Source organism: Pogona vitticeps, chromosome 2 (genome assembly GCF_051106095.1).
Source record: "Pogona vitticeps strain Pit_001003342236 chromosome 2, PviZW2.1, whole genome shotgun sequence".
NCBI classification, from domain to species: Eukaryota; Metazoa; Chordata; class Lepidosauria; order Squamata; family Agamidae; genus Pogona; species Pogona vitticeps.
This window is the reverse complement of record NC_135784.1, coordinates 149,002,254-150,057,126: the sequence shown is the minus strand read 5'-3', so window position 1 is coordinate 150,057,126 and position 1,054,873 is coordinate 149,002,254. Positions and strand designations below refer to the sequence as shown.

Genomic DNA, 1,054,873 nt, shown 5'->3' with positions numbered 1-1,054,873 from the left:
ATAAATCTACACAAGTAGAAACTGACTTGCCTTCTGCCCACCCTTGCTATAAATGAGTCTCTTGAAGAAACTAGCTAATTCTGGATACAAAAACCCTTGTGAACACAGTGGCGAGAACCAGAGCTGGAGTGGAAGTTGCTTGCTGCATTCAGACATGACTACCAGCTGTTTCCAAGAATGTCTTCAAACATTATGTGTTGCTAGGCCTGATGGCAATGTGTGCACTTGTGAAACATCGCCCATTTTAAAACTGATGCAGCTTGTTCTGAGAGTCTTTGGAGGCAATTTGTGATCTTCTGCTATGACAGGATGGTTGCAGTACATTCCACACTGCATCTGTTCAAAAATGCCCTACAGGAAAGACACTCGCCAGATGACAGAAGCCCCATTCAGAAATGAAGATTTGCACACAGCTGTTATTGCAACCTGTGCTAGAAGTGTGAAATGCAGCCCTAAGCACAGGTGCTCCCAGTGCAAGAAATTGGTGGGGGTTACAATTTACTCCTGTGCTCTAGTAGTCGGCCCAAGCTGCTAACTATACAGCAAGGTGTACTTTTAAAATGCTGTGTTCTTCAGTCTATATGTGTTATACATAGTACAACAGAGACAAACATTTAAATGGAAAACAATCAAGGCTTGGTCTATGACTAGCCATTTTGGGGGAGAGGGATTGTCCTTTACACTAGCAAAAAAACACTTTTGGGTTCAGTTTCTACCTAGCATTTAGCTGTTAAGAAGCATGTAAGAGACTTATCAGGAAAAAAAATAATGGGATAACCTACTTTCTGTTAGCAGGCTAAGTTTTACCAGTGTTGGTTGTTGTGGGTTTTTCGGGCTCTTTGGCCATGTTCTGAAGGTTGTTCTTCCTAACGTTTCGCCAGTCTCTGTGGCCGGCATCTCCAGAGGACAGCAACCTGTGCTCTGGTGTAGTTGGCTTGGGTCAAACCTTTGCGTATACATTTTACCAGTGTTATTTTTTAAATTTAAATCATCCATAGTGACCTTTCACTAAATTGGGCAGTACAGAAACCACATAACGATCTGGTGCAGTGGTTAAGCTGCATTACTGCAGCCAAAATCCTGCTCATGAACTGGGTTCAATCCCAGACAGCAAGCTTGAGGTGGACTCATCCTTCCATGCTGGGGGTGGGATGTGCACCCTGCATAAATTGTGAACTGCCCCAGAGAGTGTCTTAAGTGCTATATAATCAAAATATTTTGCTGTTTTGCTTCGCTTCACATAAAATTAATTAATCAATTAAACTTCAAATATATGCATTTGCAAATGAAAAGCCCAGATAGCTCTTATTTAGGGTTTTCATTTCAAAATGATTGAACACAGTTAAAAGCAATGTGAAGGAAGACAGATTTCAACTATTCTTCTTCCTCTTTCCTTAAGTAGTAGCAAATCTGATCAGACCCATTTTTAGTTTCTTAAATGGTAAGTACACAAACATTCAAATTTCTTTCTTCTTTGAAGGTCTAGAAGTGACCTGAGATGCTCTGGGCATGGTGCATGGTGGAGTTCATACTTGCCTGAGAAAGGGAAATGGTTGTGGGGGAGATAGCATAAATACATACAAGAAAAGCAAACACTGTAATTCACTATATTAAAGTATGACATCCATTAATAAAAACAAGAGGCTGTAAAAATAAGCAAACTGGCCAGCCTCTGCAGTTGCTTATTCTTATTAATGAATTTCTACTGTAAATTCACACATCACAGAAGCCAAGGTTTGAGGGAAAGCCGGACGCTATTCTATCAATCCTGCTTGCCATTGGCATACAGTTTGTTTAGCAGCCCCTGGACCACTGCCTCCCCTTTTCCCCTCTTCACTGAAAAGGAGACGTAATTCCAGGAAGTGTGATGGCCATTTTAAAAAGGTGCACTTGAATACAAATCAAGGTTTTAAAAGAAGTTTTTAGAATCAATGCATTTCTCAGAAGAGGTGGTATAGGCTGCTGTGTATCCTGGAGGATGTCACTGGCCCTCACTCCTGTTGGGTTGTTCATTCATGGTGAGCATAATGTATGAAGCCTGCAGCAGCCAGTATTCCAGCTTGTATCCTTTACAGCACTGGTTCTTAACCTTGGGTTACTCAGGAGTTTTGGACTGCAACTCCCAGAAGCCTTCATCACCAACTGTGCTGGCTGGGGTTTCTGGGAGCTGCAGTTCAAAAACATCCGAGTAACAAAGGTTAAGAACCACTGCTTTACAGCACGACAGAGAGAACAACAGCAGCAGCAAACCTCAGACTCTTTGCCTGGTTTCTTGGAGTGGAGAAAGCCAGAGCACTGACTGCTGCCAGTTTTCATAAAGTCCAATGTCTGCTTAGCACCACCTGCAAATGGACCATCCTCAATATCCTGGACATCAATCTTACCATCTAAGTATCTATTATATATACACGCTGTATATTGCTTATTTTCTTGTGTGTACCTATGGTATTTCACACACACACTTTTCTTTGGTGAATTAGAGCATTCCCTCTTCTGGTTGTGTGTGAATGTATGAGCTAGGATACAAAACACATACCTCACTCTCCCAGCTATGGGCAAACTTGCCTTTTTAGACTACAACTGCTGAACTGCCAGCAAGGCTAGTGGCCATGGTGACTGTGGGATTTTGGGAGCGGTAGTCCAAAAAAGTAACTTTTCCCATTTCTGTACTCTCTTCTGATGTTGCCGCCTTCCCTGCAAGGGAAGGAAATACGAAGGAAGCTTTAGATTGAATCACTGCCTTGTATGTTCTGAGCACCCATGAGAAACTACCAAATGCCCAAGGAAGAGAGACATTATACTAATTTGAGACTGACTTAAAATTTAAGCCAGTCCCCTGCAGGACGCCACAGAATTATATTTCCAGTCCAGGTTTATTATAAATATTATTTTAAAAATCTCATTGAATCCTCAACACAACAAAGGAATTTGCAACCTGGAAGGAAGATACAGTCACGGTGAGAATCTTTTGAGAAGAGAATCACTGCCCAAGCCCTGCCCTGTCTCCAAACCATGTTGACTGGGCAAGATTCATGCTGAAAACTAGCTGGTCCCTGCCATCTTGAGTCCTAGGTCAAGGAGGCTCTGAGCTGATGTCGCCTCATTGAGTGCTGAGAAGAGATGCCATTTCCTCCTGTCCGAGGTCGCTGTTTCCCCAAACCCACTTCTGGATGGATCCCCAGGCTGGAGCTGAGTTCTGAAGATGCTGCGTGGTTCCGGAGCCGATGTACAATTTCTTTTCGCCACCCAGGTGCTCCGTGCAGAGAGGAGACGTCAGTGAGAATCTTCTCCCTGAAGGGGCCAGTCCTGCTCCCGACTCAACAAGCGGGGGAGCCTCTGAAGGGGTGGCGGCCGCCTGGCTGTGAAGGTTTCCACCAGAGCGCTGTACGCCCTTGGCTTGGACACTGTTGAGCCAAAGGAAGGCAGGGCCTGTGCAGGAACAAGGAGAGGCTGTGTCTCACCTACAATGGAGGCACCTCACAACAAGAGGCAGTGGTCACTACTGGTCACCCAGTTGCTGCAGCAGAGTCCGGCGCCGACGTTCCAGCTCCCCCTCACTGAGCTCCTCGCTTTCTGAGGTGTCCCAGCCACTCTGTCAGGCAAGGAGAGCATGAGAAGCTTCTGATGCCCTGGGCTCGCCCCACTATGATCTCCCCATGAGGCCCAGGCTTGTCTTCCCTGAAATGGGTCTGTCTTCCTCTCTCACACTCCCACATGGCCCCTCTTCGGCTGCCAGCCCCCGACGGTCTGCTTCGTGCCCAGCCTTACCCGCTCCCTCCTGGTGCCCCGGGGAGGGGAGTGGCCTCTTCCCTCAGGCCGCGGGGGGGCCTTCTCTCGCTCCCACTCCTCAGGTCGGCTCGGCTCCTTCTTGTGCTCACCTTCGCTTTCAGGGCTGTTCTGTAAAAGAAACCGCCTGCCACTGTGGAGGGCAAAGAGGCTGGGAGGCTGCAGGGCAGCTGGCAGCTGAACTGGCCCAGCTGTTACCCACCTGTCATAACAAGGAAAACAACCCAAATGGGACAGACCGGGCAATAAAGAAGGACATGTCCCAACTTGGAGCCCCTCCCTGGGGGGGGGGGGCTGGACTATGACTCTCATCATCCATGAGGAACAGAGCGCACGATGGCTGAGGATGACAGAAGCCATAATCCAACAGATTTGGCCAGCATGAGGTTGAGGAAAGCGGCAGAAAAAGTTCAGGGGTCAAGACCACTCTGAGACAAAACAATCAAAATCCTATGCTGAGGAAATCAATAGAAGATGCCACTTTTAGACAGAACGGCAAACAACAGCTGGCTTTTGCCTCTTCAGCACATGTTATTCTGCTCCTGTTGGGTTTCCCCAAGCAGCGGGGGTTGTGGCTGCTCCCATTCATGAGCTGCAAACAGGCTGCTGGTTTATCTAAAGTAACTGTACCTTGCCTTCTAAGCACAAACAGGCTCTAAGTGACTGATAATCAGTGATTTAAACATGAACAACAGAATTAGCAGCGACTAAATTGGGGGGGGGGGAACCCTGTAAAACCAGCAACTGTAAAACATTAACATTACTGTCATTTAAAGACTTTGTATGTAAGAAATTCAGTCTAGTATCAAAGTGGATGTCAGGTGGGCAACCCTGGGGGAGTATGAGCAGGGGAGCCACTGCACACAAGGCCCTGTTCTCTGGTGCCCACTTGCCTAACCTCCACTGTGGGGAGCGGCATCCAGAGAAAGGACAAAGTGATAGAGAGGACACTGAAGCCTCACCCAGTGGCCCCCAAAACTCTTGCTCAGCACAGAACTCTTGTAGTGTCTGAGATGTCATCTAGCATTGACTGCCTTCATTTTTCTGTGGATGGGCTCCTGTGTGTATGGTTTATTTCTTCTGAATGACTGGTAGCCGGAGGGATGAAATAAGGCCATACGCAATACACAAGCACCCTCCAAAATTCAGGGCAGGCAAAATGTGACCTTCTAGAAGCTCCTGGACTGCAATATGCCATTCCTAACAAGCACAGCCAATGATAATGAAGTTGTAGTCTGAGAACATCTGGAGAACCTGTACCTTCTGTATTTCTAGAAGACTGCATGTACAACAACTCCTAAGGGAAAGAACACTGGGCATTTTTCCATCCAATCACGGAGCTGCTTCAAGTGCTGAAGACCCTGCCTGTCCACCAGGACAGAGCTAAAGAGATCAGGAAGCTCCCCTTTCCTTGGCTCAGGGTCTGGGTCAAGAGTGTGGAAAAGCAGCTTTTTGGACTGCAATTCCACAAATCCCCCAGCAGATGGATTCTGGATAATCCAAGAATGCAATTTCCTTTCATTTACTGTAATTATACACAGAGATCTAAATTGTCCATATCCACAGCCTGATACACCCAATGGATCCCCTAATCTGGTTCGATTCCTCCATCTTTAAAAAAAAAAAAACACCAGAGGCCATCTTTGGACCTTCTGCCCACACCGTCCTCCCTTGCCCCACCTGCTATGCCAGACTCACCGATTTGTGCCTTTTTTTCTTGTTTTTCTTCTTCTGCCTCTTGGTGCGTCTGGTGCTGTGTTCTGTGGGAAGAGGTGGGGAGGAGGCAAGAAAGGGACAAAACGTGGATGCTTGCCTTTAGCCAACATGTACAACGGGTCAGTCTAGTCCAACTTGATAGCCCATGAGTGAGTGGCAACAAGGACGTACAGGAGATCAGGATCTTATGAGATCCACATACACTCCTTAGTTAGAAAATTATGGACTTCTGCAAGAGCCAATGTATTTCTGGAAAGCGAGTGGGATTCCATAAAAGGAAGGAAATAAAGTATATCCAGTGTTCTCCATGGTGGGTGGGAGCACATTGAGCTATATATGTTATTCTTCTTTAGATTTTTATTTTAAATGTATGATAGTTGTTAAATAAAACTTAAAAAGAAAGAAAAGAAAGGACTCTCCCCGTTAGAAAAAGTTAAGGAAATAATGAGTGGTCAGTTGGGGATGCTGTAGTGGTCTCTTTCCTGCAATGACAGAAGGTTGGACTGGGTTACCTCTGAGAATCCTTCCAACTCTCTACATCATACGGATTATGAACCTTCTTCCCATATGTATCATCAACATATTTGGACTCTGCTTAAGGACACCACGCCAATGGGGCAGGGCCTAATGGTGGACCCACTGTTTACCTCCCAAATGCACACCTGAATCAGGTGATGAAGATGCCCCTGAACCAGCTGATTCCGAATGGTTCCGTTTCTTGCGCTTGGCTGGGCGGTGGGCATGATCCGAGCCAGACTCTGAGCCCTATGGAGGAGAAACTTGAACTCACTGGAAAGCCACTGCCAGAGGGGGAAGAGATTCCAGCTAAACCACAGATGGCAGGGCTGTGCATCAATAAAAAGACCAAAATCATCATCGGGAGGAGGGATAGGCTTTCGAAGAATCTCACTCCCCTTCTGGACTAGTTTGCCACACAACCCTAGCTTTTGGAACAATGCATTAGGACTAGAGATGGGAATGACTCACCATTTTGGTGAGTCGTCAAAAGTTGACAACTCTGGAACCCACAAATATGAAGGGACGAATATTTAACGAATTGGCTATTTTTGTTGAAAAAGCTGATCCATTTTTATATTCGTCCCCATCTCTAATTAGGACTGATCATCTGTCACAATCTTCCGCAAGTCAACACTCACTAGAGGTGCTGGACTACAATCCCATGATCACCAGCTAACAGGTCCATGGGCATGATGGCTAAGGATGGTGGAGAGATTTAGTTTCTTCACTTGGCAGAGCCCTGGCTTGGAGTAAGTTGGTTTTACAACCATCAGCTTGCATGCAGGAGCAATGCACTGCCATTTGGCACTGCCTGTTTTGGAGGTAACAGATCATCTGCAGGAGTTATCCATTTGTCAGATGTATTCCTGAACTCTTCAAGAGCACGCGTGTGACTGTGCATGAGTGCGCCTACGCCCCGTGGGTAATTTGATCTCATCCATCCATACGACAGAATGAGACAGTAGAAACCTGGGGTTGTAGGAGACAGACCATACCACTTTGGATTATGCACGTGTGTGCAAAATAGGCCAGTTTCAAATTTAATGTGTTGTTTTTAAATAAACAATTCTCTGAGAGTAATACCATCTATGATGCAAGAGGAGAAAGACCCTAGTCTAACATAGATGTTCTGTGCTATTCTTCTAACATACATGAAGTTGTATTTGTGGGTTTGCTTTAAATAATGTGACTCCCCCCCATCTGAAATGTCACAGTCCGGTCTACCATCTCATTTTTTTTCACAGGGGATGCCACTTCCCCTCCCCCCACCAAAAGTGACACCATCCATTTTGCCATGTCTGGACTTCTAGTCATGTGTATGCCACAGCATTTCTCCTGGATTCCTGCTACAAAACTGCCAATGAGCACTAAAACAGACCTGGGGGAGAATGCTTTCCACTTGCCTTCATCCAATAACCCTCACCCCCTCCTCTTCGGACTTTAGCCAACTTCCCTCCCCACCTGCCACCCCACCCATCTCACCGAGGCAGAGCGCTTGCGATGGTGCTTCTTGGGCTTCTTGGTGTGTTTCTTGGCCTTGGCGTGGAAGTGCTGGCACTCCGTCTGTGGGAAGCCAAGAGGGAGAGCAAAAAGGGCACGCTGGTTCAGAACCAGACTGCCTGCGACCTTCTCCTCCACCCCTGCTGCCAATCCCATTATTTCTGGCACACAAATCCTTAAGCAGGAATTTCCCACTGCATTTCGATCAGCCTAGTCCTCCTCGTCACCCGCTCCTCACCTCCAGCAGTTGCACGAACTCACGGAAGAGGCGGATCCGCTCCGACTCCAGCGTGATCTGCTCAAAAGCAATGTTGTTGACAAACCGCTCTCGGACCTGGCAGGGAAAGTAAAGAGGTATGGATTGCACCCTGTCCAGGAAAATGAAAGGCCCTGGGAGGGTCACACATGATTTCGTATTGCTTAAGGAGAATGGGATGGGATGTTATGTGCCATCAAGTCAGAATCGACTTATAGTGACCCTAATAGGGTTTTTGAGGTAAGTGAGGAATTTAAGGAGTGGTTTTAAGTTCCACATCCCCCACCAGTGAGTTTCAATGTCTGAGGGGGGACCTGAACCCAGGACTCTTAAGTCCTTGTCCATCACATTGGGTATTACGGAGGATAGTGGGAAGAATTGTGCTAAACACCTCCATGTTTCCTGAAGTGTCTGTATCAACAAAGTAACATTATAACTGCTTTTTTTACAACAACAACAACAACAACAAAAACCAACACCACCAAGAGCAGACTAATTAAAGACTCCCTGGGTACCTTAACTCACGGAGTTATCCAGCTAGCAATGGCAGGCTACAAGCTTACCTTCTTCCAATAAGCAAGGCATGTAAAAGCACAGGTAGCATTCTGCTAAGAGTGGAAAATCCCCATGTTTCCAAATGCAAGAAAATAAATGGCAAAGCCAAGCTGATTTGTTGTCGTTTCTCAAATGCTGTAGTGCTTCTCTATCTTCTTTACCCAGGTGTGCTGATATCCAAGCCACAATCCCTCCCAAACCCCTACTGGACTCCTTCTTCCAGTTCTACAGAGGAGGAACACCAAGGCTGACACACAATCAGTTAGCACAAGGCCAAGTCTTCAGAGGAGGTTTTTTTGACTCTCATTATTTCTAAAATACTCTGAGTCCGAAACCCTTGGCAATTCTGCACATTGCCCAGAGACCAGCAGATGATGCCAATCGATGTCCCGCTTGCCCCTCTTCTGCAGAATCTGGCCAGGTTTGTGCCAGCCCTCAGTGACAGAGGTCAATTCACCTCATCCCAGGTGGTGGCAGGTTCCAGTGGGGGAGCTGCCTGCCTCAACATGCCCTTGAACGCAGCCTCCTTGCGCCGCATCTTGCGGGTTTCTTCCTTCTCCCGCTCGCGCTCCCGTGCCTCGGCCTTCTCCAGCAGCTATGGGGCAGGGTGGAGGAGAGAGAGGCATTCGATTATTGAATGAACTTTAATGTTTATAGCCTGCCCTAGATCATAGGATCTCAGGGTGTGTTACAAAGCTATATAAAGCCATATTGAAACATAAGATACTTAAAAACAATTTAAAATCAAAGAACACAAAATTCAAACATTAAAAATATGGCACTAAAACCTGCAGGGATGATCACACACCACTTCTGTGATGGGGCCCAAGAGTCTCTCTGAGTATCCTCCTAATCCAGAGACCCTGAAGACATGGGAGGGAAACACTTTCATATCAAGGGCCAAAGTCTCATTTCATTTTCCCGCTTTCATGTTCATTCATTTTCCCTAGCTATGGCTAAGAGACAATCCATGGACTTGTCCCATCATTTTTTTTTTAAAAAAAAAAGCCATCTAAGGCAGAAGATGGAAAATCCTCTGGTCCCATTAGGTATGTTCAGTGAAGGAATATTCTCCCCTGTCTGTCTTCGACTTATAGCCTAGCATTTGCATTGGCTGATACTACCGTGTCCTAGTAGAATTGAAAGCTGTGGGTGGAGGCAATACAATGAGCTCTTTATAATGTCTTTCCTATGTTTGCATTACTCCTAATTAATCATGTGCCCCCCCCAGATGTGGTTGGACTGCAACTTCCATCTGCCACAGCCAGCACAGCTGGGGCTGATGGCAGATGACGGGAGCTGCAGTCCATCCATGTCTGAAGAGTCTCACATTCCTCATTCCCTGACTCCCAGCTGAGGAGCACAAGTAATTGTTCTGATTGAGACAAGTGGGTCCCTGCCTCCCAGCTCACCTACTTATCAGAACACATTCCCCATATCCTTTACAGATGCCCCACTGAACCCTGTCCCACTCACACTGTTGAAGGTCAGCTTAATGTTGCCAGCATCCAGGGTGGCCGCACGCTTATCGAAACTGATAACATGAGCAAAATCCTCAAAAGTGGTCTTGACTTCCACGCTGAAACTCCGATCCTAGCAAAGGAAGGAGGAGAAGAAAGAAGAATGTGATTAGAAATTCTTCCTGTGGGCTGCATCACATCTCCTTCTGAGCTATGCAAAAAAGGGGAAAGGAAGACAGAACAGAAAAAGAACCTGCCATTAACACCTAAGATGCCTCCGTAAGAAACATCAAGCTTGATCATTCCGATTGCTTTTCTTGATTGAGCCTAAAGCATTTGCTTCGCCCTTTGTGACCTTTTAAGAATATGTTGCTGCTTCTGAATTTCTCTTTAATGCAGGCTTTGCCAACAAAGTGCCTTCCGGCTGTCTTAATCTATAATCTCATCATCCTTGATCTTTAGTTCTGTTGCTTGGGGCTGAGGGGAATTATCATTTACAACAACTGGTGTGTCCCAGATTGGGCAAAGCTAGTTCAACTATATTCTACTGGAGTAATTGTATTCATGTTCCAAGTTGTTCCTAACAGTGCCAAACCACAAAGATGGGCTGACTGTTATGTGCCATCCAGTTGGAAACCAACATACAGCAACCTCAATAGGGCTTTCCAGGCAAATGAAATACAGTGGTGCCTCGCTTAACGAGCGCCCCGTACAGCGATGAATTAGCATAGCGATCCCTTTTCCGGGATCGCTAATGCGAAAGCATCGCGTCGGCCCCAATGGGCGAAATTCGCATAGCGAAGATCGGTAAGCATTTTGCTTACTGACCTTCGCTTTGCGACCCGCAGATCAGCTGTTCAGCGGGTCCAAAATGGCCGCCGGAACACCCGAAATGGCCGGGGGCAGCGTTTTCGCGCCCTTGGTAAGCAAGGGGAGGGTGCGAAAATGCTGTGCGCGGCCATTTCGGGTGTTCCGGCGGCCATTTTGGACCCGCCGAACAGCTGATCTGCGGTCTCGCTGCGGCCAAAATGGCGGCGCAGCGTTTTTGCGCCCTCCCCTCGCTTACTGAGGGCGCGAAAATGGCTGCCGGACCCGGAAAACATCACTGTACGGTGAGTTTTCTGCCAATTTGGCTTTTTTTGATCCGTACAGTGATGTTTTCGCATAGCGAAGGTTAATCCGGAAAGGATTAACCTCGCTATGCGAGGCACCACTGTATTTAAAGAGAGGTTTAAGCAGTTCCACCCCCTCAGTCAATTTATGTGGACAAGTGGGGATTTGAATCCTGTTCTCCAGAGTCTTTGACCATCACTCCATCCACTACACCACACTGAGTATCTTGACTACACATGTTTCCTTTTAACATAAAACCAACACAATTACTCCAACATGGAAGACTTTCAAAGGATGCTGTGGATTCGCTTCTAAGACAAAGATGCTTCTGGGAAAAGGATCTATTCCTGTAAGGAGGAAACTCTAGAACAGAGAGGCCTGTGGAGTTTCCTTCAACTTGTGCCCCTCTGGTGTGCACTCTGCACCTTCAGGATATCCTTGATGATCTTCTTTTCATCATGGAAGCGGGCCTTGAGGTCTTCCACATAGAACTTGAAGAGGTCCAATGGGGTGGAGCCTGTGAGCAGAGGAACACATGACCACAACTCATTAGCAGGGCCTTCCACTTCAAAGGTTTTGACCATGGTGATTGTCAAACCGCCTTGGGGTTCCTTTGGATGTTTTTTCAGAGATCTACCACTGGGAATTTCTGGAGATAAACCCAAGAGTCAGAACGACCTCCCTGGAAGACAAATCGCCCCCTTCTTCTCTTCAGCAGCAGCAGCTAGAGACTGTGTCATACAGCCATTGTTCTCCACCTTTAGCCCATTGGGTTTTTGGACTTCAGCTCCCAGAACCCTTGGCGATTGGCCACCCTGGCTGGGGTTTCTGGGAGCCACAATCCATAACACAGAGCAGGTCTAAGGTTGAGCATCACACTTTTACTGCATAAGCACATTCTCAATTCAGGCAGGGTGACTCTGAGGCTTAATGGGCCATGACAGCACCCTGCCTTAGAATAAAACACTCTCCTTATTCTTTACAGTCCACACATTTAGTGGCAGTTTGTGAAGGGCTGTTCAAGAGAAAAATAGAAAATTAGAAAAGCAGTGAAGTAAGGCTGTAAGGGTGGCCTAGAACCACCTTGCTCCCTACCCAACACGGGCAGGGAATGAGAGGAATCAGAGTTCAAAAACATCTAGGGAGCTAAATTAGGGAAGGCTGCTTAAGCTGAGCTTTGGCTCAACGGCTTCCAGGAGATCCCAGCTTCAATTTCCAGCACTTCCAGCTAAAGGACCTCAAGAGTTGGATCGGTTCTTCTGTTGCAAATGCTGAGGACTGAGCATTGGGATGGCCAACCTACAGAGTCTGATGACTCCCACTGAACAAGTGGCAGATGTAAAAGCAGCAATCCAAATTCCCTGACTCTCCTGGCTGAGGAGGGGGAGGTAAGCAAACCATTTTTCTGGGCTGGAGAATAAAAACCCTCCTCTGGTCACTGCTCTAGGCTGCATGCAGATGATGGGCGGAGCTGAGGCAGTGGTAGATCGGGCCAGAGCCATCCCTGTCCTTCCTCTTACCCCTTCTCTATCCCCTTCCCTCATGCCACCTCTGACTATTTTCCCGTTCTTTCCCGTGACTGACAAACATCAGCCCTGACAGAAGCTACACTGGACAAGTTCTGTGGTCAACAGCTTTGTTCCAGGAGCCAGGAGAACATCCCTGCCAAGCAACCCAAAACTCAACCAGGGATTTTGCTGTCAAAGCAATGGTGGCAGAGCACAGCATTTTACCTCAGGAAGCCGGGTCCCTACTTGCGTATCTAACTTCGTATTCACATCTCCTGCTCTAGAACGGGTGGTTTTCTCTTTCAGTTGATCCCAAAGGCCACCCACTGGGTTCCTTCCCATTAATCTTCTTGCAAAGGACCATGGTCAATAGCAAAGCAGGGTGGAGGTGGGAGTTAGGGTGGGGGTTCCTGGCGACTTAAGCTGCTTACCAGGCTGGCCCAACATGTTGGCAAACCGTCTGTCAGTGCTGAGGGAGGGGTACAGCTCCATCCAAGTGGACATGGAGTGCAGGCGCCCGCTTTCATGAAGCTCGTCCAAGAAGGCCTGAGCAAGAAGCAGCCTGGTTATGCTACGATAGAGCGAGAGAGATCGGGGAGTCAGCCCCTCCCCCGTTCACAGGCCCTGCTTGAGGGGTGTGTGTGTATCCCTCAAAACAGGCCTTGAATCCTCACACTCCCCTCTAGGACCCTACACAGTTTGACCAAAATTTGTTTGTTTTTTCCCCCCAGGTCAGAACGGGAGCACCCCTAGAGTGCAGATTACACAGTGGGATTATGAGTGTGCTGCAAAATTCAGCTTCAAAATGGAAAAAAAAGGGGGTGGGCTGGGATTTCCAGATCTTACAACCAAGGAAAGGTTCCTAGCTGCATGTAGGTAATACTCACTGAAAATAACATTTCGCCTATCTGCTGGAAATCTTACTTAGCAGGATCCTAGCCTGTCTAATTTCCCCAGGCACTTCTAGCACTTCCTAGCATATACCAGTCCATACAACGACTAAAAACTGGGTGGGGAGGCAGGGGGGGAGGAGAGGAAAGCAAATGAAAGTTCCAATTGCCAGGAAGCTGTATATTCTGTTACGGCAACCATATTCAACCTGTCCACATTCTGAACCACTGGCTTCTAACCTGCACCCACAAGAAAACCAGCGAGTGCTGCTCTAATATTACATAAAACTGATTCAGTCTTGACTGGAAATGTGTGATCCTCTGGCCTGTTCACGCTACGAAGGCAGGCAGCATGAATATTAAGTAAATGTACTTAAAATGAGGAAAAAGGCTCACAGGCAAAGCTGGCTTATACAGATCAACCTATTTCAGGAAGAGGGAACACACTGAGGGCTGCATTTTGCCCACTCCTTATCCAGCCCCTTGTGATTTACTCCGGCAGTGGCCCATCAGGAGCTCAAGGGATAAAGGCATCCTCATCCGGGAGGTCCCTAGCATTGAAAATAAGATCTTCTGTACGTAAAGGCACGTGCAGCTCTACTGCTGAGCTGTGGTGGCTCTGCAAAGCACACACATACACACATACACAATAGCTTAGTGTCCTCCCACTGCCTGTATGGCTCCACTCAAGGCATTCCCTGCAGCTACCTGGAAGGCCTCCCGGTTCTTGCGCTGCTGGCGCCTCTCCCGTAGTCGGCCACGCTCGCGCTCCTCCTCCTCCTCTCTTTCCAGCGTCCGAATGTGCTCCTCAAAGCAGATCAAAGCATCCTCCTTGTCCATGTCTGAAAGAGACAGAGGTGGTGTGTGGGGGGGGGTTGAGCTCAGTGGGGGAGTAAATGCAAAACAACACTGAGGGATTTGAGGGGACACATCATGTCAGAGAGCAAAGGACCAGGTCACAGCAGAGGCAGGCAGGGCAAGGTAGGGGAACCTAACCCAACCTCTGGTACGGGGTGGAGGTTTGGCTAGTCCCAGCTCTGACAGCTGAACAAGCCCATGATCCACTTCTTGTAACTTCTGGAAGGCAGCAACAAGTTTAAAATATACTCTGGAGGAAATCAAGAAGCTGATGCCAAATGACCAAGCTAAGAGATTTCACCTGTTTCCAAGTGGGTGAAAGAGTACTCAAGGCCTCCACCTCTCTATTTGATTTAAGACTGAACAGATGACAATTTATATATGAATGTATATAAGGGGGGGGGGTTATCTTGCAAACCAAAGGGATTTGCCTCAGCTTGAGAGTTTTTTGTGCCAATATGGCTGCCACATAATTTCTGTTTACAGGAGTGAATAATTTTTTCCTACCTTTCTGTATACTTTAAGGTATTTTTAATAGAAGGACAAAGTGAGAAGAAACAGAATTAAGTACATTTCAAGAGGGGCATCTGAAGGGCTGGGGGGGCACCTCACCCCAACATTTAGGGGGTTGCCCTGATCAGGAGTTGCCTAAGGCTTGGCAGGATTAATTTTTCAAACATTTCCTGCTTTGGCTACAACAGGAAAAAAAAGCCATGCTAGGACCCACAGCTCTAGAAGCAGGGCCTTCCTCTCATTCTGTGAGATTTCAGGAGGCACTGCCAGCATGCCATTCCTTCCAAAGACTCAAGGCAGGGCAGCCAACACATTGCCAAAGGCCCAAGTGAGGCTTCTGAGAAGTCCTGGCCCTTTGGTACCTTTCCTGCACTTTTTCAGTTGTTGTTTTTTAAGTGGGTTGATTAAAAAAAAGACTCTTTGTGCCCTCCAGAGAATGAGGGGAATGTTGCCATCTTTTGAGGGGCCTCAGCATCCTAACCCTATCCTAGCCCCCAACTACTTTTAAAAAATGATGTATTTAATGGCTGGGACAAAGTTTTCAAATTTGGTTGTGAAATTCTGATCTAGGAGGACAGGGCAGCTGCCGATTATGGAGGAAGGAAGGAAGGGCAGCAGAGAAGACACAGAACAGGGACAACAGGGAAGGGGGGAAAGGCGCCGCCTCACTTTGCAGATCCTCATCCTCGGCAAAGCTGGGGTTGTCCATCAGGTACTGCTGGGCCTCGGACCAGGTGGTCTGGAAGCTGACCCGGCTCATGCTGTCCAGGATGCTCTTCAGAGCCTGGATGTTCCTCTTCCTCAGCTGCTTGGCATGCTCCTGGATGGGTGGCAGGGGACAGTGTTGGGCTGGCACCCATGCCAGCCGCCCAGGACTCCAGCCCAGGCTACTACCCCCTACCCCACCGCCGCCCAAAACCTTGGTAGCAGCAGGGAGTGGCCTATCGTTCACAAGTCCTGGGGAGGTGACAGCACTGAGCAGGGAGAGCTGGGAAGACTGCCCTGCCATTCTCTTCTTGGCTACAAACAAGCCCAGCTCTTCCTCTTCCTCATGCTTGTGGGTGATGCTACAATTTGCATGCTTGTCTGCTTTTACCTTCTCCTTTTTGGCTAGGAAAAAAAGGACATCATCATAGATCTCTTTGCGGTCATGCTCAGGCACCACAGCCCAGACTTCCAGCTCCCCAAACATCTGCTCAGCTTTCCTGGGAAGTAGAGAATAACAAAAGGGAGAAAGAAAGAAAGGGAGGGAGGGAGGGAGGGAGGAAGGAAAGAAGGAAGGAAGGAAGGAAGGAAGGAAGGAAGGAAGGAAGGAAGGAAGGAAAGAAAGAAAGAAAGAAAGAAAGAAAGAAAGAAAGAAAGAAAGAAAGAAAGAAAGAAAGAAAGAAAGAAAGAAAGAAAGAAAGAAAGAAAGAAAGAAAGAAAGAAAGAAAGAAAGAAAGAAAGAAAGAAAGAAAAAGAAAGAAAGAAAGAAAGAAAGAAAGAAAGAAAGAGTTTGGGGTGAGGTCCCTGCAGTGAAGCCAATGAGATACAACAAAGACCCTGAGGAAGAACGCAATGGGAGGAGGAGTAGAGTTTGTGTCTAGAACAGCCCCTGATGGAGGTACACATAGGTTCACTAAAGTCTCCCCGGTTATGTGAACAAAGTGAGATTTGCCTAACCAGTGATGTCAGGAGCAAGAAAGGAATCCCAGCACAATGGAAAGATCTCTGGTGCTTGCAGGGGCCACCTCCCAGTTGAGAGCAGGGTGCCAGTATGATTTGCCACACAGATATTTCTTCTTCAAGCTCTAAAGGAACAGGACAGACAAAACTGCCCCCCCCTCGACTCTTTGGCCGTATGGGAACTTTGAACCGGCCAGGCACAGCTACAAACATGGAGGGGCCGCTGGTCTGCCTGCCTTTGCCTGAACAAGAGAAACTGGGTGCTGCCGGACATCACGTTCCAGCTTATCCTGTGCTCCCTATTCCAGCTAAACACAGCCCAGCTCTGGGGGGGGGGGCAGGGACTCCATTGGAAAGCACCCCCTCCCTCAATTTCTATTGGGTCTTCTGTTCCTGTCAGCCCCAGCGTGGAGCCCGGAGCCTTCCACAGCCTTCTCTGTGCTTTGCTCCCAGGCTCTAGAAACAGGCCAGCAGGGCAGCAGCTCCATCTTTGCAGCCCTCCCCTCAGCAGGCAAGGCCTTTTACATCCACACACGCTTTTGGCACCTCTGTTGCATCTCTTTTGCCTCTGTTCTGACCTGACGTATTTTTGTTTGATGTGTTTTGATTTGATGAATTCTAATGTCTTTGTTGTTTTGTTACGTGCAGTGAAGTCACGTCTCACTTGCGGCAACTCTAAACACGTTTTCAAAGTAGGCGAGATGATGTAAGGAGCGATTTAACCAGCTCCGTTCCCCCAGTGAGTTTCCACGGTCAAGCAGAGAGATTCCCGAGTCCTAGTCTGTCACTTTACCCACTACACTACAATGACTCTCAATCTCTTAATTATTGTCACTGGCCAAAATCTCCTGGCACAGCTACACAAATGGAAGAACTTCTAAAGGAAAATGACCCAAAGTTAAGAAACCACACAGCAGGCATTATCAGTTGCATGCTGAATCACGCAGGTCACTTTGCAAGAAACGTCTACAGAGATTTCTTAAGGTAAGGCAATTTGCTTCCAAAAATTACACTTAAACCAGTATGACTAGGCAAGAAAGGCTACGCCATCATTTTAGGCAAGCATGGACCAGCACCTTCCCTTCCTAGTACAATCCAGACAAATCTGAAACAGGGTCAGGAAGAAGCATACATGTCCCTCAGCTACCTCCTTAAGAAGCTTCACCTCACAGGGGACTGGACTCCTGACAGAGCAAGAGTGATACCAGAGAGCCAGAAAAGGGTAAAAGCCAGGGACCCGGATGCCCAGGGCCTCAAGGCAGGGAGCAGTCCAGCTCATGACTCCTGTGGTCTCCTCTACCTGTAGCGTGTGGTGGAGTTCATCTTGTTGTGCTGCTCCAGGAAACGCTGCAGCTCCTCCTTGGCTTCCTTGGCCCGGAGGCGGGCCTCTTCCTTTTCCTCTTTGTCCCGCTGGGCCTTGTAGGCATTAAAAGCCTGCTTCTTCTCACTCAGCTTAGGCAAAGCACTGGGACAAACAGGGCAAGAGGGTCAAGAGTCTGCAGAGTGCTGGTGTTTCTACTCACGGGCAAGGGAGAAGAAAAAGCAGTGGGGGGGGAAGAGTACTAGCTGGCAGAGGGAGGGGTGTTAGGCGACTGAAGGATTCCCAGCTACACACAGGAGGCTGGGTGGGTGGGTGGGATCAAGTCTAAGTATTTCTGACACCGTGGGGAAAGAATCCAGAACTGTAATTTCAAAGGACTATAAGCTGGGCTCACATTTATGAGCAGTGAAGTAGGATGGGAGCTAAACGTTGCAGCCCAGGACCATACCTGAACCGTGGGTCGTTGCTAACGAGCCTCATGGCCTGCTCCCAGGACGCACTTGCTGGGACACCCTGCGGCCGGAGAACAACAGTATTTCAACCAAGGCAGTACCACCGATTCCTGCACCCCACCCCTCAGGACCAACTGAGGCAGTCAGAAGAATCGCGTATAATTTTATGTTTGGCCCAAATGGTACCCGTCCAGGCAACAGGCCTCCTGCTCTTCCGATTAATCTGCATGAACAACATTCAGGAATGTTCTCTCACCATCGCAGGAGGGAAGCGAAGCAAAGCCCAACCACACACACACACACAGCAGTGTGACAGGCCACCCTTTTAGAGGAGGAGGTGGCAACAAGGAAGAGCTTTGTCCCCACCCCCTCTGGAACTGCTGTATTACAACCTCATCATTCCCAAACAGCATAACCTAATGCTATGCCGTGGATGATGGGAACACATCAGAAAGGCATCTGATGGAAGAATTGCGGCCAAATGGGATACAGTCCCAAGGAGATCCTTTTCATTTTAGAGATTGTACAAACTGGAATTCATGTCCCAGAGGAGATCTCTGACCCTCTTGCCCTGGAAGTCTTTCCTGTCAGTAGTACCTTGTCCTTCAGCAGCTCCTTAAATGCCTGTTTAGCTTCTTCCTTGTTGCTCCAGGCATTAGCAGTGACACGCTCTTCCTCTTCTTTCCGGACAGGATCACCACTGGGCCAGAGAAAGAAAGCAAAACATGTCAGGAGGCAAGCGGTGGTTCTGTGCTAGAGAAGCACACACAGCCTTCCTCTCTAGTGAGTCGGCAGGCTTGCTCAGGAAGGACAGATCTCTCCACTCCTTGCTCGCCAGTTGACTTGGTTTAAATGATGGCAAAGGAGGAAGGGAAGCCTATCTTTCATTACCCTCCCATTCACTCCACCAGACTCGATAGGTAGTTTTGGAATGCTATTAGCCTACCAACTGCTAGCATCTTATATTTCTGTGTTGGCCAGAGAGAAGATTTCCACAGGCTACTAGCCTCTTACTGAGCTGGAAAGACTTGTTGCTTCTGTTAAGTGTATTTACAAGGCTGTGCGATAAAGGGTGTATTCAAAGTTCTCAGTGTGAACTGCTAGATCTGTGCCCAAAAATAGGAAATCTTCTTGCCAATTATTAATAACAAATCAGCATGTGTTGTCAAGTCAATTCTGACTTATGGTGACCTTTTCCAGGGTTTTCCAGGTAGAGAATATGAAATGGTTTACCATTCCCTTATTCTGGGGGTGTCCTGGGACTGTGCAGCTTGCCCAAGGCTACACAGACTGACTCTACTCGCAGAAGGCACAGTGGGGAATAGAACTCCCAAATTCTGGCTCTGCAGCCAGAAACCTAACTATCTCGCCAGCTATCCTAACCCATTATTATCCAATTTAATTTTGTACCTGATCGGTCTTTGATCTTTGTTGATGCTTATCAACGTATTTTTAAATTACATACCTGCTTCTTGGAGATTACTCACTGGCCACTGTAAATGGATTCTCTGTGCCCTTAACAACTGAAAAACACACTTATTTTGCAACATTGGATGGATGCCCAACGGCATTAATACAGGGGATAGAAGACCTTCCAATGTTACTGACACATGAACATATGTAGATGTTAGGTATCCTATGTATAGATACTTTTATATTTCTATTTTCCTGTTTCTCTACCTTCCCCCTGCTTTTTTGAAATATTATAATTTTAAGTTTAGAAGAGCCTTAATTCTATCCCATTTCAGTGATTATGTTCTTTTTCTAATTTTAAGTGATCAATAATTGTTTAAAACAAAAAGAGAGAAAGAAATGGGAAGTGCATTTTGTAAAGATCTCCACTGGAGTATGGGAGCATCCACATCACAAACTGGTGTATTGTGTCTCAGATCGTGGCCCTGAACATGCCAGTGTTTAACTCAGTGTTTATCAAACATGGTGAATTTTGATCTTCCCTTCAAAATGTACTCTTACTTCTACATCACCCTGATCCAGCATGCAAATCATAAATTTGGTGGGGAGAAAAATCAGAAATGTCCATGAACTCTAACAGGAATAATACTCCTAATAATATTAGTGAAGTAGAACTGAGAGCTTTTTTTCAGAGCTACATGTAAGGCACCATAGAGTGGGAAAGTAAATCCTGTCTGCCTCCCCTTCTAAGCCAAACTGGAGCATTGGTGCCTCTGAAGACGAACTAAAAGCTCCTCCACCATCACCACCTCTCCCTCTAAAAGTTCCTTTCTTCAACTGCTGCTAGCAGAATTTTTAATCAGACTCCTATTATGCACAGCACAGAATTATGGTAGCAGAAATCTGTTATGTGCTCTATCCTGCACAAAACTGGATAGCTACTGCTTGTTTTCAAAGAACACCATCATGTGTTATCACCTCATTCATCCTGCAGTCACTCTTCCAATCCGCAGAGAAAACCCAGTCCACAGATCAGAAAAGTGTTAGTTCTACCTCTTTCTAGTCCCTTCCTCACACATATATATAGATATATAGTAGACCTATGAACTGTACAATTCAGTTGAACAACAAACTCTCGACCAGCACAGATAGGGGGATTCTGGGACTTGTAATTGGAGGGGAGAAAAGTCTTTAACAAGCTCTGCACCTGCTTGTGATCTCCTCTTCAGCTGCACCAGGAACCCCCTCTGTGGTGGCAGGTGTCTCCTGTCCTTCACCTGCAGGGGTGCCTTCTGTATCGGAGGTGGCTGCAGATGATGGATTGGGACTAGCGGGGTCTGATAACGGAGTCTCTGGTTGCTGAGGCTGCTGCTGCTTCCTGGGCAAGGGGGGGAAATGGCAGATGGACCAAGTGCAAGCAAAAACAGAAAGCAAAACCAAGCGCATTCTAATTTGCACAATTTATTCTGCCTCAAACACCAGAAACCCCCACCCACCCATCCCTAACTCTGTAATAGCTGGAAGCAGGAAAGGAGAATAAAATCTCCTGAAGGAGGCTGAGAAAGTAAAGTGGATGGACTGGGAGCATTTTTCAGAGTCTGGAAATCTCTCAACTTCAAATACTCTGGAAAGGTCATTAGGTTATGTTCTGAACTTCTCTGAGGCACCAAACAATGCCAAGCTTTTCACCACAGCTTATCATAATCATCTTAGAACTGCAGAGCTGGAAAGGACCCTATGGATTGCGGAGTCCAGGAGACACAGTAGGGAATCAAACTCCCAAACTCTGGCTCCGCAGCCAGAGACCTCAACCAAAAAAGGCAAGAATGTGCTTTTAACACACAATCACACGTGTATCTTTTCAAAGTTGCTGGAAAACTTCATTCTGCACCCAGATTCTAGATTCCGCAATGCCATGGACAGATGGGATACAAGGACCCCCTCCAAGAAGTCAAGCCAACATCTAGGTGGGTCCCTGAACGAAAGCCAAATCGCCCTTCGCTGGCACCTCTTGCCCTCCTTCCATTTCCCAGTCCTCTCAGTAAAAGGTGCAGCTTAGGGCTCTGCCTAGTTTCCCGCGGCTCCAATAGTCCCTCAGGGCCCTTCCTCGCAAGGCCTTCTCCCACCGGGACTTACTCTGCATCCTCTTCTTCTTCCTTGATCAGTGCTGAGGACACAAAAAAGGAAGGGTTGGTTGTCTTGGTAGGTTTTTTTGGGGGGGAGGCGCACAAGCCCCTCCCACCCTCCCCCTCCCCCTCACCAGCAGCCAGAGACCCTCACCCTCAATGTCATCAAGTTCCCGCGGGCGGGTCCAGCGCGACTCTTTGCTCTGGGTGTTGTAGTAATAGGGCTTCCCAGTCTCTGAGCGATACTCCCGCCAGGGGCATCTCGACAACAAAAGCTGAAGAGATGAGGAAAAGAAGCAGGGGGAGCTGCAAACAGCGAAGGAGGGAGGGAGGGAGGGAGCAGGATCCTTCCGATATACATCCCCCTTGCTCAAAAGAAAAAAAACTGAGGGCAAAGCTAGAAAATTTACTTCTTTGGATGGCAACGTGACACCAAGATCCTTGAAGTTCTATTATTCCTTATTTATTCAGAATTTTTATATCCCACCTTTCCCCTAAAAAGGACCCAAGGTGGCTTACCAGATTAAAAAAGAAACAATATTAAATGCTAAAAGCAATACATTATTAGAAAAATACTAAAAAAAGATTTTAAAAAATATAACATTATAACCAATTTTAAAAGTACTAACAACACATTAAAAGCGACGAAAACACAGTGGCCCTGTTTTAAAAGACACCCTCTCAGATAGCCAGTCATGAAGAGAAAGCCTGGTTGAAGAGACAGGTCTTTGCCTGCTTGCAGAACGTCAGCAAAGACCAGGCCATAAGGTAACTTTTCCAGGTGTCCCTAACAGACGGCCATCCAGCTTCTGCTTAAATATCTATAGCAAAGAGGACTCCACTCAGGTTTTCAGGCCTTTCCCATTCTTCACCACCATCCTCAATTAATTCTTGGAGCAGGAGAGTAAAGTTAATGTACATTATTGGGGCCTATTCTGAAAAATCTCACACAGGGTTGCTAAGGTTACCTCTAAGCTGCTGCTCTCTCTTGGCACCCATCCCTCACTTATCATTATTCTCAAACACAACCCAAAAAAGGCCAAGACCACTGGCCCCCCCCAAGCCCTTTGTATGGCATCTTACTTGCCTCACCACTCGAGTTTAGTCAGGGTGCTTACCTCTGCCTTGGACTTCAGCTCATCTGGTTTTTCCCAACTGGACTGTTTGGTTTCAGAATTGTAGTAATAAACACGCCCATCAGGAGCTCTGTGCTCACTCCACGCAGGTTTCTTAGGAGAAAGATAAATAAAATAAAAAGGTTTTGGCTCTCATTTTGCACAGAAATCATCATGTTCATTTTCTACAATCAAACTGAAGTAAAAACTGGTGCGGAGTACAGAACCCTGTATTTTGAGACTACCCGCTTCTCTTTTTTTAAATAAAAAACAAGTTTCTATCCTTTACACATAGGGAGACAGGCTTCAAAGCATGTCGGAAACATCTGGAAGAAATCCTGTGGAAGTCAAGACAGGAAAGGTTGCTAAAATTTCCCCCAGTGAGAGGATCTGAGTGGGGAAGAGGGTCTTTTATCATTATTTACTTCTTCTTATCAACCCAGAAATACAGTGGGGTCTTGACTTGAGAACTTAATCCGTATTGGAAGGTGGTTCTCAAGTCAAAAAGTCTGTAAGTCAAGTCTCCATTGACCTACAGTGCATTGAAAACCGATTAATCCCGTAACAGGCCGTTTTTGTTCCATTTTGGTTTTTTTCTGGTCTGTAAGTCAAATCTCAGTCTGCAAGTCAAACCTAAATTTTGTGGCCAGAGAAGTCTGTAACTCAAAAAGTCTGTAAGTCAAGCCGTCTGTAAGTCAAGGGTCCACTGTAAGAGTGAAGGAAAAAGAAAGACAAGCAGAAACACAGTGCAATTTCTCACTCTACAGAATTTACACAAACTTCAAAGTTTTGTTGATGATGCTTTTTTAAAAAGGTCTTTGGTTCAGAAAATAAGCAGCACATTTATCTCCATCCCACCCACTTCTTCACCCAACATGGTGTAGTGAATAGTGTAACTAATTAGGACTCAGGAGATCTGAATTCAAATCACCACTCATCATGGAAACTCACAAGGGGGGGCAGTGGCAACCGCTCCTCAAATATCTCACTTACCTTGAAAGCTCTATTAGGGTTGCTATTAGTTGGTTCTGATTTGGTGACACACTGCGCACTCACACACACAGCTTTTTCATCCACAAAATGCCCTTCAAACTACACTAATCATTTTCTTTTCACTCTGCCAAAAAAAAGTTCCTTGTTTTTATCAGGTTATTTGCTCCAGATGTTGGAAAAGATGCTGCCTGGAATATAATTCCCAGAGTCCTCCAGACAGCACGATTGTTGGATTCTAGCAGCCATAGATCTGAACACGGATCTTGATCTCTCACAGCACCCCTAAATCCATGGTGCTTGAGCCCACCCTGGAGCCTCCTTTATTCCTTGTTTCTGTTTTAGGACATTTTTACTGGTCCTTCTTGAAAGTCCAATGCTGCAGGGGAAAGGATTGGATTAAACCAGGATTGGATTTTGCCTGATATTTCCTCTCTCATCGGAAATATCAGGCAAAATCCAAAGGAAAAAAAGGACAAATACTTTAAAAAGACAAAAAAAAACTTGCGGACCTTAAAAATTATTATATAATATGAGCTTTCATGGATCAAGTCCACTTCTTCAGACATATGGAATATGTTAATTATTACAACAAAATATAACAGTTAGAACTGACTCAACGAATTCCCTTGATTCAATGGGCCCACTCTAACCACAGCATACTGCTGGATTTCAACCAATATCTTCATAGCGCAACTGAAACAGGGATGGACAAACTTCAAGCTTAAGAAGTTTACTTGGTTTCTTCTTACATCTCCAGTTGAGATGTTCCCAATTGGAGCTGAATGCAAAAGATGCACAGAGTTCTCCTGAGCCCAGGATTTTGTTCCGAGCACCCGATAAGCATTCCAAGTTTTGGGACTGGTGCAAGTGTACGCATGTCACTGTTTTCCCTCCCTGAAGTTCATTTTACAGGCTCAACCTTCTTTTAATTTGCTGATGCCGCAAACTTCAGAAAGTTACCTTCCGGCCTGCATCCGATACTGAGGAGCCACCAACAATCACATTCTGATGCATGGCACCCGTCAATGGGTTCGGGATCTAAAAGGGAATCAAAGGGTGGGGAATCAAAGCAAGAAAAGGAGAGAGAAGGGAAAAGTCAGTTCTGCATCTTGGCAGAAGTGGGGAAAGAAGGAGGTTTGTTTCTGAACTATGCATCAGCCCATTATTTTGAGGGACAGACCTACAAGTCCGTCAAGGAGCTACATCCAGTCACCAAGAACATGCCTTGCACTAGACCACTGAGAAAAAGTTACTTTTCAGATGACAACTCACAGAAACTATGTCCTGCTCCAGAACCACTGCAGTGCTGCAAATTGGTTGTAAAGGTGAAACTTCCTTTTTATCTACCACCAACTGGGGCAAAGGCACCACACCACACGACTCCATCATGTGGCATCATGCAAGAAATGTTATTCTATTTTTGATCCATCTACTTGAATATTTTCTACATACAGAGGTGGGCAATAGTGTTTCTCCTCTGTAGCTTTTGGCCTGCAACTCTCATCGGCCTGAACTAGAACTGCTAAAGGGGAGTGATTAAGGGGGTTGTTGTTGTTACACGTTGTCAAGTTGCCACAATTTATGGTGACCCTATGAATGAGGGATCTCCTCAACAGTCCTGCCTAGCTCTTGTAAACTCAAATCTGTGGCTTCCTTTAGGGACTTAATTCATCTCACATCTGGTTGTCTTCTTCTCCTGCTGTCTTTCCCAGCACTGCTGTCTTTTCTAGAGCATCCCACCTTCTCATGATGTGTCCACAACAGGACAGCCTCAGTTTCATTATTTTTGCCTCCAGAGATACTTCAGGTTTGATTTGCTCTAGGACCTACTTGTTTGTCTTTCTGGCAGTCCAGGTTATCCACAAAGCTCTCCTCCAGCACCAGAACTCAAACAAATTATTGCTTTTCCTGTCAGTCTTCTTAACTGTCCAGCTTTCACACCCATACATGGCGATTGGAAATACAAGAGTGTGGATGGTCTTGGTCTCCAGTGACACGTTCTTACACTTGATTATATTTTCTAATTCCTTCCGAGTCTCTGTCTTTTTCTGATTTCTTGGCTGCAATCTCCATTTACTGCAGATTGAAAATTGAACCGATATATACAAAATATCTCACTATTTCAATGTCTTCATTGTCAACGTTAAAGATTTGTAATTTTTTCTGTAGTCATGGTTTTGGTTTTCTTAACATTCAACTGCAGTCTTGCTTTAGCACTTTATTCTTTCACTTTCACTAAAAGTCACTTGAAGTCATTGCTGCGATCTGCCATTAAGATGGAGTCATCCGCATATCTTAATTTACTGATGTTTCTTCCACCAGTTTCCAGTTTCCACTCCTCCTTAATCTGAATCTAATCTGGTTTTCCAGATGATATGTTCTGCATACAGATTGAATACATAAGGGGATAAAAGGCACCCTGTCTGAGACCTCTGCCTATGAGAAATCTTCCTCTTTGTCCATGTTCTGTTCTAACATTAGCTTCTAGTTCACAATACAGGTTATGTATCAAGTGCTGAGGCATGTTACTTTCTTTCAGAACAGCCCATAGTTTCTTATGACCCACATAATCAAAGGTTTTGCTATACAGTGGTGCCCCGCATGACGACGATAATCCACCCCATGAAAATTGCTGTTTAGCGAAATCATCGTCATGTGAAAACCCTTTCCCCTTTGGAATGCATTGAAACCCGGTTTAATGCATTCCAATGGGGAAAATACAGTGAAGATCGCCCATAGGGTAGCCATTTTGCGAGCGCCGATCAGCTGTAAAAATGGCTGCCCTGCGAAGCATGGGTCTGGAAAACACAGGGCAGCCATTTGCGAAGCCGAAAAAATCGTTGTCTTGCTATAGCGATTGCAAAAAGTCATCGTCATGCAGATTCATCATTTAGCGGGGTCGTCATTTAGCAAGGTACCACTGTAGTCTATAAAGCATAGACTGATCCTCTTCTGAAATTGTTTGGTGTGCTCCAGTAACCAGATGATATTTGCAATATCATCTTGAGTGCCTCTTCCTTTTCAAAATCCAGCTTGAACATCAGGCCTTTCTCACTCCATATAAAGTAAAAAAGCCTTCGCTGCTACACTTTTGAGCATCACTTTGCTTGCACAGGAAATTAAAACTACAGTCCTAACCTAAGGCCTTCTGCAGGCACAACATGAGCTCCACCACTAAACTGTGACCCTTCCCACAAGCCATGTCCCTCACCAACTACAGAGGCTGTCCCAGTCACTATCCTTCTGGCCCACATGTCCCACAAAACTATCACTTTCATTCAAACTGTGCTAGTTGGCAGATGAACCAAATCTGCCTTGGTACCAAAGTGTTGCAGCCTGAGCACAGGTGGCAACCTCAACACAGAAGTGACACCCTGAAGGAGAGCATTTGGATTCCTCACAGCAAAAGAGCAATGACTGGACATTTCATCACCACCACCACCACCACCCAAAAAAACCAAGTACATCTAGTCGGGCTACTCACCACCGGTGCTGCCTGGGTAACAGTGGCTGCAAGTCAAAAAGAGAGATCAGGACGAGATGTGATGGCCACTCCAGGAACCTCAGAGGAGAAGACACTGCTAATTGTGCAGGCCAATGGGGTTGGGAGTCAGGAGAGCAGAAAACCAGTGAGCAGAGCCTGGGAACACTGTGCTTTTGGCCTGAAGCTTCCAAAATTCCCTCAACCAGCTTGGCCACTTAAGTGTGGGAGCTTTCATTTGAAGCGTAATGTTTCTGAGCTCTGCTCAAAAGGCTGGTGTTCCCAGGAATGAAAATCAGTTTTCCAGTAACAATGCAAGTGTGTTAACAAGAATCTCACCTGGACTAGCCTCTGAAGGGTAGTCCATGAGCAATCACTCACACTGTCACACACAGATAATTAAAAGTGCTGTGTGCTTTTTGTAGTTGATCAAAAAGAAATTTGACTTTTACTGCCAATTCAGACTTCCATGCTGGGAAAGCCTATGGCTGCCGGGTGCTTGCAAAGCATGACACCTGTAAGAAGGCAGGCAGCCTTTGCCACTGAGGGGAAGCAAGCAGCATGATTCTCTAGATCAGTAGTTCCCAACCTTGGATAATCCTGGTATTCTTGGAGAAACTCCCAGAAATCTTCACCACCAGCCGTGGACTGGGAGTTGCAGTCTAAGAACAGCAGGGTTACCGAAGGTTGGGAACCACTGCTCTAGATTACAGTGAGGGGATGGGTTCTCCCTTTGCTGATGGGCTGCAGCTATACTGGCTGTGGTTCCTAGGACCCGGACGTTCAAGGCCACAAATTGCCCATTCCTTCTGTGCATCTGATTTTTCACACAAATGCAGATGCTAACCTGGATGCACTTAAAATATATGCAGAGACGCATCCTCTGGGATACTTACCACTGGATGGGTCTGTCACAGGAGCTGCCTGTGAAAGAGAAATCAGAACAAAACCTTGAGTTGGGTCTCGGCTCCACCCAACACCGGATGGAATTTGTAAGCCTCCTTTGCTTTCAGTGCAATGGATCGGGTGCCAGGACGGGCCAGGAGGAAGCAGAGAGGAAAAGGTGGGCAACAAATACCCACTGCTTTTCTACCACTTCCTCTCTCTCAAAGCAGCTTTACTTGTGGGAAAAGTAGTCTTGGAAAAAAAAAAGACTTGTGTTGCCTGGGTTTGTCACATTTAATAAGGCCTTAATACATCTATCTCTTTCCACACAGTTAATCTCTTTTACACACACACACACGTGCTACATCAGAGGCAGGCAGATGCTGCTTGACTTCCCTGTGCCCAGTTGATAACACAACCCACGGCTTCGGGACCCAAGCAGCCACCAATGGGAAAGCCCCCACTCCAGGAGCAGGGCAACCATCTTGGAAAATTAATAGAGTAATGACATAGATTTCTGTGGCCCCATTTCTGTGACTGCAACAATGTATGTACAACTGCTTCCACACCAAATTACAGCCAGGCAGCACCCCAGTCCCAGAGAAGGAAGCAGCAACTGACGCCAGAGCCAAGATCAAGGGGCCCTCTTGCTCTTATCAACACATAACACCAAATCCCTCGTTGCAAATGCTATTTCTGGCATCCGCATCCTACACGGGGAATGTCAAACATCCAGCTTCAGAGCAGATTCTTCTCCTACTACCTCCAATCAGCAGTCAGAAGCAAGAGGCAATTAGTGCCCCAAAACTTAACTCTGATTTGCAGACCAGGATACTGTTAAATGAAACTCGATTCCAGTTCAGAGGCCAAGAAGCCTGAGCTCTGATTTTTTGCCCTGCACTAACCTCCTGTTTGCAAACCAAGAAGGTGTCGCTCGGAACCGAGTTGTGGTCTGCAGACCAGAAAGCTGCCCTAAGAAAGAGCTCTGGTTTGCAGCCTGGGAACCTGCTGCAGTGGGTACGGCCTCTGAGCAGGCATGCACAGGACTGAGATCTCCTCTGTACAGCTAGTAGGAAAACATCTCCACTAGTAAGAATTACAATGCCTCCTGTGTTTTATTAAGACATTATGGAGGCATTCAAGAGAAACTTGGACAACCACCTGGCAGATATCCTTTGGTTTGTATTCCTGCATCGAGAAGGGGGTTGGGCTTGATGGCCTCCAACTTCACTATTCTATGATTCTATGGCCTGACAGTGTGTCCTTGGTCTTTAGGCTGCTGCAATGAGAACTCCCCCAGCCCTTCTCAAATCTACAAATCAGAAAGCCTCTTGGGCCAAATTTTTCTCCGGCCCTGCCCTAGACTCGTCATCGTCATTTAGTCGTGTTTGACTCTTGGTGACCCCATGGACCAGAGCAAGCCAGGCCCTCCTGTCTTCCAGTGCCTCCCGGAGTTGGGTCAAATTCATCTTGGTTGCTTCGATGACACTGTCCAACCATCTCATCCTCTGTTGTCCCTTCTCCTCTTGCCTTCACACTTTCCTAGCATCAAGGTCTTTTCCAAGGAGTCTTCTCTTCTTGGAGAGTACAACCACTTAAATCACACCCCTTCCCAGACACTCACCCCTGCAGAGACAGGAACCGGGCCAGCTGGTACTCCAGGCATCATCATCCCAGGCAGCATTGGTGGCACAATTGTAGGCATCTGGGGGCAAATAGAAGCCAATGCATTAGGAAAGCAAATTTCCAATGCAATAGCAAATTTCCAATGCAATAGGAAAATTTAAAAATCTGCAAGCAAGCACTACCTGTCCCAAGGGTGGTGGTCCAGGCATGGGCGGGATCAAGGGGGGAGGCGGCATCATGCCGGGAGGCATGGGTGGCATAGGGGGTGGGCGTGGTCCCATCGGGGGAAGTCCCATTGGGGGGAATGGTGGCGGGATCCCAGGAGGAGGCATCTAGAAACAAGGGGAAAAAAGCACAGACATAACCATTTCCTCAACCATATTATCTACTCAAGACAGCTGCCATTTATCAGAGCATATTTTGGGCCTCTTTCAAAGAGGAATTAATTGGGCACTTTTACAGGGCACTTTTAATCTCTCAACACAGCAACAAGACACCTTAACAGAAAGTTGCACCACAGCATAGACAATTAACAGACTGAGGTCTGCAAGATGGTAATCAGCCCATGTTCTACCAACAGCAGTTCGGGACTACAGCCTCATAAGAGAAATGCAAGAACAGAACTGGGTTCTAGCTGTCTTCCCAAAAGGACTATTCCAGTCAGAAGTTGGGGAAACAACCTTCAAGGGTCTTGCAAGATGTAGTTATCTCTCAGAGAGGAATGTATGTGAGGAAAAATATAGATAAAATCAAAAATCTTTCCCAGGAGAAAATACCAGAATGCTCCTTTTGGTTTTTGTGAACTGGCTCTTTAGGAGGTTTCATATTAAGACCTATATATGCTATAGATTCACTGTAGTAATTTATGTAATTGACAATACATTAATTGCCCTATCTCCCCACCCACACCCAGAGAAAAACTCCTGGGGGAAAGCATTTGTTCCACGGCCACCCTCTACTTCCCATGTGCAAAATCTTACACTGTACGTTCCTCAGGCCCAAAATCATCTATTCTCTTATATTTGGGGGGGGGACAAAAATACCACCAGTTTTTTTTTTTAATTAATGGGCCAATCCCCAGCATCTGTTGCTGTTTACTGTGTAGAAGGGAGCCAACCATCTTACTATCTTCACACACGCTCAAAATCTGCAAAAGGCAACCTGAACTCTTCATTAATCACCTACATCTTCCGCATAAGGCCAAATGGCCGGGATGTTGATAAACAAACACACTGACATCAATTAACTTACAAAGGGAGGAGGCAGAATTGGCGGCGGCGGTGGGGCAGGAGGAAAGGGAGCCGGCTGCCCAGGAGGAGGGCCACTGCCTGAATCTGGAGCTGACTGCAAGAAAGAGAGAGAAACAGCAAATTGGGTTGCCCACCCTGAGTCTTAACATCTGAAACAGGGTTGGGTAACTGTCAACTTCCATTTAGATTTGGAGAATTCTCATTTCTCACCTTTACCTAAAAGGCAAAGGCAAAAAAAAAACAGACACAGAGGGGGAGAGAGAGTGTGTGTCTAGTGTCCTACATCATTCATCATTTTATCAACCCCTTGATATCTCCCCTTAGCCTCCCTTAATCTCTTTTATAGATTAGGAAAGCCCTTATGTTTTAACAGTGCTTCCTTTTAGAAAAGGTGCTCCAAGCCCACTAAGCTTTTCAGCTGCCTTCTACCATATGATGAACGGATTAGGGAACATGTAGAAGGATAAAGATGAAAAGCTGGTTGAGGGTGAATCGGATAGCTTATAGTAGTACATGCAGGTGCCATAAACATTGAGAGGGGGAATTGTAAGGAACAAAGAGTATCTGAGGCTGAGGCAATGTTTAATGGTAAATAACAGCTAATCAGGATAATATTTTTACCTTATTTCAGAGTATGGGCATACAGCATGCAGCTCCCATCTTCCTCTGAGCTTCAACTTACTGCTTTAAAAAGAGCTCAGGAAGCTGCTTCATCTCAAACAACTGACTGGTTCATCTAGCTCACTCTTGCTTACATGGACTGGCAGGGATGTTCCCTACTTTTCCAACCAGGAGCCTATGCCAGCCTGATCTGGAGATATAGGTAAAGGTTCCCCTTGACATTTAGTCCAGTCGTGTCTGACTCTAGGGCGTGGTGCTCATCCCTGTCTCCAAGCCATAGAGCCAGCGTTTGTCTGTAGACAAGTTTCCATGGTCACGTGGCCAGCGCAACTAGACACAGAACATCGTGACCTTCCCACTGTGGTGGTACCTATTTACTGTATCTACTCGCATTTGCATGCTTTTGAACTGCTAGGTTGGCAGGAGCTGGGACAAACGATGGGAGCTCACTTCGTTGCGTGGATTTGGTCTTACGATGGCTGGTCTTCTGACCTTGCAGCACAGACACTTCTGCAGTTTAACCTGCAGCGCCACCACATCCCATATCTGGAGATAGACCTGCGATTAAACCTAGGCTCAATTACATGGGGAGCAGGTGCTCTACCAACCTTTCTTTTGCAGCCTGAGAGATCCATTCAAACTGCAGATTGAAACTCATACCCCTGGGATTTCCTTGCCAAAAATTACATGGCGGTGGAGTGGAATTTTTGGCCTCCAGATATTTTGGGCTATAACTCTGGTGGCCCCCCACTCAATACTCCACATTAAGGGACTTTGGGAAATTCAGTCCAAACATCTAGAGGAGCAAAGATTCCCTCCTAATTCTGTTGCATTTTATTGGGATATATTTCAAGAGATCTAGATTCAAATCCCTATTTGGCCACAGAAAACCCACTGGGGCTGTGGCAATGAGAAAGCACTCCTTTTAACATCTCACATACCATGGAAGTTCTATTAGGGTTGCCAGAATTTGGAAGTGACTTTGACGGCACATAACAACCACGAAGTTCCATGCAATCTCAACCTGCTCTCGCTTGAAAGTGACATCAGGCAAGCAAGGTAATCCTTTGCTATTACTCCATCCCTTGGTGAAGCTTTTCTAAATCTTTCTGGTAATGGTTGTTGTGGGTTTTTCGGCTCTTTGGTTGTGTTCTGTAGGTTGTTCTTCCTAACGTTTCGCCAGTCTCTGTGGCTGGCATCTTCAGAGGACAGCACTGGTAATCTTTGCCCAATGCCAAGGCAATGCTCAAGCCCTGGTGTCTAAGGAACAAGCTTATTTAGTATATGTATCTGTACCTCACCAATGCATGCGTCCATGCAAATTCAGCCATATATGCCTTACCTCTTTGTCTGATTATTTTTGCCTACACGCTTGTATTTATGTAGATAATATCTCTATAGACAGACCCGCATCTGTATATGAATCTGGGTGCTTATGTAGAGAGTATCCCTGTAGATAGATCTGCAGAGATGTACCTTTACATGTTTATTGTGGGGGCTGCATCCTTATAATTATATACTGTAATGTGTACCTATGACAACTGTGCAACATATACTGAGAGAACAGAATATTTACACTACACAAATGCACATACAATATATGTTATTTGGGCACTTACGCTTTGGAGCAGGTGCACAGTTCACGGTATGTATGTATGTAATTATGCACACATTTATCCCTCCATCTCCAATTTGCTGTGGTCTCTGCTTGCTCCCATGGGTGCAAAACTGTTTATGCGTGCCCAACTCAACTAAGGTGTCACAGCACAGCAAACAACATGTGTGGTTTGCCTTTGAGAAGCTCAGATTTCTGGCTCAACCACTGAACTCACCAGGTGGTTTTGGGGAAAATGAGGTCCTGTTTTAACCTTAGCTTAACCTCGCGATCGCGAAAACAAGACACAGGGTGCGGGGGTGCATAAGACTAACCCAGGGACGGTCCTTGGGATGAAGTTGCAAGGAAGAGCTTCCTAGATTTTTGTGCGTGCATCAGCGGCCACCTACGCGCCCGGCTGTGTGCAGATGTGCAGCTCATGTGCTTAGCCCTGCATCTGTATATCGAACTGGGTGCTCTCTTTTTTGCGTTTGTTTTTGTACCGTGCCTGCATCGGACTGAGCGTGCAGAAACCACCATGCCTCACCCGCCACCCTCCCCCCCACCCTCCGCTGTCCACCTTCTCATCGGGCCTCGCGGCTCCCGCCCAGCGCTCAAGGGCATCCGCCCGTCCGTCCGTCCGTCCACCCATGCACACCCACACCCATCTGCCCCCTCTTTCCCCACATCGAAATGCGGGAAAACCTCCGGGACGACGCGCGAGGGAAGAGGGGGCAGGAAAGCATCTCCCTCGGCGCAGAGAGGATGGGGAGACGCAGGACCTGGGGGATCATCCCCGCCCCCCCCCCGCCGCCCCAGCCGACGGCCCGCCCGCAAGCTTTTTCGGCCGTGCACACCCGCTGGCCCCCCGTCCCTCCCTCCGCCCCCTGAGCCCATCTCCGCCCCGGATCTTCGGGGGAGGGGGAACAACAAAGCAGCAGACATTACCATGGCCGAGCCTCGGATCAGCTGGGCGTGCAGGCCGGCAGCTCGGCCCACCCGGCAGTAAGGGCAGCTGCGATTGGACGAGGCGGGCTGGCAGGCGGAGGGCGGGAGAAAGAGAAATAAGGGCAAGGTGGGCCGGGGCCGGAGCGGGGGGGGGTGGAATCCTCCCCACAGCAACGCCCAGCAACGCCGGGGGGCGGAGGGGGGGCCAGATGGGAACGGCAAGATCCTGCAATATAAGAGTACGGGATCCCGCGACAGGAACTTGGTTTCCAGCTCTGCATATACTGTATATATATACAGTATATGCAGAGCTGGAAACCAAGTTCCTGTTGCAAAAGCCTCCCCCCCCTTCCACGCCCTCGGCACTACCTGTTCGGCGCCAATTTGCAATTAGGGATAGTGCATAATACTAAGTTCAGGTAGCCGGTCTTTGCAGTGGATCAAGTGACGTGTTAAGTTGTACACAGGACTCTGTGGGGGGGGGGGGTAGAGTGGAAAGCAGATGAGCAACCGATGCTTCAGAATCATGGTGTGACTATCAAGCAGTTTGGCAGGCACGCCTGCTTTTCTCTGTTTTAAGAAGGAACTTGACTCGCCCACGGACAGACAGGCGATTTGGTCGGGGACGTTAAGAGAAGGAGCTTCTATGGTTAATGCTGCTGAGATGTCTAAAAGGTGTGCAGCACTCTTGAATGCACCCTTTGTTCACAAGGTGAGAGGGTTTGAGTGTGTCATGGAAGCTGAGAGCAGTGCCATCACAAGACTCAACAGCACGTTTAGACTCCTCTGATAGTGTCTTCCAAAACTGATGGCTATCGCTGGCAGGACAGATCCTGAAGCTGAGGCTCCAATACGTTGGCCATCTCATGAGAAGAAAAGACTCCCTGGAAAAGACCCTGATGTTGGGAAAGTGTGAAGGCAAGAGGAGAAAGGGACGACAGAGGATGAGATGGTTGGACAGTGTCATCGAAGCTAGCAACATGAATTTGACCCAACTCCCGGAGGCAGTGGAAGACAGGAGGGCCTGGTGTGCTCTCATTCATGGGGCCACGAAGAGTCGGACACAACTAAATGATAGCTGAGACACCAAACTAAGGATGTGACTATACTGGGAAAAATATTGCAAATGCTATGGGTTTGGGGCGGTTTGATTCACTTTTTTTCCTCTTGATCACCAGACACAAAGGGAAATCTGAATCAACCACAAGTTTTGCCCCCAAATCCATAGTTTCCCCTCTTCCACTGAGGCTTCTCTTTTACCTCCTCCCCTCACCCTGAAGGATTAATTTGCATGAGTTCGGGCTTGAGATCACTTGAACCAATGCAGAAAAGCCACAGGGCCACATTGAGCAAAGCCTGTGAACAATATTTTTTTTCTTTTTTACAGATAAGGGTGAAACAAGGCTGCTCTTGGAGTCTCAACAAGATCCCCACCTTTTTTTAACAGCTAAGAGCGAGCACACCAAGACTTTTTTTATAGCTTAGAAAAAGGTTGCAAATCTGTATTTTCTAAAAGAATATAGCAATGGCATGACTACTATTGAAGATTGAATAAGGACGTTCAAGAGAAGGATTACAGTTCAATCTTAAGAAGGGAAAAATAATGGCCATAAAAGAATCACATAACTTTAATGTTAACAATATAGAAACTGAAATTTTCTGCTTCAGTTGTCATTAGCCTAAATAAAAACGTTAGCCTGACACTTGGAATGGCAGAAGAGAAGGATGTTGAAGAGATCCTGGGGTGTAAGGTCATGTTGCTGGAGACCAAGACCAAGATTATCCATATTATATGTATTGCTAGCTTCTGTGCATAGATGTGAAAGCTGACTGAGGAAGAAAGCTGATAGGAAAAATAATTATTTAATTCAAAATGGAATGTTGGAGGAGAAATTTGTGGCTGTCTTGGACTGCCAGAAAGTCAAAAAAGCAGGTTCTAGATCAAATCAAAACTATATTCCCTCAAGAAGCTAAAATGTTTACGTTGAGAGTGTCATACTTTGGAGAGGACCATGAGAAGACAAGACACATTAGAGAAAGATGATGCTGCTAAAAAAAGGAGAAGGATGATGTAACATGAGATGAATTAGCTAGATAAAGGAAGCTATGGCTTTTAGTTTGTGGGACTTTAGCAGGGCTGGTAATGGCAAGCCTTTGGGGTGGTTATTAATTCATAGAGTCACCGTAACACATGGAGTAGATAGAACACATTCTATCTATTTAGAATCTCTTAAGACCAGCAGGAGAATGGAAAAATAATGAGATACCACTGAAAAATGTGGCTCATTTAAAGTTAGAAGGTTGCATGTCTGGGGTTTTTATTACAGCAGTTACATTGTCTGGATGTGTTCATCTATGGTTAGTTTTTTAAAAAAACAGATTTTGCGAAAATTTAGGGTCTTTCGCTGAGTTTTTGAAAGTCTGACATACGTTGGAAATGAGTCACTATAACCTCTTTAGATGACTACTTGAACATGGCTTAAAGGCACTTTATGCATATTTGACATATCCTTCATTCCAGTTAAGGCACTTTGAAGTTATTGTCAGTAATAAATTATTGAAACTAGAACTGAGTTTTTTTAAACTACAAATCATTTATTATGTATTACAGCTTCCAAAGAAGTGGGTGTGCTAATCTGTCTCAGCATGTTGGCAAAACTGGAGGTGGGGAAGAGAGGAAAAAAATCCAATTGTAGCACCTTAAAATGTAATGGATGTGTGTAAGAAGCAGGGGGAGAGAGAGAGACTCCTCTCTCTGGAGTTCCATCTCTCCCATGAACTGCTGAGAAAGAGAGCCAGAACCCCACCAGTTCCCCCACCCCAGAAGACAAGACCTCATGGACATGACCCGGGGAATTTGGAGGGAGATTTGAAAGGACTCATGATTGCAGAACCTGAGACTATGTTGGCGGGCAAGGGAGAAAAAAGGTGGAAGGTAGTAGAGGCGGGATTGGGGGATATAAAGAAGGGGGAAGGACAGTTGACAGTAGGCTGGGAGTGGATCTGGATAGAAGATCCATGGACCAGAAAGACAGAGAAACTGCAGGTCCTCAAGGAAGAAAACGCGTGGAGGCGGCATGAGTTAAACCCCAAACCATCATATTGGGGTGAATGAGAAACTAAGGAGTGAAGGAGGAAGCTGAGAGTGTAAAGAGAGTTGAAAGAGAACAAAGGGAGAAGTTAGAATGGAGAATTTGAGAGAACCAACAGAGGGAATTCCTGGACTCCTGTGGGAGACAGGGGACTGGGTGGACATTTGAGAGGAAGACACAGTCACCCCACTGGAAGGAGAGGAGGGACTACTACTGAATGCTGACACCCCACAGAGTGGCCCGGACCCTGGAATAGCCAGGGTAAAAACCCTTTCAAAGTACAGTGGTGCCTCGCAAGACAAGCGCTCCATTTTACGATGAAATCGCAGAATGATGAAGTTTTTGCGATCGCAAAAGTGATTGCAAAATGATGTTTCCTATGGGGGAATTTCGCTTTGCGATGATCGGTTCCCTGCTTCAGGAACCGATTGTCGCAAAACGACGATTGTCCTACAGCTGATCGGCAGTTTCAAAATGGCCGCTGGGTAAAAAAATGGCCGCCCACTGTTTTCTGGGACGGATTCCTCGCTGCATGGGCAGCGAAAATGGCCGTGCTATAGAGGATCTTCACTGGACGGTGAGTTTCAAGCCCATAGAAACGCATTAATCGGGTTTTAATGCGTTTCTATGGGCTTTTTAATTTCGCTTTACAATGTTTTTGTTCTACAGCGATTTCGCTGGAACGAATTAACATCGTAATGCGAGGCACCACTGTAGATGACTGGAACACCCCTTCAAACCCGTTGTCGAAAGGGGAGAACGTTTGGAATGCTTTTGTTGACACTGGACTGTTTTTGAATACCCCAATAAATGTTACCCCCATTTCTAAATGAGGAGAGTAGGTACATTCTTTGACAAAATATTGAAGCAAAATACTGAACCTTCACAATGTGTTTCAGTGTGAGCTTTCATGGATCATAATCCACTTCTATTTTCTGTTTCTTATGTATCATAGATCAGTGCATCAAACAGAGCAGGACTGAGCAGATTTTTCTGTTTACTTTCGTTTGACAGGGATATGTCATCAATGCAATGCACTTCTCATGATATGCTTAGAGTCCTTTGCAACATGTCCGTGTCCTCAGTGGTTTAGGAATTTTTGGCCTACCCAAAATGACCTAGTAGGAGTAGCATATAGCTGATACATACTGAAACTGAAGTTTCAATGCACCTAATGAGTACTTCCAGCTTACTGAATCATTACAACAATTCGGTTACTTTTCTGTCTTTCTTGGAGCAAGTTTGTTTTGATCTGATATGTTAGCATTCTGAGAATGTTAATATTTGGAGAGTGAGGTGTTATGAATCAACTTTAAAATTATGGTGTTTTTGTGATATCCAAAGATGCCTGTTTTTTTAAGGAACTTCTGCTGTTTTGTGAACATCAGCTGAGCTCATAAGCAGTCTATCATATCCAACAAAAGACAGTTGCCTCTTCCTGTACATTGAAAAAATCCCCATGCAGCAGTATTTACTGGTCTTCTATGGCAAATTATGTTGCTCTGAAATTCTGAAAAGACCTATAACATGCCCCAAAGATACCAATTTGTGTTATTTTTTTGGAGGTGAGGGCTGTACATAAACCTTTCCCATTCTGGTACTTTCTAAATAGACTGTGTTTCTTGTTATTCCCAGCTGGCATAGCCATTGACTGGGGCCATACTAGTGGGGATGATGATGTTTCCTAGATGGGGTGAAAACTTGATCTAATTCTTGGCGTCTCTCTGGTTTGAAAATGGGAAGAAGCCTCAACTCTTCTATTTTCTGTGTGGTTGCCAGTAGGTGGCACCCAATGTTGCTTTAATGAATCCTGCAATGAGCAAACAAGAGTTTGCTCTAAGATGAAAGGAATTATATTTTCAAACATGACCATAAAAGCATCCTTGAGATTCCTATATGCTCTCTGTAAATTATTGCGCAGTGGAGCAAGTCAACATTCTACAAGGCAGTTCTAAAAATGGGGAAAGCCCAAACAAAAAACTAGAACATTGAAACTGTACATCAGCACCAAATTTGAAACAGAATTAGCAGACAGTCCGCTCTTGCTCTGTGCCAAATTTTAGGAAGGGGATTTTTTAAAAGTCAGATTGCACCCTGTGCAGAAACAAGTGACCCTAATTGTGTCCAGATTTGAAATAGCTCATATAAATTGAAAATATCAGTTTTGCTTATTTAGAAAGAGAATGGTTGGTCCCACCTGCTTTTAAAATTTATTTTACTTGGAAAGAATCCAGACTACAGGGACTGAAGTATTTAGCCTAAAAAAACCAAACGCCTCCACTTCATTATAAGACTGAGCATGTGTAAAACAGGCTTAACTGCAAATGCATTGGAGGTGAAGGGAGATGTTTGGAGGATAATGAAAGGTCACAGATCCATCAAAAGACAGGTTTTCTTTGAAGAGTTAAAAAATAGGCTTGCTTTAAAGAAAGTGATGAAGTGACAGTCCTCTAGAAAAGGATACTTTGCCATATATGTCCAAGGAATTACAATTCCATTACAATTTTGTAATGCATATTCAAAATATTTCACAAAGTGACACCAAGTAAGCAAAAATCCCACAAGCCCTGCCTTTTAAAAATTTCACTCACCTGCTCATTTGCCATATGATAATTCATTCACCAAATGATTTCCCCCCACCAAGTTTTATGTACACTTGCCAGTCAAAACCCTTGCCAGTCTATTATCTGATGTTGACTACATATAAATCTATAGACAATTTAGAGGGTTGTCCTTGGGAAAGAGGGCTACTTATATAATCAGTAAATCAAATGGTGGGTCACCAAGGTGAAACACCAAGCACAGACTGAAAACATTAGAGCGCCACCTCCAGAACAGAAATGTAATTTTACAGTTAAAAACTGTTATTATGAATAAATGTTCACGATAGCTTAGAAAAATCTAGAGAATCTTTGGATGATACTAGTAGTGTTCTCAGAAAGGCATGCTATCTTTCTACTCAAAGCTTGGAAAATAAACTTTTGAGGACTACAACACCCAGAATCCTGGGCCTAGCACAACCATTACTCCTGGTGGTTGGAGAACTCAAGTATAACATGTCCAAACTCAACTCCCACACTGCAGCTAACGACAACATAATTATGTGTTAGTAATATTACAGCCTACATATGATGCCTTTAAGCAGTTTTGGCTGTCAGGGATCTTTCTGGACTGTGGTGAATGTATATCAATCTAGTAGAAGCATGTTGTTCTCTCTCTACCTCAAATTCTGAAGAGAGATATGCCCCTCTATTTAAGTTTTTCTTTTTCTGCTCTTTTCAGTCAGAGTTAGGTAGTTAGTTTGGTCAGCTAGTTGGTCACGAAGCTAGTTAATCAGTTAAGCTCTGTTCGTGTAACCAGTCACTATTTTTCTACAGAAAAATACAGAGCTGAGTAAACAGAAACCTTTTTATTATTTCTCTAGCCAGTGTTTTTGGGTGAATTATCGAGACAGGAAGTGCCCATTGAGGTGAACTAAAAAATAAGGGTGGTATACTAAGGGGAGACTTGAAAGTAATTCTGCTCTGTAGGTAGGTCCTTGAACCTTTTCCACTGCGTAGCTGGAGGTTTTTTAAGCCATAAATTTCCACACTTTGCCAATATACTATAATGGGTGTGCAAAAGAAACAAAGGAAGGCTGTGAGGAGAGCATGAGCTGAAAGAGACACAGTGCTAAGCTCTGAGCTCTGGAAGGATGTTCAGCAGCTGCCTGCTTGGAGGTCTGATGGAGTTGTGGGGAGTTAGGGTCTCTGCTTGAATGTTTAAGCTGTGTGCGCACGCACACACACACTGGTCTCCTTGCAGTCTGAGGCCCCTTTCGCTGAGTGAGTTCTTGGGCATCTGGCCCCAAGTCCTATCCTGATTGGCCAAAGGATGGAAAATAACCTCTTTTTAACACATGGCCATCCTTGGCATCTTTGAGTTAAATCCAGAAGATTTCAGGTCCCCCTCCCTTTCCTGGCTGGCCCCTTTCTTCCTCATAGGCGATGGCTCTGATCTCCTTCTCTGAGCTTGTGATGAAAGTTTTTGCAGCCAGCACTCAGCAGGGATTAACGGTAAAACATGAAACACAAGTTTGCTTTATAATCTTCTCAGAGCCTGGATTAGTGCGGCTGCAGAGCTTTTGCAAGGCAAGGGCCATGGGCCTCTCCCCTGCAGAGAGAAACAGGGTCAGGTTTAATTCAGCATTTGCGACAAGGAGACTTTTATCTGCCTGAGCAACCCAGCCACAGTAAAGGAGGTGACTGGTCCACAGGGTTTGTAAGCCTCAAGGGTGGACCCAGGGAGTTCAATGGGACGTATGCCTATAGACATGCAGATGGGACTGGGGTGCATACATTGCTGGAAGATTCCTGCCTCCCCCAACCCCAATATTTAAGGAACAGTATTGAATGTCAGAAAGTTTGGGGAAGGGGTGCCATCATTTGGGTGGTCTCTGCTCCTGTGTGTTTGGCAGGGGTTTGGGCCTGCTGGTATGACCAGGAGGTGACACTTGCCTCTAAGCTCATAAAAGCTTTACCTGTGGTTGCTAGGGTTTCTGTTGCTTAGCATAGGTCAGGCTGCTTTGGGTTAATGAAAGGAAAGGTGGCTCTTTTCATTTCTTTAAATGCCGTGAAGGAGCCTTCTAGCCTGCTGTGTCATGGCCACCTGACCATTTAAAAAACACAAAACTGATCAGACGGTTCTTGTGCCTTCTAGCATCACTTTTAGCAACAGAGATAGTGTTTCATAGCCTGTAGTTAAACACTTAGCAGGTGTCAAGAGTTGTACAACCAAGCTCAATTGTAATGGCAATTTAAAAAGCCAGCAGTCCCTCTGACTGTGTTGTTCTTTTGTGAGGGGAAGGCAGTTGGAACTTCCTGATTTGTTTCCATGGAACTCATGGCCACCTAGGCCGGGTCTTTATACAGCTTCACATCTACGCACTCTCTGGACCTACATCGTCTGACTTGAGTAAGTGGGCTGCATCTGGAAACTGTCCTGCACCAGAAGCAAGCTAGCCAAACAAAAAAATTGCCTTTTATTTTATTTTTAGGCCACCTTGCTCCCAATAAGGGGACCCAAGACAGTATTAAAAAGAACAGAATTAAAAACATACATTATAAATTAAAAACCAATCAAACTCTAAAACTTATTATAATACAATTTAATAATTAAAACAGGTAAACATTAAAAGCTATCTTAATCTTAACTTTAAAAAGGCATTAAGGGACTCAATCAAGATTGTTAAAAGCCTGCCTGAAAAGATGGCTCTTTCTTTAGCTGTCGGTGGAAGGATAAAAGGGTGGGGAGGCCAAGTAGCCTGGACCTGTTATTTCTGTCAAAGCCAAAGCAGATTCTCCTTTAAAAAATTTTTTTTCTTCCCCATCTGGCAGATGGCAGAAGCAACAGCAAGAACCAACCACCTCTTTTGAGATTTCCGGGCCAGGGGAATCTTCTCTCTGCCCTTCTCCTGACCACACCCATCCCATTTAAGCCCTGATGAACATCTTTGCAATATATGGTCTTGCATGTACCATCACACTGATTACAAGCACTAAGCACCATTATTGGCCAGAGATATTATCTCTCAGAAAATCCCTCCTGGAAGCTAAGCGGCAGGAGGAGGGGCATGTTGGTAGGGAGAAAAACTGTAATTAAAATAAAAGTAAAAGCCCATCAATTTCACACTTCTGTTTGGCATAGAGGAAAATTCTCCCTTGCCTTCAGAGAGAAGGGTGATTTAATGGCAAAATAACATCTATTCCTTCAGCCTTCACAATGGCCCCCAATCTGACTTTTGTTACAGAGCAAAAAAATAGCATGAAGTTGTAGCCTGTATCCTATTGAGCTTCCAGTGAACAAAGAGCAAAAGTCTCCTCGTAATAATGCCAGATCATGATGCTTGCACAAGTGTTGCCAGCACACAATAGGATTCCATGAAGAAAGCACTTGTGCAAGAACAATAGTTACATAGATGGTGTGATCCTGCATTATTGTACTTGTAGACTAGTTCCAGAAAGAAATGGCAGCATGCCCAGGAACTGATGCCTGGCATATGCAAGAGCCACTCCATTAAGATCCCAAGAAGGAACAAAGTAGAGAAGTGAAACAGTCCTTTATAACACCATGCAGGTGACATATGTTGCGATGCAAAACAGCACCTGGGAAATCTTGTTTCTGCTTCAGCTTAATCAGTCAGCCAGTCATCCCATTTAGAAAACATCAAGATTATACAACCAGATTTTTTTTTAAAATGCCTTTAGCAATTGTCTTATAAGTACTGATAAGAAGTACAGGTGGCAAGTGGCATTTTTTAAAAAAATGTCATTCTCCCTTCCTTCTCTCATGTCTGAGAACTGTGCCTGTAAAGACACATTTATACCTCATCTGAAAAAAAGAAGGACAGGGTATGCTTTTTGTTTAGGAACATGCAAACACACCAAGGTGCCTGCGAGCAAAATGCTAGCATCTCAGAGGGGAAAATATCTCGTTCCACTCCTGAGATGCTACTGCTCTGACTGCAGCACACTTTGTTTAACAATCTGAAACGGTATTGATTGTTCTGGTTTCTTTCACCTCTTCTTATCAGCATGCTTGTTTTTCCCCATGTCATTTTTCCCTGGATGGGTTGGGCTACATCTCTCATCATCTCCAGCCAGAATAACCACCATTCTACTTAGGGGCGATGGGAGGCTGTAGCCCTCTCCATGTGGAGGGTGCCAAACGAGGGAGGGCTGCCCTCAGCAACTGAAAAGGGGGTGGAAGGGTTGTGGGACTTAAGGATGAACCAAAAAGGGGATGCGTGGCTGTCACCATCCCCTACCTGCTGCCACATCTCTCTAGGAACATTGAATAAGAAGGAGTGGAAGATCCTGCTGGAAGTGAGACCCATCTTAATGTGAAGTCGGCTGTCTCACTCAACCAGACATTGCCAGGGAGGCCTGGTGTAGCAGCAAGACCTGTCCACCCATGAGAAATAATCAAGCCCTTCTGCTGGAAGCAGACTGCAGCTTTTAAGACAGTAATCCCCTAGGTCAGGGTGGGGAGCATTTGGCCTGCCAGATGTTAATTCACAGAGGTGTTACTGCATAGCTAACAGCAAAGGCTTGTGGGATTCGTAGTCTAAAGCACCCAGAGGACCAAAAGCCCCCCTTCAGGCAACTGTCTACATTGTAAACTGGGAGTGAACGGCAATAAATTCAGTAGAGATTGAAAAATGATAATATTGCTTTAATAGTGCTATTGGAAGCCAGTTGGAAGGATTCATTGTCCTTTGGTGTGTACACCCACATTTCTCTTGCCCTATTATTATATACTGTACACGAGTGTTGTGGCACTTTAAAATTAACATTTATTATGGCACTGCTTTTTGATCATGACACATTTTTAGCCACTTGTATGGAATGTTATCCCATGAAATGGTTTGTAGTCTGTGAAAGTTTGTGCCATAATAAATGGATTAGTCTTTAAAGTGCCTTGAGGCTCTTCCTCACTGTTGTTGCTGCAACTTACTTGCCCAGCTACTATTCCCTGGTGAACAGATGAGAAACTTGCTACTTCTGACTGAGAAGTTCCAGAGGCAGGAACAAAACATTCCTTTTCTCAAGGTGTAAGAGCACTAGAAACTGATCATACCGCTGTAGCATCTGCTTTATTTACAGCTGCAGAAGGAGAATGTATGGAAGTAAACAAACATTCACAAAGCATGGAGCAGATCCTGACAGCTTCCCTCTCTAAGATTTTCCCCCCAGTTCCAACTAGTACCAACTGGAATAACTTTTTTCCTATCTCTGCCCCTTTCTCTCTTACCTTCTGCAAGATCCATTCCAAATAAGCATCTTATTTCAAAATCTAGGAACAGGACTCAGCAATCAGGAGACTATCTCCTATCATGACCTCCCACTGTTGAAAAATCAGAGAACCACCTTGGACTAGGAGCAAGCATTCAAACGGATAAAGAATGGTTTGCCTGTAGTTCTAAAAAACCTGCCTTACCATAGATGAAAGAATGAGAATACACAGCAAAAGTAGTGATTCCTTTCACCCTTTTAAGGTAACCTCAACATTCAAAGAAGCTTATAACCAAACACTTCCCAGGGATAAGATGCTCATGGATAATACAAATCAAATTTCAATCTCCCCCAGGAAGAAGGAATGCACTGATCTGTCACAACTTTTGAGACTGTTTTGGGTGGGTGGGTAGAGTGGAATGCTCCCCTGAATCTTCTTATTTCTTTTCAAGATAAGCTATTAATCATTTGAATTGCAAACCATCTAATTTTTACCAGAGCCACTGATCCTTCTTTAAGTCTTTGCAACTTAAGTTGAGCATTATTTGAAAGACATTAATATATGTTTTGCCCTGTGATGAGTCTGATCAAGGGAGAGCTTCATGTTCGATGGTTTGCAGGCCAACATTTCTCTCCTCTCTCCATCTCACTTCACTGGAGATGCAAGGGATCAAACTTCATGCCTCAGACTGACCCATCCCTGTTCCACCACCAAGCTTTCTGCATTTTGAATCCACACACACACGTCCTTCGCAGATGGGCAACTGACAGGCAACTGGAACCATTTCCACATCTTTTTAATAGGTTTAGAAAGGGAACAGTAAACAACCTGTCACTGTCTGATATACAAGACATCTTCACTGGGTTTACACACAATTTAACAACAGTGACATGGTGTATAGAGCAATCATGGGTCTCTTGGCGGGGGAAGAAAGGGCCACGCTTACTTTCCATTTAAGGTTAAGAGAGGGGGTGATTCTGACATGCAGCCAACTGGGCAGGGTTCCAAATAATTTGGACGTGTTTCAAGTATATCCCTGTGTGTGTGTGTGTTCTTTTCTTCTTCTTTTCTTTTTCCCGGAGCATGGCTGCTGCACTTCTGTCTCAAGGCAGATCGAGAATTGCAGTACCAGTGCAAAGGTGCAGGCCGCTTGGGAAGGTGTTGGGTCCTTTTTAAGAAGAAAGGTGGGATAAAAGTATTTTAAATAATAATAATAAAAATACATAAGAACAATTTTACCCACAAGAGACGAAACATACCTCAGAAGTGTGTCTGTGAACCCCCACCTGACAGCGCCTGCCCAAGGCTGGGGTCTCTTTGTTCTGGTTACCTGTCTGAAGATCTTTCCTGAAGCATTTGCAGCAAAGAAGTTATAGATCCTCTAGATGTAAGAAAATCCAGACAAGGCAAGGAAGAGAAGAAGAATCACAAGGAGCACAATTCCCAAAGACGTATCGCCTACTCAGTGTGGGCCCACTTCCACCCTTACATCCGCTTCTCTCCTGTGATTGCCTTTTTCTCACCTCCACAAAGTGCTGCAGCTAAGAATGGAGCAGGCGACTCCCCTGAGCATCTTTGCACACCCCTTTCCATCCCATGGCGGTTAAGCCTCGATCATCATCACTTCAACCTCTCGTGAGGGTCTCCGGTCCTTCACCAGCATGTTGATCATGCTCTCGGACTTGATCAGCAAGTTGCAGCCTAAGAAGAACACCCCAAAGACCACTGTCAGGCAGAGGACACACAGGACTGCAATCTGTACCACCCTCCCCACATTCTGGTTCTTCAGTTCCTCTTCAGGCCCCCAGGCCCCTGTCACTAGCGAGCAGCAGGAGGTCACGAGGGAGTCCACTGTGAGCGGAACCGGCCCTGGAGAGGTAGCATCTTTGACCGAGGCAGTGTTGTTTGTCATCTCTGAGCTGGCAAGGTGATCACCAGAGCGAGGCTCTCAGTTCAGGCTCAGCCAGACTCCTTCCAGCAGCCCTTCGCTCACCCGCCCGCCTGCAGCATAAGTGCTCCCTGAGCAGGATTGTGGCTGAGGGTCAGTGACAGACGGGGAGGGCTTAGAGGAAAGTGATGTCAAGATAAGGATTCTCTTCCAGCTGTGGTGGCGGGGCAGATTGCCATCACGGTCTCTGTCTCTCTCCCTCCCTCCCTGTTTTAGAGTTACTGGGGAAACACGTTCAGGCTTGAGGCAGAGCCCAGAGGACTTCAGATCTCCCCTCTCCTGTGACCAGGGCCGGCCCTGCCATGAGACAGTGAAGTAATGTTCGGCATAAGGTAGTAAGGGGGCAGCAGGCCCTGATCATCTCCCTATGTTGCAGGAGAGATCTCTGTTGAGAGCCCACCCTGCACCCCATAAGCAAGATTACTGACCCCAGCTGGGTGGAGGATGTCATGCCATTACTAGTTTTGGGTTAGGGTTCAATATTGCGCTTTTATTGTGGCCTCAGACTCCCTAGTCCACAAAAAGTTAGTGGAAAGTGCCTAGATATTGTTGTCTTCAGTCTGCAGCTCTCCAATATTTTCTAATTGTTTCTTCTGACATTTTTATTGTCAGAAAAAGGGTAGAATAGCTGCAACCCACCCACCGCCCCACCACGCCAATCCAGTGCTGTTTCACACTTCACTATTAATGAAAATTACAACAAAGAGGATGATGGCAAGGATGATAATAACTGATAATAGCAAACAGATGTATACTTTTATTACCTGATGTTAGCCGCCTAGAGTGGTCCTGAGTTGGCTAGATAGGTGGGATATAAATAAAATAAAATAAAATAAAATAAAATAAAATAAAAAAATAAATAAATAAATAAATAAATAAATAAATAAATAAATAAATAAATAAATAATAGCTACATCACAGCTACAAAAACACAGCAATATTAGGAACAGCATACAGTATATACAATGTCAATATTTAACAGATTCTTCGGTTTTTGGTTAAAACTTGTAGCTGTTAAATAATACCAGTCAATGTTTTTGTTATTTTGATGGACTGGGCCTGGTATTTTTTAATAATAATAATAATTCCAGCTTTCCCCCACTCCCCATGGAGGGGGAGTCAGGAGAAGATATGGGGGGCATTAAGACTCAGAGGGAGGAACAGGACAAATAGGGTTGGCTTCCGGATGCTGTGTATTTAATATCAAAAACACCAGACCTTTGCATATGGATGCAAGGATCGTTCTAAAACTCAGACTGTACTTTAAATCAATCTTGTTTAGTGAGTCCATTCTACTCTAGGAAAACTATATTGTGTGATTGTATCCTTTGTTCCAGGGGCAGAATTTAGTGCTGTTGTGCTTCCCATGGAAATTGATTTCTCCAGTTAACCTTCTTGTTCAATTAGTTTCCAGTAAGTTAGAAACATACACAAAAAACAGGTCTGGAAGGGAAATTATAGCAGAGAAAAATGATTTTTTTAAAAAGATTTCCTGTGAAAAAGCTGTGTTTTGGAGACATGTCTTTTAGATGGAGGTTTGGACAAGAATTCTGATAAGCCTCTTGATCATTTGTGTCCCAACAAGAGAGAGGTGGAATTTTTTTCACCTGCCTTCCACAGTCAGTCTCCTGTTCCCGAAAGCAACAGCACAGAATATTTCAGAGGAAAACATGATTCACTCCAAAGATCAGAACTGAGAGTTTCTGAAAGTCTCTTCCCTTCACTGTTTCCCCTAAACCACAGCAAATAGCTTACTGCTCACTACTACTGTCCTCTCCCCCACACACACACACACAAACCTTCATTTAATATTTTCCTGTTTAGTAGGGCTACCTCCTAGATATTGAATCAGGCTGCATAGGAACAAAGTACTATGGCTTAGACGCACTACTGCTTTTTACCACATGCAGGAGCAGAACTATAGAAGCCAGTATGGCTAATTGACAAAGTTCACTCTAGCCGCCTAGAGTGGTCTAGTACGACCAGATAGGCGGGATAGAAATAAAATAAAATAAAATAAATAAATAAATAAATAAATAAATAAATAAATAAATAAATAAATAAATAAATAAATAAATAAATAAATTTTTTATCGTGTTTTTACTTTTTTCCCCTTATATTGTTGTTAGCTGCCCAGAGTGCCCTGGTTGGCAAGTATTGTGGATTATAAATTTAAATAACAAACAAACAAACAAACAAACAAACAAACTAACTAACTAACTAACTAACTAACTAACTAACTAACTAACTGTTGGCCATGCGAACCCACATGCAGTTGGCACCTTCACCATTAATGGGCTGCTGCGGCTTCTCCAGTTTCCCTTCCTCACACAATAAAACGCAGCAAGGAATCGTGGCTGAGAGCTGCGAGTCGTAGGCAACCAAGCCCTTTCCTCTCTGGGTCTTGGACTCCTCTGCTTTAAGAGTCTGGGAAGCCATATTTCTTGGGTCTGCTTAGAACTCCAGGTGAGAATTTAAGCAGAAGCTCTACCTTCAAGTAGTAATCTCCTTTTCTCCCTCTAGATGACAGCCTTGTTTGCCATATGTCAGATTGATGCACTGTGCTACCTGTAATGGAGTGGAGATCGTTACGTGACGAAAACACGATCTGCTAAAATAGATGAGGCAGAGAGATTTGTGTCTCTCTTTCTGTATGTATATGTTTACATGTATAGCCTGTTTTCTATCCCCTCACCCCAGCCATCCTAGAACTCAAGGGTTGGGGAGGTGCGGAGTCTCTCATCTAGACAGTGAAGAGACAGAGATCCATGTGCCTTCAATAACAACGGCTCCGTTAAAGTGAACATAAAGAGTCCAAGAAGCTGGAGAAGCTTTTTGCTCAGGTCTTTAAAAATGTAGATTCTTTACTCTGATTTCATTGTTTATTTCAGTAAACCACAGCCACTTGTATAAAAGAATATACACCTGCAACATCCAATGGCTTTAACTGGCTCATGACGCTATCAGAGGGATCAGCCCCTTCTCTCTCACTCTCTACCCATTTTGCTGTTGAAAATCTCCTCTGCAGCAGAGAGGGCTTCTCGCCATTTGGAGCAGGTTTTTCAGTGTCTGAAGATGGGACTCACACTCCACGGTAGAAGCCTCTGCTCTTCTGATAAACACTTGCTTAGCTCTTTTTCTTCAGGATGATAAAAACAGACCACCTCTAGAGTCCTGGCAGCTAGTTCCCTCCTTTCCTCTGTAGGGATTTTGGAATTCTTTAATTAGGACAGGGTGCCTGGATGTCAAGAATTGGAATCCTGGATTCCAGTGTTTGAATATCAGATAACTATGTAATTGCTGAAGGCTGGTGGCTCACATCACCTCTCTAGAAGGTCAGAGTCTCCAGAGAATGAGGGAGACCAGGATGGCAAGGTGTCCTTGATGAGGCATCACACAACGCTAGTAATAGAAGTCCTGGCTCAGTCAACGACATGCTAAAAAACCTGCATACAAGTAGGGCTGGACTTCTCACAAGTCCCTATCAGACACTGCCCACCTCAGATTGGGTAGGTAACTAAGGGAGGGACTTGTGTCAAGTACCACTTTCATGAGCCCTGTCCTAAATTAGTGGCAATCTGTATAAAAAATTCAGCATTTGAACAAATGTGGAAAAACTTTTAAGGAAGGTTTGGGAATGCAGGCATGCAGAGCCAGGGAGAATGACCATCAAGTGCTGTGGTTTAGGTAATGCTGTTGACTCTTTGCCACTGGAGCTTTCTGTTCTCTTGTAAGCTTTTGTTGCTAAAGCCACGTGGTTCCTATTTTCAACATTTTTTTTAAAAAGCACACACATTCCTGTTTATCAGTTGGGGAACAAATCGTTGAAAACATGAGTTCATATGAAACTCCAGTTCTAGGGGGCATAAGGGGGAAAAGTCCCAGTTTCACCCTTTCCTCCAATTATATCCAACTATATATATATTTTAATAAACAGAGACAAATATGGGTAATAGCTGGGATTTTATCTTTTACAAAATGGTAGATCCATCACTATGTTTCTTTGCTTTTTTTCTTTTTGTTCTTTTTCCAGGTGTAACCAAACCTGGAACATCTTTAAAATTAAGAGTGGGGATGAGCAACACACAACTCTTGGAATGTTGTTGGATTGAACCACCTTGACCCCTGACCTTTTGCTATGCTGCCTAAGGCTGATTAGAATAGCCCCACAACATGATCTGGAGAGACACAAGCCATCCTTCTCTTGCACTAGAACCTATTATTCCCGTTGGTGTTTCTCTCTTCCTACACTCCACCTTAACAGTAAATGCCTTCACAGATTCAAGAACAAGCTAGTCTTTAGATGTTGTCACTAGGATGGGATTTTCAGATGTTGTGGACTGCAAATCCCATAATGCTCCATTCTGGGAGTTCCTTCTGACAGACAGGCACTTAAAGGCCTAGCTTTCTGTTTAGAAAAAATCATGAGAAGGCCACATGGTCCTGAAAACAATACAAATGCAGGAACAGGTGACACCTTTACTGGACCATTAAGAAAATAAAAAATAATAATAAAGTGAGCTTTTGATGACAACTCATCTTTCTCAGGCTGTGCACCAAATTCTCATGGGTAGCTCCAAAATTATATTTTTATATTAAATTGTATTTCTGTTGAGAATGAAGCTCCCAACTAGTACTACAGCAGGGATAGGAAGCTTCGAAAGAGAGCTAAACCTCAAAGCCTTCCAGGTGAGGCCTTTCATCCAGGCGATGCCTGTAAGGTATCTGTCTGTCTGTCAGACTCCCAGAATAGAGCATTATAGGATCTGTAGTCCAAGAATTCAAAAAAACAAAAACCCCACACCCATTCCTATTCACCATTTTTAAGATACTCCAATATTACTTGCTTTTGAAAACAGCTGGGGTTGCCTGGGTTACTGCCTTTCAATCAACCCTGTTCTTGCGGTTTAAATGAACTAATTAAAAAGAGACAACAATGTTAAAAGCGCAACTGTGTATCAAGGAAAATTCCAATGGATCCACTATGAATGTCTACCCAGGAAGTCAGGTTTTTCTGAGTTATTTTGTTTCAGCCAACCAACCAGGAGTCAGCAGCAAGAGGGAGGAAATCTGCCTTGTTTGCAGCTTGTTAACTGTTTGAATCCTCTCTTCTCCACACTTGTGGTGCTTGTGTCTGCTTCCCCCCCCGTTTGCTTCTTCTTCAGTTTCTTTACTTCTTTTTTTCCATTCTCTCTCTCTCTCTCTTTTTTTTTTAAAGTTTGCTGCCCTAGTCCTAGGACAGCTAGGTGACCAAATGGGAGGGAGGAGCAAGGAATCAGCAGAGAGATAAGAGAAATTTTCACTTCAGCCTTGTTTCCAACTGGTTAAGAAAAAAAAGAACAAGGACTTGGCAGAGAGAGGAGGAAGTTTTAAAATACATAGCTTTGCTCTGACTGAACTGGTATGAATCCATTTGATTTGAAAAAAGTAGAAGCCCCAGATCTCCAGGCTGACTTTAAATTGTGTAGTAAATTGAAAAATAATGTGAATCAGATCATCCAAACCCCAGAACATTTCCTCTTAGTTTAATTCATCAAATGAAAGAAAATGGACCTTAAATTCAGGAGGGAAAACCTCCTCCCCCATGGTGTTTTGTCCTAAAATTCACTCACCAAAACCAAAGATAATGGTTGGTGGTCAACGATTCCCTGTCCCATATCTGTTATGGACATCAGCTCTGTGGCATGAGAGAATGTTGCATTCTCCCACTTTTGCCTGGCCACCTTCCCATTAGCTATTGCTGGAAATTGGATGTTCTTGGATAAGGATTGGGCAATTTAAAAAAAAAACACGGAACGTTCAGTGATGATGGCTGCCCATTGTGGTTGGTGGAGTGGAAGACACAGCAGCCACTGATGGAACACAAGTAACTCGGATCTCCAGCCAAGAGGAGAACTGCCCCTCTGTGTCTCATACACGCAAGCAGGTTTCACAATTACAAGGCAGGAGGGAGGGGGTGGATGGGGGTAGTATGGAATTAAGCAGTGCCCCCTCTGTCCTGGTGAACCAGCCATGACTGGGAATCTTACTCGGATGCCTACTGTAGATGGGCATTGATTTGTAAGCATCCAATCCAGTCTATTTCAAAATATTACTATTTACCGTATTTTTCTGTTTATAAAACAACCCAATGTATAAGATGACACACACCCCTTTTTCTAACACCAAACTAGAAAATTTGATCCCTGCTGTTCCCTTCCTTTTTGCTAAGCCCCGTGGCTTCGCAAAAGGCAGGGGAAAGCGGCGGTCACTTTGACAGCCACTTTTCCCTTCCTTTTGCAAAGCCATGGGCTTAGTAAAAAGAAGGGGAAAGGGGCAGTCAAAGGGCTCCAGCGGCAGAGGCAGCAGCAGGAGGAGATGGAGACTGAGGCAAAGAAACAGCCCGGCTCGGCCACCCCTGGCTGTTGCCCAATCTCAAGGAGACCATCGCTGGAGGGGGTGAGGCGGCCGAACTGGGCTGCTTCTTTGCCTCAGTTTCTGCCTCCTCCTGCTGCCGTCCGTGTATAAAACGACCCTCAATTTTTCCTCTAATTATTTTAGGGAAAAGTGTTTTATACATGGAAAAGTACGATAATATGGCCTTTTCTGTGGTGCTTGAGGTAGCCCGCAGAGGGCACCCTCTTGGGCCCTTAAATCTTCCTACTTAAAACATCCCACAGCATATGACTGGGATTTGATCCTGCTGGGACTGTGGTGTCCTCCCTCCCAGCATCAGCCTGTATAAGGAGTCTCCCGATCAAATAGCACAAGAGCTACTGTCTGTGGGCTCAGTTGTATTAGGAGCCTCTTGCCTGCCATAATATAGACCTCTCTGTTTTGGGGCTGCCAGCTGTTGAACATGTCCTTTGTGCCTGAGGGTCTTTCACAGCAGCTGAATGCATTGACCATAGCAGGTGACTGTGTTTATTTCCAGAGTGTGGAGAGTTGCACCTGCTGATCCCTTCAGAATTTAGGCCCCATCCAAGCACAGGCCATTCTTTTCCCTCTTGCTTTCCCTTCCCTTCCAGAAATTCTACCTGACAAATGCAATTAAGATGCTTAGCCGCAGCACGGAAAAGAGGACAGGTCTCTGGCACCTTCATTGTTTGTGCCCAAAGGATCCCTCTCCCCCTTCCAGGAGGTGCGGCTGTTTAAATCCCCCTTTCCATACACTTATTAAAGGTCTGGCTTCTAATGACTTAAAAAAAGAAAAAAAGAAAAACCAAAAGCTGTACACCATTTAACATGCTCTCCTCTCCCTCTCTTTTTTAAAATTGATTGTGGGAAAACAGTAACAAATAATAGTACATGTCTTTCACCAGGAGTGTAGAATCCAATATTACGGTATATCTTCATGGTATTGTGATCTGTATCTGATTAGAATATCGCCCCAAAGAGTGACATGGGAGGCTAGTGCGAAATAAGTCTCGTCATTATTATTAACATTATAAATAAACCATGTGTTGAAAAAAAAATCATCTTGGGGTGGGGCTGTTCAAGTAATCTGATCTGGTGAGTTAATTCTTTCCTATTGGGGCAATAGGCAGACAATGACCTTTCTCTTCAGACAGCCTTGCCCTTCATGACTGGCTGCCTGAGAGGAGTTTTTATGTGGAGAGTTGTGCCTTGTTGCTTTAGGTCTGTTTTCGGCTTGGTTTACCATATTTAGTGCGATATTTGTTTGATTTTCTTAAAATATTTATATACTTTCTGTTTTTAGCTTTAAAATATTATTGTTTAATGATGTAAGCCTCCTTGGACACTTTTTCAGGAGAAAGACGAGGTAAAAATTCGATGAAATTTTCTATTTCTGGATGCGTATAAAGTTAAATTACACGTTTGTAGCAATTTCCAAACGTGCCACAGAAGAAGACTATCAATTGACCTGGTGGCACCTGATTATTATTAATACAGAAATAATAATCATGTGCATTCTGACCTATAGCAACCCTCTTTCAGAGTTTTCCAGATGGAGAGGGAGGGAATTCCATAGTCAGGGGGCTACACAATGCTGAAGCTAGCCCACTGATTATTTTCTGCATCCAGAAACAATGTTTCAAATGCCATTAATGTCTAGTGGAAGAGTCAGGGAACTTTTTAACCTTTTACCCCCCCCCCCAAAAAATGTATATACGTCGACATTAACACACACACCCTTGGCTCTTGCCGTCTGCAGTCAACCCCCCCCCCAGGTCAGCCAGTCTGGAGGCGCCACACCAGTGGGAAAGCGCGTCCTTGGCGAGGGGAGGCGGGCACCGCAGGACCAGCAGGTCCACCGGCCATGAGCTCAGGTGAGGTGAGGCGGGAAGGGGGCCTCCTCGCCAGCACACCGGGCAAAGAGTCCAGCTGGCCTGGTACACCGCCCTCCCCTCCACTTTGGAGGCAAGGAGGGCAGGCGGGTGCCCTGTGCAGTTCCTTGCCGGGGCTCGCTCTTGCCGTGATGGAATGCCCGCCTACCCACAGCATTATTGGAAATAAAATGCCTGGGGGTAAAATGCCTGCCGCAGCCGTCCTCATTACCCCCAGGATTTTCACTTTTACCCCATTTGGAGTAATTTATCCCCCTGTTCCCTGACCACTGGTCTAGTGTCCTGCAGTTTCACTGCTGAAAGGGAATTAAAATGAACAACTTGAAACATTTAAAACTGGATAGTAGTTGTGTGATTTAATAGTTGCTTCCTGGATCTGGTACCAGAACTATTATACAAATCTCTTAATCAATGTACAGTAAATTACAGTCTTTCCGCAATTTAAATTAACTCAATTTGTCAACATCATAAAATAAGGGATGGCTGAGGAAGGAGGTCAGTGAGGCTGCAGCTGAAAATAATTTTAGTTTGCCAGTCCTTCCGTATCATTACTGCATTCCTAAGGAATGGATTCGTTATCAATGGCATGACATTAAATTTTATAGGAATAAATAAAAGCCCTTCCAACTTTTTTCAGTCCTGAGATTTTTTTTCCCTAGACTCCTAACCTTCATTTGGAAGGTTAGGAGCCAACAAGCATACAAAACATTTGCTTAATCTGGAATGCTACATAATGGAGTTTAAAATTTGGGGGGGGAAACTTCCTCCCCTTTGTTGATTATGGAAATCCACTGTATGAGATACTTTTGCTTCCTTAGATTTATAGATAAAACGAATACACATATCCTACCAGTATTTAAAGGCCACATCTGATATCTCTCTAAGCAGTACAAGAAAGAGATAGCTTAACATAGGCAGAATTAACATTTTTAAAAAAAGAATAACATTTCAGTAAAATGTTGTCAAATAACACTGCTTCAGACAAGTGTGTAGATTGCCTCCTAGTGGTTTGCAGTGTGGTTTTATTTTGGGGATCTTTTTGCATTTTATATTCCATTAGCATTTCCTTGTGTTGTTCTTCTCATCCTTCCCTTCCAATCAAGGATTGTATCCAACCTGCCTCTGGAGGCTCCAGCTCTAAACGGTGACATGTTCTTTCCAAACTGGTCTCCAAGGTTCTACCCATATTGAGTACAACAAAGAGGCTAGGCACCTTCCATAATTAATGTTTCCTTTGCCGTAAGTTTTTATGGAAAGCAGCCAACTTAGTCAGAGGTGTGGATCATCCCTTGAAGTGGCAGAGAGTCATTTATATAAGTAATTGGTTAGGGATAAAGGGGAACAGAAATGCAAATAGTGAAAACAGCACTAAGGCCTCACTGCCTCTGCCTATAGAGTCAAAGCTCTCTCAGCCCAAGAGTCAAAATCCATCCCTGAAAATTCTTTATGGTAGAAGGAGGGGAATTCCATTCCAGTGGCAGGCAGAAGTTACAGATGTGACAGAGAAGACCATTGTATTTTAGTTAAAGGCTCTTACTGCCAACAACAAAATGTTAGAAGAGGCATTCCATTTTAGGAGGGGACAAAACTGCACCAAAGCTGGGAGGGGGGGCATAAAATGATGGTGTTAAGAGGAAGGGAATATGGCCACCAGAAGGTCGGGTTGTTTCCCAGGATATGTAGTTCTCTATCCTTGCTGTGGATGGAAGGCAAGTTGGGGGAACGGAGGGAAGTCTGCAATAGCACCATGAGCCGTCTACTTAGGGGAGCTCAGATCCAAGGAAGTCCCACTATTTAAATCTGAAGAAAGAGGTAAGCTAGGATGATTTTCTTTAGGAAAAAGATAGCAGATGAGCCAGCTAACAGAACTGTCTCCTGTATTACAGGTTTAAGGAAGAGGTTTCAGGCAGGTATTGTGATCTGCGGTGGTTAGTGGTTTTTTTCTCTCCTTCTAATTTTTCAGCAAAACTGGCACCATGTAACAAACTCCCTGCCCCCATTCCTAAACTATTAGTTAATTTTCTTTCTTTTTCTTTTTTTCTTTCTAGAATACTTTATGAATTTGCACGTCATCCTTTTGCAGGGGCCATGCTAATCTTCTCTGTATTGTTCAAATTTCAGTATATTTAATATACTTAAACCAAACAGTAATGATAAACAAGAAAGTGTGCTCTCTCTCCCAGCCACAGGAAGTTTTCATAAACAAAATATTTCTGATTTCTTCCCTGAAGTTCCTGAGGGTCCCAAAGAGTCAAAATGTCTTAATCAGGAAGCTGTTGGAAGCTGTGGGACAGGCTGGGGAAGTCTTTAAATAAAAAAAAACCCACAGAAAACTACCGACAGGATGGCTTTAGAGGTGATGGTGATTTCCAGTAATTAAAGACACACACTCCATTATGTGGCCCTCAATGGCTTCCCTGCAATGAAGTGGATTCTATGGAACTCTTGGGACTTTTGGAGGAGAGATTGGTGGGTTTTTTTACTCCTGAAAAATCCCTGCAGCTGATGACATCAGCAGCCTTACCTAGTGTAATTTAACAGCAACAGGATTTCAAATTCTCTTTCTCTATTTGGTTTTCTAATACTCAAAAACAAATGTATAGGGTTATGTGCCTGTTCTTTATACCTGATTTCACCTGACCAATCTCAAGTTTCAGGAAGGTTCAGGAAGGAAGGAGAGAGCAAGCATGGGAGAGATGACAGCACACACATACCAGTGCAGCCTGGTATCTATGTCTCCTTGCCTTAAGGTTCCCTTTCCATGACTATGTATCTGTAACAAGGCAATACTGTAATACAGCGGTGAAGAAATCTAAGCTCAACTACTTACACAATTAGAGGAAACCTTAGAGTGGTCTGTTTCCTGAGCTCTAAAACTACAGTGTGTCATCTATAACTCCTGTTTTTGATCCAGTGATAAAAAAGTCACACATGAGGAGAACCTGTTATACCGATTCTTTTCATACCTTTGTTCTACTAATATTTTTTTTCAGTAGTCATGTGGTATGTCTATATCAGTGGGCGTGTACACATTTTTAACTGTATCAGTTAATTTATTTCTCTTTGAATAATGCAGGCTACACTGCTCTTTAATTTTGTATTGATTCATTTTCTCTACTGTTTCTTGGGGCAATCAGCTCCTCCTGGTCCTTTTAAAAAAATTACCAAATGTAATATATTGATGAAGCGGTGCCTTCTCTCCTCCTCCCCTTTTCCTTTTCCTCCTTTACTCATGTTCCGTGCATATCTCTCCCTCTCAATTCTTGGCTTTCATTTATCTTTTCCATTTTGAACACTGTTAGGAGGAGGAAGTGGTTTTGGAAGACTTGCAGAGTATTGTGAAGAACTGGGTTTTAAAAATGCAATTCTTCTTTCTTTACAATTCAAAACAGGAAATCTCAATCCTTTCACTCACAAGGGGGTGGGAGGCTGTCTCTTTCTGAGCAATGTACTGTATTCATGTTGTCTTTTTGTGGTGTCAGCAGTAGTGGTGACATTGCCAGCAGCTATTACTACGATTTGTCGATATGCTTTTTAAAAAATTAAACAAGCACAGTGGCCATGAAGTGGCCACAGCAAAGGAAATACAGTGGACCCTCTACTTACGGAATTAATCCGTATTGGAACGGTGGCTGCAAGTTGAAAAGTCTGTAGGTCGAATCTCCATTGACCTACAATGCATTGAAAACCGATTAATCCCATAACTGGCAGTTTTTATTCTATTTTTGTTCCATTTTGGGGGTTTTTCTGGTCTGTAGGTCGATTCTCCGGCTGCAAGTCGAATCTAAATTTTGCAGCCAGAGAAGTCTGTAACTTGAAAAGTCTGTAAGTCGAGCCGTCTGTAAGTCGAGGGTCTACTGTAAATTGACAGCAATGTTCACACACACTGAAACAATAAGAAACAAAACAATTAGTCACCAGTACAATTTTTTAAAAACCCAATGAAGGGGAAATAATCTGATTGCTGGGGCAAGTGAATTGATGCTGGGTTTGCATCATGGGAACAGAAAATTATGAAAGAGTTTAAATAATGGCCATATCAGTATAACTGGAGTTCTTTTGGCAGGTCTAACTGAGTCCTGAGTGGAATAATTTCAACGAATTAGAAATTATATGTAGCTGAAAGTGCTATATTTAGATTTTAGGTGGCAGTCATGCCTGATCAGCTCCTGAGACAAAGCTCAGGTCAGTAAGTCAAGACGTCTGCACCTCTTGCCTCACAAGAACATCTAGGCAGCTTTGTATGATGCTTTCCTTTGTATGACCCCTCAGCAATCCTAAAAAGATACAGAATGTATTGCTGCCTGTTTAGAGATGGCAAGCGGTATGTGAACAAAGAGTAAGAAAGATTGAATGCACCCTAAGGTATAAAAAACACCAGAGAGAAAGAAAGAACAAAGAGGATGGGGAAGAGGAAGCAGCAAGCTGGGTGAATACAGGTATATTTGTGAAGCTGGATGCACCTGCCACTTACAAATACATTTGAAGCAGAGGAAATGCTGAAGATCTTGTGCGCCAAGAGTTGTATGCATCCATCTAGGGATTCTCCAGAGATCTAAATGGTGCAAGATGTTCCATTCTGCAAACACAGCCCTGCATACAGCCCCATACATTGATCTGGGAGCCAAAATATCAGCCCACTATACTGTCCACGAGTGGGGTGTGTTTTAATTAAAAGAAGAGCTGGAGACAGAGAATGTGGATGCAGCTTCTATGGCACCAAAAGTACAATTGTTTGGTGTTACCCTAACTGAACCACACGGGGTCCACAGAGCAATGTTTTTGAAAGTTTTGAAAAACACTGGATGACTCCTGTTCCATCGTATATGGATTAAGAAACCACTGCAAAAAGTCAGTACAGGTTTTGAATGGTCAGTTTATCCACACATCCCATTTGCTTCTATTTTGTAGCTGGTTCCACCACCCATTTATTCAGGATGGTATTGGAGACTTAAATAAATCCCTCCCCCCTCCTTTCCACTTCAGAGTTATTTACCCTCACCTGGGAACTCCCCCCCTCTTTTTTTGGCAATCTGGGATATGTCAGTCTTTAGAGAGCAGAAGAGCTACCTGTAATCTGGTTTATGTTGAGAGAAAAGTGACTAAAGCATAGAAGCAAGTGAATCTGGATCTGTGGGGAAAAGAGACTACAATTTCAAGCCATATCAATCCAAGTCAGGAACCTTGTGTGGATGAGCCCTGTGTTGTTTTCCTAAATTCTTGGGTGAGAAACAGCTTTCCTTCATTAAAAGTGGTTATTGGGATGGGTGGGAGTAGAGAACAAGCTTTATTTAGATGGGAAACATGGATCGCTGGTCAGGAGGGAGACAAACACTGTAATAAGTTAAATATCGGCTAAACTCTGTTTAGGAAAAAGCCAAGTCTACCTACCCAGTTTGCAGTAGCTCCTCAAAGCAGCTTAGTTTCATCAAACTGGGATTTCTATATCACATCTACATGGCCCTATCACTGAACAGTCTTCATTTGATCTAGGATACCATCCACACACAACTCAACATCAGCCTTTAGAAGATGGCGTTTTGTGTCCTATTTTGGGGCTTCCCATAAGCATTTGATTGGCTATTACAGCTAGACTAGGCAGACCTTTGGTATCTTAGTGATCACTCTTCAGGCTTGTGTGTGAAGATTCCTTTCCAACCCAAGCTCTAAACTCCCTAATTGCTTTGTCCACTGCTCTACATGTAATCAGTGTCTTAAGTTGGACAGTTATGTACCGTTGCTTTCTGAAAACTGGAGCATCCTCTGTCAGCATAGCAACATTTCTTTTTTATGCTAGTTATACTCCAATGTAATATATTCTGTTCGTATACAAGACACCCGACATTTCCAAATGACAGAAACAGCAGATAATGGCTCGACTGTGAGATTTGCTAGGGCATCTAGCTGAATTTTCAGGGGAAAATGTTCTGTCACAGGAACCCTTTGTTCTTCATCTACACACAATTAAACAGCTAAAATGGGAATGACCATTCTTATTGACAAACAGACCACAAACAAAGACTGAAATAAGAGACAGTGACTTCAGACCACAGGCCATATGAAAATTATGTGCAGTAGCAGTTTCAGTGCCCTGATGTTTTTTTTTCTGGCCAAACAGGCAACTTCATAGTCATAAAAACAGGAGCACGCACAAGTCTGCAGACTGTAGTATGTCATATTTGTGGTGTCTGTGCTGCAGGTGAGACCATGCATTACTCCCAGGCTAAACAATTTATTTATTGTTTGTTTGTTTTACCCCACCCCTCTAGATCATGTCTACAAAAACAACTTTTAATTGTTTTAAAAACACTAAATGGCCATGTTTGCATATTAGGTGTGGAAAATGAGGTTAAATTTGTTTTCTCAACCACTCAAGTATTTCTTTGTATCTTTGTTAGCCTACTCACCCATGCGCACCTCTCTGCACCCCATCACTGTCCCTCTTATCCCTTTTCTGCCTTGGTCTTCCAATGCTGCTTTGTCTAGCCCTGCCACCTCATTCTCAGCTAGAGCCCACTAGGCTGTCATTTTAGCAATGGACAGCAGAGCAGCAGACAGCAGAACTAGTTGTAACAGTGAAAAAGCCAGTAGTATCTACAAGGCCACAGGCACCTGAATCTGAGCAGCAGCACTTCAGATATACTGGTGCATTTTTTTCTGCTCTACTCTCACTCTGATGGAGCTAACTTAGTTCTAGTATAAGACTCTTCAGACAATCTTTAGATATTCAGGTGTTTACCTTTAAGCAAGAAGCTCAATCAAAAACAAGACATAAGGAGCCACTTATTTGCAATCTCTTCTGCAGCAGTGAAGGTAATACAGTACTCTTGATATCCTCATGGCAGAAATCCTACTTGACAGAAAAAATCATCCAAAGTCTACGTATCAACTCAAACCAATAGTCTCTTAACATCTTTTTGTTCAAGACCTAGCACAGAAAGTTTAGTTTCAGTACAACTAGGTAAGAAAGAAATAACGTCATATTTATGCAAAACTTTTTAGCTGTAACTTTACAGTCATCTGGATTTAATAGGCCAAAATATGAATATGGTTTTTGCTAATGTCCAAATCCTTCACAGTGCAATGAAACTCACATTTTTAAGTAACCATTCTTTCCAAGTTTGATGAAAAAGGAAATGAATGATTAATAATTTTTGAATAAACCAAAACTAACTCCAAACCAGTATTAAATATTCTGGATTATTCTAAAGTAATTGACTATAGGGTTCAACACAGCTATTAGAATTTAAGAGCAGACCTGTTACTGAGATCTATGAATAAGCTGACCACCGAAGAATTGATGCTTTTGAATTGTGGTGCTGGAGGAGACTCTTGAGAGTCCCCTGGATTGCAAAGAGAACAAACCTATCAATTCTAAAGGAAATCAAGCCTGAGTGCTCACTGGAAGTTGAGGCTCCAATACTTTGGCCATCTCATGAGAAGAGAAGACCCTGGAAAAAATGCTGGTGTTAGGGAAGTGTGAAGGCAGGAGAAGGGGACGACAGAGGACGAGATGGTTGAAAAGTGTCATCGAAGCGACCAACATGAATTTGACCCAACTCCGGGAGGCAGTGGAAGACAGGAGGGCCTGGCATGCTCTGGTCCATGGGGTCACAAAGAGTCGGACATGACTAAACGACTAGACAACAACAAGCTGCATTTCCGTTGAGTCAAGGAATGTTTCTGCATAACAGCTAGGCTTCTCAGCATTCTGTATTCCAGTCTTCTAGCTCGTTAGCATGCTTAGTTTGTATCAGTGTATGGCAGTGGTTTCCAACAATGGGTCCCAGGTGTTCTTGGACTAAAACTTCCAGAAACCTTAACCACTGTGCTGTGCCAGGTAGGATTTTTAGGACCCAAAGTCGGGACATGCTCGACTGTAAGATAATATACATATCTGTAGGTTATCTCATGTGTCTACAGAACCATAGATTATGCTTGATTTATTAGTCACCATCTTCAGTTGTAAATGAGCATTACGTACCCAAATACTGCTGAAATATTACCCACTTCTCTACATGTCCCTCTTATCCATTTGTTGCCTTGATTTACCAATATCACTTTGTCTGTCACTGTTACTCCATTTTCAGTTATATTAGCCAGATGCTGGAGTAGTTGGGCCTATGTGGTATCAAATTAGCCAAGTGAAACCAACTGCTCAGTAAGAAAATTAGCTATTAAAAAGTTAATTTTGTTTTGCTTCCTTTTGCCTGGATTTGTTATTTTACATGTGTGGTTTCAATCTGCACTTGCCTTTTGCCTGTGAAAAGCTGTTCTTTGTCCCTGTATTAATTTCTGGTCTCAAGGACGCATCTGGATACATTAGGACAATTAGCTACTTTCTCACTGTTGTATGTACTTCAAAAGGAATTCTCTGAAACTTACCTGCAGAATTTTTATTCATATTTTATATTAGCTTTCTCCCTGTCAATAAAAATATTTATCATTTGGTGCAGATGCACAACTCTCAGTAATCCTGAGTCTAATTACAGTACCTTCACTGCTTTGTTTATTAGTTTGTTTTCTCTAATACTCTGGAAGAAGATCCAGTTTCCTAGAGCCCTAAAATCTCTGGGCTACACCCAGCTCAGACTGGAAATAAGACCAGAGGTAACAGCACCCTGGCACCTTCTAGCACTGGTTGGACAAGTTTGTTCTTCTACTCCCATGGTTATTGGGGATTCAGGTCCTGAAAACCTTGACAAGATCAATTAATGGAATATCTTCAGTTGGGCTATTGTAAATACGACAAACTTTAGATTTAATCAATTTTTCTAGTTTAGACAAAAGGAGAATCTATGGTAAGATTTTTCATTCCTCTGGCTGCAATGGGATGAAAGGAATCACAAGAGTCACCGACAGTGCCTCTCAACTTATTAAGCAGAGCTCTGACTGTTTGAATTGGGTTTATGTGTAGCCCCAACTTTGAAACCGCAGCAGCTTGGGTATGACAGCATTTCCTCCTTCACTTCCAAGTAGTTTCACTGTGAAATACCTTAGTATAACTTTTAGCAAATGCAAATTTATGGGCTACAATTTAAGTTCAGTATCTTGATTGCTTAGGTAAAAAGAACAATTTTGTTACATATAACTAGTAAACTGGTTAGGACATATTTCCCCTTCTTGGTACACCAGACATCTGTGCTTCTTAGAGATGCATTTGAAGACATCTAGAGCGTATTGAAGCATGAAGTGAAAAAAATATTCTGGGAATTCATTTGTCCCATTTCACTCACACATATTCAACTTAACTTATAAAAAGTAGTGCAAAAAATCAAGTGTCAAATGCAGAAGCTCAAAGTTTTAAAGGAGGACAGTTTTTTTATTTTCGTCAAATCACAACACTTCTTTCTTTAAATTGTTGTCAGTGTACCCACAACTTACAGATTTTTTTTTTCAAAGGCTTGCTTGGAAATTTTACAACTTTCCTCCTTCAAGCAGATGAAATAATCCCACACTAATTATTCCAACTAGAAATAAAGTGATCCATTCCAACAAATAATAAGAATACATGAAGTTACAGCCAGACAGACAGTTGACAGCCATGGAGTCTTCAACAGTTTATTAGAAATAATGTAGACATTAAAAAAAATCCCCACTGCTCTGAACACAAATTGAGGTTTTCAGGCTTATCATAAACTGGTTAAAAAAACCCAAACGAAAAAAGATCGAATAATGTATTAACATTTTGTCACTCGCTTTCATACCAACAGTGCAAATACAATTTGGTCTAAATGTACAGATTGACAAGCAACAACGTACAGGCCCCTCTTACCCCTCCACATTAAGAGATGTAAGAGCTTTGAGAATCAAACAACCAAATGTACAGGCTTCACCCATTTTAAGTTTTAGAGGGGTTGCTAGTTTTAGCTAGGATATCTTGAACACTAACTAGTGATTAAATACAACAAAGTGAAGAGCATTAAACATTAGTGGAACATACCCTGAAGACACCCCTACAGGTACAGCATGTTACCAAGTTTAAATTTTGAAAGCCAATTAAAACATTGCTTCAGCCAGTTCTGTTCCAGGTGTAAATCTGAAACTTTTAAGTTGCAGTCCACAATGGTGAGGGGAAAAGTACAATTATCTGACTTCATGTAAATTGAGTTTTCCCATTGCAGTATCTTACGATTAGGCAAAGAGGCATTGTAAACCCTTTTATTGCAACTGTTTTGTATCGATTGCCTATATCTCAAATATTTGTGTTGTTTCTTTGTTTGTTTTTGGAAGTCTGGAAAAACTTTCATGCATAACATTATTGCCTCACGTATCTTTAAAACTGCCCTGAACAATGGTACGCACCAATCAATGAAGCTGCTTAAAACAGGTTGAAGATGAATTAAAGGATGTATTTTCTGCCTTTAGTGCTATCAACTCAGGAATTCTTATCTCAATTATGAAATGTTGTGATGAAGTTCTTTCCCCAAATCCCAAAAAGTCAGTTCCTTTTATTCCAGGTCTGGCATTTCTGGAAAGAAAATAAGCAACATGGAAGTAGCATTAGAACTAACATGTTATAGAGAAGGGGGGGGGAGGAAAACTATATCTAAAAACAATCCACCTCCAGTGATCCAGATATTAATTTCCAAAATGAAGCAAGGGAGAACCACACCTCTCTTCAAAATTAGGAAAGAATCAAAAATTTCTTTATCCCTGTTGCATTTATGGTGAGGGTTCTACACAATTCCCCTTCCTATTTAATAACTATGTGGAACTGGCGACTGAGGTTTTAGAGAGTAGTATTATTAGTATACAGCTGGCAATCAGTTCTTCTTCCTTTTCTCTCTGCTTGAATTATTATTATGGTGAGGTGTTAGGAATCATGTACAGTGGTGCCTCGCTTAACGGGCGCCCTGTTTAATGATGAATCGCTGTACTGCAGCTAAAACTGTGCTCACGACCTGGGGTTCAAATCCCAGGTAGCCGGCTCAAGGTTGACTCAGCCTTCCATCCTTCCGAAGTCGGTAAAATGAGTACCCAGCTTGCTGGGGGGGCAATGTGTAGCCTGTATAATGAAATTGTAAACCGCCCAGAAGTGCTTGTAGCACTATGGGGCGGTATATAAGTCCAAAAAATAAATAAATAAATAAAATAAATCTGCATACCGATGAAGATTTTGCGATCGCATTGTGATGTTCTCTATGGAGAAAAACCGCTTTGCAATTTTTCCCCATACCTTCCCTCAGCTGACCGGCGGGGGCAGCGACGGGGGTGAGGGGGTGGCTGGGGGAGAGCCAGGAGGCAGGGCAAAGCCCGGGTGTTCCCGGCGGCCCTCCTCCAGGCAGCAGCGGCGGAGATGTGGGTGAGGGGTGTGTCTCCACAGGGGTGGGTGGGAGGTCTGTCTTTGCGCCCGGTGGCGGCGGCAACGGGGGTGGGGGAGAGCTCGGAGGAAGAGCAAGCCCCGGCTGCTCTCCTCCTGGCATCTGCAGCGGCAACGAGGTGGCGGTGGGAGCCAGGAGGAAGAGCAAGCCCGGGCTGCTCTCCTCCCGGCATCTGCAGCAGCGACGGGGTGGGGGTGGGAGCCAGGAGGAAGAGCAAGCCCCGGGTCCTCTCCTCCCGGCATCTGCAGAGGTGACAGGGTGGAGGTGGGAGCCAGGAGGAAGAGCAAGCCCCAGCTCCTCTCCTCCCGGCATCTGCAGCAGCGACAGGGGTGGGGGTGCTCTCCTCCCGAGCCCTCGCTCGCCCGCCGCCTAAGGACGGCCGGTGTCTCCCGGGCTGGCTGGCTGGCGACTGAGCGAGGGCGCGCCGGGTGGATGGCCAGCCCCTTCCCGCCCCGGGCGGCTGCCTCCAAGCCCTCGCTCGCCTGCTGTCTAAGGACGCCTGGTGTCTCCCAGGCTGGCTGGCTGGCTAGCGAGCACGCGCCGGGTAGATGGCCAGCCCCTTCCCGCCCCGGGCGGCTGCTTCCGAGCCCTCGCTCACCGGCTGCCTAAGGACGCCCGGTATCTCCTGGGCTGGCTGGCTGGCGAGCGAGCGATCGCATGCCGGGCGGATGGCCAGCCCCTTCCCGCCCCAGGCGGCTGCTTACGAGCCCGCGCTTGCCCGCTGCCTAAGGATGCCTGTTGTCTCCCGGGCTGGCTGGCGAGCGAGCGAGCGCTGGGCGGATGGCTAGCCCCTTCCCGCCCCGGGTGGCTGCTTCCGAGTCCTCGCTCGCCCGCTGCCTAAGGACACCTGGTGTCTCCCGGGCTGGCTGGCTGGCTGGCGAGCGATCGCTTTGCGATTTTTCCCCATAGGCCCCATGAGGGCTCCCCCACGCTCCTTCTGAAGCAACCGCCGGTCAGCTGGGTGAAAATGCCGGCGTGGGGTTTTGGGAGGACCGCGGGGGAGCCCTCCCCTGCAGTCCTCCCAAAGGCCCCATTTTCGCACAGCTGATCGGCGGTTCCAAAATGGCCGCCGGCGCCGATTCCTCGCTTACCGAGGCGGCGAAAATGGCGGCCCTATGGAGGATTCCCGCTTAGCAGTGAGTTTACCCCCCATAGGAACACATGAAAACATGTTTTAATGCGTTCCTATGGGTTTTTTTTGCTCCACATAGCGAGGAATCCAGATATCGACGTTTTTCCTGGAACGGATTAACGGTGCTATACGGGGCACCACTGTATAGCCTTTTCCTCGTTGCTCCCTTTCCATAAAGTATAGACTAAGGCACCAAGAAACAGGGTCTATTCAGAGGCGGTACCTGGTTGTGGAACACTTTCCATGAAGGTCATTTGATGTATATGATATCTTTTCAGCACCAGGAAAATACCCGGTTCACCTAGGTTTTTTAACATTAGCCTAGAACTATGTCAACTGGTTTGCAAACATCTAGAGGTGGCAAGTGCTCTATCTTACTTTATGTATAATAAGACAGACATATACAGAACATCTAATACTCACTTTCATCATCACTGTCTGGTGAATCCTATACAAGAAAAAAGAAAATTAGCCATAAAGCGCACAGTTCTTGCTTTTATGCAATATTCTTTTCAGTATCTCCTTGAGCAACTATTTATGTATCTGGAATAATTTATGTTCAAAGTAAGAATTAACTTTAATCTGAAATGGGATGAAATGTACTATTAGTACTAGGAAGAATCTGAAAATGTTGGTTCAAAAATTCACTGGCAATTTTATCTATGAGAGCATGCTTCAGCATCACATTGTGTACAGCCATCTTCCCACACACCCTAGATGAATTCTGTTGGTTCTAGCAACCTGAGTTATAACTGATGAACTTTCCATATTCTTTACCAATAAAAAGGAATGATACTTTTTTGGGGGGCACTCTTTTTCATATGGCTGTTTTTCACTGGTGCTCCAAGCTTTATGTCTCAGTTCTGTCACCCTCTGAAAGCCTGAAGTCTCCTGTTTGGCGTTTCATGCAAGTTCACAGGAAAATTCTAAAGTGAAAATCATGCTTTTCTAACTCCATCCCATCTCTGTAAGACATGTTTCATGGCACACATTTGATTCTGGAATCTGTTTCCCAGGGAGTACTATGAGCAGCAGGCAACATGCTGAACACTGCAGATTTGTGACTAGCATCTCATTGGACAAAGGACGTATCTCTTAAGAGTCTTAAATGACAACTCCATCCTCATTGTGAAGGGGCATGGTTTCCCCAGGGATCCAATTATTTGGGAGAGCTGGTGAGTGCTTTCTTTGCTTTTCTATAGTGTCTTCTAAAATTTTATCTTTTACCATAAGTTCTGCAATAAAGACAAACTAGCTTTTCCCTAAGCAAGAAAAAGCCAAACAAAAAGCTAAACCAAACCAAGCCAAAAAAAAAAAAAAAAAAAAAAAAAAAAAAAAAAAAAAAAGTTTAATGCAAATCTGGTTGAAATCATATCTACAAATATTAAGACATTCAAACCATAGATCAACCTTGCCTTCTTATATAGAACATGGGAACTTTGATGCACCTTTCCTGTACCTTAACTTCAACCCAAGCAAAATCTCACAAGCACCTTGCTCTTTATACAGTGCATCCATACTAGTAGTATGAGATAGCTGGAACAAAATGCAGCCCTTGGTAGTGTCAACCTGTACAAACTTATTTGCAGTGGAGTCCTGTCCACACATCCATAAACTACACTAATCTAGTCTACGTGATCCATATTAGAAAAAGGAAGTTTCATTTTATTTAATGGTCTTTGTTCTAGGTAAGAAGATGATTTTTAAAAAACTCTTTTCAGGAAACCAAAAAATGGAACTCACCTCTTATATTTACCTGGGATAGAAATGGAGGTACAAGAAAAAAGCATTAATGTGTCCATGTTCTGAGTGAGGAATGGGGTCAACCTGTAGTCACAATGTCTTTATTTTTAGGCTAAAGCTTCAACCGCAATTTCAACCTTTAAACCACAAATTTTTAATTTTTGCAGAATGTATAAAGCAAGTGGAGTTTAGATATAGGAACGTACCCAGAAATTTTGAACAGAATTCTGATAGAAACATAATTTTACACTGACTTACAATGACACAACTAGAGTAGGCCCACCTGAATCAACAGAAGCTACAAAGAAGTTGATTCACTATATTCCCACTGATTCAATGCACCTACTCTAGCATGAGTTACTATGCTAAGCAAGAGGATTTCGGACATTAGCCTCAGCAAGGGTCCTTCAGCAGCTACTTACATCATCTGCTCCATCTACTTCTGGCAAATCTACATCTTCATCACCACCCATGTTGTTCATCATCTAAATTACAATATGGAATAATTTTCAATGAAACCTTGAAATTATTATACTTTTGAACTCTTAACAACTAAAATTCCTGTAGCACTTTTTTACTATGTTTCCCCGAAAATAAGACCTAACCTGAAAATAAGCCCTAGTAGGATTTTCAGGATGCTCATAATATAAGCCATACCCCCAAAATAAGCCCCAGTTAAGTGAAACCCTGCCCCCCACCATTGTGCGGCAACCAGAAAAAGATGACATCACTGTATTTGAATAAATGTAGATTGTCGTGCATGAAAATAAAATGAAGCATCCCTGAAAATAAGCCCCAATGCATTTTTGGAGCAAAAATGAATTTAAGACCCTGTCTTATTTTCGTGGAAACACGGTATGTCAAGTAACCAAAATCAGCAACAGCACTGCCTAGTTTGTCTCACATTATGATCCACTGCTGAATATTCCACTTACTTCAGAAAAGCGATCAAAATTGGACATATCTTCATCTGAATCATCTTCCCAGTCTTTCCAGTTGTTAAAGTCCACGCTGAGCCAATTCAGCTGCCGATAGAAACACAAAGCAAATGCAAGTTACACAGGAAATAATGAGGGAGATTACAAAGAAAAAATTTCCACCAATAGCTGAAAAAGGTTATGAAAACCCTGTTTCTCACTGGTGGCAATGTTCTCTTCTACCCACAAAGACTCCCTCCCTCCTCAGGGACAAATACTGCACAGAATCTATCACTCTGCCAACGGTCTCAGAAACTTAGGTTACCTAAAAATTCTGAAACATAATATCCACCAACATTTAAACTGACATTTAGTGAGGTTCTAAGTGTAATACCAATTTGACTATGTAACCAAGATCAGTGCTTCTAGTTAATACCCCAGAATTCAACACTCCCCTTTTCAAGCATTGGATGGTTTTGTAGGATGATCTCTTGATTTTTGTTCTACTACCCACAAGTCTCTGACAGACATATTTGGCTTGGATTCTGAATTTGAACATTATTTTTCTCACTCAAAACCCATGGCCAATGTTGTATAGTACTACTGTAGCACCATGCACAAATGTAATATTCTTTTAAAGCACCTACGTCACAGTTACATGATGTTACTGGGTGGTGAGTGAAAAGGACAATGTTGGCCTTCAGGATATTAACCAGGAAATGCAAATTGATCGGTCTTATACACTTTGGGTGCACTATGAATCGCAAACAGTTTTGTGCTACAAAACTATTACCAGAACTCTGCAGTTGTGATATCAAATTTCAGGGTTCATGGTTAACACAGTTGTCATAATAGACCTCTCTTCTCCAACTGCCAGTCCTCTGTGGTCCCCAAAAACAGTGGTGGGCGGTTTTCCTGCCTTTCCAGTTCTTACACACAAGAGGCTACAGCAGAGATTGGGACAATTCTTTCCCTTGTTCTGCTTCATCCTGTTGTTCTGCCAGACAAAATCCAGACAAAGTCTTCCCCTTCATCATCAGCCAGTAAATAAATGAGCTACTGGTCTTTCAAACACTATATTCTCATCAATCCACACATTTATGAGAGTGACAGCACATAATTCTAACCTGAACTGGAAAAATAAGCCTAGAAGACTACTTCTGTTCTAATTTGGTGGTTGCGGATATGGTTTTAATTAAACGGGGCAGGGAAGAGGCAGATGGACAAAAAGAGAGTCAGAAATATCTCAGCATATTCCTGACACTTGTTCGATAAGTGACATGAATTGCAAGTATTAGGCAAGTATTACGTCCTCCCTTGCTGGATTTTTTTAAAGCTTCCAATTCTTGTCTGGACCGTTGCCATTCCAGTTTTTGTCAGGGAAAAAAAAGATTAACTGATCCACCAATGGCTACTCCCTAGCATTACAAAAAAAATTGTACTAAACTGGTCACTAATTTGTTCATCTCCCTTTTCCCTATCTCTCTCAGTTTTGGCTTAGAGAAGACTACAGTACTACATCCCAAGGGAGGAACTGGCCCAAATACTTTGTCTGCTCATGTATTAGAAGAAACCTGGAATTTTCACAAAACAGGCAGTAGTGTGCATGTGACTGCTTGTAAAAATCTGTGTGCTCACATGCATGTGGGCGGGCTTGAGTAATTCAAAAAGCACAGATTGTGCTGAAAACGTGCAAATTTGTGTTTCTGAACCAAAACTCACAGGAGTCCCTAGGCATTGTGGCCTGCAGCTGGGGAATTCTGGAAGCTGTAGTACAAAAACCCAAATATTAATGTCCTCTAGTATGTACAGAGTGTGTGAATAGAATATTCTATCCAGAAAGTTTCACTAACAGAGATATAAAACCTTACAATGAAACCAAGTTTACCTTTGCCCGCTCTTTTGTTAACCGTGGCCATGACTGGCCAGATTCACCTTTCCGTAAACAACATAGGACAGATCTGTCTGTTCTTTTATGCTTAGATTCCTAAAAAGAAAGAAAAGTTCCTTTAACATGCCTAGTTCTACAAAGTCAATGAATTATATGTGTTTCTAAATTGTAGCATTTTTGTAGGGACTCATCTGACTGCATACTCTTCTATTTAAAAACAAACAAACACTTATCCTTCCCCCTGGTATGTCAGTTTTTCTAGAGTATGGATTTTTTATTTTTCAGATGAAAAGGTATTCAACCATATAGGTCCAGAACTGGTACTACTAAAAACACATGTTAATCTTTTAATTTGCTTATATGGACTACATTTACATACAGGAGTGTTGACTTATTAAAGCAGCATCTAATGAGCCATGCTACTAACTACCTCAAGTTGCATTAGTGTCTCACCAGATATGTCAGTTGAACAGAACTGAATTAATCATCTGGGTTAAGCATCTAATTGCTAAGAATCTATTCCTCAATGAGGTATATTTAGAATGGTTAGCTGGTCATAAAATCTCCTGACTGTGATGAACTTGCAATCCCATTTCCCCCAAAATGAATTAAGATGAATCACAGTAGCAGTGGGACAGCAAAAAGAACATTGAAATAAGTGTAAAGGTAACGACTACTTCTTCCTCATGTGCTCTGAACTATGGCAGGAACAGATATTGGGCAGAGGTTTTAAAAGACACATCTACATGCTGTACTTCTAAATGGTAAGCAACATTTTATGGCACATACATCTAAATCCAATGTTATTCCCTGCCAGTGAAGACCAATTGAAGTGAACGTGAACAGTTAGTTACAAGTTAAATTTCTTCCAATGATTTAAGCAAATTATTCTAGACAAGATTAAAACTGGCTCTAGTCCTTTACAAATCAATGTACAGTGGTGCCTCGCATAGCGACGTTAATCCATGCAGCAAAAATTGCTGCTAAGCGATTTCGTCGCTATGCAATTTTAAAAAGCCCATAGAAACGCATTAAACCTATTTAATGCGTTCCCATGGGCAAAAAACTGACCTTAATTTTTTATTTTTATTTATTTATTGTATTTATACCCCGCCTATCTAGTCATTTCGATCACTAATCGGCCGAGAACACAGTGGGCGGCCATTTTTTTTACCCGTCGGCCATTTTGGAACCACCGATCAGCTGTTTAAAAATCATCGCTTTGCGATGATTGGTAAGGGAAACAGGGAACCGATCATCGCAAAGCGATAAAACCCCATAGGAAACATCGCAATGCGATCGCTTTTGCGATCACAAAAAGTTAATCGCTATGCGGTTTCGTTGCTAAACGGAGCGCCCGTTAAGCGAGGCACCACTGTACATACATAGTCAACTGACATACTGCCTGAAATCCTGTTGCTCAGTGCAGTAAGTTTCAACTAGAATACAGTAGTGCCTCGCATTACGATGTTAATTCGTTCCAGTGAAATCGCTGTAGAACGAAAACATCGTAAAGCAAAATTAAAAAGCCCATAGAAACGCATTAGAACCCGATTAATGCGTTCCTATGGGCTTGAAACTCACCGTCCAGCGAAGATCCTCCATAGCGCAGCCATTTTCGCTGTCTGTGCAGCGAGGAATCTGTCCCAGAAAAGAGCGGGGAGCCATTTTTTTTACCTGGCGGCCATTTTGAAACCGCCGATTAGCTGTAGGAAAGTCGTCGTTTTGCGAGAATCGGTTCCTGAAGCAGGAACCGATCATCGCAAAGCAAAATTCTCCCATAGGAAATATCGTTTTGTGATTGCTTTTGCGATCGCAAAAACTTCGTCGTAATGCGATTTCGTCGTAAAACGGAGCGCTTGTCTTGTGAGGCACCACTGTAGGTTCATTTAATCAACAGGGATTCTAATGGTACTTTAGACTGATTCAATGCACATTCTCTAGTTCCAACTTGTTATGCAAAGCAACAAGATTTCAGTAATTAGACTGAAAATCTAATTAGTAAGTATAAGTATCATTCAGGACTTTTATCCATAACATATTTAGTTATGTCCTCAGAATAATGAGTTTCTAAAACATTACCGTATTTTTCCATTTATAAGACGACCCAATGTATAAAATGAACACCGCCCCCATTCTAACCCCAAATTAGAAAATTTGATCCCTGCTTTCCCCTTCCTTTTGCTAAGCCACGGAGCTTTGTAAAAGGAAGGGAAAAACAGGGATCAAAGGGCGAAAGCAGCGGAGGCGGCAGCAGGAGGAGGCGGAAACTAAGGCAAAGAAGTAGCCTGGCTCGCCCGCCTCTGGCTGCTGCCCACTGACAACTGTCGCCACCGGCATATCACAAGGAGACGAGCGCTTGAGGGGGAGATCGGGTGGTGGTGGCAGTCAATGGGCAGCAGCCAGATGCAGCCAAGCTGGGCTGCTTCTTTGCCTCTGTCTCTACCTCCTGCTGTTGTCTTCCCGTGTATAAAACAACCCTCATTTTTCCTCTAATTATTTTAGGAAAAAGTGTCATTTTATACACTGAAAAAATACAGTAAGTACAGTGGTGCCTCGCTTAATGAGCACACTGTACAACGACGAAATCGCATAGTGATCCCTTTTTTGGGATCGCTAATGCGATCGCTCAACGACGATTAGATAGGGCGAAACTCGCTTTGCGAAGATCGGTAAGCATTTCGCTTACCGATCTTCGCAAAACGAAGCCCCGACGATCAGCTGTTCGGCGGCCAAAATGGCCGCAGGAACCCCGAAATGGCCACGCGCAGCATTTTCACGCCCTCCCCTCGCTTAACGAGGGCGCGAAAATGGCTGCTGGCCATAGGAAGCATTGCTGAACGGCGAGTTTTCGGCCCATTTGGAACGCACCGTTCAGCAATGTTTCGCTATAGCGAAGGTTAATCCGGAACGGATTAACCTCGCTATGCGAGGCACCACTGTACCTACTGCATGATGCTGGTACTGCAGGGGAAAGAAACAAAACCTGTGAACAGGCTACGCTTGCTGCCCTGCGAATAATCTACAGTCTAGCACCTTGTGACATGTTAAAAGCAGGCATGAGGAAGACAAAAGGAAGAGAACTTACATTTGGATCAATAGAATTATAAAGATCAATTTCATTTAAATGCTTGAAGTTATCATTTCCTCCAAGACAACTGTAGAAAATAAAAAGAATGTTATTTTCTCTCTACTGCAAGAAAACAAGAGTTAATTTATTCATGTAAACATGGTATTTGTTTTTGCTTTGCTTTCAGAGGTTTTTGCTTACCTGAACGTAAGTTTGCTTTTTTCAAAATTTACATTAACATCTTTACTATCTTCAACACAAAATTCAATAAAGACGTAGTCCCTTCGGTCATACCACTTTGCAGAAGCAGGCTGCCTAGAAAGATCATTTGAGAAGGAGATTAAAATGTGAACAACCATTTCACAGAACCGTAAATAACCCAAACTGAATGTTCACACTGTCGATAGTCAGCACTTATACTAAAGCAGTTAAAAGCAAGAGAGAACAATTCCAAGCCACAGACACTTACACTGCTTTTTATGAGTGTAATTCTCCAAATATCACTTGTGCATACCTGAAACAAGATATTTCCCTCCTCTCCATCCCCTGCTGCCCATGTGACCTGAAAATCTGTTTCTGAAAGTAACATTACATTTTTTTGTTTTTATTATCCTTATGGTTCTAAATATACTGAGAAGTCTTGAATGAACAAGACTCAAAAGGCATAGAAGGACACAATAAATCATGTTTATGTAAGTTCTGTGGCATAAGGCTGATATCATCAGCCAGAGCAATTTTTTTGGAAATTAAACTTTCATCCTCCTGCCACAAAGGCTTCATTGGTCCTGAGTAATTCTCTTCATTGTTGGGATGAGGGATGTCACATCCCAGCAGTGATGATTTTTGGTAATTAATGCTTTCTCCTCCTCCCCCTCAGTCCACATGGGCTCCCAACAATAAAGGGGGTTATTTGGGACCTGTAAAAGCTTCCTATCGTGAGGGTGAAATGTTTTAATTTCTCCAAAAATTGTCCTAATTGTTATCATTAGACTTATACTGCAGAGCTTATATAAATAGAATTTCAGCCATACAACACCAAATGGAAACTAGCAGAAAGTCTTATTTCAAATAACCACAAGCTGCCAAGGCAGAATCTCTTTCTAATACAGTGGTGCCTCGCTTAACAAGCGCCTCGTTTAACGATGAATCCGCATAGCGACGGATTTTTTGCGATCATTTTTGCGATCGCATAACGATGTTTCTAATGGTAAAAAATCGCTTTGCGATAGTCGGTAAGCTGTTTCGCTTACCGATTTTCGCATAGCGATGTTTTAAAAACAGGTGATTGGCGGTTCCAAAATGGCCGCCCTCTGTGTTTTTGCCCAGATTCCTCGCTTACTGGGCAGCAAAAATGGCCGCCATACGGAAGATTTTCGCATTAAGGTGAGTTTTTTGCCCATAGGAACGCATTAAACAGGTTTTAATGCATTCCTATTGGCTTTTTTATTTCGCATAGCGACGAATCCGTATAGCAACGATTTTGGCTGCACGGATTATCATCGCTATGCAGGGCACCACTGTACTATAAACCTTATTTTAGTTTCAATCTTGGAATTTCCTAGTTAAGATACATGCAAGCACATGCCTGATTCATCCAAATTCAAGGCCTTTTGGAGAAGAATACTACTAGGCTTGAAACCTCACAGAATGCCCGTGGAGGCACTGCTTATGAGAGCTGGCACCTCCATTCATATTGCAATCCACACAAACTGGCCCAACTTTTGGGTGTGCCAGAATTAAACAAACCACGCTAGTAACATGCACAGTTAGTCTGTGAATGTACTAGCTTTCATAAGACATTTTTGGACAAGTGCTTCTAGACTAGGAGTGGATTAGTGTCATGTTCATGTTCATGTTCATGAAGTGTTCAGAAAGGATACTAAGCTGAACCATAACTCTATAGTTATGGCTCTACAGCACTAAAAATTATTTTAAGCATCATCAAGCAAGCAGGAAAAATACAGGAACTTCAGAGGTTCAAAACAAACTAGCAAATTCTACCAAACAGAACAATATGCATTGAGGAAACAGCATAGTCAAGTTTCGTTGCTAAGGTCTTGGCATAAACAAAGGCAGAGCAATCGTGTACTCTGGGTTTGTTGTTCCCTCAAGTAAACCGGACTCAAAAGCTGTGATTTAAATTCAGTTTTCCCACTGTTGTTTTGTTAAGGAACAGGAAGTCATGGCTGAGTTTTGGAGTCAGGCAAAGTTTAAAGAAGGATGCAGTACTAGTGTCTAATATTAATAAATTACAAAATTCTTATAAAGCTTGCCTACTAATGAATTAATTGTTTGGCTTTAAAGAAATCCTCTACACTCATTTCAACTACCAAAGAGGTTTTAAAGTTTGCCCATAAATAGAGAAAGGCTACCATTTATACAGCAGTGATTAGTATTTTAATCTAATTTGTTTGTGACCTGCACAACTGACAACTAAAAACAGAGCTATACGGAATGCACTTAAACCTTGGAGTAGTCTCTTCTTATCATGCCAACATAATTATAAGCAGGAAAAATACTTAGGCTTATGAGGCAGTAGGCTTTAATGTGTATACCAACAGCCCCTATCACAAAGCAAGCTATATACACTCCCTGTTCTCACCATGGAACAAAGCCATAAAACAAGCTTAAACACACATTTTAAGGAGTAGAATCACCATGTTCATGAATTAAAGCCACTGAAGTACAAAAATGTATTTCTAAACTATTTGCTTAAAATTCTTTCAAAATTGGCTGAATTGGTGATATGGAATACTTTCTTTTTGTGCAAAACACAACTTACAACAGCACACAGCTCTTGTAACTTCCAAGTACATTATAGGCTCTGTTAGTAAAACATCTTACATGCTATTTATAGATGAACTGATAAGAACCTATACCATTCACAATCCATCTGTATTAGTTCTAAATTCATAGAAACTGTATGTTATCCTCTTGCTTACAGATTTTAATCAAATGATCACCTCTTCCACGATCTGCAACATTATCTCTTTTGCCAAAAAGCTTTCAAGTTTAAAGCCTCTTTCAAATCAAAGCTTATTTATCCATGCAGCAGTGAAGAACTGAGACCTGTTTAAGAGTTCACATCTGATGTCACATAAGCAGTGGTTCTCAAACTTGCGTCCCCAGATGTTCTTGGACTGCAACTCCCAGAAATCCTGGCCAGCACAGCAAGTGGTGAAGGCTTCTGGAAATTGCACTCCAAGAATATCTGGGGACCCCCATTTGAGAACCAAATGTCTTGGGCTTCATCTTTATTCTGTAAAAAGAATGTGTTCTACAATCTAACCTGAATTTCCTTACAGTTGCATACTGCAAAGGAACACTGAATAATAACAGGCAATGTGTCTTTCAGAGAAGTTACCCTAGCATCACTGTTGTTCCTCAGTGAGAACTTCAGGATTCTTCCAAGTAGTATGACACTATTTTGTCTGAACATTCTTATAAGCACTCTACTGAAATAAAATACAATTTTAAGTTCTCAGCTTAACAGAAATGTTGAAATTTTCACAGCAGCAATATATCTGATATGTAGATTAACTGGGAGAAATATATAAACTGCTCTTTGATGCAGTTTGACAACCACTGCTCAGCGCTTCTGACTTATGCACCTCAAAGTCCTCATTTGTGATCCTCAATTTCATTTCATAGATCCAACCAAAAAGAGAAGAATGTACTTCATATCTTTTCTGTAAGTAATAAGCTCATTTTGTGGAGGTTCAACTGAATAAGGTTCATTTTCTAGAAGTCCACCGGAATAAGGATTCAGACATTTTAGATCTTTTGGGCTCTTCATCTTATAGGGGTAACATTAATCATGTTCCAGCAAGTAAATTCTGACTCATGGTGACCCTTTTCAGGGTCTTTCAGGTAGAGAATACTCAGAAACGGTTTACCATTCTTTTCTTCTGAGGGTACCCTGGAACTGTGCAACTTGCCCAAGGCCACACAAGCTGGCTCTACAATACCAGGGAATTATTTTAGTCTAGTTTGGTTTTCAATTCTATTAGTATTGTTCAAGATGGGCAATGTGAGGAAAAAACTAAAGTAAGAAGTAAAAATTAAGTACAGTGGTGCCCCGCACAGCGATGATAATCCGTTCCGAAAAAATCGTCGCTATCTGGATTCGCCACTATGCGGGGCAAAAAAGCCCATAGGAACGCATTAAACGTTTTTTAATGCGTTCCTATGGGCAAAAAACTCACCGTTATCCGGAAATCCTCCATGCCGCCGCCATTTTCGCTGCCCGGTAAGCGAGGAAAGGGCGCGAAAACACTGCGGGTGGCCATTTTCTTTACCCGGCGGCCATTTTGGAACCACGACCAGCTGTTAGAAAAAACATCACTATGCGAAAATCGGTAAGCGAAACCATCTAAAACATCGTTATGCAATCGCTTTTGCAATTGCAAAAAAACACCTTGCTATGCAGATTTGTCCTTAAATGAACCGCTCGTTATGCGGGGCACCAATGTATTGACAAGGAGGGAAGGCCTGCCTAAAGAGCCAAGTCTTTAATTGACTCTTAAAAACACCCAGCAAGGATGCCAGGCAAATCTCTGATGGCAAGCTGTTCCAAAGTCGAGGGGCCACTGCTGAGAAGGCCCAGTTCCTTGTTCTTTCTTTCTGGGCCTCCCTCAGCGTTAGGCCCCTCAGCCATCTTTCCTGGCTACAGCAAGTGACTCGAGTAGATCTAGGTGGGAGAAAGTGTTCAGCTAGGTATTGATGTCCTAAACCGTTTAGAGCTTTATATGTCATCATTAACACTTTGAAATCAATGTGGAAACGAATGGGCAACCAATCCAAGGCAGCCAGAGTGGGAGAGATATGCTGGTATTTTCTCATCTCACTAAGAAGTCTGGCCGCCACATTTTGCACCATTTGAAGCTTCTGCATCAATCTCAAAGGTAGCCCCACGTACAGCGCATTACAGTGGTCTAATCTCAAGATTACAAGCACATGGACCAGTTGCATATTACTTAACTGTTCATGCCCAATTTGATGTGGTCTCAATTTTCATCATATACACTGCCACATCATGCACACACATCTTCCAACACAGCCAGGAAGGCTATAGTTCAATGAAAGTGCATGTTTCACATGAACAGTCTGAGGTTCAATCTCTTGCATAAAGAGAGGAGGCTGAGGAATAGCCTTGTCTGAAACACAGAACAGCAACTGCCAGTCAGCAAAGACAATGCTGAGTTAGAGAAACCAATGGTGTGACTCAGCATAGAAACTTCTGATCAGTTATGCAACCATGTAATATGCTGTTTCACACATGCACTCAAGCATGTTTCACTACATTTGCAACTACACCTGCAAAAATTCTATGATTCATATTCCTCACATGTACATATATGCATGTTTCAATAGGTCTCTGGAACACTATGGCCCTCTATGGAACACTTGTTTAGCAATCTCCAAAGTATGAGAGCATCTCACCCACAAATCTGAGGGGGAAGGAGATAGAAAATGCTTATGCTCTATAGTCTGGTGTGTGCTTTATTAAAGATTAGCAGTACCTTACTGGACAGTGCCCCTGGAGATATGAGTTGATAACCTCATTCTTTGCTCTTAATCTGTCCTGTTGGACTATATTTGTGGGCTAGCTATATTCTAGTGGCTGAAACTGCTAAGCATGTTCACTATTTTAATAGAGCAAAGGGTGGTACTACTGTTTCAGATAAATTCTTCCTAAAATAACCTTCAGAGGTAGAGGTCCTAAATGTCAGATCAGCTTTTTCCACAAACACTCCATCAGCTCACCAACAAAGATAGTGGCAAATCAAAGTTAGTACGAAGATCAGTGAGACATCAGTCATGAGAAGCGAGTGACAAAGAAGTAGTATACATTAAAGCAATGATTAGACATGGAGTTTTTGGATTATTTTAATTACAGTTATCAGAATTCAGCAGGAATTCCCCAACTAGAATTCAGATACTTTTAATAAAAAAAATTAAAAAGCCACATTCTTAGAGGAGTTTCAGGATACACACCTGTTCCTTGCCAAGATTCTCTCTGCAGCAATGGCTATTAAGCACGGAGAAGGACATAGGTGGAACTTTCTAAGCTCCATGGCAACTGCAAAGTATTAGTGAACTGGCAGTTTTTTCTAGAACCTTATGAACAGAGACTACTGTTCCCTGATGCTCTTAGAAATCTTCATCCATGTTCCTCTCTATGCTTAATGGCTGTTCCTGAAGAGAGAACCTCAGCAAGAACAGGCGTGTGTCCTGAAACTCCTCTGAGAACTTTGGTTTTTGTGTTGAATGAATGAATTTATTATGGTCAAGTGACCAGCTCATAAAACATTACATGACTAAAATATACAAAATGCAATTTAAAAAGTGCACAACAGATAATTGTATACTAGTTATAATATATGGCAAGAATTAGTTACAGTGTTTTTATAGCTATCCTTTGAACCATTGGATCATCTAGCATTTTTGTGTTTGTTGGGGGGCTAAAACTAACATAATTCTAGCTAGGGAAATTGTGAAAAGATCTAAAAGCCCTATGCCTAGTAAAGATCTGAGGAATATAGCATATCTTTGTGCCCTGCACCAACAGCCCTAATGTATCATTCCCAATTCAATCCATCTTAGTAGAGGCTAGCTAGCAGCAATCCAAAGTTGAAACAACTTCATGCTCTCATAATGCAATGATGCACCCAAGTGCATTACTTTATTGCCTCCTGTAATTGAACTGCACCAAGAGAAACTCTCACCAGGAAAAAAAAATGACTATAATGTATTCAAGCGCAGGTATCACATGGTTATAACCATGTGATACCTGCGCTTGAATACATTATAGTCCCTGCCAGGGCCTTCATCATCATAGACCCCTGCCAGGGCCTTCATCACACTACAATATGAAGATGATGGAACTGCCTGTTACAAGCACCATGTTTTCATTATGTATGGGATTTTTGGAATTTGTACACTATAGCTCCCAGAAGTCTGCAGGAATTCCTCAGTCAGACTTCTGGGAGCCTTACTCAAGAAATTAAAGTCCTGGTGGTTTTGTTAAGTTCGTAAGCCAATGAATTCAGACTCCCACAGCCATTTTCATCCTGTAGAGAAGACACAGAAATGGATGGGTGGGGCCAAGCTCTGTGAGAGCTACAAGGGATTATGGGCCTGATAGGTTGGGGTTTTTTGAGAGACTTCCTGGCAGAGCCAACTACATTCATAATCAGGGCTTGAAAAGTCCAGTCGTCCACTAGTCTGTGACGAGTGAAAAAACGCTGCTTGACAACCCACAGCTCCCGCCCTCCTTGCCTTCTTACCCTTAGTCCTTGTGTGTGTGTCTCTCTCTGACCCTGCAGCCCAGTCCTCCCCTTTCCCATTGCAAAAGGAAAAAACAGCCCTCTTATCGCGACAAGAGAGTTCAAGCGGCACATAGATATATAGCTCTGCAGGATAATGTAGAATAGTCCCATGCTGGAGATTATGGAGATTCCCTGCTCCCAATTTCAACCAAACAACCTGGCTCCTTAAGAGGCCAGGCGCTTTTGCTTTCAGTTTTATTTTTGCTGGAGACATTAAAAAGAAAGGCATTCAAAATACAAGCTTCATAAACCCACAGGCATGCAGGTAATAAAGCAACCCAAGTCAGAGGGTATATTTATTTTGGGTTTGTACACATTGTTATGTAGAAAGTGCCTAGTTTAAATTTAAATTTAAGTTTAAACATAAATTGCAAAGCTATAGTCTGGTCATGCTGACTGGTGAAATTTTTGACTGACTGGTGAGACATTCTAAAATTTTTCAAGCCCTGTTCATAATCCAATCTTGCATGTTTTTTTCAGGACTTTCATCTCTTGATTAAATATCCAAGAACTCTGGCTGGTGGGATTCCTGTGGATCTCTGCAGGCCATGAACTTCCAAAATCCTATGCCTGGTTTTCATCCCATCACAATTTTAAATTGACTGTTTAGCAAGAACAAAAGACCAAAGCAGGAGACGCAAGATCTGGTTCTTATTAATGGGGTTACTAGAGTCAGCTTTGGTGCAACTGTATTGCACAACGGAATTACCTATTATAAATTCTGCTTATTACTAGAAATTACAAGAACATCTCTTCTGCATGTAGTCAAATAGTGTGTGGTAAGAGCTTACAGGTACAAACAGAGCAGAAAGGGAAACCACTGGGCGCATGGCTAAATATGGTCCAAGTTATGTTTTGCTATTAGCCGGGCCATTTTATCTAGCATTAGATCCTGACTTGCTTCCAAATAAATTAGTTTGTTCCAGATAGTGAACAACATGGTCAATAAACAAGAATAGAGTTGACACACTTCAGATCTTTTTTCTTCAATAGAAGTTTTTGTTGCTTGTAACTGTTGCCCAACTGTTCACCTAATGAACAGCATTTCATTTCTATGATTCGCATCATGCATAGCCTACTTCCTCATCGTCCATTTCTCCTTCATTTTGCCTAGAGCAGGGGTCTCCAAAGTACAGCCCGCCTGGCCTTTTTATCTGGCCCATCCATCCGTGCTATGGCCCTCAAAAATATCCCAAATATTGTGGCTCTCCGTGTGAAAGGTTTGGAGACCCTGGCCTAGAACATAGAGTTCCTTAGGCTTTTTGAGCTTCAGCCTTTTTTTGATCCTCACTCTATTCCTACAGTTGTGTAAAAGCATGCTGTGTTCTGCAGGGAAGAGCATGCTAACTTCACACACATAGCTGTCACTTTTATCTCCTACACTTGGAGACCAATGAGTCTGAAACAGAATCTCTGCAACCCATGGAGGCTCTCCACATATCAGAACCTTGGAAAACTCACACAGAGGATTTCCACTTTAGACTGTCACCATCCATATGCAGGAGGGCTACAGAACGGGGAACATGGGGTGGCAATAGTAAAATAGTAAATTGTCCCTCCTCATGCAATACACTTTTAGTGATTGAACAGAGCTTCTTTTAGCTTCCCAATAGATGTATTTGGAGCCTTACACAATGCTGCATGGATGCAGCTGTTGTTGGTAGGATTACAACAACACTAACACAAGAGGAGGATATTCCTGGGCCTTCCTAAAAGTACACAGAGAAAAATGTAATTAAAACTGACAGGATGAAATTTTGAAACCTGGCTGGGACAACAAAAGAAGTGGGTGACAAAACATTCCACCCAGTCCAATATTGGGACATTCAAAACGGTGTCTTGGCTATTTGTGAGAAGAAAACTCCACTCGTCTTTTTGAAAAATTCACATACTGCTTCAAATTTTTCTCCACAGCTCTTCTATATCCAAAGGAGGCCACTCTCAAATTGGAACAAAGTTTACTTCTCTAAAAAAGCTGCTCTCCAAGATGGAGAGCTCTTAACAACTGAGGTTAGCAGTAATCACCATTCCTAGGAAGGAGGGAAATATACATTTTAAGTCCCCCAAAAATGGTACGCAGCATACACAAAAAAGATAAAGAAATAACCCCTAAGTGTCAATGACAAATGCTTGTACCACAACCGCAACTGACAAAATGGACATTTTTACAGATTTAAGATGTCATTTATCTGCAAGCTTTCTGCTCATCCCTAGACACTGCTGAAAGGCTTACAAGACTAGCTTATTAATATCTTAGCTAGAGCAACAAATTAATTTGAAGGTAAGGGAAAATACACATGCCCCAGAACTCAACTCTTACAACTCACCCTACACATATTCTGTTTTATTTTATGCGAGTAGGTTATTGCCAATGAGAAGGCTTCTACTCATTATCCATGTAGTATGCAGTCTTATGAACTTTTTCTTGTCTTTAAAGCTGAAAATGGAACTCTTGCCAGGTATAGTTTCACCTTTACAGTATTATGTCTGTATTAGTGGTACCTCTCCCCACTATGGGAATTCAGCTGCTCCCCATTACTCTTGCTATTGAAACTCATGTTCTGTCTTCTTCTCATACTTCTTGTTGTTCAGGGCAGTCAAGCTGTGACTGACTTGTAGCAATCCTAATAGGTTTTTCAAGGTAAGTGAAATGTTTAAGGAGTGGTTTTCCCAGTTCCACCCCCCCAGTGAATTTCCATGGCCAAGTGAGGATTCAAATCCTGTTCTCCAGAGTCCTACTCTATCACTTTATGCACGCCACACTGGAAATCACACTCACACTTACTCAACTTTTAAACCAGGCCTGACAACTAACTAATCTGCTACAACTAGAAATGCTTTTACAAAAATCGATTACAGCCTTCTAATCCAGGTCACAAAAATGTAATTTCCAAGAAACTATGTGCACTTCATAGCTTCCAAACCTGCATAGCTATTTTCCCCTGGTCTCACTTCCCTTTATGTCCTAGGTTTTTTTAGCTTTGTCCTCCACCGTGTACCCCAAAAGACAGTCACCTTGAGGCTATACCTATCCTAAATATCACTTCAATCAGGCACAACCTGGACAAGCAATTATTTTTTCTCTCAGCACACTAGCTTTGTAATTCCAGATACAAAATTTCTCCATCTTGAAATGTCCATCTCTCTAGTACTTTTAACAGCCCCGAACACTGGCCTCTCAGGTACCCTTTAGGTAGCTCTTGGTTCTGGGGTCAGGAAGAGAGCAATGATGCTGCAGCCCAAATTTATCTGGAAATATCGCTTTCTTGATCTCTTTCATGATACCCACAAGGTAGTGGCCTAAATCCTTCCTAGTTACTCGGTAGTGAAGAAAGCAACGCTCTGCACGTGCTCAGGGACACTCTTCTTAGATCCTCCTCTTTGATTCTAAAGGGCCAAAAACGTTCAGGGGCCGTTTATCTTAGAAGCTTTCCTTAAATTCCAACGCAAGACCCAAGGTGTGTATGCGTGTCCGAGAAAGAGCACTAAAAAAAAACACAAGCCCACTTGCTTTAAGGAGGCCGGGGTGGGGTGAGGTGGGGCGGCGGCGGGAAAAATCAATTACGACACATATACTACCTCCGGACTCCCACTCCCCATCTATTACCCAAATTAATTTCGACGGTTTCGGGCCCAAAAACAGCTCAACCTGCCCTGCCTCACGAACTCACATGGCGAACGGTATTAGCTGGGGCTATTCCGGCTCGTCCTCTCTTCCTTCTTCCCGTCTCTCCGGGGGGGGGGGCGCTCCGAGAAATCTGAGGCGACACAGAAGGTCTCTTGCCAAGGGCGAGGAACAGGCGGCAGCGGCGGCGACAGTCCCTTCTCAGGGGCTCGGAGGCTGAGGCCTGCTACCCACAAAGCACCACGCGCGCGCGCTCTCTCGCTCGCTCGCTCCTTCTCCAGTAACGGCGGCTTCCAGGCGGCTGGTGACGCAGCAAAATGCCCACCCCTCCCTTCTTTCACTGGGTTCTCTCTAGCCAGAAGCTGGAAAGAACGCATGCGCACTACTCACCACCACCCTTACCGCCTCGCCGTCCTCAACGGCACACATACCAAAAGCAGCCAGATGTCTTCCTGGCGCGCAAGCGCATCTTTCTTTCTTTCTCTCTCCCTCCCTCTATTCGCACTGCGCACGCGTAATACCATCCTTCGCGCAAGTTCTATCCTTCTCGAAAGCTTTTCTATTCTTTCCGCTCCTCCTCCACCCGATACCTTCGCCCACACAGCAGCGCATGCGTACCACCATCTTTCGCGCATGTTCTCGCTCTGTCTGGGGTTTTTTAACCGTCCGAGCCCCCTCAGACGCATGCGCAGTAATGGCAGCCGAGCTTTCAGGTAGTATGGTTGTTGTGGGTTTTGCGGGCTCTTTGGCCGTGATACGGCCAAAAAAGCCCGAAAAACTCACAACAACTATTAGATCACGGCCGTGAAAGCCTTCGCGAACACATTTCAGGTAGTAGCTCGCTGCTCTTGTCCCTTCCCAGGGTTTCGTTTTTGAGGTGTTTCTGGACATTCAGCCTCGCAAAGCAGTTGACTGTATATTATCGTGATGTAAGCCTCTTTGGACAGAAGGAAGATTATTTCCGAGTAGGCATTTACAGGATCGGGAGGCCCATCACATAATTTCTGGCGCCTTCAAGACTAACGAGTATTATTTATTGTACATTAACCTTTATATCAAAAAGAGCGCAAAACCATCAAGACTTCAGCAAAAGAATAATTACAGCCTGATAATTACGTATTCTACTCCACCTCTGAAGCCTTCGTCTAAACACGCACCAAACAAACTCGTATATCACAGCTGGAAATAGAGATGTCCCTGTTGTAATTTAAACCAGAAATCCCATCAGATTTGAAGAGAGAAACATGCATCCCGGAATATTTATTAATTTGTTTTTATCCCGCTTTTCTTAAAGGACCCAAGGTGATTTCCAACATTAAAAGACTAAAGCCAACGACAGTGAGATTATAATATTGAAAGAATCAAACAAATGCCACATGAAAAAAAGTAACCAAAGTAAACATCAAAACATTCCAAGCAGTGAAGAAAAACAATCTTATTAGAAAACTCCACTGAGGTAGCTAGCAATTAAAGGAAAGGAGGTTTGAAGAGAAAGGTCTCCCCCTGCTTAGGGAAGGACAGCAAAGCCTGTGGGAGGGAGTTCCAAAGTCTGGGAGCAGCAACAGAGAAGACACTCTCCTGTGTCCCCATCCGACTGACTGTGAAGGTGGCGGGATTAGGAGAAAGGCCTCTGCTGATTATTTTAACAGCTGGGCAGGCTCATAAAGGGAGAGGTGGTCTTTGAGACAGCTTGGGCCCAAGCTGTTCAGGGCTCTAGATTAAAACTAGAACTGTAAATTATGCTCACAGATAGGCAGCCAGTGGAACTGCTGTAACGAGGGGGTTTTCTGACCAGCCCATTAGCAATCTGGTTGCCACGGTTTGGACCTGCTAAAGTTTCCTTACATTTTATAGAAATAGCCTAATGTAGAGCCTGTTACAGTTATCTAGCTGGCATATGACTAAGGCATGTATCACCCTGGCCAGATCAGACCTCTCCAGGAACAGGGACAGCTGGTGTACTAATTTTATCTGTGCAAAGGCACTCCTGGCCACACTGAAACCTGGGCTTCCAGGCTCAGAAACAAATCCAGGAGCACCCCCATGTTGCACATCTATTTTTCCAGAGGGAGTGTAACCCCATCCAGCACAGGCTGGATCCCTATTTCCTGATTTGCCTTGACTGACCAGGAACAGCTCTATTTTGTCTGGATTAAATTTCAGTTTATTCAATCTGATTCAGTCCACTACTAACACCAGTCACTGATCTGAAGCTGAAACGACTTCCTTGGATTTAGATGGAAAGGTAAGATAGCATTTGGTTTCATCCACACACTGGTGACACTGAACCCCAAAACTCGAGGCAATCCCAGTGGTTTCATGTAGATGTTATATAGCAGGGGTCTCCAAAGTATGGTCCACAGGACACATCTGGCCTACCTGGCCTTTTTATCTGGGTCGTCCGTGTGTGCGGGTGCGAGTGCAGGTGTGCTGGCTGGAGTGTGCACGTACATGCATGCTCCTTTGGCCTTCAAAAATATTGCAAATATATTATGTGGTCCTCCATGTGAAAAGTTTGGAGACCCTTGTTATATAGCATAGGCTGCGAAAACGGAAATGTATCCATTAGCACAGGACAAGCAGGCCCTGTAGTTGCATCCACAGGACTTGTATCAACTGCAGCATCCAAGTCCGAGTGGATCCAAGCGATTTTTGCTTGCAAAGTATAGTGCAAATACTTCACAGTGAGCTACAGTGCAGCTGCATTCTCTTTCTGCAGGCCTGCATATAAAAGGCCCTTGACCATTCTAAAGAACTCTGCTGGATGAATCTGTGCAGACGCAATGGTGGCAGAGAATAATTACAGTACTTCTTTGTGGCTGCCAGTGCCACAGAATAGGAGCAAACACATACACTAAAAATGGTAAATGAAAGGACATCGAAACACTTGCGTTGCTGAGCATACAATAAAAATGCTCAAAGGCTGTGGCTCTGAATTAGCAGTTTCTCATGCCTAACTTGTTCCTGCGTTGGAGACTTCAATACGGAATTCCTTGCTTCTTGTTGCTACTTGCTTATATATTATTTTCATTGATGATGGGTGGATTCAAGCCAGTGACTGCCTGAGTGGATTTCTTGCTGCCTTAACAGGCAGCCACGGCCACTTCTGAGGGTATAACTGTATTCAGCATGTCTTAAGGAGAAACGGCAATAGTACCCCCAGCACAACCTTTGTCTGAAAGGCACCGAAAATAAAATATGGTGAGTGTAAAGAATATGATTGGATTGTGTGCCCATTTTACCAGTAATTGTCCCGTTAGCAGCACCCCACACTCAAGGAAAGTTGTTGTTTTATGAAAAATTAGTATAACAAGAAGCTGTGCCATTCGTAATGGAGCAGTGATAGGATTATGCTCTGGGCTTTAGCATGTCAATATGCATTCTTCTTCCAAGCAATTTCTCACACTCTTCTTTTAACCAGTCTTGGAACACAACAGTGGCTTCTACCACTGGCACTGCCAAGTATTGGGTGTATGTGGGGGCTTACCAACAAATTCTGGTAACCTAGACTGCTCCCCACACTTGGAGGCAATGTTCCTCAACACTTCCCACTGACTATAAGTACATCAACAGTGTGATCTAAAAATATCTCCTCACTGCAATGAGTTGGTCTCAGGCCTGTGGGCATAGCATTCAGGCACGATCCAAAGACATTTTGCTGCGTCAAGATGGATGAGGCAGTTCTCCATCACTTGGACCCCCCCCCCCGAAGACACTGGAATTGCACTGGCAGTTGAACCTTGCTTCATCATGGATGATCGCTATACCTGAGGAAAACAAGCTAGCAGGCTGCCTTGAAGGCACAGCCATGTCCTCCAGCAAAGCAGACAGCAGAGATGGCTCTTCATATTTTCTCTGTAGCACCTAAGCTCTGCTGCCTGAGGTGACTGGCTCTTTCAGCCTCGTGGTAGAGCCCATTCTGCAAGTCTGTAGCCTAAGTGGTATAAAATAAAAGAAGCAGTGAGAAATATTGGTTGGAAGGAGGAAGCGTGGTGGTGGTGGTGGTGGTTTAATATGATTTCTTTCCCACCTATTTAGCTTGCTGAACAAACATATGGAGGAATTGCTGAGCTCTAGTGAAACTTCCAAACTAAGATCATGGCCACTGGCCCCATCACCTCCTGGCAAATAGAAGGGGAAGATATGGAGGCAGTGACAGATTTTACTTTCTTGGGCTCCATGATCACTGCAGATGGTGACAGCAGCCACAAACTTAAAAGACGCCTGCTTCTTGGGAGGAAAGCGATGACAAACTTAGACAGCATCTTAAAAAGCAGAGACATCACCTTGCTGAGAAAGGTCTGCATAGTCAAAGCTATGGTTTTTCCAGTCCCGATGTATGTAAGTGAGAGCTGGACCATAAAGAAGGCTGACCACCAAAGAATTTATGCTTTTGAATTGTGGTGCTGGAGGAGACTCTTGAGAGTTCCCTGGACTGCAAGGAGAACAAACCTATCCGTTCTGAAGGAAATCAAGCCACAGTGCTCCCTGGAAGGACAGATCCTGAAGCTGAGGCTCCAATACTTTGGCCATCTCACGAGATGAGAAGACTCCCTGGAAAAGATGCTGATGTTGGGAATGTGTGAGGGTAAGACCGCCTTCTCCCACCTAGATCTACCCGAATCACTTGCCATAGCCAGAAGGGACGGTGACAGGTTTGGGCTAAACCTGGATAGAATTGCTAAATCAAGTTTTGTAATATGACAATAAGTATTGTCAGGATCAGTATTGTAAAAGTAAAGCAAAGCTTGAATATATACAGCTGAGGTGATTGTTACAGCTGTGAATGCAATCATATGATTGGACAATACTGGGATAAAACTAGCAGCACAAGCACACACAATCTGTGGGTTGTTGTTGGTGATGCTGTTGGTGTGTTCATGGAAAAAAGTCGTTGTGTTCCTGTGCCTGAGAATCCTGGAGTAAGCCGTGTCTACGTGCTTGGTATTGAAGAGGAACTCTGGCTATTTGGATGGAATGTACGGTATACGACTACTGAACTTATTTACTGGACATTGACTCTGATATATGCACTAAACTCTGTGGAAACTGTTGTGCATTACTGTGGAACTGAGAACAAAGACTTAGCTGTAAATATACCTGTATATTCTGTAAATAATACAATATCTGCTATCGACACTACTCTGGTGCTTGGCGTCTTCATCATCTCAGGGAAGATTCTTTTGGTTATCGCCCCCTGGTGTTATACCTGTACTACCGCTACTCTGTCAGACGGTTGAGGGGCCTAACGCCAAGAGAGGCCCGGAGAGAAAGAACAAGAAACCGCGCCTTCTCGGCAGTGGCTCCTTGGCTCCGGAATAACCTCCCATCAGTGATTCGCCCGGCTCCCTCGCTGGGTGTTTTAAAGTGCCAATTAAAAACTCGGCTCTTTCGGCAGGCCTTCCCTCCTGTCAATACTTGACTTTATTTTTACTATAATTTTCTGCTTTCCCATCTTGAACACTACTAAGCATTACTAACTACTATTGTTTAAAATTATTTTTAATTGTTTTTAACAATTTTAGCTTATAATGTTTGATGGAACCCTCCTGGAGTAGACTTTGGTTGGGATAGAAATCGAACGAATAAATAAATAAATAAGAGAAGGGGACAACAGAGGATGAGATGGTTGGACAGTGTCATCTAAGCCGGTGGTTCTTAACCTTTGTTACTCGGATGTTTTTGAACTGCAACTCCCAGAAACCCCAGCCAGCACAGTTGGTGGTGAAGGCTTCTGGGAGTTGCAGTCCAAAACTCCTGAGTAACCCAAGGTTAAGAACCAGTGAACTAAGCTACCAACATGAATTTGACCCAACTCCGGGAGGCAGAGGAAGACGGGAGGGCCTGGCGTGCTCTGGTCCATGGGGTCACAAAGAGTCAGACATGACTTAACGACTAAACAACAACAAAAATTAAATTTCCTCTGAACCTGACTTCTGCTCCTGTTGGCTGTAGCTTCACAGGCAAAGAGACATGACTATCAGCACTATCTGTGAGGATGTTAAACATCAGGGGACTAATGAAAGCTTTTGTCAAAGAAGGAACTTATTTGGAAAAAGTGAAAAGTATCTGCTCTAGGACTGACTATCAGAAGGCCAAGCGAAAACAGAAAGACGAACTCTGGTTTTAGTGCATGTTTTATTTTGTTGTCTTAACCACTGTTTTTTGTTGTTATTTTTTAACCAAAGTGGTTGATATCAAGCTAAGATAAACACAGATGCTTGGGAGAACTCTAGCCATAAACCTGGTGCTGGAGGGCCATGGTCTTTGGTCTGTGTCCCCTATGCTATTTAACACCTACATACAACTGCTGGGCCCAAGCTATCTCAAGGACCACATCTCCCTCTACATGCCTGCTCAAGTGTTATAATCATGGAAAGCCTTTCTCTTGGTCTCACCACCTTCACAGGTGCATTTGGTGGGGCCACAGGAGAGGGTCCTCTCTTTTGCTGCTCCCAAACTTTGAAACTCCCTCCCACAGGAGGCCAGACTGGCCCCATCTTTGCTGTCCTTCTGCAAGCAAAGACCTTTCTCTTCAGGTAGGCTTTCTTCTAAATTATTGGTTGACGAAGGGAAATTCTTAAAGGGGTTATTTTATTCGGTTGTTTTACTTGTGTTTTCAATATTGTTCTTATTTATGCCTTTTTACATGATCTTTTTATTGCAATATTTTAAAAGTATTTATTGTTTAGCTTGTAACTTTGTTTTAATACTGTAAGCTGCCTTAGATAATTTAGGAGAAAGGCAGCATATGTATTTTAAATAATTATCTAATTTAAACCAATCTCTTAAGATTTCTTTATTAACTAAGCTAGACAATCTTTTTCAATTGAATCTAATTTAAATTAATTAATAGTAAGAGAATGAGACCCAGCAGCTCATTATACCTGTTTTTTGCCCGCCCCCGGGTGAAAAGCATAATTGATTACATGCACATCTTGTTAATGTTTCTCTATTGAGTAATTTTGCTGTGTCTGACAGTCAGCTAAGTGGCCAAAAAGGAACAGATCCTCAGAGCAAAACAAAATACTGTAATGACATTGTTTGAGCAATTAAGTATTATTCACCTTAAAGTACTTACAAATTCCCATTCCAATTAGATTAAAGCAGGGGTCTCAAATCCCCGACCCAGTGCCAGTCTGTGCCATGGCAGGACTGGGCCGTGGAGACAGATCTCGCCCCCCGCACACACTCCCCCCCCACACATATGGGTACCCCACCCACCCATGAGCACTCCCCTCCCTGAGCGTGCCCCACCCCTTCGTGCACGTGTGCGAACTTGCCCCTCCCCTCCAGGAACATGCCCCTCCCCTCAGTGAGTGCACCCCACCCCTTTGCACATGCATGCGAGCTCGCCCTGCCCCTCCAAAAGCACGGGCCACTTCTATGCGTGTGAGCACATTCCGCCCCCTTAACACGAGCACACCCCTCTGCAAGCGTGCCCCACACCTCCATGAGCGCACTCCCTCCCCTCCACGAGTGCAGGTGGTTTCCCCCCCCAAATGGACCCCACCCCCTCGAACCCATCCACAACTCAAAAAAAGGTTTGGGACCACTGGATTAAAGGATGTTTTTGGAAGTCAGTGATCTTAAGGGCAATTAACAAGTGAAGCCAATTTTCACAATTCAAGCTGTCATTACCTTGTCATTTAATAATGTCCAGTTTTGATTTCTGCGGTAGGATTGTCAAAAACTCATAAAATAGAATCAAGCTTCTCAGAATGAGGGAGTCCCTACTAATTCTGTACAAAGTGCTTGCAAACATTAAGGCTAAGACTCTCCTAAAATATAAGAGGACTCTTACACTGAAGAATCACAACATTAAGACCACCTGCCTAACATTGTGTAGGTAGGTCTCCCTCCTATTGCAAAAACAACTGATATGTCAAGATATAGACACCACAAGCCCCCTGAATTTGTCCTACGGTATCTGGCACCAAGACATTAGCAATAGATCCTTTAAAACTGCAAGTTGTGAGGTGTGGCCTCCATGGATTGGATTTGGTGTTCAGCATACGCCATAAATCTGCAATTAAGAGATGTGAGGAATTTGAAGGCCAAGGCAACACTTTGAACTCTTTGTCATGTTATTCTAACCATTCCTGAAACATTTTTGCAGTGTGGCAGGGTGCATTATCCTGCTGAAAGAGGCCATTGCCCTCAGGGAACACCATTGCCATTATGAGGTGTATGTGGTCTGCAACAATCTCTAGGTAGGTGATACATGTCAAAATAACATCCACATGAATGCCAGGACCCAAGGTTTCCCAGCAGGACATAACCCAGAGTAAAACATTGCCTCTGCCGGCCTGCTGTCTTCCCATAGTGCATCCTGCTGCCTTATCTTTCCCACATAAACGATATACATGTATCTGGCCATCCACCTGACCTAAAAGAAAACATGATTAATCAGATCAGGCAACCTTTTTCATTGCTCCATGGTCCAGTTCTGACACTCATATCCCCATTGTAGGTGCTTCTGGCAGTGACCCCTTATAATGCGCATTCTGACCTGTCTGCAGCTCCACAGCCCCGTACACAGGCAATTCTTATGCAATGTGTGTTCTGACACCTTTCTATCATGGCCACCATTAAGTTTTTTAGCCATTTGAGCTAAAGTAGCTCTTCTGTGTGATTGGACCATATGGCCTTTGCTTTCCACATGCATCAGTGAACCTTATCGGGAAGTTGAGTCATGACAATTTGACTTCTTTATTAGGTTGAAACGTTTCACTACTAATCCAAGTTGCTTCTTCAGTTTGAGAACTGGTATGAGACCCCTGATATATCCTCCATGTTGGTTTCACTTCCCCCTGGTCTGAATAGGCTTGTTAGATAGACACCTTGTCTCGGATTGAAGAAGCTACTTGGATGAGTAGCAAAATATTTCAACCTAATATGAAAGAAGTCCAATTGCAATGACTCAACTTCCAGATGACCTCACCTGGATGACTGAGAATCTTCATAGGTAGATCAGTGAGCCTTGGGCACCCACAAACCTGGCACCGGTCATCTTTCCTTGCACCATTTTTGGTAGGTACTAACCACTACGTACCGGAAACAGCCCACAGGACTTGCCCTTTTGGAAATGCTCTGACCCAGTTGTCTAGCCAGCATTATTTCACCCTTGCCAAAGTCATTCAGATCTTTTTGCTTGCCTGTATTTCCTGCTTCCAACCCATGAAAGTCAGGAACTGACTGTTCACTTGTTGCCTAATACTGTATATCTTACCCCTTGGAAGGTGCCATTGTAACAATGTAATCAAAGCTATTCATTTCACCCATCAGTGGTTTTAACATTGTGGCTGATCAGTGTATTTTCAGCTTGTGAGATACAGTATAGCTTGCATCACTTTTAAGATTTTTTCCTAGTTGCTGGGCCAAAGTATGCCCTCAGAAAGAGCAGGGAAGTCTTCCATTCAGGACCCTTCCTCAGTTGAACAGGAAAAGTATGCTGACATAATCTTTAACAATACAGTGTCAAAACAGAAGCAAAGGCCTAGATGGTTATGTTCCCATATCTAAGAAGTACCCTGGGAGCCAATCTTTGTGGAGGAAAACAGAAAGAACCCAGGAAAAGATATGAAACATGCTGAAGCATTTAAAAAAATGGTGAGGCCAACTCAGTGTTTCCTAAACTGGTTCTAGCTAACATCATCCCTTCCTCCAGGGAATTCTTATTTTCTCATCATCATCCAAGGTTTTGGTCCCATTGATTATCTTCTACAGCTATTGAACATGGCTGATGCTAATTGGGCTGCTTGAGGTTTCAAATTCTCGCACTGCTTTTCCCTCCCCATACACATTATGGACATTTCAAAATGGGTACATTTGCAAGATTCCCAACTATATTAATACCTTCTTGCTTCACAGTGACACCCACCATTAAAGAAAAGATCCCCACCTGGCTGGGAATGTATTATTCTTTATTACACCTTTAAGAAGGGTTAAAAAAAATGACCATGCCTTTCCCACATATATGTCAGTGCACATATTGGGTGGAAAGAGGGCAAACATTTGTTTAATAAATTTTACCCCCCTTTTTATATTACTGTACTGATTTCTTTTTGAATGGATATCCCACCAGCAGCAGGTTTCAAGAGATTGGTTTAATAAACCTGAAGCATAAGCCATCTATAAGGGTGCTTTATAAGGGCCAAAAGGTATAAATGTCTTTAACTACACACAAAGGGATATTAAGAGATCTGGAACAATATGAGCATAGTGTAACAACTGGACCACAAACAGGGTTCTTATTTTCTTAAATCAACTAATGTCTAAAATATGTCTTCAGCTAGTGTCATATATTAGCTAGGCTTTTGCTGGGCAAAAGGACTGGGATATAAATTTGAACCCCGAATGACATTGTGTCTTCCTTTGTAAATCCAGCTTCCCTGAATATCTTAAACACAGTCTTTTCCCTGACATATATTTCTATCTAATTTGTTTAAATGACAATCAGTCTTGGAAGGCAGCATTCTTAAGCAGAGAAGAGTTAAGTGAGGTACCTACTGCAGTTATTTTTCTTTCAGAGGCACACCTCCCACTTGCTTTTCCTGGAGAAAAGGTTTCAGTTCTCTTAAGACTCCACATTCCATGAATTAATTTGCACAAACAGATGAATAAGGAAAAAGGCAATGCTTACACATAATAATGCTATGCACAAAATGAAAGCACATTTTAAAAAGAGGCAGTGAGTGTACTGTTTGTAACATTTGTGCCTATGAATGTGGGATGTACACTAACAGTGACAAGGAATGACAAGAATTTTCCCTTTGCTCACTGAAACTGGAGGACAAACTGTTCCTTGCAGAATGTTATGCAACCTTTCTGAGCATCATGTCTGTACTGACTGAGATCATTAAGAGCAAATGTCTAAAGTAGAAGTACCATATCTATGACTGAGTTTCAGATTTCCACCGCCAGAATACAGAATAAGACACATTGTGCCTCTGAAGCCCCACATGAAGAACTAAGTTCTTTGACGTTCCAGCATATTTTTAAGGAACCGGAAGCATCTCAGGAAACTGTCAAAAGCAACAGCAGATGATCTGAACTGGACCAATGACCACAACTTTTACTGTATTGAGGAATTTAATGTGCTGTTAAAAAGAAAAATAAAGATCTGTGAACCCTTTAAACCACAACTTTTATTAACTGATAGAAATAGTACAAATTTTAACGCCAGCTGCAATTTGCTCTCCTCTGTAACACCAAAAAGTTCCCCTTTCTGGGTGGCTACATCGTCAATTCCTGGAAAGAAGTAGAAAGAAGCAAATTAGAAACTCTCTTTGTCCACCCCTAGTTGATGGGATGTAGACGTTCATGGGACTTTTTCAGAGCAAAACAGTCTTTGTTTACCTACATTGTACAGCCACATAACCTTGGGGGCCATTATTATGGCTGCCTGTGATTTAGACAAGAGGACAAGGAACACAAACACTGTAAATCTAGTTATGATAAAGTGATCAGATGAGGACAGACAAAGATACAGTGTCTGGTTTCCCCAGCAGTTGCCTAGGATATAACATTGAGCACTGATGCATATATCTGTCCCCAAGGAAACATTCTGGCTATATCTGCACTTAAAGTGCTGGGATGGTTTAATGGAAAGTATTCTCACCATCTCTGAGAACCTTGGGATGTATAGCTCTGAGACGAGATATAGCCAATTCCAACTGTTAAATACCTATGCAAAGCTAACCTGTAGCACAGGGAAGCCAATTCCCAATGTATGTGTGTCCTTGAACATATGTTGCGTTGTACATGAGAGCAGGTAGCAGAAGTACTGGGAGCAAGAAAGAACACTCTTTTCAGCAATTTAGTTAAGTGAAATGGTAATTTAAAATGGGCATGCAGACTTTTCCATCTATTCAGCAGACTCAGGATTCTTAACTGTGCAAGCGACAAAAGACGTTCACTGAAGCACTTACCATAATAGCGTTTACAATATCATTACTGTTATTCTTCAGAGCACGGACGGCTTTTGCCCGGGAAACGTTCGCTTGCGACATCACTAACTCAATGTCTTTCACCTCAACACCAGTCTCGTCAACCTACATGGGAAGAAATTGTTTTTCTCTTAGAGAAACCACTGAAGCTTTGCTGTTAAGCAAAAGGACCAAGTGAGGAGTCCTTATTACCTTAAGTATCCCTTCAACCATAAATTTACAATAGCCATAAAGGTTCTCAAGCATGCCAGGAAGGTGATGAAATGAGGATCCAGTTACTACTACTAACTTCTCACTGAGTTTGAAAAATGTGCTAATTTTATTTCAGAATGTCATCTATAAAAATGGAATACAAGTAGGGCTGCATGATATTACTGGGTGGTAGGACAGGGAACCATAAGCTATAGTATTCATAGTAAAGGTGATAAGAACAAAATCAGAACAGGCAATATTTCCTTCAGTGAAATTAAGAACTGCATATAGAGTTAATAATAACAGATCCAAATCCCCCAAACTACATTTTGCACTGCTATGTAATATATAACTTATGACATGAATGCAAGAGAAAGGGGAATGATAAAAGGGCAGGCAAGAGAATGCACTCTTTGTGAGTTCTGTTCAGTTTCTTTTGTCATTAGAGAGGTATTGGTACCTCCATGCCAGGTAATGGCAAAAAAAGGGTTCCCTCTGTAATGAAAAAAGCAAGGTCGCCTACCTTGCCAGCAAAATGCAAACCTGGATTAGTCAGGAAAGACTTTCAACAGCTGCCCACTTATTAGGCAGCTAAATGTGTGACAGTTCATTTCACAAGGGGTGACATTTTCCAAGCCTCGGTACATTTATAGTCACTTGTATTCTGTAAAGGCATACACACACACACACACACACACACACACACACACAAAAAGCACCCACTAAACTAGTGTTATTCTCCCATCTGTCAATCTCAGAAACAAAAGAAATCCGCTGGCTCTATTATTTCTTTGTGCAGCATCTGGCATCACTATTCTGGAGGGACCCAAAGAGATTATCTGGGAATGGGTTCAACCTCACCCCAAATTATTGACGCAATAGCAAAATAATACTTCAGGGCTCAATCAGGAAGCTGAGACACTGTTAAGTCTCTGTCTGCAGTTCAATCACAAATGAACCAAGAGTGTTATGCTAAACTTACAGGAACTAGTGATTCAAACATAGAAGGAAACTAAAATGAAATAAATTACTGCAGGTTGTCCATCACAACTATTGAGAAGAACTAGCACTAGGCTGTACCTCTTGATTCCTGACTGAAGAATAACCAGAGTTATATAGTAACATTTTATTAAACACAAAATCCAGGAAGCCTCAACAGAAGGACTGGCTCTTCCTGGCTTCTAACATGTCCCAGGGACCATGGCAAAATTAATAACTTCAATAGCTATACTCCAACCACAACTCCTAGTTCCAAGTCCTTAACTGAATGAATGCCCAGGCTCACAGATAAGTGACATACCTCCTCCTCTTCACTTTCTTCTTGTACAGTAGGCGTCTGTGTGTTTTCTTGAATGTTTGAAACAGCTTCTCCTTGTACTTTAAATTTCTCTGCAGCAGCCAGCTGTGCTTGCTGTGACAAATCTTCAATCTGTTGAGAAAGGTGAGACAAAAATTAGAAAGAAATCGGTGAGGCCATTGTAACTGTAAAGAAAAGAAAAAAGATGAACAAGGGAAACAGAACTGAGATTTTTCACAAGCACTACTTAAGGAACAACAGGTTTTTTTAGCAGAAAAAAACTGTTTGCTACAATAAAACAGGTTCCAGAGGCTACCCAGTACCACTGGGTTACTACAACACCAAAACCCAAATCTAACTATGCCCAGCCAAACCAAAAACATCCCACTGTGCCCAGTCTGCTCAACCTAGCATTTTTGGGCCCTGCTCACCTTTGCTTCACCGAAGACTATATAAGTATCTGATGCAGGACTTTTATATACATCTGGCTTAGTGATGACAAAGAGGATATTCTTGGACTTCCGGATAGTAACTCTGGTTACACCTGTGACCTGACGAAGGCCAAGCTTGGACATTGCCTTAGAAAACAAAGAGAGAACACAGAGAAAGGGGTTTTACATTACTGAGCATCTGAGGCAGCCTAAGGTGTTTGTAAGTTCCTGTAATACAATTCCTGGTTGTAGAACTTCCAAGGAAGTGCGTATCTTTTTATTCTTCTTGATTAATTCAACAAACAATCAAAAGCTTTTTCCTGAAAGGGAACCAGCATAGAGCCATGGACCTGTTCTTGGTTGTAACACTAACTCTGCATTATGCATTGCAGCACCTTCCCTACATGAAGTCACAACTTCAGAATCAAATCAGAGCTTGCCTCTTCTTCTAATTCCAGCAAAATAAAATTTCTCCCAATAAAGAGCCAATAGGCTCTTTGTAAATTGTTCTATGTTAACATAAGCTGCTCTGCCCTGTTTTTTTCTTTTTCTTTGTTTTCTTTCCTTTTCTTGGCAAACTGATTTTGTTGATTATCTTGTACCCTGCTACATTTCATGACGTAATGGGCAGGGTAGGGACAAGATCCCAGAGAAATAGGTCAGTTCCTAGCCCACCCTAGGCAACCTTCCTCTTTTGCCTCCTTGTGGGAAATGAGGATGCTGTTTCAGTCATCGCAAGTGGGCAACGATGAACTTCCTTGATGGTTGCAATAAAAATCCCTTTCAAACATGAAAGGAGTGGCATGTCCAAATTATTATGTACATGTGATCTTCTAAAGGGAAAATATCTGACTAGCTATTAGTGCCTCTGAATCAAGCCAAACGCTAGGAATCATATTATGTTATTTTGCTTTGTTTTACCTTCCGTGCTTTCTTTTCACTCCGGCTCTGTTTTGCTTTGCTAACTGGTTCTTCATCTATTTCAGCTGCAGCTGCAAGCTGCCAAAAGAGAAAGAGAAAGTTACAACATGGGATTAAAAGGAAACCTGAGCAGATTTACCTCATGGATGCAACTTATCACTGAATATTTTATCTGGGAGATGTGAACTGCTTCTTCAATGTTTTCAGTGCAGGCCAAAGCAAACGTCACTCCCACTTTATAGCATGGCTTCAGTGACAAACTCAGAACACTCAGGTACAGTCATGGCCAAAAATATTGGCACCCTTGCAATTCTGTCAGAAAATGCGACCCTTCTCTCAGAAAATTGTTGCAGTTGCAAATGTTTTGGTACTCATGTATTCATTTCTTTGGTTTGCATTGGAACAACACAAAACACAGAGAAGTCAAATCTTATACAATCCTACACAGAAACCCAAAAAAGCACTGGCCAAAATTATTGGCAACCTGCCTAAATTGTAAGAAATAATTGCTTTTCAAGCATGTGATGCTCCTTTATTTTGTACTTAGACACACCTGTCACAAATAAGAGGTGTGGCAATATAGTAATCATATTTGCAATCAGTTAAGATGGAGAAAGGTTGACTTAACCTTTTATGTTGTGTGTAACACTGCGCATGGAGAAAAGAATGAAGTGTAAAGAGTTGTCTGTGGATTTGAGAGAAAAATTGTGGAAAAACATCAACAATCTCAAGGTTACAAGTCCATCTCCAGAGATCTTAATATTTCTGTGCCCACTGTGTGCAATATCATCAAGAGGTTTACAGCCCATGGCACTGTAGCTAACCTCCCTGGACATGGATGGAAGAGCAAAATTACAATGAAAGGTTGTTTGAATAGTGGATACAGAATCCAGATGAACTTCCAAACAAATTCAAGCTGATGCGCACACAGAGGGTACACGAGTGTCAGCTCGCACTATTCGTCAACATCTGAATGAAAAGGGTAGGAGACCCAGGAGGACACCACTGCTGACACAAAGGCATGAAAAAGCAAGACTGGAGTATGCCAAAACTTAAATGACAAAACCACAATCCTTCTGGCAGAACGTACTGTGGACAGATGAGACAAAAGTAGAGCTTTTTGGTCAAGGACATCATGACACTGTTTAAAGAAAAAGAAATGAAGCATTCAAAGAAAAGAACACAGTCCCTACAGTCAAACATGGTGGAGGTTCAAAGATGTTTTGGGGTTGCTTTGCTGCTTCTGGCACTGGATGCCTTGACTGTGTGAATGGTATCATGAAATCTGATGATTACCAAAGAATTTTGGGATGCAATATAGTGGTCAGTGTCAGAAAGCTGCATCTCCATCAGTGGTCATGGGTCTTTCAGCAGGACAATGACCCGAAACACACTTCAAAAAGCACTCAGAAATGGTTACAAACAAAGCGCTGGAGAGTTCTGAAATGGCCAGCAATGAGTCCATATCTGAATCCCATAGAACACCTGTGGCAAGATCTCAGAACAGCAGTTGGGAGAAGGCATCCTCCAAATCTGAAGGCCCTGGAGCAGTTTCCAAAAGAAGAGTGGTTCAAAATTCCAGTAGATAGGTGTAAGAAACTTTCATGGTTACAGGAAGCGATTGATTTCAGTTATCTTTTTTCCAAAGGACGTGCTACCAAATATAAAGTAAAGGGTGCCAATAATTTTGGCCAGTGCATTTTTGGGTTTCTATGTGGGATTGTATCACATTTGACTTTTCTTCTCTGTTTTTTTGTGTTGTTGCAACACAAACCAAAGAAATGAACATGTGAGTATCAAAACATTTGCAACTGCAACAATTTTCTGAGAGAAGGGTTGCATTTTCTGACAAGATTGCAAGGGTGCTAATATTTTTGGCCATGACTATATATTGACTTTACCCTTTCAGGACTACAAAGGAATATAGAGAAGTATTCTAAATGGATGCTTTGTGACTAATATTCCTTCCCATGAAAACTTATCAAACTTGATTGGGTTCCAGAAGCAAAACATATGTCTACTGAGATTTCTGTAGAAGGGGTCAGGGACAGGATAACTAACATGCAACCACTGCAGGACATTATCCTTATTAGGATATAAAATATCACAAAGTACTGACCAAGCATTCATAACTCTTCTTCAGGCTGAACAGTAAGCAAAACAAAGGGGCAGAAATAGCTAAGACAAAACAGTGATGTGAGGAACAATTTCACAGCAACTGTTGTTCTTCCAGAGAACTTGCCACTATAGTTTCTTTGCCTATGATCCTTGAAATGGTCCAAGAATGTGCTATTCAATCCAGGCCTTGCAATCTATCATCGACTGTCATGAATGATCAACCATTGAAATCTGTCCATCATGTTAAGTTTGACCCTGTTTTATTACCTTATATAAAATCCAGACTGAATAGATTATCCGTCAGCTGCAAAAGTGTAAATTGCAACTATTTTTATAGATTAAATTTACATAATTTGCTTCTCTGTGAGTTTAAACATGCCTTTTTTTAGCTCAAACACATCAAATAGGAAATTATGTTAACTGCTATGTTAACATCAATTCTATACAGCAGCATGGATATAAAACCATTCCAAACCACAAATCTGATTAGAGAATTTCTGGCCATGGATACATTTGCTCCAAAATCACAACGTTCCATGGCACTACAAAGAATGTGCATTAAATACATTGCCCTGATCATTTGAGGCTTTCCTTAACTTCTCACCTGTGCCTGCTGTGTTGTGGCCTGTGTGGAGTCTTGTTCTTCAAGTTCTGGCACCGATTCATCGCTGTCTGATTCTGTTCCAGACCCTACAGAAACAAACATGCATAATTTTTTTCCAGATTGGTCTTGGCTGGGAGTGGCAGGCAGGCCCAGGCAACACAGGAAGGTTTTTTGCTGTTTGGTCACGCAGAACCTTTCACTCTTTTAATGCGCCAATGCATACTAAAAGCTCACCACTGAGCCAACAAACTTCAGAATTAGCTGGGGTACAGGATACTATTCCTAGACAGGTAACAAAACAGTGGAAACGTACATGGAAAGACTGCAATTTGCAGACAACAAGCATACACAGAATACTGAAAAGGCAGTGCTTTGTTTCATAATGGCTTCAAACTGAGCAGTCATGCAGAGGTGGTAATGGTAAAATATGTTCTTTAGTTTTGTTCAGTCTGGGCTAAAAGACTGTGTAGAATACCAATCCACCCAAACCAAACTGGTATTTCTTATGGATCTTAAAACTGAAAAGCACTGACTTAAAATTATCACTGGACCTGTATAGGGCGATGAGGAGAATTTCAAAGAGCTGCCTTTGTGCCAGATAAAATTTTGGGAAGGTGCAGATACTCTAGACCAGTAGTCCCCAACCTTTGGCCTCCAGATGTTCTTAGACTACAACTCCCAGAAGCCTTCACCACTACCTATGATGGCCAGGATTTCTGGGAGTCCAAGAATATCTGGAGGCCTGAGGTTGGGGACCACTGCTCTAGACAGATAATATAGCAATGTCATTGAGCTCTTAAAGGCAGAGCACAACAATATTATGGGAAAAAGACTCTACGAGCATAAATGTCCTTGTGTTGTCAGGATTAAGGAGTCACCTCTTCTTTAAACAGAAGTGTAAGTAGTAAGAAAGTGGAAAGTTGAGCTTTAGTTCAATTCAGACCACAATCTGAAGAGCAGAAACATGCCGCAGACTTGCCCACTCCTTCTCCATCACCTGCAGTTTCCTACTATTCTTTCACAGTTTGTGATAACCACACTTTGCCAAGCTGTAAAAAATTTACAACTGAATGTTGCTGATTCACCACCTTTTTTTCAACGTAACAAAAATCATAATAGGCTTTGCAACCTCCAGTTCCACATGCTTCCACCCATCACTGTCTCATGTAATATGCTTCCCATGACTATTACATGTATGCATTCACTGTCTGCAGCATATGTCCTTCCACATTTCTGTGGGCTTCTGGCTCAAGGACCTATTTAGTGCGGCAGGCAATGGGGAGGGCTCTGATGCAAGCCAGAGAGAACCAAATGACTAAAGGAGACTACACACCAGAATATACTTTATCCACACTCTTCCTGCAACAAGAATGATAAACCCCTCTCGTCTGTCAACATTCACAAACAAATCTCAACATATTCTCCCATGGCAGTATAATTATCAAAGAAAACTGTAGGGACTGGTAGTTACACAGAACTACAAAACCACAGCTACACAGAGAACCATGTCTGATCTTTGGCAGATGCCTGAATTTAACACATAAATACAGAAACAGTTTAACAGGTATTTAACAGAAAATCTACTTATGACATTTTAAAGAAAGAAAAATATTCCATGTTCCAAGTGCAGACTGAAATATAGACAATGCAAAGTGAGAGGGGGATAGGATATTAAGATTAAAGTGCAGTGTCTCCTTCCAGTGCCATTGTTTCAGATAAAACTTTACATCATAACATGGAGTTGGCAACACATGCTAAACCTATGAACATGTCACTCAAGGCAGCTGTTATTATGAAGCTCAATTACAAGCAAATAACTAGGATTGGCGAGAGAGCAAGTGCTACGCAAACCAAGCTGTGATTAGAGTTTCTAGGTTAGTGCTGTTCTAGAAATACCAGTCTAGGTAAGGCTTACATCACACCATCTGTAAGACATCCACAGCATGCTTAGTGTGAGACAGACGCTAATTTGTGGCATACATTCTTATGTGTAGGTCTTGAGTCTACACAAAAGAGCCTTCAACTAGCTTTGACTGCAACTGATTACAGCTCAGTCTAGGCGTAGTATTGGCTTTCTTCAAATCATTCCTAGATGCTACTTTTCTGGGCTAGCAAAGGGCCAACAATGCCCTACAGAGAGGTTAGTATTCAGTGAGCTGGTGATATCCATGCACACAGCAAACGGAGGAGGCAAATACCCTTGTCATTCTTCAGGACAGGCTGTTTGGCAGGAGGAGGAGGAGGAAGAAGAAGAGGAGAAGTTGCTGGGACCTCAGCCAGAGCCACCGCTGGTTTAGGAGAGAAATCCACCAGGACTGGCTGCAGAGGTGGCTCCCCAGCAGGCACCTCTGGAGGGATCAAAGGTGGTAGCTCGTCGTCTTCAAAGACAGTGGAGAAGGGGATGGGGGGTTGGGAGGGTACTTCTGATGGTACATCAGATGAAGATGAAACAGGCAATGACTTAGGAGGCACAGAGGAGGGAGTTAGTTTTTTCACAGGGGATGCAGGAGGCAGCGCAGCAGAAGCAGGTTGAGTGAGTGTGCCTGTAACTGGGCCAGAAAGAGAGAGATCAGCAGAGGCCAGATGTTTTTGTGGAGTTACTATCTCTCCAGCAGGGGTGGCAGAAACCTGGGACACTCCCAGGGCTAAGGGAGCAGAGTCACCAAGGGCAAGTGATGATTTGGGAGCAGAGACTGGGCTGGGAGCCACTGAAGTAGCAGGAGATGGTGCTACGGAGGACACAGGAGAAGCTGACGGAGAGGTGACAGAGGGAGTGCCAGAAGAAGGGGTGACAGATGATACCAGAGAAGCTACTGGGCCAGAAGCAGAAGCCACTAGAGGCTTAGAAAGAGAAGCAGCAGGGGTCACCGAAGCAGAGACAGCAAGGGGTACAGTGGCAGGCATAGAAGAGAGCACAGGCTGAACAGGTGTCAAAGGATTTGAAGCAGGGGGTGCTGGGACCATAGGAGAAGTTACAAGGCCAGGGGAATGAGCCATAGGACTAGAAGCAAGGCTTGTTGGGCCCACCGGTGGTGCTAGAGGCCCTGAAGGAGGTGCCGAAGGAGGTGTCACAGTCTGAGATGCTACAGGGCCAGAAATTGGTACTGAAGGAGAAGCAGGCTTCTCAGGTGGTGCTGTGGGTGCCACTGACCCAAAAGTAATTCCTTCTGGAGCCACAGGAAGATTTGCAGATGGCTGCACTAGGGTAGTTACAAGACTAGAACCAGGCTCCACTAGGGACACCTGGTCAGAAGGAGATGCCACAGGAGAAGCAGGTTTCGTGGGTGGTGTGGCAAGTGCCTGTCCTGCTGGGTCCTGAGGAATAGCTGCTGCTGGGAGAGGCCCTGGAGGACTAACTAAAGGAAGAGAAGCTGTGGAGGAGGCAGGAGATGTCACAGGGGGCACTCCTGGTGCCACTGGCTTAGCTGCAGGCACTGCTGGGGCTACAGAAGGGGCTACAGTGCTAGTGGCAGGAATGAAAGGTTGGGCACCATGTGTCACAGAACTAGAAGCATGTTCTGCTGGGGCTGCAGAAGCATGTATAGGCCCTGAAGGAGAAACAGGTGTCACTGCTGGTGCCAGTGGTGTTGGAGGAGACCCTACCAGAGTTACTGGCACAGGGCCAGAAATAGGTGGCAAAAGAGGCCCTGGTGAGGGCTCAGGGCCAGATGCAGCTGCTGAAGGGGTGGGTTTTATAGGAAGCCCTCCAGCTGCCAATGGTTTAGGAGCTGGTAGTTCTTGGGCCACATCCCCAGAAATGGGGGCCAAAGCAGGAGTCACAGACTTTGAAACAGGTGCCACAAGATTAAGAACTGGGGCTACTGGAGGAGTTACAGGACCAGAAACAGATTTTGAAGGTGGCCCTGCAGGGGCAGCCCTTGCTTGGGCTAGAGAGCCAGAGGTAGCCTCTGAAGGGCAAGCTACATTACCAGCAGGCCCTGCAGCTACCTCTGGCTTAGAATCAGGCCTTGCTGGGGTCACAGAGCCAGTGGCAGGCTTTGCTTCTCTAGATGCCACCAAACCAGAAATCATGCCTTTTTCGCCCACAGGAAGAGCTCCAGGGCCAGAAACAGAGTCTGAAGGGGAAGGGGGCTTTGTAGGGAGTCCTGCCCCTGCCAAAGGTGTAGGGGCAGGCCCTGCAGCAGCTGCAGGATTAGAAACAAGCCCTGCTGGGACAAGAGGAGGAATAACAGGGCAAGAAGCCGGTTTTACAGGTGGCACAGGAGGTGCCACAGGAGCCGAAGAGGGGCTTGGCTGAGCCAGAGGAGGAGGTGCAGGGCCAGAAACAGGTAAGACTGGTGTTAGACTAGGTACTGCAGGGGTCACAGATGGTGGCACAGGCCCAGAAGTAGGTTTTATAGGTGGCCCAGCAGGAGCCATAGGACCAGAAGTGGGCCTTGCTTGAGCCAGAGGAGGAGCTACAAGACTAGAAGCAGGCACTGGAAGGGCTATGGGAACAGGCCCCGCGCAGGCCACTGGAGGAGTTGTAAGTCCAGAAGTAGATTTTACAGGCAGCTCAGGAGGCACCACAGGAGCAGAAGAGAGGCTTGCTTGAACCAGAGGAGGAGCTGCAGGGCTAGAAACAGGTGGCACCGGTGCTGAAGCAAGTACGGAAGGGCATATAGGACCAGCAGCAAGTCCTGCAGGGGTCAGAGAAGGTGATGTGGGCCCAGAAATGGCCACAGGCTTTGCCTGAGTCAGACCTATAGGAGTAGACTCATACTCTGCAGGCCCCGAAGCAGATTTTACAGGTGGCTCAGCAGGTGCCACGGAAGGAGAACCAATGGTTGTTGGGGCCAGAGGAGGCATTACAAGACCAGAAGGCGATCCAGTAGGGGCCATGAGACTAGACGCAGACCCTGTGGGGGCCAGAGGAGGGCCAGGAACAAGTTTTGGAGATAGCCCAGCAGGTACCAGTGGGGTTCCAGATGGCCCTACTGAGGCCCTAGGGCCAAAAGCAGACTTCACAGAAGGTCCTGAAGGTATGAATGCTCTAGGAGCAGGGAGTGATGGAGACCGAGAAGCCCCAGGAAGGCCGGCAGATGCTACAGAGGAATATGTGGGTACTGTAGGTCTAGAAATAGATGCCAAAGGAGGAGTCATGGGCTGGCAAGTAGAGCTCAGAGGGGCAATGGGATTAGATGCAAGCACTGGAAAGGCCATAGGGCTGAGAGGAGATACCGGCTGCACCACATCATGAGGTTTAGCAATGTGGGGAGAGGACACAGAGGGTGAAATGGGAGCCCCTAGGCCAGGAGGAGCAGGGAGTGAAGAAGGGGCTGTAGGGGTAGGAAAAGGAGGCGGTGGGGATGGGCAGGGAGCAAATGCACACACTGAAGGAACAGGGGAGGAAACAGATGATGGGGCCACAGGAGCAGAAACTGGAAGATGGGAGCTGGGAGGGACTGTGGGGCTGATGGGAAGGTCAACAGAAGTAGAAATGGGGCTTGAAGCAACAGGAGGAACAGTGGGAGTTGGAGTCAAAGAAGGAGAAACAGGAGCTACAGGGAGAATGAAAGGAGCTGGGGCTGGGGGTGGGATCTGAGAAACTGAGACTGAAGGAACAGCGGGCATTGTTGTGACAGGGGAAGACAGAGAAGGGGCACAGAGAGACTCAGGGGAAAATACTGGGGCTGGAGGAGGTATGCTTGGAGATGAGGGACTAGCTATTTGTGCAGAAGCAGCCAAATTTGAGGGTTTCAAGGGAGGAGGAGGAGTCTGAACTGCCCCAGCTGGAAAAGCAGAAGGCAAGACAGCACTCGTAATATTCCCAACAGGCATTGAGGGAACAGACGGGGCAGCCAGGAGGGAGAAAGGCTGGCCAGAAGGTGCTGTGAAGCCAGCAGGTGCCGGTGGAGTACTGAAAGGGCCAAGTCCAGCAGGAGGGCAGTTAGCATCATGGGATGAAGAGGAAGGATGAGCAGCTCTAGAAACAGAAGAGCTTGAAACAGCAGCTAAAGGAGAAAAAAAAAGTGAATCAATGATGAATGGAAAACCATGAGAAGGAAAAAAACGGTTATCTAAAACCTCTCACACAGAAATTGTGCTCAATTACCTGTGGGACGGAAATTACTGCAGTTGCTTCCAGAAAATAGATTATTTATATTCCCCCATCCCCTCATCAGTCATGTCTCTGCAGCAGCAGTTCTTCAGACTGAGCTGATATTGCACTACAAGAATGGATGTGGTCCTCAGGGGGCCAAATGCAGCCCCTCAGCACACATCCCCAACATTTTGAAAGAAAATTTAAAGAAAAATGGTTTCAAATAATTCCCTTGTGCCTTCGGAGAAGCTTAGAGGCAAATGTTTTAAGGGAACTTGTCCATGCCCAGGGTCACCCACCACTAACTTTTTAAAAATTGCCATTAGAAGACACACAATATATTTTCAGTTTGAGAATCCATATTTCTAAGAAAATATTTTGAGGGGTAACTGGTGTGGGAGTAGATCTCCAAGGCCCAGTATTGGGCATTTATGGTCCCCAGATCTCTAGACAGTGAAATATCTGCAACCAGGTGCCTAAGTCACAGAGTTATCCAACAGGTGCAATTACTTTTGTTGTATAAGTTTCATTTATAAAGACAAAGGTTGTTATACCAGCTGGATATATTTGGCTACAGAAACAAATTTTGCGAACAAGAATTGTGACCCATCTTATATTTCAATGTGTCCATCCCACATTCCAAGTATGAGCAGGTGTAACTAGAAACAGATTTGCAAGTAATTCAAACTATAAATTTCCAAGATAAAGCCACTGGATTTCATGCAAACTCTTCACGGGAACAACAGAATGACATTCTCTGCAGGTCACAGACACTTGGGAGGACCATCCCAGGAGACACAAGTTGTCACTGGCCTTTTAAATACAATGCAAGGTATTCCAGAACTAATTCTACACCACATTGTACACTATTGGTGTGCCTGCCAACAGATTACTATCTGCACCGTAAAACCAAGCTGTCAATTCTGATAATCTAGATCAAGGGGAGGGTTGTGGTGGCGCTGCGGGTTAAACCGCAGAAGCCTCCGTGCTGCAAGGTCAGAAGACCAGCCATCGTAAGATTGAATCCACGTGATTGAGTGAGCTCCCATGGCTTGTCCCAGCTCCTGCCAACCTAGCAGTTCAAAAGCATGTAAACGCGAGTAGATAAATAGCTACCACCTCAGTGGGAAGGTAACAGCATTCAGTGTCTGGTCGCGCTGGCCACGTGACCATGGAAACTGTCTACGGACAAACACTAGCTCTATGGCTTGGAGAAAGGGATAAGCACTGCGCCCTAGAGTCAGACACAACTGGACTAAATGTCAAGGGGAACCTTTACCTAGATCAAAGGGAGACAACCTACTCTCTGTTGTCATTCCACTGAGAAACAGAGCAGACAAAATGTGACATTTGGACTGCTGACTCCTGTCCCCCCCCCCATCATCATTTTGCAAAGAAGGCAAATCATGTCCCCAGAAGGCTTGGAGAACATGATTTGCCATTTAAAGGTTATACCATTCCCATAAAAAAGGAAAGAAAGAAAAAGACATGAAAAGGACTTTAAGATCTCATTCTGTTTCTTTAAAAAGACAAAAGATTCTTTCATACCTGAAAGGGAAAGGGGAGATTGCCTTAAAATGACAAATTACACCCCAAGGTTTCTATATGCCTCCTCCTTCATTTTTAAGTCATTTCTTTAACTGTTGGGGCGAATGAAGGGCTGAAATGACCTGAAGACCCTTAGGTATTGCTCACTCCAATACAGAGAGGATCAGGTTATCTACCTAATGTCTAGACCCATCCATAATTTACTTCCCCAGATAAGTCACAAACTCAGTCTAGTCCACAGGGAAGTTTTTATTCTATAAATTTATCTCATTGAGACAAGAAAAAAAATTTAACAGCTGAACCAGATTGCAAAATGGTATGGCTAATTTAACTACACTAATACAGCACAGCAAACGTCTATTAAGGAGTCACACACTGGGATTTAGAACAAATACCTGGTGCTTGAATGGGAGGCTCAGGAAAGCAAGCTGCAGGCGCTTCGGGAACGCCAGCAAAGGGGGGAGGAATGACAGGAGCTAAATAAGTAAGAACAACAGGATATTACAGAGTTAACCGATACATGAGGGGCAAGAACAGTTTAAAAGGATCTGTATTTTTGGCTTTGTTTGAAAGTTCTTTGCATTCCCCTGATGCAAAGAGCCTTCTATGCAGAACTACACTGCTTGCTTCCACTTCAGATTTGCCAGGATTCAAACTCAGAAAAGAGCTAAAATAAGTTTGCTTTAAATAAGTCACTATGGACAGCAAACACTGCTCATTACATCAAACACTGGTGTGCAGCTCGGGAAGCAGACATTCATAATATTTGTAGAATCACTCACTTCAAGAATCATTTTATCTGAATCTTGAAAAGCAGCTTTTAAACTTTACAAACTACACATGTAAAGTGAGAGTAAATAACTGCACTAGGCAACATTGCAAGTCTGCTGTGAAGAGTGTGAATGGCTTTTATATGAAACTAATGACCCAGTGAGACCTCAAATGAAGAGACTGTTATATAGATGTCTGATTGTGAGACAAAAATGAACCTATCATATGTTATTCACACAACATGGAATCTTTAAATCTTATTTAAATATGAAAATAAGTGGTATGTTTCACTAGGATCAGGTAGGATTAAAAAAGGAAAACTCTTTTCTAATACAAATTTTACAATGTACAATAACTTGATAAACAATTTTGAGGGGATTCAGGATCTGTCACAGCTATTTTCATTTAACTTATATGAGAAGTGAGGGCAAAACTTTTGCTAGTGTGGGAAATGCCCCTAATCATGAGAGCTGTTGCTTCATAGCACGACTGAAATGACATCAGAATTCAATACACAGGAGCAGAGTGAGGTAAATGCCAGATTTAGCAACTGCTCTGGCTGAACAAATCTTATTTGTCCTATGGCAAAAGAAGAGCTGCAATCCATGAAAATCACACTAATTCCATTTTACAAATGTGTGTCTCTTTACAGCATGTGCCTGAAGCTCTGCCTCAGTTCTAAGCTTTCCAAGAACAACCTTGAAAACCTGGACAGAGATTTAATTTCCATGTTGTCATAGTGGGCTTTTATGAATGAAATGACTAGCCCCTGCAGATTCTGGTTCCTATTTCCATCAAAATGTTGAAAGCTAGGCAGTCAAAGAACCACCACACACATTTGTTTGTACTGGCCACCAAACAGCCCACTGAATGACTGATGCAAATCATGTAAGGAGGCAGTCATAATTATTCTGTACCTATTCTTGGGCAGGAACTGGAAATGCAGGCAGAAGTTGGAAAGCAAAGAAACAAACAAACTGCATAGCTTAAAATATTTAATACAAGAAAAAGGTATAAGCAGAAAGTGACAGGCTCCATACTAAGGAAGAAGCAGAATATCTCAAAATTACATTATGAAGCTTTGCCTTTTGTGGGAGCAAATCTTAAAAAGGACTCCTTGTACCATGGGATCACAGCCACTCTATTAAATGATTATTTGGAAGGATTATTTTTAACTTTTTTGGCTGCTTTCCCCCCTTAATTAATTTGAAACATCTGGAGGTAGGTAAGGTGGAAAAAGAAAGGGCATAACAAATATGTGACAAGCTCTTCTACACATTACATATCACAAGAAGCACATCCAAGAACTTTTCACACAAACAGCTTTTTACTTTGGGATACAACTTATAAAGCTGGAATTTTGGGAGTTGTGCACAGGTATACTGATTCTTATTTCATTTTTTAAAATATTCTTTTAGTTCCATCCTCCTACCTGAAGACTCTAGAGTAGTCTCAGCCTGAGTACCCTTGCCTGCCACCTCAGGATTCTTGGTGGCAACTGGGCTGGACGCTTCAGTTGTCAGCATCGCTTCCAGGGGGCCCCCAGGAACGTGAGTTACTGCAATAGTGTCAATTGTTCAGATACAACTTAAGAAACCCGACAACGGTCACACATGCCTCATGGCGTAGTTAGCCATCCAAGAGTGAAAGTATCCAAAAGGAACAGTGGGGGAACGTGCCAGTTATCTTTGGTAGCCCAGAGACAAACTACGTTAGAGCTCCTAAAACAAACCTTTATGTGTGAAGCATTTTAAAGACAATCTTCTACTTTAGAGAGAAATTTGACAAAATGTCTAGGAAATTATGACATTGCTCCAATAGACTGAACCGCCTTAGGGCTGGCTCTATTGGCTCCTACAGATTGCAGCACCCATGGCAATGTGGCCACATACATGTTGTTGTCAGTTTGAATTTAGCTGACCTCTGCTTTTGAAGGCTGGCACTGATCACTCAAAGGGCAGTTTGGGCTGAGTTAATTTTGTAGCAGTAGACATACACATAAAGGGGTAACTAAACAGTGTAGCTGTCATGAGCAATAGTGAATCATCTTCAGAGCTCATATCTGTAGTTCCTACTGCCCAGGAATTGGCAGAACACAATTCCTATGTACTGGATTCTAATAAAAAAAGACTGGACAGATGCCATGATTTTGAAATTGGTTGTATAAATTCTATTCTATCTCCTGATATTTTACCTGTTTCTGGTACTTTCATGCTCCCTTATTGCTAATGTCCTCTATCTTGCTTCCAGATTCGCAATGAGTACAGTACCTCCAGCATGAGGTGATTTTTGGGTGTCCTTTAATCAAAGCAGCAAGGCTAGATCAAAGCAATGTAAAACCTGTTTTCCATGCCAGGTTTCCTAATAACCTTCCCATATTAACTCCAATCATTCTTGTGTGTCACACACATTACCAAGCACTACACTAGCATCTGCAGCCATCTCTTCTCCTTAAAGGAGCGTTGAGACATTGCCTCAGTATAAACCATCTGAGCAGAATATAATCAATGTGGACTTTGCTTAGATTTACATTCTCAGTAGGTCTAATTACTGCTCGCTACAGAGGAATGTCACTCAATAGAGCACCATCTGATCACCCAACATAACTTTCCCCTCTGTCTCCAAATCAAACTCATACACACCCTGGACAGAAATCATTGCATTTACCAGTCATGCAGTGCACAACATCCCCATGCGTAGTTATATGTAGGAGTGGACCCAGTCAAAGAGTCATGCAGTGTCCCCTAAGCTTCCAAGCAGAAATGTGGAAGGCAATGAAACCTGGCCTTCAGCTAACCAGCATCCATGATACCTTCAAGACAGACAAGTGGAAACATAACGTATGTGAGGGTTGAGAGTTAGTAAATCTCAAGTTAAAAATGAAGACAAATATCCACAAGTACCTGCCACCCCCACTTCAAAATATAACCAGATTTTTCAAAGCAGTATCAACTCCTTGCTCTTTCTACTAGAATGAGGCACTCTTGCTACCAGCACAATTATCAATTGTGTTTTATAACCCAGGTGCAAGATGCTTGATCAATTCTGAACTGGATTGTAACTTTTTGGCTTACAGATGCAACTTGCTTCATTGGTCTGCACTTAATTTAAACAGCATTACAAAGTGAATGAGCAATCCATGAAACCTAACCAGTTTAGCAGATTTAAAGAAAGTTCTGGGTCTGAGATCTGACTGTTTGCATATCATTTTTCTTCAAGTTTTACAATCACGCTATTGTATGTTAAACAAGTCACCACCAATTTACAAGAAGAAACTCAAAAGCCGCAAAATTATTATGGACTGAACATGTATCAACATCCTATTCCTGACTGTTAAATAGGTTCAGGAATATTATGTAGCTGTGCCCTTTAATTCTCAAACCATCTTTCTCCTCCTTCCTAAAGAAAGTTGATACACGTGGAATAGTTGGGAAGACTATCTAGAGATGGTATTTTAAAACAAGCAAGGCTTACCTTTAGGTGCATTTTTGCACTTTTTAAAATTTGCAAACATACAAACAAAATTAAGTTTGCCTGAATGAATATGGTGGCTATAAAGAAACAAGAGTGTGACAACACACATTATACGGTAATATATAACAATTTACTATTTTTATTTGGGGTTCAGATATAAGAAATAAAGAACAGCCATAAAAATGTCACTATCTCTTGTATACTGCAAAAAGGCCACACAAGAAAGAACAAATGCCAAAACCAGCGAGCAGGCACCTAATATTTGGCTCAGATTACAGCAATAAAGAACTTTTAAAAAAAATTCATCTAGTGATTACACCATGTTAGTACACATACACAAATCAGAAACTCAGTCATTAATATTAGTACAGCATCATACTCTAGAACCTGCAGAACCAAGGTGGACAGCAGTGTTCATCTATTCAAGATTCTTTTTACACATGCTACTACCATGCCAGACAGAACCTGCAACTCATCAAACTGGAAAGAGATTAACTTTAATAAAAACATAGAACAATTTAAGTCAAAATGCTTTTTTTCCACTTTTCAAAGTCAAAATAAACATATGTAGAATTTCTTACTCAAAGTGTTTCCCACCCATTGCTTCAGCAACCCTCACAAGAATACTGTGAAATAGATCTGTATTATTCTGAGTTTTGTGCCTCAAATGAGATGAGAGATAGCATCTTCTTTAAGTCACTGTTGTAGTTAATTTATGGCAAATGCAAGATACAAACCAGGGGCCTCTGACATTTGCAACCCTATACACATCCGCTGAGAAGAAAGCTCCACTGAGTTTAATAGGACTTTCAAGTCAGTTTGCAAAGGATTGCAGCCTTAGTCCTCCAGCCACTATGCTGTACTACTCTTTAATTATCTGCTTGTTCCACCTCTCCCAGTAGACTTGTTTGCTCAGCTAAATTACCGCCTAGATGAGTTCCAGGATCCTTTTAAAAAGTGTATTAGTCATGCATGACACTAACCTGTCTCAGCCTGAGGCTGTGGCAGTTCCTGTTCTGTTGCTGGGACAGTTTCTGTGGCTTCACCAGGCATTTCTGGAACAGAAATAAAGAAAAACTCACTTATGTTTTTGGCACTCTTCATAAATCTTGCTCCTCCACAATCAAAATAACCAGACAAACTACATATACCTGAAACTCAGAACACGAACATCACCTCTAGATACAACCTGTCACAGCAGTACTCCTAAAAATGTTTACATCTATTTAAGCTTGAAGTTTCAAAGTGTTCAAACCATTTTGTCTGTCCATTGTAAACTTTGGCTCTGCCCCTCTGAGAAACGGATGGGGTCCCCTCTGCTAAACAATCAACCCAAAGTAGCGGCTCTCGCCCAGGGTGCCAAGGCAGGAGACCCTCTTCGCCGGCGATCCTGCTGCCGCTGCCCCTTAAAACCCGAAGGGTACAGCCTGACCCTAACGGGGACGTCCTTCCATTCGCAAAGAGGGCGCCCCGCGGAACGAAGGCGCTCCAGTTAGGCAACAGCAGCGGAGGAACCAGGGCTTCGCGCCGCCCCCCTCCGCCCCCACTTGCCTCTTCCCATTCTTAAGCATGTGCGAAGACCCGCTTGGCCCCCCAGTCCTCGGAGGTCCTCACAATCCCGATTCCTGCCTGCCCCCGTTCCCAAGGCCCTGAGAAAAGGCCCTACGACTCGGGCCAAAGGGGACCCGAGCGAGGCCGCCGCTGGGTTTCCGGAGGCCCAGCCCGGACGGCAGCCAACGACACCTCCCTCTTCGCCGTCCAGGCCTCCCTCATCTTCGGACGATCCCCGCCCTCCCGGGCGAAGCGCTCCCAGAGACAGATGGCGGCGGATAGAAACCAAGACACTTACTGTCCACGGCGAGCAGGTCGCAAGATGGCTGCAGAAAGAGAGCGAGAGGCGGGGGAGAAAGGCAACTTCCGGGCTGAGGGAGAACAGCTTCCGGGTCCCTCCGGGGGGGGCCTTGGCGCGTCAGCCCGCTGCGCCTCCTTCCTCTTGGGCGTCGCGTTCGGCGAGGCGGCCCTCGGTGTTTCAGGGCGAGGGCGGGAGAGGGGGAAGAACCTCCGCGACGCCCAGAGGGCCGCCTCCTGTGGGCCCGGTGCCGCGGGGGAGCCGGGGAGAGGGAGCCGGTTGGGTAGTAACTGCAGAGAATGAATGCCAGGGCTTGCCAGGAGTGTCGCGAACCGGAGCACAAGGGCTTGCCGAAGCCTCGAGGCGCCTGTCGCCCGAGCACAACCGGCGGAACTCAGGGGGGGGGGGCTTCCGTCGGAGTGGAGGGCGTGGATACGATTGCGTTGGGACAGCTCCGTGGTGTCTCAGAGGGCTTACGTTGCGAGCCGATGTTGTCTTATGAGATTGCGTTGTTGTGACGGCTTCATTGTGTTCAAGTGGTGGTGCCCTAGTGACTAGAGGAGAGCTAGGGGACTCCCCAGATGCTGTGAGAGGGCGCGAGAAGAGCCGTGCTGGATCAGACCTAAAAGTGATCAAGTCCAGTGATTCCCCATCCTTAGGTTCCCAGATGTTCTTGGATTGCAACTCTCAGAAATCCTAGCCAGCAGAGCAAATGGAGAAGGCTTCTGGGAATTGCATCCCAAGAATATCTGGAGACTCCAGTTTGAGAACCACTGAGTCCAACATACTGTCCATGCAGAGGTAAACTACACGCTTTTGAAAGCCTACAAATAGAACCAGAGGTCAATGGCACCGTTTTGTTGACGTTGGCCTGCAACCATATGTTGCTTTGTCTTCTTTTAATTCTTAATGAGGCTGGACGTCATGCCTCTTTTGAATTTGAATGTTGCTGTTTGATGCAATTGGCTGGCTAAAGAATCTATCTAAGGTTCTTTAGCCAACATATTCTTCTTGCACTCCTTTTCCCGTATACTGTACAATGCATGTTCTCCAAACAAAGTGTTAGCTTGGTTGCATATTATATTCTTAAGCAAGCTGCTCCAAGCCATCTCTATTATGACATTTATTGTGTGGCTATAATCCTGCTGTGTGTTGAGCTAAATTCAAGGTACTGTACATACGGTAAATTTGTCAACTTTTTTGTTTTGGATCATAGACTGCTGTTGCAGTACTGTACTTGCTTTTTACTGATTACCATTAAATTGGTTAACAGTCATTTTTAGACAATGTTATTTATTTCATTGGTTTTATTACATAACCTTTGTAGACTGTCTAAATTGTCAGCTAGTAATACTGATTCATGCCATGTCAGATGATACTGATAACCTCTCCCTTCACAATCATGCTTTCTTTTGAATCAACCAGTCTTTAAAGATGTTGTCAAGAATACAGAGAAGTACGTAGTGATGACAGTAGTTCTTATGTCATCTGATCTTCAACATTCAGTACAAATTTATCCTTAATAAAGACCAATAATGTTTACCAGTAATTTTTACCAATAAGTCCATCTCTATCAAATATTTTCTTATCCACAAGAAAGCTTACATATCAATGTTCCTGTACCTTATTCTCCATATAAGCATATGCAGAATAGTGCTTCTCTGTCTCCAAGTCCTCCTTTGAATGCAAATTGTGTTCTCATAGTGCATCTCCTGCCATTGTTTCACACATCTTGTAAATTCTGCCATGTTTCATTTTTTAAAAATACCTTGAAACAAATGGCTCATTAAGCTTATTATTCACTACTAATTCTCGCATATTCCTTTTGTGGTAATTGAATTAAAGTCATTTGCAGCGTGCAGTCCCTATAATTGACCTGCTGTTTGGTCTGCTATGGGGGTGGTTTGTTCCTTTTGCCAGCAATCAGATGATGTACTTTTTAGAGCAAACCAGCCCATCCTAGGAGCATTCCCACCCACACCTTTATGGGTCCCTGTCAGAGGTTTTCTGTGTGGATAGGACCACTCTGTTTTGATTATTTTCCAGAGGTCACTAGGGTTGAACCAAAGCAGAGCTTGAGGTTTTGAATTTCCGTCCCAGTTTCAATTTTCCAGTATCATTCAGTGACTTAAGACAATAGCTATTTCAGGATACAGTACTGGGAAATGGAACACATCCTCTGCTTCTTTGTGAAGAGGCAGAAGAAGGAAGCAAAAGTTGTTAAAGAGTCTATTAGAACACCACTGGTGTACTATACTGTACTATTTACACCTTTAAAAAAATGAAAATTCTTCCCAGAAGGAGGAGAGATACCCACCAGTTTTGAAACTGGTGGTTTCAAAAAGTTTCTTGACAAGTTTTGGGGAGTTTCCTACTGTCTTGGCAAATGATCCTTTTGAGGTCTTGGCTGATCTCTGGAATGAGGAAATGGTCAAGGCTATTAACAGGATCACTCCTAAGTGCCTTCTCCCATGGACTGCAGCCAGACCTGCTCCTTAGTTTAGCAGGGAGCTGTGGATGATAAAATGTGTGGGGTGGAGACTAGAGTGGCAATGTTGGGAAACATGGAATCGATCTGATCGACCATGGGCTATGGCCCATTGAAAAGCCTACCCTGTGGCAGTTGTGGCAGCAAAGAAGCAATTCTCTTCCACCATTGCATTTGCACAACGCCATCCAGCAGAACTCTCTTCGGTGGTCAAGGGCTTGTTGCACAGATGGCCACAAGGGAAAGATGCCTGACTGGCATTGGCACCAGGGAACATGTAACCTCCTTATTGCAACAGCTTCACTGGCTGCCAGCCTGTTTCCAGGCTCAATTCAGAGTGCTGGTTATAGTCGATAAAGCCCTATACAGCTTGGGTCCAGACTATTCGAAAAATTGTATCACACCATATGAATCTTTTAAGATCTTCTGGGGAGGCCCTTCTCTTGATTCCACCATTTCCCCAAGCTTTTAAGATCTTCTGGAGAGGGCCTTCTCAGTAGATCCTCCCAGGCTTGGAATGCATTGCCCTGAAAAACCAGGTTGGCCCTTCCCTCTTGTCCCTCTGTCATCAAGCAAAAACCTCCCCTTTCAGGCAATCTTTTAAGCAATAAAGGTCTCAGGAATGCTATATTTATTAAACTTAAAAGATTTTTACATAGGTTTTATTAATGGTTTTTGATCTTGGTTTTAATGCTGACATATGTTTTCTAATATCGATGTACGTTTTTTAAAAAAAAAATCTCAAGCTCTGGTTTATTTAAAAATTGTTCATGATCGTGTAGTTTTACAGTAATTGTTGTGGGCCACCCTGGGTCCCCTATGGGAAGCAAGGTGACATATCAATCAGTCTCTCCCATTTCCTGCTTTATATATGAACAGCACAAATAGATGGCTAAAACACCCTTGTCCCGTGTATCTTGTTTAATTCTCAGAGACCATAATTGAAGATAGGCTTGTATAGCTTTAACTCTGCCAAGCAAAATAAGAGTTACAAGCCATGTGGCATGGCGTGCCAAGTAATTAGGAAGCCTCTTTTCTTTCTTTTTTCTTTTTAATTCCAAGCAGATTATAGAAACAGGTTTGTCAAGTCCATGGCACACTGTGTATTGTTAGGTGGAGCACCAGAGCTACACAGATAATCTCTTCATGCTATAAACCAGGGCTGAGAAAATCTTTGGGCTGACTCCCATCACCTCCACTTATCATGGCCAATCGTAAAGCATTGTGGGAACTGTAGTTCAGAATATGAAGAAAACCCAATGTTTCCCATTCCTGCTTTACGTATTAAACATTTACTTGGGAGTAACTAGAGACCAAATTGCTAACATGCACTGGATTATAGAGAAAGCCAGAGAGTTCCAGAAAAACATCTACTTCTACTTCATTGACTACACAAAAGCCTTTGACTGTGTGGACCACAGCAAACTATAAGTTCTTAAAGAAATGGGAGTGCCTGACCACCTTATCTACTGATAAATCTCTATGTGGGACAGGAAGCAACAGTTAGAACTGGATACGGAATGACTGATTGGTTCAAAATTGGGAAGGGAGTATGACAGTATCTCCGTGCTTATTTAACTTATATGCAGAATACATCATGTGAAAGGTTGGACTGGATGAATCCCAAACCAGAAACAAGATTGCTGGAAGAAATATCAACAACGTCCAATATGCAGATAATAACACTCTGATGGCAGAAAGTGAGGAAGAATTAAAGAACTTCTTAATGAGGGTGAAAGAGGAGAGCGCCAAAAACGGTCTGAAGCTCAACATAAAAAAAAACTAAGATCATGGCCACTGGTCCCCTCACCTCCTGGGAAATAGAAGGGGACGATATGGAGGCAGTGACAGATTTTACTTTCCTGGGCTCCATGATCACTGCAGATGGAGACAGCAGCCCGGAAATTAAAAGACGCCTGCTTCTTGGGAGGAAAGAAATGACAAACCTAGGCAGCATCTTAAAAAGCAGAGACATCACCTTGCCGAGAAAGGTCCGCATGGTCAAAGCTATGGTTTTTCCAGTAGCGATGTATGGAAGTGAGAGCTGGACCGTAAAGAAGGCTGACCACCGAAGAATTGATGCTTTTCAATTGTGGTGCTGGAGGAGACTCTTGAAAGTCCCCTGGACTGCAAAGAGAACAAACCTATCCATTTTGAAGGAAATCAACCCTGAGTGCTCACTGGAAGGGGACAGATCCTGAAGCTGAGGCTCCAATACTTTGGCCATCTCATGAGAAGAGAAGACTCCCTGGAAAAACCCCTGATGTTGGGAAAATGTGAAGGCAAGAGGAGAAGGGGACGACAGAGGATGAGATGGTTGGACAGTGTCATCGAAGCTACCAAAATGAATTTGACCTTACTCCGGGAGGCAGTGGAAGACAGGAGTGTGTGCTCTGGTTCATGGGGTCACAAAGAGTCGGACATGACTTAACGACTAAACAACAAGAAGTCCTGTTTGGCCCAGTGGGATTTACTTCCAATGGCATACATACATGATCAGTCTGCCAGTCTTCAAGTAGGCTGTGATATGAGGTGAACACTTGAGTCAGACTGGAAAAGTTACTTTTTGGACTACAACTCCCAGAATTCCCTATCTAAGTGGCCATGCCAGCTGGAGGAATCCCAAGGGCAGCCACCCAAAAAAGGCAAATTTTCCAAAGTCTAAGTATTTTTTCCCTTTTTGTTAATATAGTAGTGTGTCTACCTCTGTCCTTTGGACAACGTTCAGGATACTAGTTAATAAATGGCTTAATTCATTTTCTAAAGATTGTGGAATGTTTATGCAAAATATAGTCTAAATCAGCCATTTTCAACCTTTTTTTTCACCATGGCCATAAACACAATATGAAAGAAATATAGGCTAGATCAGGATTGTAAAAGTTGCATAATGAGCCTTATAAGGTGGTTTATGAAGAATTGTTTCCAGTCTGTGGCCCCCTTCAAATGTGCCAGGGGTCATTCGAGTGTATTGTGGTAGCATGGCCCTCGCCCAATACACACTGGACTTTCACCGTATGAATGTTTACTTTAATTCAAATATAAATACAGCACACCTTGCCAGGTTGGAGAGGACTTTAACCAGGTAACTGGTACAGAGTTTGAATTCTTTTACCAATATAACTTCTTATGCGGCTGGGTGCAATCCTTCCACCATCCTCAAATTAACAGGGCAGATCAAACGTTAGTAACTTGTGTTGTTTCTTACTTTGCATGTATGCCAGGCAGGGATGGCAGTAACTCCTTAGGACTGTTATGAAAAAAAGGAATAAAACCTGGATTTCCATTCAAAATGTCTGGGAATAATGCCCTAGAAAGCAATGGCAAGCTGTTGTTATATCCAACTTTTATAGCTTTACTCCCAGTTGTTATATTATCTCTCCGAAGTTGTTATAATTAACTATATTTCTCCTTATAGAACTTGTTGCTTCCAACTTCTATCTCTGTGCACCTACTTTCTGGGGGCTAACTGGGCATGGGCAAATTCAAGGCCCCTAGCTTTGAAGTGATAGAGCGTAGCCTTTGAACCAAAAATGGATCAGAGTGGCCTTCAAGCAGGATGCTCTCACGGGGGACATGTCCTCTGAAATGAGACATGTGGTCACCCTAAGTATCCTTTGATTTAAAAGCTTGGTGAAGAAGACCTGAAGGCACTTCCTTATCGCCACCCACCCACACCCCATTTATAACCTCAGTCCTAGTGACGGCTTCCTTTGCTTAACTCCTGAATTTTCTGGCTGCTGCTATGATGAGGAGCAGGGCTAGTTTTCTTTTATTTTCTTTTTAAGTGGCAGCATTTCAAGAAGAAACAACTCTGCGGGCAGCCAGCTGCTCCTGAGTGCCTCTTGTTCCCTCAGCATGTATGGAATCCAGCGTTAGTGAATGTCCTAGTTAGTGGACATTTAGTGACGTGACTATTTAATATTTAGTAATATTTGGTAACTTCAACTGCTATAGTTTTAGAAGAGGTAGACGTCTTAGTTTGTGCAAGCATATCAGGTAACATCCAAAGAAACAAAAAAGGACAAAAACGAGGTGGCACTTTAAAGATTAACTATTATATTTTAATGTGAGCTTTTGTGGATCAAATCTACTTCTTCAAACATATGGGGGAAAATGAAATACAGCCTTTGTCTGGTTATTTGCTTTCTCTTCTATTTACAATACAACTTAACACCAAACATAGACCATAAATTACTGCACATGAGATGTAATCACACAACCAAGATTCTTAAAGCCAATGAATGATTTGAATGTTTTACTTGTGATTTCTGTATTTCATTATTTCCTCATACAATGTCTGAAGAAGTGTGATTTCAATCTCAGGTGGTTTTTGTTTTGTTTTGTTTTTTTGGTTTCTCATCTTTTTGCCCCTTCCAAACCTTTCTTTCGTACTTCTGTGTTCCAGGGAGAACGCTATGGTGCTTCCATGATGCAGGGACACTACAATGGGTCCTAGCTCTATGGATGTGTCTCTCCTCTTTGGTGCTGTCCGTTGCTCTTTAGTAAAGCTGCTTTATGCTCAAAAGAGATGTACTGGAGAGGACCAGAATGTTTGTGATCATTCACACCGGCCAGTTCAAGAACTGGAATACGTCACTGAAGCCAACAGTCTCCCAGGGCAGCAAGAAGCCTTTTCCATATCCTCCCCAAAGGTCTTGGTATAACTACGTAATGGGAAGAGAAGTTGATCTTGTCTCTTCCTTTGCTGGCCCCACTTCTCAGCTGGAATTTATTTATTTATTTATTTGATTCGTATACCACCCCATTGCCAATTGTTTTGCCCTCCTCTCCACTCTGGGAAGGAAGGTGGAGAAATGTCTTTGGATGAGCAAATGACTGCTGCTGACTGCAAGCATGCTTCTGGTTGGGAGGAAAAAAGTGGCAGCAAATGTGATGGCATCTATGAAAAAAAAAACATTAGTTTATAAAGCATTCATTTTGTCCTGGCTTTTTTTAAAAACTTGGCATGATGTCCAAAATGGAAGACTAAAAGCTTTCAAGAACTGCTTGTGGTAACGTAATTTTCAATCCCCGGAAATAATATGAAATAATAAACGTATAACTGCAGTCATTATTGATGTGTCTATTATTTCGCCTTTTTTGGAACTGAATTGGCTTTGTTTTAAATTTTCAGGGTATCTGTGAAGATATATCACATGGACATAGAATGTATTACATGTGAAATGTGAAAGAAAAAGTGAACAATAGAAAGTTGAACAAGGGATTCTCTAGTTATATGAGAAAATAAATCAAGAATGACTCAGCAAGTTGTCCCATTTATCAGTTGGTTAAAAAACAACTACTACCAAACATGTTGAAACAGAGGTCAATGAAGTTTCTTGTAATTCGCAAACATTAATCATGTGAAGGGCAGCAAGAGTCAGGCTGTTGCAGAAGAGACAGTATCACCAGTGAATGATAAAAGTAAAGGAGGAACCAGAGAAACTTATCAGACCTTTTTGTTTTAAGAGCAAATTGCGGCAGTGATCTAGCTGAGTGGACAGTACAGCAAATGCCTTTAATTTACTATGGAGAAAATACTCTTGCAGGATTTAGGTTCTGACTGCTCAGTCAGTTTGGGGAAGCAAGGGTATGCATACAAAGAACATTTCAGTTCCTGGCAAATGGGGCATTACTGTGACAGGCATTTTGGGACTTTGTGTAGATCTAGGTTTGGTTCCTTCCTTTTTAAAATTCATTTTTCATTGGGTAAGGGAAGATCATAGGGAAGGGGATTTGGATCAGGATATTGGGGTAAATAAAAAATACAGAATGTGATAGAGAACAGTATACTGTATTTTTTGCACCATAAGACTCACTTTTTTCCCACAAAACAGGGGTGTGGAAAGTCTGTGCGTCTTATGGAGCTAAGAAAACAGATTGTATTTTCCTGTTTTCTTCTCCTAAAAAATTGGTGCGTCTTATGGAAAGGTGCGTCTTATGGAGCGAAAAATACGGTATATCATTATTACATTTGTTGATGTGTTTCTTACTAAGCTTTTACACATCATTTTTTCCTAAGTCTTTAAATTCTAAAATTGTATCTAATATTTTCTTTCTCATAATTTTAACTCATTCATGTTCTCATATCTCATTCAATTATACAAAAGTCCCCACTTTTTTCTAGCCTCAGCAATTTAATTGTCTTTTAATACTTCAGTTAATATCCATCTCTGCTGCTTCAATATTTTTTTTCTATTAACTCCTGGGTTGTTGGAGCCTCCTCTTTTTTCCCCATTATTTGGCATATAAAATTCTTGCTGCTATAGTTATATGTATGTATGATCAAATATCTTTTTTCTTTTTCTATCGAGTCTGGTATTATTGCCAACAAAAACAATTCAGGTTCATATGGAATTGGGGATAACTCATAGACTAGTTTCCAAAAACTCTTAGCTTCCCTACAAGTCCACCACATATGATAAAAGCTACCTTCTTTTGATTTGCATTTCCAACATTTGTTAGAGGCACTTTGATATATTTTTGATAATTTTTCAGGTGTCATATACCATCTATAGGACATCTTACACATATTTTCTTTGAAATTAATTGCTTTTGTTAGCTTAATATTACCTTCCCATATTTGTGACCATGACTTTAAGTTAATATTGTGGTCCACATTTTGGGCCCATTTTATCACATATTCTTTATTTCATCTTGTGTTTTTAATTCTAGTAGATAATTGGGTAAGGGTTTGGTTTCTTAATGTAGCACCACTCGTCAAACACGCACCCTACTCAAAAAGAATCTGCTCTAACTTTCAGTACTAAAAAGGGGGCGGGTTCCCTGGAAGATGAGACCAACAGAACATCAAGGTTAGACACTGAAGCTGTTGGGCTGTATTGGACTAAACAGGGTCACTTAAATCTGAGATTTAAAATGATCTTTGCATCATCATGCAAAGGGATCAGAAGGTTTTCGGACAGGAAGCCATGTGGCACCTCAAAGCAACTCTCCTTCAGCCTCTATGCCCCTGCATCCTGTTAGCTCCCTCACTGTGGGGAGTAAGGCAGGGTTCTCAAACTCAATTTTCCTGGGGGCCACTGGAGACAGAGTCTGGGTGAGGCTGGGCTGCATCAGATTTTCTGCCAAGCAGAGCAAGAGCCCAAGGAAGCCGCCCAGGAGTTTCCTTAGCCCAGCTGGGGCTCCGAGGAGGAGGAGGAAAGGCACGTGAGTCCTCGTCGCCAGCCACGACCACCTCCCGCTCCTTCTTCACTACCAGCAGCAGCAGCAGGACGAAGAAGCGGAGAAGGGAGGGAGCACCGGCGACTGCCTAGGCGGGGGCGGGCACGATATAAAATTTTTAAAAACTCACAGAATCGCCTTGCCAAAGGAGAAAAGCCCCCATCGGTACCCATCAGATTTTCTGCCAAGTGGAGCAAGAGCCCGAGGAAGCCGCCCAGGAGTTTCCTCAGTCCAGCTGGGGCTCTGAGGAGGAGGAGAAGGGGGCAGGAAAAGCAGGGGCCACAAACTATCATCTGGCAGGCTGCAAATGGCCCCCGGGCTGCATGTTTGAGACCCCTGGAGTAAGGGATTCCCCCCCCCCATTTCTTGGTAGGTAACCAACCACCTCATTGGCTCGTCACACAAGTGACATAGCACCAAATCACTGTGGGAGACATCTAGCTGTGGTGCTTTAGTTGAATACCAATGACCACATATTCTGGAAACCAAACTAAAATGGAGTGATCATATCCACACTTTAAAAAAAAAAAAAAAAAAAAAAAAAAAAAAAAAAAAGCACTAGCTCTTGCCAGGGGTGCAAAAAGGTGCAGGTAGGCGTGGATAAGGACTGAACTGATTCACGATTGTCTGTGTGTCATGTGGTTGCCCCAAAATGGAACGAACCAACCCATTCCCAAAGGAGTCCAAAATGTGAGATAAAGTACCATCTGCTTGATTTGTAATCAAGTTCTGCATGTTGAATTCTTAACCATCATATGAGCCCTGAAGCTTGTGAAGCAGACTCCTTTCTTCCAAGAACTATCAAGAGCTACTTGTTCTTTTTTCTTTTTAATTATGTGAATCTCAAGTAAAAAACAAACACATACATACCACCATCATTTTTCTGTACATTATGGCAGTATGTGATATAAACCCTTCCCCTCTCTGCTCCCAAAGGAAGTGCTTGTCTGTTAAAAAGACTTCTACGGGTCTCGTACATCCTGTAGGTATTTCACACCAGCTCCTTTCTTTACATGGGCTTTAATTCTGTTGCTGGTATCTAAAGCTTTCGAGTTGTTCTAATTTTACAGTATCTCATTTGGTAAGAAAGACAAGTTCCGTTTGCTTTTGTGAATGAAGTCAGTAGATCAAAACGTCAGCAAAACAACTAAAAGAGATCCTGCTGCAGTTGAGCACAACTATCTGCCCACATGAAATTGCATCATTCTTACGATCAAGAGACTTCAGAAATCCAGTTGCATGTCTAGAAAGAAGAAACATAAACACGGTTAGGGTGAAGGCATCTAACATATTGCATCTTGCATTACTATGGGAGCTGGTAATCCAGGAGGGAGAACCCTGTAGAATTTTAATATTCTTTCCTGACATGATAATCCTTTTTTTTTTTTGGGGGGGGGGGGGGAGGTAAATGAATTCAATTTCTTTCAACAGGTGATATGTGGAGCTAAAGTGTCAAATCCTTGTGGATTTAGAAAATTCCTGTCATAGTGGATCTGGGTTCTCACTGGTGCTGCTTCTCAAGTTATTCTAAGTTGCATGAAACATATATGATGCAAAATCTCCAGGAATATTCATAGAAATTTGAAGCTGCATGGTATTTAAAATGCATACAAAAGTTTTACCCCAAACATCCCTATGTCTCCCTGCTTTGCCACTATTTTACTTTGTTTCATTTTCTCAACTTCTGAGCTGCCCAATAACCAGAATTCTCTGTGCAACAGATAGCTCAGTGGTTTAGGTATTTGGCTGCATGGCCAGAGGTTGGGAGTTCGATTCCCCACTATGCCTCCTTGACAGGGGCTTGATGATCCATAGGGTCTCTTCCAGCTTTGCAGTTCTATCATGATGAATGTGCAATGCACCATTTAGCCTAACATCTCTATGCTCTGTTTTCCCATCCACCACAAACAGCAGCCAATTCTATGGAACAGAAAAAGAATGCAATGACCTCAAGGTACAGCTGTTCCACATGTCACAGGGATGACACTTTTTAGTGCTTTGTTCCACCCTAAAGTCTAGCTCACAGAGTATAATACCTCAAGTTCCAAATCAAGGTGTATTAGAATAATCAAACTGCAATCTAAGGAATACAATGGTGGTTACAGTGTTCCTGTTCTGCAAAAATGTGGTGTTCTATAAAAGTAACTTTTAAAGCAAAGTACTTGTGGGATTGCCACTAAAACCAATTCCACACAGTAAGGAGGGGCAACATTCAGAGACTTGAACAATCCAGCATCCTCCTCCTGCCCCACAAGCTTACCACTAGTCCTCAGGCGTTCCCCTCGGTGAGAGTTTTCCATTTCCTCCACAAACTGTTCAAAGACTTTCACATATGGAGCAAGGCTGGTCTTCCTGTAATCTGTAGAAAGGAATTGAGGGGAGGGGAGTAGGTTTCATTGTTATTTTAAACTGTAAACATTTTTAGCCCTCAAGCAAGCTTGCACAATAAAATCTGATACAATAATAGACATTAAGCACTCAAACAAGCCAGTTATAAAATAACTAGTCTAGAAAATATGGGGGAGAAAGCAATACGTAATAATAGCAAAGTACTTCCAGCAGTTCAAAAAATACATACACAAAAGCTGAAGAAAATAAATGCATATTTAGGGCTTTCCTGAAGTGTTTGGTGTTTGCTGCATCCTTTATACAGGATGGGTCATAAGTCATGGGGAGAAAGGAAGCATAGAAATATTTTAAATAAATAAACAAATAACAGGCATTTCTTTTATCCACAGAAGTCTGAAGAAAGAACCGGAATTATTGAGTTGTGAGCTTATGAACCATTGTGTTTAAGGCATATCTACATTTGCTGCTATTCCTGGGAAAGTATTCTGAGAAATAGCTGGAGCATCCTGAGGTTGCTCTGGGATGCTCCCCCTCCTCCCCACCCCCAAAAAGAACCTCTCATTAAAAAAGGAAAGAAAAGAAACAGGAAAGGCAGGAAAATTTAAAAGGATGTCTTTCTCTACAGTGAAGGAAAGTGGGCATAGTGCCCTTTCAGAGGTGACAGAACTGCAACCTCCAGCCTTCCCTGGTAGGGAACAACAAAGAAGAGCACTGTAAATTGGGAGGTTTCCAGAGCTGCCTCCTCCACGTCGCTCACCTTTGCTTCTACGAGTGCATTCTACCTCCGCTTCGTTTTCCTTTTCATCCCCTTCACCATTCCTAATTGTGTCCAGCTCGTGACAGAGGCGGCTACAAAACATAAACATGACAACAATACTAAGAACTCCTAAAGCACACCCAGACACCAGTCTTTGCCCGTGTGCTACAGCGCTCATGTACTCTTTTTATTCCGGCGTTGTATGTGTTCAGAATTTGCGCAGTCTTTGAAAGTGGCAGTAGCAGCAGAGAGAGAAGCAGAGGGAGTGCCGGGGACCTCTTCTGAGCAAATGAATTGCGGGGGGGGGGGGGGGAGAGAGAAGAGTCTGTCCCCCTCATAGGCATCTGCTTCATCTCTGATGGCAGGAGCACTGGAGCAGAGCTTGTGAGGATCACAGAATTCAGCAGTCCTAGGCATTACAGCCAAAGATCATGGAAACGGCACTCCAGTGGCACCTGAAGAACCACTGTTGCCTCTGCGTAATGGAACTGAATGACCAGCTCCCAATGCCAGCTTCAAAAGTAGCAAAGTGTGGTCCAATTTCCTTACCAAGGAACTCCGGTGATACTGCCCAAAACCAGCTAATTCATACCTGATTGTGGGAACAGCAAATGGATCAAATTCATCCAGTTTATTCAAGTCAATTGGAACTGAAATACGCCCTGAAAGAGGCAAGAATCAGCATCACTAGAGGTCCCCTTCACATATTATTCATCCAAAGGGGCAAACCCACAGCCTTTGCCACCCACTTGTGGGTGTGGATGATTAGAACAAGTACGTGGCATGGATTCCGGCACCCTGGTCACATCCATCTCTAGAACTTTGGACAGTCTTTGCAAATAAAATCATCAGGTGACCAACCTGTTTTGGGGTGAACACTGAAAGGGCTCTTCAGTAAATGGTTGATTCCTTTGCTAACGTTGATATCCAGCCGGGGAAAACAGTACTGTAGCATGATCTCTGGCTCTGTTTTCTGTTGTGACTTGGAAGAAGATGAAAATATTGGAAAAGATGAACATCAGGAGTGTTACAAACATCTCTTCTGCACATGTGCAGCACAGCTTTATGCAGGGAGGTTACTGTTCTATAAAAAAACTGCTAGGCTATCAAGAGTGTTCACAAGCACGCTCTGCAACTCACCCCTTCACGCATGCGCACGAGTGCCTGTGTGAAGGGGGGGATGGGCACGTGTGCAGGCGCCTCTGCGCATGCACGAAGGGGTGAGGGAGCGCTCACGTCGGTGCTAGCGAGTGGGTGCTCCCCCACTGTTTCGCACATGCGCCCGAAAGCGCACGCACACACCTGCTGGGACACCCCTGCCTTCTTTGGAGGCTCAGCCAGTCCACGGTCCCAAAAAGGTTGGGGACCGCTGTTCTAGAAGCTCTGGATCACAAATTCTGTAACCCTGCCTCCACTCCCCAAGTCGGTTGGGAGATTATTTATTGCGTTTATATACTGCCCACCTAGTGGCAAGTCATTACTCTGAGTGGTTTACAAAGTCAGACACATATCCACATCTAATTCAGCAATAACAAAATCAAAACCAAACGTACACATAATATAACATAATCCCTTGGATGGTGACAGCTAAATCAAATAAAATTCCATAGGATGGGTTGAGAAATCTCTCACATGAGAAGGATATTCCTGAATGCCTATTTCAATAACTCAATTTTAACCTGCTTCCTGAAGGACAGAAGGGAGGGAGCTTGGAGCACTTCAACAGGCAGCACTTTCCACACTGTGGCAGCCATCACCAAAAAGGCCCTGTTCCTGGTGGTTGTTTTCTGGGCCTTCTTTGGGGTGGCCACCCACAGCAATGAAGGCTGAGAGGAAAGAGTGGTCTGGGAGAAGATGTAAGGGAGAGGTGCTCTGACCGAGGTCGCAAACCACTTACAGCCTTGTAAGTTAGAATTAGCACTTTGAATTTGACATGGAAGCAGACAGGGAGCCAAGGTAAACTTTCCAGAATTTTGGAGAAATGGCAATATCTGGAAGTAACCGAGATCAACCCGGCAGCCGCATTTTGAGTGACGGATTTTTTTAGTCCAAACACAACTGCAGAGCATCCAGTTAGAGAACACTCAGTTAGTTTCAAGAATCTGTTCAATAAGCGATGCTTTTGTTAAGGGATCCATTAAGATGGTCCTCCAGTGGCGCACGGACTATTTCATTTTTTAAAAGAAAAACCTACATAACTCTTCAACAAAAAAATAAGATAAACAAGAATAAGCTTCCTTTAAAAACCAGTTGGAATAGGGGAAGCAACCTTAAAACAGATTAATGGAAATAGTGCTACAACCCGGTCAGATGTTAGAAACTTTAAGAAGATAAAAATATCTTCCTCATCATAACTTTGTACGCACCAACATCTCCAGACTGCCACTCTCTCTACAGAGTACTCAGGGTGGTCAGATCCAGAAAGAGAGGTTCACATGTGGTCCCCTTCCAGCTGAAGGACCACAGAGTTGGCTTTCCAACTAAGAGATCACAGAACCCTGGGCCTTACTGCAGCCTGGCCTTAATTAACACACAAGCGAGCAAGCCCTCAAGGATGTGTCATATTGTTCTTCCCAGTTACCTCTGTAGCAATGATTAATTGTGATCAGTTTCAAACCCAGCCATCAATTCCTACCCTTGGCCAGGAAGTTGGTATCTTGTGCTTTGCTGTTTATGATCCTGCAGCAGAGGCAACCACAAGATTTGGGCGACTCACCTTTTTTGCCTCGTATTTTTCCAACTTTTGTTTCAAAATTTTCCAGCGCTGGACTGAATCAAGGTTTTTCTTAGAAAATTCTGACAGAAGATCAGCTCTAACGGGTGGATGAATCATTAAGGAATTTCATAATTGGCCCAAAACACTGTCGTCCCCCAGGCAGAAAATGGCACACACCCCACTGCCAAAGACGAGCAACACAGGGGCATTGCTCTCAATGGTTTCACAGAAGTTTCTCTGTGTTATGGCTTCTGCCCCATAGATCGGATATGCCTCTCCCTCTCAGAAGATATGTACTGTCTCCTGATTGTTGTAAGCCACCCTGGGTCCTTTTTAAAGAAAAAAGCAGGTTAAAAATAGTTTAAATAAAATAAATAAATAAAATACTCATGATCTACCTCTTGCTTTCTCACATACGGCAGCATTATTTCTCTGGAATTTATAAAGGTGAAATTGATCACTGACCGATCTGCCAAGACAAAGGCACTGATATTTTAGATGTCAGAGACACAACTCCATCCTCCTTTTTTTGTAGCAGGTTAAGTCTGTTTAGAACTAGCACTACAATCTCTCAGAAAACATAGCAATGCCAGAGGTCATACTGACCTCTTTGTAAGGATTAAAGCTTAACCCACAAAAGTGGGAGGGCAGAATAAAATGGGAAGGAAGTATTCTGAAGGGTTAGAATTCCCCGTGTCATACTCTCTAGTGCACTGCTCTGGAAAGAGGAGGAGAGAAAAATCTCTGTGGGAAAGTTAATCCTACTGATCAGGCTTAAGCCTAGGAGGGCAGACCTTGAAGTTGTCTTCTAGACTTGCTAGGATTCATTTCCCCCCAATTTTTCCACATAGCTTCAATGCAGGAATACTAAGCCTTCTACCAGGAGTTGCAAGCCTTCTTATAACATATGGCCAGCTGCGATTTCTGGGCACCTTAACTAGTAATCTGTAATGTCTTACTAGACATGGAAAACTATTTTCCCAAAACAGCCCTCAGGGTTTTTTTAGACCTCCCAAAAGGATATGCTCTGGAACCAGCGCCAACACTTTTTCGTATCTCTCCTTAGTTCCAAGTATGTCTTGACCAATCAGGGCATACTCCTCAAAGTAATTTTTCACCACGTCTATTGATTTTCTAGCACACAAGAGGAGGATATCAGAGATGGGCTTCTGAACGTTTAATATTTCTCGGGGGGGGGGAAAGGGGGAATTTTAGTAGATGCCACTTGTTGTGCAAAGTGGAGAAACTGAAACACACTCATTCATTTTTTGTTTGCTCCAGCCCGGAACCAGTGAAATATCTATAGTTGCAGACAATACAAAATACAGCGGCATAGTTTTGCTGAAATGCCACATCAAACTATCCCAAAACACCACAAACACTACCAGCAGGAAACTGGGAGAAGAGTGGGCCTTTCTACTATGCACAAGCATGCCGTGAACCAACACACAAAGATTTTCAGTTTCCTGCAGACAAGTCTCTCAAAGCACAATTGCAGACTGAAGTACACATCAAAGTATCTTATCCTATTACCACTCTAAGGGAAGAACACTAATCAGGTCACACCCCGTTTTTATTTAAAAACTGGAGGTTGAAACCCTGAGTGTTTTTCCAACTTAGTTATTCAGCAGGAGAAGGAATATATTTAAACTAAGTCTGAACTGCCCTCAGGGTTTCAGCCTCCAGTTTTGGGGTGTTGGGAGCAGCCAGGGAGATCTCCTGTGCTTTAAAGCCTCCCCATCCAGCCTGGGCCCTGCCAGCAATTTCACCTGGAAACAGAAGCTCAGTGTGGAAAAGCCTTCTGAGGAGGGAAACTTGCCTTCTAGCCTCACTGACAGCTGTCTCTATAGCGCCTACTCCTGCTTGTATTCTCTATCAGATACTCCCAAGGTTAATATGTTGAAGCCATACTCTTTTATGCCATAGAAATTCTCAGTGCAACTTAAAAGAACATTTAATATGTTAAACGTGGTTAAGCCAGTACCACGGCTGACATTCAGGATGGGCCACCTCACCACGCACATCAGCAATTCCCAAACTTTTCCCTCTCACACCCTCTTTCTGAATTATGAGAAACCCTCACATCTCTCCACCTCTCCTTTCCCATATTCAAACATAAATATTTAGTAAAACTTTTATTAAAAATAAGCACAAGCAATTTGTCTTGTAATTAAAAGTTAATCCCCTATTTGGAACTTCTCCATGTCCATTCTTCCAGGGGGTGCCCCCCCACACCCAGTTTGAGAACCAAATCTGTACAAGCATAAGCCACACAGTCTCTAGTTATCCCAATGACTGACCTGATGAAAGGGTGAATGTTGTCTGGGAGGGTCACCTTCTTGACCATCTCTTCGCCACCCTACCAAATGTTAAGAATAAGAAATGTGAGTCTAGGTTTATTGCCCCCCCCCATGTCTGGAAATAGAAATATAACAAATAAAGGCCCAGGATGGATTGGAACAAATAACCATAATGACCCAGTCATTTACCAAGGGGCTCCTGCTTCTTTAATAGTAGTAAACAGAGAGTTTTCAAAAGTGCAACTTTCTCCATTTCTACGTAACAAGCCTCCCCTTATCCCAGAGCCTCTCTTCTTGGTCACTCTCATAAAGCACAGAGCTGCATTTCATTTAAAGGTAGTTCCAGACATGAAACAAAAAGCACCATTTGACTGGAAAGGTAAAAACAAAAAGATCTCTAATAACTCTGAGTCAAGCCTGATTATAACTCAGCTTAGCAAAAAGAAAAGCAACCTAGGCAGAGTTGTGTCTTTTCACTAGGTGCTGGAGAACTCTCCGATAGGCAAACAACACTATTTTCTATCTCAAAGTAATACAGCACACACTCAGTTGTTTGCACACATCGGCCCTGTGGACACAACCTGCCACAAAGCAGCTGCGGCAAATCCTTGTTGCTTCTCTCGGAAAGCTGCAACGTTTTCAACCAACGTGATCCTCACCAGGGTGTAATAAACACAAAGAGAAAACCCCCTGCTCCAGCGTCCTGTTTCTATGTCCAATGCATTAGCTTCCTCTAGCTTTGCCTCTCCTGCAACATTTTCAAAAATCAACTAAAACATTGATGTTTTGGCAGGCCTTCCCCCCTTAGTTAATCCCTGATTCCCCTTTTATTTTCTTTCCCTAGTGTTAAAACTTAGTGTTGAAAGTTCTTTTTATGTAAAACTGTTTTTTATTCATTGTTGTACCCCTTGTTGTAAGCCGCCTAGAGTGGTCTAATCGGCTAGATAGGTGGGATATAAATAGAATAAATAAATAAATAAACAGGTTGCAGAGGAGGAAAAGAAGGGAAGCAGAAATGGCTCTGCTAAGAGACTAGACATTTTGCTCTTTGAACTCGTTTTCCACTGCCAGCTAGTCAGGATAGGAAAACCAGCCATATCCAGCTTTCTCATGTCTGCCCATCATAAAAACCTTTAATATTAAAGAGTAGCACTCAGGCTTTCCTGCTTTCCTTTTTCTTCCCTTCCCTTTGTCTTCTCGTGTCATGATAAAATTCGCTTCTTTCCTAAATGCACTTGTACCTTCACCACAGTGAGATATTCAATGGCTGCAGAGCGGAGCGCTGAAGACCACTTCCGGACAGAATCATCACACACCCAGCAATGCACACCTCTGCGTCCCGAATATACCCAAAGACGATGCTTGAGACCAAAGTCCTCTGGAGGTGCAGAAAGGAGGTTAGAAAGCAGAGAGTGATCACACAGCTTTGGCTACAATAAAACAAACCAAATACAAGGTCACCCCATTCCACAGAGTTTTACTGCACAATCCTAATGACAACCCTGCAAGGTACGACAACCGTCTCATTCACAATTGTAGATTCCAGACGGGAATGGGGAGCACAAGTTGGCTTGCCTAAGCCTACGTAGTTTGCTAATATGATATGTCAACGAGCAGTTTCCTGGTGCAGTGGTCAGAACATTTAGCCGGAACACCACCAGAGTTCCTTCATGGTGAATTTCTAATATCAATAACATCCATCAGTACTCAAACAATACCAAGAAATGCAGCAATATAAAGCAGGTAAATGTTCTCCCCTATACCGACAAGGGACACAACAACCGATGAGAGTAAGTAGTGCTATCCCACTACAGAAAAGGGCTGAGAATGCATAATCCCAATAGTATAGCAACAGAGTTCAAAGAACTGCTATGGAAAACATGGGGTAAAAGCCCCAGATAACTATGGTAGGAAGGTTGCAAAAATAAGTTGCATGGCCATATCTCAGTCCTTTACCCAAAATTTTACCAGGATACCTGAGCTCCATGCACCTCCCTGCCACCGATGCAGCCTGCAAACTCTCCTCCACCACTGGAAAAACAAAACTAAATAAAAAATGCTTTGGTTTTTTTGGTTGATTGGTTGGTTTCAAAAATGGGAGGCTCCTGGAAAACTCCTACTCAGATTACTATTCTCTTCAATAAAAAAAAAACAAAACCCAAAGATGAAGCCGAAGCAGCCAGCAGTGAATCTCTCCCTGGGGCACAACCGGTCAGTTGAGTTGCCAGAGTTGGTCCCCTCCACTGTTGGCTAAAAGCACCCTGGGTCAAGGCCCGATCTTTTCCTCTCCTCCTTCTTACGATTCCCTGCTTCAAGTGCCACAAAAAGAAATGCTACTGGAGAAATGAATAAAAATACTGTACTTTTCTTTGGGAGACAGACAAGTTCTGACTTTGGTAAATCTCCACAGGAAGGACATTGCAAACAGGCGGTTCCAGCAAAAGTGACTGCTTGGCGACGAGTCCCTTACCCACAAGCGCCCGGTCAATGATGCGAATGGCCATGCTCATCAGAGTCCAGCACCTGGAGCAGATCTCAGCAGAGCTGTGGAAAGAGAAAGCATTAACCCCCCTCCATCCCTGCAAGATTTATGTCTTTAAAGAGGATTTCTATTCCATCTACCCACCATAATACTATATTAAAAATCACAGTAAAAAAAAAAAGCAGTGCCTTAAAAATAACAAAACAACCATCTTGCAGCAGCACACCTGGCAAAGTGGAAGCCAGCAGAAGGGAAACAATGCTCCTGTCTGTCTATTTAATTTTTTGCCCCTCCCGTCAAGTAGCCAGGCCACTAATCTGGGTGTTTTACAATATCATGACATGGACATAAAATAAAATTCATTTATAATCAAATTAAAACATCACATAACCTCCCCCCAATCTATACTAACTATATTTATTTATTTATTTATTTGTTTATTTATTTATTCAACTTATATGCCACCCACTCTACCCAAAGGTCTCTGGGCGGCTCACAATTAAAATACAATAAAAGATAAAATGATTAAAACTCAATTAAAATGCAATCTAAAAATTGCCATCAGGACCCACAGCTGATGTTATTTCATTTAAAAACCTTCTGGAATAGGAAGGTTTTGACCTGGCACCAAAATGTCATCAGCGTCAGTGCCAGACGAATCTCAGTCGGGAGGGCATTCCATAGTCTGGGGGCAGCTGCCGAAAAGGCCCTTTCTCTACAAGCCTTCCCTCTTACCTCCTTGAGAGATGGCTCTTTCAAAAAGGCCCCCTGGCTAGATCTTAATTATATGAAAGTAAGTAATACAAAAGACAGCAGCGGAACAGAAAAACTACATGTAGCAAAACAAACATTTTTCAGCGTGTATTTCTTTATAAAGAAATATATTTTTGGACCTCAACTCTGAGAAGCCAGCATAAGAGTGGCCATCTCTGGCTGAACAAGAGAAACTGGACGCCAAACAGGTACAAGGCCATCAAACTAAACTGTCTGACTAAAAAGTTCAGAATGGATTTACTTTTCATAGAATACCTAACTAAGCTGCAGTCCTAAATACACTTGCTGAGGAGCAGGTCATCTTAAACTTAGTGGGGCTTGCTTCTGAAAATAGATGCACAGAGATATGTTAGAGTTTATCTGATTCATGCTGCAATCTTATAACACTGACTTCAGAGTAAATGTCAGTAGACAGAGCAAAATGCATTTCCAAATAAGCATCCGTAAATTCATGCCACAAATGACCAACAGATTTCTTGCACAAGGATTAGATAAATTAATAAAAGATAGGTTCACCAGTGCTACTTGCTGCAATATTATGGTTTTCTGGAATTAAAAAACAATACTTGAATTATCTGGATGCTAAACAGCAGAACTGTGGCCTTGAGACTTGAAAAGAATAGAGAAATAGTAGCTAGGAACAGAACTCTTCTCTTCAGATCCAGGGAATAAAACAGAGTAACTCTTATTATTTTTATGCACACTGTCAGACAGTAGGTTGAATGATCTCTGCTTTCGCAAAGATCAGCAACACCAATATTCTAAGCTGTAAAATGACTAGCTATTTGGATCGCAAACAATTCTTCAGGAAGCAATATGCCACACACATTTACCTATGAAGAAACTCTACCATGAACTTTCAGCAAGTCCTACTAAAACTCAGTGAGATTTACTTTCAAGTAAACACAGAGAGCATTGCACTGTCTCATTCCCATTTGGTTTACTATTGAGGTTCAAACACTGCTCATGCAAAGCAGGATAATTAAAGTAAAAAATAAGATTTTAGTCCTTAATTGTTGCAAGTACCCAAAGAGGGGAAAAAAAGCAAGAGCACAAGAGAAGATGGTGCATTGTGAAGGTTACAAAGAAGTGCTGAGCAGGATTCAGGGATGACTGGAGCAATCATCAATATATTCGAAGTTCCAAATATAATATCCCCATTGCTCAATGCCTGCTGAACTGGCTAATTAAGCCAAATCACCTTCCCCAAAGGGAAATATAATACAGTACCTGCAGCAGTATCGAACATCATCATAATCCGTCATGTCAATGTCAAATACCAGCTCCTTCTCTTGGGCCTGGAAAGCACCCATGTGGACCGTATTATGCTGGATGGGCTGCACAGGAGAAAAACAGAAGAGATATAGCTAAAACGTTGCATCTGCTTAAATTTTTTAGAGCATCACTTCATTACCTAATAGTGAGCCAATCTGGTCTGTTGCAACTGTTCTGCTAAAATAACGAGATATTATATTTGGAGCATCAATGAACCAAGTAATTTACAGCAAGTCAGACGGTGAACCCAGGAGGGTTCATGAATTTCCCATGTTAGTTGAAAAGAGGTAAGTTACGGATCAGTGGAAACAAACATCCAAATTGTTCTAATGTTAATCACTGGTTGGCACTACACTTTTGTATTTCTTCAGATGCTGTATTGGAGTTTTCCAAGCTTCACTGCCTTTCCCTCTTCTAATAAGTTCAAAAATAAGAGCAATTATTTACATGAAAAAGTATATGATAGCAGGACAGAAATCAAATTATATCTCTGCCTGAAGACGGTGAGGCATGAAGGAACAGGCTTTGGAACAACAGAGAGAAGTGGGGTATTTATTCATCTAATAATCTGCGTTTCTCTCAATAACGGGATCCAAGATGGCTCAAAAGATCCTCAAAACTGTGAGACAATGGAACAAGTTAAAGTGACATTTCCATTCCTGTGAGTTTTAAAAATATTATTATGTTCCTGAATAGCAAATTTTCTCACTTTTAAGAAGAGGAAAGAGAAGAAATGTTTCAGTAATAACTTCCAGGCAAAAATATGCATATTATTTCACAGTGCAGCCTTCTGTTTCATACCTTGTGTGAATATACGGCTCCAATATCAATTTTGTAAGGGCAAATTTTCAAGATCTCCTTCTCCAGTTCTTGGGGCGTGTTGAAAGACTGGTATCGCACATATATATCATCACGGAGTGTAAATGAGAACTCTCGCCGCTGAAAGTAGTTCTTGGGCACTATGGAAGCAAACAGAAGATCCCGTCTTAGTTATAGGGCCCAGCAAAACACCCAAGATGTTGTTGCTTCAAAACCTCAAGTTTCCCAAAACCTCACAAAACACCAGTAGGAAAGACACTGAGGAATAACATCGGCCTACCTTGCAAGGCTGTTATAAGGGTATAGGTGAAGCCGAACATTCTAAAAGCACTACGTTCGGGGATGTACTAAACGGATGATCACTGAAAGGGATGATCGGGATGATTGCCTGCAGTTCACCTCCAAGCCCCTAGATGTCACTATCTTTTTTCACTTAAGCTCAATTTAAACAAATAATAACCAACATAAAGCTTGTAAATATGTATGACTAATCTAAAAACGGGTTATTAGTGCATATATGTATACCTGGCACTGGTCTCTGTGCGTTTCCTTTGGGATGATGGCTGTATCTTTCTGATTTACGTGGGATGATGGGGTTATTAGTGCATATATGTATACCTGGGACTGGTCTCTATGCGTTTCCAGTGGGATGATGGCTGTATCTTTCTGATTTACGTGGGATGATGGGGTTATTAGTGCATATATGTATACCTGGCACTGGCCTCTATGCGTTTCCAGTGCGATGATGGCTGTATCTTTCTGATTTACGTGGGATGATGGGGTTATTAGTGCATATATGTATACCTGGCACTGGCCTCTATGCGTTTCCAGTGCGATGATGGCTGTATCTTTCTGATTTACGTGGGATGATGGGGTTATTAGTGCATATATGTATACCTGGCACTGGCCTCTATGCGTTTCCAGTGGGATGATGGCTGTATCTTTCTGATTTACGTGGGATGATGGGGTTATTAGTGCATATATGTATACCTGGCACTGGCCTCTATGCGTTTCCAGTGGGATGATGGCTGTATCTTTCTGATTTACGTGGGATGATGGGGTTATTAGTGCATATATGTATACCTGGCACTGGCCTCTATGCGTTTCCAGTGGGATGATGGCTGTATCTTTCTGATTTACGTGGGATGATGGGGTTATTAGTGCATATATGTATACCTGGGACTGGCCTCTATGCGTTTCCAGTGGGATGATGGCTGTATCTTTCTGATTTACGTGGGATGATGGGGTTATTAGTGCATGTATGTATACCTGGCACTGGCCTCTATGCGTTTCCAGTGGGATGATGGCTGTATCTTTCTGATTTACGTGGGATGATGGGGTTATTAGTGCATATATGTATACCTGGCACTGGCCTCTATGCGTTTCCAGTGGGATGATGGCTGTATCTTTCTGATTTACGTGGGATGATGGGGTTATTAGTGCATATATGTATACCTGGGACTGGCCTCTATGCGTTTCCAGTGGGATGATGGCTGTATCTTTCTGATTTACGTGGGATGATGGGGTTATTAGTGCATATATGTATACCTGGCACTGGTCTCTATGCGTTTCCTGTGGGATGATGGCTGTATCTTTCTGATTTACGTGGGATGATGGGGTTATTAGTGCATATATGTATACCTGGCACTGGCCTCTATGCGTTTCCAGTGGGATGATGGCTGTATCTTTCTGATTTACGTGGGATGATGGGGTTATTAGTGCATATATGTATACCTGGGACTGGCCTCTATGCGTTTCCAGTGGGATGATGGCTGTATCTTTCTGATTTACGTGGGATGATGGGGTTATTAGTGCATATATGTATACCTGGCACTGGTCTCTATGCGTTTCCTGTGGGATGATGGCTGTATCTTTCTGATTTACGTGGGATGATGGGGTTATTAGTGCATATATGTATACCTGGCACTGGTCTCTATGCGTTTCCAGTGGGATGATGGCTGTATCTTTCTGATTTACGTGGGATGATGGGGTTATTAGTGCATATATGTATACCTGGGACTGGCCTCTATGCGTTTCCAGTGGGATGATGGCTGTATCTTTCTGATTTACGTGGGATGATGGGGTTATTAGTGCATATATGTATACCTGGGACTGGCCTCTATGCGTTTCCAGTGGGATGATGGCTGTATCTTTCTGATTTACGTGGGATGATGGGGTTATTAGTGCATATATGTATACCTGGCACTGGCCTCTATGCGTTTCCGGTGGGATGATGGCTGTATCTTTCTGATTTACGTGGGATGATGGGGTTATTAGTGCATATATGTATACCTGGCACTGGCCTCTATGCGTTTCCAGTGGGATGATGGCTGTATCTTTCTGATTTACGTGGGATGATGGGGTTATTAGTGCATGTATGTATACCTGGGACTGGCCTCTATGCGTTTCCGGTGGGATGATGGCTGTATCTTTCTGATTTACGTGGGATGATGGGGTTATTAGTGCATGTATGTATACCTGGGACTGGCCTCTATGCGTTTCCGGTGGGATGATGGCTGTATCTTTCTGATTTACGTGGGATGATGGGGTTATTAGTGCATGTATGTATACCTGGCACTGGCCTCTATGCGTTTCCTGTGGGATGATGGCTGTATCTTTCTGATTTACGTGGGATGATGGGGTTATTAGTGCATGTATGTATACCTGGCACTGGCCTCTATGCGTTTCCTGTGGGATGATGGCTGTATCTTTCTGATTTACGTGGGATGATGGGGTTATTAGTGCATGTATGTATACCTGGCACTGGCCTCTATGCGTTTCCTGTGGGATGATGGCTGTATCTTTCTGATTTACGTGGGATGATGGGGTTATTAGTGCATGTATGTATACCTGGGACTGGCCTCTATGCGTTTCCAGTGGGATGATGGCTGTATCTTTCTGATTTACGTGGGATGATGGGGTTATTAGTGCATGTATGTATACCTGGGACTGGTCTCTATGCGTTTCCTGTGGGATGATGGCTGTATCTTTCTGATTTACGTGGGATGATGGGGTTATTAGTGCATGTATGTATACCTGGGACTGGCCTCTATGCGTTTCCTGTGGGATGATGGCTGTATCTTTCTGATTTACGTGGGATGATGGGGTTATTAGTGCATGTATGTATACCTGGGACTGGCCTCTATGCGTTTCCTGTGGGATGATGGCTGTATCTTTCTGATTTACGTGGGATGATGGGGTTATTAGTGCATGTATGTATACCTGGGACTGGCCTCTATGCGTTTCCAGTGGGATGATGGCTGTATCTTTCTGATTTACGTGGGATGATGGGGTTATTAGTGCATATATGTATACCTGGGACTGGCCTCTATGCGTTTCCAGTGGGATGATGGCTGTATCTTTATGATTTACGTGGGATGATGGGGTTATTAGTGCATGTATGTATACCTGGCACTGGCCTCTATGCGTTTCCAGTGGGATGATGGCTGTATCTTTCTGATTTACGTGGGATGATGGGGTTATTAGTGCATGTATGTATACCTGGGACTGGCCTCTATGCGTTTCCTGTGGGATGATGGCTGTATCTTTCTGATTTACGTGGGATGATGGGGTTATTAGTGCATGTATGTATACCTGGCACTGGTCTCTATGCGTTTCCTGTGGGATGATGGCTGTATCTTTCTGATTTACGTGGGATGATGGGGTTATTAGTGCATGTATGTATACCTGGCACTGGTCTCTATGCGTTTCCTGTGGAATGATGGCTGTATCTTTCTGATTTACGTGGGATGATGGGGTTATTAGTGCATGTATGTATACCTGGCACTGGCCTCTATGCGTTTCCAGTGGGATGATGGCTGTATCTTTCTGATTTACGTGGGATGATGGGGTTATTAGTGCATGTATGTATACCTGGGACTGGCCTCTATGCGTTTCCTGTGGGATGATGGCTGTATCTTTCTGATTTACGTGGGATGATGGGGTTATTAGTGCATGTATGTATACCTGGGACTGGCCTCTATGCGTTTCCTGTGGGATGATGGCTGTATCTTTCTGATTTACGTGGGATGATGGGGTTATTAGTGCATATATGTATACCTGGGACTGGCCTCTATGCGTTTCCTGTGGGATGATGGCTGTATCTTTCTGATTTACTTGGGATGATGGGGTTATTAGTGCATATATGTATACCTGGGACTGGCCTCTATGCGTTTCCAGTGGGATGATGGCTGTATCTTTCTGATTTACGTGGGATGATGGGGTTATTAGTGCATATATGTATACCTGGCACTGGCCTCTATGCGTTTCCAGTGGGATGATGGCTGTATCTTTCTGATTTACGTGGGATGATGGGGTTATTAGTGCATGTATGTATACCTGGGACTGGCCTCTATGCGTTTCCAGTGGGATGATGGCTGTATCTTTCTGATTTACGTGGGATGATGGGGTTATTAGTGCATGTATGTATACCTGGGACTGGCCTCTATGCGTTTCCTGTGGGATGATGGCTGTATCTTTCTGATTTACGTGGGATGATGGGGTTATTAGTGCATGTATGTATACCTGGGACTGGCCTCTATGCGTTTCCTGTGGGATGATGGCTGTATCTTTCTGATTTACGTGGGATGATGGGGTTATTAGTGCATGTATGTATACCTGGGACTGGCCTCTATGCGTTTCCTGTGGGATGATGGCTGTATCTTTCTGATTTACGTGGGATGATGGGGTTATTAGTGCATGTATGTATACCTGGCACTGGCCTCTATGCGTTTCCAGTGGGATGATGGCTGTATCTTTCTGATTTACGTGGGATGATGGGGTTATTAGTGCATATATGTATACCTGGGACTGGCCTCTATGCGTTTCCAGTGGGATGATGGCTGTATCTTTCTGATTTACGTGGGATGATGGGGTTATTAGTGCATGTATGTATACCTGGGACTGGCCTCTATGCGTTTCCAGTGGGATGATGGCTGTATCTTTCTGATTTACGTGGGATGATGGGGTTATTAGTGCATGTATGTATACCTGGCACTGGCCTCTATGCGTTTCCAGTGGGATGATGGCTGTATCTTTCTGATTTACGTGGGATGATGGGGTTATTAGTGCATATATGTATACCTGGCACTGGCCTCTATGCGTTTCCAGTGGGATGATGGCTGTATCTTTCTGATTTACGTGGGATGATGGGGTTATTAGTGCATGTATGTATACCTGGGACTGGCCTCTATGCGTTTCCAGTGGGATGATGGCTGTATCTTTCTGATTTACGTGGGATGATGGGGTTATTAGTGCATGTATGTATACCTGGGACTGGCCTCTATGCGTTTCCTGTGGGATGATGGCTGTATCTTTCTGATTTACGTGGGATGATGGGGTTATTAGTGCATGTATGTATACCTGGGACTGGCCTCTATGCGTTTCCTGTGGGATGATGGCTGTATCTTTCTGATTTACGTGGGATGATGGGGTTATTAGTGCATATATGTATACCTGGGACTGGCCTCTATGCGTTTCCTGTGGGATGATGGCTGTATCTTTCTGATTTACGTGGGATGATGGGGTTATTAGTGCATGTATGTATACCTGGCACTGGCCTCTATGCGTTTCCAGTGGGATGATGGCTGTATCTTTCTGATTTACGTGGGATGATGGGGTTATTAGTGCATATATGTATACCTGGGACTGGCCTCTATGCGTTTCCAGTGGGATGATGGCTGTATCTTTCTGATTTACGTGGGATGATGGGGTTATTAGTGCATATATGTATACCTGGGACTGGCCTCTATGCGTTTCCAGTGGGATGATGGCTGTATCTTTCTGATTTACGTGGGATGATGGGGTTATTAGTGCATATATGTATACCTGGGACTGGCCTCTATGCGTTTCCAGTGGGATGATGGCTGTATCTTTCTGATTTACGTGGGATGATGGGGTTATTAGTGCATATATGTATACCTGGGACTGGCCTCTATGCGTTTCCAGTGGGATGATGGCTGTATCTTTCTGATTTACGTGGGATGATGGGGTTATTAGTGCATATATGTATACCTGGGACTGGCCTCTATGCGTTTCCAGTGGGATGATGGCTGTATCTTTCTGATTTACGTGGGATGATGGGGTTATTAGTGCATGTATGTATACCTGGCACTGGCCTCTATGCGTTTCCAGTGGGATGATGGCTGTATCTTTCTGATTTACGTGGGATGATGGGGTTCTTAGTGCATGTATGTATACCTGGCACTGGCCTCTATGCGTTTCCAGTGGGATGATGGCTGTATCTTTCTGATTTACGTGGGATGATGGGGTTATTAGTGCATGTATGTATACCTGGGACTGGCCTCTATGCGTTTCCTGTGGGATGATGGCTGTATCTTTCTGATTTACGTGGTATGATGGGGTTATTAGTGCATATATGTATACCTGGGACTGGCCTCTATGCGTTTCCTGTGGGATGATGGCTGTATCTTTCTGATTTACGTGGTATGATGGGGTTATTAGTGCATATATGTATACCTGGGACTGGCCTCTATGCGTTTCCAGTGGGATGATGGCTGTATCTTTCTGATTTACGTGGGATGATGGGGTTATTAGTGCATATATGTATACCTGGGACTGGCCTCTATGCGTTTCCAGTGGGATGATGGCTGTATCTTTCTGATTTACGTGGGATGATGGGGTTATTAGTGCATGTATATATACCTGGCACTGGCCTCTATGCGTTTCCTGTGGGATGATGGCTGTATCTTTCTGATTTACGTGGGATGATGGGGTTATTAGTGCATATATGTATACCTGGCACTGGCCTCTATGCGTTTCCAGTGGGATGATGGCTGTATCTTTCTGATTTACGTGGGATGATGGGGTTATTAGTGCATGTATGTATACCTGGCACTGGCCTCTATGCGTTTCCAGTGGGATGATGGCTGTATCTTTCTGATTTACGTGGGATGATGGGGTTATTAGTGCATGTATGTATACCTGGCACTGGCCTCTATGCGTTTCCAGTGGGATGATGGCTGTATCTTTCTGATTTACGTGGGATGATGGGGTTATTAGTGCATGTATGTATACCTGGCACTGGCCTCTATGCGTTTCCAGTGGGATGATGGCTGTATCTTTCTGATTTACGTGGGATGATGGGGTTATTAGTGCATGTATGTATACCTGGCACTGGCCTCTATGCGTTTCCTGTGGGATGATGGCTGTATCTTTCTGATTTACGTGGGATGATGGGGTTATTAGTGCATGTATGTATACCTGGCACTGGCCTCTATGCGTTTCCAGTGGGATGATGGCTGTATCTTTCTGATTTACGTGGGATGATGGGGTTATTAGTGCATGTATGTATACCTGGCACTGGTCTCTATGCGTTTCCTGTGGGATGATGGCTGTATCTTTCTGATTTACGTGGGATGATGGGGTTATTAGTGCATGTATGTATACCTGGCACTGGCCTCTATGCGTTTCCTGTGGGATGATGGCTGTATCTTTCTGATTTACGTGGGATGATGGGGTTATTAGTGCATGTATGTATACCTGGGACTGGCCTCTATGCGTTTCCTGTGGGATGATGGCTGTATCTTTCTGATTTACGTGGTATGATGGGGTTATTAGTGCATATATGTATACCTGGGACTGGCCTCTATGCGTTTCCTGTGGGATGATGGCTGTATCTTTCTGATTTACGTGGGATGATGGGGTTATTAGTGCATATATGTATACCTGGGACTGGCCTCTATGCGTTTCCAGTGGGATGATGGCTGTATCTTTCTGATTTACGTGGGATGATGGGGTTATTAGTGCATGTATGTATACCTGGCACTGGCCTCTATGCGTTTCCAGTGGGATGATGGCTGTATCTTTCTGATTTACGTGGGATGATGGGGTTATTAGTGCATGTATGTATACCTGGCACTGGCCTCTATGCGTTTCCAGTGGGATGATGGCTGTATCTTTCTGATTTACGTGGGATGATGGGGTTATTAGTGCATGTATGTATACCTGGCACTGGCCTCTATGCGTTTCCAGTGGGATGATGGCTGTATCTTTCTGATTTACGTGGGATGATGGGGTTATTAGTGCATGTATGTATACCTGGCACTGGCCTCTATGCGTTTCCAGTGGGATGATGGCTGTATCTTTCTGATTTACGTGGGATGATGGGGTTATTAGTGCATGTATGTATACCTGGCACTGGCCTCTATGCGTTTCCAGTGGGATGATGGCTGTATCTTTCTGATTTACGTGGGATGATGGGGTTATTAGTGCATGTATGTATACCTGGCACTGGCCTCTATGCGTTTCCAGTGGGATGATGGCTGTATCTTTCTGATTTACGTGGGATGATGGGGTTATTAGTGCATGTATGTATACCTGGCACTGGCCTCTATGCGTTTCCTGTGGGATGATGGCTGTATCTTTCTGATTTACGTGGGATGATGGGGTTATTAGTGCATGTATGTATACCTGGCACTGGTCTCTATGCGTTTCCTGTGGGATGATGGCTGTATCTTTCTGATTTACGTGGGATGATGGGGTTATTAGTGCATGTATGTATACCTGGCACTGGTCTCTATGCGTTTCCTGTGGGATGATGGCTGTATCTTTCTGATTTACGTGGGATGATGGGGTTATTAGTGCATGTATGTATACCTGGGACTGGCCTCTATGCGTTTCCTGTGGGATGATGGCTGTATCTTTCTGATTTACGTGGGATGATGGGGTTATTAGTGCATGTATGTATACCTGGCACTGGCCTCTATGCGTTTCCAGTGGGATGATGGCTGTATCTTTCTGATTTACGTGGGATGATGGGGTTATTAGTGCATATATGTATACCTGGCACTGGCCTCTATGCGTTTCCTGTGGGATGATGGCTGTATCTTTCTGATTTACGTGGGATGATGGGGTTATTAGTGCATATATGTATACCTGGGACTGGCCTCTATGCGTTTCCAGTGGGATGATGGCTGTATCTTTCTGATTTACGTGGGATGATGGGGTTATTAGTGCATATATGTATACCTGGGACTGGCCTCTATGCGTTTCCTGTGGGATGATGGCTGTATCTTTCTGATTTACGTGGGATGATGGGGTTCTTAGTGCATATATGTATACCTGGGACTGGCCTCTATGCGTTTCCAGTGGGATGATGGCTGTATCTTTCTGATTTACGTGGGATGATGGGGTTATTAGTGCATATATGTATACCTGGGACTGGCCTCTATGCATTTCCTGTGGGATGATGGCTGTATCTTTCTGATTTACGTGGGATGATGGGGTAAATAATTTCAACACTATATGGAACTTCAATTTCTTCTGCTAACACATTGGACTATTTAGAATAGTATATATTTCTTGAGAAAATGAAATAATCATTTGTGTGACTGAAATGCATTTATAGTGGGTAAAGTAGTCCAGGCCAGTGGTTCTTAACCTTTTTGAAAGAAACGCCCCCTTGAGCCATTGAGGAAGTTATCATCTCCCCCCCTCCCCGTGGTGATTTTATTTATTTATTTATTTATTTATTTATTTATTTATTTATTTATTTATTTATTTATTTATTTATTTATTTATTTATTTATTTATTTAAGACACTTAAATCCAATGACCCATGAAAACAAAATTCAATTCCAAGAAAATGAAATGCCCCCAAAAAGTAACACTTAATGATTTAGTTGCAAGCGAATTTTAAGAAGCAAAAAGAAATATAAAAAGGGCATAAAAACAAACCGCAATGCAGGAACTAAAAATTTCAAGATGAAAACCCTGAAACTAAATTAAGATTGGAGGAAAATATATATTCATGCACATTGTAAAAAGGCTGCAGCCATCTTCACAGGTTTGGCTTGCTCCAGCGCCCCCCTACCGCCCCCTTCTGCTCCAGCGCCCCCACGCCACCCCTTTTTGTTCTACCGCCCCCCCGAAAAATGAAATCGCCCCCTGGGGGGCATTATCGCCCACATTAAGAACCACTGGTCCAGGCCATAAACATTGTTGGCTAGTGTGTGTAATGTGGTCTACTATAGGCTTCATATTTGTGAAAAGTGGGGGGGGGTAGTCTCATTGGTGGTCCAAGATATCGCCGTAGTGTATGGAGGTCTTTAATATAGTATAACATGTTTAAGGCTGGGTCCACACTGGAGTTTCCAAGTTCTGCTTAGCTGTTCCGTCTGAAACAGCTGAGTGGCACTTTATGGACCTATTTTTTTTGTTTTCATCCTTATGCACACACAACAGAAGGGACACCCATAGACTTCTATGAGGATTCCATAAATGTCTGTAAAATTCTGTTAATTTTGAGCATAAAAAAATAAAAATAAGGTTTTTTTTTAGGTATTAAAACCATAGTGTACCAAAAACTACACATATTTGGTTTCACTTGAATAGTATCAACCTGCACAATAAAAGACAACTTGTCATTTATACGAACTATGAACTCCAAAAAAAGTAACCACTCTCAAAAATTGCATAATTGCATTTTTTTTTCCACATTTTACCCCACATAGTAATTTTTTACTGATTTCTTAGTACATTACAGGCTAAAATAAACAATGTGAACACAAAGTACAAGCACAAAAAACAAACCCTTAAGCCCCTTTTGGTCGTAGACCAAAAAAATAAATAAATATTATGTTCTTGAAAGGCGAGGATGAAAAAACGAACGCTCAGAAAAAAACAAATGTATCAGGAAGGGGTTAAAGTGTCCCCACTGCTCATGATCATCTGTCATCTACATAGATGTATACATACACACATGTAACCACACAAATATGCTCCAATATACTGTATACACCCCCAAATGCAACTGAGTAATCCACAAGCAAAAAATTGGTACAAACTTTTTTTTTAATACTGTTTAAGAATAAAATAACAAAGCAAGTAATTAGTGAGATGTAGTACAATCTCTATCAAGTGGTGGGAGGTAAGCTTTTCCTGTATAAACATTTTATGTAAACCAATTTTTAAGAAGGTATTTTATCTCTTTTGCATTGTAAGCATATATAATATGTTGGTATTCTTCCTTTTGATGCTTCACATTTTTGGTGATACCACTTTCGACATATGACACAAAAAATTTGTTTCTCTTCGTGTTCTAAGTCTAGAAAACAATGGCCTGATGAGCACATTGTCCAACCTTCTGCACTGCCATAGTGGGATGCATAATTTCTTATGTCCTCTTCTGTATTTCTTTCCATTAGTTGTATCATGGGTGGATTATAAATTAACATTTTTTGTGATATTCTTTGGTGTATTTTTTCTCCTTTTTTTCCCATGTGCTGGTAATCCAGTAGTTTCACCACTTCATCTAGCCACTTTCGCACTTTTAAACTGTCAAAATTTTTTATATATTGAAGTCCATTACATATGCTATATGTGTGGATTAAAACGTGTAATCCACAGTCATAGGCATTGTTTTGTTTTGGGCAGTCTGCACTTACTATCCAGGTCCATTCAGTCTCTAGATACTGTACATTTGAACATAAAGCATAAATGCCATAAAGTATTTTTTGTATTATTTGGCAATACTTGTCATATGCATTGTTTGACAATGAATCCAGTATTATTACTTTCTTCTGGCGAAGATCAGCAACAGCTAAAAGCCAATGTACCCCTCCACCATACAAAGATAGGTCTGTATTTATAGGAAAAAGTAAGGCATCAAAGTTTAAAAGGGACATATGATCTGCCAGTTTTAAAAAAGGCAAGTACCCTCCATTGGCCACAGCATGGAAATAATGGGTTGGCACAGCAAAACAACAGCTGGAAAGAGCAGATGACTTTATAATGTTTATTAATGCAGAGTCTAAAATGTCTCCTTCCAGCCAAGCCTGGGGTTTTAGACATGGTGTGCGGATGTCAAAGTCGCCTTCAATATTGTGCCAGGGATAATTCTCTTTCTGAATGTTTATCTTCTTTGGGGTACTTGTGTTTTTTGGACATGGGAAATCCTCAACAATTAAATCAACAGAATTACTTTCTGATGACAACTCTATAATGGATGTTTCTTCTTTTGTGGCAAATTGTGTACTACGTGCAAGCATTGAATCAGGCGCTGGTTCTGTTATATATGCATAATCTTCTTTGCGTGGTTTTTTGCGACCTGATTTTCCCTCACAGCGCTTTTTTCTTGCTTGTTTTCTTAATGTTGATAGGCAGTATGAAAAAGTGTCTTGTATAAAAATTCCAGTAGCTTTTTGCACAGCGATTATATGAAAGCAGAGACCAGAGCTTTTACATGAGCAACTTGGCTTTGGGGATAAAAAGACAGAATGCACTTCTTTTTTAAAAGGATTTTTAACTATAAACACCTGTAACTGTGTATTCAGAGAAACTAAATTTCTTTCTATACATAAATTGGCTATGGAAGTCTGTGTCATTCTTTGACATGATTGTTTATTTATAGTTGGTGTTGTATCCGGATTCTGTGATTTTACCTTAAAAACAATTTTTTCTATGGGTAAGTAGTCTGGAAACTGTGTATGTTCTGTTGGCCTTTTCAAAAGATCTTGAAATGTAGCTTTTAGTCTAAATTTTCCAAGGCCATATTGAGCCCTTTCGAACTCATACAAATAAAATGTCTGTAGATGTTCAAAACAAAGTAGAATGCTGTCCAACGGTAGTTCCTTCCAATCAGTTGCATCCTTTAAAATGCGATTCATACTTTCACTGACATTATTGGTTGATGTTTTGTTCTTAAATGCATGAAACTGTTTGGTATAAAACCTGCTTGAAAATTGAAACATTGGCTCATGTAGGTATTTTTCAAAATAATTGCTAAAAGACTCAGACCACAGTATTCTAAATTGCTCATATTTAATTACCCACTCTTCTTTGCTCTCTGCATTTCGTAACTGTTCAATGTGATCTTTTAAAACTTTGATGTCGTCTTTTTTTCCACCAGCACGTTTTACCCAAAATTCAACATCTTTTAGGATGTGATTTCCACACAAAACTAGTGGAATGTTGGGTAAAACTTTATTGAATGCACTAATTATTCCTTTTTCACGATCAGTTACCACAGGAATATGTTTAATGCTGCTCAGGTCTAGACTAGGTGAAAGTTCACTTATAAATTTTTCATGGTGTTTTTGAAATTTCCGTTCATGAATCATAAACGCAACAGGAAAAATTGGATCATTTTGTAAAATAGTATTTCTTAGTACAAAACTAGAAACATAGAAGTCACCAAGGTTGAATGTTGTATCATAGGAAATCATCTGATTAGTTGTTGGATCATTTTGTGCCATGGTTAAAAGGTCTTTTGCTAGATCTGTTATTTCCTTTTTCCATGCTAATACAACAAGATCTGGAAAAAAATTAATAATTCGAATAAATTCTATTTGGTAAGCAAGCTGTAGTGTTGCAAACAAATCATCTTTATTCCTCTTCTTAAGGTCTTCAGAGTATTTTAGATTTTGAATCTGTTTCAAATCTCTGGGACGGTTTACTGCAATTCTCGCATTATCTCCTTCTGCAGACGCTTTACTGTGCATCTCAGAATATATTTTTTTAGGAGCATTATGTTTAATACACTCTAACCTTCCTTCCACAAATAATGATGGTGTTGATGGTATAAATGGTTGGAAAGATTTCGCATTACCATGTTGAGTAGGGTGATAAAGTGAATGATCGCCAAGATAATGAATTATTACAATGTTTTTCTTTGGTCCCGTGATATATTTCCATACATTTTTCTTGAACGACAAAATACATTTTTTTCCTCTGCCATTAGGATCCTTTATTGCAAAATACCTAGAAAACAAATGCGTAAAATACAGTTTAAAACTGAGCAAAACGTCTTTAATGATTATCAACATAAAAAAAATGTAATAAACAAAATAATAATAATAATAATAATAATAATAATAATAATAATAATAATAATAATAATAATAATAATAATAATAATAATAATAATAATAATAATAATAATAATAATAATAATAATGTACACTGAGGCAGTGTTCACACGGAATTTTGCTTGTTGTTGCACAATATGTGCTGGTACACCGCAAAAAAAGGCCCATGATGGAGCCGATGGGATTTGGGCTACATGTGCTTTTGTTTTGTAGAACACACGGTTTCTGGGCGTCACAGCATACATTGGAGAACAGGCAGAGTCTAATGGATTAAACTAACCAAGCTGCTATTGCAGTTCTTGCATTAGTTTGCAAAAGGGACAGGTGTTTGTAGGACCCTTCCTAACAGGGACAACATAGAGCTCAGTGGAAGGGTTTGCCTTAAAAAGAGGAGCTCATGACGCCTATATTGAACTTTTGCCAGTCAGTAAGCTGGTTTTACATATTGCTGCAATATATGCTTATAGCGACACACTGCTAAATGTACCAAGATATAAGCATGTATTGCAGCAATATGTAACACCAGCTCACCAACTGGCAAAAGTGAATGAATGGGGCTCATGGCACCTACATTTAAGTCGAACCCTTTCACCGAGCGCCAAGGTGTCCCCATTTGGAAGGGTCCTACAAAAACCTGTACCTTTCCAGCACTAATGCAAAAGCAGCCACAATGGAAGGAGCGTTCAAAACCACCATGGAGACCGTATATATGTGTGTGTGTGTGTGTGTGTGTGTGTGTATACACAAGTTAACCCGTGCAGGATACTCGTGCATTCTAGTCAAATCAAGCTACTTAAGATGTTAAAAAGGTTCTTGTCATGCGCTTCGGCCTAGCCCAGGCCTCCTCAGGTGTGGGGAAATTGTATGCCTTTAAAATGTATATATCTATGGCAGTAGCAAATGTATATTATAAATGTATATAAATGTATATATCTGTATGCTAGTAGCAGGCATCATGCCCTAGCTGCAAGACACGTACATAACTGCTAACTTCCAGTAACAGATAAATCATTGACCTGCTGTCCATTGTCTCTGGATAATGTAGTTAAAGTCTCTACACTGTTGTGTATTCAAGAACCTGTCTAACTTGTCTATGTACTCAGGAAATTATCTGTTGACCATTATCTGTGTCTGTTTACTATTAGCTGTCTGTTTACCAGCCTGTCTGTTGATTCTGTTGTGTATTCAAGAAATTAGTTACCTCTGTATTGATTAACTTGTTCAAAGGTAGGGGATACAATAAACTGAGGGGAGGCCGGATCGGAAGAAGGAAAGAACTTCCACTGAACAGGTGCCTCACGGCAGGCTGTTCTGTATTCATCCGGATCCCATCCTGAAAACCACACTCTGAGTGTCCCGTGTCTCTTTTCCTTTCTCCTTGCTGGTTGAGGAGAAAGATCCCTGCCCTGAGGCTTCATCTGCAAGAGCCCTACTTCCTCTCATCTTGCAGATCCCGACACTCAGGGGAAGTGAGTTACTTCCCGAGGCAAGAGCCCTTTTTTAACATACCCTTTCTGATGCTGCCACCTGCTGGCTGTCAGAGGTAGTTTTGGCCACAGCCACACACACACACCACTGGGATTATATATATATAATTATAATTATATATATATATATAATTAACAAAAGGATACTATTGTAACTAACATAAAAAGATTACACTAAGTGTACTTACGCTTTGTATAGTTGCATTTCAATAAACCATTTTCGCTGCTTGTTGTTTCCACGTGAGATCCATCTGTACTGGTCCCTTGAATAGTCATTCTTGTGTAGGCTTTCCAGAGCCACAAAAATGTAGACTTCTCCTCCTTTTGGAGCCACTGGTGGTTGGTGCATGACACATTCACCAGATATATCATTTTTGAATACTTTTTCAATAAGATCAGAAATGTATTCATATGTGAGTTCTTCTTGAAGATGTTGTAAAAATGGTCTATTGGCCATGATGAAAAATTCCAAAGACCAGTTTTCAGCAGTAACAAATACTCAAGTAGCTGGAGTTATGAGCACCTTCAAAGATCTCAGAGGTCCAACAGATCTGACTTACCTCTGCATCACACAGGGTTTTATGCTTTCAATTAAATGTATCTTCTTTGCATCTCACAGAAAGGACATGTGACCAGATTGTTGTATATTGGTAAAGATACATGGAGGTCATAAACAGGTCAGAATAATTAACAGAAATTATCAAGAGGTAGACAAAGATAAGAAGAGAGAATCCCCCACAAAGAACTTGATATACTTTAATAATGCTTAGGCTGGGTCCACACTGGTGTTTACAAAGTCTGCAGAGCTTTTCCATCCAGAACAGCTCAGTGGACTGAATGGGCATATTTCTTCCGTCTGCATGTGTATACAGACTGAACAAACGTGACCTCTGTAGACTTCTTTGGGGGTTCTGTAAGTCCATAAAATTTTGTTATTTTTAAATGGAATAAAAAATGTGTCATGCAATATTTTTTTTTCCTTCAGAATGAGGGGGGTGGGGGGGAGTGGGTGTCTGCAAGGGGACAGAGCCTAACAAGGGATTCAAAAATGGTTGCATACAATGTCTAATGTTGGCCATACATCAGACTAAGGCCAAGTCCACACTAGGTCCGTGCAGCCTCCGTTCGGGCTGCACGGACCTAGCCGGAACATAGACGGAGAACGCAGCAATTCTTCCGTCGATGTTCCGTACAAGCCTAACCATAGGCTTGAACGGAACATCGGCGGAAGAATGCTCCGTCGGTGTTCTGTCTACATTCCGTGCTAGGTCCGTGCAGCACGAACGGAGGCTGCACGGACCTAGTGTGGACTTAGCCTCACTTAACCACAACCCTCCAAACTTTCATCCATCAAACCTGTTTGTCCAACTAAAACAGTGCGGCATAAATCTAACCAACTCTTCATCAGACAAGCCAACCTGCTGACCTTCTGTCCAACTTGAGATATCACCGGAGTAGGCTGGATTCACACTGCTCTATTGTCCCCCATGGGATTGCTGTGGCTTTCTTACAGCATCTGTTAGGGTACTGTCTGACACCTTTTAGTGTGGTATCCTAATGGATACAGTGAAATAGTTGCAAAAACACTGTATGAACTTCTTCTGCATGGTTTCAATAAATAATTTTTCTCAAAGACTGGCTATACTGAATAATTCCAGCAGAACCACAACTTCCAGCATCACAAACTGTCCATAATAGATAAAACAATAAACTAGATCTGTTAGTTTGAACTCTTACATAACTTACATAACAGCACTGATGTTACCTGTCTGTCATGGGTTTGGAGGGAAAGTTCCATCCTATGGGGAGTGGAAGGCGGGACATCAGGAGGAGGGGCTGTACTGTATAAATATGTGATGCCTGTGTGGTGAGAGAGAAGATGCTGAGACAGACTGTGAGACACTGGGTTGGGACGAAGCAGCAGCTGGGGAAGAAGAAGCTGTTGTGGGAGTCTGGGTGTCTGACAGGGTACTACTGTGTGTCAGAGTACCAACCTGATAAGTTCAGGTGTCTGTGGGTTAGCCAGAACTGATGGGTTCAGGGTCTGTGCTTTAAGTTAAAGGTTCTAGGTGAACCAAACTGTATGCTTGTGTGTGTGAGAATAAGCCACGTTACTTTATTTTATTCACCTGATTGTTTTATTTACCCTGTTTGTATTTAAAATAAACCTTATTCTTTTGTTGTTTAAAAATCCATCCCTGGTCTGTGTGACTTATTATAGGGAATGGTTGGTGGCAGCTTAGTAACTGTGTGATAGATCCCAGTAGGTCTGGGTTTGTCACATTGATTGGTGTCCAGCGTGTGGGATACGACTGGTCCAGTTGTCCAGCGGTCCAGCGAAGCCTTGGCAGGTGTGCCCAGAGCAAGGGGGGTCTAGTCAGGGACAGTCTGAGGCGCGTAGGTAATCTTCTAGGTGTACCTCACGGGGAGGTGCGCTAGTAGAAGAACGTGCCAACTGGGGAGACTTAGATTAAGGTGCTCTGAGGCAGCCTAGTTTTGGCGGGAAAACGCTGAGGCAAAACTGCGTAGCAACAGCGAGCTAGCTTGCCAGCTGAGAGGCCCAGCAGAGGGGGGTAGGCTCTGACTCGATACTGTTGCAATTTAAGTGCTGAAGAACAGCAGCAATCTCTAGGAGAGCTGGTTCTGAGGCAAGAAGGAAAAAAAGTGGTCGTTTTATTTTGAGGCTTGACTTTTTAAAGCAGCCTGTTCTGAGGGGGGGGTTATGCCCTTGACTCGAAGCCAAGTAGCAGACATGAGTGAAGTGAAAGACCCCCAGATTGACCAAGGTTCTGAGGATGAATTTGGCTCAGTGCAAGGTGACAGCACAGGAGAGCAGAACCCAGAACTTAGAAAATTGATCCTAGCCCAACAGCATGAACTGAGGGTGAGGGAAATGGAGGAAAGATTAGAGAGAGAGAAAATGGCATTTGAATTAGAGCGAGAGAGAGAGAGAATGGAGAGAGAAGAAAGAATGGAGAGAGAGAAGATGGCGTTTGAATTAAGAAAACTGGAACTGATGAACCAGAACAATAATAATAATAGGGATTCTGAGGGAGGCCAACTGTCTAAGGCTGACCTGAAGAAATTCCCTGTGTACCACAAGGGAGATTGTCCTGAGGTGTTCTTTTCCTTAGTGGAAAGAGCGTTTGTGGACTTCTCAGTGAGGGAAACTGAGAAGATGACCATCATGCGTTCTTTAATCAGTGGTAGCCTGGCTGAGGTTTATGCCGAGATGCCTGAGGAACGGATGAAAGATTTTGCAGAGTTTAAAAAACTGGTGTTCGCAAGACATGGGATAAATGCAGAGCAGCTGAGACAAAGGTTCAGGTCCCTCACCAAGAAGCCAGAACAGACTTTTACCCAAGTGGGGGCCCAATTGGTGAGGCTGCTTGAGAAATGGCTGTCGCAGGAGGGAACAGAGACCTATGAACAGCTTAAAGACTTGATAGCCCTGGAACAGTTCTATTCAGTTCTGCATGGGGAATTGAAATTCCAGGTGAGGGAAAGGAAACCGAAATCTGTGGCAGCAGCCGCAGAAATCGCGGATTTTATCTCCCAAATAAGAAAGCCCTTGGGTGAGGGGAAATCTGTAGGTAAACCCAAAGAAACCTACAGCAAGTACTCTCAGGGACCAGGGAAAAGCCAGCAAGGGGGAGGGGCCCATGGTGAAGGGAAGCCCTCAGGCATGAAACCAAGCCCTCAGAATTTGGAGGGAAAACCCAAACAAGAGGAGAGAGAATCAAAATACACCAGAAAATGCTATTTCTGTCAGGGAAAGGGTCATCTGATCTCAGAGTGTGAGAAATTGAAGCAGCTAAAAGGAATGGTGCCTCAGAATTCTAGTGGGACCAAGCCAAAAGCTGTGTTCTGTGTCCAGCAAGAGCAAGGCTCAGTGTCACAGAGGGAGCCTGTTGCCATGACTACTCAGTCTGGAACAGCTACCTCTGCTGATCAGGCTGAGGAAAATGGTCCTCTTGTGGAGGTAAAGCGCTGCTTGCTGGTAAAAACAGATTCTCAGTTGTTTGAGACAGCAGGGGTGGACGTAGGAATACTTGACCGTCAGTATAGGGGGCTGCGGGACACTTGTTCCCAGGTAACCCTGTGCCATCCAGATATCATCCCTAGGGAGTTTATAATCCCAAATGAGAGCATGAAGGTGGCAGGGATTGAGGGGCAGGTAATCTCTCTGCCAGTAGCTGAGGTACCTGTCAACTTTCAAGGCTGGAGGGGAGCTTGGCGCCTAGCAATTTCATCGACTCTGCCAGCAGCCGTGCTCGTGGGAAATGACCTGGCTGAACATGTGAAACGGGTGCTAGTGATTACACGCTCACAAGCCACCACAGGGACAGTTCAGGGGGGTAATGATGAGCCAGAGACGGAAGCAGAGGGGAGTTCAGAAGCTGTGGTGGAAACCTTAACCACAGACAGCAGATTTGGACAGGAGCAGAAGGCAGACGCCACTCTCCAAAAGTGTTTTGAACAGGTGACTGACGCCCAGCTAACACCTGAAACCCCAGTGAGATTTCTGGAGAAAAAGGGGATTTTATATAGAGAGACCCTGAGGAATATCTCAAAAGGGGGAGATGGGATCAGAAGTCAGCTGGTGGTACCTGAAAAGTATCGCCCCATGATCTTACAAAGGGGTCACTCTGACATGTCTGCTGCACACTTAGGGGTGAAAGGGCCCCTTGATTTGATCAAACAAATTTGGGAGCAGATCACCCAGGATGACCCACAAGACGTTGTGACATACATAGACACCTTGATGAATGACCTAAGGAGAAATCTCGAGCTGGCAGCAGAAAACCTGCAAGCTCAGAAGGTCAGACAGAAAACATGGTATGACCACAAAGCTAGAGAGAGACACTTTGACCCAGGGGAGGAAGTGCTTTGGCTTAGGCCCTGCAGAGAGAATAAACTGCAGCTCAAATGGGCAGGACCATATAGGGTCATTTCCAAGATGTCAGACCTGAACTACCTAATAGAGCAGGAGGAGAACCAAGCAAGGAGGGTGGTTCATGTGAATGCCCTAAAACCCTACTATCGAGGGGAGCAGAGGGTTTTATTCGCGATAAAAGCAGCTGAGAGTGAGGAAGCTGAATTACCCTTCTGGGAGGGTAGAGGGGAAGTAAAATACAACCCAGAGGAGGTAAAGATCAGTCCTGCACTCACCCAAGACCAGCAGCAAGAACTAAAAATGCTGCTTAGTAAATATCAACAGGTGTTTTCCAACAAGCCGGGGATAGTGAAGGGAGTGATGCATCGGATCCACACAGGGGATGCACCCCCGCAGGCAGTATCCCCATACCGAGTAACGGGACCCTATAGGGACAAGGTGCGGAAGGAGCTGGACGAGATGCTGAGGGAGAACATAATCGTCCCCTCTTCTAGTCCTTGGTCCTCTCCGATAGTCCTTGTGGACAAGCCTGATGGGAGCATTAGGTTTTGTGTTGATTACAGGAAATTAAACCGTGTAACCACTCCTGATGCCTACCCAATGCCCAGGCTAGACAACCTGATTGAAACCATAGGGGGTTGTCGGTTCATCTCATCATTGGACCTGGTAAAGGGATATTGGCAATTAAGAATTGATCCCAGGGATCAAGAAAAGACTGCCTTTTGCAGCCCTTTTGGTCTCTATGAGTTTCGAGTCCTGAGCTTTGGTCTCAGGAATGCACCAGCCACATTCCAAAGGCTGATGGACCAGACCTTGGCAGGGCTCAATGACTTTACAGTGGCCTACATTGACGACATAGGGATCTTCAGTAATACCTGGGAAGATCACCTGATACACCTGGAGTTAGTGCTGCAGAGGTTAAGTGCAGCAGGGCTAACAGTAAAGGCCAGCAAGTGTCAGCTGGGTAGCCCAGAAATAAAATACTTGGGTCACATGGTAGGGGGAGGAATGATAAAACCCCTGGAGGCCAAAATAGAAGCTGTTCGTGATTGGCCTAGACCCAACACCAAGAAAAAGGTCAAATCATTTCTTGGGTTGGTGGGCTACTACAGAAAGTTCATCCCGAGGTTTAGCGAGATTGCGGCTCCGCTGACCGATCTGACGAGGAAGACGGCTGATGACCGCATCCCGTGGACCAGCGACTGTGAGGCGGCGTTCCAGAGGTTGAAGGAGGCGTTAATCAACTATCCTGTCCTGCGTGCTCCAGACTTCGACCGGGAGTTTATCATCTACACCGATGCGTCTAACAGCGGGGTAGGAGCAGTTCTGTGCCAAGAGGATGAGAATGGTGACCAGCATCCAGTGTCCTACCTGAGTAGGAAACTTCAAAAAGGTGAGAGACATTTGGCAACCGTGGAGAAGGAGTGTTTGGCCATAGTCTACGCGATCCAGAAGGCCAAGCCTTACATCTGGGGAAGACATTTTGTTCTGTGTACTGACCATTCACCATTGCAATGGTTAAAGACAATGAAAACCCACAATAGCAAACTTATGAGGTGGGCTTTGAACTTACAGGACTATGACTTTGAAGTGAAGGTGGTCAGAGGGTCAGTGAACTGTGTTGCTGACGCCTTATCAAGAAGACCTGAAGACTGAAGACGGCGAAAGAACATGGACTATATGTATATAATGAAAACAAAAAGTTAAAATGTACCTGGTTTTGAATTTGGTTGGTATTAATAAAGGTAAATTGATGTACTGTATATGGTAAAATGTTTAAATGCATATTTGCTATGGTTAACTTGGAGTGTAAGTATATGTAAGTATTATATGGTATGTATAAATGTTGTTGTGTATTTTACCCAGGTTGTTTTTTGGTGAAAAGCACGTTAGCTTTCCCCCTACAAAACAACTTTTAAAGAGGGGAGGTGTTACATAACAGCACTGATGTTACCTGTCTGTCATGGGTTTGGAGGGAAAGTTCCATCCTATGGGGAGTGGAAGGCGGGACATCAGGAGGAGGGGCTGTACTGTATAAATATGTGATGCCTGTGTGGTGAGAGAGAAGATGCTGAGACAGACTGTGAGACACTGGGTTGGGACGAAGCAGCAGCTGGGGAAGAAGAAGCTGTTGTGGGAGTCTGGGTGTCTGACAGGGTACTACTGTGTGTCAGAGTACCAACCTGATAAGTTCAGGTGTCTGTGGGTTAGCCAGAACTGATGGGTTCAGGGTCTGTGCTTTAAGTTAAAGGTTCTAGGTGAACCAAACTGTATGCTTGTGTGTGTGAGAATAAGCCACGTTACTTTATTTTATTCACCTGATTGTTTTATTTACCCTGTTTGTATTTAAAATAAACCTTATTCTTTTGTTGTTTAAAAATCCATCCCTGGTCTGTGTGACTTATTATAGGGAATGGTTGGTGGCAGCTTAGTAACTGTGTGATAGATCCCAGTAGGTCTGGGTTTGTCACACACACTAGGTCCGTGCAGCCTCCGTTCGGGCTGCACGGACCTAGCCGGAACATAGACGGAGAACGCAGCAATTCTTCCGTCGATGTTCCGTACAAGCCTAACCATAGGCTTGAACGGAACATCGGCGGAAGAATGCTCCGTCGGTGTTCTGTCTACATTCCGTGCTAGGTCCGTGCAGCACGAACGGAGGCTGCACGGACCTAGTGTGGACTTAGCCTCACTTAACCACAACCCTCCAAACTTTCATCCATCAAACCTGTTTGTCCAACTAAAACAGTGCGGCATAAATCTAACCAACTCTTCATCAGACAAGCCAACCTGCTGACCTTCTGTCCAACTTGAGATATCACCGGAGTAGGCTGGATTCACACTGCTCTATTGTCCCCCATGGGATTGCTGTGGCTTTCTTACAGCATCTGTTAGGGTACTGTCTGACACCTTTTAGTGTGGTATCCTAATGGATACAGTGAAATAGTTGCAAAAACACTGTATGAACTTCTTCTGCATGGTTTCAATAAATAATTTTTCTCAAAGACTGGCTATACTGAATAATTCCAGCAGAACCACAACTTCCAGCATCACAAACTGTCCATAATAGATAAAACAATAAACTAGATCTGTTAGTTTGAACTCTAATGCTGGCCATACACTAGGATGACATCATGCATCGTGTGGTCACAGTATATTTTTATGTAAGATGTTGTTTAAACGCGCACTCCCGCTCGACGTTCGTTGAATCTTATGTTCCTTCTATTTGACCATAAGATCCATCAATTTTCTTTGCACATCACGTGCGCATTGAGTGTGCCAGAATGTGCATTGGTAAATATAGGAGGAGTCAAATGGGAGTTGGTCCTGCAGCGAGTCATCCCAGTATATGGTTAGGGTAACCCTAACCACAAACCTTTAAAGGTTAATTTCATAATATCGATGATAGGACACTCGACAGTCAGAATATTACCCTTGTGGAGGTTGACCTTGCAGAACAGACGATCTTCTGCAAGTCGATCATTTTATATAGTTAATCTTGCACAAGAGCCGATGTTCTGCTTGTCGACTTTCCACAGTTGACCTAAGGAGAATTGACCTACTGGCCATAGACGGCCAGATCCCCAATAAACTAACCTGTCACCCTTGAGAGTAAATCAGCTATTACAGACAAAACTGGTTGTGGTACAATAGGTCTCAGCTTGCCTTCACAGACAGGTGATGCAGGGTTACAGGTTCTATCACAGTATGTGCCTAAAGTAAGGGTGCGCTGTACTGATACCTGGATTATCAACACAGCAGTTCCAGCTGTTTAATCGATGGCCGTTAGGTTAACTGTGAAAGTTTGACGGGCATGAGGTCAACTCATGTGGAAGGTTGAATTATGGTTATGGGTTGTAGTTGGAGTTAAGATTAGGGGTTAAACATAGGGTTTATTGTTAGGGTTAGGTTTTGGGCCTACGGTTTGGGTTTAGGGTTATTTCATTTTTTAAATATTGTGTTTTAATTCTGTTTTGTTTTTAGCCCCATTATGGGACTAGATTAGACTATGCGACCGCTTGATAGCAATACTGCATTACAATATACTAATTACAATATACTACCTATAAACAACTGACCAATACGGTCAAATATATGGGCCAATATGTCAAACTAGATCATATGCACTAAAAAAAAGACATAAACTACAGCCTTTATTAAAAATGATACATTTTATTAAATATTAAATAAACAGACAATAAACAGACAAAAATAAAAAACCCGATAATGGATGCAGACAAATGCTGGGTTGATATGCAAATTACACAATCCTTATTACATAGTGATCAATAAGCAATCACAAAAAATACAACAAAGTAACAATATAAATAATCAATATAATAAATTATATCTTATAACCTCTAGTTTAATCCACTGGGGTTATTGGGGAAGCCTGTCCTAGGTGTCTGGTACCCTTTAAAGCTAAACTGTGCTGCTGCTGTACACTGCTGGCTACGCTGTAACCTGAGTACACTATGGGGAGATATCAGATACAGACTTCAGCTGTAGTCTTATCCTTTCCTGCTATGTCTAGCACCTGGCCATTGGAGCCGGCCACAGAACAGCCAGCACCAAGGCAGGTGAAAGCACCTGATAAGCTGCAAACAAATAATACTCCTTATATAAAATAAACATAGCAGCTGTGCTGTGAATGGTAACAGGCAAGTCATGAGCTCCATACTAAAAAAAAAAAAAAAGAATTGCTTTGAACACAATTGCTACTTTTTTGGCAAGTAGCTGTTTCTATGACCTATTTGTGTGCTTACATTCCTTCATTTATTTATTTTCTTTTATACTGGGATTACATGTTTGATGGGTCCATAACAGATTACCAGTTTTCCATATATTTATGGGTTCAACATATATTTGCTGTTCTGGAACGAATTAATATTCCATGTTGAGGGACCACTAAAAAAATAAAGCCATCATCCCGCTGGAAACGCATAGAGACCAGTGCCAGGTATACATATATGCACTAATAACCCCATCATCCAACGTAAATCAGAAAGATACAGCCATCATCCCACAGGAAACGCGTAGAGGCCAGTGCCAGGTATACATATATGCACTAATAACCCCATCATCCCACGTAAATCAGAAAGATACAGCCATCATCCCACAGGAAACGCGTAGAGGCCAGTGCCAGGTATACATATATGCACTAATAACCCCATCATCCCACGTAAATCAGAAAGATACAGCCATCATCCCACAGGAAACGCGTAGAGGCCAGTCCCAGGTATACATATATGCACTAATAACCCCATCATCCCACGTAAATCAGAAAGATACAGCCATCATCCCACTGGAAACGCATAGAGGCCAGTGCCAGGTATACATATATGCACTAATAACCCCATCATCCCACGTAAATCAGAAAGATACAGCCATCATCCCACAGGAAACGCATAGAGGCCAGGGCCAGGTATACATACATGCACTAATAACCCCATCATCCCACGTAAATCAGAAAGATACAGCCATCATCCCACTGGAAACGCATAGAGGCCAGGGCCAGGTATACATACATGCACTAATAACCCCATCATCCCACGTAAATCAGAAAGATACAGCCATCATCCCACTGGTAACGCATAGAGGCCAGGGCCAGGTATACATACATGCACTAATAACCCCATCATCCCACGTAAATCAGAAAGATACAGCCATCATCCCACTGGAAACGCATAGAGGCCAGTGCCAGGTATACATACATGCACTAATAACCCCATCATCCCACGTAAATCAGAAAGATACAGCCATCATCCCACTGGAAACGCATAGAGGCCAGTGCCAGGTATACATACATGCACTAATAACCCCATCATCCCACGTAAATCAGAAAGATACAGCCATCATCCCACTGGTAACGCATAGAGGCCAGTGCCAGGTATACATACATGCACTAATAACCCCATCATCCCACGTAAATCAGAAAGATACAGCCATCATCCCACTGGAAACGCATAGAGGCCAGTGCCAGGTATACATACATGCACTAATAACCCCATCATCCCACGTAAATCAGAAAGATACAGCCATCATCCCACTGGAAACGCATAGAGGCCAGTGCCAGGTATACATACATGCACTAATAACCCCATCATCCCACGTAAATCAGAAAGATACAGCCATCATCCCACTGGAAACGCATAGAGGCCAGTCCCAGGTATACATACATGCACTAATAACCCCATCATCCCACGTAAATCAGAAAGATACAGCCATCATCCCACAGGAAACGCATAGAGGCCAGTGCCAGGTATACATACATGCACTAATAACCCCATCATCCCACGTAAATCAGAAAGATACAGCCATCATCCCACAGGAAACGCATAGAGGCCAGTGCCAGGTATACATACATGCACTAATAACCCCATCATCCCACGTAAATCAGAAAGATACAGCCATCATCCCACAGGAAACGCATAGAGGCCAGTGCCAGGTATACATACATGCACTAATAACCCCATCATCCCACGTAAATCAGAAAGATACAGCCATCATCCCACAGGAAACGCATAGAGGCCAGTGCCAGGTATACATACATGCACTAATAACCCCATCATCCCACGTAAATCAGAAAGATACAGCCATCATCCCACAGGAAACGCATAGAGGCCAGTGCCAGGTATACATACATGCACTAATAACCCCATCATCCCACGTAAATCAGAAAGATACAGCCATCATCCCACAGGAAACGCATAGAGGCCAGTGCCAGGTATACATACATGCACTAATAACCCCATCATCCCACGTAAATCAGAAAGATACAGCCATCATCCCACTGGAAACGCATAGAGGCCAGTGCCAGGTATACATACATGCACTAATAACCCCATCATCCCACGTAAATCAGAAAGATACAGCCATCATCCCACTGGAAACGCATAGAGGCCAGTGCCAGGTATACATACATGCACTAATAACCCCATCATCCCACGTAAATCAGAAAGATACAGCCATCATCCCACTGGAAACGCATAGAGGCCAGTGCCAGGTATACATACATGCACTAATAACCCCATCATCCCACGTAAATCAGAAAGATACAGCCATCATCCCACTGGTAACGCATAGAGGCCAGTGCCAGGTATACATACATGCACTAATAACCCCATCATCCCACGTAAATCAGAAAGATACAGCCATCATCCCACAGGAAACGCATAGAGGCCAGTCCCAGGTATACATACATGCACTAATAACCCCATCATCCCACGTAAATCAGAAAGATACAGCCATCATCCCACTGGAAACGCATAGAGGCCAGTGCCAGGTATACATACATGCACTAATAACCCCATCATCCCACGTAAATCAGAAAGATACAGCCATCATCCCACAGGAAACGCATAGAGGCCAGTGCCAGGTATACATACATGCACTAATAACCCCATCATCCCACGTAAATCAGAAAGATACAGCCATCATCCCACAGGAAACGCATAGAGGCCAGTGCCAGGTATACATACATGCACTAATAACCCCATCATCCCACGTAAATCAGAAAGATACAGCCATCATCCCACAGGAAACGCATAGAGGCCAGTGCCAGGTATACATACATGCACTAATAACCCCATCATCCCACGTAAATCAGAAAGATACAGCCATCATCCCACAGGAAACGCATAGAGGCCAGTCCCAGGTATACATACATGCACTAATAACCCCATCATCCCACGTAAATCAGAAAGATACAGCCATCATCCCACAGGAAACGCATAGAGGCCAGTCCCAGGTATACATATATGCACTAATAACCCCATCATCCCACGTAAATCAGAAAGATACAGCCATCATCCCACTGGAAACGCATAGAGGCCAGTCCCAGGTATACATATATGCACTAATAACCCCATCATCCCACGTAAATCAGAAAGATACAGTCATCATCCCACAGGAAACGCATAGAGGCCAGTCCCAGGTATACATACATGCACTAATAACCCCATCATCCCACGTAAATCAGAAAGATACAGACATCATCCCACAGGAAACGCATAGAGGCCAGTCCCAGGTATACATACATGCACTAATAACCCCATCATCCCACGTAAATCAGAAAGATACAGCCATCATCCCACTGGAAACGCATAGAGGCCAGTGCCAGGTATACATACATGCACTAATAACCCCATCATCCCACGTAAATCAGAAAGATACAGCAATCATCCCACTGGAAACGCATAGAGGCCAGTGCCAGGTATACATACATGCACTAATAACCCCATCATCCCACGTAAATCAGAAAGATACAGCCATCATCCCACTGGAAACGCATAGAGGCCAGTGCCAGGTATACATACATGCACTAATAACCCCATCATCCCACGTAAATCAGAAAGATACAGCCATCATCCCACTGGAAACGCATAGAGGCCAGTGCCAGGTATACATACATGCACTAATAACCCCATCATCCCACGTAAATCAGAAAGATACAGCCATCATCCCACAGGAAACGCATAGAGGCCAGTGCCAGGTATACATACATGCACTAATAACCCCATCATCCCACGTAAATCAGAAAGATACAGCCATCATCCCACAGGAAACGCATAGAGGCCAGTGCCAGGTATACATACATGCACTAATAACCCCATCATCCCACGTAAATCAGAAAGATACAGCCATCATCCCACTGGAAACGCATAGAGGCCAGTGCCAGGTATACATATATGCACTAATAACCCCATCATCCCACGTAAATCAGAAAGATACAGCCATCATCCCACTGGAAACGCATAGAGGCCAGTGCCAGGTATACATATATGCACTAATAACCCCATCATCCCACGTAAATCAGAAAGATACAGCCATCATCCCACTGGAAACGCATAGAGGCCAGTGCCAGGTATACATATATGCACTAATAACCCCATCATCCCACGTAAATCAGAAAGATACAGCCATCATCCCACTGGAAACGCATAGAGGCCAGTGCCAGGTATACATATATGCACTAATAACCCCATCATCCCACGTAAATCAGAAAGATACAGCCATCATCCCACTGGAAACGCATAGAGGCCAGTGCCAGGTATACATATATGCACTAATAACCCCATCATCCCACGTAAATCAGAAAGATACAGCCATCATCCCACTGGAAACGCATAGAGGCCAGTGCCAGGTATACATATATGCACTAATAACCCCATCATCCCACGTAAATCAGAAAGATACAGCCATCATCCCACTGGAAACGCATAGAGGCCAGTGCCAGGTATACATATATGCACTAATAACCCCATCATCCCACGTAAATCAGAAAGATACAGCCATCATCCCACAGGAAACGCATAGAGGCCAGTGCCAGGTATACATATATGCACTAATAACCCCATCATCCCACGTAAATCAGAAAGATACAGCCATCATCCCACAGGAAACGCATAGAGGCCAGTGCCAGGTATACATATATGCACTAATAACCCCATCATCCCACGTAAATCAGAAAGATACAGCCATCATCCCACTGGAAACGCATAGAGGCCAGTCCCAGGTATACATATATGCACTAATAACCCCATCATCCCACGTAAATCAGAAAGATACAGCCATCATCCCACTGGAAACGCATAGAGGCCAGTGCCAGGTATACATATATGCACTAATAACCCCATCATCCCACGTAAATCAGAAAGATACAGCCATCATCCCACTGGAAACGCATAGAGGCCAGTGCCAGGTATACATATATGCACTAATAACCCCATCATCCCACGTAAATCAGAAAGATACAGCCATCATCCCACAGGTAACGCATAGAGGCCAGTGCCAGGTATACATACATGCACTAATAACCCCATCATCCCACGTAAATCAGAAAGATACAGCCATCATCCCACTGGTAACGCATAGAGGCCAGTGCCAGGTATACATACATGCACTAATAACCCCATCATCCCACGTAAATCAGAAAGATACAGCCATCATCCCACAGGAAACGCATAGAGGCCAGTGCCAGGTATACATACATGCACTAATAACCCCATCATCCCACGTAAATCAGAAAGATACAGCCATCATCCCACAGGAAACGCATAGAGGCCAGTGCCAGGTATACATACATGCACTAATAACCCCATCATCCCACGTAAATCAGAAAGATACAGCCATCATCCCACAGGAAACGCATAGAGGCCAGTCCCAGGTATACATACATGCACTAATAACCCCATCATCCCACGTAAATCAGAAAGATACAGCCATCATCCCACTGGAAACGCATAGAGGCCAGTCCCAGGTATACATATATGCACTAATAACCCCATCATCCCACGTAAATCAGAAAGATACAGCCATCATCCCACTGGAAACGCATAGAGGCCAGTGCCAGGTATACATATATGCACTAATAACCCCATCATCCCACGTAAATCAGAAAGATACAGCCATCATCCCACAGGAAACGCATAGAGGCCAGTGCCAGGTATACATATATGCACTAATAACCCCATCATCCCACGTAAATCAGAAAGATACAGCCATCATCCCACAGGAAACGCATAGAGGCCAGTCCCAGGTATACATACATGCACTAATAACCCCATCATCCCACGTAAATCAGAAAGATACAGCCATCATCCCACAGGAAACGCATAGAGGCCAGTGCCAGGTATACATACATGCACTAATAACCCCATCATCCCACGTAAATCAGAAAGATACAGCAATCATCCCACTGGAAACGCATAGAGGCCAGTGCCAGGTATACATATATGCACTAATAACCCCATCATCCCACGTAAATCAGAAAGATACAGCCATCATCCCACTGGAAACGCATAGAGGCCAGTCCCAGGTATACATATATGCACTAATAACCCCATCATCCCACGTAAATCAGAAAGATACAGCCATCATCCCACTGGAAACGCATAGAGGCCAGTGCCAGGTATACATATATGCACTAATAACCCCATCATCCCACGTAAATCAGAAAGATACAGCCATCATCCCACAGGAAACGCATAGAGGCCAGTGCCAGGTATACATATATGCACTAATAACCCCATCATCCCACGTAAATCAGAAAGATACAGCCATCATCCCACTGGAAACGCATAGAGGCCAGTGCCAGGTATACATACATGCACTAATAACCCCATCATCCCACGTAAATCAGAAAGATACAGCCATCATCCCACTGGAAACGCATAGAGGCCAGTGCCAGGTATACATATATGCACTAATAACCCCATCATCCCACGTAAATCAGAAAGATACAGCCATCATCCCACTGGAAACGCATAGAGGCCAGTGCCAGGTATACATATATGCACTAATAACCCCATCATCCCACGTAAATCAGAAAGATACAGCCATCATCCCACTGGAAACGCATAGAGGCCAGTGCCAGGTATACATATATGCACTAATAACCCCATCATCCCACGTAAATCAGAAAGATACAGCCATCATCCCACTGGAAACGCATAGAGACCAGTCCCAGGTATACATATATGCACTAATAACCCCATCATCCCACGTAAATCAGAAAGATACAGCCATCATCCCACTGGAAACGCATAGAGACCAGTCCCAGGTATACATATATGCACTAATAACCCCATCATCCCACGTAAATCAGAAAGATAAGATAGTGACATCTAGGGGCTTGGAGGTGAACTGCAGGCAATCATCCCGATCATCCCTTTCAGTGATCATCCGTTTAGTACATTCCCTACGTTCGTTCCCTAGTTAAAAATAATTAGATAATGGAAACAGCAGAGGTTGCACCCCAAAAAGAGAAAGGGAGCTGAGGAACAATGTTCTCCTGGCTCCCCCTTTCTCTCAATGACTTCCACCCCAGCTAGTTTTTAGAAGAATCTGAAATCTCAGGGAGGTACGGGAACCTTCTTCCCCTACAGTTGTCTTGGCTTACAAGTCCCATCAGCCCCAGCTAGTAAGGGATTATTGGGTATTGTACTCCAAAAACGTGAAGAGGGCCACAGCATCCCCGCCCCTGAGATTGATTATTTATTTGCTACTCCTTGCTTTCTTCAATGAGCCCAAGGTGCCAGGTATGGTTTTCGTTACCTCTCTGCTCCTCGTTACAAAGCTCAGTCCGCCGCCCACCCGAAATTACAAACAACGTCGCGCGTTCCTTTTCGGCTCCAGGCATGGAATGCCAAAAAACAAAACAAAACACCCACCCACCGCTCCTCCTCACCATCGCCATAGCGCAGCCACCGCCCATACAGGCCGAAAGGGAAAAGGCGGCGGTAATAAAGGGGCAGCAGGTCCGGCAAAGCACCAGGGTCGAAATCTGCCATTTCCCAAAGCGGGCAGAGAGCGCGGGAGAATTCAGGGCTCCCCTCTTGGCGCTTGAAGAACCAATCCGAAGGACTCTGATGACGCAAAGGGTTGTGGGAAATGTAGTCTCGGGGAGAAGCCTAGCGGGAGCTTCAGCGGCTGGAAAGTAACGTCTGGGATCTTGCTGGGGGGCGGGCTTGTTGTTATTTCTTTTCCTGCCGATACACAGATAATTCACCTTGGTTGCCTAGTTAACTACAGGGGGAAAAACTAGCATAGCAGTGGTTTCTTCATGGAACTCAGAAACCAGAAAAGTGCAGCGTTCTATTTTTGGACAATGATGGTCACGGTGTAAATTTGTGTGTGCCCTAAATGTTGCTCTCCATGTGTCTGAGGAAGTTGCTTGTAAGCCAAGGAAGCTCACCTTGCGATAACTCTGTTCTTCTTAAAAGTGCCACAGGACCGTGTATTCAGTTGTTTTGTTTTTGTGGGAGATGTTGAAACAAGCTTAACACTGTTAGGTAAAGGTTCCCCTTGACATTTACTGTATTCCAGTTGTGTCCGACTCTAGGGCGCGGTGCTCTGGGCAAAGTGACTGCAAGCAGAACGCGTCCTGGAAGCTTTCTTCTAGAGAGGAGTCTGCTGTGCTAACCTCACCACTTGTACATAGGTAAGAAGGGGAGATGGTGATAATGAATATTGTCCTTAAATTTGTTTTGCCTTACTCTAAGGCGGAACAGACTTAAATTAGAGGTTTTTGCAGCTCATTAGTAGGTCAGCGTGTTACTGTTAATTTGTATTGTAGGAAATTTATTTATTATTTCATATACTTGTGTAAAGGTAAAGGTTCCCCTTGGCATTTAGTCCAGTCGTGACCAACTCTAGGGCGCGGTGCTCATCCCCATTTCCAAGTCATAGAGACAGCGTTTGTCCAAAGACAGTTTCCGTGGTTACGTGGCATGGAATGCCATTATCTTCCCACCGAGGTGGTACCTATTTATCTACTCACATTTTTACATGCTTTCGAACTGCTAGGTTGGCAGGAGCTGGGACAAGTGACGGGAGTTCACTCCGCTGCGTGGATTCGATCTTACGACTGCTGGTCTTCTGACCTTGCAGCACAGAGGCTTCTGTGGTTTAATCCGCAACGCCACCACGTCCTCAAATTATTGTTGTTGTTGTTGTTTAGTCATTTAGTCGTGTCCGACTCTTCATGACCCCATGGACCAGAGCACGCCAGGCCGTCCTGTCTTCCACTGCCTCCCGGAGCTGGGTCAAATTCATGTTGGTCACTTCAATGACACTGTCCAACCATCTCATCCTCTGTCGTCCCCTTCTCCTCTTGCCCTCACACTTTCCTAACATCAGGGTCTTTTCCAGGGAGTCTTCTCTTCTCATCAGATGGCCAAAGTATTGGAGCCTCAGCCTCAGGATCTGTCCTTCCAGTGAGCACTCAAATTATTAAAAGTGTATAAAACAATCACAATATAAAATTAATATTTACACAGGTATTAAAGATTTAAAAGATCCATGCGGGAATGTGAACCCCAGTTTTCCTGGTTCTTGGGCCACAATCTTAATTTAACCAACTGCTTCTTCCCATCAGCGAGTAATTTGTTGTAACCAAACATAGCAGCTGATGAAGATATACTGCTGAAAACCATTGTAGAGCTGGCCTGTTGCCAGATAGCATCACTATTTTTGCACCCCTTTTTAGACAAAAGAAGAAATCTAAGCTTTGTTAAGCCTGTGGTGAACAATTTGGAAGGGATGATAAACTGTGTTTGAATTGGGGGCTGAAACTTTGCACAGGCTGATTTAAAGCACACCAAAAGCCTATATGTAAATAGAATATAGGCGTTACCAGTACCACACTTGCAATAAGCTTCTATGGATAAGCAGGGATTTGAAGGCAGGTATCCTGAGTCATATCCACTTACCACTCTAGGCATCAGAATGTGCAAGAAACATCTGCAAACTGAAGGTGGAGCCTGCAAATAGTATGCACGATATGGAATGTTTAATGCCATTTCCCTTTATTTGGGGAGATTTTATCTGATTTTCTTTAAATCCCTGAACATACGAAGGAAGAACTCGTTATTTCAGATAATGGGCCATGATGTTCTGTACACTTGATGTACTGCATTACAAGAATAAGTGGAATAATGCTGATACATGATCAGACCCATGTTATTGTAATGACTTAATGTTGATAAATAAAAATGAAGAAGTGTTGTTGATTTAATTGGATTGATTGGTAGGTACTCTGAGATTTGTGATGCCCTGTATCCTTTGGTCCCAATGAAGGTTACAGAAAAAAATCTCTACCTCCCACATTATTAACAACAAAATCAACAGCCAGGGAGGTACTGTAATGGTATGTTTAGGTTCAGATGCGGTTTGGCCCTTAATGTTTGTAACTGTGACTACAGACTGCAAATATTGGAACACTTTAATCATCCCCCTCCATCACAGCAGCCGTGGACAGGAATTGCAGCAGGAGACAGCTGTATGGTGTACAAATGGACTCAACTGAGCAGATCATGGTTAGGGTTGCCAGATACACGGGTACTAAAAGGAGGACATAGAAAGACAAAAAGGAGGACAAAGGAGGACATATTGAATGTTTCATTTGAATCATTCCAGATTAAACCCCAAATCAATACAATTTTATTACAATAGCTGCCAATAAATGTCTCTTAGTGAACCGACCAAGAAACAGTCATGTTAAAAATTAAAAATAAATTCAATGAAGACTTTTTTTCAAAATACTGGGGGTAGGCGGGCAGGTGGGGGCGGGGAAAGCCAGACCCCCTTCCCCCTCTCCCCCTCCCATCCAAAATTATAACATAAAATATACAAAAGCCTGACATTTTAAAGGTTTTTATCTTTGCCTGCCTGACGGAGGACATTAGGCTAAAAAGGAGGACATGTCCTCCTTTGGCCTGACATCTGGCAACCCTAGTCATGGTGCCATTGGGCCTTGAGAAGCCATTGGTGAAGGAGGAGTGTGTGAGAGTGAGCCGTCAGTGGTGATAGAGGCTGTAGGAGGAGGAGTGGATGATGAGAATGAGGAAAAGACGGTGACCAAAGGAGTGACAGTTATAAAGGAAACCCAGGAAACTGAATTAGAGTAAAAGGCGAGAAAGTTAGAAGTCTGTCTGGTGGAGGAGGGCGTGAAGGGAAAGGAGGCAGAGCAAGAGGTTTCAGTATGGGAGGAGGAGATAAATGATGAAGGGGTGTGTTGGATCAGTTCAGTATTGGAAGAGAAGAGAGGAGGCGAGAAGGAAGGAGGTTGAATTTGTTAAGATTCAAGGACTGTTGGGAGATTTTCCCAACCTAAAGATGGGAGGATTATTGCCAGACCCGAACCTGAAGGAAGGAAAGCTGGCACACTTCTTGACCCAAGAACTGACCGGGATGGTGGCACCGAATGAGTTGGAGCTCTGGAGAGAAACTGAAATAGAGAGCAACCGATTCTACGATAAGGCGGTTGAGAGGGGCTGGGTGAGAGACTCATGCTGTGGGACGAGTTGTGCCCTAAGGAGTACTCCTCCCCAAAGACCGATGTATCAGGAATGGTGTGGGCGAACTCCCCAGTGAGTCCCTGGGGATATGGAAAGAGTTTTGGTTCTCCTAGTTATGGCCTGTTGCCAGAATGGATAAGTTTTGGTCCGTTGAATAATGTGCTGGAGGAGAGTGGAAGTAATAAAAGTGACAGTTTGGTTATAAAAATGTCTTCAATTTTATTTCCCGCCGAAAACTAGGGGTTGGCCAAAGAAAGTACAGAACCCAATCACACCATTGCCTTGAAGAAAATGCAATGTTGGAGAGGTGGAAGGGAGAATTGTTGAGACAAGTCCCTGCTGGCTGCCTTCCAAAGATACAGGCCAGGACTTTAGACTTTGGACTTTGCTTATCTCTGGCAGGTGCTCTGCAACTTAACCTTTCAAATCCTGGGATGCAGTGGAGGGGAGAGGCAGTCATCGGCTCTGTTCTTCTCGGCGCCTGAAACCTCCTGCTTTAGACAGATTGAAGTCTCTGTGGTGAGCAGAATCTTTTGACTTCCTGTTTGTATTTGCCAGATTGTATTTACAAGGCAGGAGAGTGAACGCCACCTAGGCTGCCTCTCCACAAATCTGTTCCAGAGGATCTCTCTACTATGAAGAACAGATAGGGAAGGTGCATGGTGTGGGGGAGGGAGGGGGGAAGGGAAGAGGACTACGGTTGTTTCATTAGGTATTTTCATTCTGCAGCCTGAGAAATCCCATGTGATTGTTTTAACGTTGCATGTTAGGATGAGACTTCATGGACATTTACTTTCAAAATAACCAGAGCTTGAGAAAATTGTCCATGCTGGCTGGAGGACTAAAGGAAATGTAGCCTCCAAAACTAATGTTGGTAGGCTTTGAAAATAGTCCACAGTATCACATAGTAATAACTTATCTCAGTTTTTTAAAAAAGCACAGGTAGTTAATGCTAGCAGAGATTGGATATACAAAACAGTAACCTCTTGATAGGAAACTTCATTTAACTTGCAAAAAGGCGCAATGAACTACAGTGTCAATATGATAAACTTGGCTTTATAAACCATTACTGTACCTTCTGCTGCTCCTTAACCTTTTGGAGGTGGTAAAGTATTCTCCTGTGGGTAGATTGCTGCTTGACAATACCCGAAAGAGAGAAATTAAACCTGGAGGAGCAGGATTGGGGTGTGGGATTTAATTCCCTTCCTTGTTCTTCATCTTGTTTTAGTTCATAGTAAGCATGTGGCTCTGTCTGGCACTGGCCGTCATCCTGTTCTTTGTGATCCGATGGTATCGGGAGAGTCAAACTGTGGAAAACCTGAGAGAAAAATATGTCTTCATCACTGGTTGTGACTCTGGCTTTGGGAACCAGCTGGCCAGGCAGCTGGATCTCGAGGGCCTGAGGGTGTTGGCCGCCTGCCTTACCGAGAAGGGGGCAAAGGAGCTAGAGAGGCTCTCGACTGATCGGCTGAAAACCACTATTTTGGACGTCACCAGCACAGAGAGCATTGTGGCAGCAACCGAATGGGTGAAATCATGTGTTGGGGACAAAGGTACCGTAGACTCCTGTCATTCTTTCTGTATCTTCAGATTGTAGGCCGCAAGATACAATTCATTTAGGAGAAACAACAGCAACAACAAAGAAAGAAAGACGTGTGGTCCTTACACAATAGAAGTGTAAGATAGGTGATACTTTTATTAGACCAGTGGGGGAAAAATCAAACTACTGTACCTGTGACCTTGCATGGGTCAAGTCTGATTCTTCGGACCATGCACCAGTATAGCAGAAGAATTATAAATAAGAGCCCCAAAAATTCATGGCAGAAGTGTGCAAACAGCCTTTGGGGTGACCTTTTGACATTTCACCACTGGTAATATATGGGTGGAATTTTCCACCCAACTCTTCAAACAAAGCGCCACTACTGGGCACAAAATTCTAGCTGGTTGAAATTTGAAACCACAATCCTTTCCAATGCCATTTGCAGCCAACATTTGAATTCACCATAAAAGTCATAACTGGCAGACCTCTACCTGAATTTTGGGGACCCTCACTTATAATTTTTCTACACGAAAGCTTGCAGGTTTGATTTCTTTAGTGGTATTTCCTCTCCTGCATTTGTATTACTGTATTTAGGACACTCCACAATGCGGAGGAGCTACTTCTGTCTCAGTAGTCTAGTTCCTAATGTGGCCAGCAGAGCTTATACTGTATTACAATTTCCCAAGTAAGCATACTGGCCATATTGTTATAAATTTTCAGGATTCTGGGAACTGTATCTCGAAAAAGTAACATTTCCCGACATTGGAATAGCTAAGAGGTAGTTATGGGAGTCATAGCAAGGCAGGAAATTGCTTGTTATCTGACTTGATGTGTTTTATTTATTTAGTTAGTAAGTTAGTTAGTTCAGAGATGGAAAGAGGCAGATTTGGGATTACTGTTCTTCAGAGTTCAAAATAATTTAGTCTTCAGTAATTTGATCAGTACTGGTTAATCTACTGCAATCCTACATGCTGTCAGGAGCAAACCTAATTGAACATAGTTTGATTAAACATGTATAGGATTTTAGTGCAGCAATACTGAGATGCCTTCCAGGGTTTCCTAGACAGAGACTACTCAGAAATTGTTGGTTACACTCTTCTTCTTGGGACATCTTGGGACTGTGCTGTTTGCCCAAGGCTATGCAGGCTGGCTTTCTCCTCAGTGAGCACAGGGGGGAATCGAACTCCTGACCCAGGTCCTCCAAATCACTGAGTCATCCAGTCAACTGAGATTGTGCTGAAGGCCTCCCCCATTCAGTACTGAATGAAGATATTTCTCACAAATAGTGGGGCTTCCTCCCCAAATGCTGGTAGAGTAACACGTCTGCCTGGTTACGTATGCAGAGCTTGAGCCTTACTTCAGCCATGTCAATGTGGCAAGTATCCTGTTGTCTAAATGTGAAGTAAAATTAGTCACATGAGTATGTCCCTTGCTTGATCTTCCCCTTGGCTCAAAGATTACGTTTCCAGACCTTGGAGCATCTACAGCACAACAAAGTATGTCATTATAAATACTCTCTCTCCCCCCCCCCATACTTAGCTTCTAGGGTCTGCTTATGTGTCCGGTGCTGTCTGGTGTTATTTAACTGACTTGGTTGCCTTTTCTCTACAGGACTCTGGGGCTTGGTAAACAATGCTGGAGTTGTGAACCCCCTTGCCCCCAATGAATGGCTGACTAAAGATGACTTTGTCAAAGTGTTGAACGTCAATCTTATTGGGCTGATTGATGTGACGCTACACATGCTGCCCCTGGTGAAGAAGGCCAGGGGAAGGGTCGTCAACGTGGCCAGTATCTTGGGCCGACTGTCTTACCTTGGAGGAGGCTATTGTCCCTCTAAGTATGGGGTAGAGGCCTTTTCTGACTCTCTGAGGTAATCTCTTACTACTTTTAATTTCAGACTCAACAAATTGCTATGAAGTACCCATATACCTTTGCAGTCAAAGGTAGGATAGATCAGGTAGTGATATTTTGGTGAGTGATTTTATTAACATATTTGAAACAGAGTTGGGTGATTGAAAAAATTAATTAGCCTTTCAGAACATATTTACACTAATTATTTAATTTCAATGGCAGTATATTCAAAGCCACACCCTCATCTGACCTATATATACTCCAATTATAAAGAAAAAAGGCCACCCTTCCAATTACACAGAATCTCAGTTACCATCCTACATTGCCTTATAGCTAGATATTTAAGCATTCAGGGCTATGTTTTGCTTCTATCTCTGCATTTATGGTATCTGTAGAGTTTTGCAAAATTTTACCAGTAAAATAAGAATTGTTGTTAATTTATCTTTGATTTAGCAGCCTTTGAAATCTGACTTTTAGTGCACTCCATCAGTGTAACTGGCATTTATCTGTCCTTCAAAGTTTGTAAAAGTTTTTATATTACTAGTCACATCAATCCAATATTTTCCAGCCACAGTTTCTCATGGTTTATAAAACTGATTTGGGAAGGAGGGGGGAACCCTACCCATAATTAGTTGAATCTCTACTCAGCAATTTGGTTTCAAGACAGGATACTGCTTTTGCACTATGTATGGACTGAAATGAGTGTTACCTCAACTTCTCAACTGGGTTTCAAAAGCCCTATGCAGAGGGAGATAGAAGAAGACAAAATGCCGTGTACGTGTATTTGTATAGGCTTGGTCTCATCTGCTAAAAAGGGGGTATTCTAGAGTAAGAAATAGCTCAGAAAAGGGGAACCCAACTGTGGAATTTTCCTCTGAAGCCCCTATCCCCCCAGGCCTTCATGAGGTTCTCGCTCTTCTTCTTTCTTTGCTGCCACCAGGTATTACTGCTTTAATACCATTTACTCATGGAGACATGTGTGCTTTTAAACCTAAGTCATTTATTAGTCCAGGGAATTTAATATATAATTAATATTCAAGAGAAAAACCACAGGGTGCTAATCACTTATATTTGAATCGAAACTGCTACAACTTTAAAACTCTTTTAACTCTCTGTTCCATTCATCGTTCTTACAGATCTCTAAGTCACTCTTAATTCACATTTAAGTTTCACACAGTCTCTCTCTACCAGAATTTCTCTCCTACTCCATACACCGGTCTATATATCTAGCCCCCTCCCCCCTTAGCTCCGCCTTCTGTCCACTCTTTGGCTCCTTCTCCCCTGCTTAGCTGTGACGGATAGGTGAGGGTAGGGCTGTTTGCTTTACCAACTGACCAGGAAGTGGAACACCTCTATGATGAAAGGTTATAAGTACCTTTGGGATGGATAGCTTAGAAAAACAGATGAGTAAGCAGCACTTTTAAGAAGTGGAGAAAATCATACACAATGTGGAGGAAATGGACAAGAAATTTTACCACTCTTCCACAGTAAGACTAGAACACAAAGTCATCCGCAGATACTGAATGGTGGAATACAGTGGTGCCTCGCTTGACGAGGATAATCCGTTCCAGCGAAATCGCTGTAGAACGAAATCCTCATCAAGCGAAATAAAAAACCCACTGAAACACAATAAAAGCTGGTTAATGCGTTCCAATGGGCTATATACCTCAGTGTCCAGCGAAGATCCTCCATATGGTGGCCATTTTCGGTGCCTGTCTAGTGAGGAATCCATCCTGAAGCACAGCGGGGAGCCATTTTACACAGCGGTCGGCCATTTCGGTTACCCGACTGTGACACCCGTTCCCCGGGTCGTGAGGTGATGTTAGGAGTGCCGTCTCGCCCTAGAGCCTCCGTGGGCACCCAGACCGCACCCAAGCCGTTTCCACCCCGGATGCTACACCAGGCAGTGGATACCGTTGATTTAGAACGGGGCATGAAGGGGTTAAGCATAGCTACCCAGACTCCTTTGGTTTGGGCGGGCAAAGGGGTGAGAGATCCTGAGGAGGGGGCTGTGGGGGAAGTCAGTCACCGACGAGCAGGGGAAGAAGGTGGATGGGAATGGGTCTCGATCCAAGACCCCTGGTCGGGCAAGTGGGAACAGGTGTGCATGACTAAGCAAGAGGCAGAGGAGAGAAGGAGGAATGAGGCCCGGGTCCGTCCCTCTTACTGGGGAGAAAGAGAGACCCGAGAGGGGCGACGAAAGTTAGTGGAGGAGAAGAAACAGGTCGAGAGGGAAAGAGAGGAGAAGACCCGATGGCATCTGGAGGAGCTGAGGAGGCTGGGGTATCGCCCGGACCCTGGGAGCACCTCGGGTCAGCAACAACCTTACCCTGGGGATATACAAGGCTCGAGGAGACGACCCCATTACTAACGATGGAGAGAGAAGACTTCGAACCCGAAGAACCCTCCCAGGTTCAGGCCGGTCCATGGGCATCGAAGTCCAGTAACCCTTTTGACGAAGATTGGGTGCCCCTGTATGAACCGTTACTTCAACAGGAGAAGTTTATCCCAAACCTGATTGACGTTTCTATTCCGTTACCCCAGTTAAATAAAGAAGACAAATTGTTTTGTTCAAATGCGTCTACGGCTTTATTTGGGATGGGGGAGGCGAAGAATAGCGGACCCTCACACCAACGATCAGCTGTTTCGATCGCCGTAAAGCGAAACTCGGTTCCCAAAGCAGGGAACCATCATCGTCAAGCGGTTTTTGCTGTTTAAAACATTGTTTAGTGATCGCAAAAGTGATTACAAAAAACTAGTCGTATAGCAATGTCCTTGTCTAGCGAGGTAATCGTCAAGTGGGGCACCACTGTATAAAACACAAGGAAAAGTGAATACACTGGTCTCACTTAACAAGGATAATCTGTTCCAGCAAAATCGCTGTACAACGAAATCCTCATTAAGCGAAATAAAAAAAGCCCATTGGAACGCATTGAAAACCCGTCCAATGTGTTCCAATGGGCTGAAAAACTCACCGTCCAGTGAAGATCCTTCATAGGGCGGCCATTTTCAGTGCCTGTCTAGCGAAAAATGGCTCCTAAAAACAGCAGGGAGCCATTTTGCACAGCGGGCGGCCATTTTGGCAGCCGCCGATCAGCTGTGCGAAAAATGTCATTTAACGAAAAATCGGTTCCCGAGGCAAATGCTGTAGCAAACACGAGTCCAAAAACACGTGTAAGCCTGGACAGAGAGCAATCAGGAGTTTGCACATGCTAAAATGGGCTGAATGAGTCCAACTCAGCTAGCCATGATACAACACTCCATCTCACAGGTCTGCCCACATAAGAACACCCTTGTACTCTTAGATATTATTATGAAAAGGTCAAGTGGGCTTTGTAGTCCTTAGACTTAACTTGCACCACTGACAGGACTCTAAGTAAGCTAGGCCGAGGCAGCACTCTCAGATGACCCTATGACAAGTGTACTGTTCAGAAAACCAATTGAGTTTTATAATCTTTATTTTATTAAAGAATGAGCATGTTACTAAGTATCAAAGCCAAATTAAACCAAAACAAATAAACTAGCATTGTGCTGTTTAGTTACAAAGATGTAGTGAGGCAAAGAAAACATGAAAAATAGAAAAGTGTTCAAAAACCTTACAAAAACACAAAAAGCCATTAAAAAGAATAAAAACAGTTCCAGTCCAGGAAATCATTAGTAAACACAAAATAATCCAAGTAGGTTATAAAAAGGCTATAGTCCTCAGTGATCCTGTAGAACAAGAATCCTGTACTAAAAAGAAAAATTCATTAAAAGTCCCATTATCCTTAGAAAAGTCAAATCCAGTAAATGTACCATAGTCCTTACAAAATTACAAGAGCATAGTCCATATGGAGTATTCCAAGAAAAGAAGTCCATAAAGAATATTCCATAGAACAGTCCATAGAAAATAGTCCATGCATAGTCCTTAGGAAAAAACCCCATAAGTTCAAGGATAATCCAGTATAGTAAAGGTTAGTCCCATGTGTCACGAATGACTGAAGGATCGGTCTTGAAAGACAATGTCCATAGGCAAAAAGTTCCTTTTTCAAGAGTAACTGGCAAGGGCTCATCGCACCTTCCCACGATGTCATCCAATCAGAGTTCGTTACTAGGCAAACAGTCCTGTTGCACCACATGACTTCTTTCTCATACGCACCAGATGTTATTTGGGTTAACTGTGGTTTATCAAAGAGTCACAACAATTCCCATCTAATCACCCAGAGTCCTTTCTCAGGCTTTCAGAATAACATTCTCTCTGCTCGCCTAGAAAACAACTTGTCAGCATAGCAAAGATACTTTATACAAAGAAACAAGATGGAACCTCTCTGGCTTATTTCTTAATTACAAAACCCATATGCCTTTAAAAGATTTTAACTCAAAAACCCATCTCATCACAAATGCGATCGCAAAACAGTCATCATATAGCAGTTTCGTCGTAGAGCGGGGTAATCGTCTAGCGGGGCATGACTGTACTTCTTCACGGCTCATGGCTGGACTGAAAAATGCCGTGGTGTGAGACAGAGTGATGGTTGCCAACTAGAATGACTTTGAAAGGGATGAGAGGAAATGAACAGTTGAAAAAAACAAAGGAACAAAATTATAAATGGATTATCATATCAGATATATTGAAAAATACAATTGTTTTCTTGAAATATAAGCATAGTCTACTAGCGAGAATACTTGTGTAAGAGCGATAAGGCAAGTATATAGCAGATTTTCCTATAGCTGTATGTTGTTCTCTTCCCCCTTTTCTAGGCGTGAGCTCCGTCCTTTTGGGGTGAAAATAGCCATAATAGAGCCAGGCTATTTCCGAACAGGCATGACGATTGTCCAAAACCATGCTGACAGTCTGAAGCAGGTGTGGGCCAGCACCCCTCAGGAAGTCAAAGATAGCTATGGCGAGACCTATTTCAACCGCTGTGAGTCTTATTCTTTGTCTGTGGGGAGAACAGGACTTTTTTGTTGTTTGTGGGCAGTTGATGGTGGGGAATAATGGGCTATTCCTTTGCCCAACCATTAGTATATATATATTATTTATCTAAAAGATTTTTCCTGGTTTCTTCCTGGTACTGAGAGAGGGATGAGGGATACACATCTGTCATCAGGCCATCTCTATCTGTCTGGAAGATTAAGATGCAGAGTTTTGGAACAGTGATTTATTTGGCCAACTGTTTCAGTGGCCCCTGGTGGTTTGGGGATTCCTGGGTTGTAATCCAAAGTAATGAATGTCCTTAAGCTCTGATGTTTGATGTTGGTCTTGGTTATGAGAAAGGACCCAGCAATCAGATATTTCTCCTTGGACTCTATTTTGAGCAGCCAAGGTATGGTGTGGAGGTGATAGTATCGGAAAAACAGCATGCCATGCTTTCCAAAAAAACATTGGATCTATAGTCAGCCCTCCAGATGTTCCAAGAATACAAGCCCTCTCATTCCTGACATTTAACCATGCTGCTGGGATTTTTGGTGCAGTCAAACAACCTCTGAAGGCCCATTGGTTCTCTACTGTCACATTATATTCCCCCGTAGTGGTAAATGAGCAAAATAATACCTGACAAGTTGAAACAATTGTGGAAAGGCAGACCAGCACGAAAAGTTACATACATTTTTAACTTGCCCTGTATCACAAAATCTCAGGATGGGGTACAGAGTTCTGTAAAACAATTTTAAAACACAACAAACTTTCCCAAGTGCTGCTCATGCATCCCTTATGTATGTAGTCCCCTTGTGCCTTGATGCGGTTTTGCCGCTGGAGTGTGCTGGTTTTAGAGATGGATGGGGTGAAATTGGTAGGCAAGGGCGCAGAGGAACAACATGGAGAACGAGGTAGAGAGATTTCTTCACTCTGTCGCCCCAGTTTCTCCTGGTCCATGGGAAATGCTTGATGTCTGGTCCAACTAAAATAGAGATTAGTCACTGCAGGACTGCATCTTTGTCAAGGATTAGATCTTTGTCTAAGGGCTTCACCGAATGAGAATGGGTTCTTCCAGATAGGGAGAAGGTCCCAGTTTCTCTTTTCCCCCATTCATCATGATTCACCCATGATTCATGAGTGGGGTGTGCTCAGAATCACGTCCAAGGTATAGATTCAAGACCTCTTCTCTTCTAAGAGAATCTAGAAATCTTTTTTTTTTAAATGGAAACAAACCAACCCCAAACCCTTGCTGTACCTTCTCCCCAGGAGGAGCCCACTGATTCCAGAAGCAGTGCACTCTGAGAAAAAGATTATTTATTCTATGTTTAATATGCATTTGACAAACTAGCCTGATTTGTTTTGTAATTGATCATTTGGTAAATAACAAGGCTTTGTTTTCAGGTATGATAGATCAGCATACTTGGAGCGGTTACACTGTAAGAGGAGGGGCTAGCTATTTATTTTCAGGTGTGATCTGACCCTCTATCTAAAATTAAGGCTGCCTTTATTTTTATTCTAACAACTGCCCTGTCTCTTCCTCTGTACATGGCAGGTCCCACTTGCTTATACGTAAGAGACAGTCACACTCTATCAGTGTGGACTACTTCACAGGGCTGAGGTGAAAATGAAAGTGGGTCTTAAGAGCCGTGTGTGCCGCCTCCAATCTATTGGGGCAACGATGGGATAGAAATGTAACAAACAGTAATTTGGATATGTGCCAGACTTCTCCAAATTTATAACACCTTTTGGAAATGAAAAATGTGTATGATAAGCTATAGCTTTGGTGCATTGCAGTATTTTAAAATTGTTAATGTGTCACCTATGAAATTTCGTCATTTTGTGGTGTTATAATATTTTGGACTACGTATGTCCTTACTGCAATTCTTTCTTTCTCCCTGTTTTCCTCGCAGTTTCCCAGAGTTTCAAAAATGACCTTATGACCCGCTGTGACACCAACCTTTACCTGGTCACTGACTGCATGGCGCATGCCTTGATCTCCAAGCATCCCCGCACACGCTATTCTGCAGGGTGGGACTCCCAGTTCTTCTTTGTTCCTCTCTCTTACTTGCCCACAGCCGTGGCAGATTTGGTGCTGACCTGGTCACAGCCCAAGCCTGCTCAGGCCGTGTGAGGGTGGTGTGGAAAGGGTTTAGAATGGGTGTGAGCATATGTGTGTGACAGATGCTTGCCAAGTGTCAGACGGAAGCTTGTTATATCTGGTCTATCCTCATTATCAACGAGAAACCCAAGCCCCATCAACCAGAGCTGGACACAAAACACTGAAGAATGAAAGGACAGGTTGTCTCTTTAGCTGAATTTAGAGAAGTTTCTTCTGGGACTCTCATTTCCAGATTCCCCCAGCCAGTGGCTATGCTGGCTGGATAATCTAACAGTTGTATTTTAAACATGTAGCTTTCCCTTGTTCTGTTCTGGATCTAATCTGAATCTAAGGCTTAATTTTTGGTACAACTGAATGAGGCTCAGAGTCTCTGTACAGAAAATCCACTGCTGGTTATAGGGAAGGTTTTTTCATTTCAGAGCCTACATTAGGTACTGCAAAAGTCAGTGTGAGGTACCTTTGGTTGGGTATTCATACACAACAGTATATTTTATAATACTTTCATGCACTTGATTTACAAGCCTTATAACAGTCAAAAATATAGATGCTGACGAATATAAATGACAATAACAGAAAGTGAAAAATTTTTGATAAACATTTTGTTTAAATTAGAAGAGTTTCTGAATGTAACAATATTTTGGAAATAAACGTTGTTCCACTCCCCCCTAAAAATAAAGTCTTCAAATAAACTTGAACTGCAAATGTTATGAATAAATGCCTTGGGAAAAAACTAATATTTTTTTCTAGAAAGAGAAGATAATCAGGTGACTAGTCCAGATGTATCGTTGAGAAATTTGACACCTTTCCAAAATGTAATACACTAACTACTTTAATAAAAGGATGTGAGGAATTCATAGTAAAAAGTGACAAATAATTGTTAGAAATTTGGACAACCCCAAAAGAAAAAAAGGGAAGATGAATTGTTTCTGTTAATAATGCAAAGGAACTAGCAAAATAGCTTGTAACACATTAAATGGAGTTCAAAAAGTCATAAAGCCAATTATATTTGATTAATAAAAACAAAGTTTGTATTAACCCATCAGTTTAAGCAGATGAAAAAGCCTTCCAATTGCTAAAGTTGAGAACTGACAACAGGTGGCTTATGCATCAACATACAATGGGTGGTAGTAGATTCTGATTTTTTAAAAAATTAGGTGTAATCACTCGGCTATGGCAAAAAATAAAATTGTTTTTATAACTAACTCATGGCATAAAGGCTGTGTGTGTATGTGGGGGGTGCATGCTGTATCCCACAGCGGCTGGCTCGGACTGGACTGCTGATGCAATGGAGACCTACTGGATGGCAGTAAACTATCAAGAGTAAAGCTGCTTGGAGATGTGTCTTGTTCCTCTAAATCATCACAGGAATAAATGGATTTTCTCTTCTTCTTTCCTGTTCACACCAACCTTCAGTCGGCTGTTTGTTATGTATTTGTTCCTTCATGCTTATGACAGGGTCTGGATATGACGATCCGTAGGGTCCCTTCCAGTTCTGCAGTTCTAAGATGATGATGATAATTACACTCTCCACATGGCTAACCCTCAGGACCTTAATTCAGCACCACTCGGTTTGAACACAACAAATACGTTTTTATTGAAATAGTCGTGTTAAGAGAACATTGTTCAATTCCAGGGTTTAAATTCATCCAGTGCAATCATTTACTTTCTATTACCTCTTCCCTCCTATCTCTCTGTTTTCGGCCTCTTCGACTTGCCTCTCAACCCCCAGGCTCCACATCCACTCTCTCTCCCAGTATCTCGACACAAGAGTGTTCTATGTGGGAATCAAGAATGCCTCACAAGCACACTCACCCTCCTTTTCCCTAGTTTCCCTCCCAGCCAAAGAGAACAGTTCTTCCCAGGACTCCATGCTCTGCACTCACCTCCCCATCCCCTACGCACCTGACCACATTAGATTAGGCATCCTTCAGTCTCGAGAGACTATGGTAACGTGTTCTGAATAGAAGACTTGGAACAGCGTCTAGTGTGGCTGAGAAGGGCAATTCGAGAGTGACAATCACACACTAAAGACAAATCCAATCTCTTTCCTGTCCAGCTTCCTGATATTGCTGGTTTTCGGACTGCCTCTTTGCCTTGGCCTGCTGGACAAGGGTCTCTTCAAATTGGGAGGCCATGCTGCACCGCCCGCCTCCAGGCTGAACACTCAAATGTCAGGGTTTCCCATCTGTTGAGGTCCATTCCTAAGGCCTTCAGATCCTGCTTGCAGTTGTCCTTGTATTGCATCTGTGGTCTCCTCTGGGGCAATTTCCCTGCACTAATTCTCCATACAGGAGATCTTTTGGAATCCAACCATCAGCCATTCTCACGACGTGCCCAGGCCAACGTAGATGTTGCTGTTTCAGTAATGTATACATGCTAAATATTCCAGCTCATTCTAGGGCTACTCCATTTGAAACTTTGTCCTGCCAGGTAATACCAAAAATGCCTCAGAGACAACGCATATAGAATGTGTTCAACTTCTCCTGCCGTGCACAAAGGGTCCAGAACTCGCTACAGTACAGGAGTGCGCTCGGGACACAGCCTCTGTAGTCCTGGATCTTGGTATATGCCGCTAGCTTCTTATTAAGCCGTACTGTAGATACTCTCTTTGTGAGTCTAGAGAACGTGGTTGCTGCTTTGCCAATGCTTTTATCCAGCTCGATGTCTAGGGAGAGAATTGTCAGAGATTGTTGAGCCAAGGTACACAAAGTCATGAACAACCTCCAGTTCTTGTGTGGAGATGGTAACAGAGGGAGGTGAGTCCACACCCTGGCCCATGACTTAACCACAGAAACAATATATATTTATATAGAACAGGGTATCACAACGCCCCACTCCCTTGCGCTGCATGTTCATTCACTGCTCCCCTCAGGGGAGCTTCCCTTCTGCTCAGGGGTCTCCTCACAGGCACAAGGCGTAAAAGAACCGCCCCTCGTCCCAACCTCACCACCCCCCAATGCGCAGCCACCGCCCATACAGGCCGAAGCGGAACAGGCGGCGGTAATAAAGGGGCAGCAGGTTCAACGTCGAAAGCCGCCATATCCCAGAGCGGGCAGAGAGCGCGGGGGAATTCAGGGCTCCCCACTGGACGCTTGAAGGACCAATCCGAAGAGCTCTCGTGACGGAAAGGGCTGCGGGGTTGTGGGAAATGTAGTCTTGGGGAAGGAGCCAACGGGGAGATTCAGCGGCTGGAAAGTGGAGACTGGGATCTTCCAGGGGTGACTTGTTTATTTTGCTGCCGATACACAGATAATTCATCTTGGTTGCTTAGTTAACTATAGAAAAAAAAGCACCGCAGTGGTTCGTTCATGGAACTCAGAAACCAGAAAAGTGCAGTGTTGTGGTTTTGGACGACAGCTCTCCTTATGTGAACCTGTATGTGTCCTAAATGTTACCGAGGAAATGGCTTGTAAACCAGGAACGGTCACCTTCAAATACATCCATTACTGTGTTTAAGGGTTTACGCAGGTTGCGCAGAAGGGTTCCTCTCACCAATGTGTTACACACCACCTTTTCTGCCTGGATGGATTAAATCCAGGAGGTCAGTGCACTAATGGTTGGGAAATGTCTCCTGAAGCCGGTGCCTTCCCTAGCACACTCTGAGTCCCTTACACCCGGAGCTCAGAGATAATGCACACAAGTAGGTTGTTGCTCCTAGTGTCAGAACAATCCTGCACAGAACTTAAAGTAACCCAAAAATGTTCCAACACTTCTGAGCATCCTCAGACACTGAGATTCAGTACCATCAACTCATTTACGCTGTTTAAATCAAGCACAGCTTGGTTAAAATATAAGGTTATTAAAAAGGAAAAAGTAGTAAGGCATAGCAAAAATTACAATAATTAAACAGTAATTACAAAAAAAACATCAGATAACATATGCAAAGTGCAGGGATCAAGGTATGAAAGAAATTTGTGGTAAATTGGCTCTAGCTGTACCAGTTAATTAGCTCTGCTCCAGATGAAAAGACTGGACTCCTCAATCTCTTCAAGGCCATCCTGACCCCATCAATGCTGTCATCTGGAGACAGAGGTACTAAGCATTACACAGTTCTCAGAACATTCAGGCCAAGCAAGCTCGGCTTGAATATTTCACAGTTTCTCAAGATTTGATGTTAACCGTCTAATTGCTTTATACTGTAGATGTTACAGAGTTGATGTTAACTCCATAAAACATAATTCCTTCACAGACTGTTATTACATTGCAAAATATATTACTTCACTTACTCCGGCTTTAGCATAATACAAATTGATTCAAAATGTTCTGACTGCATGAGATTATTGTAAGGGTGGAGGAAACTTGTTATGAGTTGGTCTGTGCCAGTGATCACCAGGTTTGTTATTTCAAATACTGTAAAAAAGATGTGATAACAAATGGGTCATTATTTCAGATAATAGGGTGTGCTATTCTGCACACTTGATGTACTACATTGTTCAGAACAGGTGAAGTGGTTTCTTTTGCTGATGTATTAGCAAACTCATTTGCTTCTCATGACTTCATTTTGATTTATAAAAATCAAGTGCTGTTGATTTGATTGATTGGTAGGTACTGTGGGGATCATGACTCTCTGTGCAGTTTGGTCCTAATAAAGAAGACAGAAAAATCTCCGACTCCTGCATGATCAGCAAAAAACATCAATAGCCAGAGCATTATTGATACATAGCTTCATGTTCACTCTGGCCCGCAATGTTTGTGACTGTAACATTCTACAAGATAATACTATTTAAAAAAACTAGAGGAAATGTAAAGGAATTAAGCACACTGCTCTGACCCACCCAACCCCTAAAATTGGAACACTTTAATAATCTCCCTTGCTCCATCTTTGCCGTGCACTGGAATTGCAGCAGGAGACAGCTGTACAAATGGACTCAACTGAGCAGTCATGGTGCTATTGCCCTGGAGAAGATGCAATGTTGGAGAGTTGGAAGGGAGAATTGTTGAGACAAGTCCCTGCTGGCTGCCTTCCAAAGATACAAGCCAGGACTTTAGACTTTGGACTTTGGTCATCTCTGGCAGGATCTTTGCAGCTTAACCTTTCAAATCCTGGGATGCAGTTGTGGGGAGAGGCAGTCATCGGCTCTGTTCTTCTCGGCGCCTGAGACCTCCTGCTTTAGACAGATTGAAGTCTCTGTGGTGAGCAGAATCTTTTGACTTCCTGTTTGTATTTGCCAGATTGTATTTACAAGGCAGGAGAGTGAACGCCACCTAGGCTGCCTCTTCACAAATCTGCTCCAGAGGATCTCTCTACTATGAAGAACAGATAGGGAAGGTGCATGGTGTGGGGGAGGGAGGGGGGAAGGGAAGAGGACTACGGTTGTTCCATTAGGTGTTTTCATTCTGCAGCCTGAGAAATACCATGTGATTGTTTAATGTTGCATGTTAGGCTGAGCCTTCATGGACATTTACTTTCAAAATGACCAGAGCTTGAGAAAATTGTCCATGCTGGCTGGAGGACTGAAGGAAATGTAGCCTCCAAAACTAATGTTGGCAGGCTTTGAAAATACCGTATTACACAGTATCTCATAGTAATAACTTATCTCAGTTTTTTTTTTAAAGCACAGGTAGTTAATGCTAGCTGAAACTGGACATACAAAACAATGACCTCTTGATAGGAAACTTCATTTAACTTGCAAAAACGCGCAACGAACTACAGTATCAATATGCTAAACATGGCTTTATAAACCATTACCTTCTCCTTCTCCTTAACATTTTGGAAGTGGTAAAGTATTCTCCTGTGGGTAGATTGCTGCTTGACAATACCCGAAAGAGAGAAATTAAACCTGGAGGAGCAGGATTGGGGTGTGGGATTTAATTCCCTGCCTTGTTCTTCATCTTGTTTTAGTTCATAGTAAGCATGTGGCTCTGTCTGGCACTGGCCGTCATCCTGTTCTTTGTGATCCGATGGTATCGGGAGAGTCAAACTGTGGAAAACCTGAGAGAAAAATATGTCTTCATCACTGGTTGTGACTCTGGCTTTGGGAACCAGCTGGCCAGGCAGCTGGATCTCGAGGGCCTGAGGGTGTTGGCCGCCTGCCTTACCGAGAAGGGGGCAAAGGAGCTAGAGAGGCTCTCGACTGATCGGCTGAAAACCACTATTTTGGACGTCACCAGCACAGAGAGCATTGTGGCAGCAACCGAATGGGTGAAATCATGTGTTGGGGACAAAGGTACCGTAGACTCCTGTCATTCTTTCTGTATCTTCAGATTGTAGGCCGCAAGATACAATTCATTTAGGAGAAACAACAGCAACAACAAAGAAAGAAAGACGTGTGGTCCTTACACAATAGAAGTGTAAGATAGGTGATACTTTTATTAGACCAGTGGGGGAAAAATCAAACTACTGTACCTGTGACCTTGCATGGGTCAAGTCTGATTCTTCGGACCATGCACCAGTATAGCAGAAGAATTATAAATAAGAGCCCCAAAAATTCATGGCAGAAGTGTGCAAACAGCCTTTGGGGTGACCTTTTGACATTTCACCACTGGTAATATATGGGTGTAATTTTCCACCCAACTCTTCAAACAAAGCGCCACTACTGGGCACAAAATTCTAGCTGGGTGAAATTTGAAACCACAATCCTTTCCAATGCCATTTGCAGCCAACATTTGAATTCACCATAAAAGTCATACCTGGCAGACCTCTACCTGAATTTTGGGGACCCTCACTTATAATTTTTCTACACAAAAGGTTGCAGGTTTGATTTCTTTAGTGGTATTTCCTCTCCTGCATTTGTATTACTGTATTTAGGACACTCCACAATGCGGAGGAGCTACTTCTGTCTCAGTAGTCTAGTTCCTAATGTGGCCAGCAGAGCTTATACTGTATTACAATTTCCCAAGTAAGCATACTGGCCATATTGTTATAAATTCTCAGGATTCTGGGAACTGTATCTCGAAAAAGTAACATTTCCCGACATTGGAATAGCTAAGAGGTAGTTATGGGAGTCATAGCAAGGCAGGAAATTGCTTGTTATGTGACTTGATGTGTTTTATTTATTTAGTTAGTAAGTTAGTTAGTTCAGAGATGGAAAGAGGCAGATTTGGGATTACTGTTCTTCAGAGTTCAAAATAATTTAGTCTTCAGTAATTTGATCAGTACTGGTTAATCTACTGCAATCCTACATGCTGTCAGGAGCAAACCTAATTGAACATACAGTAGTTTGATTAAATATGTATAGGATTTTAGTGCAGCAATACTGAGATGCCTTCCAGGGTTTCCTAGACAGAGACTACTCAGAAATTGTTGGTTACACTCTTCTTCTTGGGACATCTTGGGACTGTGCTGTTTGCCCAAGCCTATGCAGGCTGGCTTTTTCCTCAGTGAGCACAGGAGGCAATCGAACTCCTGACACAGATACTCCAGATCACTGAGTTGTCCAGTCAACTGAGATTGTGCTGAAGGCTTCTCCCATTCAGTACTGAATGAAGATATTTCTCACAAATAGTGGGGCTCCCTCCCCAAATGTTGGTAGAGTAACACGTCTGCCTGGTTACGTATGCAGAGCTTGAGCCTTAGTTCAGCCATGTCAATGTGGCAAGTATCCTGTTGTCTAAATGTGAAGTAAAATTAGTCACATGAGTATGTCCCTTGCTTGATCTTCCCCTTGGCTCAAAGATTACGTTTCCAGACCTTGGAGCATCTACAGCACAACAAAATATGTCATTATAAATACTTCCCCCCCCCATACTTAGCTTCTAGGGTCTGCTTATGTGTCCGGTGCTGTCTGGTGTTATTTAACAGACTTGGTTGCCTTTTCTTTACAGGACTCTGGGGCTTGGTAAACAATGCTGGAGTTGGGAACCCCTCTGCCCCCAATGAATGGCTGACTAAAGATGACTTTGTCAAAGTGCTGAACGTCAATCTTATTGGGCTGATTGATGTGACGCTACACATGCTGCCCCTGGTGAAGAAGGCCAGGGGAAGGGTCGTCAACGTGGCCAGTATCTTGGGCCGACTGTCTTTCTTTGGAGGAGGCTATTGTCCCTCTAAGTATGGGGTAGAGGCCTTTTCTGACTCTCTGAGGTAATCTCTTACTAATTTTAACTTCAGACTCATCAAATTGCTATGAAGTACACAAATACCTTTGAAGTCAAAGGTAGGATAAACCAGGTAGTGATATTTTGGTGAGTGATTTTATTAACATATTTGAAACAGAGTTGGGTAATTGAAAAAAAATAATTATCATTTCAGAACATATTTACATAAATTATTTCATTTCAAGGGAAGTATATTCAACGCCACACCCTCATCTGACCTGTATACTCTATACTCCAATTATAAAGAAAAAAGGCCACCCTTCCAATTACACAGAATCTCAGTTACCATCATACATTGCCATATAGCTAGATATTTAAGCATTCACGACTTTTTTTTTTTTTGCTTTTATCCCTCCATTTATGGTATCTGTAGAGTTTTGCAAAATTTTGCTAGTAAAGTAAGAGCTGTTCTTAATTTATCTTTAATTTAGCAGTGTTGAAATTTGACTTTTAGTGTACTCCTTCGGTGTTATTGGCATTTATCTGTCCTTCATAGTTTGTAAAAGTTTTTATATTACTAATCACATCAATCCAATATTTTCCAGCCACAGTTTCTGATGCTTTATAAAACTTGTGGGAAGGAGGGGGGAACCCTACCCATAATTAGTTGAATCTCTGTTCAGCAATTTGGTTTCAAGACAGGATACCGCTTTTGCACTATGTATGGACTGAAATGAGTGTTACCTCAACTTCTCAACTGGGTTTCAAAAGCCCTATGCAGAGGGAGATAGAAGGAGACAAAATGGTGTGTGTGTGTATTTGTGTAGGCTTGGTCTCCTCATCTGCTAAAAAGGGGGTATGCTAGATTTAGAAAGAGCTCAGAAAAGGGGGGCCTAACTGACAAGGAAGTGGAACACCTCTATGATGAAATGTTATAAGTACCTTTGGGATAGATAGCTTAGAAGAACAGATGAGTAAGCACCACTTTTAAGAAGTAGAGGAAATCATACACAACGTGGAGGAAATGGACAAGAAATTTTACCACTCTTCCACAGTAATACTAGAACACAAAGTCATCCACAGATACTGAATCGTGGAATATAAAAGACAAGGAAAAGTGAATACTTCTTCACAGCTCATGGCTGGACTGAAAAATGCTGTGGTGTGAGACAGAGTGCTGGTTGTCAACTAGAATGACTTTGAAAGGGGGTTATGTAGCCTTATAGAGGCTACAACAATCAGTGGTCATAGTCCAGATGTGTATAGATTGCCTTCAGATTCTCAAAAGCAGTATATCTCTGTATTTCTCTTGTTGTGGGAACAGGAGACGCAGGGGGAAGTTGCTCTCATGTTCAGTTGTTAGGCTTCCCAGTGATATCTGGTTGATTTCTTGCTTTGAAAAGGCATGCCTTCCTAGGAGTAAGGAGTGTATGGAAGAACAGATAATTCAGAACTAAGGAGAGTGAGATGAGAGGAAACGAACAGTTGAAAAAAATCTCAGGAACCAAATTATAAATGGATTCTCATATCAGATATATTGAAAAATAGCATTGTTTTCTTGAAATATAAGCAGTCTACTAGCGAGAATACTTGTGTAAGAGCGATAAGGCAAGTATATAGCAAGATTTCCTATAGCTGTGTGTTGTTCTTTTCCCCTTTTTCTAGGCGTGAGCTCCATCCTTTTGGGGTGAAAATAGCCATAATAGAGCCAGGCTATTTCCGAACAGGCTTGACCATTGTCCAGAACCATCTTGACAATCTGAAGCAGGTGTGGGCCAGCACCCCCCAGGAAGTCAAAGATAGCTATGGCGAGACCTATTTCAACCGCTGTGAGTCTTATTCTTCGTCTGTGGGGAGAACAGGACTTTTTTGTTGTTTGTGGGCAGTTGATGGTGGGGAATAGTAGGCTATTCCCAACCATTGGTATAAATATATACAGTATATATATTATTTATCTGAATGATTTTTCCAGGTTTCTGCCTGGCATGAGGGAGACACATCTGTCATCACGTCATCTCTATCTGTCTGGAAGATTAAGATGCAGAGTTTTGGAACAGTGACTTTTTTGGCCAACTGTTTCAGTGGCCCCTGGTGGTTTGGGGATTCCTGGGTTGTAATCCAAAGTAATGAATGTCCTTAAGCTCTGATGTTTGATGTTGGTCTTGGTTATGAGAAAGGACCCAGCAATCAGATATTTCTCCTTGGACTCTATTTTGAGCAGCCAAGGTATGGTGTGGAGGTGATAGTATCGGAAAAACAGCATGCCATGCTTTCCAAAAAAACATTGGATCTATAGTCAGCCCTCCAGATGTTCCAAGAATACAAGCCCTCTCATTCCTGACATTTAGCCATGCTGCTGGGATTTTTGGTGCAGTCAAACAACCTCTGAAGGCCCATTGGTTCTCTACTGTCACATTATATTCCCCCATAGTGGTAAATGAGCAAAATAATACCTGACAAGTTGAAACAATTGTGGAAAGGCAGACCAGCACGAAAAGTTACATACATTTTTAACTTGCCCTGTATCACAAAATCTCAGGATGGGGTACAGAGTTCTGTAAAACAAATTTAAAACACTACAAACTTTCCCGAGTGCTGCTCATGCATCCCTTATGTATGTAGTCCCCTTGTGCCTTGATGCGGTTTTGCCGCTGGAGTGTGCTGGTTTTAGAGATGGATGGGGTGAAATTGGTAGGCAAGGGCGCAGAGGAACAACATGGAGAACGAGGTAGAGAGATTTCTTCACTCTGTCGCCCCAGTTTCTCCTGGTCCATGGGAAATGCTTGATGTCTGGTCCAACTAAAATAGAGATTAGTCACTGCAGGACTGCATCTTTGTCAAGGATTAGATCTTTGTCTAAGGGCTTCACCGAATGAGAATGGGTTCTTCCAGATAGGGAGAAGGTCCCAGTTTCTCTTTTCCCCCATTCATCATGATTCACCCATGATTCATGAGTGGGGTGTGCTCAGAATCACGTCCAAGGTATAGATTCAAGACCTCTTCTCTTCTAAGAGAATCTAGAAATCTTTTTTTTTTAAATGGAAACAAACCAACCCCAAACCCTTGCTGTACCTTCTCCCCAGGAGGAGCCCACTGATTCCAGAAGCAGTGCACTCTGAGAAAAAGATTATTTATTCTATGTTTAATATGCATTTGACAAACTAGCCTGATTTGTTTTGTAATTGATCATTTGGTAAATAACAAGGCTTTGTTTTCAGGTATGATAGATCAGCATACTTGGAGCGGTTACACTGTAAGAGGAGGGGCTAGCTATTTATTTTCAGGTGTGATCTGACCCTCTATCTAAAATTAAGGCTGCCTTTATTTTTATTCTAACAACTGCCCTGTCTCTTCCTCTGTACATGGCAGGTCCCACTTGCTTATACGTAAGAGACAGTCACACTCTATCAGTGTGGACTACTTCACAGGGCTGAGGTGAAAATGAAAGTGGGTCTTAAGAGCCGTGTGTGCCGCCTCCAATCTATTGGGGCAACGATGGGATAGAAATGTAACAAACAGTAATTTGGATATGTGCCAGACTTCTCCAAATTTATAACACCTTTTGGAAATGAAAAATGTGTATGATAAGCTATAGCTTTGGTGCATTGCAGTATTTTAAAATTGTTAATGTGTCACCTATGAAATTTCGTCATTTTGTGGTGTTATAATATTTTGGACTACGTATGTCCTTACTGCAATTCTTTCTTTCTCCCTGTTTTCCTCGCAGTTTCCCAGAGTTTCAAAAATGACCTTATGACCCGCTGTGACACCAACCTTTACCTGGTCACTGACTGCATGGAGCATGCCTTGATCTCCAAGCATCCCCGCACACGCTATTCTGCAGGGTGGGACTCCCAGTTCTTCTTTGTTCCTCTCTCTTACTTGCCCACAGCCGTGGCAGATTTGGTGCTGACCTGGTCACAGCCCAAGCCTGCTCAGGCCGTGTGAGGGTGGTGTGGAAAGGGTTTAGAATGGGTGTGAGCATATGTGTGTGACAGATGCTTGCCAAGTGTCAGACGGAAGCTTGTTATATCTGGTCTATCCTCATTATCAACGAGAAACCCAAGCCCCATCAACCAGAGCTGGACACAAAACACTGAAGAATGAAAGGACAGGTTGTCTCTTTAGCTGAATTTAGAGAAGTTTCTTCTGGGACTCTCATTTCCAGATTCCCCCAGCCAGTGGCTATGCTGGCTGGATAATCTAACAGTTGTATTTTAAACATGTAGCTTTCCCTTGTTCTGTTCTGGATCTAATCTGAATCTAAGGCTTAATTTTTGGTACAACTGAATGAGGCTCAGAGTCTCTGTACAGAAAATCCACTGCTGGTTATAGGGAAGGTTTTTTCATTTCAGAGCCTACATTAGGTACTGCAAAAGTCAGTGTGAGGTACCTTTGGTTGGGTATTCATACACAACAGTATATTTTATAATACTTTCATGCACTTGATTTACAAGCCTTATAACAGTCAAAAATATAGATGCTGACGAATATAAATGACAATAACAGAAAGTGAAAAATTTTTGATAAACATTTTGTTTAAATTAGAAGAGTTTCTGAATGTAACAATATTTTGGAAATAAACGTTGTTCCACTCCCCCCTAAAAATAAAGTCTTCAAATAATCTTGAACTGCATTATGAATAAATTCCTTGAAAATAATTTTTTCTAGAAAGAGAAGATAATCAGGTGACTAGTACTAGATATATCCAGATGTATCTTTGAGAAAGTTGACACCTTTCCAAAATGTGATAACTGCTTTAATGAAAGGATATGAGGAATTCACAGTAAAAAGTTACAAATAATTGTCAGAAATTTGGACAACCTTCACAGTAATAAGTTACAAATAATTGTCAGAAACTTGGACAACCCCAAAAGAAAAAAGGGAAGATGAAATGTTTCTGTTAAAAATACAAAGGAACTAGCAAAATAGCTTGTAACACATTAAATGGAGTTCAAAAAGTCATAAAGCCAATTATATTTGATTAATAAAAACAAAGTTTGTATTAACCCATCAGTTTAAGCAGATGAAAAAGCCTTCCAGTTGCTAAAGTTGAGAACTGACAACAGGTGGCTTATGCATCAACATACAATGGGTGGTAGTAGATTCTGATTTTTTAAAAAATTAGGTGTAATCACTCGGCTATGGCAAAAAATAAAATTGTTTTTATAACTAACTCATGGCATAAAGGCTGTGTGTGTATGTGGGGGGTGCATGCTGTATCCCACAGCAGCTGGCTCAGACTGGACTGCTGGTGCAATGGAGACCTACTGGATGGCAGTAAACTATCAAGAGTAAAGCTGCTTGGAGATGTGTCTTGTTCCTCTAAATCACCACAGGAATAAATGGATTTTCTCTTCTTCTTTCCTGTTCACACCAACCTTCAGTTGGCTGTGTTTGTTATGTATTTATTCCTTCACCATTATGACAGGGTCTGGATATGACAATCCATAGGGTCCCTTCCAGTTCTGCAGTTCTAAGATGATGATGATAATTACACTCTCCACATGGTTAACCCTCAGGACCTTAATTCAGCACCACTCGGTTTGAACACAACAAATACGTTTTTATTGAAATAGTCGTGTTAAGAGAACATTGTTCAATTCCAGGGTTTAAATTCATCCAGTGCAATCCTTTACTTTCTATTACCTCTTCCCTCCTATCTCTCTGTTTTCGGCCTCTTCGACTTGCCTCTCAACCCCCAGGCTCCACATCCACTCTCTCTCCCAGTATCTCGACACAAGAGTGTTCTATGTGGGAATCAAGAATGCCTCACAAGCACACTCACCCTCCTTTTCCCTAGTTTCCCTCCCAGCCAAAGAGAACAGTTCTTCCCAGGACTCCATGCTCTGCACTCACCTCCCCATCCCCTACGCACCTGACCACATTAGATTAGGCATCCTTCAGTCTCGAGAGACTATGGTAACGTGTTCTGAATAGAAGACTTGGAACAGCGTCTAGTATGGCTGAGAAGGGCAATTTGCGAGTGACAATCACACACTAAAGACAAATCCAATCTCTTTCCTGTCCAGCTTCCTGATATTGCTGGTTTTCGGACTGCCTCTTTGCCTTGGCCTGCTGGACAAGGGTCTCTTCAAATTGGGAGGCCATGCTGCACCGCCCGCCTCCAGGCTGAACACTCAAATGTCAGGGTTTCCCATCTGTTGAGGTCCATTCCTAAGGCCTTCAGATCCTGCTTGCAGTTGTCCTTGTATTGCATCTGTGGTCTCCTCTGGGGCAATTTCCCTGCACTAATTCTCCATACAGGAGATCTTTTGGAATCCAACCATCAGCCATTCTCACGACGTGCCCAGGCCAACGTAGATGTTGCTGTTTCAGTAATGTATACATGCTAAATATTCCAGCTCATTCTAGGGCTACTCCATTTGAAACTTTGTCCTGCCAGGTAATACCAAAAATGCCTCAGAGACAACGCATATAGAATGTGTTCAACTTCTCCTGCCGTGCACAAAGGGTCCAGAACTCGCTACAGTACAGGAGTGCGCTCGGGACACAGCCTCTGTAGTCCTGGATCTTGGTATATGCCGCTAGCTTCTTATTAAGCCGTACTGTAGATACTCTCTTTGTGAGTCTAGAGAACGTGGTTGCTGCTTTGCCAATGCTTTTATCCAGCTCGATGTCTAGGGAGAGAATTGTCAGAGATTGTTGAGCCAAGGTACACAAAGTCATGAACAACCTCCAGTTCTTGTGTGGAGATGGTAACAGAGGGAGGTGAGTCCACACCCTGGCCCATGACTTAACCACAGAAACAATATATATTTATATAGAACAGGGTATCACAACGCCCCACTCCCTTGCGCTGCATGTTCATTCACTGCTCCCCTCAGAGGAGCTTCCCTTCTGCTCAGGGGTCTCCTCACAGGCACAAGGCGTAAAAGAACCGCCCCTCGTCCCAACCTCACCACCCCCAATGCGCAGCCACCGCCCATACAGGCCGAAGCGGAACAGGCGGCGGTAATAAAGGGGCACCAGGTCCAACGTCGAAAGCCGCCATATCCCAGAGCGGGCAGAGAGCGCGGGGGAATTCAGGACTCCCCACTGGACGCTTGAAGGACCAATCCGAAGAGCTCTCGTGACGGAAAGGGCTGCGGGGTTGTGGGAAATGTAGTCTTGGGGAAGGAGCCAACGGGGAGATTCAGCGGCTGGAAAGTGGAGACTGGGATCTTCCAGGGGTGACTTGTTTATTTTGCTGCCGATACACAGATAATTCATCTTGATTGCTTAGTTAACTATAGAAAAAAAAGCACCGCAGTGGTTCGTTCATGGAACTCAGAAACCAGAAAAGTGCAGTGTTGTGGTTTTGGACGACAGCTCTCCTTATGTGAACCTGTATGTGTCCTAAATGTTACCGAGGAAATGGCTTGTAAACCAGGAACGGTCACCTTCAAATACATCCATTACTGTGTTTAAGGGTTTACGCAGGTTGCGCAGAAGGGTTCCTCTCACCAATGTGTTACACACCACCTTTTCTGCCTGGATGGATTAAATCCAGGAGGTCAGTGCACTAATGGTTGGGAAATGTCTCCTGAAGCCGGTGCCTTCCCTAGCACACTCTGAGTCCCTTACACCCGGAGCTCAGAGATAATGCACACAAGTAGGTTGTTGCTCCTAGTGTCAGAAACAATCCTGCACAGAACTTAAAGTAACCCAAAAATGTTCCAACATTTCTGAGCATCCTCAGACACTGAGATTCAGTACCATCAACTCATTTATGTTGTTCAAATGAACCACAGATTGGTTAAAATTTTATAAGGTTATTAAAAAGCAAAAAGTATCAAGGCATAGCAAAAATTACAATACAGTAATTCAACAGTAATTACAAAAACATTGTCAGATAACATATGCAAAGTGCACAGATCAAGGTATGAAAGAAAGTTGTGGTTAATTGGCTCTAGCTGTACCAGTTAATTATGAACATGATAAAGGACAAAGGACAAAAATGGGAGGGACCTAACAGAAGCAGAAGACATCAAGAAGAGGTGGCAAGAATACACAGAGGAATTATATCAGAAAGATTTGGATATCCCGGACAACCCAGACAATATAGTTGCTGACCTTGAGCCAGACATCCTGGAGAGTGAAGTCAAGTGGGCTTTAGAAAGCCTGGCTAACAACAAGGCCAGTGGAGGTGATGACATTCCAGTTGAATTATTTAAAATCTTAAAAGATGATGCTGTTAAGGTGCTACATTCAATATGCCAGCAAGTTTGGAAAACTCAACAGTGGCCAGAGGATTGGAAAAGATCAGTCTACATCCCAATCCCAAAGAAAGGCAGTGCCAAAGAATGCTCCAACTACCGTACAATTGCACTCATTTCACACGCTAGCAAGATTTTGCTCAAAATCCTACAAGGCAGGCTTCAGCAGTATGTGGACCAAGAACTCCCAGAAGTACCAGCTGGATTCCGAAGAGGCAGAGGAACTCGAGACCAAATTGCTAACTTGCGCTGGATTATGGAGAAAGCCAGAGAGTTCCAGAAAAATATCTACTTCTGCTTCATTGACTATGCGAAAGCCTTTGACTGTGTGGACCACAGCAAACTATGGCAAGTCCTTAAAGAAATGGGAGTGCCTCACCACCTTATCCGTCTCCTGAGAAACCTATATGTGGGACAGGAAGCAACAGTTAGAACTGGACATGGAACAACTGATTGGTTCAAAATTGGGAAAGGAGTACGACAAGGCTGTATATTGTCCCCCGGCTTATTTAACCTATATGCAGAATACATCATGCGGAAGGCTGGACTCGAGGAATCCCAAGCTGCAATTAAGATTGCCGGAAGAAATATTAACAACCTCCGATATACAGATGATACCACTCTGATGGCAGAAAGTGAGGAGGAATTAAAGAACCTTGTAATGAGGGTGAAAGAGGAGAGTGCAAAAAATGGTCTGAAGCTCAAAATCAAAAAGACTAAGATCATGGCCACTGGTCCCATCACCTCCTGGGAAATTGAAGGGGAAGATATGGAGGCAGTGACAGACTTTACTTTCTTGGGCTCCATGATCACTGCAGATGGAGACAGCAGCCACGAAATTAAAAGACACCTGCTTCTTGGGAGGAAAGCAATGACAAACCTTGACAGCATCTTAAAAAGCAGAGACATCACCTTGCCAACAAAAGTCCGAATAGTCAAAGCTATGGTTTTTCCTGTAGTGATGTATGGGAGTGAGAGCTGGACCATAAAGAAAGCAGACCGCCGAAAAATTGATGCCTTTGAATTGTGGTGCTGGAGGAGGCTCTTGAGAGTCCCCTGGACTGCAAGGAGAAGAAACCTATCAATTATAAAGGAAATCAACCCTGAGTGTTCACTGGAAGAACAGATCCTGAAGCTGAGGCTCCAACACTTTGGCCATCTCATGAGAAAAGAAGACTGCCTGGAAAAGACCTTGATGTTAGGAAAGTGTGAAGGCAAGAGGAGAAGGGGACAACAGAGGATGAGATGGCTGGGCAGTGTCTGCGAAGCAATCAACATGAAATTGACACAACTCCGGGAGGCAGTGGAAGATAGGAGGGCCAGGGGTGCTCTGGTCCATGGGGTCACGAAGAGTCGGGCACGACTAAACGACTAGACGACGACGTACCAGTTAATTAGTTCTGCTCCAGATGCAAAGACTGGACTCCTCACTCTCTTCAAGGCCATCCTGACCCCATCAATGCTGTCATGTGGAGACAGAGGTACTAAGCATTACACAGTTCTCAGAACATTCAGGCCAAGCAAGCTCGGCTTGAATATTTCACAGTTTTTCAAGACTTGATGTTAACCGTCTAATTGCTTTATAGATGTTACAGAATTGATATTAACTCTATAAACCATAATTCCTTCACAGACTGTTATTACATTGCAAAATATATTACTTCACTTACTCCGGCTTTAGCATAATACAAATTGATTCAAGATTTTCTGACTGCTTGAGATTATTGTAAGGGCGGAGGAAACTTGTTATGAGTTGCCTGTGCCAGTGACCACCAGGTCTGTTATTTCAAATACTGTAAAAAGATGTGATAACAAATGGGTCATTATTTCAGATAATAGGGTGTGCTATTCTGCACACTTGATGTACTACATTGTTCAGAACAGGTGAAGTGGTTTCTTTTGCTGATGTATTAGCAAACTCATTTGCTTCTCATGACTTCATTTTGATTTATAAAAATCAAGTGCTGTTGATTTGATTGATTGGTAGGCGCTGTGGGGACCATGACTCTCTGTGCACTTTGGTCCTAATGAAGAAGACAGAAAAATCTCTGCCTCCTGCGTGATCAACAACAAGAATCAATAGCCAGAATGATCCATAGCTTCATGTTCACTCTGGCCCTCAATGTTTGCGACTGTAACATTCTGCAAGATAATACTATTAGAAAAACTAGAGGAAATAAAGGAATAAAGCACACTGCTCTGACCCACCCAACCCCTAAAACTGGAACACTTTAATAATCTCCCTTGCTCCATCTTTGCCGTTCACTGGAATTGCAGCAGGAGACAGCTGTACAAATGGACTCAGCTGAGCAGGTCATAGTGCCATTGGCCTTCAGAAGCCATTGCCCTGGAGAATATGCATTGATGGAGAGGTGGAAGGGAGAATTGTTGAGACAAATCCCTGCTGGCTGCCTTCCAAAGATTCAAGCCAGGACTTTAGACTTTGGACTTTGCTTATCTCTGGCAGCTTAACCTTTCAAATCCTATGATGCAGTGGTGGGGAGAGGTAGTCATCGGCTCTGTTCTTCTCGGTGCCTGAAACCTCCTGCTTTAGACAGATTGAAGTCTCTGCGGTGAGCAGAATCTTTTGACTTCCTGTTTGTATTTGCCAGATTGTATTTACAAGGCAGGAGAGTGAACGCCACCTAGGCTGCCTCTTCAGAAATCTGCTCCAGAGGATCTCTCTAATATGAAGAACAGAAAGGGAAGGTGCATGGTGTGGGGGAGGGAGGGGGGAAGGGAAGAGGACTACGGTTGTTCCATTAGGTGTTTTCATTCTGCAGCCTGAGAAATTCCATGTGGTTGTTTAACATTGCATGATAGGATGACCCTTCATGGACATTTACTTTCAAAATGACCAGAGCTTGAGAAAATTGTCCATGCTGGCTGGAGGACTGAAGGAAATGTAGCCTCCAAAACTAATGTTGGCAGGCTTTGAAAATACAGTATTACACAGTATCTCATAGTAATAACTTATCTCAGTTTTTTTTTTAAAAAAGCACAGGTAGTTAATGCTAGCTGAGACTGGATATACAAAACAGTGGCCTCTTGATAGGAAACTTCATTTAACTTGCAAAAAGGCGCAATGAACTACAGTGTCAATATGATAAACTTGGCTTTATAAACCATTACCTTCTGCTGCTCCTTAACCTTTTGGAGGTGGTAAAGTATTCTCCTGTGGCTAGACTGCTGCTTGACAATACCCGAAAGAGAGAAATTAAACCTGGAGGAGCAGGATTGGGGTGTGGGATTTAATTCCCTGCCTTGTTCTTCATCTTGTTTTAGTTCATAGTAAGCATGTGGCTCTGTCTGGCACTGGCCGTCATCCTGTTCTTTGTGATCCGATGGTATCGGGAGAGTCAAACTGTGGAAAACCTGAGAGAAAAATATGTCTTCATCACTGGTTGTGACTCTGGCTTTGGGAACCAGCTGGCCAGGCAGCTGGATCTCGAGGGCCTGAGGGTGTTGGCCGCCTGCCTTACCGAGAAGGGGGCAAAGGAGCTGCAGAGGGTCTCGACTGATCGGCTGCAAACCACTATTTTGGACGTCACCAGCACAGAGAGCATTGTGGCAGCAACCGAATGGGTGAAATCATGTGTTGGGGACAAAGGTACCGTAGACTCCTGTCATTCTTTCCGTATCTTCAGACTGTAGGGCATAAGATAGAATTCATTTAGGAGAAGCAAGCAAGCAGGCAGGCAGGAAAGCAGGGTCCGAAACATTTGTGGCACAAGTGTGCCATATATGCTTCTTAGTAATTGTGTGACATCAAATCAATTCTGACTTACGATGACCCTTTTCAGGGTTTTCTAGGTAGAGAGTCCTCAGAAGCAGCTTATCATTCTCTCCTTCTGGAGGTATCCGGGGACTGCACAATTTAATTATGTAGGCTACACTTTGCTTCCCTCCATCCCTCCCAGAGAGCTGGGTACTCGGAAAGATGGAAGGCCAAGTCCACCTTGAACCAGCCGCCTGACTTTGCTGGGATCAAATGCAACTCAGGAGCAGAGTTTTGTTTGCAATACAGTACTGTATTTTAATCACTGCACCACAAGAGTATCATTTGTATTATTCAGGACAGTATTTTTTAGATATTACAAGGTGCAATCTGTACAAGGTGGTAGATCCTCACTTCCCAAATCTCAGTAGATACTCCTTCCTGGTCTTTATGTCTCTACAACACAGGGGCACTACTTCTGTCTCAGTAGCCTAGTTCTTAATGTGGCCAGCTGCCCAGAGCTTGGACTACAATTCCCAGAATCCTCTGATAAGAATACTGTCCATATTGTCCCAGAGGATTCTGGGAACTGTATGTGGAAAACATGACATCTCCCAGATTTGGAATGGCAAGGAGGTAGTTATGAGAGTCAAAACAGGGCAGAAAATTACCTGTTACATGACTGACTTACTTAATTTCTGTCTGTCTCTCTGTTTCAGAGAGGGAAAGAGGCAGGTGTGGGATTACTGTTCTTTAGAGTTCAAAATAATTTGGTTATCCGTGATCTGTAGTAGTCACTACTGCAATCCTGAAAAAACACTTTGAGTACATATTTATAGGATCTTGGTGCAATAATAATAATTGTATTCTATCCAGTCAATTCCAACTTTTCCTAGACAGAGACTACTCACACATTGTTTGTTACACTCTTCTTCTTGGGACATCTTGGGACTGTGCTGTTTGCCCAAGGCTATGCAGGTTGGCTTTTTCCTCAGTGAGCACAGGGAGGAATTGAACTCCTGACCCAGGTCCTTCAGATCACTGAGTCATCCAGTCAACTGAGATTGTGCTGACGGCCTCCCCCATTCAGGACTGAATGAAGATATTTCTCACAAGTAGTGAGTAGCTCCCTCCCCAAATGTTGGTAGAGTAACATGTCTGCTTACGTATGTAGAGTTTGAACCTTACTTCAGCCATGTCAATGTGGCAAGTATCCTGTTGTCTAAATGTGGAGTAAAAGAAGTCACAAAAGTGTCTCCCATGTTCGATCTTCCCCTTGCCTCACAGATTAAGTTTCCAGACCTTGGAGAACTGCCAGCCTAATAAATTTGTTATTATAATTATTCCTTTCCTTGTTTAGATTCCAGGCTCTGCATATGTGCTAGTGCTGCCCTATTTTATTTGCCTGACTTGGTTGTCTTTTCTCTGCAGGACTCTGGGGCTTGGTAAACAATGCTGGTGTTGCGCACCCCACTGCTCCCAATGAATGGCTGACTAAAGATGACTTTGTTAAAATACTGAATGTCAATCTTATTGGGTTGATTGATGTGACGCTACACATGCTGCCCCTGGTGAAGAAGGCCAGGGGAAGGGTCGTCAACGTGGCCAGTATCTTTGGCCGACTGTCTTTCCTTGGAGGAGGCTATTGTCCCTCTAAGTATGGGGTAGAGGCCTTTTCTGACTCTCTGAGGTAATCTCTTACTACTTTTAATTTCAGACTCAACAAATTGCTATGAATTACACAAATACCTTTGAAGTCAAAGGTAGGATAGATCAGGTAGTGATATTTTGGCGAGTGATTTTATTAACATATTTGAGAAAGAGTGGGACTTTTAAAAACCTGACATGGGGGAAAATCCCAGTAATTAGTTATCTGCTCAGCACCTTGGTTCCAAGACAAGATTCAACTTTTGCAACATATTTCGACTGAATTGAGGCCTATGTCCACTTCGCAACCTAGAAAAAGGTCTCTGCAGATGGAGAGGAAGGGAGACAAAATGGGATTTCTGTGTCTAAGCTTGGTCTCCTCATCTGAAAAGAAAGAAATTCTAGAGCTGTAAATAATTCAGAAAAGGGTAACCCAATGGACCAGTAGGTGGAAAATTTCTTCTGCAACGAAAGGTTACAAGTAATTTTGGGACAGAGAGCTTAGAAATATTGTACAGGTGAATAAGCAGCGCTTTTAAAAAGTAGATGAAATAATGCACGGTGTGAAGGAAGTGGGCAATAAATTTTACTACTTTTCTATAGTAATACTAGAACACAAAGTCATCTACAGATGGTGGAAAATAAGAGAGAAGTAAAAGAAGTACTCTTTCACAGCACATGGCTAGACTAAAAAATGCTCTGACATCAGACAGAGTGATGATTGTCAATTGGAATGGCTTTGCAAGGGATTATGTAGCCTTATGGAGACTAGGAACACCAGTGACCACTAATCCTGATGGCTATAGGTTTGCCTCCAGTTTCTCAAAAGCGGTATGTTTTTGTGTTTCTCTTGCTGTGGGAACACAAGACGCAGGGGGAAGATGCTCCCACATTCCATCGTTGGGCTTCCTAGAGGTATCTGGTTGGTTATTTTCCTTCCTTTGAAAAACAAAACAGAAAGATAAAGGAATGTGCACTGGGGAGTTAGTTCACTTGGAACTAAGGGGAGATGAGAGAAAATAAACAGTTGAAAAAAAGCACAAGAACCAAATTATAATAGGGTTTGGGGTTGAAATGGGGGGAGTTCTCATATCAGATTTGCTGTAAAATAGCATCGTTTTCTTGAAATATGTGTGGTGTACTAGAGAGGAAATGCTCTCTAATAAGAGCTATAAGGCAAGCGTACAATAGGATTTCCTACATATGTCTGTTAACCTGTCCTCCTTACTTTCCCCCCTTTTTAGGCGTGAGCTCCATCCCTTTGGGGTGAAAATAGCCATAATAGAGCCAGGCTTTTTCCTAACTGGCATGACCAACATCCAGACCCACCTTGATTGTATGAGGCAGCAGTGGGCCAGCACTCCACAGGAAGTCAAAGATAGCTATGGAGAGACCTATTTCAACTGCTGTGAGTCCTATTTTCTTTTGTGTGTGTGTTTGTGTGTGTGTGTGGAGAATAGGGCTTTTTTGTTTGTTCATGGGCAGTTGATGGTGGGAAATAATGGGTTATTCCTTTATATATACATAAATCAGGATATCATCCTGCTTTCTGCCTGGTACTGGGAGACATGTTTGCTATCAGGCCTTTCTATCTGTTTTAAAGATTGGGATGTAGGGCTTGGAAAAGAAAGAAACAAACTTTGATCTAGCATCTTTTCTGGAGAAGAGTGCTTTTGTCTTCATGTTTCCTGTGCCCCATTGATTATTTCCAATTACGGTAACCACTGTAACTGCAAATCAAAAGTTTACTCCTGGGAAGGTGTAATTGCAAAAGGGAATGGGGAGCACCAAAACACTAAATTCCACTTTGCCTGAACAATCTGAAATAAAAATAAACTATACCTTCAGAAGGGCACCCCAAAAACAACACACAGACATGGATTTCGTCCCAGAAAATGTGAAGACAAACCTTGGATGGTTATAAAAATACTGGATTTTTATACTGATATAATGAATCAGTGATGAACCAGGAACTTGATGGTGAAAAATGGTCCCTCAGGAGGATCCCACTGCTTCCATATCCAGAAGCAATACACTCTTAGGAAAAGACTGTTAATTCTATGTTTTATATGTATTTGACAGACTAGCTTGATTTGTTTGGTGACTAGCCATTTGGAAGATAGAAAGGCTTTCTTTGCATCCCTGGTGTCGCAGGCAGGTAGCACTGAAATATCTGTGTGCTCAGAGGGATAATTTTGAAAGAGGAGGAAACAAGGACATCAGCATGAAAGTCTGCTTTGACTCTCGGTCAAGGCAGTAGTCACCTAAAAACAATTGTCCTTTTTCTCCCTGGGAAGTCCTATTTGCTTACATGTGACAGCCATCATACAATTGTCACGGAGCACCTCATGGAGGTGTTGTGAGGAAAAAAAGCAGGTCTAAGAGCCATGTATGCTTCCTGCAGCCTATTTGGGTGAGGATAGGATAGAAATGTGACAGGCTGCCAAGCAGGCAGGTAATAACTTGGGGATGTGCTGGACTTCTCCAAGTTCGTAATCTCCCTTTGAAAAAAAGGATATGAGTGATAATCTCTAGTTTTTGTGGTTTATTTTAAAACTATTGGTGTCCCACCCATGAAATTACACCAAAGGCTATTTCAAACTACAGATCTCCTTATGGCAATTCTTCCTTCCTTTCTCTCCCTTTCACTTGTAGGTTATCAGCTGGTGAAAGAGGACATGGTACGTCGCTGTGACACCAACCTTTACCTGGTCACTGACTGCATGGAGCATGCCTTGATCTCCAAGCATCCCCGCACGCGCTATTCTGCAGGGTGGGATTCCCAGTTCTTCTTTGTTCCTCTCTCTTACATGCCCACAGCTGTGGCGGATTTGGTGCTGACCTGGTCACAGCCCAAGCCTGCTCAGGCCATGTGAGGGTGGCGCGGAAAGGGTCGGGTTTAGAATGGGTGTGTGCATATGTGCATGACAGGTGCCTGCCTAGCGTCAGACAGGAGCTTGTTATATCTGCTCTATCCTCATTATTCACGAGAAACCCAAGACCCATCAACCAGAGCTGGACACAAAAAGACACAAAACACTGAAGAATGAAAAGACAGGTTGTCTCTTTAGCAGAGTTTAGAGAAGTTTCTTCTGAGACTCTCATTTCCAGTTTCCCCCAGCCAGTGGCTATGCTGGCTGGAGAATCTAACAATTGTACATATTTGAAACATGTAGCTTTCCCTTGCTCTGTTTTGGACCTAATCTGAATCGAAGGCTTGATTTTTGGTACAACTGAATGAGGCTCAGAGTCTCTGTACAGAAAAATCCATTGCTGATTATAGGGAAGGTTTTAATTATGATTCAGATATTTATTTGGGATATATTAACATTGAATACTGCAGTCCTGTCCCCATTGGTCTTGGAATAAGCTGCACTGAATTTAGTGGGAGAGACCTTTACGTGGCCATGCACAGGATTGCCCATTGAATTGCAAAACAGTATGTTTTACAGTAATTTTTTTCACTTGATTTATAAGCCTCATAATAGTTAAGAGTTAATAGGTTCTTCATGTGGACTTGGAACGAAGGAGAAGATATGACCTTTGCTTTCTTTTAGTGATAGGAAAGATTTCAGCAGGTCCAAAATGCAGCAACTATATTGCTGACTGGAGCTGGTTAGAAGGGTTGTGTAACGTCATGTTACAGCAGCTCCCCTGGCCACAGATCTGTGTATAAGGCCCAATTCAAAGAGCTGGTTTTAACCTGTAAAGCCCTAAATGGCTTCAGGTCCAAGCTATCTCAAAGCTCTTGTCTCCCATTATGAGCCTCCCCAAGTGTTAAGATCGTCAGGAGAGGCCTTTCAGTTCCAGCACCTTCACAGGTGCATTTGGTGGGGCCATAGAAGAGGGCCTTCTCTGTTGCTGCTCCCAGACTCCAGAACTCCCTCCCACAGGAGGCCAGCCTGGCCTCATCTTTGCTGTCCTTCTGCAAGCAAGTGAAGACCTTTCTCTTCAGGCAGACTTTCCCTCAATGAATGGCTGCCTGAATTGTGCTTTCAAATGTATTGTTATGCGTTACTGCTTTGAATGTGTTTTTAGTTTTGCTTTTGTTTATCATTTCTGAGGGAGATATTTGCTGGTTCCTTTTTAATATTTGTATACTTAACTGTTTTTAGCTTCAAATATTTTCTTTCAATGAGGTATGCCGCCTTTGTATACTCATTGTTCTTGGCTTTATCTTTTGTCTCTTAATGCCTTTTAATGATGTAAGCTGCCTTGGGTCCTTTTTAAGGAAAAAGGTGAGGTAAAAAAACTTTAAATAAACAAATATTTCCTTTTTTGGACCACAGCTCCCAAATTCTTCCACCTCCTACAATCACTGTTGGCAGGGAATACTGAGAGTTGTAGTCCAAAAGTAACTTCACCTGTCTCTGCCACCTGCTTCATGTCCTTTCCTGAAATAGTGCTTCTGAAAATCCAGAGGAAACAAAAGTGTCCCTGATTCTTACTCCTGCTCTTAATACTACAAAGGACCTGGGGCTCTTCAGCAGTCTGGCTACAGCCGCTCCCCCCAATCATTCCTGATTCTTGGCCATGCTGGGACTGAGTCTGGAGCAACAACGTCAGAGGATCCCAAGCGCCTACCACAGGCTCTTGGGGGCCACTTCCCTTGTCCTTCATCATTGGCCAGGGTGGTCGGTGGATGGCAAGGGAAGTTCAGCAACACTTTTTCCTTCATCTTGCTTGAAGTTATTCTCTCCAGTCTCAAAGGATGCAATGAAAACGGCACCCATTAAGTGTCTGCCTCAGATAGTAAAGACATCTGGTCTCTCTGTGATGCAGTACAAGGAACCCTTCAGTGTAAGCTTTTGGTCATGGCTATTTTCCAGAGGTGTAGACCTAGAACACAAGGACTGTGTATGTGCTGTATTGAAATCAAGGTGTCCTTTTTCCTTAGCTCTTTATGCTGGTGAGAGATTCTGGGATCTTTCCACACTTATCCGATTCTAGAATCAGGGTCTTTAGCTTTTCAGATGTGATCCCAAGAGAAATTCAGCTTGAATCCACAGTTGGGAAGCGTATTCATTTGGACCAGTCAAAATCCCATGAAAGACTGGTCAAGCGTCCGGGTTCTCCATGATGCTTGATTTGTAAAGTTCCATGCATTTTTGTGGTACTCTGTATGAATATATTGTCCAACTGCAGATTTTGGACTTTTATTTCTCCACAGCTATTTCCCCCATGAACCCCATGTACTAGCTGTGGCTGACTGACACCCATCCACAACACCCAAGGTGTGTGAAATGGTATCGGTTGCTGTAACTAGGGGTGGGGCTTTTGAGTTAACCTGAATAGGAACTAGTTATTTAATTTTAATTTGTTTTTATTTCTGCTCCAACCGCTTAAACAGCGTGTCTACATTAATATAATAATGTATTCTCTAACACAATTTCAAAGTCAAGTTGTTGTCAAGTGATTTTGTACCGCCGCTTGTCTTTGGGATACTGTACTGCTATTTCGTCCTTGCTTTTTAACTTGCTTGCTGGTTTTGGTGAAATTGCAATTTTCATGCCTGGCCACAAGGTGGGGCTAATGAATCCCCGGCGACTCAGTGAGAAATAAAAATGGAGAAAAGAAGTCGTGAGGAAGGTCATACGGCTGTGGTTGAGGAAATCGTTCTCTCTTCCTCAGAAGTTGGAAGCTCCAGATCGGTTTTGCAGTTCCGCCCCCCCTTCCCAAACAGGAGGAGCGGGAGTGGTTGTGGAAGGCAGACACATCGCAAGGTGCTTTACTTTGAAATAGGCATTCAAAAATACCAAATTGCTTATAAATAACTAGAATTTACATCCCTGCCAAATTCAACTACCCTTCTGCCAGCACAGTAAAATACTGTACCACACTTTCTAAACAAAATACTGTACACATGATTCCTAAAAAGCAAACTCCTGCTTCGCTGTAAAACGTTTTGTGTAAGGCCCTGGTCACATGAGGGGAAAGTTCTCTAGTTATCCCCCAGCGTTTGTTGCTTTTTTTTCCTGGTCACACAACCCAGACATTTTTTTTCATCCAGCGGTAGAACTGTTATTTTGTACCTTTGTTGTACTGGCTTATTCCTTTATGGGATTGCTTGTGTGCAGTACTTGCCCTGCTTATTTTCAGAATGGAAGCCAAGAAGGTGGCTGCCATTACTGCAACAGGTATATTTTAAAATAAAAAAAAACATGCCTGATACATCAATACGTTAGTAAAAGTATCATCGGGGGTCTTCTGCCATTACATCACTGCTGAGTTTATCTATCTATATCTATATCTAATATATATCTCTATATACTGTATACAGTATATACAGTGTGTGTGTGTGTATATATAAAATATAAAAATTGTAAAGGCAAGCTTTCTGTTTTTAGTGAGGTGAAGAGCCTACCAATTGGTACTTTTGTCACCTCATGTGGCATCTAAGACACATGAGTCATAGACATTGCTTCAGACCCACATTTTGGAATTTCTGCTTGAATCCGAAGATTTATACCAACTTTGCCTGATGAAGAGTTCTGTAGAACTTGAAAGCTCACCTAATGTGTTGACTTTTACTGAGCCAATAAAGGTATTGCCTAATATAAAACTTTGATTTATGAACAGGGGGGCCCTGGCATTACCTGTCTTCCTATACTCCACTGAGGGGGGTCTTGTCATCCAAGATGAAAGGACTGCCCCTCCATCCCACTTGAACCACCAGTTGCTTTTGAATTCACATGTAAAAAGGGGATTTGTTCAATGTATGTTTTGTCTCACTGTTTGACTGTGTTCCCTTGTCTTTTGAATGTGTTATGAGAGAACCAGCACAATGTAATGGTCAGAGTGCTGGAGACCTGAGTTCAAATCAACACAGGACCATGAAGTGAGTGCACTTGGTGACCTTGATCCAGTGGCAACCCCATCTACTTCACAGTGTGGTTGTGAGGATAAAGTGGGGGTGGAGGAGAGCCACATAGGCCATCTTTGGGAGGAAGAGCAGGATAAAAACAAACGGATCGGTAATAATAGGAGACAAAATTTGCCAGCAGACTTGAATGTAGGTCTTTTCTACCCATTAACTTCAACTGGGCTCTGTGACTTGGGAAAAATTGGTAGATGTATCTGCTCCAACTGTGCATGGTCAGTAGCAACTTGTTGATTATGTTTTGACTTGTTTCCTTGAAACGTGCCAACATAGTAGACTTGTGCCATAGTAATGCCCTTGGTAGGCCTTTGCTAAGTAAGCGAAGTGTTTATGAAGGAATCTGGAGACACAAATTTACTATTCCCAAACCACAGTGTTGTAGGAGTCTAATGATGTAGGATATATCTCCATGTGATCACACCCCAAGAACCAGAGTGGAAAACACTTGTTGTTTAATTGTTAATTTGCGTCCGGCTCTTCGTGACCCCATGGACCAGAGCATGCCAGGCCCTCCTGTATTCCACTGCCTCCTGGAGTTGGGTCAAATTCATGTTGGTAGCTTCAATGACACTGTTTAACCATCTCGTCGCCTGTCGTCCCCTTTCTCCTCTTGCCTTCACACTTCCCCAACAACAGGGTCTTTTCTAGGGAGTCTTCTCTTCTCATGAGATGGCCAAAGTACCCGAGCCTCAGCTTCAGGATCTGTCCCTCCAGTGAGCACTCAGGGTTGATTTCCTTCAGAACAGACAGGTTTGTTCTCTTTGCAGTCCAGGGGACTCTCAAGGGTCTCCTCCAGCACCACAATTCAAAAGCATCAATTCTTCGGCGGTCAGCCTTCTTTATGGTCCAGCTCTATACATCGCTATTGGAAAAACCATAGCTTCGACTATGCGGACCTTTGTCAGCAAGGCGATATCTCTTGCTTTTTAAGATGCTGTCTAGGTTTGTTATCACTTTCTTCCTAAGAAGCAGGAGTCTTTTAATTTCGTGGCTGCTGTCTCCAGCTGCAGTGATCATGGAGTCCAAGAAAGTAAAATCTGACACTGCCTCCATATCTTCCCCTTCTATTTGCCAGGAGGTGACGGGACCAGTGGTCATGATCTTAGTTTTTTTGATGTTGAGCTTCAGACCATTTTTTGCGCTCTCCTCTTTCACCCTCATTAAGAGGTTCTTTAATTCCTCCTCACTTTCTGCCACCAGAGTGGTATCATCTGCATATCAGAGATTGTTGATATTTCTTCCGGCAATCTTAATTCCATTTTGGGATTCATCCAGTCCTGGCTTCCGCACAATGCATTCTGCATATAAATTAAATAAGCAGGGAGACAACATACAGCCTTGTCGTACTTCTTTCCCAATTTTGAACCAATCAGTTGTTCCATATCCAGGTTGAATGTTGCTTCCTGTCCCACATGTAGTAGATGTTTTTGTGGAACTCTCTGGCTTTGTCCATCATCCAGCGCATGTTAGCAATTCGGTCTCTAGTTCTTCTGCCCCTCGAAATCCAGCTTGTACTTCTGGGAGTTCTCGGTCCTCATACTGCTGAAGCGTACCTGGTTTAGATTATATCTGTCTAGCCCAGTGATTTTTCCTAATTTCTTCAGTTTAAGCTTGAGTTTTGCTATAAGAAGCTCATGATCAGAGCCACAATCAGCTCCAGGTCTTGTTTTTGCTAGTTGTATAGAGCTTCTCCATCTTTGCCTGCAGAGAATATAATCAATCTGATTTCAGTATTGCCCATCTGGTGATGTCCATGTGCATAGTCGCCTCTTGTGTTGTTGGAAAAGAGTGTTTGTGATGACCAGGTTGTTCTCTTGACAAAACTCTACTAGCCTTTGACCTGCTTCGTTTTGAACTCCAAGGCCAAACTTTCCTGTTGTTCCTTTTATCTCTTGACTCCCTACTTTAGCATTCCAATCCCCTAGAATGAAAAGAACATCTTTCTTTGGTGTCAAATCTAGAAGGTGTTGTAAGTCTTCATAGAATTGGTCAATTTCAGCCTCTTCAGCATCGGTGGTTGGTGCATAAACTTGGATTACTGTGATGTTGAAAGGTCTGCCTTGGATTCGTATTGAAATCATTCTGTCATTTTTGAGATTGTATCCCAGTACAGCTTTTCCCACTCTTTAGTTGATGATGAGGGCTACTCCATTTCTTCTACGGGATTCTTGCCCACAATAGTAGGTATGGTAATCGTCTGAAGTAAATTCACCCATTCCTGTCCATTTTAGTTCACTGATGCCCTGGATGTCAATGTTTATTCTTGCAATCTCCTGTTTGACCACATCCAGCTTCCCGAGGTTCATAGATCTTACATTCCAGGTTCCTATGCAGTATTTTTCTTTGCAGCATCGGACTTTCCTTTCACTTCCAGGCACGTCCATGGCTGAACGTCCTTTCGGCTTTGGCACAACCACTTCATTAGCTCTGGAGCTACTTGCCCTTGTCCTCCGCTCTTCCTCAATAGCATGTTGGACGCCTTCCGACCTGAGGGGCTCATCTTCCAATGTTATATCTTTTAGCCTTTTGTTTCTGTCCATGGAATTTTCTTGGCAAAGATTCTGGAGTGGCATTGCCAGTTCCTCCTCTGGGTGGATTGCATTTAGTCGGAACTCTTCACTATGTCCTGTCCGTCTTGGGTGTCCCTGCACGGCATAGCCCATAGCTCCTCCGAATTACTCAAGCCCCTTCACCACAACAAGGCAGCAATCCGTGAAGGGGTGGGGAACACTAGAGGGAGACAAATGGAAGATGATGTTGCTTGGACCCTTGCTCTTGTCTCTCCCCATATTCTATTGATGAAGTAGTGGCATTACATGCTAAAAGCAATACTCAGAAGCCCCGTATCACCCATAAAAGTATAGTCCAGGTTTGTCTGGCTGCCTAGCCGCATAGCTATAATACAGCTTCCTTCCATAAGTCTCCGTGCTGACATTTCTTGCTTCCCTGTCTCGCTAAATAGTCAGGGAAATGAAGACTGCTAAGAGCTGGGTGGAGAGGGGGACTCCCTGGTCACCATCTGTGGTGTGTTTATGTGCTGTCAAGTTGCTTCCATGCTAACAGCTGTGTGACATGATTATAAGCTGTCATGTTGACAACCGTGGTTCTAAAGTGATCCAGAAACTTGAGAAAATTCCCCAATTAAAAATAAATCAGGCACATTGATTTCATTTATTTAACCGAGGTTAATTGCCATCCACGCTGCTTATCAACCCACTGCGGACTGTCCCAGTGCTGCTTCTGTAAAATGATCTACACCGCCTGTGCTGGCCTTGGGAGAAAGTGGATGATCACATAGTCTGCCACTGAAGTTGGCAAGTAAGAGAAAGGAAGGAAGAAGAGTTTTGCATCCCAGCCTGCAGAGTAACGAGTGCGGGGATATCGGGATGTCAAGGCATGCTCTAAGCAGTCAGTGACCAGGCGGAGGTTCTTGCTGGCTTTCTTTGAGAATTGTCGGCATAACTTGAAGTCTGTGTAAAAAAATAATAATAAAGAAAAAAATTTAAAACTCCCATAAGATAAAGAGGGCAATCTGAAGTTTCTGATAGCCAAAGAAGCAGAACAGCTCTGTAAAAATCTCCAGTGAAATTTAGAGAGGGGTGGGATCTTTGAAGCGTCTATGATACGTGAAAAAGTTGAGGGTAAAACTAGATAAGACAGCACATATTTAGAAGAAGTGCTCCCTCAAGGGATAAAAAGACATCTGTTTGTCATAGCACATGGCTTTCTTCCACTACCTGTCAAAGATTTTACATTCTTTGTTCTGTGATTGCTGCATGGAAGGTAAACATGAGCTCAAGCCTATATCTTTAAAGAGGACCCCATTGTACATAAGAGAGAAGAGCTCAGAAAATACTTATTCTCCTTTACATTGAATTAGTCCTTAAGATTTCTATGGGAGGCTTGAGGGAGTGGTTAATCTTCAGCAGGTCCAGAACTCAGCAGCCAGATTGCTAACTGGAGCTGGTTGCAGGGATCACTTAACCTCCCATGTTACAGCAGCTCCACTGGCTGCTGATCCATCTAAAGGCAGAATTCAAAGTTTTGGTTCTAACCTATAAAGCTCCAAACAGCTTGGGTCAAAGCTATCTCAAGGACTACATCTCTCTTTATGAGACTGTTCGAATGTTATTTATTTATTTATTCAGCGATCATCTGGAGAGGCCTTTCTCTTGACCGCACCACCTTCACAAGTGTGTTTGGTTTGGATCCGAGAGAGGTCCTTCTCTGTTGCTGCCCCCAAGACTCTGGAACTCCCTCCCACAAGAGGCTAGGCTGACCCCATCTTTGCTGTCCTTCCGCAAGCAGGCAAGGTCTCCCTCAGTGACTGGCTGCCTGAGTGGGGTTTTAAATGAACTGTTGTGTCTTATTGCTTTGAATTTGTTTATTATATATTTATTTTAAATATTTTAACTCACTTTTCTCCTTGAAAATGACACAAGGTGGCTTAAAAACAAATAAAAGACAGTATTAAAGCTAACAAATAGTGAGTATACAATACTAAAACGATCAATGAATACAATAAAAAACACCCCTTAATTATCACCAAAACACCTTCAATGCAGTAACGTACAACGATCCATTAAAAAACACACACACCAATCAGCAGGTGCTGATTACGTTTTTTAGTTTAGGATCTATATATTTGGTCCTTTTTAGTAGCGGTGGGCACTAACAGGCAGGGAAGCTGAGGTGTTGCTTCCGAGTCGGTGCCCACTAGAGGGATGGGGGCACCAAACCACAGAACACCTGTTTTATCATCCACTGAACTGGCACAAACCATCAGTTCAGCAGGTTGTGTCCATCTCTGTTTTTTTAGTATTTGTATACTCACTGCTGTTTTTAGTTTTAAACACTGTATTTAATGATGTAAGCTGCCTTGGGTCCTTTTTAAGGAGAAAGGCAGGATAAAAATACAATGGATGGATGGATGGATGGATGGATGGATGGATGGATGGATGGATGGATGGATGGATGGATGGATGGATGGATGGATGGATGGATGGATGGATGGATGGATGGATGGATGCATGAATGAATGAATGAATGATCTCTAGGTCTGACAATTACTTTTCTGGACTGATATATATACAGAAGAGGACTCACTAATTCAGTATCAAATACAGATTGAAATAAGAGCCAATTTACTCACAAGTATCTAAATATTCCTGCCCATAGCATTCTCTGATGTCAGGAGGTGTCTGGTCCCACATTTTCTGATAGTTCTCTTCTAGGACATTGACAACTGCTGTATTGAAAGCACCAGGCTCCACAATGCTGATATGGACTCCAAAAGGATGGAGCTCTCGCCTGAATTTGAATGAAGAGGCTACTTATTAATCTATAATAATTAATAACCTTGCCTTTTAAGACATAAGACATAAGACATAAGAAATTTATTTGTCATTGCACTCACAAGTGGGTGCAACAAAATGAGGTGCTCAATGTTTTGTACATTTATTGCGATTCCTCCTCCGGAACTTCCTTTAATGGGTCAGAAGTCCCAGGAATGCACGTGTAATGTTGCAACCTTCACACTGATTGGACCCAGTCACAGTGTATTGTCAGTGTCTCCCTTTGTCAAGCACCCAGGGATTTTGCAGGAATCAGATCTTGTATAATAGAGCTGGTGAAAACCAAGTGGATATTTTAGAAGCTATTAGAGTTAAGAGTTTAGAAGCCAGGGTTTGGGAAGCAAACAGCTCTGGTGAGCCACGCAAAGCATCAGCTCACTGGAGGTAGGGGTCCTCCCAGGGAATAAATAGGTGTTGTTGATGGTCAACAAAGGCAGCTGCCTCACTTTTCCTAACAGGGGAAACATGTTCTGGAAACATTAGAAATGGCCCAAGTACACCTTAGAACCTCAGAACTACAGAGTTGGAAGGGACCCTATAGATCAGTGGTCCCTAACCTTTTTAACACCACGGACTGGTTGGGGAAGGTGGGGCACCCCCCTCCTGCATTCAAGCGCATGCATGAAGGGGTCAGTGTGTGCTTGCACAAGTGCATGAAGGAGTGGGGGGCACTCACACGATTGTGTGTGCACTCGTGCATATGTGTGAAGGGGCTGTGTGGGTGTATGTATGTGTGGGTTGGTGGGAGATCTGTCTCAGCGTCCTGGTCTGGCCCAGGCCACGGACTGGCACTGGGCCGCAGACCAGGGGTTGAGGAACCCTGCTATAGATCATTAAGTCTAGCCCCTTGTCAAGGAGGCAAGGGAATCGAACTGCTAACCTGTGCCTCCTCAGCCAGAGACTAAGCCACTGAACTGTTCATGCTGCAATGCAGGTCAAATAACAGTTTATTATTTAGTTTCTTTATTTTCTGTATGTGCAGAGACACAGGAGGAGACCCAATGGACTCTCCAGACCCCAGCAGAGTGGCATATCTGATCACCAGCAAATCTCCTGCTGCTGCTCTTGGGTCTGTTGTGTCTGTGCCAGTAATTTAAAAATTAATGTATAAATAAATAAACCCACATAAGGTTTTTTTAAATGGTAGTAGGATCTGGATTGGCAGGCACCTTATGTAGGCTTCACAAAAACGGCTGAGGAACGCACACATGGCCCTTAGGTCAAAGGTTTGTCATACTTCTTCTTCTCTCTCTCTCTCTCTCTCTCTCTCTCTCTCTCTCTGTGTGTGTGTGTGTGTGTGTGTGTGTGTATGTAGGGGAGGAGTGAGGAGTGCAATCTGTGTGCATTTGTGTGCAAATGGTTCTGTTGACAAGAGATGGAAGAGTACAGTATATGGGTTTGTGGATGTGATTGAGAGAGGAAAGGAAAGGAAGAGGTCACATCTGGCTGCATTCGCCATTTATAAAAACCATTCATGGCTTTCCTAACATGTTCAGTTTTTCCACTATATTATCAAGTGTCATGCCTCTACTTACAAACAGCGCCTCGACTTACGAATGAAAAACAGCCTGGACAGATTAAATGGTTTTCAATGCATTCCTATGGGAAATCTTGCCTCGACTTACAGACTTTCAATGTATCTGATCCAATACGGATTAAGTTCGTAAGTTGAGGTACCACTGTATAACTCTCTGTCTGTCTCACTCACTAACGCACGCGCACACACACACACACGTACCTACTGATTTGTGCACTCAAGAATCCCAGTGGTGATTGAATATCCACGATTTGTAACTTCAAGAACTTAATATGATGCTTTAAGAATATAACCATGAAAACTTAACGAAAGAAATGGTCGATCAGACCAGATGGGCGGGATATAAATAAATAAATAAATAAATAAATAAAAAGTGCTTTAACAAACTTAAAGTGGTCTTTCCATTCTTCCAAATGTGTACATACTGTATTTGTATGCACTGGAGAACTTTGAAAAACTCTCCCTTTTCCCTAATGCTGTGCAACACTTCAAACAGCCTGCCAACTTTGCAATGGACCATAAAAGGAGAGTTGGGGATTGGCAGAGGTAGGGATCAATGGAAGGTTGTGTGTGGTCTGTGACAGGGATCAAACCACATCAGACTAAGGATGCAGCGGGGTCACTGTCACCAAAACAACCAGTGTTCTCTGTGTGATCACCTAATCTAAATAGACGTGTAAAATTAGTTGCGGATCACGCCACAACAAAGCTGAATCGTTGAAATCCTGTTGTGTAACATAGGCAAATCTATAAGTTTTGCTGTGTTCCTTGCCCAACCAAGAGCTGACTTGGTGCTCTTTATTTACTGTCAAGAAACTGGCCAAAACTTCTGAATGTGCTTATGTTACACACAGCAGGATTTTCAGCCACTGTCATCTTGTTCTCTTTGTTATTGTTTCAACATGCATAACAAAGCATGTGCTGAACCATTACAGTGGGGTCTTGACTTGAGAACTTAATCCGTATTGGAAGGCGGTTCTCAAGTCAAAAAGTTCGCAGGTCAAATCTGCATTTCCCATAGGAATGCATTGAAAACCATTTGATCCGTATCTGCTCTTTTCCGTCCATAGAAACTAATGGGAAGCTGCTATTCTGCCTTCGACCACTAGAGGGGGATATTTTGTTTCTTTTTTTCTTAGGTCAAGAAAGGTTCAGGGAAGGCAGGGAAAATACAGTCCAGGCAGGACAGTACCAGGCAGTCCGAAGACTGTCTCCCAATCCACTCTCTAAACGCTGGGAGGAGTGAGGAAGCAGACAGGCACCCTTTTCACTGGCCAACAGTTAACTGAAAGTTCAAATTTTGCACTTTCCCTGCCTCCCACGTGTTTTTTTTCATTCTTAACTCAAATCTAAGTATGTAAGTCAAGTCAATATTTTCCTATGAAAGTGGTTCTTAAGTCAAAATGTTCTTAACTCAAGCCGTTCTTAAGTCAAGACCCCACTGTATTGATATTCCTCCCCAATCCCACTAAACTATAAGAGGAGCTAAGAAGTTATGATTTCACTGCAAAGTAACTGACTTGTTACTTGACATTCAGCTTCACTAAACCTTAGCTGCCGCTTAAGACAAACAGCTAATCAGCTGGCATTTTTACCTCAGGCTGTCCGAGAAGGCTTCTACGCCGAACTTGGAAACACAGTAGTTTCCTCCAGAGCTTGCCAATCTTCCAGATGTACTGGCCACGTTGACCACCCTCCCTCTGGCTTTTCTCACCAGGGGCATCATGTGCAGTGTTACGTCGACCACCCCAAGGAGGTTAACATTTATCATCTTTGCAAAGTCCTCCTTGGTCAGCCATTCATTGGGGCCTGTAGGAACAACTATACCAGCATTGTTTACTAGGCCCCAGAGTCCTGTGACAAAAGATAATTTATAAATTATTATAGTTTATTTACATGTTATGTAGATGTAAGAAAATTCTGGGCAGTGTTTCCTTTTACATCGGTCCGGGTTTTTAAAAATACAGATTATAAATGAGAGACAAAGTCTCAGGATGTAGAAAATAGAATCAAGCTCTTTATTCTGTATTTCTTTAAATGAGTTGTTTAAAAGCCCTGGGTCAATGTGTTTCAACAAATCCTTCTTTAGGAGCTAAGCATAACAGAAAACCAATTTCCCTTTTTAGTAAAAGCCTTTCACAGTTACCAGGAACTCTGTCCACAGCCCAGAACACCAGATCTTTTATTGTATGGTTCTTTTCTGTAAAATGGCCAACTTAGAGGACTGCCTAATAGTTTATTTCTTAAATTACTAAGGTGTTCACCCATTCATACTTTAAGAGGTCTAGAGGTGTGTTGTTGTTTTTTTATAGAATCTGGCCAAATTAGATAAAGACCTAAAGAATTTTCATGAAGAGCTCAAAGAATTTAAATATTAAAAAAAACTCCTAAGAGTTAAAAGGATTATGCCACTAATAAGATTTGCCCTTGGCAATACAAGAAGCCCAAAAAAGTTTATTTCAATCTGGACATGAACTCCACAGCTTAGTACTGTACACAGACTGGGAATCTGCAGGCGAGGGCAGCAGTGATGACAGCAGACCTTTTTTAGAATCAGAGGGAAGAGAAAGAAAACAGAGGAGATATGGCCACACCACAAAGGGCAGAGCAGCGCCCAAGGAAACTTCTTGTCCACTCTGGTTCACAGGAAGTTGACAATTGTAAACCTGCTCAAGGGGCAATTAAGTGACAGTGAGATGAATGTTTTAGAAAAAGGATTATCTTTTGTCCCCACACCCGGACATGATTCTACTCAAGTGAGACTGGATCTGTTCCGTTTCTTTAGGAATGTTAAATTAAGGCACTTCTTTGGTAAGTCAGAATCACATTCTGGGGTAGATAGAGCTAATTTTAGATGTAAATCTTGCCTTATACCCCCAGGCAACTCTGTCCCCACTATGACAACATTTTGAAAAATTGGTTTTAAAAGATTTGGATAGATTAGAGAAGTCCAGTAAATCCCCATGGAACAACATGAGTAAGGCAGAGAAGCATGCCCTTAGATCCCTCTCTTCTGATCCATTTATTGTGATAAAAAGAGCTGATAAAGATGGGGCCACTGTTATTCAGAACACCAATGAGTACAAGCAGGAAATTCTTAGACAATTGTCTGACACAAATGCCTGTGAACTGTACCCTTATGATCCTATTAAGGAAATCACTAAGCAGATCAAAATTACACTGGAGGAAGACCTTGTTTTGGGTTGTATCAGTAATGCAGAGTATAAATTTCTACTCAATGACCATAATCCCAGAATTCAATTTTTTTACACCCTTCCCAAAATTCATAAGGCAGACAATCCCGTGACAGGTAGACCCATAGTCTCCGGTTCCAATTCAATCCTTGAACCATTATCCAAATGTATTGATCACTTTTTGAAACCATTCATACTCAAGATTCGCTCATAAGTTCAAGACACAAGAGATGTAGTTAATAAATTAGGAGGAGGCATAATAAAAGATAGTGACATCTTAGTTACCTTGGATGTAAAATCTCTATACACTAATATACCTCACAAAGAAGCGTTAGAGATCCTTTTCGTCATTGTTTAGTTGTTAACTCGTGTCCGACTTTTCATGACCCCATGGACCAGAGCATGCCAGGCCCTCCTGTCTTCCACTGCCTCCTGGAGTTGGGTCAAATTCATGTTGGTCGCTTCAATGACACTGTCCAACCATTTCATCCTCTGTCGTCCCCTTCTCCTCTTGCCTTTACACTTTCCCAACATCAGAGACTTTTCCAGGGAGTCTTCTCATAAGATGGCCAAAGTATTGGAGCCTCAGCTTCGGGATCTGTCCTTCCAGTGAGTGCTCAGGGTTGATTTCCTTCAGAACAGATAGGTTTGTTCTCCTTGCAGATAGGTTTGTTCTCTCAAGAGTCCCCTCCAGCACCACAATTCAAAAGCATCAATTCTTTGGCGGTCCGCCTTCTTTATGGTCCAGCTCTCACTTCCATACATCACTACTGGAAAAACCATTGCTTTGACTATGCAGACCTTTGTCAGCAAGGTGATGTTTCTGCTTTTTAAGATTCTTTTTAAGATTTTGTCATTGCTTTCCTCTAGAAACCTAGACAGCATCTTAAAAAGCAGAGACATCACCTTGCTGACAAAGGTCCGCATAGTCAAAGCTATGGTTTTTCCAGTAGTGATGTATGGAAGTAAGAGCTGGACCATAAAGAAGGTTGACCACTGAAGAATTTATGCTTTTGAATGCCCACATTACAGCCCTTCAGGGATGAGAGGGTAGCTGTCACATTGCTTCTTAATCTCCTCTTTTCCAAGCTAAATAAAATAAAAAATAAAAAATTTTAAAAAGCCGCTCAGAGTGGTCTATTTGATCAGATGGGCGGGATGCAGATCAAATAAATAAAAATAAATAAATAAATTATACTCAGATTTCCTCCACTGTTACTCACCGGACTTAGTTTTCAGACCTCTTATCTTTGCCATCCTCTTTTGGACATACCTCTTATTTTATTGCTGTCAAGTCATGTCTTGAAAAATGTAACAGTGATTTCAAAATATGTGAGATAGTTAAAAAGTGTTTTTACCTTTGCCATGGTGAGTCATTTCCTGTTGTCTGACTCTCGGAACAAAGCAGAAAAAAGCCATGGCATGTTTTTTGTTAGGGTATATATACCAGGGGAACATTCCCATTTGTTTTAATGTTACTGATTCATTTCTTCCTGTTTTAAATGATATTGCCAGCTACACCCATGCTATATGCCAGGGGAAGGTGGCCACCAATATTGCCTCTCATATTCTCTCTCTCTCTTGGCCCCCTTCGCCTTGTCAAAGTCCACTCACAGTGTGGTTCCCAAAGGCAATTCTGAAAGAAGGGTAACAACTGAAAAACAATGGGAATATTTCTTAACACTGAGTGTCAGTGAAAGGGTGTGTGTTACCTATTGTTTTCTAGGTGTCACTAATTTCATAGAATTTTTCCTGCTTTCATCATTGCATCAACCTTTTCTATCAGTTTGAGTTTTTGAGTTCTTTTGTTGTTTGTCATCTTCTTTTCTGACCAGCTTTTGAGAAGCAAGCACAGAAGTATATTCCATGCCGTAAACTCAATTCCTGTACTTATTGCTTCTGATTACTGTATAACTACAGCTGATAACTGTGAGTAAATGTCCCTTCTGTCTTCTTAAGATGCATCTACAATGATCACTTCTTACTTTAAAAAAAGAGCTAGACTGTGCATCCCCAGGGAGGCTTGATGAGACTGGGCTAAATCTCTTCACTCTGTTGTGTTTTCTGCCTTGTACTCTGCTGACAAAAGGAATAAGCAGTTTCGTAATATAAAATGCTTTTCTTTGTTATCAAAATAATAATATATATGGATACTAAATTCTCAGGCTGCATAGCCTATTACCTTTGTCTCCAACACATCCTTTCACCCACTCTGTTGCTGCAGTAACACTCTCCGTGGAGGTGACATCCAAAATGGTGGTTTTCAGTCTCCCTGAGGTGGCCTTCTCGAGCTCCTCTGCCCCTTTCTGGGTAAGACAGGCAGCCAACACCTGCATCCCCCGGGTGTCCAGCTGCCTGGCGAGCAGGTTCCCGAAGCCAGAGTCACAGCCAGTAATGAAGACATACTTCTCTGTCAGTTTCTCCACAGTCTGTCTCTCCCGGTACCATCGACAAAGGAAGTAAAACCCCAACAGGGCAGCCAAGTAGAGCCACATGGCTAAACCCTGCAGAGAAGAATCAACCAGTGTGTAAGAATGGAACCATATGAATTCATCAAACCTAAGTTTCTAGCTAGTTGAGTAGAACATAAGTCAAAGACCAGAAGCAATCTTGTTCTGCTGCAGGAAAAAAGAGAGTAATACATTCATTATTCCAACCTCGCAGGCTATTGACAGTTTTGCTAAATTGTCACAGTAACCTTATTCACTGATCTGATAAATGAAGTAGAAAGAGGACAGCTTACATGAAGTATATTGCCCTAGGTCTATGCATGGCCAACAACAACAACAACAATAATAATAATACAGTAATCTTAGAACCGCAGAGTTGGAAGACACTCTACAGAGATCGTCATGTCTAGTCCCTGCCCAGGAGGCACTGTGGGGGAATTGAACCCCCAACCTGTGGCTCTGCAACCAGGGACCTGGCCAACTGAACTACCCAGCAGTTCTGTGCTGAAATTGTGTGTCAAGGAGGGAGATCTGTTGCAGCTGAGGTGCAGTTTCAAAGATGGAAAGGTTTGGAGGGACCCATTTTACGCATGGGTGGGGCTCAAGGCCCCAAGTGAAGTTAAGCACAGAATGGGCATATAGTGGAGTCTCGACTTACAAACTTAATCCGTATTGGAAGGAAGTTTGTAAGTCGAAAAGTTTGTAAGTCGAATCAGCATTTCCCATAGGAATACACTGAAAACCACTTAATCTGTTCCGGCTGTTTTTGGTTCTTAGGTTGAGGGGCATTTCCCATAGGAACTAATGCAAAGCCGGTTAATCCGTTCCTACCACTAGGGGCAGAATTTTTTCTTTTTTTTCCTTTTAACCTAAATGACTTAGGTTTTTAAAAAAGGAAAGAAAAGAGGGAGAGAAGGAGGGAACAGACACCTTTTCAACAGAACATCCTGAAAAGCACATTTTCAGCCAAGACAAGCACCTTCTGGGAAAAACCAAGCACCTTTCAGAGAACAGATCACCTTGAAAAGCACCTTTTCAATCAAGACAAGCCAATACAAGCACCTTTTGGGGAAAAGGGGGGCAGCAAAGGAGGGAGGGAACACCTTTTAAAAATTCAAAAATTAAAAATTAAAAAAGTGCCAAAAAATAAAAATACAGTCTGTACCGCACTGTACCAGGCAACACCAGCAATACCAGGCAGTACCAGGCAGTCTGAAGACTGTCTCCAAATCCACTCTCAAAACGCTGGGAAGAGCGAGGAAGCAGACAGGCACCCTCTTCACTGGCCAACGGTTAACTGAAAGTTCAAACTTCATGCTTTCCCCACCTCAAACATATTTTTTTTGTTTGTAACTCGAATCTAAGTGTGCAAGTCGAGTCAATATTTTTCTATCAGAGTGGTTTGTAAGTCGAAATGTTTGTAACTCGAGCCGTTTGTAAGTCGAGGGTTGACTGTATCTGATGCAAAGTAGTAATTGCAGATTTTTGGGCTTCATGAATGTCTTGCTCCCGCACACTGGTAATTCCTTGAGAGCAAAATGTCCCAGCAGGGTCCATGTCCATCAAGATTCCTTGATGTTCCTTGAGCCATCTGAATAGCCCTCCTTAGTTATGTTTTTTTATGGCTCTCTCTCTTTTTGAGATTTCACGGACCACTCTGCTAAAGCTTGCAGATTTCTTCTCTTATGTCTCGTCTTCTGTCAGTTTGTATAATGGTAACTCAGTGTCTATAAACTGAAAGATAAATGCTGTTGGAATTGTATTTGCAACCTCACATGCTGTCTGTGGTTTGAGTGACTGGGAGGGACTTTTCTGGACTGGGCTGGTTGTTTATCTCTGCAGCCAATAGTTCCTTCCAGCCTCTGAATTCCAAGAGAACTCTGCCTCCCTGCTGAGCCTTTCCTTCGCTGTCTTTAATCTGTTGGTGCAGTTGTTGATTTGCTGTTGATCTGTTGCTAAATATGTGTGCGGTAAAGAAAGCAGCATACATAAAGCTGAAGTTTTTAGCAACTGTAAGTTGCTGTAAGACAAATGTCTCAGATTGAGTTTTTGAGACTTTGAGTGCCAGTTATTGGGAGAGGAATGGACTCTGGGGAACTTGTAGCTATTCTCTTCTGTGGGACTCTGTACTTCTGCTGCATAGCAAAAAGGAATTTTATCTGAACTTCAAAACTCTACAGTAAATGCAGCACGTAGTTTCACTCTTGACATACATTTCATGTAGCATGACATTTTTTTTTCAGCCGGCAGGCACTGGATGGCCAAATTTATACTCATAGTCTATTGAAATTTCCATACACAGCTCCTCAAGGATAGTATGAACTGGAGGAAGAAATGCTTTCAAATTCCCATATTTTGAGCCATGATGTCCCTCCCTCCAGCCTAAATCCACAAGGAAGTGTGTATGTGTATTTAAAAGAGTTGTATGAAGACAGACAAACCATATCCAGTGAGCTCCTTTCTTGCCAAGAGCAATGGTCAGAAGATGTCCTATGCAGAATATGCACCGGCTGTTTAGAACAGTCTGAATCCCAACCAGTAACCTGAAGATACAGCCAGACCGGTAAAACTTGCAAGGTGGAAACTATAATGCAGTAATGGAATTGTGGGACCTCACCTGGCTCAGCTGTCTAGCAAAAAGACATTGGAAAAGAAGTCAATGACACAGAATCAACTGTTCTAATTAATGGTGTCCTGCACCCAGAGCTCCCAAGGTTGACACACCTCCATTTCTGCATTATCAGGCATGGTGGTGTAGCAAGCATGGTGACATAATCTGCTACTCTTTTTATTGTCCCTGTCTCCTCTATGCCTGTGCCTGCCCAGAGAACCCTCCTTTGGGCCAGCTAGATAAGTCTGAGAAGGGTCGCTTGGAAGTGTGCTCTGGCATATAAATCAGTTCTTCCATTCAAATACAAACTTTTCCAAAGAGAAGAAACCACACAGTAACTCAAATCGCTCTAGCTTTCAAAAGTCATGTTCCAGCAACCTAAAAAGAGTGTGGAGACAAAAACAATGTTGGCAGTATTACCCGCAAAAAGGATTGGAGTAGTGGTGGTCTTAAAATGGCCATGAGTCAACTGTGTGTGAATGGCAGCAGCAAAAAAGCTAACACAATTCTAAGCTGCATCAAGAGAAATATAGGTCAAATCCTCTTGAGCTGTCTGCTTTGGTGTCAGGATCTGGCCCATACTGCCCTGGAAGCTGCAGGATTGAGGCCAGCCTGACCCAGGAATGGCCTGGTGTTTGCAGACTCAGGCCCTGGCTTGTGGAGCAGTTGCTGGGCCACTCAGGAGGCTCACCTGGAAACCTAGAGGGAAGGCCTACTTAAGGAGTGGTTCTCCCTCCCAGAACTTGCCTCAGCAACACTAGTCTTTGGTAGTACTCTGTCTTTCTGCTCCATGCCTGCTGCCATCTCTGTGTCTGGACTCCAGTGTTCCTGCCTCTGCTTGTGGACTTCTGCTGGTCTCCTGCATCTCGGTTTCTTGTTCTGGCTCTATGCTCCTGGTCCTGTGACCTGGCTCCTAGCCTGGTGCTCCTACCTCCACTTGGTCATGGCCAGCTGTGTAGTGAGTATCTTTGGACTTGATACCTTGTGTGGCAGATTGGGTCCTGGTGCCCTTGTCCATGATGAGAAGCTGCCTATGATATCTTAGACGTTGACATTTGGTTTGATTCCAGATATCATATGTGCTGGCACTGAACCAAAGCAGAGCAATCCCACCTGCACCTAAAAACCAGTAGCCCTTGAACAGGGAGTTGCTTGTGGGATGGACTGGTTTGCTTTGGCACTTATGTCATGTGGTTGCTGGGAAGAAGGGATGAACCAGCCCATTCCCACAACAAAATTAACAGTGGGCAAATGCCTATCTGGTCTCTCCCTGTGTCAGGCCTAGGGAAGACTGAGGTCCTGGACCCACTGGATTTGACTTGTGCTAAGCTTGTTTTAAAACAATGTTTGATTTGGCATTCACGCAATGAATTTCAAAGGACAAAGAGGTTCTCTGAGAACTGTCTACAAATATTTGAAGGGCTATGATGTGAAAGGTGGAACAAACCTGTTTTCCGTGATTCCTGTAGGTAAAAACAGAGTAGCTCCAAATTACAAGAATGGAAATTTTGACTAAGATGAGAAAGCACTTCTTGATGGTAAAAGAGGTTTGTCAATAGAATGGAGACTTTGAAGGTTTGTTTTTTTTTTTTAAACTGAGGTAGGATTTGTCATGTTCTTGACAGATTTAATCTCTAGCCGGGAGAAGCCTAAATCCCAGGGACACGGGGAATGTGGAAGAGCTGGCATCTCTTGTGCAAGCTGTGCTTTCCAGATTCAGATAAGGAAACTGGACCCCCTACCCCCACTTCCTTTTTTCAGCCGCGCTGGGAAAAAGCAAGAGCCCAACTACAGACATGGAAAGGGAGTCCCTAACTCCAAAGAAAGCCCCTTTTGGTGTACGAGTTTCCTCAGCAACAAGCAGTACCCCTGGGAGGTAAACCCTTCTCTTGGGATGATTTAAAGGTTGATGGCTGACATCTCTTCTTTGGGTTGAGATCCTGACAACAGCAGCACCACCAGCATAAAAGCGCCTGGGCCCCCAAAGCCCAGGGTCCTTGGAAAAAACAAAAATAATAAAAGGGATTATAATACAGAGATCTATAATCCAATTGCCTATACAATCAAATGCCCAACTCTAAATTGGCCTCTGTGAATAACAGTCCCCATAATCTTTTGACCTGCAGTTTCTCTTCTACTTGCAAGGTATAACCCCAGAGACCCGGCTGACATTTCAAAGTCTCATCCTCCCTATTTAAATCCAAACCAACAAAGTGTACCACATCTTAATTAAATTATCTTCTTTAATTTCTGATTTAACCAGTCTAAAGCAAGTCATCAGTTTTTCCATCAGCACTACTGCCCATTTCTTATCCAACTGTCTCTGGGAGCCTTTGCGTGTTTTTCTAAACTCTAGGAGTGTTATTTCTTGCAGCCCTTCCAAGGGCCACCACCAGTTCTATATCAGATAAATTCTGTTTCCCCAGTAAATAATGAGAACAATAGCAAGGTCTCATTAGGGGGCTATATTTTGCCCTGCTAATTTGCTTATCCAGTCTGTTTGTCCTGTTAACTTGCTCATTATGTAATGCCAGAATGATTTGACCTTTGGAGAGGAGATCCACGTGCTGTATGTTCCAATGGTCCGTTTGAGTCACAGTTTCTCCTACACAGGCCCGTTACTTCCTTATTAATTTTATAGGGCACAGTTGCCTTCTATGAACTGTTTCAAATGCCATTTCTTTAGACCTGGCTGATACTAATTTATAAGGCCGCATAGTCCCTATTTTTTACTCAAGACTCTTGCGGTATGTTAATATTTATTGCTGGGAACAAAGTGTCCACTTAACAACTTTTGTAGCTGGATTTCTTACTACTTTGCCATGTATGGTATCAGTTTCACATGGACTCTTGCAAAGCATTTTGCCTTCTCCTGGATGGGCTGTTTTGTATCTCTGCCACCTGCTAATCAGATGATAACTCCGGTAAGGCTTGCCTAGTTTCCAGCCAAAACTGTGTTTTGTCTTGTTCCTAGAAGCCTGACCACAAAGCCACCTGTCTTTGCCATGCTGGTCCTTGTATCTGGGAAGGTTGCAGCCGACAAACTCTAGAACAAGTGGAAGGAAGAATTTTCTCAGACTCCAAAGAGAAATGCTTGATTTTCATCTGTCCCCTTAATTTAGCAAGGAGATTTTTATCTCTTAACAATGGACTGAAGTGGTAATTTTAACTGCAGTTGCCCCCCTGAACTCCTATGTTGCAAAGATCTGTGCTCATGGCTTGCATGTAGTCAATATAATATGCACTTGCAATTTACAAATATTGTCTTCAGTGACTAACCTGTACTTGAGTAAAAGGAAGGTGTCCTCCTTAGAGTTGGTGTCTGTCACAGCAGAGGCTTCTTCCTCTTCTACTTAATCCACTGAAACTTAAGTGTGGGAGGGGCTGCTGCTGAATACATTTCAGTCCTATAGGGAACTCCTCCAGGGCAGGATCAAGGGTGATTGGCTCAGGTACCCCTGATACAAGATACAGTATAAGGAAAAGCAAATAGTAATTGTTAGGAGGGTTAGCCTTTAAAACATTTTTGTGCCCTAAGTGAAGCACAAGATAGCTCCGTGGTAGGTAACAATGAGTTGGTGATAACGAGATGGACACGAATTAGAAAATAGCGGTTCTTGGTGGTTTGTGGCTACCCATGAACCATGAATGTTCTGAATTTTTTTAAAAAATGAACAAACCATGAACTGGTTCAATTTTTAAAAACTTTTGTGCCTGGGGGAAGGGGAAACTAAGCCTCTAGGACTGGGTAGCCAGCAGGAATTTACACAGGAAGTAGGACTAAAAGTGCTACATGGTGCCTCGTGTCCTAGGAATATAAAGAGGCTTAATGTCAGAAAGGGGCTATCCCATGTGAGGCAATGTCACCTTCGTAGGATATGCAGGTTCTGTGGGGAATGATAGAACCTGCATTTGCAAGCACAATTAGAAGCATTCCCAGAATTTGTACATACAAAAGAAGACAACAAATTAGTGAACACCATTTGAACTTCACTCACACTGGGCGCTTCACTTTGCACACAGCCTTTGAAGTCCATAAATCAGAAAAATGTCATTGCAGGAGATTACTGGAGAAGTATCCCACAGAGTCTCCATACTTCTGTAGTTCAAAATTCAGGCTCTTGCTGTCTCCTAAATCTTATCGTCTTAATTTTGATGTACAGGGAACCCAACTGGAGGAAGAAGGAAAAAAATTGAAACCTTGAATACAAAAAGGAATATGTAAGCATCTTTTTCTCCATTCTCTGAATGTGGTTGTTTCATATAATTCCTAGATGAGAAGCCTGTAAAAATAAGTTGTTTTTTTAAAGGTCCCCCCCCCAAAAAAAAACCTATTAAGTGGTAGGCCTAAGGCAGGTATTGGATTAATTTCTTGCTTTCTAGTTTTGTTGCTTCATCAAAACAAATTTGCCATAAATCATTTACTTTTTAAGCAAAACCACCAAATGTATAAAAAAATACAGTGGGGTCTTGACTTGAGAACTTAATCCATATTGGAAGGCGGTTCTCAAGTCAAAAAGTCTGCAAGTCAAGTCTCCATTGACCTATAGTGCATTGAAAACCGATTAATCCCGTAACAGGCCGTTTTTGTTCCATTTTGTTTTTTTTCTGGTCTGTAAGGCAAATCTCAGTCTGCAAGTCAAACCTAAATTTTGCAGCCAGAGAAGTCTGTAACTCAAAAAGTCTGTAAGTCAAGCCGTCTGTAAGTCAAGGGTCCACTGTAAGTAATGCTTCACCATAATATGGGAAGCAACAGTCACAATTTTGTTTCTTAGTACAGTATATTGTGCTAGAGTAGGCCCACTTAATCAGTGGGGATTTGGTGAGTCTACTTTTCCATTGATTCAAATGAGCCTACACATAATGTGGCTTATTCTGATGAGGCTGGCAAGTGTTTTTTTAAAAATGGTTGCTTGGTACTTTACTGCATTGAATGTGTTTTGGTGTTAATTTTCTTGGGTGGAGGGTATTGTATACTCATTGTTTCTAACTTAGATCCTTTCTTTTAATTGTTGTAAGCTGCCCAGAGTCCTTTAAGGAGAAAGGTTGGCTAAAAATTGAATGAATGAATAGTGCCATTTACTACACTAAGCAACAGTATTTTGGCCATTGATTTGGAATTATAAGTCAGTATTAGATATGTATGCCAATATATTGTCTATTATCTTTAAACTATTCTCTTCGTTTAGACTAAATAGATGTAAGTGGTTCCCATTGTGTATCTAATATTCTTTCAAGGTCGTTACCCTAGGTTTGTTCGATTCATGTAATGATAGATAGAAATTGATGATCTAAATAAAGGTACTACAGTAGTTCTTTTGTTTTGTTATTAATTGTTATGGTTTGAAATCAGTGAGGCGAAATGCTTCTCCACCAATTCCCCAATATATTATCTGACAAAAACTGCTGGATAGCTCAGTGGTTTAGGGATCTGGAGCCAGAGTTTGGGAGTTCAATTCCCTACTGTGCCTCCTTAACAGGGGCTGGACTTGATGATCTGTAGGGTCCCTTCCAGCTCTGTAGTTCTAAGGTTATTAAACCAACAATCATTGTCAGAAGATGGCTTTTTGGGTTGGCCTCTATGGTGCTGTGTTCTGTTGCCATCTGTGTAAGAACCAGTATCGCGCATGTAACCGTCTGCCTCTTCATATGGAAAGACTATAGGCCATACTAGATGGCGATATGCTTGTCACATTATTTTGAAGAGATGCTTCCCCAAATGATGAAACATGCCTTTTTTCACTCTAGGTGACTTTCTTCATCTGTGCATTTTGCATTTAGTATGCTTTGTTTTGCATTTGACTTCATTTTCAAGCCTGTTTGCAGTATACACATCTGAAGCCATCCCATAGTGGGAGGAAAAATATAGGTTTATTGCAGGGAATGGGTATTTGATTTAGTTTGATTTTTGGTAAATCCAGTTTGTAAGCAATGCTCTTCTAGCTATGCTTAATGTTTCTACATCTCAGTTGGCTCCTGCCTGCGAGTTTTCCTGAGGTCATTGCTTCTTAGAAAAAACTAGCTGTCCTGGTAGTACTCTTTGCCATTCAAGGAGAGCATATTAGATATTTAAGGGTATGATCACAATGAAGTTTGTTCTGGGTAGCCACTATCTTTTCTGTGCTGCACCTGGATGTTTAAAGTGCTATTTAGAGATGGGCATGAACCATTGGTTTGACAGTTCCTGCTGGTTTGGATGATGGGCAGACAAGTGTTCTGCAGTTCAGTGCCTTGACCCCTCCAGCAGCTGCCCATTCAAAGGTAGTGCCTGGAAGCAGGTGGGGCAGGGAAGGCATGGTGCTGCTTCCGAGTGGGTGCTCATTGGACGGTGTAGGGTGCCAAACTGCAGAATACCTCTTTAGCCATTGTACAAAGCAGCATGAATTGCTGAAGAGGCAGTTTGTGCCCATCTCTAGTGAGGTTGTTTACACATATATGTTTAATTTTCCCAAAAAAGTGAATTTCAGTTGTGTATGCCTCCCATACTGTCTTTCCTCTTACCTCCCTCTGCCACTCTCACCACCCTTTTATCCACCTCTTCTGCTGACATTCACATCCCTTCTCTCCCCCCGCCACCTTGTTTAGCAAGTGAAATGCTAAAGATAGATGAAGCCTTACTCGCAATAAGAGGAATGGACCAGATTATTCAAATGGGAGTCAATAATATTAACATTAATAGTAATATTCATAAAAATGTACAAAGACAAACAGGCCACAAATTTTACATTATCTGGTGTCTATATACAGTACGAATGTCAGGAGTATGGGAAACAAACAAGAAGAACTGGAAATTTTAGTTCAAGAGGGCAAATATGACTTGATAGGAATAACTGAAACTTGGTGTCTTCTGAAGATGCCGGCCACAGAGGCCGGTGAAATGTCAGGAAGACCAACCTTCAGAACACGGCCAAAGAGCCCGAAAAGCCTACAACAACCATTAGATCCCGGCCATGAAAGCCTTCGCCAATATATCTGAGAAACTTCTGTTATTCAATCTGCTTCATTTCAAAAAGTAAGTCCTGTTTCTGTTCACAAGACAAGTGTTCTGACAAACGTCTTTTATATTGTGGATTGGAGTAATCCACTGGTGGCAGCAAGAGAGAAAAATGTGACCTGAGCCTTTGTGAGGGAAAAACAAGCAAGGGCCACTAGGGCAAACATCACAATCACTATGAGAGAAAGCAGGTAAATGAGTAGAGTTTACTTCCCACTCTGTGCGTCATCAGGACATGCCCTGCAGCTGCCTCAAAGGACCCCATAGGCAATCAATCACGCAAGCGAAAAGTGAGACAAAATAATGTTACTGGAAGTGCTACCAACAACAACAAAAAAGTTCTGCCAGCTGAACATATTCATCCTAAAAGATTGTATCTACCCATAGTTAGCACTAACATTGTGTTATTGACAGGATAAATGCTAAAAGGAACAATGAGGAACATGGTAAAAGCAGCAGGAGAAATATCTGCCTAGCCCCTCCCTCACCTTAAAACTTAATGAATACCTGTTAACATTGTTTTTCTTTGAAGTGCATGACAAAGAGAGGACCTCTCTCCAGGAGCCACAAGTCCTAAAATTAAGTGTAGAAGCATACATTTGAGTCAGGTGGTTGTCTTAATATAACATTTTACGAATTCTTAAAATTGAGAATAAAAACTGAGCCACCGACTGTGTTATTAATTGGTTCTCTCCTGACAGCAGAAACTTCAGGTAGTCTGTGGGTGATATACCTGTACTGTACATTTGCACATTATTGGGTAGAGATAATGGATACCTATATAAGCTACATTCCAGAATGGTGTGTGCCAAGGACTCAACTGTTTCTTCCTTACAGGGGCATATCCTTTCTCCACAGAGAATGTTACTAAAGCACCCTTTTAACAAGGCTGAGGGAAAGCAATTAAACCTAGCCCTTGAGAAGCCAAAATAATGCCTTGGTACTGTGGTTTGATATAAGTAATTTGCTGGCTTGGGAAAGTTAAAATTTTAACCAAAGTACATTGATGAACAGTTCCTGTCTGCACATGCTAGTGAATACTGGAGGTCTATATCTTTAATATGTTGTACAAGCATTGACTTGGTACTTGTCATAGGACTGACTCAGAAAGAAGTCCATAGAGAAGCCTAAAAGATGTAATTTGTTTGTAAATCCCTTATGCCATGAGCTGGTAAATACATCTTTTTGTAGATAGTGTAAATACCCACTGGTTGTGGGAGCATATACCACTTTCAACAAGACTCGAAATGCATATAGCCAAGCTTGACATTCCACCGATCGGAGGCCAGCCTCTAAACACAAGGCAGCTGAAGAGATGCATCTTGGCAGAGCGAATAGGAGTCACAGTGAATTTGATAGAACACTTTCAACTGAGGGACTGAAACCATTTATCCAAATCGTAATGCCATACAGGAGCTGCGCAAGAATTTTGTACTTAACTATCTGTAGAACAGCAGGGATAAACTGGCCACCTTGGACATAGTGGTATTGTCAAAGTATAATACTATACTTTGTTTTTATTATAAGCCACCTGCAGTGCTGCTTGTCTGTGGTGAGACCAGAAGAGGGTACGTGAGAAGACAATTCCCAAGTATTTAAATGTTTTAAATTGTTCTATATGCTGGCCCTCAATAACCCATTCTTTAACTTTACTATGCCTAGAGAAAACCATTATTTTGGTTTTCTTGAAATTAATTGTTAATAGGTTGTTCCTGCAGTAACTCATAAATGCACATGGAATTAGTTTAAGACCAACTTCCAATAGTGACATAACTGCGTCATCTTTGTATAGTAGTAGGGCCACATTGATTTTAGTCAATTTCGGGGAATGAAATTCAGGTGTTGAGCAGCTTTTAGGAAGAGCCTTTAGGTACAGATTAAATAATGTAGACACCAGAATACAACCTTGGCGAACCCCTCTCTCTGCCTGAATGGAGTTTGATAGATTACCATCGACTCCACATCTGACCCTAATTGTGGTCTGTTGGTAGAGGCTTCTGATAAGATATAATAGCCTCTTATCAATCGAGGAAGAGTAGAGTTTTTCCCATAGATTTCCTCTGGGTATTGAGCCAAAGGCAGACTTTAAATCTATAAAAGCTGCAAACAGGCAATTCCCATGACAGCCCGTATACTTCTATGCAAGGTAATTTCAGTATTATACAGTGGTCAAAGGTGGAGTGGTTCTTCCTAAAACCAGCTTGTACATTCCCTAAGAGATCCTCCTCGTCAATCCATGTGATTAATCTATTAAGATACCTACTGTAAAGCTTGCCCACTATTTGAGGCTTTGTCTTTCTTTTTAACTTTGAACTTTTCCTGTTCCTCTCTAGTACTTCTTTTGGGTATGTTTGGTATAGTCTCTTTGGTGGCAATTTGAAGTATGAAGGCCTCTTTCGCTTTATCTAGGTCCGACCTAGAGGGCAAAGGCCAAACATGATTTGTCTGTGTAACTCAAGAAAGTAGCTCTTCATAGGAAAGTCTAGTGATTTTCTGGATGGTGTTAGATGATACAGTGGACCTTCGACTTACAGACGGCTCGACTTACAGACTTTTAGAGTTAGACTTCTCTGGCCACAGAATTTAGATTCGACTTGCAGCCGGAGAATCAACTTACAGACCAGGAAAAAACCAAAATGGAACAAAAATAGAATAAAAACTGCCAGTTATGGGATTAATCGGTTTTCAGTGCATTGTAGGTCAATGGAGATTTGACCTACAGACTTTTCGACTTGCAGCCACCATTCCAATACGGATTAATTCCTTAAGTAGAGGGTCCACTAAATGTTTTCATCAGCTTCTGCCCACAAGGGGGCATTTGGTTTTCCACTGTGTCCAAAAGGATCATCTGTAGGTGGAATAACCCTTGCCTTCATTAAGTCAACCAAACATCCCAACAGGTCTTTAATATCCTTTACTGAGTCCCTTATTTCCAAGATATTTTGAGGGAAGTGAGTACCTCCTTCTGGTAGGGTTGGAGATTGATTACACTGAGACTTACTGTGTATAGCCAGCTTTAGTCCCTGTCGTTCCCTGGCTGTACTCTCATCGAAGATAGGGAGCATTGTTAGATGTTCCGCTTGGGTGTTATTGTATTCAATGGACATTTCTACAGGGGTAGTCATGTTGATTGGAGGGGATATAACGTATTCCACTCTCAGCCTGCCAAAGTCATCACTTGAAAAGCTGTTCAAGGGACTTCGTTCAAGGAGATGTCCCTGATCAGCAACCATATTTGGCAAATCAATGATTGGGCTACATGGCCCTTCTTTGCAATTTGATTTTTGTCTCAGGTGTAGTCTATCATCTTGGTTTGCTTCTCTTTCTTTGTATTCTGTTATCACTCTTGCTACTCTGAGGTTTGTCCTTTAGTAAATGATCTGAAATTTCAGTATACTTGCAGTTCATTCTAAGTTCAGTAACAGGGGTAATAGACATAGGAGCACATCTCAGCACCTGTTGCAGCACTGAGGGAGATGAAGTTAAGTACTTGATCAGGTGACTCATCAGTAATTAAAATAGGCTCTTCCATTCTCTGTATATTCTCTATAGGTTCTGGTTGAAGATGCAAATCTCTGCGTTATATTGGTGAGAAGCAGAGAGTGGAAGTGTGGAATCAGTTAATGAAGCTGAACGTCAGCAACTCAGAGTCCTATTATTAGTGTTTCAGTATTTAAGTGGTTTGTGGTTGGGCTCTGGTTAATTCTTTAGAATGGTATGTTCTTCAACAAACAGAGTTTAAAAACTGGTAATGTGCAGATAAGAGCCTCGCATCAGAGTTTCTTGCAGGAATACTTAAGAACAAGAAAAGACAATAATCATCAACATTCCAGCAGCCAGCACCTTGTCTCCTTGTCTGATGTTATCTTATGTATGTGAGAGGGAGTATATTGGCTGTAAAATACTGCTCACTTCTCAGGTGCTGGGTGTACCCTTCAGCACAAACTCCTCTTCTCTAAGTTGGTTGTTAGCAGAGAAGCTCTCTCATAAGTAGAAAATTCTCAAAGGATTTATCTTTCATCACCAGCTATAACTGTAGACATCTCGGAGCTCCGTCTTAAGACCGCCAAACGCTAATGCCAACCAACCGGAAGCCCATTCTATTTGAAAAATGGAAAATTGCATGTTGCTTAATTAGCTGAACTACACTGTGTTATTACAATATTCATATACTAGGAAATCAAATATTTAACCTTGTGAAAGTGTGAGAATTTTGACATTTCTTAAATAACATATATAGATGGCACCATCTTACTGGCAGAAAGCAGCTATGACTTGAAGCAAATGTTAAGGAAAGTGAATGAAGAAAGCAGGACTGCAGTTGAATGTTAAGAAGACAAAAATCGTGACTACAGAAGATTCACACAACTTTAGTGTTGACAACAAAGAAATTGAAATATTTAAGGATCTTGTATACGTTGTTTCAGTCATTAATGCGAACAGAGACTCCAGTCATGAAATCGTAAGAGTGAGACTAGGAAGGGCAGCAATGGAGGAAGCAGAAAAAATCCTCAAGTGTAAGGAGACCAAGACCATCCATACTCTTTTATTTCTGATCACCATGTATGGATGTGAAAGCTGGATAATAAGGAAAGCTGGCAGGAAAAAAAAGGATTAGTTTGACATATTGTGCTGGAGGAGAGCCTTGTGGATGCCCTGGATTTCCAGAAAGATGAACAGGTGGGTCCTAGAACAAATCAAGCCTGAAATATCTCTGCAGGCAAAAATGATGAAATTGGTCTTATCCCATTTTGAGCACATCATGGGAAAGCAAGATTCACTCAAAAAGGCAATAATGCTGGGAAAGATGGAAGGCAGCAGGAGATCACATGTGAGATGGACTGACTCCCTAAAGGAAGCCACAGGCTTGAGTCTACAAGAACTGAGCAGGGCTGTTGAGGACAGGACATTGTGAAGAACATTCATTCATAGGATTGCCACAATTCAGAAGATATATGTTGATATATCTTTCTTCCCCAAGATGAATTTGCTTTAGTACATTGCAAGGAGTCAGAGAGAGCAGAGGAAATTGCCAATGTGTGGTTGTTAGCACCTTGTTAAGGTTGCAGTACTATAGCAATCCAGGTTTGCAGGAAGCACAGCTACCATAATGAGCTGCAAACAAAACTGGCTACTGATTTCCTGCTTGGCTGCTTTTTCTCCTCTTTGGTCTCCAGCTGCTCCACTGGCACAGGGAAAAAGCAGAGGTTGGGAGAGAAACTCAGGGCTGATTCTCAATTACTTTTATATCATATATAGTAGTCAGTGGAAAATCATGTGATTTAGACTGTCCCAATTCAGGAGCCTTTCCTCTATTTGTTAATGTAGTCATGTCCTACCCAGTTGAGCAGAGCTTCAAGTCAAAGACCAGAAGCAATCTTGTTCTGCTGTAGAAAAAAGGAGCTCATAGTGGGTGCATGCGGGAGTAATACATTCATTATTCCAATCCTGCAGATCATTGACAGTTTTGATAAATTAACCTCATTCACTGATCTGATGAATGAAGCAAAAGAATCACAGCTCACATGGAGCATATTGCCCCAGGTATATGCATTGGCAATAATAATAAAATAAAAATAAATAAACCTTTGTACTGCAGAGCTAGAAGGGAACCTACAGATCATGAAGTCCATCCCCTGCCAATGGGGCACAATGGGGAATGAACCCCCAACCTTTGGCTTTGCAACCAGAGACCTGAACCACCAAACAATCCAGCATTTCTATGCTGAAACTCTGTATCAAGGAGTGAACTCTGTTGCAGCCAAGGTGAAATTTCAAACATGGAAAAGTTTGGAGGAATGCATTTTACGCATGAGTGGGGCTCGGCATAAAATCAAGCCAAACACAGAATGGACATACAATACATAGTGAGTGGATTAGATATCATTCTGACAAATATGAGTGCTGTCTCGGCAAAAAATGCAAAATACAGCAAAATTCTACAAAAAAGTTGTCAAGCAGGAATTAAGAACTTCATTCTGTTTCTTTTGATCACTTATTAGAAATAACAGCAGAGGATGTATGTGGCCTATAGGAATGTAGGCCTCATGGAATGTAATCCAGGGTTCCTGTACTTTTCATATGCATGCAGAAAGGGTTATTTAAACAGGTTTAGCTTGTAGGACAAGCTGTACTTCCTGAAATTCCATTTTCTACACTCCCAATGCTTCTTTCTACACAAGCTGCAGGAGTCCCTCTGACTATTTTATGTGGCCAGCTTGGCGCCATACTTTCAATCCTGTGCCAGAATTTCTACCTTGTGCAATCATTTTCAGCACATTTCATTTGACCTTTTAAAAGGTTGGAAGTCAACCCATCTTGTATAATTACCTCTCTCTGAGGAAGGGAAAAATGGAAGTGGGAGACACAAGGGATCATGTTTTTGGAGGGAGAAAATAGTAGGAAATGTCAAATGGGCAGAAAAATGGCAGGGGGGGATCTGAGATCAGAATAGAAAGATGGGATTCTTTTTAAGCATACACATGCTCTGATCCCACAGACACCCAAACAAGAATACTGTTCCCAAATGAGGAGGGTAAAGGTCCTTTTATTTAGAGCAGTAGAGACAAACTATAGTGGAAAAAAAACTAAGCAGATTCAAACCACAGATTACTCTCTTATTTTCATTTTGAACATGGATGCACTGGTGCACTCTCTTCCAGTACCTTGACTTATGCCCCAAGTAAATACTGCAGCATAACAGTTGCTACCCCACTCTCTGTGTAATGTATCAGTAGTAATGTGGAAGAGCTGATACAAAGCACAGGCTTTCAAGAGTATCAGTTCTTATGAACAATATAGACCTGTCTGCTGTTACATAATTTTTACAAGTAAAGTCTAATTGATCCATGGGCATTTTATTGTGTTTAATAGACTTAGTCATAAGTAAATGGTATTTTTCCCTTAAGAATTTCAAAGAGGGGAGCTCACACCTTGGAATAGAAGTTAGAGATGGTACATATATTTTGAAAGGGGGGGGCATAGGGGAGATGGGGATGCTGGGGGACCATATTTGGGCCCCTGCTATACACCTTTAACTTAGCAGGACATAGATCTGAATTAATAAGTCATAGTACCATGTCACACTTCCAAAGAAAGTAAATGTGGACTTAGTTGATTCAGATGGCTTTCAGCCCTGTTCAGACATTGATATCAGGGGACACTTGCTAAGCATACAGGAAGCTCTCTAATCCTGCCCTCCTCAGCCCAGTAATGATGAATAATATTGCCAGCAAAATGAACTGTGTTAATGGTGTGTGTAATATTAATAATTTTACTATGGTTCTAGCACCTTTAGTCCACATAGTCAAAGCTATGGTGTGGCGATCCCCTCTGAAGCCCCTATTCCCCAGGCCTTCACGAGGTTCTCGCTCTTCTTCCTTCTTCGCTGCCACCAGGTATTACTGCTTTAATACCACTTAATCAAGGAGACATGTGTGCTTTCAAAGATTAAGTCATTTATTTGATCAGAGAAGTTAACATCTGATTAATATTCAATTGGTAAATTACAGGTTGCTAATCACTTGAATCTAAGTAAATTCTACTTTGACTTTAAATCTCTAATAACTCTCTGTACCATTCAGTGTTCTTACAGAACTCTATCTCACTCTAAGTTCACTATTAAGTTTCACACTCTCTCTCACTCACAGAATCTCCCTCACAGGCTCCATACACCAGCCTTTATATCCAGCCCCTCCCCCCTTGGCTCCACCTTCCGTCCTCTCATTGGCTCCTACTCCACTGTTCAGCTGTGACAGACAGGTGAGGGCAGGGCTGTTCGCTACATATGGTTTTTCCAGTAGCGATGTATGGAAGTGAGAGCTGGACTATAAAGAAGGCTGACCGCCGAAGAATTGATGCTTTTGAATTGTGGTGCTGGAGTAGGCTCTTGAGACTCCCCTGGACTGCAAGGAGAACAAATCTATCCATTTTGAAGGAAATCAACCCTGAGTGCTCACTGGAAGGTCAGATCCTGAAGCTGAGGCTCCAATACTTTGGCCATCTCATGAGAAGAGAAGACTCCCTGGAAAAGACTCTAATGCTGGGAAAGTGTGAAGGCAAGAGGAGAAGGGGATGACAGAGGATGAGGTGGTTGGACAGTGTCATCGAAGCGATCAACATGAATCTGACCCAACTCTGGGAGGCAGTGGAAGACAGGAGGGCCTGGCGTGCTCTGGTCCATGGGGTCATGAAGAGTTGGACACAACTTAACGACTAAACAACAACAACAGCACCTTTATCCCTGTTTTGCATGAATACTCAATTTTGCCACATTTCCTGCCTTATTGCTCTGGCTCTGTTGCTTTCTGGGCATTCTTTGCAGGCAGCAAATTGGCTAGGCTTTCTCTCCAAAAGGCTGCTTTCAACAAACTAATTTGGAGGCTATCTTACCCTAAAATTATAAATAGATGGGAGAGTCCACTTATTATTTATTGAAAAACAGCTGGGCAAAACCATGACTGCAGAGTTTGCCATGTTCTGAGTCCTACAGAGATGAAAAAGTTGCTTTTGATCCAAATGAGCACCAAAATCTGGGCAAAATCCTGCTAAATGAGTAACACTGAAACCCTAGATATTGGATGATTTAGATTTCACATGAATGAATTCATAGTCATTTTTTTTATCTCAAAGCATACCAGAAGTACCTTTAACATTTTTCAAAAACTGGCCAATGATAAAGGGGTTATGCAGCACTGTAGGAAAAGCAGATATCATTAAAACAAAATTCTCTACTGACAGTCAAGACACAGAAGCTTTGGGTTCTTGAATGTAAAGCTTTATCATCTATCTTTCCAGATTTAAAAAATCCTCCCTCCTGGTACAAGTAGATTGTACAACCCCATGGGCAACCAATTAATTCCCCAACAAGAACCATACCCTCTGGCCTCTTCTTTAATCTTCTCTGCTAAAGATTACTCTGGCCAAAATTAAAAAGCCCTTTTTGAGAAACTCTTAATGAAGATATTGACTAACTCTAGATGTTGGTTTATTTTTTCTCATGGACTAACACATCTACTTCTCCTTTTTTTTTTTTTTAAAGGCATTAAAGATGTGGGGATGAAATTCTGGGCTAATCTCTTTCTGCTTCTAACATGACTAGATCATCCAAAAGAAAAATAAGAATAAAAATAAAAATAAAGCATTCAAGGTGAGACTTTAGTAGAAAAGGGAATATTCAGAATATATTTGAGATTATAAAGTGAGTTGTCTTCTAAGATTCCCAGCAACAAATCTTTGAATCAAAATTAGTACACAGGAATGAGTGAATCGGATCATTAAAAATAAGGGGTGTTTTAAAAATGGACTTCTTGATTAAAAAAACAAATATAAGTGGATAATTGGGAAAACCCCCAGCATCCCTTGGTGCAATCATATTGGTGCCTTACAGCAATACACAGGGATCCTGTCCAGATATCTGTCCTGTTATTACTCAGACTCCTAATGCACTCCTCTACTCTGGCCCAAAACCTATTAGAGTAAATTTATATCAGTGGAAGCCAGTGACATCATCATTTAGTGCCAGTACAATCAAATGTAAATTAATTGAAAAGTATTTAATTCCTAATCTTATGTGAATGAACCAAATACTTACTCATTGCTCATCTGTCAGTCAACTCATTCATTCTATCTTGCAACCTGTCTGTAAATATATATACCTTAACCATAAGATAACAAACAGAAAGTGATTGAAATACAGTGATGCCTCACTTAACGAGGATAATCCATTCCAGCGAAATTGCTGTAGAACGAAATCCTCGTTAAGCAAAATAAAAAAGCCCATTGAAACGCATTGAAAACCCTTCAATGCCTTCCAATGGGCTGAAAACTCACTGTCCAGTGAAGATCCTCCATAGGGGTGGCCATTTTCGCTACCTGTAAAGCAAGGAATCCATCCTAGAAAACAGTGGGGGGCCATTTTGTACACCCAGTGGCCATTTTGAAACCCAACAATCAGGTGTTTTTAGATTGTCATAATGCGAAAATCAGTTCCCGAGGCAGGGAACCGATCATCGTAAAGCAGATTTTTCCCATTTAAACCATCGTTTTGGGATTGCTTTTGTGATCACAAAAACATAATCATCAAGCAATTTCCTCATTAAGTGAGGCAATCGTTAAGCGAGGCACCACTGTACAGTAATCACCATAATGCCTTGCGTATCTCACAGAGGGACAGTAGAGGAAGGTGTGTGGTGTAGTGATGCACTAGGACTCTGGAGACTTGCCTAAAATCTCTAGTTGGCAGTGAAACTCACTGGTTGTGTGTGCCAGGAATTGTTAAAACCATTCGTTAAATATCTCACTTTCCCCAAAAATAATATTAGAGTAGTTGCAAGTTGGATGCAACTTGACAGTACAAAACATACAGAGAAACGAAGAGGAACCACACAATGGTTAAAACTAGGAAGTGGACGTTTGAGCTCAGATGACAGTAATCTATGGGGACACAAGAAGTTTTTAAAATCTGTTTCAGGTTAAGTTATAGGCAGCCACTTAAAATGTATACGCCATGGGTTCCCAACCTGTGGCTCACAACTCCCATGCTATTGTGGGAGAGGAGGGTCGCCAAGGTTATTTTTGGTTACAATATTTTGATCCTTAGGATCTCTTCCAACTACAAGTCCATTACATCTGAGATGACTCCTTGCTTTCCTGTTTTAAACTGATTCCCATATAGGTCCACTTAAAATTATGGCCTATTGAGTTAAATGTCATTCGTTTCCAGCCAAAAGACAAAGGCAATGGCATGTGAGCTGCCACACCCTATCTTTCCTCTCTCTTGCTGTTTCTTTCTGTGGACAGTGGAAACTTTTGCCCTGCTCCCTCTGCTAGGGGGCTGGTGTTGGCGCAGGCAAAGAAAATACTGCCATGCTGGTCAGTCCACCAGGGGAATTTTGCCCTGATTCAACATTATGAGCCGAAGGCATTTATTGGTGTCACTAGGGCTGCAATGCTTATGAAATGGAATCTCTCCCCCACATTTTTAATGCAAATGTGGCAGGGGTCGAAGGTTAGTTAAAAGGGGGGTCATGACTTGAAAAAGGTTGCGAAACACTCTTATATACAGATGATGTTAACACCAGTGAAATAAATTACATTGTCAAAACCTAGCATATTTTTCAAACTATAAGATGCGTTGTGTACCGCTGATGTACCTACACGTTAAATCATATACTGTACGTTAAAACTGTTACATACTTTTGGTAGAGAGGTGCATGGTGAAAACGTTTGTTCCATTTGTTATTTGTTTTTCACTTTACTCAAAATGGGCTGCCTCTTTCTGGTCAATTCCTGTTTGTGTTTTGTGGCACTAGTCCAAAAAAAGCCCTTAAAACCCCATAAGGGAAGAAAGGCAAGGCAGATGCTGTGCCAGACGGTGACTGGAGGAACATGTCACAGTAAATGTTGCTACTGCAAAATAGAGCTGTGACTGACAGTATATACCTTTATTCAGAACTAGGTCCCCTTGCATTTGATGGACCTTGCCCAGGGACTAGTTACAGAGCAGCAGCTTACGCCGTATGATCCACAGTTCAGAGTCCACAAAAAAATAATTCCATTTTCTTTGCAGATGCTTGATAACCTAGCCCTCTTGCTTACCCAATTTGTTCATTCATTCATTCATTCATTCATTGCCTCAAACTGAAACGCCCCCCCCCCCCGCAAATTGGCTCCAGATGACATGTGATGATTCAAAAAAGCTTCATGAAGTATGAAGATTGGGAGAAGCTGGAGAGCAGAACATGTTTTTCCTTCAATATGTTAAATGATAACTATGTCTTAAAATTGTTATTGTGTCTAATCAGAAGAGAAGGAAAGGCCTTCTGGAAGAAACTGTCAGGGAGAGAAGTACACTATAAAAAGATGAAAACAATGACAAAATAATCCAGTGTTGACAACAAGGAGGACCCAGGAAGAGCCAAAGGCTCTGTGAAGGTAGATAGCTTAGACATTCCTCCCCTGCCTGAACATGCCCAAGGGAGTGTAAATATCTGGACTTCATTTTACAGGGAGACATGCATTCTTATCTCCTGTCCAGATGGTAAACAAAGGCCTCAATCTATGCAAAAACAAATGTACTGCCCGATCACAGAGCAAAATCCCAATGTTTTGTTAATAGAAGTACAGTAACGATCGTCATGCTAAAAACCTCTGTCCCAAGTCCTGAGGAGCGCAACTCTCCATGGCTGACTATGATCTCCACTTTCAGAACCAATATGCCTCTGAATACCAATTGCTGGGAAACAGGAGCAGAAGAGGGCCTCTGTTTGTGTCAGAGGCCCCTTGGGTGAAGTCCTTTCGCTTAGCAGAAAGCAGGCAAGAATGGTGATGTTTCTTGAATTGAGATTCCAGGTTTATTAAACCAAGCTGTAGCAAATACAGATTCAGATTCAATGCACACAATTGTGGGTGCCCAGAATACTGGGGACACTGACATTAGGAATACCATCTCTTTATATAGTCATGGCAGAATAAGCTTGTTTACTCCATTCTGCAGACCCGTTCCCTATTTGCAAAACAAGTTTGAGCCACTACCCTGCTGTGTCATGGTCCAGAAACCAAGGTTTTTAGCAAAACAGGGTATGTATGCTCTGAACCAATAAGGACAGTTCAGGAGTAGACCGTTTTGAGCCTTGCTGGCCATTGTGAAAACAGAACAAGAGATTAGATTGTTATTTTTCTGGTTTGGTCCAGGACAGCTCATCTATTCTTACATATACAGTTGGAATTATGTGCTGTCTTTGACTTGGATAGAAGTTCCCAGTGTAGTTTTTTTTTAAATTTTATTTTATACAAAAAATACAGAAAAAAACCACATACATAACATCCAAAATACAAAAAATAAAAAAAATAAAAATACAAGTAATACTGCTTATTATAAACTAAATTCTAACGTACACCCCATACCCACGGGACTCTATTTACTATAATAATTTTTTTTACATATTACCTCTCCAAAATTGTATTGAGTATTCTTTAGAGGCTTTCCCCCTTCCTTTCACTAACACAAATTCCACAAATTTACCCCAAATATCATAGAAATTGTTACAACTTATTTCCCCTCTTTTTATTTTAAGTTCCATAGTCAATTTATCATTTAATGCAATGTCCCATACTTCACAATACCAGTCTTCAATTTTAATATCATTCTTGTCTTTCCAAAATCTAGCTATTAATATTCTAGCACCTGTCATAAAATTAGTGATTAATTCTTTCGACTGATGGTCCAAATCTGTGCTATCAAAAATTGACAATAAAGCAATTTTGGCATTAAAATCAATATCTTTACCAAATATATCACACATTTCTTTAAAAATCAGTTCCCAAAATTTCTTAACCACTTTACATTCCCACCACATATGAAAATACGTACCAATTTCCTCATCACATTTCCAACATGCTTTGGGGTATGTTGGATTTATTATATCCAATTTTACAGGAGTCAAAAAGTATAATTGATCTATAACCCCTCTAAACTTTTTACCAAATCCCCAACCTTTTATAAGAAGTTTTAGTGTTGACCATTCAACACAATCAAAGGCTTTAAATATATCCAGTGATAAAATCATTGCTTTTATTTTTTTCTTTTTCTATTTCATGTATAATATTTAAAACTCGTCTAGTTAAATTGTCCATTTGTCTACCCTTAATGAAACCACAACCCAGTGTAGTTTTATAAGATAAGCTATACTGCCTGTGCTGGCTTCGGCCAATGGCGGAGCAGCACATAGTCGCTCACTGCAGCTGGCAAGTAAGAGGCAGGAATGTAGAAAAGCTTTGCATCCCAGCCTACAGAGTAGCGAGTGCGAGGATGGCAGGATGGCAGGGCACACTCTATACAGTTAGTGACCAGATGGAGGTTGGAGTTGCTTCTATCCAGGAAATCTTGGCATAATTTGCAATCTGCATAGGGGAAACAGGAAGAAAAAGTAAGAGGTTTTGTCCTGCAGGAGGCAGCCTGAGCTATGTGGTAGTAGAAGGGACAGAGAAACTCTCTGACATACATCCTCATAGCCAAATGAGAGGCATCTCAAACGATTCTTGACATTTGAAAACAGTTATGGGGACAATGTGGATTATGTGTCATTATGTAGTTTAATCACTAGGTGTCACTAGACTTAGTTGTACAGTATTAGTATGTATTCGGGTTGTCCTTGTTTAAAAGAGGCAATTCTGCTGTCTAGCTTCTTGATGGCTGTGTCCCCTAAGCTTTCTTTGAGAGCAGAGCTCGGATCTTTAGATGTTTACAGCTCTTGCCTTTTCAATTGCTAAAGTATAGTCATAGCATGTCAAGACAGTTTCCAGGAATTTAACTCACACTGCTCAAAGTAGGGCTGCCCATAGCTTTCTCTGATGTCAGAAGGTACTCGGCTCCATACGGTTTTGTAGTTCTCCACTATATTTCTGGTAGCAGCTGTAGCAAAACCACCAGGTTCAATAATGCTGACTTGAACTCCAAAGGGAAGAAGTTCACGCCTGAATTGTGGGGAAAAGAAAAGGAAGAAATATGTAATCTTATTAATCCAGAGTAATCATACAAATATTTCATAACTGTTATAGAAAACTTTGGAGTTCAAGTTCAGGAGTGCCCAATGAGTGAAAGGGTTCTTCTCATCAAAATGTTTGAGGAAAGGCCTTCTTGAGTAGGTGCATGGCAAAATAAGAGGACAAGTGTTTATTGTAACATGTAGCATTTTTTAATCCACCCATTGCCTTTTAAAGTTATGATTCCTAACATTTATATTTCATTCCCTATGAGGCTCTCTGAGAAGCTCTAAAAATGTGAAGATAAGCTACACCATCACACTTGCACGAGTAAATATGCACCACTAGGGGGCAATAGAAGTAGAGGCAGATAAAGTTCCGGGTGAATTCTCTCTCTGACTCTCCCAGGCTTGACTTCCCTTTCTTCTATCTGTTCAAGTAGCCACTGGCAACAGGATTTTCCTTTCCCTTAATTATCTAGTTCACTCCAATAAAACATTCTCTCAGCTGAAGGCAGCCTGCTCTTGCTGATTTCAGTTGGACACCTGCTTCTGTATAGTCCAGGGGTGGGCAATTTGCAGAGGTGTGAAGGCACACACATACACCCCTGCAAAGGATAGACTTTCACATCCACCCCCCATAGTCTAATTTTTGTTAAAAAATACTTCCAATTTAAAGACTTGGGGGTGGGGAGAGATCCTGCAGTTGTCAGTTGTTAGTGACCATGGGATCTATAGAGGAAAGAAAGTGACTGCTGTGTCACTTAGGTGATCAGATTAATTAGTCAACGGATCAGTCACTAGAGGGATAGCCATGTAAGTTTCTATACTATTGTAGCAAAAATAACAAGAGTCTTGTTGAACCTTATAGACCAGGGATCCCCAACCTGGAGATCATGACCCCCAAGGGAATTGCAAAGAAAGAGAGAGAGAGAGAGAGGTGTTTCCTTATATGTGTTGTAGCACTTGTTAAATAATTTCTTCTTTGACCTTTCGGAATGGGATGTTAAAGTTAGTGCGTCTGGGTATATATGAGAAACATGCCCTTTGGAGGGAGAAGCCTCTGCTTTTTGTGAAGGGATGAGTTCACCCCATTAAAAATGCCTTTTTATGCAAACGTAGTTGTGGGCAACATACCCCCTAATTTTCAGCCCAGCTGGGCAGGTATTTTACCTCAGACTGTCTGAGAAGGCTTCCACGCCATATTTAGATATGGAGTAAGCTCCTCCGCTGGTTGATATTCTTCCCATCACACTTCCCATGTTGATCACCCTCCCCTTGGCCTTTCTCAGGAGTGGCAGCATGTGCAATGTCACATCAATCATCCCAAGCAGGTTGATGTTTATCACTTTGGCAAAATCTTCCTTGGTTAGCCATTCGTTGGGGGCTGTAGGAATAGCTACACCAGCATTGTTGACCAAGCCCCAGAGACCTGGGTGAACAGAAAGTTTACATGCTCAGAGTTGTTATGAATCCATATTCTTACCTAGCTGAGAATCTGAGGTTTATTTTTTTTAAAGTTTGTCTGAAGTTGCATACATACTTGGATTCTCTCTCTCACACACACACACATACACACACACACATACACACACACATGCACGCACAGACACACACCCTTCAGAGAGCTCAAAGATGGTCTAAAGCGGGGGTCCCCAACTCCCGGTCTGTGGCCTGGTGCCGGTCCGTGGGCTAGACTGAGCCACAGAGACAGATCTCCCTTACCCCCACACAGCCCTTTCACGCATATGTGTGTGCGTGCCCCTGCCCCTTTGTACAAGTGCACGCACCAGTGCGAGTGCCCCCCAAGCGCCCCCGCCAGCCCTTCACGCATGCATGTGAGTGTGTGCGCCCCTCCACCCCTTTGCGTGTGCGAGTGAGTGCGCGCATCCCCCTGCCCCTTCACACATGTGCCCGAGCGCAGGGGGAACCCCAACTTTTCCATACACAGACCCCATCCTCCCCCAACCAGTCCGCGGAGACAAAAAGGTTGGGGACCACTGGTCTAAAGGACTCCACAGAGGATCATGACAGTCTCTTGTGGTATGCCTTAGGTTAAAGGGCGTCTGAACTGAAGCTGTAGCTCCATGAGGACTTTAAACTGGAACTTTTCAGACACAGTTCACCATTCTAACTGCTGCATCATACAGACTCACACATTTTAGGATCATACCCAATCCTTATAACAAAATTTCAGGAAATGGTTTTAAAAATATAACATCACACTGATACTGGCTTTTTAGAAGATGGTTTATTTTGTTTCTGGATGAGTCAAAGAGGATTACTGGATAAATTGTTCCTTGCTATTGATGTGATACAAGATACTGTGTCGTAAAATGTCAACTACATAGAGATTTTTAAATATATGTTTTTTATTTACTTAACAGAAAATACTCAGAAAAAGCAACTAAAAGAATATGTAACATGACATTTCTGTGCCGTCTTTCTCCCCAAAAGGACCCAAGGTGGTTCACGTTACTAGAACAGTATTTAAAGCTAAAACAGTAAGTACACACACATTTAAAAAGGATTGAACAAGTACTATATTAAGATGGCACCTGAGATAAATATTAAAACACATTTAAAAGAGCAGAGCACAACTAGAGCCTGAGAAGGATCCATTTAAAACCCCTTTCTGGTCACCAATCATTAAGGAAAAGCCTGCCTGAAGAGGAAGGTCTTCATTCTGCTTGCAGAAGGACAGCAGAGATGAGGGTAGCCTAGATTCCCGTGGGAGGGAATTTCAGAGTCTGGGAGAAGTGACAGAGAAGGCCCTGACTAAAGCAATAGATAACATATCCATCTTAATCATACTTAATAATCATAGTTAATCCAATATATTTAACTAAAACACAGTGCTTCCGTTCACCAGGATTAATAAGGATACATTTAGTTTTCCATTTAATATAATGGATCCCCCTTTCCCCTCCGGAATTGCAATATTTCTTTAAAGCTAGGTGTCCTTTCCCCTTTATTAATACGAATTCTGTGAAGTCTCCCCATATACAGTGGTGCCTCACTTAGCAATGTTAATCCGTTCCGAAAAAACATTGCTAAGTGATTTAATCGCTAAGCAATTTTAAAAAGCCCATAGGAACATATTAAAATGCATTTAATACGTTCCTATGGGCTAAAAACTTACCTTAAAGCGAAATTCCTCCATAGCGGTGGCCATTTTGGGTGCCTCTACAGCAAGGCAAAACAGCAGCGGCCATTTTGTTTTTGTGGCGGCCATTTTGGAACCGCCGAACAGCTGTTTAAAAAAGTTTGCTTTGCCATGATCGCTTCCCCGTGATCATCGCAAAGCGAATTTTAGCCATAGAGGACATCGCTAAGCGATTGCTCCAGAAATGCCCAAAAGTCCATCGCAAAGCGATTTCATCACTCAACGGAGCAATCGCTAAGCGAGGCACCACTGTATCATTAAAATATTTCTATTTAACAATCATTTTAATTTTAATACTGTATTACCTACCAACTTAATTCCAAATATTTCAAATCTTATTATAGCATTCAGATAACTGAAAATCATATTTTGCTTTCCTTTTTTGCTATAATTAATCTTGCTGCTGTTAGTAAAAAAGAAATTAGCTCTTTCTTCAAACCTCCATGTAGAACATTCTATAAAATAGATAAAAGGATTGCTAAAGAACAAATGTCCATGTTTAACTTTAGTATTACTGTACATTCATTTCCTTAAAAATCAATTTCCAGAACATCCCCATAACATATGAAAATCTACAACTACAACATATGCATATCTACAACTTGATCACATCTCCAACACAATTTAGAATATTTAGTATCTTTATGATTTAAGTTTACCAGTACAGTGGTGCCTTGACTTACGCACTTAATCCGTCCCAGATTTTCTTAAATCGAAACGTTTGTAAGTCGAAGCACCATTTCCCATAGGAATGCATTGAAGACCAATTAATCCGTTCTGGCCGAAGAAAAACATCACAAAAGAAATAAAAAGAACACAGCAAGTCTGGTTAGAAGGCGCTGGGGCTTTAAGGGAAAAAAAAGAAATCCAGAACTGAACAGCAAAGCCAGCTCCATTGCTCAGGCTTTAAGAAAAAAAAATCTAAAACTAAATAGCAAAGCCAGCTCTGTCACTGCAGCTTTAAGAAAAAAAAGAACTCCAAAAATAAACAGCAAAGCCAACAACACAGCACAGAAACATACCCCCCCCCGCAGCCAAAACCCACCCTGAACAGTTTTTTAAAAGGAGAAAACAGCATTTTACCTCACTGCAAACACACACACATGCTCACTCAGAAGCAGAAGGAGGCACTCTCTAACTGCTGAAAGCGAAAGAGCTACAGTACAAAGAAGCAGCCTTGTCGCCACCTACAGTTAGAAATTGAATTTCCGGCCTTTTTCCCCACCCTTTTTCTGTTTGTAAGTGGAAACTCCATTTGCAAGTAGAAGCAAAATAATGCGAACAGACCCATTTATAACTCGAAATGTTCCTAAGTAGGGGCGGGCGTTCGTAAGTGGAAGCACCACTGTATTAAATACCATCTCCATATTAACTTAAAAAAATCCCTTATTATTATAGACATACTGCTTAAAATTATTTTGTCACATACAGTACATTGTTCCATACCTCAACATTTTTTTTCAGCTTAGTCTCCTTCCCATACAGCTTTGGAAACTTTCTGATGGTCCTCTACTTCTATCAATATTGTATTACTCATGTCGCTAAGTCATGTCTGACTCTTCATGACCTCACAGACTACTAGAGCATGCCAGGCCCTCCTGTCTTCAACTGCCTCCCGGAGTTGGGTCAAATTGATGTTGGTAGCTTCGATGACACTGTCCAACCATCTCGTCCTCTGTGGCCCCTTTCTCCTCTTGCCCTCACTTTCCCAGCATTAGAGTCTTTTCCAGGGAGTCTTCTCTTCTCATGAGATGGCCAAAGTATTGGAGCCTCAGCTTCAGGATCTGTCCTTCTAGTGAGCACTCAGGGTTGATTTCCTTCAAAATGGATAGGTTTGTTATCCTTGCAGTCCAGGGGACTCTCAAGAGTCTCCTCCAGCAGCACAATTCAAAAGCATCAATTCTTCAGCAGTCAGCCTTCTTTATGGTCCATCTCTCACTTCCATACATCACTACTGGAAAAACCATAGCTTTGACTATACGGACCTTTGTCGGCAAGGTGATGTCTCTGTTTTTTAAGATGCTGTCTAGGTTTGTCATCGCTTTCCTCCCAAGAAGCAGGTGTCTTTTAAGTTTGTGGCTGCTGTCACCATCTGCAGTGATCGTAGAGCCCAAGAAAGTAAATTCTGTCACTGCCTCCATATCTTCCCATTCCTGTATCTTTTCATTCCTAATTAAACTTGATAACTATTATTGTTTTGGGATGTTCTGAAAACCTTTCCTGTTGCAAATTCCCCTGCTCTCTTTTCAGAGATATGTGTTTGTTTGTGTGGGGGTGGGGGTGTCATGTGCTGATGACGAGGTTGTGGATGTCTCCTTTCCTTGTTCCTTTCTTTAAGGAGAAAAGGCAGGATAAAAATATGTAAAAGAAGTAAAAGAAGCAATAAATGTGTTGATGCTTACATTATAAACACACATTTCTTCCATGGTGTAGGGAGCACAGCTAGGGGGTGCCATTGCCTCCACCCACCCATTGTCACTGCCCTCAGTTGAAAATACCTTCTGTGTGTAATTGTTTTAGTTGTCTAATAAGGATATTAGCCATTCTCACCTTTGGATTACGTCATCAAGAAGTGTGATAACAGAGGAAGCAAAGATTGACAGAGGTAACATAATGGGAGAGGAGCAGCAAATATGATAGCATAGTAGTACATGGGGAAGGGGAACAGAAGACATAAGCAGGTCAGCAGAAAAGAGGTGGAGAGAAGAGAGGACAGTCGAGGAGGTCAGAAAAGGCAAGCAAAATAGTAGAGGATGGATGAGGAAAGGGAGAGAGATGGCTGGGTTACAGAAAGTGAAAACAAGATGACAGAGGAGGGAGGGTGGAATGGAAAGTAGGGTGTAACTTCTGATGGTTTGTTTTACTCCTTTTGTTGAGGAAGCACTCAAGATGTAAGAGCAGAGGTCTGCTGAATGCCGCTCTAGGACATGTTTTGCACAGTTCAGGATTAGATTTGCAAAGGGTTCTTTCCAAAAAATCTTAAGAAGTTTTCAGTTGCCAGTTTTGTTTGCCATGCCCCCGCCCAAATAAAAATAAAAATAAAACGAAGGGCAGGGCAGGGAAGGATTGAAAATCTCTCGTCCAACACAGTGGCATCAGAAACTGAGTGAGAAAGGAAGAGTTTCAAAGAGGCTATTTGCTGGGCAATTCATCACTAATCTTCCTATCATAATTAACAGAAATCAGTATTATGGGCTTATGTTTAATTCTAGGCATTGCCCCCTCCCAAAGCCTCAATGCTTCAGCTCTTTGTAATGGACAATTTATTGTGCTTCATGCCCTCCCTAAGTAAGGGTAATGAATTAGAAAAGAACCCCAGAGTAGACCCTGGGTTGCAACCATTTGATATTGATGGCATCTGTAAAAAGAAAATTGAGTAAGAGGGAAATCACTTCCTTGCTTGGAATGTCCAAAAGCTCTGAATGAACAATAGTAAAGAAATCGCAGTCGTGTGTGCCTCATAAATGTGGAGCTGCTTGCATTTGATCTCATTAGAAATTAAAACCAACAAATCAGGGCAGCTGTGGCACTCTTTGTAGTCTTTGCCTTGTGGGTTCCCCCACGACCCAGTCATGCCTTCAAGCCCCTGTTTCTCCTTCAGATAAGCACTCCATTTCTTCACACCAGCAGCTGGCATTGAAAGAACTTAACAACATCACCAACACACGATATTGTGGAACTTGGCAAATTAAACATTTGCTGCTGAGATTGGCAAGGTCATTAGATTACACCTGTGAGTATTTGAAGAGAATGCAGTGGCCACAGCTGATGAATAAAATGGCAAGGGACAGGAGCAACCTTGCTGTTTCAAAGACCAGCAGCATGGTGCCAAATGTTCTCTGTTTATGGAAGGACTGAGTTAAGCAACTGCAAGGGACATAAGGGACACCTACTCAACCCCTTGCCACAGTGAAAACCCCTCACCCTCCCTAAAGGCCAAAGAACTTCTGTTTAAAAGTCTCCAGTTACAGCCAGGAGTTACCTTAGTGATAGTCCACATGGGCCCTTTTCATGCAGGTTGGTGTGGTGTGAACCATGTCATTTGGGTTGAAGGAGAGGGACGATATGCCCTTTGACACGGTCCTTGCATCCAAATGATGTATTGACTTCACCCACTCTTTACATACATACTGTACACACATATGTCAATCCTTGCCATATGCCTTCCTCCAGTCTTCTCTGCTATGCATGACAGTTCTCTTGCTTGTACACCCTTGACCATTCCTCATACAAGTCATCACACTCAGTTTGCCTCTGAAACATCTGCTCAGAGTCGGACCTTCTACTCCAGTCACAGTCTACTTGTGTCTCTCTTCTTTTGTGCAAAAAAAAAAAAAACAGCCTCCAACTCTTACCCCCCCCTTTACACCTGCTCCGTCCCGGCCTCTACCTGGATTACTTGTTACCTTGAGATGATCTGTGAAGAGGGAAGGCCAGCCAGCATTGCTGGGGCCATTGCCTTCCTTTCTGGTGCTCAGCGTGCTTGCCTGTCACCTTCAAACTGTTCTTTCACCACTTGCTGGCCACCTCTCAACTGATCATGCCCCCCAATTACATGAGCTAATTGAACTGTGCCAAAAAGAATGCATGCCCTATCACTGTACCAGAAAGGTATGTGACAGCTCTTAAAGGGGAAAGATGGAACAATCTAAGTAGAATTATATCTGCATATATTTCAGTTCCAGACTGTGCCATCAGTGGTCCATATACTATATATCTGAGGCAATCTCTTGCAGTTGTGAGAACCTGATCGGGATAACTGACCACCCCAGGAGTCCTACAAAGATTTATAGACCTCCCAGGCAAAAGAATCGTTCGTTCATTTAGTCGTGTCCGACTCTTCGTGACCCCATGGACCAGAGCACGCCAGGCCCTCCTATCTTCCACTGCCTCCCGGAGTTGTGTCAAACTCATACTGGTTGCTTCGGTGACACTGTCCAACCATCTCATCCTCTGTCGTCCCCTTCTCCTCTTGCCTTCACACTTTCTTAACATCAAGGTCTTTTCCGAGGAGTCTTCTCTTCTCATGAGATGGTCAAAGTACTGGAGCCTCAGCTTCAGGATCTGTCCTTCCAGTGAGCACTCAGGGTTGATTTCCTTTAGAATTGATAGGTTTGTTCTCCTTGCAGTCCAGGGGACTCTCAAGAGCGTCCTCCAGCACCACAATTCAAAAGCATCAATTCTTCGGCGGTCAGCTTTCTTTATGATCCAGCTCTCACTTCCATACATCACTACAGGAAAAACCATAGCTTTGACTATGCGGACTTTCATTGGCAAGGTGATGTCTCTGCTTTTTAGGATGCTGTCAAGGTTTGTCATCGCTTTCCTCCCAAGAAGCAAGCGTCTTTTAATTTCGTGCTGCTGTCTCCATCTGCAGTGATCATGGAGCCCAAGAAAGTAAAATTTGTCACTGTCTCCATGTCTTCTCCTTCTATTTCCCAGGAGGTGATGGGACCAGTGGCCATGATCTTAGTTTTTCTGATGTTGAGCTTCAGACCGTTTTTGGCACTCTCCTCTTTCACTCTCATTACAAGGTTCTTTAATTCCTCCTCACTTTCTGCCATCAGAGTGGTATCATCTGCATATTGGAGGTTGTTGATATTTCTTCCAGCAATCTTGATTCCGGCTTGAGATTCCTCCAGTCCAGCCTTTCGCATGATGTATTCTGCATATAAGTTGAATAAGCAGGGGGACAATATACAGCCTTGTCGTACTCCTTTCCCAATTTTGAACCAATCAGTTGTTCCATATCCAGTTTTAACTGTTGCTTCCTGTCCCACGTATAGGTTTCTCAGGAGACAGATAAGGTGGTGAGGCACTCCCATTTCTTTAAGGACTTGCCATAGTTTGCTGTGGTCCACACAGTCAAAGGCTTTTGCATAGTCAATGAAGCAGAAGTAGATGTTTTTCTGGAACTCTCTGGCTTTCCCTATAATCCAGCGCATGTTAGTAATTTGGTCTCTAGTTCCTCTGCCCCTTCGAAATCCAGCTTGTACCTCTGGGAGTTCTCGGTCCACATACTGTTGAAGCCTACCTTGGAGGATTTTTAGCATAACCTTGCTAATGTGTGAAATGAGTGCAATTGTGCGGTAGTTGGAGCATTCTTTGGCACTGCCCTTCTTTGGGATTGGGATGTAGATTGATCTTTTCCAGTCTTCTGGCCACTGTTGAGTTTTCCAAACTTGCTGGCATATTGAATGTAGCACCTTAACAGCATCATCTTTTAAGATTTTAAATAGTTCGACTGGGATGCCATCACCTCCACTGGCCTTGTTGTTAGCCAGGCTTTCTAAGGCCCACTCGACTTCACTCTCCAGGATGTCTGGCTCAAGGTCTGCAACCACATTATCTGGGTTGTCCGGGATATCCAAACCTTTCTGGTATAATTCCTCTGTGTATTCTTGCCACCTCTTCTCGATGTCTTCTGCTTCTGTTAGGTCCCTCCCATTTTTGTCCTTTATCATGCTCATCTTTGCACGAAATGTTCCTCTAATATCTCCAATTTTCCTGAACAGATCTCTGGTTTTTCCTTTTCTGATATTTTCCTCTATTTCTTTGCATTGTTCATTTAAGAAGGCCCTCTTGTCTCTCCTTGCTATTCTTTGGAAGTCTGCATTCAATTTTCTGTAACTTTCCCTATCTCCCTTGCATTTTGTTTCCCTTCTCTTCTCTGCTATTTCTAAGGCCTCGCTGGACAGCCACTTTGCTTTCTTGCATTTCCTTTTCTTTGGGATGGTTTTTGTTGCTGCCTCCTGTACAATGTTACGAGCCTCTATCCAAAGTTCTTCAGGCACTCTGTCCACCAAATCGAGTTCCTTAAATCTGTTATTAAGGGATGTGGTTTAGATTATACCTGACTAGCCCAGTGGTTTTTCCTACTCTCTTCAGTTTAAGCTTGAATTTTGCTATGAGAAGCTGATGATCAGAGCCACAATCAGCTCCAGGCCTTGTTTTTGCTGACTGTATTGAGCTTCTCCATCTTTGGCTGCAGAGAATATAATCAAAAGAATAGATTCTATGATTCATCATATCTGAAATTATCCCAGTAAAGCGTTAATCCCAGAATGAAATCAGGTAATCAGTAAAAAGCTCTTACAAAAATATCTAATTACTAGTGTCTTCATTGTTGCAATAATTCCAGGCAACTCAAGAACTTGTTTATTCTGTACAAATTCTATTTATTTGAATCATTTATAGGTTCCATATGAAAAACATAAACTCCAAAAGTATTAAAAACATGTAGCTTTTAAAAAGTCACAGGTATGCTGCTTTATCTTGCAATAATCGCCTTTCTAGCTATAAACAAATCTGTAAGCAAAAATACTTGAATGCTTAACATAATGCTTAAAAGGTGAACTTAAGTTGTAGAATACATCTCTAGAACACTTCAGGATTCTTAAAAAATAAACTTATAAATAGTAAAAGCCTTATAACTTTCAATGAAAGGCATTAAAATACTTAAAACATTTAAAGGAAAAAAGCATTATGCAGCTCTAAGCATGTTATTAACACAGAGAAAAATATTTTCTCACCAAGCCTTAGCCAGTTGGAATAAATAGCTATGTCCATGTTATTTCCTGGCCACTCTGAGACCGTTCATGAGATGAATCTTGTCTCTTTTCCACTTCCTTCGGACAGAATGTTCCTCCATTATATATCAGTACGAGATGGTTTTCTTTATATAGTCGAGGGCTGCATCATTAGTTTATATACTTTTCAACCAATTAGAAAACTACATGTTTAAGATCAGGAGGCTTCTCATCCCAAGGCATTCTCCTCCCAGACTGAGCAAAGCTCAGCTACTTGCATCGTCAAGGCTTGGCCTGTCAAGCTCCTTGAGAGCTTAGTGCTAGGCCTTCAAGGTAAAATTTGGAGTAAAATTCCCCCTCTCTTCAGCAGTGGTCTCCAACCTTGGGCTTCCAGATGTTCTTGGACTTCAATTCCCAGAAATCCTGGCCAGCAGAGGTGGTGGTGAAGGCTTCTGGGAGTTGTAGTCCAAGAACATCTGGAGGCTGGGGACCACTGCTCTTCAGGATTACTGGTAGTGTTAATTCACTGATAGTACAATACATTCGGGACAGTACAACACATATGCATATTTAATTCATTAATGCCACGGAGTATTATATGATTTCATACTCCTTATTGTTACTACATTAAATTAGGGCATTATCAATTCTTTAGTATGAGGCTAAACTCTTATAAAACAAATTTGTTTCTTCTTCTCCCCTTGCTTATAATTAAACAAACTGCTTAAAATAACATTCATCCTTTTCTCTTTTTACACTAATCTGTAAAAAGCTTCTACTGTACAAATATACTGCTGTTCTCATTTGTTTAACATAAGTTTCTACATCTATTTTGTGATATCTCTTTGTTAATTAACATTATAAGTAAAATATAAATCAAGTGGCAATTTAAAATGTACTCCATTTTTTTCTCTGTTATCTTTGTTTCACATAATGTAAGCATTGTACTGCTGACTTTTTTCACTGCAAAAACTGACATGGAAATGAATTATCTACTACTGCCTTGTTATCTTATCAGTAACTTGTTTTACCAAAAATGTTTTGATGTTTTGTAAACAATTTTCCTCAGCTGTAGTTTTTCAATAATACTTTCATTTTTAATGTACCTCTCTGAGGCATCTTTTAAAAGAACTTTCATTTTTAGGGCAACACTTTTGCACCCAAAAGGAGGGACATGGTGGCGCTGCGGGCTAAACCGCAGAAGCCTGTGCTGCAGGGTCAGAAGACCAAGCAGTCGTAAGATCGAATCCACGCGACGGGGTGAGCTTCCGTCGCTTGTCCCAGCTCCGCGCCAACCTAGCGGTTCGAAAGCATGCAAATGCGAGTAGATCAATAGGGACCACCTTGGTGGGAAGGTAACGGCATTCCGTGTCTAAGTCGCACTGGCCATGTGACCACAGAAGATTGTCTTCGGACAAACGCTGGCTCTATGCCTTGGAAACAGGGATGAGCACCGCCCCCTAGAGTCGAACACGACTGGACAAAAATTGTCAAGGGGAACCTTTACCTTTGCACCCAAAAAAATCAAGTTCTTGAACTCTGATATAATGATGAATAGTTCTTTCTGAAAGCAAGTTTTTCCTAGTGTTTAGCTGAAAACTAAATCCATTCACTTGGATCCCACCCTCTGTGGTCAGAGACAACAAATGTGGTTAATCACTATGTGACAGCCCTTCAGAGATGCAAGGATGGCTGTCACATTGCTTCTTAATCTCCTCTTTTCCATGTGAAATATACCCAAAGTTCCTCCACTGTTGCTCACATACAGTTGTGTTCAAAATTATTCAACCCCCACTGAAATTGAATGTTTTGGCCATTTTGACATTGATTTTGATCATTCAGTCATCTTGCTTACATTTACATGAAAGAGGCACTTGTAGGTCAGAGAAATACAACCTTAAGTTTATAATGAAATAACCACAAATGTCTTTTCTGTGCTCACATCATTATTAGTTTTTATTCAACCCCCAAGTGACATTAAATCTTAGTACTTAGTACAACATCCTTTTACAGTTATAACAGCTTTTAAACGTGAAGCATAGCTTGACACAAGTGTCTTGCAGCGATCTACGGGTATCTTCGCCCATTCTTCATGGGCAAAAGCCTCCAGTTCAGTCAAATTCTTAGGCTTGCGCACTGCAACTGCTTTCTTTAAGTCCCACCAGAGGTTCTCAATCGGATTTAAGTCTGGTGACTGTGATGGCCACTCCAAAATGTTCCAGCCTTTCCTCTGCAACCATGCTCTAGTGGACTTGGAGGCATGCTTGGGATCATTGTCCTGTTGAAAGGTCCAACGTCTCCCAAGCCTCAGGTGTGTGACGGACTGCATCACATTTTCATCCAATATCTCCTGGTACTGAAGAGAATTCATGGTACCTTGTACACGCTGAAGCTTCCCTGTACCTGCAGAAGCAAAACAGCCCCAAAGCATTATTGACCTTCCGCCATGCTTCACAGTAGGCAAGGTGTTCTTTTCGTCATATGCCTTGTTCTTTCTCCTCCAAACATAGCGTTGATCCATGGGCCCAAACAGTTCTAATTTTGTTTCATCAGTCCACAGAACACTATCCCACAACTTTTGTGGTTTGCCCACATGACTTTTGGCATACTGCAGTCGACTCTTCTTATTCTTGGGAGACAGCAAGGGGGTGCGTCTGGGGGTTCTGGCATGGAGACCTTCATTACGCAGTGTGCGCCTTATTGTCTGAGCTGAAACTTCTATACCCACATCTGACAAATCTTTTTTCAGTTCCTCAGCAGTCACACGGGGACTTTTCACCACTCTACGCTTTAGGTAGCGCACAGCAGTCGAAGTCAGCATCTTCTTTCTTCCACGACCAGGTAGCATTTCAACAGTGCCCTTTGCCTTGAATTTGCGAATGATGCTTCCTATGGTGTCTCTTGGTATGTTTAACTTCTTTGCAATCTTCTTATAGCCATTGCCCTTCCTGTGAAGACAAATCACCTCTTCTCTTGTCTTCCTGGACCATTCTCTTGACTTCACCATGTTTGTAACCACACCAGTAAATGTCTAGAAGGAGCTGAGTATCACAGTCATTTTAAAGCTGCCTAATTGGTGCTTATTATGCTTGATTGGTGCTTGGTGACATCCACAGGTGTTTTCAATACCTGATCGAAAACACCTGAATGAACCTCTCTTCTTCAGAGTGGTAGTCTTTATTTATTTATTTATTTATTTATTGGACTTATATACCGCCCCATAGCGCTACAAGCACTCTCCGGGCGGTTTACAATTTAATTATACAGGCTACACATTGCCCCCCCAGCAAGCTGGGTACTCATTTTACCGACCTCGGAAGGATGGAAGGCTGAGTCAACCTTGAGCCGGCTACCTGGGATTTGAACCCCAGGTCGTGAGCACAGTTTTAGCTGCAGTACAGCGTTTTAACCACTGCGCCACGAGGCTCAGTGGTGCAACCCCTTTAAGGGGTTGAATAATTGTGGCAATGAAGAAACCACAAAAGAAACATTACTACTGTATTATATAAACAATTGGTGTTATTTTAGTTGCATTTGGTTCTTTAAAACGTCCTTGTAGGATTTCATTCTGAATACAATTCCAAATGTACACTATAGTCCCTAAACCCCTTTACAGCATTGGGGGTTGAATAATTTTGAACACAACTGTAGCTTGGATTCCAGAACTTTTCTTATCTTTCCCATTCTACTCTGGACATGCTTCCTATTTTATTCCTGCAAAGTCACCTCTTGAAAAACCTAACAGGGATTTCAAAATATGCGAGATAGTTAAGGAGTGTTTTTACCCTTGCCATCATGGTACATTTTCTCTTCTGTTGTTTGGCTCTCTCCAAACAAACAAAAAAAAACAAAAGCCACAGCTTGACTGATTGATCTATAGGCTCCCTTTCTCCCAATAAGGTTTTTTTTTTGGGGGGGGGGACCCAAACCAGAGAGGAAACTGCCTGTGTTCAGACAATACACTAAGGAAACCAGATAGTAAAACTCTGTAGTTTTCTTCACTTCAAGAAGGATTGGTCATAACTGACATGGCAGGATTCCCTAGACTGGCAGGTCATTTGAAACTCAGTGAGACTGGCGCTGAGGTAAAGAGTGACATCTCCAACTGTGTGGGAAGCCAAAGACAATTCTAGTGAAAGAAGAAGGGTAACAACAGAAAAGCACAAGTAGACCTGGACCTATGTTTGAAGTAAGCCAGTCCTCCTCTCCCCACACAGCAGTGACAGACCACAACAAAACATAGAACAAGCCTATTACCTTTGTCTCCAACACATCCTTTCACCCACTTTGTTGCTGCAGCAACACTCTCTGTGGAGGTGACATCTAAAATGGTGGTTTTCAGTCTCCCTGAGGTGGCCTTCTCAAGATCCTCTGTCCCTTTTTGGGTGAGACAGGCGGCCAACACCTGCATCCCCCGGGTGTCCAGCTGCCTGGCAAGCTGGTTTCCGAAGCCGGAGTCACAGCCAGTAATGAAGACATACTTCTCTGTCAGTTTCTCCACAGCCTGTCTCTCACGATACCATTGACGAAGGAAGTAAAGCCCCAACAGGGCAGCCAAGTAGAGCCACATGGCTAAATCCTGCAGGCAAGAAGGAAGTGTGTAAAAACTGTAGCATATGCAAGCTTGGAAGAGTTTCCTTTTTGTGCTGTCATTCTGAGAATATGATGAGCATTGCCACTGATGATTCTGAGAATTGCAGTCCAGGAAATTACGCTCTCAAGATCTTTCCAGGTCTACGGAGAACTGAGGTCTGATTCTCATTCAGCTATTTAAGCTTAGTAGATGGGCTTTGATTGGCCACAATTTAGCTTCACAGGGCAGAGGTGAGCATACAGTCAGAAGCAAGGAGCTTTGAATGCTTCTGTAAGAATCTGGAATGAATGCAAGATAGTGTGTGTGTTTTCTGTCCCATTGTCAGAACTGACTTATCTTGAAAGCCTGGTTAGAACTGCTATAAGTGAGATATTCAAGGAGTAGTTTTACCAGTTCCACTTCCCCAGTGAGTTTCCGTGGCTGAGTGGAGGATTCAAACCTAGTTCTCCTAGTACATCATTCTGTCAACAACACCACACTGGGAATCCCCAAATTCAAGATTACAATTGTATGCATAATATTTCTGGTAAGCTGAACAGAGCACAAGTCTGATCTTGAAAAGGCTCTCCTAAGTCTTTTGGAGAGGCAGCTCCTTGCATCCAAATGGCACATTGACTTCAAGCAACCCTCCAGCTCCTCCTTCCTTTGTCATTTGTATCAATACACTCTGCACCTCACACAGAGATAGCCTCTCTCCCTTCCTCTCACTCCTTATACACACAAACACAAACATGCAAATACCAGTTCTTGCCACAGTCATTCCTTGAGCTCCCAAATGACAAAAAGTCATTGGAACAAAGCAAGAGAATGGGATCAGAAATAAGAGTTTTGCCTTTAATGGTCAGGAGAAGGACAGAGCTTCACCCACACCAACCTCGCTATAAGGCAGCCAGCCATGTAGCTCTGCTTGCAGTGAGGGCTGATTGGTATTGCTCCTGATCAGTCTCCATCAGCAGCCTGGCCACCACCAATCTCAGCTATCAGAGTAAGGGGGGGGGGGGAAGTAGAATGGGTTTCCAACTTTGCCTCTTTTCCCACTCACTCATTCCCTGAGTTAGAGTATTTCACATGGCTGAAGGAGCTGCAGCTTCAGGAAGCAAATGGGGGAGTTTTCTAATGGCACCTGGGGAGGAAGAGGAGAAATAGGCTAGCAGGCAGGAGGGGGACAATGGGCAGGCTTGGCTGAGGAGCAGATCAAGCCTATTTGAGAAGTTGCCTGTCATTTTCCAAGGGAAGTGCTGCAGATATTTTGAATGACTGTTTCAAGCTGTTCCTTCACACACATGCCAATCTGGAGGTCACTCAACTAAAAAGAGAAGCAGTTGGGGAAGAAGCCAAAACCAAACATGCTGAATCGTGCCAAAAAGAATGCATGCCCTAGTGTTGGGCCACAAAGGTGTGCAACAGCTCTTAAAGAGGAAGGACAGATTGCTCTAGGTAAAAACACATGCAGACACAGGTTTCCTCCTGCTCCCTAATCCAAACAGTGTGAACAGTGATCCATATAACAATCTAAGCTAGTGTGAATAGTCCCTGAGAGTGCTGCCACCAGCCAGAGGGGCTCTAGAGTTATAAACAGAAAACACTGGGTTGCCTTTCCAGTGGAATCCCAAACTTAAAGTGGAAAAAAAGGAAAACAAAGCTGAACAAGTTTTGGGAAACAATAGAAGAATTGCAAGAAGAAGACTGACAACATATAAAAACTTTGTCACTGCCAAATTCAGTATAAGAGGAATGGCCATTGCATGTCTAAAAACCATGTCTAAAAAATCTTTATCAGTTGGTCATATAAATGAAGCCATACTAAATAAATCAGAGCAAAAACCAAACGAAACCTGTTCCCAATTTCCAAAATGTTGTGGCAACTTAAAGATTGTTTTCTGTCAATTAAAAAAATGTAAAATGTATTGTACTATATGTACTACAACACAAAAATAAATAATACAAGGTGCATCTGACTAGCCAAAATAACAGTGACAATAATAATGCTAGTATTCTTTATTCACTCAAAAAGGAGCTATACCCAGAATCTATTCAAGGATAAAACGATGATCTGGATGAAAGTTATTTTCATAATAATTCACAAGAAGCTGGTCTTGGAGTGGTCCCACAGAAAGACTTTTCCTACTCTCATTTTAGTTGCCAATCCTTCACCTTTGTCAGATTTTTCACTGAGTGCAGTTGACCTCCTCTGACCCATCTTATTCATCAATAAACTGCCCAAATTTTTCTATTTTCTAGAAATTTCCATCCCAGTGGCTACTAATAATATTACATCTTTGTACAGTGATGAACTATTATTTAGGGTAAAGGCTGACAAAAATAAGAGCGCAGTAATCCATTGTCTCACAAGTTATCTCATTCAAAGTTGAGAATGATAATTTGGAACTGTACTACAGGAGGACACTCCAGCTGTAGATGTATAAATGAGTTGCATTGACACATATCTCCTCCTGCATGTGTGTTGTGAGATTTGTATAATTTAGCAGGGTTAAACACTTAGGTTAAATACTACTGATGTACTGGTTTTAATATAGTTTCACAGAACTGGGCAGAAACTGATTTGATAAGGAACAACTGTCTCAATCTTTTTCCAAACACGTTTTAATATAGGTGCATTAAGGTCTGTTTTCCATACCATTTAAATCTCTTTGGCTTTCCATATGTATGTTCTAAAAACCATGTACTATAATAGAAGTTGTATCAGGAAATGATACACCAGTAAATATACCCTAGTATCATTAATGATACACAAGGTTCTTCATATGGTGTTAGTCTTTTTGGTGGTATCTGAGGGAGATGTGTGTGAGCAAATGTTGCATCTGGAATTGTGTTATCTGAAGGGTATTGTGACAAACCCAGACCTACTGGGATCTGCCACACGTTAACTAAGCTGCCACCAACCATTCCCTACAAGACGTCACACAGACCAGGGATGGATTTTCAACAAATAAAAGAATAAGGTTTATTTAAATACAACACACAGGGAAAATAAAATGATCAGGTGAATAAGATATAGTAACGTGGCTTAGTCTCATTCATACATGCATACAGTTTGGTTCACACAGAACACTCAACTTGAAGCACAGACCCTGAACCTATCAGTTCTGGCTAACCATACAGACACCTGAACCTATCAGGTTGGTACTGACTGACACACAGTAGTACCCTGTCTGACACACAGACTCCCACACCAGCTTCTTCTTCCCAGCTGCTGCTTCTTCTCTTCTTCTCCACACACGCTCCACATATATATACAGTACAGCCCCTCCTCCTGATGTCCCGCCTACCATTCCCCATAGGATGGAACTTTCCCTCCAAACCCATGACAGACAGGTAACATCAGTGCTGTATGTAACACCTCCCCTCTTTATAAGTTGTTTTGTAGGGGGAAAGCTAAAAGTGCTTTTCACCAAAAAACAACCTGGATAAAACACACAAAACCAGTTATATATACAATATCATACTTACTTATATTTACACTCTATGTCAAACATTTCAATTAGGCATTTAAACATTTACCATATACATTACATCAAGTTACCTTTATTCATACAAACCAAGTTCAAAAAACAGGTACATTTAACCTTTGGTCACCAACATATATACATAGTCCATGTTTCTTTCGCCGTCTTCATTCTTCAGGTCTTCTTGACAAGGCGTCAGCAACACAGTTCACTGACCCTCTGACCACCTTCACTTCAAAGTCATAGTCCTGCAGGTTTAAAGCCCACCTCATAAGTTTACTATTGTGGGTTTTCATTGTCTTTAACCATTGCAGTGGTGAATGGTCAGTGCACAGAACAAAATGTCTTCCCCAGATGTAAGGCTTGGCCTTCTGGATCGCGTAGACTATGGCCAGACACTCCTTCTCCACGGTTGCCAAATGTCTCTCACCTTTCTGGAGTTTCCTACTCAGGTAGGACACTGGATGCTGGTCACCATTCTCATCCTCCTGGCAAAGAACTGCTCCTACCCCGCTGTTAGACGCATCGGTGTAGATGATGAACTCCCGGTCGAAGTCTGGAGCACGCAGCACTGGATAGTTGATGAGCGCCTGCTTCAACCTCTGGAACGCCTCCTCACAGTCGCTGGTCCACGGGATGCGGTCATCAGCCTTCTTCCTCGTCAGATCGGTCAGCGGAGCCGCAATCTCGCTAAACCTCGGGATGAACTTTCTGTAGTAGCCCACCAACCCAAGAAATGATTTGACTTTTTTCTTGGTGTTGGGTCTGGGCCAATCACGAACAGCTTCTATTTTGGCCTCCAGGGGTTTTATCACTCCTCCCCCTACTATGTGACCCAAGTATTTTATTTCTGGGCTACCCAGCTGCAGTTTGTTCTCTTTACAGGGCCTAGGCCAAAGCACTCCCTCCCCTGGGTTAAAGTGCCTCTCCCTGCCTTCCTGGTCATCCCAAGCTTTCTTTCTGACCTTTTGAGCTTGCAGGGTTTTCTGCTGCCAGTTCTAGGTTTCTCTGTAGGTCATTCATCAAGGTGTCTATGTATGTCACAACGTCTTGTGGGTCATCCTGGGTGATCTGCTCCCAATTTTGTTTGATCAAATCAAGGGGCCCTTTCACCCTTCTCCCAAATAAAAGTTCAAATGGACTGAACCCGGTACTGGCTTGTGGCACTGATCGATAAGCAAACAAAAGGGATTGCAGCTTCTGGTCCCAATTGTTTGGATTCTCTGCCAAGTAAGCCCTAATCATGCGCATTAGAGTCCCATTGAACTTCTCAGTTAACCCATTACTTTCAGGGTGATAGGCAGTGGTTTCCTTGTGCTTAATTCCACAGATTTGCCATAAGCGTTTCATGAGCTTCGATGTGAACGATGCGCCCAAATCTGTGATTATTTCTGAGGCAAATCCCATCCTGGACATATACCCCACCAAGGCATCTGCCACTGTGTTAGTTTCAATGTTAGGCAAGGGTATGGCTTCAGGGTACCTCGTGGCATGGTCCACAATGGTGAGAATGAACCTGTTCCCCCTCTTTGTGGCCTTGGGCAAAGGTCCCACAATATCCACCCCTATGCATTTGAACGGAGTGTCAATCACAGGCAAAGGGCACAACTTTGCTTTGGTCCTGTCGCGGCTAATCCCCTGCCTTTGACACACATCACATTGTTTACAGAACTCCCTGATCTGCTTCCCTATGTCAGGCCAGTAAAAATTCTGTGTGATTCTCTGCTGTGTTTTGTTCACCCCTAAGTGCGCAGCAAACATGTCAGAGTGCCCCCTTTGTAAGATCATGGGGCGATACTTTTCAGGCACCACTAGCTGACTTCTGATCCCATCTCCCCCTTTTGAGATATTCCTCAGGGTCTCTCTATACAAAATCCCCTTTTTCTCTAGAAATCTCACTGGGGTTTCAGGTGTTAGCTGGGCGTCAGTCACCTGTTCAAAACACTTTTGGAGAGTGGCGCCTGCCTTTTGCTCTTGTCCAAATCTGCTGTCTGTGGTTAAGGTTTCCACCACAGCTTCTGAGCTCCCCCCACCTGCTTCCGTCTCGGGCTCATCATTACCCCCCTGAACTGTCCCCGTGGTGGCTTGTGAACGTGTAATCACTAGCACCCGTTTCACATGTTCAGCCAGGTCATTTCCCACGAGCACGGCTGCTGGCAGAGTCGATGAAATCGCTAGCCGCCAAACTCCCCTCCAGCCTTGAAAGTTCACAGGTACCTCCGCTACTGGCAGTGAGATCACCTGCCCCTCAATCCCTGCCACCTTCATGCTCTCATTTGGGATTACATACTCCCTAGGAATAATATCTGGATGGCACAGGGTCACCTGGGAACAAGTGTCCCGCAGCCCCCGATACTGATGGTCAAGTATTCCTACGTCCACCCCTGCTGTCTCAAACAACTGAGAATCTGTTCTCACGAGCAAGCATCGCTTGACCTCCACCAGAGGACCATTTTCCTCAGCCTGCTCAGCAGATGTCACTGTTCCAGATTGAGTCGCCATGGCAACAGGCTCCCTCAGTGACAAGGAGCTTTGCTCTTTCTGGACACAGAACACAGCTTTTGGCTTGGTTCCACTCAAATCCTGAGGCACAACTCCTTTTAGCTGCTTTAATTTCTCACACTCTGAGATTAGATGGCCCTTTCCCTGACAGAAATAACATTTTCTGCTATATTTTGAGTCTTTCTCATCTTGTTTTGGTTTTCCCTCCAAAATCTGAGGTCTTGGTTTCATGTCTGAGGGCTTCCCTTCACCATGGGCCCCTCCCCCTTGCTGGTCTTTCCCTGGTCCCTGAGAGTACTTGCTGTAGGTTTCTTTAGGTTTATCTACAGATTTCCACTCAGCACCTAAGGGTTTTCTTATTTGATAAATAAAATCTGCGATCTCTGCTGCTTCTGCCACAGATTTCGGTTTCCTTTCCCTCACCTGGAATTTCAGTTCCCCATGCAGGACTGAATAGAACTGTTCCAGCGCTATCAAGTCTTTGAGCTGCTGAAAGGTCTCTGTCCCCTCCTGAGATAGCCATTTCTCTAGCAGCCTCACCAATTGGGCCCCCACTTGGGTAAAAGTCTGCTCTGGTTTCTTGGTGATTGACCTGAATCTTTGCCTCAGCTGTTCCGCATTTATCCCATGTCTGGCAAACACCAGTTTTTTGAACTCTGCAAAATCTTTCATCAGTTCCTGTGGCATCTCTGAATAAACTTCAGCAAGGCTGCCACTGATTAAAGATCGCATGATGGTCATCTTCTCAGTTTCCCTCACTGAGAAGTCCACAAACGCTCTTTCCACTAAGGAAAAGAACACCTCAGGACAATCTCCCTTGTGGTACACAGGGAATTTCTTCAGGTCAGCTTTAGACAATTGGCCTCCCTCAGAATCCCTATTGTTATTATTGTTCTGGTTCATCATTTCCAATTTTCTTAATTCAAACGCCATTTTCTCTCTCTCCAATCTTTCTGCTCTTTCCATTCTCTCTATTTCAAATTGCCTTTGTTTCTCTCTTTCCTCCATTCTTTCTCTCTCTAATCTTTCCTCCATTTCCCTCACCCTCAGTTCATGCTGTTGGGCTAGGAGCAATTTTCTGAGTTCTGGGTTCTGCTCTCCTGTGCTGTCACCCTGCACTGAGCCAAATTCATCCTCAGAACCTTGGTCAACCTGGGGGTCTTTCACTTCACCCATTTCTGCCATTTGGCTTCGAGTCAAGGGCATAATCCCCCCCCCCAGAACAGGCTGCTTTCAAAAGTCAAGCCTCAAAATAAAGCGACCACTTTTTTTTTTTTTTGCCTCAGAACCAGCTTTCTCTATAGATTGCTGCTGTCCTTCAGCACTAACTTGCAACAGTTGCGAGCTAGAGTCTACCCCCCTGTGCTGGGCCTCTCAGCAGGCAGGCTAACTCACTTCTACTTTACAGTTTTGCCTCAGCTTTTCCCGCCAAAACAGGCTGCCTCAGAGCTCCCTAATCTAGCCCCCAATCTGAGGTTACACGTTCTTCTACTAGTGCACCTCCCCGTGAGGCACACCTAGAAGATTACCTACGCGCTCTCAGATTGTCCCTGACTAGACCCCCCTTGCTCTGGGCACACTTGCCAAGGCTTTGCTGGACCGCTGGACAACTGGACCAGTCGTATCCCACACGCTGGACACCAATCAATGTGACAAACCCAGACCTACTGGGATCTGCCACACGTTAACTAAGCTGCCACCAACCATTCCCTACAAGAAGTCACACAGACCAGGGATGGATTTTCAACAAATAAAAGAATAAGGTTTATTTAAATACAACACACAGGGAAAATAAAATGATCAGGTGAATAAGATATAGTAACGTGGCTTAGTCTCATTCATACATGCATACAGTTTGGTTCACACAGAACACTCAACTTGAAGCACAGACCCTGAACCTATCAGTTCTGGCTAACCATACAGACACCTGAACCTATCAGGTTGGTACTGACTGACACACAGTAGTACCCTGTCTGACACACAGACTCCCACACCAGCTTCTTCTTCCCAGCTGCTGCTTCTTCTCTTCTTCTCCACACACGCTCCACATATATATACAGTACAGCCCCTCCTCCTGATGTCCCGCCTACCACTCCCCATAGGATGGAACTTTCCCTCCAAACCCATGACAGACAGGTAACATCAGTGCTGTATGTAACAGGTATCACTACTGATAGATGATCCCTTGTATAAAAGACTTCACACTCTAAAGGCACCACATGATTTCCATCTTTTATAGAATTGCAGATAGTTCATTAATGGACAAAAAGGAGACAGAGGTGGAACCTCAGTAAGCTCAGAGGTAGGACTCAGTAAGCTCATGCTGCTGCTCATGCTACCTGCAACGAAGAACTCTGTACATGCCTGTGAGTATAGCTTAGAGAGTCAGCTTTTCTTCATTTTCTGTGGGGGACCTCTTCATCAGGCCTTGAACCTGATCTGCTTATGCTACCAAATGATACTTTTTATACTCACTGAACTTGCTGTCTCATGCGTTGTCATTTCTTTTTCCTTTTTAATACAGTATAATATAAAAGTTTATTCCAGCTATGGTTTACTCAGACACCTGTGAGAAGGGGTTGAAAGTACTTTTTCCAGTGTCTGAGGGCGCTCAGAGATCTTGAAACATTTTGAGTTACTTTAAGTTCTGTGCTGTGTAGGCTTGCGCTTAAGAGAACCAACCACTTTGTGTGTGTTTATTCCGTGAGCACGTGAGCACCTGGATGTTGGAGACTTGGAGTGTGCTAAGGAAAGCATAGGCCTCAGGAGGCCTTTCCCCAGTCATAGATCTCCTGGACATAACTCAGCCAGGCCAAAAGAAAAAAGAAAAAAAAAAGCAATGGAACTGAATGAGTTACTCAGAGGATCCCGTCTGAATAACCCATGGGTAAACAAATTTTACCTCAAATGCTTTAACGTTTAGTATTTCATAATTTCTGCTACACAATTGATTTGTATCCTTGGTCAAAGTAACTCTGAACAGGCATAGTTGGAAAATATTTAATTCATTAATAACAGCAAGTCTTTCTTTAATTGACAGTTTTTCAGAAGAGATGACTGCTACATCCACAATTCTAGAGAAAACACAGTTGGGTTTCTCTCCATTCTGAGAATCTTTGCCAACCGATGAATCCCAAGCTGATTCTTGTATAAGGCATCCTGTCTGTGCAAGTAGAGAAAATTCCTCAATCAGTGATTTTACCTATTAATGAGTTTCACCATTGTTTGTTGTCTGACAGGGAGAAAACAGTGACATGAATTCAAGGATCTTCCACTCGTGATATGGTATCATTCTCTGGTCAATTAATATGCTTGTTAGGCAGTTCATGCTCTCTTTCATGTGCTCATTGTTACATTATTAACATACAGCGACCCTATGAATGAGTGACTTCCAAAATGTCCTGTCCTCAACAACCCTGCTCTGCTCTTGTAAACTCAAGCTGGTGGCTTCCTTTAGGGAGTCAATCCATCTCCTATTTGGTCTTCCTCTTTTCCTGCTGCCTTCTGCTTTTCCAACCATTATTGTCTTTCTCAGAGAATGTTGCCTTCTCGTGATTTGCCCAAGTATGACTGCCTTGGTTTCATCATTTTTGCCTCCAGACATTGATCAGGCTTGATTTGCTTTCACATCCATACATGGTGATCAGGAATATATCAATGTGGATGGTCTTGGTTTCCGGTGTCACATCCTTTCAAATGATGATCTTTTCTAATTCCTCCATTGCGCCCTTCCAAGTCTGTCTCCTTCTGATTTCTTGGCTGCACTCTCCATTTGGGTTGATGATTGAACAAGGTATATAAAATCTTTCACTGTTTCAACTTCTTAATTGTCATCATCAAAGTTAAGCAGTTCTTCCGTAATTATGATTTGTCACTTTCTTCTTTCATTTTTGCTAAAAGTCATTTGAAGTCATTGTCACTTTCTGCCAGTAAGATGTGTCATCTGAGTATCTTAAATTAATGATGTTCCTTCCACCATTTGTCACTCCTCCATCTAGTCTGGCTTTCTCTATTACATGTCCTGTATGCAGACTGAACATATAAAATGCTCAGCTATAGACAATCTTTTATTGCTTCCTGTGCATCAAATTCTCATATAGATTAGGACCACTGTATCAACAGGATCAGTATCTGTGGTTTTACTTGTCTAAAAATATTGAAATACACCCCCCTGAAATATGTATTTCCATGGTGTATTTACCACAAATGGCCACTAGAGGAAGCCAGAGACCATGCTATGTATAGGGTTCACTACTATCCATGATATTCATCATTTGTAGGGGGGCTTGGAACCAATTCCCTACGGATATTGGAGGTATTGGAGTCAGAGAAGAGAGTCCATACTCTTTCTTTGTACAGTATTGCTTGCCTTAATTTTTTCCCCAGGGTTGGACTTGTTCTGTCCTTAGCCTTGTTTCTATATTAGGTGTTTGTACTTTAGCTCTTTTAGCTAAACATTTAAAGAGTTTCAAAAATTACTGTTTTTGCCTTTTTGAGCTAATATCTCTCTTGTATTCACTACTCTTTGCACCTTTAATCCTTTTACTTTCAGACCTCAGATAGTCCAGACCATAGGTATTAACTCTATTGTTTTTATGTTTATTTTTAGCAGGCCTAATAAGCCTTACTGATTTTCCTGGGGATGTTCAAGTTGGTAAGACAGATGATGGCATTTTATCAAGAATTCTTGAAGTTTTAATGTCTTAACTCTGCTGTCTTAGAGGCTGCAGACCCTATGACTATAGATCACTGGTTCTTAACCTTGGGTTACTCAGGAGTTTTGGACTGCAACTCCCAGAAGCCTTCACCACCAGCTGTCCTGACTGGGGTTTCTGGGAGTTGCAGTTCAAAAGCATCTGAGTAACAAAGGTTAAGAACCACTGCTATAGATGATTGGCTATTATTGATATAACACTGGTAGCCCCTGGGCACAGCATATGTTGGGTAGAAGCTTGAGCTTCACAGACAAGACTGTATAACTGCTGATGTCAAATTCTGAAATGCTAGTTTTAAATCTGATAGTTTTCAAGTACTGTAACCTCATCACTAGCTGTCCTCCCAATGCACACTGTATGCCAAATAAACTTCAGTTCTAAGCAACCAGCTGGCTCCTTACCATCTGTGAGGGTTCAGATTCCGGCTCCTGTTTTTCTCCAAACAGATCACCAGTCTTACGAGGCTTTGAAATGGGTGTAATGTTTATTGCAGTCTTTAACAAGAAAACAGTGTCTGTAAAAGCATTCCAACATTTGTCTTCTTCTAACAAGTGGTCAGCAAGGGGTTTCCATTTGCCATCTTTGAAAGGGTTTCCCCCCCCCAGTGTTCCAGAGCCCAGGCCAGTCCATTGACAGGTTGGGATTCAATACTGGTTCTGTCTTCCCTTCCAATAAGGGGACTGTGTCCTTGTCCCGGTGGTCCAACCAGGTTGGTTCCCGGGTGGGGGTGTATGTCAGCCAGGGTCCTCTGGGTATCCCCTCACCCTCCATTCTATTCCTTCTCTTCTCTCTCAACCTTCTCCTTTTCTTCTCTTAACTTCCCCCTCCACTCCCTTGTCTCTTTTTCACCCCAATAAGATGGCTTGGGAGTGAGCTCTCTCCTCCTTCGGCAATCTGCTGCTTCTTTGGGTATCCGGAGTCTCTCCCACTTCCCTGTCCATGGATCTTGCATCCAGATCCATTCCCAACCTGCCGGTAACTCCCCTTCTCCCCTTTTTATATCTGCTAGACCTGCCTCTACTTCCACCCTCGGCTTCCGTTCCTTTCCCGTGAAGTCTTTCCCGATCTCTCTGACCGTTAAGTCTTTTCAAATCTTCCTCTATTTTCTCTGGGTTTGGCTCCGATGGTCCTGTGTTCTTGGGAGGGGAAATGGGCAGGGTCTGGATTTCTTTCTCTGCCGTGGGCTGGAGAGACGGCACTCCAGTGAGAGGGATCTTACTCTCACCTCCGATCTTACACCATCTAAGTGGGATTATGAGACATGGACTATGGAAGGTGGTGAACTGCTGGATAGCTAACTGGTTTAGGTATCTGGATGGGCATTCAGTTCCCTACTGTGCCTCCCTGACGGGCTGGACTCAATGTTCCGAAGGGTCCTTTCCAGCTCTGCAGCTCTAAGGTGATGATGATGGTGGTGTAATATCTAAATTGTGAGGTAGTGTTTCAGTCAGAGTTAGTTTCTTGACCCTGTGGCACATTGATACTCTCTTGGTCAAGATCAACTCTTAGGTGATTAATCTCCTGAGTCTACTGATAATCCTCTTGCATTTTGCTTTTTTCTTCTTTGTTGCAGAGAAAGGATTAAGAACCCAGCTCTAGGCAATCTGAATCGTGTTAGAGTTCTTTTCTGTTTTCATGTTTTTATCAGGTCTTCAAATTAGACCCCAGTATAATACAATATACGAGAAATCTACGATATGCATAAAAAATCTAGATTATAAAATGAGACTAAACTATAAACATACTGTATGTATAGACTATCACAGAAATATTCAAACTAATATTTGAGATCTACCCAAGAAAATATCTTACAGCTGCTAATTACGCGTAGTGGTGGCCAATAATAGCTAAATAATAACGCCTAGGTACCATCTCACTGTACACCTAACTAAGCATTAAATGTTGAATATATAACTAAAATAATCAAACTAATTAAAAATATGAACCTAAAAACAATTGGTCTTTAGTCAGAAAACTTTTTAAGAACGTTAATTAAAATTCAAGTAGATAATGAGAACTTGAATAGAACAATAAGAAAAAATAAAAATATATAGATTCATAAAATTTAGAATATACAACCAGAAAATTATTAAGTGAACTACAACTGTTAATAAGCATTAAAGTATCACAGGTCTAGACATAAAGAGAAAGGGAGCCAGAGGCTAGGAGTTTGATTCCCTGCTGTGCCTCATGGACTCAAGGATCCAGAGGGTCCCTTCCAGCTCTGTAGTTCTAAAATTATAAGATGTTAATTTCTTGTTTATCTATTTGGTTTTTCAAGCTATACCCTGGCTCTCAGCAATAAAGATACAGACTAACAAACTTAGTAGTAATAATAAAACTTCCCTGTGGATGGCTGCTGAAGGAGAGTAAGTAGAGCGTTGCAAATCATGTTGTAGTCAAGCTTAGAGATTCATAAACAAGGTGCAGCTGCTAGGTATTTTAGTACCTTAACAGTCTCCAGAGGCTGTTTCGTAAAACTATTATTCCAAGTCAGCTTGTCAGTTTCTAGAAAGGATAATTTTCAATCTGTTTTCAACCTCGGCAAGGCTGCCAAGCGAGCCAAGGCATGGAGGGGGCCAGAGAAAGGGCAGAAGAGGAAGGCGTGACTAGAAACAGCTGAGGCTGCTCAGTGGGCTGAATGTCTGGCTGGGTTCCCGAATTCCCCCCACACACACACACCGCCAGTTCTTCTGGCCAGTTGTCTCCTTACTTTCCTTACTTCCCAGATGGAGCAACTCTTAGGAGGGACAGAGGAGTCCCTCAGGTTCTTAAACCATTGTTTTGGTTCTGTTCTCAGTATAGCTTGCAGGGACCTTTCCCTCTTCTTTTGTGGAAAACAAATCTATATCTGTTGTTCCTTAGCTCAGAACCTGTTCCCACTGCCGGAATAAGCCGGCAATGGGATCTTTTGAAAAGAAAATTGGCCCGAAGTCGCATGGACCTTGGCCCACGTCCAAAACTGTGGTGGTGGTGTGTGCATCCTCACCTCTGCTGCTGCCACCCTTTCTGTCTCCTATCAGGTACTGTACATCCACTCAGCTGGCACGGGGGGGGGACGCGCACGAGAGCAATGGAAGAATAGAAAGGGAGGGAGAGGAGAAGGGGAAGGAAAAGAGCAAGGAGTGAGGGTGGGAGGGTGTGGGGACAGGTACCTAAGGAGTGTGTGAGGGGGGTGAGAAGGTGAGTGAGCAAGTAATGGGGGCAGGTGGGCGAAGAGGGAGTAAGGTGGGCAGTCATAGGTGTGAGCGAGTATGGGGGTGACTGGGTGGGTGAAGGGCAAATGGGCAGTCAGTCGGGGGGGCATTAGCAAGGAGGGGTGACTGGCCAGGCGCTGGCTTTTTCAGCAACCCTGGTGCTTTTATTTATTTTTTAAATCCCTGCTATCTGGTAGTAGGAACTTTTTTTAAAAAAAAAGAGCAGATGGGGTGTTCATATATGCAGAATCCGTACTTGATCATGTAAGCACAGTCTAACGTGGCTACTTATTTGAAAACCATACTAAGCAACTATCAGAATTGCTGCAATCCATTATCCCAAGTATTGTCTGAAAGATTTTACAATTTGTACTGGATAAAGCCTTCATCTTACATTACTGTGAATACTCATGTGATGTAGTGGATAGATGGACTAGGGCCTAGAAGGACTAGGTTCAAAACCCTGCTCCCCCATGGGAACACACTAGGAGAGAGGAACTGGTAAAACCACTCTTTAAACATCTCATTTACCTTGAAAGCCCTCTTAGGGTCACTATAAGTCAGTTCTGACTGGACAGCACGCAACAACATGGTTAGGATATGGTAGTTCTAAACTGATTTTTCTTTCCATTTTAAAGGCCAAACAAGTCAAAGCAGCTGCCTTATCTTTAGAATGACAGTTTCCTTTAAGTGGAAATTATCCCTACTTGTTCAGATGTGAAGTTTGCCTCACGTCTGCTTTGGGCAAATGTACCTTGTTTCTGCTTTCATCTTGAACATGGCTTTGCCCAGTGGATGGATTCGTCTGGATGCCTGCTGCCTCAGGTACCTAATGTTGAAAGATTTGCATCCTAAGAAGGTTAATGTAGAAGGAGGAAGTATGCATTGACCTCGAGGTCTGGTCTGACCCTTCCTTTCCTTTTTTTTTCTTCTGTTTCTCACAAGGCTTGAGTTATAAGTGAGCACCAGAAAAAGTGGAGTTTCCTCCCAGCATGGAGGGAACAGAGGCGAAAAGTGACAAGGGACTTGCGTGGTTACCAATGATGCGGAGGAGGAAAATTTGAGCAGGAGTAACTTAAGCTACAAGCTAAGATTTTCTCCCCTGTGCAACTATAAAAGGTACAGAAACCTCATGCTGTTTTTCTCCTAGTCTGCCTTCCCCTAGTGTAAATTTCCAGGGATGGAAAGAAAGCTACCTGATGGATTCATGCTTGACTCCCAAACTGAAAGGGAAGGCAGGCAGGCAAGAAAGGAAGAACAAAGGAAACTCCCCCCCCCCCCCCGGAACACATCAAGAGCACTGCACTCGCAAGGCAGTATGCCCAGAAACTGGCTAACATGCCTTTTTCAAAATATACATCTGTCATCTAGAGCTAGCCGGAACTGACCTGTCGTTGATTAAATGGCGACTTCCTGGCTCCTGTTGGTCACAGGGAGAGCAGACACTTCCTCTCCTTTCTTGGGCTGCTGCTTTTCTGGCTGCTGCGGTTTGGGTGTGGAAAGACAAGCTGCTGAAGCCTGCCTGGCTCATGCAACTGGCTTTTCCTCCCAGCCCAAGTTATAGATTTGTTTGAGAAGGTGACGGCCTGAGTCTCAGAACATTGTCTAATTGCTGCATCATATGGGTGACATCAGCATTCCTGTCTAAATTACAGCCTGAGCAAACAGTAGATGAGACATTTTACATTTCAACTTGAAATGGAGTTCCCTGAACAGGAAAATACATATCCTTATCTGAGCATGAGGTTGCTACATTCCATATGTTGAGCATTACTTTGCTTTCCACCCCCGTCCCCTCTCCCCTGTGGTTATCAGGAGATGTAGGGATGGGATTTTTTGGAGTTTCTGGACTGCAACTATATTAATTCTTCATTCTGGGAGTTCCACCTACCTTACAGACTCCTAAATGTGATGCCTCTGGGAGAAAGGCCTAAGCTGGAAGGCTTTTGAGGCCACCCAAGCTTCCTTTTCTGGCCCCAGTGCTGGCTGGGAGCTTTGTTTCTTGAGAAGGAAGCCTAGGCAGAGTGAGGCATGTCTAAACCTCAAAACTCTTCCATTTTAGGCCTTTATCTCAGCTGAGCCACATACAGGAGTCTGTAAAATAAGCAGCACTCCCAGAATGGAGAAGGATGGCATTTGTAGTCTTGAAAATCCCAAAATCCAATCCTTAAACATGGGCTTCATTTCTAAATCTCAGAGCTCAAGCGTGAAGGTTGGAAGGAATTGTGCACCTGGAGGAAAAAAACACGGCAGCAGGAAGTACACATTTTCTTTAATATGTAATTCAACCTTGATTCAGTAGAATTCAAAAGGCTTTTCTAGACTAATTGGGAAAAATGAGAAATGAGGCACAACCCTCAGCAGAATTCTGAAGCTGGTCTGTGTCTCCCTTAGTCCAACCTCCTTTCCATCTTATAACTGGGTCTTAAAAGACCAGCTTTTCCCCCACTTGTTTGAATGTTGCAGAGAAAAGGCAGTTGTGGTCAGGGAAATCCTTGCTACAGAGAAATATCCACAACATATGCAAAGATTAGGGGTTATGGTGGAGGCTACAACATTGATTTTCAATCACAGCAAGAAAATGGCACGAGTCAACCATAACTTTCATTTCACCCATATAACTTTCCTGTGGCTATAGTCCTATAGCTACTTGCATGAAAATCAATAGAATTTACTACTAGGGCATCAGAGTGGGTGATGTATTGAGCATATGACAGGAAGAGTAGTGCCTGCTAAAATTCCCTCCATTTGTGCAAGTGATCCTATTCAGGGCAGAGAGTTAGTCTTAGTAGGACTTGCCTCTGAGCAAACATGAATGAGATTGGGCCAAATATTTTGTCATAGGGTAGCCAAAGCAAGGGAGCAGGATGGGGTGATCAGTGCAAGCCTATCTCATAAATTATAGGGCTTACTTGTGAGAAATGATGTTAAGACTCAGGCCACCCAACCCTACTTGGAGATTTCCTGGGTAATACCTGAATGGGAAGCCATTAGGTAAAGCCAAAGATTTATTTATTTATTTTATTTTATTTTATTTTATTTTATTTTATTTATATCCCGCCTATCTAGTCGCGGTGGACTACTCTAGGCGGCCAACAACAGAGATAAAATACAATAAGAATAAAACAGCAAATTACAAAACAATTAAAGGTAAAGAGACAATAAAAGAGAAAAGATCCCCACCTGAACTAGAAAAGAATTGTTCCAGAAACTCTGCAGATCCCCTCCCTACCAGTCAGAGCTGACAATGCTACACTAAATGGAATTATAGTTTGATTTGGTATAAGGCAAGCTGTCTGTGTTCCTCTCAAGAGAGTGAATTAAAAAAAAAAAGATACACAGAGTGCTGTCCTCTGAAGATGCCGGCCACAGAGACTGGCGAAACGTTAGGAAGAACAACCTTCAGAACACGCCCAAAAAGCCTGAAAAACCCACAACAACCATTAGATCCCGGCCTTGAAAGCCTTCGTGAATATACTTAAGATGCTTAAGTGTTTGATGCAACAAAGAGATGTTGTAAAGCACACAAATCCTTACTTAAGGGGATCCAAACAGGCATATAGATTGATATATAGATTGCTGATGGCATGGTTTGGTTTGGGGGGAAAAACATGTCTGCACATGTTACTACAGTGGGGTCTTGACTTGAGAACTTAATCCGTATTGGAAGGCGGTTCTCAAGTCAAAAAGTTCTCAGGTCAAATCTGCATTTCCCATAGGAATGCATTGAAAACCATTTGATCCGTATCTGCTCTTTTCGTCCATAGAAACTAATGGGAAGCTGCTACTCCGCCTTCGACCACTAGAGGGGGATATTTTGTTTCTTTTTTTTCTTAGGTCAAGAAAGGTTCAGGGAAGGCAGGGAAAATACAGTCCAGGCAGTACCGTACCAGGCAGTCCGAAGACTGTGTCCCAGTCCACTCTCTAAACGCTGGGAGGAGTGAGGAAGCAGACAGGCACCCTTTCCACTGGCCAACAGTTAACTGAAAGTTCAAATTTTGCACTTTCCCTGCCTCCCACGTGGTTTTTTTCAGTTCTTAACTCAAATCTAAGTATGTAAGTCAAGTCAATATTTTCCTATGAGAGTGGTTCTTAAGTCAAAATGTTCTTAACTCAAACCGTTCTTAAGTCAAGACCCCACTGTACTTAGATCGATTCATCCTTCCCCTTTAAGAGTTTTCTAGCGCAGTGGAGAGTGAAGTCAAGTGGGCCTTAGAAAGCCTGGCTAACAACAAGGCCAGTGGAGGTGATGGCATCCCAGTTGAACTATTTAAAATCTTGAAAGATGATGCTGTTAAGGTGCTACATTCAATATGCCAGCAAGTTTGGAAAACCCAACAGTGGCCAGAGGATTGGAAAAGATCAGTCTACATCCCAATCCCAAAGAAAGGCAGTGCCAAAGAATGCTCCAACTACCGAACAATTGCACTCATTTCGCACGCTAGCAAGGTTATGCTCAAAATCCTGCAAGGTAGGCTTCAGCAGTATGTGGACCGAGAACTCCCAGAAGTACAAGCTGGATTCCGAAGAGGCAGAGGAACTCGAGACCAAATTGCTAACTTGCGCTGGATTATGGAGAAAGCCAGAGAGTTCCAGAAAAATATCTACTTCTGCTTCATTGACTATGCGAAAGCCTTTGACTGTGTGGACCACAACAAACTATGGCAAGTTCTTAAAGAAATAGGAGTGCCTGACCACTTTATCTGTCTCCTGAGAAACCTATATGTGGGACAGGAAGCAACAGTTAGAACTGGTCATGGAACAACTGAGTGGGTCAAAATTGGGAAAGGAGTACGGCAAGGCTGTATATTGTCCCCCAGCTTATTTAACTTATATGCAGAATACATCATGCGGAAGGCTGGACTGGAAGAAACCCAAGCCGGAATTAAGATTGCCGGAAGAAATATCAACAACCTCCGATATGCAGATGATACCACTCTGATGGCAGAAAGTGAGGAGGAATTAAAGAACCTTGTAATGAGAGTGAAAGAGGAGAGTGCAAAAAATGGTCTGAAACTCAACATCAAAAAAAACTAAGATCATGGCCACTGGTCCCATCACCTCCTGGGAAATAGAAGGGGAAGATATGGAGGCAGTGTCAAATTTTATCTTCCTGGGCTCCATGATCACTGCAGATGGAGACATCAGCCCTGAAATTAAAAGACGCCTTCTTCTTGGGAGGAAAGCGATGACAAATCTTGACAGCATCTTGAAAAGCAGAGACATCACCTTGCCAACAAAAGTCCGAATAGTCAAAGCTATGGTTTTTCCTGTCATGATGTATGGAAGTGAGAGCTGGACCATAAAGAAAGCAGACCGCCGAAGAATTGATGCCTTTGAATTGTGGTGCTGGAGGAGGCTCTTGAGAATCCCCTGGACTGCAAAGAGAACAAACCTATCAATTCTAAAGGAAATCAACCCTGAGTGCTCACTGGAAGGACAGATCCTGAAGCTGAGGCTCCAGTACTTTGGCCATCTCATGAGAAGAAAAGAGTCCTTGGAAAAAACCTTGATGTTAGGAAGGTGTGATGGCAAGAGGAGAAGGGGACGACCGAGGATGAGATGGCTGGACAGTGTCTGCGAAGCAACCAACATGAACCTGACACAACTCCGGGAGGCAGTAGAAGACAGGAGGGCCTGGCGTGCTCTGGTCCATGGGGTCACGAAGAGTCGGACACGACTAAACGACTAAACACACAGCGCAGTGTTATGGCACGCATTCTTTTGGCATAATTACGTGTCAGGGCTGATGAACTGAGAAGCAACAGGCCAATGAAGGAACAGCTTGAAGGCAGTGCACTGACAGGCTGAGCAACAGAAAGGAGGGAGATAGGGAGGTGGCGGAGGCTGGTTTTTTGTACAAGAGAAGACAGAGTCAGGAAAATGGCGACTGGAGAGTGTAAGGTGTGACTTTTGAGTGGATGTTGCAGAGGGAAATGGTGTGCCATGGCCTGTATGACGAATAGTCAAGGGTATGCAAGCAAGATAACTGCCAGACAAAGCAGAGGAGGCTGGGAAAACAAGTGTGCCAAGAATTGATGTGTGTGTATGTGTGCGTTTGTGCGTGAGAGAATGAAGAGTGTGTGGGGTGCAGTGCATACAGATACAGATTACAAAGGAAGAAGGCACTGGAGATTGCTTGAAGTCAATATGCCATTTGGATGCAAGAATCATGCCAAATGTCATATTGCTCAACCCAACCCAACCCAACCCAACCAACATTATTTACAGTGCAGCAGCCCAAATCAGAAAGGTTAGTGTGGACAGATCCTTCGTAGACTTTGTACCTTCTTCTCTGTAATAATGTGGTACTGCTTCTGAGCTGGTCCTTGTGATTTACAATAAAATACCTTTTAAAGAGAGAGAAGTGAACTTTTGGAGTAGAAAGCTGACAGGAAAATTGTCAGTTCATTTGGAATGCAGAGTTAGGGGACAGCTTTATGGATACCATGATGTGCTAGAAAGACAGATATTTGGGTTGTAAATCAAATCAAGACCGAACTTCCATAAGAAGCTAACAGAACTGAACTGAGCTTACTGTTCTTTTGTCCTCTTATGTCCTCAAGACTCAGGGAAAAACGCAATAAAGTTGGGAAAAGCACAAAGCAGTGGGAAAAGAGGAAAACCTAACATGAGATTAATTGACTGCATAGAGGAAGCCAAGGCCTTGAGTTTTCGAGACCTCAGCATGGCTGTTCATGATAGGACTTTTAGAGTTAGTGAATTCATAGTCACCATAGGTCAGAAACAACTTGGTGCTACATAATAAAATCAACACAATTTTCTACTTCTTATTTAATAAAATGGATATATTATGGTGCCTCCATTCATATCTTCTTCATCGCAAGTTCATGTGCCTGATTAAGCTAAATAATAGAAATAAGCTGGGTGAGACTGTTTTTCTTTTATCCAGTGGTGCCTCGCTTAAAGACATTAATTCGTTCCAGTGAAATCGCTGTAGAGCGAAAATATCGTAAAGCTAATATAAAAAACCCATTGAAATGCATAAAACCCAGTTAATGCGTTCCAATGGGCTAAAAACTCACCGTCCAGCGAAGATCCTCCATACGGCGGCCATTTTTGGTGCCTGTATAGTGAGAAATCGGTCCCTAAGCACAGCGGGGAGCCATTTTGAGCACCCGGTGGCCATTTTGAAAACCCGACGATCAGCTGTTTTGATCGTCGTAATGCAAAGAATCGGTTTCTAAAGCAGGGAACCAATCTTTGCAAAGTGAAAAAACACACATTTAAAACATGGTTTTGCGATCGCAAAAACATTGTTGTGAAGCGGATTCGTCGTAATGCGGGGTAATCGTTAAACGGGGCACGACTGTATCTTGTTTATTCATGAAAAAACACTACTGTGGGCAGTGTCCATAATAAACAAAAGTCTGTCCACTCCACCCTAGTTACCTGCATAATCAACAGTAACATAGAAACAATAGCAATAAGGATGATAATTAAAAAATCTCACGGGAGTGCCATCCTTCCCTGCTTCGGTTGATAAAGAGAGTCAGACCCCACCCATTCCCCCGCCTAGGAAGATGAAACAACCTGAACCAGACCTTGGGAGGATAGACGACAGTTTAAAGGAGTTAATGGTTGAACAGCCCGGGACTGGTGTGGCAGGAAGGGAAAGGGAAGCGTGGGACGTGGTGGAGGCGGGGTTGGTGGATAATAAAAGGGGGAAGAGAAGACTCCCGGCAGACTGGGAGTGGATATGTGTTGGAGATCCTTGGACTGGCAAGATGGAGAAGCTGAGAGTCCCCAAGGAAGAGGCGGATGCGCGAAGGAGAAGAGAACTGACCCCCAGACCTTCTTATTGGGGGGGGAGAGAGAGAGACTAGAGTGGTGTAAGAAGCTGAGGGAGGAAAAGGAGAAGGTTGAGAGAGAGGATAGAAAGGATAGGATGGAGGATGCGGGAGATGCAGAGCATGGAACCCAGGGAAGAACATGGCAGGAGGAGGACCCCACCAGGGATGGTGACTGGGTGGACTTTTGAGACGAGGACATCATCCCCTTATTGATTTACAACATTAAGAGGACAATTTTTAAAAGCTAAAAACAGTAAATATACAAATATTTAAAAATAATTAAGCAAGTATCATATTAAAATGGTAAATAAAATCAATACTAAAAACACATTTAAAAGCAACAAGATGCAACAATTCCATTTTAAAAACTCCTCTCAGACTGCCAGTCACTAGGGCTTTATAGGTTAAAACAAGCACGTTGAATTGTGCCCTGAAACGGAGTGGCAGCCAGTGGAGCTGCTGTGACAGGGGAGTTATATGTTCCATAACCAGCCCCACTTAACAATCTGGCTGTGGCATTTTGGACCCTCTGAAGTTTCCAAACACTTTCCAGAGGCAGCTCCATGTAGAGCGTGTTACAGTAGTCCAGGCAGGATGTAACTAGGACATGTGTAACTCTACAGACAGAGTCACTTTCCGCCCCCCCAGATAATTGATCAAGTTTCCAAATAGTCAGGATGAGCAGCAGAGTGGGAATACATTGAAAAGGAAACATCTTGAGCCCGTTAAAGCGTTTAATAAAACCGGCAAACAGAGTTTCGGTGTCAGGAAAGGAAAGGTGTGTGCTCTGAGAGGTGGTGGTGGGGAAGCTGTGGCAAGAAGGGAGGGCATGGCACAGGCTTGGAGACTACAGTACCTAGCTTTAGAAGAGATTAGAATTACTTAATGCAAACATGTTTTAAAATGCTAACATTCAGAAAACTGGCAAATCTAATGAAGTAAATCCAGCAGCAAGCATATATCCGAAGAAGAGAGGGAGGGGTGTCTGAAACCTGTTTGTTAAAGATTAAACCACTGAGCTAAGAAAGATGCAAATAGATATTTATCATATTTTAAAAAAACATAAACTATCTGTTCAAAATTCAAGAAAATCCCAGCTTTCCATTTTATGTTTTATTTAACTCCCCTGTTTAAATATTAACGAAGGAGTAAAGGACTTGGAAGTGTATCCTTCACCCCCAGTGAAACCAAGTTTCACATCCTCAGATGTAATTCAAAAGAAAGAGTGTTCTGCACCACAGACTGAGTGTAACACTCCTCAAATGCCCTCCCCCTAGACAACTTAACAGTGCTCCTCTATAGGTTAATTTGAACAAACTGCTTAGTCTGCAAGGAATGCTCCAGGAGTCCAGGACATTACAGCACACATTCCTGTTTTGCCATACGCTGTCACAGATAAGAGTATCACAGACAGAGAAAACCAGGGATGGGAACTCGAGTTGCAGGATTTGCTATCAAGTTGGATTTAAGTCACACAGGTGACTCGACTCAGACTCAACTTATGTGTGTGTGTTTTTTTATGATGCGGACTCAAATCATGACTCGAAATCCAATCACACCTCTCTTTTTTCTGGGGAAAAAGCTTCTTTTTAATAGGGACTTGGACTTGGGACTTGGTACCAAAGACTTGGACCCAAAGACTTGCTAATGTCCCTGGAGAAAAAGTAAGGTCTGACAGCCTGACTTTCCTTCTTCCTCTCTGGATTAGAGAAGCAGAGTGCTCCAAAGTCTCTAAATCCCAATATTCAGTTTCCAGGTGGTCTTTCTAAATTATTCTTAACAATGTTTTACTGATACCTTTCTCCAAATTAAACAGTATTGGTTTCTTCATTTTCCTGTTCCTTTCCCCCAAGATTTCAGGTTTTGCTACCTTTATGGGTAAGACTGCAGTTTGTGTCTATAGTCAACCTTCAGTCACATTTTGCAAAGTTTCATCTTCCTTTTTGTGGGAACAGGAAATTACCATCAGGCTTTGCACTGAACAGACTCCCCACCCCCAACATGACAGCTGTCCTCAGTTTGCCCAAACCTGGTATTCAGCTCCACCATTTTTTCTTAGAACCCATCTAGATTGATGTAGAAGTTGATATATTGATCGCTGTTGGCACAGTTTGGATTGAGTCAGATGATGGCATCCACATGTGTTTCTGCCTAGATTGATCCATCCTGTCCCTTTGAGAGCTGTTGTTCACCTTTCTGGCACAGTGCAAGGGGATGTACTGTATTTTTTCATGTATAAAACAACACTTTTTCCTAAAATAATTAGAGGAAGAATTGAGGGCCATTTTATACATGGAAGTAAGGAGGGGAGTGGTGGCGCTGCAGGCTAAACCGCAGAAGCCTGTGCTGCAGGGTAAGAAGACCAGCAGTCGTAAGATCGATTCCACGTGATGGAGTGAGCTCCCGTCACTTTGTCCCAGCTCCTGCCAACCTAGCGGTTCAAAAGCATGCAAATGCAAGTAGATAAATAGGGACCACCTCGGTGGGAAGGTAACAGCGTTCCGTGTCTAAGTTGCACTGGCCATGTGACCATGGAAGATTGTCTTCGGACAAAACGCTGGCTCTATGGCTTGGAAATGGGGATGAGCACCGCCCCCTAGAGTCGAGCACGACTGGACAAAAATTGTCAAGGGGAACCTTTACCTTAAGGAGGGGGGAGGGATCCACTTTTTTGCAAGGAAAGAAATTTTGAGTTAGAAAAGTGGGGAGTGCCTTATACATGGGGGCGTCTTATACATGGAAAAATGGTACTCTTTTTGGTACAATTCAGCACAATCCTAATTAATGTCTTGTACAACCTGTATGGATGGTTAGCTGGCACCAGATGGAGCTGTGGGTAAAGTTAACAACCCTTTGACATATTAGATGGGGTGTGATGTTCAAATAGAGGACAGAGAAAACCCCTCCTTTATTTTATCTCCTTAAAAAAGAAATTCCCTAACTGATGCACTGAATTTTTAACACCATGTTTGGTTGATGTGTTGCGATTTCAATAGGCCACTTACTTTATTTAACAAAAAGGAAAAGGAAAGGAAAGTCCTTTGCAAGCCCACTGAACAATGGCTGTGAGAAAAGGCAAAGAAGGGAGATACGTTGACTCCATGGACCCTGCCCCACAAGGAAGTGCAGTACAGTCCTAGCTAAGGAGAAAGGAGAGGGAAAGGAGGTCTACTTCCCTTCTGTCTCCTCAAACTTCATCCCAACATTTCCCCCTTATATTGCAGCCGTCAGCTGTGGTTGTTTCCTTACTTGTGAGTAAACCAGGTAAACCTTGCTTTGTAGCACTAGAGAAGAGGACCCATGGCACAATCTCCAATATGAATTGAAGGATTGCTCAAGTGATAGTTAAAAGGCTCTTAAGTGTGATCTGTTTTTAAGTGTGGACTGAACTGCACCAAATCCCAGTGTGGGCTGGCCCTGAGATTGTTTCCTCCTCCACTCCACTGTTTCCATTTGGCTCACAGGGCTCTTCTGCATTGACTTTTCCTCACAACTGCCATGCAAGGAATCTTCCTTTAAGTGGCTTCCTCGCACTTTCCCACCTATAAAGTCCACATGTTTCACTCTGTTAATGCTTCTGCTTGGCCAGAGAGTTCGTAGCAATTGGAGTAGGAGACCCAGAGCCCATGGACCCTTGATGCAGCACAGAGGGAATGAATGATCCAACTTTTTCAGGAAGACCCATCCATGGCACATATGCTTCAAAAATGGTGCCAGAGAAATATCTCTAAAATACACTCCTATTGGTAAGGTGTGTACATGAATGTTTCAGTATGCAAAAAGGTCTTTTCTTCCTCCCTTCCAAATATCCCCCCACCTTTCTCCTTGAAAAGGACCCAAGGTGGTGGCCATCATTAAAAAGACTATTTAAAAGCTAAAAAGAATAAATATAAAAATATTTCAAAATAATTAAATGCTATATTAAAACAGGTAAATAAAATCAATACTGTACTAAAAACACATTTTAAAACAATCCGCTTTAAAAAAATCCCTCTTAGTTAGCCAGTCAGTGAGGGAAAGCTTGCCTGAAGAGAAAGGTCTTTGTCTGCTTGTGGAAGGACAGTAAAGATAGAGCCAGTCTGGCCTCTTGTGGGAGGAAGTTCCAAAGTCTGGGAGCAGCAACAGAGGAGGGTATCTCCCGTGTCCCCATCAAACATAGATGTGAGGGTGGTGGAATGGAGAAAAAGTCCTCCCCTCATGATCTTCAAACTTGGCACTCATGAAGCAAGATGTGGTCCTTGGTCACAAGCCATTTAGGGCTTTATAGGTTAAAACGAGCACTTTGAATTACACCCAGAAATGGATCAGCATCCAGTGAAGGTGTGATCCCTGTAGCTAACCCTGGTTAACAACCTGGTTGCCACATTTTGGACCTGCTGAAGTTTCTGAATACTGTCCAAAGGCAGCCCCACATAGAATTTCTTACAGTAAACCAGCATGTGTCACCATGGTCAGATTGGACCTCTCCAAGAATGGGCACAGCTGGTATGCTAGCTTTAACTGTGCAAAGGTACTCCTGGCCACCACTGAAAACTGGGCATCCAGGCTCAGAGACAAATCTAGGAGTACCGCTATGCTCTGCATCTGTGTTTTCAGAGGGAGTATAACTCCATCTAGCACAGGTTGAATCCCTATTCCTATAGAGGTATCAACACAGCTAGTGTGATGTAGTGCATAGACACAAAATTGTGAGACTTGGGTTCAAATCCCTGCTCAGCCAGGAAAACTCCTGATGAGAGGGTTTAGGATGGCCACTTATATGACACCAAAACAGAGGACATGCATCACAAAAATGGACAGCACTTCAAAGGGAGGACTGTCCTCCCAGGAGTGGACATATAGCCATCCTACTAAGAACATAAAGCTGGGTGAAGATCAGTGGGATTGCTGCTTATGTTTGGACTACAGACTGTTTACCCCAGTGACCCCAGAATTGTATATCCTTGCATATATTTTACCAATGATGTTGGTAGTATTACCAATTACATCTGTGTGTTAAGAGACAAAAAGCATTTTTTTCCTGGATTAGCAAATATCAAATTCTTGAATATGAATTATGAATAGCTGCTCAGGTAGATAAGCAGATGTTACAGGGTTCTGATATACTATATTTTTCCGTGTATACGATGCTACTTTTTCCTAAAATCATTACACTAAAATTGAGGGGTGTCTTATACATGGAAACAAGCTGAGAACAAAATGGCCAGTACCTTGCCTCTATAAACAGGCTTCCTTCAATCATGAAGCTTAGCTGCCTCCAATCAGGAAACTAAGCTTCTTCCAGTCATGAGCCTTATGGAACTGACGTCAGCTATGCTGAACAAACCGATTGGAACACACCACATGGAAAGTGGAGCCTGTAGGCTCAGATTCAACTGTCTGAGTGTTCTGAGCCCAGAGGCTGAATACTCAAAGCTAAGTTTTCTTAATTTTTGGATTAGAAAAGTGGTGGTGGGGCGTCTAATAAACTACAAAATACAGTAGTGTAAGAAAAAGATTAATATGTCAGCATGCGGATGTGATGAGTCTCAAATGCCAGTATCCAGTTCAAGCCAACATAAATGTGCCAGGTGTTGCACCTGGCAACACGGAATTGTGCTCTGCAATTGTGTGGTCAGTCATCCATTCCCAGCATGACTGATTGTGCCATATGCTGGGAGAAGTGCTTTAGGAGTAATTGCACAAGTAATTGTGCAATTACTGCAGGCGGAAACATGAGTTGCACACAAGCAGTTACACCATAGGATTTTGGTCAAATTCTTTTTGACCTTGCATAGAGCACATGGCTTGGGGAATGGTATATGTTCTCCCAAGGCAAACACTGATCTCATCTTGTGTCCACATCAGATGATTTGTCCCAAAGTTTAACCTTTACTGTCGCCTTAGGTTGCGTTGAATGGTTCTAGGAATAAACAATCCCTGTGGTTTGATGCAGAGTGTAGCATAGCAATTAAGCAAGCAACTGACGATACAAATCATAGCAGTCCAGTTCTTTGGACTGCAGCTGTTATACATCTCTGCTCATTATAAGAAGAATACAGTGAAGAAAGCCAGTTACGGTATGTTGCTAAATGTTGGGCAGATTTGGAACTCGAGGCTGGAAACAAGCACCCAGCACAGTTTTGGCAGTTAGTTGTCAGGAGATTAAATGAACTATAGCACAATTCCGAGATGCCAATTTTTACCTCGCTTTGGGAAGTTTTTGCTTGTTTGTTCTGATTTATTCAGGGAGCAGAGGAAAGTTGATAGAATATCTTACATGGCAAAAACACTTGGGAATATTACCAATATCCTTGAATGGCCTCCTGTTTACCAGGCAGGTAGTTAAGGTACTTATGCTGAACTTAAGAATAACAAAGTGTCAGGAGAGGATTTCATGCCACTGGAATGTTTTAAGGAGAGCATAGACTGGTCAGCTGCCTTATGGACCAGTTTGTTTACTTGCATAAGTAACACAAGATGCATTCAAAGTGGTTGGAAGCTCAGCACAATCATTCCGTTGTTTAGAAAAAGAGACATAAAGGACACTAAGTGTTCAACTGATATTGTAGCCAAAATCAATGAAACCTTTGTTTTACATAAAGCAGAGGATTGGGCAGAGCAAAATTCCATTTGAGCCAAAAAAGGGAAGGAATTAGGCAGGGAAGGGCAATGTCACTGATGACTGCTTCTGTTGCATTTAATAACAAAATGCATGCAAGATGTGGGCTAGTATATACTCCATTCATTAATTTACATGCTGGTGTGGATTCAGTAGATAGATATCTCTTATGGGAGATACGTACTCCTGAAGATCAGTGCTATTTATAAGAATACAATTCTGAGAGTTAGAATGGGTGTAAATCATGCTTTAACAAATAAGATTTACAGCTAAAGAAGTCTGATAGAGCTGCATTCTGGCACCATTTCTCTTTCATTTTTATATTAATGATGCAGGTCCAGCTGTGTATAACTGAAATTTTCATATGCCAATGGTTTTGGACATGCTGCTATACATTTTATAGGGAGATGACATGATCCTACTTTCTACTACACATTTAGGTTTGCACAGGCAGTTGAGAAAGTTTAGCCTTTGTCATGGATTGGTTTATGTGGTTTAAATCTTGTACTGAGGATGGGATATGTAGTAGTGAACAATGTAAAAAGGATTCCATATTGGTTCTCTGTATAAATGATTTTGCATGCTGACAGTGTATTTTCCAGAGAGTTGTGGGAATGTTTTCCTGTAGGCCTGAGGAGGACATTCCTAGATAAGAAGACCAGACACTTGTTATGGCGGAGATGCAGATGGACTAAACACCTGTTTCCCATGAGAAGACAACAGAGAAGAGAAGAAAGAAGATAAGGAGGGACTGTTTACATGACCTCGTGCCTTGATTTGGATGACAGCTTGAGAGACGGAGAAGAAGGGTGGTTCCAGCGAAGCTTGAAAAAGGAACTTTTACTATGGCAGATATTCCTATTCCTATTCCTTCTTTCCCTTACCTTGTTCTACAGTTTTGGACTATTAGTTTTTCTAGGTCTGTTTGCCTGCTGCTCAGTGCAGGTAAAGGACTGAGAAAGATGTAGGGAGATCAGGAAAGAAGAAAGGGGGAGGGGTTTATGCCTCTTGCCTACCCTAAGAGAGCTTTTTAGAGATTTTTAGGATTTTTAGTGCTTTTGTAATTAACAAGCCTTGGAAATGGTATTATGCTTGCTTTTGCATCAAACTGACTTTATTTTGTAAATCTTTATTTTTCCAATAAAACCCCTGACGATCTTTTTCTTTTTATACTTTCTTTGATCTCTATCTTTGCTAACCTGTAATGTTTTTAAAAAATTTTATTATTGGGTTGATTGTAAGCCACCTAGAGTGGTCTAGTATGACCAGATAGGTGGGATAGAAATAAAATAAATAAATAAAAATAAAAAAAATAATAATTATAAAAATCAGTTGGTCTCTTGAACAGTATAGCTGTCTTAGCATTACCCTGAAGGGGGAAGCAAGGCCACATTTAAACTACTGAGTCCTACCTTATTGAGCTAAGTGGATCAAAGGACTACAACGCTCATATGTTTTGGGTTTTCTTAAGGTTGCATAAGTATCTTTTTAGGGCAGACGTAAGCAGAGGTTTGGTACAGGCCTTGGCTGAGGTTACCAGGACTCAACCCAGCTGTGTGAGGGTGCACAGGCTTCTAATTATTCTCTGTCCGACTGGTCAAGCATTCCTTTAGAGGAGCTGATCGTTGACATGGTGGCAGCGGTGGGATAATTCCGCGTACTGTTTTTGCTTTGTTCTGACTTGGTTGGTTGCGTAGGACGCTCCACAAGCTGTTTTTAGCTCCATTTTGTAAGAGCTCTGACCACTGGTAATTTGGCAGAGTGGAAGATTTTTCTTTTATGACCAACAGTGTAAAAGGGACTGTATGTCTTGCTGTTGAATCATGGTGCTGACAGTAATGGCAGAGGAACACAAAGGGAAATGATTTGTGTGCCTCGTGCTTGTCAGTGTGTGTCTGTAGTCAAAGGAGGCAGATAAAACTCTTAGGAGAGTCCATAACTTTGTCAACAGTCTGCTGTAAGCAGGAGCTTTTTAAGAAAGCACTATCTATGTTTTATGGTTTTGCTTGTTAAGTAGAATCTGGAGTGCTCTTTAGGTAAGAGACATCCAGGGGACAGTTTCAAACTGTTAAGGGGCCAAGACTAAACTGTCAGTTTGGCATTTTCAAGGTTTGCAGAACAGAGTGATAACTTCTGCATGAGGAATTGCTAAGCAACCTTATCAACGTAAAGGAAAGCTCTCACAAAACTATTGCTGTAATTCTTTTTCTTTTCCTTTTTATGTTCTGGTGCCTGCTAAATGCAGCCTGACCAAGTATCATTCCTTCACTGTTAGCAAAATTGATCTGGTAATTAACAGTGAAAAATAAAAAGTGGTAATCTTTAGCAAAACCAAACAGAGAAGCAGCCCTCTCCAAAAACCACTACACTATATTCACAGGGGATCCGTTCCATGATTGTAGTGGATGCCTGAAACTGTGGATATGAGGAAACCATAAATACTACACACAAGAGGGTGGGACAAAGGCCATAAGAGAGCACACTTGAATGTTGTATACAGGACTGCTACAAACCACAGACAAGTGAAACTGCAGACACCAATCCTGCAGATATGGGGGTCCTGTTTTGTAAGTTATTCTTAGATTCCAAAGAAATAGAACAGATGAGATCTTATAATTTGAGCATCTTCTTCCAGATGATACTTGTGAAAGAATCCAGAGAAAACTCCTAAATACACCAAAAGGGTAATTTATAGCGCCCGGAAGTAGGTACTTATGTTCGTATGTGGTGGGAATGTGAGAATATACAGTATTGAAATTTTTTATTGGTTTTTAAGGAAAATAAAATGAAATAAGGAAGCTCAGCTTAGGTGTATATCTTAAAATTGCACTTTTATCAGTATTTGAAAAGCAGGAAGGTAACTGAATGACTAAAGAATTCATTTCCCGTTTGTAGTTGGGTCGGCAATCAGAAAATAAAGATTGAGTGATTGATTATTTCACATTTGTATTGCTAAGAATTGCAAACAGTATACAATGATAAGCTTACTGTACATGTAATATAAAAGTTAAGAGAGGAAGACAGGCAAAAATTAATTTATAGATATATGGGGAGAATTTTTAGATTTTGTATGAATATAGAAGAGATGAAGCCCATTGCAAGAGTCAATACAATTTTGGGAGGGAGACTGGACTCTAGGAGAGTAAATGGGGTGTTTTCTCCCAAGTGGGGTAGGAGAAGCACTCTTTTTTAGATGTTTGTTTATTAAATGTTTTCTTCTATTTCTGTTTGGTTTTTTTGTAAGTACCGGTAAATATTAAAAATTAAATTGAAAAATTGAAAACAAAAAGACACACACACCCCTTGCAGAAGCTTCAAAAGTCATGGTCCCATGTGCAGGCCGGGCTTTGCTTAAAGTGTGTTTTAAAATAAGGGTTGCAGTCTCAAGGTACAGGTGTAGCTTTGAGATCCCACCTCTGGTGGTGTTAAATTTGTATTCCCTTTCCTAGCGAAATAGTGTGTTTCAATAAAGGGCCTTGGGGGAAAATGCTAAATGACTACTCTTTTTGTCTACCAAGACTGGAAGAGGTGTTTGGGTTGCTTGATCTTTAGGCTGGATGCCTCCCCAAGATCTACCACACCCAGGAAGCATTGTGGCATGTAATGAGGCCTAGAATGCTATACAGCCTCAAAGGCCTTATCCTGGTTCAGGTGAGAGAAATGTTGGGGTTTGTAGGTGTGGATCTCTAAGCTGGAAATCCCAGAAATCTGTCCGGGGAATTATTGGAAAATTCTGAAAGTTGAACTTCAAAAACACACAAAACCAAACAATGGTGCACCTAGGATGGCCACCCCAGGAACTTGAATGGCTGCAACTCCTCCTCTGCCCCTAGCCTCCAAGCAAAAAAATTCTCCCTGCAAAGAGATGTTTGGGGTGGGTGGGGAAGAGATGTAAGTGTAATTTGAAAAAATTATGAGATACAGGGGGAAGCCCAAGGGTTCTGGAAGTACCTTTGAGCACCTGAGGAAATCACACTTTGCCCATCCCATCTTACACTATGTAACTGTGGAAGGGGACAAAGTATTTACTGATGGTTCTTAAAGAGATATACTTCAATATAACCATGAACAAGAGTGATTCAGCTGTTAATTACAGATCAATACATAAATCATGTGACTCAGTGTCTATTTAATGGCACCTTCTTCAATTACTGATCCGTTTAAACTCCTCCTGCAGCACATAAGTACCAAACAGGGCAGAGGTGTGGTTGCCGGTGTAAGCCTCTACTGTATTTTATTACCTCAGTCAGTCCCTTTGAGTCCAATAGGCCTTGTGCAGAGAGGTCAATACAATACAGCACTTTAAATTGTGTGAGCCAATAGTTCTGATTCAAGGAACAATAATCCAGCTTTCCTTAAAGGTGCTTAATGACTTACTCCACATCTCATTAAGATATGACAAAGCATAAATAGAGTCAGGGGTCTCAAACTATGGCCCTCCAGATGTTCTTGGACTTCAACTCCCAGAAATCCTGGCCAGCAGAGGTGGTGCTGAAGGCTTCTGGGAGCTGTAGGCTAAGAACATCTGGAGGGCCACAGTTTGAGACCCCTATGGTTGGCTTGCTTCAGCTATTGTGATGCTGTTTCAGAGAAATGGTCTACACAGCCTGTGCCGGCCTTGGCAAAGAGCGGGTCAGCACATAGTCTGCCAGGGAGGTTGGCAGGTAAGAGACAGGGAGGTAGAAAAGCTTTGCATCCCAGCCTGCAGAGTAGCGAGTGCGAGGATGGCAGGAAGTCAAGGCGTGCTCTATTTTGTCAGTCACCAGGTGGAGATTGGGGCAGCCTCTGTTCCCGAGTTCCTGGAGTAATCTGCAGACTGTATATTTAAAAAAAATGGAGCGAAGAACAGTTAGAACCACTCCTTGAAAATATTTACCGTATTTTTTCTGTGTATAAGACGCCCTATTTATAAGATGCCCCCCAATTTTCTAACCCAAAATTCAGAAATCAATATTTTAAACATTAGAAAGGAACACATTTTTAGTAATTATGCAACATTTACATACCAGTATTATATTATGCATCATACTTAGCTGAGCAAATCAATTCATTCAGCCTCGTTTGCATAACTGATTACATTCAGTTTGAATTTTGCAGAGTAAGTCATTCACTTACCGGTCACTATTACATTGCCTATACACTTGCCTCCACATCAGCTTATGTCATTGACATAAGGCTCGTGATTGGAGGAGGCCTGTTTGCAGAGACAAGCTATTGGCAGTTTTGCTCGTGACTGGAGGCAGAGCAGTTTGCAGAGACTTGGGCAGTTTTGCAACCATGTGGTTTTCTCCTCGGCTTACTTCCGTGTATAAGACAACCCTCAATTTTTAGTCTAACGGTTTTAGGAAAAAGTAGCATCTTATACATGGAAAAATACAGTATTTTAAACTAGGGCTAGGTAAATCCCTGGATGCTTTTGATTGCTAGCTCCCCACAGTGGTAGCTGAAAACCGGCATAATTGAATTGACAGCACATGATTATTATTAAGTAACTCCAGATGTAGGGCTGAATGAAATGGTAGCCAAAAAGCAGCTGGCAAGTTCCAAATTGGGGAAGGTTGCCCTGGGGTGATACTTGAAGAGTCTGGGTGGATAGCCAACTCAGTAACATCTACCACTCATACTTTGGAAATGGGGCATGTCTGAAGAGGTCCTTGCACAGCTACCATTTTAGAACAAGCATGTGGGTCTGTACACAACTTTCAAAGGAGAGACTGAACCCCTGAAACAATGTATTCAGGGAAGAGGCTGTTATAGTTCAGAACATGGAGCAGCCCCCTAGTAGCCTGTTCTGGTTATAAGGAGAGACACTGTCATTTCCATACTCAGCTGTCCATAACATCATTATATATGTAGTTTGATTACTAGATGGGGGGAAGAGTATAATTCTTCAGTATGACAACCTTTAAAGTATTTGAAAAATGTTACTATTATCACCCCTCTGTCTTTGTTTCTCAAGGCTAGACATGCCAAATTATTTCAGTCTTTCCTCATAAGGCATGGTTTCCAGCCCTCTGATCATCCTTGTTGCCCTCTTCTGAATTTGTTCCAATTTGTCAGCATCCTTCTTGAAGTGTGGTGTCCAGAACAGGACACAATACTCGCAGTGGAAATTATACTTTTGTTAATGCATCCTAAAAAAAGCATTTGCCTTTTTTGTAGCCACATCACACTCTTGGCTCATATTCAGCTTGTAATCTATGACACTTCCAGGATCCTTCTCGCTTGCAGTATTGCTAAGCCAGGTATCCCCCATCTTCTAACTGTGCATGTGGTTTCTTTTTCCGAGGTACAGTACTTTGCATTTATCCTTGTTGAATTTAATTCTGTTGTTTTCAGCTCAGTGCTCCAGCCTATCAAGATCATTTTGAAATTTGTTTCTATCTTCCAGGGTATTATCTAGTTCACCCAATTTTGTGTCATCCACTAATTTGACAAGCATTCCCTGCACTCCCTCATCTAAGTCATTAATAAAAATGTTGAAGAGCAGTGGATCCAGGACTGAGCCTTGGGGTACCCCACTTGTTGCCTCCTCACAGAAGGAGCCATTAACCATCATCCTCTGAGTACAATTCTGTAGCCAATTATGTACCCACCTGACACTTGATCTATCCACCCCACACCTAGTCAGCTTTCTAATACGGATATCATGGGGCACTTTGTCAAAAGCTTTGCTAAAGTCAAGATATACTGTGTCTACAGCATTCCCTCTGTCTATTAGTGAGGTTACCCAATCAAAAAGGAGGTCAGATTAGTCTGGCAGGATTTGTTCTTGACAAATCCATGATGGCTTCTAGTTATTACTGCATTGTTTTCTAGGTCCTTGAATAGTGACAATTTTATAATTTATAAATCTAACAATGCACTCTGTAAAAGCAGCCGTATAAGTAAAAACATTAAAATCAATCAAGTGTACAATTCAAAACAACACTGCAAGGCAGGTGAAACTTCATATATTAATCAAAACCATTGTGTTTTTCCACCCTTCTCAAAAGCAGAGTGGAAACTAAAAGCAGCTCTGAAGGGAGTGCATTCCACAGTATAGGGAACACTCAGGAGAAGCTGGTGGTAATCTCAAGAGGGCGTCATTGGAAGATCTTAATACCTTGACAGGCTAATAATGAAACAGATGGTTCTCAGATAACCAGGCCTCAAGCCATTTCAGCTATTACGGGTAAAAACCATCACCAGTAAACAATTGGCTTAGGTCATTTAGTGCACAACATTTGCTCCTTTATCTGTAATAGTATGTTTCATGTTATGTGTCTGCCTTATTTCGGAGGGACACATATAATTTCTTTTGCAGCTTCTTGATCCTGATTGCAGAGTGCAGAACTTGGATACTGAGATTTGGTCAATTCTTGTCCTTTCCATTTGCCACACAATGGATACATCGCTCGCAAGAGTGTTTTCAGAAACTTAACTCACATTCCTCAAAGTACAGCTGCCCGTAGGCTGCTCCTGCATCAGAAGGTGCCCGGCTCCTTGCGGCTTTGAAACTCTCTCTTATTTTTTGGGCGATAGGTGTAGAAAAATTACCAGGCTCAATTATGCTGACTTGGACTCCAAAGGGAAAGAGCTCACGCCTGAGTTGGAAGAAAAAGGAGAACCAAAGTTAAAATGACAACATGACCCTGATAACAAATATTCAGTTTGGGAATGCTTTGCTCAGTTGAATGGAAGGGTCTGCACAATTTCTTTCATAGCAAAAATGCTTCTCAAGAGCATGTACTTGAAAAACAAGAATAGATGTTCGTCATATGGCGATTATATATTTTGATAAGGAGGCAAGTGAGAGCTACCCTCAGAACTATGCCAGGCTGCGCTGGTGTTACAGAGAACAGTAAAACCAGCACCGACGGCTGGTGCACTTGGAAAACTGAGGGTAGAGGAGATTTTCTATCATTGCCGCAGCCCAGACATTCCCTTTGTTGCTGCTGTTCCCCTTGGGGAAAAACAGAGGGAGCCAGTTATAAGACATTTTAGTCCAAGTGTTGAACTATGTATTTCTATGAAATGCCCAGTGAAAAGCAATTGGAAATCCTGAATCCTCCAAATATCCATTTGGAGAGGTATGAGGTGAAGTTACATGTTATCAGTGGATAACAAGTACAGTATTGAGTTATAACTCTAGTACCTGAGATCAAATTATGAGCTATGAAATTCTCATGTTCTTCGTTACAGTATTCTCTGACACTTGCTGGGTTATCAGTGATTCAGTGATTCATTCGGTGTGAAAAGTGTGCTACAAGTGTTGCTTATCAGCTAATGGACAATTTAGAGGAAATTATGTAAAGAATGTAAACTCATCTATGTTATACTTAGAGTAGTTGATATACTGCTGTTATGGTTGTTTTCATGTGTCACCATCTTGCTTTTTGACTTAACTTTTTAATAATCTCCAAAAGATTGTGTTAATAATGGGCAAGATCAGGTCTGACAAACTAAAGGCTTTGGTTTCCTTTATGGCGTTTATTTATTATTTTATTTATTTATTTGATTTTTACCCCGCCCCTCTAGACCATGTCTACTCGGGGCGGCTTACAAAATAAAACAAAACAGTATAAAAATATATAAAATCATAAAAATTACAGCTACAATTTCAATTTAAAACAATTAATTTAAAGAGAGGATTACCAAGATGGAATAGCAAAGAGAAAGACTTAATTGACTGGAGGGAAGGCCTGCTTGAATAACCAAGTTTTTAACTGGCTTTTAAAAACACCTAGCGAGGGTGCCAGCCGAATTTCTGTTGGAAGGGCGTTCCACAGCCGAGGAGCCACCGCTGAGAAGGCCCGGTTTCTTGTTTTTTCCTTCCGGGCCTCTCTCGGCGTCAGACCCCTCAGCCGCCCCTGCTGGCTATGTCGGGTGATTCGGGTAGATCTGGGTGGGTTTATTCATCACAAGTTTGGTCTTCCTCTTTTCCTGCAACTTTCCACTTGTCATGATATATCCAAGATATGACAGCTTTGGTTAGGTTATTTTAGAGAGAGAGCAGGAGTGCCCAAAGGGAGCAAACAAGGAGAATGATGTAAGTCTTGGGTAGGTTCTTTTCATCCCCGACACACCTTCAGCCTATGGGGCAGAGTTTGCTCCAGGGGTTGAATACAGAACCTATGATACGCTGTTGTCAACTCCCATAAAAATCAACATTAGTCATTTCAATAGCTTGACTGAGGCTAAGGACTGGAAGCTAGTTCCAGATCTCCCCTCTAAGCTATCTTCCAGACATGGGGTTGAAAGGATTTGCATGGTTTATTTTAAAAAGAAAGAAAAGGAAGGAAAAGAAAGTTCAGTTCAAAAAAGAAAAGATAAGAAAAACAGTTCCAGGTACAAGAGTAAATACAGGATTATAGTATGTAAAAAGGAAAGACATCAGAAAAGAATAAAGACTCATTTCTCCCATCTATCTCGCCTATGCAGAGCAATGGAGTAAATCTGGGGAGACTATCCCTGTGTTCCCCAGCACAACTTCTTAGATGGTCAGAGGTATCCTCATAAGTAATACTGATGCTGGGAAAACAAAGCACAGCTTTCCTAAAGCTATGCTAAGCTTCCAAAGACTCAGATTCTCAATTCTCTTTTATACAAATGAATGGTCCATTAAAACTTTGGCTGACCTCACATAATTGCTCTTAATCTGCTTTGATCATTCTTAGATGCATCCCTCACAGCTTTGAAATCTGCATTACCTCAAAGAAACATGCCAGTTTCCTAACCCACAGATAGAAGCAATTGGTCACTGCTTTGGTATACAAAGATAAAGTTTGAGATGTTAGACTCTGCTTTGAAGTCCTCTTGATCTTATTCCTTCTTTGAAGTGATGCTGGGCAGAACATACAGGAACAGAATATCTCTTGGGGGTGAAAGTTCATGTTCTCATGCCCTCACAAGCACACAGAAAAGTCCTGAAGAGGAATTTCATTTTTGAGATTCCCCAAATTTTTTATCTCTTCACAACAATCATTGGGAATAAAACAGTGGGGATAATCTTAACCTTGTTTGCCAGCATCATCTCTTTACTCTCAAGAATCTTTTCTAGTTTCTTCATAGCTGCTGCTCCAAGCCTCAGTTTTCTTCTGATTTCTTGGCTGCAGTCACCCTGTTGATTGATGATTAAACCAAGATATAGAAAATCTTCAGCAACTTCAATTTCTTCATTGTCAACATCAAAGTCATGGAATTCTTCTGCAGTCATTATTTTGGTCATCTTAAGGTTCTGATGTAATCCTACATTTTCTCATTTACACTTCATCAGCGGTTGCTTCAAACCATTGCTATTTTCTGCTAGTAATATGATTCACATCTGAAATGACATGTTTTTACACCAGTTTTCATGGCTCCTTCACATGTGTCTAATCCAGCATTTCATAGGATATGTTCTGCATAAAGAATTGACCAGTGAAGGAGATAAAACGTGCCCTTGACTAACATGTTTGCCAATTAGAAACCATTCTATTTTTCCATATTCTGTCTAAAAAGAAACTCTTGTCCAAAGGGTAGGTGATGCATCAGGACAGTGAAACGTTGTGGCACACACTTGTGCATTCTAGGCCTTCATTTTCTGCAGCAGTGCTTGCTCGGTATGACAGTTTCTTGGTAAGCACATCTCTAGAGAACAAAACAAAACAAAAGGCACATCCTAATTCCCCCATATTTCCCTTCATGCGTTATTAACTCGAGACACCTTGGCCTTTATCCGTAACTGGGAGGAAGGGAAAAACCATGGCACTGGTATTTTACCTCAGACTATCTGAGAAGACCTCCATGCCGTAATTGGCAGTAACCAGCTCCATAGGGAGCCAGTCTTCCTACCACACTGGCCATGTTGACCACCCTCCCTCTGACTCTTCTCAACAGAGGTGGCATGTGCAGCAGTACATCGATCACCCCCAAGAGGTTGACATGTATCACGTTTTCAAATTCCTCCTTGGCCAGCCATTTGTTGAGAGTTAGAGCAGTACCCATAGCAGCGTTGTTGACCAATCCCAAGAGATCTGTATCAAGAAAATTTCTTGAGAAGGACTTCTGTGAGGTCCTAAACAGAACAAATGGCACATCCCTAGCAGCCATGTTTCTCAACATCTGTTGTTAATAATGTAACTCAAGACAGTTGGGTCTATATCTGTAACCAGGGATTGGTTTGGGGACTATGCCAGTTAACCAAGCAAATGAGAACACCAAAGAGCTGATATTTTACCTCAGACTGTCAGAGAAGGCCTCCACACCATACTTGGATGGGCAGTAACCACCTCCAAAGGATGCCAGTCTCCCCATCACACTGGCCACGTTGACCACCCTCCCTCTGGCTCTTCTCACCAGGGGCAGCATGTGCAGTGTTACGTCAATCACCCCCAAGAGGTTGACATGTATCACATTTTCAAAGTCACCCTTCTTCAGCCATTCATTGGGGGCTGTAGCAAAAGCTACTCCAGCATTATTGACCAAGCCCCAGAGACCTGTATCGATAAATAATGTATATGGTTAGGGTTCCGCTTATCTCTGGTGGTTCTCATATATCTTAAGACTTGGATATTTACTAGGGTTATGAAGCAATCCTTGAATTTGGTTTGGCTGTCAGTTGATCTGGTCTAGATCTGGTCCAAATCTCACATCAGAACTGTCATTTGGAAATCTGAAGATCCGCGGCTTCCGTTTGTTGGAACAGAGAGATTGAAATGGTTTGTGTTTCAAACTGTCAGTTATGGAATCCAGCTGCCCGCTATTATATCTATCCATGCCACTGTTTTCCTTACATGGTATTAGGAAGACTTTCTGTTTGTTTCTTAAGATTCTCTTCCCATGTTTTTCTGTTCTTCTCTTCCACTCTAGGCCATATTATGCATCATGAGATCAGATTGCCAGCCATTTAAACTTTAACTAGGAATCAGATGCAGGGGTGCAAGCTACGCTGTCTTAAGGACACTGCTTCCCCATCCTATGTAGAAAGTTTGTTGTAACTTTGTATGGTTTTGTAGCACAACCCTTGAATTTGGATTGGAAGCATCACATGCAACTGGTACCTGATATATCTATTGTGGTGCATTAGTGTAACCTACCACATCTAAGGCATGTGCTAATGTCAGGGTTCATGGTACAAAATGCAACAAAATCACAGCCAGGCTTTGGCATAGGCTTTACGTGAATTGGACAAGCTAGGATTTTGAGGTTGTGAAGCATGAATGCTGTAGTGGTCTGTCGGTAACAAAATTGTGGTGCTGTTGCACAACTTGGCATTTATGATACAACATGCAACAAGGCTAATCATGTTGCTCACATGCAGACACTGCATAGATGTTGAGATTTTGATATGAAAATGTATTAAATATTAATGTTATATAGTTAAATGTAAAATGGCTTATTTTACCTTTACCACTGTAGTGATTGTATTCAGGTGTGGGTATCAAGGATTAAGACAATGCTGTACAGCTGTGTACATGATGAAACTTTGTGTAACAGAAAATGAAGCAATGTACAGTGGTGCCTCGCTTAGCGATCGCTGCGTTTAGCGATGAAATAGCTTAGCGATGCTGTTTTTGCAATCACAAAAGCGATTGCTGTGCGATGTTCCCTATGGGGTATTTTCGCTTTGTGATGATCGCAGGGAAGCAATCATTGCAAACCCCCCATTTTCGCACAGCTGATCGGCGGTTTCAAAATGGCCGCCGGGTAAACAAAATGGCCGCCTGCTGTTTTCTGGGATGGATTCCTCACTCTAGAGGCAGCGAAAATGGCGGCGCTATGGAGGATCTTCGCTCAACGGTGAGTTTTAAGCCCATAGGAACACATTGAAAGGGTTTCAATGCGTTTCTATGGGCTTTTTAATATCACATTGCGACGTTTTCATTCAGCAGCGATTTCGCTGGAACGAATTAACGTCGTAATGCGAGGCACCACTGTATTTTCTGATTGGTCACAGAGCTGTACATAAGTCATGTGTAAAATGAACGTCTATCTGCTGTCAGATCACTTTTTCCTATGCTGTGTGTTGCTTCATGTCATGTTATGCTGACAAAGGAATGTCTATGTATATATGTAAATAGACTAAGTTGTTGTTTTTACTCTCTGTGTCAGAGTGTCATAAATATCACTGCTAACCCATATCTCCTTACTCTACTGATGTTATGAGAATACATGTTATAATCAAAATTCTCAACAATAGACAGAACACAACAAACATTGAGAGCCTGTCACCTTTGTCCCCAACACATCCTTTCACCCACTCCATGGCTGTGGCAACGCTCTCCGTGGAGGTGACATCCAAAATGGTGGTTTTCAGTCTCCCTGAGGTGGCCTTCTCAAGCTCCTCTGCCCCTTTCTGAGTGAGACAGGCAGCCAACACCTGCATCCCCCGGGTGTCCAGCTGCCTGGCGAGCAGGTTTCCGAAGCCAGAGTCACAGCCGGTGATGAAGACATATTTCTCTGTCAGTTTCTCCACAGTCTGTCTCTCCCGGTACCATCGGCGAAGGAAGTAAAGCCCCAACAGGGCAGCCAAGTAGAGCCACATGGCTAAAGCCTGTGAAGATCAGAATGCGAACGCTTTAGATCTGGGATGGAGCCACACATGGCTTTCATCATCATGTATCCATTGTTATTGGTGTGCCTCTCAGTTGTGAGTTCCAAAATGGGCCATTTCAGGTGGAGGTTGATTGAGATTAATAGATCCAAAGTCCCTGCTTTTCTACAGAGAGGTGGGGCTTTGGAAGTGAGGATACATCACTTGGCTGGCCTGCCTCAGATTATCTGACCCATCATAAATATTAGCAATCAATCTACTTCTTCAGCATTGAAGGTCATTTGCTTTAAAAAAAGGAAAATATTTTACTTACACAGAGGAGCCTGACATCAAAAAATTCATTGTACTAAATTGTGGTGAAAACTCTGTCCCTTCCTCCCATTGCTAATGGTTTACATCAAGAAGGTCCTAAGAGTGTAACACTTCTTCCATGAAAAGTTTAACTCTCTGATGATCACCACAAACCAGCTGCCATTGAGGTGCATGAGAACAAACCTGGCTGGCTGGTTTTACTAGTCCGCTAACAATGTGCCAAATTTCAGTTATCCCCACTGAGTTTTGTACCTATTTAATACCAATTTCAATTATACCCAGTGGGTTTTATGCCCTTCTCTTCCAAGCGAATTATTTAAGATACTTTCAATCCTCCTCATTATTTAATTACATTTTTGGATTGAGACATATCTTATGAAACCCCTAAGTTGCTCCTTAGCACGCAGGGCAGCTTCCTTGATTTTCTTTCTGTTTTTTTTAATTTCCCTCCTGCTTTTAAGATTGCCAAGGTTCTCCTGGCAGGACAACTGCACCGTTTAATAACTGGATGAGGAGCAGAGAAGGAAGACAGGAGTTTTGGATGAAAGTTACAGAAAGGGGTGGGCGGGATTGTCTAATGAATTTCAGCTTGATGCCCAAATTGTAAAACAAACAAAGGTTTCCCCCTTGGCTCCATCAGGTAAATTCTTACAAAATATTATGCCTATAGCCTAATTCACAAATTAAGGAAAACATGCTTTTGCAATGACAGCTGGCTGCCAGAAACTGACCTGTTTGAGATAAAGCGAAGAACTGCCCAGTTGAAGCGTTTGTAGAAAAAGCACAGACTTCCTCTTCTTCTCTGGCCCCTCAATTTTTTCCTGCTGCAATTTATACCCGGAAGGGAAGGGAGGTTGCTCTACTTCGAATCAGAAAACCATCTAGCTGCAGGGAACTCCTCCCACCCAGATAAACCTCAACTAATACTTCAAACTTGGTAACATCGCTTTTAAGAAGAATGAGGATGACACTTCACGCCCCAGAGCATCATCATCCTGCTGCTGCTTCACTTCAATGTGTTTTAATATTTCTTTGGTTATCTAGCCTGTCAGAAAGTTAAGGGAAATGGAGCTATTCTCCCTCTCTCATTTTCTTAGAATTGTCCTTTCAGAAAAACACGTCACCAGGGCTGCCAGTACTGACTTAAGTCAGGCAGGTTAGGAGGAGGAAGACAGGCTGTCAAGTAAGCTGGTCTAAAACAAACAAGAGCTTTAATGACAAACTCGAAAACTTCAAAACTGGGCCCCAAAACAGAACAGCAATTGGTGTAGTGGGTGTATGGTAGGTGCCATACTATCCACTCTCCTGGGATCTATCCCTGGTGGAAGCACCATGTTTTTTACCAAATGAAGTTACCCACATAGAGTGCGTCTGCTTAGAACATTGATTGTTAAAACACAGTCCATTCTGACTTTGTGGATTCCAGATGGCTTTCCAGCCCAAGTTCGCAAAAAACTATCTTTGTCGTCATCAGCATCATCATAGAATTGCAGAGCTGGAAGTGACCCTATTGAGTCCAAGCCCTGTCGTGGAACTGAATTCTCAACCATACCTAAACTCAACCATCTGAATTGGGCCCTACAGGCAAATGGCTACTCCAAAAATGAAATCACAAGAGCCATCAAACCAAGAAAACAACACCAAACTGAAGAAGAAAAACAGCCACCCACAAATAAAGTATTTGTGCCATACATCAAAGGGGTCACGGACCGCATGGGGAAACTTTTGAAAAAACACAACCTACAAACAGTATTCAAGCCCATCACAAAAATACAATAAATTTTATGGTCAGCAAAGGACAGAAGGGACCCCCTCACCGCTGCAGGAGTATATTGGATACCTTGTAGTTGTGGCCAGATATATATTGGAACCACAAAGCGCAGCATTCACACCAGAATCAAAGAACATGAGAGACACTGCAGACTAAAACAACTGGAAAAACTGGCAGTAGCTGGACATGCCCTAAAACAAGTTGGACATGACATTCTATTTCAAAATACTGAAATACTGGACAACACCAGCAATCAATATGTTAGACTGCACAGGGAAGCCATTGAAATCCATAAACACCAGGAGAGCTTCAACAAAAAAGAAGGAAGTTTAAAGCTCAACAAAGCTTGGCGCCCAGCACTGAAAAATACAGCTTGCAAAAGGTCAACGAACTCTACCCAGCCACAAGGACCGGTGATTACTACACACAAAAGACTAGCTAACGATACCCATCAATCACAGTGACAGATAATCTCTCCTCCTTATCACAACAATACACCCACAACAAAAACACACTGATCACCATAATCACCATCTCCTGAAAAGGACAAAAGCTGATCCCACAGCTATAAATACTCAACTTCCAAACAAACTGCACCAGAGCACAGAGTGCTACTCCAGTCCTCTGAAGGTGCCGGCCACAGAGACTGGCAAAATATTAGGAAGAGCAACCTTCAGAACACGGCCAAAGAGCCCAAAAAACCCACAACAACCATACCTAAACTACTGAGCTATCCAGCAGCTTATCGTTATCCTTAGATTGCCCTATGAGAACTGAGTCCAGGAGAAATCCCAAATGGCATATGTGGTCATGTGCAACTCCGTAAGACATTGATTGTCCTCCATTTGGAGTAGTTAGTTTCCTACCCATATAATCTCCCTGTTGTCAACATTAAATGTCACCCCATAGCCACCTTTCTTCCAAAGTTCGTCTTTCTGGAATGGCTAGATGAATATGAGCCACAAAGCCACATTAATAGTGGTGACACCTCAGGCCAAGTTTTTACTTAAATGAACAGCAGTAGGCAAAAATTAATAAGGGAGAGAGAGAGAGAGAGAGAATTATTTTTCTCTTGCACCATTTTCTCCATCAGCTTCCTCTTTCTGTGGAGTGGGCTGCTACTCTAGCACAGTGGTTCTCAAACTTGGCTCCCCAGATGTTCTTGGACTGCAATTCCCAGAAGCCTTTATCACTTGCTAAGCTGGCCAGGATTTCTGGGAGTTGCAATCCAAGAACATCAAACCCAGGTTTGAGAACCACTGCTCTAGCAGAAAAATGTGGGCTTAAAAGACCCTTTGTTTATTTATTTATTTTATTTATTTATTCATTTGATTTATATCCTGCCCATCTGGTCTGGTCGACCACGCTGGGCGGCTTCCAATAAAGGAGTATGCAATAAAACATAAGGATTTTACAAACAGTCTGTAACACATGCAATAATAAAACAAATAATAAATGAAAGGGGAAAAAAAGAAATTAAGTATTGACAGGAGGGAAGGCCTGAACGTACAACCATGTTTTTAGTTGGCTCTTAAAAGTGCCCAGCGTAGGGGCCGCACGAATCGCCGGAAAAAAAATATTGAAAGAATGTGGAAAAACAAAAACAAAATAATAGGAAGGTATAATCTGACCTAGTACCTCTCATAATATTTAAGTAAAAATTAATTGTTTACACAGTTACAACATGCTTGAGATACTCTTGCTTCTTGGAACTATTGATAAAATTCATATATATATACCGTATAGTCTGCCAGTATTCAAAGGCCGCATCTGATATCCCTGTAAGCAGAACTTGAAAGAGATAGCTTAACATAGGCAAAATTAACGTTTTAAATGTTGCTATGCAACCCTGCAACGACAGATTAACTTTTTGCCATTATATGCATTTTTGTTTAACTAGATGTAACTGTATTTTATAGTGTAAAGCAGCAGTTCCCAAACTTTTCCCACTCACTGTTCCTCTGAGTGATGGCTACGGCCACACAGGAAGAGCAGTGAGGAGTGCTGTGTAGATTAGGAAACAAAGACGTGCAAAGGAGCTGGAGCCTGCCGGAAGAGCAGCAGCACCACTGTGGTGGCAAAAAACAAGCAAACAACAACAACGACGACAACAACAACAACAACAACAACAACCACCACCACCCCTAAAGAAAAGCTTTTGCATTGCTCCTGGCTGGTGTGATGGCACATGAGGGAGCTGCAGGATGTTGCAAGGGGCAAGGGCTGCTTTGGAGCACACTTTGGGAAGGCTGAGGTTTAAAATGTTAACTTTAGTTAAATGGGAAGAAATCCTTACTCCTAGCAAGAGTTCCCCAGCACCAGTACCATTCCCAAAGTGGCACCAAACAAGGGGAAATCCCAGAAGCTGACTCCTTTTTTCATCAGTTTACCACTTCTCAACCTACCACAAAGCAATTGTCAGGGCTGTTTTTCAACAAGTATGAATTGAGCAGAAGAGGATATCCCGTAGATCAGTGGTCCCCAGCCTTTTTAGCCCCACAGACCAGCTGGAAAAGGCAGGGCATTTCCCATGCTCATGCACGAAGGAGCACGTGTGCTCTCGTGCGGGTTTGCACATGCTTGTGCATATGCGCAAAGGGTGGGGCGGCACTCATGTGGGCACACACACATACACAAAGGTCACCGTAGCACTTGTGCGGGCACGGGTGTGCTCATGCACATGTGCAAAGGGCAGCACGGCACTCAGGAAGCACTTGTGCGCATGCACGAAGGGGTGGGGGAGCATTCACGTGGGTGCAGGTGTGCATGTGCAGGTACAAAAGGTGCAGGGAGAGTGTGTGCGGGGGAGGTCTGTCTCTACGGCCCGATCCAGCTCAGGCCAGGGACCGACACAGGGCCGCGGACCAGAGGTTGGGGACGTCTGTGCTAGAGGATTCCAGAAGATGAACACATGATCTGAAATATGGTTAATGGGAGAAGTCAGAAGCAAGAACAGCTTGCATGTGGCTATATCCCCTCTGGGCCAAAATACCTGGAAGGGCTGTTTTGGACCTAATGAAATGGTGAAGCAAAGATGTGAGTAGTTACACCACATACAATGGAAAAACATACACACCCTTCAACCTCTAATGTTGCCATGCCTGCTCTGCAGATAGCAAACTAGAAATATATGTTTTAGTTTCCAAACCCCTTTTTTTGAGTTAGGCAAGCTATTTAAGAATATTTGTAACAGCTCTATGGACATGTTATGTGCATGTTTTCTAAAAGATTTCTCTTTGCATTTTGAAATTTTAAAAAAGGGGGGGGAGAGGTTCGAGTTAGTAAGGGACATCACTTGAAACCTAGGTCAAAATCCTCCATAGTATGTGAAAGAGTGACAGGGACAATATAGATTCATTTGAAATGTGGTGTTGGAGGAGAGCTGTATAGATACAAAAGACAGCCAGAAAAGAGGGTGTTAAATCAAATCAACCCTGAAATCTCACTAGAGCAAAAATGGGTAATCTGAACCTATCTTACCATGCATATATAATGGAAATTCAGAAGTGGCCAGAATAGACTATATTGTTGGAGAAAGTGGAGTTGGAGCAGTAGGAAAAGAGGAAGACCTAATATGAGATGGATTGACTCAGTAAAGAAAGCCACAAATGTTAGATTCTAAGATCTGAGCAGAACTTAATGGAAAAGACAATATGGCTAGAAAAGAGTGGCGGCAGCAGGAAGAGATGAGAACCTAACATAAAATTATGTTGGTTTGCAAGATCTGAGCAGAGCTTTTAATGATAGGCTATTTTGGAAGTCAGTCACTCATACAGAGTGAGAAAGGTGTATGTGTGGAGGGGAAAGGTGGGTTTATCTCCCTTCTGTCTCTGCAACCATCATCACAATTTTTCCCCTCATGCTTCAGCTGTTGCTGCTGACTCCTTACTCATGAGTTAACTGGGTAAAATTTGCTTTGAGATCATCACCAGCCACAAAGCAAAACCACAGTAATTTCACAGCAGAGTGAGCTGCTGAATATTATTCTCTTTTTAAAATGTATTTTAAAATACCTATCATGCACATAGAAAGAGAATACAGAACTGACCAGAAGAGACCATATAGTTGGGAAAAGTGGGGTGGAGTGACAGAAAAAGAGGAAGATTTAAGATGGGTTGACTCAGTAAAGGAATTCAAAGGTGTTCGTTTCCAAGATATTAGTAGAACTTAATGGAAAAAACAATATTGGATGTGGCTGCTGCTGTCTCCTTACTTGTGAGTAAACCAGATAAAACTTGCTTTGAGATCATCCCCATCTACAGAACAAAAACCCAGTAATTTTCACAGTTTAAATTAATGAACTGCTGAATATTATTCTTTTTTAAAAATATCTTTTAAAATATTTTCACAGGAAGCAGTTTAAAATGTTTGGCCAGGAAGGAGTTAACTGAGTTTTTTCATAGACCTTTCAGGGGTCAAAAGTAGAGATGGGATATTCGTATTCATCTCCCAGGAGAAACAAATATGAATATCGACACAAGTGGCTGGGCTGATTAGGCCCTCCCTGTAAAACTGGGCCTTCCAGTTACTGCTTTTGGTACGGTGCATGAGGCCATCATCATTTGCGCCACACCAGTTGCAGAAGTAGCACAGCCTGGGTTTCCCCACCTCCCTGCACTGCCAATCGCTCAGCAGCTGAGTGGGGAGACTCGGCATCCCGCCTCCTCACTGGATTAATCAGCAGCACAGAGAAGCAGGGAAGCCCTCTCTGGGTTACTTCTGCGGTTGGTGTGGCGTGAATGATGACGGCCATGTGCCCTGTACCTCAAGCAGTAAGTGGACAGCTTGGTTCTAGTAGAGGAGGATCTAATCAGCCTGGCCTCCTATGATGGCAATATTCATATTTGTCTCCCCCGGAAGACAAATATGAATATCGTATCTCCAGTCAAAAGTTTAATCTGTTTAGAACATTGGGGAACTTATAAGAGAAAGCTGGTAAATTCAGCATTTTTCTGAGTTCAAAAGTACTAATTGCTAAAGATTTATTAAAGCCAAGAATGAGTTGATTTGTGTGAAATTAAAAAACCAAAACATGCCAGAGATACTTTTCTTTTCAGGTATGCTAATTTTCTCTTATCAGTGTATGTTTCTGGTCACTTGGTTCTGCATGGGGTAAAAAACTGTTACTTTTAAAAAAAACCATGACTCTAAAACCCTTTGCCCAAATGTCCCAAAATTTGGCATAGAGCAGGAGCAAACTGTCTTCTCCTACTGTACGAAATTTGTTGCTGATCTGACTCCCAGTTTTTATGCCATCCTTTTTAGAGTTACCTGGTAGAATGTGTTTTTTTTTTTAAGCTACACAACTTTCATGGCTGAGTAGAGATTCAGACCGAAGCCTCCTGACTTCTAGTTACTCTATCCACTACACTATGTTTAAAGTCACATTTTTAAAACAGTAAGACCAGTATCCTTTTCAATTTCCACTGAATGGAAAGGCTACCTCTTGAGGAAGTGTTACTGCTACACAAGTGGCTCTTGATCTTTAAATCAGATTCGGATTGGACAGACCTTAAAATGGAAGATTCCATTCAAATCAACATTGTTGTTTGTGGAAACTTCCAATGGAGGGCTGTTCTCCCTGGAAAAGGTCATGGGACCATTTTTTAAATAACTCCTTATTGATGCTGGTTTTGCAAATGTGAGCTAACTTAGACTCCTTCATCAGGATCATCCTGAGGCTAAATTCATACTGTGACTCCAGAAACATCCCTAGACATGCTTTTGTGGTATGTCCAGATTCCTTCCATGTCCTGGAAGCAGGACAAACCAGGTCCAGGCAGGTCGACCTGTCACTGAGGTGAAAGTGATCTTTCTAACGATTGTGGTGTCAGTCCACAACAAGAACTTTACCATGTAGGGAGATAAGTGCCTCACAGTTTTTTTCTTCTGGAGAGTGTGTCTCTGTTCCCGATTAATTTAAGAAACAAAACAGAATTCCTGTGCCCTGATCACATGGCTCTTTATCAAAGCATGAAAAGATCTATCTGTGTTCTAATTTTTGAGATATAACCACATATGCTAGAATTTAGCAATTTCACCTGAACAGAACCATCCATGTAAAGACAATCACCACTCCTGTAAGAAAAAGAAAGGTATCCTAAAACAGTGCTGTAAACTTGGGCATCCTCCTGAGGGAAACTAATTTTTCTGGTTAAAAAGACAAGCATATGCCCAAAGAAATTTAATTTTGAGTCATATCCCTGTGAAAGAAAATTGAAAGGAACACAAGTTTAATTACTTAACGATGGCCCTTTGAATGCTTCTGTAGCAACCTTGTGAAGTCCTTTTGACCCTGTGGTCTTCCTCTTCTACATGTAGAGGGGGAGGTCTATGGAGTGGTCCTCTCTGGAGTGACAGTGGAAAGCATTACTGCTGCGTCTAGGAAGGATGCAAAGGGGCCTTCAGGAGTCTCTCTCTCTCTCTCTCTCTTTTTAAAATTTTATTTTATACAAAAAATACACAAAAAACCACATACATAACAAAAAAAAATACAAAAAAAAAATACAAGTAATAGTGCTTATTATAAACTAAATTCTAACATGCACCGCATACCCACGGGACTCTATTTACTATAATAATGTTTTTTTTACAGATTACCTCTCCAAAATTGTATTGAGTATTCTTTAGAGGCTTTCCCCCTTCCTTTCACTAACACAAATTCCACAAATTTACCCCAAATATCATAGAAATTGTTACAACTTATTTCCCCTCTTTTTATTTTAAGTTCCATAGTCAATTTATCATTTAATGCAATGTCCCATACTTCACAATACCAGTCTTCAATTTTAATATCATTCTTGTCTTTCCAAAATCTAGCTATTAATATTCTAGCACCTGTCATAAAATTAGTGATTAATTCTTTCGAGTGATGGTCCAAATCTGTATTATCAAAAATTGACAATAAAGCAATTTTGGCATTAAAATCAATATCTTTACCAAATATATCACAAATTTCCTTAAAAATCAATTCCCAAAAATTTTAACCACTTTACATTCCCACCACATGTGAAAATACGTACCAATTTCCTCATCACATTTCCAACATGCTTTGGGGTATGTTGGATTTATTATATTCAATTTTACAGAAGTCAAATACCACCTTAGACAGATTTTAAAATTTTTTTCCTTTATTCTTGTTGACATTAATCTTAACGCTCTCATCCTCCACATTTTTGTCCAATCCTCTATTTTAATTTCTGTTTTTAAATCATTTTCCCAAATTAATTTTAAACCTTCTATTCCCCATTCTTTTTCCTCTTGTTCCAAAATTATATTATATATTTTACTTACTATTCCTTTCAAAATTGTATCTTGCATATCTTCATGTGATGACAGAAATTGTTCGTACTTAGTAAGTTCTCTACATTTACCATTAGTTTTCAACCAATCCTTTGTCCAGGTGTCTAACTGAATAAGATTATACCATGATAGTTTATTAGATTGCAGTTTAGACATAATCAACTCCTTCAGTCTCATGTTACCCATCCAGTCCTTCAATCTTGCAACCCTTTTATTCTTAAATAGTTCTACTAAATCCTTTAAATTTGTAGGAAAGTTTTCTGTCTCAGTCACTAATTTTAATGGTGAAGTTGAGGGACAAAACTTCTCTTTATATTTATTCCAAATATTTAACAGGTTTCTTTAAAAAGGGTTTTTTATCTTTATTTTTAGCCTTCTCCCACCAAGATCTACCCGTGTCACTCGTGCGAGCCAGGAGATAAGGCTGAGGAGCCTAACGCCGAGAGAGGCCCGAAAGGAAAAGACCAGAAACCGGGCCTTCTCGGCGGTGGCTCCTCGCCTTTGGAACAACTTGCCCCCTGAGATTCGCGCGGCTCCCTCGCTGGGCATTTTTAAGAAACAACTAAAAACATTGATGTATAGGCAGGCCTTCCCAACAGAAAACCCTTGACGATCTTTCTCTTATTCTGTTCTTTATTTTCATTTACGCTTCTGCTGTAAAGTTTTAAAATTATATTGTTGTTTTTTACTGTAAGCCGCCTAGAGTGGTCTAATATGATCAGATAGGCGGGATAGAAATAAAATAAATAAATAAATAAATAAATGATTTATTGAACTTCTCTCTCTCTCTCTCTCTTTCCTTCTTTCTTGGGAGACAGACCTGGTTTCCTCAATAACATCAACAATAACAAAAAAAGAGAGGCAAAATTGCTTTCTATGCAATCTAAAGGGCACACGGGGACTTTTTAAAATGCAAAATCAGAGAGAGGTGTTCAACTTTAAATTGATATTATGTGGGAGTGTTGGGGAGGCTGTGTGTACGGGAGGGCATTGGGCATCTGAGAGCCACCCTTTGCCCATCCTGTCTTACATTATACAGTATAACTGTGGAAGAGGGCAAAGCTGTAACTGATGGTGTTCAGTGAGATTGAGGATTGTGCTGGGGATCTCTAGAGTAGAGATAAGCATGAACCAGGAAAATGGAGGTTCATTTTGGTTCGTCGCTTTTGACAAACCTGACCTGACCTGAACCAACAAAACAGTGATTTTGAACATTGTGACATTGTGACAATTGTGACAGTGAACACTGTGATTCGTTTTTTAGTCTGCCTCTAATTTAGACATAGTTGTGTGACTCAGTGTCTATTTGATGGCACCTTCTTCAATGATTGATCTATTGAGACCCCTCCTGCAGCACATAAGTGGCAAATAAGCCTCTCAGGTGATTCAGTCCCATTGAATCCAATGGGCCTTGTGCAGACAAGTCGATACAACACAGCACTTTAATTTGTGTGAGCCAATAGTTCTGATTCAAGGAACAATAATCCAGCTTTCCTTAGAGGTGCTTAATGACTTACTCCACATCTCATTAAGATACGACAAAGCATAAATAGAGGTTTGTCCCTCTCCGTGTAGATGGTTGGCTTGCTTCAGCTATTGTGATGCTGTTTCAGAGAAATGATCTACACAGCCTGTGCCGGCCTTGGCAAAGAGCGGGTCAGCACATAGTCTGCCAGGGAGGTTGGCAGGTAAGAGACAGGGAGGTAGAAAAGCTTTGCATCCCAGCCTGCAGAGTAGCGAGTGCGAGGATGGCAGGAAGTCAAGGCGTGCTCTATTTTGTCAGTCACCAGGTGGAGGTTGGAGGAGCCTCCCCTCAGGAGTTCCTGGAGTAATCTGTAGTCTGCATATGAAAAATACAAAGCAAAGTTAGAACTTCAAACTTTTAATATCTTTTAAACTATGACTAAGTAACCCCAGTAGGATGTGGTGTAGGTAACCCAGTGGAGGGAGTTGTCTGGGTAGCTCAGTGGTTCAGTCATCTGGCTGTGGAGCCAGAGGTTGGGTGTTCGATTCCGCACTGTGCCTCCTTTGAGATCAGCCATCCTGTGTGGCCTTGGGTAATCTGCACAATCCCAGGGCACCCCCCAGAAGGAGGGAATGGAATCCTGTGAAAACACAGGCATCAAAATTCAAACATTTTACAAGCTAAGCGTTCCAGCATCTACCTCTATGGGTAAATCTGTCACTTTTGCTCTCTCTTCCGTTTGCGTTTTTTGTCAATGTCAACTTTATGAAAAAAGGAGTGCCTTTTGGAAAATTCTGTTAAAAAATGGACAGAATGATATCACTCATCCCTGCTTGATGGCAGTAGAAATAAATGTATGAGGCAGAATTAGAAGTAAAATGAATTGTTCTGTACATTTGCGGTTTTCTCCCCTTCTAATTTTTCTGTTGCTAAGGGAGTTTCTCATGAAGATCTTAATACCGGGACAGGCGAATAACAAGACAGGCGGTTCCTCAGATAACTAGGCCTCAAGCCATTTTGGCCATTACGGGTTGATGCCAACTCCAGTAAATAACTGGCAACTGGTGCAGCTGAATGAGTGAAACCATTTTCTTCTCCATCCATAATTGTATATTTCATGTTATTTTTATTCCTTCTTTTTAAAAGGGCACAAACATTTTTTGCAGGCTCTTGATAGTGTTTGCGGAGTCCAGAGCTTAGATACTTTGACCAATTATTGTCATTTCCATTTGCCATATATTAGATACATGGCTTGCAGGAGAGGTTCAGAAACCTAACTCACATTGGTTGTTGTAGGTTTTTTGGGATGTTTGGCTATGTTCTGGAGGTTTTTCTTCCTAACATTTCACCAGTCTCTGTGGCCGGCATCTTCAGAGGACAGGAGTTAGAACTCTGTCTGTGTTCTGGTGTAGTGTGTGGGATAGTTGAGTATTTGTAGCTGTGCGATCAGCTTTTTGTCCATTTCAGGAGATTGGGTGATTATGGTGATCAGGGTGTTTTTTGTTATGGCTATATTGTTGTGATGAGGGGGGAGATGATCTGTCAGAACATGGCCAAACAGCCCGAAAAACCTACAACAACCATCGGATCCCAGCCGTGAAAGCCTTCAAGAATACTAACTCACATTCTTCAAAGTATGGCTGCCCATAGGCTTCTCTGGCATCGGAAGGTGCCCGGCTCCATCTGGCTTTGAAACTCTCAATTCCTGTTTGAATAATGGGTGTAGCAAAAGCACCAGGCTCAATAATGCTGACTTGCACTCCAAAGGGAAAGAGCTCACGTCTTGAGTTGGAAGAAAAAGGAGAACCAAAATTACAAGGACAATAACCTAATATTGATAAGAAACATTTGATTTGGGAATTCTTGGCCCTATTGACCGGAAGGGCTCCCACAATTTCCATCATAGGAAAATAGCTTCTCAAGAGCACATACTTGGAAAAATAAGAGCAGATGTTCATATTGGGCTGAGTGGTAAGAAATTTTTTGACATAAAAACTTCCTTATTTGTTTAACTCAACTGTCACTTGTCTCAATTGTTCACTCAGAAATACTGGTAATGAGAAAAGAATAAAAGGTTTCTGTCTACTCACATTCTTCATAGATAAAACAAACATCATATTGAGTAGAAAATATTAACTGGTTGCATCAACTGAGCTTAACTTATTAACTAGCTTCATGACTGACTAACTGGTTACATAGCTGACTGAACTTTGTAAAGGTAAAGGTTCCCCTTGACATTCAGTCCAGTCGTGTCCAACTCAAGGGCACGGTGCTTATCCCTGTTTCCAAGCCATAGAGCCAGCGGTTGTCCGTAGACAGTTTCCGTGGTCACGTGGCCAGCACAACCAGACACGGAATGCCGTTACCTTCCCACTGTGGTGGTACCTATTTATCTACTTGCATTTACATGCTTTCGAACTGCTAGGTTGGTAGGAGCTGGGACAAGCAACGGGAGCTCACTCCATCACGTGGATTCGATCTTACGATGGCTGGTCTTCCAACCTTGCAGAACAGAGGCTTCTGCGGTTTAATCCGCAGCACCACCGCGTCCCACAAGCTGATAGAACACTTCACTCTAATTGTCCACAGACTTCATTGCTAACTGACTGAATTACAGCATTCTGACTGGAAATGGCTCTGAAGTAGATGGGGAACACTTGGCTGCCACAAGATTGACTGACAGCAACCCCAGTCCAGAAAAGTCCAGCTGAGCCAAAACCACTTAAAGGCATCATATGAGGGTGCAATACTGTAATTCCAACAGTTCATAGCATGGAGATGTGTGATAATGAGGAAGGGAAGAGCTACCCTCTGAACTGTGCCAGGCTGCTATGGTGCTAGAGAGTACCGTAAGACCAGTGCCAATGGCTGGAGAACCTAGAAAACTGAAGAAAACTATCATCACCAAAACCAAGAAATTCCCTCTGCTGCTGTTCCCCTTGGGAAAAGAAAGGGGGAGCCAGGTGGGAAACAACATTTGAGATGCCTGCTATACTGTATCTCACTTTTGTTAGAGCACTGGACTGTGTCTTTCTTCGAAGTGCCCAGTGAAAAGTGACTGAAAATCTAGAATAAGAAATGAGTCATTCAGAGTGGTGTGAAAGTATTTTTGAAAAGGTAAATTGGTAGACCTTGGTAATTTTTATAAAACTATTTCATGAGGTGAATTAGATATGTTTTTACCAATGAAAAGCAACTGTAGAGTTTTAACTATCACCGAGGTTCATATTTTCTGCAGAAATTATGAAATTCTATTAGTGCATTATCTAAAGTTTACTGGACTATCAGTGGTTCGTTTAGTTGCAAAACTGTTCCAAAAGTATAGTTTGTCAATTAATGGTGATTTTAGAGGAAATTAATTTATGTAAAGAAATGTAAAAATGTGTATATCCTTCTTTGTTATAATTAAGAGAAGTTGATATCATTCTACAATTGTGTTTATGGGTTTGTTTTTGACCAATGGCAAGCCTATGAATTAACGATCTCCAACAGGGCTTGCAAACTAAATGCCATGGTTTCTTTTATTGGGTTTGTCCATCACATATTGTGGCTTCCTGTTTTCCCAATGCTTCCTTTCCTTACTCTAGGACTTTTTCAAGTTTCTTCATGGCTATTATTCCAAGCCTCGGTTTTCTTCTGATTTCCTGGCTGCAATCATCTGGTTAACTGATGATTAAACAAAGGTATGGAAAATGTTCAACACCTTCTTTTTCTCCATGGTCAATGTTATTATTTTTATTATTATTATTATTATTATTATGGAATTCTTCTCTACTCATTCTTTTTGTCATCTTACAGTTCAGGTATAATCATCTGCTTTTTCTTATTAAACTTCATCAGCTCTTACTTGAAATCATTGCTGCTTTCTGCCAGTCATATGGCTCACATTTGAAATGACTGATGTTTTTCACACCAATGTTCACTGCTCCTTTATATGACTTTAATCCAGCATTTTATGGGATATGTTCTGTTTAAAAACTGATCAGATAAGGAGATAAAATGCACCCTTATCCAACCTCTTTGATAACTAAAAAAAATATGTTTTTCCATATTCTGTCCTAACTGGAAACCCTTGTCCAGAGAGGAAGTGATGCATCCGGACAGTCAAATTTGGTGGGGCACACATGTTGTGGATTTCTAGGCCTTTATTTCCTGCTGCAATGCTTCCTGGGTATGGCAGCTTTTCAGGAAGCACTTTAGAATCCAAAATAGAACAAACGGTACATCCCTAGTGGCCATTGTTCCAGGCATCTGTTGCTAAATCACTGTAACATAACACATGTGTGTCTCTTTTTGTAACCGGGGATTGGTTTGGGGACTATGCCAATTAACCAAGCAAAAGAGAACACCAAAGAGCTGATATTTTACCTCAGACTGTCAGAGAAGGCCTCCACACCATACTTGGATGGGCAGTAACCGCCTCCAAAGGGTGCCAGTCTCCCCACCACACTGTCCACGTTGACCACCCTCCCTCTGGCTCTTCTCACCAGGGGCAGCATGTGCAGCGTTACGTCGATCATCCCCAAGAGGTTGACATGTATCACATTTTCAAAGTCGTCCTTGGTCAGCCATTCATTGGGATTTAGAGCAGTACCCACACCAGCGTTGTTGACCAAGCCCCAGAGACCTGTATCAAGAGATAATTTTCAGTTTTAGGGTTCGGCTTATCACACATCTTAAGATTTAGATATTTACTAGGGTTATGAAGCAATCATACAATTTGGTTTGGATGCCAATATGGCAATTTGCACCAGGGCCTGGTCCAAACCTCACATCATAACCATGATTTGGAAATCTAAAGAGCGATGGCTTTTTTTCACCTAAACAGAAAGACTAAAATGGTTATAACTTGGGATCAGGGTAGTTCATAAATCATAAACCATGAAACTCATCTATGGAGAGATTTACTGTGCCAAACTGCAGACACTTGGCTGTTCAGATTTCTGCCCTAACCACTTTCAATTTTTGCTAACACTTTTCACAGGAGTGCCAAAACAAGTTTGTTGAAGAAAAAAATCTAGAGGGAGTACGTTGAGCCCTGTTTCTATGGACAATGCCTGAGGCAGCCCAGTGGCTGTTGCAGCATGTTAGCTTAGATAATTGTCGAGTCACGTTGTATCTGAAGTAAGCCAATTACATTGCTAGCACAACAGCTATAATGGGAGCCTGTCACCTTTGTCCCCAACACATGCTTTCACCCACTCCATGGCTGTGGCAACACTCTCCGTGGAGGTGACATCCAAAATGGTGGTTTTCAGTCTCCCTGAGGTGGCCTTCTCAAGCTCCTCTGCCCCTTTCTGGGTAAGACAGGCAGCCAACACCTGCATCCCCCGGGTGTCCAGCTGCCTGGCGAGCAGGTTCCCAAAGCCAGAGTCACAGCCGGTGATGAAGACATATTTCTCTGTCAGTTTCTCCACAGTCTGTCTCTCCCGGTACCAGCGACGAAGGAAGTAAAGCCCCAACAGGGCAGCCAAGTAGAGCCACATCGCTACGACCTGTGAGAAGAGAGATCAGAATGGGAAGGTTTTAGATCTGGATTGTAGCCATGCTTGGCTTCATGGTCATGTATCCCTTGTCATAAGTGTGTCTCTCAGTAGTAAGTCTCAAAATGGTGGAAACTGTTTGAGATCAATAGATCCAAAGACCCTGCTTTTTTTTTACAGAGAGGCAGAGATTTCAAAGTGATAATAACATCACTTTGCTTGCCTTCTTTAGATTGTCTGGCTCATTGTTACTTCTGCTTCAGCCTTGAGGGTCATTTTCCACCACTGATAACATTTCTGTACTGACTTCCTTGCTGTCTTTGAATGGCTCCAGATGGAGCTTTCCTAGCACCACCCACACAAATACATTGCATGATGAATGCTCCTTATTAACATATTTTCTGTATCAAGAAAACAGATTCTCTGAACTCTAGTTGTGAGAGAGAAAAAAAGAGTTCAGCAGAAGAAATACACTTTCTATAACATGTGTTTTGAGTGTTGGTTTGTGCAGCTTCATAACCATCCATTGAAAGACAAGCTGAACTATCACAGGGAGCATATGAAATATAAAGCAAGACCTGATTTTATCATGAAATACGATACCCATTAGGGGGTGCTGATCATACTTCTCAGACCTTCCAGATCTTAAAAGTAAATAAGAAAAAAAGATTTTGCTCATCTTGAAGATTTTGCAACTATGTGGCACACAAATCTTAATCCAGATTATTTCCATGATCATTTTCGTTGTTGTTAAAAGGCTTTCTTCAATCCATGATCCTGGCTGGATAGCTCAGTGAATTTGGTATTTTACTTTGAAGCCAGAGGTTAGAAGTTCAATTCCACAATGTACCTCCTGAGAGAGGAACCAGCCTCTGTAGCCTGGTGCAACTGCACAGTCTCATAAAAGGAAAAGGAAAAACATGTCTAAATATTCTCTTGCCAGAAAAGCCTAGAAAGGGTTGCTGTCAATTGAGATTGGTTTGACAGCATGTAATTATTATTTATTATTCTCTGTACTGCTTTCAAAATACAGGTTATTTTTAAAAAAGAAAAATGCAGTGTTTACACAGAAAAGATTGATATTCGAAATTTCTTGTTCCAAATAAAACTGTGCGGAAAACTCTGTTACTTCCACCTGATGCTAATGATTACATCAAATAATGCCTATGAGTGCAATGTAAGGTACAGTCGTGCCCCACTTAACAATTACCCCGTATAACGACGAATCTTCTTCACAGCGATGTTTTTGCGATCACAAAATGTTTTAATGGTTTTTTTCGCTTTGTGACAATCGGTTCCCTGCTTTGGGAACTGATTCTTCGCATTACGATGATCAAAACAGCTGATTGTCGGATTTTCAAAATGGCCGCCGGCTGCTCAAAATGGCTCCCCGCTGTTTTTAGGAGGCATTTTTCGCAAGACAGGCACCCGAAAATGGCCGCTGTATGGAGGATCTTTGTTGGAGGAGCAGGTATTCAGCCCTTTGGAATGCATTGAACGGTTTTCAATGCATTTCAATGGGCTTTTTTATTTTGCTTAACGACGTTTTCGCTCTACAGCGATTTTGCTGGAACGAATTAACGTCGTCAAGCAAAGCACCACTGTATGTGCATGTTTGGCCTGAATCAGGTGAAGAACCAGAGGAAGAGCTAGGACACGAAGATGGAGACCAACAAAACCCAGAGGAACTATGAGACGTTGCATTTCTAGCTATAAGCCCTCATTGTGAGAAATTCAACTATTGAACTGTGCACTTTTTGAACTATGCTTTCAGCAAAGTTGACAGAACACATCTGCTGCTGAGGGAGTGGAGCAAACTCTTGGGTTAAGAAGACCCTGGTAGGAGGATCCTCCTGAACAAAGCAGATTCCACACCTGTCCACTAAGTGATAGAAGACACATTACGCATTCCATACTTCACAATAAGTGATAAGGACCATATACTGCATCTAGGGGGAGACAAAGAAACATTTAATGTGCATGCCCAGCTAGCAACCTGCCTAAAAGGAATATAAAAAGAGTGGTCTGGGCAATGATAAGTTGTCTGTTGAGACCAAAAGGCTTTTGGAACTAACTACTTTCCTTGGAACTTGGACAATGCAAACAAAGAATTCTTCTCTCTTTGGTGAGTATGTATGTGGTGTGAATGTGCTGAATGCATGAAACCCCTTTTCTATTTAGAAGTGTAATCAATAGGTAATAAAGTATATTCATTTTGCATTTATTAGTGTGTCTTGTGAGGTCCTTTGGTGTTTAATATTGTTCTTCTTGGGATACAAAAGATCCAATAGTCACCCTTTTGTGACATGCAACACTTTTTTCTCTAGCCAAAGAAAAGTTTCACTCACTGATGATCACCACAAACCAGATGCTATTGACGTACAGTGGTGCCTTGCTTAACGAGTGCACCGTACAATGACAAATCTGCATAGCGATCCCCTTTTCGGGATTGCTAACACGGAGGCATACCGATCGTCCCAATGGGCAAAACTCGCATACCGACGGTTGGTAAGCGTTTTGCTTACCGATCCTCGCTTTGCGATGCCCGCGGATCAGCTGTTTGGCGGTTCTAAAATGGCCGCCGGACGGCTGAAATGGCCGCGCGCAGCGTTTTTGTGCCCCCCCTCGCTTACCGAGGGTGCGAAAATGGCTGCCGCTATGGAGGAAACTTCGCTGAACTGTAAGTTTAGGGCCCATTGGAACGCATTAAACGATGTTTAAAGCGTTCCAATGGGTTTTTATGTTCCGTTCAGCGAAGTTTTCACATAGCGAGGGTTAATCCGGAACGGATTAACCTCGCTATGCGAGGCACCACTGTATTTGAGAGCAAACTTGGTTGACCAGTTTTACCAGTCAGCTAACATGTAAAGTTTCAATGATTTGATCCCTATTTCAGTTATCTTCACTGGGTTTTGAACCTGTTTTATATTCCTTTTCAGTTATACCCACTGGATTTTATGCCCTCCTCTTCCAAGTGAAGGTGTTTAGGACAGTTTTAAACCTCCTAATTATTCAACAATGTTTTTGGATTGAGACATTTCTCATGAAACATGTGAATTCCACCTTAGTACACAGTGCAGCTTACTTGATTTTCCTTCCACTGTTAAGGCTACCAGCATTCTCCTGGCAGGACAGCTGCACCTTTTAAGAACTGGATGAGGAGCAGAGATGGAGATTAGGAAGAAAAGAAGGGGGGATTGTCCAATGAATTTCAGCTTGATGCCCGAATTGTTAAAAAAACAACAACCCAAAGATCTCCCCCTTGGCTCCATCAGGCAAATTCTTACAAAGTGTTATGCCTGTAACCTAATTCAGAAGTGAAACGTAATTTTGCGGACTGTCAGGAACTGACCTGTTGGTGATAAAGTGAAGACCTGCCTGCTTGAACTGCTTGTAGAGTAAGCACAGACTTCTTCGCCTCTTCTACCTTGTTGATTCTCCCTCCCCTGCGGTAATTTATACCTGGAAGGGAAGGGAGGTTGCTGAATACTGAATCATGAAACCAGCTGGCTGCAGGGAACTCCTCCCTCTCAACATTCCAAATTTGGTTGCATTACTTTTAAGAAGAATGAGCATTCCCAAAGTGACACCACAGAAGGGAAAGTCCCAGAAGCTGACACCTTTTTTCATAGTTTAACCCCTTCTCACCCAAACAATTGTCAAGGCCTTTTTTCAACAAGTATGAAAGCTAATGAGCAGAAGAGGGTATCCTGTAGACCAGTGGTTCTTAACCTTTGTTACTCGGATGCTTTTGAACTGCAACTCCCAGAAACCCCAGTCAGGACAGCTGGTGGTGAAGGCTTCTGGGAGTTGCAGTCCGAAACTCCTGAGTAACCCAAGGTTAAGAACCAGTGCTGTAGACCATCTGGTGTTGTCAACAAACAGAGTGCTCTTTGCTAAGTAAAGCTTGGCATCCCTTTTGAATTTAGCAATTATATAAATATTAGGAATAACCAACATATTTTCTTATGCCTTGCAAAGCTCAATGTATTATGGAAAACAAAGCCATCCCATGAAAAGACAAGCACCGTTCTGTAAGAAAAAGCATGGTATCATAAAACAATCTTGGGCATCTTCCTGAGGGAAGCTAATGAGGAAGATGAGCAACATCCAGAGATAAGGGGGCTGAAGGCCTGCCCCTGCCTTCAAATATATTTTTAATCACCCTTAGTGTCCTCCACTGACTGACTGACTGATGCTTTCTTCTTTTATGGGAAACAGACCTTCTCTTCCCCTACCATCAACAATAACAAAAAGAGGCAAAATTGCTTTCTATGCCCCCTAAAGGGCACAAAGGAACTTTTTCAAAATACCTGTAGAAAAACAAGGGATTTTAAACTTTAAGGAATGTGGGCATGCTAGGGAGGCTGGGGATACTGTGGGGGCCTTCGGGCTTCTGGGCCCCCAACTTTATCCATCCCATATTATACTACATAACTATGGAAGAGGGCAAAGTTGTAACTGATGGTGTTCAGTGAGATTTACTTCTAGATAAGCCTGAACAATTAAGATAGTGTTGTTAATTAAAGACCAATGCAGAGAAACTTGAGACCTAATTGCTAACATGCACTGGATTATGGAGAAAGCCAGAGAGTTCCAGAAAAACATCTGCTTCATTGACTACACAAAAGCCTTTGACTGTGTGGACCACAGGAAACTATGGCAAGTCCTTAAAGAAATGGGAGTGCCTGACCACCTTATCTATCCCCTGAGAAACCTATACGTGGGACAGGAAGTAACATTACACCTGGATATGGAACAACTTATTGGTTCAAAATTGGGAAAGGAGTACAACAAGTCTGTATATTGTCCCCTGGCCTATTTAACTTATATGCAGAATACATCATGCGAAAGGCAGGACTGGAGGAATCCCAAACTGGAATTAAGATTGCCGAAAGAAATATCAGCAACCTCCAATATGCAGATGATACTACTCTGATGGCAGAAAGTGAGGAGAAATTAAAAGAAATCAACCCTGAGTGCTCACCGGAAGGACAGATCCTGATGCTGAGGTTCCAATACTTTGGCCATCTTATGAGAAGATAAGACTCCCTGGAAAAGACCCTGATGTTGGGAAAGTGTGAGGGCAAGAGGAGAAGGGGACGACAGTGGATGAGGTCGTTGGGCAGTGTCATAGAAGCTGCGAACATGAATTTGACCCAACTCCAGGAGGCCGTGGAAAACAGGAGGGCCTGCCATGCTCTGGTCCATGGGGTCATGAAGAGTCGGATGCAACTAAATGACTAAACAACAACAACAACAATATGTACTGCTGCACACTTGTGAAACAATATTGTAGCTTTAAGAAGAAAATGGGGAAATGGGCCCTAAGCAACTAAGGTCCACTAGTGGGCTGCATACTCAGACAAGTTTTCCTCCACTTAGGTTTGCAAAACTACATGACAGTGTATGCTCTGCCCTCTGGTGACCATGACTGGAATTGCTGGCAGGGTGACTAAGGGAAAACAAGAACCTTAGAATGCCAGAATCGGTATAAAAATTAAAATGCTAGTGCAGAAGGATCCACTTTCATTCAAGTCCAGACATAAAATGTAAGACACAGAGGGTTAGATTCTGGTATGTTCATTAAGCTCAGTGGTGTCAGTTACTCATAACTTGAGTTCATTTGGATTAATTGGAAAGCATGTCATTTGGTATGAATGAACGAACATTGGGCTCATATCTATACAATGGAAGTTTGAATAGTGATAGCTCCGAGCAGCTTCCTTAGAATGAAGAATATAATGTGAGAACAATTTCAGTGTATGTCCATTTCTGTTTTGTTTTGTCTCAAAGGAAATGCTGACAGATTTGATGTTTCCAGAGCCAGAGAATTTCTCCTTTGCTCGAGAGATGGTGAGTGCTCCACCCTGGAGAAATTTGAGAGAAACTAATATAATTACCTGCCAGATATCCTTTGGTTTGTATTCCTGCATTGAGCAGGGGGTTGAAATCGATGGCCTTATAGGCCCCTTCCAACTTCATTATTCTATGATTCTAGAAATATGATGAATTAAGAGAGCTAAGGTGCCTTGCAGCCCTTGGCTGGAACAGAGGCCAAGCCTGGAAAGGTTAACATTCAAGTCCCAGAAATCTACCAGGTGCATGTAAATGTTGCATCCAGAAGGTCCCCCTTCAATCCTTCACACCCCTAGTGTATAAAACAATTAGTGGTGACTTGGAAAGGCATGAGGTTCTGAAGAACCTCAGAACAACAGCAACAAAACTCCTAATGGAGCAAAAGGCAGCTTTAAGCTATTATTCTGGTACAGTGGTGCCTCCCTTTACGATTGCTACGTTTAACAATGAAATTGGATTACGACAAAGTTTTTGCAATCGCTTTTGCGATCACAAAACGATGTTTCCTATGGGGGAATATCACTTTGCGATGATCGGTTCCCTGCTTCGGGAACTGATTCTTCGCAAAACGATGATTCTCCAACAGCTGATTAGCGGTTTCAAAATGGCCACCGGGTAAACAAAATGTAATTGATGTAGTAAGTATGTAATTTATGGTAATCAGTGAAAGCCCAAAGAGCGCAGTTAAAGATTTAGAAAGAAAAGGCTGAGCATGTTGATATAAGTATCATGGCATTCGGTATGAATGAACATGGGGATCATATCTATACAATGGAAGCCTGAATAGTGATGGCTCCGAGCATCTTCCTTAAAATGAAGAATAAAATGTACAACAAAACATTAAAATGGCTTCAAGAATATGCATTGTGCAATATTCTTGGTTCTGTTCTATGACATGGAATCATGGGCTTCAGCACAGGCTATGGTGAAAAAGACATAAGCATTAGAAATCTGGATTTATCACAGGATGCTGTGGCTTTCTTCAGTTCGGAGGGTGACCAGCAAAGAGGCAAAAAACCACACAAATGAATAAATCATAAAACCCATAAAATGCAGCAAGCTAGAATCCTATGGTTGCATAATGAGAAACAAAAAGTACAGATTGTTACAGCTTATCATTCTACTGTGAGCATTGCAGCTAGGCTGAAAGGGAACTGGGGAAAATGGAGGGGTGTCACATTTTGTCATCCTCCTTGCTGGTCAAAATATCCTGGGGCTTTGACCCTTTAAGCCCTGACTCCACTCAAGTGGAGTGTAACTTGATGTATTAAAATATGTCCTCGAACCCTAAACTAGTTATAATGAGCACTTGTTCAAAAGCACTATTATCAAAAGCAGATTAATGAATTACCAGCCTTTCAATATTATGTTGCAAACTTGTACTTTCAATGCAAACACAGAAAATCTTGGTGGTGACATGGGAGGGGGGATCCAGCAAAGGCAAGCCAAAACATGGTGGGAGAGGGGAGTCATCAGGAAGGTTTAGCATACAGAAGTAGTTGGGACTGCCGTATTTCTCTTTCTTTTTACTTTTCCTGTCTCCAGGGCCATGCATGTATTAAAAGCAATGACATGTGGAAAGGGGGGGCTCTCCTGTAGTCTTCTGTGGGAGGGTCCTAACACACCACACACCTCCAAATCTATACGTGCAGAGGAAAGTCCACTACAGAATTCCTCTCTTGACGGGTTGCCACTTGATAGCTCTGGCACTAGGGATGTTCCAGTAGTGAAAAGATGGGCAGGTCTGACAGTTTTTGCTTCTCCTGCGTTTGAAATGCTTAAATCTCGTGCTCTGGATGAATTTATGTACAAATCTGTGGATCGGGGCAAATTCATGTCAACCAAGAACTGAACATGTTTCCTAACTACCTGCAGTGATTAGATTCAACAGGAGGGCCAGGGCCAGGTTCTAGCTGCCACGTATTTCCTCAATTCACTTAAAGAAACAAGAATACAAACAAATCATGTCCATAGGATTGCTCTGCTAAACTTTTTACAGCATGGAGCCTCCTGTGTTACATTCCTGTGAGTCCAGTGCTGACAAAGAAGCAGGACCACTGCCAGGGGAAAAGTACCATGGCCTAAATCTAATAGCTAAGGTAAAGGTTCCCCTTGACAATTTTGTCCAGCCGTGTCCAACTCTAGAGGGCGGTGCTCATCCCCATTTCCAAGCCGTAGAGCCAGCATTTGTCCATAGACAGTTTCCATGGTCACGTGGCAACCGTGACTAGACACAGAATGCCGTTACCTTCCCACTGTAGTGGTACCTATTTATCTACTCGCATTTTTACATGCTTTCAAACTGTTAAATCTAATAGATAGTTCCACCTAAATCCATTGAATTAACTACTGAATCATAAATCAGCACTCATCAATGTTGTATTGATTCTCTGTGATTCAGTGGGTCTGATGTAGTGAAGGCTAGCAATCAGATTTAGGCCCATCTCCTACAGAAATAAGCTTCCTTTACCAAAAAAAGAGAGAGAGGGAGTGATCTGCAAATCTGCTCTCTTCCCCCCACAATTATCTGTACATGTCACTCAGATATGTGCTCTAAATATATTCAGTAGAGTTGGCGCCTGAGAGAAAAAGCTCCAGAAAAACTCATGCAACCTCAAACTGATGGTGGCTGAAATCTGAGAGTAAGCAGCAACTTTAATGATTTCATGAGGCAATTTCTCTATAAATGCCATAGGATTAATGGGCCTACTCGTGATTTACTGTTGGATTTCAACCACAGTCCCTCATCCAATAAATTACCTTATGTTAGTGCTTCTGGAGTGGAAGGATCAGCCAACAGGTGCTGTCATAGCTCATATGACTGAGGACTGCCTGAAGTCAACCTTATTGAGAAAATCAACTACCTAGAGGCTTTGCAACTATCTGGCAGTGACATATGGAGAGAGGTAGCTGCTAACAGCAAAAAGCATCTACATCAGATGTACACCCATTGTGACTGTGAGAAGAACAGGCAACTTCCCACCCATGTCAGTGTACTCTATTCTACTCAAAACATACCAAGGAAGACTTGGCTAACCAGCTGACTCAAATCCTCTTGATGCTGGGCAAAAGCTATCAAATACATTTATTAATTATAGTACATGCTTCTGACATGAAGAAAGAAGAAGAATCTCAAGTACCCTAAAAGGGAAAAGGCTAATATTTAGAGTTTTTTCCTTAGATAACTCTTTTTTATTTTTTATCCCGTATTATTGCAATAAAGAACATAAAGAAGAATGTCAGAGTAAGAGAAAACAGCATACAGTACTTGATTGTGAGCGCCTACTGCCTGAGATAATCACCTACTGTCACTTTCCAGATCTGATAACGACTGAGTAAAGAAACTTTCAGTCCAGAAAAGTATGTTGTAAAAAAGAGAATTCCCAGCAGAAACAAGACCTTCGGATCGAGGTGCTTTTGGGATTCCTGCATCTGTTGTGCAATGTTAGGAGAGATTGTTAAATCTATTTACCAGGAATATGGGGAAGCACTTACCTGGCTTTGCTTTTTTAAAATGAAAATAAATATTTGGAGTTAATATTTACCCTTTCTCTTCAGTCTGATTTAGGAGGCAAAGTCTCAAGTCTGGACACATTTTGGCATCTTGCAGTTCAGCAGCCATGACTCCTGTCCTGCTCATCTTATGGGCAGGAGCTCTAACTTATCCTATTCTTGCAGCTCCTGGTAAGCCTTTCTATTCATTTCTTTTTTTAATGCTCTCTTAGAAAATGTGCAAAAGCTGAAGTATGGCTAAGACCTCACTTGCTGATCATTTAAACCAGGGGTCCCCAAACCCCGATCTGCGGCCTGCTGCTGGTCTGTGGTCTTGACCGGTCTGGGCTGTGGAGACAGCATGCACTCCCCTCGCACGCCCACCTGCACAGCTCCTTTGAACATGTGTGCTGTGTGAGCACCCCCACCCCTTCGTGCATGCATGTGAGTGCGTGCGAGCAACCGCAGCCTCTTCTTGCATGCATGGGAGCATGGGGGGTGCCCCACCCCCATGCATGGACCCCGTCTCCCCCAACCGGTCTGCGGTATCAAAAAAGTTGGGGACCACTGACTAAACTATAACCAAGCTGAATGTAACATGAATGTACCTCTGTCTTGAAAGGGGAGGGGATGAGGATAAAAATGATTTTTGGATAGCATCTGTGGAGGTGGGAGGGCAGTCGGAATTAGGCTTTGATACTGAGTTGCACATATTACCTTATCTCCTCCACTGTTTTCCTGATTAACCTTCCCTTGATGTTGCTGATGGAAAGGATTAATGTTGTGCAAATGAGAAGTGGGAGGCTCCACTTCTCTGGTGTCTCCCTCACACTGCTGGTTTGACTCTAAACCCCACATTAGGAAGGGGAGACTGAAATATAGCACTTTATGAATGCCAACTAGAGATGAGCATGAACTGCAGTTTGGCAATTGGGCCCAGGTCAGTATCACACAGACACCACACATTCCCCTCTCCTGCCTCCTCTGTGTACTCGCTCCTTCTACGGCACTGTATGCTTCCCTCCCTGCTGCCGCAGTGTGACTACCCACTCATCGACTGCAGTGTGCACTTCCCTCCTCTGCCTTCCCCAGTGACCACCCACTCAGATGAAGTCAAGGAAGCCTGCAATGCTGCCTTAGAGTGGCCAGCCACTAGAGGAGGCAGAGGAGGGAAGCACATCCTGTGATTGGTAAGTGGGCAGTTGCACTGAGGAGGCAGGGAGGGAAGAGCACATTGCCTGCAGGAGAGGCAGGAGAGGGGAGTGTACGGTGCCTGTGCAACACAAGTACAGGCACGGTGCCAAACTGAACCACCGAACTGTGGTTCATGCCCATCTCTAATGCCACGATTTCACATTGTTTGTAAAGTATTTACCAAGTACTCTCAGCCGTTTTTATTATAGTTCTATAAAACAGACCAACATTATTATCCCCTCTATACGTATAGGGAACTGAGTCTGAGAGACAGGACCAGCAACATAACCTGAAATCATGGTTTCCTGTTACTGATGATCCAGCTCGTAATGGCTTGCATAAAGTTGTCCAGTGAGCTCAAAGCTCAGATTATAATTTGAATCAGAGACTTCCAAGCTTATAGTTAAGCCACAACTACTGTTCTACTCTGGGCTGCCAACCAATTTGGATGGCAGAAATAGTGAATGCATTGCGTATTGTATGTCAACCTCTCCGACAGGATGCAAACCTGGAGGTTCTTATGTAGGAGTCAAGAATGCCTGAGTATGCAGCATCCGCTTGGAAAGATGGAAAGATAAAGACTGGTTCAGAGTGGAACATTTCTTTAATGTTGGTTATTTTATTAATATTATTAATACTATAATATTTATTTGTGTTATCAATACTATAATAGTATATAACTTGCTTTTTTGGTGAATTAAGGTGATTTGGGAGAATATTTAGTCCTGAAAATAAAATCAAAATCTTCAGCATTTAAAGAACTACCATGCTGCCAAGGAAAGGTCTTGCCACAATGCCCTATTAGATTGTAAAGGACTCTGTGGCTGCTGAAAGTCTGCATGGCTTTGCTACAGAAACTAATTCCAAACACAGTTGGCTCTTGATTTCTTAAGCTTCCATTCTCTTCCCTAGAAACTGCTTTCCATCGCCCTTGGCCTAGTGGCCACCTATCAGTTTTTCCTATCCTGTCTTCTGTGATATCACAGCATCTTGGCTAATTATTGCCACAAGCTTCAACAGTTCCACACACACACTACACCAGAACACAGACAAAGTTCTAGCTCCTGTCCTCTGAAGATGTTGGTCATAGAGACTGGCAAAATGTTAGGAAGAAAAACCTCCAGAACATGGCCAAACAGCCCGAAAAACCTACAACAACCATCGGATCCCGGCCATGAAAGCCACAAAATCTCATACTACATTAGACTAGATTAAGCATCCTTCAGTCTCGAGAGACTATGGTAATGTGCTCTGTATGGAGGACTTGGAACAGTGTCTAGTGTGGCTGAGAAGGCCAATTTGAGAGTGACAGTCCCTTCCACACTAAAGACAATCTGTCCCCTGTCCAACTCCCTGATTTTGCTGCTTTCGGGACTGCCTCTTTGCCTCGGCCTGTTGGACAAAGGTCTGTTCAAATTGGAAGAGGGTGTGATGCACTGTCTGCCTCCAGGCTGAATGATCAGATATCAGGGTTTCCCATCTGTTGAGGTCCATTCCTAAAGCCTTCAGATCCCACTTGCAGATATCCTTATATCGCAGCTGTGGTCTCCCTCTGGGGCGATTTCCCTGCACTAATTCTCCATACAAGAGATCTTTTGGAATCCAACCATCAACCATTCTCACAACATGCCCAAGCCAATGTAGACATCGTTACTACATTATAATGAAGCTATGTTGTCCAACATACTGTATGACATATATAATAAAGGTTACTCCAGTTTCTGCAAGAATCTCCCAGAACTGGACTAGGGCTTAAATCCCCACTTGGCTATGAAGCTCACTGGGTGACCTTGGGCCAGCCTCCAATTGGCCTGCCTCATATAATAGTGGGGTAGGTGTTTTTTCCTAGTACTGTAGATCAAGTGAAGGTTACAAGGGATATTAAACTGTGCCTTGTGTATTTCAACTTGAAATTCAACAAACCCTGATGTACCTCTTAGGGTTGTTCTGAGGATAAAATGAAGAAGAAGATAATGAAATGAACTACCTTGAGCTCACTGGAGGGAAAGTGATATAGAAATGTAATAAATAAACAAACAGAAGACCTACATTTACTTTACTTTACTTTTATTGAACTTATACCCCGCCCCTCCAGACAAAGTCTACTTGGGGCGGCTTACACGAGTAATAAAACACAATAAAAATAACATACATAATAAAAGCTACTAACTAAATAGCTAAAGTCTATATACATTGTCAAGATGGGATAGTTAAGAAACAGAAAATCAGTTAATTGACTGGAGGGAAGGCCTGCCTAAAGAGCCAGGTTTTTAAATGGCTTCTGAAAACACCCAGCGAGGGAGCCAGACGGATTTCCATTGGGAGGGTATTCCACAGCCGAGGGACCACTGCCAAGAAGGCTCGGTTTCTTGTTCTTTCTTTCCGGGCCCCTCTTGGCGTAAGGCCCCTCAGCCGTCCCTGCTGGCTTTGTCGAGTGATTCAGGTAGACCTGGGTGGGAGAAGATGATCTGCTATTCTTGCCTGTTGACTCAACCAAGGCAATGCTGCCTAGTGATTATTTATTTATTTGAAGTATTTTTACCCGGCCTTTCTCCTTAAAAGGACCCAAGGCAGCTTTAGTTCCCAATTCTGAAGGTCAACTGGTGCTGCTGTATTTAAGAAGATTAAATGAATTTACACAATCCTTCTTCAGAATCTGCCTTTGGTTCTCAAACTTTAGGCAAAGAGTTTATTCTCCCATCATCTGCCCAAAAAGAGATGGTTGGGCTGATTTATTTCTGTAATGTGGGAGAATAGCAGTTAGTTAGTGATCACACAACCTTTCATTTTTGTCTTTCAGCCTGCTCCAGACCACCTCAAGTACCATTTGCTACCGTCGACGTATTCAAGGCAGAATACAATGTTGGAGAAGAAATTACATACCAATGCAATCCTGGGTATATTGCTCGGTCAGGCTCAAGGAAATACATTTGCCCTTTGTCTGGTAGATGGCCTTCAATACTGTTGACATGTATACGTAAGTACATTCTTCTACTGTATTTTTGTTGCCTTTTTACTCATATAAATAGAGCAAGAACTTAGTTTTTGAAAATAAAAATTGTTTTCAGGGTCCCTTTTTCTGTCTTTAGTAACCCTCCTGTTTTAACTTTTGAACCTTTCACATTCCCAGATGTGACCACTTATGCTTCCCCACTTCCTCAATAGGAAAAAAAATTAGCAATACACAGTGCTCACATCTGCTTTGCTATGGGCTAATTTACAGTAAATGTTTGTGATGAGCCAGTCTCTATGTAAATCTCACAAAAAAAGAATCTGATTTCTATTGCCTGTACAAAAGAGATACCAGTGGAGCTACAATGTTCACATGGGGCAGAATATATTGGTTTAAGGGAAGTCATACAGTATTTTCATGCTTTAGCTTAATCCACTCTAAGTGTATCTGTAGATAAGAAAATCTCAGCAGTGAGACATAATGATTGTAAGGACTATTAACACATTTATTGAGTGTCAGTGGACTTTTAATTGTTGGTATTTAATTTTAATCACAATTAAAATATAGTTTTAATTACAATACCATTTATAATTAATTATGTAATTTAGTAACTGCATTAGAATGTAATTAATGTATTACTTCAGGGCTTTAAAATTAATATTATACAGTATATAAGAATGAATATGGAAGGCAGTCCAGGAAAAGGAGAAACCTCAGAGGAGCAGGGGAAGTGTTAAATTTTCTGATATTGCGAAGAAGATAATTTATGAAGCCACTTCACAATACTGGAAATTGAAACTGGAAGGAGCTTTGGCATCCGTAAGGCTACATTTTAGTCCATTTTCAGCAACTGCATGCACTAGCAACAGACTATGCTAGAGCACACTAACCTGCACCCCCCCAAAAAAAAGAAAAAGAAAAAGAAAAAAGAAAGAAAGAAAAAATGAGAAATCTCTAAAAGAGGCTCAAAAAGGTGCAAGTTTAATGTACCTTGGTGGCAAATTGGGGCCAGTGCTTCCACTCGTCATGTGGTTGCTGGAAGAAGAAAAGAAGAGAGCCAATCTACTCTCGCAGCACACAAGCAGAGGGACAAATGCCCATCTGATCAAACCCTGACTGTCAGCTGCTTAGATAGATGCAGGAACAACAGATTTCCTTGCGATGGAAACAGGTGGAACTGCTGTTTTCCTCTGACACATGGCTGTGAGGAGTTGTTCTCAGGCAATACTTAAATGGGAGAACATTGAACTAAGAAGACAAACGGGTCTGAATGCCAGTTTTAGTTACTGAAATACGGGGTCAAGGTTAGCTATTCAAGTGCCTTCTTTCTTCTGGCTGATACCTACAAGCAATATCGGTATCAGGGATTTAAACTGCTGTGGATTGATCTGCCTCATGAAGTAGCCTCCCATCACTGTGCCTTGTCTTTCCTGGATCTCCAGGATATAGGACAGAGAATCTTCTAAACATCAGCTGCTACCTGAGCTTTTAGGTAGGAGATCCTATGGCTCGACCCTCCCCCCCCCCAGTCCCTTCTATTTGCAGAGCATGTGGTCTTCTACTGTGAGGGAAATCCCTGTCATCAATGGGCTATCTAAACCAGAGGTTGGAAATGTTTCCTTTTTGAACTAGAGCTTCCAAAATCCTCCAGGCAATAAGTCTCGTGGTTGTACTGTCTCAGGGATTCTGGGAAATACTGTCCAAGAAAAGCAGCTTTTGTAATTTCTGGTCTTAATCTGGGCGACTGAACTTTATACTGTCCCTAGAAGACTGTTGGAAGGAATGAATGGCTCAATAGTATTTTGCATTATGTGCCTGTGATGTTAGAGGCAGAATTCCTCTAGTAACCTGAACTTTCCTTCACTCTTGTTTGTGACCTAGATTGGTAATCTCAAGAATTTATTCCCCACCTAGCTTGCTACCTATCCTTGCCGTACAGCCATCTCTGTACTATGTAGCAAGCTAGCTTGTCTAGGTGACCTTTCTCTCCACAATGGAGTTTAACAAAGCTTAGTCACCATACTTTAAACTAAAATTGGTTAATTTACTTCTTAATCTTATCCACTTGCAAAATCCCTATAAACTTTTAATGATACACTGTGCTTACTAAAATGGCTGTTTCACCGTGAAACCGACCAACCTAATAGTGGATATTTTAAAATGACTTGACCTTCTTAGCTCTGGAACTGTTTCATGTCTGTTTCTCTCTCTCTCTCTCTCTCTCTCTTCATCTAACCTATCTGTCTAAATATAATGAAAAACTATTGTATATTCAAACAGCAAGGAAATGTCTTTACCCTGGGCCTTTAGTGAATGGAAATATACAGCATACAGACCTGAGCTATCCCAATTCTGTGAACTTTTCATGTGACCCTGGGTAAGTTATGTGTTGTCTTGCTATTTAAATGGACCTTATAATCTCCACCACTTAGCTTTCTGCAATGCTCTTCGTGCCATTTATGAGCAATAATTCTCATACTGACAAGAAGCTGTTGTCTTGTCTATGATGCCCTTTTGTTTGCCTTGCAGTTTCTCAAATCCAGATTCACGCCTCATTTCCTCAGACATGGTATTGAGAAATGTTGTTATATCTGGGAACAAATAAGAACTAGTACTATGTAGTTACAATGGATATCCTAGCCCAGATGTCAGAAAGCTTGGTAAAGCTGGTATATCAATTCCAGAGGATGAGTGAGTGATTTATTAAACCATCAGTTAGTGTGGAAGTATACAAGCCTCGGATGTGACACAGAACAGTTCACAAGTCACGTGTAATTCAAAGTCTTTATCAAGTCAAGATATTGGGCAAAATCCTATTGCATAAATTTATGCTGATGGGAGCTCATGATATCATCAGCTGCACCAGTAAAATTTAATTGGGCTTCCTGTCCACTCCCTTCTTTGGTTCTGAGGCTCCCTAGGGCTCCCCTTTCTAGAATGGGGAGGGGAGAAGCCTTTAATTGCCCAAAATAGCCACCAGATCACTCGTGATGGTTCCACTCCTGGCAGCAGTGATCCAGCAGCAATTCTTTTTGTAATTAAAGGCTCCCCCTCCCTTGTCCTGAAGCTCTCAAAGGCTTCCCCAGGGCAAAAGAGAGAGCCAAAGAGTGTCAAAATCTAAACCAGGGAGCTAGAAAGCTTTTAATTAATTTAAATTCAATTTTGCCAATGCCAATTAATAATGTCACCAATTCCCACCAGCATAAATAAATATACACCAGTGGAATTTGGGTCATTGAGCGAAATACTGTACGAGCTAAATACAATGTTAGTCCTACCTAAAGTAGACATGTTGAGGAGAAGGAACTTGTTAAGTCTCACTTGACCTAAGTCCCGTAGATGTAAGTGGGCCGCATTTAGGTAGGACCAGCACTGGATGTGGCCTTATGTTTCCAGTATCAACTGGCAAAAGTGGATATTATTTTAAATGCCAATCTTGGCATGCTTCTTACAGGAAAAAATTATATAGTTTATTAAGTATGAAATGATTGTTGTAGGGTTGTGAGGTTTGGCATACTTCTCAGCGCTGATAACGCATCATTCAACCAACCAACCCAGATATGACCTCCATGTGTTCAGAAGGCTTCAGTGTTGAGAAATGTTTAAAAAAAATACTGCTGTTATATAAAAGTTTTATTTCACAGGTATAATCTTCAAGGACCGAAAACCAGTCATTGCCAGGCAGATGGGCAATGGAGTGCAAAGCTGCCTCAATGCCAGCGTATGTGTGAGAAATTACTAGTATGTCTATAAAGAGTCTGGTTGTGCTTGACCTATTAAGGGAGGGATGGTGTAAATTGATCCTGAGTATTCATAGACCTCTGGGAAAACTGAACTTTGCCCATGTAAGAGGTTATTCATCCTTTCTGTGGATAAACTACTACTGTACCAGCAAGAGATCTACACTTTGGCACATATGACTACCATAACTTTTTAAAAAGCCTGAAAGAGCACATCTATATATCTATCCCTCAAAAGGGGACACATGAAGCATGTCTCAGAATAGTTGAGTTACACCTACATTCCCTAGAAACCTGAAGAGTGGTCACAAAAGTAGCATTTAACAATATAAATATTGGGTTGGGGGGAGAAGTTAGAAGAATTGAACAAATCCAGTCGCAAGATACATAGGACCCATCTTCAAAATATTGTAGACAGAAATACTCTCATGATACATGAAAGTGATACAATAGAATCATGCAATGCACTTTTAAAGATCTTAAAGGATGAAAATGGGACTGTTGAAATCCTTTGCATACTTATTTGAGAGTAAGCTTCATTATCCTTTGTGGGATTTTGAATATGCACTTAATCAGCCAGATTATAAGCCTGCTTTTGTGATCCTTTAAGGCACTGGTTCTTAACCTTGGGTTACTCAGGAGTTTTGGACTGCAACTCCCAGAAGCCTTCACCACCAGCTGTGCTGGCTGGGGTTTCTGGGAGTTGCAGTTCAAAAACATCCGAGTAACAAAGGTTAAGAACCACTGCTTTAAGGGACGGTGAGATGATGGTGGTGGTTGAATGACTAGATTTAAAGAAAAGAATTAAGGCACAAAATGCACGAATGCAAGGGGAGGAAATGTTGAATCTGTGTAGAGTCTGATTTATTGCCCAGCAGATTTCAGGTGATAAAGTTCACAGGTAGGACCCTGAGAGAGTTCTTACAGAGAGAACCCCGATAAACCTTCTGTGTGGAAGTTGTTGAGATGAGTGTAATTTCTGTTTCTGAGAACTGAGGTAAAGTCTTGGGGGCAAAGTGTAACCCTTTGTAGGGCAATGAACTATATTATGCATACCTATTATACCTCATTCCTGAATGACTGCCCTAAGAAGAAGGGCAAACTATATGATGCCTCATATTTATAACCATCTCTTTGGCATTTCATGGTTCAGCAGATACTCCTATATATTGCGGATTGTGAATTTTGTACCGAGCATTTACCTTTTCTGTGAGTGTTACATTGTGTAGAGTAATTTTACTTTCCCTCTTTCTTTTCCAGCTGTAATTTGTCCTCCACCTCCAGTGTCTGAATTCTCAGCCCTTCTCTACCACAGATTTAAGCCTGGCAACATATCAGTTTTCCAAGATAAAATCAAATTTGATTGTTTATCACCTTTAGCTCTGATTGGAAATGAAATTGCTTTCTGTCAGGCCGATGGGAGCTGGAGTGCAATACCAGAATGCAGGCGTAAGTACCAATATAAGGATCAGGGTTGAATCAGCTGAGGAATCAGAGCACAACACTTTTGTTCTAGGCTGGATCTGATGTCTAACATCCTGTCCTCTCATGAAATTTATGTTTTTCCTACTCAACACAGGTGTAGAGTGTCCACGACCACAAGAAATAGAAAATGGATTTATAAACTTTGCCCTTCGCAGATCATTTATCTATAAAGATACTGTGTCTTATGGTTGTAATGATCCCTATGTGCTGGAGGGACCTGTAGATTCAAGGTGTGAAAAGACCGGCCAGTGGTCAGCAAAACCAACTTGCAGAGGTACCCCTCAGCATTTCCTTCATCTGTCTTCTTTTTAAAGGGTTAGGGCTTTATCATCTGCCTTGTGCAGTCATAAAAAGGACCTTGAAAGCAAAATGGCAGTCATATTCAGCTGTGGGGCTAGGTGGAATTATGGTATGTGAGCAGAGGGAACAGGCTATCATCATCATCATCCTCTTCACATATGAAGAGACCAAGGAGTTGGTACGTGAGTGATCTCTCCATATGATCAAATCAAACCTTGATTTTTCAGGTTTCTGTTTGAGGATGACATACACTCACATACGTATTTGCTTGTCCTGAAGGAAAATGTGTAAGGGATGTAACTACTGTACATTGAGAAAAAAATGTGGAAAATACTATGGATTTTGGGGTGGGTTAATTCACATTTTTCGCATTGATCACATGGGAAATGGAAATGCAAATCAGCCTGGAGTTCTCACCCTCCCATCTGTAGGTTTTTTCCCCTCTGCCACTGGGAATTCTACTTTAAAAAAAGAAATAATGTTACATTGGTTCAGATTTGTGATTGCTTAAACTGATACAGCACCTTCTGCCTCACTCTTCTGCAGCAAGCAAAGCCTCTCTCCGTAGGTGAGACTCTTCTTCTGTTTTTGAAATAGTTTCTCCTCTGTGGGAAAGAGGCTTGGCTAAAAAACAGCTTAAGAATGAAGAGCAAGGCTTAAGAGTTTAAATTTAAGATTGAAGAGTCCATCCGCAAAAATTGGGTTTTTTTAAAAAAGGTAACAAGAAGAAATGGAAGAGATTGCGGACAGAAAAGCCATTTTACACTTTGTTAATGTAGTTATTTGTAATGCTGCCACCTGCTGGGCTATAGATAGAACTGTAAGCTAGGAGCGAACAAGTCTTTTATTTCTTTCTCTTTGTGGGGTCGCTTAAGTTGAACAGATCTGAATTCTCTTGTGTGATTTCGCAGCATATGAATCCACTTTTCCCTCCCTGTCTAGTCACACCCTCAGTCAATACACTGAGACATTCCTGCCTAAAAAACTGGGTAACTGCTGCAAGGTTTTTGGTTTTGCATTAGCAGTGAAAAGACTAGCATCTCATTCATCACCATGTAAACTTGTAGTTTTTCAGCAAAAAGTATATTGTATGTTTAAAAACTCTCTTAAGGGTTTTGGCACAAGGTACATTTTGTACAAAATAGATAATGGGTTTTTACGCATCAAAAGCATTTTAGTAGGGGAAAATATTTTGGAATTTTGTTTCTTTCCAAAGTAATATACTGAGATGTGAAAAATGTGAACTCTTGGAATCTCAAGGATAAACTTTTCCTTTTCACCTAAAAATAGAAATAAATCAAGATGTGCATCCTTAGTTATGGTTTGTGTGAAATCATCTACGCTTAGTATGGCTTGTCTTTTTCAGACTAGGGGGTACATTCAGAATGACTGAACGTTGAGTACAAATACAAGTCATTGTTGCTATTTTTATTATAGTGTCTAGGAATGCATCACATAATAGCTTATAACACTTAGAAAATCTCACTAGTGATGGAGAGCAAGACAGGTCTGCTTTTAGGTATTTATTTCAAAATATTTCAGCATAGCTATCTAATCTCCCTACATTAGTTACAACTATTTTAAGAAATATTTGAAAAACATGTACACATTTTGGCTCAGATTTGGACCAAAGTTAGTCATGACTAATATAGGTTTAATTATTTGCAGTGGGGGTGTTGAGCAACACAGTTTCTAGACTGCGGCTTTGTCACATGATTATAGGCGTAATAGGTAACAGTGATATTATAGTAGTATAATTATTACCTTGTAAAGATTTTTGACTAACTGGATGCTTTATATAACCACAATCTCTCCCCCCCTTTCACTTGCAGCATCGTGTCAAATATCAGTTAAAAGAGCAACAGTATTGTACAATGATCAGAAAGTAAAGGTGCAAGACCATCTCCAGAATGGAATACGACATGCTGAAACTATCTGGTTTTTCTGTAAAAACAAAGAGCATCACTGTAGTTATACAGCACCCGCTCAGTGTATAGATGGAGTTCTTACACCCCCTGAGTGTTTCAAAGGTATGGTCAAGATTTTCTCATAGCACAAATGGAACACATTAAATGACCGTCACCATATTAACCTGAAGCTAAACTCGATGTCTAACAATTTAAGAGGTGGAAGGGAAGTGAAAGAGATCCTTCAACATTATGTTCAGTAACTTGCTGAAATGAAGAGAGTAGTGATGGCCCATGGGAGAGGATGGGAAATTTTGCAGGGGAGGGGAGGGGGGTAGAGACAGCTATCTAAGGTGTTATGAAGATCAAGTGAAGACGCGCACAGCCAGTCTTTCTTTCCCTAACCCACCTGGAAGGAACAGAAGCCCCAGTGTCTCACAAGGCAAGAGGATTAAAGCCTTCGGAGACATGTAATAATTTGATTGATTGATTGATTGCATTTATATCCTGCCCATCTGATCAATCGACCACTCTGGGCGGCTACCAACAGACAAAGATAAAACAAATTAAAATATAACAATTTTATATTTATAAAAATATAAATTTTATAAAAATAAAAATATAAAAAATTATATTTTATATTTTAGTGTGCTCCACTTTACAACACAGTCAAAGCCCTCCATCCTCACCCATTCAGAGCAGCTTGGAGATGAGCAAATTTTTATTACTGCTGAAATCGGCATGAGAAGAATTCATATGTTAGACTAATACAGTATATTGTTCTTAGATTGGCTTCCTAAGTACAGGCTGACTTTCTAAACTTCAGGGCTGCCATTATAGAAACAACATGTCAGGTCCAGGCTGATCGGGAGAGCTGGCAGGAGGAGGGAAGCACAAGGTGCAGGATCAAGGGTAACTCCTCATGAGCACCTGCTTTTACAGTGACTAGAGCTGAACAGAAGCCTGGCTATTACAAGAGGCTCAGAACTGTGTCAGTTTCGTTTACTAGATAAGTTATTAGCCTAGGCGTCAAGGGGATCTGGGTTCAAATCCCTAGTTGCCTATGCATGCTCACTGGGGTCCAGTAGCAATGGTAAGCTACTTCACGAACATCTCAGACATACCTTGAAAACCCTATTAGGGTTGTTATAAGTTGAAAGCAGTTTGACAGCATATAACATGACTCCATTGTGAAAGCCTTAAGGCAGAAATTAGCTAAGTGCAGTTACGGCCCTACTTATGGCCCTCCAATACTGGTGTTTTGTTTTGTTTTTGCAGTCCCGAGCCTTCCCCACAACTACCTTTTTCTGTCCAATAAAAAAATGTGGATTGCTACTCTTGGAATCTCCCAGGAGGGGATATTCACTTTTAAAGGAAAAGTGTAGGATTCCTTATCACCAAGATTACTAATTATTAAAATACAGAAATGGAATTCCAGTTATGGGGTTTCTTTTCTTTCTTTCTTTCTTTCTTTCTTTCTTTCTTTCTTTCTTTCTTTCTTTCTTTCTTTCTTTCTTTCTCTTCTTCTTCCTTCTCGGCATTTGGCAACTTGTCCTGAGCGCTGTGTGTCTCAGGATCAAACAAGACCCCCCTAGATCCTGCCTTTCTCCTTAAAAAGTATCCACGGTGGCTTACATCAAGCTAACAATGGCAAGTATACAAATATAAAAAAGAATAAAATAAATACCATATTAAAAACATAAGCAACACAAATGGCCACTGGAGACACACAGTGGGCATTGGCATATGTGCTCCTGGGGCACAAAGCTCCTAATATCCATCCAATTGTTGAGGCCTGGTCCCAAAGATGACACCTTTGTTGTAGGAAGCCTCTGAGTCCAGAGCTCTTGGGGTGCCTGCTTAGGGAGAGTCTAGTACTGTACACTGGTATTTCAGCTGCTCAGTGCATGTCTGGACAGCTTCTGGATATTAGGGACATGGCATAAAGTTCTTCAGAATGCACACACACACACACAGAGGAAGATTGCTTGGATTCCAAATAACAGTCAAATGGCAAAAACATAATTCCATGAAAATTACATTTTTTCAACATAAAAGCTGATCTTAAGGTGCCACAGTAATGTACTGTACATGGCTTGCTGGTAGGAAAATATTAAGTCACTTCATGTTTCCCATGGCCTAGATTGATGATCAGTGTTCTGCAGAATTGCTGTGCTTTAATGATAGATTGTGCTAGTATCCCATGGAAACTATGGTTTATAAGGTGTCATTGAGACTGATAATTTTTTTCCAGAAGTAAATATCTTACTTAAATATATCATTTATTTTGAACAGAACGTTCTTGGTTTGCATCCGTCTTCAAAACAGACATAGCTGACCTGACACCATGTGAGAACATTAACTGAAGAAGCAATCTCCAGTTGTTACAGAAGACGCACATAAATGAAGCATCAATGTTCCTTCCAACTACATGCACCCGCAAGACAATCATATCTCTGACTACGCTTTACGCACATTTTAAATGAGAGTTTGTGTAAATCAGTTTCAGCTTTGATGTAAATACGGAACGTTGCACTATTATGCACACCATTATTTCCTTGTTGGACAATTTATATTAATTTGTAGAATTTAAATTCTTTTTTGAGTTAAACACACACACACACACACACACAGAGAGAGAGAGAGAGAGAGAGAGGATCATTTCCTCAGTTGCCTAGTTCATCAGGTAGATAGGTTAGTATTTGTAGTGGAAAGCAGAGCCCTAACTAACAATTCTGGCAGTTGGGTAGAGGCTCCCAGCTGCTTTGACCAGAAGTGTGAGCATGAAACTCTCCAGAGAAAAAAAGAGAAGGAAAATGTTGTGTCTCCCACAAAATAAAAATTTTACACTTTCAAAAAAAAAGCGAATAATGTCATAAAGTTTAGACTCGCCTCTAGATTTCTGCAAAGCCCTTTTAATCCTACCCTACTAACTTCCCTGCTGGAAAGCACTTCTACTTGGGCAAGGCAGGCAGAGGATGTTCTCTATCTACTAGAGCCTTATTTATATACATCCTTTTCCCACATTGTTTCTGTTGGGTGGGGATTGGGAACTCCGTGGATGAGTGCGGGATGGGGCCAGGAGGACTGTTGCATTTAGAAGGGGGGGGGATTAGATGTCTTGCCTTGTGTGGGTAGAAATACCGTGTACTAGCCCAGATCACTACTGGATATAATCTGTAATCTTTAGTTATTAACATTCAAATGGTTACGATAACTTTTACAATTGAGAATAAACAAAGCAATTGACTGTGTGGAATGGCCAACACTAAAGACTTTGTTAAAGGGTTGGGGTTTTGGAAAGAAGTTTAGGGGGATAATAGATCAATTATATTTAGAGAATACCTCTGTAGTAATACTTAACGATGGGATGACGGAACAAATACCTCTAGGCCGAGGCACCAGACAAGGTTGCCCTCTCTCTCCAGTTCTGTTTTGCTTGGTTATTGAAATGTTGGCAAATGTAATTAGGAACGATGATTTATTTGAAGGTATGGGAGAAAACAAGACAAAGATTAATTTATTTGTGGATGATTCCTTATTGACAGTGAAAAATCCGTTAGAATGTATAGATAAAATTAAAACCCACTTAGAAAAATTTGGAAAAATAACCGGATTAAGCATAAATTGGCAAAAATCTGAATTAATGTTGTTTAATTATAGTAGAATGGAACAAGAAAGGTTTGCTGAAAAACATGATTTAAAAATATGTAAAACAATTAAATACTTAGGAATAGATTTAGCAAAAAATGTTAAAAAAATAAAGGAGTATAATTATAATAAACTAAAGGAAGTACTTAATAAGAAGCTACAGGAATATGGTAAATTTAAGTTATCTTGGTTCGGAAAGATTGCATTGGTAAAAATGAAAATTCTACCAAAAATTAATTTTTTATTTAGAATGTTACCAATGCAGTTAACAGAGGATGATTTGAAATATTGGCAAGGAATAATTAACAAATATTGTAATGAAGGGAAGAAATCTAGAATAAATAAAAAGTATTGGTATCAAACAACAAAAAAGGTGGTATAGGTTTACCAAATATAAGAAACTATTATTTAGCTAACCAACTGAGGTTCATTGGTGAAATTATATATAATCCGGAAAGGCTAATTTGGTGGGAAATGGAATCATCAGAATTACAAGGAAATATAGAAAAATATTTATTTGGTAAAGGCAAGAAAGATAAAATAAGTGAAATTAATAACCTTTTTTTAAAGACATTGTTAAATATATGGTATAAGTATAAAAAGAATTTATGTTCATCATACTCTCCATTTGGATTAGTGACAGAAATAGAAAATTTTCCTACCAATATGAAAGTGTATGCGGATTTATTTAAAGAAAAAAAAGTGATTAGATTGAAAGATTGGTTGTATAAAATGAGATCGATAGATCAAATGAAACAAATATTTCAAAACAAGACTATTTCGTGGTTGAATTATGTACAACTAGAAAGATGGACTAAAGAATGGATAAATAAATATAATAAAGGTAGAGAACATACAAAATATGAGCAATTTCTATTCTCATATGAGGACATTCAGATGACTGACTCAGTAAAAGGTACAGTGAGTAAAATTTATTCACTTCTTAATTTAGAGGAAGAAGAAAGTGAGAAAGAGGGATTGAAAATGGTGTGGGAACAAGACATTGGGAAAAGAATAAATGAAGAAGAATGGAGATATGGAAAATGAGGGTTTTAAGATTTATGTCGGTAAGAATAAAGGAAAATTTCTTTAAACTCAGTTTAAGATGGTATTTAACACCGGTAAAATTAAACAAAATTAATACCAGTCATCCGAATATCTGTTGGAAATGTGAGAAAGAGGTTGGTACATACTTTCATATGTGGTGGGAATGTGAAAAGGTTCAAAGATTTTGGAAACAAATCTTCAAAGAATTAAGCTATATGTGTGGAAAAGATATAGAATGTAACGCTGAGATTGCTTTGTTATCAATATATGAGAACGTGGAATATGACAAAATGACTAAAGAATTGATAACTAATAACAGCAGCTAGATTGATTATTGCTAGGCAATGGAAATTAAAGACTGAATTACAAATTGAAGAATGGTATAAAGAAATATGGAATATAGCAATAAATGATAAATTAACTTGTAATTTAAAGATGAAGAAAGGAGAGTTGAAAAAGAACGATTTTTATGTAATATGGGGCAAATTTTTGGAATATGTGCTAATAAGGGGGAAAGGGAAAGCTCCAAATCAAGAATCTATGCAGTTCTAGAGAAGAGGACAATAGAGGAGGAGGAGGAGGAGGAGGAGGAGGAGGAGGAGGAGGAGGAGGAGGAGGAGGAAGAAGAAGAAGAAGAAGAAGAAGAAGAAGAAGAAGAAGAAGAAGAAGAAGAAGAAGAAGAAGAAGAAGAAGAAGAAGAAGAAGAAGAAGAAGAAGAAGAAGAAGAAGAAGAAGAAGAAGAAGAAGAAGAAGAAGAAGAAGGCAAGAGGTCCTGTACATGGTGGTGGGGAACACAGTTATTGTATTAGAGTTTATATGTTTTATGTATATGATTTTGTTTTTGTTATAGTTAAAAATTAAAAAATAATAATAATAAAAAAGAGAATAAACAAAACATTAAGAAAATAGGAACAAATTGGCTGGCGTAATCTCCAAAATCATTCTGTAACTCTCAATCTTCCTGGTGGCGCTCATATCAAGAACCAGCATTCAGCTAGCCTTATTGCTGGTTTATTGTTGGCTAGCTAACACTGAAGCATTAAAATACTTATGCTTCAGCATAAATGAAAAAAAAAAAGAAATACTTCAAACTCTGAGTTCTGATGGAAGAGGAATTGGATGGGCAGGTCTTATCTTTGTGGCACTGAACAGCATTAGGGGTATTGTAGTTTCCTGTGAGGGACCCTGTACAGAGCATAATCAGCAGAGATCACAATATCCCTAGTGCTTTGCAGTGCCACACAACTTAGCCCTGCCTAGCCAGTTCCTCCTGTGTTTGACCACAGCAATGGAAGGCTTTTTTTCTCATTTATGCTGCAGTCATAAGTTATAATAAATACCTGAGGGTTTTTTTGGGGTGGGGGTCGCTGGCTGGGGCAATTCCAGCAGCCTTCAGGAAGTATAGTTCCAAATATATATAAAACCCCACCCCTAAATATTGGGCTTTAAATAGCAAAATATTTTCTATACTTTAGGAAGAGTTAGTTCAAATATATATCACATATACCAATTATATCAAATTCTAGTAGACATAATTTTGTCTTTCATACAGCAGGTAATAGTTGTACAATATAAATGCAGCATGGAGTCACGTTTTGTGGCAAACAATAAAGATAACAGAAAGGAAATTTAAAAGTGATTTAGTAATTCTTGTGACATCAACTCTGACTTATGGTGACCCTTTTCAGGATTTCCTAGATTGAAATTAGAAGTAACTTACTATTCTCTTCTTTTGGGGTATCCTACATATTCATCCACTGCAGTTGAACACACTTGATTTTCTAAAGAAACAAGGTCAGTGGCTGCTGACCTCAACTGATTGCTGACCTTTATTACACTGGATACCTACCAAGACTGATTTATTAATACCAGATATGCTTGACTAAGCTGGAGTAATACCGGCAAGTTATAAAATATCTTTAAATGATATATAAGACACTATCAACATTGTCAAAACTGGATTCTACTCTATTGGATTTTACTCTGGAGTAAAGGAGGTTTGTTAAGTGGTGATGGCAAACTATAGCTAATACATTCCTGTCACAACTAGATACATACTAACTTGTCACATGACCACCACCTTGATAATTACTTGTAGTTTGCTTCTGTATTTTCATTTTATCCAAATAAAATTCCAACAAGATTCTGGCCAATGAATAAATAATAGCATAATATTTGGTAAAACTTGTATGAAGAGTCACACTTATGTACTGGCATGCAGTGTCTGGAAATACTGTTTGGCTCTTACATCACAGCGGGATTCATTTCTTAACATATTAATACTGATTTTCTGAACAAAATCCTGAAGTTTTCTGAATTCTACTTACCCCGCTAACTGTGGGTCATTAATTGCACTTACCAATTTCTAAGATAAATGCATTAAAGCACTTAAGTCACTATTTCCCAGGAGGAAAATGTTGATATTTCCATAATTATTATCCTTTGGCAAGAAGAATAAAAATTATTACCCTAAAGTCTTTGATGGTGTGAAATGAATTTTGTGACTCACATTTCAAACATGAAAGGTTTGTACAGAAAGCCTGAAATATTGTACTGTGTCTAGAAGTGTTTCCAAGAGCTTATGATGATGAATGAAGCTTGCCTTTTTCTTCATACACAACTGAAAGAGTGCCTCAAGCTGTGCTCGTGTTTCTTCTGGCAACCTGCTGAGGCACTCACAAAGATAAGAGAGCCTGGGAAAATTAGATTTTAAAAAGAAGCAAACTACATTCTATCTAAAAGAATACTTTTTTACAATTCAAATTGTGAGTTGCATCACACTGGGAATTTGTACATATTCAACAATTGTATTTTCACAATATATTTCTCTGGAGGGTCAGTGTGTTGCAGCTAAGCTGTTTAGTACAGCTGCTTACTTTTGAGGCTATATCCTGGTGAGCTTAAGGGATTCTGGGCTTTTTACTCCCTGCAACAGAGGTTAGGCAGCTGAAAAATTGTATAACTTCTGTACAAGAATTCCTCTTCTTTCAGGATACTGACTAGCAAAATAATCTCTTCCCTTAGAAATTTAAGCGCGGGTATGACTATTATTTCCTGTGATTCAATTTGTAGTGGGACAAAAGGAGGAAGGTTAGTCATGCTTGTATTTTATCCCTCGCTGCATCATTCCAGTCTGTCGGAGGTCACTGGTGTGGCAAATCTGCTCTGGCGTTTAGTCCAAACACTGAAAGGCCTATCAGAGGTGCTAAGCTTCTTTTAGTGGTTGAATTCACTACTTCGGATGGCTCTTGTAAGTTTTATAATTGATCAACTGGTATCTAGTCTAAGGTTTTGTCTTCCTCATGGAGATCAGCAAGCTTGGTATGTCTTTGCTTTTTTATGTCACAACTCATCATATAGCTGGAAGGGATACTAGGAAGTGTCATTTCTGGATGAGGGATTGATAATTCTCCCAAGGGGATCTGTTTAAGGCTACGATATCCTGCAGTTCCTAAAGCCATATTTGTGTTCACCCAAGGCACACTCCAAACTATGCCCACCTAAATTATGTGGCTGCCAAATGTGGCAACAATTGAGGAGAAAGTAATTTAAAGAGGCATATAGTGGTTTATTTCACGAGCCAGTGTCCAGCCTATAGTGGGTCCTAGTTCTCCCGAAACTAGTCTCTGGGCCCATCAAAGTTGCTCTTTACTGTTGTAAGAATCTTAAAAGTGCAGCCTTTGGGATGGTCTGACTCAAGAGAGGCCTTGAATGAGTCACATTGCCATAAGGAATTTGTGTATTCCTATCCCTCTACAAGTGCTAACTCCATGGCCACTTCCAAGAGGCACTATCAGCTGAAATGAAAAACTGAGACAAGTATGAAAGCCGCACTTCCAAACCTGGGGCCAGCTTGGGCAAAGATATGGCCTCAATATTTGCTTGGACAGCTGACTCCCACTATAGTGACCCTAATGCAGCTAGCAGCAGTACGTTCATATATACTTTGCTAAGGTCCCTTCTAGGATCAAAATCCATGTATCAGTGAAAGACAATAGCAGAGTCAGGGAAGAGGACAAATCTACCTGTGAAGGGATGCTAGGAGGCCTTAGGGTAACCCTACATGAGTCTGAGCACTTACCCCTAGTGGATCTCTGCTTCATTGAGAAACTATCTGCTCAAAAGGCAGTTCACACATTCTAATGGATTGAGATGGATCAATCCGTAAGTCGCCCTAGATGAAAAAGCTGGGAAGGAACTGGAAATCAGAATCTGGCTTCACATGGTCCCAATAACCGATAATAATTGCAGATTGCAAACTAAAGACAAAGACCAACTACGAGATTCCCTAAAAAGGAAGGCAGTATACTGTACGTATCAGCAGGACAGGTTTCTCTAGTCTTCCACCCACCCGAAATGCTCGTGTCCTCTTGCTTGAGTGAGTGTCTCTTTTTTGTTTCAAGGCACAGCGATCTGACCGGCTACTCTCTAGAGACGCTTCCCCTCCCCCGACCTGCCCGCCCACAAGGCGCCTCCGCCCTCCACTGCCGCCACCCCTCCTGAAAGGCCCGGGAGTCTCTTTTCGAAACATCCGAGAAGCCCCTCCCCTTCCACCCGCCCACTGAATCCGAGGCCCAATCCGCTTCCCTTTCGTGCCGGAGGATTCCGGCTACGCCCCGCCCCTCAGATTTCGCCGCCCGAGCCCGTTGCTCAGCAACCTCGCAGCACAACTGGGCCCGGCCAACTCCGGCGGAAGCGGAAGCAGCTAGAGAGAGGATCCTGAAGTACTTCTGGGCGTCTGGCGCGAAGGGTTTGAACCGTTGGTTGGTCTCCTGGCAGCCGCGGTGGCCTCCAGCACTCGGTTAGATCCTCCCTCACGGGGTTGGCAGGAGCTGCAGCCTGGCTCGGGGCCCCGTTGGGGAGCTGGCTCGTTTCCCAGAGCAAGAGGGGAAGGAAAAAGGCAGGAACGGGGGCGGCGGAGGAAGGCAACCCAGTTTGCTGTCCTCACGCCCCACTTTCTCAACTAGCGTCTTGCGTGCGCCCTCGCCCTGCTTGTGGGGCTGGGTTGTGCTCCGTTATGTAGGGCGGCCCTCCCTTTTTTTCGGGCAAGGTTGAAAGCTGCCCCCAAAGCCTCTCCGTCGTGCAGAGCGTGAGGTAAATGGAGAGCATCCTTAGCGTGAATGGGCAGGAAGAGGCGGCGGCGAGGTTGCAGCCAGGGAGGGACTCGCACCCCTTGAGAGTCCATCGGTGGGACTTGCTCCCGAGGAAAATGCCACTGATTCTGTTCTGCACCCCTGAAATTATGTCCATGAGTATTGGTCCCATTACACTTAAGGGAGCAAACTCTGAACTAGATATGCAGAGGGTGGGAATGAAAAAGCCAGTATCTTAAGTGTTTCTGTTTGGAGTGAAGTACTCGTGGACGAAGAGGGGCTTATGTGGGTGTTAGGGTCGTGTCTTGAAGCAATGGTCCTCCCTTCACTATACCCCAAATCCTGAAATAATCCTGTAGATTTACACAGAAGTAAGCCTCACAGGGTTTAACGAGGCTTACTTTGAGACGAGTGTGCATGGGATTGCAGGGTAGTCAATGTGGAGCATCCATCGTTTATCCTCACAATTAGAAGTTGGGGTTAAAATGTCAGTGGACTTTCTGGCTTGCTGGTTTGGTAGCTGTGTAACTGAAACTAGAAAATAATGTAATAGCAGTGGTTTTATGGACAGCACTCAGAACTAATAGAGGTAGTATGTTAAGAAGAACTGATTTGTGAATTTTTTTTTAAATTGGGACAGTTGGGCTATAAAAGTCAGATACCAGTTTGTGCACATTTAATATTTTACAGCACTGTGATATGGTTTTGCAGTGGATTAGTTATTGGCCACTAGGTCTGTCCAGGAGGGAAAAACTACACTGGCTGAAATTCTGTTTTTTCAACAAGGAGTTTCATAGCATTATGCCTCCTTAGCCACCTTCCCAGTCAGCATATGTTTTTCTCAAATTTAATAATGTTGGATTAGATTTGGCCATGTTGTAGAATTCCTTTTTTTAACCTTAGTGTTGGGGAAGTGAGCTGTTGGCCATATATTAGTAGTGAAGGATGGGTGGGAGAAAATGTGAGCCCACTGATTTTCATGTTGCCTTCCACATCTTTCTATGTCTCCTCTAAGGTTCCAGCTTCCTGGGGAGTTACACTTGTTGTCTAAATTGATCATTTCCACAGGGCTTCTGAAATTAGTCCAAGGACTAAGGTTGTCCAAAACTCTTGTAAAAGAGAAAAACAGTATTTAATTTTTAAAAAAACCAAAAACCCACATCTTGGGTATGATCACATGGGTTATGAGTGCTTTCCTTTTGCGTTTTGTAACTTGTGAAGATTTTTCTGACTCAGTGAATACAGTATATCCATATGAAGCAATACATAATAATATATGTTGTTAAAGTGCACTTTTTTTCCCTTTTCATGTCTTGTCATCTTCTGCAATCTTATTTCGGTTTTTGTGTGTTGTGTTTTCAGACCTTTAAAGTACATCTTTGCACTGGTTGTTGAATAATCACAATGAGTAGCGAGGAAGAAACATGGGAGAAATTGGATGCAGAATTTGATCATTATGTTGTGGATATGAAACCTTTTGTTTTGAAACTGTCTCATAAGTCAGGTAAATATTAGAAGGAAGTTCTAAAAATTTTGTTCTTCATTTTAAAGAAGCCTGTTTAAGCCCCATATCGTAAATTGATGTGTTTTTTTATCTGAGCCTTGCTGATTACTCAGCTGCCTATAATTAATGAATTCAGGTGGGCTTACAATTCTCCTTTTTATTATTGGTTGATTGTGAATAGAATTTGGAGAAAAAAATGGGATTACAATGCAGAGCAGCAATCCTGGAAGCCAACCCAAACCCCCCCCCCCCCCCAATTCCTGGATTGCCACAGTGTTGTAATCTGGGTGCCAAGTACACTAATTCTTTACACTAATTATTGTGCAGAGTAAGTCTAGCATAGATTTTGTTTATTTATTTGCCACCCACACTACCCAGAGATCCATTGTAGTGGATAGAGAGATCAGGTAAAATAAATAATATTATTATGGACAACAGTAGTTACACCCACTGCTGTTTAATGGATTTGTAAGGAATTTTTCAGGATAAATGCTCCTTCCAAGATCACAAAAACAGAATAATTGAATTGGAAGAGGCCTATAGGCCATTGAGTCCAGCACTCTGATTTTAAACACACTTATGGGATAGTTAGCAACAAATCAGCTTCATATATTGTAAAGTTTATTTAGATTTGTCAGACACCCAAAATAAATGTATTTTTATTCAAATTTTACACTATTCTCATAGCTTTTTTATTCAGCATGCATAAGAAAATGTATACCCTACATATTTCATTTTAATTTTTAACTGACTTTTTGTGCATGGAAATTTCAGGGTTTTAGTGTCTTAAATGTGCTTTCCTGCTTAAAGTTTATGGTGAAATACTATAACAATGTAGATTTATTTCCTTTAATATTTATTTGAATACTGTATGTGGTTCATTTATTTCTGTGCAGAAGTACTTATTTATGGAAAAAGCCAGTGTTCTAGCCATTGTAATTTCATCTTCCTTTCCCCCTTCAGAACGTCAAAGGTGTGCACTTTGGATTAAAAAACTTTGTGAGCCATCAGGTGCAGGCACAGGAGCTGTTGGTCGGAAGAACCGGAATTTATATGCAAAACTGCTTCTACATATGCTGAAGAGGGGAGTACTGGAGGGACCCTTTACCCAGAAGCCAGACGCAGGGATACTGAAAACTCTTCCTTCATACATGGTGACTATTTGCATTGCTATAGCCATCAAGTTACTGTATTCTGTGTTTATGGAGATACAGAATTGCTAGTAGTTCTGCTGGAGAAAGTGGAAGTGGGCCTTCCAATGTACTCCTAAATCTAAATCTGAATATCTGGAAAAGATTTTGGAGGCGATACCTAGAGAGAACCCTTGTTGGTGGTGGGTGTCTACTGATGTGACATTGTATGTGTACTAATAAGCTTCCATTTGACATTAAACAACCTGAAATTTACTTGTTGATATAAATATGGAAACAGGGTGGTTTGAAGAGCCAAATAGTAGTCACTATATGCAGTGCAAGGGACGTGGTGGTGCTGTGGGCTAAACCGCAGAAGCCTGTGCTGCAGGGTCAGAAGACCAGCAGTCGTAAGATCGAATCCACGCGACGGAGTGAACGCCCGTCGCTTGTCCCAGCTCCCGCCAACCTAGCAGTTCGAAAGCATGCAAATGCAAGTAGATCACTAGGTACCACCTTGGTGGGAAGGTAACAGCGTTCTGTGTCTAAGTCGCACTGGCCATGTGACCATGGAAGATTGTCTTCGGACAAAACGCTGGCTCTATGGCTTGGAAACGGGGATGAGCACCGCCCCCTAGAGTCGAACAGGACTGGACAAAAATTGTCAAGGGGAACCTTTACCTTTACCTTTATATGCAGTGCTGCTATGCAATATTGAGTCAATAATGTGTGAAATGGAACTTTCAACACATTCATTTTTTTCTTGATATTTTGTTGCGTAGAAAGAGTTGATTGGATGTCTCAACTCACTTGTTCAACTGAGTTCAAACTGGAGAAATGAAAAAAGGAAAATTAATCGAAAACTAATATAATAGCAAACAAACAGGAACTATACTTCTGCTCTGATCTGTTGTAGGCGAGATAATTTAATCAGTTTCTAAGTAACCACAAGGTTCAAAAGATGAAATTACAAATACATGCTTAAGATTTTCCAAGTTTTCATAATGACAGTAGGATTCAGAGGTGCTAATGTGTTATATCTGTTCATAAATGTTGTATTCCTGTCACCACCTTTTGTGTATTCTGTGTGTAAGTTATAAGCGTATGCACACAGGCATATTTTTCTTTTAATATTGTAGCATAATTTATCTACTCTTATGATGAAACCTCTAACTAAAATTTAAGTAAGTAACCTTGGAGGAATTTGCACCTGATTCTTTAGGAATATACAAGTGTTATCCCCAAAGGTATGTTTATCATAGAATGGAGTATTTGTTCTCTCCCTAGTCTCTTGTTGCTTTTGATATGTGAAAAGTGCAACATGTACATGTGATTAAGAACCCTAATTTTCTAGCATTCTTCATGGAAAGTGGAATAAATGTGTGAGCAAGAATGTCTTTTCAGAGATGTATTAATTCTCACATGTTGAAAATTAAAACAGTGAGTGTAGGTACTACATGCTTACTTTTATGTATGGTGAGAGCATCCATGGAGATAATGACCCAATAATTCTTTCTTTTATTGATGTTAGCTATTACTGGAAGAGCTTGGGCAGACTGCTTTATGCCCACCCCTGGTGTGGAACTGGGAAAAATAGCGTCAACTCAACATTGCATTTGAACAGAGTATAAATATGTACACTAGTTTAGACTGGTGCATGCAGCCAATTCTTAATGGTGTTTTTTCTGCTTGAGTTTTAAAAGCAGTTTGGGAGTTTGGCACAACAGTTGGAAAAACAGCAAAAATAATTTTTATGAATATATTTTTTTCTTGTGATCTTTCTGGAAATTAGGAACAGCAGTTTTAGATATGTGTTAGAATATAATGGGGAAAATAGAGGTATCAGATTAGTCAGTATAGCCTTGGTAGCATAAATTGTTAGATGCACTAGTGTCTGATGATAATAAAATGTGTATTACCCTTTCTGAAAGTCTTAAAGCTCTACATTTTCTGTCCATACACAGGAAATAATGTAGGATGGTGACCCCAATGAGTGTGAAATGGGAGGGGTTTATGTGTGCTAACGTCAGAGATAACACTAATATGGAATATGAATTGTTTAGCTGTCAGCTTCAGCTTTTTGATGTTTTGTTTCTGGTGTTAAGTTGTAAAGGTGCTTGAGTTTAATTACATGGAGCACAATCTGAGACAGTTGAAATCAAGATTAGAGTCTTCAAAGGATAACAATTCACGTTTTTAGATCTATATGTTTTATGATAATCCTTATGTACTATTTTACAGAGTCTAGAAATGTACAGAGTTTATAAGACAAACCTAGGGATTATTTGTGGAAACTTGAATCACCAAAACATATTTTTAAATTTTAAATTTTAAAATGTAGTCTATCTACTTCGATGAACCAAATTCAACAAGAGTGCTGAGTGATAGCCCAGAAGATTTACCGGACTGGGTCAGGGGAGAACTGGGGCAAAGTGACTGCAAACAGAACGAGTCCTGGAAGCTTTCTTCTAGAGAGGAGTCTGCTGTGCTAACCTCACCACTTGTACATAGGTAAGAAGGGGAGATTGTGATAACGTTTAATGCGTTCCAAATAGGCCAAATACTCACCGTTCAGCGAAGCTTCAGGATGGCCGGCAGCCATTTTCGCGCCCTCGCCTCGCTTAACGAGGGCGCGAAAACGCTGCGCGCGGCCATTTTGGGCCATTTCCCGGCTTCCGGCAGCCATTTTGGCCGCCGAACAGCTGATCGTTGGGGTTCGTTTTGCGAAGATCGGTAAGCAAAACGCTTACCGGTCTTCGCAAAGCGAATTTTTCCCCATTAAAAAAACGTTCAGCAATCGCATTAGCGATCCGAAAAAACGGATCGCTATGCGATTTCATCGTTATACGGTGCGCTCGTTAAGCGAGGCACCACTGTACTTTTGTAAAGGTCCCCCTTGACATTTAGTCCAGTCGTGTCTGACCCGTTTCCAAGCCATAGAGAGCCAGTGTTTGTCTGAAGACAGTTTCCGTGGTCACATGGCCAGCCTGACTAGACACGGAATGCCATTACCTTCCCATCGAGGTGGTACCTATTTATCTATTAGCATTTTACTTGCTTTCGAACTGCTAGGTTAGCAGGAGCTGGGGCAAGCGACGGGAGCTCACTCCATTGCGTGGATTCGATCTTATGAATGCTGGTCTTCTGACCTTGCAGCACAGGGGCTTCTGCGGTTTAACCTGCAGCACCACCCACGTCCCTTTTGTACTTGTCCACCTCCCGATTATTGCTAGGCACTACCTAGCACAGTTTACAGTTAAAGGAAATACAAGCTATAGAATATAACCTAAAAATAACAAATCATTAACATTAGGACAACAAATAATTAAGAATAGTCAAGATATAATCAATTGGTCTAACATAAAGCCAAAGTTAAACTGAATGATGGCAAGACAGGTGGCATAAGTATGTCAAGGCTCAAGAGTGTGCCCTTAAAGGCTTCTGCTAATAGCCTTGTCTTGAACTTCCCCTTGAAAGCTGAAAAGGAGGAGGCCTGGTGTAGCTCTACCAGGGTTGGGGGAGGCATTCTGTAAGGATGATGCCACAACTGAGAAGATTTGATTTCTTGTTGATGTCTTCCTGACCTCAGCATGGTAGCATGACCTGTGAGGATTGCATGGCATGGGCTGGTGTTCTTAAGGAAAAGTGCTCCGATACGTAACAAGGTCCCAAGCCTTTAAGGAAAGGAACAGGAGTGTAAGTTTCCATGGGGCTCGGTACTAATTTGATGAAGATACAGAGCAGTGTGTTGTTCTTAAACTGCTCATTTTGTATCTTTTAAAACACAGGCTTATCTTTATATTACTGTATATGCTGCTCACCTTTATAGAGATGTTTTAATACAGTACATATTTCATGTGTCGTTTTGTTCATTCTTTTAATCACATTGAGAATTTTATAGTTCCCTATGTGTATACATGGAATACAAATAATTAAAAAGTGAATATGTCTTAAGTGCTAAAGCAGCAAAATCTCTATCTCTACTTCATGTTAAAAATACTTCCTGCGTTTTTACCACTTGGGGAGTAATTTATTTTATTTATCATTGCTTTGGAAGGCTTATTTGTTTGGTAGATTAATCTGAAAACTGGGATGAGGCCTAATTGTCCCTCTAGAATCCTCCAAACGCTTCACCCTTCTGTTAATGTGCTGTGAAATGTGTTTTTTTTTTTGCAACTGCAAAATGAAAGCAAATTGTACAAGGAGCATGCATCTTATTTTGAAAGAACAATCCTTTTGTCCGCTCAGCCTTTGGCTGCTATGGAGAAACCAAGAAACATTGTGAAATGGGATGTGCCTTCTACTCTCTGTCTGGGTAATGCTTCTTTAAAGTTTTATTAGTTTTCTCATTATTGGATAGCATGTCCAGATAGAAAGTTAGGTATCTGGCTGCAGAGCAAGAGCTTGGGAGTTCAGTTCCCCACTATGCTTCCTGTGAGTAGAGCCAGCCTGGGTGGCCTTAGGCAAGTCACACAGTCTCCCAGGACACCGGCAGAAGAAGGAATTGTATACTCCTGAGTACTCTTAATTTGGAGACCACTGAAAGGGATTGCCATAAATCAAAATTGACTTGATAGCACGTAAATATTATGACAGATAGCTGAGTGATTTAGCTATGTGGCTGCAGTGCCAGAAGTTGGGAGTTTGATTCCCTCTGTGCCTCTTTGACAATGACTGGTCTCAATGAGCCACTGGGTCTTTTCTAGCTCTGAAGTTCTAAAATGATGATGATATCTACCCAAGGTTAAATTCTAGTTGGTGGTACATAATCTTTTTAAATAATAAATTACTCTTTTGTTTCTTTTTTTGTGTTCTTTGTAAAAGTTAAAAATGAGATTCATTTTACTTGCATATTTGGAGAGATGTAAAAATAAGAACAAGACAAATCGGTAAATGCTCATGTAGAGTAACTGAAGGATAATTCATGCCTGTCTATTCAAAAACATTCTATTAAATTCATTAGAATTAGTCTTAGATTTTTTTTTGAGCTAAAAGATGACTACTTTTATCTGGAATCATTAGAAACAAATATATTCATAGTTGGAAGGCAAGTGGAGTTTGTATATGCAGTGCCTGGTTAGGACTCAGTTTCATTTAGTGTTTGAAGTATGGAGGAGAAAAGAACAAGCCCAATGTAGTAATGCTGCTTTATTTTATGTGAATAGTTTAAGACCTAAAATGCTTTTTTACTAAGCTTTAGTAACTGAATCCGAAAAAAATACTGCTCATTGTTATAGCCATTCCGGTTTCTGCATGTAAGTCACTAAAATAGTCAGCAGGTGGTGCTATTGTTGTGTAGAATATTGTTGTGACAAATTAATTTTCTTTTTGGTTTTTTTAATTAACGGGTGGTGTCTGTATGTGTAATGGGATACCCAGTGTTGTGCAGTGCATAGAGTAATGGAGTAGGACTCAGGAGCCCTGGGACTGAATCTCGGCTCAGCCATGGAAACTCACTGGGAGAGAGGTGGGACTTGTAAAACCACTCCTTAAAAATCTCACTTACATTGAAAACCCTATTAGGGTTGCTATAAGTCACTTCTGACTTGATGATACTTTACAACATAACAGTAAGTGTAATATGTGGTACCTACTCTGTCTTCACTTGGGTTACTGTAATTTGCTAAAAATATTTCTGTTACATTAATAAATTGTAAATAGTAACATTTAATTGATTATGATAGTGTACAACACTTTTTTGTTCAAATAAAAAAATTGCTGAATGTAATTTAATAGAAATACTGCTCTTTAGTTTGCTGCTTTTTAGCATTAATCATACATTTGGTCAACCTTCTCTATATTGTTGTCCTCCAAAGGGATCTATAGGTTCCATCTTCCCAGGACATCCTGGTCACAAGCAGTGCTCACTAGGGAATTGTAGGCCAACTTGTTTAAAGGCCACAAGATTAATCTGGCCTAAACCACTCTTGATAAGGACAAACTGACCTGAAAAATAGGGAGAAAACCTTGTGTACTCCAGTTGTTTGAAGAGCCTCGTGGCGCAGTGATTAAACTGCTGTATTGCAGCCCAAACTGTGCTCACGACCTGGGGTTCAATCCCAGGTAGCGGCTCAAGGTTGACTCAGTCTTCTGTCCTTCTGAGGTCGGTAAAATGAGTACCCAGCTTGCTGGGGGGCAATGTGTAGCCGGCATAATTAATTGTAAACCGCCCAGAGAGTGCTTGAAGCACTATGGAGAGGTATATAAGCAGCACACTTTGCTTTGCTTTTTGTTTGGTGCTATAAGCCTTACAAACTCTGGTCACTGTAGGTAAGTGGCCAGGGATAGTGGAAGTTGTAGTTCAGCAAATGCCATTTTTGCATTCCCTGATTATATTGGGTCCCAGTTGCACCCTGGACAGATTCAGACTTGCCTACTCCTGCTCTAAACTAGTTGTTCCCAAGGTTCTCAAATTTGTGAGCCCAAATCATAGACTGCAAGTCCCCAAAGCTATGAGTGTTGACTGTGTTTATTTCTAAGATCTGTACTCCAAGAATGTCTGGGTCCACATGATTGGCAGCTGTTATCCTAAAGGAAGAATGTACAGTTAGGGTGTGGTCTTGGAGTCGTTTTTTATCCCATTTCATGCTTGGGCTAGTTGTTGCCCTTTCTGGAATGGAGTGACCTTGCTACAGTTCAGCCTTTGTAATTACCCAACCAGAGAAATGTTCTTAATATAAGAATGTCTTGAGGATTCTTCAGAACCATTGGTAGGTGTGCCATTCTGGCAGCTGGTCATTGCTCATTGTGCGGATATGTAATATAATGTTTCAAAAAACAATTTGATGGTTACTCAATTACATGTGAATGAGTGCCATGTGGAGACCAACAACATTGTCAATGGATAGTCTCTGTTTATTTGGAATCAATTACAGTACTGTACTAGTCTCCAACTACTTGGTACAATAGGATGATCAACCAAAATGTTATGGTTTCAATATTTGGTCAATATATCTCCCCTTCAAGGTTGCAAACTGAGTTTAATATCCCAAATGGTGCGATTTTTGTTGACAAAATGGAAAAGCTTTATCAGATTCAATCTTTTGACAACTAACTTCTAGAAATAGCCGACATTTGGATTGTAGATTTGCCATTTTTAAAGGGTGCCAATTTTGGGACTCTGTTTTTTTAACACCACAGGATATATCCTCCCCATCAGAACAAGTATGTGATGATAATTTTGAAAAAAACTGCAATAGTTAAGTGGTGCTTGAAGATGACAAATTTATCTCTCCAAAATACCACTACATCAAGCCTAACAAACTATACTGTATATCTAAATTAAAAATTATCTCACTTGGTGTGAATGGGCTAGAATAAGGGTGGATTCGATTTAAATCAAATTGATTTAAGCCAGGATTTAAATTCATTTTTTTAAAATCCGCTCTGGCTAGAATGTTGAATAAAAAGAAAGATTCAGAACACTACACATCAAGAAAATCCTATCGTTTTATTTTGCAGGAGACTCACCACAGAGTTGACAGCTCATTTGTTCTCCAGCACAAATGTAAAGACTGTTTTGCTGTTTCAGTTACCTGCAATTATTCCTGGAACTGTTTTCTGTGTATTTGAAAAGTTAAAAGACTCTAAATGATGGTACATTTTTGTAAAAGATTTGTTTGGTAGAACAGAAAAAAAAATAACATTGGGCTCAATATGTTGCCCATATTTTTACCAAGCCATGTTTCTTCAGAAGGTGCTTAATTTGCTAGAGCCATTCAAAGAAGAGTCCAAAGTTCTGGGAGGCGCCTTGAATGCAAAATTGAGTAGTCTCAACACAATTAATTACCATGAAAATATTATTTCCACCACCTACTTGATACTGTTAAGGATATTTGTTGGATAGACTCATGGAGATTATTATATCCTATAAGAAGGAACTACTCATTTTTCTCACACAGGCATAATACTTACACAAGAGTGTGTTGTGTTCTAATTTCTAGTTGTAGGTCAGAGAATTTTAAGCATGCATTGGTCCTGTCACTGCATTGGATTGTGCAGTGATTTGAGTGATTGTGCGTCAATATGATTTGCCTGCCAGGTTCTTCTGGTCCTTTAATCCCAGCTTAGTTAGATGTCCAGACATATGAGAGATAAAAATGGAAAAGGACTCTCTTTGACTTAATTAAAGGAAAATTATCTCCAGACCTGAAGATTATAATCTTATGGCTCTCAATGAAAGCTGTAGAATGAGAGAGATGAATCAAATAATTTTGCACTTAAAATATCCTCTCAAGTAATAAAGGGTCAATTTATCTCAGATTAAAAATTTAGATTCCAAACATAAGGTAAAAAAGCAGAAGTGTAGGCCATGAATAAAATCTTTTGTGACCTACAGTATATTTATCAGAAACATTTATAGTATGGAGATAGTAACTCTAAATTATTGACAAACAGCATGAATAAAATAAAATATAGGTATCACACAAGATGGAAAAAGACAAAACATCAAACAGCTAATTTTTTAATGACCAGTTATTAAAATTCTTCTGATTTTAAAAAATTGACCTTGGACCAGAATTTTTTTAAAAAAAGGAATCAGTTACTCAGGATGAGCTTCTATCAGCCATTAATAAGCTGAAAGCAAATAAAGCCCCTGGTTTGGACAATCCCAATGGCAAAATTTATAAAACCCTGAAAAAGCAAGTAATTTTGATATTTTTCCTGCTGTTTAACTCATTTCTTAATGGGACGTTAATGCCATTATTGTGGCAAAATGCAAGAAACATTTTTATACATAAAGGAAAAAATCCAGGGCAAGTGAACACATATTACCTAATTACTGTAATTATCTAGGGTGCAAACATTTTCAGAAGTGTTCTGGCAAATAAATTAGGATCATATGTTACATGGGATCAATTTGGATTTATCAGAAAATATCTGATTTTTTATATCACTTGATTCTTGTTATTATTCTGGATATTAAAATTAGCTCCAAATCAATTGGTCTTTTATCTTTTGAGGCCCTAGAGGTATTTAGTAAATTGGAGTGGCAGTACCTCCTAAGATTGCGTAGAAAAATTAATCTGGGAAAGACATCTACAGCTGCTCTGCAAACTCTTTGTAGCAGCCAGTATTCTTAAAACTAGTGGTTTAGATTGTAATAAGAGAGGCATCAAACAGGGTTTCCCCTCTCACAGTTCTTTTGGCATGGAGCCAATTTCTTTAGAGGACCCTTAGAACTGTTGCAATAAAATGGGAATCATTGCCTTCTAAACAAGTTTGTAATTAAAGTGTCAAATCTTAAACAAGACAGCCTTGGATTTTTGTACCTGTTTTCTGAATTTGTTTATTTGGCATTCTATCTTATCTGTTAATATAAATAAATCTAATATAAATAAATCTAAGATATAATGTTGCCATGTACCCCAAACTGAAAGAGGTGGTGTTTAGGCTGTTAAAGATTTTCTGCAGCTTCATTAAAATAACTAGGTGTTCTCCTTCCAGATAATCTAAACAAAATTGTCTCTGTAAACTCTAAACCGCTATTTAATCCAATTCAGCAAAAGATTAATACCGGAAAAAGCTGAAGCCACTCTGTTTAGAAGAATAGCCATAGTTAAGATGTCAGTAGTATGGAAACTTTGTTATTTGTTTTTAACAATTCCTTATGAATTACCAGATGCCTTTTAAAGTGCTGATGGAAACTGATATCAGAATTGGTTCCTAACAGTAAAAGAGCTAAAGCTCCAAATTCTGTCTCAGTACCACAAAGAGAGGCAGTATGGAGGTCCTCAGCGTCTAAAGTCACTTTTTGGTGTTTCTGTTCCAATCATTATTGACAGTTCTGAAAGATCTAATCCTTATTGATTATTGGCAGTGGACGAAATACCTTGAAAGAATAAAAGGCCTTCCATTTCTGCCTTTTTCACATGATACACTTGATAAATTCAGCAGTCTATTTCTTAGGCTCATCTTTATGAACTGGAAAAGTTGGTAAAAGAAATGTGTTCCCATTATTTCCCTAATAATGCTTCCTTAAATCCATCCTCTGCTTTTTAACAGTGACAGGCACTCCCAATTCCAAGACTGGAAGTCCTTTGATTTAAGGTCTCAGTAGCAAAATGTAATATATAGCTGCATAATCAGCTGGGTTAAGTGCCATTCAATTAGCTACACATCTTTCAAGTGGCTCATTTAGCATCTCACCTCAGATGAGAATTCTAGTGGTCCAGATCTAATTCCCAAATTCTGACTTGAGGATTTTGTTATAAAGTTTTCAGATCAGACTAGGGGAATAGCATCTAAAATTTATCAAATCCTTATTGGAATTCAATATAATAATTAATCTGGCCCTAACAGAATTTGGTAAAGAGATATTGCGCTTACAATTGATGACTCTGTATGGAAGTAGATACAGACTATGATTTCAGTATGCTCAGTTTAGCTAAGATAAATGAGCACTGTAAAGACAACATACTGTTGGCGCTACATCCCAGTTAAGCTGTGTTTTATATCAAGTAATATTCATGTCGGAGATACCAACAGAACAAGGAACATACTGTATGTACAAATGTGGTGGGGCTGTATTTGCATATAAAGTTTTTGACTATTTTTTTTCGCAGAGATATAAGCAATAGAAGAATATAAGCAAGATACAGAATTTTCCCCATTGTTAGGTTTATTGTCTCTATTTTCGAGAGATAATTACCAGAATCATGCTGGTGTTCATGTAATATTTGTCATACTTGCTCTGGCTAATTCAGGTTAATAGGCAACTTGCCGGGCAGTCCAGCTACAAAATTGAGATGTGACCTAGTATTTTGTCAAGTCATACAGCACATAACTTACACAAACACCTGTAGGATTCCAGCCATTAAATCACTTCTTCCTAAGCACTTAATTTTTAACCATTGTTTGGCTGCCAGATTGGTTACAAGAACCTTTCCAATGCAAGGCTATTTCCATAAAAAGGTGGAATTCATTAGCTCTGACAGAAAAACTTAGTTTTCATATACTATACAAGGATTAAGGTACAGTACATGGATTTCTTCTTTGTGGTCTCCGTGAACGCACACATATGTAGGAGTATATACAATACCACAATGGCATTGTTGTCCAGTGGTGTCCCCTTAGTTCCTTTTAGCCGCTACTTAATGATCCCACCAACCTAGCGGTTTGAAAGCATGCAAAATGCGAGTAGATAAATAGGTACTACCACGGTGGGAAGGTAACGGGCGTTCTATGTCTAGTCATGCTGGCCACGTGACCATGGAAGATTGTCTTCGGACAAACGCTAGCTCTGTGGGTTGGAAATGGAGATGAGCACAGCCGTGTAGAGTCGGACAAGACTGGACAAGTTGTCAAAGGGAACCTTTACCTTTACCTTTTAGTGACCTTGGCAACCTCAACAGTTTCTCTGTTTCTCTCGTGCTTACTTTAGCATCTCCAACTTTCTTCTTTTGTGAGATTAAAAACAAACAAACAAACCCCACACAAAACCTTTCCTTATTAGTACACCCACTCCCTGAAGCCTTGGACTGTTTGCAGCAGTCTTGCCCTGTTTTCATCACCCCCTCTTGGTCTTTCAAATGCTGCGTCATCTGTGTGAATAAAGTACTGCTTTCAGGTGACCTATTGCTTAGGTCAGGCACACCCTACTCATTGCTGCCTTCACTGCTGCTGATTCACTCAAGCAGCCCTTAAAAATTGCCAATCTCAGCTGCTTTTAGATTTCTTGGAAAAATCACTGCAAGCAATCCGCCCAACTCACTTGCTGCCACGTTCACCTCCTTGCCCGGGCTGCAAATTCCTTTCCAAAACTACCATCATGGAAGAAGTTAAAGCAGAGTTGGCAAAGCAACCAGAGCCTCCTTCAAGTCTGACAGATGCTACCTCTGTGTGGTAACCAGCTCTGGAGTTCACTTCAGCACTGAAGCCATTGGCATCAAGGAAACAAAAGGCTTCCTCAGATTGAACCCGTCAGTTTGCAAAGAAATCCAAGACAATAGAAAACCTCCTATCAACCAGCCAGCCCCTGTGGAGCAACCAATGCCTCTACAGTCCTCGAGGCCCCTTAATAAGGACCCTGGAGAACTTGTCTGCTTGGAATCTATATTGGAAGAGAAACATTTGGGCCAACACTCTTTCTCACCAACTCCCTTGCAGTCTCCCAGTTAGGACCGGAGCCTCCTTCTCAGCGTTCCATTTAGCATGCCACTCCCCAACTCTTTAAAGCCATAGCCGAGACTCACTATCTAACTGGCTCCAAAGATTCGTACTGCAGCCTGTAGTACTGCTACAGCCTGATGCCACCTGCCTGTCCATGGCTCCCTGCCTTTGCAGGGCCGTCAGGGCAAGAGGTTCCTGACTCCCTTTCCAAGACTGCCATTTGGTTACTCCCTTCTGGTACGGAGGCCTGATGCTGGCCATCCTGGTTCCGCCTGTGCAGTCGCTCCAAGATGACATCGGTGTGGGCTGAGCCTGTGAGAGATCTGTTGAGGAAACGCTTGAGGTCAAGGATTGCATCTCCAGGTCCACAGGACTCCTCTGGTGTGCCTTCCTGCTCCAGCTTTGAAACACAGACAGGAGCACTGGCACACACCAAGTGGAGAAGGATTTATTTATTATCATTTATTTAAAATATTTATATGCTGCGTTCACCTAAAGGATCCAAGGCAGCTTACAGTATTAAAACAAAGTTAAAAGCTAAAAAAAATTATTACAGTATTAAAAAAGCATCAAACATATATGTTAAAACTCCTAAATAAGAGCAACATTAAAAGCTTAAGTAAAACAAGTGAATAAAATAATCCCTTTAAAAAATCCCCTTGGTTAACTAGTCATTTAAAGATTTGCTGATTGCTATGAAACAAAAAAAGCCTCAAAGGCTTAAACAAGTCATAAGTTGCTTCTGATTCTTAAGTCATTGCAACAAGGCAGCAGGATTTGTGTGAGATTCGCAGTTTGCACAAGATGTAAACATTGTCAGTGTCTTGAGAAAAGATCTTGGCTGCTTGCAACGTGAAGAAAACTTTAAAAATATAATTCCTTCTCATCTGCGGAGATGAGAAAATTGATGATTTACACCTCTAAAGTTATAGTGCCATTATTTCTATACTGCATGTTGACATTTGTTCGGTGCTTCTCTGACACTGTTTTGCTGTTCCCTCTCCAGTGATGGAAAGGATACCTTGGATAAATAGGAGATGATGGTTTGCTCTTTTATTTTAGAGGTGGGGAATTTGTGGTCATCCAGATTTTAATCAGTGACAACTCACAATGCTTCCTTCTCTCTTTTTTGCTCCCTAAAAATAAGTACTAGAAAACATCCAGAGAATTACACATTTGTCACTCCTGGTTTATTTCCAGAATTCTTCTGTTGTCTTTCCATTTTAAGTCACTACAGTGGTATATAGTAAACCAGTAAAGCTAAATTGTCCAGGAGTGCATTTGGCTGAATTCAGCTGGTGTGATAGTTATTCCCCCCTCCTGGGGTTAGTAGATTTGGTTGTAGTGATCTATCCTTTAATTATCTCCTAATAAAACTAGTAATGTAATGTTCTCTATGTAGGTCAATTGGCTTTCAATTTTCTTCTGAGCTCAATTTATGGCAGTGGTTTTAATTTGCAAAGACCGAAACGACTTTAGCTCAGGATATCTGAAACACTCTCTCCTTTTACATAAACCTGCCAGAATGTAGGGTACCTTTGCCTTTCTCAGCAACTCTGAGAGGCTCCTGAGAGACATAGGTAGAGTGTACACAACACAGACTTTGCTTCGTATCAGGATCTTGGTTGTGGATCTCTTTCCCAAGGAAAGTCCAACAGGTTCCGCACTTACTGAATTTCCGGCTTATGGCCAAAGCCGCATCATTTTATGTGGACGTGGCATTTAAAACTAATCTTGAAGTTGGCTTTTAGGGTGGTGTTGACCTTTTTAAAAAGATCATTGGCTTTTACGATTGATTTTTTAAAATGAGTATCTGTTTTTAAAGCATGTTTGTGTGTTGGTTTTTGTTGGTTTATTTCTTTCACTTTGGGGCACCTTGTGGGCTAAGAAGCAATACATACTTTGGATAACAATTACATTGAAAATAGTTGAACTCCAGGGAATGTTGGTGTTCACTGGAGAAAAAACTAGCAAGGACTATTTTATTTTGCAGTACTGTATGTCTCAAATGTTTCCCAAAGTGTATTAAAGAGGTCTGTGTGGAGAACATATGTTTAGGGGAGCACACATAAATTGGTTCATATGTGCTATAAGTAACCCCAAATGAGACTTCTTAGCATTTAAGATTGTCAGAGGAGGCCTTCCTATCGGTCATATTGCCAGCACAGGCACGGCTGATAGGGACACGAGAGAGGACCTTCTCTGTGGTTGCTCCCAGGTTATGGAATGCTCTCCTTCAGGAGATCAGGCTGGTCCCTTTTCGTCTATCTTTCTTCCTCTTTTCAAGCAGGCTTTTTACAATCATGATTGAGACCCTAATTGCCTTTTTAAAGTTAAGATAATTTTTAATGTTGACTGCTTTTAATTTGTTCAATTGTATTTTAATCAGCGTATGATTTAATTGTTTTTTAATGTTTAACTCTCTGTGTGATCTCACTCTAAATCTTAATGTTTCTGAGTTGTCTTTGCTAGCCAGCGGTAGCACTGCCATGAAGTCTCTCACTACATGGTGGTGTGTTTCAGTCCGTCATTTGTGAATTCTTAACATATGCATATGGTTTCAGTGTTAAAAAGGAAAATGTATAACTTTATATACACTAAAGTTCTAACTAGTGCATATTGCTTGGTCAAAAAGGAATCCCATCTGAACAAGTTTTTAAAAGTGCCTTTTAGAACTGGTATTGTTCTGTACCAGTGTGGTATAAGAATAAACTATAACAAGATATTATGCACTTTTAAAACACATTTTAATAATTTGTGTAAGAATTAGGAAAAAATTGAATGTTTAAAAATTAAACATTAATGAAATATTAAACAGTTTCTTTTTGGCTTTCATCTATTATTTAACTAGATAGGAAGTTTACTTACAATCTTCTGCACATTTCTTCTTCGATTCTTCTCCAATATTATAGTTGTTTTTAAGAGGAAGGTGATTGTGTAGGATAGTATACTAAATATGCAGTACTGAAATCTGTCTACCTAAATGCTCTTTTGTAGTACATCTAATGTCTTTGAAACTAAACAAGTTTCATGTTTGAAAAGTAGAAGTATTAATGACAGTTTTGAAGAAAAGCAAACTATTGATAAAATTTTTATTTCACCCAGAAAAACTAGGGAAAAAATGTGCAGTTTTTTTCAGTTGAAAATATTTATAATTGGAAGATTGGCGTTCAATAGCTCTTAAAACTTCATGGAGTTTTTGTATTCTGATTTTCTGCATTGTGGCAGCAAGGAGCAATATGCATACAGTGGAAAGCGTTCATTGAAGTCACATTCATTGAGTCCTCCTCATTTGTCAGAAGACTGTTCCTCATCAAAAACCCTGGTGAGATTTTTTCCATTTTGCAGTAAAATTATTATATAAATATGTAGTTCAGCTTAAAGGATTTTGTAGTTCTGTTTTTTGCCATTTAGGAAAAAAATAGCCCTGCTAAAAACTCTGATTAGTAAATATGTATTGGCAAATACTGTTTCTCAAGTTGCGTGTTAATAATTAAAGATCGTGTTCTGGATAATGTCTCTTATTCTGTATAAAAATATTTTAGTTAGACAAACAATTGTGGGTTGGTGATGGAGGAGAGACATAAGTACTTTGTCGTATGCAGAGTACTTATACAATAGAAGTAAATGTTTAAAACTGGAGAGTAGAGAGAAATTCCTGAGAACAAATGAGTGCAAGTTCAAATGTAGATGCATAGGGCTGCAACATAATTAGGCATTATTTTCTTCAAGAAGAATTAAACATCCCACGTATTAATGAAATGCTTATTTTTGTGATGTAAACCTATTGTAATGAAAGCTAGAAATGTTTTGCAACAAAGTTTTTGAAAAAAATACATTGTGGCAGGTCAAAATTCTTCTTCTCCCCCTCTCCCCCACTACATGCTTAGTTTTCTCTGTTTGCTCTTACAATGTTTTATCTGAAAACTGACTTTTCTAGGATGATCACCGTACAAAGACTTTTTCTGTGGATGACAGTGACTTTGAAGCTCGTCTCAACAGTTGGAATCTTGGGGTAAAAAAAATCTTTCATTTTATTACTGTACTTCGGAAGAGAAAGTATCAGTAAAATTAATTATTAGGCACTCTGAGAATAGTAACCAATCTTCTCTCTCCTTCTGACCCTTCCATCTTATTTTATTGATAGTATGAATTTTGATTAAAGAAAGGCCTTCACTACGGCATGTGTGCTTGTGCTGCTGCTTGTTTTTGTAGAAGGTTTAAAGGTGATGTTGAATTTAACATAATTTTTTAAAGTTCAAATGACAATCAGTTAAATTCCCTAATTCAAGTCATTTCACTTCCTTCCCAAAGGTTCTAATAAATCCCCAGTAAGCATCATTTTGGAAAGAAAGATCTACACTGTATAGCTCTGAGAATGTATTTGCCACAAGTATCCATACCTTTCTCTTAGCCTTCTCTCAAAATCTGGATGGGTTCTGATCCTCTCTTGAGCATAAAAGAATGTCAGCCCTGAAGGAACATAGGTGGGCATTCTTTCTCAATGTAGCTGGGAGGGCTATACACTGAGTTGTTTGGGGCAGATGCACTCCAATGTCATGGAAATTCGTTAGTGATTAACAGTTCAATACCTTCTAGCTGCATAGACATGTACTTGAGAGCACACATGTAATCTGAAAGACACATTTCTTCTATAATTTTGATTATTTTGTGCTCCCAAGCAATAGATGTCTGGAGATATTTTTGAAAAACCGCCCTGAGAGTTGCTTTGTGTTTGAGTGAGAAATGGTTAACTGATGAAAAAAGATGTCAGATTCTGGACTTTTCCTTTGCTTAGCCTGTTTGTGAATGGTAGTGGGTATAAGAAGGTATCCTGTAGACCAGTGGTCCCCAACCTTGGGCCTCCAGATGTTCTTGGACTACAACCCCCAGAAGCCTTCACCACCACCTCTGCTGGCCAGGATTTCTGGGAGTTGAAGTCCAAGAACATCTGGAGGCCCAAGGTTGGGGACCACTGCTGTAGACCATCTTGAGGCTGACATTGGTGTTATCAAGATTTAGGCTGCCCTTTACTAAATAAAACATGGCATTCTTTTTCTGCTGGCAATGCAGGCATGATATTTTGTAAGTTTGGGCAGTGGGTTATGTTTCTGCTCTGAAGATGCCCAGCAGCTGATCCAGGAGGCTGCCTATCTCCAAAAAAGGATTGATATTCTCATATATGTAGTTGTGAAATTGTGAGTATTACTCATATTCTGAAAGAGGAAATTTATTAACAGCAGTTAAGTAAAGGGTGAAAATAATTGCTAAGAGCTCTTCCCTTCCATGAGAGTTTTTCAGTGTTGGTATGACTGCTGAAAAGGCAGAAGAAGAAGAGGCAGGAAGAAGGAAACATTTGAGTGGGTGATAAATCTCATCCTCCTTGCCAAATGTCAAAGTGCTTGGAGTTTAGTTTATCAGGGCTGCAGAGAGTTGAAGCTACTGAAGTATCTGCAGTCTCTGAAAGAAGCTTGGAGATTTACTGCTCATATAAGTCCAGGGAGGAAGCAAAACCCTCTCAAATTTTTGAACTCATTGATCATTTGTAGGCTAGGGCAATGTTATTGGAAGGAAGAAGTGTTTGCTCTGATAATAGTTAGTTCAGAGTGAAATGTTTGGAGCTATTCCTAAGAGGAAAATGGCAAAAGAGGAAGTTGGATTATTTGGATATTTTTTTAAAAAAATAGAGAAAATATATTGGAAATTAAATGGAGGAAACAAAGCAGAAAAATACTATAATAAATTTAAGAAAAGATTTGAATGTGATAATGGAGAAAAGCTGTGACAGAAATTAAAGCAGAGATTTATAAAGCAGTATCAGAAATTAAAGATAAAGTGAAAATGGTGGGCACAGAAGTTAAGGAGATTGGTAAGATAGCCAAGGCTAAGGCCAGACAATTATGTGTATATGAAAATAAGGTTACTAAAATTGATGAAAAATTCATTGATTTGGGGGGAAATCAGTGGAGGAAAAACCTGAAACTACATGGATTTCTGGAAGGTGGCGCCCAAGATAGATTAAAACTCAGGGATGCAGTATTACAGTGGATTTATATAGCTGCCCCAAGATTCGGTTGTGTGGAAGAAGATTTGGAGAGATGGCTGGTTGAACAGCAATGGGTATAAGAGAGAGCTCAACTGGATTAATAGCTGTTGGATCACTACTACTTTGGAGGGAGAAACTCAAGTGAAGCAAGGAGGTCCTTCTCTTGGTTCCACCATCTTCCCATCCTTTTTTGGTGAGGACATGAGAGAGGGCCTTCTCAGTGGTTGCTCTCAGCCTTTGGAATGTACTACCTGAGAAGCGAGGTCGGTCCCCTCCTCCTTGGCTGTACTGCAGCCAAAACTGTGCTCACGACCTGGGGTTCAATCCCAGGTAGCCGGATCAAGGTTGACTCAGCCATCTATCCTTCTGAGGTCGGTAAAATGAGTACCCAGCTTGCTGGGGGGGCAATGTGTAGCTTGCATAATTATCTTGTAAACCGCCCAGAGAGTGCTTGAAGCACTATGGGGCGGTATAGAAGCAGCACGCTTTGCTTTGCTTTGCTTATTCTTCCTTCGGCAGGCAAAATCTTTCCTCTTCAGGCAGGTTTTGAAGCAGTAAGTTATTTCAGCAATTCTGGTTTTCAACTTACAGGTTTTCAAAATGTTTTTGAGTTGTTTTTATACTGGATTTAAAAAATCTTAATATATGTTTAATTGTTTTTTAAATATGATATTTATATGGTTTTAAATCTTTTGTTTTACAGTGGTCCCTCACTAGACAATGATAATCCGTTCCACTGAAATCGCTGTTTAGCGAAATCATTGTCTAGCGAAAAGCATTTCCCCATTGGAATGCATTGAAACCTGTTTAATGTGTTCCAATGGGGAAGAATTGTCGTTGTCTAGCAAAGATCAGCAATAGGAAAGCCGCTTTGCGAGCCGCCGGTCAGCTGTTTAAATCACTGTCTTGTGAAGCTTAGGTCCCGAAAACACCTGTTTTGCGAGCGCGGAGGAAGCTGTCAAAATCGTCTAGCGAAAACCGGTTTCCGAAGCAGGGACCAAACATTGTCCAGCGAAATTCCCCCATAGGAATCACTGTTTTGCGAATCACTATAGCGATCACAAAAAGTCAATGTCTAGCGGAAAAACTGTCATGCGGGGTAGCTGTGTAGCGAGCCACCACTGTATTTATTGAGAGCTGTGTAGGGTCCCCAATGGGGAAAGAAATGGCATGTAAATAAATAAATAAATACTGGACCAAAAGCTCTATGAACATGTTTTCTAATAGTTATTTCTTGGTCTTTTGAAATAAAAAAAAGGAAAAGGAGGCTTACAGTTAGGAAAGATTGTTAACTGGAAACCTATCTGAAAGAAAGGCAGGAACAAAAGTCAACTCATTTGAAACATGGTGTTCAAGGTGTGCCTTACCAATACCAAAATTAGCCAGAAAAGGAGTGCTCAGGCAAGTCAAACCTGAGCTCTCACTAGAACAAAAATTTTATAAATGGAACTATCCTACCACGCACATAAAATGAGAATAGTGAACTGAGCAGAAAAAAGCTATTGGTGGGACATATGGGGCAGGGTTTGTAGGAAGAATCTAAGAACTAACAAGAGACAGGCTGTGTCAATAAAAGTAGACTTAACCAACAATTTGCAATAGCTGAGCAGAACTTGCTAAATATGCAGTATTGCTAGGAAGTGTGAGCAGTAGGAAGAGTGAAGAGCCTAACATGAGAATACTGCTGGTTTGAAAGATCTGAGCAGAGCTGTTACTGATAGGATGTATTGGAAGTTTTTTTTAACTCATATGGTTACCACGCATCAGAAGTAACTTGATGGCACATAATATCTGCAGAATTTTTTTCTTAAATACCAGACAGTTGTATAGTGACAAAACAAGTGGAATGGTTGAGACATGTCAGAACATAGAAATGAAAACACTGCTAGCATTGAATAAGACCATTCCCAGCCACAAGGAAAAAACCCTATTAATTTAATAGCTAAAGCAAGCGAGCTTTTCAACTTTGGTGTTGTAACATTACTCTGGGCAGTTGACATAAAATGCACAATCAAATAATTAATATGATAACACCATAGACAGTGTAGCCATATAAAAACAGGGTGCCAGAGCGTTAGTAAAACTACACAAGGCAGAAAATAATAAAGATACAGATAACAAATAACTGGGCAGAGGTGTAAGGTAAAGGTAAAAGGTAAAGTTTCCCCTTGACAATTTGTCCAGTCGTGTCTGACTCTAGGCGGTGGTGCTCATCTCCGTTTCCAACCCATAGACCTAGCGTTTGTCCACAGACAATTCTCCGTGGTCACGTAGCCAGTGTGATAGACACGAAACGCCCTTTACCTTCCCACCGAGGTGGTACCTATTTATCTACTCGCATTTTTGCATTTTGCATGCTTTTGAACTGCTAGGTTGGTGGGAGCTGGGACAAGCGACGGGGGCTCAGTCCGTTGTGTGGATTCAATCTTACGACTGCAAGTCTTCTGACCTTGCAGCATAGAGGCTTCAGCGGTTTAACCCGCAGCGCCACCATGTCCCTTCAGAGATGTAAGAGTATCTCAACTCAACTATGGTCAAACTGGAAGGCCTCTCTGAAGAGCCATGTCTTCAATTGCCTCTTAAATACTGTATTGCCATGGAGGAGGCCAGGCAAAGCTTCTATAGGAGCTGATTCCACAAAGATGGAGTCACCGCAAATAATGTCCTACCTCTTGTAGAAGATTTATGTGTATCCCTTGAGGTGGCTACCCAGAGGAGCCTCATTTGCAGTGACCTGTTGGGTTGGTCAGTTGACATTCAACAAGTAATATAGGCCCAAACTGTGGAGGCGGTGTACATGAGAGTCAAAACCTTGAACTTGATCTGGGACTCCATGGATAGCCAGTGGAGCCGAGCCAGAACGGGGGTGATGCAATCATATCTGATTGTTCCAGCCACCAGTCTGTCCACTGCATTCTGGACCTGCTGTAGTATCTGGACCAGCCTCAAGGGAAGCCCCATGTAGAGAGCATTGTAGTAGTCAGTCAGGGAAATGTGAGTTTATTTGGGAAAGAATAGTACTATAGTCCATCTTTTGTAAGATCTATACATTAGCGTGCCATTGTAAAATTGTGTGACGCTCACAAATAAAAAAATGGAATTGTGCTTAAGTTGTTATCAGTAATTCTAGATAGAGATGAGGGTATTCGAATACGAATATCCCCCCACAGGTGGAAATAATGAGGGTCTGGAAAGCCAACTCACCATTCCACCATGGATGCGCACTCCACGGAGCCTTCCTATCGTGTCGTTGTCTGCAATGCATTAGTCACTCTGCGACCTGGCAGAGAGGCTTGTCATCCCGCCTCCTGCCAGTAGTGGGTAATCCATTGCGGATAACAGTGAGATAGGAAGGCTCCATCGAGCGTGCATCCACGGCCAAATGGTGAGTGGACAATCTGGCCTCATTGGGCCAGACCCTCGTTATTTCTACCTGTGGGGGGATATTCATATACGGATACCCCCCTCTCTAATTCTAGAGTATTATCTGTTATGGTTCAGTGAAGGGATAAATAGGGTAAGCCCCTCTCTGGTCAATCCTTCATCACAAAGCATGGTGGAATATGCTCATTATGTAGAGGTCATGGAAGATTGGGTATTTGGTCTGCACCTTCAGTTTCCAGAGGCACCTGGAAAGCACCAGGTATTGTAAGAAAGTTTGTTTTCTCATGACTATATATGCTCATTACCAAAGAGAAGCGCATATATACTGCCTTCTGCAGCTATAAAAAGGCCTTTGGACTCCAATTCCAGAAGGAGTTTTCAACTGCTGTGCTCTTAATTTGTCTGGACAGTCAAGACTCTGGAGTGGATTCACATGGTACTTCCCTGTACTTGTGCTTCAGAAACAAATTAAGGGCACAGCAGTTGAAAACTTCTTCTGAACTGGAGTCCAAAGACCTTTTTATAGCTGCAGAGGGCAAATAACACCCAAACGCTGTCAGAAAAATGGAAGCCAGAAAGAATCATGAGAGAAGCCTGTTTCTCTCCTCCAAAACATGGCAGGAAGGTGCTTCTGTTTGAAAATACAGTGGTGCCTCGCATAGCGAGGTTAATCCGTTCCGGATTAACCTTCGCTATGCGAAAACATAGCTAAACAGAAATAAAAAAGCCATAGAAACGCATTGAACTTTGTTCAATGCGTTCCTATGGCTTTAAAACTCAGCGTTAAGCGATGTTCCTCCATAGCGCCGCCATTTTTGCGCCCTCAGTAAGCGAGGGCAGGGCGCGAAAATGCGGCGCGGACCTTCCGGCGGCCATTTTGGAACCGCCGATCAGCTGTTCTCCCCCGCTTCGTTGTGCGAAAATCGCTAAGCGAATTGCTTAGCGATCATCGCACAGCGAAAAAACGCTATGGGGGCCATCGCTGAGCCGAACGCTCCAGCGATGGCCCAGACCCCCTCGCTATGCGAATTCATCGCATAGCGAAGCGATCGCTAAGCGAGGCACCACTGTAGTAAAAAAACAAAACCAGAAAACAAAAATAGCTGCTCAGTCAAAATGCAGAAAGATTTATTTATTGAAGAAAAAAAATGAATATAGGAAGTTTGGAATTAAAGTGATACCTTAGAAAATATTTATGGTCAGGTTCTGGACAGCCCTGAAACTGATTCCGCTTTCCTACTGAGGCTCCAGGTTAGAATGTCTTGAAGCACAGATTGCTATGCTATGTAAAAGGACTTTGAAATGGAGGGAATTTGAAAAGTGTCTGACATGCCCTTGGGGAATCTTTTTTTAAAGGAATGAAAAATCCCACTAGGTAAGCACAAGCCCTAGAGTGTGAGCAATAGCAGTTTCTTTTATCCTGAGCATTTAAAATATAAACAGAGAGCCAAAGAGCTATTTCAGGCTAGACTAAGAACTTGATTTGACAGTATACTGTTGGGTTTTCTCCCTTTGAAAAGCAGTAACATAAATTATCTTGCAAAGTCCTGTTGCTGTTGAAAGTGATTGGCCACATGAGAGAGTTAAAAAAACAACAATCCAGAACCATCTTAGAAGTGTGGAGTTAGTTGCAGCTTTTTGTATTATGGCTGCTTGAAAATATCTCATTAATGGTAACTGAGGGTACAATTAGATATTAAAATACTGTATTGTTTTGCTTCTGCCAAGTTTCTTGTCCCATAGGATGGAAGTAATTGTAATGTGGCTAAGTCGGTCTCCATTATTTTTAAATGGTGTTTAAAGACTTCCAGAAAATCTTTGTTTAAATGCCTATATGTTCCCTTCCATTTGTTGTTGTTTAGTCATTTAGTCATGTCCGACTCTTTGTGACCCCATGGACCAGAGCACGCCAGGCCCTCCTGTCTTCCACTGCCTCCCGGAACTGGATCAAATTCATGTTGGCAGCTTTGGTGACAATGTCCAACCATCTCATTGTCTGTCACCCCTTCTCCTCTTTCCTTCACACTTTCCTAACAGGGAGTCTTGTCTTCTCATGAGATGCCAGGAGGTGATGAGATCAGTGGCCATGATCTTGGTTTTTTAGATGTTGAGCTTCAGACCGTTTTTTGCACTCTCCTCTTTCACCCTCATTGTGGGGTTCTTTAATTCCTACTCACTTTCTGCAGTCAGTGGTATCATCTGCATATCGGAGGTTGTTGATATTTCTTCCGGCAATCTTAATTCCGGCTTGGGATTCCTCCAGTCAGGCCTTTCACATAATGTATTCTGCATATAAGTTAAATAAGCTGGGGGACAATATACAGCCTTGTTGTACTCCTTTCTGAATTTTGAACCAATCAGTTTTTCCATATCCAGTTCTAACTGTTGCTTCCTGTCCCATGTATAGGTTTCTCAGGAGATAAATAAGGTGGTCAGGCACTCCCATGTCTTTAAGGACTTGCCATAGTTTCTTTGGGATTGGGATGTAGACTGATCTTTTCCATATATCTAAAATAATGAGTATTCCATTGTAGTAGGCTGATTATTTACTTCTGTAGAATTGTTTACCTTTCTGAAAGAATATGTCTGCCTGTGTGAGCCTTCCTTTCTTTTAAGATTTTCAGAGGAGGCCTTCTTCCTGGTCCTGTCATACTGTTAGGTGTTCCTGATAAGAACATAAAAGAGTGTTCTCATAGAGACTGTGGAACTCCCTTCCACAGGAAGCCAGTTTGGCCTCTCCCTGCTGTCATCTGCCAGTAGGAAAGACCTTTCTCATTTGCTGGCTGCCCTGGAAAGGTTCTTTACTGAGGATATCCTATCTTTCTTTTAAAATATGCTTTTATTTTTTTAAAAAATGTGTTGAGTAGTTGTTTTGATATGTAATATATTCAGTGGTTTTAATGTTCTATTTTTTTTTAAGTTTTAGACATTTTGTAAGTCACCTTGAGTCCCATTATTGAGAGAAGGTATAAATAAAACAAATAAATGATGTATTTAACCCAACAGAAAGATTAAAAACACTGAAACTATGAGCAAAATCTTCTCAAGCAGTAATCTGCACTCAGATTCATAGAATCGTAAATTTGGAAGGGCCCTATAAGGCCATCGAGTCTGACCCCTTCTCAGTGCAGGAATACAAACAAAGGATATTTGCTAGGTGGTTGTCTAAATTTCTCTTGAATACCTCCAGTGTTGGAGCACTCGCCACCTCTTGAGGTAATTAGTTCCATTGCCATACTGCTCAACCAGTTAGGGCGTTTTTCCTGAAATTCAGCCAAAATCTGACTTCCTGTAACTTTAACCCATCATTGTGTGTCCTGTGCTCTGGGATGATCAAGAACAGATCCTGCCCTTCTCCTGTGTGACAACCTTTCAAGTATTTGAAAAGTGATATCATATCTTTTTTCAAGGCTAAACATGCCCAGTTCTTTCAGTCTTTCCTCATAAGGTATGGTTTACAGCCCTTTGATCATCCTTGTTGCCCTCCTCTGAATTTGTTCCAATTTGTTGGCATTCTTCTTGAAAACACAGTACTCAAGATGAGGCTTAGCCAATGCCCCATAGAGGGGAACTAGTACCTCATGGGATTTGGAGATTATACTTCTGTTAATGCAGTCTAAAATAGCACTTGCCTTTTTTGTAGCCAAAATGTTAATCTGCTCAACTTGGCAAATGCACATTGGAAAAGTTATATTTTGTTTGCTTGTCTCACTTTCTAAAAATTGGGTACCATTTATTGTGACTGTCTTTACTGTGGCATTACTTGAGAAATGAGAAAATGCAAGGACAAACAGCTGGAAAGGAATGAATGTTTAGTCAGAATGTTTGCAGATCAGTTTGAGTGAATGTGATCCACAAGGTTACAGACTGGGAGCGTTTAACTTCAAAGTATGTCTCTCTCTAAATTAGAAAATGCAAAACTTTATGTAGAGCAACCACTCAGCCGCATTTTGTTCATTTGTAAACAAGTGATGTTTACCTTTCCCACTTATAGCCTTACTTTATTTTAGAATCCATTTATTGCATTTCATGCCAAATAAAATATGCAAAGTAGCTGTCAATTTTCATTTCCATTAATAGCTGCATGTCTGTTTGCATACCTTGTTTTAAAAATGAAAACTTTTCTTTAGAAATTAAGAGGGTTTTTTATATGAAGGGGGATGTTATGTGAGAGAGACAAATCTTGAAAGCTTCATTCCACATTGGTAATTTTCACAAAATTCTCCACTGAAGTTGATTGTTCTTCAGAAGGAGTTGTTAGGAAGATGTCTTAAGACTATAGTCAATTTTTATAAACTTATTGGAAATTAAAGTGCTTAAGACAAAGACAATCCTGCCTCTAAATTTAAAAAATGGTATGATAAAGTTCTGTTTTCCTGCCATTTTCTTCAGGGTTGTAAATGACCTTTATTGAACATATAGGAGTTCTTGGCATATTCACTTGTAGAGCTGAATGGTGGTATTTATCAGTACAAAAGCATTTTAATGCTTTGAATAAAAGTTTTAGGAATGTCAGAGAAAATGTGAACTGAAATAGCAAATATCAATATGTTTTGACTTATCAATTCACTTGAAATATTTCTAGATGCTCAAATGCTACGAACTATGTACACAAAGCAATCACTTAGTCAAGTGTGTTGCACTAGAGTAGGCCCATTTGAGTCAATGGAATTTATGGAGGAAGTGACTCATTGAATCACCACTGATTTGGTGGGCTGACTCTCATGTGCCTTACTGTGGAAAGCAACAAGGATTTCAGTCATTGGGTCTGGGGTTCTTTTCCCTAGTAATTTCAGTTTGTTCTGTGCCTTGAATGTGTCCTTGTTTCCATACTTAATTTTACACGGTGGCAGCTCCATTTGGTGAACATTGTACATATAGCACTGTTGTTAGTTTATGAGGTAGGTATCATGAAGGGATGTGAGGATCCAATCTTTTTATAGGGGAGTCTTTAAAGTGACAGTCTCATGTATTTTGTAACAGGTTGTTCCCTAATTGAAGTGCATGAGATTCAACTTCTGAACTTTGCTTTAGCCCAAGAAATACACCAATGCATATTGGTGATCTTTTGGCTTATGACCAAAATCTTGAAAGTACAAATGTATTTAAATGGACAGACACAAATATGAAGAAATTTTAGTAGGTAAATTAAAAATATTAGCAGGCTAGAAATTTAACGGTCACTGTAGGGATGCCCAAGAACATTTTTCTCTTTGAATGGCAGATCACTTACTCGTATCTTAGGTTCCTTTTTGAAAGGTGCCCCGGTTTTGAAATTGGCTTGTCATAAAAATGACTTGCTGCTGTTCAGTTAACAAGTGCAAAGCTACTTCAGTTGTTGAAATATAGTCTCTATGAGGTGACCTTCAATAGCTGCTCTCAAGTTTTGGAATACACTGTCCTGAGGAGCCAAATTGGCTCCTTGGCACTTGTCCTTCTGTTGTTAGGCAAAGACTTTCCTTTTCAGATAGGTTTTTAAGTGATGCGTCTAGGGAACACTCAATTTTTTAAAAAAAAGTATTTAAAAATGTTTTTTAAATGTTTTTAAAATGTTTTTGCATATACATTCTGTTGCTTTCTACTGGGAGAAAAATATAACATTGTTTATTGTGTCTTTATGACAGAGGAAGTGGTTCTTGTGTTTGTTGTTGTTTAGTCATTAAGTCGTGTCCGTCTCTTCGTGACCCCATGGACCAGAGCATGCCAGGCCCCCCTGTCTTCCATTGCCTCCCAGAGTTGGGTCAAATTCATGTTGGTAGCTTTGGTGACACTGTCCAACCACCTCGTCCTCTGTCGTCCCCTTCTCCTCTTGCCCTCACACTTTCCCAAAATCAGGGTCTTTTCCAGGGAGTCTTCTCTTCTCATGAGATGGCCAAAGTATTGGAACCTCAGCTTCAGGATCTGTCCTTCCAGTGAACACTCAGGGTTGATTTCCTTTAGAATGGATAGGTTTGTTTTCCTTGCAGTCTATGGGACTCTCAAGAGTCTCCTCCAGCACCACAATTCAAAAGCATTAATTATTCGGCGTTCAACCTCACTTCCATACCTCACTACAGGAAAAACCATATTGTTGACTATGCGGACCTTTGTTGACAAGGTGATGTCTCTGCTTCTTCAACGTGGTCTCTATGAATCCACACAAGTGGGTTAAACAGCGCCTGTGCTGGTCCTCTCGGAATGTTCCAGAGCTACAGGAAAAAGTAACAGTTTAAGTTGCCCTATACCGTGCATGCTCTGCCCGCTAAGCCTTAGTTCCATTTTTCCGCCCGCAGAGTTGGAACCTCTCGGATAGAGCTCCTTCAAAACTTTATATTCTTCGTTGTTTATTGGACTTAGCTTTGGATTTTCAACCGTCTGATCTCTGTTGCCCTGATTGTGGACTGTTTGACTTCTCTTCTGCCTCTGGCGACCTTGCAAGTACCTAATTGCTTTCAATTGAGGGCTATTTACCGCCCGCTGAGGCACCACATGCCGCCCGGACTCCTTCAGTTATTGCCTCATCAGCTAGCTTTCCCACGCTGTTCAGCCTATGTCACCTAAAAGAGGGCCATTTAGCCGCAGTTCTTCCTGTTCAAGGAAACTTCCCTTTTCTGACGGACATTCTCTCTGCGTTTTCTGTCTGGGAGAGACTCATTTAACAAGCCATTGTAAGCACTGTAAGGAATTTACAAAGGCTACCTTAAAAGCTTGCCAGCAACGTCTCAAATATTTTTTTGTGTAGTCAAACTCTGTCCGCCTCACAGCCCTCCGATATGGAGTCTACCCAGTCTACATCCTCAGTTCATTCTGAAGTTCGACTTGTATCTTCATCTCCTCCTCAGGCTTTAAAAGAGAAGCCTAAGAAGAAGACATCAGCCAAAAAACCGCCAACTGTTTCATCTGTTCCCTCAACATCTTCGGTGCCAAAACAGAAAAAGGTGCCTACTAAACCCAAGACAAAGTCAAAGGAACTAACTTTAGTTGTTCCTCCAATCTCCACTTCTTTGCTTTCTCCTATACTGGAAGACTCCTTGAAGGATCGAGACTCGACGTCGGAAATGGGCACCTCTTTACCACCTCAACAGGAGCCCCCTGTCAACGCCGAGAGGTCACCAACTGCTAGCCAGCTTGCACAAGTCATTGCTGGCTGAGCAAATGCCCCTGCAAGCCCCGTTTTGACAGGGCGGGCATCTCGATCCCCTTCTTCAGCATCGGGATCGCTTCCTTCCAAACCTCCACCTTGAGGTAGACCAGAGAAGCCTACAAAGGTTCCTTCCCCTTGGCGTCCTCCATTAGATCGAGACGAGGAACCTCCATCTAAAGTGCTTTGAGCAGTTAGTTCGGAAATATATTATCTCCTGCCTTCCTGATCCCTTTGATGGGCTTCAGTTTGCTTATAAAGAAAATAGATCAACCGAGGATGCAATCAATACTGTGCTTTATATGGCTTTATCCCACTTGGAAACACAAGGGAATTATGTAAGAATGCTGTTCGCGGACTTTAGCTCTGCTTTTAACACCATTATACCCCACAGATTAATAGACAAACTTAAAGATCTTGATTTTCCAGATTCTATCTGTCTGTGGATTTTGGATTTTTTAACAAATCGTCCACAAAGGGTTAAACTGAATGACTACATCTCTACTGACAAGATACTCAGCACTGGCACTCCACAAGGCTGTGTCCTTAGTCCACTACTGTTCTCCATTTATTCATCAGATTGCACCAATAACTATCCCAGTAATAGGATTATCAAATTTGCAGATGATACTACACTAGTAGGACTTATCTCTGGGGATGATGAGTCTGCGTATCGGGATGAGGTATTACAGCTATCCCGCTGGTGCAAAAAAAAAACCCAATCTTTTATTTAACATCCAAAAAACCAAGGAATTCATAGTGGACTATAGGAAAAAAAGAGCAGACATTCAGCCACTGTATATAGATGGAGTTTGTGTGGAACAGGTGGTTGAATGTAAGTTTCTTGGGACTGTCATAACAAATGACCTGACTTGGAGTGCAAACACCGCTGCGTTAATCAGGAAGGCACAACAACGGTTGTATTTTCTAAGGATTCTTAGAAAGAAACAATTGACTGAGAGTTTGTTAATCACCTTCTATCGGAGTTCGATTGAGAGCATATTATCCTACTGTCTCTGTGTATGGTTCACGAGCTGCACAGTGGCAGAGAAAAAGGCAATTCAAGGGGTGATCAAGACGGCCCAAAACATCATTGGCTGTTCACTCCCCTCTTTGGAAGAATTGTATAAGAACAGATGTAAGAGGAAGATATCTAACATACTGAAAGACTCCTCTCATCCGGGATATCAGCTCTTTAAACTATTACCATCAGGAAGGAGATTCAGGGTATTGAAAGCAAGGACAAGCAGATTCAAGAACAGTTTTTACCCAAGTGCAGTATTGAGTTTAAATGCGGGGCCATAGGTTTTTGGTGGAATTTTAATTGCTGAGAGAAAACGGGGTATCTATATTTGGATGGTGAAAGTTGTGTATATTTTAACTTTTTTTTTTGTAGTGTTGTCCAGTTTTACCTTGGGGAAGAGCACCTCATTTCGTTGCACCCACTTGTGAGCGCAATGACAAATAAATTTCTTATGTCTTATGTCTTATGTCTTATCTAAAAAATGTCAACACCGACACAAACACAGACACGGATACTACTCCGATGTCGAAAAACGCAAGCGGCATCGATGTCGAGGAGACACTTCGGTCTCTGATTCTGATTACAGCGTGGAACGAATGAGATCACACCATTGACGCCGAAGAGATTATTCCACTGAATCTTCTTTGACGTTGAGAGATCGTAGAAGAAGACGGAAAAGGGCACATTATGCCTATTCTTCATCCTCCCCTTCTCTCTTTCCGAAGGCCTCTCGGTGTCGAAATTCATAAATCCTCGACATCGAAGGGGCTAGAGATCCCTGCATCAGCACGTCGACAGGTTACTACTACTGGACAAGTTCAAAGCTCTCAACCGGTCCTGCATCCTCATAAGAAGACAGGAGTTGTTCCAGATAGAGGGCAGCATTCAAACATCTTTCCTCCCTCTGATGATGAACACCAAGCCCTGGAGGATTCCTCTGAACATGAGGATGAGGGGACATCTGAAGCCGCCTTGGAAACTCCCTTGCCAGGGGAACCTCTGGGATCTGATGTTGCAGACATCCATCCCTCGTCTCCATCTGAGGATTTCTCTTCTTACACCCAGATGGTGTCCCGGATGGCTAAAACCTTGAAGTTGGAGACTGAGCAATCACCTCCACGTGAAGATGACTTGATTTTTGGAGATATCAATCAAAAGAGATCTCACCCAGTGAGTCTCTCCTTTGTACCTGAATTACTGGACTTGATTAAAGAATATTGGGAGCATCCTGGTAATTCTACTTCCATGTCCAGGAGGACTGAGAATCTGTACCGCATACACAGAGCTGACACTTCCTTTCTCTTGAAACATCCTGCACCAAACCTATTGGTCGTAGAGTCTAGTGCTTCCAGAACCCCAGCAAAAGGTCATGCTACCCCTTCTAATAAGGAAGGGAGAAAGTTAGAAGTCTTGGGACGTCGGATGTACTCCATGACCACCTTTGTCCTGAGAGCAGTTAACTACCTGGTAGCAATGGGTGCCTACCAGAAACAGCTAGAATTTTACCAGCTTTGCAAGTTGCTCCAGATGACATCAGGCAACTGTGTCTCAACACTCATGCTGAGGCTTTGACGGTATCCAAACACCAACTCCTGGCATCTCGTCATATAGCTGATGCCACTGCCAAGAATCTAGCTTCTTTCATATCTCTCAGACGGCATGCATGGCTACGCTCAGCTAACATCATGGAAGATATTAAGACAAAGGTTGAAAACTTACCTTTCAATGCCTCTGGGCTTTTCAACCAAAAAACAGACGAAAATCTTGAAAAATCTGCATAAGAGTAAGAAAACAGCCAAATCTTACTCCATTCAGCAACAGCCTAAGACTGGAAAATTTCAATGGCGCTCTAGGTACCCCCATCAATCTTACCAGCAATCTGCCTCTAATACTTACCGTTCCTTTGGAAATCGAGGTCAGCAACGATCCTCCCAAGCTTCCTCATCTACTTCCAGCTTCAAACCGCAACCAGCCAGAAACGACAATCCTACAAAACACCTGGCAAGAAGTCAAAACAATATCTTTGACTTAACCAGGGCCATCTCCCATGCCAACCACACCAATCTTCTGTCTCCACACCTTGACAACTGGATCAAAATAATGCAAGACGCATTATAAGCTCAGGTTACCGTCTGGAGTTTATAGAATTGCCTCCTCTAGGACAGGTCAAGCCTACATCATTCGATCCTGTCCTAGAAGAAGAGATTCTTACTCTTCTCTCAAAACAGGCCATCCAAAGGGTCCCAAATCGTGACATTCCAAACGACTTTTACTCCCGATACTTCATGGTACCCAAAAAGGACAGAGGCTTAAGACCAATTCTAGATCTGAGGGATTTGAACACCTACCTCAAACCACGCCGGTTCAGGATGGTCACCTTAGAATCCATCATCCACCTGTTGAAGGAAGGAGACTGGTTTGTCGTTGTGTATCTGAAAGATGCATATTTCCATGTCACCATTCATCAGAGCCACAGGAAATACTTGTGTCTAATCTTCATGGACACTATCTACCAATTTGTGGCTCTCCCGTTCGGCCTCTCAACAGCTCCACGGACATTCACGAAATGCATGGCTCCTGTGGCAGCTTACCTCCGTCTTCAAGGCATACCAGTCTATCCGTACATAGACAATTGGCTGATTGTGTCCAGTTCAAGAGCAAGAGCATTGGAAAAATACACAATACGTCCTTCACACCTTAACGGCGTTGGGCCTCTCCATAAATTACGAGAAGTCCCATCTGGAACCGTCTCAAGTGATGGATTACATAGGGGCAAGACTGGACTCAATCCATGCTTGTATGTTCCTGCCCCCAAAGTGCATATACAAGATAAGAAAGGCAATACTAAAATTCAAGCCTCACGCGAGGGTCTCGGCAAAACTCACGCAGCATTTTCTAGGTCTGATGGCATCAACAATATCTGCACTATCTCATGCTCATCTCAAGATGCGCTCTCTTCAGTCTTGGATGCTCACTCTTTTCGACCCGCTTCAAGACAGCACAAGCGCCTAACAGTCACTCCGGAACTTGCTCAACAACTTCAGTGGTGGACGTTCCTGCATATCTTCTGGTGGGACGTCCATTCTGTCCTCTGCAGCTCACACGCCAAGTCACAACAGACGCCGGTCCTCTAGGTTGGGGGGCTCAGTGCGAGGGTCACCAGATTCATGCATTGTGGTCCCCTCAAGAAGCATCGCTCCACGTCAACCATCTAGAGCAGTGGTGTCCAACCTTGGCCCTCCAGATGTTCTTAGACTACTACTCCCAGAGGTCGTCACCACCACCTCTGCTGGCCAGGATTTCTTGGAGTTGAAGTCCAAGAACATCTGGAGGGCCAAGGCTGGGGGCCACTGATCTAGAGCTTCTGGCTGTCATAAAAGCACTCAGGGCCTTCCTCCCTCTGGTGCAAGGCAGAGCAATTCAGTTGGTGACAGACAACACCATGACCATGTTCTATATAAACAAACAGGGAGGAACAAGGTCGAAATCTCTTCTACTTCTGGCTGTCCACCTATGGGAGTGGTGTTATCAGCAGCACATCTTTCCAGTGGCCCTTCATGTTTCAACGACAGAAAATCAGGTGGCAGACGAGTTGAGTCGTCGCTCGTTTCAAACTCATGAGTGGGAACTGGATCCAGATGTGTTCCACACACTATGCTGCAGATGGGGGACGCCCTTGATAAACATGTTTGCGACTTTGAACAACAAAAAGTGTGACATGTATGCTTCATGTGCGGGGAGAGGCAAGGGATCATTAGGGGATGCTTTCATGGTCCCTTGGAACATGAATCTTCTTTACCTCTTTCCATCGATACCCATCATTCAAAGAGCCCTGATCAGGACGCTCCAGATGGAAGCAGACACAATTTCCATTGCTCCATGGTGGCCATGACAACCATGGTTCTCCGTGCTCCTGCAATCGGCGGTGGACAAGATGAGGCTGCCCCTTACTCCACATCAGATCACCCAAGACTCAGGGAATGTCTTTCATCTGGACCTGGACTCCCTCCACTTGATAGCTTAGAGGATATCCCATCAATAAAAGAGGTTATTGACAAGGCTAGAAAGCCAGCTACCAAGCTTCTTTACAAATATAAGTGGCAGAGCTTGCTCAAGTTCACTAAGGAGCGTGACTTACAGTCCTCACCTGTGGCGTTATCTACGCTTCTACTCTATCTTAGGCATTTGTTTGACTTAGGCCTTTCCAAGTCTACCTTGAAAGTGTACACTTCAGCCGTTGTTGCCTTTCAGCCCCATGGCTGTCAATCATCCAGGTGGTTTTCGCGTCCAACACTGAAGGCCTTTTTCAAGGGTCTTTCCAACACGAGACCCCCTGTAAGGAGACCTTTACCACAATGGTCATTACAACTGGTGCTTCATTCTCTTACTCGTTTTCCTTTCGAGCCTGTGGCGACTTGTGACCTTTGGCTGCTTTTCAAAGACTTTGTTTCTAGGGGCCATCACTTCGGCTCGTAGAACCAGTGAGTTGGCAGCACTTCGTGCAGACTCTCCCTTCCTTCAATTTTTCAAGGACAAGGTGGTTTTACACCCTGATGTTTCCTTCCTCCCTAAAGTAGTTTCAGAGTTTCATGTTAATCAACCTCTGTTGTTACCTACATTGTTTCCCAATCCAGTTTCTGATGTTGAGTGCATGCTCCACTCTTTGGATGTTTGACGTGCACTCTCTTCTTATGTTACAAGAACCAAGGAATTTAGACAAGTTCAAAGGCTTTTCATCTTTATGGTCAGCGCAAAGGTTCTGGTGCCTCCTCCTCTACTCTGTCCAGATGGTTGGTTTCCACCATTTCTCTGGCCTATGAACTACAGAACAAGCCTCTCCCTGAAGGTCTCAGAGCTCATTCCACCAGAGCTGTTGCCTCGTCCACAGCCCTGCTGTGGGGAGTTGACATTCCTGACATCTGCAGAGCAGCTACCTGGTCCAATGTGTCTACTTTCATCTCACACTATAGACTGGACCTACAGGCCAAGAATGAGGCCAAGTTTGGGAGAGCAGTGCTCACATCAATTCTGCAGTGATGGCCCACCTTCTGGTAAGTCACCCACTTGTGTGGATTCATAGAGACCATGTTGAAGAAGGACAGGTTACTTACCTGTAAACATGGTTCTTCAAGTGGATCTCTATGAATACACACATCCCGCCCAGCCTCCCCACTGTCCGTCACTGTGTAGTCGGATCCAACTCTGACTATGTGGCGGGCATGTGGAACTAAGGCTTGGCGGGCGGAGCATGCGCAGTATAGGGCAACCTATAATCTCTTACTTTTTCCTATAGCTCTGGAACATTCCGAGAGGACCAGCGTAGGCGCTGTTTAATCCACTTGTGTGTATTCATAGAGATGCACTTGAAGAACCATGTTTACAGGTAAGTAAGCTGTCCTTTTTAAGATGCTATCTAGGTTTGTCATTGCTTTCCTCCTGAGAAGCAGGTGTCTTTTAATTTCGTGGATGCTGTCACCATCTGCAGTGATCATGGGGCCCAAGAAAATAAAGTCTCTCATGGGACCAGTGTCCATGATCTTAGGGTTTTTTTGATATTGCGCTTCAGACCATTTTTGCTCTCCCCTCTTTCACCCTCATTAAGAGGTTCTTTAATTCCTCCTCACTTTCTGCTATCAGAGTGGTATCATCTGCAAATCAGAGGTTGTTGATATTTCAGAAATCTTAATTCCAGTTTGGGAGTCATCCAGTCCAGCCATGAAATATGGCGGCAAAAAACAAACAAACAAAAACAAAAACAAAAAACCACAGTTAAAATGTCAAGAATGTCAGATTCTCTTTGACCAGAAGTGGTGAGAGCTTGAGACGTTTGTAGAAACCTTTCCTCCCCTTTAGCCATTATCCAGAGGGTTGACGTCCATGGAGTGAGTATGTTCGGTGCTGTACCAGTGAATGCTGTGGTAGTGAAGCATTTGCCAGCTGTGTGCTGTTGCCCAAGTGACAATGCTTTTCTTGTCTTCAGGGAGGCTCCTTCTATGTCTCCCAATATAATGGTGAATTGCGTAGAGATACTAGGGTTTTTAAAATACAGTGGTGCCTCGCTTAGCGATGTTAATCGGTGCAGCAAAAATCGCAGCTAACAGAAAACATCGCTAAGCGATTTAAAAAAGCCCATAGGAATGCATTGAAACCCTTTCAATGTGTTCCTATGGGCAAAAAACCTTTAAGCGAAAATCCTCCATACGGCGGCCATTTTTGCTGCCCGGTATGCGAGGAATCCGTCCCAAAACACAGCGGGCGTCCATGTTTTTTTCCCGGTGGCCATTTTGGAACGCCGATCAGCTGTAGGAAAAAGATCGCTATGCGATAATCGGTAAGCGAAACAGCTTACTGATCATCACAAAGCGATTTTTCCTATTTAAAACATCGCAATGCGATCACTTTTTCGATTGCAAATTCTTCATCGCTAAGCGGTTTTGTCGTTAAACGGGGCGCTCGTTAAGCGAGGCACCACTGTACCATCATAAACTAAATAGCAACAGTTTTTATCTCATCTCTTATTTATAGAGTTCCAAAATATAGCAGGGCAAGTAGGTGTCAGTATAATGGTGAATTATTTAGATACCTACTTTCTCTGCCATATTTTTGTACTTTCTGTGAATAAGGAACAAAACAGGAAAAACTTACTATTCAGTTTGTGAAAGTGTTTTAAAAAACCCTAGTATTTTGAATCTGTAGTGTATGGCGCATAAGCTCACAATGTAAAAGTGGACCTAGAGTCCTTGCTTATAGAAATCACAGAATCATAGAAAAGTGAAGTTGGAAGGGGCCTACAAGGCCATCAAGTCCAACCCCTGCTCATTATTCTGATGAGTTAAGGTAAGAATTAAAAAGGTGAGGGAGTTTTGCTGCCCGGTGTTTATTGCTGGAACGGCTGGCCATCAATGTAACAAATACATGACATACTGTAATGAGAATATAGTGACTGAAATCTTGTATTAAATTATGCTGTGTGAGGGCATATCACTTCAATATATTTGTTGAAAATTAAAAACACCTTATTTCCCTGTGAAGGTCCAGAAGATCCCTTGGGATCCCTTTTTTAATAGGGAACCTCTTGTGGGCTGCAGAATACAGGGAAGTCCAATTTCTGAAACTTGCCACTGGTGGGATGATTTTACTGGTAATGGTGGTACTTAGAAATCAAAATCTTCCCCTCAGTTCCTGAACCCCCAGCAGCATCCTAACAATGAAAAGGATCCTAAGGGAGCCCTGGAACCTTTGTGGAGGTGGGGAATCAGGAATTCTGAGTTTCTGGAAAAATGCTGCATTTGTGATATTATTGGCCCTATGCAGTATGAAGTTACACAACAGGATCTCAGTCATTGTTTTTCTCATATAGATCTTTTAATATATATTTTACGCTTTCTCCACAGACTTCAGGTGCTTGGTCATTATTCTCAGAATAATCCTGTGTGATAGTTTAGTTAAGGAATTCCGATTTATCAGAAATATTTCATTCAACTTATTGAATTGAGGGAAAACTTTAATATAGCATGGAATCTTCAGTATGTAACTTTTGGAAAATGATGAGTGCTTTTCCTCTAAATACTTCATACAATGAAGAATTCTAAAACCAGTCACTCCTCTGAATTTTATCCTATGATATTAATAATGTAGGACCAGAAATTCTATGTGTTCAACTTTTCTTGATATCTCTTTTCCAGCTTGAAAATCCCAGATATTTACGTGAAAAGCCTATACCCTTGTCACTGGTAGGTAGCATTATTTGTTTTTTTCTTCTTCTTTATCAGTTTCCCTCAGAAATGATTGTTAAGTACAAACATTTATTTTTTCCATAGATGTCGCCCAAGATAGTTATTGGGAAAAACAGCAGTTCTCAGGATGAACAGACATTATTCCATATGCATGAAAAGGAGGTATATTATTATTGCTACTGTTTTTAAATCTATTTTTTGAATGCCTATTTGAAGCAATAAAGAATCTCTAGGCATCTTACAAATAATTTTTATTTATTTATTTAAAATATTTCAACCCCACCTTTCTACTCAAGAAGACAGCCCCCTCATAACATTTTTGTGAGTCTTTATTTACTTTTTTGAATTTGTTTATTATGGTTGGTTGACCAGCTCATAAAACATATTTATGGCTAAAATATACAAAATGTCATTTAAAAATATACAACCAATTCATAAAACATATGTGGCTAAAATATATCTACTTGAATTAATATGATAGGTGAAAACAAAACAAAAATAAAAAGTTAAAAAAGACAAACACATGATGGTGCCTTAAAACTAATTTTTATATTTTTTAATGTTTCTTTTTAAAAAAATAAGCTTTTGTCTTTAAGGTGCCACCATGTTTTTGTCTTTTAAAAACATTTTACTTTTGTTTTGTTTTCGCTTATAATGCTTGCACAGACTAACATGGCTATCCCTTCTACAACTTGAATTAGTATGTAGAGTATCTGTATGTCTTCAGAGAAATAATAAATATATGGGTCAAACTATCTTCTAAATAGCATTCAAGAGATTTTTGGATAACAAGCATAATAGAAGGAGAACAAACCTATCAGTATGAAAAATAGTTCAGAGAAAAATGCAATGTAGATATGCAAATACAGTAGGACCCCTTCATCTATAGGATCAGTATCCACTTATCCACTCTGAAAATAATAAAAATATTAAAAGAAAAAACCCAGGGGAAAAAATATTTTGTAATGTATTACCTGAACCGGCCACTAGAGGGATGCAGAGACCATGCTATAGTTAGTGAAGAATGCATAGCATGGTCTCTGGTACCGTCTAGTGGCCAGTTTTGTTCATGAATGTGAAAATATTTTTTTCTTTTTTCTTTTATCATGCTCTCTCTCTCTCTCTCTCTCTCTCTGTGTGTGTGTGTGTGTGATAATAATGTGATCCATATTTACAGCTTCAGAGTGTGTCTTAATAGAAAATAAATTTTTTTTCCTCTCTCTGGACTTATGCAGTGCAGGCTGTGAGCTATTTTGGGTGCAGATTATCTTGAAGGACTATTTTGTCCCATGAGAGTTTGCCTGGCTCTGGTGTTTTCAGGTGCAGCGTCTTTGTGTCTTGCTTCCTTCATAAGTGTGTTTGGTGGTGAAGTGAGCGGGAGCTTTCTTTGTGGCTATTCCCAGACTATGAAAAGCCTTTTGATGGTTGGGAGCCTGGCCCTCTTTCTCCTTTCCTTCTGTCAGCAGGCAATTACTGTTTTATTTAGACAACCTTTTCAGCAATCGACTGCAGCTGAAAAAGGGACTTTTAAAGATTGGTGCTGTACTTTTTACTTCTATTTTTTATTCATGTGAACATTTTAATTGTTTTAATATTTTAATTTGTTTTATTATGGTTTTGTTTTCCTGATTTTATCTGCTTTTAATTTTATTTGCTCTTGATATTTTGAGTTCTCTTCACTCCCTGTCTTTGGAGGAAAAAAGATATAAACCAGAGAAAGAAAATCCATCCATACATCCATACTCACTCTACCTTTCTTTTTAAGAAGGAACCAAGGCGGCTTACATCATTGAAAGGCAATATTTAAAGCTTTGTCAAAGGTCTAGCAATTTAGTGGTAGTTGCTGATCGTTGAAAGACAGGTAGCTAGTTTTGCTAATTCCCGATAGACTCTTGCATTATCTCTCGTGCTGTATTTATCAAAGGGCTTCCAACAGCCTAGAAGATATTTTTGTCGGCAAAGAACTACTTTTTCCCATAACATTGGAATCATACACAGTGACCCTCTTTCAGTCCTGCTGATGAAAACCAGCAGGTTCTGTAACTCATCTGCTAGAACATAGTAAGCATTCTGGTCTACATCTCCTGTAAGCCCTAGCTAGCAGAGGAAATGGTCAGGGATTCTTGAAATTGTAGCCAAGAACATCTGGGCAGCACAGGGTTGCCTACCATTGCATTAAGATAATTGAGGTAATGTCAGGTTCAAATACTGTCTGGAAATGGGCTTTAAAAAGATCCACATATCTGGTTTGCTGCAGGAGAAGTAATTTGTGATATAGTTTAAAGGTAAAGGTAAAGGTTCCCCTTGACAATTTTTGTCCAGTCGTGTCCGACTCTAGGGGGCGGCGCTCATCCCGCTCTTCAAGCCATAGAGCCAGCGTTTTGTCCGAAGACAATCTTTCTGTGGTCACATGGCCAGTGTGATTTAGACACGGAACGCTGTTTACCTTCCCACCGAGGTGGTCCCTATTTATCTACTCACATTTGCATGCTTTCGAACCGCTAGGTTGGCGGGAGCTGGGACAAGCAACGGGCGCTCACTCCGTCGCGTGGATTCGATCTTACGACTGCCGGATCTTCTGACCCTGCAGCACAGGCTTCTGCGGTTTAGCCCACAGTGCCACCACGTCCCTTATGTGATATAGTTTAGCAATCTGCTAAACTATATCGCAGATTATGATATAGTTTAGCAATCTGCTTTTCAAAGAAATGCAGGTCAATGTGCCAGATGCTGGATGTGTTTAGAATAGAGCCAGGATCCATTGAAGAAACTGAGTGGACAAGTCTCTGAAGAGCCAATTACTTGGATGTTGTGTTTTTAAAAGACTGTGCAAGTAGTTTTATACTGCCTATGGTAGCATAATTTGCTTTTAGACTGTTTTAAATATCTTAATAATAAAAATTTTCAAGGTTTACAGTTTGATCTTGTAGTTAGTTTTCATAACTTCAACTGAAGTCTATGAGACTAATTTATATGTAACTCTGTTCAAGATTGTAACCAGTATTTTCACAGATTCAATCAAGGCTTGGAGTCTCTTTTTTAAAAAAGGTAGCAACTTGTGCCTCTCTCCTCCTCCATTTTTTTTAGTCCAGGTTATTCTTAGTGACTGCTATTCTGGTACTTTTTCCCCTTTTAGGATATATGGAGTAATTAAAAGTGGCAGCTTTATTTTTTGATGTTCTTGCCATATATGTAATAAACCTACTTCCTGAGATGACATATTGGTATTGAAATAAATATCCCAATTGTACCACACATAGACATTTAAAGGAAAAACCATCATGAACCTGTTCATATACAGTATATAAAATTATTCTTACGTTGTGGTTTTGTGTCTTAATCCACACCCTGAGTTATTTTTTGTTGTTTGCCGATAGCTTACATATATTTTAGTATGTGGTTTCTATAAGAAGCTTGCAAATACTAAATGGTTTGGTATGGAGTTTAAAATGTGGCTGAATGGCAACCTAGCTAAAAAATGAGAAGACATATGCAGTAAGCTGTCCAATGGTGAATGTATTGTGGTTTACCTTCTCCCCATCCCACCGCAAAGTGTCAGTACTTACTATGCAGGATTGAAAACAATTGTGCCACTGAAAAGGTGACAGCAGAGACTTCTTCTGGTATTTAGAAAATGTGCATTTTAAACATTGGATGTTTTTATAAAGAACATAGGCTAATAATTTCAGGAGAAAGGTCATTGGCTAAAGTTCTGTGTTGAAGCTGCTTCCTTCATTTTCCTGGCTGTGACAAAAGTTCTGTGGCCCCTTAAGCTGGGAAGGTAGCAGGCTGAACAACTTACAATACCACAGTTGTCTCTTGCTTGTAGCAATACTGCAGGATCTCTTGGAAAAAAACAGATGACCCCTTAGAGCGCAACCTAAAGTTGATGCGTTTCTCACATGCCATGATTGAGAACAAATATTTTGACCAAAATCCTTCAAATACTGTGGAAATACAAGCTATTGTTCATCTAAGCCCCTCTGACAAGGGACACTGAGAAATGTCTAAAAACTAGTCTCAAGTCAGTGGTATTATAATTCTGGCTGGGAATCAAATGAAGAGCGAGGTCTGTTTGTCAAAGGTGAACATTCTACAATCAGAGAGGTGTGTATCTGTGCCCCCGTAGATGAAATAAATGAGAGAGCATTCTATGTGGCACAGCCGAATATGTGTGTGTTAGAAAGAGGTCACTGAATTGAGATGCTATATTGTATATCAAGTTCAGAATAAAGCTGTGCTCTCTGAGCTTGTTATTTATTGCTTTGCTCTTGTTTGTGCTAGTTCTGCTGCCTTTGATTCCAGTAGCTGGCTGTAGTCTAACTCTGCCTCTTTCTTGGTCAAAACCTGTGGGTTAAAGTAAGCAGAGCTGACTGTCAGGAATTGGAGACTTTTATTTTAACATTAGGTTACTTCAGGAAATTCATCATTACCATTCATCCAGGTTAATGGGTGCAATTGGTATATCAATGGACCTGTAAGTAATGATTAGACATAATTTGTTACACAAAACAAAACATCTAGCAATGCTAGTTGTTGTTGAATTATTTTGAGAGTAACTTTGTTCCCCCTCATTAAAAAAAAAAAAAAAAGCCTCGTGGTGCAGTGGTTAAAATGCTGTACTGCAGCTAAAACTGTGCTCACGACCTGGGGTTCAAATCCCAGGTAGCCGGCTCAAGGTTGACTCAGCCTTCCATCCTTCCGAGGTCGGTAAAATGAGTACCCAGCTTGCTGGGGGGGCAATGTGTAGCCTGTATAATTAAATTGTAAACCGCCCGGAGAGTGCTTGTAGCGCTATGGGGCGGTATATAAGTCCAATAAATAAATAAATAAATAAATAAAATATAATCCCCAGACTAAAGGTGTTACTTCTAAGATCTACTGTAAAAAAACTTATTTCAGAATATAAGATCTATTTGTTCAATCTTGTAATGCATTTTCCTGCTTTTCTTTATGCTCTTAATAGCCACTTCCTGTTCAAGGAACAGTTGAAAACTTTAGAGAATAGTAGGAACACTACAATTAACTTTACATTTGGCAATCTTGCTGATTATTTCATTTTCTTTTTTTTTCTATTTCTTTTTCTCTTCCTTCTTTGCTTTTCATTTTTTTCCTTTGACCTTCAATGGAGTGAAGATTTTATTAATGTGAAGGACATAAGTAGAGGTTGGAAGTTAGTATGTTTAAGCCTAAAATATGGAATGTGGGATGTCTGACATTATTTATGAACTGCTTCATAACATAGATCCATTATGTATGAAGAGGCCTCCTTTTTTTGGTTTGTGTCAACATAGGTAGGGTTTCATCTGAAGAACTGTGCATGATAGAAAATGTATTAGTACAGTTAAATTAATACTTGCAGACGTGGTCTTCAAAAAGATGTGTAAAAAGTCTTATAGTGTGAGCAGCCAGCATGCAGAACATTCTACAACTATTCAGCTTTCTCCCTCCCCCCCCCATCAACTGACCATACTTGAACCAATCCTTAATGGTTTCTGCTCATTTCTTTTTTGTCCACCATGTGAAAAGCAGCTAGGTAGAAGAGGGTTACAGTAACTGTGATAAAACAATTTTTCCTTCATAGTCTTACCTTATTATCCTTTTGTATTATCTTCCCTTGTTGTCATTGTTGTGTGTTAAAAAAATTGTCATCTGCATCAGGCCTTATTTGTATGAACTCAGAACCTCATATAAAAAGTGTGTGGTCTGTGGAGGGAAAATCCCTCATTTGGACCTGTAATTTAAGTGCCTTTCTTGTTGGGAGGAGAGCATTTTGTCCAATAGTGTAGTGTGGGTGATCATGGAACAAAGGAAGGCTAATTGCCTTAGAGAAAGAACAAAGGAGTTGACAACGGATGTCCAAGCCAGCGGAGTCTCAAGGCAACGCCCTGAGAGCTCTTTTATTGACTTAGCATGATTACATAGTATGTTGTTAGAATTCAGATAGGATACTAGTTACCTAGTCGTAACCAGGATTGGCTGAAATAACCCTTTGATCTTATGCTCTACCTCTGAGTGAAAGGGCAGAATAAGGGGTTACTCCGCCTGCTGGCCGCTGCCGCTTCCTGCCAGGAGTGTATGCACGTCACTGGAACAGAATGCAGCTACAACCTTCAAGCAGAAGTTTCCCACAGTGTAGCATTTCTTGAAACTTTACTTGGGTAGCCTTTCAAAATAAGCAATGCTGTCTAAAACTGATTTTGGATAAGTCTTTACAAGCTTCTTAAGAAGCATCTGAACAGACATCAGCGTTGAAATTGATCTTTAAATCTCTTCTGGAGAGATTATTTGCAACTGAATGAAAACATACCAACTTTGGAAACAGGAATCCCTCTTAGTACCATAGAGTATCCAGTAGTTCCTTCAGTTCTGATGGTTACATTGGCATTGGGCTCGGAATTGACACAAGGTAAAAGGAAGAAAAATTCTTCAAATAATAAACAGTCTAAGACAGACAAAAAAATAGACAAAATTTTATTTAAAATGATGGTACCATCACTTGTGATACAACCAGCTTCGACAAAGAACAACAGTTTCGAAATAATCAATGACCCAGCAAGAAAAGTCAGATGATGTTTGTACAGCTTGCTTTTCAAAGGGAAAATTATAGGGATCATCACTGTGAACTGTCTCTTGTTCTCCAACACCTTAAATTTGTCCTTGATATAGAGATTCATCAAAATCATGAAGGGCTGCATATGCTTGGCACCATGGCTCATCTTAATTACACTTTAGATTGAGTATCTCATTAGAATCTCTGACCCTGTTGATCATTTATGGCAGTGGCCTCCAAACTTTTCTGAATTGTGGACCAGTTGGTGAGTGGGGCAGGTCATCCCCCTGCACTCAGAGGTGGGTGGAGTGCACTTGCGAATGGGTGGGGTGCGGATGTGCAGAGTGGCAGGGCATGCATGCGCGGAGGGGTGAGGCACTCATGCATGTGGGTGGCTGGCTGTGCGTGCGGGAGATGGGTGGGAGATCTGTCTCTGGCCCGGTCCTGCCATGGCCGTGGACCGGCACCAGGCCGCAGACTGGGGACCCCTGATCTATGGGATCTAAGCATTAAAGATGCTACTGTTTTTCTTGTCAAGATACTATGTCTCTCTTTACTAGTTTGTAGGCTCTTCCAGACCATTGGGGGATAATGCCTGGGCCCAAGGAGACTCTGGGTTCAGATACAACAAAAGACATGGTTGCTTTATTGAGACCAATTGTGATCTCCTAGATAGTTCAGATCTGGAACACTGAGATACAGACTTCAAGATGTTTGGTACTGGCATCTTGATATAGAGACTGTTCATGATGATGTCACGATGATTTGAATGATGAATATTGAGAACCATTGTATGCAAATATCACACTGATGCTGGGAGGCTATGATATCAAGGCTGTAGGTATCACTATTGAAATCATTCTTATAAAACCTACTGGAATTCAGTACCACAAATACTACCAACTTTCAGTTCTTGTGTCTTCACCAAATTGCCAGGTTGGTGATTTTAGCCCACTATAACTGTCAGAGGACATAAAATCATACTCTCATTTATAACAAATAGCAGTCATTGCCACTCAAAGTTAAAAAAATCTATCCAGCTGATATCAGATCCAGTTTTTGGTAGAGTGAAACAAACCTCTTCAATATCTTTACAAATTCTATTTTTGCCAGTTATGAAGATTAGGTCAAACAGTTTTTCACTTAAGCCACGTACAATTTCATTGACATCTTATTGCATGCAGAATCTTTATAAAGTTCAGGATCAAGGCATGAATTTTCTTTTCAAACATCTATCACCCAATTCAATAATAGTTGAAGCACTACATGTTAAAACAAAAGACAAATTGCATTCTACTTAGTAAACTCAGAAGATAGAAAACCCAGATCTGCTGGGTAGGTGGATGTACTCAGCTAAAGCATTAGGACTGCAGATTGCCAGTTACTGAGCCATATCAGTAATTCATTTGGGAGTGTATACAACCTTTCTTGGCAACTTTGCTGAATGATTTAAAAAGTGACTGCTCTGAAATTCCAGCAAGAAGCTCACTTGCTTGCTGTGCAGCAAATCCATTCTGTTAGTGTTGAAGCAAACTGTGCAGCCAAATCTGTGGCTGCTGCAAGTAACGTTAAGAAGACATGCTTAGCTCTAATCTGCATAATTCTCAGAAGGAACATGCTCCAGAATTGAAGACCTGCCCTTTATTCAGAGGGTTTATATAGCAACTTCTGTAAACTTCTGGTACAATGCCAACACTTATTCATGGGTTTTATCCTTCATATCACATGAGTATGCCATAGAATCCGACATTTTGCCACATGGGGGAGGTTTTTCATCAGCATCTCCAACCAATGTTCTAAGCTGTGTGCATTTGTGCTTGCCTAGAGCTCAATCAGGGCTGTGCATGGGCACCAGTTTCCTTCCCATTTCGAATGAAGCCCCACACACCCCTGAGTGCATGGAGCAAGGCTCCAGCATAGTGGGACAGAAAACTGGAGGGAACATTGACTCAAATTCTTACAGAAGAAATTACAAAACTGCTGAACCAAGAATTTGTCCACTCAGTATCCCCACAGGACAAGCATAGATTTTATTTCTGTTTCTTTACTGACCCAGTGAAAGGTGGATGTAGACCTTAGAGGTATCTAATTCTACATTACATACAGGAAATTTTGGATGGTCAGCTTACAGACTATCTTGCCACTACTTGAAAAGGGAAACTTCTTGAAGAGATCATGGTTACTTCTTGAGAGCAGTTGTAGGCCATAATTCCTTAGGAGATACTTTTGAGATGACTTGGAAAGGAGATACTGTATGTTCTATCTCTTTCTGGCATTTCCCTTCACAGAGTAATTGCAAAACTCAAGCAAGACAAGACTTATGTCATTTTGATAACACCTGTCATAAATGTCTACAGTCCACGAGAAGTTACCAGTATACTTGGATCTGCTGACTTGTCAGAAGGGTTGGGCTTGGCATCCATAGTCGCAAACATTGGAACCAGTAGCATGGAAGCTTCTGTGATGATTCCTTCTTCTTTGACCATAGGATTCTTCAAGCTTCCAGAAAGCCATTAATAAGGAGAACCTATTCATATAAATAGGAAAATAATGTTGGTATCAGCCAACTAATACAGGAGCCCAAACTATTTTTGAATTCTATAATCAAGCAATTTCAAAAGGAAATTTATATCCAGAGTTAAAACAGCTGCACCATCTTGATCTCTGTTTTTGATTTCATCTAGTTAATGGTATCTCCCTACAGAACCATGGCAATGGTAGGCTTAGTTTTAGTGGCGATCACTTCTGCTAGATGCACAAGTGAATTATGTGCCCTTTTCTATGACCCCTGTTCCTGAATTTCCACAGAGAGAAAGTACGTAATGTTACAGCCGGTCATAACCCTTCTGCCAAAAATGGTTTATTATTTTCAGTTGCCTTATCAACATTTTATCTCACATCATCTAATAATCTGTATAGATTATTGCTTAAACTGGATGTTGGGTGTGCACTTGCATTCTACATTTCATGTATGGAAGAATTTGTCAAAGTGATCAAACTTTTTGTATGTTCCTGAGGTCCTAAAAAAGCAAATTAAGTGTTTTTTTTCAGCCTTATTCTAAATGGGTGTTTTTTACAATTAAACCGCCTTATGAATTAGCAAGAAAACCAGCTCTGTCAGCTAAGGTGTCACTCAACAATGGCCATGGCTGCATCAGTAGCCTTCCTAAAGGGAGTGGACTTACACTTGTAAAGCAGCAACATGGTCCCAACCCTTTGGCATTAGTGATTCCCTACAGACTAGATGTGCAAGCACATTTAAATTGGCCGAGGTCTGTCCTTTTTTGATTCTGACATGACCTCATGTTTGGGGGGGGGGGGGAGGCAGGATGGATAACTTCTCTGTCAGTGTGCCGTCCCTGCTCCTAATGGTCAATGGGTACAAGATGGCAACAATGATGGTAGAGAAGGTGAAGGGACTATCACTTGAAAATCTCATTGAGAAGACAGAAACCATTTCCATCAGCTGTACGGGAAAGGAGGATTAAGGAAAGTAGGGGTCAGACAAGTTGGAGGAGATAAAAGAGGAGGAAAAGGTGGGAGAGGATAGAAATGAGGGAGAAGAGAGAAAAGAGTAGCCGGAGGTGGAGGAGGAAAAGGGAGAAGAGTGAGAAAGCTCTAGTTGGGGAGAGGAGGTTGAGGCAGTAGAACAGAGGGAACCCCAAGAACCTAAATCTTTTGCAGCCAGTGACCCCGATGAACTGCCTGAGGGATAAGAGTGGGTGATACAGATAGATCTGATGGCTAGTAAAGAGGCGTGCTGGAAGTTCCGTGCCTGTGGCGCAGCTCTTAGATGTTCTTATTGACCTCCTAAGAAACTCCTTCTGGGGGGAGAGAGAAAAAAGGGAAAGGAGGAGAAAGGGAGAAAGCTAGGAGGGAGGCTGAAAAAGATACTAAGCCATCATCCCAGTGGCCACTTCTTCAAATAGAAGCCCAGAGACAGGTGGAGGCTTCCCATGATGCTTCAAAATGCCACTGGAATAGAGATGGGAAATGAGCCTCCTAGCCCTGTTCTGGGAGTCAGTGCCACAGACCTCATGACCACTCTAAAACTTAAAGGAAGAAAGTGAGAAAGATGTGATGGAGGTATTTGTATTAATATATGAATACCTGTGCACAGGTGGACATAATGAGGGGCCCAAACCCCTGGAGCTGGATTGCCCACTCCCCTTCTGCTGTTGCAATGGTCTCGGCGCTCCCTTCCTATTGCCCCGGAGCTCGCGGCCTGTGAGCCTCTCTTCGACCGTGCAGCAAGGCTCATTCTCTCACCTCCTACCAGGAGTAGCTCGCAGACCACGAGCTCTGAAGCAATAGGAAGGGAGCGCGGAGCCTGTGGCAATAGTAGAAGGTGAGTGGACAGTCTGGACTCTTGTTATGTCTACCTGTGTGGGGGTATTCATATACAAATACCCTAATCTCTAGTCATGAATCATGTGAGATGGAACTGTTTGAAGATGTTGTTGAAAAAGCACCTAATGTGTCCTGGAAAGATTTTTTATTTAAGCACGAAATTTCTCTGGTCTTCAGTTTAAAATTGGGTCCCAGGACCCCTATCAAAGACAATGCTCTTTAAATAACCTGCCAGTTAATACCAGATCTGCTAAGTCAAACTTTGCTTATAGCAAAGTCCAACAGACTGCCAGGAGATGTTGTAATGATTATTGGTTTCAGCTCTGCTCTCAGATACAGATAGCAGTGGACACGGGTAACATCAAGGGAATGTATGATGGTATCAAGCAGGCTTTAGGTCCAAAGCAGAAGAAATCTGCTCCTTTGAAGTCTGCTACAGGCGTGATCATCCAGGAGTAAGCACAGCAGATGGAACGCTGGGTGCAACACTACTCTGAGCTGTATTCTAGAGAGAATGTAGCAATGGAAGAGGCATTAAATAACACTGAGTGCCTGCTTGTCTTGGAAGAGTTGGACAGCAAACTATCTTTAGCAGAAATAAAAGCGGCCTTGGATTCCCTCGCCTCGGGAAAGGCACCTGGGAAGGATAACATCCCTGCTGAAGTGCAGCTGAAATGCATGCGGGAATTCTTCTTCGCTGATGATGCAGCTGTTGCTGCCCATTCTGCTGAAGAGCTCCAACAACTTATGAATCATTTTAGTAAGGCCTGCCAAGATTTTTGCACAAGTCATGGGCCAGGGCATGGACTCACCTCCCTCTGTTACCATCTCCACACAAGAATTGGAGGTTGTTCATGACTTTGTGTACCTTGGCTCAACCATCTCTGACACCCTCTATATGTCGAGCTGGATAAATGCATTGGAAAAGCAGCTGCTATGTTCTCTAGACTCACAAAGAGAGTATAGCTTAATAAGAATCTGATGGCATATACCAAGATCCAGGTCTATAGAGCATGTGTCCTGAGTGCACTCCTGTACTACAGTGAGTCATGGACCCTTTGTGCATGGCAGGAGAGGAAGTTGAACACGTTTGATATGCATTGTCCCCGACACAGTTTTGGTGTCACCTGGTAGGACAAAGTTCCAAATACAGTGGGGTCTCGACTTACGAACGGCTCGACATACGAACGTTTCGACTTACGAACCGCTCTCATAGGAATATATGGACTCAATTTACGAACTTAGATTCGAGTTACGAACTCTTCCCCCCCCTTTTTTAAAGCTAAGTCATCTTAGGTTAAAAGGAAAAAAGAAAAAATATCCCCCTCTAGTGGCAGAAGGCGGAATAGCAGCTTCCCATTAGTTTCTATGGACGAAAAGAGCAGATACGGATTAAATGGTTTTCAATGCATTCCTATGGGAAATGCAGATTCGACTTAAGAACTTTTCGACCTGAGAACTGCCTTCCAATACGGATTAAGTTCGTAAGTCGAGACCCCACTGTACAGTGGTGCCTCGCTTAACAGGCGCCCCGTTTAATGACCAATCCGCATAGCGACTTTTTTGCGATCATTTTTGCGATCGCATAACGATGTTTTAAATGGTAAAAAATCGCTTTGCGATGATCGGTAAGCTGTTTCACTTACCCATTTTCACATAGCGATGTTTTTAGAACAGCTGATCGGCTCTTCCAAAATGGCCGCCAGGTTAAAAAAATGGCCACCTGCTGTGTTTTTGCCTGGATTCCTCGCTTACCGGGCAGCGAACATGGTGGCCAAATGGAGGATTGTTGCATAAAGGTAAGTTTTTTGCCCATAGGAACACATTAAACGTGTTTTAATGAATTCCTATGGGCTTTTTTTCGCATAGCGACGAATCCGTATAGCGACGATTTTTGCTGCACGGATTATCGTTGCTATGCGGGGCACCACTGTAGAGCAGGCCTAGAAAAAGCTGGATTTTTCAGCATGTATACATTACTGAAACAGTAATGTCTGCGTTGGCTCGGGCATGTAGTGAGAATGGCTGACGGTTAGATTCCAAAAGACCTCCTGTATGGAGAATTAGTGGAGGGAAATTGCCCCAGAGGGAGACCACAGATGTGATACAAGAATATCTGCAAGTGGCATCTGAAGGCCTTAGGAATGGACCTCAACAGATGGGAAACCTTGACATCTGAGCGTTGAGCCTGGAGGCAGGCAGTGCATCATGGCCTCTCCCAATTTGAAGAGACCCTTGTCCAGCACGCCGAGGCAAAGAGGCAGTCCCGAAAGGAGCAAAATCAGGGAGCTGGACAGGGGACAGATTGTATTTGTCTTCAGTGTGGAAGGGATTGTCACTCTTGAATTGGCCTTCTCAGCCACACTACACGCTGTTCCAAGACCTCTATTCCGAGCAGTTTACCATAGTCTCTCAATACTGAAGGATGTCTACTAGATAAGTCACCCATATTTGTGAGTCACAGAGACCATGTGAAGAAGGACAGGTTACTAATCTGTAAATGTGGTTCTGTGAATGGTAATGTTGTGAACTTTCACGATCCTCCCACCTCCCTGCTGTTATCTCACTTTTTATTAGATTTTTCTAAGAGACAGGCATGGTGAGGAACCAAGGTAAAATTATTAGCACTGATTAGAACATGTTCAATTAGGGGTGAGGGAGGAGAAACTGTTAAAGCTGTGGAGTTCTAGAATTTTCTGAATGATAGCTATTCTGTGGAAGTGGAGCACCTGTATGTGTGAATTCACAGATGAGCACTCAGAACTACAGTTACAAGTAGAAATCGTGTTCTATTGAGCATTTCCAGAGGAACTAAGAACGCCTGGTTAAACTTTGAGAAAGTAAAGTTCCCTTTGCACTCCACTCTAATTTACAGTATATTCTTAGTAACATGAAATCAAACATGTTAGGTATTGAGTTTGATCTTTGATTGGAATAGAAACAAATCAAGCTGTATAATATAGCTTGATTTGTATTATAGTGGTTATTAGCAACTTTCAAACAACTGACTTGCATAATATAAGCTATATGGATTTATAACCTTTGCATTTTTGCCTAATTTGAGGGCTTATACTGTATTACTTGTTATATTTGTATTGCATTTTTAAAATTCTCTTAATGTTTTCTCGCAGAAATGAAAGCTATGTTTACATTTTAAATAAAGACTTGCAGAAAAAAGGATTTTGAATTCAAATTTATTCTATATTACTTAGAGAAAAATTGAAACATAACACTTTAGTTTTGAAAGATAAGTTCCTAACTTCTAGATCTGTGGTTGTAAACATATGAATCAACGTATTTCATTTTTGATCAGTTATGTTGTGATTTTTGTTCAGTGTTATGCCATCTTGTGGTTGAATAATTGTGTGGTAAGCTAGATGCTATTGCTATACTTTTATCATGCCTACTTTATGAGCCGAGTGAGTATACTTCTATATTTTGAGTATTTAATCTGAAATTTCTTTTGTTACCAATTTTATCAATCATAGGGTTTCACTACTAGCTTTTAAAAAAAACACCTTCATGGATTACTGCCTTGGTGAAGGGGCTTGAGTAATTCAGAGAAGCTATGAGCTATGCCGTGCAGGGACACCCAAGACAGAGAGGTAATAGTGGAGAGTTCTGACTAAAGGCGATCCACCTGGAGCAGGAACTGGCAAGCCACTCCAGTATCTTTGCCAAGAAAACGCCATGGACAGAAACAAAAGGCAAAAAAGATATGACGCCGGAAGATGAACCCCTCAGGTCGAAAGGCTTCCAACATGCTACTGAGGAAGAGCGAAGGACAAGTACAAGTAGCTCCAGAGCAAATGAAGTGGCTGGGCCAAAGCCAAAAGGACGCTCAGCTGCGGATGTGTGTGGAAGTGAAAGGAAAGTCCGATGCTGCAAAGGAAAATGCTGCATAGGAACCTGTAATGTAAGATCTATGAACCTTGGTAAGCTGGATGTGGTCAAACAGGAGATGGCAAGAATGAACATTGACATCCTGGGCATCAGTGAACTAAAATGGACGGGAATGGGCAAATTCAATTCAGATGATTACCATATCTACTATTGTGGGCAAGAAACCCATAGAAGAAATGGAGTAGCCATCATAGTCAACAAAACAGTGGGAAAAGCTGTACTGGGATACAAATTCAAAAATGATAGAATGATTTCAATATGAATCCAAGGCAGACTTTCAACATCACAGTAATCCAAGTTTATGCACCAACCACCAATGCTGAAGAGGCTGAAATTGACCAATTCTATGAAGATTTACAACACCTTCTAGAACTGACACCAAAGAAAGATGTTCTTCTCATTATAGGGGACTGGAATGCTAAAGTAGAGACTCAGGAGATAAAAGTAACAACAAGTAAGTTTGGCCTTGGAGTTCAGAACGAAACAGGGCAAAGGCTAATAGAGTTTTGTTAAGAGAACAAGCTGGTCATCACAAACACTCTTTTCCAGCAACACAAGAAGCAACTCTACACATGGACATCACCAGATGGGCAATACCGTAATCAGACTGATTATATTCTCTGCAGCCCAAGATGGAGTCTGCAAAAACAAGACCTGGAACTGACTGTGGCTCTGATCATCAGCTTCTTTTATAGCAAAACTCAAGCTTAAACTGAAGAAAATAGGAAAAACCACAGGGCTAGTCATGTACAATCTAAACCAAATCCCTTTTGAACACACTTTGGAAGTGAAAAACAGATTTAAGGAACTAGATGTAGTGGACCAAGTGAGTGCCCGAAGAACTGTGGATGGAGGTTGGTAACATTGTACAGGAGGCAGCAACAAAAACCATCCCAAAGAAAAGGAAATGCAAGAAAGCAAAGTGGCTGTCCAGTGAGGCCTTACAAATAGCAGAGAAAAGAAGGGAAACAAAATGCAAGGGAGATAGGGAAATGGTTGTTGTGGGTTTTTCGGGCTCTTTGGCTGTGTTCTGAAGGTGGTTCTTCCTAACGTTTCGCCAGTCTCTGTGGCCGGCATCTTCAGAGTGCTGTCCAGCAGCCACAAAATTAAAAGACGCCTGCTTCTTGGGAAGAAAGCGATGACAAATCCAAACAGCATCTTAAAAAGCAGAAACATCTTGCTGACAAAGGTCCCCATAGTGAAAGGTATGGTTTTTCCAGTAGTGATATATGGAAGTGAGAGTTGGACCATAAAGAAGGCTGACCGCTGAAGAATTGATGCTTTGAAATTTGGTGCTGGAAGAGACTCTTGAGAGTCCCCTGGACTGCAAGGAGAACAAGCCTATCAATTCTGAAGGAATTCAGCCCTGATTGCTCAATGGAAGGACATATCCTGAAGCTGAGGCTCCACTACTTTGGCCATTTCATATAAGACTCCCTGGAAAAGACCCTGATGTTAGGAAAGTGTGAAGGCAGGAGGAGAAGGGGACGATAGAGGATGAGATGGCTAGACAATGTCATCGAAGCTACTAACATGAATTTGACCCAACTCCGGGAGGCAGTGGAAGACAGGAGGGCCTGGTGTGCTGTGGTCCATGGGGTCACGAAGAGTTGGACATGACTAAACGACTAAACAACAAACTAGCTTTTTTATGACACAAAACTCACATGTTCCTTTAATTATTGTACATATGCACTAGAGCCTCTTGATACAGATTAAAGCATTGGTATAACTGTTCAGGACAGTTTATATAACTAGTACAATGTTAAGATAATTACCATGTAGCTGGGGATCAATCTTTTGTCAGACTTGCTTTCCACATAACAATTAGAATGTAGACCATCTGTTTTATTATACTGAATATGGTACAATTTCCTCAGAAAATGCCCACATGGAAATTTTTTTGCATCAACTGAAAACAGGCTCAAAAGGAATGTGTGCAAGATATTTGGATTTTATAGATGCTCTTATAGTATGCGTCTTCCTTCAGGTTGTTGTAGACAAACTTATTCGAAAGACTGCTGTGAAAATACAGTCTGGATTAAAAAGAGTAATTGGTCAGGAACTATGTCGTTGGCTTGCAGGCTATTGAATACATAAGCTGTGTCCCCACCTACCCTGCCCTAGCATGTATGGTTGGATATATGATTAAGGTGTTTTTGGTTTTCTGGAATGCAAGGGATTTGTTCTCAGTGTGAAATCACACACAAAAAGGTGCTTTTTAGAGGAATGGATTGTGTTACAATCCTATTTTTGGTAGGATTGTTCCTACTTGCGAGCTATTAGAAGAACTCTTTGTAATACCCTGTCTCTGAAGCCAAAGTATGTGCAGAGATCATTACAGTGACACTTAATTTTTTAGTGTTGATAGGAATGCAGCTTCAGAAATGTGATTACAAATAATGTGCTGTTGTGTTTTTATCTTTGTTTACTTTTAATGTGTTTGAAAAATGAAAAACAAATTTGGGTATCTGAAGGTAAGGATAGCAGACTTGGTTGTTCTAGGTTTTTCGTGCAGACTTCTTGGAAATTAATAAGGAAGGAAAGACCTTTGCAGCTAGTAGGACCCATGTGTCGTTTGGGCAGGTGATGACAGAGGTTTCTTCTTATAGAATAAGTGTTAATTTTCAAGGCATGCAGTGGGGAGAAGAAGAGACCTTCTCTTAAAATGAAGGACGTTTTTCACCCTTAAAATGAAGGGTGAATTTACTTATCCATTAAGAAAAGTAAATAAACTGAAGAACAAGTATGCTGCTTGAATATTCATGGACAAAGTAAGTTGGCTTGGATGTTACAGTGTTCAACGAGAGTAACTGATTTTAGAAGTGATGCTGCTAAACTGACTTAATGGGAAGTGAATTTAGAGTTAAATCTTATGGGTAGGGAAGAGTGCTCAAGTTAGAATATAATACTGTACTTTAAAATATTTTTTCCCTGGGGCTGATATACATAAAACATTAGAGGCATAAAATCATAGGTGGCATTTTCTTTTTGAAAGCTCTCCAAACAGACATTTATATTAATAATGAATAGATAATAGTTCTAAATTTTTAATTTTGAAGTACAAAAAGATGTAAATTTTTAAGTTTTCAAAACCAATACTCATAGGAATTAAAAGTATTGCTACTCTGTAGAAATAAAATGGCAAGAAATGTAGAGGAAGGATAGTTTTTTAAGATGAAGAAGCTCTCCTTGCATCCTATGGCATTGGTCAATTACTGGCCAGTCTCAAATGTTCCATCCTGGGTAAGTTATTGGACATGTGGTGACTTCTCAGCTCTAAGAACTACAGTACTAAGTGGGGTAGATTGTCTAGATCCATTTCAGTTTGGCACCAGGCCTTATTATGGGATGGAGACTGCTTTTCTCACCTTGGTGTACGATCTATGCCAGGAACTGTACATGGGAAGTGGTTTTCATACAGTGGCTTTGATACCATCAATCATGTTATCATTCTGGGCATTGTTCCATAATGATTTTGGTCCTTCCTGAAAGAGAGAACTCCCTCAGGGTTCTGTTTATTCCCATGCTATTTGACATCTATATGAAACTGCTGGCAGAAGTTGTCCAGGGTTTGGTATCAATATGTGACTAACATTCACGCTATCTTTTCCATCTAATTCCAGAGAAACTGTCTTGGTTCTAAACTAGTGCATGGTGTCAGTAATAGACTGGATGAGGGTGAATAAACTGAAGCTTAATCCAGACAAGATGCTGGTGCTTCTTGCCATTTGAAGGACACATCAGGGGTGACACAAGAGAAGGCTTTCTCTGTTGCTGCTTCCAAGCTGTGAAGTGGTTCCTCTCCTGTGAAGAACAGTAGAGATTCAAACTCCTAGCCCTTGGCAGCACAGCTGAGTACTCCAGGCACTGAGCTGTGTTAGAGCAGTGGTTCCCAACCTTGGGCCTCCAGATGTTCTTGGACTACAACTGCCAGAAGTCTTCACCACCACTTCTGCTGGCCAGGATATCTGGGAGTTGAAGTTCAAGAACATCTGGAGGCCCACGGTTAGGGACCACTGTGTTAGAGTATATCACATAGTCTAAAAATTACACCTTAAATTTTATAATTCCACGGGTACAAAAATCTTTTTTGTAGTAGAGATTAATAAAACTTCTTACACAGTTGTTTAGTGGCATAAAATGAAAGACATCTTTGTTCTCACACGGCTAAAAAATATCAGCTGTTCTAACTAGAGGCTATGGGAGACCACTAGAAGTAACTTTCTGTGATAGATGCTAGGGATGTGCCTATTCTCATCATCATTGTTGTTGTTGTTATTCCAATTTCCAGAGTCTTCCAAGAATTCCCTGGGCAGAATTCTAGGAGTTCTAGCCCATAGACACAGACACTTAGATTTCGCTCACCTGCTCCACAGCTTAGCTCCAAGGCTGCATGGCCTGGCATTGATCTTTTTTTCTGTTGCTAATGTACAAAAAGAGGAAACTGCAACAGTGCTTCCTGGGAATGATAGAGCTTTGTGAAGGTACTCTCTATAGCCTAACAGGCAGCAGAACTGCTTCAGTAGCTTTATTTGTTTCTGTGTTACCAACAGGAAGCAAGGCTGGGGTTAGACAGTACAGCCTCAGAAATAGGCCCTGTTCCAGGTGAGCAAAAGGTAGGTGTCAGGAGCTGTGACTCTGTGGTTGGATCTCTCAGAATTCTGCCTAGGGAATTATTGCAGAATTCTGAGAGTCCAACCTCACCCTATGCAAAAAATTGCACATTCCTAGTAGGTGCTTATACACAGTTTCCGTTCGGTATGGTATCATGTCCTATCCTATAGAGGCTTACTGAAAAGTAAATCATTTTACGTTCATGAATTGTTTCCAGTTTGCTCATAAATAAAACTTTACTTAAAGGATACCTCCAGAGTAAGGTGGAATGTGGGTTTTACTAATTTTACTAGCTTTTTAAGGTGAGTTTTAAATAGTATGGGGATGGCACATTGAGAGAGACAGAGAATTGGTATAAATTACCATACTTTCAATGGGTAATCACTTCACTGGGCAACCACTCTTTTGCCTATATATTTTATCTTGATGAGGCCTCTATGAGTAAGAGCCAAGTTGAAATCTTTTCTCATTTCTCAATGTGCTGAAGACTGAAGAGACTGTTTTTGGTTATTACATCTTGAAAATATCTACTGTATTTCTAGTTTTTTCCATGTAACGTTTTTAATACCTGTATTTTTGGACTGTGGATACTGATCCTGCAGATAAGGGTGCCCTACTGTATTTCCAACTCTGAATGCACGTATCTCATGTATACAAGCCATTTGTAACCATCTGTATAATACTTCAGTGACTGGGATCCAAACATGCACATTGAAGTTCTTCACTGATGCAGAGATTTGCTAATTCTCCCTTGCAATTAACAGTTAACTTTAGCTCTAGAACAAATTTGTCCCACTAACATGAAAACTGAATATTCCTCTAGAGCAGTATTTTGCGATGCATTATGGTCTGTTGCCCATTCCCTATGCCCAATCAGAAAGTTCAGTCTTAAGATTTTGCCTGGTGAAAGTATTTTTTTTTAATATGTGAGAGTCATTTCAGGCAAATTATTATGAAACAGCTTTTGTTGAATTTAAGAAGAAAAAAGTCTGTGCATCTTTGTGATAGAGGGAGAGACAGCGCATAACTTTAGTTTCATTGGTATCACTCTCAACTCACTGCTCTCTCTCACAAAATTAGTTTCATTGGTATCCTTCTCAATCTCTTGAATTATAGGGACAGAACAGATGTTCAGATGTTTGACATCAGTAGTGTTTATGTGCCTGCCAGGCTTAAATGTTTCATATTTCTCTGTAAAGAGCATAAACAATGACAGAAACTCAAAGGAATGAGCTGGGTTGGTAGTTAAATTTTTGTACTTAATTTTTTAGTACAAATAATCTCCAATACTATCTTTATTTTATGGATAATCTTTAGCTTTATTTAAAAAAAGAAACAGTTGTTTTGTTTTTAATGATAATCTTTAAAACTGCATAGCTGGAAGGGTTCGTCGAGTTCAACTCCTATCAGAGAGCCACAGTGGGGGATTGAACTTTCAGCCTCTGGCTCTGCAGCCAGATACAGAAACTACTTGATAAACTGGCCAAAATTGTTGTGAGCAGCACCCACACCCACCCACCATGATATGACAAGTACTTGCAGGAGGAAGTTCTTTTATTGGAGCAACACAACTTCTTAATGAGACAACGTGGGTCAACAATAAACTTACAAACTTGCCAGGAAGTGCCAGGAAGTTAACTTCAGTCCCAAATAGTTCAAAAAAGGGATTGCAACCTCAGAACAATCCTTTACTGGGAGGAGTGGAGCTCTGCCTCCTTTCCAGAACCCCATGCTAAAACGGACTGCCGCAACAAGGATGCTGGATGCAGGCACTCAGCTATCCTTTGAGTAATGCAGCATGGAATTGTACCCCAGGTACCCCTCCATAGTTACTGCTGGTGGCAGCTGTTCCATACATGCAATACTCCTCATTGGAGGTACAACCAAAGTTTTGGCATGGCTGAGTTCACCAAAGTAGTGAGGTTCTGAGGAAGGTGAATTTCTCATTCCATATACAGGGAAAACAAGATAAGGCTGCATTTAAAGCTCCCACTATAAGTTATTATTGGTAATAAACATGTGCCATCAAGTCAGTTCTGACTTATGACACCCCTTTTCAGGGTTTTCCAGGTTTAGAATACTCAGATGTGATTAACCATTCCCCTCCTGGGGGCATCCTTGGACTGCAGCTTGCCTAAGGCCACACACACACTGACTCTACTCCCAGGAGGCACAGTGCGGAATTGAACTCCCAAACTCTGGCACTGCAGCCAGATACTTAAACCACTGAGCTATCCAGCCAGCTGTGAGTGTCGGTCATTAAAAGACATAAAACTGCATATTCCTCATAGTTTAGATTGAATTAAAAGACCTTGCTTACCAAACTCATACAGTGGGGGAAATGATTAGAATTTGTGGGGAGGTTTAGGTATACTGGACCCAGACAAGGTTCAAACTCTGCAAAACAAAAAATGTGTGTGTGATCTAACAATTCCTGTTATTGGTTATGAATGAAATGTGGAGCACTGGAAGCTAGGTTGCTGTAGTAGGTAACAAATCTCAGTGGAGTATTTTGATAAATACTAAGTATTTTGATTTCCCCCCTTATATTATGTGAACACAGTTACAGTTCCTATTGATTGTTCTGGGAAATACTTTCCTGTGATTTTGTGGATTTTCTTCTATAAAATCTTTAAATTCATTTCATCTCTCCAACTAAATATTTTATATTTACATTCTAAATAGCACGTCTTGGTGTTTAATAGCGTTTTTGTTTCTTTAAATCTTGAATTCTATTATTCTTAGTATTTTTTGCTATAGTTAATGGATATTAAAATATGCTGTATGCGAAGAATAAAGAAAACATCTGCGTCTTCTCCCACAGTTTTCTACTTCAAGGGAGATAAAATCATTTTGCAAAGTTCGATAGTTCTATCTTGTAAACCACCCAGAGAGTGCTTGATGTGTTATGGGGCGTTATATAAGCAGCACGCTTTGCTTTTAGTTCTACAGAAACTAATTTTTGTTTGGTTCTGTGGTATGTATTTATGAAGACTTTATTATAGGAATTATGGCTGAAATGACTTAAAGAATCTAGAATTCCTTAAGTCTGTCTCAAAAGTCTGTCTCAAATGTCTAGTGCAGATCCAGTACTTAAATGTTTTACACCCATCTTTTGGCTTTATTAAAAAAGATGTTTCACAATGACACATCGTTTTATGTGTGCTAAAACACATTAAAATTAAACTATGTTGGAAAGGCTTCTATAATTATTTTTGTTGTTTTTCAAAAATATTCCACTATGACATGGCTTTAGTTTTGTCTTTTTGTTTTAACCAGACAATTTACTAGTTTGAGACAAATGCCTGGATGGTGATGAAAGAAAATGTGATGATGTGTGAAAATATTGACTCAGTAAAAAGAAAAGTAAACCTCTCAAATTAATGAAATATCTGGCACCATTTCATTCAGAGCTTTAGGGGTCATGCTGATCCTCTGTGTATCCTTTGAATTTTAGTTTATGAGTTGTTGCAGAAAGATCTACAGAACAATCCTGTATGTGTCCAATTTAGTTCATTGAGTTCATTGAAATGGCCTAGATATTAGAAGCAAAATGTCTTACTTATTGTGATGTGCCAAGCTTATTACAATAACTGAACAAATATGAAAGACAGTTGTGGATGTGGAAACTTATTTTGTGAGAGATTATGCTTTGAGGTCAGAGATGCAACCATGCTTAGCATATAAATAATTTTTTATTTAGATTAGACAAATGTGTATTTTCTTTTAAATGGCTGTATATTATGATGAAGTACCAAGTGTGTTGTAGTAGTGGACAGGATGACACATTAGAACTTGGGAGACCTGGGTAAGAATCCCCACTCAAGTCACAAAAACTCATGAGGGAGTATAGGTAAAACTACTCCTTAAGTATCTTACTTAGCTTGAAAGCCCTATTAAGGTGGCTCTGAGTCCTATGTTTTATGCACTTTGATTTTGGCAGTTATTTTGCAGTTTTAGAATTGGTGCTCAACATATTTTCATAATTATTTACTGATATTTGCCTTATTTAGTAAAGGAAGCCATGACTTCTAGTTTGCAAGACTTAAGCACAGCTATTAACGATTGGACCTTTTGGAGGTCATTAGTTCTTAGGCTCACCATGCGTTGGAAGCAACTTAATGACACATAACATTTTTCTTATGTATTCTTATATTCATTTATGGTATGTTTCCAACCAATGTGAGTAAAAAATTTTAAAAAGGCAAGACAGAATGACGGCAATGTATGGGATAATACAGTATTTCATATCAGGAAAAATATCACAGGTTTCAAGAGACTTTTTGTAGGTTTCAGTATATATTTCCATTAGATTGTTTTGCATCTTTCTGCCGTCTTTCCTTCTCTGACATGGGCTGTTAGGAAAAGATGAATAGGTGGGACACAATTCCATGTGTTATGGGAAGATGTTGAGAACTGTATAATTCAAGTTGGTAGTTGTACAAGTAGATAGATACCAGTGTACAAGTACCAGAATGCAAAATGGTTAACTGATTTTAAAAAGCCCCTGTGCACCTTACTGTACAAGAGGAAACCATTTTGAATGTGTTATGTTTTATTTACCTGAGTTGACAAAAAGGTGGATTTCAGTATTTTTAACAAGAATGTAGCCGGCTTGTTTCCAAAACATGGAGAACATCAATTTGTCATGCTCTAAACACAACAGGAACCCTTAATTCCTTAAATGACAGTACATAATAAGCATTGCTTCATAATTTTGTAATATCATCTTGTTCTTGCTTTCCTTTTTTAGTATGGTATATTTTTTACCCTTTAAAAATATTTGTATACTTACTATTTTTAGTTTTTAAGTGTTATCTTTCAATAATGGAAACTGCCCTGGGTGTTCTTTAAGAAGAAAGATGGGACAAAAATATTTTAAATAAAAAATTTAAATAACTTGCTAGTCTTTTGGTCATCATGCTAAAGGGATCCAGTTTTGCTGCATATAGCTTCTTAGACATTTAGTCATCTGATCAAGGAGAATTAGTTCTACCACACTTAGCCACATGGGGTTGACATTTTGGGTTTTGGGCCCAGCCTGAAGATGCTGGGCCCATTTTGGAGGATGAAGGGAACTAGAGTTAAGTCTAAATTTATTTCCAAAAGTGATTTGTAAATATAAACTCAATTTACAGATGGAGATGAAAACGAAACTAATGGAAGCTAGAATTCATGAAGAAAAGCTTAAATTGCAGCAGAAGCATGATGCTGATGTTCAAAAGGTACAGTATGTCAAGGTACAAAAAATATTGAGGGATTATTGTATGGGATATTGTATTGTACAAAGAAATAATACAAGAATCTTTTTTCTGAATTTGGTATTTGGCACATTTTGCATGAATAGTATATTGAAGCATTTAAAAGTTGATATTGATTGGATGACCTTTATATTAGAATAATAAAAATTACTGAAAGATAGTTTCAGTTATAAAATAGGTAGTATTTTCTGTAGCTTCTGTTGATCTGTTAGGATTGTAAATTTCTTGGCCTTATGAAACGGATCAGATAATTAAAAATGGATACAAACATGTGTGCATACTCAAAAATGTGATTGTTGGATTAATAAAGGGTGGGTAATTTTCATTTTACCTGATCTCTGGGAAGTCTTCTCCTTTTAGCCAAATATGTGCATGGATGGTAGTAATGGTACTATTGTTAGGTATAAAAGGTATGAGGAGATATGGATGAAGATCAGAATAGAGTGATATTCTTCTGAAATTCTTTGATGCAATGAAGTAACCAGCATATATTTGCCTTAGGATCCCAAGTACTTCTTTTTTCCAGGACCCAGCCTGAACATCTAGCATTTCTTACATAATACAGGGTTAAAGTCCTTGGTACTTTTGTAATACCTTGAGCATCACTTTGTTTACATGGGAAATTACAGCAGTGGTCCTATAGTTACTGCACTTCTTAGCATCTCTTTTCTTGGGGACTAGAATATGAATATTGAATGTTTCCAGTTTGTGGACCAATGTTTTGTTTTCCATATTTGTTGGCATACTCTTTTTTAGAATATTGACATATTTTGCTTCTGCAATCTGGAATAATTCTATTGATATTCTATCTGCCCTTGGTGATTTATTTCTTCCATGTGCTTTGAGAGTAGGTTTTACTTCATGTTCTAAACTTGCTGGTTCTTATCAAAATGTTTGCATCTCTTCTGTATAATTATTCAGTATATTTTTTCCATCTTCTCTTTATTTTATCCTGGTCAAATAGTATGTTCCCCTGTTGATTTTCCTAATCTGGGATTAAATTTACTTTGATGTTTTGGATTTTCAGGAAGAGACATCTTGTTTTTCATCTTTTGTTATTCTCTTCTATTTCTTTGAATAATTTTAATAGTTCTCTGTCTCTATGGTAATATTTATTGAAAAGTTGCATTGAGGAAATCAGTCTTTTGTCACATTTTACTTTAGCTTCTTGCCTATCTTTAATAATTTTAAGTATTTCTTCTATCATCCATCTAGGCTTCATTTTCTTTTTTACTATAGGAATATTCTTTTTGCATTCTTCTTTAGTAATATCTGTTTCCAATCCACATTGTTCCAATTGACAGTGAATCGTGTTTAGTAATGCAAATCTGTTCTTTATGTGGGCTTTTAGTTCATCTTGGATATTATTGGATTTATATTTTGGCACTATGATTCTTTCAGTGTTCTTTTCCAGCCTCATTCCAGTTGTTTATATTAATGATTGATAGTCGATGTCATGATCCACTCCTAGTCTTGTTTTGCCATAAAGAATAGAGCTCGTCCCTTTTCTGATTCCAATTATGTAGTCTGTTCAGCAACCTGAAGTAGGTATCTGCAATAAAATAATTGTTGCTTTCATAGAATTCTATAAATCATGCTCCTGATTTGTTTTTGACCTCTAGGCCAAAATCTTCAACAACATTTGCTTCTACTGTACTTTGTTTCCTATTTTTGCATTCCAGTCACCTATGATTGTTTTCAGGTGTGATAATTTTCTCTTTGATGTTCATATGAAAGCCTTCTATTTATGTTCTTCTTTAGCATCTGTAGTTGGAGCATGGATTTTAATGATACTTAAATTGATAGGTTTTCCAAGAAATCTGATTAACACTATTTGGTCGTTATAGCCCCTAATTGTCTGTGCTAACTTGCATTAGTATTAGAACCACTCTGTTTCTTCTGAGTTTGTATTTCTAGATTAAAATACTTTGTAGTTGCTTGACTAAAAATATCCCATTCCATTTAGTTTGTTCATATGAAGTACTTCAATGATTAATGTTCAATTTCTTGCTTTACCGTTTCCTATCTACCTTGAATCATACTTAACATGTAAAACTGGAAAATGAAATGATATGTGGAGCACTCACTGCAATACAGGAGTGTACTCAGGACACAGGCTCTATAGACCTGGATCTTGGTACAGTGGACCCTCTACTTACAGACGGCTCGACTTACAGACTTTTCGAGTTACAGACTTCTCTGACCACAAAATTTAGATTCGATTTGCAGCCGGAGAATCGACTTACAGACCAGACAAAAACCAAAATGGAACAAAAATAGAATAAAAACTGCCAGTTATGGGATTAATTGGTTTTCAATGCATTGTAGGTCAATGGAGATTCGACCTACAGACTTTTCGATTTGCAGCCACCGTTCCAATACGGATTAATTCCTTAAGTAGAGGGTCCACTGTATAAACCGACAGCTCCTTTGTGAGTCTAGAGAATGTGGTAGCTGCTTTGCCAATGCGTTTATCCAGCTCAACATCTAGGGAGAGAATGTCAGAGATCGTTGAGCCAAGGTACACAAAGTCATGAACAACCTCCAATTCTTGTGTAGAGATGGTAATAGAGGGAGGTGAGTCCACACCTGGCCCATGACTTCTGTTTTCTTCAGGCTGATTGTTAATCCAAAGTCTTGGCAGGCTTTGCTAAAGTGATTCATAAGTTTTTAGAAGTCTTCAGCAGAGTGGGCAACAATGGCTGCATCATCGGCAAAAAGGAAATCCAGCATGCATTTCAGCTGGACTTTGGTTTTCGCTCTCAATCTAGAGAGATTAAAGAATTTTCCATCTGATCTAGTCCGGAGATAGACACCTTCTTTTGCAGTTCCAAAGGCCTGCTTCAGCATGATAGCAAAAAAGATCCCAAACAAGGTTGGCGCAAGGACGCAGCCCTGTTTCACTCCGCTTCGGATGTCAAAGGGATCTGATGTTGAGCCGTCAAAAACTACAGTGCCTTTCATTTCCTCATGAAAGAAATTGATGATGTTAAGGAGTCGAGGTGGACATCCAATCTTGGAAAGTCTTTTTAAAAAGCTGTCCCTGCCAACCAAATCAAAGGCCTTTGTGAGATCTATGAAGGCCACAAAGAGTGGCTGTCATTGTTCCCTGCATTTATCCTGCAACTCTCTGAGGGAGAATACGATGTCAGTGGTGGATCTATTAGCTCGAAATCCACACTGTCTGCAAGCACCTGGAGCCTCTTCAGAATAACATGGGCAAGCAGCTTCCCTACAATGCTGAGAAAAGAGATACCACAGTAGTTATTGCAGTCGCCCCTGTCTCCTTTGTTCTTGTACAATGTGATGATGTTTGCATCCTTCATATCCTGTGGTACTCCACCTTCCCTCCAGGAAAGACAAAAGATTTCATACAGCTTGGTGGTGATGATTTTTTTACAGCACTTCAACAGGGATGTTATCCTTCTCAGGTCCCTTTCTGGAGGTGAGGGAATCCAAGGCCGCTTTTATTTCTCCTAAAGTTGGTTCACTGTCCAACTCTTCCAAGACAGGCAGGCACTCAATGTTATTTAATGCCTCTTTGGTTACTACATTCTCTCTGGAATATAGCTCAGAGTAGTGCTGCACCCAGCATTCCATCTGCTGTGCTCGGTCCTAGATGATCACACCTGTAGCAAATGTCAAGGGAGCAGATTTCTTCTGTATTGGACCTAAAGCCTGCTTGGTACCATCATACATGATGTTACCTGTGTCCGCTGCTATCTGTATCTGAGAGGAAAGCTGAAACCAATAATCATTGGAACATCTCCTGGCAGTCTGTTGGACTTGGCTATAAGCAAGTTGAAGAGCCTGCAAGTTGTATTCACTAGGACAGGCTTTGTATGCTGCTAGAGCTCTCTTCTTATCCTCAGTGGGTGGCATCAAGTCCTTCGAATGGGCTTCAAACCTGTATGCCGTCTTTTTGGTCGTCTTGCCAAATATGGACAAGGCGGTGTTATAAACAGTGTTCTTGAAATGTTCCCATCGTTCAGGTGCATTTGCATCAGCTGGGCCAGTAAGGGTTTCCTCAAGTGCTTGGGCAAATTCCTCCACTTTTCTTTGATCACGAGTCTTGCTGATGTTAATATGTGGTCTTCCTTCCCTTTTTGTACGATACAATCTTTTTGCTCTCAGTTTTACTTTACTGCACACCAGGGAGCGATCAGTATCACCATCAGCAGTCTGGTAACTGCATGTGATCGTAATACTAGGAAGGCTAGAACGTCTAGTGAGGATCAAATTGAGCTGATGCCAATGCTTGGATCTTGGATGTCTAGCAAACTTTGTTTTGAAGCTTCGTATTAAAGAATGAATTGCTGACACAAAGACCATAATAACAGCAAAACTCCAGCAAGCGTTGGCCATTTTCATTCATCTTCCCAATGCCAAAATGGCCTAGACAAGTGGGCCAAGAATTGTGATCAGCACCAATTCTAGCATTAAAATCTCAGAAAATGAACAGTGGTTCTTTCTCAGGGATTTTTTTGATAGTAGCTGCCAGATCGTCATAGAATTAGTCTTTGAATTTGTCATAGAATTTGTTGTGGACGACAGTGTTGGTACATATGCACTAATGAGGGTGACCGGTCCCGCTGATGAGTGGAGCTGCAGAGACAGGATTCTTTCACTCCCCACAGTAGGTGGAACAATGGATCTCAGCAAAGTATTTCAGACCGCAAAGCCAACACCATGTTACATGGTCTCATTCAATGGTTTTCCCTGCCAGAAGAATGAGGGCAGGGAAAACAATGTCCTTCTGCAGTCTACTCATTTCCATGTCAATGATCGCTGTCTTGCGTACGTCGTCTGTTCCCTGCAGGTCATCAGAAAAGCCAGGGGTAATTGTCCAAACATTCCAGGTGCCCCACTTTAGGCAGAAGTTTTCTTATGATTGTTCCATGGTGCAGGGTTATCGACCTGCTTGTCGGCTTTCACCCCAAATCCCATGCACCCCGTGAGGTTAACAGACTGTGGCGAGGTAGCACCTTACTGGCTGCGGACTGCCCAGCTTAAGGCGGGCGGTAGCTACCTAGTGAGGTGCCATGACCTCTCCCACCGTCAGAGGTAGCCCCTAGCGTCATAAGTCTGCGCCAGTCGAGCAAAGATTTATAACGTAACTGCTAGTTCCCGTGTTGTTTTGATGCTGTATGCGAAGCTGGAGTGCCCTCTCCAGAACGTGAAGCCTGGGTAAAGTAATATGGAGGATAGGCTGTTACCCAAGAAGCAAATCCCCCCTTTTCACATCAGTGAAATAGTCCAACAGAAAAGCAAGAGCCAATATAACTGATTCCAACGAAGTTGTAGGAATTGCCAGAACGACACGAACTGCCTCCAGGACTCTGGCTCCGGATTTTGCCTCAAGGTTAACTCCTGAAGCTTTTTCCATCCATGGATATAGCCACAAGGCAGTGGAGGTTTGAAATCGAAGTTTTCCTTCTCCCAGATGGGTTGCCTTCCAAGGCTGACGAGCCCCCACCTACCCGGCCTGCTCCCTGAAGTGCAGAGATTAGAACACAGGCCTCCAGCTGTCAGAAACAAAACCATGTAAAATAAGCATTCTGGTTGATTTAAATACTTGGTAGAGCTTTGTTACCACCACAAGAAGAAACAGCATGTAAAAGGTAAGGAAAAATCTTGCTTTAAATTAGTTTTTCCCATGGGATGCTGAATTTTAGCAATGGAATTTCCCACTGAACTTTGTGGCGTTCATTGGAAGTGGGGGAGTTCTGGCCTATAGTGAGTATTCGTAGGACAAGACAAGGCCCAAAACTGAAATAGTCCACTGGAAAGGCAAGAGCCAATACAATTGGTTCCAGCGACATTGCAGGAGTTGCCAGAATGATATGAACTGCCTCTGAGACTCTGACTCCAGATTTTGCCTCAAGATTAACTCCTGATGCCTTTTCCATCAATGGATATAGCCACAAGGCAGTGGAGGTTTGAAATCGGAGTTTTCCTTCTCCCAAATGGGCTGCCTTCCAAGGCTGACAAGCTCCACCTACCCGGCCTGCTCCCTAATGGTGCGGAGATTAGAACAGAGGCCTCCAGCTGACCTTGTCTTCCAAGAGGACCACCAACTAACAGAGCATTTCTACCCAGGCACCTCATTGGCAAGAAAACAAACATGCCACAGGTGTCACAAGTGAAACAGATCCTGCATTCTCCATCTCGACTGATTGGTCAGTGAATTTAAAAAAAACCCACATGACTCTGTTGTTTTATAGCAGGTTAGAATTTAACAGTACTGTAATGATTTTCAGTAGGAGCAAGCACTATGTTGCCATATCCCCCTCCCCAATCTTTGGCTTTGGATTAGATACAAAAGTTCCCTTCTGCAAACTAAAATTGTGGAAGGAGGTCCCAAAAATTAACATTCCAATCAATTGAAGTTCTGAAAGAGACCTTTGGTAGTGTGGGCGGCATATAAGTTAAATGAATGAATGAATGAATGAATGAATGAATGAATGAATGAATGAATGAATGAATGAATGAAATGCATAAAAATGAGTACGGATTTCAAAAATCGACGTACAAGTGCTTCTCTTTCTGCAAATTACCAGTCAAACTTTGAAGAGGAGCTAGAGAACTGAAAGATACACTGACAGCCATTTTCAGTTGGGGAGCTATCACTGGGCTAAGGAAAAGGGTTCAGATTTGAACATAATTGGATGGTTGTCTTCTAAAAAACAAGTCCTACCTCCTTAGACTCAGCAGAGCAAACTAATAGTCAATACTATATCTTACTTGGTTATCCCACTTTAGCCTGTATCAGTGCAGCTTTTAGAACATAGAATCGTGAAAGGGTTTGTAATGCCATCTAGTTCAACCCCCAGCTCATTGCAGGAATCCAAATCAAAGCAGATCTGACAGATGGTTGTTTAACTTTTATAAACTTTTTATGTACATGCATGACTTTCAGATCTATGGCAGTACTGAAAATAATATCCTGCTTCATTTATTTTACATTCTTGAGAGTTTAGACCGCACTGGAGTATCTTCAATTGAATGCTGCTGAGGGAAACAGAACATTGTTGCATATTTTTGTGTGGTACCTTCTTGAGAAGGCACGGAGCTTAGCAAAAAGGAAGGGAGCACCGCCTCCCCTTCCTTTTGCTAAGCCCTGTGCCTTCGCAAAAGGCAGTGGTAAAGATCTGCTTTCTGTATATAAAAAATGACCCTCATTTTTTCTCAAATTATTTAAGGAAAAGTGTCATTTTATACACAGAAAAATACGGTAGTTCATGAACATATGTGGCACACTGGAACATATAAGCTACCATATTTGCCGGTGTACAATATTACTTTTTCGGCCCCAAAAACATGCCTCCAAGTGGGTGGGTCGTCTTGTACGCCGGGTGCACTTCAGTTGGGCCAGGAAGGAGCCGCCGCCGCCGCCGTTGAGCGAGTGACGTGGGGCTGCGCTGGCAGGGGAGGAAGGCAGGCGGGCAGGCAGGCGGTCGGTCCAGACGGAGGGAAGCAGAGCCAGCCATGCCTGAGCGGCCAGAGCTCCGCCGCCGCCCACGTGGCCGCTTTCCCTCCTTCTCGCCCTCCTTGCAGCTGAGCCAGCTACCCGCTTGCCTGCGCACCTCCAGAGAGCTGTTTCCCTCAGCAGAGCCATCCACTCTATATTTTGAGTGGAAATGTTGGAGGGTCGTCTTATACTCCCAGTTGTCTTGTACGCCAGCAAATACAGTAGTTTTATTGTTGTGATCACTTGCTGCCTCTAAGGTCTGTCAAAGACTTTATATATGTGCAGCAATAAAAAAGCCAGCCTGCCAGAATGCCTTATTCACAGTTCTGAGTTATATAGAAATGTATCGGCAAATACTATGTGAGTAGAAAGCGGGGCACAGGGTTGTTAACAAAGGTAAGGCTTGGGCCAGAGACTGTCTGGGAGAATAATGCGTTATTTCAGGATTTAGAGAAACCACTGAAAAGTTTCAGTTGGTTAACATTCATAAATATGTACAACACTATATTCTGGGGGAGTTCTCTCAAAAGAGAGTTTTAGAATGAAAAATAATTGCCCTTGCATTTCCTTTGAAATGAATAGTCTTGTTTTGACTGCCACAGCAGGGCTTCCAGATGAGATTCCTATGGTATTCTAAAGTAAAGAAGAATCCTTTTATTTTTTGTGTGTGTACAGACTGAATACCCAGTTTTCAGTTCTTTCCTAAGAAAAATATTTCATCTTGAATGTTTTCTTCTCTGTGTTCATGAGTGTTCTTTTCTTTTCTTTCTTGGATCCCAAAGGATTTAAACAGAGCATTTAGCAATAATACTTACCGTACATTTGCATTTTAGAGTTATCTTTCAAAACTTGTTATACTTCAGAATCCTTTATGTGATTGCAGAGAGGTGTAGAAAACTTGGGGAAAAATAAATCTTCTACAATCAGTCTTTTGTGTAACATATTTTCCTACTTTTCAGTTTTATTTCACAAGGGACATTTACACTAAAACTGCAACACTCTTCAAAAAAAAGTTTTGCTAGTTTGACCAACACAATCCATCTGCTGCTTAGTGGCATTTAGGTACTCAAAATAACATTCTAAATTCACAAAGGTTTCACAATATGTCTGGAACATACACATTTCAAAAAAACCTTTTTAAATATAGAAAACATAACACGGTTCATGTTTATGCTGTTTTGTATGCTACTCTGATGTTTCTCTTTCATTTAGTTTCATTGGGTTACTAAACAATCATTTTCTACTGCAGATTTTGGACAGAAAGAATAATGAAATTGAAGTACTGAAGACCTTGTACAAAACCAAACAGAGTGAAGCTGAGGAGACTATTCAAAAGCTTGAAAAGAAAGGTGATGCAAGATAAACAAAGCATTCTGGCCTGATAGTGTTGTGTTCATTTCCATTTGTACCAGAGGTATACATACATCCCCCCCCCCCCCGAAAAAATGAATCTGGCTTGGTTTGGTTCTTCTTTTACAATTGTTTTTTCCCCTTTATATTAGATGCCTCTGTCTGTTGTTTTCCTAGTACCTGTAGAAGTTTTATGGAATTTGTGCAACATTTTGATTGTTTAATTCTTTTAAAAAATTAAACAAAAAAAAATTAAGCAATAGCAAAGAACTGTAATACCTAACATGCTGTGTAGCCAACATGCTTTGGGGCTGTGTTTTTCTTTAGCATCACTGTGAGTATCTGATGCAAACTGCTTTTAAAACTTAAGAAGAAGCTTTAAAAAAATTCCGCTGAACATCGGTCTTGGATATAATTAATTTTCTAGATCATAATTAGAAGTTGTTTTTAGAATGCAGATACATTATATGATTTCAATTAACGTGGGAAATGTTAACAAATAACATGGAAGGAAAACTTTAAGGAAAGATTATTGAATGCTTATTATTAATTGTAATTAAAATACAGTTGCAGATAGATTTAAGACACCATAAAATGAGTAGTGATTTTAAACTGATGCTATGTTGAGGATGTTGTGCATGGCAAATTTGATTATTCGCATCCAATTTGATAGAAAGGAAATTTTCTTTGAAAATAATTTCAGAGAAGGAAGAATTTCAAATATAATTTTATGTATGAGATTCAGGATCCTGATTCCTGGTGATGAGATTATCACTGCATGTGAATATCCTGACTATCATGGTATGGTAATCATTTTTGTTGCATCCAAAGTCTACTCAGTTTCCCACACTTCAAATGAAGCCAGTGAGAAGCTAGCCCCTTCCACTGGCCTTTTTCTGATGAAGAATTTTGGAAGCCAGGAAAATTTCACTTTTCTTTCTATTTTCCTTGTTTTATGTTTTGCCATTACTGTTCTGAGGAAGAGATCTGTACCAAATAAAAAGGGGGAAAAGCAGTCTCAATCACCTTGCATTATGGAAAGATTAAAAAATATGACAAAAAAAAATCTAAATGGCTTTGGGAATGAGGCATAGAAATGAAAATGTTTTTCATGGTTGAAAAGAACTTAAGGGAAACTGAACGACAAATTATGGCACACTACTAATTTAACTTTTTTCCTGAAAGTAGACATAACATTTTCTTCCCTACTGATGCTACTGGGATCATGGGGAAAGAGCTGTGGTATAAGCATTTATAGTGGAGATGGAGTATATCTACAGTAACCTTTCCAAAATAGAACATTTGGAAACCTTGGGAAAGTGTGTGCTCTGAAGAATGACGAATAGCAGTGAACAAAAACTGCATTTGAAACATTATTCTGAGAGACAACTGGAGCTAAATCCTGTTTTTTTATCCCAGTTAGGGTAGAGTTGCTGATACAATGGAACTTAATAAGTCAACAGGTGTAAATCCCATTGATCAGTTGACTTATTCTTGTAGCTACTAACAATTGCATTTAGTCATTTTGTAGATTATTTCCCACCATTTCTATGTCATCATCACAGTGCACTAGACTGAATGACATTAGATAGAGGGTATTGTGGAGGAATGGCCATGCTGCCAATGCAGCGGTTGTTGTTGCCCCTGCCAATGGTTGTGCAGAAACAAAAAATCCTTATAGAAAGAACTTAGATTACTATAATTGCTGCTAATGGTGAGTCACACCTCAGAGAAGTTGCTGGAGAATTTAATTGTCTTGCCAGTTTCTTGGCATCCAGGTTAGGGTGGGGAATTTTGAGAGTCCAATTCCACGCAGCTCTATTTTAAACAAAATGAAAGAGTCTCTTTTGCTAGGTGGAATAGCCTGATATTCATCTCACATAATGTTTCTTCTTGGTTTTGTTTCTTTTCTGACAGTTCAGATGCTTGTCCGTGAGTCACAAGTCGTTAGAGAAGCTAAGGAAAAACAAATTGTGGAGCTCAAAAAAATGTGTGAGCAGAGTACAGATTCTCTGAACAATGAGTGGGAGAAAAGGGTAATGATAATTGCTTATTCTAGTGAAAGTGAAGGAGAAAATTAATCTGCTATCTGATTAATCAGAAATGCTGTTTTAATTAATTAAATATTTTTAGATTAACAATTTTATTAAAGTATTACAGCCTATGTTTCACAGTGTTTCTATACAAATCTTCCACAAACGTTTACCATATACTAGGATTTTGCATTCAGATTAATTGGAAAACTTTTTGTTACCTTATGTTTATAGCATTTGAGGTTGGTCATGATCTGCTCTTCTGAAATATTTTGTGAATCATTATGAAACGTGAAGTGCATATTCTTAATCCGTACGAGGAAGAAGATGTGGTATAGAATGCCTCGCGTTCTTTCCTGTATTTCTGTTTCTGTTGTTCCATAATACTGCCCAAAGTTCAGTTGACAGTACATGCATAACTGAAATTGCCTGCATTGTGGATACAATTTGCTGTTAATTAACAAGTTTCAAACAACCAAGAATGTGGTTGGCATCTCATTAATTAGTGGTAGTTTTCCACTGATTTCACTTACAAACATGTTAATTAACAATAGGATTTGGCATCATATCAAAATGAAAAGGCTCTAGCAAAACTATTTCAGTAATAGTATTTCATTTATTTGTTAAAATAATCTGTTATTGTAGTCATTTTAAGTGCATTGTCAAGAAATGTTCATGTGGTTAAAAAAGGTGACAATTCTATTGTGATCTAGAAACAGGAATTCTGTATTTTACCAGGCTTTTTCTCACATACGACAGATGTCTTCCCCACTGCCTAGAAAGGCTATATGTAAGAGCAGGAGCTCATCCTGCTGGCAGTAATATTCAGTAATTAAGGACTTTTCCCTCATGTGACCTTATGACTCCCCCCCCCAATGAAAATATTGCATGGAATAATTTTTGAAAATATTTATTGGTGGTGTCATCAGTCTCATGCAGTGTCGTTCAGTTTTAAATTGCCCAGAGTGAGCTTTAGGGGCACTTTGGGGCAGAATTTAAGCAGCACACTTTGGTTTGGTTTTACTTTAAGTGATGGCAAATCAATTTCAGTCTACAATCAAGGACTGAGATAGAACTGAGCTTACAGCATTGTATTTCTTTGTGAATTCTCTGATGACAGTTTAAGCTTTATTTGTAGTACCCCATTTAAAATAAGCTTCAAATCAAATTGTACAATTTGGGGAAGAAACTGCATTTTTCTTTTGTTAATCACAATACCTGTCCAGATATACTGACCAGTGGCTAGAGGGAGACTAGAGGCATTTTGCCATAAAATGGGAAAGAGAGATAACAGCGGTGTTCTCCAGAGTGGGATACCATCCCTATGGGATGATGCTGAATGATGTCAAATTTTGAGGTTTTCTAAAAAGAGCCCTAAATTAACCTGATGTTCTTATCTGTTCATATATGTTCCATGTTAATTCTGAGTCAATACTATGGCCATGGGTAAGTGGGGATGATAAGGACTGTAGTCAAAGACATCAGGAAGAAGTGCACCAGCTTAGAGAAAGGCAGTTATACCACTTCAGTAATAACTAGCCTGAGTGTTCCCAGTTTACTCTGTCACTTTGGTGCCATACTCTGTTCTATTTAAAAATATATTACATTACTAATGCAGAGAACATTCACATGTACAGTGGTGCCTCAACTTATGACCATAATCCGTTCCAGAAGATGGATGTAACTGGAAATGGTTGTAAGTCGAAGCACCATTTCCCATATGAATAAATTGGAACGTGATTAATCCGTTCCAGAAGGGGAAAAAAAAACCCAAAATAAAAAAAGAATAAAACACCGCAAGCCCCATAGGCACACACTGGGGCTTTAAAAACAACAACAACCAAAAATAAACAGAGCCAGCCCCAAAGGTGCTAGGGCTTAAAAACCAAACAAATAGAAAAGAAAGCACACAGAAAGCCCCATCGGAAGGCAGTGGGGCTGCAAAAAAAAATCACCCCCCCCCCAAAAAAAACCGCACAAAACAACAGAGTACAGAAACATAACCTCCCAGATGAAACTCACCCTGCAAAAGCCACACAGAACAGTTTTTAAAAAGCAAAAAGCAGCATTACCATTACCTTACCATTCTGAAGCCACCTCCGATGGCACTCACTCCCTGGCTGCAGCCGAGGCGGCGGTGGGACCATCCATGGCGGAGGGCGAGGCCAAGGCCAGCGGCTGGAGTGCCCCAGCCAGGAGGAGCCTCTCCTTCCAGTGCCTGGAGAGGTGGATCGTGGCGGAGAGGCAGGCAGGCGCGGCAACTACGGTGGCCTGGGCCAGGCTCAGCTGCGCTCAGTCCTTGTCCCCACGGGGGCAGCTCCCCTTCTCTGCCAGCGGTTAACTCCTAAGGAGCAGGTGGCTTGCCTGCCGGGGGTGCCCGATGGCGCCTCCCACTCCGGCACCGGCTCCTCGCCGCCTTCTGTGGGGCCGATGCTGCTGCTGGGTCCCAATCTTGGGCCTTGGCACAGGGGCGGAGGGCCCTCCGATCCCAGTTCCCTGAGGAAGGGTCCTCCCGCGCTGCCACCTCCTCCTTCCTGGCAGGGAAGTGCCACAAGAGGCTTTGCTAGGCCCGGATGGGAGCACCCATCCTCCAGGAGCCGCGATCGGGGGCCCCTCCCCCACACGCCAAGGCCGAGGACTGGGACCCAGCAGCAGCAGCGGCATCGGACCTGTGGAGGGCAACGAGGAGCGCCAAGGCCCGACGCAGCCGCTGGTGCCTGTGTGGGAGGCAGCATTGTGCGCCCCCAGCAGGCGCACTACCTGCTGCTCAGGAGCTGCCTGCCAGCAGAGAAGGGGAGCCGTTCCTCTGGGGCCAAAGACAGCACAGCGGTGCCAGGAAGGTGGAGGCGGCATCGCTGTAGGAGGAACCTTCCTCTGAGACCTGGGATTGGGCCCCCTCCACCCCATGCCGAGGCCAAGGACTGGGATCCCACCATCAGGTGCGGTACCGCCCCTGCCGCCACCTCCCACCGCCGCTGCATCCCTTTCCCTAACCGTTGGGGCGAAAGAGCTACAAAGAAGCAGCTGCTTCGCCACCAACGGTTTGAATTTCCCATCTTTCCCCCCTGCCTTTTCCTGGATGTAAGTCGAAACACCAGCCGCAAGTTGAAGCAAAATTTTGCAGCTGGAGCTGGTCATACCTTGAAATGGTCGTAAGTAAGGACGAACATAAGTCGAGGCACCACTGTGTTTTATTTAACAAAAATGAAACAAAAAGAAAAAAACTAAATATTGTGGTACTTTGAAGATTAACATATTTATTTTAGTGTCATCTTTCAAGGATTACAATCCATTTCCTTACTGTGCTAAAGTAATACACAGTTAAAGTAGGCTCATTTGAATTAATGAATCGTATGGAGTAGTTGACTCACTACAACCCCATTGATTTAATAGGGTCACTGATGTGATTTACTACATTAAAACAATAGGAGTTTGGCCAGTATCTGACAGCAAACTGAAACTGTTCCACCAATTCCAGTTCATTGTATGCATTTTAGTTTAGTTATTCTAGTGCAGTGGTTCCTAACTTTGGATCCTTAGGTGTTCATCACTAGTTCTGCTAGCTAGGATTTATGGGAATTATAGTTCAAGAATGTCAGGGGACCCAAGGTTGGGAACCATTGTTCTAGTGTGTGGGTGGAAAATAGAGTACTGTGTGGTGAATCAGCAGCTGGCTTCTCATGGTTATTTAGATCTTCTGCCCAACATAGGAGGGTGCTATGATTTGATTAGATCCACCATTCTCCAAACAATAGTAGGTCAATAGGGCTCATCTACTGAATGAATAAATATTCACTGAATATTCTCAGGTAGAGTATTAAACTCATTTGCCTGATCCAGGAAAATATGTGCCTAACATTTATTTCACAATCTTCCCATCTTAATCTCTTTTCATTTTGGTCCTGATGGATTTGTTTATTGCTTTGGCACAATGTACAATGCAATGAAAACAGAAAAACAGGAAAATTTTCCCAACACTTTTCATCTGTAACCATTTTTCCTTCCCTATTCCTCTATCTATAATGATTAATCTTTCTTGAATGGTACTCATATTAATAGAATAGTATTTTGGGAAATAGCATTGATGTCTTCTACACATATGGAAATACTAGGTTTTATTTTTGGTCTTAACAAGAATATCAACTGGATTTTTAATTAGCTGCTAAATACTAAAATCATTTATATTTCTGTGTTTGTGCGTATAGCTCCACAATGCTGTGGCTGAAATGGAAAAGGAAAAATTTGATCTTCAGAAGAAGCACACAGAAAATATCCAAGAATTGTTGGAGGATACAAATGCACGTCTGAGTAAAATGGAAGCAGAATATTTGGCTCAGATAAAAGCAACTGTAAGTTGTACATGGTAGCCAAAGTTCAATTTTACATTTTGTGTCATAAAACAGCAGTTTGCACTGGTAACTTTTCTGAACGCTCGCCGTTGTAGAAAACAATTACTTAAATATCTTCTGTCTAATATGCCTAAATAAGTATTATGTTATGCATTTTCACAGTCCAAGGCTGAAAAAAGTGTTAAAACTGGTTTATTAAAAGGGATTTATTCATTTATTTGGACTTCTACCTCGCCCATCTAGACCAAAGGTCTACTCCGGGTGGCAAAGGATGCACTATTTTTCATATCCCTTTTACTACTCTTGCTCCTGAATTCCACAGGGTTGCCTTTCTCTTTGTTTTATGCCTTTTATAAGTTAATGGTGCTGTGGCCTTCACACAACTTTTTTTTATTTGTTTGGGCAATTACGCAGATGGCAGTCACCTCCAACCCCCCCTCTCCAACCCCCCCTTACTAAGTCTGGGGTTCCTATTTGAACCTGTACAAAGGAATTCCTTCTCTTGGATTATTCCTATCAATAATCTAGGTAAACTGCCAGTTTTCCCTTTTAGTCTGTTGTTTAAACATGGCCATAGCAGTTTTAAAAGTGTAAGAATGCTTCTGATGAAACACACAGCCTTAGTGGCACTGTGTAAACCATCATGCACTAATGGTGTTTTTAAAAATAGCAATTTGTGACCTTTATTGTCAGAAATGATAAGCAGAGTTTGTAAATAAAAAAGAAATGTACTATTAAAACCCAAAGGAATATAAAATTGTTAGGAAAAAGTAAGCTATAACAGTGTTCGAGCCGTCAGCTTTGTCATTAAGCCATATGCTTTTTAACTTTATGTCTTTATCATTTCATTCATTTTTTTACAGATAGATAAATAAAGGTGGATGCTTGTCTTGACACTATTTCCCATGAGAACACTAGTTTTCACATGTTATTCACACACAAAAATCACTCAGCTTTGACTAACAGCATGATTCTTTTTATCTCAGATTTATCAACAGCTTTTTCTCTTCCTCACAAATTTGCATTTCTCTGCCTCATCCCCTAGCTATATATAAGATTGCATCTCTACTGCCAGGAATCATTCCATTCTCAGACCTCTCAACTGTTTTACCTGTCTCTGCTTGCAAAAATCCAACCTACAACTGTCAAAGAAACCACAGTAACTTATTATGCATGCATCGCAAAACTATATACAAAATACATTTACAATGTATAGTTTTTATAGCCACATCTTAATTATAAATTAGTAGTAGTCCAGTGCACCAAGGTACATACTAGCTAGCTTTCCCTCTCAGCATGCTTTCTTTTCTGTGAAGGATTAATCCTGGAGAAGTACAAAACTTCTATCCCACCGTAGACCTGGATTTTTATTTTGATATGTCTAATCAGCAATTGCTCTTTAGCAATGAATGTAGCTGTGTATCATTGAAGCAGAATACATCATGTGAAAGGCAGGACTGGAGGAATCCCAAACCGGAATTAAGATTGCCGGAAGAAATATCAACAACTTCAGATATGCAGATGATACCACTCTGATGGCAGAAAGTGGGGAGGAATTAAGGAACCTTGCAATGAGGGCGAAAGAGAAGAGCGCAAAAAATGGTCTGAAGCTCAACATCAAAAAAACTAAGATCATGGCCATTGGTCCCATCACGTCCTGGCAAATAGAAGGGGAAGATATGGAGGTAGTGACAGATTTTACTATCTTGAGCTCCATGATCACTGCAGATGGAGACAAGCAGCCACGAAATTAAAAGACGCCTGCTTCTTGGGAGGAAAGCAATGACAAACCTTGACAGCATCTTAAAAAGCAGAGACATCACCTTGCTGACAAAAGTCCGAATAATCAAAGCTATGGTTTTTCCTGTAATGATGTACGGACGTGACAGCTGGACCATAAGGAAGGCTGACTGCTGAAGAACTGATGCTTTTGAATTGGGGTGCTGGAGGAGACTTGAGAGTCCCCTGGACTGCGAGAACAAACCTATCCATTCTAAAGGAAATCAAGTCTGAGTGTTCACTGGAAGGACAGATCCTGAAGCTGAGGCTCCAGTACTTTGGCCATCTCATGAGAAGACTCCCTGGAAAAGACCCTGATGTTAGGAAAGTGTGAGGGCAAGAGGAGAAGGGGACAACAGAGGATGAGATGGTTGGACAGTGTCATCGAAGCGACCAACATGAATTTGGCCCAGCTCCGGGAGGCAGTGAAAGACAGGAGGGCCTGGCGTGCTCTGGTCCATGGGGTCACGAAGAGTCAGACACGACTAAACAACTAAACAACAACCACAACAATCATTGAAGTCATCAAGTGAGTGTCCTTTATCTCTTGTTTATAATGAGTACATCTTCTGACAAACTATAGCTCATAAGAAGTTGACCTGATATTTGACCTTATTTTCCACTTATAGATTTCTCAACATGGAAAGCTGTTGTCCTTCTAATTTATTTTAGATTGCCTTTCATCTCAAAACACTTCTCTTTACAGATAAAACATAATTTCCATAATATTACAGAAGTTAAAATTAAATTTATATTACCAAAAGTACCGCAAACCAAAATCACCACAACAGCACCTCAGCCGCAATTGTGTAATTGCTAGAAAATTCAAGTCATTAGAAAGATGAACAGAATAATATGACTACAGTGCAGTTTACTACATGGTTTCTGCCAGAATTGTGTAGTGAAATTCAGCATACCTACTATTGACTACAAAACGTATAGATAATCACAAGAAAGCCCGATCTTTTTCCTTAGACATTAATTCCTTTTTCTTTTCTTTTCTTTCTTTCTTTAGCTAGCAGGAGCTAGAGTTTTTTTTGGGGGGGGAGTTAGTGATTTTGTGAGTGTCACCTTTTGTTGGTTTCTGGAACATGTGATCATCTGTGTTAAGTCATGGGGCAGTGATGTCCTAAGGTGACATTGAGAGTGGGATATCAATTTAAAAAAACAATTGCCAAGTGACATAGCACTGAACTGACACAGTAACTTGTGAAACTGCACTACTTGTCTGATATATTGCTAATTTTAAAAAGCCATAATAAAAATAGTTCTGAGGAGAAACCTTATGTTTTGTAAATACATATTCCATATGAGGGTTCCAAATCCCATTAAAACTAATATATACTCCCCCCCCCCCCACACACACTCTTATATTCCCAATGGTGATGAGTTATACTGCATGTTTCAGTTGTGATTTTATATCCCATTTATGTTTTTGTTATATTAATAAAAAAGGGAGGGAATGGAGAGCTCCTTGTTTCTCCTCCAACAATTTTTATTATGCCTTTCCAATTTATTGCTATATCAGATAATGGTTTTAAATGTTTATTTTTAATGGTTTTGTGATTTATCAATGTCTAGCTAAATACGGTTTTAGCTGTTTTGTTTTTAAAAATTTTTAAGTCATCTTGAGTTATCTTAAAAGTGAACATTGATGGGACTGACCATACATCCCTGGGAGAAGTTTATTCAGATTGGGATTGTAAACAAACAAACAAACAAACAAACAAACAAACAAACAGTTCTTTACTCCTAATTGTGGGCTGGCAGCAGGTTTCTGATACTGATTAAAAGAGCATGGCAGCTTTATTAGGAGGGCAGGCAGTCTTTTAAATAACCTGCACCAAAACATTTAGGTTTAGGATTTTAAAAGCCAGGGATCATTGCAAAAATTAAAATTAAAATTAAAATTAAAATTAAAAAAAGGCAGTTAAAGACACCCATCAATCACAGTGGCAGATAATCTCTCCCCCCTGATCACAACAATACATCCACAACAAAACACGTTGATCACCATCATCACCCTATCTCCTGAAAAGGACAAAAGCTGTTCCCACAGTTATAAATAACTATCCAACAAATAGCAACAGAGCATGGACAGCGTTCCTACTCCAGTCCTCTGAAGATGCTGGCCACAGAGATTGGTGAAACGTCAGGAAGAACCACCTCCAGAACATGGTCAAAGAGCCCGAAAAACCTGCAACAACCATACTGGAGTGGCTTGCCAGTTCCTGCTCCAGATGGATTGCATTTAGTCAGAATTCTCCACTATGACCTGCCTGTTTTGGGTGTTCCTGCTCGGCATAGCCCATAGCTTCTCTGAATTACTTGAGCCTCTTCACCACGACAAGGCAGCAATCCGTGAAGGGGTTTTAAAAAAAGCTAGTAGTGAAACCCTATGAATGATAAAATTCGCAATCCAGCTCATTCTAGAACTACTCCACTTGGAACTTTGTCCTGCTGTGTGATACCAAAACTGTGTCAGAGACAACGCATATGGAGTGTGTTCAACTTCTTCTCCTGCCGTGCACAAAGGGTCCACGACTCATTGCAGTACAGGAGTGTACTCAGGACACACCTCTATAGACCTGGATCTTGGTACAGTGGTGCCTCGTATGATGACGTTAATTCATTCCGAAAAAAATCGCTGTCGAACGAAAACGTCATGCGATTTTAAAAAGCCCATAGAAACGCATTAAAACCCAATTAATGTGTTCCTAGGGGCTTAAAACTCACCGGCCAGCGAAGATTCCCCATAGCGCGGCCATTTTTGCTGCCCGTGCAGCGAGGAATCCGTGCAGGAAAACAGCGGGCGGCCATGTTTTTCACTTGGTGGCCATTTTGAAACCGCCAATCAGCTGGCCGAAAATCATCGCTTTGCTATAATCGGTTAGCAAAACAGGGGACCGATCATCGCAAAGCAAAATTCCCCCATAGGGAAAATCGTTTTGCGATCGCTTTTGCGATCGCAAAATCTTCGTCGTGATGCGATTTCAGCATCAAACGGAGCGCTCGTAATGTGAGGCACCACTGTATATGCTGTCAGTTTCTTATTAAGCCATACTCTCTTTGTGAGTCTAGAGAACATGGTAGCTGCTTTGGCAATGCGTTTATCAAGAGCAACATCTAGAGAGAGGGTGCCAGAGATAGTTGAGCCAAGGTACGCAAAGTCATGAACAACCTCCAATTCTTGTGTGGAGATGGTAATAAAGGGAAGTGAATCCACACACTGGGTTATGACTTGTGTTTTCTTCAGGCCAATTGTTAGTCCAAAATCTTGGCAGGCCTTGCTAAAACAATTCATAAGTTGTTGGAGGTCATCAGCAGAATGTGCAACAACAGCTGCATCATCAGCAAAGAGGAAGTCCCGCACACACTTCAGCTGGACTTTAGTCTTCGCTCAGTCTAGAGAGATTTAAGAGCTTTCCATCTGATCTAGTCTGGAGATAGACATCTGTTGCAGTTCCAAACGTGTGCTTCAGCATGACAACAAAAAAGATCCCAAACAGAGTTGGCGCGAGGACACAGCCTTGTTTCACTCTGCTTCGGATGTCAAAGGGATGTAATGTTAAGCCATCAAAAACTACAGTGCCTTTCATTTCCTCATGAAAGGACTTGATGATGTTAAGGAGTTGAGGTGGACATCCAATCATGAGAAGTCGTTTAAAAAGGCCGTCCATGCTAACCAGATCAAAGGCCCTTGTATGATCTATGAAGACCACAAAAAGTGGCTGTCTTTGTTCCCTACATTTTTCCTGCAGCTGTCTGAGGGAAAATACCATGTCAGTGGTGGATCTATTAGCTCAAAATCCACACTGTCTGCAGGCACCTGGAGCCTCTTCAGCACAACAGGTGATACTCCACCTTCCCTCCAGCAAAGACAAAAGATTTCATACAGCTCAGTGGTGATGGTCTCTTTACAACACTTCAGCCCTTCAACGGGGATGTTATCCTTACCAAGTGCCTTGCTGGAGGTGAGGGAATCCAAGGCCGCTGTTATTTCTACTAAAATTGGTTCGCTGTCCAACTCTTCCAAGACAGGCAGGCACTCAGTGTTATTTAATGACTCTTCGGTTACTACATTCTCTCCCATTTTTGTCCTTTATTATGTCCATCTTTGCACAAAATGTTCCTTTAATAGATCCAGTTTTCCTGAACAGATCTCTGGTTTTTCCGTTTCTATTATTTTCCTCTACTTCTTTACATTGTTCATTTAAGAAGGCCCTCTTGTCTCTCCTTGCTATTCTTTGGAAGTCTGCATTCAACTTTCTGTAACTTTCCCTATCTCCCTTGCATTTTGCTTCTCTTCTCCTCTCTGCTATTTCTAAGGCGTCGTTGGACAGCCACTTTGCTTTCTTGCATTTCCTTTTCTTTGGGGTGGTTTCTGTTGCTGCCTCCTGTACAATATTACGAGCCTCTATCCAAAGTTCTTCAGGCACTCTGTTGTAGAATATACTACAGTGGACCCTTGACTTACAGACGGCTTGACTTACAGACTTTTTGAGTTACAGACTTCTCTGGCCGCAAGATTTAGGTTTGACTTGCAGCCTGAGAATTGACTTACAGACCAGAAAAAAACCCAAAATGGAACAAAAACGGCCTGTTACGGGATTAATCGGTTTTCAATGCACTGTAGGTCAATGGAGACTTGACTTACAGACTTTTTGACTTGAGAACCGCCTTCCAATACGGATTAAGTTCTCAAGTCAAGACCCCACTGTACAGAACCCAGATAATTGGAGGGAAAATGAAGATAATTGTAGAAGCAGTCACCAATTTGTTCTATGTTAGAGAGGGCACTAGTGATGTATGTTATATCCTTGTTAGAAGTGTAGGGTCAGATAAAGGAAATCCAAGAATAATATTTTGATCCTTGTTTCTTATCTGTGTGGTAGCACTATTACAAAAAAGATAACAGAACCATAAGTATCTTGATATTTTCACAGTCCTCTGGTGGAGATGGTAGAGAACACAGGTGTGCTAAGACTTAAATGTGTCTGAAAAACAAAGAACTACCTTTCTATGGGAATCAACAAATAATCACCTTGAAAACAGCTCCTTTTCTTTGTCTTGGGAGGCTGAACCAAATTAAGTAAACAACCAAAGAGAAGGAAATCCCAGCATAGTTCTGTTCATCTGTGTTTGGTAAGACTTTGTTAGCCTCCTTTATACCTCTGTAAAGGTCCTAATGTCTTCTAAAGGTTTGCTTTATCTTCTGTTTCCTTTCTTATGTTAGGACCATGCTAATCCTTTTTTCCTGAACTATAGTTCCCATCAACTCCAGCAACAATGTTTAGTAGTTGTGGGGGACATCACACCTACCCTTGCTCTAACCTTCTCTGTATTCACACTGTTTCAAAACCTAGACCAGTATTATACTATTGCTAGTTCCAACTAAGAGTAAATCGAATGGCTGGAATCTAGTAGAAGACATTTAGTAAATGCATTGGAGTACTTTTTTGCCACTAGGTTAGATGGCAGTATAGGCATTCATTGCCATGTGCAAAGTGACACAACTGGTGTGTGACACCAAATGCCTAGTCTCATTTATTAATTTGTGGGCAACTTGCTGCTGAAATTTATGCCGATGGACTTAATGCCAGCAAAGTACAATAATTAGGTTTGTTGTAATTGCACCAGTGACTGAAAGGTAGGTTAACGTGGTGTAAATCTCCTTGTGTCAATGAGTCTACTCTAGTGTTTTGGTATCGTAAGTACTGTTATAGCAGGAGATGCAGGTACAAACCTTGCACTTTTAGAGACTTGCAGGATGGTGTGGTGATATGCTTGAGCATGTTGAAAAGATCTAGTAATGTTTTGAGTAGGAGATCCATCATATAACAAATTGGCATGGATTAGGAGTGTTGATGGAACCTCCTTGGAGGAAGGCATCCAGAATTATTCCTTTATTGGAAGGGAAGCTATTCATGTCGTTCTCCATAGTAGTCATTATCCTTTATTAATTGTAGTTGGACTCTAAAGACAGAAAATAAATCAACTGCAATGATTGCTCTATGTTCTTCACCCAAGTGGATGTGTTTGAGGCTTTGTGTCTGTGTCCTCCTCCTGGGTTGGGTGAGATAAATTTTGCACTTGGTTTGTAAGGCAAATATTTCTGTGTTAAATCAGGAAGTGCCTTTTGACATTGTTCATCACTGTGGCACATTTAGAAAAGTGATTGTTTGTTTGATGTTGCCTGTAAAGCTCACTCAAAGTTTAGATTTTGTTGTTAATGAAAGTTGAATTGAAAAAAATTAGCATTCAGACTTTGTCATTGGTAATGATAAATACGGCAAGAAATGGACACAGTCTGTCAGCAGGATTGAATTTAAGAACCTTCAAAAACAGACAGATCTTGCACAGCAGCTCCTGATTTTAATAATTAAACAAGGTAGAGTTCAAGGCATGGCTTAAGATGAAAGACTAGACTGTCACTGAAAATTAGTTTCTCTTTTCTTATTATTTCAGAACCCCCCCACTCCTTTCTTGATGGAGTTTTATTCTGTTAAGAGTGCCATTTATTGAGCACAAGTGAATTTTGCTGAGTGATGGGACTTGCAAATTATATTCTTCTGCTATGCACATGTCTGTTTTGGGAATGGGTGAGCAGGGTGGGATTTCTTAAACATATTTTAAGTCCAGCAATGGTTAAAGTTGTATATCACTGTTTCTTTTTTTTTCCTTTTTTTTTCTTTTTTGCTGCTGTATTTGTAAGAGGTGTTTGTTTTGTCAAATAAGTTGCCACTTTTTAAATAGCTGGTGCTTTGGGAACAAGGCATTTATCAACTGGCAAATACTGTAAATGAATGGTGGTTTTTCTGACAGGCAGCAAATCTAGTCTTGACTCCTGATTGTTTCCAGGCTCATAATAAAGGAACATAAGAATCTATGGGGATTCTTCCCTGAGGGAAATACAAGTAGAAAAGAAAATACAGTGGAAGGGTGGTGAAGGAGGTTCTGATTAAAGAACCTGATCTGCAGCCTTTTCAACCAATTCCCCAAAGAAGAATGAGTTTCTCGACTGGTCAGATGCTTGGTGTCAGTAATGAACTGAATGAGGGCAATGCTTAATATACAGTGGTGCCTCGCTTAATGGGTGCCCCGTTTAGCGAAGAATCCACATAGTGATGAAGATTTTTCCATCGCTTTTTGCATCGTATTGCGATTTTTCCTATAGGGAAAAATCGCATTACGATGATGGCTCCCCCCCCATCATCGCAAATGCTCCGTTTTTGCAGAGCTTGCGATGAGGGGGGGAATCCCTCATCCCAGAAAAGAACTGGAGCCCTCTTCCCGGCTCCAGCCCCTCCCCCTCCCCGCCTTACAGCTGACGGGCGGGAAGCTGCGGCTGCTCTTAGAAGCTTGCCTAGCAGCTAAATAGGCAGTGTAAAAGCACTGCCGAAGCCTCTGAAAGCGTGGCTTTGCCGGGGTGGGGGTGGGTGGGTGTCAGGGACAGGCCCACCCACCCCCGCCACCCCCCCGCACCCCCCCCTCGCGCCACCCCCATGGCAAAGCACCGCTTTCAGAGGTGCATTTTTACTGCTTAAATAGCCCCAGGGGGCTTCCGAAAGCGGCGCGAGGGGGGCGGGGGGGGCGGGGTGGTGGGCCTGTCCCTGACACCCACCCACCCACCCACCCCCACCCTGGCAAAGCCCCACTTTCGGAAGCCCCCTGGGGCTATTTAAGCAGTAAAAATGCACCTCTGAAAGCGGTGCTTTGCCATGGGGGCGGCGCGAGGGGAGGTGCGGGGGGGGCGGCGGGGGTGGGTGGGCCTGTCTCTGACACCCACCCACCCCCACCCCGGCAAAGCCACGCTTTCAGAGGCTTCGGCAGTGCTTTTACACTGCCTATTTAGCTGCTAGGCAAGCTTCTAAGAGCAGCCGCAGCTTCCCGCCCATCAGCTGTAAGGCGGGGAGGGAGAGGGGCTGGAGCCGGGAAGAGGGCTCCAGTTCTTTTCTGGAGGGATTCCTCCCTTACCCAGGCAGCGAAAATGGCCGCCCCTATGGAGGATCCTCGCTGAAAGGTAAGTTTTTGCCCAATAAGAACGCATTAAACAGGGTTTAATGCATTCTTATGGGCTTTTTTGTTCCGTACAGCGATGTTTCCGGATAGCGATGTTAATACTGGAACGGATTAACGTCGCTATGCGGGGCACCACTGTAATTGAAGTTTAATATAAACAAGACATAGGTTCTTCTGGCCAGTCAAATGGTATAGCTGGGCATAGGGTTTTGGCCTGTATTGGATGGTGTACCCCCCCTCCCAGGTACCTGAATTGAGCTAGCTCTCGGCCCGAACAGCAGGGTTTCTGTGGAGTCTGGGAGTAGCTTTTGCACAGTTGAAGCTAGTGCTCAAATGCCCATTCTTGGAGATGTCTGCTCAGTCCATGGTGGCACATTCCATCATTGCATTGTATTTGCATGAATGTAACATCCTCTGTGTGGAACTTTGAAAGCTTTAGCTAGTCCTAAATATTGAGGCCATTTGCAAAGAGTGTACAATGCGCTAGTTGTAACAGTTTATCTGCTGGTCTGCATTAGGGCACAATTTGAAGCTCTGCTTATTACTTACAAAACCCTGCATGATTTGAAATTGGAATATTTAAAGGACTGTATTCTCCTGTCTGAGCCTGCTTCCAGGAGAGTTTAGTCTGACCTCCACCCTGTTGCCATCACCCCAAAAAGTAGACAGATTTTGAGCCGTTGTGAAGGATAAGATTTTTTTTTAAATTCAGGCACAATATCTTTTCATTATACTTTTAATTGATGTAGTATTAAAACTTTTTAATTCAACAATGCTCTAATATTATAACTTGCTTTATTGATTTTAATGTTATGGTTTGCTGTAGAAACATGTTGTGTAAACAAGTTGCACTTCACTTTGGGTAATAGTTCAAGTTTAAAAAATGGCTTTAAATCAATATACGTAAGTACATAAATAGGAATATTAATCTCTCTTGATCTTTGGAACAATTCTCAGAAAAAGAATCAGGATTTATCATTCAAAATAGTGTATTAAGTTGGCTGGATAGTTTGGCTTAGGTATCTGACTATGAAGTCAGAGATTGGAGACTTTGATTCCTCACTGTGCCTCCTGAGAGAAGAGCCAGTCTGGGTAGCCCTGGGCAAGATGCACAGTCCAGGATGCTCCCAGAAGAAGGGAATGGTAAACTTCTGAATATTCTGTACCTGAAAAACCTTGAAAAGGGTCTCCATCAATCTGAATTGACTTTATAGCAGATGATAATTATTAGTACAGTATTAAGATTTCAATATAAGAGATTTGTTCTGTTTCTCATTGTTTTAATAATTTTGTGTGCCATCAAGTCACATCTGATTTCTATCGATCCTCTTATGGTTTTCAAAGTATGTAAGATATTTAAGGAGTATTATTACCATTACCATCACTCAGTGAATTTCTGAGGCAGAGCAAAGATTCAATCTCAGATCTTCTGGGTCCTAGTCTATGGCTCTGCCTGCTATATACCACACTGACTATCATATGAATAATAGAGACATATAACTGTGAAGTATAAATACATATAAATACACCACTAAGAGCACAAGTGAACTAGCAGCACTTGTCTGTATTCCAGTGACAAGGCTGCCACAGTGTATATGGTCTGTTGGTGAGCCTGTCCACAGAAAAGATACGGTTTCTGTAGATGAACCTCAGCCTTCACTGTTGAGGCCCTTTAGCCCAGTGGTCCCCAACCTTGGGCCTCCAGATGTTCCTGGACTTCAACTCCCAGAAATCCTGGCCAGCAGAGGTGGTGGTGAAGGCTTCTGGGAGTTGTAGTCCAAGAACATCTGGAGGCCCAAGGTTGGGGACCACTGCTTTAGCCTATAAAGAACTGGAATTTCTTCTAGAGAGTGAATGGAATTTTCCAGATGTTTTTATTGGCTTTTAATGATGTAAAAAATGATATGTCGCCTTGGGTCCTTTTTAAAGAGAAAGATGCTCCCAATAAATTTATTGGGAACAGGAGGCACTCTTTCTAACAGCCAGTGATTTTTCTACCAGCAGAAGATATAATTTTACGGACATGCTGTTTTTCTTGGTTGCATTTTTATAAAACCTTCACCCTAAATAGGATTTCATATTACAAAAAAAAAGAAAAGATATTTAAAAGTCAAATATTCAGCATAATAAAAACATCATAAAACCTGAACATAAATACAGTAAAGCTGAGAGCATGGCAACTATTTTAACCAGCCAAAAATGCAAGTTAAAATGTTAAAATTTTAAAATGATTCCAGACAAAAAAAGTCTTTGATGCCACAACAAACTGTACAGTGTTTACATCGGGCTTACCTCCTAAAGGAGAGTATTTCAACCTGGGTCAGCAGTATAAAAATAGCCCTCTCTTCTTGGAGATGAAAACCATATTTCTCTTATTGATGAAATATGAAGAAGAGCCTGTGGGGTGCACTGCTTTTTTACATACTTGTTGTTGTTCTTGATTCTCAGAGAAAAGTGGAGCTGCTGTACTTACTATTGAATTTCTGTTCTTTCCAAGTGAAGGTGGATATTTAGGGCTAGAGTTATCTTGTATCTGTCTAACTCTCTTTTAGAAGTACTGCAGTTTAAGAAGAAGCAGTCATGATAGTTTATGCAAGAATATAAGCCAAAACCCAAAGAAAATAATAATAATAGAAATAATAAAATATAAAAATAGAATATGTTAGCTACTCCAGCATCATAGTTCAAACGTTTTGCACATTGTGCGCATACGCATACAGAGTCACACACAGAGAGAACTAATTAGCACTTCTGAAAGAGTTTTTCTGGATTTGTTTGAGGAATGGAATCACTGAAATATATATACACATTTATAAGACTATCAAGCAGAAGTATTTGAACAAAGTGTTTTCAGCTTCCACCTTCTTCATGTCTTATACAGTATGAATTGAGTTTGAACTCATTCTTTTTACAGCCTTTCCCCCTTTTTACAGTTCTTAATTTTAAAAAAATATAATTTTAACGTTAAAGTTTAATGTACTGCACTTTTCCTGGAATATTATTTGTGCCTGATATATATATACTGTTTATATACTGTGTTTCTCTATCTATCTATTTACAAAGGGATTCTTGTAGAAGTCTGTAGTTCAATATCTAGTAAGTGAGTATATGGTTATCAGTGCATTTAAAATAATATTTTCATCTATTCTGTTTTTCTTAGGAACTTACCAACAGTTTCTTTAAAAGAAACTTTTCTTGATTCTGTTTATAGTTTGACTAAGTTGGTTTCCCCCCCCTTTGCCAAACTGCCACCAACTGGCAAAGCAGGATATCCTCTTAATCTTATCATATGGTCAAATCTGCTGAATACAGGATGTCTGAAAGCTACTCTTTATCAAAAAGCTGGATAGTAATCTCTGCTGGCTACACAGCAGATCCTATAATTGAAAAGAGAAATGTCCTCATCTTTTTGTCTGAACAAATACAGTCCTTAAAGCTGCACTGAGGCCAGTTGTCTGTGATTAAAATAATGCAATACAAGTGCCTTTTCTAGGCTAATAAAAATCTTCAGATTGTGTAATTGGGTGAGAAGTTAGGTGAGGTACGTATTTTAAAGTAGCTAGCTAATTTTCTCCTACATTAGTAGCAGTGTCTCGCAGTGTTTATATTTTGTACAAATATGTCCAAATTTTGAATTGTGCATATGGTCTCAAGTTTCTGAACTATAATGTCACAATATTTTGAATTACTTGCCTGATCACTCTAGATGATTGAGAATTTCACCCGGTTAGATGAAGAGGCTGAAAGAACAATTGACTGTTCTGCTAATCAGGGTTGAGAGGAGGGTTTTTTGTTTGTTTGTCCTGCCCAGTATAGAAACGAAATCAAAAGAGGATGGAGCACTTAGGCCTTCCTTCTCTTGTTGTGCACATCCACTGCAGGATCAAGGGAGTTGTTGGCAAAGGTCTGTCCACGGAAAATGATCTCCAGAAGACATAATAAAGTATTTCACCAGCATATTCATTCATGAGCACATGGAACACTGATGTGAAATGGAAGTTTTGTGTTCCTTGGTCCATATTACTTGGCTAATCAGAACTGGCTGGATAGCTCAGTGGTTTAGGTATCTGGCTGCTGAGCCAGAGGTTGGAAGTTCAGTTCCCCACTGTTCCTCCTGTGAAATAGAGCCAGCCTCTGTGGCTCTTGGGCAAGCTACATAGTCCCAGCGAACCACTTCTGTGTATTCTCTACTGAGAAAACCCTAGAAAGAGTTGCCATAAGTCAGAATTGACTTGATGGCGCATGATTAATAATAATAACCAGAGGTTGGTGTTTCTTTTCTTAAACTGAGCAGAAAAGAGAGTTTTGTGCCCACCCGTACACTGGATGCATATACAGAGAGAAGACAAATAAGTCTCAGTGATTCATACTGTATATGGATCCAGTCATTGTATGGGAAGGGATTTTATCGTGATTGTCCAAAAGTTGTTGTAAGGATGCCAAGGGAAATCACGTGATTAAGAAATTCTCTAATGCTGCATTTTTGTAGTTATATAGCTTTAAAATTGGGTGTAAAAGTGTTTTTCCATTTTTTGTTGGAGATTGTTATTATTTTAGTTGTAATGTATGGATATATTTTTGCTCTGTACAACTGTGAGCTGCCCCTGTGTCCCCTTCCATGACGATACAGAATGTTGCTTCAGAAATAGGCTCTTTATTAGGAGCAACAAAACTTTAAAGGGCCAACAAGGCCAGTAACAAAAAGAACATTCAACTAAGGGTGCCACTTTCTCAATCCTTGGGAATCTGTCAATTTGTAGCCTTTATTGGGAGGTTAGGAGCCCTGCCTTCTCTACCAGATCTGGGACCCCCCCCTTGCAGGTGGGCCTGTCAAGAGGTCCCACAGCAGGGGTGCTGGATGCAGGCCATTAAGTGTCCCTGCAGATGAGCAACAAAGGCTCCCTCTCCTGCCACTCCCCTTTGCTTTCCACCAGCTGCTGTCAGTCCATAGGTCTGGTAGTCCTCTTTGGAGGCTCTTGCAAAATCCATGCAGAACTGGCTAGTTTCCCCAGGAGAATGGGTTGGAGAGTGTGGAGAGGCAAAGCAAGGCGCTCCCTGGGGCTCACAAGGAAGATACCTGTGGGGGATCTCCGATGGAGCCACTTGCCCCTGGCACTTCTGGTGGTGATGGTCCTGGCAATGATTCTTGAGCCTTCAAGCCTCTCAGCGCCAAGCCTGGTCCTGATGGCCTTGGGTGGCTTCCTCTGGAAGTACCAGCAGCTGCACCCAATCCCCGGTCTCAGGGTCTTACCTGCAGACCACCTCCCATCCAGCCTTTAATTTCTGCAGTATTGACAGCATCTGCTGAGCCTTGTATGCATCACAGTCCATGGCATCAGCCCAACGATCCTCCTCCTCATGGTCACACTTTTGGCCTCAAGGATTTCATTTGCCTCTGCTCTGCCAACAGCCCAGTCCACAGGTGAGCTGTAAGTGGGGAATCTGGCCAGCATTGTCCAAGGGGTGGACCACCCACCCTGACATTTGGGGGAGGAGCAGCTCTGCTGATCCCACAATGATGTAAAGCCTCAAAGCTTTAAAATTTTAGATAGATTGTCGTATGTTAAGCAGCTTGTGGATGTATTTCTAATAGTCTTGACTTTGTTTAGAACCAGATGATCAAAGAATTTGAGGCTCGTGTCCATCAGTTGACTGTGGAAGCAGAAGCCAGTAATTTGCAGCGTCAGAAGTTATCTCAAGAAAAGAGCAATCTGGAACAATCCTACCAGGCTGTATGCATAGAAATTGAAGAAGTCAAAGCAAGGTACTAATGAAGTGGTTTTTCTTTGTAAAACATTAATTTTCAGCCACTATTAATTGAAGAATAATCACCAATTTATGCATTGACTTTAATGAACATTTGACATGTTTTACTTATCAATTTCTTCTATCAGTTATTGTGAAATAAGTTTCATATGCTTTGATATGTTCACATATTCCCAGGATGAATTAAATGTGAGTTAAATTTTATCAGCCCCAAGCAAAATCAGGCTTTTTGCCGATTCCCTCCCTGCATCTTGAGATAACTCAATATGATCCAGAGGTACATCATTTAGAGGTGTTGCTGTATTGACCTGTTGAAGCAAAAACAACAAGGAATCTTGTGGCAACCAGAACATTTTAGGGAGTTCACTGTTCCAAATACAGTAAACCTGCAGATAATCTGAGGTGATCACTAAGAGAATAATAAGAGGGTATAGCTGATATATCTTTGAACTTCATCTGGAAAAGAATGGTACTGCTGTAGTAGCAATTCTAAAATAGTATTTAGATCTTGGATTTTAGATCCTTTATATACCTCAGACCTTCCTGTGCTTGTAGGTCTTATTACTGACTGCATCCTCTAGTATTTGCTAATGATATGTTTGATTTAGATTATTTAAATAAAGATAAATATAGAGACCAAATTGGTACCAAATTGCTAACATGCGCTGGATTATGGAGAAAGCTAGAGAGTTCCACAAAAACATCTACTTCTGCTTCATTGACTATGCAAAAGCCTTTGACTGTGTGGACCACAGCAAACTATGGCCAGTTCTTAAAGAAATGGGAGTGCCTGACCACCTTATATATCTCCTGAGAAACCTATACGAGGGACAGGAAGCAACAGTTAGAACTGGATATGGAACAAGTGATTGGTTCAAAATTGGGAAAGGAGTACGACAAGGCTATATATTGTCTTCCTGCTTATTTAACTTGTATGCAGAATACATCCTGCGAAAGGCAGGACTGGATGAATTCCAAGCTGGAATTAAGATTGCCGGAAGAAATATCAACTACCTCAGATATGCAGATGATACCACTCTGATGGCAGAAAGTGAGGAGGAATTAAAGAACCTTGTAATGAGAGTGAAAGAGGAGGGTGCAAAAAACGGTCTGAAGCTCCACATAAAAAAAACTAAGATCATGGCCACGTGTCCCATCACCTCCTGGAAACAGAAGGGGAAGATATGGAGGCAGTGACAGATTTTACTTTCTTGGGCTCCCTGATCACTGCAGATGGAGACAGCAGCCATGAAATTAAAAGATGGCTGTTTCTTAGGAGGAAAGCGATGACAAACGTAAAAAAGCAGAGATATCACCTTGCCGACAAAAGTCCACATAGTCAAAGCTATGGTTTCTCCAGTACCGAAGTATGGAAGTGAGAGCTGGACTATAAAGAAGGCTGACCGCCAAAGAATTGATGCTTTTGAACTGTAGTGCTGGAGGAGACTCTTGAGAATCTCCTGGACTGCAAAGGGAACACACCAATCCATTTTGAAGGAAATCAATCTATATGTGGGACAGGAAAGTGAGGAGAAATTAAAGAACCTCTTAATGAGGGTGAAAGAGGAGAGTGCAATAAACGGTCTGAAGGTCCACATCAAAAAAAACAAACCAAAGATCATGGCCATTGGTCCCATCACCTCCTGGCAAATAGAGGGGGAAGATATGGAGGCAGTGACAGATTTTACTTTCTTGGGCTCCATGATCATTGCAGACGGTGACAACATCCATGAAATTAAAAGAGGCCTGCTTCTTGGGAGGAAAACGATGACAAACCTTGACAGCATCTTAAAAAGCAGAGACATCACCTTGCCGACAAAGGTCAAAGCTATGTTTTTTTCCGGTAGGGATGTATGGAAATAAGAGCTGGACCATGAAGAAGGCTGTTCACCGAAGAATCAATACTTTTGAATTGTGGTGCTGGAGGAGACTCTTGAGAGTCCCCTGGACTGCAAGGAGAACAAACCTATCAATTCTAAACGAAATCAACCCTGAGTGCTCACTGGAAGGACAGATCCTGAAGCTGAGGCTCCATTACTTTGGCCATCTCGTGAGAAGACTCCCTGGAAAAGAATGTGATGTTTGGAAAGTGTGAAGGCAAGAGTATACAAATGTAAAGAAGTATACAAATGTAATAAAAATATTAAACATTGTATTAAAAATGGTAAATAAAATCGTTTGTCACCATGGCCAGATCAGAGCTCTCCAGGCACAAAAATAGCTGGCACACTAGTTTTAACTGTGCAAAGATGGGGTCAACCTGACTTCCCATGGGAGGGAGTTCCAGAATCTGGGAGCAGCGATAGAGAAGGCTCTCTCCTGTGTCCCTACCAAATGCATCTTATGAACTGAGAGAAAGGCCTCCCCTGATGAGCTTAACACCTAGACTGGCTTGTGAAGGGACGTTTATTAGAGATAGCTTGGACCCAGGCTGTTTAGGGCTTTATAAGTTGAAACCAGCACTTTGAATTGTGCCTGGAAATGGATTGGCAGCCAGTGAGGCTGCTGTAACGGGGGTTGTATAATTCCTATAACCATTCCCAGTTAACAATCTGGCTGCGGCATTTTAGACTCACTGAAACTTTCATCCTCTGTTACATAGGCAGCTCCATATAGAATGTTTTATTCCAACCAGGATGTAACTAAGGGATGTGTCATCATGGCCAGATCAGACCACTCCTGGAATGGATGTGGCTTGCACACTAATTTTATGAATCAAAATTAGTGCCTTTTAAAATTGTGCACTAATTTTATGAATTAAAATTAGTGCACAATTAAAAAAGGCACTCCTGGCCACTGCTAAAACCTGGGCATCCAGGCTCAGAGATGAATCCAGGAGGACCCCCAAGCTGTGTAGCTGTGTTTTCAGAGGGAGGCAACCCCATTCAGCACAGGCTGCATCCGTATTTCCTGTTTCTTTCCCAACAGACTACCTTTGGTTTTGTAAAATTAACGCATGGTTTGATTAGAATATGTTATTTTCAACTTGGAAAAGCAGAATACAGTTTTATTCACATTGTAAGGGTAGTAGAATCATGCTATACTTACTTGTACTATCTGTAGGCACAACTCGCTTCAAAAAGAAAAGGGGCATATTTTACAAGAGTTTGAAGGAAGTATTCAACAGCTGCAAAGTAAATATGATGCTGACCTCAAGCTGATGAAACAGGAACATGCTCTTTCTGCAGCAAAGGTATGTTTAGATGTATGTAATCATAAAAACAGATAGAAAGGCTTGCTTATTAACAATATATAAGAAATAAACGTTTTCAGTATGAACTTCTGGGGTATTAATCTTTCATACCCTTGCATATATATATGAATTAACATTGACTTGTTTAACTGGGGTTTCTCATTTGCCTTAATGTATTTACATGCACACATATTGACAAGCCTGAAGTCTAAACTTGCTATGTTACATTTTTAAGTGAGTAGTTTCTCTGAGATACACGCACTATTTAATCATGTTCCATTAGTATTTTAGAAAAAAAAACACACACATTCAATCAGTGATAATAATAGTATTTGCATTTTAAGGACAAATAAAATATTCAGTGCTTAAGTTTAAAGTGTTCATATCTTTTACAAGTAGATCATCTGTCCCCAACATCTTTTTAATTAGCTCTACTTTATTTTACTAAATGTCTTTTAAAGTATAACTTTGAAAAAAGGAAAAGTTTTTTTCTGCCAGAGTTAAGGCAAGACGAATGTTGGCTTTCTGTTAAATCCCTACAGGCATCTGATGTGATTGAAGAATTAGAACAGTGTGTGTCTCAATTAAAACAACAGTTACTAGAATCGGAACATCAAAGGCAGCAACAGCTGAGGGTGAGCCCTGATTTTTTCACTCAGGAAAAATGATGAGCCCTTTTAACTTCTTCTTGGGATTTGTATGGCTAGAGTGCTCAAGTAAGAGTTTCTGGAGTTCTTGGTAATATTATCAGCCAGTCATTCAACACCAGAAATAATGGAATATGTTCTAATTTCTGGTTAAACCCTTTAAAGCAACTTGGGGGCTATTTGTCTTATTTCTTTTCTTATTGAACTGATATGAAAAGCGTATATATCAGTGGATTAAAGAAAAGGATACAGTGGAGTTGAAAGTAATCCTTATGTCTGTCTTACGTAGTGATAGTTACATTTGTATAAATTGGTATATTAGCATAAACTTGTCACGTTGCTGCTATATTTCAAAGAACTCAGTAGTATTTTGCTGCCTTTTCCTTTCTGTCCAATTTATTTTTTGCTCCTATTCTTTTTCTCATCCCTTAAAGTATGTTCACTGCATCTTCTTCAGAGCTCCCCGTACCCATTTTTGGCTCTTTATCTGTGATTCACCCTTTATTGTGAATTGTGTAATGCTTAGAAGGCTGGTGTTTATCATGTTCTTTGGAACACTTGGAAAGTAAAAAAAAGGAGGGAATGAAGTCAATTTCTTCTATATTTTCTCAGGAATTATTTTAATATTTACTGGTCTGGATACAATATTGTAGGTTACAATGTTACTTGGAATACTTGCTGGTGGTGGTTAGGGTACGTGGCATGACGGTCACCATTTTCCTGTGGCCGGGAGTTGCCTTCCCAGATATCTCGGTGGCTTTCATGGCCTTTTCCAGCTCAGGAGCTCCAGACCAGTCACTTCCCTGGTGATTCCCCTTCATGAGGGGCCTGGAATGCCACTGGCATGGTCCCAGCTTGGGGAGCTGTTCGCTCTGCTCCATGGAGAGGCAACACACTGGTGAACATCCACATGGTTAAACTTGGTCCTGGTCACCTGGGTTCACCATCAGCCAGCATTTGGGTTGGCTGATGTGGATCCGTCCTCCATGCTAGCATGAGAACTACTGGCAAATGTTATTGATAAAGTTGTGGCCTGTTTTCCCCCAGTGTTGGTGTGTTTGTATGTGTGGGTCTTTCATGCCTCTGCCATATCCAGCTCAGATAGCAGGTAGACTGCTGAATTTTCTTGATTTTCCTGTTCTGCTAGAGCCTTACACTGCTCAACTGTTAGGCGCTCCTGGGGAGGGATGCAAGGGATGATTGGAGTAAACTGAGAAAGGTCCATTGTACGCCATGGGGCTCTGTGATCCGACCTAGTGTATATTGTTCAGATGTATCAGCTTGCAATATTGAGGTTGTGGTGTCTGGTAAAAAGACCGTTTCTGTGTGTTTGTAACAGAAATTAATGTGCACTATCCTCATGGGAAGATGACGTTTTGAGCTAAACTTCCTACACATTTTCTGGATTAATTTTTCTTCTGTTGTAAAATTAATTTTTCTACTTTCCTAAAACCGCCTTCTGTTCTTCTCATGATAGTTTATGGATCTTGATAAGAGCTTGTGGATCATGGAATATGATTACTAGTTTCACTTTCTCAATTTTCCAGGACCAGGAGCAGAAATTTCTACAGGAAAAAGGTCATTTGGAAAGATCTCATGAAAAAAAGGTAATAAGCAGGAGGGTCTTCCTTCTTTCCTTCCTCCTTCTCCCCTTTCCTTCTCCTTCTTTCCTTTCCCTTCTCTGGGAAAAACAGAACATAGAGGGGGCAAAATATTAAAAACTTGTGTAAAAGAAAACTTTTAGCAACCTGTTTTTGACAGAATTGTGTTGTTACCTTGGTTTGAATTGAACTTGAAAGTATTTCTCTGTCTAGAAATTCATTTCATCAAACAATGTCAAAGTTTACTTAGTGGAAGTGAATTTTTAGACATAGTGCAAGGGAGGGATCCACTATGATTTTTATACAACTGGCTGCATAGTGCAAGTTATATGAATATTCTTTCTTTCTTTCTTTCTTTCTTTCTTTCTTTCTTTCTTTCTTTCTTTCTTTCTTTCTTTCTTTCTTTCTTTCTTTCTTTCTTTCTTTCTTTCTTTCTTTCTTTCCTTCTTTCTGTCTTTCTGTCTTTCTTTCTGTCTTTCTGTCTGTCTTTCTTTCTGTCTTTCTGTCTTTCTGTCTTTCTGTCTGTCTGACTGACTGACTGACTGACTCAGAATGTTAAAACAAGTAATACTAAAATCACAGTAAATTACAGATAAAAAAAATCAGTTAATAAAAAACATTTAAAACTTTAAAAACAAACTTTAAAAAGCAAAACACCAGCACCCAGGGACTCAGTACATAGTTGTTAAAAGCCTGCCTGAAGAGTTTGGTCCCCAACTCTTTGCAGAAGGATAAGAGAGGGGTCCAACCTTATCTCCTGAGGGAGACTGTTCCACAACCTGGGAGCAGCCACAGAAATGGTCTTCTCTTACGTTTTCATTGCCATCACAGGTGCATTTGTTGGAGACAAGAGAAGGGCTTCCTCTGCAGTTTTTAAGGGCTTAGAAGTCTCATATGGGTCGATACAGTCCTTCAGATAGCCTGAACCCCAACCTGTGTAGGGCTTTTTAAGTAATAAACAATATTTTGAATTGGGTCTGGAAACAAACTGGTAGCCAGCATAATTGTAATAGCAAGGGTGTTATATGTTCCCTAAAACTGACACCAGGCAGCACCCTGGCAACTGCAGTTTGAACCAGCTGAAGTTTCGGGACCATCTTCAAAGGCAGCCCCACATAGAGCGTGTTACAGTAATCGTGTGTATCTTGTGTTACCCACTCATATTCTGGTTAAATCTACCACAGTCTGACTGTCATACTTTTTCTGTCTACGAACATCACATAGGATCTAAATCTTGGCTAAAAAGGTTGATAATACTTTTTCATTTACTTAGATAGATTTGTTTATTTGTTTAAAATATTTTTACTCTGCTTTTCTCCTTGAAAGGGACCCAAGGTGGCTTACAACATTGAAAGACAGTATCTGAAGTTGAAAACAATGAGTACACAACAGTGGTTAAAATAATTAAAAGATAATATTTAAAGCTAGGAACAATGAGTAAAGAGGAATCTTACATTGTTAAAAGGCAGCATTAAAGCTAAAAACCATAAGTATGCTTAAAAAAATGCCACTCTGAGAAATCCAAAATACAAAAATGGAGAATACAAGTAGTACCAAAAATCCAGTCAAAGCAGTAATGCAAAACAATCCATCTAAAAAAAAATCACACACAGGTATCTAGTTACTGAGGGGAGGCTTGCCTGAAGAGAAAGGTCTTTGCCTGCTTGTGAAAGGACTACAAAGATGGGGCCAGTCTGGCCTCATGTGGGGGGGGGGGAGAGTTCCAAAGTTTGGGATCAGTAACAGAGAAGGCCCACTCCTGTGTCCCTATCAGATGCACCTGTGAAGGTGGAGGGACCAAGAGATAACCATCTGAGGTATATCTGAGGTAGATCAGATCAGAATGCCTGTCGTGGCTGCATTTAAGAACTTTCAATATTTTTTTCAAGTTATTACAGCTGTGAGATTTTAAATGCTTATGTAACGGGCAGCCAAAACATCACCTGTCCGTCACAGCTGGGCAGTGAGTCATCAGCCAATGGTGTGACGGAGGGTGGAACTTAAGGGGAGGAGCTAGTATAAAAAGAGGGGTGAAGAGTGTGTGAGAGCAAATGAGAGTCTGAGCTGAGTTTTAAAGTAAAGTAGCAACCACTCTCTGAGGTTTGAGGGTGGCTGTTACAGCTTAATTGACAGATTTATAAGCTAAAACCATAACTACAGATTAAATTTTGTATTGCCCATTATCAATAATTATTGGGAGAGAGAGTGAAGGAGTCAGTGTTGCTTATGCCACTCAAGTTTATCTTAACTACTGTGTTTGATTAAAAAAGAATAAATGGGTTTCTCACAGGCTTTATACTTATACTTTTAATTTTAATTGTACTCCTTCATACCCTGTCATCTAGATTCACTGGTTACTCCAAAATAGAATACATAGCATGTCTTTTTCACAGATGACTTTTTCATACAATGTATTGAGGAAACAATAGAGGATACAATCATGTATGGAGATGTGTCCTTCTGATGGTTGAACTCTTGTTAGGATTATTGTTCAGATCCCCAAAAATGTATCTACCAAAATTAATGAAAATATTATGGCATGTTAATGACTAATATGTTTTATTGGTGTTAGCTTTCATGTAGTGCTGATGCATTGTTAAGGTGCTACAAGAGTTTTAGTTGGTTTTACTGTAACAGATTAATACATCTCCCGCTCTGGAAATTTCTATGAAAACAGTATATAGTATTCACACATCATGCTGTTGTATGTATCTTTCCCTGCAGCCATGTAAGCAAAAGTTGTAGAATGTAAATGCATTCTGAAGGAGGGGCATTTAGTAAGGAAGTGGTTACAGGCATTCAGAGCCAGAAAAAATATTTAGGGCCCTAAGGATTTTCTCTAAATCCATTAAGAACTCTGTACTTTCTTTTGGACTGTATAAGATGTTTCATACAGTAGTGCCTTAACTTACGAACTTAATCCGTAATGGAATGGTGTTTGCAAGTCAAAATGTTCGTAAGTCAAAGCAGCATTTCCCATAGGAATGCACTGAAACCCGATTAATCCGTTCCGGCTGTTTTTTGTTCTTATGTTAAGGCACAGTTTGTAAGTCAAAGCATTAGTTCCCATAGGAATTAATGCAAAACCAGTTAATCCGTCCTCTACCACTAGGGGGAGAATATTTTTTTAACCTAAGATGACTTACAGTGGACCCTCGACTTACAGACGGCTCGACTTACAGACTTTTCGAGTTACAGACTTCTCTGGCTGCAAAATTTAGATTCGAATTGCAGCCAGAGAATCGACTTACAGACCAGAAAAAAACCAAAATGGAATAAAAATAGAATAAAAACCACTGGTTATGGGATTAATCGGTTTTCAGTGCATTGTAGGTCAATGGAGATTCGACCTACAGACTTTTCGACTTGCAGCCACCATTCCAATACGGATTAATTCCTTAAGTAGAGGGTCCACCGTAGTTTAAAAAAGGCAGGAAAGGGGAGTGTGTGTGTGTGTGTGTGTGTTTGGAGTCTAAAACACATGCTAAACCAACACATTTTAAACCAACACATTTTAGTCCACTACTGTTCTCCATTTATTCATCGGATTGCATCAATAACCATCCCAGTAATAGGATTATCAAATTTGCAGACGATACTACACTAGTAGGACTTATCTCTGGGGATGATGAGTCTGCGTATCGGGACGAGGTATTACAGCTATCCCGCTGGTGCAAAAAAAACAATCTTTTATTTAACATCCAAAAAACCAAGGAATTCATAGTGGACTATAGGAAAAAAAGAGCAGACATTCAGCCACTGTATATAGATGGAGTTTGTGTGGAACAGGTGGTTGAATGTAAGTTTCTTGGGACTATCATAACAAATGACCTGACTTGGAGTGCAAACACCGCTGCGTTAATCAGGAAGGCACAACAACGGTTGTATTTTCTAAGGATTCTTAGAAAGCAACAATTGACTGAGAGTTTGTTAATCACCTTCTATCGGAGTTCGATTGAGAGCATATTATCCTACTGTCTCTGTGTATGGTTCACGAGCTGCACAGTGGCAGAGAAAAAGGCAATTCAAAGGGTGATTAAGATGGCCCAAAACATCATTGGCTGTTCACTCCCCTCTTTGGAAGAATTGTATAAGAACAGATGTAAGAGGAAGATATCTAACATACTGAAAGACTCCTCTCATCCGGGATATCAGCTCTTTAAACTATTACCATCAGGAAGGAGATTCAGGGTATTGAAAGCAAGGACAAGCAGATTCAAGAACAGTTTTTACCCAAGTGCAGTATTGAGTTTAAATGTGGGGCCATAGGTTTTTGGTGGATTTCAATTGCTGAGAGAAAACGGGGTATCTATATTTGGATGGTGAAAGTTGTGTATATTTTAACTTTTTTTTGTAGTGTTGTCCAGTTTTACCTTGGGGAAGAGCACCTCATTTCGTTGCACCCACTTGTGAGCGCAATGACAAATAAATTTCTTATGTCTTATGTCTTATGTCTTAAACCAAGCCAGCACAGACCCTTGCAAAAACTTTTCTGATTGACAAGGGAAGCATGCAGGAACCATTGCAAAAGCATAGAAAACAAACAGAGCAGATTAGAAATGCAAAGAGAACAAAGCAAAAAAGCAAGAGAAGCCTGCATGAACCATTGCAAAAACAAACGGAGCAGATCAGAAATGCAAAGAGAACAAAGCAAAAAGCATGCAAGACACATTGAAAATGGGGAAAAGAACTCAAAAAGCAACCAAACCCCCCAAGACCCATCAGAAATAGGGGGGAAACACAAATTCCCCAAGACCCATCAGAAATGGGGAAAAAAACACTCCAAAAAGGAACCAAACCCCCCATCAGAAATGGGGGGGGGACAAAAAACAAACACCCTCCCAAGACCCATCACAGCATGGAAACATAACCCCCCAGTTGAAAATCACGCTGCAAAAATACCCAGACCAGTTTTAAAAAGTACAAAGCAGCATCTTACCTTAGCAGGCAGCCTTCTCAGATCGCACACTCTCTAATTGTGGCGAAAGAGCTACAAAGAAGCAGCCTTGTCGCCACCCACAGTTAGCTATTTGAATTTCCTGTCCTTTCCCCCTACCTTTTTCTGTTCATAAGTCAAAGCTCCGTTTGCAGGTCAAAGCAAGATTTTGTGAACGGAGCTGTTCATAACTCAAAACGTTCATAGGTCAAGGTGTTCGTAAATCAAGGCACCACTGTATCTGTGCAAAATTCTTCATGCTTCATGTCTGTATATTCTGTGCTGTCAAGTCAGAACTGATTTATAGTGACCTTGATAAGGCTTTCAAGGTGAATGAGATACTTAAGGAGTGGTCTTACCAGTTCCATTACCCCAGTTAGTTTCCATGGCTGAAGGAGGGATTTGAATCCTGCTCTCCAGAGTCATAATCCATTACTCCATCCATTGCACCACACTGGGAATTTAGTGTGCTTTATAGACCAGACTATTTTGCCTATTTATTAACAGGCTGAGGTCAGTCTGTGTTTCAAAAGATTTTGTCTTGTCACGAGTGGTAGACACCACATTTGTTTTAACAGAAGGTAGCAAAAGTACTATTTTGATATTGCACCCTATCTGAAGAAAGGAGAAGGCTATCCATAACATCTTGTAATTAAAACTGGCAGATTTATTAAACCAAGAAATTTCAAAGATCTCTCTGCTGGGGGAATTTTACCTGACTTCATAGTGTCAGGGGTTCCACATTCTATACCTTTTGTTTTTCAGAAGGCACATTGATACTGTCTCTAAATGAATTTGATATTTGTTTGTTGAATTGGGCTCAAGAGGATGTTGGTTAGCCATCACTCCTTCAAATTAAAAGGCATTGAAATTGTTCAGCACCACTGCTGTGATATTATCAAGAAACAAACATTTAAAATTCTGTTGAGTGGGCAGTGTACAACTCCATGCAGACTCTTGAATGTCCTTAAATTAAGTGTATATGTGTTGTCCTTTGTGTTACATACAGCACTGATGTTACCTGTCTGTCATGGGTTTGGAGGGAAAGTTCCATCCTATGGGGAGTGGAAGGCGGGACATCAGGAGGAGGGGCTGTACTGTATATATATGTGGAGCTGAAGGAGAAGCTGGAGAAGAGCTGAGAGAAGAAGCTTGAGTGGGGGTCTGTGTGTCAGACAGGGTACTACTGTGTGTCAGTCAGTACCAACCTGATAGGTTCAGGTGTCTGTATGGTTAGCCAGAACTGATAGGTTCAGGGTCTGTGCTTCAAGTTAAGTGTTCTGTGTGAACCAAACTGTGTGTATGTATGATTGAGACTAAGCCACGTTACTGTATCTTATTCATTTGATCATTTTATTTTTCCCTGTGTGTTATTTAATAAACCTTGTTCTTTTATTTGTTAAAAATCCATCCCTGGTCTGTGTGACTTCTTATAGGGAATGGTTGGTGGCAGCTTAGTGAAACTGTGGCATATCCCAGTAGGTCTGGGTTTGTCACATTGATTGGTGTCCAGCGTGTGGGATACGACTGGTCCAGTTGTCCAGTGGTCCAGCAAAGCCTTGGCAAGAGTGCCCAGAGCAAGGGGGGGTCTAGTCAGGGACAATCTGAGAGCACGTAGGTAATCTTCTAGGTGTACCTCACGGGGAGGTGCGCTAGTAGAAGAACGTGTAACCTCAGATTGGGGACTAGATTAGGGAGCTCTGAGGCAGCCTGTTTTGGCGGGAAAAAAGCTGAGGCAAAACTGTGTAGTAGCAGTGATCTAGCCTGCCTGCTGCGAGGCCTAGCAGAGGGGGGTAGACTCTGGCTCGCAACTGTTGCAAGTTAGTGCTGAAGAACAGCAGTAATCTATAGAAAGCTGGTTCTGAGGCAAAAGAAAAAAAAAAGTGGTCGCTTTATTTTGAGGCTTGACTTTTGAGAGCAGCCTGTTCTGGGGGGGGGGGGATTATGCCCTTGACTCGAAGCCAAATGGCAGAAATGGGTGAAGTGAAAGACCCCCAGGTTGACCAAGGTTCTGAGGATGAATTTGGCTCAGTGCAAGGTGACAGCACGGGAGAACAGAACCCAGAACTCAGAAAATTGCTCATAGCCCAACAGCATGAACTGAGGATGAGGCAATTTGAAGTGGAGGAAAGATTAGAGAGAGAAAGAAGGGAGGAAAGGGAAAGGCAATTGGAAATGGAGCAAAGGGAAAGAGAGAAACAAAGACAATTTGAATTGGAATTACAGAGAGAGAAAATGGCGTTTGAGTTAAGAAAATTGGAACTGATGAATCAGAACAATAATAACAATAGAGATTCTGAGGGGGGCCAATTGTCTAAGACTGACCTGAAGAAATTCCCTGTGTACCACAAGGGAGATTGTCCTGAAGTGTTCTTTTCCCTAGTGGAAAGAGCGTTTGTGGACTTCTCAGTAAGGGAAACTGAGAAGATGACCATCATGCAATCTTTAATCAGTGGCAGCCTTGCAGAAGTCTATGCAGAGATGCCAGAGGAACTGATGAAAGATTTTGCAGAGTTTAAAAAACTGGTGTTTGCCAGACATGGGATAAATGCGGAACAGCTGAGGCAAAGATTCAGGTCAATCACCAAGAAACCAGAGCAGACTTTTACCCAAGTGGGGGCCCAATTGGTGAGGCTGCTAGAGAAATGGCTATCTCAAGAGGGGACAGAGACCTTTCAGCAGCTCAAAGACTTGATAGCGCTGGAACAGTTCTATTCAGTCCTGCATGGGGAACTGAAATTCCAGGTGAGGGAAAGGAAACCGAAATCTGTGGCAGAAGCCGCCGAGATCGCAGATTTTATTTATCAAATCAGAAAACCCTTAGGTGCTGAGTGGAAATCTGTAGATAAACCCAAAGAAACCTACAGCAAGTACTCTCAGGGACCAGGGAAAAGCCAGCAAGGGGGAGGGGCCCATGGTGAAGGGAAGCCCTCAGACATGAAACCAAGACCTCAGATTTTGGAGGGAAAACCAAAACAAGATGAGAAAGACTCAAAATATAGCAGAAAATGTTATTTCTGTCAGGGAAAGGGCCATCTAATCTCAGAGTGTGAGAAATTAAAGCAGCTAAAAGGAATTGTGCCTCAGGATTCGAGTGGAACCAAGCCAAAAGCTGTGTTCTGTGTCCAGAAAGAGCAAAGCTCCTTGTCACTGAGGGAGCCGGTTGCCATGGCTACTCAATCTGGAACAGTTACATCTGCTGATCAGGCTGAGGAAAATGGTCCTCTTGTGGAGGTCAAGCGCTGCTTGCTCGTGAGAACAGATTCTCAGTTGTTTGAAACCGCAGGGGTGGACGTAGGAATACTTGACCATCAGTATCGGGGGCTGAGGGACACTTGTTCCCAGGTGACCCTGTGCCATCCAGATATTATTCCTAGGGAATATATAATCCCAAATGAGAGCATGAAGGTGGCAGGGATTGAGGGGCAGGTGATCTCACTGCCAGTAGCGGAGGTACCTGTGCACTTTCAAGGCTGGAGGGGAGTTTGGCGGCTAGCGATTTCATCGACTCTGCCAGCAGCCGTGCTCGTGGGAAATGACCTGGCTGAACATGTGAAACGGGTGCTAGTGATTACACGTTCACAAGCCACCACGGGGACAGTTCAGGGGGGTAATGATGAGCCAGAGACGGAAGCAGAGGGGAGTTCAGAAGCTGTGGTGGAAACCTTAACCACAGACAGCCGATTTGGCCAAGAGCAAAAGGCAGACGCCACTCTCCAAAAGTGTTTTGAACAGGTGACTGACGCCCAGCTAACACCTGAAACCCCAGTGAGATTTCTAGAGAAAAAGGGGATTTTGTATAGAGAGACCCTGAGGAATATCTCAAAAGGGGGAGATGGGATCCGAAGTCAGCTAGTGGTACCTGAAAAGTATCGCCCCATGATCTTACAAAGGGGGCACTCTGACATGTTTGCTGCGCACTTAGGGGTGAACAAAACACAGCAGAGAATCACACAGAATTTTTACTGGCCTGACATAGGGAAGCAGATCAGGGAGTTCTGTAAACAATGTGATGTGTGTCAAAGGCAGGGGAATAGCCACGACAGGACCAAAGCAAAGTTGTGCCCTTTGCCTGTGATTGACACTCCGTTCAAATGCATAGGGGTGGATATTGTGGGACCTTTGCCCAAGGCCACAAAGAGGGGGAACAGGTTCATTCTCACCATTGTGGACCATGCCACGAGTTACCTTGAAGCCATTCCCTTGACTAACATTGAAACTAACACAGTGGCAGATGCCTTGGTGGGGTATATGTCCAGGATGGGATTTGCCTCAGAAATAATCACAGATTTGGGCGCATCGTTCACATCGAAGCTCATGAAACGCTTATGGCAAATCTGTGGAATTAAGCACAAGGAAACCACTGCCTATCACCCTGAAAGTAATGGGTTAACTGAGAAGTTCAATGGGACTCTAATGCGCATGATTAGGGCTTACTTGGCAGAGAATCCAAACAATTGGGACCAGAAGCTGCAATCCCTTTTGTTTGCTTATCGATCAGTGCCACAAGCCAGTACCGGGTTCAGTCCGTTTGAACTTTTATTTGGGAGAAGGGTGAAAGGGCCCCTTGATCTGATCAAACAAAATTGGGAGCAGATCACCCAGGATGACCCACAAGACGTTGTGACATACATAGACACCTTGATGAATGACTTAAAGAGAAACCTAGAGCTAGCAGCAGAGACCCTGCAAGCTCAGAAGGTCAGAAAGAAAGCTTGGGATGACCAGAACGCCAGGGAGAGGCACTTTGACCCAGGGGAGGGAGTGCTTTGGCCTAGGCCCTGCAAAGAGAACAAACTGCAGCTGGGTAGCCCAGAAATAAAATACTTGGGTCACATAGTAGGGGGAGGAGTGATAAAACCCCTCGAGGCCAAGATAGAAGCAGTTCGTGATTGGCCCAGACCCAACACCAAGAAAAAAGTCAAATCATTTCTTGGGTTGGTGGGCTACTACAGAAAGTTCATCCCGAGGTTTAGCGAGATTGCAGCTCCGCTGACCGATCTGACGAGGAAGAAGACTGATGACCGCATCCCGTGGACCAGCGACTGTGAGGAGGCGTTCCAGAGGTTGAAGGGGGCCCTCATCAACTATCCAGTGCTGCGTGCTCCAGACTTCGACCGGGAGTTCATCATCTACACCGATGCGTCTAACAGCGGGGTAGGAGCAGTTCTTTGCCAGGAGGATGGGAATGGTGACCAGCATCCAGTGTCCTACCTGAGTAGGAAACTCCAGAAAGGTGAGAGACATTTGGCAACCGTGGAAAAGGAGTGCCTGGCCATAGTCTACGCGATCCAGAAGGCCAAGCCTTACATCTGGGGAAGACATTTTACTCTGTGCACTGACCATTCACCACTGCAATGGTTAAAGACAATGAAAACCCACAATAGTAAACTTATGAGGTGGGCTTTAAACCTGCAAGACTATGACTTTGAAGTGAAGGTGGTCAGAGGGTCAGTGAACTGTGTTGCTGACGCCTTGTGATGAAGACCTGAAGAATGAAGACGGCGAAAGAAACATGGACTATGTATATATTTTGATGACAAAAAGTTAAATGTACTTGTGTATTAAACATGTTGGTTTGTATGAATAAAGGTAACTTGATGTATTGTTAATGGTAAATGTTTAAATGCCTAATAGAGTGTAAGTATAAGTAAGTATGGTATTGTATGTTATTATATGACTGTTTTTGTTTGTTTTGGGTCCAGGTTGTTTTTTTGGTGAAAAGCACCTTAGCTTTCCCCCTACAAAACAACTTATAAAGAGGGGAGGTGTTACATACAGCACTGATGTTACCTGTCTGTCATGGGTTTGGAGGGAAAGTTCCATCCTATGGGGAGTGGAAGGCGGGACATCAGGAGGAGGGGCTGTACTGTATATATATGTGGAGCTGAAGGAGAAGCTGGAGAAGAGCTGAGAGAAGAAGCTTGAGTGGGGGTCTGTGTGTCAGACAGGGTACTACTGTGTGTCAGTCAGTACCAACCTGATAGGTTCAGGTGTCTGTATGGTTAGCCAGAACTGATAGGTTCAGGGTCTGTGCTTCAAGTTAAGTGTTCTGTGTGAACCAAACTGTGTGTATGTATGATTGAGACTAAGCCACGTTACTGTATCTTATTCATTTGATCATTTTATTTTTCCCTGTGTGTTATTTAATAAACCTTGTTCTTTTATTTGTTAAAAATCCATCCCTGGTCTGTGTGACTTCTTATAGGGAATGGTTGGTGGCAGCTTAGTGAAACTGTGGCATATCCCAGTAGGCCTGGGTTTGTCACAGTAGACACCACATTTGTTTTAACAGAAGGTAGCAAAAGTACTATTTTGATATTGCACCCTATCTGAAGAAAGGAGAAGGCTATCCATAACATCTTGTAATTAAAACTGGCAGATTTATTAAACCAAGAAATTTCAAAGATCTCTCTGCTGGGGGAATTTTACCTGACTTCATAGTGTCAGGGGTTCCACATTCTATACCTTTTGTTTTTCAGAAGGCACATTGATACTGTCTCTAAATGAATTTGATATTTGTTTGTTGAATTGGGCTCAAGAGGATGTTGGTTAGCCATCACTCCTTCAAATTAAAAGGCATTGAAATTGTTCAGCACCACTGCTGTGATGTTATCAAGAAACAAACATTTAAAATTCTGTTGAGTGGGCAGTGTACAACTCCATGCAGACTCTTGAATGTCCTTAAATTAAGTGTATATGTGTTGTCCTTTGTGTGCCAGCAAATTGCTGACTCTCTGTATGCTGCAGGCAGATTGAAATCAGTGCAGGCAGTAGTTACCATCTGGTCTAGGAGAAGGTGTTTGCTTCAATAAATGATTTATACACAAATAATTAAAAGTAGTCATTTAGTCCTTACTCAAGGTACAGTATTTGCTTTAGTGGAAACCTATGCTGTGACACAAATATGGTATTGTCGTTATTTTTATTATATATTTTAAAACTAGGAATATCCACTTGATACTTCAGTGTTTCTAAATTTTCAGCCAGTGCAATGACATGAGCCTGCCGTAGATTCATGGGCATCTGAACTCAATTGAGAAGATAAAACAGCATTAAGGTGTGATCTGCAATACGTGGAATCATTAAAAACATGTGTGCTTTGCACGTTTTGACTCTGCTGGACCAATAAAGAAAAGTTAGTTTCAGAGTAAAAGGCCCTCCACAAAGCAGAACAGTTAGCAACCAAGTACTGCAGTCATACCACCTAATATTTATGTCTATCAATGATTTTAATCTTTTAAGGGAAGAATAGATAGTACTGAATAGCAAAAATCTATTCTTGATCAAAATTGCCAGGAATGATGATCACAGTTGCTACTGCTCTAACACTGCCTTTACATGTGAGGTGGCAAAAGGAATGCAATCTTTATAGCAGGTTTCAGTACACATTAATCAATAGAAAAAACATATAAAATGCATAGCTCTCAATGTTTTATTTTATTATGGCTTTATGTTTACATTTCCTTCAACTTCATAGGATTGACTGGTGTTAGCCCAGTCAGCTTTGCAGTTCTCTCCATTCCTATTATGAGCAAAGTGTTTCCATATACTCATGTTCAGTGCAGATTATCTTTTGTATGTAAAATATAAAAGTTTTTCAATGCAAAATTTAGCATGATTGGGTTTTTTCTATTTGTTTGTTTAAATTGCCTTAATACAGACCACACTAATTATGTGTTCTCAGGGGTGTTTGATTAATCCCTCTTTCCTATTAAAGAAAATAAATTGAATGAGATGCTCACTGTGCTTTAAGAAACCATAGTTGTGCTTTCGTAATTTTTCCTGTTATACAGTGATAGTTTAGGAGCCCTCAGGACCTTTTCATTACTTGTTTACTTTTAATATACTGACAGTGTGATGTCTTTAATCTGAAAAAACAGATTTGGAATGAGAAAACATATAAAATATTTGTCAAGAAATCGTACTAATTAAACAATACTTAACACATGACTGTTTGATTAATTGATGAAATATGAAACTGTTACTTCAGTGGAAAAATATTTATTTCTTTTATCCAAAGGCACATGAATAATACTTGACTCTAGAATTCTCTATGGGACATAGGGAGGAATGCGTCCTGAGTTCTACCTTTAGTGATCACAGCAATTTGTGTTCTGTATACCTGCACTGAAATCATTCCTAAATCTGCCTCCCTCCCTCTAAAATATTTTTACCTTGTCTTTCTCCTAAAAAAAGACCCAAGATAACTTACATAATTAAAAAAGACAATATTAAAACCTAAAAAGTGTAAGTTATTTGAATATTTAAAAAGAATTAAATACACATTATATTAAAATATTAGATAAAAGTTTTACTAAAACACTTTAAAGAAACAAAAATACAAACCTTTCCCCACTTACCAAGCTAATAAAGATGATTAAGGCTTTAGATCATAATGCATCATTGATTAGATGATGAAATGAGTTTGGAGTCAGGGATAGATTTAGTTTTTCAATCACTGTTTTATCTAATTGTAGTTTATTTAACAGTAGTTTGTATTTAGGACACACAGTATCTAGCTGTACTAATATTAGTGGAGTAATATAACACTCATTAAAGTTTTTCAATTGAAATCTTTAATCTGCAATCTGTGTAGGCACTTAATCCATTCTGCCTAATTATTTAGTTCTTTTTATCACATCGAGAACATGTTGTATACCATTTTTAACATCCAGATTGTTGAAATGTTTGAGAGTTTATACACATAGCAGTTCAAGTATAGTATGAAAAACCACACAAATTGTTTGAATGGTATTCTTTCTTGTGTGTGCCAGTAGTTGAAATTGTGTTCATTTGGTATTGGTGAAACTTTAAAGAACGTTTACTGTATAAATTATGAAGAAGAATAAACCAACAATGCTTATAATAGTTTCATAATATATTCATATTAGTAACAGACAAGTAGCCCAACAGAACAAGTAGCACAAACAGACTAAACAGAGCAAGCAGACAGACTAATCAGAATAAACTTAATCCTAACTGTCATTTCTTTTTCTGCCTATCTGACAGTTAACCTACTTAACACCCATTGGCTAACATCAGACAAAACTGATTGGTTACATAGATGCCATAATGCAAATAATATATCCCAATCATTCCCATACACACACATACAAATACTGTACATGCTGGGTTGCAGAACTATATATTTCAACATACATTTCACCTATGCTAGCAGAAAAAATAGCAGTAGTTTACATTCAGATTATCCATAGCGTTTTGTAATTTGTGAAAAACTGTGGTGCAGTTGTTCAGTTTATGGCTTTGTATGCAAAAGGACTAAGTTTGAATTCCTGACACTTTCAGTCAGGTAATGTGAGAGAGGCTTGTTCTTGACCTCTTCAGGAACCACTGCCACTTAAAGTAGAAAACACTGGACTACAGTGACAAGTAGTGTAATTCAGTGCAGGGGAGCTTTCTTCATGAGGTGCAATTTGTCTTCCCCCCCGCCCCCCCAATTATTATAATGTAACTGTTATGCAATTTGGCATGTATTGTTTGAAGTGGTGCCGATACTGTCATAGAGACTGTCCATAGTTCAGTGTATCCTCAGCCATTAATTGTGTATGTATGCATGCAAATAGCGCTTCAGTTACTGTTTTTGATGTGGCCGTTTCTGCTTCTGAAAAGACAAGTAAGTAAGTCTTCAGGTTGAGAAATGGCTTTTCAGTTCAGTATAACAAATAGCTGTGGTTAAAAAAAATCAAATTCATGAGTTTGAATGGTTCTTTACTGTGCTTACAGTAATCGCTTGACGATTACCCCACATTATGACAAATCCGCTTCACAACAATGTTTTTGCGATCGCAAAATGATGTTTTAGATGGGTTTTTTTCGCTTTGTGAAGATCGGTTCCCTGCTTCGGGAACCGATTCTTTGCATTACGACGATCAAAACAGCTGATCGTCGGGGTTTCAAAATGGCCACCGGGTGCTCAAAATGGCTCCCCGCTGTGCTTAGGGATGGATTCCTCGCTATACAGGCACCGAAAATAGCCGCCGTATGGACGATCTTCGCTGGATGGTGAGTTTTTAGCCCATTGGAACGTATTAACCGGGTTTTAATGGGTTTCAGTGGGTTTTTTATTTTTGCTTTATGACGATTTCGCTCTACAGCGATTTCGCTGGAACGAATTAACGTCATTAAGTGAGGCACCATTGTATATAAATCATTTATTGCTCAATCAAAAGATCATTGCACTGCAATATTAAACTAAAATAAAATAATACACAAAATTTGTTACATCAAAATTGTCACCTGGATTTTATAACACTTCATACCAAAGATATCCATAGGTCTCTATACTACATAATAAAAAATAAAATAACAAAATTATAAAATACATTTTTGATCTTTACTAACACTCAGGAGACAATAATATAACAATTTGGAACATTTAGCATAATAGGCTTACATTCACGTCTCTGAATCTTTATAACAGTTTATACAGATAGTGTCCAGATATTTTACTCTACCGGTAGTGTACTGTACTTACACATTGTAATTGTGTTTGCATGTTACTACTACTCTCAAAAAGAGGTAACTGATTATGTATGATTTAGCTGATGAGTTTAAGGCAATAGTCTTGTTACACAGATCCTTAAATTCCAAGCTAGCTTTAGTCTGTCATTTTTATTTTGTTTATTTTTGAAACTTAATTATGAGTGTTGATCTGATAATTAACAGAAATTAACAACTTTCTCAGCAATATTTCCTGTATTTACAATACAATACAAAACTAACTGAAGTCAATATTATCATGTATTAGAAAGTGTTAACAAAATATTATGACTTGGAAGCTAATAGGATAAGCAAAATGATTTTAGAATTTTTATCTGCTACCTAAAAGGCTAGTTTAGCTTTCCCAGGGACTACAGAAGAGGTTCTAATCAGAATAGCTCATGTACTTGGGAAAGAAATATGGAAGAAGATGTTCCTGAGAAAATTGATAGCAATGATATTTAGGACTGTAAAAGAAAGAACTACCAGTACTGAAAATAAATCGACAGCCGGTGAGATATCCGAAGATATGTGGCACTATTGGTCTATATATGTTAACAGACATATTGCCCCTTTCTGCCTCATCCAACTTTTCTAAGCTGTATCCGGAAACAGATCCACATTGGAAGTTATCAAACAATTTATGACATTGACCATGTCAGAGTTCTTCGAGTGTGTGGTTCCTAGATTGTAACTTCCCCCATTTTTCAATGTTAGATTCATGCGTTGCAGAATGACTTTGAAAAAGAGAAGATGGATTTTCATAAGAGAATACAAAAACTGGAAGACATTCAGAGGTAAGTCAAATGCCTGATAACTGCTTTCTGTCCTTTCTGGTTTTCAAAGAGGTAGCCATTTTAGGTTGTTTCAGCTAGTACTGTACAACAAAAGTAGGAACAAATACTGTGGCACTGAAAAACTGGCAGATTTATTCAGTGTGAGCTTTTGTGGATTACATTCCACCTCTCGAGATACTGTACATTTAAAATAATAGGCCATAGACTGTACTGTTTTTCTGTAAAGCTGCAGTTTAAATCTTATGCTCCATGTCTCTGAGGAAGTATATTGTAAATGTTCATATCGGAACAAATTTATTAGAAATGCTTCAGTACTCTTATTTTTATTTTTGTCATATTTTCACATGGTCTCCGTGATTCACACAAAGGCACCATGTGTGATTCCAGAGCCACATACAGAATATTCTACAGCTGAATAGCTTTGGAAGGATACCCTGCCTCTACCTTCTTACTGTGCATATCTAGATACATTGTACTGTAGTACCTTGTCCTTGGTTCGTTATTGTGCTAATAGCATCAAAAAGGTGGTTCTTAGAGTGTTGTTCATTGATTGAATGGTATTTTCTTTTTATTTTGAATTGTTTTCCATATTTTTGTTAACATCTAAAAAAGTAATAAAACATATTTTCATTCTTAATTTCATGTCCTCTGTCTCCCTTTTCTAAAAGTATGTAGTCCATGGAGCCAACAGCATGCAACTGGCCCCTCAGATGGACACACTAGTATTTTATTTTGTTGGGATGAGAAACACCTTCTCGAATGCTGCAGCATTTTTCAAGTTTTTCCAAAGTCATCACACCATTGAATCCTGACAAGGCAGAGATCCTATTATTGGTTGGGAACCTGAATTTACTAGGAGACCTTTTACCTGATCTATGTGGAGTCACACTCCTCTTGAAGGATCAGGTTCATAATCTGTTAGTGTTCCTGGACTCTGCCCTCTCAATGGAAATTCAGATCTCTACTGTGGCCAAGTCTGCCTTCTTCCATCTGAGACTGATTTCATACCTCTGCCCTTATCTTTATGGGAAGTCCCTAATGACTCTGGTAATCTTGAAGATAGACTATTGCAAATACTCACTGTGGGGGGCTGCCCTTGAAGGTGGTGTGGAAGTTGCATCAAACCTCTGCCCTTATCTTTATGGGAAGTCCCTAATGACTCTGGTAATCTTGAAGATAGACTATTGCAAATACTCTCTATGGGGGGCTGCCCTTGAAGGTGGTGTGGAAGTTGCATCAAGTGGAAAATACAACAGACAGGCTGGTATCAGGAACATCAAAATATGATCATATTTCATCAGTACTGGCATATTTGTGCTTCCTGGCCAAGTTTAAGGTGCTATCGTTGACATTCAAATCTCTAAATGGTTTGGGATCTCACTACTTAGAGCACCTCTTCCTCAGATTGATCCTCCATCCACCCTGTTTCCCAAGCTATGATGCTAAGAGTGGCCACTCCAAGGGAGCCCTAGAAATCCACTATTAGGACTGGGACCTTTCAGTGGTTGCTGCCATGCTCTCTTCCTGGTGAAGTATGACAGGACCCAATCCTACTTGGCTTCAGGAAAGAATTAAAGACTTGGCTGTTTACTCGAGCTTTTCATATTCCTGCCCCTGTTTAATTTAATTAATTTTTTTGTTTTTATCTTTGTAAATTTTGATGGCAATGTCAAAAAAATTACAAAATGTAATTTTGTAATTACATTTTACAAAAAATTACAAAATGTAATTTTTACATTGTAATTTTTGATTTTGTGATTTTATTGGCTGATTGCCTGGTTTGTTGCCATCTTGTACCTTAGTATAGATTTTATTTTCTATTTAAGCTGGGCTTTTGTCTGGTTTTTTGTGTTTTTTTTTAGTCTAATGTCCTAATTGTTATTACTGTAAAACCCCTGTATCCACACAATACCCATGGTTCCTATCTTGATGTCGGGGCTCTCACCACTCTGGTCCATGCGCTTGTAATCTTGAGATTAGACTACTGTAATGTACTCTACATGGGGCTACCATTTGATGCGGAAGCTTCAAATGGTGCAGGACGCGGCAGCCAGAGTTCTTACTGAGAAAACATCAACATATCTCCCCTACTCTGGCTGCCTTGCACTGGCTGCCTGTTCATTTTCACATTGATTTCAAAGTATTAATGATGACATATAAATCTCTAAACGGTTTAGGACCTCAATATCTAGCGGAACGCCGCCTCCCACCCAGATCTAGCTGAATCACTCATTTTAGCCAGGATGGGCGACTGAGGGGCCTAACACTGAGGGAGGCCTGAAGAGAAAGAACAAGAAAGCAGGCCTTCTTGGCAGTGGCTCCTCGCCTCTGGAACAATCTCCCCTGAGAAATTTGCCCGGCTTCCTTGCTGGGTGTTTTAAAGAGCCAACTTAAGACCTGGCTCTTTAGGCAGGCTTTCCCTCCAATACCTAATTTATTTTGCCATCTTCAATTGTATTAATGTTTTATTTTATTTTATCATTATTTGGAGTGTTGTGAGCCGCCCAGAGTAGACTTCGGTTTAGATGGGCGGGGGATGGATGGATGAATGGATGGATGAATGAATGAATGGTTTCACTTAACTGCAGGTGACTGATTAGCTCTCCTCTTACTACATCTCAATTCCTTAGGTCCAGGTCAGATTTCAGAATTCCTGGACCAGGTGGATGGCAGGGAAGAACTCTCTGCTAGGCTTGGCAGGAGATGGGATCCTTCTGGTTCCTTCCCTCTCATTCTGGCTTTCCTGGGCTTGGGCTCGGTTGGGCCTTCAGCTAGAACAAGGCATGGACGCTCCAACCTCAGCTTCTCCTGATAAGTCAAAATGGCTGAGATTCCACTGGGAAACAAAGAAAATTGGTTGAAACAGGTGGCAGCACCAGTCCTGGGGTGGAGTCTGCGCTCTCTGGGCAGAGGCATGAGGCTCCCAACATGCATGGGGAAGGGGGAGGAAGAGAAGGACACAACCAGCTCCTGTCCTTTCCCTACCTCCATTTCCTGCTCTCCAACCCTCCCCCCCATCGATCCTTCACCTTCCCCAAGTAATACAGGGAATTCCCCACCAGATTTTGGACAGGAGTGCTTGTGCACATGCAAAAACATGAGTTGTCTTCATTGTTTAGCCTTAGTGGGGGGGTGGAGGGAGAGAGAGTTGCCAACACCACTTTGGTTTGTGATGGTTTAGCTGTCTATGTAGCTAAGTGGGGCAGCTGAACTCAAAGAGGATGGGAGGTACGTTTTTTTTCTTAAACAATTGTTTCTCTGTGAAAATACGGGGTCCTATTATAATTGCTACGTGTTTGCTACTATCTGTGGTTTTCAGTATCCATGGGGAGACTTGGAACCAATTGCCCACAGAGTCAGGGGTCCTACAGTGGGGTCTCTACTTAAGAACTTAATCCGTATTGGAAGGTGGTTCTCAAGTTGAAAAGTTCTTATGTTGAATCTGCATTTCCCATAGGAATGCATTGAAAACCATTTAATCCGTATCTGCTCTTTTCCGTCCATAGAAACTACAGTGGAACCTCTACTTAAGAACTTAATCCGTTTTGGAACGGTGTTCTTAAGTTGAAACGTTCTTAAGTTGAAGCAAAATTTCCCATAGGAATGGACTGAAAACCAATTAATCCGTTCTGGCTGTTTTTTTGTTATGTAGAGGTGCGTTCGTACATTGAAGCATTAGTTCCCATAGGAACTAATGCAAAGCTGGTTAACGTATTCTACCACTAGGGGGAGAATTTTTTTTTTAACCTAAGATGACCTAAGGTTAAAAAAAGAGCAGGAAAGGTTTTTTTTCCTGTTCTTATCTTGGATTTCTGTTCTCAAGTAGAAGCAAAATTTAGCAAATGGAGCTGTTTTTAAGTTGGATTGTTCTTAAGTAGGGACGTTCTTAAGTAGAGTCCCCACTGTACATTATTGATTTTTAGTCTGGTTGTTGATGCTCTCATTGTAAGCCACCAACAGTAAGCTGCCTGAGTAGTGACCTGGCCACTAGATGGATGGGGTAAAATTGATTTAATTAATTGAATAAATGCATGAATAAACTGAGGTGTCTAGGTGCCAGGGCATCTTTAGATATGAGCAGTAAGGAGAGTGGGGTAAGGTTCCCTCTAAAAGCTACTCAGCTGTGGAAGATCGTGGCTGTGGCTCTGTATAGGGGCAAGATCCATTTGTATGAGTTCAAATATGACCACTCATAGAACTAAAAATGCAAATAAGCAACCTGTTGTTTCTGGAAATGTCTCTAAGGAAGATTTTGTTACAGTTTTATTGCTGATGGAGTGACTGCTACATTCAGATTGCATAGGTTTTTCTGTAACACATTGCATAGGTCTTTCTGTATGTTACTTATTCTGTGCATGAGGATTTTATTATGAGGATTATGATGTTAAAAGAAAGAGAGAGAGAGCAATATGTGATTTGTTCTAAGCATCAAGCATGAAAATTGGTATTCCGAGAATCAAACACAGAAGTCTTTGGATGTGGGCTAAACTAGTGAACTACACTTGAACTTTTAATCAGACTAAAAGATACAGTGTCCCAAATAATAGGGCTGAATTAAATGTTCAACCATAGCCAAATATTGATGTTGTTGGTTTTGGGAGCCAAAATTCCTCCTCACGATTGGAAAGGCAGTGGACTTTCCAGATACTTCCAGTATAGTATCATCACTCAAAGTGCAGTAAAGTCAGTTCTGACTTATGGCGACCCTTCTGAGGGTTTTCAAGTATAAAATATTTAGATGTGATATATCATTCACTTTTTATGAGAACACTCTAGAACTGTGTTTGCCCAAAGCCACACAGGCATGCCCTTCTCATGGGAGACACATCAGAGAATTGAAATCAAAACCCTTGGTTCCAAGACTAGGATGCTGTTACTCAGTATGCTATCAGTGAGCTGGGACAAGCTTACTATGATACAGTCATCAAAACAGCAGATGCTAAAAGTTTAAAATCACTATGTATATTGTGGATTTTTAATGGTATATAAGAAGTGCATGAGTAATTGTGTCAGTATCAAGAATCCTAATGAGGATTTCTGCTGGCATAAGTATAATTATGTTAATTAGAGTGACAGATTACTACTGATTGACAGATTGCCACTTTTATTCCTTGTCATTCATTAAATCATCCAACTGGTGTGTAACTGAGAATACATGCAATACTTTGCTAATCAGTGGAAATTTGCCACTGCAGTTTGTGAGTTACACTTAAAACTAACGAAGGTGAACATAAAAAATGGGGCTTTTGTGTTGGCACAGTTCTTTGCATGCACGGAGAACAAGCAAGTTCACACCTGTGTCAGTGTACTGTATGTTCCTGACCTTGTCCTAGCACTCCCTGGGTGGTGCAGTGCTTTGGGAGATTAGGAATACCATTCCTCCTAGGCAGCAGTGGGACAACTTGTTTTATAAAAAAAATAGGAGCCTAGACTGTAGGGGCTTTGAGTAACGCCATTCTTCAGGTGAACAAAATGTCATTCATTCGCTCGTCTAGTCGTGTCCGACTCTTCGTGACCCCATGGACCAGAGCACGCCAGGCGCTCCTGTCTTCCACTGCCTCCCGGAGTTGTGTCAAATTCATGTTGGTTGCTTCGCAGACACTGTCCAGCCATCTCATCCTCGGTCGTCCCCTTCTCCTCTTGCCGTCACCCTTTCCTAACATCAAGATTTTTTCCAGGGAGCCTTTTCTTCTCATGAGATGGCCAAAGTACTGGAGCCTCAGCTTCAGGATCTGCCCTTCCAGTGAACAAAATGTAGATATGGCTATAGATGTGGGTAAATCCCAGAATTCTGCCTGGAGTAGTCTAACAGCTGAAGTCTAAAAAATCTAAATGGGGCAGAGATCCGTATCCGTGGCCCAGCAAGCCCATGGACTGGCACCGGAGTGCGGACCGGGGGTTGACAACCCCTGGGGTAAGGGATTCTGTTGGTAGGTGGATTTTAAGTTGCTTGATACTCAAAATGTCCTCACTGATAGCTCTTCGTCATTCTAGGGAGGCATGAAAAGTGGGGTGTCACAGGTGTGTATCCTGGTGTTAAATATCTGTATAAACAATTTGGGTGAGGGCATTGATGTTATGCTCCTCAAATTTGCAGACGCATCAGACTGGAAGGTGTAGCTTCCATGTCAGATGAAAGGATAAATATTCAAGGTGGTCTTAACCGATCGGGGGGGGGGGGGAAGCCAAAAGAAAATGAATTTCAACAGAGAAAATGTAGTGTTACAGCAGGAAAAGCAAGATGCAGAAATGTAAGATGAGTGACTCCTGGTATGGCAGTGATGTGCATGGAAAGGATCTATTGTCTTAGAAGATCACAAGTTGAATATGAGTCAACAGGGTGATGTAGACGTTTTTAAAAAAAGCTATTGCAGTATTAGCCTGCACCAAAAGTAGAAACATGTCCTGATCAAAGGAAATAATACAAGTCACCAGGAATACCACATTCTAGATGCCATGGTTGTGTACACTGTTCAAAGAGGATATCTGTAAGATGGAAAGTTTTCAGAGGAAGATGACCAGGATGATGAAAGGTTCTGGCCACAGCTACTATGAAGAGTGGTTGAGGTAACTGGGATTTGTTTATCTGGAGAAGAAAATACTCAGAGGTGATAGATAACTAACTGTCATAAACTCTTTGAAGGTCTGTCACATGGGAGATGACGCAATCTTTTTTCTTTAGTTAGAACCTAAAATGACAGTCATATTACAAAAAGGATTTTAACTAAATGTTAGGAAGAGTTTAGTAAGAGTTATTCAGTAGTGCAGTATCTCAGAAGGTGGTTGACTCGTTCATTGAGAATTTTAAACAGTGTTTATCAGGGATTGTTTAGCTGTGGATTTCTTGCTTCAAGTAATGGCTGGATTTGTGTGGGGGGGGGCTCTTTAAACCCTACAGTTCTATGATTGTAATGTATCATTAGTAGTTTGCATTTCCCAAGGCACAACTTGTCGTGTCTGATCCTTTTTTTTTCTCAGTTGAAAGTATAAGAGGAGAAAAGGTAGTGGTGTTAAGCAATTGTAACTGCTCCTGTAGCACAATAGATTTCATTACATGTTTTGGAGAAGAATGTTTTTAATCTACCAGCAATGCAAAGCTGGAAAGTTTTGGACTTTCATTCTTTTTCTCACTCAAACACAAAGCAATTATGAGTGCTTTTTTTTTCGAAAGGACGGGAAAAGAACAGGGCTTGTGACAGTTTGGCAATGATGTAGGGGAAGAGCATGGTTTGTGGTGGGGAGCCAGTGACAAGAGTAGAGTGAGACCATGGTTTGATGGAAAGGAATTTTATTTTCTGTCAGGAAGGGAATAACAGAGAGGGGGCAGAAGGATGGGGCTTGTGGTGGGAAGGGAATGACAGGAAGGAAGAAATGACAGGAGGGGAAAAATGGCTTGTGGCAGCAAGTCACTGATGGGGCATCAGTGACAGGAGCGGGGGAAGAGCGCAAGTTGTTGGTGGGAACAAATGAGGTTACATTCAGGGAGTGATTACAGAAGATTGGGGAAGAATGGGACTCGTGATGGGAAGGGAATAGCATGAAAGGGATGTGGCAGCGAATCAGCAGTGAGGGGGAAGAGCATGGTTTGTGGCAGGGATCCAGTAACAGGAGGGGAGAAGAATGAGAGTCATTGGGTGGTGCAAATGAATGGAACTTACAATCAAGGTGGGAATAACAAGAGATGGGGGGAGAGAATGGGACTCATGATGGGAATGGAATGACTGGAGGAAGGAAATGACAGGAGAGGGGAAGAAGAGGGCTCAAGGCAGTGAGTCAGCAATGGGGAGGACGAGCATTGTTTCTGGTGGGGAGCCAGTGGCAGGAGGGGGAAGAGCTGAAGTTGGCTGGGTTTGGAAATAACAGGATAGCAAATGGGAAGAAGGGAACTTGTGTCATGGAGGGAAAGACAAGGAAATAAAGGGTTTTATAGTGGGGAGAGGTGATGGGGGGGGAAGAATGGTCTTTTTACTTGTGAGGGAACAACAGATGGGATTGGTGAGAAGAATGTGGCTTGTAGTAGGAAGGGAATGACAGTGGGGAGAACAGGGTTTGCAGCAGGGTTTGCCAGGAAGAAGCCAATGACAGGAGTGGGGAGGAACAGTGCTTGTGGCATGGAGGGAATGATGGGAGACTGGAGTCAGGAAATGGTCCCAAGTTACGAGAAACTAGATTTCCCCTGAATATCCAAAAAAGTACCTTTTAGAGCAATACGATTGTGAATGAACCAATTACCTCGGAAGGTGGTGAGTACTCCAACAGTGGAGGCATTTAAGAGAAAATTGGACAGCCATCTGTCTGATCTTTAATTTGGATTCTTGCACTGAGAAGGGTGATGGGACTTGATGGCCTTATAGGCCCCTTCCAACTCTGTTATTCTGTGATTCTATGAAATGGAGTTTGAGGAGGAAATAGTGGGTGAGGATGAGGGTTGCAGTGGTGAGGAAATGACAGCACACAGAGATTATTGTAGGGAGGAAACCACAGGAGAGGAAGAACAGGACTTGTGGTGTGGAGAGATTTATAGGAATGTGGGAGGGAAGAACTGCTTGTGACACAGAAGGAATGCTATGAGAGTTGGGGGAAGACAGGACGTGGGAGGATGATGGGAGGGGGGAATTAGTTTTGTGGCAGAAAGGCAATGGAGGAAGGACATCTGGCTGCAGGGGGTAATGACCAGCAGCTGGAAGGAAGGGTCTGTGGTGGCAAAGCAGTGGGGAAGAATGGGGCTGGTAGCAGAGAGGAAATGACGGGGGAAGAATGGGGCTTGTGGTTGGGAAGGAATGATGGGAGAATGGGGTGGGGGAGGAGGGGCCTTGCAGTAGGGATTGACTGCCAAGAGAGCATGGAGTAGGTTGGCCTTTCAATGGGAAGGGAGACCAGGCAGGGACAGTGGGGGTTATGGTAGGGAAGCAGTGGGGATAAGAACACAGCTGGCAGTGAGGATGGGATGGGGGGGGATGGGGTTTGTGACAGTGAGTCAGTGTGGAAGTATGGGACTTGCAGCAGAGATAATGACAAAATAGATGGAAAACAGCAGGGCTTGTGACAGTGAACAAATGATAGGATGGGGGAAGAATGGGGCTTGGGGTGGGAGGGAATGACAGGAGTGGGTAGAATGGGTTGTTGGCAGAGAGAATGATGACGAGGGGAAACTACATGTATAGGTTAAGTGGAAGTAGTCTGATAGAGGAAATCCATAATTTTTGGCACCTACTCTTTTGGAATTCTGGGTGTTAGGGATTTCAGATGCCCTCAATCAGAAACCCACAAGAGACTCAAAAACTGAAGAAAGCTCTTCTGTGCCATTTACCATTCGGATTAACCTCAAACTCCTATCATTAATATTCCCTCTTTCCTTCTGTTATACAGTATATCTTTAAAATCACACTTAAAAATAACAAGTGAGGAGAGTGTTTTTGAGGAAGAAGGAAAAGGGGTTTGTTTGGAAGATGCAGGTGAATGGAAGGTAGAAAAAGCCAGTTTCTTCAGTGTTTAAGATGAAGACTAAAATAATTATATGTTTAGAACAATTATATGTTCTAAAATGTTAATGCATACTTCCTTCTAAAATACTCTGCTATATCCAGAACTCAAAAACAGCTGTTCTCACACTATAAACACTCTCAAAGACTCCTTTCTCCTCTCTGCCTCAAGACACACACTGACTGAATGACTGACTCCCTAGCTGTCACTTTACGTTACAGTCCTTGCATGAGTTCTGCCAGAGCAAGCATCATGATATACAGTGGTGCCTCGCATAACGTTTTTAATTGGTTCCAAAAAAAAGACCTTATGCGAAAAAAACTTTATGCGAAACACCATTTCCCATAGGAATGCATTGGAAACCGGTTAATCCGTTCCAATAGGCACGGATTGGCGTCCTTAAGCGAAAAAACCCATAGGAAACATTGTTAAACGATACAATGTTTCCTCCATTGGAATGTACTGAAGCCGACTCAATACATTTCAAAGGCTTTGCGAAGTCAATTTTTGCAAATTTAAGTGTGTCATAAAAGGGTCAAAAATGGTTTTAAATGCTTGGATTAGCTTCTGCACCCTCTAAAACGGATGCAAAAGTTAATTTGGCTTTGATCTGACTTTTCTTTAATTTATGGTGAATTTTTCCCCCCAACTTTTGACAGCTGTCAAAATCTGACAGCTCCATTGTTTCCTATGGGGGAGAAAAAAATTCACAAAAAATTAACGAAAAGTCAGATCAACGCCAAATTAAGTATGCACACATTTTAGAAGGTGCACTAATGATTCCAAGCATTTAAAACCGTTTTTCAACATGTTAAGACACTTTTGTAATTGAAAAAATGAACATCGTTAAGTGAAGCAGGGGACCTAAAACCAAAAACGTTAAGCGAAGCATGGTCCCAAAATCGCTATGTGAAAATTGCCCATAGGGAAAAACATTATACGAAGCACAATCTGACTCTGAAAAAATAAACGTTAAGCGAAAAAAACGTTAAACGAAGCAAACGTTATGCGAGGCACCACTGTACTTTGTCTTCAGGAAATGCATAGAGGCACCCATCAGTGATATCTCAAATTATCCGATGTGAAGCTTGTACCTGAGAGATCTTATAGACAATATGGAAGTGCTATATTAGTCAAACCTGATCTGGAAATACTATCTAGTAACCCTAGCCAAACATTATAGGAGAAAAATAATAATAAATTCTGTAATTGGAGACTTCAGTTGTCACAAAAGCCTCTGGATATATACTCTTAATGAAAGCATCAGAGAAGCAGTGGACATCTTCCTTTTCTTCATACTATTCTGCAGGACATAAATCAGTTATAAAAAGCTGATTGCCAGAGGTTTAGTACAACATTGAATGAACATTTTCAAACATCTGTCTGGTCCCAGAGCCCTAAGAAACGTTCATCAAGGCAGTGAAAAGATCATCCTCTCATGGCCTGGGGATGCAGAACCAACTAATAATTAAGGTCTTATATTGGAAACAGTTGCCTGAATGAAGATTTTTTTTTCTCTCTTTTTGAACAAAATCTCTTGAGTGCAGAAACCATTTGGATGGGCAGCAATTAATTTCTGTGTTTGTTTATTATTTATTTATTTATTGGACTTATATACCACCCCATAGCGCTACAAGCACTCTCCAGGCGGTTTACAATTTTAATTATACAGGCTACACATTGCTCCCCCAGCAAGCTGGGTACTCCTTTTACCGACCTCGGGAGGATGGAAGGCTGAGTCAACCTTGAGCCGGCTACCTGGGATTCGAACCCCAGGTCGTGAGCACAGTTTTAGTTGCAGTACAGCGTTTTAACCACTGCGACACGAGGCTCATGTTCTCAGAAACTAAAGGAGGTAATTGCATAAAATTCATGGAAGTTGTAAATGTGTCAAGAAACAGTTAAAAGGCCTGGAGATTCTTAAAGGAGCTTAACAACAACCAAGCTAACGGTGTTACTAATGCAAACATTTCAGCAAATCACATAACCCATCAACTCCCCATTAATGACAGATCTGAACATTGCCACAGGAAATCAAAACTGGAAGTTGAAAGAAACAAGCAGCTGGAGACCGATGACCTTACAAGACCATTCAGTTTGAGCAAATTGGAAAAAGACATTTGTAGCAGCAAAAATGGCAAGGCAGGAGGCCAGGATGACATCCGCATAGAACAGATAAAACAATTTGACACAGTAACCAAAAAAGGCTCTTTCATTTCTTCAGTATTTGTCTTAATGTTCTCAAATTTGGACTCTGAGAATTTGGAGAAAGTAAACAATGATTGCTCTTTTAAAACCTGGTAAAGTACATAGAGCCAAATATCTTCAGACTGATCTGACTATTTTATCTTCTTAGTAAAGAGCTAGAAAGAATGATCCTTAACAATCAAACAGAAGTAGTGGAACCACTCATCATCATCCAACAGGCTGACTATAATCCTGGGAAGAACTGTACTGCATGAATTCTGCATTTAACACAACATATTGAGGACATTGTTGAAACTAGGAGGTTAGCCTATGACTGGATATAACTTATCAAAGTACTAGTGCAAAAATTCTGTAATCAAATCAAGGACTATATGCTAACTAAAGTAATAACTACTGTTCAAAATCACAGATTTTTTTTTTGTCAGTGCTCAAGGACAACACAGTTTTTGGAGGACTCCATAGAATGGTCTGTCCCAGGGAAGCATACTGGCTCCTAGTTTGTTTAACATCTTCATTCATTCATTCATTCATTCATTCATTCATTCATTCATTCATTCATTCATTCATTCGATTTATACCCTGCCCCCCTAGACAACGTCTACTTGGGGTGGCTTACAAAATCATAAAATATCATTAGATACAATAAAAACATCACAATCATAATCATAACAATCAACAATCAACTGATTCCTGAAAGCATCAGAAGATTTATTTATGCTCATACTTGCTACCAAATTGAATTGTTTTCATGAATTACAGCATCTCTTAACAAATGCATTAGAAGAGCTTGGTGTGGATTATGATAAAAATCAACTTAATCCCAACACTACAGAGACCCAAATATGTGCTTTTCCTCTCAGAAACAAACAGGTGTCGTGCAAACTTCGGGTTACCTGGGAGGGTATCCAACTAGATTTTCTTTGGCCCCAAATACCTATGTGATGCTCTGGATCATATACTGGCTTAGAAGAACCACTGCCAAAGTACAAAGCAAAAGGTCTCTGGAAAGAACAAGATTCTTTGAAATCTATTGTGAATCAGTTGGGGCACACAACCACAAACATGAAGCACCACAGCCTCTGCTGCTCCTCCGGAAAATATTTAATCCAAGTGAGGGTGTAGTTCAGTGCATGCTAAACAGGAAGACACAGTAGAATGAAAACTATAGAATCATTACTGTGTACTTGGAGCCATGCTGTAATGGTAAAATATGATACCTCAGAAGTATTGCACTCAGTTAAATACAGAGAGAGACGACAGCTAATAGAGAAAGACTGAAGGCATGTACATCAAATGTGCGTCCTTTCTTTGGCTACTATCTTGCTCCTTCCAGATTAAAATCAAAGGAACATTTTTTCAGAACATCTGTGAATCCTGAAGGACCAGTAGAAAAAGGCATGAGTATAGTGTGGAAGGAAAGAATTACCCACCTCTCAAAATGGATGGAACCCCAGGAAAGCCCATCCTTCAGTCACACGGAGAACTGGGACACTTTAAAGTCACATAAACTGGCATTGGGAGAATTTAAAAACTTAAGAAGATGGGTCTTTCTCATAAACACATTGCTTGGCAAGTGTGGATGAAAACAGGGAACTTCACATCTGTGTCATCTGTCTGCCCCTTAGCACATACCATGGAAGCCTTGATATTAACTGATCCAGATGTTTTGATGCTGCCCATTATCAGTATATCTGATGCTTTCTATTTGCAGTGGTGATTCTGACATAAGCAAAGAAAGGAAAGATCATATTCCTTCACATTTGAAACAATGAGCAATCAGCATTCATCCTTCCACCCAACCTTTTATCACCCAGGCACCAAACATTTTAGCACATAGCTTATGCATGCTTACCAATTTTTAGAAATACATTTAATATAGAGTAGGAACATGCTGGCATCCCACAGGTAGAATTGTGTATATGAGTTAAAATGATTGAGTCCTTATATATATAAAGTACACTCTGTTCATAGGTTTCTGTAGCAGAATACTCATAATTTAATGCTGCTGTCATTAGTGGCAAAATGAGATGCAGATTTACTCTCAACTTATATTTGGGGAATTTAGCTCATAGTGTGATACTTTTAGCGTGTTCAAGGAAAGAGAAGTGAGGTTGAGTTAATAAGTTAACATAATTTGTCATGTAGTAAGTAGAAGGAGTGTTAAGGAACAAGATATGAGAAATGAGCCTGTACAATAAATGGATATAATTCATAATATTTATAAAGTGATGCCAAGCAAAGGAAGATCCCAGAAGCTGACTCCTTCTTCCTTCAGTTAACCACTTCTCACCCAAACACTTCTCAGGGATATTTTTCGATAGTTGTGAATGGTAGTGAGCATATCCTTAGACCATCTTGACTGTTGCCATTGGTTTTGTCAACATTCAGGCTGCCTTTTGCTATATAAAGCTTGGCATCCTTTTTCCTGCTGGCAATTTGGGCATCATATTGTGTAGCAATATTGGCCTGTTTTCTGGCATTTCGAAGTGTGGGTACGGAAGCACAATATCACACATTCAAATACAGGAGTTTTTTGGGGTTTTTGAACATTCACATTTCCTGGCTTTTTAAAACAGAATTTTACATATACATAAACTACATGAAATTCCAACAGAAACACACTACTGCAGCATCTGAGAAGATGAGTGCGTGAGCGGATAGAAGCAAAAACAGCTGAGATGTGGCTGCACTCCCTCTGTTGCAGAGGGAGTGCATTTAATGCAAAATAGTGAAGCAAAGGTGCAAGAGAAAAGTGCACACTCTTTAATGTCTTAGATAAATAATGCTGCCATGCTTGATCTGCAGAGTGCAGATTAGAAAGCTGTGTTGCAATTTCCAGATCCTTTCCTTGGGTTAGGTACTCTGAGGAAGTAAAGCTATATCAGACGGAAAGCTCTATGAACATGTTCTATCCATGTTTTCCAAAAGATGTTCCCTTTGAATAAATTAAGGCTCTCCTACTGTACACATATAATGAGAACAGGGAACTGACAAGAACAGACAATATTGCTGGGCAAAGTGAAGGGAGTATTAGAAATGGAGAAAGACACAATATGAGGCAGATTTTTTTCAGCAAAGGAAACTAGCTGTTAATTTGCAAGACCTGAGTGGAACTTACTGGAAAAGACAATACAGTGGTGCCCTGCATGACAATGATAATCCGTTCCATAGAAATCGCTGTTTAGCAAAATCATTGTCATGCGAAAACCATTTCCCCGTTGGAATGCATTGAAACCCATTTAATGTGTTCCAGTGAGGAAAATACCTTATCGTTTTGCGAAGATCGCCCACATGGCAGCCATTTTGCGACGCGTCGATCAGCTGTAAAAATGGCTGTCCTGTGAAGCATGGATCTGGAAAACACAGGGCAGCTGCTTTGCGAAGCTGCCGATCAGCTGTAGAAATCATCATCTTGCGAACAAATGGTTCACAAAGCATGGACCAAATCGTCGTCAAGCGAAAATTGCCCATTGGAATGACTGTTTTGTGAATCGCTATAGCGATCGCAAAAAGTCATCGTTATGTGGATTCGTCGTTTAGCGGGGTCATCGTCTAGCGAGGTACCACTGTATTGCTAGAAAGGGGACAGTAGGAAGAAAGAATAACTGAACATGAGATGCTGTTGGTTTGCAAGATCTGAGCAGAGATGTTAATTATAGGACGTGTTGAAGGTCATTAATTCATATAAACACAATACATCAGAAGAGACTGATAGCACTTAACATATTTGGAGATTTTTTTCTTAATTATCAGACCATTGTATAAATGGTCTGATAATTAAGAAAATGGGAGGAATGGTTGAAATATGACAGGATATTGACACCAAAGCTCTGCTATCATCAAGTAAGACCATGCTTAGCAACAGAGGAAAAAAAAGTAACTTCACAACTGAAATGAGTGAGATTCTGAACACTTGTTCTCTGTTTTTTAAAAATCTCTTTTTAAATACTTTTACAACTGGACGCAGAATTACTTTGAATATGCCTTACAAAATTGTATGCTGATTCCCTGGAGATACATGGCAAAATGTCCCTTTCTGGAGGATTGCTTCTGCGTCACTTTCTTTAAAGCTAGCCTCGGTTTATTTGTTTTACTCTGGAAAAAAAACCTGTCTTGCCTTTTTCTATGACTTTTCATTGCCATATAATTGTTTTTCTTTTGAAAGACATTTTGGGAGGATCAATATTTCAGCCTCTGTAATCTGTATTCCTTTCAAATGTAATACAGAAATACTTTGAATATTTCCCATGGCACAGTGGTTAAACTACTGCAGTCAAGACTCTGCTCATGACCTGGGTTTGATCCCAACAGGTTCAGGTAACCACTTTGAGGTTGACTCAGCTTTCCATCCTGAAGTGCATAGCTTACTGTGGTCCAATGTGAGCCTGCATTATTAAATTGTAAAGTTCCTAAAGAGTTCTTGAAGTGCTATTTAAGCAGCACACTTTGCTTTTAAAAAAATTGGGTGATAATTCTCTGTAGAGTTGCAGCAGTGTATCTACTCTTTGGAATGGTCTTGGGGCTAAGCCTATTCCACACTTGCTCAGTTTATAAGAAAGTCACAGTTTTATCCTTTTTGAGTATAAAGCTACTAATTCTGAGGTGGAAGAAGACCTGGGAGGAGCATTTGATTGGGTTTAGCCCAGAAGGAGTACAATTTTTTTTATTGAAAACGGAAAGCTGTTAAGGAGAAATGTTGGGATATGCTAAAGGTTCACTCCTGATAATTGGTGGGAAGAGTTATGGTAAATAATTATAAATTGTTGATTCATCTGAAGAACCAGATGGGATTGATTAAAGATATGTTAGTAAGCCCAAGGGAGTAAATGCAAGAGTTTATTAAGGGAAATGTTAACTGATAAACCAGGGCTCTTCTAGAATATACAATTTACCCTGGATAAGAAAGTAAAAGTTAATTTTTTAAATTATTATTAATAACTTGGGATAAAGTAAGGGACACAGAAGGTAAAGGGGGATATGGGGGGGGAAAGGGGAGGAGAAACGCAAAATGTACTGACATCCAATCTATTCATGTTGTGGAAAGTAAAAGGTAAATTTTAAGGACTAGGTTATACTTAAATAGAGTTAATTTTTTAAATTTATTTTTTTCTTAAAAATTTAAAGGAAAAGAAATTTTGGGTGGTTAAAAGATATTGGGAGTTCTTTAGTAGTAGATTATCCTAAGGGAAATATGAATTAAAGGATCAGATAGTAGTTATGCATTTGGATATATTTGGGGAAATGATAGAATTTATAAAAATGATGACATCAATTATATGAAGGGATGGATCATAATAATTTGGAAGGGCTAATAGGTGATGTAAGAGTAGGGTTATATAGAAAATAAGAGAAGATTGGGGAGATGGTGGTTCTCTCTCTCTCTCTCTCTCTCTCTCTCTCTCTCTCTCTCTCTCTCTCTCTGTGTGTGTGTGTGTGTGTGTGTGTGTGTGTGTGTGTGTGTGTGTTTGTTTAAAATATTTATATGCTACCTTTCTCCTAAAGAAACCAAGGTGGCTTATAGTATTAAAAGAAACAAAGTTAAAAACTAAAATAATAATTTATTAAAATACTAAAAAAAAGAATTAAGCGCGCACGCTTTTAGATGGTTTGGATCCAAGCCACTTAGGGCTTTATAGATGAAAAACAGCACTTTGATTTGTATGCGGGAACAGACCGGCAGCCAGTGGCAGTCCTGTAACAGGAGAGCTATATGTTTCCTGTAACCAGCCTCAGTTAACAATCTAGCTATGGCATTTTGAACCTGCTGGGGTTTCTGAACACTTTCCAAAGGGATGCCCTTGTAGAAGTCATTTACAGTAATCCAGATGAGATGTAATTAAGGCATGTGTCACTGTGGCCAGATGGATCTTTCAAGGAACAAGCACTAATGCTGGCACGCTACTTTTAACTTCAAATGCACTCCTGGTCACCAGCAGAATCTGGGCATCCAGACTCAGAGATGAATGCAGGAGCACACGTAAGGAACACTCCTGTGTTTTCAGAGGGAGTGCAAACCCATCCAGTAGAAGTTGAATCCCTTTTCCTTGATCTGTCTTTTGGCAGATCACGGGCACCTCAGAATCTTGTCTGGATTAAGTTTCAGTTTATTCATCACATCCAGTCTATTACTGACATCAGGTACTGATCTAGAACTGAAATAGCTTTCTTGGATTTTTGTGGAAAGGGGAGAGATATGTGTGCATTATCTGCATACTGGTGACCATGAACCTCAAAAGGCTGGGGTTATTTTACATTTGTCCTCTAGATCAGTGGTCCCCAACCTTGGGCCTCCAGATGTTCTTGGACTTCAACTCCCAGAAATCCTGGCCAGCAGAGGTGGTGGTGAGGGCTTCTGGGAGTTGTATTCCAAGAACATCTGGAGGCCCAAGGTTGGGGACCACTGCTCTAGATGGCAATCTGTATGGGACAACAGTATCAGCATTGCTTAGTACTTTAGTATATAATCTTCTGCTTCTCCAAGAAACGTATACAGTGGTGCCCCGCATAGCGAGGTTAATCCGTTCCGGATTAACCTTCGCTATGGGGAAACATCGCTATACGGAACGGAAAAGCCCATTGTTCCAAATGGGCACAAAACTCACCGTTCTGTGATGTTTTCCCCATCCGGCTGCCATTTTCGCGCCCTCGGTAAGCGAGGGCAGGGCACGAAAACGCTGCGCGTGGCCATTTCAGGCGTCCAGTGGCCATTTTGGAACCGCTGAACAGCTGATTGAAAAAATCGCTAAGCGAAAATCGGTAAGCAAAACTCTTACCGATCATCGCTAAGCGATTTTCGCCCATTGGAACTGTCAGTATGCCTTCACATTAGCGATCAAAAACGGATCGCTATGCGAATTCGGCGTTATACGGTGCGCTCGTTAAGCGAGGCACCACTGTACATCCTCATAGATAGTAATGTACTTCAGACAAAATCAGGCAACAATGTAGGCTCATATTTTATTCACTGAGGGAAATGCCTGTTTTTTTCTTCTTTAATGTATACTTTTTTCACCTTTTACTGCGGCATGTTTATTTCTTGTAATTACATTCTGCCTTTTACATACACATATTTAAACCATATTTCCAGGAATCTAATGTATATCCTTAGCTGATAGCTTGCTGCATAAATAGCAGTCTAAGTTCTGCTCACTGCCATTTTATATATTCATTGCAAATGAGATTATATATAGGGAGAATGAGCCTGACAAGTTACCTGTCCCACATAGCATGCCTTTACAATTCAATTAATATATAGTGATCGTAAAGAAACCACTCTTTGTCATAAGCAATTATATGGGCATTACATTATAATCCATAGTGTGTAAACAATTTAAATTACCTTCTAAAACATTATCATTGCATGACAGTGCAGTGATGTTATTATGCTGGCAGAGGAAATTCTATATAGCAATTTTAAAAATAGGAGACACCCGAACAAAAAATTATTACTTTGCAACTGGATGTCAGATTAGCACCAGATTTAATCAAGAGGTAGCAGACAGTCTGTTCTTGCTGTGTGCCAGATTTGGGGCGAAGGGCATCCAAGTTATGATTTTTAAAGTAAAACTAAAAAAAAAACCTGCAGAAGCAAGCAAACTGAAATGCCCCCAGATTTATTTTTCCCTTTGTTAAGTTACATTTTTAAAAATCGCAATTATATATATGACAAATATAAAAGTTACATCAATAACAACATAGCATATATAGCATACAACATAATGTGCTTCCCCCTCTACCAGGACCATATGGAGATATACGTAGTCAGTTTTCTTCCCTATACGGATTATCCTACCCCTTCTAGAACTGCATTGATTCTTACGATGGTGTACAGTCTTTCCCATTTATTAGTACACAACCTATAAATTCTCTCCAAATACCTATAAAAACATTATTTAACAAACCTTTCTTAATTTTAAGATTACATGTCAATTTATAATTAATTGCTATATTTTAAATTTGTTTATACTGTTCAGTTAACTGGAAATCATATTTTCTTATTATTAATCTTGCTGCTGTTAATATATTTGATATTAATTCTTTTGTATTCCATTTCCATTGCTTCTTATCAAATACTGATAGAAGTACTATTTTATGACATGGTTCTCTATATAAGGAAAATAAATGAAGTAATATTTGGATATATTTTTTCTTCACATATGAAAATAAATACCAAATTTCTGACAAACTCTCTTACATATTTTAGAAAAATTAGTATCTATTTGATTTAACTTAATCATAATTAAATGCCATCACCAAATTAAAACACATTTTGCTTTATATTTATAGTTTCATATTCTTATATTCCATATATCTTTCATACCTCATTACTGATTTCATATTCCAAATAATATTCCCATGTTGATTTAAGAAAATGTTGCTGATCCCCACCATCTAATAATATTTTATAAATTTTATCTGTTGCCTCTTTCAGTATGTTTGTCTTTATCTTCCTTCTGTAACACCACTGCTTCAAATTTGGTAAATTCCCAACATTTGCTGTGTCTTTTCACCCAATGTTGAGACCAGTACTCTAACTAAATAAGTTTAAACCAAGATATTCTCTCCATTCCTAACATTTCTTTCATTTGTTCTTTATTGCTCATCTTTTCTAGCCAATCTTTTATCCTAATAACTTGTTTCATCCTCAGTACTTCCTCTAATTCTGCTTCAGGATTTCTGAAAATTCTTCCAATTCCACCACTGAGTGTAATGGAGAACTCAAAATAATAAATATATTCCTATACTTCTTCCAAATTAATAATATTCTGTGCCATCTCTCTGAGATGGGGCTCGGAGGCACTGTGATCCTTCCTAGAAGGGAGAATTCAGAGAGTGGTGCTGAGGGACTTTGTTTTGACAGTCTGGTGTGTCAGGGTTCTCTTTTGTCCCTGTGCTATTTAACTTCTATATGAAACTGGGAAGAAATTGTCTGGAGTTTTGGGGTTCACTGTTAAGAGTATGCAAAGAGCACCCAAATCTCCATCCAAATCTGATGAAACCATTTCAATTCTAGATCAGTCTCTGGTGCCAGTAATGAGTTAGATGAGGCTGAATAAACTGAAGCTTAATCCAGATGAGACAGAGGTACTCCTGATCAGCCAAAAGGCAGATCAAGGAATAGGGATCCATCCTCTAATTTCAAAAGTCAAGGGGACATATTTTGGAAGTAATGCATACAGCATGTTCATTGAACTTTTGGTTCTATCAGGGTAGATAAATACTTTATTTGGACTTATACCCCCATCCTCCCAGACAAAGTCTACTCGGGGCAGCTTACCTAAAAACCAATAATTTTTAAAAATCACATTGATTTAAGTTATTTTAAAAAAAGATATGTATGTTTCTCAGTGGCATGTATTGCACTTACTTACATCTTTCTATCACAATTTCTTTAAGATCTATACACAATACCATTTCTCTAAGACCTAAACACTATCTTGACTACTGACATTTGTATTGTCAGCATTCAGGCTGTCTTTTCCTATGTAAAGCTTGACATCCTTTTTTATGCTGCAAGGTACCCTCTGATTTTCAGCCTCGCTGGGTGGGGCTCCACCTCTCATGTGCAACTTCACCCTGGCATGCATGCACTACTCCACCCCCCAGTGCGTAGGGTTCTATCGTGACTAGAACTAAAGGAGAGGAGGAAGAGAGCTGCAAAGAGGGAGGTAGAGTTGCGCATGCCTGACTTAGAGAGAACAGGAATCATAGATTCCAGCAACAGAGGACCTGGAAAGATAGCACGATTTTTCTTCATGTTCCTTGCCTCTTTTCCTACATGATGCACCATAACCTGATGCTAGATTGTTAAAAGCTATTGTATAGTGAGTGGTTCAGCCTGCCTATTTATGGTTTTTTACCTGCTTCCATAGTATTACTCCTATAGAAATGAATGGTGTGCTTACCCCAACTCCCTTTTTGGAATAGTTTAGTTAATATTGCTGTCTGCTGATGCTGCACTTCCACTCTTCTGGGATTTGATAGATGTAGGGGTTTACTTGAGTCTTTTACCCAGGTGGGCAATGTACAGTGACCATGACAGACTTTTAGAGCTAGAAGGGATCTGACAGAGTTGCAGTATTACCAGGATACACCAGGTGGTGCTAACTAGTAGAACTTCCCTGAGAGATGAAGACACCATGCAATAAAGCAATGTTGATAGCAGAATAGTTGTATTATTTACAGGATATATACATACATATACTGTATAGCTTAGTCCTTGTTTCCAGTCCTGAAGTCATACACAGCAGTTTCCACAAGAGTTCAATGCATAAATCAGAGTCAAAGTCCTTGTAAATTAGTTCAGCAGTCATATACCATAAGTTCAGTCCAGTAGCCAGAGTTCCTCTTCCAATATACAGCACAAAGACACAGCTTCTTCCAGCATACTCCAGCACAGCACCACGACGACAGCACTCCACAACACTAACCAACAACCCACAGTGTTTGTGTGCTAGGTCTGCTAGCTTTATCCCAGGGTTAACCAATCCTGGGATTGCTCTCTCAGCTGTTACAATTAACTCAGCTGGATAAATTCTAGCTTTACTTCTCTCTTTAGCAGTGATTCTGACAAATACTTATTGCTATGCACAAAACTGTATTTAACAATTCCTTCAGGTTTCTCCCAAACCTGTCAGGATCTCAGCTCCAAGCCCTTGATGGTAAAGAATCTAATTTCCTAACACCTAGATCCATTGCTCCAGGGGTAACTTTAGCTTTTAAACATATTTAATCCTGGATTGTGCTTCCTTGTTTGGGTGGAACCTATGAAGAACACATCAGTATTTTAAAGGGACAGATTTATGAATAATCTCTTGTAGTATGCAGGACCTGTTTCTGTAAGAGACAACCTCCAGTGTGAGAGCTAATGTGAAACTGGTTAGGAGAAGATGGTCTGCTTTGTCCAGGGGTTGTTTTGGCTTTTTGCTGTTCATTTTGTTTATTTATACAGTACAGTGTCTAATAAGACTTTGTTTGCCCAACATCAATGTATGTGTTCTTATCTTTTTTTTTGGGGGGGGGGAAGGAAGATTGCCCAAAAGATAAAATCTTTAATTTAACACAACATGTAATGATGAAAGCTATATCCCCCCCAAAACAAGTTCAGATCACAGATCAGCCCTCTCCTCCTTAAAACAAGACAACAATGATGCAGTCTTTTGTACCCCAAGGAAATCCAAAATATGAACTCCACTCTTTGATTTCATAAAGAGGAAAAACTTACTGCTCACCTAACATTAAATGCATTAAACATGACAAGACATCTTTCTCTTAAATATAGATCTTTTGGACTGGATTACCTATGGATAGGACAGCTGTGTATCTTCTCTTTGTAAACACTGACATGGTGAAAGCTTATGATTAATTTTAGTTCTTCCACTTCTAGTGATGCACTATGCAGGGAGTGGGGTGGTTAGTGAGATTATGGGATTGTGTTTGGGGAACAACTGAGGTACAAGAATTATATATCAGTGTGCCCACATTTTGAATGGAGTAGATCTGTAGCCAGGATTTGTTTTGTTTTGCTGGTATATTTTCAGTGATAACTTTTTGCTTTAAAGTGTGATGTCCCCTCCCTCCCCTCTGCAACATTTTTGGAACGTTCTGATTTTTTCTTATCCAGCCAGAAGTCCGACCTTTTTTTTAACTAACTTGTTGGTATTAAAGAATATTCGGGGCATTTTTCAGTGTGGATGCTGTTATTAGTTTGATGTCATTTCCTTCAGAATCTAGGAATGTGACACTTCTGATATGTAGAATCCAAGTTTGTGAATACAGTGGTGCCCCGCAAGACGATGTTAATCTGTACCATTGAAATCGCAGTCTTGTGAAAACATTGTCTTGTGAAATATGATTCCCCATTGGAATGCATTGAAATCTGTTTAATGTGAAAATCGCCCATAGGGAAGCCATTTTGCAAAGCGCTGATCAGCTGTTAAAATCGCTGTCTTGCGAAGCATTGGTCCTAAAAACTCCCGTTTTGCAAAGCGCTGAAAATCGTCTTGTGAAAATAGGTCCCCCCTCCAAAAAAAAAAAAACTGTCTTGCGAAGCATGGTTCGAAACATTGTATAGCGAAAATCACCCATAGGAAACACTTTTGCAAAGCGCTATAGCGATCGCAAAAACTCATCGTCATGCGGATTTGTCATTTTGCGAGGTAATCGTCTAGCGGGGCACCACTGTAATATAAAATTGGAAGCCTGGCATAATAATATAGAATCTAAATTATAGATACTCACTACTGTGTTTATAAAAAATTCTAAGAGCACTAATCTCTTAAGATTTGAAAGCCATCATAAATATAAAGATCAAAGTCTGATCATATGTATTTTCTGCTTAAGATTCTCATACCCTTGAGTTAGTGGGGGGGGAGCAGCTCTTCTCTGCTCAGTACTCTAAGCATCTGAAAACATTTAGAGCAGTAGCCGTCAAATTTTCCATCTTACTATAAATATTCTTTTTGTTGTTGTTTAGTCGTTAACTCGTGTCCGACTCTTCATGACCCCATGGACCAGAGAACACCAGGCCCTCCTGTCTTCCACTGCCTCCTGCATTTTGGTCAAATTCATGTTGGTAGCTCATCCTCTGTCGTCCCCTTCTCCTCTTGCCTTTACACTTTCCCAACATCAGGGTCCTTTCCCGGGAGTCTTCTCTTGTCATGAGATGGCCAAAGTATTGGAGCCTCAGCTTCAGGATATGTCCTTCCAGTGAGCACTCATGGTTGATTTCCTTCAAAATGGATTGGTTTGTTCCCTTTGTAGTCCAGGGGACTCTCAAGAGTCTCTTCCAGCACTACAGCTCAAAAGCATCAATTCTTTGGCGATCAGCCTTCTTTATGGTCCAGCTCTCACTTCCATACATCACTACAGGAAAAACCATAGCTTTGACTATGCGTACTTTTGTTGGCAAGGTGATGTCTCTGCTTTTTAAGATACTGTCTAGGTTTGTCATAATTTTCCTCCCAAGAAGGAGGCATCTTTTAATTTCGGGGCTGCTGTCACCATCTGCAGTGATCATGGAGCTCAAGAAAGTAAAATCTGTCACTGCCTCCTTATCTTCCCCTTCTATTTGCCAGGAGGTGATGGGACTAGTGGCCATGAAATTCGGTTTTTTTGATGTTGAGCTTCAGACCATTTTTTGCATTCTCCTCTTTCACCCTCATACAAGGTTTTTTAAATCCTCCTCATTTTCCGCCATCAGAGTGGTATCATCTGCATATTGGAGATTATTGATATTTCTTCAGGCAATCTTAATTCTGATTTGGGATTCTTCCAGTCCGGCCTTTCGCATGATGTATTCTGCATATAAGTTAAATAAGCAGGGGGACAATATACAGCCTTGTCGTACTCCTTTCCCAATTTTGAACCAATCACTTGTTCCATATCCAGTTCTAACTGTTGCTTCCTGTCCCACATATAGATTTCTCAGGAGATAGACAAGGTGGTCAGGCACTCCCATTTCTTTAAGAACTTGCCATAGTTTGTTGTGGTCCACACAGTCAAAGATTTTACATAGTCAATGAAGCAGAAGTAGATGTTTTTCTGGAACTCTCTGGCTTTCTCCATAATCCAGCACATGTTAGCAATTTGGTCTCTGGGTCCTCTGCCCCTTCAAAATCCAGCTTGTACTTCTGGGAGTTCTTGATCCACATACTGCTGAAGCCTACCCTGTAGGATTTCGAGCATAACCTTGCTAGTGTGTAAAATGAGTGCAATTGTACGGTAGTTGGAGCATTCTTTGGCACAGCCCTTCTTTGGGATTGTGATGTAGACTGATCTTTTCCAATCCTCTGGCCACTGCTGAATTATCCAATCTTTCTGGGATATTGAGTGTAGCACCTCAACACCATCTTTTAAGATTTTAAATAGTTCAACTGAATGCCATCACCTCCACTGGCCTTGTTTTCAGCCATGTTTTCTAAGGCCCACTTGACTTCACTCTCCAGGATGCCTGGATCAAGGTCAGCAACCACACTATCTGGGTTGTCCGGGACATCCAGATCTTTCTAATTCCTCTGTGTATTCTTGCCACCTCTTCTTGATGTTTTCTGCTTCTGTGAGGTCCCTACCATTTTTGTCCTTTATCATGTCCATCTTTGCACAAAATGTTCCTTTTTCCCTCCAGTTCTGTTGAACAGCTCTCTGTTTTTCCTCTTTCTATTATTTTCCTCCATATCTTTGCACTGTTCATTTAAGAAGGCCCTCTTCTCTCTCCTTGCTATTCTTTGGAAGTCTGCATTCAATTTTCTGTAACTTTCCCTATCTCCCTTGCATTTTGTTTCCCTTCTTTTCTCTGCTATTTGTAAGGCCTCGTTGTACAGCCACTTTGCTTTCTTGCATTTCATTTTCTTTGGGATGGTTTTTGGTGCTGCCTCCTTTATAATGTTACCAACCTCCATCCATAGTTCTTCAGGTACTCTGTCCACCAAATCTAGTTCTTTAAATCTGTTCTTCACTTCCACTGTGTATTCATAAAGAATTTGGTTTAGATTATACCTGACTAGCCCAGTGATTTTTCCTACTTTCTTCAGTTTAAGCTTGCGTTTTGCTATAAGAAACTGATGATTTGAGCCACAATCAGCTCCAGGTCTTGTTTTTGCTGACTGAATAGAGCTTCTCCATCTTTGGCTGCAGAGAACATAATCAATCTGATTTCGGTATTGCCCATCTGGTGATGTCCATATGTAGAGTCGCCTCTTGTGTTGTTGGAAAAGAGTGTGTGTGATGACAAGCTTGTTCTCTTGAAAACCTCTATTAGCCTTTGCCCTGCTTTGTTTTGAACTCGAAGGCCAAACTTTCCTGTTGTTCCTTTTATCTCTTGATTCCCTACTTTAGCATCCGAATCCCCTAGAATGAGAAGAACATCCTTCTTTGGTGTCAGTTCTAGAAGGTGTTGTAAGCCTTCATAGAATTGGTCAATTTCAGCCTCTTCAGCATCTTGGTGCATATACTTAGATATTCCTTTAGTTTTTTTGAATATGCTGACAAAACACTCTTTCTAGGGGGGGTACTATGTAAATGCATGAGCAGAGAACAGAAGGTACATAGAAACTTGATTTTATAGTCTCAATTCAAAGTATCCAGAAACTGTTTCCAACCGGTGCCCCCTCCATATCTGCAGAAGTTAGTTAACACTAGCAAGAGGAGTGTAGCTCAGAAACGTCTTTTAGTATTTGTCTGATGTATTCTGCTTTATTCCTAACACACTCATTGCTCTTCAGTATTAGAGTAAATTCACCGTTATAAATAATATAATGAATACAAGGTAGAGTGTCATGCACCAGATGTCTTTTGAATTTGATGTACTGTATTATGTAGTGAATAAGCATGGGGGGTATTTTATTTTCACATTTGTTGTGTTTCATGCTTCTGTTCTTGAAGCCTCACATTATAAAACAATCATATCAGGCACTATCTACTGAAGCCTGATTGATTGATATCTCTCTACCAAATTCAGGAAATGTTTTCAGGGCTCAGTCTGAGATGACAAGGAGATGCTGAATTGCATGCTGTCTTCATCTGGTGAACATATAACTCCAGATCAGGGGATCTGGATCAGACTGCCACCACTACGGAGACATGGTGCATATGTGGTTAAATTAACGGAAAACGTCATAGAAATAATTGCTAAATATCTTCAAAGAGAGAACTTTTTCCTTGACTTAGACTTGGTTCCATCAAATGTATTGACGAGTTAGCTGCCCTGACGTGCTGATTAGAAATAGTTACTTATTTTCCCTCCTAATCTGTATTTCTTCTCTTAATTTTTTAATTTGATGTGTTAACTTTTTCACCATTGCCTGCACATTTGTTTGTACTGTAGACTTAATGAACATGTGAGATGTGCAGTGAAATGGTAAAGTATGGATGATTCTGTTGAGGATTCTAGCCAGGCATGTCTGCTGCCAGAATACTCCCTGCCATCCCCCATTCTCCCTGTTTTCTGGTTGTTGTTTTCCCACCAATATTCACTCAATTCAGTCCTGAGTTATTTTGGACTAATGTTTTGCCCACTAAGTGCTCTTTGTACTTCTGCAAACTTTGGAGATTCCACAGGCCTCTTAATACTGTATCTCCTTCTCATATGTGAATGCTACTACAGTATTTTGAATGACCCATGCTTGGATAATTATTTTGCTGTTAGTCAATAAAATGTAGAAAGATCAAGATGTATTAATTAGCATTTTTAATACACATGTTAAAAAACATAAAGCTTGATGTTTCTTCATAGTGAGTAGTTTAGTATTTAAAATAATGCATATAATCACTTTGATGTTAGCATCTTAAACTATATGAACTGTAAACAGTTCTTCAGTTAAATGTTTGGTTTCCTGAACCCTAAACAAGAAATGCCATATTATATTCAAAAGTATTGAATAATGAACAAGGCTGTTGTCTCCTTAAATTTTTGGTTCATTTGCCTGTGGTGATGAATGCAACTTAGAAAGCTTTCTAGCTACTTCACAATATTAAAGTGCCCAGGGACAGGACAGGGATGATGTTTTGAAGGCAATAAATATTTCAGCTTCACATTTCAGCCTTTCTTCTTTATTCCTTTGATCTGGGCTTGGTTTAGTTATCATTCTACTTGAATAACTTCACAGTGTCACTTCTCCCCAACTCCACACATACTGGAATAAAAAGCAGTAACTGCTTTTCTATAGATTGAGGTTTTTAGTTATAGAAGATGATCAACATTATTTTTGTGGTTTGCCTTCCATATAAAATATTCAATTTAATCTTAACTGCAGGGTATAGTTAACAAAAATATTGCTTTTAATTATGTAGTATATTGACTTTATTTTACATAGAAAAGGGTACAAATGAAAGAAGCCATCCTTCCTCATGTGACCACGGGGCCTGTGCATGGAGGGATCTCTACATGACTCAGTGGAAACCTGTTACTGTGTTCCCTCAATATATGTGCCTTGACTGCTCAGAGGCACAGTGAGAGACCAAGGAGAGGCCTTAGAAGGCTGAGAGGTGCCTTCCACTATTCAGCCAGCTCACATTCTCTGCTTGCTAAATTATGAGAGCTTTAGAGTTGGCTGCATGGGGGGAAAGTGCAGAAAAATATGTGCAGCCTTTTTATTTTTTATTTTTTGGTGTCTGGTGCATTGCCCATGGCCGTGTATGTATATTGGCCAGAGGAAAAAGAAACAGAGTTGTTCTTTAAATTCTCTCAGAATTCCAAGGCATGCAAGCATAAATCATATGGAACAAAATGGGACAAGTTTCAGTCATTGAATTGGATGCCCTATATTTAACTAATTTATCTAAATGGTGATGGCTGCTGTATTTCTTTATATTGTCACATGCAGATAGTCATTACAGAATTTTTAGACTAGGTAGAGTCCCCTGCACATATTTAGAAATGGAAGTAAGTGTCTGCTTCCAAAATATGTAATCTTGCCCTCCTGGAATAGGAACATCTGTTCTTGTATTGCAAAATGTGTGCATTTTGCTATCTCTATGAGTATTTTCACAAGCCAGCAGGTCAAATGTGTAAAAATCAGTAGCTACTTCCTTGCATAAATAGGCTCTAATGATGATGGGAGATTTATGTTGACATGTTGTAAGGGAAAAATGCATCCAGCTGACTTAGAATTTATAAAAGTGGTATATAAAATCTGTGAATTGATCGTGACATTTCTTTGAAGATGCAAATAAGCTTGCAAGATGAGAGACTAGGATGCATAATATTTTCAGATGTAATATTCTGTCACACTGCCTGACAGGTCTTTCAAATTTATTTACATATCCTCCTATGCAGAATAGTATTTCTAGTCTCATTTCTATGAGTTTTATCACTGCCTTTTAATGATTTGCTCACTTCAGTCCACTTTCTTCACATCAAGTAATGATTCTTAGTACAAATTATCTAATAGACTGCAAAAATTGGCTGCTTTCCACAAGCTCCACAGCTATTTGTTAATATCCAGATGGAGCCTACTGTGTCTTGCCAAATTTATTTACAGCCTATTCATAGGTCAGTTAGATCACCTTGTATAGACTACTCTTCTTTTTCCTCACAGGTGAGACGAAATGTTTGGTTTTTTAAAAAGATTCAGAGCAGTTTTGATAACTTGCTTCTTTCAAACTAGATTTGTACATGAAGAGTCAACTTCATTCATTTATACATACTTCCCTCCATAGTTTCCATGAATTATGGAATGAGTCTGTAAGCCATAGTTTGTTTTAACAATTCTTAAACCATAATTAAATCTGGTAACTAACGCAGCCAGCACATCTGAGTTTCTGCTAGCATGTGCTTATGAATTTCTCTTGTTTTCCAAACTCTGGCTTATTAGAGGCTCTTCTGTTATGTCTCAATGGTCAGCAATGCTTACTGAATAAACAGTACATTTATTTGCTTAACCAAGAAAATATATGGACAATTATTGCTTAAATGCATAATTATAATTAAAGTTTTTATATAGTGGCTATCCGAAATTCCATACTTCCTCTTTGTGAAACAGAAGCTGAGCAGCAAAATATTTACCAAGGAAATATTTAGTAGGGTGGCAATAAAGGGTGTGTAAACTTGTGCACTTGAGTGTGTGTGTGTGTGTGTATGTGTGTGTGTGTATGTGTGTATGTGTGTGTTTGTTTACATGTATATATACATACATATGGAGATATGCACACACACATATATGTTTTCTTTTCTTCTTCATCCTCACAATCTTTTACCATACTATGAATTGAAAAAAACCAAACTTCCAGGAGAAAGCTTCTAATCCATTGGAACATTTCCACTGGCAGGATGGAGAAATGCGGCAGTTTGGTGTGATTCCTTCATCCCTTTGCAGCATTATGAAAATTTATTCTGGAGAGGAGGGAATTTCTCTGGAAGAATGGGGGGGAGAGTGCAGAAGCTGCAGAAAGATGGGAAACTGGTAAAAATTGCCCTCTTTTCCATTTGATGAGAGCCATCATAGCATGTTTTAATGAGAAGAGAGATACCCAGTTATATGACTTCTTTCTAAGTCAGTTGTATGGATGATAAAAGAAGTGAAGCATTGCTTTAAAGAGAATTAGTGGCAAATTTACCTGTGACGTCCATATTATTTATCCATATTGCTAACTTATTAGACCAATCTACTTCTTGGCTAAAATCCAGTAATAATTTGCAACTAGTGCAAACCCATTGAATCAGAGGAGATTTTCTGAATCAACACCTCTATATGGTTCCCTGATTTGGTGGATGTGTTCTAGTTGTGACTTACTACTGGATTTCAGTTATGGTGTCGTATTTACTGCATTAAAATGTTATCATTAAATGTCAGTTCCCAACCTTGGGATCACCCTTTAAATATTTTGTCTTGCTACAGTAAGTCCCTGCCATTCCTCTGCTCATATCTTTATAAAGTTGTATTTGTCGAAAATCTGTGGAATGTTGTGTCCTATCTAACTCAGAGTTTACGGCTTAGTGAGACATACTGTACAGTGGTCAAATCAATGCTTGTGCTAATAATAATAATACATCTGCTTTCAAAAGACATGTGTGTGTTTTTTAGACTAGGCAAGCTAGTTATAATTGATAGAAATATAGTGGAGAGTATCCTATTGAATTTACTATGTGTAAAATTGCAAATTCAGAAGTGGCTGTGGTGATGTAGAGAGGTGTAGTGTTTCTAGAGAAGAAAAACACAAAGAACTGGATCTCTACATCACTGCAGCCACATCTACATTTTGAAGTTCTGTGCATGGTAAACTCAATAGGCAACTGACCAATATAATTTAAGGAGGTGAGAGAAGAAAATATTTAAAGAATCAGATAACTCTTCTGTTTATGCAAGACTCTAGCTGGGGCTTGCAAGCGCACCACTCCCCTCCACAAGCGCACTCCACCCCTTTGTGCTTGTGCAGGAGCATGCTCTGCCCACCCATGAGTGCAGGGGGTGCCCCGCCCCCTATGCATGGACCCCCCCAAACCTGTCCGCAACTCAGAAAAGGTTGGGGACCACTAAAATATAGATCAATTATATTCTGGAAAATATCCAGAAGAAGTGAAAAGCCGCCAAGCATTGAGGGTGTATCCGGCCCAACAGCAGCACCCACAGCACCCTCTGTGGTGACACCATTTGGCCACCTACCAGAGGACATCTCAAGATATATACAGACAACCATCTGCATCCACCTATTAGAGACAGCAACTGACCCATACCAGGTTTTGGATGCAAGCTACCACCAGACTGCAAGAAAAGAAAACCAAATACGTAGCAGATTGGATGGTATGGAGGCTGAGATAATCACACTGCCATTCTTCTCCCTACCCGCATTAATGTCTCACCTTTTGCTCCCACTTATCTGCATGGAAAAACATCACCACAGACAGGTGGGGTCTTTACATCATGGAGCAGGAGTATCACATAGAGTTCCATCATACCCCTCCAGCCTGTCACAGGACCACAGACTCTTTGATAACCCTGAGGGAAGAAATTCAATCCTTACTTTTCAAAGTTGCTATCAACTTTGCTATCAAAGTTGCTATTTTGCTACCATACCTCATGGCTCAGGGGTTCTTCTCTAATTACTTCATGATTCCCAAGAAGGATGGCAGCCTTTGTCCCATCACTACAACCAGATTCTGCATGGTTACCCTAGAGAACATTCTTCCTCTAATAAACAAGGCAGACTAGTTTGCTGTCATTAATTTATGGGACACCTGTTTTCACATATCCATCCGTCCTGCTCACAGGCCATATCTTTGCTTTCAGTTCAATGGTGAGGCCTACCAATTCAAGAGACTGCCATTTGGTTTCTCCATGGTGCCTCAGGTATTCACCAAGTGCATGGCCCCAATGGCAGCCTATCTTAGGTTTCAAGGTCTTCGTGAATATCGACAACTGGCTTACCGTCACTCACTTCCAGTCCAAAGCCCAGCAATATGTCTCCATTACAGAACGACTACTTCTGACTCTGTCCACTCTGCAGGAATGTCTCCTTCACACATGTTTGGTGTGTTCTTGCTTTCTATATAGCGTGAACTCAGCCTTTCTGGTAGTCTCTGCATCTCTTTTTCAGCTACCCTTTCTAAGAGCTTCCAAATTCCCTCCCAGTGCATCTCTAAATGGGTGGTGTCCATTATTTATCTCGCCTCCAAATTCATTCTCACCCCAATGCCAACAGCTCTCTGGACCCATTCTACTAGGCCTTGGTGGCATACCCAGCTTTCGTCCATGATGTCCCTCTGTTGGGCATCTGCACAGCAGCCACATTGTCACAGCCACTGATATTTGTTACTCACTATCGCCTGAATGAATGGCAGAAGGCAGATGCCTTATCTGGAAGAGTATACTGTCCTCCATCCTGGCGTGACACCTTCCTTTCAGTTAAAGAAGCTTGCTAGTCACTCTAAATGTGATTCACAGAGGCCATAAAGAAGAAGAGGTTACCTATCTGTAACGGTGGTTCTTTGAGTGGTCCTCTGTGAAATCACGCATCCTGCCCAGCCTGCCCTTTCTGTCATGCCCTCACCTGTAGTTGACTAGAGGAGAGAGACTTGGAGCCAAGGTACTTACACGGGGAGGGTGGGGCATAAATTTGGTGTTATCTGCAGATTAAATAAGCATCCCTTCCATGCCCTCATCCAAGTTAATTTATAGAAATATTAACCAATGGTGGGCCTAGGACAGAACCCTATGGCACCCCCATTCATACCATTGGTAAGTAGTCTTTGGGTGCAGACCTAAACTGCTACAATTTCACTTAAACAGATATACTGAATATTATGGTATAATAGGTATAATAAATACTTCATTCTCTTATACTAAAATTTAGGAGCTTTTTTCCATTGGTTATGATTACTTGGGGGTAATCTGTTTGTCACATGCTGGTGGTGGGTTGGGTGGGCAGCCAAAAGTAGGTGGGATCATAACCAAAAATGGACAAGATCACCACTTTTGTTCTCTGTCTCTCCTTTCCCACTTGCCCAGCAGAATGTTGGTGAAAATATAGATAGTACTTTCCAGAAATACAACGGACCAACCATCTGTAGAGGGTTCCCACCCTTTTGCGTCATGCACACTGGCTCTGCCCTCCCTTTCCTCAAGTGAACTGCTTGCTTCTTCTGTCCTCTATTCCTTTTGGCCTTCCCACTGCTTTCTTCTTATCCAACTCTCTTTTATGACTTCGGGCTATTGGCTTAATTCCATGCAACTTGTCTCCCATGTAGGTTGAGCATTACATGACATTAATCCAGCTGCTTCAGTTGTCCACCTGCTCCTCATCTTTGGAGAGAAAAAGGTAGAAAGTAATTAACTGAACTCTTAAAAGAACTATCAAATAAATATATCACTTTATTTGCTTCCTGAAACTATTATTGGACGTCATAACTGTCTTTAAATGGAAATGATTTCTCTAATACTGTTAATTCTGTAACCGTATCCCTTATACACTGACATGAGAGAAATTGGCTTTTTTGTAAATAAATTGGGGCCAAAGAGTAAATTCATGCTTTTAATATTCATGTTGGCTCAGCTTTAGGGATTTGAGCAACATAAGCGTATTGTATTGGGCCCCACAGTGAGTACTACAGGGGAAAACAAATCTTCAAAGTGAATATTTTAATTCTTCATGGAAGTGATACTTCTCAGTATCCTGGAGGAAACAAATTAAGCTGTTCTTATGTTTGTGAGTCAGAATTTATTGCTTCAAATGTATGAAAACCAAACTGTGCTGGCTTCTGCAACCAGAGAAATAAATGGAAATAGATTCTGGTTAGGACATCTATTGAAGGGATTAATCTTTGAAAATTATCTGAATTTATAATATTAAGGTTTCTGAAGAGCAGGTGGATTTCAGTACATTTTATCTTCATTTTCTTCATTTACATATTTGGAAAAATGCATGGAAGGTAATTTCTGAAGTGCTGTTCTTATGTCTTTTGAGTTCCAGTTTTTAGCAATTTCTCTTTGTTAATGCTTAGAGTACAATGGAGTGACTATTTGTTGACATTAAGGACTATTAGAAGATGAGATGTTCCAAAATATATATGAGGTGATACCTTTATCAAAAAAAACCAAAAACACACAAAATGTATGGAAAAGAACAAACAATGAGCAAGCTTTCAACTCTTTATGAGTCAGATGAAAAGAAAAGTGAGATGAGGAAAAAGGAAAAGCAAGGGCAGCTGGATCTTGAGTCTTTGTTACAGAACATGCTATGGGAAGTATAGAGGGTTACTGTGAACAAAGATCTGAGTTTCTCATAAGGTAATATTAGTATTGGATGTCATTTACTGTAGAGTTGGAAAGTTAGAAACCTGTGGCCCTCCATTTAAGGCAGTGTCCCCACTATAAATTCAAACCTGCATTCATCTTGTTGGGGCACACAGACTCATTGGGCAGTGGAAATCAGAGAATAACAGTGTAGCCTTTACATTCTTCATGCTGGAGTTAATTTTAAAATATGTATTAGGTAGAGGAAGTCAGTTTAGCCGAATAATGCAATATATTTTGCCTGAATCAGGAAAAATATAATGAAGTTTGTTGTGCTTCATTTTCCAAGAGTAATTTAAAGGTAGGTTTTTGGTAAATCAGTTTTTGTATGTCATCTGCAAGCCACAGGGTTTTGTGAGAGGCATCTTTCAATCTTTCATTTTTATCCTTTTTGGGGTAGAAGGAATTTGCTGAGCAAATGTTTTTCAAAACAGGGCATAGGTAAACTGAAGAAGAAAACTGCATAAATCTTATATAGAAAAGGTTGTATTTTTCATGTTTAGTAGTTAAAACTTCAGTCATATGTTTCCAAAGGAATAGCCATATTAGTTTGATTGGTGGGGGGAAGAGAAGAGAGGCTTGTGGTACCATAATGTATAGCAAATTGTATTTGTGGGTTGTAGCCCACTTCTTTATCTGTATACTTCTATCAGAACAAATTTAGTCCTTAAGGTAAGACAAGACTCTTTGTTGTTTCTCATATATGTATCTACAAGGGGTTGCTGATATTGAGCCTTTCCCAGAAAAATAATTGAGCTAGGAAGCTATAAATTGCAGGGTGTATTGGCCAATTTGTCTGTATTCAATGGTGCCAAAATCAGCTACCTATGATTTTAACATCTTTCATGTTCAGGTCCAAAGTGAACATGGCAGCACCTCCAGAAAAGTTCAATGTGGAAGAACATAGGACCATTATCAAGTTCCTGTTTCTCCAAAGGAAAGGTGCAAAGCAGATCCATGATGAAATGTCACAAACTATGGGTGACAGTGGCCCTTCATATGCAACAGTTAAACGCTGAGTCGTCAATTTTAAAAGTGGCCATTTCAGTGTTGAAAGTGAGAAATCCAGTAGAAGGCCTGTTTCTGTCTCTGGTCCTGCAAATGTGAAAGCCATCCATGACATGATCATGGAGGACCACCGAATATCAGCCAAAAGTATTGCTATATATCTGAGAATATCATGTGAGAGAGTTGGTGCCATTATCCACAACGACTTGGAAATGAGAAAGCTGGGAACAAAGTGGATCCCCAAACTTTTGACAACCAAACAAAAGAGGAAATGTGTGAAGTCATGGGTGGCTGTTTTGGAACATTTTGCAAGAAATGAGTCAGATTTCCCAGTCAAGCTGGTAACTGGTGATGAGACATGGATCTACTGTTATGATCCTGAGACAAAGGAACAGTCTAAGGAATGGAGGCAGAGTGGTTCCCCTAGGCCAAAGAAGTTCCGAGTTCAAAGGTTGGTGCAGAAGCAAATGGCAACAGTTTTTTGGGATAAGAAGGGAGTTCTGCTAGTGGACTACCTCCAGCAGGGTTCAACCATCAATGCAAAATATTACTGTGCTTATTGATGAAGCTGAGGCAAAACATCAAAGAAAAACATCGCGGAAATCTCTCCAAAGGTGTCATCCTGTTGCATGACAACACCTCGTCACACACTGCAGATGAAGCAATGGCAAAACTGACCTCCTTAGGCTTTCAAGCGATGCCCCATCCACTCTATTCTCCTGACCTGGCTCCTAATGACTATTATCTGTTCCCCAAACTCAAAAAACACCTAAAGGGGCAACGATTTGGGAGTGTTCTGGAGGCAACTAATGCTGCAAATGAGTGGTTACACCAGCAGTCAGAAGAATTTTATTTGCAGGGACTTAAGAAGCTGCAGGACAGATGTCGCAAGTGCATTGACTTCCGGAGGGGGGAATATGTAGAACAGTGTGGCAGTTACACCTTCCTAGCTCAATTTTTTCTGGGAAAGGCTCAATACTTATCAGCATCCTCTCGTATGTAGATGTAAATTCTACTGGCCTAAACCCTTTTGTGTGTATTACATCTGCAGAAGGGTAATAACATCAGCAGCAGAAGTTGAGTTTTTTTTTTTTGGTCATTAAGGACTTCATTGTGGCAAAATATGGCAGGGTGATAAGTTTCTGTGTCTTGTTCAGTGTTCCAGTTACCCAGCTGTTTCATCCTCAAGGGTACTCTATCCCATTTTCTCTTCCACTCAGTTTTCCTTTTCTCCAACAGTCAGTCTTTCATGACGTGTTTAGTTCTCATTAGCCAATTTTTGTGGAGATTTTTCTAAGGAATGCTTATACTTCTGTGAACCATGTGGTTTCCTCCAAACCTGTTGAGTACCTCCTTGCATGGGTGGTACTCTTTTGGCCACTTAAAAGGAACCAATGGATTGATTGGTAAGTACTTGTCAACTGCTGGAATATCCATCGTTCAAAATCTGTTAAGAAAACAGGGCCCAGGACAAAAGTTTGAAACAACAATATTATTGTCATTTGTGATATGTTAGTTTTAAATATTCCTGATACCTGCATTTCAGCCTTTTAACATTAGCTCCTTGACATTGATTTGGCATAATTATACATTTTTGAAGCATAAGTTGTGTCACCCATGGAAATGTTGAATTAATATCATAACTGTGCATTAAGGGTTTCCACTAACTACACTGCCTTGAGAAAATCCAATGCTTGTCATGTTTTCCATACTTAATAATCTGACGTATACCAGGCAGAATATAATCCTCTTTCTATCTTAGAAGAGATTATGTGGGGGAGGTGCCTACTGCAAAACATTTTTTGATTAAATATCTTTGGATGATGTATTAACGTTAGTTAAAGGAAGATTATGTGGCACAATAAAGCAGTACTATTTAAGCTTCCTTGTCTTGTCCTAACCGAAGACTTTGAAATTGGGGTAACTTTAATAAGAACCCAGTCTTGTGTTTAGGTTCTTCCAGTTCAATAAGAGAGTTCAAAAAGTGCCTGATTTATCATCTGACTTGTTATTCTCTTCTTCAAAGTATTACTAAGAGAAGTTTGGCATAACTATGGACAGGAAATTGAAAATGGAATACTGTTTTCAATGGTGAGGGTTAAAGGCCTTTTCTTTTACACCAGCACACATGTTCTTTTATTTCATACTTGTACTGTGAGGAATTTCTCTGACATTCTAGGGAGAAGGAGGAGCAGCTGACTCAGGTGACGGAGGTACAGAGGCTGCAAGCCCAGCAGGCTGACGCTGCCCTGGAGAAGTTTAAGCGGCAGGTGGAGCTGAACTCAGAAAAAGTCTATGCTGAAATGAAAGAGCAGGTGAGGAGGTCACAATGCCAGCCTTTCTGAAACTCTCTCTCTCAGTGGGATAGCACATTCTCATCTTAGATTGCCAGGAACACACTTCACTTGATAGTGGTACATCAAACTCTGTCACAATGTAGTGGCTTTGCCAGCGAGTCAGTAAAAAAAGGATGCTAGCAGTTGATTCATCTTTATAACAAAGCCAGAATTGTCATTGTTATGAAACTATCTATAGCTGTATTACTGAATAGGGCTTTTTCAGGAGCATACGACTAAAATAAAAGTTTGGACAGTATGTTGAATTGCATCTCATCTCCCATTTTTCACATTTCTCTCTCTTTCATTAAAAAAAAGGAGGGAGCAATTTCCTTTGGGTCTACAACGGTAATGTCGTTGTTTTTTGTAGTATGTGACATAATAGCAACAGTAAATGCAAAAGCAAAACAAAAATATGGCAGCACTTTTAAGACTGACAAATTTGTTTTAGTGTAACATTTTCTGAACACAGTCCATTTCCAAACAGAAGGCTTAAAGTGAAACAGACTAACATGGCTACTGTTACATACAGCACTGATGTTACCTGTCTGTCATGGGTTTGGAGGGAAAGTTCCATCCTATGGGGAGTGGAAGGCGGGACATCAGGAGGAGGGGCTGTACTGTATAAATATGTGAAGCGTGTGTGGAGAGTTAAGGAGATGCTGAGAGACACTGGGTTGTGACGAAGCAGCAGCTGGGAAGAAGAAGCTGTTGTGGGAGTCTGTGTGTCAGACAGGGTACTTCTGTGTGTCAGAGTACCAACCTGATAGGTTCAGGTGTCTGTTGGTTAGCCAGAACTGATAGGTTCAGGGTCTGTGCTTTAAGTTAAGGGTTCTGTGTGAACCAAACTGTATGCTTGTATGAGTGAGAATAAGCCACGTTACTTTATCCTATTCACCTGATTGTTTATTTTTCCCTGTGTGTATTTAAAATAAACCTTATTCTTTTTATTGTTTAAAAATCCATCCCTGGTCTGTGTGACTTCTTATAGGGAATGGTTGGTGGCAGCTTAAGTAAAGTGTGGCAGATCCCAGTAGGTCTGGGTTTGTCACATTGATTGGTGTCCAGCGTGTGGGATACGACTGGTCCAGTTGTCCAGCGGTCCAGCAAAGCCTTGGCAAGTGTGCCCAGAGCAAGGGGGGTCTAGTCAGGGACAGTCTGAGGCGCGTAGGTAATCTTCTAGGTGTACCTCACGGGGAGGTGCGCTAGTAGAAGAACGTGCCAACTGGGGAGACTTAGATTAAGGTGCTCTGAGGCAGCCTAGTTTTGGCGGGAAAAAAGCTGAGGCAAAACTGCGTAGTAACAGTGAGCTAGCTTGCCAGCTGAGAGGCCCAGCAGAGGGGGGTAGGCTCTGACTCGATACTGTTGCAATTTAAGTGCTGAAGAACAGCAGCAATCTCTAGGGAAAGCTGGTTCTGAGGCAAGAAGGAAAAAAGTGGTCGTTTTATTTTGAGGCTTGACTTTTTAAAGCAGCCTGTTTTGAGGGGGGATTATGCCCTTGACTCGAAGCCAGATAGCAGACATGAGTGAAGTGAAAGACCCCCAGATTGACCAAGGTTCTGAGGATGAATTTGGCTCAGTGCAGGGTGACAGCACAGGAGAGCAGAACCCAGAACTCAGAAAATTGCTCATAGTCCAACAGCATGAACTGAGGATGAGGCAATTTGAAATGGAGGAAAGGGAAAGAGAAGAAAGATTAGAGAGAGAGAGAATGGAGAGAGAAGAAAGAATGGAGAGAGAGAAAATGGCGTTTGAATTAAGAAAACTGGAACTGATGAACCAGAACAATAATAACAATAGGGATTCTGAGGGAGGCCAATTGTCTAAGGCTGACCTGAAGAAATTCCCTGTGTACCACAAGGGAGATTGTCCTGAGGTGTTCTTTTCCTTAGTGGAAAGAGCGTTTGTGGACTTCTCAGTGAGGGAAACTGAGAAGATGACCATCATGCGGTCTTTAATCAGTGGTAGCCTGGCTGAGGTTTATGCCGAGATGCCTGAGGAACTGATGAAAGATTTTGCAGAGTTTAAAAAACTGGTGTTTGCCAGACATGGGATAAATGCAGAGCAGCTGAGACAAAGATTCAGGTCCCTCACCAAGAAACCAGAACAGACTTTTACCCAAGTGGGGGCCCAATTGGTGAGGCTGCTTGAGAAATGGCTATCGCAGGAAGGGACAGAGACCTATGAGCAGCTTAAAGACTTGATAGCACTGGAACAGTTCTATTCAGTTCTGCATGGGGAATTGAAATTCCAGGTGAGGGAAAGGAAACCGAAATCTGTGGCAGCAGCCGCAGAGATCGCAGATTTTATTTCCCAAATAAGAAAGCCCTTGGGTGAGGGGAAATCTGTAGGTAAACCCAAAGAAACCTACAGCAAGTACTCTCAGGGACCAGGGAAAAGCCAGCAAGGGGGAGGGGCCCATGGTGAAGGGAAGCCCTCAGACATGAAACCAAGACCTCAGATTTTGGAGGGAAAAGCAAAACAAGATGAGAGAGAATCAAAATACACCAGAAAATGTTATTTCTGTCAGGGAAAGGGTCATCTAATCTCAGAGTGTGAGAAATTAAAGCAGCTAAAAGGAATGGTGCCTCAGAATTCTAGTGGGACCAAGCCAAAAGCTGTGTTCTGTGTCCAGAAAGAGCAAGGCTCAGGGTCACTGAGGGAGCCTGTTGCCATGGCTACTCAGTCTGGAACAGCTACCTCTGCTGATCAGGCTGAGGAAAATGGTCCTCTTGTGGAGGTAAAGCGCTGCTTGCTGGTGAAAACAGATTCTCAATTGTTTGAGACAGCCGGGGTGGACGTAGGAATACTTGACCGTCAGTATAGGGGGCTGCGGGACACTTGTTCCCAGGTAACCCTATGCCATCCAGATATGATTCCTAGGGAGTTTATAATCCCAAATGAGAGCATGAAGGTGGCAGGGATTGAGGGGCAGGTAATCTCTCTGCCAGTAGCAGAGGTACCTGTCAACTTTCAAGGCTGGAGGGGAGTTTGGAGGCTAGCGATTTCATCGACTCTGCCAGCAGCCGTGCTCGTGGGAAATGACCTGGCTGAACATGTGAAACGGGTGCTAGTGATTACACGCTCACAAGCCACCACAGGGACAGTTCAGGGGGGTAATGATGAGCCAGAGACGGAAGCAGAGGGGAGTTCAGAAGCTGTGGTGGAAACCTTAACCACAGACAGCAGATTTGGACAGGAGCAAAAGGCAGACGCCACTCTCCAAAAGTGTTTTGAACAGGTGACTGACGCCCAGCTAACACCTGAAACCCCAGTGAGATTTCTGGAGAAAAAGGGGATCTTATATAGAGAAACCCTGAGGAATATCTCAAAAGGGGGAGAAGGGATCAGAAGTCAGCTGGTGGTACCTGAAAAGTATCGCCCCATGATCTTACAAAGGGGTCACTCTGACATGTTTGCTGCACACTTAGGGGTGAAAGGGCCCCTTGATGTGATCAAGCAAGATTGGGAGCAGATCACCCAGGATGACCCACAAGACGTTGTGACTTACATAGACACCTTGATGAATGACCTAAGGAGAAATCTAGAGCTGGCAGCAGAAAACCTGCAAGCTCAGAAGGTCAGACAGAAAACATGGTATGACCACAAAGCTAGAGAGAGGCACTTTGACCCAGGGGAGGAAGTGCTTTGGCTTAGGCCCTGCGGAGAGAATAAACTGCAGCTCAAATGGGCAGGACCATATAGGGTCATTTCCAAGATGTCAGACCTGAACTACCTAATAGAGCAGGAGGAGAACCAAGCAAGGAGGGTGGTTCATGTGAATGCCCTAAAACCCTACTACAGAGGGGAACAGAGGGTGTTATTCGCGATAAAAGCAGCTGAGAGGGAGGAAGCGGAATTACCCTTCTGGGAGGGTAGAGGGGAAGTAAAATACAACCCAGAGGAGGTAAAGATCAGTCCTGCACTCACCCAAGACCAGCAGCACGAACTAAAAATGCTGCTTAGTAAATATCAGCAGGTGTTTTCCAACAAGCCAGGGATAGTGAAGGGAGTGATGCATCGGATCCACACCGGGGATGCACCCCCGCAGGCAGTATCCCCATACCGAGTAACGGGACCCTATAGGGACAAGGTGCGGAAGGAGCTGGACGAGATGCTGAGGGAGAACATAATCGTCCCCTCTTCTAGTCCTTGGTCCTCTCCGATAGTCCTTGTGGACAAGCCTGATGGGAGCATTAGGTTTTGTGTCGATTACAGGAAATTAAACCGTGTAACCACTCCTGATGCCTACCCAATGCCCAGGCTAGACAACCTGATTGAAACCATAGGGGGTTGTCGGTTCATCTCATCATTGGACCTGGTAAAGGGATATTGGCAATTAAGAATTGATCCCAGGGATCAAGAAAAGACTGCCTTTTGCAGCCCTTTTGGTCTCTATGAGTTTCGAGTCCTGAGCTTTGGTCTCAGAAATGCACCAGCCACATTCCAAAGGCTGATGGACCAGACCTTGGCAGGGCTCAGTGACTTTACAGTGGCCTACATTGACGACATAGGGATCTTCAGTAATACCTGGGAAGATCACCTGATACACCTGGAGTTAGTGCTGCAGAGGTTAAGTGCAGCAGGGCTAACAGTAAAGGCCAGCAAGTGTCAGCTGGGTAGCCCAGAAATCAAATACTTGGGTCACATGGTAGGGGGAGGAGTGATAAAACCCCTGGAGGCCAAAATAGAAGCTGTTCGTGATTGGCCCAGACCCAACACCAAGAAAAAGGTCAAATCATTTCTTGGGTTGGTGGGCTACTACAGAAAGTTCATCCCGAGGTTTAGCGAGATTGCGGCTCCGCTGACCGATCTGACGAGGAAGAAGGCTGATGACCGCATCCCATGGACCGGCGACTGTGAGGCGGCGTTCCAGAGGTTGAAGGAGGCGTTAATCAACTATCCTGTGCTGCGTGCTCCAGACTTCGACCGGGAGTTCATCATCTACACCGATGCGTCTAACAGCGGGGTAGGAGCAGTTCTGTGCCAGGAGGATGAGAATGGTGACCAGCATCCAGTGTCCTACCTGAGTAGGAAACTTCAAAAGGGTGAGAGACATTTGGCAACCGTGGAGAAGGAGTGTTTGGCCATAGTCTACGCGATCCAGAAGGCCAAGCCTTACATCTGGGGAAGACATTTTATTCTGTGTACTGACCATTCACCATTGCAATGGTTAAAGACAATGAAAACCCACAATAGCAAACTTATGAGGTGGGCTTTAAATCTACAGGACTATGACTTTGAAGTGAAGGTGGTCAGAGGGTCAGTGAACTGTGTTGCTGACGCCTTATCAAGAAGACCTGAAGAATGAAGACGGCGAAAGAACATGGACTATGTGTATATAATGATGACAAAAGGTTAAATGTACCTGTTTTTTGAATTTGGTTTGTATGAATAAAGGTAAATTGATGTAATGTATATGGTAAATGTTTAAATGCCTATTTGCTATGGTTTAACTTAGAGTGTAAGTATAAGTAAGTATTTTATGGTATGTATAACTGTTGTTGTGTATTTTATACAGGTTGTTTTTTGGTGAAAAGCACGTTAGCTTTCCCCCTACAAAACAACTTATAAAGAGGGGAGGTGTTACATACAGCACTGATGTTACCTGTCTGTCATGGGTTTGGAGGGAAAGTTCCATCCTATGGGGAGTGGAAGGCGGGACATCAGGAGGAGGGGCTGTACTGTATAAATATGTGAAGCGTGTGTGGAGAGTTAAGGAGATGCTGAGAGACACTGGGTTGTGACGAAGCAGCAGCTGGGAAGAAGAAGCTGTTGTGGGAGTCTGTGTGTCAGACAGGGTACTTCTGTGTGTCAGAGTACCAACCTGATAGGTTCAGGTGTCTGTTGGTTAGCCAGAACTGATAGGTTCAGGGTCTGTGCTTTAAGTTAAGGGTTCTGTGTGAACCAAACTGTATGCTTGTATGAGTGAGAATAAGCCACGTTACTTTATCCTATTCACCTGATTGTTTATTTTTCCCTGTGTGTATTTAAAATAAACCTTATTCTTTTTATTGTTTAAAAATCCATCCCTGGTCTGTGTGACTTCTTATAGGGAATGGTTGGTGGCAGCTTAAGTAAAGTGTGGCAGATCCCAGTAGGTCTGGGTTTGTCACAGCTACCTCTCTGAAAACTGTGAAAATAGCATACCTTTCATTTCATTAGTGAAGCCACTTGCATTTAATTGAATCATGTGGAGTGTGATCATCACCGCCACTGCCAAGGGTGGCTAGGTGGGTTTTTCTGACCATATGCTCTGGACACTCAGATAAGTCACTTGTCTTTATTATGGCAGGGCTACACTGTCAGATCAAGCATCTTTGCCTTTATCCCTGAAGTTGACAGAGGGGCTTAGTTTCTCTCCCTAGGCCCTCAGTGTCTGTGCCTTGGGCTGAGCTGTAGCCACCAGCCCTCTATTGTTCAAAGACGAGAGCTTGGATCACATTTAAAGTACCCTTGATGAGGGCTAACATTGTCAGGTCCTCCTGCTGGAACTGCTCATCTCACTTCCAGACAAGTGCAAGTAGCTGCTTCTGCTTCTACCTTAGGCACCTTTTCTGGGTTGGTGTGGGCCCTCCTGCATGTGGCTCAGCTGATTGGTGTGGCTAATACTGCAAGGGTCTAGATAGGGGAAAGATAGATGCTCCCCTCCCACAACCCCTTAAGGAGCAGGGACTGGTTCTCACCATAGTGCAAAAAATTGAGGCAGGGGAGTTCTTTCCCAGCCTCTGACCAGCCCCTCCAATCTTCTGATTCTGTACCTCAATATACACTATAGCAATTATTTTCCAACATGATATTTTCTAGGCTAGAAGAGCTAAGACATTTGAGACAAAGCAACTAATTTATGTCTGTGTTTGGTGGGATTATAATAATCTCATACATGAATTTGAGGGTCTCCAGAGAAACCCTTCTGTGCAAAGTTCTCAACTAGATGACCCTGCACGCTTGTTTATATGCCTCCTCTCAAAAAAGTAATTATTTTCTAGGTGTTCACAGTATCCATGGTGAACAAACAGTGGAAGCAGTGCACACAAATAATTAAGAATCATTTCAATATCTGCAGTACATTTCAAACATGATATCCACATGTCATAATGACACAGTGAGCAACATATTGTTTTTGTAACTTTGCATTATTGTAATCTGGATTGGTCTGGAAGCATTTAATTTAAACTCATGCAGACTTTCCTCTTTCCCTGCTCCCTTTTCAGGTTCTGAAACTTCCTAAAGCTCCCTTTAAACATGAGGAAGCCTTTGGGAACTTTTAATAGTTAAAAACATGCTGCTGGATTGCCACCACTGGTTCCAATTCTGACAGCAATTATCTGGCATTTTTTATATTATTTATTTAAAGTATTTTTACCCTCTCTTTCTCAGATTCAGATTAGGCATCCTTCAGTCTCGAGAGACTATGGTAACGTGCTCTGAATAGAGGACTTGGAACAGTGTCTTGTGTGGCTGAGAAGGCGAATTCAAGAGTGACAATTCCATCCACACTGAATACAAATACAATCTGTCCCCTGTCCAGCTCCCTGATTTTGCTGGTTTTGGGGCTGCCTCTTTGACAAGGCCTACTGGACAAGGGTCTCTTCAAAATGGGAGAGGCCATGATACACTGCCTGCCTCCAGGCTGAACGCTCAGATGTCAATACTTCCCATTTATTGAGGTCCATTCAAATCCTGCTTGCAGATATCCTTGTATCGCAGGTGTGGTCTCCCTCTGGGGCGATTTCCCTGCACTAATTCTTCATACAGGAGGTCTTTTGGAATCTGACCGTCAGTCATTCTCACAACAATGTGGCATTAAATGGCAGTAGCATTTGTGGACCAATTGAACGACAGTGTTGATGCATATGCACTAATGAGGGTGAATGGTTCTGCTGATGAGTGGAGCTGCAGAGACAGGATTCTTTCACTCCCCGCAGTAGGTGGAACAGTGGAGCTCAGAAGAGTATTTCTGACTGCAAAACCAACACCATATTCCCTTGTCTCATTCAATGGTTTTCTCTGCCAGAATAATGAAAAATGATGATGATGACTGCAATTATCAAACATTAAAAACAATAAAATACTAATCATTCTGATTTTAATACTCCTCTTAGATAGCCAGTCACTAAGGGAAAGAATATTCTTGTGTTTTGAGAATTTCTGCAGTTTTAATCAGTATGATACAGTGGACCCTCGACTTACAGACAGCTCAACTTACAGACTTTTCAAGTTACAGACTTCTCTGGCTGCAAAATTTAGGTTCGACTTGCAGCCGGAGAATCGACCTACAGACCAGAAAAAAACTAAAATGGAACAAAAACGGAACAAAAATGGCTGGTTACCGATTAATCGGTTTTCAATGCATTGTAGGTCAATGGAGAATCGACTTACAGACTTTTCGACCTGCAGCCACTGTTCCAATACGGATTAATTCCGTAAGTAGAGGGTCCACTGTAATAGCCATCCTCCCACCATTGTAGGCTACACCAGTGTTTAAGAAAAAAAAGTTGTACACAGAGATTAAAGCAAAGCCCTTACCATAAGATGACTTTTCTGTTCTGTTCTGTTCTGTTCTGTTCTGTTTCTTTTCTTTTCATTTCTTTTTTTTTCTTTTCTTTCCTTCCTTCCTTCCTTCCTTCCTTCCTTTCGCCTTTGTTGAAGTTTGTTCAAGAGCCCCTGTCAAGGAGGCGCAGTAGGGAATTGAACCCCCCCAACCTTTGTCTCCACAGCCAGATGCCTAAACCACTGGGCCATCCAGCAGTTCATATTCAATATACAGGGGCCTATATTTACTGTACTCTTTGGCATTTCCTTTCTTGGGGATTGGAATGTATAGTGAAAGTTTTCAGTCTCTGAGCCATTGTTGTTTTTTCTGTATTGCTGGCATACTCATTTTAGGATGTTGACAGATTCTGCCTCTGCAGCCTGGCATTGTTCTATTGGTAATCTGTCTGTCCCTGGTGATTTATTTCTTCTAAGTGCTTTGAGAGCAGTTTTTCCACTTTGCTTTTTAATGTTGTAGGTTCTTCATCATAACATTCCTCCTCCAAGGAATCTGTTACCCTTTTATTTCTTCTGGATAGTTTTTCAGTGTATTCTTTTCACCTTCCCTTTTTAAAACTTTCATCAGAAGGTACGTTCCCCTTTTTGTCTTTTAGCATTCCTAATCTTGGTTTAATTTTCTGTTTGATTTCTTGGATCTTCTGGAAGAAAAACAGTATCTTGAGCCTCATGATGCAGTGGTTAAACTGCTGTACTACAGCCAAAACTCTGCTCATGACCCAGGTTCAATTCCAGGTAGGTGGCTCAAGGTTCACTCATCCTTCCGTCCTTCTGAGGTTGGTGAAATAAGTACCTGGTTCACGGGGGTGGGGTGGGGCGGCAATGTGTAGCCTACATAATTAACTTGTAAACAACAACCCCCCCCCCCCGAGTGCTTTCAGCACTATGGGGCAGTATATAAGAAGCACAGTTTGCTTTTTGCTTTGCTTTTGCTTTTTCTCATTTGCTATTCCCTTCCGTTTCTTTGCACTGGCCATTGTAATAGTTCTCTTTGTCTCTTAAAAAGTTGCATTCTGGATTCTGACCACTTTCAACTTTTGTTTCTTGTTTAAAATTTTTTAATTTTTCTTTGATAATCCATCTAGGCTTTTCTTTTAAAAAAACCCTAGAAGAACAGTTTTATATTGTTTCCTAGTAGTATCTATGGTTTCAATCCACAGTTCTTCTGGTTCATGGTCAATTGTGTATTAATGCAATTCTATTCTTTATATAGACTTTAAATTAATCAGAAATGCAATTTAAATTCTATTTTGGCATTGTGATTCTTTAGGTGTTCTTTTTCATCTTAGTTCTAATTTTTTGATGTTAACCATTCATGGTCACAATCCTCCTGATATTGTTTTGCCAGAGAGGATAGAGCTATTTCCAATTTTGCATTGACCATTTGGTGATATATATGCATACAGTCCTTTTTCGTGGCTTGAAGAATGTATTTGCAATAAGTAGGTTGTTGGCTTCACAGAATTCTATAAGTCATTCTCCTGCTTTTTAAAAATCTCTTGACTGGGTTCTCCTAACAACATTTGGTTCTGCTTTGTTTCCTACTTTTGCATTCTAGTCACCTATTATTTTCATTGTGTTTTCTTTTGGTATCTGATCAGCTTCTTCCTGGATGTTTGTGTAAAAGCTTTCAATTTCATCTTCTTCAGTATCTGTATTTGACGCATAGACTTGAATCGTGGTTGTGTTGATAGGTTTTTCAAACAGTCTGATTGATAATATACGGTCACACCTTGTATTATAACCTCTAACTGCCTCTGCTACATTTTGCCTCAGTATTACAGTCCCTCTGTTTCTTTTGATTTTGTCATTTCCAGAGTAAAAGACTTTGTAGTTGTCACACTGAAAATGTCCAATTTCAGTTCACTCACACCAATTACTTGAGTGTTTAAATGCTTCATTTCTTTTTGGTCCATTCTAGTTTACCTTTTTCATACTTCTTTCATACTGTGTTATGTAGCATTGGGCTTGCTTTTCACTTCTGTGCATGTTGGCCACTAGATGTCCTTTCAAGTTTAATATAGTTGTGCCATTAAAAACAGAAGTATTTGTACTAGTCCTTTGCTCTTTGCTGATAGCTAATTCAATGCCCTCCAATCTGGGAGTCTCATCTTCTAGCACTATCTCTTGTTTCGTTTTGGATTGTTTCATCATAGTGTTTTCAAGTTTACCTTTGCCTTCTGCTATACATGATTAACTAAATTTGGTTTGAGCATCACTACTGTTGTCTGTAAAAGATCCTCCTTCAATGACATCTTCAACTACTGCTGCTGTCCACTATTTTGCCACCCCCACCTCCCATTACCATGGGTCCTATGCTGTATCTTTTGCTGTTGCTAAAGTTATTCCTGACTGGGGTGGATGCATCTTAGTCTAGGATCTCAATGTTGACCATTTGCATTGGGTGATCCTTCTAGAATTTCAAACTTGTAGTGGAATCTAGCTTCCTCATGGCGTTGCTCTTGGCTTCTCTGACAAAGTAAAATCTCCTCACCATGTTATGATATGTATCATGGGATTAAATTCAATTGATAAATTTAATATTTGGGTTACTTACATTGTGAGTTAGCGGTTCATGGCTGTTGCTGTTGTATTGCATATAGACTGAGAGCATCATGTTGTCTCAGCCTAATATTAAAAAATGAATGTCTGCTGTACTGGGAGAAATGCTAATATATATATAGATTTTTTTTGACTTAGTGAATGAGATGACCAGCTGCAAAACCAGATGCAAATTGAACATCAAGTACAAAAGCAACGAGCTTTTAACACCAATTTAAGTCTCCTATAGCTCAGTAGCTTAGGTATCTGTCTATTGAGCCAGAGATGTAGAGTTTGATTCCCCACTGTGCCTCCTGCAAGCGGAGTCCCTAGGGCAGCCCCAGAAGACGGAATGGGAAATCATTTCTCAGTATTCTCTACCTGGAAAACCCTGAAAAAGGTTGTTGTATCATAATTGATTTGATGGATGATGATGATGATGATGATGTGGTGGTGGTGGTGGTTGTTTTGACTCTCACATATAAAGCTCTCCACCTTTTGGGCCCACATTACTTATCGGCGCATCTCTTTCCAATGTTAACTGCTGAACCCACCAGATCATCTCAGGTGAGGCTCCTCTGGCTAGCCACTTTGAGGGAGGTTCATAAATCTTCTATAGGGGGTAGGGCCTTCTTTGTGGTGGCTCCATCTCTATGGAATCAGCTCCTGGAGGAGCTTCACCTGGCCCCCTCCCTGTTGACATTCAAGAAGCAATAGAAGGCGTGGCTCTTCAGGGAGGCTTTCCACTCCAACCTTAGCACATCTTTGTCCAGTTGTTTATTTTATTCTTTATTTTATGTTTAGTTTCACTGTTGCTCTGGTGCCTTCTGTTTTATATGATTAATGTTAGATTCCTTTTATTATATTATTCCATTTTGATTGTTTATTCTATTGTAAACCGTCCAGAGTAGTGCTATGACACTAATAATTGTATGCAAATTTAAAGAAACAAATAAATAGTGTTTGTGTTAGCATTTTAAGTGTTCACTGTCAGCTAGATAGTCTTGATGATCCCTTTGAATTAATATGTTAAATATTTTTTCTTACATTGTAGATGGAAAGAGTGGAAGCAGATCTAAGCAGATCAAAATCACTCCGTGAAAAGCAGTCAAAGGAATCCTCCCGACAATTAGAAGAACTTAAAAAAAGATATGAACAACAGGTAGGCTAACATTTTAACCAAACATACTTAACTTCTGGCACAGCAAGCACCTTCTGTTTTTTTGTCCTAATATTTCCCTTTTTATTTATGCAACTGGAACTTGTTGACTTTTTTTTCAAAAAGTTCTTTGGTTTAATAAATTGCATTTTGTTCTAATATATTCTTCTCATACGTTGTCCTCTTCACAGGAATTTCCTATTTATTTCCAAAAGTTCTGTAGCTCTGTGGTTTGTGCATGTTTTTGGATTTTTCTGTACAGTAAATGGAAATGTAAGCAGTATCCTATGTTAAATCAAGGTGGATACATGTTGCTGTTTCTCAGTTTTGAACCTTGGCCTGATAAACCAAAGGCCCTCTTCTTTTTCCAAGCCTACAATCTTACTACATTATTTCATTAATGGGATTGGGAGTGAGCTGTCGAAGAAAAGTCTTCTAGCCATGTGAATGTAATTTGTGTGGTGCTGTGCCCGTATCCTGAATAGTAGTCCTGTTCTGCAGCTACATGTTCATAACACAAACCTGCAAAGGTGATATAAGACATCATAGCAGAAAAGTCTCAACATGAATTGTGCAGTCACCTGTACAGCCATGACAGGAACCACAGGATTTGTTCTTGATCATCCCAGAATGCAGGACATGAAATAATAACTTCAAGCTATAGGAAGCCAGATTTCAGCTGAATATCAGAAAAAAAAAATCCTGACTGTCAGAGCAGTGTGACAATGGAACCTATTACCTTGGGAGATGGTGAGCCCTCGAACACTGGAGGCATTCAAGGGAAAATTGGACAACCATCTGTCAGATCTTCTTTGATTTGGATTCCTGCATTTAGCACAGTATTGGACTCCATGGCTTTATAGGCCCCTTCCAACTTCATTATTCTATAATTCTATGATTGTGAGATGCTAGCTGCCTGGGTGTAAATCCCAGCACACTGTATACCCTCTTGAACAGAATTTCAGAATGACAAAATTAATTTAATTTAATTTAATTAATAATTAATAAGTTCAAAAAACAAGTTAAATTAGCTTTTAATTTAAAAAGTTAATTAAGAGAGGGTGTTTAAATTGGTATAAATGTACATTACGTTACTGCACTGAAGACCTAACAAAAAGGTGAAAAAATCATCCTTACTCCTTCCTTCACCTTTTGCCCTTGCTTTAAGCTTTGGAGAAAAGGAAATAGCTATAAGAATTTTGGACAATCCCACCCATCCTAAAACTTCTTTTGCTTTCCTGTTTTACTTCTTTTATGCTGTCATCTCCTTACCTTTCATCTTCCTTTAAGACTCTTCATCAGACTGGCCAATATAGATCTTGGAGTGGAAAGAGACACATGTTCTTATGATAAATTTCACTGGTAGTCCTGTTGCCTAGAAATAATTTTTTTCTGCTCTATCCCATACCCGGAAGAATGTTAAAATCTCATGTCAAAATATCCAGTTATATCATACAATACTATAAAATATCTATCAACTCCCACTTGGTAGGTACAGAGGAGATGCTTCTCTCCTGTGTTGTTGTCAGATTGTGGAAAGCGCTCCTCTCAGAACTGCTGTCATTTCTGACTCTTGCTGCTATTAGGAAAGGTTTAAAGGTTCATTTCATCAATCTGGCCTTTTAAATGGATGTTTATGGATTATTGTGATGATTTTAATGGTTCTATTATTTAACTTATTTTTAGTCATGTTTGTTGACGACCTTGAACACTGTTTTTTAGATGAGATTCAATAAAAATGCAGTCCAGTAAATTAATGCTTCTGACACTTCTGAAGTAGGCCCATGCAGATCTAAAATGGCAATTCTAAAATAGAAGCAAAGTGTAATTTTGTACAGTATAGATATATTTGGTTCTATGTTTGTCTACATTCATTAAGTTTCCCTTGTTCATGATTACTAGAATGTGCTAGCATTGGGAATTAGTCCATCTTATTCCGCACTTGATCTCTCTATATCAGTAATACTGATAAATAGTCTTGAAAGTAAGGTAAGCCTCTTTTTTTCAGTCATTTATAATGCCAAGATCAGAGTCATATGTATGAGATGTTTGTGGCCTGGCTTTCTCAGGGTATTTTAAGTCTTTCCAGTTCCCTTCCCTGGCTCTGCATCATTTATTTGAAAGTCTTCTAGCCATTCACAAACAAATGTAAGAAAATATGCTGGCAGCATTTTGCTCAGTTACTCTGTAAGAAACTGCTTTCTCAGTCTAGTGCCCAGGGATGGACTAACTGACAGTAAATTGGCAATTACTACTTTTTGTGTCAGTTTCAATTATCTCTGAGGTACAATTTTAATTTAAATGCGTGCCACTACTCATAATGTTTCTCATTGTTATTAGTGATGCCCTTCCAGTGTATTCTGGGGACCCTCCCATGAAATTATTGCAGAAGGCATCTTCAAATGCCCTCTTGTTAATATCTGTGATAAATGTGTGAATGTGTAAAGTTTTTCATTTTCAGTAAGAGTGGCCTCAGCAAGTTTTGTTTTCACATCTCTGAGATCTAAGGATGTATGTGTGAAAGTCTGGTAGCTAGTGTGCTGTCTCCTCCTGCAGACATAGACATCAAAGAGGCTGAAAGAAAGGAGAGAGAGTCTAAGAAGGAAGAAGGGCTAGAAGGGGTTAAAACCGAAGTGCGCCTGTCTGGAAAGGGAGGAAAGAAAGGGGAGGAGCAATGGGTGGATGTTTGGGAGGAGAATATAAAGGAGGGTGAATGTGCGCGGGAGTTTCAAGCAGCAACGGGCAAGAGAGAGAAAGAAGAGGATGAAGTAAAGGCGCGCAGAGTGAAAAGTCTTACTGATGACTTCCCAAACCTGAGAGTGGGAGGACTGCTGCCTGATCCCACGCCTAGTCCTGAAGGTGTGGTGATCCAAGAGACATTGGAATGGACGGTGGTGGTCTTCCCAAGAGGATGTGGTCGCTGGAGGAAGGTGGTTTGCCCAGACCAGACCTTCAACAAACCACCACCCAAGGGGGATTCGGCACGCCATCCCTGTTGCAGGACAATCTGTGCGGTAAGGAGCGCCCCATTGTGAAGCCCACCGACAGGGAGCGGTTTGGACCGGCTCCCCCATTCTGAAGCAGAGTTACCACGTTAATCCTGATGGACTTATAGAAAAGAAGTTTCCTGAGTGGGATATGTTGATGCCCACCGAAGTTGTGGTTGACACCCCGTTGTTAAATGTTAATAAATCTGTGTTTTTGAATCAAGCTCAAGAGACTCCATTTCCTCCGTATGTTAGTCAGCCGCCAAACATCTCACATGGACCTTTTGACAAAGTATCCAAGCATCAGCTTGTTTATTGAAATGTCAAACGTACAGTATTTCTTTCTAAAAGTCTTCTGCAAGTACCTTCCCAAACCCCAATTTTTGCTCAGGTTTCATGTTCTCAAAACTTGGCATGAATAGTTCAGTTCTCTTCCTCTATTTATGCTGTCTTTTCCGTCAGCAACTTACAAGACTTCAGTACAAGTGATTTCTGAATATATGTTTTCCCCTTTCAGTCCTGCATTGAGTTCTTTATATGCATTTTATTAATGCTGACTATGTTAAGTTAGGGTCAGGTTCGTACAGTTTCTGAATTTTGAAGATTGTTCTGCTGTCTCTGGTATTGTGTTCATTACAAAATTTTGGTTAGAGTAGGATATTTTAACTGAACGGGTAGTGTGTTTTATACGTACTGTGCCTTGCGTTATGCAGCATGGTTATCATTCCAAAGCCTATGGTTTGACATGTTTGCAGACTGTATTTTTTCCTGCGGTTATGGAATAGAATTATTTATATAGAAAATATAAGATAAATAGAGGTGTGTATATGATACAGTTACAGGGATTGTTTTCCCCAGAAGTCTAAATGTTTCATAATATCCTGCAGAAAAAATAAGAATAAGAATCTTAGAGACCTTTAGGAACATCAAGTCCAGCCCCTGTCAAGGAGGCACAGTGGAGAATTGAAGTCCCAACTTCTGGCTTTGTAGCCAAATGCCTAAACCAGTGGTTCTTAACCTTTGTTACTCAGATGCTTTTGAACTGCAACTCCCAGAAACCTCAGTCAGCACAGCTGATGGTGAAGGCTTCTGGGAGCTGCAGTCCAAAACTCCTGAGTAACCCAAGGTTAAGAACCAGTGGCCTAAACCATTGAATTATCCAGCAGTTCTTTGAGCAGTTGTTTTAAAGAAAGTTATTATGAGGATAATGCTTACTGTCCTTTCTTCAGCAGAATCCACTTTGGCTGCAACTGGCTTCAGTCAATGCTACTGATTAATTCTAGCAGCTAATATCATATGCCAAACTTTTTTCCCTTAATAGAGTCTGTTATTGAAAGGTATAGTAGGTATAGATAAAATGTATTTGCTGTAAAACTCCATCGGAAGTATTTATGTACATTCAAAACTCCATGTTTTCTCAGTATTGTGTGTCTGTTTGGAATCCTTCACAAGACTTCTGTGAAATATATGTCTCACTGATAATCTGTAAGCAACCTGTGGCTTCTATTCCTTTCTCAAGTGTAACCTGTTTCCTTCCCACCTTTGATCTTGTCCATGACTTATATTGGGAGTATTATGTTTGATCATGACAAATGAACAGAAGAATAAAAATCATGTAAGTTATTTAGGCACTACTATATTGTAATAGGGAATTCTGATGGAGTGGAAATTTTGGTTAGTTTGAACATTGTTAGTGATACTGCCCACATAAAACCTCACTGTGGTTAAGGCCAGTGGTGAGAATGAGGGAAGGTATAGTAAGACAGAGGATACATTGGACAAGCTGCCCCTGGATGCATTAATCCAACCTTCTCCAGATGGATCTTGGTGGCTGTGCTGGCTAGAAACACTGGGTATTACTATCCAAGACATTTTGAGGGGACTGGTTTGGGGAGGGCTGTATTAATCAGTAGTAGTCAGAACTGCTCACATTTTCATAAAGTTACTCGATTTGTTGGTTTATGTGCATTAATTTAAAAGAGTTATTTATTTATTTTATTTTATTTTATTTTATTTTATTTTATTTTATTTTATTTTATTTTAATTATATACCGCCCATCTAGAACGGGTCTACGCTGGGCAATTTACATATAATATAAAATATAAACTAAGATAAAATCCAGATTAATCCAACATGGGAAAGGAAAAAAGAAAGAGGGAAAAGAAGAAGAGGAAGAAGGACAGAAAAGAAAAAAAGAAGAGGGGAGATAAGATAGATAATGGTTGTAGGGAAGGCCTGCCTGTATAGCCATGTCTTCAAGTTAGTCTTGAACGCCCTCAGTGAGGGAGCCAGGCTGATCTCAGCAGGTAAGCTGTTCCAAAGCCGAGGGGCCACTCCTGAGAAGGCCCGATTTCTGGTTTTTCCCCACCATCAGGCCCCTCTTGGCGTTAGTCTCCTCAGCTGCCCAACGTGACTGGTGGGTGATATGGGTAGAATTGGGCAGAAGAATGCGCTCTGCCCCAGGTATCAAGGTCCTAAACCGTTAAGGGCTTCATATGTAATGGTTAACACTTTGAAATCAATGTGGAAGCGAATAGGTAGCCAGTGTAAGGCGGCCAGAGTGGGGGAAATATGGTGAAATCTTTTCACCCCTCTTAATAGCATGGCCGCCATGTTCTGGACCATCTGAAGCTTCTGCATCAGTCTCAAAGGAAGCCTGATGTAGAGAGTGTTACAGTAGTCTGTTGTTGAGACTATGAGCACATGGAACAGCGTGGTGAGTGCCCTCGTGTCTAGATAGGGACACAGGTGGGTGATCCACTGAAGATGTAAGTGGTCATACCGAACCACAGACGCTACCTGGGTCTACATGGTTAGCACTGGATCAGGATGGAACCCCAGACTGTGAGCCAAATTCTTTGTGGTGAGGGCCACCCACCCAAAAAAGAGAGATGGAGTTCCTCAAACCACTGACAATCGGGGGCAGGATGTCTGTCTTGTCCAGGTTCAACCTTAGTCCATTCAACTGCATCCATTGCAGAACGGTCTCCAGGCAGCACCCAAGGAACGGAACGGCATCCACTGCAGATGGAAAAAAGTAGGTGTAGAGCTGGGTGTCATCAGCGTATTGGTGACACGAAGTTCCGCATCCCCAAATGACCCCCCCACGGCCTCATATAGATGTTAAACAGCATTGGGGAGATGATTGAACCCTGCAGAACCCCACAACTGAGGCACCACGGGGCCGATACATTCTCCCCAAGCTGCAGTCTCTGAGGACAGCCCTCCAAGAAGGACTGGAGCCAAGTGAGAGCAAGGCCACCAATCCCCAACTCGGAGAGCCTTCCCAGAAGGATACCATGGTTGACGGTATCAAAGGTAGCTGAGATATCAAGGAGGACGAGCAAGGACATTTTGCCCCGTTGGCCTCCCTAAGTAGGTCATCCAGTAGGGCGACCAGTGCCGTTTCCATGCCGTGGTGTGGCCTGAAGCCCAACTGAAATGGATCCAGGGCATTGGTTTCATTCAAGAGAACCTGAAGCTGGTTGGCCACCACCCTCTCAACTATCTTGCTGAGAAAAGAAACATTGGTGACGGGCCTATAATTGCCAATGTTGTCCGCTGCCAAGCTCGGTTTCTTTTTAATGGGTCTAATGAGCGTTTCCTTAAGGGCAAGAAGAACCTTGCCTTCAAGAAGAAACCTATTTATTTCGGTGGCCCCTTCAATTATCACCGGCCTGGCAGCTTTGATTAGTCAGGCTGGACAAGGGTGAAGGGAGGAGGAGGAGGCTCGGCAGCAGTCAGGGACCTTGTCCACCTCTGTGCATGTCTCAGTTTGACACTGAGTAATTCTCAACGGACAAGGCGCTGTGCTGGATAGCTCAGCTCGACCCACTGTTTTCAAATAGGGTGCAAGATCCGTTCAGATGGCCTCCACTTTTGATTTTAAAAATGCTGCAAATTGGTCACAAAAAAGGTTGCTGGATGGAGGCCAATTGTTGTATCGTATATGCCTCTCTATCAAAATGCACTTCTGTTAATAGAATATAAAGGGAAGGCCTTGATGCCAGCTGTTCCTCACTTTCTTGCATTCATCTATTTATGATTTCTCACTTTCCTTTGAAGTATACAATAAGGGCACTTCTAATGGTTGAGGTGGTTTTTTTTTAAGTTAGTTCAGTTGGACTTTCAAATCTACCAGCTGTAAGTACAGCAAAGTATGTTTTTGAAAGAACAACAAGGTTCCTATCTGCCAGGAGCAGCTGCCTTAGATACTTCAAAGGCATTGGACACCACAGAGAAGGCAGCAGTCTTTCCTGCCTTTGAAATAGTTTCAGTGTTTAGGTCAAGCTTCAGTGACCTTCAGTATACAAACTGGTATGTGTGTGCGTTTGTAATAATAATAATACTGTGCGCATGTGTGTGTTACTTGGATGTTTGTTTGTTTTTAAATCTACTTAAAATGCACTTTGGATGGTATTGAATGAAAGGAGCTGTTTGAAAGCTAATGTGCTCAGTATTTGGAATGCTCAAGGCATACCTGACTGACTTTTGGAAATTTTGAAAGCTGCTCCAAATGCCTTATATAAAGAAGTTCCAAATGTATAATTTGATTCTCTTCAGCACTATAGTTATAACAGCATACCATATAATCTTAAATATATATGGTTTCATTATCTTCTATGAAAAAGGGAACCTGTCCATAGCAGATATTGTTTATTTGGATTTGTAAAGTCTTTTGACAAAGTTCCACACAGGAGTATCCTGAACAAACGACACTACCATAGGATATAAGGAGACATCTTCATGTGGGTTGATAACTAGTTACAGAAGAGAAAGCAGAGAGTGAGAATAAATTGACACTTAACTCAGTGGAGATCTCCTAAAGATATTAGACCTTCTATGTGGAACTATTGTTAATAAAAGGAAAACTATTTTTAAATATTAATATTTATCTATGAATTGATTCATTTCCTTATTGCTCAGTAGCCAACCAGGCCTTAAGCATAAACAAAGATTAAAACAACTTTTAGAAATAACTCTTGACATCTAACATCTAAATATAAATGATCAACAAAACAAGATGTGCATTCCCTCCCTGAGACCAAATATTAAAATCATCATAGGAAAAAAGGTAACAAAGAATGATTTCTGCTGTTCCATAGTCCTTTGGACAAATTTGGTAGGCCTGTGCCAGCTAGTAAAAATAAAACTGAACATGGAGGAGGATAGTTTCTCATCCTGATTATTAACGACTCAAGATACCTGCCCTGAAGTCAATGTACTGAGGACATTCCATTAAGAGGCATGTTGTGCCCTCCCCCTTGAGCAGCCTGCAGGGCATTGCCTACTTATACCTACTTACATCATGGAACATCTCTGAATCTCTTTCAACTGCAGTAACTTTAGATTGTATTTAATCAAAAACCATTGCCGTTCATATGAACCAATAAAGAACAAGTGTGGGAGGACCTTATGGGTATGTATGTACAGTGGTGCCTTGCTTAACGGGCGCCCTATTTAACGACGAAATCGCATAGCGATGAAGATTTTGCGATCGCAAAAGCGATCGCATTGCGATATTTTAAATGGGCAAAAATCACTTTGCGATGATCAGTACCATGTTTCGCTGATGATTTTTTAACAGTTGATCAGCGGTTCCAAAATGGCTGCCGGGGAAAAAATGGCCGCCCACTGTTTTTTGGGACGGATTCCTCACTTACTGGGCAGCGAAAATGGCCACCCTATGGAGGATTTTCGTTTAAAGGTGAATCTGAAGCCCATAGGAACTCATTGAAGGGGTTTCAGTGCATTCCTATGGGCTTTTTTAAATTGCATAGCGACGAAATCACTTTGCAGCGATTTTTGCTGCACCGATTATCGTCGCTATACGAGGCACCACTGTATTTGGTAAAATAGGAATTTAGAAACGTTGGCCAGAATCCTAGTAAATACACCTGCAAGCGTAACTCTATTGGTATAAATTTCCTCTGTGAATTTTTGCATGTTAAAGAAAGACAGGGTAGGCATTTGATGCTATATAGCACTAGCTGACTTCTTAACGTGTGGCAGTTCATAGTTGGAATTGATGCTGATGGAGTTATGCCAGTGTAATTTTTCAATTGGAGCAAATGTTCACTTTGTTATTATTATTTTAACAGGAAAGAGCAAAAATAATCAATAGAGGGAAAATTTATTGAACTAGTTTCCTAATATGTTCAAGAAATCAATACTTTTCAGCTAATTCTTTGTCCTCTCTAAGCATGTTTCGTATAGGCCTTTTGTGGGTCTTAGCCTTAAGGTGATGGAAGCTTTCTAAGTCCCAGGCATCATGGACTTCTTTGCTCTATGGCATCAATGCTCTAAGCCTGTATAAGTTACAACTGGTTTGGTTTTACAGTAATAGAGTACAAGGAATGGTTAAAACACGATTATTGGAAGCAATTCGGAATCAAAAGAAATAGTTTCAGGATGGCAGTCCAAGTCTGGCTGACTCTATATGGCACTGATTAGGGCCACTCATGGACTGCAGCACAATATTTTTATTCACTTGCAGGTAACCTGCAAATTATCCACTGAAACAGACCTTTCCTACCAGCACTATAGTTAGCTTACATAAAAGGTTTAAAGTATAAAGTAATTTAAAACTTCCTAGCGTCACCACCCAAATGTATAGACAACACAGAGCTCCATGTGCTGGAAAGCTATATTTGGGAACAGAATGGCAGAGAGGAGAAGGAAACTTTGCCTTCTGCCACCACAAAAAAACTTGACTTAAATGAAATGTTTGCAGATGGGATTTGTTGTTGGATTTCAGAGAACAAATGCTTTCCCTCCTGTACCATGTAGAGTGAAACTTGCAATTTGGGTTTTCTGTTTTTGGACTTCGAAGAACAAACACTTTATGCTCTCTAATTTTTAGTACAATTTCAAAACATGAGTTTCTTCTGTTAACAGTCCTACACTCCTACATTGGCAAAATGTACCTTTAAACCATTTGTTATATCTAATATAAGCTATAAATGTTATAATTTGGGTTATTTTAAACCATGGTAAGGAAAATCAACAATGTTTCTTCAGGAAAAGCCAGGGAAGTAGAAAAAAAAATTGACTGGCCACTCTTATCTTTAATGCTGTATAAGAGCAGATAAAAGGACTACTAAACATAACAAACCTATGGAGTAGACAGCAAAGCAATATGTAACAGAGCAAAATGCACTTGTTTTAAACATGAATTGAAATACAGTACACTGCTCCTTCAAGTTGTCAGTTGTTTCAGTCAACTGTTCTAATACTGTTACTAAAAATTTCCTGTATACTCTTCATTAAGTTGATAATCAAGTCAGTCTTATTCTATAGTACCTAGTACTTTCAGAGCGTTGAACTTGGTTGTTCATACTAACCTCATATTTCTGTTTGTGTTGTTTATATGTTTATCATCATCATCATCCTCTCCATTTGACACAGGCCTTATTGAGGCAGAGGGGCTTGTGTGCTTCACTGAGGTTGAGAGCTATGCTGTAGGGTCTCCCTAGCTAGATATGTTTCAGCTGAGAAGCCAGACCAACTGTGTCCACCAACCATCAATTGTGATGAGAGGAAATAAACAGAAATCTATACTGGATTGGTCATCGCCTAGGTCAACAAGCACCGTGTCAGATGCTATAGCCCCTGGGCATCTGATGACAAATGGGCTGCAGAGCTCAGCAGACCCTGTTGAGGAACCAGGACAGGCTGCTGCAAAGCTACTGGAACAATATAAACGCAAACCTTTGACTCTTGCAATAGATCGAGAAATTATGAAATATTATTATGAGGCAAACCCAACAGCCTGTGGTTTTCAAAAAAGGAATGATGGAAATTTGGAAAAGGAAACACCCAAGTAGTGACGTACTGAACAACGATTAATGGACCAGAGAAGGTTTATCATCCAGAGTAAAGTGTTTTAAAATCTGGAATTACAAGAACTAGAAAAGGTGGCAAAATCAACACAGAACAATGTCCATTATATGGAAGACAAATGGAGGGTAGAGGTAGATACAATAGTGGAAGAAAACATATCAACATGCCCTTCTGTCAATTCACAATTTCTGGACCAGCCCAGAAATTGTGAGTTGACAGAAGGGCAAACATCACTGAAGGAAAAAATAGTAACCCATATTAGCCAGAAAACAAGAAGACAAAGGCTCCCTAGTTTACACCAGTTACAAAGTAAACCAGTAAAAGTTCTACTGAATGATGCAAATGTTGTCATCAGAACAATTCTAACCAACACACTAAAGGTTGCTCAACCAGCTCATGTATATCACAGCTACCATAATAATCATAGAACTTGGTTACAAGCTGCAAAAAAACCCAGAAAACTTATGGCACTCCAAAATGGAAAAATCGGCTGGAAAGAAAAATAAACAAATTACGTGCAGATATTAGCAACTTAAAACACTTGAAAGATTCAAAACTTAAAAATGAAAAAGTAAAAACCAGACTATGCAAATATATGACCTAGAAAGGAAAACAGTAGTTGAAACTATGGAGGGATTAAAACATCAGGTAACAGCTACAGCAAAGAAAACTGAAAGATATAATGGACGCTTGAAACAATATAGAAGAAACACGGAATTTTGAATAACCAATGATTGTTCTATACATCACTAGGAGAAAATGCAGAGCAAAAGAAATTAGGCCCCTGTAAAGACGCTGCTCTAAAATTCTGGAAAGAAATGTGGGAAAGCCCAACCGAACATAACAAAAACGCCTCATGGAATAAATACATTTGTAAAGAAACTCAAAGAAAACAAATGGATGATATTGTAATACTGAAATGATAAAGAGGCAAGTAAAGGCTGTGAAAAATTGAAGTGCACCTGGTCCAGATGAGCTGCACGGATTTGGTTAAAATATCTAACAAGTCTTAATCAACATACAGCAGTGCAATTTAACCAGTTACTTAAAAATTCTACAACTGAAGACTGGATGACAACAGGCTATAAATTTCTGATAATAAAAGATAATCAAAAGGGCAATGAACCCAGTAATTATCAACCAATTACATGCCTTCCAGTTATTTAACTGAAAACTCCCAGTACCCAACTGAACAAACAGGGAACTTTAAAAAGTCAAGAGGCACAACAGATCAGCTGCTTATTGATAAAATGATACAGAAGAATGCAAAAAGATGAAAAACAAATCTTAACATGGCCTGGAGAAACTTTAAAAAGGCATTTGACTCATTGATACACAGCTGGATTAACAAACGACTGCGGAAAATCTTAAAATCAAACTTAAATGGAGGAAATACAATCAAAGCCATAAACACATGGGTGTTCCAGTAATTAGATACCCAGCTGGAATAGTAGATTGGACTCAAAACAAATTAGAAGAATTGGATTGAAAAACATGGAAACTAATGAGCATGCACCACACACTGTGTCCAAAAAGCAATGTGGACAGATTATATTTACCTTGAAAAATCAGAGGCCATGAATTACTGCAAATACATCAGGTTGTAGAGGAAGAAAAAAGAAGCCTAAAGGATTATATCAGTACAAGCAGAGAAAAACTACTGAAAGCAGTGAAAATGGAGATTATTTTGAAAATAACAGAAACAAAGGCTCAATATAAGAAACAATAATTTGAAGGGAAATTAAACAGCTGGAAAAATAAACCACTACATGGACAACACCTGAGAAATATTGATGGAAGGCATGATCATAATTCAACATTGACATGGCTAAAACTGAGGACCCTTAAGAAAGAAACTGAAGGCTTGATTTTTGCTGCACAAGGACAAGCACTCCAAATCAATGTTATGAAAACTAAGATCCAAGGAATTAGTGCTAACAGCAAATGTCAACTCTGCCAAGAAAAAGATGAAACTGTGTCACACCTCATCTGTGAATGTCCAAAGATTGTACAAACAGATTACAAATTTAGACATGATAGAGTGGCAAAGTTAGTGCACAGGTCATTATGCAAAAAATATATAACTTGCCAGCCTCCAAGAACCCCTGGGAACCAGGTAGAGAAGATGCAAGAAAATGAGGAAGTCAAGGTCCTGTGTACAGTGGGGTCTCTACTTAAGAACTTAATCCGTATTGGAAGGTGGTTCTCAAGTGGAAAAGTTCTTATGTAGAATCTGCATTTCCCATAGGAATGCATTGAAAACCATTTAATCTGTATCTGCTCTTTTCCGTCCATAGAAACTAATGGGAAGCTGCTATTCCACCTTCTACCACTAGAGGGGGATATTTTTTCTTTTTTTTTCCCCCCCCCCTTAGGTCAGGGAACAGTGTTAAAAGCACTTCTGACGAAGCTAATTTTGAAGCAACGGACTGAAAACCAATTAATCTGTTCTGGCTGTTTTTTTGTTATGTAGAGGTGCGTTCGTACATTGAAGCATTAGTTCCCATAGGAACTAATGCAAAGCTGGTTAATACGTACTCTACCACTAGGGGGAGAACTTTTTTTAACCTAAGACGACCTAAGGTTAAAAAAAGAGCAGGAAAGTTTTTTTTTCCTGTTCTTATTTTGGATTTTTGTTCTCAAGTAGAAGCAAAATTTAGCAAATGGAGCTGTTCTTAAGTGGAATTGTTCTTAAGTAGGGACGTTCTTAAGTAGAGACCCCACTGTAATTTCCAGATCCTAACAGATAGACACCTTGAACATAACACACCAGACATAGTAGTAATAAAAAGAAGAAAAGTCCAGATCATGGACATTACAATTCCAGGTGATGCCAGTGCTGAAAATAAAGAATTGGAAAAACTAACAAAGTCCAGAGACCTGGTAGTTGAAACACCTCGCCTTTCGAAGAAACATACTTCAGTGGTTCCTGTGGTCATTGGGGCTTTGGGAACAACTTCACACAGTACTATAAGCAGTTGCAGATCTCAGAAATCACACCATCAGAGCTCAAAAAAACGGCAATGTTAGGAACAGTATACATAATGTGTTGATATTTAACAGATACTTTGGTTTTTGGTTAAAACTTTTATCTTATATTACACACACACACACACACACACACACACACACACACACACACACACACACACACACACACTGGTGTCTTCACTTACGTACTTAATCCATTCTGGAAGATGGTCGTAACTCGAAATTGTCATCAGTTGAAGCACCATTTCCCATAGGAATGCATTGAAATGCAATTTAATCCTTTCCTGCAGAAGAAAAAATCACGACCCCCCCCAAAAGCAAACAACCACCCCCTGCAAGACCCATTGGAAACACGATTAATCCGTTCCGGTCGAAGGGGGGGGGGGGGAGAAAATCAAGCAAACCATGCAAGACGCATTGGAAATGAAAAAAAAAAAAAAGCAAAGCAAAAAGCAAGCAAACTGTGCAAGACCCTTCGGAAATGCAAAAAAAAGAAGAAGAAGAAGCAAGCAAGCAAGCAAACCGTGCAAGACCCTTCGGAAATGCAAAAAAAGCAAAGCAGAAAGCAACCAAACCCCACAAGACCCATCGGAAATGAGGGAGAAAAAACCCAAAAAGTAAACAACCCCCCCAAGACCCATCACAGCATAGAAACACAATCCCACCACCCAGCCCAAAACCACACTGCAAAACCCACCCAGAACAGTTTTTAAAAAGCAGAAAGCCGCACCTTACCTTACCAGGCAGTCCGACGCCTCCTTTGATCGCACTCACTCTAACCGTTGGGGCAAAAGAGCTACAAAGAAGCAGCCTCTTCGCCCACCAACTGTTAGCAATTTGAATTCCCTGCCTTGTTTCCCTGCCTTTTTTGGTTTTAACTCCAAACTCCGGCTGCAAGTTGAAGCAAAATTTTGCGGTTGGAGCTGGTTGTAATTCAAAATGGTCATATGTTGGGACATTCGTACGTTGAGGCAGCACTGTAATACCGGTCAGTGTTTTTTATAATTTTGACTGTGCCTGGTTTTTTAATGATGATGATGATGATGATGATGATGTGTCATCAAGTCAATTCTAACTTATGGCAACACTTTTCAGGGTTTTTAGATAGACAGTATGCAGAAGTGGTTTACTATTTCCTTCTTCTCGGGGGGTGCCCTTAGACTGTGTAGCTGGCCTGAAGGGCACACAAGCTTGCTCTACGCATAGGACACCCAGTGGAGAATCAAACTCCCAAACTTGTGGCTCTGTAGCCAGATACATAAACCACTAAGTAATCCAGCCAGCTTGTGCTATTTATAACATGTGCTTTTTACCTTATACTGGCTTTATGACCATGTTCCCTATTAATAATTACATCTTTATAGGTAAGAGTCTAATTTGGTCATTACATGCATCAAATTATAGCAAATGAGGTGGCATTCACATATGAAAAATTTGCAAGGTATAGATAAAATGATACAGCAGCTGAAACATATTGTGCCATAATTTCTAATAAGTTTTTTGTTCAACCGTTATATTGCTAATAGAAATGGGCACAAACTGCTGTTTTGTTGTTTATGCTGATTTGGCTGATGGCTGCATAGCTGATCCACGGTTTTGTGCCCCAACCCTTCTGGTGGGTGCCCACCCAGAGACAGCGCCCAGAAGAAGTGGGACAGGGAAACCGAGGCACTGCTTCCAAGTGGGCATGTACCAGAGGGGCTGTGCCCCAAACCACAGATCAACTGTGTGGCCTTTCAGCTATGCATTTACTGGCTGGAAAGTTTTTGTTTTTGTATGTAGGTGTGTGTATCTGAATGAGAGAATGAGTTAGTGTTTGAGAGTTAAAGTGGGGAAGGATGAATGTAGTCTTTTTTGAGAAGAGACTGAAAAAAAGTGTGGGTGAGTTAGTACTTGTTTTAGAACAAATGCCTATTATTTATAAGGACAGAAAGTATTTAAATAATAATAAAGAAGAAAAATAAAGACTTCTCGTGGCACGTTGAATAATCGGAGAACTTGAAACATTGTTCTTACATTTTACTTTGAAAATTGAATATTTTATTCTTTTATGGGATTTTAAATAAAACTTTTTAATCAACCCTACTTGTTATTTTATAAGTACTAGTCGTAAGTGGTTATACCCATGTATACCAGCAGTCAGTGTTGTGACACATGAGTGTGACAACCCCAGACCTACTGGGATATATCACCCTTTAGTTAAGCTGCCACCAACCATTCCCTATAAGGAGTCACACAGACCAGGAATGGATTTTACTAAACAAAAGAACAAGGTTTATTTAAATAACAAACAGGGTAAATAAAAAGATCAGGTAAATAAGATACTGTAACGTGGCTTAGTCTCAATCATACATACAACAGTTTGGTTCACACAGAACACTTTAAAGTAAAGCACAGACCCTGAACCTATCAGTTCTGGCTACCCAGATAGAAACCTGAACCTATCAGGTATGTACTAACTGACACACAGTTGTACCCAGTCTGACACACAGACTCCAACTCCTCTTCTCCACACCAGCTCTAAATATATATACAGTACAGCTCCTCCCCCTGATGTCCCGCCTTCCACTCCCCATAGGATGGAACTTTCCCTCCAAACCCATGACAGACAGGTACCATCAGTGCTGTATGTGACACCTCCCCTCTTTATAAGTTGTTTTGCAGGGGAAAAGCTAAAGTGCTTTTCTCCAAAAAAACAACCAGGATTAAAACACACAAAATAGTTATACATTATAACACACAATCCCATACTTACACTCTAGGTTAAACATAACACTTCTGCATTTAAACATTAACATTTACCATACATTAAGTTACCTTTATTAATACAAACCAAGCATGTTTAATAAACAAGTACATTTAACTTTTGGTCACCAAAATATACATAGTCCATATTTCTTCGCCGTCTTCACTCGTCGGGTCTTCTTGACAAGGCGTCAGCAACACAGTTCATTGACCCTCTGACCACCTTCACTTCAAAGTCATAATCTTGCAGGTTTAAAGCCCACCTCATAAGTTTACTATTATGGGTTTTCATTGTCTTTAACCACTGCAGTGGTGAGTGGTCAGTGCACAGAACAAAATGTCTTCCCCAGATGTAAGGTTTGGCCTTCTGAATCGCGTATACTATGGCCAGGCACTCCTTTTCCACGGTTGCCAAATGTCTCTCACCTTTCTGGAGTTTCCTACTCAGGTAGGACACTGGATGCTGGTCACCATTTTCATCCTCCTGGCAAAGAACTGCTCCTACCCCGCTGTTAGACGCATCGGTGTAGATGATGAACTCCCGGTCGAAGTCTGGAGCACGCAGCACTGGATAATTGATGAGCGCCTCCTTCAACCTCCGGAACGCCTCCTCACAGTCACTGGTCCATGGGATGCGGTCATCAGTCCTCTTCCGCGTCAGATCGGTCAGCGGAGTCGCCATCTCGCTAAACCTCGGGATGAACTTTCTGTAGTAGCCCACCAACCCAAGAAATGATTTGACTTTTTTCTTGGTGTTGGGTCTGGGCCAATCACGAACGGCTTCTATTTTGGCCTCCAGGGGTTTGATCACTCCTCCCCCTACTATGTGACCCAAGTATTTTATTTCTGGGCTACCCAGCTGACACTTGCTTGCCTTTACTGTTAGCCCTGCTGCACTTAACCTCTGCAGCACTATCTCCAGGTGTTTCAGGTGATCTTCCCAGGTATTGCTGAAGATCCCTATATCGTCAATGTAGGCCACAGTAAAGTCACTGAGCCCTGCTAAGGTCTGGTCCATCAGCCTTTGGAATGTGGCTGGTGCATTTCTGAGACCAAAACTCAGGACTCTAAACTCATAGAGACCGAAAGGGCTGCAAAATGCGGTCTTTTCCTGATCCCTGGGATCAATCCTTAATTGCCAGTATCCCTTTACTAGGTCCAATGATGAAATGAACCGACAACCCCCTATGGTTTCAATCAGGTTGTCTAGCCTGGGCATTGGGTAGGCATCAGGAGTGGTTACGCGGTTTAATTTCCGGTAATCTACACAAAACCTAATGCTCCCATCAGGCTTGTCCACCAGGACTATTGGAGAGGACCAAGGACTAGAAGAGGGGACGATTATGTTCTCCCTAAGCATCTCGTCCAGCTCCTTCCGCACCTTGTCCCTATAGGGTCCCGTCACTCGGTATGGGGATACTGCTTGTGGGGTTGCATCCCCTGTATGGATCCGATGCATCACTCCCTTCACTATCCCCGGCTTATTTGAAAACACCTTTTGATATTTGGTGAGCAGCACTTTTAGTTCCTGCTGCTGGTCTTGGGTGAGTGCAGGACTGATCTTTACCTCATCTGGGTTGTATTTTACTTCCCCTCTACCCTCCCAGAAGGGTAATTCAGCTTCCTCACTCTCAGCTGCTTTTATTGCAAATAAAACCCTCTGTTCCCCTCTGTAGTAGGGTTTCAGGGCATTCACATGTACCACCCTCCTTGCTTGGTGTTCCTCCTGCTCTATAAGGTAGTTCAGGTCCGACATCTTGGAAATGACCCTATATGGTCCTGCCCATTTGAGCTGCAGTTTGTTCTCTTTGCAGGGCCTAAGCCAAAGCACTTCCTCCCCTGGGTTAAAGTGCCTCTCCCTGGCTTTCTGGTCATACCAGGTTTTCTGTCTAACCTTCTGAGCTTGCAGGTTCTCTGCTGCTAGCTCTAGGTTTCTCTTTAGGTCATTCATTAAAGAGTCTATATATGTCACAACGTCTTGTGGGTCATCCTGGGTGATCTGCTCCCAATTTTGTTTGATTAAATCAAGTGGACCTTTCACTTTTCTCCCAAACAAAAGTTGAAACGGACTGAACCCGGTACTGGCTTGTGGCACTGATCGATAAGCAAACAAAAGGGATTGCAGCTTCTGGTCCCAATTGTTTGGATTCTCTGCCAAGTAAGCCCTAATCATGCGCATCAGAGTCCCATTGAACTTCTCCGTTAACCCATTACTTTCGGGGTGATAGGCAGTGGTTTCCTTGTGTCTAATTCCACAGATTTGCCATAACCGTTTCATGAGCTTCGATGTAAACGATGCGCCCAAATCTGTGATTATTTCTGAGGCAAATCCCATCCTGGACATATACCCCACCAAGGCATCTGCCACTGTGTTAGTTTTGATGTTAGTCAAGGGAATGGCTTTGGGGTACCTCGTGGCATGGTCCACAATGGTGAGAATGAACCGGTTCCCCCTCTTTGTGGCCTTGGGCAAAGGTCCCACAATATCCACTCCTATACATTTGAACGGGGTGTCAATCACAGGCAAAGGGCACAACTTTGCTTTGGTCCTGTCACGGTTATTCCCCTGCCTCTGACACACATCACATTGTTTACAGAACTCCTTGATCTGCTTCCCTATTTCAGGCCAGTAAAAATTTTGTGTGATTCTCTGCTGTGTTTTGTTCACCCCTAAGTGCGCAGCAAACATGTCAGAGTGCCCCCTTTGTAAGATCATGGGGCGATACTTTTCAGGTACAACTAGCTGACTTCTGATCCCATCTCCCCCTTTTGAGATATTCCTCAGGGTCTCTCTATATAAAATTCCCTTTTTCTCGCGAAATCTCGCTGGGGTTTCAGGTGTTAGCTGGGTGTCTGTCACCTTTTCAAAACACTTTTGGAGAGTGGCGTCTGCCTTTTGCTCTTGGCCAAATTTGCTGTCTGTGGTTAAGGTTTCCACCACAGCTTCGGAACTACCCTCATCTGCTTCAGCCTTGGGCTCGTCAGTACCCCCCTGAACTGTCCCCGTGGTAGCTTGTGAGCGTGTAATCACTAGCACCCGTTTCACATGTTCAGCCAGGTCATTTCCCACGAGCACGGCTGCTGGCAGAGTCGATGAAATCGCTAGCCGCCAAACTCCCCTCCAGCCTTGAAAGCTCACAGGTACCTCAGCTACTGGCAGTGAGATCACCTGCCCCTCAATCCCTGCCACCTTCAGGCTCTCATTTGGGATTATATACTCCCTAGGAATAATATCTGGATGGCACAGGGTCACCTGGGAACAAGTATCCCTTAGCCCCCTATACTGATGGTCAAGTATTCCTACGTCCACCCCTGCGGTCTCAAACAATTGCGAATCTGTCCTCACTAGTAAGCAGCGCTTGACCTCCACAAGAGGACCATTTTCCCCAGCCTGATCAGCAGATGTCACTGGTCCAGATTGAGTAGCCATGGTAACAGGCTCCCTCAATGGCAAGGAGCTTTGCTCTTTCTGGACACAGAACACAGCTTTTGGCTTGGTTCCACTCAAATCATGAGGCAAATTTCCCTTTATCTGCTTCCATTTCTCACACTCTGAGATTAGATGGCCCTTTCCCTGACAGAAATAACATTTTCTGCTGTACTTGGAGTCTTTCTCATCTGGTTTTGGTTTTCCCTCCAAAATTTGAGGTCTAGGTGGTTTCATGTCTGAGGGCTTCCCTTCACCATTATTGTTATTCCTATTTCTACTCATTATTTCCATCTTCTTCAGCTCAAACACCATTTTGTCTACTTCCAACAGTCTCTGTTTCACTTCCCTTTCAAACGCCAGTTCCCTCACCCTCAGTTCATGCAGTTGGGCTCGGAGCATTTTTCTGAGTTCTGGGGTCAGTTCTCCCGTGTTCTCATCCTGCACTGAGCCAAATTCCTCCTCAGAACCCTGTGGTTCTCTCACTTCCCCCATTTCCGCCATTTGACTTCGAGTCAAGGGCATAATCTCCCCAGAACAGGCTGCCTTCAAAAGTCAAGCCTCAAAATAAAACGACGACTTTTTTCCTTTTGCCTCAGAACAGCCTTCTATAGATTGCTGCTGTTCCTTCAGCACTAACTTGCAACTGTTGCCAGGCAGAATTCACCCCCTCTGCTAGGCCTCTCAGCAGACAGGCTAGATCACTGTTACTTCATACAGCTTTGCCTCAGCTCTTTCCCGCCAAAACGGGTCGCCTCAGAGCTCCCTAATCTAGTCTCCCCAATCTGAGTTGGCACGTTCTTCCACTAGCATACCTCCCCGTGAGGTAAGCCTAGAAGATTACCTACGCGCCCTCAGATTGTCCCTGACTAGACCCCCCTTGCTCTGGGCACACTTGCCAAGGTTTTGCTGGACCACTGGACAACTGGACCAGTCGTATCCCACACGCTGGACACCAATCAGTGTGACAACCCCAGACCTACTGGAGTATGCCACACTTTAACTATGCTGCCACCAACCATTCCCTATAAGGAGTCACACAGACCAGGAATGGATTTTACTAAACAAAAGAACAAGGTTTATTTAAATAACAAACAGGGTAAATAAAAAGATCAGGTAAATAAGATACTGTAACGTGGCTTAGTCTCAATCATACATACAACAGTTTGGTTCACACAGAACACTTTAAAGTAAAGCACAGACCCTGAACCTATCAGTTCTGGCTACCCAGATAGAAACCTGAACCTATCAGGTATGTACTAACTGACACACAGTTGTACCCAGTCTGACACACAGACTCCAACTCCTCTTCTCCACACCAGCTCTAAATATATATACAGTACAGCTCCTCCCCCTGATGTCCCGCCTTCCACTCCCCATAGGATGGAACTTTCCCTCCAAACCCATGACAGACAGGTACCATCAGTGCTGTATGTGACAATGAGTATGTGTTATCACCAAAGTAAATGAAACTATGTTTCACTGAAATCATTCTTTTAAAAGGGCAGTGTGAATTAAATCTAGCTTTGGCAGTGTTTTAATCGCAGTGTAAAAGGGAACACTGTTTGGCTTGGTTAATGATAGTGATCATCCAAGAGAAGGAGTGCCTGTTCACAGGTTTGAGCAGCAGCCCAAAATTTAGTGTAGTTGATTTGGTGGTGGTTGTAGTTTGAGTGGCAGCAAACAAAGACAGAGAAGGTCACAGGGACAGAATGCCACAAGGACTATAGGTATAAATATAAAATGAGGAGGTTATAATCATTTGTGTCCCTCTGTTTACAGAACCAGGTCTTTTAAAACAGAATAGGAGAACGTAATTTTTGTTGATTCCTTATTAAAGAGGAACACATTCCCACCTAAACACATTCCAGAAAATTAAGGGGCCCTTTGGAATAGCATGAAAACATGGGAGAAGACTAAAAAAGAATAGAAGGACTGGCAAAAAATGGGATGTGGTGGCGCTGCAAGTTAAACTGCAGGTGTCTCTGTGCTGCAAGGTCATAAGATTGGCAGTCGTAAGATCGAATCCACGCAATGGAGTTAGCTCCCGTCGCTTGTCCCAACTCCTGCCAACCTAGCAGCTCGAAAGCATGTAAATGCCAGTAGATAAATAGGTACCACCACGGCGGGAAGGTAACGGCGTTCCGTGTCTAGTCGTGTTGGCCACATGACCATGGAAACTGTCTTCAGACAAATGCTGGCTCTACGGCTTGGAGATGGGGATGAGCACCGCCCCCTAGAGTCAGACACGACTGGACTAAATGTCAAGAGGAACCTTTACCTTTACCTTACCTTGGAATAGCATGAAAACCTGGGAGAAGACTAAAAAAGCATAGAAGGACAGGCAAAAATTTTCTGTCCTCTCACAGTTATTTTTATTGGAGCAAAGAATATTTAGGTGGCCACTATTGTGTAATTCCACTATTGTGGAAAATTATCATGCAAACCCTGCCAGAAAATAAATATTTTAGCCATACACACTGATAGTTCTTAAGTATCAACTGCAAAATATTACTTTTAGGATTGACTTTTCACCTAAGCAAGATCTTAAATGGACCAAATTATGTTTAAATAATTTGGATCTGGAGAGGATGTGAAAGATTCAGCTTGCCTTACTTTTTCATGAAATTTGATAATGAAACTTTTAATGGACTAAATCAGTTTGTTCAGGTTTTGGTCTGTTGATCTCTCTGTGGTAAATGACTAATATTTATAATTATAAAAAATTGAAGTGAATAGAGGAACTCCATCTCTGCATTTATTTTAATTGTATATCTGTAGTAACTTGTTTTAAGAATTCAGCAATATTCACAGTTCAAATAATTGAAATTAGAAAGAATAAATTTAAAACAGATAACACATATTAATTAATTAATTAATGTGTTGTGTAGACTATTACCAAAATGTGGTCTCTAATTAACCCTTCCTTCAGTGGAGCAGAGGGAGGAATGATTTCCTCTTCCCTCCATAATCCTGCATACATTGGCAATACCTTCTCTGGATGATTAGAAGATCCTTCAGAGCAGATTTCAGCTTGTCACAGGGAGTCTGTAAAGGTGAGAAGAATTCAGAAAGCTATATAAAACATGATCACGGTTTCCTTATGAATAAGTACGGTGGATATGTTTGTACTTCAGTAAAATTCAGTAGAGTTTGGAAAATGGAATGTATTTAAATCTTAATTCTGTAAAATGAGTGTAGTAAAATATCTTTCTTAAATACATGTTTTATCGAATTACTTCATGTGCAACAGATAATAACTTCATTTGGAATGGTATGAAAGCAAGGATAAATTAAAGTTGCATCGGCAGTGTGAAAGATGGTAGTTCATCATAGTCTCTGTGTATGCATACAATTAGACTCTGCACTGATGATCCCCCTGATACATCCTAGGTCTCTTGTTTCTTCTCCCTAGTCTTTAGTTCATGTGCTCACCTACTTTCTTCAATCATTTCTTGCCCACTGTAGCAATGACATCCACTCAAGTGTTCCAGATCCTGAAGTGACAAAATATTACTTTATAATACAACATTATCTTTCTTTTTTCCTTCTTCTCCTGTAGTTTAATAGCCTAAAAATGTAACATTTAGCTATAGGAGTAAAATTCATTTACACTCACAATCTATCGACTCTCTCTCTCTCACACACAGATCTTAGACTAGTGACATTTAAAACAGCATTTCTGATTGTGACAACCTCTTTGAAAAGAGCAAGTGAGATCCTAGTATTGAGATTTGACCCAACCTGTATTCAATTTAGTACGGATAAAGTTATACTATGCAGTGACATTTCTTTCCTACTGACTCTAGTGTCACCATTTCATGTATCACAACCGTAGATTAGTACCAACCTTCTGTTCTTCACCAAAAACCAGTCTGGAGAGAACATGACATATACTAAAAGTGAAGAGAGCCATAGCCTTCTATTCATCAAGAACGAAAGAATTCAGAATGACATCTCATCTTTTTGTTTGCTACCAGGGCCCTAAGAAAGGTTGTCCATATCTTCACATTGACTTTCAAAATGGGTAGTTGACACCATAAAATTGGTTTGCAATATGGCAAAAATCCCATTCCAAATAAAAAAAATAATTCAACAAGATCAGTAGCCTTTTAAGAGCATTCATGAGACGACTTGACATTCAATGCATTTGTAAAACAGTTACATGGTATCGATCTCTAATTTCTGTAAACTTTTATAGACTTGATTTGAGGTCTCAAAAAGGTGCATTGTTTGGTAGTGCTATCCTTTCTTCAATTTTGACATGAAACCCACCACCAAAACTGAGTTTGCCAGTCATTGTATGCATAGAGAACACGATGAAGGACAGGTTACTCACCTATAACTGTGGTTCTTCAAGTGGTCCTCTATGTAGTCACACAATCCGCTCACTTCTCCACTACTGTCCTGCAATCCTCGTCTTGTAGCAGACAAGGTGGGACTGAGGAAAGTGGGTGGAACATGCATACTAAAGACTAGGGAGAAGAAATGTGAAACTGACGCTCAGAACATTCAGTGGAGATTGTCTGTGCAGGTGCAGAGCCCAGTTGTGTGAAAACATATAGGACCACTGTTATAGTGATTAACCTGTCTGTTTGAGCATTCCAGATTTAAAATGGCATTACTGGACACATAAATGGTTGTGGTTAATGCCTTGGCCTAAAGGACAGCATCATTAATACTTCTTCCCTGCATGCATGTTTCCTAAGAATAGAATTTGAAAATGTAATAAAAGTAGCAATGAATGAAAGATAATTGTTTCATGAAGTTGAGTTGGGTTGCCACCTTATATTAGTATGCAGATCTCCTGTTGATATGTCTCCCTCAATACTACTCAGACAACTAGTGCAGTTCTTTGCTGTATATACAACAGAGACCTCTGGGCCACTTCTTCATCCTCCACTTTACCCTGTGGAAGGATTTTGTTTTCATGAGCTGTATGTTAGGGCAGTAACCCTTCAATAATGCGGCCATTGCTGATTCTCAAAAGAAAGCCCCTTTAAAAAGTTTTATTTTGGTTTCCTTCCTTTCTCCCTTTGCTGAGCTACAGGCAAACAGCTAGTGTTGGGTGTTCCTTATTTAGTAAATGCCCCAAGAACACAAAGAGATGATTGTTGTTCAAAACAATAAAATGGAACTATGGCATAGGTCAGTGGTTTAGGTCTCTGAAACCAGAGGTTGGGAGTGTGATTCCCCACTGGGCCTCCTTGCCAGGGGCTGGACTTGATGATCCTTAGGGTCCCTTCCAGTTCTGCAGTTCTAAGGTGGTTGTTGCAGTATTTTTATTTAATAACAGAATAAATGCTCAGAATAAAAATAGTAATACTTTAGGTCAAATATATGTCATGCAGCATTCCTGTATATCTAGGTTAATCCTTATTTTTCTACAAATCATGTCTAACCTATCTCATATTTATTCCTAATTTAAGGAATATCCCATATTTATTCCTCCTCAAATGTCACAACAGTCTAACTGCCGTTGACTCAGCACTCACCTGTCAATCAACCCATTCATTCTGTTATGCAACCAACTATAACTCATCTATACTTGTACGGGTACTAAAAACAAACAGAAGGGATGTGACATCGTAATGAATTATTTAGGAAAGTTATTTAAAGAATTTTGTAATTTAGAAAGAAAAGGACCTGTTAATAAATCCCTCATTCTGCTGATGTAACTTACAAATATTTTCTCTCTCCCCTTCCTTTTAATTCTGGAATAGAGGGGAGGTTTTTTAGATAACTAATGAAAGAAGAAAAATGTGGTAATAATGGTAAATGGTAATTATGAGATTTTTAGTTAAAACTAGTACCTTAGTCATTGTTTATTGCAATATTTGAAATTGGTATGCTGTTAAGATTTCTTCTTACAGTGGCCAAAATGCTGTTGCTTAGCATTGTAAATCTCACTAGAGTCTGACTGCTGAATCAGTAGGGATTTGGTAGGTCAACTGCTCCATACATTCCATTGAGTCAAATGGGCCTACTCTAACAGTGATTTATTTTAGCATGGTAAGTTGTATTTAAAATAGGCTCATTAGAATCAATTGCACTCACAGAGGAGCTGACACACTACATCTCCATTAATTCAGTGAGCCTACTCTAGTATGTTTTACTACACCAAGCAACAGCATTTTGGCCAGTAATTACAAGAATTTTGGCTAAAGTGTGCAAGAAGAATACAAATATAGTAGAATAAAACTGATTAATAATTTGGGATAATTTTAAGGTAGTAAAATTTATAGGCTTGCAGAGTATGGAAAAAAATACACACTGGAGATGGGTAGGTGGAAGTGTATAGTTCTATGTTAGAAATAATATACATGTCATTTTATCAAACTATAAGATAAATAATAGGTAGTTTTATTCTATTAGATGAATCCAATCAATTCATAAGTTTATTACAGTCATATGACTTGCTGAGGTGCAGATTTGTAAGGGCAATCTAGTTGCGACATCTGTCACCCCATTGATTGCCAGGTTTGATTAGGTTGATCTGGCAGGGTAAATGGGTGTTCCCGTCCTCCCTCACCAGTCCATGTGCATCCTTCCTGAAGTTGCGCATTCAGTAGAAGAGGACAACCATCCCAGATAGGAGTGTATCGTTCTTTGGTCAAGAGTGAACAATAGCTGCACTATCTCATCAGAACCTCCAACAAACCCATTCTACTATATAAATGATTGAGTTGGTGGCATTTTATATCTCTACTGGAATACACCTTTTGAATGAATATTAAGTCAACACTTAAGTAAATCTCACTGAACTAGTGAGTTTGCTCTACCCTTCTGGATCATTGGAAGGAACATGAAAGTACAGCAGTAGCCCTACTGTACTTTATCTTGCATTCTGTTCAGACCACTAATTATAGGGCCTGTGCCCACACACCATTCCACAGAATTCATGGATTCCCCAGCATATGGTTTTGCAGTGGTGCAAAAACATGGGTCTCATGCATGAATCATTCTTCCAATTCTATCCCATCAGTAGAAAATGAAATAATTCGGACACACATGTATTCTTGAAAGAGAAGAACAAGAAAGTGGCTATAGAGACAATTAGAAGATGGTAGGCAGTGTGTTATAATTTCTTGATCAAGGGGAGGGGCCTGGAGGTGACAACAAATAAAAAACAAGAATTATGATTAATAATGTTATTATATACAGTATTGCTAGTATCCTGATACAATGGTGATAGAACATTAACACTTGGCCTTTAAACAGTGGGGAGAGCAAGTTCAGGATATTGCTTACCATTTACTATGTGTCCCTATATTCACTTCCCTGTTTGGTCATTCCATCGATGCATGTGTATCTGAGATCGCATTATTGTACTGAATAGAGCTAATACTCAAGGCATTAGTAGATATCTCTTTGTGTAGGTCTGTAAAAATCCCACTTGCACATGTAAGGAGTGGTTGTATGTACTGAGTAGGTAAAGAAGATTCTGCCCTTATATTTTGGTTCTCATAATCAGATTAGTTTTAATTTTCATTTGTTCAAGAGAACTGTTGCTGAATTTCTTGTGGGCTATTAAAGGAGTACAGTCTACAACCCAAAGATTGCTCAAGCAGAGACAAAACTGCAGCTTCAAAGAAATTGTGATCTCCAGTTTAAGGTCAGCCTCTGTACTTCTGGTGGCAATGAGTATGAAACATCATTCTACCGTACTAGTCATTTGGATCTAAGACCTCTAAGAGGCCCCGAGAGAACTAAATCCATCTTTGTGGTCAGAGTAGACGGGGCTGCTTCCAGTTTGCTTTCATACAGTGGTGCCTCACTTTACAATTGCCCCGCATTACGACGAATCTGCTTAATGACAATCTATTTGTGATCGCAATTGCAGCCGCAAAATGATGGTCTGAATGGGGGAATTTTGCTTTGTGATGATCGGTTCCCTGCTTCGGGAACCGATTCTTCGCAAAATGACGTTTTTTGAACAGCTGATTGGCGGTTTCAAAATGGCTGCCAGGTGATTAAAATGGCTCCCCGCTGTGATTAGGGATGGATTCCTCGCTATACAGGCAGTGAAAATGGCCGCCATATGGAGGATCTTCGCTGGATGGTGAGTTTTTACCCCATTGGAACGCATTGAACGAGTTTCAGTGCATTTCAATAGGGCTTTTATTTTTGCTTTACGATGTTTTCGCGTAACGGCGATTTTCCTGGAACAGATTATCATCGTTAAGTGAGTTACCACTGCATCTGCTAGTTTGAGTAAGCGTCTTCTCTCTGCTATGTGTTTCTCCTGTTATAAAGAAAATAGAGTAAAGTTAAGAAATAAAAACTTTTCTGATATGTTTTCACTCAGTTTCAAGAAGGAACACCAGGCATACTTTACACATCTTGGATTATTGGTGTGAGGGAATGAAAGATGACTAGACAGTTGAGGAATCAATTTGTAAACACAAAAATGATGTCAGTAAAAACAGTTCTAGGTATTACTTTGACAAGCTTCATGTGTATTATATTTAGGCAAAAATATTTCAGAATAATGTATCTTCTCTTGACTTCATTTGATCCATGAATTCATGTGCCTCCTATTATAATCAAGGAAGGTCCTGTCCATGTCAGTAGGTACAGGCCTACCTGATCTGGATTGATAGGCTCCCAATAAGCTGTTTTGGAAACAGAGCCTGGAAAAATTACTTTTGGAAGAGCTATGACTCCCAGAATCTCCTCTGCAAGCATGATGATCAGCAAGTCCCATAAAGTAACTTGTATAAATTCTAATTTTAAACACTTCACATTTACTTGTAAAATGTTGATAATCAGGGCACAACATATCTTTCTTTTTGAAGGAACAAGTACAATGCTGTGTTTGATAAAATTGTTTCCTTTCTGGGGTGAGAGAGAGTTTGGTTTTTTAAAAATATTTCTATAATGTCAGCAAAAAAGGTTTTAATTGTTCAAAATCTATATGACATCCATTTACATGGGCGAATTTAAAGCTATACTTGACAAATGTCACAGAACAACCGACAGTGATAGAGCATGGAGGTTTTTAAAAAATGAGTGCTATCGCTTTAAGATAAGGTGCCTATGCGCTTTCCTCACACAAACAAGATCGATTTTGAGCAGACTCCCACTGTTTGCTTTCTTTTTTTGAAGAAGGAGAAGAGGGATTCTCACGCTGCATATACTCAGCATATTCTCGATAACAGCTTTATTTTTTTTTCTTCTCCTGAAATCCACCAAAACTGAAGAAAAATCCAAGTGACTGTTCTTAGCAGCTGTGTGGCCTGGAGTTCACTAGGAAAGCTGGCTTCCTGCAGTCCCCTATTCATCACCTGCTTCAAAGGCAGCCTAGCTGGCTATAGTTTGCAGGCCAGGTAGGGTGCCATTGTGCACAGCCTGGGAGGATTAGTATCAAAGCTGCGGCAACCAGGCCATTGGTCTTAGGCTGCCATTCAGTCTAGCCGGGAGAGGCTAAGACTGGCCAAGGTCATCGTATCCAGTGTGCTATGGACTGGGAACGGATCCTTCCTGAGAATAGAATGCTTCTTATGAAATCATGGCGCAAGCTTGCAGCACAGCAGGTGCCCTCCTGAAATACGTACATCTGTTTACGTTGGTGTACCGTGGCTGACAACGAAATAATAGAGCTTTTTAATATAATTTTTTTTCCTTAATGAAAAGAATCTAAGATACAGTCGCGTAGACGGGTTTTTTATTTGGGGGAAATTATAACAAAATATTTAGAACATTTAACTGATGCTTTTGTGTGTGTGTGTGTGTGTGTATGCACGCGTGAGGAGCAGAAGAGACTGATTTAACTATTTTTAATCTGTATCACTGCTGGATAGCAACAGCAGGATACCGTATATTTTCTCCCAATGTTCTGACATTCAGTGGGTTTGTACCGGATTTGCTTAGTTGTCATGCATAAGAAAATTACTTGGAAGAATTTTCTTTTTTTCCTAGAAATAAAGGTAATTTTTAAAGAAAGGGTGAGGTAAGAATGACGTAAAAATAATGATAAAACCAACTTGATGAAATTGTGGGGGGAGAAAAATTAAGCTGTAAGATGAGTTGTCATGACGACAGGGATGTTCTATTGATGAACTGTACTCTTCATTGTCCAATCAGATAGTAGAGCTGAAGCTGGAGCATGAACAGGAGAAGATGCACCTATTGCAACAGCATAATACAGAAAAGGATAGCCTGGTCCGAGACCATGAACGGGAAATTGAGAAACTAGAAAAACGGCTTCGGGCTGCCATGACCGAGTACGACAATAAAAGTCAAGAATGCAGGAAACGAGATGGGCAGGTAATAATTCATTTCAAAAGTCATAGGCTTGGATTTTCCCCAAAAAATCAAAATCAGTTTTTCCTGTTTTTAGTGTCATTATTAATGCACGCCATTTAAGAGTTTGCAAAACATATAAACATTATTTTATTTTTCCCTTTTTCCCATCCCGCTCCCTCCCCCTGCCATTGCTGAAAAAGGCTTTAACTGACAAAACCACAGGTAGCCAGATTAAGAATCCCATGGTGTGCAATAACGTGGCCTGTTATTTATAATCTTGTCTCATTTTCTTTCATGATGGATTTAAAGGGGAAAATATATTTCTTCCTCCCCCTTTATCTACAAAACCCCCTCCCCCTGGGTAAGTGAATTAAATATATCCGTTATTCATATGGATTTTTAAAAAAGTTTCTTTCTCTGCAGGCAGCCCACAAATTACGTGTACTTTAGTTTTCGAATGGTTTGTTAGAATTTGGTTTTCTTTTTTCCCCTTTTCGCATATGATTGACTGAATTTTTCTGATGAACAGTTGAGATGCTTTGAAATTTGGATTGCTTCTGAGAAGAGTACATTTTAATTTAGACATGCATCTGTGCGTCTAATTGTGCAAAATTAATGTTTGTGCATATACATATGTATATTCTACACACAAGTGCCCACGTGGACACACATACATACACATACACACGCATACAGACACACACCCCTCCCATCTTTATGGTCGCTGTTGGAAGCCATTTGGCAGAATAGCCTCCAGCTGTGGTCGCATTTGACATTTCAGATGTATGGATGAAATGTGCACTGTCATAGTGGAAAATTATGTTTATTGGATGTTAATTTTTTAAAAAATCGTTTTGGTCATGATGATGGTTGTATTTACTGTGTAAGTATTTTGGCGTATTTCATTATCTGGAATGTATGTGCTGTACAGGCCTAAAGAGAATACATTTAAAACATTTTTGCATTATTTAGTAAAATAGAAAATAGTTATTTTGTTAGTGTGCATTAGAGTGGCATGGGTTTGTTGATTTATTTTTGATTAAAAATTTTTTTTGTAAAGATGATGTCATTGCTTCTGTAGTTTAACCGCCATATATGTTTTGCTCTTAGTATCCTTTTAACAGGGCTTGGTTGAAGAATGTGGCCATGTGGACATCTTTCTTTATAAAATTGTAGACTATTGCAGCAATCTGTTTTGTATGATTTTAGTCATGTATCTTAGACACTTTGTGTGATTTAGGCAAATAATTATAATTACAGTATTATTATTTAGAATACAAGGAGAAGGTACCCTGGTACTTTTTTTGTTTATCTTTTTCTTGCTATTCTTTCACCTAAAGAGAAGGGGAAAATAGAACTTATGCATGTTTAACAAGAAATTGGTGCTTTTGGAAAGTTATGTAGCACTTGTATTGTTTGGGTAATAATCTAGTGTGTATTTTCCTATTCTTAGCTTTCTTTCACCTTGCTGCACCCCAAAGTGAGACGTTGGTCTATTCCATTAGCCTTTTTCCTAGGTTATATGCACTACAAACTACAAGTATGCTGTGCATCCAGACTGATACATGATTTAGTTGATGTAATAGTGTATAAAGAGCATATGCCTAAACAATTGAAACTACTGCTTTTTCTGTTCATTATAGACCAGTAGGTGGCTGCAATGGATGTAAATGCTGAAAGTTGTCTCATTGTAATCAATGAAGGGTAAGCATTTCACTCCCAAGTTCAGTTAAGTTTATTGGGAGTAAGCATTTGATTTATATACTTCATTTAGCTTGATTGCAACCCTTGAAAAGTTAAGCCATACATCTGGATTGTACCAAGTAGGCATGCAGTCCCACTTCTGAGACTCTAATCTTTGCTGTCTTATTTGTATGATCTACCTGATGGTTTTGGGTCAATAGCAAAAGTTGGCATCTGCAGGATTTAGAGGTGTTATTTAGCAGATATAGGAAAATCAGAAAAGCATTGCAGAGTTTTCCTGTGGTACTGAAATTAGTTGTATTCTTGTTAATAATCTCTGTGTCATCCCACTTATCCTTCTGTGCTATGTAGTAACTGATGAATAACAGCAAATGGGCTTTAAGTTAGATACATTTATTTCATATTTTTTATTTTCCCCCTATCTTATAATTACCATCCTAACAGTGCAATAAGGAGGATGTATTTTCCCTTGACTTTGCTGTTGGTTTAAAAAGGCTATCTATTCTTAGGATTTACTGGGGTGGAGTCAAGATGCCGAATGTATTAATTTAATAAATAGTAGCGATATCATTCATAAATTATTTTTAAACTGTTTGCAGTGAACCTTTAATATAATTAGTACATATTGATTGTTTGCTTATAGAAACAGATGTAATAACATCAGGAATGCAGGAACAATGTGTGCAAATATTAATAGCGTATAAATAAATAAATGATGGCCTTCGATGTTAAACATGTTTTTGTATGGATCATGATTGCTTTTCTACTTCTAGTGACATAGTGGAAGCCATTTTGTTTAGCTAGCTTCTTTGTATACCTTAAATACTTCTCATTCTGATGGATATGTGTTTTGAAAAACCCTTTGGATCCTTGTTTTGGGGTTTTACACTAACAGTGATGAAGGCATTTTCTATAACTTTTTGGCTTCTCCTTCATTCCAAGCATCAGGTTTCCTTATTTTCAAAAAAAATCATGTTGTGTAGAATTTCTGCAAAAGTATAATAAAGTTGTGAAAAAAGGAGCATTTTGAAAAGGCATTAGGAAGATTTGGTTGTGTGTGATATAGCATTGAAATCCTAAATAACTTGACTACCAAAAGATAGAAGGATTCATTCTTGAATATATTTGCAGTGAATAAACTAGAAATGTAGATGTATATTATGTTATATTAGTTCTCAAGAGTCAGTCAAAGTGTACATTTGTTTCTAGGTTTGACCTAATATATAATTATGTAGGAAGATAGTAGATGTGCTACAAATTTCTATCAAAAATGAGTTTAGTGAAAACATGTCCCATATTTTAAAAGTCTTTTTTACAGTGGGAAAGAGGTTATTTCAACTCCAACTGAATTGGTAACTACCAAAGAATTCTAATGTTATAATGGCTAGCCTGTCTTACTGTATTCTAGATTCCGTTCTTTTGATTGAGAGAAACAATTTTTCTGTGACTGGACTATGGTTTTCATATAGTGCTCAAATTTAGTTGATAATGACAAATATTTGCTAACATCTTATTGTAGACTAATAACATTTCGGAATGGCAGCTATTCAAACGGACTAGTCATCCTAGCATCAAAGGGATGCATCTATGGCTTTAGTATGTAATGTTTATGTCCCATTAGATTTCATTGCAACTTATTGATTCATTTAGAGTTTGAATAACCTCTTTCCCAACTGTAACTAAGACTTACTTTAAAATATGGGACATGTAAGTGTTTTGACTTTTTAATTGAACTATCTAGCACGTATGTGTGAAATACTGGTTTCATGTACTATCTTCCTAAATAATTATATGTCAAACGGTTATGACATAAGCACAAAGTTCTCCTTTGGACAAATTATTGTAATAGTCTATTTAAGATAATACTTCTGAAAATATTATTACAACAAATATTATTACAACAAAATAGCCATATTTCAACAGAAAAAGTTTGGTTTTTTTAAAAAAATATTTTTCTATCTTATATTGTTTTTGCCTAGCTTCTAGTAGATTATCAGTGTCATATTATTTCTTGATCCAATTAATGTTACCTTTTCCCTCACATATGACACACATCTTTAGCACTTCAAGAAGTGAACTATTCACATCTGCTGCATAAAGCTGTATCATCTTAATCCTTATTCCTTGACCATTTGACCTTTGGATAGAGAAGAAAGGAATGTATTTCAGGAAAAAATGACTATTCTGTTGTAAAGTGAACACTAGAAACACGAAACCCTTTTTGCCTATTTTCTGTTACGATGAACTGCCTTCCCATTTTCTTCCATTCATAAATGGTTCACCAATGAACTGGGCAGTAGGACAACTTTCATCAGTTATATTACAGAAGATCAGTGGTTAAAATGTTGCTGCAGAATGCACTTGACCCTGAACAGTTGTCATTTGTCAAGATAAAATGATACATATTCTAAATTAGTATAATTATATGTCAGAGTGATGGAAAATACTCCCCTTATTCTAAATACTTTGAAATAGGAAAGGAACTCATATCAGAATGTGGCATGAACTAGAAAAAATAGTATCTATATGTTTTCTTCTTGTTTAGTTTTATTGTCCTTGTATCTGCTTTGCCACTATTTCATTTCTGTGTAGTTTTTTTCTGCCCAGCTTTCCTTAATTTTTGTAAATCTTCACTAATTTCTCACTTTTTCTTTAATAGCTACTTCTGTCCTCAGCCTAATTTTCAATGGAGTACAGTACTAAAGCACTTTGAGTCCTTTTGAATTATTACTCCTGATCTCTCGTTACTTTTTATTGGATCACCCTAAACCTAATTTTGGTCTACTAACATTCTTATTAGACAGTTGAAAATGCCTTCAATTTACAATCCCACAATATTTCACTATTATGGTTGCCATTGAAGACAAGACTGAGTTCAGTACCTGTTTGGAAGCACACACACCCTTCAGTTGTTCTGAGGTTTTATGGCAGTTTGCATGAGAATGCCATAAAAATGGCCCTAAACAAATAATTTGCTATGTTTTAGAACATAGATGTAGGCTTAGAGAATTCTGATCATTAACGAAACAGTTCTAGCTTATTGTTTGCTTTATTTTCTTCTCACCTACTTCAGTAAACTCTTCAGTAATTTTAAGTGTATTCTCCAGAATGGGATGGATGAACAGAATGTTTATCCCCCTTTATGAACAATTTACTATGTTCTTCATTGGGCCTCTCACAAATATGGAGGCAATAGAGGCACTGAGCATTTTTCTTGCCTGCTAAGCTGCATTCCTTGATTGGTAGTTAGAACTGCCAATCATGGGTTTACACTCCCTCCTCTCCCTTGCCCTTAGTATGAAAAGTTTGGGAAGAAAGTTATCTTTTTGTTGTTGTTTTGTTTTTCATGCCTTGCTTTTGTATCTCTTCAAGCTTCAGAAGTGATTCAGAGGATCTCTTGCTTTGCTTTGGAAAAATTGCCTTGATTTGTTTAAGAGTTTTTCTAAATTAGATCTGTACTCTTAATACATCTTAATACATTTAGGAGAGATTGTAGGTTTCTTAATATCCACATGTGACTTTCCCAAAGGTAGAAGGAGCATGAAGGCCAATAGATACAGGAAACGTGATAGTAATTTTGGTACCATGTAGAATATTCTACTTCAGATGGTTTCTGTTTGAGTTTGCTAAAATGAAGGTTCAATAAAATTAATGTTAGCTTGAGTTTGTTGTGTTTCTTATTACCAGAAAGACAACATTAATACACCTTTAAATGCATGAAATATCTATTTTTAGCATACAAGATTAAACAGATTTATCTGTTTTTCATATACATTGATGTTGTTGTTGTTTAGTTGTTACGTCATGTCCGACTCTTCATGACCCCATGGACCAAAGCACGCCAACCCCTCCTGTCTTCCACTGTCTCCCAGAGTTGGGTCAAATTTATGTTGGTAGCTTCGATGACACTGTCCAACCATCTCGTCCTCTGTCGTCCCCTTCTCCTCTTGCTTTCACACTTTCCCAACAACATGGTTTTTTCCAGGGAGTCTTCTCTTGTCATGAGATGGCCAAAGTACTGGAGCCTCACCTTCAGGATCTGTCTTTCCAGTGAGCACTCTAGTCCTCTGAAGATGCCGGCCACAGAGACTGGCAAAACGTCAGGAAGAACAACCTTCAGAACACGGCCTAAGAGCCCCGAAAAACCCACAACAACCATCAGAATTCAGCAATTTATTTATTTTATTTATTTATTTATTCAATTTATATGCCGCCCAAACTACCCAGAGGTCTCTGGGCGGCTTACAATAATTAAAATTCAATACAGCAAAAGATAAAATTAAAATACAATTAAAAAACAATTAAAATTGCCATCAGACCCACATCTATTATTATTTCAATTAAAAGCCTTCTGGAACAGGAAGGTTTTGACCTGGCGCCGAAATATCATCAGCGTCGGCGCCAGACGAATCTCAGTCGGGAGGGCATTCCATAGTCTGGGGGCAGCTGCCGAAAAGGCCCTTTGTCTACAAGCCGTCCCTCTTACCTCCTTAAGGGACGGCTCCTTCAAAAGGGCCCCCTGGCTAGATCTTAACTGCCGGGTAGGTTCATATGGAAGGAGGCGGTCCTTCAGGTATCCAGGGCCCAAGCCGTTTAGGGCTTTATATGTCAAAACAAGCACTTTGAATTGGGCCCGGGCAGCAACTGGTAGCCAATGTAACTTATACAGAATCGGCTTGATATGTTCCGTGGCAGCTGCACCACTCACCAGCCGCGCAGCTCGATTCTGGACCAGTTGCAATCGCCGGACCGTCTTCAAAGGCAGCCCCACGTAAAGCGCATTGCAGTAATCTATGCGGGATGTTACCAGTGCATGGACCAATTCTTACTTCTACAGTGGTGCCTCGCTAGACAATGATAATCCGTTCCACTGAAATAGCTGTTTAGTAAAATCATCGTCTAGCGAAAAGCATTTCCCCATTGGAATGCATTGAAACTTGTTTAATGCGTTCCAATGGGGAAGAATCGTTGTCGTCTAGCGAAGATCGGCCATAGGAAAGCCGCTTTGCGAGCCGCCAATCAGCTGTTTTTAATCGCCGTCTTGCGAAAAATGGGCCCGAAAACACCGGTTTTGTGAGGATCGCCCCCTAGGGAAGCCAATCGGCTGTTCTAAATCGTTGTGTTGTGAAAAAACAGTCCGTGAAGCATGGACCAAATCGTCGTCTACTGAAATTCCCCCATAGGAATCACTGTTTTGCAAAGCAAAATGGCTGCCGCAAAACGTCGTCATCATGTGGATTCGTTGTTTTGAGGCGTAACTGTCTTGCGAGGCACCACTGTACATCATCTCTCCATCCCATCTTGTTCTGTTCTAAACAAAACACATATATGTATATACATAACAGCACTAGGTAATCCACCTTGGCTAGGCCCACTAGTTGAAGACAGGAACTGCTGAATAGCTCAGTAGTTTAGGTATCTGGCTTCAGAGCCAGTGGTTGGGAGTTTGATTCTACACTATGCCTGCTTGGAATGAGCTGAACGGTGATCCACAGTGTCCCTTCCAGCTCTGCAGTTTTAAGATTATTAGATTAGATTATTTCTACTAACTGGTGAATGTACCAAAAAGAAAAGTGAACATGGACTTTATGTAAAAAGTTTGCCCAATAGCAGTTATAATTTTATTGAAACCATGTGCCATATTTAAGAGTAGTGAATCATCCACAATGAAATAGCACAAACTAACTGAAGCTTCAAATGTTAGAGACAGGAACTGTAGTAATTTAAATCTTTGCCTCATTCTTGGGATTGCCATAAATTCTATATACTCACTAAGGTCCAGTTCCTTAAAATACTGGAAATTATTTTGTCAGCTTTGTTTAAGGACATTTGCTTTCTCAATTGCTGAAATGATTTTGTGCTAAAGGCTTCATAGTTAACATGCATACAAACCAAAAAGTAGGTAAATGTCATTTGAGTTCATTATACACGTTTTGTGTAGTAATGTGGAAGCCTTCAGGTTTCATAGAAGTATTCTTCAGGAAGAGTAGTTTTGTTTTATTCTTCTCGTTGAGCTCACACATCAGTTAACAGTAGATTTTCCTTCTGGTTTGAGGCAGAAGAATGCCATTGTTTCAAAGAATTATAAAAATCTTGATTAAGAAGAGCTTCTCTGTATTGAAACCCATTGTATAGCATCCTGCTTTTCCTTTGACATTACCTTTGGAAACAGTCTTTTTGCATAGCCCTTTTAGTGAACATAATTTGCAAAAATATTGTGTTATCAGGAGCTTGTGAAGGCATTGTAATTCTGCTCAGTGCTTGCTTTTAGTTAGCCATGTCTGGAGCCTAGGCTGGGTTTGTGGCATAATCTTCTGTGACCTCTCTGACTGTCACCACGTCCTTTCAGAACTTGTGTCTGCCTATTTGTTCCTCTCAGTGCCCCTTTGTAGTGTTAACGTAATAGAGTAGAGTGACAGTTCTAAGAGTCAAATCGGAAACAGGTTCACAGTCATCAGGAGTGTCACACTGTTTGTTTCCATAGCCATATGTTTTCTCTGCTGAACTTTCTAAAAATGGTTTATTTATTACTGAATTGAAAACAAAGTTGTCTTCTTTCAAACCTCGATAAAAAGTACATTTGTATTTTTTAACTTATATGCCGCTGTGTTCCCAATGGAGACACACGAGGTGACTCACAATCAAGTAAAACAGTGACATTAAACACAATGGAATACAACATTAAAATAATGAAATCATATCAAAACAAATAAATCATATTAACAACCATCATGTATGTGATTACATGTATCACATACCGGGTGGGGGGGGGAATGTGTATGCAGCATCCAATAATAACACTTAGGCTGGACCCAAGCTGTATGGGCCTTTACAGGTCATGACTAGTACTTTGAACTGAGCTTGGAAATGGGCTAGCAGCCAGTCAGGCTGTTCTCATAAGGAAGTTATAGTCTCCCTGTAACCGTCACAGTGTGGCCACAACATTTTGAACCTGCTGAGATTTTAACGCTTTTCAAAGGCAGCCCATGTAAAGCATGTTGCAGTAATCCAGGTGAACACTCTTGTGTCCCCGGTCTCAGGACTGAATCAAGGATCACATCAAGCTGTGGACCTGACAGTTCAGATGGTGTGTAGCTTATCTAGTACAAGTTGAATCACTATTTCCTGGTCTGCATTTTAACTGATGGGGAGCACCTCTGTCTTGTCTATATTAAATTTCAATTCATATAACTTCATCTAGTCTGTTACTGAGATCAGACACTGGTGTGAGACCATAAACAGCTTTCTTAGAAAGGGGAGATAGAGTTAGGTGACATTGCCATACTTAGTAACACCGAATTCAGAACTCCAGGCAACCTCTCCCAGTGGATTCCTGTTGAAGTTAAATAGCATGGGGGACAGGACTGATCCCTGAGGGTTCTTGCTGGCCAACAGCAAGGGTATTAAGATCTCCCCAACATAACTTTGTGAACTCAGCCATTCAGAAAGGAGAGGAACCACCATAATATGGGCCTACAAGTTCAATTCCAGAGAAAAAAATTAGAAAGGTATCATGAACAGTGATATAGAAAGCCACCAAGAAGCCCAGCATAACCAACATGGCCATACTTCTTCCCTATTTGGTTTTTGGCATAGGTCATCCACCAAGGTAACTATCTCCATTCCATAATCATGATTGAAGCCAGGTTGAAGTGAATCTGGATAATCTACCTCCTCTAGAAACCCCCTGAGTTGAAAAGCCATCTTGTGCTCCACTACCTTAATCCAAAGTGGATAATTGGAGGCTGGCTGGTAATTATCCAATACATCAGGTTGATTTTTTAAATGTAAGTCTTGGAATCCTACCCTGCTGGAACAGATGGTACCCTGTCTTGCTGCAAGGAGGCATTTTTATTTATCATTTATTTTATTTATATACTTCCCATCTGGCAGCTAAGGCCACTCTGGGCGGTTTACAACAAGTAACATAAGACAACAAAGTAGCAAAATAGCAAATAAACATATCAATACATTAGGGGTGCAAATCAAAAGTCATAAAGTGCAGTGAGGATAACTCACCACTTTCCTTACCCACTAGATCATTTTCCACTTGGCTGCTTTCGTAAGTCAGGAAGGGCAAGCTCTCCAAAATCCTGCCCACATCCTGAGACTGCACAAATTGAAACATACTGTTATGATAAGACAAACAAACCAAATTATTTCCACAGGACCTGCATCAACTATAGTATCTGAGTCAGAACAGATCTGAGTGACTTTGTCTGTTCTTAGCATCCTTTTACTCTGGGTGAACATATAGTAGGCCCTCAACCACATGAGGCAGCTCCATTAGATAGTTCTGTATACTTATAGAATCATAGAATCATCATAGGGTTGGAAGGGACCTTGCAGGTCTTCTAGTCCAACCCCCTACCCAAGGCAGGAGACATCATACCATCCCGGACAGATGGCTGTCTAATCTTTCCTTGAAAACTTCCAGCGACAGAGCACCCACAGCATCAGGAGGCATGCTGCGAGTAGAGTAGATTGCCCAGAGTAGACGTTTGCTGCCCAGAGTAGACCTTTGGTCTAGAGGGGTGGGGTAGAAGTCCAATCAATCAATCAATCAATCAATCAATCAATCAATCAATCAATCAATCAATCAATCAATCAATCAATCAATCAATTTATTAAAATAAGCTGTTGCACTGCTTAATGGTTCTCACCATCAGGAAATTCCTCCTTATTTCCAGGTTGGATCTCCCTCTGAAGGGTTTCCACCCATTGGTACTTGTCCTACCCTCAGGCGCAGTGGAGAATAAATTGATGCTGGGATGGGAGAGAAAAATAATTTCTTTGCTATTATGCTGGAATAGGCTTTCCAGGGAGCTCAAGCAAATGTTTGTTTGATCTGCCTGTATTTTCTACCATTATCTAGTCTCCATTCTATTTGTTTCATCACTTCCAACTCTGGAGTAAACCAAAGAACTTTTCAGATTTGGCTCCACTTCTAGGGAACATATGTTCCGGAATGATAATATCTACTGCCGCATTCATTCAAAGTTGATTTGATTTGATCACCTATCAAAGTGACAGGAACTCCCAATGAGCCGTCAGGAAACATTTGGAACTATAAGCCTCCTGGACTGGACTACCTTCATTGGTCCACTAGCCTACAGAGGCCCAGAGCTCTGGTAAATCTGCAGGTAGTGATGCGCTCATGATAACAGAATTGCAGAGGGTTCTTTCATGCCCAGACCATCAACATCCTTCCCAGCCCTGAAAACTCATCCAAATTTACCCTTCAGCATGAATGGAACAGATGTCACTTCAGACAGCCGATGGTCATCATGATGGACATGAAATCCTGAGCCATCCTAAGAAGATGGTCTCAGCACCAGTATTGAAGTCCTCCCCGTGCAACTAGGTGAAGAGACCCCAGCATCAACCCCAAGACCAGCTCAGCTCAGCAACAAAGCCTGTTGTGTGTCAGGATGGACAGTACATGATTATAGACCAGTAGCTTTAACATCTGTTATTATGAAATGTTTTGAGAGATTGGTGCTGGATTACATTAAGGCTAGTCTTCCACCTTCTTTGGACCCATGGCAATTTGCATACAGGAGAAATAGATCTACTGATGATGCTGTGTCCATTGTACTCCATACTGTATTGAGCCACTTAGAACAACAGGGAACTTATGCGAGGCTGTTGTTTGTGGATTATAGCTCTGCTTTTAACACCATTCTACCAAATAGGTTGTTTTTAAAAATGATCAACCTGGGATTACCTCAGGAGATCTGCATGTGGATAAAGGATTTTCTGACAGATAGGCCACAGTCAGTAAGGATGGGATCCCACCATTCTTCTACCCTGGTACTAAGTATAGGAGCTCCCCAGGGCTGCGTGCTAAGTCCCTTCCTCTATTCCCTGTACACACATGATTGCACCCCACTATATAACACCAATGCAATTATTAAATTTGCGGATGATACGACAGTGGTGGGACTCATAAATAAGAACAATGAGTCTGCTTATAGAAAGGAAGTACAAAGATTGATACTATGGTGCAAAGAAAATCATCTCACACTTAACATCAAAAAAACTAAAGAACTCATAATTGATTTTAGGAGGAAGAAAATTTTTTATTTTAATTAATTAATTTTAATGTTTTAATTGTTTTAAGAAATATTTTAATATATGGTATTTTATACTGTTTCTTAAAATGTTTTTAATGTTTTTAGGTTTTAATGTTGTACGCCGCCCAGAAGCCACTGGCAATGGTGCGGCTAAAAAATATTGTAAATAAATGAATGAATGAATGAATGAATGAATGAATGAATGAATGAATGAATGAATGAATGAATGAATGAATGAATGAATGAATGAATGTACATTTACCCCTGTACATAAACGGTGAGGAAGTGGAGAGAGTTGGTAGTTTTAAATTTCTGGGTACTTACATCTCAGAGGACCTCTCATGGACTATAAATGCCAACATGCTAATAAAGAAGGCACAGAAGAGGCTGTATTTCCTGAGAGTGCTCGGGAAGTTAAATTTATCTCAGCATTTACTTCTGTCATACTATCGTAGCACCATTGAGAGTGTCCTAACCTATGGCATTCTGGCATGGTTTGGGAGTAGCTCTGTAGCGGACAAAAAAGCTCTACAGAGAACCATTAAAATTGCCCAGAATATCATCGGGCTCCAGCTACCAACCCTGGATGACATCTTCACATCCCGCTGTCTGAGGAAGTCACACAGCATCCTGAGAGACTCTTCCCATCCTGCTTATAATTTTTTTGAACTGTTACCATCTGGCAGAAGATATAGAACAATTAAGACTCGGACCACACGTTTTCTCAATAGTTTTTATCCTAGAGCTATAATTGCAATTAATAATGAGCTTAAAGACCACCAGTAGTGAATAATTAGTTGGACTGTGTTACTTGGCCTGTGGTGTAGATGTTTGTATTTTTAGTGGGGGACTTTTAGTGGGTGGGGAGTGTTTGGGGAATTTTATGTGTGTGCATGTGTCTGGTCTCTGGGTATCTGCGAATTTCGTTGTATGGGTATACTGTGTATATACTTACAATGACAATAAATTATTATTATTATTATTATTATTATTATTATTATTATTATTATTATTATTATTATTATTATTATTATTGTTGTTGTTGTTGTTGTTGTTGTTGTTGTTGTTGTTGTTGTTGTTGTTGTTGTTGTTGTTGTTGTTATTATTATTATTATTATTATTATTTATTATTATTATATCAAGAGAATCAGTGGGCCACACTTTCAGGTGTAGGGCCTCAAACCCAGTGCACTGTGGGCCAGTGAGGGTGATGGAGTATTGATAGATTCTCAGAACTCTGCCTCCTCTTCTCAAAGTCTTGTCTGCTCCTACACAGAGAATTCCAGAGGGCAAATCTGAGAAATACCGATTCTACAAATACACGCCCAGCTTCATCCAACTAGTTCTTTGTAATGTAGGTCAGGTTGGCATATTCATCCGGCATCAATTCCTGACTGGCGGTTGTCTTTCTTTTCTATTGACTTGGCACTTAACAACAACTTGGAAGGATATTGGATCATTTTGTTCCTGTGTTTAGGAACAAATCAATGGCAACCTGTGGGGCTGCTGTGTAGGCCCTGAAAAGAATGTGATACCTGTTCTGCACCATGACTTCCTTTGGAGATATGATTGCATTACAGCCCACTGAACACCTGGACTTCATGCTTAAGGACTCACATCTTTTCAACTCCTGTCATCAGCCTTTACTGGGGAAAAATAACAATCTCCCATCCCCACAGTAACAGCAGTTACTTGTCATTGTACCTCAAATACATTATTAGAGGAAGGATAGATCAGTCTTGGGGGCTGTCATCAGATAAAATGCCCTGGAGTTCAAACAATCTATTTCCAGAAATGGATGTCTTCAGAATTCCAAAACTGAGTTCCATAGCAGATATGGTACTGAAATATTTCTTCACTTGCATACCTTTGAAAAAACTGGTATCTGTATGTATAGAAGAAAATCTGTGTAACTTTATTGAGCTATATGTTCAGCATTGGTGTTTAATATTTAGATTTTCCCATTTCCATAATGTTTGGTCGTCTTAGTTGAGCACAGTAAAGCTACATGGATATTCTGTGATTTTTGTCAGGATTTACTCTTTGTTAACCTGATAGCCAAATATTATACAACTTTTTGTCATTCTAGCCCTAACAATTTAAAATAACTACATTTACTAGATGCTAGGTGGAACTCAAAGGGTTATTTTCTCCAAACTACAATGTTTGGAAATTTTATTTTCAAGTCTGCTTTTCTTCATTAATGGAATGAAAATGACTAATATTTATTAAATCTGCCTAGCTTCAGTTCTATGAATATATTTTGTACATTCAGAACATACCATGGATTCTTGCCTTGGTGATACTTTGACAGGTGTTATCCAACAAAGGCAAGAAGGCTTTGGGTAATTCACCCATTTTGTGGTCCATGGTCCATTGCACTGAATGGGCCATCCCTTGGGTACTACATTCTAAGGCATCATTGACAGACACATCTGCAGTTCACTAAACAATGGACTGCTGGATTTTAGCCAAAGAATTTTGTAATAAATTTTCAGTGGACAGAGTCCCACCTCCTGATTCTGTACTCATTAATATATGATTTTATGCTCTTTTAGCTATCCTTATAATCTGAATGGACCTAGAGCTTTATAGTACTTTGCTCTGTCCTGTAGCAGTGTCTTTCCTGTGCTTAGCAGGAAGAATGGAAGGCTGGCTTCTTAGAAGTGTAGTTTTATTTTCTTTTTTCTCTCTTGCAGCTGTTTTGGTGTTCAAAGCCACCGTTTTATTCTCTTCTCATTTTTTCAAAGTCAGCACAATTTGGTGGTTTGCTGATGCAAGCGAAAGCTGTTTATCTAACATTAACTTGTTCTTTCTATTTCCCTTTTATGACTTAAATGGGATGCAATACAGAAAATTAAAAATTGTGCTTTGGAAGACAATGAGAAATGTTATGGTACTGAAAAGACTAACAGGTTTATTATGGCACAAACTTTCCTGAGCCACAGTCTATTTTGCTGTATTCAGGAAGTGGTACCCAGTGCTAGATAAGTGTTACAAGTGAAGAGGAGATTTGAGGTAAGAGGAAAATGAAGGATAGAGGGTACTAATAATTTTTTGTTAACAGTAGCCATTCACAAAACAGTTGTTGATGAGAATATGAACTTCCTAACATTGGTTAACTGGTTAATTTGTGTCATGTGATAAAACTATTGGTTCTATTTCAAGATGCAGGAGATAGAATTAAATCTCTTAGTTACTTCTGATTTAGTAGCATCTGTCTGAACTCATTTTGCTCAAGAATGGCCACTTTTTCAGTAATACTGTATTGTCTTATGGGAGGTAGAATGGTACCATTTCTAATAATTGTGTGTTGTTAAGTCAGTTCTGACATATGGCTACCCTTTACAGGGTTTTCAAATCTCTGTGGGCTGTAGACTTGGCAGAAGTGAATATGATTATAATAAGCCTCAGAACAAGCAGAAGCATCTACAGTTGTTTCTTCAACAGCTCTGGGGTTAGGAGTACTGGACCTGCATGTAGTTCAAAATGTGTCTATGACTCTTGTGCCTCCAAGAACATTACAACAGTTGATAAACATGTCCGTGTATACGCGTGTGCGTGCGCACACACACACACAGAGGGATTTAGAGACTGAATTAGAGAGACTGTGTTTGTGGGCAAGGTGACCACTGTTTGTTTGTTTGTTTGTTTGTTTGTTTGTTTGTTTGTTTGTTTGTTTGTTTACAATCTTAGAATAGGGACCATATGGATCATCAAGTCCAGCTACTGTCAAGGAGGGACAGTGTTGAATCAGACTCCCAGCCAGATTCCTTAAACCACTGAGCTATCTAGCAGTTAAATGTATTCTCAAAGGCTTTCATGGCCGGGATCTGATGGTTGTTATGGTCAGCAAAGGACAAAAGGGACCCCCTCACCACTGAAGGAGTATATGAGATACCTTGCAGATGTGGCCAGGTATATATTGGGACCACAAAACGAAGCATCCACACCAGAATCAAAGAACATGATTGGCATCCCTGCTAACCAAATCAAAGGCCTTTGTGAAATCTATGAAGGCCACAAAGAGTGGCTGTTGTTGTTCCCTACATTTCTCTTTCAACTGTTTGAGGGAGAATACCATGCCAGTGGTGGATCTATTAGCTCGAAATCCACACTGTGATTCTGGATAGACTCTGCAATTACCTGAAGTCTCTTCAGTTCAACATGGGCAAGCAGCTTCCCTACAACGCTGAGAAGAGAGATGCCATGGTAGTTATTGCAGTTGCTCCTTTGTTCTTATACTTTGTGACAATGTTTGCTTCCTTCATGTCATGTGGTACTCCACCTTTCCTGCAGCAAAGACAAAAGACTTCATACAGTTCGGTGGTGATGATCTCTTTACAGCACTTCCGCAGGGATATTATCCTTCCTAGGTGCCTTGCTGGAGGCCAGGGAAATTCAAGGCCACTTTTATTTCTGCTAAAGTTGGTTCACTGTCCAACTCTTCCAAGACAGGCAGGCACTCGATGTTATTCAATGCTTCTTCTGTAACTACATTCTCTCTGGAATATAGCTCAGAGTAGTGCTGCACCCAGTGTTCCATCTCCTGTGCTCGGTCCTGGATGATCATGCGTGTAGCAGTCTTCAAAGAAGCAAATTTCTTCTGTATTGGACCTAAAGCCTGCTTGATACCGTTATACATTCCCTTGATGTTACCTGTGTCCACTGCTATCTGTATCTGAGAGCAGAGCTGAAGCCAATAATGGTTGGAACATCTCCTGGCAGCCTGTTGGACTTTGCTACAAGCAACTCGAAGAACCTGCAAGTTATACTCACTAGGACAGGCTTTGCATGCTCCTAGAGCTCTCCTCTTATCCTCAATGGCTGGCATCAACTGCTCCAAATGGGCTTCAAACCAGTATGCCATCTTTTTGGTCTTCTTGCCAAATGTGGACAAGGCGGTGTTATAAACAGTGTTCTTGAAATGTTCCCATCGTTCAGGTGCATTTGCTTCAGCCGGGCCTGGAAGGGTTTCCTCAAGTACTTGGGCAAATTCCTCCACTTTTCTTTGATCACGAGTCTTTCTGATGTCAATATGTGGTCTTCCTTCCTTTTTTGAGTGATACAATCTCTTTATTCGCAGTTTTACTCTACTACACACCAGGGAGTGATCAGTATTGCCATCAGCAGTCTGGTAACTGTGTGTGATCATAATACTAGGAAGGCTAGAACGTCTAGTGAGGATCAAATCGAGCTGATGCCAGTGATGTCTCCAGGAAACTGTGTTGAAGCTTCAGATTAAATAATGTGTTGCTGACACAAAGACCATAATAATAGCAAAATTCCAGCAAGCGTTGGCCATTTTCGTTTATCTTTCCAATGCCAAAACGGCCTAGACAAGTGGGCCAAGAATTGTGATCAGCACGAACTCTAGCGTTATAGTCTCCGAGAATGAACAGTGGCTCTCTCTTAGGAACTTTTACTAAAATAAGCATAATTCATAATGGAGAAAAATGCAAAATTAGTATTAGTTAAAGTAGATCAATCCTATCCATTCTGAAGGAAATCAACCTTGAGTGCTCACTGGAAGGACAGATCCTGATGCTGAGGCTTCAATACTTTGGCCATCTCATGAGAAAAGACCCTGATGCTGGGAAAATGTGAAGGCAAGAGGAGAAGAGGAAGAGAGGGGACGAGATGTCTGGACAGTATCCTCGAAGCTGCCAACATGAATTTTGTCCAAAATCCGGGAGGCAGTGGAAGACAGGAGGGCCTGGTGTGCTGTAGTCCATGGGGTCACAAATAGTTGGACACAACTTAACAACTAAACAACAACAATAAAGTAGAAAGTCAGAATTATCTAGGTTGCTTGCCTTACCAAGCAAAGATGGAAAAACTAAGCGAGACTCAATATTTAATTTGCAAACTAGAGTTCTTTTCCCCCCAGAACTCTAGTATATAGCATGCACACCTTGGGAAGCCAGGATTGAAGCTTTCTGTGAGAATCCTCTGAGTTGGAGAAAAATGGATAACAATCAAGTTATCCCCTGTAAATTAGCCTAGCCAGAAATTACTTTGTACAATAAAGGTAACAAGAGTGGTAACATTTCGTGTGCATAATTCTTGGAACTTGAGTTGCACTCATATCAGAAGCCATTCATCCTAAGAGTAGCAAAAGGGGAGATGGGCAATAGAATCACCACTTTGTTCACTCAAAAACAAGCAATAAACCTTGTGAATATGGATGCTAGAATGTGAAGCATCCCGATATGTATCATAATTGTATGTTACTACAGTATATGGTTTAACATAAAAGATAGATTCACAAATTCAGCTATGCCTGTGAGCCACTGAATAATAAAATATTTCCTGTACACATTGTACAATGTTGGTTGTGGATCACTGATTTTCCTTTTCAAATGTTTTGAATAGAGTTTCCTCTTGAAAGCCTCAGACAGAGATATGCAATGCTAAACCTTGTTACAATTATTTCAGAACCAACCAATTGTAGTATATAACAAAAATATGTTAGCACGCAAAACATAACAATAGGAAGGGATTATCATAGATAATGACATGATCCGTATTTCCTGAGGGCCCTCTCAACATCTTTTTATACTGAACACAAACTGTCACAGCCAATTGGCTAGCTGGTTTAGATGATGATCTGATGAGATGGCATGATACTGTGTCTTCTTCTTAGTATTCTTTGTTAAATATTTCTGCCTTATCTTTGTATTTCCGCAGCTCCAGCAACTGGCTGTAAATAAGTTATGGAGCCAGAGTGGAATGCAGTGATAGAGTCAAATGCAAAATGAAAGGTCTCTTGCTCATAAAACTCTTGGGAACAGGTAGTAGAGTGTACACTGCTCCACAGCTGATGCTTCCTGTAACTCCTGATTATAAATGGGTACCTAGGGTTTTTTTTGTATTAAGTGAGATCTAGACTTTGTCATACTTCAAATAGATTTATAGAAATGAATGGGGCTCTGATCATGACTAAGTTTATTTCTGTGCTGTTACTTGAGCTTATTTCATCCAGATTCAGCTTCACTAATCCACGTTGACTGTGCAGCTTAGTAAAAGCTAAAAAGACAGAAAGTTTGAAGGTTATCTCAGTATCTAAATATACTTTTTCTTTATGGTCTCAGGGATTTGCACATCTGTGTCTGTGGTGCATCTTCAATACCTTCCAAAACTAAGGTTTTGACAGGAGCCTCATACACTTTTACTATACATGTGCCCTGTGTTCCCTCCACTCTCCTCAGTTCTAATTCCACAAAGGAATATCATAAAGCACAACATCTGAGAGGGAAGGAAGGATGGGTTGTGAGAGTGCACTTAAAGAATCATAGTTATAGGTAAACAACCTTTCCTTCCTCTTCTTGATCTCTGTAGACTCACACTTAGGGGAGTTTAACAAGCTTACCTTTAGAGAAGGGTGGATACCACTGGATAGCAGAGGACAAAGTGTGCCAAAACTTGCATCCTGACAAAGTCTAGTGTCCAATGTGTAGTGGATGATGAATGTAGATGCCTGTGTCTACATAGTAACTCTGCAGACATCTGGTTGTGGTACACCCCAGAGAAAGGCCACGAAGGCTTTGATGGCCTTTCAAGACTAGCCCAGTCTTGATGATATAAAACAAAACACATAATGAACAAAAGGGTTAGATATTAACCTCTTTTTAACACTTCCCTATTCTATTAATCATTTCTCTGAGTTTTGTTTTATATTTTGGTCAGGCAGCCAGATGAGGTGAAGGAGGCCTGGATGAGGTTTACTGTCCCAGTGTACAGGGGAGGGGAGAGACATTGCTTATTAGTCTATGTTCATGTTGGACAGAGGCGGCAGGGTTTGACTTTGTTCCAAAACCTGGAATTTTGCAGAACTGCCTGTGGGAGACTGAAGCCAGTAATTCCCCCCCCTCCGGTTGTTGAACAGTTGTGTTGAACTGATTTGGTGACAACGAATTGGTCATCATGACCTTAGTAGGTATGTGAAATGATGATACAGCTGTGCTGCATGCTGACCTATATTTTCTGTCAAAATTTCCTGCAGTGATGTGCTCAAGAAATGTGACTGGAAAGGGCCACTTGGTTCTGTTTAGAGGCCTGGTTCATAGCCTAGGGGTTTTGGGGAATAATAAACTTTCATTCCACAAAACTTTAAAAACATGATAGACCCATTGTTAGCTAAGATTTCTGAGTATTATAGTCAAGTCCAGTTATATTCAAGAACAATTCCTATATTTATTGTCAATCTTATACCGATAATACTCCTCAGGTTAATTTAAAGTAATGAATCAATATTGAGGAAAAGTGTACAGTATCTCCATTGCACAGAAAATTGGAAAATGTGTAAATTGTGTGAAGACAACGTCAAGGGCAGTTCCATAAACTAAACATTCAGACAGTGAATTCACTAGCTTGTATGCTTTTGAGGAGAAGGCCTGATTTTCTGTCACTCTTTTGTTCCCCTCATGAGAGGGGATCCATAACATCACTTCTAATAATGCTGGAATATGAGAAAGTGCATGCCAGAAAAGGCAGTCATTCTATTACTATAGCAAAGTTAAATGTAGAAGAAAATTTGTTGTTTTAGTTGCTTGCGAGCAGCTTTTGAGGGAGTAAGTAGTTTTTATGGCCGAAACTTAAATCCATTGGAGGTAGACTTTGGCATTATGCATATGGGTAGTTCAGCCATATTTAATTTTTATTATTCATCCTATAACTTTGACATGAGTAAACTCTAAACATCGTTGTGACAACATAGTGCAGAGATAAATGTGGTCCAGAGAGATTCACATTAAAGCTCTGCACTGAATTATGCAGGGGATGGATAAAGTGGATAGAGGGAAGCTCTTTTCCCTCTTGCACAGTACCAGAACCAGGGGACATACACTCAAATTGAGTGTTGGGAGAGTGAGAACAGACCAAAGAAAATATTTCTTTACCCAGCTGGTTATTAGTCTGTGGAACACCTTGCCACAGGATGTGGTAATGGCATCTGGTGTTTGTTGTCGTCAAGTCGTGTTTGATCTTTGTGACCCCATGGACCAGAGCACACCAGCCCCTCCTGTCTTCCGCTTACTCCCGGAGCTTGGTCAAATTCATGTTAGTAGCTTCGATGACACTGTCCAGCCATCTCGTCCCCTGTCATCCCATTCTCTTCTTGCCTTCACACTTTCCTAACATCAGGGTCTTTTCCAGGGAATCTTCTCTTTTCATAAGATGGCCAAAGTATTGGAGCCTCCGCTTCAGGATCTGTCCTTCCAGTGAGCACTCAGGGTTGATTTCCTTTAGAATGGATTGGTTTGTTCTCCTTGCAGTTCAGGGGACTCTCAAGAGCCTCCTCCAGCACCACAATTCAAAAGCATAAAATCTTTGGCAGCCAACTTTCTTTATGGTCAAGCTCTCACTTCTATACATCGCTACTGGAAAAAACATAGCTTTGACTATGCGGACCTTTGTCGGCAAAGTGATGTCTCTGCTTTTTAAGATGTTGTCTAGGTTTGTCATCGTTTTCCTCCCAAGAAACTAGCGTCTTTTAATTTCGTGGCTGCTGTCACCATCTGCAGTGATCATGGAGCTCAGGAAAGTAAAATCTGTCACTGCCTGCCTATCTTCCCCTTCTATTTGCCAGGAGATGATGGGACCAGTGGCCATGATCTTAGCTTTTTTGATGTTGAGCTTCAGACCATTTTTGCGCTCTCCTCTTTCACCCTCATTAAGAGGTTCCTTAATTCCTCCTCACTTTCTGCCATCAGAGTGGTATCATCTACATGTCTGAAGTTGTTGATATTCCTTCCGGCAATCTTAATACGGGTTTGGGATTCATCCAGTCCTGCCTTTCACATGAAGTATTCTGCATATAAGTTAAATAAGCTGGGAGACAACATAAAGCCTTGTCGTACTCCTTTCCCAATTTTGAACCAATCAGTTGTTCCATATTCAATTGAAAGTGTAGCTTCCCGTCCCACATATAGATTTTGTTGCGGCTTGCGCTGCAATAATACGCAGAGTTATCTGATTGAAAACACACATGCTCTTCTTCTATAACAAGACACGTGTATTATACAAATATATACAAATATACAAACTGGCAGCACTTTGGCGTAGCAGGCAATCAACATACAAACTGGCATAGAGGATAGCAGCAAGTAAAAGAAAGAGAAGATACATCAATGTTCACACTGTTCACTTATATACAGTTACATAGATTCTTCTGTCCAATCACAGGACGCATTACATCATCTTCTCCATGTGGGTGTCTCCTCTTCTCCAGACATTGCATCATCCTTTCTTCTGTCACAGTGACTCAGCAGTCACACAGCTGTTCATTATGGCAGCTCATTAATGTTCCCTTTAATACATGTTCAGGCCTATAAAATTACAATACCTTAACACCTCTCCTAATTTTTATGCCTGAACAAAACACATTTCCATTTCTTTTATACATTATTACATCAATACAAGAACCATACATTTTATAACTTTCCTTTAAACATACATTTGCCATTTATAACTTTATGTTCTGTATGCAATTCACTTTCAAAAAACACTTTGTACTTCTCCATGTACCTCAATTTTTCATCCATGACATCTTGCCACTTTCTTTTCTCAAATGTAGGAAGTGCCTTCATTTCCTCATAATTTCTAGGTTCTTGGTATACATGGCAAACCCTTACTTCACCCACTCCAAATCTCTTGGGTGGTACTCCCTTCTTTGCTCTCTCAGACCTCCTAGGACCCTGTGCCTCTGACCCTTTCTCTGATTCACTAACTACTTCTTCTTCTTCTTCTTCTTCTTCTTCTTCTTCTTCTTCTTCTTCATCATCATCATCATCTTCATCATCATCATCATCATCATCATCTCCATCTCCATCTCCATCTCCATCTCCATCTCCATCTCCATTTTCTTCAATTGTGTACTTCATTAACTCTGGAGCTACTTGTCCTTGACCTCTGCTCTTCCTCAGTAGCATGTTGGGTGCCTTCCGACCTGAGGGGCTCATCTTCCAGAGTCATATCTTTTAGCCTTTTGTTTCTGTTCATGGGGTTTTCTTGGCAAAGATACTGAAGTGGCTTGCTAGTTCCTGCTCCATGTGGATCGTGTTTAGTCAGAACTCTCCACTATGACCTGTCCGTGTTGGGTGTCCCTGCACGGCATAGCCCATAGCTTCTGTGAATTACTCAAGCCCCTTTGCCACGACAAGGCAGCAACCTGTGAAGGGGAACAATCTGTAAAGGGGGTCTGGCCTAGATGCCTTTAAAAGGGAATTGGACAGATTCCTGGAGGAAAAGTCCATCACAAGTTACAAGCCATGATGGGGATTTATAATCTCCAGGCTTAAAAGGAAGGTACCTCCAAATGCCAGATGCAGGGGAGGGGTATCAGGAGACCGATATCTAGTTGTCTCATGTGCTCCCAGAGGCATCTGGTGGGGCCACTGTCGGATACAGGAAGCTGGACTAGATGGGCCCTTGGCCTGATCCAGCAGGGCTCTTCTTATGTTCTTATGTTCTCTGCCTGTTGGGAGTTTACTTGAGTAGACTTGAGCTTATTAACTGATTCCTGGCTTCAGTTTTCGGTTTATAAAAAGAGCATAATACAAACCTGTCTTATTCAAAAGATTTGGATGATACAGGTTATACAGTGCTGTAAAAATTATTAACTAGTCCAATAGTTAAACCAAGGACTAGGCTAACATTTGAATAGTGCCCAGGATAATTTCCACACTGAGGCAGAACAAAGCCTATATTTATTTATTTATTTTATTTATATCCCGCCTATCTAGCCACTTACGGCCACTCTAGGCAGCTTACAGCAAGGATAATTACAATATAATTAAAACAATTTTAAGTAAGGAGAAAAACTTAGAAAAAGTGAAACGAAAATGAGGGGAGAAAAAAAAACACAACAACAAAAAAGGAAAGGTCAGGAATTGGCTGAGGGGAAGGCCTGCCGGAACATCAGTGTTTTTAATTGATTTTTAAATGTACCCAGTGAGGGAGCCTCGCGAATGTCAGGGGGAAGGTTATTCCAGAGGCGAGGAGCCACCGCCGAAAAGGCCCTATTTCTATAATAATTAGCAGCCATATTTGACAGATGTGGAAAATGCTGAATCATGCAGAATGTGTATTAAATGAAGTAGTGTCTGGGATGATGCAATGTCCTCATTGATTGGCTATATGTAAATTGTGCATGTGTATAATTGTGTGGAGAAGATGTAGGATCTCTTTTGATGAATGTCCTGCTGCTGGTTTGTACTGCCAAAACTTCTGTATGTATTGTAAATATACTTGGAGTCAGAAGAAGCTGTCTTGGTATGTGTGATTCAACTGGACTGTCTGGACAAGGGAAAAGACTCTGCAAATTTACGCCAAAATAGTATTCTTCTTTATTAACTACAAACATATATCAGAACTGCATGTTATGGGATCTGCCAACTCCCCTTGCTTCCTCAGTATTACTTTCTACTACAAAATATGTCACTACTGTTTCTTTCTTTGTTTTTATTATTCACATTTCAAAAACAACATACAGAATTAAACAATTTAATAACTAATACAACATTCATGTAGATAGTGTATATCTGGGGTAAAGCTTATTGCTTTTTGAGTGTTAATACACTTCTGAGTTTATAACATATTCTTTCAGAATTCTCAGCAGTGTCCTTTTGGTTTCAGTTTTCCTATGGATGTTGTATTGTGTTTAATGAAGGGGTTCCATGTTGCAAAGAAGGCATACAACCTGGTTGTTCCTTTTTACCATCTAAGAGCATGTGTTAATTTTTTTTCCACTGCTGTCTGCAATATTCTTTAAACCAGTTCTCTGTTGTGAACCCCTCCAGGGTTCTCCACTGCACTGCTGTTCCTAGCCATACTGCCGCCACTGGGAAGGATAGCAGCTGCTCATTGGGACATATGTAGGTATATAATCTGTACAAAGCCCCAGAAAGCTCAATATTTTGACTAGAAATATGAGCACCCACTTTCCTCCAAAATGCTTTTCACTATATGTGAGCTAGTGTTCCTTTCTAGCCACACGCTCTCCTGCATGCAGAAGAAACATGGGACATTCATTTTTGATAGCCATAGGGCTTGAGTACCATCTGAGCTATTTTTAAGGTATTCTCCTTGATCTGGGATGAAATTGTTCTAAATGGTGCCATTATCCAGATTTTCTCTCATTTCTGCTGCATAATGCTTCTTAGAGGTCTGCTTTCCATGCTAATTTGGCTCATTGCATTCCTGCATATATCATATCAACTATCCAATTATATATTTTGAAGATGTCACTATGTTACTGTACTGTTGAGTTCCTAGTTTTGTTTCACTGGCTGTTGTTTGCAGGGGCAGGAGAACTTGCCTCACTTCACAAATTCAATTACACTTTATTAATGTGAAGACACAGAGAGGATCAGAATCCTAAATGTATCCTTTCTGTGGCTGTCTTGTAGAGAGAATTATTACAATAATCAGTGGAAAGAAATAGAACAACTGAAGAGGAAAAACAAGATCGTTTCCATAAGATCCAAGAAATCAAGCAGATTTAAACCTAAATTAGGAATGCTGAAGGATCAACAGGGAAATATACTGTCTGACCAGGATAAAATAAAGAAGAGGTGGAAACAATATACTGAAGAACTGTACAGAATGAGAGGAAATTATGACAGATAAATGTGTCCTAAGAATCTTGTAATAAAGAACCTACAGTTTTAGAAGGTGAGGTGAAAGCTACTCTCAAGCACTCAGAAGTAATAAATCACCAGGAGTAAATGGGATGCTAACAGAAATGTCCCAAATTTCAGAGACTGAATATATCAAAATCTTAATAATAATATACAAACAAATATCAAAAACAAAACAATGGTACACAGACTACAAATATTCACTGAACATTCCAGTCCCCAAGTAAGTGGATGCTGAAAAGTACATTTCTATAGGACCATTGTGTTAGCCTTCCATGCAGTCAAAATGATGTTCATAGTTTCCCAACAAACACATTTACCATATATAAATGCCCAATATTCAAGCTGAATTCCAAAAAGAAATAGGCACTAGAGATCATATTGCAAATATATACTGGCCAGTGATGCTTACCAAAACATTGCAGCAGAAAACCACTTTCTGTTTTATAGATTACAAGAAAGTATTTGGCTGTGTTGGTAATGAGAAGCTCTGCATTAACACATTCATTTGGTTGGTTGTCCTGCTATGTAACCTATATTCTTCAGCGTGGTCTCTGTGAATGCACACAAGTGGGTAAAACAGTGCCTGTGCTGGTCCTCTTGGAATCTTCTAGAGCTTTGGGGAAAAGTAACGAAGTTTAGGTTGCCCTCTAGAGCGCATGTTCTGCCCGCCTCAGCTCTCAGTTCCATTTTTTTCCTCCAGCGGAGTTGGAACCTCTCAGCTAGAGCTCTTTTTTTTTTGCATTCTTATTTTGGCTATTTCGTATTTGACACCGGCTTGTTCATCGAATTCCCGCTTTTCTGTTGCCCTGACATTGGACTGAATGACTTCTCTACTGGATATCCCTGCAAGTACTTGTTGATTGGCTTTTCCCGCTGGTTAGACCATCCACTGTGGCACCATGCGCCATCTTCCTAATCCTTTTTGCCCCTCATTATTGGACTTCCTCCCCGTAATTGCCGGCTTATGTCCCATTCAGGGCCATTCAGCCGCTGTACGGCCTGTTCCCCAAAGCTACCTTTTTCTGACATCCACAGTCTGTGTTTTTTGCCTGGGAGAAAACCATCAGCCCCATCTCTGTAGGCACTGCAAAGGATTCACCAAAGCTGCTCTTAAAGCCTGTCAGCAACAATTGAAATGTTTTCTTTGGAACCAGACACTCTCTGCTTCTCAACCTTCTGAAATGGAGTCTACACCAACTACATCTACTGTACAGTCTGAAGTTCGGGTTGCCTCACCACCCCCTCTTCAAACAACTAAGACTGTAGACAAACCCAAGAAAAAAACTACCAAGAAGCCACGAACCTTTTCTTTTGCTTCCAATGCGTCCACAAATCTGAAACAAAAAGATAAAACAACTAAGGCCAAGGGAAAGTCTAAGGAGCATACCCTTTCAGTCCCACCAATTTCAGCATCTGTGCCTTCACCTATTTTAGAAGATTCTTCTCGGGATTGAGAATCGTTTTCTGAAACGGGGACCTCATTACCACCCCGACAAAAAGAATCACTACCTATCGACACCAGACAATCACCTTCCACAAGCCTACTAGCCCAGACTGTTGCTAGTTCGGCTTTGGCCCAACATAGCCCTGTTTTTACCGGGCGGGCATCACATTCTCCTTCCTCAGCGTCGAGGTCTTTGGCTTCAAATTCTCTACCCCGAAAGAGACCAGCCAAGGCCAAGAACCTCTCTCCTCCTCAACGTCCACGTTCAGAGCAGGAGGTGGTTGTTTTGCCTAGAAAATTTCGGCAATGACATAAACAGGCGGAATAGTTCGGATTCCGATGTGGAGAAGAGGAGGAAACATCGACGCTGAAGCGATGAATCTCCTTCAGACTCAGACTATAGTGAGGACCGAAGGAAATCTCAGCGTCGAAGTCGAAGGCGGGATTATACATCAGACTCTTCCTCGATGTCGGAGGGTTACAGGAGAAGGAAAAGAAAGCATTACCAACTATTCTTCATCCTCTCCGTCAACCTCTCCTCCTCTCAAGCATTGACGTCAAGATCACATAGATGTCGAGAGTCGCAAGTTTTCGAAGCAAAACCATAGGGAGGAGACTGCGATCTCTCATGACAAATCAATAACGACCTCTAAAGGCACAGTTTCTGCCCAAGGACAGTCATCTCAGAAGGACTCTGGATATTCTGCTAAAAGACATTTCAATTCTGAGCATGAGCAACTTATTTCCTCAGGCCTCTCTGAGCAAGAGGATGATATGATGTCTGAAGCTTCCCTGGAGACACCTGTGGCAGGGGAGCCTCTTGAGTCTGATGCAGCAGACATTCATCCTTCATCTCCATCTGAGGATTTTTCGTTCTACGTCCAGATGGTCTCCCGTATGGCTAAAACTCTTAAGATGGACACTGAACAGTCACCTCCACAGACTGAGGATCTCATTTTTGGAGATATCAATCAAGAGAGATCCCCACCATTGAGTTTAGCCTACATACCTGCCTTATTCGACCTCATTAAAGAATATTGGGTCCAGTCAACAAATTCTACACCAGCATCCCATAGAACAGAAAATCTGTACCACATCCATGGACCTGATACCACTTTCTTAGTCAAGCATCCTATACCAAATTCCTTGGTGGTGGAATCTAGTGCCTCTAAATCACCTGCAAAGGGCCATGTCACTCCCACCAACAGAGAAGGCAGGAAATTGGAGGTCCTTGATCGGCGTATGTACTTCCTAACCACTTTTGTATTATGAGTCACTAACTATTTAGTGGCTATGGGAGCCTATCAAAGGCAGTTATGGGCCTGAATTCTACCAGCCTTAAAAGTTGCTACTGAGGACATCAGACAACTTTGTATGAACGCACATGCCGAGGCCCTTACTCTATCTAAACACCAAAGACTAGCATCTCGCCATGTAGCTGATGCCACAGCCAAAAATCTTGCCTCAATCATTACTCTGAGAAGGCATGTTTGGCTCAGGTCTGCAAATATTATGGACGATATTAAAATCCGGATTGAAAATTTACCATTCAGTGCTTCAGGTCTCTTCAATGAGAAGACAGATGATAACTTGGAGAAACTGCACAAAAGCAAAAAGACAGCTAAATCCTATTCCCTCCAACAACAACCCAGATATAACAAGTTCCAGTGGTGCTCTAAGTATCCACTGCACACATACCAGCAATCAACATCCCAGTCTTACCGTCCTTTCAGAAACCAAGGTCAAACTAGATCATCTCAAGCCTCTTCTTCTGCTTCCACTCTCAGACCGCAATCCAGTCAACGAAGACAATCCTATAAGCTCATGGGAAAAAAACAAAACAGTACCTTTGACTTAATCAAAACACCATAGGAAGTAGTCCACACGACTTGCCTCTCTCCATATCTACAAAATTGGTTAACCATCACAAAAGACTCCTGGGTCTTAAACATTATACACTCCGGTTACTGTCTGGAATTTACAGAACTACCTCCTCTAGGACAGGTCAAGCTTACATCATTCGATCCTGTTCTAGAAGACGAGATTCTCACCTTACTTCAAAAACAAACCATTCAAAGAGTGCCAAATTGGGTCATAGTAGGAGGTTTTTACTCCCGTTACTTCGCGATACCCAAGAAAGACGGGGGAATAAGACCCATCCTGGACCTGAGGGAATTGAATACTTACCTTCATCCACGTGAAGTGATGCAACCCACTTTTTATTGGAAATATGATGTACCTCTTTTTATATATTGATATGGAGAATTATATTTGAAGCTGTTATGATGTTGTTGAATGATACCAAATATGGTATAATATTTGCAGTGAGTGGATATTGCTTTGTGTATAATGAATGTTTTGCTGAAGCACCTTATTGCTCCCTAAAACAACATATATGTCTGCTTTTTCTTTGAACACAGTCTTCTAATGATTCATCTTTTTACCTATATTTAGGCTAAGATGTTAATTTCTCCCCACCCTAAGTCATAGAATCATAGAATAATGGGATTGGTGGCGGCCTATAAAGTCATCAAGTCCAACCCCAATATAAGAATGTAATAACTTGAACTGATGAGCCAAGATTTTAAAACACTGTTGTTTTTCATCAGATTTTTTATTATATGTGGTCTCAAAAAGGGTGTGTGTCACCCTGATTCACAGTGGGCGAGTGCAGATTGTAATGGCTTTAGTAATAGTGCCATTTAAAGAACAAAGCATATAACATGTAGTAACTCTGTCTTTGGCCAGTCCCATCAAATCTGACATAAATATGTGAAGGAATCTAAATATCGTGGGCTCTCTGTTAAAACTTTCCTATTCTTCTCTAGCTCTGCAAGAATGTGACATAAAGTATTCATTTAACCCACTATAAAATATGTTTGCTATGCAGTTATAATCATATGTCATTATTCAGAAAATACAGCAGAAACTCTGACAAATTAAAAACAGAAGGATGTGTCTGCCAGGGCTTTTTCAGTCATTAAAAAGCTTCACCTCTCAGGCATACTGTTTAATGGCAACTTCTTGCTCACTGTACTGACATCTTCAAAGGCTTTGACATCTGTCAGCCTTTGAACTACCATTAAAAAATATTATCCCATTTCCATTCTTTTATGCCCATTTTTTTAATTATAGCCCTTCTTTCAAGTTGGGAACATGGTTGGTTTAAATGATGCTGTCCTTTCGTTTTCAGCCACCCAGCTGTGGTTTGAATAAATTGATGTCGAATCAAAGGCGGGACTTTAAAGGGAAAAGGTTTGATGGACTTGGACTTCGAACCAGATGAGGCTTTATGATGAAAAGGGTTTAATCCCAGCACAGGCATTGCTTCTATCAGTTGAGCAGTACAAAGCAATTCATATATATATATATATATATATATATATATATAGGTTCACGAGAAATGATCTTTTTTATAAAAAAAAAAAACGCAGCACAGTTCTCTTCAGGACTTGCAAATGTGGCATTAGCTAATATTCAGAGTGCTGATTTTCTTTCATCCACTAGAAGCTTATGATTATAGTACAGTTCTCGCATTGGAAATGAGAGCTGCAACACAGATTTAAAGCTATGCTGTCTGATTTGTATTCAGTATACATGTCACTGCGGGACAAGCTAGTCTAGGCCAAGCTGGTTCAATAAAAGGAACAAGCAATTTCATCATCTGAGATTCAGAGAAGACGACAGGGAGAAAAAGCTGCCAATTAATTACTACCAGCATTACCTGACTCCTGTGCAAGCGTTCTTGGTAGATGTAACATTCCTTTCAAAAAGTATCCTAGAATAGGGTTTTAACATTCTTTTTGTTTCAATAAGCATTATTCCCTTGGTATCCAACTATAGAAAATAGTATGCTGCATTAATCAATATTATTTCATTTATATTTGTGACATTCACTTGTTTTGTTGAATTCTAGTTTTGGACAGCTTTTAGTGTAGAGAATTACTGTTTTTTCCTCAAAACCCCTGCCTTCATTAAAGCTATAATTATGTATGATCATGCAGAGATCAAGATCCTTCGCTTTTAAAGTGTAGCTTTGTTTCTTTACAAAGACATACTTTTACTTACTATTGCATATCTGAATATGATATACAGTAATGTTTTTGATCTATATAGATACATATGTTCAGTCTTTGTGCAGATATTTGCAAAATCGGGATTTGTAGAGGATCAGTTTATGCTTCATCCATAGATGATGAGGGCTTGATACAGAACAGTGAGTGATGTGGTGCCTGAGCCTGAAGGTCTACTGTGGGTATGGTGCAACTCATTGTTGTCGGAGATTTTCTTCATAGCAACATTTCAAGTCCAGATATTTTGTTTTTTCACTTTTCTTCTCTCTGGCTAAATCCAAAGAAGCTCTTCTAGTCCTAAGTGAATGTGAGATGACAGTGACAGGATGTGAAGATAAACATATTGAAGTTTAACCCAAACAAAACACAGGCTCCTAATCAGTGAAACTGTGAATTAATGAACTGAGATTGAACCCACTACATTCACTTTTTTGGTTTGAGTGTGATCCTGGATTCAGCCATGAACCTAGAAGCTAAGATAATGGCAGTCGGAGAGAGTGCATTCACACAGCTAATGCATCAAATGCACCTGTTTTAGGTGCTATCACAACTGTTTGTGGTGACTGGAGGTTATTACTGGAAAGGCCTTTTCTTGTGTCTCCCCTGAAGATTTTAAAAGCCAGACAGGCTTGTATAGAAGAATGTAGCATTTTAAACATCTTGATCCCTGCCCCCCCCCAAGTCATAGAAGATTTTGAGTCAGAACCAGCACCTTGAATTGTTCCAGGAAAAAGACCAGTAGCCAATGAAGCCATTCTAACAAAGGAAGCAAATAATGCCCTTAACATGCCTTGTCCAACACGAACTGAACTCTTTTCAGCCCCATAGAGAACACATAATGGTAGTCCTAATAGGCCATAATTTGACAACCAGATCTGACATCTTCAGGAACCAGGTGCAGTTTTTCCATAATTTTGGTCAAAAAGGTAATGGCTTTATAGATTGCAGCCACCAATATGTTTGTAACCTATCTACAGTGGTGCCTCGCTTAACGAGTGCCTCGCTCAACGATGAATTCGCATAACGATGGCCTTTGCTGGAAATTTTGCCGCCTCACCTAATGATGTTTCCTATGGGGGATTTTCGCATAACGATGTTTGGGCCCTTGCTTCACTTAACGATGACAGTTTAGGTCCCCTGTTTCGCTTAACGTTTTTTTGACAGCCCTGTTTTCGCTGTTTTAAAAATATTCTAAAATGTTTAAAAATGTTTAAAATGCTTGGAATCATTAGTGCACCTAATAAAACCTTCGTTAAAGTAATTTGGCTTCGTTCTGAGTCTTTTTGAATTTTTGGTGATTTTTTTTCACCATTGAAATGTATTGAATAGGCTCCTATTGGAACGGATTAACCGGTTTTCAATGCATTCCTATGGGAAATGGTGTTTCGCTTAACGATGTTTTCACATAACAATGTTTTTAATGGAACCAATTAATATCGTTATGCAACGCACCACTGTATTTAGGTAGTGGCTTCTTCATTAAGTTCAGTCAAAACAGTAATGTACCTATACATGCTGTAATGGAAGTTTTTCTTAGACTCAAAATAGTGAAGGATTCCACGAATGTAAGTAGCATTTCATGTTGACAATTCTTGTACTCAAATGTTTACCTACCTTAAAACAGTGGTCCTTAACCTTGGTTACTCAGGTGTTTTTGAACTGCAAGTCCCAGAAACCCCAGCCAGCACAGCTGGTGGTGAAGGCTTCTGGGAGTTGCAGTCCAAAACAACTGAGTAACCCAAGGTTACTCAGCACTGCCTTAAAAGATAATATAAATGAAATAGTTTACAAATTGCTACTCACAAGGAATTGCCACAATTATGTAAATTGTAAACTATTTCACTTATGTTATCTCTTAAGGTAGACAAATCCTGAGTGGCATACAGAGTGACATCATCTACTAAACTTAACATAACCCTGGGAAGGCAGTTTTTTCTGATTTGTTGAAATTTGTTTCATTGCGATTGTATAACGAAGGTGCCTATGGGGAAAAATCGCTTTGCGATGTTTTCCCTATAGGCACCATTTTTCCCCAGCTGAGCGGCGGGAGCCTCCAAAGGAGCGCTCCCGCCACTCAGCTGGGGGAAAATGCCTGCGGTGGCCTTCAAAGGACCCTTCCAAAGGGTCCTTCTGAGGCCACCGCGGGGGGAGAGTGAGGGGAATCCGATGCCTGTCAGGCATCCTGGGCTCGGATCCCACCCGCCGCCGGTTACCCACCCCTTGGGTAACCGGCGGCGGGTGGGATCCGAGCCCGGGATGCCTGAAAGGCATCCGGATCCCCCTGCTCTCCCACCCTCCCCCCGCGGCTTGGATCGGACAGGGTGGAGGGGTCCCGAAGGCTTCCAGGCTTTTGCCTGGAAGCCTTCGGTCCCCCACCCACCCTGTCCCCTTCGCTGGCAGCCACCCCCCGCCGCTTTCCCCAGCCTGGATCGGGCTCCTAGGGAAGGCAGCGCGGGGCGGCGGGGACAGGGTGGAGGGGTCCCGAAGGCTTCGGGATCCGGTCCCGAAGGCTTCTGGATCCCCCCCACCCTGTCCCCTTCGCTGGCAGCCACCCCCCACTGCTTTCCCCAGCCTGGATCGGGCTCCTGGGAGTCCGATCTCGGCTAGGGAAGGCAGCGCGGGGCAGCGGGGTCAGGGTGGAGGGGTCCCGAAGGCTTTGGGATTCCCCACCCACCCTGTCCCCTTAGCTGGCAGCCACCCCCCGCCCCTTTCCCCAGCCTGGATCGGGCTCCTGGGAGTCCGATCTAGGCTAGGGAAGGCAGCGCGGGGCGGCGGGGACAGGGAGGAGGAGTCCCGAAGGCTTCGGGATCTCCCCTCCACCCTGTCCCCTTCGCTGGCAGCCACCCCCTGCCACTTTCCCCAGCCTGGATCGGGCTCCTGGGAGTCCAATCTCGGCTAGGGAAGGCAGTGCGGGGCGGCGGGGACAGGGTGGAGGGGTCCCGAAGGCTTCCAGGCTTTTTCCTGGAAGCCTTCGGGATCCCCCACCCACCCTGTCCCTGCCAGTTTTTAGTCCATTGGAACTCAATAACCAGGTTTTAATGCATTTCAATGGGCTTTTTAATTTCGCTTTACGATGTTTCCGTATAGCGACGTTAATCCTGGAACGGATTAACGTCACTATACGGGGCACCACTGTATAGCCTTCTGTGAAACTGATTCAGTTCCAGACTAGTTTTTTTTCCTTTGCTGATAGTCCTTGTTTCTGAACTTTTCTGAATGCTTAATAGGCCATATAAGTTTTTATTCATTGTCCCCTGAATCCGAGTACCATTTTGGAAAGCCGTACAACAATGTGATTTCCATATAGATTATGTCTAAGTCTTTGTAACACAGAGGCTGTAGATGCCAAATAACATCATGATACGTGTTTAATTAGAAATAAGCCCTCCATAATGATAAAAGTGATATGTTTTAGTAGAGATAAGAAACCTCTGGCTCGTGGAAGTTTTCCTTAAGGCTTTTATCTGCTGTCAGAGTAAATCACACTAGAGTAGGCCTACTGAATCAGTGAGGATTTGGTGAGTCAACTCCTCCATGAGTTCAATTGATTGAAATGGGCCTAGTAAGTTGCAGGTCTTTCTTTCTTTCTTTCTTTCTTTCTTTCTTTCTTTCTTTCTTTCTTTCTTTCTTTCTTTCTTTCTTTCTTTCTTTCTTTCGCATAATTTAGAGTTATGGATATATGAAATATAAATAAAATAGAAAAAATTAAAATATTAAGATAATTATACTATTTTTATCTGAAATAGCGTTATCTTGGCCATCTAGATCTTCTTTTGTACATGGGACAGAAATTGCATGCATGTAAGTGCTGTGTTGACTGAATTTCTGCAGTCACAGAATATTTGTCCTGTGTCCACATAACCTTATTTGACTTGATTATTCTTTTATCTTAATTTGCTTCAAAGTCTTATTAAGTGACTTCCAGATGGTCCAGCTAGAGTCTTGTCCTGAGGGCCAGGGGCGACACTCTTCAGCATTCATCCATTCAGCAAGGTGTTTTTTCTCTATCTTCATAGCCTAAGTTCTTCTGGTTAAATATTTAGAGCTTTAGATGTATGCAGAAAACTTTTCCTCAGTTTTAGTCATTATCTATTGGGTTGGTGTCCAGTCTGGTGCTGTATTGCGTTGTTTTTTTCAATTACTTGCTAGCTCCATTAGGCATACTTTTGGAGGAGCAATACCATCCAAATAATAAGTTATTTCAGTTGTGGTAGGTTTCAGGCAGCGAGTAATTCTGCATGATTCATTCAGTGCTACCTCCTCTTGTTAGGCATGTGCTAATTTATACCACATGGCACTAGCATATTCTGTGGAGTAGCACAGAGGTAAAGCTGTTGTTCTTTTTGCTTGTGGGTGTTCACCCCAGTCTGATCCAGCCAGTTTCCTAAGTATGTTATTTCTGGTGGCAACTTTCTGTTTGGTGTTTAGACATTTTTTGGGGGTAGGTCAGGGTTCAATCCAGAATAACATCCAAATACTTTGGTATAATGCAATGAATGTTCAAAGGTGCTTTAAGGTTTGGTTTCAGCTGGTTGTTTTTACAATACTGTATAAGGAAAGATCTTCTATTGCAGAAGCTAGCTTGATGGCCTCAAAGGTTTTGCCCTGGACTGTCAAAGGATGATCATCAGTATAGATGAAACTCGGGAATGTTGGTTGGTCATTTGTGTAAATAGTAGAAAGTAATGGTGCCAAGATGCTATACTGTGGGAGACTGTTTCTTTGATTTCTCCAGCAACTGTGTCTCCCTTGAGATTCAACAAAGAATATTTGTTTTTGAAGTAGAATGGCAACCATTTCTGTTAGTCCATGATGTTTAGTAAGGAGATAGAGCATTTTGAGCAACAGTTGATGGTAGATAATATTCTATGCCACTGTAGGGTCGACAAATGCTGCTCCATTTAATTCATGAATTTAAAAACCATCACCTATATTCTGGGTTAAATTTAAGATTTGAACCGTATTGGTCCTGCCAAGTCTAGAGCCTGCCCATTCGGGAATTAGAAAAGGTTCAGTTTTGGGGGATTAGTGGTTTAATAGAATTCATTTAAACACGTTCTGTAAGTGACATAAAAGGGAGACTGGCCTGTAGTTTTTGGAGTGAGATGTTTCTTTGCCTGATTTCAGTACAGCAATTGTTTTTGTCTTCTGCCATATTTTTGCTTGTCCATCAGTTGTTAAAGAGTTGAAGGAGCTATTCCTTTGTGTTTTGCACAAAATTTTCAATTTGCTCGATTTGGATATCATCAAGTCCTGCCTCTTTGCCATTTGTACAGGTTAGAGTCCATTTGAATATATTGAACTTATGGATGAGTTGACTCACCAAATCCCCATTAATTCAATGGACCTACTCCAGTGCAATTCACTAGGTAAAGGTAAAGGTTAACCTTGACATTTAGTCCATTTGTGTCCAACTCTAGGGTGCGGTGCTCATCCCCGTTTCCAAGCCATAAAACCAATGTTCGTACGAAGACAGTTTCTGTGGTCACGTGGCCAGTGCGACTGGACACGGAATGCCGTTACCTTCCCACCGAGGTGGTACCTATTTATCTACTTGCATTTACATGCTTTCGAACTGCTAGGTTGGCAGGAGCTGGGACAAGCGACGGGAGCCCACTCTGTCGCATGGGTTTGATCTTACGACTGCTGGTCTTCTGACCTTGCAGCACAGAGGCTTCTGCGGTTTAAACCACAGCACCAGCACGTCCCTATAGGCAATTCACTACTCTATTCAAAATAGTTTATCCATTGAGAAGCAGGCTTCCAAAGAAACACTGCAACTTTTTATTTCAGGAGGGTAGTTCTTATTAGATACAGGTTTTTTAAAATAAAACTCTTATTTGGAAGTGCTCACACACAGCCACTATCCCATGTGGCTGTTTAGATGGGCAAGCATCTTCATAGAGAGAAAAAGCCCAATCTCCTCGAATTCCCAAATGAGACTTCTTACAGGATTCAGAAACATGGAGAGGGAGAGAATGAAGACAATGGAGCAGGAAGAAGCTTTACATGCCATAGAGTGCCTAAACTAGAATAGGCAACTTCTCATTAGCGATATGATTTAACCATTCCCTTCCTTGAAATACTATCGGATTATAGTATACCCAACAATTTTAACTGTTGGTTGTTATGGGTTTTTTTGGCTCTTTGGCCGTGTTCTGAAGGTTGTTCTTCCTAACATTTCACCAGTTTCGTGGCCGGCATCTTCAAAGGACAGCATTCTGTGCTCTGGTTTAGTTTGCTTGGGAGTGGAGTATTTATAGCTGTTAGATAGGCTTTTGTCCTTTTCAGGAAATGGGTGATAAGTGTGTCTTGTTCTGGGTGTATTGTTGTGATAAGGAGGAGAGATTATCTGTCACTGTGATTGATGGGTGTCATTAGTTGGTCTCTTGTGTGTAGTGATTTTCTGTGTAGTGATTTTGTGTGTAGTGATCCTTGTGACTGGGTAGAGTTTGTTGACCTTTTGCACGCTGTATTTTTCAGAGCTGGGAGGCAAGTTTTGTTGAGTTTCAAACTTTCCTCTCTTTTGTTGAAGTTCTGCTGGTGCTTGTGGATTGATTCCAAAAATTCTGATATCTGAAAACTGTATTCCAGATACAAGTTTTTAAGTGAAAATTGTATGTTCAACATCTAAAACTGACATCTAACTTCCCTTACATATTTTCTTATAGTGAAATCATCACAAGGATTATTTTTATGATGGGTCACAGGGGGCAGATGGTTGTTTCTCAAATAATTTTCAGCTTTTTTGATAACATATTTTGTTACATTGTTGTAACAAAATATATTGTTACAGTTACATTTTTGTGTTATATTCTGCCTGGTGATCTCTGGGATTTGTTGCCTTTCTTTACTCGTCGTTTGGGTGGTTTACAACAAGTGGCCTTGGCTGCCAGATGGGTGGTGTAAAAATCAGTCAGTCAGTCAGTCAGTCAGTCAGTCAGTCAGTCAGTCAGTTAGTCAATCAAATGCATGCATGCATGCATGCATGCATGCATGCATACATACATACATACATACATACATACATACAAAGGTAAAGGTAAAGGTTCCCCTTGACAATTTTTGTCCAGTCGTGTTCGACTCTAGGGGGCGGTGCTCATCCCCGTTTCCAAGCCATAGAGCTAGCGTTTTGTCCGAAGACAATCTTCCGTGGTCACATGGCCAGTGCGACTTAGACACGGAACGCTGTTTCCTTCCCACCGAGGTGGTCCCTATTTATCTACTTGCATTTGCATGTTTTCGAACCGCTAGGTTGGCGGGAGCTGGGACAAGCAACGGGAGCTCACTCCGTTGCGTGGATTCAATCTTACGACTGCTTGGTCTTCTGACCCTGCAGCACAGGCTTCTGTGGTTTAGCCCGCAGCGCCACCACGTCCCCCTACATACATACATACATACATACATACATACATACATACATACATACATACATACATACATACATACATACATACATACATACATACATACATACATACATACATACATACATACATACATACATAGTTTAGTACTTGCAGTTAGGGTCAAGGCAAAGATGAGGAACCTTTAGTCCTCAAGCTTCTTCTACTTGAAACATACTGTTCAAAGCATTTAAGCCAGCGATCTGGGAACAGGGGTAAATTACCCCAAAAGGGGTAAAAATGAAAATCCTGGGGGTAATGAGCAGAGTGCTACCCCCCACCCACCCACTCCCACCCCTTGCAGCCGAACCTCAAACTGGAGAATGATTAAAGTAGTAGGAAAACGTCCCCCCCAACTCTGTTGGCTGTCTCTAGCAAGCATGCCGTTGCTAGCACCACTCTGGCAGCCATTGATGATGATTAAATCCTCTGCAAGCTAGCAAAAATGTAACGCAACTTGCTAGGCACATTGGACATCTTACTACTCCCTATACCACCCCATGGTTGGAGTGCAATGTGTTCCAGCAAAAATAGTGCACATCTTTATTAAATTTGGTGCATCTTGCTAGTTCAGTACATACCCTGGCAGCCATTGATACTGATGATATATCCTGCTAGTTCGATACACAGCCTGTGTAGATTCAATAATATTTTGAATTTAAATAATGTATGATTTCCTTCCTTTCAAATCAAGGGGGTAATGTTGGTGTATATAAATTTTTGGGGGGTAAAAGGTAAAAAAGTTCCCTGACCCCTGATTTAAGCCTTCAATATCCAACGAATAACTGAACTGAGTTACAGGCAAAAATGTTTTTTGCATATAGTTGAGCTGTGCTTCACTGGTAGGAACACTACTGCTTGAAACTGGGATATGTTTTCAAGGCAGGAAACGTTATTTCACTGTGGTGTTTCTTTGTTCATGCCCTAAATGAACATGTATAGAATTTGAGTCAGGCTTGGTATGGGAAAATGATCAAATTCGTAACAACTAGATCTGGACATGACCACTTTGCATTGGGCTCACATACTGTAGGTTGTCCCTGGCTCTGCTCCATGTCGTTACCAGAACATGGAAATAACACATTTAGTTTGAAATATTAATGTTAAACTCAGTGATTTTTGTATTAAGAGGAGAGGTTTTAATGTTAAAAGGTTTAAAACATTATTTCTCAGTTGTAGATATAGTTCTGTTTAATACAAAATCAATGATTTTAAAACTAAAAAGTACAATTAAAGACCCCTTCACGGATTGTTGCCTTGCTGTGGCGAAGGGGCTTGAGTAATTCAGAGAAGCTATGGGCTATGCCGTGCAGGGACACCAAAGACGGACAGGTCATAGTGGAGATTTCTGAACAAATGCGATCGACCTGGAGCAAGAACTGGCAAGCCACTCCAGTATTTTTGCCAAGAAAACCGCATGGACGGAAAGAAAAGACCAAAGATTATACCTGAAAGATCTGGAAGTCCTGGACAACCCAGATAGTGTGGTTGCTGACCTTGAGCCAGACATCCTGGAGAGTGAAGTCAAGTGGGCCTTAGAAAGCACGGCTAACAACAAGGCCAGTAGAAGTGATGGCATTCCAGTTGAACATTTTAAATTTTAAAAGGTGGGGCTGTTAAGGTGCTACACTCAATATCATTTCTCACGCTAGCAAGGTTATGCTCGAAATCCTCCAAGGTAGGCTTCAGTGGTATGTGGACCGAGAAGTACAAGCTGGATTTCGAAGGGGCAGAGGAACTAGAGACCAAATTGCTAACATGCACTGGATTATGGAGAAAGCTAGAGAGTTCCAGAAAAACATGTACTTCTGCTTCGTTGACTATGCAAAAGCCTTTGACTGTGTAGACCACAACAAACTATGGCAAGTTCTTAAAGAAATGGGAGTGCCTGACCACCTTATCTATCTACTGAGAAATCTACATGTGGGACAGGAAGCAACAGTTAGAACTGGATATGAAACAACTGATTGGTTCAAAATTGGGAAAGGAGTACGACAAGGCTTTATGTTGTCTCCCAGCTTATTTAACTTATATGCAGAATACGTCATGCAAAAGGCAGGACTGGAGGAATCCCAAACTGGAATTAAGATTGATGGAAGAAATATCAACAACCTCCGATATGCAGATGATACCACTCTGATGGCAGAAAGTAAGGAGGAATTAAAGAACCTCTTAATGAGGGTGAAAGAGGAGAGTGCAAAAATGGTCTGAAGCTCAACGTCAAAAAAACTAAGATCATGGCCACTGGTCCCATCACCTCCTGGCAAATAGAAGAGGAAGATAAGGAGGCAGAGACAGATTTTACTTTCTTGGGCTCCATGATCACTGCAGATGGTGACAGCATCCACGAAATTAAAAGACGCCTGCTTCTTGGGAAGAAAGTATTGACAAACCTAGGCAGCATCTTAAAAAGCAGAGACATCACCTTGCCGCCACCGCCAAAGGTCCGCATAGTCTAAGCTATTGTTTTTCCAGTAGTGATGTATGGAAGTGAGAGCTGGACCATAAAGAAGGCTCACCGCTGAAGAATTGATGCTTTTGAATTGTGGTGCTGGAGGAGACTCTTGAGAGTCCCCTGAACTGGAAAGAGAACAAACCAATCCATTCTAAAGGAAATCAACCCTGAGTGCTCACTGGAAGGATAGATCCTGAAGCTGAGGCTCCAATACTTTGGCCATCTCCTGAGAAGAGTCCCTGGAAAAGACCCTGATGTTGGGAAAGTGTGAAGGCAAGAGGAGAAGGGGATGACAGAGGATGGGGTGGTTGGACAGTGTCATTAATGCGACCAACATGAATTTGACCCAACTTTGGGAGGCAGTGGAAAACAGGAGGGCCCGGTGTGCTCTGGTCCATGGGGTCATGAAGAGTCGGACACGACTCAGCAACTAAACAACAAGAATTAAAGCATTACTTGGCCCATCCTACTGCAGGCATGTAGCCTCAAGACACTTCTCCAGCTGGACTTTGGCTTTGGGCAAAAGTAAAATATTAAAATATTAAAGAAATGGTACCAGGATTAAGATAATCCTTGCTAAATTAATAGGTTAAGCATCTGTATAAATAAAACCAATCATTTCAAAACAAGAAATAAAAGCATCCTATTTCCGGTGATAGGTATACTGTATCTTAGCAGGCGTCATGTTAAAACATAGAATCATAGAATAATTGAGTTGGAAGGGGCCTGTAAGGCCATTTAGTCCAACCCCTTGCTCAATGCAGATCCGAGTTAAAGCAGATCTGACAGATGGTTGTCTAATTTTATTTTGAATGCCTCCAGTGTTTAAGCATTCACCACCTCCCAAGGTGATTGATTCCATTGTTGTACTGTTCTAACAGTTAAGACGTTTTTCCTTATATTCATCCTAAATTTGACTTCCTGTAGCTTGAACTCATTATTATGTGTCCTGCAATCTGGCATGATTGAGAACAGATCCTGCCCCTCTTCTATATGACTTCCTTTCAGGTGTTTGAAGAGTGATATATCTCCCCTTAATCTTCTTTTCTAAATGTTAAACATACCCAGTTCTTTCATTTTTTCCTCAAAGGGCTTGATTTCCAGTCCCCTAATCATCCTTGTTGCCCTCTTCTGAACTTATTCCAGTTTGTTGGCATCCTTCTTAATTTGCGATGTCCAGAACTGGACACAGTATTCAAGATGAGGCACAACCAGTGCTGAATAGAGGGGGACTAATACCTCTTGAGATTTGGAAAATATACTTCTGTTAATACATCCTAAAATAGCATTTGCCTTTTTTTGCAGCCACATAATATCGCTGGCTCATACTCAGCTTTTGATCTACAACAATCAAAAATCCTTCTTATCCATTGTCTTACTAAGCCAAGAAAACAGGACATGTTTTCTTGAACAGGACATGTCCTGTTCAAGCAATAATGTTTCTTAATATTTTACTTCTCTTCTGTATCATATCTGTTTTAAAATAGTTTTTAATCTGTACCCTGATTAATCAAGAGTTCCTTTTAAGTCACAGTATCCAGAGTCGTGTCGTTGATAGAGTGATGGACTAGGACTCAGAAGACCTTGGTTCAAATCTCTGCTCTGCCATGAGAACTCAGTGGGGTGTAGGACTGGTAAAACTACTCCTTAAATATCTCATTTATCTTGAAAACCCTTTTGGAGTCAGTATAATCAGATGCGACCTAATGGCACATGACACACAGCCTTCTTAGTTAATAAATCCAATTATTCAAAGGTTATGACCTTGCCAATCTATGTTAGAAGTTTCCTTTATTTTATCTGATGACAATAAGCCATGACAGAGTGACCTAGTAATAAGGTGCTAGAGTGTAAGCCCACATAGACTACCTACCAATGAGTGCCATATATAGATAACATGCAAGGGCTGAAACCAATACTACAAGGTAGATAGGCTGGCTCTTGCTTCTGTACTAGCTTGACAACCCAAGCCAAAGGAAACACAGGCTTTTCTGAGCACTCTCGAGGCTGTGAGGAAACCAAGGCGTAGAACTGTAAGCTTCCTGCTTCCTCAGAATCAAAAGTAAGAACCATATTGTGCCCAGAGCAAAAGGACTGGATTTAATCCTAGAAATCTCTCATAAATATGAAAAAACACATAACCTGTGAAGCATGATTTAATATTTTATTTAAACACAGAACAGAAAAACCAAATTAGGTGGATAGAATAATAAGCCATTTGATTAACTTCTTCGACGAATGCAGAGAGAACAAAATAAAAAGCTGACTTTATAATAATAATAATTTATTGTCATTGTAAGTATATACACAGTATACCCATACAACGAAATTCACAGACACCCAGAGACCAGACACATGCACACACATAAAATTCCCCAAACACTCCCCACCCACAAAAGTCCCCACTAAAAATACAAACATCTACTTCCCAAGATATACTTAAATAGTGGACCTCATAAAGCAGAATTCCATGAATGCTACTAATTTCTGAAATGAATTTACTGGGCAGGTTACATCTCAGATGTGATTTGCCCAAAGCCCCCTTTGGATCCATAAATAATTAGCTTTTATTAGAATTTGATAATGTGCACTTGTGGGACTTTTTTTGTAAATCCTCTGCAGTAAATTTGAACTACAAGGGCCTTAAAATTGTAAATGAACTAGATAGTCTTACATATATTTCTGAAAGTCTGATTGTTTATCCCAACAGGTCTCCAACATGGTAACAGCTATAAACACGTGTTTGCATGGATACTATTGATTTTCCAACTAGAATAGTTATATCTCAATATTGGTTACCCCAGGATATACTGTTCATAGGCATTTGGTGGACTGTTCTATTAAGCATATACAGTGGTGCCTTGCAAGATAAATTTAATTCATTCCATGGTTAATGTTGTCTTGCGAAAAATTCATCTTGCGAAAGACGTTTTCCCATAGGAATGCATTGAAATCTAATTAATGCATTCCTATGGGCAAAAAAGTCAGAACAAAGTCAAATTTGGTTTACAAAGGGTTTATTAAGTGCTCTTTAAAGCCATACATATTGTGCAGATGATTTCAAAAATTTCAATCAAAAAACTAACTTTTTAAACATCATAGAAAAACATTTAAAAATCAGCAAATATGAGGCAGGAACAAAAAAATGGAAAACATTCGTCTTGCGAAGCACGGCGACAGGAACATTTGTCTTGCGAGTCATCGACCCACACCCCCCCCCAATTTCCAGAACCATTTGTCTTGTGAGTTTTTTTTTCCTGCAAGGCATTTGTCTTGTGAGGCACCACTGTAATAGAGTCAACTGTAATATCTTCTCTTTTTGGCTATGGTTGAAATACAACATTTTTTGTTAGTTAAAGTTCTGTCAACTTCAGTAAAACACCAACATATCTCTCCCACTCTGGCTGCCTTACACTGGCTGCCCATTCGCTGCCGCATCGACTTCAAAGTGTTAATGATGACATATAAAGCCCTAAACGGTTTGGGACCTCAGTATTTGGCAGATCGCCCTCTCCCATCCAGATCTACCTGAATTACTTGGCATAGCCAGGAGGGTCAATTGAGGGGCCCAACGCCGAGAGAGGCCCGGAAAGAAAGAACAAGAAAGCGGGCCTTCTCGGCAGTGACCCCTCGACTATGGAACAGTCTTCCATCAGACATCCGCCTGGCTCCCTCGCTGGGTGTTTTTAAGAGCCATTTAAAAGCTTGCCTCTTCAGGCAGGCCCTCCCTCCTGTCAATTCTTGAATTCTATCTTTCTGTTCTTTCATTCCTCTCTTGATCATACTATATTATTGTTTAAATGTTTTTATGATTAGGAATGTCGTTTATTTTGATTGTGACGTTTTATTGTCATTTTATGATATTTTATAATTTTGTAAGCCGCCCCGAGTAGACGCTGTCTAGGGCGGTGGGGTATGTATGTATGTATGTATGTATGTATGTATGTATGTATGTATGTATGTATGTATGTATGTATGTATGTATGTATGTATGTATGTATGTATGTATGTATAAATAAATAAATAAATAAATAAATAAATAAATAAATAAATAAATAAATAAATAAATAAATAAAGTGTATTGTAATCAGGATTAATTATAATAATTAGATGAATGTGACTATGAAAATTATATCTCCAAGCTTCCAAACAGGGAGCTCCATTTCAGTGTGAGTGGATGTGAGAGCTCGGTATAGATGAGTGAATACTGGGACTGAGGGAAAGAAACCCCTCACCAGCTTAGTGAGGGGTTGGATTGGTGGAAGAAGAGGCGAGAGAGCACTGGGGGCTGTTTTCTGACATTCATAAAAAGTACTCTGATCAAAATATATTACAGTTATTTATTCTGTAAATTTTCAAAGAACAAGTATTTTTCTTTGTTAAAATGAGAGGATTTATCTTTATAACATTTTGGGACAATTTAAAATAGGCATTTTAAAAAAGTTTTCTATTGAGCAATAAATAAGATACAAATAGCAAATTTAGTTGTAATTGTACTTGTATTTTAAATACTTTAGGGAACATCTCAGTACATGACTGGTATTTTATGTGCCATCCTTCATTGAAAATATATGCTGGGTTTCCTCACAATAATATAAGAATTAAAGCTGCAGTCCTAAATAAAAAAATACATAGAGATAGCAGCAGATGAATGCTGAAATACATACAAAATGAATGGATGAATAAAGTAGGGATTTTCTTACCCTCTAAACAATAACAGTAGCATTAATAAATTCTGCCTGGGAAACGCATTCCATACCTGTTCCAGGGCTAAACACTCCCCCCATCAGTGTCCATCATCTTTGAAGAAAATGACACTTCAAGATGGGTGTCAGCAAGTATGGACAGATATGTGAGATAGTAGGCTATAACATTGACAGTTCAAAGATAATTTTAAAATGCTTAAACGTTTTCCCAGAGTTGTCTATAAAAGATTATTTTAACATAAAATTTTTAAAAATCCCTAACATTTGTGCTCTTATCTGAGAACAAAAGGACTTGCCAGAACGTCCACTTCATTGTATCGAATGCAGTAAAATATTGATTAACATAAAATGCAGACAGCTGTTTTGCAAGGGGAAGATACTTCGAAGAGATTCACTAGAGATAAACAGATTTCAAAAGTATGCAGAATTTCAAAGAACCTGTCACTTGTTTCATACAGGAGAGGCTTGGCATTTGTAAGCAGATTAATACTGTTAAAATTAATGGAGGACATGCACAGGGTAGTATCATAACACCTTGCTCCTAGTAGACATTTTTGAAAAAAGGATCTGTCACATGTTTGCTCATGTGAAAGAAATGAGAAATGCTGGGATAGTATAACTGACTTAGGTATTTAACTTTCTATCCATCGGATTTGTAATCTAAATGGTAAATACAAAATGTATGCAACTGCATCTGCCGTCTTATTTTTCAACTTTTCACAACACCAGGCAGAGTTACGATGGAACTGATTCACACTGTTTGGTACTAGACTCAACTTCCAGGTATAGCAAATAATATTTAAGCCAAATCCCTATTTTAAAACTTTCTTATATGGTATAGTTTATTTTCCTTTCCTCTGAAAATCTTAAGCATTTTCTTGAAAGATTATAAAACTGTTGACGCATTGGATAATCCTTTGCTTAACATGTTTTTTTCTTAAATGAAAATGTATTAGGCCATGATCCAATCATATTATTTCCAGGGGGAATATCATGCGAAGAATACATTTCAAGACATGCAGCAAACACGTACCAACCAAGTGTGGCCATTTATGCCTCTCTGGTATGTGTCCCTGGGCATTTAGTGCCACAAATCTCTCCTCTTTCACATCTTACATGTTCCATCCAGGAAATAACTGGCCAAAATCATATTACTTATGGCTGCTGGCATAATTCAAATAGTGTTAAGTTGCTGCAGCAAATTGCCACTAGTTAAAAATTGATGCCTTGTTGATTCCCCTTAGATAGGCATTCAAAGTGTTCTTTTTGTTTCTGTGGGGTTCATCTAGACCCTCATTTCAGTATGAGGGCCACAAGAGAGAAGCCTGGGGGAGGGCAGGAGCTTCATCATTTTTCCGTGGTGGATAGGCTTAGAGAGAGAGAGAGAGAGAGAGAGAGAGAGAGAGCGTGTTAGGGCAGAGGACAAGTGGGAGACCAATCCTGCTGCCAGGCTCTGTTAGGGAAGGTGGGGGCAGTATGGGAAAGGTCCTAGAATCCAGACTGGGCCAGATAAAAAGGCAAGGCGGGCTGGATGTATCCTGTGGGCTGTAGTTTGGCGATCCCTGATCTAGATCAACCTTTTTCTATTTATTGGGTTTTCGTCAAGCAACAACTCTCTCCACCTCTGCGTCCATCACCACAGGTTTCTTTTTTGACCCCTCCCATGGGAGATGTTGTACCACTGCCTCCTTCCTCTGGAGATCCTAGGTCCTAAGTAGACCAAATATTGCAATGTTTTAATGTGTTTGAAGTGGAAACTCTAATAATGCCAGACAGCAATTTAATAATACAGCTTAGTATGTGGCTATTGTGCTAATCAAATAATTGCTAGAGCTGTATCTCTGAAGAGACACACTTGGCTTAGATCTGCTGGAGTGTCAGTGATAGCAGATTGAGAAAAGGGGACTTGTGGCTCAATGGCCAATGTCTCAGCCTGTGAAGCATAAAAAGTCTTCCTGACTGTTTCTTATCTTCTTATCCAAGTTAGATAGTCATTCACATTGCAAAATTGTCCATATAAATAACGCAACCTCTACTTTAAACTCTACTAAGAGGTTATCCTGTGACTCTGAGTAATAGCTTTAACTCCTCTTTCCATAAATCTTGAGCAAATCTTCAGCAGTTCTCACTTACTCTGTTGGTGACAAGAGGGCAACCTTATCCGCATGTTCCACAGAGCTACCTCTCATGCTACTTGCACAGCTGGTGTAACATCACCAGCAACACTTTTCATCATTCGTCTGAACATCACTCCTACCCATAGGGGACACCTTTTCAGATTCTCAGAGAAGATCCACTATCCTTCTCACTACCTTTCCTCTGGTCAGAAGGTGTGATAAAGGTTTATGAGGAGAATGCCAATGTGGTCCTGATCATGCATGGGTGGCCACTTTTCACCTAGCAACTTGGATTTTTTTCAAGAAAATTCCATAATTAATTTTTTTTAGTTTTTGTTGAATGTATCCATGAAGTATCAGATCCTTGCTCTGTCTCCACTATACAGTGGTGCCTCACTTAATGACATTAATTTGTTACAGCGAAATCGCTGTAGAGCGAAAACGTCGTAAAGCAAAAATAAAGAACCCATTGAAACACATTAAAACCTGGTTAATGCATTCCAGTGGGCTAAAAACTCACCGTCCAGTGAAGATCCTCCATACGGCAGTCATTTTCTGTGCCTGTATAGCGAGGAATCCATCCCTAAGCACAGCGGGGAGCCATTTTGAGCACCCGGCAGCCATTTTGAAAACCTGACGATCAGCTGTTTTGATCGTCTTAATGCGAAGAATCGGTTCCCGAAGCAGGGAACGGATCTTCGCAAAGCGAAAAAACCCATTTAAAACATTGTTTTGTGATTGCAATTGCGATCGCAAAAAGATTGTCATGAAGTGGATTCGTCATAATGCGGGGTAATCGTTAAGCGGGGCACGACTGTAGTTTGCTTTCTCTTCCTGCTGCTGTTCTCTGTGAAGGTGTATCTGGCAGCTGTTTCAGTGCATCAGATGAATCGCAGTTCTGAAAGCTCTTTGTTCTCTCATCCTTTGGTGAAGAAGTTTCTCAAAACAGTGAATAACTTGTAGCCAGACTTGGACCTCCTGGGTCACATTTCACTGTTCTTTTGCAGCTAATACAAAACCCCTTCAAGCCATTGGCAGCTGCCAATTTTTGTCTCCTTATATGTAAGGCAGATTTGCTCGTGGCAGTACTGTGAGGCATGCTAGTGTACACCCTCCAGTTGGATTTTCTGTATTTGCCCTTTCATAAGTACAGGGTAGACCTGTTGTCACCTTTCTTCCTAAAGTGGCATCACAGAGTTACTTAAGCCAAGACACAGATGTTTCAACCTTCCTCTCAGTTCTTCTTCTTCAACCTTCTTCTCATCCTTCCCAAGCTCGTTTGCTGAGGACATGAGGCCTTCTCAGTGGCTGCTCCCAAGAAGCCATGTTGCCCCCCCCCTCCTTGTCCTTCCTTCTTCTTTAGGCAAGCTTTTAAGCAGTAAGTTGCCTCTGGAATGCTGGTTTTGAACTTTCAGATTTTAAAATGTTTTAAAAGTATTTTTAATTTTTTTAAAAAAATCTTAATATGTTTTTAATTGTTTTTTAAGTGTGATATTTATATCATGTTTTTCAATCTGCTGTTTTATCTACTGTGAGCCACCTTGGGTCACAGGCAGTAAATAAATAAAATAAAATAAAACAAAACAATTATTTCATGACCTCAAGAGTTCATCCTGGATATGCTATGTATGAGGATAGTGTTGACTTTTTATGGAGGCTTCACTTTGCCATTTTGTTGGTCTCAAAGAGTCTTTGTTCCATTATATGGAACGGAGGAAACTAGTTTTGATGCAGTGATGCACAAGTCTATTTTGACCGTCATTTCAACTGGCCTATGAATTAGCTCGTACCTATGCCTTTGGTTCTCAAGAGCCACTCTACAAGAATGGGGCCCTCATCCATAATTGTTTATCGACCACAGTATCCTCCTGATCCGTCTCTCTAGAATGGGAATTTTGGCCTTTTTTTTTACCGTGGTTTCAGTCATTCCTGGAGGACAGAACTCAAAAGGTGGTGCTGGGGGAACTCTTGATTGAAACCCTGGCTGCTGATATGTGGAATCCCTCAGGGCTCTGTTTTGTCTTCTGTGTTATTTAACATCTACATGAAAGCACTGGAAGAGATTATCCAGAGTTTTGGAGTTTGGTGTCACCAGTAAGTGGATGATACCCAAATCTACCTCTCCTTACCCCCTAAATCTGAGGAAGCTACTTTGACTCTAGCTCAGGGTTTGGTATCAGTAATGGACTGGATGACTGTGAATAAATTAAAACTTAATCCAGACAAGGAGAGGTGCTCCTGGACAGTCTAAAGGCATATCAAGGAATAGGAAGGGAGCCAGTACTGGATGGGATTATGCTCCCACTGAAAAAACAGATGCACATCTTGGAAGTCCTCCTGGATTCATCCCTGAGCCTGGATGCCCAGGTCTCAGCAGCAGCCAGGAGTGCATTTGCACAATTAAAACTAGTGCACCAGCTATGTCCTTTTCTTGAGAATTCTGATCTGACCACTGTGATACATGCCCTTGTTACTTCTCGGCTGAATTACTGTACAGTGGTACCTCAACTTGAGAACATCCCTGCATAAGAATGATTTGAGTTAAGAATGGCTCCGTTCACAAAAAGTTGCTTTGACTTGAGAACAGAGCCTTGATTTAAGAACCAAAAAAAGAAGAAAAACCCTTTCTTTCCCTTTTTTTTTTTTTAACCTAAATTCACCTTAGGTCAAAAGAAGAAGAAAAATCACCCCCTAGTGGTAGATACGAATTAACCGGCTTTGCATTAGTTCCTATGGGAACTGATGCTTCGACTTAAGAATAGCGCCTCTATTTAAGAACAAAAAAACAGCAGATACGGATTAAATGGTTTTCAGTGCATTCCTATGGGAAATGGTGCTTCGACTTAAGAACGCAGTCCCAATACGGATTAAGTTCTTAAGTCAAGATACCACTGTAATGCGCTCTATGTGGGGCTGCCAATGGAATGTGTCAGGAAACTTCAACGGGTCCAAAATGCAGCAGCCAGATTGCTGACTGGGGCTGGTTACAGGGATCACATAACTCCCCTGTTACAGCAGCTCCACTGGCTGCCAGTCAGCTTCTGGGCACAATTTAAAGTGCTGGTTTTATCCTATAAAACCCTCAATGGCCTGGGTCCAAGCCATCTCAAAGACGGTATCTTCCATTATAAGCCTATCCGGGTGTTAAGATCATCAGCAGAGGCCTTTCTCTTGATCCCGTCACCTTCACAGGTGTGTCTAATGGGGAACTCAGGAGAGGGGCTTCTCTGTTGCTGCTCCCAGACTTTTGAACTCCCTCCCACAGGAGTCCAGTCTGGCCTCATCTCTGCTATCCTTCCACAAGCAGGCAAAGAACTTTTTCTTCAGGCAAGCCTTCCCTCAGCAAACCAGCTACTTGTGTGTGATTTTTAGATAGATTGTTATAATTACTGCTTTGACTCGATTTTTAGTACTACTTGTGGTTCCATTTTTGTGTTTTGCATTTCTCAGTGACATATTTTGTATAGTTATTGATCTTTGCCTTAATATTGCCTGCTAATGTTGTAAGATGCCTCCTTATTCATTGTTCTTTTTAAATATTGCCTTTTAGTGATGTTCACCACCATTGTATACTCATTGTTTTCAACTTTAAATATTGTCTTTTATTATTTGTAAGCTGCATTGGATCCTTTTGAATGGTGGGGTAGAAATATTTTCAATAAATAGTCTTTCATGGTGCATCAGATGTTTCCAACATGCCGCCACTTCCTTACAACCTGCTGCTACTTGGTTGCAGTCTTCTGTGTGTGTTATCCTTTATATGTTGAATGCAAGGGGTGGAGCAGATGTCTCTTAGAAATTCATTGCTTTCTTTTGTTTTTGCTTGGTGGCTTGCCTTCTCTGGTAATAACTCATAAATGTGAATCAGAGGCGTTGAAGGACAATGGCTTGCTTACCTGTGGCTTTTATTCTTTGAGTGGCCATCTGCAATCTGAGATAGCCCAAGGTCCATTCCTTTCAACATCTTACTTCTCTGAAATGATACTGGATATGGACTCAGAATTGAGGAACTTATCCTGAAATGTGCGCAAGCATACACAGTGGAGGTGTGGGGCTAGCAGTAGCTACTTAGGTCTAGAATGTTTGAGGCATGGCTCTGCATAAGTATAAGACTCCTGTATGTTCACAGATGACTATTCAAAAAATAATAGTTACAGGTAGGCAACCTGTTCTTCCAAATATTGTCATGAACAAACTTGCTTATGGTATTTTACTATGTTTAAAGACTAGAAAAGTAATACTATTCCTTAGATATGTTGAACTGAAGCTACTTAGGGTTATAGAAATGAACATTCCAGCGCCTTGGTTTCTGCTTTAAAGCTAACTGGGCAGCTTGTGCATCAGAGAGAGGAAATGAAAGTACCACTGAAATTAAAATTCCTACAGTCTCTCTTTTTTTCTTCTTCTCAGAGAAGCAAATCAAAGTGTGCTGCTTATATACCATGCTCTCTTTGGGCAGTTTACAATTTGATTATGTAGGTCAGTGGTTCTTAACGTGGGCAATAATGCCCCCCAGGGGGCGATTCCATTTTTCAGGGGGGCGGTAAAACAAAAAGGGGCGGCGTGGGGGCGCTGGAGCAGAAGGGGGGCAGTAGGGGGGCGCTGGAGGAAGCCAAACCTGTGAAGATGGCTGCAGCCTTTTTACAGTGTGCATGAATATATATTTTCCTCCAATTTTAATTTCGTTTCAGACTTTTTGTCTTGAATTTTTTAGTTCCTGCATTTGTTTTTATGCCCTTTTTATATTTCTTTTTGCGTCTTAAAATTCGCTTGCAACTAAATCATTAAATGTTACTTTTTGGGGGGCATTTCATTTTAATTTTATTTTCAGGGGTCATTGGATTTAAGTGTCACAAATAAATAAATAAATAAATAAATAAATAAATAAAGAAAGAAAGAAAGAAAGAAAGAAAGAAAGAAAGAAAGATATCACCACCGCGGGGAGGGGGGCGATGATAACTTCCTCAATGACTCAAGGGGGCGTTTCTTTCAAAAAGGTTAAGAACCACTGATGTAGGTTACACATTGCCGCCACCCCCAGGTGGGTACTCAATTTACTGACCTGAGAACGATGGAAGGTTGAATCAATTGGCTACCTGAGCCCAAGATTGAACTCAAGCCATCAGCAGAGTTTTCATTGTAGCACAGCAGTTTAACCACTGTCATGAGGCCTGGGTCCTTTTTCTCCCTGCAGCTAGCTTTCTATCTTGCTGTGTCTTATCAGCACTATTGCGAAGGCTCTGCCTGGGAAAAGGTAGATGATGACAAGAGGTCTTCCAGGAGGGAATGTATTTGACTCGGTAGAAGGCATTTTTTCACAGTTCAGATAAGCATTCAGAAATATACATGGATCAAGAACTACACAGAGACTATAAATTTAGTCTCAAGGACTGTGACTCTTATTTAAACCTGATGATATTATCTCATCAAGACCATCATCCATTTTATACGGATTTACCTTTTGAGCTTCATGCTCCTCTGTTTGCAGTTCATTAGCTCTTCTTCACGTTGTCTTAGCTTCTGGACATTGTTTTAGAATAAATTCTGCTGCTTCCTGATCAGATGAAAATGAAAATCTCGCCAAGAAAAGCCTTAACCTGTAGCATTCCACAGGATAAATTTCCAAGGAATGTGTCTGTAATCAGTACCATCTTACTACATCTTCTCCTTAAGTAGGAATGCCAAAGTGGACAGTACAGAAGGAGCTGCTGATTATTTATATCTAATAATTCAGATCCAGTGCCATGATAGGGAACAACTGAAGTGGCCCTAGAAGTTCAGCCTTATTTAATGTATTCAGAGTTGATTAGCCACTGTATGAAAATTGTAAGTTGAAGAATAACCATACATTTTTGGAACTCAGAGCTTATCCAGAAATGAGAACATTAACTTCTTTGATCTGCAGTTCTGTTCTATTTTATTTAAAATATTTACTGTATATACTGCCCAACTGGCAGTGCTCATTGAGCCATTTCTACATATAAAAACAATTGAGAAAATTACAGAAAGAAATCAGCCAAATAGTGTCAAGATACTTATATACAAGAATAACAAAAGTCAACAATAAAACATAAATAATTTAAAAATAGTGCAATATTTATAAATGTTCCTGCCAGATGGGAAAGGTTTTAGCTTACCATCTGAAATAATGCCAATAAAGATAGTTAGTTTTATGTGTCTATCCCTTAGGAGGGCATTCCACAGATGCGGGGGAGCACCTACTGAGCAGATTGTGTCTGACTCCTTCTTAGAGTATTTGCAACTTGGTAAACACATGGTGCCAGTTTATCTAGTGATCTGTTTTAAGCTAGAAAGAACAAGGCTGTTCACCCCAACTGTCAAGTGACATTTTCATATTCAGTCTAACAGCAAGAAATTTTTTTTAAAAAAAAGGTTGTCAGAGCTACTGTGCACGTTGGGCTCTTGGAGTACTTTCTAATCTGTCACTCTGGGAAAATCTCTTCCTTTGAATCAGTAGGCAAGTCCAAAATGAGTTACATTTTCTCTTGGAAGAGAATATGTTATTTCCACCTTTCAGACCAGATCAGCATAATGGCAAGGTGGTGAAGTCCTTGGTGACCTGTTAAGCTTATTGCAAAAAGCAAGCTTCTAGGAAGTTCTTTACTTCTTTTCTGTTGCCCTGACAAAGATTAATTTGTGTACCTGCAACCCTGTGTGGTTGGAGACAGGAAAGGCAACATTGACCCTGGAGCTCTTGCTGCTCCCTCTCTCAGCAGAGCTCATTGACTGATTGGACACAAGAGGGAGACGGTTTTATAGACCAGATGGAATTCCAATTAATTGGAAAAATTAATTCCATAGGAAAGGTTGTCATTGTGTTAGTTAAGTCATTCTGCATATTACATCCCACAGGGGACTAGCAAAGATAAACTAGTACTCGCCACTCATGAGAAATTAAAGTAATCATCCTGTAGTTGCTGCACTCTTTTCTTAGGGATTGGAATGTATATTAAGTATTTCCAATCTGTTGGCCATTGTTTGTTTTCCATATTTGTTGACAAATAAGGAAAACAAACAATGGCCAACAGATGGCTTGAAACAAGTCTATCAGCATTCCATCAATTCCTGGTGATTTATTTCTTCCCAGTGCTTTGCTAGCAGCTTTTGCTTCACTTTCTAGAATTGCAGGTTCTTCATCATAGACTTCCTCTTCACACAAGTCTATCATCCTTTTGTCCCTTCTGTATAGGATTTTGGTATATGTTTCCACCTCTTTATTTTCTCCTGGTCAGATAATGTGCTTATCTGTTGGTCATTCAGCATTCCTAATCTAGCCTTAAATCTATAGCCTTAAAACTTCCTGTGATTTCTAGAATAGATCTTTTGTGTTTCCATTTTTGTTGCCTTGCTCTATTTCTTTGCACTACTTGTTTAGTAGTCTCTATGCGACAGTCAGTGAAAAACTGCAGTCAGGATTCTGACCCAATTTATGTTATCTTTTACTCATACATCTTGTCTGTCATTTTCAATTTTAAATTTCTAGATTTTATTTTTATTTTTACTATAGGAATTGTCTTTTTGCTTTCTTTCCTGACAGTTTCTCAGGTTTCACTCCATAGTTGTTTTGGTTCATGGCCAATTGAGTTCAGTAGTGCAAATCTCTTCTTTATGTGGACTTTAAATTCATCAGAAATGTTTCAATTATATTCTAACCTTACAATTACTGTATTTTGGTGTTGTTTTTCAGTTTTACTTTAATTTTAGATATTAACAGTTCATGATCAGTACTACTATCTGCTGGTGGTCTTGTTTTGGCTGAGAGAATATAGCTTCTCCATCTTCTCCTGCTTCTAATTACACAATCTGTTTAGTTTCTATATTGATCATCTGATGATGCCCATGTGCACAGCTGTCTGGTTGTTTGAAGCATTTATTTGCTATTAACAGATCGTTGGCTTCATAGAACACCATGAGTCTTTCTCCTGCTCTTATTTCTAACCCCAGACCAAATTTTCCAACAACATTTTGTTCTGCTTTGTTTCCTACATTTGCTTTCCAGTCACCTATGATTATAAGCATGTTGCATTTGAGTATGTGATCAATTTCCTCCTGGACACTCTCATAAAAGCTTTCAGTTTCATCTACTTCAGCATTTGTAATTGGCGCACAGGCTTGAACGATGTTTATGTTGATTGATATTATTTGGTCAGATTTTGAATTATAGTCCCTAACTGCCTGTGATGCATCTTGCCTCAGTATTAGAGCTACCTAATTTCTTCTGAGTTTGTCATTTTCAGGGTAGAACAGTTTGTAATTGTGTGACTGAAAATATCCTATTCCAGTCCACTTTAGTTCATTGACCCCAAGCACTGCAATGTTTATACATTCCATTTCTTGCTTTGCAGTTTCCAATTTATCTTGATTCATACTTCTCATGTTCCAGGCAGGACATTCATTTTTTTATGGATATCTGCCTATCTAAACTATATGAAAAACAATGGCAATGCAGCTTCAAACAACAGCTTTCGTGGACTGCTGGATTCCCAGAACAGTGTGGAGTGTGGCACAGAAAGCTCTAGTGGATATAGGGAATCAGATAAAATTATTGGACACCAACCTTTTGAACAGAAGCACTCTTTGGATTTGGGGAGGGCAGATAAAAATCAGTGTTTTTTTTTAAAAAAAATCAAATTGACTGAAATCATGATTTAATTTAAAAATGTATTTTTATTGTTTAAATCAGGGTTCTCCAAACTTTTGAGCATGAGGGTCACATTGTATATTTTCAACGTTTTTGAGGGCCAAGGAAACGTGCGGGTGTGTATGCGGGGCTGCACATACACACGCACCCCCTTGCACGGACGCTCGTCTGCACAGACACACGCACGGACGCATGCATCTCCCTCCGTCCAGATGCCCCCCCCCCATCCACCCACATGGATGTCTGCCCTCTGATAAAGGATTTGGTGTTTTGAATTTGGTTTTAAGTCTGGTGGTAATAACTGGGTTATTGGGTCAGTGTGTGTCGTCTTGAAAAAGCTTTAATACATTTTTAAATTGTGTTGCATATTGGTTGAGGGGGCTTCACAGGCTTTTAGAACCATTGCATTTGAGGCATTGTCCTGTACCTGCCCACTCTCACGCTGGTTGCCTCTCACAGCCACTAGCCATTGCCACTGTCGTTTTATTTTAAGTATGTTTTTTATTTCTTACAATCTGAAGCTGACTATCTATCCTGTACAAGGATCTTCCCTCTGGATATACTCCCACTTTTACCAAGGTATAAGTATTCCCAGGGCTTCCACCTCGGACAGGCAGGAATTCACTCCCGGTTCTTCTGTAGCATCTGTCCAGTTCTCTTCTTCCTCTGTCTCCCCTCCTTGCCAGGCTTCATTCTTTACCTCAGATTTCTTTTCCACCAACTCCCCTTCTCCTTGCTCTCCTTTTATACCTTCCTCCTCCTCCTTCTCTTCCAGATGTCCTTCTTCCCTTTCCCAGTTTTCCTTTTTTCCATCGTTTTTTCTGCCTCCCCCCCCCCCCCCGTCCTCCAAGTACAACATGGTTCCTCCCATGCCCACAGGAGAGCCATCTGCAGGGAATTCCATTGGGCTGGGGAGAGACCGCTCCCTGGCAGGGACCTGGATGTCCCTGACCTCTTCTTCCCCACATCATTCTGAAAAGAGAACCATCTATGCAGAACAGTTTTCAGGAAGGACTTGGCAGATGCATACTTGGGTTAAAAAAAAGCCAGCATTATTTCTGTACATTCAAATTGCTGCTTTTCAGGGCATTAAGGAAGTGATGCTGGAAGTCTTCCACCAGCATGCCTGCTGTCATATCCAGCTTGGGAAACAATATAGGTGAGAGCCCACCTATCCATGGTGTGGTAGCCCAAGAGAAAGTATGCTGACATTCACTTACTTTAAGACACAGCTCCCTATGCATTGGATATTGTTTTGCTGTGACAGCAGAAGCCACTTTTTGTGCTGTTACAGTTAAACAGTGTCATAGGATCAAGATGATGTTACTATTGTGAATTATTTTCCCCATCCCCTTTTTTCAAAGCGTTAGTGTAGCGTGCACACGGCAAGGATGTCTAAGGCTTCTGTATGGTTGACAGGTTTGAAGACCACAGCTGTAGTTGTCAAATACAGTGCAAGAAAGCCAAACATAATTTATTCAGATGCTACAGAATATAAATGTTCCTCAAAAGACATTTGGGAAGGAATTCTCACAAGAAGTATGTAGAGGAGAGCTGCACAGAGATCAATTGACACTGTAGGCTGCTGAGAATGTATTTTTAAAGTAATGTTATAGGGGTTATTTCTAAATACTAGCTGTAGAATCTGAATACTAATGGGTAATTTTGTTATGATGTTCATAGTAATCTTATTTCTCCTGGTAGTATTTAAGACTTAAGAATCAATTCTTATGTGTGTCCCCATATCTCTTAGGATGGCAGCAGCATTTATGTGGATGAAATTCTGTTATTACAAAACTAGGATTTACAGTACAAAAATGTAAATGTGGGTTGAAAACATATTTTGTATGCAGGTCCCTGTGAATTTCAGTGGTTGCTTTGCCATTAAGCACATTCTCATGCATAAGCTGTTCACTGAAAATATTCTTGTTTAAAGCTATGTATGCATAAAAATGAGGCAACTTATAAAAAGGGCACTTTTTGTGTTACTGTTACAAAATGCAAATATCTGAGTGGGGGAAAAATAAGGAAACCCTTCTAGAAATTATTCAATCAGTAAAAGAACAATAGAATAGCAGTTCTTGTATGTATCACATTATCTTCATTCGCTTTGTTCTTGTCTTCTACTCAGACAAGCTGTTATCTTCTAAAGGAGCTTAACACATAATAGACAAAAGTTAGAAATAATTAGGCAATATGGAATGCAAAGCTTAGTTGAATTTATAGATCTTGTGAAAAAGACACATATAACCATTTGCCCAAAATAAATAAATGAAGACTATCCAAACACAGTACATGCGGTTAAATGCTGAGGGAGAGAGAGCACATGGATGGGCCATGTTTTAGGGCCAAACTAGACAAAGCAGCAGGAGATCTCTGTGTTTACCATCACGATTGTTATCTAGAATCAATTTATAATGTAGCATATGGGCAATTTGATTTTTAAAAAGAAAGAGGGAATTGGCAAATTAAATTCACTGCTTAAACCTCTGTTGACAAGAAGGGTCAAACATACCCTGGAAACACTGAGGAAAAAAACAATACTTTATGTCGGCTCTCCATGCTTCTGTGATCCAGACATTCCTCAGCCCTGATGCGTGAGCTACCACATTGTGTTTCATCACTCTTTCTCCCTGAAATAAAGCCACTGGGGGCAGAGGATAGTATTTTTCTTTTTCCAGGTTTAGGTGTAATTTTTCTGTGCTATTGAAATAACTTAAAAGGCTTCAAAATTACACATATGCTAAATATCACAATACCTTACCCCTCAGAAATATTTTTAATATTCATTAGTTACTTTTGCTGCTAATGGATCATTAGTCTAGAACCTGTTGTTCCCATTTCATGTGACAACGCACTCTAGAAAGTAACAGTGTTTTGCTGTCTTCTCAGTTCCATTAATATCACCACAAATTATTTGAGCATCATTAGTAAGATATGGATTTACAAAATAACTTAGAAATCTTAATTTCTAAGATTTCTATATGTCAGAATCAGAAAAACTATTCCTATAATGTTTGTACAATAGTTAGAAATTTGGCTTTAGATGTCAGTACCTCTGTGGCTTGCACCTGTCTCTCAATGGCCATTCAGACTTAATTATATCTCTTAGTTAAGCATTTTTAGATGTTCACTTTTCTCTGTTACAGAATAATAATAATAATAATAATAATAATAATAATAATAATAATAATAATAATAATAATAATAATAATAATAATAATAATAATAATAATAATAATAATAATAATAATTATTATTATTATTATTATTATTATTATTATTATTATTATTATTATTATTATTATTATTATTATTATTATTATTATTATTGCAGTATAACATATTCCTGATAAATATATTAATTAATTAATTTAAAATATTTTACTCCACCTTTCTCCTTAAGAAGAACCCAAAGGTGGCTTGCATAATTAAAATGCAATATTTATACAAATACAATACAATAAGTATACAAATGTTAAAAAGGGTCAAATGCCACACTACAACATAGCAAACAAAAACAACACAAAAACATATTGAAAGCAGTAAAGCACAACAATCCATATAGCAACCCCACTCAGGCAGCCAGTCACTGAGGAAAAGCTGGCATGAAGAGAAAGGTTTTTTGCCTGCTTGCGGAAGGACAGCAAGGATGGGACCAGTTTAGCCTCCTGTGGTAGGGAGTTCCAAAGTCTGAGCACAATTACAGAGAAGGTGCTCACCTGTGTTACCACCAAACACACCTATGAAAATGGTGGGATATCCTTAACATGTGAGCAGGCTCATAAAATATGTGATCCTCATAAAAGTGTAAGCCCAAGCCATTTAGAGCTTTATAGGTTAGAACCATCATTTTAAATTCTGCCCAAAAACAAATTGGCAGCCAGTGAATGTGATCAGTCCCAGTTGGCAGTCTGGCTGCAGCGTTCTGGACTCATTGAAGTTTCCGGACACTTTCCATAGGCTGCTCCAGGTAAAGCATGTTACAGTAATCCAGCTGGAATGTAAATAAGGCATGTGTTGCTATGATCAAATTAGATACACTCAGGTGGCAAGGAGAGATGGAGTTGGATGTCATCCACATACTGGTGACACCGAACCCCAAATCACCAGACAGCCTCTTCCAGCAGATTCATGTATATGTTAAATAACAAAGGAGACAAGACAGAATCCTGAGGGACTGGCAGCCAGGTGTTGAACAAGAATCCCCCAGTACTACCTTCTAATATCTCTTCTCCAGAAAGGACCAGAGCCATCATAAAACAGTGCCTCCAAGTCCCATCCCAGAGAGATGGGCCAGAAGGATAGTACGGTCGATGATATTGAGAGCTGTTGAGAGATCCAGCAGAACCAGCAGAAATACACTCCTCCTTACCAGTTCCCAACATAAGGCTCCCAACAAGGCGACCAAAGCAGTCCCTGCTCTGTAACTAGGCCTGAAGCCAGATTATAACTACATATCCCCAATACTTAAAAGCCTAGGCCAGACAAGTTTGAGAAACTAACATTTGTAGGACTTTAGTAGTTAAATTGGTAAGTTTTCTACAGCTATTCAATGTGTTGTAGTGGATAGACAGATGGACTAGGAGACTTGCATTCGTTTTTCACTTGGCCTTTGAAGTGGAACTGGTAACAACTCCTTTAATATCTTACTTATCTTGAAAACACTATATAGGATTGCTACAAGTTAGTTTTGACTTGATGATACATAACAATAACACATCACTAGTAGTATGATCAGGGACGTGGTGGCGCTGTGGGCTAAACCGCAGAAGCCTGTTCTGCAGGGTCAGAAGACCAAGCAGTCGCAAGATCGAATCCACGCGACGGAGTGAACGCCCGTTGCTTTGTCCCAGCTCCCGCCAACCTAGCGGTTCGAAAGCATGCAAATGCAAGTAGATCAATAGGGACCACCTCAGTGGGAAGGTAACAGTGTTCCGTGTCTAAGTCGCACTGGCCATGTGACCACGGAAGATTGTCTTCGGACAAAACGCTGGCTCTATGGCTTGGAAACGGGGATGAGCACCGCCCCCTAGAGTCGAACATGACTGGACAAAAAAAAATTGTCAAGGGGAACCTTTACCTTTACCTTTAGTAGTATGATCAGCCATGAAAAACATGTTAATTTGGTTCTATAGAGAAAAAAGAAAAACAAATTCCATCCTGAATTCCTTACCCAGATATCCATTAGTGTCATCAGCATTTTCAGTTTGCAAGAAGTGAAGTTATATGCTAAAGAAAGAAAGAGAACAGGAACTATTTTATTTTCTTCAATGCACAACCATGCTGTGGTCTCTGGACTAGCATTCCAGCATTTTCATTATTTATTATTATTTTTACGGTAATTGTAGTATCAACATTGACCAGATGATATCTACATATACTTCTAAATGTATGAGCAAATGGTGACTAATTTTTATTTATTCCAATACAGTCGACATTGACTATTTGGACATCTGTATTGTTTGAAAGGTGAAATATCCATGATAAAGTGAACTTCCTAAGTACCTCTGTACCTAGCAGATCTGAGTTTGTAATTCATCTGATCCTGGACTGGGTCTAGTAATACAGCCAACTTTTTCTAGGAGGCTTGGAGAGACAGCTTCTCAAGTGTCATCACTGTAGTCAACACAATGGCAAAAAATACAGGAACTATTTTTCCATAAGTGTTGCATGTGTCTTGCTCATACAGTTGTAAAATTATGTAATAGCATAGATTGTTATGTGACAGCAAGGCATCTCCAATTTACAGTGGCCTTATGAATGAATGACTTCCAAAATGTCATATCTTTAACAGTCTTCTACAGCTCTGGAGCTTTATAGAGTCAATCCATCTCACATTTTGTCATTCGCTTTTCCTGTTGTCCTTCTTTACTGTAGAGCTTTCATGTCTGTACATAATAATTGGAAATACAGCTATGTGGATGATCTTGATCTCCAGTGACACATCCTTACATTTGATTATCTTTTCCAGTTCCTTCATAGCCACCCTCCCAAGTCTCACTCTTTTTCTAATTTCTTGGCTGCAGACTTCATTTGATTTGGCGATTGAACCAAGGTATATAGAATCTTCAACAGTTTGAATTTCTTCATTGTCAAAACTAAAATTACATAGTTCTTCTATAGTCATGATGTTTGTCTTCTTAATATTTAACTGCTGTAACACTTTCTTTTTTCACATTCATCAGGATTTGCGTAAAGTCATTGCTGCTTTCTGCCATTAAAGTGATTCCATCTGCATATCTCTTTCTACCTATTTTTACTCTGCCTTCATTGAATCTCCTTTAGCTTTTCATACAGTATGGTCTTGCATACAGATCTAACAGATAGAGAGGTAGAATACCCCCCTATCTGACAACTTTGCATATGGGAAAGTATTCTGTTTGTCCATATTCTATCCTAAGAGTAGCTTCTTGTCCACAATATAGGTTGTAGATCAGGACATTCTAATGTTGAGGCATGCCCATTTCTTTTATAACAGTCCATAGCTTTTCATGATCCACACAGTCAAAGGTTTTGTTGTAGTTTATAAAGCATGGTTGGTGCAGAGCTGCTCAAATAGTATATGCTAAATCCATGAGATCTGCTGTTATTCACAACTCATCATAAATATACTGTTATATTCATATAGGTCCAGTACTGTAATTATGAGACAGAGATAAATACTTGGCCAGTGGTGGGTGTGTCACTATTTGTTTCTCTGTGTGTAAATGGCAGAATATGTTGTTGTATATTTCAAACCTCTGGCTAGACTTTACATATTTTAGGTATGTTTTGCTCTGTGCTTGTTGTGGGAATGGTATTATCGTAAGAGCAGGGTAGAGGAAAGAGAGAAAGGCCAGTTATTTAAAGTGTAACTGGCAGAGGAAAGTATGGTGGGGGAGACTGTTGTGTCATCATGGGAGACTGGAGAGCCATCGTATGTTAACTACCGCCTGCCGCCAGTTCAGATAACATGAATAATCTATGAGGCTGTCCTCCTGGGTTGAAAATGCTGTTGTTCAGTGCCAAGTCCCTAAATGGGAAAAGAGCAACCATCCAGGATCTGATCCTGAATACATGTGCTGACCTGATCACTACTACCGAGATCTGGATGAATGAAACTGGAAGGGTTCCAACATTATCAACTTGGGTTCTCTGTATATCTGCATGTGAGACGTGGTGAGTGAAAGGTAGAGTTTTAGACATCTGTCATGATTCCATACTAGGTATCCCATCTGCTGGGTGTATGCGTGTGTTGAAAGTGCACGGAGAATATGTTGATTTACTGTCCACCCCATTACTCAGTAGTCGCTGTTTCTGAGCTACTCTTGGTAGTGCTGTTGAAGTCTCCTTGGCTTCTTATCCTGGAGGGTTTTGATATTCATAATGAGTCCACTTTGTTGGGGGTTGCTTGGGGCTTCTTGCCCTCCATGACAACCATGGGTCTGCCTGAAGTGAATCTGGGCCTCATTTTCTGCCCTAGATAGGATGGATGGTGGTCATCTGCTGTAGCTCTGCTGCCATGGGCAGGTCAATACCTTCTCCTGCAGAAGAAAAATCAAAATATAAATATGTACTTAGAACAATTTTGTTTCTCAGTTCTGATCTGTCTGTAGTGTGTGAAACATATTAGCATTTGCAATTGCTAAACATAGATGCTTTTCCCAGGTTTTTAGCCCCTCACTAAGATCAGTTTTGATGCATGAGGTCTGTTCTCCAGCATTTGCAGTGCCTTTCACTTTTGTATCACTCACCAGTTTTTACTCCCCCCCTTTCCCCTTCAAGCCAATACAGTATTTAAAGACATTGTTGAACAGCACTTCATATAGTAGTGGTATCCAGTGCCCTTGGTTAGATGTTTTACAATGGATATTGGTTCTCATTTATTCCTGACTGTACTTTTCCCTTAAAAGTAAAATATCCTCCCCCCTCCTCCACATTGTCAGACTTTTAGAGGTGAAATGTTGATACATCAACTGCATTCCAATCAGGAGTCTAAGCTAGCCTTGTCTGTTGGTTGGCATATTTGTTTCTAGTTCTGTTTGCTTTCCTCTAGGTGCCAACAAAGACTTGCAAATGACTTATGTATTTCTCAGTTTAACCCAAGTTGTATCCAGAGGCAGGCCTGTAAACTGCAATCTTACACACATTTTCCTGGTATTAAGTTCCACTGGAAAAAAGGTGACTTCTTTCCAAGTGAAACAGGTCCATATCCAAGGGTCAGTCTGCTAAAAAATACTCTCCCAATGCCCTTAATAATCTGAAGTAGTAAATTTGCAGCACATCTTCTGTGGATCAGTAGATTACTGGAGTGCAATCATAAAGACCTGCCTATTCAGAAATATGTCTCATAGTTTTAAATGGAAGTTTTACCAAGGTACAGGTAGAAAAGTTTTTATATGAGCACGTAACTTTTGGGTACTGTGTCAGGGTTCATATTTATATACATATATTATTATATTTATATAGCTGGATGGATAGCTCAGTGGTTTAGTTATCTGGCCGTGGAGCCAGAGCTTGGAAATTTTATTCTCCACTGTGCCTCCTGAGAGAAGAACCAGGCTGTGTAGTCATGGGCAAGATGCACAGTCCCAGGTTGGCCCCAGAAGAAGGGAATGGTAAACCACTTCTGTCTGTCCTCTACCTTGGAAACCCTGGAAAGGGTTGACATAAGTCAGAATTAACTTGACAGTATGCAGTTGTTGATGTTGTTGTTGTTGTTGTTGTTGTTGTTGTTGTTCTTCTTCTTCTTCTTCTTCTTCTTCTTCTTATTATTATTATTATTATTATTATTATTATTATTATTATTATTATTATTATTATTATTATATTTTATACTTTTTGACAGCATAGCTACTTCAGTGTACTCTCATCCACCAATAATTTAAAAAAAGTCTCTAACTTAGCTACAATACAGTTGTTCTTCCACATGTGGTCTTAACTTTGTTTTTTACAAAAAAAGTAAACAACCAAAGAACTGAGAAAATATGACTTTTCACTTTTTTACAGAGAAAGTAAACCAAAGTATTATTTGTTTGTTGTTTAAGGTCATCTGTGATTTACAAACCCAGATCCATACACTAAGGGAAGAGCTAATTCAGGTGAATTCTCAGAGAAAGCAACAGCTAGTTGAACTTAGCCTCCTTAGAGAAGAAGAAAAGCAAATAGCTTCCCGGGAGCACGAGACTGCCATGAACAACCTTAAAGCTGAGTCAGAAAAGAGGATTCTTGACCTGAAACGGGCAAATGCTGAAGAAAAGGAAATGGCACTAGAAAAAGTAAGTACAGATGCAAAAGTGGTGATCAGGATATTGCAAGTCTTGGAGGTGGAAGGGTGATGTGTGAAACTGCGACTGTATGTGCATTTTGAGAAGTTGGACTAACATGGCAGTGCTTTTATTCCCTTGCAGCATGTATACATCTTTTCTGTTCTGCCTCAATACATCTTGACTTTATTTAAACTACTAAATGGTTCTTTAAAATTGGAGAAAGGTCGGGAAGACTAATTCTTTTCTGCCCTACTTCCCCTAATGTCAGTTTTATGCCATTTCTGTACAATTTTCATATTAGTAATGTTTTCCATTTAGTAGCCAGAGAGAAGTTTCTCACTTTAGGGACAGCAGTTTCTCCCCATGAAAGATAGATCCATTTTTGACTTCAGGTTGGCTTCATTGCAGGGTTCTCTGTCCCGGAGATGGGGTAGTTTTTCCTTAGCTCTGATTCTACATGTTATGTGTGTTTCCTCCCTCCCTCCCTTTAATGCCAGGGGACAGAGAGAGGGGAAAAGACATGAAGACTGTAGCATGTCATTCTCCCATCAAGACAAGACTAAGTTGCCAAATTTAGAGTAAGGTGGTTCACTCCAAACACACAATTTCCCTCTTCTCTTACCATACAACTAGCAGGCAACAAAAAGTTCTTGTACAGCTTGTCTTCTGAAGGTGTTTCATATCTCTCTCAGGCCTCATATGAGGCATTTATATGTTGGTCAAGGACAAGTCAGTGCTTCCTGCTGAAAGAGTTTCCTACCCACACAGAAACAGTGAGACAAAACTGGGAGCAGGAGCTGGTGACATCAGTTGCTCATTCTTCCTTCAGGGCTGAAATAGTGCTGCCAGTCAGTGTAGATCCTCCTTCTGCATAGTGCAGAAGAAAGGTGACTGTTGTAGTTGATCATCTTATCCCCTGCTATCAAGAGACTTTGTTCCAAGGCAATCCAATTAAAAGTGTTCTGCTTATATACCGCCCCATAGTGCTTCAAGAACTCTGGGCGGTTTACAAGTTAATTATGCAGGCTACATATTGCCCCCCCACCGAAAGTTGGGTACTTATTTTACTGACCTCGGAAGGATAGAAATCTGAGTCAACCTTGAGCCCCCTACCTGGGATTGAACCCTAGGTCGTGAGCACAGTTTTGGCTGCAGTACAGCGGTTTAACTACTGCACCACGAGGCTCATTAAGCAAGGTTAAGACAATTAGAAGGGTATTTACCTGACCTCGATGGTGTTACCCTTTCCCAGCTTTACAGGTTGGGTGTATTCTTGGATCCAGCAATCTCTGTGAATGCACAAATACCTCCTGTGGCCCAGAGTGCCTTTCATCAACTCCAGTTGATTGCCCAGATGCACCCTTACCTAGAGAAGAAATGCCCAACAACAGTGGTTCATGCATTGGTAATTGTTAAAATAGTCTACTGTAACACTCTCTGCATTTTGTTGTTGTTTAGTCATTTTATCATGTCTGACTCTTTGTGACCCCATGGACCAGAGCATGCCAGGCCCTCCTGCCTTCCACTGCCTCCTGGAGTTGGGTCAAATTCATGTTGGTTGCTTTGGTGACACTGTCCAACCATCTCATCCTCTGTCGTCCCCTTCTCCTCTTGCCTTCACACTTTCCCAACATCAGGGTCTTTTCCAGGGAGTCCTCTCTTCTCATCAGATGGCCAAAGTATTGGAGCCTCAGCTTCAGGATCTGTCCTTCCAGTGAGCACTCAGGGTTGATTTCCTTTAGAATTGATAGGTTAGTTCTCCTTGCAGTCCAGGGGACTCTCAATTGCCTCCTCCAGCACCACAATTCAAAAGCATCAGTTGTTCAGCAGTCAGCTTTCTTTATGGTCCAGCTTTCACTGCCATACATCACTACAGGGAAAAAACCTAGCTTTGACTATGCGTACTTTTGTTGGCAAGGTGATGTCTCTGCTTTTTAAGATGTTGTCAGCGTTTCGCTTTCCTCCCAAGAAGCAGGCATCTTTTAATTTTGTGCCTGCTGTCTCCATCTGCAGTGATCATGGAGCCCAAGAAAGTAAAATCTGTCACTGCCTCCATATCTTCCCCTTCTATTTGCCAGGAGATGATGGGACCAGTGGCCCTGATCTTAGGTTTTTTTGATGTTGAGCTTCAGACCATTTTTTGCACTCTCCACTTTCACCACAAGGTTCTTTAATTCCTCCTCACTTTCTGCCATCAGAGTGGTATCATCTGCATATCAGAGGTTGTTGATATTTCTTCTGGCAATCTTAATTCTGGCTTGGGATTCATCCAGTCCAGCCTTTCACATGATGTATTCTGCATATAAGTTAAATAAGCTGGGGGAAAATATATAGCCTTGTCGTACTCCTTTCCCAATTTTGAACCAATCGGTTGTTCCATATCCAGTTCTAACTGTTGCTTCCTGTCCCTCATATAAGTTTCTCAGGAGATTCATAAGGTGGTCAGGCACTGCCATTTCTTTAAGGACTTGCCATAGTTTGCTGTGGTCCACATAGTCAAAGGCTTTTGTGTAGTCCATGAAGCAGAAGTAGATTTTTTTGTGGAACTCTCTGGTTTTCTCCATAATGCAGCGCATGATAGCAATTTGGTCCCTAGTTCCTCTGCCCCTTCAAAATCCAGCTTGTACTTCTGGGAGTTCTCGGTCCACATACTACTGAAGCTTACCTTGCAGGATTTTGAGCATAAGCTTGCTAGTGTGTGAAATAAGTGCAATTGTACAGTAGTTGGAGCATTGTTTGGCACTGCCCTTCTTAGGGATTGGGAAGTAGACTGATCTTTTCCAGTCCTCTGGCCGCTGTTGAGTTTTCCAAACTTTCTGGCATATTGAATGTTGCATCTTAACAGCCTCATCTTTTAAGATTTTAAAATGTTCAACTGGAATGCCATCACTTCCACTGGCCTTGTTGTTAGCCAAGCTTTCTAAGGCCCACTTGACTTCACTCTCCAAGATGTCTGGCTCAAGGTCAGCAACCACACTATCTGGGTTGTCTGGGATATCCAAATCTTTCTAGTATAATCCCTCTGTGTATTCTTGCCACTTCTTCTTGATGTGTTCTGCTTCTGTTAGGTCCCTCCCATTTTTGTCGTTTGCATATTCAGAACATCGCAATGCGATCGCATTAGCGATCTAAAAAAAATAGATCGTTATGCGGATTCATCATTAAACGGTGTGCTCGTTAAGCGAGGCACCACTGTAGTAGATATGATAATAATCTGAATTGAATTCACCCATTCCTGTCCATTTTAGTTCACTGATGAGCAGGATGTCAATGTTTATTCTTGCCATCTCCTGTTTGACTACATCCAGCTTACCAAGGTTCATAGGTCTTACATTCCAGGTTCCTATGCAGTATTTTTCTTTGCAGCATCGGACTTTCCTTTCACTTCCAGGCACATCCACAGCTGAGCATCCTTTCAGATTTGGCCCAACCACTTCATTAGCTCTGGAGCTACTTGTACTTGTCCTCGGCTCTTCCTCAGTAACATGCTGGACGCCTTCCAACCTGAGGGGCCCATCTTCCAGCGTCATATCATTTAGCCTTTTGTTTCTGTTCATGGGGTATTCTTGGCAAAGATGCTGGAATGGCATTGCCAATTCCTACTACAGGTGGATTGTGTTAGTCAGAACTCTCCACTGTGAGCTATCCATCTTGGCTGTCCCTGCATGGCATAGCCCATAGCTTCTCTGAGTTACTCAAGCCCCTTCGCCATGACAAGGCAGCAATCCATGAAGGGAACACTCTCTGTATAGGGTGGCCCAAAATACAACAGCCAGACTGATTACAGATACCAGCAGATATGAACACCTATCCCCAAACCTGGCACACCTTCATTGGCTCCCATTAGCTTCCATTTCCAGTTCAGGGTACTGGTTTAGGAAGTTGATACTTGTTGGGACATCTCTCCCACAGAACAGCTACTTGTGCCAAGCTCTTCTCACAGTCAATTATATTAAAAATGGTAACAACTAAAGAGATTGAAAGAGTAAACACCAGGAACTGTGCTTTTTCGGTTGTGGCCCCTTGGAACAAACTTCTAACCGAGATTTATCAGGCACCTTCACTCTCAATTTTTAAGAAACTAGTAAAAACAGAACTATTGAAAACCATCTTTTATAGTGCATTTACTACCTGATATGTTCAAGTCTGTTTAATTTGTTTAATTTTGTTTAAATATAAGTTTAATCTAAGGTCAGGATTTTATCGATTTAATGATATTTTTGTACAGTGTTGTTTCATTTATTATACAGTTGGACCGCCATATCCACTGTATCAATATCCGCTGATTCATTTATCCACAGTCTGAAAACACTGTTCTGTACAGTATTAAAAATATTACTAGAAAGAAGTTTTCCCTCACTTCAAAATTGCGTGTTTTACCAGAGCTGGCCACTAGAGGGAGCATGAGATGAATTCTTGTTCTCTTCAGGATTTTTCACTTTCTTTTATGACAGTGGTTCCAGAAATTTTAACTCCCTTTCCTTCCCATCGTGGTAGCCCATCCCCATCACCTGCTGCAAGAGGTAGGTGGAAGGGTGGGGGTGTGCCTAGGCCACTGCTTGTGAGAGTGGCAGCCTCCAACCCTGCCCTGCCCTTTTCTCCTTGATCCTGGACACGCGGCTGCCTTCCCTTGCATGCAGGGAGCTCATCCTTCTCCCCATGTTCTTCTTCAGTCTCAGGCAAGCAAGATCCACTGCTGCCTCTGAGTTGCTTCTAGGCGAGGAAGCAAAGAGAGAAAGGGCAGCTGTCACCCCACCCCGACCCCTGGTGGCTTGGCCCCTTCTCCCACTGTCACTGTGGGAGGTAGGTGGACAAATGTGGGGCTGGTCCTGGCCACTTCTTGTGAAAGTGGTGAGAGATGTGTTCACTATTATATATGGGGAAATTGGAACCAATCCCCTGAGGATATGGGGGTCCTACTGTATGTGATTTTAATGTGCTGTGAACTGCCCACTACGGGACAGTATACAAGCTGAGTGAGTGAGTGAGTGAGTGAGTGAGTGAGTGAGTGAGTGAGTGAGTGAGTGAGTGAGTGAGTGAGTGAGTGAGTGAGTGAGTGAGTGAGTGAGAGAGACAGACAGACAGACAGACAGACAGACAGACAGACAGACAGACAGACAGACAGACAGACAGACAGACAGACAGACAGACAGACAGACAACCCCCTGAAGCTTTGCTACAGTATGTTGGGGACCAACGCTTGTGGCAACAGAAAGTGCTATAGCAGGTGCTATAGCAGGCACATCAGGTTCATTAGCCAGAGGCAGAACTGACAACATGAGTGATACATGTATCAAGAATACATAAGAATCATAAGTACTCCTTAGGAACCACAGCCACACCATCTTACTTAGATCTCCTAGAGAGCTACATTATACCTATCTTTCTATAGCAGATTAAACATTTCATTCATTCATTCATTCATTCATTCATTCATTTATTCATTCATTTATTCATTCATTTATTCATTCATTCATTCATTTATTTATTTATTTATTTATTTATTTATTTATTTATTTATTTATTTATTTATTTATTTATTTATTTATTTATTGTCATTGTAAGTATATACACAGTATACCCATACAATGAAATTCACAGACACCCAGAGACCAGACACATGCACACACATAAAATTCCCCAAACACTCCCCACCCACTAAAAAATCCCCCAACACTCCCCACCCACTAAAAGTCCCCACTAAAAATACAAACATCTACAGTGGACCCTTGACTTACAGACGGCTTGATTTACAGACTTTATGAGTTACAGACTTCTCTGGCCGCAAAATTTAGGTTTGACTTGCAGCCTGAGAATTGACTTGCAGACCAGAAAAAAACCAAAATGGAACAAAAACGGCCTGTTACGGGATTAATCGGTTTTCAATGCACTGTAGGTCAATGGAGACTTGACCTACAGACTTTTTGACTTGAGAACCGCCTTCCAATACGGATTAAGTTCTCAAGTCAAGACCCCACTGTACACCGCAGGCCAAGTAACACAGTCCAACTAACTATTCACTACTGGTGGTCTTTAAGCTCATTATTAAGTGCAATTATAGCTCTGGGATAAAAACTATTCAGAAAACGTGTGGTCCGAGTCTTAATTGTTCTATATCCATTTATTAGAAATGGTATGAATTCCACCTCTGAAGAGTTAGCACTAAAGGGAAAATAAGGGGAGCAGGAGTTGAGTTAAGTTGAACTTTTGAATCCAGTGGCAAAGGCAGGAACTACACTCACAGCTACTCAGAATACAAGTGCAAACAAAATTGCATGCTCTTCTCAACAGGCTCCCCCAGCTTCCCATTAGGACTGTAGTGGTAGCAAGTTCCACAGGCTGATGTTCTTACAGTAGTTCTGAAATCCTCAGCAGGGTTTCCTGCAGGAGATACATGTTTCAGAAATGACATGAGACAGGGCTTAGAAGTACCTGGCATTGTGTTGATATCATGAATCAATGGTTACTCTAGAATATTAATTTTTTTTTAAAAAAAGTATATGTAGCTGAAAGATTGGGCCACAGTAGAACCCAACCCATACAAATTGAAGATATGCACAGAACATATTCTTACAAAGGTGTTGTACCTTTCCGAGCAGATTGCTTTTTTCAGTACAGTACTTGATAAATGGAAATATACACCTCGGAATCCACCCTGGTGGCCAATAAGGACAAATGGAAAAAAGTTGAGTAATAATTTGTCAGTTTAGCTAGTTAAATCTCCCTTAGTGAGCTCCAGGTTGTTTGCAGAATCTCTAGAACAGTGGTCCCCAACCTTGGGCCTCCAAATGTTCTTGAACTACATCTCCCAGTAGCCTTCACCACCACCTCTGCTGGCCAAGATTTCTGGGAGTTGAAGTCCAAGAACATCTGGAGGCCCAAGGTTGGGGACCACTGCTCTAGAAGACAAAGAAAAGGGTGGAGGGAAGAAAAACTCCTTCTACAGCAAAGAAAATTAACTGAAAGACCAAATAGCTTCTTCCCTTTAAAATCCCTGAGTCAATTTACAAGTATGCAATCCTTCAAAAGAGCTCTGGGTTATGAAAGTGAGATATTGCTTCTGTGCCCGTGATTCAAAAAGCCAGCAGGTGGTCCAATATCGTGCCCACATTACCAATAAAGAAAAAGGACGCCAAGCTTGACAGAGTGAAGGCCAGCCTGAATATTGACACTGCCAATGTCAGCAGTCAATATGGTCTCTTGTGTTTGCTACTATTCAGAAAGAGACACCAAGCAGGGGGAAAACCCAGCATCTAACTTCTTGTTTTCTTCAATTAATCACTTCTCATCTAGACAAAAAGCAGTTATTATGACTGTTTTCCAATTGGTTCTCTAAGAATGTATGGCCCGGGGCACAAAGCAATTTGAATGCCTAGAAGAAACGTGGTTTCAGTTACAGTGTGTTAATTCAGACACCTGCCTTTTGAGCTAAAAATCAATTGATCATTGTCCCTTTGAGGAGTAAGAGGAATTTCAGCCAACCCTGTATTTTCACCCCTTGCAACCCCCAATACATGGTACTCCTAGGCATCAGTATCCAAAAGAAGATTTTACTCATCTTCCTTTCCTTTAATACTGTTGGTTTTACATGCCATCAAGTTGGTTGTTCCCTCTAAGCTGCATCAGCATGGTGCACCCGCAGCCAGTATTGTTGCCCATTTGATTCCAGTCACAGCCGGAACTTTGCATGCACTGAGCAGAGTTTCTGCTGGTGGAAAATTGAATGTAGTTAAAGAGCAGCATACTGTATGCTGTTCTTTAATTCCATTCAGTTTTCCACCAGCACTGAGCTGAACGCCCACCCTGCCGCAACCGAAACCAAATGGGTGGTGACACTGGCTGTGGGTGCACTGGACCGATGTGGCTGTGCAGTGAAGAGTGAATGTTATTGGCAACCCTAATAAGGTTTGTTGAACTATGTGAGATGCTTAAGCAATACTGTACCATTTCGTCACCCAGCCACACAAATTTCTATGGCCAAATCAGGATCTGAAGCCAGGTCACCTCCAACATTCTGTCTGTTACAATACACTGGCTCTCTTTCATGAAGTATTCAGGTCAAATATTCTTTAAGATATAACAGCAGGCCACAATACATCTAGATTTTCTGTTATGTGCTGTCAAGTCACATCCAATGTAATCCTAATTCTCTGAAACTGAAATCTGAAGTCAGAGCTACCACCTTCTTACATACCTACAGCCAGATTAAAGGCCAGTTCACACATACATGTGATTGATCATCTGAGTGAATGAGCAATTATCAATTAGTTACTATAAGAGGAGATTTCATCACAGTGGGTGGTGACAACTCAGACATATATGCTTGAACAGAAGATTTCTTCTAGCCATTTAGATGCTTTGTGCCCCAAACAATCCATACCTAGAGAATTTGCTGAAAAACACCCATCACTGTGGCTTTGAATTTGGGTGAGAAATAATTAACTGATGAAAAATTTGACAGATTCTGGGATTTTCCATTGCCTGCTGTCTCTTGTGAATGGTAGTGAACACGAGAGGGGATCCTATAAACTGTTTTAACTGCTGACATTTGGGCTGATATTCCATAGCATGTGATAGATAAAGCTTGGAATCTTTTTTCTGGAAACACTGTAAAGCAATGTTGGACCCTTTCCTGGCATTTTGAGTTGTGGACATTGAAGCAGTACTATACATTAAGAAATCAGAGATTTTTGAAGAATTGAATTTATAAGTTTTTAAAGTAGAAAACCTTGATGTTAGGAAAGTGTGACGGCAAGAGGAGAAGGGGACGACCAAGGATGAGATGGCTGGACAGTGTCATCGAAGCAACCAACATGAATTTGACACAACTCCGGGAGGCAGTGGAAGATAGGAGGGCCTGGTGTGCTCTGGTCCATGGGGTCACGAAGAGTCGGGCACAACTAAACGAAACGACGACGACGAAAGCAGAAATATAACTACACACATTATATCCATATTTCCATTGGAAGGAATTTTCTGGTGGTCTAGACTACTGGTTCTTAACCTTGGGTTACTTGGGAGTTTTGGACTGCAATTCCCAGAAGCCTTCACCTCTAGCTGTGCTGACTGGGGTTTCTGGGAGTTGCAGTTCAAAAGCATCTGAGTAACAAAGGTTAAGAACCACTGGTCTAGACTACAGTATATTAAATACTATTTGTATCATTATCAGCAACAGTGGAAATAAAATATTTCTGATTTCTCCCCCATCCCACTCAAAGGCCCTGTGGAATTCCCTTTTGTCTTGGGGAAATGGTTTGAGGCTAGGAAATAGATTAATTTCTGACATTCACTGTTGCGGGGATGACTTTACTAGAAGTTAAGGACTCTCTCCTGTCTCACGACCCCTGCTACCTTACCCATGATAAAAAATAGATTCCATGTGAGCCTTGGAGCCTTCAATAAGAAATCTGATATTTTTATTTCCAAAAGAATCACTGCAGATGACATCATCAGACTTTCCTGTCATAGCTGCATAAGCAGGATTCCAATCAGTATGGTATACATCTGGAACTAAGTCCCATTGAGTTCAACAGGTATTCCTTCTGAAAAGGCTCATACATGATTGGATTGCAAGTATTTTTGGTACTTCTATATGGCCAACCCAAGAAGAAAGTGCTTTTGAATTCAGATGTATATAGAATGTTTGTGGATACTTTGTGTGCAGGTGAACCTGCCTGCCACTATATTCAGAAGGAAGCCAGGTTGGGTTAATTGATACCCACTCCTGAGCTGCAGCCGTAACACACATTCTTGCCCAGAAATAAAACCCATTCACCTCAGTGTGACTTAGGCCAGACTTACTTCTTGAGAATAAGCCCTGTTGAACTGAATGGAGCTCACTTTGAAGTATACAAATACAGGCTTCCTCTTTTGAAATACCTGTGAAGCAAAGAAATAAATGGAAAGGGAATTAATTGCTTCAAATTGCTACAGAATCAAAACATTCTGTACAGCAGAAGCTCTCTGTCTCACTCTGTGTCTCCTGCCCCACTCCTTTCTCACTCTAATGTTTCTCTGTCTGTCTGTCTTTCTGGATCCTCCCACTTTTCTCCGGTGGTTCCTCTTCCTCTGGATCCTCCATCTCCCTCTACTCTTGCTGTGGATCCTCTCCCACCCTGAGATTTCTCTACCTTTCCCCCCTCTCCGAATCCCTCATGATCCTCCTCCTTCTTGTGCGTTCTCTCCCTCCTTCCTCCCTCCTTCTCTCTCTCTCTCTCCCTCCCTCCCCCTCTCTCACACACACATTTTGTTTATTTCTATTTATTTATTGTGGCTCTGCTTTCTGTCTTACTCTCTCTTCTTCCTGTCCTTCTTTCTGTCTTTCCCTTATGCTCCCCCCTCTCTCTTGGCTCTTCTCTCCCTTTATCCCTTCTCTCTCTCTGTGTTTCTCTTTCCATCTCCCTTGCCCCCTTTATGTCTCTGTGACTCCTCTCTGTGTCAGATTGGGATTTAGGCTGTAGTCCTAATCTACCATTTTACCCAGAAGACCACTTCACAGAAGTGCTTAGTTTCCTCAAATACTTGCAAGAAGTTTGGACATTTTGGGCATTTGCTATGGAACACTTCAGTAAGACTTTGCAGCCAGACTTTATGGAAGATTTCCTTTATAAAACAAGCATTTTTAAGAGCATGTATTCATTAAATGACAGTACAGATCAACTTCAAACAAAATAAGCATGTAGCAGAAAACAGCCCGGCCCCCAGGAAGGACTGGTAGGCATTTGAAAAATAGATGCAGCCCTGGCTACATGGTAGCAAAATGAGTTCATAAGGGGAAGGGAACCTTTTTAAAAACAAAAGGTATAATTTTAAAACTGCTTGCCCAAATGTTTTCAACTTTGGCACAGCCTTGCTGTCCATGTCACTCTGCCAAATATGGTTCTGAGTCATTAAAAAGTTATGATTTCTTGTTTGGACTTTTTCACTGGTCACAGAATATCAGAGGCACACTTGTGTGCATCTCTAACAAAAGGTATAAGGATTGCTCTATTGTCGTGCAAGAGACAGCATCTCTGTTGCCATGGCATTGCCCAAAATTGTAAAATTGTGATAGTCTGCTGCTTTTACATAATATTGAATCAGATGGAAGGAGGTAGTTCTGTTCCCCGAAATGGAAGTCATCTCAAGGAGGTTGCTATTCCCACAGCAAGGACAGCAATACCCAAACAGCTTGACACTTGAAATAAACCCAAAGAAGGCACTGTACAGTGAAGTACATAGATCTTTTTGGACTAACTCTTGATATAAGGGAGGATACAATGCTTAAGTTAACAGAAAGACACCAGTCTTTTGTTTTTGTCTTCAAGATTGGAGCGATTGCACATAGGAATGTAAGAAGCTTCTTTGTTCTAAGTCACGTGACAGATTCCTCTAGCCTAGAATCATTTACACTGGCTGGCATTCTAGTATGCCAGTATACACAAGCGAGGGTCTTCACCAACTGCTTTTTTGGGCACTGGAGAGAATTAGGCCTATTTGTGGAGACTGGGCCCATGTTCAGTCCAGTCCCCATTACAAGTACTGATGGCAGCAAGGAAATATGGGAACCTCCTCACTTGTCTAACAACTCTCTCATAGTGGTCCAAAGGAAGAGGAAGAGCAATTGGTCAGCAGAAAGAGGGAACTGCTAGAATTAGCTGTTTATTTCCTTCCTTTTTTTTTTTTTGCTCTGGCTTGAGGGAGCAAGGGAATGACTCTAGCAGAATGGATGTTTCTGTTGTAAGGAAGATCCAGCTGGGAGGTAATACTGTACAAGGGAACCCCAACAACTATAGCCAGCTTTGTACAGTGGATGAGTGAAAATGTATATGTGTGCATTCTGTGCATACCTGCAAACCAGCATTCTTAATATACATGAATAGATAAAAGTTTATTTTATTTTCTTCAAATACTTTAAATCAGTATATTGGCTACTGCTGTGACAAAATTATTCCCCAATGCTGATAGTAGATCTTAAATCCTTGATGTTTTGTGGCAAAATTAAAACAAAGTATTTGGTTTTTCAATATTAAACTATGTTAAAAATTCTCAAAATACTTATCTACATTGGTCAGCGTCCAGGTGTTTAAATACTTTAGCGTGTAGCAAAGCACAATCTGCAATTTATTACATGATGAAATGCAGCAACTAAATGGAACAATTTGCATACAGAGTTGGAACAGCCTTTGTGAAACTGACATTTCATTTACCTGCACCAGGTTCTGGCTCTATAATTTTAAACAGCATTCTAAGGATTATGTTGGCAATCTGCCAGCCTGAAACTATTAAATGGCTGTGATCAACAATTCAGAATCTTTTTTGAATTTAAAGAAAGCTGCACTTGGCATAATTATTTAAAGCCAAGGTCAGAGAAAGTATTTAAACCTTTGAAATTCATAATTAAGGGATTAATATTAACTCGTGAAGACATTGTCATTTTTGCTTAAAAGTTGAATTTGAATCTCAATCCTTTTCTTTCTTTGATCTTTTTATATGTAAAGCATAGCAAAAGAGAAAGTTAACTTCTTCTTTCCAAATTAAAGTTACTTCACTTGATTACTGTGATATATTTTCAGCTTCTTAAACATTAACTGACTTAAAAAAAGATAATACAACTGAATTAATTTCTAACATCAGCCCAAAATTATAAGTGCTTGCTAATGTTTGTACAGAAGGAAGGCAAAGTTATGAAGAGCTTTTTTATTCTAAATCCCTAAAGCAGATGGACTATTTGGAGGCTAAGCATGTGATCTCACAGGGAAATAGATCACAATCTGGACTGTTTGTGAAGTGGCCCAGTGCTATATTTTCCTTGGCAATCACAGGATGCACAGAGAAATGCATTCCATCCCAATCCCAATCTGTCCCCAAACTGGAGCTTTTTGAGTCCTTTTTGAGTTAGACCTTCCCATGAGTCTGCCTGAACTTCATAATTTCTTAAAACACAGGTTTCTTATAACAATGTCATGCATGCGATGCCCATTAGTTTTACCCTTAACGGTATTATTTTTTTATTGTATTTTTATTTTTTTATTGTATTTATACCCCGCCTATCTAGTCATTTCGACCACTCTAGGTGGCAGATCATTTTTCTTAAGGGGCATGCCCAGGGTCACAAAATGTATGGATACTTTGGTTGAGAGACCCACATGAGCCCTAGTTTGCTCCTACCCCAGTATTATGCCCTGGTTTACACAAGGATGTATATCTTGACACAGTGCATAATTAAATAATGGAACTCACTACCACAGATTGTAATAAAATACACCAATGTGGATGACTTTAAAAGGGGAGTGGGTTATACAGATTTATGGAGGCTAACACTTTCAGTGTCCATCAGTTATGATGGCTGTATGTTGCTTCCAGTATCAAAAGCAGTATGCTCTTCAAGACTAGTTACTAGATAACACAAGCTGTGCAGGAAGGGGGCTCATCTCTGGACGGCAGCTTCTCTCTTCCCTCCCCCAGATTCCTGCATCCCTGTCCCATCGTTCCGTCATAATTTGGATTGTGTGAATGTGTGTCCACATCTATTCAGGAAGGAAGGGGAGCTGCCAACATGGAAAGCTGGTATATGTCTTGATGGCTTGCTTGCTTGTTTATTTATTTATTTATTTTCATTCATTCATTCATTCATGTTCATTTATCATAGAATGTTGTAAATCTTACAGAGTCATACATCTGTGAAGGATACTGAGTAAAGAGGGTGTGCAATTCTAAATTTGTGACTATACTGTATGCAACTATGATAAATGCTGGTTAAAATAAAAGCTGAAGGTGAATCCTACTGAAGCTGATGCTGCACTAATTGTTATTGTTAAAATTGGGGGTGGGCATTAAGTGCATAACCTGCAGTAGCATGTAACAAAACCTTGACATCCTGTTCTTCTTTGCAAGTACCCTCAGGAGGTTTGTGGCTAATTACTAGCTTTCAGGTGAAAAGCAAGGGAGAAAAGAAGAAATTTTCCTTTTCTTTCTGTACTTTCTTTAATGCAAATTGCCGTCTCCCATTAAGAATTGACAAAAAACTAGATGCCTTCAGGTCACTGTCATACATGACCATGTGTAACCTGGTCTGCATATAGGTAAGGCAGACATTTTTAGATGTAGTGAGAAAGGCAGATAGAGATACCCAGTGAGGTACAGTGGATAGAGTGACAGACCCTGACTAAGGAGGCTTGGGTTCAAATGCCAGCTGAGCTATGGAAACCCACTGGGAGTGTGGAATTAGTAAAACCATTCCTTAAATATCTCACTTATCTTGAAAGCTGCATTAGGCTCGCTATAAGCCAGTTCTGACTTGACAGCACAAAATAACATAGCAAATATTAGTTCCTGGAAAAGGCAGTAATGCTAGTTAAAATGGAAGGCAGCAGGAAAAGAGAAAGCCAAATATGAGATAGATTGGCTCAATAAAAGAAACCACAATATTGAATTTTTAAAGAACTGAGCAGGGCACTCATTCATAGGATTATCATACATCGAAGGTGAATTGACAGCATATATCAACAACAAAACAGGGTACATATTATAGTTTGCATCCATAGAACCTGTGGTTAAACATTACTAGACAGGTTAACACCCTGTATAAAGTCCTGGAGGTCTTTAAAAATGTATCAGATATTAGTAAAAGGAGATCAGCTGTAGTTTCAAGTGGGTACAGATGTGATTTTTGCCTTGATATGTACCTTTGGTAACATGAATCTCAGATATTTATTTACTTGGGGGAAACATTCAGAATTGGTGACATGCCAGGTCACCCCCACAGGTGTGGCCTGCATAAACTGTTTAGGCATCCTTCGGTCTCGAGAGACTATGGTAACGTCCTCTGTATGAAGGACTTGGAACAGCATCTAGTGTGGCTGAGAAGGCCAATTCGAGAGTGACAATCTCTTCCACACTGAAGACAAATACAATCTATCCCCTGTCCAGCTCCCTGGTTTTGCTGCTTTTGGGACTGCCTCTTTGTCTCAGACTGTTGTACAAGTGTCTCTCCAAATTGGGAGAGGCTGTGATGCAACGCCTGCCTCCAGGCTGAACGGTCAGACGTCAAGGTTTCCCATCTGTTGAGGTCCATTCCTAAGGCCTTCAGATCCCACTTGCAGATATCCTTGTATCGCAGTCGTGGACTCCCTCTGGGGCGATTTCCCTCCACTAATTCTCCATACAGGAGATCTTTTGGAATCCGACCATCAGCCATTCTCACGACATGCCCAAGCCAACGTAGACATTGCTGTTTCAGTAATGTATACATGCTAAAAATTCCAGCTCGTTCTAGGACTACTCTGTTTGGGACTTTATCCTGCCACATGATACCAAAAATGCATCAGAGACGCATATGGTATGTGTTCAGCTTCCTTTCCTGCCATACACAAAGGGTCCAGGACTCACTGCAGTACAGGAGTGTGCTCAGGACACAGGCTCTATAGACCTGGATATTGGTATATGTCATCAGCTTCTTATTGGTATATGTCATCAGCCATACTCTCTTTGTGAGTCTAGAGAACATGGTAGCTGCTTTCCCAATGTGTTTATCCAGCTCAACATCTAGGGACAGAGTGTCAGAGATCGTTGAGCCAAGGTGCACAAGTTCATGAACAACCTCCAATTCTTGCATGGAGATGGTAATAGAAGGAGGTGAGTCCACGCCCTGGCCCATGTGTTTTCTTCAGGCTGATTGTTAGTCCAAAGTCTTGGCAGGCCTTGCTAAATTGATTCATTAGTTGTTGGAGGTCTTCACAGAGTGGGCAACAATGGCTGCATCATCAGCAAAGAGGAAGTCCCGCATGCATTTCAGCTGGTCTTTGCTCTCAATCTAGAGAGATTAAAGAGCTTTCCATCTGATCTAGTCCGGAGATAGACACCTTCTGTTGCAGTTCCAAAGGTGTGCTTCAGCATGACAGCAAAAAAGATCCAAAAAAGGGTTGGCGCAAGGACACAGCCCTGTTTCACTCCGCATCGGATGTCAAAGGGATCTGATGTTGAGCCATCAAAAAGCATTGGGCAGCCCCTTTAATTAAGTGTCATGTAATCTTTTTGTCCCCCGCCCCACATTTTAACTTCATGTTGCCATTTCTCTAGTGGAAGTAACCTAAGTGTCTCAGTAAGGTTTCTCTGAGATGTCAATCCAGATCGCTGACTGTGCCAGAATATCCATGTCTTGTTTCTGTTTTGTTTCTTGATGTGATCCCAACTGTTTCTTGTTTAAGCCATACTTCTTGCTTCATCCCAAAAAAAAAAAAAAAAAAAAAAAAAAAAAAAAAAAAAAAATCAGATTGTGTTGACATGTCAGGGAGGACCAAGTGAAAAAAAAAGTTTAATTATCAAATTTAGCAGACATTAATTTTTGCTTCTGTCAATGTATCACTTGAGCCTCTGCTTACTCACTTTGTTCATTAAAGAATATGCTTTATTTTGTATTGGAAAAAGATTGTCTCCCAGAAGAAAAATAGTTTTGCATGCCAAAAGATGGGAAATACTGTGATATTCATATGCATGCCCTCAACGCAATCAAATTAGTGGGGATTTACAGTGCAAGTGTGTAGGTTGCACTGATTTAATGGGCTTACTTTAGTGGTGACTTATTGCTGGGTTTCAGCCATGACCTAGTTACGGAGAAGCACATGATTCTTCAGTCCATGAATAATGATGAGTCAAGGGTTCAGGTGAAGGGACTCGCCAGCAGCAGTCATATGTAATCAACTGACTTTCACATATTATTTTCCTTTCTGCTCCTCTAAATTATTTTATTACTTCTTCACTTTTATTGAGGGATAAAATTGGCCATGCATCTCAGATATTTAAGGATTAATTTATTATTTGCTACATAAGACCCTTCATATTGTATTTCTGGATCACTTAAGGCATGTTAACTATGGGCTGAAATCCTGTTGGGTGGGGTCTGCCTGCACAAAAGGAATGGCGGCAGCAGATTGCTGTTGACTAAATTTCAGAGTGCACAGGACTTAGTTATCTTTTGTGCTAGCAACGTGCACTGTGAAATCATAAAAGGGAGCCTTTGTCTTTCATGGTTTGTAAGTTGCCTTGGGTCCCTTTCAAGGTGAAAGGTGGGGTAAAATATTTTAAGTAAGTACATTAATTCAGCAGCATCAATACTGATGATGTCATTCCCATTACACAGGCAGAGCTGTGCAAGAGAGCTTCAGCCATAACATTATGATGATGAGTTTTTGTGTATGCACTTTTGCTCTCTAAATCTCAGCAGATCACAGAGTGAAGACTCTGTGAGACTGATAAGCCAGCCTTGGTTTTGAGCATATATAACACAAATCGCCTTTTCCTTAAATTATCCTGAAAAATGTAAAGGATGTGAGAATGGTGGGAGTAGTTGGAAAACCAGAAGTGAGTAATTTGATGCTTTTAGCCCTACATAGTCTTTAATGTGAAGGAAAAAGCCCAAAGTGTTCCAAAATGACTTGCAGCTGCAGAACATGTCAGAGAATAAAAACCACCTTCATTAAATGGGTGAGAAAGAATTATAATTGTTTTGAAGTCTTTATGATCAGCCTGCATGTGCTTCATTGTAATACGATACTAAAGTGCCTCAATTATGATTTGTATATTTTGGTGCCAGAAGGTTTTTTTTTATTTTCCTTATGCTAAATTACTAAGTTCTGTCAGCTGTTGGGCTGTCATATAGAGATACAGTAAATCACATTATATTTTGTCATGGATTACACAGAGAAATATATTTGGGAATAGAGATCAAAGTATTTTCACAGTCACATCTGAGTGTAGGAAGGATGTTTAACTTGTAGAAAATCTGATTTAGGTAAAACTGTTGCCATTCTTGTGTGAATTTGAAGCAAATTGGAGTGTTTGGTAATGTCTCTGTGTGTGAGTGTAAAAGAATGAATGGGAATAAATCCATCCAAGTGTTTTCTTCTTCATATTTACTTCACAGACGTTAACTCTGACCCACAGCTGCAAACTCAGTACTGATAAATAATGAAACATTGAAAAGCTGGAGTCTACAAAATGTCTTATTTATGTTTTTTAATTGCATTTATGATTGAGCAATACATTCCATTCTACTTTTAATTGGGATTTTGCTGGACTTGTGTATGGTTAATCATTGGTTCTGTAATGTTTTCTGGCTCTGTGAAGTTTAACTATTTTTTTTCTTTTTTGAAGCTTTTGTTGTATTTAAACTATTTAAAGTAATCCACTGTAATCTTACTAAAGAACGTTGATTACTTCATATCACGGAGTTTTGGCTGCACTTCACAAACAGCAGGGAGATTTTGCATGACTTATCAAAGGCATTTATTAAAGTATTACGGCACCCCTTTTGTCAACTTTTATAGTTCATAAAGTCTTTCCCACAAAACTCAAAACTGTTTTGCACTAATTACACTCTGATTTCTTACTCCTAACCATTAGCATCTTTGCAATTTGATTTACAATTAATTAACAATTTTAACTGCAAAAGCAGGTTGAACTTAGGCCTCTCTCCTTCTGAGTGTTCTCATTCCTTGCCCCTTATTTGAACTCCAGTACTGACCAAGATCTGCCACTTTGTGAATACAGTATTAAGTAACATGAATTAAGTAACACATCAAAATAGCCTTCATAGAGATTGCATCTGGAGAAAATGAGGCCACCATTGAGTTTATAAACTGATCTGGAAGTGTCCTTATTGGAGAAAGGTGACAGACAGACAGACAGACAGACAGACAGACAGACAGACAGACAAATAGATTGATTGATTGACAGACTGACAGATTGACAGATTGATAAATAGAAATAAACATAGTTAATATCCAGTATGTATAGCTGCCTGTAGTCTGTAGGCCATTTCTACTCCCATGCTCCCTAGATCTTCATGAAATGACTAGAATAGCCTTTTAAAAGTCATTCAAGGCCTAAAACAGGCTCTGGGAGAAAAATAACCTTCAAATGGCCTCTAACATCTATGTAGGGAACTCAAGAGGCATGGTTTAACATTTTCTTGTTGTGAGTGTATATTGTAGCCTGGTGGACCACATGTGTTCTCCACACCACACTTTCCCCACCTTTGGTCTATGAACAACTATCTCTTTGAGGGTTTTGTTTTCTCCGTGCGCATTGGTTGGAGACATTGGTTGGAGAGCTGGCTAATTGTTTTGCAATGACTATAGTAAACTAATTTTCAAATCTCAATTGAAAAAGCACTTTCATTTTCAGGTCTACTTCTTCACTACTCTTAAATATTTTTTACTCTACACACACACAGAATTTCACATCTTGATATGCTCCTGCACAGTCTCTGCTAATTATGGGCCCTGAGATAGCTTAACTGGGGCCCATGACTCTCTTACGTCCTTCAGTGGCAACCTCCATAGTGGTCCAAAAATAGGTGCCCAGAGGAGGGGCCAGTTTGAAAGCCTGTAGGGGAGGCAAGATGTAGGGTTCAGCAATATTTGCTGAACAAGCAGCAGCTGCTGCAGGTGCTACTGGCTTTTTTGTGTCTCTTTCACCTCCAGTGCTACCTCTGTGTTGGTGTGAAGCCCACTTGGCCCTGTTGAGGTTTCTTAATTGAAGCCAGATAGCCCTTGCCATGCTGTCTTGCCCTCTGGGTGCATGAAGTACAACAAGGACCCCTATATGGGGGTACATGTAGACCCAGTCCCCCCCTCCAACTGTAGTCTTCTTTCACCTCCTCCCATGTATCACCCCCTGCTGCTTCCTCCTCCTACAAGTTCAACAAGTCACACCCTGCTCCTGGCACACATTCCTCACCTTCCCTTTCTCCTCCCTTATAGCCCTCATATGTAAGGAAGGCTTCCTCATCTTCACCTCTCCACAGCTATTCCTTCTCAGTGGTTTCCTGACTCACTTGGGTCAGGTGTTTCCATCCCTCAGTTGTCTCGGATCCAGCAGCCACTAGTTCCAAGAGCCTTGCCTGTGTGTCTGGGATGGGGGCCAACAATCTTTTGGGGTGCTAGCAGGGACTCCTTCACAGCCCAATAGAAATTTACACATTGGACACTGAATTGTTTTCTTTCTTCCTCTCATTTTAAGTAGCTGTATAGAATACACAAATTCATGCTGTATAGCTGAATTAAAAGAACTTACTGAGTTTTGAAAGAACTTACTGCTAAGTAAGATGACTATGTAAAAACTGGAATGGAAGAGGCAAAGAGAAGCACTTCTTAATGAAAACTGATGTCAAAAATGTAATGGACAAACATCAGAACAATATTTTACATCTCAAATCCAATAAATATTGTCCAAAACCCTTCTAGTGCAAAACATAATGGCCCAGAATGGCAACTTTCGAGTAGGATAACCCAACCAAATTCAGAACACATATGGAACTAGATGAGACTGATGCAGCAAATTAAAAATCATCCCCAAGAACAACATTCTGGTACCAATTCTGGCGAGAAAATCAGTCTTCTGAAAAACAGTCCAGAATGGTGACCTTCAAGTAGGATAACTGAATAAAATCTACAAATCCCTATCCAACTAGAGATGGGACAGATGCAGCCATCCACAGAACATTTCTAACAACAATATTCTGGCACACATTCTGGGCAGAACTTTGATTTAACAAAAAAACATTCCAAAAGGGTGACTTATGTGCACAACGAACCTGTCCCAACTGATGAGAGGGAACATATGCAGGAAGCCATGAAACAGCCCTAGGGACCACATTTTAGTACTTGCTCTAGTCAGAAGATTTGTATTGTACCAAATATTCACGTTTCACATCAGATGAATTGGGGGATGACGTAACAAGCTACAAAACATCCTCAGTAAGCCTATTTCAGTACCCACTGCTTGCAGAAAACCAACATTATACAGTCCAGAATGGCAAAGCAGCCCAGATCACCAAAATTCATCCATCCAGTTACAGTAGAGAAAACAGATGCAACCAACTAAAATATATTCCAAGGAATCACATAGGGGCCATTTCATATTTTCCAAAAAGTAAATGAACAGCGGCTGCGAAGCTGGTGACAGCAACCAGTTCACCAGTCGCTTGTGACTGGATGGGAATAATACATCAAAACACTGACTTTTCACAGGAACACAGATTGTGCTTTCTGCCAGCCTTCCCAGGCCCATCACCTTGACTTAGCATAGACAAGATAAGACTGAGAAGACATGCACTGTTGTTGTTCTATGCCTTCTAGTTGATTCTGATTACAGTTGATCTCCAATGTTTTTCAAGACATGTGAGATGTTCAAGGAATAGCTAACCATTGTCATCCCCCAAGTTCAATGGCCAAGCAGGGATTAGAATTTGATTCTCCTGAACTCTAGTCTAGACACTCTACCCCTAAACACAGTGGCTCTTTAGCTATCTTCAAATATTTGAATGGCTGATATGTGTCAGGTGGACCCTGCTTAGCCTACGCTGCAAGTTTTTAAAATAGGTTGGTTGTCAAGGACACTTGAGTAGTTCTTGAATCAGCAAAAGGTTGGTCTAGATCAGTGGTTCTTAACCTTTTTGAAAGAAATGCCCCCTTGAGCCATTGAGGCAGTTATCATGGCCCCCCTCCCCATGGCAGTGGTGCCACTGCGGGGAGGGAGACAATGATAACTTCTTCAATGGCGGCGCCGCTGCCGGCACCACATCCGCTGCCAGCACCAGCTGCTCTGGATGTAGCGCTGCGGCATCCCTGCACTGCCACTGCAGGGAGGAGGGCGATGATAACTTCCTCAATGGCGGTGGCAGTGCTGGTGGCACTACATCCTCTGCCAGCACCAGCTGTTCTGCATCTGGCAGCATGACAGCGCCACACCGCCACCATGGGGAGGGGGGTGATGATAACTTCCTTAATGGCAGTGGCAATGCCACTACTGCCGCAGCACCACATCTGCTGTCAGCAGCAGCTGCTCTGGATCCAGTGGCACGGGGAGGGGGGGCGATAACTTCCTCAATGACGGCAGTTCCATTGCCCCCTATCAACCCCCCTTCTGTTCCTTCGCCCTCATGTTGCCCCTTTTCGTTCCATCGCCCAGGTTAAGAACCACTGGTCTGTATTACTACTATGTCTTCGAACTGGACAGATTTTAGGCCTGGAATGTGTACCTCTGGGAGTTTGTAACTTCTTGGATTGCTCCCATTCAGTTATGTTTGACTGATGAATATGGTTTCCTTGGCCTCCTAAGAAATTGTTATGTTGGGATGCTTTACTGAAGACAGACTTGCAACCCAGGAAAAGAACTGGCATATGTTTTCTGTGGATGATTTTTGGCTGCTTACCATCTCTTGTGTCTCCTACTCAAAAGTTACTGCTCCAAGCTATTTTATACAATCAAGATTTTGGAGGCAGAGTAGGTACTGGAATATGGTTCCTATAGATGGTTTGGGTCCTGCTACATCAGTCGCCTCTGTCATGCAGCTGATGAATTTGGTGCTGATTTTCTGTGTAAGAAACAGTCTGGAAGAAGAGTTTTTTTTAATTACTATTTTTAGAATATGGGCCCATTTACATTAGCTTTTTGATGTGAAATGCTTTGCAGTACATCAGAGAATTGTTGCTTCTTCCCTGGAGCAAGTCTTCTGTAGTTTCCTCCCTGTCTTTTTAAAGTTTGCTTACACTTTTATTCAGCTAATTAAAGGTAAAGATTCCCCTTGACATTTAGTCCAGTCATGTTCGACTCTAGGGGTTGGTGCTCATCCCCGTTTCCAAGCCATAGAGCCAGTGTTTGTCCGAAGACAGTTTCCATGGTCACATGGCCATCACGACTAGACACGGAATGCCATTTTACCTTCCCACCGAGGTGGTACCTATTTATCTACTTGCATTTACATGCTTTCAGACTGCTAGGTTGGCAGGAGCTGGGACAAGCGACGGGCACTCACTCTGTCGCGTGGATTCGATCTTATGACTGTTGGTCTTTGGACCTTGCAGCACAGTAGCTTCTGCGGTTTAACCCACAGCGCCACCACATATTCAGCTAATTAGGGAACACTAAACTCTCTGTGACTGTTGCCTTACTATTGTGATTTTTAAAATATAAGATTTTATTTCATCGCTTAACTAGCTGAAGCCTGTTCTTCCAAAAATGGACAATTGAAAACATACTAAAATATACATACTGAAATTCATGAGCATTGTTCACATATAATATCTGTAGGTAGGAAGACCGGGGGGGGGGGCATTAAAAATCAATCCGTGGAGTTACAACATTGGATTCTGCCCAGTAAGTTCAACGTTGGATATTTAACCAATTGATAGTTAGTAGTATCGCAGTCCTGCTGTTGATAAGTTGCAATGAAACATGGCAATGTTTTCCACACCCATCCCCAGGAAAGTACAGAGGTAAAAGAGAGCTGTCTGTCTGTCTGTCTGTTTGTTTGTTTGTTTTACTGTAGTTACAGGTTATCCTTGGATGGTCACAGTTTTAGTTGTGGTCCTTGTAATTTTGCCATGTTGTTAGTAAACCAAATAATACTTCCCTCATTTTCTGTGCCTGTGACACAGGTTAAGAGACAGTGGGGAGACAAGATAATAGTAGACAGCATATTACCTCTCTGCCAGTCCTTCTGCGTCTTCAAAAACTATTGCCCTTGAATTGCCTGGAGAATTGTTTTCACATCTTCCACAAAAAAAAATCACCACAAGAGGATTTGCATGCTATATACGTTCTGCAGTGACTGGGCTATACAGGGTGAGCTCAGGACAGAAACATAAACACTGAGATTTTGGTGCCTCTATGGACCTCAGAGCTATAATACTATAGAGAGACAGCTGCTCTTTCAGACTATGAGCCCTTACGTTTTTGCAAAAGCCAAACCCATTTGTCATTTCCGTTCTTCTTGTGGCTGCTCATCAAGGTATTTAGGATTGAAAACTTTCACTGAGGCAGCAGCCAGCTGCACAGCTCATTCATTTCAGGGAAGCCACAACCCAGTGTTTATGATGTCAGAACTGATCACTGTACAAGCGATTGTTTGTAGTGTCACAAACACTGGCCCGCAGCTCAGCTGAGTGAGTCAGACAAGAGGGAAGGAATGCTTCAAAAGTTCTTTTTACAAGACAAATATCTTGTTAATCATCACTTCTGACCTGACTGGAGTTGTTTAAGGAAGTTTGACAAGCTTTTCTTTTTTAAACCAGCAAGTACTGTGTGAGTTTTCTGAAGAACAGTACTGTAGAGCTGGAGTTCAATTGTGTCTCTTTAAAATATGACTGAAAGGAAAGCAGATAGTGCAGCCTTCATTAGCACAGTTTCAGGACCTTAAAAGATAGCTCAGTGCAGCCTTTTGATCTAATTCCAGTTCACTGTTAACATTCAAGCTTTGGCTGAATGTGGTACAGCCAACAATATGGATATAATTAAGAGTGAGTGCTGGCATGTAAATGTACATACCTGTAGCAGCTTTTTATCACTGATAGAATGGAATGCATTTCAGTTACAAAACTCCACATAGTCCTGGCACCCCTTCTTGAAAACTTTCCCTACCATTTAAGTTAAAAAGATATGCTTGTTTTTTAAATCCTCAAGTCTTCTACATGTCAGTGCAGCTTCCTTCCAAAGACACGTGGTTAGAATCATAGCCTGTTAAGGTTTGAAACTTCAAGGGAATTGAGCAATCTGTTTAAAAACAAAAAGTAGGGTTGGATAGGATTTAGTTCCACCATGGTTTATTCAATTTAAAACTGTTTCCTCAGTCCGAAAGTTTCAGCCAGATGTCTCATAACAGTTTTATAAAGCACCTGAACCTGGTAGTAAAACCATTTGGCAATTACTGCCAAATTATTGTGCCCCCCACTATAATGAATGATTTAAACCATAATGAATGCTGCCTGACTTTCCAGAGAACTAGTTTAGGTCATTCCTTTCTCCTTTGGTGTTCTGAAATATCATGCAAGTCAAAATTATCATTACAGTGCAGTGCATAAATAACTTTTGCTCTACATTCCTAATCCTGTCAGTGGTGAATGCTCAGCGGATAGTACTGTACTAGATTTCAGGTTGTATATTTGAACCAGAGCAACCTTCTAGCCCACGTGGCTGCAAAGGTATGTTTCACATTGTATAAGTGATGCTTGCAGTAAAATGCAGAAGCCAAAAGGGACACTGAAAGATTTCCAGTAGCCTAGAATATGACTGGCCTGCACATACCTTCATCATTCTAAACCCATGGCTCCCAACGTTGAGTAACCCAAGTGTTGTTGGACTGCAACTCCCAGAAACATCATCCAGGATAGCTAGTGTTGAAGGCTTCTGGGCAGTCCAAGAATACATGAGTTACCCAAGGTTCGGCACCACTGCTCTAAAGGACTAGTGAAACTAGAGCAGAATAGAGATTTTTTTTTTTTTAATTTTGCAGAGGTGAGCTATTGTTGGCTAGGAATTCGGATAAACTTGGTGCAGAATAACAAGCTGAAAGTGGTTGTTTTTAATTTGCAAAACACACACAGCCCTCCTTGCAGAAGAGTACATGCAGACAAAACAGTAAATTGTGGCAGATTTTTCTTATGCAACAGAAGAATCTGCAGATTTTTCATCTTTTGTCTTCTTTTTGTCTTCACAGTAAAATTGATCAGTCTGCTGTCCCCAATTAGAAAACTGATTATTATTCTTTCCCTCCCCTCATGTGCCAACTGGTTTGTCTGCTTTTTAAAATTTTAAGTGCACAATTCCTACATTTCACTGGACGCAACATATTATTTTCTTTAATGACAGTTTTTTTCCTGAGTTTTAAAACTGTTTTGAGGGTGAGGAAGGTAGATTGTGATAATATAGGTACCAGCTGGTTAATATGTGCAGAACTGGCTTCTGCTGCAAGCTCACATAATTGGTTAAATTTTCTAAATATTGCTGCCATTAGTAGAATCATCCTGGCAGTTTTCAAAAATTAAAGTCCAGACATCCCACAGCTCCCAATGCATACCTCACAATGAAAGGGATCAGAAAGGAGGTTCAGGACGAAACTGAAAAAAATTATTTCCGGAAGAACCACTCCATCTATTGACATCATCAGCCTTACATGACCTACATTTTACTACTGGATTTCAGCCACTATTTAAAAGTTGTGGGAAGTTTATTAACAAGCTCAACATAATGTAACTTAACGCAACAGTGAACCTTGTGACACCTGTAAAATTAACAAATTTTATTCTGTATGCATGTTCATGGACACAGCATACTTCTTCCTATGCATCACAAAATCGGAGTTATACATTGTGCAGCTTTGCATCTTCTGTCAAAACATGAACTATATAGAAATATTTATGGTAGAAAATGAAGCAATCCATAAAGGAAGCATGGGAGGCAAGCAAGCAGCAATTCAAGATGGAGAGCACTGGTAATCCAATAAAACAACTGAAGCAAAGAACACTTCTTAATGGGTTCCAAGCCTTTTTTTCAGATTCAAAATTCCCTATTTCCCTCTAGACACTCTGACTGGCTGCTGATGTCCGTCAGAACATATTACTGGATGCAAAATTTCTGAGGTGAATTGACAAAGGGGTACTGAAAGATTACACAAAAGAACGAACAGGAAAGAAACATGAAACTTTTGTGTACCCCTGTTCTGTAGCCACAGTTCATTTGTGTTTAAGGAGTTCTATTTGGGTGATCAGCAAAAAAATTCAGAGTACATAAAATTGAGCCTCTTCTGTGTTTTTGGTGTTTTGTGTCAACATGAAAGGCACATATCTAATAATAACTTGTATGTTATTTCATCTTTATTTTTGGAATGTATATTTATTTATACATTATATAATATACAATGTATATTTATTATATACATTCTACTACAAGTATGAGGTAAGTGTGAAGTGAAACATTTTATATGAATAAAATTGCTATCTTGCCTGAGAATTGGCATAATCATGCCTGTTCAGTTTTCAAGTTTGCCTACCTGTATCTACTTAATGAATTTTTCAAATATTACAATACTTGTTTGTTACTTTACATGCCTAGTTTAGGTGTGTACAGTATGTGGTTGTGAATTCTAACCTGTATTGGCACACATTTACTACTTTTCTGTTTAGTTGTTGTAATGCCATCTTGCAAAAAAAAAAAAAGTACAGTGGTGCCTCGCACAACGATTGCTTCATACAACGATGAATTCACACAGCGATGGGTTTTTTTGAGGAATTTCCCCCATCGTTTAACGATGTTCTCTATGGGGGAATTTCACTTAACGATGTCCCTTTTTGCTCATTTAAAAGTGTCTTAAAATGTTTGAAACCTGTTTTAAATTCTTGGATTCCATAGTACACCTTGTGAAACATGTGGAAACTTAATTTGGTTTTGTTCTGAGTCTTCATTAATTTTTGGTTATTTTTTTTCCCCATTGGAAATGCATTTTCCCCAATGCATTCCAATGAGAGAAAATTCAAAAAATCACCAAAAATTAAGGACGAATCAGAACAACACCAAATTAAGTTTGCATAGGGTTCAGGAGGTGGGCTAATGATTGCAAGCATTTAAAACCTGTTCCAAACATTGTAAGGCACTTTTACAGGAGCGAAAAAGGACTTCGCAAAGCCATTAAAATGTATTGAGTCGGCTTCAATACATTCCAATGGAGGAAACATTGTTTCACTCAACGATGTTTCCTATGGGTTTTTTCACTTAAAGACAGCAATCCGTTCCAATTGGAACGGATTAACCGGTTTTCAATGCATTCCTATGGGAAATGGTGTTTCACAGAACGATGTTTCACACAACGTTGATTTTTTTGGAACCAATTAACATCGTTGTGTGAGGCACCACTGTACAGTGGTGCCCCGCAAGACGGGCGCGCCGTTTGACGACAAAATCGCATCACAACGGACTTTTTGTGATCGCAAAAGCGATCGCAAAACGCTGTTCCCTATGGGGGAAATTTCGCTTTGCGATGATTGGTTCCCTGCTTCGGGAAACAGCTGATCAGCAGTTTCAAAATGGCCGCCGGGTAAACAAAATGGATGCCCACTGTGTTTTTGCACAGATTCCTCGCTGCATAGGCAGCGAAAATGGCCACGCTATGGAGGATCTTCGCTGGACGGTGAGTTTGAAGCCCCTAGGAACGCATTAATCTGGTTTTAATGCGTTTCTATGGGCTTTTTAAAATCACAGCGATTTCGCTGGAATGAATTAACGTCATGATGCGAGGCACCACTGTACTCATATGTTCCATCTTTGTTTGTATATGTTGCAACTATACATTTTGAAAAATTATGTTAATCTTTGAAAACATCTTTGGTAAGTTTCCCTTTGATTTCCTGGTAGTGGCTCACACCCTGAGCTTCCTCCAGAACTACAGACTCTTTACATACATAGGTAATTTACAGTGGGGATGGGATTTTGGGATTTCTGAACTACAAATATTATTCTTCATCCTGGGTGTTCTACCTAACTTGCAGGCACCTTACTAAAACTTGGATGTGATACACCTGGGAGAAAGGCCTAAATGAGAAAGCTTGGAGACTCCACTAGGCCTGTTTCCCCCTAAAAGTGTCCTGTCCAGAAAGAAAGCTCCCACCTAACACCAAGGCATGAACAGGACACTTGGACAGAGCTTGGTCTAGCTGAATTTCAGAGCCTTATAATTTAGTCCTTTCTCCCAGGTGCATCACATTCAGGTATTTTTGCAAAATACCTAGAAGGTAGGTAGACCTCCCAGAATGGAGATTCATAGTATTTGTAGTTCAGAAAATCCAAAAATCCCATCCCAGTTTTACAGAACAGATGTTAAATTGGCCCTGTGGCTGTGAGGCTGGTGTAGACCTGGTCAGTAATCTGTGTTGAAGATTACTGCCAGCATCAAGAACAGAACTGAGGTAATCTAACATTTTTTAGAAGAAGTTTCACCATGAAGATTTACATTAGTTTGAGCCCACATTGCTTGCAGTTTGATCTGTCAGTTTTTCATTTTTAAAAGGGTCTATGAGAGCTAGGTGGGCAGTCATTGTATTTAAGAAAATGGAACCAATAGGATTAATTATTCATAGTAAAGCCTCGTGACAGTGAGTGTTTCTACAGTTGTTCAATGACAGTTAATCCCATAGTTGCAGTAAGCGGCAGGTTGTTTCAACTGCTTCATGGAAAATAATGTTCTCTGATTATATATTGAGACAGGCAGTATTATTACAGGACCTCATGAAGTCAGCTGCAACATGAAGGACTGGTTCATCTGATTTTCTTTCTATTACTTGCCTGCTGTCTAGTAGTGTGGTGTCCTTCTGTATTCTACAAAGGACATCGTTACTTCTTGCATGAAAAAATAAGTAGATACAGCTCCAATGTCAAAGATGTCTGCTTTCAGAAAATAATGGGAGAACATTTCTACCTCCCAGAGCAGTCAGATGCTGGTCTTACGTGCCTGTTCTTGAACAAAGACACTTCGCAGGGAAACTGAAGAAAATTCAGAACATTTTACAACCTCTTAAGAGTTTAAAGAAAACGCAAATGAGCAAACGGAAGAACTTGGAACAGTACTATACCATGGTTTTCCTAGGTGCCAAATGCTTGAGTAAACAACCATGGTTTAATTTGGTGTTGAAATAAAGGCAGTGTTGGTACCAGATGGACCTCCATGGGGAAGGTATTCTGCAGTTGGTGTTCTACAGTTGAGAAAGTCTTCTCCTTGTTCTCCATGTAGTGTGCCGCTCTCAGTGATGTAATGCAGAGGTAAACATCTCGGGAGATCAAAGTTATCAGTCAGATATCTGTGAGGAAAGAGAATTCTTCAAAATGAATAGTTTGGTTGTTTAGGTATCTGGCTACAAAGCCAGAGGTTGAGAGTTTAATTCCCCACTGTGCCTCCACAACAGGAGCTGGACTTGATGATTCATAGGGTCTTTTCCAGCTCTACAGTTTGATGATGATGATGATGGTAGTGAAGAATAAGAAATACCTAGATCCCACTCTCTTTTGGGATTTGAAACCATAATGGCAATCAGTAGAATTGTTTTGAACTAGTGTCATATGGGTTATGTTTATATACACTCCTGTCAAATACTGAATGGAGTTTTAAAGCTCTGGTATTGTATTGTGCCATTTGTGCACGGCATACTTTACCTCACAATGTTCTTACAGCTTGTGTCAGTAAAGTTCTTTGCTGACACAAGCTAAGCTACTTCCTTCTTTTTATTTAGTTCAGAAGAGTTCAATCTGACCTATAACTGTGCAACTGAACCCAAAAATAGGCCATAGCTTTTCCACATAGTTGTTGGCTTGGACTGAATCTGTTTTCTTCCATTTCTCTCAATAAGTGGGTTGTTTCATGCTGCTTATTTATTTTCATAAAGAAATCCATTCCTTCTCAGGATAGTGATTGTCCAAGTCATGATGGGTTCCCAGAGGAAGTCTCTAGAGTCACTGTTGGATTGAAAACTTGTCTGCCATCTTACCCTCAAATATTTTCCATACATGTATGTGGTGGGCTGTTTTTTTTTTCTTTCCATTTTATATCCAGAACCATGAAAACAGAGAATTATTATTGGTATGAAATTAGTTGTGAGAGGTATCTGTGGAACTAGTTATTAAAATAAATTTTAACAATTGTGGCCCAAGTGAGCTTGAGAAATGTAAAGAACTTAAGTGCTTTTCTTGTGTGTAAAATAAATGTCAGAAACACTACCCTTTAAACTGTCTGTGATATCAAAACAACAAAGAAACCCTGTTTCTATATTGCTTTATACCTTATCTTTGAGATATGAAGGATGAGGGGGAGAGAGGATGATATGTGAGTTAAATGGAGCCTATAATATTTTACTTTAATGGGACTAAAGGTTGTAAGAATATAACAAAAGGAATTTTCAGGCATCAGTTGGCACAAATCCATACAGTATGTGTCACACTGTACCCTTATAGCCTCCAGTGGAGCTTGTGGCTTTTTCCTTCCTTTTTTACTTCTTGCTGAGATGAAGTCATCCTGATAAAACACTCTCTTTTCTCCCCCCTCACCCACCTTTTTTTTAATCCACAGAATCCTTTATGTTTTTCTAATAATTGGCAGCAGAGGTACTATTCTCCTCCCTCCGCTGCCCCCCCTCCGCTCTTTCAAGTGATGAATAGTTGGCCCTAGATCAAAGGCAAGCCCTAGCGGTTTTTTGGCTGCCACAAAAGGGCGTTGGAATTGGCAGAGCTCCCAGCTGCTTAGTGATAGGCGTGCAGACGAGGTGGGTGCCAGGCAAAAGGGGTCAGTGGCAAAATGTCTGTACACGTTCTTCATCTGAGATAATCTGGTTTCCTTTCTCTGTGTGTCTGTGTGTATTTCAGGCCAACAGCAGGTTGAAGCAGATTGAAAAGGAATACAGTCAGAAGCTTGCCAAATCTTCACAGGTAGGAAACAGGAAAACAAAATTAAAATGAGATGAAAATATTGATTCAAGAAGTTTTCTTTTCTTCTTTAAGTTAAAAATTAAAAGAGAAACTCACCATACTCGCTTCTGTTCTTATGATGTTAGCATGTAATTCCAAGTCCTCTTTTTCACCTCCAGACAAGCATGCCTTACTTCTGACAAATCAAACTGCCATTGTGCTTTATACACTTCCCCCCTTCCCCCAGTCATCAAGTTAAAGAAATGTATCAACCTCCAAGGATGGCAGCAATTTTTAAACAGCAGATAGTTAATTTCAGGTGAAAGATACCATCTTGCACTATGGGTGCACAAGTCTCTGGAGGTATCAAAAGTGAAAGCATTAAAGCTTCATGCTGCTAGACTTTGTCTCCCTGGACCATCTGAGCAGACTTTAGTCCAGGGGTGTCCGACCTTTCACCTTCCCTGGGCCACATTAGAAGATGAAAATTTGGTTTGGGCCGCACATACATTTGGTTTGGGCCTCTTGAGGGGGGCGGCCCTAGCTGTCCTCCGCAGCCCCGCTCCAAGCACGCTTACTGGCAGCTGCGATCTCAGAGGGCAGAGGCTGCCAGCTTCGACTCCGGCAGCTTTATGGGGCCGGGAGGTGGTCCACCTATTGACGGGGACGGCACAATGCAGTCACACAGCCCCCCTATCCCCTCCCCTCCCCCTCCTTCATTCCTTCCCTCTCTCCCCCTCTACTGTTGTGACATGCCCCGGCCACATTCTGGCCACAAGCACCGGCAGTGTAACTTGAAACTTTGGAATTTCTTTAAAAATAAAAAATTGCACTGGGCCGCATTACGAGCTGACCTGGGCCACATGCGGCCCTCAGGCCATGGGTTGGACAGGCCTGCTTTAGTCCATAGGATACCACCACCTTGTAGCTCAGTGGCAGGGCTAGAATTTTCTAGAAAATAGAGTAAAGAAACTGAGAAAGTCTTCTTCCTCTTGATTCCTTCACCTACAACTGTCCAGCAAAGAATGCTACCTGAATTAGAGCAAGATTGTAGAGCACTAAGGGCTGTAATTGCCCCAGGGTTACTTTTCCTCCTAGCTTTGAGAGCAAGGGACAGATCTTTAAAATATAGCTTCTTAGACAGTCATGTACTGGGCCTTGTGCTCTTCAATATTTTTATTAATGACTTGGATGAGGGAGTGCAGGGAATGCTTGTCAAATTTGCAGATGATACAAAATTGGGAGGAAAACAAAATTCAAAATGACCTTGATAGGATGGAGCACTGGGCCAAAAGCAACAGAATGAAATTCAGCAGGGATATACAAAGTACTGCACCTCAGAAAAAGAAACCAATTGCACAGTTACAAGATGGGGAATACCTGGTTCAGCAAAACTACGAGTGAGGAGGATCTTGTAATTGTCATAGATCACAAGCTAAATATGAGCCAACAGTGTGATGTGGCTACAAAAAATCAAATGCTATTTTAGGCTGCAGTAATAGTATATTGTAGTTTCCAAATCCCACAAGGTGCTAGTCCCCCTCTATTCAGCACTGGTTAGGCCTCACCTTGTGTATTGTGTCCGGTTCTGGACACCACACTTTAAGAATGATGCTAACAAATTAGAACAAGTTCAGAGGAGGGCAACAATGATGGTAAGGGGACTGGAAACCAAGCCTTATGAGGAAAGGCTGAAAGACTTGGGCATGTTTAGCCTTGAGAAAAGAAGGCTGAGGGGTGATATGATAGCACTTCTCAAATATTTGATCTTGCCCCTATAGAGAAGGGCAAGATCTGTTCTCAGTCATCCCAGACTGCAGGATACGCAACAATGGGCTCAAATTAAAGGAAGCCAGATTTTGGTTGAGTATCAGGAAAAACTTCCTAACTGTAAGAGCAGTACAACAGTGCAACCAGTTACCTTGGGATTTGGTGAGTGCTCCAACACTGGTGGCATTCAAGAAAAACTTAGATAATCACCTGGGAGATATACTTTGATTATATTCCTGCATTGAGCAGGAGGTTGGACTTGATGGCCTTGTAGGCCCCTTCCAACTTCACTTTTCTATGATTCTATTATTGTGTGCTACTCTCAGTACAGGGAAGAAAATAAAAGAAGGACACTCTTTCTCCATAACTGGGGGCAAGAAAGTATCACTATACTCCCACCAGACCTACTCAGGAGTATTTTTAGTGCATATTGTATTCTTTAATGACAAAAAAGAGAGTACATTTGAAGGACAAAAGACAGAATACCAGATGTTCTATGAATAAATTAATTGATGAATGTACGCAGTATGAGATGTGTGCAAGCAATTCTCTGGATATATCCTAGGAAATATATTCATTGTACATTTTCATACCTCTGTTTTCTGTTGATCTGAGGAAGCTTTTGGGTGGGTTTCTGCATCTATGAAAGCCTTTTGGGGTTCACCTTTTTCTCATGGAGCATGAATTACAAGATTTAAATCCATCTTTAATTCCAAATTTCTTCACTTCGTTGGTGTTTTGCATCAGACATACAGTGTCATTTGCACATAATTTACGTAATGTTAATAATAGGCCACTTGTAACTTTCATGTGGTTGTACTACTGACAACATCAGCCTAATCTAACTCTGTGGTTTAATGGAACACTCACTTTTTAACACCCACACAAGAAAATAGATTCCAAGAAATTCTCTCTGAAGTTGAAACAAAATAAACAGTTACATTTTCCCGCTGAGAATTAGTGCCCAAAGCGTTTCCTTGTCTGTCTGTTGCTTTAAAAGTTTTATTAATATATTATTAAAGAAACTTAGTTTCTTAATCCAAAATACATTTATTTGATCCAGGTATACCTCCCTTTTCTATGTTACATGTTAATTGGATCATCCAAATGTACCCGCATTTCAGTCTTCAACATACATTCTTTAACTTGGTAGAACTGAGTGTGCTTTGTCAGACTGCATCCACAATTTACAAGGTATCCATCCTTAGTCATTCTTTCCTTGTGTCAGCCTGGAATGGCAGTTTAACACATCATTGTTCCAGGATAATTGCTGTGTGTATGTGCCTGATCTATATGCCCAAGATGAGTTATGTCAGTTATTGAGGGTGAAAAGACAGCTCTATGATTATTGACCTTGGTGTGTTCTGGTCTGCTTTCTGTTTTCAAGAAAATACTTCCCAGAATTTTTCCTGTTAAAATATGTTATTGGAACAAATACTTGAGAATTTTAATTTTCCTTTGAATTTTTCTCCTTGCTGTGGTACTGGCCAAAGTGGTCATTATATATCTTACATGTTTTTTGTCCAATGAAGACTCCAAATCTTGCTATTGCAAGCAACAATTTGACTAAATATCTTAAGTGATTTATCTTTTGCAGAATTACTCCTTATTCTGTCCTGTGAAGTTCAGTTGGACTTCTAAGATTATGATGATGATGATTCTTAAGTAATATGCTGACTGTTGTGGCCCTTGATAGTAAATACTTGGGCACACATCTTTTGTTGGACTTTCACTCAGAACTGGATTTCTTTCTTTTTTTAAAATATTTTTTATTTTTATAACTATAACATAAACATAAAATGCACAAACCAAAATACAATTTAACTGTGCTCCCCACCACCATAGATGGGACCTCTTGCTGTAATCTTCTTCTTCCTCCATCTATCTTCTTCTTCTTCTTCTATTGTCCTCTTCTCCAGAACTGCATTGATTCCTGATTTGGAGCTTACCCTTTTTCCTTATGTTAAGACATATTCCAAAAATCTGCCCCATATTTCATAAAAATTCTTCTTTTTAAACTCTCCTTTCTTAACCTTTAAATAAACAAGTTAGTTTATCATCTATAGCTATATTCCATATTTCATTATACCATTCATCGATTTGAAATTCAGATTTTGATTTCCATTGCCTGGCTATTAGCAGTCAAGCCGCTGTTAATAAATTGGTTATCAATTCTTTATTCATCTTATCATATACCAAATTCTTAAATATTGATAACAAAGCAATCTCGGGATTAAATTCTGTATCTTTTTCACATATGTTGTTTAATTCTTTAAAAATTTGTTTCCAAAATCTTTGCACTTTTTCACATTCCGATCACATTTGAAAGTATGTACCTGTTTATTTCTCACATTGCCAACAACCATTCGGATAAGTGACCTTAATTTTATTTAATTTTATTGGTGTTAAATACCATCTTAGACCCAGTTTTAAAAAGTTTTCCTTTATTCTCACTGACATAAATCTTAAAACCCTCATTTTCCATATCTTCCTGCACTCTTCCTCATTTATTCTTTTTCTAATGTCTTGTTCCCACACTATCTTCAATCCTTCTTTCTTGCTTTTTTCTTCCTCTAAATCAAGAAGTCCCTAAATTTTACTCACTGTACCCTTTACTGAATCGGTCATCTGAATGTCTTCATATGATAATAAAAATTGTTCATACTTTGTGCATTCTCTACCTTTGTTATATTTCTTTATCCATTCATTAGTCCATCTTTCTAATTGTATATAATTCAACCATGAAATATTCTTATTCTGAAGGATTTGTTTCATTTGATCTATCGATCTCATTTTATATAACCAATCTTTCAATCTAATCACTTTTTTCTTTAAATAATTCTACATACACTTTCATATTAACAGGAAAATTCTTTATTTCCATCACTGATCCAAGTGGAGAGTTAAATGAACATAAATTCTTTCTATATTTATATCGTATTTTTAACATCGTCTTTAAAAATGGGTTGTTAATTTCACTTATTTTATATTTCTTAACCATACCAAATAAATATTTTTCAGTATTTACCTATAATTCTGATGATTCCCTTTTCCACCAAATTAACCTTCCTGGGTTGTATATAATTTCTCCAATAAACCTCAACTGATTAGCCAAATTATAATTGTTTATATTGGTACATCTATACCACCTTTTTTTGCTGTTTTATACCAATAGTTTTTATTTATTCTAGGTCTCTTCCCTTCAATATTTGTTAATCATTCCTTGCCAAAATTTCAAATCCTCCTCTGTTAACTGTATTGGTAACATTCAAATTAAAAATTTAATTTTTGGTAAATGTTTCATTTTTATCAATGCAATCCCTCCAAACCAAGAATGTTTAAAATTACTATATTTCTGTAATTTCTTTTTAATTACTTCCTTTAATTTATTATAATTATATACCTTCATTTTTTGAATATTTTTTACTAAATGCTTATGTAAGCATTTAACTGATTTACATATCTTAAAGTCATGATTCTCAACAAACCTTTCGTGTTCTGATGTATTATGATTAAACAACATTATTTCAGATTTTTGCCAATTTACACTAGATTTCTTTCTGAGGCCCTACCATCTGTGCTAGAAGAAGATCTAAACCCCCACTCATATGCCACTCAGCATGCTATACAGTGCAGTAGGCTATGGGCAGAAGACAGAATTTGGCACAGCCAAAGCTCTCCAGTATGTGTGATGTTTTTGGATTCCCAGTCATATTATATGATGGAAACACAAATTTCACTATCTCAAAGCCAAAATTCCCAGCTTTCCTCAGAAGTGAAGACATTTTTATTTTTTATATTTTAATTTTCTTTTTTTTGGTGGTTACTTCAGAATGTTCTGAATGTTCTCTACGTGTCATAATAAGTGTGCAAACAAGTGTTTAAGTGCTGGATTTCAGAATCACTTCACTGGAGTGAAAAAAATTTAAACTACATTTCTCCTGTTTTCCATATAACAAATGTGCTTTGTTCTGGTGAGTAAATTATTGAGGAATTTTATAGTGGAAAATTCTCCAATAAATTTTTACGTTCAGCAGTTTTATGCTGTTCCGGTTGTACTGTATTCCTTCTTTCCATTAGCATTTTCTGCTTGCTAGCATATAATATGTTAATTTAAAGTATTTAGTTTTCACAATCGCATTTGCCGAGTCACATTTTTTGTCAAGCATAAATACATGCAAAATATGTACTTCTTTCTGTAGTTGGAGTTTTAGCATGCTGTTTTCTTTTTAGATCATAGCTGAACTTAAGACAACCATTTCCTCTCTGACAGAGGAAAGCAACCAGCAGCAGCTTGCTGCAGAAAGGCGTCTGCAGGATCTTTTACAAAAGTCTGAAGATCAGAAGCAGCAGCTGATTAGAGATAATGACAGAGCAATCAAGGTAATCTTGGGCTTTGAGTCAATGATGTACCAGCTGTTTGAGCATAATTAAAAGTTTTGGAAGTATTGGCTGTGGTCCTATGGATCCATGTAGCTTTCACACTCTTGTAGCATTTAGCTTTTCTACTTTTCTAGACACAGTATAATTTTTTTATATATTGCTCAGATATTTTAGTTCCATTGTCCATTTTGAAAAGCAGCCAACCTGGTTCTGACTGGGTAAATTGACGCTCCTGATAATATTTGTGGAATTGGAAAACACCTGCCAATTCAGTTATTTTGTTTGATTCAGGTAAAGGTAAAGGTTCCCCTTGACAATTGTCCAGTCATGCCCAACTCTAGAGGGTGGTGCTCATCCCTGTTTCCAAGCCATCGAGCCAGTGTTTGTCTGTAGACAGTTTCCATGGTCACATGGCCATCTTGACTAGACACGGAACGCCGTTACCTTCCCACCGTGGTGGTACCTTTTTATCTACTTGCATTTTTACATGCTTTCAAACTGCTAGGTTGGCAGGAGCTGGGACAATCAATGGGAGCTCACTCCATTATGTGGATTCGAACTGCTGATATTTTGACCTTGCAGCCTAGAGGCTTTGAGGTTTAACCTGCAGCGCCACCAGCCTTTAAAAAAAGGTAAAGGTTCCCCTTGACATTTTCAGTCCAGTCGTGTCCGACTTTAGGGGGCGGCGCTCATTCCGCTTTTCAAGCCATAGAGCCAGCGCCTGTCCGAAGACAGGTTTTCCGTTGTCACGTGGGGAGTGTGACTAGGGAACGCTGTTTTACCTTCCCACTGAGATGGTACCTATTTATCTACTCGCATTTACATGCTTTCAAACTGCTAGGTTGGCGAGGAGCTGGGACAAAGTGACGGGAGCTCATTCTGTTGCGTGGATTTGATCTTACGACTGCTGGTCTTCAACATATGTGTAAACCTGGCCTGGCAATTGCATATTGATGCATAGATGAATATACCGTATTTTTCGCTCCATAAGACACACTCCTCCCCCAAATAGTGGGGGAGAAAGTTTGTGCATCTTATGGAGTGAATACAGTTAAAAAAAGGGTTCAGCCACCACCACCCAGAAGCCTTCCACTGCCATGCTGGGAGGCCTCTGAACTGGCACCAGAGACTGCTTGTTGTTTGGACCTCACCATTCTGCACTGCTGGCTTTCCAGGATCTGCTTCCTGCAGTCCACCTGGAAAACCAGCAAGGCCAATAGCAGTAGGCAATGAAAATAGGCAAGGACCAAAGGGGGGAAAAAGAGTGATTCTAGAAAAACCAGGAGAAACCACAAACACAGTTCCCCACTTAAGCAGTTGATTTTCCCACATTTGGGGAAATCGTAAGGGTCAGCACATCCAAAGTGCAATAGATGAGCCTTGCCCTGGCAAAACCACTTTTACAATAATGGTATCTCCCCTGCCAGGTATAAGTTGGAATGGCCCCTGAAAATTCTTCCCCTTTCTGTGCCCTATCCCCCAAAGGCAAGGTGACCCGCCGGCTGCACCTCCTGATCAGAGCAGGGCTGCACAGCCCCAGTCCTGAAAGAGGCCAAGAGACGTACTCAGTGTTTTGGGGTGCCCCACAGGACCCCCATCAGGGGCTGGAATGTTCCTCCCACCATCATCCAGTGCACAGATGTTAGCATACCTAATATGCAGGGAAAGCAGGGAAATTCAAACTTTCAGTTAGTGAAGAGGCTGCTTGTCTGCTTCCTTGCTAGTCCAAGCAGTTAGAGAGCTGGGAGAGAGACCTGGGACTGCCTGATACTGTCATTTTAAAAATGTCAAATTTAGTTTGAAAGCTGCTTGTTTTGTGTTAAACCGTGCTTGGGTGAAAAGGTGCTCCGTTTGAGTTGAAACCTGCTTGTTTAGAAACGTGCATGCTTTCCTTTAAAAGCTGCTTGTTTTTCTTTAAAAGCTGCTTGTTTTGGGTTAAACCGTGCTTGGGTGAAAAGGTGCTCCATTTGAGTTGAAACCTGCTTGCCTGGGAAGCGTTTCAGACCAGTGCCGATCAGCTGTTAGGTGGGGAGAGGGGAGGGGAAAAGAGCAGGAGCGGAGAAGAGCACAAAATGGCCGCCGGCTGCCTGCTGGCTTTTAGCTGTTTGGGGCTCTTTTTTTACTCTTCTGGGGTCTACCAAGGCACTGTGAAGAGCTGGGCTCAGTCTACAGTACCTGGTAAGTGACTTTCTTTTAATTTTTTAAAAGTTTCGGACCTTTTTCCCCCATAAGAATGCATTAATGAATTTTCAATGCATTCTTATGAAAAATTTGGATTTGACTTGCAAACTTTTCAACTAGTTCTGGGCATCTAATAGAGAATGTATTTCCAAAGGGTGTTGCAGCAAGGAAACTAACTGTGCCTCGTGACTTCTAACTGGATTACAGTACCTGCTTCCTGATTTCAGTTACTATGGTTTGTATTCAGTTTTTTTGGCTCGTCAAGAACATTGTTCATGGCTGTTGTGCCTTGCATGCTATAAATGTTCAATTATGTCAGAAACCCAAGATTTGGTCTTATGCTGAGCATGTGCTACTGCTGGTGAATGGGTTAAGCTTTGTGTTGCTGTTCTTTTGCATAACCTAAAGTAAATAAGGAAAACCAGCTGTCAAATAGTTTAATTCCATTATTTATCATCCACACAACTAAAAGGGACCTCTCAATGCAGTTCCAAATCAGATAAACCATTTCTAACTTAATATAGGCTTGAGCTGTAGATGGGCAGAGTTGCACAACAATCTCATCTGTCATTGAGACATTTCTATAAGCATGGGGAGGAGGTGGATGAAAGGAAATGTAAAATATAGGTAGCGTGGTATAGGTCTTATCACTGGCTGATAATGGTCTATATGTACTTGAATTAAATTTATGGTACACAAATTTATGGTATATAAACTAGAGTACACAAAGCTTTAAGTCTCTCCATTTGTTAATGACAGTGGTAATGGTTCTTAATGCCACTGTTGACTGCTGTTCACTTTACATGGTTCAAATGTTATTCTGTTATAGTTTATTAAATATTTTATTACACTATTTGGTTCAGAATATATTTTCCCTGTTTTCCTCCTCTAAAAATTATGTGCGTGTTAAGGTCCGGTGCGTCTTATGGAGCAAAAAATACGATAAGCACTCTGAAAATTAGTATCTTGAGTCTAATGAAGAGTGCCATTTTATGAGATATCACAAATATGAATAGATTCGGTCTCAATAATTGCCCCAGAACTGCAACATTCTTTCTTTGAAACTTTTTTCAACATTCTTTCTTTTGAAACTTTTTGCAACTTTCTTTCACTAGCAGAGGGATATATTTCAAAAATATTATAAAGCTGTTTTCTTTGGCCAAGGTTTTCATGGTTCTAGTCATGCCATTTCTTAGTTTGGTAGTTTAGAAGTATTTTATCTGCTCATTTAATTTAGCTGTGTTACACATATTTATGTTTAACTGTCTGCTTACTAATACTGATTCAAAGTCTATGAAATCTAAAACCACAACTAAAATACTTATTTATTGTTTAAAGAAATGATGTCAAATAGTTTTCATTGTATGTCTTTCAAATACCACCTTTTCTAGTGGTCATATGTATATTAGATAGGTGAGAAACTTGTTGAGTTTTTATCTCACTGCTAGAACACTCATTTTGCACTTCCCAAAACTGTGAGTGATAAAAAATGTTTACACTAGAAGTTTTTATAATTTTATGATGTACACAAATACAGTACTCTTCCATCAATGGACAATAAAATAATGTTCAATACAAATGAAAAGCTGTACAAAAATAGAACTTTATTTAAAAATGTATGCAAAAATATTAACAGATTCGTCAGTGTGGTCTCTGCAACTTGCAGATACAGCTCTTGCACTTGGATAGAGACACATCTGGAACATTCCAGAATTGAATAATGTTTGGTGGCAACATTTCTGTGCTTTCAGTGCATTTGAATGTTCTAATTCCTTGTCATTAATATCAAATTTAGTAACTTTTAAAATAATACTAAGAGCACTAAGTCCAGTAAAACCTAAAAGGACAAGGTTGCGAGGCGGAGGAGGACGGACCTGGACTAGATGGGGGGGGGGGGGAACTTCTTGGGTACTTTTTAAATTTAATTCTATGTTTTATATTGGGATTTTTAATCATAATACTGCATAATTCCGTATTGTAATGTATTGTCTCTGCACTTTGTTAAGTTGTACTATTTAGGGCTTTGTTTTTCTTATTTATCTTTTCTTTCTTTCTTCTTTGTCTGGCATGGAGTGGGAGGCCTGCTTGCCCAGCGAGGGGCCTTTTAACATCCCGGTGATCATGGGTAGAGGGAGATATGGCATTGACACAGTCCCTACTCATGTTAGAAGAACGATGAACAGATGTTTGAAGGCTGTTCATTGTTTTGAGACTGTGACCAACCCTCAGTACCGAGGTAGCCAGTTCAGCCAGCCTTCCACTCTAACTCTGGTGCTGTTGAATGCCAGGTCTGTATCCAACAAGCCCCAGGTGATTCAAGATCTTATCCTGGAGGAGGATGCAGACCTGGCATGCATAACTGAGACGTGGATTGGCAGAGAGGGGGTCCTGCCCTCGCTCTTGTCTGTCTGCCCGGTTATGATGTCCAGCACCAGGGTAGACTAGAGGGGCCGGGGGAAGTAGCCATTGTTTATAAATCCAGCTTGGAGGTTACTAGGTGCTCCTCAGTGGCAAAGCCAGGTCTAGAGGCACTCCACGTGTTGATTGGGGCAAGGGATGGTATTGGGATTTTGCTGAGCTACCGCGCTCCCCGCAACCCAGCCACCTCCCTTCCGGAGCTGGCTGACTTTGTCTCCGTGGCACTGTTGGGATCCCCAAGGCTTCTCATCTTGGATGATTTCAACGTGCATGCAGGGGCAGAGGCTTCTGGGCCAGAGGCTTCTGGGCCAGCTATTGAGTTCCTGGAAACCATGGCTTCCTTGAACATGTCCTAACATGTCAACGGCCCCACCCACGTGGGTGGCCACACATTGGACCTGGTCTTTTCCTCCAGTTGGAGCGAGTGTGATCTGATGGTGACGGACCTTGTGTCAATCCCCTTATCATGGTCAGATCACCACCTAATAAAATGTACCCTCACAGTGGCTCTCCCCCCTCGCAGGGAGCAGGGACCTATTTCTATGGTCCACCCTCGAAGACTACTGGATGCAGTTGGATTTCAGGATGCCATGAGAGGGGTTACAGCTGACCTGGCTAGCGCTCCTGTCGACGCTCTGGTTGATAGCTGGTCTACCGCTGCCACCAGGGCCATAGACACGATTGCGCCCAAATGCCCTCTCCGCCGTAGAGCTCGACCAGCGCCCTGGTTTAACCAGGACCTCTGAGCGCTGAAGCATATGAGGAGAGGGCTAGAGCGTAGATGGAGGAAGAATCCGATGGATCACAATTGGATAGCTGTTAAGGTCGCAACTAACCTTTACCTGAATAAGATGAAGCCTGCATATCAATCATTCTTCGCTAACCGGATAAGCGAAGCGTCAAATCAGCAGGCAGAACTATTCCGTATAGTGTGCGACCTATCCGGAACTGACTCGGGTGATAGGCCTCCCCCTAGTTTCTCACCTGGCCAGTTTGCAGCCTTTTTAAAATCTAAAGTGGAGGCCATCTGCCAGGAGCTTTCCCCCTTTTTGAATACAGTGAGTCAAGTTGAGATGTCCAGTGCTCCGCTTTGCCTAGTAGCTTTCGACACCTTTCAAGCCTGTGACGCCTGACACTGTGGACAAGGTGCTTGATCGCTGTCGAGCTACCACCTCCTCCCTTGACCCTTGCCCACAGCAATAATAAATGGGTCTTTCCTTGAGAGCAGTTTTCCACCTGCCCTCAAGGAGACACTCATTAGACCCATAAGAAAGAAACTTAACATGGCGGTGGACGAAATTGGCAATTATAGGCCCATCGCCAATGTTTCTTTCATGAGCAAAGTGGTCAAGAGGGTGGTCGCTGATTAGCTTCAGGTACACTTGGATGAAACAGATGCCCTGGACCCGTTTCAGTCGGGCTTCAGGCCGCGCCACGGTACAGAGATGGCATTGGTTGCCCTGTACGGTGACCTGTTGAGGGAGGCTGACGGGCAAAACGTCTCTGTTGGTCCTCCTTGACATCTCGGCGGCCTTCGATACCGTCGACCATGGTATCCTCCTGGGGAGGCTCTCCGAGTTGAGAATTGGTGGCTCGGCGCTTGCCTGGTTCCGATCCTTCTTGGAGGACTATCCCCAGAGAGTACAGCTTGGGGAGAGTGTCTCGGCCCCGTGGAGTTCCAATTGTGGGGTTCCACAGGGGTCGATTATCTCCCCAATGCTGTTCAACATCTATATGAGGCCACTGGGTGGTGTCATTAGGGGGTGTGTAGCAACGTGTCATCAGTATGCTGATGACACCCGGTTCTACATCTCTTTTTCACCAACTGCAGGTGATGCCGTCCTGTCCCCCCAGTGCTGCCTGGGGACCATACTGCAATGGATGCAGGAAAATGGGCTGAGGCTGAACAAGACGGAAGTTCTGAGGGTGGGGGCCCCCGTGGCTGGCGGCCTGGGTGACTCGTTCGGGGGGGTTGACTCTGGCTCCAACGAGTGGGGTCCGCAGCTTGGGCGTACACTTGGACCCGACGCTCACCATGGAAAAGCAGGTGGCGTCAGTTGTCTGCACCGCCTTTTTCCACCTTTGGCGGATAGCCCGGCTGCGGCCCTAACTTGACATGGGGGCGTTAACTACCTTGGTGCATGAACTCGTAATCTCAAGATTAGACCACTGTAATGGGCTCTACGTGGGGCTGCCTTTGAGGCTGATGCGTAAACTTCAGGTGGTGCAGAATGCAGCGGCCAGACTTCTTACTGGAGTGAGAAAACACTAGCACATTTCTCCTATCCTGGCCATGCTGTATTGGCTGCCCATTTGTTTCCGCATTGACGTCAAAGTTTTAATGCTTACCTATAAGGCCCTAAACGGTTTGGGACCTCGATACCTGGCAGAACGCCTGCTCCCACCAAGATCTACCTGGATCACCCGCGCGAGCTAGGAGGTGAGGCTGAGGAGCCTGACGCCGAGGGAGGCCCGGAAGGAAAAGACATTAAACCGGGCCTTCTTGGAGGTGGCTCCTCGCCTTTGGAATAATCTCCCTCCTGAGATTCGCACAGCCCCTATGCTGTACATGGCTGTACACCCAAGCCTTCCCTCCTGTCAGCACTTGAATTCCTTTCTTTTTGCTATCTATCATTTATTATATTTTTGCACTGTTCTTGTTATTGTTTATGCCAATGGATCTGTGTTATTTTAATGTATATATGTTTGTTGGTAACCACCCAGAGTGGTAGAATATACCAGATGGGCTGGATATAAATTTTTTAAAAATCCCATTCTACATTTTAATTTTTGACTCCTCTGACTTCTGTATTATTGGTTTCAGTATCAGACAAACATTCAGTGTTGGATACTTGGAAATCCATTTTCTTCAACAACAATGATTTCCCCCCCATTTATCTGGTTAGATACTCTCACCACTACTCAGTGGTTCAGAAATACAAGGTTTAAAATAAATGGAAAGAGGGCAAATCACCAAGTAAAAGTACAGATGATAGCTATTAACTGTAGAGAGAAGGTTAAAAAAGCTGAAGCTCAGAATGGACTCACACTTGCAGAAGAGGTTAAAAACAACAACAATAAAACGGGTTTTCAGCTACACGAGAAACAAGAAGAACAGTAGGTCCACAGTGTGCAGGAGAGGACAAATGCTACTGAGCAACAGAATGAAGGCAGAACTGTTAAACATATACTTCACCTTTGCTTTCCACTGAAGGAGAACAACCCAATGCAGGTAGAATAAAGGAGGAAAGGAGGGACCTGATGCCCAAGATAGGTAAAGAGATTCTATGGGAACATTTAACTACTTAATTTTACAGATTCCTTTCCATGGGTCTAGATCAAAAAAATGTCAACAATGTACCTCAAATAGAGGATTGGTTTTTGGGTGCAATGGTTGTGGCAGCATTGCTTGAGATCAGCCATGAATATGTTTGCATATTGTAGGTCCATGTGAGTGCCCATTGCAGTGCTGTTTATCTGGAGGTGGGTTTTATTGTCAAAGGTGAAAAAGTTGTGTGTGAGCAAAATATCTGAGTGTAGTGGTTTTATGGGCTTATTCGTTGTTTTGAATGGCATTCATGATAACCTGTAGTTCATCTTTGTATGGGATGTTAATGTAGAGTCCTTCTACATCCATCATAAATCATGTTACTTGTTGATGATGTCAGCTGGAAGCAGTGACAAAAGCACTCACTTTAAAATGATGACAAGCCGTGTTATCATTTATATTCCTCAGCTGCTTTAGCTATTTGCATAGCCAGCTATCAATCAACAATGACTGCATACCAACAGTTCTTGTGGGAAAACATGGGTGCTTTCATTTACCATTTGCCTGATGACCATAGAAAATTAGCTATAGTTTTGCATAAAGAGGCTTATTACCCAGCAGGTCAGGAAGTTAATACAGCAAGGCATGTGTCTGATTTGGGGTGGGGTGGGTGCTAGGTTTTTTGTTTGTTTGTTTTTTGGTCAAGCATGTGTTATTGTGTGCTCTGGCAGTTACTAGCAATACGAAATCTGGGATTGAAGACTTGGCCTTTTAGAGGGAGGGTATCTCTAGTTTGAAAGCTTATCAGCTTGTTTAAAACACATATGCCAAAAGAAGATGGGGATAACTTCCCAAGAATATGTGCCTGGAAAATTTAGATGTACGGGGAAAGGTCCACCATCTTCATGTTTGTCTACATAGCAACCTCTACCAGATATCTCTAGAACTTCCCCAGATACTTTACAGTTCCAGAAGAAATAATGCAAAATAGTTATTGTTTTTCCCTAAGATGTTACATGATAGAGACCTTGATTACCTCTTTTGACTTCGTAGCCTAACCACTGTAGATATAGATTGTTCCCATAATCCCTCTCATTGAGGAATAAAATATTGAGTGATGCAACAGTTGTGGTCCATCTGGTATGCCATTACAACATCTGGCACAGCATCACTACTGTTCAGAGTAAGTGGAAGGCAGGTTTGCATGGGTATGCCATAGAATTTTACTACCTACCACTAGACCATAGGTTGGGGAACAGGGCTAAATTACCACAAATTGGGTAAAAGTGAAAATCCTGGGGGTAATGAGCAGAGTGCTACCCCCCTCCCTTCCACCCCACCCTCTGCAGCCAACGCTCATATTGTAAGCCACATCTCCCTGTTACTTCCTTTGTTGCAACAGGGCACTTCTAAATCCTCCGTTCTTTCAGGAGATCGGAGATAAACCTCCCTAATTGGTTACAGCTGGGGATTAGCCCCAGGCAATCAATCAATCTGGGGCTTCTGAATGACTGCTTCCTCCGGAAATGACTTCAAACAAGCAGGAGGAGGGGAGAACAGTGCGAGCAAGCAAGGGAAGGAGGGAAGAAAGGTGCGAGAGACTGAGGACTTCATCAAGCTTATTTAAATGTACAAAATGGAGGGAGGGAGGAAATGGAGGGAGGGTGGATGGATGGGTGTGTGTGTGTGAGTGAGTCTGTGTGTGTGTGAGAGTGACAGAGATTGTGAAAATGAACAGGCAGGCAAGCAAAAGAAAAAATGAATTAAGGTGGGGGGGGAAAGGGTGGCTTTTTAAGGTGCTGTCTAGGTTTATCATTATTTTCCTTCCAAAAAGCAGGCATCTTTGACTTTCGTGTCTGCTGTCATCATGGATCATGGAGCCCAACAAAGTAAAATCTGTCACTGCCTCCATATCTTCCCCTTCTATTTGCCAGGAGGTGATGGGACCAGTGTCCATGATCTTAGGGTTTTTTTATGTTGAGCTGCAGACCATTTTTTTGCACTCTCTTCTTTCGCCCTCATTAAGAGCTTCTTTAAGTCCTCCTCATTTTCTGCCATGCTTTTGCGTAGTCAATGAAGCAGAAGTAGATGTTTTTCTGGAACTCTCTGGCTTTCTCCATAATCCAGCGCATGTTACCAATTTGGTCTCTAGTTCCTCTGCCCCTTCGAAATCCAGCTTGTAGTTCTGGGAGTTCTCGGTCTACATACTGCTGAAGCCTGCCTTGGAGGATTTTGAGCATAACCTTGCTAGCGTGTGAAATGAGTGTAATTATACGTTACTTAGAGCATTCTTTGACACTTCCCTTTTTTGGGATTGGGATGTAGACTGATCTTTTCCAATCCTCTGGCCACTGCTGAGTTTTCCATTGATGTTGATAAAAAAAAAAGCACACTGGTCCTTTGATATTGGGCTGTGGCACCAGGGTGGGTGACATGGCCTTTAGCCTGGTTTGTTCCTTTTTGCACACCACACATAGAATGATTAAAGTGGTATGGAAAAACCCCCCCCCCATTCTGCGTTGGCTGTCTCTAGCAAGCATGTCATTGCACCACTCTGGCAACCACTCTGCGAGCTAGCAAAAATGTAATGCAACTTGCTAGGCATGTTGGACACCTTACTACTCCCTATACCACACCATGGCTGGAGTGCAATGTGTTCCAGCAAAAATAGTGCACATCTTTATCAAATTTGGTGCATCCTGCTAGTTCGGTACACAGCCTGTGTAGATTCAATAATATTTTTAATTCAAATAATGTATGATTTCCTTCCTTTCAAATCAAGAGGGTAATGTCAGTGTATATAAATTTGGGGGGGGAGGTAAAAAAGTTCCCTGACCCCTGCACTAGACCCTCAAATGTACTAGAAGAAGGCATTACTTTTTTCAGCACAGCTTCCGTAGAGTGCACCAGAAACACATTGGTTTCTTCTTCCACTGCTTCATATTCCCAAAAAAAGTTGAAAGCCTTCATCCGGTTCTAAATCTGTGAAGCATCAAGCCAGTACATACAGTGGTACCTCGCACAACGAGTGCCTCACACAACAATGAATTCACACAACGATGGCTTTTCATGAAAAATTTGCCGCCTCACACAACGATGTTTCCTATGGGGAATTTTCGCACAATGATGTCCGTCCAATGGCTTTCAATGGAGAAAACAAAAAATCACCAAAAATTAAGGACGCCTCAGAAGAACACCAAATTAAGATTGCATAGGTTTCAGGAGGTGGGCTAACAATTGCAAGTATTTAAAACACTTTTCAAACAGTTTAAGGCACTTTTACAGGAGCGAAAAGGGACTTCGCAAACCCATTCAAATGCATTGAGTCGGCTTCAATGCATTTCAATTGGGGAACCGCGTTTCCCTCAACAATGTTTCCTATGGGGATTTTCGCTTAAGGACGGCAATCCGTTCCAATTGGAACGGATTAACCGGTTTTCAATGCATTCCTATGGAAAATGGTGTTTCACAGAACGATGTTTCACAGAACGTTTTGTTTTTTTTGAACCAGTTAACGTTGTGCGAGGCACCACTGTATGTCTAAATAAATTTTGCATGGTTACCCATGCTTTCCCCTTCTAAGACATAGAGACTAGTTCATGTTCCTCAATCTGAAGAATGTCTATTTTCATATACCCATCAAAACTGCTTACAGTGATTCCTTCATTTCACCATGGGAAATCACCTCTTCAGATTTACCATTGTCTCAAGAGTATTTATGCAATGACTTACTTGTACACTACTAGCAGAGTATATGTGCTCCATACATACACAGAATACAGTGGTGCCTCGTTTAACGAGCGCCCCGTTTAATGATGGATCCGTATAGCGATGGCTTTTTTACCATCGCTTTTCGGATCACATTACGATTTTGCCTATGGGGAAAAATCGCTTTGCGATTTTTCCCCATAGGCACCATTTTCCCACAGCTGAGCGGCGGGAGCCTTCGAAGGACCACTCCCGCCGCTCAGCAGGGGGGAAATGCAGGCAGTAGCCTCGGAAGGACCCTTCCGAAGGGTCCTTCCGAGGCCACCCCCAGGATTCCCCTGCAGATGCCTCAGATCCTCCCACCCTGCCCCCGCGGCCGGGATCCCTACCCTCGCCAGGGAGGGACTGATCCAAGCGGCGGCGGCAGGATGGGAGGGGTCTGGATACCTTTCAGGCATCCAGGGCTTGGATCCGCCCCCGGCCGGCTTCCCCATCCATGGACTCTCTGGAGTCCGTCCATGGATGGGGTAGCCGGCCGCGACGCGGATCACGGCCGCCCTCCTCCCAACCCCTCACCCCCTTCTCCGACGCCGCTGCTGGGCTTTGGAAGCCGCTTCCAAGCCCAGCGTCAGCGGCGGAGATGAGGGTGAGGGGTGTGTCGAGAAGGGCAAGGCTCGGGTATTCCCTGAGCCTTGCCCTCCTCTTAACCCCTCATTCCCTTCACCACCGATGCTGGGTCTCGGAAGGGGCTTCTGAAACCCGGCGGCGGCGGCGGAGATGAGACTGAGGGGTGTGTCGAGAAGGGCAAGGCTCGGGTATTCCCGGAGCCTTGCCCTCCTCTCAACCCCTCACTCCCTTCTCCACCACCGATGCTGGGTCTCGGAAGGGGCTTCTGAAACCCGGCGGTGGCGGCGGAGATGAGACTGAGGGGTGTGTCGAGAAGGGCAAGGCTCGGATATTCCCCGAGCCTTGCCCTCCTCTCAACCCCTCACTCCCTTCTCCACCACCGATGCTGGGTCTCGGAAGGGGCTTCTGAAACCCGGCGGCGGCGGCGGAGATGAGACTGTGTCGAGAAGGGCAAGGCTCGGATATTCCCCGATCCTTGCCCTCCTCTCAACCCCTCACCCCCTTCTCCACCAGCGATGCTGTGTTTCGGAAGGGGCTTCTGAAACCCAGCGGCGGCGGCGGAGATGAGGGTGAGGGGTGGATCATCCAGAACCGGGAGGAGGGGGAAGGCTCCGCCACCGGCGCTCGGACGCGCTGGCCGGCATTTTCCCGGCCAGCGCTTCCGAGAGGCCTCGGGGGAAGGCTTCTCCACTGCCGCTCGGACGTGCTGGCCCCGCCGCCGGCAGCCACCCCGCACCACCTACCCCAGCCGTTCTCGGACACCTGGAAGTCCGAGAACGGCTGGGGTGGGCGGCTTCAAGCGGCGGCAGCGGCTGCAGGGTGGGGGGGTGTCCCGAAGCCTTCCAGACACCCCAGCCACCCTGCAGCCGCTGCCGCTTGAGCCCGCCGCCCAGCTGGGGGGAAAGGCCAGCCGGCTCTTGGGAAGGAGGGTGGAGGAGGTCCCCACACTCCTCCCCAAGAGCCCGCCGCCCAGCTGATCGGCGGTTCCAAAATGGCTGCCCGTTTGGTGCCTCGCTTACCGAGGCAGCGAAAATGGCAGCCCTATGGAAGATCTTCGCTGAACGGTGAGTTTTTGCCCCCTAGGAACGAATTAAACAGGGTTTAATTCGTTCCTATGGGGTTTTTTATTCTGTTCAGCGATGTTTTCGTATAGCGACGTTAATCCTGGAACGGATTAACGTCGCTATGCGGGGCACCACTGTACTAGCTTTTGTGGACAAGAAGTTTGCACATGGCTTCAGAACAGCCTCAACCACAACTTGTCGCTTTTATAGGGCTTGGATCTCAAAGTCAACTGCAAAAAATCTTGTCTTCAGCCTACATTCTATATCCAATTTATAGGAGCCCTGTTAGAGTCTACAGTAGAATGGGTGTTCCTATAGACAGTGTTTCTGCACATTGTAGTAACATGACAAACAGTGCTGCAAAGCAAAACAGTTCTAAGACAACCAAGGTCAATGTCACCTACAATGGCTGTCATCTATTTGCAAAACTCTGTCTCCAACCTCTGCAACTCTGGTTTCTACAATACTTCAACATACAGTTGGCAAACAGTTGTATGTACTGCCTTCATGTTGCAGTTCAGTGGTAGACTCCCCTTCAGAATACTTGATTTGGCATTACTTCTGCAATCTCTAATAGGATCAGTAGTTATTACTATTCTGTCCAATCTCCAAGAACTACATGCCACCATGTCAACCTACTAGAGCCACCTCTACCAATATTTGCTTTTCATACCTTCAGTCCTATGATACAAGGGAAGATAATCCAGATTCCTGCATTTTCCAGAACTCCTTTGACTAGTTACTTCTCTAGAACTGTTGTGTTCAGTGACACAAATAGCAGGAAGCATGAACAGTCCTGCACGTTCTTTGAGCAGTTTGGAGAAAGGTCAGAATGAATGGGAACTGTTGGACACAGTGTTTAATTTATACCTGTTTACTTCAAGAGATTGCTTGTCAAACTTCAAATTGACATTGCCAGTGTGATACCATGGCTTATCGCTCTCCTACACCTGTCATGCAGCACTGGTTTTCAGGTTGTCGGTAGCTCCAGAACTGTGATTCAGGCAATGTGATGATTGGCCCGTCCATTTCGCTAAGTGTGCTTTTTGACTATTAGCATGAAGAATCCACCCAATTAATCCTCTCTGAATCAATGAATGAAGTACTACAAGTGGCTCATAAACCATCTGCTACAGTCTCTTATCAGAGGAAGTGGAAGTAGATTGCATTAGTTGTGTTTGCCAGAAAAAAGGAGTGCCTCCCTCATTTGCACCTATTGATGCCATTTTGGAGTTTTTATTGCATCTTTGTACAAAAAGGTTTGACAGTTTCATCACTAAAACTTTATTTGACAGCTGTGGTGGCTGATCAATAAATTTTTCCAAGCTTCACTGTTCACCCATCCAGTGATAAAACAAATTCTTAAGGATTTTAAAAACTAGACCTGCTAAGCCTAAGGCACCTTCAAGCCCATTATCTACAGCGCTTTCTCAACTCACAGATAACCAATCGCCACCTGTAACATCTATTTATTCATTCTGAAGGTACTTTTCTAGCCTTTATTGTGCTGGGAGGGCAGTAGAAATTTGTGGTTTTAGAGTTGGTATTTTATAAGGATACTGTGGTTTTAAGAACTAGTGTCTCTTTCCTTTAAAAAATTTGCTCATTCATTTCATGTTAAGCAACATACAGTGGTGCCTCGCTTAGCGATCGCTCCGTTGAGCAACGAAATCGCTTAGCGATGGACTTTTTGCCATCGCAAAAGCGATCGCTTAGCGATGGTCCCTATGGGGAAAATTCGCTTTGCGATGATCGCGGGAAAGCGATCATCGCAAAGCCCCCATTTTCAGCCAGCTGATAGGTAATTTCAAAATGGCTGCCAGAAAAACAAAATGGCCACCCGCTGTTTCGCCTCGCTTAAGAGGCAGCGAAAATGGCGGCGCTATGGAGGATTTTCGCTTAAAGGTAAGTTTTAAGCCCATAGGAAGCATTAAACGCGTTTCAATGCATTTCTATGGTCTTTTAAGAATCGCTTAGCTGACTCGGAAGATTCTAGAGCTAAAAGTAACAATTTTATGGTGTGATCCTCCGCGAGGTATATGCTCCTCCCACCCACTATCTTCCCCAGTTCCTTTTTTCCGCCGAGCTGAGCGGTTCTCGGGAAAGATTGAGCACTTCACTTTTTGCCTTCTGGCTATTTTTCTAGGCTCTTTTGAGCTTTTGTTTGCTTATCTTTACTTTAATTCCCTATTTAGTGATCCTCCGCGTCTTTGCCTAATCGGCTTCCCGCGGTTTTTATTCCCTTCCCTTTCCCCCTTCCCTTTCCCACCCACTAGTTTTTTGCTTATGGCCTCGCCATCTCCTTTTAAACGTTGTCCTACTTGTGTGAATAAAATCGCACTTTCTGACGGTCATAGCCAGTGCCTTTTTTGCCTGGGCGAGGAACATCCGACCCATTCGTGCCCTGCTTGTAAGAACTTAACCAAACCGGCACTTAAGCAGAGACTCCAAAGACTTCGGTCTTACCTTTGGCAAACGGCCATGAATCTTCCTACTACATATTCAGAGGCTGCTAGATCTCCTGCCCTCTCAGCCAATAGACTTCCAGCGGGCCAGTTTACCTCTGACTCTACGTCTGTGCTACCAGCTAAGGACATTGTTGAGAAAGCAAAGTTGTCTGGTAAGCACAAGCTGCCCCCCTCTGAAAAGTCTCGAGTGCACGATCCAAGCTCGAAGAAAAAAACCTAAACCTGCTCCTAAGAAGCTTAGGAAGGACAGGCTTCCCTGCGTGGAGCCCCCTCAGCCTTCTGTACCTTCCCCCGTCCTCGAGGAATCATCCAGAGAAGTCCCTGACTTAGCCTCGGACAGAGATGAAGCCCATGATATCGCCCCCCCACGATGCCACTCCAAACCCCGAGCATTGGCCTCAACGCAGCTGCACCACAGTCCAGCCCAGCCTCAGCCCATTCCATCCCTAACTCAGGGCAGGCAGCTGAAAGCTCGGCATCCGATCCAGAGGTTCCCCCTTCTCCTCCATGGAAGAGAACGGAAAAATGAAAGCACCTCTCTCCACTGAGGTCTGTGGCATCGCAAAGCGATTTCTGCCCCTTCCCCATGGTACCGTATCAGTGCTTTGACCCCTACATCTGCCAAACCCCGTATGAAAGGTACCAGTCTGAACAGGCTAAACGGCCTCAAACGACACCAGAACTCTCATATGCCACCCCCTTTATGGACTCGAACCATCTCCATGCGTGCACTTCTGCCCCAGCAGTTTCGGCTTCATCTGCGTGCCTTTCTGCCCCATCTAAGCCGACCTCACTACCTCAGAAGTGAGACAAGGCTCACAAAGCTTTACCCCCGCATCCCGTACCCTCGATGCCGGACCTGATGCCATCTCAAGACCCTTTCGAGGTCCTGCCGACTCAACAACACCAAGCCCCCTTGACAGAGGGTTTTGGTCAGTCGGACTGCCCTTCATCTCCAGGCTCCTCTGCATCTTCGGAGGTGCAACACTCTGAGTCCTCCCATGAGCCCAAGCTGCTTCCTCCACTTCCAGATACGAGGGATAGCCATGCTTCGTCCTCTTTGGGCAACTTCTCTTCCTACTCTACTTTTATCTTCCAAATGGCACAAGCCCTGCACCTTGATACCGAATAGCCCCCGTCTGCTGATGCCAACCCGGTGTTCGATGACATCAACCAGGAGCGTCCCACTCCTTTGAGTCTTGCCTTCAACAAGTCTATCCTTCAACTTATTAAAGACACTTGGGGAAAACCCCCTTCCACTATGCAGATCTCTTACCGTACTGATGGCCTCTATAGGATCCATAGTGTCGATGCTGAATTCCTCAATAAGCATCCAGTGCCTAACTCTATCATCGTCAAGTCCAGTCAGGCTCGAACCCATGCCAGATCCAAACCTACCCTTGCCAATAAAGACGGCAGAAAAGTTGACACACTGGCAAAACAAGTTTACTCTCTGCAAGCTTTTCTGGTCAGAAGTATTAGCTACCAGGCAACCATGGGCACCTTTCAGCGTCATCTTTGGAACCAAGTCCTTCCTCTGATTGATTCAGCCCCTGAACCCATGAGATCTGATCTCATCAACATCCATTCACAAGCCTTTTCTCTGGCTAAGTACCAGAGGATTGCGGCGCGACACTCCGCTGAGACCGCTTCTAAGACTCTAGTTACCTCTATTTCTATTCGACACCCTGCCTGGCTCAAATCCTCCACGATCTCTGATGACACCAAGTCAAGAATCGAGGACTTGCCCTTTGATGGTGCTGGCCTGTTCAATTCTACAACCGACGGAGGAACTTCCATAAGAAGCGCAAGACTGCACGCTCTTATTCTTCTCAGCCATCTACTTCCTATCAACGACCCTTCTACCATTTGGGCCAGTTTCACCCCAAGCAATACCAGAATCAAAGGTTCCAGCCTTACAGACAGTATCGCCCCCATCAAACCGACAGGTCCCTACCTGCCCCTCAACCTCTGATGGCATCGTACCGGCCTCAAAGCCTACCTCGTCAACGTCAATCCTTTCGTAAAGGACAGCAAAAGGGTAAGCAGTACTGACTACTACTTTTGCCTCCCTTTCCTGACATTTCTTTTCGCCCACTGAACTGTACCAGACTGGCCCCATTTTTCCATCGTTGGCAAGCCATTACATCAGACAAATGGGTTCTATCCATCATAGCGTCTGGCTACCTCATAGAATTCTCCAACTTGCCTCCTTTGGGGTTCATTCGGTACACCCCCTACTCCTCTGCTCTGCAGGATGAGTTTACCAAACTTTTCCAGAAACATGCCATTTTACCGGTCCCTATTTCGGACTCCCTCAACAGTTTTTACTCAAAATACTTTACTGTTCCTAAGAAAGATGGAGGCTTCTGCCCCATCCTTGACCTCACTCACCTCAACCGTTTCATATCTCCCCGTAAATTCCGCGTGCTTACACTGGACTCTACTGTCCCTTTGCTTTTGCAGGGAGATTGGTTCATAATTATTGACCTGCAGGATGCCTATTTCCACGTCTCCATTCATCCAGACCACCAAAAATTCCTCAGGTTTCATTTCAATGGCACTGCCTTCCAATTCTGTGCCCTCCCGTTCGGGCTCTCTACCGCCCCCCGGACTTTCACCAAGTGCATGGCACCGGTAGCCGCCTCCCCCGCCTGCAGGGAATAAACATTTATCCCTACATCGACGACTGGTTGATAGTGGCAACATCGTACCATGATGCCATAAGAGCACGAGACACAACTCTCCATACTCTTCAAAGTCTCGGTTTCAAGATCAACCTTGAAAAATCGCACCTGATCCCAAAACAAACAGCAAAGTTCATCGGCATGGAGGTAGACTCCCTCCGCGCAAGAGCGTTGCTGCCCCCAGAAAGGATCAGAAAAATTCAAAAGGCTGTCCGCCCTTTTCAAACACATCACTCCATTTCGGTGCATCATGCCCAACACCTCCTAGGTTTCATGGCATCGACGATGGCCGTCGTCCAACATGCCAGGCTCAAAATGAGGTCTCTGCAGGCATGGTTTCTTTCCCTCTTCAATTCAGTCACAGATCCTCCATCTTCCCTACTGCCGGTAACACCAGAACTAGCCTCCCAGCTCGACTGGTGGACCTGCCCAGACAACCTTCTCATCGGCAGACCTTTCTCTCCCCTGCGACCTTCCATACAGGTCACAACCGATGCCAGCCCCACGGGATGGGGTGCCCACTGCCTTCAGCACACAGTCCATGGGCTCTGATCAACACAAGAGCTACCACTTCACATAAACCATCTATAACTGTTGGCAATCATCAAAGCGTTTCATGCCTTTCTTCCCCTAATCCAAGGACAGGTAGTGCAGTTGGCAACAGACAACACCACTGCACTCTTTTATGTCAACAAGCAAGGAGGCACCCACTCCCCTTCTCTGCTCTACCTAGCTGTCGACCTCTGGGAGCGGTGCTACTCCAACCATGTTTTCCCTATTGCCGTCCACATTTCCACCGACGACAACACCTTGGCCGACCGGCTCAGTCGGCTACCAATGAGAACACACAAATGGACTTTGAATGATGTCATTTTTCAGCGGCTGTGCCGACGATAGGGCACACCTTCAATAGACCTCTTTGCATCCAATGCCAACAAGAAATGTGCCCGATTCTGCTCCAGAGCAGGACGGGATAGCACCTCTCTGGGAGACACATTCCTGATGGACTGGTCCCAAGGTCTCCTTTACATATTTCTCCCTCTGCCTCTCATCCAGAGGGTAATCGTCCGTCTCCGACAGGATGGGGCCAAAGCGATCCTCATAGCCCCATACTGGCCCCGCCAGCCATGGTTCACTCACCTGGTCTCCATGTCGTCGGACATGCTCCGCCTTCCTCTCTCCCCAGATCTCCTCTCGCTCGACCACAGCCTCGTTCTTCACCCCGACGTCGCCTCTCTCAGTCTTGCAGCTTGGAGGATACTCCCGACATGATGCAGGTTCTTCTTTGAGCCCGAAAACCTTCCACTACTCTCCTATATGAAAACAAATGGAAGTCTTTTCTAAAATATACTCGTGACAATGACTTACCTGATATACCTGTCTCTTTGAAGACCCTACTCACTTACCTCCTGCATCTCTTCAGTTTCGGTCTTTCCCAGTCCACACTAAAGGTCTACCTGTCAGCCATTATGGCCCATCAGCGGGACGACTCTCCCTCCTCCAAGTTGTTTTCTCACCCAACTGTCAAAAAATTCTCAAAGGGCTCAACAACATTCTCCCTCCTCAACAGCGTATCATCCCCCAGTGGTCAGTGCAGCTGATTCTTAATGCCTTGATGTGGCCGCCATTCGAGCCCATGACGTCTATCGAACTCAAATATCTGACCCTTAAATCGGGCCTTCCTCGTTGCAATCACATCAGCCAAACGAGCTAGTGAGCTCGCAGCTCTCCGAGCCGATCCTCCCTTTATCCCGTTTCACCCCGATAAAGTGACTCTTTACTTTGATGTTTCCTTTCTCCCGAAGGTGGTCTCCGACTTCCACCTCAACCAACCCATCATACTACTGTGCTTCTTCAAATCTCCTTCCTCATCTCTGGAACATATGCTCCATAACCTCAATGTCAGATGTGCCCTGGCCTTCTATGTCGAAAGGACAAAAACTTTCAGAAAGTCCAATAAACTTTTTCTTTGCTTTCACGGCCCAAACAAAGGGGCCCAAGCCTCCTCTCAATCCATAGCATGCTGGATTGTATAGACTATTTTCCTGGTTTACAACTTGTCGGGGAAATCCACTCCAGAACATTTGACAGCTCATTCCACCAGGGCGCTGTCCACCTCTACTGCCTTTCAACGTGGCACCGAGGTTCCTGACATCTGTCGTGCCACTACATGGTCCATACCATCCACGTTTGTCAAGCACTACCAGCTGGACGTCAGAGCATGCCAAGATGCTGCATTTGGCAGCGCTGTCCTGTCATCCTTCTTACCGTGATGACCCATCAACCGGTAAGTGCAGCTTGCTAGTCACCCATATGTGTGCATTCACAGAGGCCACGAAAAAGAAAAAGAGGTTACTTACCTGTAACCATACTTCTTTGAGTGGTCCTCTGTGAATTCAAACAATCCGCCCATCCTTCCCCTCTATCCGTCACGGGTTAATTATGTAATTAATTAATTCTTTCCTTCATACTCGGCGGATAAAATTCAGGAACTGAGGAAGATGGTGGGTGGGTGGAGCATATACCTCGTGGAGGATCAGACCATAAAATTGTTACTTTTAGCTCTAGAATCTTCCGAGACTCTCAGCGCAGGCGCAGACAATACCCATATGTGTGAATTCACAGAGGACCACTCAAAGAACTATGGTTACAGGTAAGTAACCTCTTTATTTGCCTGTTTTCTTCCCATCATCATAATCTGAGTTAGAATTGACTTTACATTCTCTGGCTTTTTATATTTTTGTTGTTTAGTCATTAAGTCATGTCTGACTCTTTGTGACCCCATAGACCAGAGCATGCCAGGTCCTCCTGTCTTCCACTGCCTCCTGTCTTCCAAATGGGCCCAAAACTCACCGTTCTCCGATGTTTTCCCTTGTTCCGGCGGCCATCTTGGGTGTACCAGCAGCCATTTTGAGCGTCCCGGCGGCCATTTTGGGTGTACTGGTGCCCATTTTTGTGTTCTGGTGGCCATCTTGGGTGTACCAGTGGCCATTTTTTTTTGTTCCGGCGGCCATCTTGGGTGTTCCGGCAGCCTTTTTTGTTCCGGTGGCCATCTTGGGTGTGCCAGCGGCCATTTGTTTTTGTTCCGGCGGCCATCTTGGGTGTACCGGCACCCTTTTTATGTGTTCCGGCGGCCATTTTGGAGCCGCAGAACTGCTGTTCCCCCATCGTAATGCGAGCATGCCCTCGCATTAGCGATGGGGAAATCTGCATCGCAATGCGGATTCATCGTTCAACGGTGCGCTCGTTATACGAGGCACCACTGTACTGGATTGTAAATTGCAGTCGTCTTCCCAACTCCATTAATTAAGTAAATGAGATTATTGGACACTGATACATGTGACTCAGAGGAACCACAAAGAAATAGCACAGGTTGTTTCTTATTTGTAGCTCTTCAAGTGATAATTTGTTAACTGTTCATCCATTTCTCCCCTGATTTCGCCTGTCATTGTTTGGTGGAACACTTTGAAGCAAAGTAGCTTTTCTGAGGCACACCAGAGTGTGCATATACCAGAAATACAGGCAGGGTCACAAATGGCCACTCAAAGAACTACATTTACAAGTAGGAAAGAAAAAAGTGTAGGAGAAAGAGGAAATGGTAGAGAAATGAGAACTTGGTGCAAATGAGACTGTAGGATATGTGTGTGTGTATATGTGTGTATTATATTCATACAAAGACACATACACATGCATATATATAGTGAAGATGGATAGAACTGGTAAAACTTTGGACTGTCATTTTATGGCTGTTGGTTACAGACTCGTGCAATTGGTCCCCCTGCCTTGACAGTTCTCGTGCTGTCTACCTGTTTGTATAGTTTAAAAGCCATCTGTTTACATGTGTAGGCTGATTTACTTTGCAGAGATCTTACACTATTTCTGTTAAGGCAGGAGTACCCCCTTGCCTGGCAGAGGACCAATCTGAACCCCCTGTGTAACCCAAGATATGCAGATACCATGGAATAACAAAATGTGACTCTAAATGGGGGGGGATAACAGGCAATAGAAGAGCATGTCCTAAGTGATCTCAGTCATATAATAACTATGCCCAGATACACTAAAGTAATCTCTTGTGTAGGCGTGTTACAGGTTTAGAGAGACATGCTTGAACACAGCATTGCATTCTTAAAATGGACTCTTAAATACTTTGCTGAAGAATAATGTTTCATGTGGTTATATTTGAATGCACACTGAGGCCTTCTAAATTGAAAGTCACATTTTGAATTTTAAATCTTTCATTATGCTACTTTATTATTATTACTATTGATAGTGCTTTCATTTTTCTAATAAGGTGAAAACTGTTGTGGGGGAATCAGTATGTCTGAGGTGAATTTGAGACTTGGCTTAATTTTCAGGGGCCTTTGAGGAACATGCTTTGAGGAGGAGCAGCACATTTTCTTGTTCTTGACACTTTGGTTGGTGCTTCTTAAAGCCTTTCCTCCCAGGCAGGTAAAATGAAGGAAAGGTTAATCTCTATAGAACTGCCCTTGCAAACTTCACAATCTGAGTTTCAAAGGAGGAGACACATCAGACTATTACTAGACAAGATTGTAATTTGTACCAGGCAAAATTTTATGGCATAATATCTCCCTCTAACTTAGAAAGAAATCATTATTTCAGAAAGAAGAAGATGGAGAAGAACTTGGAAGGAGATGATACAATTTTACATATACTGAATGTTCTGCTTATTATTTATTTATTTTATTTATTTATTTATTTTATTTATATCCCCCCTATCTGGTCGGTTAAGACCACTCTAGGCGGCTTAAACTACATGATAGAATGGAAGTCTGGATTTTGTTGTTCTTGTTCCTAAGTCTCCATTTATTTTATGTGTAGTGGTCTCCAACCTTGGGCCTCCAGATGTTCTTGGACTTCAACTCCCAGAAATCCTGGCCAGCAGAGATAGTGTTGAAGGCTTCTGGGAGTTGTAGTTCAAGAACATCTGGAGGCCCAAGGTTGGGGACCACTATGTTAGGGCACTTTTAGCTCATAGAGATACTTGCATTTGTGGTATCACATGTGAAAGGAAAATGTTTCTTGTTGAAAGTGAGTAGTGGTTGGTGCTTCCAGCTTGCAGTAAGAAACCAAAGCTTTTATCCCGTATGTGCAGCTCCTCCCATCCTTAATACCTGATGCTACCAGAATGCTAAGGGAGGTCTGTTAACATACACATGTCAGGACTTTTGTTTTAGTCTAGAAGAAAGCTTCTTAATTTGTTCAAAGGCGCTTTTCATATACCTAAGGACTTCTAATTATTTTTGTATGAATTGTACATTACACATCATAAGCAAGCAGTTGTAGTTGGGAAAACAATCCACCTTGAAAAAACTGTCAGACATTTTAGTGTTTTTTTCCACATTCTGCAAATGGTGTGTCACATTTCACAGGTACATTAAGTGGTAGTTTTGCTATTAGGCATTAAAAATTGAGGTAATGTGCAAAAAAATGAGGACTTGAAAGTAATTCAGTAGTTGAAATCCTGTTGCTCAACATATTAAGTTGTGCTAGAGTAAGCCCATTGAATCAGTGGGGGTTTGGTGAGTCAAATCTTCTGTAAGCTCCATTGATTCAAATTACTCTGGTTGCAGTTTACTATGCTAAAATAAGTTACAACTAGAGGAGGCCCATTTGAATCAATGGTGCTTGTAGAAGGGATACAGCAAGGTTTCAGCCAGTAGCTAGTACAGTGGACCCTCTACTTACGGAATTAATCCGTATTGGAATGGTGGCTGCAGGTCAAAAAGTCTGTAGGTTGAGTCTCCATTGATCTACAATGCATTGAAAACCGATTAATCCTGTAACCGGCCATTTTTGTTCCATTTTTGTTCCATTTTGATTTTTTTCTGGTCTGTAGGTCGATTCTCAGGCTGCAAGTCGAACCTAAATTTTGCGGCCAGAGAATTCTGTAACTCAAAAAGTCTGTAAGTCGAGCTGTCTGTAAGTCAAGGGTCCACTGTAACTAGACTACATATTTGTGTGACTTGTATTGTTTTCTGTGCACGGTTTTAGTGTGTTCCAGTCTATGTATCTTTTAAGAGCACTGAACAAGCTGGCTTGAATCTCTCTTTCCTCCATGATTGGGCAAAAGGTATTGGTTGCATAAAATAATGTTGATTACGTCTCAGATCAAGACACTGGCAAAGATCATTGGCAAAGCTGGGTCATATGGTGTTAGATCAAAACTATGAATGCTGGTTTCCAAATAATTGGTCTGGATTAAATTTTGTAGTTAAAGATTCAATATATAGACATCACCAGCCGATCACAGTTTATATTCAGACAGATAGTATTAAGCTTCAGTCAACATTTTTGCAGTGAGTCACAGCTACTTTCACTTAACGCTCCAAAAAGGATTCCGATCATGCATTGTAGTTTGGTTTGGGGACATAGCAATATTTTTACTAAGTCAGGCTTTTGTTCTGTCTGGACCAATATTGTCAGTACTGACTTGTATATGCTCTCCAGGATTTCAAAGGAGTTTTCCATTCTTACATAGAGATGTTAGGGCTTGAACTTGGAACTTACTTCATGCAAGTCCAGGGCCCTCCCACAGAAGTGCACAGTTAATCTGGAAAAAGTATTTGTTCAGTTCCTTAAAAGGCTCCAGCACTAATATCCCAAAATGCAAAATATTGCCTCTAACTCCCATTTTATGGCCATACCTTGTCTAATCAGTTCATATTCCCATTCAATCATTTGTAAATTCCTTGTATGGATTTTTTTTTAAATTGAAACCATTGACTAAAGGAGCCAATTTTGTATTTGTGTGCACATGGTTAAGTCAATTGTGACTTACGACAATCCTTTCTAGTGTTAAATAGTAGCTATTTAATTTGCACATAGATGTCAGAGAATGAGGCTTTGTCAGGGAGTCATCCTTTGTGGTTTCCCTTAAGGGATTATGATGCCTGGTCCCTTCCTTTGTGCTCAAAGCAAACTTTTTCACATGTAAGCACACACAAAATAAAATAAATAAATAAATGTTAGAGGGGATTTTTTTCATGTTCTTACCTCACTACCACACCCTTTCCCCACATGAAGTGTAGGTATTGCAGATTCCATCTGGATAGATGTGAGTGGTTATGGTTTTCATCAAGCCTACCACAAAAAACTAAGATATGAATTAGTATTCTGTCAGTTAACATGTTGCTCCTCAAGCAACCACTGCCCAGTTCTTGGGAAGTAATTACGACTGCAGTTCTGATTGTGAAATTACTTTTAGAGGACCCATGTAGGGACACAAACTTTACAGGACATCAGAACATGTTGGCACTACACTTTCCTGCCAAATGCTCCTTTGGCTGAGGAGACAATTGGCAAGAAACATGATAGAGAGTAGTGCCAGCATTGGCTGTGAAACACTGCAGGAGTGACACTGCTTTTATGTACTCCAGCTGTGACAATGACCTCTGCTGGTACCCCAGGAGAAAAGGAAAATTTGCTTATCTGCAAATTCCTGCTCTTGAAAATGGAAGGGGGATGCAGTAGCCCCATTCTGTTTTCTCAGTTCTAAAATCCTAAAGTCCAGGATTTCTAACTTGCATGGGATGTCCTACCTATACTCATTTATACTTTATCCTAGAGCCACTTATATTTTATTCTTTTGAAAACACATTTGTTTGAGTATGTGTAATATAGATGAGAGAACCTAAGTTGCCAGCCTCAGTGTGGGAAGCCAAGTAGCTTGGTATCCTAGCAACTTGGATTTACACCTAAGCAACTGCTCTCTTCTCCTAGATATTGTACAATCTTTTACTTCCTCGACTACTTCTAAGCTGTATCTATTTATCGTATTACATTGCATTTTGAAAATGAAAGCGTACCTTAAAAAATCTTCTCATTTTCATTTGGTTGCATTTTTGTACCATAAAATATGTTGATATGTGAGTTAGTTTGCTAAACATTAAAGTATATACACTATTTGGTAAACAGATTTTTTTTCCTGGTTGCCAGTCAGTGTGTATATTTTAAAACCTCCAAAATATTCTAGCTTTTCCACTCACTGTATGTAATTATTTAAAAGAAAACAAGGGGGAAATGGGAGATACAGTAAACCTGCATTTTCTAGTACTTCTAAGCAACCTGTAAACAGTCTCTCACTATTTAAAATATATATTTATTAACACATAATGAAAACAGCAAAAATGAATATATTCATTACAACATATTCATACCTGGAATACATTTGAACTGCCAGTGAACACACTCTTATAAGAACTCACTATTTAAAGGTTACAGTGGTGTCTTGACTTACAAATGCCCTGATGTATGAACATTTCAACTTACGAACAGCTTTGTTCGCAAAATTTTGCTTTGACTTCCGAACAGAGCTTTGACATACGAATAAAAAACCCGTGGGGAAAGTTGGAAATGGACTTTGGACTACCTGGTACTGTAATTTTAAAACGTAAAATTGGTTTGGTTTAAAGCTGCTTGGTTTTAAAGGTGTTCTGTTTAAAGGTGTTCCCTCCCTCCTTTCCTGCCCTTTTTAAAAACCTAAGTCATCTTAGGTTAAAAAAATCACCCCCTAGTGGTAGACGATGGATTAAACGGTTTTGCATTAGTTCCTATGGGAATTAATGCTTTGACTTACAAACGGCACCTCTACATATGAACAAAATACAGCCGGAACGGATTCATTGGTTTTCAGTGCATTCCTGTGGGAAATGCTGATTTGACTTATGAACATCTTCTGGGACAGATTAAGTTCATAAGTCGAGGCACCAGCGTATGTACATTATTTCTAACAATGTACGTACATTGTTAGAAATATACTCATTTTGGGGTTTTTGTTATGAATATTCTGAATACACTGGCTTTTATTATGTGTAAAAAAAGATAACTTTTAAATAGTAAGTTCTGATAATAGATTTTGTTCATTGGAAGTTCAAATGCGTTGTAGTTGCTCCAAGGAAGCTGATGCATTATATTAGCAAGTGATGGGTCTTAGCAGATTGTTATGAGCTCATAAGAACATACAACTCCCTTTCTACAACAGATTCACTTAATAATAGTCCATTTCCAGGACCTAGTCAAACTGTTGGACCCAAAATCATCTGAAAGATCATATTCTTCGTCATAGTGTTTATGATATACACAAATGGATTTTGCACCTGCACAAAACAGTCTATGGAAGGTTCCAGAAGTAACCGCCTCCATGACTTTCTCTTTGTACATGTTCCAGCCTTTATTCTCAGTCTGTTTTTGTTCACCACAGCAGCAACATCTACAGAGCTCAAAAAGTCTTTATTGTAAATAGCTTCCCTTAAAATTTCCTTATCTTGTTCTCTTCCTTGTTCTCGTCACTTTTGTTAGCCTAAAAAAAGAGTATAATCCATTTCATCACTCTTTCCTTTGCTCCATCCCCTTTTGACCAATGGGTTTTCTAGTAGTCAATCCTGCTTCATTGACGGCCTCAATGGCTTTAAGGAAATACTGTTCTGCACATGGCATAATCAATGTGTGTGCTGTTTATGAAAAGCACATTTAACTAAAAGTTGTGCGATTTGTAGGAGTTACTTTGAAAATTTGCCAGTCACTCTTGAAATGATACTAGTGGGAAAAATTCCTGAACACTTATGATTTACTCACAAAGAAAAGGATAAGCAAACAGACTACTTCTGCAACACCCTAAATAAACCTAACTAAAATGAACACAGGGACATGGTAGCCCTGCGGCCTGTGCTACAGGATCAGAAGACCAAGCAGTCGTAAGATCGAATCCACGCGACGGAGTGAACACAGGACCAGAGAAGTTGCCTCCTATAACAATGGCATCAACACTGACAGATGATATCCTGTTTCTCCAAAAATAAGATCTAACCTGAAAATAAGCCCTAGTAAGATTTTTCAGGATGCTCGTAATATAAGCCCTACCCCAAGACAAAGCCCCAGTTAAGTGAAACCCCGCCCGCCACCATTCTTCAGCAAACAGATGACGTGACTGTATGTGAATAAATGTTGATTGCTGTACATAAAAATAAAAAATAAAACATCCCCCGAAAACAAGCCCCAATGTGTTTTTTGTAGCAAAAATTAATAGAAGACCCCGTCTTATTTTTGGGGAAACATGGTACTAGTCTGTCAACATCACAAATGACACTGATATCAAAAGAGTCCTCACTAAGAAAGAAAAGAAAGAGCTCCTCTCTCATGGACTTAGACAAACTGGGAAAAATAAAGAAAAAGGATAAGCCTCAACAGCTAACATGAATACATTCAGTTGTTGTTCCAGCTGTAACCAGTCAACCAGTCACAGAGCCTCAAAAGGAACACCAAAATGTTGGTTCTCTTTCAGATGGAAAGTTCCACAGCCCATCTATCTTAAGTTTCTATCTTCTAAGCTCCCGTTTCTGAAAGCTTGTCCATCTCAAGGCTGAAGGCCACATCCTCCTATATTACCTCATCAGAGGAGAAGTTCTAAATCAATATCTTAGTCCTCATAGACTTCAACATATCGTTTTCTACACTATTGTGCCTATAGTCAATCATGATCACCACTGAGGAATTTGCAGTATTTACCCACCACCATACTATTATAGAAATATGGAATGGCCTTCCATGATGTCTTACAGACAGGATCAGGCAGAGTTGAAAAAGAAATCCCCAAAACATTAGGGTTGGTGAAGTTTCTCTCCAAAAAGGAGGACTTATTTTCTGAGAAGGAGAATTTAGTGTCAAGGTGTCTATCACCATCTGAATAATATTAAGTAAATGTGCATACAACTCAGTCCAGTCCCAGAAATCAACACACACATTGCTTTTCTGAGAAAAACTAATTAAAAGATTTATTTATTTATTTATTTATTTATTTATTTATTTATTTATTTATTTATTTATTTATTTATTTATTTATTTTATATCCCGCCTATCTAGCCAACACAGGACCACTCTAGGCGGCTAAGATAGAGGACAGCGGACATCAAGGTTGCCACCACTGCTCAAATGATTTCATACACAAGAAAAATTGATCAGTCATAGTTCACTTCTAAACTGGATTCAACATCAAGAACAATCATGAAGCTATTGATTTGGTCAACAGAATCATCATCATCATCATCATCATCATCATCATCTCCTCCTCCTCATTCTCGTTCTGCTTAGTTTTTGCCATTCTCTGATCCAGTTTTCCTAGTTACCTCAGCATTTTCTCAATATCATATTTTGGCGTCAACATCTAATCCATCAGTGTCAAAAACAAAAATACCTCCAGTACCAGTAACATCTGTAGAAAACAAAACATTTAACATTTAAACATCGGAATCTGACAATGTCTCGGATTCTCTTTTTCTATTTGTATTGTCTCCTGAAGTTGATGTAGACTTTTCATCATCTTCAACATCATCACCTTCTGAGGACATTATGTCATATAATGATCTAGTTGTAAGAATGGCAGAATCTTTGCAATTTCAGATAAACAAACAGCTTCAAACTGATTCAATATTTGCACATGTCCAGATAAATTCTAACTTACCAGTCAAAATGTCAATGTTACAAACTTCAACTGACCTTATAACACAGTCTTGGCAGAAGCTATCTATGATACCACCCACATCAGAATGTATAGAAAATTTTTATAGAGTCCAAGTTGATGGAATTAACTTCTTGTTCAAATATCCTGTACCAAAGTCCATCATTATTGAGACAACCCAGGCAAAAAATAGAGGCCACACAACACCAGTTAATACAGAAGGCTGGAAATTGGATCTTCTTGGGGAAAAAAATTATTCAGTGGGTGCCTTGGAAATGAGAATTTCTATCAATCAGCGATGAGGGCATACCATCAGTTTATATGGGGAAAATTCCAACCTCTAATAACAAGTCTCCCAGAGTCATTTGCAATGTCATTCTAGCAAAAACTTATTCAATGGCAGCACACAAGATATATTCTGTGTGTTACCTGGCTAAAAGCCTGGCAGTGGCAGTAAAACTATGAGGGTATGCTTGGCTTCAACCAATAAGAATGTTTGAGAACTCCAGATTGTGCATTGAGGATCTCCCATTGGATAGAGGACTTTTCAACAAAAAATCAGACATGATCATGGAAGATCTTTACAGAGGGAAAACCATAGACCTCTCCCAAAAAAGGGTTTAAACATTTAGTGCCAATCTCTTTCACAGTATAAATCAACATAGAGAAGAAATTATCATTATTCAAGAAATGTGTCACCTTCTGAAAAATCAAAAAGTTCTGACAACTCAGTACCTCAAAGATACAATCCTCAGAGCAAATATAAATCCACTATAAAGGTGATAAAAAGACTAAACTGCACCCTTGACACTCACTACTGAGACTGATAGTATTTTTTTCATTCCTTTCACCACTGTTTCTGTTTCAGCAACTTTGACTGGTATGCTAGCATCTTTTTAAACACCTGGTGCAATTTCATCAGCAGTGAATGGGTTTTCGCCATCACTACCTATGGTTTTTCAATAGAATTCAGTGGACTTCCTCCTATAGGATTTATCTGTATCACTACACCATCTGATATTCTCAAAGAGGAGGTAACAACATAATTTTAGAATGATGCCACTGTGTCAGTACCCAGAAGGCACATCTGCAATGGATATTAATCCTGTTATTTCACAGTCCACAAAAAAGATCATAGTTTAGGTCCAATTCTAAATTGAAGAGGTGTCAACAAGTATGTAACAACAAAAATGATTTGGACAGTGACTTTGCAGTCAATTGGTTTGCAATGATAGACTTAAAGGATGTGTACTATCATGTTTCTGTAAGACTGCACTGCAGCCTTTACCTTTGTTTGCAGAGGGTCACAAGATTTATCAGTTTAAAGTGGTTCCTTTCAGACAAGCAGCAGCTGCAAGAGTGTTCATGAAGTGTATGGTGCCAGTAGCAGCTTACCTTCTAAGGAAAAGGAAGCTCCATCTTCCCATACATAAAGTAATTGGTTGGTGATGGTGGACATGCAGACTACTCTTGCAGAAAACATACAATTCACTCTTCATATTCTGTCATGTTTACTCTCAAAGGAAACATGAAAAAGTCTCATCTACCATGTCAGACAATACAGTATATAGGTACTATTTTCAATTCTGTTGCAGCAAGGGCTCACCTGCCAGAAGAAAAAGTGAACAAGATTATTTGGGCAGTAATAAAAATGCCCACTTCATAATGAGTGACAGTATATAACAAACAAAACCGTAAGTGCTATCTAGAAAATTGCCTATCAAGACAGCCAAGATGGGAATATTTTGTCAATTTCCATCATCCATTCTTATACAACATACACAAGCAATGCTGGACAGAGAGCTTGTTATCTTCAGAGATGAGTAAATGCAATTTAGTCAATATAAGCACATAAATCTGCCACAAATGTTGGCAATTTCCAAAGCCGTATGGGTTTTCAAGAGTCTTATAATTGTAAAAATTGTATGATTAGCAACGGCAAAACAAGGCCATGTATTATGTCAATAACCAGAAAGGTACAAAATCAATGTGCCTGCTATACCTAGCTATTCTTCTTTGGAAATGGTGCATTTTGAGACACATTTTTCCAATAGCAATTCATGTGACTGGCGACAACAATCAAAAAGTAGATTTATTGAACCAAACTCTGCCACAAACACACAGGTGGGAGCTTTCTCCTCAGATCTTCAATCTGATCACAATCAGACTGGGGATTCCCAAAAAAGATGTACAGTATTTGTATCTCATAACAATAGAAATGTGTAGTGTATTACTCTTGGGTGAATAAAGGGAACAATTCTCTGGGAGATGTTTGGAATAGATGTCTCCATTTCCACTGATTCATCAAACCATAGTGAAAATCAATCAAGACAAGTCAGATGGAATTTTGCTGACTCCGTGGTGGCCACGTCAGCTTTTATTAATTGTTGTATTACTAATGGCAAAACACAGAATGAGATTCCTACTATTCCAAGATCTCCAAACATTTAGAGAGAGATCGATCCAGATACAGACCCACTGAAATTGACTGCATGAAGAATTTCTCACCTATAAAATTGAGAAAGCCTTCCAATAAATTGGGATTGCCAATTTCATCTTTGAATGTTTGTTCAGCTGTAATAGTAGCACATCAACCTGAAAATTGTCCTTTCTACAATTAAAAAGTTCTTTAAAAGTCTGACTAATACTTACCCTGATGTAAAGACTTTTGCATTATCCTGGCCTTTATCTTTGGTGTTGACACGATTAATGAAATCTCCTTTTGAACCTATGGTGACATCAATTTTGAGGTTATTCTTGATTGCAGTAACATCTGTAAGAAGGACTAGTGAACTCTGTGCTTTAAGATATAACTTGCCTTATCTTCAGTTTAACAAAGATAAAGTGACTTTGTATTTCTTTCCTACCATTCCTTGGTTTTGCCATCATTTTACACATCTCCACAATCTGCTTTAGAATTTTTTAAACATGCTTTTGATGTAAAAAGAACTTTGGCCTTCTATTTGTCAAGAACAAAAGACATCAGACAGACTTTTTATGTGTTACCTAGGACTAAAGAAAGGTCAACCAGTTTCTTCTCAAAATTTATCTAAGTGGGTTACTAATGGCATTAAGCTAGCTCATGACATTACAAAAATACTCATGGACAGCATTTATAAGTGTTGACCTACAAAACATCTATTTTATATAAGAATGCAACGTGGTCATGGCCACTAACTTCTGTAAAACACTACAGATTCAATCTGTGTGCACCAAAGGATGCTTCATTTGGTCATGCAGCTCTATAGTCAATTCTGGTGTGACATTCTGCCATCTGGTAAGTGAGCATGACAGACAACCATTTGTGTAAATCAGAGAGACCATAATGAAGAAGGACCAGTTGCCTACTGGTGACTGCAGTACTTCATGTCGTCATCTTATAAATTCACACAATCCTCCCACCTTTCTTCTTTTGTCCTGATATCAAATATTAACTGTTTATTAACATGTGCAGTATACTGTATACTGAGGGATAAAGGCTTGGAGGCTGTTAACTCTGGAACCTTCAGTGGACTGTTTTGCACAGGCACAAAACCCATTTGTGTGAATTCATAGATGACCACTAGAATAACTACCTGCTGTCTTCCCATACAAGGCTTTCTGGGGTTTGAGAGCTGCTGAAGAGGCCCTTCTCTGAATTCCGCTTGCAGAAGCCTGTTGGGTGGGGTTCAAGACAGCTGCTCTCAAGCTCTGGACCTCCTTGCTAAGAAAGGCTTGGTTTGCCTCCTCCCTGCCGTGCTCTTGGTAGCGGAGCAAGATCTTTTTATTCGGGCAGGTCTTCAGCAATTAAAAGCTCCCAAAGTATTAGATTTTAACCAATCTGCTGGGGTTTGTTTGTTTTTAAAGTAGTTTTGTAAGGGAAAGTACTAGTAATTTTCAAGTGAAGTTATTTGAAACAATTTTAATCTTAAATGCATTTGAATGCATAATGAACGTAATTCTATTTTAATGTTTGTAATTTAATTGCATTTAAATTTTCCATTGCTTTCAATGTGGAAAAAAAATAAGAATAGGGTAGTCAACTCCACTCCCACCCCTGAAAGTCCATGAAGAGCTATCAGGATCCCGCACACAGATTTTCCCATGAACTTCCATTTCCAAAATCTCATATGCCCCAGCTATACATCTTTATTAGAGACTCTCCTTTTATTCTAGTACCTGGTCTGAGTGCATCATCATTCCTATCTATTCTCACTTATGGGAGTGATTTATTCATTTGGGTATTGGTGGCTGAAAGCACATAAACATTTGTATGCGGGGGTATATACTCTTGCTGTGGCACAATCTGCTATTTCACATGCTGGTGAATTTCTCTTGAACTTTTGATTTGAAAAACATAGAACTCTACCGGAGGTCAATCTACTGTCTCACAAGTGGATATAGCATAAAACAAATGGAGGGACACCTTTATATGGCAATCTTTGCTGTGCGAGTAGACGTACTACAGGTCTGTTCCTATTTTCATTTGAAAAATTGTCTATAATATGTTGGAAGGCTTCAAGCTGTGCTTCCTTTCAAAAATCTCTGGGCTTTGAGAGATTATTGAGGGGGTTCTGTATGAAAAAATGGTGAGTTCCCCTGAATGGTTTCCTATTCATCATTGGGCAATCACTAATGGCCATAATATTCTTGGATGCAGAGAAAGCCTTCGATAATCTCGATTGGAATTTTATGTTGTATTTGCTGGAAACACTGCAAGTTGGAGAAAGATTTTTGAAGCTAATTAAAGCAATTTATACTCAACAAAAGGCAAAAGTGAGAATTAACAGCGAGCTGTCGAAAGAAATACAAATACAGAAAGGTACCAGACAGGGGTGTCCACTCTCTCCACTACTATTTATTTTGACTCTAGAAATATTAACTGAACAAATCAAAGATAAAAAGGAACTGAAAGGATTGAAAGTAAAAGGCCAAACTTATAAACTTCAGGCTTTTGCAGACGATTTAGTCATTATACTGGAAGATCAAGTGCATTCAATAGAAGACCTGATGGTGACATTGAAAAACTTTGGTGATATGGCAGGAATGAGAATAAACCAAAAGAAAACAAAAATACTTATTAAAAATATAAGAGAACAAGAACGGCAGAAGTTAGTAGAGAAGACGAACTTCCAAGAGGAAAAGACAATTAGATATTTAGGGATTCAAATTACAAAGAAGACGAGTAAACTACAGTGGTGCCTCGCTTAACGAGCGCCTCACTGAGCGATGAAATCGCTTAACGAGGTGCTCTGGGCCATCGCTGGAGCATTCGCTCAGTGATGGCCCCTATGGGGATTTTTCGCTTTGCGATATTCGCTAAGTGATTCGCTTAGCGAATATCGCATAACGAAGCGGGGGAGAACAGCTGATCGGTGGTTCCAAAATGGCCGCCGGAAGGTCCGCGCCGCATTTTCGCGCCCTGCCCTCGCTTACCGAGGGCGCGAAAATGGCGGCGCTATGGCAGAACCTCGCTTAACGGTGAGTTTTCAAGCCATAGGAACGCATTGAACAAAGTTCAATGCGTTTCTATGGCTTTTTTATTCCGTTTAGCGATGTTTCGCTATAGCGAAGGTTAATCCGGAACGGATTAACCTCGCTATGCGAGGCACCACTGTATTTAAAGATAATTATATGAAATTGATTAAGGAGATACAGAACAATTTGGAGAAATGGGATAAACTACAATTATCGCTGTTGGGAAGGATTGCGACGATTAAAATGATTGTCTTGCCAAAATGTTTATTCTTATTTCAGACAATCCTTATCATATTAAAACAGACCTTTTTCCAAGAATAAGATAATCATGAGATTTATATGGCAAGGTAAAAACCCAAGAATTAAAATTAAAGCAATGCAAGATGCCAAACAGAGAGCTGGTTTTGGTCTTCCAGATTGGGTTCTGTATTATCAATCCTGTATTTTAGATTGGATAAAAGAATGGATAACTTTGGAAAATGATAGATTACTCAACTTGGAAGGACATGATTTACAGCTAGGCTGGCACGCTTATCTATGGTATAAAAAGGATAAAGAGCAAAAGCATTTTAATTTACATATGATAAGAAGAGCTTTATTGGGAACGTGGAAAAAGATTATACAACAAATTTATCAAAAAACACCTGGATGGGTATCACCTATAGAGGCCTTTACACAACCTAATCTCATGACAAAAGCAAAACTTTTAAGATATCAAGATTTATTTTAAAAGGATGGTGAATTAAGATCTAAAGAAGAGCTAGAGACAGAATATTTACATAGACTGGTGGTCCAGAGCACAGCTGGAATCTAGATATATAAAAGACAAAATAGAAGGTTTCTACTCAGAACAAACAATGTTTGATAAGCTTTTATTAGGTTCAAAAGATAAAATAGTTAAGAAAATGTATAACTATCTGCTAGAAATCAAAATGCAAGATGAAATGGTTAAAGAATGTATGATTAAGTGGGCACAAAACATAGGGCATAATATTGATATTGATCAATGGTTGAAAATATGGCAAAATAATATAAAGCTTACATGATCAGTTAATTTTAAGGAGAATATATATAAGATGTTTTACAGGTGGCACATGACTCCAGAAAAATTGTCGAAGATGTATACAGATGTATCAAATATGTGTTGGAAATGTGAAGCACATGTGGGAAGTTATTATCATATGTGGTGGTCATGTAGAGTAGCGAAACAGTATTGGAAAAGAGTACATGCAGTGTTGCAACAAATATTGTTTTGTAAGATGCCATTAACCCCAGAACTGTTTTTATTGAGTATGATACCTGATAACATACATAAGACAAAGGAATATATAGTTATATACATAGTCACTGCAGCCAGAATTCTTTATGCCAAAAATGGGAAAAGTCCAACAGTACCAAAACAAGAAGATTTTATAGAGAAGATACGGGAAACCGCAGAAATGGACATTTTATCAGACGTGATTAAGGACTGTCCTTTACAAAAGGCAGCGGAAAGATGGGACTTATTCTATAAATGGACTGAGTCAACAGACAGTGTATGAAGAGCATACATTGAAATGAGAACTTAAATCTGGAAGGCAGAAAATAGTGAAAAGAGCAATCTGAAATTTTGATATGGCAATATGTATAGAATGGGTGTTAGTATGTCATTGTTTCTCCTTTTCCCCTTTAACCTCAGTCCCTTTTTCCTTTCTGTCACCCTTTGTTAAAAATAAAACTTAAAAAAAATCATTGAGCACTCACTAGAATGGGCAGTTAGAGAAGAATGTTTGGTGTGTGTTGAATCCCCCTTCTTATTCATCTGTTCACACCTAGCATGCCAAGGAAATCAAATGAGAAAGGAATGGTATAGACCAGTGGTTCTTAACCTTTTTGAAAGAAACGCCCCCTTGAGCCATTGAAGAAGTTATCATCGCCCCTCTCCTCATGGCTATGATATTTATTTATTTATTTATTTATTTATTTATTTATTTATTTATTTATTTATTTATTTATTTATTTATTTATTTATTTATTTATTTAAGACACTTAAATCCAATGAACCCTGAAAACAAAATTCAATTGCAAGAAAATGAAATGTCCAAAAAAAAAAAGTAACATTTAATGATTTAGTTACAAGTGAATTTTAAGATGTAAAAAGAAATATAAAAAGGGCATAAAACAAACCGCAGTGCAGGAACTAAAAATTTCAAGACATAAATTCTGAAACTAAATCAAGATTTGAGGAAAATATATATTCATGCATACCGTAAAAAGGGTTAAAAAGACAGAAAGAAAAATTTTATAGAAGGAAAGCAACAAAGATCAGAGCGACAAATATATATATATCTACACAAAACGTTTACACAAAGAGCACAACAAAAAATTGAAACCATAAAACCAAGAAACCAAAATATATTATTGAACTGGAGTGCACACTAAAAAAAGTACAATACAAAGAGATACACAAAATGTTTTACAGAGCACAAGAAGAATTCAAAAATGAAGCCGAAAACTCAAACTGGAATGTGAAATCCAAAGCAAGCAAATACAACAATAAGAGCTGAGACAATTATTTACGAAGAAAATGTATGTACACAAAAAACAAACAAAAAATTAAAAATCAATGGCTGCCTTGTGCTTGGTGAGCCAATGCCAATTTCTCAATGTCTGGAATCATATTTATTAATCTCATTCTTAAATTGCCATGCTCAGTGATCTTCAACATGTTCCTTGACTTAGAAAGGATCTGTTGGACGGCGCTGAAGCCCCTCTCCACTAAGTAAGTGGAAGGAAAGGCTAAAATAAGCAACTTAACTTCCTCCCACAATATTGGGTAAGTGTTCCTCATTTTCACCCGAAAAACTTCATTGCCATAACTCTGAAAATGTGATTGGGCTTCACAGTCGTATTTCAGATCTGTCAGTGACTCTTGCAGTTTGGGATGAAGTTGTGCAAAGTCTGCTGTGAAAGGATTTAGCACCCAAGTGGGCACTTTCAGATTTATCAGATCATAGAATCTGTTTTCCATATCTTCTTTTACTTGCTTCAAGTGGCAGCAAAAGACATCCAAATCTTCTGCTGGAGTTGACATTCATTACCAAGGCTTGGGAACTGATATGGCTCCTGGCGACTCATATTGCTTGCAAGGAGGTCCAATTTGGAAATAAATGAGCAGATTTATTTATTTATTTATTTATTTTATTTTATTTTATTTTATTTTATTTATATCCTGCCTATCTGGTCGGATCAGGACCACTCTAGGCGGCTGATTTCTCCTTTGGCCTTAATAAAATTGATTTTATCTCCTTTCAGCTCTATGTTCACTTCATTCACCTTGTCAAAAACATCAGCGAGATAAGCGACATCCAGACATTGAAATTTAAGAGAACTGCTTAGACTTGGATCAGTGGATTCAAGAAATTCGACAACTGTTTCCAAAAGGTCGTGGAATCGCCACAGGCACTTTCCTTTTGAAAGCCACCTTACTCCGGTGTGCAAAAGAAGACGTTCAAACTCTTCGCCATTTTCTTATTTATTTATTTCATTTCATTTCACTTGTACCCCACCTATTTGGTCTTGCGACACAAAGCTTGTGAAAAAGTCAGTTGTTCAAGGCTTTTGACTTAATTTTGTTCACAGCATTAATGATGTAATGTAAGGACTCGTGCAAACGGCCACTCAAATTTTTTGAGACAAGGTGCTGTCTATGAATGATGCAATGAACAGTCATAATTCCAGGTACAACTGATTTTAGATGAGCTTGAAATCCGCGATATCGTCCAACTATGGAGGCAGCTCTTGTCGGTTGCACATGCCACGACATTTGTCAAAGGGATGTTTTTCTCATTAAAGAACTCTTCAACCTTTTTCTCCTTCATGGATTGCTGCCTTGTCGTGGCGAAGGGGCTTGAGTAACTCAGAGAAGCTATGGGCTATGCCGTGCAGGGACACCCAAGACGGACAGGACATAGTGGAGAGTTCCGACTAAACGCAATCCACCTGGAGTAGGAAATGGCAAGCCACTCCAGTATCTTTGCCAAGAACGCCCCATGATCAGAAACAAAAGGCTAAAAGATATGACGCTGGAAGATGGGCCCCTCAGGTCGGAAGGCGTCCAACATGCTACTGAGGAAGAGCGGAGGACAAGTACAAGTAGCTCCAGAGCTAATGAAGTGGTTGGGCCAAAGCCGAAAGGACGCTCAGCTGTGGACGTGCCTGGAAGTGAAAGGAAAATCCAATGCTGCAAAGAAAAATACTGCATAGGAACCTGGAATGTAAGATCTATGAACGTTGGGAAGCTGGAGGTGGTCAAACAGGAGATGGCAAGAATAAACATCGACATCCTGGGCATCAGTGAACTAAAATGGCCAGGAATGGGCGAATTCAGCTCAGATGATTATCATATCTACTATTGTGGGCAAGAATCCCATAGAAGGAATGGAGTAGCCCTCATAGTCAACAAAAGAGTGGGAAAAGCTGTAATGGGATACAATCTCAAAAATGATAGAATGATGTCAATACGAATCCAAGGCAGACCATTCAACATCACAATAATCCAAGTTTATGCACCAACCAGCATTGCTGAGGAGACTGAAATTGAACAATTCTATGAAGATTTACAACACCTTCTAGAACTGACACCAAAGAAAGATGTTCTTCTCATTCTAGGGGACTGGAATGCTAAAGTAGGGAGCCAAGAGATAAAAGGAACAACAGGGAAGTTTGGCCTTGGAGTTCAGAACGAAGCAGGACAAAGGCTAATAGAGTTTTGTCAAGAGAATAAGCTGGTCATCACAAACACTCTTTTCCAACAACACAAGAGGCGACTCTATACATGGAAATCACCAGATGGGCAATATCGAAATCAGATTGATTATATTCTCTGCAGCCAAAGATGGAGAAGCTCTATACAGTCAGCAAAAACAAGACCTGGAGCTGACTGCGGTTCTGATCATCAGCTTCTCATAGCAAAATTCAAGCTTAGACTGAAGAGATTAGGAAAAACCACTGGGCCACTCAGGTATAATCTAAACCAAATCCCTTATGAATACACAGTGGAAGTAAAGAACAGATTTAAGGAACTAGATTTGGTGGACAGAGTGCCTGAAGAACTTTGGATAGAGGCTCGTAACATTGTCCAGGAGGCAGCAACGAAAACCATCCCAAAGAAAAGGAAATGCAAGAAAGCAAAGTGGCTGTCCAACGAGGCCTTAGAAATAGCAGAGAGGAGAAGGGAAGCAAAATGCAAGGGAGATAGGGAAAGTTACAGAAAATTGAATGCAGACTTCCAAAGAATAGCAAGGAGAGACAAGAGGGCCTTCTTAAATGAACAATGCAAAGAGATAGAGGAAGATAACAGAAAAGGAAAGACCAGAGATCTGTTCAGGAAAATTGGACATATTAGAGGAACATTTTGCGCAAAGATGAACATGATAAAAGACAAAAATTGGAGGGACCTAACAGAAGCAGAAGACGTCAAGAAGAGGTGGCAAGAATACACAGAGGAATTATATCAGAAAGATGTGGATATCCCGGACAACCCAGACAATGTAGTTGCTGACCTTGAGCCAGACATCCTGGAGAGCGAAGTCAAGTGGGCCTTAGAAAGCCTGGCTAACAACAAGGCCAGTGGAGGTGATGGCATTCCAGTTGAACTATTTAAAATCTTGAAAGATGATGCTGTTAAGGTGCTACATTCAATATGCCAGCAAGTTTGGAAAACTCAACAGTGGCCAGAGGATTGGAAAAGATCAGTCTACATCCCAATCCCAAAGAAAGGCAGTGCCAAAGAATGCTCCAACTACCGTACAATTGCACTCATTTCACACGCTAGCAAGGTTATGCTCAAAATCCTACAAGGTAGGCTTCAGCAGTATGTGGACCGAGAACTCCCAGAAGTACAAGCTGGATTCCGAAGAGGCAGAGGAACTCGAGACCAAATTGCTAACTTGCGCTGGATTATGGAGAAAGCCAGAGAGTTCCAGAAAAATATCTACTTCTGCTTCATTGACTATGCGAAAGCCTTTGACTGTGTGGACCACAGCAAACTATGGCAAGTTCTTAAAGAAATGGGAGTGCCTGACCACTTTATCTGTCTCCTGAGAAACCTATATGTGGGACAGGAAGCAACAGTTAGAACTGGTCATGGAACAACTGAGTGGTTCAAAATTGGGAAAGGAGTACGGCAAGGCTGTATATTGTCGCCCAGCTTATTTAACTTATATGCAGAATACATCATGCGGAAGGCTGGACTGGAAGAAACCCAAGCCGGAATTAAGATTGCCGGAAGAAATATCAACAACCTCCGATATGCAGATGACACCACTCTGATGGCAGAAAGTGAGGAGGAATTAAAGAACCTTGTAATGAGAGTGAAAGAGGAGAGTGCAAAAAACGGTCTGAAACTCAACATCAAAAAAACTAAGATCATGGCCACTGGTCCCATCACCTCCTGGCAAATAGAAGGGGAAGATATGGAGGCAGTGTCAAATTTTATCTTCCTGGGCTCCATGATCACTGCAGATGGAGACAGCAGCCCTGAAATTAAAAGCCGCCTTCTTCTTGGGAGGAAAGCGATGACAAATCTTGACAGCATCTTGAAAAGCAGAGACATCACCTTGCCAACAAAAGTCCGAATAGTCAAAGCTATGGTTTTTCCTGTCGTGATGTATGGAAGTGAGAGCTGGACCATAAAGAAAGCAGACCGCCGAAGAATTGATGCCTTTGAATTGTGGTGCTGGAGGAGGCTCTTGAGAATCCCCTGGACTGCAAGGAGAACAAACCTATCAGTTCTAAAGGAAATCAACCCTGAATGCTCACTTGAAGGACAGATCCTGAAGCTGAGGCTCCAATACTTTGGCCATCTCATGAGAAGAAAAGAGTCCTTGGAAAAAACCTTGATGTTAGGAAGGTGTGATGGCAAGAGGAGAAGGGGACGACCGAGGATGAGATGGCTGGTCAGTGTCTGCGAAGCAACCAACATGAACCTGACACAACTCCGGGAGGCAGTAGAAGACAGGAGGGCCTGGCGTGCTCTGGTCCATGGGGTCACGAAGAGTCGGACACGACTAAACGACTAAACACACTCAACCTTTTTAAATATCGAAGAACCTTTTGTGCTGGTGGCTAAATTTTGAGCAAGTAACAGTTCTTCCCCAATCTCTTCATTTCCGTTGATGAAACAGACATAAGCCAATAAGGCTTCATTTTCACGAATTGTTGACTCATCATTCTGCATCACGAATTCTGTACTTTTCAAGGTCTCAGTAAGCCTTTTTTTCCACATAAGCAGCCATTTTATCAATTCTTTTTGATATGGTGTCATTGCTCAAAGGAATCGATTGCGTGACAGTGCTTGCGCTGGGCCCCAACATGGTGACAAAAATCTGTTTCACTGCTGGTAAAGTCAGTGTTTCTCCGATAGTGTGAGGTTTGCCACATTTTGCTATCAACAAAGATACTTCATAGGAACAAATGAGCCCCTTGTCAGCGTTGAGTGACGATTTTCCAAATAACTTCTCAACAGTGCTGCGACCCTCAAACTTGGCCTTTAAGGATTGGAAAAATGATACTGATTTGTCAGCTTTATCTGAATGAAATTTTACCAAATGGTCTTTCAGTTGGGAAGGCTTCATTGCTTCATTTGAAAATGATTTCTCACAAAGAAGATATAACGGAAACTGTACATTGGAAGGAGATGGAATGAATCCCAGTTTTAGGTATTCCATCAAATATTGGTGACATTCCTCTTCTTGGCCATGTTGAGAAGTCTTTGAAATGAAAGAGGAGGTGGCGGCAGGGGATTGTGGGAGTTGTAGTCCAAACCATGTGGAGTGCCCCCGCCACCCCCTTCTTGAAGCAAATTGGTATACTCAAGCCACTCACATGCTGCCCTTTTCACCTTCACTGAATGGATCCTCAGGGTTCAGGAAGAAAGAGGAGCGGCTGACTTTTCACGATGCTTTTGCAATCCTGCCCAAAGAGATGCCACACCACCCCCAACTGAACTGTTTCTCTCCACTCTTTTCTTGCAACGGGCGGGAAGGTAGGCAGGAAGGCAGAACAGACAAACGGGGTTCGTCTCTCCCTCCCTACCTGGGTGCGAGGTGCAGCACTTCACCGGGAGAGGATGGGGACCCGAGAGACCCTTTCCTTCCATCCGATCCACACTTGATGCTCCCCTAAGGGAGAAAGGCGAGACGTGGCAGGCAGAAAGAGCGGGATCATCTGGCGATGATGCGGCGGTGGCACCAGATCTACTGCTGCAGCCACCTTCACAGGTTTGGCTCGCTCCAGCGTCCCCTACCGCCCCCTTCTGTTCTGGCCCCCTGAAAAATGAAATCGCCCCCTGGAGGTGTTATTGCCCACGTTAAGAACCACTGGTATAGACTATAGCAAACGCCACAGAGTACTGTATTCTGTAATCTTGAGTGATTCTTGTGTGGCGAGTGTGCACTACCTCCCCAGAAGATGTGCAATTATTTTTACTTTATTTTTTTTAAGTTCTTGAAGTTTTTTCCACACATTTCCCCACAAGTTTTGGGAAGTGTTGCATGTTGCACCACCAAATAAATAAACAGAAAGACAAGAGACAGACAGACTTCAAATGTTCAGCCAGCTGGATAACCATGAAAAGCTTTAAAGTTATTAATTTAAATTCTTTATAACTCCAACATGTTTTGGGAAAGAAAGAACTAAATCATCTCATTTTCCTATAGCTAGCTTTGCTCTCTGCGTCTATATTTCACATTCTACTAAAGGCAAGACCTGATACTTGACAACACTTTAAAACGGGCTGGAAAGCTGTAGTAGCCTAAAAGTAGTGTCTTTACTCTCCATTAAATTTCTATTATTTATCTTTTGCTGCTTATTTTTCTTTAAGCCATGTACCTAACTAGTATGCAAATTGTAAAAGATAAGCATAGTTTCTGAGGAATAAAAAATACAGTAATGTGTATGGATGGAACATTAAAAGTGTAAAGGAGAGGGTTGGTTTTAGAATGAAATTAACACAATATCAAACATCATAGATGGCTAGTTTTCTTTGAGGAGGATCCTGAGCTCAAAAGTCTGGGGCTTCCCGCCCCCAGGGTATTAAATGCTGGGATCTCACCTCTTTCCAACACAAAGTATCAGCAAAATAGTCTGTACAAAATACTGTGTAGGCTTTCCAATTATTGGCCTTTGTTCTGCTTCCAGAGACTTTTTGGAACTCTGCCTTCTTCCTTTTCTCTTCTGGAAAAGCATTGACTCAGGGACTCTTCCAGCAGTGTAGGTGGAAATACAATATGTGCAAACTTCTATACTCCTCAGCAAAAGGTCGTGGGAGCATGTTTTTCGAAGCAAAAGTCTGAAAGCAACAAACTTTATTAGCATGTAGTAAAGATATTAACAGCTAGTGTTCACAGTTTGGCATATTAACATAAAGCATGTAGACTTGGTTTATTAGCATAATTTTTCAAGACAAATATTAAACATTAATGATTTTAAAGAAAGGCACACAGGCTGAAGCCTTGTCTTTGTAGGGGAGGTGTGGAGGAAAGGACACATTGCCAACGAATAGGACATCAGAGCATATGGTAAAATTACTACAGCTAACATATCCATTTCTGGTAAACTGGGAAATAGGCTCCTACCATCATTTGTAAAGTACCAGTCACATATATGACTAGGCAATGTCTTTGAGGCCTAAGAGATCCATGTTTTTGAATCCTCCAGAAGGCTATGCAGGCTGTAAATGACTGGAATATGGCTGCATCCTGGTTCTAATCATCTGTTGATTGCCAAATTAGATCTTATCTTACGAAGTCCAGGGCCTGTAATGATCTCTTCGCTTTTAGGTCTATAGTGTTACTGGAATGTCATCTACTCCTACATGGGAGAATAGACATTGAAAGCAAAGAAAATACTACTTCCTACAATCTTAAATTCATTTATGAAATTCACACACACACATGCACACACATAGTGTGTTGACAGCTTTAAAAATAGATTGGGTAAATTCATGGAGGAAAAAAGGTTGATCAAACATTGCTGTTAAGTTTAACATGATAGTCATGAAAAACATCTTTCTCAAACAGAGCAGCAACAAGAACAAAAGACATGTATGGAATGGAACTGATATTCTTGATGTATAAAACCAGGGCTTTAAAAAAAGTTGTGTCTTACTTTGTCTTATAGATAACTTAAGAAAAAAACTGGGATGCTAGAATTATTTCTAGAAGACCAGCTTTTTCATTGCTTAGCCTACATCCCTGTGGAAGGAGTGCTTCTTCCACCCCTTGCTACTGCACCAACCTGAACAAAACTGCATAAATGCTTTGAGAACATGCTCAGAGGAAAGTGCTTAATGGTTATGAGCTTTGTGATAACATTTGATGTATTCCCTAAATATTGAGACCATATAACGAGTAAGAGAAAGCATGTGAACTATTTGGAGCAAGTGTCATAACAGACCAGTGTGTTGGTTGGTTGATTGGTTGGTTGGTTGGTTTGGCCTTGAGTTAGTTCTGTGGTGTTTTCTCTTGCTTCTCCTATATAGCTGCTGTGAGGTTCATTTCCAAACCAGCTTCTATACCTCTGACTCTAATGCCCATTTCAGTCCTCATGAAAAGAATTGTTTTCATATCTATTTTCTGTGCATCAGAAAAGCTCTGTACTCCTGAAAGCTTCAGATATAGTCAAACATTGCATTTGCATCATATGTAAAGCAGATATACCCATCCATCCCCCAAAACAATGTCAAAGAAGAAAAGTGAAGTTTATTTTACAAATAGAACAAAAGAAATTGAATTGATACCAATAAAATATTACTTTGCAAAAGCCTTAATTTACTACCTGTTGCACTTTTTACCAGTTGGAGGTAGCTCTATATTCAGAAGCTAATTTTAGGCATGCTGGAAAACGTATTCATTTCCTCTAGTCCTAGTAAAAATGTAGGTTTGTCCTTATAGAACTATATTTAGGTTTGTTGTGTTTTTCTTTCTAAAGTTAATATAATTCATGTCCTTTTAGTTCCCTTGAGTAAAAACAGCAATTACTGGAGCCTATGTAATAATTTGAACCGTATCAGCACATTCTAATTGTCTGCATACCTGGTAACACCCTTCACCACTACTGTCTACCAAACTGCTGTGCTTAACTTGCATCTGATATTATGTGTTTCCTCAGCTCCACTAGAATGCCACATAGTAATTGACCACATTTGGTGAAAGGTCTGGAAACCAGAGAAGGGTACAGGGAAGCAAAAGGTGATTGATGTTTTAAGATTATAGTGTGGTTTGAGTTGTCATCGTGAAAGCACCGTACTTTGTTGAAGTGTTGCCTTCCATTTCTCCATATGCCTCTTTTATGCCTTTCCGACTGCTTTCTATGCAGTCTTCATGAGTGGTTTACAATAATCCTAATTTGCAGCTGGAATTTGGCACACACATGGGCTTGGTGTTGCCAGCTCAATTTAACTAGAGATCTAAAACTTCACTGCTTTGTACAGCAACAGTTTTACCTTCTGCTTCTTAAATTAGAGTCTTTAGCCTCCAAGTCTACTGAATGGGAAGCTCCTTGTGTTTCTGAAGTCAAACTTTGAAACAGAATGAGACTAAGCTCTGTTACACCGGCCTGTCCTTTGTTTCCTTGCCATTTGTTTCTCAGCTGTGAAAGAAGGCAGACTTTTCTTGGTGGTATGAAATGGTTTTGAAATGGCTGAAATTCCCAAAGTTTTCGGTGCAGTTCTAATGAAAGAAGGCTGGTATGTAGCTGCACAAATGAAAAACTGGTGGTGCTTTAGAACTTGATCTGTTTTCTGTTATTTTTAATGCTTTTGCTCTTGAAAAATGTCATCTATACCTCAAAAATATTTGAAACTATATATAAAAAAGCAAGAGAAAATTAAAAGAGCCTGTCTTACTAGAAATGTGCCAAGCAAGCTATTGGCAATAACTTGTGTTGAATTGATCAAACAGTGTTCAAACACTTTGACTTTCAGAATACTTTTTACCTGTATGGGAACATTTTAGTCAGCAAGGGATGAGACCAAACATCGTTAGCCAACAACTCTTTTCATTCTGGTCTGTACAGAACTAGCTAAATTAATTGATAATTGGGTGGTGTTCTGTGTTTACAGAATAATCTGTATAAATGAAACTAATTGCATAATAAAGGCCAAAGGCGCTTACAGTAAATGTTAAACTTCTTTCACCCAGGAAGATGGTTAGTAGATACAAAATTGTTACCATAGTAAAATTCCTTATGTTCCTCGCTTCATCCTTTGGCAAGGTGTAGAAAAAGTCTAGCTTTCTGTTGCTGCTGTTGCTCCTCTCAGTCTACTAATTTTATATTTCCCCCTAAGGTTGGTCGCTGAAGTCTCAAGGAACAGTTATTCTTCTCCAGGTCTCTAAACGAAAACGCAAATCTCAGGGCAAGCAGTACTTGATGAGGAAACACTGACTCTCTGTATGAGGCAAATTTATTTAGACAGCCATATCTTCTCATTCCCAGCTTGTTTTAGGACTCTCTCAGCATGAAGATGTCTGCGCATGTGTTGTATCTGAGCAAGGTTCAGTTTTGAAGAGTTAGATGGTTTAATATTATTTATTCAGAGCCTTCGTGTATTTGTATATTTGGCATACTCATAGTAGGGAGATTGGCCTGTAGGTTTGGGGGTCTGATGATTCTTTGCCTGGTTTCAGTGTAGCAGTTACTTTTGTCTTCCACCATATTTTTGCCATTTGTTTGCTCGATGAGCAATTAGTAAAGTGTTGAAGGAGCTATTATTATGTGTTTTGACTGAAATATTTAATTTTAAATTCAGATATCATTGAGCTGCTTTGCCATTCCTACATCTTCTTATGGCTTCCTCTAATTCCACCAATATGAAGGCAATAGAAGGTTCATTGGACTCACTCTGAATATCTCTTTGTTGTTTTCTTTTTCTTATGTGTTGGTTGGTCTTCCCTGCCAGGAGCAGTTGGTGCTGTTTGGTTTGGGATTATATTTGTCCTTTTGTTTGGATCATTGTTCAGTCTTTTCAGTAGTTTCAAGATTTCTGGCTGCTTCTTGCCGTGTCAAGCTCTGTTGTCTATCCAGCAAGTTCTTTTTGTTTCTGCAAGAGTTAAGATAAAATTATTCCCACCTTTTACTGTACATTCAGTATAAGGATTTTCCTCAAAGTGTGAAATGTAATCTCAGTGTTGGGTGGAGTGTGTCCTGGGATGTAGTTGGTGCAGCACCTTCTTGGAATGGAGGCACAAGAACATTGCAAAATTGAAGTTACAAATTGATCATCTTGAGGGGCAGTTTGAAACACAACTGCATCTAACTTTATTCTAAACTTTTCCATGTGGCTTTTTTGAAATTATACCTCCTGCAGAATGGTTTATTATGGATGGATGGCTAAGTAGATCTGCCATGGAATGGATCTGTGCTGAGCGTTTGGGATTGGCTCATCTACACTCTTAATGCACTATTGAGCTATAGGGTCACTAACAAAAAGTAAATCTGGATTATAGCCTCTCTGCCACCTTCCACTGTTAAATTAACTGGGTAGTTTAGGATCATGTATAAGGTACATTGAATGGCTTTTTGTTATCATGTTCATAGTCCTAAATGTTGTTATGGTTGTTGAGATCTTTAACTTAAAAGTGATTGTTTTGGTTTTCTATATTAAACGGCTTCTTAAAGCAGAATGGTGTATTAGGTGGTTTATAAATCGATGTTACCATGCACGCAGCCAGTTCAACCATCAAGATTTGTATGTTGTCCTCTTCAGTAAAATTCATTTAGTGGACTAGAATATCTGGTCTTACACAAATTGCACTTCCATATTATTTTGGGGCCTCTGAGCAACTAGTAACAACTCATGAACCTTTGGTTGATACTGATTCATTTTTGTCTATGTTGTGACTTACTATCCAGTAAAATCCAGTGATTTACTATCCAGGAAAATCCCGTAGTAGCTGTGACTTACTACTAGATTTTCAGCCACAGTAATCTATTTGAAGATTAAATTGATTGAAGCACTACAGCTTTATGCCCACAGAAAGCATTCCTCTTTTATTATTATTATTATTATTATTATTATTATTATTATTATTATTATTATTATTATTATTATTATTATTATTATTATTATTATTATTATTAATTTAATTTAATTTATATGCCGCCCACACTACCCAAAGGTCTTTGGGCGGCTTACAGCATCTTTGGGTTGTCAAACTGTGCAAAATACATTAGAAAATTGAAATGAAAATTGGTGAGAAACAATTCTATCCTGCCAGATATCTATGGACCTTATGTGTAGGTTAGATTGTGAAGGACTATACAATGTGTACATATGGAGGCTGGTTATTTTATAGGGTTGCCATAGTCAAGTTCCTAAAATTGGGATGGCCTAATTTGCACATGATACATTAGTTATAGCATTGTTTTTCTTCAACTATGTTATATCCATAGTACTTTTGTCATTTCTTACATAGTTAGGAAATGGACTTTTATACTTATATAGGCTGGAAACTTCTTTGTCTACACTGTATGCACAACACCTGTTATGCATGCAGTTGGGCTTTTCCGAGGCTTCTACAAGGAAATATCCAGACCCTCCTTTCACAAACCTAAGATCCATTCAATACAGCAGGATGATCACCAGTCCATATATGTGAAGGTCTGTCATGGTGCAGAACAGCGTGCGTGGAATATGATGCTCCACCCACACTGCAACAGTATGAGAATTTCCTTATATAGTAAAGCACTGACGCAAGAAGGCCAATCTAGTAATGTTTCTTCGGCTGGAATAGGAAGACTCAATATTCCATTTCTGATACACAACAAAGTTTACTAGGTGAAGTCTGGCCAGCCACTGTGATATGACCAAACCTTGCTATAGAATTAATGTGGACAGGGGTACCCTGTGAACCACCGTATACATTGCTAGTATTACGAACGTCCCAACTTAGAACATTTTGAAATATGGCCAGCTCCAGCTGCAAAATGTTGCTTCTACTTGCGACCGGAACTTTGAGTTATGAACAGAAAAAGGCGGAAAATTCAAATTGCTAATTGTAGGCGGCGACAAGGCTGCTTCTTTGTAGCTCTTTCGCCCCAGCAGTTAGTGTGCGATTTGAAGAGGCTGCCTGGTAAGGTAAGGTGCTGTTTTCTGCTTTTAAAAAAATTGTTCTGGGTAGTTTTACAGCATGGCTTTGGGCTAGGGGGTTATGTTTCTGTGCTGTGATGGGTCTTGGGGGGGTTGTTTGTTTTTTGGTTTCCCTCCCATTTCCAATGGGTCTTGGGTTTGGTTGCTTTTTGGAGGTTTTTTTTCCCCATTTTCAATGGGTCTTGGGGGTTTGTTTTTTGGTTTTTCCCCCCATTGCCAATTGGTCTTGGGGGAGTTGGTTGCTTTTGGGTTTTTTTCCCCATTTCCAATGGGTCTTTCATGCTTCCCTTTTTGCTTTGTTTTCTTTGCATTTCCAACCTGCTCCGTTTGTTCTCTTTGCATTTCCGACCTGCTCTGTTTGTTCTCTTTGCATTCCTGACCTGCTCCCTTTGTTCTCTTTGCCTTTTTGACCTGCTCACTTTGTTCTCCGTGCATTTTCGACCGGCTACGTTTGTTTTCTTTGCATTTCCAACCAGCTGCCTTTGTTTTCTTTGCTTTTCCGACCTGCTCCCTTTTTTCTCTTTGCATTTCCGATGGGTCTTGCACACTTGATTTCTCCCCCCCCCACCTTCAGCCGGAAGGGATTAATCATGTTTCCAATGGGTCTTGCAGTGATTTATTTGTTTGTTCTTCAACGTGGTTCTCTATGAATCCACACTGGTGGGTTTAACAGCGCTTGCGCTGGTCCTCTCGGAATTTTCTAGAGCTGTTGAGAAAAAGATACAAAGTTTAGGTTGCCCTATACTGCGCACGCTGCTCCCGCCAACCTTCAGTTCCATTTTTCCGCGCAACGGAGTTGGAACCTCTTGGAATATTAGAGCTCTGTTATTTCTCCTACTGCTTTTTTCGGCTTGACCTCAGTACCGGCACCGAAAGAAAAGGCAGTTTCTCAGAAGCCTAAAAAGAAGGCTAAAGAGATCACCCTTGGTGGTTATTGGGCGGTCGCCCACGGCTAGTCAGCTTCACCGAGTCATTGCTGACTCAGCTAATGCTCCATCTAGCCCAATTCTCACTGGGCGAGCAACGCGATCCCCGTCTTTGACGTCAGGATCGGCGCCTTCCAGGTCTCCTCCTCCCCCTCGAGGCCGACCTGTAGCGCCGCATGGGGACCTAGACCCTCGGCGCCCATCACCAGATTCGGCGGACGACGAGCCTCCTGCCAAAAAGCGTCGTCACCGACGCAAACACAGACGCGGGCATAGGCGTCGACGAGATTCCTCCTATTCTGATTCTGATTCAAGCCGCGGTCGCAAGAGATCTCGCCGCCGCCGACGTCGTAGAGACTACTCGACAGAGTCATCTTCGACGTCGAGGGATAGGAGGCATAGGAGGAAGAGGTCCAGATATTCCTATTCATCCTCTCCCTCTCGCTCCTCTCATAGGAGTCCTCCGTCTACAAGACCTCCCGACGTCAATGCGAATAAAGCTTCGACGTCGAGTGCAGCACTTGACCTGTCTAAACATCCTGCACAGCCTCCTATCGTTACAGGTTTGGCTCAGCCATTACCTCAGGCACCTCAGCGGCCTCTTTTACCCACTGAGGAATCTCAACCTACTCTCCAGGAATCATCTGATGAGGTCGATAATGACGACTCCGATGCCTCCCTGGACACCCCTACTCCTGGGGAACCACTACCACCAGAAGCGGCAAATCTAAAGCCTTCATCGCCTACGGAGGATTTTTCCTCATACACTCAGATGATTGCTCGTATGGCTCAAGCCCTTAAACTTGCTGTGGAGCAGTCTCCACGAAGGGAAGAAAACCTCATATTTGGTGACATTGAAGCTGAGAGAGCACATCCAGTCAGTCTCTCTTTTATTCCAGAACTCTTGGACTTGATAAAGGAATTCTGGGAGCACCCAGCTAATCCCACAACTGTCTCCAAGAGGACTGAAAATCTCTACCGGATACATAGCGAGGATACCTCTTTTCTACTGATGCATCCTGCATCTAATTCCCTTATAGTTGAGTCCAGTTCATCCAAGACTGCTTCTAAGGGCCATCCTACACCAACTAATAAGGAAGGAAGGAAGTTGGAAATCCTGGCACGCCGGCTCTATTCCATGACCACCTTCACTCTAAGGGCAGTCAATTATCTGGTAGCAATGGGAGCTTATCAGAAGCAACTTTGGTCCAGAGTTCTGCCTGCACTGGAAGCAGCTCCAGAGGAACTGAGACAGCTTTGTTTGAATACTCATGCGGAGGCTTTAACTGTCTCCAAGTACCAACGTCTTGCTGCTCGCCATGTGGCAGAGGCCACTTCAAAGAATTTTGCCTCCATCATTACATTAAGGCGACACGCTTGGCTCCGCTCTGCCAATATTGTTGAGGACATTAAGTCCAGGGTGGAGAATTTACCTTTTGATGCCTCGGGACTTTTCAGCCAGAGTACCGATGAAAACTTGGAAAATTTACACAAGAGTAAGAAAACAGCGAAATCATACTCTGTCCAACCTCCACCCAAGCCACCAAAGTTTCAATGGCGTTCAAGATATACCACCCAAACTTACCAACAACCCTCTACCAGTACTTACCGGCCTTATGGTGGTCAGCCTCCTCAACGTCCTCCTCAGGCTGCATCCGCATCTTCTTCTTTCAAGCATCAACCTTCCAATAGGAAGCCCTCCTTCAAAGGTCCTGGAAAGAAACAAAAGCAGTACCTTTGACTTTCTCACCACGTTACCGACCACCATCCAAACCACCCGCCTTTCTCCTTACCTTCACAATTGGACACTCATAACTCAGAATACATGGGTCCTCAGCATTGTCAACTCCGGCTACCGCCTGGAGTTTATAAAGTTGCCTCCTCTGGGACAGGTTTCCCCTACATCGTACGACCCTGTTCTAGAGGAGGAGATCTTCACTCTACTCCAGAAGGGAGCCATTCAAGCAGTTCCATCCGAGGACATCCTGAACGGTTTTTACTCCCGGTACTTCTTGGTTCCCAAGAAGGATGGGGGTTTGAGGCCTATTCTGGATTTACGACACCTCAACAAGTTTCTCAGGGTACGCAAATTCAAAATGGTGACCTTAGAGGCCATTATTCACCTGCTCAGACAAGGAGACTGGTTTGTGGTGGTGGATCTGAAGGACGCATATTTCCATGTTACCATACACAGGAACCACAGGAAATATCTGCGCCTGTTCTTCAACAACATGGTTTATCAGTTTGTGGCCCTACCATTCGGCCTCTCCACAGCACCGAGGACTTTCACCAAGTGTATGGCTCCTGTGGCAGCTTACCTTCGTCTTCAAGAGATCCAGGTATACCCTTACATAGATGATTGGTTGATTGTCTCCAGATCGGAACACCAGGCTCTGCAGGACACTCATTACGTTCTCCGCACATTGAAGGCACTGGGCCTCACCATAAATTACGAGAAGTCCAAGCTGCATCCTTCGCAGGTTGTAGACTACATCGGAGCGAGGATAAATTCACTCCAAGCCCGAATGTTCATGCCTCCAGAACGCATTCAGAAAATACAAAAAGCCATAAGAAAGTTCAAACCCAACACAAAGGTGAGGGCCAAGCTTGCACAACATCTGTTGGGCCTCATGGCCTCCACAACGTCGACTCTATCACACGCTCGCCTCAAGATGCGTTCTCTTCAGGTTTGGATGTTGTCACTGTTCAATCCACTCTACGACAACCAAAACAAAAAACTACTAGTAACACTGGAACTGGCCCAACAACTCCAGTGGTGGACTTATCTGCCTCACCTATTGGTGGGACGCCCTTTCCAGCCAATTCAACTGACCACACAAGTGATGACAGATGCCAGCCCCCTGGGGTGGGGCGCCCACTGCGAAGGCCACCAGATCCATGCACGGTGGTCCTCGCAGGAGGAGAGACTACACATAAACCATCTGGAACTGCTAGCCATCATAAAAGCCCTGAGGTCTTTCCTGCCTTTGTTACAGGGCAGAGCTATCCAGTTAGTCACAGACAATACCACAGCCATGTTCTATGTGAACAAACAGGGTGGGACGAGGTCCAAGTCTCTCCTGTTTCTTGCAATACATCTCTGGGAATGGTGTTATCAGAAACACATTTACCCGGTGGCTATTCACATAGCGACCGAAGACAATCTAGTTGCAGACGAACTAAGTCGCTGGTCCTCTCAAAATCACGAATGGGAGCTGGATGACGAGATATTCCAGATGATGTGCGACAGGTGGGGAACACCAAGCATCGACCTGTTTGCAACTGTGGACAACAGGAAATGTCTGGCTTATGCATCTCGGGCAGGACGAGGTCAAAGGTCATCCGGAGATGCATTCATGGTTCCGTGGAACATAGGCCTCTTGTACATGTTTCCTCCTATTCCCATGATTCAGAGGTCCTTGGTCAGGATTCTTCAGGCCAGAGCAGAGGCAATCTTGGTTGCACCTTGGTGGCCCAGACAACCATGGTTCTCTCTTCTCCTCCAGATGGCAACAGACAGGTGGAAGCTTCCGTTTCTCCCCCACCTAATTACCCAGGACTCGGGGTCGATATACCACCCGGATGTTGAATCCCTCCAATTGACAGCCTGGAGAATATCCCATCGGTGAAGGAAGTGCTTGATAAGGCTCGAAAACCTTCGACTGCACGCTTGTACCAAAACAAGTGGCAAGGTTTCTTGAAGTTCACGGCAGAACGAGGACTACAACCCTCTCCTGTTGCATTATCCACTCTGCTACTGTATCTTCAATATCTCTTTGACTTGGGCCTATCCAAATCTACGTTGAAAGTTTACACGTCGGCTATAGTAACCTTTCAACCACAAGATTCTCAGTCTTCCAGGTGGTTTTCTCATCCAACAGTGAAAGCCTTCTTCAGAGGCCTGTCTAACATGCGGCCCCCGGTGAAGCGGCCTTTACCCCAGTGGTCGTTACCAGTTGTGCTTCACTCATTAGTCCAACCCCCCTTTGAGCCTATGGCTAATTGTGAACTGAAATTTTTGTCTCTTAAGACATTATTTCTTGTTGCTATCATCTCGGCTCATAGAGCCAGTGAACTTGCTGCGCTTCGAGCTGATCCCCCTTACCTACAGTTTTTTAAGGATAAGGTGATCCTCTATCCAAATGTGTCATTCCTTCCCAAAGTTGTGTCGGATTTTCATGTGAACCAACCACTGTTACTGCCAACCCTGTTTGCTAACCCTTCTTCGGATGTTGAGCGCACGCTCCATTGCTTAGACGTTCGGCGTGCATTATCGTTTTATATTACAAGGACTAAGGACTTTAGGAAAGCCCAAAGACTTTTCTTATGTTTTTATGGCCAAAAGAAGGGATCTGCTGCTTCTTCATCCACGCTGGCACGATGGCTAGTTTCCACCATCTCATTAGCCTACGAGTTACAGCATGAACCTCTCCCTTAAGGTCTTCATGCTCATTCTACAAGAGCTGTGGCCACATCCACTGCCCTGCTGCGGGGGGTTGATATCCCTTCTATATGCAGAGCGGCCACTTGGTCCAGTGTATCTACATTCATTAAGCATTACAGACTGGACCTTCGGGAGAAGAATGAGACAAGATTCGGAAGGGCTGTGCTCACATCACTACTGCAGTGACGGCCCACCATCCTGTAAGTAGCTTGGTAGTCACCCACCAGTGTGGATTCATAGAGAACCACGTTGAAGAAGGACAGGTTACTTACCTGTAAACATAGTTCTTCAAGTGGATTCTCTATGAATACACACGACCCGCCCGGCCTCCCCACATGTCCGTCACTATGATATGAGTTCCAACTCTTTCTATGTGTGGGCATATGGAACTGAAGGTTGGCGGGAGGAGCGTGCGCATTATAGGGCAACCTAAACTTTGTATCTTTTTCTCAACAGCTCTAGAAAATTCCGAGAGGACCAGCGCAAGCGCTGTTAAACCCACCAGTGTGTATTCATAGAGAATCCACTTGAAGAACTATGTTTACAGGTAAGTAACCTGTCCTTATTTTTTTTTCCTTCGGCCAGAATGGATAAATTGCATTTCAATGCATTCTAATGGGAAATGGTGCTTTGACTTACGACCTTTTTGAGTTACGACCATCTTCTGGAACCAATTAAATTCGGAAGTCAAGGCACCACTGTACTAAGTGGCATTCTCATTGGGTTACTGTAGTTTCTTACTGATGGCAAAATGATGTAGATCTATGATAACACCACAGGAAGGCCCCAGAAGTGACATTGTATCATCTGATTTGCTGGGGGAAATGTGGAGTAAAGTGAAGGTAAGCAGCAGGAATTACACGGAAAAAGGAAGGTGTGGTTTCATTCAAAGATGTAGATTAAATATCTAGTGCAACTAAAACATTGTCTAGTTTATGTACCTTGGTCCTGTTCAACTTTTCTTCATAGTGGACATGTTAATCCACTTGTCAATGCTGACGTATGTGTGCTGCTATCCAAGTACTGTTTGTTAATGACTATAGTGAAGGGGGTAATCAATATTTGAACTTTTGGCATTTTCAGTTCCTTCTCATCCTGATTAGATTGTCCCAAGCAAGTGTATAATAATTCATTCATCAGATAAAGTGGGTTGTAGTCCACAAATGTTTATGCCAAATAAAAATCATTAATCTTCAAAGTCAGATAAAGCCCTTTGATGCTTTTGCTGTAACAGGCTGACACAATTAGGTGAAGTTTGGCCAGCCACTGTGATATGGCCAAACCTTGCTGAAAACACTGTAAAGTGTTTCTTCATGTCAGAAAAAAATATATTTAATACCGTATTTTTCACTCCATAAGACACACCTTTCCATAAGACACACCAATTTTTTTAGGAGAAGAAAACAGGAAAATATAATCTGTTTTCTTCGCTCCATAAGACGCACAGACTTTCCACCCCCCTGTTTTGTGGGGGAAAAGTGTGTCTTATGGTGCGAAAAATACGGTATATAACATCAGCCTTCCACATTTTACTTCTGCTTCTCATGGATAAAAATACTTTCTGTATCCCCACTCTCACACTAGCTGGAGACTTGTTTGTTTAGTTTGGTTCCTTGTTATGGCCTATATTGCAATACAGAATGGGCTTCCTGATAAGCTTAGATATATAAATCTTCTGTGCATGTCTACTTGGAATAGACATGTATACAGTACTTAGGTATAAGACATCTTTTAACTTAGTGGGACATGTGGATACACACAGTTCAAAGTCCCATATTGTTCTCCCATGCAAAGTACATGTGGAGTTAGTTCTTCCAAAAGGACTTTGTAATTTCCTTATCACTGTTTATCTTAAAAGTCATAGCAAGTCTCTATCTCAGTAAGTTCTAGTATGCCCTCTTTTCTTTCTTCCAACATCTATGGATAATACCAGTAGTTTCCAGAAGTCTTTAGAAAGTAAAATGCAACATACATTTTCAAGAAGTGTACTAAAGATGCATAATATTGCCCTGTTAGATCTGCAGCAAAAAAAGTGTTAATGGAACATTAAGTTACAGTTGGGTTTTTTTATGGTCTTATCAGCTTTTATCTGCTCTGCACAAATACTTTGATTTGTGCCCTCCCCACTGAGTCATTCCAATAAGTCTTCTGCTTTCTATGAATTGTTTGCAGGCAACTTCTTTTCCCTCCAAAGTGCAACTTTAACTCAAATAACTCTTTCTTTAAATTATGCTGTATATCTATAAACAGATTCTCAGTGTGGTGTAGTGGATAGAGTGACAAACTAGGAGCCTGGAGAACAGGGTTTGAATCCCCGCTTCCCCATGGAAACTCACTGGGGGAGGGGAACTGGTAAAACCACTCCTTAAATATCTCACTTACCTTGAAAGCCCTCTTAGGCTCACTATAAGTCAGCTCTGACTAGACTGCACAGAATACACACACACATGAATAGGCAAATCATCAAAATCATCTTAGAATTCACTCAAAATAACGACAGGCTCATTTCTTGCCGAAGAAATCAAAGGGGTGACAAAATAGTGACTGCATATTTTACCTGATACCTCCACTTGTGGAAGGGTAGTACACATCATGAGGATGATTATCATGGTACTGATGACTATACATACGTAGGTTCCTGCTGCCTCTGTTAATCAGATAAAACAAAATCTTGTATGAAGCTTTTTCAGTTGCATAGCTAGAAATTTTAAAAGGAGCACGTTTTTGAAAGTTGCAAAATGGCATCAGATAAATTGCGTAATATAAAAACAACAAAGCTGAAGAAAAGGAGAAAACATAGAGATACAACTGTGTTTCAAAGACAGGGAGCATCCACTTTTAGAATTCTATCATGGGTAAACAAAAATAACCTTTGGTGATCTCTTACTGAAAGGAATTGGAAGAAAGAAGAGTTTGTGATGCTGAGGCTTTGGAATCTGAAGATTGTATGATGATACAGTATCCCTTTAAAGTGGATGTTGCATCTTTGAAGGAAATATTCTGAGAGGTCAGTAAAGGATATTGGGTCAAAGTAAGAAATGGACAGAAGGAAACAGGAGCTGTGTGGGCAAGAGTCCTGGGTAGAACATCTCTACAGTTATGTTAAGTGTTTAGAGTGTAAGTGAGCTCTAAATAAATTGAACATTTTATCAGAGACTTAGGTACCTTCTGTTTATTAAATTTCATAGGCTGTTTAAGCATACATTCTGCTGGTTGTTAAACATATTACATGACAGGGCAGCATTTCATATTCATCTCTAGAAACTCAAGCTGGTACTGGAATGAATTAAGGAACTGTCATGCTAGGAATCCATGGGAAAACTCCACATTGCTGTAACGGATGACACCTCCACAGCTTTTCTTTTTGAAATTTTAATGTACTATCACTGCAAAGTTGTGAAAAATGTTAAAAGGGTGTTTGCTATGCTTCTTTAGCAAAACTGCACTTAGAGAACTCACAGATAGTCAGGATGTGGGTAGATCATATCTATATGTATATTGACACATAGTAACTGAGGCATTTCTTGTGTCTTTACAGCCCAAACTGTCCCTTTTATAGACTACATCAGCAAGATACTTACTGTTTCCAGTCCTGAGTTTTCTTCAAATTTTTGTTCTAGCTTGTTCAGTTTAGGAGATCAAACACCTGCTGGTACTGAGAAAGCAACTGCATTACTGCCAAGGTCAGTTAATAAAATGATGAAGAGTTGGTGCAGCTCAGTGCTGAGGAACTAAAATCTGATAAAGATGGAGTTCTTCATATTTTTAAAAAGATGAAGTCTCCATATGCATTTCAATCATAATACAGTGGTGCCTCGCGACGTTAATTGGTGCAGCAAAAATCACTGCAAAGTGATTTCGTCGCTATGCGATCTTAAAAAGCCCATAGGAATGCATTGAAACCCCTTCAATGTGTTCCTATGGGCTTAAAACTGACCTTTAAGCAAAGATCCTTCATACGGCGGCCATTTCGCTGCCCGGTAAGCAAGGAATCCGTCCCTAAACACAGCGGGCGGTCATTTTTTTACCCAACCATTTTGGAACGGCCGATCAGCTGTTTAAAAATCATCACTTTGTGATGATCGGTAAGCGAAACAGGGACCCGATCATCGCAAAGTGATTTTTCCCCGTTTAAAACATCGCAATGCAATCGCAAAAGCGATCACAAACTCTTCATCGCTATGCAATTTCATCGTTAAACGGGGCACCCGTTAAGCGAGGCACCACTGTATTTGATTAGCACTTTCAAACATTGACCAGCAATCCAAATAATAAGGAAAGCAACAATAAATTTTGCATGCGCCTATAAGGTTTAAAACACTGTAAGGTTGAGAAGAGCCTGTGAAGAACAGATTTGCTCTTTCATAACCTCATTGTATCACATGCTTTGGAAATAAGCTTCCTTGTAATAAAGGAGGACATAGGTACAAAGACACCCTGTAAAGGCACTGTAATATGAATTTTGTAATTTACAATAAAACAAGTCTTTCCCCTTAGGCTAATAAGATTAAGTTGTAACCATCTGTTTGACCAGCTGCTGAAGACATTGTTTTCTTATGTTTTTCTTGTGTAAACACGCTTTATTTCACTAAGACACTTAAGCAATGTAAATCATAACTTTACATTTTTACTTTGTCTTCCCTATTGCCTGGTACTGCAGTTGCAATTGGATTATCTTCTTTTAGAGACTTTGCAAAAAAAAGTGTGACTTGACTCTCCTCTACTGCAAAGGACAATGTGTGTGCTTGACTTGACTGCCCCACGGTCTTTAAGTTTACTTTAAGTTTACTTAAAGACATCATATTTAAACAATTTTGAATGCTTTTTTAAATCACAGGACACACATTGAATTTTCAGGCCTTGTTTAATTGAAGCCACCTCTTGTTCAGTTAAAAAAATGAAAAAGCAACAAAATGTTTTGCAAGTTGATATATTTGATTTAATGTTACATAGAAAAGCATTGTCAAGCGTCTTCTTTTGTGTTTATGAAACACAAGGAGTATTTCTTTTAAACTGATGGCACGGCTTTTTCTCTTATGCCCTTTTCCTTGTCAATGATAATTACTATAGACTAGAATGTTTTGATTTAATAATACTAAAGAACACTTTGAGTGAATAAGTAGGACCCTTCCATGTTGAACATCTTGTGGAAAACTCAGTCAAATGTAAATACTGCCCATTGCTAGACTCTAACGTGAACCCTAACCCTGTTTTCGTAACTATGTAGAGGCAAAGTTAAAGCATATTTTAAAATGTAATAGGTTCAGAGAATCAAAGAATATTTGAATGATATTTTCTTACCTATTTTTAAATATAGATGTGAAATACACACACACACACCCACACACACACACATTATCTGAGGAAAAACAGTTCTCATTTGAAAGTAATTTTTGTTTATTTTGTTTATATTAATTATATGAATTTTATCATTCATTTTCATTTTTCCATTGACTTTCCATTGATTTCACTGAAGACTGAGGGAGTCTTAATTTTGACAGTCTGTTAGATTAGCTGGGGCATGCAGAAGTGCTCCAAAATAGCCAATAGAGTGCTTGCCCCCATTCTGTCCCTTGTAGCAGGGTTCAGTGGGAGAGTTGGCGACTTTAGCATCAGTGCTGGCATAGCAACAGCTGAGTGATTCTTTAGCCTGCTCTGGTCTGCATGTAGGATTAGGCCATTAAATTCTTACCTGGCATCTCCTGATTAGGATTTGGAAAGGTGGGGGCAGATGCTTCATAGTTCTGAAATCAAACCAAAAGGCTGGCAGTGTTTAAATGCAAGAGAAAACAACCTTAGCATGTGTGCTTTGAGACTGATAACAAACTCTGCAGTTCAAGCTTTAATAACTAGAGGCGAGCTGACAAACTTCAAAAGGTTGTGTGATAAATGTTTTTGACAATACGTCAGCTAAATGTTAGACAGGATCTTTGTAAATCCTCTCAATATAAGTAGTTTAAATTGGAAGTTTTGAACTTTTTTTCGTAAGTGTATGCTAAATCTGTTCTGGTATCTTTGAGTTTAGGAGATCCGTTTACTGAAAAACATGAGATATTCCCTAAGTTGTTTTCTTTTGCCGAGCTGAAGGGGGAAACTAATAGCTATTTGAACTAAATGTATTCATATATACAAATATTAATATCTTGGCCTTTCAGATTTTTGTCTAGAGAATTATATAGTTTGCATTGATTTCTGACTTTCACACTCAGCCCATTCATTAGCCATGGGACTTTTGGCTGTTGTTGTTTGGACTACAGTCCCCAGAAGTCTGCAGGAATTCCTCCAGCCAGAATTCTGGGGCTTTAACCAAAAACATCAAAATTGTCTCAGGTGTTTTGAATTACTTACAGCTGAGAAATAAAGACACAGTTGGATAGGATGAATCTTCATGGAGATGGAGGATGTCACTGGCAGGGCTAAATTCTGTGAGTGCTACAAGGCATTGGGGTATGGTAGATTCCCTATTTCTTATGCTCCATTACAGGGTGCCTCTTAGGAAACTACCAGACCCTTAATGCTTTGCAGCTGCCACAGAACTTAGCCCCACCCAGCCATCTCTCTCATTTTCATGAAGACTCATTGTGCTCTATGGAAACTTTATTCCTCAGCTGTAATAGGAAATTTCTGCTGATGTCTTGAGGACTGTCCAAAAAAATAACAAACTCTCTTGCCTGTCTCCCATGTGTTCTGTGCATTAATCTAGAAACCTGATAATCTTAGTGAAAATATTTTGATGATAATTGTTACATACAGCACTGATGTTACCTGTCTGTCATGGGTTGGAGGGAAAGTTCCATCCTATGGGGAGTGGAAGGCGGGACATCAGGAGGAGGGGCTGTACTGTATATATATGTGGAGCGTGTGGAGAAGCTGGAGAAAAGCTGAGAGAAGAAGCTTGAGTGGGAGTCTGTGTGTCAGACAGGGTACTACTGTGTGTCAGTCAGTACCAACCTGATAGGTTCAGGTGTCTGTATGGTTAGCCAGAACTGATAGGTTCAGGGTCTGTGCTTCAAGTTAAGTGTTCTGTGTGAACCAAACTGTGTGTATGTATGATTGAGACTAAGCCACGTTACTGTATCTTATTCACCTGATCATTTTATTTTTCCCTGTGTGTTATTTAATAAACCTTGTTCTTTTATTTGTTGAAAATCCATCCCTGGTCTGTGTGACTTCTTATAGGGAATGGTTGGTGGCAGCTTAGTGAAACTGTGGCATATCCCAGTAGGTCTGGGTTTGTCACATTGATTGGTGGCAGCGGTGGGATACGACTGGTCCAGTTGTCCAGTGGTACAGCAAAGCCTTGGCAAGTGTGCCCAGAGCAAGGGGGGTCTAGTCAGGGACAATCTGAGAGCACGTAGGTAATCTTCTAGGTGTACCTCACGGGGAGGTGCACTAGTAGAAGAACGTGTAACCTCAGATTGGGGACTAGATTAGGGGGCTCTGAGGCAACTTGTTTTGGCGGGAAAAAAGCTGAGGCAAAACTGTGTAAAGTAGAAGTGATTTAGCCTGCCTGCTGCGAGGCCTAGCAGAGGGGGGTAGACTCTGGCTCGCAACTGTTGCAAGTTAGTGCTGAAGAACAGCAGTAATCTATTGAAAGCTGGTTCTGAGGCAAAAGAAAAAAAAAAGTGGTCGCTTTATTTTGAGGCTTGACTTTTGAAAGCAGCCTGTTCTGGGGGGGGGGGATTATGCCCTTGACTCGAAGCCAAATGGCAGAAATGGGTGAAGTGAAAGACCCCCAGGTAGACCAAGGTTCTGAGGATGAATTTGGCTCAGTGCAGGGTGACAGCACGGGAGAACAGAACCCAGAACTCAGGAAAATGCTCATAGCCCAACAGCATGAACTGAGGATGAGGCAATTTGAAATGGAGGAAAGATTAGAGAGAGAAAAAATGGAGGAAAGGGAAAGAGAGAAACAAAGGCAATTTGAAATAGAGAAATTTGAAAAAGAAGAAAGATTAGAGAGACAGAGAATGGAAATGGAGAGGGAGAGAGAGAAAATTGCTCTGGAGAAAGAAAGAATGGCGTTTGAGTTAAGAAAATTGGAACTGATGAATCAGAACAATAATAACAGTGGGGATTCTGAGGGAGGCCAATTGTCTAGAGCTGACCTGAAGAAGTTCCCTGTGTACCACAAGGGAGATTGTCCTGAGGTGTTCTTTTCCCTAGTGGAAAGAGCGTTTGTGGACTTCTCAGTAAGGGAAACTGAGAAGATGACCATCATGCGATCTTTAATCAGTGGCAGCCTTGCAGAAGTCTATGCAGAGATGCCAGAGGAACTGATGAAAGATTTTGCAGAGTTTAAAAAACTGGTGTTTGCCAGACATGGGATAAATGCGGAACAGCTGAGGCAAAGATTCAGGTCAATCACCAAGAAACCAGAGCAGACTTTTACCCAAGTGGGGGCCCAATTGGTGAGGCTGCTAGAGAAATGGCTATCTCAGGAGGGGACAGAGACCTTTCAGCAGCTCAAAGACTTGATAGCGCTGGAACAGTTCTATTCAGTCCTACATGGGGAACTGAAATTCCAGGTGAGGGAAAGGAAACCGAAATCTGTGGCAGAAGCAGCCGAGATCGCAGATTTTATTTCCCAAATAAGAAAGCCCTTGGGTGAGGGGAAATCGATGGGGAAACCTAAAGAAACCTACAGCAAGTACTCTCAGGGACCAGGGAAAAGCCAGCAAGGGGGAGGGGCCCATGGTGAAGGGAAGCCCTCAGACATGAAACCAAGACCTCAGATTTTGGAGGGAAAACCAAAACAAGATGAGAAAGACTCAAAATACAGCAGGAAATGTTATTTCTGTCAGGGAAAGGGCCATCTAATCTCAGAGTGTGAGAAATTAAAGCAGCTAAAAGGAATTGTGCCTCAGGATTCGAGTGGAACCAAGCCAAAAGCTGTGTTCTGTGTCCAGAAAGAGCAAAGCTCCTTGTCACTGAGGGAGCCTGTTGCCATGGCTACTCAATCTGGAACAAGTACATCTGCTGATCAGGCTGAGGAAAATGGTCCTCTTGGGGAGGTCAAGCGCTGCTTGCTCGTGAGAACAGATTCTCAGTTGTTTGAAACAGCAGGGGTGGACGTAGGAATACTTGACCATCAGTATAGGGGGTTGAGGGACACTTGTTCCCAGGTGACCCTGTGCCATCCAGATATTATTCCTAGGGAGTATGTAATCCCAAATGAGAGCATAAAGGTGGCAGGGATTGAGGGGCAGGTGATCTCACTGCCAGTAGCGGAGGTACCTGTGAACTTTCAAGGCTGGAGGGGAGTTTGGCGGCTAGCGATTTCATCGACTCTGCCAGCAGCCGTGCTCGTGGGAAATGACCTGGCTGAACATGTGAAACGGGTGCTAGTGATTACACGTTCACAAGCCACCACGGGGACAGTTCAGGGGGGTAATGATGAGCCAGAGACGGAAGCAGAGGGGAGTTCAGAAGCTGTGGTGGAAACCTTAACCACAGACAGCCGATTTGGCCAAGAGCAAAAGGCAGACGCCACTCTCCAAAAGTGTTTTGAACAGGTGACTGACGCCCAGCTAACACCTGAAACCCCAGTGAGATTTCTAGAGAAAAAGGGGATTTTGTATAGAGAGACCCTGAGGAATATCTCAAAAGGGGGAGATGGGATCCGAAGTCAGCTAGTGGTGCCTGAAAAGTATCGCCCCATGATCTTACAAAGGGGGCACTCTGACATGTTTGCTGCGCACTTAGGGGTGAACAAAACACAGCAGAGAATCACACAGAATTTTTACTGGCCTGACATAGGAAAGCAGATCAGGGAGTTCTGTAAACAATGTGATGTGTGTCAAAGGCAGGGGAATAGCCGCGACAGGACCAAAGCAAAGTTGTGCCCTTTGCCTGTGATTGACACTCCGTTCAAATGCATAGGGGTGGATATTGTGGGACCTTTGCCCAAGGCCACAAAGAGGGGGAACAGGTTCATTCTCACCATTGTGGACCATGCCACAAGGTACCCTGAAGCCATACCCTTGACTAACATTGAAACTAACACAGTGGCAGATGCCTTGGTGGGGTATATGTCCAGGATGGGATTTGCCTCAGAAATAATCACAGATTTGGGCGCATCGTTCACATCGAAGCTCATGAAACGGTTATGGCAAATCTGTGGAATTAAGCACAAGGAAACCACTGCCTATCACCCTGAAAGTAATGGGTTAACTGAGAAGTTCAATGGGACTCTAATGCGCATGATTAGGGCTTACTTGGCAGAGAATCCAAACAATTGGGACCAGAAGCTGCAATCCCTTTTGTTTGCTTATCGATCAGTGCCACAAGCCAGTACCGGGTTCAGTCCGTTTGAACTTTTATTTGGGAGAAGGGTGAAAGGGCCCCTTGATTTGATCAAACAAAATTGGGAGCAGATCACCCAGGATGACCCACAAGATGTTGTGACATATATAGACTCTTTAAGGAATGACCTAAAGAGAAACCTAGAGCTAGCAGCAGAGACCCTGCAAGCTCAAAAGGTCAGAAAGAAAGCTTGGGATGACCAGGAAGGCAGGGAGAGGCGCTTTAATCCAGGGGAGGAAGTGCTTTGGCCTAGGCTCTGCAAAGAGAGCAAGTGTCAGCTAGGTAGCCCAGAAATAAAATACTTGGGTCACATAGTAGGGGGAGGAGTGATAAAACCCCTCGAGGCCAAGATAGAAGCAGTTCGTGATTGGCCCAGACCCAACACCAAGAAAAAAGTCAAATCATTTCTTGGGTTGGTGGGCTACTACAGAAAGTTCATCCCGAGGTTTAGCGAGATTGCGGCTCCGCTGACCGATCTGACGAGGAAGAAGGCTGATGACCGCATCCCGTGGACCAGCGACTGTGAGGAGGCGTTCCAGAGGTTGAAGCAGGCGCTCATCAACTATCCAGTGCTGCGTGCTCCAGACTTCGACCGGGAGTTCATCATCTACACCGATGCGTCTAACAGCGGGGTAGGAGCAGTTCTTTGCCAGGAGGATGAGAATGGTGACCAGCATCCAGTGTCCTACCTGAGTAGGAAACTCCAGAAAGGTGAGAGACATTTGGCAACCGTGGAGAAGGAGTGCCTGGCCATAGTCTACGCGATCCAGAAGGCCAAGCCTTACATCTGGGGAAGACATTTTATTCTGTGCACTGACCATTCACCACTGCAATGGTTAAAGACAATGAAAACCCACAATAGCAAACTTATGAGGTGGGCTTTAAACCTGCAAGACTATGACTTTGAAGTGAAGGTGGTCAGAGGGTCAGTGAACTGTGTTGCTGACGCCTTGTCAAGAAGACCTGAAGATTGAAGACGGCGAAGGAACATGGACTATGTATATATTTTGATGACAAAAAGTCAAATGTGTCTGTTTATTAAGCATGTTGGTTTGTATGAATAAAGGTAACTTGATGTATTGTTAATGGTAAATGTTTAAATGCCTAATAGAGTGTAAGTATAAGTAAGTATGATATTGTATGTATAACTGTTTTTGTGTGTTTTAACCAGGTTGTTTTTTGGAAAAAAGCACGTTAGCTTTCCCCCTACAAAACAACTTATAAAGAGGGGAGGTGTTACATACAGCACTGATGTTACCTGTCTGTCATGGGTTGGAGGGAAAGTTCCATCCTATGGGGAGTGGAAGGCGGGACATCAGGAGGAGGGGCTGTACTGTATATATATGTGGAGCGTGTGGAGAAGCTGGAGAAAAGCTGAGAGAAGAAGCTTGAGTGGGAGTCTGTGTGTCAGACAGGGTACTACTGTGTGTCAGTCAGTACCAACCTGATAGGTTCAGGTGTCTGTATGGTTAGCCAGAACTGATAGGTTCAGGGTCTGTGCTTCAAGTTAAGTGTTCTGTGTGAACCAAACTGTGTGTATGTATGATTGAGACTAAGCCACGTTACTGTATCTTATTCACCTGATCATTTTATTTTTCCCTGTGTGTTATTTAATAAACCTTGTTCTTTTATTTGTTGAAAATCCATCCCTGGTCTGTGTGACTTCTTATAGGGAATGGTTGGTGGCAGCTTAATAGGAAATTTCTGCTGATGTCTTGAGGACTGTCCAAAAAAATAACAAACTCTCTTGCCTGTCTCCCATGTGTTCTGTGCATTAATCTAGAAACCTGATAATCTTAGTGAAAATATTTTGATGATAATGATGATAAATTTTAATGGTTGTTGTGGATTTTTCGGGCTCTTTGGCCATGTTCTGAAGGTTGTTCTTCCTAACTTTTCACCAGTCTCTGTGGCCGGCATCTTCAGAGGACAGCACTCTGCGCTCTGGTGTATTTTGCTTGCGAGTTATTCATCACTGTGAGATAGGCTTTTGTCCTTTGCAGGAGATGGGTGATTAGTGTGTATTGTTGTGGGTGTATTGTTGTGATAAGGAGGAGAGACTTTGGCATTTTGTTATCGGCTCTGCATCCTCTGAACTTCTAATATTGGACTGGCTTATCGGACTTTGCTCTTGAAACCCCCCGGAACGTGACACCTGCCTTCCTCAGAGGCTCAGCTAGTCCATGGTCCCAAAAAGGTTGGGGACCGCTGGTTTATGATACATGTACAGCTAAATTAACCTGAGCAAAAAAGGCGTAATATATTTTTAAAGCTATAGCTTTTTCATACATAAGAATACTGTACACTTCTGAGTTTTAGAGTTTTCTGCTGGTGTGTTCTTTTTCTTGGTTTTCTGTTTCAGCAGTACAGTATTTAAGTGTGGAATATTAAGTAATTGTAGAAAGTATTATTTTCAAGTATAGGAGTAGAATTATAGTTAGTGTACATTTGGCTGTCTAGCTAGTATACATACAACTTTTAAATATAGAAGAAGTACAATGAGAGTCTAAATACAGTGGTGCCCCGCATAGCGACGATAATCCGTTCCGGCAAAATTGTCGCTATGTGGATTTGTCGCTATGCAGAACAAAAAAGCCCATAGGAATGCATTAAAACACATTTAATGCGTTCCTATGGGCAAAAAACTCACTGTTATGCGAAAATCCTCCATATGGCCACCATTTTCGCTGCCCGGTAAGTGAGGAATGGGCGCGAAAACACTGCGGGTGGCCATTTTTTTACCCAGCGGACATTTCGGAACCGCCAATCAGCTGTTCTGAAAACATCGCTATGCAAAAATCGGTAAGCGAAACAGCTTACCAATCACCGCAAAGCGATGTTTTACCATTTAAAACATCGCAATGTGATCGCAAAAACGATCGCAAAAAAATTGCTATGCGAATTCATCGTTAAACAGGGCGCCCGTTGTGCGGGGCACTACTGTATATAATAAGAGCACCCCAATATAAAAGTTCACTCCTCTTTCTTGCCAGAGCTTGGCAATAACTTATTACATTTAACATATCAGTTTTACACTCATTGGTTGAAATCCTGTCAAGTAGGTTCAACCTGCCTCCATATCTTCCCCTTCTATTTGCCAGGAGGTGATGGGACCAGTGGCCATGATCTTAGTTTTTTTGATGTTGAGCTTCAGACCGTTTTTTGCACTCTCCTCTTTCACCCTCATTACAAGGTTCCTTAATTCCTCTTCACTTTCTGCCATCAGAGTGGTATCATCTGCATAACTGAGGTTGTTGATAATTATTCCACCAATCTTAATTCCATTTTGGGATTCCTGCAGTCCGGCCTTTTGCATGATGTATTCTGCATATAAGTTAAATAAGCAGGAAGACAATATACAGCCTTGTCGTACTCCTTTCCCAATTTTGAACCAATCAGTTGTTCCATATCCAGTTCTAACTGTTGCTTCCTGTCCCACATATAGATTTCTTTGGAAGTCTGCATTCAATTTTCTGTAACTTTCCCGTTCTTCGTAGTGGTCTCTGTGAATGCACACAAATTGGTTATCCTGTGCCTGCCCAGCAACGTCAGGAAGATTCTAGAGCTTAAGAAAAAAGAGTCAAAAAAGACTCCATCTTCCTTTCAGTTCCTCTTTTTCCGCCGTTCCTTTAGGACTTAGGAAGAGCAGAGCTATCAACCGCTAAGTATCTAGCTTAGCTAGCCTTCTTATTCCTTTTTCTGTATTTTATTTTTCGGTTGTTTGACAGAACCTATTTTTATTTTGCTAAAGTTATTTGTTTTGTCGTGTTTTTTCTCCCCCCCCCCGATCAACAGATCTCCCCTTTTTCTTTTTGTTTATGGCCCCTCGGGGCTTCAAGCAGTGTGCTGTCTGCTCTCAGAAAGTCCCCTTATCAGACGGACATGACAAATGCTTGTTTTGTCTTGGAGAATCACATCAAAATCAGTCCTGCATTGCTTGCAAAGGTTTTTCAAAGCAAGCGATCAAGTTAAGGCGCCAAAGACTCTGATCTTTCCTTTACGAAAGGACTGTGTCTCCAAATATGGAGAGCGCCTCCCTCACAGCACTGTCCCCGCCTCGTGCTGAGGCCTCTAAACAGAATTCTCCTGCAGACCAACCGTTGCTTACCATCTTTGTGCCGGTTAAGGCTAAGGACGTTTCCAAACCGCCAAAAGCCAAACCGCCTTCTCGTCCTGCAAAAAAGAAGGCCACCGATAAGCCTAAGAGAGCGAAGAAACTGGCCAAGTTGCCTGTTGTGCCTCCTCCCGCTCCTTCGATATTGCTCGAGGAGTCTTCGAGGGAAGCAATTGGACTCTCTGATGCAGAGGAGCACATTCCTTTAGCCCAGACGGCTCAGGAAAATATGTGCTTGTCGCCAAACTCAAAACTATGGACAATATCCATAAAATGAGATTTGAGGCTGAGCCAGACGCCAGCCAGGCCGTTGCCCATCCAAGCCCTCGATACTCAGGGCAGGCTGATACCGAGTCTCCATCTGAACAGGAGTCTGATCATGAAACTCCTAGGAAGCATACTGCAAAGCGCAAATACACCGCTCCGTATCAGCCTCGGGATGGAGGCAATGGGTACCGTCCGCAGGGACCACCACAGTTTGGTCCCCCTTTCTATGCTCCGTTCCAACCGTATCCGTATCAAGGCTACACTTATCAGTCAGAGCTTCAAGCGCAAGTACCGTGGCACCATACCATGGCTACTTCTATCCTGTGTCAGCCTCATACCCAACAGGACTTTTCCACGCCTCAAGCACCATCTCGCAAGAGGCAATTTCCTACGGTACCTACAGCACTTCCCAAGCGTGCTACGTACAGTGACGGGCATTCTTTGGTTCGAGCCATGATGCTCTACTCTGGTCCTGATGCCCACAATACCGTACCCTTCTCCCCGTCCACCCAATCGGATGCGGACATGGTACCAGAAGACACAGTACCGAGGCTTTCTCCTTCGCTCGCCTCACAGTCATCTAATCCATCTACAGCATCCACCGACTCCAACGCCTCTGATACTGCTGCCCAAGGCTCGTCATCTCAGCCCTCGTCAGAGGACTTCTCATCCTATGCGCAGCTTATTATGCGTATGGCGAAAACTCTTCAGCTCAATGCACAAATCCCTCTCCAAGCTTGCCCATTCTCCGAAGAGATTCAGACAGCTTGGAACAGAGAGGTTCCAGAGTCCAGCGTACCCCTATTTAGGTTGAGAGGAGTCCTTGTCTCACCCAGGCTGTATCACTGGCCCTCTTTTCCCAAGTCTATCCCCAATTAAAAACCATTGAGAAACCAAAATATAACCATGAGTCTTAGAGTCATTTAGATCTCTCAGAACTCAGGAAAATATTGGACTCAAGGTAGCTTAGTTCGTGGCCTAAAGAAATTAATTAGGTATGGTAGCAGGTTGTCTGTTCAAGAGACCAAACAGAAATTCTTAAGTATAATTGTTTTATTGGAAAAATAAAGATTTTAAAAAATTCAGTTTATTGCAAAAGCATAGCAAGTCAAATCATTTCCACCTCTAAGCAATCAGAAACTTAGCAAACCCCAGCTAGAAAAATAAAACAATAAAAATCACTTATCTATTCTCCTATTAAGAACTACATCCTAACTGATTTCTGGAACTCCAAAGTCCGTTCAAAAATTCATAATCCAAAGCAAAGTCCAAAAAGTCGCTCTAAAAATCCATAAGCCAAAAAGTCTCTCTCTCTCTCTCAGCAATCCTCCATTTTTCTCTCCTCGTGCTGGAAACCCCCCTCCTTCCTCTTCACTACTGATCACCAATCAGGACGAAGGAAAAGTTGTCTCTCTCCGCCTTTCTTTCTCATGGAACTGCAGGTGTTATTTATTTACTTTTATTTATTTACTATTTACTTTTCTTTGCAGGAATGTTTTGACTCCAGCGGCTCTTCTGCTGTGGTCGCCTAGCTACGAGATAGCACACTAGCTACAGTATCTGTGGAGAAAACAGCATTTAGATGTTTCTAGTAAAAATGACACAGACTCAAAATGGATTCCTTCTACATAATTCTATTACTACAAATCCCATTTAGAAATTACATTCTAGCTTCAATAACCTATATCATGACAAATGGGACCTTGTCTTCTATGATATGGAGCAGGATAAAACTTCCCCTCCCAGCCTCAGCCTCATTCCTGCTCTCTTTGAACTGGTAAAATCTTTCTGGGACAAACCTCCCACACTGGTTCAGGTCCCGCATAAAATTGAGCACCACTATAAGACTCATGGTTCGGACTCTGACTTCCTTGCCAAGCATCCTTCACCCAATTCCATTGTGGTTGAAGCTACTCAAAACAAATCTTGTACCCGATCATCGGCTACACCTGTTGACAAAGAGTGAAAGAAATCAGACACTTTTGGTAAGAAACTGTATTCGTTTGCCGCAATTCTGATTAAAATTGCTAACTACCAAGCCGCCATGGGTGCCTATCAGAAGTACTTGTGGGACAAGATAGTTCCGATGCTACAATTGTTACCTGACCCGTCAAAAACAGAAGCCCTTAACGTTTATGAAGAGGCTAACACCCTTACTAGACAACAGCAATTTGCTGCAAAACACACAGCAGACATCGCTTTCAAATCCCTGCTGACTGCCATTGCTGTTAGACACCAGGCCTGGCTCAGAACAGCCAACATCCTTGAAGACACCAAAACCAAAATCGAGGAGCTTCCCTTCGATGCTGCGGTGCTGTTCAATTCTAAATCGATTAAACTATGGACAATATCCATAAAATGAGAAAGACAGCGAAATCCTACGTACTATACCAGCCGTATAGGTACCACAAGCTACCCTACAAAAAGCCACAGTAACAATCATCTACTCAGTACCAGCCCTCTCAGTACAGTAAGCAGCAGCAGGACCGCACTTACCAAACTCAACAGCCTGCTACGCTGCTGTTCAAGCCACAACGCTTTCGTAGCCCTAAGCAGCCCTTTCGCAAGACCCAGCATAGGGGTAAGCAATTCTCATGAATCTCGTTGCTATACAAGACTGTCCCCATTCCTACAAGAATGGAAAAATATCACTACTAATAAGTGGGTCCTTAGAATCATTGAACATGGATACAGGATAGATTTTTTCTGCGTTCCTCCGCCAAATCAATTAGACCTACCCCCTTTTCCTTGCCACTGCATTTGGAAATCTCATCTCTGTTATCCAAAGAGGCCATAATTCAAATTCCATCTGACAGTACCGATGGGTTTTTCTCGCACTATTTTGCAGTCCTCAAGAATGATGGGGGCATAAGGCCCATCATGGACTTAAGAGACCTCAACCGGTACATATTTCATAAGAAATTCCGTATGCTCACCCTTGACTCCATTCTTCCCCTCTTGTCTCAGGGAAATTGGTTCGTCACCATCGATTTGCAGGATGTGTACTTTCATATCTCCATCCACCCGTCTCATCAAAAATTCCTCTGGTTCCGGTTCCATCACGATACCTTCCAATTCACTGCCCTACCGTTCGGGCGCTCAACAGCCCCCAGGACATTTACAAAATGCATGCACCAGTCGTCGCATACCTACGGACCCGAAAGGTAAAAATCTTTCCTTACATCGATGACTGGCTTCTGGTGGCCCGGTCTTATCACGAAGCGCTCTCAGCCACTAGATTCACCCTGTCCACTCTGGAAAAATTAGGCCTAAAGATCAACGCAAAGAATTCCAACCTTATACCTTCTCAAGTAGTCTCCTACATAGGAGCAATCTTGGACTCTGTCCGCACAAGGGCAATTTCTGCCACCACAGCGGATTCGCAAGATCAGGACAGGTGTGAGCAAGCTCAAACTGTGCGCCATACTCACAGTGCACTACATCCAGCACGTTTTAGGACTAATGGCATCCACCACTGCGGTGGTACCATATGCAAAACTTGAACTCAGACCTCTGCAGTCTTGGTTCATCACTCAGTTCGATCCCGTGACAGATCTGCAATCCAAGAGACTGAGAATTCCTCCTCACGTCGCTCGGCATCTTGTCTGGTGGTCCAGACCCAGCAACCTGTCACAGGGAAGACCGTTCCACCCTCCTTACCTGACCATACAGGTCGTCACTGATGCCAGTCCTTCAGGTTGGGGCACGCACTGCTGAAACCTTCATGTTCACAGCCTCTGGACTCCAACCCAAAAGACTTTGCACATCAGTCAGCTAGAATTGATAGCCGTCATGAAGGCCTTTTGATCTTTCCTGCCCTGCATCCAAGGTCAAGCAGTTCAACTCATAACGGACAATACCACAGTGATGCGCTACATCAACAGGCAACGTGGGACACGATCTGCACCTCTCCTCCAGCTGACCATTCGCTTCTGGAAATGGTGCCGTTCCCACGACTTCTTCCCACAAGTGATCCACATTGCATCCAGGGACAACTCTCCGGTGGACCACCTGAGCCGGCTCCCTACCAGAATGCATGAATGGGCATTAGATCAGACGGTCTTTCTCGACCTTTGCAAACGTTGAGGACAGCCTATCCTGGACCTTTTTGCGTCCCATCGCAATGCCAAGTGTGCCCGATACTGTTCCAGGGCGGGCATGGACACTGCCTCCCTGGGAGACGCCTTCCTCCTACCATGGTCAGGGGAATTGACGTACCTGTTCCCTCCGATGCCGCTGCTTCTCCGGACAGTAACCAGGATAATGCAGTACGGTACAGACGCAATCCTCATCATCCCTTGGTGGCCGAAGCAACTGTGGTTCGCTCACTTATCAGAAATAACACAAGAAGTGTACCATCTACCTCAGATACCGTCCCTCCTATCACAGAACAACAGGGCTCTTCTCCATCCCGATGTCCGGTCCTTTCACCTGACGGCGTGGAGGATAATCCCCACTTCCTCAAGGTACTAGACCATGCCCGAAAGCCCTCTACTTCCCGATTATACAAGGGCAAATGGAAGGCCTTTACCAGGTTCGCCCAATCTGAAGGCATGACCACGGTACCAGCATCTCTACATACGGTACTTACCTTCTTGCTCCACCTTTTCAACATGGGACTTGCTCAATCCACACTCAAAGTCTACATCTCGGCACACCGCTGGAGCGCAGACTTCACTCTCTCAATGTCAGAAGGGCCCTTGCCTTCTATTTGCATCGCACCAAGCCCATTCGGTGTTCTCCGCGTCTCTTCTTATGCTACCACGGACCACACAAAGGTGGTCCTGCTTCCTCTCAATCAGTATCGAGGTGGCTTGTTCAACTCATACAGCTGGCTTACCAGTTGGCCAAGAAACCTCTTCCGGAGGGATTAAAGGCCCACTCCACCAGAGCGGTTTCTACCTCGACAGCCCTATTAAAAGGTGTCCAACTGCAGAACATTTGCAAAGCAGCCACCTGGGCTACCCCTCTGACGTTCGCCAGACACTACTGACTGGACGACAGAGCCAAAAATGATGCGACATTTGGACGGGCGATTCTGTCATCCTTGATACCGTGACGGCCCTCCTGCCGGTGAGTACAGCTTGCTATTCACCCATTTGTGTGTATTCACAGAGACCACTACAAAGAAAGTTAGGTTACTTACCTGTAACTTTGGTTCTTCTAGTGGTACTCTGTGAATTCACACATCCTTTCCTTCCTCCTCTCTATCCGTCATAGTACCGTGCTATGATACCATGGTTATCTAACTTACGGTAATGGCGGATTTAGGGAACTGAAAGGAAGTTGGAGGAGGTGGGGCTTATATACCCTGCGGGGGGAGCTAATTGACTCTTTTTTCTTAAGCTCTAGAATCTTTCAGACGTTCCTGCGCAGGCGCAGGATAACCCATTTGTGTGAATTCACAGAGTACCACTAGAAGAACCAAAGTTACAGGTAAGTAACCTAACTCTCCCTTGCATTTTGTTTCCCTTCTCTTCTCTGCTATTTGTAAGGCCTCGCTGGACAGCCACTTCGCTTTCTTCAGTTTAAGCTTGTGTTTTGCGATAACAAGCTGATGATCAGAGCCACAATCAGCTCCAGGTCTTGTTTTTGTTGACTGTATAGAGCTTCTCCATCTTTGGCTGCAGAGAACATAATCAATCTGATTTTGGTATTGCCCATCTGGTGATGTCCATGTGTAGAGTCGCCTCTTGTGTTGTTGGAAAAGAGTGTTTGTGATGACCAGCTTGTTCTCTTGACAAAACTCTATTAGCCTTTGCCCTACTTTGTTTTGAACTCTCAAGGCAAAACGTGCCTGTTGTTCCTTTTATCTCTTGACTCCCTACTTTAGCGTTCCAATCCACTATAACGACAAGAACATCTTTCTTTGGTGTCAGTTCTAGAAGATGTTGTAGGTCTTCATAGAATTGTTCAGTTTCAGCGTCTTCAGCATTAGTGGTTGGTGCATACACTTGGATTACTGTGATGTTGAAAGGTCTGCTTGGATTCGTATTTAAATAATTCTATCAGTTTTGAGATTGTATCCTAGTACGGCTTTTCCCAATATTTTGTTGACTATGAGGGCTACTCCATTTCTTCTACGGGATTCTTGCCCATAATAGTAGATATGATAATCGTCTGAGTTGAATTTGCCCATTCCCGTCCATTTTAGTTCACTGACGCCCAGGATGTCAATGTTTATTCTTGCCATCTCCTGTTTGACCACATCCAGCTTACCAATATCATAGATCTTACATTCCAGGTTCCCACGCAGTATTTTTCTTTGCAGCATCAGACTTTTCTTTCACTTCTAGGCGCATCCGCAGCTGAGTGTCCTTTCGGCTTTATCCCAACCACTTCATTAACTCTGGAGCTACTTGTCCTCTGCTCTTCCTCAGTAGCATGTTGGACACCTTCCGACCTGAGGGGCTCATCTTCCAGTATCATATCTTCTAGCCTTTTGTTTCTGTCCATGGAGTTTTCTTGGCAAAGATACTGGAGTGGCTTGCCAGTTCCTGCTCCAGGTGGATCGCGTTTAGTCAGAACTCTCCACTATGACCTGTCCATCTTGGGTGTCCCTGAGTGGCATAGCTCATAGCTTCTCTGAATAACTCAAGCCTCTTCACCACAACAAGGCAGCAATCTGTGAAGAGGAAATGGCATTATAGTCAGCAGTATTTTGTCATTGGTTAAAGATAGCTTTTTTTAATTTTGTTGTGCATGTAGCTTCGTTGCTTGCAAGCAATGTGCAGTTTGTCACCGATTATGACATTACAATATTCCCATTATGGCTGTGGAGCTGCACAAAAGGATTTAAACATTGTATTTTCCATCAAATAGGAGAAATTTAGCACAATAAAAGTTACTGATGCAATCTATGTGTTAAAAATTGCTTATGTCTACATGTTATCTCCAAAAAGAAGGCACACATATATACCATTGTGGGGATTAATTCTATATAAGTGAGTCCTCCCCTTGACATTTCAGATGTTTCTTGACAAACCCCAACCAAGCCAGGAAAGATTCTGGATGCTATAGCGTAACAACATTTATTTATTTATTTATTTATTTATTTATTTATTTATTTATTTATTTATTTATTTATTTATTTATTTATTTATACCCCGCCTATCTAGTCATCTCGACCACTCTAGGCGGCTTACAACATAAGGATAACATTTTATCATGTTATCATTTGTTGTAAGCCGCCTAGAGTGGTCGAAATGACTAGATAGGCGGGGTATAAATACAATAAATAAATAAATAATAAATAAAATAAATAACAAGTTCTAAAAAAATTTATAACAATTAATTAATTAAATGATTCTATAAGATGGGAAAAATAAAAATAAATCAAATAAAGAGAAAAAAAGGAAAGAGGACAGGAATTAACTGGAAGGGAAGGCCTGCCTATACATCCGTGTTTTTCATTGGTTCTTAAAAGTACCCAGCGAGGGTGCAGCGCAAATCTCCGGAGGTAGGTTACTCCAGAGACGAGGAGCCACGAGAAAGCCCGGTTTCTAGTTCTTTCTTTCCGGGCCTCCCTCAGCGTCAGGCTCCTCAGCCTCACCTCCTGGCTCATGCGGGTGACGCGGGTAGAACTAGTTGGGAGTAAGCGTTCCGCCAAGTATCGAGGTCCTAAACCGTTTAGGGCTTTATATGTAAGCATTAACACTTTGAAGTCAATGCGGAAACAGATGGGCAGCCAGTGCAGCATGGCCAGAGTAGGAGAGATATGTTGGTATTTTCTCACTCCAGTAAGGAGTCTGGCCACCGCATTCTACACCACTTGAAGTTTCCGCATCAGCTTCAAAGGAAGCCCCACGTAGTCTAATCTAGAAATTACGAGCGCAAGTACTAAGGTAGTGAGCGCCCCCGTGTCTAGGTAAGGTCGCAGCCGGGCAATCCGCCAAAGGTGGAAAAAGGCGGTGCGGACTACCGATGCCACCTGCGTTTCCATGGTGAGCATCGGGTCCAGGTGTACACCCAGGCTGCGGATCCCACTCTTCGCGGCCAGGGCCACCCCCCCAAACATGAGGGAGTTTCCCAAGCTATCATCCACAGGGCCACCCACCCTCAGAACTTCCATCTTGTCCGGGTTCAGCCTCAGCCCGTTCTCCTGCATCCACTGCTATACGTCCCCCAGGCAGTGCTGGAGGGACAGGACGGCATCACCTGCAGTTGGTGAAAAGGAAATATAGAGCTGGGTGTCATCAGCATATTGATGGCACGATGCTCCACATCCCCTGATGATCCCACCCAGCGGCCTCATATAGATGTTAAACAGCATTGGGGAGATTATCGACCCCTGTGGAACCCCACAATTGAGACTCCATGGGGCCGAAATACTCTGTTACATTAGTTAGTTTAAATCATTAAAATGTGTGCATTTTATTGGGGGAGAGGGGTTCTTACAAATATTTATGCTTTACTCAACTATTATTTTTAATATTTGTATCCTATCAGTTCTCTCTGGAATTTCATATCCTTCTGCCATTTCAAGACAATAAGATATTAATTTCAGAAAGCTATGTGTGCTCTATCTCTTGTGTATCTTAATCATGGATGACGAAAATACAATGGCCGTAACTTTGTGGAGAAGTGAAATTGTGTCAGCTTCAAATGAGGAGCTAGCTTGCCAAAGTTGTGCAAAACATCTGACTTGCAGAACCTTGAATTTTTCCTAGAATGAATTTTATCTACACCAGGGGTGTCCAACCTTTCACCTTCCCTGGGCCACATTAGAAGATGAAAATTTGGTTTGGGCCGCACATAAAATAAAATAACAGTAACGATACCTGATTATCCAAAAAAAACATAGAAAACATAGTTAACATATTAAATTTATTTGGAAATGAAGTTAGTGAGGTGTTTGACATTGTTTCTCAGCCACCAATGCATCCATATTTGGTTTGACAAATAGAGCTGGGGAAATTCAAAAGCTCTCTCCACCGGGCTCCTGTCGCCTGCTCCCCTTTCTCTCCGTGCTGCTTCCTTCCCAGCCTGGCTGGAAAGCTAGCATCACGGAGGGAAAGGACGGCAGAAGACAGAGACCTGGCTTCCCAAGTAGAGACTCCAAAGTTTCTACTTACACTCAGCCTTTTGCCAGCCTTTCTCCCCGCTCGGCCGGAAAACCCAAAACCTAACAAACCACCGGGCTGACTTCCTCCCTCACTCTGGGCAGCAACGGTGTTGAGCGGCTTGGCTACCCGCTTCCCCCCCCCAGGCGCTGAGTTAGCTGAGCTGCGGGGCGGATTTGGCACCCGACACACAGGTGGGCAGGCGGGCAGTTCCTCCCTCTCCGCCTTTCCCTCGCTGCGTCTTTCCAGCTCAGGCTGACTGTCCTGCTGCACTACAGCTTTCTGGCTCCAGGAGTTGCTGATCCGCCTGCTCTGCCTGCCTCCTCTTTTGTGCATTCTAGCACAGCATTGTGGGAGGTGCAGGACCTTCACTGGGCCGCATTAGGAGCCGACTTGGGCCGCATGCTGGACAAGCCTGATCTACACAGTCAGTCTGTTAAAGACATTATGAGTCATAGGGCTTTTTCTGTGAATTAAAAGCCAAACGTTTACAAGTACCATCATGTCAAACCTATTCATGTGATCATAAAAGTTTTCCTAATTATCCAAATACCAACCCTAATACTTCTTAGTCACTGCCAATATTCCCTTAGGGAATATTGCCAGTTCTTGTCGAGTGCCACTAGGGCGATAGCCAATCCCAGGTATGTAGGGCAGCTTTAGTGAGTGGAATTAGAACATGTTCTATGTTTTGTTTAATTGTTGTCTTTTCAAGAAAAGTAAGAACTGTGGCATATGTTGGAGCTTGGAAGTGGAGAATAAAATATAATGTTATTGGTACAATTGTTATTTTAGACCTGTAGTGCCTATTTAAGTGTGACAAGTAACTTTACTTATTATCCCTAAAATGTTGTATGGGGGGAGATTTTTGACCATATTTTAATTTTTATATTTTTATGTATATTATTTTTTTCTTAAATCACAAGTAATACAACATGTTTCCCCCCCAGTAATGAATGTTTGTCTGTTTAATTTTACCCCACTACACTTGGCTACAAATAGCAAAACAACATAGACATGTAAATTCAAATAGGTGTACTATAATTGAGGCTTACTTCATTAAAGTGCATTGCAGCTAAGTAAGCCAATTTGAATCAATGTAGTTTACAGAGGATTGACTCACCAAATCCCTACTGATTCACTGGGCCTACTCTGGTGCACCTTAATATACTAAGCAACTTAGTTTCTCCCAGTGTGTTAATTTTATGATAAAATTATGATAATTTAAAAGATGCCTTCAAAATATGGTAGAGGATTTAAGACATAATATGCAGAGACATAATGGTTTCCTATAGGCAGAGGACTCGGACAGGGGTGCATTTTATCCCTTTACCTCTTTAATCTTTATGCAGAACATAATATATGTAAAGCTGGACTAGATTCAGATGACAAAGGAGTGAAAATTACTGGAAGAAACATCAATAATTTAATACAAACAGATGACACAATTTTACTGACAGAAGGTAGTAATGACTTGAAATGACTTTTAGTGAAAATGAAAGAAGAAAGTGCCAAAGTAGGACTGCAGTTGAACATTAAGAAGCGAAAGATTGTGACTACAGGAGAAATACACAACTTTAATTATGATAATCAAGAAATGGAAATTGTTAAAAAAAATTGTATAACTTGGTGCAGTCATCAATCCAAGTTGAGACTTGGAAGAGCAGTAATGAAGGGTTAGAAAAAAAAATCATGATATGTAACAGTGTGTCATTGGAGACCCAGACCCAGAACATCCACTCTCTTGATTTTTCCCTCACCATATAGGAGTGTGAAAGCTGGACAGTAAAAAAATCTGACAGGAAAATAATTGATTTGTTGTTGTTGTTGAAATATGGTGCTGGAAGAGAGCTTGGCAGGTACTCTGGACTGCCAGAAAGACAAACAAGTGGGTCCTAGAGCAACTAATTTTTCAACTATCCCTGGAGGGGGAAATGATGAAACTGAGGCTGTTCTGCTGATTCTCTGCTGAAGATGAGAAGGCAAGATTCTCTGGAAAAGACAATAATGCTGGGAAACGTTGAAGGCATCAGGAAAAGAAGAAGACCAAACATGAAATGGACTGACTCAGGAAGCCATAGCCTTGAGTTTACAAGAGTGGAGACAGCTCATTCATAAGGTTACCATAACTTGGAGGTGACTTGATGGCATGTAGCAACAACAGTGGTGAATTAACAAAAAAATGAAGTACAGTGGTGCCCCGGATAGCGACGATAATCCATTCCGAATATATCGTCGCTATCCGGAAACATCGCTATACGGAAATAAAAACCCCATAGGAAAGCTTTAAACTCTGTTTAATGCGTTCCTATGGGGGATAAACTCACCGCTAAGCGGGAATCCTCCATAGGGCTGCCATTTTTGCCACCTCGGTAAGTGAGGAATCAGCATGAAAACGCTGCGGGCGGCCATTTTCTTGATGCGGTGGTCATTTTGGAACTGCCGCTCAGCTGTGCGAAAATGGGGCCTTTGGGAGGACCGCGAGGGAGAGCTCCTGAAGCGCCTGTGGCTTTTTCGGCCAGTTGACCGGCGTGCACTTGTGAAGGAGCGTGTGGAGGCCTCCCCCATGGTCCTTCCGAAGCCCCCACCAGTCAGCTGGGGGAAAATGGGGCCTATGGGGAAAAATCGCAAAGCGATTTTCCCCCATAGGGAACATCACAATGCAATTGCTTTTGCAATCGCAGAATCCGCATCGCTATGCGGATTCGTCGTTAAACGGGGCGCCCGTTAAGCGAGGCACCACTGTACAACAAAATTGGAATCTAGTAAGTTTAACTGTCGCATGGTCCGCAGAGGCTCACATGGATTATACAAAAATAAGCATTATTTCCCATTTTACTGTAAGTTTTGTTTAATTTTGATAAATACAATTTGATTTTATGGTTTATTATTTATATTTTGAATTACATATATATGGGGCACCAAAATCTTTTAAGTGCTTAGGGCCTCTAAGGGTCTTAATCTGACCCTGCTTCCAGTTTATTTTAATAAGCTGTGGAATTCCATGTGAGCAGATAATTCTCCATGTGGATCCATAGATTATTTGCATATATTATAATAGAGATTTTTCTATAAGTTTCTGTGTTAAAAGAAGTCACATTTTCTTTTTTATTCCTTACACAAATAATTCACTTTGTGAAACAGCCACAAAGCCCTTATATAACAAACGTTTCCATGGCTTTTTAGCTCGTTCTAGTTTCCTTCCTCACTTCATTTCACTTATAAAATTTTTTGTTCACCTGTTCTTTTATTAAAACAAAGGTTTGCCACTAAAGAACCTGTTAATCACCTTTGTTGGTGATGGAACTCTGACAGAGCTATCAGAAGAAATGCAGTATGTTTGGCTTTGACAAGTGAAGGATTTGGGGGTCATTTTGAAGCAAAAGGCATTGAGGTGCATATCAGTCCAGAGACTGATAGAAAACTTACCGTACCTCAGATTCCCCCCCCTTATGAGTCTTCCAAGAGTGTGCACTCCATTTCACTGTTAAAAAACTGGATCAGAGAAAGCAATCTTTGAGAAACACGAGGCAAAATAATTCTTTAAATCTGATATTTTAAGACTTTGGAGTTGTTTCAAATGGTGACCCTTTCTGAAGTTTTCTAGGTGGTTTACCATTCCCATAAGTGGTTTACCATTCCCATCTTCTGGGGGAATCCTGGGACTGTGCAGCTTGACCAAGGCCACACAGGCTGGCTCTTAGAAGCGTCTAAAAGTCACTTATGCGTGATGACTCCTCCATGACAGAGCCATGAATTTTGTATCTCACTATGTGAGTCCTATATGATAGGGCTGATAGATGTAGTTTATAAGGATGCCCTGTCTTAGGTCTTTTTCCAAGGAGAGCCTGTTAAAAGCCTGGGAAATTGTTGTATGGAAATTTGCTCTGGTTTGCAACACTGTAAAGCATTGCAAGGAACAAGACCTCTGGTCTTTAGATACTCCTCTTTACATTTAATGTGGAAATGGTGAAATTGATAATGTTCGTATCTGGCCATGCCTACTTCTCTTGCCTTCAGCCCCACCTACTGCTAGAATTTGGCCCTTTCCCAAATTGGAATTAAACCCTGAAGCCAAAACAATTCTCCACACCAGTTTCAGAGAAAGTTGCATCAGTGTGGGACTCCAACTAATGCAATTTCATATTTCTTGAGACCAAAAAATTAAAAACTGATTTCATGGACACAGAATGATACTCCACCAACAACATTATTGAGAATGCCCTATCAATGTAGCATTTTTTCCACTCAGTTTAAGAATTAATTGAGAGAAAATGCAATTAATTAGAAAGGTTTATCTTGCTTTTTCCATTTCTTGTATCAATAAATCAAATGAAATGCTCTTTTCCATAACTCTTGCACTTCATTCATATTGTCAGAGTAAAGCTTATCTCATTTACATTTTAAAGTACCTTTCAAAGTATAGGATATTTGGACTGGAAAGCAAAACATTGCACTTCCTTGTTCTCTGCCCAATACAAAGCACGTCCAAGGTCAGGTACAGTGTAGACTTTCAACAGTAAGCATATCATTTAAATGCTGAGTTGGTTGAAATAAAAGCTGTCTTTTCAGCAGTGATGCACATCAGTTCTGACACTGAGAGAAGGGAATTCATGCTTATTTCTCTTACAGTTTAGCTTTTAGCCATTTGTCACTGGAGAAAAATGTATCAACTGCTTTTATAATGCCGAACTTTAGTGTTTTTTTTAATATATATTTTTATGACAGACTTCTTAAGTTTCATCCCATATGTTCTCAAAACAGGAATCTCTTGGTTGTGAGTTGCATATTTTTAAGGTTAAAACATTAAAGTGTGTTCCCATTTTATAAAAAAAACTGTTGAGCAATTACAATTAGTGCAGTAAGCCCCTTTTGCTGAATCATGACTTTTGAACCTTAATCCTATGTTTAATTTTCAAAAGATGCTACATTATGCTCCCAGGAAAAGCTGTCAAATGCTGCTTATTATGTTTTAAAGTGTGTCTTGCTTGAAAAGAAGACTTGCATATTAATTGCAGAAGTGGGCACACAGGTTTCTAGATCAGGTTTTCACTCAGATGCACATATTTCTGTACTTCCCGCTCCCAGTATTTTGAATTATTTGCAGTATTGGGCACATCTTCAAACTGCGCTAAAATTGTGGTGCATCCAAAGCAGGTTTCATCAGCAATACTAATAAAGGAATCACCTCTCCTGCATTTGTATTGTGTAAAGACCACATGGTTTTCTTTGGGTTTGGGGGGGGCTGTAAAGGATACCAGATAAGCCACCCCCACACCACCAAGGAGGCAGCATGAGCTGCTAACATCAGCCAAGCAGGACTGCAAACTGAAGAAAACATCTGTTTAATGGTGCTAGGTAGCATTATTAATTTGGCTTTAATTGGCTTCTCTTGCCTGGTAGGTAAACAAATTCTGACCTCAGTTTTCCTATGAAGGCTGCCATAGTTCTGTATTGCCTTTTCCCTAGGCCCCAGCCAAACATGAACCTTCTGTTTCACAAGCAGGTCATTGGTGGAGGGGGGAAGTATATACAGATTATTTGGTGGCTCATTGTTTGAAGAGCTGGGTAGAAAATTCCAGTCCATTGTTGCCAGGGGTGAAACCACCACCACCCTAAAGTCCATTTGCAGCTGGTGTACACCTGAGGTGAAACCCATGGCACAATATGTTTTCAATGTACACTCATAAGAATATTAGGATGGGAAGACTTTTTTCACCCTTCAGGATAAAATTATGTTCAGTAGTGAGACTCTCATTGGTCACTATTATTCAGACATTTTTAAAATAAAATGGAATAAGATACAATGTACAAAACGTTAAAATAGTTATAAACTATCAAATTTGAATTCTTTCAGTCTGTGACACCAGACATGGTGGACAAAGCACTTGATCCCTGTTGGGCCATCACCTCCTCCCTTGACCCTTGCCCGGCCTGGCTAATCAAAGCAGCCAGGCCTATAACAATGGAATGGGCCACAGTGATAATTAGTGGGTCTCTCCAGGAGGGCAAGGTTCCCCTGTCCCTCAAGGAGACACTCATTAGGCCCATCAGGAAGAAACCAAATTTGGCAGCAGGCGATATTGGCAATTATAGGCCCATTGCCAATGTTTCTTTCCTTAGCAAAGTGGTGGAGAGGGTGGTGGCTGATCAGCTGTAGGCTCTTTTGGATAAAACCAATGAGCTGGATCCGTTCCAGTCGGGCTTCAGGCCGCATCATGGCACAGAAACAGCACTGGTCGCACTGATGGATGACCTGTTGAGGGAGGCTGACTGGGACAAAATGTCCTTGTTGGTCCTCCTCGATATCTCAGTGGACTTCGATAACATTGACCACGGTATCCTCCTGGGGAGGCTCTCCGAGCTGGGAATCCATCTGGTGCTCACCTGGTTCCGATCCTTCTTAGAGGACCGTCCCCAGAGAGTACAGCTTGGGGAGAGCGTTTCGGCCCCGTGGAGTCTCAATTGTGGGGTTCTGCAGAGCTCGATCATCTCCCCAATGCTGTTTAATATCTATATGAGGCCACTGGGTGGGGTCATCAGGGGGTGTGGGACTTTGTGCCATTAATATGCTGATGACACCCAGCTCTACATCTCCTTTTCACCTACCTCAGTGGATGCTGTTCTGTCCCTTCAGCGCTGTCTGGAGGCTGTGCTGCAATGGATGCAGCTGAATGGGTTGAGGTTGAACCTGGACACAACGGAGGTCTTGAGGGTGGGTGGCCCCTCCCTCGGCAGTTTTGGAAACTCCCTCTCTTTTTTGGGGGGGTGACTCTCACCACAAAGAGTGTGGTGCGCAGCTTGGGGATACATCTGGACCCGGCGCTTACCATGGAAACCCAGGTGGCATCCATGGTCCGCTCCGCCTATTTCTATCTGTGGTGGAATGCCCAGCTGTGATCCTGTCTTGATGGCAGGGCTATCACTACTCTTATCCATGCGCTTGTAATCTCGAGATTAGACTACTGTAATGCACTCTACGTGGGGCTACCTTTGAGATTGATGTGGAAGCTTCAAATGGTGCAGAATGTGGCGGCCAGACTCCTTAGTGGGGTGAGAAAGTACCAGCATATCTCTCCCACTCTGGCTGCCTTGCATTGGCTGCTTCTGCATTGACTTCAAAGTGTTGATGATGACATATAAAGCCCTAAACGGTTTAGGACCTTGATACTTGGCAGATCGCCTTCTCCCACCTAGATCTACCTGAATCACTCGCCATAGCCAAGAGGGATGGTTGAGGGGCCTGACGCCGAGAGAGGCCAGGAAAGAAAGAACAAGAAACCGGGCCTTCTCGGCAGTGGCCCCTCGGCTCTGGAATAACCTCCCATCAGTGATTCGCCTGGCTCCCTCGCTGGGTGTTTTTAAGAGCCAATTAAAAACTTGGCTCTTTAGACAGGCCTTCCTTCCTGTCAATACTTGATTTTATTTTTATTATAATTTTCTGTTTTCCGATCTTGAGCATTACTTAGCATTACTAATTACTATTGTTTGGAATTGTTTTTAACTGTTTTAGCTTACAGTGTTTAATGGAACCCGCCCAGAGTAGACTTTGTCTAAAAAGGGCGGGATAAAAATCTTAAACAGAAATAGATAGATAGATAGATAGATAGATAGATAGATAGATAGATAGATAGATAGATAGATAGATAGATAGATAGATAGATAGATAGATAGATAGATAGATAGATAGATAGATAGATAGATAGATAGATAGATAGATCCCACATAGTAAATATATGAAATGGTATTACTAGTTAATATAACACAACTTTCCATAAATCAGCTTGAGTGGCTTGGGGGTTGCTAAGAGAATCAGTATGATATTGCAATACATAATAAAAGGGTTTTATAAAAGAAGTGTAGATCATCATGATGGTGATGATGATGATGATGCCACATTTATCCCAACAAGGGACCCAACGTGGCTCACAACATTAAAATTCACACAATTAAAAAAAATAAGTTAAATATTAAAAGATAAACAATATTAAATTAAAAGGTTAGAACATTAAAACAAGGAAAGATTAAAATTATTTGCTGAAATGGGATTCAGGGATTCAGTTGTAATTGTTAAAAACCTGCCTGAAGAGATGGGTTTTTAGCTTTTTTGGCAAGGATAACAGGGAAGGGGCCATCCTGATCTCCCGAGGGAGAGCGTTCAATAACCTGGGAGCAGCCACAGAGAAGGCCCTCTCCCGTGTCCCCATCAGCTGTGCTTGTGCTGGCAATGGGACCAAGAGGAGGGCCTCCTCTGCTGATCTTAATCCCTGAAAAGGCACATATAGGGAGATACAGTCCTTCAGATAGCTATACTGAAGTTCTCTGCTGTGAGAGGACAGTAAGTTTTTCCATCAAAGCTAATTTTCATACCTTTGATTCCCAGTCATTGAAATTTCTGCAGCTGTCTTCCAGTATTGAGCAACTGTTCGTCCAGCTGCTACACAGACAAAAGTAATGAGCTCTTTGTGGTGTACTAGTGCATTGGAATCTAAGAATATATTCATTAATCCCCAATGCTGGACTTACAGCCATACTTTGTGATGTTATATTTCTATTTTTTTCCAAACTGCTTGACCCAGAAATTATTTATTCTAGGGCAGTGCCATCAGGAATGCAAATATGTACCAATTTCTTTACAGCCAACAACTTGGGTCAAAATTTTTGTTTATATGATTCAATTTCAATGCAGTATAATACCATCAGTGTGCCATTTTGAGGCAATGCGCTCTTACTATAGTTTTGATTGATTTCAAGTTTCTTACTCCACAACCTTTTCCAGTCTTCATCTCTGATAGTCTTTCCAACATCTATCTCCTAGCCATCTTTGAGCCAACTTATATTACCGTATAGAGTGTAAATTTAGACTGAGTAGATCTTAGCACTCAGGCCCAATTTATATGGTGTTCATTATTAGTGTCACATTGACTCGGGAATGTAAAAAATTGTGTGGATTTGAAAAACACATTGTTGGCAGGTCTGTATGGTACAGCCATTTTGTTGTACAATGTGGAGGAAAAAAACACAAAGAAATAAAGGTTGGGACTTTTAGTATTTTCTCTGGTCCCTTTATCTCCAAAGTGACCAAAGAAAGTACTCACTGTCATGACCTACATTCCTTTGTCAGTGTGTTATATGTATAGTGAACAGAGGTTTTGTAGTGGGCTTCCTTTTTAACACAATCATATAAGACATACAGTATACAACAGTATGAATCTGGGAAAATCTCAAGCTCTCAGTACTGATTAAAGTTTTTTGGCATAGGAATATGTCAAAGGTTTTATAACATTAATAGTTTAAAGTTAACTCTTGGCATTACTTCAAACCAATTATGCAAGATCTGTCACAAGTACCTGTTTTATCTTATCTGAATGGCTATTTTATCCTGTAAATGATTTAGGTCTACACTATTTGTTTGTTGTCTAAAAAGAGATAGAAGAGAGATTGTTCATTCTTTATGCTGCAGGGTTGTTCTTAGTTTCTTTTGGCTGACTTAACTGGCACAAGGAGCAAGAAGTGCCAGTGTGCCATAAGCTCTCAGATGCTCCATTCAGCATGCCTTAAGTGGGAGTTGAGACCTATCCATGGTGTTTCAAGTTTTGGCTGATATGCAACTCATTGTAAACACCTCCACCTGCTAGTAGTTAATCTCAGGATCTCTTATTTAGAGACAGTTTTACTCTTACACCTAAAAGTTTTACTTCTTTAACGTGGTTCTCTATGAATCCACACAGATGGGTTAAACAGCGCCTGCGCTGGTTCCTCTCGGAATTTTCCAGAGCTATGAGGGAAAAGATACAATGTTTGAGTTGCCCTGCACTGCGCAAGTGCAGCCCGCCAAAAATCCCCAGTTCCATTTATCCGCCCGCGGAGTTGGAACCTCTCGGTTAGAGCTCTTGAGATTTTACTCTCCATTCGCTATTTTCGGATTTTTTGGACTTGACCTGGCTTGCCTATCGTCTATCCGCATCTCCGTTGCCCTGAATTCGGACCGGCTGACCTTCCCTTGCCTCTGGCGTGCTTATTGCAAGTACTTTCGCTTTCCGCTTGATCCTGATTGAGGCCTATTACCTCCTGCTGAGGCGCCACGCGCCAGCAGGATTTCTTCAATTACTGACTTTCTCTACCGTTCTTTCACCGCTTGGCTTATGTCAGCGAAAAAAGGACCTTTCCGCCGCTGTTCTGCTTGCTCCGGGAAGCTCCCCTTCCAGGACCATCATTCCCTCTGCCTTTTCTGTCTGGGCGAGACCCATTCGCCCGCCACTTGCAAGCATTGCAAGGAATTCACCAAGGCGACCTTAAAATCTCGTCAGCAACGCCTCAAGTATTTTCTGTGGAATCGCACTCTGTCAGCTTCGCAACCTTCGGACATGGAATCTGTCCAGTCGGTCTCCACTGTTCGTTCGGAGGTGACCTTGGTCTCCTCTTCCCCTCCTTCGACATCTAAGGAGGTCTCCAAGAAGTCTTCCAAAGGAAAATCTAAGAAGTTGCCTGCCGGCAAAAAGTCTTCCTCTGAGGTACCTTCTTCTTCATCCTCGGCACCGACGAAGAAAGGATCATCCAAGCCTGCGCCGAAGGCTAAGGCAAAGACCAAGGAAATTACCCTGGTCGTACCACCTGTTTCGGCATCAGTGCCTTCTCCATTCCTCGAGGAGTCTTCTCGGGACTGGGATTCGTTCTCCGACTTGGGCGCCCCCATTCCACCTCGCCAACCGCCACCGGTGGATCTGGGCAAGTCGCCTACGGTTAGCCAGCTCGACAAGCTCGTTGCCGGCGCCGAGAGCATACCGCTCAGCCCGATACTTACCGGGCGAACCACCCGATCCCCTTCACTCCTGTCGGAGTCGGGGCGTTCGGTATCTCCTCGTCCTCCACGGGGTCGACCTACCCAACCGATCGAAGAACCGGTCCCTCGGCGCCCAGCTTCTCACTCCGCCGACGACGAACCGCTGCCGAAGAAGCCCCGCCGTCGACACAAGCACCGTCGAGGCCACCGACGCCGAAGGGACTCCTCACCGTCCGACTCAGATTACAGTCGGGGTCGGAAGAGGTCCCACCGGAGACGGCGAAGAAGAGATTCGTCCACCGAGTCCTCTTCGACCTCGAGAGAAAGGAGACATAGGAGAAAGAGAACCAAGTACTCCTATTCCTCGTCCTCTCGCTCCCGGTCTCCACGTCGAAGCCCTCTCCCGAAGAGACCTGTGGATAAGGGCTCCAAGAAACCATCGGCGCCGAAAGACGCTCCTCTCGTCCCTCCTGATGCGCCACTGCAACCTCAGGATGGGATTCCTCCGTGCCCGAAAACGGCACCCTCGGGCTCAGGAATACCTCCCCCTCCTTCTTCCTATCCTTCCGAGGAAGACCATGCCAAGGAGGATTCCTCCGACGTCGAAGACGACAACGAGTCTGAGGTCTCCCTAGACGTCCCTATTCCGGGGGAGCCTTTACCTCCAGAGGCAGCTAACCTTAAACCATCTTCTCCGTCGGAAGATTTTTCCTCCTACACTCAGATGGTTGCCCGTATGGCCCAAGCTCTAAAGCTAGCTGTCGAACAGTCTCCAAGAAGGGAAGAGAATTTGATCTTTGGAGACATTGAAGCGGAGAGGACACATCCAGTTAGTCTGTCCTTCATCCCAGAACTGATGGATCTCATTAAGGAATTCTGGGAGCATCCTGCCAATGCTACCACTATCTCCAAAAGGACTGAAAATCTGTACAGAATACACGGAGAAAATACATCTTTTCTTCTCATGCATCCTGCTCCTAATTCCTTGATAGTGGAGTCTAGTTCTACTAAGACTCCAGCGAAAGGCCACCCTACACCAACCAACAAAGAGGGAAGGAAGCTTGAGATCCTGGCACGTCGCATGTATTCTATGACAACTTTCACCTTACGTGCTGTCAATTATCTGGTTGCTATGGGGGCCTACCAAAAACAACTTTGGTCTAGGGTTCTCCCGGCCCTTCAAACTGCGCCAGAAGATATAAGACAACTCTGTTTGGATACACACGCTGAGGCCCTTACAGTGTCCAAATATCAACGACTTGCCGCCCGCCATGTCGCGGAAGCCATTTCTAAGAACTTTGCCTCCCTCATCACCTTGAGGAGACATGCTTGGCTGCGTTCAGCTAACATCGTGGAGGACATTAAAACCAGGGTGGAAAACCTCCCCTTCGATGCTTCTGGTCTTTTCAGCCAAAACACCGATGAAAACCTGGAAAGTTTGCACAAGAGTAAAAAGACAGCCAAGTCCTACTCAGTGCAACCTCAAACTAAACAGTTTAAACCACAGTGGCACCCTAAGTACACTTCCACTTCCTATCAACAGCCATCCACCAGCACTTACCGTTCTTATGGAGGCACCTCTTCTCAGCGTCCTCCTCAGGTCCCATCCTCTTCCTCTGTAGCTTTCAGACCACAGCCACCTCGTAGAAAGCAGTCCTTCAAGACGTCTGCAAGGAAACAAAAACAGTACCTTTGACTCCCCGACTGTTCTACTGCCGTCCTCCCACACCACCCGCCTTTCTCCTTACCTTCACAACTGGACCCTCATTACCAACGACATCTGGGTCCTCAACATTATCACCTCCGGTTACCGCCTGGAGTTTACCAGGTTGCCTCCTCTAGGACATGTCAACCCTACATCATTCGATCCGATCCTAGAGGAGGAAATCCTGACTCTTCTTCAGAAAGGAGCTATCCAGAAGGTACCGTCAGAGGATGTCCTCGACGGTTTTTACTCCCGATACTTTCTGGTTCCGAAGAAGGACGGGGGTCTTCGCCCCATCCTCGACCTGAGAAGCCTCAACAAGTTTCTCAAGGTACGCAAGTTCAAGATGGTGACCTTGGAGTCCATCATTCATCTTCTGAGGCAGGGAGACTGGTTTGTGGTCCTGGATCTGAAAGACGCATATTTCCATGTCACCATACACGAAAACCACAGGAAATATCTGCGTCTCCTCTTCAACAACATCATCTATCAGTTTGTGGCCCTGCCCTTCGGCCTTTCCACAGCGCCCAGGACTTTCACCAAGTGCATGGCTCCGGTGGCAGCATACCTGCGCCTTCAGGGGATCCAGGTGTTTCCCTACATCGACGACTGGCTGATTGTCTCGACATCCAGACACCAGGCCTTAAAGGACACTCAGTATGTTCTCCAGACATTACAATCACTGGGCCTTTCTGTCAATCACGAAAAGTCCAAGCTGAATCCCTCTCAGGTAGTGGACTACATCGGAGCGAGGCTGAACTCAGTACACGCCCGGATGTTCATGCCCCCAGAACGCATCCAAAAGCTAAGAAGAGCCATAAAAAAGTTCAGGCCACGGGCAAGGGTAAAAGCAAGCCTTGCACAACATCTGCTAGGCCTCATGGCTTCTACCACAGCGACCTTGTCCCATGCTCGCCTCAAGATGCGTTCACTTCAAATTTGGCTGCTGTCCCTCTTCAATCCACTCCTCGACAGTCAAAACAAGCTCCTTACTGTCACCCAGGAGTTGGCACAGCAGCTGCAATGGTGGACTTTCCGTCCTCACCTGTTGGTCGGCCGTCCTTTCCACCCTGTTCATCTGTCAACTCAAGTCACTACAGACGCGAGTCCGCAAGGCTGGGGCGCCCACTGCGAGGGTCATCAGATCAACGCTCTGTGGTCCCCTCGGGAGACAAAATTGCACATAAACCACCTGGAGCTGTTAGCCATCATAAAGGCTCTGAAGTCCTTCCTACCTCTTGTGAGAGGCAGGGCGATTCAGCTCGTCACGGACAACACCACAGCGATGTTCTACGTGAACAAGCAGGGGGGAACAAGGTCAAAGTCCCTCCTGTTCCTGTCAATACATCTCTGGGAGTGGTGCTACCAGGAACACATCTACCCGGTAGCCATCCACATAGCCACCACAGACAACATCGTTGCAGACGAGCTCAGTCGCCGCTCCACTCAAAATCACGAATGGGAGCTGGACTCACATATATTTCAGGAACTCTGCCACAGGTGGGGAACTCCAACAGTCGACATGTTCGCCAAGGACTCCAACAAGAAGTGTCCCCGCTACGCGTCCAGGGCAGGACGCGGCCCGGGATCGTTGGGGGATGCTTTCATGATCCCATGGCGCACAGGCCTTCTTTATATGTTTCCTCCCATACCATTGGTTCAGAGGTCAGTAGTCAGGGCCCTCCAGCTGCAAGCAGAAGCAATCTTGATTGCACCTTGGTGGCCCAGACAACCTTGGTTCTCTCTACTTCTGCAGACAGCAATCGACAAGGTGAAGCTTCCCCTCGTCCCACACCTAATAACTCAGGACTCGGGGTCGATCTTCCACCCCGACCTGGACTCCCTCCAATTGACAGCGTGGAGGATATCCCATCCATAATGGAAGTTCTAGACAAGGCAAGAAAGCCTTCTACCATCCGCCTCTATCAACACAAGTGGCAAGGCTTTCTCAAATTTACTACAGACCGGGGCTTACAAGCATCTCCTGTCTCCTTATCTACATTGCTACTGTATCTCAGACACCTGTTTGATCTTGGTTTAACCAAGTCTACCTTAAAGGTGTACACCTCAGCCATTGTTACTTTCCAACCCAAGGGATCTCAATCCTCCAGATGGTTCTCCCATCCAACGGTGAAAGCTTTCTTCAGAGGTCTGACCAACATGAGACCCCCTGTGCGACGACCATTACCTCAGTGGTCTTTACAAACAGTACTGCACTCACTGGTTCGTCCCCCCTTCGAGCCTATGGCAACCTGTGACTTAAAGTTTTTATCCCTCAAAACTTTGTTCCTTGTGGCAATCACTTCTGCCCGTAGGGCTAGTGAGTTGGCGGCTCTTCGGGCTGATGCTCCCTACCTCCAATTTTTCAAGGATAAAGTGGTGTTATACCCAGATGTTTCTTTCCTCCCCAAGGTGGTGTCGGACTTTCATGTCAACCAACCTCTGTTGCTACCTACTCTTTTCTCTGAACCCTCTTCAGATGTTGAACGAACGCTCCACTGTCTGGACGTTCGTCGTGCATTATCCTTTTACATCTCAAGGACCAAGGACTTCAGGAAAGTCCAGAGACTGTTCTTGTGTTACTATGGCCAACGTAAAGGGACTGCTGCTTCGACGTCGACCCTGTCCAGATGGTTGGTTTCCACCATTTCGTTGGCCTATGAATTGCAGCACAAACCTCTCCCGGAAAACCTGCGTGCTCATTCTACACGAGCTGTTGCCACATCCACGGCCCTGCTGCGTGGGGTAGACATCCCCGATATATGTAGAGCAGCTACCTGGTCCAGTGTATCAACATTCATCAAACACTACAGGCTGGACCTCAGGGCTAAGAATGAGACCAGATTCGGGAGGGCTATCCTTACATCACTGCTGCAGTGACGGCCCACCATCCTGTAAGTAGCTTGGTAGTCACCCATCTGTGTGGATTCATAGAGAACCACGTTAAAGAAGAACAGGTTACTTACCTGTAAACATGGTTCTTTAAGTGGATTCTCTATGAATACACACGACCCGCCCAACCTCCCCACGTGTCCGTCACTGCTGACTGAGTTCCAACTCTCTCTATGTGCGGGCACATGGAACTGGGGATTTTTGGCGGGCTGCACTTGCGCAGTGCAGGGCAACTCAAACATTGTATCTTTTCCCTCATAGCTCTGGAAAATTCCGAGAGGAACCAGCGCAGGCGCTGTTTAACCCATCTGTGTGTATTCATAGAGAATCCACTTAAAGAACCATGTTTACAGGTAAGTAACCTGTTCTTTTAGAACATAAGAGGTTGTCTTATTCCAAATCTGATCATTTATCTGTCTGACTCAGTATTGTCTACATTGCAGTCAGCCCTCAACGTATTCCCCCATGAGCCACACAGAAGGGGCAAACATTGTTACCTCTGACAAAGTATGAAGTATAAATAAATGTTTAAACTAGAAGCAGAAAAGGGAACCTCTGAGGTATAAAACAGAGAGGTGAAACAGAATTCACTTTCTAGCTCCCTTCAGCAAAAAAAGGAGCAGCAAGTCATACAGAGAGGTAGTGAACAGCTTTCTCTTTGAGCTCACAGGAGCTTTTAATGACTATTATTTTTACATGATCTGTCAGCAAAACAGTGTGCTTGGTTTTAGCTTCTAACATTGCTGTTGGTGCTGCTTTAAAAGGAATTAGCTCTTCAGAGAGGGATTAATAAATCTGCTCTTGTTGCAGATTCTTGAACCTAGCTGGTAACTGTCATGGAGGAATTTAGAAGATTCATGAATTCTGCTACTAAATGTTATGTTTATTCTGTTCCCCTTCTTATGGTCTCAAGAGTGTTCATGTCTGCTTTGCTTTGAAATTGTTCCAGGGCTTGCAAGATGAGATTGAAAACTATTGCAATCAGGTTCGCTCTGCAGAAAAGAGACTGCAACAGAAAGATCTGGAGAAAGAGGACCAGGTATAATCCATTTGCCTAACAATTTTCTGCCTTTTCTGCCCTTTCTCACTGAGCTTCTGTCCTTGAGCATGGACAAAGAATGTACAAATATGTATGAATATACATATACACACATATATGCATATACATATACTTATAAGGATTTTCTCTCCTGACTACTTACTTTCTTGTTGTGTTATTTTTTTGTTATTGTTGTTTAGCCATTAATTCGTGTCTGACTCTTCGTGACCCCATGGACCAGAGCATGCCAGGCCCTCCTGTCTTCCACTGCCTCCCAGAGTTGGGTCAAATTTACGTTGGTAGTTTCGCTGACACTGTCCAGCCATCTCATCCTCTGTCGTCCCCTTCTCCTCTTGCCTTCACACTTCCCAACATCAGGGTCTTTTCCAGGGATGCTGTATTATTAGGGTGCATCATATTTCTGTTTGGTTTTAATTTTTTGCCTGAACCCTGAGGAAAAGGTTTTACACAATGGGTTTTTGCTTGTTTTAATCATCTTAGGTTTTTAAAATGTACATATTATTTGTAAATGGCAGTATTGGCTGCAGTATATTTTCAAGCATTTATTCATGTGAGTATTTCAACAACTTTCAGAAAAGATCTGCTGCTCAACCTATAACTTTAATCTCATACTCTTATGTAATAAATTATTCTAAAAATGAATGATGATATGATCAGACATAGCACTAAACCATTCTCTTGAGTTACAGGGATGAGCAGGCATCAGTTCTGGCTACACGAACTGTCTGTCTGTCTGTCTGTCTGTCTGTCTGTCTGTCTGTCTGTCTGTCTGTCTGTCTGTCTGTCTGTCTGTCTGTCTGTTTAAAATATGTTTACCCTGCCTTTCTCCTTAAAAGGGCCCAAGGCAGCTTACATCATTAAAAGGCAACATTTTAAAACTAAAAACAATACATGTATAGGTGCTAAAAAGGATCAGACAATTACCACTCTGAGCAACAGTAAACAAAAGCAATACTACAAAACACATTCAAAACAAAATCCCACCCAGGCAGCCAGTTACACTGTCCTTTACTTAATGCTTGAGGAAACAAAGTTTAAAACTTCCATCTCTAGTTTTTCCCATTAAGTCTGAATATGGGAGAATTCTTCAAACAACTGACTGTTCACAAACTGGGATAGTAAAACATGACTTGAGTGAACTAACTACAGTTTGAAGAAATCATGGTGGCCTGTATTCTGCCATAATTAGAAGCTGCAGATCATTCAGATTGTAAATAGAAGCTTTTCATGTACTGCTTTCATGCTTAAAGGAAGGAAAGGGGAACACACAACCATAAGGAGTATGTTTGCTCATTAACTCAACACTAAAAAATGGTTTGCCATCAAGTTGGATACTTGAAGTATTAAAACACTTACTAGGAGCACACTCTTTTTGAATGGGCTTTTTCGTGGTTCCCATGTGAAGTGGAAACATCTCTGAAAAATGAACCCAAGCTGTTGGATTTGGACTGTGTCATACCTAATGATGCACAAATTTTATCTGAGTAGTTTCAACCGTGAAGGACTTGAGTCATTTAAAAAAGCTCCTTCTGTTCAGTGGGGGGCTGACTAAACTATCATGTGAGAAAGTGATTTAGATCTAGTATTTAAGATAGGAGAATATGTAAATAGGCTGGAGTACATAGCATTTTTTTTCCAAAATTGCATTCTTCCTTAACTGTTCCTACCAAAACCACCAGAAACTAACTAATCTTAACTAGAGAAGAGTAAAATTAAATATAAAGCTCTGTTATAATCTATCTGAACTGTCATTTTCTGAACTATTTCTAATTCATTAGTATTTAAAACATTTCTAGGAACTGCTGGATTGATCAGAGGTTTAATGAATTAATCAGTTACTTGCCCAGATAGTTGTTTCCATTGATCATTTTCCTGTGGCTGATAGGTGGGTCAAAGGACAGCTGTAGTAATTAACCTTTCAGTTTCATCCATCACTTAAAAGAACATAATGGTGAGCAGCTGTCTTGAAATGACAGGTCATCTCATTGTCAATCCTTAGTTAGAAGAGTCACAGATATACCAGCTCTGGGGCATGCCAATAATAATGGCCAGTTCTAGATCCGTAGATGAACCAGACATGATAATCAAGACACTTCCTTGTACTTTTTTTCTTATTTGTGCCAAATATTGTTGCCTCAATATTATATTTTACAAAGGTTCAAAATTTGCTTTGACACAATTACAAAATGCCATTGCCTGGGCTTTTACAAGTCTGCTTCAAGAGGAAAAAATGCAGGTTTAAATAGCTGCTGTTTTTCATTAAAAGGAAAAGTCTTGTGTTTTGATTCTATAACAACAACAAACAAATGAATGAGACATGAAACATTGTTGTGTTTTTAATTAAGAACACAAATCTGCTTCTCATTATTTCTTGTTGGGTGGTATCTTAGTTCTTCACGTTTGTCTTGTTTTTAGATTAGGCACGTTTCTATCTTTGTTCTCTTGTTTGATGTATTTATTCATTAGGGGGCAAACTACACATTACACTGTACTCAGATGTCATAGAAACCCTATGGCATATTATCTGTTGTCATATTTGTCCAGAATGTTGGTTAGGTTAAAATCATTGGTGAGAGAGTAGACTTGGAAAAGGAACAGAAGATGAGGGTTCTTCTTCGTGGCCTCTGTGAATGCACACAAATGGGTTGTTCTGCGCCTGCACTGAATGTCTAAGAAGAGTCTAGAGCTTAAAGACACATGATTAGTTGGACGTTCCCCCATGGAGCGCATGCTCCGCCCATCCTTGATTCCCCTCAGTTCCTTTTTTTCTGCTATGTCGTTTAGACCAATGGTCCCCAAGCTTGGGCTCTAGATGTTCTTGGACTACAACTCCCAGAAGCCTTCACCACCACCCTTGCTGGCCAGGATTTCAGGGAGTTGTAGTCTAGGAACATCTGGAGGCCCAAGGTTGGGGACCACTGGTTTAGACGTCCTCCAGAAGAATTGAGCGATTGTCAGTGAGCTTGAGATTCTATTTGATTCTAAATCAATCAGTACTTCAAATTCACCTTTTTTTATTTCCAATCATCGAATGGAAGTTCCCCTGTGAGTTTGTTCTATTTTTCACTAGCCGCGTTTTTGTTTCCTGCCCCCCGCTCTCAAGCCATTTCTCCCCTTTTTTCCTGCTCTTTGTGGCCTCTCCAGGCCCGTTTAAGTGGTGTGTTGTGTGTTCTAATAAAATACCATTAACAGATGGACACAGCCACTGTTTATTTTGCCTAGTTGAACAGCATCCCACCCACTCTTGTATGATGTGCAAGAGACTGACAAAGACAGCCCTCAAACTTCAGCTCCAAAGACTTCAGTCTTACCTGTGGGAGAAGTCTCTTAACCCTCCCTCGGCTTCAATGGAGGCCACACGATCTCCAGATCCTCCAGTAGAGTAGCAAATTCAATCTCACCCTGCTCCTGGTTCTGTGACTCCTTCTCTGCACCCTAAGGAGAAGTCTGACCAAACTAAAGCAACGTCAAAACCAAAATTGGCATCGATGTCGAAGACTTCGGCTCAAGCCTCGGAGTCATCTGGAAAGAAAAAAGACCAAACAACTTCTAAAAGGGCAAAACGGATCAAGTCTACCCAAATCGACCCTCCACGACCAGCTTTGCAATCTCCTATCATGGAGGAGTCTTCTAGAGATGCTCCAGGATCCACATCGGAGAGGGAAGAGCCACAATTACCATCGGCCCAAGCTCCAGTTTCAACTGGTAGTTTGTCGCCTCACACTGGCCTTTCTATGGCTGACCTTCTCTCCAGTCAGGCCTTGGCCCTTTCTAGCCCTTCATCAAGGCTGGCAATTGCAATAGAGCTGTTGGGCTCGGAGTAATCCCATTCTTCACCTAGGAAGCACCAAGAGAAGCACAAACATCTTCACCTCCTTGGTACATGCCTCTATACTGGGATTATTACCACTATCCCCAATCTCCACAATATCATCTTCGTGGTGAACGGAGGAATAGATACCATTACTACTATCCTTACTCTATGAGCCTAGAGTGGTCCTAGCCGCCTAGAGTGGTCCTCGATTGACCAGATAGGTGGGATACAAATAAAATAAATAAAATAAATACTTACTGGAAGAACCTCAGAATTAGTTTTACTATGACAAACCAAAATGAGTGAGATACACACTGCCCTATCAGTCCAGGTATTCACCATCACCATCTCCTCCTCCACCTCTGCATGGACACTGATCACAACAGTCCATGCCCGCTTATCCTGCAGCTCCGGTCCCACATAAACCGACCTTGAAGCGCTCGATCCTGACAGTCCAACACTCTCATTCCAAACAGTCAAAACAATCCTCCAAACACCAGTCTTCGGTCCAAGTCACCACTGCATACACAGGTCCCCATCCCTCAGCCAAACCAGAAAGATGTCTCTCACGTCCTTCACTTCAGCTTCAACCGCCATCTACCAGACCTTCACTGCCAAGACCCAAGGACCTATCAACATCTACATCATCATCTTCCATCCAGGAATTAGAATCAAAATCTTCACAGGGATCACCTTCTAATCTTCCCACATCCACTTTTGATGTTAATGAAAACCACCTTCCATCCCCGTCTGAAGACTTTACCTCTTATTCTCAATTGATTTCAAGAATGGCCAAATCACTTCAATTAGACATTGAAGAACCATCACTGTCCAAGACTGATTTGATTTTTTATGACATTAATCAAGAAAAATCTCCCCCACTCAGTCTTGCCTTCATCTCGGCCATGTTAGAACTGATTAAGGAATCATGGGATAAGCCTCTATCTTCTCAGCAAATCTCAAGAAGGACTGAGAATCATTACAAAACACATGGACCTGTCACCAGTTTCCTTACAAAGCACCCTACACCCAATTCTCTAATAGTAGAGTCTAATCAGTCTAGAGCACGAAACAAATCTTCAGTTGCCCCAACCAACAGAGAAGGCCAGAAGCTCGACATACTTGGCAGGTGAATTTACTCCCTTACATCATTTGTTCTGAGAGTCACAAATTACCCAGCGGCAATGGGAGCTTACCAATGCCAGTTGTGGAACAAGATCCTCCCCATACTGGAATTGGCTCCTGAATCTCTCAAATCTGAGGCGTTAACATCCATACTAAGGCCACGACACTAGCTAAGCAGCAGAGGATTGCAGCCCATCATACAGCAGTCGCAGCATCAAAATCATTAGCCACTTCCATAGCTTTATGTCGGCATGCATGGCTCAGATCGACTAGCCTGTCCAACGATGCAAAATCCAGAATAGAAGATCTCTCATTCAATGGCACTGGTCTTTTCAATCAGAAAACCGTCAAAGTCATGGAGAATCCTCACAAAATAAGAAAAACAGCACAATCCTACTGTACTCAGCAACCATTCAAATACCAACATCCTCAGTATCGACAACAGCAGTTTTATCAACTGCTCTGTCAACATCAATCATATCAACGATTTCAACCTTACAGACAGTACAAACCTTAATCAACAGACAAGCTATTTCAAGGCTAATGATCAGTGGGTTCTCTTTATTGTCAAATATGGTTATTTTATAGAGTTTCAGTCCCTTCCACCGACTGGAGAAGTTAAAACTACCCCATACTCTACAGTTCTTCAAGAAGTTTCTTCGCTTCTTCAGAAACATGCCATAATCTCAGTCCCTTCATTTGACCTGCATAATGGTTTTTATTCAAGATACTCCATAGTTCCCAAAAAAGATGAAGGACTCTGTCCCATCCTTGATCTCAGACACCTGAACAAATTCATTCAACCTTGACGATTCAGAATGTTGACTTTAGACACTATCATTCCTCTACTTTCACAGGGAGACTGGTTCATCGTGATCGTCCTCCAGGATGTATATTTCTATATTTCGATCCACCTATGTCATCACAGATTTCTGCGGTTCCGGCTTGACAACATCACATATGAATTTTGTTCTCTCCCATTTGGTCTATCCACGGCACCCTTCACGAAGTGCATGGCACCAGTCATAGCACATCTTCGGCTTCAGGGCATAAACATCTTTCCCTGTATAGATGACTGGTTGATAGTTGCAGCATCCTATCATGATGCCATCAGAGCCACCACCATCACACTCAACACACTTCAAGGTCTTGGACTCAAAGTGAACTTTACAAAATTGCACCTCGAACCAGCCCAAAGGGTTACTTACATTGGACTCCTTGCAAGCCAGAGCGTTCCTCGCACAAGAAAGAATCATAAAATTAAGGAACGCCATTCAAACCTTCCGACCTCGAGCTTCCATACTGGCCCATCACATCCAACATCTTCTTGGGCTCATAGCATCTGCAACCTCAGTGATTCAACATGCTCGACTCAAAATGATACAGTTCCAGTCATGGTACCTGTCACTATTCAATCCGATGATAGACTATCCATCCATGAGACTGACAGTAACACCAGAATTAGCTCGACAATTCACTTGGTGGACATCTCTGTCAAACCTACTCATAGGACAACCCTTTCTGCTCTTCCAACCGATGGTGCAAGTTACCACCAATGCCAGCCCGTCCAGCTGGGGAGCACACTCCCTTCACTACAAGACTCACAGCCTATGGACAAATCAAGAAAAACGACTACATATCAATCATCTTAAGCTTCTAGCGATTATCACAGCTTTCCGCGCTTTCCTTCCAATCATCAAGGGTTGTGTAGTACAGCTCACCACTGACAATACCATGGCTCTATACTATGTGAACAAGCAAGGAGGCACCCATTCTTTGAATGGTGTTACCAGCATCATATCTTCCTGATAGCAGTACACATTTCCACAGACGAGAACTACATTGCAGATCACCTTAGCCATCTGACATCGAGAACACACGAGTGGTCTCTGGATGATTCCATCTTTGATCGTCTTTGCCGTCAATGGGGTATGCCCACCATCTATGTCTTTGCTTTGAGAGTGAATGCCAAGTTCCACGTCTATTGCTCCTGAGCCAGGGCACATGAGAATTCCATCTGGGATGCGTTCATGATACAATGGAGCAAGGGATTACTCTACCTCTTCCCAGTACCACTCATTCAAACGAGGATCATCCAAATTCAACATTTCCACTCGAATGTGATCCTTATAGCTCCCTGGTGGCCGAGACAACCGTGGTTCACTCGCCTCAGGTAAATGTTGACGGACTCATTCTGACTCCCTCTGCTTCCCAACCTTCTGACACAGGATGGCAGGATGGTCTACCATTCAGACATTCCATCGCTGAATCTGACAGCTTGGAGGATACCCCCGCCTTGAAGCACGTCCTCGATCGAGCTCGGAAGCCTTCAGTCCAACTCCTCCCCTCTCTGTGTCATGGGTTTTTTTCTTAAATAACTCTTTTACCCAGCAGACAATTATCAGGAACTGAGGGGAATCTAGGATGGGCAGAGCATGCGCTCCATGGGGGAACGCCCCACTAATCATGTATCTTTACGCTCTAGAATCTTCCGAGACATTCAGCACAGGTGCAGAACAACCCATTTGTATGAATTCACAGAGGACCACTCAAAGAACTATGATTGCAGGTAGGTAACCTTTTTCAAGTACTTGTTTTCCTGAAGTTCTTTCAGTCATGCCAATTGGTCCTACTTCACAAAAAAGAACAATCTATGCTTCCCTACACAAGAATAATTTGATATGTTGAATATGCCATTTCCTCTACAAATAAACCTTTGCTACATTGAATCTTGACTGCACACACAACATGAACTTTCACCATGTGTGTTTACATGTGCTTGTGTATCAAAGAGAGAAAACTTTCTTAAAATTCTGTTACACTTATGAGAGACAGTCAAATTTTTTTAAAAAATGTAACCATTGCTAACAGTGTTACTGGAGCTATTCTCCAAACTGCTTCATATGATGTCCATTTTTAATGCATTATAACCTTGCTGTTTTTTTAATTTTGTAAGGCATTGGCTAGTACGGCATTGTTTGTATACCTACTTTGCTGAAAAGCAAGCCGTTGGTCCTCCAGATGTTGTTGGGCTGCAACTCCTATGAGCCATAGGAGTAGGAATCTAATAGCATCAGGGTGGGAGGGAACATAGGCTTTTTCTAGACCATTCAACTTGAATTCATTAAGCAAAACATGCATATTAACTGCTAAAGAGAAAATGTTCAGGGTTTATTAGGACATTTAAAGTTAAAACACAAGTTGCTCTTTTTAAAGCTCTGAATTATTAGCAGCCACAGTACCCATTTCAATTGCATTTATTTTTTATATCTGGTAGTATTCTATCTTAATTCCATTTTTAAAAAATTCAATTCATTGGCAAAATAAGCAAGACATTTCAGTGGCTTCAGGAAACTTGCATCACAGACCTCACCTAGAAGGTTTGTAACAATGTGGTATCCTTAAATGTCCCCCCCCAAAGGACACCTTTCCCTTTCTCATTCTGAGCTTTCATCCAGTGAAAAGGAGAAGAGAAGTTGAACAAATTATGAACATAGGAACTGTCTTATATTCAGCTTAGTATCATATGTTCTGACTAGCAGTCACATCTTCAATAAAGACATCTCCAAGGAAACATTTTTGTGAGGAAAAAGAACATCTAGGTTCAAGGTCAAGAGAAATAATGGGTGGCAAATAATCTTAAAGGCTGGGACTGAAAGCAGCTGAATCAAGAAGTTTCAGCTTTTGATTTGATATAAAGTTCAAATATATTTTCAGAACATTTTTTAACAATTTATTTTCACTTTGGGGTACTGCACTATTGTTATTTAGGTAATAAATGGAAGATCCAAAATGTAAACAACAGCCACCATCCTTTTGGGATTTTACTCTGTAGTAAGTAAAATCACATGGTTACAGCGGCAAATTTCCACTTCTTAACAAGGTACTGCTTGCATTCTGGTCACATGGCAAGGCACACAATTGACAGCTTGTTACTTAGCTGCAATTTGCCACTGCAGTTTGCACTATTACACTTACTCTTTAATAAAATTTCAATAGGATCCTGGCCAGTTAAATTATTAATTAAAACAGCACATAGTAAACAAAAATAAAATCAGTAGTAAAGCCAGGGGTCAGGAATTTGATTCCCCATTGTGCCTCCCAAGAGGGGGAAAAACCATTTCAAAGTTAAAATCCCAATCAAAATAGGAACTGATCACAGATTGTCAGTGGTCATATTGGCCAGTTCCATTTGGCAGTTTGCCTGGTCTCTTTTTTGGACTAACTAGACCATTTTCAAAGGCAGCGTAATCCAAACAAGTTACCAACAGCTAAATATATTCTCAAAGGCTTTCACGGCCAGGATCTGATGGTTGTTGTGAGTATTTGGGGCTCTTTGGCCATGTTCTGAAGACCAAAGAGCCCGAAAAACCCACAACAACCAACATCTAAATACCGTATTTTTCGCTCCATAAGACACACTTTCCCCCCAAATGGGGGGGGGGGGAGTATGTGCATCTTACAGAGTAAATACAGTTAAAAAATCGTTCAGCCACCACCACCCAGAAGCCTCCCACTGCCATGCTGGGAGGCCTCTGAACTGGCACCAGAGACTGCTTGCTGTTTGGACCTCACCATTCTGCACTGCTAGCTTTCCAGGATCTGCTTCCTGCAGCCCACCTGGAAAACCAGCAAGGCCAACAGGCCTATGGCAGCAGGCAGTGAAAACAGCCAAGGACCAAAGGGGAAAGGGTGATTTTAGAAAGACCAGGGGAAGTGAATAAATTTTACTCACTGTACCTTTTACTGAGTCAGTCATCTGAATGTCCTCATATGAGAATAAAAATTGCTCAAATTTTGTGTGTTCTCTACCTTTATTATATTTATTTGCCCATTCCTTAGTCCATCTTTCCAGTTGTACATAGTTCAACCATGAAATAGTCTTGTTTTGAAATACTTGTTTCATTTGATCTATCGATCTCATTTTATACAGCCAATCTTTCAGTCTAATCACTTTTTCTTCTTTAAATAAATCCATATACACCTTCATATTGGTAGGAAAATCTTCTATTTCTGTCACTAATCTAAATGGAGAGTATGATGAACATAAATTCTTTTTATACTTATACCATATATTTAACAGTGTCTTTAAAAAGGGATTATTAACTTGACTTATTTTGTCTTTCTTACCTTTAGCAAATAAATATTTTTCTATATTTCCTTGTAATTCTGATGATTCCATTTCCCACCAAATTAACCTTTCCGGATTATATATAATTTCACCAATAAACCTCAGTTGGTTAGCTAAATAATAGTTTCTTATATTTGGTAAACCTATACCACCTTTTTTTGTTGTTTTATACCAATACTTTTTATTTATTCTAGATTTCTTCCCTCCATTACAATATTTGTTAACTATTCCTTGCCAATATTTCAACTCATCCTCTGTTAACTGCATTGGTAACATTCTGAATAGAAAATTAATTTTTGGTAAAATTTTCATTTTTACCAATGCAATCTTTCCAAACCAAGATAATTTGAACTTATCATATTCTTGTAGTTTCTTATTAATTACTTCCTTTAGTTTGTTATAATTATAATCCTTTATCTTTTGAATATTTTTCGCTAAATCTATTCCTAAGTATTTAATTGTTTTACATATTTTAAAATCATGTTTTTCAGTAAACTTTTCTTGTTCTATTCTACTATAATTAAACAACATTAAGTCAGATTTTTGCCAGTTTATGTTTAATCCGGTTATTTTTCCAAATTTTTCTAAGTGTGTTTTAATTTTATCTATACATTCTAACGGGTTTTTCACTGTCAATAAGGAATCATCCGCAAATAAATTAATCTTTATCTTCTTTTCTCCTATACCTTCAATTAAATCATCGTTCCTAATTACATTTGCCAACATTTCAATAACCAGGCAAAACAGAACTGGAGAGAGAGGACAACCTTGCCTAGTACCTCGGCCAAGAGCTATTTGGTCTGTCATCCCATCATTAACTATTGCTACAGAGGTATTCTCTAAATATAATTGATCTATTATCCCCCTAAACTTTTTTCCAAAACCCCAACCCTTTAACAAAGTCTTTAACGTTGGCCATTCCACACAATCAAATGCTTTAAATATATCTAATGATAAAATGCCAGCCTTCAGTTTATTTTTTTCTATATTATGTATAGTATTCAAGACCCTCCTTGTTAAGTTTTCTATTTGCCTACCTTTCAAGAAACCATTCTGATCCTCTTTGATATATTTTATAATAAATTTATTAATTCTATTTGCAAGTATTGCTGTAAATATCTTTGCATCCTGATTTAGTAAAGAAATAGGCCTATATGAACTTGGGTCTGTTAGATCTTTATTAGGTTTTGGGATAAGAGTTATCAATGAATGTTTCCATGAATCTGGTATCCTCTCTCCTTCCAAGATTTCATTATAAAGCATTTTTAATTTAGGGATCCATATTGATTTAAAGGTTTTATAATATTCCGAACCTAATCCATCAAAACCTGGGGTTTTACCATATTTTAGTTTATTAATTATCTCTATAATCTCTTCCTCTTTTATTTCTTTATCTAAGTCTTTTTTATCGTTCTCTGATATTTCACTCTTAACATTTTCTTTAATATAAGTTTCTATATCTTCTTTTGATGCACTATTACTTTTATATAAATTTTGATAAAAATCTTGTATAATCTTTAATTTTTCTTTCATTAAACTGCAGTTTTTTCCTGTTTTATCTTTAATCACACCAATGTTGTTTTTTGTTCTTTTGGTATGAACCATTCTAGCTAAAAGTTTTGAATTTTTATTACTATGTTCAAAAAAATTCCTTTTAGTGTATATCAGGTCCCTCTGTACTTTTTCTAATTCTAAGCTTTCCAATTCCTTTCTTTTAGCTTGTATCTCTAATAATTTTTTATTGTCTCTATCTATAAAATATTTAGTTTCTAAATCCTTTAATGATTCTTCAATCCTTTTTACATTTCCTTCTCTCAATCTTTTTAATCTACAAGATTCTCTTATAGCAATTCCTCTCATAACAGCTTTCATGGTGTCCCATAACACGCCTATTTTATTCCCACCCGCTTCATTAAATGACCATATTTCCAACCATTCTTTCTTGACTTTGTCTATCACCTCTGTATGTTGAAGAATATTGGAGTCTATCCTCCATCTCCTAGCTTCTCTATAATCTTTCTTCACTTTTATTTCCATCACCATCAATGCATGGTCTGTTATCTTTATCACATTAATATTTGTGTCTACTACTTTTGAAATTAAATTTTGTGATATAAACATAAAATCTATTCTAGAGTAACTTTTATGTACTGCAGAATAATATGTAAACCTCCTTTCATCTCCCTTCAATTCTCTCCATATATCTTTCAGATCAGTAGTATTTATTATCTTACTTAGGGGGGTATCCCTTTTATGCAATTCATCTTTTTTATGTGTAGATTTATCTTTCAACTTATCTAAGACCATGTTGAAATCTCCTGCCATAATCACATATCCTTTCCTAACTTTTTCCATTTCTTTAATGACATGTTTGTAAAATTCTCCTTGGTTCATATTCGGTGCATACACATTTACTAATGTGTATTCTTCTTCCCCCATTTGTCCTTGGATTATCAAATATCTGCCATTACTATCTTTTATTATTTCTTTTACTACAAATTCGCAATGTTTAGATATTAATATTGCTACCCCTCTAGATTTGGATGTCCCAAATGTTTTTTCATATATATGTATATTTTGCAATTTCAGTTCATTGACTCCATCCTTTAATTGATGTGTCTCTTGTAGATAGATAATGTCAACTCTACTTTTTTTTAATAATAATTCTATTTTCCTTCTCTTTAATACAGCTCCTAGGCCTTTCACATTTAAAGTGGCTACTCTTATGTTTTTCCCCATATCTGTTCAATCTTTTGCTTCTTAGTTGGTCCCTTTGTGCAATTCCCAAAACATAAACAAAAACAACTAAAAAAATTAAATTCACTTCTTTCTAATTCTCTATCCCTACCCTTCCTCCCTACATATAAACATTTTTCCTCCCTCCAGCTTCCCCGCATCTCACTAATGTTAAACACGCGATCTGGGAGGGGGGGAGACGCCACTCCCACCAGTCTGGACCCCAGCCGAACCTCCACCTTCTTTTCACCCCACATCATATATTTATTCACATATATATATCCAAATGCCTTCCCTTTTTTATTTGTTCAATCCCATCTTAATCAGACAATCCAGAGCAATAACAAAACGCCGTGTTCAACAAACAGCCCACATTGTTTCTCTTTTCAGCCTCCGGCTTCTCCGGTCAAAAGTGAAAGTGTTTTCTTTTAGATTAAAGACAATGCAGCTACGCTTCAAAAGTCCTTCTATATTTGCCAGAAGTTTTCATAAGGAGTTTAAGAGTTATTTACTCACAGGACCCGCAGGGAGAAAGGCATTTATCTTCATTTTTTAGATATCGGGTGAAGAGACAGATATTCAGCCTTGCTTCGCCATCCTGAAAGAAGAAGAAAGTGAGAAAGAAGGATTGAAATTGGTGTGGGAACAAGATATTGGGAAAAGAATAAATAAAGAAGAATGGAGGAGGATATGGAAAATGAGGATTTTAAGATTGATGTCAGTAAGAATAAAGGAAAATTTTTTAAAACTTAGTTTAAGATGGTATTTAACACCAGTAAAATTAAACAAAATCAACACCAGTCATCCGAATGTCTGCTGGAAATGTGAGAAAGACGTTGGTACATACTTTCATATGTGGTGGGAATGTGAAAAGGTACAAAGTTTCTGGAGACAAATTTTTAAAGAATTAAGTTGTATCTGTGGAAAAGATATAGAATGTAAGGCTGAGATTGCTTTGTTATCAATATATGAGAATGTGGAATATGACAAAATGATTAAAGAATTGATAACTAATTTAATAACAGCAGCTAGATTGATTATTGCTAGACAGTGGAAATTAAAGACTGAATTACAAACTGAAGAATGGTATAAAGAAATATGGAATATAGCATTAAATGATAAATTAACTTGTAATTTAAAGATGAAGAAAGGAGAGTTGAAAAAGAATAATTTTTATGTAATATGGGGCAAATTTTTGGAATATGTGTTAATAAGGGGAAAAGGGAGAGCTCCGAATCAAGAATCTATGCAGTTCTGGAGAGGAGGACAATAGAAGAAGAATGAGAAGAAGAAGAAAAAGAAGAATATGGCAAGAGGTCCCATATATGGTGGTGGGGAACACTGTTATTGTGTTGTAAGTGTATATGTTTTATGTATATGATTTTTTTGTTATAGTTATAAATAAATAAAAAAATATATTTAAAAAAAAAAAAGAAAGACCAGGGGAAACCATAAACACAGTCCCCCACTTAGGCAGTTGATTTTCCCACATTTGGGGAAATCACATGGGTCAGCACATACAAAGTGCAATAGATGAGCCTTACCCTGGGAAAAACACTTTTACAATAATGGTATCTCCCCTGCCAGGTATGAGTTAGAATGGCCCCTCAAAATTCTTCCCCTTTCTGTGCCCTATCCCCCAAAAGGCATGGTGACACCCTGGCTGCACCTCCTGATCAGAACAGGGCTGCACAGTCCCAGTCCTGAAAGAGGCCAAGAGACCTACTCAGTGTTTTGGGGTGCCCCACAGGACCCCCATCAGGGGCTGGAATGTTTGTTTGTTTGTTTGTTTATTTATTTATCTATTTATCTATTTATTTATTTGATTTTTACCCCGCCCCTCTAGACCATGTCTACTCGCACAATCCTCCAGTGCACAGATATTAGCATACCTAATATGCAGGGAAGGCAGGGTAAGCGGGGAAATTCAAGTTTTCAGTTAGTGAAGAGGCTGCTTGTCTGCTTCCTTGCTAGTCCAAGCAGTTAGAGAGCTGGGAGAGAGACCTGGGACTGCCTGGTATTGTCGGTTTAAAATATAAAATTTAGTTTAAAAGCTGCTTGTTTTGGGTTAAACCGTGCTTGGGTGAAAAGGTGCTCCATTTGAGTTGAAACCTGCTTGTGTAGAAACGTGCATGCTTTCCTTTAAAAGCTGCTTGTTTTTTTTTAAAAGCTGCTTGTTTTGGGTTAAACCGTGCTTGGGTGAAAAAGTGCTCGTTTGAGTTGAAACCTGCTTGCCTGGGAAGCGTTTCAGACCAGCGCCGATCAGCTGTTAGGTGGGGAGAGGGGAGGGGGCAGGAGCGGAGAAGAGCACAAAATGGCCACCGGCTGCCTGCTGGCTTTTAGCTGTTTGGGGCTCTTTTTTTACTCTTCTGGGGTCTACCAAGGCACTGTGAAGAGCTGGGCTCAGTCTACAGTACCTGGTAAGTGACTTTCTTTTAATTTTTTAAAAGTTTCGGACCTTTTTTCCCCATAAGAATGCATTAATGAATTTTCAATGCATTCTTATGAAAAATTTGGATTTGACTTGCAAACTTTTCAACTAGTTCTGGGCATCTAATAGAGAATGTATTTCCAAAGGGTGTTGCAGCAAGGAAACTAACTGTGCCTCGTGACTTCTAACTGGATTACAGTACCTGCTTCCTGATTTCAGTTACTATAGTTTGTATTCAGTTTTTTTGGCTCGTCAAGAACATTGTTCATGGCTGTTGTGCCTTGCATGCTATAAATGTTCAATTATGTCAGAAACCCAAGATTTGGTCTTATGCTGAGCATGTGCTACTGCTGGTGAATGGGTTAAGCTTTGTGTTGCTGTTCTTTTGCATAACCTAAAGTAAATAAGGAAAACCAGCTGTCAAATAGTTTAATTCCACTATTTATCATCCACACAACTAAAAGGGACCTCTCAATGCAGTGCCAAATCAGACAAACCATTTCTAACTTAATATAGGCTTGAGCTGTAGATGGGCAGAGTTGCACAACAATCTCATATGTCATTGAGATATTTCTAAAAGCATGTGGAGGAGGTGGATGAAGGGAAATGTAAAATATAGGTAGTGTGGTATAGGTCTTATCACTGGCTGATAATGGTCTATATGTACAGTGGTGCTCCGCATAGCGATGTTAATCCATTCCAGGATTAACGTCGCTATCCGGATTCGTCGCTATGCGGGGGGGGGAACCCACAGGAACGCATTCAACTCCATTTAATGCGTTCCTATGGGGGAAAAACTCACCGGTAAGCGAAGATTCCCCCATCCAGCTGCCATTTTTGCTGCCCGGTAAGCAAGGGCAGGGCATGAAAACGTTGCGGGCAGCCATTTTGCTGATCCGGTAGCCATTTTGGAACCCCCGATCAGCTGTTTTCTAAACATTGCAATGTGAAGATCGATAAGCGAAACGCTTACCAATCATCGCAATGCAATGTTTAGCCTATCTAAACATCACAATGCAATCGCATTAGCGATCACAAAAAATGTGTCGTTATGCAGATTCGTTGTTAAACGGTGCACTTGTTATGCGAGGCACCACTGTACTTGAATTAAATTCATGGTACACAAATTTATGGTACATAAACTAGAGTACACAAAGCTTTAAGTCTCTCCATTTGTTAATGGCAGTGGTAATGGTTCTTAATGCCACTGTTGACTGCTGTTCACTTTACATCGTTCAAATGTTACTCTGTTATAGTTTATTAAATATTTTATTACACTATTTGGTTCAGAATATATTTTCCCTGTTTTCCTCCTCTAAAAATTATGTGCGTCTTAAGGTCCGGTGCGTCTTATGGAGCAAAAAATACGGTAACTATTCTTCGTATCTCTGAGAATCACAAATGTTAGTCATTTCTGTGTCTGCTTGAAATTCCTCTGAACATTCTAGAATTTAAACAGAGATCCATTAGAGTAGCCCCCTGCACATCTTTGTGTGTCCCAGAGTCATCCCTAAGCTCCTTCAAGGTGCCTTTGAGGAAGTTTCTAAGGAACCTTGCCAGAGATTTTTCCTTCCCTTCCCCACAAAAAATCTTTTCGTCACTCTCATCATTTATTGTCTTCAATTCATGTTCATGATTTACCTCCCTTTACATTTTTTTTCTTTCCTTCTTTGTTTCTACTAAGGCCTTCCATTTTTTGTCATTGTTATCATCATTTCCCCCATCTTCTCACCTTCTCCGTTCTTACTAAAACTTCTTTTTTTCTTGATTATAATATTCTCTGAATTGCTTATGGTCCATTCAGAAAGTGCATTTTACGTGGAAATAAGATTTCCCCCTTACCAGTGGGCAGTCAAAATGCCCCTACTGTTTTGTTGAGGGGCACCAGATGGAATTGTGTCAACATTGCCAAAATGTACTAGAAAAGCAATTAGTAATTGGCAATTTTGTTTGAAATTACACCTTTAGGAGAAATCTCTTTAAGCAGTGGGATCAGTCCCACAAGACTCACCTACAGCACCACTGTTGCCTACTTTGGAAGCAGCTCCCAAATATTCTATGATGGATCCTGCTTACTCTGAACCTATTCCAACCACTCAAGCTGATCAACTTTCAATGGTGTGAAGCACCACAATTGCCAAGCCTCTCCACTGAGAACTTACCATCGATTTTGGCAGACTCTCCAGCTACCCAGGACCACAGTCAATTAGTTTCAACACTCCTGGCTCATTCATTGCCTTCACTGGTACTGAGTCTTATTATCAGAACCAACAAAGATACTGGGCATGAATTACCAGCTTGGGAATTGAGAGCCACAAAATTGAAATTGAGAGTCTCTAATCCAACGAAAGAACAGCATTTTGATTCAATGGCTTCTCCCGAGCCCCATCGTCACCATACTCTAGCCTCCCCTTTGTCATCTAAGTGAATTGGACACAGGTGTTCAACACTGACATCATCTCAACATCAGTCCTTGCTGCTGGAGCCAAATTCTGGACATAGACAAATAGGAAAAACACTTAGTACCTTGCCTTTCTCTTCCTTTTCAGGATCCAACCATGACAGTGGCCCTTGATGCTGAAGTGCTATATGGAAGACTACTGCTAATCCTCCTTTTGCTGATATGGGTGCTTCTGTTAAGCCAGTGCAAATGAAAGAGCCTGATAAAAGTTCTGGCAAAAATATCCTTACTATGTATTCTTCTGAATCCTGTCAGCAACCCACTGCCTCCAGACGTCCTATTGAAAAATAACCCATCTGCAGTGAAGGCTCTCGATACACTATGTCTGCCTCTCACACAGAGTCATTGGAGGACCTCTTGTATGCTCTAATGGGCACTGTGAAGTCTTACGTGGGTGATGTCCACCTCCCTTTACCTTCTGAAAATCTCCATCCTTACATGTATTTGATTATGAGGCTGGCAAAATCTCTCCACCAGAATATTGTCTCCACCCAGACCTCAACAAATAAATAAGGATGCTTTCACTCCAGTTCACATCTCCATGCTACCATCTCTCATTGATCTTACCAAAGAGACTTCCAGAAGGATTAAGAGTCTTGGCAGAATTTACTATGAGGATACCACTTTCCCGTTCAAACACCTACAGCTGAAGGAGTCCAGGTAATTGACATTTGTAAAGTGGCAACATGGTCTAAACCCTCAATGTTCATCAAGCATTATAGGTTGATGTCAGGGCTAAGCTTGATGGAAGCACTCAGCAGAGCAGGGATTTCTTCTGTGTTGGCGTGACATCCCACCAACTGGTAAGTGATCTTGCTACTCACCCATATGCGTGATTCATGGACTTCAAATGGCCATGTGTGGATTCATACAATTCACCCATTCTCCCCGCAGTCTGCCATGCTACCTGAGTGTTCCATATATAGTGGCAGACTAACAGAACTGATGGATGGCTCTGGGATGCATGGACATGTACAGTAGGGAGATTACTCTAGCAGATCTCCATTTAAGACATAGAATATTCCGAGGAGTTTTGCGCAGGCATAGAAGCAACTCATATGTGTGAATTCATGAATGACCACTCAAAGAACTACAGCTATAGTTAAGCAACCAGTCCTTATAACACTGTTAATGTCTTGATGTGATTGTAACTGATATATCAGCCTAAGCTGATCAAAGATTTTCAGAATCACTCAAGCCACCTGTGCATCTAATGAGTATAATCCTTAACCCTTAGGGCAAGGTATGAGCAACTTGTGACCTTCCATATATTCCCATGAGCCTTAGATAGCATCAATTACGGTGATGTACAATGGGAACCTCAGTCCACCTATATACAGAGGCGTACAGGTTGTCCAGCCCTGCTTTAGGAAAGATGCAGCCTCCACCAGAACGAGCCAAATGCAACTTAACCCAACAGATGAACCACCCACAAGTTCCTCTGGATTGAGACTTCATTGGCTCTCATCTAATCTATTGCTGTGCCAAAACACAGGTTCAAAACTGCCTTATCTGAAAAGGCATAAAAGAGTTGTCCATCTAGAACAATCAACAAATTCTGCAAATAGTATTCAGGAACAAAGACTGCACCCTAAACAAAAAAATCATCAAACTCTAATATTATTGGGAGAGTAAAGGCAAATCTTTCATATCGCTTTTGAAATAAAGGAAAGCCCAATGAAATGAAAATGTGTAAATGGTAGATTTGTCAAGAAACAGAGGAAATCTATTTTAAAAAGTAACCATTCCATTTTATTCCAAAGTGCAAAATGAAAACAGAAGTGATAATTGCAAGAGAACTATGATTCAATGGCACATTGAGTTTGCCAGTTAAATGTTTATTATTTCAACTTGCTCAAGTTGATTTTTTATGACTGTTGGATGTCTACAATGTTCAGCCCAACTTTTTTGTATCTCTGCCAGTTAACTAAATTTGTTCTAAAACAACCATGATGCATGGTTGGTTGGTAATCACAGACAACCTTTGCCATGTGCTGTTCTTAAAGAAAACTTGATTGTGTGTTATGGATAAAATACGTTACACAACTATTGATATCATAATGCTATAATGGATATGCTTGCTATAGATTCAAGAGTTTAGATAATAGCTATTGGCAAGAATCCTATTAGCTATGCCTGCCAGCATAACTCCATCAGCGTGAAGCTCAGCTGTGAATTGCTGCAAATTAAGAAGTTGATATAGGCATTTGATGCTGCATACCAGTTGTATGACTTGGTGTGCACTTTTCCAGTTGGATTCTGGCCATTGAATTTCAGTGAGATGTTTTGACTTGGATCCAGAGATGTACTGTGTGAGTGGAAAGGCACTAGCAGCATCAAATTTTCCTAATTTTCTTGATTACACTGCACTCACCTATACCCCATAGCATGCCACTGCCGAGGGTATTTTGCTAATCCAGAGCACAGTGAGGCACAGTGTAGCATAGAATATATCTTGAATATATTGGTTACAGGCAAGATTATATTTGTTTTTTATATTTATTTGCTTATTTTGCTAAGTCATCAATAAATGAATTGCTGATCAAAACCTTAGAGATGAAAAAATAAGTAAAGTGACTCTACTATTCAAAGGATTTTGAGGCACAATAGTATTATCCATCCATAAGCGGACTCCATTTAGTATTTACTGGTAAAATACTTGGTTTTGCAAGGGTTGGAGTAGTAGCCCATTGTTTAATGCATCAAACTTATCAAACAACGCTGTTCCGCCGTTTTTCACGCTGTATTCCGCCTGCCTTCTCTGGGTGAAGCTGCAGCCACTGGCATCCTTACATACAATTTCTGCCATGGCATACCTCCAGAGGATTCGGCCATGCTGTGCTCATGTGGAGGTTGTGTTCTAGCAAAAGTAGCAGCTGTTTAATTCTATCCCTCTAAGTACTCCCCTCCTCTGCAACAGCCCCAGCCAAGTTGAAACTGCATTGACTACAAAGTTTTGTGATGATTAGTGATTGAAGATTATAGTGCAGGCTTGAAACAAAGTGGCATGTTCAAATTAATCTATATTACCAAGTTCGTAAGTCGAGGGTTGATTGTACGGAGAACAAAATTACTGTCAAGTACTGTACAGTATGTTTATGCCACTTTTCAGAAGCCTAGATTTAATGGTTTTGAAAACATGGATCTCCCAGATTGACCGAAAAATGACATATTTTATTATGAATTACAAAGAACACTGCTATTTGAATCAATGAAAATAAGTTGCTTTTATAAAATTTCTTTGTTTGTTTTCTTAAAGCTAAATGGACATGAAGATGGAAATAGAATTGTCCATCCTAATGTGGTCATAAAATGCCCAGTTCTTTGGTCATTTAGTGCAGGCAGAGGTGGACAGCCTCCTAAGGTCCAAAGCTACCCAGAACCACCTCTAGACATTGGAGGGCTCCACCTGTTTCCATGCCAAACTACCATCCAAAAGATTTTTATTTTTAAGAAGTTTTTTTGCTGAAAACTCACCTTCATAACTCTCTAGTGGCAATTTAAATATATGGGGGTGGGGGGTGGAGAGGACTCCAAAGGTGCTGGTGGGGCACAAGTGTTGTCTCCTGCACTGCCTAGAGGGCACAAGGGGGGGGGGAATTCATTTTTTAAAAATTACATTTATGGGGCAGTCTGAAGGGCATTTTTCAGCTCCAGGGGCAGCTTAAGGCCAATCTGTAGTCAAGCCTTGGCTCATGTTATTTCGATCCCAATGGGTTCAGGTAGCTGGTTCAAGACTGAGTCAGCCTTCCATCCTTCTGAGGTCAGTAAATGAATGAATACCCAAATCTCTGCCGGGGGGGGTGGGGGGGAAGGGCGCAATGTGTAGCCAGCATTATTAAATTGCAAACTGCCCAGACAACGCTTTAGCTCTATGAAGTCTGAAGAATGCCGACTAGGATTTCTTATTTGCTTTTCTTAGTGCTTACTACAAAGTTGAGTGGTGCATAAGTATTTATATTAAATAAATAAAGAACTAAAGAAATGCAGCATAAGTTCATTGTTGTAAATTGAGTAGGCCTCTCCCATGTGTAACAGCCTGGCAGACTGTAGCTGCCACTGTTCAGGGGATGAAGGCATGTCAGTGAGATGGGAGGTGGGGCTGTGGGGCTTGTTGGCATTATTTCTCCTGTGCCCAGTGGTCTGCTGCACTTCAGGCTTGTGCATGGCATTTTCTTTTAGCAGGGAACTGCTGCTACCATAGTTAAGAAGTAATCTCAAGGTTTCCAAAGACATTTTTTACACACTTCCGTTTAAAGATATTGCTGGTGGCAGTGTTACATGCCATCAAATTGCCTCTGACTTACGTTGATTCTAGGAATGGGCAATCTCCAAAATGTCCTGTCCTCAACAGTCCTGCTCAGCCCTTATAAACTCAAAGCTGTGAGTTCCTTTACAGTGTCAGTCCCTTTCGTACTTGTTATTCCTCTTTTTCCGTCTTCCCCAGCATTATTATATTTTCTAAAGAATCCTGCTTCCTCGTGATGTGCCCAAAGTAGGACAGCCTCAGTTTCATAATTTTTACCTCCAGGGATAGTTTAGGCTTGATTTGTTCTCTGATCCGCTTTTTTGTCTCCCTGGCAGTCTGCAAAGCTCCTCCAGCACCAAATTTCAAACAGATCCATTTTTTTTCCTGTCAGCCTTCTTTACTGTCCAGCTTTCACACCCATGCATAGTGATATTGAGTATGGATGATCCTGGCCTTGGTCTCCAGGGACACATTTTTATACTTAGTGGTTTAGGGGACAAACATAAAAATATAGGAATACTCATTTCATCTTTTAGGAATGTAACATTCATTTGTTGTTTGTGTTTATCTCTATTTCTTCTTTTACATATTCCTTCCTACAAGTTCTAAACCCTCTCACTACTAGGCCCTTACCACTCCTGTGTTCCAGGATAACAAAGCTGGTAGAAAAAAATATTAAAAAGTAGTAATCCTCTATAGCACAACTAACATACTTTCAGTCTTATTATTGCAGTAGGAAAGTTAGATTCAATTTCCTGCAATTCTCCCCCCCCCCCCGCTCAGCTTTGTGCTTTTTTCTCAATTTCTCACCCCTCGTCCAGATAATCAGGTACCTCCCTTCATGAATCTCTGGATGTAACCAAACCTGAAGTGCAGAATAGAAAACCCTTACATTATCTGTTTGCATGTTATACTTTGAAGCCATATAACTCTCTTGCCAATTGCTCTTGGCATCCATTATTTCTGTATACCAGAAGCATTTAGAATCATGCATTGTATCTCATCAAATGAAAACACAGATAGACGTTTACCACTTCTTTTGTTGCTTCAACGAGACTGAGGCCGCAATCCTCAGTCATTTTTGGGCTGGGCTAAAGAAGTAGTCCATAATTTATGGCCATGTCTTGCTACGTCCTGGGGTAATGTTCTTCCTTTGTTCATAGCAAGATGAGATTTTCACACTACTTCAGTCATACAGTACTTTGAAGAATGTAGTGGATTTCTGGGTGCAACTGCAAATGCCCCTTGAATTCAGTGATTGACTACCTACCAATACCTTTACAGATCTACTACAAAGATTAGTAAAAGGAGCTTAGTACTGACCTGGAGACTCAGCATGCTTCCTCGCTCAGTCCACAGGCAAAGGAACATCAGCTCTTACAAGATTCAGTTTTGATATTGCTATCACTATCAGCATCTTTCCTGCTTCTCTTGGTTTTCTAAAACTTGTTTTCTGCCATATCTCCTGCCATAAATCTCATTAGAGTACAGCTGATATACTTTTAGCAACACATTAAGCCCAGTGCATCTTTAGCACTTATTGTCTTTGTCCTCTTCTGTTCTTTTTCCAGGTCAGTGTCTTTGTAGTGGTGATATAAGATTCTGAATAGAATAATCACTCTATGGCCATGTATGGAGTTAAAGCTGTCAGGTTCATATGGAGAAATCTGCAGAGTTCACCAAAAGCTAGTCCTACTCCGACCATTCCAAAAAAGAGCTTTTAACTTACTTTCTTCTTTGTGGTGTCCTTGTATCCATACAAATGGGGTTTGTGCTTGTGTGAACACCGGTTCGGAAAGTTCCAGAGCCGCAAAAGCATATTTGCCTATACCATGCAAGTACAGCTCTGCTCTCCTTACCTGAAGCTCACCACCTGGAGGATATTCCCTCCTCACTAACATTCTGAGACAGCCTGGAATCCATCCACAACCCACTTCTGCAGCTATAATTGGAAAAATTTCCAACTTTACAAATCTTCACGTGATCTGCCAGACTCTCTCTTCACCGTCTACCTTCTCATACCTCAAGCAACAGGGCCTTTCCATCTTCTCTGTAAAGGTCTGTCTTGCAGCTATTGTAGCACACCAACTGGCCAGTCTGTCTTCCTCCTGCTTCTTTATACACCAGTTAAGAGGTTTCTGAAGGGTCTTTAAAAATGCCCAACCCTGATGTGTGGCCCCCACAAGACCCTTGGCCTCTCTCACGGGTTTTGTCTCAGCTCACCAGACATCCTTTCAAGCCACTAGCGATAACAGGCATCCGTCTCCTGACCTTTAAGACAGCCCTTCTGGTGGCCCTCATGTCTGCTTGGTGAGCAACAGAACTGACAGCCCTCCACTGTGACTCTCCATACCTGGTTTTCTCCCGTGACTAGGCCACCCTTCATACAGATATAACCTTTCTGCTCATTTTCACATATCAAAACTTCAGATTCTTCCTAACTTTTATCCTTCATGACAGAAAGACCTCAAATGCTCACTTTACTCCCTGCATGTTAGGAGGGCCCTGGTGTTCTACCTGGACAGAAGAAAAGACTTCAGGCAAGCAAACAGGCTTTTGGTCTCCTACCAGGGTCCCAAAAAAAGGGACATTCAGTCTCCTTCAAGAGTTTTTCCAAATGGATATTTTGGCCGTTTCCCTCACTTACCAGCTGGCCAACAAGCCATGCTTAGAACTCTCTGTACTCTCTCCACCTGGGGAGTCTCCGGTCCTGCTGCATTCCTACATGGCATAGACCTACAAGACATTTGCCAAGTGGCTACATGGTCATGATCTCTGACATTTGTCACTCATTGCAGATTAATGCTCTGAAAGATGTTTCCTTTGGCTGGGCTCTTCTATCCCGTTTTGGCTTAACTCTCACCTCCAAACTTTAGCTTGCCAGTCACCCCATTTGTGTGCATACATGGATACCACGAAGAATATATGGTAACTCATCATACTTACGGTTCTTTGAGTGGTGATCCATGTATCCACACAATCCACCCACCTCCCCTCTGTCTTGCAGTGGACAATTGGGAGTGAGGAGAGCAGGGCCTCGCATGCATGATATAGGCAAATACACTTTTGCTGAGGTTCAGGAACTTTCCGCAAAGCATTCATGTAGGCACAAACTCCATTTGTATGGATAAATGGATCACCACTCGAAGAACCATAGTTACGGTGAGTAACCATGTCGTATGTTTGATGGAGAGCAGGGCCATAACCCTCCTGACTGAAGTTCATTCCTGAGCCACTGCTGAAGTATCTGTGCAACATGTTAGGTGGGTTCCACATTAAATAATATTTAATATGTAAGAGATAGAATTAGTCTCTTACACTAATTCTGTTTCAGAAGCTTTGTAGCTTAAATTAAGTAGCATTAAACTTAATTTTTATGGTACATTACAAGTAGTGAAAACTTTCCACATAGATTATTTCCATCAACTTTGTGTAATGTCAGCAGTTATTAATATTTCCTCATGATATATTGCAAAGGAAAGTTGCAGCACAACCAGAAAACAGCGGCAAGCTAGACGTTTGTCAGGTATCTATAGACATTTGAGTGAAGTTACAGTCATGTTTGATGTCACAGTGCTTGTAACAGAGACATGGAATAGAAAGTATGAATGAAATGAGAACTATGATAATTTTCTGGAAGTGATTTTCTCCCTACTTCTTTTATTCAAATGGAAAGATTATGTAAGTAGATAGTTTTTGAACCAATGGAAAAGCACTGGAAAGGTCTAGACTGGTAGATAGCAGTTAGAAAGAGGCTTACATTGAAGCTTAACCTTGGCAATCAGGCACTGTCTCAGAAAGGTAGAAAGGTCAGCAGGTAGCTGCCATAACAAACACAGATAGTTGAAACAATTTGGGCAGCTAGAAACAGGAAGTGGAAGGAGGATAAGAGAGATAGAAAGGCATGTAAACAAAGCTGAAAAGCACTAAGTAAACTTGGATTAAAGGAAGAGGGCAAATTTTTGATAAGAACATTAAGTGGTTGTGCCAGGGTTCATGCAATGATTATATTTTCTACAATGTCAGTTATTTATTTTTCCCCCATTAGGGAAGGGCACATTGAAGACGGAGCTTTTCTTTTTACAGGGCACAATAAATAAACTTTAGTGCTGGAGGTGTCTAGAAACAATTGAAGATTTTGGTGCCTTTTAGAGGACAGAATTGCTTGTAACACTTTACGTTAGGAACTGCCAGCACTAGATTATTTAGTAAAAGAGGAAGAAATACTGTATACGAAAGCTTAGTATTTCAGAAGGAAAGGGTGAAAAGTAGCAGTTTCCTGATAACTCTTAGTTATCTGCTCAAGTAAGCTGTGACTTTCTCATCCTATGGTTTAAATCTCATTGACTCCTGCATGTATTTAAAAGGAGGGAGCAAACATCTTCTGTTGATATCACCACTATTTCTACAGGATACAGCATCATTTCAATATCAAAAATAAAACCTTGGTAATGTATGGAACTGAGGAAGTAGCTGAGGAAACTTAGCTAAAAACCTGTTGCAGATTGGTAACAGAAGCGGGCAAGGGACTTTTGGGGGGTATGTTTTTTCGCTAGACATTGACTTTTTGCGATCACTATAGCGATTCGCAAAACAGTGATTCCTATGGGGGAATTTCGCTGGACAATGTTTAGTCCCTGATTTTCGCTAGACAGCTCCCTCCGCGCTCGCAAAACAGGTGTTTTCGGGACCTAAGCTTCTCAAGACAGCGATTTAAACAGCTGATCGGCAGTTCGCAAAGCGGCTTTCCTATGGCTGATCTTCGCTAGACAATGACAATTCTTCCCCATTGGAAAGCATTAAACAGGTTTCAGTGCATTCCAATGGGGAAATGCTTTTTGCTAGATGATGATTTCGCTAAACAGCGATTTCAGTGGAATGGATTATCATTGTCTAGCGAGGCACCACTGTATATTCAACTCCTTGCATTTTCAGGCTAACAAAGTAGGCATTTGGATGCTGGACCAGCACTGGATAGAAGCCCTGGACAGAAAAGTCTACATTCAGTCCATAAAATACCTTCTAAAGTTAGTCCCAGAATAACCAAATTGATGAATGCCAGCATGCAGTAAAGTCACCAAGAAATGTGGGCTCCATAACAAATATCCAGTGTATACCTAAGTCCTTGGTGGCTGGTGACTTTATTCATTATCTATCTATCTATCTATCTATCTATCTATCTATCTATCTATCTATCTATCTATCTATCTATCTATCTATCTATCTATCTATCTATCTATCTATCTGTCTGTCTGTCTGTCTGTCTGTCTGTCTGTCTGTCTGACTGACTGACTGACTGACTGACTGACTGACTGACTGACTGACTGACTGACTGACTGACTAATCTAGCTAGCTATGGGGGTGTCCTTCTTTTCTAGAGTTGGCCAAGTTATACTCTGCACTTGCCAGATAGATAAGCATGTTCTTTCAACAATCATCAGCATAATTTTAAAGGATAATTTGCAGTGTGTGTGTGTGTGATGATTCTTTGTAGAATGCCCCCTTACTTTCATTACATTCATCAGATAATTAATTTGGTCAGTAATGGAAACCTGTCCTCTATTATCTGTGCATAGATGACTTTTCAATTCAATTGGTGTGATGTATTTATGAGTTTAGAAGCAGAAGAATTTCCATCCCTGTCTTCTTAGGAGTCTCTATTACCATTTGCAAGGATCGTCCCTGTCTTCTCCAATGGAGGTATGGAGAGCACCACAAATAGCAAGTAGGAAGGAGAGGAAGTGGCAGACTGGCCAGCTGAGTGATGGACCCATGGAGATTCAAATGGGGTGGCCGTTGGCGATAGTTTTGCCTCTGCAAATGGAGCAGGTGTTCCATGAGCTTTGGTTAGGCAAGATATGAGAAAAACATTTGGATGTGCTTTATTTGGAGGGAAGTGAAGAAAGGATAGGAGTTGGGGAATCAATTAAGTGACAGGGACTTTTAATTTGGAGCTCCAACATTTGGAGTCCTTGGACAGGTCCCTTGTTTTTGAGCCTCATTGTTCTTTGTGTAAAATCAGTGTTGTTGCAGCAAATGTGGAAAAAGAAGATGTGGCATAAGTGGAGCCTGGTAGCCACTTTGTGACTGTAGATAACTTGATTCCAACCCTCTTCCAGGCCATCAGTGGCACAGTTTAAAAGCAGAGCATGAGAGCAGCAGCATTTGCATAACACTTTTTTCCTCACTTGTTTTTCATAGGTGAAGTTCATCTGGACATATAGGTCCACTCTAACTATGTTGTTGTTTAGTCATTTAGTCATGTCCAACTCTTCCTGAACCCATGGACCAGAGCACACCAGGCCCTCCTGTCTTCCACTGCCTCCCAGAGTTGGATCAAATTCATGTTGGCAGCTTCAATGACACTGTCCAACCATCTCGTCCTCTGTCGTCCCCTTCTCCTCTTGCCTTCACACTTTCCCAACATCAGGGTCTTATAAATTGACTCTAACTATAATGACTATTAAACTGTTACAGCAAGTTAGCATGCACCTCAGTACTCATATTCCATATGTAAAGTCTAGGAGCTGTGCAAGGTTGAATGTTTTTTTTAACCCTCTTTTAAAAAGGGATGGAAACAAAGCCAATTTTTTGTTTCTTCCAGCTGCTTGGAACATCATTTACTCTCCAACTGGACATTTCTGAAAATTAGGCTTTGATCCTAAAGCATTTTCTTGGGCTTCGTTTCCATTCTGTTGGAGCTGAGCCAGAAAATGTGTGACTTTAATTGGTTGTAATTCTGAGCCATCATTTCTACTTCAAGTTTATTGCTAGTCAGTTCTTACATATTGAAGCCTCAGATCCCCTTACTTATCCTAAGTGACTAGCAAAAGCTTTTTAAATAGTGTGCACTTGCAAAGTTCTGCTGTGCATTGGCCACTTGATCTTAAGCAAGGGAAGTATCTTGATTTTATTTTCCTGTGGATAAGAATGGAGGATGCAGTGTGTGATTTAACATACTTCTATTCCATTGGTTATATATCTACAACAAAGAGCCTTGTGATACCTTAAAGTTAATTGTTGCTGGACCTGTTTTTAAAAATCGATCTGTTCTGCCTTTCAGCAGTGGGCATAGGGGATAGCGTTGTGAGGTCACATTTTGGATGCAATGGTTGACTAACTATGCTGTTTTTGTATATGTGGTACCTCTTCTCATGTAGATTTTCCCAGCTCTTGCTGGCCTCAGATTTATGTAACTAAACACATATAGACAGGTACAAAGATGAGCATTCCTTTGAAGTTATTTGAAGTCTTGGCTTTTGTCCCTTATATATGGTGCTGGGATTGTTTCACAACTTGTCATGGCATGGTGAAAGAGGTCATGGTGAGACATTGCACGCGGATCTGGCTGAAGCTGACTGCTAAGGATCTTGTCATGGCAACCAAGAATGAGCCTACAGAGGTCCAGGGTCCTGTCTGCAGGAGCAATAAGAAACTAGGAGGCCATTGTCCTCTCAGACAACACTCACCTTATTTTCCAGTTTAACAGATTCTGTGGCCATGCAAGCAACCATCTTGTCTGCATCTGCAGGAACCTGAGTAACATTTATGTGTGCTTGCATAGATAGGAGAGCTGCTATTAACTTGTGGCAATTATGCCCTGCTGGACATATACTGTAGGTGGAAAAACTCTCAGGGCCACTTAACATATCAATAAAAAGACTAGACAGTCTCTGCCACCAGGCATATAAATTGACAAAATATAAAACCAAAGCAAAAGGAAATGAGGGGATGGGGCGGGGAGAAGAAAACAAGAAAACTGAGGCACACATTCTTAATGTCACAAGATTTTTTTTTCATCCTGATGGAATAGCTGCTGAGTGAGTCTTCTATTTTCCCCTTATTTTCCTTGACTTGTTCATGGAGCTGGTTTTGCAGGCAGTTTAATCATAAATCAGCTTTCTCTCTCCCCATGTCATTTAGTCTGTTAGGATAGCTGCAAGACAACAAGAGATGCCTGCCTGAGAGTGTGACTACACTGAAAAGCCATTCATTCAAATTCCTTCACTACAATTTGATTCTCAGCCCACATTACATTTGAAATCACAATCAGTATTCACACAGGGGCTATGGTTGTTTCGGCAGTTGTTTGGGAGTGTGGTAGCATGCCTGGGTTGCTGGCAGATGTTCTCAGTATAGGTACAGGTTTTCCACCCAGTGCTCTTGTATATGTCACCAAAGGGATGGTGATCACATTGATGCTTGACAAGGACAAGGTAGGTTAGCTTTTGAAAATGTAAACAATGTGGTGAAGCAGCTGTCTTAAGAATAACAGACAGTGTATTCCCTCCTGGATGCCTTGACCAACTCATGGGTGACAGAGAAACTGCTTCTTCAACGTGTCCTCTATGAATCCACACCAGTGGGTTAAACAGCGCCTTCGCTGGTCCTCTCAGAACTTTCTAGAGCTATAGGAAAAGCAACAAAGTTTAAGTTGCCCTGTATCACGCATGCTCCGCCTGCCAAGCCTCAGTTCCATTTTTTCGCCCATGGAGTTGGAACCTCTCAGCTAGAGCTGCTTTAAACTCAATATTCTTTATTGTTTATTCGACTTGTATTTGGCTTTTCGACCTCCCTATTTCTGTTGCCCTGACTACGGACTGTTTGACTACTCTTCTGCCTCTGGTGATCTTGCAAGTACTCTAAATTGCTCCTAATTGCTGCCTATTTATCGCCCGCTGAGGCGCCACGCGGCGACCGGACTTGTTCTATTATCACCTCATCAGTTAGTTTCCTGCTTTCCTCTGCTTATGTCACCTAAAAGAGGACCATTTAGCCATTGTTCCTCCTGCTCTAGGAAGCTTCCTTTCTCAGACAGACATTCCCTTTGCGTTTTCTGTTTGGGGGAGACTCATCAACCAAGCCACTGCAAAGAATTTACAAAGGCTACCCTTAAAACTCGCCAACAACGTCTTAAATATTTCCTGTGGAACCAAACTGTCTGCTTCACAACCGGCTGACATGGAGTCTACCCAATCTACATCCTCAGTTCGTTCTGAGATTCGAGTGGTTTCCCCACCTCTCCAAGCTGCTAAAGAAAAACCTAAGAAAAAACCAGTACTGTATTTGCTGGTGTATAAGGCGACTGGGCGTATAAGACGACCCCCCAACATTTCCACTCAAAATGTAGAGTTTGTTATATACTTGCTGTATAAGACTACCCCCTCTTCCGCATGCGTGATTCTGGTTCCTTTTGCTGGGAGAGAGCGAGGGTTTCCTGGAAGAAGGACAGCATCAGCGCCGAACAGCAGACTGTGGGGAAGCAGCAGAGAGGTGGCACCATTTTGAAGAGGCGGCAGCCATTTTGAGAGGCAACAGCCATGTGGTCGCATCTCAAAATGGCTGCCTCCTCTCTGCTGTTCCCGACAGTCAGCTGTTCGGTGCTAGAGTCAGGCTGTTCCCAGGCTAAGAGCGGGGCTCTACTTGGTCTTACTACCAGGTAAGTGACTTCGCTGGGAGAGAGGGAGGGTTTGCTGGATGTGCACCCGGTGTACAAGATGACCCCCCACACTTGGAGGCATGTTTTTCAGGGCCAAAAAGTCATCTTGTACGCCAGCAAATACGGTAGCAAAGAAAACACCAGTTCGTCTGCTCCCATGACATCTTCGGAGCTGAAACAGAAAAAAGCATCGATTAAAGCCAAGGCAAAGTCCAAGGAACTTACTCTCATTGTCCCTCCGATCTCAACATCTTTCCCGTCACCCATACTTGAAGACTCTTCTCGGGACTGAGATTCGACAACTGAAATGGGCGCCTCTTTACCACCTCAACAGGAACCCCCTCTCGACATCGAGAGGTCGCCAACTGCTAGCCAGCTAGCCCAGGCTAGCTCGGTATAGCTAATGCCCCTAATAGCCCTGTTTTAACCGGGCGGGCATCTCGATCCCCATCTTCAGCATCGGGATCTCTTGCCTCCAAGTCTCCACCTCCACCTTGAGGGAGACCAGAGAAACCTTTGGATGTTCCCTCCCCTCGACGTCCTCCAACAGATCAGGATGAGGGACCTCCATCGAAAAAACCTCGATGCCGTCACAGGCACCAGCATGGCTATGACTCCAGCGTTGAGAAATGTAAAAGACATTGACGTTGAGAGGACATCTCCTTCTCCGATTCCGACTATAGTGCAGAAAGAAGGAGATCACGCCGTCGGCGTCAAAGGAGAGATAACTCTTCTGAGTCATCTTCGACGTCGAGAGACCGTAGAAGAAGGAGAAAGAGGGCATGTTATGCCTACTCTTCATCCTCACCTTCGCTTTTTCCACCGAGGAAACATCGACACCGAAAACCTCTTGGTGTGGACACCCATAAATCCTCCACATCGACAGGACAAAAGTGATTCATGGAGCCAACACCTCCTTTTTGCTAAAGCATCCCATTCTAAACTCACTTGTAGTAGAGTCTAGTGCTTCGAAAACCCCTGCAAAGGGTCATGCTACTCCTTCCAATAAGGAGGGTAGGAAATTGGATGTTTTGGGACGTCGGTTGTATACCATGACTACCTTTGTCATGAGAGCAATTAACTACTTAGTAGCCATGGGTGCTTACAAGAAACAACTCTGGTCTAGGGTTCTACCAGCTTTACAAGTTGCACCAGATGATATCAGACAACTGTGCCTCAACACTCACGCTGAAGCTTTGACTGTTTCAAAGCACCAACGCTTGGCATCCCGCCATATAGCTGATGCCACTGCGAGAAATCTCACTTCTATCATTACTTTGAGACGCCATGCGTGGCTGCGATCAGCCAATATTATGGAGGACATTAAAACTAAGATCGAAAACTTACCTTTTGATGCCTCCTGGCTATTCAGTGAAAATACAGACGAAAATCTTGAAAGCCTACATAAGAGCGAGAAAACAGCAAAATCTTACTCCATACAACAACAGCCAAAAACTGGAAAGTTTCAATGGCATTGTAGATATCCCCAACAATCTTACCAGCAATCCACATCTAACACTTACCGTTCCTTCAGGAATCAGGGTCAACCAAGGTCTTCTCAAGCCTCTTCATCCACCTCCAGCTTCAAGCCACAGTCAAGCCTTAAACGACAGTCCTACAAAGCGTTTGGTAGGAAGTGAAAACAATATCTTTGACTTCACCAGACCCATCTCAAGTGTCAACCACACAACCTGCCTGTCTCCACATCTTCACAACTGGCTCAGGATAACACAAGACTCCTGGGTCTTAAACATTATAAGCTCAGGTTACCGGCTGGAGTTTATAGAATTGCCTCCTCTAGGATGGGTCAAGCCTACATCATTCGATCCCATCCTAGAAGAAGAGATTCTCACCCTTCTTGCAAAACAAGCCATCCAGAAGGTACTGAATCAGGACATACAAAATGGGTTTTACTCCCGGTACTTCACGGTACCCAAGAAAGACAGCGGCCTGAGGCCAATTCTGGATCTAAGGGATTTAAATACCTACCTCAAACAACACCGTTTCAGGATGGTCACCATAGAAGCAATCATCCACCTGTTGAAGAGAGGAGACTGGTTTGTTGTTGTGGATCTAAAAGATGCGTATTTCCACATCACCATTCATCAAAAGTATAGGAAATACCTGCGTCTAATCTTCATGGACACCATTTACCAATATGTGGCTCTTCCCTTTGGTCTTTCAACAGCTCCAAGGACCTTCACAAAATGCATGGCCCCAGTAGCAGCTTACCTCCGTCTACAAGGGATACAGATTTACTCGTATATAGACAATTGGCTGATTGTGTCCAAGGCAAGAGCACTCAAAGACACACAGTATGTCCTTCACACTCTGCAAGCACTAGGCCTGTCTATAAACTACGAGAAATCAACTTGGAACCATCCCAAGTGATGAATTACATCGGGGCAAGGCTGGACTCAATCCATGCTCGCATGTTCCTGCCCCCCGAGCACATACAAAAAATACGAAGAGCAGTTCAGAAATTCAAGCCTCATGGCAGAGTATCAGCAAGGCTTGCACAACATCTTCTAGGTTTGATGGCATCAACAACATGCACCTTATCCCATGCTCGTCTCAAGATGCGCTCCCTTCAGTCTTGGTTGCTCGTTCTCTTTGACCCTCTTCGACACAGTCAGCACAAGCGCCTAACAGTCACTCCAAAGCTTGCACAACAGCTTCAGTGGTGGACATTCCTACCACATCTTCTGATAGGACGACCGTTTTGACCCCTGCAGTTGACATGCCATGTCACAACGGACGCCAGTCCCCTAGGTTGGGCAGCTCATTGTGAAGGGCACCAGATTCACGCCTTTTGGTCCCCTCAAGAAGCTTCTCTCCACATCAATCACTGGGAGCTGATAGCGGTAATAAAAGCACTCAGAGTGTTTCTCCCTCTGGTAAAAGGCAGAGCAATTCAGCTGGTCACAGACAACACTACGACCATGTTCTATATAAACAAACAAGGAGGAACACGGTCAAAATCCCTTCTATACCTGGTAGTCCACCTATGGGAGTGGTGTTACCAGCAGCACATCTTTCCGGTGGCCATTCATGTATCCACAACAGACAATCGGCTGGCAGACGAGTTGAGTCGTTGCTTGTTTCAATCTCACTAGTGGGAACTCGATCAAAAGGTATTCCTCAGTCTGTGCCACAGGTGGGGGTATCCATCAGTAGACATGTTTGCAACACCAACCAACAAGAAGTGCGACAAATATGCTTCCCGTGCAGGGAAGGGCAAAGGATCACTAAGGTAGTCCACCTATGATTCCCTGGAACAAGGGTCTCCTTTACCTCTTTCCACCGATACCCATCATTCAAAGAGCCCTGGTCAGAACATTCCAGATGGAAGTGGAAGCAATCTTCATTGCTCCCTGGTGGCCACGACAACCATGGTTCTCCATGCTTCTGGAAGCAGTGGTGGACAAGATAAAATTACCCCTTCTCCCGCATCTGATCACTCAGGACTCGGGAAACATCCTTCATCCGGACTTGGAATCCCTCCACATGACAGCGTGGAGGATATCCCATCAATAAAGGAGGTTATTGATAAACCCAGGAAGCCAGCTACCAAGCTCCTCTACAAATACAAGTAGCAGAACTTTCTCAAGTTCGCTGAGGAGCGCAAGTTACAGTCTTCACCTGTGGCCTTGTCTACACTCCTACTCTATCTCCAGCATTTGTTTGTTCTGGGTCTTTCCAAATCTACCTTAAAGGTCTACACCTCAGCCATTGTTGCATTTCAACCTCATGGCTCTGAGTTATCTAGGTGGTTTTCGTATCCCACGCTGAAAGCTTTTTTCAAGGGTCTGTCCAACATGAGACCCCCTGTAAAGAAACCGGTACCACAATGGTCACTACAAATGGTGCTTCATTGCCTCACTCGCCATCCCTTTGAGCCAATGGCTTCTTGTGACCTTCGTCTACTTTCATTCAAGACTTTGTTTCTGGTGGCCATCACTTCCGCTCGTAGAGCCAGTGAACTGGCAGCACTTCGTGCAGACCCTCCATACCTTCAGTTTTTCAAATACAAGGTGGTGTTACACCCTGATGTTTCTTTTCTCCCTAAAGTAGTTTCTGAATTTCATGTTAATCAACCATTATTGTTACCTATGTTGTTTCCTGATCCAGTTACTGATGTTGAGCGCATGCTCCATTCTCTAGATGTTCGAAGAGCACTATCTTATGTCACAAGAACCAAGGATTTTAGAAAGGTTCAAAGACTTTTCCTCTGTTTCTATGGTCAGCGTAAAGGTTCAGCTGCCTCTTCTTCTACTCTGTCCAGATGGTTGGTTTCCACCATTTCTCTGGCTTATGAATTGCAGAACAAGCCTCTCCCTGAAGGTCTTAGAGCTCATTCCACCAGAGCTGTTGCCACATCCACAGCCCTGCTGCGAGGAATTGACATCCAAGACATTTGCAGAGCAGCTACCTGGTCCAATGTGTCTACCTTTGTTACACACTACAGACTGGACCTCTGGGCCAAGAAGGAGACCAAGTTTGGGAGAGCAGTGCTCACATCAATACTACAGTGACGGCCCTCCTTCCGGTAAGTGAGCTTGTTAGTCACCCACTGGTGTGGATTCATAGAGGCCACGTTGAAGAAGGACAGGTTACTTACCTGTAAACATGGTTCTTCAAGTGGACCTCTATGAATACACACATCCCGCCCGGCCTCCCCACTGTCTGTCACTGTATAGTTGGGTCCAACTCAGACTATGTTGCGGGCATATGGAACTGAGGCTTGGCGGGCGGAGCATGCGCGATACAGGGCAACTTAAACTTTGTTACTTTTCCTATAGCTCTAGAAAGTTCCGAGAAGACCAGCACAGGCGCTGTTTAACCCACTGGTGTGTATTCATAGAGGTCCACTTGAAGAACCATGTTTACAGGTAAGTAACCTGTCCTTTTTCACTATGCAGTAGATACCATCATAGTTTTTCTAGCTCATGCTTCCATCATAGATATATCATATTCTGGTGACAAAGAAAACAAAACTGCTTTCACGTAATGATAGAATTTAAAACATTCTTCTGCTCTTCTTTCCCTCACCAAATCCTGATTTTAAATGCTAAACCTGTAGTCCTGGGTGGTTTAGAACCCATACTGTAGTCATTTCTCAGAGTCACATAATGGCTGCTATTTTTCAAGGCTGTTGCTTGATTGAAATTGTTTGGAACTTTTAGTGTTGTTCAAGACATCAAGCTGCTATTACGTATCCGATTTCAGCCTAATTCTAATTTCTCATTTGGAGGGTTGATGTTCCTGCTCATGATATGGTGCCTCAGACACAGACATGTTTTCTTTTACAAGAAGGAACTGAAGTTCTTTGGCAACACAGTTCCTGCAAAGGCAAGGAAGGATTCTGTAGCCTGGCAAGCTAGTCCAGTAGCAAGTGTTTTCTGACCACAGCTATGCCACGGTTTCGAGTGATGACTTTTATTCCTCTCCAACTCACGTAATCCCAAGAATGCTGCTGCTCTATAGCATATTGCTTGCTACAATTTGTTTGGCTTCTTTTCTTTTGGTGGTTATGAATTATATAAACCTGCAAGTCCTTAGCCGCAAACGGAGGATTTTCCAAATGGATGACTGATTCTGGAAAGAAAAGACCAGGAAATAAAATAATCAGAACAGGTTTTCCTGGAGACAGCTGGCATCTTTCTCCCAAGTAATCACCATAGTACCATCCATGGCACCATGCCCATTCAGGAAGCAAAGCTTTTATAGCACTCTGGCTACACCAGCAATGAGGGATATGTGGGCCCACCTGGAGGGCCACTGTTGTCCTAATCCTGTTTTACATAGACAAGAATTGGATTTTTTATATCTTTTTTTTATCTTTTTTTGTCTTTTTTCTTTCTTTTTGGTTTTCTTTTGAATACAGAAGAGTGTTCATTCACATAACCTCTACCTTTGCCTCCTGTGTTATAAACTGGTGCAGGCTTAAGAATGCTGTTCTGCCTAATTAATTTGATATGTAGATCTCCCATAAGATAATAGTTAGGGGGGAAATTAAAACAATAACAATCTCAAATTATGCTTTTAAAACAAATTTAGGCATAAATTTTATAGCTGTATAGAAATATGCTGAATTTTGTCTATGTGTAACAATATTCTACAGATTATCATAATGCTGTAAAATAGTATAAAAATAATTAGTTATTTTTTTGTGAATACATGCACAATTCCATTACATGCGGTGCAGGTGCCTAACAGAAAATCAGAGCTTGGTTATAAATGTTTTGAATTGGGTTTAGTATGTTTGAAATTGATTTTCAAAATTTCAAGTACCAGACACAGGGAAGTCTGGATTGTTTTGCCTGGGAAGCATGGTGTTTTTGCTCAGCTGCAGAGGATTGTTTATTTTAAATTGTTAGTAAAATTCATTTATTTTGAATTGTTTTGGGATATACAATTGCCTTTGCCAGTATATATTGTGGCTGTGGGGTTTGCCACTCATTGGTGTGTCTTACCACTCAACAGAGGGTTCCTTCTCCACCCTCTGTATATCTCCCAGTTTTGCAAGGCTAGAAGCTGCTGATCTAGTCAGTGTCTCTGGTCCATTTCTGTTGGGTCACTCCCTCTCCTTCTCCACCCGCTGTGTCAGGCTGCAGGGAAATGCCTTTTTAATTTTTCTTCCTGTCTCTCATGCTCGACTAGCATTATACCAGATTGCAAGAAATAAAAACAATTTTAAATATTAAAAATAACACCAGAACTGTGGTGGTGAGTGTTTCTGAGAGGTAGCCAGCATGAGGGCAGGGGAGCACAGGACAGAGCTTCAAATTCAATGATTCTAATAGCCTACATAGTCCCCTTGATCAATACACAACACAGTTTAAAGACAGATTAATTTTTTTTCAAAGAGGATGCACTTACCAACCCTAAAACCACATGACTTTAAACAAACTTAAAAAAAAAAAACCAGTCCCTCTCCCAAATCATTTTCATAGTGTAACCAGACTCTCAGTTGGGCAAATGTGTGCCACTAGAAAGTGTACTAGGTTCTGAACCCCATTTTACTTTCTAGCAGTAATTGATGTATACGTATATCGTAGCATAACACACAGCATGCAACTATTTTTGTTTCCCCAGAAAACCTGCCCTTTTTATCCAACATTCCCCTACATAGCAATTTTTTTTTTGCTTCTTGTGTGCAGATTAGAGTTTTACCATTAGTCAGTTCTCTCTAGGTTGGGTGAGACTTGATGATAACCAGAATGCAGAAAATTACTATATTAATTAAACACAGCACTTACTTTTTGGCTACCTGAAAATGAAAATACTTAGTTGTGTTGGAGTTTTTGTTTCTTCTCATGAAAATGCATACCATATGTTAAGTGAAGTCAAATACATTTTGTTTTATGTTTTGTTGGGTCCAGAAGCCCCACCCTGAATGAGCTGATGGCTTATTACAGAAATGCTGACATATAACACAGTGCTTTCTAAGGTCCTCTTTGGGGGAACAGTCACATGTTCATAGAATAATGATTTCCCATACTTGATCATTGTTTCATCCTTGCATAATGACTAGAGTATCACAGTCTCCTTGACTGCAGGTTATATTTGATAAACTATAACACCACATGTGTTGTTCTGGGTTAAACCTGATGTCATGGTTTTCCCTGGAAGGGAAGCACCTACAAAAATAGGCAAGATTCTCTCCTGACCAGTAAGGACCCCCTTCAGCACATATGGCTGACTTTAAGAGGACTGGTCTTCAAAGTAAAGAACTGGAGCTTTTAAAGGGACATAGTGATGGCAAGTGTGAATTCTAATCTGGAGGCACTGGAGGCTCCATAATCTAAACTCAAGATTTGCTGTCTCTCCTTTTTGAATCTTGCCATTTCCAGACACTCACAAAGCAGCCTTGAGTGAGGGATCCTCCTGCAGTCTCTGCTCTGGAACATAGGCTCCCAATGCTGACTTTCTTTACAGAGCAGCCATAAAGATTACAAGATAAGGGAACAGAAGTGCTTTGAACATTTGCAAGTGCTGTATAGATGACGGTGGCTTAATTTTGCAGTGTTGTCACAAGGATCACTAAAATAAGGTATAAAAAGCATCTTGACTAACTAGAATCACAATTACATTGCTATTAGACTCAAGCCCTGGAACTCCTCTTTTTTAAAATTACAAATTAATCCAGTGCATGCTCCTTAGTCAGAAAATAATCCCTATATATTTACTGGGGGTTAATTACAAATTAAGTATGCATAGAATTGAAGCTTTAACCGCAACCCTTTTGTTCTAACATGATCTTCATTTGTTTTAACAAGGGATGCACAGAAGCCCAGCTCTATTTCTCTGACTATTGACTCCTGACCGATAATGGAAGTTAGTGTGACAGAATAAACCAATAATATTCCAGGATAAATGATGAACAGAAACTTGTGTCTTACCCTTATTTCTTATATATGAACAGTGCCAGATGAGAAGTCTGCCTGCTATGATTTTGTTGCCAGTTTTTCTTTAACTTGTGCTCAAAAGGTTGACATTCTTCATTACTGCTTTAATTGAAATTGCCTGTTGTGTTCTTTTTTTTAATTTAGTTTTTCTATTACATCATTCGTAATACCATATTTGGTGTGACTTTTTCCCTAATTGAAGTCATTTGTTGGTATTTCAAGGAGGTCTTAATATTTGTCAGTCTTGGCATAAATTATATGGTTTTTGCAGAGAAGCTGTAAATTATAACACATTTTGTTTTTAAGTAAAATACATTCTTTGTGTGTAGATCTGTAGTCCAAATGGGATATAAAACATTCTGCAGCTGAACTCTAATTAACCCAGTGTGTTCTGGTGATGAGCACAGTTCTCGGGAACATGCCAGTTTGCAAGCTTTAACAATCATTTGTTCTTCATGGTCTCTGTGAAATCACACATGTGGTTTCATTCTGCGCCTGTGCAAACATCCTCAGAACCTTCTAGAGTCTGCAAAAAAGGGGGCATTACCCCTAGGACTGTCCTCAATTCCCTTAGACTGCCACTGAGAGAACACCTTTGAGTTATTCTTTGATCCCACCATTCTTCCATTAGAACAAATTTCTGCATATAGTTTGTCTGTTACCTACCGTTTCCCTGAAAATAAGACCTAATCTGAAAATAAGCCCTAGTATGATTTTTCAGGATGCTCGTAATATAAGCCCTCCCCCAAAAATAAGCCCTAAGTGAAACCCTGCCCTCCACCATTGTGCAGCAACCAGAAGATGACATGACTGTATTTGAATAAATGTAGATTGTAGTATATGAAAAAAATAAAACATCCCCTGAAAATAAGCCTTAATGCTTTTTTTGGAGGAAAAATTAATATAATACCCTGTCTTATTTTCAGGGAAACGTGGTATTTTTTTCTCATCTTTATTCCCTCTTCATTGTTGTTCAAGAAAAATAAAGAAAGAAGTTTAGTAGTTTCTTACTTTTGATTAATTTAGTAATAGGAGTTTATGTCAAGAGTAGCTCATTTGTTGATAAGATCTCTGTGGCGTTCACCCCCGTGTCCCTTGCCTGACCCTCCAAACACAGGGCACACGAAGGCTACTAATACTCCTTTTTACCCCACTGCCACCAGTGGATCACTGAATCAACCTTTATTATGGAAGGATGAAGATGCAGGTCCAAACTTCACTGTCTTTTAAATAAAATATTTTTATTAATTACAATTGTTATTATTAATCATCGGTAACTTCTAATATCATCAATCTCAACCTTCTATTTGTCATTACACTTCTTATTCACTTTTCACTCTAATCACACCTCAGATCTCCCAAAATACCACACACTGTCTCCTTCTCCAGTCTGACCCTGACTCTGACTGACTGACTCTCTGATTCTGCCTCTTTATAACATTTCTCTCAGCTCCGCCCAGTGGTGGGATTCAGCCGGTTTGCACCGGTTCTACAGAACCGGTACATAATATACTATCAGTTCTACAGAACTGTTTGCTAGCCTGCTGAATCCCACCACTGCTCCCTCCCCCACCCTCTCCCGCACCTCGTATGCAAAGTGTGCAAGAGTGCGAATGTGAGTGAGTGAGCAAGCCCCGTTGCTCAGCTTGGTCTGTGCACAAGCACCACCAGTGGAGGAGGAGGACGGCAACTGAGAAACACGACCACCACCACCACCAAAGCATCATCACACGGGCACATTTGAGGAAGAGGAGCGCTGTGGAGTGGCACACACACACACGCAGAGAAGGAGAAGCAGCAGCAGGAGGAGGAATGGGATGAAAAGGAGAGGCCACCCCAGACAGCCAACTGAGACAAAAGTAGCTCCAAACCAGCACCCAACTTCACCTTGGGAGGCAGGCGGCCAGGCGGGTGCCTTAGCATGGCTTCTGAGAAACTCTACGAGATAACAGCCCCAGTGCTTTCCCCCTCCTCTTCCTCATCTCTGCCTTTCTTATTCTCTACCCCAACCTCCTTTTTCTGTGTAAATGCTCAAAACCTTGCACTCCCTTCCTTCTTTTTTTCTTTTTCTTCATATTTTGCTTCTCTGCTTTCTTGGCAGGGCCCTCCCTGTGTGTGTGTTTCCAAATTGTGAGCCCCCCCCCTCTCTCTTCCCTCGCTCTCCCCCAGTTTCGTTGGAGGAGGACGGAAATATGACTGAAAGGAGGAGACGGCAAAGTGTTACCATTGGCTTGCAGTTTCTCTCTCTTTTTTCTCCCCCCCCCCCGCAACTCCACAGCCACCCCTTACCCTCTCCAGCCTCGCCACGAGGAGAGAAGGGAAGCGTGGGTGTTGGACGGTGGTGGGGCAGCAGTGTTGACAGGCACAACTTGCCCAGACTCTCTGGCACACAAAGTGGGTTCTCTTGGTAGTATGCAAAAATGTGTGCAAAAGCCCATGTCCCCTGTAGGGAGGGTGGGGGGGGGAAGAAAGAAAGGAGGATTTCCTTTCCCCCTAAGGTTGCCTTTTGGAAGTACACTGACACCTCATTGCAGTAGGGCAGCCCACGTAGATGCAAAACATTAAACATTCAGAATCGGCTTTTCACATTCTTTAGCAGAAATGGCAAGTTTCATCGAGGGGGGTTCAAAGTCACTGTGTTGAGACGTCACCGTCCTCACTTCTGTGTTTTAGAGATTAGCCAACTTTCTCAATGGTAAAGGTGGGAGTCATGGTTAGCTTTTCTTGGGAAGGAGATGACTACTTTTGCTTTGAATTTCTGTTCTTTTGGTGTCAGTTTCATATTTTGAATATCTGGAGACATTGGGATTTCTCTTGGATGCAACTTCCTAGTTGACATGTTTTACTCAAGGGCCACACAGCATCACTTATTTGGGAAGCATTCTAATCCGTTTGGTAAACATGTGTTCCCACATGAAAGCAAAGTTATCTCATTCCATGGTTAAAACGCTATGGGGGTGCATGCTCACTTTAAAATGGTATTCTTTGTTTCAACCTAGAATCTTAGAACCATTGTGATATAAGAAATGAGAGCAAGAAATTTGGGTAATAATGTTAAACACATTTAGAGTAAGCCCAGTTCAAAGCTATTGGACTTCCTTTTGAGTAAACCTGCATAAGCTTATGCCCTTAGTTGCTTGTCAGGACACTAGTAAAAACTTCTTATGAATGGAGAACATGTGGAATACAACCAGCTAAAGGGAAACAGTCCCCAATGTGCTTCTCTTTGGAGTAAATAGGCTTCAATAGTAAACTCACAATCACAAGTTTTCTGTTGGCAAGATGGGTTAATCTGGTTAATGGATGTGAAAATGTTGGCTTAGAATGTTAGCCAAACTGAATCTTTAAAGGAATCTCACATTTAGAAAATCCCCTTGTAACCGGGTTCTATAAATAAGAGTTATTCAAACCTTTAATTGTCTTTCATATTTGTTTTAGAGTTTCCCTGTTGAGAATACAATTGGGCAAGTTTCTAATAATGAGGATTCCCAAGTCTAACAAAAGTTAGAATCCACTTTGGGATGAATTGGGGTGCACTCAGATGGTAAGGCATTTGACAGTACTGAATGATCTACTTCAGTTCATTCAGCTGTGGGAGTCAAAGATGTCTGGTGCTCGGTTTTGTTCATTGGGCCTTGGGAACTGTCTTTTTTCAAACCATGTCAAATGTGGCTAAAAATTTATAAGTATATGGCAAGGGCTTACCACTTGATCTGGACTTGTTAAGATTGGGGCAGATGGTATCACATCTCTTAAAAGAGAGGATGGAGGGGGGGGAGAAAGAAGGCAAGAACGATTCTCATCTTCACTTGCTAATTGGCCATAAAGTCTGTTATATCTATGTATCTAGGTGGTTCATGTGGCTTATTATTTTATATTTAAAACACTTGTATTACATTTTAAAATATGCCTTGAAAACCCATTATATAACTGGGGACGGTGGATTTTCCAGTGACTTATCAAACAGCAATATGGAAATATCTTCACTGTTTGTCAGGTATTTAATATTAAAAATCTTCCTTTAGACATAATCTAGTTGTCTGTACTTCTTTTACTGTTCTTATTGCAATATTTAATGTGTGAATTGTTAAACTACCTTTCGGTATATATTTTGGTATAGTTAAAATGGTCATTAGGACATAGAACCTGTTGTTAATTTATTTGAATCCCACCACTGGCTCCACCTATCAGAAACATTAGCCTGAAACATGAACATTCATAACTACTTAACATAATAAGGGCAAATGCTCCAATGTCCTTGGTTATTCCTCTCTTGGCCAACTCAAAGCCAATTCAGACCTTGAGGGAAAGTGTACAGAACTTTCACTGTGAAGTAATGATGGGCAAGGGGACAATGAATAAATGTACCCAGACATCAGAACTCTCTTAGAAGTAGAAAGGTAATACATAGGGTGGGAGAATAGACTAGAACCTTTCTTCCTAAGATACCAACTTTTTCTCTGTATCATACAAGAGAACATTCAGTGCAATCCCTTTTCCTGGCAGCCTGAAGCGGTACAGTCCTGAGGGGACCGTATCTCACATTTCTTTTTAAAAGTTTGATATGGTTTTAATGTTCATTGTAATCCATTCAAGCAGGAACCACGTTTTGTACAGAGGCTGACACACTTGGGAGGGACTAATTAAATGTAAGGACTAAAGTCTACTTTGTGCTAATACATTTACTGAAGTGTATTCACAAATTTGATAATAGTCCCAAAGAGATGGGATACCTTTACTTTTAATGAAAAGAACGAAAAGCAGAAAAAAATTCAACTTAAAACTGTGTTTGTTATGCCTTGACTGCCTCAAACAAACTGCTAAACAAACTTCCAAAGTTTCATTTTCTCTTTGAAGTAGACTGCCAAATTACTGTTCAATCCAGTACTGTATTCAGTGTTTCTTCATCTAGCTGGCAAAAGAGCTGCACAGCTGCCGCGACTGAACCCATTCAATGAATGCTGTGACTCAAGTCATCCTATTTATTTAATATGAGCAGGGGTGGGAGGAAGGGAAACGTGATGTGGCTATTTCAAGGATGTTCTTCAGCATGTCTTATGCTGTGTCTGTTTCAGAATTTTATCTGGCTGCCATTCTGATTATTGGCTCTACTTGTTGTTTTCAGATAAATTTTGTGCTTTCCAAAATTCATTAGGTTTGGCGTATGTCATCTTTTAGTTTAATTCAGTGAGACTTCATATGCTTGAAGTGTCTTGCTGGCTTTCCATAAATCTCAGGAAAATCAATAATCATCATAAGTGTAGGTGTGTATAATGGGTTGGATGGGTAGCCAAAATGATGTGACTTACTGGTGGGATTGTGTGCCCCAAGCCTTTTATCTTTTTAATACATGACCTGACATAGTGAAAATGACCATCTTTGGGACATGATTCTTGCAAATTATATCTAAATCTCAAATAGTATTTTGTTAAAAACATTTATGCTACCATGTGCTAGATAGACTACACAAGTTATCAGAGAAACATTTTGAGCCTTTTGAGTTTTGAAAAATTCATTTGTACTCTATTGTGCTGCAGATTGCAGTAATGCTCCAATATTTTGTTGAGTCCCTCTTTTCAAACAGAAATGTGCTATAAATCTGCTAATGTCTGTATTCCTACTCACTGCAATGGGAATGGGTACTGCAATTCCGCTGTCTAGATTGTTTCCATTGTATGACCAGATCTTTGAGATATTTCACATGTCTTCTACACAGCTGGGATAAAATTCATTTCTGTGTTAGCAATAAATGTATGGTGAGGGGAGGAAATGCTTTATGTTAGGTTTTCACTCTACAACTTAGTCTCTTGGGGCATTTTCTATGAAGTATGATAGACTCCTTCTATTAGATAACACTGAATAAGGATCCATGCAATGTTTGTTCCATCACACTTTTGAACTGGCCTTATTGTTTCCATGTGTTTTTTTTCCTAGTGAAAATCACTTACCTGTAAAGTGAGTCTTGTGTATGCCAATGTGTAGAGCATGGAAATGGAGGGAGACACTGAGCTCAGTGACATCCTACAGATAGGATAGACCCTCCCTGCCCCCAAGGAACAGGGACAACCCTAAACAAAGTGTGCAGATTGCCTCCATCTTACAAGAATGGTGGTGGTAGCAACCAGCATGAGCCTTTGATCACTAGGCTTTAGAATGAAGTGGAAGATGGGCTGCTCCCTTTCCTTCCGCTTGGGATCTAGAGGAGGGCATTGTGCTGAGGGAAGACCATGCCATCAGGAATGCATTGTCCAAATCCATTCAAAGATCCTTCATACTATAGAAGAAACATCCCTTTTCCAGAGAAAGAATGTAAATTATTATTTTTCAAATTTTATTTCTGTAGGCTGCCTTTCTCCTGGGGATGTGACACAGGGCAGCTACGTAAGAAAGTTAAAACAGGTCAAACTGAAAACAATCAATTACGGATTAAAAGCAATTAAATGGTTTAGATATCTGGTTGCAGATCCAGAGATTGGGAATTCGATTCCTCACTGTGCGTTCTTGATATGGGCTGGACATGATGATCCATAGGGTCCCATCCAGCTCTGTGATTCCGAGATTTTATCATATCATATTATACCACACTAGTAATTAAAATCCATTAAGTAATTTTAGAACATTTAAGACTACATAATCGAAACTTTGACAGGGGTGGGACTCAGTTAGGACAAGCCTTCCTGAAGTGATGGGTCTTCAACTATTGGCAGAAAGATAAGAGGGAGAGGGCCCACCTGATCTCTAAAGGGAGAGCATTCCACAAACTGAGAGCAACCACAGAGAAGAGCCTCATCTGCAGATTTTAAGGGCCTGGAAGACTCATATGGAGAGATACAATCCTTCAGATAGCCTGGACCCAAACCATATAGGACTTTATAGGTGATAGCTAGCACTTTGAATTGGGTCTAGAAACAGACTGATAGCCAGCGCAAAGATGTTATCGTCGTTTAGTCGTGTCCGACTCTTTGTGACCCCATGGACCAGAGCACGCCAGGCCCTCCTGTCTTCCACTGCCTCCCGGAGTTGTGTCAGATTCATGTTGGTAGCTTCGATGACACTGTCCAACCATCTCATCCTCTGTCATCCCCTTCTCCTCTTGCCCTCACACTTTCTCAATATCAGAGCCTTTTCCAGGGAGTCGTCTCTTCTCATGAGGTGGCCAAAGTATTGGAGCCTCAGCTTCAGGATCTGTCCTTCCAATGACCACTCAGGTTTGATTTCCTTTAGAATTGATGGGTTTATTCTCCTTGCAGTCCAGGGGACTCTCAAGAGTCTCCTCCAGCACCACAATTCAAAGGCATCAATTCTTTGGCAGTCAGCTTTCTTTATGGTCCAGCTCTCACTCCCGTACATCACTACAGGAAAAACCATAGCTTTGACTATTCGGACTTTTGTTGGCAAGGTGATGTCTCTGCTTTCTAAGATGCTGTCAAGGTTTGTCATCGCTTTCCTCCCAAGAAGCAGGCATCTTTTAATTTCGTGGCTGCTCTCTCCATCTGCAGTGATCATGGAGCCCAAGAAAGTAAAATCCATCACTGCCTCCATATCATTAAACATGTTTCATGTTTGATTAAACAAAGGTGTTATTGGCTCCCCATAACTACTCCCAGTCAGCACTCTGGCAGCTGCATTTTGAACCAGCTAAATTTTCCAAACCATCTTCAAAGGCAGCCCCACCTGGGACATGTCATTATTATTTATTTAATTAAAATATTTTCACTCCATCTCTCTCTTTAAAAAGAACCCAAGGCAGCTTACATAATTAAAACACAATATTTAAAGCAAAAACATAAGTATATAAATCCTAAAAAAGGATTAAACAAATACCACATGAAAGTGAACAAAAGCAACACGAAAAACATATTCAGAACAGTAAGGCACAACCACCAATTTAAAACCTCACTCAGGCAGCCAGTTATTTAGAGAAAGCTTGCCTAAAGAGAAAAGTCTTCACCTGCTTGCGGAAGGACAGCAAAGATGGGGCTAGCCTAGATTCCCATGGGAGGGAGGTCTAGAGTCTGGAAGCACTGACAAAGAAGGGTCTCTCCCATGTCCCTACCAAGATCACTTGTGAGGGTGGTGGGACTGAGAGAAATGCCTCTCCTGATGACCTTGACACCCGGGCAGGCTCATGAAGGGGGACACAGTCCTTGAGATCGCTTGGACCCAAACTAGATTGGAATACGGTACAGTAATCTAAATAGGATGTAACTAAAGCATGTGTCACTGTAACCAAATCAGACATCTTGAGGAACAGGTGCAGCTTGTGCACTCATTTTCACTGTGGCAATCTTTCTCTTTGACCCATCTTCCTTTTGAATGAACACAATAATGAACAAAATAATAAAATATGGAGATTTTATCAGGAAGGAGGAATATCTTGTAGGGTTAAAAATATCTCGGAATACTTATTTAAAACACTCTGTTGGACTTAGTTAGGTCATTAGCTATTTTAGCTTTATTACTCAATTGGTGGGCACTAATAACACTGTAAAGGAGTGCTAACCAAAATGTCTAAAATGCAAATGAACAAATGAATGGTCAAATCCAGGAGCAAAAGAATGTCCACAGCATTCAAGTAGGAATGTCCTTCAATCAAAGCCTCATCTTCAGTGGAACACACCTGGCAAAAATAATGAATTCAGTCCTGAATGAATGAACTGTGAAAAGTACAGAGTAGGAGTAGGAAGTGACTGAACATGAGCTGGAATGAGACTGTTCCTACAGTAATTTGTTTAATTTGGGTGTTGTTGTTTTTGGAGAGTGGAAGGGAGGATTCAAAAAAGAGACTTAGCACAGATAAATATCTTGTGCTGGCATTCTTAATATAATTCTACAGTTACTGTATTATTTAATATTTTGAAAGCAAGTTGACATTAGCCCAAGTTATTTACATCAGCTTTACCCATGCTAGCATGTTTCACATTTTTGGAATGCAATTCCCATCATCCCTAGCCAGTAACACTTTTGATGGGAGTTGTGGTCCAAAATGTTTAGAGTCTGCCCAGTTAGGGAGGCCTGCTTTAACTCCACAATAATGGATTGGAAACATTTTTAATACTAGAGAAGACTACTAAGGAATCCTTTCCTGACTCTGTGGCAGAAACAGCTGGCTGGATAGCTTAGTGAGTTATATATCTGACCATGTGGTCAGAATTTTGGAGTTCTCTGCTATGCCTCCTGGGAGAAGAGCCAGCCTGTATAGCGTAGGGCAAGCTGAGTAGTCCCAGAGAACCCCCAGAAGAAAGGGATGGTAACCCATTTCTGAGTGTTCTCCACACTGAAGAGCCTGGAAAGAGGAATTGTCGGTTGTTGTTGTTATAGTGAAAATATAATATAATTTTTATTTGATATCCACATCACCGTCCACATTAACTGGTTCATTTCTTCTTTGCTTTACAAATGCTTGCCACTTTGTTATTTCAGATTGCTTCTATACGACAACAATATGAAACCAAACTTAGAGGTCTGATGCCAGCATCTTTGAGACAAGAACTTGAAGACACAATTCTTTCACTCAGATCCCAGGTAAAATTTAAAATTCGTATGTTTTGCTCCTTGGCAGCCAGCTTCTCTGGCAATTTGGCTGTTGAAAGACTTGATAGGGAATTTAATAGCATGCTGGTGAAAGCAGCCATGTTTCACCATCATCAGCGCATAGACCTAGTTTCTTATCAGTATTTATTTATTTATTTATTTATTTATTTATTTATTGTATTTATACCCCGCCTATCTAGTCATTTTGACCACTCTAGTAGAGTTGTAGTCCGTTTCTCATTCACAGTGGCTGGTTCTCTGAAGGCTTCATCAGCCCTGCAAATGCAGTGTGGTCATAGGTATAGGTAAAATTGCCCTGGTCTGGGCTCACTGAAACCCCCTAGAAGTGTGATCATGGTGGCAGTTGCCTAATCTTTTTTTAAATTCAAATAGATAGCTTTTCTTTTTTAATGCTGCTAACTTTTCCACTGACTGAGGGGGGAAGAATGCACGGTTTTCCATGACATGGCATTAGTGGCACATTAAACTGGTGCCTGTGCATTCCAGTTGCATTGACACGCTTTTGTGCATGGAGGTAGAATGTAGGGACAGATCCCCAGAATAGGGCAAGGGGGGTGTTACAGTTTTTATTCAGTTGCTGAGTTTACCAGAAGCACTCCTCCACTGTGGAGCTTTAGAAGAGGAAGCTGTGTTAGTCTGTGCTAGCATATCAGGCAAAAACTAAAAGAAATATTTAAAAAAAGACAAAAATGTTGTGGCATCTTGAAGACTAACTGCTATATTTTAATGTGAGCTTTCATGGAGAAGTCCACTTCCTCAGACATAAGAGTGGGACTACATGGCATATATTTGTACATTTATCCATGGTCCCAAAACAAACAGACTTTCCTATGCACAAGTTGTTTATAGTGGGCCATTTCACAGCTGGCAATGACCTTTAAGGCCCTTGTTGATATTCAGTTCCCCTCCTAGGAAGTTTTGTTCTTTAAACAATGACAATGATTGGTGGCTAAATCATACGAGGCTATGGATAACAAGCAGGAACAATTTGTTATCTCTAGTCACCAATGGCGTCTGTAAGGTAGTTCTGGTTAGTTGGGGAAGAAATGCAGCTGGGAAATACAGCACATATGACACAACTGTTGCAGTGTTTTACATTTGATCATGGCCTAAGAAACCTTGACTAAGATTGAGCTCATTGAGATTTACATGTATGTATATATTTTATCGCAGCTGTCCCTGGATTCTTGTCCTATAATTTATCTTCTCTGTAATGGCAACTTTCAGATCTTGGGCAGTGTCCAATTCATTAAATTAAAATTATTTAAAATAAGTTTCTGTGGATTGCTATTCCTGATGTTCGATTTGTGCTCATTAAGTGCTTTGCCCAGAGACTGTCCTGTTTGTCCTATAGAGTGCAGAGGGGCATTGTTGGCAACAGATGGCAAAGATAACATTGGCAGAGGAATAATTAAATGCACTCTTGATGTTGTGTGTGACATTGTTCAATCCTGTAATAGTGTTGCCAGAATAAATACGGGGGCAGAGCTGATATCTGAGTTTGTAGAAGGGCTTAGTTCCCATCTCAGTGTCCATTGTGTTTCAGTAGTTGCTTGAGATTGGGGAGTTGACTTGAGATTGGGGAGTTGATTGGGGAGTATAGGCCTGCCATCAGGGATGCAGTGAAGATAATTTATGAAGCATTGAGTGGTCTCTGTTGTGGGCTGAAAGTGACAACTAGTAGAGTTTGGCTGTTTTCTCTTCTGGGTCTGTCATGCAGTAGGTTGCTTCTGGGTATTCATCTTGCCCTTTTAATTTGTTCTTTAACCACACTGGACATGTATTTTAGTCTGAGGAATGCATTTTATAGATCCTTGAGTTTGGAGTCTCTATCCTGTGGGTTCAAGCAAATGTGATTGTATCTGAGGGCTTCAATATTAACTGAGATTAATTTAGCCAAATGTACAAATAGTTGTTAGGTTGTCCCACTCTTGTGTCTGAGGAAGTATACTTGTCCATGAAAGCTCACATTAAAATACAACAGTTAGTCTTTAAGGTGCCACAATTTTTTTGTCTTTTTTTGTTTTAGACCTGCTATCGATATCATCCATTGTGATGTTCTAGGTGCTTTTACAGCAGAAACTTTTAGGAGCTTCCTGCTGGAATATTTTGTGGCTACAGTTCTATGAAGGAATTCCTATTGACAGTCCAGTATTTTCATTATGAAATAACTAAGGACGCAGGGCTAAGCATTCACCTAGGAAACCTATTTTTAGTTAATGATCAGTGTGGCTTCTGTAGCAATTATGCCTCATGCATAACATTCTGGTGGCAATAACTAAAACATCTCTAGCTTCTAATGAAATTAGTTTGGAGTTGGGTGTTTTTTTTTCTCTTTTGTTTTAAATGAAATCTGATTTCTACCTGGGGGGCTTCTGTTCGCACAGACAGGATTTCAAAGAGGTAAAAGTCACTCCAGGCTTCTGAAGGTGGGTGTTAACACAGAAAAGTTGCACTGGCAGCTGCCTTCACAGTGAAATACAGGAGCCAGCTCCAGAGTGTTCAGTGAGCAGGACTCCCTTCTGAAGCACAGGTGTCCTCTTCTTTGAAAATTGTTGAAATTCCTCCTTGGGAAAAAAAACCCAAACTAAATCAGAGAGAAAGCGCAGTGGAATCCTTGCACCTGTCAGGCTTATTAATTGTTCCAGAGGAATGAGGGCGCTTGGCTGAGTAAAAGTACCAGCCAAGCTGCATTAACAATGAACAAATAGGAAACATTCACTTCTCAAACAAAGCTTTGCTTATGTTTAAAATATGTTGGCTGCTGCCTCTTCCTCCTCCCTTCGGAGCCTTTCAGTGTATTCTTTGTGTTATTTCCTAGCATGATGCTCCTAATTTTACCTCTCTGATAAGAACATTCTGGTCACTTTCTCTGAAAGGAGACTATGTGACAAATCTATATCAACTTATCCATGGTAATACTTCTATTACTTGGGGGAACATGGGAATCTTACCCCCTGCCCAGTTGCTGTATCAATGAGTTCCTTACAAACACGTTTTAACCTTAAAGCCTTAGTTTTTGTTTTTTTTAAAAAAAAAGAAGTTCTGGTGGACATGCATTCTTTTTGCCAGAAGCTTTATTTCCAGAACATGCAGTTCACTGAATATGTGTTAAGCTGCTAACCTTGCTCAATATGATAAGCAGCAAGGTCAATCATACTGTAGATAATAGGCACAGATAATGAGACTTATAAAGTGAATTTAAATAATAAATAGGTAAGTAAATACCTCCCAAAAACCACAACCAGACTTGGCCATTAATCTTTTGTATACTAAGAGCTCCTTTGTTGCAATGTGCGTGTTTTCTAGGTAAACCTTCTGCAAAAAGGGCATCCATCCTGCAAGAGGAACTGAGCACATTCCGTACCAGAAGGTAAACTGATACGTGCTCTCTTGATTGCAACACTTCTCAGCCGGCTTTGGTGAGCCACAAAGGGTAGTGAAAATAAAGCCAGCAGGACGGCGAAAAGTATCTCATGTTTTCTGTAAACAGAGCATCTTTGAGAAGTTTCCCGCCTCCCATCATTTCAGCACTTGCTTAGTAGAATTAGGTAGCAAGATGAGAACTTGCAGGTATGTTGCAAGCCTGGGCTTCACCTCGGCATTCATGATGAGACGGTAGCTCAGCACACAGCTGCAGGCATGCAGAGGTGCCGCCGCCTTTCAAGATAAAGGAAGGTGATGCAATTTGTAATATTACAGATGGTATCTTCAAAGCACCGGATTTTCACCCACTTTGGTTTTCCGTAGATATTTACCCTATCATGAATAAATGTCCACATGTGTTGCAATAGCAAGACAAGGGCGCTCTGTGCCCTTAGAACAGAGTGAGTCACATGGGTGATTAAATAAAAGGCACCTTCCAGATGATGTCACTGAGGATTTTCACACTGATAGAGACCTAACTATCACTTGACCCATCTATAAAGGAGCAGGATATGCAAATCCTGTTTTAATTGAAACTTCATGTAAGATATGATAGCCTTTGAATGTAGCACCATGTCAGATCTTCTCAACAAGCTATGCTACAGGACTCTGCCTATTTAAAACACACTGATAGTAAAATGTTAGCAACCTGCTCTTTGCACTTTTTACTGTTAAAAACTGTACTACTGAAGGAGGCCAAGAAGTCATAACTAGAAACTAGAGCATTTTCTATTGTGCCCCCTCATTTATGGAATAAATTACCTTTTGAGGTTGCCAGGTACCCACCCTCCCAGTTTTTAAAAAAACTCCAAAAAATTGAACTATTTAAAGCTGGCTTTTATTAATGTCCTCCTTTTTGATGACCTGCACTTTAAATCTGGTTTATATTGGCTTCAGTGATCCATGTTGCATTCTATTGTATTTTATTGTTTTGTTTTGCATTGTATTGTTTACTTGCACATTAATTTGTTTTTAATTTATTAGATTATTTTTATGCATTTGTAGGTTCCTAACTGCCCAGAGAGTGCACATTGTACTATCAGGCAGCAGATTAGTTAGTTAGTTAGTTAGTTAGTTAGTTAGTTAGTTAGTTAGTTAGTTAGTTAGTTAGTTAGTTAGTTAGTTAGTTAGTTAGTTAGTTAGTTAGTTAGTTAGTTAGTTAGTTAGTTAGTTAGTTAGTTAGTTAGTTAGTTAGTTAGTTAGTTAGTTAGTTAGTTAGTTAGTTAGTTAGTTAGTTAGTTAGTTAGTTAGTTAGTTAGTTAGTTAGTTAGTTAGTTAGTTCGTTAGTTCGTTCGTTCGTTCGTTCGTTCGTTCGTTCGTTCGTTCGTTCGTTCGTTCGTTCGTTCGTTCGTTCGTTCGTTCGTTCGTTCGTTCGTTCGTTCGTTCGTTCGTTCGTGAAAGAAAGAAAGAAAGAAAGAAAGAAAGAAAGAAAGAAAGAAAGAAAGAAAGAAAGAAAGAAAGAAAGAAAGTTGACCTGTTTGTGATGTTATTGTCTGGTCGGACATATTATATATATTTCTAACCAGGCTAATATATCAGAAATAATTCAGCTCCCCACTGTGCCTCCTGGGAGAAAAACCTGCCTTGTATCACCTTGGCTAAACTGCCCATTCCAAGAGACTGGTAAGGCACTTCTGAATACTTTATTCCTAGGAAATCCTGGCAAGGCTTACCATAAGTCTAAATTGACTTGATTACACAAAATTGTGCTTATCAGTTTCTCAAGTCAGATATGACCAGACCTCAGCTATGTTCTACCATACTGCAACTGAAGACTTCCACACTTAGCCATATTCTTTCATTAGATCCAGACTTGAAAACCATGGTTACTGCAATTAAACCAATCAACCAGGATTTGAAACCATTGTACATCATCGTCATTTAGTCGTGTCCGACTCTTCGTGACCCCATGGACCAGAGCACGCCAGGCCCTCTTATCTTCCACTGTGTCCCGGAGTTGTGTCAATTTCATGTTGGTTGCTTCGCAGACACTGTCCAGCCATCTCATCCTCTGTCATCCCCTTCTCCTTTTGCCGTCACACTTTCCTAACATCAAGGTCTTTTCCAAGGAGTCTTCTCTTCTCATGAGATGGCCAAATTATTGGAGCCTCAGCTTCAGGATCTGTCCTTCCAGTGAGCACTCAGGGTTGATTTCCTTCAAAATGGATAGGTTTGTTCTCCTTGCAGTCCAGGGGAGTCTCAAGAGCCTCCTCCAGCACCACAATTCAAAGGCATCAATTCTTCGGCGGTCAGCTTTCTTTATGGTCCAGCTCTCACTTCCATACATCACGACAGGAAAAACCATAGCTTTGACTATTCAGACTTTTGTTGGCAAGGTGATGTCTCTGCTTTTTAAGATGCTGTCAAGGTTTGTCATCGCTTTCCTCCCAAGAAGCAGGCGTCTTTTAATTTCGGGGCTGCTGTCTCCATCTGCAGTGATCATGGAGCCCAAGAAAGTAAAATCTGTCACTGCCTCCATATCTTCCCCTTCAATTTCCCAGGAGGTGATGGGACCCGTGGCCATGATCTTAGTTTTTTTGATGTTGAGTTTCAGGCTGTTTTTTGCACTCTCCTCTTTCACCCTCATTACAAGGTTCTTTAATTCCTTCTCACTTTCTGCCATCAGAGTGGTATCATCTGCATATTGGAGGTTGTTGATATTTCTTCCGGCAGTCTTAATTCCGGTTTGGGATTCCTCCAGTCCAGCCTTCCGCATGATGCATTCTGCATATAAATTAAATAAGCTGGGGGACAATATACAGCCTTGTCGTACTACCATTATACATATATAATGGTATATTTCAATCCTGGTAACTGGAGACGTACAGTGGTGCCCCGCATAGTGACGATAATCCATCCCGAAAAAATCGTCGCTATGTGGATTCGTCGCTATGCAGGGCAAAAAAGCCCATAGGAACGCATTAAAACACGTTTAATGCGTTCCTATGGGCAAAAAACTCAACGTTATGTGAAAACCGTTTCGCTGCCCAGTAAGTGAGGAAAGGGCGCAAAAACACAGCAGGTGGCCATTTTCTTTACCCGGTGGCCATTTTGGAACTGCCGATCAGCTGTTAAAAAACATCGCTATGCAAAAATCGGTAAGCGAGACGCTTAGCAATCATCGCAAAGCGATGTTTTACCATTGCTCGTTATGAATCGCTCATTATGCGGGGCACCACTGTATATGAAGTTTGCCAGCACAGGTGGCCGACCCAATTGGACCCTTCCCCCACAAACCAGCCGGGATACTGCTGCGATTGGGGTGCTTTTGATTATGCTAGCCGCATGCTTTGCACAGCAAGTGATAAGTAGGCGCCTGGTTCAGGAGGGGAGGGTCCAATCAGGGCATCCCCCTGTGCTGGCGAGCTTTGCATTCATTTCCCTTGGGAGATGAACATGAAGCTCCCATGTCTACTGGTAACTGTATTTTCCCAGTTCTGTGGCAAGAAGAGAGTACATTTCATTAACACAGGATGTCTTCAGTCATGTACTAGGCAATTTGGCAATCCAGGAGTTGGGACAGAGATTGGGAATGGCTTTGCACACCATTCTAGTACTCGGGAAGGAGTATATTGCACACATGGAACTACTTTTCCACACAATAACATCTAACTTTTTGTGCCAGCCAGAGTTGTCCAGGTCTCTACCTGCCCCCATGCTTCATCAATCTTCAGATTTCCAAGAGGCACACTAGACCTTTTTTCCAAAAACATAAATGATTTGCTATTTCAGTCCTTTAAAATGCACAGCAGACCTGAAATAGCTCTAAAATGGAAAACTGGAGGCTTCTGGGGATGCAGTTACCCATTTGTAAGCAGGAAACCACATCTCTAAAGCTCAGGATTGTGCAGCTGCTCAGGACAACATGAAAGAAACTACTTTAGTTCAGGACTTCCTCTAAACTTAAGTAGCCAGTGAATCCTGTTCTGGTTGTCAAGTTGTGGTGACCCATCTCTTTGTTACACAAAGGCAATAATCATTAGTATAGTCCTAACACCTTGCCTGCAAATCTGCCTTATTTAAAATTGCTGCCCACAGCAATGTAAATGCAAAGGTGTATTTGGATAAAAGTATGACAGGTATTTCTTACTGCTTGCACAAACAAGCTGAAGCCAATAGCTAAGAAACTTCCATATACAGTGTAAGAAAGAGTTTAGGTGCCACCCCAACATAAGCTGTACACATCGCCCATTTGGATCTCCCTGCTGCCTTTTTACAGGCAGGTGTCTCTGGAGCAAAACCACAGTGTGCTTCTGAATATATCAATCATGCCCTTTCTAATGGTGGTTAATAGAGCAGGTCCCTCTTGAGTGGGGAGATTGGCCATTAGGCCATAGGAAAGCATCTGATGGCATTGTGAATCATGCAAGCTAAAATTATGGTTGAGGAAAACATTTTATTTTTCAGGTGGTGACTGACGTTGACTGCTTTGTTCAAGTGTCCAGTGGACTTCTATCAGCAGGTTTGAAGATTTGGATCTTGTGAGCTAATCTAAGAGATCAATGGCAGTTTACTTAACACATCCAAAAATGTAATTCACTTCATAAAAGCACATCCCTCATTCATAACAGTACTTTAAGTTCCCAGATATTTGAATCATTTTATCATTATAATATAGTTTTTATGCTTTTGATATCAATCAATCAATAGTTTATTTACAGTCCTTAGACCAGTCACATATGCTTTTGATATATTCAGTATTTGTATTTATCAATAGACTTATTGAAAAACTTAATTTTGTTTGCTCACATTGCTTTTGTAAGTGACTTTGTGATGAAATTTTATTCACTTTTTATGCATGCTGAGAATCACGTCCTTATAATAATAATCATTATTATACTGTTCAAAATATGTTGGAACATATGTGGCATTGTTTTCATGTTCACATACTATTAAAATATTTTTGTACATTTTTGTTTCCACATTATTTCCATTTCCAACAACATTTCCCTTCCCACCAGAGTGCCTGCAAAGATTCCATGGGATGTTTTTTCTGATGTGACAATGTCTTCTCATAAGTGTATTTGATTGCATAGACTTTTCTGATTTTGGAAGAGACTAACAGATCATGACCATTGTTTTCATTAATTGTTTGAATGCTGAATTCTTTTGCAAAAGATTCTGAGAATATATTTATTTTGGAATAAATTACTATAGAATAATATGGCTTAAATTCACAATAAAGCAGTTCCATTGATTTACAGGGATCAAAGATATATTTCCCTACTTAAGCATTAGATGAGGAAATTGTCTCAAACTTATATCTCCTTCAAGTGGTTTTGCCTTTCATACTCACTTTTATTCACTTTGGAACTGCCTGATGTATGTTTGTTAAAATCAAGTCTAGAAAAGGAAGTACTAATACTGACAAAACCAAGGATTGCTTACATACTTTATATAAAGCATGTACTTAAAAGTGTTCTAAAAGCAGAATGCTGGAAAAGGCATATTCTGGAGAAATTAAGCTGTTTATTTTAAAACTTAGGATCCAAAATTCCATATTTCCATATGTGACTGTTTTCTATATCCTAGTACAAACTATTATGTAAAATAGAACCTTTGGTTTCTGAATGCAGGATGCATGTATCAATTGTAAATCAATTGTAATACATACATATATCGTATATGCCTTTTGTCCCTCTGAAATGGACCACTGAGTAGATAAATCCATGTTGTGCACGTTACCTCCAAATGCTGTTAAACTTCATCAGCCCCAGCCAGAATGCCTAGTGGTCAGGGGCAGTCGGTGTCCCTGTATGAATCACCAAAATATTATTGCCGCTGCTGTAAAATTCATAGAAGCTGTGATTGGGCAACGACTGTGTCCCCTGCCCCCTTTTGGTGTTTTAAAGACATGTGCCAAGTAATACATGTGTGTGCCTCTCACAACTGGAGAAGCATTGTACCAAAATACTTCCAAAGATGGCAACCAGACAGTACCAATGTTATGTGGATCAGTAGTTTGGTGTTTTTTTTTTTTTTACATATTTTCTTTATTTCATTAGTTATGCCATCCATGCTGTGCAACCCCTAGGAAATGGCTGATAGCGATGGCTGGTGGGGCTAAGAGTGATCTGGAGGCCGTTGTCCTTGGTTGTCCTCTGGAGGCCTGATTTGCAACCTGGCCAAGGCAATGAGGTAGAGCCAGGAGCTCAAGTCTGGGAAGCAGCCGTGTCAGCTATTTATTGGATTCATGGACAATTTGACCCTGAGACATTAGGAGTGGGACTCTGAGAAGCAGCCTTAAGCGTGTTTAAATGGCAGAGTGCAGAACACTGGCCTCTCTCTGTGTGTGTGTGTGTGTGTGTGTGTGTGATAGAGGGTGGAATGTGACTATGGGACAATCGGAAGAGAGGAACCTGGTTTTGGTCAGAACCCATGATGTGCTTGGAAAAGTTGGACAATCGCTGCCCCACTTTCAACAGGTTTATATTATCATACTATGTCAGACTCAAAAGACTTTTCATCTTACTACTATTCATTTCAAAAACCCAGGACTAATAGCATAGCCAGACTGTGTAATGTTAAATGTATAATCATTTTGTAGTATTATTTGACCAGTATTTCACTTAGGTTAATTTATGCTGATTTAATTCATTTCAAGTTCTTAATTTCTTGATGTTCAGCTATTTCTAGTACATGTTTATCTTTATTAGTTTTGGGTTTATTATTTTATTCGCTCTCTGTTTTTTTGCTAGGGGTCTTAAGCCTTGTGTAATTTGTTTTTCTATCTTTTTAATTTAGGGACCTTTTACTTTAGATTAGGGTATCAGGAAGTTTTTGCCCCCTGTGGAGTGATAGGGCTAGTTGAGACATGTGAAGAGGAAAGGGACTGGGTCAGAAGATAAATATGTTCGAATATAATAAGATTCAGGGGATAGCAGTGGTATCGGGGCATGGAGGTTATGCACTGGGTGGGGGGAGCTATTGTGCTAGGAGGGTTGAGATGAAGAAATTAATCCCTATTCTAAGCTCTTACACCCTCACCCTCTGAAAAGAGTGAAGCAACCAGCTCTGTTGTTCCAGTCCAACCCTTCTACTGCTGAATGCCAGGTCTGTCCAAAACAAATCTCAGCTTATTTATAACTTAATAGTGGATGAGAGGGCTGACCTGGCATGTATTACTGAGACCTGGGTGGGTGCAGAGAGAGCACTTACCTTCTCCCAACTGTGTTCCCCTGGGTATTCCGTCCAGCACCACAACAGACTGGATGGACTGGGTAGGGAAGGGTCGCCAACGTGCAAAGAGATTCCATCCATGTTTTCAGGACTTCCTTGCTGTTGCTTCTTCAGACCTAGGGTGGGATGCAGAGATAGATTTGGGATAGGAGTTATCTCTGCATGTGGTCAGTCCCACTCATAGAGCAGGACACACTCTGGAACTGGTGTTTATGATGGTTCAGGGAGGCTATGATCCAAAGATGTCAGACATGAGTTCCTTTGCCTTGTCATCGTCACCACATGGAAATATTTGTGCTCACCGTGTCTGTCCTCCCTGGGGGAGATTGGATTGGTGAAGATGGTTTGCCCATGGAGATTTCTAGTGGATGATACATTTCAGGAGGCCTTGGGAAGGTATCTAACTGACCTGGCTGACAAGCCTCTCAAAGGTCAGGTCAATAGATGATACGCTGAAATGGCCCAGGTGGTTGATATGCTCACTCCCAAATGCCTTCTCCACTCCAGATCTGTCCCTTTCTCTGGTTCAAAGAGGAGCTTTGGGCTATGAAGTCCTTTCAGAAACAGCTAGAGAGTAGATGGAGGAAGGGTCTGTGGGAATTAAATTTAGCTGTGGCAAAGGAATTCACCAGGAAACACTCTAATACCATAAAATCAGTGAAAACAGCTTTTAACATCAAGATAATCAGTGAGGTAGCAAACCAACAAGCAGAGCTCTTTCATATAGTCTGCAGCTTCTCTGTCTGTGATCAGCTTCAGTATGGGAATTTCAGCTGTGATCAGTTTGTGGCCTATTTTAGATTGAAAATAGAGGCCATCGGACATGATAGAGGCCATTCCTAATGCTGAGGGAGGCCCGAAGAGAAAGAACAAGAAAGTGGGCCTTCATCACAGTGGCCTCTCTCCTCCGGAACAATTCCCCCCCCCCCAGAAATTTGTCTGACTCCCTCCCTGGGTGTCTTTAAGAGCCATCTCAAGATCCGGCTCTTTAGGCAGGCCTTCCCTCCTGTCAATACCTACCATATTTTTTTCATTTATAACACGCCCCCATTTATAAGACGTCCCCCAATTTTCTAACCCCAAAATTAAGAAAACTTAGCTTTGAGGATTCAGCCTCTGAGCTCAGAATGTCGAACATTTTGTCTCTGTTGACTCTTGAGTCTACAGGCTCCACCTCCAAAGAGGTGTATTCCAGTTTGTTTGTTCAGGACCAGCTAACGTCAGTTCCATAAGGCTCGTGATTGGAGGAAGCTAAGCCTCCTGACTGCAGGAAACTAAGCCTCATGGCTGAAGCAAGACTGTTTAGAGAGGCAAGGTACGTGCCGTTTCGTACTTCTGTGTAAAAGATGCCCCTTAATTTTTAGGGTAATGATTTTAGGAAAAAGTGGCATCTTATAGATGGAAAAATACAATAATTTATTTGCCATCTTCAATTGTATTACTGTTGTTATTTTACTTTATTATTCTTGAGTGTTGTTAGCCACCCAGAGTAGACATTGCTCTAGATGGGCAGGAGATGGATGGATGGATGGATGGATGGATGGATGGATGGATGGATGGATGGATGGATGGATGGATGGATGGATGGATGGATGGATGGATGGATGGATTTTTTTTAATGATCTGGACTCTGCCACCAGAGTAGTCGTATCGAGACTCCAGGGCACTGCCTTTTCTGGTTTTGTTGGATCATTTTCACCCTATAATATCTGAAGATGTGGCCAAAGTGCTTGCAACATATAAGCCTACTACTTCAATACTCGATCCTTGCCCATCCTGGTTTTTAAAATGAGCCAGTGATAATGCAGTGGATGGGCTGTACATCTGATGAACTTATAACTACAGAAGGGTCATATTCCCACCTGTGTAAAAGAAACTATAGTGTGGCCCATCTTAAAAAGATCAAAGCTGGCAACCAATGAGTTGAATAATTATAGTCTGCTCATCAATATTCCTATTTTGGGCAAGCTGATTGAACAAATGGTAGCAGAGCAGTCTAGGCATTTCTGAAAGAAACAGACTGCCTTCATCCATTCTAGTTGGGATGTAGGCCACAGCATGGTACTGAGCCAGGATTACTCACACTGCACAATGACTTTTTAAGGGCAGCCGATAGGGCAGGAATGACCTTGTTGGATTTCCTTGCTCTCTTAGTGGCTTTTGATACCATCTGCCATGATATTCTCCTGGAGAGGATATTGACATTAGAGATTGGCTCTCAGCTGGTTCCAAGCCTTTCTCAATGTCTGTGTCCTGCGAGTCCAGCTTGGAGAGTGGTTATCGTTCCTTGTGTGGTTCCTCCAGTGCTTTTCAAGGTTGCTGGAAGATGTCATATGGATAGCTTTTTTAACTGTTCCACATCTTTAGTTAAATTAGATGCAGTGTGTTTGTCTACACCCCTATAACAAGGCATATACCTTCCTGTTTTTATGCATTTCTCTGCTCCTCTTTCCCCTTTTTAAATTTTTTGTGTGTGGATTCATTGGTGTGTCAGCAGAATGCCCTTGCTGGCCATGTACTGATCTGGGGCATTTTTTTCCTGTTTCCACACTGGATTATCCTCAATAATGGAGAATCCACAGCCCTTTTGATAGAAGCATACCAATGCACCAACACTCACATTTGAAAACTTTTTTAAAAAATTAAGGGAGTTGAATGACAGCTGGTGGTGGTGGTGGGACAGCACACCAGATGTAAAGGAAATGAATCAGTTTTGTAGTACGCACTCTATGGAATGTTGGTTGTACTGCGAAATGAAACAGAGAACAAATATAGTAGTAGACTCCCAACAGGCTGGATCTGATGTGGAGAAAGCACAGATGGAGAACAAAAGAATCTGTGATGGCCATATGTCATCTGAAACCAGACACCCCAAAAAAAGGACTGAAACTCACGGGGAGTAACCTGGAAACATTTTGCTGGTGTGGCCACATCTGAGAGTGGCTTTCCTCAGGTCACCTAGTGAGTTCCCTGTAACAGCAGGATTCAAGTAGGGGTTTTTTTGATTTGTGTATTGTTAGGTTGTTGTCAGCATATTCATTACTAACATTTCAAAATGTTATCTTGTAAGGCATACAGAAAACAGTGGCAGGTAGAATACTTTAGTACCTAGAAACTAGCTCTGCCACCAGGTTGCCCTCAGTGTTGCCCAACGTGCATCTGCTGAATGAGACAATAGATTGGTGGTATCTTTGTCCAAACACCACATAATCTAATAAATAGAGTTGTCCACATACAGACCTGAAGAAAGTGCTGTTAAAAACATGTTCAGTTATGTTCGTTCGTTCGTTTAGTCATTTAGTCGTGTCCGACTCTTCATGACCCCATGGACCAGAGCACGCCAGGCCCTCCTATCTTCCGCTGCCTCCCAGAGTTGGGTCAGATTCATGTTGGTTGCTTCGGTGACACTGTCCAACCATCTCATCCTCTGTCGTCCCCTTCTCTTCTTGCCTTCACACTTTCCCAACATTAAGGTCTTTTCCAGGGAGTCCTCTCTTCTCATGAGATGGCCAAAGTATTGAAGCCTCAGCTTCAGGATCTGTCCTTCCAGTGAGCACTCAGGGTTGATTTCCTTTAGAATTGATAGGTTTGTTCTCCTTGCAGTCCAGGGGAGTCTCAAGAGTCTCCTCCAGCACCACAATTCAAAGGCATCAATTCTTCGGCGGTCAGCTTTCTTTATGGTCCAGCTCTCACTTCCATACATCACGACTGGAAAAACCATAGCTTTGACTATTCGGACTTTTGTTGGCAAGGTGATGTCTCTGCTTTTTAAGATGCTGTCAAGGTTTGTCATCACTTTCTTCCCAAGAAGCAGGCGTCTTTTAATTTCTTGGCTGCTGTCTCCATCTGCAGTGATTATGGAGCCCAAGAAAGTAAAATCTGTCACTGCCTCCATATCTTCCCCTTCTATTTGCCAGGAGGTGATGGGACCAGTGGCCATGACCTTAGTTTTTTTGATGTTGAGTTTAAGACCGTTTTTTGCACTCTCCTCTTTCACCCTCATTACAAGGTTCTTTAGTTCCTCCTCACTTTCTGCCATCAGAGTGGTATCATCTGCATATCGGAGGTTGTTGATATTTCTTCCGGCAATCTTAATTCCGGTTTGGGATTCCTCCAGTCCAGCCTTCCGCATGATGTATTCTGCATATAAATTAAATAAGCTGGGGGACAATATACAGCCTTGTCATACTCCTTTCCCAATTTTGGACCAATCAGTTGTTCCATATCCAGTTCTAACTGTTGCTTCCTGTCCCACATATAGGTTTCTCAGGAGATGGATAAGGTGGTCAGGCACTCCCATTTCTTTAAGGACTTGCCATAGTTTGCTGTGGTCCACACAGTCAAAGGCTTTTGCATAATCAATGAAGCAGAAGTTCAGTTATGACTGAAGATCAAATCAGATAAAGTGGTCAGGTTGCGTTGAGAAGCTGATAGTCTGTTTGTCCTCCAATGGCAGGATTTCGTCAAAGTTTGTGAAATTAAATTTCCAAATTAAGCTTCTGTTTTGTTTATCACAAAACAAAACAAGGTAATTAGCAAGATGCGGAGGAGGTCAGAAAAACCTGCACTTTGGAGAAGCAGACATCTTTTACCAGATAAAGGCGCTCTGTTTTTAAATGCAAATAAAGGGTCTTGTATAGTTTGCTGCTACAAATGAAGGAGAAAGATATAAAAAGATAAGGAAATCAGCTCGCTGACCAGTTTTTACCAACACCACATGCTAAAACTCCAATCTTGGAAAGTTGTGTCCAAAAATGTTTGTTTGTTTGTTTGTTTAGCCTTATATACCGCCCATCTAGAACATGTCTACTCTGGGCGGTTTACACAAAATACAAAAACCAAAGATACAAATATAATAAATTAGTTGCATTTATAGTTCTATGATCCACCCAATCCCTCTTTTTTATGTTACTCATTCAACACATGTGTTCATTTTTCTTCCCATGAAATATTATTGTCCCTTTATTTGCTGTGTGCTACATAATGACGCTTTAATTATAACATGGTGTAGGTTTATTTTTATCCTCCTCTTCCTTGTCTTGTTAGTTGTCTGACTCTCCTATAAAAACAACTGGGGGGGCATTCATGCTGTGTTCAGACTTTTCTCCTAGTAGAGAGGGCTCCACCTCTGAAAGGAAGAAAATATTTGTGATTGCTTAAAGGTTACCATGAAAAATACAGGGCACCCTTGATGCTGAGCCGTAGATAATGCAGCAAGATTATGAGTTCTCTTTGAAACCCTTCTCTGCCCTCTCCAAGTCTCAGGGTGCCAAAGGCCCCCCGGCACTAGGCCTGGTTTTAAAGGGAAGAAAAGGAACAGAGAATATCAAGCAATGGGAGAGAAAGTTACAGAACACAAGGTCATTTTAATTCATAGCTCCCTTTTTAAAAAAAAGTCTCAGCTTTCCTCAGCTTTGATATATTTGTTCAGAAAAATCACTCCTCTTTAAGGCTTGTCGTTAAAAGAAAGTTGGCCCTTTAAAGTGCATTATCAAAGACTGCAGAAATGGTAAGTTACAAAAACTGAAAATATGTGATCAGTTTTAAGGCTGCTAACCCAAAGCCCATTTAAAATCTGTTTGGCTTCTGCAGTAGTGGCTGCTGCTGCTGCTGCTGCTGCTGCTGCTGCTGCTTCTTCTTCTTCTTCATCATCTTCTTCTTCTTCTTCTTCTTCTTCTTCTTATTATTATTATTATTATTATTATTATTATTATTATTATTATTATTATTATTATTATCATCATCATCATCATCATCATCATCATCATCATCGGTGGTGGTGGTGGTGGTGGTGGTGGTAGGGTTTCCTTCCTTCATACAAGATAGAACAAACATGCTCCATCCTTCATCCTGTTTCCATTAGATTCTGCAGCCCCCAAAAGTCTCTTAAAATTCATTGTTGCTTTTCTAGATTTTTAAAACCAGTTTTCACACACCTGCCCTCTGAACCAGAGGCCAATGGGTTCTTCCCTGGTCTGGGAAAAGACAAGACAGAAGAGAATACCAAAGAATAGAAGCATGTGAAGTTTAAAATACAAAGCCAGAAAAAACACCAAATTCGTTAACTTGAACTTGGGTTATAAAATAAAAAATGGAAGCCTTTTTCGTTGTTTTTCATTATTATAAGTGATCCCCAGCTAAGTGATTATTTTTAAATGTTTTCATTGCAATACTTGTACATTCAGGCCACATGGCTTCCTTCCAGGGAAATTAAATGTGGGCTTTATCCTGAACTAAAGAATCCTCATGCAGATCTGCCCAACTCAGTGGCTCAATGAGCAAGCTCATTCCATCTAACACTTTAAGAGAAGAAGGGAGCATTTTTCCAAGCTTCTCTGCAAGGGTTATCCTTTTGCCTCAAAACTTTTTTAAGTGTGACTCTGAATAACTAGAAATGTGAAGTGAAGCAGGACCCATGTTTCATCCTGTTAGGAAGACAACAGACACCGGACTTTATTCTGAAAAGCTGCAGGGCTGAAGAGAAAATGTGCAACCAGCACAACAATGTGTTTCTCTCCCCCACAAGAAATAAATGATGTGCAATTATGAGGCTGTGGGGGTTTTAAGTATTTCAGTTCCCATAGTATTCTTCTGATGGCAGTTCAATGAGGCTGTAGACCTCGCTCTGACCATTTGGTCATTCCAAGAGGGTCAGCTGGTGGTATCACAGCTCACACTCCCAAAGTGTGAAGTGCCCCACTTGCCATTTTAGCACTTCTGAGAATGTTTCAGATGTGCCTCTCTGCCTTAAGTCATGAATGTTTCCCTGCAGTTCTGGCCAGTGTGTTTGGAAGTGTTGTATTTGATGGAGCAAGGGTTAGCTTTGTAACATGGAATACATAGCACGAAACACACCAATAACTCAAGTTTTCAGTTCAAAAGACAATTTCACAAAATAAGGAAGTTTAATTGCAAATATTTTGCACATCCTCTTTAGGCCAATTCAGACAGAAGCCACGAGTTTTTAAAGTGTAATGGAAAATGCACATTTGAATCATCATTATATTAATTGATTGTCAAAACTTAGACGGAGGAAGAGAAACATTGAGTGACACATCCCTTAGGGAAGAACCAAAGTTGCATTTTGGGGGTCGTAATGGAAAAAGAGATTTCAGGGGTGTCAACATGCTGAAAGCTAAATGATGAGGTATAGTCAATATCTGACTGCAACAGCAAAAAGAATATTTCAAGAATATTCGCTGTGTTTAATTTGTATGTCTCAGAATTGATGGAAGCTGGGTGTTTCTCAAGGTAAGAAAGATGTGATCAACCCACATTGTGGGTTGCCTCTCAGATGCCACACAAGGGAAGACAGTTGTGCTTCTATCCATGACATGTTGTCTCCATCAGCATAACTTACCATTTCCCTGAAAATATGTCCTAACTTGAAAATAAATCCTAGTATGATTTTTCAGAATGCTCATAATGTAAGCCCTTCCCCAAAAATAAGCCCCAGTTAAGTGAAACTCTGCCCACCACCATTGTGCTGCAACCAGAAGAAGTTGACATGACTGTATTTGAATAAATGTAGATTGTTGTACATCAGAAAAAAAATCCCCTGAAAATAAGCCCTAATGTGTTTTTTGGAGCAAAAATTAATATAAGACTCTGTCTTATTTTCAGGGAAACACGGTATTTGAAGTTTCCAAGAGACACTGCTTGTGTCCCAAAAAGGGATTTTATTTCCCCAGTGTAAACATCTTAGTTCCAGCAGATGAGAGTTGTTGTTTCCCCAAGTTGTTCTGTTCATGTCTCTGATGGTGTAAGGTCTTTGACAACAAAGACTTAAAACAAGGGGAATAATGCTGTACTTTACCAGACCAATTAAAAATGTAAAATAATCTAATTGAGTCAACAGCCACTGCTACTTTTTTACATTGGCTGATTTATTCTTCATTGATATTAGCCACTGTGGATATCAACAACTGAAGGGGGAAAGTGAGGTAGAACTTTTCAACTGAATAAAATAATGTGGAAATGAATGTGCCTTGGGTTTGAACAGCAACATCAGTCATTTTGCTTTGAAAAATATTTTTTAGAAAACATACTGGCCAAAGGGAAAGTTAGCTGTGTGGTTTAGTTATAACAACACACTCTCCTTAACTTCCCTTTCAAGATGCAACCTCAATTTAAGACCAGACTTCATTGGACATTTCCAGTAGTGAAGATTTCAGGGCATCCTTGGGATTAAGATGTTTGATAGTATGTGTCATAAGGACACGATAGCAGGCACAGCCTTGCCATTATACTGCATTACAACCTTAACAAGTTACCTGCACTTCAGTCTATAAGCTAGTTAGGTGCCAAAAGCTTGGAAATGCTGCTGTGTATCTTGTGTTCCTGCTAAGGAAACAAAAGGAACCTCAGGAGGAGGCAGGTGTTGCTCACTCCCCAGGATACAAGGAGCCATGAAACAAAAGACCCTGCAATGGTCACTCCTTTTCTGTCCTCTGAATGGAGCACTCAAATTTGACAAGTGGGTGGCAAGCTATCCATAGTTAAGCCCCCTTCTTCAGGAAAGATTTTGGCAAGTGCCAGCTCCCCCTTTCGCCTCTTGGTGTGGATTATGGAAAGAGCTCTGATGTGAGATTGGGTAAAGGTTCCCCTTGACATTTAGTCCAGTCGTGTCTGACTCTAGGGCGCGGTGCTCATCCCCGTTTCCAAACCTTAGAGCCAGCATTTGTCCATAGATAGTTTCCGTGGTCATGTGGGCAGCACCACTAGACACGGAACGCCGTTACCTTCCCACCGAGGTGGTACCTATTTATCTACTTGCATTTGCATGCTTTCAAACTGCTAAGTTGGCAGGAGCTGGTACAAGCGATGGGAGCTCATTCTGTTGCGTGGATTCGATCTTAGGACTGCTGGTCTTCTGACCTTGCAGCATAGAGAGAGCAAGTTTCAAACCAGATCCTTCATCATGGACATTCCTTAAAATGACATTGACCTGGTATCGAATCATTCTTACACCTCTGGGATCTTCTCCTTTTCTCTGTAACAGATGTCTTCCTGTTTTTTTTTAAATCACATCTTTTGCTGACCCCATGTTCTGAGTCAGTACAAAGGGGTATACATGCACACAGGTGGAGGTGTGTTCCATCTCAGAGGGAATTCCGGGACACTCAGGTTTTTCCCTCAGGAAGAGCCCTACGTAACCTCGTCCTGATCACACTTGGTGTGGGTGTAGAGTGGGTGGAGATGAAGGGTCTTGTTGGGACAGTGGGCACCCTCTCACCCTCCTCTCACACCTATTCATTAAGATGCAGAGAGCATCATGTAAAGGTAAAGGTAAAGGTTCCCCTTGACAATTTTTGTCCAGTCGTGTCCGACTTTAGGGGGCGGCGCTCATCCCGCTCTTCAAGCCATAGAGCCAGCGTTTGTCCAAAGACAATCTTTCCGTGGTCACATGGCCAGTGTGATTTAGACACGGAACGCTGTTTACCTTCCCACCGAAGTGGTCCCTATTTATCTACTCGCATTTGCATGCTTTCGAACCACTAGGTTGGTGGGAGCTGGGACAGGCAACGGGCGCTCACTCCGTCGCGTGGATTCGATCTTACGACTGCTTGGTCTTCTGACCCTGCAAGCACAGGCTTCTGCGGTTTAGCCCACAGCGCCACCACGTCATGTAGTTACTATAAAATGTGGAAGTAATAAAATGTAAGGCAACAAAACAACCAAGAACAGTTCCTGTCTGGTCATTCTCTTTCTTAAGCTGCCATTCCACTGCAGAGGTGGTGTGTGGTGGTGTCAGCACACCCAAAACCCGGGAGCTATGGTAAGGAGGTAGTGATCTCAAGATTAGACCACTGTAACGCGCTCTACGTGGGGCTACCTTTGAGGCTGACGCGGAAACTCCAAGTGGTGCAGAATGCGGCGGCCAGACTCCTAAGTGGAGCTCGAAGATACCATCACATTTCTCCTATTCTGGCCGCGCTGCATTGGCTGCCCATTCGGTTCCGCGTTGACTTCAAAGTTCTGACGCTTACGTTTAAAGCCCTAAACGGTTTAGGGCCTCGATATTTGGCGGAACGCTTACTCCCACCCAGTTCTACCCGTGTCACCCGAGCGAGTCAGGAGGTGAGGCTGAGGAGCCTGACGCCGAGGGAGGCCCGGAAGGAAAAGACAAGAAACCGGGCCTTCTCGGCGGTGGCTCCTCGCCTCTGGAACAACTTACCTCCTGACATTCGCGCAGCTCCCTCGCTGGGTATTTTCAAGAAACAACTGAAAACATGGATGTTTAGGCAGGCCTTCCCCCTTTCTACCTAACACTTTCTTTTTCTGTTATAATATATCCCGTTTCTCGCCATCTTTGGGGAAAAAAAAATTTTTTTTTATTCTATCTTAATTTATGTAAATTATTATTTGTGATGTGGTTTGTTATATGTCTATTTTTAAATGCATGTTGTAAGCCGCCTAGAGTGGTCACAATTGACTAGATAGGCGGGGTATAAATGAAATAAATAAAAATAATAATAATAATAATAATAATAATAATAATAATAATAATAATAATAATAATAATAATAATAATAATAATAATAATAATAATAATAATAATAATAATAATAATAATAATAATAATAATAATAATAATAATAATAATAATAATATGCATGCATCGATCATAATGCCAAAGGATCAGAGTACCACCATCACATGTGAACCATCCTTTTGCTGACAGTGGCAGAGCAGGTCCTCGAAAACTCCCCATGTATCATATGTACAGTGGGTGAGGCTACACAGGATGCAAATCCCAGAAGGAATGGTGGCTACAGCAACTGGTAGATGCATTGTGCTTTTACCATGCCACCAAGAAAAGTAGCCCCCCATCCCACTGTGCAATATTGCATGGTTATCTAGGTCATTTCTGGAAACCCCAGACAACACACCTGGTAGCCGCAGTGACCTTTCCTCTGCCACCGTTTTCATCAAAGATGCAAGGTATTTCGTGATTTTTAGCAGTATTGCAATCTAGCACTAGAACATGTCTCCACTCAGTCACTATCATAACTTTTAAAACACTGAATCATTATATTATCATTAGAGACAATGCACTGCAGTTGGGGAAGGAATAGCACTGTTAGAAGGAAGGAGAGAGCAGGCCTAGTAGCCCAGTGTGGACAGCAGATGGTGAGAAGTACCAGATAGCAACAGAGGACCATGTTTGCACATGAGCACATCAGAAACTCTAAACTGGTGGGATTTAAGGGAGAAAAATGAGTGAAGCACAACATCCGGAAGAGTCATCTGGAAAATGAAGTGAGTGTTAACTTTTATGGTGTTTTTACTTAGCAGAGGAATACCCCTGGAGGAATGAATACATACATGCATGCATGCATGCATACATACATACATACAATGGGTGTGTGGGTGTCAGATCAATAGGATCCCATTTCCTGAGATTTCAGAGCTGCAGCTGTAGCATGGGGGAAATGGCCATCCTTTGTGGCAAGGCAGGCAAGCACAGGCATAGAATGATGGGAATTGTTTCTGACCCAAGTGATTCTGTAAATGGTGTGAGAGGCCTTTGTGTAAAGCACACCTATAGAAAAGGAAGGGTGATTGGAAATAAAAATGAAAGAACAGCAGGACAAAAGGGTGGTTTGTGTGAGGAGAGGTCACTCCCATAATGTATCACTATATAGATCAGAGAGTGTGCATGCATTGGTACCATCTGACATTTTGGTATATGGCTACCCACAAGAAAGGTGGAATAATTAAGTACTGGGAAAAAGCTAGCTCTATCTACATCTCTAGAGTAAAAAACATCAGAATTTAACTATAATCCCTGCAAAATGAATTAGAACAAGAAGAATGTTGTTTTGGATACTGCAAGTTAAACTGGGGACTGTCAGGATCCCCCCCCTCAAAAAAATTATGTAGCTTTCTGCTCCAGTCAAGGAGGGTTTGTATCCTTACCTCCTAGCATAGTACACAATTACACCATTTTACCTCATAACAGCACTGTAAAATGATTTAGACTTAAAGATGGTGTCTACAGCACTGGAAAAGGCCCTGGGCTATAGACAGAGAGAACCACTGGGGTCTTAGCCTGAGCAACAATACATCTCCCTGAATCTGTTTTTTTGAAGTAAAATGTCTACTACTTTTACTAATTAAAAGAAAAAATCACATAAAGACATGTGTTAGACGCTATTCTTTGATCCAATGGAGCACACGGAAATAAACACAGGGTGCGAATAGATGGCCCAATTATTCTCACCTGGATCAGTCTAGATAGTGCTAAACAGGAGGGCTTCTTTGAGGTGCAGGATGATATTTGGGGCAATCCTTACATACACATGGAAGGATTGGCCACACCTCAATGGACCTGGCTTAGCATGACCTAGACCAGTGGTTCTCAGGTGTTCTAGGACTGGAATTCCCTGAAAAACCCAACCATCACCTGGTGGTGAAGGATTCTGGAAATTACAGTTCAAGAATACAGTACCTGGGTTACCTAAGGCTGGGAACCACTGATTTGGACTGATCTTTCCCTTTAAAAACGGAGGGGAAAAAATTCCCCTCCTCCCCAGTGTTTTGCTTAAGCTACCTACTGATCTTGAGAAAGGGAACGCCTCCTTACTGCTCTCTCACATGGAGGGGAAGGCTAACTGTCAATCAGCAATGATGTAAGGAATAAAACTTTTAAAAATGTAGTGCTCTTTTCTTCATTGTGTAATTTACACCTTTCCAGTGAGAAGTCTGCCTATCGGCTACCCCAAATGAAACCTCACATCTCTGCAACACCTGATGTGACCCATTCTGCCGTCTGCCACATTGCTCCTCCATCACAACTTGGAACAATATGCAGAGAAGGACTTAAGATCAGCCTCCCTCTCACACACAGTACCAGTCCCCCAATGTTGAAAGCTATATGTTTTTAACATTGCAACTAATGAGGGAGCTGTGCCTAAAAGCTTGCGCATTTTAGTGTGCCTGTATACAGATTGTCTCTGTGCTGGATAAGAGACAACCTGCCGCCCCCCCCCCCCCCAAATGCTGTGGGACTGTAACTCCCATCATCCCTGGCAGATGCCATAACACCAAATGATGTGAGAGACTCAATCAAAGAATGCTGAGAAAGACGCTTTGCCTACCCCCCTGTAGGACGCCATGCAATCGCACACGGGGGTAAGAGATGCTGGGCAAGGGTTACTTTGCTAAGAATATATGACTCACACAGCAGACGGCATGCGCCCTACAAGCCAGACTGGAAAAATCTGTGTGTGCCTCAAAATGTGAGAAGAGTATCCCTAAGTGTTCCTCTGTGTGGTGAAAACTCTTGGGGGGGGGGGGGGGAAGAGAGAGAATAGCCTTAAGAAAGCAGCTTCTCCAGCTCAGCCAGGTCAAATGCAGTGTGACTTTGAAGGTGTCTCCCGGCCTCCTCTCCCTCTTGCTCCTCCACAGGCTTTGTTATCAGCTCCACTGTGGGCCAGGCAGAGCCACCTGGAGCAAAGTCCAGGTGCCAACCAAGTTAAAAGTCTCCAGCTCCCCGCTAGGAGGCCATTTTTGCTGCAGTCACTTCCCTTTGTTTGCAGTCTTGTGTGTTTTAGGATTGAATTAAATACTCACTTGCCTCTGGTTTCTCCTGATTGGCAGGAGAAACCGCCTCAGAAAAATGGCACCAGGGTCCTATCCTGCTGTCTCTCTCATGATGGGGCAAGGGGGTGACAACAGGGTGGGGAAAGTTGTGAGTTCAAAATTCACAGCTTAGTAACCCTTCTTAACCCTTGAATGTGACACACACACACACCCCGTTCACCCAAGGCAACTTGGATCATACCCAAAGCCAGACAGGCTATTTTGTCATATGAGAAATCCCTCAAAGTCCTCACTCATCCCCTGGCAGTAAAAATACAATAACTACACAAGAAACAAAGAAAAATGTGCTCCCTTTAAGTAACACCCATTATCTTTATACGCTTCCCTATCTAATGATAAAAACAGGCATTAATTCTGTCAAGTTGGGTTACCAGCTCCCAATGCCCACTGTATCTTTGCACTATGGAATTTCTCCCTGCTGTACCCAGGGATATTGTTAGCAAAGGGTGCTGGATTCGAGAAATTCTGCTTGTTTGGGATTCTGCTTGAATATCCTTTTTTTAAATTAATTATTTATTTATTTAGTAATTTAGTAATTTAGTAATTTGTTAGCTCCCATACTAGTTGTATGAATTGAGAATTGAGAATTGAGTCATCCTAGTGAATTAAAGCAGACAGTTTCTAAATGTTCTTTCCCCTATTTTTAAAGGAAATTGATTTTATTCCTAGAAGAGGATTCTGTGTGGTCTTGCTGTACTTGATTCTCTGGCTGAAACCCCAGACTAGGATGAACTAATTAATTTGAGTTTGCTCCAGACAATGCTGGCAAGGCCCTCCGTAAGAAGCATTTAGTGGGATTAGCAAAGATATGGCTGAAATGGTTGTTTACAAGGTCAGTCCGTAGTCCAGATCCTTCGGTGACCGCATGCCCTCTTGCTTTCAAACCCCACATCCCTAGGTACTTTGCATCCCTACATAGGGGGCCTGCCCGGGTTTTCAACATCTTCAGGGGACACCTCTCTCCCAGTCCCACCACCCCCATAGGGACATTTGGTGAGGACATGAGGGAGGGCCTTCTCCGTTGCTGCTCCCTGTGAAAGGCCAGGCTGCCCCCCCCCCCCTTTTGCTCTCCTTCCCCAGACAGGCAAAGACTTGTCTCTTCTGACAGGCTTTTCCTCACTAACTGACAGCTTAAGAGGGAATTCTTAAAAATGGGGCTGCTGTTTTTTAATTCGTTTTTTTTTAATATTGTTTGCTTTAATATAGTGAGCAGCCTTTGGTCCTCTTGAGGAGATGTGTGTTTAGTCGTTTAGTCGTGTCCGACTCTTCGTGACCCCATGGACCAGAGCACGCCAGGCGCTCCTGTCTTCTACTGCCTCCCGGAGTTGTGTCAGGTTCATGTTGGTTGCTTCGCAGACACTGTCCAGCCATCTCGTCCTCGGTCGTCCCCTTCTCCTCTTGCCATCACACCTTCCTAACATCAAGGTTTTTTCCAAGGACTCTTTTCTTCTCATGAGATGGCCAAAGTACTGGAGCCTCAGCTTCAGGATCTGTCCTTCAAGTGAGCATTCAGGGTTGATTTCCTTTAGAACTGATAGGTTTGTTCTCCTTGCAGTCCAGGGGATTCTCAAGAGCCTCCTCCAGCACCACAATTCAAAGGCATCAATTCTTCGGCGGTCTGCTTTCTTTATGGTCCAGCTCTCACTTCCATACATCACGACAGGAAAAACCATAGCTTTGACTATTCGGACTTTTGTTGGCAAGGTGATGTCTCTGCTTTTCAAGATGCTGTCAAGATTTGTCATCGCTTTCCTCCCAAGAAGAAGGCGCCTTTTAATTTCAGGGCTGCTGTCTCCATCTGCAGTGATCATGGAGCCCAGGAAGATAAAATTTGACACTGCCTCCATATCTTCCCCTTCTGTTTCCCAGGAGGTGATGGGACCAGTGGCCATGATCTTAGTTTTTTTGATGTTGAGTTTCAGACCATTTTTTGCACTCTCCTCTTTCACTCTCATTACAAGATTCTTTAATTCCTCCTCACTTTCTGCCATCAGAGTGGTATCATCTGCATATCGGAGGTTGTTGATATTTCTTCCGGCAATCTTAATTCCGGCTTGGGTTTCTTCCAGTCCAGCCTTCCGCATGATGTATTCTGCATATAAGTTAAACAAGCTGGGGGACAATATACAGCCTTGCCGTACTCCTTTCCCAATTTTGAACCACTCAGTTGTTCCATGACCAGTTCTAACTGTTGCTTCCTGTCCCACATATAGGTTTCTCAGGAGACAGATAAAGTGGTCAGGCACTCCCATTTCTTTAAGAACTTGCCATAGTTTGCTGTGGTCCACACAGTCAAAGGCTTTCGCATAGTCAATGAAGCAGAAGTAGATATTTTTCTGGAACTCTCTGGCTTTCTCCATAATCCAGCGCAAGTTAGCAATTTGGTCTCGAGTTCCTCTGCCTCTTCGGAATCCAGCTTGTACTTCTGGGAGTTCTCGGTCCACATACTGCTGAAGCCTACCTTGTAGGATTTTGAGCATAACCTTGCTAGTGTGCGAAATGAGTGCAATTGTACGGTAGTTGGAGCATTCTTTGGCACTGCCTTTCTTTGGCATTGGGATGTAGACTGATCTTTTCCAATCCTCTGGCCACTGTTGAGTTTTCCAAACTTGCTGGCATATTGAATGTAGCACCTTAACAGCATCATCTTTCAAGATTTTAAATAGTTCAACTGGAATGCCATCACCTCCACTGGCCTTGTTGTTAGCCAGGCTTTCTAAGGCCCACTTGACTTCGCTCTCCAGGATGTCTGGCTCAAGGTCAGCAACTACATTGTCTGGGTTGTCCGGGATATCCAAATCTTTCTGATATAATTCTTCTGTGTATTCTTGCCACCTTGTCTTGACGTCTTCTGCTTCTGTTAGGTCCTTCCCATTTTTGTCTTTTATCATGTTCATCTTTGCGCAAAATGTTCCTCTAATATGTCCAATTTTCCTGAACAGATCTCTGGTCTTTCCTTTTCTGTTATCTTCCTCTATTTCTTTGCATTGTTCATTTAAGAAGGCCCTCTTGTCTCTCCCTGCTATTCTTTGGAAGTCTGCATTCAAGTTTCTGTAACTTTCCCTATCTCCCTTGCATTTTGCTTCCCTTCTCCTCTCTGCTATTTCTAAGGCCTCGTTGGACAGCCACTTTGCTTTCTTGCATTTCCTTTTCTTTGGGATGGTTTTCGTTGCTGCCTCCTGGACAATGTTACGAGCCTCTATCCAAAGTTCTTCAGGCACTCTGTCCACCAAATCTAGTTCCTTAAATCTGTTCTTTACTTCCACTGTGTATTCATAAGGGATTTGGTTTAGATTATACCTGAGTGGCCCAGTGGTTTTTCCTAATCTCTTCAGTCTAAGCTTGAATTTTGCTATGAGAAGCTGATGATCAGAACCGCAGTCAGCTCCAGGTCTTGTTTTTGTTGACTGTATAGAGCTTCTCCATCTTTGGCTGCAGAGAATATAATCAATCTGATTTCGATATTGCCCATTTGGTGATTTCCATGTATAGAGTCGCCTCTTGTGTTGTTGGAAAAGAGTGTTTGTGATGACCAGCTTATTCTCTTGACAAAACTCTATTAGCCTTTGTCCTGCTTCGTTCTGAACTCCAAGGCCAAACTTCCCTGTTGTTCCTTTTATCTCTTGGCTCCCTACTTTAGCATTCCAGTCCCCTAGAATGAGAAGAACATCTTTCTTTGGTGTCAGTTCTAGAAGGTGTTGTAAATCTTCATAGAATTGTTCAATTTCAGTCTCCTCAGCAATGCTGGTTGGTGCATAAACTTGGATTATTGTGATGTTGAATGGTCTGCCTTGGATTCGTATTGACATCATTCTATCATTTTTGAGATTGTATCCCATTACAGCTTTTCCCACTCTTTTGTTGACTATGAGGGCTACTCCATTCCTTCTACGGGATTCTTGCCCACAATAGTAGATATGATAATCATCTGAGCTGAATTCGCCCATTCCTGTCCATTTTAGTTCACTGATGCCCAGGATGTCGATGTTTATTGAGGAGATAGGTGAGGTATAAATATTTCAAATAAATAAACAACTTATTGAAATGCACATACAACATGACAGGGTAGGTGAGAAACCCACTGGCAGCCACTCACTGAAATGCACAAACCCCTGCTTTTCAAGGAGCAGGTGGGGTTGGCCATCTGATCAACAGTGGAATGGATTCTGCAACAGGGTATCTTAGGGAGGCCACACTGGGTTAGTGGGATGATTAGTCTAACCTGAGGATAAGGCAGCTTGCCTTGTTCCCGCAAAGACACAAACATGCTTATAATGTGTAATTTGAGGAGGCACTTACTGAACTCACTCTATTTCAGCTGCCAAAGAGCCTGTCACAGGTCAAAGGACAATATATGTTTTCAGTTAGCTTGATAGCTCAGTGAGTAATATACCTGGCTGTGAAGCTAGAAGATGGGGGGGCTCAATTCCCCATTCTGCCTCCGAGGAAAAAAACAAGTCTGTGTGGCCTTGGGTAAGCTGCACAGTCGCAGGGTGACCCCAGAGGAATGGAATGGTAAACCACATCTGAGTAACCTGCTGAGAAAATCCTAAAAATGGTTGCCGTTAAGTCAGAATTGACCCGACAGCGTATGATGATGATGATTTTTCAGCTGGCAAGGATGTAAGCCTCGTGGCGCAGTCGTTCAACTGCTGTACTGCAGTCAAACTCTGTGCTCACCCCAGGGTTCAAATCCCAGGTAGCCGGCTCAAGGTTGACTCAGCCTTCTATCCTTCCGAGGTTGGTAAAATGAGTACCCATCTCGCTGGGGAGGGGGGGCAATGTGTAGCCTGCATAATTAACTTGTAAACCACCCAGAGAGTGCTTTAAGCGCAATGGGGTGGTATATAAGCAGCATGCTTTGCTTTTTGCTTTTAAGCTGCACAGCAAACAGGTGGCATATTGCTGAAAGAATTGCTGAAGCACATACACTGTGGGGTGAAATCCCCCTCTGCTTTCCTCAGCAGAGGAATGAATCATCACAGAGAAGGAACAACTGACCTTTAGGTCATCTGGTTGTCCTATGAGCTCACTCAAAGCCATCCTTATATATCTCCATTTACCTGTCCTGCATGCACATACATATGATGGATGGGATCCAGACTTAGTCATGCTTAGAGGAGACCCACATTTCAGCATGCATGACTCTGGACCCACTCCTATGTGTTAAAAGGCTTTTAGACACTGAAGTTATATCTGAGAGGCAATGCTGTGTTGCCTGGAAAGCAGTCTCACCTGATGACAGGCTGGAATGTAATATGCTCTGCCCTTACTTTCTAATGGAACAGCATACAGCATTTCTGCAGGGACTGCTTTATACAAGGTTTACATGCAAAAAGTACATCCATGTTAATAGGTCTAGAATTATGACATACACACATTCTGTCTGCACAAGCTCTTACACCTAAGCAATGTTAACATGATGCTCCAAAAGCCAGCTTCGTAATTAGTTTGGGTGTGTGTGTGTTTCTCAGCTGGCAAAAGGATTTTGGATTGTGGGAACAACTGAATGGAAATGCCAAGCCGCTCTGCAGTAGCTGTGAAACACTCAAATCCCACAGTGGAGATCCTGTGGAAATGAGTTTGAAATTAAACTAGCAATATCCTAATGCCTTTGTTCAGATCTGTGGTGCAGCTAAACTCGAACTATGGTGCAGTGGATCTAATGACTTTTAGCTCAGGGAGGATTTTTTTTTTTTAAGCTGGAACAGATGCAGAAATGAGCAGTCTAAATGATCATAGGTTTGGAGCCATTCAGAGGAAAGGTGACTGTGCTCGGTTAAACAAAAGGGGAAAGGGGAGAACATGGCACAAATGAGAAATGCTACTTTGGGGGGCTACAATTGGGCTGCGAGTAACTTTTTCCCTACATCCACCCGTTGTTGTCCTCCAGCGTTTCCCCGCTTTGTAGAGCAGCAAGGAGCCCCAGCATGAAACAGGCAGGATAGAACAAAGCAGGCTTGTGTGGAGCAAGTGGGCAGTGAAAAGGTTTTTCTTCTACTTTCTTCATACTGGAACCCAAAGTCATTCAATGAAGCTGAATGATGACATACCCAGAACAGATGTTTTTTAAAGATGCAAGGCTTTGCATGAGCCCTGTGGAATTCACTGCCACAAGGTGTACCTACTAGTGGCTGCCAACCTGAAAAGGTTTAGAAGACAATTAGGCACCTACACTGATAGTACGGCCATCAGAAGCCAATAGTTACTTACGGCAGCTGTGCCTCTCCTCCAAGTCGTATCTTGGAAAGTTACTTTTAACATGAATTAGTTACCATTACAGTTACTGCCCTAACCCAAAAATGTTAGCTGCCTTCACAGTTACAATTTTAAAAGTTTTTACCAAACTATAATTATATGTATCTATTTATTGATTTGGTTTTACTGGTCTTTGACTGTAATAAAGTACTCATTCATTCATTCATTCATTCATTCATTCATTCATTCATTCATTCATTCATTAAAACTTTTTGAAAAGTTACAAATTAAAAAAGAATTTTAAAAATTCTCTACATTCCTATTTCTCAAACATGCCTAAAGAGCTGTTTTTCAGTTACTGCTCTGCATCAGCCAAAAAAACCCCTGCATGCTATAAAAATGCTGACCTATGGTACAATCTCCTCCCACCCACTCTGTTGTTGCTTTAACAATCACAAGAGAGCATGAGGGCAGCACCATGAGGCACAGCACAAACCAGCAGCACTAGAACCACACAACATTCTAGCATTTAGTGAAACCACACACACCCACTATTAAAAAGTAATAAAAAATATACACAAAAGGAAGTATACCTCATTGAGCTGTAATATAATACAGTTCCACTTCCGTTATTAGGAACGAATTAAATACAGGTAATTTATTACTTTCAAGCTGCGTCTTTCAAGTGTGTGCTTACTCGGTACTGGCTGCCAGGAGGCATGCACAGGAAGCAGACGGATGTTGTGAGCTCATGTCCTGTTGTGGGCTTCTAGGAGGCTGCTCAGTAAATGAGCACAGGCTTTGCATGTAAAAGGCTCCAGTTTCAAATGGCCAGATGAAAAGGAGCAGATACCTCCCTCTAATTCAGCTTCCTAGCAAAACACCGTCTGACTTCAGACCCTCAAGAGCTGCTGCCAGTTGGAATCAACCTGCCTGGGCAAGATGGACAGCCTAAGCTGGCAGAGGGCAACTTCTGTGCTGCCTATACAATTGTGCACAACAATTGTGCATTGTTTTTGAAAGAGCTGGTTTCAGGATGCTCGCATGAGTCTGTAAGCCTCTTTTGAGAACTGTGGCAAAAAAAAAAGGAGGGGAAGCAACAATTAAACATTAAGTTTTACTAAATTAATGAACCCAGGCTTAAGTATTATTTTAAATGTGCAATCCCAGGGTGCACGACTCTGTGCTGTCTGGAACCTAGCCAGGAAGCCCTTGGGGTCCTCCCTCTAATTCAGCTTGCTAACAAAATGTTGGAGAGGGCTTGCCTTTAAAGAAAAATGCCTTCCAGGTCTACAGAGTTTAAAAGAAGCTCCCCACCCCACCCCCAATGACTGGCCCAGCACACAGAAATCCCACAATTTGTGCCCTGAGTTCTCCCACCAGGGACCTGGAATTCCTCACCACCTCAGAACCCACCTTCACCAGGGCCCTGCGGATGGATCACAGAAGGAGCTTTTCTTCTCTGGATATTTGTCTGCATTTTTCGTCAGACACCTCGTCTCCAAGGAGGCTTCTCCCTCCCCAACACACATGCACACGCCCTTCCCTTTCTAAGAAGGATGGCTACCCAGTGGGCTATTCAAAGCCCTAACATGAAAGAAAGAGCTTAATAAAGCACATGCTAGACGGTGGAGAGAGGAAGAGAAAGGAAAGAAAATAAGATTAGAAGAGCTGTTGTTTCGGCTGTGAGGCCTTCTCTGGGCCATGAAGGGGAGGGGAAAAGAACAAGATGATGCTCTCTCTCTCTCTCTCACACACACACACACACACAGAGAGAGAGAGAGAGAGAGAGAGAGAGAGAGAGCCTGTTCCTTCCCCAAAGGACTTCATGGCCAGAATTGCACCACTTAATCCAATTTTCCCTCCCTAACCAGTATTTTATCAACATTCCCTCACCCCACCCTGTTCCTGCATTCCAGCTGCCTTCTCTTTCCTTCTCTCTCTCTCTCTCTCTTTAGAGTGTCTTTTCAAAGCAAGATAGCAGGAACCTTAACTTTTCCTCCCAGTTACTTATGGACATTTGCTGAGGCTGCGTTTCTCAAATGCACCAAGGTGGAGGGCCAGAACGCTGAAAATCGGTGCCCCCAATGGCTGTGGTCCTTAGGCATCTGGTAGGCGACTGACTACTACTCCAGGGACTTTATTGTTTTGTTGCCTAGTGCCAGTCTTTTTTTAAAAAAAAAAATCAAAGAGGAGGTTTAGTTCCGTTACAAACACACAATGGCTTGGCATTACAGGAGTCCCATGGCTTTCCTCTACAAAGTGGAGGAACATAGGAGAACAAAAATGGACGGATATAGAGAAAAACAGTCAGTCGCAACCAAATTTCACAGAAAGTTGTGGAATGCGGGATGCAACTAAATCCTCAACAGAAATACTTGGAGGAAGGAATTCCATGTGAATTTAAAGGGAAAGACTGTCCTCCTGGGTCCAAATAAGAGAAGATGCTATTTAGGCAATCAGTGTGTGACTAGCCTTTAAAAGTCATTAGAGACACAGAGCCTCTGATCTGAGACAAGATCCTAGCATGCGCTGGATGGGGCCAGTGGACCACAACAGTGAATCAGTGGATCACAACTGCCAAAACAAAATGAGTGGAAACTGAATTTTTTCTGCCCATGCAAATGCCTAGAATGGGGAGGAGCTCTAAATTGGGGCAACAGTAGAGAAGGCAGGGATTTGCATTCATCTTCCTCCTTTGCCAGATATTCATCTGAATCAGGCACCTTGATTCTCATAAGATTTCTTTGCAAAGGCATTCCATTCACTTCTGTGGAACTTACTCCCGAGTGAGTGTGCACAGGATTGCACTTAGAAGGCCACACACCAGATGCGACACGGAAATGTGCGACAATATATCCTAACATATTTTTGAGGTGATAGGACTCAAAGCAGCTATCCAAAGGGCAGAGGCACCATTTGGTTATGGGTCACAATGGGAATGGAAGAGGGGCCTAGCCTTTGTTGTAGAATTTGTTCATGCAAATGTATGCCACCCTTGAAGACCCAAGGCAGTTTACCAGGTCAGCATTTAAAACTCTGTGTGCATAGGTGTACGTCCTTACTTCCAAGATCAGAAAAGCAGTTGTATTGGGTGGGTAGAGGGAATTGTGTGCACTGAAAACTACTGTGCTGTGGATGCACTGCCAGAGGGCTCTATCCTTCCCTTCCTTTTTTTTAAAGCAGCCATGAAAATCTGGCTGTGCCCGTCAGCTTTTAAACAAATGGATACCCATTTGCATCTTATACTTTTTGTTATTAATATCTAGTCATTTCCTACTCAAAGCAGCCCTGTGATTTAATAATAATATAATATAATATAATATAATATAATATAATATAATATAATATAATATAATATAATATAATATAATAATAATAATTTATTGTCATTGTAAGTATATACACAGTATACCCATACAACGAAATTCACAGGCACCCAGAGACCAGACACATGCACACACATAAAATTCCCCAAACACTCCCCACCCACTAAAAATTCCCCACTAAAAATACAAACATCTACACCACAGGCCAAGTAACACAGTCCAACTAATTATTCACTACTGGTGGTCTTTAGCTCATTATTAATTGCAATTATAGCTCTGGGATAAAAACGATTGAGAAAACGTGTGGTCCGAGTCTTAATTGTTCTATATCTTCTGCCAGATGGTAACAGTTCAAAAAAGTTATAAGCAGGATGGGAAGAGTCTCTCAGGATGCTGTGTGACTTCCTCAGACAGCGGGATGTGAAGATGTCATCCCGGGTTGGTAGCTGGAGCCCGATGATATTCTGGGCAATTTTAATGGTTCTCTGTAGAGCTTTTTTGTCTATTTTTGTTCATGATGTGCTATCAAGTTGATTCCAACCTAAGGCAACTCCTTCCGGAGTTTTCTAGATATAAAATAGTCAGATATGGTTTACAATTATATAAAATTACCAGATATGGTAATTCCTTCTTCTGGGGGGCATCCTGGGACTGTGCCGCTCGCCCAAGGCCACACAGGGTGGCTCTTCTCTTGGGAGGCACAGTGGGGGACTGAACCCCTGACCTCTGGCTCTGCAACCATGTACCAAGCTCAACAAGTGAACTCCAGAAGTTCTTGTTATTAACACCCCAGCTCAGGTCTTACAGATCTAAGACCTTGGATTCCTTTATTGACTCCCCTAAACCCAACATCAAAACCAGAAGTGGATGTTGAAGCATTTCCAGGTTTTATTTTTTTGATATTTGAAAACCATGTTAATATTTAGGGGCCTGATGTAATCCCCCTCAAGGATGAAGAGGCCCAGGTTAGGCTCTCAGTTCCATCAAAGTTGCCAATTTCTGGCTTTATTGAAGAGAAAAGCCTTTGCCTGTAGGCAGAAGGACACCAGAATTGGAACTAGCTCTGCGTTTCTTGGGAGTTCCAGAGCATGGGAGCAGCACTGAAAAGTCCCTCTCCCATATCTCCACAAAATATGTTTCTGGGGACTGTAGTGCCTCCCCCCCATAATATTAAAAACTAGGGAGACTCAGCATTTAGCCTGCTTTAGATGTGGATCAGATGATGTCTCTCTTACTCGGTTTTTTTGGAGTGAATCAGACCGCCTCTAGAGCAGTCTTTTCTGTAACTTTCTGAGCTCCTGTCGGGGGCGTCTACATTTTTGGTGCACGTAGGACTGCTTGGGTTTGGATTGGTTACAGCTCATGTGATTGCTGGAAACAATCCAAAGCAAGCCTTCCTGAGTCAATTTGCCGTTACTGAGAAGTCACTTAATAAGTGAGCCACTTCAGAATACAGTATTGGCAAATTAATCAGTTATTCTGCTTATCAGAAGCAGATATATGGTTCTGCTTATCAGAACCATATACATTTTTTTTAAAAAAACTGTATATGGACTGATGCACTGCATCTTTCTTTTAAAAGAATTAAAATATTTTCTTTGCTTTGTTTTAAAAGACAGGTCAAGAAATTGCCCACAATCAAATCCATGCTGGTGGCTTCAGTTTCTTCACTGGTCCTTTAAGTGAAGACAAAGAAAATATGTTTTTTTACAAATGATACAGCAAATCAGCAACAGTCCATATGAACAGTTTAAAAAATTCACTTCTCTTGCCCCTCCGCTGAGGAGAAGAGGAAGTGATTAATTCGCCAATATTCTAAAGTGGCTCACTTATTAAACCACTTCACTATATTGTCTGGAGCAATTTCCATACAAACAGGAAGGCTTGATTAGATCGCTCTAATCCAACTCGAGCAATCCAAAACAGCTCACATTAACTCGCTCCCTGTCACTAATGTAGCCATACCCTCAAATAGTGAGATGCAGTCCTTTACCTTGTTGGATCTCAAGTCACTTATAGGTCAAAACTAACATTTGGAACTGTGTCTAGAAATGAATTGGTAGCCTGTGACGCTGTTGTAACAATCAATTTCTGTACTGCATGTAACTGGCATAGGTCAACAACCTGTCTGTACCTCTTTAGACCTGTTGAAAATTCCCACACTTTCTAAAGGCAGTTCCCACATGGAGTGTTCCCATAACCCAAGCAAGCAGTAACATTTATCCATGTATTCATATTAGACATCTCCAGGAATCGGCAGAGCTGGTACACTAACCATACTTGTTGATACACAATCCCAGACACCACCAAAACATGGATGCCTGAGATCCATGGGTTTAATCCCATACAGCACATGTTAATTCATATCCCTTAACAGTCCTTTTGACTAACCTGGAGCACATCTGTCTTCTCTGGATTAAGTATCAATTTGTTCATCTAGCTAATTGCAGACATCCAGCACTGCTTTGGAAACAAACAGCTTCCTCAGATTCAGATAAAAAGCACATCTAAGAGTTGGGCACCATCTGTAATACTGGTGCCCCAAATCTGCAAACTCCAGACAACCTTTGCTAAGGGTTTCATGGTAGATGTTTAATAGCCTGAGGGATAGGATGAGACCTTGAGGGGCACCATAAGCAGAGGGCCAGCACCACTTTCTAAGGTCTTCCTCTAGGAAGTCCTGAAGCCATCTTAAAATAGTGCCCAAAGAAGTGATCCAGAAGGACACTGTGGTCAGTAATGTTCAGTCTTTCTGAGAGTTCCAGCAGTTACCAATGAAAGACCTACGCTCCTTTATTCTGTTCCCAGTACAGATTATCTACCAAGCTGAACCAGGTTGTCTCCTCTCCATAACCAGGACTGAAATAACACTGAAATGGATCCAGAAAGTTTGTTTTATCCAGAAACTCCTGGAGCTGAGAAGCCACTAAATGCTCTAGTGTCTCACCCAAAAACAAAATACTGGAGACTAGTCAGTACTTATCCAGTAGGGTGGCATTCAGGGAGATATTGCAAGCAAAGATCTTACCACTGCCTCTTTGAATAACACTGTTATTCGGAATACTAGTATTCCCCCACACACACACACAAATCATGGGGCCCATAAAAATTAGCTGGAGCCACCAAGACCCCCATAAAGCTGGTTGCTCATTTCAATAGCAAAGAAACCAAAACGGAAAAAGAAGGGAATTGCTAAATGGAAGAATCTATAACTGAGTTGAAAATCCATGTTTGGTTCGTTAAGAGATTCCTGATTTCAACAGCTCGTTTAGCTGAATGAAATCACATACGGCAAAAGACGCAACATTCAGAAGAGGTAACAGAAGCAAAGGCAAACTCCTGCTCCAAACCGGCTTTGACTTGTATACATCTTGGACCGAGTCCAGATATAGCCATGTTTCAAAATATGCACACAGCCCAAAACAAGTGGTTGTAGACATGCATGGCCATCTGTAGTGGATCACATAGCAAATAGGGTGGGCAAAGAACACCCATGGCTGATCTGCGTGCAGATGTTAACGAACTGGAAGCACTCAGTAACAGTTAGTGTGGTGCCAACTGTGGAGATCTGTGTGCACTCATAAATCTTCCTGGGTGATCTTGAGCCTCTTAGCCTAACTCATCTCACAGGGTTTTTGCAAGGATGTGGGATAGCAGAAACACCCTGTAAGCTACTTTGAACTCCTTGGTGAAAAGACAGAATGAAAAGATGTCTCGTATGTTGTTGAAGCTAAGCAGAGGGGGCCAGCTTAGAACCAAGTTAAGAGTTCATCAGGCATTCCATGGGAACTACACTGAGATACCACTTGCCACAGAAAATAAAATTGGTGTGTGCATGTCGTCTGCAGAAGTATCTGGGTGCTGAAGTTGTTTCCACCTTCTAATGTTCTCAGTACCTATTGTTGCTATTTATGCACCTAAACAAAAAACTGGGTGCTGTACAACACAAGGGCAGAGCTCCCTTGGTTGCTAGGGGCAGACAACATCAGGCAGGCTGCCACATCATAACAACAGCAGCCCCACATTCCTATCGAGCGCCCAGAGGCAAAGACCCACTCCTGTGGGGAGGTTGCCACGTCATGGCTCACCAGGTCAAAGCAAAAGAACTCTTTCATTAGCAGGGTTATCTTCCTTCCCTGTCCCTTCCTCTGACTTCAGCTGCACACCCTACAGTAAATGGAAGGAAAATTGATTTTTATTGCACTGATAATATTTGTTGTGAGGTATCGTGCCTATGTTTAGTCTTTGAAGGTAGCTGGCTTTGTGTGGACAAGTTTAGCATCTGGAGATGGGTTGGCCTTGTGCAGGCAATTAAGACCAAGTAGTAGTTTTAAACAAAAACCAAAGAACTATTGCTGGTGGACTTGAAAACTCTTGACTAGTTTGTTGGTGTGGATCAACCCAGATGCCTGCATTTTTTTAGAGTCTCCTTTGAGGGAATGGCCACGAGTACTGGCATGATTTGTGCCAATATTTCAACAGTTATCACTAACCACTGCATCTTCAGCTCTTCAGGTGTGAGTTTGTACTGCACATGACAGCAGAACAGGGATAGTCCACATACTCCATAACATTTACAAGAAGCCCATGTTCCACTTGCTAGGGACGTGGTGGCGCTGCAGGCTAAACCACAGAAGCCTGTGCTGCTGGGTCAGAAGACCAGCAATCGTAAGGTCGAATCCACACGACAGAGTGAGCTCCCGTCGCTTTGTCCCAGCTCCCGCCAACCTAGCAGTTTGAAAGCATGCAAATGCGAGTAGATAAATAGGTACCACCTCGGTGGGAAGGTAAAACGGCATTCCCTAATCAGGCTGGCCACATGACAACGGAAACTGTCTTTGGATAAGCGCTGGCTCTACGGCTTGAAAAACGGGGATGAGCACTGCCCCCTAGAGTCGAACACGACTGGACTAAAAATGTCAAGGAGAACCTTTACCTTTACATGTTCCACTTAGAAAGCCACCCTCCTCTCTCTCTGATTCTGCAGACAGTTTTGCTCATTTTCCATGGACAGCAGGATGGCTTTATATTCATAGTTTCCATTTCTAAGCAACAGACATTAAGGCTGCTTCTAGTCTGTTACTGTAACAGAGAATGAAAACAAAAAAGGATAAGAGGTTTTCGCTCTTTTATTTACTGAAGTGTCAGTCACTTAACTAGCTGCTAGTTGACAACGGGTTACAGGACAGATAATTTGTTAATCGATACCTTTTAATTGATACTTGTGTTCAAAACTGATGTTGGACTCTTTCCTATCTTATGCTGCCATGTTTTCTGGAAATCAGAATCTCTCCCACTAAATCCTCCCCCCAAGAAATTATTTTGGTCATAAGTTTGGATATGTCAGTTGTGCCTTCTTAAATTTCTGACAAAATAAGAGTAGCATTTGGAAGTGAGCAAGAGTGTGAAACATTATTCCCCTCCCTTCTTCAGGGAAAAAGAACAGTATCTATGAAGGGATGTAATATGCCAAGAGAGACACTGATGAATTACAGTTCAATGTAGGATAATTTTAGGTGTACACATGTCATTCCCTCTCTTTTAAATAAAAATTAGATGGGGGAGGAGTCTTTGCACATAAAAGATTTTCTAGAAATAACTGTTATTAAGGCACAAGAGAACACCGCTCATGTGACAGGGAGAAACTTGCCTGAGAGAAAAACAGATTACTCTCCATTTACCTGGAACTGGCGGCTGGCTGTCCTTCCCAGCAGGCAGCAGGCTTTTGAAAGGAGAGCAATTCAGCACTGACCTTCAAGGAAGTGTTAAATGTGCACTGTGTTGAAAGAGGGGAAAAGAAAGCAGAATTAAGAGAACAGGGTCTTCAAACTAGGACACTTTTATATGCTTAAGTTCTTCCAAAAAAAAAAGAACCAACAAAGACTCCATTGCTCTGTTTACTCTGGAACCTATGAAGTCATCTTCTCAAAGCCATTCATGGTCTTGAGGAATTTGTTGTTATGCTCTGAACCCAGAGGGAGAGACCACCAAATGAATGGAAGGCTAAATAAATGTCCATAGGTTATGTGGCGCAGAGGGGAAGGCTATCACCTCAGGCCCGCAGAGGTGGGAGAGACATTGGAGACATCTCATCCCCACCCCCAGGCTGTTTCTGCTGACCAGTCGGCTGTCTGCCAGTCTCAGACAATCCACCTGTATCTGCCGCACAAGCCATCCTGGGGCCTAGTAAAGCTGTACAAAACCCAAGTGCCATAAGCTTCTTCTCGTCAGCATGACAGACCAGTGGGCAACATGTGGCCTGCCAGCTCTTTTTTGGATTGCAGCCCCACCCCATTAGCCAGCACAGCCAGTGTTGAGTCACAATCCAATAACATATGGAGGGCTGCCCTTCACCTGCTTCTGATATAGAGGGGAATCCTGCAAAGCCCCACCCTTTTTCTTCTTGCATGGCTCTTGGTTGCTTACTAAAGAGCTGAACTAGGATCTCAAGAAGTTCTGGAACAGAAATGCCCTTTGATCAAATGTTTACATAGCAAATCGTTTTGCTTTCTAGTGAATCATCTGAGGACATGGAAAGTGAAATGTTTTATGCTTGAGTAATAGCAATCTCAGCCCATGAGGGCTGTCTTATCAGCAGAGTCAGCTGCTGGACTGGAGCAGATAGGCCTTCCTACACTATTGTACTGACCTTGCAACTAGTCACTTACAGGTTACCCTATCAGGGCCCTTTGATCCTTGAACCACCTCCAGGCTATACATGTTTATGCCTGGTGGTGGTTCCTGAGAAAGAGAAAGGCAAGGAACACAAGCATCTGCAATGCAAATGAACATTCGGGCTAGAATAATTCTTAACCTTTTGCTTTAACAGCCCACCTGAAGCACAGAACTTTTGGCCTAGGATGCAGGGAAATGGGGTGCGGGTTTCTGGGGATGCCCTGAAGTTTCATCTATTACCTGCTCCTGTAAACACAGCACTGCCCTTTATAATTTAAATGCACTCCTTTTGGATCAGTTTCCCAAGGGATGACCACCTTTGTTTAATACAGCAAAAAGAACAAAGAGACCCGCTGCACAATTAACACATATATTGTAGCAAAGAATGTTACAAGTTACTAGTACGTTTTAAGCCTAGGCCATAGGTTTGAAGCCAAGCAATGTATTCTTAGCATGTTAGAGATAGTAACTGGCTTTACCAAGTGCCAGGATAGTAGCTGTTTAGTGAACATCACATACTAATAAGGCAACTGCCACGTCCACTCGTTCTGCATTTAATTTCCCTCCTCAGCCACACATGACCCAACCTGCCCATCACCTGACATTCTGGACAACTCTTCATGTGTCTGATGAAGGATGCTGTAGGGCACGAAAGTTTATGCTACAATAAATGTGTTGGTTAATCTTGAAAGTGCTTGTAGGAAAACGTGTTTTGCTGAAAAAGAGCATGGAGCACAGAGGAACTGTAATGGAGGAACTGGATCTCCTGTGTTCATCAAATCTTCTCTATACGGCATTTTTCAGATGTAGTTTCAGGATAAAGTTCCACTGAAGGCAAAGGGGATCTAGAATTGTATGTATAAATATCTGGACATGGCTTCTCTTTGTCGCTGTGGACTTGCATGTACAATCTGGGTTATGCGGGTCAGTCTGTACTGGGAGGAGGTACAGAGAATTTGCCATGGTCTAGGAAAGAGAACATGGTGACCTTTTAAATTTATTACATCCCAGCAGTCCTGACATAAGAAGACAAGGGCTCATTTCTCATATGCAGCAGAATGAAAATGAAAACATTTCTAACTAAAAGCTTGGATATTGCTGTTTTTAATGTTCCCAGAATCAATATATTTTAGGGACAACACACATTTCCTTTTGTCAACCCCTCTCTAAAGCAGAGGCAGCTGCAACCCAACTGACCTTGTTTCTGTAAGCTATCACTTCCCTTCGTCTTTCCAATACCACGCATGCAAAAAACAGTAAGCTATAATGAAGGGCCTTAGACAGGCCACCAAGAATGTAATCCTTTTGCTCATGCTGGAAGCACGTGGCATCTCCTCCAACCTTGCCTAAATTCTACAGCCACAAAAATGTGAATTGAGCTAATACCATGCTTACAGCAAGACACAGGTTTGATGTCAAGGACCAGGTACACGATAAGATAAAACAGGATGAAACAACAACGAAAACGAGGGAGGCTGTTAACAAGCTAGCATATTGTTCCCCTAGTAAACCACCTCCCCACAATGTGCCCATGGCATAATCAAAGCGGTCAGCCCATCCAGAGCAACAGATGTAGAGATTTCATGGCACACATGTGTTAACTCAGTCATCTTCAGCTTAAGTATGGCTATGCTCTCCCAAGAGCAGATGGGAGACATACAGCATTTCAACCTGCCTAGAAGGCACTGGTCATCTGAATTGAATTCACCCATTCCTGTCCATTTTAGTTCACTGATGCCTATGATGTCAATGTTTATTCTTGCCATCTCCTGTTTGACCACATCCAGCTTACCAAGGTTCATAGATCTTACATTCAAGGTTCCTATGCAGTATTTTTCTTTGCAGCTTCAGACTTTCCTTTCACTTCCAGGCACGTCCACAGCTGAGCGTCCTTTCGAATTTGGCCCAACCACTTCATTATCTCTGGAGCTACTTGTACTTGTCATCCACTCTTCCTCAGTAGCATGTTGGACGCCTTCAGACCTGAGGGATCCATCTTCTAGCATCATATCTTTTAGCCTTTTGTTTCTGTTCATGGGGTTTTCTTGGCAAAGATACTGGAGTGGCTTGCCAATTCCTACTCCAGGTGGATTGCATTTAGTCTGAACTCTCCACTATGACCTATCAGTCTTGGGTGCCCCTGCATGGCATAGCCCATAGCTTCTCTGAATTACTCAAGCCCCTTCGCCACGACAAGGCAAATATTGACATCTTGGGCATCAGTGAACTAAAATGGACAGGAATGGACGAATTCAATTTTTCTTTCTCCATGAGTCCAACTCAAATTGCAACTTAAAACCTGGCTATTTAGACAGGCCTTCACTTGATCTTTTTCCCCCCTCCCATCGTGAATGATTGTTTATTGTTGTAAATTGTTGTTGTATTTTTATTGTTTGTATTCCATTTGTTGTGAGCTGCCCAGAGTAGTCAAAAACTAGATGGGCGGGATATAAATATAATAAATAAAATAAAAAATAAATAAAAATATCTACTATTGTGGGCAAGAAGCCCGTAGAAGGAATGTAGTAGCCATCATAGTCAACAAAAGATTGGGAAAAGCTGTAATGGGATATAATTTCAAAATGATAGAATGATTTCAATAGGAATCCAAGGCAGACCTTTCAGTATCACAATAATCCAAGTTTATGCACCAACCACCAATGCTGAAGAGGCTGAAATTGACCAATTCTATGAAGACTTACAACACTTTCTAGAACTGACACCAAAGAAAGTGGCTGTCCAATGGGGCCTTACAAATAGCAGAGAAGAGAAACAAAATGCAAGGGAGATAGGGAAAGTTACAGAAAATGGAATGCAGACTTCCAAAGAATAGCAAGGAGAGACTAGAGGGCCTTCTTAAACGAACAATGCAAAGAAATAGATGAAAATAATAGAAAAGGAAAAACCAGAGATCTGTTCAGGAAAACAGGAATTATTAAAGGAACATTTTATGCAAAGATGAACATGATAAAGGACAAAAATGGGAAGGACCTAACAGAAGCAGAAGACATCAAGAAGAGGTGGCCAGAATACACACAGGAATTATACCAGAAAGATCTGGATGTCCCTGAAAACTCAGATAGTGTGGTTGCTGACCTTGAGCTAGACATCCTGGAGAGCAAAGTGAAGTGGGCCTTAGAAAGCTTGTCTAACAAAAAGGCCAGTGGAGGTGATGGCATTCCAGTGGAATTATTTAAAATCTTAAAAGATGATGCTGTTAAGGTGCTACATTCAATATGCCAGCAAGTTTGGAAATCCCAGCAGTGGCCAGAGGACTGGAAAAGATTAGTCCCAATCCCAAAGAAGGGCCGTGCCAAAGAATGCTCTAACTACCATACAATTGCACTCATTTCACATGCTAGCAAGGTTATGCTCAAAATCCTGCAAGGTAGGCTTCAGCAGTATGTGGACGAGAACTCCCAGAAGTACAAGCTGGATTTCAAAGGGGCAGAGGAACTACAGACCAAATTGCTAACATGTGCTGGGTTATGGAGAAAGCCAGAGAGTTCCAGAAAAACATCTACTTCTGCTTCAGTGACTACACAAAAGCCTTTGACTGTGTGGACCACAGCAAACGATGGCAAGTCCTTAAAGAAATGGGCGTGCCTGACCACCTTATCTGTCTCCTAAGAAACCTATACGTGTGACAGAAAGCAACAGTTAGAGCTGGATATGGAACAACTGTTTGGTTCAAAATTGAGAAAGGAGTACGACAAGACTGTATATTGTCCCCTGGCTTATTTTACTTATATGCTGAATCACATCATGCGAAAGGCTGGACTGGATGAATCTGAAGCTGGAATTAAGATTGCCAGAGGAAATATCAACAACCTCCGATATGCAGATGATACCACTCTGATGGCAGAAAATGAGGAGGAATTAAGGAACCTTGTAATGAGGGTGAAAGAGGAAAGTGCAAAAAACAGTCTGAAGCTCAACATCAAAAAAACTAAGGTCATGGCCACGGGTCCCATCACCTCCTGGCAAATAGAAGGGGAAGATATGGAGCCAGTGACAGATTTTACTTTCTTTGGCTCCATGATCACTGCAGATAGTGACAGCAGCCATGAAATTAAAAAATGCCTGCTTCTTGGGAGGAAAGCGATAAAAAGCAGAGACATCACCTTGCCAACAAAGGTCTGCATAGTGAAAGCTATGGTTTTTCCAGTAGCGATGTATGGAAGTGAGAGCTGGACCATAAAGAAGGCTGACTACAGAAGAATTGATGCTTTGAAATGTGGTGCTGGAGGAGGCTCTTGAGAATCCCCTGGACTGCAAGGAGAACAAACCTATCAATTCTGAAGGAAATCAACCCTGAGTGCTCACTGGAAGGACAGATCCTGAAGCTGAGGCTCCAATACTTTGGCCATCTCATGAGAAGAGAAGACTCCCTGGAAAAGACCCTGATGTTGGGAAAGTGTGACGGGAAGAGGAGAAGGGGATGACAGAGGACGAGATGGTTGGACAGTGTCATCGAAGCTACCAAATGAATTTGACCCAACTCCGGGAGGCAGTGGAAGACAGGAGGGCCTGGCATGCTCTGATCCATGGGGTCACGAAGAGTCGGACACGACTTAACGACTAAACAACAGAAGGCACTGGTAAGTGCCCCAGCAAGAGGCAACAATCTTTGTGAAGTGGCAACCCATGGTCTTGGGGGTGGGATCCTGGCCCCCAAATTTTGTTCCACCTACTCACCTACATAATATGTCCTCTTTGCCGAAGGAGAAAAATAATAAAGAGAGCCAAACTAAAAGTTACAAGTCATCAACTCCAAACCAAATGGACGCAGCAGCTCTCTTCATTACTGCCACATCGGTAGGGAGAGCTGCACTGGGGCATAACTTTAAGCCTGCTTCCCCCTTCCCCTTTCCTGGCAGGGGCAGCTTCTGCTAAGTGTTGTTCTTCATTAAATCTGTGTGTGGCTTCTGACCACCATGGGCCTGAGAGATACTGATCAGGAAAAGCTTTTGTGGAAATGGATAGGTGCTCAGCATTTGTGCTTTTTAATTCCTACCCCACCCCCAGGAATTCCGGATGACACTCAGGATCCCACCTTGCTCTTAACATCAGGCCCCCTAGGTGAGGCAAGTGAGGCTGGAAACCACTGACTGGCCAAAGATTGATTGATTGATCGATTGATTGATTGATTCATTCTTTCATTCATTCATTCCATTTATACCCCGCCTATCTGGTCATTTTGACCACTCTAGGCGGCTTACAACACAAAAAACAAAATACAAGGACAATATATAAATAATAAAGAATTTGTACACAATTAAAAAAAATCTATAAGATGGAAAAAGAAAAATATAATAAAGAAGGCAAGGGGAAAAGTCAGGGATTAACTGGGGGGGAAGGCCTGCCTAAACATCCACGTTTTCAGTTGTTTCTTTAAAATACCCAGCAAGGGAGCCGCGTGAATCTCCGGAGGCAAGTTGTTCCAGAGGCGAGGAGCCACTGCCGAGAAGGCCCGGTTTCTTGTTTTTTCCTTCCGGGCCTCCCTCGGCATCAGGCTCCTCAGCCTCACCTCCTGACTCGCATGGGTGACACTGGTAGAACTGGGTGGGAGTAAGCGTTCCGCCAAGTATCGAGGCCCTAAACCGTTTAGCAAGGCTGTGTGCTGTGGCTGAGCAAGGAATTGAACAGAGCCTTCCCGGACTGTCTCAAAGAGGTGCAACATGCATTCTTAGAAGAAACTCCATTTGAATGCCCCTCTTAAGAGCTTGGTTTAGCAAGGAAACTCACTGTATGGGCTGTTTGGAGGTGGTGGGGAATCCTATCTCAAGACCAGATAGTTCAGAAAGTCCCTTCTAAATGTGTGCATGAGTGTGTGCTCAGAAACTCTTTACGGAGCTTAGAACATATGCAGGAATGTATGACAATGCCTATCATCCCTTCCTATTGCCATATCTAGCTGAGGCTGATGGGAGTTGTTGGACAGCATTCTTTGTCTTCCTCATTCTGAAGTTTCTGAATTAAAAGTCATATCTTCCCTATTCTGCTGCAGTCACCACAAAAATCTCTATGAAGGAGTAGAATTCTTACCCCTTCAGATAGATACAAATATGTGTGTGTAGATGTACCTGTATAGACAGATACAGGATTTATCATATTTTAACCCTCTCTTCCAAGTTGCCCAAGGCCAGGTACACAGAGTTCTTCCTCCACTTCAAGTTATCCTCTCTGAAGTGTATTGCAGGGCTGGCCTGAGGCATTTTGCTGCCTGAGGCAAAGGACAAGATGCTGCCTCTGCAACCCAGTTTCACCTGCAGACGCCAGGAAGGCTGATATGTAGCTCTGACGTAACACTGGCGGTGGGACAGCAGAGTCCCTCCGTGGAATGGTGCAGGTGGGAGGAAAACTACCAAAAGCAGAAGGTCACCCAGGAAACTTACAGTGGAGCAAAGATTTGTTCTGGACCTCCCACGTTGCTAATCTGGGAAGGCTAAACCTCTGCCAAACTCCTTTAGACAACCATTGCCATCATTCTCAGCTAAAATGGTCAGGTGAAAATAGCAGAGGCTGCAACCCACCATAGCCGGAGGATGCAGAATGGTAAAGACTTTGCTAACCACTACACTGCACTCTCTGTGTCTTGGGGAGCGAAGGTAGTTTTTTCAAAGACAGATTGGTCAGCTCACAGTACCAGGACTGTCTACATAGTCTGTGTTTTGAACCCTTCCCTTTGGGTACATAAATTGCTACTTGCCAGAAAAAGTGGAGGATCTGGGGTGTATTGATGGATCAGGCCCCTTTGGCTCCAGGAGAGTGGAGAATCCTTCTCCCTTTCTCCTCTTTAACTGCGTTATGGACCATGTCAGACATCAAAGCCCTGATTAAGCCAATACTTTAATTGTATCTTTGTGCTTCATTACTTTTTCCTGTGCCTTTGATGATGGACTCACTCCTTTGCTGTTCCTCCCTCAAATTATCACCCCTCGGCTTTAGTATTTAGTGCTGATTTGGAAATTGCTGAGTGCCTTCCTCCCTCCCTGTCCCCTTTTAAAGAGATCATATCTCTGAGAACAATATACCCCCTTTTCTCTTCTTTCCTACCTCCCCCAACTCCAAAGAAAGTCAGCCAGCAGTTAAAGGGACATTCACACCTATTTTCTGCTGCCTTGGCTCTCCTATTCTTATGAAGCTCACATTGATTATTGCCCTTAAATTCCTCAGTCCGGTCATAGATAAAAGGATAACCACTTCAAAGGGAAGTGTTAAGAGTTTAACCCCCAAGCGAAAAAGAGTGGACAACAAGGTAATTGAAGGTAATAACTGATCACAGAACAGCTTTCAAAGGCACATGTGAAGCCTACTTTCAGATGGCTTTAATTTTATTAAAATTTGTAGCAGCTTCCCGGTGCTTTTGGATCATTACAGATTTCAAAGCTAAAGAAGGTAAGGCTCTAAATGGAGAATGCAATACCATACATACACATATTTGTTAGTTGCTGAAGCCTACAGGATATATCCCAAAATAATTCCAAAGTAGAATTCTTGTCTTCTGAGTTTATTAGGGTATATGCTTGCCATTTCCCCTTTGAATTACTGTGTAAGGTTTTTCCTGGCTGAATTTCTCCCTGTAAACCCACAGAAGCTCGCCAGAAAAGAAAAGGCACATTGAGTGGGGTGGGGAAGTGGCAGGTTATCATTAAGGGGAATCCCTAATGATAAGCTATGTGTCCTCAGAATAAAGTCAGTCAGGGCATGGTCTTAAAGACCACGAGAAAGTGTTTACCACCAACATCCCACCTTACTGGCCTCACTTCTCCCTCAGCTGACAATAGACAGCTCCCATTTCAGTGGCTGCTCCTCCTTTGCTGGTTGCTCTAAGGACAGAAAAGACAAGGGTGGTGATGGAGGTGCTTCTCAGGACTTGTCAGCAGCAGACTGGAGAGGGGGCTTCCAGTCCACTGGATCCCAAGCCCCTCCCTCTCATTCCACATGGACACCTCAGGCATGGGGAGGAATGCTGTTAGCCCTGAGGGTGGCCCAGTTATTTCCCCTTCCATGGGAACAAATGAAGGAGAGACAAAATGGGTTGCCAACCAGAGAGGGGTAGAAGAAATCCCCCCCTCCCTTTCTGCGCTGTTAGACCTTGAAAGGCTTTAGGAAGCAGGGAGTTCCTTCTCTGCCACAGTCAGTCTTCTATGCCCTTAAGATTGATCTGTGCCTTCATTACATAAAAAAAACCCCAACCTTCCTTCCTTCCGTTTTTATTATGAGATAGGTAGTCTGTGCATCCATTTAATACGTTTCTATTATATTAATTATATAATCCACATTTCTAGAGTGGTTTGTGGTAACTAATATAAAAAGGAAACAAAAAGGGAAATACATTAGAGGTCAAAACTGCAGGAAAGTCCCATCCCCAAAAGATCTAGAATCTAGAAGACACAAAAAGGTATCAGGGGACAGGCACCAGGCAGGCCTTCCGAGGGGAAAGAGTTCCATTACCACAGCCCTCAGGATGTCCCCTTCTCCCTCACAGCTATCCATTCCACTTTCAGACGAAGGACAGATTTTAACTGGGATGTAAACTTCTTTTAAATGTTAAGTTGGTGCATCAGAATCTCTAGCCATCTTCAGACCCCACCCTCCCACCCTGAGGGGGCAGCTGATGGACATGTTGAGAGGAACCAACATCATGGCAGTACAGTATTTGTGCCTGGTCACCATTTCCCCAAGCAGGCTTGTGTTTGGCAACAGTGTGAAGTAGTGTAGATGCCTGTGAATGGGTGGAAGTCTTCCATATGAACAGGAAACCTGACTGTTAAAAGCTCCTGCTTTTGCAATGGAACTACATATGTGCAGCCATAAGTGTTTAGGCCCTCTATCACACTCTACTGCCGAGTGCACAGCTGCTGGCTGAATGGGAGCAGCAGGCATGTCCGTGTTGAGTGGTGTGACTACCAGGTAAGATCCTGTTCCCCCAAGAAAATGCTGCTTTAATGCCCGGGGTGCCTTAAAGAACAGTCACCAGGGACTGCCAAACAAGGGTTAAGCCAAACCACAGCTAAAAGTGGGTGTACAATCCAGTGTGTGTGGCCTTTTACCATCATATCTGAATGCACATGATACTGATGAACTACAGATAATGTGGCCACTATTCTATCCCAGTAGTTATTACACTGGGGCGATGAGATACAAATCTTTGTAGCTACTCACTAAACAGATGGCAAACATGAGCAAACAAGTAGCTAGCCTTACATCATAGTTTACCTATTGTACATTTAGGCAGTCAATGCATGGTATGGCATGATTGAGTCACTGTTCTTCATGGTTGCTTGGCCACAAATCCTGCATTCTTGGCCAAAGCCCTCAAAGCAGAGGTGTCCAAAGCAAAACAACAGACCATCATAAAATGAATTCCAATCTTAAAGTTCTTATCTGATCGGCTGATCATCAAGAGAACAAAAGCAGAGAATTTTGTAACTTTTATCAGAGATACTCATGTCCTTAAACATAAACTTATTGAGATAAACAGTTACTACCTCCAGCTTCACAGTTACTAGTCTGAATGGCAATGTAGTGGCAACAGGATAATGGAGAACTACTATAACAGGATGGAGTGGGGTGGCTCAATTCTGGCCCTCCAGATATTGTGGGGCTGCAACTCACTTCAGCCCTATCAGCACAGCCAATGGCAAGACATCCAAGAAGCTGCAAGCCAACAACATCTGGAGGGCTTCACCTTTCCATCCCAGAACTTAATTGTTAAGCACTGGCCAAAATCCTGTTGTAAAACACCCTGGGTGTAACAGAGATTACACAAGTGGTTTTCACAATTTTGGGGTCATCTGTCACATGCCTATGCACGTGAGTGAGTGAGCACACAGTTGGGATGTGTTGGGGCATATGACAGACAACTGATATGATTGTGCAGATCGGTTACACAGTTTCTGGTTTGTGTTCTGAAGTTTAGTTGGTTTCTAGCCACTGAGTTGTTACAGATAAACACATTTGAGAATATTTATTTAGCCATTAACAAACAAACAAACAAATAGGCAGGCAGGCAGGAAGGAGGTTTTCTGAACCTACAAGTTGTCAAAACCGTGGTTATGTGATGTAAATAAATTCCATCTGGAGGGGGTGACATCATACTGGATGCGACATCACATAAAAAGCTCTGCAAAGTAAAGGAGATATACTACCAGATGTGTGTGGTACATTAGTGGAAATCCCCCAACCCAGAACTGGAAACAGGGGCCCTTATGTCCCAGACTGGAAGCCATATGGCCTGTACTCCCTGAAATGATGCAGTGTGCCCTGGAATGAAAACCCATATACTGTAACACAGTGGTCCCCAACCTTGGGCCTCCAGATGTTCTTGGACTACAGCTCCCAGAAGACTTCACCATCACCTCTGCTGGCCAGGATTTCTGGGAGTTGAAGTCCAAGAACATCTGGAGGTCCAAGGTTGGGGACCACTGCTGTAACACTCCCTTGGGATTGGCTAAAGAGAAGCCTGTAAGCCCTCTGCAAACAGTTATGGGCCAATAGGAGGAGATTTTAGAAGAGCTTCCACCAGGACCACCCCATTTCCCACAGGCCAAGGGCAATCACGTGTGGGTTCAACGCTAACTCAGATTGGTGCTGTGAGGACACAGGAGGCCTCTGTATAGACTATCTGAACCAATCGGCAGCAGGGGGCTGGAGCAGATTTCACATACCTTGTCCTTTTGCTTGTCCAGACAACCTCTGAGCAGAGAACATGGAGGCCTTTAGTACACCGGAGAAGCCTGTAGTAGTAACTGAGCTGCCACCACTCATAAAGCCCAAACTACAAAAGCATTATATCAGCACTGGTTCTGAGAATGCAGTTTTCCCCCACAAAAACGACATCTGAAGACGATGAAGAGGTGAACCAAATATGGTGCAACTTGTTGGAAGCAATTTCTGCTGAACATATTGAAGTACAGGTAAGCTATCCACATTCTGATATAAAGATATTGGGTTTCAGACATCCAAGTTAAATGTCCATAAAATGTGTCACCCAGGAAAATGCTCTTTAGCAGTTGGCTTGGGGAAACCTAACCTTCACCAAACTTGGAGGGATTGCAGAGGAGGGTCATGGGAAGCTTCCTTGTGATTTTGGTGTCTCTAGGTGCCAGGGGAGAACTTTCCTGGGGGAACCTCTTTGTGGGTACATACATAGGATATCAGAATCCAATCTTCACCAAACCTGGTAGGATTGTAGAGGAAAGTCAGAAGATGCTTCTCTGCAGTTTTGGTGTATCTAGGTGTCTTGGGGGCTGTTTTATAGCCAAACAAATAAACATTCATTGGTTCATGATTTGTTGGGGGCATTGATTTGTACAAATACAAATCAACGAATTAAGTGATTTTTGAACAAACGTGGTGATTCATTTTTAAATTTGTGCCCATCACTATTGCACATCCTCAGAACCAGTGCTGATATAATACTTTTGTGGTTTGGGCCTCATATGTGGTGGCAGCTCAGTTACTAAAATAGGCTTCTCCAGTGTGTTAAAGGTCTCCATGTTTCCTCCTCAGAACTTGTCTCGGCAAGCAAAAGGACAGCCTGTGTCAAATCTGCTCCAACACACTGCTGCCAGTTGGTTCATATAGTTTATACAGAGGGCTCATGTGTCCCTGCAGCACCCATCTGGGTTAGCGTTGAACCCACACATGATTCCCCTTGGCCTGTAGGAAGAGTGGAAAGTGGTGATGGTGGAAACTATTCTAAAATCTCTAAAGTCCACAACTGTTTGCAGAGGGGCTACACACTACTCTTTAGCCAATCCCAAGGCTTGTATGTGTGTTTCAGTGTAAGAGTTTTGTTTCTGGAGCGCACCACATCATTTTCGGGAATACAGGCTACATGGCTTCCAGTCTGGGGCATAAGGGTTGGGGGATTTCTGCTAATATGACATACACATTCGGTATTACATCACATCCACCTTGTGGAGTTTGTTATATCACATCACAACCAGTGCGATGTCAGTTCCACTATGTGGAGCTTGTTTCGTGATGTCACAGTTAGTGTGATATCAGCTCCTCCATGTGGAGTTTGTTTATACTATGTGACCACATTTTTGACAACTTATAGGTCTAGAAAACTATTGAAAGAGAGAGAGAGAGAGAGAACTGAAGGTATTTACAGTGGACCCTCGACTTACAGACTTGTCTGGCTGCAAAATTTAGGTTCGACTTGCAGCCGGAGAATCGACCTACAGACCAGAAAAAACCCAAAATGGAACAAAAACGGAACAAAAACGGCCGGTTACGGGATTAATCAGTTTTCAATGCATTGTAGGTCAATGGAGACTCAACCTACAGACTTTTCGACCTGCAGCCACCTTTCCAATACGGATTAATTCCGGAAGTAGAGTATCCACTGTATTCCATGGGATGTAGACTGATATTTTCCAATCCTCTGGCCACTGCTGAGTTTTCCAAACTCGCTAGTATATTGAGTGTAGCACCTTGGCAGCATCATCTTTTAAGATTTTAAATAGTTCGGCTGGAATGCCATCACCTCCACTGGCCTTGTTGTTAGCCATGCTTTCTAAGGCCCACTTGACTTCACTCTCCAGGATGTCTGGATCAAGATCAGCAACCACACTATCTGGGTTGTCCGGGACATCCAGATCTTTCTGGTATAATTCCTCTGTGTATTCTTGCAACCTCTTCTTGATGTCGTCTGCTTCTGTGAGGTCCCGCCCATTTTTGTCCTTTATCATGTTCATCTTTGCACAAAATATTCCTTTAATATCTCCAATTTTCTTGAACAGATCTCTGGTTTTCACCTTTCTATTATTTTCCTCTATATCTTTGCACTGTTCATTTAAGAAGGCCCTCTAGTCTCTCCTTGCTATTCTTTGGAAGTCTGCATTCCATTTTCTGTAACTTTCCCTATCTCCCTTGCATTTTGTTTCTCTTCTCTGCTATTTGTAAGGCCCCATTGGACAGCCACTTTGCTTTCTTGCATTTCCTTTTCTTTGGAATGGTTTTTGTTGATGCCTCCTGTACAATGTTATGAGCCTCCATCCATAGTTCTTCAGGCACTCTGTCCACCAAATCTAGTTCCTTAAATCTGTTCTTCACTTCCACTGTGTATTCATTGGGGATTTGGTTTAGTTTAAACCTGACTAGCCCAGTGGTTTTTTCCTACTTTCTTCAGTTTAAGCTTGAGTTTTGCTATAAGAAGCTGATGATCAGAGCAACGATCAGCTCCAGGTCTTATTTTTGCTGACTGTATAGAGCTTCTCCATCTTTGGCTGTAGAGAATATAATCAATCTGATTTCTGGTGATGTCCATGTGTAGAGTTGCCTCTTGTGTTGTTGGGAAAGAGTCTTTATGATGACCAGCTTGTTCTCTTGACAAAACTCTATTAGCCTTTGCCCTGTTTCATTTGAACTCCAAGGCCAAACTTACTTGTTGTTACTTTTATCTCTTAAGTCACTACTTTAGCATTCTAGTCCCCTATAATGACAAGAACATCATCATTATTATTATTATTATTATTATTATTATTATTATTATTATTATTATTATTATTATTATTATTATTATTATTATTATTATTATTATTATTATTATTATTATTATTATTATTATTATTATTATATTCACAAAGGCTTTCACGGACGGGATCTAATGGTTGTTGTGGGTTTTTCGGGCTCTTTGGCCGTGTTCTGAAGGTTGTTCTTCCTGACGTTTCGCCAGTCTCTGTGGCCGGCATCTTCAGAGGACAGCAACCTGTACTCTCAGGTTCATGTTGTAAGGCGGCTTACAACACAAATATAAAAGAGATATACAGTATATAAAAAAATAGTTTAACACAACTGGAAAAATTTCTACAAGATGGAAAGAACAGAATAAATCAAAATAGAAAAAGAGGGGGAAGAGAATTAGGAATTAACTGGGGGGAAGGCCTGCCTAAACATCCATGTTTTCAGTTGATTTTTAAAAATACCCAGCGAGGGAGCCACACGAATCTCCAGAGGCAAGTTGTTCCAGAGGCGAGCAGCCACTGCCGAGAAGGCCCGATTGCTTGTTTTTTCCTTCTGGGCCTCCCTTAGCATCAGGCTCCTCAGCCTCACCTCCTGACTCGCACGAGCGACACGGGTAGATCTTGGTGGGAGAAGGCGTTCCGCCAAGTATCGAGGCCCTAAACCGTGTAGGGCTTTAAACGTAAGCATCAAAACTTTGAAGTCAACGCAGAACCAACTGGGCAGCCAATGCAACGTGACCAGAATGGGAGAAATGTGATGGTATTTTCTCGCTCCGCTAAGGAGTCTGGCCGCCGCATTCTGCAGCACTTGAAGTTTCCGTATCAGCTTCAAAGGTAGCCCCACACAGAGCGCATTACAGTGGTCTAATCTCGAGATTACGAGCACATCAACCAAGGTAGTGAGTGCCCCCACCTCGAGATAGGGCCGCAGCCGGGCTATCTGCCAGAGGTGGAAAAAGGCGGTGTGGACCACCGACGCCACCTGAGTCTCCATGGCGAGCGCCGGGTCCAGATGGATCCCCAGACTGCGAACCCTACTCTTTGTGGCAAGGGTCACCCCCCCGAAGGAGAAGGGGTCACCCAAGCCGACATCCTTCTTTGGTGTCAGTTCTAGAAGGTGTTGTAAGTCTTCATAGAACTGGTCAATTTCCGTCTCCTCAGCATTGGTGGTTGGTGCATAAACTTGGATTACTGTGTTGTTGAAAGGTCTGCTTTGGATTCATATTGAAATCATTCTATAATTTTTGAGACTGTATCCCAGTATAAATTTTCCCACTCTTTTGTTGACTATGAGGGCTATTCTATTTCTTCTTTGGGATTCCTGCCCACAATAGTAGATAGGATAATCATTTTAATTAATTCGCCCATTCCCATCCATTTTAGTTCACTGAAGCCCAGGATGTCAATGTTTATTCTTGCCATCTCCTGTTTGACCACCTTCAGCTTCCCAAGGTTCATAGATCTTACATTCCAGGTTCCTATGCAGTATTTTTCTTTGCAGCATCAGACTTTCCTTTCACTTCCAGGCACGTACACAGTTGAGCGTCTGTTTGGCTTTGGCCCAACCACTTCATGAGCTCTGGAGATACTTGTCCTTGTCCTCCGCTCTTCCTCAGTAGCATGTTGGACGTCTTCCGACCTGAGGGGCTCATCTTCTGGCGTCATATCTTTTAGCCTTTTGTTTCTGTTCATGGAGTTTTCTTGGCAAAGAAACTGGAGTGGCTTGCCATTTCCTACTCCAGGTGAATCACGGTTAGTCAGAACTCTCCACTATGACCTGTCCATCCTGGGTGTCCCTGCACGGCATATCCCATGGCTTCTCTGAATTACTCAAGCCCCTTTGCCATGACAAGGCAGCAATCTGCGAAGGGGAATCTGCTATGTACAAACTTTCAAAATCTCAACAATTTTCACCATTCATATCCCTACTCTTGAGCCAGTATCCTACTGCTCATTCCATCTAAGAGGAGACCCATTAAATCAATTGCTGAATGGTGAGTAAACGCTTATACAAAGGCCGTTGAGTCAGTGGGTCTAGTCTAAAAGGGAGCAGTAATAGTACTGACCTTGGTTTTGTTACTGATTAAATCATTATTTTTTTGGGAGGGCAAAGTCATCCACTGTTCTTCACATACTTCTCACAGATCTCCTCTGGAACTAACAGTCCCATTTACATAGGGCTGCAATTCCTTGTCAGAAAAGTCTCAGTTCCACCTGAAACATTGGCTGAAATCCTGTTGGTTATCATAGTAAGTCATATAAGAGTAGGCCCACGAAGTCAGTAGAGATTTGGTGAATCAACTCTTTTGTAAGTTCCATTGCTTCTAATGGGCCTACTCTAACTGCAACTTTCTTTAGCACAGTAAGATGCAGTATGAGTAGGCCTATTTGAATAAATGAAACATATGGATTAATTTACTTAGTAAATCCCCATCGATGGGCCTTTGTTGTTTAGTCATGTCTGACTCTTCGTGACCCCATGGAACAAAGCACGCCAGGCCCTTCTGTCTTCCACTGCCTCCCTGAGTTGGGTCAAATTCATGTTGGTAGCTTTGATGATACTGTCCAACCATCTCGTCCTCTGTCATTCCCTTCTCCTCTTGCCTTCACACTTTCCCAACATCAGGGTCTTTTCCAGGGAGTCTTCTCGATGGGCCTACTCTAATTCAATTTACTAAGCTAAGCAACATGATTTTGGCCTGTTGGCCAAAGTTGGCCTATTTAGATGCGCCCAGACCATTGAGACTTCTGGATTTTCAAATACTCAGTCATTCCAACATCTACACAGCCTGCTTTTTAATTATTTCCAAAGTACAGAAGCATCATGTAACACAATGTTACCTGGGAAGATATCCAGGAAGACAGAAAAAAAGTTGCACAGGCTTGTATAAGAATTTTTTTTCTTTTCTTTTTCTTTTTGTATTTGCAAATATCTGTTCTTTGAACAAAACAGTTTTCTGTCTATAATAAGACTGTCACTAATAGCCTGGAATGCACCCATGGTCTGCTGGACTCCCATGTCATCTGCATGCATGGGTAATGAAAAGACAATGGGACCTTATAAATCTGTGGAATTTGTGCTAATGTCTTAAGCCACGTCTGGAGTAATAAGCAATTACATGCACATTTTGGGTGTGCTTTTAATGAGCCCATTGTCAGTTGTACAAAAAAGAGCTGGTTGGTTGTGCGATGACCTCAACTCCCATACTGGAATCTGCACCCAATGTAATTTTTTTCCCTCTAGGTTTTTGCAGCCTTCAGTACCTTTGACCAGAGTTCTGGAGTGGGGTGGGGGTTTCCGTGTGCTGAGGTGCTATCCGAACTTTATACATCTAGAATTCCTATATACAGATGGTGCAGTTGTAGCTACTTACTATGCTACCCTTTCCTCCCTTACTGTCCCCAAATCGTTACCATACAGAAGTATTGGAAGAAGAGGGCCAGATTCCAGCAGTTAGCTCATCTAATTTGTTACAAGGACTGTGGTATGTGTGGTGGAGACATAGGAATGGGACCTTTGGTCCCTGCCATTGTGGGAGATCAACACTTCTCCCATACCATACGCAAGAGGCTGCTTTCATGCAGAATTAAGACAATACACTATTATCTCTTTCTGCTATTCAAGGGAACACCACTCCTCGCCTTCTTTAACATTATCATGACTTGCATGGTGATGCCAGAAGCTGGATGGATGGACACACACAACCATTCAAAGACACACACACACATCCATAACCAATTTGCTCATACACACTTTTGAAGCTAGTTTTCCTCCAGCCTTGTATAGCCTCAAACATCAAAATACTTTCCTCTTTCCATCCATCACACACTATTGTTGCTGTGGATTCTGATTGGTTCCTTGCCAGTCTGCAATTATGTTTGAATTTTCATTTTGGTTGTTCGTATGTTTTCCTTTACAGAACTCTTGTGTGGGCTGGGACTCATTGCCACTGCATTGTTTCGAATGCAGAAGGCTCAACTTTCACAAGTGTAAAACACACGGGATGGGAGAAACCTCTGTATTTGCATAAAATGCCTTTCTCCAAACTAAGTGTCACTTATATATCCTGAACTGGCATTTCTAGGTGGGAAAATCATGGTTTACAGAAATCTTTCATAGTGAACTCTGGACTGACTCATATATGCGAGTGGGGCTGTTATTGATAATTTCCAGAGTCAGCAAGGGAGAGTGGCCCTGATCCAAGCAGGGGTGGCTGTTTGATTCATTGTACATGACACATGAATCAATCAGGGAAATCAATTTCTTTGCAGAGGTGTGCAATACAAATGTAATGAATCTAGGGGGAGCTCCCCCCCTCGTATCCTAAGGCTCCCAAAGATTCATCCAGGGCGAAAGAGACCCCCTAGGAAGCCTTGGAACCTGAAAGAGGAGGGATGGGATCCTTTCCATTGGTTTAAATGAAATATTTATGGTGTTCAGTTCAGGCCATCCCAGTGTAAATTTATGCATCAGGATTGTGCCCAGTGAGTAAACTACTTAACTAATTTCTACTCCTAATACTAATAACAAAATAGTTTGCAAACATGTTGTGATTTTTCAAATACAATATCTCTGTCAGGTTTCCAGGCCAGCAGCCTCTTATTCCCTGAGATGTCAGGACCCAAACATGAGTCCAGAAGGCGGGTCTTTGTGATGTCCCACATGAATGAGTCAGGGAAGGGGCTGGGAAGAGGGCAGGACCTGCTTCTGGACTAGCTGGTTTGGAAAGGGGCAGGATTCAGGTCCAGATACATGGGCCTTGGATGTAGGCACAACTCAACTAACCAGCTAAAAAGGCAACCAAAAGTGGCACCCCTTGACAACACACATTTTTCAGCAGCTGGACAGGCAGAAATATGTAGCCAGTTGTTGTCACTTTTTGTAACAATCTGCGTTCTGAACACCTTACCTTCATCACTCAAGGGTTTTCTCCCCCAGACTCTATGCTGCTGCTGGGGCTTATGGGAAACCCACAGAGAATCCTCCCCCCCTCCCCACATCCAGGTCCTCTGCCATTGCTGCCACAACTCATGGGGTGAGAAAACAACCCTGGTGTGCCACTCCCTGTAGGCTGTACCCACTGACTTCCCAATTCCTCCTTTTGATCCTGACTTTTTGATGCACAAACATTCCACAAGCACAATACTCACACAAATATCTTTGTGCTGAGCCACAAGAATGACAAGAACAATTTTCATTATGCACCCAAAAGCCAACAATTAAAATAAAGTACTGGGTCAATGAAAAATGGAACATAATCACAACAGAAAAACTGGACAAGGGAAATTCTTTGGCTGGCAACCATAATTTTCACTTACAGGGAGGACCAATACCAACTAGGGACGGGACTTTTTAATTTCTTGGACTACACATCCATAATTCTCCATTCTAGGAGTTCTACCTGACAGACAGGCACCTAGATGTGGCTCATCTGAGAGGAAAGGTCTTCACCGAAAGACTCTGAGGCTTAGTTAGCCCTAGGCCTACCTAGCTTCTTGTTCAGACAGAAAGCTCCCAGCTAACACTGGGGTAGGAAGCCTTCTAGCTGACCCCTTTCTCCCAGGTGAGCCACAGTTAGGTGTCTGAAAGCTGTCTGTCTGTTGGGTAGAATTTGAAGTGTGAAGAATTGTGGGATTTGTAGTCCAAGAAATTAGAAACTCCTAGCCCACTAGCCATTACTTACGACTTTTCAGCTGCGTGACACCCTCTCCCACACATACACACCTTGTTCTGCAATCACACCTAGGATGGAAAGGCCTACCTTTTTTTTTTTTCTTTCAGTGGTGGTGGTTAACCTTTGAGGGGGTTCCCTATGTGATGGCCAAATAAATCCAAAGCTGCAAACCCAAGCTGTAACTAAGTTAATACAGTATTTTGAAACAAACCTGTGCAAGTGGTGACTCACCAAGCCCCAAGTGTTCCAACAGCTATGTATGGTGGCAAGCCAGTGGTGGCTTGATAAGGGGAATTCTTCTAAATTAGCACCTGGGATGATATAGAACATGTCAGGCAAGATGGATTCAGGATGGTAGGACACTTGGGTGTACAGGCTTTGTCATATAAATCCTCCTCTTAGTTATCACCGATTGACTAAAAAAATCATTGGACCCCTTCCCATATGTCTAACCCAGCTGATCTACAAATGCTAATGCCTGCTGCCATGCTAGGGATAACACACAGTTCCAGCAAGCTGGAGCTCACCATCCAATACCCAGATTCCTGTCCCCTGCTCCAGTTACAGGCTTACCTACAGTGCTACAAAATGCAACAAAACATTTTCACCTCCTAAAACCTACAAATCAAGCTACTGATAACAGAGAAGCAGCATGTCAGCAAAGAACACATAAAAAATACGAGACTCATGCATGCACTTCGAAGGGTCTTCTTATTCCCAACAAGGTGTGTCCAGAACTATAGACTTAATAACAGCCACAGTACTTATACCAACTGCTTTTTTTAAATAATCTAATCTGTTATATCATTATAACAAATCCCAGGAGTGAACATGTGGGGTGGTGGTGGTGATGATTGTCCATTACCTGTTTTCAGAAGCCTAAGCACTAGGTTATCTGTCCAGTCACAAAAAGCAAAATTTCTGCCATCCAACCTGAGAACCATATTTCCCAAAGAAAGAGAGAGAAAGAGAGAAGCTTGTCCTGATCTTGTGCCTTTTACTATCAGGTTGATATGAAAAATCAGCACAGGAGGCTTTTCACCACATGGAGAGGAGTACAGTATTCGCTCATGAACAGCAGCTGCACTTTAAGTAGCTGTTAAAGGCATATTTCCAGGGGCCAGTTCAGAAGCTGGCATTCCTTCTCCAGGCACGGAGCCTCTTTGACATTCACAGAACCAGCTCTTGGCACCTCAGTGTTCCTGCTGCATAAAATAACTCTGCCTCTGTTTTGATTAATATTGCTATTGAGGCCTGTAACCATGCTAGGCCGTCCCTTACAGTGGAACTGGTGGTCTGGTGACAGATGGAAATGCAGAGCGGGGTAGGACTGTCTATAAAACACAGTGGCGGTGCAATGAAAAACAGGATCAAATTTTCTTCCGTTCACCCAGACAACCATGTTCACTCAGACTAGAAGTCTTGGCCTAAATACTGCACTCCATCTCTCGGAGGAAGTTGACTATAATCCACAAAAGCTCACGCAAACAAATCTCCTGGCCTTAAAGGAACCATAACCCCTCCCCCCCCCATTTTGTTTTTGTTATACAAGTTGAAACAGACTAATTTAGCCATCCCTTTGAAAACGATGCCATCAAAGTCACCTCTTTTCTTTCTTTTCTAATGGCATGGAATGTATATTCCAGACCACAAACAGTTAAGCTACCCAAAGCTCAATTTCTTTATTTCCTGTTAATCGTATTATTGCCTGATTTAAGGACAACAACAACAACAAGGGAAGATTGAAACATGTTTCTTTCATTTGTTTTAATTTTAAGTTCTGAGCACTCTAGCTGGAAACTATGCTTAATAGTTAAACTCAAAACATTTGTATTTCCTTTCCCTCTCTGTGATTCCTCCCCCAACTCAGTTGGCTCATTTCACTCTTAGTCCAGGTTCCAAACAACCATTAAAAAAAACAACAACAAAGACACAAAGCTACGGAAGCGAGACAACAAAAACAAAAAGGATTTTGCTTTTGCTGCCTTGTCTGTCGATGGCATCGCATGTTCTGATCTGCACATTTTGCCCACCCATCCAAGAAAGAAAAAAAGTTCTATTTCATTTTGTCAATCTGGGCATAAGGGAGGCCACATTCATGCAGTCCTCAGGAAAGGAGTCCAGAATCTCCCTCCCCCCCACAAAAAAGGGGGCCCTTGACATGGTGGAAATACACATTCTTGTTTCTATGGTGCCCTGGCTACTTTTGTACAGTTTTCCTGCTGGTCTCCATCTGTAACATCATATTGAATAGGGATGTGTGTTTGAATATGAAAATATTTAAAATTCACTGATTAATGTCACATTCAGTCAGTTCTGAATATTTCTGAAACCAAACTTGATACTTATGAATATGTGGAATAATAATCCCTAATATTCAGAGTCCCATTTACTCTTACAGATTAGACAGCAAAATACTAGGTTTTTGGTTGTTAGATGAAGTGCAAGTGAAACCTATTTCTCAGCATCCTGGACTAATTTCTTGAGAAATGAAAATTAAAGACAATCTGACACCAAAGGTAGGGAGGGCAGAGAACTCATTGTCTCTTGATTGGGGGTTCCCATGGGCTTCCCAGAAAAAAGAGACTGGAGTGGGAGCAAAACCTGTAAATGACCAGGAGATTTTTTTTCACCTTGGTTCTTTCCAATTGAGAAGTGGGTATAGCTGCTTACATATCCCCTTAGCATTGCTCAGGTGCAAGCCTGCACTGCAGCAGTTCTCTTTGTGTCATTTTCTGAGCCCTCAACTTACATTTCCTTCGTCTACATCTCATTATATATTGTTTCCTAAATATTGTTAGGAATAACAGCCAGGATCAGTAAATTCATAAATTAATATATAAATCAACAGGGAAATATTATATTAAACTCAGGCCCCTTTGGGGTAGGTATATCAGGGAGAAAAATACGATTTTGACAGATATATGAAGTTATATATGAAGTTAATTTTGTGTCTGTGTGTGTTTGCGCATGTGATATTTCCATTAGAAAAGTTTATGTTCTGCTGTAGCAGAATCAGATACTGTGTTTGCGTGAAAATAAGACAGGGTCTTATATTAATTTTTGCTCCAAAAAACGCATTAGGGCTTATTTTCAGTTGATGTTTTATTTTTATATATAAATCTACATTTATTCAAATGCTGTCATGTCAGTCATGTAATGAAGGTCAGACATGCTCATCAGATAAGATTGGCAGAGGAGACCCTTCGCTCAGTCCCACTGCCAGTGCAGACACAGTTAATTTAATGTAATTTATTATTTATTTATTTAAAAATATTTTACTCCACCTTTCTCTTTAAAACAACCCAAGGCAGCTTACATCATTAAAAAGACAATAATTAAAAGCTAAAAAACAGTAAGTGTACAAATATTTTAAAAGAATTAAACAAGTATTATATTTAAATATAATATTTAAAATGGTAAATAATATCAATACTAAAAACACATTTAAAAAGCAACAAAATACAACAATCCATTTAAAAAACAACCTGCCAGTCACTAAGGCAAAGCCTGCCTAAAGAGAAATGCTTCCACCTGCTTCAGGAAGGGCAGCAAAGATAGAGCCAGTCTAGTTTTCTGTGGGAGGGAGTTCCAGAGTCTGGGAGGAACAACAGAGAAGGCCCTCTGTTCTTTTACTATTGTGAGCCACTTTATTGGGAGAAAGGCGGTCTATAAAACAAACAAACAAATGTTCCAGTGGTGTCTTTCTACAATCCAGCCAGGGCTAGGGGGCGAAGGGGGGGGGAGGGCAAAGAAGGCACTTTTCTCCCAAAGAGCTGAAATGCCAGAGAAGGACAAGGATGGCATTAGCTCTCAGACTCCTGCCGCTTTTGTGGTTGAGAAAGAGGTATATGAAGAGCACTAAAAATTGTCTTACATATCCATACTAAGCAGCTCCTTTGTATTTAAAGATCTATCCCCCAGCCCCTATTCATAACAAATCTCTCCTGTGCAAAGCTGCATTGTGGTTTCTGGGAACTGTTGTACAGTTTTGAATTTATGATAAAATTCTCTTTTTGCTACACAGTAGAAGTATAGAGATCCACAGAGTAGAGCAGCTATAAGTTCCCAGAATCCACCTCTTTCTCATTAACTGGCACTTAAAGAGTCTGAATAAGAAACATTTGTAGGTGAAAGAAGAAAAACCACTTCTTTATTTTCAGCTGCTTGAAATTAGACTTGTGTATAGTGCTTTCTTTACTGCATACATAACAGCAAACAATCTAACAGAACAACAGCAACAAACAACTGCCACTAGCCAAAGAAAGAAGGGGATAGAACACTCAGCAGGGAGGCCCAGCTCTTTTTTGAATTTCAAAAGGTGGAAGTAATTATAGGAAAGGTAAAGGTAAAGGTTCCCCTTGACAATTTTTGCTTAGTCGTGTTCGACTCTAGGGGGCGGTGCTCATCCCCGTTTCCAAGCCATAGAGCCAGCGTTTTGTCCAAAGACAATCTTTCCGTGGTCACATGGCCAATGCGACTTAGGCACGGAATGCTGTTACCTTCCCACCGAGGTGGTCCCTATTTATCTACTCGCATTTGCATGCTTTCAAACTGCTAGGTTGGCGGGAGCTGGGACAAGCGACGGGAGCTCACTCCGTCGCGTGGATTTGATCTTACAACTGCTGGTCTTCTGACCCTGCAGCACAGGCTTCTGTGGTTTAGCCCACAGCACCACCACATCCCTAATTATAGGTTTGAGTTGGATAAACAATCACCCCATCCAGAAAAGTCTCTCCCAGTCACTCGAACTACAGACAGCATGCAAGTTTGTAAATAAAAATCCAACAGGAGCTCCCCTTCAAGTACCTATACATCTGACATGGAGGAAGAAGAGACTGAGGGCACTCAGGTGGGCAGTGTTTCAGAAACATGTGACCCTGAAATAACCTCGGCTCCCGCAGCAGCACTTGCCCCACCAGTTGCCAGAACTAGTAGTGATCACAAGTTAGCAATCCCTGTTCGGAATATGCACTAAAAAAACTGAAGCTCACAAGAAATCAATAACCTAGACAATAGTGCACAACAGGTGCTTGCATGGCTGACTGCATGCATTGCAATAAGATGCTCAAGCATAGGCAGGAATTGGGCCACCTCTCCAATAGTAGCATTCTCAGCCACTTGAAGACTTAGCACAGGGCACTGCTGCTGGCAAATGAAGAGGATACTGTGGAGACAAATGGTTTCCTTACTGTGAAGGGAAAAAGACATCAGAAGGCAAAGGGCTCAGTCACCAGCCCAAGGAAGTAGAGAGGCAAAGGGAGTGGGCAGCAAATGCATGCCACACCTACATTTCAATAATTGGTTCCAGGCTACCCTGAAGGGAGCTTGGAGGGGTGCAGGAAAAGGCCTTCTGCAAATGTAAAAATGACAGGATTACTTATCCCCTAGGGGAAATGATATGCCTGCATGACCAGCCATTCTCTCTAGTGCAGAACACTGGTTTCTGACAGAACTGGCACCCCATTTCCAACGGCCATCCTGAATGACCCTTAGCTGCAGGGTGGTGCCAGATTCATCCTCAGGGTGTCAGGCAATTGGCCAGGTGATATATTTTAGAAGCGACACCTGGAGCAGCCAGGGTGCAAAACATGCCTGTACTATGTATGGCCAACACTCTCAACCTTGCAGTTTGGGGTGCTTTGCAGAGTATGGAAGACACATGCATACCTAATATAGTTCATTAGACCAGAAAGGTGGCAGAGTATTTTCAGCACTATGTCCTGGGCAATGAGCTATTCAAGCAGAGGCAAGAAAAAATTGCCACTGAACCAACTAATCCAAGATGTGGCAAATCCGATTTCCACCTGCTTGAAAGAGTGCTGGTGCACCAAAGAACAGCACATACATACATACATACTTTATACATACATATGTAATTGTTACAGGATCAAGCCGTACATAAAAGAAAATTGAATGCAGAGCTTCAAGTACTGACATATACTGCAAAAAGCCAAATCAAATAAACAAGCAATAAAACTACTGTACAGATATAACAATATAAGACCAATGTCTAAGGCTTTGGCTATCTGTTCTGGCTACTATGGCATGCCACCCAAAATTTCGCAACCAGTTCCATAGTAGTCGGATTTTGATCAATTAACAATTGGTTACAGTAACAATTGGTTAAGGTGAAAGCCAAAAGGGGTTTCTGGCTTTTGGCTTTCAGCCTTTGGGGGCCCCTGGGTACCCCCAAAAACCACCGCTGTTGCGTTTCAGCAACTGCTGTGGAGTTTCAGCCCCAGGTGGCCACCTCTTTTCTAGCCAAACCCGTCCACACTCTCCCCATTGGCCTACAGGGCCTTGGGACCAACACGTCACTTCGGGGACCAATTCTGGTCACGGGGAACCTTGGCCTCTATGAACCACTCCTATAGGCCCACTGTGGCCTCAACAACCCCCTATGTCACCCTAAAGCCCCGCCCACCCAGGAAGAGGACCCTGGATCGATTCTTGACCCTTTGTCCCGCCTTGCAGGGGTGGCGTACCTGTCAAAAGTAATTTTAATAAATGCTACGTAGTATTACTATCGTACAATTTCACACGCTAGCAAGGTTATGCTCAAAATCCTCCAAGGTAGGCTTCAGCAGTATGTGGACCGAGAACTCCCAGAAGTACAAGCTGGATTTCGAAGGGGCAGAGGAACTAGAGACCAAATTGCTAACATGCGCTGGATTATGGAGAAAGCCAGAGAGTTCCACAAAAACATCTACTTCACTGATTATGCAAAAGCATTTGACTGTGTGGACCACAGCAATCTATGGCAAGTCCTTAAAGAAATGGGAGTGCCTGACCACCTTATCTATCTCCTGAGAAACCTATACGTGGGACAGGAAGCAACAGTTAGAACTGGATATGGAACAACTGATTGGTTCAAAAATGGGAAAGGAATAGGACAAGGCTGTATATTGTCCCCCGGCTTATTTAACTTATATGCAGAATACATCCTGCGAAAGGCCGGACTGGAGGAATCCCAAAACGGAATTAAGACTGCCGGAAGAAATATCAACAACCTCCAATATGCAGATGATACCACTCTCATTCCTACAACAACAGGACAAACTTTCTGGGATACTTTCTTGGTAAGTATGGCAGGGGCCTGTCCTCCAGGCGCATCCCCCACCTCAACCCCAGAGGAAGGACAAGGCAGAGGTAGAGACCTACATGCAGGTGTCCTGTAAGCTAAAAGTGGCCAGCCCTTTGTCTTACAGAGCTGAGCTGAGAAAGAGCCTGTTTGCAGAGATCTGGCCAAGGCGGCAGTGGGACGGCCATCTTGCCCACCACAAAGTAGACCCAGTGAAAAAAATGTTCTCTCAGGCAAGGGACACTGAAAGTCCACATTACTCACACCTGGAACCTGGATCTGTAGAAAAACTTATTTTCCTTAAGGTCAGCCTACCATTGCCGGGCGCCCCTGAAGCCCTCTTGGAGTAAGAGAGAATGGCGCATTCTGCTCAAAGTGCCAGGTATGCCCTGCTTCAGTCTCCTGCCTCTGCCCCCTTTCCTTCTTCCAGCTGCTACTCCAAGATGGCGCTCACTCAGTCAACTGTGCTGGGGCCCTTGCTGTCGGCAGAGTACCCGCCCACCACGGGTACTGCTATCTGCTGCTCCCTTCTGCCTGCTAATGCTGCCCAGGGTATTTGCCTATTCCTGAGGGCGACTTGTCTACTGCTTTCCCCAATGCAGCTGGCATTTCCTGCTGGCATTCTCATGGTTTGGGGTTCAATCAGTATGCCCACGACAGTCATTTCCTAATACTTTGGCACTACTGTCAGTGTGCACTCTTTTTGTTTGGCACAGGAAGAGGACACAGGGAAATGCTTTTAAAATGTTTCGTTTGTATTTTTTTTAAAAGAGGGAAATAAGGACTATACAGTATAGTGTACACATTGATATATCAGAGTTCCAGATATTCAAAGATTCTAATTTTTTTTTAAAATTCTAAATCTGAATTTTGGTGCTAGGGCACATCCCTAACATTTAATTTGCAATGTATCTTTTCTACTGCAGATTAATTTTGGGACATTCACATAATGGTAAGGCTGCAGAACTGTTGATCATATGATTTGGACCTCAGTGCCCCATAAAATTTAGTCACTTCACCAATGGTAAGCGACTGGGAAAGCCACTGCCCAAAATACTCATTCTGGTGCTCATAGTAATGGACATGGGGGTGGACAGGGAAACCTGAGGGGGAGAGGAGACAGGTGGGAGTTGCCAGTCTTGAACCACCTTGGAGGGGAAAAACCATGGAAACCCCAGCCCCCATATATGCTAGGTTGATATAACTGTGCTATGCAAATTAATAGACCTTGCAGTTTTGATACTGGTGTGTGTGTATTTTCTCTTACATCACAGTGATGTACATTAAAAACCTCACTGGAAGCCCCTCTCTGGATGCTGCCCCAAACATACAATCCCAGATGAGAGGGCTTTGTCAGCTGCAGCATCTTACAAAACACTCACTACAATGAGGTCCACCTGTAGAGCATATGCAATTTTCCCCCTTTTTTTAAAGGTTCCACCAGCCAAAGAGCTTCTTATTTTCCAGAAAGTTTCACCTCTGAATATGTTTTTTTTCCTCCTGCTGTGATTGTTTTTAATAATACTCCTTTACCCCTTCTTATTGTGATTGTATTAGTTTAGCCTGGAAACCTTGTATTGACAAATACTATAGAAATTGCTCAAACAAGCAAACTGGTGACCTCAGATGAAAATAAATCTAGCAGACAAACCAACCCAGCACAATTCCTGCCTGGCTGCATCAAAGTGCTTTTCTTGTCATTTTGTGTTTTGGTTGGTTGCTTGTCTTTTTTCACTTGTCATAGGCAACCAAGAAATTCAATATTTACGCCTCTGATATACACAAATCTACTACTACTACTGCCACCACTGATACTATAATCTAAAACAAAGCCTAGGCTGGTTTAGAGTCTAAATGAGCACCATAAAATATACCCCAGTATGTCTCAATTTTATTCAGCCCCATTTCCGCAGTTATTTTTCTTTCCATAAGAGAACAGCCATTCACAACCCTCTAGAACAGTACAGGCCATACCACAAAATACTGGGAATCTTCTGATACCATGTTTAAAAGTAAGGTTTGAAAACATATAGTATACAGTCAGAAAGTAAATGTGGGTGACACTTTTCTTAGAAGACTGAAAAATCAGAAACATAGTTTATGTGTTACCTTGAGTTTGTGAGCAAGGACCACATCCCTTTTTTTCCTTCCTTTTTTGATTAGGCTATGGAAGATACCCTGCATAGCCAACCAGGCCACTATCGACAACCAAATGACGAACATTTAATATCGCTCAAGTGGAGCAACAAAGCCTAAGAATGGGACATAATACTACTTTTAATTTGGCTGCAACTGGTCTACTTAGTACATAGGCTAAATTTTATGATTTCTGATTATGAGGCTTGCTACATTTCTCTGTGCTTCTGTTTCCAGCACAAAAGGAACCATTTATTTTGGTTTGAGGCAATGAGAGTGGTGCTGAATTACTGGCAACCCTTTGTCTACAAGATTGGGAGAGACATTCTAATCCAACCACTAGAGGTGAAATCTGAATCCTACACCTCTGATCAGAGTCTGCAGCAGCCATATTGAAACCTGCCTTAAACAAATGAACCAAGCCTACACATCTGGTGATGATTTTTGGAATGTCTGTGTTTTTTTCTGAACCATCCCAGATATGTGATGCCCAGCCTGATGAAGATATGTGTGGGGTTGAAAGCTGTCTGTTTTTTGTTTGTCTGCAATATTTTAGAAGCTTCACCACCCTTGCCACTGGATTGTGTGCCACCCAGTTTTTCTCTTTCTTTACACTACGCTATACGGCATTTGCCTTCATCTATATTAACTGTAGGAAAATACACATGCTGAAAAAAATTTGTGTGTGCACACATATGAGTATAGGGTTCCTGTACCTTATATTGATAGTTCATTCTCCCATAGATTTTTCTCACTCTGGTGCTGCCCTGGTGAGCCAGCCAGATCTGCTAGACCAGCTTAGTGGAGCTCTGGTACACTGGAACCAGTTGCCTTTCCTAGTAGTTTCCCTTCTCAGCATATATGCTCAACTAAAAAGAAGAAAAACAAAGATATTAGCGTTAACATTTGCATTTTCTGATAGATATGGATGTACAGTACATTTTGAAATATTTCCCATAATTCATATAGAAATACAGGTCACCATTACAGACTGCTCACTCTCCTATCCAGGTGGCCCTTGCCTGCTCCTCCTCCTTCACACAGTCCCTATCTTTACACTAGACTTGTGCTGAGAAACCCCACTGAACAAACAAAAAAGGCTTTTAAACACAGGATGGTCCTGTTAACAGCGCTCTGAATAACAGAGACAGCCACCACCCAACCTACCAGAAACTGAATCTCCACAGGTTACTGGGGAAGGAGGTCCAGATTTCCTGGCTGTAGCTTTGCCTGCTGGTTGTTATCTCTAACAAGGAAGGGCAGCCCAGCATCTGCACTCAGCAGCTGTAGGTAGAGAAATGGAACAATGGCCTTTACCTCCCTCCCCTTGCAGCTCAATTTCTCACAGGTGGACTCATTTTCACATGGTAACCAGTCTGTGGCATTGGGAAGTAATTCATAAGAGCCTTTTCTTCTCTCCCATTTCTAGGCCCAGAGCAGGCTGGGTTTCTGAATAGCTTCTTCTTCTGTATAGGCAGGCTCTCATAATGCAATATTATTATGACTATTTTTGTGAACCATGAATAATTACTTCTTATTCCAGTATTACACTCAGCCATGTTGTGTGCCATCAAGTTGGAAACTACTTATCGCAATCCTAGTAATCATGAAGTCTCTCTGCTATCAGCTTGCTCAGTGGACTTATGAAAACCACTGCCTCTTGGCCATGGTTCCCTTCTGTGCAGTAATCAACTAATAACTTTAACTTTAAGAACATAAGAAAAAGGATCTGGCAAGTCTAAACAAAGAGCTGTTTATCACTGTCCTGTAGCAGTGAAGTCAGATGGCTTCTGAAAGGCCCCAAGCAGAGTTTGAAGGTAATAGACCTTCCTTACAGCTGATATCCAGCAACTGGTATTCAGACCCAAAACATCTGTTCCTCACAATCTAGCTGCAAAGCGCCACTCAGATCCATGTAACTTCCGGGTCTGCAAAACAGACCTCAGTTCCATGCGACAGCTTCCCAGTCTTTAAATACTCTCTTATTTCCAATCATGGCCTTTATATATTTTCTTATTTTCAGTCAGTGATCAGCAATAATTGTGGAGAGACCTTACTAACAAAAGAGAAACAACTGCAGGCTGCAGAAATCTGCCTCCTGTGTTGTAATGGTACAACAAAATAACACATGTAAAGTCCTTTAATTGTTATTCTTCTTAACCATTCCATGTTTCACAGATTAGATACATCGACACCCACTCAGTCCTCCAATCAATATTCATCTCCCTGAGTGATAGCCATGTCAGAAATATTAATAGAGGTAGCAAACTATTTTCATCTTTATCTGCTGGTATGAAACATTCTGTGTGGATATTATGTCTTTAATGTCTTCTTGAAGGAAAATGGGCCAAGAAAAGTAATGTCCTTCTGATAGTGGGAATATGTTGAACAAAATATCAAGATGAGAAAAAAAATTGTGTGGCAGGGGGTGAGGATGGAAACGTTTCAGAGGATAAAAGGAACAGAAAAATGTATCGCTTATCAAGTTCAACCCAGTAACAGAAGTGTGCTGGCTTACAAGGCTAGTTTTATATCCAATCATTTTTCTTCTTCTTCTCTCACTGAAGTCTGTTTCACATACCTCCTCTTCCCACTTTCTCTTTCTATGAAAGCTGGATGTCCGCATATGGATAATATTATAAAAAACAATGTTTTGTTAAATGTAGGCAGATATGAAATGCAGATTTTAAAACAGAGTTGGGAGTTTGTGACCGGTTCCAAATATTATTGTTTCAAATGGTAGAGATAAACCATGCTATAAAGATGGATTTTGGTCAGAAAGATGTCAAACTGGGTCAGATGCAGACTATATCTGCAGTCCTTTGACCACTGACTTTGAAGTAAGCCTCACTGAACCTTATTTTTGAACAGACATAGAATTTTATGCTGCAATGCAAAAAAGACACAGGCCTGCCCTATTACCTATTCAGCCAAGTTTTCCCCAAATTTTACAGGAACTACTGGTGCCCATTTGGATCAGCAAGAAGCTCCTCTATGTGATTAGCCAATGAGTGCAGCCATTCACATTTTAACAGGAATGCAGAGTTATGTAAATTACTGTATAGATGTCTGGGTAATTGTCACTGCCTGCAAACAGTGCATAGCAAGCAGGCAATGCATAGGGATTACATGGGCTATTCTTAGTCATATCCCCAATAGCTGCACCACAGGTGCCATGGAAGCCCATTCGCTTTTCCCAGAACCAGCCAGTCCATTCACTGGTCACCTTGCAGTGCTGGGATCCTTTGTTGTTGTCGTCGCACCAATCCAGGAAGGAGCCTAGGCAGCACTTTCCCACCTCCTTGCACAACCAACCATTCCAGGGAGGAGGTGGGATGGGGAGTCTAAAGTAGTCTAAAGTAACGACATTACTTTACAATTGTAACTTGATGAAAGATCACTTCACTCCTTTTGCTGTGTTAGTATAATTTTTTTGTTACTTCTACAATTATGGTGAAGAAGGATTATTATATAGCTCAAGTGCTTCCTTGTAATGGTGAAGGAAAAACATTGTTCACATATAAAAGAAAATAACTAAAAGTACTGTAACTGTTAAGTTATTTTCGAAACACATTGAAGAAAGTTGTTCTTTTGAAACATCCATTATGTCGGTAACTTCAGTACAGTTTGGGCTCCTTAGAACACTTAGGTAAACACTTTGTAACAAACTATAACTAGCTAAATTTAAAAAGTGTCTTCCCGAGAACTTTCTCCTGGGTCACTCCTCAACCATGTACTCAGTAAGAGCCTGCCCAGAATATTTTTGTTCCTTGGGGAAGAATCACAAAAGATGCACCCACCTACCAACATCATGATACATAGCAGTCAAAGCCAGACATATCGTCTTGATATGTGAGGCAGTAAATCCTATGAGCACTGCTCTCTCCACCACCACCAGAAATACCAAAATAACACACACAAAACCCAACAATTATTTGTTGCCCTCTTACATGATGTACAATCTGCTCTCTGAGACAGCTGCCTCATTCTGCCCAATGGAAGAGCCAGCCCTGTTCTCAGCCATACAAAGTGTGCTGGAAACTGCATGCCTCTACTTCAAGATTTGATTCTGAAGGAGGCAAGTCTTGATCCCATCCTACCAGTTGCCTTTTGGCACTAATGAAAATGGAACAAATGTTTAGCAACAGTTGTTGAACTCAATGCTTCCTCCTCCATCATCACCATTTTGTCTTTGTAAATCACAACTGGAAAGAAAAGTGAGGATAGATTGAAAATATGCAGCTTACTCTAGACCACAAGGTCTGGACCACACATTTACTACAAGGATAGGGGACTGTGTGGTCTTCCAAGTGTTCTTTATGTGCAGTTCCTATCAGTTTTTACCACCAAGACTGATGTGAGATGCTGTCCACCAAGAAGCTGTTTTGGCTTCAGGTCAGTGTCTGGTATCAGTAATGGACTGAGTGAGGGTGAAAGGCAGATCAAAGAATGGGGATGCAGCTTATGCTGAATGCATTTGTACTTCCTCTGAAAACACAGATGTATAGCTTGGGAGTGCTCCTGGATTCATCTCAGGGGCCTGGATGGCCAGGTTTTGACAGTAGCCAGGAGTGCCTCTGCAAAGTTAAAACTAGCATGCCAGCTGTGCCCTTTCCTGGAGGTCTGATCTGGCCACTGTGACACATGTCTTAGTCACATCCTACCTGGCATTGCCTCTGGAAAAAAAAAAACTTCAGTGGGTCCAAAACATGGCAGCCAGATTGCTAACTGGGATTGGTCACAAGGATCACAGCAGATTCACTGGCCGCTGATCTGTTTCCAGGCCCAATTCAAAATGCTGGTTCCAGCCTATAAAGCCCTACAGAGCTTGAGTCCAAGCTATCTCGAGGGCTGTATATCCCTTTATGAGCCTACTTAGGTGTTAAGGTCATCAGGAGATACCTTTCTCTTGTTCCCACCACCCTTCACAGGGCCCTTGGTGGGGATATAGGAGAGAGCGTTCTCTGTTGCTGCTCACATTTACATCTTTGCCATCCTTTTGCAAGCGGGCAAAGACCTTTCTCCTCAGGCAAGCTTTCCCTTAGTGACTGGCTGCCTGAGTGGGGTTGTTAAATGACTTGTTGTGACTTTCTGATTTGAGCATGTTTTTGGTGTTGTTTTTGTTTACCATGCTCTAGTGCTATATTTGACCCTTCCTAGTATTTCTGTATTTATTGCATTTAGCTTTAAATATTGTCTTTTAATTATGTAAGCCACTTCGAGTCCTTTTTAAGGAGAAAGGCAGGATAATAAGTAAGTAAGTTAATTAATTAATTCGAGGACCACATTTCTCACCTCTGAGGTACATAACGCTTATTATCAACAGTCCCAAAATACGTACTTTCCCTATAAAAGGGAATTTTGGGCAAATGGATGTGATTATCTTGATGTTGATATAATAAAAACAATAATTTACAACTGCACCAAAAAGATGGTGCCTCATTATCTGGTGACTTCCCATCTGCAAATGAGCCAGTTTACAGGAAATAGATGTAACAAAAGATTATGTATTTAAATTCAATAAAAATGTCACAGAGCACAAGCACAAGGACCCCCTCTTATTTAAAACAGAGATTAGGAACGTGTCACTGTCCAGACACTGCTGGGTTGCAGCTCTCAGGATGCCTTATCATGAGGCATGCTGGGCTAGGGCTGATGGGAGTTGTAGTTTGACATCATCTGGATGGATAAACATTCCTCACCCTTTTAAAAAAGAACTGATATTAAACAGAAAATGAGAAGAAGTGCATGAGAGGAATGCAGTGATGATATTGAATGGGAAACAGGAGGTGGCTGCTTGGAATAAGCAGCAAAGAGGATTGAGAGCAAGAGTGGCCTCTCTAAATGGAGTTGAATTACAACGCTTAGCATTCTTCACCGTTGGTTCTACTGGCTAGGGCTGATGGAAGTTAAAGGCCAACAACATCAGGAAGGATATTTGTTGCCCATCATAGTTCAGAGTAAAAGGGGCAATAATGTCCTTTTTGTAGGAATGCCATTTAGAAATAGAGAGGTAAGGGACTGGTATGCTACGGCTGGAGGAAAGAGGTGATCGGAGGGAGGGACGAAGGAAATCAAATCACCTTGTGGGTAAGATCAGTCTCACTGAAAAACAGATTGATCCAGCAAGACAGAGGGGACCCACCAAAGTTCACTCACTCCAGCACTGTGGCACACCACCCTTTAGCTAAGCTTGGAAAAGTGATCATTTTTTAAACTGCAACTCCCAGAATTCCCCAGCCAGCACTGACCATGCTGACTGGGGGATTCTGGGGATTCTGGTCCAGCAAGGTTTCCCATGATCTGGCCCTTAGCACAAATATTGTTTGTGTCCACTTCCAAGAGGCTGGAAAGAGGTGGCTAAGTAAGAAAAGGGGCTCCAGCAGAGAAAATTTTCTCCACTTTGCATATTACAGCCCTGTTACTGGAGTTTGTACTTGTTCCGCTCCCTTCTTTTAGAAAAACAAAACAAAAATTAAAAAGGAAACCATAAAATACTCATGTCGCCAGGCACTATCAAAAGTACAGGAGCAGAGACCAATAAAAAGTTGGCAAACCTAATACTTGGTATATAAAATCATTTGATTGTTCATAACAATAGTCACCCAATATAAAGAAGCACTAATCTCGGCAGAGATATAGGTATGTTTGCTGAATAGGCATATAGAATTGGAAACAAAGAAGGGACCCATTGTTAACCGTTGTAAAAGGGACTGTACGAGAACATAAAGACTGTACCTGTACAATGAAGGTTTGTTTTCATCCTCTTTCAATTTATTTCCTTGATCTAATCAAGATATGTTGGCTTGCTGAAGAGCTATAATTCATTTCACTTTTTGGCTAGGGGAAAAAGACTTGTCATGTATTTTCTAACTTCTTATAAAATCCGCTCTTTCTCTCTCTCTCTCTCACACACACACACATATATACAAATGCTTCTGAGAGCAGCTTAATGCACCTATGAAGTAATTTACAATTAAAAAAAAGAGAACAACTTCAAAGGTATTAACTCACATGTGGGCTCCAAGCCTCTCATGTGTTCTATATACAGGGCTTTCCTTTCATTTTGATCAAACCTGTTCCATCACTTCAGCTGAAGTAGTTGCAAGCCTTTGATCTTGTTATCAACATGACCACTGGTGAGAAAGCTACAACTTGCATTGCATGTGACAGTGTATATATGATGTCACTTGCCGTGCCTGACGAGCAGGTTTTGATTCTGGGTGAAATCTCAACTTCTATTGGAGCCGACAAAGTGTCTACTGCCAGGAGGTACTTTCAAGCCAACACATTTACCTTGTGGTACAGAGGTGATAGAACACCCCAGGGCATTTTAGAAATGCCCTACCTCTGTTCACAGTAAGATGATCAGATGTTTTTGATCTTTAAACTGATACTGCCACCGCTTTGTTGGCTGGCAACTAGGATGTTTGCAGCCAAATGTGAGGACATTGCTGATAATATCTGGGTTTTGGAAAAAAACTTTTTGAGATTAATTTCCTTCTGCTTTGCATTGAGTCACTTTTTGGAAGTAAACCCTAGTAGCTATTCCTCGTGACAATCCACCAAATTTCCTGAGCTAAATGCATGCTTGATGCACTCAGCAGAAACAGTGGACACCACAGGCCTTGCTGAAGGCTGCTGTTTATAGCCATGTTAATTCTCCTATATCTTAGAGACACTTTCTGCCATGAAATCCTAATATAGGAAAATGTAGGCAAAGAAGGAAACTATAAATGGTTAACATTGCCATCAGCTCCATTGAGGAATTCATTTTCAGTGGCCAACAGAGGAATCAGATGAAAATTCAAAGATATCCACGTTCCTTGATGCTCTTGGTAGCTATGCAGCGTCCCTGTAGGCCAAGGAACAAGGGCTTCTACATTCAGCTACAAAGATGATGAAATTGAGGAAACTTTGACTTTCAAGAATGAAGGAAACCATGAAAGAGCTACACGTTTCTGCAGTTCCTTATCTAGTTCATCAACCCAGCTTTTAGCAATACATATGCCCCAAGTGTTACAAATTATTGTACAGCATTGTGGGTAAGCATTTATATTGGTCAAAACTAAGGTAGTCAAGAGGGTGTTAGGTACCATAATTACAAACTCTCCATACATCTGATTAATAGTTCTTGCAAGGGATACATGAAAATAGCAGGGTCCTCCTAAAGGTTTGTACTGAGAGCAGGCCGTGTTAATTGACAGTGGTGGGTGCATTTTGTTAAATAATAGCCAAGCAGTGTGACTATAGTCAGTTCCTCCCTTCACCCTCTGGGTTCCTGTTTGTGCGGACCATCCACATACAAGCAGGGACTCCTCTTTTCCACATCTGGTAAAGAGGCAACAGAGTAACAGTCAACGCTATGTGCGTTCATACCTCTAGATTCAGTTAACACCTGAATACTGCTAAAAGTGGGCTGACTTTCAATTTGTGGAGATCTGACTTTCCAGCTATAGGATTAAATGAGGAATTGGGGCAAAATAAATTAATTGTGAGTAATTGGGGCTTTGTCTCTTTACACTGTAGTGCTAACTGACTATAGGCAGTGGAGGCTGTTGACTCCAATGTCATGAGGGGTGGTATTGAATGCCGCTTTCAGTCCTGAATGAGCTATCCAAGATGTTGAACCAGATGACGAAACAGGTCCACTACAAAGATCCTTTAGAATTCAGACTAGCCTCCAGAGTGGATTCACCGCTCCTGGAACATCAGTCATCACCCTACAGTACCTACTGTACATTTTTTGAGGAGCACATTATTTGAACTTCTTTTCTATGTGGATGCCATTTCTAAAATGTTTCAGTCTGCTAGCACAGCATCTTCAGGATGGGATGCTAGCAGTTAGCTCCTAGCTGGTTGAATGCGCTCACACACAGTCTATTTTATTTTAGGTAACACCCCCCCCACACAGAGAGACACACACACTTACTTTGCATTTGTTAATACAACCTTCTACTTACTTCAAGGCCCGTATATACAGCCAGGATCTCTATGGCCTACTAAGAGGCCTCAGTGAACTGAGATGCCAAGTCAAGAGTTTGTACCATCAGTGGGACCACAGGAACATTATCTAGGACAGGAACCAGGACCCTTTGGCTCTTCAGATGTTCTAGACTTCAGTTCCTAGGAGCCAGCAATGGTCAATGGTAAGGAGTAATGGGAGTTGTAGTCCAAAAACCAAGTTAAACTAAAGTGTTCCCAAGAAGTGAAGGTCCTTTGGCAAAGCTATTATAATATGTTCAGCAGTTACTGTGATTACTGTTTTTCAAAGGGAATGAGAGTTCCTGTTTCAACTGCCGCAACACAAGTAGAATCACCAGGCTGTGGAGTACCTCCACCCAAATGGTCTCCCACACAGCCCACCGTTATGATGAGCTGTGGAGATGTTGCTTTTGGTGCAACACCCAAAGAGGTAAACAAGCAGGCTTATCATGGAGGTCACAGATAAGCCTGCCTGTTTACCTCTTCGGGTGGGCAATCAATAGCAAAGCTTAGGGATAAGGAGCTCGCAGTCAAGCCTGCTAAACAGAATCTAAAGAAGGCAGGAAATTTAAAAAAATTAATGAAGGAAAATGGTCATGCCATGCATGAGAAATAGCCTCTCCCCCACATGGTGGCACCTTTTCTATGGAACTCCCATTTTCTTTTTAAAAAAATCTGCCAGGCCTTTTCTGCTTAAGTGCTTTGAAAAACTGTATTCCTTTTCCATTAGACTTTATGAGACCTTGAGTCTGATTATTCTGAAACTGGACTTTTTTGCCTAGCTGCTGCTGTTATTTTGTGGTGTTTCATCAAATAGTTCCATTATTGTCAGAAACTGCTTTCAGAGTTTCTAGTCTAAAAAAGTACTCAAATGTTAACATAAATAACTTAACTTTAAATGTAAAACAAAAGGAAAAGCTGCACCTCTTCATTTATCACTTCTGAGGTAGCTCAGGAAAGGATAGCGTTCCTACCTGTTAACAGAAACGCTTGGTGTCCACAACCATTTCTTATAAATTAGGATGTTTTCATTCCACCAGGGAGAGGACAATATGGTTGGGTGATTTCCTGCCCCTGTGCCAAACAACCTGGTTCATTTTGGGTTCTAGGCACCTTGACTGGGTTGCGGGGGGGGGGAGCATTTTCTGTTCTGCCTCAGGCCAGCCCTGGTGCCGGTATCTGAGGTATTCCATTCCTCTTCTTCTCATTTTTTCCTTTGAGCCAAAGGAGACATGATGGGGCAGATATGTTTATGCAGACTTGGGTTTTACCCTGAGGGTGTATCAAATGGCAGGGCAGCAACAGGACCAGTTAGTTGGACATGCCAAAAGTGCACATAGCTTACCCTCTTTCTACAAGATGTTCTATCTTGTAGTCTCTTTCTACAAGATGTTCTCTCCAGCCCGAGTTTAAGTAAGTTCTGGGTGGCAAAGACTATCCTACACTTCATTTTATGCCCTTTTGCTCTGAATATCAGACACCCATTTCCCCTGATGGGGTTGTGGCCCTTGGGAAATCGCACATTCTGCAAGAACCATATAAATAAACAAAAAAAGCACAGTGCAAGGTTTTACATAGGAAATAAGTCAATGATCAGAATCCAGTTGATGTTTGTGTAAGGTCTATATAATTTGTCATTGGTCATTGTAGGTAATTACAGCCAACATACAAGGTGCGAGGACACATCTTGGTTGCACAACTGACATGTGTGACAAAGAGCTGCGTTGGTAACCTCATCATTCGGTCACAATTAGCTGTGGCAAGTTGTAGAAGGCATCAAAGGTTTTTATGTTAGTGGTTGTTGGGAAGGGGAACTAGCATCAACACAGAGAAAACCACACTGACAGTTGTGCAACCTGTGATACCTCAGACAAGCAATTGTGTATTCAGCTCTTTAAAAAACTAACACACTTCCAGTTTACGAATGCAGGATACTGTGCTCTTATATCCATGATTCAAACAACCAAGAAATGGCCTAATATTGTTGTATAACATCATGCCCACGTTGCCAGCAGGAAAAAGAATATCAGGAAAAAGAATAAATAGCAAACTCCAGCCTGAATGTTCACAACACCAATGGCAGCAGCCAAGACATTCTATAGGCAGCCATTCTCAACGGGTTATAAAATTCATTATGCAACTTAATACAATCATGGTTCAGCCTGTATTTCTTTCATATTGCGTTTAAAGCTGTGGACAAAAAAAAAAAAAAGATTGAGAATGGCTGGTCTACAAGATACCCTCTTGGGCTCACTAGCATTCGCAAAGAGACACTAAGCAAGGGAAAATCCCAGAAGCTGACTCCTTCTTCCCGCCTGTTCACTACTTCTCACCCAAACACAAAGCAACTGTCAGGGCTGTTTTCCAGGAAGAGTGGATGGTTGTGAGAAGAAGAGGGTATCCTGTAGACCAGGGGTCCCCAAATCCTGGTCCATGGCCCGGTGCCAATCCGTGGCCATGGCAGGACTGGGCAGCGGAGACAGATCTCTTGCCCCGCTGCATGCACTCCCCCCACATGCACAGTCTGCCACCTGCATGCATGGGTGCCCCTCCCCTCCACAACTGCAGGGGTTGCCCACCCGTGAGTGTGGGGGGGTGCCCCCCATGCATGGACCCCATCCCCCAATCGGTCCACCATTCAGAAAAGGTTGGGGACCATTGATGTCAACATTCAGGCCACCCTTTTCAATGTAAATTTGGCATCCTTTTTAACTGCTGGCAATGACATTGTGCAGCAATGTTGGGCCATTTCATGTCATTTTGAATTGTGAAAACAGAAGCATAATGTCCCACATTCATAAGACGGAGTATTTTTGAAGAATTGGATTACCTGGCTTTTAAAAACAGAGGTTTAAGTATACATACACTACACACAAATTCCAGCAAAGGCTTCCCTCGTGTAGAATTACTAGAATTGCTAGAGGATCCCAGGAGATGAGCACATGACCTGTACTGTGGTTATTGAGAAAGGACAGAAGCAAGAACAGCTGGGATGTGGCTGTATCACCTTTGTGCCAAAATATTTTGAAGGGCTGTTTAGAACTTAATTAAATGGTGAAGCAAAGATGTAAGTGCAACACATGCAATGGGGAAACATACATACCTTTCAGGTAAATTAATGTTGCTATGCCTGCTCCGCAGAATGTAGACTTGAAAGATATGCTCCAGTTTCCAAACCCTTTCCCTTGGGGTAGGCAACCTGAGAAAGAAAAGCCATATAAGAATGAAACCTCTACAAACATGTTGTGTGCATATTTCCCAAAAGATGCACACTCAACTTTTGAAATTTTTAAAAAAGGGAGGAGTCGGAATCAGCAAAGATTGTCACTGGAGACCAAGGTTAAGATCATCCATACTATGTAAAAGAAAGACAGTGAAGAAAGACAGGGATAAAAATCAATTCATTTTTGAGGAGAGCCTTACAGATACCAAATAAAGTCTGATAAGTGGATTATCAATCAAGTTGTTGTTGACTTATAAACCATCATAGTGCTTAGAACACTCTCTGGATGGTTTATAATACAATCTGAAAAAACAATTTACCCCCCGGTGAGCTGGGTACCCATTTTAAAAACCTTGGAAGGATGGAAGACTGAGTCAACCTTGAGCTGGCTACCTAAACCCATAGGGATCGAACTTGGGTTGTGAGCAGCGGCTTGACTGCAGTACTGCAATACTGCTGGTGCTCATGTAAGGTTTGCATGACTTGCCATTGGTCATTGTAGCTAATTACAGCCAAGGTGCCAGAGCATATCTTGGTTGTACAACTGACATGTGTTACAAAGAGGTACACTGGCACCTCAGTCACAATCAGTACTGGAATACTGCAGTACTGTATAAGTATTGCACCACAGTCTCCATTGTAAAATGTCAAACCTCAATGGTCACTAGAGCAAAAATGAGTAAACTGAGGATATCCTGCCATGCATGTATAATAAGACTATAAAACTCACACACAAAAACATTTTTAAAAATGAAATAAAAAAAAGTGGGGGCAGCAGGAAGAAAGACCTAATATAAGAGGGATTGTTCCAAAAAAAGAAACCACAGCTGCTGATTTGCAAGATCTGAGCAGAACTTACTGAAAAAGAAAATATTGCTGGAGGCGGGCAATAGGAGGAGAATCTGTTGGTTTGAAAGATATGAGCACAACTATCAATGATAGGAGATTCTGGATATAATTGATTCATTCAGTCACCTCACATCAGAAGTGACTTGATGGCACATAACATATTTAGAGGGTTGTTGTTGTTATTGTTGTTGTTGTTGTTGCTGTCGTTATCGTCGTCGTCGTCATCATCATCATCATCATCATCATTATCATCATCATCATCTAACGATTATATTGTGTCAAGGCTAGGCAAGCACAAGGATAAGAGGACCACATTGTGCTAAGAACAGAATAAGAAGCCAGAGAGAAGAAGGAGATTCAAAGAACAAGGACTGTAGAGAGTGGATCCAAATAAAGAGGTGTAAAATAGGGAGACCAGTTAAAGAGTTGTTTCAATTTAATTCTTGGCTTTTATAGTTAGTCCCCCACATTGGTTCATGAAAGATGGTTTGTAAATCATTTCGTAATGAATAAACAGCCTAGCTGAGGAGGCAAAAAGTACAATTGCCTGGAGCAGCCAAATTCCATTGGCTGCATGTTAATTCTGCCTCCTTCATTCATTTTATACAAAAGAAAAGCGGGGGGGGGGGGAGAGACAAACCAGTGTTCTCCTCTTCTCTCTGCTCTTCGAGGGGGATAGGGTTAAAAGGCTGTAAAACAGAAATGTCTTTAAAAAAGAAAAACCACTTTCCTATCTCCTCCCTTGCCTCTGCATACATCAAGATGAGAACTCAAAGAAAGGCTTTGTCAGCTCTGAGCAAGAACTGAAGGGCTGAAATCCTGTTGAACATTGAACTTGAAGTTGTGAAATTTGTACCAAGGCAGAAGACTTACCCAGAAAGCAGTTCTGAGGATGCAATTGCTTGTTAAGTTGTGCAGTAAGTATGTGGTCAGTGTACAGTGAATTGTGTGGTTCACTGTGTAGTTCACTGCACAATCAGAGATACAGATGGCCTGGGTGTAACTCCCCATGAACTCCTGCAGGTGCAACTTCACACTACGCCAAGTTCAACAGGATTTCAGCAAAGGAGGCTGCGATCAAAACCAAATGGGGAGTCCAAAAGCAGAGGACCCATGTAAGAGTCAAAAGAATGAGATAAAAGGGAAGAGAAGAAAGGAGGAAGGGGAAAAAAACAAATAAACAAACAGGGAGACAAGAATGGCAGAGCTGGAGTTCTATTCATTGAGCAGAGCTGAAATTCACACCCTGATGCAAAGTAGCTATCCAACTATCTGGGCAGCAGTTCTTTGTTTATTCAGGTATATCCTACTTTGTCTCCATGGAGACTGAGATGGCATATGTGGTGCAACCCCCACATCCACACCCAGTTTCATCCTGTGAGGAAGGTTAGGATTAAAGGCATCACAACAGCTCATTGGCTCTACAGTATATGGTTATCCAGTTTGTTTCCTCAAGACAATCCTGGAGAAGAGATTAGAGGGAGAGCCAGTTCACAGGCCAAAGGACAGCATTTGAGCCTCCTGACTACAAATTTTAAACACCATCCATAACCGGCATCTCCCACCTGGCTAATTTGGGGGAGACTACTAATAGTAATTTGGGGACTTCCATATGTGCCACTCTCAGTTTTTGCTTCTGCCCAATACATGCTTTCTCTGTATTGGAGCTTGCAAACTTCAGATGTTTGGGAGCCATTTTTATTTATCCTGTGGGATAAATATCCGGCCCTTTCAAGTGGAATAGGAAGTGACTGAAAGGTCACTCCCAGCTTTAAAAAATGATTTTGAAAGTGATTTCTTGATAAGACAAAGTATAATTAAAAATATCGTTAGGTATCATTAAAAAGGGGATTGAAAATAAAACAGCCAACATTATAATGCCATTGTACGAAACACTGGTAAGGCCGCACCTGGAGTATTGCATACAATTGTGGTCGCTGAACCTCAAAAAAGGCATAGTGGAAATGGAAAAGGTGCAGAAGAGAATGACTAAAATGATGACTAGGCTGGGAAACCTCCCTTATGAGGAAAGACTACAGCTTTTGGGGCTCTTTAAAGAAAAGGCACCTGAGGGGGGACATGATTGAGACATATAAAATTATTCAGGGAATGGATAAAGAGGGTAGACGGAAGCTCTTTTCCCTCTCACACAATACCAGAACTAGGGGACTTCCACTCTAATTGAGTGTTGAGAGAATGAGAACAGGCAAAAGAAAATATTTCTTTACCCAAGGTATTGTTAGTCTGTGGAACTCCTTGCCACAGGATGTGGTGATGGCATCTGGCCTAGATGCCTTTAAAATAGGATTAGACAGATTCCTGGAGGAAAAGTCCATCCCAGGTTACAAGCCATGATAGGGATATATAATCTCCAGGCTTCAAAGGAAAGTACCTCAAAATGTCAGATGCAGGGGAGGAGGATCAGGAGACAGGTATCTACTTGTCTTGTGTGCTTCCAGGGGCACCTGATGGGGCCACTTGGGATACAGGAAGCTGGACTAGATGAGTCCTTGGCGTGATCCAGCAGGGCTCTTCTCAGGTTCTACAACACTTGGAATATGCTTCTGTGAATGACTGGTCAGGTTTTGAACAAGCAATTAAACTCTCTTAGCATCACAAAACGCCTGCTTCTGGTGCAGATGCAAAATTCAGGAGCTAATACAGATTTGTAGGTATCTATATTTTTGTCCTCCTTTGGAGTGGGGTGACAATGACCACACACGTCATATTTGCCACTGTACATGTTGCAGTATGTACATGTATGTGTGTCAACAACATCATCATAAGGGACTTGCCCAGTTGCATGTGTCTTTCTTATCAAATTACCACATGAATGAAGCCATGAAAATCACTGCCCAGTGGTGATTTTCAATCAGCTATCTGCAAGCAACTTTCTAACCTCAAACTACCTCCTCTTTTTTTTAGTGAGAGTGTGACTTTTACAAGTGTTACATTTCCAAGTACAGTGGACCCTTGACTTACAGACGGCTTGACTTACAGACTTTTTGAGTTACAGACTTCTCTGGCCGCAAAATTTAGGTTTGACTTGCAGACTGAGATTTGACTTACAGACCAGAAAAAAACCAAAATGGAACAAAAACGGCTTGTTACGGGATTAATTGGTCTTCAATGCACTGTAGGTCAATGGAGACTTGACCTACAGACTTTTTGACTTGAGAACCGCCTTCCAATACGGATTAAGTTCTCAAGTCAAGACCCCACTGTAGTGTGATGAGTAGTTACAAATGTACTTTTTGGTAGAATGAGCACTATTTTCTGGTTTCTTTCACCCTTGACTGTTAACAGACATTTTAGGGGCATTCTGACAGGAATATTTCAAGTTTTTAAGAAAAGGGAAGCATTGACCCCAAAAAAGGGTACTATTTTCAATTTTTATATTTTCAAAAATGTTGTTACAGGCTATCAAGTCAATTCTGACTTCATGATGAGGCTAGAAATTAGTGATCGCTAAAAGGTCTTAAGGTCTTATTAACAGCCCTACTCAGCTCTTGTAAACAAAAAAAAATGTGCTTTCCTTTTTTTTTCATTTCATGACTGTGCTTCCTCTTTTCCTGTTCCCTCCAATGTTTCCTAGTAGTCCTCTTTTTCCACTGAATCTTGTCTGCTCATCATATGCCCAAAGTAAGATAGTTTGTTTAATCATTTTTACTTCTAGAGAGAGTTCAGGATAGATTTAATGCAGCACCCACCTCCTTGTTTTTCTGGTGGTACATGTTATTGGTAGAGGTTTCCTTCAATACCTCATTTTGAATGAACTGATTGTTTCCTGTCAGATTTGTTCATTTTCACAATCCTACACGATGGTACGGATGTCCTTGGCCTTGATATCCAGTAACAAATCCTTACCCTTAAGAATCTCTGCTAGTTCTTTTATAGTTGACTTTCTAAATCTCAAGCTTCTTCTGATGTCTTGGCAACATTTTGACTGATGACTGATTCTAGGTACAGTACAGAAAATCAAAATTAGCCACTTTTGAATTGCTGTATTTTCAAGGTGCACTATTAGAACTGACTACTAAAATAATTTCCGGCATTTTTCTTGCATGGTGATAACCACAGTAAGGTGTGCATGAATAAAAGAAAAGGCAATTGATTAGATTTGTGGCAGGAACAATCTTGCTGCCATAAAATAGTGAGGAACATAAGTTCCTTTTAAATACAGGATCCCTAGGTCTTTAAGTGCAATCCCACCACAGTGAAAGTGCCCCTCACTAGTTTGAATGTTTATGTGAAGTGTGTTTAAGGATCAATAAAGAGCCCTGCAACTGGAATTGTAAACAATTTACCTTTTCATTGAAAAGCACCAGAATAGGACAGATGTACTGTATGTAGTGGCTGTGGTAAAAGGGGAACACTTAACTTCCCGTTATTATTTTTTAGGCTTCCATTATTCCAACGAAGTATATATTTGATTATTTAATTTTTTTTTAATTTTTATCTTCTCCTAGGCAGATCCTTTCAGGGCAGTATTATGTATGTATTTATTAAATTTAAAATAACATTACATAAATAAGAATACTTAATAACAGTGGAACAATAAACAGAAAACTGCAAGCCCCCACAGACAAAGCAGGACAGGTAAGGAAGGTTTTACTTGGCAGAAGGAGCCAGCTTGTGCCGCTGGGCTCTCTGCACACGTTAAGGGTAATAAGTTTGTGCCTTTCCCTTTCCCAGCTGACTGGGAACTGTAGCGACTGTATATATGAGGCAAATGTCGCCGACCACCGCGCGCGCCAACTCCGCTCACCTTAACGGGGTGGGGTGGGGGGAACGGCGGGCTGAGTCAAGGGGAGGGGTGTGAAGGGGTAGCTGCCGCCCTCACATCATCCCGCTCTCCAGACCAGAGAAACCTTTCTGACCCCCCCCCCCAACTCTGGTCATAAAGAAATACTGTAAAAGGTTACCGAGTCAAACGCAGACTCACCCCCCAACTCATCCCCCCTTCCTTCCCCCACTTTCTTTTTCTGCAACAGCGGTCGCCCCGCTCGCTCGCTCGCTCACCCCAACTCGCACCCAAGGCGCCGGGAAGAGCCCGTCAATAAAAGGGGCGCGCGCGGGGGGGGGCACCCCGCCTCCTCCGCGCGCGCCGCTCAGGGGGGGTCCACCGTGGCCGGCATGTGCGCCGCTCGGCCTCCCTCCACCTCCCTCGCCGGCACCTGGCTGTCCAATCGGAGGGGGAGCGGGGCGGGGCGAAGGTCCCGGGGGAAGTGCCGGGGTGGGGCGCCCAGCGGCGCGGGGTTCGGGGCGCAAGGCGGGAGTGCCGGCGCTGCCAAGCGGCGGCGGTGGAGGAGGAGGAGGCGGCAGCGTCGGCGGCGAAGGGAGCAGGAGGTGCTTTGAGAGTTTGGCCCGCGGCCCTTGGGAAGGTGGCTGGGCGTGCGCGCTCTTCCTTCCGCGGCGGGCGGCGGGTGGACTGGGACAGCTGCTTTTAAAAGCACGCTTACCAGGATGTAAGTCTCCGTGGCAATCGCTTGCTTCTTATCCGGGGTGACTTGGTCAGGATCGGGGTGTAAACTAGACCCGCGATGGGTTCTGGGCAGTTTTACTTCGGTTGCTGGTTTGCTTTATTTAGAGAGCGGCGTGCCCTTCAGCAGTGAATTGGGAAAATTGTGTTGAAACGGGACGTCCCGGATCCTTCATGTTGGATGTAGTTCTTGGCATGCCAGTTTCTTCTGGAGCCACTCCATTGTGATCGATCACCAGACACCCCGAAATCTAGACGCTGCCCCCAAATCGGCATCAGCTGACCTACTCAGCAAGCCCCGAGTGCTCTGAACCCATTTCCTCACAAATATCTGCTCGTGTGTGTGTTTAGTCGTTTAGTCGTGTCCGACTCTTCGTGACCCCATGGACCAGAGCACGCCAGGCCCTCCTGTCTTCTACTGCCTCCCGGAGTTGTGTCAGGTTCATGTTGGTTGCTTCGCAGACACTGTCCAGCCATCTCATCCTCGGTCGTCCCCTTCTCCTCTTGCCATCACACTTTCCCAACATCAGGGTCTTTTCCAGGGAGTCTTTTCTTCTCATTAGATGGCCAAAGTACTGGAGCATCAGCTTCAGGATCTGTCCTTCCAGTGAGCACTCAGGGTTGATTTCCTTTAGAACTGATAGGTTTGTTCTCCTTGCAGTCCAGGGGATTCTCAAGAGCCTCCTCCAGCACCACAATTCAAAGGCATCAATTCTTCGGCGGTCTGCTTTCTTTATGGTCCAGCTCTCACTTCCATACATCACGACAGGAAAAACCATAGCTTTGACTATTCGGACTTTTGTTGGCAAGGTGATGTCTCTGCTTTTCAAGATGCTGTCCAGATTTGTCATCGCTTTCCTCCCAAGAAGAAGGCGCCTTTTAATTTCAGGGCTGCTGTCTCCATCTGCAGTGATCATGGAGCCCAGGAAGATAAAATTTGACACTGCCTCCATATCTTCCCCTTCTATTTCCCAGGAGGTGATGGGACCAGTGGCCATGATCTTAGTTTTTTTGATGTTGAGTTTCAGACCGTTTTTTGCACTCTCCTCTTTCACTCTCATTACAAGGTTCTTTAATTCCTCCTCACTTTCTGCCATCAGAGTGGTATCATCTGCATATCGGAGGTTGTTGATATTTCTTCCGGCAATCTTAATTCCGGCTTGGGTTTCTTCCAGTCCAGCCTTCCGCATGATGTATTCTGCATATAAGTTAAATAAGCTGGGGGACAATATACAGCCTTGCCGTACTCCTTTCCCAATTTTGAACCACTCAGTTGTTCCATGACCAGTTCTAACTGTTGCTTCCTGTCCCACATATAGGTTTCTCAGGAGACAGATAAAGTGGTCAGGCACTCCCATTTCTTTAAGAACTTGCCATAGTTTGCTGTGGTCCACACAGTCAAAGGCTTTCGCATAGTCAATGAAGCAGAAGTAGATATTTTTCTGGAACTCTCTGGCTTTCTCCATAATCCAGCGCAAGTTAGCAATTTGGTCTCGAGTTCCTCTGCCTCTTCGGAATCCAGCTTGTACTTCTGGGAGTTCTCGGTCCACATACTGCTGAAGCCTACCTTGTAGGATTTTGAGCATAACCTTGCTAGCGTGCGAAATGAGTGCAATTGTACGGTAGTTGGAGCATTCTTTGGCACTGCCTTTCTTTGGGATTGGGATGTAGACTGATCTTTTCCAATCCTCTGGCCACTGTTGAGTTTTCCAAACTTGCTGGCATATTGAATGTAGCACCTTAACAGCATCATCTTTCAAGATTTTAAATAGTTCAACTGGAATGCCATCACCTCCACTGGCCTTGTTGTTAGCCAGGCTTTCTAAGGCCCACTTGACTTCGCTCTCCAGGATGTCTGGCTCAAGGTCAGCAACTACATTGTCTGGGTTGTCCGGGATATCCACATCTTTCTGATATAATTCCTCTGTGTATTCTTGCCACCTCTTCTTGACGTCTTCTGCTTCTGTTAGGTCCCTCCCATTTTTGTCTTTTACTGCCTTGTCGTGGCGAAGGGGCTTGAGTAACTCAGAGAAACTATGGGCTATGCCGTGTAGGGACACCCAAGACGGACAGGACATAGTGGAGAGTTCCGACTAAACGCAATCCACCTGGAGTAGGAAATGGCAAGCCACTCCAGTATCTTTGCCAAGAACGCCCCATGATCAGAAACAAAAAGCCGAAATATCTGCTCACCTAGCTTGATTTCTGTTTCGGGATAAGTTTGGCCCAAGCTGATTCATAGTAGGATGGAGGGGGGGATGGAGGGTAGGGTACAATTTCCGAAGGGAATCCCCTCCTTTTAAAAGTCCCATGACACAAAAGTAGTCTTATAGCAACTGGTAAGCTCATAACAAAGTTGAACTGACCCCTTGCTACTCTGGGTGGAGGAAAATCTGATTTGAGCGCTTGCATATCCTGTTGCCTTTGCGTCCCGCGCAGCTAGCAAGGAGCAAGTCCCTAAAGAAAGGCATCTTCCACGCGTCACAGAAAACTGCAAGCCCCCACAGACAAACTACATGCATGTAGTTCTGGTGGTTGGTCTGGGAAACGAATTACTTTACATTTCCAAGGAACTTAACAGAAATTGCATTTGCTAAAAGAAACAAACAAAAAAGTCCCCCCGCCCCCGCCTCAAACCTGATATTTGGACGAGACTGGGGAACAGGGATGCTTTGATTGACTTGCTTCTTGCTTCTGCCTATAGGGGGCTCTGTTCCTGAGACACTAACGAGAGCAGTTTTATAGCTTATTAAAGCTGCAGTCCTATGTAGATTTATACCCACTTAAACCCTTTGATTTGTGTGGGGTTTGGATATGGAAAACACTGCTGTATCTTCAAGCACACCCATGCACTTCTATGGATTGAACCCAGTGGGATTCATGTCTGAGTACATAAACATCAGCCTGGGTGCTAATATTGTGCAGATATTCTAAGGAGTTGGTCAATGTTAATGATTTAGTATTTATTTATTATTTACTAAGTTTGGAAGAGTTCCTTTTTTGGGACTACAGCTCACATATCCCTCAGCTTTAAAGTTCAGAAAGTCGTTTCCCAAACGTGTTCAGAAAAGCAGCTGTATGTTTTAGCATATAAAATAAAAATACAGTCAGTAAAGTCTTGTGGCACCTTTGAGACAAACAAATGTTAGTGTTGACTTTTGTGGATTACAGTCCATGAAAGCACATCGCCATAATACGTCTATGTTATGTCATGCACCATCAAAGCGGAACTGACTTATAGTTACTCTGATTGGGCTTTCAAGGAAAGTGAGACATTTAAGGAGCGGTTTTATCAGTTCCACTCCAATGAGCTTCCATGGCTTGAGTGGGGATTTGAACCCAGGCCTCCTAGTCTGTCACTCTATCCACTACACCATGCTGGATATTTCACAGAAAATCTAGCTTGTGTTAAAGGTGCCACAATACTTTGTGTATTTGTTTTAGTTTGGTGGCCTAAAAATAGCTTTTCCAAGCTCTGATTTATGAGTAATATTTACATTCTGTTTTTCTACTGATAAGCTCAAAGTAGGTATGCCGTCCCCGCACTTCTGCTCACAACAACCCTGTGAGGCAGATCAGGGTGGGAGATTACAGCTGGCCCAAGATCACCCAGGGAATTTCAGAGCTAAGTGGGGATTTGAACTTTGGTCTACAAGAGCCCTCTTCAGACATTACACTTGAAACCATGTAGGAGGCTAAAAGGGTGGTGTGGAAGAGGACTTCCATCCTCTGCATACCTGGGAGTCACTGAGAACCTCACATGAGGAATGTAAGCATGTTCAGCTTAATCTGCTTAAAAGTCCTTACATTACTGGGGGCTCCATCATATCAGGGTTCCCATTCACATAGAGCCAAACCCACTTGCAATAACCTCCATTTTAGACCATGTTGTTTGTGCAAAAATCTCTGTGACCTTCAAGTTGAGGAGGGGTTGGCATATGTATACATCGAACCCTGTGTGGATTCTGGGTGTAATGTCTGAACAGGGCTTAACTCCGATGTCTGTACCCTGCTGGTTCTCTGTTTGTTCTCCAGATGACTCTTCAAGCACAGGTTTTTCTTTGGATTAAAACTGGTGACATGTTTTACTCTTCCACTACAGTAAATTTCAAAGAGGGAGCTGTGCTAGTCTGTTTCAAGCATGTATCACATAAAGTGGCACCTTTAAATTTGTTTATTGTAAAAGTGTCACAATAATTTACACATTTCACTCTCCCACTCAGTGTATACAGGCTGAAGTCTAGTAGTAATTTGCAACTTGAGCAGGCCTGTTAGATCAATGGGACTCATGGACAAGTTAACTCATCAAATCCCCACTGATTTAATGGGCCTGCTCTAGTTTTGATTTACTGTGTACCGGATTTCAGCCATTGATTGGGCTTTGATCCACTTGCAGAATGGTGGGCAAGTATTCTCTTTGTAAGCATGGAGTAAGCACTATTCTTACTATGTCTTGGGACTCTTGCCTTCTCTGTCTAGCCATCCAGAGTGGAATTGTAACTATAGAGTTCTGGTCTATATAATAACAATGACTAAGGAGAGAAAGTGGTGGTCCATATTTCAAGAGCAAAATACAGTAGTCATTGGATGTCTTCGTTTTTCAAGGTGTACTTTATCTGGTCAGGTAGGATATTTTGTATGAATCCTTGCCATAGGTCCCATTAAACTTCATGAAACTTAGTTCTGAATAAGCATTCATAAGAATGAGATGGACCACTCTTGAAGGAAAGTTCCTCATTCCACCTCCACTTCCTCCAAGTTTCTCATGAGCCTTGGAAGTGTTTTGCCTTTGAAAAACTAGTTCCTAATTCAAGTGTGTAATTTGTGTAAATGGGAAGCTGCAAAAAAAGGAGGAGGGGAACATTGGAGAAAGCACCTGGCACATGATGAGGATCAGCATAAGTGAACAATAAAGATGTACTTCTGCTTTGCTCAGTAGGCCTTACTTCCAAGAAGGAGGCATAGGACTGTTCCCTTCTGGTTCCTCCAAAGTAATATATCCATACATTGAGGACAGATTCCCTTTAGAACTTGTGTATGAGGAAATTTTTCTAGGATTACATTCTTTTCAGCAGAGCTTGAAATACTTTAACGTTACCTGTAACTAGTTACTTTTTGTGCCAGAATTATATTTCAAAAGTATTGCAGTGAGAGACATTATTGGTGAAATAAATACTTCATAATTGCTTTCAAAAATTATTTTTACCAGTATTTTCAGATATTCTTGGAGACATTTTGACATTTTTCACATTTAATGTCCTTCTCGTACAAATCCTAAGGGGTACCCCCAAAAATAACAGAAAGAGATGATCAACACAAGTAACATAACGTGTTACAGTGGGGTCTCTACTTAAGAACGTCCCTACTTAAGAACAATCCAACTTAAGAACAGCTCCATTTGCTAAATTTTGCTTCTACTTGAGAACAGAAATCCAAGATAAGAACAGGAAAAAAAAAAACTTTTCCTGCTCTTTTTTTAACCTTAGGTCATCTTAGGTTAAAAAAAAAATTCTCCCCCTAGTGGTAAAGTACGTATTAACCAGCTTTGCATTAGTTCATATGGGAACTAATGCTTCAATGTACGAACACACCTCTACATAACAAAAAAACATCCAGAACGGATTAATTGGTTTTCAGTCCATTCCTATGGGAAATGCAGATTCAACATAAGAACTTTTCAACTTGAGAACCACCTTCCTAAACGGATTAAGTTCTTAAGTAGAGGTTCCACTGTACTCTTTCAAATGTGCCACAAGTAACAGCAAAATGTTACTCTTCCATCCTTCTAGTAACAGGGATTAATTACTTTTAAGAAGTAACTTTCCATGTTTTATTTTTGAGTGCCTTCATTTTAGGGAGACAAAAAGGACTGAGTGTTTCCCCACTGTTTGTCCAGCTCTTAGCACAATGGAATGGATTTCTCAGCTTTATGATGGAAACTAATTAAAGTGATATGATTAAAGACAATCTTTTTACTATTGAGAAAAAGACACCAGTTGCCAAAATTTTATGCATACTTATTAGTCTTGCTTGTTTTGCAAATGCAATTAAAAAATAAATCCCTGGAATAAGCAGATAGATGAAGATGCAAAAAATGTGTGTGTGTCTGAACATAAAGGAGGAAACTTGGATGAAGAGGGAAACAGCCTGGAACCACTGGGTTCAGTTGCATTATGGCATTAGAACTTCCATAAACTTCAGAAGTTTTAGATTTCTGTATTCTGCGACTGACTATTAAAAATATTTTTTTCAAAAACATATCCTAAAAGACAACAGATCCAGACTTCATAAGGGAAGTGAATAGAATGGGGGAAGGGAGGTGGATTGGCCTGAAACCTGTGCGCCAGATCCAATCTCTAATTAGAACCTTTTGTCTAAAGTCTTTTCTAAAGCATTCCTTGTCTGTTTAATATTTAACATATGGGGGGGGGGGAGAACAGAGTTTTGTGGGTATGCCAGTTTTATTACAATCAGATATTGTTTAGTTAAGATGCAGAGGGGGAAAAGGAAGGGGGAAAAGAAGTCCAATTTTCTTCTAATGTAAAACTTTAAAGATGATGAAGAAAAAAGCGAGTGGGGGAGGGGGGCTGTAAGGCAAAAACGAGTTCAGAGCCTTGCACTACTAAAGTTGACCGATCCTCCCCATCCTTTCCAAAAGAGCAATACAGTGGTTGCTTTGCATTGTATGGGAAAATAAAAGGAAGAGAGTTCAAACAGCAATTGATCTTTATCTCATGGGGGAAGGAGGGAGCGAGGGGGGGAGAAGAAGGGTGTATTGCAAAGAAAGAGCTAATTCGTTTGGGTAGGGAAAGGGTTAAAAGCAGGGAGTGGAGCTGGCAGAACAGTGAGGAGGGAATGTTGCCTGTCCCTTTAAGGTTCCTGCAGCACTGAGAGAATTGCAGGGATAATACGATTGGGGCGGCAGGATCACTTACTTCTGACGTTCCAAAGCCTGGGGGAGTTGGCTAGAGATTGTTTCCCTTTGATAAGGTCCTGGCAACTTAGTAGCAACTGAAGAGGCCATAATAATAATAATCTAAGTCGGAAAAGCTTCAGCGTAAAAAAAAAAGGAGGGGGGGAGAGAAATCTGCAAAGGAGGGCAATTAATTAGCCTTCTAGCCCTTCATGCCAGGATGTAATGTGGGCGTCTCGGCTGCTGTTGCGAGAGTAAGCGCGGTGACTTTTTATTTTAAGGTTTGTCTCTGTGTGTGTGGTGTTTTTTTTTTTAAGGGGGAAGGTGGTTGCAGAAAAGGCCCTTATCTCCCTTACAGGACCGTTCTCTTGGTTGTTCACTTTGATGTGCACAGTTAAATCCACAGCTCAGTGTTTGTTGGAATAGCCCGGAGGACATTTGGTGCATGGAATGACTGCTTGAAACAGGACCTGAGTTGAAAGAAGGGGGGTGGGTGGGGGGTCAGGAGAAGTTGGGGGAGGGATCAGGTCTTTTGATTTTTTCCCCCCGTTTTGGGTTGAAGAAGAAGGAGAAGAGGGTAGTGAAGGAAAGGAGAGGATCACACGGAACACACACACTCTCTCTCTCTGTTCCGTGATACATTTCGTGCAACGTCCTGGTCTACCCCCCCTTTTTCCTTCCACCCACCCACCCACCCACTTTTTTTAAAAAAAATCCTCTCATGCTCTTGCGAAGCTGGAGAGAAGGTGGGGGAACGAGAATCTAGAAGGGGTGGTGGAATCGGTGTAAGATTGCGGATTACTTTTTTCAACCCCTCTTTTCCATAGGAAAGAGCTAAGAGAGGTGGAGGGGGGCTGGTGGTGGTTTTTTTTTTTTTAAGGAAGTACTGAGCGCCCGTGGACGGAGGGGGCGGGAAAAATCCCCCCCCGCCAAAACTACTGGGGAAGATCAATGGTAAGTTGTAAAAAGAATGTGTGTTATTGCCGTGCTGCTGGGGCTCCTGCCTGCCTGCCTGCCTGCTTGCCTTCTCCCCCCCCCTTTTCTCCCAGAACGCTTTGATGTCCTCTTGGCTGGAGCTTTGAAGTTGTTAAGGAAAGCTATTTCTGTGTTATGAGCGAGCAGCGCTTGGTAAGAAGATAGAGCTGGCGTGCGGGCGGGGGGGGTAAGATTTGTATGCATAATCATGATAACAAGTAAAGTGTGTTTGTGGAGAGGAGGTCGCTGGTGAGAGAGAGGGACAGAGCCCCCACCCGAGCGATATATCTCAGGAAAGTGGTAATGAGTCCCCCCCCATCCTTTTCGAAAACCTGCTTCGAAAGGCAGAGAGAGATCCAAGATTATAATTTTTTTTGTAGGTAGGTAGGAAGCGAGGATGCGATGGGACTCCTGCCTCTTCTCATATACCCCTCCCGCATGTATCAACACCCTCGCTGAACTTCAAGAGGCCGCTGCATGCTTACGTAGGGAGTCAGTTGTTACATACGACTTGAAGAAAGCAACTGGTTTTAAAGACTTCTCTGCCCCCCCCCTCCCGTTCCTTTTCTCCCTTCATGAGATCTCTCGGCAAACCCCCCCATCCCTTCAGTCAGTCGCCATTTCTAGAGATCTTTTTTTTTTAATTTTTTTAACTCCCTCTTGAGGTTTCTGCTTTGAAGGCAGGGTGCCTCATAAAAGGTAGTTTTTTGTGTTGTTTTTTTTTAAAGGAGAAATGGTTTTCGTTTTCTAATTGCCTCCCTACTCCCTCCTTCTGTCTGTGAGGGGAGTGTTTGCTTTCTGTAAGACTAAGGAGAGCTTGAGGATGGAACGGGCAGACTTAGAATGCCAGCTCCACTTCAGGTACATTACAAGAGAAAAGCCACACTTGCTCTCTCCCCCTCTTCATACATTTTTTTTTTTTTGTTTCGAACTGGCTTTTGAAATCTCCGTAGCGGAATTTGATGGGCGATCCTGGAATCTACATATTGAACTTTTACATCTTTGTTTATCTGTGTTCCGGATTGTGGTGTTTGAGATGTTAAGTGAAGATATTGGAAGGCAATATTGTTTGTCAGTTTGATCTCCTCGCATACTGTATTTGGAAATCCAGCTTGCTTTGGTTTGGATGCTGATTTTGTTGGAAGTGAATGGAGAAGCTCATTTTCATCTATGTAACCTAATCAAGGATGTTTGGAACTAACATGCAACTCTCAAAGATCTAGTTAGTACACTTTTAAATGATGGAACCAAGCTATTTATGGGGATGGGGGTGGTGGTGGGGGAACAGCATGGCAATACCAAGGGGAGGCAAAAACTACAATCTTTTGCTCCCAGTGGGTGGGTTTTATTAAACTTACAGATGTTTTAAATGTGTGAGTAGTATAACTATTGCATGGATTTTTTTTCCTGAGTCCATGGTATTTATCTGAAGGTGGCTGGGTGAACAATTGATCAGAAGTGAATCAGATATAATTTTAAAATAGCATCTGGCCAATATTGTCTCTGTCTTCCCATTTTCTTTGAAAAAAAAATCTCAGTGTGTAGTTTCAGGGGAGCATCAAGCATTGGTTGTGCTTCGAAGGGTTTCTGGTGATCATAATCTAAAAGTTGAAGGAGTTGAAGAGTTGGTTGGGGGAGAGAAATGGAAACCAGATGCTGAGGAAAGCACGTTTTGTTCTCTGCCTTGAGTTATCTACCAAAGAGGGAGGGAATCAAAACTTGAAAGTTTTTTTTTAAGTCTCCAAAATGGGTTTAACAATGTAGGAATCCAAGATTATTCCTGGGACTTTTCAGATCTTATCATCAGTTAGGAGAGAAAAGTTCATGATGGTTTTCTTTTTGCATATCTTGATTTTATAGGCAATAATTAAGAGTTCTCTCTCTCTCTTTTGCTGTTTCCAACCTTCCCCCCCTTGCTCCCTCCACACCAAAGTTAAAAGTGTGCACAGAGTTCAGTCTTTCTCTTTGAAAAGCATATCTGATACTTTTGATTAGCGCTGCAGATAGCTGCGGTTGCCACTTTATTTTAATGTGAAGAGTTGAAAAGCCTGTTTACTTTTTGTCTTTGATGTTGGGTGGATCTGGTTTTGATTAGATCAATACTTCCCCCCTCCTTTTTTTTCCCTTCAAGAGAGAAGACTCAGAGGATCCCCTGCTGACTTGAGAAAGAAGAGAGAGGCACACACAGATTACAGAGGAACTTTAAAAGGAGGGGGGAAAAATAAGCCCAACCAGAAGGCACTCCAGAAAGAACCATGAGCAGTGCAGCATTGCTGACTCACCTTCCAGACCCCAGTAGTAGCTTCAGAGAAGATGCCCCACGCCCCCCTGTACCAGGGGAAGAAGGAGAGACACCATGCCACCTGGCTGCCCATTTGTTTGTTGTGAAAAACCAAAGCTTCAAGGCCATGTCAGTTTCTTCTACACCACGGAGGAATGAGGATGGTCTTGGGGAACCAGAAGGCAGTGCATCTCCAGACTCCCCTCTCGCACGATGGACCAAATCTTTGCATTCCTTGCTGGGAGATCAAGATGGTGCCTATCTCTTCAGGACCTTCCTGGAAAGAGAGAAATGTGTGGATACTTTAGACTTCTGGTTTGCCTGCAATGGCTTCAGACAGATGGACCTTAAGGATACCAAAACTTTGAGAGTCGCCAAAGCTATCTACAAAAGGTACATTGAGAACAACAGCATTGTCTCCAAACAACTCAAGCCCGCCACAAAGACCTACATAAGGGATAGTATCAAGAAACAGCACATCGATTCTATAATGTTTGATCAGGCACAGACTGAGATTCAGACAGTGATGGAGGAAAATGCTTACCAGATGTTTTTAACTTCTGATATATACCTCGAATATGTAAGGAGTGGAGGAGAAAATCCTGCTTACATTAACAGCAATGGACTGGGCACCTTAAAAGTAGACTGTGGCTATCTCCCTACCTTGAATGAAGAAGAGGAATGGAGTTGTGCTGATTTTAAAAACAAACTTCTGCCATCTGTACTTGGGTTGTCCAGCAAAACTTTGAGGGCTACAGCAAGTGTCCGGGCTACAGAAACTGTGGAGAATGGGTTCAGGTGAGAGAACTAGTTTTCAATTACTTTCCAAGTCGGTTGTTCCATTGAAAGTCATGAAAAATGGGTGTATGTGTGCTTGCCAATGGTAGGTGCAATACTTGTTCTGAAGTAGATTTTGGCAAAGATACTTCTTCACAAACTTTAAAAACACTGGTGTTTATTTCTGGCTTGGAGGGAGGGCAGTGTTTCACCCTAATAAAGAAAGCAGTCCATTGTGGTTCTTAAGACCCACCAGTTCCTAAAGCTCTCTCAGACATCAAAAAAGAACTTCAAAGTGATTCTTGTTCTGAGAGACATGCGTTAATTGTTACCACTTTAAACCACATTAAGAGGAACTGGGAAGAGCACCATCTAGGCATGTGAATGAGTAATGAAATACTAGTTTGCCAGCTTCATCTTCAGCTAGTGTTGAAATATGTGGATTACATGTAGAAATTGAGAAGCAATTATGTGGAGATGGAACAAGAAAATTCATACTGTTATTATCATCATAAATGTGGCAACCTGTGGGACCAAACCTAGGGACTTAAAAGAAGACAATATACATAAATTGCTTACAGTCTACATTATTATACACTTTCTTAAGGGATACTATGTATTAGCTTGGTACCATGTCTTTGAGATGGGGGAAATGAGCATTCCTGATGAGGTGGTTTTCTTTGCAGGATATTTGTAGAGACTGTATCTTACCTGGCAGGTGGGAGTATATGTGTGTCAAGCTCATAGGAAGTTACCTCCTACCGCGTCAGACCATTGGCCTTCCTTTGAGTCCAGTATTTGACAGGCAGCAGCTCTCCAGGGTTCTAGGCAGAGCTCTTTTGCAGTCCTACCTGGAGATTTCAAGAATGGGACCTGGCTTGGTATTTTTGCTTGCAAAGCAGATGTTATGATGCTGAGCTGCCCTATTTGCCTGTGGCTGGGAATTCAAACTCAGTTAGAATATGGCTCTGTTTCTTGTCCAGCATTATGGTTGGTAACCCCAGGAAAGTGATGTGTGTCTTTTCTTGGGTTGCATAGAGCTGCTGAAAGTAGGCACAAATAGTTCCTTATATAATGGCAACATCATCATATCTTCTCTTTCTTAATCATGACGAGTGGCATAATCTGAATGGCATAATCTCCCTTCACCTTATTCTCTCTCCCTCCCCCCTCCTTTCCTCTTCATAAATGGGAATTGGTTCAAAAAGGATCTGTAGAGCAGAAGGACCTGCTCTCTCGCTCCCTCTCTGTTGTATGTGTATACTGTACTGTATTCTGTCTTGCTTTGGGAGTTCCTTTCTCAGTCTGGTAAGTAGATGACATCTGGTTTACAGGAATTTTTGTGAGTGTTTCTGTGATTCATGAACATCAAAGAGCTCCAGGCATCTCTTCTGTTTTCAGCTTATTTCAGCTATGGCCTGCCTCTAAGAGGAGGGTTCTTGAATTGCATCTGTTGTGTTTCCTGCTTGCCCTTTAGAAAAACAGCAGTGTTTATGGTCTTTTCCAGGGATGAGGTTGGAGAGACAGCTGGTACTAATTCAGTTTTCACTCACACCAGATATGAAGGGTTCCAGATATGTAAAGTGTGTTTTCCTGTTGTTGGCTGTGTTAAGTGTCAGCAGTAGATTACCTGTTTGTTTCATTTCTGTGGCAGAAGATGGCTTGGTAAAACCTCCCATTATTACTCCACCACCTTTCTCTACTAAAGGGAGGTTTTCTATGCTTGAAAACCCTAATACAGTACTTTTCTTGTCAAAGCTTGAGCTGTAACCTACAGCCGATGTACAGGTCTGACATACATATTTCCTGTTAACAACAGCTTGAAGTGGATTGACCCATACACACACTCATACCCCTCTCTGTAATGTTGTAGAAGGCATTGGCATTTTTAAGCAGCCTAAAAGCATGGGCTTTGATATTCTTTGGTGTTTCTAAAGTAGGAAATACTTTGGCTTAGAAAACATCATGTGAACCTGTAGCAACACATATAGTGTACTCTTTTGGTCGAGAATATATTCATGACTGCTTCATGCTGAAAATATTGACAATTTCTTGAGAAGCAAAAAAGGCTGTATGCTCAAGATGTCTAGTTCTCCCCTCACCAGATTGTTAGTGTATGTGACTGAATTGGAGGCAGGGCTTGATCTGGGCAGGGTTCCAGTGCCAGTGTTGTTATCATTTGACTAACTGTGTGGTCTGGGAGAAGCCAGCAGCTTCTCAGACTCAGCTTCTTTAGGGACAGTACCCTGCAAGGTGGTTATTGTAGCATGGCAATAGCATTGTCGGCTGTTGAGCACTTTTCCATTAAGAAGTGTTGTAAACACAGTAATAGTTGTAGCAATAGTTAAACAAAACTCTAGGCCAGAAATGTGCAGTCTGGCCCAAGAGAACTAGCTAAGAATCCAAGCCAGAGATCACCAAACTTTGCTACTTCTTTGATCTCAAAGATATGGAAGAGGTGGTGAAATATACCCAATCTAGCTGCCACTGGTACTAGAAGGTGACATGTGGATTATACCTTTCCCTTTTGATAGGTACTGAATGTGGCTTGGTCCATGTAGATGACAAAACTTTTCCCTCCTCTCCCATTGGGATGCTTTGTCCAACATTGTCATGTTTACAGAGGACTGTGTAGACTAATATGATTAAGGGTGTTATGCATACTCTTCTGCCTCTGTATCTTTTCATCCAGTGTCTATGTATTAATTACTTTCCCTGTATGAGCATTTGTTGGACTGTGGCTCTTGAAGTAGAATTGAGAAGTTTGTTTACATTGGGTTCCGAATAATTTCTGCACAAGGTCATGTGCACAAAAGTGCCCTCTTATGACATGGGTGTTATATCACATCATCCAATAAGGTGGACTCCTTCCAACCCATTAGCATCTTCTGTAATATCAGGGAAGCCAAATGTCCTTACCACTAAAATAAGTTATCCACCAGACAGATGGTTCTTTAACTGACTCAGAGGATTTTGCTGATTGAAGTTTACTTTGTGTGAAGTAACTGGCACACTTCAATTTCAGTTCTCAAAGTAGATTTCTGATATGATTAATAAGAGAAGAGTGACTACGCATACACCCTCTTTGTGGTGTTTCACTCTTTCTTGAAAGCACTGCCAGGCCAGCTACAAACTTGTTTTACATTAGAACTATAAATATTGCCATTATAAAATGTTCATCAGTGTTCCCAACAGAAAGCCTGCACCAGGTAACCAGACTCCTGGTTTGAATTAAGTTCCTTTAACTACTAAGGGTGGTGGTGGGTTCCAGTTAGAGCATTCCACAGATTCCTTAATGTACCTTGAACTATATTGAGTGTAAGATGTTGCACCTGAAAACCCATGTATCAGCCACAGGAGTGGGGTGTTGCTTTTCTCACATCTCTCCAAATACAATGAAGTAACATTGGCTTGGCTGCTTTGCATTCCCACCAGCACCGTTGTTCTTTTTGGAAACCAAGGTTTAAGGCTTTTATTGATGTTGAAGAGATGTATAGCTGACAGTGGAGAAAGAAGTGAGGAAAAGATTTTGTAAAAAATGCCTTTTCTTCAAGGCCCATAAGGAAAAGTCTGAAAATATGAGTCCCTTGTGCTTCTTCTGTGTGATATAGAACCATTCCCTAGCATCATACATGCAGCACCCTAATAAGGTATAAGACAGGAGGTGTTAGAGGAACATCAGAGAGTCTCCTTGAGGCTGAAGAGCAAATGCTGCCAACAACTGAAAATATTTCCCATTTCTGAATCTCAAAGTGGCTGTGCTTGTCTTTTGAAAGTACGTACATGCATGTCGAAACGTACATTGGAGACCACTGCTTCACTTAGGAATTGAAGCTACTTGAATGCAACAAGATAGCATATGGCTACAATTAAGCTTGTAATGTGGTCAAGATCTCTCTTTGGTGTCTCGCTCTTTCTCTTTTTAAAGTTACTATGAAAACATCCTTAATTGGTTTACTTAATGTATGCCAGAATTCTCTGTGTTTAGGAGGGCAAACTTGAATTAAAATAAAAATATAAATCTATTATTTAATTCTATTATTGTTAGCCAATATTTGTCTGCACACACTTGGTCCAAGTTTGGGGGGAGGGAGTTATTTTGCTAACTAAATGTCTCAGCAATTTCATGTGTTTGGAGTTTTTGTGGTCTGGTTTGAGGCAGCTATAAATTCATTGAGCTTTGGAACAGTACTTTTGAAGTTCAGTCCAGCTTGAGGCGATTAGCTCCCTGAAGTGGTTGTACTTATAGCTGAGGGTGGGTGACTTGTGGCCTTATAGAGATTCCTGGACTGCAACTCCCATCATCCCTCAGTAGTGACGTCGGACTGGTGGGAGTTGCAGTCCATCAACATCTGGAGGGTTACAGATTGCCCACCCTTGACCTAAAACTACTGAAGAGATTCTTTTTAATGCTCCCAAAGGGCTGAAACACAAACATAACTAAGGGGCTGTGGGGCTGTGTTGGCAAAGTTCAGGCTGTAGTTTTAGAGGCGCTTTAGAAGGAAGGATGGTAGGATCCAGCTGAAGGAGCTAGGTTGGTTCCATACAGATGGTGAGCATCTTGAAACCAGATACTTTACAACAATAAGCCCTCATGGGCCTGGGTTTTGTTAAAGCAGGACATAAAACAGTTTCAGGGAGAGTAATAAAAAGCAAAGATTTCAGCCTTCCAGTCCTCCCCCTTTCCTTAACGGCCAAAAAAATAAAAAAATAAAAAATAAAATAAACCTCACAAAACCTAACAGTGGTCTAAAGAAAGTCATTGGAACTTGACAAACAGAGGCTTTATCAGGAAGATTGCTTCCTTGTTATTTTTTTTTCCTGAGACAAAACATGGACCTCCCCCTTTTCTTGGTAGAGTAACTTTCTATCAGAAATAGGTCGGGCTGATCTATCTTGAAGATATGACTTTCTTTTTTGTTCTTCCCCCACTCTTTGCTATCACCAATTCTTTCATTCTCCCTTTCTTCCTCTCTCTCTCTTCCCCTCCCCATCAGCTTTGAATGTCTTGATCTTCCCCCTGAAGATCTTTGTGTGCTTTAGAAAAGAATGAGATCCCAGCTGTGCTTAAATACCTGACTCGGCTGCAGCGGGAGGGCCTCCTGCAAAGGTCAGCTTGAGACAGAGGCCTAGAACTTCAGTCATGCTGTTTGCCAGCATAACTTGAAGAAGGCGGCTTGCCTGCCTGCCTGCCTGTCCTTCCTTCCGTCGGTCCGTTCCCTCGGTCCGTCTGTCTCTCTCCCTCCCTCCCTCGCTCCCCTCCCTGCAACTTCTTTCTTTGCTTAAGCCTTTGCTCATGTTTTCCCCCTTGCCAGTGAAATGGAGGAATGCGACACAGCAGGGGAGTAAAGGGAGGGTGGAAGGACTCCTTGTTTGTGAGAGAACTGAGTAAAGACTACTGAAGAGGTCGAAAGTGGGTAACCAGGGCAAGCGGAAACAAAGGGACTAGAATACTAGTGGTCGGGGGAAGTGCTGCTTTCCATTAAGACTGCCAGGGCTGCTCACTTAGATCAAGCTTTGCTTCTCTCCCTCTCTCTCTGCGAGTGGTGGTGGTGGGGAGAAAGGGAGGCGTGTATGTGTGTGTAAAGAAAAGTTTCTCTCCTCATGTTCTGGTGCTGAAGAAAGGCTTCCCCCCCCCCCGCCGCCTCCACCCTCACCCTGCCTCCCAAGTTGCTTGCAAGTGAGGGTAATTTTAAGCAAGTGACTCTCTTTAAAATGGAGCAGCAGCCTGTAGGAACCCCGGGTTGAACAAGGTTGCCAAAGTGAATTTCTTAAGGAATGAGGCATGTGGTCTGGCCGCTGTGATGTCTCTTCTGTGGAATGTTATGGAAGTGGTGCACTCTTGAAATAAGGGGTGTCCACATATATATTTTCGGTGGAGCAGCCATCTGGAATTGGGGGGTGATTGCTTAAATAAGAAACATCTGGCAAACGTAGTCTGAGATTCTAGGCAAATGGGGTTTGTGTACTTAAAGATGGTGCTGTCCATAAGCAAAGCCTTTTGAAATCTTCAGTTACACACAGGTATCACAGTCCTCTTTTATTTTTATTTTTTTGGCTGGGGGTGGGATGGTGGTGCAGCTGAACTACTGTTGTGCCTCCTTAAAGACCGTCAGATTTTATTCAGGGCAGGCCTTAGTGAACAGCAACACACTTCTTGAGACACCTCCGATGAAATGGACTACAGTTCACAACAATTTATCCCCAAATAAAACTTTTTAATGTTTAGTAGAGCTACCAGATATTGTTTTATTTTGTTTGAGCTGAACTAAGCCTTAAAGTCTTTTGTGTTTTAAGGGGTAGGTACAAAGCACAAAACAGATATGATATGCTTATAATTGTTGTTTCCCCATAATATTCCCCTGTGTTATGTAGGGCTAGCATATTACCGGAATCATGACTCATATAGGGCATATGAGACTTGAAATGTTCTTACATTGGCCCTCTGTAAGCGAGGCATAGTTAGCACAGATGCCCTTTAGCAGAACAGCTTAGTGGAAATACAAAATCAAAATTTGTCGCTCCCCTTCCCCCACCCATTTTCTGCACTTACCCCTGTGATTTGGTGGAAGAGGAGTGATCTCCATTTTTCTGGGCTTTTGCTCTTTACAAGTGTAATGCCCTGAGGATACAAGGCCCTACATCTTAATGCAACATCCTATGAGATGTGATGCTTCTCAGCTGCTTCTGAGATGTGAGAGTAGACCCTCTGGGAATATCTGACACTTCTGTCAGTTTGACAAGCTTAGACCCTCTTAAAGAATTTAGATCCTGAAATATTGTGGGCACTTAATATTATACTTCTCCTCAGTGCTTCATTGTCACCCAGAGTTTTGAAACTTGTGGCCTGGCAAATGTTGTGGGGCTCCCATTCTTATCTGCGCCTCTCAGCCTAGTCCGTAATGAGGCATGATGGGAGAAGTAGTTCAGCAACATCTGGAGGGCCAAAGGTTCTCCACACACTGGTCTCTCATCTTTATAACAGCCCTGTAAAGTTAGGCCAGTGTAATTAGTCATGTACTACAGAAGTGGGAACTCTGTGTGTATGTATGAGAGAGCAAAATAATCCTAGGGACAGTTATTAAGGTTCATGGCTGAGTTTCATTTCTAGGGCATTCACCTCGTGTCCTTAACTGTACATTCACCCAAAGTCTTATCCCTTTCAGTTCTCTGCGAACAAGGAATAAAAAAAGTGCCCAAATGAGGATTTAAATAGCAGGAACATAGGTTGAGTGTCTGAAGGGAAATCCTAACCTTGTTGAAAGAGTAAAAAGTAGAATAAAAATGGAAAAAGCCATTATCCCCTCGCACCACCCCTGGACTTCCTTAAGGTAAAACTTATCAAAGATGCTAAGACCTTACCTTAGTGCATGTATGGGTAGCCCTCCAGTTGTAATTGAAATGTAACTATCCAGCCATGTCAGTTGATGGGACTGGCAGTCTGGAGGGCCACAGATTCCTCATTCCTTACTTTAAAGAAGAGGTGAACTCTGAGATTGCTAATGTCCATTCTGTGAAGCTCCCTAGAATAATGGTATTTATAATTCCAAACCAAGCTTCACTACAATATAGTCATTTGTTAAACAACTGATGTGGAATTAATGGTTGTTGTGGGTTTTTCGGGCTTCTTGGCCGTGTTCTGAAAGTGGTTCTTCCTAGGTGGTTCTTTCAGAACACGGCCAAGAAGCCCGAAAAACCCACAACAACCATTAGATCCCGGCCGTGAAAGCCTTCGCGAATACATTGATGTGGAATTCTCTGATATAACAAATGGTCTTAGTAGTCCCCACAATAATATCAAGGCTATATGCCCACTGCACTGTGAATTACTGACCTCAGTAGGATATTTTACCTTTGATTAGGCCATGTAGGCCAACACTCATTTAGCAGAGTGAGTTGCAACAATAATGGGCCTGTTTGAATCAATGGAACTTGTGGCGGAGTAAACTCACCAAATCCCTACTGATTCAGTTGGCTTACTCTAGTGCAACATACTATGCTAAGCAATGGGCTTTCAGACAAATAGTAATGTGCTGTGGGGGGGAAAGAAGAGATGTTATTAGCTTTGCGCAGGTGCTTTCTCTAACACCACTGAAATCTTGGTTTTTTTTTTCAATGTATCACTTTTTATTTATTAATTTTATCCTGTACTTTTCCTCCAAAAATGACACTCAGAGTAGTTAATTTTAAAAAAAGGACAATAAACAAAATACAATTGAAACATAGGCACACATGCATTCAGACACTGTGGAAATGGATCAGTGAAAAGATAGCTGCACTCAACTGATCAAGATCACCTTTAATCACCATTAAATTTCAAAGGTTTGTTTGATTTTATTTTTTAAAAGCCTGCTGGTGGAAGGACAGCAGAGAGGGCACCAGCCAGGTTTACTTGGTGGTTTCAGAAGTCAGCCATGTAGAGGGCATGCTTCTGGAGAGATTAGGACTGTGGACCCAGGTTAAACTGAATCAGTGTTCATTGTCTTACCTACAGCTGGTCTCTCATGTCTTAACTAGCCTCACAAGGTTGTTATGATACAGTGAGGGAAACACACATGTGCGCACACACCCTTCTCTCTATCCTGAACTCTTTGAAGGAAATGCAGATTTAAAAAGCACAGAGTCTGAATTTGATAGTTTAAAAGAAGTTGAACTTTCTTCCTTTTAAATGTGACACCTTTAAGTTTTGAGTGTAGAGCAGGAGTGAAGAACTTCCTCCAGATACAACTGGACTGCAACACCTTTTATCATTTAGCATTGCCTGTTCTAACTAATGTTGATGGACCTTGTCCTACCATATTGGGAGGGTCATATGTTCCCCCCCCCCCAATTCCTGTTACAAAATCACTTGTAAAATTCTATAGCAGTGGACATAAAGCAACTGATAGAAACCTATGGTGCTCATCCATTCTAGAGTCACTCATACTTCCATTAATGTTCCATTAAACTTGATGGCACAGGGACTTGGTGGCGCTGTGGGCTAAACTGCAGAAGCCTCTGTGCTGCAGGGTCAGAAGACCAAGCAGTCGTAAGATCGAATCCACGCGACGGAGTGAGCGCCCGTCGCTTGTCCCAGCTCCCGCCAACCTAGCGGTTCGAAAGCATGCAAATGCAAGTAGATAAATAGGGACCACCTCGGTGGGAAGGTAACAGCATTCTGTGTCCAAGTCGCACTGGCCATGTGACCAGGGAAGATTGTCTTCGGACAAACGCTGGCTCTATGGCTTGGAAACGGGGATGAGCACCGCCCCCTAGAGTCGAACACGATTGGACAAAAATTGTCAAGGGGAACCTTTACCTTTACCTAAACTTGATGGCACTTATTTCCTGGTGTTGGTGATATTAGTTCTGTGTTTTCTCTTTGTGTGTATTTGGCTAACTACTTCATCAGTCTTTGCCCCCTTTTTATGTCTGTCTCCCATATCTGAACAATAATCATTCTTCTCCTTTTTTGGTTGATCACTAGGTCATTCAAGAGAAATGATCCTGTTAATCCTTACCACGTGAACTCCGGCTATGTCTTTGCTCCTGCCACGAGTGCAAATGATAGCGAAATATCTAGTGATGCCCTGACTGATGACTCCATGTCAATGACAGACAGTAGCGTGTAAGTATATTAGTTAGTTGAACAAGAGGTCTTCCTTATGCCTTGCAAGGATTGGACAGTTCAGTCATTTCTGCTTTGAGGCCTGTTCAAATTCTGCTCTCAGGTCATACTTTTGGTGCCTTCTAGCCATCATGCAATGATGCGTGAACCAGGAATAATGGGCTGGAATACAGCAAGGTTTGTCACTGACCTGTAATTTCTCTTCCCACCCACCCCCCTTCATTGCCAAAACTTTACAGGAATTCTCTTCCAGCCCCTCAGGTGAACAGTCTTGTTCTCCCAGTTGGACTAGCAAGCCAACTGCTAATCCAGGGAAGTTATCCATAACCTTGTCCCAATATCCTCAGCCTTTGTTTCTGAGGCTAGGTGTACTATTATTATCTAATTAGCAACCATAAAAAGAAATTGCTTCCTCCAGGAAGTACTTTTCCTGAGTTACAGCTTAACTCCCAAGTGTTATTAACCTGAAGAGCCAGTGGCTTTCTTATGTCAAGCCTAGCCCAGTTCATTCTGTAAAGGAGGTGGGGGCCCTGGGCATTTTGATGGCCAGTGTTTTCTTAGAGAGTCTCTGGAGGAAGAACAAGAGCAATGGTCTCACAAAAAATCCTAGTCTTCTGCAACTAAAGACAATGAAGAATTAAAAAAAATTACCTGCCTTGGCCCAAACCTCTGGATAACCTCTGGCAATTTTGACATTTATTGCCAATTCTTATGTCTCCCTGCTCCTTCCCAATGTCCAGTTGTATTTTTCTTCCTGGAAAAAGGGTTGGAGCTTATTGCTTAAGTATCCCAGTCTGCTCTGAGAATGAATTATCTTTCACTTTTTAGAATGGAACATATGTTTGTTTTTTAAATTATTTCATAGACTGAGGATCATTTTGGTAATGCTTAAGGTTTGCTCTCCCACCCATAGACACCCAAGGGCTTCATTTCAAGTGCTTAATTTCACCTTCAGATCTATACTTCCATGGGGATAAACCCAACAGAAGATATTGGATTTGCTTCTAAGTAGACATGCCTAAATTTGCTAGTGTAATTGAAATCAGTTTTGAAGTCTCATATTAGAAATGCATCTTCATTTACATGTTCCCTTCATGGGGGAGTGGGCACAGCCATGTCTCCCTGTACCCATGATGAAAATAGACACTGAAAAATGAATCCTGTAAATATACTTACTGTACCTGATTTGCATCGCTACATCTAGATTGGTGATGGCGTATTTTTACCTTTTGTTTTGTTTATTTATTTATTTAATTTATATGCCGCCCACACTACCCAAAGGTCTCTGGGTTTTGTTTTAATACTTTGGAAAAGTAGGCTCTTACCCCCTTCCCTTTTTCAGTCAACAGCATTGATGTGTATATTTTATATATTTTTTTCTTATCCAGCTTGCTTGCTGGTGCTTGCGAGGTTTGTATGTGTTTGCATGTCAACAGAGCATTCAGTGGGTTAGTCATTTTTGGACCCATGTTGGGTCACTGAGGACTCACTGGCCTGGGATTATACCCTCTCTTCACAGCAATGCCAATTGTAGGGCCTTATACAGATGAGAGCGCTGAGTGAGAAATAAAGTGCATGGTGGATGAAAGGCTTAACTGAATCGCTTTCAGCCTATTGTTAGTCTAGGGGAGCTTAGAGGGGATAAGAGGGTAGCAGGCCGCTTTGAAATTTACTTGAACAAGTGAATAGGAGCTCCCCCATAAAGCCGGGCATGAAAGGAGCCTGGCTGTTTTTTCCTGCCATAACAATAGCCGGTACAGGCTGTGAGGAGCAGGGGAAGCTTGCCTGATTAAACTGCTGGGAGCTTCAAGATATGGGGAGGGGTTAGGGTGCAGGGTGGAGCGCAGGGGGTGGGGTGGGGTGGGGGAGCATGTATTTTAGTAGAACCCAGACTTGGGTTTTAGAGAGCAGCCTAACCAAAACTCAAGGTACTTAAATCAGTTCCTATGGCAGAGTGATCCGAAATGTCCCATCCTCCCCACCCTGTGTTTGAAGCCTTTCAAAATGTTTGAATTTCCTGTAGTTTGAAGCATTCTTAAACTTGGAAGCAAGAGGGTGTGTGTGTGTGTGATTGTGTGATTGTGTGTTTGTGCCTCTGTCTGCAAATGCTTAAAAGCTGGACATGTTGCTCTCTTTCCAACAGCTGTTGCTAGTTGCAGCAACACCAGCATGTAGGCCAAGTTTTTGTGTTTGAATTTCCTTCCCTGCCATGAGTGTCCATGGAAGAGAAACTTGAGTAAATGGATGAATGTGTGTTTCCTCTTAAAGGTTTTGTATGTATATGAGGAGGGGGCTGGAATGGGAGAAGAGTAAAATCAGCTGTTTCTTCTGCTGGGTCCCCCCCCCCTTTTCTGATGCAGGGGCATGATATAATGGTTCTTTCTTACAGCAACATAACTGCCAAAGTTGTGATATTCTCTCTGTGATTGTGAGTGAATGTGTGTGTGTGTACGCCCACATGCACAATAGCTTTGGCAGGGTATATAGACCAAGGAACAGAATCTGCAGACATCAGAAGCCTTTCTAATCTGGTCTGTGTTTTCATGGCAGCCCCCCAGGTGGCAGAAAGAAAATGTACACGCTCTTTTTCTGAATTTGTATTTAACCCCAAGGATCAATGTTGTGTTTTTGTTTAATCTCTCTCTCTCTTTTTTGGAGTTGGCCACAAAGCATCAGGCAAATTCGAATTTCCATTTCTTGATTGGAGGGAAGGAGAAAGAGAGAGGGAGACGAAAGAGGACTTTTTTATTATTTGGTTATATCTTATTTATGGATTTACTTTGGACACAGGGGAATACTGCTGAGCGAACTTCAAATATTACCTTATCTTACAAACCAGGCTTTTGATGTTGGCAAGATCAGAGGCTCCGTTTCAGAGCCATTGCCAAATGAAGATGGGAGTGAATGCATATGCGCATGAGTCTGATATTTCAAAAGAAGCAGTGAAACTACATTCAGGTTAGGTCAGGCACATCTAAGTCAAAAGGCTAAGATAATTGGCTCAGCTTAAATGGCAGCTGACTGGAAAGAAGACTTCAAACTAGTGTTCCCCCAGAAACAGATTGGCTGAACACCAGACTGGTTAGTTAAAATGTTTATAATTAAACTGTGCTCCTCAGTGCCTAAAAACTATGCAGGTCCTCTGCCCAGAGTTGGATTTAGTACACAGAGAGACACACTGGGATATTTAGTACAGATATTGTGCCGCTGAAAAGTACAGCAGATTACACTGAATTCAGTATTAGAAACTTCACACACACATATCTCATTAGATTATTTTTGTTACACCGGCTCTTATTTTAAAATGCCTTTAAATATTTTCAGTGTTGTCTAGGTTATGTCCCTTACCACAGCAGTATTTTGCTGTATTCACTGTTAACTAAAGACAGCTTTGTACCACTTTTCATCTTGAGAAGAAAATACAAAGCTGTGTACAAGATTGAAAATATAAAATCAGGTGATAAAACACTAAAACCACTAGTATTGTTGTTGTAAGATTGGAACAGTCTTATATCTCATCTTTGCCAGATTTGCATTCCTCTTCTAAGGAGCTCAGCCTGTTATGAGGTTGAGATATTTAACTTTTCAGTAGCCTTATCATACAATTGAGTCCAAGGAATAGGGACGGCTGAGCTGAGCTTCATAGCCATCCATAACTGTGTTTTCCAGATCTTGGAAATACTATTTTTTGGACCACAACTCCCCAGCTGTCAAAGTTTTGCTGGTTGGGGGATTCTGGGAGTTGTAGTCAAAAAGTTACTTTTCCACGCTTTGCAATTTCCCACACCAAAATAACTTAATATGCAAAGAATTTTGCAGTCTCTTACTTCCATTGACCTTGTGCTACTCTGTGAAATACAGCCCCCATTGCTCCATCTTTCAAATAGGAAAGCTGAGAGGGAAGGTGACTTCGTTATAGCTGCCCTGTAAGTCTGAAATGACCTAACATTTACCAAAAAATAAGATACCAGAATAATTCTCTCTTGTTCACTAGGCTACCCCTTTTTGGTTTAAAAACTTGCCCAGCACCTGCAGGTCTTGCCTGTATTAATCCATTATCAGTTCTTCTTTTCCTCCACTGCTCCTTCATTTTAGATATTCAAGGGCTCTGTCTCTCAAATCCTCATTATAATGCCCAGTTCTGTTTCTCAGGCTTGTTAAGTAATGTCACTCTCCTCCTAAAATGAGATTCACCAGGCCTTTTATTTAATTTTAATTAACATCTTGTTCCAAGATTGCTGCTGTTTAAGCAACCCAATTAAAAGGACACCCTCACTTATCCAAATTATAGTGTTAAGGAGTGTTCAAAACATCTGGGAAGATCTAGAAGGTCTATGAACAGGCCACGGGTGCTGTGCGGGTTTAGACTGGTAAAAGGAGCGCTGCATGTAGTGCCGTGCAGTATAGTCACACGGAATCCATTTTACTTTGGTTCTCTTAAAAGAGTTTCTGTTCTTTGTTACTAGCAAGATGCTCTTCAGACAGGGCAAAATACAGCCAGGGAAGAAGGTTTCCAATTATTGTACGTCAGGGTTTAGAGTGTGTGTGTTGGCAAATATAAAATCTTTAGCACCTTGAGAAGCATTACAGTCTCTATGGCCAGCCAGTCCTTCCATGTATCAAGTCCAGTTTGGCCTAGTGTAGGCAGATCACTTCATGGTCCCAAGGAAGAAAATTTAAGTGGTGATATGAAGGCCAGCACTTCAAACAAGCAAGGCATGAGTCTGTAGGTAATTCCCATGTACTGTCCCTTACTTACCCATATCTTTTCTCCTGATACCATATTTATTTATTTTTATTTATTTATTTATTGTATTTATACCCCGCCTATCTAGTCATTTCGACCACTCTAGGCGGCTAGTTATTATTAGTTATTATTGCTAGTAATGCCCACTTCTCTTCTGCAAACTAGTTTTCACGTACCTCTCAGTGCATTGTATTAAGACAGATTTTATCTCAACCATATAGCTCTGGAATACAGATAATCCGAGTCCAAAGTTTGCTGCTTCCGATATAATGGACAACTACCTTTCAATCAGGCCAGGTTCTCTGCACAGAAGCTAGCAAAGAAGTTAAAGCAAGGGAGAGCCTATCTAACTACCAGCTCACAAACCATGCTTTGTAAGAGACAGCCACTTCCATTGAAAGGCAAGTGAATTTATGAAACTGAAAGCTGGGCACAATGGAAAATGACAACAGGCGGGGCAGCTCCAAACCATGGTTTGCCTATGTTACTTCTGGAAGTACAAACTATGGTGTGCAATCTTTTATCATGATTAGTACAATCTCTATTGACATGGTCTTTGAGATGAATGGCTGCCTATAACTTTCATGCATCCATTGCCTGAAGCTGGTGAAATTAAAGGAATGTTTAAAGCCACAGAAATACTGGCAGGCGGGGCTTAATGCTTGGGAATGGTATTTCGCCTTGGGCCATGGCACGCCTCCCGTGGAAGGGAATTCTGCCGCTGGAGCTGCTGTTCAGACAGAGCTTGTGGAAGGCATTGAGAAAAGGAGGTGGCTTTCCGGAAGTCATGTAAGGTTGTAGTGGGGAATCTCTGAGGAGCAGGGACAGTCTCTTGTGAATTCTTAAGAGTTTTGGCTCTTGTAGATTAAATCTGCCCAGTAAATTGCTTCCAGAAAATGGTACATATTCAATGTGCGGTTAGTGTGCTGATGTTCCAACAGAGCTTTAGCTATCTACCTGAGCAGGAGGGAGGCAGCTGCATTCCACCCCCGCTCCCTCTTCCAGGCCATTGCTCAAAACATAACTCCACAGAACAACTTGTTCTGATGCTAGAATGTATTTATTATTTTTTGGGGGGAGGCTGAAAAGATGCCAAGGCACCCAGATTTGGTAGAACCATTTTCAATTGAGATGAATTTCTAGGTAGAATTTGCAGAGTTTCGAATGCCACCCCTTATTTAAAAGCTCTGCAGCCTGCAGTAATGTGGTGAACAAACACAAGTCCATGTGGAGGTTGGTTTTTCCCCCCTCTTGTTTGGTGAACCCACAACTGCTGATCGGATGGACTGCACGGCATCCATACAAGGCAGGCATATGTTGGCTTTTGTAGCTCCCTGGCAAAGCTTCCCTTCCCGTTTCACATCCATGAACCTTTGGGGAGCAGATATTGAGTAGAGATGTAAGGGCTTCCTCTTCTCTGGGGATGTACAGATATGGGTCCAAGGACTGCTGAGGCAGTGAGGCAGTGACATGCCCAAGGCCACCTTGTAAGCTCATGGCAGGGCAAAGATTTGAAACAGGACCTCTTAGTTGACCACCCAGATGCTTGATTGCTTTGCTAGCTCTCAAAATTCACTTAGCTGCTGCTTGGCTATGCTCAGAAAGTCTGTTCCAAGAGGCCATGGATATATATTTTTAGGGGGGAATAAAATGGGAATAAATCTTAGTAAAAGGAGCCTTGGAGCCCAATTAGCTCCCAGCCATTTCTGCATGGGGCAGATGTGCTGTGCAATCTCATGCATGTTTACTTTGAAGTAAGTGTCACTGTGTTCATTGGGTCTTTCTAATCAGTATATTTGAGAATCATGGGCTGAAAGATGATGTCCACTTATCCCAACATCGGTTTTGTCTGAAGCTCTTCAAAACAACAAATCTCAAAATATGCTAGGGAATGGCAGCACGTGTGCGCCATTGGTGCTTGCTGGAAGCCATCGTCACAAGCCCTGAAAGCCCAATCTCATATTTGTGGATGACCTGGAATAATGTTTCCTCAGTTCCTTTATCCAGAAAGTGGTCCTTTGTCTATTGTCATGGATGACATTGTCATCATCTGGATGTATGGCAAGGGGCAGCTGGAGAAATTCCACCAGGATTCCAGTAATTTTCATCCTTCCAGCAACCTACGCCTGTACAACTCCACATGACAAGTTCACTTTCTGGGTGTCAGGAATTAAGAGCAGGCATTTCTTAAACCACAGTACCCACTCAACAAGCTGAAAGTGCAAAAAAACAGACTGGCACCCAGGAACAACCTGCTACAAGAAGGTTAGACCGAACAAATTAATAGTTATCTGCAGCTCCCGTCTGAGGCGACTGAAATGTATCATCAATGACCAGTAGCCCATTCTGGATAACAATAATTCTCTCTTCCAGGTTTTCAAGGCCTGGCTTGTACTTACCTACTGACAACCTGGACTATAACAGAACTTAAACAACTACTGACACACAAGGCCTAAATAGAGATCAAGGCTTCTTAATGCACTATGTATGTTAATAACATAGCTTTCTGTAGTGGTGTAAATTATTTGTCCCCCTTAATAGACTGACCTCTGCCCTATAAGCAACTAAGTCTACCTGGTGTACAGTTTATCATCCTAGTTAGGGCCTGCTGATTGACAACTTGATAGTCCCATTCCTTTGTTCACAAGCCATTGTCACTTTGTCTGTTTTCTGTATCCTTAGCTGGACATGATTCTCACCACTATGAGGATAAATACAGAGCAGTGTTAGGATGGAACCATAGAAACCACATTATACATCCTAACAAAGAGAATACAGTATACCCTCATTTTGCCCTTCAGGGATTTTGCTTGCAGAAATTTAGTTTCAAAGTAGTTTATATATGGAAGAAGCAGATACGGGCTTTGACTGGGAAGCATGGCTGGTTTTTGCAAAGTTTGGTTCTGTTATAGGCCAGGTTGAAGCCAGTGTAGTGTAGTGGACAGAGTGCTGGACTGGGACTCAGGAGACATGGGTTTTAATCCCTGTTTAGGCATGGAAGCTTTCTAGGATGGGGGCAAGGAAGCATTGGTGAAACCACCTCTTCAGTGTCTCATATACCCCAGAAACTCTATTAGAGTCAACAGAAGTCCTAGATGACTTGATGGTACATAACACACAGGCAGCAAAAAACTACTGGTTGGTTGAACACATTTATTCTTCAGATTGCTTCCCTTTCCCACAACTAGTGACAAATACTTTGAAATAGGATATTTTTCAAGCTCTGAGTTAGAAAAACTAAACTAAACTGTTTCTCGCTTTCAGGCCTTCAGGAGAGCCAGTCATACTGAAGTCCTCTTCTTTTGAATAAATAAATGCAAGTGTTTCTATGTTTGTTTCATTGCAGTCTGGAGTGCTTTGGCTGGAAAAAGTAAATAATATTTCTTTTCTTCTTCTTCCCCATTTTCAGGGATGGGATCCCGCCTTATAGGCTTGGGAGCAAGAAGCAGCTGCAGAGGGAAATGCATCGTAGTGTCAAAGCCAATGGTCAAGTTTCTCTACCTCACTTTCCAGTAAGTATGAGAGATTGGCACAGTGAAGAAAGATCTTGAAAACACATGACCATAAAATGTTTTTAATACTAAGGGAGCTTTTAAAGGGCAGACTTTTGGAATGGTACCATGTCAGACAGCTTGTCCCCATCTCCTCCTGTCCTAAGAGGAGTGATTATATATTTGGAACTCACCATACATTGTACAGTATAGGCAGATCTGTCTTTGTTGCAGGTAGTAGGCCTGGAGTTCCACACTTCTTGCTCCTTACAGTCATCAACTTGAATCATTGGAATCTCTTGTATACTAGCTTAGAGTATTTATCATCCAGCCCATAATGTGTGAGTGAATTCTCTGCCTTATGGTATAATTTCCTCCCTCATTCTGACAGGGCATACAGTTAACTAGTTACTTATAATTAGTTCTATTTCCCAACACTGAAGCTAATGACATTACAGTAATGTTGAGTTTTATAATTACAGAAGTAGAGTCTCATTAATGATGAAGGAAAATGGCATGGTTCAAGGGCCAGCCCGTGCTTTGGGTGTGGGTGGGTGGGTGGGAGATAATATTTTGTATCATAGGCAGTCAGATTTTTAAAAAATCTGTAAGTAACTGGTTGCCTTAGAGAAATCATGGACTGTAAAGAATTACTTTTTAATTACTATCTAACATCCTAATTACTATCTCCTTGAGGAGAATTGGAGAATTGGATCACAATGGTAAAATAATTTTAATTTTATAATTTATGTAATTTTTAAAGCGACATTCTCTAGGCATGGTGGGCCTGTTCTTTCTGTCTTTGTAAGTCAGTCAGTCAGTCTCTCTGTGTGTGTGTGTGTGTGTATGTGTGTGTGTGTTAAAGAGAGGGTGGGGTGGGATGTCAAATGCAAAGCTACAAACCCACTCCTTGCTTTTCGGTCTGATTCCCCCTATCATTAAATTTGCTCTTAAATGATGTCACCCTCACCACCCCCAGTAACTTAGGGTTTGAACCAGTGAATGAACCTGGCTGGGACCTGCCACATGCAAAGCTCTGGTCCTGTTCTTTAGCTCTTTGTAAATGTAATAAGTGGACAGGTAGACTAGGAAGTCCAATTATGGATCCCAATTAGAGTGGACCCATTGAATCAGTGGGACATGTATTAGTGTGGACTTACTTACCAAGTCCGATTTCTTAGAATACTGTAGATATATTCTAACTGGGTACTAATGATAGCATGTATCCCTCAGTCTCTCTGATACCAGGGGTTAAATCCTGTCTCTTCATATTGGGCCTGTCTGTCCAGCCATTAAACAGTGGTCTGGCTTTTCAGTTTGTGGATGAGCCACCAGTTTTTTTCCTTTGTTTATATCATTGGGGGGGGGCAGGGGCTAGGTCAATCAGAGCATCTTTTCCTTACAATACCAAAGGCAATCCTTAATCAAAACAGGAAAGAAAAAAATGTGGGTGTTAAGACACAGATACCAATTTTGGCCCCCTCCTCTTCCATGTGGGCATGTTTATGGTCCCTGAGACCAGCAGCAAAGCAACATCGCAGATAGCTGCTTGAGAGTATGCTTCAACAGAGTACCACGTCTGGGTTTTTGAGAGAGAGACGGTGAAGAATGTTTCTAAAAAGTTTTATACCTGATAAATTGAGAAACACTTTCTGATGCTGAATCTTTCTGCCTCTCCATCTTCCTTTTATTTCACACTGTTTATGTGAAATGCTTCCTCCGTGGAAGTTTAAAGATATAGCTGTGTCTTCCTCCATCTTGTGCCCTCCAGATGTGTCGAACTGTAATTCCCCTTATCTTCAAATAGCCTGGCAAATAGAGGAGCCCCGTGTGGTGCTTCTCATCTATAGAAAATTACCTGGCTGTTGCCTGTGTGCTCTGCATGTGGGTGGCTGCAAGCGTCTTGCTAGCTACTTGAGTCTAAAGGTTCTAAAGCAGTGATTCTCAAACTTGGGTCCCCAGATGTTCTTGGATTTCAACTCCCAGAAATCCTGGTCAGCACAGCTGGTGGTGAAGGCTTCTGGGAGTTGTAGTCCAAGAACCCAAGGTGGGAACCACTCTTCTGAAGGGTAGAGAGCCCGTTAGCATGACCCATCAAAATATCTCTTGTCTGTTGTTTCCATCTTTCTGAATGTGAGGGCATCTTAATGCCTTTTGACTGCTTTGGATTACAGTTTCCATAAACCCCCATTATTGGCCATATTGTTTAGGGTTGATGGGATTTAAATTCCAAAACACTTGGTGTGGAGCCAGATTGGCTGCAGATTGGGATTATTGCTGTATGATCCCTTTTCCATTCAGAGATTTCCTGGTCTTGTATTCTGATTGACAGTTAAAACCATTACAACATGAATTCTGGATAGAAACCTCATGTTCACATCCCCTTTTGTGGTGACCATAGTGGTGGGGAAACTATAACCACAGATTTGGCTGCTAGCAGGCAGTGCTCCTACCATGTTGATCAGCTGCTGAAGGGCTACAATAAAATGGGATCTAGCCCATTTCAAGCCATCTAAGTGGGGATGGGGAGAGGGCACTTAAATCCCACTGGTCATTTTCTATTTTATTTTAAGGATCTTGCTTTATATTTTCTGCTCTGCTTCTGGATGTCAAAGGGAGGGAAATGGCAGGAGAAATCCTGTGCTCGTTTCATGTCAATGGGAGTTGTGCTGTTTATCTGAACATAGCCAGTGTTTCTCCCATAAATAGCATCATCTTGGCAGAAAACAGGCTTCCCAGCTTATCCAAAGAAAAGAGGGTATTTGTACCAAATGTACCTGCCAGCATTCCAGTTCTCTCTCTCTCTCTCTCTCTCTCTCTCTGTATCTTTGGAATTTGACTAGCTTTCTCATCTGAAGTTCAGAGGGTTTCAGGAAGATGCTGGTGTGCACCAGTGAATAAATTACCTGTGAAACTGTTTACACAGACAAATACAAACTTACTGTCTTGCAATTAGTGTAACCAAATTCCTCTTCCTGGTGTTCTGTTAAGTGGAAAGAAATCTTACCATATATCCGTATGCATGTGAGTAATTTGAAAGCTATAGAATTGCTTTGTGCCTATGCATTCTTTTTATTTTATTTATTATATTTTTGCTCTTCTTCCATAAAGAAAGTTCTATAGCCTCTGCTTGTAAATTAGATTATTTTGTCCTGGGGCGTGCAAATCGACTTTCTCTGTAAGGCAGTGCTTTGATCAGGGAACTGAATAGAGCCAGCTTGTGTAAGAGTGACAATTTCCAGCAGAGTGGCCTTTTTCTACCCTCACATCATTTCTGAAGCTAAGTGGTTGCCAGAGAGAGAGGGAGAGGCCCCACCTCATCTCATGGGTAGTATGTGAAAGAGTTGGCAGTTCAGCCTTCTGCTTGTAAAAAAAAAGTGTGTGTGTGTGTGTGTGTATGCAGAATTTAAGGGTAAAGAAAATAAATGGGGGGGGGAATGTTTGTGGGGAGATTGAGAGAGGAATACAGCTTTCCCTCCCAACTTGCTGCTTTTTGGCAGAGCTTCTCGTTTGCCTTTTTATATTCTACTCTTGATTTGGAGATGTTCCCTTTTCCCTTGATAGATCTGCTTGAGGCGGCCACGCTCAGCAGTGTATCACTGCTTGCCTGCAGCAGCTTCCTTCATTTTCTGTACAAAGAGATTTGGGGGGGGGGAGAGAGAGAGAGAGAGATCTAGGACACTGTTGAGACAACACTACCTCAAAGGTGCCCAGTGTGTAGCCAGGAAATAAATTACCAGCACTTCTCTGATCTGCAACCGTTTGACTTCTTTTTTCTCGCCCCCCCCCTCAGTTCCCTTCCCTTTTTCTTCCCCCATCTTATTTTTTTTTAAATTTCCAACTCCTTTCTGTTTATACACCACTTTTATTCCTTGAGTTAAAGTCTCTCCCTCCCACCTCGGAGTTTTTCATTTGATGTTTGACAACAGTCTTTGAAGATTTTCTACTTCAGAGTAGCTACTGATGGGCTGGTTGTACTACAGAGAGAACAAGCAGGGTTCCTCGGAGTGCGACCAACTGCTCCTGCCGAAGGCAAACGCTATTGGGGAGGATGTCACTCCATGAGGCCACAGCACTCGCTCATAAAAATCCAGAGCAGACCATGCCTGGTTGCGGTCGTCTTTTCATCCAAACATGGAGACACAACAAGCTTAACGGGTCCAGAAATGCCGCGCGAGCTAAGCTTCCCGGGCTGGTGCCGCCCGCTAAACATGGCTCGTTGTTGTTGTTTTTGTCCCCGCTCTGTGTAGAGAACCCACCGTCTTCCTAAGGAAATGACCCCTGTGGAACCCGCAACGTTTGCCGCCGAGCTTATCTCGCGCTTGGAAAAGCTCAAGCGAGAGCAAGAGACCATGGATTGCCTGGAAGAGCGGCTACAGCAAATCACAGAGGTAGGTGGGTTAACCCTTTCAGCACAGTTGCCTGCTGTGCTCCTCCCCCCCCCCCCGTTTCCTGAAGATGCGGCTGGGGGGAGAGAAGCCTGAGAGCGGGTAGGTGGTTGCGTGGATAGAAGCATGACTTTGGGGGTGACAGGTGCAGAGGAATAGTCCACTGTAATTTGAAGAGCTAGTAAATGCTGTTGATTCTTGCAGCACTGCATTTATGCCAAACCCCACGGATCAGTGAATCTTTCTCTCTGCATCTTCCTAGTTCATGGTCACTTGCGGTCTCCAGGTATATTTAAACAAGCAAGCAAGCAAACAAACCTGACTCTACAGGTCTGTTCTTTCCTCTTCTGGGTGATGTGAAGAAATGGCATAATAGCTGCAGAAACACAGATCATATTATAGCACACTCTAGGTGGGTTTGCCTTTGCTGAGTGATTGGAAACACCACTGGGTCCAGAATTCTATAGCCAGACTATTGTAACAAGGGAATAATCTGAACATGTGACTCCCTTGTTTCAGCAGCTTCACTGGCTTCCAGTTTGTTTCTGGCTCACCATTCAGAGTGCTGGTTATGACTTGAAAAGCCTTGAGACCAGAACTGTTTGAAAGACTATATTCCACCATAGCCGCTTAACTGGGTTTCAGACTCACTGAGGGAGGGGCATGCTCTTGGTCCAACCACCCTCGGAGGGATGGTTAGTGGGGACACAAGACCAGGCTTTCTTTTTAGCCATTCCCAGGCTGTGGAACTCCTTGCCACAGGAGGCTAAGTTTATCCCCCCATTATTCCTCTGTTAGCCTGCCAAAATCTTTTCATTCAGGCATGCCTGTGGCATCTAAGCTGAATTGTGGTTGAAGGAATTCTGGTTGGTAGGGTGCTATTTCTCTTCGTTCATGGGTTCTTAATCTGTTTGTAGGTTTTCATGGCATCTGTTTTTAATCTGGCTTTGTCCCTCCTGGCTGCCTTCAGTGCCTTTTTTTTGCATTAAACAAACAAATAAATGGCCTTGACCTCCCTTATTTAGTCCTACCAACCCCATGGCTTGATTGTCCTTCCTCTTTTTGTCCTTGGCAGGATGAAGAGAAGGAGGGATCTGATGTACCAGCCGGTGCACAGACCAGCCGGGAAGCTGCCGCTCTGCCGCATCAGCCACATCCCCTCACTCTCTTGTCCTCCGGCAGCTGTGAGGACGATCCTCAGGCCATCCTCGACGACCACCTCTCCCGAGTGCTGAAGACTCCCGGGTGCCAGTCTCCTGGCATGGGGCGACACAGTCCTCGCGCACGCTCACCAGACCGCCTCCCGGGGGGCAAGTTGCTGTTGGCCTCCGGCGCAACCTCCATTCCCACGGGCTGTGCCCTTATTGGCAAAGGATTTGTCACCAAGCAGACCACCAAGCACGTACACCATCACTATATCCACCACCACACCATTCCCAAGACGAAAGAGCAGATAGAAGCCGAGGCAGCCCAGCGAGCCCAGTGCCTGTGTGTTAGCGGTGGTGACTACTACGGCTACTCTAAGTGCAAGGGGCACTCCAAGGGTGCAGATCTTCCTGTGGCTCAGCTGGAGCCTTTTGGGTAAGTTTTTTTTGTTGTTGTTGTTGGAGGGATGAGTTTTCTCATTTAAATGAAGCTGGCCATGAGCGTGTGTGTGTAGGCAGGTCAAAACTGGATCATAGCCATGTGAATCGGGGCAGAATTTTTTCTTTTTTCCTTCTTTTAAATGGAGATTGTGAGCCAAGAATTTGGGAGAGGAGCGGGGTAGAGGGAAAAGAGGTGTTGGGTTGTAATGATAGGCTTACTTCTGGCGTAAAGTAGAGTAGAGTGGCCAGGAAAGGGCAAACTTTTAAGTGCTGTTCTCCTTTCTGTTGTGGAAGCCTCAGCAGAACTGGGTCACTCCCGAAAAGGAACTGTAAGCTCCCAGATGGCCTCGTCCTGCCAGGTGGAGAAGGAGGAGGGCTCTCCATACCACCGTGCGTCCAGCTACCTGGAGGGGAGGCGGACCGCTCTCAGAACGTCTGGCAGTGGATGCTGGAGAGCGAAAGACAATCCAAACACAAGCCCCACAGGTAAATATGAGCTGCCTGCATCACTACTACTACTGGTAAATATTTATCTATTACACGGCTTTCTATTTTTACAATCACCAAAAACAAATGAACCTCTTTTTGCTTCCTTGGGTTCAATATGAAAGTTGTTTCATGGAACCAGAAAAACCACAAAAATGTCATGTTTTTTTTTTTTTTTTGGCAAAAGCCCCATTTCATATTATGACAGACTTTTCTTTGCTCTTTCCCCTTCTCTCTCTTTCTCTCTCTCTGTGTGTGTGTGTGTGTGTGTGTGTGTGTGTGTGTGTTTAGAGTAAGTCCACACAGAATAGAAGCTACTATTAAAAGCCATATTTTCCAGCTTCTGTAACTTTGTGCCTCCGTCCCCTTGCTTTTCTCTCCACAGCACACAAAGCACAAAGAAAGCCTGCAGTTCGGAGCCCACCAGAAGTGGCACGCCTGGGGAACGTCCTGCCCGTCACCACCTGTGGGGAAACAACCACCACCCCCGTGGCGCACAGCCCGCCCATCCCTTTGTCCAGGATCCTGCCATGCCCCCGCTGACACCCCCCAACACTCTGGCCCAGCTAGAGGAAGCTTGCCGCAGGCTAGCAGAAGTATCCAAGCCACAGAAACAACGGTAACTCCCCACAGGTTTTGCTGAATGGGTACACGAAGGCAGGGCCCTGTTGAGCCCTGTATCTGCTAAAACAGACACACACTTTTGTGGAAGATGGGCCCCATGGTAGATGTCTTCCAGAATGTAACGCCTAAAGCCATTGATCACATTTTAAAAATTACTATCTAAACCCTGAATGTATTCATACTTTTATTATTTCATCATGTGGGGTATAGATGGTGTCCATTTTAGTCCTTTAATGGCTTATAGCATGGTGGGCAATAAAATGAGGTATTGAATTGCCTGGTCCCATTGATACCAAAAAGAAAACAAAAGAAAAAGAGGATTTCAAGGTTGATTTGTCAATATTTTTAAAATTCCAGGACTGGTGTGGCTTAGTATGTAAAACTGCCACCCATACTCTTTGAAATTGCCCACCTCTGCTGTGTAGGAAATGGCCCACGATGGCTGTGATGTTCATTCATACATTAACACACAATGGCATTCTAGGGACTTCTTAGCTAGGATGCATCTTTTTAGTTCTCTGTTAAACATCACAGAAACCCTTTAAGATGGAGAAGAAACAGATGGCCATTTTAAAAAAATGGCTTGGTTTGCAGAGAACCTTCCGAATTTCAAGCTTTACTTTAGGTTGTTCATATTCACCTTATAGGTTGGGATTTATAGAATTACATGTTGTACCTATGGCTTCCTTTTTGTGGAATAACCACACTCCCAGTCTCATAATCCCACATTTTAGCCATGTTTTTGTGTGTGTGTGTTTCCTTAATTGCTAAGTTTGCATTTCTAAAATCCAGTGAAGTGCTGCTTTGGACTGGGAGATGCAGGGGTATTTTGGTCTTCCTCAGTATCCTCAGCATTTTTTCCCTTGGCTATTTCAGTAGATATAGTCTTTCGATGTACAGAAAGGATTTTGAAGAAGTTTGATCATTCTGTTCTCTCTCTTTTTCAAACCACCTCCCCCCACCCCTCTCTGGCAACTTCAAACTTCAGATGTTCAGCTTCAAATCAGCTGAGGGATCGGAACCACTTGACCTCGGTGCCAGGAGGAAATGGTCCCTTTTGCAGCACAGGTGTAGCAACAGAAGAGTAAGTGTTGCCATATGTAGAACAGAGTACTTGGGTCTCTTTGTACTTGTATATCGTTTGTGTATACACATACAGACACACACACACACGTGTGTGTGTACATTTTATCAGTGGAGACATGCTTTGAAAATGAAACTGTTCTCGGTGGATTAATATTTTCTTTTCCTTTTGGTGGGGTGAAAGGAGAACAAAACAGTTTCAAGCCTTGTCGTTTGATTCTTTTTCTCTTTTTTTAAAAAAAGCTTGCATTCCTCTAAAGTGGACAAAGATTGGATTAGTCTAATTACAGGATAGTTCTTTTTAACAAGAAATCTACTACAGTCTAAATAATTAAAGTTTTCTTTTTTATGCTCTTCATCTTAGGCAGTGAGTAATGTTTGAAGTTGAGGCTAAGCCACCTGACTATAGCCTTTCATTTTTAATTGGTTGACCTTAAGTCCACCAGCTGTCTTTATTGGTAGCTTCCCCCCTCCACTTCCTGAATCCACTCTACAAAGACTTGGAACGAATTAGGAAGAGTGAATTACTGTGGAGTAACACTTTCTGACCTTTTGACATGCCAAGTCAGTGTTGCCTCAGATGTTGCCCCCCCCACAGCATCCAAGCCCCCCCCACCTCTCCTGTTGCTATTCTTCTGGGTAACTGAGTTGTTTGTTACTCTGTAAGATGATCTCTCACCTTCAGGAGTCCAAGGTATAAGGAGGTTTTGGCTTTTGCCCACTCCTGTCTTTTCCACTAAGGTTTCAAGCCTCCAGAAATATGCATGGCTTTAGGAGTGTCCCAGACCTGGATCCAAGGGAGCAGATCTCTAGCTGGACCCAACAGTTACTCATGTGCATGTGATGCTCCATGGAAGCAGGAGCTTTTTCCATTCATACCAGTATAGAGGAATGGATGGTGTTTTCCTTGACTTACTGAGAGAAAGAAAACCCAAAGATTTAAAGAACTCACATGGAGCTTCTTCATACGAGCAGGGGCCTCCATATTTATTTAAATGGCAAGGAAACACATATTGTTTCCAATCTTCCACCATACCTAAGGCTAAGTTCTTGTCTTTCTTTACTGTGGAGCAGAGAACCATGAGCTCCATAATCCAAATGTTTAAAGGACTCACATGGAGCTTCATATGAGCAGGGGATTCCATATTCATTGATTATTTTATCTCTAGTTATGGTGGAAAGAAAATGTGTAAGAAAATGGTGAAATACTTGTGTAGAGGAGAGCAGAGATACTTCCCTGTGATTCAGAAAACACTGTCCATCTTCATTCCTGTTTCTTCTATGATATGTGCACCTATACGTGACTCAAAAAGAAATTAAGGGAGGGGTAACTAAGCACCAGGACAAGGATGGACAAATGTGACCATCTTGGTACTGTAGGCTTGCAAACTCTCATTATTTCCTATCACTGGCTTTGCAGGTTAGGGTTTATAAGAGTTGTAGTCCAGTCGTAACTGGAGAACTGCCCTTTGCCCACCCCTGCTCTAGGTCAGAGAGTAACTTGTCCAGGCAGCCTCTCTAGGCAACATGGCAAATTGCTAAGGATGGTGGCAGACCTGTAACATTTGGAGGGCAATAGTTTGTGTACTTCTCCAATAAGGAAGACCATTTAAAAAAGTCTAGACTCCTAAGGTCAGGCAATACTTTTATTAGGATCAATAAAATTGTACAATCTTTCAAGTTCCCCATAAAAGTATTAGACTAAAGGAGAGATATAGATATAGATATAGATATAGATATAGATATAGATATAGATATAGATGATATATAAAAATTAGGGAAGACGACGTGTAGAAGTTAAAAAAAATGGCTAGATATTTTCATAAGTGAAATACAACTCCAAGCACAGATAAAGGGCCAATAATGAAAGTCTGCTGAAACTCATTATGGAAACATGCTGACCATTTATGAATAATGCATTCCTTGGGCAGTTTCAATACATCTTCTTTATTAGTGGCCAGGATCCTATTATTTGCATACACTGGCTCAGGTCAAACAGCAGTGACAAGTTGCTACTACTTAAAAAGTGAACAATGGCTGGGTAGTCCAGTGATATGGACTACTGGCTACAGAACCAAACGTGGGAATTTCCATTCCCCACTGTGCCCTATAGGAGAAGAGCCAGGCTCTATGGTCCTGGACAAGCAATATGGTCCCCGTGCACCCCCAGAAGAAGAGAATGGTAAATCATGTCTAAGTACTCTGTACCTAGAAAACACTACAAAACATCGCCATCAGTTGAAGTAAGCTTGGTGGAATTAAATTATATTATTGCGAAGTTGATGTTTACATTTTTCACCATGTACCAAGTCATGCAGCTGGTGGGTGATGAGAAATGGATGCATTAACTTCTTACATTATGTGGTGTCAAGCTGTATCCATCATATAGCAACACTGATGGAGTTTTTGAGGTATGTGACATATTTAAAGAGTGGGTTTACCTTTGCTGCTCCTACCCGTTGAATGTCCATGGCCAGGGATTCAAGGCCAGATCTCCTGAGACCTGGTTTGCCACTTTATTCACCACATTATTCTCCATCATTTTTTTTTTGAACTAGTAGCAATTCATCTGGAAGTTGAGTCATGGCAATTCACTTTGCTGGCTGGATATCTCAGGGAGTTAGGTAATCTGGTTAGAGAGCCAAAGGCTGGGAGTTTAGTTCCCCACTGTGCCTTCGGGGGAGAAGAGCCACCCTATGTGGCCTTGGGCAAGCTGCAGAGTCCCAACTGACCTATTAGCTAGACTGTTGCTTAAGAAAACTGTGGGTGGTGCTAAGGTTGAGTCAGCTGTTGCAGCATTGGCTGAATAGCCCTAGTGTTCAGCTTCCAGATGGGACCTATGTGTTTGTGCCCCTGACAGGGGCAACAGTTTCTTAAGGCAGGTGAAGGGGACAGTTCAGTTCTCCAGGCTAATTTAACTGGCTGTTGGAAAGAGGCTGAGGCTTTGCCCTGTACCCACTGACTTGGGAATGAGTCCTACTGAACTCAGCAACCATCCTCTAACAGAAGCAGTTCAGTCAGCGCCGTAATTCTCCCTCCTGTCATCTGTCCCCAGGTAATCTACAGACACCCTTTGGTTTCCTTATAGGGGTAGAACACTCACTAGAACAGAATTTAAGGTTTTGCAAATGACTGGGGAGAACCCTGAGGTATAAACCCTTTTGGGAATCCATCAAGGCTATCTGGAAAAGGAGAGTGGATCCTCCCCAGTTCTGCTAACTGAGCTGCTTCCTTCAGTGGATGCGCACCATTGGATCCTGGTCAGTGTGATTTATCTCTAAGTAGGCATGTGTAGGAATGCATTGTTATCATACCATCAAGGTCTTTGTTCCTGAAAGGCAAATTGCTTTTTTTTCCTGTGAAGCAAATTGCCTTTCAAGTGGTGACTGCCTATAAACTTTCTGGCCATAAGGACAGTAGTAGTTTGACACTCTTCCATAGATTTCAGACTGATGATTCAAACTGGATCTATTTGTGTCTGCAAAACCCCCCATGGCCCTTCCTTTTTAATACTCTTGAATTTTAATACTGCCATCCCAGTCTTTCCACATACTAACCAGCAGTGTTGATTTTGCACTGAGCTCTTAAATGTGTCAAGGTTTGCTTTTATTTTAATTTCCAGTTACTATAAATTGTTAGTTAACTATTCATGGTTCATGTAAGTGTACTCTTAACTACATTGACTACATTCTAAATTTTGTGAGGTCTTACCTGTTTTTCTCTCTCCCTCCCTCTTTCTTGTCTTTTTCAGTCACAAAGAACCAAAGAAATTTCCTGTTGCTCATTCATCCCAGCCCAGTGAGTTGGTCGTCACTTATTTTTTCTGTGGAGAAGAAATTCCATACAGGAGGATGTTAAAGGCCCAGAGCCTGACACTCGGGCACTTTAAAGAACAGCTGAGTAAAAAGGGAAATTATAGGTAAGCCTCTTCATGGTTTCTTTCTTCTTTTCCTTGCATTTGCCCAGACTGTGTTCCAAAATAACCGAGAGACAGATATTTCTGAGCATCCTTTCCTTACTGCAAAGGAAAGTTTTCTTTTCTTTGCAGTAAGGGAGGTTGTGGTTTGAAGGTTGCTGGCAGCTAGCTCACCCGTCTCTTTCTGAGCTCTGCCCCACCAAAACCAATACTAGTGGAGAAGTGGAAGAGTTGCACTGGCAGCTAAACCAGGATTCACCTGCTGGCTGGACCTCATTACTTCGCTGTCCACACAGTTACCTTTTTACGAGCAGATGTAAGCACATGATCTTGCTTGCATGGGAACAGTTCTCTCAAGTTCTAGATCCTTCCTGGTGGCACTGCTATGAGAGGTGCTCTTTCTTGAGGAACCAGATTGATGTCTCAGAAGGTGATTGGTTCAGGGATGAGCAACTGTGAACCTGCAGAGGTTTCCGAATTGCAGTTTCCACTGTCATCCACACAATCCCTTGGCTGAGCTGACTCAGACAGGTGGGAGTTGTAGGACAAAAGCTTCTGGAGGCTCACCATCCTTGCTCTGTGCCTTTTTTAAAAAAAAATTAATATATTTTTTTTTATTTTTGCCATTTGGACCCAGAAAATGGGAATGATCAGCTACACATTAAACAGCTGCAATGCGACAATGATACATATGAGACTCATGTTGCCTATCATTGAGTCTTATAGCTTGGTGATAGCTCTAGGTCGTAGTTCTCTGTGTCTTATTTACAAGTAGTGCATGGGGGTAAGTAGGTTCTGCAATGTGTTCCTCCTGTGAATAGGCTCTTTTGCCCAAGGCTAAGTAAACAACCAGATGTGAAGCCAAAGTCCTGTTTGTCCATGGAGGCAGAATAAAGTGTTGTGGCCTAGCTTGTGAAAGGAAACGGTCATCTTGGAATATGGGTGTGATTGGTGCTGCATTTTTTTTCAGCATGCCAGGTGCAAACTGCAGAATTCACCAGGTGTGTTGCAAACCAGAGTGGCAGTATGTTCTGTAAATTTAGAATCTGCTATCTTGTGAAGATACCAAACCCTGAAGAGAGTAAATAGAATTGGCAGGACATTGTTATAATACATATTTGGGCTGCCTTTCAGCGCTACCCTCTTATTAAAAATGTGTATTCCCTTCTTTGGTGTTCCCTGTGTAACTGTGTAGAGTACAAATTTGTCCACCTTCCCCTTAGCAAGCTATGTTCAATTAGAATGGTGTGTTTTACCAGCAAATGCTCATATGTCCAAACTTTTTTTAAGCAGAATGTCAATATCTCTTGCCCTCTTAAGCATGATGGAGAGTAACTTGAGAAATGTATGAGCAGCAGGTGTGGCTCAAAAGCCAGATAAGAATAGATGGGACTTCACTTGACAGCATGATCTCTGATCCAGCGGTTGCCAAACTTGGACTCCAGTTCTTCTCAGACTGCAACTCCCAGAAACTCTAACCATTGACTGTGCTACCTAGAATTTACAGATGTTCTAGTCCCAGAATGTCTACGCCCCTGTGTTTGGGAATCAGTGTTCTGATTGCTCGCATAGTCACTGTTTTCTGTCTCTTCTCCCTGTCATTTGTCAGCCTCCATTCTCCATTGCTCTTACAATCTGAATTTGTTCTGAAGCTCTAAGAAAAAATATATATATTGGAAGTTGATACAATTACACAAAAGTTAATTTGTTTGGATGATTTACACTGAGTTTACAAAAATAATTTTCCTTGGCTTGGTAATTTGGAATTTGCTTAGTATGGTTGGTGATTACACCACTCCAGGCTTTGTCAATGCAGGACACATTGAGTTTACAGTGTCCATAGTATTGCCCAGAGAATGGAACCTCTGAGATGTGGTCTTCTGTTTATAAGCATGGGACCTGTCCACCTAGCAGTGGTGTTGAACTGTGGCCCTCCAGATGTTCTTGGACTTCAACTCCCAGAAGCCTTCACCACCACCTCTGCTGGCCAGGATTTCTGGGAGTTGAAGGCCAAGAACATCTGGAGGGCCACAGTTCGACACCACTGCATTAAGGTGTTAACCTGGGGCCCCTTGGATGAGTCTCTGCCGTCTGGTTTGTGGTGGGCTGAGATCAAGGATTGGACCTTCGCTTTGTGGAATGTTCACTTTGTGGCACCAGAAAGACCCATTCTTAGATTTTTGGCAATAGTCAAAGGCCTTTCTATTTGTCAAGATGTTTAGGATTGCTTTAGTGCTGCTTTGATAGCTTCATCCAGCTTTTGTAGATATTTTGTTTAAAAAAAGAACCCCAACCTTTCCATTTGTTGACTTTTGCTTCATGAATATTTCTTTTATTGAGGTTGTGTTGCTAATACCATTGCAAACTGCTTTGGAAATATTACCATATCCTATTAAAAGCAGTGTATACATCCTGGAAATACAAAAAGTCCATTCTTACATATCCAGTTCACATGTTATTACAGTCAAGCATGCACAGTTTGGGTTTCTGGTGACAGCTAGCTATCCTTTAAAGATAAAGTTGAACAACCTGCAGACACTTCCTTGGAGTCTGCCATGGCTGCCCTTCGGTTGACCTTAGTACCTACCTTGGGTTTTACAAGAGCTGAGGATACTCTGCTGTTGAGAGTAAGATCTTGATGTATTGGGTATGATGTATATACTTCCAGGTATAATGTTTGCACATGCGGGTCCTGTGGCACCATCTTTGTACAGTCTGTTGGTGGTTATATGGTGGAGTGATATGTTCTTCAGTGCACATAGGCCTTGCTACCTTGCAATGTCCAACACGAAAGTGCCAGGCAGACAGACTGGACTCGCACCTTCTCCAGCACTCTGAGTTTCTATGAACAGAGAATCTGACTCCCCACATGCTGTCGGACTAGACCTCTCCCCATCCATCCCAGATAATTGGCAGTGCTTGGTGGTGTTGATGGGAGTTGGAGTTCCTCAGCTTCTTCTCATAGAGAGCCATGCGATGCTTTCCACTCTTGCTCTACACAGTCTGGTCTCTCTGAATACGGGCTGTGTTGAGCGCAAAGAAGAACGCATATGAGTTGGTGTCCATAAGCTTTGGCCCGTTTTCACATTCTTTGCTGTGAGCATGCTGTCTTGAGTCCCTTCCCTAGATGAAAGGTGGCACAAAAATGTAATAAAACAAATACGTAAAAGGTTTGGCTTTAGGAGACGTGATGTTTGCCTGCTGAACAAAATAGTGGCTACTGTGGAAGCAAAGTGGAAACTCTTCTTCTCAAAAGATCCATTAAGAAGTCACAGGATGCCCTCAAAGAGGCTTAGCAGTGGTGTTACAGTTCCTGGGTTCATAAGATTCTCAGCTATTGCCGCTCAAGCAGTACGGGAGCCTCTAAGCTCCTGACTTTTTTCAAATTGACTGCTTGAATGAGTTTTTTATTTTTCTGGCTCAGATGTACAGAACCTCTGTGTACAAAAGATGCTTAGGCACAAGACCACTGTTTGTGTGTGTGTGTGTGTGTGTGTGTTGTTGTTGGGTTTTGTTTTTTTTTTGGTCTTTTGCCGACGCAAGGTGAAACTAATTATCCAAATGTGTTCCCCTCCCACCCCTCTGGGGAATCATTTTGATCTAAGCTTTGATTTCCCTCCCTCCCTCACCCACCTTTTTTCCCCCCTGGCTGGGCTTAGAGTGAAACTGCAGGTGACCTTCTGGGAAGAGGGTCGCACTGCCCAGAGAATCAGGGATTGCTTAGAGAAGGACTGGCTGGTGGCTCTGGCCACATCTGGCATTGATTTTGTTCTAAGGCACTCTTAATAAGCATGCCTTTGAAGCCTTGGCCTTTCATTTTAACGCACAAAGACATGCATAAATGGTTGACACTCAAAATTCTTTATTGAATGAGTCATTTTGCAACTTTGGTGCCTCAGGTTTCTAAGGGTGCTTTCACTGGGGGAGTGCGATCCTGCATGCATTTGGGGGTAGGTATGGGCTGTTGTTATCTTTTTCTGTTTTATGGTTAATGCCTGCTTTACTCTCCCCCCCCCCCCACATCCCTTATGGTGTCTGTCTGTCTCCCTTGCACACAGACACACAAAGTAGTATTAGGTAACATACCAATAGCTCAAAAAAGAGAGAAGGAGCAGTAATGCCAAGCTTTGTAGCCAGTATGGATGCCAGATGTAGAATGGGGGAAAGGAGGGAGTAGGCAAAAGAAGAGCAGAGCAAAAGAAAGCAAAACTTGCCACATTAAGGATTTGGTGGAGAGCTCATGTACTATGAGCAAAGAAGGACTGCCTGATGTGTTTTAAGAGGTCTGGGGCCAGGGAAATATATTAGTTTGCATTCCCTCCCACCTCTTTTCCTTCACTGTGAGAAATAAGGGTGCATTTATGGAAGAGGTCACAGTGTGTGGAGGTTTTTGCCCCCCCCCCTCCTCCACAAGAAAATAAAATGTGGCGTTCAAACAAAGAATTTTGTCACAAGCTGCCAGAGTTTTAAGATCAAGGGGGAAGTTATTGCTACAGCTGTTTATCCTCTTGGAAAGCAGGAGATAAACCCTTAGCGAAAATCCTTTTGTGCCTCATTCAAAGTTTTCCCTCATCTTCCCGCCCCACCCCTTCCACCCTGGCTCACTCCTTGAAGGGATTCTAGAAGGACATTTCATTGTGCTTTAGCTTTGGGTCAGCAAAGGGAGGCTCAGCGGTGGGAGAATCTTGGCCCCACTGAAGTACGTGGATTTTCTTACATTCAGGAAGGAGTTCATCTGAGGGGAAAAAACAAAACAAAACTGTAATTAAACAGTGTTCCCTTTCTCATTTGATCTTAAAAGTCATCTGGTTATCTTCCTAATCAAAGATAGATAAAACCTCTTGTGGGTATGGTCTGATGGCTTGAATATCAAAGCAGAACTGGTTCTTGAGAAGTTTCTTAACAAGAAAAAAGTTCCTTTATAAAGAGGAAGTTCAAACTTTGGAGATAGCAATTCTTCCTTTAAAAATTCACAGGAGGAAATACAACTTTTCAATCCTGCCTGCCAGTCTTTTGAATGTGCAAAATTATTTTAAAACATAGAGATTTCCTTGTGTGTGTGTTTCTGCAGTTGCACACTTTTTTTCCTTCCCCATTTTTCCGTTTCCCTGATAAGAATACTTTCTTGTTCCTGATGGCCGGGGCAAAAGCGTTCCTTGGGGAGAGTTGGAGATGAGTTTGGGCGCAAGGAGGAGGCTCTGTGGCATGGAGGGGGGGGGTGTAGTAGACAAGCAGGCTCCCTAAATGCTAACCTTCTGAATGGAAGAAGGCCTTCATTTTGTGCATATGCAATTAAGCAGCCTGAGAAGGGAAGAATGCTGGAAGGGGGCATAAAAGAAACCTTTAATCAAGAAGCTGAACAGTCTAATTCAGGATAATAGAGGGGTCCTTACTGTTTGACACAAGAGGGGAAGGGGCTCCTTTTTTCCCTTCTTTTTGGTCTGTGTGAGCGTCAGCTTTGGTGATCTAACGAACCCAAGCCAAAGAAAGGGAAAGCGGAACACTGATGCTTGACCTTTCTGTGTAAAATATTGCCATCTAAGCCAGGATTGCTTGTGTGATGTCAGCATCACTAGGAAGTACTCTGAGAATGAATGTGGCTATCTCTATGTGGTTTTGAGAAAGGGGATGTTCTGTTTCTGATGTTCTCTTCTGGAAAGCATCAGCCGTTTGGACCTTTTTGCCAAACGGCAGAAATGAAACGAAATATTCCCAGTTTTACAATGTGTAGCTTTCTTCTTTTTCTTTGAAAGCCATTTTAACAGGCTTTTCCCCAATTGCAGGGGTGGTCACAAGACTGGATCAGAAATGATGGGTTTTGTTTTTAATTTTTATTTCCTTAAATCTTAAATCAGATGCTCGGGCCAGGGAGAACTTGAACCTCCTGCTGCCAAGATGTATAAATGGTTTAAAGACATGTCCCCAAAGTTCCCCCTCTTAGTCGTGTATGTTTGTGTGTACGTGTGTGTATGTGTGTAGTTCTACAGTGAAATGGCTTGTCCTCTTTTTTGTTGTTTTTCCAAGAGCTTTCTTCTTACTTGCTGTTCAACTAGCTGACCTTGCATTTGTATATCCAGAAGGGAGATATTGGCAGTCAAAAGCATGCAGGCCACTTCTTTGAACTCTGAAGGCAGTTCAGTGCTGGAGGGCCTGTTCTCATGGGATCCGAGTCTGTTAAATGTATGTGGCCAAATGAAATCAGTGGTGCTTCTCTCGCAAATGATCAAGGCAACATTGTCAACATTAAAATAAATTGAGGGGGAATGTTTCTTACTTGATGATGATGATGATGATGATGATGATGATGATGATGATGATGATGATGATGATGATGATGATGATGATGATGAAAAAGAGAGTCAGGGTCCTGCTGAAATCTGCCTGATTGTTAGGTTTGGGATCCAGTAGGACTTCAATATACTGATCCACTCTTCTTTTCCATCTTGGCTTTTTAAAGACAATACAGTATTTATTTTAAATTGTCCATGGCTAAATTCTGAGATTGAGAAGGCTGGAGTGGGCAGAGGGAGTGGTTTTTGAAGCCTGCAAAGTTGTTTTCTAACAATTATGTCAGGACACACTGAAGCCATCTATAACTGAGCAATAGCAGGATAATACACCTTGTTTTTAAAAATAAAATCTGGCAGGGAAAGTGCAGATTAAGGTAATGAATTCCTCTGGTTTTTCCCAGTCCAACATGTAGTCCATTTTGTGACTGAAGCCTATGGTAGAATTCTAAGTCCTTCACATCAACACAGGCCCTTTGGTAAATCCAGGTGTTTTTGTCATGCAAATTCCCCAGTTGTTCCCATAACCCTTTGGCTATTCTGCTTTGGGGAGATGGGCATGGTAGGTCTAAAACATCTGGAGTGCCACAGCCACTCCACCCAACTTCCATTATCTCATTTTGCAGTTTGGATACCGTAAAATAAGAATGCCATCTTTACTAGCATTCCTCTCTCAGGGGCTTTAAAATTAGCATGCCATGTTGCAGTTCACTGTCTCCGCCTATTAACTTTTGCCAGCTAAGGCTGGAGCACATCATCTGTATGCTGTTGAATATCGTTTGTGGTACATTCAGATACAATGTAAAAGCAAAGACGAAAACATGTTAGAGTGTGTAGCTTTCAATCTTCACCTGAGGACTCTTTCTTGACACATGGTACCTCAGCAGCAGGCAGCAACATTGAATCCATATGTCTGGGTCTGGTCTTACTCATCACTCATAACCCAACTTGCTGGTAACCATAGTCTATGCTGTTGGTTGGATTTATATGGATGATGGCTAAGGTAGTACATGAGATAATGTGATTATAAGATATATAGGTTGAACCCAGGACTGTAGTAAGTCACAACTGGAGTAATCCCACTGAATCAGTGGAATTTATGGAGGAGCTGGTTTACCAAATCTCCACTGATTTAATGGACCTACTCTAATTGTACCTTGCAGGCTTTTGTTTTGTTTTGGTATACTGGCCATTATTGTAAGCACATAGCAAGTATCCCATAACTTATTGCAAAGCATGGGTCATTGATCATAGGGTGTGGTGACAACTTCTGGCTTAGATGCTTTTAAAATAAAAATGAAGAAATTTGGACAAGATAGCACAATCAGTGGCAGCTCCAGCACTGGGAGGCAATGTCCCACTTGCGGTTGCTTGGTGAGGGCAGGGCAGGGGGGCATGTCATTTATTCCATACCTCTTGTAAGAGTGCTGGTAACTCCTGGCTGGGCTAGCAGAGAACAACCAGTATGCTAAACAAGGCTAATATCTGCAGAACAGATACCAAATTGTTCTTATCCTTTTTTTATTTACAGGAGCATCTAGAAGCATGACAAAGAGTGTGAGAGTGGAGCAGAGGAGTTTTCTTGTGAAATGTGTATTGAAATTCTGAATAGGGGTGTACTGAGATGTGTGTTATAATAATTCCAAGCGCTCTTCATTTATTTTGCATCTGTTTATCTTATTGATTCCAGGTATTACTTCAAAAAGGCAAGTGACGAGTTTGACTGCGGCGCTGTTTTTGAAGAAATCTGGGATGACGATGCCATTCTGCCAATGTACGAAGGAAGGATCCTTGGCAAAGTGGAGAGGATTGATTGACTGGCTGGCTGGCATTGTCTGTGTGAGTGTGTTTAAGGAGACATAAGCTAAAGATGCCGGCCTTTGGACGCAAGCACCAAACGAAGCTTTTGAAGGAAGGTTTGAACCAATGAAGAAAAAGCATCAAAAATAGAGGTCTATGAAGACTTTGCCAAATCAGCCTTAGTAAAATAATAATAATAATAAATAATACTTAAACGTCTGTTGAACTGGGTACTAAGATGTTAACAGCCCTGAACTATTTATTAAGATCAAGACCACTCTGGGTTATTGAAGATGCAGACTGTGTTTTGAAAGACTTCCATATATAATATATGGCTTCCTGGGGATCCCACATCTATGGACTGAGAGAAACTATGTATAGCTTAACCTTACAGTAATCCTTATTGATATTTATTGAACAGTCTGAGTTTCTCTCCCCCCCCCTTAAGTCCAGTTTATGGACATGCTGCTTTAAACCATGGAGAAAAGAGGGGTTATGATGTAGAAAACAAAAGGTATTGTTATATTTTATTTTTACATAGATTCTTCTGTTTAAATAATTTTTTAAAAGTGCATTTGTTTCTGCCACCTTAGGAAGCAAACTGGAATTATTTTACATCCAACATTTCTCCAGTTGTTTTATATCTTGTGGTGCAGGAGAAAGAGAGAGAATGACTTTTGCCCTGGAAATTTACTTTTCTAGAGAAAAGGAGTGCGTTTTAGTCAGTGCTGCTGTGGTTCTAAGTCCTGGTGCAGATATAATAAATAGTTTCAGCTGCCTAAGAATGGTTGAGCAACCAGAATCCAACAGACTTTTATACCCTTGTCCTGGCCACTTCCTACCTTTCCCTGTTTGGACGTAACCATGGTGTTAATGCCCTACACCACTGATCTGCACCAATGTTACATTGGTAACATTGCTTGCCATTCCTGCTTCTGACCATGATCGCAAATTCTGGTTTGAACCTCACCATACTTCGTATTGTCAGTGGTGCAGAGATAATTCAGCACCTTGGTTAGCTTCAAAAATGAGTGGGCAAGGGGAAACTTGTGTGCAAGCATGGAGGAAGAAAAAGCTCAGAGGTGCTGCTAATTCTCTCAGGAGGCTGGGAACACTAAATCTGCACCAGACTAACAGTGTTCTCCTGGGATTATAGCTACAAAGGGTAGTAATAGTAGTATATGAGTTCTGCCAGTCAGTTTCTGAAGATAGGATATATCCATCTATGTTCTTTGTATTCCATGCTAGTTGGTGTTCTTCCCACTGCCTGACTTTCACAAGCCCCAAGTGTAGAGTTTCATGGGCTATAGGAACCAAACAGTTCCTGTCACCCAGTTTTCTGATACAAACCATGCCCGAAGTGTAAGAGGAGAAGCGAGATCCAAAACAAACGAATTCACATTCAAATTGACGTGAATATAGCTAGATTTGGGTATTTTTAATTGTATGTTTTTCACCAAAATCCACGCTATGGCTACTACTATTTTAAAATGTCACTCTTCTAGTAATAAGTCACTTTTCTGTATTGCAACCATAGTCATAGGCCCAACTGCTTCAAGACATGGTGCCTCATCTCATCTTAAATGTAATTGCCATGAGAGTAAATGAATACTAGGGCTTGCTGCCCTTATAAAACTCTGAATCACTTGCTCTATTTTTTTGGGGGGGGGGTACATGGAATTCTGGCTTTCTTCAAACATTTTGGGAGGACTAGTCAGAGAGTATCATGTTTCTTATGTTTTCACTATGATTTTTCTTGTTCAAACAAACAAAAAAGCTGCCATACTACCAGGCAAATTGGTGGCTGTCACAATTTACTGGTATGCCTTAGAAAATATATCCTATCTTAGTCCCCTTGTTGAGCAGGAATGATAGTGACTGGGCTTCCAAGGCTGCACCTGAGACAGCTTCAGCCTCTGCTCTTCCTTACTGACTGGATTGTGACTGAAATACATATGGAACACTTCATTGTGCTGTAAAATTATCACATAAATCCTCTTAATCCGCTTGTAACATGTTTGTGTGTATTGGAACAAATCAATACACATGCGCCCTGGAAAAGCATTACATTTTGGCATGTCTTTGTTTTAATTGGTGCATTTGATGCCAATGTTCTTTCTCCCTCCCCTTTTTTGCATAATACAGCTGTATATAGTGTAGAAAAAATGGTGGAAATACTATTAATACACTATCTCTAGCGTGTTTTTTTTAAAAAAACACTTCAATCAGTACAGTACCTGTGCCTACATGGTGTTACTATGCCATGTTTTGCCCTGTGTTCAGGGTCCAACTCTCCCTTGTTTATTTAAGGGGTTTATGTATAATATATTTTATGCCTTTTTACTACAAGTCTTGTACTTTATGACTTTTGCCATGACATTTGTTCTACTTATACTGTAAATTATGCATTATAAAGAGTTTCATTTAAAGAAAAACTACTTGGTACAATAATTATTGTAATTAAGAGATGTAGCCTTTATTAAAATTTTTATATTTTTCAAATTAATATAATCTAATTTTTGTTCTTGGTTTTTAATTGAAAGGGTTCTTTCACAAGTGGGGGCAGGTACCCGCTCCTGACCCAAAGTCAAAAGATACTTTCCTAGGAGCCCAGTTCTTGAAAATGCGTGGTTTCTTGTTGCAAAGTAAGCAGATGAAGCAAATATACAATGGACTATCTTATTATTCTTGTTATAGTTATAGGAATAAGTAAACTCAGCTATCTTAAGACAACTAAATTTTTGAGCATCAAGATATAGACAAGTGGTTCCCAACCTTGAGTAACCTAGTTGTTCATAGCCTGCAGTTCCCAGAAGCCTTCACCACAAACTCTGCTGACCGGGGTTTCTGGGAACTGAAGTCCAAGAACCCCTGGATTACTCAAAGATGGGAACCATTGATATATACAGTGTTGCCAAGTTTAAACATTTTTGTTTGAAAATCCAAGGTAAAAACCCAAAGCAGTTTTCACAATGAAGCTTAATATATCCCCAGGGCCTTAGCTTTAAGGTCAAGTTGAGCTCCAGGATACATATTACAGGATAGTTAGATGTGAGAGGTGGTACAGAAATTGAATGACTGATTAGATAAATAAATAAATATTATTAATATAGTTGTCCATCTCCAGTACATTCCAATTCCTTTCATGGCACATCATGTATTCAATGATCCTGTGTTTAATTCTGCCTTGAGGCCAAGGAGAACATCTCAGAGCATAGGTAGGGAGCTGTTTTTGTCAGTGGTTAAAGTTGTGTTACTTACATAATAGCTAATTATAGGAAGGCACTGAAGTGTCCACAACTAGGTCCCATGTATTTAGGATCTGGAAGCAAAGAAAACATTATCCCTGGTGAAACGTTAGGAAGAACAACCTTCAGAACACGGCCAAAGAGCCCGAAAACCCCACAACAACCATTAGATCCCGGCTGTGAAAGCCTTCGCGAATACATTATCACTTTAGGCCGAGTTGAGCTTCAGCAGATGACACCTTGAAAAGTACATGACAGATAGACCTATAAAAGCAGAAGTGATTATATCCTAGACAGTATAGATTAAACTGTGTTATGTATCTTGGGTTCATGGCAAGGTTTGGAAGGGAAGCTATGACTCCTCCTGCAGATGCTTCCATCAGCACTCCCCAACACTGAACCAACAGCCCATTTCAGTGAGGTGCAACAACCATGTTGTCCTGCAATCAAGATGCCTACTGTAAAAACCCTTGTATTTGATATGACTGCCAATTTCTGCCGATGGTGCTTGGCCCATTATATATACTGTAGAATTCAACAAGTCTTATGTCAGTGGTTCGATCAGCCTCACTACAAATCATGGTGTGGTGAATTCATATACGTATGCTTCTGGGTAGAGCTTTGAAACTTTTTTTTTGGTTAAAACTCCCAGCCTGAAAGACTTTGGGAGTTGTAATTCCTGCTCTTCCCCCCCCCCCAAAAGGTTTGTGAGCATACCCAGCACTTCTTACCCCACCTTCATGGTAAGAATCTGTATTCAGTGTCTGTGTTAATTGCTCTTCATCTCATGGTGTAGTGTCGGAATTATGACTTGTGGCTGGTCACATCCCTTCAAGTGATAATTTACCCCTAGTGAAAATGTCTTCTTCCTAAAGGACTGTGGTCAGGCCTTTGCAATCTGCCACCGAAGACCTCTATCACAGGATGGCCAACCCTGACAATGCCCTTTTAGACGGCCTGCTAAAACGGAGACTGCCTTTACGTGATTCAAAGATGGCACCTCTTCTTTCTTTGCTCATCCCTTTCCCTGCTTCTGCTCTCACCCAGCTCTTTAGCAGTGCATCTGGAATGATTTTGCATGTGAGAGAAGACTTGGTTCCAAACATGAGAAAAACTTCATGCCGAGTACACAGGACTAAGGACTGAATTCTCAGTTAAAATAAAGCTGCAGGCGGTTTCCCCACATTTAAATGGATTGCTGTCTTTATTAAACACCTTCTCCAAGTTCATGAGTTCACCTTAATTGATGAGCTGGACATAACAGATGGGTAGGCAGACTTCAACAACATGGGGGGGGGGGGAAGAAAGTTATTCCCCCACCCCTTTTTCTACCATCAAAGGTTAGGAACTTACGACTGCACAGTAGTATTATTTTTTCCCTCTGCTATTAAAATGAATCACACTGAGTCTAATTCTTCTCGGGAAGATGAATGTGTCTGAGTCAGTTTGAAGTCATTCACTGCCATATAAGCCTTTGCATCTTTATATATCAGTGTTCCAAAATACTCGCTTCTCTCTCTTTTCTCTTTCTCTCCTTTTTCTTTTCTCTCTTTCTTCCCCCCTGGATGTCTGTAGAAACAAAAAATAAAATGTCTTCAAATACATGGCAGGCTGTTTAGTGGAGATAAAAGGGTGTTTGAATAGTCCTTTAAAAATGAATGAGAAGCGGAAACTCTCTTCTGTTTTGATTATAAGGAGGATGTGGTGATCATTAAATACCACCTTAATATGTCAATTTCACTACCTTGACAGTTTTGGAAAAGTTGGCCCTGATCCTGCACTTGGAAAGTTCTTAAGACAGGGCCCTAAATCCAATTGTTACCTTCCACTGGAGTAGATCCATTGAATCAATAGACCTTTGGTAAAACAAAGCAGGAGTCCCATTTATTCTAGTGGGGCCTAAGAAACTGATATACTGTAGCCCAGAAAGACCTGACCACTTTGACCCTTCGAGACTAGACGTAGCTCTTTTTCCTTCGTGGACTGATAAATGATGACAATTTCAGCTCCGTTTCTTTCCAGGAACTGGTAAAAAAAAAGTTGTAACTTTATTCTTGTCAATGAGGAAAAATGAGAAGAAAATTATTAAGTCATATTAAAAGAAACTCAAAAATTTCTGAGCTTACCCATTATGATTTCACAGATCCTGGATTAGGCCACCCCCTGTTCTTAGCAATGCACATTTTAAATAAGGAACAGTTCATAAAATCATAAAACATGCCATAAAATCAGTGTGAAGGAATGGATTTTAATCGGCAAAAGCACACTTTGAAGTATACATTTTTTACTGAAAGTAACACAATACTGTTTTTGTTATGTGTGTCATAAAATATGTATGTTTATTCACAAGTTGGGGTATCCAATGTTGTGTGGTAGATGGAATAATGGACGAGGACTCAGGAGACCTCGCTCGATCCCTTGGCTCTGCCATGGAATCTCGCTGAGGATGTGGAACCAGGAAAAACCACTCCTCAAACATCTCACTGATCCTGAAATCTCTGTTAGGGTTGCTATAACTCAGTGACCACTTGAAGGCTCACAGCACCGTAACGATCATAAAATAAAATTCACATCTGGTTCAACCCTCAGAGTGACATTTGAGGAACAACTTTAACATATGAAATGCCTTGTGCAAAAATATTGTCTTTTTATGGTGTTGAGGTCCTTTTCCTTCTCCCAAAAGAAACAAAAATGCAGACAAAAATGGCAAATGAGTAACGAACAGGGAATAGATTGTTAAAAGTTGAAATGTGTGTTACATTTGTCATTCGGATTGATCCCTGTATGGCTGGCGAGTGTTGTGGATGTCCAAGCAAGTAATAATGCCTACTAATATACAAAGGTGTTAGGTACAACACACACTAGGTTTCTCTTGTCTTCAATGGTTTCCAATTTGTTTCTGGGACAAACACAGCATCGCTTCTGACTTGTAGCACTGTACCTGGCTGGCTTTGGACATGTGTATTTGAAGGAATGCCTCCCTCCAAATATACCTACCTGTGTGACTAGATCATTCTTTGAAGTGCTTCTCAGTGTGTTCCATCAATCAAGAATTCAGATGGTCGCTATGAGAGAGAGGACTTTCTTTGTGATGTCCTGTCCCCCAGGCTTTCAAATAACTCTTCTCACTAAAGCTCTCTTCATTATCTGCATGACTTTTTCATCACCAAACCCAGATTCTTCTGTTCTCTGAATTTTAGTTCCTTTAGTTAATTGCATTTTAATATTGGCTACAATTCTTTATGGAGTCAATTCATCTCATATTAGATCTTTCTCTTTTCCTGCTGCCTTCAACTTTTCCTAAAATTATTGTATTTTCTGGTGAGCCGTGTCTTATCATGATGCCCCCAAAAGATGAGAGTGTTAGGTTTGCCATTTCTACTTCTAGAGAAATTTCAGGCTTGATTTGATCTAGGACCCAACTGTTTAACTTTCTGGTATCTGGTTCATCCACAGAGCTCTCCTTCAAGCACTATATTTCAAACAAATTGTTTTTTTTATCTTATTCGTTTTCTTCACTGTTCATTTTTCTCATCCAAACATAGCAATGGGGAATACAATAGGGTGGAAAATCTTGGCCTTGGTCTCCAGTCACTTGCCCTTACACTTGATGATTTTTTTTCTAATTCTTTCAGCCTGTTCCTTTTTAAAATTGTAAGACTGACGGTGAGAGTAAGATTTTTCTCACAGGAGTGCCATGCCCCCTGCCCGCTGCTGACAAGGAAGTACAAACATCACCTATTCCCCCTCCCAGGAAGATAAGACCACCTGAAATAGACCCGGGGATCATAGAAGAGAAGTTGAAAGAAATGACTATTAAAGAAAGTGGGAATGTTTTGGCGGGAATGGAATGACAGCCCCAGGTAGAGGTGGAGGCGGGGCTTGTGGATATAAAGAGGGAGAACGGGAACCTGCCTCGTGGTTGGGAGTAGATTTGGTTGGAAGATTCATGGACAGGGAAGGTAGAATAACTAAGGGTCCCAAAGGAGAAGTGAGAGCACCCCCAAACCATCTTATTGGGGAGAATGAGAGACAAAAGAGTGGAGAAGGAAGTTAAGGGAAGAGAAGGAAAAGATGGAGAGGGAAAGGAGAGAAAGATTGGAATGGCAGACGATGAAGCTACAGCGGAGGGGTCCCTCGGAAGACTTTGACCAGAAGATTCCCCCTCAAGATCCTAGGCTTGGATAGATGGCTGGGATGAAGACACAGTCCCCTTACTGGAAGGGGAGACAGGACAATTATTGAACATGGGCTTTACACTGGACTGGCCGGGTCCCTGGAATGTTCAGGGGTGTAACCCATTTAAAGTTGAAGACTGGAAGTCCCCATCTAACCAGTTGTTAGAGGGAGGAAATGGTTGGAATACCTTTGCTGACACAGGTTATTTGTTAAAAAATCCAATAAATGTTACACCAATTTCTAAACTGAGGAAATCTGTTAATTTATTTGAAGAAAAACTGGAGCCAGACCCCAAACCCTTACAAAAATCCAGCTTGAATATTGGGCACTTCTCAGTCTTTGTTTCAAAGACTTTGAGCACCATTTTGCTTGCATGAGAAATTAACGCAATGGTTCTATAGTTACTGCACGTCTTGGTATTTCCTTTTTGGGGGATTGGAAATTGTCTTGAACACTTCCAGTCTGTGGGCCACCTGTTCATTTTTCACATTTGCTGGCATATTCTTATTAGGATTTTGACAGATTCAGTCTCTGTAGTTTGTAATATTTCTACCAGCTACTCCTTGTGATTTATTTCTTCTTATTTCTTCCAAGTGCTTTCAGAACAGCTTTCATTTAACTTTTTTAAACAGCAGGTTCTTTGTCATAGGATTCCTCTTCAAAAGAATTTGTCACCCATTTATTTCTTCTGTACAGTTCTTCAGTATATTGTTTCCACCTTGATTTTATTTTATTCTGGTCAGATGGTATCTTTCCTTGTTGGTCTTTCAGCATCTAGGTTTAAATTTCCCTTTCTTTCTTGGATATTATGGAAGAGATCTCTTGTTTTTCCTCTTCTGTTGTTCTCTTCTATTTCTTTTTACTGATCATTACAAAAAGTTCTCTTTATCTCTACATGATAGTTGCTGAACAACTGCATTCAGGATTCTGACTCTACTTCTGTTGCCACTTACTTTTGCCTCTCAACCATCCTTAACAATTTTAAGTGTTCTTTCTGTCATCCTTCTAGCCTTTTGTTTTCGGTTGACTGCAGAAAGGCTTTTTGCATTCTCCCCTAATAATATATCTGGTTTCAACCCACAGTTCCTCTAGTTCACAATCAATGGAGCTTAGTAACGCAAATCTGGTCTTTAGATGGACATTAAATTTTTCAGAAATGATATTTAAATTACATTTTGGCACTGGGATTGTTTCAATTTTCTTTTTCATCTTTACCTTTTTTAAAAATATTAATCAGTTGTGCAGTGCCACAATCTGCTCCTGGTCCTGTTTTGACAGAGAGAATATGTCATCTTCATCTACTGCTTCCATTTATGTAGTCTGTTTGATTTCTATACCGGCCACCTGGTGAAAATGTCAGTCATCTGTTCGGTAGCCTGAAGCATTTATTGGCAATAAACAGATTGCTGGTTTCACAGAATTCTAGATGTTCTCCTGCTTTGTTTCAGATTTCTAGCCCAATTTTTCCAAAAATATTTGGTTCTGCCTTGTTTTGTTTTTGTGTTCCAGTCACCTATGACTATCAGCACTTCATGTTTTAGTGTGCGATCAATATCCTTTTGGATACCTTTATAGAAGATTTTGGTTTCTCTTTTCTCCTTCAGCATCTGTGGTTGTAACACAGACTTGATAGATCTTCTGAGAAGTCTTAATTTGTATAATTCTATCAGACTTTACATTTTAGCCTTGCATGCTTGTGGTACATCATGTCTCAGTATTAGAGCTATGCAATTGCTTCTGATTTGGTCCTTACCAGAGAAAAACACTTCATCAGTGTATGATAAAAATATCCCATTTGAGTCCACTTTCATTCACCCACACCAAATATTACAATGTTTAAACATTCAGTTTCTTACTCTATGGTTTCCATTTTAACTTCTTCATACTTCTTCTGTTCCAGTTGTATGTGTCATGCAGCATCAGACTTTCCTATCGCTTCTATGTACATCAAAGGGTAAATGCCCTTTCAGCTTTAAGTTAGTTGCTTCTTAAAATATGGTGCAAATTATTGATATAATAACAGAATGTCTGTGAACATGAAAATATCCTTCTCTAAAAAATTGAGATCCAGGTTCTTTGACAGAGTTATGGGTGCAATATAAAAAACGAAAGTCTAGGAACCGCTGTCCTGATCTATGGAATGCTAAGATGTTGTGTTTTGTCTTGTGATCAGAGAACTTCACTACAAAATTCAGAGAAGTGCAAAAAAGCTCTCAGATACTGTGTCACAATTGTTGCATCCATCTGGAAAATTAGAATTACGTTGACTTGTATAATGAAATGATATTACTAGAAAAAAAATAATCCAGACCCATGATAGAGTAATGCTGTTGATGCTTGTTCCCAAGGCTTTCCTTCTGGTGCCTCCCAGGCTTTGGGACTCCTTTGTAGAGTAGGCTGACCTCCTCCGTCTGGTTCTTCTGCCTGGCCTTGAGGAACTGACAGGTGGCTCAGCAAGGAACTTTTAATGGATGCGTGCTGTGCTTTCCTTACTGTCATGCTTTTAATGTTATTGTGCATTGGTATTGTGAGAATTTGTTTAACAGTGTTTTAATATCATCTTTTTGTGCATTTTTCCATACTTTTAGAAATTAATTGTTTTCTGATCTGGTGCCATCTGAATCAGTTTGGCTTTCCTTAATTAGCCTGGGAGAAAGGTAAAGTTCAATCAATCAATCAATCAATCAATCAATCAATCAATCAATCAATCAATCAATCAATCAATCAATCAATCAATCAATCAATCAATCAATCAATCAATCAATCAAAAATAAATATTCAGTGTTTGATAAAAAATATTTAATTTCATGACTAGCCAGGGCGTGCATATATCCTTGTTTCCATTTCAGGCTCAATGGTTTAAAAGGATAATGCCTGCTACACAGTACAGTATACCTATCTTAGAAAAGTAGTTAACCGAGCCAAACTGCATTTTGGAATCCAGTGAGAGGAATCTTTAAAAAACTATAGTTTATATAGCATCCTATAGCTTCTGAAATTTGATACAGCGCTGTGTGGGGAATTCTGAGCTTCTGTGGTATGCTGTCATGAAACTGGGTGGTTTTGACCCTTGTTTTAACCACAAAGGGGTCATCCCATGGGCTGCTCTTTCAGGGGTGGGGGGTGGGGAATCACAGAAGAATTTGAGTTGTTGTCTCTCCACCCACTTCACTTGTACAGCTGTCTCTTTCCTGCCTCGTTCCTGCTCTAACATGAAAAGACTGGACTATTTCTGAATATTGACACTTGCCCTAGTCAGTGTGGGATTGCGGTGGCGGTGGAATGTGAATTTTATAAGACTGGAAATGTCCTGGATTATTGTCAAATATCTGCTTAATCAGGCCTGTGGTTTGGTTCTAAGAATTCCTAGAGAAGTCCCTATAGAAATGGTAAACAGTGATCTGTCAGTCAAATTCCAAAGAGATATAGGACTGCCGCTGCTAAGCACCAAACAGGAGGACGAAAGAGGGATGTCATTTGCATGAAACTGCATATGCTTATTTATACATACAGATGTGAAGCCAGAAGTGATTTTAAAGATAACTTGAACAGAGATAGCATCACTATGGTGGGAAGGCACTAACCAGGCATTCTGTGTGACTACTTGATCTGCTGTCCAGGTGGTAGCTGGGGATGAGTAAAATCAAAGTCCCTGCTCACCCTCCTTATGGTTCTGTGGCTTCTATCCACACCTACCTGTGGATAATTGATGAGGTTCTGGGGGTGTGTCTCTTGTGCCTGATTGTGCAACTGAGATGATCCTCTCAATTAGGTAGCTACACTTTGCTGTGGCAAGTTTTTCTAATCTTACAGAAACACCAATAGGATTCTCATTTTCATATTTAAATCAGACTTGGCCCTGACAGTCAAGGAAAGGCCTGTTTTGAAAAAAGGAGTGTTCCCTGGCAGACCTTTTTGTTCCCTCAAACAACGGATTGTCAAACCAGTAATCTGTTTGTTAGTCTCTCTACATGGTGGCTCTTTCTCTCCAAAAAAATCACCAGTCCCACAACCCCTTGTAGTTCCCATGGAGCTTAGCAAGATCCATCCATTCTCTCCCTGTCCACTGCAGTGGCTGCACACAAAAAAAAACATTCTGGGCCACTGAATCTCCACTGAGGACTTGGATTTTTTTTCTTTCTTTCTTACAGTTGCCAGAATTCTGGCTGAGGAAATTCCTTGTGAAATGTGGTTGTTGGAGAGAGAGAGATTGAGAGGCACACACAGAGAGGCAGCCTTTACAGTGGTGCCTCGCTTAACGAGTGCCCCGTTTAATGAAAAAATCGCATAGCGATGGCTTTGTTGCCATCGCTTTTGCGATCGCACAACGATCTTGCCTATGGGGAAAAATCGCTTTGCGATTTTTCCCCATAGGCACCATTTTCCCCCAGCTGAGCGGCGGGAGCTTTGAAGCCCCGCTGCTCAGCTGGGGGAAAATGTCGGCAGTGGGCTGTGGCCTCGGAAGGACCCCGAAGCCAGCATCCCCTGCCGACAATTCCCTTCCGAGCTCCGGGGACAGGCTGGGGGGTGGACAGGGAAGCTTGAAGCCTTCCCGCGCTGCTTACCCAGGCTGTTCCCGGACTTCCAGAAGTCCGGGAACGACCTGGGTAGGCGGCGCGGAGAGGCTTCAAGCTCCCCGGTCCACCCCCCAGCCTGTCTCCGCTGCTTAAAGGGTAACCACAGCGGCTACCCCAGCCATGGCCGGACTCTAGGGAGTCCAGCCATGGCTGAGGTAGCCGCCATGGGTCAGATCCAAGCCGCGGGGGGGAGGGAAAAAATGGATAATCCGTTCCAGTTGGAACGGATTAACCGGTTTTCAATGCATTCCTATGGGAAATGGTGCTTCCCATAACGATGTTTTCACATAACGTTTTTTTTTCTGGAACCAATTAACATAGTTATGCGAGGCACCACTGTACATTAATTGGGTGCTCAAACTATCTTCTTTACTGCTGTGCTATGCTAGGTATGCTTAGAGGATGCATCCTCAACCAGGAAATGCAACAGAAGGCTCTGTTACGCTTCCACAGTGAAGCCTGCCATGGCTTGAAGATATCCCCAGCACACACAAAAGCACAGATGGGAAACCACAGCTACCAGATCATCCTTGCTTACATTACCAGCAGCTATGCGGCCTGAAAATATTATGGCACATTCTTGGCGTCCAGAATTGCCCCCCTCCCCAATCTCTGCACAGAGGCCAGGTTTAAGAGGGCTATGGTCAAGATATCCCCTGTAGACCTTCACTTTAGCTTGGCCCATCTTTTTATGGTTATCCCCAAGGATATTCCCATTCACTCATTTTTCTACACCCAAACTATAAAACAGAAGATTCAAGAGAAGCAGAAGATGCTAAGCTTTCTCTACCCTCAGATAAGGCAGACAGGCAATGGTAGTCAGGGGAACGAGACTCGGTGGGCTGACAGAGCCTTCCCCCCACCCCCCCAAACCCCACTTGTATGAAGTCTTGGCAGATGTCCCGCAGTGCCCTACCTCATGCTGGCCTAGACAGAGGCTGTATTTGGTTCTTTAATTTTAAGCAGTTCTGTCCTCTGTGAGCCAAACTGGCATTCCACTAGAATCACTCTATTCTAGCTCGCTACTCCATCTTTCCTTGGTAAAACCATTGTTTCTTTCAAGCCTACAAGTTTGGAATAATCTCCGCTAACTTCCACAGAGTATCTTCCTTTTTTTTTTTGTTTCACCTCTGCATCTATTTATAGTAAGCGCGCACCATCTGCTCTTGCATTCTGTAATTCAGTGTTTTCTGGCTGATAAGATTTGACACATATTTTTTAAACTGTAAAACTCAAAGACCCTTTGGGATTTCTGCCTTTCAACATTTGTCTCAGGCTCCACAGGAGCCTTGAATGTTTCTGGATTCTCCAGTTCCCTCTTTGAGAATGACACACATTTGCTCACAAGGCACATGTGGCTGATGCAGCCCTTCTAATTTGCAGGCTGAACACTTTGTGGTTCATGCTTAAACCCTTTGCATCCCATCAAAACACCTGCTGAGCTTTATAGGTTTTGTCGTACGTCACCTGTCCTACATTACTCTCCAAGCAGGATCAGGGCACCCTTTGCCTGCAGAACATCTGTTGCATTTTGTTTTTATTTCGTCCATTGAGAGCAACATGCTGGTAGAAAAGGTCCCTGTAGATGTGACAAACAATGGATTTAGGTGATGAAATCCAAAGTAGGTAGCCGTGTTCTCTTGCCAAAGCAAGAAGGAACAAAATTGTTGGTTTTCCGACACAGTAAAGCTGCTAGATTTATTATGGGCCTAAGTCCTCTTTATGGGCTGGAGAAACTAGGCTTTATTTCACAAAAGTTCATAATCTTAAGTTGTTAGGCTTTAAGGTGCCACAGCATTCTTTGTAGACTGATGTATTTATACTTCAGAATGTAAAATAGTTGTTTCTAAAAGAAGTGTAAAGTCATGACAATCAGATTGTCAGAAAGCACATCTGCACTATATAAAATTGCAGACTTGTGTATGCTGCTTTCTTCATTCTACTCATACTTAGCAACCAACTGAACAGACAAACAGCAGACAAACAACTGATACCAGCCAGGAAAGAGAGGGAAAAAGAAAACTCAACATAGACTTGCCTTTGAAATCTAAGGCTGGAAGTTAGTGCTGGATAAATACTGTAATCACCCAAGATAAATCCCTCCCAATCACACAAACTACAGGCAACATGCAAGACTGCAAACAAAACTCTAACAAATATAGCTTTCCCCCCTCTATGTACTATATTTCAGGATGATATTAATAGCCTTACCTTTTTTCTCTCTCTCCTAGAATTAAGGAGCAAAGCTTCCTTCCAGAACAAAAGACACGATTCTCATAAAGGGGCTGGATTTGATGATCCGTAAGGTCCCTTCCAGCTCTGCAGTTCTAAGATTATAAAAGAGTGGTGGTTGTATACCACCAGAAGCTGTGCTGTGTCTGTAAAGCTGGAGCAGGAAACACTAGATGCCATTTTGGACCACAGTAAGGTTTGGCCTTGTGTTCTACAACAGAGGTTGCTATGGATTCATTCAGATTATTCTAGGGAGCACACTTCTAGCCCTGGAAGTCTCACTGAACTAGTTGGGCAGGAGTTTGCCACTGTTTCCATCTGCATGGAACTGCATTATTAAATTCTCATCCCCCAGTCTTCTACCAGAAAGTATGGCATAGGTAATTACACATATGAATCCTGCTGCACAACTTTATACCAACCCACTCTGATTTAAACATTTGCTATCTGTCCCTTTCCCTGCAGGTTATGGGGATTCCTAGGGGAAACCTTGGTGAGCCACAGAACATGAGAGGGAACACCTCAATGCCCAAAAATGGTCAGCGGCCTTCCTGTCCCAGGACTGGTGGTGGTGATTTGGGGACATTAAGAAGTTATCTTCCCTGTTCCAGAGCCCCCAAAGACTTATCCAAGAGGGAAAGAATGTCTAGGGACCTTGGAAGTCTGGGGTGGGATGAGGAAGAGGAAATGTTTAATTCCCTCAAAAAACCACAGCTGAAGACACCATAACTGTTTCATGGCATACATTTTTGGTTTCCACTCTAAAAAAAATTGACACACTTACAAAAATACTCTTAGTAGTTCATGCTGGATTGCACATTCAATGTACTTTTTTTAGCAAGCTGGCTTCATTCACTGTCTTTGGAGGAATGTTTAATGCTTCACCTCTGCAACAGAGGGAGCTGTTGAAGAAATACTTTGCCTGCTCTGTTCAGGTGTTTGTCTGTTGTTCATGACAATGGTTGCTCTCAGTGAGCGGCAAAGGAAGAGGCCATTTTATTATGAGGGCATCCATTTCTGGTTTCCAAAAATTGAAAGGGCATCTCAGAACATTTTGTGGAAGGGGAATGATAAAAGGTGGCTGGCTGTTCTGCTTCTCTTCCCTCCCAAAATAATTTCACTTTACCCCTGAAAGATGCTATGAAGCAATAATGGCCTTTTCAGGTTGGACGCAGAAAAAGCCCTTATCATTTTGGCATGGATCTCCTATGAAGCAGCTCTCTTCATACCTTTAACCTTCCACCCATCATGGCTATTCTGCCAGGAGGTGCTTGAACAAGTTTCTTTCTCACAACTAAATAAGATGACCAGGCATTCCACTTTTCAATATTTGAAGAACTGTTCTTCCAATGGACAAAAACAGATCCAGGGATCTCTGTTAAAAGCGTGCCTGGAAAGGTGGATCTTCAGCTGTTGGCAGAAGTCTAGAAGGGGGGGGCATTCTGCAATTTGAGAGTGGCAATCTCTTTCCGTTTTGTTTCGACGCTATACGTGAAGCTGGAGTGTCCTCTCCAGAGCATGAAGCCTGGGTAAAATAACATGGAGGATAGGCTGTTACCCAAGCAGCAAATCCCCCCTCTCCACGTCACTGAAATAGTCCAATGGAAAGGCAAGAGCCAATATGATTGGTTCCAGTGACGTCGCAGGAGTTGGCAGAATGACACACGAACTGCCTCCGGGACTCCAGCTCCAGATTTATAGATTGGCTACCTAAGGTGGCCAATCTATAAATAGGTATATGGGCACCTGGGTTTGCTTTTTACTGACCAGATTTTTGTGTGTCTAGGGTAATGACCAGCACTAAATTAGCTGTGAGTGGCTTGTGAACCATTTCAGGAGTTGCCTTCCCCCAAAATTTTAGAGGAGGTGCCCTTTGATATTAGTATATATCATATTTCCAAAGGGAATATGTTTGTTTTGGGGTTTTTTTGTGTTTTTGTTTTTGCAGAGGCATTTCCTTTCTTCTCTTTTTTCCATGATGATCATTAGACACCCTACAATCAAATTTGCTATCTGCTCATCATCTTCTTCATGGCCAGTCCAACTCTTAAGTAGAATTGGGAAGCCACCTTAGGTAGCCAATCTTATGAAAAGGCCACACATTGCAAGTGGCTGCTATATTGTTTTCTTTTTTTCACTACCAGAGAAGGAAAGAGGTCCTTTGGGATTGTCTCCCTCTGGTGCTGAGACCATTGGGGTTGCCTTTGAAGGGAGAGCTGCCCTTTGTTTCTTCACCAGAATGTCTCGAGCCAGTCCTGGTGGATCTCATAACCTGCTTGACTCCTAGGCAGGGCTACAGCTGCTCCTCCAGTGCTTGGCACCTGGGTTTGCCTTTTACTGACCAGATGTTTGTGTGTCTTTGTTACATCCTTATAGCAAGCAAGAATCAAACTCCCCCACTAGGCACATCCTTTCTGGAAAAAAAGCTTCAGCTATTGCTTTCTTCCTAATATGCATTGGTTAAAAGCACTGATCTGTACAAAAGTCAACCCTCCCCAGTGCATGATAGCTAAATGGTTCCTAAAAAACCTTAAGATGGGGGAGGGAGAGTGGGAAGGTTTTCTAGGAACTTAACACCATGGGAGAGCTAGCCTCTACACAGTCTTCCCATGCATTAAAATCCAGAGCGCATTTATTCGCCTATACCAGTAATTTGGAGCCAGCATATATTTCCCACCACTTGTCCTCCAATTTTCAATAGTTTCTGTGTTCAGGTTCTTGGTAAGGCCCTTCACATTGGGAGAACTGGTGTTGGTTGCTGGTTCCTATGCTTGAAATGCTAATTCCTTGAGTTTGAAGGAGATGTTGTTCTTCAGACTATATAAGCTTCACAAAGCTTGAGAATTATTTTGGAAAATTACAGCCTTGTGTGTTTTTCTGGGGATCTAATGCAGCTGACAGCTGAAATCCTGCTACACTGTTGCACAAATGGTGTCAGGTTTCAAATTAAGACATCTCTGTAAACATCACCAACTGCAGCAGAGTTGCATGACTCAGTGTGCAACCGATAATGTCTACAGAGATTTCTTAACACATGGCCATTCATTTCCAAAAGTTAGGCTGTTTGCATAAGTAAGTAACAAGATTTGGGGCTTTGAGTTTTTCCCCCCATGCACCTTAGAGTCCTTGAAACTGTTACATCCTTCTTCTTGTCCCGTGCCTCATGGTAAGGCCCCTTTTATAGCTCTCATCTGCCATGGGTGCACCCGGGACTTATTTTCCCTCAGGAATTGGTCGCCAATCCGCCTGTGGGGTTTGCAGAGCCAGGAACAGGGAGAGAAACTGGTATCCTTTGCTTAAGACTTCCCACTTCCTTCCCCCCTGCTGATGTTTGAGGGCTCCAGGGCGACCAAGCCCTCCGCTGACTCTGAGGGTAAACCAGCCCACTCTTCAGGCCCTGGGTGGGAGGGCATGGCTGTAGGGAGGACAGTAGTGTTCTCACCATGGTCCTCTCTACATGAGGAAAGGCGTGAGCCTGGGCTGCTTTCTCCACACTTTTCTAGGGTCACAGGTCTGTGCATGCCTGTTAGGCTTGGTTCACACTTGGTAAGAAAAAGTTATATCAGGGGTCTACTACCAACTCTCCTCAGATTGAAGAAGCTACTTGGATGAGTAGTGAAACGTTTGAACCTAACAATAAAGACGGCCAGTTGCCATGACTCAGCCTCCAGATAACCTCACCGGGATGACTGAGAATCTTCACAGATAGATTGGTAAAATAAGGTTAACATTTAATTGTTCGTGGATTCTTATTGAGATAGATATCGATTCATTAATATTTATTTGTTAACCCCTTTTGACGGTACTAACATTTCCTTCTTTGGTATTTATGAGATAACCTCCCCACCCAATCCCTTGTGTGTGTGTGTGTGTGTGTGTGTGTGTGTGTGTGTGTGTGTGTGTGTGTGTGTGTGTGTGTGTGTGTGTGTGTGTGTGTGTGTGTGTGTGTGTGTGTGTAAGACCCTCTCTTCAATAATTATGCATTGCTCAGAATTTATGGAATAGGAAAATAATAGGAAAACAGGAGTCAATGATAAATTAGGCAGGCAGTAATAAAGACACTTTCATCAGCATTGACCAGTTCACTCCCATGTTGAGATGGCTCGTGTTCAGTCAGCACAGGTTGCAACAAGCAGAGCAATTACATGCAGACACACATACCCCCAACAAAATCACACTCCAGCTTAGGTTGTGTAGTCAGGTTGGGTCTCGAAAGCCTTGTTTGCTCTCTGAATGTCATGGTAACAGACAGGGCTTTTGCTGGAAGCAGAGGAGGAACTGGGGTGGGTGGGTGTTGGCCTGTGTGAGAGACTGCCAATACAGAATGGAGGTGGTTTGTCACTTATTTTAGTGGTGGTTATTGATTTCATGTTAAACATCTTTTATAACGTCGTATATATTTGCATATATTATAAATCTATGTAGGTTTATAATACACAATACACAAATATAATATAATATATTATAAAACACAAATATGACATTATAAACCTACAAAGATGTTTAACACAAAATCAATAACCACCATTAAAATAAGTGACAAACCACCTCTATTCCGTCATGGCAGTCTCTCACACGGGCAAATATATGTAGGTTTATAATAGCATATATATATATATATATATATATATGACCTCACAACTGTCCAGCATGATGTGTTTAATTACCAGGTTAAACATATTTCCTCCACCACCCTCGGCCTACATATAATTATTTGATTGCCTCGTAACCAAAGAGTGTAAGAGGGTTATAGCCAGAAGGCACTTCAAAGCAATGCCTTGATGTTTCTGAGTGGGCATTAGTGGTTTCTGAAGGCAGGAGATTGTTTAAAATATATATATATATATAAACCCCTCCTTATGATCCTGCCAGCAAATCTCCCCACCAAAAAAGAAAAAAGTGTGTGTGTGTGTGTGGAGCATAAACACTGAAATCCTCTGCCAAAGGGTTAGGGTGGGGGAAGAGTTCAAAGCAATCAGAGAGTTTTCATGTAAAGTTTAGAGTTTATGGCATGACTGCTGGCTACAGAGCCTCACTGTTTGAACTCTTGTTTATTAAAAACAGTTTCCCTGCCTTTCACAGCATCCTGAAAGACAAGAATGATGGGCAGGCTTTTCCACACGGCAATATTTCCAGGCTCCCTTGATTCCTACCTATTGGCTCTCTCCCTCCTTCCCTCCCTCCCTCCCTCCCTCCCCCCCCCCCTCTCTCTCTCTCTCTCTCACACACACACACACACACACACACACACACACACACACACACACACACACACACACACACACACACACACACACACACACACACACAAACGTTATCATCTTCAAAGCAAAGGGAAATTCAAAGGAAAGGCTGGTCAAAACTTTTAAAGACGTGAAACAGAGATGTGGCATTTCTCAACCACCCACCCAAAAGCTGTTTGATGGCTGCACTGAAACCAGGTTTTTGAAGTTGTAGGACTGTGGACACAAGAGTAGAGAAAAGTCATCATAAAAATGCAGGACTTTCTAGAAGGTGGCCACAGAGATGAACCACATTTGGTGAATACTTTCATTGGACATCATCTGCCCAGTGAATATCTATCATTGACTGACAATATGCTCCTCTACATGTCTACTCAAAAGTAAGCCCCGAGGAGTGTTGTGAGACTTATTCTCATGTAAGGATTATAGTCTTAGAGAAATTGGCGTGACACCAGTATCAAATGTCTTCAGAAAACTGGAATCCATTTTGGACCTCAGAAAAGTCACATTTTGGATTATGTAAGTCACCATGGAACTACAAAGACACATTTTGGACCACAACTCCCAGAATACCTGGGTTATTCTGGAATATATAGCCCAAAACCGGTAACTTTTCCAAGCTCTGCCTTATACTGTAGCCCTATTCTGGTGTTTATAGCTTGTGATGACTGTACATGAGAGAAGATTTGGTTCACTCAGACACATCACAGGTGAGGTGACAGATCCCACAGGGGGCCTAGCCATATAGACTATGTGAGTAGACCTCAGTTCTACAGATGACTGTGCGCTGTGTGCAAACAATTGGATTACATCATACTCACAACACTGGGGGAAAGTTTATAAAGCACAGTGTGCTCTAATGGTGTCTAGGGTTGAGATGGGTGGGATGTAAAACCTGCACCCATAATTTCATGATTCAAGATATGAGCACGTCCAGTCTGGACTCAGTTCATTTGCAGTTTCAATAACATATTCTCCAAAAGCTTGAGAGGTATGTGGGCATCTGATCTCTGTGTGATTTGGACAGACAAATTTGAAGAACTGGAAATTATGAATCTCCAGAATAAATAATGGAGTCAAATACGTCATGACACAAGCTGTTTGGGAAGACACAGAAAAGTGTATAACATGTTATACACTTTTCTAAGATACTTCTGAAGACCAAAAATATAAAATTAAAAAAAAAAACTGTAAAAATGTTGCTTTAGGAGAAAGTGCAAGGATGTACTGTACCATTGGAAATCAAGACCAAGATCATCCATGCTCTTGTGTTTCCAATCACCATGTATGGTTGTGAAAGCTGGACAGTGAAGAAAGCTGACAGGAAAAAAAATTGATTTGTTTGAAATATAGTGCTGGAGGAGAGTTTTGCAGATACCCTGCGCTGCCAGAAAGACAAACAAGTGGCTCCTGGATCAAATCAAGTCTGGAGGCAAACATGAGGAAATTGAGTCTGTCTTACTTTGGGCACATCATAAGAAGGCAGGATTCTCTGGAAAAGGTGCTGGGAAAGGTGGAAGGCAGCAGCAAATGAGGAACATCAAATATGAGGTGGACTGGTTCCCTAAAGGAAGTAACGGGCGTGAGTCTACAAGAGCTAAGAGAGGCTGTTGAGGACAAGACATTCTGGAGAATGCTCATTCCTAGGGTCACCATAAGTCAGAAGCAACTTGACAGTACATAACAACAACAAATGTGAAAAAATGGGAAGGTTTATCAATCACTGATGTGAGTGATCACCATCACTATTTATGCTGTATTCTTTACAGAGCTGGCATCGAAAGTGCTTGAAGAAAACAGTGTGGAACCATTCAAATTAATAAACCAATGTAATGATGGAACACACAATATGAGTGGCAGGAAAGTAGGAGTGAAACTCTTATTCAACAAAAGCTTCAAAGGACAAATATGTGTCCGTTGCAGTTATCACTATCTTTTACTATTGTAAAATATATGATGATGATATAAAAGCCAATGAGCGATGCTTGCTCCATTTTTTTAAGCTTTGGAAAAGTGACAGTTTGGATGAAGGACTCACCTCTTGGGCAGGTATTAGACTTGTCTGTGTGAATTATAATTAAAAAAACATTACTGATAGTCTTTAAAAAGTTGAAAAGTGGAAGGCTCCTCAAAATCATGAAAGGTACTGTCACAAGAAAGGTCAAATTCTATGTTCATTGAATGTGATGAAGAAAGTTATTGAGATTCTAGAACACAGATGTGCGCAGTGATTTTTTAAAATTACTTTCATTTTTGGTTCTTTCATTTTCTTTAATTTTCATATCTTTCACATACTGGCTCTTATGTTTTTTTTTTTAAAGGGAAGCACTTACTTTGAGTCATTTGTTTTGTTTTTCCCCATTCATGTTTTCTAGCACTGCAGAAGTTCTAGAGAACCCTTAAAAGCTACTCCAAAAACAAAAAAGCAGAGGAAGGGCAACAAAGAATCAATCTACTCCAACAGCAAACTGTTGTACATGAGAAAGAACACATTCAGCAAAACAAACAACAAAGAGCATCAAGAACAGCAAGATGGAAATACCCCAAGCTGTGGACAGCCATCAGCAACTGCATAGCCCAGTGGTATATTGGCTCAGTCACAAAATCCACCCCCTGTCCCGTATACACAATGCAAGCAAATATAACAGTTACTATAGAAATAAGAAAAATCTACACCTTTAATAGAATAGATATAAAGTAAAATAACCAAATAACAGTTTTTACAAAATCAAACAGAGAAAGCACTACACACACACACACACACACAGAGAGAGAGAGAGAGAGAGAGAGAGAGAGAGAGAGAGAGGAGGCGGGGATAGCAAAATAAATAGGCACTAGCACTTGCACCAACATTTGGATTCAGAATTCAGATTCAGAATTTGGAACTAGAGATCGTTGGACTCAGGATTCAGAATTTTTTAAAAAAGGAATTTCTAGACATCTGGAACTCTGCATGCTGATGTCCTCTTCGTCTTTCTCTGGCATGTTGGCTCCTTGGGAACCATCCTTTTTGGCTGGATGGTATCAAGACATAACCGGGCATATCTGAGGTTCACTCCTGTCTGTCTCACCTTGAACCAGAGGTCTCTCTGCCATCTACTGGCAGAGACACAAACACTTTGTACTGCTGGCTGCTGCTGTTTTATAGTGTCAGTGCTAAACAGGACAGTTGTCTGGCAGATTTTGTTGGGGGAGCTCAACAGTTGTAGGCTCTCTCCCCCCCCAACTCCTCCTAGTCAAAGCTACTGCAGTGGGTGCAGAAAGCATTCCTGCAGCCTTCCCCAAGTGCCTGCTTCTCCTACCACACCCACATTTCATACTGCCTGCAGACTCTACCCAAAGAAGAACAGTACTGTATCTTATTCTGCTGCAGCAGAACACAAATCCTTCAAATGAAAATTACACATGCATAAACAGATACAAAATATATTAACTTATCGGTCTATATATAACAACATTTTGGTTCCCTACTCAAAGAGCCCTAACCCTAATGTAATATTTCCCTATTGGTTTATAAGATATATTGATCTAGGAATCTACTAATCCTAGATCTTATTCCTAACTAGATTAAGTAAACAATATATAGTGAGATACAGAGAATGTAAATGTAAAGGGTTCAGAAAAGGATGTAGAAAACTACTGCAGTGCAGGCTTGCATCAGAGCATATTGTAATAGCAAATGCTCAGGGGATTGATTTATAAACTGTTATGCTCGCCTTTCAATTGGAAAGAACTAATGTGAAAAAAATGCTGGTGTTTATGCCTGTTTTCATTGGTACAGACAGACATAATTTACATGTATTGCTCCCATGCAATCCCTTTCATTGTTGGGAAGCCTTGGGAGATGTGGGACAGGAACAGACATCTTTAATTATTGACAATTCTCAGTACTGGTAAAGTTATCCCTATGTATGTATGTACGTACGTACGTACGTACGTACGTACGCACGCACGCACGCACGCACGCACGCACGCACGCACGCACGCACGCACGCACGCACGCACGCATGCGTATTATTTATATGCCACTTTCTTCCCTGTAAGGGACCCAAGGTAGCTCAGAACGATTAAAACTATACAGTAATCAACAGCTTTAAAATAGTATAGAAGTTATATTTTAAGAATTAAATATATCAAGGCAAAAGCCAAGATTAAAAACTTTTAAAACATTTTAAAATCTCCATGTTAAAAAAATATTGTTGTTGTTTAGTCGTTAAGTCATGTCTGACTCTTCGTGACCCCATGGACCAGAGCATACCAGACCCTCCTGTCTTCCACTGTCTCCCGAAGTTTGTTCACATTCATGTTGGTTGGTAGCTTCAACGACACTGTCCAATCATCTCATCCTCTGTAGTCCCCTTCTGCTCTTGCCCTCACACTTTCCCAACATCAGGGTCTTTTCCAGGGAGTCTTCTTTTCTCATGAGATGGTCAAAGTATTGAAGCTTTAGCTCCAGGATCTGCCCTTCCAGTGAGCACTCAGGGTTGATTTCCTTTAGAATTGATAGATTTGTTCTCCTTGCATTCCGGGAGACTCTCAAGAGCCTCCTCCAGCACCACAATTCAAAAGCATCAATTCTTCGGCAGTCAGCCTTCTTTATAGTCCAGCTCTCACTTCCATACATCACTACTGGAAAAAACCATAGTTTTGACTATGTGGACTTTTGTTGGCAAGGTGGTGTCTATGCTTTTTAAGATGCTGTCTAGGTTTGTCATCGTTTTCCTCCCATGAAGCAGGCATCTTTTAATTTTGTAGCTTCTGTCACCATCTGCAGTGATCAAGGAGCCCAGGAAAGTAAAATCTGTCACTGCCTCCATATCTTCCACTTCTATTTGCCAGGAGGTGATGGGACCAGTGGCCATGATCTTAGTTTTTTGATGTTGAGCTTTAGACTGCTTTTTTCACTTTCCTCTTTCACCCTCATTACAAGGTTCCTTAATTCCTCCTCCCTTTCTGCCATCAGAGTGGTATCATCTGCATATCCAAGGTTGTTGATATTCCTTCTGGCAATCTTAATTTCGGTTTGGGATTCCTCCAGTCCAGCCTTTCGCATGATGTGGTTCTGCACATAAGCTAAATAAGCAGGGAGACAATATACAGCCTTGTCATACTCCTTTCCCAATTTTGAACCAATCAGTTGTTCCATATCCAGTTCTAACTGTTGCTTCATGTCCCACATATAAATTTCTCAGGAGATAGATAAGGTGGTCAGGCACTCCCATTTCTTTAAGAACTTGCCATAGTATGCTGTGGTCCACACAGTCAAAGGCTTTTGTGTACTCACTGAAGCAGAAGTAGATGTTTTTCTGGAACTCTCTGGCTTTCTCCATGATCCAGCACGTGTTAGCAATTTGGTCTCTGGTTCCTCTGCCCCTTCAGAATCCAGCTTGTACTTCTGGGAGTTCTCGGTTCACATTCTGCTGAAGCCTACCTTGTAGGATTTTGAGCATAACCTTGCTAGCGTGTGAAATGAGTGCAAATAAATATAGCATTCCTGAAACCCTTATTTAATACTTCCCTTGCCTATCTCATGGCCCTCACACAGGTTTCCAACTATGAAAGGAATTACAGGGGAACCCCAGGCGCTTTAGAGCAAGAAAAAAATTGCAGCTACTGATGGTGCAATCAGCTTTACATGGTGTAAGCAGGGGCAATAGGATTTCAGCTGATAAATAAAATTACAGTGATTTTTAATACAGTATTGTAGTTTAAATGTCATCCTAATCAGAAATCTTAAAAGTGTTGGGGGTATTTCCATTTTTAACACTAATATGTTATCAGGTAAGGGTAATTTGGAAGGGATTTTATTATTTTTTTCCCACACTAATATCATAATAGACCAATTTTTTTTCTTTTTTAAAATATACCAAGGTTTGCCCCCCTCCCCTTTGGCTCCGTCCCCTTCACTAAGGCCACAGTCTTTCCAGGTATAGGGGCTGTCAAACAATTAGCCAACTTGAAGAGAGGCTGCCACCTCAGTTGAAACTGCCCATTGCTTGTCTCCATCTGCTGTTGTTAACTTTGAAATGAATCCCCAATCTCATTGAATAATCTTGACATATAGAATTGGAAGTGATGAATTTAAAAAAAATAATAATGTCATCTTGTCTTCAAATATGCCCTCAATACAAAGCCTATATATGTTTTTAAAAACAGATGAACGAACGAACAAACAAACAAACAAACTAACTAACTAACAAGGATAAACCAAAGGAAGACTTGGTGTCTTAGTGGTTTTAGTATATCTCAGACTGAAGTGTCTCCAGCTGGGGGTTCTACAAAGCATGATGGGATAGGATATGCCCATGGCTCACCCACTGTAGTGTTCAACTGGCTAGAAGAACATCACATGTCCCAAGACAATAATGATTTCCTTGCCTGCAGCATGAATATCAGCCAAATGAAAAAGGTTCAATCTATTATGTGTAGTGTGATAACATTTAGGGCCCAGCTATGTTGGACAAAATATTAACCATATCTCCTTAGCTGACTTAAGATCCCTCAAGCTGCTTCTAGAAGTTTTCACCCTTCATCATGAGATTTCTCTTTACAGATGCTGAAGCGTCAAGTTCTGGTTGGGACTTTTATGTTTCCCCTCCTCAGACCGCAATGCCCAGCCTGAAGAAGTGTCCTGTGGGACTCAGAAGTTAACCTATTTTGATTTTTTAGTGATCTTACAAAGGCATTATCCACTTTGGGGTTTTTTTTGTATTTGTTCATGGATTTCACAGCTTATTTTCTGTTTTGTAATAAACCAAATAAAATATTTGTTCTGGTAGCACCTTAAACACTTGATTAACCTTCAGTACCTTTGCAGAGTGTTCATGTTGTGTAATGAGTAACGTATATGTTGTTGTTGTTGTTGTTGTTGAGTCGTTTAGTCGTGTTGTGACCCCATGGACCAGAGCATGCCTGGCCCGCCTGTCTTCCACTGCCTCCCGGAGTTGGGTCAAATTCATGTTGGAAGCTTCGATGACACTATCCAACCACCTCTGTCGTCCCCTTCTCCTCTTGCCTTCACACTCTCCAGACATCAGGGTCTTTTCCAGGGAGTCTTCTCTTCTCATGAGATGGCCAAAGCATTGAAGCCTCAGCTTCAGGATCTGCACTTCCAGTGACCACTCCGGGTTGATTTCCTTTGGAATGGATAGGTTTGTTCTCATGTCTGAATGGACTTGTTAGTATGCCCTTTGCCCTTGAGTCTTTATTTTTTGCACTATTTCTAAAACTGCTGGTTCTTGTTGTTATATGCTGTCAAGTTACTTCCAAGTTTCTCTAATTCAGTTTTTGAGATATGCGAAATATTCATGGTGTGGCACCCCTTGGCCAGCTCCATGTGAGTTTCCATGTCTGATAATAGATTGCATTCCAGATCTCCTAATCCCTATTCTAAACCTACTTCTCCTGAGACTTGGTTCTGTCTACTGCAGCACACTGGCTCCGACTCTTTTAATTGGAGGCTGTACAAATTTTATTTGATGGTTGATTCTGCCCATAACACTTGTCCTGGTCTACAATGACAGTGCTTTACATACCTTCAGATAAAATCAAGCATATTTTGAGCCATAATTAATCAGAATTACTCTCAATCCTTGGAACAGGTCAAGGTTTGAGAATACCTACTCTTGGAAACTTAGTTCCCATAAGCAATCCACTATTATCACTGTATGAGAATGCAGTGATGTTACTCTGCAGACCAAATTAACATTCTACAAGGCAATTCTAAAATTGAGGGCAGCCCAAACAAAAAAACAATTTTTTTTGAAACTGCCAGCAGTCAAGGATACTCTCTTGTACTAGTCACACTTGTTTTTTTGAAAAAGACAATTATTTTGTATTGGGGTGAGAAGTGGTAAACTGGGGGAAAAAATGAGTCAGCTTCTGAATGTTTCTCATGCTTGGTGTCACATTATGATTGGTCGTGAGCACAAGAGGGCTTCCTGTAGACCATCTTGACTGCTCCTATTGGTGTTGTCAATATTCAGGCTGCCCTTGCTAGGTAAAGCTTGGCATCCTTTTGCTGATTGCAGCATGGGTATGATAAAGTGCAGATATTTTCTGGTGTTTTGAATTGTGGATACAGAAGCACAATATCCCACATTCATAAATCAGAGGGTTTTTTTTTTAAAAAAAGATTGAATTGCCTGCAATTGTGCAAAGCTGCTGAGTATGTGTGGGAGGGGCTCATGTCGTAAGGGGAAACTTTGGGGAGATGGGCGCACAAGTGGCTATGTGAACACACTGGATTTTGATACAAACCCTACCATTGCCCGTCTGCTTTCTTCCGTACACTTCGTAGATAGTCAGCTTTTATCATAATCAAGCAAGGCTGCTGCTCAAAAGGCCCACAAGCGGTTGCTAGACAAAACAAGTACATCTGGTATCAGTGCTATTGCACATGTGTCTTTACGCACACTTCTTAGAAAAGTTCAGTATTTCCTATTTTCAGTACTGAAATAATTGCCAACATACCTTTGAAAGGTTAATTTTCTGGGTAATTGCCTTAAAAAAAACAATTAAACACTAAGCCATAGCGTCCAAAATGAAAGACAGCATGGGTATATTAACTTTAAAAAGCTCTTATTGCACCCAATAAGCTTCTGAAACACTGTGTGTTCCCAAGATGTTGTACCCTCATTGTCACCCATGTGTGAACCACCTGAAGATATTCCTCTTGGCCACCCCTACCTTCAGGGTCAGAGGTGCGTTAGAAACTTCAAGGATTGATGGGAAAATGTGAACTTAATTTTAGTTTCTGTTTCCCTTAAACCTAGCCCAGCTCCAGTAAAATCAGATTAAAATGCCTCCAGCTACTAATGTTTGGAGGTATTTAAAGTCAGATCAAAGCCTCTTTAACCACTCCTTTTTGGTAGCACATTTGATGAGAAACACAGGTGCTCTGAAATATTAAGCTAGCAGCCTGGCTGATTCTAAATGCTGCCTTGAATTTTTGCTTCTGATCCCCTTAAATATCAATCAGGAGAAGAAAATGATGTTTTAATAGACTTATAGATTTCCCCCTCTCTCCCCTGTTCTGGATGACATTTGAGTTGCTTCCCTTTCCAAGTTATTAACGTTTCCTCTTACTGCTTTTTTTGTTGATAGTTATTGCAAAAAGAGACTATCCTGTGGGAGATGATATTCCACTCAAAATTCTGCTTAAAGGACAGAATGACCTTGCTGGAGACATCTTCAGCATACAGCTGTTCTTGTATCTTATGTGTGTACACTCACATCATTTACGCACACCTGCATTTTGCAAATTCTTATTGGAATCTTAAAATGCCCAACACACACTTGTGTGGAAGCATTTCCCAGACTACAGAAAATGGGAATGTGGAGGGGGGGGAACTAGCATATTCCTTATGAATGAACTCACAATAATGCTCTTTACTTTAAAATATCTATGTGAAATCAAAAGTTCTTTGTCCAGTGCACCTTTCAGCACCTGCTGCAATGTATCCTTTAATGTACGTTATGCTTAACCCAGTTTCTAAAGCATTGGTTCCCAGCCTTGGGTCACCAGGTGTTCTTGGACTACCCCCTCTGGGGGTTTTAGTCCAAGAACATTTGGAGACCCAAGGTTAAGAACCACTACTCTAAAGACAATCACATCAACACTGCCCCACAAAATAGATGGCATTATTATTTTGAAAAACATGTTTGTGTTAGTCTGTTTCAGTGGTTGAAATCCTGTTGCTCAATGTAGTAAGTTGCAAGTAAAGTAGACCCATTTGAGTCATTGGAAACTTATGAAGAAGTTGACTTACCAAAACTTCACAGATTCAGTGGATCTATTCTAATATGGCTTATTTATTTATTTATTTATTTATTTATTTATTTATTTATTTATTTATTTATTTATTTATTTATTTATTTATTTATATGCCACCCACACTACCCGAAGGTCTCTTGGGCGGCTTACATCATTTAAAATACAATAAAAAGGCAAAATAAAAGGGCAAAATAATTAAAATGCAATTAAAATATATATTCTAAAAATTGCTGCATCAAGCAACAGGATTTCAGCCAGCATGTGCAATAAAAACAGTGCATACCAAGACACACATGCACAAAACACTATTGTGGCATTTGAAGACTGCCGTAGTAGATTTATTTATTTCAGTTTGAGATAACTGTGTCAATAACAGTAACTAGTACTTTGTAGGTACTATTCTTAGTTCATGACCACTACTCTTGGAATTTATTTTTCTTGATTCTTCAGAGATGGCTGTTTAATTTGGTTTATGCCATAAGGTTAACATATTAGTACAGTACATAATTAAAGCAGCAATAATACCCAAATGCCAAAGAAAAGATACATGATCTGGGCCATGGATGAAATTTAACTTCCCGTGCAAAAAAATCCTAATTGAGATAGAATTATCATGTTTGTAGCCTCTGTTGTATTAACTCTTAAAATTATTTCCTCATATACCCTTCATGAATAAGAACTGCATTGCTCTACCAAAGGAGCAGTAAAATGTCTTGGTTGCAATGCATTCAGGAGCTATTATCTAGAGTCCTCTCACAAAGCGCAAGTTCCTGTGCAAACAGAATCCTCTAGAAATCTCCCATGCAATGACGGATGATATGCTCAGCTCCATGTCTCTAGCACAATCTGATTAGCACAGCCTGAGGTGGTGTTGCTGTAGGCCATATGGAACCATATTTTAGACACATCCCTGTGTTTTTTTAAATTAAAGGATTATCGTTGTTAATCCCCCACAGACACACACACACCAGTCTGAAAACACAAGCAATCTTTCTCTTCCTGTGGCTCCGTGTCGCACTCTTCAAAGCAGAACAGTAAAAATAGCAGTGACACAGTATGAAAAACAATCCAAGGGGTCCGAACAATACATGGTGTGGTTTGGGATACTGTTAAACTTTTAGCAAGCAACCGTTCTTGTAAATGGGTAGACTGAGGTGCACTGAAGAGCTACGTATAAGAATAACGTCACAAAGAGGGTACTAGGGTTGGAATTGGAGAAAACTGACGAGTATCAGGGACTTAGTATCATGGTGTCTGAGTGCATGGTCAATTGCTCTCTGGTTGCAATCTTCAGAGGTGGTTTGTGAATGTCAAACAGCATGATAACACTCATATTGTGGGTTGGCTACTTCAAGTGCTATATGTGTCAATGAGAGACAAGCCTTACAAGGCTGAGGAGTAGGTTCCCTTGCAGCAATGGCTGGAGCTATGGGCAGTGGGGTGGGGTGGGGTGGGGTTTGGAAGTAAAGCAGGTGGGGTCAGGTATGGTTCTTACCGATATCGGTGTTTTGCCACCAAACAGACAAACCACAGGTTGACTATTCACACAACAGCCCAGTCCAACAGTTTTCTGGCATGCAAAGCATAACTCTATTCTAAGTACTGTACACTCTTCCCTCAGATCTGCTCTGACCCCTGGCTTCTGCTTTCCACAAGTGCTCTCTAAACTCTTAGAGCCTTGAGCCTTAAGCTAGCTCACTGGATCTTCAAATCTTGAGGTAAAATACAAGAATTTTCTCTATGAGTCGTTCCCTATCTTAGACCGCTCAGATCTGGGTTCAGAAACCCCCACCACTAAGCTTTTCCCAAAAGCTCTAGTGAGGAACTAAACTTCTTTGCCGCAGACTTCTGTTTAAAAGGTACCCTTGACTCAAGGAAAATTCTTTTTAAACTCAGGCTCAACTGGATTTCTTTGTATCCCAAACCCAGGCTTAACTGGATTTCTTCATATTCCGCCGCTGGACACCAATTGTGACATTCACCCTCATGCCCCTTATTTGACCCTCCAAACACAGAGCACATGAAGGCAAACTACTACTCCTTTTCACCCCGCTGCCACCAGTTGATCACTAAATCAACATTAATTATGGAAGAATGAAGATGCAGTTCCAAACTTCACTGTCTTTTAAATAAAACTTGTTTATTGATTACAGATGTTATTATTAATCATAGGTAACTTCTATTATCATCAATCTCAACCTTCTACATAATTGTTATTACAGTTCTTATTCACCTTTCACTCTAATCACACCTCAGATCTCCCAAATACCACACTCTATCTCCTTCTCCACTCTCTCACTCTGACTCTCACTAACTCTTACTGACTGACTCACTCTCTGACTCCGCCTCTTTATTACATATCTCTTGGCTCCGCCTCTCAGCAACATTAGCCTGAAACATGAATATTCATAACTACTTAATACAATAAGGGTGAACGCTACACTGGGCCACAGAGCAGTATTCCAACATGATAACGACCCCAAACACACCTCCAAAACAACCACTGTCTTGCTAGAGAAGCTGAGGGTAAAGATGATAGATTGGCCAAACATGTCTCCAGACCTAAACCCTATTGAGCATCTGTGGGGTATCCTGAAGCAGAAGGTGGAGGTGCACAAGGTCTCTAACATCCACCAGTTCTGTGATATCATCTTGGAGGAGTGGAAGAGGACTCCACTAGCAACCTGTGAAGTTCTGGTGAACTCAATACGCAAGAGGGTTAAGACTGTGCTGGAAAATAATGGTGACCACACAAAATATTGACACTTTGGGCCCAATTTGGACATTGTCACTTAGGGGTGTACTCACTTTTGACAGATGAAACCAAATTGGAGATGTCTGGCTATAATGCAAAGCACCACATTTGGCGAAAACCAAACACAGCATGTCAGCACAAATACTGTACCTCATGCCAACTGTCAAGCATGGTGGTGAAGGGGCGATGATTCGGGTTTGTTTTGTTTTTGGGCACCTTGCACTCATTGAGTCAACCATGAACTCCTCTGTATACCAAAGTATACTAGAGTCAAATGTTAGGCCATCTGTCCAACAGCTAAAGCTTGGCCAAAATTGGGTCACACAACAGGATAATGATCCCAGGCACATCAGCAAATCAACAGAATGTCTGGAAAAGAAAAGAATCAAGATGTTGCAATGACCCAGTCAAAGTCCAGACCTCAATGCGATTGCAGCACTGTGGCATGACCTTAAGACAGCTGTGCATAATGCCCGCAAACCTCAATGAACTGAAGCAATGTTGCAAAGAAGAGTGGGCCAAAATTCCTCCACAACAATGTGAGAGAATGACAAAGCCATACCAAAAATGATTACTTCGTTATTTCTGCTAAATGTGATTCTACAAGCTATTAGTTTTTCACACATGACTTTATTTTTGTTAAATCCTGACATGGTGTAATATGTCATGTGTTGTTCATCATAGGTTGTATTTACCTAATTTTCAGACCTGCTAAGAACCAGATTATTTTTATTATGTTCTGATATATAAAACCATAGAATTCAAAGAAGGTGTGCTTCCTTTTTCACATGGCTGTACATCTGTCTCTTCAGGAATGATTTACTTTGTAACTGTTTTCTGAGCAATATGGCATAGTTTGCTGCACAGTTCATGCAATGGCTTCCCAGGGTGCCAAGCTTACTTTGATCCTGTGCAACATTGTACAAAGCTACAAAGCTCAGCTCCTCGGCCTTTCGATACACTCTTCTCTCCATTCACTGACTGGCGATAACAGTGAAGCCTGCAGGTCTGATGGAAATCCTGATGAGCCAAGGGCTCCTTGGCCCTGACATTGAGCAAAAGAGAATTGTAATTCTGGTACATGCTGTAGAGTTCATCTTTGTTTGTTTGCTGTGAAGTTTAACTCAATAGCTAAACAAATCACTAGACCTTACAATTAATTGCACATAATCATCTCTGTCTAAACAAGATACTTTATTTTCTTTGTTACAATCTGTGCTAATTTATTTCCATTGACCCCTGCTGTCCTCAAATGGCAAAGCACAAATATTTAGGAAATAGAGGGCTTGGCAACCTCTAGTATTAGGCATGTTTGCTGACTGGTTTTCTTTTATAGCTGTAAAAACAGAACCATCTTATATGGGTTGGAGGGCAGAGTGATTAGGCTCACTGCCTGCTCTCTTTTCTGACAAGGACAAGTAATGACCCTATATATTCGCAAAGGCTTTCACGGCTGGGATCTGATGGTTGTTGTGGGTTTTTCAGGCTCTTTGGCCGTGTTCTGAAGGTTGTTCTTCCTAATGTTTTGCCAGTCTCTGTGGCCGGCATCTTCAGAGGACAGTGAATATATTGAACGCCTCTACAGGGAGGAAACAGTCAGACAGACCCAGAGACTGGAAACACTCCGAAGCAAAAGAGCACACCTACTGTGTTCCTTAACATTTCTACTACGCTGCAAAGACACAAAAACCATACCAGCCTTCCTCAGGACAAAAAGAACCATCCTTTCCCCACAAGCCAGCCGCATCTACGACTGCCTGGAACATGCCCTCCTATGGGAAAGAATCCACACAACCCGCAAAAAACTGGACAAAGAGAGCACAGAGTGCTGTCCTCTGAAGATGTCGGCCACAGAGACTGGCGAAACATTAGGAAGAACATCCTTCAGAACACGGCCAAAGAGCCCGAAAAACCCACAACAACCAATGACCCTATACGTTGAGGATATTTGTTGTGAGGATGCCCCTGCTCACCCATGACTGATTGATCGTCAAATAAATCATCCTCTGCTGCCTTTATGGAGTAGCTGATGTATAACGAATTTCAGGTAGGAATTGGTTCTTCCATTCACTTCAGTGCAGGGGAATTTGATGTTCATACAGGGTTATACATGCCAAGCACTTACAAACACTGCATGAGGTTGAGCACAGAAGTTCTTCTTCTGGACTACAACTCCAAAAGGTCATGTTGGCTGTGATATTCTGCGAGCTATACTCTAGCAGAGAAACGTTTCCACCTGAATGGATAGAGACACCTAGGAAATACTAGAAATCTCTATGTAGGGCCCAGAAACTTGCTTGAAATCATGCGGAGCCACTGCCAGTCAGTCAGTAATTACAGGCTAGATGGATCAGTCATGGACCAATGATCTAACTCTGTATAAGCCAGCTTATTATATTCTTATGTAGCTCCAGCAGATGTTGATCCATACTGGCCATGAAATGATGCCTAGGCCACCGCCTCCTGTCACATAGGCTGGGCAGAGTCCTCTTTCTCATCATGAGGGTGAAGGCTGGAGGAGATGTTGAAAGAATGAAGCAGAGAGTCTGTAACAGATTACACAGCTTCTTAACTAATCAAACAATTAACATACTTGTATCAAGGGGACCCTTGAATGGACTCTTCTTTAATATCTAACTCCTCTTTCTTCAGCCAGGGTTTTCTGAGGTAATAGAGCCTGTCTTCTAACTGATGCAAAGGAAAAGCCAGCCTGACTCAGAGGCTGGATCACAAAGGGCCTCCTATAAAAACACAGTAAAATGAAATGTCTTTCTCTTTCCAGTGACTTAGTTATTATTCACTCTCTGTTGTCTTCTATAAAGGATCCTGTGAAATTAATGATCTAGCTGTGGAATTTTAAATAGTTGCTTCATGACTAACAACATGTGCTCTATATCAGCGCAGACTTGTATTTACATTCTTCTCATGATAAATCAACATATGGTTCTTGTTTTGTGAAAGCAGAAACAGCTTCATATTGTATTATTATTCTCTTATTAATATCCCCCTTTCTTTCAGAAATGTGGCAGAGAAGATGTTTCATTCTAATTACTCTTCAAGACATAGAGAAACAGGCAACCTGCTAATGACTTTATTTTGAATCCTAGTCCTGTCTGGCTCAGTGAAAATGGTGAAGGACTTACAATGTCCAGTAATTGTTATTATAGGCACCAAAAGAGCGCTAACAGATTCTTTCTTAAGAAGATGGGATTTCACAGCAACGCTGTTAATGAACTTCCTTTCATCTCTGATATTTTTGTTCTTTGCCCTTTTTGCATATAAATAATTTGTATATGATTATGGCTTTCCCTGCTTCTCCTCACTCCCCTTTCTCTCTCTATTCAATTTGATTACTGAATTCAAACTTTAAATGATCATTTAGGGCATGTTTCGAATAGCAGAAATTGTACTCGTTCTCTTTAGCTTGTTTGTGATGATTTTGACATATTGAGTCATATGGTTCTCTCTCTCACTCACTCACTCACTCACTCACACACACACAGAGAGAGAGAGAGAGAGAGAGAGAGAGAGAGAGAGATACAAGAAAACATCAAGCATTTTTTCCTACTTATGTAGTCACAAAGGTCCTTTGTCATTTTGTTGTGTTCCCATTTTTCTCATTCTCTTTGAACCATGGTGAATAATTCCTCTCCTCCGTCAGTGTTTACACCCTTTGGATTCAGCAGACACTTATCATATCCACCCTCGGTCGTCATTTAGCCAAGCTAAACATACGTAGCTCTTTGAATGTTTCCTCATAAATCAGCCCAAACCTTTCATCATTTTTATTTCCCTGCTCTGAATCCTGTCCAATTTGTTGACATTGTTCAGCTATTTAGGTACCTGGAGAATGGATATTCCAGGTAAAGTTTTGCCAGAAGGATGGGATTGTTGCAAACTTAATTAAAATAGCTTTCTTGCTTTGATTAACCCCAGTCATCTCTCAGCCCTGGGGCTTGATCCTCTCACAGCCCTTTTCTAATATGAGTAGGACTTACTCATGCTAGCATGCCCATTAATTTCACTTGTGCTAATGGTGAGTAAGGCATTCCTGGATCAGCATCAATTAAAATTTGCTTTGAACAACAACAATTATTCATTCCATTGTGCCGCTTCACAGGCCTCATACACAGAGAGGGAGTTGGGGGTTGGTTTAGTCTTACCCTTCAGTTAAAAGGCCTTCACACTTCTTCCCTTTTGGAGAAAACACTCAGTTTTGAAAGATCTTTGGATCCAAACTCAGTTGGATAATGTGCTCCGAGTCATCCTTGCACATCCTCCTTTGATCAACCAGAAAGGCATATATCTTTAAAATTAACAAATGAAATATGAAAAAACCCTGCATGTATGTAAACAAAAAGAGACATTTCAAAGTGAAATAAAATTTGTGACATATTATTTTTCCACGATGAGAAGTCCCCAGAAAGCTGGCCACAAGTAATACAGACTAAGATTGTGTAAAAGGGAAGGACGGCTTATGGAGACACTGGGTGGAAGAGGCCATGAGGGGAAAGGTCCATTCTTCAACCCTTAGATGCCGTTGGCATGGCATAGCTTCATCTGCTACTCTTTTATGGTTCTAAAGGACCCACAGGAGGCAATACTCAGGTCCACCCAATGTATATTAACTTTGCAGTCATGATCAGGTAGCACCACATGTTTTTGTCCCTGAAAGGATGGGACATCTTCTCATACAAACATTTGGAAAATCTACAATTCCTCGTTCTTCCCAGTAAAAAACGGCCTGAGATTCACCAAAGGGACTTCTTGTAGCTGGTGTAGCAGGCTGACCTCCTCCATGGTCCAACGGGGCTGCAAAGAAGATGGCAGTGGCCACGTGGTGACTCGGCATAACCCCCAGGCTCTGCTCCTGGGTACCAGGGTGACAAAGAGTGGCTTACACCTGTGGGATCTCTAATGGCTGCCATTCAGGTGGCGTCGGTGGTCTGTACTGCCTTTTTTCATGTTCGGCGGATAGCCCAGCTGTGACCCTATCTCGATGTTGGGGCACTCACTACCTTGGTACATACGCTAGTAATCTCAAGGTTAGACTACTGTAAGGCACTCTGCGTTGGGCTACCTTTGAGGTTGATGCGGAAACTCCAAGTGGTGCAGAACGCGGTGGCCAGACTCCTCAGTAGAGTGAGAAAATATCATCATATTTCTCCTATTCTGGCCGCATTGCATTGGCTGCCCCATTCGGTTCCACATTGACTTCAAAGTTTTGATGCTTACGTATAAAGCCCTAAATGGTTTAGGGCCTCAATATTTGGCAGAATGCCTTCTCCCACCAAGATCTATCCGTATCACCCGATTGAGTCAGGAGGTGAGGCTGAGGAGCCGAGGGAGGCCTGGAAGGAAAAAACAAGAAACCGGGCCTTCTCGACGGTAGCTCCTCGCCTCTGGAACAACCTTCCTCCGGAGATTCGTGAGGCCCCTTCGCTGGGTATTTTTAAAAACCAATTAAAAAATTGGATGTTTACGCAGGCCTTCCCTCCAGTTAATATTTGACTTTTCCTTCTTTATTTACCTTTTGCTATTTCCTTTCCACCTTGAAGAACTTGCTTACTGATGTAAAAATTTCTTGTTATACTTATGTGTTGTTTTTATGTACTTGGAAGCCACATAGAGTGGTCGCAAGACCAGATAGGTGGGATATTAAATAAATAAATAAATAAATAAATAAATAAATAAATAAATAAATTCCTGTGTTATCACCCAGAAGGAGCTGGGAAGATAAGGGATACATAGTGTGGCACTTAGGCCTCCTGATGGGACTGGATCCAACCTCAGTGTTCGAGCCAGGGGAACTGCATGCTGTAATCAATAAAGCAGCGGCCTTTTACCTCTAGTTATGTGTTTGGTGTGTTTTAATTTGGGGAAGAAGTGGGCCTGCCTAACAGTAGGCCCACAACAGGTTGGCTAGTAAAGTTTCTGAAGCGCCCTTTCCTAATTTAAAGTCTATCAGTTATTTTGCATTACAAGTCCCATTAGCTCCAGGAATCAAGGACAATGGTTAGGTGTAATGGGGGTTATAGGAAAACTATCTAGTGTCAGTTCAGGGAAGGCCATTATACAAGAGATTATGGTGATGACAATAATGGGGAATGTCCACTTTTCACTCCATAGATGTTGCAGCTGGTAGTGGTCAGGATGATTCAACTGCCCAGAAAGGTTATTTTAAGAAAACAAACTTTTGGAGCTGTCTTGTACCTCAATGGCTCTAGACCAGTGGTTCCCAACCTTGGGTCCCCAGATGTTCTTGGACTACAACTCTCAGAAAGCCTGGCCAGCATAGCTGGTGGTGAAAGCTTCAGGGAGTTCTAGTCCAGCCCATCTATGAAAGGAATTAAAGTGATCTATGCGTCATTTGCTGCTGTGCTTTTAGGGCACTCCTATTCTGGTTCTAGGCTCCCAATGACATCTCCGTCATGTGGTGTGAATTGCTTCTACAAGATGCCTCTCATAGTCTTTTACGCCTCATGGAATTGTAGAAATTTTGACCATTTAATTTTGAGAAAAAAATAAAATCTGTTTGAAAATGTATCAAAGGTGAGAAATGTTGGAGAAATTCTCATGTGTTAAGTCTGAAGCTTCTGAAGCTTCTCTTACTTTAGAGGCGACTGAGGTGCCTGCCTGTGTATGTGTGGGTGTGCACCTCTTGTCTGTCAGTGTAGAATAATTTATGTGGTAGCTTTTAGAGCCATGCCACTGCTGCCTCTGCCTCCCACATTTCAATTAAAGCCAAACAGAAAATCTCATATGGTAATTGCTTCTGCAAAGCGTTTTCAGATCAGGAAGTGTGGCCAACCAGGGAAGCCTCAGAGTGAAGAGATGTGCGATTCAAGGAGAAAACAAGAACAGCAGCCTTGGCCATCTTGCAGTGTTGCAGTTAGCTCAGAAAAGATAAAGAAATGGAATTCTTGTTGGAGTTTTGTTTGCAACCTCGCATGCCATCGGTACTTTGTGTGACTGAGAGGGACTTTTCTGGACTGAGGTAATTGTTCAGCTTTTTCCTGTCATTCCTTCCATCTTTGAATTCAAAGAAAACTCCATAGTTCTTTCTTTATTTATTTATTTATTTATTTATTGGACTTATATACCGCCCCATAGCGCTACAAGCACTCTCCGGGCGGTTTACAATTTTTAATTATACAGGCTACACATTGCCCCCCCCCCCCAGCAAGCTGGGTACTCATTTTACTGACCTCGGAAGGATGGAAGGCTGAGTCAACCTTGAGCCGGCTACCTGGGATTTGAACCCCAGGTCGTCAGCACAGTTTTAGCTGCAGTACAGCGTTTTAACCACTGCGCCACGAGGCTCTTTGAGGGTTCCCTCAATGGGCAGCAAAACTACACTTCCCGCAAATACCTGAAGCTTCACAGGAAGCACTGGGGCAGCCTCCTGTCTTAATCAGTTGAGCAATGGCAGCGGTGATGGACAGGAGGAGGAGGAGGCAGCCCAGAGGGAGTCAGGTAAGTGCTAGGGCCCATGACAGGAGGCTTTATGGAGACAGAGTGAGTGTGTGGGAAATGTATTTATTTATTTGATTTATATACTGCCCATCCGGCAGCCAAGGCCACTCTGGGCGGTTCACAGCAACTAGGCAGAAACAATAAAATAACAAAATGACATTGATGACATTGATAAATTAAAAGTGCAAACCAAAATACCATAAAATACAGTGGAAGACATAGTGAAATAAAGTACAATACATTGCATTAAGTTAACAAAGCAAAGCGCCTACAATGAAAAAGGTTGTTTTGCTTCGTGAAAGCGCAGTTTCCTGAACCGCCCACGACACAAACCGCAAATGATTTGTGGTTCATTTTGTACCCATATCTAGATAGGAGTATCGACACAGAACATCAGTGGCTATAAACCAGAAAATTCAACATTAAAGTGGTCTGGGATATTACATTATTCCTGTCAACACACAACGTGGCATACAAACAAGCTGTTCACAGGCAACAGCAGAATTTTTTTTCCTTGTACTGCCACTTGGCAAATACCATGACGTATGGAACTATGTCAGTTCTTAATACTATCAGTTCTTATCACCAAGGAAGTGTTAGAAAGCACACAGAGTGAGTTGAGCAAAGCCGAGTAACACTGTCATACTGGGTTGCACATCTGATGTCTTTCCAGTGAGATGGGATGAAGATTGGGGCCAAGATTCATGTGAAAGAATACTTTGTAGGATGCAGGAGAGTTTATGAAAAAGCTCACAAAACTCTGTGGAAGGCACAGAAGGAAAACAACATGTTGGCTAATGGGGCCAACATGAAGGGACAAGAAGAGAAGAGAAGAGAAGAGAAGAGAAGAGAAGAGAAGAGAAGAGAAGAGAAGAGAAGAGGAGAAGAGAAGAGAAGAGAAGAGAAGAGAAGAGAAGAGAAGAGAAGAGAAGAGAAGAGAAGAGAAGAGAAGAAGCGTGGTGGTGAGGCTACTTAAACTAAACTGACAAACTTCATTTATACCTGTGGCTGTTGTTTTCAATCTGTTCCAGATCTAGCATCATTATCAAACTTTTTTGACAGGCTTCAGCATTTGTTTCTTCTTTTCTCCACCTCAGGTCAGTGGTGAGAAATGCTTAAAGACAGTGTCTCCAGCCTCACCATCAATGCACTAAAGTGGCACTCACTGAAAAAGCCTTACAGGCCTTTTGTGATTGTGAAGTCTATTGACATCAAACTAAAGAAGTTTATGATGCTCTTATAGAGGTAGCAGAGTTACATGAAAAGATGCAAGTCTTCATCATGAAGCACAATGCCTAGCAGGCCCACTGATGGGCTTCTTGATACCAGTCGGAGCATGGCATCCTCTTCCAAATAAATATTGCAAATACTGTAAAACTATGCAACCCTTTACAATGGACATCATCACTGCTACCTCCCATATGAAGAAATGTGTGGACTTTACCACATTGTACAGAGAAATTTGCAATGCAGAAGGGAAAGAGTTTGAAGGAACTCTTGTTGCTAATGTTACTTTTGAAGATCATCTATGTAAGCATCAGTAGAAAAGTCTGTTTGAACAGGAGGGTCAGACTCACAATTGGGAGCAAAGTAGTTCAGAAGAAAAGATCCGGCACAAAAGGACAAAGGAATGAGGAAGGCAGAGAAGGAGAAGCAAGTAGTCTTTCAGCAGGGCTGGTGTGATGACTTACTGGAAGGGTGGCCAATGGTGAGAGTTCATTCAAGGAGAAAGCTTTTTGGAAGGAATTTACTTGACATGGTTCACTTTTCTTGGACCAGGTCCTGGGACTTAATCCAGTACACTACCCATTTCATGGATGCTGGGCTCAGTTGCTAACATTGGTCGGAGAACATCTAAATCTTCCCCCCATTCTAAGCTCTCCATTGTTTGCCTAGTCTTGCATGGTGGTAAAGACGGTTGTGGAAATAGTTGTGTGATCAGTGCCATGACAGAGGTCCGGCAAAGCATGGTAATCACAGGATTTCCCTTATGCCCCAAACAGGATACGAGCCATTGCATTTTTAGGCAGCAGTACTTTCAGATGGCTGTAAGTCATTTCCATTTGAAAAACCGGCATTGGCATTTCCTCCACATATTTTTCAAAAGGTTCTGTGCATATATATGTATATGTGCATAGACATCAATATAGTTTACTTCCTGTGTTGTTCTCAGGAGTCATGTGCTGTAAGACTTCTGTGTGGAGTTTAGAATTTTAATTTGGTGAACAGTTTGGTGCAGCAAATTAAAAAGAGAGAGAGAGAGAGAGAGCTGGGGTACTCTTTTCATCCTCCCGTTCTACCAGTGCAGCAACCAATCTGAACAGTTTCAAGGAATTTGATGCTGCAATGTGACTGAGCCCGAATCTGCAATTGATTTACATTTCACAGTTTGGAATGGAACATTAATAATAACCACTATTCACATAAAAATGTGCAATAATTTTTAAAAATGGTGGTAGTGTGGGAGAAGAAAAAGCAGTCTGAACTCTGCAGTTAAAAAAAATGCCATGCAGCTGCCAAATGGGACTGGGAGAAGAAGTTTCACATTAAAAAAAAAAACCCTCTAACAATATTGACACACAAGTAAAATCAGATTTGACAGATTTTATTAATTAGTATGCTAAGAAGTTCAAAACGGTGCTTCCCAAACATTTTGTTTTTTCAGTCTACAAAACATCTTGGCCCAGTTTGCTGTAATGGCCCCTTCCGTACTGTCATTCTATTAGCACAAAAAAGGCCACCTTATTCAGGTAAGCCTTTGGCAACTGCCTGCCTGCTAAAGGCAGAACATGCTGCATTTTTCTGTTTTTAGTGGTAATTATTCCCCCCCCCCCCGCCATGGAGGTGGCTTTAACTGTATTCTGTTTCAATGCTGCTTTGATTATGTTTCAGTATTTATAATACATTGTAGTACTTTTCAACTATACATATGCTCCCAAATCATTTCTCATCCTGAAGAAATTTGTTTCCCACGATGTCTGAATCAGGAAACATTGGCTTAGTCACAGTTTCTCAATCAGGATATAAAACCAGAATTAAAACTGTGGTTTAAACAAGCATTGATGGCTGCTCCAAACCTAGGTTTGTGAAGGGAAAAGTGACAAGGACATCATGGGCACATGACATCTACTTTGAGATCAGTGCATTGTAACTAGGCCATAATGGTCACATCCCAGTTTTGGACCAAAAATAATTAATTCATTAATTGATTGATTCATGGTCCATTATCCTATTTCCAGCCCTTGTAGTTCAGTTTTTATTTTATTTTTGAATTAACACACTATTTAAAAACACTTTACAAACTTTTTGAAAGTTTTTTAAAAGAATCATGTTACTCTTTATTTAATAATAACATATTAGCGGTATATTACCTTTTATTTAAAAAAAAACAACCTTGAAAAATGGACAAGTATCATCCTATATTCAAACCAAAAGCTCCCCCCTAATATTTTGAAGGTGACATTATAATTTCTTACATTACAGTATTTTGTAAAAGCAACATTATTACATCCACGTAATACGCTCCATCCCCTGAAGTAACGTATTACAGTAATGTATAACTTTCAGCCTCTGCAACACTCTGGCAGTCCACCCATATGGTCCATATGGATCCTTGTGGATCTCTTTGTCGAAGCCAATTCCCAAAACATGAACTGTTAGCAGGGACTACACAGATTCTTACATTGTAATTAAAAGAACACCCAACTCCATCAGAGACCAAGGTAGAACACAAGCTGATGGAGGCTGTAATTCTGCAGGCACCCATGATTTTAATCATGCCCCCCCCAAGTCTCCTAACATTATGGTCTGTTTTTCAGCCTTTGTTCTTATTCCTGTTTTAATATTGTTATTTGTTTTGAATTCACATCTTGTAAGAGCTGGTACGTGGACTTATTTTAGCAGCAGTATCGTGGGCTGCAGATCAGATGAATTCCAAAGTATCAGAATCTGTGATGATGACCTTAACCCATCTGGCCTTCTCATTTGCAGAACCTTAATCACATATCCTTCTTCACATTCTACTTTGGAGGAAAAGAAAAAACAAAAACAAATGAAAAACACACCAAACAAGCAGATCGTATGGACAAATATAGATTATTAACTAAAGGTAGATAAAACATCTCAGCAATGTATGACTGTCTATTTAACATGTACCAGTAAACACAGATAGCCATTCCTCAGTAGTTACCAGGCCTTCTTCCACTTAATATATTCCACCCTGGGTCACGCAGGGGTTTTTCATGTAACTTTCATCACACAATTACTTGGTACGTGGGTGACTTCTCAGTTCAGCGTGTGAACTGTCTTCACTGAAATGTCTTCTGTTTGAATTGGCTTCAGATGATATGAAAGTTCTGCTGGTGCTGATTTGAACTGTGATAGTTTGAAGCTACAGCTATGATAAACTAATACATGTGAGCAACAGCCAGTACAGTATTTGCAACTTCAAGAAGCAAATCACTTTCCAGTTAATTATGCCTGCTTTGCATCTTAGCCCCTTCCACTGTAAAGCTGTTATAGCACTGATGCTGGCTTTGGATATTTATCAGTAGTAGTACCCTTGGCAAACATTTCTGTTGGGCCAACATGTCCACTTTACATTTGGAGAGTCTGTGTTTCTCAGTCACAATGCATTGCTTTCTTTCTTCTAGGCCAATTTTAATTTATTTCTTTACAGAACATCCTAGTATTTTCTATTTAAGGTTTTGGATCCCGACTCAGCTGCCATGTCTGAGGCACGTCATTGTAATAATACTCCTCATCTAAAATCATAATTCGGAACAACACTAATTGTCCCCTTGCAACAAAGTAACCAGTGGAAAACCCATCTGCTTCCACCAAAAACCCTGCTCAGAAAGAAAGGTATGCATTTTTCTGGGGTAGGGTCGGAATCAAGGATATGGTGCTTACAAGGAAGCTACAATCCCCTGAGCTTTCTGGTTAATGTGCAAACCTTTGCACCATCCTGTCTCTCTGCCATTTCACTCCTCTAGATGTACAGGAGTTGTACAAATGAAATCAGCATGCACTTTCTTTTTTTGTCATGTTCTTTGCAGTTTCAGAAAACTAAAAATTCCAGGAGAGTGAAGATTTCTCTTCCCCAAAGCTGCTGCTTCCATTCCAAGTAAAGTTCCTATTAGTGCCAATGTAAACTTATCTTACATTGGCACTTAAATACCGGCTTCAGAGAAGAGATTTTTGTTAGGACAGGGACAAAGAAAGAAACATCCCCACCCTCTGTCAGGTTCCTCAGGCTTTCCCACACCTGCTCTTTATGTTCCCCAAAGAGACAGATTGATGATGTTCAGGAAATCATGCAGCCCTTAAGACTGATCCCCTCCATCCAAATGAGAATGTCTCAGGACATTACTTCAGCCTGTCTGCACAGACTGAGGGCGATACTCATAATAATGTCCATGTTGGAGGAGGAGATATTGGAAACCCAAAGCCAATCGAATGATAGTGCCTTCCTGCAAATTAAACATGGCAAGGAAGTCAGTTTTACTACCTCCATTTTCAGTCAGCTAAACAAAGGCCAGCACAACATTTTGCAACCAGGCTGAACTCCAGCCTAATCTACTAGCCTTAAGTGAGCATATAGTAATCGGTGTATGTTAGGAAAGCCACATGGCCCTCTAGGAGCTGAGCCACTACACAGAGGTGTCAAGTCTCCATCTTCCTATCGTCCTGTATGTCATATGGTTGCAAACACTTCCGGTCAATGGCAAGCGGATGGGAGATGGGCTCTATATGCTGATGACGAAGGCAGGATTTCTGTTAATCTTATTGAGCTACCCCTGGCCAAGAGGAAACTCTATCTGGCAATAACCATTGATTTGCTGATCACACCTAAGCAAGCTGATTACTCAGTTCTGCTCTGGGTGGAAGCAAACACCTTTTGATGTATTGTTTGCCATGGGGGTAACTCTCCAGGTTTATGGCCTTGGCTGGCTGTAATGGGAGGTTACATCCTAAGGGTCTATTCACATAACACATTTCACTCCCTACCATTCACCCCATTATCCAAGGTTTTTCTGCAAGACGGCCTTGCTTCTTTCAAGCACACTTTGATTCTCAGTGAGGATACGACAAGCCCTTCACAAATAACCGGCACTAATAAATGCCCCGATGAAAACAATATAGATTCAGAAATGACCTTGGGAAGCCAGGCAAGGGCAGTTTCTTCCTTCTCTTTTGACAAGTTCCTTTCAAGTGGTTGATGTGAATCCTTCACATGAATCCTTCACATCCTTCTGGCATTTGTTGGGAAAGGAAAGCCTCTGTGTAGGTCCAGTTTTTGTCTAAATGGCAGTGGGCATCTTGTGAGGCCAGAGAAAGCTCTCCCTGGAAAAAAAATGAAGCAATACATTTTGGGTGCTGCGATGTGGGAGCAGATCTGCAAAAGCCACCAGGAGATTGTGCTGCTCAGTCCCCCACTAAACATGGACAAAAGCCGGACAAGGCCAGATGGTTTGCAGCTTTCATTTCTTCTCGGTGGATTGCTAAGATGGCAACCATTGTTTTTTTTTTTCCTCAAGCTAGCTCTGCTACCCCTGATAGGCTGAGCTCCACGGACACAGTTCCAGTTTCTCAGGTGTTCCCATTCGGGTTCTGGCTCAGGCATCAGCATGTCTTGGGCTGCTCTTATATTAGCCTTCAACTTTCCCATCAAAACCAATGAATGTTTGCGGCGTGTTGCCTTTGACGGAGGAAGTGAACCATTTTCTAATAATCCTATCAGGAGCATCCCTCCAGCTACTCAGTAGGACATCAGAACAGTTGGTTTAAGTTCTCCCAGAACCCTGGTGTGTCTTATACTTTCTAAGGAAGTGGCTCTCGGGAATGTTCACTCTCCTGAAACATTTAAGTTTAAAGCAGCTGAGATAAGATAAATCATTCATGGGTAACACTGTTTAATTTCAGCCTTGTGCAAATTGCCTTTTAGAGAGAAGGCTGGCATGTCCAGATGTGGGCAGATTAGGATGACAGTTAATTTGTATCTTATCAGTAAAATTCCAAGTGATTTGCAGCTCAGATTAGATAGATAGATAGATAGATAGATAGATAGATAGATAGATAGATAGATAGATAGATAGATAGATAGATAGATAGATAGATAGATAGATAGATAGATAGATAGATAGATAGATAGATAGATAGATAGATATAATCGCATGAGTTTTTACTTTTAATTGAACTTTTTTTCTTGTGTATCCCAGAGTAAGCCAGAGGGTGTAGATTGCAGCAGTTAATTTCACTGCTAGTGAAAAAGTTTGTGCTTGAATTTCTCATCCAGGACTAGTCATGTGACTCAGCATGTGATAAGAAATTGAAGCATTTTGTTCTTAACCAGTAACAAATACGCCTAGTAACGCACTGTTCATTTCATACCACACAATGATCCGTCTCATAAGGCTTGTGTTGCTGGGATGTTCTGCTTCGAAAGATAGGAAGTTTGCAGTGAAAAGGCTGAAGGCTGTGGGAGGGAGAGAAAGGCTTCCCCTGGTGATCTTAACACCTGGTCAGGATCATAAAGGGAGATGCAGTGAGACATTTTATTTATTTATTTTTTAAAAAAAATTTAAAAACTACCGATACGACTTACATAATTGAAAGACAATATTTAAAGCTTTAAAAAAAGAGAGAGAGAGAGCACAGCTGGGACCCAAGCTCTTTAGGGCTTTATCGGTCAAAACCAGCACTTTGAATTGCGCCTGGAACCAAATCAGCAGCCAGTGGAGCTGCTTTAACAGGGTGTGTGTGTATATGATCCCTGTAGCCTAACCCTAAAAGCAGCCCCAGTTAACAATCTGTCTGTGGCATTTTGGACCTGTTGAGGTTTCCAGACACTTTCCAGAGGCAGCCCTACATACAGTATGTTACAGAACTCCAACCAGGATGTAACTAAGGCATGTGTCACTGTGGCCAGAAGATCTCTCCAGGAATGGGCATAGCTACCATGCTAGTTTTTGTTGGCAGAGTCTAAAAAATTATGTCTTATCAAACTTCTATGTATCAGACCTAGAGAGCAGGATTAGCTTCAAGTCTCCCCTCAGCAGACCACCCCTTATTGTTTACTTCTCCTCAACTGTCATTTACTGTCTCAACAATTGTCTCATGGACACTGGTAAGAGAAAAGCATTAAAAAAGTTTCCATTTAATTCACAGTTCTTCATAATTTCAACAGTTTTGACTGTGCAAATGTACTCCTGGCCACCGCTGAAACCTAGGCACCCGGGCTTAGAGGCAAATACAGGAGCACCCCTTAGCTGCGCACCTGTGTTTTCAGAGGGGGTGTAACTCCATCCAGCTGAGGCTGCATCCCTCTTCCTCATTTTTTAATAGAAGGACCTGTATAAGGAATCACACAAGTCAAAAGCAAGATAAAATAATGTGAGTGGAAATGCTTAAAAAAACAAAACACAAAAACCCAAACCAAACCAAACTAAATATACTGCATACTTGTTCCAAAAGATTGAGTCCACTCTGGAATTAAACTAAATAGGCTGAGGATTGTAGTATATATCTTGACCTGAGGGAGGGGCACCATCTTCTTTTGCGCCTCAGGAAGGAAAGTGCCTTCAGTCATCCCCACCTAAACCAAGTCCCGTATTTTGGAACTTTAAGGTATGGAAAGTTCTCCAACTGTGGAATGCACAGTGAAAGCTTAACTGGGTTGATATGTGTGAAAAGACTCTTCTGGAAATAAATACTGTATTTCCATTCTACTTACAGGCAGAATAAAAGGTAGTACACGCCAGTGTACATGCTAGGTGTGTTCACAGCGCACATACACAAACATATACACACACAAATTAGTGCAATTGATTCCCCCCCCCCATATTTTTCAGATATCTCTGGCTGAACTTCAGTCACATGCATTGAAACGTGGTATATTGACAGACCTGGAGTTATAAAGAAAATTGACACCTATTTCTCACGAATAGTTCCATTACTCTGATGAATTTAGTTAGTCTAATGGGGAAGCTTAAAGAATAACTTTCTGCCCACAATGGGTTTTTTCCCCTTCTTTTGGCAAATAATAAGGTTCAGGAGGGCGTAACCTAAAATAGATATTTCATAAAAGATTCATCCTTGAACAAAAACATTGTGAAAGCATGAAATGAGGACTAGACGGCAATCAGAATTCTACTTGAAGTGCTTTATAGTAATTATTTTAAAAAGTATTCACAAAAGAATCTTTTCAATTGCAGAATAGCTAGCAAGGTCTAGAATGGTTCAAGGCCAAATAAATTTCTGCAGCAAAGGGGGAAAAAAACCCACCTTCAGTTCTTCAGCTCCGATCTAAGGTATGTTAAATCAGCACATGTTTCAATTACTGCCTTGTGTTATCCTTCTTGTAAAATAAAATAAAATAAAATAAACCAAGGGATTGAAGCATTTCAGAACAATGTCTTTAAAACACAGCCTTTGTAAAAGGCAGATGATATGTGGCCAAACCCTGATTATCTGCTTTTGCTTGTACCTTGATTTCGGCTGAATAAAAATCTCTTGTAATTAAAAGTCACTGACATTATGATTGTAAATTAATTGAAACCGATTGACAACTTTGTATTGTGCAGGCGGTTCGCTGAGAGCTGGCACAAATATTTTAATGAGATGACAGCTCTCTGTGCATTTTGGCTTTATAGTCCATGTTGCTTCATTTGGATTTGCTTTGAATTTTATCGTTTACTTTGTTTGTCACTGGGTCATATCCTGTTCTTCACAAGTTTTCAGCATGGGACAATGATGAATATGCAAAAAGTGACCTAGGCTTTAAAAACATTAATAAAAAAATTATTAAACAAATCAGAAATACAGTAATCCATGTCTAGCCAGATGGAAAAATGTCCAGTTCAGTTACATATTCATAAACTAAACACAACAGCCATAGAAAGGGCTAAAGAATATCCATCCAAAATTTCACAACATAGGGTGCTGGATATTGAAACTTTGGGTCCTTATTCGCGTACTCAATAAAAAGCGACCAGGTCTGATAAATTGTCTCTTAACTTTGAGCCTTTAGATCAGTGGTTCCCAACCTTTTTCAAGATGTGCCCCCCTTTTACAATAACTTGCAAAACACCTCCTGCCGTGTTTGCATAAAAGGGCATTTTTAATGGGGTAAAGTCATCCCTTCTCTGAACCTAGAAGCTTCTTTCTCCCCCAAAGGGCCTGTTTCTCATACACATGCACACTAACTATAATATCCTGCTCCAAAAGGTCAAGGAAGAAATTATTTAACAAGGGTTACAACACAAGAAGGTGACCCATGAGCCTCCAGAAAACAATTTCTGATTTCCCCCCCTTTCACAACTCCTGGATTGGGAAACACTGCTTTAGATATTTTCAGAGTAAGATATTCTCAGTCTGGTGCTTAGCAGTGATGCAGTCAGTTCCTTTAAAAGAAGTGAAAGGTCTCTCCTTTTTTGTAGATTTTGCCCTGTGATGTTATTTAAACTTTCTAGGTCCAAAAACTAGAGGCTTCTGGGCATTCGAGCCACGTAGAATGGAGAGATCCTTTGTTCCCACACCCAATCCTCAGTTGTGGGGATTTGACAGGTATAGCTGTTGCAAACAGGTTGGGGCTGAGTGCTACCTGTGGGCCACCTTACATATATTTCCTTGCATATTTGCTGAATTTGCTTTAAAAGTGACCTAACTAAAAGGAAAGAATCATAAGTGCATGTATACAGTATACCATTTCTGGCCTCCACCTTTATGTGGAAGTAAACTGACCTGTGGGTTGCCTGCTGGTAAAAATAACAAAGTTGCCTGCAGGTATTTGTATCAATTTGCCATTTCAAGAGACATACTTGGATGGGGCATTTTTCCACATAGTATCATTCCAAGCATTTTTTTTTGGGGGGGGGGGAACTGTACATAAGTTATTACCTATTTAATAGGTAGACGTTGTCTAGAGGGGCAGGGTAAAAATTAAATAAATAAATAAATAAATAAATAAATAAATAAATAAATAAATAAATAAATAAATAAATAAATAAATAAATAAATAAATAAATAAATAATGACCAATGATTTTTCAAGAACAATCGGAGAGGGATAAATAAGTAAGTAAGTAAGTAAGTAAGTAAGTAAGTAAGTAAGTAAGTAAGTAAGTAAGTAAGTAAGTAAGTAAGTAAGTAAGTAAGTAAGGGCTATCTGGGAGCAGTTGAAATCACCTGCATGTGTCCCAGATATAACCCACAACACACACTCCCTGCACAAACTGATACAGGTGTATCTTATCTCATTTAGCTCTAAGCTGATCCAGATTTCTTGATAACAGCCACGGAAATATGGCCAGATGGCTCACTTTGAATGTGATACTTTGAGAGAGAAGAACCTGAGTATGATAATTTTTACCCTTTAGCCCTGTAAATTGTGTTCTGCACTACACACATCTGTGTCAAACATAAAAGTCATTCTAGAAGTTTTGGATTTCAATGCCCATCATTCCTAACTACCGGCCATGTTGGCTGAGGGTGGTGGGAGTTATAGTCAGGAACATCTGGAGGGCATCATGTTGGGAAAGGGTGAAATAAGCAAATCCAGCTCAGGGTTTCTTTGACTGTCGCTTTCTTCTGGCACTTTTCTGGTAAGCTGTTTGGAAGGTATTACATTCAGAAGGAGGTTGGGCAGGACTGGACATAAAGAACAAGGGAACAATCAAGGTGGGGACAAGAAATATTATCTGAAAGAGAGGGCCAGGGATCAGTGTTGGATGCTGAACCCTAGAAGCTAATTCATATTAATACTGAATGTATTTGCTAAGAATCCTGGATTGACAAAGTGTGAGAATTTATGTGTGAGTTTATGATGCTTTTTCATCTAGCTTTATATTAGAGTTACTTGATGAGAGAAAGTAATCAGACCATCTTGAACTAATTTGGAACTGGAACCTACAGGCTGTAACAATTTTTGTTGTATGTAAATAGTGAATTGCAAATAAAAATAATACTGTGGAAATGACAACATTGATGGAATTTGTTCAGCTGCAAGATGAAAAAAAATTCAGAACATTTGACTTTCTTTTACTGACTTTATGAATACTACATTTAATTTAGAAACTGATAGATACAAATATATTTTGATATACATATTAATTGGTTTTATTTACCAGATAAACCCACATTATTGCAAAAAAAATGAAAAAAACACTCAGAACAAGTCAGGCTCTCTTACAACTTGTTGCTGTGGCAAAAATCGACACGTGGAACCACGTTTGCCTTAATGAACATGCTGAATTTGTAGAGCATATGCACTGAAACTGTGGCGTGTAACATGGCACCACTTATTGTTCTTGCCAAATTTGTGTCCAGCCTGGTTTAAACTCTTATTCAAATTATCTTTACATGTTTTTATTGGGATAATTTAATATTTGCATCTCAAGAACATATACAACTAATGTTATGAGGCAAGATTCTGTTCACAGGACATAAGAACATAACAAGAGCCCTGCAGGTTCAGAGCAAGGGCCTATCTAGTCCAACATCCTGTTCCCATGGTGACCACCTCTGGTGAGTGTGCTGGCAGGACAAGAAGGCATTAGAACCCCCATCTTGTGTTCCTCAGCAACTGAGGCACGTTGCCTCTGATGCTGGAGGTGATACATAACAACTGAAATCCAACAGTAAATTACAACTAGAGTAGGCCCATTAAATCAATGGGGATTTGGTGAGTCAACAGCTGTGCTAGTTCCATGGATTCAAGGTGCATTGAATCAATGGAACTAAGCTAGGTGTTGATTCACCAAATCCCCGTCCATTCAATGGACCTAATCTACCTAAGACTTCCTGTTGGATTTCAGCCAACCACTGATGACTCTAACTTTGATTAATGTTTCTAATCCCCTCTTAGAGGAATACAAGCTGCAGCCCTCACATCCTATGGCAGTAAATTCCATAGTTTAACAAAAGGACAGTGTATCAGGTCAGATTTCTGCACCACTGTTTAGAGGGAGTGGGGTGCAATACTTTAGACCCTAATCCTCACTATAAAATAGACCTGACCTAGATTGTTGAAGGAGTTGAAAGATATCAGCACCTTCACATAGGTAAATGACAATACCTGGAACAATACCTGCATTTTTGGAGTACTAACAGCATCATAAGTTATTCTGCAAATGATGTAAGAGCTGGTAAAGACTTCCAAATAAGGTTCATATATTACTTTTTCTTGTTGTATTTTTGAAAGCTAAAACATTTCTGGAACATTATGATGGAAACAACCCCCCCCAAATGTTAAGCCCTTTTTTCCTTTTTAAGATAGATTTTTAAAATAAACAGAACCCCCCCCCACAAAAAAAACCAAGCAAGAGAAGGAACAAAAAAGCAATTAACTCAATGACTTACAGAAAGGATTGTAACATGTAGTAAATTATGCAGAGAATGGCTTTTTAAAAAGTAACTCAAGGTCTGTTACAAACCAATGACATTTCTCTCCTCTTTGCTTTCTGGGACATTGGATGAAACTAAGAAAATCTGCATGGGGCAATGCAGAGAAAGAAGGGCAAACAACCATATTTCTGCCTTTTGGAGGGGATTGGATTGGACTGTCTAGTCTATTGTATTTGTACAGAGATTAAATATTGGCATATTTACTTTGGCCGCTTTTGCTCTGTTTAATGGTTATAGTGAGAGGAGTCGGCCTTGCTTTCTTCTTTCCCAGAAGATGAAAGGGATGGTTTTGCACACACAGGATAGTAACTTGCTCGCTACTCGATATGAGGTTGGTAGAATTCCCAGCCTTCGTTTTTTTGGCACAATCTGGGATTTTAGTGAAACAAAACCTACTTTCTCAGCAAGGCCAAGGAGTTCCCAGAAACTATTTTAATCTGCACAGGGCTAACAAACATGCTTTCAGTTTAGTCATAATGGCTGGGCCTCCATTTAGCCTGCTGCCTACTGTTCTAGTCCTAATTCCTGCTGTCCGCTCCCCCACCCCACCACCCTTTTGGTGTCTGCAGTTTGACTTTCAAAGGCTTTCTGCTCCGCCTTAAATCTAGGGCTGACCCTCATTGGAAACCCAAACGTTTGAAGCTGAAACCTCTCTCCCCCACTCCCTTGCACAACATCAGATTTTAATTCTAAGCTAACTGTTGAGTTTTTGCTTCTAAATGCCTTTCACAAAATTGGTTCAATGTGTAGCTTTCTGAAACTTTATTTCCTCTGTTCATTCTGAGGATGCCATGGCTTTGGTCTGCCATCCCAGATTTTCTGTTCTTTGTAAGGGCTCCCTTTTTCCTTCAGGACCAAATAGTAGAGCACTTTACGACAGCAAATGACATAGTTATAACTGGAAGGCTAAATATTCATCTCCTTGCTTTTAACCTAGCTAAATGATGGAATTTTGAATGGCTGGATTTGGAAACTGGGTCAGGGGATGAGCCGGAACTGGGCTGTCCTGGGGAAGATCTCAAGATGATTCACGGAAGAGCGGCCAAAAATGGGAAAATGCAGAAAGGGAGGGCTAGGACATCAGATTATTGTTACTAGTTTTAGTTAGGATAGTTTCCAGGGACCACTAACATTTCACAGAAACACACACTTCTATGTTATAACAATACAGGACTTGGAAAAATTACTTCTTGAAGTCTGCCTCCTAGAATTGTCCAGGACCAGCAAGGCTGGTGGCCATGCTGACTGGAGGATTCAGAGATTTGCCACTGGGGGACTGAGCAGAACCCAAATGTTAAGATTTTGAACAAATTTGTTGTAATCCGATTTAATTTTCCAAGTGTCCAGTGGACATCAGAAAATCAGAGTGCAAATTAATTAACAATGGAAGAGGCACTAGTGTACACAGTCGGTGTTTTGTTTTCTGATGATCAGCCATTTTTCTATATCAGCTATCACGGAAGAATTGTTGTATTACTTGAATTTCGAACTGTATGCATTTAAGAAATTTAAGTTTAATTAAATGAAAGATTTCTGTCGCTGTGTGATGATGTCATTACATTTACGGAGCACAGTCCCACCAATTTAACTTACAAATAATAAAGTTCATTGTGGGGAACTATATTACTTTAACTCATTATTCCAAGGCACATGGAACCACGTAATACTACCTTGAGCGTGATGTCTCTGTCTTGAAGCCATTTTACTTGTGCGGACAAGTGTGGTCAAGGGCAATATCTTGGTTAAAATGCTTCCAGCTGCCAGATAAAATTGTCTAGTAGGCCAAAGCCAGGCTAATGGCTATCAGTCAGCTTTGTGTCTTCTTGAGAAGTATGCTGCTTGAATGACTTGCAGTGAGTGAATTAATAAAATGTGTCCTTAAGCATTCGCTATCCTTCTTAGGTGCTTACTCATACTTAGGTCCTACACCATATTTAGTTCCCATTACAATCAGGGCAGTTTCATTATTTTTTGTACCTGCACCTCTTTTCCCATAGCCTGTCATATATTTCAGATCTGATCAAAACATTACTATTTTATTGTGGAAGTGACTTCCCTACTAGTTCCATGTTGCTTCTTCAGTAACATCCCAACAGAGGAACTGTATGGGCAGAGTAATCCTTGCTAGCTGATAACAACACCTGGACTTCAGTGAACATTGCATAGCTGTGGGAAAGAACCATTCTACTTGTCTCACTCATGGGATTCCTCCAACCAAGCCATACATACCAACTTGTGAAACTGGGCCATAGTGAAATTAGCATTGAAATAAATTACTGTTAGTCATCTGGGATCTTGAAAAGGGAGCTATCTTGGTTCATTTAGCCTCTTTAATAAATGAAGAACTGAGAACGGTGTGCTTCCCTCAGCCTCTGAGCTCCTATTTCCTGAGATCCATCTACTTGCTTTAACTCCTATCTAATGTCAAGATGCTGGTTGACAGTGAACCCATATTATAAATGCTATAAATATTCACAAACACATATGTACATATATATGTGCGTAAGATGATACAGAGAGAAATTTTCTCCTAAAATTTCAAGAAAACCACAGTTTTTGATGGAGTATAGAAATGTTGGTTCTGAGGCAATAAACAGTTCAGTCTACCAAGTACTGCTTCTCTTATTCATTTTGGAGGGGTTTACAGTATTTAGGAGCCACTTTGAAGTACATGGAGATTGTGGAGCAGATGAATTTGTCTGCTTGCCTCAAATCATTTTTTTAAAAATATGGTTAACAAGGAGGAAGTATGGGAAGCTGACGCATAACAATGCTTTCTTAACGAACATTGAATATGACGGTTGTTGCTTCTCACAGCAATGCTTATGTTGTGGCTTGTTGCTGAATAAATTTGGAAATTCCCATTGGGCCCATGTCATCTGGAAACGTACTATAAAGAGCTGTGCTAATAACTGCTTATTGATATTTGCCACCCGTTCATGTTCGTTTCCTCTCCCTACCATCTCTCTCTGATGGCAGAGGGAGGCTGGGTCATGCTCACAGTAACAGGCACACATCCTCCATGCACTCTGATTCTAGGAGTGGCAGACCTCACCTTGGACCCTAAGAGCCAGCCTGTTCCCTTAAACTACACCTTGCAGCTAGATGACTATCACAAACAAATGCATGACACTTTTAATGTGGAAGGGCTAGAGCTGAATACCAACAAGATGAGGTGTTTGGGTCCTATCCCCCGCCTTACATTCCTTGGCAAGCTTTTCAATTGTGCACAGCTGTAAAGGCCAGTACTGTATGTGTATAAGCTGTAACTGTGTGAAAATATTCCTTCCATTGCTGCTTTGGAAATGCCGAATCAGAAGATAACGAAGAACAGGGGGACCAGCTCTGTGATGATTTGCCTGCTTCTGTATAAAACACGATTTGAACAGAGGTGGATTTGGGTTTCAAATACAATTTTTGTAAGGTTAAGGAATGAGTTTGGGAGAGCATATTGCTAGTCCTGTAGGCAATTCCTTTTGAAGGACTTATGTTACACTGAAATGAATTTTTGTAATTAATGTTAGTTTTGCCCATTCAATACATCTGTGTAAATTCTTTAATTGGGTGAAAAAGAATTGGATTAATTTAATTCTCGTTTTATTATTAATTGGGCTATGAGCTACTTGATGATTTATTTACTAATTTGATGGGGAGACTGAGTGCGTTTTTTATCTAATGAATTAATAATTGGTAGGAATTATTTAATGTTTCATTTTCTATCGTATTTTTATTTTGGATAAATATGTTAATAAAGATGAACATGGATTAAGATTAATAAATTAAGCATGGTCAACAGAAGTCCGTTATCAAAGTAAAATACTTATTTTTAGACATAAAACATCTCCTAAGAAATACCCCAAACCACAAGAAACTAAGGAAGATGATGAAAGATTTCATAATTTGGTGTCAGTGGAGATTATACAAGAAGTCTTTCCTTAAAAACTCAAATTGCATGAGAAGAGATTTGCTCAAATAGAGTGGAAAAGAATAAAGATCTGAGCTGATTGGTAAAAAGAGATGAGAAACATGATAAGCAATTGCCTGAATTAAAGACTAGACTAAAATCACAATTTCAGTGCAAAAACTAAAGAAATATTGGCTGTGGATTCTGAGAAAGCTAAATATAGAGAGATAGTACCTGAAACAAGAATGCTTTACAGCAGCGGTTCCTAACTTTGGGTCTCCATATGTTCTTGGACTAAAACTCCCAGAACCCTTCACTGCTAGCTGCGCCAGCCAGGATTTCTGAGACAAGAACCCAAGGTTGGGAGCCACTGCCTTACAGGATAGTGCTTCTCCCCACCCACTCAGTCCATGTTTACAAGCCACTCAGGCTGGAAGTTGAAGCAACTCTGGTGAAAGAACAGCACTCTCTATTTCTCCACTGGTCTCCAACATGTTACTCCTTTTTCCAACTCAGCACTGTCACTAACAGCAGCCTCCTTATTTTGTCTAATGGTTGTTTTGGAAAGATAAGAAAATCTGCTTGATGTATACACTTAAACATGAATTTTGAGAATATTATGATGACTGGACAGAGTAAGATTATTGTAGAAATTCCATACCCATATGTACATTTTCTCATCAAAACAGTCTGAATTTAGATCTGGAATTGTCTGTAGGGGTGAGGTTAATAATTCGGTTTTTAAAGCGAATAAACCCAAGATTTGAAGGCTTTATATTTTAATTTAGAAATTATTTTATGATGAAATATAAGATCCAGTAACACTAACTGTGAAATATATAATTTAATGAACTAGAACAGTGAACACAAGATAATTGGCTTTCCTTTTCCAACTATCCTTACAGTAAGATGTCAGACTGAAATAGAACGACTGATCAGCCATTGAATTTCAAGGTTCAACGGCAACAAGAACCTGGGTTTCCCAAGCATTAAACACCCGTGTCAGCCTAACACTCAAACTGTACCACCATATGGAATGATCAGATTTAATTTCCTAAAAGCTGTTATGTGCAGATAATAATAGGCATTTTTATTTAGAAATTACAGCAAATTAATTATTCAAACTCCATACAGAGGCATTTAATTTATTGAAACCACATAATAATGCTTTAGTAAAACAGTTCAATGTTCAGTGAAAATCTTCAAGGATTACTGTGTTTTTCTATGTACAAGACACCCCCATATATAAGAGGCACCCATTTTTCTAACCCAAAATTCAGAAATCAATATTTTAAACATTAGAAAGGGACACATTTTTAGTAATTAGGCAACATTTACAGATCAGAACTATGATATTATGCATCACACTTGTAGTGCCCAATCTCCCTAAGGAGTGCTTAGCACTCAGTCAGAGAGTTCGACAGGCCACTTACCTACCACCTTTGCATTGAAACAAGTCCCAAGACCTCAGCAGTGCATAGCGTAAGCCCCTTGAACAAGTCTGACCTTAAAAGAACACTTTACTTTTACCCAGTACTTTGCAAGTACAGACACATGGGCTTTGTGATTCCTTGGAATTCACAACAGCTCAGTTAGGTAGGACTCTTAGAGATAGCTAGTTTGTGACCATCTCCACCTTCTGGATTTAGCCAGACCCTGCTGTTCAAGAGGCCAGTCCTTTTGTAAGAATTTTTATAATTAATTTTATTTTGAAAAATAGAGTTTCATAGAATCAGTTTATATTGCTCAAGATTTAGCATAAAGAACATATTCAAAGATCATTACAGTTAAATAAAATAACTAATCCCCATTAAAATAATAAACACTATTAAGCTGGGCTAAGCTGGGCTAGCCCCACCTCCTTCTTTCTCTCCACTTACATTCTTTCTCCTTCAAGCCACATACTCAAACCATCAAGTTCTTTTTCTCTCCAATCATCATGGAATAGAACTTCTGAACTTCTTCCACATGACCCATTGTCCATTTTCTATATTCTCTAACTCTTCCGTTGTTCTTGACACTTCATGGCTGTTAACCAATTAGCCTTGAGGGGCTATAACATTTTCCTCCTCCCTCAATTTCCATGAAAATCCAGGTGTTTTATCTCTTCTCCAATCAGCTCAAAATGCTGAGTCTTTCATGGGATCCTTGTCCAACTTTCAGCTTTATCTCGAACCACGCTGTACCAGTCTTCAGAAAAACGCTCTCATAGCACTTAGAAAAACACATTCCAATGTCTGTCCAATAATCTCCACACGGAATCTGTCTGACTCTATTTTACATTTCTCTGACTACATGTCCCATACTGCTTCAACTCCATCACAACACTTGGCTGAGCAAATCACTTCATTCAGCCTCGTTTGCATAACTGATTACATTCAGTTTGTATTCTGTAGAGTAAGACATTCACTTATTTTCTTTTTAATTTTCTGACATCTTTATGGGCTCAGTGATCTTTACCGGTCACTGTCACATTGCCTACACGTTCTCCTTCGCATCAGCTTATGTCATTTACTAAGGCTTGTGACTGGAGGAAGTGTGTTTGCAGAGACAAGCTATTGGCACGACTGGAGGCAGACTGGTTTGCAGAGACGTGGGCAGTTTCACCACTGTGTGGTTTTTATCTCAGCTTACTTCTGTGTAGAAGACAACCCTTAATTTTTAGTCTAACGATTTTAGGAAAAAGTAGTGTCTTATACATGGAAAAATACGATACCTGTTTTGTAATTTGGGCAGGATGTTGATGAGACAGTGGAATAGAACAGCAGACAAAACTGCTTTATCAAGTCCTGGTATACACTAAGAGATGCACTAAATTTGTCATAGCTGGGAAAAGATTTCTCTATGAAAATGAATGTAGTACCGAAACTATTTTTTTTTCCTAGCCAGTATCATGCTGAAATACAAAGCTTAGATTATAAAAATGGCATGTTAGATATTTGTACTTAGCACTGTATTGACCACAACAGAGCCTTTAAATTGGTGTTGCTAATTTGACTTAATCCAGGACCTTCTTCCTGCATGGTAGGTCCTCTCTCTGGAAGATGCTGGCCCATTGCAGTGAGCAGGACTGGACCAATGTGAATTACAGGAATGAGTGAATACCTGTCATACATTCAAGCCCCTGCTCAGACATGGATACATTGGAGAGACTGAGCCACTTCTAACCTTATTTAAATATAGTAAGAATAAGCAGGCCCTGCCTCAAAGTTAAGTGAAGATGAATGCTCTTGCCTGTGGTTCCAGATACTGTGGACTTGGCAATGCAGTTATTTGAACCCTCAAATTAATAGTGCAGGGTGGGGAGGAGCAGGATTGTTTCTTTGAATGCAATGCAACTTATGGTACTTGAAAATGTGGCAGAGCAAACCACACTGCATTTAACAGGAGGTGGTTTCTGCTCGGTCTGCTGAATTGATGATCAATTAATGTGGGCCTGGCTTTGTGGTGCTGTTCAAATATTTTGGATCTTCAGACTGACAGAGGAAAAAAGGGAAGAAACTCCTTTGTTTCCGCAGTCCACCACCCAAACAGTCCACCACCCAAAGCGTCTCCTGCCAACACATAAACATTCTGGCTTGCATCCTATTTGGGCAAAATAACTCCGCTGGCATAGTGCTCTCCAGTTTGCAGTTCTACAAGATGGAGTTTGCCCTCTTCAGAATAATGGGGATTTCTCCTTCCAGTAGGGGGGGGGTGAATGTTGTCTTCAACAAACGGGGGGGGGGGGAGAAGGAATAATGTGTGTAACGGCTCATTACCCACACAGTAGAAGCAAAACAGGATTTTGGCCTCTGTGTCTTAAACTACAATCAGTGATCCACTTAATTAATAGACCCATAGTCTGCTTGGCCCCTACATTCTTTAGACCAGGTATGGGCCACTTCAGTTGTGTCCAGAGTTGGTCCCTTCCAGGATCTACTACAGTCTACATCTGTTGCTACTGTGCCACCTGGGGACTGAATGTCCTGGAAGCATAGATTCCAATTTATTTAATTTTAAAACCATTTTTGCCAAAAACAAGGTGCAGAGGCATGCTTGCTTTCTTGTAATGCTGAATTGTGCGTCTTGGAGTTTTCTGGGCGAAAAGGGAAACCAAGACATGTAGAAAGGAGGCCTCAATAAGGAACTCTTATTAGGGTGTCCATCTTGTTCTACAATAATATAAGTGTTTCAAATTCCAAAATGCAGTCAGAGTTTTGGTATCAGTGAAAAGTTTTGTAGACATGGATAGGTTTTGGATCAATTCCTCAGGATAGTTAAGAAAATTCAATCTATCCCCATTTACAGCAGCTTTTTTTTTTTTTTAAAGAAGAGAAATTATTTTAGGGATGATATTACCAGACTCTTGAAGGAAAAGCACATCAGTTGTAAGGCAAGGACACCCAATGGCAACAAACCTCCAAAATGGAGTCATCCAGGACTGGGATGTGAATGAAGTATGGCCTGTCTTGGTTTCCCTGTTTGCTGCTGAGGCCGCATTAGGACCAATGAGGAAGATTACAACAACACTTTTACTAAGAACAACAACAAAAATAAGTAGATTAAGGCCTGCTAACACCACCCCCTTGCCATTCCCTGCTCTGGTAGGAGTAAACACACAGGGCTTTAGAAGTGGTAGAGGGTCTTCACTTTTCAACCCAACCCACATTTGTTTTGTTACGTGGGAGGAATCCCTGTTGAGTTGAGTGGGACTTAATTCTAAATAAAAATGTCTTCAATTGGACCACTAGACTCTTGTCTGTGCTGCTGTAGAAACAAACAAACAAAAAAGGCCTTCATTTTGCTCATTGTTAACTGTTGCAGATTATCATAAAGTTTTTTTTTAAACAGATTTTGTGAGGATTTATGAACTGGCATATATCTGTTCACCTTCTTGCACAAAAGGTTTTGAGCAGTCATCAAGAAATAGCCTTTTCAAGGTAAATTTAGTAGTTTCACTAATTTTACCAAAATAGCTTTGCTTTTAAATTAGAATTTTAGACTGCTCCTGGTATGTAATTATATGATTAAGGACTATGGTGTTTGCTGTGATATTTAAAGCAGGACATGGATTTTATTTTTAAAATTGGATGATAATGCTGGAAGCCTGTAGCTGAATAACTGGATTGTGCTTGCTTAAGAGAGCAGGGAGGTTGTTCTCACAGCTCTCTGTGTATGCTATGTTTCCCCTTGGTTGTTTCACCAATCAAAGGCACAAGCTACATGTTGTTCAGCTGCCACCAGTTGATTACATGAACTTTATTCACTATTAATGGCAGAGGTCCAGGCAACATATCATTTAAGAACCAAGTAGAAATTGTTTATTGTTACGGGTGATAACAGTCCAGTCAATGTTGTTAACTCTCAACTAAACAACCTTCTTCTTTCACTCTCAACCGCCTACTTTCCTTCTCTTTTTCTCTCCCTCCTTTTCTTCACCCTCCACTTAACTCCACCTCTCACCAACTCCTATTGGTGCATGCAAATCTCCACATAAATATTACTGAGCAGGATGAACAGATCTGTAACAAAATATTGCTGTACAGAGTATTCTTCTTCTTTCTTCAAGGTGCTAGCCAGCTATGTTTTCCCCCATGTGGCTTCATTGCAATTTCCTCCTCTACCCCCTAATACAATATAGCTTTCGCTTCCCAATGGTCGTTTGGAATTCCATGAAACATCCACAATCTTCACAGAGATTTTGTGAGATTTCCCCCTCGCCTTCATTCCCCTCCCCTGATTTTTTTTAAAAATTGTTCTCCAAACTAAGCCTTTTTACACTTCTTTCTTCCACACAGATGATCCTATTTTGGAACCACACACAAGGAGGCGCATTTGGAGAATACGTTTACTCTCACCACATGCAGTTGGAATGCTTCAACCAAGTATCTGGTCAAAGGCCATATTGCTATTGAGGGCTCCAGGCCCTCCAGTTCCTTTTTCTCTCTCCATTAGTCAGCCAGCATTCAATGCCTTGAGCAAATGAAGTCCCCACTGAACTATCTAGAAGTCTTCCCCCCCCCCCATTCAACATTAGCTAAGGGATAACTTGGATATGCATGATCCCAAACCCAGCTGCACTGATTTCTGCATTAATATCTGTGTCCATTTCTTATTTCTGTTCCTTGTGTCATTTATTTTTAAAAATAGTATCTCTGTGTGAACAGAACACAACCTATTTAAGCAATTCAAGAATTCATTCTCTATTTATACAGTATATTTAGGCATTTCCTTCCCTTTCTTCCCTTATGTTAAGAACAGAAGACTCATGCGGGATCAGACCAAAGACCGATCTAGTCTAGCAATGCTACTCAGACAGTGACCAACAAGCTTCCTAAGGGGTGCCCACATTGAAGAGGAGGAGCACATGTGCAATCTAAGCCTCTTGCTCCTCTTCCCTCACAAACTGATGCTGAGAGGCATACTCTCTCACAGACTAGATGAAATGGATGGTAGCCATTGTGTCCCGTTGTGGGTCAAACAGACCCCTGTGGTGTAGTCTATTCAGTCCAAGATGAAAGGGATTAGACAAACAACTTTGTCCCAGTTTCAGAAAGATAATCCAGAAGGACAGCTAAGGATGCAGTGAAGTCAGGGGCTAAATCTACCAGTATGCACATGAGTGCACAGCCAAGGTAAAAGAAACAGTGCAGGCTCAGCAAGCCAGCAGATCAGACAAATAACAGCACAAGGATAACCTCATGGTAAATGATATACAGTCAGGATCATATGATCAGAATAATGACAGTATGAATGCGAAATGCAAATTTTGGCTGCTTAGGTCCAAGAAAATGTAAGCGAAGTTTCCAGGAGCTTCTCCGTTCAGGAACTTTTGGATACTGAACTGGCTTGAGCCCTAAGCAGGGCTCTTGAGTCAGCCTTTCAGCATGAGGCTTCCCAAGGAGGCAAACCAGTCTTTTGGGCTGAGTGGAGACCTTGTCTCTGCCTCTGAGTTCAGATCTGGATTCCTTTCCTCTGGAGAAAGTGATCCTGCCATCCTTGTGGGCACATGGTCTGTTGTTCTTAGGTCATATGGCTAGAGGTCTGGATCCTCCTTCAAAGAGCAACTAGGTACACATGTCAGGTGAAAAGCTTTGTCCTCTATACCTTTTTTTTTCTTTAAAAATTTCCTGGACAGCTGCAAATCTTAGGGTTACCAATACACATCTGCTAATACTTCCCTCTTGTGCATCAAAGCTGCTATTTTGGCTGAAGCTCTGTTAGCTTGGTAAGGCTTGAATCAGAGATCAATATTATACCTCTCTATTCTCCAGTAGCACAAGATCTGATGGTAACACTGCAAATACTTTTAATCCTGGGCCTCCATGGCTAATACAGCAGGGGACATTTGAAAATGTGTTTCTGTCTGCCCGCATGCCCTGTCAGTCATATGTCTTGGAGGGCAACATTTCTTATACAGCTACTTAGAAGAGATCAAGTGATGTATGGAAGTGAGAGCCGGACCATAAAGAAGGCTGACCGCTGAAGAATTGATGCTTTTGAATTGTGGTGCTGCTCTTGAGAGTCCCCTGGACTGCAAAGAGAACAAACCTATCTGTTCTGAAGGAAATCAACCCTGAGTGCTCACTGGAAGGACAGATCCTGAAGCTGAGGCTCCAATACTTTGGCCATCTCATGAGAAGAGAAGACTCCCTGGAAAAATCCCTGATGTTGGGGAAATGTGATGGCAAGAGGAGAAGGGGAGGACATGATGAGAGTTCTGGTACTGTACTGAATTCCAGTACAAATGCACAGCGGAAGTGCCAGCCGATTCAGGCAGAATTTAGCTAGAAGTTTCCCTTTGTACCCGCCCCTCACCAAACACTAGCACTTAAAAATAACACTCAGGAGGCCTTTTTGTATAAAAGAAAGAAATCTATATTGTACTCACGAAGATAAGCATTTAGAGGGTTTCAGGTAGATACAGGAATAAAAACAGCGAATACAATGTTCTTCTGTTCTGGCCCCACGTGGCTGGAGGGGTCTCCAGGCTCAGTGGGCCGGCATGGAACCTTTACATCTTTCCAGGTGAAGAGCGTGTGCAGGAATGCTGACCAACAATGGTGGTTGAATCACCTCATGGCCAGGAGGGCCAGAAACAGGGGTGGAGCCTCCCTACCCGGGAACAACAAACTCTCTAATTGGTCAGCATGTAAACAAACAAGCAAACAAGTTAGTTTGTGTTGCAGGCCCTTCCCCTTTGAAATTTACATCTAGATTGCTTGACCATCCAACAGGACAGAGGACAAGATGGTTGGACATTGTCACCGAAGCAACCAACATAAATTTGACCCAACTCTGGGAGGCAGTGGCAGACAGGAGGGCCTTGTGTGCTCTGGTCCGTGGGGTCACAAAGAGTCGGACATTACTTAACAACTAAACAACAACAATCAATCTGGAATGCTAATATGGAGTGCCTCACCAAACTGCAAGTAAAAAAAATTACAACAGTATCACAAAAATAGCTATCATTTTCTCTGTTCACTAAACTGATCAAACAAAGAAGGATAAATTATTGCCATCCTCATGTGCAATCATGTCAATTCTGATTGATGGTGACCCTTTTCAATGTTTTCCAGGTAGAGAATATTCAGAAATGGTTTACCATTCCCTTCTTCTTGAGCAGCTTGTCGAAGGTCACACAAGCTGGCTTTTCTCTCAAGAGGCACAGTGGGGAATTGAACTCCCAACTTCTGGGTCCACAACCAGATACCTAAACCACTGAACTGTTAGCTAAGAGGAGGGAAAAAGTAGAGGCCCTTGGTGGTAGTAATGTAAATTCACGGTGCCTTTCCTTTTCCAGACTAGTCAGGCCTTCTGTAGTTCTTAGACTAGTAAAGGCTGATTCTAAAGCAGGTTGAGTTACTAGCATCACTGGACTGTAACTCAGATTATTACTCCTAGAACTTGGGAATCTACTTTTTTTAAAGTACAGCAAGACCCCTGTATCTGTGGGAGATCAGTCCGAAGCTCTCTCATAGATCTAGTAATGTCACAGCTAGAGCAGGCTCATTGAATCAACTGAATTTATATAAAATGGACACCTAATCTCCACTGATCCAATGGACCTACTCTAGTTGTGAATTACTTATGCTAAGCAACAGGATTTGAGCCATTTCATACTCACACACACAAAGTAATGGTGTGCCACACTTTATGTAACTTTTGTAACTTTTGCAACATAAAACTCTGTGACACCCTTCTTATTAAAAATTAACTTTATAGGCAACCATGCTGCTTGTCACTTGTTATATCAGTACAGTATTAAAAACTTTTAAAAAATGACCAGGTTTATTTCAATGGGAATTTTATGGATTATAATCTACTTTCCCAGACATGTGGAGTAAAATCTGTAGTCCCAGATTTAAATAAAAGTATACATTGTTGAATTTGACCCCCAACTCCGGAAGACAGTGGAAGCTAGGAGGGCCTGGCATGCTCTGGTCCATGAGGTCACAAAGAGTTGGACACGACTTAATGGCTAAACAATAACAACAATACATTGTTGAATCTATATCCGAACTATCTTTGGAGGCAAAAATTTTGAACCCGAGGCTGTTGTGCTTTGGACTCATCATGAGAAGGGAGGATTCTCTGGAAAAGATAACAATGCTAGGAAAGGTGGAAGACAGCAGGAAAAGAGGAAGACCCAATACAAGATGGATTGGCTGCCTAAAGGCAGCCTCAGGCTTGACTTTACAAGAGCTGAGAAGGGCTGTTGAGAGGACAGGACATTTTGGAGATGGCTCATTCATAGGGTTGCCATAAGTCTAAGAAAACTTGACAGGACATACAAAAAAACAAAACAAAACAAAACAAAAAACTCACAATACATTGTGTACTCCAAAGTGTACAGCTATTTGGTACTCCCCAGCTTTGTCCTGTGTCACTGGCTTGGTTGTCTAGGCCTGATAGATGGAAGCTGCCATCTACCAATATCTAGAGGGCCACACATTCCCCACCCTTTCTCTGTAGTGCACTAAATTCTGGAAATGGGTAATATGGAGCCTTCCTTCTAGGGCAGTGGTTCTCGACCTTGGTTACCTAGATCTTTTGGGTTGCAATTCCCAGATGCCTTCACCACTAGCTGTGCAGGAAAGGACTTCTGGGAGTTGCAGTCCAAGAATATCTGGAGACCCAAGGTTAGGAGCCACTGTTCTAGAGGAACATTTTTTGGGGGGGTCTCTTAGGCCTGGCTCAGGAATGCTACGTAGATATTACTTCAACTCTGCAGGGAAATGAATGCTTAGAGCTATGTGTGACTGTCTCCTGACATGGAAAATTGCAATATTCTTCATTCTTATTCTGATAGGCAGCAAACCCTAATGACATCTCAAGGTCATTTCTCTGGAGAGACCTAGTTGCATAGTTCTCAATTATGCAATCCACTTTCTGTCTTCTTTCTTCCAGGGAAACATGTCCTTCTTAGGTGGGGCAGCGCTGATTGCAGGCATAGCTACTGGGGCAGGTCTTGACATTTACTCATTTTTGTACCTGTTTTGGTGTGCTTGCAGAAAGTGTTGCTCCTCTTGGAGTGGAGGGACTACGAAAGCCCAAGCAGTCATGAGGCATTGATGTATTCACATATCCTTTAAATTGGATGGGGACATTGTAAGAGTTAACTTATATCTGGAAAAGATCCTTACGTGTTGTTCTCAAATATACAATAAGAATTTATAGAATGGGCTGTTTTAGGGGAACAGTGTATCTGCCTGCTTTCTGAGAACATGGGGACTGAAAAGAGGGACTCAGTCCACCCTGTCTGTGGAGGCCTGGTAAACCTGCCTAAATCCTCATTCAGTCATGTGAGTGCTTAGAACAGTATAAAAGATAGCATAAAATCAAAAATCAAGGTAGGACTTTGGCAGAGAATTTGAGATTGACTTTCTGTCTGTGTGTCTATTATCTACCTCTATATCTTATATTGATATCTACACTTTTTCTAAATTAGGAAAAGTATCTAAGATTGGGTTGGACATTGGACGGCTTGCCCATTATGTTCCTGCTCCATCCTGCTATTAAGAATAATGCCATCTCCAATAATGTCATGAATTGCCAAACAGTTTTTGATTATCCTTCTTCTCTATTGCCTTAACCAGAGGCAGAACAGGTGATTTCGTTCTCAGTACAAGGCAAATCTAGATTTTTTATGGGGTGTTTTGCCAAGAAAGGAAACCCTTCAAAATTGTTATTTCAGTTAGCATTCCTATACTCTTCTTTTGCCATGGATGCCACATCTGATAAGTAACTTGGCATGAGTGAAGCTGGAAGGGAAAAGCTTGTTTAAAGTTTTAACAAAGAGAGAAACAAGAGAACAGCAGGGCAGACTGTGGCTGAAGAAACATGGGGTTACATTAGTATTAGATAAGTCTCGTTCACTGTGGTGCACCGAAAAGGAGCAAGAAGAAAGGACTCTGTTAATAACCACCAGAAGGTTTTGTTTATCAAGAAGGAAAGAAAGAAAGAAAGAAAGAAAGAAAGAAAGAAAGAAAGAAAGAAAGAAAGAAAGAAAGAAAGAAAGAAAGAAAGAAAGAAAGAAAGAAAGAAAGAAAGAAAGAAAGAAAGAAAGAAAGAAAGAAAGAAAGAAAAGGACATACTGTTTTCACACATCTTTGCCTCAACACAGTGATAAAAAGACACAAGAACTGACAATCTGGGATGGATGCAGTTGGTGTTTTTGCCTCTTCTTACTGGGCATTGAAAGTGAAGACTTAACACCCAGCCCCACTTCCACTGCACTTCTTTGTCCAGTGCATGATAATCGCTGAAAGCTGCAGCCCATCACAGCTGTGGTACTTTAATGCACCTATTTTGGTAGAGATGCCTAAAGTTGTGCATTATCCCAAAATGGTGGAATTCTGTTAAACTACAAGAGCTTTTTTCACTGTAAAGAAGAGGTACGCAAATTAGGCCTCAAGTGAGGATGGCTGTTGACAACGGTTGGCTCTGTTTGCTTTGCTTCTGCCTACAAAGGTAGAAAGTATTCATTCCCCATGAATACTTCCCACCTTCTCTGCAGAGGGACATGGAAGCAGTGAAATATCTTAAATTGTTACCATGACACTGCTTTCTGAATATTTAGTCAGGAGACTTTTTACCAGATTTACAACTTGGGGGCATGTTTCTATCATTTTCCTCTTTCACACAATTACCCCACTTGTTCTCCATCCTCATGTAAGGTTTCATTTTCCTTTCCATCTTTTAAATGTGTTTAAAAAACACAGTTTATTCACAAACAAATACCAAACTTCTTTTGCTTTGATCAAAAATAAAACCTTGTTACGGAGAGGGGTGGAATCTTCCGTCTTCACTTTTATCTACATGGTTATCATAACCATAAACGTTAAGGCTGCATGGGTACTGTGAGACAGAGTGGGATACCCCACTCGCTGGAGAGCTGTCCCTCCTCAACAGCAGAGCTAAGGAAGTGGACCCCAGACCAGCACCAGAGCCTTCAGCGAGACCTTGGGGAGAGACAGAGGCAGAGGAGCTGACGGAAGACATGCAGAAAGTGATGATGGGGGAGGTTCAGGGAGAAAAGGCGGGAAGAGAGAGAGAGAGAAAAAAAGAGGGTAGAGTTTGAAGCAGGAACAGGGGAGGTAGAGAGGAAAGAAGAGCAGTTACCGCCCGGTTGGGAATGGGTGTGGATATAGGATCCCTGGATTCTCCTGATGTGCCCAAAGCACCACAACCTCAGTTTCATCATTTTTGCCTCCAGTGATTGATTTGCTCCAGGGATCACTTGCTCATGTTTCCGGAACATTACTTCTGAGTAAACATGTGAAAGCACCAGCTGTCAGTGCCTCCAATGTTTTTCTTTCTTTCTTTCAATATGAGCAACATTTGCTGGATAATATGGTGTGAAGTACTTTGATTAATGCATCTATCATTATATGATTAGCTTCCTTCTTTATTAATCCTCTGGAATTTCAAACATCTCTCTTCCACCCACCCCTACATTTAGGTTTTCAGCAAAAAGAAGCCCAAAGGGTGGGATGGAGGGTGAGAGAAGGTGCCTTACACACTATTTGCTTCACAGAGTTAATAAATGAGCCCATCACCCTGTCCCAGAACTGGTATATTTTATCGGAATGAAAACCATTCTCTTTGATCTTCTCCAGTTCTTAAATCCAGCAGTTGTGTATTCGAACATCAATAGAAATGTGGTTTCAAGCTTCCTCTTTCATTATCTTTCTCAAAGATTTTAAAGAGAGAGAGAGAGAGAGAGAGAGAGAGAGAGTACAGAAGGGAAAGAAAAGTTCTCAGCTTTGGAGATGAGGCAATATTTTCTTACTGTAATTTCTTTATCTGATTGACTCCTGTTTACCCATGTTCCTGTGTGGAAAATACTACCCTTCTCTGATTTGCTCTTTTTCAAAACATGAAGGTGGCTTTTAAAAAATCTCTCTCTCTCTCTCTCTCTCTCTCTCTCTGACTTAAAAATACACATACCAAAGCAAAGCATGTACATAGAAAAGAGAGAGAGAGAAAACACACAACAGCACTGTCTGAGGGTTGCTTCCAACCCCCCTTTCCCCACTGCAGAAGCAGAAGCGATAAGGTTGTTAAATGTTATGGTGTCTGACTTGGACTCCGTGTGTGTGACCTCCAAAAATCAAGATGGAGATTGGGTGATTAAATTTAACTCTTTTATCTATGGCACAAGAAGGCAGAGAAGTCAATGGACAACCTACTTTATTTTCCAGGATGATAGAACTGCAGATCAAGTCAGTAATTAACTATCTGACACATTCCTGTCAGGCGTCAGATGTTGTTAACTGCTCTGAAATTCCCCCCTCAGAGCCATCTTAGCCTGTAGCACTATTCAGCAGTAACAGGAAGAAAAGTAGCATGTGCCCATATTCTCTCTCCCTCTCTCTCCCTCTCTCATGTGCCTGTTTGTTGCTTTTTTTCTTCTTCTCCTTATTCTGGTATATTAAATACTGTATTTGGATGCAATCCTGATGTGTATTTGGAGTAAACATGAATCCAATCCCAGTCCCTCAAAATATGCTTTTATAAAAAAAGAGTTTTGAATTGGATATATTTATATGAGTTTAAATTGGACATAGTCGTTTTGTATATTCTGCCTTGCCTTGCCTTTTTTCTTTGCTTCCTCGTTTCTTTCTTTTCCCTCGAAGTGTACAATCTCTCAAAATGTGATACTCCTTTTTAATCTTATGGACATAATTTCATCTACCTTTCATCTCTGTGAAAAAAACAGACATTACAGATAGTCCATGATTAGAACAGGTAAATCCTTAACTAAGGAAAGCATCAGGGTGTCACAAAAGGAACTTTTCTTGCTTCCAGAAGGATGAAAATTAGTTTGCTTTGTTTTGTGACTGACCATAGATATTTTCTATGGTGTTTGATTTTGCAAACCAAGAAATCTACCTCAGTCATCTCTCTTCAACACTTAGATGCTATCAGTTCAAATTATGGGTCGTGTATAATGCCTATTCCCCTTCACAGATTGCTGCCTTGTTGTGGCGAAGGGTTTGAGTAATTCAGAGAAGCTACTTCTACTTCATTGACTATGCAAAAGCCTTTGACTGAGTGGACCACAGCAAACTATGGCAAGGTGTTAAAGAAATGGGAGTGCCTGACCACCTTATATATCTCCTGAGAAATCTACATGTGGGACAGGAACCAACAGTTAGAACTGGATATGGAACAACTGATTGGTTCAAATTTGGGAAAAGAGTACGATAAGGCTGCATATTGTCTCCCTGCTTATGAATCTGAAACCAGAATTAAGGTTGCCGGAAGAAATATCAATAACCTCAAATATGCAGATGATACCACTCTGATGGCAGAAAGTGAGGAGGAATTAAAGAACCTCTTAATGAGGGTGAAAGAAGAGAGTGCAAAAATGGTCTGAAGCTCAACATCAAAAACTAAGATCATGGTCACTGGTCCCATCACCTCCTGACAAATAGAAGGGGAAAGATATGGAGGCAGTGACAGATTTTACTTTCTTGGTCTCCATGATCACTGCAGATGGTGATATCAGCCACGAAATTAAAAGACACCTGCTTCGTGGGAGGAAAGTGATCACAAACCTAGACAGCATCTTTAAAAGCAGAGACATCACCTTGCCGACAAAGGTCCGCATAGCCAAAGCTATGGTTTTTCCATTATCGGTGTATGGAAGTGAGAGCTGGACCATAAAGAAGGCTGACCGCCGAAAAATTGATGCTTTTGAATTGTGGTGCTGGAGGAGGCTCTTGAGAGTCTCCCAGAATGCAAGAAGAGCAAACCTATCAATTCTAAAGGAAATCAACCCTGAGTGTTCACTGGAAGGGCAGATCCTGGAGCTAAAGCTTCAATACTTTGACCATCTCATGAGAAGACTCCCTGGAAAAGACCCTGATGTTGGGAAAGTGTGAGGGCAAGAGGAGAAGGAGATGACAGAGGACGAGATGGCTGGACAGTGTCATCGAATCTACCAACATGAATTTGACCCAACTCCGGGAGGCAGTGGAAGACAGGAAGGCCTGGCGTGCTCTTGTCCATGTGGTCATGAAGAGTCAGACATGACTAATGACTGAACAACAGCAATAATGCCTTTTCCTTTTCTAAATCAGCTGCAGGATGACTGCGTGCAGACGTTTTCACAATATGGAAGGATTATTATAAAATGTTATTATACAAATCATGCAGTTTGGGAACCGATCTGTGTTCATGGGAATTGAACACGGTCGTGAGAAACCAAATTCCAGGGAATTGTTCTTATTTTTCTAAAGTTCAAAGTTCAGTAACAGCTATTGCTTAAATAAGCAGATTTTGACAGAATCCTCATGCTGGGCAAAGGTGTCAAAGACTGCCCTTTCTCTCTGTTGTACCTCTGGTGCGGTTGCTATGGCAGAAAAACTGACTGGGTGGTTGTGTATAGGACTACCTCCAGTTGTTCCCTTTGATCTTGGCAGAAAGTACAGATGAGAATGCTCTGTTTTTTTGCCTTAGCAATTTTCTTCTGTGGTTTTATGCAGTTCCATCTTGTCCCAGCTTTTGCTCCATGGGTGCATAAAACCACTGGTGTAGACATGCTGGAGTGATGTGTCATCAGTATACTGATGCTTCACTTCTGTTTAGAGGCTGGCACAACAGATTTCACTGCAAGACAAGTGAAACTGAATACAGTTAATACTAAGATATTCCAGGTTCTGTAAGCCACAGGGCTTCTTTTCACATGTAATTGACCATATTCATTTACTTCTGATCACCACTAAGGCTCGACATTCTAAAATGTTTTTTTTCTCTTACTTTTAGACTCTTCTCTTCTCTCTTGGCAGCCTTTATCATTATAGGACTTCCACCAGATGGGTTAGGTAAAGAAACAGTACCTCCTCATATACAACACGTCGTTGTATATGGGATTCACTTTGCAAGATTCATGGCAGCCCTTGAAATCTGAGGCTGGCCCTTGAGATTTGACTATTTTAAGTGCATCTGTATGAGGCTACCTTGGAGAAGGCAAACTCTTGATGTGGAATGATGGGATACTTTTGCATCAGCACGACATTGTCTCTCGAGTATTCTGGAAACAGAATCTAACTAGATTGGCAGGTTAATTTGGCTTCTGCACTGGAAAGAGGATAGTCTCCCCTACCAATCCTGAGGGCAGCTTCCTAGTTCGTTCGTTCATTTGCTTCAAACATTCTTTCACCACCTTCCTGCCTACCAAAGCTCCTGGGGGGGGGGAATTTACAAAAATTAACAGATTTAAAATACTCAACAATAGGGCAACAGCATACAAAACAAGTTCAGGAACAAAATCCAAGTCTCTTCAAAAATGGATCAAAAGAGTTTAAAAACAGATTCAAAACATTTGAAAACAGATTTTGAAAAAATATTAAAAAGTCAGATTTTTTAAGGAAACCCAACAGTTCTAGAGATGTGCTTTGCACATTGTTTTTAAAATGCTTCCTCCCCTCAGAGAATGGAAAAGTTACTTATGGGGACTACAGTTCCAGCTGATTTTGGTCTCCATGTATCAACAGAGCTAAATTAGGGAAGACTTGTGTGGATCCAGGGCAAGCCTTCAAGGGGCCATGTAACAAGAATGCTTGCAGAAGAATGGGTGTCAGGGTCAGGCCAAAGCATTTTCCTGAGGCAAAGGGCAAGATGGTACTCCTTCCAAGAGGGCAATGGGGTGGACACTGCCGGTGCATTTATCCCACTTTTTCTGCCTAAGACATTTGCCTTTTACTTCCTCATATTAGGGCTGCCCCTCGTAGTTGCCTTAACTTCACTGAGGAAAGACACAAACACACACACACACACACACACAAACTGGAGATGGCATAGGACTTGGTTAATGTATGTTCAAATGGGCTGACATCCAGTTGAGGAAGAGATTCGTGGTGATCTTTAGCTCCTGCTTTAGTAACTTGGATTAACTGCTGGTATAAGGTAGCTTCTTTAGACACAAGTGACCCAAATCTTGTTGCTTAGTGTAGTAAATTGCACTAGAGTAGGCAAATTGAATCAACAGGAATTTAGTAAGTCAACTGCTCTATAAGTTCCATTGATTCAAATGAGCATACTCTAACTGTGACTTACCTTAGCATAGTAAGGCTGTGGTCACACCAGCAAAATGTTTTTGAGTTACTCCTCATGAATTCTGACCCTTTTTTGTGGTTCAGATGACACAAGGCCATTATTGATTCTTTTGTTCCCCTCCATGCTACCTTTGCATCAAATCTGGCCCGCTGGATGGCTATTACAATATTTGTTCCACGTTTCATCACGCAGTACAACCAACATCCAAAACCAATTCATTTCCTATGGATCTGGCATGCGGTCCTATCTCCCTCACCTGCTGTCATTTGACTCCCTTAATTTTTTTTAATTAATATTCACAGGAATGTTGGCACAGTGGTATACTTCTGTCAAATACAAAGCATCAGTCCCCCGACTGTCATTTGACTTCCACTACAATTCGCTGTGGGTTCTCCTCCATAGAAGGTAACAAAGCACAGAAATAGGAAGAAATGGCTCAGATTAGTATGTGGTCAGCAAGGGCATTTTACTGTCAGAGGTAGGTACCCACACAAGAGAGAAAGGGGGGCAGAGAAAGGCACAAGAAAAGGAAGGGGATCTGTCCCACGTGAGGGGTATAGATGAATGTACCGAATTTAATTCACCCCAAAAAAGGTAGAACGGTTTTAAAAAAGTATGAACCACTATGACAGGATATATGCCATGTGACTACAATGTGTAACTATAGATGAAGCAGAAGAGACGAGAAAAAAGGGGAACATTTCTCTAGTCTGACTGCAGTCTAAGTTGTAGTTAGAGTAGGACTGTTTGAATCAAAGGAAATTGCAGAGGAGCTGACTCACCAAATTCCCATTGATTCAATTTGCCTACTCTAGTGCAATTTACTATGCTAAGCAACTTTGGCCAATAGTTCCTTCTTGAATAGAAAATAAAAGAAGAAAATGGTGGTTTAACCCAATATCTATATTTTTGTTTGAACTATCATTGAACTTAATACGTATGTGCCACTTACATGACTTCAGTATCTATTGGTCTGACCTGTTCTTATTGTCTTCTGGATTTTAGCCTGCAGCTTTCAAATCACTTCACAGACAAGAACTCATTAGTATTTATCAAACTGAACTGAGAATGTCACTAGACATGAGGATAAATTTAAAAAAACTGGATCATAATATTTGTGAAATATCGCTTGTTTGTGAGATATTCATCCCTTCATGTTCATCAGGTTTGGAGACCCCAACAAATACAAATACCCATTTTTACTCATGCAGGCTGGCTGCGGGAACAGAAACCAGGTTTTGTTTCCACAGTCAGCCTGCTTGTCAATGTCCTGCTGATCAGCTGTTAGGCAGGGGATTGTGTTTTAGTGACGAATGGACAAATATTTGTCAATCCATCACTAAAATTTGGTGCTTCATCAATTCGTCCATTCGTAAACTTTGATGAATGATGAATTGCGATGAAGCACCATTTTTTCTGATTCACCCCATCTCTAAATGTCACCAGTCGTTTTAATGTTTTGCCGTTTCTTCTAGTTTTATGCCTTTTTGCCTCCTGTCAGATGACCAGACGGCCCAGGAATCTTCCCTCTAATAGGCTTTTGTATCCGGGAACTGGTCTTTGCAAAACATAGCTACATACCTTTATTCTGAGAACATCTTTTCCCCTTTTACACTGAACGTACAGCCGTGTTACAGCTGATAATGAGAGTTATATTTTTCTAACTAAGCTCAGCTCTTTCTGGCTAGAAATGCAGGATGAAAGCAACTTGGATGATCAATGCCCACTTTTCTTTTCTCTCTAAGGAATCTTCTGTGTGGAATTCCACAAATGCCTATCACAGTCGGAGATGAGGATCTTCAAGATGATGTTTTTTATCAGTCGGGGGGGAAAGCTCTGCAGTGGGCGGCGTGATTCTGTTCTTAAGTTACAATATCTTGGCCTCCACACTGGTTGGTATTGGGTTATTGGTTTCCTGTCTGTGGCCTTAGCTTTCCATTGGCCATAATCACAGTTTGTAATTTCAGATTTAAGGAAATCATTATACATTTGCCACTTGGGAAAACTGGATCTGTGTGCTGTTGAACAGTATAAAGGTAAAGGTTCCCCTTGACATTTTAGTCAGTCGTGTTCGACTCTAGGGGGTGGTGCTCATCCCCATTTCCAAGCCATGGAGCCACTGTTTGTCCAAAGACAGTTTCCGTTGTCATGTGGCCAGCACAACTTAGATTCGGAATGCTGTTTACCTTCCCATCGAGATGGTACCTATTTATCTACTCGCATTTACATGCTTTTGAACTACTAGGTTGGCGAGGAGCTGGGGCAAAGCGATGGGAGCTCACTCCATTGCGTGGATGCGATCTTACAACTGTTGGTCTTCTGACCTTGCAGCACACAAAGGCTTCTGCGGTTTAGCCCGCAACGCCACCATGTCCCTGTTGAACAGTATAAATGGGCTTAAATGCAATACACGGGGTGTATATATTTTGCAGGTAATAAATTCATGCATCAAGACCAGTTGCACTCTTCCATATTTTTTTCACATCAAAGAATATTGACTGAGGGACTGTCCTCACGTAGGCAAGTGGTGAGATGATAACAAGTTCTTTATTGTTTGTGATAGTCTAGCATACAGGAAATACAAAGAGACCCAAGGGGGGGAAATCATACAGGCCTTGCAAATTTCCATTTTCCATTTTACCCTTTTCCATTTGTTAGGAATAATTCCCCCCTCCCCCCCACACCACCCATTTAAAATATGGTAGCATTTCTTTGTGAGAATGTTGATGTTTTTGATTAAAAGTTTAAAAATGCATTTCAGCTGACTGGATTTATTAAAGCTCAGTGGACAAAATTCAGTTGCTAGTCCCAGCTAGAGTACAGCCATTGAATCAATGGGACTTGCTGTAGTTGTATCTTAACAACTAGAGTGGTCAATCGACTAGATAGGCGGGATATAAATAAAATAAAATAAAATAAAATAAAATAAAATAAAAATAAATAAATAAATAAATAAATACATAAATACATAAATACATAAATACATAAATACATGGAATGGGTGCACTTTCTTTGGGACCAAGAATTGGGTGTCGTTCAAGGTGTTTTACAAGCAAAAGCTCTATAGCGAGAACACTGCAGTCCCAGGTAATAACATACAGTATAGAATAGTAGAGATAAATATAAAGGTGAAATTATAGTAGTTGTTTTTGTCGGTTGCTTTTACTTCCCTGTGTTCTGTTATGCTGTTTCTAATCTGGAGTCAAGCTACATAAGACACTTAGCTACTTATTTGAAAGTAGAGCCTCTTTTAAGTGGTAAAAGATCCTAATATGTCTTAGTTTCTCACACTTCATCTTGCAAATGAAACTTGCATTGCTGTGTGATTGATCACTAGAAGACAAAAATGGGCTTCATGTGCAAGTATGACGGTTCGAGCACATCCCCTTGAGGCACATACAAAGTTCCATACTTACACAGGAAAAAAAAATCAGATTCAGAGACTCTGAATCTTAACTGTGAAAAGGATCCAGGGGAAATATGAGTTAACAGTGTGATGCAGGAGCAACAAAATAAAAATAAAAATAAATTAAAAATGCTGTACTTAGCTGATCAACAGAAATATAATATCCAGGGCAAGAACAATACTAGTACCAGTTTATTCTGCTTTTATTAGAGCTCATCTAGAATTCTTTACACTGTTCGAGCCACCACATTTCAAGAAGGACAAGCTGGGAACTGGCCAGAGGAAGGTGGCCAAGATGGTAAAGGATCATGAAAGTAAGCCTTACAACAAATGGTCGTGGGAGGTGGGTATATTTAACCCAAGGAAGAGAGGACTGAATAATGATGAGATAGATGTTTTCAGATATTTGAAGGGTTGTCAGGTAGAAGAGGCAGCAATTTTTTTCCTGTGGTTCCAGAGAACCTGAAGAAATAGGTTCAAATTACAAAGAGGGAGATTTCAGCTAAACTTTAGGAAGAACACACAGACTCTAAAAGTTGTGGACAATGGAATGGAATAGCACAGAAGGTGGTGGACTCTCTTTCAATGGAGGTTTTTAAACAGTGGTTGGATGGCCGTTGGTCAAGGATGTTCTTTATCTGTGGATTTCCTGCTTCAGAGGGTTAAAAATGTCCCTTGGGGTCCTCCCAGCTATTCATTTCTGTCATTATATTAGCTTGAGAGAGGTGGAGTTATAGGTGTTTTGAATGCATCAACTGCCAAGTAAAATCTACTGTGCTGCTGACTACAATGCATATATCTCAGGAAAAACTAATTAATATTTATTTATCACCAAAGCACAGAGCGCTGTCCTCTGAAGATGCCGGCCACAGAGACTGGCAAAACGTTAGGAAGAACAACCTTCAGAACACGGCCAAAGAGCCCGAAAAACCCACAACAACCATAATATTTACTGTATTTTAAATAGTTTTATTCCGTCTTTCTCCTTAAAAAGGGACCCAAGGTGGTTTACAATATTAAAAGATAGTATGTAAAGCTAACAACAGTGAGAATACAATACTGAAAGAATCAAACACATACCATATTAAAAAAGGTAAACAAAGGCAACACCAAAACACATTCAAAACAGTAAAGTACAGCAATCCATTAAAAAAAACCACTTAGGCAGCCAGTCATCAAGGAAACACTTGCCTGAAGAGAAAGGTCTTTGCCTGCTTGCAGAAGGACAGCAAAGATGGAGCCAGTCTGGCTTCTCATGGGAGGGAGTTTCAAAGTCTGCGAGCAGCAACAGAGAAGGCCCTTTCTCATGTCCCCACCAAACACTCATATGAAGGCACTCCTGTGAAGGTGCTGGGACCGAAATAAAAGCCTCTCCTGATTATCTTAACATTCGAGCAGGCTCATAATGGGAGATGAGGTCTTTGAGATAGCTTGGACCTTTGTTATAGCCCACCCTTCCTCAGCCTAATGCTGTCCAGATGTTTTAGACCAGTGGTTCTTAACCTTTTTGAAAGAAACGCCCCCTTGAGCCATTGAGGAAGTTATCATCGCCCCCCTCCCCACGGTGATATCTTATTTATTTATTTATTTATTTATTTATTTATTTATTTATTTATTTATTTATTTATTTATTTATTTATTTATTTATTTATTTATTTATTTATTTATTTATTTATTTAAGACACTTAAATCCAATGACCCCTGAAAACAAAATTCAATTCCAAGAAAATGAAATGCCCCCAAAAAGTAACATTTAATGATTTAGTTGCAAGTGAATTTTAAGACACAAAAAGAAATATTAAAAGGGCATAAAAACAAACCGCAATGCAGGAACTAAAAATTTCAAGATGAAAACTCTGAAACTAAATTAAAATTGGAGGAAAATATATATTCATGCACATTGTAAAAAGGCTGCAGCCATCTTCACAGGTTTGGCTTGCTCCAGCGCCCCCCTACCGCCCCCTTCTGCTCCAGCGCCCCCACACCGCCCTTTTCGTTCTACCGCCCCCCTGAAAAATGAAATCGCCCCCTGGGGGGCATTATCGCCCACGTTAAGAACCACTGTTTTAGACTACAAGTCTCACAACTCTCTAACTTGGATTTAGGCCAGGGGCTAACAGCTTCAAATTTCCACATAGCCACAAAATTTACCAACCTGGGGAAGGCCACTATCTGCAAATTTACCTGTGACACAGAGCATTGTTGTGAAGAAAGGATGAGGATGAGGATGAGGATGAGGATGAGAGAGAGAGAGAGAGAGAGAGAGAGAGAGAGAGAGAGAGAGAGAGAGGCATATTGCCCTGAGCAGCTTGAGGAAAGGTAACATAAAATATATTGTTTGTTTCAGTATTATAAGCCACTTTGGAACCTCTTGAGGAGAAAGATAAGGTACACATTTTAAAAATATTTATTCTGCCCAGCAATTTAGAGATTCTTGTAGGCATGATGTACTTGCACCACAGTATATATTTCCATATTTCCAACATATATATATGATATAATATTTGTCCAAATAATGGAAATATCAGACGTATTTGAGACAGCTAGCACCAGGTCTTCCATATTACATGATGAGGGGCACAGAGTACACTGACCTACATTCTTGTTTACATTTTCAAAGAACCATGTTGGTGCGACAGCCCCATTTTCTCAGGTTTACTTTAGTTTTGCCAAATGTAGCCTAATAAGTTACTTCCAAGTGAACCAGTTCTCCGTGTGACTGGGTGGTGGTGGTTACTTTCCTATGGTTCCTTCAACTTTTAAGAGGCGGGTAATTCTTTCCTTCCACATTATAGTCCTGGCATTCTCTGCTGCGCCTTCAGGATTCACAGATGCTCTGAAAAACAACAACATTCCCTTTGATTTTAATCTGGAAAGAGCCGATGGTAGCTGAAGAAAGGATGCAAATTTGATGTACATGCTTTCAGTCTTTCACTATTAGCTGCTCTCTCTCTCTCTCTCTCTCTCTCTCTCTCTCTCTCTCTCTCTCTCTCCCTGTATGTCACTGGGTGCAATACCTGTTAGGTAATTGAAGTTATCAATAGGGGTTGCCTTCAGGCATCCAGTAATGAGTCTGCAGCTTTCATTGAGCACTACGTATGTCTACCTGCATTGTGGGGGCCAAACTTTACCACCCCGAGCTGGTTGTATTTGCTTGCAGAGTAGTATAGGGACAAGGCTGGAGTTCTCAATGTAGTGGAAGGATACTGCTCCTTGCAGAGAACTTTTGCTTTGTATTTTGGCAGTATTGATAAATTACAGATTAACCTTGCCTGCCCCATCCACTATGGAGGTCCCTCCAGAGTTCCTTCCATGGGGCATATGTATTATATTTTTCAAAATAAAATACTGTATCAAGGTGACTGTGAAGTGAGTACTGAGTTGAGGTTTCCCCTAGGGATTGCCTGAATTTAATCTCATATCATACTTTACTACCTTTCGGTCAGCCAATATAAATCAGAAACCAGGTTCTGGAGAAGCTTGGTGGCTCATCCGTTGCCCCCTGCAAATGATCTCCTCATCTTTTCCTGCAGCTTTTGTTCTCACCCTCATCAAGCGAATGTTATTTTAAAACAGAAGTGATATCAGCCCACAATTGAGGGGAGAGAACATGAGAGCTGGGCTTGAGTGTGTAATGCCCAATTTTGTCTGTGTTTATTAAGGGCAGGTGTTTGCCTTTTTTTTTTCCTCTGTAAGTTCCAGATCAAACCGTTGCCCTTAAACAAACAAAAATAAATACAAGGACAAAGTTCAGAATGAAACTGTTCAGTCATTAACCTTGAACTTAATCATCTCTGCATTTTTTTTGAAGTGGTTACTTTAATATGCTCCATGTTTTAAAGGGTCAGGGTAGAGCTGCATACGTTTTTTGATCTTTGCTGCACCACTTCTGTTCTTCATCACTTTAATGTCATATTCTTGCACTGAGCCTTCTTTTGGACTGCAAAATTGGGTGCAGATGGAATGGGACCAGGGCCTTCTGCCTTTGAAAGTCTCTGCAGCTGTGGCAGGGGGTGGATTTTCTCCAACAGACAGGAAAATGTCTTTTAGCATTAATATAGTTAATGGGCGTACAGTGAAATGTTCCAATGACAAATAAGCTTAGACTTAAAGTTACATATATGTTAATAAGCCAAACTGTTCAGGTGAATGGTCTCCGCAGAAGCTTCTTTCCAGACAATAGCTTCTTGATATAGAACTGCTGTGGAATGTTCTCAGTAGGAAAAGCCAGAGAATGGGGTTACATAGCTATACTGTATAATATGATGCATTGGTATAAGAATGTGACTCTTGCGGTCACTTGCTCGGGGCAAAATAAAATAAAAATATTAAAAAGATCACACTTGTCTTCTTGTTATAAGGTTTCTCTGTGTGCGACTGGTTGTTTATTTATTTATAATCTATTTATTACATTTGTATCCCACCTTTCTACTAAAAGATAGTGCTCAAGAAGCTGCGGCTTAGCAGCTTCTCGAAATAATAACTAAACCATAATTAGCTTAGAAACATGAAATATTATAATCAACTCCACAGTAAAACTCTTAAAAACAACAAGCTGGGCCCCTGTCTGGACAGAAAGTGCCTAAAAGCAGTACTACGTGCTTTGGTAATCTGAAAAAATATATTGCTATAATTCTCTGTACGTGGGGCTGCCCTTGGAAACTGTATAAAAGCTTCAGCAGGTCTAGAATGTAACAATGACTTGTATTTGTAGATCCAATCATATCTCTCCAGTTCTGACTCACTTGCACTGGCTCCTTGTCTGTTTCCATGCTCAATTCAAGGTGTTGGTTTTGACCTGTAAAGTCCTAAACAACTTGGCACCTCGATATGCAATGAAATGTCTCTCCCTGAAGCAATCTACCTCTCCCCTTTGCTCTTTACAACATATATCATTGAAAGTGTCAACATCAAGGCCAGAATGCCCACAACTAGAAATTGGGCATTTTCTGCCCTGATCCCCTTATTGTGGAACAAGCTACCATTGGTGGTTTGCCAGGCACCATCCTTTCTTATTGTAGCATTCCCCTTTATTATGCCAATGGTTTATGTTTGTTCTGTTAATTGTTCATGCATATTCATGTTGCTGAGAGGCGGAGCCGGGAGAGATGTGATAAGAGGCGGAGCCTGAGAGTCAGTCAGAGAGAGAGAGAGAGAGAGAGGATGAGTAGCGTGAGGGAGTGGAGAAGGAGTTAGAGTGTGGAGTTTGGGGAAATCTGAGAGGTGATTAGTTAGGAGTGTATTATCAAATAGAAGATTGTTGCTAATAATAAATTTAGCTATAGAAGATATTCATGAATCACTATCAATTTCTGTAATGAATAAACAAAAGTTATATTTAAAAGACTTTAAAGAGTGGAAGTGAATCTTCATATTCCTGAAGTAATGGCAATTTAGTGATCACCTGGTGGCCGCGGTGTAAAAGAGGGGATTGTTGCCTTCGAGTGCTCTAAGTCTTGACGGTCAAGCAAGGGGGCACGAGGGCGAACACCACACTTACTTTCAGAAAGATGCTACAAATTGAACTGAGTTTAATGGTCTTATATCTGAAAACCCATGAGCATTTGTCACAGTGCTTGCCTTATTACTTTTAGGTTTACGCAGTGGAGCCACTGGCAATGGTGCGGCTAAAAAATATTGTAAATAAATAAATAAATAAATAAATAAATAAATAAATAAATAAATAAATAAATAAATAAATAAATAAATAAATAGTAGATTGGGGTTACAGTAATTTTAATGTAATTGTCTTCATTTAGCAGAGGATATTATGCCACTTGTTTATTATTATTATTATTTATTTGATGATTATTAATATGTCTAAATATTGTTTGTTGTTGTCATTTGTAATATCTTGGCTGTTGTACGTACATACATACATACATACATACATACATACATACATACATACATACATACATACATACATACATACATACATACATACATACATACATACATACATACAAAATCAACAAAGGATAGAGTTAAAACAATACTGCACAATTTGTTAGACATCATATTCCAGTCTAAAACAGGTGTGCTTTTATTCCCTTCTTAAAATCAGTAAGAATAAAAATAGATTACAGCTTGGCATTCCATGGTTTGAGAGCCACGCAGAAAAAGACCCTCTCCCACATGCTTGTTAGGCAGGCCTCTGAAATCATATGCATTTTTAATAAGTCTTCTCCTAAAGATCTTAAAATTTAGACAGGCTCATAACAGGAAAGATGGTCAGCCAGAATCCAACCTATTTAGGGCTTTAAAAATTAAGATCAATACTTTAAATTGGGCCCAGTAGTGTTAGAGTAGTATGACAGTGGAACCAATTACCTTGAGAGCTGGTGAGTGCTATAACACTGCAGGCATTGAACAGAACTTTAGACAACCATCTGGCAGATATCCTTTGATTTGTATTCCTGCATTGAGCAGGGGGCTGGACTTAATGGGCTTGTAGGACCCTTCCAATGTTATTATTCTGTGATTCTATGAAACCATGTCTTTGCAGTGGGGCCTTATTGTCCCATTCATTTTGAAAGCACAGCATTGGTGGACTATATTTCTTGTCTCCCCTGCACGATGATTTTTGGTAACCACATTCTGGGCATCGCATTGTGATTCTATAACATTCAAGATCGGCAAGATTTGTTTTGAGCTGGCAAAGATAGTCCAAAATGCCCAGACAAAACACAATGTCCCGGGGGGAGATATGGTGCTGGAGGGAGTGTTGGCTGTTTCAGGAGATCCAGAGTTTGGCAATTTGTCCTGATCTTGGGCTCTAACATTTCCTTTCCTGGACAGATGCAAAGTTTTTCCTCCCTCCCTTCTCTTTCTACAATGGAGCGGGAAGCCTGTTATTCCAGCGAGGGTGCTTCTAATATATGGGTAATTATGGGCAGAGGGAGATACGGCGTTGGTGTAGTAGCGATCAAACCAGAAGAACAGCGGACAGATGTTTTGAAGGCTGTCCCCTGTTCTAGCTCTGCTGCCACCTGTTCGAACCTAGGCAACCAGCCTAGCTGGCCTCCCTCTCTGTCCCTGGTGTTGATAAATGCCAAGTCTGCCCACAACAAAACCCAACTCATCCAGGGCTTGATCCTCGATGAACGGGCAAACGTGGCCTGTATAAATGAGACGTGGGTGGGTGCTGAGGGAGGAGCTACTCTTGCCCTCATATGCCCACCTAGGTATGCCATCCAACACCAGGCCATTGTTTATAAGGACATCTTTGAGGCTGCTAGGCTCTCTGTGGTGGCAAGCCCAGGTCTAGAGGCCGTGCATGTGTCATTTGGGGCCAGGCTTTGGGATTGTGCTGGCATACTATGCTCCCCACGATCCAGCGCAGTCCCTGCTGGAGCTGGCGGATTTCATCTCTGCAGTGCTGTTGAGGTCCCCCAGACTATTTGTTCTGGAGGACTTCAACATTCATGTGGAGGGTGAGGTTTCCAGTCCAGCTCAAGGGTTCCTGGAAACCATGGCTTCCTTGGACTTGACCCAACAAGTTAGTGGTCCTACCCATGTGGGTGGCCACATGCTGTAACTGGTCTCCACTGCTGAGCAGAGAGAGTGTGCTTCGATGGTGACCAACTTGGTATCGGTCCCCCTTGTCATGGTCGGATCATCACCTAATTAAATGCAGCCTCTCAGTGGCACTTCCCTCCCATGGGGAGCTTGGACTCATTAAGATGGTCCACCCCCACAGGTTACTGGATCCTGTTGGATTCCAAGATATCATGCGGGGAATTTTGGCTGACTTGGTTGGCGCTCCGGTAAATGCTCTGGTGGATGGCTTGCATACTGCTGCCACCAGGGCAGTTGACACAATTGCACCTAAACCCCCTCTCTGCCGTCAGGCTGGGCCAGCCCCCTGGTTTCACCAGCAGCTGAGGGCCATGAAGCATAATCAGAGAAGGCTAGAGAGCATTTGGAGAAGGGTCCCGACGGAAATTAATTTAAAATCCGCCAGGATTGCATCTAACCTTTACCTGGCTAGGGTAAAGGTTGCTAGAAGATCATTCCTCGCTGACTGGACAAGTGAAGCTCACAACCAGCAGGAGGATCTTTTCTGTATAGTTCACAATCTATCCAGAGTTGGCCACAGTGATAGACCTCCCACTAGTATTTTCTGTGACCAATTTGCGGCATTTTAAAAATCCAAAGTGAAGGCCATCCGCTGGGACCTTGATCCCTTTTTACAGACTGTAGATTGAGTTGAGATGTCCAGTGCATCGTCTTGTCTGGAGAGGTTAACCTGCTTCCAACCTGTGATGTCCAATGAGGTGAACAAGGTGCTTGCTCGCTGTCATGCCACCACCTCCTCTTTAGACCCTTGTCCAGCCAGGCTCATCAAAGCAGCCAAGCCAGTAACAACAAAATGGGCCACCACAATAATTAATGGGTCTCTCCAGGATGGCATGGTTCCCCCACCCTCAAGGAGACACTCATTAGGCCCATTTGAAAGAAACCTAATTTGGCGGCGGACAAAATTGGTAATTATAGGCCCATCGCCAATGTTTCTTTCATAAGTAAAGTGGTCGAGAGGGTGGTGGCTGATCAGCTCCAGGCACTCCGGGAGGAAACTGACACCCTTGATCTGTTCCAGTTGGGCTTCAGGCTGCGGCATAGTACGTAAACAGCGTTGGTTGCCCTGCAGGATGACCTCCAGAGGGAGGCTGATGGGGTCCATATGTCCTTGTTGGTCCTCCTCGATATCTCAGCAGCCTTTGATACCATCGACCATGGTACCCTCCTGGGGCGGCTCTCCAAGCTGGGGATTGGTGGCCTCGCTTTGGCATGGCTCCATTCCTTCTTGGGTGACCGTCCCCAGAGAGTGCAGCTTGATGAGATGACTTCCACCCTGTGGATCCTCAATTGTGGGGTTCCACTGGAATTGAACATCTCACCAATGCCATTTAATATCTATATAAGGCCAATGGGTGAGGTCATCTGGAGTTGTGGGGCTTGGTGTCATCAGTATGCTGATGATGGCAAGCTCTACCTCTCCTTTTTTTTCCTATTGCAGTGGATGCTGTTCTGTCCCTTGAAAGCTGTTGGGGACTGTTCTGGGGTGGATGAGGGCAAATGGACTGAGGTTGAATCCGGACAAGACGGAAATCTTGCACATGGTTGGCTTTGGTGTCAGTGGGTTGGGAAACTCTCTCTCCTTTGGGGAGTAACTCTTTCCAAAAAGAAGGAGGGTTCGCAGCTTGGGCATCTGTTTGGACCCGGATCTTACCATGGAAACCCAAGTGGCATATGTGGTCTGGGCAGCTCATTTCCATCTTCTGAGGATTGCCCATGGGTGTCCCTATCTAGATGTGAGGGCACTCACAACGCTGATTTATGCCCTTGTAATCTCAAGAATAGACTACTGCAGTGCTCTCTACGTGGGGCTACCATTGAGGCTGATGCGGAGACTTCAACTGGTCCAGAATTCAGTGGCCAGATTAATAACGGGGTTGAAGAAATTCCAGCACATCTCCCCCACTCTGGCTGCCCTTCATTGGCTACAAGTTCATTTCCACATCGACTTCAAGGTTATGATGATAATATTCAAAGCCCTAAACGGTTTAGGATCTCGGTACATAGCAGAACATCTGCTCCCAGCCAGGTCTGTCCATAATATCCATTCTTCACAGGCAGAGTGGTTGAGGGCCTTGACCCTGAATGAGGCCTGGAGGGAAAGAACAAGAACCTGGGCCTTCTTGGTGGTTGCCCCCCGCCTGTGGAACAATCTGCCCATGGAGATACGCCTGGCACCCTCGTTGGACGGGTTTAAACAAGCATTGAAAACCTGGCTCTTACATCAGGCTTTCCCTGAGCATTAAGTTGCTGATATCTCTGCTTCCCTTTTATCATCCTTTTTGCCATCCTTTCATCATCCTTTCTACCATCTTTATAGCCATCTGTTTTAATTTATCCTACTAGTTATTGTATCTGTTGAATGTTTGTATTACTTTATTCTTATTGTGTTTTAAGATTGTGTTGTTTGTCTTCTTGTTGTTAGCTGCCCAGAGTGGCCTGGCTGCCAGATGGTACGGGGAATAAATCTAATAAATAAGTAAATTCCAAGGAAAGCTCAATCCAACCTTGATCCTACTGTTTGCAGCCCAGTAAGCAACCCAGAAGAGCTCCAGTATCTACAGTCAATTCCTGTCTTACTATTTGGGGATCACCGCATCAGTTCAAATTTTTTTCATACACAATTGCATCTGTTGTCTATGCTTCTAACACATGCGTAACATCAACTGTACAAGAGCTTTGGAACACGCAAAGACCTGGATCCAGTTTTTCAGAAGACACATTGAACTAATGGGATTTACATAAATGTTGACTTACAGTTCAGTACTGTATTTGGTTCAAAGAGTCTATGATAATTGGGAATACCAATTTGTTTAGGCTCAAAACCTGTGCTCAGAGCTCCACATGTATGCAACATTCCAGATCCCAGAGACCGATACCCACTATTGCATACTTTGTATATATAAAAAGTCTTTTGACTTCCATCAAATACATGCAAGGACATACGATCAGCCTAGTTTTCTCCCTCCCTCCAATATCTACTTATCATAATGTCTGAAAAGTCCTGAAGTAACAAAAAGAGCTGTTCTAAGAGAAACTGATTAGAGTTGTGGGATGTGCTATATCAATTATCCATGACTGAGTAGAATTCAGGCAGGAAAATGATACATCGGGCAATGTTGTTGAAATGGCAATGAAACATGTGCACGGCAAAAACATTAAACAAAACAGAACAATATTCTCCCCCTCCCCCTTTGGGCTTGGGTATATGTTCAATGAGAGGCAAAGAGAAAGGAAATGCAGCAAAGCCACATAATGATCTAAAGAGGTTTTAGGAAAACATTATCATTCTTAATGTTTGTCGGCATGTGGCAATTTTCTTTGAAGCAGAGATTGTTTAAATTCCTTCTTTCTTTGAAGACTTAATATTTCCCTTCATAAAGATTATGGAAGCCGCCTTGGATAATTTAGGATTTAGGAGTGCTATTTGGCTCAGGCGTGTGAATGGAATTGATTTCCAACCCTTGCTAGGTGAAAGGTACATTTTCTTTTAAAAATTATATATATCAAAGTTCATGGATAGCTCTTTAGGACACCCCCACCTCCGTAATCCATTTTCCCTTGCCTAGCTTGCTTTTAGATTCAATTGCTATGTGTGTAGTGCCCTAATACACAAACTTGTGTATCAGGACACCCTATATGAAGTGTGTGGCAGTTTCCCTTTCAGAAAACTTAGTTATTGGGATCAAATACTTAGACATGCCTGTTTTAACGTTTGTGATAATGTACTGGCTGCAGAACCCAAGGTTGTGAATTCAGTTCCCCACTGTGCATCCCAGAAGAGTCAGCCTGTGTGGTCTTGGGCAAGCTGCGCAGTCCTCAGGCACCTCCAGAAGAAGGGAAGAGTAAACCACTTCTGAGTATTCTCTCCCTAGAAAATCATGGAAAGGGTTGCCATAAGTCAAAATTGACTTGATGGCACAAGAGCATGCATACACGGACACACACACACACACACATACACACACACACTCATTGGCTGCAAGTCCTTTCTGGAAAGAAGGTAGAGTATCATATATGTGAAGGAATATGGAAGGGGGTTGAGGCTGGAGTTTCATAGTGGTAAGTGTATTTTGCACAAGTAGCATGTTCAGTAGAACCTATCTGTGCATTTTCTACACATCTTGTTCCTCAACTGTCCATTCAATTACATTTGGAAATCTACTTGACAGAATTTATGCAGGGCACAAAAAGTGTTATGAACTTTATGTGTAGGGAAACATATTTTGAAAAACTAGTCTAGGAAGAAGAGGAAGAAATTCAGTTAAACAAACACAATATGGCAGCCTTAAGATAGTCTGGGATATTTTCCTGGTGTCACTGTAACACTGGGAATTCTGTGTGACTTGGCAAGAAAATAGTTCCTTATGCTCCCAAATGATTTCCTTCATCCTGAAAACATGGGCGAACCTTCTGTAGAGACCAGCAGTGTGGTCTAGTATGTTCAGCAGAAGCAAGAGAAATGACTACTGTATTCTCGAAGGCTTTCATGGCCGGGATCTAATGGTTGTTGTGGGTTTTTCAGGCCCTTTGGCCATGTTCTGAAGGTTCTTCTTCCTAACGTTTTGCCAGTCTCTGTGGCCGGCATCTTCAGAGGACAGCACTCTGTCCTCTGAAGATGCCGTCCTCTGAAGATGCCGGCCACAGAGACTGGCGAAATGTTAGGAAGAACAACCTTCAGAACACGGCCAAAGAGCCCGAAAAACCCACAACAACCATGAAATGATTACTCTTGATCACAGGTGGAGGTATCTGAAAGACCCTTCTCATCCACCTTTTACACCAGCTAAGCTGTAAAAGAAGATAAAAGGAATTTTGCATTGCTTGAATTTTGAACTTGAATTTTGTTCTCATGGGAGTGCAAAAACTTGTGTAAAAAAAACCTCTGAGAGTACCAGAGAACAGGTCTACTGTTTCTGGTAGATCTGATAGCCTAGGCACCAAATCTACCAACAGAAGTAGACATAAGCCTTCTTCGGGCATTTGAAAAATCTTTTCACTTGAGGAAACAATCATAGTGGGCATAAAGACATTAGCTCTACTACCTCAATCCAAAAATTTTATTGCGCTCCACAGGTAGTGCCTGTCTAATGTAGTGGAGATCCTTCCCTATCCATGGAGAATCTCCAGACAACGTCAAACTCAGGGGGAAAAATGGGTTCTGGATGAATATTAGCTGTTCTCTTGCATCTTTATCAGGTTAGTGGCCTCACTGTTTCCACAAGTTCTCCTGAAGTTCTTGTAGATGTTTAAAGAAGAGTGGCAACCATGGATACTTGTAGAAAGAGCAAACACATTTTATTTTCAAACTAGGGGGGAAAAGCAAGTTAGAAATAACACAACTTGACCTTATAGCTACTTCTCTTTCTCTTTCTGTTATCTAGAATCTACAGACCCCTTCAGCCATCCTCAAGATCTTGTTTTCAAAGGAATTCCATGGTTTTCTCCATGAGTACAATCGCCCAAGATTTCCTGTCCCGCATAACATGATGTAATGTAGATTAGCTTTTTAATTGTGCATGTTTCAATTGTTTCCATTCTCTAAAGTTTCGTTAGATGATAAATAAGGTTAAGGAACATGATGGATAAAATGATTGGCAGCCCATTTATGTAAGAAACAGTTGCATTAATTTTTTAATAATAGACTTATATTGAAGCATAATATATCAGCACAACAGGAACAAGAAAACTAAAGTGTTGCACAACTTCTAAAATAACGAGTCTTCGTTTGCACATGTAATCCTTTAATTCGTTATCAAATGCTCCTACAGTGAACCTCTAGGCTAATTTTGTGGCAGATGAAAGACATGAATAAAGGCAGTTGTAGAGGTTTGCAGGTTGGAACAGAGAGTAGTGGAAAAGTCATGTTTTTTTTTCTTGCTAGTTCTCCAGGCACAAGATCAGCATCTGGCACTCCCTTGAACTGCTTAATGGTGTTCCATCTATGGGCTGACGTGATGGTGGTGGTAACAGGCAGCTATGACAATTTCACATAATGCTCCTGAGAAGAGAAGTATTCTGAGCATTGCAGGGAGGTTAAAATGGAGGAGGAAGAATTGCCAGAAGGTGTTTTGATAAGTACCTCCTCAAATTTGAAGCCATTTGAATCTTCTCTAATATTATACATATTGGTCAAGTTCCTGTTGGTCAGTGCAATAAATTATACTAGAATAAGCTCATTGAATCAAAGTAGTTTGGCTAGTGAACTCCTCCATATGGTCCATTCATTCAAATGGGCCTACTCTAGTTTTGATTTAATACGCTAAAGTAAGTCACAGATAGAATAGTTCCATTTGAATCAATAGAACTTATGGAGGAGTTGACTCGTCAAACTCCCATTAATTTAATAGGCGCATTCTAGTGCAACTACTTAGCATAGTGGCCATTGTGTTTCCAGATTTACTAGGAAAGGTATGAAGAATGTGCAACTGTTATTGCTAGTTAAAATAAGCATTTATTTAATAAGAGGAGCACAGTTTCCAGTATTCCGTGTGTGTGTGTTTAGTCGTTTAGTCGTGTCCGACTCTTCGTGACCCCATGGACCAGAGCACGCCAGGCCCTCCTGTCTTCTACTGCCTCCCGGAGTTGTGTCAGGTTCATGTTGGTTGCTTCGCAGACACTGTCCAGCCATCTCATCCTCGGTCGTCCCCTTCTCCTCTTGCCATCACACCTTCCTAACATCAAGGTTTTTTCCAAGGACTCTTTTCTTCTCATGAGATGGCCAAAGTACTGGAGCCTCAGCTTCAGGATCTGTCCTTCCAGTGAGCACTCAGGGTTGATTTCCTTTAGAATTGATAGGTTTGTTCTCTTTGCAGTCCAGGGGATTCTCAAGAGCCTCCTCCAGCACCACAATTCAAAGGCATCAATTCTTCGGCGGTCTGCTTTCTTTATGGTCCAGCTCTCACTTCCATACATCACGACAGGAAAAACCATAGCTTTGACTATTCGGACTTTTGTTGGCAAGGTGATGTCTCTGCTTTTCAAGATGCTGTCAAGATTTGTCATCGCTTTCCTCCGAAGAAGAAGGCGTCTTTTAATTTCAGGGCTGCTGTCTCCATCTGCAGTGATCATGGAGCCCAGGAAGATAAAATTTGACACTGCCTCCATATCTTCCCCTTCTATTTCCCAGGAGGTGAGGGGACCAGTGGCCATGATCTTAGTTTTTTTGATGTTGAGTTTCAGACCATTTTTTGCACTCTCCTCTTTCACCCTCATTACGAGGTTATTTAATTCCTCCTCACTTTCTGCCATCAGAGTGGTATCATCTGCATATCGGAGGTTGTTGATATTTCTTCCGGCAATCTTAATTCCGTCTTGGGTTTCTTCCAGTCCAGCCTTCCGCATGATGTATTCTGCATATAAGTTAAATAAGCTGGGGGACAATATACAGCCTTGCCGTACTCCTTTCCCAATTTTGAACCACTCAGTTGTTCCATGACCAGTTCTAACTGTTGCTTCCTGTCCCACATATAGGTTTCTCAGGAGACAGATAAAGTGGTCAGGCACTCCCATTTCTTTAAGAACTTGCCATAGTTTGTTGTGGTCCACACAGTCAAAGGCTTTCGCATAGTCAATGAAGCAGAAGTATTCCCTAGCCTGCATAATCAAACAAGATCTTTAGTCACCTATTTATTTAAGTGGGGAGGGGCTCAGTAGCATCTGTGCAAATTTCCTAGCTCTTAGCTTTGTTTTGGTAACTCTGTGAGACAAACACATGAACTTTCTGCCATATTTTCCAGATAATGCCCATCCTTCCTTCTGGAAGCTCAGGGTCAGTATGCTTTGTTCACCATACCCCTTCCTCTTTATCTTACCAAAAATTCTGGTCTCAGGTTAGACTGAGAGCATGAGACTTGAACCCAGGTCTCCCTTGTCTGACTCTTGACACTTTAGCCCCTCCAGCACACTGACTTTCTTACCTTTCTGGATGCCTTCCCCCCTTTCCTGATATCACAGGTCAGCCTCCTCTACGGATACAGGAGGTGAGAGAGCCAATGTCTCTCATTGCCCTTATCTACTAAGCTGTTGGATATCGCAGAAAAACTCGTCCGCCTAGAGTGTGAGATTATAGCCATGAGCTGAGAGTGATTATATGAGCAGCATTTGAAAAGTGAAATCACACAAGGATCAAATGCTTTCCAATGCCAATTGGTTCATCAATTCTGGGACCTTTCAATGAGTATTTCCTGGCTATGGTGAATAATACAAGGAAAAACAACATGAAAAGCATTCTTGTTATCTTAGTAGATGCAAGTGGAAGAAATGAAGGTAGCCTCAAGATTCCTAATCCATCTGTACGATCCCTGATTATTTCATGACTCTTTTTCATCAATGAGTTGCCAAATCATCTAAAGTTAGAATTTACATTAAAAAATTCCAAATACTATGCATTTCACCCTGGGAGAGGGAGATGATAGGGAGAAAAATAGAGACTATATTGAATCTTAAATGTTATCATTCTTTTGTATTTGTATTTCATGAACATCTGGGAGGGGGGAGATTCCTGCTGTGCTGTCTTAAATATTTCAGTACGTTTGGACTGATACACTTGTCATATGTTTGCAACAATTCGTGCATTGGAACACATGCACACAGCTCTATTATTCTGTGGTTGGCATCATAAATTGCTTCAAGAACCGGCTGCAGTAAAAATTATTGCGCTTGTCCTAAAAATGGACTCTTGGTGATGTTGCCAACAAGATTTATGCAAGGGGCTATATACCAGTCATAGGCTTCCATAATTTTTCCCATCCCTTAACTTTTTAAGAGATTCCTGCATTGAAGCCCTGGAATATGTTTGCTGTAGGTATAGACCTGAGGTATCATTCATATGTGTTTGACTACATTATCCATCACTCCCAGGCAAAACGATTAGGATTCATGGGAACTGTAGACCAAAACATCTGGAGGCCACCACTTGCCTGTGTTTCGGATGAAGATAAGTACAGGCAGTCCTGAGCCTGAGGGAGCAGGGGTGTCCCTCAGTATAAAGCACTTTCCTTTGTTTTAGGAGGTTGAAATATTTGAGAGGTAAAGATCCATCTCTTTATACTGTTGCATCTTCAAATGCAGAGGAAGTTGCTGATACACTATGAGAAAAGACCAGTGCTAGATTGATTCTAAAGAGAAAACCTACCCTAATCAGGGCACCACTATCAATGTTAAGTTGGCTGATTCCACAACACACTTCAGAGGAACTACATCTTCTAGCCCAGTGGTTCTCAAGACATCCCTGGACCACAGAAATCCTCCCAAAATCCTGGCCAACACAGCGAGTGATGAAGGTTTCTGGGAGTTTTAGCCAAGAACATCTGGGGGGGGCAAGTTTAGGAACCTATGTTCTCATGTCCATGTATTTCCTCCTGCCGCCTCTTACCTTATTCCATCAGTGCCATTTTGAATTCAAATCAGTCCTAAGAACATGTTCAATGTTGCTGGCAACTTCTGTTTCAGAGGGAGTGGGGAGGTGTTATAAATCCACTCTGTGTTTTGGTGTGCACTTTACAAGTGTTATTATAAGGATGGGGTTCAGCACCTTGAATGGCTCTCTTAGAATGCAGACTAAAACATTTCCTCCAATCAGAATACTCCAAAAGGTACCAGTGAGGAGATGCCTCTGCAGAGGAATGGCCAGCTGCTAAGCTTGCACTATACAAGGTAGGAGATGCGAGTAGGGCCGACATCTACTTTTCTTGAGTGAGAGGATATTTACTCTACCCTATCCCAGTTTGGGTCTATGTTAAGAGAGTGGCGGGAACCAAGGATCTGCTGCCATCCAAGCAAGGATATGGGAAAAATCTGTTTCAGTTAATTTTTTTTTTTTTTTGGACTTATATACCGCCCCATAGCGCTACAAGCACTCTCTGGGCGGTTTACAATTTTTAATTATACAGGCTACACATTGCCCCCCCAGCAAGCTGGGTACTCATTTTACCGACCTCGGAAGGATGGAAGGCTGAGTCAACCTTGAACCAGCTACCTGGAATTTGAACCCCAGGTCGTGAGCACAGTTTTTAGCTGCAGTACAGCGTTTTAACCACTGCGCCACGAGGCTCTTGCCTAAAATTTGCAAATGTATTCATATTTTGAATGGAATGGTACAAATTTAAGAGTGAATTGAAAAAATAACAAGGGAAAACTAAAATGAACAGCGGGTGTGATCAAACTGGCATTTGTCCTGTTGTTTAGTCTGCTGTGAGGTTGGGCCAATTGGCTTTTTTTTTTCCTGGTGATCACACAATGTAATTGCTGGAACAAACCAGTCCACACTAAGTTCCTACCTGCGTCTTTCTGGGACTCTTTCAGGGGCCACTACACTTTTGTTGTAGATAGGATCACTCCATTTTGGCCAATTTCCAACACATGCAGTCATTGGAATTGAACCAAACCAGAGCTTGTGGCTGTCAATTTGCTTTCCACTTTCAGTTTCCCATATTGTGAAGTGGCTTAAGAAGACAGCAACTTCACAATGTTGGGAAATTAGACCCTTTCTCTGCTCTTTGGAAGGGCAGAGGGACAAAAAAAAAATGGCACAATATTGGGATAGTGCAGATATGCTGAATCATTTATTTAAAGAAAAAATGAAAATGAAAACTTCCTGAAAGCAGGAGGGGAAAGAGCAGAAAGCAATGAGAGGATTTCCCCACCCTTTTCTTTGACTTTTCTTAAAGGTCAGGCCAAGAACCTTCTTGCAGCTGAATCCACTGCTGAGTACCAACCAAAAATGTTCAGTTTAAAAATAAAATTATAAGTTATACAGCACATGAGCACTTCTCTAACACAGTGTAAGTATTTCCCACTTCCTCTCCCCCCCAAGAGCAAAGAAATCAAAATGAACCCAGGTAGACAAGTGCAAAGTCATCTATCTAGACACAAGGCACTTAAAAGTCTGGGTTGAATCTCTTGTATTCAACATTGCATTTAATAATGTTAGCATGGATAAGAGTTGGCACCCTTTTTCTTTTCTGAGATAGGATCCTTGTTTTTAACCCATACATGGCAATGAGGTGCAACGTAGTCCTCTCTGTGCTAGACATATCTCGATCTACTGAACACAGCAAAAAAGGGAGCATTTTGTTTCAATTCTTCCCTGACAAATTTCCAAGCATTTCCAAATTACATGTTTGAAACAGAAAGAACAGGAAGTCGAAAAAAATTCAAAAGCAGGAGAAAGAACAGAATTTTTTCAACCTCTACAACTAAGGAAAAGCCCCATACAGAGACCTTGCTCTGCACCCACTACAGTAAGAAAGACCTTTCTGTGGAACATAAGATTGCAGTCTAAGAAGGGTCTCTTTCAAGGACCTGACCGGATATAGTTCTTTGTTTGATTTGATTTGATCTTTGGATTTGTGAAATGGAGATGGGTAACCTCCCTTTTCATCAACTTCACAGCTCATCCAAATAAACCTGAGATCCCAGCTCTATTCAGCTCTTGAGAAAGCACACAGAGACATGCACGAGGAGGAAAAAATGGACTAGCCATGTGGGTTCCAACATCACTTTCATCATTCCAAAACAACCGTATAAAGAGAGGGAGGATCGGTTCCCTTGAGGAGCAGAACAGAAATACAGTGGGGTTCTGGATTGTGTGAAAAGCCTGCACGGATACAACAGGCTCCTCCTCTTCAGACTGCCACCTTTGTGTGATGAGTGTTGGGCCTGGATGGGTGAGATTCAAATAGTTCTCCTCTGGAAGGAGCAGGTTCGCAGCCCGAGGGCACTCGTTAGTCCTTCTATGGGACTGGAATGACTAATGGCGCCAGTGTCATGGAGTAATTGTAGTCCATGGCCTGGTAAGTCTATAAATTAAATGACGGGCAAGCTTTTTACCTTGGGTTGTCTTGGAGGACCAGAAACCACAGCTAGTGCAGAATGTGGCAACTGGGTCTGCTGAGCGCTGGGGTTAGGCCTTCCAAATATATCCCTCCGTTCTAGACCACCTGCATGTTTCCAAGCCCAGTTCAAATCTGGGTGTAGAAAAAACAGTGTGTAGGTTTGGATCCTCAAAAACTGACCTCCCCCATATAAACCAATCTGGATCCTGCCAATGTCAGAGGCTCCTCTGTCTTTGCCTGAGAGAGATGTCTGGAGGGTAGAGACAATAGAATGGGCTTTTTTTTTTTGCTTCCCCCCCCCACCAAATTATGGAATATTGTTCCCAAGGAAACTTGCCTAATCCCAACTCTGTAGCCTTTTCAGTGCCAGGTGAAGATGTTCCTCTTTCAACCAGGTATTGCCTGGCCTGGCTTTGGTGGATATTCTACCAGTTCAAATGAGCTGGAACGGGTTGCTATTTAGTCGCTACTTAGGAGACTGGCGTTCAGCCTGGAGGCAGGTGGTGCAGCATGGCCTCTCCCAATTTGAAGAGACCCTTGTCCAGCAGGCCGAAGCCAAGAGGCAGTTATGAAAGGAGCAAAATCAGGGAGCTGGACAGGGGACAGATTGGATTTGTCTTCACTGTGGAAGGGGTTGTCACTCTCAAATTGGCCTCCTCAGCCACACTAGACGCTGGTCCAAATCCTCCATACAGAGCACGCTACCATAGTCTCTCGAGACTGAAGGATGCCTCCAAGGAGACTGGCTGGTTAGACTGGGGTGCACATCCATAAACAGTAAGAACAGCAGCTACTCCACAGCAGAATATGCTAGTGCTCTATGGCATAAATCAGGACATGCCAAATAAGTGAACATAGCTCTTAATGAATCATGTAGGGTTATTACTGGCTGCCTGGAACCTACTCGCATTGAAAAAGTCTATTATTAGGCTGCCATTGCTCCTTCAGAAGTATGTCAAGAGCTGCTGCAAACAATGAACAAAATAATACAGGTAATACAGCACCACTTCATGGACACCAACCCCCTAAATCAGTGGTCCCCAACCTTGGGCCTCCAGAGGTTCTTGGACTTCAACTCCCAGAAATCGTGGCCAGCAGTGGTGGTGGTGAAGGCTTCTGGGAGTTGTAGTCCAAGAACATCTGGAGGCCCAAGGTTGGGGACCACTGCCCTAAATGACAGCTAAAATCATTGAAAAGTTTTCTGCACACCTCTCTAAAGATTACACGAGAAGAGGCTAGGCAAAATACTATGGAGAACAAAAAAACAAAAAACAAAACCACCTTGCTGAATGGATGAATACTGAAGAGTGTCTCCCACCAGGACCAGACACTAGCTGTACCATCCGGAAGTCACTTGACTTTGAAGCAAACTAGGAAGATCAAAGTATTACCAAATAAAGTGAGGCTATTTGGATACAGGACAAATGTTCTGTGACTGTGAAGAAATGAAATCAATGCAGCACTTATGTGCATGCAATTTATGCTGCACCATGTGTACAAAAGATGTAGCAAATGGCCGAGGTAATGGTATTGAAGTATCCTGTTTCTGGTCAAAAATAGTCTAATCATCTTCACCTTTTAATTTGTTTTTAACTTTATCTGTATGTCATATACATCCATAATTTTAAATTGTGCAATACCCTGATATGAAGAAAGAGAGAGAGAGAAAGAAAGAGAGAGAGAGGGAGAGATTGAGAAGGAAGGAAGGAAGGAAGGAAGGAAGGAAGGAAGGAAGGAAGGAAGGAAGGAAGGAAGGAAGGAAGGAAGGAAGGAAGGAAGGAAGGAAGGAAGGAAGGAAGGAAAGGAGATTATTTTGGCACCTGTTCCTTGGCTGGATGGGGTATAGTTTCTTCAGTGCTCGGGGTTTTGGGTTATTGTTGTTTTCCTGGGCATTTCTCTCTGTGTATATGTGCTTTGTTATTAATATGCCACTACACTTTGTTATTAATATGCCACTACACTGTATTTTTTGTAGATTGGTTCATGGCTTCTTCTGGTTATGCACAGAACTAAATAAAAAAAAAGCATTTCAATAAATCTAACTGGATTTGCCCATATTTATTCATATAATTTGGGGACGTGGTGGTGCTGTGGGCTAAACCGCAGAAGCCTGTGCTGCAGGGTCAGAAGACCAAGCAGTCGTAAGATCGAATCCACGCGACGGAGTAAGCGCCCGTCGCTTGTCCCAGCTCCAGCCAACCTAGTGGTTCGAAAGCATGCAAATGCGAGTAGATAATTAGGGACCACCTCGGTGGGAAGGTAACAGCGTTCCGTATCTAAGCTGCACTGGCCATGTGACCACGAAAGATTGTCTTTGGACAAAACGCTGGCTCTATGGCTTGGAAAGGGGGATGAGCACCGCCCCCTAGAGTCGAACACGACTGGACAAAAATTGTCAAGGGGAACCTTTACCTTTACCTTTATTCATATAATTATATTCTACTTTTTCTCCAAGAATCTCAAGATGGCAGATATGGTCCTGTCTTCTCCCACATGCCAATGTTTTATCTTGACAGCAACTCTGTTAAGTAAGTTAAGGCGAGAACTAGTGGCAAAGTCATCCACTGAGCTTCATGGCTGGTGGGATCTGAACGTGAATCTTACTTGTCCTAGTCCAATACTGTGAGCATCTATACCACACTGGCGTTTTAGATTATCTATGGGGGAGTGCCTTTTGGTTTGAGGGCAACACTACACTTTGCTATTGCTGTGTGGAAGCACTCTTCTCAGACCAGTGTTTCTCACAGGAAACACATTGAAGCTGCATACAAAAACCTGTCTAAAAACTGAGGCCAAATACTTCCTGGGAATTCACACAGTTCTTTAATATACTCTTTATCTAACTATGGTGGATACCAAGGTTAGCTGGTATTGGCTATGGATCTGGTGAAGTGGCCATTGGTGCATTACATAATGGAACTATACACTGCTTTAGGATGTCTCGTGGATTTCAATATAGCACTGGTGTTACCACACTTGGTTGCTAACACCATTGAGCTATGCAAAAATACTATTGGTCAGGACTACTAAAAGTTAGAGGGAGAGCCAAGCCAGATAAAGCCTATCAAGCATGCACTGGGGCTTGGCATGTGAGTGACAAACTATCTTGGTTTGCAGTTCCAGGCAGGCATCAAAGGCAGGAGCGTGAAAGGATCATTAGGAGGGCAATGTATGCAGCTAGTAGACTGTGTTTTGCTTGGTGGCAGAACACCTCAGGTAGGCCTAGGGCATTGACAGGACCTAGTTCTGTTGTTGTTCCCCAGTATACAAAAGAAGTGCTTTAATAGCCTAGATGGCCATTGTCCTTCACTGATCACAGAAGGAAAGAAATGCGACTCTTGAGTAACAAATTGCTCTAGGAGGGATACGTTACTTTGTCAACAGATTCTTGTGAATATCTTTTCAAATTCTTCTCCTCTCAGTTCTCTTTATCTTTCTGTCTCTTTTTCTGTGCAATGTTGTTGTTCCATGTTGCCAAGTCACCTCCAATATATGGCAATCTTGTGGATGAGTGACCTTCAAAATGTTCTGTCATTAATATCCTGCCACCATCAAGTTTTACCAGCATTATTGTCTTTTCCAGCGAGTTTTCTCTTTTCGCGATGTATCCAAAGCGTTACAGTTTGATCATTTTTGCTTCTAAGGGAAGTTGGCTTGATTTGAAATCAATGGTGGCATTTCTCTGTGTATGCAATAGACAATGAGACAAATCTTGGTTTCTAAAGAGAGTGTTACTAATATCCATGACATTGTGATAGCGATTGCAGTGTACTTTGTCCCTGATCTACATGAAACTATCAGGAGAAGCAGGGGATTGATCAGATGCCCCTTGAAGTCAATGATATTCTTTTCATTGACTTCAATGGACTTCAGATCCTTAGAGAGTCATACGCATATGCAGCTTGATCTCTAGGGCTCAAATGTTAACTGCTAGTCAGAGCTGCCTTCTGAATTCTGACTTTCTATTTCTCTAGCCTGCCCCTTGCAATGAGTGCTAGTACCATCTGCATACAGCTCCAAGCCTTTTACTCCTTATTTCTAAGAAGAAAAGGTAAATCGGGAATAGAAGCAGGCAGGCAGAGCGGTGAATGACCCATGGGGGAATTGCTGATGAAGGGAAGACCACTGGGGTCCACTTTGACTGTTGCAGTAAAGCAGCACAGGTGACTGAGAAGGCCCCTGTCACCTCTGATGCATCTGCTGATTGCCTTTCAAGCCAATTTTAGTGGCTTTTCCAATTAAGGCACAGATGAGGCCCAAGCAGTTCTTCCTCTTTTCTCCATTCCCCATCCCCAATAACCATTAGAACATCAAAAACCATTTTTACAACCAATAAACCGGGCTACTTTGAAAAGTGAGGGGAAGGGATCTATCTGGAGTCACCGAGAGATTGTTAGGATCTCTTTGAACAGAGGGGGTGGGGACTTAAATGGAAATTATCAAATGGCGCTTTAAAACATACACCCTTTTGTTTGATTAGTCTGCTGCAGATAACCTTTATTAAACCTGATCTAAAATTACAGCCATGCACTGGTGCTTCTTTGATGCCTTGGCTGTTTCATTTCCTGTTTATACTATGATACACGTTGCACTAGGAGATAAAGCACTTCTGAGGGATATTAAGACATGAAAGTCCCTTGGCTATTTGCTGGCACTGTTTTGATGTTTTCTTGCTCTCTAGAAATTAGCATATCCTTTTCAAAGACTGCCTCTGATGAGAGTAATCCTTCGCCATGATGTATTTGCTAAAAGTCATAAATGATCGTATATTGTGTAAAGAAATGACACATAAAAGGGACCCTGCTAGATTATTGATAATGAGGCAACTTGTGCAACTCTGCTTTTGGCTTTTATAAAACACATTTTTGACACCGTAAATGCATTGAGCTTATATTAATGAGGATTTAATACTTCTGAGTTTTTTTGGGGGGGGAAGGGGGTCTAGCTTGCACAGAACCATTTTTTAAAAAATACACACACAAACGGTTTTCCAGCATGTTTAATGTTCCTACTAATTTCAGTGATTATGGTATGTTAAATGTATCTACCATGGTAATGAGAAGTGGCAGGAGGAACTCAACAACTCATCTTCCTCAGGTTGAAAGTGCGCCAGGCATTCTGAATTCATTAATGGTGACAAGGCAGGTTGTACTAACATTTCGGTGATGAAAAATTGCTGTGAAGTCATACTGTACAATCTGCTTATCTTCTGCATGGGGCCTCTGGCACTCATCTAGAGATTGGTCTACCAGCAATAGCTTCTATGCCACCCCATTCATAACCACAGTACTGTACTGGTTGCTCAGAAGAGACTGCAGCCATCCCCAGGAGGGTGAGCAATAAATTAACTTAGTAAGAAATATTACTTCTTTGTTGGTTCACAGGATCAAAGATTTTGTAGAAATAGAGACAGCTGCATTATTGTGAAAACTGTTCTACTTTTTATATCTACCCTTTTTTCCTGCCAAACGTGTGTGTGTGTGTGTGTGTGTGTGTGTGTGTGTGTCTGTCTGTCTGTCTGTCTGTCTGTCTGTCTGTCTGTCTGTCTGTGTCTGTGTGATGGCACAAAACAACAACAGTATTCCGCAGCAAGACTAAGACTTGGTTGTCTACCATTGTTTTCATGGTTCAGCAAGGATCAAATGATGGGGACACTGAACAAGAAGGGAGAAAGGCCTAGAGTACTTTTGTTAATATATGAAATGTTACCAAAACGGAGAGTTAAGTGACTAAAGAGTGCTTCCTGGTGAAAGTTTAAGTTCACACTACTTTACTATGTCAATGTTAGAAGCCAACCTGGGTTACTCATACGCCACGAACACAAGGGTTGTGAAAACTGACTGTGACGGACAGGTCAGTAACCACTCCTGTCTATCACAATGGAACCTTGATATATCAACCAATGGTTGAACAGAAGAGGCGGAACTAAGGAAATATAAGAGGAATGGAAGACAGTTAAAGATCAGTTAGCATTAGGGATGAGTTAGTGATTTGAGTTAGAGTCAGGGACTTCAGTTAGGGACTTCAGTTAAGGATAAAATGAGAAACAGTTTAGGCAGTTAGGACCAGTATTGTGTTAGAGAAGAATAGAGAGATAGAGAACAGGATAAGAAATGAATAAATACCTTGATTAACATGATTCTACATAAGCAAATATAAATGTTGTCAAAGCACAATTTATTGAATGAATAAAATCAGACCATCCATGATTTACTTTATATCATTTACTTATAAACACTTAAATAAACATTGTTTTATTGAATAACACTGATTTAAGAGTCATATTTGATAGAGGGAGGAATAAATCCTCTGGTGGTAGCGAAAAGGGTTGAAAAGTAAATGTTGTGAACCTTGGTTGTGTGGAAGAACAAACAGGGGAACTGGGTGTGTGTGTCACTGACTTTTCCATTCTACATTCATGTTTGTGAGTTTCAGTGCATCTGTTTTGTTTTAACTTCTTTAGTCTTGCCTTACCATAAGATTGTGAGAAATTATTTATGCCAGACCAGGGCCTTTTTAACTGGTGTGAGTGAGTCAAAGGGCAAAAGTGGGAAAGGCCATCCCATGTCTCCCTTTTCTTACCACTTCCTTCTCTCTCTCTCTCTCTCTCTCTCTCTCTCATTCTCCCTTTATGCCCAGCTGGTTGCTGAACAAGGGACAGATTACTCCTTGCAGAGTTGTGGGTGCGGTTGAAGAAGAGTGGAATGTATTAAATGCCAAGGAAATGTGGTGGTGGTAGAAGAGGAAGAATCAGCAGTGAAGTGAAAAAGAAGTTCTTCCTGTTCTCAGCAAAATTTGGTGGAGGGAGCTGCAGAACATGATGTATTGGGTATAAAGCAAAGTTACAACCCCTTTTCATGGCTGTGGGGCAGGAGAAGAAACATGGAAATCTTCCAGGCAGAAACTCTGCTTCCTTACGTGTCTTCCAAAGCAAAGCACAGGTGTAAACACTGCATGAAACATTCTTCCTCTGTCTTCATGATTACTTCCCCCCCCACCAACAGTAAATCTCCTACCATTTTTAAAGATTTAAAGTCACCTGGATATGAATGTTATGTATGTGCGGCCAGGAACAGGAAGCCCTCCTTTTGTGCCTTTGGACTGTTATCTCTGCTTGTTTCACTAGTACTTTTTGCTTATCCTTTCAAGGCATATTCACCATCACATCAAACGATAGCCCAAAAAATAAACTTTAAAAAAATTAATTCCAGTTGTAAAAGGGAAAGACATTGTAAGAATGTCAATATCACTGCATCAACCTGGCTATCTACTATTTCACGCCTAGGACCAAATCTTATGGGAAGACATTTTGCATTTGTCCGAAAGAACATTATAAAATGTTTTCTCCAACAGGCATACCTCATCAGCTCAGCTCTCTTTGCAGCTAAGGATTTCTGCTGATTCATTATTCATTAAAACCAAATGAGCAGCAATACACATAAGCTGCACTTGATAAAGCCAGATTCTGTTCTAAAGAGCGGGCATGTTTGATCCTGGAAGCCAAGTAGGTTTGTTTTCCCATCAGGATCTTTGGCATCGTCCTAGTAAGCGTATCTATCTGTTTTGCAAATTCAGTTCAATAAGCCAAGTGAAATATTTCAATGGCTTAGTCACCAGCGAATCTTATAGATGCCCTCATAATCCATCAGGTGTTGGAAACAGACCTGCCAGATGTCAGTAGGCATAACACAATAAATGGTGTTCCAGATTTGTTGGTGTGTGAAGAAAGCAGCACAAATCCAAAGTTTGCGGGAGGGATTTTTAAGCCGAAGGACAGGGTAAAAAAAACACCTAACCTAAATAAATAAATATGGATACCAGCTTTCCAAGAACCAAGAAGACATGTTCACAGTAAGTGGTGCCTGCCGAGCCTGCCTCATTCTTGGAGTCTTCTGGGAAGAAAATCACATGCTGAAAGTCACCGACATTTCACGAGGTAACTGGAGCATCATGGTAACAGGCTTTGGATACCATTAGGTGCAAAAGCATAACTATATTTATGATGGGTTAACTAATTAGTGATGTAAAGGACCGCTCCCAGTGGTCTGCCTTCTCTCTGGCTCTCTGGCACAACCAGTCACAAGTGGTAGAATATTGTGACCGGGGATGGGAAGCAGGTTGAAAAGTGAAGAAGCAGAGTGAGATTTCAATTCAAATATGGGTTAAAGAGAGAGGGATGTTTGAGAGAGTTCCCTGTTGCTGAGGATGCCTGAGAGAGTTCATTGACAGTAGTCAGAGATTTAAAATGCCATCAAAAACTACAATAAGAAGCAATTGAACATTTCTCAATATTAAACCTAAAATAAAAAACAATTTTAAAACATTTTTTTAACACAACCTTGCTAGCGTGAGAAAGGAGTGCAATTAAACGGTAGTTGGAGCATTCTTTGGCACTGCCCTTCTTTGGGATTGGGATGTAGACTGGTCTTTTCTAATCCTCTGGCCACTGCTGAGTTTTCCAAACTTGGTGGCATATTGAGTGTAGCACCTTAACAGCACCATCTTTTAAGATTTAAAATAGTTCAACTGGAATGCCATCACCTCCACTGGCCTTGTTGTTAGACAAGCTTTCTAAGGCCCACTTGATTTCGCTCTCCAGGATGTCTGGCTCAAGGTCAGCAACCACACTATCTCTGTTGTCCGGGACATTCAGATCTTTCTGGTATAATTCCTCTGTGTATTCTTGCCACCTCTTCTTGAGGTCTTCTGCTTCAGTTACGTACCTACTATTTTTGTCCATCTTTGCACAAAATGTTCCTTTAATATCTCCAATTTTCTTGAACAGATCTCTGGTTTTCCCCTTTCTATTATTTTCCTCTATATCTTTGCACTGTTCATTTAAGAAGGCCCTCTTGTCTCTCCTTGCTATTCTTTGGAAGTCTGCATTCCATTTTCTGTAACTTTCCCTATTTCCCTTGCATTTTGTTTCCCTTCTCTTCTGTGCTATTTTTAAGGCCTCGTTGGACAGCCACTCTGCTTTCTTGCATTTCCTTTTCTTTGGGGTGATATTTTTTCAGCCTCCTGTACAATGTTATGATCCTCCATCCATAGTTCTTCAGGCACTCTGTCCGCCAAATCTAGTTCCTTAAATCTGTTCTTCACTTCCACTGTGTATTCATAAGGGATTTGGTTTAGATTATATCTTAGCTGGACCATAAAGAAAGCAGACCGCCGAAGAATTGATGCCTTTGAATTGTGGTGCTGGAGGAGTTTATTGAGAGTCCCCTGGACTGCAAGGAGAACAAACCTATCAATTCTAAAGGAAATCAACCCTGAGTGCTCACTGGAAGGACAGATCCTGAAGCTAAGGCTCCAATACTTTGGCCGTCTCATGAGAAGAGAAGACTCCTTGGAAAAGACCTTGATGTTAGGAAAGTGTGATGGCAAGAGAAGGGGACGACAGAGGATGAGATGGCTGGACAGTGTCATTGAAGCAATCAAGATGAATTTGACACCACTACTGGAAGCAGTGGAAGATAGGAGGGCCTGACATGCTGTGGTCCATGGGTTCACGAAGAGTCGGACACGACTAAACAACTAAATGACAACGATACCTTAGCTCAGTGGTTTTTCCTACTTTCTTCAGTTTAAGCTTGAATTTTGCTATAAGCTGATGATCAGAGCCACAATCAGCTCCAGCTCAGTTTTTGCTGACTGTATAGAGTTTCTCCACCTTTGGCTGCAGAGAACATAATCAATCTGATTTCGGTATTGCCCATCTGGTGATTTCCATGTGTAGAGTCGCCTCGTGTTGTTGGAAAAGAGTGTTTGTGATGACCAGCTTGTTCTCTTGACAAACTGTATTATCCTTTGCCCTGCCTCGTTCTGAACGCCAAGGCCAAACTTACTTGTTGTTCCTTTTATCTCCTGACTCCCTACTTTAGCTTTCCAGTCCCCTATAATGAGAAGAACATCTTTCTTTGATGTCAATTCTAGAAGATGTTGTAAGTCTTCATAAAATTAGTCAATTTCAGCCTCTTCAGCTTCTGTGGTTGGTGCACAAATTTGGATTATTGTGATGTTGAAAGGTCTACCTTGGATTTGTATTGACATCATTCTATCACTTTTGAGATTATATTCCAGTACAGCTTTTCCCGCTCTTTTGTTGAATATGAGGGCTACTCTATTCCTTCCATGGGATTCTTGCCCACAATAGTAGATATGATAATCGTCTGAATTGAATTCGCCCATTCCTGTCCATTTTAGTTCACTGACGCCCAGGATGTCAATGTTTATTCTTACCATCTCCTGTTTGACCACATCCAGCTTCCCAAGGTTCATAGATCTTACATTCCAGGTTCCTATGCAGCATTGGACTTTCCTTTCAGTTCCAGGCACGTACACAGCTGAGCATCCTTTCAGCTTTGGCCCAACCACTTCATTAGCTCTGGAGCTACTTGTACTTGTTCTCCGCTCTTCCTCAGTAGCATGATGGATGCCTTGCGACCTGAGGGGTTCATCTTCCAGCATCATATCTTCTAGCCTTTTGTTTCTGTCCATGGAGTTTTCTTGGCAAAGATACTGGAGTGGCTTGCCAGTTCCTGCTCCAGTAGGAATCGTGTTCAGTCAGAACTCTCCACCATGACCTGTCCATCTTGGATGTCCCTGCACGGCATAGCCCATAGTTTCTCTGAATTACTCAAGCCCCTTCTCTGAATTACTCAAGTCCCTTCGCCACGGCAAGGCAGCAAACTGTGAAGGGGAATATGGATACACAGGGTAGCACATTGCAAAGTACATGATATGTACTTTGCAATGTGAAAGAGTACAGAGAAAGTTTAAAGCAGATACCAATTGTCATTCAAAGTGCCACCAACGGTTTATGTTCTGTTCCAGCATTTTAAGTAAAGTGTTTTGTTACAAACCATGTGTTGTTATAAATCCAACCAAGTTTGCGAGTTTTGGGTTCCTGTCTTGATACTACTAAAACCTGCGAAACACAGGCAACATATTTCCTCCGCTGGTTTTTCCTTTATTTCATGAACAGCCTTGCACTAGTGGCTTGGAAGCAGGAAAGAGGGAGGAATGAAAGGGCACAGGAAAAAAAGAGGCAGCGACCAGAAAGTAAGGAGAGCTTGCCCACACTGCTATGATTGAGATCTTGATTTTCCCCGACTGAAGGGCCAGTATAGACTTGCTTGTGGTGGCTAGCTCCTTTTCTGAACCCATAGGTATGGCTCAGAGTGAACATGCTGCTGGTTTATTACAGGTAGCAGCTGGAACAGATCATTGTATAACACACAGTGTTGAGTTCAAATCCCTCCTCTGCATAGAAGGTAGATTCTTGCAGTAAATTGTATTACTAGATCCACATTGGCTGAAGAAATGTGAATGGCAGGGACGAGAGGTGTTAAATCCCTCCAAGGCTTTTCATTGTCTCCGCAAATACAACTATAAAAGTGAAAAGTGAGTATCAGCCTGTGATGGAAAGGTTAAGCATCTCTCTATTCTTTCTACAGATACTGCCATGCTAGTCTACTGACTTCCTACACATGCTGGAGGTGTGGTGGTTGTACTTTTCCCATCTCTGCCCTTATATGATCATTAAGAAGAACACATAGATGTGTAAACCTCATGTTTTCCTCAAAATGCATAGTTCAACCCTTTTTAGTGTAAGATCTGGAGATGTAAAAAGAGCCTTTAAATCTAAATTCTCAATAAAACAAAGCATTTCCACCTAGCCTTCAGTGTTCCAAAGAAGCCCACTAATAACAACCTTAGAACTGCAGAGCTGGAAGGGACCCTATGGATCATCAAGTCCCACTCCTGTCAAGGAGGCACAGAGGGGAACTGAACTCCCAACCTTTGGCTCCACAGCCAGATACTTAAACTACTGAGCTATCCATCCCACAGATCTGTCCTTTCACAGCATCTTCTTGAATCTGTTAATGTTAGAAAACTAGGTGCAGTCTTCCAGAAAGGTGTAGAATTGTAGTTGCACTGCCTGCAAATGCCTATGGTTATGTCCTCTCCTTCCAATCCCACTGTGGTTCCCAGGCAAACAAGCAAAGTCAATTTGATTGGTAGTGACAGGAAACAAATGACTAGTCAAGGCTAGCTTTGTAATAGCACCACCAGAACCCTGGAAAACTGTTGCCAAATTATGCACCCACAACCTCATTTTTCTAATAATATGAACGGAAGTACAGTATGTTACTGGATGTAGTGCAGAGTTATGCAGACTCTGTTCCAGTTCACATTTGATCAGTGTTACTGTACGGAACAGTCCCGGGACAAATTAGACCAGGCATTCTGCTTGCATGTGGATGCTGACAAGCCAAGATGTTTGTTCCCCATCAAGAAGCTTTCCACAGACCTATGTGCCTGTGAAAACTCACAAATGAAGGCCCTGTTTCCCTCTCAATCACAAACTAAGGCAAGATAGTGATTTCTGTGGTTTTTTTTGGGCTCTTGTGTAGTTGGCTTGGGAGTGCAGTATTTATGGCTGTGAGATAGGCTTTTGTCTTTTTCTGTAGATGGGTGATTAGTGTGTCTTGTTGTGGGTGTATTGTTGTGCTCCTCCTGTCCTCTGAAGATGCCGGCCACAGAGACTGGCGAAACGTCAGGAAGAACAACCTTCAGAACACGGCCAAAGAGCCCGAAAAACCCAGAACAACCATTAGATCCCGGCCGTGAAAGCCTTCGCAAATACATTAAGGCAAGATAATTTGGAAAATATAGAGGTGACCGAAGCTTATGAGAAAACACTTAAGGGAGCTCTGCACCTAAGTGTGAGCTGGTTGTTACATTTTAACACCAGCCAATACTCTGGTGATCTTTCAGAGAATTTAGATATGTGTTGGGCAATTTGAATAAATGAAATGATATTGTATACAAGTATATGTAAGCAGAAACATAGAAACATGATGGTACTGTATAGAATTAGACTTATCCATTGGGTTCACCTTTCCGAACTGGAGTATTTAAATGTGCCGTACGTCACTCTTGTCCCTAAGCTTTTGGCAAGTGAGGCCGTGCCACGGGAGGAGATCTCTTTCACTGTTGCATGCTGGGAGGAGATGGACATAGGTCAGCCCCGAGCACTGACTCACAAGGAGATGCAGCAGGGGCCGACTCTCCTCACAGCAGGTCATTCTGGCTGGTCCCTGTGACTGTGATTGACGGAGAATTTTTAAAAAGAGAAGCATCTGGTTCTGCTTTGCCTGCGAAATTGTCTCTCACACTGGCCAAGCAGGGTCTTCTCTGAAGTGTCTAAATGCAGAAGACCCAGACACACATGGTTATTATCAAACGGTATTGTGCAAAATTAAATTGGCTACTTTATGGCGAAAACAGAGGAGCGGAGCAGGCATTTCAAACATATGCACTCCTTTTGGTGAGATCTGGAAGCCATCACTGCCCAAGGATGGCGATTTCAAACTATCTACAAATAGTTTTTTTTTTAAAAAAGCCCGCTCAGTTAGATGAAGAAGCAGGGCTGGGTTTAATAACGTTACCAAGAGTGGAAGAGTATGGGGGGGGGGCATGGCCTGAAACTAATAAGCGGCTTGGTGAGCTTGAGATAGTTCATATGTGCAAAACTTTCCTCGAAAGGTGACCTGTGCAGGCAAAGCCCCGTCCCAAATTCCACTAACTGCCCCAAGATGTGTGCTGCTAAGCCCTCCTCTCGGGAAGGCTTAGGCAGCCAGGCTACAAGCAGCCTTCAACTCATGATCCTGCCCATATCGAGCTAGCTTCAGAGTAGCCTTCGTTCGGAGGCCTTCAGCCTCTGGAACTGCATGAAGCAACGTCACCTGGAGACAGCAGCACACCGGCCTTGCTGTCGATCCAAGAAAGGAAACCGGATGAGTCAAACCCCCATCAAGCCGGGAACAAAAGCTCATCGAGCAGGTGGATGCCAATGTTGTGCCCAGTTAAGTCAGCTCCACCTTCTCAGAGTCAATAGGAGTGAAGCAATGTAACTGTCCCAAGATCACAGTCCAAGGAAACTATTTGAGAACAAGTTGACCTGGAGCCGCATTTCACATCATCGCCTTCCAGCTTCGGGGAAGCCAGAACTGAGGGGGGTTGTTCTTTCCCTAATCATGCCAGGGAGACTCTCTCCAGTGATGGCATCGAGTCAGTGTTTTTGTGTTGCCAAGGGCTAGACGGTCCGAAAGAGCTGAGCTGTGATGCAAGGTGTGTCTTTTCTCTCTCTCTCAAAAAAAGAGGCATATATAAAAAATCTGGCATATAAAATCTTTCGCAATCTAAATTGCTTTATTATAAAAGCAACCAGTTAAGCTGTTTGGGGTTTGCCAGCAAACATGGCATAATAGAGGATTTGTCTTCCTTTCACGGAAATATGGGTTTGATTTATGGCCAGGTATATGTGAAGTGGGTTACAGCCTGCTGCCAGAGCACATATCTTGTCTTTGGTTTAGTTTTTGGCATCTGCAGATCCTGGAGAACTGCTGCAAGTAATGGGCTAGTTCTCTTGCCCTCTTTTTCTCGAGTGCACCCCCACCCCATGCTTAATCCCTCAGGTAATCCCAACCATATCAAAGAGGAAAGCCTCACAGCATACACAGAGGATGCTCATTTCCAGGAAAGCATGTTTCTCTATGTGCTCCTCCCTTATGACTGTGCTGCATGCAGGTGATGCCAAGAAATTATTGGGAGAGGAACCTCACATTGCCATTATACACACGGATACCTCTGCTAAAGTATCGAAAGAGACCAGGGATACGTACTGTAAATCTCACAGAAACTTTTAAAACCTACAGCCAATTTCCAAGTTTTAGTGGAAACAGCATTGCAGGGTGGGATGGGGAGGGTTTCATATAATGGCAGAAATACAAGCCTATATCCTGAATTCTCTTTTTCTTTCCTTGCATGAATTAGAGAACGCAAACTTAGTGGAACTGTAGGCATCTATGAATAGCTTTGATTTTCCTAAACATTTACAATTCTGTTTTATGTATGTAGTCAGAAACAGCGTAAGGAAATACAAAATGTAAATCTTTAAATGAACCTGAACACCACAGAGACTTTACATATCTTCTCTGAACAAATGGGATGTTGCAGCTAAATCTCAAACAGGAGAATCACAGAGACTCAATAGCCATGGATGCACAGAATGAAATCAGACATGGAACGCTTTTTGTTGGGGGTTGTGCTTTCATGTAGTTTAAGAAAACTTACATCGGTTTATTATCTCCGTATTTATTTTGACACCTATAATTGGTTTCAAATTTTTTGGTTACTTTTAAGGATAATGCAAGCTGAGTGGAATGTTCTTCCATGTATGAAAATAAGTTGCAAAAGCTGGAAATGTGTGCAAAAGATACATGGCTTGTTCTTTGCTAGAATAAATTGAAGTTTTCAAACCGGAGAACATATTACGCCTGAGCTGGCTTGCCAAGTGTAATAACTTCTTTCAATTAGCAGCTGGACTAAGCGCAAGAAACTCTCTCTCTCTCTCTCTCTCTCTCTCTCTCTCTCTCTCCTCCAATAGTGAGGATTCAACATTGCTGGGAAAATGTGTTATTATCAGCAATGTTTTTGTCAAAGCTCATAAAAGTTACTTTTGTGGAATACAACTCCTGCAGTCCTCCAGTCAGCATGGGCAACTGGCTATCCTACCTAAGGGATGGCCCACAAAAGTAACTTTTCTGAAGCCTCATTCTTTTTTCCATTTATACAAAAGAGATTAATAGATTGAGCCCATCCTTTAGCAAAGAGGATCATCATAACTAGCAGAATTAGTGTGTTGATTTTATTGGGGAATTTTTAGTCCATATATAATGGAGTTCCCAGGGTTCATACAACATGTTTATCTGTTCTGGTGCTATGCATTGGGTTTCTCTCCTGAGAGATGTTGGAAGGGCTCCTTTCCTTTATGCCTTTTTCATCAGCCACTGGAAGTTTCCTTTCTTGCTGAAAAGCTCACCAAGTTGTTTTCATACCCACTCTAGTGCTTACCCATCAATATACAATATTTTCCCCTTGAGATATGATCTAGGAAACTGTAGAAATGGATTGAACCTAAGCCTAAGTTTCTTAAGTCATTACCAAATGTAATGCTTCTGCTGCTCCCCACTGCCACAACTACCAAGCCCATCTCTCATCACCAGGCTCAAAGGTAAAAACTGTCAATATTTCCCTCATTAATGCACATGATTGCTCTCCCATCTTCTTTCACCCTTATATTCAATATTTTTTATTCTCTCCCTCCTGATTTTTCAGTGAATCCCCAATCTTCAGCCCCCCCACCCCCTCCTCTCTCCTCTTACCCCCATCTTTGCCCAGGTCTGGTGTCTGTTTTCTGTCACCTGAGGAATTTTTTACAACAGAGCCCTAAAACAACATAAGCCATAAATTACTGCATGTACATATAACATACACCCAAGAACCAATTAATATTTAGTATAAAACCAATATTTCATTCACCATTTCAACAATTCATTCTGTTTGCATATGTCTGATGAAGTGGAGTTGTCCACAAAAACTCAAATTAAAATATAATTTTTAAGATGGCACATGTTTTTGTCTCTTTTTTGGTCTTGTTTTGTTTTGTTTCTTTGGATTTTGCCTGATCTAGGAAAGAAAGATCAATTTCTACTACTTCAGGTTTTTTTTTCTGTTTTGGTTGTTAGCTGCAAATACTTTACAAATACTGAGTTAAATGAAGATACATGGGGGAAAATGTTTATCCTGAAAGATAGTAAAGGTAAAGGTTCCCCTTGACATTTAGTCCAGTTGTGTCCGACTCTAGGGTGTGGTGCTCATCCCTGTTTCCAAGCCGTAGAGCCAGTGTTTGTCCGTAGACAGTTTCCGTGGTCACGTGGCCAGTGCGACTAGACATGGAACACCATTACCTTCCCAGCGTGGTGGTACCTATTTATCTACTCACATTTACATGCTTTCTCCTGAAAGATAGAAACCAAAAATTACATCAAAATGACTGTATTAAATTGCCATATTATAGCTGAAGGTTTCAGATGCTTAAAATTTTTTAAAATAAAATAAAATAAAACAGCATTAACATTTCTAGTTGCAGATGGGATAAGGTGGTCGGTCCAAGTTTTCTTATTAGGGCTTCACAGCTTCTTATTACAGTAATAAAATGCACAGCTTAATGAATCTGAGAGCTGAGGATCTTAAACCTCCTCAGGATGTGGAAAGATTTATAAGGATTCAGGAGAGCCTTTTGGAATTATGGATATAGCAGAACATTTACAACAGGGACTTTGTTCCCCCTCATGCAGCTCTGGAGAGCTCAGCTGAATTTGGGAGAGCATATTAGACCCATCCACAGCAGGACAACTCCGATATGCCAGCTAGCATTTTATAAAGCAATTTAAAAGCCATAATGCTCAGGAAGCACCTAATTTTACTGCCAGCTGGGTGTTAAATTAATTGCACATACATAGAAAGGCACAGAGATGACAGAGAGAATGGCCTTTGAAGGTACACACTTTGAAAAAAGGGCTTTTGTTTCGCTGGTCTAAGGTGACAGCAGAGACCCTCATAAAAAGATGCTCTGGTCAGCACTGGAATGAAAAATCAAAAGATGAAGCTAATTTTCTTCAGGAAGATTTAATACAGAGTGCCAACTATGAAGTGGTATGCAAACCTTTGGCTTCACAGAAGTTATTGCTTAGAAGACTGAATGGCTAGAATCCTGTCATTGATTTATGTTTTGGTAGAGGCTGGAAGTTCGATTCCCCCACTGTGCGTCCTTGACAGGGGCTGGACTCAATGATCCATAGGGTCCCTTCAAATTCTGCAGTACTAAGATGATGATGATGATGATGATTCAAAAATGCACAGCACAATCAATCAAAATTATAAAAACATGGACTGGTCTTATGTAGCAGATACAAGTTTTAACCAAAACCCTAAGTATCTGTTAAATATCGGCGCAGTATGTATGCTGTTCCTAGTATTTCCGTTTTTTTGTAGCTCTGGTGGTGGTGTGATTTCTGAGTTCTGCAACTGCTTATAATACTGTTTTAAGTTTCTTGATATTGTTTCCAAAGCCCCAATGACTACAGGGACCACACAAGTGAGATGTTTCGATTGCATGATGATCATAGAAACTGCACAATTCTCTTTGTGGGAAATTGCTGCTCAATAGTGAGGTGTTTGTTCTGTGCCTTGTTAACGAATGGCCAGACTTAAGCAATTTTCCTTATGCAATTGTAAAGCAGCTATAGAATTTTGGTCAGTGGAAGGTAGGATAATGGCAGAAAAGCTGCTAACAGCAGCATGACACTTGTACTGGCAATGTAATGATATGTTGGGCTGAAACAGAGCTTAGAAGGCACTCATTACAAATAACTAAGTTACTCATACTGGTAATAACACCCTGTCCTAATGAGCATTACATTGTGATTGTGATTTAACAAGAGAAAACGTCAATCCTTTTCTGGCATAACTATCTTTTAAGTTATTTTTCGTCATCATTGTTTAGTCGTTTAGTCATGTCTGATTCTTCGTGACCCCATGGACCAGAGCACGCCAGGCCCTCCTGTCTTCCACTGCCTCCCGGAGTTGTGTCAAATTCATGTTGGTTGCTTCGATGACACTGTCCAACCATCTCATCCTCTGTCGTCCCTTCTCCTCTTGCCTTCACACTTTCCTAACATCAAGGTCTTTTCCAAGGAGTCTTCTCTTCTCATGAGATGGCCAAAGTACTGGAGCCTCAGCTTCAGGATCTGTCCTTCCAGTGAGCACTCAGAGTTGATTTCCTTTAGAATTGATAGGTTTGTTCTCCTTGCAGTCCAAGGGACTCTCAAGATCCTCCTCCAGCACCACAATTCAAAAGCATAAATTCTTCGGCGGTCAGATTTCTTTATGGTCCAGCTCTCACTTCCATATGACACTACAGGAAAAAACATAGCTTTGACTACACGGACTTTTGTTGGCAAGGTGATATCTCTGCTTTTTAAGATGCTGTCAAGGTTTGT

At 41.8% G+C, this 1,054,873-nt stretch overlaps 15 protein-coding genes, 4 long non-coding RNA genes, 1 other non-coding gene and 2 pseudogenes across 57 annotated transcripts; 8 read left to right on the top strand and 14 right to left on the bottom strand.

The window, feature by feature from the left end:
• Positions 1–2,854: 2,854 nt before the first annotated feature.
• On the bottom strand, positions 2,855–34,314 carry PRPF40B (pre-mRNA processing factor 40B). Of its 9 annotated transcripts, none has more exons than XM_072990828.2 (27): positions 34,165–34,314; positions 31,003–31,095; positions 29,934–30,083; positions 29,750–29,830; positions 28,137–28,164; positions 27,244–27,269; positions 24,720–24,797; positions 22,770–22,880; positions 21,806–21,926; positions 21,662–21,692; positions 20,733–20,903; positions 18,710–18,812; positions 18,109–18,173; positions 17,640–17,804; positions 15,771–15,879; positions 15,344–15,494; positions 14,012–14,145; positions 12,845–12,959; positions 11,331–11,422; positions 9,809–9,925; positions 8,790–8,927; positions 7,760–7,855; positions 7,504–7,584; positions 6,150–6,267; positions 5,485–5,546; positions 3,769–3,897; positions 2,855–3,429 (listed from the first exon to the last, which is right to left on the bottom strand). In XM_072990828.2, exons 1-27 carry the CDS (start codon positions 34,165–34,167, stop codon positions 3,274–3,276), a joined length of 2,724 nt encoding a protein of 907 aa, XP_072846929.2. In that variant the 5' UTR covers positions 34,168–34,314; the 3' UTR covers positions 2,855–3,273. The 9 variants fall into 9 exon arrangements, 6 of the variants coding, with proteins under 6 accessions (XP_072846929.2, XP_020641514.2, XP_072846930.2 ...); XM_020785855.3 differs by having other exon boundaries at positions 6,165–6,267; positions 34,165–34,296; XM_072990829.2 differs by having other exon boundaries at positions 3,356–3,592; positions 34,165–34,296.
• Positions 34,315–37,960: 3,646 nt separating this feature from the next.
• LOC110075297 (uncharacterized) lies at positions 37,961–46,619 on the bottom strand. Its single transcript, XR_012083287.2, has 2 exons — positions 46,289–46,619; positions 37,961–46,197 (listed from the first exon to the last, which is right to left on the bottom strand). It is a non-coding gene; the product is annotated as an uncharacterized LOC110075297 (long non-coding RNA).
• A 10,684-nt stretch (positions 46,620–57,303) lies between these two features.
• Positions 57,304–57,409, bottom strand: LOC140705263 (U6 spliceosomal RNA). The gene has a single exon (XR_012084693.2). It is a non-coding gene; the product is annotated as a U6 spliceosomal RNA (small nuclear RNA).
• A 7,403-nt stretch (positions 57,410–64,812) lies between these two features.
• Positions 64,813–86,873, bottom strand: PTGES3 (prostaglandin E synthase 3). 2 transcript variants are annotated; one of them, XM_072990827.2, is made up of 8 exons: positions 86,730–86,873; positions 75,544–75,657; positions 75,361–75,430; positions 72,270–72,368; positions 70,400–70,489; positions 69,887–69,949; positions 68,145–68,169; positions 64,813–65,736 (listed from the first exon to the last, which is right to left on the bottom strand). In XM_072990827.2, exons 1-8 carry the CDS (start codon positions 86,765–86,767, stop codon positions 65,717–65,719), a joined length of 519 nt encoding a protein of 172 aa, XP_072846928.1. In that variant the 5' UTR covers positions 86,768–86,873; the 3' UTR covers positions 64,813–65,716. The 2 variants fall into 2 exon arrangements, with proteins under 2 accessions (XP_072846928.1, XP_020641546.1); XM_020785887.3 differs by lacking the exon at positions 86,730–86,873 and adding an exon at positions 86,345–86,556.
• A 10,555-nt stretch (positions 86,874–97,428) lies between these two features.
• On the bottom strand, positions 97,429–117,838 carry NACA (nascent polypeptide associated complex subunit alpha). Of its 7 annotated transcripts, XM_020785897.3 has the most exons (11): positions 117,498–117,838; positions 116,632–116,703; positions 113,607–113,732; positions 111,799–111,879; positions 106,011–109,766; positions 103,813–103,898; positions 101,091–101,168; positions 100,170–100,316; positions 99,742–99,870; positions 98,232–98,354; positions 97,429–97,551 (listed from the first exon to the last, which is right to left on the bottom strand). In XM_020785897.3, the coding sequence occupies exons 2-11, from the start codon at positions 116,699–116,701 to the stop codon at positions 97,537–97,539; spliced, it is 4,611 nt and encodes a 1,536-aa protein (XP_020641556.3). In that variant the 5' UTR covers positions 116,702–116,703; positions 117,498–117,838; the 3' UTR covers positions 97,429–97,536. The 7 variants fall into 7 exon arrangements, with proteins under 7 accessions (XP_020641556.3, XP_020641582.2, XP_020641574.3 ...); XM_020785923.3 differs by lacking the exon at positions 106,011–109,766 and having other exon boundaries at positions 117,498–117,632; XM_020785915.3 differs by lacking the exons at positions 116,632–116,703; positions 117,498–117,838 and adding an exon at positions 114,842–114,986.
• A 10,144-nt stretch (positions 117,839–127,982) lies between these two features.
• Positions 127,983–173,251, bottom strand: PRIM1 (DNA primase subunit 1). Of its 2 annotated transcripts, none has more exons than XM_072990820.2 (13): positions 173,043–173,251; positions 140,625–140,782; positions 139,779–139,885; positions 137,763–137,836; positions 136,534–136,670; positions 135,293–135,351; positions 134,018–134,126; positions 132,993–133,097; positions 131,138–131,258; positions 130,869–130,938; positions 130,277–130,368; positions 129,431–129,529; positions 127,983–128,413 (listed from the first exon to the last, which is right to left on the bottom strand). In XM_072990820.2, the coding sequence occupies exons 1-13, from the start codon at positions 173,143–173,145 to the stop codon at positions 128,394–128,396; spliced, it is 1,254 nt and encodes a 417-aa protein (XP_072846921.2). In that variant the 5' UTR covers positions 173,146–173,251; the 3' UTR covers positions 127,983–128,393. The 2 variants fall into 2 exon arrangements, with proteins under 2 accessions (XP_072846921.2, XP_072846922.2); XM_072990821.2 differs by having other exon boundaries at positions 172,910–173,193.
• Positions 173,252–173,415: 164 nt separating this feature from the next.
• On the top strand, positions 173,416–188,462 carry LOC110075158 (17-beta-hydroxysteroid dehydrogenase type 6). Of its 2 annotated transcripts, none has more exons than XM_078384363.1 (6): positions 173,416–173,795; positions 176,893–177,171; positions 177,881–178,205; positions 179,804–180,062; positions 184,781–184,944; positions 186,848–188,462. In XM_078384363.1, exons 3-6 carry the CDS (start codon positions 177,893–177,895, stop codon positions 187,066–187,068), a joined length of 957 nt encoding a protein of 318 aa, XP_078240489.1. In that variant the 5' UTR covers positions 173,416–173,795; positions 176,893–177,171; positions 177,881–177,892; the 3' UTR covers positions 187,069–188,462. The 2 variants fall into 2 exon arrangements, with proteins under 2 accessions (XP_078240489.1, XP_072846923.2); XM_072990822.2 differs by having other exon boundaries at positions 173,691–173,795; positions 177,055–177,171; positions 186,848–187,751.
• A 3,593-nt stretch (positions 188,463–192,055) lies between these two features.
• On the top strand, positions 192,056–200,396 carry LOC140704599 (17-beta-hydroxysteroid dehydrogenase type 6-like). The gene is made up of 5 exons (XM_072990823.2): positions 192,056–192,189; positions 192,899–193,223; positions 194,821–195,079; positions 196,699–196,862; positions 198,761–200,396. The coding sequence occupies exons 2-5, from the start codon at positions 192,911–192,913 to the stop codon at positions 198,979–198,981; spliced, it is 957 nt and encodes a 318-aa protein (XP_072846924.2). The 5' UTR covers positions 192,056–192,189; positions 192,899–192,910; the 3' UTR covers positions 198,982–200,396.
• A 4,676-nt stretch (positions 200,397–205,072) lies between these two features.
• LOC110071325 (17-beta-hydroxysteroid dehydrogenase type 6-like) lies at positions 205,073–212,900 on the top strand. The gene is made up of 5 exons (XM_072990825.2): positions 205,073–205,825; positions 206,538–206,862; positions 208,402–208,660; positions 209,862–210,025; positions 211,273–212,900. The coding sequence occupies exons 2-5, from the start codon at positions 206,550–206,552 to the stop codon at positions 211,491–211,493; spliced, it is 957 nt and encodes a 318-aa protein (XP_072846926.2). The 5' UTR covers positions 205,073–205,825; positions 206,538–206,549; the 3' UTR covers positions 211,494–212,900.
• Positions 212,901–218,653: 5,753 nt separating this feature from the next.
• LOC110085887 (retinol dehydrogenase 7) lies at positions 218,654–248,743 on the bottom strand. Of its 2 annotated transcripts, XM_020806443.3 has the most exons (5): positions 233,923–248,743; positions 227,765–228,086; positions 223,984–224,242; positions 220,650–220,807; positions 218,654–218,967 (listed from the first exon to the last, which is right to left on the bottom strand). In XM_020806443.3, the coding sequence occupies exons 2-5, from the start codon at positions 228,075–228,077 to the stop codon at positions 218,750–218,752; spliced, it is 948 nt and encodes a 315-aa protein (XP_020662102.3). In that variant the 5' UTR covers positions 228,078–228,086; positions 233,923–248,743; the 3' UTR covers positions 218,654–218,749. The 2 variants fall into 2 exon arrangements, with proteins under 2 accessions (XP_020662102.3, XP_078240486.1); XM_078384360.1 differs by lacking the exon at positions 233,923–248,743 and having other exon boundaries at positions 227,765–228,177.
• Positions 248,744–249,967: 1,224 nt separating this feature from the next.
• Positions 249,968–282,857, bottom strand: LOC110085890 (retinol dehydrogenase 16). 2 transcript variants are annotated; one of them, XM_020806454.3, is made up of 5 exons: positions 282,679–282,857; positions 267,073–267,394; positions 253,294–253,552; positions 251,955–252,112; positions 249,968–251,539 (listed from the first exon to the last, which is right to left on the bottom strand). In XM_020806454.3, exons 2-5 carry the CDS (start codon positions 267,383–267,385, stop codon positions 251,322–251,324), a joined length of 948 nt encoding a protein of 315 aa, XP_020662113.3. In that variant the 5' UTR covers positions 267,386–267,394; positions 282,679–282,857; the 3' UTR covers positions 249,968–251,321. The 2 variants fall into 2 exon arrangements, with proteins under 2 accessions (XP_020662113.3, XP_072846919.2); XM_072990818.2 differs by lacking the exon at positions 282,679–282,857 and adding an exon at positions 280,543–280,687.
• Positions 268,535–280,428, top strand: LOC144586320 (uncharacterized). The gene is made up of 2 exons (XR_013541093.1): positions 268,535–270,253; positions 275,540–280,428. It is a non-coding gene; the product is annotated as an uncharacterized LOC144586320 (long non-coding RNA).
• Positions 280,799–349,738, top strand: APOH (apolipoprotein H). Of its 4 annotated transcripts, none has more exons than XM_078384359.1 (13): positions 280,799–281,116; positions 282,236–282,409; positions 323,659–323,754; positions 327,329–327,679; positions 331,351–331,410; positions 334,972–335,097; positions 338,900–339,076; positions 341,333–341,429; positions 342,697–342,773; positions 344,053–344,241; positions 344,372–344,551; positions 346,410–346,607; positions 348,780–349,738. In XM_078384359.1, exons 6-13 carry the CDS (start codon positions 335,034–335,036, stop codon positions 348,848–348,850), a joined length of 1,053 nt encoding a protein of 350 aa, XP_078240485.1. In that variant the 5' UTR covers positions 280,799–281,116; positions 282,236–282,409; positions 323,659–323,754; positions 327,329–327,679; positions 331,351–331,410; positions 334,972–335,033; the 3' UTR covers positions 348,851–349,738. The 4 variants fall into 4 exon arrangements, with proteins under 4 accessions (XP_078240485.1, XP_078240483.1, XP_078240484.1 ...); XM_078384357.1 differs by having other exon boundaries at positions 280,934–282,115; XM_078384358.1 differs by lacking the exon at positions 327,329–327,679 and having other exon boundaries at positions 280,934–282,115.
• LOC110085892 (17-beta-hydroxysteroid dehydrogenase type 6) lies at positions 293,914–315,344 on the bottom strand. Its single transcript, XM_020806455.3, has 5 exons — positions 310,265–315,344; positions 308,900–309,221; positions 306,906–307,164; positions 303,134–303,291; positions 293,914–300,521 (listed from the first exon to the last, which is right to left on the bottom strand). Exons 2-5 carry the CDS (start codon positions 309,210–309,212, stop codon positions 300,304–300,306), a joined length of 948 nt encoding a protein of 315 aa, XP_020662114.3. The 5' UTR covers positions 309,213–309,221; positions 310,265–315,344; the 3' UTR covers positions 293,914–300,303.
• Positions 319,376–331,344, bottom strand: LOC110085893 (17-beta-hydroxysteroid dehydrogenase type 6-like). Its single transcript, XM_072990819.2, has 5 exons — positions 328,907–331,344; positions 325,245–325,566; positions 324,440–324,698; positions 321,696–321,853; positions 319,376–320,446 (listed from the first exon to the last, which is right to left on the bottom strand). Exons 2-5 carry the CDS (start codon positions 325,555–325,557, stop codon positions 320,229–320,231), a joined length of 948 nt encoding a protein of 315 aa, XP_072846920.2. The 5' UTR covers positions 325,558–325,566; positions 328,907–331,344; the 3' UTR covers positions 319,376–320,228.
• A 6,083-nt stretch (positions 349,739–355,821) lies between the features above and the next one.
• CEP112 (centrosomal protein 112) lies at positions 355,822–811,609 on the top strand. 8 transcript variants are annotated; one of them, XM_072990811.2, is made up of 27 exons: positions 355,822–355,906; positions 357,638–357,779; positions 358,743–358,933; positions 361,251–361,420; positions 374,249–374,345; positions 374,961–375,035; positions 396,280–396,327; positions 396,415–396,492; positions 420,892–420,993; positions 429,735–429,834; positions 431,753–431,871; positions 436,074–436,217; positions 451,628–451,782; positions 454,848–454,977; positions 455,520–455,612; positions 457,172–457,231; positions 473,382–473,461; positions 511,565–511,700; positions 523,870–523,977; positions 554,054–554,236; positions 619,531–619,761; positions 650,914–650,976; positions 656,959–657,108; positions 753,037–753,126; positions 802,368–802,469; positions 805,809–805,872; positions 810,333–811,609. In XM_072990811.2, exons 2-26 carry the CDS (start codon positions 357,680–357,682, stop codon positions 805,851–805,853), a joined length of 2,850 nt encoding a protein of 949 aa, XP_072846912.2. In that variant the 5' UTR covers positions 355,822–355,906; positions 357,638–357,679; the 3' UTR covers positions 805,854–805,872; positions 810,333–811,609. The 8 variants fall into 8 exon arrangements, 6 of the variants coding, with proteins under 6 accessions (XP_072846912.2, XP_020662086.3, XP_072846910.2 ...); XR_013541088.1 differs by lacking the exon at positions 355,822–355,906 and adding an exon at positions 355,929–356,276 and having other exon boundaries at positions 656,999–657,108; XM_020806427.3 differs by lacking the exon at positions 355,822–355,906 and adding an exon at positions 355,929–356,276 and having other exon boundaries at positions 420,892–420,978.
• Positions 658,389–658,543, bottom strand: LOC140705189 (U1 spliceosomal RNA; annotated as a pseudogene).
• On the top strand, positions 749,193–752,440 carry LOC144586318 (uncharacterized). Its single transcript, XM_078384356.1, has 2 exons — positions 749,193–752,089; positions 752,349–752,440. The coding sequence occupies exon 1, from the start codon at positions 750,219–750,221 to the stop codon at positions 752,073–752,075; it is 1,857 nt and encodes a 618-aa protein (XP_078240482.1). The 5' UTR covers positions 749,193–750,218; the 3' UTR covers positions 752,076–752,089; positions 752,349–752,440.
• On the bottom strand, positions 767,394–767,548 carry LOC140705169 (U1 spliceosomal RNA; annotated as a pseudogene).
• LOC110085881 (uncharacterized) lies at positions 807,077–889,279 on the bottom strand. 2 transcript variants are annotated; one of them, XR_013541091.1, is made up of 6 exons: positions 888,218–889,277; positions 883,382–883,477; positions 872,010–872,162; positions 841,921–842,015; positions 813,084–813,220; positions 807,077–808,649 (listed from the first exon to the last, which is right to left on the bottom strand). It is a non-coding gene; the product is annotated as an uncharacterized LOC110085881 (long non-coding RNA). The 2 variants fall into 2 exon arrangements; XR_013541092.1 differs by lacking the exons at positions 807,077–808,649; positions 813,084–813,220 and adding an exon at positions 818,830–819,079 and having other exon boundaries at positions 888,218–889,279.
• A 284-nt stretch (positions 889,280–889,563) lies between these two features.
• Positions 889,564–941,304, top strand: AXIN2 (axin 2). 8 transcript variants are annotated; one of them, XM_020806434.3, is made up of 11 exons: positions 889,564–889,699; positions 899,852–900,799; positions 910,245–910,385; positions 918,542–918,644; positions 922,874–923,014; positions 924,087–924,592; positions 924,892–925,083; positions 925,469–925,702; positions 926,696–926,791; positions 930,542–930,709; positions 938,684–941,304. In XM_020806434.3, the coding sequence occupies exons 2-11, from the start codon at positions 899,976–899,978 to the stop codon at positions 938,808–938,810; spliced, it is 2,532 nt and encodes an 843-aa protein (XP_020662093.2). In that variant the 5' UTR covers positions 889,564–889,699; positions 899,852–899,975; the 3' UTR covers positions 938,811–941,304. The 8 variants fall into 8 exon arrangements, with proteins under 8 accessions (XP_020662093.2, XP_078240480.1, XP_020662088.2 ...); XM_078384354.1 differs by having other exon boundaries at positions 889,687–889,818; XM_020806429.3 differs by lacking the exon at positions 889,564–889,699 and adding an exon at positions 892,105–896,999.
• Positions 934,021–950,457, bottom strand: LOC144586321 (uncharacterized). Its single transcript, XR_013541094.1, has 2 exons — positions 942,055–950,457; positions 934,021–935,441 (listed from the first exon to the last, which is right to left on the bottom strand). It is a non-coding gene; the product is annotated as an uncharacterized LOC144586321 (long non-coding RNA).
• Positions 950,458–1,054,873: the final 104,416 nt, after the last annotated feature.

Coding starts and splice junctions, on each gene's coding strand:
- PRPF40B (XM_072990828.2), bottom strand. Junction 21,927..22,769: donor AGCTGAAGTCCAAGGCAGAG/GTAAGCACCCTG, acceptor TCATCTCTTCAG/CTTTTGTTGTCGAGATGCCC. Junction 17,805..18,108: donor AGCAACGACCCACGGTTCAG/GTATGGTCCTGG, acceptor TGTTTGTCCCAG/TGCTTTGCCTAAGCTGAGTG.
- PTGES3 (XM_072990827.2), bottom strand. CDS start 86,767: ATGCGCTTGCGCGCCAGGAAGACATCTGGCTGCTTTTG. Junction 75,431..75,543: donor AAAAGCAAACTTACGTTCAG/GTAAGCAAAAAC, acceptor TATTTTCTACAG/TTGTCTTGGAGGAAATGATA. Junction 69,950..70,399: donor ATTTTGATCGCTTTTCTGAA/GTAAGTGGAATA, acceptor ATTGTAATTTAG/ATGATGAACAACATGGGTGG.
- NACA (XM_020785897.3), bottom strand. CDS start 116,701: ATGCCTGGTGAAGCCACAGAAACTGTCCCAGCAACAGAACAGGAACTG. Junction 103,899..106,010: donor TGTCCTGAAGAATGACAAGG/GTATTTGCCTCC, acceptor TTGTTTCTGTAG/GGTCTGGAACAGAATCAGAC. Junction 101,169..103,812: donor CCACAACACAGCAGGCACAG/GTGAGAAGTTAA, acceptor CTCTTTTGGCAG/CTTGCAGCTGCAGCTGAAAT.
- PRIM1 (XM_072990821.2), bottom strand. CDS start 173,069: ATGGGCGGTGGCTGCGCTATGGCGATGGTGAGGAGGAGCGGTGGGTGG. Junction 134,127..135,292: donor AACATTCACCCTTTCATCAG/GTCAGTCATTGG, acceptor CTTGTGTGCTAG/AAAATCAATAGACGTGGTGA. Junction 129,530..130,276: donor ATGCACTCGTAGAAGCAAAG/GTGAGCGACGTG, acceptor TCCTTTCTACAG/ATTACAGGAAGACCAGCCTT.
- LOC110075158 (XM_078384363.1), top strand. CDS start 177,893: ATGTGGCTCTGTCTGGCACTGGCCGTCATCCTGTTCTTTGTGATCCGA. Junction 178,206..179,803: donor ATCATGTGTTGGGGACAAAG/GTACCGTAGACT, acceptor TTTTCTCTACAG/GACTCTGGGGCTTGGTAAAC. Junction 184,945..186,847: donor CGAGACCTATTTCAACCGCT/GTGAGTCTTATT, acceptor TTTTCCTCGCAG/TTTCCCAGAGTTTCAAAAAT.
- LOC140704599 (XM_072990823.2), top strand. CDS start 192,911: ATGTGGCTCTGTCTGGCACTGGCCGTCATCCTGTTCTTTGTGATCCGA. Junction 195,080..196,698: donor GCCTTTTCTGACTCTCTGAG/GTAATCTCTTAC, acceptor CCCTTTTTCTAG/GCGTGAGCTCCATCCTTTTG. Junction 196,863..198,760: donor CGAGACCTATTTCAACCGCT/GTGAGTCTTATT, acceptor TTTTCCTCGCAG/TTTCCCAGAGTTTCAAAAAT.
- LOC110071325 (XM_072990825.2), top strand. CDS start 206,550: ATGTGGCTCTGTCTGGCACTGGCCGTCATCCTGTTCTTTGTGATCCGA. Junction 206,863..208,401: donor ATCATGTGTTGGGGACAAAG/GTACCGTAGACT, acceptor TTTTCTCTGCAG/GACTCTGGGGCTTGGTAAAC. Junction 210,026..211,272: donor AGAGACCTATTTCAACTGCT/GTGAGTCCTATT, acceptor TTTCACTTGTAG/GTTATCAGCTGGTGAAAGAG.
- LOC110085887 (XM_020806443.3), bottom strand. CDS start 228,077: ATGTGGCTCTACTTGGCTGCCCTGTTGGGGTTTTACTTCCTTTGTCGA. Junction 224,243..227,764: donor AGGATGTGTTGGAGACAAAG/GTAATAGGCTAT, acceptor CTTTTGTCACAG/GACTCTGGGGCCTAGTAAAC. Junction 218,968..220,649: donor GCAGGAATATTTAGATACTT/GTGAGTAAATTG, acceptor TTTTTTACACAG/ACTTCAAGTTATGCCGACAA.
- LOC110085890 (XM_020806454.3), bottom strand. CDS start 267,385: ATGTGGCTCTACTTGGCTGCCCTGTTGGGGCTTTACTTCCTTCGTCAA. Junction 252,113..253,293: donor GCCTTCTCAGACAGTCTGAG/GTAAAATACCTG, acceptor CCCACAATTCAG/GCGTGAACTTCTTCCCTTTG. Junction 251,540..251,954: donor GCAGCCCTACTTTGAGCAGT/GTGAGTTAAATT, acceptor TCCCCTATGCAG/ATTGCAAATTATGCCAAGAT.
- LOC110085892 (XM_020806455.3), bottom strand. CDS start 309,212: ATGTGGCTCTACTTGGCTGCCCTGTTGGGGCTTTACTTCCTTCGCCGA. Junction 307,165..308,899: donor AGGATGTGTTGGGGACAAAG/GTGACAGGCTCT, acceptor TTATCGATACAG/GTCTCTGGGGCTTGGTCAAT. Junction 300,522..303,133: donor GCAGCTGTACTTTGAGGAAT/GTGAGTTAAGTT, acceptor TTAAATATACAG/TCTGCAGATTACTCCAGGAA.
- LOC110085893 (XM_072990819.2), bottom strand. CDS start 325,557: ATGTGGCTCTACTTGGCTGCCCTGTTGGGGCTTTACTTCCTTCGTCGC. Junction 321,854..324,439: donor GCCTTCTCTGACAGTCTGAG/GTAAAATATCAG, acceptor TTCCAACTCAAG/ACGTGAGCTCTTTCCCTTTG. Junction 320,447..321,695: donor GCAGCCATACTTTGAAGAAT/GTGAGTTAGTAT, acceptor TTTCATATGCAG/ACTACAGATTACTCCAGGAA.
- APOH (XM_078384359.1), top strand. CDS start 335,034: ATGACTCCTGTCCTGCTCATCTTATGGGCAGGAGCTCTAACTTATCCT. Junction 342,774..344,052: donor AAAGCTGCCTCAATGCCAGC/GTATGTGTGAGA, acceptor TTTCTTTTCCAG/CTGTAATTTGTCCTCCACCT. Junction 346,608..348,779: donor ACCCCCTGAGTGTTTCAAAG/GTATGGTCAAGA, acceptor TATTTTGAACAG/AACGTTCTTGGTTTGCATCC.
- CEP112 (XM_072990811.2), top strand. CDS start 357,680: ATGAGTAGCGAGGAAGAAACATGGGAGAAATTGGATGCAGAATTTGAT. Junction 455,613..457,171: donor AAAGGCAGCAACAGCTGAGG/GTGAGCCCTGAT, acceptor TCAATTTTCCAG/GACCAGGAGCAGAAATTTCT. Junction 753,127..802,367: donor ATCTGGAGAAAGAGGACCAG/GTATAATCCATT, acceptor TTGTTATTTCAG/ATTGCTTCTATACGACAACA.
- LOC144586318 (XM_078384356.1), top strand. CDS start 750,219: ATGGTGGACTTTCCGTCCTCACCTGTTGGTCGGCCGTCCTTTCCACCC.
- AXIN2 (XM_020806434.3), top strand. CDS start 899,976: ATGAGCAGTGCAGCATTGCTGACTCACCTTCCAGACCCCAGTAGTAGC. Junction 900,800..910,244: donor ACTGTGGAGAATGGGTTCAG/GTGAGAGAACTA, acceptor GTTGATCACTAG/GTCATTCAAGAGAAATGATC. Junction 910,386..918,541: donor TCAATGACAGACAGTAGCGT/GTAAGTATATTA, acceptor CCCCATTTTCAG/GGATGGGATCCCGCCTTATA.